At 32.5% G+C, this 1,153,433-nt stretch overlaps 30 protein-coding genes, 2 long non-coding RNA genes and 1 other non-coding gene across 54 annotated transcripts in view; 18 read left to right on the top strand and 15 right to left on the bottom strand.

Annotated features, from left to right (window-relative positions):
• The first annotated feature begins 9,088 nt into the window (after positions 1–9,088).
• Positions 9,089–23,736, top strand: LOC115881658 (serine protease gd-like). Its single transcript, XM_030899231.1, has 8 exons — positions 9,089–9,409; positions 15,268–15,427; positions 16,814–16,925; positions 18,513–18,829; positions 19,777–19,952; positions 20,521–20,650; positions 22,955–23,086; positions 23,418–23,736. The coding sequence occupies exons 1-8, from the start codon at positions 9,212–9,214 to the stop codon at positions 23,612–23,614; spliced, it is 1,422 nt and encodes a 473-aa protein (XP_030755091.1). The 5' UTR covers positions 9,089–9,211; the 3' UTR covers positions 23,615–23,736.
• Positions 23,737–27,253: 3,517 nt separating this feature from the next.
• On the bottom strand, positions 27,254–66,373 carry LOC115881729. The gene is made up of 5 exons (XM_030899345.1): positions 66,189–66,373; positions 37,952–38,187; positions 30,837–30,976; positions 30,411–30,596; positions 27,254–28,391 (listed from the first exon to the last, which is right to left on the bottom strand). The coding sequence occupies exons 2-5, from the start codon at positions 38,182–38,184 to the stop codon at positions 27,910–27,912; spliced, it is 1,041 nt and encodes a 346-aa protein (XP_030755205.1). The 5' UTR covers positions 38,185–38,187; positions 66,189–66,373; the 3' UTR covers positions 27,254–27,909.
• An 8,206-nt stretch (positions 66,374–74,579) lies between these two features.
• On the top strand, positions 74,580–74,652 carry Trnaf-gaa. Its single transcript has one exon. It is a non-coding gene; the product is annotated as a tRNA-Phe (tRNA).
• Positions 74,653–75,695: 1,043 nt separating this feature from the next.
• LOC115881682 (transmembrane emp24 domain-containing protein 2-like) lies at positions 75,696–76,612 on the bottom strand. Its single transcript, XM_030899271.1, has 3 exons — positions 76,379–76,612; positions 76,003–76,287; positions 75,696–75,947 (listed from the first exon to the last, which is right to left on the bottom strand). Exons 1-3 carry the CDS (start codon positions 76,506–76,508, stop codon positions 75,757–75,759), a joined length of 606 nt encoding a protein of 201 aa, XP_030755131.1. The 5' UTR covers positions 76,509–76,612; the 3' UTR covers positions 75,696–75,756.
• Positions 76,613–82,364: 5,752 nt separating this feature from the next.
• LOC115881509 (histone-lysine N-methyltransferase eggless) lies at positions 82,365–113,482 on the top strand. Its single transcript, XM_030899022.1, has 22 exons — positions 82,365–82,655; positions 82,713–82,822; positions 82,877–83,006; positions 83,056–83,153; positions 83,207–83,440; positions 83,498–83,659; positions 83,762–83,938; positions 89,306–89,482; positions 89,539–89,695; positions 94,822–95,018; positions 95,080–95,267; positions 98,788–99,009; positions 99,068–99,295; positions 101,550–101,676; positions 101,820–101,974; positions 103,129–103,271; positions 103,333–103,510; positions 104,192–104,373; positions 104,701–104,778; positions 104,841–104,989; positions 105,423–105,583; positions 112,845–113,482. Exons 1-22 carry the CDS (start codon positions 82,483–82,485, stop codon positions 113,049–113,051), a joined length of 3,633 nt encoding a protein of 1,210 aa, XP_030754882.1. The 5' UTR covers positions 82,365–82,482; the 3' UTR covers positions 113,052–113,482.
• A 2,711-nt stretch (positions 113,483–116,193) lies between these two features.
• On the bottom strand, positions 116,194–135,430 carry LOC115881741. 2 transcript variants are annotated; one of them, XM_030899366.1, is made up of 15 exons: positions 135,044–135,430; positions 134,891–134,990; positions 134,587–134,718; positions 134,346–134,519; positions 134,105–134,289; positions 133,896–134,049; positions 132,563–132,768; positions 132,287–132,472; positions 129,780–129,916; positions 129,595–129,716; positions 128,793–128,997; positions 126,263–128,589; positions 123,725–124,006; positions 122,566–122,658; positions 116,194–118,091 (listed from the first exon to the last, which is right to left on the bottom strand). In XM_030899366.1, the coding sequence occupies exons 1-15, from the start codon at positions 135,067–135,069 to the stop codon at positions 117,975–117,977; spliced, it is 4,446 nt and encodes a 1,481-aa protein (XP_030755226.1). In that variant the 5' UTR covers positions 135,070–135,430; the 3' UTR covers positions 116,194–117,974. The 2 variants fall into 2 exon arrangements, with proteins under 2 accessions (XP_030755226.1, XP_030755227.1); XM_030899367.1 differs by having other exon boundaries at positions 118,001–118,106.
• An 802-nt stretch (positions 135,431–136,232) lies between these two features.
• On the bottom strand, positions 136,233–149,754 carry LOC115881519 (46 kDa FK506-binding nuclear protein). The gene is made up of 8 exons (XM_030899039.1): positions 149,310–149,754; positions 148,975–149,171; positions 148,710–148,908; positions 148,560–148,651; positions 148,195–148,350; positions 142,687–142,821; positions 142,447–142,619; positions 136,233–136,934 (listed from the first exon to the last, which is right to left on the bottom strand). The coding sequence occupies exons 1-8, from the start codon at positions 149,317–149,319 to the stop codon at positions 136,853–136,855; spliced, it is 1,044 nt and encodes a 347-aa protein (XP_030754899.1). The 5' UTR covers positions 149,320–149,754; the 3' UTR covers positions 136,233–136,852.
• LOC115881521 lies at positions 144,460–145,170 on the top strand. Its single transcript, XR_004050057.1, has 3 exons — positions 144,460–144,689; positions 144,747–144,801; positions 145,071–145,170. It is a non-coding gene; the product is annotated as an uncharacterized LOC115881521 (long non-coding RNA).
• Positions 149,755–149,892: 138 nt separating the features above from the next.
• LOC115881520 (ELMO domain-containing protein 2) lies at positions 149,893–151,321 on the top strand. The gene is made up of 3 exons (XM_030899041.1): positions 149,893–150,232; positions 150,293–150,514; positions 150,569–151,321. The coding sequence occupies exons 1-3, from the start codon at positions 149,977–149,979 to the stop codon at positions 151,027–151,029; spliced, it is 939 nt and encodes a 312-aa protein (XP_030754901.1). The 5' UTR covers positions 149,893–149,976; the 3' UTR covers positions 151,030–151,321.
• Positions 151,322–156,754: 5,433 nt separating this feature from the next.
• LOC115881758 (serine/threonine-protein kinase SIK3-like) lies at positions 156,755–210,327 on the bottom strand. 2 transcript variants are annotated; one of them, XM_030899394.1, is made up of 21 exons: positions 210,107–210,327; positions 190,702–190,882; positions 185,133–185,287; positions 184,942–185,073; positions 183,250–183,373; positions 182,573–182,739; positions 182,343–182,513; positions 182,099–182,283; positions 179,202–179,460; positions 175,286–175,441; positions 174,958–175,153; positions 174,650–174,812; positions 172,887–173,023; positions 171,974–172,099; positions 168,954–169,115; positions 167,448–167,707; positions 165,865–166,000; positions 164,924–165,072; positions 164,685–164,868; positions 162,731–163,162; positions 156,755–159,034 (listed from the first exon to the last, which is right to left on the bottom strand). In XM_030899394.1, exons 1-21 carry the CDS (start codon positions 210,230–210,232, stop codon positions 158,619–158,621), a joined length of 4,017 nt encoding a protein of 1,338 aa, XP_030755254.1. In that variant the 5' UTR covers positions 210,233–210,327; the 3' UTR covers positions 156,755–158,618. The 2 variants fall into 2 exon arrangements, with proteins under 2 accessions (XP_030755254.1, XP_030755255.1); XM_030899395.1 differs by lacking the exon at positions 171,974–172,099.
• Positions 210,328–211,109: 782 nt separating this feature from the next.
• Positions 211,110–215,562, top strand: LOC115881592 (glucose-6-phosphate exchanger SLC37A2). Of its 2 annotated transcripts, XM_030899134.1 has the most exons (12): positions 211,110–211,281; positions 211,363–211,513; positions 211,574–211,737; positions 211,797–212,017; positions 212,124–212,256; positions 212,318–212,478; positions 212,536–212,634; positions 212,734–212,775; positions 213,986–214,181; positions 214,668–214,816; positions 214,875–215,076; positions 215,131–215,562. In XM_030899134.1, exons 2-12 carry the CDS (start codon positions 211,368–211,370, stop codon positions 215,298–215,300), a joined length of 1,683 nt encoding a protein of 560 aa, XP_030754994.1. In that variant the 5' UTR covers positions 211,110–211,281; positions 211,363–211,367; the 3' UTR covers positions 215,301–215,562. The 2 variants fall into 2 exon arrangements, with proteins under 2 accessions (XP_030754994.1, XP_030754995.1); XM_030899135.1 differs by lacking the exon at positions 212,734–212,775.
• A 95-nt stretch (positions 215,563–215,657) lies between these two features.
• On the bottom strand, positions 215,658–216,422 carry LOC115881593 (gamma-secretase subunit pen-2). Its single transcript, XM_030899136.1, has 3 exons — positions 216,235–216,422; positions 216,073–216,177; positions 215,658–216,021 (listed from the first exon to the last, which is right to left on the bottom strand). Exons 1-3 carry the CDS (start codon positions 216,293–216,295, stop codon positions 215,882–215,884), a joined length of 306 nt encoding a protein of 101 aa, XP_030754996.1. The 5' UTR covers positions 216,296–216,422; the 3' UTR covers positions 215,658–215,881.
• A 1,099-nt stretch (positions 216,423–217,521) lies between these two features.
• Positions 217,522–350,313, top strand: LOC115881722 (TBC1 domain family member 1). 4 transcript variants are annotated; one of them, XM_030899335.1, is made up of 21 exons: positions 217,522–218,120; positions 288,258–288,452; positions 328,702–328,827; positions 329,743–329,913; positions 331,741–331,945; positions 332,009–332,214; positions 334,640–334,760; positions 334,955–335,102; positions 335,157–335,318; positions 338,079–338,250; positions 338,380–338,597; positions 338,769–339,010; positions 339,218–339,373; positions 340,860–341,176; positions 341,589–341,841; positions 341,990–342,159; positions 345,076–345,387; positions 345,441–345,609; positions 345,754–345,934; positions 345,988–346,130; positions 348,570–350,313. In XM_030899335.1, the coding sequence occupies exons 1-21, from the start codon at positions 218,007–218,009 to the stop codon at positions 348,737–348,739; spliced, it is 3,951 nt and encodes a 1,316-aa protein (XP_030755195.1). In that variant the 5' UTR covers positions 217,522–218,006; the 3' UTR covers positions 348,740–350,313. The 4 variants fall into 4 exon arrangements, with proteins under 4 accessions (XP_030755195.1, XP_030755198.1, XP_030755199.1 ...); XM_030899338.1 differs by lacking the exons at positions 217,522–218,120; positions 288,258–288,452 and adding an exon at positions 311,648–311,866; XM_030899339.1 differs by lacking the exons at positions 217,522–218,120; positions 288,258–288,452 and adding an exon at positions 320,170–320,362.
• Positions 229,008–284,696, bottom strand: LOC115881723 (cilia- and flagella-associated protein 61-like). Its single transcript, XM_030899340.1, has 24 exons — positions 284,387–284,696; positions 283,319–283,452; positions 282,964–283,167; positions 280,674–280,871; positions 276,683–276,875; positions 274,144–274,329; positions 268,923–269,044; positions 268,734–268,843; positions 267,603–267,703; positions 264,505–264,589; positions 261,192–261,351; positions 260,925–261,066; positions 259,321–259,496; positions 256,522–256,703; positions 243,142–243,317; positions 242,827–243,038; positions 239,675–239,853; positions 238,156–238,375; positions 236,363–236,600; positions 232,894–233,020; positions 231,044–231,154; positions 230,735–230,929; positions 229,273–229,338; positions 229,008–229,207 (listed from the first exon to the last, which is right to left on the bottom strand). Exons 1-24 carry the CDS (start codon positions 284,599–284,601, stop codon positions 229,022–229,024), a joined length of 3,918 nt encoding a protein of 1,305 aa, XP_030755200.1. The 5' UTR covers positions 284,602–284,696; the 3' UTR covers positions 229,008–229,021.
• On the bottom strand, positions 296,667–306,890 carry LOC115881725 (fasciclin-1-like). The gene is made up of 7 exons (XM_030899341.1): positions 306,677–306,890; positions 304,728–304,979; positions 302,987–303,187; positions 300,848–301,019; positions 299,143–299,379; positions 297,225–297,423; positions 296,667–296,928 (listed from the first exon to the last, which is right to left on the bottom strand). Exons 1-7 carry the CDS (start codon positions 306,875–306,877, stop codon positions 296,757–296,759), a joined length of 1,434 nt encoding a protein of 477 aa, XP_030755201.1. The 5' UTR covers positions 306,878–306,890; the 3' UTR covers positions 296,667–296,756.
• Positions 350,314–354,554: 4,241 nt separating the features above from the next.
• On the top strand, positions 354,555–375,426 carry LOC115881608. Of its 3 annotated transcripts, XM_030899157.1 has the most exons (10): positions 354,555–354,705; positions 354,760–355,010; positions 356,909–357,044; positions 361,082–361,270; positions 362,173–362,336; positions 363,130–363,432; positions 366,616–366,754; positions 372,062–372,136; positions 372,224–372,277; positions 372,515–372,598. In XM_030899157.1, the coding sequence occupies exons 1-10, from the start codon at positions 354,661–354,663 to the stop codon at positions 372,578–372,580; spliced, it is 1,422 nt and encodes a 473-aa protein (XP_030755017.1). In that variant the 5' UTR covers positions 354,555–354,660; the 3' UTR covers positions 372,581–372,598. The 3 variants fall into 3 exon arrangements, with proteins under 3 accessions (XP_030755017.1, XP_030755016.1, XP_030755018.1); XM_030899156.1 differs by lacking the exons at positions 372,062–372,136; positions 372,224–372,277; positions 372,515–372,598 and adding an exon at positions 375,144–375,426; XM_030899158.1 differs by lacking the exons at positions 372,062–372,136; positions 372,224–372,277; positions 372,515–372,598 and adding an exon at positions 371,065–371,200.
• A 2,078-nt stretch (positions 375,427–377,504) lies between these two features.
• LOC115881542 lies at positions 377,505–834,893 on the top strand. Its single transcript, XM_030899082.1, has 6 exons — positions 377,505–377,688; positions 416,375–416,431; positions 628,791–628,895; positions 827,092–827,302; positions 830,950–831,080; positions 834,019–834,893. The coding sequence occupies exons 4-6, from the start codon at positions 827,098–827,100 to the stop codon at positions 834,262–834,264; spliced, it is 582 nt and encodes a 193-aa protein (XP_030754942.1). The 5' UTR covers positions 377,505–377,688; positions 416,375–416,431; positions 628,791–628,895; positions 827,092–827,097; the 3' UTR covers positions 834,265–834,893.
• LOC115881543 lies at positions 696,137–696,738 on the bottom strand. The gene is made up of 2 exons (XR_004050058.1): positions 696,709–696,738; positions 696,137–696,631 (listed from the first exon to the last, which is right to left on the bottom strand). It is a non-coding gene; the product is annotated as an uncharacterized LOC115881543 (long non-coding RNA).
• Positions 708,195–713,314, bottom strand: LOC115881541. 3 transcript variants are annotated; one of them, XM_030899081.1, is made up of 7 exons: positions 712,724–713,314; positions 712,073–712,323; positions 711,431–711,634; positions 711,090–711,335; positions 710,831–711,030; positions 710,580–710,739; positions 709,973–710,524 (listed from the first exon to the last, which is right to left on the bottom strand). In XM_030899081.1, the coding sequence occupies exons 2-7, from the start codon at positions 712,272–712,274 to the stop codon at positions 710,397–710,399; spliced, it is 1,140 nt and encodes a 379-aa protein (XP_030754941.1). In that variant the 5' UTR covers positions 712,275–712,323; positions 712,724–713,314; the 3' UTR covers positions 709,973–710,396. The 3 variants fall into 3 exon arrangements, with proteins under 3 accessions (XP_030754939.1, XP_030754941.1, XP_030754940.1); XM_030899080.1 differs by having other exon boundaries at positions 712,073–713,314; XM_030899079.1 differs by lacking the exons at positions 711,090–711,335; positions 711,431–711,634; positions 712,073–712,323; positions 712,724–713,314 and having other exon boundaries at positions 708,195–710,524; positions 710,831–710,993.
• An 11,960-nt stretch (positions 834,894–846,853) lies between the features above and the next one.
• Positions 846,854–872,683, bottom strand: LOC115881456 (codanin-1). The gene is made up of 13 exons (XM_030898932.1): positions 872,527–872,683; positions 872,382–872,470; positions 870,955–872,332; positions 870,623–870,899; positions 870,414–870,571; positions 869,810–870,340; positions 869,544–869,753; positions 869,223–869,489; positions 867,316–867,435; positions 866,931–867,090; positions 863,982–864,247; positions 863,807–863,925; positions 846,854–846,899 (listed from the first exon to the last, which is right to left on the bottom strand). Exons 1-13 carry the CDS (start codon positions 872,611–872,613, stop codon positions 846,884–846,886), a joined length of 3,678 nt encoding a protein of 1,225 aa, XP_030754792.1. The 5' UTR covers positions 872,614–872,683; the 3' UTR covers positions 846,854–846,883.
• Positions 851,101–863,266, top strand: LOC115881457. Of its 2 annotated transcripts, XM_030898934.1 has the most exons (5): positions 851,101–851,258; positions 852,520–852,681; positions 855,973–856,096; positions 862,832–863,013; positions 863,065–863,265. In XM_030898934.1, exons 2-4 carry the CDS (start codon positions 852,521–852,523, stop codon positions 863,000–863,002), a joined length of 456 nt encoding a protein of 151 aa, XP_030754794.1. In that variant the 5' UTR covers positions 851,101–851,258; position 852,520; the 3' UTR covers positions 863,003–863,013; positions 863,065–863,265. The 2 variants fall into 2 exon arrangements, with proteins under 2 accessions (XP_030754794.1, XP_030754793.1); XM_030898933.1 differs by having other exon boundaries at positions 862,832–863,266.
• Positions 872,684–872,874: 191 nt separating the features above from the next.
• LOC115881629 (ribosomal RNA processing protein 1 homolog) lies at positions 872,875–879,456 on the top strand. 2 transcript variants are annotated; one of them, XM_030899186.1, is made up of 9 exons: positions 872,875–873,200; positions 873,261–873,481; positions 873,544–873,903; positions 874,012–874,268; positions 874,484–874,650; positions 874,709–875,038; positions 878,771–878,821; positions 878,886–879,032; positions 879,159–879,456. In XM_030899186.1, the coding sequence occupies exons 1-9, from the start codon at positions 873,020–873,022 to the stop codon at positions 879,167–879,169; spliced, it is 1,725 nt and encodes a 574-aa protein (XP_030755046.1). In that variant the 5' UTR covers positions 872,875–873,019; the 3' UTR covers positions 879,170–879,456. The 2 variants fall into 2 exon arrangements, with proteins under 2 accessions (XP_030755046.1, XP_030755045.1); XM_030899185.1 differs by having other exon boundaries at positions 878,886–879,043; positions 879,159–879,454.
• Positions 879,457–882,290: 2,834 nt separating this feature from the next.
• On the bottom strand, positions 882,291–883,764 carry LOC115881667. The gene is made up of 7 exons (XM_030899243.1): positions 883,679–883,764; positions 883,394–883,508; positions 883,080–883,335; positions 882,895–883,014; positions 882,661–882,693; positions 882,540–882,600; positions 882,291–882,485 (listed from the first exon to the last, which is right to left on the bottom strand). The coding sequence occupies exons 3-7, from the start codon at positions 883,161–883,163 to the stop codon at positions 882,424–882,426; spliced, it is 360 nt and encodes a 119-aa protein (XP_030755103.1). The 5' UTR covers positions 883,164–883,335; positions 883,394–883,508; positions 883,679–883,764; the 3' UTR covers positions 882,291–882,423.
• Positions 883,765–883,990: 226 nt separating this feature from the next.
• LOC115881642 (prohibitin-2) lies at positions 883,991–886,010 on the top strand. Of its 2 annotated transcripts, none has more exons than XM_030899206.1 (6): positions 883,991–884,237; positions 884,437–884,557; positions 884,626–885,085; positions 885,181–885,258; positions 885,318–885,414; positions 885,781–886,010. In XM_030899206.1, exons 1-6 carry the CDS (start codon positions 884,105–884,107, stop codon positions 885,894–885,896), a joined length of 1,005 nt encoding a protein of 334 aa, XP_030755066.1. In that variant the 5' UTR covers positions 883,991–884,104; the 3' UTR covers positions 885,897–886,010. The 2 variants fall into 2 exon arrangements, with proteins under 2 accessions (XP_030755066.1, XP_030755067.1); XM_030899207.1 differs by lacking the exon at positions 885,781–886,010 and adding an exon at positions 885,540–885,652.
• A 59,779-nt stretch (positions 886,011–945,789) lies between these two features.
• LOC115881618 (cytochrome P450 307a1-like) lies at positions 945,790–950,411 on the bottom strand. Its single transcript, XM_030899171.1, has 5 exons — positions 949,964–950,411; positions 949,522–949,883; positions 949,028–949,232; positions 948,246–948,482; positions 945,790–946,450 (listed from the first exon to the last, which is right to left on the bottom strand). The coding sequence occupies exons 1-5, from the start codon at positions 950,334–950,336 to the stop codon at positions 946,122–946,124; spliced, it is 1,506 nt and encodes a 501-aa protein (XP_030755031.1). The 5' UTR covers positions 950,337–950,411; the 3' UTR covers positions 945,790–946,121.
• Positions 950,412–956,117: 5,706 nt separating this feature from the next.
• LOC115881538 (facilitated trehalose transporter Tret1-like) lies at positions 956,118–1,024,624 on the top strand. 2 transcript variants are annotated; one of them, XM_030899073.1, is made up of 7 exons: positions 956,118–956,236; positions 977,063–977,124; positions 1,006,818–1,006,950; positions 1,018,684–1,018,869; positions 1,020,893–1,021,074; positions 1,021,789–1,021,939; positions 1,022,864–1,024,624. In XM_030899073.1, exons 2-7 carry the CDS (start codon positions 977,077–977,079, stop codon positions 1,023,640–1,023,642), a joined length of 1,479 nt encoding a protein of 492 aa, XP_030754933.1. In that variant the 5' UTR covers positions 956,118–956,236; positions 977,063–977,076; the 3' UTR covers positions 1,023,643–1,024,624. The 2 variants fall into 2 exon arrangements, with proteins under 2 accessions (XP_030754933.1, XP_030754934.1); XM_030899074.1 differs by lacking the exon at positions 956,118–956,236 and adding an exon at positions 970,124–970,431.
• Positions 1,024,625–1,029,411: 4,787 nt separating this feature from the next.
• LOC115881611 (uncharacterized protein CG3556) lies at positions 1,029,412–1,082,740 on the top strand. 5 transcript variants are annotated; one of them, XM_030899163.1, is made up of 11 exons: positions 1,029,412–1,029,595; positions 1,046,822–1,046,982; positions 1,057,828–1,057,945; positions 1,065,347–1,065,508; positions 1,070,863–1,071,002; positions 1,072,609–1,072,716; positions 1,072,943–1,073,103; positions 1,074,503–1,074,704; positions 1,075,865–1,076,025; positions 1,078,332–1,078,515; positions 1,080,773–1,082,740. In XM_030899163.1, exons 2-11 carry the CDS (start codon positions 1,046,886–1,046,888, stop codon positions 1,080,832–1,080,834), a joined length of 1,395 nt encoding a protein of 464 aa, XP_030755023.1. In that variant the 5' UTR covers positions 1,029,412–1,029,595; positions 1,046,822–1,046,885; the 3' UTR covers positions 1,080,835–1,082,740. The 5 variants fall into 5 exon arrangements, with proteins under 5 accessions (XP_030755023.1, XP_030755024.1, XP_030755020.1 ...); XM_030899164.1 differs by having other exon boundaries at positions 1,072,949–1,073,103; positions 1,075,862–1,076,025; XM_030899160.1 differs by having other exon boundaries at positions 1,029,413–1,029,595; positions 1,075,862–1,076,025.
• A 3,555-nt stretch (positions 1,082,741–1,086,295) lies between these two features.
• LOC115881637 (uncharacterized protein CG3556-like) lies at positions 1,086,296–1,088,499 on the top strand. 2 transcript variants are annotated; one of them, XM_030899201.1, is made up of 4 exons: positions 1,086,296–1,086,448; positions 1,086,544–1,086,665; positions 1,086,833–1,087,019; positions 1,088,435–1,088,499. In XM_030899201.1, the coding sequence occupies exons 1-4, from the start codon at positions 1,086,298–1,086,300 to the stop codon at positions 1,088,476–1,088,478; spliced, it is 504 nt and encodes a 167-aa protein (XP_030755061.1). In that variant the 5' UTR covers positions 1,086,296–1,086,297; the 3' UTR covers positions 1,088,479–1,088,499. The 2 variants fall into 2 exon arrangements, with proteins under 2 accessions (XP_030755061.1, XP_030755060.1); XM_030899200.1 differs by lacking the exon at positions 1,088,435–1,088,499 and adding an exon at positions 1,087,400–1,088,068.
• Positions 1,088,500–1,091,866: 3,367 nt separating this feature from the next.
• Positions 1,091,867–1,115,874, bottom strand: LOC115881503 (WSCD family member CG9164-like). The gene is made up of 6 exons (XM_030899008.1): positions 1,115,588–1,115,874; positions 1,110,583–1,110,794; positions 1,107,753–1,107,999; positions 1,104,857–1,105,108; positions 1,103,906–1,104,119; positions 1,091,867–1,093,183 (listed from the first exon to the last, which is right to left on the bottom strand). The coding sequence occupies exons 2-6, from the start codon at positions 1,110,712–1,110,714 to the stop codon at positions 1,093,057–1,093,059; spliced, it is 972 nt and encodes a 323-aa protein (XP_030754868.1). The 5' UTR covers positions 1,110,715–1,110,794; positions 1,115,588–1,115,874; the 3' UTR covers positions 1,091,867–1,093,056.
• A 1,408-nt stretch (positions 1,115,875–1,117,282) lies between these two features.
• Positions 1,117,283–1,118,119, top strand: LOC115881455 (active regulator of SIRT1-like). The gene is made up of 4 exons (XM_030898931.1): positions 1,117,283–1,117,548; positions 1,117,618–1,117,707; positions 1,117,774–1,117,928; positions 1,117,985–1,118,119. Exons 1-4 carry the CDS (start codon positions 1,117,482–1,117,484, stop codon positions 1,118,102–1,118,104), a joined length of 432 nt encoding a protein of 143 aa, XP_030754791.1. The 5' UTR covers positions 1,117,283–1,117,481; the 3' UTR covers positions 1,118,105–1,118,119.
• An 840-nt stretch (positions 1,118,120–1,118,959) lies between these two features.
• Positions 1,118,960–1,132,410, bottom strand: LOC115881454 (protein virilizer). Its single transcript, XM_030898930.1, has 17 exons — positions 1,132,181–1,132,410; positions 1,131,834–1,132,125; positions 1,131,582–1,131,773; positions 1,131,333–1,131,523; positions 1,131,069–1,131,205; positions 1,130,897–1,131,016; positions 1,130,630–1,130,834; positions 1,130,410–1,130,575; positions 1,130,143–1,130,354; positions 1,129,869–1,130,089; positions 1,122,733–1,125,679; positions 1,121,370–1,121,536; positions 1,121,222–1,121,309; positions 1,120,667–1,120,829; positions 1,120,008–1,120,163; positions 1,119,112–1,119,220; positions 1,118,960–1,119,050 (listed from the first exon to the last, which is right to left on the bottom strand). The coding sequence occupies exons 1-17, from the start codon at positions 1,132,277–1,132,279 to the stop codon at positions 1,119,008–1,119,010; spliced, it is 5,508 nt and encodes a 1,835-aa protein (XP_030754790.1). The 5' UTR covers positions 1,132,280–1,132,410; the 3' UTR covers positions 1,118,960–1,119,007.
• Positions 1,132,411–1,132,824: 414 nt separating this feature from the next.
• LOC115881612 (glycylpeptide N-tetradecanoyltransferase 1) lies at positions 1,132,825–1,136,296 on the top strand. Its single transcript, XM_030899165.1, has 8 exons — positions 1,132,825–1,132,966; positions 1,133,237–1,133,484; positions 1,133,542–1,133,758; positions 1,134,714–1,134,830; positions 1,134,883–1,135,093; positions 1,135,144–1,135,284; positions 1,135,350–1,135,532; positions 1,135,626–1,136,296. The coding sequence occupies exons 1-8, from the start codon at positions 1,132,875–1,132,877 to the stop codon at positions 1,135,863–1,135,865; spliced, it is 1,449 nt and encodes a 482-aa protein (XP_030755025.1). The 5' UTR covers positions 1,132,825–1,132,874; the 3' UTR covers positions 1,135,866–1,136,296.
• A 595-nt stretch (positions 1,136,297–1,136,891) lies between these two features.
• Positions 1,136,892–1,153,433, top strand: part of LOC115881484 (myotubularin-related protein 3) — a 43,612-nt gene continuing 27,070 nt past the window's right edge. For all 3 annotated transcript variants that reach the window (XM_030898976.1, XM_030898977.1, XM_030898978.1), the window contains exons 1-5: positions 1,136,892–1,137,054; positions 1,139,081–1,139,372; positions 1,141,736–1,141,934; positions 1,142,008–1,142,183; positions 1,146,550–1,146,790. In XM_030898976.1, the coding sequence (XP_030754836.1) occupies positions 1,137,015–1,137,054; positions 1,139,081–1,139,372; positions 1,141,736–1,141,934; positions 1,142,008–1,142,183; positions 1,146,550–1,146,790 (948 nt within the window). In that variant the 5' untranslated portion in view covers positions 1,136,892–1,137,014. The remainder of the gene's footprint in view (positions 1,137,055–1,139,080; positions 1,139,373–1,141,735; positions 1,141,935–1,142,007; positions 1,142,184–1,146,549; positions 1,146,791–1,153,433) is intronic.

Consider the following 1,153,433-nt stretch of genomic DNA (forward strand, 5'->3'; position numbering starts at 1 on the left):
TACCTCGGCCAGGGAATTGTACCATGACGTATAACGATGCCGGATAGGACTACCCTGTCCCTCATACCAGGCACCCTCTACTGTCTGTTGTCATGTACCTACCAGTGGCAGAGGGTGTGGGGGTGTGTTAAGTTAACCGCCCGGATCAAGAGGAGACAACCTCTAGATAACTAGACTCTACTGGTCTCAACCTTGGGGCATTAGGGGGCAACTCATTGTATTCTTGTCTCCCTTACTTCTGCGGGACTCTGTAGAAGTGGACCGACTAACCCTTGCGGTGTAATTGACCTCAAATCCAAAGAGGCATAGAGAAAGAGGGATATATCCTCTATTATACTAAGGGCTGGCAAAGGTTAGTCTTGGGTCGAGATTTCCGTATGTAAGAAGAGTACAATGCGTTTATAATGTACTGAACAAAGAGAGGACAGTAAACACGTTGCCAAACGTATGAAATAAACCGAGAAACTGTGCACATCGCCAAGAGACGTGGAAGGGGATATAACAGATTTGTCGCAGTTGACCGGTCGACCCAATCAATAGCTTACTTCGGGTTTCTCTTATTACCGATTCTGAACAGTCCTAGAACAGTGATGCGTATGCGCAGAAGGAAATATGAAGACATTATTTCATTTGCATATGCGCTGCAGAGTTCTAGGACGGTTCAGAATCGGTAATAACAAGAACCCGAACAAAGCTAATACCTCTGTCAGTACTTAAAGTTCTAGGGAATGAAGTGGTACGTTATGCGTTCAGCTTCACGATTTAATTACGTCTCGTGATAATTAATTTGTTTATTTATTATCGAGTTGTTGTAATTTTCCCTATAGCTTGAATTTTTTTAAATGCAAGCTAGAAACACTTGCATTTTTGGTGAAAATAAGTGGAATTGTGTGGGTGTTTGATAGTGGTCGCGCTATTAGAACTCTGAATTCAAAAATCGATATCTCGAAATCTATTAGAAATAATAGATTGTAGTTTTTTCAAGAACTTTGTTAATATTTCTGCTGTATTTTCTTTGTAGATAGTATGTGAAAATCTTTATCAATAAAAAAATTACACTATTGCGGAAAATTGCTATGCTCTAAAATTAAATGGATGGATTGTTTACAATTTTTGAATGGAAAAAACAATCTTATCGAATTTTTCTTATGTAAACATATTGTAAAATATCCGATCTTGAAAATAAAAAAAGTTTTAATATCTAAAGTGGTTCTTGAGTTATGGCCTGTTATGTGTTAAAAAGTTGAGTTTTCAAATTATCGCGATTACTGACGTTTTCTCGTTATAAAAAAAATGACACCTTAACGATATCCTTATAATTCCATTTCAGATGCTCAGAAACATGTCTAATGATTTTATCTAGTTATCTCTTGAAAAAAAAGTCTTTTAAAAATGAGCGGTTTGCGATCGTGATTTTACTTTACTTGATAGGGAAAGGCGTATGGGCAAGCATTTCTCTCATTCCGAGTTAATAAGATCCCTATGCGATTTACTTCTTTTTATTCTTAATCTAAGTTTACTTCCACACATGTAAATGCCGACCCAAAAGTAACAGTTGCCAGCACGGTAGATTCGGGACAACGCCATATCAGGTCTAAGGAGGGACCAAGTTAAAGAGGTGGAGAAAATGGAGACAGATCCTCTAGCATCCCATCTGTGCATCCCATTCACGGCTACCTCAGCCGAAAAACGGAGTACTAAACCCCAACCGTAAAAGTGTGTATACCCTCGTAGGAGATAGATACCCACCCCTCGGAGGATGGGCATTTGTTGTCAGAGGAGGGTGGGAAATAATCCAAAATTTAAATAGTATGCAAGTACATTTAATCTTCAGTTGTAAAATCCCTTGATCACAGGGTATTAATAGAAAAAATGGTTGATGATTTACGTCTTTAGTTAATGCCCACTTGCACCGTTTGTATAAACTTTGATTAAAGGCTAAACTGTGATTAACTATAATAAAATATGTATAGTTAATCACTGTTTAGCCTTCAAACAAAGATTATACAAACGGTGCAAGTGGGCATAAATTAGTTAAATGCGTATTCGTCATATGAAGAACATTTGCATAGGTAAATAAGTCTTGTCACACGTTCATCAACAGCCGAATCTGTTTACATGACTAATGCCAATAATTATAATAATAATGATAGTCCGCACCTGGACGAAAATGACAATTTGAAAATCTCCCGCGGTGCAAATCGTTTTTGAATATTTCCGAAATTAACAATAAACCAAATAAACCGTTTTGGAGCTGATACTGAAAATATCTACAGGGTCGGGATAAAATATTGGGATATTTTTGATGACCTACCGATTAAAAACATAAAAATCGATATATCAATCATTATTTAAAACACTAAATACACTTATGTCTATAGTGACCAGTACAGAACATCCACATAATTTAAGCTTCATTTAGAATTTAAAAATTAGAATAAATTAGTGGTTTCAATTAGCGTTTCAAGTTTGACCCTCTAATTTTAATGTAAGCATTTAGAACGTCAAAATTAGTGGTAGTAACTTTCAATAAGTAGAAAAAGTTAACACATTTTTAACTTCTTTCACTAATTTTACTTCAAAATTTGCCAGTAAAGCTTCCTTCAGTACCTCCAAATTAGTGGAATAAATTAGTGGTTTCAATTAGCGCAGAAGTTGGTTCATATAATCTGTAGCTCAGAAACGAAGAGGACTATGAAAATGTTGTTAATGGCATCTTCCGTTTGACAAAAAAGTGGCACAGGTTTGTGCAAACTGCACCCTTCTATCTTCACGAATAACGGAGATACCGTGTATGATTTCAACTAAAATGGGACACCCTGTACATAAAGTTTATAAAAATATTTTCTGATTTGAGAAAACAATGATTGATCCAGATCATAATAGATTTTAATAATGCTGAAATTATAATAACAAAATCCATAGCTACTAAATGAAAAAGTTTTTTATTTAATCTAATAACAGTTCATCTTCTGTCCAAGATGTGTCCAAGCCTGTCCAAAGAAAGGTTACTTGACAGTGACAGTTGTCATTCCATTTCACAGGTAAATTGAATATTTTGCCATTTTTCGGATGTTCTCTGTCCAAATCTCTTCCAGACTTGGCAGATCTAAACAATGTGTGGCTTTTTATAGAAGTATTTTTGTAAAAGAATTTTTTTTTTATTTTTAGGTTATTTTTTTTAGACTTTGTATAGGTACCGGGTGTTGCATCGTCGGACGGGACATAGGAAATCCCATGCAAAATTTAATGGGGTCAATTTTTGGCTTCCCTAATTATTTTAGAGATAAATTCTATTTAGGTTTATTGAAGAGCACTAAAACCCACATTCAAAAGAATAACTTTAGATATTTTTGATTAGCTCGTTTACGAGTTATCGCCGATTTCTTTTTAAATATTTCTCCTTTCTTATGGCCCTGTATTTACTTATGAGCACCAGTCAAGGTAAAAGATAACTGCCAAATGAAGTTGTAATTTCAGAAATTTACCTATTTAGTGCTTTATTATTATTGAAAACTCATTCCTACATCGGAAATCTTAAAGATATATTTATAAATACAAATTAATATGAATTAAAGTAAAATAAAGTAATCAATTACAAGGTTAATTATAGTATTATTACAATATTCAATAACTTATAACCTTAGGATTTAAGAAGATGTTCAAATATTCCTCCATCGACTGCTAGACAATAACCCAGGCGATCATAAAATTCTCTGCTTACATTCGCTAGTTGGTAAACTGAAATTCTATTGTATTCGGCAGAAATAGCATTTTTTAACTCGTCTAGATTTGGGTATTTTTTATCCTTGTTTATCCTGTTTTTTAAATGGCCCCAGAAAAAGAAATCATTTGGCGAAATATCAGGAGACCTTCTGGCCAATTTACTGTATGATTTAGGCCAATAACGTTTCCGTTAAAACTATCGTCTAAATATTCCCGAACAGCCAGGGTACTATGTGCCGGGCAGCCATCCATTTGGTACCAAACTTCCTGATTTTCCCTAGCGGCATCATGTAAAGCAAGTAAAATATGATTTTCGAGTAGTTCCAAATAATATTCAGCATTTAAATTTAGCGTAAGAAATAATGGCCCGATAATATTGTGTCCGAATATCCCTGCCCAAGCATTTACTTTCTGTGGATATTGTGTCCATGTTTCGACAAACCTGTGTTTGTTTTCTTTGTTCCAATATCGATATCTTTGAACATTGGATTCATTATTTAAGATAAACCTGCAGTCGTCAGTGTCAATAAAACTTCCAAGTCGGTATCAATTCTCGCATTTTCTCTTTGTTCCTGTCTTGCTTCACATCTGCAGTTATTTATTAGGGCATCTTTGATCTCAAATCTCTGGATATTCCTTGCAATTGTAGATTTTCCAGGTATCGGTCTATTCGGTCTATCGTCGGATATAGAGCAGCAAACATGTCCGACACCTTTTGATAACTATTTCCTTGATAATACCATTTAATCATCAATACTTTTTCTTCGGTAGTGTAATTCATGGCTAATATTTTCGATGTAGGTATGAGGTTTTAATAATAATAATAAAGCACCATAGATAATAAAGCACTAAATAGATATATTTCTGAAATGACAACTTCATTTGACAGTTATCTTTTACCTTAACTGGTGCTCATAAGTAAATACAGGAAAGATACAGGAGAAATATTTAAAAAGTAAACGGGGGCTAATCAAAAATATCTAAAGTTATTCTTTAGAATGTGGGTTTTAGTGCTCTTCAGTAAACCTAAATAGAATTATTTTCTAAAATAATTAGGGAAGCCAATAATTGACCCCATTAAAATTTACATGGGATTTCCTATGTCCCGCTCGACGATGCAACACCCGGTATATCGCTACGTAAATTAAATTAACTTTAATTAATACATCTGTCTGCATTGATGGGACATCATGTAAATAAATATTTTAATATGATCATCTAGTAATTAAATAGATTCTGCCAGATGTGCAAAACTTTGACAAAGATATTCGCATGTTAATATTTTGATTTTTTGATTTAGATGTCGAATTTTTAATTATTTCTTATTAGAATATTAAATTACTTCTTGGTAAGAAGCTATTAGGAGTACGATTATCATAAAGCTGATTTAGAATAGATCATAATTTAATAATTTTACTACAACTAATAGCTTCAACACTAAAAATAAATATTATTTCTTGTATAATTTGATAATTCTATATTCAAAAAGTACTGTATTACTTGAATGCAAAATCTAACTAGATAAATTAAAAATAAATATACAGAGAGTATTACAATTCACAGAACGCAATATAAAAATTTAATTAAAAGCATGACACAAGAAATGAGAAAATATAAGTTCAAAATACTAAAACAAAATATACAGTATGTCCCAGGATTGTCTTTACAAGAGGAAAACCTTTTTGTTATTGACATTTTGAGAAAAATGCATTTTTCATAAAAATGTTTGCGTGTTCTAAAATGGTTAATATTATTTATACTTTTTCAAATTTCCATACTGTTTTAGAGAAAATTAACAAAAGACATGAAAAAACTATTGAACTTTTCTTCACAACCTAAAAAATAAAAGGCGTTTCTATGGCAATAGCATTTCGATATCATTCGTTCATAGATGGTTATTATTCATTTTGATTAATTTGGTATTTTATCGTTGAAAGAGCTATAATACCGGGTGGCGTTTCAAAAGTGTCTCACCCCTATAACTTTTATTATTTTTTGAGATAAAAAAACGGGATTTGGTATGACAGTATATGACATAAATTAGAATTGAATGACGTATTCAATTGTTTTTGGTTACTCCCTGTTTCACCGGAAATGACTACAACTTTTGATTTTATAATTTTTATTATATTTCTACTTTATTCGATAGAAAATGACACTCTGAATAGAATGACATATCATATGTCAACTTTTGACATTTTCGTTTAAAACATAATTGTATTTTAAAGTTCAATCTAGAGTGCCATGGCTGTGTTGAAAACACTCATTTTTAATCAAAGAGCCTTGGAAAAATTGATTTTGTGATCGTCTAATGTTTTTAATGTCTTGTCGTGGCGGGTTAAAAGATGCCCAAATCGTAGGTATTTTTAATCATATGTCAATTTTTTCAAATGGAACGAGGGTGGCTCGTTAGCATATTTGGAAAAAGCATTTTTTACGATTAATTTGGTACCACACACTTGGTATTTCGTGTCAAATTGTCGTTATGAATCGCCATGTTACAATTTCAAATAAACCATATTTGAAAATGTAAAAAGTTGACATATTGTCATTCTATTCAGATTGTCATTTTCTATCGAATAAAGTAGAAATATACCGAGGGTGCAATTTAAAAATTTGATTGCATTGGTTACAACTTCTATGCGGAGGGGGTTAATCTTTTTGTTGCTATATTATATCAAAAAAAGATTAAACCCTTCCGCAAAGAAGTTGAAACTAACGCAATCAAAACTCTTTTGTGCAACTTCGTGGTTATAAATACTCGTAAAATATAACAAAAAAAGATTAACCCCCTCCACATAGAAGTTGTAACCAATACAATCGAAACTCTTTCGTGCAACTTCGTGGTTAAAATAGTCTTTATATAACTTCATTACGGAAGGGGTTAATCTTTTTTTAATATAATATAACAAAAAAAGATTAACCCCCTCCGCATAGTTGAAACCAATGTAATCAAAACTCTTCCGCGCAACTTTGTGGATATAGGCAAGATATAGGTATATTTAATATTTAACTATTGTCAGGGTATATAATTTATTTAAAATCCCTAATCACCCGAAAAAATACAAGATATGGCAACGTTGCAAATTTTCAAATTTCAAAATTAGATCTAGAATAGAATCTATTTGTCTCTCTCATTACATAGGAGAGAGAAAGAAAGATATATGAAATGTCAAACTTTCATCTGGTCTCAATTTTTTGGTTATTTTCTTAAGAAAAGTGTTTTTCAGTAAAACTTTGGACATTTTTCGATCCTCAATCAAGTGTGACTTTTAGATAAACTCTAATATAATGAAAATATAGTGAAATTATTACTTTATAAGGCTGAAATAAAGAAAAATTCAATGTTGAAATTATTTTCCGTTTTTCTGAAAAACGGTAAGAGACCGCCACACAGTAGGCAATATGTCCAAACCAAGTTGCAAAAAATAACATCCACAGTTAGCATTTATGGCAATAACATTAGATTGGAAACATATTAGTTAAGAGGAAACCACATAAAACTAACAAAAAAACATATTCGGAGTCTCTTTCGAGGGGCTGTAAAACGAACTTTGCGCAAAACCTACATTTTCAGTTAATTTGTGTCCAATAACTGCCTTTTCTCTACAATTTCTTAAATAGCAGGCGTTGCATTCAAGTGACACAGTATTATAACAATTGAATCGGCGACCTTAGCTTACTGTCAAAAATTATTGTAAAATTGTCATAACGTGTTTTACGTAGATTCCCGGTTGGGGTAAATTTAATGTGAAGGTAAGTAAAAAAGTATCTTTTATTTTGATTTTTTGGATAAAAACTAGGTAAAGGTCAAAGTAGAACATAATCATTTAAGGTTTTTTTTGATAGTGGCATATATTCTATCTTAGAAAAGTTAAGTCAAAAAAATCGCAAAAAATCGCAACATTAAATGTATTGGAAGCGTAAGCCTCCATGCGTATGTGTATAGTAACATCCTTTATGTGGATAATTGTCATAAATTAATTGTTATAGTAGCTAGAGCTAGAGAAGAACTTGAAATATAAAGTGACGTAACTTTTCTCAAGATTTCCGAAGAGGTATGTCATAAATGCCAAATGACATTTTTTGACAAATTGACAAATTATTACCTAATTTTTTAAATTAAATGAAATGGATTTTTCTTTCAGATTTAAAAATGTGCACTTCGTGACCATTGCTTCCAGCTGTTATAAAACAAAATATCAGTAAATAGTAGGTGGTAAAATAAAATTTAGATATTTTTAATAAGTATAAGTTCTATTATTTCCTAAATTGTCATTGTTTAATTCTCAGCATATTATTACTTATTTAAAATATAATAATAAAATATTGTTCACATATTGCCTGGTATTATTAGAAACCCAACTTATTCAAATGACAAACAATCTTGAATAAAAGTTCGATTGGATTAGTATACTAGGGTTTTCTTTTATACATTGTCACCCCCTTTATGTTTTTTATTTGACATTTCCGAAAACTGTCTCAAATGAAAGTGGTTTTGAATAAATTTGCCAAAAAAGTCTATTTCGCATATACAAAGTGCTTCAAAAAGTCTGGGCGTGGTTCAACTATCTTATTTCAAATTAGGTATAGGCTATGCTACAAAACAGTAGTTAGGATTTTTAGGAGAAAATAAAAATCAAATAAAAAAATGGGTACTAATTTGAAATAAGAAAGTTGGGCCACATACAGGATTTCTAAGGCACCCTGTACATGCAAAGAAGACTGTTTTGAAAAATGTATTCGAGACCGTTAAACTTTTATTCAAGACACTTTTTTCGAAAACGTCGAATAAAAAAGATACCGAGGATGTTAATATATAAAACAAACCCTGTATATGGCAGAGGAGTAATAATTGCTCAATATTTCTCTGTTTCATCTTGTCTCTGCCAAAAATCGTAAAATTTAGTGAAATGTAAAATATTCTTACCGCATTTTGGTAGCTGTATTAGTCAAAAGATGATTTTTCCATTTTATGAATCCCCTCCACCACCCCCAACCACTCTCAAGTTAGCCAAAACTAACAGGGTTCACGGCCTACTGGCATAGTATGTTTTACCAAATTTGAATAACATCGTACAAAAAAAGAATTTTTGCAACATACTTCTGGATTTTTGCCCACTGTGCGCCAGGAAAAAAGTTCAGATTCGTAATCTACGACCTCAAAATAGGGTGTATACCAATTTTAGTGAAAATCGGACGATTTCCAGTTTTCCCAATAATTACCGAAATTATTTTTGTTCGTCCCTCGTAAACATGATTTTCCTCGACGGAAGACGCCTCCGATTCGTGACCAGGAGGAAAAACCAGAGTGGCATATAAAAACGCAACATCTCCGAGCGTATTCCGCTAAAGCAATCAACCACGTACAGTCAATGACGATCAGTGTCGGGTACCATTCGACGCGTGCCAGTTCATTTACTCTGTCCATCACCATGCAACCTGCGGCGATGCGTACCACTGCAGTACCCCTCCTGCTGAGCCTATGCATGCGCTTTTGTTGATTACAAGCGGTGCCGGTCAAGGGGTTCCCCCCAATCCTTGCCCGTCGGTGTTTCAGTACCAAACGGGAGCGAATGGGGAGGTTTACGGACATATTCAGATCCCGTACGATGGTAGTACTACGCTTAACTTGGGGGTGAATGTTTCTATGAAGGGGTACTATATAGATAATCAGCGTGTGGTAAGTATCTACTACTATTTATATGTTTATATTCATTTTGTCATCTCAGCCATAATAAACAAGGGATTTCCTCAGTTTTTTTTCGGATTTTTAGTTATAGCCATAGGATGTAGCAAAATAAAAACACTAAATCACCACAATACACCAAAACACTTTTACTTTTACACTGGACGCGCGTTTCGCTACCCATGTTAGCATCATCAGCAGACGATTATAAACTAAGTAAAGTTAGCGAAACGCGCGTCCAGTGTAAAAGTAAAAGTGTTTTGGTGTATTGTGGTGATTTAGTGTTTTTATTTTGCTGTGTAACAACAAAGGTTCCAACCCTTTACTGTAATATAGGATGTAGTACATGCATTTTATTTTATCCCACTTCTAACAGTATATAGGGTGGTGACAATTTCGATGCTCAACATTGGCATCTCAGAAACTACGAGAGATAGGAATTCGGTTAAATGGGACAAAAGTTGCGTAATTAGAAGTTTGACAAACACCTATGAAGAAAACCCCGGTATCTTGATTAGTTTCAGATTTATGTCAAGAAAATTAAAATAACACGTTTATTTTAAATGCCAATATCTTCAGAACTATTGTATCTATTGCAACATAAGTTGGTAGTTTTATATTTTTGACTTCGGCGAATTAAATGCCGTTTTCAGTAAATTTCTAAGCCTTCTAGATTTCGCACAACAACAGTCAAGTTTTTGTTTTCTTATGGCCGCCATTTTGAATTTTGACAATGGATGAGAATTTTAGCGAGGTCAACCTCTAGACGACATTTACTAAAACATCACATAAATCTTCAAAAATCACGTCAAAAATTAGCACCAATTATAGAACGATTAAAAAATGGATAGAATGTTTCCAGCCACAAAATCTATTTCCTAAATTTTTTTTTTAGAATTTTAACATTTAAAAATAATTTTTACTCAATATAAATTAATAATAAGCGCCATTAAAAATTAGAGTACGGGCTAAGTAATGACGTCTAGGGCTTGACCTCGCCAAAATTATTATTGATTGTTATTCGCCAGCCACCTTTGACGCCATTTTTTCTATCGTATGTTATTTAAACCAAACATTAATAATGCTATTACATTTTTAATTTTTAACTTTAAACAAAATAATATCTTTTATGTATACCAAAATATTATATTAATTGTAATTTATTAATATAGTATGGTTTGTAGATTTAGTTATTATAAGTTATGTATATGGCCTACATAATTCTGGACACCCTGTATAGATCTTACGTTTGGATTTTCCTTTTTTATTTAGATCTATCTATTGTATATATTTTAATAGATAGATAATATTTTAACGCTTGATATTTCTCTAAATATAGAACTATTTTATCAAATGATTTGTCATATTGAAAGAAAACATTGAAAACAAATAGTATTAACGAGATGTTTCTTAAATTACTCGTGCTATTGTTGTTTTGAAATGTCGTCGATCATTAATTTTTTATGGTTTTTATAGCTATTTAATTGTATATTTAAATCAGACATGCTACTAGACACAAAACTGACTAGAAGCAATATTTTTAGCTACTTAGATACATTATTGTATGTATATTATAAAGGTTATTTAAAAATAAAGTAATTGAATATTCAAACTCTCACTAGTAACTATGACTAGTAAACAAAAATTATTCATTCTCCAATAAAAATCTAACAAATAATTTTATTGGAAATCTAACAAAAATTAAAAATAATATCATCATTGGCGTAACTACAGGGGTGCCCGGGGGGGCGGCCCCCCCAGATACTGCTGTTGCTTCACTCCTTGTTAGACCAAGTTTATTATCTATCAAATTATTAAAAAACTCATTTGTTTTTAATTCAAGCAATTCTATTTAGAAATTAGCGTGTACCAGCGACTTCGATCGCGTCGAATTAATCATTTGTAATGGTAATGATAAAGCAAAGCAAGAATTTCCATTAACATACAAACTGGATAAAATTTTCTCACATTTATGTCAGCATAAGAAAAAATAAGGTGCCCGGTGGCGTAGAGGTACAGGCTCTCGTCTACCAATCTAAAGGTAGTGGGTTCGAATCCCACACTAGAGATCTGCACGGGCCGGGTAGACCGAACGGGCCTCAGACCCGGCCCGGCCCGAAACCGGGCCTCGGGCCAGGCCGGTTTCGCCCTCTCAATAGGGGTCGGTTTTATTTTAATGGTTCGGGCCGGGCCGGACTAGTTTAAGTTTTAACTTTCCACAAACCGGGCCGGGCTTACAAAACCTACTTCTCTTCTCGGGCCGGGTCGGGTCGGGCTACAAAAAACCGGCCCGCGCAGTTCTCTATCCCACACCCGGCATTTCATCAGCCGACTATTTTTATTAAAATAAAAATAGTTTGGGTACCTAGGTCGACTCAGCCTTAAATGAGTACTTGGGATTCACAATCCTGAGGTAATAATAGGCGGTTGAAGCGTAGTGCTAGCCACATTACCTTCATTGTATACCGAACGGCTCTAGTATGGCAAGTTGTACCTTGCTACTCCCAAGGCGTTAAACGCTATACACGTATATACAACTTGGTAATATTTGAGGGGTAGTTTCATCTCATTGGAATTTACTTTCGAAAAATCCCTTTGCCAAAAATAAACTTTTTACGTCAAGCAGTTTAAACAGAATCGTGGTTAAGAAATTACCCAACTTTTTGGAACACCCTGTGTGATTTTTTAAAAAAATTTCAAAATATGTAAAAAAACCAAATAAATTATGCTTGTTCAAGCGTTTTCCCGAAAGACTAACCGTTTTTTAAATAACACATATTGTAATATTTGAGGGGCGTTTTCACCCTCTTGGAATTTGAGATTCGAGAAACCCCTTCTTATCGAACCTCTATACCCCACAGTCAATCCGTTTGCCAAAAATCAACTTTAAACAAAGATATTTGAATATCTTTAAACGTCAAGCAGTTTAAGCAGAATCGTGATTACTCATTGGTCATATTTTATGAAACACCCTGTATAAATTTATAAAAAATCTTAAAATATGTAAAACAACAAAATAAAATATACGTGTTTAAGAGTTTTTCCGAAAAACTCACCGGTTTTTATAGGGATAGTTTCACCTCCTTAGAATTCGAGTTTCGAAAAATCCCTTCTTATCGAACCTCTACACCCTAAAGTCAATCTGTTTTCCAAAAATCAGCTTTTTACGTGAAGCGCTTTAAGCAGGATCGTGATTAATCAATGACCAGATTTTTCGACACACCCTGTATACATTTTTTAAAAATCTTAAAATATGTAAAAAACAAAAATAAAATAGAACTCTTGTTCTAGAATATATTTCCACTATCAGAACTGTTCCAGAATAAAAAAAGGGTGCTACGTGAAGTTGGCACCCCCATGTCATATCTCCCGAAATTAACCAGAACTATTTTTCTAACTTATCAAGAACTATAGAACTATTGTAAATCTATCCAGAACTCTCAAATTCCAGTTCAATTTTTGAAAAAAGGGTGCCAACTTCACACGAGTTCGTTACGCCGTTACGCCGATACGCCGTTTTTAGGATAGTGTGGCTGCACATGAATAACCCAATAATAATTGTTCGAGATCACCAATTAAAAAAATTGAAATTTTTAAACTGTCATGTCGTTAATTCAGAAACTGTACTTATGTGTCATAGCACTTACTCTGCGACAATATGTTTAGTACCGTCGCGATTTTGCGTGATTACAAGTTTGCTAATTAGATTCTACTATTAAAAAATGTCTAAGAATTTATTATTTTGGTATTAAATGAACTTTTATTAAATATGTCAAAAATGCAGGAAAATGTTATATAGAGAAATAATAATTAATGTTATTAATCATGTTACCCTTGTTAACCGACTTAAGAATTTAAGATCCTGAACTGTAATAGCAATAAAAAAATAAGGAAATATAGCTGCGTAGGTAGGTTCTGACGCAATACGGTTCTGAAAATCAGAGCAGTATAATATCTAATTTGATTATAGTTCACGATATATAAATTATAAATCAAAGAGTTATTATCATCTTCTAAATTAAACCTTTGTTTTTTAAACAATCTAAAAATACTCCAGCTTTTTTGAGATACAATTAAATATAAGGAAGATTTGCAGTTTTTAGGCAATTATTTGCAATATCTGTATTAATGTTAATTAAACAACAACGAATTTTTAAAGAAACCACCAAAAAACACCGTTGGTATACAGGGTTCGGCAATAGTGCGTCGGTCATCTGTAGCTCCTAGAATAGAAAACTTGAGAATTTTGTTTAAGTGCATGCAAACCTAAAATATGTACCAGGATGTATTTCCGGAAAATATTTTAACCTCTATAGGGTGGCTCAAAAAAATGTGAGTGGATCTGGATGATTTTTTTAAATGTAACACCCTGTATATTATTATTACATTTTTGGTTTCCTTTCAGATTACTTTACATAGTCCTAAAATATGAGTAAATCTATTTCGATAGTTTCAGGGATATTACAAAATAAATAAAAAAATATATATTTTTCAACTCTTCTTAAAAAAATATTAAAAATACAAGAACTGTTCTGAAATCAAAACTATATTAGGTATTTACTTTAGATGGTTTGTTCTTACTTTGCTATAAATATGGTAATCGTAAATCATACAGGATGTTCAATATTCTATACCAAACTTTCAAAAATATAAAATAATATTTATTTGTTTTTTTTTAACGGAACACCCTGTATATTATATTTTCAGTCAATGGAGAATTAAAAAATGAGAATTTTTTGTATTTAGAGTATTTCAAAATTTTTAACGGTTTTGCAGATATTCCCGGTTTTGTATTTCATATGGCATTTCCCACAGTAAATTTTTATCCAAGCCACCCAACGATTTTTTTCTCATATTTTACCACTGAAAGCGCCATATGAAATAATACTGCGTGTATCCGAAAAACTATTAAAAATTTTGAAATACTCTAAATAAAAAAAAATGTTCGTTTTTTAATTCTCCATTTAATAAAAAAATAATATACAGGGTGTTCCATTTAAAAAAAAACCAAGAAAAATTATTTTATATTTTTGAAAGTTTGGTGTAGAATATTGAACATCCTGTATGATTTACGATTACCATATTTATAGCAAAGTGAGGACAGACCATCTAAAGTAAATCCTAATATAGTTTTGATTTCAGAACAGTTCTTGTATTTTTAATATTTTTTTTAAGAAGGGTTCAAAAATATATATTTTTATTTATTTTTTAATATCTCTGAAACTATCGAAATAGATCTACTCATATCTTAGGATTATGTAAAGTGATCTGCAAGGAAGCCAAAAATGCATTATATACAGGGTGTTCCATTTAAAAAAAATCATCCAGATCCACTCACATTTTCTTGAGCCACCCTGTAGAAGTTAAAATATTTTCCTGAAATACATACTAATGTATACTTTACAATGTTAAAACAATGTTTCTATACATAGACACGCAAAAAAACTTCTTGCGCAAGTGTACCTACCATTTTCATTTATTGATAAAATATTTTAAATATAGCAAGATTTGAAAAGTATTCGGTAAGTAGAATTCGTAAACAGACGCGTTTTAGCTTACAGCGTGTTTTGATTGCTTTGGTTAGGCTTGTTTTGGATTGATTTGGTTTATGTTCATTTTTTTTTTCATTCTTTTCTCGGTACAGTATTGATGTCTAAATTACAGTATCTACTATCTACATCTTCGTTCATACCTACACAAAAAAATTGTTTAGAATGTAAAGCGGGAATTCGTTTTCTACATTTAACTGTAGTAGGTTATATAAGTTCTTTAAATGAACATTTCCTATATCAATATCAAAATACTCAGACCCGTAAAAAGAGCCAGTATAATATTTACATTTACTCTTTCAGAGCTTAAGGATTAAGTTGAACACTCCTGGCCAGGATCTCATCCAACAAAGTGTGAGGACGCTGAGCTACAACGTGTACTTTCCTTTTCAACATACCATTCCTAGAATCACAAGGATCGTGTACAACAACAAGCAGTATTGTTCCGGGCCTTCAGAATTACGTAGGTGATTTCTATTCAAAAACTATCGATTAATTTTAATTCGATTTTTTATTAATCGTTGTTCCCTACGTATTGTTGTCTGTAGATATGAAGTATCTGTACAGGGTGTCCCATTTTCTTGTGTTTTTGAGTAGAGATACAAAAATCCGGTTTTTACATTACTGAGACACTTTTTTATGAAACTAAAGATACACAGAGATTTGCCCTAGCTCTTTCAGTTCCTGAAATAAAGGGCGAATTTGAAAATGTTTCCGATCCCATTCGTATCTCGATTATCTTAAGGTGCGTTTCACTATCCGAACGAGCGTTCCGTAGTAGTATGAACGGGACCGGATTTTAGAACCAAACGAAAACACCTTAACCCATTCGTTTGCGAACGCCTTTGATGTACCGACTCGAAACGGATGGCCGAGCGAACGAACAAACGAACGACCGCATGCGTTCGGTCCACCGTCCAAATATACCGAATTCCATTCGTTCGCTCGCTCGTTCGTTCGTTCGTTCGGATAATGAATACTCACCTTTATAATTTATCGAAAAGCTGAAAATTGAGTTAGTATTTAACGTAGAAACCAGTGGCGTAATAAGTTTTTAGTTTGATGCTGTTATTTCCGAAGTATGACTTAAACTGATGTTTTATTAAATGGGACACCCTGTATATTATATTTATATTTTATTTGCCTTGTCATGAGCTTTCTAAAAATATGATATAATCCATACTTATTTTCATAGACAACGTAAAAAATGAATTTTTAACATAAATAAACGTTATTTAATTTAATTTAACCAGATAATTTTGATTTTTATCGTGTTATCTTAATAAATTGCACTGAAAATAATTTGCTTAACTTTTGTTATACAGGGTGAGTCTTAAATAAGTTCAAATATTTTTAATGGTAGTATATTTCGACCCCAGAAAAACGTCTATGAGGGTTTTTTTGCGAAAAAAATATTTTGAAAATTTGTATTGGAATTTTTTTTGGAATTTTTCTTTGGTTTTTAGTTAAAAACCATAATTTCTTGATTATATGGCAACATAAATAGTAGATTATCACAAAATTTAATAAAAAAACATTTTTTTTAATTTTCAATGTAAAATAACTCGGTTATTTTGGACTTATTTGAAAAACGGTAAAGAGAAAATATGTTTCTTTTATCGAGATCTACTAGCCCTGAAAATATTTGCACTTATTTATGACTCACTCTGTATCATTGTACGAAAACAGACGCATCAAGTAACACGCGATTACTAAAAAAAATCAAAGTTGACAAGCTGGTACTGAATAAGCCGTGATATAAACTAGGCAGTTCAATTAGACTCTGTGGTCTGTGGTTATTACATTATTTTTAGTTAGTAACTCTTTTGTAATATTTTTGATATTTTAGTTGTTCCTGGTGAACCAGGAGTTACCAGTTTATGGGCTGGTCACAAATACTTCTTCCATGTATCTAACAGAGTTGGACCAATTCCAATAGAGCCAGAGACTTCAGTAGAAAGGTAAATTTTATGAATTTGTCAGTACCTATTATCACAGATTATACAGATTATAATCTTTGTTTTTTCTTTATTGTTTTTCGTGGTTCCAATTTTCGGAATCGGGCACTAGTTAGGTGACTAGTTTGCGCACATAGCACGCCCACTTAAGGCCTCTAAAATTGTGCACAGCGCCTGACCGGCACAGTTATTAGAGAGATATCGGAAAACCGAATAGCGTCATCCAGTATTTACGCGTACCTTATCATGGTTACGATATACGCGAGTCAATTTTTAACGCAACACCCGCTAATAACGTTACCGCCTGACGTAATTTGCGGATCAATTACACCAAGCGCTCTTTCTAAATAACCTCTGATAACGTTTAAAAATTGCTTAAATGGGCATGTGCCGGTATTTGACAACCGGAGCCGGCCGCACCGGCGCGATCTTTTATTTTAGGTTATGTTTGAATTGTTTTGAATTATTGCTTTAGTTTTATTAGGTAATTTGATATTGAAGTAGCTGGGATTAGTTTTAATTAAATAAATATGGCCCAAAATATGGATTCCACCTCTTCCAATACTAAAGAACCTATAAAGAGTCTTAGGTTTACAGCAGATGACGACTTAGCCCTTCTAAGAGAATTTGTTGCTTGTTGCCCTAAACCCACTGGCAGACGTTGAACAATAAAGCACTGGAAATAAGCACTTTAGCCCTTTAGTTTTAAAATACCTAGTAAACAAAACAATTTCAAAGTTTTAAATTCAAAGTTAGGTTAAGTTTAAATAGCGGACGCGACGCGATCAGAATTCTTTCTGATCCGATAACTATAAATGAAGAGAGTTAATACCACCTCACGTAAGGGAAATAACACATGGCCTTATTAACGTCCATGCACGCTATTCGGTTTAGCGATATCTCTCTATTACGCTGTTTATTGTTATTTTACGCGAGTTTATTTTTGCGCACAGGAAATTTGACTCGTTTGCACATCGTCATAAAAAACAATTTTCGTACCACGAATTAGGGACAAGATTTTTATCTGTATACTTATAGGATACGTAATCTGTGCTATTATCCTTCTATAAGTATACAAGGTGTCCCAGAAATAAGTGCAAATATTCTAACTGGTAGTATATTTCAACCCTAGAAACACGCCTATGAGGTTTTTTTCGCGAAAAATTTTTTTGGAAAAAGATTTTGTAATTTTTTTTAGTTTTTAGTTAAAAAACAGAATTTCTTAATAATATGGCAACATAGGTAATAGATTAAATTTACAAGTAAGAAAATACAGAAAAGATTCAGTGGTTCTCAAAATTTGAGCAAAAAAATCATTTCTTTTGGAAATTTTCAAAGTAAAATAACTCCGCTATTTTGGACTTATTTGAAAAACGATAAAGAGAAAATATGTTTCTTTTATCGCGATCTACCACCCCTTAAAATATTGCACTTATTTCTGGAACACCCAGTATAATAAACAAGGCTATTATCTATCATAAAAGCAGTTACATTACCTGATAGTAGGTTTAATCTGTTTAGTCTGAGAATAATTACCTGCTATAGAATGACCGTTATCAAATAAAACTGTTTCTTTTTTCATTTTTAAAGCCTTCCTGAAATTTCTCAAATACCAGTCGTAGAACCAACTACCGAGAGGCCCAAATACAAACCTAAACCCTCTGTAACCATACTAAATAATCCTTTCCTGAATAACGAGATCCAAATAAAAGGAGGAGACAAAGAAGATGAAACTAGTGGTCCGCAATGCGGTGTGTCCAGAACGGCGATAGTACCTTTGATTCTGGGAGGTGATGATATCACCGATGGAATGTTTCCGTGGTTGGCAGCCATGTTTGTGGCTAAGGGACTCGGGTTCGAGTACAAGTGCACGGCAAATTTGATCTCCAATAAACATGTAATAACAGGTAAAGAAAATTTGTTTTAGTTTATTTTATTACTTACATCATTATTTTTGCTTTTCTATTTTATTAATACCTATACCGGGAGCGTCTCAAAAGTTGCTCACCCCTATAACTTTTTTATTTTTTCATATAAAAAAACGAGATTTGGTATGTTAGCATATGACATGAATTAGGATTGATTGACTTATTCAATTCTTTTCGGCCACTTCCTGTTTCACCGGAAATTAATAATCTGGCCTAACCTAACAACTTCTGATTTTTAAATGGCACCTGGTATTTTTTTACTTTATTCGATAGAAAATGACACTCTGAATAGAATGACATTTCATATGTCAACTTTTAACATTTTCACTTAAAACAAAATTGTATTTTAAATTTCAATCTAGAGTGCCATATGGCTGTGTTAAAAACACTAATTTTTAATCAAAGAGCCTTGGAAAAATAGATTTGATCGTCTAATGTTTTTAGTGTCTTGTCCTGGCCAGTTAAAAGATGCGAAATCGTATTTTTAATAATACCTCAATTTTTTCAAATGGGACGAGGATATACATAATATTTGGAAAAAGCATTTTTTAAGAATAATTTGGTGCCACACATTTATTTTGAGTCAAATTGTCATTATGAATCGTATGTTTCAATTTCAAATAAACCATATTCGAAAATGTCGAAAGTTGACATAATATGATATGTCCTTGATATGTCATTCTATTCAAAGTGTCATTTTCTTCTTCATTTCGAATAAAGTAACAAAATATCGAGTGTGCATTTTGCACCAGAAAGTGACCGAAAACAATTGAATATGTCAATCAATCCTAATTTATGTCATATACTAACATACCAAATCTCGATTTTTAAAAGAAAAAAGTTAATAGGGGTGAGCCACTTTTGAGACGTACCCGGTATAATCACCCCCAAAGGTTTGCACCACTAAAAGAATGACGCATTTTTAGCTGCACGTTGTATACAATATTACAAAGTACAAATCATAAAAACAGAAGATATGTTGTTCGTATTTGGAAAGAGTAATATCCTGAAATGGGCTACAAATGGAGCTGTAACAAGAGGAGCTACGAAAATATCCACACATCCTGATTTTGATCCAAACAATGCTCATGCGGATCTATCGGTAAGTTATCTATGTGTCAAACTACTTTAAAAAAATATACATCCTGTATAAAACATTTGTTTCTGGAAAATTTTACTTAAAGGTATTTAGTACTTTCAGCTTCAGCTGTAGTAATGAGTCATGGGTATTACGATTCTTTTTTTTTGGGTACCCAAATACTTGGGTACTCAAATTTTTACCCAAGCTCATAGCATATAATTCTAATATTTTAAACGACCGTCTTGTAAGCAATGAATCAATCTTCACGATTCTTTGAATGAACGAGCAATAGAAACGAACGAGTGGTATTGTGATGCGATTCAATTCTTACGACTCGTTCGTTCAAACTTTATGGATCCGTGATGGCTACGATTCAATTGAACGAACCATATTCTAAACGGTGAGTCGAATTTCGATCCATTTTTAATACTCGTTCAAAAAAACGACTCTTTCAAACGAACGACTCGTTCAAAAGAACGACTCGTTTAATCTTTGCCCACCTCTACTCAGCTATCTAACAGCTATAATCTAGTATTTGTGTTTAACATGGACATTTATTTTTTCCTTAATGTTAATTGTCTTTTTTTAGATTGTAACGCTGAACAGACCTGTGGAATTTTCAAATATGATTACTCCAATTTGTTTATGGGAGGGTGGCAACAGTATCGACGATATAGTAAATAAAAAGGGCACTGTAGCTGGCTGGGGAGTTGACGAAGGTAACTAGAAAATCGTTCTAGATATTGCAAGCCAGATCGAAGTAAACATTAAAAAAAAAATTAAAAATAATTAATTTATTTAATTTTTTTTTTAATTGGGGTAAATATTAGGCTTTTGGGTTAAAAATGGCGCACTAAAAAGCATATTCTACATTACTTTTTATTTGGGCCCCCCCCCTAAAATAAATTTCTGTATCCGCCCCTGACTATTACACTATAGTAGTATATCACTACTATAGTGTAATAGTGATACTCTACTATATAGTCTCAAAAAATTACTTTTTTTTTCAAACGTCTCAAAAATATTAATTTTTGCGACGTGATTGATAATAATATAAAAAAGTAATTTTTACATCTAGGCATAAAAGTAAAGCTGCATTCAGAACCTCGCAATTAGTGGAATAAATTGGTGGTTTCAATTACACTTTATACTTTTTAGTTTACAATTATTCACAATATTTAAAAAACACAATTAAAATTAATAGAATATCCCAGCAACAGCTTGCCTTAGCCAGTTGTATCCATAGAGAAAGCCGAATTTTAAGCTTATAAACAATCAAGTTTTAATTTCTGACTACAATTTCTCTTGACGGAAGATAATCAAAGGTTTAAATGACATTTCTCACAAATTATAAAGTATAATTAGTGGAAAAGTTAAAAGTCTGATAACTTTATCTACTAATTGAAAATGTCTACCACTAATTTTGACGTTATGAATGATTTCCAATTGAAATTAAAAGGAACAAACTTCTATGCTAATTGAAACCACTAATTTATTCCACTAATTGCGAGGTTCTGAATGAAGCTTAAAGCACTTTTACATAAAGTGTCAAATTCAACGAGCGTAACCATAGTTTCTCGATATATAATTTCCTACGGGTATTACTTTTAAATTTTTTTAGATTATTTGAAACCTTTGAAAACAATATACTATTATATGAAGCATTTTTATTTTAAATTTAAACACTTGAATTGAACATGAATTTAATTGAATGAATTTATTGAACATGAATTTAATAAGCAAATAATCATTATTTAAAAAATATCTTTTTTCTACTACTGCTATGTAAAACGTTAAAAAACGCACGCCAAAGTCAATCTGAAAGTGACGTTTTTCACACACCGTGCACAAATTCTGTAGTGTGCAATCTTTCGCACGCTTACCTTACTTCGTCCCCAAAATATAACAGAAAAAAGTTTTCTTTTTAATTATCGCAATGGTAAATGCACAAAACAGGTTGTTGATCAACAAAATAGGAAATATGGCAAGAAAAATCGCCGAATTTCTGAATGTTCCGAATCCAGAAAAAATACACCGGGCATTGCTTTTGGCAATCATCAGCCACAATAATAGTCAATGCAGGGCTAGAATATCTTGAAGACAAGGAACTAAAGTATATGAAACTGTGAGCTTTATTCATATATACAGGTTATTAATTTGTTATTACTCGCGGCAAGAGCTTTACGGTTGAAATATGGCAACCGCGGCCCGCTCGTCAATAGGCGACACGACGACGGGACGAGTCGGCAGAAAAATCAATAATGCATGCGTTCTCAATAGGCAGTGTTGCCATTCTGTTCCCCTATAAGTAACTGTCGAGTTAACAACCTGTATATATTTTTGACGCGCACAGTCTGATTTGCTTTTTTTATTTTGTTGAACTTACTAACTTTGAAGTGCCATGGGGGCTGGCATTCCAGCGCCGGCGCCGTTGCCGAAGGATATATTGGCGAGTCCACAAAATAATGAAGTCTGTGGAGCCATTATCGTCCAACATTCCCTCAAAAATCCCTTTGCAGCCTTTGCCAAGGAATGGCCCAGCGACCCAGTCATATTCGTCCGAATATTCTCTGAATATTACAGAAAATTATGAAAATATAAGGGATATTCCAATAATTAATTTTAAAAACTGTTCCAAAGTTACCATTAATTATAACTTTAATAAGTAATTCAATTTTATTGCTATTTCAAAAATGTAAAAAATAGAAAACTTGTTCATCTGTTATTGTCATTAAATAATATTGTTGGAAATTTAAATAAATTTACAAAGAATATTTGTTATTTTGTGATATGCAGTCGTAGAAAAAAGTATAGTGTGCAAAACGTTTGAAAAAGGCTCTTTGCACACTCGTGTGACTTATGGCACTCGCCTACGCCAATAAACCGTCACACCCGTGTGCAAAGAGCCTTTTTCAACTTATTACACAATATGCTATTGTTATTTCAATGAGATATAACATTTTTCTCCAAAGCAAAAAGCATTGTTGTATAAAGTAACATGTTTTGTTTTATATCTGTTTTAGAAACACAAGGAACAAAAACATTATCAGTTCCTGTAGCAAAATATCTGGACATGCCCGTAGTGACCCAAGAAAAATGCTTGTATTCAAATTTGACCTACTATTCTATCACATCTGAAGAAACGTTCTGTGCAGGTAACTTATAGAATCTATAACTAACTTAATTATCATTTATACAAGGTGATCAAAAAGTGTTAGGAAAGGATCAAGCATTATCAGAAAGGGTATAATAAAAAGGGAAAATTTCGACCAGTTGCGTAGCAAGGCGGGGGCGATGGGGGCGGTAAGCTCCGGGCGACGACCCTCCATGGACGGGCGGGGTGGCAATAAATTGTCACAAAAGCGGCTGAATTCATTCTGTAGGGGCGGCAAACTTGCTCCCCTGACACACGCTACGCCACTGATTTCGACATTAGTTTGAGATTTCATTTCGATTTTTCTATAATTACTATTTCCCTATTTTTAGGAAAGAGAGACGGTAATGGTCCATGTGTAGGAGACAGCGGTGCCGGATTTATGATGCTGAAAAACGGAAAATACTATTTAAGAGGTTTGGCATCGCTGGTTCTGAGCGACGCTGACAAAAAGTGCGACCTAGCAAATTACGTAGTGTTTTGCGATGTTGCCAAAATGCTTGGCTGGGTGAAACAATCTATGAGCTGAAATAATAAGAAATAATCTATTTTTTAATATAATGATTTACATCTGCTGGCTGTTTTAGATATAAAATATAATATTTTAGCATAATTTTATATGATATACTTAAGTAATAAATAAAAAAAGATAAAAACGTATTATATTTTATTAAATACCTATTTTTACATTTGTTTTTAACAATAATTTTGAACAGTTTTTACTACAAAAAATTAACTAAGCCAAATAATCCTAAAATATAACATTGCACAAAACAGTTTGAATAAATATTATTCATTAAATTGTTAATGACAAACAATAGTTTATCTTAAATAATAAAAAAAGTAAATACAAAAAGGGCAAAAACGTGTAAATAAAATAGTCTGTTACAGGCAGTGGTAGGTATACAAAAATCACAAAAAATTAAGCAAGTCTTGCAAGGGTGAGTCAAATAAGTACAAATATTTTCAGGGTTGGTGGATTTTGATAAAAGAAACATATTTTCTCTTTACCGTTTATCAAATAAGTCCGAAATAACCGAGATATTTTACTTTAAAAATTAAAAAAAAATGATTTTTCGCTTAAATTTAAGTAACAACTGCTTCTTTTCTGGATTTTCTTTTTTGTAAATTTAATCTACTACCTACTGTGTTGCCATATTATGAAAATATTATGTTTTTTAACTAAATATTTAAAAAAAAATCCAAATTTGCATTTTTTTCGTGTACCTTATATGCGTGTTTCTCGGGTGGAAATATACTACCCTTAAAATTATTTGCTCTTATTTAAGACTCACCCTGTATAAATATAATGAGTACGTTTCTTTATATACAAATGGACCTAAATTAAAGCTTAATTTAGTTACAATTTGTCTTTATAGTTCATTTCAGAGGTAATTTGATCAAATAAAATTTAAAAAAAAATTAAAATATCCCAAAAAAATTTCGAAAAATATTTCTGAGAAACTTTGTCGTTCATCTTTCATATGTGTCTAAATACTAGTAAAAAACTTAGTCAAAATTCAAATTATACGATCCTGATATTGACTGACACTAGTGGTATGAAACACACAATATATAATTTATTAATCGTTTTAACTAGTAGTACAAAATTTATACCTAATGACCGAAAAAAAACCGACGCCAACATGGCCTGGAAATGACTATTAATGACATTCTTCATATAATTGCGAATATAAAATGACAGCGATCTTCAATTCCAAGGCAAATCTGACGTCGTTTTTTCCTCGATATAGTTGGCATATCCTAACTTCTAGTCCATAGCACTTTTCAATTACTTTGTTACAAATCTAAATTCAATACGAACCATGTTACAAAATAACTAGAACTCAAAGCCGTAAGTTAGCATAGAGGTAGTAATAAATAGCACCTTAGACTAACTAATTAAAGTAAGATGAAAACCAATAACAAACTGTAAAAATTTTAAAAAGTTTTTTTGGTTCACTTTATGCTCAGCATTTTCTAAATAATGTTTTCATCTGGCTTTTCTGTAATATGTGAAATCATTGCAACATATAAAAAAATATTGACATATGTATTTTACAATTCCTCTAGGTTTACTTACTTTTCTGAGATCCAGACCATTAAACCAACAAATAAATTAAGAACACACAAATTTGTGTACAGCTCGTCAAATATAAAATGATATGCAAATGGCACGAAATGTCTCATTGCCTTTCTTAAATAGATTTATATTGTTTTATGTTAAGAGATGGGACCATGATATTAGAAAACTAGTAGGGATAACTTGGACCCGCGAACACCAACAGTAGACAATGTCAACAAATGTTTTTTGCCAAATTTAATCTAACTTTAATAAAAATGTAATAGTACGAGCCCTAACAATGTTGGGACAATGTCTTTTTTTTGTAATAAAAATAGTAATTTGTTAAAACGACTCAATTTATTTTGTTTATTATTCTAAATTCAAACATTACAATATGATCTAGACAATTTTACTATATTTTTATAACTTTGCAAACAAATCACTTTTGATAATAGATTATTTTGACAAAATCAAGCCAAATTTCCTGACAACTATATATTGGGACAGCACAACAAGAAATTTGTTTAATACGGAGTTACATCACCTTTCGCCTTAACAACTGCCTGAACTCTTAATGGCATTGTATTTACCAAAGATTGTCACATTTGAGGAGAAAAATTATCCCCAATTTCCTGCAGTTTTGTCCGCAAATCAAAAATGGTGGAGGGCGGTTTCTTAAATTTGCTTCATTTTATCTAGTATCTATAACATTGAGGTCCGGAATACTTGAAAAATGGGATAGAACTTTTATATTATTACTGAACCAATTTTTAGTTGATCTTGCTGAATGGCACGATGCTCCATCTTGTTGAAAAATATAGTCTTCGTTTGGAAACAATAAAATTCTTGAGCACTAGGCAAAAGTGAGGTCTCAAGAATATGTTGATATTTTTGGGCGTTAACAGTGCCATCTATAAAATTGAATTTGCCCAAACCTCTTGCTGACATGCAACCCCAAACCATAATCCCCTTAGGAAATTTAACAACTTTCTTTAAGCAATCTTTATGAAAGGCTTCTGCTTTATTTCGTATTATTCGTTTTCGATGATCTCCAACGTAAACATCAAATTTAGACTCATCGCTAAATATGACTTTATTCCAATCATTTTGTGTCCACGATATTTAGATTTTGCCCAATTGTAGCGATTTTTCTTTTGAATTTCTGTCAGTAGCGGTTTTTCTTTGGCCTAAATAAGAATTTGTATTAATAATCTTCAGGTAATTGATTATCCACACAAAATAAAGTTTACCTTGTAAAATCCCAAACCGCATTTGTGGATATATTTTCGGCAACATTCTCTTGATATATTTAAACCAGTTAAGTATTCCATTTAACTGCTACTTCGCGAAGAGTACCTACTTCTCGCAGACTTGCAAATTTTTACTAAATTTCGTAAATCTCTCTGAGATACAACTTTTGGCCTTCCCGAACTTTTACCTCTAACGTCTACGTTGGCAGATTCGCCGTATTTTTTTATTATATTAAAGACCGTAGTTTTTGGAATACTTAAATCATCAGAAATTTGTCGAATTTTTTTTCCCGTACTGTACTGACGAATGATAATTTCGCGTAGTTTTTGATTTGTAGCTTTTCCACGGACCATTACTTTGGATTAAATTAACAAAATTGAAAATTAAAAAAAAATTCTTACAGTAAATCTCACTACTCAAAGTATCGAGTCACTTACAAGCTGTCAATGCTGAAGTAAACAGTTTGCGACATTTGTGACGTTTATAGCAAAGCCGCCTATGATGATATTAATTATTTAAAAATACTTGTCCCAACATTTAGTTGTCAGCAAATTTGTCCTTTTATGAACAAAATCCGCTACTGTAAATATGGATTGATATGGTCATTTTGAAAAACAAGGGCAATAATTCCATAATTTGACCTTGTCCCAACATATAGTTGTTAGGGCTCGTAGTTTTAAGAAAGCTGGTTGGTTCTTTAATATACATATCTTTTGCTATGATCTCCTGAGCGTCTGGCTGCGGGTAGACTATTGCGGTTCACTACTGCGCATCACATCTGTACAGGGTATCCCATTTTCGTGTGTTTTATGTTATTTATCGTTTATGAGTAGAGATACAGTGATGCGATTTTCACATTACTTTGCTACTTTATTATGAAACTAACTACACATAGGTTTGTCCTAGCCTCCTTAGTTCCTGAAATATAGAGCGAATTCGTGCTGAACAGCAGTGAACAGATGTTGAATACAGATATGATGCGCAGTAGTGAACGCTAACGTCTACCGGCAGCCAGATGGTCCGCACTCTGTTCAGGAGAGCATAGCAAAAGATATATTAGAACCAGCTTTCTTAAAACTCTCTTTCGAAAACGTTGCTAGCGGGAAAAAGCTCTTAGACTGTAAAACGGCGATATAGTTATGGAAATAAAAATATAAAATGACACAAATCACAAGCAAATTGTGTATCCGATGATCGGAGGCATAAAAATGCAATAAATTTAAAAACTGCGTAATTTTCTAACCAATAGAAGTCTTTAAATTCAACCAATAAAATTAATATCGTATCATCGCAATGTATGTTGTTATCACGTTAATGATAGTTATTTCTCAGGAACCGTGTTCCGTAATAATACAATTTTCATGCAAAACATAGAAAGGAAAGAGAAAACCATAACGACCACATGAATGTGAATCACTCTGCCCATGTGCCCATTCGAAAATCGCCAGATATCATTCTATATTTGACAAGTTATATCTTCATTTCTGTATCACCGAATACAACCAATTTCATACCATATGCTGCGTGGAATAAATCATGCTCTGCGTCGGTTGTGGAGCTGGTCCCTTTTTACTCCTAGGCGGCACCATAGGCGGGAATTTCTGCATGTTACTAACCTTCGTTTCGCCCTTTTCCCTTCTAGTTTTAAGCCAGTCCCTAATCTTCCTACCAACCTGGTAGAAATGAAAGTAGAGAAGGAATAAAACTAAAAATGCTACTAAAAAAGACACCACGCTAACGATGATGGCCGAAATAGGGCTGTAGCTCTGTTCTGGAAGTGGTACATCTCCAGGTGATGGACTGCTGGACAGAGGTACCAGTTCGTTGTAGTCTTCGTCCTCTTCTGTGGGTTCGATAGGTTGTGTGGGTGGTACCATGGCTTCATCGGTGGCCTTGCCAGAGATGGTGATGTCAGCACAGGCGCGGAATTCTTCCTGGGGGCCGCAGCCTACTGCGCCGGTACCGTTGGGGCAGTTACCCCAATTGTTACCTAAAATGATAACTCATTAATGTAATAGTCTCTGGGCTAGCCCATAATATATGTGTGGAATTATTGATGTGTGTGGATTTTTTATTTTTTCAGATAAAAAAATGATATTTGGTTGGTTAGTACCGTATGATCGAAAAAAAAACGGCGTCCAGTTGGCTTGGAAGTGAAGAACATCAATGACATATTCCCCATTTAATTTTACATATAAAATGACAGCGATCTTCATTTCATAGCCATCGCTGACGCCGTTTTTATTCGATAATACGGTATATATGACATAAATTAGGATTGACTAACACATTCAATTGTTTTCGGTCACTTGAAAAATGACTACAACTTTTGATTTTTAATTAGCACCCTTGGTGTATTTTTACTTTATTTGATAGAAAATGACATTCTGAATGGAATGACATATCATATGTCAACTTTTGACATTTTTGCATATGGTTTATTTGGAACTGTAACATGCGGTTTATAACGACAATTTGACTCACAATAATAAGTGTATGGTACCAAATTATTCTTAAAAAATACCTTTCTCGAAATATGCTAATGACTAATGAGCCACCCTCTGAAAAAGCCACCCTCCCCATTAAAAATACGATATGGACATATTTTAACCAGCCAGGACAAGACAAGTTATAGGGGTGAGCCACTTTTGAGTCGCACCCGGTATAAAATTCTCGTATCACAGTTTTAGTTACCATACTCCTCCGAAACGATTTGACCGATTTTGATGAAATTTTATATGTATATTCAGTAGGTCTGAGAATAGGTTGTTATTGATTTTTTATACCCCTAAGTGACGGGTCCACCCCATTTTTTTTATATAATTTTTTTTATTTTTACTTTTTTATGATGTGGCATTAAAAAATACATACCCTAAATTTTCACCCTTCTACCATCAACCCCTATTTTTTAATAGCGATATTAGTAATTCAATAATTTTAACCCTCATCGATAACTGATCAATTATCACTTGATCAGTTATCCCAGCCTGGCGTAATCATAGAAATCAATTATATGGCAAAACATCATTTTATAAATACCTATTAACGTGAAAAAAAATTCAGAAAAAAAAACATACGAATTGCATGAAAAAAAATTACATATATGAAAAAATAGTGGTGGACTACTAACTTAGCAACACAAAAACCTGCAAAAATGTGACCGAACCCCTAGATAAAACCCCTAATACAGGGTGGGTCTTAAATAAGTGCAAATACTTTAAGGTAATATATTTCGACCCCAGAAACACGTATACGATTTTTTTTTTCGTACAAAAAAAATGATTGTGATTTTTTTTTAGTTTTTAGTTAAAAAACGTAATTTCCTGATAATATAGCAACATAGGTAATAGAATAAATTTGCAAGGAAGAAACCCTAGAAAAGATCCAGTGGTTCTCAAAATTTAAGTAAAATATATATTTTTTTAATTTTCAAAGTAAAATTAGTCGATTATTTTGGACTTATTTGAAAAACGGTAAAGAGGAAATATGTTCAGCCCAGAAAATATTTGAACTTATTTAAGACTCACACTGTATAGTATGATTTGTATATATTAACTCATTTTTGACAATAGATGATTATTATTTTTTTTTACCTATTTTTTGACTAAGTATTTATAAAATTAATAAAAAATAAATCTTTCAAATAATATTTTTCGTCGATTAAAAAAAACTTTTTATAATAGTATAACTTAAGATACTGTCTCATATGGGTCTGTTTTCTATAAATTCATGTTTTCACTTGCACGTCCGACTTACTAACTAGTACATATACATCTAAAGATAGTAGGCAATTATTATTATTTTCTTTTTCCATAAAAAATGTCATTAAAAGATAGACAAAACCGATATGTCTCTGAAAAATAATTGCTCATCTTTTTTGAAAAAACAATGGATTAAATTTAATTTAATTTCTGAAATTAAATTAAGCCAAGCTTGAATGTATTATTATTGATCTGCATCGAAATACACTCATTAATTAAAAATTATTTTTGATCTTCTAATACATTACCTGCAATATATCTCCACTGCAACAAGCAGTGCTTGCATGTCCTCTTCGGAAGTCTGTATTTAATTTCGTAAACTTTGTTACCTTCTTTGGGGAAGAACCTATAACCACGATGCTCAACACCGTCTTGAGGCTTCACTAGTTTTAATATGTTTTGGTCTAGACAATCTTGAGTTGCCGCTTTGTAGTCTAAAAATACGACAATTTGTGATCATTGAAGAATAAAATATTTAAATATATAGCTACAACATATGATCGAAAAAAAAAAACGGCGGCAGCAATGGCTATGAAATGAAGATCGCTGTCATTCTAAAGGAAATGTCATAAATGTTCATTTCCAAGCCAACTGGACCAATGTTTTTTATCATACGGTACAATATCTGATAGGTAGAACCTATTGAAACAAAAATAGAACAGATGTTTAGTTACCTGGGCATAAAGCAAATTCAAAATATCCAAAATGATTGGCAGTGAGTTCAACCCTTATATTCATAACTGATCCAACTCCGTATTTTCGGACAATAACTCCTTGTCCATAAACACCACCGAACTCATGAGCTCTAGGTTTTCTAAAAATAAAAATATCACAAATTTTATGTATTATATGTATACAACCTTACTCCAATGGTAAGTACAGGGTGGCGCCTCTCATACGCCGCGGAGACTCCAAGGAGAACGACAATTTGTATTGAAATGAAAAATGAAATTTTGTGAGCATATTATGTAGGTTAATTCAGAACACTTTCTAAAAATATAGACAGTTCTACAGGTTGTCCCCAAAAAAAGTTACATATCAAAGTTGAGTTTTTTGTAATGAAACACCCTATATATTAATTGATTTTCGGAATCTGGGAGAAAAATAAAGGTGAGTTTTATAAGAGCAGTATATGACTAAAATGTAAGGTTTTTGACATATTTAACATTTTCTAGAAATAAAGAACAATTTTTAAATTACAATAAAACTCGCTACCTAAATTGGAATTTACCCGGTATAGCCTAATATCCTTTAATATATAGTTAAATTAACTATTGTTTTTTAAATCAAATTAAAACTTGATCCAAAAAGTTATACAGGGTGAGTCAAGATTAATATTGAACATTGATCACCTTTAAAAGCATGTTACTCTTTTATTTTAAATGGAACATCCAGTAAATTATTCCAATATTCAATGGGGAATTCATGTCTCTTCAAAATACTATTAATGTTGCCTACACCTCAAACAAAGATCTTTATTATTTGATAAAATCTAGGGTGGCTGGATATGTCTGACGTTACTTCAACATAGCTGTCTAATTAGTTCAACTTTAACAACTAGTTATCATTTTATGTCAGTTAAAACAACAAAAAATCTCGAAATTTGCCGAAAATGCAAACTTATCCTATACATCAGAGGAAATTGATATGATTCTATTAGTTGGTGGATGCAGTGTGCATTCACCAATCAATAGAATATTTAAATGCTCCTGATTTTATCTAGTCAGGGTTTTTTTATGGCGATATGTTAAAGACAGTGTTTAAAAAACTCGACCAACTATCGTCGACAACATGAGAGAAATTATTGTAGTTGCTTTTCGAGGTAGAATTCCACATATGCCTTTTAAAATGAAAATATCCTTTTGAAAAGACAATCATTTTATGCAGTTAACAGGAAAGGAAGCATTTTAAGCATTTGATTGAATCTAGCTAATTTTTGTCACATAATTATAGGTTTATATCTAGTTTTAATTGTGTAATAATTAAAATATCTTTTAAACGTGTATCTTTTTATTACCGTTGAGTATTTTACTCTACAATCTTTATTTTTTGTTAAATTAACAATAGGTATATCACAGCCACCTAGATTTTTTCAAATAATAAAGGTCTACTGACGCAAAATCATAAAAATTAAAATATCTAGGAAAATCTTTGTCCGCGCGGTAGGCAACCTTAATAATATTTTGAAGATATATAAATTCCCCATTGAACACCGGAATAATATACTGGGTGTTCTATTTAAAATAAAGTAGTAACTTGCTTTTAAAGGCGACTAATGTTCCATATTAATTTTGTCTCACCCTGTATAACTTTTCGGCTCAAATTTCAACTTGGTTTAACATACATGATTACTAAAATTAAATATCAAGCTATACAAGGTCAACTAAAATTTAGGTAGCTGTTATCGAAATTTAAAATTTACTCTTAATTTTCACAAACTGTAAAATATGTCAAAATCCTTAGATTTTAGGTATATGCTTCTTTAATAAAACTCACCTTTATTTTTTTCCTAGAATCCGAAAATCAATTAATATATAGGGTGTTCCATTAGAAAAAACACAACTTTGATGTGTAACTCTTTTTGGGGACACCCTGTATAATTTTATATATTTTTATAAAATGCTTTCAGTTAACCTACATATGCTGCCAAAATTTCATTTCGATGTAAACTACCATTCTCCTTGGTGCTTCCGCGGCGTATGAGAGCCACCACCTTGTACTATTGGTATATAAGTTTTTCTTGTTCTACAATAAAATAACGTATAAGATCGAAAAAAAACGGCGTCATAGACGGCTAAGGAATGACAATCGATGATAATTTAGGCGAGGTTAAGCCCTAAACGTCGTTTACTTCACACGTACTCTTCTTTATTTTTTAATGGCACTTACTGCCGCGGCATGCCGGTTGGCCTAGAAGGTTAAAATTATTTTTATATTGGGTATACATTGTTTTGAATGGTGTAGTTTAAAATTTGAGAAAAAATATTAATGTATACGTAAATGACGTCTAGAGATTGACATTGCTAAAATTATCATCGATTGACAGTCATCTTTGACGCCATTTTTTCCATCATACTTTTTGGTAACTGTAAATTTTCTTATTTAAATCTGATTCAGATGTACCGCATCTAGGAAAATTAATTAATTTAAACAATAGTAACGTTACTTCTTCGTTTATGTAGTTGTAATTAACATTTTAAAACAATTTAGCGTTTTACTTGGTTGGCTTAGCGTAGAACATTTTTCATGTTGTTTTTTTTTCTATAAATTTAATACATCCTTACCAGCAAACGGATATTGGTAACTGTATCCCAAATTAATGAAATGAAATGTTTCTATTGTTTTTTTACTCAATAGTTACGCATTTCTTCATAGTTAATTTGAAGTAACAGTTCAAACCATTTTTTTGAAGAATACTTGTTGAGATAGTAAATCAATGTAAATGTTGAGATAGTAAATCAATAAATAAATCAAATCTATTTATAAAGTTTTAAAAAGAATTGCTATAAAAACTTTGTTAAATTATTCGTTAGTTACAAAGTAATGTCAGTTTCGAAATAATATTTACTTTATGGATCGTTTTTATGTAGTTATTAAATTTTTGTAGTTTATAATTATTATTGCTGGTATTTTTAATACAATACGTGTTATTTATTATCTATACTAATATATAAAATCCTTCAGTGACTGACATACTGATTAATCACGATCCTGCTCAAACCACTCAACGTAAGAAACTCAATTTTGGCATACAGGTTGATTCTAGGGTGTAGAGGTTCGATAAGAAGGGATTTTTCGAAATTCCAGTTCCAAGAGGGTAAAACCACCCCTCAAATATTACAATATTTTTTATTTAAAAAACGGTCAAGTTTCCGAAAAAAAAGCTTAAACACGTATATTTTATTTTGTTTTTTACATATTTTAAGATTTTTTAATGTATACAGTATGTAATGTAATATATACTGTATACAGGGTGTTTCGAAAAATCTGGTCATTGATTAATCACGATCCTGCTTAACGCGCTTAACATAAAAAGCTGATTTTTGGAAAACAGATTGACTTTAGAGTGTAGAGGTTCGATAAGAAGGGATTTTTCGAAACTCGAATTCTAAGGGGGTGAAACTAATCCCTTAAATATTAAAATATTTTTTATTTAAAAACCGGTGAGTTTTTAAGAAAAACTCTTAAACACGTATATTTTATTTTGTTGTTTTACATATTTTAAGATTTTTTATAAATTTATACAGGGTGTTTCATAAAATATGACCATTGAGTAATCACGATGCTGCTTAAACTGATTGACGTTTAAAGCTGATTTTTGGCAAACGGATTGACTGTGGGGTGTAGAGGTTCGATAACAAGGGGTTTCTCGAATCTCAAATTCCAAGAGGATGAAAACGCCCCTCAACTATTACAATATTTGTTATTTAAAAAACAGTTAGTCTTTCGGGAAAACGCTTGGACAAGCATGATTTATTTGGTTTTTTTACATATTTTGAAATTTTTTAAAAAAATCATACAGGGTGTTTTGGGTAATTTCTTAACCATGATTCTGCTTAAACTGCTTGACGTAAAAAGCTTATTTTTGGCAAACGGATTTTTCGAAAGTCAAATTCCAACGATATGAAACTACCCCTCAAATATTACCAAGTTATATAATAATATCGCATATTGTTTTTTCTCATGCTGACATAAATGTGAGAAAATTTTATCTAGTTTGTATGTTAATGGAAATTCTTGCTTTGCTTTATCATCTCCATTACAAATGATTAATTCGACGCGAACGAAGTCGCTGGTACACGCTAGTTATTTTTATATGGTTTAAAATAATTACATATTTTTATTACGACCTTGTATACACTTCTATTTTGAAACTTTTCATATTAAAGATATTAAGCAATGACCTATAAATAATAAATGGTACTATAAGCGCATGAATAGACTGTTAATATATTTTGTTGAAAGCAAAATTGTCATTTTTCTTTTAAAGTGCATCAATAGAAATCAGAATATAAAAAGTTGATATTAATTAATACTCTTTGAATAATATTAATTACCTATAACTTTATACAATACATATAATAAAGATATAATAAATTGAAGATCTAAGTATAAAAATTCAATGATTAAAATAAATTTTATTTTTTTGCGTGTTGGTATTTCAGAGGATTACTGAAAGTCCAATGAACGGTTTTCACTGTTCAAAAGGTAAATGTGATGGTCACAATATAGCTTAAATTAATTTGACTAAATTAAAAAAAATTATATTATAAAGGGTCAAGTAGTGTAAAAATGAGATATTTTTCAAAACTTTTGTATAAATAGAACATTCTATTTTTTTTTCAAACGTCACAAATAATTTTTTTAACAATTTCAAACGTTGCAAATAATATAAAAAGATTTAAAAGCCATACCTTGTATGTAATTATATATCGAGAAATTATGGATACGCTCGTTGAATTTGACACTTTATGTCAGTTAAATAATATATATTTTCGTACTTTTATGATTAGGCTTCCGGATTCGGTGGATTCATGCAAGGTGGGCGGAAAAAGGGCTCTAGGGTGGGGATCTTTGACAGTTCTGTTTGACAATTCATTTGACACATTTGAATTTAATCACAAAACATACCCCTTTAGAACTTTTTCTTTAATGGCCATAAGCGGGAGTAAAAGCCCAACCGCCCGAACAAACACTAGAGGTGCCACCGGTCATCAAATGGTGTAAAAATTGCGAAAATTTAATCATCTAATTTTGACACAAGGGGTTGCGCTTAACTTTTTCAATTTTAATTCAATATTCATTGTTTTCAAACTATATTATTAGGCTTTGTTGTATTTTGTGAATGTATAAAATGTTTTGTTAGTATAAAGTTGCATTATAGTAATTTAAATTATATTACATACATATTTAAGATTAAAATATTATGACATATATGTCAGTTGCCGTCTAAAATGTCATCTTGATAACAAAAAGTTAGTTATTGTCAAAAGTAGTTAAAATCATGTTAAAATATTAAAATTTACAAGTTATAATTAGATATTTTATATTATTTCAACAACAAACACATAATAGTACAGCGTAATGTTGATATGCAGGTCCAAAACAAAAAGTGCCGTTTATATTTTTCAGTTTTCGTTGTCAGCCGCGGAAGTTTCAGTGATTTTAGTGCTGTCGGATATTTTTATTTGTGAAATAGAAATATTGCGTTTGGATTGCAAAACTAAAAGTGGAAGTTTTATTGCAATGTAAGTAAACGTTTGTCCATTTTATATTTTACTTTTTTTATACCTACGACAAATATACATATATTGAAATTTTATAATTCGTTTTACTTAAAAAATGTTAGAAAACAATTTGTAATCCTGTAATTGACATAATTATTATGTAATATATTCCATTTAAATGTAATATATTACTTTACAATTAAAAAATGTAAATTTAAAAAATATGTACAGGCATTAATTGAAATTTTTTGAGTGCGAACAAACACGAGAGGCGCTTTATTATTTACTTTCATTTCTTAACATGATAGACGAAGTTCTAAAGGGGGATGTTTTGTGAATTTAATTTGAAATTTTGTGGATTTGACAGTCTTTACGGAGCTTATTTTATGTTATTTATTATTTATTATACTACTGATAGTTATATAAAGGTAGTAAATCTAGACGGAAACTGTGGCAGAACTTAAATTAACAGTGACACTATTGCGATTTGTCGAATAAGACTCTAAAATAGTTGGTTGTCTAGCGTGCGGTAGATCTCGGTCAAAAATCGAGTGAAATAATGGAACAACTTTTCGCTAGTAAGTGACTATACCCTATACCCTATACCTATAATATACATACGTGTAGTAAACCGATCATTTATGAAATTCACTTAAATTAACTAATTATATATTTTTTCTTGCATTTTTGCTTTTATTTACTACTTGTCAAAGATTAGATGTCAAAGAATTTAGATACGTCAATTTGACTTACCTGCTTCAGTAGCGTATCGGATGTTTGTGTTAATAAATTATTATTATAACTTATCTATTTTTATTAGAATTTTATATTTTTATAACAATTTTAATAACTACCAACATTTATTCACAACGTAAAATAAAACAACAAATTATTGAGTCTACCCCACGTCTACCCTACATCATAGTTTTACACTTTTTAAATAAAATTAGAACGGCACTGATAAACCGGAATTAAAGTCGGCCATATTTGAGTCCCTTCGCGGTGGATCTAAGATTTTTTATATGCTCCTTCCTTAATCTTGTTATTCAAAGTGATTAGGCGTAAAAGTGCTTTACTTTTATGCCTAGGCCAACCTAGGCGTTAAAATAACTTTTTATACTGTCAATCACGTCGTAAAAATTAACACTTTTGTGACGTTTGAAAAAAAAAGTATTTTTCTCTCTAAAGGCATTTGGTGGTAACGAAACTATTGCAAAAAAATATACCAAAAGTACCCTTAAAAAGTATGTAGAAAAGTGTGTCTCATATTTAATCCAGAAAAAGTCTAAACATGACACACGCTGGGTAAAACATGACACAGCCAAAAAACGTACGTTTAAAGGCCCTGGTATCGTGTATATTATTAGTCAGTTTCAAAAGTTTTAAACCTTTTAAACCTCAAAACGAGACAATGGATTTTCACACTTTTTCCATGATTTATCACAGAAACATTTATCAAATTATAGGGATGATTTGTTAACAAATTATTGAATGTCTCATGTATTATCTAAATATGGCGTGTCTCATTTTTACACCACTTGATCCCATTATTGTGTACTTACTTAGAATCCCAAGCGTCACCACAAACGCCACACTTGCCTTCATTCTTCACCCATTGTCTCGTAAATCCTCCACAGTAGAGTTCGTGGTCGTTGTAGTTGTGAGGAGTATCAAATCCGTACCTCCAAGCCGATGCTCTTGAAGGGGGTTCAATGAGGCGCCCATGACCATCGATCAGATCCAAAATAGACAGGATTATGGTAGATAATGTGGCGAAAATCAATTTTGGTTCCATTTCCTACAAAAGAAACTATTATTAGTTATTAGGTCATTCTTGTTTACTAGTACTAAAAACTTTAATCAATCATTTACAGATTTTTTTTATATTATGCCTGATTTTTCAGCCTACATTATGTTGTAGGCTGTACGTGTTAAGTTCCTAAATAACCAAATATAATAGGTTTATTGACTTGTATGTGGGAAGAGAACATTAAGCACCTGTAATATTATAAATCTCTTCCTTATAGTAGTAACTAATATAAATGATAATGTAGGTAACCAATGCGTTTCTCTAAATATTAAAATTTTGATACTACTGTCATAAAAACGATTTGTTAATAGAAAATATTGTCAGTTAACTCCAAAAACATATTATTATAACATTCATTAAAAGTAAGTTTCTTCTTTATATCAAAGCTTATGTCGTCTCTCCGTTCAAATTTAAGATAAACATTTTTGAACACACATAGTAAGTTGTTTTTAATATACCACATTTAGAGGTACTTTACATATAAGGTCAGTACTACATCAGATTCGTTTTTTTAAACTGGCCATTTGGTATATTCCGCAACGACCTTTATACAGGGTGTTTCAAAAAACATGTGTCATCTCTCGTGTGGAGATTCCTCACATAAAAATGATATTTATTTTTCATATTTTTTAACATTATTACGTTAGTTTATTTTTTTGGATATATTATAATTTTCTTCCAAGTGCTTTATGCCCTCCCAAGTAGGGGACACGGAAGGAGCCTCCACAACTGCAATAGTGTCTCAAATTTTGAAATCAAAAATACTATTGCTGGCGTCCCCTGGAAACGTCTTATTTTAGACGGCCAATCCTTCTACCACCGGACCAAAGTGTACAAAGCGAAGTGTACGAAGCGTATCTTAGCGACATAAGGAATAATCATCAACGGTTCTTTTCAGAATCGACTTTGACGATCGCGACCATAAACATAGAGGGCATTACGAATAGCAAACAGGAATTATTATCCGATTTCTGCAGGATTAACAAGTGTGATGTTCTGTGCATTCAGGAGACACACAAGGATCACACGCAAAAACAACCTAATATCCCTGGAATGCGGATAAATATGGGAGTGCAATCTTTGTCAAACCTGACAAAGGAATTACATCAGTTGGGTCATCAAATACAAAGAACCTCGAAATATTAACAGTGGAAATTGGAAACTGCACTGTCACCTCCGTCTACAAGCCTCCAGCAGCAACCTTTATCTTTACACCACCAACGAATTTCGATTCTCAGAAGATTAGATTCGTCTTGGGTGACTTTAATAGTCATAGTCTTGCTTGGGGACATACAGAATACGACACGACCGAAAATCTGGTCGAAGAGTGGGCAGAAACATGCGACCTTTTCCTTATTCACGACACCAAACTCCCACATTCTTTCCATAGCAACATCTGGAAACGTGGATATAACCCCGATTTATGCTTCACTACTCTCACATTGGAAGGACAAAGTGTCAAAAGAGTCTACAATCCCATACCTAAAAGTCAGCATAGACCAACAGGAATTGACGTATATGCAACCGTCAGATCACCAACTATTCCATTTAGGCGTCGGTTTAATTTCAAAAAAGCCAATTGGCAAAATTTTTCAAACGAAATGGACTCAGCTATTAGTCACCTGAAGCCCACACCAAAAAACTACGAAAAGTTTATTGAACTGGTGAGGTTAGTGTCAAGAAATACCATACCAAGGGGATGCAGGCAACAGTATATTCCTGGTCTTTCCAACGATTCTAGAGAACTGCTAACTAGATACGAAGAACTCTTTGAGAGAGACCCTTTCAGTGAAGACACCCTTGATTGTAACTCAATGCTGATTCAAGAACTGAGTAATTCCAGACAGCAGAGATGGATAGACAAGACTATTATAGATAAGAAGATAGATAGACTAGAGCAAATTGATATGACCCACAGTAGTAAGATCGCATGGAATTTTGGAAAAGGCATTTTTTACGAATAGTTTGGTACCACACACTTGGTATTTCGAGTCAAAATGTCGTTATAAACCGCATGTTACAATTTCAAATAAACCATATGTGACAATGTCAAAAGTTGACACATGATATGTCATTCTATTCAGAGTGTCATTTTCTCTCGAATTACGTAAAAAAATACCGAGAGTGCCATTTAAAAATCAAAAGTTGTAGTCATTTCCGGTGAAACAGGAAGTGACCAAAAACAATCGAATCCAAATTTATGGCATATGCTAACGTATGAAATCTCGTTTTTTTAACTGAAAAAATAAAAAAGTTATAGGGGTGAGCCACTTTTGAGACGCACCCGGTATAACGTGACGTTGAACGATGGCTAAACATCCTATACATTAGTGTTCCTGTCTTTCCTTATCAGGCCTTCTCTATATTTTTAAGTTGGGTATACGTCATTAGATGTTTTCAAGTTTCCAAATTTTTAAACCCTCCATCGTACGCATATCGTACGGGCTTGAAAGTAAATTGGAAATAGTACATTTGGTATTCAATAATTAGTTTAACGAACTAAATTTATAGGTGTCCACTATTCTTGACTTGATGCATATTACTCAACAACTTTGTCATTCTTTTAGTTAGATAACTGTATAGTTTTATATATTAAATTTGCTAGTTTAATTAAACATAATGACATACTTGTCATTCTTTACCTAGTATACATACGAAAAGTGAAAGAAATAAAGTAATTTCAATAATATATGTTAAGTACAACCTACATTCTATCTAACATACACAGAAATTTTCATTTCATTCCAAATTCCGAGCCAGTAATTTCACCTCGAAGTATTATTTATTTACAGCAATCTGTGTTGCCTTGCAACATTTTTAATCGGTCTGCACTAATTATTATTTAAATAATTATAATATACTTGCTTTAAATGTATGTTGAGGGTAATAAAGCAAACAAGTTCTAGCAATATTTCATTTCTTATATGAAATAGAAAACCAAAGTATAACATTGGTAATTCTAGATATTATAGATAAAATAAATGCATATGTACAGGATGGGTCAAATTCGACGCTTTTAAATGGAAACACCCTTTTCTATAGGAGATAGACAAAAACTAATATCGGTGTCTGGAGCTCAATTTTTGTCAAAAACATGATGGTGAAAGCCGCATATCGATATCTGTTACTGTTTCGGAGTTACAAGGTGTTTTAAAAAAATATGCATTTTTAACAAATCGCTGTAACTTTTTTGCTATGGAAAATTTTGTATTTTTATGAAAATATTTCCAAAGCACCTTTTTACGTAGAATTTAATGGTTTAAAAATACTTTTTTTAAAATTAATAATTTAAGAATTATCAACAGAAAATTTGATTTTTTATATGGGACACCCTGTATAATTTTAATTTATTGAAAATAATTTAAAATTACCTTTCCAAAAATATAACACACTTGATATGTTGCTCGATTCCTCTTCGAGATATAGAGTATATAAAAATTCGCCCCCTTTAAATAAGTAGGCTTTGAACAACACCGGCTGTAATGCAAAAAAATCTAGCTGTGAGCATCAATTAAAACGAAAATAATATTTGCTATGAGAGATACAGAATTTTATAACAATTTAAAATATATTTAACCAACATCAACACATTTAAACTATATCTAATAGCAATAAAAATAAATAGCAAACCAAGGCATGAGATTTTGCTACAAGTGTTCGACATATCGACCGTCTTCTGTTATGGACAGACTGGGCAGTTTTTGAACATTTTTCGTGGAATTCATTAACTCAGTAGGGGTGAAAGATACCCTCTCATAACTGCTAAGTATTTTTAATTCTTGTCTAAATTATACGGAAGAATAAGGAACCTTTATTCTTCCGCAAATATATCCATAGGATTAGATTCATGGGCACTAAGTCACGCGGCCTCGACGGCCAACGGTTGGGATCTTGGTTAGCTATCCAATTATTCTTGAAATTGGCTGCAAAAATTTGCTGATAACTTCAGCGTTCAGAGGCGGTGCGTCGTCTTGCTGGAAAAATATGTTTTCGAGTTCCATTAAGAGCATATCATCAATAAGGGGTCCAAAGCCTACTAGTTAAAAGTGACGAACTTTTAAAAATCCCGTATTTTGAAGGGGATTATAACAAAATATCAAGTGTGCTATATTTTTGGAAAGGTAATTTTAAATTCTTTTCAGTTAATTAAAAAAATAGAGGGTATCCCAAATAAAAAATCAATTTTCCTGTTGATAACTTTTAAATTATTTATTTTAAAAAAATTATACTTAAACCATTAAATTCTACGTAAAAAGGTGCTTTGGAAATGTTTTCATAGAAATACAAAATTTTCCATAACCAAAAAGTTACAGAGATTTGTTAAAAATGCACATTTTTGAAAAACGTGTTATAGAAAAGGGTGTCTCCATTTAAAAGCGTCGAATTTGACCTACCCTGTACATATTTTTAAAGTCTATCAATGAGCGAGACAATGTTTCGATAGATGACATCCAAAAAAAATGACAGAAAATACCATTTACCTGTGAATAAAAATGAACGTGGGTCTCAAAATAAATTTAGCAAAAACTAAAGAAATGTACAACGAACTAGTGGAAAGAAAAGAATTCTAATAAATAACACAACACTGCAAATAGTACAAGAATATATAGGGTGTTTAAAAAAACATGTGCCATCTCTCGTGGAGAGATTCCTCACGTAAAAATAAAATTTATTTTTTATATCAACATAGGTCCGATTCTGCTTTGTTTCTTAGCTACTGGGTGTTAGAGTCGTAATCATTTTTCGATTTATTATAATTTTCTTTTAAGTACCTACTTTTAGTAATTCAAATGAAATTTTGAGGGTCAAAGTTAATATAAGTGCTACATATTTGAATGCTAACAAAGTGTCGAAAAATTCATCAGGGACGTACATACGGGTTATCACTAGAATATTTTTAAAAAAAAAACATGTGCGCCACTGACTTTTTTCTTTTGATATCAAAATTGTGTAGGCCGTTTAATGCCAATTAAAAGTTACCTCCTGATATGTTGTCGAATTCGGCCTCCTTGATGAGATAAAGGCAATTTTATTAATCACAATTAACAAAATTAAAATAAAATTAATAAATTGTATATTTTACCTAATTTATTATTAAATATTATTACTAATTGTTATTATTACTATTAGTCCAACTTACAGCAATTTCAAATAAAAAATATGGTATTTAAGATAATTACAAAAAATTTAATTTTAAAAAGTTTTAACATCCTGTAACTCTAGAACTATGCATTTCCATATCCATGATTATAGGAACTTTTTTTCATATTTTATGATGAGGAATTATTAATGAGTACTTATTTAAAACTTTCGCAAGTTAATGATATTAATTTTTTTTAAAGGTTGCTATTAGACTTGGATCAAGGCAAATTAATAAAATTGCGTTTATCTTTTAGGATTAAAATATGTAGCACTTATAGTAACTTTTAACCTCAAAATTTCATTCGAATCACTAAAAGTACTTGGAAGAAAATTATAATAAATCGAAAAATTATTAAGATTTTAACACCCTGTAGCTACGAAACAAAGCAGAATCGAACCTATCTTAATATGATCTGATTTTTACGTGAGAAATCTCCCCACGAGGGTTATGTCCTAAAATGCTTAGTTTTAGAGATACAGGGTATAGAATTTGCATTTTTATTAGGATTCTTTCCAAATAATTGAAAAATAATAATTTCCAATCGTCACGTCAATATTTGAATGAAAATTGGTGTCTGGGAGTTTTTTGACATGAAAAATTTGATTTTGATGTCAATATGACTCCGATTTGTAGGGGGCGCCATCTACATGTGTTTTAACTGTTTTAAAGAGTAATAACTTTTCGCCCGTACCTGTATAAAACTACTGAGTGAAAAAATATACATCTCCGTGTCTTTTTACGTAAAAAATGTCTTTTGATAAAAACCGCTGCGAACAACCGTTCTCAAGATATTTAAAATGGAGTCAATATATGTCGTTATTGACAAAAAATGAACACGTTGAGTAGATAGTTATTTGACTGAAAAAATAAATTTCAGAAATTTTTATTTTTTTTAAATTAATCATAAATTTTTCAGCGAAAAAATGATGGTAAAACAGTTTCTGTTGAACTTTTTACACAAAAACATTTCTACTTTATGTATCTACTGCAGGTATTGATAATTTCGATTCCAAATATCTCGAGAACCATCACTCGTAACGATTTTTATCAAGAGACATTCTCTACGTAAAAAACGTCGTAAATGTATATTTTTTTACTCGGCAGTTTTATACAGGTACGGACGAAAAGTTTTTAATCTTCAAACCAGTTAAATAATATGTAGGTGGCGCCCTCTACAAGTAGGAGTCATATTGACATCAAAATCAAATTTCTCATGTCAAAAAACTCACAGACACCAATTTTCATTCAAATATTGACGTTACTTCAGAAATTATTTGGAAAAAAATCGAAATAAAAATGAACCTTCTACACCCTGTATCTTCGAAACTAGGTATTTTAGGATATACATTTATAAAAACTATTTTACTTATTTTTATCTGCAGAATATGCTGCCGAAGTTTCCGGAATACAGTTCGGTTCACCCTGTATATTTAGGATAACTAATATTCTGAAATGTTAGGGGTAAAAATTCAAGGCCGTGACACACGAGTTAGCGAGACGACCGTGACACACTATATGACATACTATCCACAGAATATTAAGACACCCTGTATATTATAAAAAAATATTAATATAGGGTGTTCCTTAATAACATGCTAATATTTAAGGGGGTAATTCTTGGACCTATTCTAAGAAAAAAATTTCATATGAATTCTTTAACGTCTTAACTTCTGAGATACAGGGTAAAAAAAGGGTAAAATAGAGAAATTTACCACCCTGTATCTGAAAAGTTAAGGATGTTTAAGACATATATTCATATGAAGTTTTTCTCTTAGAATATGTCCAAGAATCAACTCCTTAAATATTAGCATGTCATTAAGGAACACCCTGTATACACAAATATATTTCAGCAACCCAGATAAACCTATTCCAAAACACCAAAACCTTTCAGGTGCTCGTTACCTTCAAATTCTCAAAGAGTTTCGGCGTTACGTTAGTAATTTAAAATCTGCAAATAATAATTAAATACTGCGAAATTGTTCCAACTCGAGGCTTATTATTTGCAATATCAACAAAGTACAGTTAAAACCTCGGCGACAACGATTGGTGTGGATAAAAAAACTAACCAAACGGCCTTTGTCCAGTTACCAGCTCCCCGTCACATTTTTGCTTTTGCTCGCACATATTAGATAACCAGCCCACTTCGCTCGCATTTAGATTGGCTCGTTTTTGAATCAAATTAATAATTGTGCCTTTATACTTTTACATAAATCGTTGCTATTAAGTGGAACTGTTTCATAACAAGCGCCAAGCGAAATGCAGACAAGTAATAGTTTTTGTCTGTTTTAATGTAAGAACATTTAATTTTAGAATTTCAAGAAAAAACACTCTTTTTGCACCATGCTTATATTTTGTATATTATTATCTCCTTCTTCTTCTTCTTCTTGAAATGCCTCTTCTCAGCGAAGTTTGGGGATAACCACAGCGAAGTCTTGTCATCTTTCTGCTCTTCTAACGAGTGTTTGAACACTCGTCAAACAGCATTATATATTATTATGCATTTTTATATACTACCATACTTTCCTACAGGCAGAAATCTACGTTATCGAAAAATGCGTACAATTTATCATGATAAAAACTACCGGAAACAAGAAATATCGATTTTGTTAGCCTTTAGAATTTAGAATGAGTGGGAGGGGGGTTAATCACTTCGACCTTACAGATCCATTGTGTCCCCCTTTCTTGAATCATAACTCATCATACAGTCCCAGGGCTTTGACAAAAGCCAGTATCTGGGACGGTTTTATAGAGGGTAGTTCTCCATCTCCAATATCAGTCGTACCAAAATTCATGGCACGAATGGTTGTCGTCTCGGCGCACTCAGTGATGAGGTGTACTGGTGTTTCCCCATCTTCCCCACAGAATCTGCATTTGCCGTTTCTTCTTAGTTTCAATCTACTGAGGTGTTCATTGAGGAGACAGTGTCCTGTTAAAACCCCGTGACAATCGAAGATTGTTCTTACTCAGACCCAGGAAGATCTGTAATTTTTCTTGATCATAAGCCCTCAGAAACTTCTTCGAGTGTCTTAGACCATTGCAAGATTTCCATTCCAGGTTGCGGATGGAATCTTCCAAGTTCTTGAGTTCCGCCTTGAGTTGGTTACCACTTGGAAAGCAGAACGGTTCTGGTCCAGTTAGTGGAGTGTTAGCTCCTTTCCTAGCTAGATTATTTGCTTTTTCATTGCCTTCTATCCCTTGGTGAGCAGGCACCCAGAGTAGGAGGACTTTGTTTTCTTTGCCTAATTTATTCAGCTTCTCTATGCATTCTTTGACCAATTTCGAATTGATCGATACTGAGTTGATCGCTTTTAACGCTGCTTGACTATCAGACAAGATGGCTGTTTCTTGTTTCCGATAGTTGCTATCTAAGATAAGTTGTACGCATCTTTCGATAGCGTAGATTTCTGCCTGTAGGATACTAGGGTAAGTGCCCATTGGTTCGGAGTATTTAGCTCTCGGTCCAAACACTCCGATCCCTGTTCCCGTATTGGTTTTGGAAGCATCAGTATACCAAGTTATGGTATGGTCTTTTAACTGCTGGGCAAGCGTTTCGCTCTTCCAATCCTTCTTATTGCTCAATACTACATTGACATGTTTGTCAAAGTTGTACGTTCTTGGCATATCGTCCACTGGGAGTTGCATGAGTTGTATTTCCTTTTTGAGGGTGTTCCAAGCCCCTGATCTGACAATTCTCCCAGTACTAATTCCGTTAGTGACCATTCTAATCATTGTCGCATTGGCATATCTACCAATGACAATGTGCAGTGGTGTTAGATCTAGAATGACCTCCAATGCTGCTGTTGGACAGGTTCTCATGGCTCCTGTGATGCAAACACATGCTAGTCTCTGGACTCCTTTGTTAGCCTTAAAAGTGATCAACTCAGTAGCCAGTGTAGGCCGGTAGCCTACATTGGCTACTGAGTTGATCACTACAATCGAGTTGATCACTACACATCAATTCGAAGTTGATCAAAGAATTCATAGAAGCTGAACAAAATAGGCAAAGAAAAGTCCTCCTACTCTGTGTACCAACCCACCAAGGAATACAAGGTAATGAAAAAGCAAACTATCTAGCTATAAATGAAGCAAACTCTCCACGAACTGGACCAGAACCGTTCTGCTTTCCAACACTTAAAGCAGAAATCAAGAACCTGGAAGACTCCATCCGTAACCTGGAATTGGAATCCTCCAACGGTCCAAGTCACTCGAAGAAATTTCTCGAGGACCCGAGAAAAATCAAATATATATATTTTTTTAATTTAAGTAAGAACAATCTTCGGATTGTCATCGTTTTTTTTTACTGTCACTGTTTCCTCAATAGATTGAACCTAAGAAACAATGGCGAATGCAGATTCTGTAGGGAAAATGGGGAAACAACAAAACACCTCATCACTGATTGCGTCGAGACGACAACATTCGGGATAGAAATCTAAAATCTGGAAAACCATCTCAGATACTGGTTTTTGACAAAACCTTGACACTTTATGAGGAGTAATAACTCAAGGAAGGGGGGTAATCTCATTACATAATAACTTCTTCTTCTTCCTCTTATGACGCATTCTCACGACTCGTGTACTTGACAAACATTTGTAATTGGTATACAGAGTATGCATGGTGCGTCGGGCATCTATACAGAATTTGTTATTTGTTATAGGAACTACGACGCATTCTCGCCAGACCCTGTATGCCAATAAAAAATACCAATGCCAAGTAGATGAGTCGTGTGAATGCGCCATTAAGCTCCATACTCACTATGCGCTGATGCGGTAATCAATGCGACGTTCGGCGGAATGTCGGTTTTTAAAAAACATTTGAGTATGGCTATGGCTACGGGCTTGGGAAAATACTTGCCCTTCTCTCTTTGTTCTGTGCATCTTACAGTATACTCTGTTTTTTTTTCTCAGGTAAGATTTCGACAGACGATGACAGAAGAAAAACAGATGACGTCCCATACCAATCTATTTATTTTACTAAAAAAAGTTTCTAATAATTTTTAAGTTATCTATGGATGGGTTTAAATATAAATCCGTCATACGTCGTGTCTTGTTGTTTTTAACCAGTTTTATTGGTTTATTTAAAAAATGACAGATCGTATTTCAATTTTATTGGTTTGACGGAACGATGAACGACAAACGGACGCCAATGCGTATGAACTCGCCTTTAGATTTTTGTCATTTTTGACGCTTGTCAAAGTCTTGCCAAATTATAGGTTATAATTTTGTGTCAACTTTTGTTAAATATCCTGCGTTTTGGAAGATGATGCATTTTGATTCGTATTATTACGTGTGTTTTGTGTCTTTTTGAAGTCAAGTGGAGGAAAAAAATCGAGTGAAAATTAACTGTAGACCCAGAGCACAGTTTATGGTTAATATTCGCTGCCCAGGCAGAAAGTCTTATACACCAATGAAGTTGCCGTGGATAAAGTTTGTATACCATTCCGTCGTAGATAAGTGCATCTCGTATATGGTAGAAGGATCAAACAAAACACATACTAAAACTGAGTAGCTGTAAAATATCGACATCACACTATAGGTAAAAATAATGGATTTTAGTACTGCAGAAAAAATAATGTCAAAAGGTACTGGTTTAAAAAAAATTAAGATTAAAGTTAATTAATCAACCTTTAAGGTATAAAATTTGGTAGGTGTTATTATTAATAAAATAGTTTGTTTTATTTACCTATGTTGTTTTATTTATTCCTGTGGAATATTACAAATTTGTATTTACATGCCAAGTTATATTGATAAATATAATCATAAATGCGGGTAGTTTCATAAAGCTTGAAAGTAAATAATAGTTCTCTTTTATATTTTTTTGGTATGTAGTGTCTTGTTCTTGTTTGTTTTGTATTAACACATACCGTTTTTATTAAATAAAATAACTCGATTACATTTTTTCAGTTTTATACAGTTTTTTTCACAATATTTTGAAGTAAACACTTGTCATGTTGTCAATCAAATTTTAAATATTTCCTGCTATGCGTTCCAGTTGTACCAACTTATTTCTTTGTAAAATAAAATAAACTACTTTGAAATTAAAATGACAGACACATCTATCACTGTCAAGAATCTTCTCGTTGGACAGACTTTACTGAAAACATCAACTGCATTTTTCATACACACGAAAATCGGCACCAAAAACCAGGAACTGTCCAAATATTGGCCCCATATTAATTATAAATAAATTCGTAAATAGGTTTTTTAAAAGTCTACCTCAATCTACCTATGACTGGGTATTCATCCAAATTTAAAAAGGATGCCTAATTTAAACAATTTTGGACAAGCCGATTTTAAGTGATTTAAGAAAAACTGCATCTATTTTTAAATTAAAACTGAACACGTAACAATGCAAAACCAGACAAATGCTAAAGTACCGGGTGGCCATCAACTAAGAATGGACGCCGGCTGTATCTCAGAAACTACTTATCGTATAACTTTGGGAAAACAATTCTAATATGTAAATCGACCAAGAGAAATCGCTGGAAATTATTTTCAAGTTCGAAAAATGCCCGCTAGGGGGCGTTTCTCTAATAGCCAATCAGAAAACAGGATTTTTCTCAAAAATATGCAGGTGAACAGGTATTTTAAATATTACTGTTGTAGTCATCGAGAAATTTGTAATTTTTTTGATATAGAGTATTTTGCTCTATCTCATAAAATAAAGTGGTGGGGGAAGGTTAAACTTGCTTTTATTAAAATAAGGATAACTCTGGTTTGAGTTATGCGATTTAAACAAACTAGGGCTCGATTAAAAGAGCTTTTCTTCCTTAATGATCTCCAGTATAAATTTTGTTTCCACAATTTTTTTCGTGGTAGCTAGAGGGCGCTGTTTGACTTCATAACAGATATTGCACTTTTACGTAAAAAAATTAAATAGGAGGCTATATTTCTCTTTGCACAGCCATAGACTTAGCTGTATAATTGACAGGGAAGCCAATATTTGGACAGTTCAAAATTTGCGTGGGATTTCCTCTGTTTCCAATGTCAATATACCTCCCGGTAGAACAAAATTCCAGACTTTCCTAAATTATGTTTTGTTATTTATATTAAAATTATTTTAAGCATTCAAACATGACTGTTCATTATTTTTTTTTAATTAAATATGATGTATTCGTAGAAAGTAACCCATTCGGATATTCATATTTACGGAATAACAGTTTGTTTACTGTTCCTGCCGCAGTGTGCCGAAAAGTACCATAAAAATAAAAGTGGTACGTCCGCTTTTGCGTAAACTCGTTTCTTTGCCGAGAACAAAATTGGAAGTCAATGGCATTGACCTTGTTTGGCGAGAAAAGTATCACACTTCCGCAAAGTGACGTAGAAACTGGTCAATTTTAATACTTTTAAAATTATTATAACCAAAATTAAATAGCGTATTTTTATATTTTTCTCATAGACAACTCTGTCTATCGAAGCGTTAAAATTTGCGATGTAATTGTTGTATAACGATTTTTTTATTGTTAGTTTCAAATGGTGTTTTTGTTTTCACTACTATCCTACTTTATGAAGGAATTAGATGATTTGACAAAGTAGTTTTTTCATGATTTTTCAGCATTCTTCTACATTTCTTATTATACAGGAATCAGTATCAATTTCGTTTTGATTGCCTTCGGTAAAATCTTTCTGGGTTTGCGAAAATACGTTTTTCGACCTTATCAATATCCTGTGTGTCAATTGTACCAGGTTAAGTACCCTGAACGCGTGTAGAAATCGATTATATATCGTTTAATTGATATACACGCATCACCACGTCAATACAAGAGGCCGTATTAAGATTCGGGGCCAAATTCAATCCAATTCGACAATGACTCAACAAATGTATACAGTATTTTATTGGTATAAACTTGTATCACAATCTATTCGCAACCAGCTTGTCAACTTACTTATTATTTGCATAGAGATCTGCCAATCTGTTATAGATTTTTAAATACTTTTATATTTTCAGGATTTCTTGAAAAAATATTTGAAAACTTGTACTTTTTTGTCTTTTTTTTTTTTTAGTTAAAAAACATAATTTCTTGATTATATGGCAACTTAAGATTAGATTTACCAGAAAGAACATCTAGAAAAGATCCAGCGGTTGGTTCTCATAATTTAAGCAAAAAAAAATTTCATAATTTTCAAAGTAAAATAACTGATTTATTTTCGAGTTATTTGAAAAACGGTAAAGAGAAAATATGTTTCTCTTATCGAGATCTACAAGCCCTGAAAATATTTGCACTTATTTAGGACTCACCCTGTATATTGATTGATTTTCCTTTGCCCAAATTATGAAATACGAGAGCGAGAGATATTAATATTATATGTTATAACAATAAGAAATGTGTTTTATGTGAAAGAATTGCCATATTGTATGTAAAACAAAAAATGTCCGAGATATTTAGAACCGTATCATTTGTCCATTATAAAAGTTATAAAATTGTTATAACAAAAACTTCAGATTTCTCATATCTCTGTAGTCGTATTTACTCTTTCTCATATCTCTGTAGTTACATATTGCCGTATGATCGAAAAAAAACGGCGTCAGCGATGGCTATGAAATGAAGATCGCTGTCATTTTATATGTAAATTTACATGGGAAATGTCATCGATCGTCATTTCACAGCCAACTGGACGCCGTTTTTTTTTCGGTCATATGGTACAATATACATACATATTTCTGACAGTTTAAATAATTTATGCTGTTATAGTTATCAAACTTATCAATGTCATAAAAATAATGATTCCTATTGATTTGGCGTCATAGTCACGCAGACAAAAGAAAAAGCATACTACGCTTTCTTTATTGATATTCATCGAGCGTTACGACCCTTGGATTTCATCGTTGTTATAAAAGAAAAAATATAATGGCAATGATTTCATAAAGAATTAAGGAAATACATAGAAAAAAAACACACAAAGTCTTTATATATTTATAAAATATATATATAAATTATAAAAATGACATCTATATTCAATTCAGGTGGTATAGGTTGAGTTTATTCCGGCACGCTGTCATTTTATATGGGAAATGTCATCGATCGTCATTTCGTAGCCAACTTGACGCCGTTTTTATTTCGATGAACGATATATATAGAAAAGTCGTAGAATGAAAAAGTCGTAGTTAGCAAAAACTAATTAATAATTATATTGTAAAAGTGCATAAGTTATGTAGAAGCATAATATAATTTAATATAAATTATTTTAAGATATATATAATATGATTTTACATTTTGTTATGGTGAATTAAATAAATGTTATTTAAAATTTAATTTACATTTACTTTTTTTAATTTATTTTATGTACATTGGTCAGAGATAATAGACTATCATTATGTCTGGGTAGATATATCCAAAACTATTAAAGATGCAGTAATTTTTTGCAATATTAAAAATACGAATTTTTACTTGCAAGCTTGAGTAATTACTTTGTATTTTATTTTGAAGATCCATATCAGTGTACTTCCTTTTAACATATACATAATATTAATTTTACATACTCTTTCATTGTTTCATTTTTTTTTAAATTAAAGTACTTTAAATTATTCGCCAAAAAAATATCTACCTATATTTGATATCAATTAAATTTTTAGTTACATAATCGAAGGCACGATTTTTAAATTCATTGTTGCCAACCATGGACATATTCAGCGCCGAGCTGACTAACTGGATTTTAAATTTAGCGCTGGGGATTCAGGTGGTAACTCTGCGCTCTGCTGTAAAAAATGTCAAGTTGCCGTATTTATTTATTTATTTCCTGACATTGTCATTCGTTTTGACACTTCAGTTTTGTATTACGAGTTTTCGGTTTAAATACACACACCGGAAAAGTCTAGGGATATTACAATTTTATCGAGCCATGTTATTTGCATTTCTGATATAATAAAATTAAAATAAACAAATAGTTTACAGGACGTATTGGACATAAAAATGCGAAATTTACCGAATTTTTCAAATTTACCTTGATTTTTATTGAACTCAAAAAAATACACACATTTTTTTATTCTAAACTGCGAATTAAAAAAAAAGATAAAACCATTTTTATTTGATAAAGGGTATGGCCTCCTCTACTGTTCATTACAACCCTACATCATCTCTCCATGCTCCTGATCAGGTTGTCGATCTCTTCTTGAGGTAGAGCCTGCCACGCTGCATTCACAGCCCGAACCAGATCCCTACGAGTTTCACGAGGCATACCCATTCTCAAAATTCTTCTTTGGACCGCGTCCCATACGTGCTCGATGGGGTTGAGGTCAGGAGATTGTGCCGGCCAGGGTACGATGTTTAATTGATGAGCATTGATAAACTCACTTACCACTCTGGCTGTATGAGGCCGTGCATTGTCATGCATGAGAATGAAGTTTCTCCCAAAATCATTGGCATATGGTAACACGACAGGCTCAAGAATTAAATCACGATATGTGATTCCTGTTAGAAACCTTTCAAGAAAAACGAGATCGGTTTTTCAGCCTAACTGGACTCCTCCCCAGACCATAACTGTTCCACCTTGATAAGGGTACACTTCCTGAACATGATCCAACCGAATAAGATTTCCCGGTTCTCTCCATACCCTTCTCGAATCCGGATGAATTCCAAAGCGTGACTCATCCGTGAAGAGAATATTGGCCCATTGATCATTCGACCACTGAACATGATCTTGAGCCCACAAATATCGTACCTCTCGATTTCCTCTCGTTAAGGGTTGAGCTCTCCAGGGGCGTCTGCTTCTTAAGTTGACCTCTCTTAATCTATTGCGAACAGTGTCAGGACTAACGGTTACATTATGTGTTTCCTGGAGAATTAAACTAAGCTCTGGTGCTGTAAGAGTCGGTCGGCGTCGAGCATTTAATTGAAAAATGATCTTGCTGAGGGGTAGTAATGCGATGTCGCCTTGTGTACCTTTCAGCAACATCACCACTTTCACGGTAGCGTGCACTTAATCGCGATATTACACTTTGCGTTGTATTTAATGCTCTAGCTACGTCGAGTTGGCGCATTCCAGCTTCAAGCATACCCATGGCCCTTAGCATTTTGTCTCTGTTAAGATGTCTACGCTCCATAATGTCGTTTAATACTAAACAGAGTTATTTGAATGAATTCTGGCCAGTTATCATAAAAACATAGCCAGTACAGGTTAAATTCGAACAATTGATGGTAGGTGCTTTGATTTGACAAAAAATGCACAAACACTTCTGCAAATATCCCAAATTTAGAAATAACTAGTGTGACTACTTCGTTTCAATCGAAGTAGAAAGAATCGGCCAAATATGTGGTTGTTTGTTCAAAACATTTATTTTTAACTTTAATAAAATGATATCCCTAGATTTTTCCGGTGTGTGTAAATAGTGTTGTGAACTTTAAGCTTAAAAATGTTTACTAGCAGACCTTGCAGTCGACCATTGTTCTTTTTAGGACCTGTTTTCGTGTGAAGAGTACAAGATAGCTTAATAGCCGCAAAAAGTTCATCGCAATTTTATTAGAATATTTTAAACGGAAAAGCGGTAGTAATGGCCCTTTATGTCTTTTAAGTGCTGTTAAGAAGGTGAGTTTTGTTGATGTAAATAATAACTGTTAATATATTTATAATTAATTTATTTTTATTTCCTAAAATATTTTGATTAAAAGAAAATATAAATGTGGGCAACGCTGTGCCGGTCAAGCTTAATCACGTGACTAAAAGTTTATTTGGTATGAACTTTTAACTCTATGGTATGAACTGTACTGAAATAACGCTTATTTTTTATCGGAAAAACGCTATAACGCAGGAACGTTATACCGTTCCTACGTTAAAAGCTTATTCCTATTAACGTAGGTACTAAAAAACAAAAAATGTTTAGATACTAAAATGTTTAATTAAGTTTTAATTATTCAATATATAAACCTCCCAGGTTTTATTGTTTTTTTAATAGAAATAATAACTAAAAAGAAAATGTATGTAATTATGGAGAACCTACTTTTAGTCTAGCTGCAAAGAGATTTCTTTTTTAGGTATATTTTATTTATCTCCTTATAAGTACATAAAATGGCAAATTAAATTAAAATTTTAATAATTATGCCTGCTTTTATTTCCATTCTATTAACTATTTACAGGTCAAGTTTTTGTCAAAATATAATGGGTCTCGCCAGTTAAAATTAGTGAATCATTGACTTTGCAGGCTTTCCAAGAACACTTTACAGCTCATTTTAAAGCTATTTCTGAAATATAAGTCACCATTATCATTGTAGCCATTGTAGTTACAATCAATGTTAAAATGAACAAAAAAATACAATAGCTGATGTTACTTCACCTACATAAACAAATCAGTTAGTTTTACTCTTGTATATGAAAGAGTTTTACTCTTAGGTTTTACTATACAGGATGAGTCTTAAATGCAATAAAGTGCAAATATTTTAGAGGTGGTATATTAAGAAGATCCGAGGAACAGGTTTATGAGCTTTTTTGTGAAATTAAAGTTCTAAAAATGTATTTTTCGAAAATTTAAAAAGTAGCACCATAAAAGTATTATCATGTTAAAAATACAACGATAAACTACCACTGGCATTGTAAAGAACTTCAAAGATGGCCATACGTCATTTTTACTCAACAATACTTTATAGAAAGAAAATAGTAATATTAAGAGAGAATACATCTATTCATATTTTCTATACATACTTACAGGGTGAGTCTTAAATAAGTGCGAATATTTTGAGGGGTACTATATTTCGACCACAGAAACACGTCTAGGAGATTTTTTTCGTAAAAAATTATTGAAAATTTTGAATATTTTTGGTTTTTAGGTAAAACACATAATTTCTTGATAATTTGACAACATACATAGGTAGTACATTAAATTTATAAGAAAGGAAACCCAGAAAAGATCAAGTGGTCCTCAAAATTTAAGCAAAAAATGTTTTTTTTAATTTTCAAAGTAAAATAACTCGGTTATTTTGGACTTTTTGATAAACGGTAAAGGGAAGATATGTTTCTTTTATCAAGATCTACCAGCCGTGAAAATATTTTCACTTATTTAAGGCTCATCCTGTATATTCTAATATTCACTTATACTTACTGAAAATTGCTTAGTTATTTTTATAAATCTTTAAATTCGATTAATAAATATGTCTATTAAAATTTACTCTTAAATACAATGTTTCCGTTATTATTTATGCGTGAAAACGAATATAGAAATCTGTTGTGGATAAATTCTCGAATTTTGCCCGTACTTTTCCTATGTCCTCGATATACAATCGACATTTCATGTACGACTATAGGGAAAAATGTGGCATGTCGACTGCGGGGGGGGGGGCGACTTTGGTTTACAATAAACAAATCGTGAGAGTCACCCAGAAAGAAAATGCACAATGTTCCCAGCAAAATAGACACATACAAGACTTTTATCGCAACTTATTTTCAGAACAATAGTTCCTAGGGTTGCCATTACGAAGGCAGGAGTATGGTCATTCAATTCAATTGTTCGTATAATGCAATGAATTTATGATTTAATTCGATTTCAAGAGAAATCACAGTTTTAAGAGTTACAGTTAAAGTAATCAGATATTTTAAAAATATCTGAAAAGTGCCCGCCGAAGGTTCCCCCAGTATAGTTTTTATTATTTCATTATAAAAGGATAGTTTTCAGATTTTTCCATATACTTGGTAGTATAAGACGGTATTACTTGCCAAATTTCATAGTTCAGGGTCAACGAAAAATACCCTATAAATTTTGATTCCTGTGGGAGTGTCAAAATGTAGTTTATTTGCGGCATAAACGGCCGTATCTTTTTTTAAGTTAACTTAGAAGTTTGATTTTTTCACTGCTTTAAGGGATTGCAGCCCTCAGTATATGCAGTGGCGGATACGGAGGGGGGGGGCATGCCCCCCCCCCCCTAAAATCTGTAAATTGGGTTAAATCTTAGGCTTTTGGGTTAAAAATGGCGCCCTAAAAAGCACATTCTACAGGGTGGTCCGAACTGTATTCCGGAAACTTTGGCAGCATATTCTGCAGATAAAAATAAGTAAAAAAGTTCGTATAAACGTATGTTCTAAAATGCTTAGTTTCAGAGATACAGGATGTAGAAGTTTCATTTTTATTTCGATTTTTTCCAAATAATTTTCTGAAGTAACGTCAATATTTGGATCAAAATTGGTGTCTGGGAGTTTTTTGACATGAGAAATTTAATTTTGATGTCAATATGACTCCTACTAGTAGAAGGCGCCACCTACATATTTTTTAACTGGTTTGAAGATTAATCAGTCAACAAAGAAGATTAAAAAGTCACAGGGATGTATATTTTTTCACTCGGTAGTTTTATACAGGTACGGACAAAAAGTTATTACGCTTCAAAACAGTTAAAACACATATAGGTGGCGCTCTCTACTAGTAGGAGTCATATTGACATCAAAATCAAATTTCTTATGTCAAAAAACTCCCAAACACTAATTTCCATCCAAGTATTGACGTTACTTCAGAAATTATTTAGAAAAAATCGAAATAAAAATGAAATTTCTACACCCTGTATCTCTGAAACTAAGCATTTTAGGACATACATTTATACGAACTTTTTTACGTATTTTTATCTGCAGAATGTGCTGCTGAAGTTTCCGGAATACAGTTAGGACCACCCTGTATATTACTTTTTATTTTGGGCCCCTCTTAAAATAAATTCCTGTATCCGCCCCTGAGTATATCGTTTTCGTTTCAACCCAATACCTCAACGTGTTACTGGGCTAAACGGTCCTGACAGAGAGACGAACAGACAGATTGACAACAAAGTCATCCTGTAAGAGTTCCGTTTTTTCTTTTGAGCTACGGAACCCTAAAAATGAAAATTATAAAAAAAAATGAAAAAATATTTCACTTAGTAACGGACTACCATCAGTTATTTTTGCCTCTACCTCGAGTAACAAAAAAAAAGTGTAAAATTAAAAAAAAAACGTTAATTTTTTAACAAATTAAATGTTATGAAATTATTCTTCTTAAAAATAGTAGCCGTATATCAAATCAAAATTAGGTTTGTAGAATGATGAATGTATGGGAGGGGAGATAATAACCGCGACCTTACAGATAATACATTGTGTGTCTCCCTTTCTTGAGTTATAACGAGTTATAACTCATCATACAGTCCCAGTGCTTTGACAAAAGCCAGTATCTGAGACGGCTTCAAAGAGGCTAGTGTTAGTCTTCATCTCCGATGTCAGACGTACCAAAATTTATAGCACGAATGTTGTGGTCTCGCCCACTCAGTGATGAGGTGTTCTGGTGTTTCCCTATTTTCCCCACAGAATTTGCATTCGCCGTTATTTCTTAGCTTCAATCTACTGAGGTGTTCGTTGAGGAGACAGTGTTTTATTAAAAAATCCGTGACAATCTGAAGATTGTCCTTTCTTAAATCAACGAATTCTTTGATTTTTCTCGGTCGTAAATTCTGAGAAATTTCTTCGAGTTGGAAGATTCCCATTCCAGGTTATGGTGTCTTTTCCAGGTTCTTGAGTTCCGCTTTAAGTTGGTTTCCACTTGGGAAGCAGAACGGTTCTGATCCAGTTCCAGAGTGTTCGCTTCTTTTCTAGCTAAATCGTTTGCTTGTTCATTGTCCTCTATCATTTGGTGAGCTGGCACCTAGATTAGGGGAACTTTATTTTCTTTGTATAATTTGTTCAGCTTTTCTAAGCATTCTTTGGCCAACTTCGATTTGATGGTTACTGAGTTAATCGCTTTAAGTGCTGCTTAACTATCGGATAAGATGGCTATTTCCTGTTTCCGATAGTTCCTATCTAAGAAAAGTTGTACACATCTTTTGATAGCGTATATTTCTGCATGAAGGATGCTGGGGTAGCCTATGGGTTCGGAGTATTTAGTTTTCGGTCCAAATACTCCTAAGACTGTATTATAGGTTCGCCATCAGTGTTATAAGATATTAACAATTTCTTTGTTATGTGATTTAAATTTATTTCTTTTATTGTTTAATTTTAGTGAAAGGACTAATTGTAAGTAAAATAAGGATAAAAGAGGGCAATTGGAGATACCTTTTGTTTCATTTTTGGAGATAATTGATTCGAAAACCTTCCATTTTCTACACTTTCATAAACAAATACAACAGTTGATTAGGAAATAAATGTCCAAAAAGAACGAGCGATCCGATGGCGGAAAAGATCGATTATTTTTGCGGCTTGCTCGTATAATTATTCTGATTACTTCTTAAAAATAGTAATCCGATTTCTGGGCAACTAAGAAAATTAGTTTTTTGCATAGCAAAGCGTTTTTTTTTCAAGAGATGTCTTAATACAAGTCTTTATTTAAAAAAAAAGAAATTTATTAATGCCCGGTTAAAAATTCAATAATAAATGAGACGGTTAAAACAAAGTAACAGTTTTGTTTAACTAGAAATAAATTGGTAAAAAACTCAACAAATCGTGGTAAACACTGCATTCTGATTTTTATTTAAAATATTCTTGACTCTTAAGATATATTTTTTTATTTAATCACTATTCCATGGACAAAATGTTAAAAAAATGTTAAAGCATTCAGAAAAACATAGACACTGCAAATTTCATTCAAATCGGAATTAAGATTGATAAAATAACTTAAAAATATGTTTATTTTGATACCCTCTACCGGACAAACAAAGCACTTTTGTATAGAGGTGAATTGTGTCCAATGAACTTATTTTGATTCCACATCGCAATCACAGTTTTGCTTATCTCTAATTAAAAGAATAAGAGGATGATACGTCTATTGTGAGGATTGATACGTCTATGTCTTCTTGTAAGCTTATAGAATGTGGTGTCCTTCAGAGTTCAGTACTTGACCCTATTTTGTTTCTAGTGTTTATTAACGACATTGCAAATCTAGACATTAGCGGTAAAATCTGCCTCTTTGCGGACGATACTAGTTTCACTTGGAGCGGCCCAGATGTTACGGCACTATAATATAATACCCTTGATTATAGATTAATACTATATCCAGTGACGCGATCTAATCTCCTATGCCTCAACCTATCAAAAATTAAAGTTTTGTCATATAAAAGTACTATACCAAACTTTTGTACTTAATAACACCACTACTGACGTGAAATTCTTAGGACTTGTTGTAGACAACTCGTTAAAATGGGACTTACACATCGAAGCTTTATCAAAGAAACTAAGCGCTGCCTGTTTTGCGCTCAGATCAGTTTCTAAGGAACTTAACTTATCAACCTCTAGAATAGTCTATTATAATCTTTTTGAGTCACATCTTCGTTATGCCCTTCCATTCTGGGGTACTTGCTGCGCAACAAAATTTGATCGTACATATTTTCAAACTTCAAAAGAGTTCGATATTTATTGGGACTGAACAGTAGAACTGACTGCTATAATTTCTTTAAAAATTTTAAAATACTGACTCTTCCTTCTTTATTCATTTTTGAATCCGTTTGCTTAATCCGCAAGCACATATCTGCTATTCCCGAAGGGCTATCTTACAACTATCCACTTAGGAATGCGGAGCACGATATTTATCTGCCAACCCCGAGCTCAGAACTAGTTAAATGGTCAATATTGTAAAATGCCAAAAAAATGTACAATCATCTGCCTTTGAATATCAAGTCGCTTTCGATCTTTCCCGCATTTCGCAAAGCTCTGAAATCATACTTACTGGAGAGAGCCCTATATGCGGTAAACGACTTTTTTTTGAAGTTTAATCATGAACAGTTTTGAATTTTAAAATTTTGATCATCTCACACACTGGTTTAGTATTTAATATTTTATAACTCTTAAATGATTATATCCATTTACAACTTTCCTATTGTAAAAGTTTATCGACACGCATTTTTTGTGTTCTGCAATGTTCATGTATGTTCTATTTGAAATTTTAATGACGTAATTTTTTTTGAATTGTATGATATTTTTTATTATTTGTATATTTTTTGTGCTTTTGTTTGTTTTGTAAATGCTTTGTCGATGAAGCTATTTTGGTTTTTTGTACAATAAAGCTTTATTTATTATTATTATTATTACAAGAAAATCATTAAATTTATAAATTAAAATATCACTAAAAGTGACAAAAAACATTTTTATAAGTAAGTATTAAAATTCAACAAGCTTCAGAATATAGAATACACTTTTACAAGTGAACAAAATTTAAAATTGCTTTCTATTATTATTACAGAGAAATAAATCATTTATTATTTATCCTAAGGCAAACACTATTATTGTTTTACAGCTGCAGCAATTTTTTTTGTGTAACTGAAAAACACTGCACTGTCTTTTTAGCATATGGCGACCATAAAGTCAAAGATTAAATGTTTGGATAACAAAGTAAAATTGTATGCACTTTTAATATAATTATTACTTGAGGAAACAATAAAAATATAACGGTAGACGGTCAGAATAAAAATAATTTAATTTTATAGATAAATGGGGACATGGATATTAATTATAAGTTTTCTAAAATATTAAAATATGCATAGCAATAACATAAACTAGAATGGAAATTTATTTCCATAGAAGGAGTGACAAATAACGGTGTTATTGATGATTTCTAAAAATACATAGATATTTTGTATAATAAAATTATTGATTATTATTGTCACAGAAAATAAATGTAGATATACCAAAAAAAATCGGTACAACTCATAACATAAACAAATCTATTTTATATACCGGGTGCGTCTCAAAAGTGGCTCACCTCTATAACTTTTTTATTTTTTTAGATAAAAAATCGAGATTTGGTATATTAGTATATGACATAAATTAGAATTGATTGGCGTATTCAATTGTTTACGGTTACTTCCTGTTTCACCGGAAATGACTCCAACTTTTGATTTTTAAATGGCACCCTCAGTATTTTGTTACATTATTCGATAGAATATGACATTCTGAATAGAATGACATATCATATGTCAATTTTTGACATTAACAAATATGGTTTATTTGTTTGAAATTGCAACATGGCGGTTCATAACGACAATTTGACTCGAAATACCAAGTGTGTGGTACCTAATTATTCGTAAAAAAATGCTTTTCCCAAATATATGCTAATGAGTCACCCTAGGTCCATTTGAAAAAATTAAGATATGATTAAAAATATGATCTGGGCATCTTTTAACTGGCCAGGACAAGACAGTAAAAACATTAGACGATCAAATGTATTTTTCTAAGGATCCTTGATAAAAAATTACTGTTTTTAACACAGTAATGGCACTTTAATTGAAATTTAAAATGCAATTTTATTTTAAGCGAAAATGTCAAAAGTTGACATATTATATGTTATTCTATTCAGTGTGTCATTTTCTATCAAATAATGTAAAAAATACCGAGGGTGTCATTTAAAAATCAAAAATTGTAGTCATTTCCGGTGAAACAGGAATTGGCCGAAAAGAATTAAATACAATCTCGTTTTTTTATCTGAAAAAATAAAAAGTTATAAGGGTGAGCCACTTTTGAAACGCACCCGGTATAGATAAGGTATAAAAAATAGTATACCAAACTTCAGTGGGTGATATTACAAATAAAAATAAAACAAAAATTGCTATACAGGGTGTTTTAAAGAAATATACCATCTTTAGTGAGGAGATTCCTCACGTAAAAATAAGATTTATTTTTTATATCAACATAGGTCCGACATTGTTTTATTTCTTAAAAACAGGGGGGTTAAAGTCTTCATATTTTTTCAATTTATTATAATTTTCTTAAATAAATAATATGAAAAAAGTTCCTATACAAGGGTACATTTTCCGAAGAAGTTACAGCCCTTGAAAGGATAGATAAAATAAGTAATATATTTTTTAATAAAGTTTTAACATCCTAACGTTTTAAGTTTTTATTATTTTTTGATCAGAAATTATCTATTGAAATTTGGCCATTAGGTATTCACTTTTTTAACACCCTGTATACTTTATATTTTTCTTTATACAGAACGTAATATTTTTTAACTATCCATTGCCATTATTTTGCATATTATCTTCTTATAAAACTGTCAACTTTCCCATGAAGAATAAATTTAAATGGTCGGAAAATCAATAAAATGGTCTCAATGACTTTCTCCAATTGTTTACACTCGTATTCCAAACACGTCCAACTAAAATAACTGTTATCGTGTAGTTCATTTTGATGATTTTTTGATCAATGATTGATACACCTAGTAATTGATTTGTCCGACTAGTATACAGGATGTCAAAGAATAAGTACAAAAAAATCAGAAGGTACCTGTGTTTCTTTTTTAAATAAAATCTTCGTTCTAGCTTTGTAATTTTTTTGCAGTGTTTCTTCTTTCCTCAATTCCTCATTTATGTAACCGTTTTTAAAAATGGGCATTAATATGGTAATTTTAGTTAACCCACTACAGGGTGAGTCTAAAATAAGTGCAAATATTTTTATGGGTAGTCTGTTTCGACCCCAATCGCAAGTCTATGAAGGTTTTTTCGCGACAAAATAAATTGAATATTTCGAATCTTTTGAAAAAAAAATTGGATTTTTTTAAATTTTTAGTTAAGAAATAAAATTATACATCAATTAATTATAATGAAACAGCAATTATTACGAAAAATTGATTATTATTGTTATAGCTATTTGTTAAATAATATCGAAAAAGCTATATAGTTCAAAGCACAGCTTATTAAGTACCAGCTCAACCAGCTGGCCTTCTTCGCTTGTTTTTGAGTATCCAGGTTTTTCCTGCCGCTGTGATGTGCTCGTGCACATGCTAGCAGTCAGAGCACCAGGTATTTTTGATAAAGTCAGTCCCACACGATGTGGCAAACACCTTTCAACGTTGAACACATGAACATTTGCAACATCGTGTGGGAGACACACTTGTCAATTGCAGTGTTATCGAAACCTGTGTTGGACGCATCACGTAGGACCGGCTGAAACATAGCTTCAATGGAAGTCAGAATTCGACTTCGTTACATAAGATTAAGCGAATAATTATGTATATTTAGCAAAATATTGTAAGTCATCAGGCTGACAAATGAATAGGCTGTGGTTCAAGGCAAAGGACTAAGGACTAATATTAAGAGAAAAGGATTGAAAAAAATATAATTATGAAATCATAATATAACATGCATTATTGACGACAATAGTATTACACTTCCCAATGTTCACTCAGTAATGAATAAAATTACAGACTTCTGTTACAAGACAATTACAAGATTCTTGTCTGTAAGTAACGCAGTAAGTAACGTAGTTATATTTAAAAATAATTTAATTACTAATTAACGCTTTTTTTCTTTGAAAGAATGTAGATACGAATATGAAGAACTTTATTTTAATAATTTTCTGATGTTTTCTTTAACAGTAAATAACACAAACCCGTTATTTTAAGCTGTTATTTTAAATTAAAACAGTTTCTATTCTTTTTCAGAAATAATAATTTTAACACTAGAATTTCCTGGAACAAATCTGTATAGCAGCATGTATACCGGGTGCTTCAAATTCCACTCTAGCAATTGTTTTCTAGCACTAGTTTAAATTGGGATAAAGTTGCCTGTCGATGAGTCCAATAATAATTCGAAGTAACTAAAGGCCCGTTCTCAGAACTTCATTATGTCGCTGTCTACATTGGTTGACTTTTCAAACAACCAATGAGAATTGTTTAAATTTAAAATTGATAGCTATTTGAATTTGATTGGTTCTTTTGACGTGTCGCTGGCGACACTACGAAGTTCTGAGAACTTCTGTGCTTTAAGGTCGTGTAATTTCCAGAATTATGGCGAAAAAACTGACATTTCCAGATACCTTTCATATTTTTTACAAGCAAATTTTGACAGTTAGAAAAAATATGTATTGTTTATATGTTGTCTGTGATAAGAACCTAAATTTGTTATTTCTTTTTTTAAAAGCTTATTATGACCTCCAATGATACTTACCCAACAAAATGTTGCTTGTTTTTTTATACAAATAACAAAAGTGATCCGTATACTAATATCCCCCAACACATTGCCTCTTATGGGAGTAGTTTATAATATACAGGATGATCCGAACTGTATTCCGGAAACTTCGGCAGCATATTCTGCAGATAAAAATAAGTAAAAAAGTATAAATGTATGTTCTAAAATACTACTTAGTTTCGGAGATACAGGGTGTAGAAGTTTCATTTTTATTTCGATTTTTTCCAAATAATTTCTGAAGTTACGTCAATATTTGGATGAAAATTGATATCTGGGAGTTTTTTGGCATAAGAATTTTGATTTTGATGTCAGTATGACTCCTACTTGTAGAGGGCGTCACCTACATATTTTTAACTGGGATGAAGAATAATAAGTTTTTGTCCTGTATAAAACTACTAAGTAAAAAAATATTTAATATAATTTTTAATTTTTTTTAATTAATCATACATTTTTCTTCGAAAAAATGATGATAAAACAGTTTCAGTTGAACTTTTGGCAAAAAATAACATTCCAAATTTATGATTTTTGTCTAATAACTATTTTACTTATTTTTATCTGCAGAATATGCTGCCGAAGTATCCGAAATATAGTTCGGACTACCCTGTATAGATACATTTTTGAGCAAGTCAGCATTCTATTTGGGAGGTCATAAGCTTCTAAAAATGAATTAAAAAATCTAGGGGTCCGTATTTAAAAAAATAATATTGATGATGGTCGTAGAAAAACGAAAATTCTTAAGTGAGTTTTGATGTCACCAATAATTGAAGCTATATAAAAAAGTTACTTTGAGAATGTATTCTGTAGATTTTTTCTAAATGATAAAATACCCTCGCAAAGAAATAAAAACCAAAACAGGAAATTTTAAGTTTATGTGATATTTCCGGAGATATTCCAGTTTCTGAGCATATTACTGTAAAAGAAATTATATCGCTAAAATGAGTTTTCTTCTAAACTCTTTTGTTTAGAACCATAACTATAAACAATAAACTAAAAAAATTCGAGAAAATACATATTTTATAAACTTACCGCACGATTATAATGGTTTATTCCATACACTAATTGCGATAGATTCCTTTTGCGTTAAAAAGACGTTTTTGACCGTTAAAAAACATCAACAAAGCTCGCAAAGATCGAGGTATCCGCGCGAATCCGGCGACCGGAAACAGAAGACAATCGACAGCGGTGCACGCACCCAAACCGACCACTTCGATGCCGAAGTAGGTGATTAACTCTTCGGCTAGGCTCCATACGTTCTCTATAGCGAACTCTGCAAGAGAAAATGTACCACCACCGCTTGGTTTAAGAGGTCCAATCCACCAAACGCTTAACTAAGTTTACCAAAAATATCATCATATTGAGGTATATTTTACAGTTAATTATATGTTGATGTCCCTTTTGAATATTCCTCCTTTGTGTTCTTACAGGTATGATCCTAAAGGACCTCAACTGCTACCAGGAATCGATTCGTTCTATTTTAAAAACGACAAGAGTAGCTGGTATGGGGTTTGAACCAGGATGAGGCAGGATTATTGCAGCAAAAGCAGGAACTTGTTTCAGCCATCCTGCTTTTGTTGTGTTGCTATGTGTGACGTCACCAATCAGACTTAAACTTGCTGTATCTTAAAAACAGCAAGTGTTGCTGGGATGAAATTTAGAGCAGGATCCCATACAGGACATCAAATCACATTTACGATGTATTTACATTATTAGATGTAGACACAGGGTGACACAATTCCCCCGATGTAAATATGCTACGTTTACACATTGTAGTTCAACACGTATGCACAAAGGTTAAACGTCCGCCTCACAATGTAGCCACAGTACAGCATTTACGTGTATACAAAGTAAGGGATACACAGTGTGCCGTAGGACACACAGTGCTTGTGTATTACGTTTAAACTATGTTTACACATTGCAATTGTGACTAACGCGTGTATACGTATGTATTTTGCTTCGTATATACATCTTGTGCTAGATAAAACTACTTCTTATGAACGAATTTAGGAAATAATACAAGTTTTGATGTCTAACTTTTCGTTCTTTTTAAGAAATATTTATTCAATGATACCAATTATATCTTTTTAGAACGAAAAATAGGAATGCAAAACTTTGTATTTTCCAAAAGTATCTCGATCGTAAGTTCAAGAGAAGTAGCCTTAAAATTGTTCCATTTTTGTTTTGTATTAAATGTACCATTTTTCTTCCATAAAATGGATTAAGTGATTAAAAAATAAAATTCTTATATTTCTTTATATCATGGAACGCAATAGCGCCAATAACACAATAATAATAATTATTTACACTGCAGAAACCAGAAGTAAGAAAACACTGTAAAAGAACAGAATTTGTATCAAACTGTATTAAAAATATAAGTACCTAGTATAACAACATACTAAAATGGTAAACACTGGTATATCGCCACGATTTGGTGGACCTCGTTTAGTCATTTTTTTCTCCTCTTTTCCCTCCAAGCTGTTGGTTTATTAGCATACTCGTTCATCGAGCACTCTGTTGGACTCTGTTGTATTTTATTTCCAGATTAACAATCTCACCCTTAAATTTTATATGAAACTGATCACTGAATATTAAACATATCTATATATTGATCCATCAATAACTTACCGAATATCAGTGTAAGAAGTTCTTTGAAGTGCTTAAATCTTTCTTTCTCTGGTCCATTTAGATTTTTATTATTTCCAAATTAAAAAAAATTACAGTACGTCTGTCCGTTCTGTAGCTACGGGGTATCCATGAGAGGGGAAACGATATTCTCTCGATGTTCTTCGTAAAAAATTAGACGACGCGTCCCATCAATAAAAATTCGACAAATTTGCAAGTAGCCAATAAAATGAGTGGGCGGAGCGATTTGCGGTGACGTACTCGTCAAGTCGACGTATAAAATACATTGCTGTTTATTTAAATATTTTTTGTCCGCATTCCTTTCATAGACACAGATCCAGCAGATGTACTGTATATTGCAGAGCTAACTCAGCTAACCTCTTTATCATTATACGAGAATATTTGGAGTTTTCATTCATTGGAGTCAAAATTTGGTAAATTGGGTATCGAGTAAGGGAAGAGTCGCTGCTATAATATTAATAATACTCTTAGAAAGGTGTAACAAGGTAATTAACAACTTGTACTTACCTTAAAATCTCTTTTAAACTACACACAAACAGAACATTTATATAGAGCTTCCGAATAATAAAACAATAATGGCTGCTAACACATACCACTCCTAGAAAGGAGAAAGGAGAGAGGACACATAAGATACACTTGGTCGGTGTGTCTACGCTGAGGGTGCAGCCACACTATCCTAAAAACGGCGTATCGGCGTAACGGCGTAATGACCTTGAATAGATTTCCAGTAATTCTATTGGCTGAAATTTTTGACAGATGAATTTGACAGATAAAATTTCTGACAGATGAATGTTTCAGCCAATAGAATTACTGGAAATATATTCAAGGTCATTACGCCGTTACGCCGATACGCCGTTTTTAGGATAGTGTGGCTGCACCCTGAGGCTATCCGCGCATGGGCACACCTTCATTTCATGCTATAATGTAGACACAACAGTACACTATTACAAAGTGTCTATATAGATATTTATATTATGTGTATACGTCACATTTTTACAAGGTGTTTACTATATGCACAACTATGATACGAAGTATCACACATACATATGACTTATACATTGTATGTCTCATATACCGACGTCAGATTTCATCATTTTAATAATTATTTGTTACGTTACAAAAAACTCTTTAGAATCTTGAGTGCATACGGTATACAACTAGTAAACATTGTATCACACAATTCTATCAATATAAACCTACGTGTATCTCATATGTATATGTTAGAACTAGATGAACACTTAGGTTCACTTTAACATATGTTGTTTCTCATGTGTCTCCCTTGTAGAAACGTAATTTCATTTGGACGTGCTATATGGGATCCAACAGGAGTATAGCAGCGCAAGCAGGAACCAGTTTTGGCGATCCTGCTTCTCATGTGTTGCCAACTGGGAAGTCAGCAACCAAAATAAAAGTAACTATAGCTCAAAATTGGTAGGTGTGGCTGGGTTGGGATTTGAAGCAGGATAAATCAATACTTGTAGCAGCCCAAGCAGCATCGTATTTTATAATTCCTGCTTTCAATGAATTGCTAACTTTCCCGATCTTAAGGTACCTTCTTGTTGTTTTTAGCCATTTTAGTACCAATGGGTAATTTAGGTGATCCCCAGAGGTGAACTACCCATATTTTTCCTCAACTGCTTTTCAATCCTACTTGTAGGTAATTTAGGCATATGCACTCCTATAGTGATTTCAAACAATTCTTGTGGCTGTTTAGAAACGAGTTCAATGATATCGTGGTTGATTTCTGCAGATCCGGTTCATAAATATAGTAAAGTTTCGGCATTGTAGCGTTTGAGTAAAGTCAGTGCCAGAGGTCAGGGCAGTTAGCGCACATCACAGACAACATTCCCAACACTGAATAACAAAATAAATCAATTACTACCAACCATGTTGTATATTAACACTGTCAAATTTTCATCAAATATCTTTTATAAAGGATCTTTGACAAAGAAATTTGATAGTGTACAGGGTGGGCCAAATTAGACGCTTTTAAAGGGAAACATCCTTTTCTATAGGAGATAGACAAGAACTAATATCGGTGTCTGGAGCTCAATTTTTATCAAAAACATGATGGTGAAAACCGCACATGGAAATGGCTATGGAAAATTTGAAAATTTTGTACTTTTATGAAAACATTTCCAAAGCACTTTTTTACGTAGAATTTAATGGTTTAAGTATAGGTATATTTTTAATAATATTAATAAATTAAGAGTTACCAACAGAAAATTTGATTTTTATATGGGACACCTTGTATATTTTTAATTAATTGAAAATAATTTAAAATTGCCTTTCCAAAAATATAGCCAACTTGATATTTTGCTCGATTCCTCTTCGAAATACAGAGTTTTTAAAAATTCACTCATTTTGAATAAGTACATATACAGGGTGTTTGTACATATACAAATTCGAGGTACGAGCATTGGTATCTCGGAAACCGTAATAGATACAAAGATGGTTAAATTGGGGCAAAGTTGCTCCTTGGGATGTTCACCAACATGCTATCAAAGAAGTTTCAAAAATTTGACTGATTACTGAGCTTTTTCAGAAAAACGGATTTTTTTGAAAATCAATTTTATTTTTTCCTGTCGTTACTTTTTAGAAAATTAAAAAACTAATTGCACATTCTCATAGCCACTTTATTAGGGCTATCTGATAGTATTTTTAGATTTTCAAATTAGCTGATAATTTGTGAGATGCAGAGCTCAACTTGATTTTTTTAAATACGGACCTGCATTTTTTATTTGAGATTTTGAAATAACTCGGTCTCCTGAGTAGAATGATATGCCACACTTAATATTTTTTATGTTTCGGACATTTGAACACAATTTATTTAAACTAATTTTAAGTCCGGCTCTGTTTTTTTCTAATATTAAATCTATTCATCGTTACAATACTGATAATCTTTCAAACTTATAAATGACGTGGGGTAAAACATTAAATACGGAAAATAAAATGCAATAAAATAATAAAAAATGATATAAAATAAATAATATAAATATAATATAAACAATCAAATTATTTCGCCGGAGGAAAATTGGAAATGGTAGAACAATATAATATACCAGCGAGGTTCCTGTCCTCCATAAGAAGAAGATATGTTCAAAGAGCTTTAAACAAGATTGAACAAAAAATAAATTTGTGCATTAGAGAGGGTTGCAACCCTTTCGAACATGTAGAGCATTAGTAACTAGTTTGTAGAAGTTGATTTATTTATAATAACTACGATTAATATTATGCATATTATTAGATCGTACACTGAGATTTCAAATTCATTGAAAAATTGCGAAAAGTTGAAAATAATATCTTTAAATTGCTGACTTGAATATTATTTATTTGAATCTGTCAATTTTTCTCGATTTTCCTTATTCAATTTTAATTAGCGCTGATCAATATTCTTGCGATGAATATAATCAGATTAAATAATTTAAAAAACCAGAGTCGGACTTGAAAATATTTTAAATAATAATTAAATAGTTTTGTTGTTGTTAATGTTAAGGTACCCAAAACTAATGAAAAGTATCAAGTGTGGCATATCATTTTACTCAGGAGACCGAGTTCTTTCAAAACTTCAAATAAAAAATGCAGGTCCGTATTTAAAAAAATTAAGTTGGCCTCTGTATCTCACAAATTATCAGCTAATTTGAAAATCTAAAAATACTATCAGATAGCCGTAATAAAGTGGCTACGAGAATGTGCAATTAGTTTTTTAATTTTCTAAAAAGTAACGACAGGAAAAAATAAAATTGATTTTCAAAAAAATCCGTTTTTCCCAAAAAAACTCAGCAATCCTTGAAATTTTTAAAACTTTTTTGATGGCATCTTGGTGAACATCCCAAGGAGCAACTTTGCCCCAATTTAACCATCTTCGTATCTATTACGGTTTCCGAGATACCAATGCTCGTACCTCGAATTTGTAGCACCCTGTATAGAGGATTCGAACAGCGCCGGTTGTAATGCAAAAAAAATCTAGCTGTAAACAGCAATTAAAACGAAAATAATATTTGCAATGAGAGATGCAGAATTTTATAACAATTTAAACTATACTTATTTAACAATTATTATTATCTAATAACAATAATAATAAATTAATAAATAGCAAACCAAGACATGACATTTTCCTACAGGTATTCGACATGTCGACCGTCTTCTCTTATGGACAGACGGGACCCTTTTTGAACATTTCTCGCGGAATTTATTAACTCAGTGATGGTGAAAGATACCCTCGCATAACCGCTAAGTCTAATTCTAATTCTTGTCTAGATTATACGAGCAATTTAAACTTAAGGACCTTTGTCCTTCCGCAAAGATAAAAAAAATCCATAGGCACCAAGTCCTGTGGCCTCGACGGCCAACGGCTGGAACCTTGGTTAGCTATTCAATTATTTTCGAAATTGGCTGCAAAAATTTGCTGATAGCTTCAGCGTTCTGAAACGGTGCCTCGTCTTGCTGGAAAAAAAGTTCCATTAGTTGCAGATCATCAATAAGGAGTCCAAAGCCAACTAGCTGTCGTGCTACTAGTTAAAGTGACAAACTTTTTAAAATTCTGTATTTTGAAGGGGACTATAACAAAATATCAAGTGTGCTATATTTTTGGAAATGTAATTTTAAGATCTTTTCAGTTAATTAAAAATATACAGGGTGTCCCAAATAAAAAAATCAATTTTTCTGTTGATAACTCGCATAAATTATTAATTTTAGAAAATTATAGTTAAGTAGTGATGTAAACGAAATATCTACCCGTTACAAAGTAACAGGTATTTAACTAATACCCGAAGTAACTGTTCTCTAATACTCAAAATACCTGCTCCAAAATACCCGTTTTGTACATATGCAACACAAAATACTAAAATACCTACATCGATTGGTAGTTTCACAATAGGTTGCAGAAGGTTAGTCTGTGGTAGTTACCATCATGTTTTTGATAAAAATTGAACTCCATCAGGCACCGATATGACTTTTCGTCTATCTCCTATAGAAAACGTGTGTTTCCCTTTAAAAGCGTCCAATTTGAGCCACCCTGTACATCATTAATGTCCTTGACCTTCCAAAGTTTTATAATTAGGTTTAAATTTACAAATTTGTTATAGGTGAGTGGTACTCTTAATGATGTATCCTACATTTAAGCACCTTTGACACAGAAACTAGACTGCCGTGGAAATAAAATCTGCTTTATCTCTACCTACTCTACTGTCTCATTATTATATAAACTTTTTTCTTAAAGTTTGTAATTAAAATTTTGCATTTTTGTTTTAATGAGGTACATAATATAAGGATAATATTAAATATAACTACAATTTTCAAAAATGTAAAAAATCTAATTCAATATTATTTCTTTTAAATGTTTTTTTTTTATAATTTTATTAATGTATCATTATTATTTTTTAATTCTTGTAGGTATAAATAAACTAATATTCCCATATAAAAAGCTAATGTTAATTAAATTTCTGCATATTAGTCCCCATAATAAAAATATTAATAATGTCCCAAATACAGGGTCCGGCAATAGTGCGTCGGGCATCTGTAGCTCCTAGAATAAAAAACTTGAGAATTTTGTTTAAGTGCAGACCTAAAGTATGTACCAGGATGTATTTCAGGAAAATATTTTAGCTTCTATAGAGTGGCTCAAAAAAGTGTGAGTGGACCTGGATGATTTTTTTTAAATTGAACACCCTGTATATTATTGCATTTTTGGCTTCCTTTCAGATCATTTTACATAACCCTAAGATATGAATAAATATATTTCGATAGTTTCAGAGATATTAATAAATAAATAAAAAATAAATATTTTTCAGTCCTTTCTAAAAAAATTATTAAAAATACAAGAACTGTTCTGAAATCAAAACTATGTTAGGTATTTACTTTAGATGGTCTATTCTTACTTTGCTATAAATATGGTAATCGTAAAGCATACAGGATGTTCAATATTCTACGCCAAACTTTCTAAAATATATAATAATTTTTCTTTGTTTTTTTTTAAATGGAACACCCTGTATATTATTATTTTATTAGATGGAGAATTAAAAAATGAACATTTTTTGTATTTAAAGTATTTCAAAATTTTTAATAGTTTTCCGGATACACGCAGTATTATTTATAAAGAAAAATTATTTTATATTTTAGAAAGTTTGGCGTAGAATTTAGAACATCCTGTATGATTTACGATTTTCATATTTATAGCAAAGTAAGTACACACCATCTAAAGTAAATACCTAATATAGTTTTGATTTCAGAACAGTTCCTGTATTTTTAATAATTTTTTTAAGAAGAGCCGAAAAATATATATTTTTGATTTATTTTTGAATATCTCTGAAACTATCGAAATATATTTATTCATATCTTAGGGTTATGTAAAGTGATCTGAAAAGTAGCCAAAAATGCAATAATATACAGGGTGTTCCATTTAAAAAAAATTATCCAGGTCCACCCACACATTTTTGAGCCACCCTATAGAAGTTAAAATATTTTCCTGAAATACATCCTGGTACATACTTCAAGTCTGCACTTAAACAAAATTCTCAAGTTTTTTATTCTATGAGCTACAGATGCCCGACGCACTATTGCCGGACCCTGTATTTATTTTCTAAATGGACTCGCCAACATTATTTATATCAGTATAAAAATTCATATAGAAGAGTATTGGTTACAAAACAAATGAACAATAGGTATCTTGAATAAATATCTTTTAACTTGGCAATATTGATTTTACTTTGTTTGTTTAAAAATTAGTATATTTTTTCGAAAAAAGCTGTGTCTACCTATATGACATTTTTGGTATAAGCCGAAATAGCTCAGTTGGGAGAGCGTTAGACTGAAGATCTAAAGGTCCCTGGTTCGATCCCGGGTTTCGGCATAGTTTTTTATTTTTTTTCAGATTGATAAATTAATTTATCGCATGTGTATTGTAACTCATATGTGTAACTTCGACGATATAACTCAATACGAATTTTTACATTTTCTGTCTTTAAATTATTTTTTTTAAAATTAAAACCAGAGTAATTTTTTTTAAAGGTCATAAAAGTATTAATTTTTGCGACGTGATTGACAATATAAAAACATAATTTTGACAGGTATGATTTTAATGCCTAGGCGGAAAAAAAGTACAAAAATATATATATTATCTTTTTTAATTGTCTCTGATAATATTATTATTATTTAATTCTCTCTGATATTATTAAAGTGATATAAAGTCTCTGATAAAGTGTCAAATTCAACGAACGTTAGCCATCGTTTCTTGATATACCGGCGTATGATCGAAAAAAAAAACTGCGTCAGCCGTCGTGGCTATATATCATTTCCCAGCCAAGTAGACGCCGTTTTTTTTCATAATACGGTACTTTTAAAATATTTTTATATTAGGTATTTGGAATGTTTAAAATTGTTTAAAAAATTATTTGTTAAGTTTGAAAAAAAAATTGCATGTTCTATTTGTAATAAAAACGACTTTTGTACAAGGCTTATAATAATATCCTGTTATTTCTTCTTCTGTGATCCTGTCGTCAAACGTACAGCATTGCCACAGAAGGTATCATTTTTGTACTCCTCATAAAACAATACATCATTTATATACTTCTCTAAACGCTAAACAAAATAACAAACTCAATAAATAAAAGATCTTTATTTTGTACAAATTAGGCAGATAAACATTTATCATATTTTTACAGATAAATTTACACAGTCCCTTCAGCTGAAAAAAGTATACCAGTATACATTGTTGAAAAACCATTACCCAAAGAACCAATAAAAGCAATCAATTACATTTTTGAAAAAACAAACAAGAAAAAAAATTAATTTCTTCCTCTTAATTATAAATTAAAGACAGCTTTAAGTAAATAATAGTCACTTTTATTGGACCATTGGATGTACAAAAAACATGATCACATTTAAATCAGTACATTTCCTGGTTGCAAACCTGCAGCACACACCACTTCACTTTGTTGAGACCACAAATATATTTTTATACTACTCTTCTAACTTCAAAGAATCTCTTCAAGTAGTAGACTTGACCAAGGGTCATAGCGACTAGAATAAAAGCTTCAAAAAATGACCACATCACAACTCTAGAGTTTGTGTTTTCATTTATAGCTCGATGAATTCTGTCTCTAACTTGCATATACTCTTGTTCTTGTTTCACTGCAACCAGGGAAGCTACAAAATAAAAAAAATATTATAAAACTTAACATTTTTACTGTTTAAGACTAACCTGATAATTCTCTGATCATTTCTTCCAGTTTATTGGCTGTTTGACCTTCCTCTTGTCCATCTTGCTTAGGCGGCTCACCTACAGCTACATCAAACATTACAACTTTCGGAGTCATTGTAGACATTTTGTTTGAAAAGCAGAATGTATAGATTCCAGGATAATGAGCGGCAAACGTGTATTTTCCTGAACTTTGTCTCTCTTCTTCGTGTAATACTTTTCCATCAGGAGACATAATTCGAACATCTATATCCAAAAATCCTCCTTCTGCTATTTGAAAAGTCAAACCTACAAAGAGAAATAACTATGAAAAACATCATCAGAAACATATATTCTCCCAAACACAGATCAAGAAGGTTTAAATTGAAAAGATGTTTACCAAGTTTTGTGCCAGCTTCCACCTTCTCAAAAAAGCATTCCTCTGCATGTGCATCTACTGTTACAATATATCCGTAACAGTATTTAAAACATGATACCAGAAATGCTAAATATAAATAAGAATACTTCATTTTTCAGCCTTATTTTTGAATTGTTTTCCAAAAATTTAGAAAGGGCCGAAAGGGGCCACGTATTTAAATTTAACCTCTTTCGCAAACTTCAAAATAATCGCATAAAATTCCAGGAGCACCATATAAATCATATACGTAATCATATATAAATAATGCTGTAAAGTGCATCTATGGTACAGAGAAATACAGTTTCTCTATGATCTATGGTCAACAGGTTCAATAGGAGTCGTTTATGGTGGGTTCATACCAGGGGGGTGACAGTAAACCGGAAAATTGGAAACAGTTGTGGCGCGGTTCTACCCAGGCAGAAAGCATGGCCTTCTAGACTGTCCTAGACAAAAATCTGAATATTTCTATATGATTTCTGTCAGTTTCTGCTACGGAAAATTTTTATGCACGTCGGCGTCCTGTTCTTTTGTCTTTTGTACTATTTATGGTATATTTATTTATTCCTTGCCTAATTATATTATACATTTTACTTATGTGAAATTATAAAATAAATTAAATCCAAAGTGAAAATATTTGTAGGTTAGAATTAAGCGTGCGCAAAGCCGTTTTCACATAAAATAAAACAAGAAGTTAAAAGATAAACACTTCTTATTTTATTTGTTATTTTGGTAATGGTGTGGATCCGGTGGCTGACCTTGAAACGAGTTTTTGCTGCATAAACTCACAGACACTACGCATGCGCACATCTTCGATGTTGCCAGATTGCAAGTTATATTGGAATTATTTTCAGTAGAAAACAAATATGTGCTTTTCAGTGTTTTTTTGTCAATATATACCGTATGATCGAAAAAACGGCGTCCAGTTGGCTGGGAAATGACGATTGAGGACATTTCCCATATAAAATGACAGCGATCTTCATTTCATAGTCATCGCTGCCGCTATTTTTTTTCAATCATAGTACGCGGTATTATTTATATTACCTATTATTTTAATATGTCGCACAACATGTGAACGCTTATTATGTATTTTCATAGTCAATAAAATTAAATAGAAATAAAACTCTAGATTCCTATAATTAATCTAATTGCTCTAGATTATTATGTTACGTTTAAAAAGGGCTTTATTAAAAATTCGGGCAATTAAAAGGGACGTGTCCAAGTTTTTTCTTTTTTTTTTAATTTTTAAATGCTGTAGCTTCATGTCATGTTCATAATACTTAGTACTTCAATACATCAATACATATAATCAAATCTATTGTTGCCTGTAAATAACTAGAAATTAAATAACTTGAAAGAAATAAAATAATTCTAATAAGTTTAAAACCATTAAGAAAAAATCCGTAAATGATAATTTTTAATTCTAATGTAAATATATAAATGTTATTATTATTACACTTTTATATATTCATAATACTTTCATTTCACAATCTTCATTATCCTTCTTACCTTAATTTTTGATATCAAGATAAATCTGAAATTATAAAATTAATTATAGATTTTGTATTATTAAAACATTTGTTTTTAACTAAAAATAATTCGAAAATAAACTGCCATTTGGCAACATCGACGATGTGCGCTTGCGTAGTATCGATGATCAAATGCAGCAAATATGGGCTTCAAGGTCAGCCACCGGATCCACACCTTTACCGTTATTTTATTTGGCTGTATGAACGCATGTACGGTATCCCATATAACCAACTTTCTTATTTTATTTTATTTTATTCTTATTTTATTTTATTTGGCTGTATGAACCCACTATGGAGTGTAGAGGTAAGGAGAAACAACTCCGTGCATTAAAAAATGGTCAAAAAAAGGGAAGAATTAGGATGGCGCTGCTGTAGCAAAAACCTAAAATTTAAGACATGCGCCGAACATTTTTAGAACAGCTGATTCAAAAGACATAAATATTTGACGTGAATCATATACGTGAAGCCGGGGACAGTGAAATAGGAAAATTGGAACAGTTAATAGTGTCATTCCTGTCATTCTCCTCACGACAAGTATATGGGCTGCCGAGACAAGGACAGCAATGTTTCTGTCTAACTATTGTCTAACTTCACAGTGTTTAGAATTGACAGAATTCAGTTTCAGAGACAACTTCAGATTTGTTCTAGAACAATTAGAAACATTCGACGCCATATTAATTCATTCCGTTTAGTTTCGTTTTGAAGTTCAATTTAATATTTCGGCTGAAATTTATAAATATAAAGGTAATAAAGCATATAAAATATATATTACATGAAGAATCCCGGAGAAATGACGTTTCTGGTAGTAGGTATGTCCTATGTATATGAAAATAGGTAGTAAATAAACACGGTTTTTTACATTTTTGATGCAAGAAAATGGTGTTATAATCTCTTTGATCGGCGATTTTTTTGAAAATGGAAACAATTTACAGCAAGGTAAGATCATTTTAACTATAGCCAACATTTAGCATTTATTGTCAATAATGCACAAATCGACTGATGAATCTGATTATGTTATTCGACTAAGTCTCTTTTGCTTCTTTTGATTTATAAGCCAGGTCTCTTTGGGGAATAATGGACGCTTTTTTTAAACAGTATATTTATATTTTATACCTATTGATATTTTTACATTGTTAATTTTAGTATAAAAAAATTTGTTTGTTTTCAGGTTTTTGTATAAGCCTCCTGTTTTCATGTTCCTGTGTCCGTTTTCTGTCCTTGAAGTCTGCGAATACGTGTGTTTATTTACAAATTACTGTGTCATGCTTATACCTTAACTAATTATTTACGTTAAAAGTGCATATAATTAACTAATTGGTATTGAAGCACATAATCTCTTCATATTTTTATATTTATTTAGCCTGTTCCATATTTCAAATAAATATATGTGAATAAATTATTTTTGGTTTTATCATGAAAAGAAAAAATACAAAATACATTTGAACTGAAAGAGGGTCTAATAACAACCGAAACGGAAATGAAATTGAAGCCATCATGTCCTTATCATGTCAACCTGTCAATTGGAAAAATTAGTCTCTCCAGACGACAATGAAGTTTTCGGTGGCGTATCGTGTTTCCAATGATTTTAACACAGAGTTGACACTTCTTTCTAGTTAATTATTTTATGCGTGAAGCCGCGGGTTTCAAAAAATACAAATTTATTTTCATGTCGCATGAAATAAATTACAGATTTTTATTCAGCAGCAATAGACTAGGTTTTTATTGTCTATATTTCTGCAAATGTCATTCAAGACGACGAAAACATTATTCTGATTGTTCTAGCTTAAAATTAATGTTAATTATAATTAAGAAAAATTATTTAAAGTAATAATTGGTGATGGGTTTAAAATAAATATAATGCAGCTTTTAAAATAACTTCATACCTACATTTATTTAGTATAAAAGTAAGTCAACATGTGGTTTTATTATCATTATTCAGAAGCAATAGACTGAAAGCCTCTTTTTTATTTTTTCTCATAAGTTATTTCTGTAAACTTATTCAAGATGAAAAAAATTTAGTTTAAAAATTAATGTTAATTATAATTGGGAAAACTTTATTTAAAGTTTAATTGATGTTAAATAAATATAATGCAGGTCAAAAATAACGTAACACATTTTATTTAGTATAAAAATTAAGCCAATATAATGTAATTTTATACTGCAAGTATTTATTTACGTTTTGCCATCGTAGTTGCTATTCATTCAGAATAGGATTTAAATGTTCGATAGTCGGATGGCTTAACTACCTTAATATCAACTACTTCTAGACAAGAATCGTGTGCAGTATTATCTTCTTTTCACTCCCAGCTATTCCAACATGGCTTGCATGGCTTTGGGACGTGGAATAATATAATTTTATAGCCCTCCAGATCCTCATGTCTTCCTTGTAGTTCACCCAATAGAATCACTCGCAGCTTCCTCCCGTTGGTAGTTACATTCATTCAGAATAGTGATTTTAAATATATTTGGTAGTCGGATGGTTTAACTATCGTAACAATAACTACTTTTAATAATTCTTTTCACTCCTTGCACTATAATTTGCATCCCACGATTGTAATATTTTCCTTTGAATTTCGCTTCCTATTGTCCCATGGCTTGAGACGTAATGTTATAGCCCTTCCAGATCCTCATGTATATCCCTTTCCTTTGTAGTCCACCCAATAGAACCTTTCTTAGCTTCCTCTGAAGTTGGTAGTTTCCATTCATTAAGAATAGTGGATTTTAAACATGTTTCGTACTCGGATGGTTTAACTGTAACATCATAGCCAGTCTGTATACCAACACATAATGGCCAAACTTCAACAGACTTTGGCTATCTGCTATAAACCTCATCAGAAGAAAATATTTTTTGATCCAAAGTTTTTTTTCGCATAACAAATTACCAATTTGTTAATTCATTACAACATTGAATAAAAGATGCAAAGTGTTTATACATACTATAATAGATAAATCTTCATTTAAAATTATGTGATAGATCTGCTTGCTTGTAGGATCTAGACTGATAAACTCTAATTTCTTTTATTGATATAACCACAAAGTAGTAATGCTGAAATTTTGCTTTTTGATTTGTGCAATAAGGTCCATTATTTCCATTATTTGATGCTGTTATTACTCTACAAAATGTTGATTCAAGGATGTTTATGTGTATAATATTACTATTTATGTGTATATAATAATACTGTATGATCGAAAAAACACGGCGTCTAGTTACTTTGAATGACATCTCGATGACATTCTCATATCATTTACATATAAAATGACAGCAATCTTCATTTCATAGGCATCGCTGACGCTGTTTTTAATTCAATCAAATTGTACTTACGGGTATAATATTCATTTAATGGTTCCTGTTTTTAGTTGCTGGTGTTCATATTTTGGTTTCATTCTGTTGTTGCTCTACAAAATGTTAATATTTATGTGTATAACATTACTCTTCTGTGTATAATAATATATACTTATGTGTATAATATTCATTTAATGGTGCCCCTTCTTGCTTGTTGCTGTTGTTGCAATCTAGAATTTAAATTAACCTGAGGCAGTAGGTAGAGCTTCATCCTCCAATATTTTCCTATGTAAATACTAAAGTGGACAGTATTTCTGATGAATTTTATCATAAACTTTAACACATCTTGTTCTTTAAAACGAAACTGCCATACCTTATCTGTAGATTTCAAAGCAATATCTAAATGCTGTTGACCATCACTGTAATCTAATTTGTTTGAAAATCACCTAATATTATCCTGATGATTTTGATTTTTACCAGATTATTAAAATACAGCACTTACAGTTAACTATATTTCTTGAAAGTACCTACAATTTTATGTGGCTTCCTACTTTAACTTGTTTAAAAAAATGCCAACAATTTGTGCATGTCTGTCAAACTTTAAAATCATTAAAAATAAATTTTATTCAGGTTGTAACTTTATAAAAAGGATTGTAAAAATATACTTTGTAACATGTATGTCAATAATCTATTGAATGTTTACTACACTTTTTGATTGACTCTCCTACTTTACATATAATACAAATAATACAATACTGAATTTATATTATGTATTTTACAGGCTTTGCCTTTGCTCTTTATTTTTCCATCAGCTATTCAATCAACTTCGCACCACATACACTTTAACCATTGTTAAATAATAAATAAAGCACAAAATATTGATAAACAATAATTATTTTATATTCTAAAAAATAAAAAAACTTTTTTTGGGTAATGTTTGGTTATATTTGGTTATATTTATTTTTATTCTCTATCTATGGTTACTTTTCATTTTTTAGATTTATGCGTTTTTAGCGCCACTGTGGTCATTTGGCGAACCCTTATTCTTCCCATTTTGTGACCACTTTTTCAATAAAAGTCCCATAAGAGTTATTTCTCCTTACCTCTACACTCCATAGAACCCACCATTAAAAAAAAAATATCAGTTTTGCCAACCTATACTGTCAACAACTGTCAATTGATATAGGTTAGGTTTCTAATCTAATGTTTTTTAAATATTTAAGACCTAAACCAGCCTAAACTTATTTTTGTCTTTCGCTTTACAACTTTTAATTATAATGATGGATATAGAAGATGCCGATGATCCAATGGAAATAGACGAACCCGTTCCAATAGCTCCTATAATAGAAAGGCTGTCGAAAAGTATTGAAAGCGACAAAGCCGAAAACAGCAATAACACAGGGCCCCCAAAAGTTCTTACTACTGCAACACCATCAAAACAAGTCGAGAGGTAAATATCTATCGCCGTTTTAACCAATACACTACAAGTTTTAACTTTTAATTCAAGTTCATCCAGTATTGTTATTTTGGATGATGACGATGAAGACCTGATAATAGCTCCTGCCAATACATCTACTTCTATTGAACCGGCAAAAGAAACTGCAACTGCTGCTTCGAGTAAGTAACAATTTACATGTAGTTATTCACTATTTATCTAATCGTTTTTTTAAGTTAATACAGCAAAAGATGTAATAATTGATTTGGTTGAGAAACCTAAAAGTAATAGATGCATCAATACAAATTGTATTGGATCAAGTGAAAAATTTACATATGCTCCAGATTTTTGCCTCTCATACTTCAGGTAGGTTTATTTATTAAATATTATGTTATTTTTATAAAGTATTTTTTAGAGTAAAAAAATCATCAGGTGACAACGAAGAAATTTGCGAGGATTGTTATTATAAAGCTATAGAAGATAATGATAAATTAGCTACTAGTTTAATAGAAGGTTGAGTTTTTTACAAATATCTGAATAATTTTTGGTTAAAGTACTTGTTTTAGGAAATCTACTATTTAAAGTAGATTTTCCTATCATAAATGAAACTCTACAAATAGATGATTCAGATGAAGAAGATGAGAAACCAGACAATAGGGAATATATATCAGATGAAAATTTTAAATTTATTAGTGAAAATATTGAAGAAATTCTTATGGAAACAATTGAGAAATTTGATATTAAAAATCATATAGAAAAGGAAAAACACTTCTTAACTGAGGAGGCAAAAAAAGTTGAAGGTAACTGAAAAAAATTATGGGAACATTTTATTACACAGTTTTCATTTTCAATTTAAGCTGATTGTGAAGAACTAACTGCAAAAGTGAATGAGATCCGTACTACTTTGGATAAAATTCAAATTGATTTATACAACCAATTTCGCCCTGAAATTAAATCTTTAAAAGGGATGATTATATTAGATGACTATTCTATGAGTCCAGGGATACAAGTGTATCCAGGTAAAACAAAAAAATTAATTAAAAATCTACTTAAAATTTGTACTATGTTATTTGACTATTAGATATTTCTAACTAAATTTGATTTTTTTATGTATTTTCTAGAGCTAAAAAGTTACCTTGAAACATCAAGAAAAAGTGCTAGGATTCAGCAAAAACCTGTTAGTTATACAGATGATTTGAAGGCAGATGAAGCTGGTCAAAACACAACAAACGTTGAAGTGCCTATGCCTAAAGATTTGCCCAAGAATATGCTCGTGGATAAACCTGCTCCACAACCAGGTATCAACTTATATTTTTTGTTGTTATTTTATTTAATTTTTGACATGTTTTATTAAGGGGGTAATAACTTTTCGTCTGTACCTGTATAAAACTATTCAGTGAAAAAATATACATTTCCGTGATTTTTTATGTAAAAAATGTCTCTTTGTAAAAATCGCTATGACCGACCGTTCTCAAGATATTTAGAATGGAAATAGTCAATACATTTCATTATTGACAAAAATGTTGAGTAGATTATAGTTATTTGACTGAAATTACAAAATTAGGACCTTTTTATTTTTTTAAATTAATCATAAATTTTTCTTTGAAAAAAATGATGATAAAACTATTTCTGTTAAACTTTAGGAGCAAAAACATTTCAAATTTATGATTTCAGTCTAATAACTATTTAAGCTTGATTTTCATGCATCCGTTGTCCGACGATACGTTGATACGCTATTAATTTTATTGGTAGAATTTAAAGACTTTGATTGGTTAGAAAATAACGCAGTTTTTAATTTTTTGCATTTTTATGCCTCCGTTTATCGGATATACGTTGGTGTCATTTTATATTTTCGTTTCCATAACGAGTTTGCTATTTTACTTATATTTTTATTAAGGTTAGATCATAGACAAACAAATAAAAAGAGACAAATACCATGGTAAAGAGTGGGACCGCGTTCCCGTAGCGCAACTCAGAATAACAATTTTGAAACCAATTAGCAGGACCATGGCAGAACGTACGTCTTTATTGCTGTCTTTCTTTATTATGTGTGCTTTATATGAAAAAGAAAGAGATAGGTATAAAACGTATCGTAAGACATTATCGTACATTCTGGCTAGCGGAAAATTTAAATTAGCCTTTATTAGTAGTATTCTTTCATTCTGAAACTGAAAATTTTCACTTAAACTGATTTATTCCCTGTACCACGTAAAGGGAACGTGGTGTAGGGAATAAATCAGTTTAAGTGAAAATTTGCAGTTTCTTTCAGAACAAAAGAGTACTACTATTATAAGAGAAATTATAAAAAAAATCAAAAATTGTACTGTTATATAAACATATTTATTTATACATAAAAATAAATAAACTTTTTATAATATAATAACAAAAAATAACAGTGTTTATTCCACCCACCTACCAATTTTAAATGCAGAAGAACTGACTGTTGCAGGAAACGGTCGGCCAGTTTTTTTAAAGGGCATTAAAAATCTAATTTTCGAAAAAACTGTTTAATTGCAATAACAAAGTGAATATCCAAGCAAAGAAGACTTTACGAGAATCATGATCCTGAACCATTTTCAAGTCCAGTTTTAATCCTAAAACAAAAGTAAAATAGGTATATTAATAAAGTTTCTGGTTACTATAAACCAGCTATAAACCTACCCAAAAAATGAAAAAAAATAATTGTATTAATTTGTTATGTTAAGAGAGGTTCGAAATATTTTTGACACTACTACTTCTACTTTTTTCTTAATAAGATGATAAATATAACTACTTACTTTTATTTTACCGGGTGTCTTTAACATATCTATCAGAGAAAGGGGGCACCAATACATATAAAAAATAGATGATACTTGCTCCTGCAGCAAATAAAATAACAAATAGTATAACCGAACGTTATAAGTAACAAAATATAAATACCTATCTATATGGAACAAAGGAATTTGTTCCCTATCCATATTCATAAGTCAATAAAATGGAGAGTTTAGAAAAAAAAGGTAAATCACCAAAAGAAAAATTACGAATTGTCATGATGTTGTCATCTTGGTTGTCATGATGACGAAAACGAAAGGCGATTGTTCTAATTCCTATTTAGAAATTACGTTTTATATGGTTGCTTCTTTCTCTCTTGTTATATTAGAATGAGATAGTGGGCCCAATAGACGCAATGCGCAGATCAACATAAATAGAACGAAATTTTGCGTTCTGAGCTTTGAATAAGAAGACTAAGGAAGGAGCATATCAAAAATCTTAGGTACACCGCGATGGGCCTCAAATATGGCCGACTTAAATTCCGGTTTATCAGTGCCGTTCTAATTTTATTTAAAAAATGTAAAACTATGATGTAGGGTAGGCGTGGGGTAGACTCAATAATTTGTTATTTTATTTTACGTTGTGCATAAATGTTGGTAGTTATTAAAATTGTTATAAAAATATATAATTCTAATAAAAATAGATAAGTTATAATAAGTATTTATTAACACAAACATCCGATACGCTACTGAAGCAGGTAAGCCAAATTAACGTATCTAAATTCTTTGACATCTAATCTTTGACAAGTAATAAATAAAAGCTAAAATGCAAGAAAAATATATGATTTAGTTAATTTAAGTGAATTTCATAAATGATCGGTTTACTACACGTATGTATATTATATAGTCACTTACTAGCGAAAAGTTGTTCCATTATTTCACTCAATTTTTGCCGATATCTACCGCACGCTACACAACCAACTATTTTAAAGTCTTTTTCGATAAATCGCGACAGTGTCACTGTTAATTTAAGTTCTGCCACAATTTCCATCTAGATTTACTACCTTTATACAACTATCAGTAGTAGAATAAATAATAAATAACATAAAATAAGCTCCGTAAAGACTGACAATTCCACAAAATTTCAAATCAAATTCAAATGTGTCAAATGAATCGTCAAACAGAACTGTCAAGATCCCCACCCTAGAGAGCTTTTATGGTGGCTTTTCCGCCCACCATGCATGAATACATGGATAGCATTATGCTCCTTCCTTAGTCTTCTTATTCAAAGGTTCTGAGTTGCGCTACGGGAACGTTGTCCCTCTCTTTGCCATTTAATTTGCCAGTCTCTTTTTATTTGTTTGTCTATGGGTTAGATTAAATTTGTCAAAAAAGTGTCCAAACGTCTGTTATCGTATGAACGGGTCCGTTGACGGGCTGAAGTAAAATATTTACGGATGACTTCTTTTTTTCTTTTTCGTATCCGGACCATATAGGTACATAATGTACAATTATAATTTAAAATTCTTTAGCCCAGTACCGGGCGACGTCTAAAGCATTTTCATCGGCGTTCCATAAATTTTCAAGGGTACATGTATGAGGGCATCTTTGCATGAGAGCAGATGCTCCATATTTTGATTTCGCCGCATTCACATTTTGTGTCTTCATCCGTGATAAGTCCCCATTTCGCTTTGTTGGTTTTAACAGGCGCTACTCCTGTTCTGATGCGGTTTAGGGACTTCCACGTGACCCAATCAAGATGTTGGCCTGCAGAATCTTCTTCTCTAAGAGGATAATCAAGCGGTGGATCTTCTTGAACAGTTTTTAAAAAGTTTTCCGAGATCGGAGTCTGCTTGATCCTTGGAACTCGCCAAAAGCGGATGGCGCTCGTCGAACATCTGTTTAAACTTTCAGTGTGTTCAGCCGCTTTGCGCCGCTGTGAGGGAGCTGCAAATCCGGAGGCTCTGTAAAGTTGAAATAAGCTTGTTGCTTTCATATACCCTGTTGTTATTCGGCACGTTTCATTTAAAGCAACATCAACTTGTTTGGCATGGCTCGATCTATTCCATACAGGACAGGCATATTCTCCCGTTGAAAACATAAAGCCCGTGCAGTTGTTTTTAAGACAGATGGATTTGCGCCCCACTTGCTTCCAGTTAGCCTTCTCAAAATGTTATTTCTAGCGCTGACTTTCTTGCGAGTTTTCTGACAGTGGTACCTATATGTTAAGGTCCTGTGTAGTATCACTCCGAGATACTTCGGCTTTTCTGTATGCTCCAGTAAACTATCTCTCCACCAGATATTAAGTTTTGTTGCAGCGTCTCTATTGCGTAGTTGGAAAGCGGAAACCTGCGTCTTGGAAGGGTTGGGTTTAAGTGAGTTCCGGTCGTAGTAACTAGCCATTGTGTTAAGTCCACCTTCCAGTTTTTGTTCGACGCTGGGAAAGCTGGTATCTTGTACAGCTATTGCCAGGTCGTCAGCATAAAGAAAATGTTTTGAGTAGGCAGGGAGAGGTTGATCGTTGGTATATATATTAAATAGCATTGGCGCCAAGACGCTTCCTTGGGGCAGCCCATTCCTTTGAGTTCTCCATCTGCTCTTACTATTGTTCAGAGTGACATAAAAGCGTCGGTTCTGCATCATGTCTCGATCACTTTTACCAGGTTATAATCCTTAATTGTAGCATATATTTTTAGTTAGAGGTGTTTATGAATGATGGTATCATATGCGGCGGTTAAATCGACAAGAGCGACTCCAGTGATCAGCTTCTCCTCGTATCCCTCTCGATATGCTCTGTAAGAGCCAAGACCTGCCCAGTGCATGATTTTCCCGGCCTAAAGCCCGCTTGCTGAGGAATAAGTTTCGATTCTACGATTTTCTCCATGCGTCTGAGAATCATTCGCTCGTAAACTTTGTACAAATGACACAACAGGGAGATCGGTCTGTAGCTACTGGCCAGTCCTGGATCTTTAGCCGGTTTCAGCAGTGCTACAACTTTAGATTTTCGCCAAGATTTCGGGATTTTGTGGCTGTCGGTACACTCTTGAAAAAATTTCAAAACCCACATTTTTGTTGCTGGGCCGAAGTTTTTAATCTGCTCGGTACACAAATCGTCCACGCCTGCTGCCTTTACGGATGAAAAGTCGCGCGAAAACGCTATGACCAATCAGAGCACCGTCGGACCAACGTATCAACGTACCGTATGATCGAGAAAAAACGGCGTCAGCGATGGCTATGGAATGAAGATCGCTGTCATTTTATATGTAAATTTATATGGGAAATGTCGTTGATGTTCATTTCCCAGCCAACTGGACGCCGTTTTTTTTTCGATCATACGGTATAACGGATGAATAAAAATCAAGCTTTAGTCAGCATGTTTAATTTATGTCAATGATGACAGGTATTGATAAATTCAATTTCAAATATCTCGAGAACCATTACACGTAGCGACTTTTACCAAGAGACCTTTATCTTTATACGTAAAAACCGTCGCAAATGTATATTTTTTACTCATTAGTTTTATACAGGTACGTATGTAAAGTTATTACTCTTCAAACTAGTTAAAAAATATGTAGGTGGCGCACTCTACAAGTAGGAGTCATATTGACATCAAATCAAATTTCTCATGCCAAAAAACTCCCAGATACCAATTTTCATCCAAATATTGACGTTACTTCAGAAATTATTTTAAAAAAAAATTAAAATAAAAATGAAACTTCTACACCCTGTATTTCAGAAACTAAGCATTTTAGAACATACATTTATACAAACTTTTTTACTCATTTTTATATGCAGAATATGCTGCCGAAGTTTCCGGAATACAGTTCGGACCACCCTCTATAATAGAATGTTTTCCCACAATGATCTTGTTCGTGACTTCTCTTGATTACACCACTAATCAAAATTTTTTTGTAGAGGAAATATATTACATAAAGAGAGAGGGCAATCCTCAGGCATCTTGGATTAAAGCTCGACTCAACTTAATTATTACTCCAAACACTCCTTACAAGAACCAGGTATGGAAAACTACACACTACAAGCTGACAGAGCTGAAGCAACAGAAAGAGCGAATATTAAGTGGCAAAGATATAGGTGACGTAGACATAAATAAATTCGTTGCATATATAATTTTTAGTATTTATTTTCAGCATATACTGCGGCTTGTAAGTCTCGTTTAGGCGTTGGCACTAGAGTCATATCAGTGTTCAAATCCGAACATAACTCCCCTAACGTTAAAAAAACTAGAAATGATCCTTTCTATGCTGGCGTAGTAGGTGAACATCCTGTAGAATCAAATAAATATCGGTAAGTGACGTACAATTTCTAATATATAGGGTGTCCCAATATTCCGTGGACATAGAACTACTATGAATTTTTAGAATCAAAATAAGTTCATTGGACACAATTTACCTCTATACAGGGTGTCCCACAAATAAGTGCAAATATTTTAACTGGTAGTATAATTCAACCCCAGAAACACGCCTATGAATTTTTTTTTTCGCAAAATTTTTTTTGGAAAATTCGAAATTTTTTTTGGATTTTTTTTTTTTAGTTTTTAGTTAAAAAACATAATTTCCTGATAATATGGTAACATAGGTATTAGGTTAAATTTACAAGAAAATCCAGAAAAGATCCGGTGGTTCTCAAAATTTTAGCAAAAAATCATTTTTTTTGAAATTTTCAAAGTAAAATAACTCCGTTATTTTGGACTTATTAGAAAAACGATAAAGAGAAAATATGTTTCTTTTATCGAAATCTACCATCCCTTAAAATATTTGCACTTATTTCTGGGACACCCTGTATAAAAGTGCTTTGTTTCTCAATTGGAGGGCATCGAACTTTAAAAAAATAAGCTCATTTTTTATAATATATTAAGAACCGTTATTCAAATTTTATCTGGGTGTCTATGACACACGGTCTTGAATGACGGCCACGAGACACACATGCGAGACGGTCTTGACGCGCGAGTTAGAGAGAGGAAAAGTGATAGCGGCAGTGTTGTCATAGCTACCCCATTCGGGTTAGGTCTATCCATAGACTTAAAATAAAATATAGACTACACTATTTACATCTAAACGCGGTCACGCAATCATTTTTGTACACATGTTTACTTCTGGGTACACTCGACCGCAGCCGACCAAACCTTCCTCGTCCAGCCTATGTTGTCACGTCTTTAATATTATCAATATGTTTTTACTTATTATATACATGTATTGAGATATTAATACTGCATTTTAATAAAGTAGGTTTTAATATTCCATAGATGTATTAAATTGGCCTTATACTACTTAATTATAAGTCGAATACTATGTAAAAAGGATAAGTCCTTTACAACATGGCAACACCGATTAGAGGCGAGGTCGGCTATTCATTCTTCTATTATCTTGTAGTATGCGTCGCACGTGTGTAGTAAAACATTGTTGCCGCTACTTCTCTCTGGCTGTATTATCGTATTTTCTTAGTTTATAGTCCTTAAATGTTTATTTTATTTACTTTTTGTATTCAAGAACTATAAAATATGGTTCGCCAGTGCCAAATTCGCAAGAAATTTGACTTAATAATCCATTTAAGTCTCGAAACGACTTTCGACCGGTAGGCAACTCTCAATTTACCAGTTGGGAGTCAGTGGCGTTGTTGTAGAAAGGCGCTTATTTAGATGATATTTTAGTAAAATGTAAAACCTGAATTTTTTCTATTACATAATCATTTATATAAAGGTTTTTGTAACAAAATCATAATTATAACCCTGTATCCTACATAACAAATAAATTATATTAGGCATCAATCGGTTAAAAAATTAATAATGCTTTTATTAAAATTATATTCCGGTTTATTCTAAAACTATCTTCAGAATCTAAAATAACATACAAGAATTTTAAAATGATATTACATTATGAAACAATATTTAATATACCGGGTGCGTCTCAAAAAAAAAACAGATTTGTATGTTAGTATATGACATAAATTAGGATGGATTGACGTATTCAATTGTTTTTGGTCTCTTCCTGTTTCGCCGGAAATGACTACAACTTTTGATTTTTAAATGACACCCTCGGTATATTGCTACTTTATTCGATAGAAAATGACACTCTAAATATAATGACATATCACATGTCAACTTTTGACATATGATATGTCATTCTATTCCTAAATCTTAATAAAATATAAAAAGTTTAAATACGATATATTTTTAATTGAATTATAGCTTCATTAAAATAAAAAAAAACCGGCTATGGTACGGAGAGTTCAGGTGTACTGAGGAACGAAAGACAGTGTTGCGTTTCTCGTCAGAGTCGTCAGGGAACGACTGTTACGACGGAGACAACCTATCTATCGCTCGTGTCGCACTCGTTAGAGCCTAAAACAATAACACGACAATAACAAGACATTGTCTGATCGCATTTTCCTGCTATTTATGAATGAAATGGTCAGTCTATATTTTATTTTAAGTCTATGGATCTACCCCTTTGTAAAACAATGTAACCCCGTTATCTCGTGATAATCTACCCCTATGAAAAGTAACCTTGTGGCAACACTGGGTAACGATCTGTGCCTCATTTGCCAGCTCAGAATTACACAATTTAGAGTTAATAACTCGGATTTTCATTGGAGGACACAGTCATATTTATTTTAAACCAATAATCAACGAGAATATTCGTACAATTTAATAAAATTACTGTAAATCATTATAAATAATGAATTGTTTGTAATTGAGCTGTAATGTCTGTATCATTAATCCGGTAAATGTTGGAGATAAACAATTGTGATTGATTAAAATTTTATTTTAAGATGAAATTTTAATTAACAACATTCTGAGAATTCGAATAATGCTCACAAAAAAGCTCCATATTAGGGGGGAGGTGACTCCATCTTGTGGAGTTCCTTGCGTTGTTTTAACAATGATGACTATGTCCTCTGCATACCCTATGCAGTGTATGAAATGAATAATGACAAGACAAGTGACATCTGTAAAAAAGACAGCGATTTAGAGCTTAATTTAGAGTGACAATTTTGATTATGCAAAAGAAATACATATTCTATGAGTTTACTGGTTGCCTAGAATTGTAGAATGTTTAGGAGGGGAGTTAATCACCGCGACTTATTAGATCTATTGTGTGTTCCCCTTTCTTGAGTTATACCGAGTTATAACTCATCATACAGTCTCAGGGCTTTAACAAAAGCCAGTATCTGAGACGGCTCCACAGAGGTCAGCTCTCCATCCTCGACATCAGACGTACCAAGGTTCATGGCACGAATGGTCATCGTCTCGGTTCAGTGATAAGGTGTTCTCGTGATTCCCCATTTTCCCCACAAAATCTGCATTCGCCGTTGTTTCTCATCTTCAGCCTACTGAGGTGTTCGTTGAGGATACAGTGTCCTGTTAGAAACCCCGTGACAATCCGAAGATTGTTTTTACTTAAATCAAGGAAAACCTTTGATTTTTCTCGGTCGTAAGTTCTGAGGAACTTTTTCGGGTGTCTTAGACCGTTGGAGGACACCCATTCCAAGTTACGGATTCTTCAGTTCCGCTTTCAGTTGGTTCCCGTTTGGAAAACAGAACGGTTCTGGTGCAGTTAGTGGAGTGTTCGCTCCTTTCCTAGCTAGATCATTTGCTTTTTCATTGCCTTCTATCCCTTGGTGAGCAGGCACCCAGAGTAGGAGGACTTTATTTTCTTTGCCTAATTTGTTGAGCTTCTCTAGGGATTCTTTGACCAACTTCGAATTGATGGTTAGTGAGTTGATCGCTTTAAGTGCTGCTTGACTATCAGATAGGATGACAATTTCCTGTTTTCGATAGTTCCTATCTAAGATAAATTGTACGCATCTTTGGATAGCGTTAATGTCTGCCTGAAGGATACTGGGGTAGGTGCCCATTGGTTCGGAGTAATTAGTTTTCGGCCCAAATACTCCTATCCCTGTCCCTGCTTTGGTTTTGGAAGCATCACTATACCACGTGATGGTATGGTCTTTTATATGCTGAGTTTCTTTCTTCCCAATCCTTTTTATTACTCAATACTACAGTGAGGTGTTTCTCAAAGTTTCTTGGTATGTCATCCACTGGGAGTTGGAGAAGTGGAATTTTCTTTTTGAGGGTGTTCCAAGCTCCTGACCTGAAAATTCTCCCAGTACTGTTTCCGTCAATGACCATTCTAATCATTGTCGTATTGGCATAACTACCGACGACAATATGCAGTGGTGTTAGGTCTAGAATGACCTCCATTGCTGCTGTTGGACATGTTCTCATGGCACCTGTGATGCATATACATGCCAGTCTCTGTACTTTGCATAGGTTTTGTCTTGCTGTACGTTGCTCTTGTTTTGTATACCAAGCAACTGCTCCATAAGTAATCATGAGTCTTACTATCATGGTATACATCCAGCGCAAAATGTTATATCCCGCCAGTCTTCTGCATATCATGAGATCCTTTTTGGCTTTGCTGGTAATGTTCTTAATATGCCTGTTCCAGAGAAGTTTACTATCCAGGCTTATTCCCAGATATTTCACTTCCTGTGATGGCAGTATTTCCTTTCCATCTAGATGGATTCTTTTCAAGTTTTTCAAACTTCGCTTTCTGGTGAATGGCACTGCTGCGGTTTTATCTGAGTTAATACTCAGCCCGACAGTCCTGCACCATCTCTCAGCGATGCGGAGTCCCCTTTGGATAATATCACACAGGTTGCCTTCATGTTTCCGCCGTGCAATGATGACTATGTCCTCTGCATACCCTATGCAGTGTATTCCCGCTAGAGTTAATTCTTCCAGTAATTCATCCACTACCAAGCTCCACAGTAGGGGGGAGGTCAGTCCACCTTGTGGAGTTCCTTGCGTTGTTTTAACAACTACAGTTTTGGTACCTATCTCAGCCTCTGCTGTTCGTGTTGAGAGCATTTCCCAAAACCAGTGAATTATCGTACTGTTCATCCCTCTTGTTTCAAGAGATCGCTTGACCACCATGTGATGTATATTGTCAAACGCCCCTGCAATGTCCAAGAAGGCACAAAGTGCTATTTCTTTGCTATCCAGGCTTGCCTGTATTAGCTCAGTTATTAACTGGTACAGAGCAGTTTCTGTGGATCTGCCCGCTCTATATGCATGCTGACTATCGTGCAGTGGTTTAACCTATAGATGATTTACTCTAATATGGTTGTCCACTACTTTCTCCATCGTTTTTAATACTGGTTGCCTAAGGGTTAACATTAATTTAAAAATAAATCCCCAACATGAACAAAACATTTAAACAAAAATAGACTACAGAATCCTCATTTTAATAGCTGTTAATAAGAAGTTTCACTTCAAATATGCGCACCTAGTGCACACACAATTTTTTCTTTCATAAAATAGTCCTTTTAGTATTTACTTTATTTTTTGTCTCTTGTAAAAAATGCCACATCACATACCTAGTTACTACAGAAAAAGTATCATTTTTTAGATATTTGATCTTCTTTGACATTGGTTACGCCCAATATGTTCCACACTTCGGTATACACCTAGTGCTAGACTCTAGCCAAAACGTATGGGAAGACATGCCCGAAGATTCTAGGCCCTTCATAAAGAAATATCTCGAAAGCCAAGACAGGCCTATGGTAAAAATGACTCCTAATCAAACTGTCAGGGTTGAGTATAACGGTAAACACTGAACAAATATATTTTTTACAATTTTTAACTTGAACATTTAACGAAATATTAGGTAAATGGTGGCCTTGCAGCATAAAAGCAATCGACTGCTCGTTGGTTCATGTGTTCTTCGATGCCTTGAACAGATGGGAATGGATATACAGAGGGTCGACTAGACTGAGTCCAATGTTTAGAGAGGAACAAGCCGCTGTGAATAGGCATACTGGAATGAGACCGCAAAGGAAAGCAGGCATTGGCATAGTAAGAATCTGCCATTTCTACACTTTTCTTTATATAAGTTATTTTATTATGCGGAATCTTATTTTTTGGAAAATCTCGGAAGATCAACAAAATTAATAATTTTGAAAGCTCCTCTATATTATATATTTTAGATTAACGTCATATTTTTGCTGTTGTTAAAGTGTCACATTTTCCAATACCTATTGAGGTGAGTTTATATGCAAACGTAATGCGTCATACGTCGTTCCGTCACTTCAATCATATTTAAGTAAGGGCTGTCATTTTTCAAATAAACCAATAAAATTGCATAAAATCAACAATACACGACGCACACACGTTTAGGTTGACAAAAATCCAGATTAATTTTTTTCGTATGTTTATACACATTGTTTTTCTTATTACATTTGTAGGGCTAATTTTAAATATTATAAATTTTTCCATTCAACTAGAGTAGTGCAAGCGTTACCGAAAATTGATGCAGTTCGCATCTTTCGTAGAGCGCAAAAGAGTGTCATTTACACCTAGCACAGCGATTTGAATTTATTTCTTCTGTCAATAATATATGAAAAAAAGCTTGTAATGAATTTAGAAATTCATAATTTACAATATTTGTCTTCTTAAAACTAAAAAAAAACTGATATTGCAGGACTGGTATAGAAATCAGTACAACTCCCTGCAAATAAAGGGCTATTTTAAAAAAGGGCAGATTTGGCAAAGCCTGATTTTTTTATATCTGTATCAACATACATTAGTGATTTTAATTTATTAAATTAAAAGCGGAGCTCCGTGGAATTATAACCCATTATGAAAACAAAATTATAAAAAAAATGAACCCAACATAGTGTGTTTAAAATATATCTTGTCTACATACAAAACAGTTCAAATTCATTATATTGATGTTATTTAATTGTACTACATGTCTGTAGCTATATTGTGCATAATGATAATTCTCAAATAGCTGTGTGCTGGGTGTAAATGACACTCTTTTGCGCTCCATGTTTGTGCAAGGCTAACGCTCTTCCCAGAAAATGCGGACTTCATCAACTTTCGGTAGCGCTTGCACCGTTAAAGTTGCTTGGAAAAAATTACAATATTTAAAATTAGGTCCACAGATCTTATAAGAACAACAGTGAGTGGATGAATATACGAAAAAAAATATTTGTAATTTCGGTTTTTGTCAAGCGAAACATAGCTTGACGTGCGACGGATGCATGTAAACACACTGGCACAAATTACCTATAACAGATGCGAAAGAAAGCGACTGCATCGGAAACCGCTCGGCAAACCCGACACGCCTATTGAGTAGTGTAAATACACCAGTCGTTTAGTCCGGAAACCTAAGCTGTGTCGTATTCGCTTGCTGGAATGACATAGTGCGTTTTTATATGTTTCTTTTTAAATACGCGTGTAGGATTTTTGTTGAAGTTTTGAACTGTTATTTCTAAGTTTTGGTAATTTGTATATCTTATTTAAAATGGGATGCAAATGTGTTTATTTATAAGGAAAAAAAAGATATTTATAGTATAAAAAATTAATTTATTTAACAAAATTTAATTAAAAATGTGACAAAATAGTTACCTTTCTGTTGGTTCTATCGGACTTTTTTCGACTATATAAATCTTTATTTGTAAACTTTAATACATCAAATATTTTCAATCTAATAAATCATTTAATGATGTAAATAAGAGGAAATTTCTCACATGGGTGGTCAAATTTTATAGTTTTCATTATATCAAACAGCCTCTGAGAAATGTTTTCAACTCAAAATGCCTTTAATTATGTTTGACTACATCATTAAAAAGGGTCTTCAAATACATCAATGTGATATTTGTCTAAAATTTGCAAAAGAATCCGAATCTCTGGATAACTCGAAATTATTTACCCATTTAAAAGCCTTTGATCATGAAAGTGGAAAAATTTGTTCATTTTATTTACAGGCTGGAAAAATTATTTATATTAAATTTTGATGAGTTTTGCACTGAAGAAAACATTCAGAGGCTGTTTGATATAATGAAAACTATAGAATTTGACCACCCATGTGAGAAATTTCCTCTTATTTACATCATTAAATTATTTATTAGATTTAAAATATTTTATGCATTAAAGTTTACAAAAAATAAAGATTTATAGAGTCTAAAAAAGTCCGATAGAACCAATTTTGTTAAATAAATAAATTTTTTATACTATAAATATCTTTTTTTTTTCCTAATCTCCTACGAGCTGATATAATATGACGAGCAATCTATTAAATTACTGTGAGATTATACAGAAAAGTCCACAGACTTCGAGATATAGGAAAATCAAGTCCATTTAGCGTGTGTCCAAATTTTGACAAATTTTCAAAAACGACAGTTTTGTTTAGACTGAGGTTTAATTTCACCTGACTTCTCGGTGAATGATTTCTTTTTATGGGGGTACATAAAATCTAAAATTTACGGCCATGAAGAAATTCAAAACTTGGAGCAGTTAAGGCAGAAAATATTTAATGCCTTTGACACTGTCACCCCTGATATGTTATCCAATGTGAGGAGGGGATTTTATGATCGTTTGGGTTATTGTTTAATGCAAGAGGGAGGCACTTTTGAACAATTTTTGTAATTTTTTAAATTTCATTATCCTGTTTTTTTACCGTTTACCCATTACCTACCTTGACGAACATGGGAAAACGAAGGTCCTTTTCAGAACCACAAATATTTTGATTGAGAAAATTGGTAACTTTTTTTTGGATTAAAAAACAAGAGTTGTTAATATAATACCAATTTAAAAGTGTTTTAGTAGTTTTAATTTAATACACACTATGATATAAAATTTATTATTATTATAATGTACATTATTAATACTATTGTTCATTCGAAATGGCATTAAGGCCCAATTGCAACAATGATTTAAATTTTTCTTAAAGATAAGTAGAGCTTAGAATGAGCTGTATTTATATTTACTTTAATATTCACCTTAAATGCACTTAAAGGTGACTGATACAATTTTTGAATTTGAATTGTTTTTAATGATACTAACAATTTTAGTGCAATTTTTAATAAAATTTATTTAATATTAATAGAAATCCAAGAGATTTGAAACCTCTTTTAGCGATTTATAACATTCTCAAATGAATTACAGGTGCCCTTATTTTCTATGAAAAATCACACAGCTTTTTTCATAGTCGCTGCAGTTGCTATAGCTATAAAAAACTAAGTTTTTAAGGTGTGAAAATTGCGACACACGCTAAATGGACTTGATTTTTCGTATGTCTCGAAGTCTGTGGACCTTTTTGTATGCCTCGATAACATATTGGTGCAGATTATTTTCACCCAAACTATACATTGATGCGGATTGTCTATGAACTCTTTCTGAAGGTCACAGAAACCTGAACGCGTAATTCGGTGTTCTTTCGCATCTGTTATAGGTAATTTGTGACACTGGTCTATGTATTTCTCTGTCAAAGACAGTGTTGCCAAATTGAGCAAGAAATATTCCTCAAGTGTATTTAAAACAGTATATAAAATTGAAAAGATAATATTTTGTATGTATGCAATCTTTCTAGAATGAGTCCGCTTCTGTGGTACAGTATACAAGAAATAACGACTTTGTACAACCACCAGCAGAATCCAAAGAGGAAGAAGCTCCCAAAAGCGTGGCTAGAGCGGTCGCTAGAAAAAGCACGACAAGACCAAATACATCCAATCAACCTGCTCCAATTCATCCCTTTTTGCCCCCAATTAACAACACCCCAGCCAATATTACAGGACCAACTAGTAAAATCATGGTAAAATTCGTTTAAACCCGGCAATTACACGGTAACTTTTATTCTCCTTCTGTTATAGTACTTTACTCCAAGAGATCAGCAAGTTATCAAGAGAGAATATAGACAACACGAATGCGGACCTCAATGTAAAATCTACCTTACTCACAATTTCGTCAAACTTAAGGGTCATAATCCGCTGTCCAAGCCTTTGTTGTGCGGCTGGGCTAGAATGACGTTGAAGGATAGGGGTAGGAAGGTTATTATATATAAGGCCCCTTGTGGAAGAATGATCAGAGATATTAGTGAGGTAAATGTAATAGGTTATGTGTATATTTTGCCAAAGCCAAAAAAAGACAATTAATTGTCTGTTTTTTTTTTTTAAATTAAAACTAGATAGATATTTCTGACATTTGGATTTTGTCTGTCGAAATTATGTTTCTCCTGCTAGAAAAGTATATTTGAGTGGGATTTAGATTATACTGAACTCCATTCCAAGAAGTGTGTGTATGTATATTTTGTCAACATAAAAAACTATGACAGTGACAGTTGTCTGTCTTTATAATTTAAGATAGATTGTTTTCTTGTCATAGTTTTGAAGTTGCCTGTCGAAATTATATGATGATTCTCTGGATAGACCTTTGAATAAAAAGATTAAGGAAGGGGCATACCAAAAATCTTAGATCGACTACGACGGAACTCTAAAATGGCCGACTTAAATTCCGGTTTATCAGTGCCGTTCTAATTTTATTCAAAACGTGTAAAAATATGATGTGGGGTAGACTCAATAATTTGTTGTTTTATTTTACGTTGTCAATAAATGTTGGTAGTTATTAAAATTGTTATAAAAATATAGAATCAGATAAAATAGATAAGTTATAATAATTATTTATTAACACAAACATGGATACGCTACTGAAGCAGGTAAGTCAAATTGACGTATCTAAATTCTTTGACCTCTAATGTTTGACAAGTAATAAATAAAAACAAAAATGCAAGAAAAATATATAATTAGTTAATTTTAAGCGAATTTCATAAATGATCCGTTTACTACACGTATGTATATTCTATAGTCACTTACTAGCGAAAAGTTATTCCATTATTTCCCTCGATTTTTGACCGTGATCTACTGCACGCTACACAACCAACTATTTTACAGTCTTTTTCGATAAATCGCAATAGTGTCACTGTTAATTTAAGCTCTGTCACAAAAAAAATCCTTCTAAATTTACTATTTCTAAGCAACTATCAGTAATAGAATAAATAGTAAATAACATAAAATAAGCTCAGTAAAGACTGACAAATCCACAAAATTTCAAATCAAATTCAACTGTCAAGTATTCCCACCCTAAAGTCCTCTTTCTCTCGACCATGCATGAATACATGGATAGTATTATCACAGATTAGGTATCCTATAGGTATACAGATAAAAATCTTGTCCCTAATTCGTGGTACGAAAATTGTTTTTTATGACGATGTGCAAACGACTCAAATTTCCTGTGCGCAAAAATAAACTCGCGTAAAATAACAATAAACAGCGTAATAGAGAGATATCGTTAAACCGAATAACGTGCATGGACGTTAATAAGGCCAAGTGTTATTTCTTTACGTGAGGTGGTATTAACTATCTTCATTTATATATAGTTATCGGATCGGAAAGAATTCTGATCGCGTCGCGTCCGCTATTTAAACTTAACCTAACTATGAATTTAAAACTTTGAAATTGTTTTGTTTACTAGGTATTTTAAAACTAAAGGGCTAAAGTGCTTATTTCCAGTGCTTTATTGTTCAACGTCTGCCAGTGGGTTTAGGGCAACAAGTAACAAATTCTCTTAGAAGGGCTAAATCGTCATCTGCTGTAAACCTAAGACTCTTTATAGGTTCTTTAGTATTGGAAGAGGTGGAATCCATATTTTGGGCCATATTTATTTAATTAAAACTAATCCCAGCTACTTAAATATTAAATTACCTAATAAAACTAAAGCAATAATTCAAAACAATTCAAACATAACCTAAAATAAAAGATCTCGCCGGCCGGCTCCGGTTGTCAAAATGTCAAATACCCGCACATGCCCATTTAAGCAATTTTTAAACGTTATCAGATGTTATTTAGAAAGAGCGCTTGATGTAATTAATCCGCAAATTACGTCAGGCGGTACGCATAAATACTGGATGACGCTATTCGGCTTTCCGATATCTCTCTAATAACTGTGCCGGTCAGGCGCTGTGCACAATTTTAGAGGCAATAAGTGGGCGTACTATGTGCGCAAACTAGTAACCTAACTAGTGCCCGATTCCGAAAATTGGAACCACGAAAAATAATAAAGAAAAAACAAAGATTATAATCTGTGGTATTATACTCCTTCCTTAATATTTTTTATTCAAAGCGCTAGCTCAACCTCAATAAGTTTTCTTAGTATAAAAAAATTGTTCAATAAAATTCTATACATGTTTACTTACTGTCACCTCTGTATAGCTAGGTATTGTGCTATATTTTGATATTTTGTTATTTGTTTGGTTGTTATTTGTTTGGTTGTTATTTGTTTATTGTTATTTGTTTTCAGATCCACTATTATTTGAGGATAACTGAGAGTGAAATGACAGTTGATTTGTTTGATTTCAATCACATGGTTCGATGTTTGGCCGAGTTCAGTGTCGAATGTGCTCCAGATCCAAAAGATTTATCTAAAGGTCAGTATTCATCGTCATTTACACATTTTACAGAAGCTTTATTCTTCATAATAAGACTAAAATACAACTTTTCGGTTTTACAAAAAAATATTAATAGGTTGGTAAAAAATGTTTTTAAAATTAAAATATTTGTTTTTATATAGGTCTAGAGCAAGTTCCTATTCCGGTTATAAACGGTATGAATAACGACATGCTCGATTTCTGTAACTATTCAATCAAAAGAGTTCCTATGGAAGGCGTCCACATGAACCTTGATTCAGACTTCTTATGTGGTTGCGATTGCGATGACGATTGCGTGGTAAGTCAGAGTAAATATGAAACAGTTGCACACATGTCATTCATGTTTGACAGTGACAGTTGTAATGACATCTGTCAATGAAATATTTAGGCTGTATTCCGTTGCAAAACCAGGCGAACCAGACCGGTAAACTACGGTAAAGAGCGGTTCCTGAAAAACATCGGTTTGATACGGAACGGTTTGGTAAAATACTGGAAACGTCAAATGTTGACGTTGTCTAAATTTCAATACCTCTATCATAACATTTATCTTTTATGCATTTTTAATGTACCTATTCTCTGCTTTTACGTTTGCTTCTTCTTTTTAATGCAGTTTAATATTGAAAAGTACTTTATTAATAAACTGTTAAACTCGTTGAGATTGATAGAAGTGAAGATTTGCAGGTCCAATATTAAAACAGATCAAAAATAAACAAATCTAATCAATATTTATATTTTTATAGCTTACAAAACATTCACGATTACTTGTCTTGTTTTTCATGTTTTCTTTAAATATTCCTGACTTTAAAAAACAATGGCTACATGATAAGTTTAAATGGTCCTAAACAGTCATTCTATTTAGTTAATGAAATTTATTTACCTTTTCTGCCTACCTCCATTGTTTTAGGATGTAAATACAAAATATTATTACAAATTTTACAAATTAAATGAGAATTTCACTCCAACTTCCAATATTTGCTTGATTTCTGTCACATAAATGACATTGATTGACAAACGAAACCAGACAAAAAGCCTTCTCGCGCTGATTAGTTTGGTGACAGTTATAACCGAATTTTGTCAGGAACCGTGTTACGTAATAAGAAAACTTTCAGGAAACCGATAAAAACGGAACATAACCAAGGTAAGCAACGGAATACACCCTTAATATATTTGTAAAAGTCTGTTCAATAAGTCAGGCAAGATTGCGGCAGAGGACATTAAAAAAGTGAGAGAAAATACTATTTATCCATGAATTAAAATAACAGATACAATATGTCACTGTCGTGTATTCTCTCTATGTAGAAAGAATACTTGACAGTGACAGTTCTTGTCTGTCATTTAAATTTACAGGCTTGTTGGACAGACTTTATGTTTACATTGATTACGTGTTTGCAACTTTGTTCGGTTTTTTAGTATATTATTTAAGCATTTTAATATATTTTCATTTTTTCAAAGGATAAACTGAAGTGTTCATGTTGGAAACTAACCCTGGAAGGTCTTAAATATTTGGGAAAAGATGTGGATCCTATTTCCGTCGGTTATATATACAGGAGATTGCAAGAACAAGTCATAACCGGAATATACGAGTGTAATTCAAAGTAAAAAGAAATACGAACTAATATATATTAACAAGATTTACATATATTTGTATTATTACAGGTGTAAATGCACTCAGACATGTCTGAACAGGGTAGCGCAGAATCCGTTGTCTTTAAAACTTCAAGTTTTCAAAACGCCAAACAAAGGATGGGGCATAAGGTGTTTGAATGACATTCCGCAGGGATCATTCATATGCATCTACGCTGGTACATTGCTGACTGAACATATGGCCAATGAGGTATTTTTAGTTTAATCAAAGAATATCTTGGTTTAATCTTTGTTTATATATTCTTAAAGTTGCTCAACCGACTAGACAAAATGTGCTGCCAACTGGAGGACAAATCGTGAACCTTTCGGGGCGGAGTCAAAAATATCGATTATTTTCGTTATTTTCCTTTAACTTTAATAGTGATCAGCTGATTAAGAATTATATTAAAAATATGCATTCAGAAAGAAAAAATATCTCGAAAATTATATAAACAAACATTTTTTTTTCTTATCAGTGAGAAACATCGGCTTCGTCGGCCTTGCGGAATTTGTCGGGTATTTACAATGGTCGAATTGTATAATTACCAGCTTTTATAGCATATCTAAAGATAAAAAGTATCTGGTCGATTAGTAACCAATTGGCACAGTCCGAAAATTATCGATTTTATTTTCTCTGTTTTTATTGGTCGCTTCAAAATTCAGAGTAACAAAAAATATTTTTCTGTAGTAAAAGACCGTGAAATACGCCCCGCCATCTGGTGCTTTACATCCATAAACGTCTTAGGTTGAGCTACTTAAATTCATATACAAGGGTTTAATTTAGATTGAAATGATTAAAGCGATTATTTTATTATGAAATTTAGATACAATTGGGATAGAATAAATAATCAATTCAATAAAAAATAAAAATTTAGATAGTTTAATCATTTAGGATGGAATGCAATATGGGGATGAGTATTTTGCTGAGTTGGATTATATTGAAACTGTCGAGAAATACAAAGAAGATTACGAAGAGGACGTTGTAGAAGATGAAGATTTTGAAAAAGAAAAAGCGTCAAATGCCGCTGAAGAGAAAGAATTGAAAATACAAAAAGCAAATCAAGCTAGAAAAAGGTATAAAGAGGCGTTTTTTAAAATTAATTATATTGTTTTGTTTGTCAAGTTCTATGAAACCATAAAATCGCTTACAGTTACATTCCTTAACTCTAATTACAAATAGGGAGTTTTTGGTTTTTTTCTATAATTCTTCTCATAATGTATCACACAATCTGCCCAGCTAATGAACTGTCATTATAACAGGGAGATAGCTGGTATTTTTTAGTTGTGTGTGTGTGATCCCGGTACCCTTATATGGGAACACTGTATATTTTCTTGCTGGATAGACTATATTTACATAGTTTTGACTGAAGAGGCTTTAACGTGTGTGTTTTATTTTTATAGAAACACTTACATGGAAGACAATGATTTTACACCAAGTATTTCTGTACAAAAAGCTACTGGGGCTGATGATGGAATAAGGTAACGTTTTTAACAATATTTAAAATTATAAAAAATATAGTGTTTTTATCTCTATATATTAGGTCTAGACTTAGGCGCAGAAAAGATGATGAAGAAAAAAAAGAGGACCCTGTTAAGGTGAAGCAAGAACTACATGAAAGAGATATTAAGAGCGTAGTTGACAGTGTTGCTAAGGATATCGATACTGTTACAATTAGCGATGAAGAAGACGGTAAAAACGATTTTATAATATATACCAATCGTAACAGCGTAGCCTGGATTTTAACGTGGAAGACAGTGACGTAGACAGCTTTTTCATTAAGCTAAAAATCTGACTTAAACCATTTATATAAAGACTTAATTAAATCTTTTTAATGACTTAAGTCTTTTCTAAAAAGAGTTAAATCTTTTTCTATTTCGGAATAAAGATTTAAATCACAAGTTATTTTAAAAAATACTTAAATTCTAAGTTAAGTTAAGTCGGCTTTCGAAAAATGACTTAAGTTATTAAAATGATTTAAATCAAAAAAAGACTGAAGTTTTCTGTGAGCTTGCAGCTCTGAGAGTCGTATACAGTGTCCTCTGTATATTACAATGCCCTTTTCTACGAATTTTTTGGTGGTCACTGTATATTTTGTTTTATGTTTTCTCTTTTTTTTCAACAGAGGATCGAGAGGTGCTTAGTTTTAATCCAAAAGCGAACACTGACATTGATGACAGAACGTCCGGGTATGGGTCTGTTCGCGAGATATTCGGTCCAGACGAAAAAGATAATATTTATATTATGGATGCGAAAAATGCTGGTAATATCGGCAGGTTCTTAAATGTAAGTAGTATAAAGTCGGTCCAAGGAAGCTGGGAAGATTTTGACAGACGACATCCCAAAAATTGTCAGAAAATATAATTTTCGGTGCATTAAGATGACAGACACAACTGTCATTGTCACGTGTCACGTATCTTCTCGTTGGACAGACATCTGCCATTTTAATTCAAAAATATAATTTATTTTCTGTCACTTTAAATGTTGTCTGACAAAATCAAATTATCTCACTTGACAAGCAATATTTAAATATTTTTCTATTCTTGTTTTAACCCTAATACTAACATTAGTCCTAATCTCAAGAATATATGAATCACCATTAACGAACTCTAGCGTTCATGCTTCAATACATCAATTTTAACTTGGATACTTTATATTTTTGGGGATAATGCAAAATACAAAATTTGCCCATGCTTAAAAATAGTGGTTTTAAAGAATTTTCGAAATAATATTTGACATATGTTACATCTGACGGTTCATAAATGTTAATAAATTAAATATTTTTTGGTCTAGAAATAATTAATGCTTATTGACAAACATGTGGATGTTATCTTTGTGAAAATTAATCTCTCTAGTTTTCCAAATTCTAAAAACAGTTGTGTTAGGTTAACTAAAAAAATATGTTTCAAATGAGCACAGGCATATACTAAAATATACTTAAGACAAGTTGGAGAAGTATGAACGGTATTTCCTTAAGTTCTCAATGTTAATATCTTAGGATTGAGGTTAAGGGTAGATTATGACTCAATGACTAAAGAATAAAGGACATGTAACGCCCATATACGGGCTGCAGCAGAATTTGTGACCTTAGACGCAATTCTTTTGATGGCAAACAATGAGTCATCTGGTCACCAGCGACAATTTTAGCGATTTTTAATAGTTTGTGTGTAGTGAACTTTGTATAAACTTTATTACAATGGTGATTAGTTGTTCAGCTTTCAAGTGTAAAAGCAGCAGCGATAAGAAAGAGCCAGGAGTTACGTTTCATAGGTAAATAAACAGTCGGCTCCACCTTTTTAGCGTTTTCTTATTGAATTCGATAATTATTTTTCTGATATTATATGTACCTGATGTGTGCTATACGTCGATACTAGTTTTGTACCTTTTGTTAACATGTTAATACTGTTACGGATTCCGTGGGTCCACTATTTTAAACTCACGATAAAATACTTAACGAATTTATTTTCTCACTTTATACACAATTACTAACTTATAACACACAACAAACTAACTATTTATAAGATTCCTTCACCAAATTGTCCGATTTTCAATTTCCACACGGTATATTCAAATTTCAAAAACTGTCTCAGTTGTCGATGGCTCCGGCTTATATACTCTATTGACTGCTTCTCGAAATTTCCCCAATTCTCGGAAAGCGTACTTCTTCATACCAGACAATTCCATTGTCTGATTCCCTTACTTCTCGACTTGACTAAAAGATGGCGCCTGAAAAAGTCTTTTTAATTTCTGGCGGATACGTTGCGGTTGTGCAGGCAACCAGTAATACATTTTTAATTTCTGGCGGATACGCCATTTTTCTTGACATTGCCCCCTTCTCAAATTTGATCGTCCCGATCAAGGTTTCCTGTCTGATATCTCTTCAATCGATCCAGATGAACTACTTTCATCTTACTTCTAGGGCTGCGTTGAATCCGGTACACAACATCATTTATCCTCTTGATGACTGTATAAGGACCTTCCCATGCTGGAGTTAACTTTGGGGACCTCCCTTTCTTGCGCTGTGGGTTATATAACCATACCATATCGTCCTGTTGAAATCCCGTAGAATTGGCTCTGAGGTCGTAACGAGCTTTCATCCGGTCACTGGCTAGCGTAATCTTACTTCTTACGGCCTTATGAATTTCCATTAACCTTTCCTTCAGTTCATCCGCGTAGTCCTCTACATTTGTGGTGCCGTCGTCTGGTGATCCGAACACCAAGTCACAAGGCAACCGTAATTCTCGACCAAATAAAATCTTCGATGGTGAAAGTCCGGTGGTGTTGTGAACTGCACTTCTATACGCCATTAGGAACAGCGGTATGTGTTGATCCCAATCTCTTTGATGTTCGGCCACCATTTTCGAGAGGTGTTCTTCAATGGTCTTATTGAATCTTTCGACCATCCCATCAGACTGCGGATGTAAAGCTGTTGTCCTAGTCTTGTGAATACCAAGCAGATCACACATCTTCTGGAACAGTCTTGACTCGAAGTTCCTTCCTTGGTCAGTGTGAAGCTCTAAGGGAATTCCAAATCTACTGAAGACATTATTGACCAATACTTCAGCTACAGTCGATGCTTCTTGGTTTGGAATGGCAAAAACTTCTGGCCATTTACTGAAATAATCCATCGCTACTAAAACGTACTTGTTGCCCTTGTGCGTTTCAGGGAATGGGCCTGCAATGTCAACAGCGATTCTTTCGAATGGCAGTCCAACGTTATATTGTTTCATTTTTCCCCTAGAGCGAGTGCTTGGTCCTTGGCTGGCTGCACAAGTTTTACATTGTCGACACCATTTCTTGACATCTTCGCAATAATCCACCCAGTAAAAACGATCTCTCAGCTTGCTCAAGGTCTTGTTTACCCCAAGATGGGCTCCAGTTTTACCACCGTGAATTTCTTCCAATACCTGGGTAACTTTCTTCCTTGGTACCAGTAACTGAGTTGTTACTGTCCTGCCATCCGCACTTTCCCACATGCGCTTTAACAATCCATTCTCAATAACCAGTGAATTCCACTGAGCCCAGAGAGCTTTGAAAACTAGCCCTCTGTCCGCAATATCCTGCCACGGTGGTCTCTCGCCGTTACCTTCCTTGAGCCCTAGTATTGCTCCGATGTCTGGATCTTCCATTTGGTCTTTCCTCAACTGTGCCGTCGTCCACTGTTCATCAGCTCCAAGCTTAAAACTCCTTATCATGACAGTGCCTTCACGTTGTTCCGTTTTACAGCAGTGCTTACAATCGGTTTGACAGGGTCTTCTGGATAAACCGTCTGCGTTACCATGCATCTTCCCAGCACGATGTTGGATGGTAAAGTGATACTGCTGGAGCTTCTCGAGCCATCGTGCTATTTGGCCTTCAGGTTGTTTCATCTCCATAAGCCATTTGAGAGCCGCATGATCTGTCCTAATTAAAATTCTTGGCCGTACAGATATTTATGAAAATGATCAACTGCCTTCACAATTGCTAGCAGCTCCTTCCGGGTAACGCAGTAATTCCTTTCTGGTTTGGATAGAACTCGACTGTAATATTCTATCACTCGTTCTTCGCCATCTTGCACTTGTGATAGCACTGCACCTATGCCGATATTGCTGGCGTCGGTATCCAGGATATACCTCCCTTGTTGTTGCGGGTAGGCTAGAATAGGACTTGAACATAAAGCCGCCTTAAGTCTTCCAAAGGCTACATCACAATCGGTGTTCCATTCGTAGCCGACTTCATCACCTGTAAGTCTATGTAAGGGTGCAGCTATATTGGCAAATCCCTTGACAAATCTTCTGTAATAGGTGCATAAACCCAGAAAACTTCTAAGTTCATGTTTGTCGCGAGTTTAGGCCAATCCTTGATTGCAGCGATTTTCTTCTGGTCGGTGTAAATTCCGTCTGCTGAGACTACATGACCCAAGAATTCCACTTGTCGCTGGAATAAACTACACTTCTTCGGGTTCAAGTACAGGTGAGCATTCCGTATGCGGCCGAAGACATCTTCTAAATTTCGCAAATGCTCTTCAAAAGTTCTTCCCATAACCAATACATCGTCGAGGTAAACCAAGCACGTTTTCCAAGTTAATCCTCTTAACACCACCTCCATGAGACGTTCGAAAGTGGCTGGAGCATTGCATAATCCAAACGGCATGACCTTGAATTGGTATAGTCCGTTTCCTGTAGAAAGAGCCGTCTTTTCTTTGTCTTCCTCGTCCAGACCAACTTGCCAGTATCCACTCTTTAAATCGAGAGTGGAGAACCAGCACGAACCTGCGAGAGTTGTTAATGTGTCATCTATACGTGGCAGTGGGTAGCTATCTTTCTTAGTGACGTCATTGAGCTTCCTATAATCCACGCAGAATCGTGTACTACCATCTTTCTTCGTCACCAAAACAACAAGAGATGACCATGGACTCGATGATTCTTCGATAACTCCATCTTCTAGCATCTTATCTACCATTGTCTCCATTTCTTGTTGTTTGGAAAGGGGCACCCTTCTAGGACGTTGTCGAATCGGCTGAGCATGACCTGTATTAATCCGGTGCTTCACAAAATCCGTTCTTCCACTGTTGTTCTTCTCAAAAATACTACCATGCTTTAGCAGGAACTGCTTGGCCTTCTGTTTCTCCTCAGGTGTTAGGTGATCCCATGGCTGTTCTAGATGTTTTAGTGTTTCTTGGGATGCCTTTTGTGTAACAGCTGACGACACTTCATCACATCGGGTGACACTTCTTACAGGTTCGCAGATGGCTATCTTGTCACCTTTTTGGATCTTGACACAATTCGGGAAAACATTCGCAATTCTGATCGGTATATTCTTGTCGGTGTTCACCAATGATTTTCCTACTAAGTACCTATCTTGTTTCTTGTCGCTACTTTGTACCAGTCCAACACAGCACCCAGCGATTTTCTCCACTTTACCGAATACGATCTTCTCGGTATTACCAGGTATCACCACAGTTTCCGCTGATCTTACATCCATTCTTCCTGGTCCCTCGTCTGGAGATAACATAAACTCTTCATTTCCGATATTCAGGATATTTCTCTGGTGATCGAACGAAAATCCATGTTGACGAATCACATCCATGCCCAAGATGAAGTCATCTTCAATATCTGCCACTAAAACGCTATGCTGGAACTTCAAATTTCCTAACTTCAGTTCGACGATAGCCTCTCCCCGTACAACGGCCATTTCCCCCGTAACTGTACGTAAACACACTCTTCTTCTCAGAGGCATCAGCTTCAATCCTTGCACTGAGTTAGCCCGCACCAACGATACCATAGCGCCAGTGTCCACTGTCATTCGGATTCCCTTTCCATTGACTTTCCCGTCGATCACCAAACTGTCAGCGGTTCTTCCTAGACTTCTAATGGAAAAAATCCTGGGGGCTCTGTTCTCCCCAGTCAATACTCGCCCCTTAGTATTGACTGATTTTAGTTTTCCTGGTGCCTACGTTCTCTGGATGGTGAACGGGATCGCATTTGAACGCGGCAATCTGTTTGATGTGGCCATTCCTGCCACATCTAAAGCACCTTATGTCGTGTGATCTTCTATAGCTCTCTGTCTGGGTGTTGTTGCTACTCTTGTTCACTAGTAACTCACATAGTTTACTAAACATCTCCTCCAAACATATGTGAGAACTTCCGGGCTGTTCCTCGACCGTTACCGATCTTATCTTCGGTCTAGGGATGGCGCTAAAAGCAGCTTCAATTTCTAGCGCCCTGACCAGTGTTTCGCTGCTGGTATAAAATCGGGATATTTGCAGCGCCCTCTGTAATTCGTTGTCCCTCGGTCCGCTGATAAAGCACTGAGCAGCGAGTTCCTCCCTAAATCCTTCCGGTGCTACAGGATACGCTAGGTGTACCAGCCGACGTAAGTCTGCTTCAAATTCCTGCAGACTCTCTCCGGACCTCTGCAGGCGTGTCTTGATCTGGGCCTGGTAAAGTTGGCGTCGATGTTGGTCGCCATATCTTCTGTCCAGTGCAGTGACCAAAGTTTGGTATTCCTGCTGTTGGGCTGCAGGAATAGTTTGCAACAGTTCCAGGGCAGGGCCACGCAGCGCGATGACAAGTGCCGCTGCTTTCTCCCGGTCAGTCCATCCGTTGGCAGCGGCGGCTGCTTCAAACTGACGGTGGTACATTGTCCATGTCGTTTGTCCATCGTAGGTCGGGGCCTTAGGTTCGCTGTTCCTTGAACGCCAGGTGTCTTTACTTGTACCTTGGTCTTCTGTAGGTCCATCTCCAATCTTTCTATCTTCTGCTGAAGGCGCTCCTCCAGATCTTCTACAGCTTCTTGGAAGTGGTTCTGTTGTTCCTGGCAACGTACTTCCAACATTGATTGTTGCTTTTTTTCCATTTTTTCGAAACTTTTCTTGATACGGTCCTGCTCTTCAAGCTTTTCTTCTTGTCGACGCACTTCAAAACCTTGTAAAATTTTCTCGATCCGGTCCTGTTCCTCTTGTCTTTCTTTTTGATGACGCGCCTCTAAGCCTTCCAGAATTTTCTCAAGCCGGTCCTGTTCTTCTTGTTTTTCTTTCTGGCGACGCACTTCTAGATTTTCTACAATTTTCTCCAACCGTTCTTGTCTGATTTCTTGATTCTCCATAAGCATTTTCTGTAGTTGGTCTTGTTCTTCTTGACGTCGTAGTTTTTCCTCTTCTTTTTCTCTTTCCAATCGGGCTCGTTCTTCTTCTCGTTCTTTACGGAGTCTTTCTTGATCTTCTGCTTTTTCTTTTCGCAGCCTCTCTTGTTCTTCTGCCTTTTCTCTTCTCATATTCTCCATAAAATCGCCCAATAATTTGCTTACTTCCTCCATTTTCTTCGCTTGCTGTCTCGTACCAACCATAAAAAACCAAACCAAATTCGGTGTAAAAATCGTCCAATCCACTTAATTTCTTCTTAAAATCCTCTTGAATCGCACTTCCGACACCAATTGTTACGGATTCCGTGGGTCCACTATTTTAAACTCACGATAAAATACTTAACGAATTTATTTTCTCACTTTATACACAATTACTAACTTATAACACACAACAAACTAACTATTTATAAGATTCCTTCACCAAATTGTCCGATTTTCAATTTCCACGCGGTATATTCAAATTTCAAAAACTGTCTCAGTTGTCGATGGCTCCGGCTTATATACTCTATTGACTGCTTCTCGAAATTTCCCCAATTCTCGGAAAGCGTACTTCTTCACACCAGACAATTCCATTGTCTGATTCCCTTACTTCTCGACTTGACTAAAAGATGGCGCCTGAAAAAGTCTTTTTAATTTCTGGCGGATACGTTGCGGTTGTGCAGGCAACCAGTAATACATTTTTAATTTCTGGCGGATACGCCATTTTTCTTGACAATACGTTTTTTTCCTTAATTAATTGATACCACCGTATACACCATAGGCGTCCTCAAAACATTATAATATAAATATCTCTTCAAACAGCTAGGTTAAGAAAAATATGTGCCACGGCACAGTTTGTTGTCCTTGGATTCTTTAGTCATTGTTATGACTAATACGAGTATTCGAATTAAAAACCAACCATTAAAACTTATTTTACAATTTTCAGCATTCCTGTTCTCCCAACGTCTTCGTTCAGAACGTGTTCGTTGACACTCATGACGTACGGTTTCCATGGGTGGCATTTTTCTCGTCGCAGTTCATCAGAGCAGGTACCGAACTCACCTGGAACTACAATTACGACATAGGAAGCGTTCCAGGCAGGATACTTTATTGCAATTGTGCGTCGTTAGAATGTAAGGGCAGATTATTATAAAAAAATAAACGTCAAATGTATTTATTTATGTATTAATCACTTTCTATTTAAGTCGGGATGACACGGTCAAAGTGTACTTTGTGTACTTGGATCAAGTACATTTGGATGGTGCCATATAAATGTACTTATAAAAATGCTGCGCGCGTCTCGAGTTGGAAGGCTTTTTAACATCACAGTAAGTACGCTGGGGTGGAACTTTATAATTAAATAGCGATCGGTAGCGATGAAGAATACTGACCTTAGCCGTAGAAACTAAACGGCAAGCGACAGTATTCTTCATCGCTATTTATTTATAGAGGTGAGACGGGCGCGACATATAAATAGGTATATTTATATGGCATTTGGTTGACTTGGTCCAAGTACACTATGACCGTGTCAACCAGGCTTTTCCCTAAGATATAGTGTAATGGAAAATAAAATGTTGTGAAGAGTAACAAGCGAATTATTCTTTTAAAAGTATAGTCTGTTCAGCGATAGGTTAGGTAAATAATAAGAGTTAAATTTTACATCCTATAATTTATTGGATGTCGTCTGACTAAATAATCCCTGGATCACTAGACAGACTACACTATATGCGCTTTGTGTTTATTGCTTGTTGCAGTCAAAGTATATGAGACAGTGAGATGTGTTCACTACTAAAAGGTTGAAATTCTCACTAGCTTCTACGTCCCACTAGTCAACTTGCATACGCAACAATGTTGCCATTTGTTGTCTCTTAATTTAGCAGTTCTGCACGCGCAAACGATAATAGGTCGGGTATTTCGCGTGCAATCTGCACAAAAAAAACTTGCCCCAGACACTAACCAACGCAATCAAAACATGATTGCTATTTTAAAAATAAAAACAGCTGTAAAAAAAGAAAGTTCTATATTTTTGTGGAACAAGAACCTGGGACCTCTCGATCCCGAAGGAACGGCCTCGCCAACGGATCCACAGCTGCTTTTGCGAAGTTGGCTATAGCTAGGCGTTACTTTCCGCCGTTCTTAAAACCATTCATAAAATAAGGCGACAGCAAACGGCAACATTGTTGGGTATGCGAGAGACTAGTGGGATGTAGAAGCTATTGACATTCTCTAGGCTGAATACAAGTGTATTCTGTTGTAGAATAAATACATTTTTATTCAAATCAAATGGGCATTACAGTAAAAACCGTCGCGTCGGTCATTTCGAAGGTCACCGTAATGCCGTTTTTTTCAATCGCATGGTAGTTTTTTTTGAGGTAAATGATTTATGCCAATATAGTTATTTATTACACCAACAGAACACTGCAGGGCATATACCGAGCTGGCAACTGTTACTTTTGGGTCGGCATTTACATGTGTGGAAGTAAATCGCATAGGGATCTTATTAAGTCGGAGTGAGAGAAATGCGATGAAATGACCGACGCGACGGTGTGCTGTTGCGGCGTTGCCGATACGCCTTTCCCTATCAAGTAAAGTAAAATCATGATCGCAAACTGCTTATTTTTAAGACTTTTTTTTCAAGAGATAACTAGATAAAATCATTAGACATGTTTCTGAGCATCTGAAATGGAATTATAAGGATATCGTTAGGGTGTCATTTTTTTTATAACGAAAATTTCACACCTCTACTTTTCAACCAATAACATGCTTTAATGTTGACTAGTTACCATGGCAACTGAAAAAATTTCCGGAAATTTTTTCGAGGCGCCACGAAACTTTAGTGGAAATTTTTTGACAGTTGAAAAGGTAAACATAAGATCTACAATCATAATGTGAATGAACTACAATGTCTATATATTGAAATATTACCCATTTGAGTTTTAGCATTTGATGTAACTAAGGTTGGTAATATTTTTTATTTAAGGAAATATGTTAGATATACCTACATATAAATTTCTTCGAAATTGCCATGTTCTAAAAAATATAGTTCTGCCGCCTTTATTTAACTAAAGCTGGTATTTTTCTATTTAACGAAATATGATGGATATACACTTGATTTTGATTTTCGGGTGTTATCTGGTTTTATATTTTCAATTTCTTCTTTAATGACTTGTTGGTTTACTTTTCCAAATCGCGACATTTCGCTATACACTTCTTACTCTACGTACAGACGTTTTAAAACTAGTAATAGCTTAATGACAGAATCGCAAACAAAATGACAAAACACATAATATGTCAAAAACATCAATACCTTGGCCAACTTAACAAATTGAAATTATTTTAAAATGTCATGTTGGATTAATATTTTTTTCAAATTTAGGTGTGAAATTTTCTTACCGAATACCACGCAAGCTTAAATTATTCCTGGAAATTTTCTTTCGGGCACGAATATTTTAGGAAAATTATCCCTCGTCTTCGACTCGGGATAATTTTCAAAATATTCGTGCCCTCAAAAAAATTTCCGAAAATAATTTAAGCTCTTGTGATATTATAAGTGAGAAAACTTCAGTAATCGCGATAATTTAAAAACTCAACTTTTTAAGACATAACAGGCCATAACTCAAGAACCGCTTTAGATATTGATTTAAATATTTTTGATTGAAACTTTTTTTTATTTTCAAGATCGGATATTTTACAATATGTTTACATAAGAAAAATTCGATAAGGTTGTTTTTTCAATTCAAAAATTGTAAACAATCCATCTATTTACTTTTAGAGCATAGCAATTTTCAGCAATCGTGTAATTTTTTTATTGATAAAGATTTTCACATACTGTCTACAAAGAAAATACAACAGAAATATTAACAAAGTTCTTGAAAAAACTACAATCTCAAAATTAGAACTTATAATTTGGCAAGAGTTTGACAACTCTCAAAAATTTTAAGGCGAGTTCACACGCATCGGTGTCCGTGTGTCGTTCATCGTTCCATCAAACCAATAATAATTGAAATACGATCTGTCATTTTTTAAATAAACCAATAAAACAGGTGAAAAACAACAAGAGACGACGTATGACGGATTTATAAATAAACCCATCCATAGCTAACTTAAAAAATATTAGAAACTTTTTTTAGTGAAATAATTGGATTGGTATGGACGTCATCTGCTTTTTTTCTGTCATCGTCTGTCGAAATCTTACCTGAGAAAAAAAACAGAGTATATATCTTGTACCTACATACTCTACATACATATGAGCACTTTTTGAACCTGACATCTAGGTTTAATAAAAGATATTTTAAATCGACTTTTTTATTGAATACTTAAGACAATTCTATCTTACAATTTTGTGTTTTCCACACAAAACAAACGTTATTCCAATATTTATCTCCAAGTATTTACAAGACTAAATACATTTTAATAATTAGAAAAAAGGAAAAACTACGTGACTATGAAAATCGTAATTGCATCTAACAATTTCGATTGTGTATTACAATATACAGAATGATAATACACCTATTTACAAAGTTAATAGAAATATTTTTTTATGGAAACGAGACTTGATTTTAGAAAAAAATAAATTACATAGACAAAAATATCTCAAATATTGCTCTAAATCAGCCTAAACTAATTTTTCAAACAAACTTTGTAATTAGGCATACAAATGGATATAGGAATCTATTTTAAACGCGTTCTCCTTAATTGGTATATCACACACAAATACGTTAAAAAATCTACTAATCGAAAATAACTCATTTGGGATCACATTAAATTCTACACATCACAAAAAAAATAAAAATAAATTTGAATTTTCTATTAAACATGTTCCAAAGATAGCTTTTCATAAAGTGTGTTCTAAGTAGTTAAAATCTATAATTTAGTTAAAATAAAGTTGTAATATATTAGTTAGCTACCCCTGGAACACATATATATTCATGCTATTTAAACTAGAAAATAATATAATCCATAAATATTAAAACTATCCTACAGGGTGTGTTAAAATGTTATGGAATTTTTTATATTATAATGTTAATGAAAAAAAGTCTTATGATCAATTTCTTCAGTAAGTTCAATAACAAATAGAATCATTTTAACATGAGACAACTGCCATGGCAAAATTTCTCTGTGTAAAAAAGTGGGATTAAGTGATAAAATATCAAAAAAAAAGATCAAAGAGAAGAATGACTTAAACAGTAACATTTTTTGAAGAAGAAAAAATTATAAAGTTAATTTTTTCAATTAATTCAATCATTTTTCCCATTTGTTGTAACTTTTTTGTACACCCTGTATATTAAACAGAACTACATAGAACTGATTTATGAGCTTATTAGATGAAATAATTCAAAATAACTTTGAGTAACTTCTCTAAATCTATTTTTTTTTCAATAATAAAAGAATAACTAAGATTTAACTTTCAGGATACGAAAAAATATTACACGTTAAGGTTAGTGTTTTGTAAAATATTTAAATAAAAAGAAGCTTCAGTTTAAAATACACTAAATGGTAAAATTATAATTTTAAGAAACCAATAATATTTTTTTTAATTTGGCTAAAAAATATATACTTTATATCAGCTAAATTGAGAACGGAATTCTAATGTAATTTATTAGAGAACACTTATTGTTTTTAACTGTAACTTAATTTTAGAGAAAAATATACTATAATTTTGAAGTTACTGTCAGTTCTGTTAGTTTATTTTGTGATTAATCAAACTTTTAAATTATTTTTAAGAAACAAATTATCACTTGAGCAACTCCAAGGCAAGTTTATGCATCTTTCTTTGGAGTTATCAATTTGATACTACTGGAAACAACTCAGTCAAAAAATTCTTAACATATTTTCTTCAATTTTAAACTACACGCCCTAATAATTAAGAAAGTAGAAATTTAGTTCAAAGACTTAAAGAAATTTAAGTAAAAAAAAAGGTACTAAACATTTTCAAATAAAAATAAAATAAAAGTGGACAATTTTCTCACAACGCCAAAAATGATGGCGTTTCGACGGGAAAAGTATTTTGTCCGTTTTTCAGTCTTGCGAATGAAATTTTTCATGTTCCTATATATCCTATACCTAACACATTTAACTATTTCTTTTTCTTGAAATCGTCTTCGAAGACCTTCCTTTTGATTGGTCGTTTTTCGGGAAGGGGGCGTTCCAAATCGTACAGGTGTTCCCGGTGATTCATCTCGCTGGCGTACGACTAGAACGAATGTGACTATTGCGATAGATTGTTAATAGCAAATCCTCTTTGGCTGATTCTTTTTACAAACACAATTAAAAAAAACTCTACTAACTACCTACTAAATAAATGAGCAAACAAATATGTTGAATAGTTAGTGTCCTATAGTTCTTTTCGCGTAAGTGCATTTTGATGCATGTGTGTGCACTATGTGCGCATATTTGAAGTGAAACTTCTTACTAACAGCTATTAAATTGAAGGATTTGAAGGAAATGTTTGAAAAAGTGTAGTTTGAAATTTTGAAAAAGTAATAAATAATTTGATTCACTTTCACAAAATTGGTATTAAAATGACCGTCTGTCCGTGTGTCCATCTGAAGACTCCATTTGGATACCTCTATCCAATCGCCGATGATTAAGAAAAATCCTGATGATTTCGTTATTTAGAGGCATTGGTTCGAAACGTCGAGAGTGTCATCCTGTAGCCCGTCCCAATTATGCCGAAATCGACCCACATTTTTCTTCAATATCAAATCCTTATCCCACCCTAATGAAGATGTAAAGGAAACGTGCGTCGTATCCAACTTTGAAGGGTGGGACCGTGTGCACCGTCGCTCACATAGCCTACCCACCAAATTTAGTCGCGATCGGATGACATCAACTTTTGATGTTTCTTACGTCAAAACCAACTGTCACAGACACATGTCGTACTTACGGTCGTACGCGGTTAAGTTGGCCTTAGTCCAATCTATTGACATAACAAATTTCATTTAAATCGGACGATTTGTTCTAAGTCGTAGGCTGTCCCTATCACTTTTCCTCTCGCCTGTGTCGTGTCGTGTCACGGCCTTGAATTTTTACTCCCAGCGCGCCCAGCCATTTCATTTCAAAAAAATATTTTTTAGAAAATTTCACCGCCCTGCATCTCAGAAGATGTTAAGAAAATACATTCATATGCGTTTTTTTTTCTTCTTAGGATAGGTCCTTAGGATAGTAGTACCTAGGGATGGGGACATTTAATTTTTCACCTTATGTTGAAATTTCATAATGAAATTTTCACTGAAAGATTGAAATTTTTCAAATTTTCAGTGAAAATTTTATAAATTTCCTGAAATATTGACAATTAAATATTTCACCTGGGAAATTTCATTGAAATTTCATGAAAATTACAATTTTGTTTTAAAATTACAAAAATGTTTTTCTAAACGAGTTGCATTTTTGTAATGAATTTCATTACAAAATATGCACTTTACTTTTTTGGCATTAGAGATCATTAGAGAAATATTTCCAAATACTATTTTTGGGCTTAACCATTATTTCTTTAAAAATTGGAATCAACACAGAACACAGGTCACAGAATAAACTTTATGAAATGTGAAACACAAAAAATACACAAAAATAACAAATCTAATAATATATCAACATTTTCAACCTTTGAATAAGAAGACTAAGGAAGGAGCATAATGCTATCCATGTATTCATGCATGGTGGGAGGAAAAAGGACTCTAGGGTGGGGATCCTTGACAGTTCTGTTTGACGATTCATTTGACACATTTGAATTTGATTTGAAATTTTGTGGATTTGTCAGTCTTTACGGAGCTTATTTTATGTTATTTATTATTTATTCTACTACTGATAGTTGTATAAAGGTAGTAAATCTAGATGGAAATTGTGGCAGAACTTAAATTAACAGTGACACTATCGCGATTTATGGAAAAAGACTCTAAAATAGTTGGTTGTGTAGCGTGCGGTAGATCTCGGCAAAAATCGAGTGAAATAATGGAACAACTTTTCGCTAGTAAGTGGCTATATAATATACATACGTGTAGTAAACCGATCATTTATGAAATTCACTTAAATTAACTAATTATATATTTATTCTTGCATTTTTGCTTTTATTTACTACTTGTCAAAGATTATATGTCAAAGAATTTAGATACGTCAATTTGACTTACCTGCTTCAGTAGCGTATCGGATGTTTATGGTTATAAATAATTATTATAACTTATCTATTTTTATTAGAATTTTATATTTTTATAACAATTTTAATAACTACCAACATTTATTCACAACGTAAAATAAAAAAAAATTATTGAGTCTACCCCACGTCTACCCTACATCATAGTTTTACATTTTTTAAATAAAATTAAAACGGCACTGATAAACCGGAATTTAAGTCGGCCATATTTGAGGCCCATCGCGGTGGACCTAAGATTTTTGATATGCTCCTTCTTTAGTCTTCTTATTCAAAGTTTTCAACGAAAATCATAACCTCTATCTATCTACATCTACTGCGGTTTTTCATTTGTCAATGCCAAGCGCCGCGCCGGTCCTCTTCAGACGCGCAAGTAAATCGAGCAAATCAACGATCGATACTTACGTCGATACGGTCGACATACGAACACGATAAAGGAATTCGCGAGGTTTATGAAAATTTCACTTGAATTTTCACCTGTAAGTTGAAATTTCACGATACAATTCTGAAAATTTCACCTCCATGCTGAAAAATTCGAATTGAAACTTTCACTTGAAATTTCAATGAAATTTCACTTTTTTAAAATATGAAAATTTCACATTGGAAAAGTTGGCGACGTGAAAATTTCATTTGAAATTTTCAAGTGGCACAACCCTAGTAGTACCCTGTATATGTTACGCGTAGTAAACCAATCAATTATGGAATTCATTGGATATCGTTGTACTGTTGGACTACTGTATCCCCCACAGAAACATTTCAAAATTAAAATATTTATTTGCCCATTTTATTCAAATTATATCTAATTAGAAAAAAAATCAACCAAAGCAAAAAAAAACGTATCAGTACTTCAAATTAAAAAATCTTAACTTAAAATATATACCATTCAACTTATGAATTAATTTATAATTTTCATCAAGTATATACAGGGTGTCCCAGGCTGAGCGTGTATTAGAAGTTTCTAGAGAAAAAAACTATAACATCTAGCTCGGAGATTTTTTGCACATCATAGTTTCACAACGAAATCTATTGATTAAAAATATTTTCAATATGGCGGCACTCCCGGAAATAACGGAAATTGACAGCAACTTTCTTATTTTAAATGAGTGCCCCCATTTTTTATTATGTACTCAAGTTCTCTGTAAAATTTTATGAATTTTGATATTAAACACTATATATCTAACATTAACCGTTTTTGAGGAAAAAAATATTTAAAATTTTTTAAGGAAAAAATCTGCCTGTCAAAAATATGTGTCTAGCCTAAACGTCAAATTTAGTGATTACCACAGCCACTGTGCCGTAAAGAGAAAACATGTGGCTATCTATTTCAAAAATTAAATTGTTCGAATGTCATATAATAATGGCCGCAGCTGTCATAGAATTAAGTTATTAAATCGTATTTTTCTTGATTTTAACCAGTAGCCTATGACCTTAAACGTCAAGTGATGTAAAACACTAGATCTGGCCATGTCATATTGTGACGCTTTGTTCAAAAAGCAGCATCATTTTCGAGCCAACTTTGCGCTGTTGTTTTTTTCGATCATTAGATATCACTAAAGAGCGAAAATACGAGATATATTTTTATAAATACACTTTTTAAATTCTTAAGCAGGCAGTAGGTATTTGTACTATAGGAAATTCAAATAATTCGTTTTCTAACAGATGGAAATGAATTGTCTGACCGTTTGACACTTATGTCAAAGCTAGATAAAATCAAGAAAAATTACGTTTTCAAACTCAATCTTAAATAACTTAAAAACGATTTATTTTATGTATAGGAAGTATAGGAACATGTATAGGTAAAATGTAACAAATTGAAAAACCGTTTCATTAGTGGAATAAAAAAACTGGGTTTCCATTTGAAAGAAATAAATGATTTATGATAATTTTTTAATCACTCAATTCCATGACAGATGCCGCCATTATTATATGACAATCTAATCTATCTATTATATGACAATCTGATCTGAACAATTTAATTTATGAAATAGATAGCCACATGTCTTCTCTTTATGTCACATGAGCACTGGCTGTGGTAATCACTAAATTTGACTTTTAAGCTATACAAATTTTCTTGACAGGTAGTTTTTTTTCGTCCAAAAATTTTAAATAATTTTTTTCTCAAAAACGGTTAATGTTAGATATCGACTGTATAACATCAATATTCATAGAATTTTACAGAGAATTTAAGTATGTAATTATTTATTAAATATTATTATATTAAAATAAGAAAGTTGCTGTCAACTTCCGGTATTTCCAGAAGTGCCGCCATATTGAAATTTTTTTTAATCGATAGATCTCGTTGTAAAACAATGATGTGCAAAAAATCTAGGATCTAGATATTGTGGTTCTCTAGAAACTTCTAATGCACGCTCAGCCTGGGACACCCTATATATGTATGACTATGATCAATTACAAGAACTGTTTTAAAAATTATACTAAAAAATTATATAATATCTACAAAAATTTAATAATTTGCTCTATTTTAGGTAATTAACAAAACAAGCAAATAAAAAACACTTACCAATTTGGGTTCTAAATGTTTAGGAATTTGTTCTCTTAACGAATAAATACTATCCCTACGGAGATCTAACTGACTTAAGTCTTCAAACAATACCTAAAACAAAATGTTTTTGTAATACAAAGCTTTATTTAAAACCTTAAAATGTGTGGAATAAATTAGTGGTTTCAATTAGCATACAAGTTTGTTCCTCTAATTTCAATGTAAACATTCAGAATATTAGTATTTTCAATTAGTAGAAAAAGTTACCACACTTTTAAGCTTCATTCAGAACCTCGCAATTAGTGGAAAATAGTGGTTTCAATTACACTATACTTTTTAGTTTACGATCATTCACAATATTTAAAAAAACACAATTAAAATTAATAGAATATCCTAGCAACAGCTTGCGTTAGTCAGTTGTATCCATAGAGAAAGCCTAATATTTAGCTTATAAAACAATCAACTTTTGATTTCTACACTAATTGAATCCACTAATTGCGAGGTTCTGAATGAAACTTTAACTTGTGTCACTAATTATACTTCAAAATTTGCGAGTAATGTCATTTTGACCGTCAATAGAAATTGTGGTTAGAGATGAATAGTTTATTGTTTTTTAAGCTAATTATCAGGCTTTTTTTATGGTTATAACTGATTACAACAAGCTGTTGCTAGGATATTCTATTAATTTTAATGGTTTTTTAGACATTGTGAATGATTGTAAACTTTTAAGTATAAAGTATAATTGCAACCACTAATATATTCCACTAATTTTGAGGTCCTGAATGAAGCTTAAATTTTATGAATACGAGTGTAGGAATTATTTTTACGTTGTGTCTAGGTGCACGTTAACGTGTACCCTATTATAATATTTATGTACATGGAAAAACCGAAAAGCTTTCAGCACCAAGTAATGCTTAGCTACAGCCTGGTTACGAAAGCAGTCTGTGGCTCCGTGGGTGAAGCGGTCGCTTCGAGAGCGAGTGGTCCTCAGATTAATCCCCGACAAAGGTAGAACTTTTTTTATTTTTTTTGCAGCGGTAGGTAATAGCAATCAAAATAGGCCGGGTAATTTTTTTTTGTTTAGACTGCACGTGAAATTCCCGTTTCGTGTGCACCGAAGTTTTATTTTTAGTACACGTTAACGTGCACCTAGACACAGCGTTTTTTTTAATGCACTTACTGTATAAATATTATCGACAGATCGACTAACACAGCGTGCTTCGTACACTCCCCCGTCGCCCCATCGCACATTTACAATATCGCCTTGATTGGGCAAAGTGTCACTCGTCCAATCTACTAAATGATCCATCGTGATGTCTTTCGAGAAACTTTTGTCGCAAAGGAAGAACACGCAAAATTTATTATCCGACTTGATTTTCGTCACCTTCCCCCTATAGTAGCGGTAATTTTTATGCTTCGCCCAGACTTCGTCGTTTATGAGTATGGACGGCCTATGTTTTTGCTGAAAAATAAGTGAAAATGCATATAGGTACACTAAAAATGTACCCTAATTTACAAGGTGATTCTTTAAGTCAGAATAAATTCAGTAATTCAAACATTTTCTATTATACCGTGCTGGCAACTGTTACTTTTGGGTCGGTATTTACATGCGTGGAAGTAAATCGCATAGGGATCTTATTAAGTCAGAGTGAGAGAAATGCGACGGTTGGCTGTTGCGGCATTGCCACATTTCTCCGGTACGCCTTTCTCTATCAAGTAAAGTAAAATCACGATCGTAAACCGCTTATTTTAAATAAGAAAAATTCAATAGGCTTATTTTTGCTATTCAAAAATTTTAAACAACACATTCATTTTTCACTTTTTTATATATAAAGGTTTTCACATTACTGTCTACCAAGAAAATATAGCAGAAATATTAAAAAAAACTATACTCAATAATAATTTAGGGATTTAGAGATATTGATTTTTCAATTCAGAGTTCTAATAGCGCGACCACTGTCAAAAACCAACTCAATTCCTCTTATTTTTACCAAAAATGCAAGTATTTCTAACTTGCACTTAAAAATTTTCAAGCTATAGGGAAAATTACCTACTCGTTAATAATAAATAAATAAAGTATCACGAGACGTAATTAAATCGTGAAGCTGTACACATGATGTATACCTTCCCTAGAATTTTAAGTACTGACAGAGGTACTGATTGGGTCGACCGCAACAAATCTGCTATATCCCCTTCCACGTCTGTTCAAATGTCCACAGTTTCTTGGTTTATTTCATACGTCTGGCAACGTGTTTACTGTTATCTCTTTGTTCAGTACGTTATAAACGCAATGTACTCTTCTTACATACGGAAATCTCGACCCAAAACTAGCCTTTGCCAGCCCTTAGTAAGCCTGATTCACGGCGTTGGTACATTAGACGTTTATGGAGAACGGGTAAGATTTTTTTTTAATTTGGATTTTTACATAAAGGCACCTGCTGTTCAGCGTCCCAATGTTGCCGCATCATTTGAAAAGTGGTAGAGCATCTTTGATATTTTAAATAGAACACGCGGTATAATATTATATTTTATTATTAACTACTTTCATATCTAATTATTTTTTCTATTGTACTCATCCATAGCTGTCTCTAATAGTTTTCGAGATAAAAAAAATAAAACGTGTAAAATTAACAAAAACATGATCTTGAATAAGTGATGGTAAAATCATAAATTGAACATTTTTAAAGGTGAAATTTGGGTATAAGTTAACGAAAGTCGATATATTTGATCAGTCTAAATCAATCTATTGGATATTATACAGGCAGGCCAAAAACATTCATTGCTGTTATAAAATTGCTCATTTCATTATTTTAAATTGAACCCTATGTATATTATTTAAAAAAGCAAGACTTACAAAATTTCTTTTCAACAATACATTCCTATACCTAAACATTCCGTTTTTTAAGTATAGCTATTTAAAAATTAATAATTCTAATATTGATTCATTTCAAAGTCTAATCAATTTGACAAATTTTCCTCAATAAACGTCTAACTTAGGGTTGCCAACCGTCCTCTATTCCAGAGGACAGTACTCGTTTTGATTTCACTGTCCTCATTTCTCTCGCGTTTTAAAAAAGTCCTCTTTTTTACATACCAAACTCAAAATCTAAAAAATGTTTGTGTATCGCCACAATGTTTTAAATTGTTAATCTTTGTCTTTCGCTATTCCCACTCGTTTGTACAGAACAGAAGTCAAAGAAATATTTATGTAAAAGAAATATTTGTGGAAGCGATAAACGTGTTCAACTATTTTACGTTTACTTATTGTTAGCTCATGTTTTGAAAAAAGATTTGTTGAAAATGGTTTGTTTTATTTTAACAAGTTTTGAGTATAAATATTGTAAAGAAAGTAAGAAAGACCATCAATTGCATATCACTGACAAACCTTTTTGGTAAATTCTAGACATTTGGGCGGGATTTCAAAAAATGTTTCAGCAGGGTCTCTTTTTTACCCTCTCATCCTCTATTTTTTATTTTGAAAGTTGGCAACCCTAGTCTAACGTACCATGGCCGTGAATCATCCTGTAGATTTATGTTCGGACACGTCAAATAATAACATTTTTTAAATTCCAATTACGTACAGTTTTAAAGCATACATTTTTAGCGGAGTTTAATGTTGAAAAATATTCTTTTTATGAGTTGTTAATATCATCAGACGGTTCAATTTTTTTACAAAATAAAATGAATGGCATATAATTGATAAAAAAAATATACTCACTTTCTCAATGACAGTTCTACCTTTCCTCTTGGTCACCTTCCCAGCCATATCTTTTAACTCGGGCTCGCCTTCAGGCAGCGAGCTCAAATTGCACAAAGTCAAACCGGCACGAAGTCCATTTTGTATCCTCGGCGAAAACTTCTGCAAAACATCGTCGAGCTTTACGGTAACGTTGACAGGAGCAAGCTCGTTTTTTTGTCGTTCCAGAGACTCCGTCATGACAAAATTTTGATCAGGTACGCGCTGCTTATTAACACTGGCCAAATGATTCTGGTACAGCCTCAATAAATTTTTGATAATGTCGAATTTCTTCTCTTGTTCCGCCTTGGACGGCCTGCCTTTGTTCTTGAACTTGAGCAACTTCAAAAAGGCGATTCTACCGGGCGTCAGTCCTTTCTTGCTTTTCAGACAGAACCGCAACATTTTCTGCCTTAAACTATTGCCAAAATTACTGTCCTTCTCGAATTTGTTTTTGTTACTCGAAATACAGTTAATTTTTGGTTTGGTATCGGACAACCCGATAATTTCGTTAATTTTCTGTTTTTGGAAACTGTTCAAATCTCGACCTTGGGTTTCTTTAAACAGTTTCTTCTGTTCTTGCTTTTTGTTGAACAATTTCATGCCTTTCAGTGTCTCGGGCGGTTGGTTTTCTTTGGTACTATGTTGAACTTCTATTTTGTCATCATCTGACTCGGAATCTGATTCGGATTCGCTCTCAGAAGACGACGAAGATTCATCAGAAGACGATGAGGAATCGGAAGACGATGAATCATTATCTATTCCTGCCCTAGTGACTTCACCAACACTAGCTACAGTGGGAAAATCACATTTACTCAAAGCCGTAAACTCCGACTCATTCCTATAGACGCTTTCAACAATCACTTTACTGTTGGGCTCCGGGTCAGTTTCGATAATTTCTTCGTAATCCATTACCACCTCTTCGTGATCAATGACAACGTTGTTTTCAACCATTTCCTTATCACTATCTTTACTGTCCAATTTAATCGGTTGTTCGCTCATAGGGTAAAATCGGTCTTTATTCGAATAAATAAACTTTGGGCAAGAGTTAACACTGTACCAACTGTGGTTGTTCCAAATTGTGTTCGGTTTGCGCGGATTTGGAGCGGGATTTAACGTCACACCCGGTGGCAAGACTAGCTTTTGTAAAACAGGTACTTGTTGTGTGTTGATAGTGTTTAAACAGAAAACATTCACGCCAGCATTGTTGGGCAGTACGTTTGTAGGTGTGGGACTGACTAAAACGACATTCTGAGGACCGCCGACTACATTCACTGTTTGGTGGTTGGCCATTATGGTTGTAATAGGTTGCTGAATTTCAAGCTGAGGCATTTGTTCGTAGTTAATAGTGGATGTGTCCGCTTGCAATGATAACTGAGGCATAGCATATTGGTTTTCTGCTGTTACAGTATTGGGAACCTGAGGAACTTGCATTACTGAAGTATTACTAGACCCTGATGAGTATAATGTGATAGTGTTATCACTTATTTGTTCCTGCTGAGGCAAATTTATAATCTGCTGATTAGGTATTGTTTCATTTGATTGAGTAACAGTCTGAGCTTGTGTAGTTTGTAGTGTCGGAACTGTTACTGATTGATGATTTTGATTAGGATTTATTTCATTTGACTGTGAACATCCAGGCTGAGTGTTTGCATCTAGTTGACGATGAGATACAATAACAGACGATACTTTAATAGATTCTTTACCAGATGTTGCAGTCTTCACAGTAGTATTAGTCGCATTTTGCTTTGAACTAACTTTATGTGCTTGCTTTATAACGCCTTGTGATTTGCTCTTTTCCGATTTACCTTTTTCCGCTGTGACATTGCTTTGAAGAAAACTTAAGAACGCGCTTTCAAATCCTTTTTTAGCGAACGACCCGCTTGATGATGACGGTTTCGGTGGCATACTAACAGGAACAAGAGGTGGAGGCTTCGAAATTTCATTAGGATCTATAATTTGCGTTTGCTTCAGTCTAACGATGGTCTTTGGTGTCACCACGGTCTGAATAATTTCTTTCCTTACAGCCGGTTGCTTTTTGTACGTTCTCAAGGTTTCTAATCCCGGTATCGGTTTAATTGGAACGATCGGTGGAATTGGAACTTCTGGAAGGGAAACAATGTTTTCTGATTGTTGTTTCTCATACTCTTCGTCGGCTTGTCTAATAATATTGTCTACTTCCTCTTTAACTTTATCAGGCTCCTCTGTAACCATCTCATGTTGCTCTGAATTACCCTCAAGAATATTCTGTAGCTCGTATACAGAAGATTCTGCTGCCATAGATACAGAGGATTCCGCTTTTTCTAGACCTACAAACACAAATGACTTAAATGACTAATTTAAATTGACTAAACACAATGCTATAATTGATATAACCGCATATAATTCCTGACAGGTAAAACGTTATGTTAAGACTAAAATATGTGTCAAAAAAGACTTTTTATTGAATTTTACAGGGCCGCCAAAATAAAGTTTATTTATTTATTTAAGTCTTTTCAAGTTTAATACTTACTATCTTTTTTCTTGTGCTTCTTTTTCTCTCTATCTTTTCCTTCTTTTTCTTTCTCCTTATGCTTCGATTTTTTCTTCTTGAGAAGATGAACTTCTTGGGCTACCAGAGACTTAACTAGGTCTTCTGTATCTGAGGCTGAAGTCTTGTTAATGGCAACAATTTTACCACATTGCTTCTTTGGATTTTCCTCGGCCTCATATTCAGACTAAAAAATTAATAAAAAAAAAACACAATAAATACTATACATTCGAAAAAAAAATCGGCGTCAAAGACGGCTGGGGAGTGACAATCGATAGTAATTTTTGCGAGATCAAACTCTACTCTTCTTTATTTTGTAATGGCGCTTACTGCCAGTTGGCTTTAAGAAGGTTGTAATTTATTTTTATTTGAGTAAAAATTATTTTTTAAGTGGTGTACCTTCTTTAAAATTCAAGAATTTTTTTTATGAAACAGATTTGTGTCTGAAAACGTTCCATCCTTTTTTAAGTAGTTATAAAATATTAAATACTAGATTTTTAACCAGTGTGTGAGATGATTAAAAATGTTTTCAACAAAAAAGTCTTCTACCGCATATAGGGCTCTCTCCAGTAAGTACGATTTCAGAGCTTCGCGAGCAAATATAATTAGTATTAATTCTTGACAAATTTTTTATGTCAATTTTTAGTAAATAATGTTTATAGAGATTGACGCCAAAATGATCACCCCCAATACGGTCAATCACACACCCAGCTACCTTTAATGCCGTTTTTTTTTTCGATCGCACGGTATTTTAATTGATATACTCGTAATCTAAAATGCATACCCCACTGTCATCCCTTTTCTTCCCTTTTTTACTTTTGTGCTCCTTTTTCCTCTTTTTCTGGAAATACCTTTTACTTCTTTTGACGTTATACCCTGCGTCGCATATTTCAGCCTCGTCAGCTTCTAAAAACAAAAAAAAAAATCTTAAAAATATTCTTTTAAATAAAAAAAAAGTACAATTCTTACCAATCTCTCCAGCTTTTAGCCAAATATCTTCTAAAACCTCCAACTGTTGTTCGTCAGGTTGAATTTCATCGCCGAATGGCAAATTATTGTCCTCGTCCATTAATTGCAATTGAAGCTCAGCAGGAAACTCATCAAAGCTAGAAATTATAAAAAAAATAATGTAACGTGTGCACCGGATGGCACCGTCGTTATCTGGCCGAATGCACCGTCGTTATCTAAGAACGTTCAAACTGAGACTTTTTAACGCACTGTGGAATTATCAAATAACGTTAAAAACAGCTAGATATCAAAAACTACAAATATATATTCCAACCGCATTTCTAGTAAACAAAATTGACTATTCAGAAATATGTAAAGAAAATGTCATTCAAAAAAATATAGTTTAACTTTGAATTAAAATTAATGAAAATAAACTTTTACTGTCGTGGAATCCTTTCATATAAATACTCCCTGCAAATTATTCACAAAATAATATTTTGTTTGTTTTATGTGCTATTGTTTTTGGGTCCTTCCTCTGTTATTATTCCGGGTGAAACCACTTTTTTTACTGTCGCAAAGTTTTTAAAAGCAAATAGCATAAAAAAACCTATCAAATTGATGTGTAACTTTTTTCGCTGTTTACGAGATATATCGCATTCATTCCCACAATGTGTAAACAACTTTCATGAAATCAATAACGGTCGATAGGGTACTGTAAGTTACCTTCGCGGATTACGATGTTAACTCGAACTGAGAATCATAACATTCTTTGATCGTTTTGAGATGATTTTAGATGCGCCGAAGGTAACGTTTTTGAGAAACTAAAAAAAAATTCGGATTATATTTTCAGGCTAAACAAAAAATTTTATAGAACAAAAAATGAAGAGAATTCAATTCTCTGCAATTTCATTTTTCAGTAGTAAAGCTCTAAAACCTACCGGGATAAAGTTTTTACCCCGCATACGAAAAAATTGCTTGCCAAAAGACGTCAGCTGACGACTAGTTAGTGCTGAAATGCGGACCAGAGGGATGGAAACAACAATAGGCCGAGCGGCAGCTGCGTCCTCGAATGCTCGCGCAGCATCCCGCGACATTGGCAACGTTATATCTCGTAAACAGTAAAACGTAAAAAAAGTTACATATCAATTTGGTAAGTTTGTGGTTTGGTTTGGTTTGATTTGGTTGCGATCAAATCGCGATCAAATCAAAAACTTGCGATCAAATCAAAAACCTATCAAATTGATGTGTAACCCTTTAATTTTAAAAACTTTGCGACAGTAAAAAACATGGTTTCACCCGGAAAAATTCAAAAAACTGCGTTTGAGTGACTTTAGCGCCCTCTAACTTTGTCCCCGTAGGTTTTAGAGGTTTGTTACTTAGAGATGAAAATATAGAGAATTTAATTCTCTTCATTTTCTGTTCCATAAAATTTTCTGTGGGACCTACAGTTCAGCCAGAAATTTAAGTCAAACATTTTTTGGAGTTTCTCAAAAACGGACGGTGGAGTGGAGGGATACGAATTGTCGAATTTAAGCTTTTCTCCAGTGGACCACTTACGACTGGCAAAATATGAGGGCGGGGATAATTTGATGGGAGTCTAGACCTTTTTTATACCAGATTGACCGTACTAATATACCGTGTGCGTCTCAAAAGTGGCTCACCCCCTATAACTTTTTTATTTTTTCAGATAAAAAAACGAAATTTGGTACGTTAGTATATGACATAAATTAGGATTGATTGACGTATTCAATTGTTTTTGGTCACTTCCTGTTTCACCGGAAATGACTACAACTTTTGATTTTTAAATGGCACCCTCGGTATTTTTTTACTTTATTTGATGGAAAATGACATATCATCTGTCAACTTTTGACAGTCATGCTTAATAAAAAATCATATTTTAAAATTCAATCTAGAGTGCCATGGCTATGTTAAGAACACTAATTCTTAATCAAGGAGCCTTAGAAAAATAGATCTGATCTTATTCTAAAGTTTTTAGTGTCTTATTCTGGCTAGTTAGAAAATGCTCAAATCGTATTTTTAACCACATCTCAATTTTTTCAAATAAAACTAGGGTGGCTCATTAACATATTTGGAAAAAAACATTTTTTTATGAATAATTTGATACCCCACACTTGGTATTTCGAGTCAAATTTTCGTTATTATATGCGAAAATGTCAAAAGTTGACATGATATATCATTTTATTCAGAGTGTTATTTTTATCAAATAAAGTAAAAAAATACCGAAGGTGCCATTTAAAAATCAAAAGTTGTAGTCATTTACGGTGAAACAGGAAGTGACCGAAAACAATTGAATATGTCAATCAATCCTAATTTATGTCAAATACTAACATACGAAGTATTGTAACTAAAAAAATAAAAAGATATAGGGGTGAGCCACTTTTGAAACGCACTCGGTATAAACTACTAATAATACAAGATGATTTTTTTAAAAAATACTTTTTTACTATTTGGTAATTTAATTCCTACTGTTTTTTCTAGTTGACTTGTTTTTAAACTTTTCAACTAACTTGTGATAGCGCGCCATCATTCTTCCTTTCTTCTTTTTAAATGGTCCCTCCACATAACTCTGCGGCAAGGCAGTGTTGTTTTTATTACAAAGAATATCCTGTGGCAATGGTAATGGTGCTGCAACCTTTCGATCGGGCTCTTCCGGGTGCGGACCTATATCTTCACCTTTCAGCCATTTATCGTATCTAAAATATTAAAATCGTTAAGAAAATGAAAATATTTTGATCAAATTTACGTTATTGATCAAATTACGTTAATAATTAATTTAATATTACCTTTCAGGCTGGAACCTTTTCACAAACGTATCCATCGATATTTTCACCATATCCTTACTGCATGTGCAATGCGACGCCCTTTTTCCATACTCCACCCATCTTTCACAAGCAAAATTTGTTGATTCTGCACAGTTAAACCCGTGATTAAATCCTGCATGATAGCCGTAAGGAAATGTAATCATTATTTCTCCAGCTTCTTGCGTAATCTAAGAGAATCAACATAAAATTAAATGTCTAAAGTTTCGTTTACTTCAAATCAGTTGTGTAAGGCATATTTCTTTATTTAGGAAGCCTGGAAGCCTTTTCGAATAGTATGTCATAAAAAAATTTCTGCGGAAATGCATCCTTTTTGAGTTTTTCAACCTTAGAATAGCTGAAATGAGGGCTAGTTTTGTTTACTTGAAATCAGTTACCTAAGAAATATTTGTTTATTTACTATTTGGAAGCCTTCTCGAATAGTTTGCCATAAAAAATTTTCTGCAGAAATGCATCACTTTCATTTTTAGGCTTCCGTACCCAAAGGGTAAAAACGTGAACCCTATTACTAAGACTTCGCTGTCCGTCCGTCCGTCTGTCACAAAGGTCCATCTTATGAACCGTTATAGCTAGACAGTTGAAATTTTTACAGATAATGTATCTATGTTGCCGCTATAAGAACAAATACTAAAAACAGAATTAAATAAATGTTTATAAATAAAAAAGTACTTGCACTAAAACATTATCTTTTAAGAATTTTAGATAGAATCTTTCAAGTCCACGGTGGCCGCGTAGTTTAAAGCATTAGGACTTTATGCTGCCATGGCGTTGGAGCCGTAGTAAGGCAGGTTCGAACCCTAGTCAAAGCAACTTTTTTTAATCGTTTTTTTTTTAATTTGTACATATTTTTATTATTATTATTATTACAGAAATGCATAATTTTTAGTTTTTTTCAACTTTAGAATAGTTAAAACAAGTTACATGAAAACACGTTTCTGTTTTTTATTCTAGAAATTTTTCTAAACATTGACACACAAAAAAATTTATTGCGGAAGTGTGCTATTTTCGTTTATTGATAAAATATTGTAAAATATAGCAAGATTTGAAAAGTACTGGTAAATGAAATTCATAAACAGACACATTTTAGCTTTCAGCATCATTTGGTTGCTTTGGTTAGGTTTGTTTTGGTTTGATTTGTTGGTTCATTTTTGTTTATTTTCGTTTTTTCACAGTACAGTATTGATGTCTAAATTACAGTATCTACTAGGTTAAGTTCATACCTACACAATAAGTGATATCAAATAAAAAAAACTTCACCCAGTTAAATAAAGTACTCAAAGTCAATTAATATTTTTACCTTGTTATACGGTATAGAATATTGCCTTAAGATTTGTGGTGATATTAATGTCATTTTGTGTCTTAAAAATGCCTGGCAAGTTTTATAAGACGATGGGAAAAACCCGTTGGCCAATCTCTCTAATCTCCTGCCATGCTCTGGCGGAATAGCATACCTAAAATGTAATTGAAATATAATTTAATTATATTAAAATATTGCGCAATAATTACCATGTTTTTGGAGCTCCAAAATGAAGATAATTTATCGAGTATAAATCCATATCCTCTGTATGCCAGGCAAATGTAGTTTTCCACATACCGAAATATAAATATGCAGTATTAACCCCTTCTATAGAAATCCCATAATCTTCATTTACGTAATCCAGTATGGTTCCTAATCTATTAATGTTCCATTCCTAAGACACATTAAACCTTGTTATATGTTAATCAATATACGATAGAATTAACTTACATCTACATCACTGTCTGTTAAACTACCTGAAACATCAGCACCATATATCGGTGCAACGTATGTAATATTTTTCCAGTATTTCCTCTCTAAATCCTCATAGTCAAAATGTCTAGGTGTTGCATATCGCTCAGAATTAGCTAAGTCCCTATACTGCTTCACACTCATGGATTTTTTCTATAAGAAAGCATTGATCAATAGGATGAAGTAGTCAATATGATGAAATATTGTAAAAAATACCCACCTGTATATTTATTTGTTGATAAAGACCTTGTTTACCAGTAACAACCTGACAAATTGGAGCTGGAATGGTAACATTTAATTTGTCAATGTTATAGCCTCCTTTTCTAGGAACCCATTCGGAAGGTGGTATTACCTGGAATTAGGGATTAAGCAATTACACATTAAATCTTTAAACTGTAATTGCATTACTGTTTAATGTAATAAACCATACTATTAGAATAAGTATACATAACTTCTTAAAAGTGTAGATAAACACTGAATAATATCAATTCAAACATAATTTAAATAAAAATAAATAGACAAACTTTTGCTAATCCAGCCTTATGAGCTCCTTTCTCCTCCATATGCTTGACGTATGATCGAAAATCCTTAAATTCCTCCCAAGTTGGGCGAAAAACCATGATTCTTGAAAAAAATGTATTGTATTTCATGGATAAAAAGCATATTTTTATACTTACTTCGGACATCGCGGACTATCCCCCATCGTGTAAGGTGTATCGAAAACTAAAGATGTTACCAATTAAACTTTAAAAACTGTTAAGCACACTGTTATCCAAGAAATATTTTTTAAAGCATTTTGTTGATAATGCTAAAATTTTTCAAGCGGCCATTACTGACACACTAACATTCACGTAGACAAAATAAACAATAATATTCTATCCCGATCCCCGAAAATATAGTTTAATCACTCAAAATTGTATTTGTCACTATTTCACTTGGCCATTACGATATAACTTTAATAAATCGCAAGCGTCCATTATTGTATTTTTTTAGAAAAAAATACGGAAACAAGTTACAACACCTATTACACACTTCTTTGAACCGAAAACAGAAAAGCGCATGCGTCTTTGTTTTGCACGTTGATGGACTGTCAATGTATGTAAAGTTGCCTATATAACACATAGACTGTGCTGACATCTAAACTAAAGTAGACTTAGTATAAGGGTATAAAGATAGGAATGGAAATGGTAATATAATAATAGCAACTATGGAAAGATGTCTCTGTACCCTTATGGATGTTTTAATGGATGTGGTGGAAAATACCGTATGATCGAATAAAAACGGCGTCAGCGATGGCTATGAAATGAAGATCGCTGTCATTTTATATGTAAAATTATATGGAAAATGTCATCGATCGTCATTTCTAAGCCAACTGGACGCCGTTTTTTTTCGATCATACGGTATTTGAAAAATTGCACAGAAATTAGTTTTTTCAACATAAAACATTTCCATTTAAAACATTTTCCTTAATGGCATTAAATGAGAATAAAAGAACAGATAGAGACTAGTTATTAAACTATCAATTGACGCGAGCGCTTATTTGAATTTGAATTGACAAGGAATTGACAAATATTCATTTGTTTTAAACCAAAACCAAAACAACCAAATTTTAAACATTTATCAATATTTTAAAGGATGTTTTGTGGCTTTAAAACATAAAAGCCACTGTATACACTGTTTTAGTTATATCGGTGTATATCGGCAGTAAATAAACATGGTAAATAAAAAGCAGCCTTATTAAAAACAAAGAGGCATAGACAAGAGATATACTAAACAAAGAGGCCATGAAAAAGAGAACTGAAAGAGAACAAGAGAACTGAAAGGTAAGTCGAAAGTCGAAAATAATAAAAAATAATTTTCAAAAACTTCGACAAGGGAAAAATAATTTATTATAAACATTTACAAAATTTTAATACAGTTTTAAAATTAGTCTAAGTAATAACCGGTACATCAAATAGTTCCATATAAACTAGAGAAGCAGCGAATATTCGGCAACTATTTGGTAGAGTGTAATAGTGGTGTGGTTCTTGCAAATTATCACAGATAACATATGAATTTTGTGTTAAATTCAAGTCATTTTTATGTTTATCGTTTATATATATTATTAATATATTTGAAAATATATAAATGATATAAATTAACTTCTATTTCTTATTTAAGACTAACAAGATGTGAAATGAGTTGATAGTAACACAAAATTCATATTTATCACGCATGTAATCATATGGTGATACATTATAATAGTATAGTTTGCCGAATATTCAGTGCAACTCTAACACTCACTTAGTAATAGTAAAAAAATAACAAGTGATTTCTCAAACACAATATACAAACAGTAAACACAAACAAGTGGTTTCATTTATCCAAAAACATTTTATGTATAATAGATATTGAGTTGATCAATGTGACCTCATAGTATAAAAAAAGACTTTAAAAGGTAAGAACAGATTTATACGTTATATGCTAATTTAATAAAATACATATAATTACTGAACCTTCTTCAATTCTATTGTAAAAACTAATGTTGAGTTCGGAGGAATTGCTGGAGGTGACCCTTTTGGACCATAACTAAAATTTTTATAGGAATTATTTACTAATAACCTTGTTATTATATTCTTTAAGTTGCTCAACCGGCTAGACAATGTGCTGCCAGCTGGAGGACAAATCGTGAACCTTTCGGGGCGGAGTCAAAAATATTATTTTCGTTATTTTCCTCAGAGTAATGTAATAATATAGCCCGGGTTTCTGCGAACTCTAATAGTGATCAGCTGATTAAGAAATTTAAACGAAACTTTTATTTTATTGTAGATTGTGGATTATTTTTGCTTGTTATTTTAAAAATTTTAAACCGTATTAACAAAGAAATTATTATTTCGATATGTTGGTACATTTTTTATAATTTATGATAATGCTAATTACTGTTAATTAATATTTAAGAAAAGTTACATACCTACTTTAATTTGATTTAATTCAGGTTTATAAAAGAATCATTTCATTCTTAGATTATTTTATTCTAAATTGAGTGTTTTACGAATTTTAGGATATTTTTTTTTTGAAAACAATACTTTTTACATTCTTGATTAAATGTCCAAAAAATTGCAACTTGCTTCAATATTATTTGACATTAAAATAAATATATTGAACATAATACACCATCTAAATCTTTATTATACCAATTATATCAGAGTTTTAAGATCAAGTTTGCTTTAACGTGTATATGTGAAGAGTTATAGAAACTGAAAATATAATTATTTTAGCTCACACACAAAGCCAGTTAAACCATAAAACTTTCTAAAAGCAGGATACATGTCTAACTGAAATAATTCAAGTTCATTTTCATTAAAAAAAATGTATCAGGAAAATAATTTAATTAGATAATGCAAGATTTATTTTTTGTTCTGTTTCATATGATCTTCGGTATTTTCAATATAAAGGGTGAGTTTTCTTCGATGTTCTCTATGGGTATCTAGGAAACTACTGGAGATAGAGAGTCGGTTAAATGAGAAAAGAATTGCAGTTTTGTGAGGTCATAATTATGCGCATTTCAGATTTTTGAAAAAGTTCATGGCTTACTAGATATTTCGACAAAAACAAACTTTGCCTATTTTGAGAATTGTCCCTAATTCCATTATAATCAATTTTAGACAAAAAGTTTTCAGGTAAAAGTTGTAGATAATCACACCCTTAATGAGATCGCGTCCTTCCCGAGGTCCTTTTTTTTCTAAAGCCTGTCATATTTGACGTATGACACAAACTTGTTTTTTTTTAAAATGGAAACCATAGTTGGCCATGACATCATAAAAAGCGCCATTTCTTGCTTATATCGCTGAAAAGTTTAAAAATGGCTATTTTTATGAAGTCATGGTCAACTATAGTTTCCATAAAAAAAAATGTTTGTGTAATAATGTCAAAAATTTACAAAAAATCAGAAAACAAACTCATTAGGTATGTGATTATCTACAACTTTTATCTGAAAACTTTTTGTCTAAAATATATTATAATGAAATTAGGGACAAGTTTTAAAATAGCCAAAATTTGTTTTCTTTTTCGAAATGTTTAGGAAGCCATAAACTTTTTCAAAAATCCGAAAGGCGCATATTTATGACCCCACAAAACTGCAATTCTCTCCCCATTCAACCGACTGTCTATCTCTAGTAGTTTCTGAGAAATCCATAGAGAACATCGTAGAAAACTCACCCTGTATATAGTATTTTAAAACTAACTATTCTTATTATTTGACTAGTTTAATTTGATTAATAAGACTAGATTAATTTAATTTAAAATAAATTTGATCAGATTTTTGTTTCGTATATTCTACTACCAGAAAACCATTATATGATAACCCACTTTTCACCGAAATTGAAGGACGATATAGTGTATCTATCACAATACTTAATAGAACTACTACAATTAGAAGAAAAACAAAAAGAAGAAATGCCCAAATACCTTCACCTACTACTCAACTACAAAATAAACGAATATATTCTCTTAAAAACACTACACAACTACTTCTTGTATTCTACACGGACCAAATTATCAATCTTACTAATTTATCAAACGAAAAGAAAAAATAACCAAATTATTCCTTCACCTACTACTTAACTACAAAATAAACTATAAAACACTACTAAACTATTTCTGGTGTTCTACACTAGCATGCTACACTAAACACTATAATTAAAGTTAATAAATTAATCTAATATTACACTGCAACTACAAAGAAATAAGAACATTTTTTAAAGGCTGTACTTAAACTGCCGTTAAACGGTAGCTTACTAAAATGCCGTTAATAGGTATGACGTCGTTGATGTGACGCACTTGACGGCTTTATGAAATATAGAAATTTTATAAGGACTAACCAACGCTATCCACCCCACCAAATAACCAACGCAACTAACCTCGACACTGATAAAAAATATAAAAAACAAATATAAATTAGTAAAAATCAACCAACCCCACCAAATAACCAACTAACCAATGAATTAACACCCTCCAAATAACCACGCTAACCAACCCGCCAAATAACTAAACCAATCCAAATAAAAAGAGTGAAACCAATGCAATAAGATCACGCTATAAGCAAAAAAAATATAAAAAAGTCTTGGTCGGCGTGAGATTTGAACCCGGACCATTCGCTGAGGCTATCGCTTACGAAGCGATAGCCTCAGCCACTGACCCACAGGTGCTCTTGCAGAAAGTTTAAGGCTAGGCATTACTTTCCGCCGACATGAACGACGTCACAATATCTATTAACGGCATTTTAGAAGGCTACCGTTTAACGGCTGTTTAAGTACATCGTTTTTTAAAACTAGAACAAACAGAACTTCCATACGTGCGACCAGGATACCGGGATACAAGATACGTCAAGGAGACAAAGAATATAAAATACTTTAAAATGTGCATTCAGAAAGAAAAAATACCTCTAAAATTATCTAAACAAACCTTTTTATTTCTTATCAGTGAGAAACACCGGCCTCGTCGGCCTTGAAGAATTTGTCGGGTATTTACAATGGCCGAATTGTATAATTATCAGCTTTCGTAGCATATCTAATAGACAAAAAGTATCTGGTCGATTAGTAACCAATTGGCACAGTCCGAAAACTATCGATTTTTATTTTCTCTGTAGTTATTGGTCGCTTCAAAATTCAGAGTAACAAAAAATATTTTTCTGTAGTAGTAAAAGACTGTCAAATACGCCCCGCCATCTGGTGCTTTACATCCATAATCGTCTTAGGTTGAGCTACTTTAAAAATTCATACACAAGGCTAATAATAAATATATAAATAAAAAATTACAAATTGAATAAAAAGGCGTGTTGGTTGAGTTTATTTGGGTAAAATTTGCAGTACTAAAAAACCTGGTAAAATTTGAGAAGCCGCCACCAATATTTTGATTTTCCTATACAGAGTGATTCACGGCCATGATACGGGAGACGTTTATGGAGAACCCAATGATTAAAGAATCCAAGGACAAATAACACCTAAGAGCAAATTGTGCCGATGTCACCAAACAGTGGACAACAAACTGTGCCGTGGCACATATTTTTCTTAACCTAGCTGTTTGAAGCAATATTTATATTTTTTGATAATTGTTTTGACTACGCCTATGGTGTATCATACTAATTAATTACGAAAAAAACGTATTAAAATGTTAACAAAAGGCACAAAACTAGTTACGACGTATAGCACGTATCAAGTACATTTAGATGTTAGTTGAAATTGAAGAATAATTATCGAATTCAATAAGAAAACGCTAAAAAGTTGGAGTGGACTGTTTATTTACCTATGAAACGTAACTCCTGGTTCTTTCTTATCGCTGCTGCTTTTACACTTGAAAGCTGAACAACTAATCACCATTATAATAAAGTTTATACAAAGTTCACTACACACAAACTATTAAAAATCGCTAAAATTGTCGCTGGTGACCAAATGATGACTCATTGTTTGCCATCAAAAGAATGGCCTCTAAGGTCACAAATTCTGCTGCAGCCCGTATATGGGCGTTACATGTCCTTATATTCTTTAGTCATTGGGAGAACCGGTGATAGGGTTTTTTAAAAAATTGGATTTTTGTATAAAGGCACCTGCTTCATCTGTCTAAATTATTTATTCTTATTTAGGAACTCCCAGAACTAATTCACGCTGAATAACTAGTTAATATACAGGGTGTTTCAAAAAACATGTGCCATTTCTCGTGTGGTCCTCACGTAAAAATAAGATTTATTTTTCATATCAACATCGGTCCGATTCTGCTTAGTTTCGTAGCTACAGGGTGTTAAAGTCTTAATATTTCTGCGATTTATTATAATTTTCTTCCAAGTACTTTTAGCGTTTCGAATGAAATTTTGAGGGTAAAAGTTACTATAAATGCAGCATATTTTAAAGCTAAAAAAGTGTCGATATATTCACCAGCGGCGTGCATATGGGTTATCACTAGGATATTTATCTAAAAAAAAGCATGTACGCCTCTGACTTTGTTTTGTCTTGTTAGCGAAATAGTGTAAGCAATTTAATGCCGATTAAAAGTTACTACCATTGGCCTACAAAAGCCTACTTGATGCGATAAACGCAATTTTATTAATTTGCCTTGATCCAAGTCTAATAGCAACTTTAAAAAAAAATAATATCACTAAATTGCGAAAGTTTTAAATAAGTACTCATTGATTCTTCATCAAAAAATATGAAAAAAAGTTCAAATATGAAAAAAAACATGGATATGGAAATGCATAGTTTTAGAGTTACAGGATTTTAAAACTTTTTAAAATTGCTGTAGGTTGGACTAATAGTAATAATAACTAATAGAAATAATACTTAATAATAAATTAGGTAAAATATATAATTTATTAGTTCTATTTTTATTTTAATTTTATTAATTGTGATTAATAAAATTGCGTTTATTTCATCAAGGACGCTGAATTCGACAAAATGTCAAGAGACCTACACAATTTTAATATTAAAAAAAAAAAGTAGGTAGCGCACATGTTTTTTTTTGAAAAATATTCCAGTGATAACCCATACGCACGTCCCTGATGAATTTATCGAAACTTTTTTAGCATTAAAATATGTAGCACTTATATTAACTTTTACCCTCAAAATTTCATTCGAATTACTAAAAGTACTTGAAAGAAAATTATAATAAATCGAAAGATTATTAAGACTAACACCCTGTAGCTAGAAACAAAGCAGAATCGGGCCTATGTTGATATGAAAAATAAATCTTATTTTTATGTGAGGAATCTCCCCACGAGAGATGGCACATGTTGTTTGAAACACCCTGTATAAACAAAGATACCGGGTAATTTATTTAAAATAAGAAAGAATGCTACCACTTTTCAAATGACGTGGGAACATTGTAACACTGAAAATATTTTAGTTAGGTGGAAATTCTATCAGCGGTTTTCCATAAACGTCTAACGAACCATCGTCGTGAATCACCCTATATATCCTGTTCAAGAATCCATGACAGCGCCAGATGTGTCACTTTAATTCTCCGTTAAATAATTGTATTTTAAGTCATTTTTTGGATGTCGCTGGACTGGTTGGACAAACTTTACCAAGTGTAATATTTCATTCTGACTTACGCAACTTGTGGGGGGCATATAACTTTACGTTTTCCACCAACTTTCATGCCTGCCACACCAATATCCCAACCTTTGATGACTTCGTTACCTCCTAACCGAAATTTGAAACCGGGACCTTTCAGCATAGAGTCAAATTGTTTGTTATTTTTTTCCAACCTGCCTTCATAGTATACCTAAAAATAATAGCATATTATAATAATACTATAATCTGAGATTTTGTAAATAAAATGCAAATCTTACACTTATTAAACGGCCTGATTTAGCAACTGGGCCAGTGCCTTCGACCAGTTCCTCTATTATAACACCTTTTTCTAAAGTTTTCTTCTGTTTCGTTTTCGGTTGTCCCTTCTTGTTTAGTTCCTGATCTTCAGCTCTCTGCAAAATATTTAATTCTGTACAATTTAATAGCAGACGGAAATTCACGCACCACCTGGGGCCCTATTCTGTATCTTTTTCGGTTTCGGATCCGAAAATTCGATTCGGTTCGCTACCGAACGATAAAGTTGTCGAATGCATAGATAAATGCAACAAGTTTTGATTGGAAAGCCCGTAAAAATTTTGGGTCGCGAAATTATTTTGGGTCGCGACCGTTATACGCGATCTGGCGCTGCTATAGCGGTTGCTAAGAACAACGGCAAACAAAAACAGAAATAATTTTCTCTTGTCAAAGTCAGAATCTTCAAAAATCATAATAATCTTTCAAAATCTAAACCGCTCTCATTAAATTAATTCCGAAAAGTGTTTATAGCGTCCATTTTCAAAGTAATTATTGCTATCTTGTGAGTTCAAGTTTTATTTACTCCAACCGGTGATGATTGTGAAAAAGTGGCATTAAAAACTTAAAAAGCTGTGCTGTGAACTGCAAAAACCATCGTGGATCGTGGCATAACGTCGGTTTCCAATGTTTCATAGGTATTTCATACATGCGTCCTTATATAAAATAAAGTTTCTTGTATGCAACACACTGTATTTTATTTATAAAATTAAACGAAAATAATAATAAATTTGAATAAACAATATTTGGCGATATAATTCCGGAAAAAGCCGAACCGCTCAGAAATTTTCAAAAGTTTTGGGTCGCGACCGTTGCAAGAATAGCGCCAAATAGTGTTTACATTGTCCTTATGGGCACTTTCCAATCTAAACTTGTTTCATTTATCTATGGTCGAATGTTACGTTCAGGAGCGCGCAGTGCGATTCTGTATCGCTTTTCGCCTTTGAATAAGAAGACTAAGGAAGGAGCATATCAAAAATCTTAGGTCCACCGCGATGGGCCTCAAATATGGCCGACTTAAATTCCGGTTTATCAGTGCCGTTCTAATTTTATTTAAAAAATGTAAAACTATGATGTAGGGTAGACGTGGGGTAGACTCAATATTTTTTTTTTTATTTTACGTTGCGAATAAATGTTGGTAGTTATTAAAATTATTATAGAAATATAAAATTCTAATAAAAATAGATAAGTTATAATAATTATTATAACACAAACATCCGACACGCTACTGAAGCAGGTCAAAAAAAAAAGAAGGAAGTCAAACTGACGTATCTAAATTCTTTGACATCTAATCTTTGACAATTAGTAAATAAAAGCAAAAATGCAAGAAAAAATATATAATTAGTTAATTTAAGTGAACTTCATAAATGATCGGTTTACTACACGTATGTATATTATATAGTCACTTACTAGCGAAAAGTTGTTCCATTATTTCACTCGATTTTTGCGGAGATCTACCGCACGCTACACAACCAACTATTTTAGAGTCTTTTTCGATAAATCGCGATAGTGTCACTGTTAATTTAAGTTCTGCCACAATTTCCATCTAGATTTACTACCTTTATACAACTATCAGTAGTAAAATAAATAATAAATAACATAAAATAAGCTCCGTAAAGATTGACAAAACCACAAAATTTCAAATCAAATTCAAATGTGTCAAATGAATCGTCAAACAGAACTGTCAAGGCAAGGATCCCCACCTTAGAGTCCTTTTTCCGCCCACCATGCATGAATACATGGATAGCATTATGCTCCTAAAAGTGCTCCTACCTAAGCTTTTCGCTAACCGTTCGGTTCGGTTTCGAAGCAACCGAAAAACAATCACGATTAGAGCATGACAGTAGGATGGTATAGTGACAGTGATGCTTTTTGAAATTTTGTATATGTTCAAGTTCGCCTTTTTATAACGCTTCTGCTCAACTTCTTTTAAAGGTTTGAGAATAAGTGACTGATGGCAGTTTTACAGGTAAATAAGATCTTTTTTTTTTCCAGAAGGAGTAAAAAATATTAAATTTTCTTTTAGGGACCGAAAGGCTCCGTATGACTATAAAGCAGAGAGAAGTATCGCTTCACTTTATGTAAGTACATGGAAATTTTGTGGGAAAAAAGAAGAATGCTTGCTGTTGAATCTTCTTTGGCAAAGTAGGAAACGCAATCAGTTGCTGTTAAGAATGCAGCAACTGCCATTACGGATACTCTTGTATATAAGAGATGAATCTGATAAATAAATATACTTTTAAAATATACATAGTGTACAGAAGCGTAAAATATACTTTTTTTATGAAGATAAGGATTTTATCGTATCATTCTCTGCGCATGTGATTAATAGTTATTTTTTTCTTTTCAGGCTACAAGATGTCGTGAAGATGTGGGCTTAGGAGTGAAGTTTTTTTTATTCAATTTTGTTTAATAAAAGGTTTAATATAATGTTTATAATAATGTTTAAAACAACTTTTTTAGTATTATTTTATATTAAAACTTTGTTAAAACTTAATTGTATTTATTTTAAATTAAAAAAGCCCCTAATAAATAATCAGAATATAAATGTAATAAAATTCAACATGTTAATAAAACGAAAGTACAGTACATCTGCTGGATCTGTGTCTATGAAAGGAATGCGGACAAAAAACATTTAAATAAATAGCAATATAGTTTATACGTCGATTTGACGAATGCGTCACCGCAAATCGCTCCGCCCACTCATTTTATTGGTTACTTGCAAATTTGTTGATTTTTTATTGATGGGACGCGTCGTCTAATTTTTTACGAAAAACATCGAGAGAATATCGTTTCCCCTCTCACGGATACCCCGTAGCTACAGAACGGACAGACGTACTGTATATGTTTGGTGCTTTTAGCCTGTTCACCAACCTCTACACTCTGATTAGATCTATATCCCTGACAAATATCACAAATTTTCACTTTATTGAACACTTTACATCGATCATTCCCACTATATAAATTATACATGTAAATTATACTTTCAAGTGTATCGTAAATTAAACCTTCGCAATAACACGCAAATTCCATGCAAATTCTAGCCTTTTTTCAAAACTATCAAACTCCTGACATGCTCCTGACAATGCTCTTGACAATGTCCTGGCCTATGGTCCTGACAGAAAAACGTATTTGTTGAATATAATAGAATTTAATACCATAGAAATCAACTATAAATAATATGGCTGATCCAGGGGGAAACATGATCATTTTAGGGTTTTACAAAATATTATAGCAGGTCCCTACAAAACGTATAAACTCTGCAGGGCAATAAGCTGTTAAATCCTATGATATCTGCCTAGTAAAAATATACATACAAGGAAAGAGCCTGATAACAACCAATCATTGAGGGAAATAACTTGAGAAGTCCATTTAATTGCGTTATTTTTTTTTCAAGTTGAGTCTGGTGTCCTGTCTGAAACACGGCCAGTATTTTAATTAATGCGTTACCGCGTGGTTATTATGGAGTGTAGAGATGAGGAGAAATATATCTTATGGGACTTTATTTCGAAAAGTGGTCGCAAAAATGGGAAGAATAAGGGCACAGATTATATTGATTCAGATTTTCCAGTAAGACAGAGAAACTAAATTAAACAAGGATGCATTCGATCCCTTTAAATCACCGATTTAAAAGGACTGAATTCAAAACGCATGCGAATGATCAATGGCTCCAACCTCCAACATAACAGCTGCGCGATCGTGCGACCGGATAAATAAAAATATACGACGAATATCCTTGTTTTTCGGAGTTGAAAAAAAAAACAAGAAATGCGAAAAGAAATATTAGAAAATGTTTTTTACATTTTTTGGCGGCTTTGCTTTTGTTGGGCATTTGTCGGTATTAGTCATTATTTTTTTCTTATCTATAGCTGGCCTATGTAAATATTACGCTCAATAGTCGAATTCGGGCAATGCCCGAGAAAAATACGCAAATCTAGTTTTGAGCAAGGAATATTTCCCAAACCCCAAAAAATTAATTTTATTCGATTATTGGGAAATATTCCTTGATCAAAACTAGATTTGCGTTTTTTTTATTGAGCGTAACATAAGTACTGAATTTTTGTGTTTGTATAGAAGGCGACAAAGCTAAACTGGTAGATATAATGTAAACATGTTTTCTATATATTTTAATAAGAATATTCTTTTAACAGTCCGGTCAGTAACACTAGAAACTTTTTAGAAAAAAGACGTGTTCCGGCTTTACGACAAAAAAAACTTTATTCACGTGTGAAAATATAATTTTTGTGTGTTTTTGTTATCTTTCTGGACAGCAACTTTTTGAGTTTATTTTTTATCATATATTTATACCGTATGATCGAATAAAAACGGCGTCAGCGATGAATCGAATTTTAAATGTTGTAAAAACAAAGATTTTCAAAACTACTGCTGCGTGGTATGCACAGGTATTCTTCATAGTAGCTGTATGGATAGACAAAATGAAATTGTCAAACTTGGTGGATACAGTGTCTTTTCTTCCATGAAATGCCAGGGTGAGCAGGAAAAAGAAAAACAAAATTTTCAAGGCATCGCAGATGAAAATGAAAAACTTAAGGAAAAGCTAGTTGAAATGCAAAGATATATTGATAGATTGAAAAGAAGAACTCAAGACTTTACTGATGACGCGTCAGAAGTCGAACTGAGGTATACAGAAGAAATAGAGATGAAAAACAGGGAAATAGTGAGACTGAGCGAAGAGAATGCTGCATTCTTGGGAAAGATTAAACTCCAACGTCAATGTGAAGAACTGAAGGCAAGTGATAAGCGTTTACAATTTTGAACTCCGATTTATCAAATGGAAATAAAAATAGCCACTTTTGAGACGCACCCGGTATATTTCTTTCTTATTTATACATATTGTTGCGGACCTGTATGGACTCAGCCTAACCGGACTAATATACCTCGCCCTCATTTGAGAACCAGTGGAAAACGCCAGAAAGACAGAGAACGGCGGCTAAGAAAATCTGGGAGCCTGAGGAAGACAGAAACAAACGGTCGACGCGTACAATTGCCGCGCTAAATTCAAAATAAATTCCTTTTAGATAACTAGTTATAAATAAGTTTGTAAATAGTTCTTTAAGTCTTTTATCGTTATTGTTTTGTTACTTAGTGTAAAATAAATTGTGTTTAAATAAATTAGACTTTTTATCCACACGGTACCGACGAAAAACGTAACAATATCTCTGAAATTATCAAAACAAATTAATTATCTGAGGCCTTTGTAAAGCGTTTAGGAAAGAAACTAAAAATGCAATAATATACAGTGCGTCCCAAAAAATATCATTCCCGTTCACTCACTTTTTTGAGCCACCCTGTAGAAGTTAAAATATATTTCATGAAATAGATTTTAGTACATACTTTTTGTATGCACTTAAACAAAATTCCTACACTTCTTTTTATAGGACTTACAGAAGCCTGACGCACTATTGCGGGACCCTGTATGGTGGATTAATAAAAAAAATAATTAACCAACATACCAGGTTCGACTTCTTTCTCACATTTTCATTTTGTTTCTCATTTTCTTCTTCCTCTTCGCCAGCATCAGATTCATCTTGTTCGTCTTCATTTTCATCATTTGATTCATCATCTTCATCTTCTTCTCCCTCTGCTTCATCGTCATCATCCTCTTCGTTCTATAATTATAAAAAAAATTGACTATTATTTTCTTCCTTAATTATATCCAAAATGTTGAAAATGACGAAAAAAAAATACTGTCAAAGTTTGAGCTGAAACTTTGACAGTAGAATTTTTTTTTCATAATTTCCAAGAACATTATTGGTATAATTAAAAGGAAAAAAATAGTTGATTTTTTTTTCGAAACAGTCTATTTGACTATATTTACCTCAGGTTCCTCTTCTTCAAAATCTGGATCGTCAGATTCATCTTCTTCTTCTTCTGCAGATCCATTCGTAAGCTTGGCTTTTTTCGAAGGTGCTAAAGAAGTATAAATTTTATTAATCGAGAAAATAAAGCCAACAATAAAAAATATTACGCTCGCTCTCGTGTCTCTTTCCCGATTTTTTCTTTTCAGCCTGTGAAGACCCGAGTTTATTTGATACCCAACCGCGTCCAAGAGTCGCTCGCTCTTCCTCTTCTAGATAAGCAAGTGTTGGTGCCTCTTCGTCTATTAAGTGCCCAGTGAGATGGATGTGGGCATTACCATTACCAGCGAAGCATACTTCTGAGCCCATCTTTGGAAAAAATTTACTCGTAATGTGTTTTTTAATTAATTAAATATTAAATATGTTCCAACGTACAGTAAATTCCAAGTCTAAAGGACATTGCAAAAGATCCGGTTTCCTCAAAGTACACAATAAATAAGTTCTGCCTTCATAGTGGCACATAACTTGAGCTGGTTCATCGTCCGATGTGGAGAAATCCAACGCCGCCATTGTAACTCGAAAAGATTTCCCTGTTCTTTGAGTGTAACGCCTTGAAGGCTCCATAATAAGACCTAGGACATATGTACATGTGTGGAAATTAGCAAAAATTCTTTAGTCTTGTAAAATATAACTCCACAGAAAATAAAATTCACATGCTTTTTCGATTTACCAGAAACAGAGAACACGTGTAACGATAACGAATATCTTACCCCAAAACATTTTGTGTCGGTTGCTTGTATACTTATATATTAAAATACAATAAATTAAAAAGTAAAAGACAATTTAAAAACTCTTATTAGCACACACTATATTCAAACTTAAAACTTCCTAATTGCCGGCATTAAACTGTTTGGAGGGAAAACGTTTTGCAGGAAGGAATTTAAAACGTCAAAGAGAAAGAGGTTAAAAAATGGATTTTAAATCCTGAAAAAAATTCCTGCCATGAATAAATCACATGGCAACGTTGCAAAAATGCTTAAAAAAACAAGTAAAGAGATAAAAAACTACAATTTAGAATTTATAAGTTTATAGCTCTGGATGCGTTATTTATTTAGAGTTTAATAAGTTTATTGATTTTGCTCTCTCTAACCACCTCTAACGTTGTCTCTTTGGTTAAGTATTGATATGGATCACAATATGGATGATAATATGGATATGGTATTGATTTTAGATTTAAGATTTTAGAAGTTAGAAGGCAGTTAGGCAACATTGTACTGTTGCTAAGGTAATGACAACTGTCAACAAAAGTTAACCTTTTAATAGTTTATTTTATTTACATTTAAAAATATCTAATCTAGAAATAAATTTTATATTTTATTAGTATTTATGAATTAAAAACCCCAACTTAAAAACTTATTTTTTATTGGTGTTTGAACAATGTCCTTTTCCATTTGGTGGATATTTACTTACTATTTCAGACCATTAATAAAGTGGTTTCTTAGGAAGACTACAGGTTTATGCGAATTACAACGAATCTGCTATGGAACAGTGAGCGGTGCTCCTAGAATAAACGGTGTTGAACATTCGTTAAATTCGTCTCGTTCTAAACAAATTAAGCAACTGGTAGATCACTTGAACGATATAGCGGAAAACAGGAGATTTACTGGAGCAAACGAAAGAGAAATCTTAAAAGGTACCTATCTGTTGTTTGGTAAATTCATTGGAGCTGTATAATTATTATATGTTTACTTAGGAGCGGTTAGTACGGTGCTTATAGTGAAAAAAATTAATCCGAAAATTCACTACCAGTTCGTCAGCGCCTTTGGAAAATGTGTCGAACAGATATGGGGTTACAAACAGTTAATATCCGAAGTTGAAGAATTAAGACAAACTTTATTTGATAGCGACGATTTTAGCCATGAAAGGAGGCTTTATGATCTATGGGATTCGTTAATGCCCGATGAAAAACTAGAAAGTTAGATTTTGACATGGTATTTTAAAGTTAATTGTATACAAAATATTTTTTTAGGTAGAGTTACGAGGCAATGGCAGATTATTGGATTTCAAGGTGACGATCCGAAAACAGATTTCAGAGGGATGGGGTTATTAGGTCTGGAAAACTTGTTATATTTTTCTACCGAATATAAATCTTCTGCCCACCATGTACTATCTCACTCCTTCCATCCTACGTATGGGTATTGTTTTGCTATTGTCGGAATCAATCTCACCTCTATGGCGTGGTCACTGTTGCGCGATGGTAGTGCTAAAACTTATTTTTATAACACCTCAAAAAGTTTACCCACCATAAGACTGTTTCATTCGTTTTATAGTTACTTATTCTACGAGTTTGATAGGTTCTGGGTAGAATCTAAACCAAGAGACATAATGGAATTTTCGAATGTTAAAAATAAGTTTGAACAGAAAATTAGAACTTTATTGCAAAATCCTAGGACTGAATTTAGGATATCTTTATCAGTGCAAAATGTATAGATTTTAAATTTATTATTGATACATTAATTTATTTTTTTATGTGCAGTAAACTAGTTTTGTGCATAGTCTAAATTATTACAATTATTTAATTAATTATAGTTTATATAAATATATTCAGTTAATGAATGATTTGTAATACTGTGCTTGTAGAAGTATTATGAAATGCTTTTAAAAATATTTTTTTTGAATTAATTATTTAGATTGGTAATATTTTACATAGTAATTAGCTTTATAATGTTTTTTTATTTTATTAGTGTAAAAAAAATAATATATACTTGGACTCTTAAAAAATATAATACAGGGTCCGGCAATAGTGCGTCGGGCATCTGTAGCTCCTAGAATAAAAAACTTGAGAATTTTGTTCAAGTGCAAACCTAAAGTATGTACCAGGATGTATTTCAGGAAAATATTTTAACTTCTATAGGGTGGCTCAAAAAAGTGTGAGTGGGCCTGGATGATTTTTTTTAAATGGAACACCCTGTATATTATTGAATTTTTGGCTTTCTTTCCCATCACTTTACATAAGCCTAAGATATGAATAAATACATTTCGATAGTTTCAGAGATATTAAAAAATAAATCAAAAATATATATTTTTCAGCTCTTCTTAAACAAATTATTAAAAATACAAGAACTGTTCTGAAATCAAAACTATATTAGGTACTTACTTTAGATGGTCTGTACTTACTTTGCTATAAATATGAATATCGTAAATTATACAGGATGTTCAAAATTCTACGCCAAACTTTCTGAAATATAAAATAATTTTTCTTCGTTTTTTTAAATGGAACACCCTATATATTATTTTTTCATTAGAGGGAGAATTAAAAAATGAACATTTTTTGTATTTACAGTATTTCAAAATTTTTAACGGTTTTGCAGATATTTGCGGTTTTATATTTCATATGGCATTTTCCACAGTAAATTTTTATCAAAGCCACCCAATGATTTTTCTCTCGTATTTTACCATTGAAAGCGCCATATGAAATAATACTGCATATATCTGCGAAACCGTTAAGAATTTTGAAATACTCTAAATACAAAAAATGTTCATTTTTACACTCTCCATCTAATAAAAAAATAATATACAGGGTGTTCCATTTAAAAAAACAAAGGAAACATATTTTATATTTTAGAAAGTTTGACGTAGAATATTGAACATCCTGTAGGATTTACGATTACCATATTTATAGCAAAGTAAGAATAGACCATCTAAAGTAAATACCTAATATAGTTTTGATTTCAGAACAGTTCTTGTTTATTTTTTTATGTTTTAAACTAGCTGAAAAATCTATATTATTACAATTATTTTTAAAATCTCTAGTTTATATAAATATATTTATTTATATGAATGATTTGTAATGATCTGAAAAAGCTAATCCAAAAATGCAATAATATACAGGGTGTTCCGTTTAAAAAAACTCATCCGGGTCCACTGACACTTTTTTGAGCCACCCTATAGAAGTTAAAATATTTTCCTGAAATACATCCTGGTATATACTTTAGGTTTGCACTAAAACAAAATTCTCAAATATTTTATTCTATGAGCTACAGATGCCCGACGCACTATTGCCGGACCCTGTATAGGAACTGTTTACAGAACCACAGAATCTAAGAAACATACTCACTACATGCACATATACGTAGGTTGCCTTTTAAGTTTTTACAAAAAGTGAAACAGAAATGAACAAGTTCGAAACGAAGTGTTTTATTGCTTTCCAAAATTTGGCCCTTAAGGTCTATACATTTTTTGCATATGCTCAAATCAATTCTGGAAACATTATTTCCACTCTGACGCTGATATCGTAGAAACATGGTTTTGAAAGTCTTTAACAGCTTCTTGGAGTGGTGAAAATCGCTGTCCGCGCATCTTTTGTTTGACAGTGGAGAACAAGAAAAAGTCATGGGATAAGTCGGGTGAATACGGGCAATGGGAGACATTAATTCCATATATTTGATTAATTCGATGTTTTTCTCCTTCAAATATTCAGTTTTTTTACGTGTTTCACAACCGGGAAATCCCGGTACCGAAAATACCGGGCATTCACCGTTCTTTTGAGACATCAAAGAACCGGGACTCGAAATTATTAATTCCCGGTTCTTTTGGTATTTTCGGAACTGGGTAATAATAATTATTAAAAACATATTTTTTGTGACGTGTGAAAGACTTTTGATACTTTCTAGCGATCGAAATGAAACTTCTAAATAAGTAGTGGATGATTAGCCTCTTACTGTTCTTACTTATGAAGTTATTTTGAAGTTTCTGTTATGTTTATTAGCAATTATTGAAGTTTAAATATGTTATTCTATTATTTAGTATAATATTGCGGCATGTATTTTTTTTTTGTGTTATGTTTTATGTTTTATAGGTATTTGCATGTTTAATTGAAAATGTTAGTTTTTTTTTCAAATTTAGTGAAGTTGGTTTCGAGTTTGGTTGATGTTGTTAGATGTAATTTTTAATCTACCTATGTAATGGAGTGCCTAGAGACTTTTACCTCGGAATTCAATTACTCTGAATGTATTAATGTCAAACCTTCTGTATTGTGTTTTATAGATAAAATACCAAAATGTTTACCCATTTTTTTTCGTTGCTTTTAATTTTTTAGTAATTTTAGTAAATTCTCAATTATTTAGATTTTTTTTAATTCTTTTTCTAAGTAAATTTATTGAAATAAATAAATCTAATGCATAAGCTTACCTCTTCTTATATTCTAATCATTGAAATTTTGATTGAAATCGAATTATACAGGGTGGCGCGTCATATACGACGCGGTTTTTGTAAGGAGAACAAAAGTTTGTATTGAAGTGAAATTTTGTGAGCTTATGTAAGTCAATTTAAAGCATTTTCTAAAATTATGTAGAGTTCTACAGGGTGTCTCCAAAAAAAGTTACACATCAAAGTTATGTCTTTTGTAATGGAACATCCTATATATTAATTGATTTTTGGATTCTAGTAAAAAAAATAAAGGTTTGTTTCATTAGAAAAGTATATGACTAAAATGTATAGTTTTTGAAACACAATCACAACCTTAAAACTTTGATGCATTTTAAAGGTTAATATATTTTATTTTAATGGGCCGATTTTGATGATTTATTAAGCAGTGTGTTGCCAAATTATTTGACTTTTTAGTATCTTTTTCTAAATTAAAAATGACACTCCCCATCTATTAATTATACGAGGGAAAACAAAATGTTGATATTTTGGTGAAAGTTTGAAACACACTGTATCCTGTGAAATATGTTAAAACAGCAAGAAATTTAAAAATTATTTTATCATCTAGACACATCCTTTCTCAATGGTTTGTTTTTTTGTTCATCTCATTAGCTTCATTTTTGTTGGAAATATTCGGTTTTAAAGGAGGCACTAACATTTTCTCGTAATTTTTACATCAAGACCAAGCTTTTGGATCTAATCAACACATCTAGTAAGTTCTGGTCCCGAAGCAGGCCTTTTTGACATAAGATTTGCTTATGCATTTATTGCATGCATTATTAATGTCAAAAATACTCAGAAATCCGACAAAATAAAACCACTTTCAAACTATTTTACGCAAAAAATATGTATTAAAAATTAAATAATTGAATTCTAACGCCACCGTACACCGCGATCGACCCACACAGGCGAAAAAGCTATTATTTTTCAACTCCGCTTATATCGGCCGCCGCGCCGCGCCGCCCGTTATGCTCGTAACACGTTAAAAAACAATGTATCTAAAACAACTGCTTATTTTCTATACCTTATTCTCCAACCTGTTGCGGGCCCGACATCGACAATCGACCGATGCAGCAGCGTTACTTTCCTACTCCGATTATCTCGACCACTAGGCGTTATGCCCGCAACAGTTGCAAATATTTTAAAAAAGCTGCTTATTTTATATACTGTTATTTTTAAACTGTTGCAAGCCCATCGACCGATGCCGCAACGTTCGCCGTGGCGCATTCCCCACTCCGTTGTATCTCGACTGCCGGCGCGTCGCCCGTTATGGTTGTCGAAATAATAGATTTTTCATATTAGTTGTTTTTTGGAATTGCTTCAAACCGCTTAGGATTTCGTGGCGACGCAGAGCGCCGACTTCGTTTCACGAGCGGCCGATCTCTACGGGTCGTTATTTTATATCTGTTATTTTTTAGAAGTAGCAACGGTTGCGTTATGTTATTTCCAAATAACTGTTGTAAAATAACAGATAGCTAAATAACAACCCATCTCTAAAGGCGGGTTCTCACTTGTCAGTTTCGCTGACGCAGTCTGACTGATTCAGTGATACTGAACAAACAATGAACGTCAGAACACATTTTCATGTTAAATGATCAGTACATTCGTACTTTCAGTTAAAGTGAAAACCAGTTCTACTTTTTTTCATTTTGACTGATCATTATCGAATAATGAATAGAAACTGAAGCGTGAGAATTACATTTTCGTGATTTGTGCAGTTTACAAGTTAAGTTAATTAATTATTTTAATATAGTTTCACTATAGCACCCCGTTTATTTCTTCGCAATATCCAGGACCTGACCACCTACGACGTTTTTTTTTTCTTTTCTGATTCACCAGAATATTCTGTAATTCATTTGCTAATTGTAAACAAACTTCGCGAACACCTGGTTTCAATTTTGTTTTAACCATTTTCATGTCTAACAAAATCACCACATTAGAATGTTTGGACCAACTGAATACTGAATGTAGCAAAACATGAAACGATGTGAATACAATCGTTGTTTTTATTTTTCATTGATAATGAATCACGTCAGCGAAACTGACAAGTGAGAACCCGCCTTATTTTTTAGAAGTAGCAACGGTTGCGTTATGTTATTTCCAAATAACTGTTGTAAAATAACAGATAGCTAAATAACAACCCATCTCTAATCGACGCATTGACGAACCGCATCAACGCATAGTGGGTATGGGGCTTAAAACACATGTAAAATCTAACGCAGCGAACTTAAGCGTTACTTAACGAGGATCGACTCAAGTCAATCTCAACCTCTAAGCTCCGATTTCTTAGCTCTAATTTGCTTCCTTATAAAGTGATACATACTTTTCATTGATATAATAAATACGGGTTTTAGCCACGTACATTCACAAAAACGAACCATCAGACCTTTAAGGTGCGATTTCCTATCGACGGCTGGCGTCCGCACTCTTTTGTTTCCTTATAGAGAGATGCATTACTTTTCATTGTTATACAGGTTTAGCCACGTACGTTCGAAAAACGAACCAGTGTGCGGCGAGATGTGGGCGCCAGACGTCGCGTCGCTAGGAAATCGCACCTTAAGGTCCATTCAGGCTGAGAGCGTCGCGTCCGCCCCATTGAACTCGAACCCCGACGCTCAGCGGACGCTAGCGCAACGCTGTCTGCCTGAAGGGTCTAATTTAAGTGAATTGATTCCATTTCGACACGCGGACGTGACGCAAACGCGACGCGACGTTCGACGCTCTCAGCCTGAATGTACCTTTAGGTTCTCTTTTTGGCCCAGCGAAAAAAATTATAAATTTGAGATACCATAAAAAATTACAGAAAAACAATTATTTTTGAGGACGTCTTCTGTCAAATTTGTCCCTTCTCTTGGAACAAACTTTATAGAAAACTGCGTTATCATTTTACTTTAGAAAGTATGATATATCGCTATTTCAAATGCAACTTGCCACCGTTTTTTTTGATCTTACTATGTATTTCTAAGAATTTTTATCCTGAAATTGTGAGAGGCGAAATAAAACAATAATAATAGTTCATAATGGTTTATTATTAATTGATTTAGCTTATCTTATTTGCTAGATTTATTTACATGAAAAAAAATGAAGTTACGTCCTAACTTCACTCGCTATCACATGATAAAATAATATATACAGTGCCCTTTTAAAGGGCGGATCACAACGAAGATTAGAAAATATAGGAAAATTTTAGTGCCACCAAAAAATATACCTTTGAAAACTAATCTTTTCTTAATTATAGGTATTTATTAACTCTCAGCCACATACGAATCTAATATTATTCCTTTCTTGGAAAGTGTATTAGATTTTTTAAATAGTGTTTAGTGTTGAGAAAATTATTTTAAAATGTACAGTCTAGTGCGTCCATAGATAAAGTTTCTAACAAAAAGAAAAGAATTTACAGTTTACTATAAGAAAACTATATCAGATTCATAAGGTATTAAAAAACTAAATTATATTAATTATTATTAAAAATATTTTAGATTATCAGAACTTCATTTTATAGAATATTTAAATAAAATTATAAATTTTACCTACTTATACCTAAAATTATAGTATAGCTTATACAATTTTGCCTCTTTAATTTTTTAACACCTTGTATATTTATATTTCCTAGTAATATAACAGAAAGTAATTCAGACACCATTAGACATATTATCGCTGTTTACGCCGCAGTTTTGCAGAAGAGGCAAAATGACACTATATTTGAAAATTAAAAATGGCTTGGAAATGAAGATTGATGATATTCCCTATATAATTTTACATATAAAATGACACCGATCTTCATTTCATAGCCATCGCCGACGCCTTTTTTTTCGATCATATTGTACTTTTACAGTTTTATGACCATTTTTAATTTTCAAATATATTTTTCCCCTCCTGTGAAATTGCGTTGTTGTTCTTCCGGAGCGACGATATATGGTGTAATCGAAAAAAAAACGACGTCGAGTTACCTTAGGAACGACGCTTAGATATTTAATGTGTAAAACTGAAAAATTTCTACAGTAACTTGACGCCGTATTTTTATCAATCATACACTATATTTATAGTACAGGGTGTGCCATAAAATTGACCGCCTCTGTCTTTAACACTAACTGGATCGGTCATCTGTCTTTTTATTGTGTATACATGTCATTTTTAAAAAAAATGTCAAATATATTTTAGCATTGCTAATTGATTGTAGCTGTGTCTAGCAGTATTATTTTAAAACACAAATTAACATTATAAATTTTAGTTGTAGAAAAATACCCATGTCTTACCCACAGAATCAAAGTTGACAATAAAAAAATTATAGGATCTAATAAAAAGAATATCCTTTAATTTTATTACGACGTTTTGGCACACCTTGTATAAGAGATTTTTCTTATTAGAGAAATTATAAAGGTTTATTCATTTAGTTTAACTTTATCTAGGGACATACAGTGGGGGTTTATACTCTCAGATAATTTGCGCAATTTGGCTTGTGCAAGCCAAATTGTACCAGTAAATCGTAAAATGTAAACAGAAATCATTAGTTTGTGCAGTTCAAAAATTTGGCTTGAATAAAATCTGTCTCATCTTGATTTTTAACTCAGTGTTATACTCTGTTTTAGGACTCAGGGAAGATTTGGCCAGACAATGCCAGAAAAAAGATCCATTTATTTCACTAAAATAAGTGTCTAATATTATATATATTATAATGATATTAATGTGAAACTGTAGCTAAATAAATAAATAAATATGTAAACGAAAGTAAACATAACCGAATACAAAATGGCTTGCGCAAACAAGTTATCTGAGAGCTACCTCGTTCAGTGCCGTCGTCAGGTATATTCAGTAAGCCCTAAAACGTGCCCTACATCTTTCACATACCGGAACTAGAACAGATCCTTAAAATGCTAGGAAACGGTCATGCAAGAGATCAATTGCTGGCACACCTGGTGGTAGACCAGGTGGTCGCCGGATATCCGCCTCATCTTGAGCCCCTTGGAATCGCGCGGCTTGTCCACGATCTTCAGCTCGATCTGGATGCCGCCCTCGTACTCCAGGTTCAGTCGGTCGCTCACCTCCTCCGAGCTGACCAGCTGCTTGGGCGGGAACTGATCTCGGATGGTTTTCTTCACCATTTCCAGGATGTCGACGGACTGCAGCTTGGAACAGACGTCGCTCAGTTCGAACTCGAACGAGCCGGAGTTTTTGTGGAGGTTCGTGTGGTGCAGCGTGGGACAGTCGGTGGTTAGGGGGGACGATCTGGTCGATTCGGGCAGATTCAGTTTCAGGTTTTGGAATATTTGGAAGTTTTCGGCTTGGCGTCCTGAAAAAGGCGTTAATTAGAGCTGAAACGCACTGACGCGACGGCCAGGTCGCAGCGACCAGCCAACGGCCAGGGTCCGAATTCTGTTCTGAATTCTTCCCCTGAACTAAACGACTAAAAAAACGAACTAAAACGACATAAAAAAGTTACGCTTTCAAAGCGGTGAGCGAAAGTATGCGATTAGCGGAACGCCAAACAGTCGGTTTTGGTATTCTCGTTGCCATGCGAATCGTTTTCTGGATACGCGTTGAGCACATATTGACAGCGTCGCAATTTCGCAGGTATCTAATAGTCAAATGTGAATAAAACAATGAAAAATGAGAATGTTGCGAGAATTTCATAACCTATTCTTGAGTTATGTCAACCTATTTTTCTATGAATATGTCATTATTCTTATTATTCGAGGAAAATGTAAACGCTTCTCAGAATTTTTGATGTTTTGAACAATATTTATAGCTGCCAAGTCGTAAATTATCAATTACTTATTGAGAAATTTATAGAAGAAGTAATAATTTTCATTAAAGAGCAAGATAATGCATAAAACCACAATTTTTTCGATGTTCACTAACAGTTCGGCAAGCAAAACGATTTAAGGCGACTGTTTTCAAAGCGCTTAGCGCATTCAGTAAAGACGCCAAGCGCGTCAGATGAGAGTACCCAAAATCGGTAGTTTTTGGGTACGCTCAGCGAAAATTAACGTCATATACGCTAAGCGCTTTTAAACGCTCAACTCATAACTTAGGTGTGCTTACCTCGCACTGGGCTGCCGATTTGGGTATTTTCGTATTCTCATTTCATACGTTTACTGTCTTTACCCATTGAGCTAAGCGATTTGAAAACGGCTACCTTGAAGGATCGTTTTGCATGTGCATGAAAACGTCGCGTCGTTTTGCTTGTAAAAATAGGAAAAATTGTGATTTCGTGCGTTCTCATGCTTTCTAGTGAAAATTATTTCTTCTATAAATTCCTCAATAAGTAATTGACAATTTACGACTTGGCAGCTTTAAATATTGTTCAAAACATCGAAAATGCTGAGAAGCATTCTTGTCATTGACTAAGAAGCATGTCTTAACATTTCCCTCGTATAAGAATAATGACATATCAACTCTGATATCAATAGAAAAATAGGTTGACATAACTCAACAATAGGTTATGAAATTCACGTAATATTGACATTTTTCATCGTTTTATCCACATTGTATTATTAGTAAACTATTAGATACCTGAGAAATTGCGATGCTGCCAATATGTGTTTAACGCGTATCCAGAAAACGATTAGCACGGCAACCAGAATATCAAAATCGACTGCTTGGCATTCCGCTAATCGAATACTTTCGCTTACCGCTTTGAAAGCGTAACGTTCTTATGTCGAAGTTCCAGATCCGGGCACAGGTCACTGCGGCCAGTAATACCATTAAAGCTTCATTCAGAACCTCGCAATTAGCGGTATCATTTAGCGTAGAAGTTTGTTCCTTTAATTTCAATGTAAGCATTCAGAACGTCTAAATTAGTGGTAGTCATTTTCAATTAGTAGAAGTTGACAAACCTTTGACTTTTCCACTAATTATACTTGAAAATTTCCGGGGTATGTCATTTTGACCTTTGATTATCAAGAGAAATTGTGGTTAGAAATCAAAAGTTTATTGTTTTATAAGTTAAATATTTGTCTTTCTCTATGGATACTACCGCAAGCTGTTGCTAGGATATTCTATTAATTTTAATTGTGTTTTTTAGACATTGTGAATGATTTTTAATCTAAAAAGTATAAAATGTAATTGAAACCACTAATTTATTCTCCTAATTGCGAGGTTCTGAATGAAGCTTAAACCAAATGATACAACACGCACTACCGTCCCCGACGAGGCGGTCGCAGGTCTATTCATTAGACAGCACTAGTCAAAGGACCAGTCTTGATAGTTTTTTGTAAACAGAGCTTCAATGCAGCTTGTTGTATAAGATAGCGAAAATCTAGTTAAATACGCAGAGTTCCATGTAAGTGGCTATCTAATGACTAGGCTGTGCTCATAACTTAGGTGTGCTCATAACATTAAACGTATTTAAGTTAAATAGAATGCGCACGTTGATTGCTCTTCTTGTATCTGCCTGTCAACTGAACCTTTTTCTTTTTCTTACGCGGTATAATACAAAGTAGACTTAGGATGATCTGACAGAATTGGTAAGGTAATAAAAATGTAAACGATCTAGCTAGAAAAAAACACAAAAGCGAACACTCCACTAAATGGACTAGAACCGTTCTGCTTCGCAAGTGAAAACCAACTTAAAGCGGGACTCAAGAACCTGGAAAACTCCATCCATAACCTGGAATGTGAATCCTCCAACCAGTCTAAGACACTCAAAGAAATTTCTCAGAACTTACGACCGAGAAAAACCAAAGATCTTCCTTCACTCAGGATACTCAATGAACTCCTCAGTAGATTGAAGCTAAGAAACAATTGGCGAATGCAGATTCTGTGAGGAAAATGGGAAAACACTAGAACACCTCATCACTGATTACGCCGAGACGACAACTATTCGTGGCATAAACTTTGGTACAACTGATATCGGAAATGGAAAACTAACCTCTCTAAAACCGTTTCAGATACTGGCTTTTGTCAAAGCCCTAAAACTGTATGATGAGTTATAACCATGGCTGGGAAACTTAAATGGAAATGACAGTTCATTAAAAATAGTTTTTCCTCCAAGATGCAGAGGCGCAAAATATTAAAACGTCAATATTAACAATGCAAATGTCAATATCTGATAATAATAAAATTTGACTTTTAACTGTCACTCAGAGACGCTTTTGTTGTGATTTTACGGTTTGATTTCGTTTTGATTTGTCGAATTATTGTAAAATTAAATTCCTTCAGATTTTTTGCCAGTATTCTGTTTTAGACAATGTTTTTTAAAAATGGTGGGACAATATGTGTTTTGTAATAACTCTTAATTATTTTTTATCATGGAGTTTAATTGTTGTACACCTGGTTTCCGAAGGATACAATGGTAAGTAAATTGAACATATCTACTTACAGTTATAGATTTTTTAAATTAGTACTGCTAATAAATGCTACTTGCAGAGCAGTTATTTAATTTTTTTTACGGTGCATGTAAGGAATTAAGGACGCGCGTTTTATATTAGCATGATCAGCAGATGATTACATCTAATTTAATTTGTTTTTATTATTTCAGGTCCCAAACGGAAACAAACTGGGACTCTTGCCTACACCAAAATTATATAGCCGTTTCCAATTCACTTCAAAGGGAGGAAAATTATGTAAAACTGCCTGCTATTTGCTGAAAACTGCCAAAGATTAAATTATAACTGTAACAACTTAATATATACTATTTCTAGTCTTTTTAATATATTTTTTAATTAATATCCGACATATAAGAACACTTTGTATGCTTTTAATTCAGTTGATTTATCGTTTATAATATGTTCGACCTAATTAAAAGCACACACAAAGTGTTCTTACATGTATGTCTAAATTTATTTTAAATTAACTAAAACAACCCCCCTTCCCCGCACCCCTCTCTTCCATTAGTATTTCTTCCTCCGTCTACCAGAGGCGCCCTTGTATAATAAAATTGAAATGTATTATAAGTTGCCTATCTATTTAATAGTATAAGTCTTTTATCTATGGTTATAACTCAAGAAAGTGGGACCCAATATCTACCATTTACAAGTGAACTTACCGGCATTGCTTAACTCTCTATTCAGTTGCATCGTATCGATGGCCCTACTCCTAATATCACTTTCGAAGGCGTGGCTGGACTGCGTATTGGAACTGCTGCTGGGGCTCTGGTTGCCGATGCTCAGGCTGTCGTTGGACAGCGAATCGTCCGAGTAGCAGGAGCTCTTGTCCGAGTTGCGCCTCAGAAAAAAATCATCGGAATGTTGCTGTTGCTGCTGATGCGAGCAGGAGTCGACCGCCTCGTTACTGGTAGCCGCTTTTTGCTCATTGTTCTCTTGGCTGGTTTTCCTGCCGATGCCTCGCGTTATGCTCGGCGTGTTCTCCGACGGCTCGGAAATGATGAAGGAGGGAATTTTCGAGACTTTCTGGTTCTCCAGGCTGTCCATGGAGTCCTCGGAAGTGTCCGATCCAGCCACCAAGGTCACTTCGCTTCCTGCATTGATATTAGTTAAATGTGAGCGTTATTGAATAAAAATGAACAAGGAAGAACTCTAATACTATTCTTATACCCTACAAGCAACCCTAGATCATATACAGTGTTGTTCACCACATACGATACGGAGTATTGTAGCTAAACGATTAGACTTTTACAAATTGTAAGTTTTGGATTCGTTGAAGATCCATTAGAGGTACAATTTAAAATAAACTTTATTATAATTTTTATTATTGCAACACAACATTTAGTAAATAGAAATACTTCAATACAATATTTGGTTTAAAAAACTTAAATACGCCTAGAGAAATGAAACATTAAAATTATTACTTTATTTTGACAAAAACCTAAATATTTCAAAAACGGTGAGATTAAAATGCGGTAAACCTTAATCAAATTTACCTTTATTTTAATCGTAGAAACTAAAAATGTAATAATATACAGGGTGTTCCATTTAAAAAGATACAACTTTGTTATTTTTTATTTATTTGGGACATTCTGTATCTTGTAAAAATATTTTTAAATTGTAGCTCTAATAGTTCTTCAACGAACCCAAAACTTACAGTTTGCAAAAAACTAATCGTTTAGCTACAATACTCCGTGTCGCATGTGGTGAACAACCCTGTATACTTTCGTGGATAAGAAAAATCAAGGAAAAATCACTATGAAAACTGTCGCAAATATACCAACGACTTCCATTTATCTTCTTTTTTTGTTGCATACGCGGTGCTTCTACTCTATCTATCCTTGTCGAGAACCTATCGTCCACGCGCCAAATTTGAACAATAATTTTAAAAATTTAATTTGTAAAATGCATATATTTGAACAATAAATTGAATGTTTACTGTCACAAATATTAAATTATATAAAAACTAAAAATATCAATATTCTGAGAAAATCTAACCAGAAAGTATGCATGTGGTTTAATATAAATAAAAGAACAACTGAATACTTTACTTGCCTGTGAAAAGATAATTCGAGGACCTTTATATTAGAACTTCCACACACCAAACATTTTCTAGTAATTTTTACGAGTATTTAGAAAGTCCAACGAAAAAAAAATAGAAATATAATTGCACAAATTTAAAATTAATTTCTCACTGGAAACATTTGCATCCTTGGCTATATAAAAGCGGTCGATAAAAGAGTAATTAATACAATTTTTAAAATAAAAATCGCAAAAAACAAGCGTCGTTACACAATGGAAATAAGATTATGACATATGATTTTGACAAGATTATGACAATGAAAAGTTGGTTTCTATAACGTATTCGTATAATTTGTACTTTCTAAACCGTATAAAATTGCGATTCTTTTGGAAATACATGCAACTTTTAATGCGCATGCGCAAACTAAGGTCCTCGAAAAAGACAAATCTATTGAAAGTTTCATAAGTGCGATAAAAAAGGTTTGAAAATGGCATGTCGTGATGTTGGGGACATATTTTTTAATGCAAAATAGGCAAGCAACGCTCGATAATGCTGCCGCGCCCCGTCTGACATTGATTACATTAAAAACATACCTAATACATCAGTAACGGATATCTGAGGATGACTTTGGACTTCACTTTTGGACTGGAAAGAAGTCACTTGCTGGGCAGCCTCTTCCTGGATCATATCTAAGCCCGGGCTACCTGGATTGCTTATGGGAGAATTGGTCAAACTCCTGTGGCTGTGTACATTTAATACGTGCATATGATGGGGCACCTATTTGGGATATATTTTGTTAATGGACTTAGTAAAAAACAGTTCAAGAACAAACCTGATGTAGGAATGGTTGACCGCCTGAAATGTACTGCGGCATAGACAGCGGTGACGTGTCCATTTTGTTGTCGTCTAATTGTACCCCCATTTGTAAGGGAGTGCCTTGGGTTATTGAACCACCACCCGTTGTATTTAGGCCACTTATACCTAAATATAAAATCGTAGTTAATGAGTATATAATACAGATATTCACAGGTAATTAATTCCTTAAGGAATAAAAGGGAAAGTTATTGAAATTAAATTTAGATAAAAATCTGATGTTTTAGATTATATTTTACGGTGTACTTTCTTTTTAAAATATCTTCCACTTCTGGTTTAACTGGAAGTGGTTACAATTTGCTGATTTTAAATAGAATATCACCTGTATTTTTTACGCATTTTGTATTTTACATTAAATTCTACACATTTTGTTTGTGCTGTTCTTTACCTCAATTTAACAGTTTTTACATTAAAATTTAAGAAACTTAATCTTTATTATACTCGAAATTAGTGGAATATTTTGGTGGCGTCAATTATACTTTCTACTAAGAGTTTAAAATCATTCAGAATGTGTAAAAAACACAATTAAAATTAATGAAATATCCTAGCAGCAGATTGCGGTAGTCAGTTCTATCCATAGAGAAAGCCAAATATTTAGCTTTTAAAATAATCAACTTTTGATTTCTAACCACAAATTCTCTTGACGGAAGATAATCAAAGGCCAATGACATTTTTCGCAAATTTAAAGTATAATTAGCGGCAAAAGTTAAACGTTTGTTAACTTTTTCTATAAATTGCAAATTACTACCACTAATTTTGACGTTCTGAATGTTTACATTGAAATTAGAGGAACAAACATCTACACTAATTGATATCACTAATTTATTCAATTAATTTCGAGGTTCTGAATGAAGCTTTAAACGAACAGTTTTTTAGAAATAGCAGATTTGACAAGTTTACCTTGCGTAATTGACGATATACTACTGGCGCCACCTGTCGGAGTCGAATAACCACCAAATACCGGCGAGGCACTAGGACTGAGAAGAGGATTCAAAATGGAAGGAGATGCGGTGGAGAACATTGCCAATCCGGGAACCTATAAAATTAATAATTTTTGGCCTGGAATTATTTCCTATAGAGGTAGAAAAACTGTTACTTATACATAACGGTTCAACCCGTCACTGTTATTTAAAAAATAGCAGCTTAAAATAACAGGTTTGTGTTATTTATTAAAATTATTGTTAAATAGTTTGGTTTGTAAATACCAAAACGAAATAAGTATTCTTATCAACATGTGACCGTACATACAGGTCCCTTCACTATGGATTTTTTTTATTATTTATGTCCCTTTGAATACCCTGTATAATGTCCACAACAGTTATAACTCTACTACTAAAACTGGCGACTGTTAACTCTGCTTTCTAAATTAAAAATCAATAGCCGCTAGCTTATTCAAAAGTCTGGCAAAATTTCGAAGAGCAACCCAACTTCGCATCACAAGACATCAATGTCAAAGTACTGTTATTTTTTTATTTATATCTGTTATTTTATGGAAATAAAAATTCTTTGGTTCCCGATATCATGTCATGAGCAGACTGTTATTCCGCACCTGTTATTTTGTGGTAGAACTGTTGCGGACTTGGTAGAATTTCGAGGTGGAGCGATCTCGACATGTTATTTTTATAACTGTTATCTTTAAGTAATGTCAGGTACAAACTGTTATTTATAAATGACAGTTTTAAAGCTAAACAGTTAGAGATGAGCGATATTTCACAAACTGTGATTTTTTCACTGATATTTAAAAATCACATATCACGATCGTTACTTTTTTTGAGAAGAAAGCGTGAATTGATATGTGATTTTCACAATATACAAACGAGCAAAAAGTCGACAGACTTGTTTATCCGTTAAGTATTTAATATAACATAAACAAAATGGAAATACCGATACCGATTACCATTGCCGGCCGCCACGCTGTCGTTTAATATCGCTTTTTTTTAACTATAAACGGTGATGGTACATTTTAGGTACGTCGTCAATCTTGAAGTTATTGATGTAAATTTGATATTAATATATTCTACAATTAATGTTTTAACATTTTAAGTACGGATCGTACGAATACTCGACTAAATCTTTGAGATTTGAGATCACTGCAATAAAATTATTTATTTTTTGAGGTTAGAAAAACAATTACATATTCTTAAATAAACAAAACGAACCCGCGACCTGGTAACCTGGCATGTAGCCGATAATAAATGAAACTTGACTGAATACCGGATAAATGAATCAAACCCTAACTTGTTTGTCTCAAATCTAAAAAAGTAGATATAAATAAACACGTGAGTATTACGCCTTAACTGGGAACGAGGCAGGGCAACGGGGACGGAGCGACAAGACTTGTTATTGTTATTGAAACTGTGATCACATCACGTTTAAAAATCACTGATATTAAAAAATCACAGTAACAAATATCAGTGTGATTAAAAAATCACGATATCGCTCATCTCTATAAACAGTTTTCAATCGCAATAACATTTTAATACCTGTCCAAAAGGCTGTCCCGTGGCTGCGCCGTAAGGCGAGGCACCCGGGGCATGCAGCGGACTCCTGTCGTAGCCTCCCAGAGCTCCAGGTACGTAGTTCTCGGGAGGGAGGCCCAACGTCGGATCCCTGATGGCCGTAAATTTGTAGTCTTGATGGTCGGGAGACGGCGAGGAATAAAACTGATGAATCGGAGAAGCGCCCTCTGAGGAAAGTTGGTGTCTGAGCGCTTGGTCCGATACGATTTGATGTATCGGAGAACCTAGTTTATTTTAAAATGTTAATATTAATTTTATATCATAGGGTCTAATAATTACGTTAGGGAATGCAAGGGGGGAGGGGGTTAAGACAAATCTCATTAAATCTCACGTAGAGGAGAGAGGGGGTTTCGGAAAATATTACGTAATTTCTTTCAGGCAAAGAAGAGTGTAAAAATGTGATTAATTTGAAATAAAACATATTTCTAGACTAAAGTATGCCGAAATCTGACACAATTTTTCTGTATAATAACATCCATGAATAGATCACCACAATACACCAAAACACTTTTACTTTGACACTGGACGCGCGTTTCGCTAATCTAAAGATTGTATTTTAGTTTATAATCATCTGCTGATGATGCTAACATGGTTAGCGAAACGCGCGTCCAGTGTAAAAGTAAAAGTGTTTTGGTGTATTGTGGTGATTTAGTGTTTTATTTTGCTGTGTAACACCAAAGGTTCCAACCCTCAACTGTAATCATGAATAGATGTAAAGTTATTTAGTATTGATATATCAAAAATTTGCCTTTCGATTCTTTATTGGTTGGAAAATTATGGTTGGCAGTTTAATTTTACAAGACGAGCTACTGAACTTCTATGCGCAAGTAACAACGGTTGAGAATGGCTAAATCAGAGCATAGGTGAAGGAGCAAATTATTTTACTGAAAACCACATAGATTTGTTGGTACCAGCAGTCATTCTTGAGACCGTACACAAGTATCTGGGAACTGAATTTGAAGAAATGTTTCCGATCAATTTTAGTAGTTCAAATTTAAGTATTATTCAGAGTTAACACTGTGTAATTTTAGATTACGATCTAAACAATCTCAAATACTGGTCTTTACTAGGCTTAATAAAAATAATAAAGCAAATTGTGTTTATAAATAAATACAACGCGTTGCGTTAAAATGTGATTATACTGTGGTTCACAAAAATTACCATATAATCAAAAAAGTGATGTCACAGTAGCCTTTAGAATTAACCTATACAAGTTGTTAATTTGTTTATTACTCGCGACAAGAGCTTTATGGTTGAAATATGACAACGTCGGCCCGCTCGTCGATAGACGACGCGAAGGGATGAGTTGGCAGAAAAATCAATAATGCATGCGTTCTCAATAGGCAGTGTTGCCATTCTGTTCCCCTATAAGTAACTGTCGAGTTAACAACCTGTATATGTAATTTATTAAAAAAAATCATAAAAAAAGAAAGTTGACATAATAAAGAAATTTAATTATACATGTCTTACCTGGTATTGATCTGGGTGGACTTGATCTATTTTGCAATCCTCTCTGCAGTCTCTGACATTCTTGCTGTGGTGTTGAAGGACTTAGTGTTCTTGAACCACTTGCTGAACCTTCGCTACCCCTTCTAACGGGTGAGAATCGCTCTGCAGATTTTTGTTCTCTACCTAAACAGTCACAATGAAGGTACATTGTTTCAAGCCTTTGTCTTTAATAAGAAACAGTACCTATTGTAAAAAATATTTTCACATATCTTTTTTTAATTAATCATAAATAAAAAATTGTAGGATTTTTATTAATTTTCGCAGAAAAGTCTTTTTCTGGGAAATACAGAATAACTAAACATTTGTATAATCTTTTTAGTGAAAAATATGTTTTCGACAGACGACATTAAAAAATGACAGAAAAATAACCGTCATAATTGATGTGACAGACACTAATTGCTACTGCTATAAAAAGTGAAAGTAAATTATTTTAAGTTAACGTCTCGTTTTGCTGCTAAGGCTAATTTTCACGGGGCCTACTTTGTTAACCCGGAATGCTGTCTTCAGCCATATCATTGTCACTGGAGTGTCTAAATCGACTCTTGATATATCAGATCATTGAGCAGTGTGTGGTTCCAGGGGGGTGACAGTGAAATAGGAAAATTGGAAACAGTCATTAGTGTCAATCCTGTCATCTCCTGACGACAAGTATGGCCGCCTAGACAAGGACAGCAATGTTTCTGTCTAACTATTGTCTAACTTCACAGTTTAGAATTGACATATTTCAGAGACAACTTCAGATTTGTTCTAGAACAAATTTCGACTTTCGACGCCATTTTAATTCTCTCCGGTTAGTTTTGTATTGTAAATTCAATTTGATATTTCGGCAGAAATTTATAAATATAAAGGTAATAAAGCATATAAAATATATTATTACATGAACAATCCTGGAGAAAAAGATGTTTCTGCAGTACTAGGTATGTCCCATGTATATTAAAAATAGGTAGTAAATAAACACTATTTCTGTATTTTTTAGATGCAAGAAAATTTTGTTATGTTTATGATTGGCGTTTTTTTTTGAAAATGGAAACAATTTACAGCAAGGTAAGATCATTTTTAACTATAGCCAACATTAGTTATCTCCAGTATGTGCGATTTATTGTCAATAATGCAGTAAATCTGACTGATACAATCTGATTGTTATCGGACTAAAAGTCTCTTTTTGATTCTTTTTTATTTATAAACCAGGTCTCTTTGGGAATAATGGATGCTTTTTTTAAACAGTATATTTATATTTTATACCTATTGATATTTTTATATTGTTAATTTTAGTATAAAAAAAATTGTTTTTCTGTTTTCAGGTTTTTGTATAAGGCTCCCGTTTTCATGTTCCTGCCCCCGTTTTCTGTCCCTGATGGCTGTGAATACGTGTATTTATTTACAAATTACTTAAGTCATGCTTATACCTTACTACCTTACGTTAAAATTGCATATAATTAAGTAATTGGTGTAGAAATCATTCAATTCTTTATTTTTTATATTTATTTAGTCCTGTTGTCTCATATTTCAAATAAATATGTTTGAATAAGATTTTGTTTTGTTTTATTTATGATAAGAAAGAGTACAAAATACATTTAAAATGAAAGAGGGCCCGCCATTGAATAACCGGAAACGGAAATAAAAATGAAGCCATCATGTCAACCTGTCAATTGGAAAATTAGTTCTCCAGACGACAACGAAGGCTTTCGGTGGCGTATCGTGTTTCCACGATTTAACACAGAGTTGACACTTCTTTCTAGTTAATTATTTTATGGTGTGTGGCAATAGGTTTTAAGCGTCATTCAGAACCTCGAAATCAGTGGAATAAATTAGAAGTTTCAATTAGCTGTAGAGAAGTTTGTTCACCTAATTTTAATGTAAGCATTCAGAACGTCATAATTATTGGTAGTAATTTTCAATTATTGGAAAAAGTTAACAAACTTTTGACTTTTCCACTAATTATACTTCAAAATTTGCGAAATCGAAAGTTTATTGTTTTATAAGCTAAATATTATACTTTCTCTATGGATACAAGAGTACCGCAAGCTGTTGCTAGGATATTTTATTAATTTTAATTGCGTTTTTTAGACATTGTGAATGATCATAATCTAAAAAGTATAAAGTGTAATTGAAACCACTAATTTATTCCACTAATTGGGAGGTTCTGAATGAAGCTTTACATTCGTGCCATGGAACAACAGTACGATAGTTTCCCGACGTTCACCCGTCCATCCACTCGCATGGTCTAACGTCGCTTAACTTCTGTGATATATCGGGAACCGGTGTTTCCACATAACTGAGCCGTTGTCCCGCTTCTGTTATATATTTCATACCAATTAAACTTTTAGTGCTTTTAGTTAAGTAATCGAGGGCACAATTTTTACATTGTTACCAACCATGGAAATATTCGGCGCCGGGCTGACTAACTGGAATTTAATTTCCCGCTGGGGATTCAGGTGTCATATTTATTTATATATTGCCTGGCATTGTCATTCGTTTTGACATTTTAGTTTTGTATTACGAGTTAGCTTAATAGCCGTAAAAAACTCATCGAAACCTCATTAGATTATTTTGAATGGGAAAGCCGTAGTAATGACCCTTTATGTCCCTTAAGGGCTGTTAAGAAGGTGCGTTTTGTTGATGTAAATAATGTTTCCTAAAATATTTTGATTAAAAGAAAACATATAAAACCGGCAACGCTGTGCTGGTCAAGTTTAATCACTTGACTAAAAGTTTATTTGATATGAAGTATATATCCGTGGTCTGTACTCAACGAGAGAAAGACAGATAAATACTTCTTACTATATCCAGTTGATAGGAAACAAAGAAAAGCAGAGTTACCAGCTCCTCCGTCCGGTAGATGTGATGTCTCTCTTTTGAAGTTTGTTATAACTGTCATCTGCCGAAATCATATATTCTCCACTCTGATCAAAAGGTACATCGAGTCTAAGCACTACCGGAAAAATCAAAAGAAACCAAGCAAAGTGCAACACAATACTCACCCAGTTCTTGAACAGTTGGCAACTGCGGTTTAACGTGTCTGCTGTGCTTTCGCTGCGGTAAAATGGATGGCATATAGTTTCGTTTCATGCGAGCTTCCACCTCCATGACGATTTCGGGTGGTATTACTGATTAACGACAAGGTGCATGCAAAATAAACGTAGAAAAACGAAACCAAATAAAAAAAATAAACAAAAAGTAAAAAAAGTGCTGGTGGCGGCGAAATGAGAATTGTATAGTGGTATTAAAACTGTTATTTACAAAAATCGAGAAATACCAACTTAAAGCACCATAATATGATGATGGTATGATCATAAATAAATACAGGGTGTGCAAAAAGGTCCGCATCGATTGGGAAAAATTAAAATATCAATTTTTAAGCTATCAAATTTGTTGAAATGGGTTAGAGAAAAAGTACTATATATTTTTTTGTCTATTCACTTTGTTTAAAATATCTATAAAGTTATTTTGAATATAATTAATTATATATATATTTTGAAGTTTAAAAATTTTTGAACTTTCAATTTTTACTGAATGCCATATTATAAATATTTTTTTTTGTTACTAGGCATGGCTGAACTAATTCCAAATAAACTATTTTTAATAACTAAATAATAAAAAAATCTATTTGTTGCGAATTTTTTGTCACACCCTGTATACTAGGTAATCGTAAATTACACCTTGATGTAATAAAAATGTATAACACAATTCTTTTTCCGAAAAAAATCAAATCAAAAGACGGTTGCATTTTAGACTAAAACGATATTTTTTCTAACTAGCACTCTACAAAAAAAACGGAATTAAATTATTGATTTTATTTAAAAATAAAACTAAAAACAAAAAAGCTGAATATACAACACCACCAAGCAGCACACCAAAAACATCAAAGCGTCATTGAAACTTAGCGAATCTTACCTGGTGGTCGCTCCATAACCGTTAGTAAACCGGTCCTTCTAGTTCTGCCGCCAGATGTTGACGTCGACTGCAACGAATGGACATCTTCAGGATTGGCCATCGTATGACGTTTCGTGTTGCCACGTCCTTGTAAATACCTGCAATAAAATTGGCTGTACATATTTTCAAAAATCCCTAAAATTAAAGAACATTTGTAATTCTTGGAAACACTGCAATTAGCCTTTTTCGATAAGTTCTTCTCATGGAAAATATGTTCAATGAGAAAATGGAGACTAAATTTTCAATACTGAATTAGAAAAAAAGGAGTACCTCAACAAAATTAGCAAGTCCGCGAATTCCGGTTCAAGAACAGTTAACCTAATAGCTCATTCAGCCGAAAGTGTCTGCCAGATGCATGCGAAAATTCTTCGCTTTGTGACGTCATTGTAGTCCTTGTCATGATAGTGTGTGTATTATTAGTTGCCGTATGCAAAACATTCATTAATTAGTTTATTTATTTAAACACCTTATATGTGCGCAGTATAGAAAATTAAGTGTATAAATCGTATTAAATATTCGCATAATGCATTTTTAAGAACAGCAGTTCCAAGCATCACCTTTTGCAGGCACTCTTTTTAGAGTACTTCCATATTTTGCTTTAAAATAATTAATAAACAATATCGTAAGCACCTACTCACAATCCACAATACAAAATGAACGTATATATAAACCCTATAGCTCTAAAAACTTTAAAAACACCTTTTTCGCATTTAAAATCGACAAAATAATTAACTCAAATATTCTTAGCTGTTATTTTATTAGTTTAACTTAGGCAACCAATAATACACACTATGATGACAAGGACTACAATGACGTCACAACTGTCAGCTGAAGCGCAGGAAGAAGCGAACGTACCATTGCGATAAATAAAAAGTAGTACAACAAAATATGATTTAATCTGCTGGTCTATAAATAAAATATTTTCTTTCAAACTGATAACTCATCAGTGTCATCAGAATTCTTGTGCCAGTGTCACATAATTTTTAAAAAATGCCTTTAACTTCAGAGCAAAAATCGATTATATTTACGCGATTAAGGGATGGGGTTCCCATAAGGGACATTGCAGATGCATTAGGGATAAACAAAAAAAAAAACAGTGTTGTTGGCTAAATCCAAAAAATTCAATATAATTCAAATATCCTTATAGACCAGGAGTTCTATGTGGGACTACTAATTCTTGTGCTACTTTTTTTTATCGCAATGGTACGTCTTATGGCGCGTTCTCACGACTCTTGTACTTGGCAAGTATTTTTTATTAGCCTACAGGGTCTGGAGGGAGTGCGGCGTAGTTCTTATAATAAATAACTTAGAAATTCTGTATAGATGTCGGACGCACCGTGTATACCCTGTATACCAATTACAAATGTTTGTCAAGTACACGAGTCGTGAGAATGCGCCTTTATGAGGATGAGCAATCCTATTAGTTTACCGTTCTTGATTCCGGTTTATCATATCGTCCTATTGCTGCCAAAAGTCACTAACTAACATTTTTCCGAACAACCAAATTCAATCACTAACCATGTTTTGAAGCGGAGAATCGATTGCAAGTCATTAACTACGATTTCTGGCTATTTATGTTTTATTTTATTACCGAATAGTTACTAACTATAACATCTTTATGCAATGCAATTCATTTTTAGACGCATTTTTCACGGAAGTAATAAAAAATAAGTTAGTGACTTTTGGCAGCAATGGGACGATATTTGAAATTGAAAAATACAAACCTTGCAGCCGCTAATTCATCAAACTGTTGGGCATGGTCTAAAGGTTGAATTCCGGTGCCGCTACTTAGACTACTCGGATTGCCACTAGAACTAGTGGACATCATTGATAACTGTTCATGCGATCCTGGAGCACCCCAAGCCATATGCAAGTTAGCACCACCATCTGAAATTTTAAAAATTTAGAAGACTTAGGTTAACCATTAATTGAATTATTCCATATTAACTGACTATATGAACTGAAAATGATTGATCTCTATGAATATGTACAGGGTGGTAAGAAGAACATAAAAATATACTTTTATTTTTACCTGAAGCTCTTCTACCAAAACCACCAGCTGCACTTAAAACAGTGGGCGGTTTGAGTAAATGAGGATCTTTTCCACCAAAACAATGAGGATTTTGCTGACCAAAGACTGGTAAATGTAGATTGGTGCTGGGAAGAATTTTAGTGCCATTGGCTGAATTCTGGGGAGGCATTTGCCCCATGTAGTGTTTTTCCAGAACCTAAAAATTAAAAATAACGTACTGAAAAATAATTTATAACAGAATCTATACTGAATATGATGTGAGTTGTGGTTAAACTTGGAAAGTTATAGTCAACACAGTTAAATAAATATATATATTTTTTAAACTTACTTGTTCATGAGCTGAATCGCCAGGTCCGACAGTATGTCTTCTAACTGTCAAATATCGATCTCCAGATGATGAAAAACTATTATAGCCGGTTGATGAGGAAGGAACAGCCAGAGAACAACTTTGATCTTCACTTTGGTCCAGATCCATTTCTCCAAACTACGTAAAATAATGTTTTTAAGACAATGATTTACAGTTAAAACATGTATATTGAAACAAACTAGAGTTAGTTAAAAAGTATAGTAAACGCCACGAATGTTTGGGAGTGATTCATCGCTTGATAAAATTAGAATCGACACGCGCCCTATCATTTTTACATTAAAAACGTAAATTTTTACCGCAGACGTAGGTTTTTAAAGGCCCGGTCTAATCATCTGCCTGCGCCCCTCCTACTTATTCTAAAATGTTAGCGTGATTGACAAAGACGATACTATATCGCGTTTCTTTGATTGATTCGTTTTTGTGCGTCAGTCCATCGGTGTGCTTGCAGTACGACCAATGGGGCATTCCATTTTATGTTTATAACCAAATCTATGTTTTGACAAGACTTTGACAGTTAAAACAACAAATTACAACAGATTATATATTGATTATTATATGACTCGAAACACCACGGCACTGGAATTAAGTTTATGTGACCTTGAACAGATTAGTTCACATAGTAGCGACCGATGAATCACTCCCAAACATTCATGGCGTTTACTATAATACTATTCTATTTTGTTTCTTACTGAATTTGGTATATTTTGTCCCATTTTAAAACGACTCAAATGTTGTATTTATTAATCTTCCAGTATTTGTATTAACGCTGCTGGTAAGAACTTTGTTGCCAGATTACTTATATTAAATACCATGTTTATAAATTGACGGTTGTTGTCGTCGAGTTCAGTTTTTTTTTGTAAAAACAGCCTTTTGCACGAATTCGGCGCAGGCTCGAGTACGTTAAATATTAAAAAAAGCTGAAGAAACACAACAAGAGTTAGTTCAACCTAAAAGTGAATCCATTTAGCAAAAGAAATATAATAAAGACCGTCAGTAACTGGGACAGAAAAATATTGTAGCAGTAGTGTGTTTATTATATGCAACATGATGAAAATAAATTATTCTAGCAGTTAGATGAGTGTCCATTTTCATTTTATATTATTACTCAAAATCTCTATTGCATCTCATGGTTGTTGCCTATAAAATGTAGAGAAAATTATGGCCTCTTAAAATTCTCGTTAATAATATCCCAAGAGAGTTATGACCAATCAAGACAATATAAGCTTATATTAAATCAGTAAGAAATAAAATATACAGGCAGTCCTCGATTTACGTCGTTTCGAGATATGCCGAACAAATTTTTGTTACTATTCCTCAAAGTTACGTCCCACTGTTTCGAGTTACGTCATTTTTTGAAAAAAAAAACGATCCAAATTTTGAAAGAAGTTTGGACATAAACAATACATACATACATATAGTATTTTTAATACCTATTTAGAGGTAGCAGCCGTTTTAGTAACTTAACGTATGCGGCTTCTTGCACCATCTAAACCCGCATGAAAAAAATTAGGTTATGACCTTTGTCATGTCAAATGCTTGACATATTTCTTATTGCATTGGCGGAGTGACTTGAAATTTCATATTATCAGTGGCTTTGTTGCCTCTTTACTTTTTGGTTGTCGCTCTTAACTGACTTTACAATTCTTCTCCATTCCGTTCTATTGTGAGCTGCCTCTTCCCACTCATTCTGTTTGTTAATTCCCTATAAGTTTTCGTGGAAAATATCCTTGAACCTTTTGAGTTGTCCACCCGGCCTCCTCTTACCGTCTACAAGCTCACCGTAAAGCAGAGATTTTGGTATGCAGTTTTCTCGGACTTCAATACTCTCGCAGTAAGCTTTTTCAAGGACCGATACGTTTGAGACATGATGGACATAACCAATAAAATTTTAGCAGCATACAAGCAGGATTGACAGATTCTCATGGTGAAAAAGCGGGACAGTGTTGCTCATTACTTAATTAGCGACTTTTGACGACACCCACAATAAAAGTTCCGACCAAAAAAACAAATATCTACTTTATGAATATGTCTACTTTACTCTCTGGAAGGGTATTATATTTATTATGGATAGTTAAAAATACTTTTTATGACTAGATAGTGAAAAAGCAGGACTGTAAAAATACTCGCCCTGATTTGCTTTTCATAAAAAAATACTTTCTAAAATATAATTCGTTTTTTATATATTTTTTTTTTGTTTTGTTTTTTGTATTATTATAAGTTTAACTACATATACAATGCACTGTTTCTCATACCTCAATTATTTAAAAATACATAATATTAATATATATATAAACGCATATCTCTTTGTTTTATTTTATTTTTATCTTACGAAAGTACCTAACTTTTCCATTTTCTATAGATTCTTATGACAAAATAAGATTCGACTTACGTCGCACAGTGCTTCGAACATATGGCTTTAGAGGACAAAAATGCAAAACTTCTCTTTTATTGTAGGCAATTTATTCAAACTAGGTTTATTTGACACAAATGATCAGTACTCTCATTGTACTAAATGATGATGTTCTTAGTCCCACGTTTATGAAAAAAATCTTATAAATAATAAAAATGTTGAAGTTGTGTTCCATCTAAGGAAATAATAATTTATAGTATGAAAACGGTATTACTTATACCGTTTTCATAAATAAATCCCTGTGATAAAAAAGAACTGAAATAACATTAGAACAGGATTCCTACAATATAAGCCTAATATAAGATAAAAATGTTTTTCTTTAATGAAAAAGAAAAATTAATGTTATATTTAATTGAAAAAAGCTTAAGATACTATAAATTTACTTTAGGACAACAAAATGCATAGATCGCAACTATTCTGATTCAGAAGAATCACTGCTGACATAATCTTGCAAATTTATAGTATCCAAATCACAGGCAGATGAAGTATCCTCACATATAAGATATTTCTGTACATCATTTTCTAATATGTTACTTTTTCGCGTTCTTACTGTTCTTTTTATTGGTATGAGGGGTTGGGATGTTAATAGTTACCTCTTTAATAGACCACATCCATATATTATTTTTTCCTTTTCTTGGGTATGAGGTTTTATAATAAATTGAAAGATGGAAACTTTTTTTATGTGACGTTTCGCTCCAACATAGTGAGCTTTTTCAGGCATAAGTGGTGTCTCATTTGACTGGAAGGTTCATCAATATCTAATAAAGAACGCATTTTTTGAAATATAAATAATTTTGAGTTCTTATCCTTATGATCAAGCCAAGTATTAACCAGATTGGCGTTGCTTATCAATTTTACTCCATCTGAAAAGTATCATAAAATAAAGTTCGTCGCAAGCAGACGCAGGTGAACTATCCAAAAATTAAAAGTGTATGACTATGACAACAAAAATATTCAATAAATACGATATGTTTTGATATGTTTTTTTTAAATCCCTTTTTGAAGTTTGAAAACGTAAAATTTTTATACCCATTTAAGAATCATCTTAAAAAATAAATAAAAACTAAACAATCACGAACTTGTTTAGAAATAAATTTAAAGTACATACCTTGTTTAACAATATCCATAGTGGCTTTCAATTAAGTACGTACCGTTTAACTCCATAATATACAGAACTACTATGAATGTTATTCTTTTCACTGATAAGACAATGATCGTAAAATTTATTTTTAGTGAAAATATTTGGTAACAAAAAACGCTGTTTATGAAAAATAATATACAGGATGGTTGAACATTGCTATAAGTATAAAATTACATATTCAGGTATTAGTAAATTTTAACTTTTTTTTTGATTTTTGTCCATGGGACGAAGCACTGTGCGTCGTTTCGACTTAAGGCGCTGTTTTGAAGAACCTAACTTGCCGTAAATACGAGGACTGCGTGTATATATTTTTTTTAAATTCAAACCTTCTCCAAAGGTTGTCCTTCTCCATCAGCAGCGAGATAAACAGCTGGAATAGCCGGCATGGAAACGAAAGGTGACCCGGCATCTTCACCCTCTTGGAGGGATTGTCTTCGTTCTGCGTCAGGTGTCGTCCCAGTCGGAGTACTACCTTCTCCGCCTCCTCCCCCAGCACCGTAATCGCCTCTAAGGTAATTTTCATTGAAACTTTCCCGTCGCCAGTTGTAACACGCCTGTTCGTTGCGAAGGTACGACTCGTTGAAGCTAAAAACAAAATATTGCTTAATTTATCACCGCTACCAAAAAGATAATTCAGAAGCTTGGAACACTCGAGATTCATCTCATGATTTACGACCAGAAAAATCAAAAAGATTTTCCTTAATTTAAGTAACAATTTTTGGATTGTCACGGGATTTTTCACAGGACACTGTCCTCAAGGAACACCTCAGAAGATTGAAGTTCAGAAATAACGGAGAATGCAGATTGTATGGGTAAAATGGGGAAACACCAGAACACCTCGTCACTGAGTGCGTCTAGACAACAACCATTCGTTCCATAAACTTTGGTAGAACTAATATCGGAGATGGAGAACTAACCTCTATAAACCTTGTCAGATATTGGTTTTTGACAAAGCCCTGAAGCTAGATGATGAGTTAATAACTCACGAAAAGGTTACACAATAGATCTATAAAATCGCGGTGATTAACTTCCCCCCTTCCAGTGGCGGACTAAGCCTGTCGGGGGCCCGGGGCGGCGAAGCTAAATGTGGCCCCCGGTCTGTTTAGATAATGATATACTTCTGATGCACATTTTGTAAAAATTGAATGACGCATGTATAATGGTTGACAAAATTCAGTCGTTAAGAAAGATAAATCGGTGAAAGTTCATAAAACGTGACCACCCAAAAAAAAAGAAAAAAGAAAAGCAGATAAGTACTTTGCCAGAATGGACCTGGCAGCCTAGGCAACGCAACTCTCTCCTGAAAAGGAGAGTTTGAGAAGAAAGAAGAAGTATTTATACAGGGTGTCCCAGGCTGAGCCTGCGTTAGAAGTTTCTAGAGAACTACAATATCTAGATACGAGATTTTGTGCATATCATTGTTTCACAATGAGATCTATCGTTTAAAAATATTTTCAATATGGCGGCACTTTCGCAAGTACCGGAAGTTGACAGCAACTTTCTTATTTTAAAGGGTGACCCCATTTTTTATTACATACTTAAATTCTCTGCAAAATTTTATGAATTTTGATATTAAACACTCTATACCTAAGGTTAACCGTTTTTGAGAAAGAAAAATATTTATAATTTTTAGAGGAAAAAAACTGCCTGTTAAAAATATGTATATAGCCTAAACGTCAAATTTAATGATTGCCACAGCTACTGTACCATAAAGAGAAGACATGTGGCTATCTATGTCAAAAATTAAATTGTTCGAATGTCATATAATAATGGCCACAGCTGTCATGGAATTGAGCGATTAAAAAATTATCATAATCATTACCATCTTTTTTTTTCAAATGGAAATCCACTTTTTTTATTTCACTCGTGAAAAGGCTTTCGTCACTTTCGTTTTTAAAATTTGTTACTTTTTGACTATACATGTTCCTGTACCTAAAATAAATCGTTTTTAAGTTATTTAAGGTTTAGCTTTAAAGCGTATATTTTTCTTGATTTTAACCAGTAGCCTATGAGAGTATATTATCGATCATCATTTCTAAGCTAACTTTGCGCTGTTTTTTTTTTTGATCGTACGGTATATTATTAAAATATCAACTATTAGATATCACTAAAAAACGAAAATACGAGATATATTTATATAAATCTCTTTTTAAACAGCAGTAGTTATAATATAGGAAATTCAAATAATTCATTTTCTGACAGATGGAAATAAATTGTCTGACTGACACTAAAAGGAAGCTAGATAAAATCAAGAAAAATATACGTTTTCAAACTAAATCTTAAATAACTTAACGTAAACTAAAAACGTAACGAATTGGAAAACCTTTTCACTAGTGAAATAAAAAAGTGAGTTTCCATTTGAAAAGAAAAAATATCTATGATAATTTTTAATCGCTCAATTCCATGACAGATACCGCCATTATTATACGACATTTGAACAATTTAATTTTTGAAATAGATAGCGACATGTCTTCTCTTTATGTCACCACAGGGGCTGTGATAATCACTAAATTTGACTTTTAGGTTGAACAAATTTTCTTGACAGGTAGTTTTTTTCGTCCAAAAATTTTAAATATTTTTTTCTTAAAAATGCTTCCAGGGAAATACCGCGACAAAATATCGCGATTAAGTACTCCAAGATCCAAGGGGCCCTTTCGCTGTCTCAGGCCCGTGGCCCCCGTTATACTAAAGACTTCACTGCTCATCATCAGTAATGAAGCTAGAATACAAGTTATGCTGTGCATTGGTTGTAATTTAAAATGTTTATTCAGTAAAAATAAATAATGAAACCATTGAAAAATAACTTAAAAGCTAAAATAAATAAATTCAGTCTCAAAATATATTAAAAAATAATAATTATTCGATATTTTAAACAAAGAAAATTACCCCTTGATTTAATTTCCTAAATAGAAAATGCCATTGACAATTACTGGGGCCTGATAATTGATAATTAAGTAAATATCTGCTTCCATTTATACTGTTTATAGTTGGCGTATATGTATGGTTTGCATACTCCACCTACGAACTGCTTTATAACTACTTTATAACACATATTGGCCTGGTTCGCCAGTTGAATAAAAAATTACTTATTAAGATTCGAAGGCCCCCTAAAAGACGGGACCCGGGGCGCCCCCCCCCCCTTAGTCCGCCACTGCCCCCTTCCATGTAATTTACAAACATTAACCAGAAAAACAGATAAAAACACTTTATAAAATATTTATACCTTTCTCGCCTCCAATTGGGTTGGGCTGATTGATCCTGCGGAAATTCTAACCTATCTTCCGTCGACACAGGCGTCATAGAAGGACTCGTAGTAAGCTCTGAAGACAGTTGATCATTGTAAGATTCGCTACGTTCGTTGATACTGGAATGTCTGGTATGTAGGTATGAATCTGGATGCTCAGACGTCTGGAATACATCATTTTATTAACTCATATGCTAATTCCAAAAAATCAAATGTCGATTACCTTATGTTCTGCAGCTTCTGTGGCTTTCCTTCTCTGTCTGGCCACTTTGCTCTGAAAGTCCAGAGTTTTTCGTTTCAATTTGTCCAACAGTAAGTGATAGATGGCGTAGATGTGGTCAAAGGAATTGATCTCTAAAGACCGAGCTATGGCGGCTCTATCCAAACCAGGTAACTGAAAATAAAGAATATTATTTAATAAATATTCGACAGAGTATATATAAAAAAGTTTACTTGTAACATATGTTCTATGACCGTGTTGTTTAATCTCTGATCCTCTTCATCGTCAAGTTGCAAAGGCGGATCTGCGTCACTTAACCATTTGTGTTTGACAATTTGGGATAAGGTAAGTCTTTTCTCTGGATCAACCACTAACATATGTCGAATTAAATGCTCACATTCTGAAAAGTATAGCAATAAAAAAAAACACGCTCAATGGCTAATTAAAGAAGTAAGTACCGGGTGGCCAACCAAGAACGGACGCCGGCTTTATTTCAGAAACTACTTGTCGTATAACTTTGGGAGAAAAATTCTAATGAGTAAATCGACCAAGAGAAATCGCTGGAAATTATTTTCAAGTTCGAAAAATGTCCGCTATGGGGTGTTTCTCTGATAACCAATCAGAAAACAGGGTTTTTCTCAAAAATATGCAGGTAAACAGGTATTTTAAATATTACTATTGTAATCATCGAGAAATTTGTAATTTTTATGATATAGAGTGTTTTGCTCTATCTCATAAAATAAAGTGGTGGGGGAAGGTTAAACTAGCTTTTATTAAAATAATGATAACTCTGGTTTGGGTTAACCGATTTAAACAAACTAGGGCTCGTTTAAAAGAGCTTTTCTTCCACCCGGTACATAATATGCCAAAGTAAGTACATAAAGGTAATTAGCATAAAGGTAACACTAACCTTGTGACATGAAATATGGTATCCTAAATCTGCCCTCAATGACAACATTTCTCAGTGCTTGTAAAGTTGGCCCATCAAAGGGCAGTGAACCGCATACTAAAACGTATACAACCACTCCCAAACTCTAAAAAATAATACCAAATTATAGAAATATGTACAGGGTGAGTCAATAATTGTGTTAAATTACACTGATATTTTTTGTTCAACCTTATACCAATATAATTTAATCATCATATTCTTTTCAGAATTGTATTTATTGAAGGATCCAGGGGAAAAACATGATATCATCAATTTCTTAATTTTAGAGTTTTACAATATTATAGTGGGTCTAACTGGTCCCTAGCTGTTAAATCTTATGATATATGCGTAGTAAAAATATACATACAGGGGGAAAACCTGATAAAATGGCGCTTATCATGATTTTCCCCTGGACCCTTCAATTATTATTACAATTATATTTTATTATTGCTATATTATTATTTTTTGATTAAAGATTTAATCATTATGATTTATCATATGATATTAGTTATCTTTAAATGTTATTTTTCGTATGTCTAGGACGTGCATTAATTTTAAGAATCAACTGAGCTCATAATTTTATTGTTCAATGTGTGAAAAATAAAACTGTTTGTTTAAAATGGTGTGTATTAACCGTGACAACATGTACCACGATCTAAACGGTACATAAACGTTGAAACGAAGTAACCAAAATATAAATACAAAAGCACAATATCTGCGAAACCGTTAAACATTTATGAATACTTTAAATACAAAAAAATGTTCACTTTTTAATTCTGCATCTAAACTGAAAATAATATACAGGGAGTTGCATTTAGAAAAATTGAGATACATATAACATTTTAAATATTGCGATGTTGGCGACACCATAAAATTATCCTATATAAGATAATGTAAATTTCACTTCGCGGGTTTATTCTGTTATCCTTGGTGTTTAGGAAAATATGGCTAATTATTAATTCAAGTTAAATTCACTCTAGTTATTAATCACTTTTCGGATATACCGTTTTTAACAAAAGTTTAAGTAAATAAGAAATAGAATGGCAACACTGCATGGTGCCGGACATAAAAATAACGCCCTATATGCAGAATTTTATGCTGAATCCAATTCTGTACAGAAAAATGGAGGTGCGATTAAAAAAAACTTAAAACTTTATCATAACTTTTTCTGGCACACCCTGTATACAACTTTTTTTAGTATATGCCCCTTTATAAACCATGCAACATTTGTGTAAAACTTTTTTTTCATGTCTTCGCCAACGACGACTATATTGGACTTCCCCGCACTAATGGGCCATCCTGTATATTAAAATGTTATAATTCCTTTTATTTAATAAATGTTAGAAAACAAACCTGTAATTGACAAAATTGCTATGTAATATATTCAATTTAAATGTAACTATGTTACTCTACAATTAAAAAAATGTAAATTTAAAAAATAAAGGCAGTTATTAATTGAAATTTTTAGTATGCGAACAATCACGAGATGGCGCTTCATTTACTTCCATATCTTAACAGGACAAATGGAGTTCTAAAGGGAGATGTTATGTGGCATGAAACGAAGAAAAAGGGAATCAACAGATGATGGATGCATGAAAATCCGTCTTAAGCAGCCAACAAAGAAAAACATATTACCAAACCAAACACATAATAATAGTAATAACAATAAATTACCCATATATCGGCCTTTGGTCCATCGTATTTTAGACCCAGAAACAATTCAGGGGCGGCATAAGGAGGCGAGCCACAAAACGTTGCGAGCAAGTTGCCCTCTGTGAATTGGTTGCTGAACCCAAAATCGGCCAACTAAAAACAATAACACAATCCTTAAATTCATTGCAATCGCAAACAATAATTTCAGTTACTTTTATATTTGAATTATGATCTAACAGCAAGTTTTCAGCCTTCAAATCTCTATGTACCACACCCTGCGTGTGACAGTAGCTGACAGCTGACACGATCTGGTTGAATATCCTCTTGGCTTCGGGCTCGGACATTCGTCCTTTGGCCACCAAGTGATCTGTAAAGAAATCAACAAATTAGACAAATTCAAGAACTTTGTGAATATTACCGAAATTTCTTGTAGATTTAAAAAAAAATCATCTCATATTGACATGCAACTTTGCTCCAATATGAGCCACCCTGTATTTATTGCTGTTTCCTAGACACCGATGGTAACAATCGAATTTAAAATACACGGTATACATTTTATTGAAGCTGTTTCATTTTATTTGGTGACTTATTCCTTTTTTACTTTGGTGTTTCAATATAGTGAAATTATAAAATTATTGAATATGTGAAAATACGTAAATATGAAGGCATCGTGGTAAATTTTATTTACGTATACCGGGTGCGTTTCAAAAGTGGCCCACCCCTATAATTTTTTTATTGTTTCAGAAAAAAAAAACGAGATTTGGTATGTGAGTATATGACATAAGTGAGGATTGATTGACGTATTCAATTCTTTTCGGCCACTTCCTGTTTCACCGGAAATGACTACAACTTTTGATTTTTAAATGGCATCTTCGGTATTTTTTCGATAGAAAATAACATTCTGAATAGAATGACATATCATATGTCAACTTTTAACATTTTCGTTTAAAACAAAATTGTATTTTAAATTTCAATCTAGAGTGCCATGTTAAAAGCACTAATTTTTAATGAAGGAGCCTTGGAAAAATATATTTGATCGTCTAATGTTTTTAGTGTCTATCCTGACAGATTAAAAGATGCCCAAATCGTATTTTTAATAATATGTATCTCAATTTTTTCAAATGGAATGAGGCTGGCTAATTTGGAAACTAACATATTTGGAAAAAGCATTGTTTTACGAATAATTTGGTACCACACACTTGGTATTTCGAGTCAAATTGTCGTTATGAATCCAATAATGTTGCAATTGCAAATAAACCTTATGTGAAAATGTCAAAAGTTGACATATGATATATCATTCTATTCAGAGTGCCATTTTCTATCGAATAAAGTAAAAAAATATCGAGGGTGCCGTTTAAAAATCAAAAGTTGTAGTCATTTCCGGTGAAACAGGAAGTGACCGAAAACAATTGAATACGTCAATCAATCCTAATTTATGTCATATACTAACATACCAAATCTCGATTTTTTATCTGAAGAAATAAAAAAGTTATAGGGGGTGAGCCGCATTCGGTATAATCCATACAACTTTTTTCGGCCACACTGTATGCCGTGCACGCATCATCCGCAGCCAGCTGTATAATGTTTACGCATATTTAAACTAAAAAACGATGTTCTATGTGTAAGTTCTCAATTATTATCTCGCTGTCACCAGTCACATGAGCAGATAAACGTTGAAAACGCAAATGCGATACAATCGAACAGTCAGAGAAATAAGTAGATATAGATGCGCCTTAACCTAATGAATAATATTATTGGCTTGTATTAGCGCGGCACTTAATATATACAACCCTACATTTTCACCCTTCTACCATGAACTCCTATTTTTTAATAACTATATTAGTATTAATTTAATAATTATTGTAATTTAACAACAAATTGTTTTTAAAACTTGTGAGTATGATTTGGTAAATACCGGGTATAATTAGTGCAAATTTAAATTTTAGTTACAAATTTTAATATACCGGTACTTGATTACAGTTGAGGGTTGGAACCTTTGGTGTTACACAGCAAAATAAAACACTAAATCACCACAATACACCAAAAACATTTTTACTTTTACACTGGACGCGCGTTTCGCTAACCATGTTAGTATCATCAGCAGATGATTATAAACTATTTGATGATTATAAAGAGATGATTATAAACTCAAATAGAGCTTATAATCATCTGCTGCGCGCGTCCAGTGTAAAAGTAAAAGTGTTTTTGGTGTATTGTGTGATTTAGTGTTTTATTTTACCGGTACTTGCCCATCCCTGACCTTAACCACAGCAACGCGTGGCCGGGTTTGCTAATGATTATATACAAAGGGATATAAATGGATGTACAAAGCTTACCAAGGGATAGAAGGCAATGAAAAACCAAACGATCTAACTAGAAAAGGCGCGAACACTTCACTAACTGAATCAGAACCGTTCTGTTTCCCAAGTGGAAACCAACTTAAAGCGGAACTGAAGAACCTGGAAGAGGAATCTTCCAAAGGTCTAAGACACTAAAATTTTCTCAGAACTTACGTTTTCTGAAGCTCATTCTGACTTTATTAAATAACACTGGTTCTGGTTGACTCTGATCAAACATGATGATTCTGGAAAATCTGATCAGTTTATTGCTTATTCTATGTGAGTAATAATTTAAACCTTTGCCCATTCTATCTTTACTCATTTCTCTGAGATCAAACTTGCTTTTTTCTCGTATTCTAAATTCTAAGATTTTATCTTTTATTTGAGTCCCCGGGTCAAACGTTACAAACCACTTATTCCAAAATATATTATTATGTATCGATTCAAGGTCCCCAATAATAGGTATACACACTGTAAGTATGGCGGGCAAAATTTACATAATCATTATGTTCATTATAATATTCTTTCTTGCTTCGTTCAAATTGTCCTAATGAGCTCCAGCACTTAACAATTCTAATCGGAATTATTAAATGGTTCTCTCTAGTTTACATTTGTTGTTAGATAATGTTAACTTTATAATATTTAATTATGAGATAATAATATGGTTATTTATTGATATTTTCGAAATATTGTAAGAGAATTAAAATTTTTTTTGGAATTTCACACAATCTAGATCAGTATAATATTAATTTAATTGAATACTAATGATACATTTCTATAGAAGATGACAGATGACGTCCATACCAATCCATTTATTTATTTATTTTTTCATTTTATGGGTTTATATACAAATCCGTCATGGTATCTTGTTTTTGACCAGTCTTGTTGGGCTTATTTCAAAAATGACAGAACATATTTCAATTTGATTGGAGTGACGGAACTATGAGAGACGCACTGACGCAGATGCGTATGAACTCGACTTAATATTTTTGAAACTTTTCAAACACGTTAATATTTTTATTTTTAAATAATTTGATTAGATTTTGTACCAACTTATTTCTTTAAAAAATAAAATAAACTACTTTGAAATTAAAATGACAGACACATCCATCACAAGGATTTTGTCCTTGGACCAGACTATAATATCCATAATTTTTCGGTAGGCAACGAATTACTCCCTACAAATATAAAGCGAAATTTAAAAACCATTGTATAAAGCCCACACTCTATAATCATAAATCTCTTTAATCAGATATATCTTTATACGTCTTTTTGTAGTTCCACGTTTTCTTCATTAATATTAAAAAACGTGAATAATATTAAATTTCAATTTATGTAAATGATCCTGTATAATTCTAATAAATTTGAATAGCCAAAACATCGAGAAGTCGAAAATAAAGATATGTATCGCAATTTTTTTGATTATTGCATAAAATAGCCGAAATTTTATGTTGGATATGTTTTTGTTTTGGTCTAGACTACTCGAAAATTAATAAATTTACACTGAAATGTTATTATGCATAACTATGTCTAAACTGAAATCGACAAAATATCAATAGACAACTTTTAATTGACATTAATCGATTTTCCTTAGAAGAGAAAACATTTTATTTTTTTAAATATCCCAGTTATAACCCATATGCACGTCCCTGGTGAATCTGTCGACAATTTTTAGGATTAATATATGTATGTCTCGCACTTATAGTAACTACATTAGGTATGACAAATAAAAAAACCGAAGACACTCTGTGTGTTTTACCCCCCCCCCCCTCCCACAACTATGAAACAAAACGAACCTGAATCGGAGGAGAGTTGGCACATGTTTTTTGAAACACCCTATATATTAGATCTAGAAAATAAATTAAAATGTTTTTTTAATATGTCTTAAAAAAGCGACTACTCAAAAGATTATCGGTTAAATTTAATTTCTTTACTAAAAATCAAGTAAATCAATCGAGTGACATTCCGGTTTTTGAATAACAAAATTCCTAATACTCGTATACATAATACATAGCGCTAGAAAAGATAATTATGAAGTGGATCTACTTATTTGTGATGTAGCTTATTAACTATTTTATTGAGGCAGCACTTGAAAATGAATTTGTATACTAACTGTTGTAATCCATTCAGAAATGTTTAAAAAAAAACAGGACTATACATACCGGCACATATGCAAAACTAAGCTATTTGTACAACACATTGGGGACAATAGGCTCGTTCTTATTCAAGATCTGATGTAACCTAGCTTTAAAGTTCCGTCTAAACTTAACTGTTTACCTGTCAGTCTTACATGTTTAGTCTAAACGTATCAAGCAAAGCTTTGAGTGTAGACAAAAAAAAAACTGTCCGTTCTCCGTATACACTGAAAAACTTTTACAAAGTTGCTAGGGATATTTAATTATTATTACCAAACGATTCTTACCTGACAGGTAAAACGTTATGTTTAGACGGGGCCTTAGAATAGAAAGACTGGAAATTGTAAAGAGACAATTTAATTGTACTGTGTTATTAAAATAAGCTAAGCAAACCAAATAGTCGTTCTACTCTCGTGCTAGCCCACCAAAAGATAGAAGGTAATAAAAAAGCAAACGATCTAGCTAGAAAGGGAGCAAACACTCCAACTAACTGAACCAGAATCGTTTGGCTTCCCAAGTGGAAACTAACTTAAAGCGGAACTCAAAAACCTGGAAGACTCCATCAGTAACCTGGATAGGGAATTCTCCACCGGTCTAAGACACTCGAAGAAATTTCTCAGTACTTACAACAGAGAAAAATCAAAGATTTTCCTAGATTTAAGTAACAACAATCTTCAGATTGAGACCTCAGTGCGGAACTCAGAACTCGAATGGCCAGATGCTACGTCTTCTCTGTGTTACTCTATGGATGTGAGAGCTGGACACTGGATTCACAGAGAATAGAAGCCTTCGAAATGTATGTGTACAGACGGATGCTGCGAATCTGATGGGTACAAAGGATCATCAACGATGAAGTACTCCAGCGCATGCAAAAACAAAAAGAGATACTCAACACCATCAAGGAAAGAAAAATGCAATACCTGGGTCAAGCGATGAGAGGTGATAGATACGAAATACTGCGCCTCATAATAGAGGGCAAAGTGCAAGGATCAGTAGGAAGACGCCAGAACTCATGGATAAAAGATTTAAGGAGATGGTTTGAACGTTCGTCTGAGGAAATGTTCCGGGCTGCAGTTTCCAGAGCCACAATTGCCATTTGGATCGCCAACCTTCGGCAGAAGAGGGCGTGATAAGAAGAAGGATCTTTGTCACGGGGTTTTTAACAGAACAATCTCAAATACTGGCTATTTTGTCAAAGCCCTGTGACTGTATAATCAGTTATAATTAAAGAAAGGGGGACACATTAGATATATAAGGTTGCGGTGATTAACTGCCCCCCTCCCTTACAATCTACAAATAAATTTTACCGAATATTTCGCCATTACTGGCATATTCTGTCACCAGATATATCGTTTGTTTGGTCTCCATCAGCTGGTACAGCCTGGTTACGTGGGGGTGTCGAAGTTTCTTTAAAATAGCAGTCTCACGGAATATCTTAGTTAAGTTTTCTTCATCTAGGACAGTCTTATCTATTATTTTGATTGCCACCTGGAACAAAAAAAATAATCACCATCAATCAATCAAATGAAGTACTAAGTAAATAACGTATTAAACTGAATACTTAAAATGAGTGGTAATAATACCATAGAATAAAATTAAATCTAAAAACAAATGTGTTAATTTTGAATATTTCGATTATAAAATTACAACAATGAAAGTAATTTTATTCTAACCTATAAAACTGACCATCAAAAGTAATTTTAAAAATTTGGAATGTCTAGTTTAATTCCAACCGAAAAATACTATGCGATCGAAAACAAACGTTTTCGATCGCATAGTATTCGAGAACAAAATTTTTACATTGTTATAATATAATTTGTAGTTTAAAATTCTAGAAAAAAATAATTTTTTGAAAATAGATTCGTGTGTCTGGAAACGTTCTATCCTTCTTCTGCTGGGAATTGTCATTCCCCAGTCATCTTTGACGCCGTTTTTTTTATCATACAGTATTATGAGAGTATGAACGATGATCATCGGTTGTTAAGTTCGTTGAAACCAGTGATAAACATACATATACAGGGTGGCGCCTCTCATCCATGGGAGCTCCAAGGAGAACGGTAGTTTATATCGAAATGAAATTTTGGCAGCATATGTAGGTTAACTGAAAGCATTTTATAAAAATATATAGAATTATACAGGGTGTCCCCAAAAAATGTTGCACATCAAAGTTGTGTTTTTTCTAATGGAACACCCTATGTATTAACTGATTTTCGGATTCCAGGAAAAAAATAAAGGTGAGTTTTATTAAAGAAGCATATACCTAAAATCTAAGGATTTTGACATATTTCACATTTTGTGAAAATGAAGAGTAAATTTTAAATTTCGATAACAGCTACCTAAATTTTAGTTGACCTTGTATAGCCTGATATTTAATAACAGTAACCATTGTATGTTAAATCAAACTGAAATTTGACCCGAAAAGTTATACAGGGTGAGACAAAATTAATATGGAATATTAATCACTTTTAAAAGCAAGTTACTCTTTTATTTTAAATGGAACACCCAGTATAGTATTCCGGTGTTCAATGGGGAATTTACATATCTTCAAAATATTATTACGGTTTGGTTTGGTTGTGATTGATTTTAATTGTTATGATTTTGCGTCAGTAGATCTTTATTATTTGAAAAAATCTAGGGTGGCTGTGATATACCTTTTGTTAATTTAACAAAAATTAAAGTATGTAGAGCAAAATACTCAACGGTAATAAAAAGATACACGTTTAAAACATATTTTAATTATTACAGAATCAAAACTCGATATAAACCTATAATTATGTGACAACAATTAACTAGATGAAATCAAATGCTCAAAATGGTTTCTTTCCTGTTAACTGCATAAAATGATTGTCTTTTTAAAATATATTTTCATTTTAAAAGGCATTTATGTGGAGTTCTACCTCGAAAAGCAACTACAATAATTTCTCTCGTGTTGTCGACAATAGTTGGTCGGGTTTTGTAAACACTGTCTTTAACATATCCCCATAAAAAACCCAGACCAGATGAAATCAGGAGCATTTAAGTATTCTAATAATTGGTTAATGCACACTGCATTCACCAACTAATAGAATCACATCAATTCTTTCTGATGTAGGATAAGGTTGCATTTTCGGCAAATTTGTGAGACATTTTGTTTTGTTTTAACTGACACAAAATTATAACTAGTTGTTAAAGTTGGACTAATTAGACAGCTATGTTGAAGTAACGTCAGACATATCACAGCCACCTAGATTTAATCAAATAATATAAAGATCTACTCAGATCAAATCATGTAAATGAAAATATCTAGGAATATCTTTGTTTGAGGGGCAGGCAATCTTAATAGTATTTTGAAGAGACATGAATTCTCCATTGAATATTGGAATAATATACTGGGTGTTCCATTTAAAATAAAAGAGTAACATGCTTTTAAAGGTGACCAATGTTCAATATTCATTTTGTCTCACCCTCTATAACTTTTTGGATCAAGTTTTAATTTGATTTAAAGTATAATAGTTAATTTAACTACATATTAGGCTATACCGGGTAAATTCCAATTTAAGTAGCTTTTATTGTAATTTAAAAAGTGTTCTTTATTTTTAGAAAATGTTAAAAATTCCAAAAACCTTACATTTTAGTCATATACTTCTCTTATAAAACTCACCTTTATTGTTCTCTCAGAATCCAAAAATTAATTAATATATAGAGTGTTCTATTACAAAAAACACAACTTTGATATGTAACTTTTTTTGGGACACCCTGTATAATTCTATATATTTTTAGAAAATGCTTTCAGTTAACCTACATATGCTGCCAAAATTTTATTCCGATATAAACTACCGTTCTCCATGGAGCTTCCGCGGCGTATTAGAGGGGCCACCCTGTACAGGGTGGGTCAAATTCGACGCTTTTAAATGGAAACACCCTTTTCTATAGAAGATAGACGAAAACTAATATCGGTGTCTGGAGCTCAATTTTCATCAAAAACATGATGGTGAAAACCGCACATCAATATCTGTTACCGTTACGGGGTGTTTTTCAAAAATGTGCCTTTTTAACAAATCGCTGTAACTTTTTTGCTATCGAAAATTTTGTATTTCTATAAAAACATTTCCAAAGCACCTTTTTACCTAGAATTTAATGGTTTAAGTATATTTTTTTTAAATTAATAATTTAAGAGTTATCAACAGAAAATTTGATTTTTTATTTGGGACACCCTCTATATTTTTAATTAGCTGAAAAGAATTTAAAATTACCTTTCCAAAAATATAGCACACTTGATATTTTGTTATAATCCCCTTCGAAATACAGAATTTTTAAAAGTTCACCACTTTTAACTAGTAGGCTTTGGACCCTTTATTGATGATATGCCCTTAATGGAACTCGAAAACATATTTTTCCAGCAAGACGACGCACCGCCTCTGATCGCTGAATCAGCAATCAGCAAATTTTTGCATCCAATTTCAAGAATAATTGAATAGCCAACCAAGATTCCAGCCGTTGGCCGTCGAGGCCGCCTGACTTAGTGCCCATGCATCTAATCTGCGGATGCGCGGACAATTTGCGGAAAAATAAAGGTTCCTTATTCTTCCGTATAATCTAGACAAGAATTAGAAATACTTAGCAGTTATGAGAGGGTATCTTTCACCCCCACTGAGTTAATGAATTCCGCGAGAAATGTTCAAAAACTGCCCCGTCTGTCCATAACAGAATACGGTCGATATGTCGAACACCTATAGCAAAATCTCATGTCTTGGTTTGCTATTTATTTTTCTTGTTATTAGATATAGTTTAAATGTGTTGATGTTGATTAAATATATTTTAAATAGATATAAAATTCTGCATCTCTCATAGCAAATATTATTTTCGTTTTAATTGATGCTCACAGCTAGATTTTTTTGCATTACAGCCGGTGCCGTTCAAAGCCTACTCATTTAAAGCTGGCGAATTTTTATATACTCTATATCTCGAAGAGGAATCGAGCAAAATATCAAGTGTTATATTTTTGGAAAGGTAATTTTAAATTATTTTCAATAAATTAAAAATATACAGGGTGTCCCATATAAAAAATCAAATTTTCTGTTGATAATTCTTAAATTATTAATTTTAAAAAAATTATACTTAAACCATTAAATTCTACGTAAAAAGGTGCTTTGGAAATATTTTCATAAAAATACAAAATTTTCCATAACAAAAAAGTTACAGCGATTTGAAAAAAGTGCAAATTTTTGAAAAACACCCAGTAACTCCGAAACGGTAACAGATATCGATATGCGGTTTTCACTATCACGTTTTTGACAAAAATTGAGCTCCAGACACCGATATTAGTTTTCGTCTATCTCCTATAGAAAAGGGTGTTTCCATTTAAAAGCGTCGAATTTGACCCACCCTGTACATTCTATGAGAATTAAGGATACAAAAATGTTTCGTAAGAAACAATCGCGTAATGTCAGTGGTTTAAAACCTGGAAAGAAGAATATAACTCATCCTGTCATCGCTGCAGAACCAGCACTAAATTATATTTAAATCAATGACTAAAGAATCCAAGGACAAATAACACCCGACAGCAAATTGTGACGCTGGCATCAAACAGTGCCGTGGCACATATTTTTCTTAACCTAGCTGTTTGAAGCAATATTTATATTTTTTGATAATTGTTTTGACTACGCCTATGGTGTATCATCCTAATTAATTACGAAAAAAACGTATTAAAATGTTAACAAAAGGTACAAAACTAGTATCGACGTATAGCACATATCAAGTACATATAGATGTTAATTGAAATTGAAGAATAATTATCGAATTCAATAAGAAAACGCTAAAAAGTTGGAGTGGACTGTTTATTTACCTATGAACGTAACTCCTGGCTCTTTCTTGTCGCTGTGGCTTTTACACTTGAAAGCTACACAATTCACCATTGTAACAAAGTTTATACAAAGTTCACTACACACAACAAACTATTAAAAATCGCTAAAATTGTCGCTGGTGACTGGATGATGACTCACTGTTTGGCATCAAACGAATGGCGTCTAACGTCACAAATTCTACTACAGCCCGTACAGGGGCGTTACATGTCCTTATATTCTTTAGTCATTGATTTAAATTAAGTTACATAACCGCCAACAAGAATCAATTTATCTACGTAAGAATAACAGAATGAATTATTATTGATGATGATATTATGATGACATACTTCCCAGCCGTTGTCATGTTTTCAATTACGGATACTTTTTGTAGAACAATCATTTTATTATCTTGACAAATTGTTCCATTCGACGTTTGACACTGATGCATTTTTTTCATAAACTTATGCATCGAATTTGGAAACAGGAAATCCCTAAATTATCCAGATATGAGTATATTATCATAATTTTCTTCAATACTCTCGTGATTATCTACCGCGCTTACCAGTTCTTTACTGAGGATGATTTAGCTTCAGCAGCAATAACTTTTTGTATACAGGGTGCTACAAATTCGAGGTACGAGCATTGGTATATCTCGGAAACCGTAATAGAAACGAAGATGGTTAAATTGGAGCGAAGTTGTGCCTTGGGATGTTCACCAAGATGCCATCAAAAAAGTTTTAAAAATTTCAAGGATTGTTGAGTTTTTTGGAAAAAAACGGATTTTTTTGAAAATCAATTTTATTTTTTCCTGTCGTCACTTTATAAAAAATCAAAAAACTAATTGCACATTCTCATAGCCACTTTTTTAGGGCTATCTGATAGTATTTTTAGATTTTAAAATTAACTGATATTTTGTGAGATACAGAGACCAAGTTATTTTTAGGGTTCCGTACCCAAAGGGTAAAAAAGGGAACCCTATTACTACCCCCCTCCCCCTTCTATTACACAAATTTATTTTTCATTCAATTTTACTTATAGCTCTTTTAACTTTCGTCTTATACTTCTGAAAGCATTTTGTACGCTTTATTGTAAATGTTGAGATTGATTTCACTTTTACATACGACGTGAAGTAATGTCCCCCTGCCCCTTGGCGACAGTCCATCAGGAACCTCGCTGGCCATTATACTGCTCTACCATTTCCAATCCATCTTCCGGGGAAATGATTTGATTGTTTATATTATATTTACATTATTTTTATTTTTTTTATTGCATTTGATTTTCCGTATTCAATGTTTTACCCCACGTCATTGTTGAATGAATATATTTAATATTAAAAAAAAAACAGAATTAGCCGGAAATGAGTTTAAATAAATTGTGTTCAAATTCCGAAAAAAAAACTAAGTGTGGCATATCACTATACTCAGGAGAACGAGTTCTTTCAAAAACTGAAATAAAAGATGCAGGACCGTATTTAAAAAAAATAAGTTGGTCTCTATATCTCACAAATTATCAGCTAATTTAAAATTCTAAAAATACTATCAGATAGCCCTCATAAAGTGGCTACGAGAATGTGCAATTAGTTTTTTGATTTTCTAACAAGCAACGAGTAGATAATACGACCGTAAATGGTACTGTCGGGGTGGTTGAGGTACCTTACCGAATAAAAATACTTCCACAAACCGCTTTGAGTATCTCCCCATGGAACTACCTTTCGGCATTACTTCTGGGGGAGGCAGTTTTAGTGTAATGTTGCAGGTAATTGAGCACTTCAGTGAAAGTTGGACACTAGGGAGTGAGGTAACTACAAAGCAGTACTAGAGCAGTATGGTAAGTACATTCAAATTATTTTTCTTTTTTTTTACTTTCCAAACCTTTTGGCTTCGTTTTCCTTTGCAGATATCAGCGCCTCCATATATTCCCGGACTGCTTTCCAGTTCTCATTTGACTTAAGCAACGTTGGAACCAAGTTAGTGTAAGTTAGTTCTTCTGTATTTAGACTTTCCATTAATTTTTTTCTTTCATAGGTCCACCTTTTGCACACCAGGATTGGGTGCTCTGCTGTGTCGTTATCGTGGTCACCGTAGATGCATTTTGGACTATCGGTAAGTTTCATTTTATATAAATAATTTTTGAAGCATCCGTGTCCTGATAAACATTGGGTCATAGCGTAGGTAACTTCTCCATGGCTCCGATCTATCCAGTTTCTTATATGTGGTATAAGTTGTCTTGTCCACTGCGCTTTCCCGTCTATATTGTGTTTCTCTACTCTATGTTCTCTCTTGTATTAGAAGATCTATCGGTATCATGCAACTAATTACTTAGTGCGGTACCCTCGACATATTCGCAGCGCCAATCGCCTTTGAACTGCCCTTAACCTTTCCCTATTCTTCTTCACTTCAACGGCCCTTCCCCAGACCTCGGAAGCATACAGAATGGTACGGCCAACATTCTGCGCTTGGTTTCCCCTATAATGGACCAGTTCGGCATAAGCTTTGATAGCAGTATACATTGCCTCTCTGCCTTTGCTGTAACCGTGCGTATGTGCTGAGTAAAGTTACCTCCAGCCTGAAACGTTACTCCCAGGTATTTTACTGTGCTTTTAAGCACAATGGCTTTGTCCTTTACTAAAATGACCTGGCCTGACAATTTGCGACCTCCTACGAGTGCAACACATTCTGTTTTTTGAGGGGCAATTTCCAATCCCACCTCCTCCATCCAGGAACATACCTGGGACGTTGCCTGTTCTGCTATCGCAATTATTTCCTCTGCGTAGTAGCCGGGCTAACAAAATTGAAAAGGTATCCTGTCAGATATTAATAATTTAAATGACCTTGTGTTATATTATATAAAAAAACAATCTCTGCATACATCCTACATATTTTGATACATATTATGTTTTTGATAAACAAGATGACAAATTTTCTTGACTTTATTCCAAGAGATGAACAATTTTTTACAGAAAGTTTGCACATGTAAGTATTGAACATAATAATAATAATAATAATATTATAGCACTCAATTTAATCAGATACTGTGCTAATTAATGCTAACCCTGACCAATAGCGTATTAAACTTCAGTTAGAAGTGGGTGAAAATAAAATAATGTATGTCAGGGGACAGATGTTTACTTCTATTAGTTCCATTCTAATGAATATTGATCTTAAAAAAGATGGAAAAGATAGTAAATGCATGAACATAATAGAATTGTCTATGAATGAAATCTGTGAATACCTCAATCTTTTTACCATTTTGTTTACAAAGTCGATCAATTATTCAGATTCAGACAAATAAATAATATACATTATTGTACAAAAAGAAGGTATCCTAGATTTATACTAACTAAATGTAAACAGAAAACTGCTACAGAGATGAGTTCCCCACCTTCGCAGTATTTCATTACATTATAAAGATTTTTTAACACGTTTTTTTTTAAATTTAGATTCATAGATTTTTGTCTATTGATATATTAAATATAGTCGATATCATATTAACTTTTAGTTACGTCATCGAGGACGCCAATATTAAATTCATTGTCGCCAACCATAGCCGCTGGCGATTCGGCTGTAAACAATGTCAAGTTGCATTTATTTATTTATTTCCTGACATTTTGATTCGTTTTGTCACTTTAGTTTTGTATTATAAGTTATTGGTTGAAGTGAATTGTGTTGTAATTCTTTAAGCTTAAATTTTTCTAGCAGCAGCCCTCGCAGCTGAAAATTTTCGAACATCTCGTAGTGCCAAGTGTACAAAATGGCGAAGATTTGATTTCGTAAAGTATTCAGGGCAATAAAGCGGTCGTCTATTGCATTTGTCTTCCGTTTTCTTCTGGAACCCACTCGATTCCAGGCATTCTGGACTGTTGTTCGAAGTATACCCAGGGTATCGGACACATAACGTTGACTTCGGCCATCCTCAATTAAAGCCACAATACGAGCAACATCCGTCACATATAACGGCATTTTTTAATTTGACAACCGTTGCCTTGATTATTTACACATAAAATTTTCTGCCTGCGAAGCATTTTTCCGAGACGTTCGTTTTAAAGCAGCGTATCTTCAATACAGAGATAATGTCGTGATTAAAAAAACGAAATGCTCACAAAAGATGAGGCTACAACGTGATTTGATTTAGCAATAGCTACTACAGTTGCTGCACTCTACAGAGTGTTACAAAGTTCGGGCAAAAAACTTTGTCTTATTGTTGTGCCCTGTATAATGCCCAAAATAAATTCGGAATAAAAATTTCTGACGTAGCATCCGTTAAGAAGGAATTAATTTACAATTTATAAAAAAAATCATTAAAATCTAATGAGTGGTGTGCGAGAAATCCAACTTTGAAATTGGGACTAGTTTTTAGTGGCCGTTTTTTTTTGCCGGTGAGTTTATTTGTAATTATTTCATTTCTGTTTCCTAAAATATTTTGATTGAAAAAATATTTATGTTAAAGTCGGCAACGCGGTGCCGGTTAACCTTAATCACGCGACCGAGCACGCGACAAAACTTTATTTGGTATGATCTATACGTGCACGTCCCTGTTTAAACAGGTTCATGTAGAGTGGCGGTAGTTAACTGTTTAACAGGGTGCAAATTTCTCCCCTTATGAATCCCAAAATCCCCGCTTGGGCCCCTTACAGTAACTCAAAATTGGAAATTCATATACCATGTGTGTGTGTAAGTTTTCTGATTTAAATATTCATTTTGACATCACAGTTGTTTATTTACATGCATATTTCGTTTATTTGTATTCAAAAATTAAGATCTTGGAGTTTTTGCTTTGTTTACATAGTGATTCCATCATACGTGATTTTTTTGTGAAAAAAAAACGCGTTTGTGTTTTTGGGCGTTGTAAGGTTATCATGTTATCAGAGAGGAAAATTCTATGCAATGGAATGTATAGAGTGCATCATTGGTGGAATTTGCAATAAAATTAAAAATATAACCTTTGACAAGTCAGAATTTTGCATCAAGTAATAGTAATCAAACTTTAAATAAACAAACGATTTGTTTACATTTACATTGTATATCAATGGGTCAAAAGAAATCAATGTAAAGTACGTCTACTGGATCTGTGTCTACGAAAGGAATTTTAGGAATGCAGACACAATATTGGAGTATGATCAATTTACCATAAAAGGCATTTAAATAAACAGCAATATATTTTATAGATCGCTACCTATACAGGGTGTTCCTTAATGACATGCTAATATTTAAGGGAATGATTCTTGGACCTGTTCTAAGAAAAAAACTTCATATGAACGTATGTCCTAAACATTTTAACTTTTCAGATACAGGATGGTAAAATTTTATGTGGGTAGCTATTTTTTTTTAATATCTCTGATGATAGATACATCTCTACGAAATATCTCTGATTTTTGATACACGTCTTCCATGCATCAAAATGCTTATTTTGATATACAAAAAAATTGTTTTATATCTTAATTTCCTTCCAGCCGATGAGGAAATTATTTCGACACAACACTCACCGCAAAAACTATGTATCGGACGAAAAAAATTAAGAGATAAAATATGTTTAGAAATGAATGTAAATTTTGAAAATAATTTATTTTAAGAGTCAGTGGAGAACCACGTTTATCTCTAAAAATATTCAATGCAAAACCCGTATGGACGGCACTGGTTGAAATATCGAAAATTCTTTGTACACAAAAAAAGTATTTTGATGCATAAAAGACGTGTTATTTATAATAAAATCAGAGTTATTATGAAAAAAAACATTTTTTTTAGATAATTTTACCACCCTGTATCTCAGAATTTTTTTCTTAGAATTGGTCCTAGAATCGCCCCCTTAAATATTATACACCCCCTTAAATATCATACACCACCCTGTATACAAGTAGCAGAGAGTCCACGTGGACTTGACGAGTATGTCGCCACGAAACGAACTCCGCCCACCCATTTCATTGGCTACTTGCAAATTTGTCGAATTTTTATTGACGGGATGCATTGTCTAATTTTTTAAGATCGATTAAACCGGAAGTAGACCGAGCTTAGAGAACAGCGCAGCAATATAATCTGTGTTGCAGCATAGGTAAAATAGTTCTGTGATTTTATTAATGTTTTTATTGTTTTCCTTCTCATTTTTTTTTAATTTTTATAAAGATTACATATTTCATTTAGGTGGAAAAACGTTGAAAAAAATAAAAGTGGTTTAGTATTTTTGAATAATTTTTTTGTAGAAGTAAGCAAAGTAATTTAAAATATTTACAGCACGTCCATGAATTGCTCGCTAAGAGATCGGTAATTAATTTTGCTTCCCCCCTTACAAATACCCCGTAGCTCAAAAATGAAAGATCTTCCTGGATTTAAGTAAGAACAATCTTGATTGTCACGAGGTTTTTAACAGGACACTGTCTCCTTAATTAACACCTCAGTAGATTGAAACAAAGAAGAAACGGCGAATGCAGATTCTGTGGGGAAAATGGGGAAACACCGGTACACCTCACCACTGAGCACGCCGTGATGGAGAACTACCCTCTATAAAACCGTCCTAGATACTGGCTTTTGTCAAAGCCCTGGGACTGTATGATGAGTTATAACTCAAGAAAGGGGGACACAATAGATCTGTAAGGTCGCAGTGATTAACCCCCCTCCCACTCATTCTAAATTCTAAATGCCCCGTAGCTACAGGACGGATTGACGTACTGTATATGGTTAATCTATTATAGGTACATGTTTAGGGGGCAAATATCGTAATATTGATTTGATCTGTTAAATAGGCCTAGTAAAGTTGAAACTAAAATACTATCTCTATGCCTGTTATATCCATTCGATCACACAGTATATTCGAAAAAAAAAAACGAAATTATTTTAATGGAACTTTTTTCCATCGCCCTGTATAATTGTCCTAGGCCCGACTTCGATAACAGCCAAACAAATAATACAATACTCGTTACTCGTTATTACTTATCTCTGAAAAGTATCTGCATACCGTAGCAAAGTTCGTGAATCAAAAAACTTAACCTTGGAAAGTTCAAAACGAACATTTCTCGTTATCTCGTTGATACGATTTTTGGCGGGTTATTGATACCAATATTTTAGTGATTAGACAACAAGTGGTGTTAGATGAAGTCACCAGAAACACTACTCTCATTTAGATTCTGTAAACTTTGGTTATGTTCTAAGCTTCTTTGAAGCTTCGATTAAAGAAAAGATACAGACTGGAGTTCTGATTGACACTGCTGGCATGCGTACGAGAAAATACGTAGCAGGTAACCAGCTGGTACCGAATAAGCTGTTGATCAAATACACAGCATCATTTTTTGAAATTTAGATAATCCAAAAAAATACATTTTGTTTAATATCTAGACGTGTGTTAGAGAATGTATATTTTTTCACTCAGTAGTTTTATACAGGTACAGTTATTATCACTTAAAACATTTGCAGGTGCTTGCTTATTATAAAACATTTGCAGGTGGCGCCCCCTACAAGTAGGCGTCAGATACAATATTGATATCGAAATCCCAAATTTCTCATGTCAAAAAACACCCAGACACCGATTTTTATTCAAATATTAACCCTCGAGCACTCGCGCGGCGAAAAATTACACAATGGTTGCATGGGATACATTTGTAACCCTATGTAAAACTGTTGTATTTACGTGGAAAAATTAGCATAATAATATATTTTATGAGAAGTAAAACACATATTTACGAAAAAAATACTGTATTATGAACACAGACGAAAAAAACAAAAAAAAAATGCAATTCATATAAATACATATAAAAAAACTGAAATTGCCGAATTTTGATTTTCTGTGCATTTAACACAAAGCTTATGTATAATATAGCTTATGTACCTTTGGTACCAACTGCTTGTATGCCAACAATTTCAACTACTGCAAATAATAAAGGCATTTTGAAAAAGCAATTAAAAGATAAAAAAACGCTACTAAGACTATCAAAATCTTGATCTAATAACAATTTGACGTTTATACTATTACGTCAAAGGCAATTCTTTTCCAAAGCCTACCATGACTTCACTGAGGCATCGTTTCTTGTTCACTCTTATTAATATCTTAATTATTAGATATTAATGCATCTGGTATTATGGTATATTCTAGTATATCGTCGATTTTAAAATAAACTAACTCTTTCTATCTCATTTTTTTGTTAGAATGGGCATAATCAAGAGGGTTACTGATACCGTTTTGTAAAAATAAGATAATTAAGGGCTTATCTTTTGGTATTTATTATAATTTTGCTAATATCTTCGGTTTAAAAGAAGATATTAAGATGCGGTTTTCGCTGACTTTTTAAGCTTTTACTACTCTTTACTATCAGCTAAAATTACATATACTACCGTATTTAATTTCATTGAAAAAACGCACTTTGTTTGTTAAGTTGTAAGAAAGCGCCCCCTAGCGTCTACGTTCAAAACTTTATTATTATTATTATTATGATATAATATAGTGTAAGAAACGCTCTTTTAAAGGAGCCTTCGTTTGTTGGACTCAGATCATCCAGTCCGGAGTTATTAACATTTAAATAAAAACAGATCTAACCTTCCCCCACCACTTTATTTTAGCAGATAGGGGAAAATGGTTCAAACAAAAAAAAATCCAAAATTTACTGAAGATTATGAAGCTATTGTTGCGGACCGGTCTATATGTCCCGCCCTCAGATGACCTTAACATCGCATTAAAGAATATAAAGTTTCGAGAAGAATCGAGTTCCACTGGAATGGAGGAATACGAGAACAATCGAAACCTTCTCTATGCACCTATCGATCTATGGACTATTCGAGAAATCTTTAGCTGTGGGTATAAAAGTCGGCCGCTGCGGCCTAAAGAGGGCAGACATAAATAGACGAGTACAGTTGACGCGCTAAAATTCAAAATAAATTCTTTCTAGATAAATAGTTATAAATCGTTTGTAAATAGTTCTTTAAGTCTTTTATCGTTATTGTTTTTGTTAATTAGTGTTAAATAAATTGTGTTTAAATGAATTCTGACTTTCTATCCATACGGAACCGACGAAAAACGTAACACTATTATTTATAGTTCCCATTATCTAGGCAAAATTCTGTAAAAATCTTTATTATTTTTAATAGCAGTTTCGCCCTTTAGTTGCCGTTTTACAAACTTGAAAATAATGTCCAGCAATTACTCATAGCCCATTTAGTTATAAGTATTTTTTCCGTAGGCCCTACGGCTAATACTTTCCGAGATACAGCCGAGAGCTATTCTTAGTGTGACACTAAGTTCCTGTACCCTAAATCACAGTTATTCGGGAATTAAATAACGGAAGATTTTTTCTTCTATGATGTCATGTTGCCGAATTAGGCTAAATCGGAAACGAGCAGCGAGTGGAGAAATTTTCTGTTTGTCGTTCTAGAGAGGATTTTCAAATATTTTTAAAACAAACAACAAACGGGCACCCGCTGAACAAATACCGAGCAACCGGCATTTTCCGGAACGCCACGATTTTTCTTGGCAACAGTGATTTCGATATTTATTTGTTGTTTTCTTTTTCGGAAAGACTCGGAAAATTCGATTCTGGATATTATTCGTTTCATTCAACTCTTTGATTAAATATGTATGAGATATATGATTTGTATGAAATGGGAAGCTTAATTATAGTGGTCTATGATGGTAATATTTTTTTTTGTTTCGTTTTTTTGACCTGGTATACTATATATTTTATTATTGGCTTTAGGTTGTTGGGGTTGCAAAGATGTTACTGGATTTTGTCCAATATTTTATTTTACGACGTTTCGACAGTATATGTCTTTTTCAAGTATTCAAGTCTCTTGAACGTAGATTCCTACAGAATGAAAATTGTGAAAAACTGGACAAACGCACAATAACACGTATTAAAACTATTATTCTATTTGTTTAGAGACATCACACTTTAGTATACAGCACGTATTTTCTCGCAGACCGTTTTGTATAAAACATAATATTCATTGTTTCAATAGCCGATGTCTACTGAAGTAGACATGGAAATTTGAAAATGTATAAACGAAATTAACCATTTTAGAACAAGCATGAATTATTATGAAGAATGCATTTTTCTCAAAATGTCAATAATAACAAAGTTTTTCGGGAAAATCTATTTCAGTGACCAGCATAATTTACTGACCAGCTTATATACGTTACTACTATCTAAATACGTACAACTACCACCTTAATTTTGCTACTAGCACCCAAAAATAGACTACTACCACCTTAATTTTGCTACTACCATCCAAAAATAAACTACTACCACCTTAATTTTGCTACAACCACCCAAAAATAGGCTACTAGCACCTTAACTTTGCTACTACCACCTAAAAATATATTACTACCACCTTAATTTTGCTTTTACTACCACCTTAATTTTGCTACCACCTAAAAATAGACTACTACCACTTTAATTTTACTACCTACTACCACTGTAATTTTATTTAAATCTACGAAAATGTATTATTTCATACTTGAGTGGTTAAATTGCAATAAATATTGATTTATTTACTTACTTAAAATAAAACTAGTAATAAAATTATGTATAGCATTTATTATTTTAATAATCTTCGACACAACATAACAGTCAAAAACAAAATGTACAAATTATTACTATATAAATGTTAATTAAGGTGGTAGTAATTTATTTTTGGGTGGCAGTAGCAAAATTAAGGTGGTATTACTTTCAACTAATCTCAAAAAGGAAATTTTAAATTTGGTCAGTAAACTAGGCACCCCCAAGTTTTTCCTCTTGTAAAGACAATCTGGGGACATACTGTAGAGTAAAATTCACTTTGGATTATGTGCGTATGTAATCATGAAGTTAGCAATCCTTAGTTAACTGAAAAGTGTAAAAATTCCGTCAGGTATAAAATATAACTGGCCAGAAAGTGGCTATTATTCTGATATTTTTCTCCCAGATAATATAATGCAAAAATTGTAAAACTACTCCTGAATTATGCAGTGACAAGTTCATTGAGTCCCCTTCCTTTCATTAAATCAGTTTATAAACGAATTTTAAACATAAAAAAGCTCCTGAAACTGAAATCAATTTACCAGGATTGATGAGAACGGTTGGTTTCGGCAACGTGACCTTCTAATGAAACTATAAACAAAGCCAAAACACGTGAATTTCCGATATTTCTTTCCAAAGGACACGGCGCACAATACCCACTATTAGAGAGGTGCAAAAATATCGACAACCAAAGTATCGATATTTTGTATATTTAATATTGAAAGAGATACAACGCAAGTTTAGTTGAAACGTCTATAAAATAAAAAAACAAGTTACAATACAAAGAAAGTTTCAATAGCAGAATAGAGCGTAATATACACCATATGAAATGGTTTAACAAAATACAGAATTAAAAAACTACTTTTTCATCAGGGTGCATCGTGTCTAAACAGTAGGAAAAGTGATAATAGTTATTGGAAAATGTGATACTTTAACAACAGCAAAAAATATGACGTTAGTCAAAATAACACTAAAATAATAAAACGAGACAGAGGGTAACAGTATTACGGGATTAACAATTTTAGAAGAAGCTAAAATTTTTATGAAGAATGCATTTTTTCCCAGCTTTTTTCTCAAAATATCAATAATAAAAAAGTTTTTCCTCTTGTAAAGACAATCCCGGGACATACCTAATGTACAGGGTGGACCATTTCGGTTGTTTCTATAGGGTATCTAAAAAACCGTGAGAAATACTCAAATTTTGATACTGCAGTCTCGGGTTCTTTTTTCGAAAAAATTACAATGGCGCAAACGGATCGTGGCTATCTTGATCGGTTTCGAAACTACAGGGGGATACTCAAATTTTGTACTTTTTGAAGATGTTCGATAGTTTGTTTATTTCAGCAACCACGGAAAAATTAATTATACATTCTAAAGGCACTTTTCTGTGTAGAATGCAGTGTCGTAGTCAGACTTTTTTCGAAAAAAATATTTTTTGAGATATTAACTATACTTATGTTTTTTTTTAAATAGAACCCCCTGTATATTTTTAAATTTTCTTATTCAGCTTATCATGGGCTTCTCGAAAATATATAACACTCTATATTTATTTTCACTATTAACCTCAACATTTCAAATTTTTCTTAAAATATCCACTTAGTAGATGGTAGGCCGCGCCGAGTAACAAAGTAAACGGTTGTTATTGTGATCGGGACATACCTTTGATGGATGCGTGACATTTCATTTCAACAGATTGAAGTGTGTGTATTTTTATAGAATAGAAAAATATGGAACTTGAAAACATATTTTTCCAGCAAGACGACGCACCGCCTCTGAACGCTGAAGTTATCAGCAAATTTTTGCAGTCAATTTCAAGAATAATTGAATAGCTAACCAAGATCCCAGCCGTAGGATCCCAGCCCAGCCTGATTTAGTGCCCACGGATCTAATCCTATGGATATATTTGCGGAAGAATAAAGGTTCCTTATACTTCCGTATAATCTAGACAATAATTAGCAGTTATGAGAACAACTTAGCAGTTATCAGATGGTATCTTTCACCCCTACTGTGTTAATGAATTCCGCGAGAAATGTCCAAAAACTGCCCCGTCTGTCCATAACAGAAGACGGTCGATATGTCGAACACCTGTAGCAAAATCTCATGTCTTGCTTTTCTATTTATTTTTATTGTTATTAGATATAGTTTAAATGTGTTGATGTTGGTTAAATATATTTTAAATTGTTATACAATTCTGCATCTCTCATAGCAAATATTACACAGCTAGAATTTTTTTGCATTACAGCCGGTGCCGTTCAAAGCCTACTTATTTAAACCGGGCAAATTTTTATATACTCTATATCTCGAAGGGGAATCGAGCAAAATATCAAATGTGTTATATTTTTGGAAAGGTAATTTTAAATTCTTTTCAATAAATTAAAAATATACAGGGTGTCCCATATAAAAAATCAAATTTTCTGTCGATAATTCTTAAATTATTAATTTTAAAAATATTATACTTAAACCATTAAATTCTACGTAACAAGATGCTTTGGAAATGTTTTCATAAAAATACAAAAATACAACATTTTCCATAGCAAAAAAGTTAAGCGATTTGTTAAAAATGCATATTTTTGAAAAACACCCCGTAACTCCGAAACGGTAACAGATATCGACATGCGGTTTTCACCATCATGTTTTTGACAAAAAATGAGCTCCAGACACCGATATTATTTTTTCTCTATCACCTATAGAAAAGGGTGTTTCCATTTAAAAGCGTCGAATTTGACCAACCCTGTACATAAAAATTTTAAAATGTCCGTTTTTCGTGCCGATCACTGCATATCGATGTTTTTCTGATTATAACCATTCCTACCTAGCTATGACTATCAATTTTCGAAAATTTCGTAAACAAAATACTTGTAACAGTTGTAAGTGTAATTCATGGGCCATCAAAAACACAATTATATCAAACACAATATTTTATGACATTTTTGCATTGTTATAATATTTTCGTTTTCAGATTCTTCACTTTATGTACCATACCATAAAAAGCTTAGTGCGATGCAAGTAATGATCAATAATTTGATGACTGATTATTCAAAAAAATGATCCTTATATGATCTATATCGTATGATCAAACGGTTTTATCATTTAAGTTAGTTTCGTGGATCAGTTAACGTTAATGATCGTGATCCATTTTTTTACTGTCACTGTTAAGAAGTTACAAACTGTTAAGAATTTCAGCGATAGGTGTAGGAATGCTCGAAATAAATAGTTATGTCTTAGCTTACTGTAATGTCGTTTCTTTCAAGGTGTAATATGAGATAAGTACTATAGTGTAATATGGGATAGCGTGCTATAGAGTTTGGTTGTGATGGGCTGTTCCTATTAACAAAAATATAAACACTGATGTATGTTTTTGGAATATTTTTTTCAGGATTTAATTCTAAAATCTTTATAGATAAATTCACAGTGTTACTTTTTCTATAAGCATATCTATAAAACATGTATAAAACCATATGAATATGGATGGATACACCAAAATAATCATTAAACTTACTAATTCTAATACAAATACAGACTTGTTGATGCTGTTATTACTTGCTATTTAATAAGGATATTAGAAATGCACATGGATCCTATAAAAACAGACAAATTTTATGTTTAATCTATGAAACTATGTTGTTAGTTTATCCTTAATACTACCAGTCTAGTTGTTTCCTTTGAAGTAAAGTAATTTTTCAAAAAAATATATATTAGGTAAGTAAATACCTGACAAAATCCTAATTAATTAAACAAATAAAAAAATAAATACCCACGTGTATCAAATATAGCGCCTGGGATTTCGAAATATCTCTCATAACGTGGTAATTTGTAAAGAAAACAAAAAAACGGAGTACTAGATACTTGTATTAGTAGGTAATGACGCAAAAAGCTGTTTTGGTTAATATAAACAAGAAAAACTCGAAAGAATTTTAAACAAAATAGATTTGAAGAATTTCAAAGTCTCATTAGACGATCGTTACCGAAAAAAATACCAAACCAGCCTTTTTATCTAATTACACAACTTCGTTATCAACAAATAAAAGCTGGCCTGATAAAAACATTAAGATAACATAACAAACAAAATCGGCCAGAAGGACGACCTCAACAGGGCAAGCCCACTTGTCGGAGCCACATAAAAAATTGGTCTGCTGTCTGTTCCCTTCGAAGCGATCGCCATCCCATGTCACACATTTCTAATTAATGAAAATTATAGTTATATTACCACTCAATAAAATAAAATATCGCATTGCGCTTAGCCGGACGAGATATGAACCTGTCAAGGCTGACGGCCCTTGTTCCAGCCCATTAAACCATGAAACTCGTACAGTACGAGCCCCTAAAAATTGTGGGGCCCCACTATACAACGAATTCTTTCGGATTTCCGCAAAACAAAAGCAAAAAGTCTAACGAAAACTTTGACATTTGTCTTGTTACCTTCGTTCGGGTGACGATGTGTGTAGCCAGTTTAACTATGGCGAAATTGCCTTTGCCGATGGTCTTGTCCAGCTCGTAATAGCCCACTCGTAAAAGTTTTTCGACCGGAGACGATTTTGCGGACATTTTTTTGATGTTATCGACGCGGACACCATGTAAAATTTCACTGGCCACTAAAATTCTTTCGTCTGATTAGTACGCTTTTTCACATGTAGATATCAGGACTGTCAATTTACGTCACTTGACGTCACGTGTACACTGCGAGGCAGAATTTGAATAAACATTTTGCGCTTTTTTAAACAGCTGCTGTCTTTTATCCTTTCTTAGCCCTCCTCTGCTATTTGGAATGAACAAACAATAATTTTAATCTGATATCTAATCGAAAAAAAAACACTTCACAAATAATATACGAAAAATTTAATGAGATTTGATTAAAAAATCAATACCCTTTTACGTCATTTCAGGAGAACTTGTTCTTGGTGAATATTTAATTTGAGATTTTATACAGCAGTTTTTTTTATACCACTTTCATTGAAAAATTAATATTGTTTCAAAGACGTTTTTCTCGTAGGTTTTTCTATATCAGTTCGCCTTACTGCATCATAATTACCATTGCGCTGATAATAAAGGTAGTGGCCGAATACAACTCATACTTTTATAACATCCATTAAGCTTTTTTTATTTCTGAAAATAAATCAAAACAATAATCTTGGAAAATTATTTATATAAAATTATATGAAAAATATTTCATAGACTGTACTTTGATAGATTTATCAATAAAAAATACCGGATTTTCATACTGAAAATTTAAAAATTAAATTTTAATATAAAAAATTATTTAAGTTATAGGTATATACCATAATATCTTATATTAGCAAATCAGCATTAACAATTTATTATAAAATTCAGAAAATTCTTGTTTTTCTTCGGGTAGGTAAAATGTCCAGTAGATTAAAAAAATCGTTGTTCCTACAGATTAAAATTTTTTGAACGTCAGTGTCAGCTGATTGTCATTTATCTGTGACTGTCATATTGTCAATTTGAAAATACCACCTAAGCAAATCTTTTTGAATATTGTAGGGTGTAAAACAGAAATTAATTTATAACAGCATGATTTAATTTCAAATGACTCACGTAATGCTTATTTACCTTTGAGTTTAAGTGTTATTATTAAGGTAAATTGTTTATTTAATTCGTTTAACTTCAAGGTTAGAAGTGTCTTTTGTTTATAACTCTTCATGTCTTTGAAATTTCAGGATTTATGTTCTTTCTTTGTGTAAAGTTAAGGCTTGTAAGAAGACAGATTAAAATGAGCTTAATGCTCAACGATTTACCGTGGGGCGTAAAATTTCTACAGAAAGTAACAGAGCGGTGTTGTCCCAGACTTTACTTCAACAGAGAATTATGGTAGGCATACAAATCCTTTAACACTGATACCCTGTGAATATATCAAACGATTTGTTACAGCTACAAAACAAGTGTTGTCTTTTTAACGTACGTTGCCTATATGTGTTATCACTTATCAAGAAAACCCATTTCAGTAGTGAAAGCAGTGTTACATAGAAACTGTAGTACTTTGCCAGCACCCTCCCCAGATGCACCAAATAATTGGTGTGACTGGGCACCATTCGGTAACCACACCCCATGCTTGATTTCTTGAGAAGCAATATCAACAGTTTGTTTCTTTTAGATGGATCAGATTCAATGGCATCCCAAATGTTAGGAGAATTAGATTCGGCATTTCTTTTTTGTTATGCCGTAGCAATGTTTGTATCAGGATTTATAGCTGAAAGGGTTAATTTGAGGTACTTTCTAAGTATAGGAATGTTGATGTCGGGAATTTTTAGTTACTTATTTGGCATTGGAAAAACATACAATATTCATAGATTGACATATTATGTTATTATGCAGGTATGTATAAAATGCAAAGTAGATAACATTAAACAAGGTTTTTAATGTTTGGTATTAGCACAGGTATTAGTTTTTCTAAATAAATTCAATAATTTACATCTTACAGAGTTTGGCTGGTATTTTTCAAACGACAGGATGGCCGGGGGTTGTAACTGTGATGAGCAATTGGTTTGGAAAATCCAAAAGAGGCCTTATTTTTGGTCTATGGAATTCACATACAAGTATTGGAAACATATTAGGTAAGTCTGCTTGTTTACTTACTAACTGACAATGTATATTCATTAAAATATTATTTTTTAGGAACTTTAATAGCTGCTAAATATGTAGAAGATGATTGGGCCTTATCATTTATTGTGCCTGGCTTAGTAATCGGTGTTGCAGGCTTTATTCTATTTCTTTTTCTTGTAGTCAATCCAGCTGATGTTGGTTTTACTACATCTGAAAGTCGTATCGAGGCTGGCGTAAGTTTAATCAAATAACTGATATTCTTCATTAAAAAGTCTTCTTGAAATTTTCAGAAATATTATAGATCGCTTGATAATCAAGTTGCCAATACTGCATCAGAGTCGGCTTCAAGTTCAGATGTTGACGATAGAGATATATCAATTGGTGAACATGTAAGTTTAAAAATTGTATTATTTGAATTTAACTATGTAAAACATATTACTCTGTAGATGTAATGTAAAAAACTCTTAAAAATAATAATAATCTTCTAGGTTTCTTCTAGAAATTCTTATATATCAAGCTGTTCAAGTACAGTAAGTTATTCTTTCGGTTTGCTTTTTGTTTTAACATGGTGTTTTGAATTTTTTGATATAAGTTTTTTCTAGTGGTGGTTGTCACTAATTAAAGTATAAAATGGGCTTTGACATAAAATGTGTATTCTAGAGAAAGAAAGAAGTTTTTCGCTGCTTAATTTCTTAGGGCTTATTTTTAGATAGTACCAAAATTATACAAGTGGTTTTAAGTTGTTTAGTTTGATTTAAAATAGTATTAATATTATAGGCTTGGAGCATTTCACTTGACCACCGCGGTGTATACGGCAGAAATCAGAAATTTTCACTATGTACATATTTCACGCCGTCCCGGTTACAGTTCATGTTTTTGCATTAAAATAATATTGAAATCGTGGCTTTGTCATAATATTTAAGTATTTAAGTTTTTTGCTAGTGCAGTTATTGAAACTATAAAACACTCAGGTACAGATTATTACACTCAGGTACAAGGCTTGTGTGATGTACACTGTTTTGGGTAGTAAAAAATAAGTGAAAAAGAATCCGAACTAGGCGTCGTGTTGTGTTGTGACAATTTCAAATATTAATAAAATTGCTGAAAAAATGTTAATGCATAAAGAGCGTAATTAGGGCGTTGTTGGGTTCCTCCCGAAACAACATTTTATAGCTTCATAGTTTCTCACACCGATTTGATCAAAAGCAAAAATGGATTCAAGCAGTTCGACGAAACAAGGGAGTAAAGAAAGTGCTTGTTACATAATCAAAAAATTAAATAAACATATACCAGAGGATAAAATATAATTTGTGATATTAATGGTATATTTTTTTATCAACTAGTGATTAAATTTTTATGAACATCTTCGAACAAATTATAATTGTGTACCTTTAAAAAATTTCGTTATAGCCGAAATAGCCCCAATTATGACCCCACTAGCAAAAACTATGCTTGCTAACTGGAATAATAATTTATAATAAAAGTTAGATCTTCTGAAGATATCAAAATATGTATTTCGTTTTTATTTTTATTCTTAAAATTTTCACAAATTATACTTCTTAACAACTGCAACCAACTATTTAAACCCGTGTAATTGTATATATCAGTTGTTTACGATATTCTCGGATGGTGGCAGCACCGGCGGAGAATGCACCAAGCCTATAGGGGATACACTTCATATTATTACAAGATATGAGTGTATTGTTGGAGTTTGAGATTTAATAAATATGTATTTTTTAGGAGATTCAGAGACGAGGAACGACAGAGAGATCAAGATTATTAGGCGATTCTTCCAAAGAATCTCAAGATCAAGCTATTGGATTTTTGGGTGCTCTGAAGATACCAGGAGTGGTAGAATTCTCCCTTTGCCTCTTTTTCTCAAAATTAGTTAGCTATACATTTTTATATTGGTTACCACTTTATGTCAACGCTTCTAGTGAGTATTTCAAATAATTTTTTTTTTAGAATTTAGAATGAGTGGGAGTTAATCATTGCGTACAGATTTATTGTATTGTGTCCCCCTTTCTTGAGTTATAACACATCATACAGTCCCAGGGCTTTGACAAAAGCCAGTATCTGGGACGGTTTTACAGAGGGTAGTTCTCCATCTCCAATATCAGTCGTACCAAAGTTCATGGTACGAATGGTTGTCGTCTCGGCACACTCAGTGATGAGGTGTTCTGGTGTTTCCCCATCTTCTCCACAGAATCTGCATACGCCGTTTCTTCTTAGTTTCAATCTACTGAGGTGTTCATTGGGGAGACAGTGTCCTGTTAAAAATCCCGTGACAATCCGAAGATTGTTCTTACCTAACTCTAACTAAGATATTTGATTTTTCTTGGTCGTAAGCCCTCAGAAACTTCTTCGAACTTCAAATAATACTGATATAGTTAATATCATTTATTGTCTATCTGACTTTCAGCTACGATGGGTGCTACTTTAAGTGCTGATTTATCGACTTTATTTGATGTTGGAGGTATTGCCGGAGCTGTGATAGCAGGGGTAATGAGTGACAAAAGTGAAATGCCTGCAACAACATGCGTTGCAATGTTATCACTAGCAGGTCCAATGGTAAAGTTGATTTGCTGTATAATTTTAATATTTGATAATAGTGTTTTTCTTATTTAAGATGTTTATCTATCAGAAGTTCAGCGTTGTAAGCATAGGATTGAACATGATTCTTCTGATTATTGTTGGCGTTCTGGTTAATGGGCCGTACGCTTTAATAACGACAGCTGTTTCTGCAGAATTAGGTACTCATCACAGTCTTGAAGGCAATTCCAAGGCTTTGGCTACTGTTACAGCTATTATTGATGGGACTGGGTCAATAGGTGAGTGTTTTTTTTTATTAAAAGTTATTAACTGCTATAAATTTCTAATTTTAGGTGCAGCAGTGGGTCCTCTGTTAGCAGGATTTGTCTCAAGTTATGGTTGGCATAATGTATTTTACATGTTAATTCTATCTGATATATTCGCAATGATACTGTTAGTTCGACTTGTAAAACACGAGATTAATTTGTGTAGAAGTCACAGAAGAGACAGAAGAATAGAATAATGTCAAACTTATGTACCTATAGACTGTAAATTCAATTTTATATACATTTTAAGTATACAAATTAAATAAAATATACAATCATATTGTATGCTGATAATGATTTTATCTAACTATTGACAAAAAATGGAGAAGATATTTGAGAAAAAAATTACTAATGCATTTTCAGCATTTAATATAGTATTAATTAAATCAACATGTGATAAGTCCAAATTATATTACTAACACATGTAAATAAAAAAAACATATCTATTTCTGTTTAATATTATCTGGTTTTTATTTAAAATTTAGTGCTAATTTGTGTTTGTATCACAACAAGGCATGAAGAGAAAATAGTGCCAAATATAAAAAGATTTATCATAGTATTAAAGTTATTAATTTATAATTATTACATACATTCCTTCTTTTTTGACAATTTATCTTGCCATTATTTAGATTATATTTTTTTAAGTATAATATAAATTTATTATAATACTTTATTGGTAAATAATATTAATATGTAAAATATATGTCGTTTTGTCACTTACTTTGTTTTATTTTACTAATTTCAATATAAAAAATGTTTTTCTGAAGCAAAAATAAAATTATGGTGTTCCAAGTGGTATTATAAACGATATTGAATCTGCGAATTCACCCCAACTTGCCCTGTTGATCTGGAAAATCGTTACCCATGTAACTAATCCAATAAGCCATAATAAAGCTCCCACTGCAGAGCAAATAACATCTACAACAAAGAGCAACTAACATCAAAATATGATTAGGGTAAGTACCGTACATTTTCTAATCTGCTTTTGTTCTGCATATTCTGGTTTCCTAAAAGCTTCGTTAAAAAACCATACAGCGTTAACTGCCCAAATAAAGGGCAAAAAAGCCAATCCACCTTAAATAAACAACATATTTTAAGATCTGTATTATTTTACAAGATTTATATACTTACTTATAAAGTACCATTTGCTAAGGTACAATTTTCTTTCATTTGGCATTTTTGACAAATCCATTTTAATATTAATAAGTATTTAAGTGTGTAAAGGAATAAAAATAATTAAATTTTATTTTGATGTTCCAGTTCTAGCAAAATGACCTAACCACTAAAATGCTAAAATGTCAAAACAGCTCCATAGAACAACTCTCGTCTGGTCAGAGTTACCAACCTTTTTTGGTTAAAAGTTAGTTCAAATGTATTAGACAGGGGCTAGTAGTTCTAATGTATACCTAAATCATATAAATTATAGGACGGGAATAATTATCAGAAATTATTTTATATATGATGTTAAATCATAGAACAAAGAGTTGAAAAAGTTGAAATCATTGGTAATTGGTTGAAATAAATTGATTTTTGGCAGAGAGAAAAGGGAAAAACAATATTATCTCATGATCATCTCGATTATATTTTTATAAGTTTTTAGTTTTCCTTTTACTAATTATTTAACAAAAAAATGCTATATACAGGGTGTCCCAATATTCCGTAGATATAAATCTACTACGTATTTCTGGAATTAAAATAAGTTTATTATAGATACAGGGTGCGTCAAATTGGACGCTTTTAAAGGGAAACACCTTTTTCTATAGGAGATAGACGTAAACTAATATCGGTGTCTGGAGCTCAATTTTGTGTTTTTCAAAAATGTGCATTTTTAACAAAACACTGTAACTTTTTTGCTATGGAATTATTTTTTGTGAAAACATTGCCAAAGCACCTTTTTTACGTAGAATTTAATGGTTTAAGTAGGTATAATTTTTTAAAATTAATAACGTTTAGGTTTATTTTTCATTGATGTTCTTTAATAGGCAAACGAAGCACTTTTTGTATAGATGAGGTAAATTGTGTTCAATTATAACCTGATTCCAAAAATACATGGTATAGTTTTATATATTCTATGTCCACGGAAAATTGAGACAACGATGGAGACAACGTGTATAGAGCTTTTTGCAGAAGAATGGACTACTTTTATTTTGTATATTTTTTTTACTTTTTGAAGCAACAAAGTATTACAAAGTTTTTATACATACGCATTGCCAGGTTTACTTTCCAGAAAAAGTTGAAGAGAAAATCTCAAGGAGGAAACTGAGAATTAGAGATTTTTCAACTTTTACAGGAAAAAAAACTTTTCGAACCAACTTGGTATACCAATTGACCTTGTCCTGTTGCGGTTTTCTTATTGTTTGTTTGAATAATGAGTCCCATGTAAAAAACAACAAGAATATTCGTTTGTCGAAAACACACGGTCGCTACATTTAACACAGCGGATCGATATGTAGTGGCTTTTGCTTCTACCGCCACATCTATCAAGAATTCCGAGTTTCCTGCAGTTGTGTTCATTCAAGCCTTACGCGGGGATCAATACTCGAACTCTTTACACCTCTGGGAAACAGACAATTCGCGATCTTTCGATGGAGTGGACAGTCATCGGGTTATTTTCGATAAAATAAGTGTTTAAAGTCACGAAAAATCGTGTAAATCAGTTCAAGCATCGCTGAAACCCGAATTGGCGATTGTGCATTGTGCATGGCATTCAGTTGGAATTTTCTTCAGGAATATGTCGTGGTTTCCATCCCCATTTACGCTTTTATGTTTACGTTTTATTTCAACGACATAAAATTCATCATTCACGCTTCCTACAAGCTAACGAAAATTCTGATCAAGGACTGGTTGTTTGATATCATCTAAAACCGCGAGTTTTTTTATGCCAATATACGGTGCGAGTCAAAATGAAGTTGATGCCGGTTATATACCATGGATTTACGTCGATGGACAGGCGGTTTTCCAGTGCTATGATGCCATGGATAGTGTCGGAAATCAGGAGAAGGGATTATAATGAAAAGGTAAGACTATTTTGGGTGCTTCGAAATTTTTTTGTACAGAGCGTTTCCTGCAACTGATGTCTTCAAAGATTTAAAGATCTAGTTTAGATTGAACACAAAAATTCAAAATATTTTCCACTTTCTGGCATTTTCGGTTTATGTGGATATACCTAGTGAGTCTTAATAAATAAGAGCAAATATTTTTAGGGGTAGTATATTTCTATCCCAGAAACACGATTATGAGGCTTTTTTTCACAAAAAATGAACATTTTGAATTTTTTGAAATGTTTTTCGATTTTTTTTTGTTAAAAAAAATGCGTAGTCTTCTTGATAATATTGCAACATAGGTAGTAGACTAATTTTACGCGAAAGAAAACCCAGAAAAGATCCAGTTCTACTCAAAATTTAAGCAAAAAATATTTTTTGGGAAATTTTGAAAGTAAAATAACTCGATTATTTTGGACTTATTTGAAAAACGGTAAAGAGAAAATATGTTTCTTTAGTCGAGATCTACCAGCCCTGATCCTGATAATATTTGTACTTACTTAAGACTCACCCTGTATATTAATTTATCTATTTAAAAAAAAACGTCCTGTATATTCTTTGATTATGTAATCCATATGAAATTCTAAACACTTTGTGTATATGTCATATATGTACCTCTATGTTTAACACATTTTAAAATATTTTTAATTTTATCTAAAAATTTTGCTACTCTACATTTTGCAGAACGAAATACCATATTATCAAAAAAAAAAAACGGCGTCAGAGAGGGTTGAGCAATGATAATGGGTGATAATTTTAACGAGGTCAAGCCCTAGACGTTATTTAGTTGCTCGTACTCTTCTATTTATAACCTTAACAATGTTGTAATTTATTTTTATGTTGAGTAAAAAGGATTTACAAAACCAGTGGCGATTATAGAAATTTTGTTAGGGGGGCCCAAATAAAAAGTAATGTGTAAGAATTTAACCTAATTTATAGATTTTAAAGGAGCCTGGGCCCTATGTGCCCCCCTATGTATCCGCCACTGTACAGAACTATGCACCTATCATAAATAGACATTTATATACTATATATTTTTTTATAATAATGGGTGTTGCATGTTATGTAATATATGTCCATCTTAAACATTAAAATTTGCGGTCAATGGTTATTTTTTTGTTTTGTAACGTGTTATGAACAATGAAAATTAATTTGTAGTGATAATTTTATTATCGAATTCAATGTGTTATGCGAAGGTTGGATGCCCGTAATTTATAGCCAACTAATACATAAATACTGTATGATCCTTTAAAAAGTTATGATCGAAAAAAAAAACGGCGTCAGCTATGGCTGTGAAATGAAGATCGCTGTCATTTTACATGTAAAATTATATGGGGAATGTGTCATCGATCGTCATTTCCAAGCCAACTGGAGGACGTTTTTTTATCATACGGTAGCTCTATATTATTACATAAACTATTTCAGTTAAATAGTAAAAATCATATTTATTTATTAGCAAAATATATAATAAAAATACAAAAAACAATAATATGGAAAACTCTATGCCATTAAATTTTTTTTTCAAACGTCACAAAAGTATTAGTTTTTGCACTACTTTTTCGAATTTTTAGATGTTTTAAATGTATATTTTGCTATATTAATCGAAGTGACTCCCAGTGATCACTCTGTATATGAAGTTTAACAGAAAATATTAAATGTCGAAGGTTGTAAAGATGTAAGGCACAAAATTCTAAATAAAACCTCTATGCTATTTCATAATCATACTCTTGTTTATATTAATCTGTAATTATGTTAAACTGTTTTCCTGTTCTTGTCGTGAAATTTGTTTTTCATAGAATTTTCCCATGACGTAGTTTCCACAAACATAAAAAAATAAAATTAATCGAAATCGTATGTAGGTATATCATCAAAAAACATCATTTTCTTTCTTCTATCTTTTTCCCATTGTAATTAAAGCCTCAATATACAGGGTAGTCCGAAGTATATTCGGGAAACTTCCTTTCTGAAAAACTTCTGCAGATAAAAATAAGTAAAAAAGTTCGTGTGACTGAAACAAAAAATTTGGAAACTTTTTTTTAATAATTATGTATTTTTCTAGAAAGAATTGATGATTAAACAGTTTCTCTTCAACAATTTACATTTATTATTTCAGTCTAATATAAAAGTCAACTATTTAGTAAACATTTCTAATTTTTGTCAATAAAGACATATATTATTTCGTTTCCAAAAATCCTGAGAACCATTACGGTTGTTAAAATTTTAGAATTTAGAATGAGTGGGAGGGGGGTTAATCACTTCGACCTTACAGATCCATTGTGTCCCCCTTTCTTGAATCATAACTCATCATAGAGTCCCAGGGCTTTGACAAAAGCCAGTATCTGGGACGGTTTTATAGAGGGTAGTTCTCCATCTCCAATATCAGTCGTACCAAAGTTCATGGCACGAATGGTTGTCGTCTCGGCGCACTCAGTGATGAGGTGTACTGGTGTTTCACCATCTTCCCCACAGAATCTGCATTCGCCGTTTCTTCTTAGTTTCAATCTGCTGAGGTGTTCATTGAGGAGACAGTGTCCTGTTAAAAACCCCGTGACAATCCGAAGATTGTTCTTACTCAGACCTAGGAAGATCTGTGATTTTTATTGATCATAAGCCCTCAGAAACTTCTTCGAGTGTCCTAGACCATTGCAAGATTTCCATTCCAGGTTGCGGATGGAATCTTCCAAGTTCTTGAGTTCCTCCTTGAGTTGGTTACCACTTGGAAAGCAGAACGGTTCTGGTCCAGTTAGTGGAGTGTTCGCTCCTTTTCTACCTAGATTATTTGCTTTTTCATTGCCTTTTATCCCTTGGTGAGCAGGCACCCAGTGTAGGAGGACTTTGTTTTCTTTGCCTAATTTATTCAGCTTCTCTATGTATTCTTTGACCAATTTCGAATTGATTGAGACTGAGTTGATCGCCTTTAACGCTGCTTGACTATCAGATAAGATGGCTATTTCTTGTTTCCGATAGTTCCTATCTAAGATAAGTTGTACGCATCTCTCGATAGCGAGATTTCTGCCTGTAGGATACTAGGGTAAGTGCCCATTGGTTCGGAGTAATTAGCTCTCGGCCCAAACACTCCGATCCCTGTTCCCGTATTGGTTTTGGAAGCATCAGTATACCAAGTTATGGTATGGTCTTTTAACTGCTGGGCAAGCGTTTCGCTCTTCCATTCCTTCTTATTGCTCAATACTACATTGACATGTTTGTCAAAGTTGTACGTTCTTGGCATATCGTCCACTGGGAGTTGCAGGAGTGGTATTTCCTTTTTGAGGGTGTTCCAAGTCCCTGATCTATTACGGTTGTTGTAGCGCTTTTTACCAGGAGAACTTTTTTACGTAAAAAATGTATATTTTTTCACCCAAAGTTTCGTACAGGTACGGACGAAAATTTATTACTCTTCAAAAGAGTTAAAAACATGTAGGTTTTCGCACTCTACAAGTAGAAGTCAAATTGACATGAAAATCAAATTTCTTATTGTCAAAAAATATCCAGACACCAATTTTCATCCAAATATCGACTGTAGTTCAGAAATTATTTGAAAAAAACGAAATAAAAATGAAACTTCTACACCCTGTATCTCCGAAATGAAGCATTATAAAAAGGACATAAGTTTATACGATTTTTTTTACTTATTTTTATGTGCAGAATATGCTGCCTAAGATTCCGGAATAGAGTTCGGAACACCCTGTGCAAATTCTGCAAAGCAATAAGTTGTTAAATCCTATGATATATGCTATAAAAACTAAACTACTAAAAATATAGAAAACACGGAAAGAACCCGATAACCACCAGTTATCCAGTGCTCTCCTGTAAAATTAGTAAAATGGCGTTTTTCACTTTTTTTCCATGGATCCTTCAAATAGTATTTAAAACCATTATTACCTATTAGAATCTAATTTTAAGAGCTTAGAAAGTAGTCTTGATATTCAGTTCTGCAATTGCATTGGGAATAGTCATAAAAAATAACTAATTAAAAATATGACGTTGCCTAAGATCTGCCTAATTTACAGGACAGTAATATCCTCATTATGCAAAATTTCGTTTCCCATTGTATACGCCATATTATAAAACGAGTTAAGTAAAATGGTCACATAAATATCAAGCATTGCCTTGGAAATTATTGTTTATTTGCATTTCTTGTTCGATGTTTATTTCAGTTACGTAAAATGATCTATGACCGTTAAAAAGGATATTTAAATAACCAGTCAAGCTTTTAGCATCAATATTTCTGCATAATTACTATTTACCTATATTTCATATCAATTAAACTTTTAGTTGCGTAATCGAGGGGCGATTTTTAAATTCATTGTTGCCAACCACGGACTTTTTCGGCGCCGTGCTGATTAACTGGAAATTAAATTTCGCACTGGCAATTCAGGTGGTAGCTCTTACCTCTGCTGTAAAAAAAGTCAAGTTGCCGCATCTATTTATTTATCCTGACATTGTCTTTCGTTTTGACACTTTAGTTTTGTATATTACGAGTTTTTGTAGATAAACGGTTTAAATAGATAGTTTTGTAATAGGTACTTTAAGCTTGAAAATGTTTACTGGCAAACCTTGCAGCCGAACATTGTTCTTTTTAGAACCTCTTTTAGTGCGAAGTATACAAGATAGGTTAATAGCGGTAAAAAACTCAAACTTTTATTATAATTTTTAATAAAGTTGTTTAGTAACAACTTTATTAAAATATTTTGAACGGGAAAGCGGTAGTAATGGCCCTTTATGTCCCTTAAGTGCTGTTAAGAAGGTGAGTTTTGTTTATGTAAATAATAACTGTCTATATATTTATAATTAATTTGTTTTTGGGCTATTTTTCGACTATATAAGAAAATTTTTATATACTCACATTCTATTGTCCTTAGAGATTGCAAATATGCTGGGGGAGAAGGGAAATTATGTTTTTTTAAATATTTTTTCAACCAAACAAACTTACGGGACCGGGGTGCGAATAGGGGTGCTGGGCGGGGTAAAAACAATATTCTGATTAAAGATACTCATAACACAACCATTTTACAATTCTTTAATTATGCTTTTAATGTAAAATTTCTTCAAAAAAACTATGTAAAACTGTTTTATTCAGATATCATTGGCAGGTTACATTGAAGGATATGCTGACAGTAGTGAAGGTTGAATTTTGACAAACATTGCGAATTGATGCATAGTTGCCAAATCAGCTAGTAAATTGTCCGGAATTTCATGCATCCTGTTTTTTCAAAGGGAAAAAGGACGTCATAGGTTTTAAAATGTTTTTATTTATTTTTTAAATCGCCACCAGCGCACTATGGTTTCTAGAAGCTACTTTTTTGGCCAAAATTAAACAACTTACATTTAATGGAAAATACTGACTGAAAATTTGTGTTTTAAATAAAATAATAAAAGACTAATAAAATGTTGTTATTTTACTACTTTTACGACACTACTGTAGTTATTTTACTACACTTACTTTACTTTACTCATTCAACGTATGATTAACATTTACCTATGAAGTATCTTCTGTATCTAGTTCCAAAAAAGAAAGTTGATCAATCATTGAATTACTGCTGTCCAAAAAACAATCTTCTTTAGAAATATCTTCTTGCTCTTCTTCTTTTTGCATTTCTTCTTCTTGCTCTTCCTCCTCGTATTCCTCTTCTTTTCCATGCTTCTCTTCAAATTGTTGTTCATTTAACTTCTTTTCGATAAAGTCAGGTACACGAAGTACGGCAGGATAACTAAATTTACAAAGCAGCCTGCACAAGTAAGCTCAATCCTGCTTATGTTCATCGGAAACTTTTGAGGCCGTTGTTCTCTGAGTTCTGGAAGATTGCTCCGAAAAAGGTAATCGCGGCCGGCAGATGATGTGGATGGAAGGGATTCATTTAACTCAAGGTTGCTCCTTTAACCAGTCATCATTTTGTTATAAAAATAAATTTTAGGCGTAGTCAAAACATTTTTATCAAAAAATATAAATATCTCTTCAAACAGCTAGGTTAAGAAAAATATGTGCCACGGCACTGTTTGGTGACATCGTCACAATTTGCTCCCTTGGATTCTTTAGTCATTGGTTAAAACGATACTGTAAATTTTTATTTATTCGCGAATAAACTACTTATATTTTTTTTTAAATACCCGTGCTTACAAAAAGCAATAAATTAGTTGCTTCTTTTCTGAAATTTTTGATTCCCTTCTAGGAATGTCAATCTCGAAAGGTTTTCAAAATCCCGGGTTTTCCGAGATTTGAACGACAAATCCCGGGTTTAAAATTATCAATGAAATACCTAATATCATAAAAAAAAATTATATAAATATAAAAAAACACGAAAATTAACAAAAAAAAACTCTTTAAAAAAAATTGGCGCCGGGAGGCACGTATAGCCGCCCATACTAAAATATGGTAATATCTCGAAAACTGCGACTGATTTTGATGTTATTACAAATTTTGTTGCAAATATTATTCCTAATCTTAATTTGAAAACCGCATTTCGCTAGCTACTGTAATTTTGGAGTTACGGGTTTTTTAAATTTTTTGAATGAAATTTTTTTGCCTATTGGTATGGTCGGCTAAAAATCATATGAACACCAAACAAATTATAGCTACAAATTTTTAAAAAATAGCGCAAAAATAATGCGTCCAAAGTTTCATCCCTCAGTCTTGAACGTATCTTATTACACAAATCCCTGCCAAAGAAAAACAGCTTTCAGTTTCCAAGCCGGTGGCCTGAATGGTTGATCAAAATTCAAAAGCTTTTTGGAGATTTCATCCCCAAGAACGGTAAACTAATAGGATTGCTCATCCTCATAAGACGTACGTTCGCCTCTTCCCGCGCTTCCGCTGACAGTTGTGACGTCATTGTAGTCCTAGTCATGATAGTATGTAGTATTATTAGTTGCCTATATGTAGTATTATTAGTTGCCTATGGTAAACTAACAGCTGAGAAATTTTGAGCCAATTATTTTGTCAATTTTAAATGTGAAAAAGGTGTTTTTAAAGTTTTTAGAGCTATAGAGTGTATTGTTACGTTTTTCGTCGGTTCCGTGTGGATAGAAAGTCACAATTTATTTAAACACTATTTATTTAACACTAATTAACAAAAACAATAACGATAAAAGACTTAAAGAACGATTTATAACTTATTTACAATTTATCTAATTATTTATCTAACAGAAATTTATTTCGAATTAGCGCGGCGATTGTAACTGTACGCGTCGATCGGTTATTTATCTCTCTATCTCCTTCAGGTTTCGGGCATCGGCTTATATATGAGAGAAACAGACAGTCCAGACATATCTCGAAAATTCTTAGCGGCGTTCTTCGAACGTCGGTGGGCGTATGAGTCATAGCCGAGTGGCCAAGCCTAAGGCCGAGTTCACACGGTATGGGTCCGCAACAGTATAAATACGTTCATTTTGTGTTGTGGATTGTGACAAAGTGCTTACTAAGTGCCTACGATATTGTTTATAATTATTTTAAAGCAAAATATGGAAGTACTCTAAAAAGAATGCCTGCAAAAGGTGATGCTGGGAACTGCTGTTCTTAAAAATGCATTATCCGAGTATTTAATACGATTTATACAGTTCATTTTCTATACTGCATACATATAAGGTGTTTAAATAAATAAATTAAATAATGAACGTTTTGCATCCGGCAACCAATAATGCACGTGTGTGTATTATTGGTTGCCGGATAAGAACTAATAACCATGACAAGGACTACAATGACGTCACAAAGCGAGGAGTTTTGGCATGCACCTGGCAGACACTTTTGGCTGAATGAGCAGTCCTATTAGGTTAACTGTTCTTGTTACGTCTCCGACTACCACCATTTGAGAATAATTCAATTTCTTGGGTAATACCTAATGTCGGACAATCGCGTCTTATTACTTCTTTTGGGTTTTATCGGCTTTGAAGATTGTTGTAATGCTTTCTGCAGTTTAACCTTTAAAGGTTCATTACCTTCTCTTCTCAGAAGTTCGGCAATGGGCTCATCCTCTGCGCTGTCGTTGCTGGTTCCTCCTCTAGAAGTATCTGATGAATTGTCGAGCTCTTGTCTGGTTAAAAATTTTTCTATCTCTGATTTAATTAGGGAAATATTAAGTTATTTAGTTCCGAAATTAAGCAATTTACTCTATGGCATGAAAAATCGGTATTTATATAATCCAATCCCGGGATTTTTCGAGGCAAATTTTCTTCCGGGATCCCTATTAACATCCCTATTCCCTTCAGAGCAAGAAGACGAAATGAGAGGTCTCACATTAGTATATTTGGAAAAGCATTTTTTACAAATGTTTATTTAAAATCACATACTTGCTATTTCCAGTCAAATTGTCGTTACATTTCACTCGCGATGACACTGCATAGATTGAAATTTTGCTATTTTTTTTAATTGATACAAATTATTGGAAGTATCAAAAGTTGACATACCTACGATATGTTATTCGAGACTTTTTTAGCATTAAAATATGTCTCACTCATTGTCTCACTCAAGGGTCTCACTTCTAGTAAGTGTTACCTCAGATTAGGTATACTATATGTATACAGATAAAAATCTTATCCTTAATTCGTGCTACGAAAATTGTTTTTTATGACGATGTGCAAACGAGTAAAATTTCCTGTGCGCAAAAATAAACTCGCGTAAAATAACAATAAACAACGTAATAGAGAGATATCGCTAAACCGAATAGTGCATGGACGTTAATAAGGCCAGGTGTTAAGCCGGAGTCTCATGCATCCGAAATCCGATGGTACGACATCCGAAATTTAAAGTTATCGTGTGAAATAAAAAAAGCCTGTCACATACATCCGAAAGTTCGTTCCGAAATTTGACAGTTTTGACATTTAAACCTGTAATTACTATGTATTATTATTATGTATTATTCCATGAATTATTGGAGAAACACTTATAAAAATAACTTCCTCGCCAAATATCCCGAAATTGCCCACTTCCCACTAAACTTGATTTTAAGAACCAATGTTTTCAAAAAAAGTGGGGTTAAAAAGCACACGATATCGTACAAAAGTTAAACAAAATTTAACTTTATACGACGTCGGACAATTAGTTAAAAATATCGGATAAAATTGGTGTCAAAATATTTCGACCAATAGGAGCACCGTCGGATCGTCGTGTCATCGGATTTCGGATGCATGAGACTCCGGCTTTATTTCCTTTACGTGAGGTGGTATTAACTTTTTTCATTTATAGTTATCGAATCGGAAAGAATTCTATTCGCGTCGCGTCCGCTATTTAAACTTAACCTAACTTTGAATTTAAAACTTTGAAATTGTTTTGTTTACTAGGTATTTTAAAACTAAAGGGCTAAAGTGCTTATTTCCAGTGCTTCATTGTTCAACGTCTGCCAGTGGGTTTAGGGCAACAAGCCACAAATTCTCTTAGAAGGGCTAAGTCTAGGGTTCCCAACTTGAGCATCGGCGATTCCGGGACAATTATTTTTAAGCTTTTAAATAATTGAAACAAAACAGTAAATATTAGAAATTAAAATATATTATGTGTGTAGTATACCCTTTTTTAGTGTCCAGGTCCCGGCCAAGGCAAAACTTTCGCCGGGACAAACTTTCTGATTCCTGGTTAATCCCGGCCAAACCGGGACGGTTGGGAACCCTAGCTAAGTCGTCATCTGCTGTAAACCTACGCCTCTTTTTATAGGTTCTTTAATATTGGAAGAGGTGGAATCCATATTTTGGGCCATATTTATTTAATTAAAACTAATCCCAGCTACTTAAATATCAAATTACCTATTAAAACTAGTAAGTAGTAATAATTCAAAACAATTCAAACATAACCTAAAACGATCTCGCCGGCCGGCCCCGGTTGTCAAATACACGCACATGCCCATTTAAGCAATTTTTAAACGTTATTTAGAAATAGCGCTTGGTGTAATTGATCCGCAAATTGCGTCAGGCGGTAACGTTATTAGCGGGTGTTGCGTTAAAAATTGACTAGTTAAAGTTCTTTTTGTGGTGCTTTTGTTTTAAAAAAAAACTCAGTTTTACGACGGTGAAGCTTTATTGACACATTAACAATATGCTCTTGAAACGTACCAACAAAGACTTAAAGGTACGCCCAAGCAATGGAGAATTTATAAGTTTTAACTGCTGACACTTCACAGTACATTCTGGAAATGTCGAGATTAAGAGGATACATTATTAAGAGGGCATAACCATACTAATAGGTGGATATAACAGACTCGCGCATATTGTAACCATGATAAGGTACGCGTAAATACTGCATGACGCTATTCGGTTTTCCGATATCTCTCTAATAACTGTGCCGGTCAGGCGCTGTGTCCAGTTTTAGAGGCCATAAGTGGGCGTGCTATGTGCGCAAACTAGTAACATAACTAGTGCCCGATTCCGAAAATGGAACCACGAAAAACAATAAAGAAAAAACAAAGTTTATAATCTGTATAATCTGTGGTGTTACCCTCAAAATTTCATTCGAATTGCGAAAAGTACTTGAAAGAAAATTATAATAAATCGAGAAAATATTAAAACTATAACACTATAACCCCCTGTGGCTACGAATTAAAGCAGAATCGGACCTATGTTGATATGAAAAATAAATCTTATTTTTACGTGAGGAATCTCCCCACGAGAGATGGCACATGTTTTTGAAACACCTTGTATTCATGTGTTTGGAATTTTATGTAGAATCACCGATAACATATAATCACAGTATCACAGTTTATGTTATTTGTGGTATAATTCAAAAACTAGAAGGTACATAGGGTGATCTATTTAGAAGAAGAACGAAAGGAAAAAAAATAAACCTCTTGTGCCGAAAAACAGCGGTATTTTGATTCTCTTATCTTAAAAATTGTGTTAAGTATCTACAGATCGGATTTACTTTTAAAAATATGAAATGCGTGCTCTTACTTAAAACTTTATTTAGTAAACAGTGGACTTTTGTCATATCCTTCCAATATAGTTCTAATCACAAAAGGATGAGCATACATCGGCAAATACTGTAGATTCTGTTGAATAAAATCAAGAACTTTTTGTTCGACTATCTTCGGATAGAGCATACTTGGAAATTTGAGTTCGATTTCCTCTTGTTGTTCTGGTGTAAGCTGTTAATAAAAGATATATATTAAACAAAACGAATAATTTCTTCGTTATATAATTTAATACTTACATGTTGCCATTTGCGGTCTTTATACATTTCGATAATTTCAGTAATCAAGCATTCTTCGTTTGGTACCTAATAAAATTGTAATAAATAAACGTACATTGACCCAATGTGAATTAATTTTAAGTAACTATCATCAAATGAGGGAATGAAAGGCACAATTACTTACAGTCATATTAAAATAGTATATTAGTTTATTAGCAGAAAAAATGACTGTACGTTAGCCAAGGCACAAAAAGTCATTTTTACTCCGAATAGAACATGCTATTTTTTTTTCAAACGCCACAAATAATTTTTAAACAATTTTAAATGTTCCAAATAATATAAAAAATATTTCCTAATATCTTCTATGTAATTATATATATCGACAAACTATGATTATGGGCTCGTTGAATTTGGCACTTTATGTCAGTTTAATAATATATTTTCGTACTTTTGTGCTTAGGCCGAGGGGAAACCAATAAAAACTTTAAATAATAAATAATATTTACACTTGTTTGGCTTTAATTTTATATAATAATTGTATAAATTATTCTGTTAAATCTTATTTTTTACACATCACAACGGTACTTGTTATTATTGTTGAATTTGTGTAAAAAATAAGACTTAATAATCAAATTTAATTATTTTAGAGTAAAATTCAATAAATACGCTCATTTAAAAAGCCCGCGCTTCGATCCATTTAAAACAAACCCTACTCAATAGATGGCGCCACTTCTGTAGGACCATTTTTCAGTATGGCAGAGTCCATTCTTTTTCTAGTTAGGTATATTCTTTGGGGTAAACTGTTGGTGTATTTTGGTGTAAAAGATGTTGGTATTTTTGGCATTATTCGTGGTATTATTAGTATTAGTACGAAATTATTTCGCATTACTTTGGCATTAGCGTATAGAAATTCGTCAGCGGTTTACCCTTCAGCTTAGGCGTAAAAGTTTTTTATGTTTATTTTAAAAATTTACTTTTATGCCTAGGCGTTAAGATGACTTTTTTATATTATGATATTTTATACTTTTGTGACGTTTGAATAAAAAATTTTTTATCGCATAAGCGCGCTGAATGCAATATAGAAAAATATCACTGGAAGCTATCTTCTCTGTAAAAAAGTGCTCTAACTATTAGTGAATGCTTCACTTAATTCACTGTAGACAAAGATGTGCTATAAAACTGCCTGTTTATATTTTTCTGTGGTGTGTATAATATGTACGACAGGCAGTAATACAGATTAAACTGCGCAAACTTGCCTATACAGACAGCTTGGGAGAGAACTGAGTGTCTGTAGGATCACTTAGACCTTAGAGAATTATAAAGTTTGCTCAACGACTCAGGGAAGATTTCGACAGACGAAAATGACAGAAAATACGATTTGCCTGTTAATTAAAAAGAAGACATGACTGTCACTGTCAGGAGACTTCCCGTTGAACAAACTATAATATTAGTTATCACGGAAAAGTGTCAAACAATTTCTTACCACTGAAGACGTCATTAGATTGTTTAATTCATCTATTAAACTGTCAAATCGATCGTGGTACAAAGCATATGCCCATGGCTGTTTAAAGTATTCGAAAAAGTCCGTGATCAGCACCATCTCAAAACGAAGCTGGAGATTGTTGAGGAGTTTTTCGTGCTTGCCCCAGAGGCAGTAAATATTCTTGATGTTGACTGGCTAGAAATTATCATAAGAATGTAAATATGTTCGAGAACTGGAATGCATATAACTAAAAACAAGCGACGGTGACCAGCTGGTTTTAAATAAGCTGTGAGAATAATAGGTACTTACAAATTTTGTCAAACAGGTAATTGTTTCAACTCTGCTGTATTCGTTAAAATGCAGTTTGAAGAATCCTTGGGTTTCCAGATTTCGGCAGGTTCCTGTAATAAACACTTGTCCCTATACCATAAAATAAAAAGATTATTAGTATAATACAGGGTGGTCCGAAGTGTATTCCAGAAACTTCGGCACCATATTCTAAGTCAGTGGTTATGAAATAAAGATCGCTATCATTTTAAATGTAAAATTATAAGTCATTATGGTCCTCGATTTTCATCTTCAAGCCAACTGGACGCCGTTTTTTTTTCGACCATACGGTACGTATATTAAACAAGTGATATAACTTCATTATTTTGGTAAATAAGAAGTAAGTAATCAAAAATTAAAAACTATTATTAGTATTTAAATCAAGGAAAATGAGAACAAATTATACGAAAGAGGTTGTTATATAAAATACAAAAATATATTTTTTAAAATCTTTCAATTGTTATCATTTTCATAAATTTATTTTATTTTTTGCTTCAAACAACCGAAATAAAATAAAAGAATAATATTCATTTTTAACTCATCTATTTAAATTATCAATAGCAGGAATCTTCAATTAGGTGGCTATGGTTTGGCGTTATTAACAAAAGTGTCAAAAAAACGAATGTTTTTCCTTGCGTCCAGTGATAAAAACTTGATAAAAACCAAAATGAAGCTAGTGAAACCTATTTATAGAAAACATTTGTCTGTATTTTCGGATATTATTTGGTTTGTGGTTAAATTAGTGAAATGAATTAATAGATGAAAATGAAAATGTGAATTCATAGTGTATTTGGTTGTGTTTAATCCTGCATGCTGGGTAATTAAGGTACAGTTATTTAACTATTCTGCTAAATTCTTGACATTTTGATCGAAATATTACCACAGATATTACTATAATAAACTTAAATAATATCTGTTATGTCTATTATGCCGGGTTCAGACCAAGCAGACAAAACAACGGCAAGACAGAAACATTCATGATTTACGACAAAATTTCGACAAATCCAATACATTTCCGCGACGTTTTTGTTTCATTTTTGTTTTGTTTCAAAATTCGGAGGGTTTTCAATGTCCCGTCTCGAGTGGGTAAAGATCAGAGTGTGTCTATGTTTTGTTCATATTTTTTACGACAAGTTTTCAGCGCAGTGTGGATGGCGTGTACTGCCAACAGTAGGAGACCATTGAAATCACTCATGGTTAATAAAACTCATTCGCAACAACTAAACTTTTGACTTTTTTGTACTTTTGTCTTTGCGGTGTGGATAATTTGTTTCAAGTTTGTCTTGTCAAAATTCCCCATTGGCAGTACACGCCATCCACACTGCGCCGACAACTTGTCGTAAAATATACCAACAAACCATAGACACTTTGACCTTTACCGACTCGAGACGGGACATTGAAAAGTCTCCGAATTTTGAAACAAAACAAAAATGAGACAAAAATGTCGCAGAAATGTATTGGATTTGTAGCAATTTTGTCGTAAATCATGAATGTTTCTGTCTTGCCGTTGTTTTGTCTGCTTGGTCTGGACCCGGCATTAGGATGTGTTCAAGGAAAATATTTTAACTTGTATATAGGTTGGGTCAAAAATGTGTGAGTGGATTGGGATGATTTTTTTTAATTGGAAGACACTGTATATTATTTTCCGATCACCTTACTCATAAGATATTATTAAATATGTTTCGCTCGTTTAAAAAATTGTAAGATTGGAGGAGCCTTGCATGCTTGGTTTTGGTCTTGGCGGAAGTCTTGCACTGATCGATCTTGGTCTTGGTCTTGCTTTTCTTGCAAGGCCAAGACCAAGAACAGTCTTGTTCATCAGTATTGCTTACATAATTTTCCATAGAGCTGGCTGTTTCCAGAGGTATTCTTCTTCCTGGTTTGACAACGGAATAATAGTACAGTCCTCCAGGCAATCTACAGTATCTCATGATAGGCATCTCATATTTAGGCACTAACCTATAATGCAATAAAATTATTTATTTACAACCACATTTTATGTAATACTGATATTACTGATTTTTAAAAAATTTGAAAGTGTCAAATTATCTACATTTCTTCCCTCTTCCATTTCCCTCACTCGGTTTTTCTTGTTTATAGCCTCTTTTAATTAAGCAAAATATTTTTGTAATATCTTTATTAAATACTTATCTAACATCAACAAAAATATACAAGAAGATTAACAATAATAATTGAAGATTTTAATACATTTATTTGTTGAAATTAATGGTCAAATTTTACTTATTGTACTCGTTAATCGATACTGTTAAGGGGCCGCCCTGATGATGTGTTTCACTCATTGACTTGTGCCCGGTCTTCTAATGTCAACGAAAGGAGGTAACGAGTTTGAATTGCTACAGAAAGACCATGGCAACGATGTCGTTGAAGATATCATATTTGCGGTTTTAATTTGGTTGGCTACAGATGCATCCACATAACCCTCAGCCACAGCACTGGATTTCCATCCCCCTAGACGCTTCAGCTGTAAAATATCAGCTCTGCTATTTACCAGCAACGTAACCGCTGCTCGTCTAAAAGCATGACCTGTGTAGGTTTTCGCATTAGGAAGTTTCAAAAAGCTAGCAATTTTGTATGGAAATTTAGATATAATTGTATCCAAAGGGTTGATTTCGAGCTTTTCCTAATCGATATTGAACAAAAAATCTCTCATTTTCAATATCTTTTCGTAACTGTATAAATTCTTTCACAATTTCTATCCAACTTGTGTTAGTTATCATAAATGATCTGATCTTATAAGTTTTTGTATCGGGAATTTCTATGCAAATTTTGTTTTCTAAAATATCAATATGCGTAGTTTTCATCTTCAGTAGCTCATCACTTCGACATGCCCCAGGCACACTTACTATAAGCGCAACCTAAAACAATGAAAAGAAATATTTAAAAACAGAAAAAGAAAACATTTAAACAAACGCCTTACTTTAATAGGAAGGAATTCTTGAGGTGCTTTCGTGAGAAAATACTCCAAGTTTTGCCTGGTAAAAATACTAGACTTCTTTGGCTTAAAACCTACACTCTGGCGTTTTAAAAAAGCGACGGGTTTGTGATTATTTGATATGTCAGTCTTTTCCCTTAATTCTAGCACTGAGTAGATGGCTTTTTCTGCCTTGCCATGTCGCTAAAATATGCCATCAAGACTGTCTCCGAAGCAATATTCTTAGCATTTCTTTCGGCACCATTTTTCGTATACTTTCAATTCTATTTCATATCGCCCCCTACTTTTCTCGGGAAGTAAACTGCCTTCTGCTCTTTTTGCAGCTTCTGTAAGTTCTGGTGGAGTACCAATGTTAAAGTAGTCTTCATTGTCAGAACTTTCCGACAACATTCTGGCTTTCTATGTTATACCGTGCTGGCAACTGTTACTTTTGGGTCGGCATTTACATGTGTGGAAGTAAATCGCATAGGGATCTTATTAAGTCGGAGTGAGAGAAAAGCGACGGTGTGCTGTTGCGGCGTTGCCGGTACGCCTTTCCCTATTAAGTAAAGTAAAATCACGATCGCAAACCGCTTATTTTTAAAAGACTTTTTTTCAACAGATAGCTAAGTAGATAAAATCATTAGACATGTTTCGGAGCATCTGAAATGGAATTATAAGGATATCGTTAGGGTGTCATTTTTTATATAACGAGAAAACATCAGTAATCGCGATAATTTAAAAACTCAACTTTTTAACACATAACAGGCCATAACTCAAGAACCACTTTAGATATTGATACTTTTTTTAGCCGACCATACCAATAGGTATGGTAGGCTATTAAGATGGGCAAAAAAAGTTTTTTTTAATTTCACTCAAAATGAGTTATTTGGGTCATAAATGACCTAAATACAAAATATTTTCATGGTGTTTCTCTGTCTGTCTGTGTGTCTGTCCGTCTGTCTGTCCGTCTGCCGTCTGTAACACGATAACTCAAAAACCGTTGAACCGATTTTAACCAAATTTGGCACAAAAATACTGTGGCACCCGAAAATCTGGCCATTAGTTTTTGGTGGGGGTGGAGGGTTGGTAAGGGGGTATGGGAGGGGGTTAAAAATTTAAAAAAATCGTAACTCCAAAATTACAGTAGCTAGCGAAACGCGGTTTTCAAATTAAGATTAGGAATAATATTTGCAACAAAATTTGTAATAACATCAGAGTCAGTCAAAGTCGCAGTTTTCGAGATATTAACATATTTTAGTATGGGCGGCTATACGTGCCTCCCGGCGCCAATTTTTTATTTTCAAGATCGGATATTTTACAATATGTTTACATAAGAAAAATTCGATAAGGTTGTTTCTTCCATTCAAAAATTGTAAACAATCCATCCATTTACTTTTAGAGCATAGCAATTTTCAGCAATCGTGTAATTTCTTTATTGATAAATATTTTCACATACTGTTTACAAAGAAAATACAGCAGAAATATTAACAAAGTTCTTGAAAAAACTACAATCTCTTATTTCTAATAGATTTCGAGATATCGATTTTTGAATTCAGAGTTCTAATAGCGCGACCACTATCGAACACCCACTCAATTCCACTTATTTTTACCAAAAATGCAAGTGTTTCTAGCTTGTACTTAAAAAAAAATCAAGCTATAGGGAAAATTACAACGACTCGTTAATAAATAAACAAATTAAGTATCACGAGACGTAATTAAATCGTGAAGCTGAACGCATGACGTACACCTTTCCCTAGAACTTTAGAGGTAGTACTGACAGAGGTCAGAGGTATTGATTGGGTCGACCGGTCAACTGCGACAAATCTGCTATATCCCCTTCCACGTCTCTTAGCGATGTGCACAGTTTCTCGCTTTATTTCATACGTTTGGCAACGTGTTTACTGTCCTCTCTTTGTTCAGTACATTATAAATGCATTGTACTCTTCTAACATACGGAAATCTCGACCCAAGACTAACCTTTGCCAGCCCTTAGTACGAACGAGAAATTCAAAACTCACTTAGTTGTTTGTTTTGAGTTGAAGGTTTGCGCAATAACAACCACTGGTACCGGTCTATATCGGTCTATACTATAGATATGGAAATGCCAAAACACAAAACGAACAAATTTTCGTATATTTATTTTTTTTTCAAAATAAAATACTGTCCTTATTTTTTAATTAATGATGTGGTTGTATTTATTATTATTGTTGACATTATTGTCTTGAGATTTAGTTAATCTCTCGACACTAATGAAACACTACCCTCCTCGGTATGTAATATACTTTTTTTTGGAAATTTATAATTAATAATAAATATACTTTAAAAATAATATACTTTATTTTTGGCAAACTAAAGCTAATGCTCACCGGTCTCTGATATCCAAATGGATATTCCATCCTTGTTTTTTGGGATCAGACTTCTTAACGAACCCTGGCAGAAGCATATTTCTAATTTGCTGACCGAGTTTCTGGCCGATCTCCACTCGATTGAAAAATTTATGGACCACGTTGGCCGCGAAGTACTTTCTGGAGTATTTGGTTAGAGTACCGGCACCGTAGATACGCTCGTCGTTTGTTTTAGAGTAATTGTCTACCACCAAACGACCTAAAAATGTTTCTACATGGTAGTTAGTATTCCAAATAACAATTATACAGGATGGTCCAAACTGTATTCCGGAAACTTCGGCAGAATGCAGCATATTCTGCAGATAAAAATAAATAAAAAAGTTTGTATAAATATATGTCTTAAAATGTTTAGTTTCGGAGATACAGGGTGTTGATGTTTCATTTTTGTTTCGATATTTTCAAATAATTTATGAAGTATTATAATTTATGAAGTACATGATACAGTACAATCTTCGACAGTAAGAATCATATTCAATCGTAGGTATACAAAATGTACCTGTCAATATGAAGAAATAACATCAAAAATTAAAAAATAATGCAAGTTGCTTAAAAATTAATCAAGGCATGTTACAGGGTGGCGCCTCTCAAACGCCGCGAAGGCTCCATGGAGAACGACAGTTTGTATTGAAATAAAATTTTGTGAGCATATATAGGTTAATTCAGAGCACTTTTTAAAAATATAGAGATTTCTACAATAGGGTGTCCCCAAAAAAAGTTACATATCAAAGTTGTGTTTTTTGTAATGGAACACCCTATATATTAATTGATATTCGGATTCTGGGAGAAAAATAAAGGTGAGTTTTATAAGAGAAAGACTAAAATGTAAGGTGTTTGACATATTTAACATTTTCTAGAAATAAAGAACAATTTTTAAATTACAATAAAAGCTACCTAAATTGGAATTTACCCGGTAGAACCCTGGTATAGCCTAATATTTTTTGACTTCGGCTTTTTCCAAAAAGTTATACAGGATGAGACAAAATTAATATTGAACATTGGTCACCTTAAAAAGCATGTTACTCTTTTATTTTAAATGGAAAACCTAGTATATTATTCCGATATTCAATGGAGAATTCATGTATCTTCTAAATACCTACTATTAAGGTTCCCTACCCCTCAAACAAATATTTTCCTAGATATTTTCATTTACATGATTTGATCTGAGTAGATCTTTATTATTTGATAAAATCTAGGTGGCTGTGGTAGATATGTCTGACGTTACATCAACATAGCTGTTTAATTAGTCCCAACTTTAACGACTAGTTATCATTTTGTATCAATTAAAACAAAAAAAAATTCTCAGAAATTTGCCGAAAATGCAAACTTATCCTACATCAGAGAGAATTGATATATTTTTATTAGTTTGTGAATGCAGTGGGCATTCACTAATTAATAGAATACTTGAATGCTCCTGATTTTATCTAGTGTGGGTTTTTTATGTGGATATGTTAAAGACAGTGTTTACAAAACTCGACCAACTATTGTCGATAACATGAGAGAAATTATTGTAGCTGCTTTTCGAGGTAGAACTCCACATAAATGCCTTTTAAAATGAAAAGATCACACACCCTGTACTGTAACTATATATTTTTATAAAATGCTTTCAGTTAAACTACATAACCGTACAAGCGACCTAAAAAGCCGAAGTCAAATTTCACCTGAAGCTATAAAAAACGTATTATGATCCGAACTTTTCCGCATTTCACAAATTTTTGAAAAAAATATAAAATCTTTTTATTCATTTGATTCGTTACCATCGAATACCAAGCCAGCTTGGTTAATAACCTGGTACACTTTAGGGCTGATGCTTTTCTCGTAAAAAAAGAATATAGCCTGACAGTCCAGCTCTAACATTTTGTGTTTCGATTCGAACTTGACGCTGGTCACTATGTTTTCTTTATCGTTGTATCGCCAATTGATGAAATAAAATGAAGAATAAACCTTTATTTCTTGAGTTTCTATAAATTCCATAACCTTCAAAAAATAGAGAGAAATTTCCATTACAAAGAGTGTTGGTGCAAATTTTACTGGACATACTTTAAAACACGAAGAAAAATAGTATATTGTTTTTTTGACATTTCAAGTGAGGCACAAAAAGCAATTTTTACTCCGAATAGAACATGCTCTTTTTTTCAAATGCCACAAATAATTTTTAAACAATTTCAAACTTTCCAATATACAGGGTGTCCCACTTAAGATGGATACAAGCCAATATCTTGGTTGTTTGTTGAGCGATCTTTTTCATTTTAGGCAGGAGGCTGTATGACTATAAGACGTACATTTTGCCCAGGGTAAGAAATGCGATACCTCATAGACGTACGTTTTAATGGGGTTGATATTTTTCGAGTCAAGAGTAAACTACCTTTAGGACAGTATTTATTTCAAATCTGATAAATTATATTGAATCCTCCTTACCTAAGATATTTAAGTTCTAATTTTTATAAATATTGATACAGGGTGTATCATTAAAATCAGACATTTTTATTTTTATTATTATTTTTTTAAGTACTTACGACGCCACTGGATAAACAACTGGTTTATTATCAATAACCAATTATATCCAATTATCAATTAATAATCGATTTAAGTTTTCAGATAGGTTCCATATAAGATACGATACAAAAAAACTAAATATTTTCAATTTATTTTGTTTACTTTAAAAAATTGTTTTTTAAGTTTACTAATACAAATACAGACAGACAGATCTTTTAGACGGAAACAATGTAAATAATATTTAAATTTTAAATATGTATGTAATATAATTTAAATTAATATAATGCAACTTTATACTAAGAAAATATTTAAAAAAAAAATATTGTATTTTGTGAATGAACAAAATACAACAAAGTCTAATAATATAGTTTGAAAACAATGAATATTGAATTAGAATTAAAATAAAAATTAGAAAGTTAAGCGCAACCCCTTGTGTCAAAATTAGATGATTAAATTTTCGCAATTTTTAGACCATTTGATGACCGGTGGCGCCTCTAGTGTTTGTTCGGGCGGTTGGTCTTTTACTCCCGCTTATGGCCATTAAAGAAAAAGTTCTAGTGATTAATAACAATCTATCAAAGAATGAAAACGAAATAATATTACCATAGAAACGCGTTTTGATTTTTAGAACTCAACCATTTTTTCTTTTTCTCAAAACGGTGTGGAAATTTGGGAAAGTATAACTTTATTTTAGAAGAAGCAAAAATTTTAATGGAGAATAAATAAACTAAGCACTTCAACCGCGTATAACATTTAACATTTATAATTTTTAAATTATACCGCATGGTAAATGTCTGGATCATTGAAAACCGATATATTGTGTCTTCTTTTCTTGTCAATGTTCATGAGGTATGGAAAGGGCTCGACTAGTATGATCTTTGAACCGGGTATCCCAAATTCCAGTAGTGCGGCTAGGCAGGTGTACGCTTGCAAAAAATGTCCATAAACTATAATTTTATCTGAAAAAAATAATTAGTTACTTATTTACAAAGTCGCTCTTTTAATCACGAAAGTATAAATGTATGATCTGGGACAGTGGCAGCGCGAGGTTTAATATTTAGGGGGCTCAAAACATCAGAAAAAAAATGTCCCCTTTTCTTGCATTGTAACTCATCATACAATCTCAGGGTTTTGACAAAAACCACCCATACAGCACGTCCAAATGAAATTACGTTTCTACAAGGGAGAAACAAAATATGTTAAAGTGAACCTAAGTGTTCATCTAGTTCTAACATATACATATGAGATACACGCAGGTTTATATTGATAGAATTGTGTGATACAGTGTTAACTGGTTGTATACCGTATGCACTCAAGTTTCTAAAGAGTTTTTTGTAACGTAACAAATAATTATTAAAATGATGAAATCTGACAACGGTATATGAGACATACAATGTATAAGTCTGAAGTATGTGTGATACTTCGTATCATATGTCCTCTCTCCTTTCTCCTTTCTAGGAGTGGTATGTGTTAGCGGCCATTATTGTTTTATTATTCGGAAGCTCTATATAAATGTTCTGTTTGTATGTAGTTTAAAAGAGATTTTAAGGTAAGCACAAGTTTTTAATTACCTTGTTACACCTTCCTAAGAGTATTATTAATATTATAGCAGCGACTCTTCCCTTACTCGATACCTAATATACCAAATTTTGACTCCAATGAATGAAAACTCCAAATATTCTCGTATAATGATAAAGAGGTGAGCTCTGCAATATAATTTTTTTTAATTTGGAAATAAAATCTAAATGGACCAGAGAAAGAAAGATTTAAACACTTCAAAGAACTTCTTAAACTGATATTCGGTAAGTTATTGATGGATCACTATACAGATATGTTTAATATCAGTTTCATATAAAATTTAAGGGTGAGATTGTTAATCTGGAAATAAAATACAACAAAGTCCAACAGAGTGCTCGATGAATGAGTATGCTAACAAACCAACTGCTTGGAGGGAAAAGAGGAGAAAAAAATGACTAAACGAGGTCCACCAAATCGTGGCGATATACCAGTGTTTACCATTTTAGTATGTTGTTATACTAGGTACTTATATTTTTAATACATTTTGATACAAATTCTGTTCTTTTACAGTGTTTCCTTACTTCTGGTTTCTGCAGTGTAAATAATTATTATTATTGTGTTATTTGCGCTATTGCGTTCCATGATATAAAGAAATATAAGAATTTTATTTTTTAACCACTTAGTCCATTTTATGGAAGAAATATTATGTACATTTAATACAAAACAAAAATGGAACAATTTTAAGGCGACTTCTCTTGAACTTACGATCGAGATACTTTTGGAAAATACAAAGTTTTGCCTTCCTAACTTTCGTTCTAAAAATATATAATTGGTATCATTGAATAAATATTTCTTAAAAAGAACGAAAAGTTAGGCATCAAAACTTGTATTCTTTCCTAAATTAGTTCATAAGAAGTAGTTTTATCTAGCACAGGATGTATATACGAAGCAAAATACATACGTATACACGCGGTAGTCACAACTGCAATGTGTAAACAGAGTTTAAACGTAATACACAAGCACTGTGTATCCTACGGCATACTGTGTATCCCTTACTTTGTGTATACGTAAATGCTATACTGTGGCTACATGGTGAGGCGGACGTTTAACCTTTGTGCATATGTGTTGAACTACAATGTGTAAACGCTTAGAGTGTAAACGTAGCATATTTATATCGGGGGAATTGTGTCACCCTGTGTCTACATCTAATAATGTAAACACATAGTAAATGTGATTTGATGTGCTGTATGGGCAGTGTCTGAGGCGGTTTTACAGAGGTTAGTTTTCCATGTCCCATGTCAGTCGTACTAAAATTTATGGCACTAATGGTTGTCGACTCTGCGCCTGCGCACTCAATAATGATTTCTTCTGGTGTTTTCCCATTTTCGCCACAGAATCTGCATTCGCCGTTGTTCCTTAGCCTCAATCTACTGAGGTGTTCAGACAGTGCCCTGTTATAAAAAACACCGTGACAATTCTATTCAAAGTCCTAAGTCCTGGGAAATTTCTACGAGTGTTTTAGACCGATGGAGGATTCCTATTCTAGTTTACAGATGGAGTCTTGAATTCCACTTAAGAAGCAGAACGGTTCTGGTCCAGTTAGTGGAGTCAGAGTAAGTAAACCGACCATTTACTCTGGTGGAGTGTTGTAACATACCTAACTGTTCTAAACTAAGTTGAACAATAAGAAGTCATGAAAAATCAATTAAAATTTTAAAGTTTGTTTTGTTTTCTAGTCTAAACTCCCTTTAACCCGAGTAGGAACAACGAGGCTTAAAAGTTTTGTTTAGAAAGTAACAGAGAGCTTTAAGCTTCATTCAGAACCTCGCAATTAGTGGTTTCAATTAGCGTAGAAGTTTGTTTACATATTTTTAATGTAAGCATTCAGAACGTCATAATTAGTGGTAGTAATTATCAGTTAGTCGAAAATGTTAACAAACTTTTGACTTCTCCACTAATTATACTTCAAAATTTGCGAGGAATGTCATTTGGCCTTTGATTATCATCTGTCAAGAAAAATTTTGGTTAAAAATCAAAAGTTTATTGTTTTATAAGCTAAATATTATGCGCTCTCTATGGATACAACAGACTACCGCAAGTTGTTGCTAGGATATTTTATTAATTTTAATTATGATTTTTAGACATTTTGAATGATCGTAAACTAAAAAGTATAAAGTGTAATTGAAACCTCTAATTTATCCCACTAATTGCAAGGTTCTGAATAAAGCTTTAAGCCTTAACACCGGATAAGAAATTTGCCGAAGTTCTTGTGCATTAATTAATTTCAAGTCTATGACAAGTCTATGTGAAAATTGTCCTTATCGAGGAATCGTCAATGGTTGTGTCTACAAAAAATGATGATCTAGTGTTTGTATTTTATTTCTTATTTTATATTAATATACTGGTTTTATTACCATCACATTTATCGGTTCTATTAATTTCTTTCAGCTTGATTATCGCCTTGTTCCCATCGGTGGGTGAGTTTATAACGAACACATTTTCGGGATTTTCGGCAAAAGGCATCCGGTAGTCTTGCAAAGGCTTCTGGAATTTTTCACCGCACATTAGGAACAGCAGGTCGTAGTTCAGCAAAGAATGGTCATTGATAACAATATACTGTTCCTTTCTGTGACAGAAAATATAAAATGTTTAAAAATATTATTTTCAAAAAAATCCTTAAAAAGGCCTCATGTAATTTATGCCCCCTAATAAAAAGAGGGATACGCTACCTGTCAATTTTTGACAGATTGCCCATCACGACTTGGACGTACGATTTGAGATTGACCATGTCCATATATTTTTCGGTTATGAAATTCTTCTGGACGGAGAACATCTCTTTTACTTTCTTTGGCAGCCTCAGATTCAAACCGTTCTGGCACACCAGACTGACGTTATTGAAGGTGTACTATAATTGTACAATTATTATTATAAAGTTTGACGTGATATTTTTTAGTTATTTTTTATACAAGACGATACAATTGTATTTTATCGTCGACCGAACAGATTAATACTAATAATTATACGATTAATTAATTACGGGAGACGATAATGCAATTTTATCGTCGTGTATAAAACAATATTTTTTTTCCATAGCCGAGTTACGTTGTAAAAAATATTCAGAAATTATTATTTCAAGGAATTTATTACGAGTAGAAAAAATATTGTGCTGGGTTGGCGTTGGTTTCTATGTAATTTGACAAATAAATAAAGCTGTCTCTTTAGTTGTCAGTTTTGAGTCAATATTTTTTAATTCTCTTTCGTGTCGATTGCTGATTGAATTAGAGCCAGAAATGGCTCAAAACGAAATAAGTAAATTACCAACAGATATTCAGGCTGAGGCGACAAACACCATATCCAAACTAAATCCGAAATAACTTATGAAAAGGAATACAAAAATTTTCAAAAATGAAAGCAATTAAAAAACGTGCGAGAAGAAATAAAGTTTTTAACGTATCCTCGTTGTTAAAGTATCATTTAATCTGCCCTTACGGTTAAAGTACTATTTTATCTACTATTTTTGATAGATATAAGGCAATTTTAACAGTTGCTCTGGAAAAAATGAATTTTGTTTGGTGGTACCGTAATATTTCTAGGCGAATAAAGCTTGATTTTCATGCATCCATTATACGATGGTCCGACGGTGCTCTGATTGGTCATAGCATTTTAGAGCCACTTTTCATCAGTAAATATTTTACTTCAGCCCGTCAACGGTCCCGTTCATACGATAATGGACGTTTTGACACTTTTTTGACAAATTTAATATAATAACGAAAATATAAAATAACACCAACGTATATCCGATAAACGGAGGCATGAAAATGAAATAAATTTAAAAACTGGGTTATTTTCTAACCACTCAAAATCTTTAAATTCTACCAATAAAATTTATATCGTATCAACTAGTAGTGGGAACTATCGAATGAATACTATCGAAACATTCGATAGTTGCAATTCATTCGAATAATTCGATAGCTAGTAAAAAAACATTCGTTGAAAACTATTCGAATAAAAATTATCGAATAGATGCGTCATCTGCCTTGAAATATTGTATTCTAGTAATTCGGCAGCAAAAACCATTCATTTATAAAATTCATTCATTTAGAAAATTCATTTATTCGTCAGGATCGATTATAATAAAATATTAACTGGATTTTAGTTGTCGCCCGGCGACGTAGGTTTCTTTCCGAAAAACCCGGTCGGTGGCAATGCTATGAAAGAAGCCGGCATCTTTGATTTTTTGTGGAGTCAGATAAAGATAAGGACACATTATTTTTTTTATTGAGGTGCTAGTATTTACACAGAAAATACATTATGAAGGGCGCTGTTGCCATATATTGGTATTAGTCTCGGTATTAATTGATATTAGCAAAGAATATTATTGTTTGGCTTTAGTTAGTTAGGGATAGTATGTCTATATATTTTATATTTTTTTATTAATATTCTGTTGTTACACTGCAATAATACTTGTTATTTTGGATGTAGGAAAATTATTTTTAATGTGTTTAAGCAAAGACTGGTTTAATAAATAATAATAACAGTAATAATTTGTTATACCTATTAACAACAAAATTTGAAATCATTTAATATAAACATTTTTTTTAAGTAGTAGCAAAATATAAACAACAAATTTGATGTCAAAATTATTTATATTAGATCCTATTTAAAAATAATATAGTCTCTCAATTTTTTGTGGCAACGTTGGTTTATTAAATAATAATAATTACAGAACTAATTTGTTATATTAACAACAAATTTTAAAATCATGAAATATAAACATTTATTAATTTTCTAAGCGTGCAGTGTAATGCAAGGAAAATATAAATAAAAATTAGAAATCAAAATTATTTATATTCGGTACTTTATATTACTATTTAATAATAATAATATTTACTTTTACTGGTATTTACTTACTAAAAAATAAATGAAATATTTCTTCGCAAAAAACTACATGTAAGAGAATTAGCATAAACAAAATACAAACATCGTTAACTTTTTTTTAAATTGGCACGTGTAAAACTTTTAATTTAATTTTCTCACCCCATAGTCTGAGTTCGATAACCATTTACTTAACCACATTAATTAATATAATTATTAAGTTCAACTAATTCATATTATTAAAACATCTAAAATACAAATATGTATTTTTAAAATTAATTGTAAGTTCATCTCATCTCTCTTAAAAATTGCTACTTCTCAAAATTTCCCATTAAAAAATAGACCATATACCATATAAAATTAAATAATTGAAAGATCGGGCTACGGAAAATCACACAAACTTTCGGAAAAATTTTGACCACCTGCACACGCACACAATCGTCAATTAAAAAAACTACTATTTTAGTATTTTAAATATTTTAATAAACGCAAAAATAGCACAGTATTTATAAGGCGAAGTTATAAAAATTTGGAAGAACTAATAATGCACTGACGCACACAAAAATCAAACGAATACTAAATTTCATTTGTCAAAAACATTCGATAGTCGTGGCTCAACGATAACCATTTAGTCGCACGGCGAGGTTGTCACATATGCTTTAGTATACAAATGAATGAATGATTTTATTCGAATAAAACCATTCGATAGTTGAAATCATTCATTCAGTAACCATTCGATAGTCTAATTCAATCGATAGTTCCCATCGCTAGTATCAACGTATGGTCGGACAACGGATGCATGAAAATCAAGCTTAAAACGCAACTTTATCAACTTTCTAGTAGAATGTTCGGATAAAAAAAATTATCACCGGGAGGCACGTACTAAACCATACCATACTAAAATATGTTAATAAAAAGTTGGCAGGCAGTTCTTTTAGTTTCAAAGTAAAGGAATTTTTCCATTTTTTTTATCTCAAAAACTGCGACTTTGACTGATTTTGATGTTATTACAAATTTTGTTGCAAATATTATTCCTAATCTTAAATTGAAAAGCGCGTTTCGCTAGCTAGTGTAATTTTGGAGTTACGATTTTTTAAAATTTTTAACCCCCTCCCATACCCCCTTACCAACCCCCCACCCCCATCAAAAACTAATGGCCAGATTCTCGGGTGCCACAGTATTTTTGTGCCAAATTTGGTTAAAATCGGTTTAGCGGTTTTTGAGTTATTCTGTTACAGACAGACGCACAGTGGGTAAAATGAATAATCTAGCAATTAAAAATTAATATCAACAAAAATTCTTGATTTACCATTAGTTTCTAACAATTTATATACGCTATTGCCTAAGGAAGCATGTCTTTCAATAAATACCGTATGATCGAAAAAAAAACGGCGTCCAGTTGGCTTGGAAATGACGATCGATGACATTTCCAATATAATTTTACATATAAAATGACAGCGATCTTCATTTTATTTCAGACTCGTATAAAATTAATATGTGTATATTTTTGTGCTGAATTTGTTAGATATGATAAATAAAAATGTCTAATTCATTTAACATTTTTACAACTGCAATTTAAAGTATATACTGGGTGCGTCTCAAAAGTGGCTTACCCCTATATCTTTTTTATTTTTTCAGAAAAAGAAACGAGATTTGGTATGTTAGTAGGTATATGACATAAATTAGGATTGACTGACGTATTCAATTATTTTTGGTAACCTCCTGTTTCACCGGAAATGACTACAATTTTTGATTTGTAAATGGCACCCTCGGTATATTTCTACTTTATTCTATAGAAAAACACATTCGGAATAGAATGACATATTTGCATCACATTGACTAGGAAGAATATCTATTTCCTCATCAAGCCACAGATGAGAGCGCGCAACGAACACTTTTAAAGTGCGATGGCAGTTATGCCACTTTTTATTTAATTTACCTGTAAAATTCTTAATTTTTTTGGATAATTTCAGTATATGTGTGTTCATCAAGATCTTTTATATTTAATTTTTTAACAACATACTGAATGACAGCCAAGTTTTTCGTTTTGGCGTCTTTTTCGTGCCACCAGGCCTAAAAAATGCTTTCTTTTGTAAAGACATGACACCTCAAAAGTCCCGGTATATTAGCTACTAGCAGTTCTTGGCAGTTAAATTTCAATGGAAAACAATGCAGAGGGACTGTTTAATAAGAAACAAATTAAGTCAACCCGAATCCGGTCGAATCTCAGTTTTTAGCTACTACAGTGTTCAAAAGAAAAGTAAAAGTCGCGCACCAGAATGTCAATATAATACGAGTTATATTTGACTGGAAAAAATGTCAAAACTACAAATAAGTTTATGCTAAAATACATCTTATATCTTGTACTAAGATGTCCACATACTTGAAATATATATCATCAACCCTTAATATTACTATGACACTTTTAATAATAACAATTAAAAATACCTGATACACCACAAATTCCATTACAGATTGATGGTATGATTCTGTGACTTGTATTGACAAATTTGGGCGCTGACTATGAAACAATTCATACCAATTTTATTGTTACACTGTAAAAAATCAGCCTGAGTGAACACATATTTCTCAGGGAGTGAATTTTTTGAGTGAAATAATTGAGTACATTTTTATCTAAAATAGAGTAAATTCATCATTTTACTCAAATATGATCTCTATTTAATCAATAGCTATTGAATAAGCTCATGTTCGAGTTATAACCCCTATCTTTGAGTAATGGAATAGAAAAATTCACTTAAAAAACTCATGTTATAGTTTTACACAATAAAAATTTGAGTGAAATCACCCAGTTTAGAGTATTTTCGCTCATTACTAATCATACGTCATACGCGCTTCTTCGATACCGAATAAGCTATTTCCCTGTTCCTCAGTTTTTAATTATCTGTTCGAGTCGTAGGTTGTCTTGTTCCTTCGAAGGTGCCCAGGTTACAAGTCCATAGTGTATGTGTGTGTGATGTAAAGTGTGACAGTGGCCGCGTGGCGTGGTGAAGCGAATACGAACTCATAACTCCTAAATATGTTTTATGTTAAGAACATTTTTTTTCACATCGCAGAAATCCGCCTAACATATATTCAAATTCGACTGCGTCTACTGATTGCCGCAATGCTCGGATGTTTCCTGGACTAATTAGCGTAGCGAAAATCTAGGTACTTTCCCTCAATCTGGAACTGGGAACTGGAACATTTGGCAGAATAACATTTTTTTTTAATTTTCAGGAGGAAAAGTATCTGGATTTTCCGGAGGATTTTCGTTATTAAAAGTTAGTTTAGAAATTAGAAATATTCGAGAATGTTGGTAGCCGAGCTGACGAATGCTCTTAATAAAGCGGATTTTTGCGATGTGATGCAACTTTTCTAGACATCTAGCTTAAAAAGTTCCTGTATTTTTTCCAAAAAGAGTTGAAAACTTTTTAAAATGTTTTTGATATTATAATAATAGTGTTATATTTGGTTTTATTTGTTTTTTTGTCAAATAAAAATGACAAATAAAAATATTTTTGAAGGTTCTACAGTTTTTTATTTGGTTTGTTAAAAAAAACGAAATATTCTAAATGATTTTTTTAAAAGCTATGTAAGCTAACTTGTTATTTTATTACAAGTGACCAGATGCCTCCCAAAAGTGAATTTTAGGAAATGGACATGTTCGAGACCATGTCCTAAACTGAAACTTACCTTTGAAAGGCACCTGCCCACCTGTTATAAAATAACAAGTTAGCTTACATATAGCTTTTAAAAAAATAATTTAGAATATATTTCTCAATACTGAGTGAAATTAATACTCAGATATGAGTACTAATCGAGTTAAGTGTAACACAAATTTGAGTAAAAGTCACTCAATAAAAGGTGTCTTGAACTCAACACTTAGTGAGTTCACTCATTTTAAAGTGAATAAATTATCAAAATCGATCAAAATCCTACTCAAGGTAAACAATAATGAGTAAAAGGAGTCTTTCGTCTAATCTCGATTGAGTGAAAACACTCAGTGCTTTTCACTCTGAGAATTGAAGATTCACTCGGTTCTGTAGAGTGGAAATTTCACTCAATCGGGTGTGGACAGAAATTGAGAAAGTATTGAGTGAAATCTGAGTGAAATTTCACTCATTTTTTTTTACAGTGTATAACCTTCCCAACAAAGATACAGTTAAATTAAAGTAATCTATAAGGGTTGATTTTTCTAATTATTATTTCGTAGATATGAAAAATACTCCACTGTGAGACGGACAGAATCCGCATTTACTTTGAAAAACTACATTTTTTTAATTCATTCTTGATTAAATATACAAAATATTTTTTAGCACAAAATAAATGTTTACGCGGTTAATTTTCCAAAGTTAAAAATAACTTGTATATTAGCTACATCTACCTACCATTAAAAATAATTTATTATGTAAATTATCCATCTATTTGCCAGTCTAGTTTTTTCATATGAATTATAAGGCAAATAAACAAATTTTCTGTGGTAATTAAAAGCTTTACCTTTATTTATTTGAATTACGTACCAACTAACAGAAATTTCGTGTTGCTATAAGTGTTTTTTATTTGTGTAATTAAAATCCTGTTGTTTACAAAATAACAGATCTTGTAAACTTCGGCGATAATTAAATTCGCTTCATTTTGGTTGAAGACACATCAGCGACATTATTTGACTATCGTCTGTCTTTATTTTGTGTATATGTCATTTTTAGGGCATACATTTTAATGTTAATCCGGGAAATATATTAATATAAGGAAAAGGATATTATTATTTGGATATCATGTAAAGAAAAAAAACATTTTAAAGGTAAATTACGTAATAATCAGCGTTGGCATGATTTAAATCAAGTGATTTTTTAAATTTTAATCATTGATTTAAATCAAAAAAAAAATTATTAAAACTTTATTATAAATCAAAAAATAACTGTAAAAGTTATAAAAATGTGTCCTAGAAAACTATAAAAAATATTTCTATAAAAGATATAACAGATAATAAATTGATAAGTAATCGTAAATGTTGTAAAACTATATAAAAAAAGTGTCTATTCATCAATTTAAATGTTGGACCGATTTTTTAAGTAATTTCGTGTGAATCCATTAGACCGCTAAACGTAGGGATTTATTTTAAAATTTATGTATAAGTGACAAAAATTCGCTGTTTGAATACATATCATTCGCAGTCTAGTGCAGAACTATAGTCTGTCCAACGAGAAGATCCTTGACATTGATAGATGTGTCTGTCATTTTAATTTCAAAGTAGTTTATTTTATTTTACACAGAAATAAGTTGGTACAACTGGAACGCATAGCAGGAAATATTTAAAATTTGACTGACAAGTGATTACTTCAAAATATTGTGAAAAAAAACCGCATAAAACTGAAAAAATGTAATCGAGTTATTTTATTTAATCAAAACGGTATGTGTTAATACAAAACAAACACGAACAAGACACCATATACCAAAAAAATAGAAAAAAGAACTATTTCTTACTTTCAAGCTTTATGAAACTTCCCGCATTTATGATTATATTTATCAATATATACTCTGTTTTTTTTCTCAGGTAAGATTTCGACAGACGATGACAGAAGAAAAGCAGATGACGTCCCATACCAATCTATTTATTTTACTAAAAAAAGTTTCTAATTATTTTTAAGTTATCTATGGATGGGTTTAAATATAAATCCGTCATGCGTCGTGTCTTGTTGTTTTTAACCAGTTTTATTGGTTTATTTAAAAATGACAGATCGTATTTCAATTTTATTGGTTTGACGGAACGATGAACGACAAACGGACGCCGATGCGTATGAACTCGCCTTTAGATTTTTGTCATTTTTGACGCTTGTCAAAGTCTTGCCAAATTATTGGTTATAATTTTGTGTCAACTTTTGTTAAATACCCTGCATTTTGAAAGATGATGCATTTTGATTCGTATTATTACGTGTGTTTTGTGTCTTTTGAAGTCAAGTGGAGGAAAAATCGAGTGAAAATTAACTGTAGGCCCAGAGCACAGTTTATGGTTAATACACGCTGCCCAGGCAGAAAGTCTTATACACCAATGAAGTTGCCATCGATAAAGTTTGTATACCATTTCGTCGTAGATAAGTGCATTTCGTATATAAGGATCAAACTAAACACATACTAAAAACTGGAGTAGCTGTAAAATATCGACATCACACGATAGGTAAATAATGGATTTTAGTACTGGTGCAGAAAAATAATGTCAAAAGGTACTGGTTTAAAAAAATTAAGATTAAAGGTAATTAATCCACCTTTAAGGTATAAAATTTGGTAGGTGTTATTATTAATAAAATAGTTGTTGTATTTACCTATGTTGTTTTATTTATACCTGTGGAATATTACAAATTTGTATTTGTACATAAGTTATATTGATAAATATAATCATAAATGCGGGTAGTTTCATAAAGCTTGAAAGTAAATAATAGTTATTTTTTATATTTTTTTGGTATGTAGTGCCTTGTTCTTGTTTGTTTTGTATTAACACATACCGTTTTTATTAAATAAAATAACTCGATTACATTTTTTCAGTTTTATACAATTTTGAAGTAATCACTTGTCATCTTGTCAATCAAATTTTAAATATATCGCCACAGATATCGCTATGCGTTCCAGTTGTACCAACTTATTTCTTTGTAAAATAAAATAAACTACTTTGAAATTAAAATGACAGACACATCTATCACTGTCAAGGATCTTCTCGTTGGACAGACTATAACTTAGTATAATATATTATACAAATACAAATTTGTTATATTCCACAGGAATAAATAAAACAACATAAATAAAACAAACTATTTTATTAATAATAACACCTACCAAATTTTATACCTTAAAGGTTGATTAATTAACTTTAATCTTAATATTTTTAAACCAGTACCTTTTGACATTATTTTTCTGCAGTACTAAAATCCATTATTTACCTATCGTGTGATGTCGATATTTTACAGCTACTCCAGTTTTTAGTATGTGTTTAGTATGGTCCTACTATATTCGAGATGCACTTATCTACGACAAGATGGTATACGAACTTTATTGAGGGTAACTTTATTGGTGTATAAGACTTTCTGCTTGGGCAGCGAGTATTAACCATACACTGTGCTCTGGGTCTATAGTTAATTTTCACTCAATTTTTCCTCCACTTGACTTCAAAAGACACAAAACACAGGTAATAACACGAATCAAAATGCATCATCTTCCAAAACGCAGGGTATTTGACAAAGTTGACACAAGTTGACACAAAATTATAACCTATAATTTGGCAAGACTTTGACAAGCCTCAAAAATCTAAAGGCGAGTTTATACGCATCGGCGTCCGTTTGTCGTTCATCGTTCCGTCAAACCAATAAAATTGAAATATGATCTGTCATTTTTGAAATAAACCAATAAAACTGGTTAAAAACAACAAGAGACGACGTATGACGGATTTATATTTAAACCCATCCATAGTTAACTTAAAAATTATTAGAAACTTTTTTTAGTAAAATAAATAGATTGGTATGGGACGTCATCTGTTTTTCTTCTGTCATCGTCTGTCGAAATCTTACCTGAGAAAAAAAACAGAGTATAGGTTCTTCTGATATAGAGACTATATCTTCATTCCCGAGAATCTATAATAATAATTGTTGTTACAGGAAATATGTTGTTTTATATTTTTTTTGAAATGGTTGGATTTTTCCAAATTCTTACCGACATTTTGATCTGCAGTAAGTATTTTACACTTTGACTAATACTAATTTCAGTGTCGACTTAAAAGTATTTCCGAACAATAATATATTGTTTTATTAGGAGTAAAAATTATACTTTTTTTGCTGTACCTTTGAAGGACCATCGTAAAGCAATTCCGACGTTACAAGGAAGGACAAAAAGTACATTTTTACTCCTAATAGAACATACATACTATTTTTTTAAAACATTACAAATCATTTTTAATCAATTTCAAACATTGCAAATAATATAAACAGCAATCGAGCAACAATTTGTACACTCGTTGAATTTGACACTTAATATCAGTTTAATAATATATTTTTGTACTTTTGTGCTTAGGCATAACAGTGTACTTTTATACCTTGGCGTTAAAATGACAAAAATTAATACTTTTGAGACGTTTGAAAATCTGAAGCGAGCGATTTTTTTGCCAAATATATTGGTGACCGATGTGGAAAAATGACAAACGCATCTTAGAATTATTAATGTTATCGATAATGGGCAGAATTATAAAAATTTAGCCATTTAGGATAGGACTTTAATTGGAAATAAGTCCTAGTCATTTGGAAATCCGATTTAAATATTGTTTTGAATTAAAATCAAAAAAATCTGATTTAAATAAAAAAAATGTGATTTAAATGAAATAAATCTGATTTTTTTGATTTTTTTAAAAAAATCATGATTTTTTCCAACCCTGGTAATAATGTATACAGGGTGTCCCAGGCTGAGCGTTCATTAGTTTAAGTTTAAGTTTCTAGAGAACCACAATATCTAGATTTTTTGCCCATTATTTTTTCACAACGAGAACTATCGATTGAAAATATTTTCAATATGGCGGCACTTCCGGAGATACCAGAAGTTGACAGCAACCTTCTTATTTTAAATTGGTGCCCCCATTTTTTATTACAAACTTAAATTCTCTCTAAAATTCTATAAATATTGATGTTAAACAGACTATATTTAATATTAACCGTTTTTTAGAAAAAATAAAAATTTTAAATTTTTAGAGGAAAAAACTACCTGTCAAGAAAATTTGTATAGCCTAAAAGTCAAATTTAGTGATTACCACAGCCACTGTGCCATAGAGAGAAGACATGTGGCTATCTATTTCAAAAATTAAATTGTTCAAATGTCATATAATAATGACAGCAGCTGTCATGGAATTGAACGATTAAAAAATTATCATAAATCATTTTTTTCAAATGAAAACCCACTTTTTCATTTCACTGGTGAAAAGGCTTTTCAATTCCTTACTTTTTTATTATACATGTTCCTATACCTAAAATAAATCGTTTTTAAGTTATTTAAGATTTAGTTTTAAAGCATATATTTTTCTTGATTTTAACCATCTTTAAACGTCAAGTGATGTAGAACAATAGATATGGCCATGTTATAAATACACTTTTTCAACTCTCAAGCAGGAGCATTTAAAATATAGGAAATTCAAATAATTAATTTTTTGACAGATGGAAATAAACTGTCTGACTGTTTGACACTTAATGTCAAAGGAAGCTAGATAAAATCAAGAAAAATATAAGTTTTCAAACTAAATCTTAAATAACTTAAAAATGATTTATTTTAGGTATAGGAATATGTATACTCAAAAAGTAACGAATTGGATAACTTTTTCACTAATGAAATAAAAAAGTGGGTTTCCATTTGAAAAAAATGATTTATGATAATTTTTTAATTGCTCAGTTCCATGACAGCTACCGCCATTATTATACTCTGTTTTTTTTTCTCAGGTAAGATTTCGACAGACGATGACAGAAGAAAAGCAGATGACGTCCCATACCAATCTATTTATTTTACTAAAAAAAGTTTCTAATAATTTTTAAGTTAACTATGGATGGGTTTAAATATAAATCCGTCATGCGTCGTCTCTTGCTGTTTTTAACCAGTTTTATTGGTTTATTTCAAAAATGACAGATCGTATTTCAATTTTATTGGTTTGACGGAACGATGAATGACAAACGAACGCCGATGCGAATGAACTCGCCTTTAGATTTTTGATGCTTGTCAAAGTCTTGCTAAATTAGAGGTTATAATTTTGTGTCAACTTTTGTCAGTTTTGTCAAATACCCTGCGTTTTGGAAGATGATGCATTTTGATTCGTGTTATTACGTGTGTTTTGTGTCTTTTGAAGTCAAGAGGAGGAAAAATCGAGTGGAAATTAACTGTAGACCCAGAGCACAGTTTATGGTTAATACTCGCTACCCAGGCAAAAAGTCTTATACACCAATAAAGTTACCATCTTTAAAGTTCGTATACCATCTCGTCGTAGATAAGTGCATCTCCTTTGTGCATCTCGAATATGGTAGGGACCATATTAAACACATACTAAAAACTGTAGTAGCTGTAAAATATCGACATCACACGATAGGTAAATAATGGATTTTAGTACTGCACAAGAAAAATAATGCCAAAGGTATTGGTTTAAAAAATTAAGATTAAAGTTAATTAATCAACCTTTAAGGTACCCATAAAATTTGGTAAGTGTTATTAATAATAAAATAGTTTGTTTTATTTATGTTGTTTTATTTATTCCTGCGGAATATTACAAATTTGTATTTGTACATAAGTAATATTGATAAATATAATCATAAATGCGGGAAGTTTCATAAAGCTTGAAAGTAAGAAATAGGTCTTTTTTATATTTTTTTTGGTATGTGGTGTCTTGTTCTTGTTTGTTTTGTATTAACACATACCCTTTTTTATTAAATTAAATAACTCGATTACATTTTTTCAGTTTTATACAGTTTTTTTCACAATATTTTGAAGTAACCACTTGTCAGTCAAATTTTAAATATAATAATATCCCGCTATGCGTTCCAGTTGTACCAACTTATTTCTTTGTAAAATAAAATAAACTACTTTGAAATTAAAATGACAGACACATCTATCAGTGTCAAGGATCTTCTCGTTGGACAGACTATATATGATATTTGAACAACTTAATTTTTAAAATATATAGCCACATATCTTCTCTTTATGTCACAGTGGCTATGGTAATCACTAAATTTGACGTTTAGGCTATACACATTTTTTTGACAGGTAGTTTTTTTCTTCAAAATCGGTTAATGTAAGGTACCTATAGAGTGTTTGATATCAAAATTCATAAAATTTTACAGAGAATTTAACTCTGTAATAAAAAATGGGGGCACCCATTTAAAATAAGAAAGTTGCTGTCAACTTCCGGTAATTTCCGGAAGTGTCGCTGTGTGTCGCTGTATTAAAAATATTTTTAATCGATAGATCTCGTTGGGAAATATTGATGTGCAAAAAATATGCGATGTAGATATTGTATAGTTCTCCAGAAACTTCTAATGCACGCTCAGTCTGGGATACCCTGTATAAAATGGTTAAATAAACATAAATATACATTTCACTGAATATATTGAAAAAAATCTATCTCTATGAACTTATAGACTAGCCACGAATAGATTTTGACAAATTTATTAATTTAATTTAAATTAATGATGACTGGCCTTGTTAAGGGAGAACTGTTCATAACTTACCACATAATTCGTGTTTTTATTATGCAGCAATAACGATTCGAGAAATGAGTATGCGGTGTTGCTACATCCAACTACAACAATTTTTGAGTTGATGCATAGTCGCTTCATGCTGCTATGCGCTACAGTACTTGCATACAGCGCGTACGGGTCCTTTCTTTGCAGAGCTTCAGATACTTCATAACCTAGAGTAATATATAGTTTATTTTTAGCTTAGATTGGAACTATAGGAAACAAGAAATACCCATCTTATCCGATAGTCAAGCAGCCTCAAGAGCTATTAACTTAATATCAATCAATTCGAAGCTGGTTAAATAATGCTTAGAGAAGCTAAACAAATTAGTCCTCCTACTCTATGTGCCAGCAAGAGATAGAAGGTAATGAAAAAGCAAACGATCGAAGAAGAAAGAGAGTGAGCACTCAACTACTGGATCAGAACTGTTCTCAACTCAAGAACCTAGGAGACTCCATTCGTAACCTGGAATGGGAATCCTCCAACGGTCTAAGACACTCAAAGAAATTTCTCAGGACTATGATCGTATGATCGAGAGAAATCAAACATTTTCGTTGATTTAATTATGAACAATTTTGTCACTGGGTTTTTAACAGGACACTCTCAATTCTGCTGAGGCTAGTAGATTGAAGCTAAGAAACAACGGCGAATGCAGATTCTGCAGAGAAAATGAGGAAATACCAGAACATCTCATTACTGAGTGCACTGAGACGACAACCATTCCTTATTTGTGGTGCCATAAACTTTGGTACGACTGATATCGGAGATGGAGAATCAGTCTGTGTAAAACCGTCTCAGCTAGGGTTTTGTCAAAGCTCTAAGTTTGTATGATGAGTTATAATTTAAGAAAGTGTGTGTGTGGAACCTACAGACCTACAGTCTACAATCTATAACCTAGATAAATACCATACCGGGTGTTGCATCATCGGACGGGACATAGGAAATACCATGTAAATTTTAATGGGGTCAATTATTGGTTTCCTAATTATTTTAGAGAATAATTCTATTTAGGTTTATTATAAGAGCACTAAAACCCACATTCAAAAGAATAACTTTAGATATTTTTGATTAGCTCGTTTACGAGTTAAATTATCGCGGATTTTTTTTTAAATATTTCTCCTTTCTTATGGCCCTGTATTTACTTACGAGCACCAGTCAAGGTAAAAGATAACCTGTCAAATGAAGTTGTCATTTCAGAAATTTACCTATTTAGTGCTTTCTTATTATTGAAAACTCATTCCTACATCGGAAATCTTAAAGATGTATTTATAAATACAAATTAATACGAATTAAAGTAAAATAAAGTAATCAATTACAAGGTTAATTATAGTATTATTACAATATTCAATAACTTATTAATTTAGGTACTATTAAATTGTTAGAACTGTAGGATTTAAGAAGATGTTCAAATATTCCTCCATGGACTGCTAAACAATAACCCAGGCGATCATAAAATTCTCTTCTTAGATTCGCTAGTTGGTAAACTGAAATTCTATTGCATTCGGCAGAAATAGCATCCGCTAACTCGTCTAGATTTGTGTATTTTTTATCCTTGTATATCCTGTTTTTTAAATGGCCCCAGAGAAAGAAATCATTTGGCGAAATATCAGGAGACCTTGCTGGTCAATTTACTGTATGATTTAGGCCAATAACGTTTCCGTTAAAACGATTGTCTAAATATTCTCGAACAGCCAGGGTACTATGTGCCGGGCAGCCATCCATTTGGTACCAAACTTCCTGATTTTCCCTAGCGGCATCATAAAAGCAGGTAAAATATGATTTTCGAGTAGTTCGAAATAATATTCCGCATTTAAATTTTGCGTAAGAAATAATGGCCCCGATAATATTGTGTCCGAATATCCCTGCCCAAACATTTACTTTCTGTGGATATTGCGTCCTTGTTTCGACAAACCTGTGTTGGTTTTCTTTGTTCCAATATCGATAATTTTGAACATTGGGTTTATTATTTAAGGTAAACGTGCATTCGTCAGTGAAACATATGTTTTTTAAAAATTCCCTATCCGTGTTTGCTCTTTCCATCATATCTAAACAAAACGCCTGCCGCCATATTTCGTCCCCATCTCGTAGCTCTTGGTGCTTTTCATATTTGAAGGAATAGTATTTATGTCGTTTCAAAATTCGAAACGCTGTAATGTGATCTATTCCTATTTCATCCTCAAGTTTGGGTAGTGTAATTCATGGTTAATATTTTCAATGTAGGTATGAGTTTTTAATAATAATAATAAAGCACTAAATAGATAAATTTCTGAAATGACAACTTCATTTGACAGTTATCTTTTACCTTGACTGTTGCTCATAAGTAAATACAGGGCCATAAGAAAGGAGAAATATTTAAAAAGAAATCGGCGATAACTCGTAAACGGGCTAATCAAAAATATCTAAAGTTATTCTTTTGAATGTGGGTTTTAGTGCTCTTCAATAAACCTAAATAGAATTATTCTCTAAAATAATTAGGGAAGCCAATAATTGACCCCATTAAAATTTACATGGGATTTCCTATGTCCCGCTCGACGATGCAACACCCGGTATACGTATAATATGTAAGATCAGTCCAAAGAGAAGATACGTCAGTAACAATTTTTGTCTGTCATTTTAACTGCCAGGCCAATTGAATCCTGTGTTTTTTGGATGTCGTCTGTATTATTGAGACTAAGAAGTAAAATAGACTAACAAGAGAACTATAATTTGGTCACTTTGCTTCAAACATTACTCTAATCTTCAATCAGTAATCTCTGGTGCAGTAACATTAACAAAACTAATAGTAATACCTTCTTCTTTTAACATCTCGTAGTCGTATTCTGGAGTTTGCCTAGGCAAAATGGGTATTAACCATTGCAATAAGTTAGCTAACGGTTTTTCTTTGAACGTTCCCTTTTCAATGTTCCTATATTTATAGAACAAAACCTTATAGTCGGATAACCTGTGTAAATCCGACATAATGTACCTATAAAATAAATATCATTCAGTAAAGATCTATTAGCACGTGTCAGTCACGTCTTAGTTCCGTTCCGTTAAACAGCCTAAAAATACCGTATGATCGAAAAAAAAACGGTGTCCAGTTGGCTGAGAAATGACGATCGATGACATTTCCCATATAAATTTACATACAAAATGATAGCGATCTTCATTCATAGCCATCGCTGACGCCGTTTTTTTTTTGTATCATGATATAAATGTATATTGATGTATATCGTTGCCCCTTTAGCCCTTAACTGCTGACATTCTCTAAAATTAATGCTGACAGGGAATCTCACAGACTCCGTTGTAAAATGTATTTTTAAGCAAAACCAGTTTTCTGAGGGTTTTAGGTTTTTTAGTATATTAGTACTATTTGGTTTAAATTTTTAGGGCATTGTTATATACAAGGTGAGTCTTGAATAAGTGCAAATATTTCTAATGGTGATATATTTTGAGACCAAGAATACGTGTTACTTTTTTTCGTAAAAAATATGTTGAAAGAAATCGGGCATTTTTTTAATTTTCCTATATATTTTAGGAAACTTTTTAGAACTGCCTTTTTACCGCAAATTTTCCCACGGTATAATTACTTAATCTCTGATATTATCATGGTTACGGCACTAAAAGGGATGCAAATATAGAAAAAATCCGGTGGCTCTTATTGTTTTTAATCAAACTTAACTCGGTTATTTTGGACATACTTGAAAAACGGTAAAGAGAAAATATGTTTCGTTTGTCGAGATCTACCAACCCTGAAAATATTTGCACTTATTTAAGGTATAACACATTTTATGGAAACTCACCAAAACAAGAAAAGTTAGAAAAACATTTTTTTTATAGTAAGCGAACTCAAAATTCGATATATTCCTTGAATATTTCTAAATACAAACAAAGATCCTCGCGATATTTGGAATCGAAATAATCAATACACGTCATCATTGACAAAACACATATTGACAAGATGGTTATTAGACTGAAATCATAAATTTGAACTTTTTTACTTATTTTTATCTGTAGAATATTTTGCCGAAGTTTCTCGAATATAATTCGGACCACCCTGTATAACAAATTCAATCGAGGGACAATTCTTCACTGATATTATTATGGCGCGTTCTCACGACTCGTGTACTTGGCAAGTATTTTATATTGGCCTACAGGGTCTGGCAGGAGTGCGGCGTAGTTTTCCTATAATAAATAACTTATAAATTCTGGTATAGATGCCCGACACACCGTGTATACCTTGTATACCAATTACAAATGTTTATCAAATACGTGAGTCGTGAGAATGCGCCTTTAGACTAGCGATTAAAAATGTGAGGGAATGAGACGGTATGGCAAGGGATCTGAAACGTGACTGACATGTGTAAATAAACCTTAATGTTGTAAATTATTTAAAATTTGACGTATTGAGAACCTGGCAGCGCTGTGAAATATGGGGGATAGAACCAGGCTTTCGATGTTGCCAAACGATCCACTGCGCATACATTTCAAGTTAATCCACTGCTTGATATCATACTGCGCATCGATGTAGTCGATATTGTATTCTTCCGAGAAAACTTTTGAAAAAAAATGAAATATTTTAATAGATAGCATGTATCCAGCGTGTTTCTTCAGAATCTAAGGGTTCCAGCTCACTCAAAGAGACCTTGCATTATTTTAGTTTATTTAAAGTAAATTTTACCTGCTACTCCAACGACATGGTTTTCGCAAAGTATTACGAAACATTGATAAGGACTGACGGCAAATTCAAGACAAATTTCAACATGAGACAGAACGATGGCATGTGTTGGTATAGTACTTAACAGAGTACGAATTTCTGGCAAATCTTCTTCTCTAGTCACCTACAAACCCATATTAAATTTATAGGATTGTCGTAGCTTATTTAATACCCAGCTAAATATTTTCTAGTAAAGCCTGTTTAAAGAGGGAGGAAATTTTGACGACAGATGACAGAAAATACAATTTATCTGTATTAAAATGACAGATAATAACAACTATTAGAAATAAAAATATTAAGGAAGGAGCATATTAATAAAGTATGTAATCGACACTGTGATGGGTCTTTAATATGGCTCACTTAAATTCGGCTTTATCAGTGGAGTTCTAATTTTATTTAAAACATTTAAGAGATTCTGCTTTACGTTGAGTAAATAAGTGATTGAATAAGTTGTTTTTTCATAACAATACATGCTTTTTCTAATAAAAACAACGGTCGACACTCGAAGAAATTTCTGAGAACATACGACCAAGAAAAATTAAAAAGATTTTCATAGGTGTAAAATCGCTTATTTCTGGGGCTTACTCAACCGGGTCTCACAATGCAAATTCACCTCAAATATCCATTTAGTTGGTCATTGGCAAGCACTCTCTCATTGTACATGATAATAACAAAACAAACATTTACTGATCTGGATAAAATTGATAGTTAAATAGTAAAACTCACCCGGGAGTACTCCGCCCCCTAGCCACTGACAGTCTATTCAATATATCTCATTCTATATCTTCCATCTAATTCAAATATTCGGATTTATTGGTTAATAATCTTCAACAACTAGCTAGTGTCACCTGCAATAGTATAGGGGCTTCCCCCGGACGCAAATCTGCCCACCTCAACGCCGCATCGTGTCAATCGAGAAGAAAAGGGAGACCTCAAACTCTCAAGACCAACCTCGAAGGCAAGACGTCACAAGAGGTTTTCTTCTCATGGTCAAACGACACGTTACCTTACAGTACATGCAACGTTTATAGTCAAAAGACTATCAACCCCCAAATGTCAGCTCTATGACAAAACACAACACAACACAACGGCCGGTCTACTACTGACTCGCCGCAGGCAAGCTAAGCCTTCTCTTACATCACAATTTTACCTGATCACAAATATTTACATCGCTTGCTAATGAATCATACTATTTTCTCTAATCGACTTTCAAACAGAGTGTTTTAGCATTACTAGATAAATAAATAGACAGTTTCCGAAGGAATGCATATTCTTTATTAGAATAGTGAATAAATAAAAGCATTATTATGTAAGAACTCTATTTTTCTATGCTACGTTTTCTTTATCTGACGTAATAACAAACGAATAATTTCAAAAGCCGGAGCGCAATGGAATTTCAAAATTCATGTACCTGCACTTTTCAAAAAGGTTTCAAATAACACGCAATACAGTATCGCCGTCTAAAACAGTATTAGACAGCCTCAGAGAAACAAGTGGTACGCGCTTATTAAATTAAAACTATTAAAGTTTTTGAGGTTTAATTAAGGTTTTGTGGTAGTTCTGAGTTCCATTGCCGTGCCGAATAAGAAGTTTAATTAAGGTGAGTTTATTTTATCTCACTGAGCAACTAGTTGGTTACTGTTTATTGTTTTTATTGTGATATATTATATTTCTGAATCTTAGGTATATTTTAATATATTAGATTGAATATTAAGAAAAGATGATTTGCAGATGATAATATTGAAGTATTTCTTTACAGTGATTTATTTATATTTTGTCTAATGACTTTAATAGAAGATAAGAATATATTTCTGTATTTGTATTATCAAATTGATCTTGAATGAATTAATTATTATTATTTTCTACAGTTAGCTTTTGTCGCGTAGTGACTCTGTGTAGCGTAGTTAGCCTTGAAGAGTAGTTCGTCCTGTAGCGTAATTAGCCTTGACAAGTAGTTAGTCCCGTAGTGTAATTAGACTTGAAGAGTAGTTAGCCCCGTAGTGTAGTTTGACTATTAACTTGTGCATTTTTTTAGCCTGTGTGGCACTTTGATAGCCTGTGTGGCATTTTTTTAGCCTGTGTGGCACTTTGATAGCCTGTGTGGCATTTTTTAGCCTATATGGCACTTTTTAGCCTGTGTGGCATTTTTTTAGCCAGTGTGGCATTTTTTTAGCCTGTGTGGCACTTTGATAGCCTGTGTGGCATTTTTTAGCCTGTGTGGCACTTTGATAGCCTGTGTGGCATTTTTTAGCGTGTGTGGCACTTTGATAGCCTGTGTGGCATTTTTTAGCCGGTGTGGCACTTTGATAGCCTGTGTGGCATGCTTTTTAGCCTGTGTGGCATTTTTTAGCCTGTGTGGCATTTTGATAGCCTGTGTGGCATGTTTTTGTTAATAGTCTGTGTGACTAGCCTGTGTGGCATTTTATTATTTTATTTAAACTTGTATTTTTAAGTTGGACTATTGATAAATCATTCAAGTACCTGTTTAATTTTAAATTCACTTTATTTTAATACAACATTGTTGCTCACACATTGTTTTTTTCTTTAATTGCAGGTAGGTTATCTCGGTAGCCAGGTCATAAAGACTTTTGTTGCTATACAACATTTGTCCATTTGCAGCGCCCAGATGAAAGTTATTACCATTAGTAACGTACCATCTATTAGTATTATTTTTATTTTATATTATTAGTTGTATTTTATTATACAACATTTACGCCCTTTAAATTTGTTTTATGGTTTTTATTTTTAATTTGAGTTGACCGCTTGAAAAAAAAAAAATTGGCCCGTACAATTATAACAAACTTATTTTCCAAGTGTTACATAGGGTTAGGTACGAACAATTTTCGGATTGTCACGGGGTTGAAGAACACAAGCATCAGAAGATTATCTATTATATTATTAGCATCAGAAGGTTATGCAAGGCGTTTTCTTTCATGAGATTTTCTGTGACTGAAAAGCCCGATACGTTATGTTATCTCTCTTTCGCACTCCGGACATTCAAAAATTTCACTGCTTTGTTGCCTCTTTACTTTTTGGTTGTCGCTGTTAACTGAGTTTACAGTTCGTTCTTCTCTATTGCGTTCTATTGTGCGCTGCTTCTTCCCACTCATTTTGCATGTTTATTCCCTTTAAGTTTTCGTTGATAATATAAGGTCATTCAGCACTCGCAAAGAGAGATATGCGCAGCTGGTGATACGCAGATCCTAGAAACTATATGGAGATATCCAGCTGGGTATTAAATATAGTGTGACTGTTAGGTAGAATTTTAATTACTTACTCTACATTTGAGTTTTCCTAAATGAGAACTCTTATGTAAGACGTAGAGTTCATAGGGAAATGAAGCATTTGCTCTTGGCGTCACTCTGAGGGAAGAATAACAAATTAAACTTTAAGGTTATCAATGTTATACGACTAGAAATATAGTGTGTTTAGCGAAAAAATAGCATAGTTAGCAAAAAAATAATGGTGGATGTAGCTCAGCTAGGTAAGTGTGTGTGTCTGCTACTTGAAAGTACTATTTTTTATAAAATGTACGTATTGTGGGCTTGCGAAAAATTGATTTCTCCAAAAAACCAATCCTTTATGGGTGTTTCGCCACTGCACTGCAAGAAAAATCTGCAAAATAAAATAGTTATTTTTTGTAAACACTTGTTAAACCTAAACGGACGCTGCTTTTCAGAAGATATGTTTACAGTTATACAAATTTGCCTAACAAAGAAAAAAATGCTTAACGTTTCGGAAATGTTTAACGCAGAAGTGTTTACAAAAAATAACTATTTTATTTTGTAGATTTTTCTTGCAGTGCAGTGGCGAAATACCTATAAAGGATTGTTTTTTGGAGAGACGAATCCGCCACATAAGTATAGACATTTTAGATATTCTTTCGCAGGACAAACTTACTATAAAAAATATCTACACCTCTGTGGCGGATTCAACTCTTCAAAAAAGTCCTATGGGTATTTCCCCACTGTAAGAAAATCTACAAAATAAAATAATTATTTTTTATAAATACTGCTGCGTTAAGGTACATTCAGGCTGAGAGCGTCGAGCGTCGAGCGTCGCGTCGCGTTTGCGTCGCGTCCGCCCCATTGAACTCGAACCCCGACGCTCAGCGGACGCTAGCGCAACGCCAAACGCGACGCTGTCTGCCTGAACGGTCTAATTTAAGTTAAATGAATTGATTCCATTTTGACACGCGGACGCGACGCAAACGCGACGCTACGCTCGACGCTCTCAGCCTGAATGTACCTTTAAATCCAACGGAGACCAGCTTGTCAGCAGTGATTAACCATCACTGAAAAAAAATATTAAAGTGTTCTTAAATATTTGTATTTGGATATTTTAAATAGTTTCTTTTCTTTATGCTTTGTGTTTTTTGCTTCCGACGGAAATTTAATCCGACTTTTAATCCAACGAAGCTGGTCTTCGTTGGATTAATGCAGAAGTTTTTACAATAAACAATTATTTTATTTAGTTAGTAGATTTTCTTACAGTGGCGAAATACCCATAGGACTTTTTTGTAGAAACTTTACTTAAAAATATACAGGGTTGTTCACCACATACGACACGGAGTATTGTACCTAAAGGATTAGATTTTTACAAATTGTAAGTTTTGGGTTCATTGAAGGACTATTAGAGCTACAATTTAAAAATTTTTTACAAGATACAGAGTGTCCCAAATAAATAAAAAATATCAAAGTTGTATTTTTTTAAATGGAACACCCTGTATATTATTACATTTATAGTTTCTACGATTAAAATAAAGGTAAATTTGATAAAGATTTATTACACTTAAACCTTACCTTTTTTGAAATATTTTCAATTTTGTGAAATTGCAGTCGAAATTTTAAGGCTTCATTTCTCCAAGGGTATCAAAGTTTTTTATACAAAATATTTCCTGAAGTTTATTTATTGATCAGTTATTGTGTTGCAATAATAAAAATTATACTACCTTATACAGAGTGTCTAAAATTTTATTTTAAATAATTACTAGCTTTAACGGCAATAACTTGTTTAATTTAAATGGAACACCCTATATATTTTATGAGAATCAGATGCACAATTTAATTGTCTATCAAATTGTATTATACCATTTTTTACCTATAGCTTCAAGTTTCCGTAGAAAATTCATTTTCTTGTAATTTTAAATTCATTTATCAATATACCCATGGAATACTGACATTTTAGATTATTTTTAAAGACGTACCAAATTTTTAAAGAGTACAGATACTAATATTGTCGATATAGTTTGTTTACTTCATTAAAAAATAAAAAAAAAACTGTTTAAATATTTGTTAAAGAGGACCAATTAATATGATTCCAGTATTCAAACTACATTAATTGACTGTTTGCGTTGATTAATAATAATTGCTCCAAAAACTAAAAAACTGAATTTTTTATGTGTATTAGACAGTATGGTAAAAAGTAACACCTTAAAAATGATATTTCATCTTTTGACAAATGCTTATTTGTAACAACAGAGACATTCATTTTTATAACTTATTATTATATTGATTTCTGATTCAAATCCGCATTTATTTAGAATAATTTATTCAGAAACATAATTAAGTATGTAATTAATTAGTATTTGGACGGAAATAATGGTGGTATATTTAATTAATGGTATACTCTTTTATGAAGTATAGTATATTTTTTATAGTTTTCTTTTTGCGTACAAATGGGCTAGTAATATTATCATTTTGTTAAAAACGATAATATTACTAGCCTGTACATTTTGTACATTTGTTGCTTTAAAAACAATCTAAAATGTCAATATTCCATAGGTATATTGATTAAATGAAGTCTAAATTATAAGAAAATGCATTTTCTACAAAAACTTGAAGGGATAGGTAAAAAGTGGTATAATACAATTTGATAGACAATTAAATTACGCATCTGACTCTCCTAAAATATACAGGGCGTTCCATTTAAATTAAACAAGTTATTGCCGTTTAAAGCTAGCCTTAAAATTTTTACTGCAATTTCACAAAATTGAAAATATTTCAAAAACGGTAAGGTTTAAGTATGATAAACCTTAATAAAATTTACCTTTATTTCAACCGTAGAATCTAAAAATAGAATAATATACAGGGTGTTTAAAATTTTATTTTTTTTCATTTAAAAAAATACAACTATAGCGTTTTTTACTTATTTGGGACACTCTGTATCTTGTAAAATTATTTCTAAATTATAGCTCTAATAGTCCTTCAATGAACCCAAAACTTAAAATTTGTAAAAATCTAATCGTTTAGCTACAATACTCCGTGTCGTATGTGGTGAACAACCCTGTATATAGGAACCATTTGGCAACTGAAGACAGTTACGAAATTTAAATTGTTGTTTTGTTAGGACCTTCATTATTTTATTTTCATGTACCTTATGAATCTGTACATCCAAGTTTCTAACATGCAAGAGCTGGGAACGCTCATTATACAGTAATCTCTTTCAGGAAAACACTCAAATACAGCTCTTAAAACCTAGAAATAAAATATTTGATATGCATATTTTTCCCTAACAGAAGGAAGAGTGGGTACTTGGGTACTTACTATTTGTAAGAAGTGTCTATTATTTCTCTCAATTACATAAACAATATGTCACTACTGGGATCTCTTAAATCAGAAGAGATATATATACAAAAAAATATGCTTTTTGTTGATTCGGTTACAAAGGCATGTTTTGAAATCTAAAAAATTCCGATTACTTCCGAAGATATTTGAAAGGCTAATCCATCATTTTGAACTCTTCTGAATTACGAGTTTTCTGTAGTGTGCATTCTTATTCATTATATTTACTTTAATACTTCGTTATTTCAAATGCAACACTATGTATTTTTTTTGAATAAGTCGAATTCAAACTATATTAGGATTTTCTATACCTATCTGGCATAGATTTTGAGTAAAAAGCGTTTTTTTTCAATAATATTATAATCAAGATGGCTGGTGCCACCATGGCAATTTTCTAGTGACACTTAGTAGCTATTTTCAAAATCGACGTTAGTTTATGAACTTTGTTTAAATTTATAACAGGTTATTTTTATTTAATTTACCTACAATAAGGTTAATAAGTAAGTATTTTAATCAAGAAAAATGAAGCAGTATTTGCTGGCGGAAGGAATGGATATGTTACTAGTGATTTTATTTTGTGAGGATTGCTATTTTATTGAAAAATCGCTTTTTATTCAACATCTGAGCCAGATAGGTATAGGAAACCCTAATATAGTTTGAAGGAGTATTTAAATCTTCTTCGTAAATGACATTTACCACGCCCACTTCTCTCGGGAGTTCTACTCCCTGAAATTCAAGAATAGGTACCCAGCAGTAAGCGCCATTAAAAAATAAAGAAGATCCTGGACCAAGTAACTGACGCATAGGGCAGGATCTCATCAAAATTATCAGCGGTTGTTATTGCTCAGCCGTCTTTGACGCCGTTTTTTTTTCGATCGTACATATGTTTCAAAACCTTATACCGTTGATTGAAAGAATTTCTTTAATCAACGCTTATACTAACCAATTGTAAACTGTACTGATGATCAGGATGGCAGGCGGCAACCTCAATACAGAAAGCATTTCCTCTACCGACAAATTTTGGCATTTTGACCATACGGCTTATGGTAGATACTACAAACCATTAGTATTGTTATCGTAATATCGCCTTTAGATATTTGCAAATATATTGAATATAATTTTGAATATATACTTCTAGATACCCTCTCCATCATGTCGACGTATGTCAATCTGGGGTCCACTTCAAATGCTGTCACCTTTTCTATCTCTTTGATAATTTCATAACTTGAAACAGAATCCTCCATTTCTTTATATCTAAAATGTTTAAATTGGATTATGGGATAGTTTATATTATATACTCTGTATTTTTTGTCAGGTAAGATGTCGACAGACGATGACAGAAAAAAAGCAAATGACGTCCCATACCAATCTATTTATTTTACTAAAAAAAGTTTCTAATATTTTTTAACTTAACTATGGATGGGTTAAAATATAAATCCGTCATGCGTCGTCGTCTCTTGTTGTTTTTAACCAGTTTTATTGGTTTACTTCAAAAATGACAGATCATATATCAATTTTATTGGTTTGACGCTGTTTGACGGAACGATGAACGACAAACGGACGCCGATGCGTATGAACTCGCCTTTAGATTTTTGAGGCTTGTCAAAGTCTTGCCAAATTATAGGTTATAATTTTGTGTCAACTTATGTCAAATATCTGCGTTTTGGAATCGCGTTATTACGTGTGTTTTGTGTCTTTTGAAGTCAAGTGGAGGAAAAATCGAGAGAAAATTAACTGTAGACCCAGAGCACCGGTTTATAGTTTTAATACTCGCTGCCCAGGCAGAAAGTCTTATACACCAATAAAGTTACCATCAATAAAGTTTGTAGACCAATCCAAACCAAACCAAACCATCTCGTCGTAGATAAATGCATCTCGCATATGCTACAAGATCGTACTAAACATATACTACTGGAGTAGCTGTAAAATATCAACATCACACGATAGGTAAATAATCAATTTTAGTACTGCAGAAAACTAATGTTAAAAGGTACTGGTTTAAAAAAATTAAAATTAAAGTTAATTAATCAACATTTATGGTGTTAAATTTGGCAAGTGTTATTATTAATAAAATAGTTTGTTTTATTTATGTTGTTTTATTTATTCCTGTAGAATATTACAAATTTGTATTTGTACATAAGTTATATTGATAAATATAATTATAAATGCGGGAAGTTTCTTGAAGCTTGAAAGTAAGAAATAGTTCTTTTTTATATTTTCTTTGGTATATGGTGTTAACAATATTTTGAAGTAATCACTTATCAGTCAAATTTTAAATATATTAATTTCCTGCTATGCGTTCCAGTTTGACCAACTTATTTCTTTGTAAAATAAAATAAACTACTTTGAAATTAAAATGACAAGCACATCTATCACTGTCAAGGATCTTGTCGTTGGAGAGACTATAGTCACTTAGACCCTACAAGGATTCAAATTATATCATTGGTTAACGCCATCGACTATTTATATCTATGGTATAAGCTATCTGTATCTTTTCATTGTTTTTTAAACAATGTTTTCTCTCTAATAATTGAGATAATATACAGGGTATCCCAGAAATAAGTGCAAGTATTTTCACTAATAGTATAGTTCAACCCTAGAAACACGCCTATGAGGTTTTTTTACGAAAAAAAAAATTGAAAATTCGGAATTTTTTTAGTTTTTAGTTAAAAAAACATAATTTCTTGATAATATGGCAACATAGGTAGTAGATTTAATTTACAAGAAAGAAAATCCAGAAAAGATCCAGCGGTTCTCAAAATTTTAGCAAAAATCATTTTTTTTTGGAAATTTTCAAAGTAAAATAACTCCGTTATTTTGGACTTATTTGAAAAACGACAAAGAGAAAATATGTTTCTTTTATCGAGATCTACCACTCCTTAAAATACTTGCACTTATTTCTGGGACACCCTGTATAGAATAATAAAATTTAATGATCATTATTATTTAGAAATAATAGACAAATTTAATGACGGAAAAAAATCAGGCTACAATTTGGTGTTACAATTTTTTCCAGTTGTCAGATGCTTAAAGCGCGTTGACTCGGTCCAAGTAGCAACTTGGACCAAGTACACGTGGATACTGCCACATACTATATTTCATATCAATTAAACTTTTGGTTACTTAATCGAGGGCACGATTTTTAAATTCATTGTTGCCAACCATGGACATATTTGGTGCCGTACGCCGCCGTGCTGACTAACTGAAGTTTCGCGCTGGGGATTCAGGTGGTAGCTCTGCTGTAAAAAATGTCAAGGTACCGCATTTATTCATTTATTTCCTGACATTATCATTCGTTTTGACACTTTAGTTTTGTATTACGAGGTTTAAATAAATAGTGTTGTGATACTTTAAGCTTGAAAATGTTTACTAGCAGACCTTGCAGTCGAACATTGTTCTTTTTAGAACCTCTTTTAGTGCGAAGGGTACAAAATAGTTTAATAGCCGTAAAAACTCATCGCAACTTTATTAGAATATTTTGAATGGGAAAGCGGTAGTAATGGCCCTTTATGTCCCTTAAGTGCTGTTAAAAAGGTGAGTTTTGTTGATGTAAATAATAGATAACAGTTTATATACAGGGTGGCGCCCCTCATTCGCCTCGGTTGATTATACGAAAACTGAAAGATGTAGAAACAAAATATTTTATGGGTTAATGTGGGGAGGTAATATGGACAATTTAAAATTATTTTGAAATGTACAGGGTGTTTCAGAATTAAGATCCATACCAAAGTTATATTTTTTTTATGGAACACCCAGTATTTTATTGTATTTTTGGATTCTTGGGCCCAAAAAAGGTATTTATTATAAGGGTTAAATATGTTAAAATCTTTGGTTTTTGAGATATTTAAAGATATTTAAATTTGCATGCCACAATAGAATAGATTATTAACACCCTGTACATTACCTTTCAGAATTAATTCTTGTGCTGAGTTTAAAGGTAGAGAAATAAACTTTACAGAAAAATGTTATTCCTGCCTTAAATGTATACAGGGCTATCGAAAATTGCGGGTCCATTTTAAATATTTATTTTACATAAAAACTTCGTTATTTCAAATGCAACACTATGTATTTTTTTAAATAAGCCAAAGCAGATTTAAATGCTCTTTCAAACTATATTATGGTTTCCTATACCTATCTGTCTCAGATTTTGAATAAAAAGCGATTCTTCAATAAAATTGTAATCAAGATGGCTAGTGCTGTCATGGCAAGTTTCTAGTGACAGTTAGTAGCTATTTTCAAAATTGAAATTAGTACTTATTTAAATTTATACCAGTTTACTTTTATTTAATTTACCTACAATAGTTTAATAAATATTTATTAAATATGTTATTTATTATTCTATTAAGGCAAATTCATCTTCTTCACTTCCAACGACAGGTTTCTGCCTAATAGGTTTATTATAAACCCACTACCAGCTCTGCGAAATAGGACAAGAAGTTTTTGAGAGAAACGCTTATCTGGAAGATTCCTATTTAGATATCTTTGAGCATAAGCCCTTGAGGCCAAGAAGCAATTTTCCTCACAAAATAATATCACTAGTAACATATCTATTCGTTCCGCCAGCAGATACTGCTTTATTTTTCTTGATAAAGTAATGAGCACTTGCTTATTAAACTATTGCAGGTAAATTTAAGTAAACTGTTATAGATTATAAATAATGTCCATAAACTAATGTCGACTTTGAAAATAGTTACTAACTGTCACTAGAAAATTGCCATGGCGACACCAGCCATCTTGATTCCAATTTTATTTAAAAATTGCTTTTCATTCAAAATCTGAGCTAGATAGGTATAGGAAACCCTAATATAGTTTAAAAGAGCATTTGAATCTGCTTCGATTTATTTTAAAAAATATAGGGTGTTGCATTTGAAATAACGAAGTTTTTATATAAAATATATCCTTAAAATAGATCAGCAACTTTTGATAGCCCTGTATAAATTTAAGGAACCAATACAATTTTTCAGTAAAGTTTATTTCTCTACCTTTAAACTCAGCATAAGAATTAATTTTGAAAAGTAATGTACAGGGTGTTTAATAGTCTATTCTATTGTAGCATGCAAATTTAAATATCTTTAAATATATCAAAAACTAAAGATTTTAAACATATTTAACCCTTATAATAAATACCTTTTTTGGACCCAAGAATTCAAAAATGAACTAAAATACCGGGTGTTCCTTAAGAAAAAATATAACTTTGGTTTGGATCTTAGTTCTGAAACATCCTGTATATTTCAAAATAATTTTAAATTGTGCACATTGTTTCCCCACATATACCCATAAAATATTTTGTTTCTACTTCTTTCCGTTTTCGTATAATCAACCGAGGCGAATGAGGTGCGTCACCCTGTACATATTTATAATTAATTTATTTTGGTTACCTAAAATAGTTTGATTCAAAGAAAATATATAAAAGTGGGCAACGCTGTGCAGGGCAAACTTAATCACGTGACTAAAAGTTTATTTGGTATGAACTGTATACATATGCATAATGTGCGCAGCACTTTGTACGCATCACTTGCACGCTGCTTGTATAGTTATAGTATTGACTGTTGTGTAGGTGACTTTTTAACATCAAAATTGCATCAAAATAAGCCCTGGCCCTTCCCCTAGGTGGGGAAGTACCCAGTCAGGTGCATTTATGCATTAGCCATGTGCATTATGCATGTATTAGGGGAATCTTCGAAATTATCAAGAAGAGGAAAATAGCCTATTTGGGACACATACTACGTGGAGAACGCTATCACTATCAGCGTCTGATTCTCCAGGGTAAAATAGAGGGGGGCAAAAGGGGAATAGGCCGAAGGAAGCTAGAAATATTCGTCATTGGACAGGCATACAGGACTTCCAAGCACTCCAAGTCGCTGCAATTAATAGAACCATCTGATGAGGAAGAAAAAGATGGACGCCTATGCAGGAATCTGCACGGCACCTTAAGAAGAAGGGGAATCCTCTCTAGCACTTTGCCTAGGTTTAAGGAGTATCTCACTGTCTTGTCTCTGGCTGTAGTGTCGTGGCAAGGGAATTGCACCAAAACATATAACCATGCCGGATGAGATTACCCTGTCCGTCATACCAGGCACTACTGTCTGTGATCATGTATCACGGGCAGGGGGTGTGGGGGAAGTCTTGGCTTAACCGCCCATAAAAATGTTGTGAAACTATTAGTGTGTGTAACAGTTTACTGTAGACAAAAGTGCGCTATAAAATTAGGTATGTGTGTGATAGGCAGTGGTACAGGTTCTAGTTCAGCAACAGGTGCTAAAGAACTGAGAGTCTGTGGTGGCTTTGTGTTTTTGGTGGCTCTTGTGGGTTTGCTGTTTTAACTATAAATAATAAGTCTTAGTCAAGCTTACGCATTTTTTGCTTCCGCTAGAACATCTGGTACTTCCTCCTCCTCGTCAAAGACAAATAAGTCCGATGTAGTTAGGATTAACGAGTATTCACTGTCACTTTCGGATACGCTCACCAAGTACTCATTGTTCGAAGCGGGGTTGTCCATTTTCTTCGATATTTTCTCTGTCAGAACTTCTTCAGTTAAACTAAAAAAAATTGAATGCATTTGAATTTTTTTTAGTTGTAAAACAGTAAGTATATTTTAAATCTTTTTCTCTTCAGCTAAACTACTAATTTTTATTGGGTACATACCGGTGCGTTTTTCACATCACTATACTACTTTTTTTTATTGAAATAACGATGCTATAATTTGTTCTAGCATCCTTAATTTTTGATATAGAGGGCGAATTTGAAAATGTTTTTATCTCGGGGAAAATGTTTTTATCTCTATCAAATACGGGGTGCGTCTCAAAAGTGGCTCACTCACCCTTATAACTTTTTTATTTGTTCAGATAAAAAACTGAGATTTGGTATGTTACTATATGAAATTAATTAGGATTGATTGATATATTCAATTGTTTTCTGTTACTTCCTGTTTCACCGGAAATAACTACAACTTTTGATTTTTAAGCGTAGTTTACACGGGCAAGTAAATTATCGCAAGTATATGTCTGAGAGCACTTCTACCAAACTTGCATAATCTAAACAGTATCCGAAAGCACTCTCTAGCAAGTCACAAAACTGGCGGGGAAGTGGTTGCGGCGCAAGACGCTTGCAAGTGTAAACAGGTTGGGAGAGTGTTCTGGCAAGTTAAAATTTATTTCCGTTTTGTTGAAAGTTTTTGGTGCAAGTGATTCTCGAAGGCGTGTTAAATAACGATATTAAAACGGAGAAACGTATGTGGTCGAAAGAAGATACCATCACTTTGATTAATATATTTGAAGGATTTCCGGAATTGTGGCATATACAATTTTGATATTTTATTCAAAATTAGTTGTAGTAAAAAGTTAAAATCGACTTCTGACATTCGCAAAAAATTATATAAACGCTTTGGGTCTTCATTTCTTAATATATTTAATTAATTACGGCGCTTATAATTCTATATATTATATTCTCTTTTTACGGCGCGACATTTTTCTACTAAACAATATACTTGTGCAATATACACCATACCGTGTATACGTGCATGCAATTTCTTGCTCAAAGCATATCCCTAGAAAATACTTGTTGCAAGAAATTGCTTTAAAATTTGTTTAAATGTAAACACTATCGCAGGTTACTCTAGCAAGTTCTATCTCAATTTTCTCTCCCGAGTAAACTACACTTTAAATGGCACTCTCGGTATTTTTTTACTTCATTCGATAGAAAATGACATTCTGAATAGAATGACATATCATATGTCAAATTTTGACATTTTTGCTTAAAACAAAATTGAATTTTAAATTTCAATCTAGAGTGCCATGGCTGTGTTAAAAACACTAATTTTTAATCAAGGAGCCTTGAAAAAATAGATTTGATCGTCTAATGTTTTTAGTGTCTTGTCCTGGCCAGTTAGAAAATGCTCTAATCGTATTTTTAATCATATCTCAATTTTTTCAAATGGAACGAGGGTGGCTCATTAGCATATTTGGATAAAGCATTTTTTTACGAATAATTTGGTACCACACACTTGGTATTTCGAGTCAAATGTCGTTATGAATAGCATGTTGCAATTTCTAATAAACCATATTCGAAAATATCAAAGTTGACATATTAGATGATATGTTATTATATTCAGAGTATCATTTTCTATCGAATAAAGCAACAAAAAACCGAGGGTACCATTTAATAATCAAAGGTAGTAGTAATTTCCGGCAAAACAAGTGACAGAAAACTTGAATTGAATACGTCAATCAATCCTAATTTATGTCATATAATAACATACCAAATCTCAATTTTTTATCAGAAAAAATAAAAAAAGTTATAGGGGTGAGCCACTTTTCAGACGCACCCGGTATATCTTATTACAATTTATAAAAAATTTGAAAACCTTTGAGTGAAAACTGAGCTGCATAGAGCATTTCACGTAGAATCCAGTGATGTAACTCGTTATTCGTTGGGAGCTGTTATTTTCGAAATAGGACTCAAACTTATGTTTTTTAAAGGGGACACTATATATTATTATTTTTTTATTTTATTTGCATTGTTATGAGCTTTCTAAAAATATAATATACTTTATATATATTTTCATAAACAAAGTAAAAGAATGCATTATTTAACTGTTTAACATAAATCAACCTAGTTTAAAAGATTATTAATATTTTATTTACTTTAATACTTTTGCTTTTTATCCTGTTATTTTAATAAACTGCACTTATTTTTAATAAATTGCATTTAAATACACAGTAATTTAAAATGCTACTTTAGATATGACGACGAAATCAATCAGAGAGTCAATAACAAAAATTTTATGTCGAATTTAACGTCAAATGAGTGAAAATGAAACACCCTGTACACTTATGTGAACGCAACAACTTATATGAACTTATTCGATGCGGAAGAAATTAAATTTGTACTTACTCTGTTGTCGATTGCAATACGTCAATTTGACTGTGGACTTCTAGATCTATAAAATCCTCCTCGTTTCGCGTTCTCAAACCGTTGAAAGGGGCAAGTTCAAATTCTTCGTTCAGTACTTCGTAGTTGACAGCTTCGTTTAAAATCATGACAGCCACTGCACATCCTCCGTATTCTGCCACTATTATTTGGCGCCCTACATACAAATTAATAAATGTTAAATGTAAAAACGATAACGTTATTCCATTTTGTAGGTGTTTAATTGTAACCCTATCAACAGCAGAAAAAAACTGTTACTACAAGAGATACCAAATAAACCAATGACTAAAGAATATAAGGACATGTAACGCCCCTATACGGGCTGCAGCAGAATTTGTGACCTTTTTTGTTGTTGTTTTGGTGGCAAACAATGACTCATCATTTGGTCACCAGCGACAATTTTAGCGATTTTTAATAGTTTGTGTGTAGTAAACTTTGTATAAACTTTATTATAATGGTGATTAGTTGTTCAGCTTTCAAGTGTAAAAGCAGCAGCGATAAAAAAGAGCCAGGAGTTACGTTTCATAGGTAAATAAACAGTTCACTCCAACCTTTTAGCGTTTTCTTATTGAATTCGATAATTATTCTTCAATTTCAATTAATATCTATATGTACTTGATATGTGCTATACGTCGATACTAGTTTTGCACTTTTTGTTAACATTTTAATACGTTTTTTTCGTAATTAATTAGTATGATACACCATAGGCGTAATTATAACAATTATCAAAAAATATAAATATTGCTTCAAACAGCTAGGTTAAGAAAAATATGTGCCACGGCACTGTTTGATGGCATCGTCACAATTTGCTCTCGGGTGTTATTTGTCCTTGGATTCTTTAGTCATTGAAATAAACTTTTAGTTACGTCATCGAGGGCGCGATTTTAAATGCATTGTTGCCAACCATGGACATATGCGGCGCTCGGGCCGATTAACCGGAATTTAAATTTCCCGCTGGCGATTCAGGTGGTAGCTCTGCTATAAATATGCCAAGTTGCCATATTTGTTTATTTATTTCCTGACATTTTGAATAGTTTTGTATTACGAGTTTTTGGTTTAAATGATGCATTGTGTTGTGATACTTTAAGCTTAAAATGTTTACTAGCAGACCTTGCAGTCTAACATTGTTCTTTTTGGAACCTCTTATAGTGCAAAGTGTACAAGATAGCTTAATAGCTGTAAAAACTGATTGCCACTTTACTAGAGTATTCTGAACGATAAAGCGGTAGTAATGGTCCTTTATGTCTTTAACTGCTCTCAAGGAGGTGACTTTTGTTGATGTAAATAATAACTGTTTATTTTATAATTAATTTATTTTTGTTTCCTAAAATATTTTGATTAAAAAAAAGTGGTAATTATTGGGAAAACTGGAAATCGTCAGATTTTCACCAAAATTGGTATACACCTTATTTTGAGGTCGTAGATTACGTATCTGAACTTTTTTCTTGGCGGTCTCTTACCGTTTTTCAGAAAAACGGAAAATTATTTCAACATCGAATTTTTCTTAATTTCTCATATTTTTAAGGTTTTCTAGCACATATTTTGTAAGGTATTCAATAAACAATGATGTTATTGCTATTTTCTGTTACTTTTTTAACCAATTCTATGCATAATAGAGGAAAATTTGCTAAAATAAATTTGTAAACAATCTGATAATGTCGGGTTATGTGTTTCTGGCATTTATAGCAACGTTGCCAATGCTAAACCTAAATTTAGCGTGTTTTTTCGCTCATTCTGGGATTATGAAAGGCGGTCGCCAGAAGAACGGCTCCTTCCCATAATTGCTATTTTACCAATGAGATCTGACTATTTATAACCACGAAGTTGCACGAAAGAGTTTTGATTGCATTGGTTACAACTTCCATGCGGAGGGTGTTAATCTTTTGTTGTTATATTATATCAAAAAATATTAACCCCTTCCGCAAAGAAGTTAAAAGCAATGCAATCAAAACTCTTTCGTGCAACTTCGTGGTTATAAATAGTCTATAGAACTTCTAAAAAAGATTAACCCCCTCCGCATAGAAGTTGAAACCAATGCAATCAAGTCTTCCGCGTAACTTTGTGGATATAAGTAGGTACCGTATGATCGAATAAAAATGGCGTCAGCGATGGCTATGAAATGAAGATCGCTGTCATTTTAAATGTAAAATTATATGGGAACTGTCATCGATCGTCATTTCCAAGCCAACTGGACGCCGTTTTTTTTCAATCATACGGTATATTTAACTATTGTCGATCTCATAATAGGTAATTTATTTAAAATCCCTAATCACCCGAAAAAATAGAAGATATGGCAACGTTGTAAATTTTCAAATTTCTAAATTAGGTCTAGAATATATTTGTCTCTCTCATTACATAGGAGAGAGAAAGAAGGATATATCAAATGTCAAACTTCCATCTGGTCTCAATTTTCTTTGTTATTTTGTTAAGAAAAGTGTTTTTCAGTAAAATTTTGGACATTTTTCTATCCCCAATCAAGTGTAGCTTTTAGATAAACTATAATATAATGAAAATATAGTGAAATGATTACTTTATAGGGCCGAAATAAAGAAAAATTCAATGTTGAAATAAATTTCCGTTTTTCTGAAAAACGGTAAGAGACTGCCAAGAAAAAAGTTCAGATTCGTAATCTACGACCTCAAAATAGGGTGTATACCAATTTTGGTGAAAATCTGACGATTTCCAGTTTTCCCAATAATTAATTACCAAAAAGGTATGTAAAAGTGGGCAACGCTGTGCTGGGCAAGCTTAATCACGCGAGTAAGAGTTTACTTTATATGATCTCTATACGCGTCGATTTACGCTCAGAAAAATAAGTTCATTTAGAGAGGTTCTAATATACACAATGATACACATATCAATGATGCTATTTATATGAACATACGAAAGTACCAAAATGCCATTCGTGAAATACGAAAATCGTCCAGCGATCGTAAGTTGTTTACAGGGCAAACGTGCCAGTCTTCTATAAAGATCCATTCGTGGAAGGTTGTACACCTCTGTTGTACACTAATGTGCCAAATATTACGACATTAAAAGACAAGTGACAGTAATTAATTGTGGCACTCATGTCAATATCTCTTCACGGAGTTTGCGAATATTTACTATTTTACGTCTTTTGATCAGATATTTCTAATTTACTTGCGAGTCATTACTGCATATAAAAATTGAATTTATATTTATTTAATTATGGTTTTGTAATGTATATGAAGTTAATAATTATAATCATATACTAAAATATATTTTAAAAAATATAACAATTAAACATTCGAACTTTTTTGCAGCAAAGCTTATAATCGGAAGTCAATCAATATTTTCTAATGCGAGAATAGTGCAAACGTGCAGACTTCCGATTATAATCTTGGTTGCAAAAAAAAGTTCGAATGTTTAATTGTTACATTTTTTTAATATATTTTAGTATATGATTGTAAAAATTAACTTCATAACAAAACCATAATTAAAATAAGTATAAATTCAATTTTTATATACAGCAATGACTTGCAAGTAAATTAGAAATGTCTTTATAGACGACTGGCACGTTTGCCGTGTAAACAGCCTACGATCGCTGGACGATTTTCGTTGTTCACGAATGGCTTTTTGGTACTTTCGTAGCTCACGAAAGTGTGAGACAAGATCGTGCTTCACTACCCGTGCTTTATGGTGTCTCTAAATTTTATTTATTTCTTCAATATTTTAACGATCTGGAACATGATTTAAGTATTCACTAATACGAGGGTTGTCTTTTATATTTTGCATTTAGAGGTAGAAAAAACAGTAGATAATTTTCAAATACTATTGTTTTTCGAAGTATTCTCCACGAAGAAAAATGACAGTCATTTTTGCACCCGTAACTGAAGATGACTGTTAATTTTGACATTTGATATATGTCGACAGGTGCCATACTTTGTTTCTATATGCAAAATATAAATGACGTCCCTCATAACTATATTCAAACCTGAGTCTTTGTGCCTTGTTAATATTTCGGCGATATAGTACTCTCCATAAAGCTCAGTTAGTCTCGTAGAATACAATGCTATCAGCGGTACCAAATCGTCATTGTCTTCTTCTACTGCTCTTCGTATTTTATATTTTAACATAAATGAGTCTCTAGTGATGAGGTATAACTTTTGACTAGACGTTGGATTTCTGCAATCTTAGTAGATAGTTTAAATACAAAACTTGAGAATTACTTAGATACTATATTGATTTAAACAAGAACAATCTTCGGATTGTCACGGGGTTTTTAACTGAAAAGACTGTTATTTCCTCATTGAACATTCCAGTAGATTGATGTTTCTTAGCTGTTTCTTAACAATGGCGTATGCAGATTCTGTGGGAAGATTGGGAAACGCCTCATCACTGAGTGCGCCGGGACGACAACCATTCGTGCAATAAACTTTGGTACAACTGATATCGAAGGGGAACTAACCTCTATAAAACCGTGTCAGATAGTGGCTTTTGTCAAGGACCTAAGACTGTATGATGAGTTATAACTCAAGAAAGGAGTACACAATAGATTTATAAGGTCGTCTTATAATTGGTTTGATTGCAAAATTATGCAAAATCTTTATTAAAAACGTGATATTAATAAAAGTTGACAGACAAATGGTAAGTTTAGTAAGATGACTCTTGTTCGATTTATAAAAAAATATTGTATTTAATCATAAAATTATAGTCTCCCCTAAACAGCTTAGACGCCTTGGTGCATTCAAGTTATAGTTTGCTATAATACTGGAGCCATTCGGTAAACAAGGAAGGTAATGAGGATTCAACGTGGCAAAATCAATATAGTCTGAGAGCAAACAGGTACGAAAACAACAAGAACATCCTGGCAAGATTATTCAAACTCCAAAAAGGAAGCACAGAACTTCTAAATACAGATATAAATCTAGTGCTTATGTTGACTGCAGACTACAGTGCATACACTAAGTGTTAAAGATTAAGATGATACATGCAGGGAATGGATATTGGACGTGTGAACGCTGACGAGTGCTGATATTGGATAAGAAATTAGATTTGAGCTTTTTGAGTAAAACATATATCAATGCAATCTGGAATATGTACAAAAATCCAAAAAATATGATCAGACAGGGGAAGTTCCAATCGGAATCCTTCCTGACATCAAAAGGACTCAGACAGGGGTGCAGTTTATCACCTACCTTATTTAAAATATATATCCAGGAGGCATTGAAAAACTGGAGAAAGAAGAGTAGAGCTATGGGAATTGAGATTGACAACCACTGTCTATTGACTTTGTTTTTTGCAGACGAACCTGGTCGTAAGTTTAACCAGGTTATCATTGCAGATTGTGAGGAGGATACCGACTATATGTTCAGGAAACTTGAGGAAGAATACGATATATGGGGACTCAATATCAACCTCACAAAAACCGTTTTCAAACAAAAAGTTTTCAAACAAACTGAAGATTCTGAACTACACATACATGAAATTAAAAGGTGTAACGAATATAAATATTTAGGAAGTATTATATCTGAAGAAGGGAACTCCAAGACAGATGATATACATAGCAGGGAACAAGGGAACAAGGGAAGTTCAACAGGGGAAGAAAGTAATCGGTCTTTTAAACCCTCTCCTGTGGTTAAATAAAACATCCATCCAAACAAAGCTAAGGATTTACAAAGCCATCGTAGAGCCAATTTTAACATACGGTGCCGAATGCTGGCAATTTACATCAAAAGAAAGAAGGATGGTCGAGTCAGTGCAGATGGACTTTCTCAGAAGAGCATGTCGAATATCAAGGATGGAGCATATTAGAAATGAGGAGATCTACAAGTACGTGGTTAGATGGCCAAATCAAACCAGGAAGAATGGCAAAATCGAACAATATGGAGGTCGAACTGCGGGATGCGGCAGAAGCTGTAGGACCCCCGCTTTATATATATATAAATAGATTTGAGCACATTATATGTACAGGATGTCCCATTTCCGTGCGTTTTACAGGGTTTCTCGTTCATGAGTACAGATACAAAGTTTTGGTTTTCACATGACTGTGCTACTTTTTTTTATGAAACTAAAGATAGTACATACAGATTTGTCCTAGGTGCACCATTGTGACTTCTACGTAAAATTCTAAGGAGGTCGAAAAATGCAACATTTTTAAATTTGCTTTGTATTTCAGAAACCTAGAGGGCTAGGAAAAATCTGTGTATAATAACTTTAATTTCATATAAAAGTAGCACTTTTGTGTGAGTCTGTCCTAATATGTCAATGTGTCCTAGTTATACCTTTGGGATATATCTTCGTGGCCACATCTTCCAGACACTCTACTATACCCGCCTCAGGTGGCACAACCATGAAGATATTGTTGATGTGTTCGTAAAAATTGAACACGTGTTGTATAATAGGTTTGAGGAATATCGTTTCGAATTTTGCTTCGAAAACGAAGAGGTGGATCCAGAAGGTATCTCTAGTGCTTGACTCTGATATTTCTAAACGAAATTAAAATATATTTTTATTTATCAATCTAATGTCATTAATCGAGACTGGTGCTCTTACTAAAAGCATGTGTACAAGAATAAACGCAGTATGACTGATAAACAAGTAAAGACCGACTATATAAAAGCTGTAAATAGTTTTTACCGTAAATGTTGTATAACCAATGGTTCCATTCCCACGGTGGTATGGCAGGTATGTTTGGGCAATTATGGAACGTTATGGCGGCAACAAGATGGTTATGCTCATCCTCAACCCCAAGACTTAGATAGCGGGTATGCCTGCAAAGAATATAGATATAAAAAAATGATGTGTGCACTATTTATGCATATTTGAATTGAAACTTCTTACTAAAAGCTGACGAATTGAAGGATTTGGAGGACATGTTTGAAAAAGTGTAGTTTGAAATGTTGAAAAAGTAATGAATTAAAAATTAATAAATAATTTGAATCGCTTTCACAAAATTTGTATTAAAATGACGTCTGTCCGTTTATCCGTCTGACGACTCCATTCGGGTACCTCTATCTACGTGGCGAATTTGGTTCAAATCGACCCAGAATTAAGAAAAATCCTGATGATTTCGTCCATTTAGAGGCATCGGTTCGAAACGTCGAATGCGTCATCCTGTAGCCCGTCCCGAATTATGCCGAAATCGACTTACATTTTTCTTCAATATCAAATCCTTAGTCCCAACCTGATGAAGATGTAAACGAAATGTCATATCCAGCTTTGCAGGGTGGGACCGTATGCACCGTTGCACGTTGCACACACGGCAAAATGATATGTTTAGCTTGACGAAAATCCAGATTAATTTTTTAACGTCTGTAAAAATATTGTTGAAATTTCCATACTTGGATTGCTAAAGATTTTATTATTGTTAGAAATGAATACGGTCCCTTTAAATTTGCGCTTTTTCCAATGGGGTTCTTTGTGGACAACCCGGGCTTCCGACCATTTTATGTTGTGGTGCTTGGATCACACTGGATCACACACTATCTGCAATGGCCGACTACATTGTTTCACCTCTTTACGTATGTTTTTTAAGTTCGTTGAGTTGTAAATCTAGAGGACGTTTTGTCCCTCCAATATACGACTCACCGCGCACTCGCAAGGTACCTAGTATAATAAAATAAAGGCGTCCAAATGCACTAGCAGACCAAGAAAAATGTTTATATTCGAAAGAAAAAAAAAGAAAGTAAGTTCTTAAGTTCTTACAATATTTCTTCTACGGATTCAATTGGCCCAAATATTTCTTCAGTTCTATTATCCACCATTTTTGCTATGTTTTTCGTTTGTTCTAAGTCAATTCTTTTTACGCATTTTGGCGAGAGTATAAATAATTTTGATTTATCAAGCGATGGCATTGATTTGGTACTGAATTTGGGCAGCGATCTCAACGATCGGGTGAAAAGAGTCTGGCTTTTATCCATTTTAGAAAGTTTTTTACCAGAAATATCAGTAAAATTATGGTAAAATTACATAAATATATTCACTTTTTCACTAATAGATGTCAAAAACGACAATGATGTCATTTATGGATGTCAGTTTGTCAGTAGACAGATGGCAGACAGCTAGATCTATAAATTTACAGTTTTTACCTTTTCTATGTTTTACGAGTAATTTTTTTTTTGAATCAACTATAAATAAAAAAAATAAAGGTCTTCAAAGTCGGAATCTTGTAAGCTTAATTGACACTGTCCAAGTTTACTTGGACCAAGTTAACCGGATGCTTTCATCCAAAAAGTATAGAGTTGCATGGCTAGAAAATATTTTTCTAGCCATGCACTGTCCAAGTTGCAACTGACACCAAACTGACACTGTCCATGTTTACTTCGACCAAGTCAACGGGATGCTGCCATACAAATATATCTACGGTTCATATCAAACTGATATCAAATAAACTTTTATTTATGTACGTCATCGAAGACGCGATTTTTAAATTAATTGTTGCCAACCATCTCTATTGGTTTCCTGCTTTGAATAAGAAGACTAAGGAAGGAGCATATAAAAAATCTTAGGTACACCGCGATGGGCCTCAAATATGGCCGACTTAAATTCCGGTCTTTGTTTCCTGAAAGTTTTTTTATTACGGAACACGGTTACTGAAAAATTCGGTTATAACTGTCACCATACTAAACAGCGCGAGAAGGCTGGTTTTTCTGGTTTTGTTTGTCAATCAATGTCCTTTATGTGACAGAAATCAAGCAAATATTGGAAGTTCGAGTGAAATTCTCATTTAATTTCTAAAATGTATAATATTATTTTGTATTTACATCCAAAAGCAATGGATGTAGACAGTAAAGGTAAATAAATTTCATTAACGAAATAGAATGACTTTTTAGGACCATTTAAATTATCATGCAGCCATTGTTTCTTAAAGTCAGGAACATTTAAAGAAAACAAGAAAAACAAGACAAGTAATTGTGAATGTTTTGTAAGCTATAAAAATATAAATATTGATTAGATTTGTTTATTTATTATTGATCTGTCTGTTAATATTGGACCTGCATATCTTCACTTGAGCTGTCTAACGAGTTTAACAGTTTATTAATAAAGTACTTTTCAATGTTAAACTCCATTGAAAAAAAGAAGCAAACGTAAAAGCAGAGAATAGGTATATTAAAAATGCATAAAATATAAATTTTATAATAGGGGTATTGAAATTTAGAAAACGTCAACATTTGACGTTTTCAGTATTTTATTAAACCGTTCCGTATCAAACCGATGTTTTTCAGGAACCGCTCTTTACCGTAGTTTACCGGTCTGGTTCGCCTGGTTTTGCAACGGAATACAGCCTAAGTGGAATTTAAATTTTCCGCTTCAGGTAGCAGCTCTGCTGTAAAAATTGTCGTTGCCGCATTTATTTATTTATTTCCTGACATTGTCATTCGTTTTGCCACTTTAGTTCTTTATTATGAGTTTTTGCAAAATGAAACTCTAAATCACCACAATACACCAAAACACTTTTACTTTTACACTGGACGCGCGTTTCGCTAACCATTTTAGCATTATCAGCAGATTATTAAGACTCAGTCTTAATCATACCTTTACACTGGATGCGCGTTTCGCTAACCATTTTAGCATTATCAGCAGATTATTAAGACTCAGTCTTAATCATCTGCTGATGATGCTAACATGGTTAGCGAAACGCGCATCCAGTGTAAAGGTATGATTCCGAAGACGGCGACAGCGACAAGCGACCGCGACAGACGACAGCGACACCTGTCGTTACTGTGTTGCGCCTCCACCGATCTTTTAAAATCAAATGGAGTAACGTCGGTGTCCGACGACAGGTGTCGCGCGACAGTTTATCTCCAACAAGTCGTCTAAGCGACCGACGACGGTACCGGTATTTGTCCAGTAGTGTCACGTCGTCATTCATATGCACACGCAGATTTTTGAAAAAAAATGGATTTTACCGGGGAGGAAGAAGACAAATTAATTAATTTAGTATGTAAATATCCTACTCTCTATGATACTAGAGTGGAGAATCTAAAAGTCGTCTCAACGCTGAATAAATGTTTTTTTATGAGTAAGGAGCACCTTCCTTCCCTATGTCTGTTTTTAAACAGAGGTAAAATGGGTTTTCTTCTATTCTTTGCAACAAGTAACAGTAATATTTCGTCCTCTTCATCATCTTCCATCAGTAATTGAAGCAACATATTTTTATCAATCACGTAATCAGACATATTTATTAATTATTATTACTACTTCGCTTCGCGAACGTCATTTAAACACTGACAACTACCTGTCGCGGTCGCTTGTCGTTGTCGCCGTCTTCGGAATCATACCTTTATTCTAAAAGATCGGTGGAGTCGCAACACAGTAACGACAGGTCTCGCTGTCGTCTGTCGCGGTCATTTGTCGCTGTCGCCGTCTTCGGAATCATACCTTAAGCGACCGACGACGTTACCGGTATTTGTTCAGTACTGTCGTGTCGTCATTCATATGCACACGCAGATTTTTGAAAAAAATGGATTTTACCGGGGAGGAAGAAGACAAATTAATTAATTTAGTATGTCAATATCCTACTCTCTATGATACTAGGTTTTCTTCTTTTCTTTGCAACAAGTAACAATAATATTTCGGCCTCTTCATCATTTTCCATCAGTAATTCAAGTAACATATTTTTATCAATCACGTAATCAGACATATTTATTAATTATTATAACTACTTCGCGAACGTCATTTAAACACTGACAACTACATCGTAGATCTCGCTCGTATTGTCGCCGACATCGACAATGTTATGACGACAGCGATAAGCAACACTGTCGCCTGTCGTTGTCGTCTGTCGCGGTCCCGTGTCGCTGTCGCCGTCTTCGGAATCATACCTTAAGAGTAAAAGTGTTTTGGTGTATTGTGGTGATTTAGTATTTTATTTTTTTGTGTAACACCAAATAAGGTTCCAACCCCCAACTGTAATGAGTTTTTGGTTTAAATAAATAGTGTTGTAATACTTTAAGCTTAAAAATGTTTACTAGCAGACCTTGCACTCGAACATTGTTCTTTTTAGAACCTCTTAATAACCGTAAAAAACTCATCGCAGCTTTATTCGAATATTTTGAATGGGAAAGCGGTAGTAGTAGTAATGACCCTGTATACCTCTTAAGTGCTGTTAAGAAGGTGAGTTTTGTTGATGTAAATAATAACTGTTTATAAATTTATAATTAATTTATTTTTGTTTCCTAAAATATTTTGATTAAAAGAAAATAAAAGTGGGCAACGTTGTGCCGGTCAAGCTTAATCACATGACTGAAAGTTTATTTGGTATGAACTTTACTTATGAACTGTTTTATCCCTAGATCATATAGGGTTTTATCAAAGTCGAATTTGAAGGATTCATGGCATACAAGTTAGTTGGTAGCCAACCTAGTTACTTTGATGTTAAAAAGCCTTTTCACTCGATTTAGATGAAACAGTCAATACTATACAAATAGCGTACAAGTGAGACGCGCGCAGCATCATTATAAGTACAGTTATGTTATAGCAGCATCTCAGTGTACATAGTGTTTTCATAGTGTACTTGGTCCAAGTACACTATAATTGATATATTTGATTTTTAAATATATATTTTTTGTTTCAGTTGAGTTTGGGTGTGGAAAATGGCATCCTCCAGTCCTACAACATGGATTTCGAACTGCAGTTCTCCCACAGAGTCAACCAGATTTCCAGATTTTCACAGGCAGATCTGGATGCTTGCACCTTCCTATATCTTCTCAGAGATGATTCAGATAATTTATTGTACTGCTATCTATTTCAAGCACAAAAAGTGAAAGATGTGAGTACCTTATTTAGTTATTTAGACTTTATAATTGTTAGCGGCCGGCCGTACCTCCAGCGTTAAGGTGTACGCGCACTGAATCGGTACCAGTCCGGCGAGAAACGGCGAAGGCGGTGACTCGACTATCGTAGATAGGTAGAGGTAGGAATCTGGCCTCTACAGGCCGAAATGTTTTAGTGGACGCCGGCGCCGTCTATATGTACGATGGTCGCAGTCGCTTTTGCTGGTCGGTCCGATCTGATGCAGTGCGCGCGGAGCCTTAACCCTTAACTGGTCCGGTAATAGATATGTATCATAAACGGTCCGGCGTAGTCTGTGGGACTACGCCTTCTAAAAAGTTAAAAAAACACACAAAAACTAAAAAATAACAAATTTTTATTTCATTATATATTATATTATGTATTATTAAACTAATCTAGACAAAAATGGGTTCAATTAATATAAACTTTCAGAAACTATAGTATAAAATAAAATAGCATACATATAAATTTGGAAAAAAAACAATATAGGTTTTTACTAAGCTCTAAAAATAAAACAAAATTACTAACAGTCATTACAATATAGAAATAAGTGTTTAATACTATTATGTAAAAAAATAAGATTTATTTATTTATTATTGATCTGTCTGTTAATATTGGACCTGCATATCTTCACTTGAGCTGTCTAACGAGTTTAACAGTTTATTAATAAAGTACTTTTCAATGTTAAACTCCATTGAAAAAAAGAAGCAAACGTAAAAGCAGAGAATAGGTATATTAAAAATGCATAAAATATAAATTTTATAATAGGGGTATTGAAATTTAAGTTATAAAACTGGAGTTAAAGGAAATGTTTTTAGTTACAGCATGAGGCAAATTTCATTGTTTTCCTGACATGTTTTACACAATGGATTCGCACATTCTAGGCAATAAAAATAATTAACTAGGACATAACATTGTCTTTGACTAGGATAAGAACTCTAGGATAAAAATATCTCCGTGGGCGTCTTCTGGTTGTACAGGAATTGCAAGTATTCTACCAATTGTAAAGCATATATCTCGTGGAATATTTGACATTGTCAAACGAATTTGTCTGGCAGATTGTCATATTGTGACTGCCACAGTTCTTATCATATCATTTTAATAGAGTTTCCTCATAACTAGAGTCTCCTAAAGATACTCTTTTCGAAGACCGGGTCATATTTTACAAAAATTTGTCCCACATAAAATTTTACACAAACGGTCCGGCGTCGTCTGTGAGACTACGGCTTCAGTAACTTCTTCCAGTACTTCTAAAAAACTAATCCAATTTGGGAACAAATATGGCTATCAGTTGTTGACCTAGAGGAGCAGGATTAGCTAGAACGCCAATCGTGTGGGCGGTCCCAGTAACTAATGAGACTGAGTTAATTATTTGGCGTAGTCTGTCAGACGACGCCGGACCAGTTAAGGGTTAAAAAAAAATGGATAATCCCTAAAGTGGATATTTTAAGAAAAATTTGAAATGTTGAAGTTAATAGTGAAAATAAATATAGTGTTATATATTTTCGAAAAGCCCATGCCAAGCTGAATAAGAAAATTTAAAAATATTCAGGGGGTTCTATTTAAAAAAACATAATTATAGTTAATATCTCAAAAAATTTTTTTTTCGAAAAAAGTCTGACTACGCATTCTACATAGAAAAGTGCCTTTAGAATGTATAATTCATTTTTCCGTGGTTGCTGAAATAAACAAACTATCGAACATCTTCAAAAAGTACAAAATTTGAGAATCCCCCTGTAGCTTCGAAACCGATCAAGATAGCCACGATCCGTTTGCGCCATTGTAATTTTTTCAAAAAAAAGAACCCGAGACTGCAGTATCAAAATTTGAATATTTCTCACGGTTTCCTAGATACCCTATAGAAACAACCAAAATGGTCCACCCTGTACAAACAAACAAAAAACTTGTAAAAAATACTCTAATACTTTGTATTGCCTCCCCGGGCTGCGATAACTGTCTTAGCCTAAGAGCTGACGACATATTTAGAGAACATATTTTAGGCAAGCTAGAATAACTAAAAATGTATAGTTTATTAACTGGGGAACCCAGAAGTCTGGCTGGGGGGTTGGGGGTATTTCGCTACTGCGCAACCCATAACATTTGCAAAAAAATAAATCCAAAAAACATTCTTTAGGCAACTTGAAATTTGTTTATTCTTAAATTTTAGCATCTATTTAACCTAGAAATAAGTGTGCCAGACTTTTTTCTTGGGGTTTAAAGTGTAACCAGACCATTCCAAATATGTTTAATTATTATACCTGGAAAACATACTTTAGGCATTCTAAAATTTTTACAGCGTGTTTATTAGATGATATTAAAAAATATGTGTTAATTGCCAGACGAATTCAATGGGATTTAATACTTGCCAGACGCGAATAAAGATTTTAAATGCACTTCGCACTTCGAGCCTGGCAAGTATTAAATCCCATTGAATTCGTCTGGCAATTAATACATATTTTTTAATATCATCTAATAAACACGCTGTAAAAATTTTAGAATGTCTAAAGTATGTTTTCCAGGTATAATAATTAAACATATTTGGAATATGGTCTGGTTACATTTTAAACCCGAAAAAAAAGTCTGGCACTCTTATTTCTATGTTAAATAGATGCTAAAATTAAAACTAAAGAATGTTTTATGGATTTATTTTTTTGCAAATGTTATGGGTTGCGCAGTAGCGAAATACCCCCAACCCCCCAGCCAGACTTAGGATTCTGGGTTCACAAGTTATTAAACTTTATTTTTTTGTTATTCTAACTTGCCTAAAATATGTTCTCTAAATACATCGCCAGCTCTCCGGCTATCTGTAGACATCGCGCGTCGGTTCATACTGTCACAGAATATCTAGCTACACATTAGCTATATTTTTTGTGATACTGTTAATGAATTGTGTTGTGATTTCTCATTCTTCTTCAAGGACTAAGCGAATATTCATAATTTCGGCCATCTTCAACAAGATCAATGACTGCACAATCTTCAACAATAAGACCCATATTCAATCGTACACGACAATAATAACCAAAACCACCTCGTCATTATGAAGAATAAGATCAAAAAGTGACGATAATTGAAAAAAATTTAAAATGTTCTGGCAATAAGTTCCTTTTGGTCTTAAAAATTAACCAAGACATGTGCTGACCTGTGGCAAAAAAACAAAGTATGCAGGAGACATGGTTCTGGTCGAAAAATAATCTTATAGGAAAATTTGCTCACAAAATTATTGCACAAGGTCTTTTAAAGATAGGATAAAAAACAAATCTTCCATTAACCCTGTATAATAAGCCAAATACTAAAGTTTACAATAAACTGAGTTTACGAATTAAAGTGTAGTATGTAAGTTGAGTGTATTTTTTAGTTGCAATTTGGTGCATTTATCAACAATTAAGTGTAAAAATACAACTGACTATGGTACCTGTTTACGACTGTGCCTGTTGTTATTATGCAACGGACAATAACAATTAAACGTTTACCAATTTATATTGCATTGTGTCCGATTCTCGGAAACCTTTTGTCGGTTTAATTAATTTCAGATGTTTTCGGATGACGATCGATGACCTTGGCCTTGTTTCGATCAAGTTAACCGAACGCAAATTCGTCAATTACTTGCGTAAACAGTTCGAAGGCAATCATTTGAATTTTATTAGCTTCTATCTATTTTAATATTGTTTATTAGATGTTGGAACTCTTAAAAAACGATTTATATAATCTAAGCCCATGGCCATACAGGAAGCGAGATTTAGTGTGTAAAGGGTTTAAAGTAGTAGTGGGAACTATCGAATGAATATTATCGAAACATTCGATAGTTGCAATTCATTCGAATAATTCGATAGCTAGTAAGAAAACATTCGTCGAAAACTATTCGAATAAAAAATATCGAATAGATGCATCATCTGCCTTGAAATATTGTATTCTAGTAATTCGGCAGCAAAAACCATTCATTTATAAAATTCATTCATTTATCAAATTCATTTATTCGTCAGGATCGATTTTAATGAAATATAAACTGGATTTTAGTTGTCGTCCGGCGACGTAGGTTTCTTTCCTAGAAACCCGACAGCGGTCGGTGGCAATGCTATGAAAGAAGCTGGCATCTTTGATTTTTTGCGGAGTCAAATAAAGATAAGGACACATTATTTTTTTTATTGAGCTGCTAGTATTTACACAAAATACATTATGAAGGGCGCTGTTGCCATATATTCGTATTAGTTGGTATTAGCAAAGAATATTATTCTTTAGCATTAGTTAGTTAGGGATAGTATGTCTAATGTTTTGCATTTTTTTTTATTAATATTCTGTTATTACACTGCAATAATACTTTTTATTTTGGATGTAGGAAAATTATTTTTAATGTTTTTAAGCAAAGACTGGTTTAATAAATAAATTATAATAATAAATAATAATAAATAAATAATAACAGTAATAATTTGTTATACCTATTAACAACAAAATTTAAAATCATTTAATAATATAAACATTTTTTATAAGTAGTAGCAAAATATAAACAACAAATAGAAGTCAAAAGTATTTATATTATTTATTATTATCCTATCTAAAAATAATATAGTCTTTAAATGGCAACGTTGGTTTATTAAATAATAATAGTTGCAGAACTAATTTGTTATATTAACAACAAATTTTAAAATCATGAAATATAAACATTTATTAATTTACTAAGCATGCCGTGTAATGGAAGGAAAATATAAATAAAAAATTAGAAATCAAAATTATTTATATTACTTTTTATTATTTTATATTACTATTTAAAAATAATATTTACTTTTACTGGCATTTACTTTAAAAAATAAATGAAATATTTCTTCAAATCAAAAAACTACATGTAAGAGAATTAGCATAAACAAAACACAAACATTGTTAACTTTTTTTTGAAATTGGCACGTGTAAAACTTTCAATTTAATTTTCTCACCCCAAAATTTGAGTTCAATAACCCCATTTACTTAACCACATTACTTAAATATGATTATTAAGTTCATCTCATCTCTCTTAAAAATTGTTACTTCTCAAAATTTCCCATTAAAAAAATGCAATCTAACCTAACCATAATATACCATATAAAATTAAATAATTGAAAGATCGGGCTACGGAAAATTACTCAAATTTTCGGAAAAATTTTGACCACTTCGCACACAATCGTCAATTAAAAAAAACCTACTATTTTAGTATTTTAAATATTTTAATAAACGCAAAAATAGCATAGTAGCTACAAGGCGAAGTTATAAAAATTTGGAAGAACTAATAATGCACTGACGCACACAAAAATCAAACGAATACTAAATTTCATTTATCAAAAACATTCGATAGTCGTGGCTCGTGGCTCAACGATAACCATTTAATCGCACCGCGAGGTTGTCACTTATGCTTTAGTATACAAATGAATGAATGATTTTATTCGAATAAAACCATTCGATAGTTGAAATCATTCATTCAGTAACCATTCGATAGTCTAATTCATTCGATAGTTCCCATCGCTAGTTTAAAGCTTTTATAGCGTTTTGTGTGCATTAAAGAACACGCAAAAGAGAGACTTGACAGGTCTGCACTCCCTATCAGGAATAGAGTGATGTGAAGACTTGAAGTAAATAATGTTCTGGGAAGACATGAAGTTAATAAGTGTCAAAAAATCGGTTTGTCATGTTTTATTTGTAAAATGTCCTAGCTAAGAGCACAGTTTAAAGAATACAAAATATATATTTATATATTTTATATTATTTAAACTGGGCTAAGAGCGTCCAATTTTACATAAAACTAGTCTCTATAGTTTTTTAGCTTAAATCAAAATTAACCGTGATAGGGTGGCTAGAAGCTAGGGCACAGCTTTTATGGATTTTTTTTAAAGTTCTTACCGTTTCTGCGAAATTTGAAAAAAAAACACTTTATTAAAAAAAACACTAAAACGCGAGCACTTTTGTCCAGGAAAATAATTTTAAAAATTACGATGAGCGATTCCGAAAGTCTCCCTTCAGATGTAGAAGTTGCCGCAGTACATGGTACAAAATAGTGATGTAAAAACGTTATAACTAAACGGTTGTAGATATAAAATGTTTAATAATCTATAATTCTATCTAATCACATGGTACTTGTATCATGGTACTAATTTAAAACAGTTTAAAATAATTACAATATCAATTTAAAAAAAATGTTTTGTATTTTTTATTGAAAAAAAAATATTTATCTACAACCGTTTAGTTATAACGTTTTTACATCACTATTTTTTTAGTATTTCAGTTACGTTATGAGATTCATAACACAACTAGTGGTGTTATGAATCTATAACACAACTAGTTTTTATAATAATGAAAAACAACTACGAATATCTAAATAACTGGTTGTATGTTTTTCCATATTTTGATCGCGACTTTTCCGGCAATAATGATTCCGTGGCACGTACTGCGGCAACTTCTACACCTGAAGGGACATTTTCGGAATGGCTCACCGTAATTTTTAAAATTATTTATCTGGACAAAAAGTGCTTGCGTTTACTTGACAGGGCAAACTGACTTATCAGAAAAAAAAACTCTCTATTTGATAAACAACGTTTGTAACTATAGTCTGAAGCAGGTAACAATTACCCACAATTATAATTAAAAAAATGTGACAAATGTCATAGTTAAAGGTGGGCGACTAATAAACGAAAATTAAAACAGCATTTTCTTATTTTTCGGTTGTAGATAAAACGTTGTATAATAAACGCCACGAATGTTTGGGAGTGATTCATCGGTCGCTACCATAGACTTAAAATAAAATATAGACTACACTATTTACATCTCAACGCGGACAAACAACCTTTTTTGTACACATGTTTACTTCTGGGTACAGTCGACCGAGCCTTCCTCATCCAGCCTATGTTGTCACGTCTTTAATATTATCAATATTTTTTTTCTTGTTATACACATATATTGAGATATTAATACTACAGTTTAATAAAGTAGGTTTTAATATTCCATAGATGTATTAAATAGTCCTTATACTACTAAATTATAAGTCGGATACTGTTCAAAAAGGATAAGTTCTTTACAATATGACAACACCGATTAGAGGCGAGGGAGCCTATTCATTCATTTATTACCTTGTAGTACGCGTCGCACGTGTGCGCTAAAGCTTTGTGGCCGCTATGTCCCCGGCTGTATTAATGCATTTTCTTAGCTTGTCGTCCTTAAGTGTCTATTTTATTGACTTTTTCTGTTCAAGAACTATAAAATATGGTTCGCCAGTGCCAAATTTGCAAGAAATTTGACTTAAATAATCCATTTAAGTCTTGAAACGACTTTCGACTGGTAGGCAACTCTCAATTTACCCATTGGGAGTCAGTGGCGTTGTTGTAGAAAGGCGCTTATTTAGATAATATTTTAGTAAAATGTAAAATCTGATTTTTTTCTCTTACATTACATTATTTACTTACTTACATTGTAACAAAATCATAATTATAACCCTGTTAATAATTAATAATGTTTTATTAAAAATATATTCCGGTTTATTCTAAAATTATTTTCAGAATCTAAAATAGCATACAAGAATTTTAAAATGATATTACATTATGAAACAATATTTTTTAATATACCGGGTCGTCTCAAAAGTGGCTCACCCTTATAACTTTTTTATTTTTCAGATAAAAAAAACAGATTTGTATGTTAGTAGGTATATGACATAAATTAGGATTTATAGACGTATTCAATTGTTTTTGGTCTCTTCCTGTTTCACCGAAATGATTACATCTTTTGATTTTTAAAGGCACCCTCGGTATATTGCTACTTTATTCGATAAAAAATGACACTCTGAATAGAATGACATATCATATGTCAACTTTTGACATTGTCGCTTAAAAACATATCCTATTTTAAATTTCAATCCAGTTTTTAGTAGAATCTAATTTCTAATCACACGAGTGTTGTAATCATGTTTAAACGCACGTGTCATGTACAACGTTTTATCTACAACCGAAAAATAAGAAAATGCTGTTTTAATTTTCATTTATTAGTCGCCCACCTTTAACACCTTTAACTATGACATTTGTCATATTTTTCGTAGTTGTTTTTCATTATTATAAAAACTAGTTGTGTTATAGATTCATAACACCACTAGTTGTGTTATGAATCTCATAACGTAACTGAAATACTAAAAAAATAGTGATGTAAAGACGTTATAACTAAACGGTTGTAGATAAATAAAACTATTACATAGTCGTAACAAAATTAAGTATTTTATGCTTTCTGGTAAATTATTATTTTATATCATTTATGATTTATTTCAAAACCAATGATTCTTTTAGTGTAAATTAGTCAGTGGGGCAGCCAATATATGAATGATTCCATCAGTGCACTCGTAGTTTGGTCGAACTACTTTAATGTAAGCTTGATTGTACTTGATGTAGTAGGTATCATCTATTTCCAGTACAGTCAGTTTTACGAGTCCTCCAATCGTTTTTAGCCTAATACCTCTGAAAAATAAAACAATTTTTAATAATAACACCGCGTGTCCAAGAATATAAGCAACACTTGAAAAACATTGTAGGACTTAATGATCAACCATAAAAACATTTAGCTAAAACAATGCCAAATCATTGAAGTTAAATATGATAATAATTATTTTAAATTAACTGTAATTATTGTCATTTTGATAATATTAATATTTGATGTTACCAAGTGGAAAATAAGTGCTATAACAGTTTTTCTATATCTAAATAGTTATTAAACAAGAAATGAACAATACTAAAAATTCATAAGTTATACATACGAGGTATTTGAGTTCTTTGATAGTGCTAGTAGTCGTTCCATAGAATAAGGTACATCGGAAATAACAAGATGTTTCTTGAGCAACTCGACATCATTCTCAGAATAAGTAAGTCCTTTTTTCTTCATCTGTAGCAAAGCGTGATTGTTTGGGATAAAGTATGTGAACGAAACATTATGGGTGGTGAATATTTTATTAAATCCTGAAAATAACATTGTGATTAATTTTTGTTAATAATATACAGTATTGGCCAAAAGTGGATGAACCAATACCAATAATTGCGAAGAAAATCAGATTTGAGGTGTTAAATATCAAAATTATTTTATGTACGTTTGTATGTTAAAAGGTTTGGTAATACATCCTCACCAAAATACTACAAACAAATATAAATTCTTCTGTTAGTCTTATCAGTTATAGATAAGAATTGGCAAATGTTGCTTTTTTGTCTTGGACAAAAGTAGATGAACCGAATATTTTTAAAAATCGTTAGTTTCATTTGTCCTGCTTTTATGAACAATTGCGATTTAAAAACATTTGAGCTCTTGTGATATATCATGCCACGTGGAATTAACTTGTCTGCAGATCTTAAGTTGCGGGTAGTGAATGCTTTTAAGGATGGTTTGAAGCAATCGGAAATCGCTAAGCAATTACGCCTTGGAAAATCAGCGGTACATTATATTTTAAAGAGATATAATGAGAGAGGAGATGTCTCTATAAAAAGAAAACCAGAACGACCTAAAAAAGTTGGTTCCAATGTGATAAAAGCCATAAAACGAATTTCTTCACAAGATCCATTTTTGCCGTCAACCAGTTTGCCGTCAACTAGTTGATCAGAAGTTGTTTTCCCGAAGACCCGCCAAGAAACCACTGCTATAAAAAAAATGAAGGCCCGATTAGCATTTGCTAAGGAACATCAAAACTGGACTGTGGCACAATGGAAAAAAATTGTTTTAGTGATGAATCAAAGTTTAATTTGGTGTTATCAGATGGAATTCAACATGTAAGAAGACCTACAAACACACGATTGCTATCAAACTACACGCGACCCACTGTAAAACATGGTGGGGGCTCAATCATGGTATGGGGCTGTTCTTCTGGGTATGGGATGGGGCCTCTCCATAAAATTGAGGGCATAATGGATCGGTTTGGCTACAGAGACATTTTACAAAACCTTTTAGTGCCTTATTTGGAGGAAAAAATGCCAATTGTACACTACTTCCAACATGATAACGACCCGAAACATGCCTCACATTGGTTAAAAGGATTTTGGAAGATGAAATGGTGAGTGTTCTCAAATGGCCATCGCAATCCCAGACCTGAATCCAATAGAAAATTTATGGGAAATTTTGGATCAACACATTAGGACCAAATTCTACAAAAATAAGCAAGAATTATTTGCAGCTTTGGAAGAGTCTTGGAAAAATATCGATTTTTCAATAATTAAAAATCTTCTGAGATCTTTGCCTAAGCGATGTCTGAAAGTAATTAAGAATAAGGGTTACACTAAGTACTAGTAAATTATAAGTTAATTTTTCAGTTTTTGTTAACATAAGATTTTTTTTTATTAAATATATATTTTGTTCATCTACTTTTATCCAATGGTTTTTTCAATTTAAATTTTTTGCTGCCTTATTAAAGCAAATTTTAAAAAAACAATGTTATTTATTTTTATAGCACCGACACTTGACTTGAAATAAATATAGCTCAAATTTTAATTTTAAACATATCAGAAAAAACATTATTTTAACAAAGTTCATCCACTTATAGCCAATACTGTAGTTGTTTTTCAAATAATATAAATCAATTATTTATTTATTTATTTAAAAATAATATCTCATTATTAGGCAACTAAAAAAATACAAGTAAAATAGTAAGTATTATACATTCATAGATATAAAAAATGATCACATTAGTTCTTTACCAGTTCTTTCTCCTAGTTCGAAAAATGTGTCCAATGTTGGATCTGCTGCCAATTTAGCCATAATTGGTAGGAATGGAAAAGGATTAGTTCTGTTGTAGATACCCAATGGTTCAGATATGAGATGAACGACTCCATTGTACACCGGTATGTTTGCTTTGATAATATTCGCTCTAAAAGTACCTTTAGGGTTGTCCTCATTACCAGCTATGGTACTGCTATACACATATAAGTCTGTTTCTGAAAGATTATGATAGTAAATTATGATTTTTAGCGAAACAATTTCATTTATAAGTAATTCTTTGAATAAAAAGATGGACTGCGATGGGGAATTAATATGGCTGACTTAAATTCCGCGCGGTTCATCAGTTTATATATACAGGGTGTCCCAGGCTGAGCGTGCATTAGAAGTGTCTAGAGAACTACAATATCTAGATCGGAGATTTTTTGCATATTATTGTTTCATAACAAGATTTATCGATTAAAAATATTTTTAATATGGTGGCACTTCCTGAACTACCGGAAGTTGACAACAACTTTCTTATTTGAAACTGGTACCCCAATTTTTATTACACACTTAAATTCTCTGTAACATTTTATAAATTTTAATATCAAATAGTCTGTATCTAACATTGACCATTTCGGAGAAAAAAATATTTAAAATTTATGGAGTAAAAAAACTGCCTGTCAAAAAGCTCTATATAGTCTAAATGACAAATTTAGTGATTATCACAGCCACTGTGGCATAGAGAAGAGAAGGGGCATGTGGCTATCTGTTTCAAAAATTAAATTGTTCGAATGTCGTATAATATTGGCCGTAGTTGTCATGGAATTGAGCGATTAAAAATTATCTTAAATCATTTTTTTCAAATGGAAACCCACTTTTTTTAGTTCACTAATATTATATGACATTCAAACAATTTAATTTTTGAAATAAATAGCTACATGTCTTCTCTTTATGGCACAGTGGCCGTGGTAATCACTAAATTTGACGTTTAGGCTATACACATATTTTTGACAGGCAGTTTTTATCGTTCAAAAATTAAAATTTTTTTTTTCTCAAAAACGGTTAATGTTAGTATAGACTGTTTGATATAAAAATTCATAAACTTTTACAGAAAATTTAAGTATGTAATAAAAAATGGGGGTACTTATTTAAAATAAGAAAGTTGCTGTCAACTTCCGGTATTTCCGGAAGTGCCGCCATATTGAAAATATTTTTAATCGATAGATCCCATTATGAAACTATGATGTGCAAAAAATCTCTAAGCTAGCTGTTGTAGTTCTCTAGAAACTACTAATGCACGCTCAGCCTGGGACACCCTGTATATGTGTAAAAATATAATAGTAGGGTAAACTCAATAATTTGTTGGTTTTGCTTTACGTTGTCAATAGATGTTTTTATTTATGTATTAAAATTGTTATAAAAATATATTTCTAAAAATAGATGTTATAATAATTATTGATTAACAAAAATATCAGTTATGCTACTGAAACACCCAAATCAAATTGACGCATCCTAATCATATTTGACAAAGTAATAAAGCAATAATGTCACTGTTAATTTAAGTTCAGATAATATCCTTTTAGATTCACTACCTCTAAACAAAACCGATTTTAGAATAAACAATAAAGCCCATAAGTCAGAAAATCAATGAACAAATCTCCTACTTCTTTCTTAATCTTTTTATTTAAAAAGTTATTTTACCTGTTCCATCCATGGAAATAACTATATAAGTGTTGTCATCGTTTGCCATAGTTTCGTAATTGAAGTTTTTCCTTGTGGGTCTGCTAAACAGTACGAAGTCTGGTATGATATGTCCAAAAATTGTATTTCTATTCAGCATTTTAAACTTGTATGTATCTATGCTCCGATCTATCTAAATAGTAGTATGTATTAGAAAATATAATATATGACAAAACATAATGTGGCATTCAAGATATTTCGACAGAGAAGAAGAAAAAAAGAAAAGATTTTCAGTAATTTTTATTCATGAAAAAAATCTTTAGTTACAGCAAGCTGAAAGTAAACTATTCAAAATAGACTATATTATCTAAACTTTTCAGTTTATATGTCATCGAATACTTGTCTATTAAAGTGGTGATATGTTTTGATGATTATGTAATATGTTGGTGACATAAGCTAAATATTTTAAAAGATATAAGTCAAGACAGAACGTCAATATATAAAAGTTTGCTATATTTTATTTTTCTTTTCCACAAGAATTGGTTTTTTTAATCACTAAATATGCATTTTACTTTGTTTTGTCTATTTTAATAAAGCTTTTTTCTCATTTTCTTTTTGATATACTCGTATGTAGCTGTATTTTTATTAAGTATTTCTGTAGATTAAATTTCTCATTCTCATAGTCGATCCCGGGATTTCAAAGCGGGATCCCAATCCCGAAAATTGGAAACCCTAGCCAGGATGCTTTTTTAATGACTTAAGTCATTAAAATGATTAAATCCAAAAAGACTTTTTTAAAAAGTTTTCTGTGAGCTTGCAGCTCTGGGTATACAGGGTGTCCCAGGCTGAGCGTGCATTAGAAGTTTCTAGAAAAGTACAATATCTAGATCGGAGATTTTTTGCATATCATTGTTTCACAACGCGACCTATCGATTAAAAATATTTTCAATATGGCGGCACTTCCGGAAATACCGGAAGTTGACAGCAAATTTCTTATTTTAAACGGGTACCCCCATTTTTTATTACATACTTAAATTCTCTGTAAAATTTTATGAATTTTGATATTAAACACTCTATAGTGATGCAAAACAATAGATCTGAACATATCATATTATGACACTTTGTTCAAAAAGCAGTATTTTATCGATTATCATTTCCACGCCAACTTTGCACTGTTTTTTTTTCGATCATACGGTATATTATTAATAATATCAACTATTACATATCACTAAAGAGCGAAAATACGAGATATATCTTTATATATAAACTTTTTAAACTCTTAAGGCAGGCAGTATTTATAATAGAGAAAATTCAAATAATTCGTTTTTTGATAGATTGAAATAAATTGTCTGACAATTTGACACTTACTGTCAAAGGAATCTAGATAAAATCAAGGAAAATATACGTTTTCAAACTAAATCTTAAATAACTTAAAAACGATTTATTTTAGGTATAGGAACATGTATACTCAAAAAGTAACGAATTGGAAAACCTTTCCACTAGTGAAATAAAAAAAGTGGGTTTCCATTTGAAAAAAATAATTTACGATAATTTTTTAATCGCTGTATTCAATGAAAGCTAACGTCATAACTATATGACATTCGAACAATTTAATTTTTGAAATAGATAGCCACATGCTTTCTCTTTAGGTCACAGTGACTGTGGTAATCATTAAATTTGACTTTTAGGCTATACAAATTTTTTTGACAGGTAGTTTTTTTCCTCTAAAAATTTTCAATATTTTTTTTCTCAAAAACGGTTAATGTTAGATATAGAGTGTTTGATATCAAAATTCATAAAATTTTACAGGGAATTTAAATATATAATAAAAAATTGGGGTACCCAATTAAAATAAGAAAGTTGCTGTCAACTTCCGGTATTTCCGGAAGTGCCGCCATATTGAAAATATTTTTAATCGATAGATCTCGTCGTAAAACAATGATGTGCAAAAAATCTCCGATCTAGATATTGTGGTTCTCTAGAAACTTCTAATGCACGCTCAGCCTGGGACACCCTGTATACAGGGTGAGTTTTAAATAACTTCAAAGATTTTTAGGACAAGAAAAAATATGTTTTTTTTTATCGAGAGTGTTTGAAAGTTGGAATAAAGTGGGAATGTAAATAATAAATATCCTATAACTCCGCACTATGCTATATTACCGGAATTAAATACGTGTTTGCTCCTCCCAATTGATATAAATGTGCTAAACCATTCTCGTTAACTTTATGTAGAAAGTTGCTGACGCCATCTTTAATATCCAGGTTCCACTTCCATATGGATAGCATAAAATCGTAAGCGGTCAAAGTAGTTTTCGGTAGTCGAACGTACGGATCCAAAACTTTGTCTATGACATGAAGAACCTTTAAGATACAAGTAAAAAAGTGAAATTTTTATTTTCATTTAGAATCTCGCAATTAGTGGAATAAATTAGTGGTTTCAATAATTACACTTTACACTTTTAGTTTACCGTCATTCACAATGTTTAAAAAATACAATTAACATTAATAGAACATCCTAGCAACAGCTTGGGTTAGTCAGTTGTATCCATAGAGAATGCCTAATATCACAAGTTTACAAATTCGGGTCAACTTTTGGACCCGAGCAGATGAGAACGATTCTTAACGTTATTTGATGCCCCGAACTCAGATCTTCAATCCGTATGACAAGATTGGCTCTAGTTTTCGAGTTCGCACATGGCAGTAGCACTGCGCTTTTATAACAGCCCGGGTAGTCGACGCACGGTCAGTTGACGACGTTGATACCACTTGTAAACCCACAGGACGTTTTACTGCCACCTCTTCATATTAAATTTGGCCTTATTAAGAACTTTGTCAAAGCGCCCAATCGCGAAGGACCAGCTTTCCAGTACTTAACCAAGATGTTTCCAAAACTGTCATACGCAAAAATCAAAGAAGGAATATTTGTCGGACCTGATATTCGAAAACTAATGGCTGACGCAACGTTTACAAAATGTTTAACGGTTGATGAGGCAGCAGCATGGGCATCGTTTCAAAGGGTTGTTCACAACTTTCTCGGTAATCATAAATCACTGGAATACAAGCAAGTAATCGACAATTTGTTGCAAAATTACCACAAGATTGGAGCTCGATTGTCTCTCAAAATACATTTTCTGCACTCACATCTTGATTTTTTTCCACAAAACTTGGGCAACACGAGCGACGAGCAAGGAGAGCGGCTACACCAAGATATAGCGAAAATCGAAAGGCGATACCACGGATTTTGGGACGAAGGCATGATGAGCGATTACTGTTGGGCCCTAATCCGTGAAACAGATCCCAAGCAGTATAAAAGACTCAGTTCAACCTCTGCTCATTTCTGATTTATATTGTTTAATCCAATAAATAACCGTTAACGGCCAAAAATAGTAAAATAATGAATTTATTGTATATTTCGAAAACTAGAACCAATCTTAAAAAATGGACTGCTGGTTTGAATTCAGCTCCAAAAATTATCTTTTAGTCTATTATCTAAATTGCTTTTAGTTGCTCAGGTCCAAAACCGTGTATACTTTTGTATTTAGCTTATAAAACAATTAATTTTTGATTTCTAATCACAATCATATCACAAATTCTCTAGACGGAAGATATACATTTTGTAGATAATCCAAGGCCAAAAATGCCAAAATGACATTTCTCGTAAATTTTGAAGTATAATTACTGGAAAAGTTAAAAGTTTGATAACTTTCTGTACTAACTGAAATTGTACTCTAATTGAAACCACTAATTGTGAGGTTCTTTCTTTGTTTGTCGTTGTTCTTAGCAACCACTATCAGTGCAAAGCAGTGCCCTACAAATTACGGGATCCAAAAAAAAATTGTAAGTTTTAATATTACTTAAAATTTGTCAGAACATTGCTTTATCAAATCAAAAACAAACTAACTTGTTGTTTTCCATCTGGCGGGTGCCGTGTACTTTCGATATAATCGGATCTATCCAGCAGAATTTCCGCATTGTTCACGAACAGCCTGTCGTCGTCGGTTTTGGTTATCCACAGTTTGGGAAAGTTGTGTTTGACGCTGGATAAACCTCGAGTAGATTTCAAGTCGTCCAAAATAGTCAAGCCGGTGGCCATGTGGTAAAACGCCGTGTCGCTGTGGAGAGGTTTGGTAAACTCTTGGAAAGCTGAATTAGTCTGTTTTGATAAATAATAAATATTTACATAGAATGATAAATAATAAATATTTACATAGAATGATAAATAATAAATATTTACATAGAAAGTAGAGTTAATTACTTATACTGGGCGTTTAAGCGTTTAACAAAATACTATACGATAGAAAAAAAAAATATGTGGGAGGTGAAGCCCTATAGACGTCATTAACTTGGTCTGTACTCCTTTTTATTTTATAATTTTTTATAGTACTCCTTTTTACTATCAGTTGGCCTTAAGAAGGTTGTAATTTATGGTTGTAATTTATTTTTATATAGTGTAAAAATGATTTTTAAATGGTGCAAATTGAGAGAAATATTTTTTGAAAATCGATTTGTGTGTCTGAAAATATTCTATCATTAGTGTCCATTTTTGATGGTTGTTTTGGTGAAGTACCACCTATGTCAATTTTTAGTAAATGACGTCTAGAGATTGACCGCGCCAAAATTATCATGGATTGTCATTACTCAGCCATCTTTGACGCCGTTTTTTCAATCATACGGTATTAAAATGTACTCTCAATAATGTTCAAATAATAATTTATTACAGGAAAATACCGTATGATCCAAAAAACAGCGTCCAGTTGGCTTGAAAAAGGACGTCGATGTTGACACTTGACACGCATCGACGAAGAAGGACATAATAACGACACATGGCGGGCATTCCCCATATAATTTTGTGTAGACCACATAAAAAAGAAAGATTAATTAAAAATGATTATAGGCTAGCTTTTATGTACAATACATTAAACTAAATACAAAACACAAATCATAGGCAGAATACACACTATGAAGACAATACAAAATATATACCGGATGCGTCATAAAAGTGGCTCAACCTTATAACTTTTTTATTAGTTCAGATAAAAAAGCCAGATTTAGTATGCTAATATATGACATAAATTAGGACTGATTGACGTATTCAATTGTTTTTGGTTGCTTCCTGTTTCACCGGAAATAAATACAACTTTTGATTTTTAATTGGCACTCCGGTATATTTTTACGGTATTTGATGAGAAAATGACACTCTGAATAGAATAACATCTCATATGTCAACTTTTGACATTTTGGCTTAAAAAAATATTGTATTATAAATTGTTAGAAAAATATATTTCATCGTCTAATGTTTTTCGTGTCTTATCCTGGCGGGTTAAAAGATGTTAAAAATCGTATTTTTAATCATATCTGAAGTTTTTCAAATAGAACAAGGGTGGATCATTAGCATATTTGAAAAAAGCATTTTTTATAAAAAAATTGCTACCGCACATTTGGTATTTTGAGTCAAATTGTTGTTATGAACAGCATGTTAGAACTTTATATAAGCCATATGCGAAAATGTACAAAGTTGACATATGATATGTCATTCTATTTAGAGTGTCATTTTCTATCGAATAAAGTAAAAAAATACCGAGAGGATCATTTAAAATCAAAAATTGTAGTCATTTCCGGTGAAACAGGAAGTGACCAAAAACAATGAATACGTCAGTCAATCCTAATTTATGTCGTATACTAACATACCAAATTTCGTTTTTTCTATCTGAAAAAATGAAAGGGTTATAGGGTTAAGACACTTTTGAAACGCACCCGGTATATACAAGTTACATCCGGTATATTTGTCAATATTTTTTTTAAATTTAAGGATACTTTACTAACAAGAAGAACAAATAAAAAAAAACTTACAGGAATAAACAGCGTTAGTTCATTCTGCAGTAAATCCTTTTGGGCTTCCCTGTTCCTTCTTATTAGTTCAGCAAAACTTTCGTAGTCCCCCTCTTGAGTTAATTTGTTGTAGATACTTCTGCGAGGCTTGTTATAAGCTCGAACACGAACCAGAAAACACGCTACAAAAATGATCGAAATTAGAGTCGACAAGACGTTCATTTTGGCAACTGAGACGGATTTATCTATCCGCGAGACTCACTTCCAGATTTGTTTTGTTGTTTACGTTTAGATAATGAGAATTCCGGACAAGGTTGCGACCGAATTATATTTGTTTGATATTAATCGCCAGCACTATTTGTCATAGATCGATTTATTTTACTCGGTTTTTAATTTATAAATTTATGTTGTATAGTACGTCCAAGAATTTTGGAAATGTTTGTTTCTCAAAACATTTTTATTCTTAATAAAAGTACGAGTAGGATTCTCCTACAGAGGGTTCCTTACAAATGAAAAGTTTTCAGATTTTTTCTAGGCCCACTCTGGCCACTTAAAATGTTACTCTATAAGGAATAGTCACTTTGAAGTATATTTCGAGAGTGACCGGTTAATGCCTACCTACAATAAAAGTGGAAAAGAAACACCCCGATTGCAAGTCGCAAACATGTAATTTAAAGAAGTGACTGGAACTACCCGAATCTTCGAATATGACACCATAAAAGACTAAAAACTTTATAGTAACTTTTCAAAGTAGGGGTTACTAACAAGTGCTACCATAATGCCTCCATTAAGTTTTATTACTTTCTATAAAGTAACAAAACTTATTGTTACTATAACAATTTAAGTTACGGGGTTCTAATTTATAGTAGCATTGAAAGTAGCAAAATGGTTACTGCTACCTTCCTAGGTCACTATAAAGTAGCCGTCGCTCATCCATTGCCACTAAAAAGTCACTGGGATCAAAAACGGCTACTTTATAGTGACCATAACCATATATCCTAATAAATGTAATTGCCTCAGATTGCATCGTGTGCATGCTGCTCTGTTTTAGTGTTTTCTTTTACTTGCTTTTAAACTTTATTAAAATTTTGTAAAGTCTAAGGTGAATAAAAAGAAATTTAGATATTTTATCGTTTCCATTTGGCGTAGTCGCGTCGCTAAATGGGAATTTCAAAGGACAAGGTGGAACGTTATAGTGGCACCAATGGAATGTATAGTCGCCACCGCCGCGATCGGTGTAGCATAATGCTCAAATTAAGTGGCAATTTGGTGGCGCAGGGAACTTTCTTGGAAAAAATCACTTTATGGTTCCAAAGAATCGTTGGCCATGTAGTTCCAAAAAAGTTATTGTTTCTATAAAGTCGCCTTTGGGTAGCTACAATTATTGTCACTTTATCAATCAAAATCTTCGGATTGAAAAGGTCCAAACGGGTAGGGTTGGCCTAATATGTTATTGTTCCCGGTAGTTTGTAGAAGCATATGGAACTATAAAGTATTTTTCGGATTAAACTTTTTTCATGACTTTTTAGAGGAACAGCCAAACGGCTCAAACATTATGCGTTTTCAAGCTAAATATACCTAGGTTAAAGCTTTTTTCCTTACTTATTTTGTTATTTCTGACGGTAGACTAATATTTTAAAGTTTGATCCCAGTTTCAAGGAAATTATTATTATTTTTTAATTACTACATGAGATTCTATTGCAAATAATATAATAATTTGAAATATTTTGAGAGGCGCTTGAAAATATTGTCAATAAACCCACTATTTTATTCAGTAAAGTCGATTGCGTTTTGGAATTTACCTAATAAAGGCGTTAAAATCGTACGGTAAATAACGAAAAAATAATAATGGCTTCCATAATTATTTTCCATCATGACATTTAGTTTTATGAAATGTGAAATTGCATGAAGAGGTCGCTGCGAATAAAGTTTAATAGTTTAACGAAAATTCCACATGTCGGTCGGTGGATAACACTTGGCTGTCACGAATCCTCGACTAGGCAGCTTCGTAACAGATAAGTCGCATTCACCAGTAGGCTAATTTATAGTAACACATCATAGTAACTCTTTTAGTTGCAAAAACTACCCAAGACACTACCCGGTTAGTCAAAATCTTTCTCCATTTTGGTCGCAGTTACTTAGAAGCTACGAATATTCGACGTAGCCGCCGATGGTCACCGCCCACTTTGTAGTAGCTTTGATAGTAGCAGTTACGTATCTACCACTATAAATGCTAGTTGGGCTGCGTATGCTGAATACACATTTGAACAATTTTGGTGAAGCCGATTTTAACTAATTTAAGAAAAACTACATCTATTGATAAATTAAAACTGAACAGGTAACAATGCAAAACTAGGCAAATATCAACATACCTTCAGTTGTCAGTGATATGCTTGACTTTACTCAACTTATTCACAGGTGAATGCCTTGCTCTACTAGTTTTAGGATTTAGATTAGCTAGGAACTTTGTATAAGTCAAAATAAATAAAGACAATAGATGTCCGATATTGGACATGGACAATGGAGTAAGCACCATTAAAAAATAAAGAAGAAAAATAAAGACTGTCATTCCCCAGCTGTCTTTGATGTCGTTTTTTGGATCGTATGGTATTTAATGTTATCACTGTGATTTTATATCAATCTCAAATACTAGTCTTTACTAATGTCAATTAATGTTTTTTTTTTAATTTTTATAGATTTATTTTTACTTTTTACATATTTATTATTGATTAATACAATTTTTAGGAATGTGTATAATCTTCATTTTTTTTTAAATTACTTATACGCGCATTCAAAATTTCAGCTAAATTGGAAATAAAGTTTATAATAATATAGTGTCTAAAGCGGGCCACTCACGATACTGCGGCGCCATACAACAGAATCGTACAACAAAATTGAACAATTTTGCAGCAAATTGCCAACGCTCACTCACGATCAAACATTTAGTTTAAAAGTGTTGTTCAAGCAAAAATGTCGGAAAGCGAAGAAGATATTTTGTTAGCAACAGCTGCAGTATGTGCAGTGCAAATAATTGAAAACGCAAGAAACGATATTGTAATCGAAGGTGGTGGTGTAAGGAATGGTTACTAAAAAGATCCACATATTCACATATTAATTTACTCGAAGAATTACGGCTGTACCCAGATGATTGGCGTAATTATCTACGAATGGACAAAAAGTCATATTTAGAGTTACTTAATTTAGTTGCACCCTTCATTAGAAGAAAAGATACGAATATGGGCTCCACTTCTTTGAATTTTTCAACTAGAGTACACATTGTCCGTTTTCTTACTACACGATCATGATACTCTGGGGCTTTAACTTTCCAAAGACACGTAATAAAGCGGGCCACTCACGATACTGCGGCGCCGTACAACAGAATCGTACAACAAAATTGAACAATTTTGCAGCAAATTGACAACGCTCACTCACGATCAAACATTTAGTTTAAAAGTGTTGTTCAAGCAAAAATGTCTGAAAGCGAAGAAGATATTTTGTTAGCAACAGCTACAGTATGTGTAGTGCAAATAATTGAAAACGCAAGAAACGATATTGTAATCGAAGGTGATGGTGTAAGGAATGGTTACTAAAAAGATCCACATATTCACATATTAATTTACTCGAAGAATTACGGCTGTACCCAGATGATTGGCGTAATTATCTACGAATGGACAAAGACTCATATTTAGAGTTACCTAATTTAGTTGCACCCTTCATTAGAAGAAAAGATACGAATATGGGCTCAACTTCTTTGAATTTTTCAACTAGAGTACACATTGCCCGTTTTCTATACTTTACTCTGGGGTTTTAACTTACCAAAGACACATAATAAAGCGGGCCACTCACGATACTGCGGCGCCGTACAACAGAATCGTACAACAACATTGAACAATTTTGCAGCAAATTGACAACGCTCACTCACGGTCAAACATTTAGTTTAAAAGTGTTGTTCAAGCAAAAATGTCGGAAAGCGAAGAAGATATTTTGTTAGCAACAGCTGCAGTATGTGTAGTGCAAATAATTGAAAACGCAAGAAACGATATTGTAATCGAAGGTGATGGTGTAAGGAATGGTTACTAAAAAGATCCACATATTCACATATTAATTTACTCGAAGAATTACGGCTGTACCCAGATGATTGGCGTAATTATCTACGAATGGACAAAGACTCATATTTAGAGTTACTTAATTTAGTTGCACCCTTCATTAGAAGAAAATATACGAATATGGGCTCCACTTCTGTGAATTTTTCAACTAGAGTACACATTGCCCGTTTTCTTACTACACGATCACGATACTCTGGGGCTTTAACTTTCCAAAGACACGTAAAACTTCGGTAGATTTCAAAAAACCTAGTTAAAAATTGTTGGGAATATTTACATCTTTACAGAAATCGGCACGATTTTACTGCTGCAGTTAAAAGTTTCGAACTGCGATCCAATACAATTCAACTCGGTCGGTTGTGCACACACACGATACCATATTGTCAATTGTCGTCCGATTTTGTCGTATCCAACATAATCGTACTGCGGCGTAGTATCGTGAGTGGCCCGCTTAATGTTGTATAGATAATGAATGTACGGAACCCTGCGTACGCGAGTCCGACTCGCACTTGATCAATTTTTTTAAATCCAAGGCATTCGTATTCAAAATATAAATTTTGAAACATCTCAAGAATTTTTAGGATAAACAAATCTATTTCTTATACAAAGTTTTCTGTTATTTATTCTTAATTCAATATGAAACTTCTAGTTTACATTTGTAGAGTTTTTCTAACGTGCTATTAATATAGTTCAATGTCGCAAATAAATAATTAAATTGCTATTTGTTGATATGATTTTCAGTATGTTCTGGTCATTTTCGCGGCGGTAATAGGCAAATATTGGTGTTGCTGTTGTCGTCGCTCACCTTTAATAATAAATCCACTTGTTTTCCGTGAGTGATATATTTTTCAGGCAAATGTGACGAAATAGTGTTGTGCCAAGCATACAATAGGAACGTCGGTATTTATTTAGTTCGTGATTTTTTACGTTCATTTTCAATGTTCGTGTTCGTGTTTGTGTGTTTTTGAATATTTCGTCTTTTTTATATAATTTTTATAAAAACTTTTTTCAAAAAGTGACTTCAATTTTACTTTTAGAAGTTATCAACAATTAATAGACCTTTAAATGGTCTTAGGATTATTTAATTGATATTATTTGACATATTATGGTAAGAATGATCTTTAAACTATCAAACTTTTTAGTTAATAGTAATTAATACCATACGATTAAAAAAAAACGGCGTCGGAGATGACTGGGGAATGACAATCGGTTATAATTTTGGCTAGATCAATCTCTAGAGGTCATGTACTAAAAATTGACATAAAAATTGACCAAAAACTAACACTAAATTATAGAGAGACTAGCGCGTACTAGCGACTTCGTTCGCGTCGAATTAATCATTTGTAATGGTGATGATAAAGCAAAGCAAGAATTTCCATTAACATACAAACTGGATAAAATTTTCTCACATTTATGTCAGCATGAGAAAAAACAATATGGCGATATTATTATATAACTTGGTAATATTTGATGGGTAGTTTCATCTCGTTGGAATTTGACTTTCGAAAAATCCGTTTGCCAAAAATAAGCTTTTTACGTCAAGCAGTTTAAGCAGAATCGTGGTTAAGAAATTACTCAATTTTTTGGAACACCCTGCATGATTTTTTAAAAAATTTCAAAATATGTAAAAAAACCAAATAAATTATGCTTGTCCATGCGTTTTCCCGAAAGTCTAACCGTTTTTTAAATAACAAATATTGTAATATTTGAGGGGCGTTTTCACCCTCTTGGAATTTGAGATTCCAGAAACCCCTCCTTATCGAACCCCTACACCCCACAGTCAATCCGTTTGCCAAAAATCAGCTTTAAACGTCAAGCAGTTTAAGCAGAATCGTGATTACTCAATGGTCATATTTTATGAAACACCCTGTATAAATTTATAAAAAATCTTAAAATATGTAAAACAACAAAATAAAATATACGTGTTTAAGAGTTTTTCCGAAAAACTCACCGGTTTTTAAATAAAAAATATTTTAATATTTGAGGGATAGTTTCACCCCCTTAGAATTCGAGTTCCGAAAAATCCCTTACTATCGAACCTCTACACCCTAAAGTCAATCTGTTTTCCAAAAATCAGCTTTTTACGTCAAGCGCTTTAAGCAGGATCGTTATTAATCAATGACCAGATTTTTCGAAACACCCTGTATACCTTTTTAAAAAATCTTAAAATATATAAAAAAAACAAAATAAAATATACGTGTTTAAGCGTTTTTTCGGAAACTTGACCGTTTTTTAAATAAAAAATATTGTAATATTTGAGGGGTGTTTAATTACCCTCTTGGAACTGGAATTTCAAAAAATCCCTTCTTATCGAACCTCTACACCCTAGAATCAACCTGTATGCCAAAATTGAGCTTCTTACGTTGAGTGGTTTGAACAGGATCGTGATTAATCAGTATGTCAGTCACTTAAGGATTTTATATTATATTAGTATAGATTAAAAAAGAATAAAACGATTCCAGACACAGAAACTTAAAAAAAAATATTTTTGTGAAGTGAAACTTCTTTACGCGCGTTGAGAGTATAAATTCAAGGCCTTGACACACGAGCTAGCGATACGAAAAATGGTAACGATCTGTGCCAAAATATTTGATATTTTGATACAAATTTTGTGAAAGCGAATCAAATTATTTACTAATTTTTAATTATTATGTTTTCAACATTTCAAACTACAGTTTTTCAAACGTGTCCTTCAAATCCTTCAATTTAATAGCTGTTTCCAGCCGTCTCTGACGCCGTTTTTTTTCGATCATACGGTATTAAAGTGAATGCTATAAAATGCGCAGTGAAATGTAGTACCTATATTGTGTTGGTGGTATATAAACATGTTTATTTTTAAAAATGTGCTGGTTTGTAGCTTGTTTTTGTGCTAGCATAACCAATTTCATATTTTGGTAAATTCTATTTCAGAATTCAAAACACATAAAAATTTACATCAACAACATTAATAAATTAACTTTTGCATTAAAATGACATGCAACAAACTGTTCCCTACGATCGAAAAAAAATAAAATATAAAAAAAATAAAAAAATATCGTCAGAGAGGGCTCGGAAATGAAATTGCTGTTTATTAAGTATTTTAGTAAAATTATATGGAGAATAAACTGGGGGATGTTTTTTTCTATATATTTTATATTCATTGAACAGGCTATAGATTTTATTGGTTATTTACCTTATCTCTCTTTAAAAAAAAAAGAAAATACCACTCCTGCAACTCCCAGTGGACGATATGCCAAGAACGTACAACTTTGACAAACATGTCAATGTAGTATTGAGCAGTAAGAAGGATTGGAAGAGCGAAACGCTTGCCCAGCAGTTAAAAGACCATACCATAACTTGGTATACTGATGCTTCCAAAACCAATACGGGAACAGGGATCGGAGTGTTTGGGCCGAGAGCTAATTACTCCGAACCAATGGGCACTTACCCTAGTATCCTACAGGCAGAAATCTACGCTATCGAGAGATGCGTACAACTTATCTTAGATAGGAACTATCGGAAACAAGAAATAGCCATCTTATCTGATAGTCAAGCAGCGTTAAAGGCGATCAACTCAGTATCAATCGATTTGAAATTGGTCAAAGAATGCATAGAGAAGCTGAATAAATTAGGCAAAGAAAACAAAGTCCTCCTACACTGGGTGCCTGCTCACCAAGGGATAGAAGGCAATGAAAAAGCAAATAATCTAGCTAGGAAAGGAGCGAACACTCCACTAACTGGACCAGAACCGTTCTGCTTTCCAGTGGTAACCAACTCAAGGCGGAACTCAAGAATTTGGAAGATTCCATCCGCAACCTGGAATGGAAATCTTGCAATGGTCTAAGACACTCGAAGAAGTTTCTGAGGGCTTATGATCAAGAAAAATCACAGATCTTCCTGGGTCTGAGTAAGAACAATCTTCGGATTGTCACGGGGTTTTAACAGGACACTGTCTCCTCAATGAACACCTCAGTAGATTGAAACTAAGAAGAAACGGCGAATGCAGATTCTGTGGGAAGATGGTGAAACACCAGTACACCTCATCACTGAGTGCGCCGAGACGACAACCATTCGTGCCATGAACTTTGGTACGACTGATATTGGAGATGGAGAACTACCCTCTATAAAACCGTCCCAGATACTGGCTTTTGTCAAAGCCCTGGGACTGTATGATGAGTTATGATTCAAGAAAGGGGGACACAATGGATCTGTAAGGTCGAAGTGATTAACCCCCCTCCCACTCATTCTAAATTCTAAAATTCTACCTTTATCTCATCATAACCCAACCTGTCATGAGAGTGACAGTTGTTTTCTGTAATTTTTCCGTCGAGATTCTTCATTGAGTCAAAAATTGCGCTAAAAGGATGGAATGTATAATAAATAATAAAAAATATGTATTTTTAAGCAAAAAACATGTATTTTAATTTGTGTTCTATTAAAGAGTTATTTAAAAAAGCTTGATTTTATAGGTTAATTCTTCCATTAAAATTTTAATGTTTTTCTCACCTACTCTGTATATGTTATTGTCATAATGTCATAGTTGATAACACTAAAAATAATCGAAAAAAATGTTATTAAACAGGAATAAATTTTACTTAAGCAATTAGAGATAAATATAGGTATAACCTTCGTTAAGATGAAGCAATTATGCATGATAATGAATTTTTCGTTATATAATAACAATTATTCTTACCAACTTGACCGTGACAATGAGTATCATACGTAAAAATTTGGTACAATTAGGTACAGAACGATTCTCGTATATTTATTTGGAATTATATATACCGGGTGCGTCTCAACAGTGGCTCACCCCTATAACTTTTTTATTTTTTCAGTTAAAAAAACGAGATTTGGTATGTTAGTATATGACATAAATTAGGATTGAGTGACGTATTCACTTGTTTTTGGTCACTTCCTGTTTCACCGGAAATGACTACAACTTTTGATTTTTAAATAGCACCCCCTATATTTTTTTACTTTATTTCATAGAAAATGACATTCTGAATAGAATGACATATCATATGTCAATTTTGACATTTTTGCATATGGTTTATTTGAAATTATACCTTGTGGTTTGTAACGAAAATTTTTCACTCGAAATACCAAGTGTGTAGTATCAAATTATTCGTAAAAAAATGCTTTTTCCAAATATGCTAATGAGCCACCCTCGTTTCGTTTGGAAAAATTGAGATATGATTAAAAATACGATTTGAGCATTTTCTAACTGGCCAGGACAAGACACTAAGAACATTAGACGATCAAATCTATTTTTCCAAGGCTCCTTGATTAAGAATTAGTGTTTTTAACATAGCCATGGCACTCTAGATTGAATTTTAAAAAACAATTTTTTACTAAGCGAGAATGTCAAAAGTTGGCATATGATATGTCATTCTATTCAGAATGTCATTTTCTATCGAATAAAGTAAAAAAGTAAAAGTTGCAGTCATTTCCGGTGAAACAGGAAGTGACCAAAAACAATTGAATACGTCAATCAATCCTAATTATGTCATATACTAACATACCAAATCTCGTTTTTTTATCTGAAAAAATAAAAAAGTTATAGGGGTGAGCCACTTTTGAAACGCACCCGGTATAATACTGAAATTAATATAGTTATTCAATCGAATTACTAATATATCGATATATCAAATCATATATATTTGTTAAAAATATCGATATTTTTGAATATCTTTAAATGAATATCCGTCTTTGCATTCTCTTGTAGGATAAAAAGCATATTGGCAAATTAACCTATGATTCGCAAAAATTAAGGTTAATTATCTTAAAAGAGTTGCAGGTTAATGTTAATAAAATAAAGCCATTTTAGTAATATTTGGGACGAATGAATAAATTAATTTTAAATTTATTAAAAACTATCGCAATTTTTTGTGAACTTTTGCAAAATTAATATGAAAATTATGATTTTTGTCGCTATTTATTAAGTTACTACTGTTGGGTATTTTAGATAAGCTTAAGATTGAGCTTAAGAAATTAATTTCTTGAGAAATATACAGGGTATCTCGTTTAAAAAAAAATCCTAAACTTTGGCTTATATCTGGTTTGGTTTGGTTTGGACACGAAGCCTACTTTTTGCGCTTGATTTTCTAGTCTTTTAGTTATCGATATCAGCTCTTTCCGATCTCTTGCTAAGATAACTAAATCATCAGTAAAGGCTAAGCATTGGTGTCTTTTTGTATACAGAAGGCCCTCTCTGTTGATTCCTGCATCTTTATAACTTTTTCTAATACTATACTAAACAGTACTGAAGATAGTGGACCCCCTGTCGTAATCCGTCCCTGATTATAAATTTTTCCGTTGTTTTCTAATTTACTTTGACTTCATTTACTGTCTCTTAGAGTGTCAATTTTATCATCTTAGTCAGTTTCTTGCTAACCCCTAATTCTGTTAATGCTCTAAACACCTCCGTCCTTTTAACTTTGTCATATGCCTGCTGAAAGTCGATAAATAGGAGTATTTTTTTTGTTTTCCGTATTCATAACTCTCCGCTTATATTTGTCTCATCAATCTTCTCATCAACCTCCTCCACAAATATTTCTTTTATACCTATATGTTGCCAGTACTTTATACGCTACACTTAGGAGAGCTATACCTCTGTAGTTTTTTTTTCTTCAAGTTTTCCTCATAAAACTTCCTCTTTTTATTTCGTAATATGTTTTTAGTTTTTCTTCGTTGTTTCGCGTATTCTATTCTAGTTTGTTGTGTTTCTTTTTCCAATATCTGTAATCTTAGTTTATTTCTAACTTCTAGCTCAATTTTACATTCTTCATCAAACCATTGTTTTGACTCTCTGTGTCCGCTTCTTTTTCCACATAACTTTGCACTATTTTTTTATCTCTGTCTTCAGAACTGTCCACTTTCCTTCTATTGTATCTTCATCTAAGCTTTAGGTCTAGGTAAACTTAGTCTCTTCATTTAAGCATTCCGGGTGAAAGTGGAAGTGATCAAAAATAATTAACTACGTCCATCGATCCTGATTTATGTTATACAGGGTTGTTCACCACATACGACACGAAGTATTGTAGCTAAACGACTAGATTTTTACAAATTGTAAGTTTTGGATTCGTTGAAGGACTATTAGAGCTACAATTTAAAAATATTTTTACAAAATACAGAGTGTCCCAAATAAATAAAAAATATCAAAGTTGTATTTTTTTAAACGGAACACCCTATATATTATTACATTTTTAGTTTCTACGCTTAAAATAAAGGTAAATTTGATTAAGGTTTATTACACTTAAACCTTACCGTTTTTGAAATATTTTCAATTTTGTGAAATTGCAGTATAAATTTTAAGGCTTCATTTCTCCGAGGGTATCAAAGTTTTTATTACTAAATATTTACTGAAGTTTATTTATTGATCAGTTATTGTGTTGCTATAATAAAAACTTTACTACCTTATACAGAGTGTCTAAAAATTAATTTTAAATAATTACTAGCTTTAAAGGGCAATAATTTGTTTAATTTAAATGGAACACCCTGTATATTTTATGAGAATCAGATGCACAATTTAATTGTCTATCAAATTGTATTATACCATTTTTTACCTATCTCTTCAAGTTTCCGTAGAAAATGCATTTTCTTGTAATTTAGAACTCATTTATCAATATACCCATGGAATACTGACATTTTAGATTATTTTTAAAGATGTACCAAATTTTTAAAGAGTACAGATACTAATATTGTCGATATAGTTCGTTTATTTCATTAAAAAAAACTGTTTAAATATTTGTTAAAAAGGACCAATTAATATGATTCCAGTATTCAAACTACATTAATTGACTGTTTGCGTTGATTAATAATAATTGCTCCAAATACTAAAAAGCTGAATTATGTATGTGTATTAGACAGTGTGGTAAAAAGTAACACCTTAAAAATGATATTTAATTTTTCGACAAATGCCTATTTATAACAACAGAGACGTTCATTTTCATAACTTATTATTATATTGATTTCTGATTCAAATCCACATTTATTTAGAATAATTTATTAACGAACACAATTAAGTATGTAGTTAATTAGTATTTGGGCGGAAATACTGTGGTATATTTAATTAATGGTATACTCTTTTATAAAGATTTAAATAGTTTTCTTTTTGCATACAAATGGGCTAGTAATATTATCGTTTTACTAAAAACGATAATATTACTAGCCTATTACATGTTTTGTACATTTGTTGTTTTAAAAACAATCTAAAATGTCAATATTCCATGGGTATATTGATAAATGAGGTCTAAATTATAAGAAAATGCATTTTCCACGAAAACTTGAAGGAATAGGTAAGAAGTGGTATAATACAATTTGATAGACAATTAAATTGTGCATCTGATTCTCATAAAATATACAGGGTGTTCCATTTAAATTAAACAAATTATTGCCCTTTAAAGCTAGTAATTATTTAAAATTAATTTTTAGACACTCTGTATAAGGTAGTAAAGTTTTTATTATAGCAACACAATAACTGATCAATAAATAAACTTCAGTAAATATTTAGTAATAAAAACTTTGATACCCTCGGAGAAATGAAGCCTTAAAATTTATACTGCAATTTCACAAAATTGAAAATATTTCAAAAACGGTAAGGTTTAAGTGTAATAAACCTTAATCAAATTTACCTTTATTTTAATCGTAGAAACTAAAAATGCAATAATATACAGGGTGTTCCATTTAAAAAAATACAACTTTGATATTTTTTATTTATTTGGGACACTCTGTATCTTGTAAAAATATTTTTAAATTGTAGCTGCAATAGTCCTTCAACAAACCAAAAACTTACAATTTGTAAAAATCTAATCGTTTAGCTACAATACTCCGTGTCGTATGTGGTGAACAACCCTGTATACTGATATACAGAATCTCAATTTTTTGTCTCAAAAAATAAAAAAGTTATAAGAGAGAGTAACTTTTAAAAAATACCCGTTATATAGATACCACTTGGTACCACGGCGTATAAATCAACATCATCATCTTTTATATGCCGTGTAGATACTATGAAAGACTGCGCGATAGGCTGAAAGTTCCCACGCACATGGGCCAATATGTCTGCACTAATCGGGTCTGTGCCAAAAAACTGAGCGCCTGTTGGGACCTTTAGTGTTTGTGTGTAATACCCCCCATTTTGACAATATTCTTTACTCTACTCTATACAACTATATTCCTTATAATGAAAATGTTAGTGGTAGAATATTTAGGAGTTAGTTGAAATAAATATTTATGGAAAAATCATAAAAAGAAAATGTTTATTAACGGAAATAGAAATAGAATGAACTTTCGCCTAGTGACTATTAAAGAAACAACGTGCTTACAACGATTTTTCGTTTAAAATTAAACTAATATGATGAGCCAACAAAAAGTTAAACACCTCCGAATCCGATAAATCTATTATCTATTTTCAAATTGCCAGTCGTAATTTTCAATTCGCACCTTTACGTGTGTTCGTGTGTTTAGAAAACGTCGTGAAAAATACTTTTTCATAATTTTCCGATCAAAGTACCAAGCTCCGTGGTGTTAAGCTTGTGTAGTGCGATGTTCTGAAAACGTGATATCAAACCAACGTGTGTGTGTGATTATTATATTTTAGAATTTATTGGATACATTTGGCATTACTGTAAGTACTTTGAGCGTGAAACAATATAAATAAAAAAATCTATTAATATGCATTAAAAATGCATGTATGTATGCGCATATGTATGCGCAAACAAATAATTGGACTTTGAATTTTATCACGAATTCCTTGAACAAAGTTCAATAATTTAGTTACATGAGTACAGTCAGTGTACTGCTCATGTGCATGTGAATTCTCCAAATTGAATGCTTCATCTTGAGAATAAAACTAATTTGATTGAATTGAAACTTAGGTCTAAACACAAATTTCCTTACCTGGAGTTAAGTCTTAAATTTATTACTTTCTAAACGAAACTCACAATCGATATAATATGCGTAACGTACCAATTTCACGCATGTCATCACATTTCAGCTGATCTATTCTACTGCGTGGCTTGTTCACTTCGTTCACTGCTCATCGGAATATTAGATCATATTGGTTATAACTTTGCCACCCGCACCCCTTTATGCTCGCGACTTATTAAGCTGGCTTGCGTGCACATGTAATCTGTGCACTAGCAGCTGAGTAATTCATGATTGGAACTTCTGATTTCACGAACTACAAAAAAAGCGTTAGTGTACATTTAATAGTAATAAATTTTAGTAGACAGTGTCTCTTTTAATAAAATAAGATCTTTTAATTTGTATCCTTATATTATTATATTTATTTTATATATTTCTTATACCGATCTGGTCATCGAAACTGCGTGGTCTGGATTTTAACGTGTAAGACAGTGATGTGGAAGAAGACATGAAAGACAGCTTAATGGGAAATCAAATGTATTAAAAAGGGATAAAAGTTAGGTTGATGCATTTTTTCCCCAATGGTATTGCCGGATTTTGCACCGGCAACAGTGTATGCCGCTTTTTATTTTATCTCTCTGTCTGTCAATCGATCATTTATATTTATCTCTGTCGCATGCATTAAAAGACCTACAAACCACGCAGATCGAGTGACCAGGATGGCATATTTAACATTTTGTTAGATATAATAGTTATCTAACATTTTTAATTTGAAAATATATTATTAGACTTAATGTCGGCAACATTTTTGTTTTTCGAAAGCTTAGTTTCAAAATATGTTTTGGACAGGCATATTTTTTTCGTAATATTGAATGAATTATGTTATTTGTAATTAGATAGTGTAATGTATATGGAACTTCAGCTTAGAATAAATTGATTTTGGTCTTTTTTAAGCTTCCGTACCCAAAGGGTAAAAACTGGAACCCTATTACTAAGACTTCGTTGTCCGTCCGTCCGTCTGTCACAAAGGTCTATCTTATGAACCGTTATAGCTAGACAGTTGAAATTTTTACAGATAATGTATCTATGTTGCCGCTATAAGAACAAATACTAAAAACAGAATTAAATAAATGTTTATAAATAAAAAGTACTTTCACTAAACATTATCTTTTAAGTAAGAATTTTACATAGAATCTCGGTGGCCGCGTGGTTAAAGTTTTAGGACTTTACGCTGCTATGACGTTGGAGCCGTAGTAAGGCAGGTTCGAATCCTAGTTAAGGCGACATTTTTTTAATCGTTTTTTTTTAATTTTTATATATTTTTACATATTTATTTTTACTTTTTACATATTTATTATTGGTTAATACTAATTTAATTTTTAGTAATGTGTTTCTTCATTTTTTTTAAATTACTTATACGCGCATTCAAAATTTCAGCTAAATCGGAAAAAAAGTTTATAATAATATAGTGTCTAATGTTGTATAGATAATGAATGGTACGGAACAATTCGTGCGCGAGTCCGACTCGCACTTGACCAATTTTTTTTGTTTTACTTGCCCAAAAAAATTGGAAACATTTTAGCTTATTACTAATGTTATACTTTTGTATTTTTCTCCTAGATATTAATTAATTAAAATAATAATTTTAATATTGTTACAATAAAAAACATATCTACAAGTATTATTTATAATTTTCATCTTAAAATTAATAGTAATTGTACATAATTATTAGGTTAAAATACAGTGAATTATAGAAAATTTATTATACTAAAACCAAGAAAAAATCCAATATTAGTTATTCTGGTCCCAATTAAATATTTCAAATAATATAAAATTAAAGAAACTTCATTTTACTAAAGAAATTATACCTACATATGTGAAAGACTAATTACTAAAAACCACCTTGCTTTGTCTAATTTTAGCTTAGTAGTCCTAGTAACTTAGAGTTTGTAGAATAAAAATGTTCTGCTTCAGTTATAATCGTTTACGTAAAAAATAATAATACCTACCTATGTTTTTTTTAAATATAAATTCGCTATAAAATTTATCAACTATGTCTTATATTTTGCATATAGAGGTAGAAAAAATCAGTAGATAACTTTTAAACACTATTGTTTTTCGGAGTATTCTCCATCAAGTGAAATGCATCCGTTCGAAACAATTCTAAAAGCAGTTTTTCCACTCGGTTGTTAATATTTTCAAAATTGCATATTTGAAGGCGCTGACTACACCTTCTGGGGACTGGAATCTTTGACCACACAGTTCATTCTTAATTTCTGGAAAAGTAAAAAAACCTTTAGCATTTAGGTCGGGCTGTATGGAGGATGGTTTAATTCGATATTTTCTCAATTGGTTTTCGAGCTGTGTGGGAACTTGCATTGTCTTGGTTGAGGCTCAGCACTTACTTCCGGTAAACAAATAGATATGTACCAATCAGCTAGCAGTAATAGGCTTTTCATCTTGCAGAGGAATTTTTGCTACATGACTCGCTTTTGAGAGAAACAAATGTCCCCACCATCTTTTTGGAAGCACTTCGAGAACTCATCAATTCATCTCGCAATACCCAAACAGCCGATTGACGTTTTTCGGGTTCAAGAGTAAATCCAGGATTCACCACAAAACTGTACTGTATATATTTTTTGAGTTTAAACCAGTGTAGAATTTTTTGACACTGTTGTAATTGATTTCTGATCTTCCGTCAACAGATGCTGTATCCAACGAGAAACAATTTTTTTACAGATACTTTCTCATGTAAAATTTTTTGAATTTCTGTGTGTAAGATGCCCAGTGATCAGAGCTTCAATTTCACGATATGTGACATGTCGATCTTACATACAGCTTACGTACAGCATCATGGTTGCCTGGATGCCTGCCGTTGTTGGTGGACCGGTTCTTGGATCGTCGCTAAGACTAATCCAAAGACTTGCTTGTCTGAGAATAACAGAGGCGATGAAATCAATGCCCTGTATCAATGGAGGCGCTTTTGGACCTTCCGCCTCTTCACAGAGTGATACAGTAGGAGGCAAGAATTCGACTTTATCGACAACAAAGTGTATTGTCTCTGGGAAATAGGACAGTAACAGGACACTTAAAGATGAGGGATTCTATTAGGGGACCTCTTCTTTAAATGAAATCGGACCAAATGACCCCTCTTTATATATACCACAAACCATTCGTGGTGAACAAAAAGGATCGAGGAATGTGGACAGATATAACATTTCTTCAGGACATACTAACCTGGTACACAGACGGGTCAAAGACCGCTGAAGAAACAGGAGCTGGAAGTATTTGGGGAAAGACCAAGGGTAAACTTATCCTTTTCCTTGTGTAAATACTCGTATTTCAAGCAGAAATCTTCGCCATTCTACAATATGCGAGAGAAAATAATAGAAGAGCTTATTCAGGTAAGCTCATCAATATATGTTCAGACAGCGAGGCGGCACTTGAGGCGCCAATGACCCGAAGGGTTCGTCGAGACTGATCTGGGAATGCCTAGATGAACTGGGAGCTCTGACACGAAGGAATAGAATTAAATTATTCTAGGTGCCGGGCTACAGCGGCATCCAAAGCAACGAAAAAGTCGATGAGCTAGCTAGGCAAGAATCATCGCCATTCTATCTTGGTCCAGAGCCAGTACTGGGAATACCCAAATGTATGGCTCGTAGTGCACTAAAACTCTGGATCATGTCCACTGGAGAAACAGACAGGGGCACACCCCCAGCAAGGCCTTTATCCAAGGACCTAGCTCTAAAACCGCAAAATAACTTCTAATGCTTAGCAGGAATAAAGTGTGGATTAGAACCGGCCTCTTGACAAGACACATGGCTATCAAGTGTTACCTGAACAAGCTCAACCTGCATCAAGGAAGTTTTTGCTGCAGACTCTGCGATAAAGATCTTGAAACAGTGGAGCACATAACCTGTAACTGCGAGGCTCTGGATCGCAAGCGACACTTTTTATTTGGAAAAGCTAGGCTAGAACTGGAAGAACTATCTAGGACCTGCACAAGTTATTGCAGAGCACAGGAATAGGAGAATGGGTGCAGATATAGAAAGGGGACAAACACGATAGACCCCACAGGTCGCAGTGTTTCCGGCAGAGGACAGCCCCTTGTTATTGAAAAAAAAGAGTAATCCGTCCACCATTTTATTAATCTAAGTAGAAAAATAAAGCCAGTAAATTGCGACATTGTCACAGACAATAAAGAAACTATCCTTGTTTAGTTTTTCAATGTTAAAAACATTTTCACCGATTTTTCCGGACCAAAGGTTAAGTTCCTGTTTGACTTTGAACGGCTACGCTTGCCAGCCACTAGGTGAATGAGTGATTCCCGAAAATAACTGGATATACCGTCAGCGGGGATTCGTTCCCGCTAGTCTCGAAGTCTGGCTCGGCTACCCACGGCCACATTCACCACTTTTTTCCGTATTTCTCAACTGGCGATCCATATTTTAACTATTATTTTGTTTTAAAAAACACTTTGAACCGATTTCGATCATATTTTAAAATATTTCCGCGCTTGCATACGTGTTACGGTTGTTTTCCTGACACAGATCCATGCTATTTTTAACATTTTACTGGAAAACACCTCGTCGGCGTGCGGAGTGAGTTTTTCGATCGGAAAGCAGTGAAAAAGTGTGTTTTAAACATGAATTTGGATAGGATTTCTATTCCCGTAGGGATTCACAGTCCCTATATAGCTGAGGCACACAGTATGAGCGATGCTTCGTATATAGAAAAGAAAGTTGTAAGTGTTTCTTTGTTGGAGGTGTTGTTTCCTTTGTTGCACTGTCTTCAATGTTTTGATTTTTTAACCTTCTGTTACTCGCCTTATTATCCCAATTAATTCTAACGAGGAAAATTTAAAAGAATGGGATGTCAGATTAGTAATTATGCAAATCATTTCCATTTATTTAAATTATAACAATTTTAAACATTGAAAAACTTGTAAATTGCAACTAAATATTATTGCTTCAATTTTCGCAGTAAGAAACTGCTTGGGCCTCATTTGCTACGCCATTGATGAGAGATTTTACATATGCATTTGGTGCGTTTGGACTAGCTAACTGGGTTTTTTGAGCATGTAATATTTCAAAATCATCTACTTCAGTAGATCTTGATGGTTCCTCAACATCCAAAAAAGGATGTTCAATAAAGTATATCTTAAAAGTTGGCGACGCGATTGCGATCTTCCAACACACACACCTACACACTACGGTTAAAGAATACAAGACATCTAAGTAGAATTTTGTTTGGGGTATTAAAATACCCCACTCGAATACTGGAGGTAGAGGTGGGAATTCTAGTTTCTTGAGAGGAACTAGTTCCTTAGTTCTAGTTCCTCCAGAGGAATAGTTCCTTGAACTAGGTCTTTAGTTCACAATAGTTCCCGACTAACATTGACATTCCCCTTGCTTGCTAATGCGTTTCGTTGTCAGTCAGAACTATTCACGGTATGATCTGTATAATTTTTATAATGTACGGATATATAACGAGACGTGTAATTGTGTATGTTAAAAACATTTAGGTAAGTTTTATTGCAGATAAAAAAAAAATAAAAAAAACTCAAATCAGAATTTAAAAAACTATATCACAAATCAATTGGAGCAAATATAACAAAAATTTTACGAAAAATTGCATTTTTCCTCACTTCAAGATTTTTGTTTTCGTCTAAAAATTCAGAATATCTACTTCGTTTTATAAGATATTTCTTAATTTTAGGGACCTAAAGTGAAACATTCCCATAAAATATTTAAAAAACAAACTAAAAATCAAAAACAGTATCCACGACAATTTTCTGTGGTAATTACGCCGCGCCGGCTGTGGCAATAGACAAGGCCGAATCCATCGTCGTCGCCTTCTATTATATCTCGGATCTGCCGACTGAATAGATTCCAGTGAACTAGTCTTTTAATAGTTCCTCTATGTCCGGATCCGATAACATACGGCTGGCACTCCCCACGCCTGCCTAGCATCAATCGCGCTGGCTGTTCCATACGTAAACTAGTCTTTTATTTAGTTCCTCTAGTTCCTTTAGGTCCGGATCCGATAACATACGGCATACGACTGGCACTCCCCACTCCTGCCTAGCATCGATCGCGCTGGCCCCATCCGTTCGTACGTAAACTAGTCTTTTATTTAGTTTAGTTCCTCTAGGTCCGGATCAGATAAAGTAGGGCTGGCATATACATTATCACAAATTTGTATCGAAATAAAAACTTTGCCTGTGTGAACGCTTTTGTTAGACAAGCTATAACCTTTAATGTATTAGATGCAATAATCAAGGATGATACTAATAAAAAAAAATAATGACAATGTAAATGAAGGCGAGATTTTTCGGATATTTTCATAGTCCGGTAACTTCCGGTTTTAACAGAAATGGCTCTGTATTCAAATATTTAAATGGAACACCTTATAGCGGGTGTTTCTCACGTAGTAGCTCACCCCCTATATTTTTTTTTATTTTTTCAGATAAAAAACGAGATTTGATTAGTATATGATATAAATTGAAGAGTTCAGGGAAAAAACATGATAAGCGTTATTTCACTAATTTTACAGGAGAGCACTGGACGGCTGGTGGTTATCAGGTTCTTTCCGTGTATTCTAGATTTTTACCAGGCATATATCATAGGTTTTAATAACTTATTGTCCTGCAGAGTTTATACATTTTGTAGGGATCAGTTAGACCTACTATGATATTGTAAAATCCTAAAATTAAGAAATTGGCGTTTATCAAGTTTGTTCCCTGGACGCTTCAATTAGGTATTTCAATGGTATTCAATGATAAACTTCCTCTTTCACCAGAAAAGACTATACCGTTTGATTTTTAAATGACACCTTCTATTAGTAGTATTTTTTTACTGTATTCGATAGAAACTGACACTCTGTACAGAATGATATATCATTAGCCAACTTTTGACAATTTCGCTTTAAAAAAAAGTAATAACATAATAGCTCCCGTATATAGCGTTTAACGCCTTGGGAGTAGCAAGGTACATCTTGCTATACTAGATCCGTTCGGTATACAAGGAAGGTAACGTGGCTAGCACTACGCTTCAACCGCCTATTATTACCTCAGGATTGTGAATCCCAAGTACTCATTTAAGGCTGAGTCGACCTAGGTACCCAAACTATTTTTATTTTAATAAAAATAGTCGGCTGATGAAATGCCGGGTGTGGGAATTGAACCCACACCTTGAGATTGGTAGACGAGAGCCTGTACCCCTACGCCACCGGGCACCTAAAAAAAATCATATTTTAAATTTCAAACTAGAGTGCCATGGCTCGAAAAATACAGCATTTTCAAATTCGCCCTGTATTTCAGGAACTAAGAGAGCTATGACGAGTAAGTAGCGTCTTTAATTTTATAAAAAAGTGGCTCAGTGATATTAAAACCGCATCTTTGTATCTTCTCATAAACGAGAAACCTAATTTTTAACTCTATGGAGAAACCCCATAAAACACACGAAAATGGGACATCCTGTATATACTTTTGAAAAACTGATGATATCCGAGAGATCGTTTACGTTCTGTATATAGGGCACGACCCTGTAAATAAGAAGAAGATTTAGCATAAGTAGAACAATGAGCCCTTTCAAAAAACAATGTGCCCTTTCAAAAGAACAATGTGACCTTTCAAAAAAAAACATAGCCCTTGACATTTCTTGGAGTATATTTGAGTTCCTGGATGAGAAGGAAACCTTTTTATTGCTTTCTGGAAGCTAAAAAGAAAAAGGAACAACAATTTAAAAAAAAGCTTAATTATGTAAATGGTCAATTATAATAATTCTTTTTTTATTTCAGTTTAAACAATCTTAATTTAACAAATATCATTTTTTTTTCAATAATTAGACTATTAAGTTCTTTTAAAAAAATATGTAACTTTCATTCTAAAAGACTGTGTAGAAATATTTGAGGAAGTTATAAATATTATCCAGAATATAACAGGTCTGGAAATGTTATAACAGTACAATAAAAAACCAAGTTCAATATGCTGTTTATATAGATGACCCCTGGAAAGTGTCCAAAATAACCTTCACTATTATTTTTATTTAATAGCGTAAAATTTTATTTATTGATAATTTTTTCGTTTCATTCCAGGTGACAGATCTGTATAAACAAATGAAGGAGCAGAGCCACGTAACGCCTACTAGGTCTCTGAGCAGTGCTGCTACTTTGACATCTTTGTGCGTGGACATATCACCGAGCTCTAGTAACTTTTTTGAGGTAAAAATGAAAAAAAAAACGACTAATTATTATTTTTGGAAGATGTTTTTTTTTATACAGGGTTTTCCCTGTGCCCCAAAAAGCTCTACATTAGGTTTGTGTTTTGAGATGTTTTAATTTTATTTCAATATTTTTTGTAAAATACAGAAGCAATGATAGTTTCTTCCCCAAAATGAACATTCCAAAAATACTGTGATTTTGATAAAAATGTTCTGTTGAAAGAGCCACATGTAATATATTACCGCGAATATCCGGGAAAACGTTAAAAATTTAGAAACACTTTACATACAAAAAATGTTTAGATTTGGATTCCGCATTTAATCGAAAAATAATATACAGGATGTTGCTTTAAAAAAATAGATATAGCATTTTAAATATTGCGATGTTGAAGAGGTCATAAAAATGCACTGTATAAGACAATGTAAATTTTCTTTAGCAGATTCCTTCTTTTGTTCTTGGTGTTTAGAAAAATATATACTGGGTGACAATTTGAAAACGAACAGTATTTAATATTGCCTCTACCGATGATAGTATGAAAATTTGGCGAAACACGTCAATTTACATATCAAGGGGGACAATTTTTGAGGCATTTGTTGTCGTGTTACCTTCAACCCCTTGACCCCCAGGGCACCTACACCTAAAATTTTAAATAGCAACCCCTATTTCTTTTACCATTTTTGTGTTTCTTATAGAATTCTACATAAACTGAATTATTTTTTTTGTCAAAATTGTGATACTTAACTAAAAGCTCACCCTAAAACTTTGTTCATATCTTCGAAAACAACCACGATATTGACTTTCTCGCATTAATGGGTCACCCTGTGTATATGTATATATTTATTATGGAATATATTATTATATATTATAATATATAGACAACAAAAATATTAAAAATGTATGTTTTTTCATCTGTAGGTTTTATACATAGGTAAAATAAAAGTATGGCAGAAGAAAGTTCCGGACACATTCATAGATGACGCCTTAGAAAAATTCAGAGTTCACGAGCTCGAAAAAAACAAATTAAAACATATTTCAGCTATTGGCAGACTGCAAAGCGAAGATAACATTTTAAGGAAAGGTTCAATCGTGAGTTTTAAACTTTAATACTTCATAATACCGTTCATTGAAAGAATTGGGAAGATACGCAATCTAATGGGCAAATTCGTGACAAGGCTGATTTGATTTCCCCTTACGCCTCAAGTACATACGTTTGACGAAAATATCTTTGGATGGAAAATCCGCGTTTATGTATTGAAAATTTATTCGTGTTAAACATAGAATAAACAGCAAAATAAAATACTAAATCACCACAATACACCAAAATACTTTTACTTTTAAACTGGACGCGCGTTTCGCTAACCATGTTAGCATCATCAGCAGATGATTATAAACTAAAATACAATCTACAATTGGAGCTTTTATATACTCGCTCAGTGGGCACAGAGTGGGCGTGGCAAGATCTAGCCAACCGAGTCAGAACCCACCGAGCGTAACAGTTAGATTTCCGCCACTAGAGTAGTAGGAACCAAGAACTTGAAGGAATTGGACCGTTGTCCCTGTTCATACTATCTTTACATTTATTAATTATGATGCTTTAATATGCATCTAATTGCCTGTAATTTGAGACTTGTTTAAGTAATTTTAAGTTATTAAGATCTATACAATGTTCTTTATCAACAATATGTTCGGCAACGCAAGATTTATCAGGTCTGCCATATCTTATCTGAGCTAAATGTTCTTTAAATCTAGTTAATATTGATCTTCTAGTTTGCCCAACATATTTCTGATCACAATCTTTACAAGAAATTTCATAAATACCTGACCTTTCCAGTGAGGTGTTTTATCCTTTGGATTGCCTAATAATTGTTGCACTATACACAAGTTTATAATTGGCATTCTTAAAAATTCCTTTTAGAACACGGGATAACTGTCTATCAAACGGTATTGAAAAATATTTTGTCGTATCTTTCTCCACTTGAAAAGTCGAATTTTCAGAAATCATTAACCTATACCTACATTTTTTCTTTTATCAACTATTGATGGAGAATATCCATTACACTCAGCTACATTCCTAATGTAATATCTTTCTATTTCATATCTTTCGTTGGAAAGTGGAAAACTAAGTAATCTATGAACTAAGAAATTTAAACTAGCCATTTTATGATAAATACTATGATATGATTCATTAGGAATATATCTGCGTGTAGTGGTATTTTTCCTAAAGATATCAAATTCCAGGCAATTATTAGTATTTCTAATAATTAATACATCTAGAAATGGTAATCTGTCGTTGTTCTCAATTTCATGTATAAATTTAATGAAGGGAAAACGATTATTTAACTTAGGAATAAAATTATCTATGGTGTCTGAATGTGTGTCAAAAACAGCAAAAATATCATCCACATACCTAAACCATACTCTTTGAAAATACTGAAACTGATTTTTAGCCTCCACTTCAAACCTGCTCACGAATAAAAAGTTGTTTAGTTGGCTTGGAAATTACGACTGTTAACATTTAACAATTTTACATATGAAATAACAACAATCTTCATTTCCAAGCCAACTCTGACGTTCAATGCCGTTCTTTGTTTAAAATCCGTATTATTAACGTACTGTACCTAAAATCCGTAAATCTATGGATTAATCCGTAGTTCTGGCAACACTGTCTCCTGTAACCACCCGCTCTCTCGACTGAAAGCAGAATTACGGTAGAGTATTCTTTATCCGCTGCGCTGTAACAATTATCAGTGCGCCGCGGCGCAGAGCTAAACTAAATCTCGGACAGGTTGAATAGCGGCGACGGTATCGGACAGAGGTTGTGTGCCACAAAATTATGTACCACATGAGGTTGCGCATCTTCTTATTTCTTCAATTAAAGATAATACAAATAAAATTTTTGGCAAACTCTTCCAGGATGTTCCCGAAAGTAGTTCAAACAATTCTCCAGTTTCCAGCCCAACGCATCAACTTCAACGATCCTTGTCACATCACTCGAACATGCTACAGAAAACTGCACTTGGGAAGGTGGAAATTAGTGAGGTGGACAGCAGCAAATTAAAAGTATTAGAAAAAATTTCTGACGAAAACGCTAACGTGGATGAAGAGGAAACTAGTTCTGGTATTAATGTCACAATTATTAATGACGGTTATGTTATACTTCGTATGGGTTTTCTAATTGTAGAGGCTTCAACGTCACAACAGGATAAAGCAGATGAGCAGAGAGAATCATCTCCGCAAAATAGTGATGCTAATCAGACCGTGGATATCAATGATTATAATAGAACTATGGTACTGCAAGTTGACAGAACTGATTTGAGGCTTATCAGTCCAGATAGGAAAGTTATTTTGCTTCATAAACATCACAGGGATATCACTACGTGCGTTCAGGTATATAACTATAAAATTTTGATATTGCTGACATTTTAAAATATTGACATAGAAACCATTATATCACCCATTTCTCTCACAATTTTCACACACTCGTCTTTTTTTTCCATTTCTTTTGCTGCTCTTTCTTTATTTTCTTTAAGTTCTGGTGAAATGCCAATATAAAAATAGTCTTTATCATTCTCTCTTTTTGACATTTTTATTGACAAGTTCAAAAAACGAACGAGAAAAGATTGACAAAAGTTGTCTATGTATTACTGATTTTGAAATTTCCCCTTTCAAAACCAAATATATTTGGCATTTGTTCTACAGGGTTGGTCACCACATACGGCACGGAGTATTGTAGTTAAATGATTAGATTTTTACAAATTGTAATTTTTGGTTTCGTTGTAGGACTATCAGAGCTACAATTTAAAAAAAGTGTCCCAAATAAGTAAAAAATATGATAATTTACTTAAGATTATTTATTGATCAGATATTGTGTTGCAATAATAAAAATTATACTACCTTAAACATAGTGTCCAAAAATTTATACTAAATAATTACTAGCTTTAAACGGCAATAACTTGTTTAATTTAAATATAACACCTTATATACCGGGTGCGTCTCAAAAGTGACTCACCCAGATAACTTTTTTATTTTTTGAGATAAAAAAACGAGATTTAGTATGTTAGTATATGACATAAATTAGGATTGATTGACGTATTCAATTGTTTTTGGTCACTTCTGTTTTACCGGAAATGACTACAACTTTTGATTTTTAAATGGCACCCTCGGTATTTTTTTACTTTATTCGATAGAATATGACATTCTGAATAGAATCACATATCATATGTCAATTTTTGACATTCTCGCTTAATAAAAAATTGTATTTTAAGTTTCAATCTAGAGTGCCATGGCTATGTTAAAAACACTAATTCTTAATCAAGGAGCCTTGAAAAAATAGATTTGATCATCTAATGTTTTTAATGTCTTGTCCTGGCCGGTTAAAAGATAACCAAATCGTACTTTTAGTCATATCTCAATTTTTTCAAATGGAATAAGGGTGGCTCATTAGCATATTTGGAAAAAGTATTTTTTACGAATAATTTGATACCCCACGCTTGGTATTTCAAGTTAAATTTTCGTTATGAGCCGCAAGTTATAATTTCAAATAAGCCACATGCAAAAATGTCAAAAGTTGATATATGATATGTCATTCTATTCAGAGTGTTATTTTCTATCGAATAAAGTAAAGAAATTCCGAGGGTGCCATTTAAAAATCAAAAGTTGTAGTCATTTCCGGTGAAACAGGAAGTGACTGATAACAGTTGAATATGTCAATAAATTCTAATTTATGTCGTATACTAACGTACCAAATCTCGTTCTTTTAACTGAAAAAATAAAAAAGTTATAGGGGTGAGCCACACAATCCTCACATTTGTAGATGTTAGTAATGTATGGCAATCGCTTCTTTGATTTTAAAGAACAATAGATACAACAAGATAAATAAACATAACATACGTAAAATTTAAAAATAATCATACAGAAAGTTTGGGGCTTTTTGGTTTTACCTTATTAAGTAATTGTTATCAGGTAGTAATTGTTAATTTTGAAGTTTAAATATCAAGTTAAAAATGTCATTTTAACAGAACGTCAACGGTTTCTTGTAGACGTATCAGCTTTAAAAAGTAAAGTGTTCTCGAATAGTTGAATTTAAATATTTTAAGTAGTTTTTTTCTTTATTCTTTGTATTTTTTTGCTTCCGACGACGGAAAGAGATAACTTTCCGAAACGTTAAGCATTTTTTTTTCTTTGTTAGGCAAATTTGTATTACTGTAAACATAACTTCTGACAAGCAGCGTCTGTTTTAGGTTTAACGCAGAAGTGTTTACAAAAAATAATTATTTTATTTTGTAGATTTTCTTGCAGTGCAGTGTCGAAATACCCATATAGGATTTTTTTGGAAAGATGAATCCGCCACATAGATATAGACATTTTTTAATATACAGGGTGTTCCATTTAAAAAATACAACTATCATATTTTTTACTTATTTGGGACATAAATTGTGGCTCTAATAGTCCTTCAACGAACCCAAAACTTACAATTTGTAAAAATCTAATCGTTCAGCTACAATACTCCGTGTCGTATGTTGTGAACAACAGAACAACCCTGTATATTTTTCACATTTTGAATGTAAATTTTTGTAAAGACTGTCCAGCGAGAGGATACGTGCCAGCGACAGATGTTGTGTCTCATTTTAATCCACATAATTTTTTCTGAATTCTGAATTGTTTTTTGAATGTTGAATGAAAATTTTGAATGTTGTTTGTTGAAAGCTTCTCTGGCTAAATGGACATTTTTGATGCGTGCCTTCTGTATGACACTTTTGTTGTCATCGGTATATAATTTAAATATAATAAATATATTGGTAAATTATTTCAGGGTTTGATCAGGTCAGAGCACTTTGGATTCATATGCAGGGAAATGTCTCCAGCTATGCAAACATTTACTGGATATATTTTTAAATGTGAATCGGCTTCAATTGCAACAGATGCAGTAGCAGGTATGACGATTTGAAGGAAAAAACTAAGAATTAATTTTAAAGTTCTGTTTGTATTTTTTTTATATAAAGATATTTTTGACAGCAGTTATTAAATGGATTTCTGGTGTGTGTGGTTTAATTTCGTCTTAGACGCCGTTTTTTTTTCATCGTATGGCATAATAATCTATTACTATTATAGGAAAATATATTTTTAGCTATTACACAAGCTTTCTTAAATTCCGAACAAAAACCTCGACCACCCATCACGTCGTGCGACCACTGTCCGATGGTTTGGTTTCACAAACTTTGCACCGAGATAGAGCACATGTCTGACAAGAAAACACAAGCTGCCATATTAAGAAGGTAGTCTTATACAAAAAAGGCGATTAAGCGTTAATATTTAGGTACTGATTATAGACTGGAACAGTTGGAATCGGATGAACAGATGACTATTTTAGCCAAGTTTAGAGGAGCTGAGACTGATTCTTTGAGGGAACAGAACGAATTTTTGATGATGCTTCTGAGGGCTCATTGCGAAATGAAGCAAGGGAGACATATACATGACACTGCTGAAAATAGGTATGATTTGTCATTACTTTATTTAGATTAGAATAGATTAGATTTTCTAATCTAATTTAGAATTAGATTTTTTTTGAGGTTGACATGAACCTGTTAACATGGAAACCATATAGCTCTTGTGAATGATGTATCATTGCCTAATGCAAAGAACCCTTAGTGAGAGCCCACCAAAGTGACGTAGCATCAAACGTGGCACGTAATCTGGCAAGTAACATGCATCTAGCAAAAGTTACGTCGAATTGAACAAACGACAATAAATGCGTCAGCGCACACTGAAGTAGCGCTGTCAGAAACGTGCCATTTGTCGTTGTAGCATGCCATGCTACTGCTTCAAAAATAGAACTGGTTCTACTTTTCGCCACGTGCTATTAACACGTTACTCGAATTTGGTAAAAATTTGTAAAAAGGACAATTTGGACTTCAATATACGTTTTGTATCACCGATTGAGGCTTTTCTAACTAGCGCATTAAAGGTTTCTTTGATGATTCTTGAAATCAAAATCAAATCAAAAAAATGCTTGAAATCTTTCTGGATGCCCCATATTGAATACCTAAAAAACGCTAAATCCACTATTCCTTTATCTCTTTTTCTAAAAGGGGTGTATCCAATAGCGACTCTTTGGATAATTTTGCTTCATATTGATTAGGTTTACAACTGTTAACAAATCTTCATCCTCTGAGGACGACATGTTTACGCCACTGCCATATCACTTATATGTGCGCTTCTTGAAAAATCATGCAACGCTCTTGCAATATCATTGCCATGCATGTGCAACATCATATGCTACGTCAGTTTGGTGGGCGCTCTCCCTTAGAAAGAATCCTACATATGCCAGACTATCACACTGACATAAAATGTGCTCTTTCGTTTCTTCTTCAGATCAGGCTCTAATCTGTTTTACATGCCTTTAGATGTTTATTAAGCTTTCAATGCCCTATTAGTAGATCCACTACAACAGCTTAAATAGTATATTGTGTCTTTGCTTATTAGGTCTGTGATAAATTTTTGCAAATATTCTACTATGATCTTTTGAACAATTGGATTTGTCCAATCCACTATGAACTGTTTCGCCTGCCGCTGTCCTGATGAATGTCTACCGCATTCTAGAGATTTATTAGCCACCTTCCGTTTTGTGTCCATTCTTGTGACAGCTTTTGCAGCGCTTCAGAAGGGTTTATGAATGGCATTGATGAGCCTTGTTTGGCCATTTTATCTGCCTTTTCGTTATCGTTATAACTCTCGTGCACTGGTACTCAGGCAAATCTAACCTCACACTAGTCTAGAATTGACCTCCGAGGAAAGTAGTACTTTAGCGCTGCTTGGCTGTCTGTGAAAAGAACCACTGAACTGCATTATCTATAAAAGGTGTTCTTAAATTTGAAGGCGATTATTTTAATCTTCGAAACAATAAAGCTTACGAGGTTGTTGTCCAATAATATGAATAAAATCAAGGGTAAGTGTATTCCATTACTGTATTTGGGAGGTTTAAAGCTTTTAAAAGAAGAGTAAAACATCTATATTTCTATTTACAAACGACACATCGAAGTGATCACATCATTGTTGGCATTTGATCTACAGGGTTGATCACCACATACGGCACGGAGTATTGTAGTTAAACGATTAGATTTTTACAAATTGTAATTTTTGGTTTCGTTGAAGGACTATCAGAGCTACACTTTAAAAAAAGTGTCCTAAATAAGTAAAAAATATGATGATTTACTTAAGATTATTTATTGATCAGATATTGTGTTGCAATAATAAAAATTATACTACCTTAAACATGGTGTCCAAAAATTTATACTAAATAATTACTAGCTTTAAACGGCAATAACTTGTTTAATTTAAATATAACACCTTATATACCGGGTGCGTCTCAAAAGTGGCTCACCCCTATAACTTTTTTATTTTTTCAGATAAAAAAACGAGATTTGGTATGTTAGTATATGATATAAATTAGGATTGATTGACGTATTCAATTGTTTTTGGTCACTTCCTGTTTCAGCCATGTAGTATGACTTAAACTACTATTGTTTAATCATATATGTTTATTATTTAAATATAAAATAATACATGAGTTTAACAATTAGGATGCGTAGGAATCTCGCGTTTTTCTCAACTGTCCCCCATTGACCTTCTAGCTATTAGGGAGGGGCACTTTCTAATAATATCAGATAATATTACACCATGGGAGTGTTAAAAACACTAATTTTTAATGAAGGAGTCTTGGAAAAATACATTTGATCGTCTAATGTTATTCGTGTCTTGTCCAGGTCGGTTAAGAAACGCCCAAATCGTATTTTTAATCATATCTCAATTTTTTCAAATGGAACGAGGGTGGCTCATTAGCATATTTGGAAAAAGCATTTTTTTTGCGAATAATTTGGTACTCCACACTTGGTATTTCGAGTCAAATTATCCTTATGAATCGCATGTTACAATTTCAAATAAACCATATTTGAAAATGATAAAAGTTGACATATGATATGCCATTCTATTCAGAGTGTCATTTTCTATAGAATAAAGTAGAGATATACCGAGGGTACTATTTAAAAATCAAAAGTTGTAGTCATTTCCGATAAAACAGGAGCTGACAGAAAACAATTGAATACGTCGTCAATCAATACCAAATTTCGTTTTTTTATCTGAGAAAATAAAAAAGTTATAGCAGCCACTTTTGAGAAAAATATGAAAATTAGAAAAATTAAACTTGATGTGCCTTTTTTTGGTGTGCTAATTTTAAAAGTATTTTTTTATTCTAGATCAGAATTTCTTAATCAATATTTGGGAATTGGCGGAACCAGTGTTTTCACGAAAGCCAAAAAATCCCTCACCAATTCATTCGACCAGTTTTTGAAAAGAAAAGCTTCCAGTAACGATTTTGGGCCGAATATGAAAAATATGAGCCTGCCAATCACGAACAATTTAAATAAGGTATATTTAATAACTATTTTTTGAAACTTTATCTCTTATTTTTTAATATTCTTTTTTATTATCATTTTTATTTATATTATATTACACATTTTCTTTTTTTATTTATTTTATTGTTAATTTCACTTGTAGGAATCTTCCTCTATTGCTTCTGCAGCTGCACCAATCAGCGAATCTTCTGCTTCCGATAAAGATTCTGAAAGTTTTCGTTCAAGATCATCAACTATAGAGTCCCAGTCAGAAGGTAAAGACCAGTATTTACACGTCAAAAATACCAAACAAAGCTCAGTTTCACCAGATAGGAGTTTGGCTGGATCAGATAAAACCCTAAAATCTCCTATGCTAGATATGTAAGTAAAATAAATGTTTATAAAACAGGAAAACTTTTATTTACATTTAAATAGTTTAATTTATTGCAAATCTAATAAAAATTTATATTCTACTAGAAGAATTATTACTTAATGCTAAGTTATTTCTAGTAGACAATGTTTGATCGATAATACGAGCAATCCTATTTCTAGATTTCTTAAAGTTGGAAATAGTCCCAAAATAACGAACCCAGAAGACGATTCTGGTAGTAAAACTGACGGTGGATCATGGAGACAAGCCATCTTCAAGAGAGTGATAACGGTGAAAAATGAACAAACCGAAGTACAACCGACAAAAAAGAAAACCAAAGAGGAATTGAGAGAATTATGGAAGAAGGCGATCAAACAAGCGATTTTGTTAGTAAGAATGGAAAAAGAAAATGATAGAATAAAAGGTGAGTTCTCTATAAGCTGTTAACTACTAATTCTGAATAATATTTTTATAATTTTAACTACAAAATTATAGAAATCAATACACCAAAGTATCTTTTTTCCAGAATAAATTATATTATTTTATATATATTATATTATTATATAATATAGGAGTCTTCTTGTTTCTTAAAATACCAAAAGATTCATCTTATACTCTATTATTATTTTAGCTAAACAAGAAGAGTCAGCAGTTAAAAGGATTAAACTAGAGTATGATGAAATGAAACCTACTCAAAGGGAAGTCATGGAAGTGTGGGACATGATAACCAATAAAGAAGCTCATATGAAGTGCGACAAACCTATGCTTCTGCAAGCTATAAGACAAGGTAATTTAGTAATTGACTGTTTTTTTTGTTAGTCTTTATTTTGTCTCCTTATTTAAAAAAATGTTTTTCTTTTATTTTATCCTTGTTTATTAGTGTGTCCACGGATAATGATAGTTAGCAATTTTAATTTAAAAGTACATTGTATTTCTGTCATATTTTGGATGTGGTTTGCCAAAATTGTTATTTCACTTATTAGACAGACTTTAAATTAGTTTATAACATGACAATTAAAAATTCTCTACACCCATCATATCGAGAACCTGCACAAGTTGAGTGAAGTTAATCACTGACCTTATAGATCTATTATGTCCATTTTTCATCAGGGCTTCGACAAAAGCCAATATCTGAGACGGTTTGACAGAGATATTTCTCCATCTCGGATATCAGTCGGACCAAAGTTTATAACAGGAATGTTTGTCATTTCGGCGCACTCAGTGATGAGGTGCTCTGGTGTTTCCCCATTTTGCCCACAGAATCTACATTCGCCGTTATTTTTTAGTTTCAATCTACTGAGGTGTTCGTTGAGGAGTCAGTGTCCTGTTAAAAACTCTGTATTTCCATTTCCGGTTAAGGACAAAGTTTTTCAGGGTCTTGAGTTCCGATTTATGTTGGTATTTCTACTTCGAAAGCAGAACGGTTCTGGTTCAGCTAGCGGAGTGTTCGCTCCTTTTCTAGCTAGATCGTTTGCTTTTTCGTTACCTTCTATCCCTTGGTGGACTAGAACTCAGAGTGGGAGGTCTTTATTTTCTTTCCCTAATTCGTTCAGCTTCTCTAGGCATTCTTTGACCAACTTCGAATTGATGGTTACCTGGTTAATGAATACAAATTGATGGTTACTTATGGAGTACCTGCACAAGTTGGGTACAGGGATAGGAGTCTGTGTGGAGATATAGTTTTAAGGAGTTGTAGAATAGTTACAGTAATACACAGATTGTTAACTGTACGGTTACTTATTGGGGAACAGAATGGCAACACTGTCTACATTCCAAATGAGTACTAAGCTAAGTTGCCGATTTGTAGAAGAAATATTACTTAACTACTAAAGAAATATTACTTAACGTCGCGTCGTCTCTCGATGAGCGGGCCGAGGTTGCCATATTTCAACCATAAAGCTCTTGCCGCTAGTAATAAACAAATTAGCAACCTGTATAGAACAGTTATAGTTATAGGAGATATAGTTATAAAGGTTATAACCACACAATAGGCTTGACAATTTAAATAGTTTAATTACTTGTTAAAATGTGTTAAGAGTTCCTGAAAGATATCTATCATTATTGTCCCCAAATTAACCAAGGCTGTTTTTTTCTAGTTTCTATGTCATTCAATATTACTTATGTCACAGAAAACGACTTGAGCTATCTGACAAGTTGAATGATTCATATTTATACAGTATTTTTCACTACTAAATTTTATTAAAAATATGAAATCGTTTTCGTAGTTTTTTTTGGAATTGAGCATTAAATAAATTATTTTTGTATATCTCCAGGCGTTCCTAGAGGAAAACGTGGAGAAGTGTGGCAATTCCTTGCCGAACAACACTGTCTCAAATCGGCACCTCCGGATCCTCAAAAGTATCCAAACTACAACGTCCCCTACGATCAACTGTTGAAACAACTCACTTCGCATCAACACGCCATTCTTATTGATTTGGGAAGGACTTTTCCTAACCATTCCTACTTTAGTAGTCCACTAGGTCCTGGTCAGTTAGCTCTATTCAATCTACTGAAGGCTTACTCTTTGTTAGATCCAGAAGTTGGATATTGTCAAGGACTGAGCTTTGTAGCAGGAGTGCTTCTGCTTCATGTAAGTTTCTATTCTATATTTTTATCACAGAAATATCTAAACATAAAGGATTTCTTAGTTATTTGTTATACAAATGTAATGTTTTTGTTTCCATCTCGCTAAGTACCACTTGATCGAAAACGGTGTCAAAGACGACTGAGAAATATTTTTATAATTAGTGTTAGTTTTTGACAAGTATTATGTCACACTTTCTAATCAATAACGTCTAGAGATAGACCTCGCCAAAATTATCAGCGATTGTCATTCTCCAGCCGCCTTTGACGTCGTTTTTATTCGATCATACGGCTAAATTAGTAAACTCCAATGGTGTAGTATACTTTAAACAACTTTTTTGTTTACTTATTTCTCTGAGATACTTTAGATCTGTTTAGACTTTTTAGATTTTTAATATCATTTTTTGTGACTATTGTAGATGGAGGAGTCTCAAGCCTTTACCTTGTTACGTCACTTAATGTTCAGACGTGCATTAAGAGTTCAGTATCTTCCAGACATGATGGGACTTCAAATAAAGCTCTATCAGCTTTCTAGATTGCTCCATGATCAAATTCCAGACCTCTATAACCATTTTGATCTGTACGAAGTAGCTCCAACCTTGTATGCAGCACCATGGGTTTTAACTATGTTTGCTTCACAGTTTCCTTTAGGGTTTGTTACTAGGGTTTTTGGTAAGAAAATAAAATTAAAAAATACACAAATCTATCACAATATACCACACCCAATTGATGAGGTTATTTAAAGAAATATTTTGGTGTATTATGGCAGATTTTTCGTTGTATTACCATAAATCTCAACTCAATTTGATTTTTGTTATAGATCTAGTGTTTTTGGAGGGCCCCAATGTCATATTCAGAGTCGCTTTGTCTTTGCTTGGTTTTCACAAAGACAAGATCTTGCTTTGTGACAGTTTTGAGGAAATTATGAACTATATCAAGGGACCTTTAGCTTCAATAGACAAACCTACATTAGACAAAGTCATGAAGCAGGTAAAATATATTTACTCAAATTCTACACTCAACGGCACGAAAAACCTTAAAACGTTTTATATATGGTGTTCTAGTGGGCCAATTTTGATGATCTTTTAAGCAATTTGTAGTTAAATTATTTGACTTTTTACTCTCTCTTTCTAAATAAAAAATGAAAGTTTCCTTTCTGTCAATTATACGAGGGAACACAAAATGTTGTTATTTTGGTGAAAGTTTGGAACACCCTGTGTTCTTTTTTTGTGTTTAATATATTAAAAACGCAAGAAATGTGAAAATAACTTTATTATCTAGCTGCGTCTTTTCTCCATAGGTTATTTTTTGGTTCGTCTCAATAGCTCTAATTTTTTGGAGATATTCGCTTTTGAAGAAGACACTAATATTTTTTCGTATTTTTTACATTTAAACCATGCCTTTGACTTTGCCTTTGATTTGGTCCAATTCAACACACCTATGAAATAGTGTTTATGATGTATGTAATGTTAATGTTATTGAAAATTCATATTGTTATTGTCTGTTGGCTTTTGGGAGTTACTCGAGCAGAGATGGTTTTAAGTCTAGAAGTTGTATCGGCTATAGTTGCTTTGAATTGAAGATGATAAGAGATCAACATTATATCGCTAACAGATTTGAGTGTGCACGAAATACAGTACAGGGTGAGTCAACGATAGAGTAAAGTCCATTATCTCATTTGTTTCGAGGTTTACAAAAAAATGTTAAATACAAAAATTATAGGGAAGGTTAAGATACACATTTTAAAATTATTATAGAGTAAACAGGGTGCTTCAAAAAAGTGTGGCGGATATAACATATGTTTCTTTAAAGGCCCAACACCCTATTTTTTATTTCATTTTTAGATTCTGCGTAAAATTCTATAACTTTTTTTATATATAACTTTATATACCTAAAATTAATAGTTTTTTTTAATATTTAAATTTGTTTATACAAATGTTAAATTGCAGTGTGGTAAAAAATTGTATAGTGGTACCATTGTTTCTGAAGCTGGAATACCAAAATTTGGTATGAGAGTTCTATAGAGATTAAAAAGAAGATATATGTTAAAATATTTTAGTTAAATGCTACAGAGTGTTAGGTTAGGTTAGGTTAGCAAATATATTTATAAATTTCAACTACTTAAAATTAAAAAATCTAACATTTTTTAAATGGTACACCCTATATATTTTGATTTGTTCTGATCTTTGAATAAAAAGACTAAGGAAGGAGCATAATGCTATCCATGTATTCATGCATGGTGGGCGGAAAAGGCACCATAAAAGCTCTCTAGGGTGGGGATCCTTGACAGTTCTGTTTGACGATTCATTTGACACATTTGAATTTGATTTAATATCGTATACAAATAATCGTATACAAATAGCATAGGCTAGACAGGAAATTTCTTGCTTCGGAGCTTACAGAATCCCACTGCAGAATTACTACGAGAAAAAAAACTTTACTGTATGTCGGAGAAAATTTCAATATCAGTAGTCGTCAACAATTAGGTAATCTAGTTAGTATTACCCTAATCTGTGGCTATTCGGCCCGACGGAAAATCCAAATGTCATCTTTCATAATATAGAAATACACCAAGAAATTCACGACTACGATTTTAGTTTATTTGAGTAAAGTTAGTTAATTTTGACTAATAATAACAATTGTAACTAATTATTAAACTACTTGCTAAAAATAAGTAATAAATATGTTTGTTTTGTCACGGTAACTATGATGTTATAGCGTAATTGTATTAAAAATTAGTGTAAAAATAGAAAAAATTGGAATAAATCGCAAACTATTAAAAATAGGTATATGACATACTTATAAAGGTTGAAGAGCTTTGCAAAATATATCAGAAAAAATGAAAATATATAGGGTGTACTATTTAAAAAATTTGAAATTTTTTAATTTTAAGTAGTTGAAATTCATAAATATATTTTGAACACCCTGTAGCATTTAACTAAAATATCTTAACATATATCTTCTTTTTAATCTCTATAGAACTCTCATACCAAATTTTGGTATTCCAACTTCAGAAACAATGTTACAACTGACAATTTTTTACCACACTGCAATTTAACCTTTGTATAAATAAATTTAAATATTACAAAAACTATTAATTTTAGGTATATAACATTATATATAAAAAAGTTATAGAATTTTACGCAGAATCTAAAAATAAAATAAAAAATAGAGTGTTGCATTTAATAAAATCATATATCCGCCACACTTTTTTGAAGCACTCTGTATACTCTATAATAATTTTAAAATGTGTATCTTAACCTTCCCTATAACTTTTGTATTTAACATTTTTTTGTAAACCTCGAAACAAATGAGATAATGGACTTTACTCTATCGTTGACTCACCCTGTACAGTCGCTTCCTCTGTACAAGTTCATATGCTAGACGTCCAGGAACCTTCGTATGAGAACTTCGAATCGAGACGATCGATTTATTGTAAGTTTACCGCTAAGAAACAGCCGTTTGCCAGCTTTTTAAATTTGTAATGAATTGCGCCTAAGGAACGTACATGTAAGTGAAATGGTAAGAAGAAGATTTAAAGAAGCAAATTTTACGTCAAGAAGGCCTGCTTCGAGATCACAACTTACTAGATCTGATGACTAGGACCAAAAGGCAAAGGCACGGTTTTAATGTAAAAATGGCTAAAAAATGATAGTGTCTTCATCAAAAGCCAGTATCTCCAACAATAAAGCTATTGGTATGAAACAAAAAACCCTCTACCGAGAAAGGATGTATGTATCTAAATGATAAAATTATTCCTTGCTAAATTTTTCGCTTTCTTAACATATTTCACACAGTGTTTCAAACTTTCACCAATATATCAACATTTTATTTTTCCTCGTATAATTGACAGATGGAAACCAAAAAGTCAAATAAAATAGCTACAAATTGCTTAAAACTTTTTAGGTATATACTACGGATATTAGTAGACAGCTTGAAGAATACAAAGTAGAATATTTCGTCCTTCAAGAAGAAATGTCTTCGGTTCAACCGCAAGTAGAAGCTTTGCATAAGCTCGAAGCTGAAAATAAAATCTTAGCAGAACAAAATAAGACTTTAATGGCACAATTGGAATTGGCTTTATCGAACGTACAAAGACTGGAAAAAACTAGAGTGCTGCAACAGGCTCAACTGAATCGAATTGAGATGCAGAGTAGAGGTCTGGATGTTACTGTAGCCACTCTGGCTAATTTTATAAGTAATTTGATTGAAGACAAGGTAGGTGAATTACTTTTTTTTGTAGTTGTTTGTTGATATATAGTTTTTGTTAGGTTAATGTGGAAATACCAGATGAAGTGAGGAGAATTATGTCACAAATATCGTTATCTGAGAAGATTAGAAACGAAGGTGCTGGCCAAACTAATCTGATTAAGATGTTGCAAGAAAAGGAGAATAGAATGATGCCTCCAGAACGTTTGATGGTCAAATCTTTGAGCACAGGTATTTTTCCTTTGTTCTTAGCAAAAAATTGTATTATCGAAATCTATACCTATATACAACTCTACAGCTAATGTTTACACTAGTTTTAGTTGTTTAGACAATGTTTAAACACGTGGATTTTTATCAGATTTTTTTTCTTTACAGGAAAGATAGCTTTACCCACAAATCTGGACCAAGTGCCTCGATCCAACAGTTTGAATACAAACGCACAGAACATCTTAACACCCCAATTGAAGAAACAAACTCAGACATCCCCTAGTGGATCCATGGAGAGGAAATCCAGCTTCTTTTCTAGTTCTCACAGTAATATTTTGGAACAACAAAAGTAAGAGATTTACTATTCTAATTCTAAATCATTATACGTTTCTATTTTTTCAGGATAAATCACAGTCAAACTAGTCTAACTAACAACAGGATAGATATCAAGATTCAGGAATTTGAAAATGGTAGAAGAGATTCTGAAACCCAACCTGTAGAAATACTAGATAATAAAGAGAAGGTTTCACCTACTCATTCAATAGGTGAGTTACACTTTAACATAAATAATTTTAGAGTAAAGCTTCACCGAGAATTAGCGCAAAAGTTTGTTCCTCTAATTTCAAAGTAAGCATTCAAAACGTCAAAATTAGTGATAGTAATTTTCAATTAGTAGAAAAAGTTAAGCTTCATTCGCTTATGAACCTCCAAATTAGTGGAATAAATTAGTCGTTTCAATTACACTTTATACTTTTCAGTTTACGATCATTCGCAATGTCTAAAAAACAATTCTTCTTCTTCTAGTGCAGATCCATTAATGGATGTTTGCGATAACATTTCCCATTGCTTCTCTGTTCCGGGCGGTGTGTATTAACGACTGAACATCGAGTAGCCCTATCCACTGTCTAATATTCCGCAGCCAAGACATTTTCTTCCTTCCGATACCCCTCCGGCCTTCGATCTTGCCTTCTATCAACAAATGCAAGAATTGATATTTGGGGTTTCGCATTCTGTGCCCCAGGTATGCGGTCTTTTTCTTTTTAATCAATTCAAATATTTCACACTCTTTGTCAACACGTCTTAGAACTTCCTCATTTGTCAATCTAGCCGTCCAAGGTATCTTCAGGATTTTGCGATATAGCCACATCTCAAAAGCCTCCAATTTGTTGATGGTAGCTGCTTTCAATGTCCAACCTTCTATACCATAAAGGAGCACCGACCACACATAACACTTTACGAATCTTAATCTAAGGCTAAGGTCAAAATCAGAACAGACAAGTACTTTTCGAAACCTCAAGAATGCCTGCCGAGCTTGTTCGATGCGACATTTAATTTTCTTGTCTGATGTCCACTCTTCGGAGAGCCAGATGCCCAAGTACTTAAATTTATCTACTCTTTCTATGGGCCTTGAGTTAAATGTTAGGATGGAGTTTATAAACACATCTGGGTTTCTGGATATAATCATAAATTTGGTTTTCTTGATGTTGATGTTTAAACCCATTGCTTTGCTCTGTTCTCCTACCTTGTTGACCAGTTGTTGTAGGTCGTGTATATTGTCTGCAATTAAGACTGTATCGTCGGCATAGCGGATATTATTAATCCACACTCCATTAACTTTGACCCCCATTTCCACGTCTTCCAGAGCCTCTTGGAAAATAGCTTCTGAGTATAAATTAAATAGGAGTGGAGACAGCACGCAACCCTGTCACATCCCCCTTCTAACTTGTATGGAATTGGACAGAACAATTAAAATTAATAAAATATCCTAGCAACAGCTTGCGGTAGTCTGTTTTATCCATAGAGAAGGCATAATATTTAGCTTGTAAAACAATAAACTTTTGATTTCTAACCAAAATTTTTCTTGACGGGTGATAATCAAAGGCCAAAATGACATTCCTCGCAAATTTTGAAGTATAATTAATGAAAAAGTCAAAAGTTTGTTAACTTTTTCCACTAATTGAAAATTACTACTACCTACTAACATAGATAAATGCAACAAGTTTGGTTTGGAAAGCCCGTAAAAATTTTGGATCGCGAAATTATTTTGGGTCGCGACCGTTATACGCGATCTGGCGCTGCTATAGCGGTCGCTAAAAACAACGGCAAACAAAAACAGAAATAATTTTCTCTTGTCAAAGTCAGAATCTTCAAAAATCATAATAATCTTTCAAAATCTAAACCGCTCTCATTAAAGAAATTCCGAAAAGTGTTTATAGCGTCCATTTTCAAAGTAATTATTGCTATCTTGTGAGTTTAATTCAAGTTTTATTTACTCCAACCGGTGATAATTGTGAAAAAGTGGCATTAAAAACTTAAAAAGCTGTGCTGAGAACTGTGAACTGCAAAAACCATCGTGGATCGTGGCATAACGTCGGTTTCCAATGTTTCATAGGTATTTCATACATGCGTCCTTATATAAAATAAAGTTTCTTGTATGCAACACACTGTATTTTATTTATAAAATTAAACGAAAATAATAATAAATTTGAATAAACAATATTTGGTGATATAATTCCGGAAAAAGCCGAACCGCTCCGAAATTTTCAAAAGTTTTGGGTCGCGACCGTTGCAAGAATAGCGCCAAATAGTGTTTACATTGTCCTTATGGGCACTTTCCAATCTAAACTTGTTTCATTTATCTATGCCTACTAATTATGACGTTCTGAATGGTAACATTAAAATCAGGTGAACAAACTTCTACGACTAATTGAAACTACTAATTTGTTCCACTGATTTCGAGGTTCTGAATGAAGCTTTAACAAACTTTAACTTTTTGCACTAATTATACTTAAAATTTGGCATTTTGATTACAATCGGTCAAAAGAAATTGTGGTTAGAAAAAAAGTTGTTGCCTGAATGCTTAAATTTGCTTAAATTGAAATTAGAGGACCAAACTTCTATCCTAATTGAACCAACAATTTATTGCAATAATTTTGATGTTCTGAATACTTACTTACTTTGAAATATTTGTTTTAAAATTTTAGACAGTGGTGTGGGCACACCATCGAGTCCCAAGATGCCACAAATTCACCCTCTGTGTAGTCCAGACGTTAATTTTACGTTTAGCGGGACAAAGGAGCTGAAAAGCCTGAAAAGTTTGAAGCATTATCAGAGAAATTCCAGCCCTGATATTATAAGAAACAGTCAAGCGTAATTACTTGAGTTTACTGTAGTTTTATTTCTGAAGGAATCAACTGGGAAGATTAGAAATATATAGAACATATCAGATAAACTTTTAGTCACGTGATGATTGGTTTGGTTTAATCAAAATATTTTAGGAAACAAAATTGAATTAATTATAAATATATAAACAGTTATTATTTACATCAACAAAACTTACCTCCTTAATAGTACCTAAAAGGTCATTACTACCGCTTTCCCGATCAAAATATTCTAATAAGTTTGCGATAAGTTTTTTGCAACGGCTGTTGCAAACATGCTTCGACATCTTGAGCACTTCGCACTACAAGTGGTTCGATTCGGTTGTGATAAAGTGTGTATAAAGAACAATTTTCAATTGCAAGGTCTTTGTATTAAACAAAATTAAGCAAGTATTACAATACATTTCACTTTAATCAAAAACTCGTAATACAAAACGATTCACAATGCCAGGAAATAAATAAAGAAATGTGGCAACTTGATATTTTTATAGCAGAGCTACCACCTGAATTGCCAGAGGAAAATTTAAATTCTAGTTAGTTAGCCCGGCACCGAATATGTCCATGGTTGGCAACAATGAATTCAATAATCGCACCCTCGATGGCGTAACTAAAAGTTTATTTGGTATCGATTGTACCTATGAATTAAATAACTCATAATAATTATTTTTGTTAATATGGCCTAAAACACATTTTACAAAAACATTAAAGTACCGTATGATCCAAAAAAAAAAACGGCGTCAAAGACGGCTGGGAATGACAATCGATGATAATTTTGGCGCGAGGTCAATTTCTAGACGTCGTTTATTAAAAATTGAGATAAAAGTTGTCAAAAAGTAACTCTTTTATAGAGAGATCAAAAAGGGATAGAACTCTCCAGACATACAAATTTATTAAAAAAAAATATTTATTCTTGAATTTTTAACTATTTATAAATAATTTAAAAATAATTTTTTACTCAATATAAACAAAAATTAATTGGCGTCTAGGGTTTGACTTCGCCAAAATTATCATCAATTTTCATTTCCCACTCGTTATTTCGATCGTATGGTACTTACAGTGATATAGAATTAGATTATTTAAAAGTACATCTTTAAAAAATATTCATTACATTAATTTGCATATTAAATTATTATAATTATATAATTTAAAATATAAATTATGAAGGGTCATAATTTATATTTTAAATTCATTTTCTTCCAGACTCAAATAATATTTCCAGTAGATTTTCTTCCAATTCTAGGGTTATTTTAGGATCATTTTGTGTGATATTAGACGTATATTTTGTTTAAAATATTTTCTTAACTATTAGTACCGTATGATCGAATAAAAACGGCGTCAGCGATGGCTATGAAATGAAGATCGCTGTCATTTTTTATGTAAAATTATATGGGAAATGTCATTGATCGTCATTTCCAAGCCAATTGGACGCCGTTTTTTTCGATCATACGGTACTATATATGGAGTGGATTCTTAAAATTTCTTTCTTAGTTTATTTGTTTATACCAATGTTTTCCAGCCCTTATTGCTTTGTTATAAAATAGTCATTTACGAAATAAATTTGTTGAGTTGACAGTGAAAGTTATGTTTATCATTTTAATTGACTGTTAAACTGGATTTTCTGTAATATATTGTAACCTATGATCGACAAAAAAACGGCGTCGAGTTGACTTGGAAATGACGATCGATGACATTTCCCATATAATTTTACATAAAATGACAGCGATCTTCATTTCAGAGCCATCGCTGATGCCTTTTTTTTTCGATCATATTGTATTTTTCCATATTATGTGGAATTAGCTTATTTTAATTTGTTGAAGAACCTGTAATATTAAGTAAATATTTGGACATCTATTTAGTAGGCAGATATGATATTAATATGATACTAAATTTATAGCCAAATTAAAAAAAAATAATCTAAATGATTATTTTTACAAAATTAATACAATACTCTTTTTAAAAATATTACCTACTCAACTATGATATTTAAAAGTAAAAACGTGATTATGTTAGAAGGTATAATTTTTTTTATATTCTTTCTTTTATCCACTCTAAATGTTGTTTTTGTTACTTATTGTTTATATTTTTTATTTAGTATTAACACGACATGTAAAAATAGCGGCCTTTTCAACTATATTATTGTTATTAATTTTTTGATATAGGGTAGGCTGCGTACGTATCAGAAAAAATATTTTTTTTGCACGCATCAAAGTTGCTTGACTCATAGCCGAAAGTGTAAAGGCCCCAAAAGACATTTTTTGATTATTTTATCGATTCTAGTGTACAATAGTGTTTTCTATTTTTGTCTGTGTAAAAGAAAATTGACATAAAAAGTATTTTTAGGTACTTATACTGATGATATAGATAGATAGCTTTAGGTTTTATTTTGTAATATCGTTATTGTATTGTGATGTTGTGATTAATTTGTGTAAAATAAATATAATAAAAAAATAATTGTTTTTTTTTCCTAAAGTGTAGAAATATTTTGCAGAAAATATCCATATATCCTATGAGGCATTCATACTCTCTATTCATACCTTTGAATTAAAATACTATCGGCTTGGTGCATTTCAGTTGATTTTAAAAGTTCCGACCGCAGCGCTCGATGCCGCAGACGTTAGAAGTGTCCGACTAAAGTATTTCATGCAGTCCCGTTATAGTCTAAGAGCTGGCTACATAAAAAACCTTATTATCGTTAAATGGTTAATTTTTCTTGCGAAATCTCCTTATGTGTAGCCATTATGAAATAGTCATGTCTTAAAGCGGGGGCGGCCAATCGAAAGGGTAAAATTTTGACACTAAAAATATTATCAGGTACACGAGTTATAATTGCGAAAATAGCTTTTATTTATTAAGGAACGTGAAACATTGTTAGCAGACATTTTCCTTGTCGCTAAAATGCCGACAGACAACGCGAAAGAGGCATAAAATTTTGGAAAAAAATATGGCTCATATGCATGACGATTTGTGAAATGTCATATATTTATTCAATTTAAAAGCCGTATGCAAAAGGGCAGACAAAAAGATCGTGGCTAAAACAGCGGCAGACAGTTATCAAAAACTCTCCCCCCTTGAAAATCGTGCATTTTTTAAAAAATTTCCTTTATATTTTAGAAAACTTTGTAGAACTGCCTGTTCACCGCAAATTTACCCACGGTATAATTTTTTAATCTACCATGCTTAAGGCTTTATTCTATGGTTACGACACTAAAAGAATGGATGCAAATACAGAGAAAAGCAGGTGACTCACAATTTTTTTTTTAAATAAATCTTTCTATTTAAATTTTCAAACTTGAACGGTTATTTTGGACTCATTTGAAAAACGGTAAAGAGAAAATATATTTCTTTTGTCGAGATACCAGCCCTGGCTCACGTCTTGGATAAGTGTAAATATGTTCAGGGCTTCTTAACTCTACGATATTACCCTGAGTAATATCGCCGCTATGGAGTCTTAAGCCCTCCATAATCGCCGCTTTTGGTAAAATTCGTTTTTTTCCTTTTGAGGCACAGCACACACTAAAACGAGTTAAGACTGTAATTCTAAATACTAAATCGACTTCTACTACTATCGATCTTTGTATCGATTTAAACAGATCATTAATCATACAAAACTTGTACTCACTGCTTATGAAAATATATTATTCATAGATAAATGAAACAAGTTTAGATTGGAAAGTGCCCATAATGACAATGTATAGATATAAATAGTATTTGGCGCTATTCTTGCAACGGTCGCGACCCAAAGCTTTTAATAATTTCGGATCGGTTCGGCTTTTTCCGGAATTATATTGCCAAATATTATTTATTCAAATTGGTTATTATTTTCTTTTAATTTTATAAATAAAATACAGTGTGTTGCATACAAGAAAATTTATTTTATATAAGGATATGTATGAAATACCTACGAAACATTGGGAACCTTTTTATAAGTTGGAAACCGACGTTATGCCACAATCCACGATGGTTTTTGCAGTTCACAACACAGCTTTTTAAGTTTTTAATGCCACTTTCTCACAATTATCACGGGTTTGAGTAAATGAAATTTAAATTAAACTCACAAGATAGCAATACCCAAGCAGCATTTGGACGTCGGGATAACGTTGTCACGCGAGCAAACGTCGGGGCGCAACGGCGTCGGCACAACCTTAGGGCACAACCTCGTGCCAACCCTAGTCTGCACTAGTTTGGAGAATAATTTTTGGGTCGAAACGGCGTTGGATACCTACGTTAGCTAGCAGCCTAATTTAGTACAAAATGCAACGTTGTTTAAAATCCTAATTCACAGAAATACAAAACTATAATAATATGGCCTCTAAGTCGCGTTTTATCCTAAATTGGGATAATTATAGTAAAAATATTATTTTTATGATTTAGTTAGCGACATATGCCTGATGGCAGTAAAGGAAAACAAAACAAAAGCAAAAGTATTTAAGTGTGGAGGATGTTTCAAGATCATAATTATTGAAACACTTTAACCAACTCTGTAACTCGTTACCCAAGGCAAAAAAGTTAAACGCAAACAACTTTATTGATAAATGTATTGTTTCTACTTTGAAAAATACTAATGGGCCTTAAGATTAAAGAAGTTTTAAAAATTTTCTTGAATTTTTTTTAGTGAAATGAGAATAATTTATTCGCAGTCGAAAAAAAATTGTTGCCGCGTGTTGTTTAGGGTCAAATATCTCAAGTTAATGTATTCAAAAAGCAGGAATTGCTATTTTAGGAACGAAACATTTTCTTATTCAACAACATGGCGGCTTTCACTTTGTGGTTTTGGAGATTAAGATGGAGTAGTTCGAGTAGTCGCATACTGGACTAATAAAATCGCAGTTCAGCCTTAACAGGCAGTATACTAGTCGCAAGATTGCCTAATTTAGTCATCCTAGAGTCTAGCTTGTGCCGCCCTCTATATTCTAAATAAACGAGGGAGTGGATAAAGTATCGGTAATATTAAAGTATATTTAAGTTTAGTTTTATATGTGCCTTTCTTACGTCCCATTTTAATTAAGTTTTTTTTTATAAAAACAAAAACAGCACTGAACTGTCTGACTGAACAGAACAATGAAGTGAATACAGTTGCAAAAAGGTAGTTGCTCGACGTCCTACCAACGTAAGAATAAGGAAATCTAAACAACGTTGGAATTAGTAAAACAGACGACGTTTGCACAACGTTGGAATAGGTCCTGAAAGTGACGTCGGAAAACTCTTTATTGGCCAACATTGTAACGATTGTAACTACGTTGTCCGAATCACCTAAAGATCACTTAAGCAAAAAAGGTTACAAGACAACGTTTATTCGACGTCGCAGAAGCTTTTACTTTGTTGTAGTACTAGTTCAACGTCGGCACAACGTTATAACAACGTTTACATTTATTTTAATACCCAAGGTAAGGAGCTAACTATTTTTTGTAACTAATCCAACGTTATGTTTAGTAAACATGTGGTCGCAAGTCGTGAAAATGCTACTTGGGTAATTATTTTGAGAACGGACGCTTTAAATACTTTTCGGTATCTTTTCAATGAGGGCAGTTTAAATTTTGAAAGATTTTATAATTTTTGAAGATTCTGACTTTGACAAGAGAAAAGTATTTCCGTTATTGTTTGCGGCTGTTCTTAGCAACGGCTATAGCAGCGGCAGATTGCGTATAACGATGGCGACCCAAAACAATTTCGCGACCTAAAATTTTGACGGGCTTTGAATGATATTTTTTAAAAATATCTGAAAGTTACTTGTCATTTTGAAGGGCAAAATATTATTTGACAGTGAAGTATAAAATTAATTAATCCTGTGTCATGTTGACAACGTAATAATGACGCTGGTAAGAGTGCCATGAAACAATGATAACCATGACGAGCAAATAAACAAGAAAAGTCAGTTGTTGTTTTATTTTCCATCTTTCGACATCATCGAGCCAAAATGGCTCTGCGAACATCCAAAATTACCAGTGAAGTTATTCAAACCGTGAGTAGATTCATTTTTATTGATTTCCCGTTGTTATTTAACCGTTATTTTAAGTGTAACAAGTACATATCGTCAAAATCCGAAGCCATTGTTAACGCCAGCTCACAAGCCGCAAACATCAATTACTACGAGCACAGGACCGGGCCCAGCTACAGATACAAAATCAAAACGACGGAAAAGCCGAAACATTTGCCCGAAATCAAATTCGAAGATCCCGAAGAGAGTCACATTTTTTCCGAATTGCAGCCTGCCGCTGGGCCATTGTTTCGCTTCGATTATAGACAAGCGAAATGGTCAGATGACATGTAAGTTTTTCTAGTATTGCACAACTTTATTCTTTTTACCTGACAATTTTGTGACAGTTTAACGAATCCGTATCAAGTTCTTTCTTTAATTCAGTGTGCAATTTATCTGTACATTTGTACATTTTTTTACAAACATAACGCAACTGAAACTAAAAATACAGGGCGTAAATGGGTTAACAAGCATTGTAAAGAGGTTGTAAGCATTGTACAGCATTGTAAAAGTTGTAACATTGTAAAATTGTAAAGAGAGCTGCAAGCTCACAGAAAACTTAGCTTATAGACTTAAGTCTTTTTTTCATTTAAATCATTTGAATGGCTTTTTAATTTTTTTTTAAATCATTTGATTTTAAATCATTTTTCGAAATCTGACTTAAGACTTAAAATTTAAGCCTTTTTCGAAATGACTTGTGATTTAGATTTTTATTCCGCCCACCAAAGTAACGTAGCATCTGACGTGGCGCGTAATTTGGCAAGTAACATGCATATAGCAAGTTACATCGAATCTTTGAATAAGAAGATTAAGGAAGGAGCATAATGTTATCCATGTATTCATGCATGGTGGGCGGAAAAAGGACTCAAGAGTGGGGATCCTTGACAGTTCTGTTTGACGATTCATTTGACACATTTGAATTTGATTTAAAATTTTGTGGATTTGTCAGTCTTTACGGAGCTTATTTTATGTTATTTATTATTTATTCTACTACTGATAGTTGTATAAAGGTAGTAAATCTAGATGGAAATTGTGGCAGAACTTAAATTAACAGTGACACTATCACGATTTATCGAAAAAGACTCTAAAATAGTTGGTTGTGTAGCCTGCGGTAGATCTCGGCAAAAAATCGAGGTGAAATAATGGAACAACTTTTTCGCTAGTAAGTGACTATATAATATACATACGTGTAGTAAACCGATCATTTATGAAATTCACTTAAACTAACTAATTATATATTTTTTCTTCCATTTTTTGCTTTTATTTACTTGTCAAAGATTAGATGTCAAAGAATTTAGATGCTTCAACTTATTATAACCTCACCTCAAACCTTTGATATTTGAAAGTTACATACATAGGTTACATAAACTACACTCTCTACATAAACTACATTAACTACATGTAATGTTGTTTATGTAGTTTTTAAAAGTAACATGTAGTTTTCCGAACCCTGCTACCAACATTTATTCACAACGTAAAATAAAAAAGCGAGTCTACCCCACGTCTACCCTATATCATAGTTTTACATTTTTTAAATAAAATTAGAACGGCACTGATAAACCGGAATTTAAGTCGGCCATATTTGAGGCCCATCGCGGTGCACCTAAGATTTTTGATATGCTCCTTCCTTAGTCATCTTATTCAAAGCATCGAATTGAACAAACGACAATAAGCGTGTCAGCGCACATTGAAGTAGCGCTGTCAGAAACGTGTCATTTGTCGTGGTAGCATTGTACTGTAACCTTATTGCTATATCATTGCCATGTATGTGCCACGTCAGATGCTACGTTACTTTGGTGGTTCTCACTAGGCAGGGCGCGAATTTTCGCTCGAGTTATCCCATCCCTACACGTAGCTTAATTGATATATCATTCGTTAGTACATTTTAAAGATAAAAACCCAATTTTCTTTTTGGAATTTAGCCAGTTTCTGACTCATAGTCTTCAATTATCATCGTTTTTTAAATTTCTCATTTGACATTTCAATAGTCAAGCGAGCCAAATAAAGTTTGTTTTGTTACGCTTGGTCAGTACCAACTAAGCGCCTATATAAACTCTCAATTTGTAGATGTTAGTTTAGTTTTAATCATCTGCTGAAGATGCTAATATAGTTAGCCGAACGCGTGTTTAAAAAAGTGTTTGGGTGTATTGTGGTGAATTAGTGTTTTATTTGGCTTTTATTATTTTAGGGGCACTAACAGTCCGTTTCCAGCCAAAATAGAAACGAAGGGCGCTGTAAACGTTGTTTACAGTGACATGCAAAAGGCGGAAGACAAATTACTAAAATCGAAAATCTCTGTCCCCTCCTACAGGCATTATTCGTCGGTAAGAATTATCTATAATATTTAATTGTAATATACTGTTTCATTAAACTATATAGTTTTTACCTAAATTATTGCTAAAGTCTGCCCAACTAGTTAGAGAAGATTTCGACAGATGATATAAAAAAATTACAAATTTCAATTTGCCTGTAAATTAAAATGACAGATTCTATCGTTACAGTCAGGGATTCTCCTGTTCGGCAGATTATAGTAGATAACAAACAATAAAGTGACTTGAATCGTTCATTAATTCGAAAATTATAAAAATATGAAAATATATTTGATTTTTTCCTAAAAAGTCCTAAAAAGTTTATATACAGGGTGAGTTTCTACGATGTTCTCTATGGGTATCTCGGAAACTACTGGAGATAGAGAGTCGGTTAAATGGGGAAAGAATTGCAGTTTTGTGGGGTCATAAATATGCGCCTTTTAGATTTTTGAAAAAGTTCATGGCTTACTAGATATTTAAAAAAAAAACAAATTTCGGCTATTTTAAAAATTGTCCCTAATTCCATTATAAGTTATTTTAGACAAAAAGTTTTCAGATAATAGTTGTAGATAATCACATCCTTAATGAGATTGTGTCCTCCGTTTTTCTCTAAAGCCTGTTATTTTTGACATATGATACAATGTTTTTTTTTAAATTGAAACCATAGTTGGCCACGACTTCATAAAAAGCGCAATTTTTTAAGCTTTTCGGCGATATAAGCTATAATATGTTTTCTTTTTCGAGGATACGTTGACCGGTGAATGTTGCGTTTTTTAGAGAAAGGTTTTCAAGACATATTAGAAAAGTTAAATTAGTTAACTTTTTGAAAAAAAAAAGTGTTTTGGTGTATTGTGGTGATTTAGTGTTTTTATTTTGCTGTGTAACACCAAAGGTTCCAACCCACAACTGTAATCTTCATATCAACTTGTAAGATTTAAAGCTTCCTTTTCGAGATACAGGGTGTTAAAGTTACTTAAAAAAATTAAGATATTTGAAAAACTATTTAATCGATTTTGATATAACTTGACCAGTTTATAATACTTACTATGGGACTTAATTTGATGTAGTTAGATTTAAGTTTAATGGCCAGGGGCGGCGCACGGTGGAAAGACCCAATATAAAATGTTGGACATTGACTTAAAAATAAAATTTTAAATTAAATAATTTTGGTAGAAGATTTTAATTACTTAAAGTCCAGACCGTTATATTTTATCCAACTCAAAAAAATATTTTTAATTATATGTCTGTTTGAAAAGTTTCAAATGAAGATATTACACTGACTTAATTATGGTGTTCATTTCTTGTGAAACAACCTAGTTTTATAAAAAGTGGCAAAGACATTAATACTTTTTTTTAACCATATATATTAGTGCAAATGATTGTTTTCACTTTTAAATAAAAGATATATATAGTCACAAAAGTTTGGGAGAACAGTAATTGTATATAAGAGACACATAAACATTTTTTTGTTACTAAATACTATATTTAGTAGCAAAAAAATGTGTATGTAGAAAAATAAAAAAATGGCCAAAGTTGGCCAAGACTTTATATATGTCACAAGGTAGATTAAGCCTTTCTAATAACGAAACTAATTTAACATCTTACCCCAGGTTGCCCCCCTCTAAACATTTTCATTTTATATATTACTAATACATGCTATACCAAAATCAAAAAAGTTTTCAATTCCAATAAATTAATTTAAAATTTTTAGAGTCAAATTATCTTTATTTTTTTATAAATTTATTAATATTTAATTATTAATTGGATAAATACAAAATGACGCTTAAATCAAAAACAGATACAGGGTGCTACAAATATATAGAAAACTTATGGAAAAAGAAAGCGGGTTAAAGTGCAGTGTTGAACTTTTTTATTTGTAATAAAAATATTCTAGTGCGTTGATTTACTGTTATATTCTTTGCTTATAATAAATTGTACAGGGTGTCCGACTAAGAATAGCTTTCGGCTATATCTCGGAAAGTATTAGCCGTGAGGCCGGCGGAAAAAAATATTCATAACTAAAGAGGCCATGAGAAATTGCTGGAAATTATTTTCAAGTTTGTAGAATGGCCACTAGAGGGCACAACTGCTATAAAAAATAAGAAAATGGAGTTTTTACACAATTTTGCCTAGATAAAGGGTAGTATAAATAATAGCTTCATAATCTTCAGTAAATTCTGAATATTTTCTGTTAGCCATGTCACTCTATGCCAAAATAAAGTGGTGGGGGAAAGTTAGATCTACTTTTATTTAAATATTAATAACTCCGGACTGGATGGACGGAATCCAACTAGCGGGGGCTCACTTAAAAGAGCGTTTCTTACTCTATATTATACCATATAAAAAATAATACTAAGCTTTTGAACGTAGACGCTACGGGGCGCTGTCTTACAATTAACAAACATTGCGCGTTTTTTTCAAAAAATGCGATAATATATATAATTTTAGCTAATAGTAAAGAGTAATGAAAGCTTAAAGAGTGAAAACCGCATCTTGATATCTTTTTTCAAACCGAAGATATTAGCAAAATTATATTAAATAGGAAAATATAAGCCCTTAATTACCATATTTTTATAACATGGTATCAGTAGTCCTAGATCTCAGTGGTAAAATCTAACGCTATTTCTTTTTAAAAAGATTAAAACTAAAACATTCCACGACAGTTTGGCAAAGTTTATAAGCATTTAAAAATTCTAAGATTTTTCCAAAACATACTATATTTTTAGGTCACCCTGTGGATGGTTTGTAATGAGCCAACCACTTTCTTTCATTAAAATTTAAAATTGTTCTGTTTATACATTATTACGGTATATAAAAATCATTTTTTCGTCTTTTGGATTAAAAGTGCTGAGAAGAAAACCTCATGTCCAACCGCTCCCATAAGCTCGTTCCACTGTGCGGCGGTGGGTCATCACTGTTAAATTATTTTAAAGGAAAAAATAGGCACGCCACTGCTTTTTTAGAAGTTTAATATTATTTTTGGATTTAGTAATTAAAAATATTATTTTTTTGTTTCCTGACTTTTTTGTCTATCTTGCTTACTTCTTGTGAAAAAAATTAAATTCTAATTGGTAATTAATATTATAATTGGTATTCTAATGGTACCCTGTATCTCGAAAAGGAAGCTTTAAATCTTACAAGTTGATATGAACTCTTTGTTTTATTTTTGCAAGTTCTATCGTCTATTAAATTTTCCCGATTAAAATCTGAGACACCCTGTATAAAGAATTATCATTTACATCAACAAAACTCACTTTCTTAACAGCACTAAAGGGTCATAAAGGTATTACTACCGCTTTCCTGTTCAAAATATTCTAATAAAGTTGCGATGAGTTTTTTACGGATATTAAGCTATTACGGCTAGTACGATAGCCGTAATAGCTTAATATCCGTGGTTGTAAAAAGTAAGAAGTGGTTGTAAAAAGAACAATGTCCGACTGCAAGGTTTGCTAGTTAACATTTTTAAGCTTAAATTATCACAACATTATTTATTTAAACCAAAAACTCGTAATACAAAACTAAAGTGTCAAAACCAATGGCAATGTCAGGAAATAAATAAATAAATGTGGCAACTTGATATTCTTTATAGCAGAGCTACCACCTGAATCTTCAGCGCGAAATTTAAATTCCAGTTAGTCAAACAAATTACCAATCCAAATTATGTCCATGGTTGGCAACAATAACTTTAAAAATCGCGCCTTCGTTTACGTAACTGAAAGTTTAATAATTGATATGAAATATTATATTGATCTATAAAATTGAATTTATATTACCATAGAAACGCCTTTTGTATTAGCGCTTTCATTCAACCATATTTTAATTTTTTTTTCTCTCAAACTGAAAATTTGGAAAAGCATAAACGGGATTAACCATTTTAGAAAGAGCAAATGTTTTTAATGGAGAACCTGTTTTTCTCAAAATGTCAATAATATATTTTTTTATTCAATCCGGGGACATACTGAATAATAAGTCGGCAGGCTGGTTATGAATAGTCTGTGGTATAACATAATCAAAACATCTACATTTTGACTAAAAACACGTTTACTTTCTAGTTGAGCAACCCTTTCTATGGCAGAGCCCCCGCCGAAAACAATTCCGAAGGCAAGTGTCATAATAAATTAAACAAATGCGTCAAACTTACCAAACCTAAAAATTGCAAGTTGTCCAGAAATTGCCCCAGGTACAAACTCGATGATTGCGAACAGTCTCCCGGTTCAAACTGCAAACTGAATTATTTGGACGTAAGTATAACATATTAGTCAGATTAGACTGTACACATTTATTAGGATCTTTAGCTGGCATCATGACCTTTCTTTTTTTAAATATGGCCCTAAATTTTTTATTAAGGATTTTGAAAGCCTGTAAGGTTCCAAACGAAATCAATGATTTATCGCACTTATTCCAAAAATTCATATGAATGGCATAAGAATGTGTTAGAGAGCAACAGAATAGCTTTTTGGTAAAATCTTACCAGAAAATCTACAATACATCAATTTGAGACACCCTATACCTAATTAAATGCTCATGTAAAATGTTTATTCTTTATTGTAGTCTGTTTTCTTATAAGTTAATAGATGTCCAATAAATAATTTTAGTTCTTCTTCTTCTTCTTATCACGCCCTCTCCTGCCGAAGGTTGGCGACTCAAATGTCAATTGTGGCTCTGGAAACTGCAACCCGGAAGATTTTCGCAGACGAGCGTTCAAACCATCTCTTTAAATCTTTTAGCAATGAGTTCTGGCGTCTTCCCACTGATCTGTTCCCTTGCACTTTGCCCTCTATTATGAGGCGCAGTATTTCGTATCTACCACGTCTCATCACATAACCTAGGTATTGCATTTTTCTTTCCTTGATGGTGTTCATAGTATCTCTTTTTGTATCTGCATGCGCTGGAGTACTTCATCGTTGGTGATCCTTTGTACCCTTAGATTTTGTACCCATGAGATTCGCAGCATCCGTCTGTATACATACATTTCGAAGGCTTCTATTCTCTTTTCGGTCTGTGAATCCAGTGTCCAGCTCTCACATCCATAGAGTAACACTGAGAAGACGTAGCATCTGGCTATTCGAGTTCCGCATTGAGGTCTCGCAGTCACTCTGATTTTAGTAACCTGATTTTAAAATGTTGATATTTTATTGTATAGCCTAATTGTACGAAGAAATATGCCCCATATCCTGCGTACAGCGAGAGCTGCGCAGAAAACTTGCCAGAAGATCCGTCGGAGTGTCAGCAATGTCCTTGGCGTACGTGCGACGGCGCAGACACAATTGAACCAGGCAAACCTGTTAGGGGAAGAAGAAATTACAGGTACAAGAAAGCACTTCATAATAAATGATTTAAATATCAGTAATTCTAAAAGAAAATAGTTGATCTGCAATCGATGACAACGATAATTTTTTTTAATAATTAACAATTTTCGGAATCAGGATACCGTTTTGAAATCTCGGGATAAGAACCTATAATCCCGGGATACCGGAAGTGATTGATATTTTATATATTATATTAAATAATTCTGGTGATTAAAAAAAAACAAATATTTAATACTTTACTATCAGAATATAAACGAAAATAAACTAAAAAAGTCTTTGTCCTGACCCGGATTCGAACTCTGAATCATCGGTTCGTGGTCGGAAACTCTACGCACGGCGCAATGGAGACATGTTCGATTTATATTCAATACTAGGATTTAAAGGACTAATAAAAATATAGGATCTTCTTTCAATGCACAGTAGGGAACGCAACGTTTACCGGTAGCCAGACGGGCTGCATGCTGTTCTAGAGAGCATAGTAAAAGATATATCAAAGAGCCAGACGTCTTAAAGTACTTGTTTTTCCGACGTTGCTAGCTCTCGTACTATTACGTAATGGTGCAAATAAAATATTATAGTTAATCACTGTTTAGCCTTTAAACAAAGTTTATACAAACGGTGCAAGTTGGCATAAAGTGTATAAAGTCGAATCATTTTAAATTAGGCATTTTAGATTTTTCAAGATTTTTGGGATCTCGAGATTTAATATCGGGATTTCGGGGATAAATATACATTCGGAATCCCGGTTTGGAAAACCTAATTACAATGATCAAGGCACTTTTATTTTCCAGCACATCTACCACCCTACAAAGAAGTATGGTGAACGGAGTGGTGACTCCTGGCCCCCACACACCCCCCATCAACGCCGTAAGGGAATACCTTTGTGGCAAAGGCAAGAAGTGCGGCATCGTTAAGAGTCCCTGCACGGAACCGCCGGGTCCTTGCGAAGTGCGCAGGCAGAAAGAAGAGAGCGAAGGACGAAAAAACAAGAAACAAACGGGCAAGAAGAAGAGGTGCGTAAACATGGTGCTGAGGGATGGGGACTTGGGAGTTGGCGACGAAATAATCAATCCCTACACTATGGAGAGAGTCAAGTAGGTACACTCAAAAAAAGATTTAGTGAATTATTTACGAGAAACCTTTTTTAGAGTAAATAATTCTTTTTTCTTGTAAATTCTTTTTTTTTGTATGTTGCCATGATTAGGCCAGTCGGCAAGTGCATCGATGGCGGGAGCAAATCCGGACAAGCTGGAATAAATTTTATTTTGTTTAGTTTGGTGTCGAGAAGCATGTATTAAATTTGCACTCCCCGTAAAGCCCGGATTTGGCCGCCATCTTGGAAAAATTGGCTAAAATTTGGTTTATTTTTCATTATTTGTCAATATAACTCGATTTCTATCAACTTTAATGTAAAATATGTAGGACCAAAATTAAAGAAGAGGAAAAACTCTATAAAAAACGTTGTATGGTTTTTTTACTACCCATGTCCTACCCAAAGTATCGAATTTTACGAAAACAAAATTAACTGTACTTGTTTAACTGTACTTGTTTCCACACCACCTTGAACGGCACCCCAAGACATAAAGCCTAAAAACTTGTTTGCTACTGGTTGGCAGTAGTGTGCTGTCGCGGTCATAATGGAAGAACGCAATTTGCATTATGGCTGCAATAACGGACTAAATTTTTATTGTTGCGCGACTGGTGGAAAATCAAGTTTAACCGCCTTATCTCTCAGGAAACTGCTTTGAGGTAAAGTACCCGGCGCGTTTTTTTTTAGTGGTCTCGCCATTTCCAGTAGGCCTAATCCACATGTCGTCAACTTAGGTTTCTTTTGAGGTGGAAGGTTCATCAGAGTTCCTTCGTTTTTTTGATGTCACTGCCTGTTCAATATAATCTTCCAGAATGTCTTCCACATCTGTATCATATTCCGGATCTGGTTCATAAGGTGCAGAATATTCTTTTCGTTGATCTTTATCGAGAGGAAAATTGTCCTCGTACTCATCTTCGTCTAATTAAGCCATCTCCAAACTATTCGAACATGATTGGCCCTGACAAAGTGCACACATTACACATTACCGAGCAACGCAAACCTGCTTTGCGGCAACTACAAGATGTATTACAACCTTTGGCACATTTACATGAAATCAGATTTAATAATTCTTGGGGAACTGCATCTTGGGAAGTAGCAATGGGCATAAACCCATTCTTTGAATTTTTCCATCCCCAATCTAGAGGTGATTTTTCATTCCCATACCATAGCTGTACCTGACTGTACGTACGGAAGGAGTGCAAGCGAGCTGCGTCTTTGGTCGGTGGTAATGAGTTTGGTAAGCTTTTGGTAATAGATTTTACGAAACACTGGTATCTGTACTTATCTAATGAGTCACATTTTTTGGATCCATATAGATGAAGAAGAAATCGTTCTCCAGCTTTTTCTATATCTTCTGGGGATGCGTTTGGATCTTTGAAAGTTTGTGCTGCTGTCTGTAATAATTCTTTTTCTTTCTGTAAAACTTTTTCAAAGGAACATTTCATTTTTCCTTGTCTGTATAATGCGGATGTGGTGTCGCAGCCACTAAATCCGTGAAGAAATACGAAGAGTAAGGTTCTTGGAAAGACAAAAACTGCCTAGAACAGAGGAAATAATAACTGGTTATAATATATTTAGCGTGTTTAAAGCGAGATAACTTGGGAACGGGTCGTCGCACGGAAAAAGTACATAGAACGTTTTTTATAGAGCTTTTCTTTAATTTTGGTCTATACATTTTTTGCACTAAAGTTGATAGAAATCGAGTTATTGACAAATAATGAAAAATAAACCGAATTTTAGCCACTTTTTCTAAGATGGCGGCCAAATCCGGGCTTTGGGGGTGGTGCAAATTTAACACGTGGTTCCTTACACTAAACTAAACAAAATAAAATTTATTCTAGCTTGTCCGGATTTGCTCCCGCCATAAGCTATTTTTTAATACTTGGCGACTGGCCTATGATATCAAGCTATTATGTTTTTAACCAAAAATTAAAAAAGATCCCTATAAAATTCCAAAAAATACCAAACTCTCAAAATGTTTATTTTGCGAAAAAAACTCATAGACGTGTTTTTGGGGTCGAAATATACCACTCCTAAATATATTTGTACTTATTTAAAGACTCTCCCTGTAAAGTAATTGCAAAACAATTTCCGATGCACGTGATCAACTTTGAATGACAAGCGATGGCGACAGCGCTGTAAGACTGTGATGTACTTATGAGATGAATCTTAATGTAAAATTGGAACACAATATATTTATTATATCATTTTTTAAAGATTTTTACGTTCTATTTTTAATTTAATAACTAATATTTTAGTAATTAATTTATTTATTAACAGTAGTCACTAACGCTCACAGTAGCAATATTTAAATTTAAGGCAGCAGCGTCGCTACAAATCGAAATAAGACATAATTTTGAAAATGATATAATGTGCTTACCAATCAAACTTACTCCTCTGACTGCAGTCAAAGGTAATAAAGGACCTTTATTTTCATGTTCTCGTTCAAAATAGTTTATCAGGAAAGCTACAAACACTTTGCTTCGACTATTTAAATGCTTTCGCATATTTTCGATACACAATTTCAAGAAATGCAATGCAAAAACTCCAAAAAATTTAGTTCTTAAAAGAACTGTGCTTAAAAGTACAATTTTTGACTATGAAAATTGGCAATAAAACGATAATTACTCCTAAAAATTCAACAACAACACGATATTGTACAAAATAATGACTGACATTATGATAATTGCCAAGTAATAAACGGCAACATTGCTGATCGCGGCGCAATGTGACCAACATGGCGATCGACGATCAAATCTATTTTTCCAAGGCTCCTTGATTAAAAATTTGTATTTTTAACACAGCCATGGCACTCTAGATTGAATTTTTAAATTCAATATTGTTTTAGGCAAAAATGTCAAAAGTTGACATATGATATGTCATTCTATTCAGAATCATTTTCTATCATATTTCAGAATGTCATTTTCTATCGAATAAAGTAAAAAATACCTAGGGTGCCGTTTAAAAATCAAAAGTTGTAATCATTTCCGATGAAACAGGAAGTTACTAAAAACAATTGAATACGATAATCAATTCTAATTTATGTCATATACTAACATACCAAATCTCGTTTTTTTTATCTGATAAAATAAAAAAGTTATAGGGGGTGAGCCACTTTTGAGAGGCATCCGGTATAACAAGGAAAAAAATGTTGTTTTTTTCTAATTTTATAATATATCGCTTTTAGGCTGGAAATGAATGGATCATGGATGGACCTTCCTTCTAATAACGACATCGAACAATTGTTGATGTGCGAGAAAAAACAAAAACCTCCGAATTGTCGAAAAGGCAAGAAGCCAAAAAGACCAAAGGAAAATGCATACGATGTAAGTTTCTCCAAAATTATTTAGACTTTGTTATCAAGTATATATTATATGATCAAAGTTTATTTTCGATCATATAGTATTTTGAATTTAATCTTGTAGATGAAATTTGGCATTGGACGTAGTTTTTGCCTTAAGTTGAATTAAAAATTACCTATATAAAAAATAGCTTATTGCTCTCCAGCAAAGATATTTAAACTCGTTCGTTGCGAAATTGCTTTTTATTATTAAAAGAAACACGATCATGATATTCTTATTCCATTATAAAATTTAAAATAGTTAAGTATTAAATGAAAAAATTGACGTTAGCAAATTAATGTACTTGATATATTATAGAAATATAACGAAATTATTTATTACTTCATAATCGGTTGTGGTATTTAATCGAATACTAATACTAATATACAGGTAAATCTGGCAAATGTTTTCGGTGTAAGAGAGATGGGAAAATAAGGATAGAATAATGGCCGATGAAGGAAAAGAGTAAACAATTGTATCTCTTGAGTTTAAATACCTTTGCTCTCCAGTATTTGTTATTCTGAAACAATGTGTATAATTCAAAATAATTTTCGATTATATGTACATTACCTCTTCACATAATACCCATAAAAATTTTTGTTTCTACATTTTTTTGATTTCGGATAATCAATCGAGGCGAATGAAGTGCGCCACCCTGTATATGACTACTAGATAAATATTTGACCGACAAACTGGAAATCTGACTGACCAACAAGAAATTCCTTTTTCTAATGGAGTCCCTCAAGACTTGACTAATAATCCTATTTGTTACTTTATTATGCCCTTTTTATTCTATTTCAAGGAAAAAAAATATCGCCAAAGCCAAATTTGATCCAAATCAAATAATACAAATAATCCCATATGATGCAGACTTTATCTATGACACTGCATATATAGTATAGTAAACGCCACGAATGTTTGGGAGTGATTCATCGGTCGCTACCATGTGAACTAACTGTTCAAGGTCACATAAAACTTAATTCCAGTGCCGTGGTGTTTCAAGTCATATAATAGTCAATATATAATCTGTTGTAATTTGTTGTTTTAACTGTCAAAGTCTTGTCAAAACATATATTTGGTTATAAATATAAAATGGAGTGCCCCATTGGTCGCACTGCAAGCACATCAATGGACTGACGCACAAAAACGAATCAATCAAAGAAACGCGATATAGTATCGTCTTTGTCAATCACGCCAACATTTTAGAATAAGTAGGAGGAGCGCAGGCAGATGATTAGACCGGGCCTTTAAAAACCTACGTCTGCGGTAAAAATTTACGTTTTTAATGTAAAAATGATAGCGCGCGTGTCGATTCTAACTTCATCAAGCGATAAATCACTCCCAAACATTCGTGGCGTTTACTCTACGTTTTAGAAATAGCGGTTGGTGACATTTTCAGAAAAGATTAGATCATTTTTGACAATACTATATAGTCTAAACTAAACTAAAACTAACCAACTAAATTTGGTTATAGTATTAGATTTTAGATTGAGATATCATTAATAAACATTTTATTTATGCTTACGTTCTAGGAGTACATCGTATCATTAATTTATGGAATTATTTCTATTATAATTGATATTTTCTATAGGGAAATTAAAATAATTTTCGTTGCACATCATAATACGACCACCAGTAAACTCCATAAGACGACGCATGGTGTCACTGATGACGTGCAACGAATGCAACGAAAGTTGTTCCAATTTCCCTATAGAAATTATACATTTTTACAGAAGTATGCTCATCAAAATGCTTGTAATAAGTGGCGAGAAAGATTGAGTTATAGAAAAAAATCATACAGAGACCCAATAACAAAGAGGCATAATTTTTATATACCGGGTGCGTCTCAAAAGTGGCTTACCCCTATAACTTTTTTATTTTTTCATATAAAAAACGAGATTTGGTATGTTAGTATATGCCATAAATTAGGATTAATTGACGTATTCAATTGTTTTTGGTTACTTCCTGTTTCACCGGAAATGACTGCCACTTTTGATTTTTAAATGGCACCCTTGGATAGAAAATGACATTCTGAATCGAATGACATATCATATGTCAACTTTCGACATATTCACTCAAAAACAAATTGTATTTTAAATTTCAGTCTAGAGTGCCATGGCTGTGTTAAAAACACTAATCTTAAATCAAGGAGCCTTGGAAAAATAGATTTGATCGTCTAATGTTTTTACTGTTTTGTCCTGGTCGGTTAAAAGATGCCCAAATCGTATTTTTAATCATATCTCAATTTTTTCGAATGGAACGAGGGTGGCTCATTAGCATATTTGGAAAAAGCATTTTTTACGAATAATTTGATACCACACACTTTGAGTCAAATTTTCGTTACGGACCGCAAGTTATAATTTCAAATACACCATATGCGAAAATACACTGTTTGGGGTTCGTCTCTATGATCGTCTCTCTCGAGATGGTGATAGGAACGAACACCACTCGCCTATAAAAGGTTTTTTACCACACCCTCAAAAAAAAATATGCGAAAATTTCAAAAGTTGACATATAATATGTCATTCTATTCAGAGTGTCATTTTCTATCGAATAAAGTAAAAAATACTGAGGCTGCCATTTAAAAATCAAAAGTTGTAGTCATTTCCGATGAAACCGGAAGTGACCGAAAACAATTGAATATGTCAATCAATCCTAATTTATGTCATATACTAACATACCAAATCTCGATTTTATCTGAAAAAATAAAAAAGTTATAGGGGGTGAGCCACTTTTGAGACGCACCCGGTATAGGTCATACCAAATAAACTTTTAGTTTGGTTTTGATGATAATTAATGACTCATGTTTTTCAATTATCATGGTTTTTTAAATTTATCGTTTGATATTGCACTAGCCAAGCGAGCAAAAAAAAGTTTTTTGTTACGCTTGGTCAGTACCAACTGAGCGCCTACATAAACGCTCAATTTGTATAGCTCATACCAATTAAACTTTTAGTCGCGTGATTAAGCTTGACTGGCACAGGGTTGCCGATTTTTACATATTTCTTTTAATCAAAATATTTTACAAAAGTTAGCTTAGTGGACATAAATGGCCATTACTACCGCTTTTCCTCTAATAAGGTTGAGGTGATGAGTTTTTTTACAACGGCTGTTAAGCTGCTTCAGCTTATTGTATATTTCGCACTAAAATTCTAAAAAGAACAATTTTCTGCTGAACTGCAAGGTCTGCTAGTAAAAAAAATTAGCTTAAAGTATCACAACACAATTCACTTAAACCAAAAACTCGTAATAAAAACTAAAGTGTTAAAACGAACCAAAATGACAGGAAATAAATAAATAAATGGGGCAAGATGACCTTTTTTACAGCAGAGCTACCACAGGAAATTTAAATTTAAGCGAGTCAGCCCGGCGCGAATATGTCCATGGTTGGCAACAATGAATTTACAACTTGCGCTCTCGATGACGTAACTAAAAGTTTATTTGGTATCGCTTATAGTTTACAATTCAACTGTCATGTGGTTACATGACAAAGTATCGAAAAGTGACAAATAGAAAGTTTTATAAAATTGATTTTACATTTGCATGCTATATTTTTCAAAAAAAAATAGAAATATCTTTAAGAAATATAACATTTATGTATTTTTGTACATTTTTCGGAAAATTTTGTCTTTGAAATGATATCTTGTCATCTTATTCCACTTTACATTTATCGGCCAACGACCATGACAGTTAAAGAATGAGCGTGTTTATTGGTTTATTTCAAAAATGACCGCCGTACTTAAAAATGATTGGAGTGACGGAACGATATATGACGAATTACGGATGCATGTAAACCCAAACTGATATTTTTGTTACTGAACTAGTTTTGCATATTTTTACCAATTCATTTATTTTTCATTTATTGCAAACTTTTGGGCTGTCACTGTTATATATACTCTTAGCAAATGTTTAGTTACAATAAAATAATATTTTGTAAGACTGTATATAATTTTAAGTTGGTTCAAGTGTCTTGAATAATAATGCAGTTGGGGAATTTGCATTAATGTGATTATCCCCTTTATCCCCTTTGTATATATTTATTTAAATGACAACTTAAAAAAAATAATTATCTAATTATTTATATTAAGGCAAGTTCCCCATATTGCTATTTTTGTTTTAATTTGAAAGAATTGTGACACATTTTTATCGCCTTGATGGAAATAAAGGTAAGTGTGATAAGATAATACAATCTTTTTTCATATTATGGGTAACTTGCCTAAATATGAAATTGGAGTTCTATATCCTTGGAGAAATAGCCATTTGATATTTTTTATCGTTTTGTATATTTATTTCAGAATACAGAGAGGAACAGGTGCATTCATCCAACCAACAGAAAAACTAGAGCAGATCCAGATTTTTATTAAAATATAAAAAATATGTCTTTGTATAAATAAAAAAAATCGCAAATAAAGCAGCAACTCAATTAAATTATTATGTGTTTGAATTTTCATAGTATAAAATTGCTTATACTTCAACATTTGGAAGCCACATGTAAATTTTAAAAAAGGGAATAATGAAATATCATTCATATCCAATATACTTTTAGTCACGTAATTAAGCTTGACCTGCAAACTTTGAAATCTCGTTTTTTTAACTGTAAAAATAAAAAAGTTATAGGGGTGAGCCACTTTTGAGACGCACCCGGTATATGTAATTAATTATGTATGTAATATATGTATACATTTATTACCGGATCAACAAAAAAAAAATAAAAAAAATGGAAATTTAAACGAGTTAGCCATTTTTGAAGCAGCAGAAACTTTTACGAAGAACGCATTTTTCTAAAAATGATAATAACACATTTTCAGAGACACTGTGTATTTGTATCTGTAAGATTTTGGAATTTGGATAAATTTACATGATTTTCTGTGTAGATATTAATAGCCTAATATTTCGAGTAATACCGTATGACCGAAAAAAAGGCGTCGAAGAGGGCTGGGAATGACAACCGATGATAATTTTGACGAGGTCACTCTCTAGACGTCATTTACTAGAAATTGACATAAAATTTAACACTAATTATATAAAGATTAAAAAAAATAGAACCTTTCCAGACACACTTTAGAATTTTAAACTACGCCATATAAAAATCACTTTTACACAATATAAAAATAAAATGCCAACTGGCAGTGAGCGCCCTTTAAAAAATAAAGAAGAGTACGGGCTTGACTTCGCTAAAATTATTATCGATTGTCATTCCCGAGCCGTTTTTAACGCCGATTTTTTTTCGATCGTATCATATTTTGAAAGACGGTGACAGTTTTAGTTACAGTGCTCTGTCTTTCTTTATAGAACACGGATATTGAGTATGGTGATGTTGACTGGTGGTCTGGCAGAGGTAAAAAAAGTGTCGTCACTGAACCACTGGTAAGTACCACACATCCCTTATATTTATGTATATCTAAACAAATATTAGACAGCTGTTTTTCAACAATCATTAATGATATTTTTTAGGAGGGAAAGTGTGAACCACCTGGATGCAGGAAACAAACCATAAGAAGCAAACAGGTTGGGTTACTAGTATAATTTACTTTCTAATAATTAAAACTAATTTACAGTTGGGGGGTTGGAACATTCGGTATTGCAACAGCAAAATAAAAGACTAATTCACCATAATATTTTTAGTTTTAATCTAATTACAAAATACGCCTCTAGTGCAAAAGTAAGTGTTTTGGTGTATAGTGGTGTATTAGTGTTTTATTTTACCAAAAATAGTTTTCTATAAATGCTCTAAATTAATTTTAGGAAATGACTAAAAAAACTTGGAGAAAGAAAGACAAGATTAAAGACCAGGTTAAGAGCAGAAAATAAATTAAATTTTATTATACTGACAGCTGTTGTATGATAATATAATTTGAATAAAAAACTTTAAAACTAACATTGTTGCATTAATTATACTGTTAGTAGAATATAGGAAGTAATAAATTAAGGAGAATTATCTAATTTTATGTCTGTTTTAATTTCTATATGTTTTCTTGGGTTTTTAAAAAGCGCAAAACTTCTCGTCTCGCGCATTTGCAAAATAACCCATCGACATTTTTCAAAGGAATTTCATAAGCAATATCTTAAGCGTGCTAACAATGGCGCCCAGAAGTGTAAAATATTGTCTTGGCACCATTACAGGCGTAAGAATGGTAGGGGAGTTATAAATTTCCGTTTTTAATGACTGGATATTTGACAGGGGTTTACATCAATCTTTCTTTTGTGTGAGCCTCCGACACTGAGCCTAATAAAATTATTTTTCCCCGATTTTAATAAGATCTTTGATTTTTTTTCTGTATTAGAAAAAATAAAATACAGATAAGTAGTAGCTCTGTATTTTAAAGACATTTCTTTTTCAAACGTTACAAAAGTTTTAATTTTTGCGACGTGATTGATATAGTCTGTCCAGCGAGAAGATCCTTGACAGTGATAGATGTGTCTGTCATTTTAATTTCAAAGTAGTTTATTTTAATTTACAAAGAAATAAGTTAGTACAACTGGAACGCATAGCAGGAAATATTTAAAATTTGACTGACAAGTGATTACTTCAAAATATTGTGAAAAAAGCTGTATAAAACTGAAAAAATGTAGGTAATCGAGTTATTTTTTTTAATCAAAACGGTATGTGTTAATACAAAACTAACAAGAACAAGACACCATATACCAAAAAAAAAAAAAGAAAAAAAGAACGATTTCTTACTTTCAAGCTTTATGAAACTCACCGCATTTATGATTATATTTATCAATATAACTTATATGTACAAATACAAATTTGTAATATAATAAATAAAACAACATAAATATAACAAACTATTTTATTAATAATAACACTTACCAAATTTTATACCTTAAAGGTTGATTAATTAACTTTAATCTTAATTTTTTTTGAACCAGTACCTTTTGACATTATTTTTCTGCAGTACTAAAATCCATTATTTACCTATCGTGTGATGTCGATATTTTACAGCTACTCCAGTTTTTAGTATGTGTTTAGTATGGTCCTACAATATTCTAGATTCACTTATCTACGACGAGATGGTATACGAACTTTATTGATGGTAACTTGTAACTTTATTGGTGTATAAGACTTTCTGCCTGGGCAGCGAGTATTAACAACCATACACTGTGCTCTCGGTCTACAGTTACACTCGATTTTTCCTCCACTTGACTTTAAAGGACACAAAACACAGGTAATAACACGAATCAAAATGCATCATCTTCCAAAACGCAGGGTATTTGACAAAAGTTGACACAAAATTATAACCTATAATTTGGCAAGACTTTGACAAGCGTCAAAAATCTAAAGGCGAGTTCATACGCATCCGCGTCCGTTTGTCGTTCATCGTTGCGTCAAACCAATAAAATTGAAATACGATCTGTCATTTTTGAAATAAACCACTAAAACTGGTTAAAAACAACAAGAGACGACGCATAACGGATTTATATTTAAACACATCCATAGTTAACTTAAAAATTATTAGTTTTTTTAGTAAAATAAATAGATTGGTATGGGACGTCATCTGTTTTTCTTCTGTCATCGTCTGTCGAAATCTTACCTGAGAAAAAAAACAGAGTATAGTATAAAACAATCATTTTAACGCACAAAAGTACGAAAATATATATTAAATTTAAATAAAGTGTCAAATTCATCAGAATACAGGGTGCTACAAAATCTCGGTAATCGTAATAGATACGAACATGGTAAAATTGGGGCAAAGTTGCGCTTTGGGATGTTCACCAAGATGCCATGAAAGAAGTTTTAAAAATTTGAAGGATTGCTGAGTTTTTTGGAAAAAACGGATTTTTTCGAAAACGAATTTTATTTTTTCCTGTTGTTACATTTTAAAAAATCAAAAAACTAATTGCATATTCTCATAGCCACTTTAGTAGGGCTATATAATAGTATTTTTAATTTTTCAAATTAGCTGATAATTTGTGAGATACAGAGGCTAACTTAATTTTTTTAAATACGAACCTGCATTGTTTATTTCAGGTTTTGAGAGAACTCTCCTGACTACAAAGATATGCCACACACACGCAACCTAACCAAACCAAACTACCAACAATTATTGACAACGTAAAATAAAATAACAAGTTATAGAGTCTAACCCATGTCTACTCTACATCATATTTTTACACGTTTTGAATAAAATTAGAACGGCACTGATAAACCGGAATTTAAGTCATTGTAGGACCCCGCAGCAGTCGATTTAAGATTTTTAATATGCTCCTTCCTTAATCTTTTTATTCAAAGCTTACAAGATATTACTTTTAAATCTGTAATATTAGTGGTATTCTTTCGTTCTGAACGAACTGAGTAAAAAATTAGTAGAAAAACTTCGTACAGTTTCATGACCTTTGATATCGTATCTACAGTAAATTTCTTTTATAGCCCGTGGAATTAAAACAGGCTACTGTCTTGGCTGACAAAAAGAGGAGGTATGACGAAGGCCAACCACCACCATGCGAACACGGCAATACTGGTTCCAGTAAGAGATGTCCCAAGGAGAAACTGAAGAAGCCAAAATACAAGAAAAGACCAATGACGGCTGGTTTTTATAGGCGACCACCAGATCCATACACTAAAGACGATAAAGACTAACTAACTTTGGTTACAACAATAGAAAATACATTCATGTGCGTCTGTAAAAATAAATATAATAAGTAATTCTGTATTGTGTATATAATTTTATTTTAAATTCTTTAATAGCGCTGAGAAATTTTTCTTTCGAGAGTAAAAACCTGTATATCACATATTCGCAGATTATGCAAAAAATCTTGCAATATGGATAATTCTGTTCTGATATGTTTATGACATTTTTCTTCTAACTATCTATAATACAGTCTGTTACATAGCCGACCTAAACATATTACATTCCATGTATATTTTAAAAATGATGAATAAGTTTTCTTCATTTTTTTTCAGAAAAATGTATTTGAAACTTTTTAAAGAACTCTTTAAAATAAAGCAAACTGTTTAATTTCAATAGCGCCTACGAATTCTTGTTGCAGTTATATAAAAAGATAAAAAATATACTAAATTAATTGACAAAATATTCCGTTCCTGATGGGAATAACAAACATGCCACATGCATGCCACCTTCAAATTCATTTTTTACTGTGAAATTTACGTTATTGTTATCAAAAATTATTTAAAAAATATTTTTTTAATGTGTCATATTGACTTTATACGTGTCAAAAATAATTTGTAAACTATGAATTATACAGGGTGAGTCTTAAATAAATGCAAATATTTTCAGCGGCGGTATATTTCGATCCCAGGAACACGTCTATGAGTTTTCTTCGCAAAAAAAAGATGTTGAAAATCGTGCATTTTCTTATAAATTTCTCTGTATATTTTTCGAAAAGTTTTTAGAACTGCCTGTTCACCGCGAATTTTCCCACGGTATAATTTCTTATAATCTTTGATATTACCATAGTTAGGGCTTTACTACACGGTTACGGCAATAAAAGAGATGCAAATAAAGAAAAAATCCGGTGGCTCTCAAAATTTAAAAAAATATTTTTTTTTAATTTTCAAACTTAAATAAATCGGTTATTTTAGACTTATCAGAAAAATGGTAAAAGGAAAATATGTTTCTTTTATCGAGATCTACCATCTCTGAAAATATTTGCACTTATTTAAGACTCACCCTGTACAAGTGAAGATACAAAAATAGCTTATTGTTATTATGGAAGAAATAGTCTACACGCTGAAAAGGATTTATTTCTTGTACATTCCCCAAATAGGCCAGAAGAGTTATTAAATATTATAAATTCAAAAAAAATCCAACAGCAACAGGTATTAATAAATGCAAATATAAAAATAAGAATAATATTTATTTATAAAAGTCATCGAGAAATAATAAATGAAAATGAATTAAATATTTTGTTACAAGTGGAAGATGAAAAACAAGTAAGTACTCTTCCGCACTAGGTTGTCGTTGTTAACTGAGTTTACAATTCTCCATTGCATTCTATTGACCGCTGCTTTTTCCCACTGATTCTGGTTGTTTATCTCTTTTAAGTTTTCGTGGAAAATGTCCTTGTATCTTTTGAGTTGTCCACCCGGTTTCCTCTTACCGTCTACTACTTTACTCATCGTAAAGAGGATATTTTGGTAGGCGGTTTTCTTGCATACTGCATACGTGATTAGCCCATCTCAAGCGGGATTTAGTAATGATGACTTCAACGGTCTTGCATCTAGCTTTTTCAGGGACCGATACGTTTGATATATAGTGGAATCATTTGGTAAGTGTTGGACACAGGTTTCGCTTCCATATAACAGTGGGGATTATTATTGCTCGGTACACTGCAAGTTTCGTCTTTGTGCTCAAGTCATGATTGTAGAACATCATGTCTTTTAATTTCCAATATGCTCTTGAGGCGCTGCTAATCCCGTGCTGATTTTCAGAATCGATATTGGCCTTTTTCGAAATCAAACTGCCGAGGTAATATTGATATTAAGATAAAAAGAAAATTAAAACACACAGAAAACGTGTCTCATATATTCACTCATTATGCATATAAAATCCTTCACTCTAGAAGTCTATTAAAGCGGCGTCGTCTACCATGTCCTACGTCAATGTCAAACTCGCTGCAGAAACTTGGATCGTTCCCCATTATCGTCCCCAGTACGGCCGTTTTCCGACGGGAAAGAATCCAGTCGCCTACGTCGGTCGTGGACGATCGGAGTGGTGCGAGCATCGCCGACCGCATCCCAGGCATCTCGAATTTTAGTGTAGCTCGCGAAGGCCCTTGTGGAAGGTCGTTTTTCTGGATATCTGGACGCGCGCAATATCGTCATCTCGACGTAGAGTGGAATTTCGCGCGAAATATTTTTTTTTCGAAAGTATTTTTTTTGTTTGTGGTTTTTAGTGAGATTAATTTGCTGGATTTTTTTAAAGACTTTAATCGAATGAGATTCGGATCTACTGGTGTGTATTTATTTATAAATTTTATAGTCATTTATGGAAATTATTTAGAAGGGATATATTTCACTCAGTTGTTACAAACAAAAAATTATTACACAATTTATCACAACTTTTACTACAGTTGGGGGTTGGAAACTTTGGTGTTACAACTGCAAAATAAAACAATAATTCACTAGAATACACAAAAAAACTTTAATTTTGCGCGTTTGGCTATTTGGTTTATTTGTGTTTTATTTTACAACTTTTATTCAAATAATAATATATGTGACAAATTCTAGTGCGAAAAAAGTTGTTAAAAAACACTTGAAAAAGAATGTTGCATTTACGTACTGTTTTACAATATTATTTATATATCGCATTTTAAATATTAGCAACCTAACTGTGCAAGATAGGTATTTTTGGAATTACTTTTTTTGAGATTTTTAGTGGTAAAAGTCTTTTTATAAACTTTTTAATGAGATTGTGATTTTTAGGTGCGTATTTATTTGTAAAAAAAAAATAAAAAAAACCGGTTAAAATAAATATAATATTAATACAACAAAAAGGCAAGTATGTATATATATATGTAAAAAAGCAAGAAGCAATGTATTATATTTCATAAAGATATCTACAGTATGTCCCTGGACTGCCTTTACAAGAGGAAAAACTTCTTTATTATTGACATTTTGAGAAAAATGCATCCTTTAAAAAATATTTGCTTGTTCTAAAATAGTTAATTCCGTTTATACTTTTCCAAATTTCCATACCGTTTTAGAGAAAACTAAAGAAAACCTGATGAAATTATTGTGAATTTTAAAAGTCAAAACGCGTTTCTATGGTAATATAATTCCATTTTGATTCTTTGATAGGTTGATAATTATAGAATTTTATTTTCTATATTTTGCTAGTGTTAAAGAAGCACAAAATTTATTTAGTTTAATGCTACGGAAAGGGTAATAGTTATCGGAAAATGTGATACTAAAACCATCTATCAAAGAATGAAATAGAAATTATATTACATAGACGAATGCATTTTCCTCAAAATGTCAATAATAGAAAGAAAGAAAGAAAGAAAGAAAGAAATTGCTTTATTGTCATAAAAAAATTTTACAATTTTGTTGACAAAACTTAAAAAAAAGAATATAAAAAACATACAAAACTTCACTTAACAATAGAAAAACATATAAAACTAACAGCAAACATACAAAACTAAAACAATACTTTATACAATTATAGAAATTGTACATTGTCAAAAATTTATTTAATTAAATATAAATAAAATATAAACATACATGTAAATAAACAACTGTATATAATGTCAATACTAAATTTAAATCGATAGAAAACAAAATCATTTCTTAAATTTAGTGAATGTGTGTTAAATTTAGAACCCTAGATATTAATAAAAAAATCGTTAACCGCGTAAAAGGCTTTCTCCAGTAAGTATGATCTCAAGGCTCTGCGAAATGCAGGAAAGGATGAAATGGAATTAATTTCAGATGGCAGATGATAGTGCATTTTTTTTTGCATTGTACAATTGGGAACTCTTTACTAACTCAGAGTGAGGGGTTGGCAGATACATGTTATGCTCTGCGTTCCTAATTGGATAGCCATGAACTGGCTCTAGAGAAATACTCGATACGTGCTTGCGAACTAGGCAGACGGATTCGAGTATGAATAGGGAAGGAAGAGTTAATATTTTATATCTTCTAAACAAGTCCCGGCAGTGAGCACAACTGGTTAGCCTCAGTGAATATCGCACAGCTCTCTTTTGTAATTTGAAGATACGCTCAAATTGAGTCGCACAACACGCACCCCAGAATGGAAGTGCGTATCGGAGATGCGACTCATAAAGGGCATAATAGACTGTCCTAGATGTTGACAAATTAAGCACATTAGCAACTGATCTAAGTGCGAAACAGGCAGAACTTAATTTTTTAGCTAAAGCATCGATTGCAAATCCCATTTTAAATAGTTGTCCACAACAAGGCCTAAAAATTTCACAGAATCAACGACGTCAATGGTGGTATTATCAAGTTGAAAAGGTAGCAACGTACTTTTATATGATAAGACTTTAGTTTTAGAGACGTTGAGACACAGATAATTAGAATCGCACCATGTTTTTATGTTGATTAAGTCACTGGAAATGGTTCTATGAAGTGCCGTGGTGTCCGGGCTGCTCCATGTGAAACAAGTATCATCCGCGAAGAGACAGATTTTACCACTGATGTCCAGACTAGCAATATCGTTGATAAACAACAGAAACAAAATAGGACCTAGCACTGAGCCCTGAGGTACTCCGCATTCTATTGGCTTGCAAGAAGACACAGTCTTATCAACCCTCACACGCTGGTTTCTGTTGTTAAGGTAGGACTTAAACCATTCAAGAGGCGTTCCCCTGATACCATAGTACTGCAATTTGTTAGTAGGATGTTATGATTAACACAATCGAAAGCTTCGAGAAATCACAGAAAATTGTTGCTGTAACGAGACGGTTGTTCAGACTGGAGTATACATTATTAAACAGCGAAAACATAGCGTCATTTGTACATTTGTTACTCAAGAACCCAAACTGAAAGGGGGTGAGTATTTTGTATTTTAGAAGAAATGATACAAGCCTCTTTTTAACCAGTCTCTCCATGATCTTCGATAACGTGGGAAGGAGTGCAATTGGACGATAGTTGGAAGCTTGCTCTTTATCACCTCCTTTATGCAAAGGAATAATTATCGCCGACTTAAGGCAATTTGGAAAAGCACCATCTTCAAATGACATATTAATTAAGGCTGAAAGATGGTTTAATGTACATTCCGGCATACTAGAGAACATTTTAAGAGTAAGTCCCTGCTGAAGATTTATTTTTAATATCATTTAATGTATTGCGAAGCTCTGCCAACCCCACAGGCGTAAGGAAGAAACTGTGCAAATTAGCATTATAGTCAGAGAGAAATGATAGAGGATCAAGGGAGGGTGAGATAGTATTCACTATATTCTTCGCCACATTTACAAAGTAATTGTTTAGGTCCCTCAGGTGAAGTTGAGGTTATGTTGGACGAAGAAACCTTACTCCTCAAGTCATTCACAATCGACCATGTTTCTTTGGCAATATTACCGGACTCAGTCAACCTCCTATTGTAATAGATGTCCTTGGCGGCTTTTATAGTCTTATGGTAAATTTTTCCTGTAAAAGTTTCACGTACTCGTGAAAGAAGACACTATCCGAGAATTTTTTTAGGTGAGATAAAGAGCGCATGTATTTTTTTTGCAGATGTACGTAGGCCCTTAGTAGTCCAGGGTTTATGATGTTTAATTTTGACAGGCCTGAGAGGAAAGGCTTTGGATGCCAGACCAGATAATGTTTGTGTAAATCTGGAAACTTCAGTGTCTACATCACCAGAGATGACATGCCAATCTGTTGTTAGACAAAGCTGCTTAAAATTTATAAAGTTTTTTTCCGAAAAAATACGTCCTAATTTACGAAAAGTGTTTCTACTCTCGGATTTTATGGAAAATTTTGTTAATACTCCTTCATGATCAGAGAAGCCTGAGTTCAACACAGTACAGTCAACCAATTCTGGATCAAAGGATGACACGACATAGTCTATAGTACTAGAACAAGTTCTAGTGATTCTTGTTGGTGCATTAACATGCATTACTACACCAAAAGTCTCGAAGATAGACTGGAGAGATACCCGAGCATCACACACACTGGAGAAGTCAATATTAGGTCACCACACAAGATCAACCTGCTATTCACAGGCAGGGACTCTAGCAAACTCAGTAATTTCTGAAAGAACATATGCATATCTGCGTCAGGTGTTCTATAAATACAAACAATATAGAGGTCATAAGCAATGTGGTAGATGATAGAAAATTCAAACATTTTCTCGGCTAATAAGTGATCAAATTTTGTTATTGCCGTAAGGTTTTTGTTGTTGGTAGACATTATAATAGTACCTCCATGAGATAAATTACTTCTATTAAATCTAGCTATTGTTGTGTAATTTTTCACAAACACGGGCTCATCGGTATTTAACCAATGTTCCGTTATGGCAATGATTTCAGGAAATTTGAGCTGTTCCAATAAAAGAAATAATTCATCTGTTTTGTGTCTTAAGGACTGAACATTGATAAGAAAAATACCTAGCTTGCTATCGTCCGATTTATCAGAGGGTGCTTGATCCTCTGTTCGCGTCAAATGAATTAAAAATTTTTATTTTTAGATGGAGAGCCACTGGAAAAATACTTGCTGTGGCTTTCCCTAGACTTCTGAACGTGAAATAGCTTCTCTGATGAGAAAAAGGTCCTGAAGGCGGAGAGATCTGCCTCAACCTCAATAAAAAAGTGTTTCCTCTTTTAAAGACAACCTGTATAATAATATAGGAGATATTATAAAAAAAGTTTTTTTAGAGAATTTTACAACCTTGTATTTCAAAAGTTAAGAAGTTTAGGACATACATTCATATAAAGTTTTTTCTTGCTTTCTTTAATAGGTCCAATAATTCTCTTCCAAGAAACCTCCAAAAATATAAACATGTCATTAAGGAACACTCTGTATATACAGTATGTCCTCGGATTGTTTTTAAAAGAGAAAAAAAATTATTGGCATTGTGATAATTTCATTAAATTTTTCGCTTGTTCTCAAATGGTTAATTCTGTTTATACTTTTCCAAGTTTCCATACAGTTTTAAAGGAAATTACAAAATACATAAAGATATGGATGAATTTCTTAAAGAAGTTGATGTCTTAAAAAAAGCATTCATGGGACACAGGGCACAGAATAAATTTTAATGACGCTAAAATTATAATGAAAGAAGCGATAGCCTCTAAAAGAAAAATAAAAGAGGATTTTTTAATGCAATCTAATAAAAATAAATGTATTGCTCATGCATTTGTAGATGTTAGTAATGTATGGCAATCGCTTCTTCGATTTTAAAGAACATAACATACGTAAAATTTAAAAATAATCATACAGCAAGTTTAGGGCTTTTAGGTTTTACATTATTAAGTAATCGTTATCAGGTAGTAATTGTTAATTTTGAAGTGTAACTTGGGGGGGGGGGATATAATGTCATTTTAACAGGACGTCAACGGTTTCTTGTAGACGTATCTGTTTTAAAAAATTAAAGTGTTCTCGAATAGTTGAATTTAAATATTTTAAATAGTTTTTTTCTTTATTCTTTGTATTTTTTTGCTTCCGACGACGGAAAGAGACAAACTTTCCGAAACGTTAAGTATTTTTTTCTTTGTTAGGCAAATCTGTATAATACAGTTGTACAAATTTGCCTAACATAACTTCTGACAAGTAGTTTCCGTTTGGGTTTAACGCAGAAGTATTTACAAAAAATAACTATTTTATTTTGTCGATTTTCTTGCAGTGCAGTGGCAAAATACCCATATAGGATTTTTTGGAAAAATGAATCCGCCACATAGGTATAGACATTTTTTAAAAAAGTTTCCTCTTGTAAAGACAATCCGGGGACATACTGTATATCATTTTTTATAATGTTTATGTAAAAAATCTTCTTTATTTACGAGAGAAAATCTGAAGTGCCGACTGTAAATCATTATTAAGGCACGACTTGAAAAATAACGCGATATTTGTCATCGAAACAAGCGTCTCTCAAAATTTCTATAAATTCCGAGAGAGCGACGCAAACCCTCCTTTATATCCCCTGCCCTGGATTCCCTCTTTATCCCTTAGCCAAACGACTGGCGTCCGAACGATTTATCTCTGGGAATCCCTACTAGACGAAAAAAAAACAGAAAAGCAAAGTCAATATTTTAAAAGGATCCAAATATTTTTTCTAAGTGGCTTCGTGCTAGGAAAAAAGCAGGATATGAAATCCAAAAGGGATTTAGGTGTGTTTTGTTTTGCTTTGATCCTTTTTTTCTCTGTAGGTATTTGCAGGAAGTATTAATCGGGATTTATTCTGAAAAAAAGGTATATCTTCCAATTAGTAAAATCAGTTACGCAAATACTGTTTACTGTTTGTATAATACAGGGTTCGGCAATTGTGCGTCGGGCATCTGTAGCTCCTAGAATAAAAAACTTAAGAATTTTGTTCAAGTGTAAATCAAGTTTAATGTAAGATCTATTTCAGGAAACTATTTTAACTTCTATAGCCAAGTGGCTCAAAAAAGTGCGAGTGAATAGCAGATAAATAGAACACCCTGTATATTGTATTTTTGGCTCCCAACTCTCTTTAACGTGTCTATGTTGCGTATTCTGTCGAACAGTGTAGTCCCTTTTATTGTTCGTAATATTTTTATCTCTGTTGTTCTCATTTTCCTTTGTGTTTCTGATGTTTCTGCTCTTGGTTCAGCAGCGTAAGTCAGTATAGGTCTTGTACAGGTCTTATAAATTCACTAGCGTGTACCCGCGACTTCGTTCGCGTCGAATTAATCATCTGTAATGGTGATGATAAAGCAAAGCAAGAATTTCCATTAACATATCCGTGTTTTTGCAGTGTTCGTCTAATAGACTATATTTTTGTTTAAACGCTCGCTCTAAATTTGCGAAAAATTTTGAAATGTGTAAAAAAATTATATAGAAAACTTCGTAATATTTGAGGGGTAGTTTCATCTCGTTGGAATTTGACTTTCGAAAAATCCGTTTGCCAAAAATAAGCTTTTTACGTCAAGCAGCTCAAGCAGAATCGTGGTTAATCAATTACCCAACTTTTTGGGTAACAACACCCTGTATGATTTTTAAAAAAAAATAAAATATGTAAATATACAAAATAAATTATGCCGGTCCAAGCGTTTTCCTGAAAGACTAACCGTTTTCTAAATAACAAATATTGTAATATTTGAAGGGCGTTTTCACCCTCTTGGAATTTGAGATTCGAGAAACTCCTCCTTATCGAACCTCTACATCCCACAGTCAATCCGTTTGCCAAAAGTCAGCTTTAAACATCAAGCAGTTTAAGCAGAATCGTGATTACTCAATGGTCATATTTTTTGAAACACCCTGTATCAATTTTTAAAAAATCTTAAAATATGTAAAACAACAAAATAAAATTTACGTGTTTAAGAGTTTTTCCGAATAACTCACCGGTTTTTAAATAAAAATAATTTTAATATTTGAGGGGTGGTTTCATCCCCTTTGATCCCTTCTTATCGAACCTCTACACCATAAAGTCAATCCGTTTTCCAAAAATCAGCTTTTTACGTCAAGCGCTTTAAGCAGGATCGTGATTAATCAATGACCAGGTTTTCGAAATACCCTGTATACATTTTTAAAAAATCTTAAAATATGTAAAAAAGAACCCCCTTATTGGAACTGGAATTTCGAAAAATTTCGAAAAACCCTAGAATCAACCTGTATGCCAAAATTGAGCTTAGGTTGAGTGGTTTGAGCAGGATCGTGTTTAATCAGTGAGTTAGTCACTTAAGGATTTTATACAGGGTGGTCCGAACTGTATTCCGGAAACTTCAGCAGTATATTCAGCAGTTAAAAATAAGTAAAACAGTTCGTATAAATGTATGTCCTAAGATGCTTAGTTTCGGAGATACAGGGTGTAGAAGTTTCCTTTTTATTTCGATTTTATCCAAATAATTTCTGAAGTAACATTTGGATGAAAATTGGTTTTTGGGAGTTTTTTGACATGAGAAATTTGATTTTGATGTCAATATGACTCCTACTAGTAGAGGGCGCCACCTACATATTTTTAACTGATTTGAAGAGTAATAACTTTTAGTCCGTACCTGTATAAATCTACTGAGTAAAAAAATATACATTTACGACGTTTTTTACGTGAAAAAGGTCTCTTGGTAAAAATCGCTATGAGTAATGGTTTTCGAGATATTTGGAATCGAAATTATCAATACCTGTCATCATTGACATAAATTAAACATGTTGACTAAATAGTTATTAGACTGAAATCCTAAATTTGAAATGTTTTTGAGCCAAAAGTTCAACAGAAACTGTTTTACCATCATTTTTTGCAGAAAAAATTATGATTAGTTTAAAAAAATAAAAATTTCCCAAATTTATTATTTCGGTGAAATAACCATCTACTCAACTTGTTTATTTTTCGTCAATAATGACATGTATTGACCATTTCCATTCTAAATATCTTAAGAACGGTTGCTCGTAGCCATTTTTATAAAGAGATATTTTTTACGTAAAAAGTCACAGGAATGTAAATTCTTTTACTCGGTATTTTTATACAGGTACGGACAAAAAGTTATTACGCTTCAAAACAGTTAAAACACATGTAGGTGGCGCCCTCTAGTAGTAGGAGTCATATTGACATAAAAATCAAATTTCTCATGTCAAAAAACTCCCAGACCCCTATTTTCATCAAAATATTGACGTTACTTCAGAAATTATTTAGATAAAATTGAAAAAAAAATGAAACTTCTACACCTTGTATCTCCGAAACTAAGCGTTTTAGGTCATACATGTATACGAACTTTTTTACTTATTTTTATCTGTAGAATATGCTGCTGAAGTTTCCGGAATACAGTTCGGACCACCCTGTATGTATAGATAAGCCACCCTATAGAAGTTAAAATATCTTCTTGAAATGCTCGTATATCCTACAGATGCCCGACGCACTATTGCCGGACCCAGTATAAACTAAATAATAAGAAAGATCAAAATTAATATATTTAAGAAATGCCAGAATGGGAGAAGATCTCATACTATTTCATCACCACTACCTTATAGATCTATTGTGTCCCCCTTAAGAGTTATAACTCATCATACGGTCTCAGGACTTTGACAAAAGCCAGTATCTGAGACGGTTTTACAGAGGTTAGTTCTTATTCTCCGATATCAGTCGTACCAAAGTTTATGGCACGAATGGTTGTCATCTCGGTACACTCAGTGGTGAGGTGTTCTAGCTTTTCCCCATTTTCCCCACGGAATCTGCATTCGCACTTGTCCTTCTTTCAATCTACTGATGTGTTCATTGAGGAGACAGTGTCCTGTTAAAACCCCGTGACAATCCGAAGATTGTTCTTACTTAAACCAAGAAAAATCTTTGATTTTTTTTCTGTAGTAGGTTCTAGTAGTAGGTTCTCGGTAGTAGGTTTTTAAGCCCTATTTAAGATAAAATGTACGCATTTTCCTGCCTAACGAATGCTGGGGTAGGTAATGAAATATAAAAAATGTCAATATCTATGTGGCGGATTCATCTTTCCAAAAAAAGTCCTTTTTTCTTGTAGATTCAGGCTAGGTGCTGACATGCAATTTTAAGTCGCCCGATTATAATCGTTGCGTAATCGAAAAGAGCTATGAAGCTGTCAATAAGAATATATTGTTTTCACTTTTGCAACTAAATAATCGACCAACTTGAAACTGCATGCTGGCGCTATGTCTAAGCGTAAATGAGTTTTTAATTCTGAGTTATGTTATTATGAACTATTATGAAGTACTGATGAACACATCGTTCGGTGGTCCGGAAAGGCAGATGAAATGGCCAAACAAGTTCAACAAAAGAGTTCATAGTAGAACATTTGCCAAAATCCACAATAGACCGGATCTGGCAAAGACAGAACGACAGTCAAAGCTTTAGTGGATATAGTAACAGGGTATTGGAAGCTAAATAGGCATATAAAGCTGCTGAGATTCCGGCCGAAGCTTTGCCCTGGTTTTGTCAATTGAAGAAGAAATGACAGAACACATTTTATGTATCGACATAAAATTGCATTGGCAACAGTCTGGCAAATATGCGGTCTTTTATGCTAGGCAACGGTAGGCTGTTGACAAAGAGCTACATGGATCGTTCAGTCTCCAAGTTGCTAGACTTTTTCAAATAGATAAGATTGGAGAATGTAACCTAAGAATCAGAAGAGGACCACAATAAATCTGAAAAGATCCAATAGACACTTCGAAGGATCTAATATTTAGATATAGATGTAGATTGTATGGAAGGGGAGAAGTTAAGTTAAATTAATCACTGCGACCTTATAAATCTGTTGTGTCCTCATTGATTCAGTTATAACTCATCATAGAGTCCCAGGGCTTTGATAAAAGCCAGTATCTCAGACGTTTCTACAGAGGGTTTTTTTCCATTTCTCCATCTCCGATATTCAGTCGTTTAGTACGAGTTTATAGCAAGAATAGTAGTGTTCTGGTGTTTCCCCATTTTTCCACAGAATCTGCATTCACAGTTGTGTCTTTGCATCAATCTATTGAGGTGTTCATTGATGAGACAGTGTCCTGTTAAAAACCCCGTGACAATCCGAAGATTGTTCTTACTTAAACAAAGAAAAAGCTTTGATTTTTTTTCTGTAGTAGGTTCTAGTAGTAGGTTCTCGGTAGTAGGTTCCTATTTAAGATAAAATGTACGCATTTTCCTGCCTAAAGAATGCTGTGGTAGGTAATGAAATGTAAAAAATGTCAATACCTATGTGGCGGATTCATCTTTCCAAAAAAAGTCCTATATTATGAGTATTTCGCCACTGCAAGAAAATCTACAAAATAAAATAGTTATTTTTTTAAACACTGCTGCGTTAATCCAACGGAGACTAATTGTCAGCAGTGGTCTACCAATAAACTAATTTGCCTAAGGCCCAAAAAATCCTTAACGTTTCGGAAAGTTTATCTCTTTCCGCCGTCGAAAGCAAAAAAATTCAAAGAACAAAGAAAAAAACTATTTAAATTATTTAAATGCAATTATTGGAGAACACTTTAGTTTCTTTAAAGCAGGTACGTTTACAAAAACCGTTGACGTTCTGTTAAAATTACATTATGTCAGGTTAAACTTCAAAATTAACAATTACTACCTGATAACAATTACTTAATAAAGTAAAACCAAAAAGCTTCAAACTTTCTGTATGATTATTTTTAATTTGTTTTAAATTTTTACGTATCAAAAATCAAATAAGTGATTGCCATACAACCTAACTAACATCTCTCCAAAAACTCCTTTGGTATTTCACCACTGCACTGCCAGAAAAATCTACAAAATAAAATAGTTATTTTTTGTAAACACTTCTGCGTTAAACCTAAACGGACACTGCTTGTCAGTAGTTATGTTTACAGTTATACAAATTTGCCTAACAAAGAAATAAAATGCTTAACGTTTCGGAAAGTTTATCTCTTTCCGTCGTGGAAGCAAAAAAATACAAAGAATAAAGAAAAAAACTATTTAAAATATTTAATTTCAACTATTCGAGAACACTTTACTTTTTTAAAACAGATACGTCTACAAGAAATCGTTGACGTTCTGTTAAAATGACATTATATCAAGTTAATTTTCAAAATTAACAAATACTACCTGATAACAATTACTTAATAAGGTAAAACCATAAAGGATTTTTTTGGAGAGATGAATCCGCCACATAGGTATAGACATTTTTTATTACTAACATCTACAGATGAGCAATACATTTATTTTTATTGGATTGTATTAAAAAAACCTCTTTTATTTTTTTAGGGGCTATCGCGTCTTTGATTATAATTTTGGGCTTTTAAAATCTACTCTGTGCCCCGTGTCCCATGAATGCTGACAATTCTTAGATTTGTAAAAGTCACCCTTTCTTAAAATCTTTATGTTCTTTAATACGAACATTTTTTGTATTGAAATATAGTTTTCTTAATACATGCCAAATTACAAGCGGAAGTTCTTAGAAAGTGTAAATTATTTTCTAATAGCAAGACATTTTCTGTAGAGAAATTTAACTTAATATAATCATAGTTTTAATTGCAAACGATTTAATTATAAATTGCTTTATTGTTTACGTTGCCCCGGAAGCTTACTTTCTAAACAGGGGAAGTTGTCGAATTTTCGAACTATTGTGCTTAGGGATAAACTTAAACGTGGCCTAATCTATTATCTTACTGCTGTATAAACATGTTTGTTGTCGCACTCCCCGGCTAAAAGCATTCATTTATATTCCTAAGTTTGGACGCTTAATAGTACTATTTTGTCAACTCTGCTTAACAGAGACTAAGTGTGTAATATGAAATAATAATTAATTTTAATTGCTACTTTATTAAAGACAGAATATTTTATTAGATTAAATTTAAAAAAAAATATACAATGAAGTTTAAGATCAATAAAAATATTTATTTTAAATATTAAGTTGCATAGAAAAAAGTTATATGTATAGTCTGTCCAACGACAAGATCATTGACAGTGATAGATGTGTCTGTCATTTTAATTTCAAAATAGTTTATTTTATTTTACAAAGAAATAAGTTGGTACAACTGGAACGCATAGCAGGAAATTAATATATTTAAAATTTGACTGATAAGTGATTACTTCAAAATATTGTGGAAAAAAAAACTGTATAAAACTGAAAAAATGTAATCGAGCTATTTTATTTAAAAAAAGCGGTATGCGTTAATACAAAACAAACAAGAACAAAACACCACATACCAATAAAAATATAAAAAAGAACTATTTCTTACTTACAAGCTTTAAGAAACTTCCCTCATTTATTATTATATTTATCAATATAACTTATGTACAAATACAAATTTGTAATATTCCACAGGAATAAATAAAACAAACTAATTTATTAATAATAACACTTACCAAATTTTATACCTTAAATGTTGATTAATTAACTTTAATCTTATTTTTTTAAACCAGTACCTTTTGACGTTATTTTTCTGCAGTACTAAAATTCATTATTTACATATCGTGTGATGTCGTTATTTTACAGCTACTCCAGTTTTTAGTATATGTTTAGTACGATCCTTGTACCATATACGAGATGCACTTATCTACGACGAGATGGTATACAAACTTTATTGATAGTAACTTTATTAGTGTATAAGACTTTCTGCCTGGGCAGCGAGTATTAACGATAAACTGTGCTCTGGGTCTACAGTTAATTTTCCCTCGATTTTTCCTCCAATTGACTTCAAAAGATACAAAACACACGTAATAACACGAATCAAAATGCATCATCTTCCAAAACGCAGGGTATTTGACATAAGTTGACACAAAATTATAACCTATAATTTGGCAAGACTTTGACAAGCCTCAAAAATCTAAAGGCGAGTTCATACGCACTGCGTCCGTTTTCATCGTTCTGTCAAACCAATAAAATTGAAATTTGATCTGTTATTTTTGAAACAAATCAATAAAACTGGTTAAAAACAACAAGAGAGGACGCATGACGGATTTATATTTAAACCCATCCATAGTTAACTTAAAAAATATTCGAATTTTTTTAGTAAAATAAATAGATTGGTTTGGGACATCATCTTCTGTTCTTCTGTCATCGTCTGTCGAAATCTTACCTGAGAAAAAAAACAGTTAGTTAATAAAGTTTTAAAGTTTTCTTAAAAAAAATATCAAAATTACAAGAACTGTCCTGAAATCAAAACTATAATTAGGTAATTACTTAAGATGGCCTGTACTTACTTTTTTATAAATATTGGAATTTTAATCGTACAGGGTGTTCAAAATTCTACGCCAAACTTTCTAAAATATAAAATAATTACTTTTTCATTGTTTTAATGGACCACCTTGTATCGGCTATGTTTAATAGATAGATAATTTTAAGTTATATAAAGCCATATTCTGACGATATACTTTTAAACAAAAAATTAAAAACCTGTCAAAAAAAATCGCGAAAAAATCGCAAATAGATGTGTTTCTGGGATTGAAATATACCCCTTAAAATATTTGCACTTATGTAAGACTCAATATGTATAATAAATACCTTGGACAGTACACGGAAAGACACCCCGTATACTAGCGATCCATACTCAAAGAGTTTAATAAAAAATAAGACACATTTTTCAAAATCTGCCTAGCAAAATAGGAAATAAAAAATCCATGAGCCGGAAAATCTAATTCCATTTTTTTGGCATGCGCAATTTGCACAATAATATATGTGAATTTTTCAAATTATTGACCTTAGCCCTCGTTTATTATTATTTTTATTTTTCCACTCGGAAAATCCAAAGATAAATTGCTAGAACGCTAGTCGTTTGGCTCGAACAGGGACGGAGGATGCAAAAAGTAGGAGGAAGCACATAGTGAGAGGAGGTGTTTTTTTTTTCGTTCAAAATTTATAGCAGCTCAGCGAGGGGTCGTCTCGGACAACAAATTCTACGAAAAATATGTTCTCCATTGTGCTATGAAATATTTCGAAATTTTGAAGTCCCCTTCTATGTACAGGGTGTCCCATTTTAGTTGAAATCATATTGAATCATCTCCGTTATCAGTGAAGATAGAAGGGTGCGGTTTGCACAAACTTGTCCCACTTTTTTGTTATATGGAAGATGCCGTAAGCAACATTTTCATAGCTCTTTTCGTTTCTGCGCTACAGGGTCTTTCTGGAAATTTTGCATTTTGGGACACTCCCTGTATCTCTGTTATTGTTAAAGGTATTAAGAAGGTTAAAACTGTTTATGGTAGAACTTTTTACCTAGAATACAGTGGCGTAGTCTGTTATTCTACGAAAAGAATATTTTAAAGATAAAGTTATGTTTTCTTAAACGGAACACCTTGTATATTTATAAATTGTATGATCTGGCTTGCCATAAGCTTCTCAAATATGTATATACAGGGTGTTTCAAAACAAATGCGAAAAACTCCAGGGGGTGATTCCTTGTTCAAAATAAAGGGTAGTTTGCTTTATAAACGTTGGGTCAAAAGTCAACCATTAGGGAGATATCGCGGTACAAAGATGGCGGAAAAATGATGATTTTATTCTTTATCTTGAAAACGAAAAACGATAGACTAATGAAATTTTATGGAAGCATTACTGTTATGAAAACATACTTTCTGGCAATTTTCTCACTTTTTTAAAATGAGTGGAAGGTGTTGAAATAAACTACCCCTATCATTCTTGTTAACGAAATTAAAAAAAAAGTTTATCAAACACATGCAAAAAAAAATTATTTGGATAGTTTAGTTTATTTAGAAACTTTTTTATCTCTTGTGTTTTTTTGATAAAACTCACCGACTTGAAATTAAAAAATAAAATGTAAAGCATTACATATCAGGACAAAAAACATTTTTAGATAAAGAATGTAGTGGGCTGCTCTAATTTTTTTAGGAAAAAATCTATTCGGCCGCTGTCACTTTTTAGGATGTTTCTAATATTATTTTATTGAAATTACTCTACTGCAATACGTAATTATCTAAATTCTTATTATTATCGTTATTATCACTAGATTCTTTATCTAAAATGTTTTTGATCCTGACATGTAATGCTTTACATGTTATTTTTTAATTTCAAATCGGCGAGTTTTATGAAAGAAACACAAGAGATAAAAAAGTTTCTAAATAAACCAAGCTATCCAAATCAATTTTTTTGCATGTGTTTGATAAGATTTTTCTTTAAATTTCGTTAACAAGAATGATAAGGGTAGTTTATTTCAACCCCTTCCACTCACTTTAAAAAAGTGAAAAAATTACCAGAAAGTGTGTTTTCGTAACAGTAATGCTCCCATAAAATTTCATTAGACTATCTCTTTTCGTTTTCAAGATAAAAAATAAAAACATTATTTTTCCGCCATCTTTGTACCGCGATATCTCCCTAATGGTTGACTTTTGACCCAACGTTTATGAAGCAAACTACCCTTTATTTTGAACAAGGAATCGCCCCCTGAAGTTTTTCGCATTTGTTTTGAAACACCCTGTATATCACTCTATATTTATTTTGATTATTAATTGTAATATTTAAAAGTTTTTATTAAAAGATCATATACAGACCGGACCACCGTAATAGTAACGTAGGGAGAACCGGACGAATTAGCGTATACCCGTCCGCCGGATAAAAGCAGGCGAAAAAATGCGATAAAATAAAAATAGGCAGATATGTGATAAGAATGTTTCGGAATTTGTATTTATTCGTGTTTTAATAGCCAAAACGAATACATAGATTCTCGCGACAGTTCTCGTGTAAAATTTATTTTTTAAGTAAAATAATCTTCGTAAACATCCATTTACGAAGTTCGTGAGAAAATTCAAATTGTAAAATGGTATTTCCAAAATAGGTCTTATCGGAATATACAAACAATTTTTCCACAAACTTTTGTAAATAGGCCAATTCCATCTTTACCTACTGTATCAAGAGTTATTAATAATTTTGAAACACATGGGTGCGTGTTCCCACAAAGACACAAAAAGCCTGATGTGTTGATTAATGAAGAACAGGAGTTAAAGCAAGTGTTTATTTGTGCTACCGCGGATCAAAATCCCACGTTTTCAAGTAATCAAATTGCTGAGGTGGTTGCCCTGCACAATGCCCGAATTGTTCAAGGATATTTGAACATTACTTTTCCCAACCGTTTAATTAGTGGACATGGAACTATTTTGTGGCCCGCTAGATCACCAGATCTTTCTCCTAATGATTTCTTTTTGTGGGGTTATGTAAAATCCAAAGTGTATGGTCATAATAGGGCTAATAATCTGGATGAGCTTCAAGTAAAAGTACGAGAGGCTTTCCAAACTATTAGCCCTAATATGTTAGCCAATGTGAGACGGGGATTTTACGACCGGCTAGGCTTCTGTCTAGCACAAGAAGATGGTCTTTTTGAACACATGTTATAACTTTTTCTTATTTAGAGTAATATTTTAGTTTTTTTTTGGGTTTAGAGAATTTATTTATTTTTAGTTTTGGCTTGTAAACACACTCAAATAATAAATATATAAGTATTTTCATTTTAAATGTTACCTTAAGTGAAGGTAAACACTTAAAATGAAAATAATAAATATTTGGCACTCCTCGCGTCGTATTCCTAGTCTGTCACGACCGACCCGTCCAAGCACAACTGCAACTGCGTACTGCCTGACCAGACCAGCCGACTAGCCGACAGTGAATCTCGAGTAGGTACGAACGCAAAACGGGTAAACGTAAATTCGTCCGGCAACTTGCTATGTTACTAGTAGCCTGGTCTTCTCTGTATATTAGTAGGCCATGATTGGTAATAAAAGAAACTAAAGAATTATTAAAAGTATATACTGTTATCTGTCTTTTGTTTCGTTTTGGCAGTCACTAATAAATTCTTTTTATATTAAGAAAAGTTAACCCTCTACTGCTATTTGTAAACCTTAGAAGCTATCGTACTTATATTTAGCTAATTTACTTCAAATGTACTTTCAGCAAGTTGGAGCCCCCCTCACAAATTGGAAATATTAGAATTTTGTTAAACTATTATTTCTCAAATCAATGAATAGGAACCAATGGACCCATACGATGGCCTCCCTGATTCCCGGATTTGTCCGTTCTTGATTTCTGATTTTGTGGATTTTTGAAATATGAAATATATCGTGGCAACTACAACAATGTCGAACACCTGGAAAATGCTTTAATAATTCAAGCTTTTAGATATTTGTCAACCCATCCCGTTATAATAAATTCCGTTATTAAATAAAAGAAGAATATATTCAGAGATTCAGTGGTAACAGTTCAAAAGTAAAATATATCAATCTCAAATAAAATTTTGTTAATTTTTGTCAAATGTGTATGGCGAAGTGTATGGCTATTTAATAGACACCATTTTGATTTTTTTGTTATTTATCACGGCCTACTAATAAGAAAATGACATAATTTAAATATTGCAGTTAATAGTAAAAATAAATATAGAGTGATATATATTTTTGAGAAGGTCATAGCAAGACGTATCATATGATTTATAAATACACAGGGTATTTCATTTGAAAAAACATAACTTTAGTTCATATTTTTAAAAATATTTTTTTCGGAGAAAAACAGACTACGCCACTGTATTTTATGTAAAAAGTTCTACAAGAATCAGTTTTCACTTCCTCGATATCATCCAGAATAACGGAGATACAGGGGCTATCCAAAATTGCAAAATTTTCGAAAATACCCTGTAGCTCAGAAACGAAGAGGGCTATGAAGTTTTTGTTTATAGCATCTTGCGTTTGACAAAAAAGTGGCACAGGTTTGTGCAAACCGCTTCCTCCTATTTTTACTAATAACGGAGATACCGTATCAGCTAAAATGGGACACCCTGTACAAAGTGTCCTATTTTCGTGTGTTTACAGGGTTTCTCATTTATGAGTAGAGATACAAGACTGCGATTTTCACATCACTGTGCTACTTTTGTTTATAAAACTAAAGACGTTGTTCTGATGATCTTTTTAGTTCCTGAAATACAGAGTGAATTTAAAAAAAATCTTGACCTCCCTCGTATCTCGAATATTATATAACATAAAAACTGAGTTCCGGTAGAGTTTTTCACGTAGAATCCCTTTGAATAAGAAGACTAAGGAAGGAGCATATCAAAAATCTTAGGTACACCGCGATGGGCCTCAAATATGGCCGATATTAAATTCCGGTTTATCAGTGTCGTTCTAATTTTATTTAAAAAATGTAAAACTATGATGTAGGGTAGACGTGGGGTAGACTCAATAATTTGTTGTTTTATTTTACGTTGTGAATAAATGTTGGTAGTTATTAAAAATGTTATAAAAATATATAATTCTAATAAAAATAGATAAGTTATAATAAGTATCTATTAACACAAACATCCGATACGCTACTGAAGCAGGTAAGTCAAATTAACGTATCTAAATTCTTTGACATCTAATCTTTTGACAAGTAATAAATAAAAGCTAAAATGCAAGAAAAATATATAATTTAGTTAATTTAAGTGAATTTCATAAATGATCGGTTTACTACACGTATGTATATTATATAGTCACTTACTAGCGAAAAGTTGTTCCATTATTTCACTCAATTTTTGCCGAGATCTACCGCACGCTACACAACCAACTATTTTAGAGTCTTTTTCGATAAATCGCGATAGTGTCACTGTTAATTTAAGTTCTGCCACAATTTCCATCTAGATTTACTACCTTTATACAACTATCAGTAGTAGAATAAATAATAAATAACATAAAATAAGCTTCGTAAAGACTGACAAATCCAAAAAATTTCAAATCAAATTCAAATGTGTCAAATGAATCGTCAAACAGAACTGTCAAGGATCCCCACCCTAGAGAGCTTTTATGGTGGCTTTTCCGCCCACCATGCATGAATACATGGATATGGCATTATGCTCCTTCCTTATTCTTCTTATTCAAAGTAGAATCCAGTTGTGTAACTAGTTTTTCTAGCTTTTATAACTGAGTGCGCCAAGACGACAATCATTCGTGCCATAAACTTTATTACGACTGATATCGGAGACTGAGAACTAACTTCTGCAAAACCGTCTCAGATACTGGCCTTTGCCAAGACACTGTATGACTAGAACTCAAGAAAGGGTACACAATAGAACTATAAGATGGCAGTACCTACATGCTGCATTCGCTAGCTGAACATTTCTTTGGTTGGTCAATTATTAAAAAAAAATATTAAAGAAGATCGTATTTAATTTTTATAAAATGCTTATAGTATGATAAAAAAAACGCCGTCAGCGATGGCTATGTATAGTAACGAAGATTGTTGTCATTTTGTATGTATAATTATATAAAATTTATATGTGAAATAGTAATAGATTTAAAGGGTTTGACAAAAGTTGATTATAGTTTTCTAATGTACTATTTTCCAAGAAACAACCTCCTCTAAGAAAAAAATCTTTTTCTGTAATTGAAGCAACATAACTTGTAGAGGCGTTTAAAAATCTTGACTGATTATTTTCGCTTCTTGTACATTTCTCGAGAGTTTTGCGCTTTGTTTTTTTGTGTGTATTTGAGCTTGTTGTCGCTTTATATCAACTTGTTGAAACTACCCTTTACTATTCCGTTACCGTCAGCAATCGTTCCCAGAAAACGCTAAAAATAAAATAATTCTTCAGTGAAAATGTTTCTATCGTACCTTTCTTTTATACTTTTTGTATGTTTGAGAAGAAAATTGTTAGTTGTGTAGTTTACAGCAGAGAAAAAATCGATATAAGACATTAATACCGTAATTTGTTACACGTAAATAGATCTGAATAACAGCAAATAAACCGAGTATTTGTTATACAGGGTAGTTCACCACATACGACACGGAGTATTGTAGCTAAACGATTAGATTTTTACAAATTGTAAGTTTTGGGTTCGTTGAAGGACTATTAGAGCTACAATTTGAAAATATTTTTACAAGACACAGAGTGTTCCAAATAAGTAAAAAATATTATAGTTGTATTTTTTTAAATGGAAAAATGGAACATCCTGTATATTATTTTATTTTTAGATTCTACGATTAAAATAAAGGTAAATTTGATTAAGGTTTATCACACTTAAACCTTACCGTTTTTTAAATATTTTCAATTTTATGAAATTGCAGTAAAAATTTTAAGGCTTCATTTCTCAAAGGGTATCGAACTTTTTAATACTAAATAATTACTGAAGTTTATGTATTGCCCAGATATTGTGTTGCAATAATAAACAAAATACTACTTTATACAGGGTGTCTAAAAATTTATATTAAATAATTACTAGCTTTAAACGGCAATAACTTGTTTAATTTAAATGGAATACCCTGTATATTTTACGAAAATCAGATGCACAATTTAATTGTCTATCAAATTGTATTATACCATTTTTACCTATCTCTTCAAGTTTTCGTAGAAGTAGCGTTTTCTTATAAATTAGACCTCATTTATCACTATACCCATGGAATATTGACATTTAGATTATTTTTCAAAATGTAATAAATTTTCAGAGTACCAGATACTAATATTATCGATATAATTCGCTTATTTCATTAAAAAAAATAAGAAAAATTGTTTAAATTGTTAAATATCACCAATTAATATAATCCCAGTATTTAAACTACATTAATTGGCTGTTTACGTTGATTAATAACAATTGCTCGAAATACTAAAGAACTAAATTTTTATTAGACAGTGTGGTAGACAGTGTGGTAGAAAATAACACCTTATAATATTTTATATCATTCTTTGACAAATGCTTATTTATAACAACAGAGACGTTCATTTTTATAATTTATTATTGTATTGATTTCTGAGTCAAATCCACATTTATTTAGAAACATTTATTAATTAAAACAATTAAGTATGTAATTAACTAATTGTTAGGCGGAAATAATAGGCGGAGTATACTAGTAATTAGTAACAACTGGTACACTCTTTTACAAAGATTTAAATAGTTTTCTTTTTGTAAACAAATGGGCTTGCAATATTATTATTTTTACCACCTGTATATTTTGTACATATGTTGCTTTAAAAATATCTGAAATGTCAATATTCTATGGGTATAGTAATAAATGAGGTCTAAATAATAAGAAAATGCATTTTCTACGAAAACTTAAAGTAATAGGTAAACAATGGTATAATACAATTTGATAGACAATTAAATTGTACATCTGATTCACGTAAAATATACAGGATGTTCGATTTAAATTAAACAAGTTATTGCTGTTGAAAGCTAGTAATTATTTAATATAATTTTTTGAACACTCTGTATAAGGTAGTATCATTTTTATTATTGCAACATAATATCTGATCAATAAATAATCTTCAGTAAATATTTAGTATTAAAACCTTTAATTTAACCCTTGGAGAAATAAAGCCTTCAATTTTTTACTGCAATTTCACAAAATTGAAAATATTTCAAAAACGGTAAGGTTTAAGTGCGATAAACCTTAATCAAATTTACCTTTATTTCAGTCGTAGAATCTAAAAATAGAATAAAATACGGTTATATAAGGTGTTCCATTAAAAAAAATACAACTATAATATTTTTTACTTATTTGGGACACTCTGTATATTGTAAAATTAGTTTTAAATTGTAGCTCTAATAGTCCTTCAACGAACCCATAACTTAAAATTTGGAAAAATCTAATAGTTTAGCTACAACACTCCGTGTCGTATGTGGTGAACAACCCTGTATTTTTAAAAAACCTTTGAATAAAAAGAATAAGGAAGGAGTATAAAATGATATCCATGTGTTCATGCATTAGGGACGGAATCGACATTATGAACCCCCATTTGTGACAGTTCCGTTTGACATTTCAATTGACACATTTGAAATTTTGCAGATTTTTTGTGCTGTTTTGAACTTTATTTTATCATATTTATTATTTATTCTAATTTGTTTTATTTAGAGGTAATAAATTTGGAAGGGTATTTTTTTTATATTATTAAATAAGGAAATAATATTCACCGATAAGAAATTATACAGGGTGAGTCTTAAATAAGTGCAAACATTTTTAGGAGTGGTATATATTTCGATCCCAGGAATACGTCTATGACGTTTCGAAAAAAAAGTGATAATTGAATATCGTGCATTTTCTTTTAAATTTTTCTGTATATTTTAGAACACTTGTTAGAAAATCTTTGCACTTATTTAAAACACCCTGTATAATATGAGTTACAAGTAGTAACCAAGTAGTAACCCAATCAATTATGAAATTCTCTTAGAATTAACTAATTATATATCTTTTCTTGCATTTCGTTTTTATTATTTTATTATTAAATAACTATAATATAATAATTTTATTATTAAATAATAATATAAATAAATAATAATCTATTATAACTTATCTATTTTTAGTAGATATTTTTTTAACAATCTTAATACATATATCTAAAAAAAAACTAACAAATTATTGAGTCTACCTTACATTATACCGGGTGTTTCTCAAAAGTTGCTCACCTCTATAACTTTTTTATTTTCTCAGATAAAAAAAGCCAGATTTGGTATATTAGAATACGACATAAATCAGGATTGATTGACGTATTCAAATGTTTTCGATTACTTCCTGTTTCACCGGAAATTACTACAACTTTTGTAAAATCGCTATTTTTGGGGCTTACTCAACCGGGTCTCACAATGCAAATTCACCTCAAATATCCACTTAGTTGGTCATTGGCAAGCACTCTCTCATTGTACATGAAAATAACAAAACAAACATTTATTGATCTGGATAAAAAAGTGAAATAGTAAGACTCACCCGGGGGTACTCCGCCCCCTAGCCACTGACATCACTGATATTCTATTCAATATATCCCATTCCATCTAATTCAAATATTATTAGAATCTATAGGTTAATAATCTTCAACAACTAGCTAGTGTCACCTGAAATAGTATAGGGGCTTCCCCCGGACGAAATTCTGCCGCTAAACAGATTCGCATCCCAATCAAATAAGCTAATAAAATCTCTATCCTAAGCTCACTACCCAACGCCGCATCGTCAATCGAGAAGACATTATGGAGACCTCAAACTCTCAAGACCAACTCGAAGGCAGGACGTCACAAGAGGTTTTCTTCCTGTGGTCGAACGACCCCGTTGGCTTACAGTCAAACGACTTGCAACTATGTTAGTCAAAAGACTCGCAACCCCCATTTGTCAGCTCTGTGACAAAACACAACACTACACAGCCGGCCGGCCTATCAACTACTGACCGACCTGCCGCACGCCGGCAAGCTAAGCCTCCTCTTACATCACAATTTTACCTGATCACAAATATTTACATCGCTTGCCAATGATCACACTATTTTCTCTAATCGACTTTCAAATAGAGTGTTTTAGCATTACTAGATAAATAAATAGAGAGTTTCCGAAGGAATGCATATTGTTTATTAGAATAATGAATAAATAAAAGCATTATTATGACGAACTTATTTTCCAAGTTTTACACTTTTGATTTTTAAATGGCACCCTCGGTCATTTTTTACTTTATTTGATAGAAAATGACACTCTGAATAGAATTGAATGAAACTGAAAACAGTTGATTTTTTCCCTTTAAAAAAACCGTATTTTATATTTAAATCTAGAGTACCATAGCCATGTTAAAAACACCAATTTACAGTTACAGGAGCCTTGGATAAAAATATTTGATAGTCTAATGATTTTCGTTGTTAAAAGATGCCCAAATCTTATTTTTAATAACATCATATATTATATTATACGATAATATTATCATATTTCAATTTTTTCTGGCACGAGGGTAGCTCATTAATATATTTGGAAAAAGCATGTTTTTACGAATAATTTGGTACTTCACACTTGGTATTTCGAGTCAAACTGTCATTACATTTATGGCCATGACACTCTAAATTGGAATTTAAAATGCTATTTCTTTTAATTAAAAATGTCAAAAGTTGACATATATGATATGTTATAAAGTTGTAGTCATTTCCGGCGGAACAGGAATTGACCGAAAAAAATCTAAATACGTCAATAAATCCTAATCTACGTAATATTTATACTAACATACAAAATCTCGTTTTTTTAGCTGAAAAAATAAAAAGTTATAGGGGTGAACCTCTTTTTAGAAACTCACGGTATTTCTATTTTTACACGTTTCAAATAAAAATTAGTACGGCACTGATGAACACAAATTTAAGCTACAGTACGTCTATCCGTTCTGTAGCTACGGGCATCCGTAAGGGAGCAAACGATATTCTCTCCTTGTTTCTCGTAAAAAATTAGACGACGCGTCCTATCAATAAAAATTCGACAAATGTGCCAGTAGCCAATGAAATGAGTGGGCGGAGTATTTTGCGGTGATATACTTGTCAAGTCCACGTATAAAGTATATTGCTGTTTATTTAAATGATTTTTGTCCGCATTCACAGATCCAGTAGACGTACTTTACCCAAGTTTGTTGATTTGCTTCTTCCGTAATCTTTTTATTTTATAATTTGGCTCGCCTGAAAAAAAGCCACTCTTTTACTATCGTGCCTCGGTGGTACGAAAATACTACCATTGCACGCAAGCCGCTATCTCCCGTTCGGGACTTAATATCTAACCGACACTTTCCGACAAGTCGGAATTAACTATCTCTGCACTGTGGTTGTTATTTTGTGGATCTGCCCAAGCTCACCTGATGATGAAGTAGGGCTCCGAAACCGGTAGTGAGAGCAGGTTGATCCACATTATGACAAACACAGCGTAGAATTAAATTTCTATATCAACAGTTAAGTGGCAAGAATCCTTATATAATTTTATTATTTGTTTAATTATTAAAAGTATTTAAAGGTTAATACTAAATAATACTTATCATAAAAAACGTCTATACCTTTGTTGTAGGTTCATGTCCCGAAAACGTATGAGTATTAAGAACCTATAAACTTTTTATAATACCGTATACTCTGAAAAGGGTCAAAATTGAATAAAGTAGCAACCGGTCTTAGCACTCTGAAGGAAATTTTACGGCCATTGAACTGCCTTTATACTAAGAGCCCTATCGATAAAGTCCATCGGTGGTAAATGGAACAAAAAAAAATGTTTTCGAACGTAAAAACCGATTTATACTAAGAAAAAAATAAGATGGATAGTGTTGAGACAAGTCGTAACATTAAATAAAAATTCTTTAATAGATACCATACGATCGAAAAAAACGGCGTCAAAGAATTTATGTAGTTTGGAAAGGGTAGGTCATTTTCTTTCTGAATAGGAATGGTCATATACAAAAGAATTAATTGAACTGAGAATAGAATTCGTGGTGTATGACTTGTCCTTGGGTCATCGCACTGTATAGTAAAGCCATGTTTTAGTCCAACTCTAATATATTTAGTCTATCTTATCCTAATCACACACTACGTTCTATCTGGAGCTGGCAATACACTCTATCCAGAATCCAGAGCCACTATATCTGTCCGATATCGAGTTTCTCGCTGGTAAACTAAATTATCTGGCCTGCGGAAGGCCGATTAATGGAGAGATAAGAAAAATAAGATTAATAGATCGGAAAGGAGAAAAAAATTTAAGCGAGGCCTGTCCAGAAATAATGTGTTGCCGACCAGCGAAACTTTTTAGGAAACTTGTTAGGAAAAACATGCGTGTTTGGTTGTTTTTGTACGTGATCGTTATACGTATTCGATCTCTAAGAATAGATGAGATGTTACCGTCCCAAAAACAAAAATGTTTTTAGTGTATATCGGGTGGTTTTCATAAATGGATTACCTCTATAACATTCTTATTCTTTTATACAGGGTCATTGGCGTAACTACAAGGGTGCCCGGATGTGCCGCCCTCTCCCCCAGGTACTGTTGGGCACCCCCCAGAGAAATCCTGAATTATGACTCCTGGCTACGTATTAATTTTTATTTGCTTGTGATGCAGTAAAAATTACGTTTTCTAGTTTTGTTTAGTTAATATTATTTTGTTGTGTTCAAAAAATGTGTTAATTTTTATTTTTTTAGAAAATTTGTAGGTATTTTTAAGCAATCTACGGGAACACGGCTTCATAACCAAGTCTATGAAATTTATTGATAGAGAAATTCATGTAAACGTTTTATTCAAAAAATGTGTTTTTTTAAATTAATTTCCTTTTTGGAAAAACAAAATCCATAGGCCCCCCTTGGGCTCAACTCCAGGCCCCCTCAGGCCCACCCCAGGATAAATTGGTGGTTACGCTAATGTACAGGGTCCGGCAATAATGCGTGGGGCATCTGTAGCTCCTATAATAAAAAAGTCAGGAATTTTGTTTAAGTGCAAACCTAAAGTATGTATTATATATTTCAGGAAAATATTTTAACTTCTACAGGGTGGCTCAAAGAAGTGTGAGTGGATCGGGATTTTTTTTTTTTAAATGGAACACCCTGTATATTATTGCATTTTTGCTTCCTTTTTGATCACTTTATATAATGCTAAAATATTATTAAATATGCTTTGATGGATTCAAAGATATTAATCAATAAATAAATAATTATATAATATATTTTTTTCAGCCTTTTTTAAAAAAAATATTAAAAATACAAGAAATGTCCTGAAATCGAAACTGTATTAGGTATTTACCGTAGTGGATCTGTACTTATTTTGCTACAAATATCGTAATCTTACGCCATACAGGGTGTTCAAAATTCTATGCCAAACTTTCTAATATATAAAATAGTTTTTCTTCGTTTTTTTAAATAGAACACCCTATAAAAATATTATTTATTTCTTGAATGGAGAATTAAGAAATAAACACTTTTTGTATTTAAAGTATTTCAAAATTTTTAACGGGTTCGCAGATATTATATTTATTTCATATGGAATTTTCCACAGTAAATCTTTAGCAAAGCCATCAAATTATTTTTCATGGATTTTTCTCTCGCATTTTACCGTTGAAAGTAATAAAATGTAATAAAACCGCGAATATTTACGAAACTGCTAAAATTTTTGAAGTTCTTTAAATACAATTTTTTTTTACTTTTTAATTCTCCATCTAACAAAGAAATAATATACAGGGTGTTCTATTAAAAAAACGAAAAAAAACTATTTTATATTTTAAAAAGTTTGGCATAGAATTTTGGACACCTTGTGTGTGTGACAAAACTTTCAAGATTTGTCTGTTAACATGGTAGTGTGGCCTTTATATAATTATAATTAAAATAATTTACTGAGCGGTAGGCAGAACTTGGATAATGAGAACACCGACTTTTCAGAGCGTAAATATAGTTTCGTTTATATATAAAAAAACAAAATATAGCCAGCTAAAAATAGAAATTAAGGCATCGCACTTTTATGGTAACTTCATTCTAAACAGTTTTTACGATCTTCTGAAAAAAAACAATTTAAGGGCGGAAACACATGATACACTTTTAACAAGCTAGGTTTGTTGTCTGCTCTAAAATATTCCATTACATGTGGTTTAAGATTAGTACGATATTTGTTTCAAAGTAAGTATAGACCCACTACAGTAAATACCTAATATAATTTTGATTTTAGTACATTTCTAGTATTTTTAATATTTTTCATTTAAAAAGGCCGAAAAGAATTATTTTTGTATTTATTTATTAATATCTTTGAAACCGTCTAAACATATTTAACAATATCTTAGGATTATGTAAACTGATTAAAAAGGAAGCCAAAAATGCAATAATATACAAGGTGTTCCGTTTAAAAAAAATATCTCGATCCACTCACACTTTTTTGGGCCACCCTGTAGAAATAAAAATATTTTCCTGAAATACATCCAAATACATACTTTAGGTATGCACTTAAAAACAATCCTAACTTTTTTATTATAGAAGCTACCGATGCCCGACGCACTATTGCCGGAACCTGTATAAGAAAACGAGATTTGGTATAAATATTAGTATACCTGGTGTTACTCAAAATTGGCTTACCCCTATAACTAAAGCAAACGATCTAGCTAGAAAAGGAGCGAAGACTCCACTAACTGGGCCAGAACCGTTCGGCTTTCCAAGTTGAAATTTGAAACCAACTTAAAATGGAACTCAAGAGCGTGGAAGACTCCTCCCGTATCCTGGAATGAGAATTCTCCACCGGTCTAAGACACTGAAACAACCTGGAATCCCATTTTGGTCGGCGAGCCACGATGCCGAGTCGGTGAAGCTGATGCAGGTTTCAGCGTGTATAGAATTGCGTCTATGCGATAACGATATTATTAATTTTTCCCGCCATTTTAGACGTTTGTTGTTTATTTATGTGTGTGTAAATTCGATGATGGAAGGTGATCGACAATTTTGGGAAGAATTCATAAACATTTATCATCTGCATACGTGTCTTTGGAATACAAAGGCTCAAGTGTATTCAGATAGAAATATAAGAAACCAAGCATTATGAAGATCTTGTTCTTCTATAAACAATCTTTTGGACCATTTCCTTTTTGATTTCTTTCTTCTTTTATGGAGTAGGAAGAGTGCCCTAACTACCGCTAATAAAACTGGTGTTTGCAAAACGTACCTCATTTTATTAGTCAAGCAAATAATAACGTACTAGCTTTGAAAATAACTTCACTACGGTTTTTGTGTTGCATGAAATATCGAGTCGATTCAGGCATCGCAACAATTTTCGGTTTGAGTAGGCACCTATGCAACTGATGCAAATTTCATAAAACTTTGAGTCGATGCATGCATCGCAGCGTGCATCAAGGTGTATAGGCCGCTTTATATATTCTACATTCCTCAGCCATATTTGCAAACAAACAAAAAGCGATCGGATTTTGACAATGACAAAATAATATTTTTGCTGGTATTTTACTTGTAGCTTTCTTTGGGCCAGACAGAATACGGAAAAAATTAGGAAAGTCATAGAGAAGAATCAAAGTTTGAAGATATTGAGAAATAGTACAATGGGAAGAAAAGAAATACAAAAGATCAAGGATATGCACGGCAACATAGTAACACACAAACAGGAAATCCTACACTCTATTAAACTTTTCTATCAAGAACTTTACACATCAAAACAGCAGGGGATCAGAACCGACATCCGAAAGGTAATAAATCAGGGGTTGGAAGAAATTCCAGAAATAACCGAGGAAGAAATTATCAGTGCCCTTAGAGATATGAAAAACAAAAGAGCTGCCGGCGACGATGGACTGGTAATAGAGTCAATCCAAGAAGGAGGACCAGAAATCATCAAAGCTTTAAATGTCCTATTTAATAAATGCATTGAAGAAGAAATAACCCCATCACAGTGGAACAACGCAACCATCATTATTGTACACAAGAAAGGTGACGTTACAGACCTTAAAAACTATAGGCCCATCAGCCTTCTTAGCCACGTATACAAATTATTTACTAAAATACTCACCAAGCGTTTGACAAATAAAATAGACTTTTTTCTTTCGAGCGAACAAGCAGGTTTCCGATCAGGTTACGGAACAAATGACCATCTTCTAACAGTCAAGGTCCTTATCGAGAAATGCATTGAGTATAATAGACCACTAATGCTTGTCTTCGTGGATTTCGAGAAGGCCTTCGATTCGGTAGACCAGCGGAAGCTTCTAGAGACACTAAGTGAGAGTCGCATCGATTATCGATACTCCTCAATCATAAGACATATATATGATAATGCCACGGCAAACGTCAGAATATCGACAAATCAATGCACAGATAAATTCAATATCGATCGAGGGGTAAGACAAGGCGACACACTGTCCCCTAAACTATTCGTTGCTGTGCTAGAAAGTATGTTAAAAATAATAAACTGGGATTCAACAGGAATTAACATCGATGGCAAATTGATAAATCATGTCTGTTTTGCAGATGACATTATTTTAATAACAGACAACATACAGGAGGCACAGAATATGCTGGATATGCTGAATGATGCTTCGGAAAAAGTCGGTTTGGAAATTAACTTGTCAAAGACACAATACATGACAAACCTAGCACTAAGTGGAAATTTAGACATTAATAACATACCTTTGGAACAAGTGCATATATATAAATACTTAGGGCATGAGATCGGTATTAGAAGGGATAATCAGACCCACGAAATTCTACGAAGAATAGGTTTGTCGTGGGCGGCATTTGGCAAACTAAGGCATATACTGAGATCTGATATTCCCATATGTTTAAGAAGAAAGATCTTTAACCAGTGTGTCTTCCCTGTCCTCACGTATGGAGCTGAAACGCTTACTTTGAAAAAAAGAACATACATAGAATACAGGTCATGCAACGGAAAATGGAAAGGTCTATGTTGGGAGATAAAATAATACAATACGAAATCGAACAGGAGTAAGAGATGCGGTGATATCTGTCTTACATCTTAAATGGAATTGGGCAGGACATGTGGCTAGGATGACAGATGGACGGTGGACAAAGAGACCTGTGGAATGGAGACCGAGACACGAGGCTTATAGAAGCAGAGGACGACCTCCTAGTCGATGGACAGATGACATTAAGAGGGTGGCTGGAAACTGGATTCAAGTGGCACAAAATAGAAGGAAATGGCTAGAGTTAAGGGAGGCTTTTGTTCAGCAGTGGACGGTATAAGCTAAATGATGATGTTGATGATGATTTCTTTGGGCCGTATTATAAATTTTTACTAATTTGACGGTAGATTTTTGCAAATAACTTTTAGATGTTTGTTCCAAACAAAACGAGATTCTAGACGAAAGTACAACTTTAACGTCTCTTCAAAAAAGGCTGATACAATTTTTGCATAAAATCATCTGGGAAGATAATATTATTTGACCTTTTTAAAATTTACATGGGATTTACTATGTTCCGTGTTCCGATGAACCGCACGGTATATTGCACACCTAACTGATAAGGTGGTCCACCTCATTTTTTATTTTTTCTACATTTTTTATTTTTTTATGATGTGTATTAAAAAATACATACAACCCTCAAATTTCACCCTTCTACCATCAACCCCTATTTTTAATAGCGATATTAATAATTCAATAATTTTCAACCCCGTGAATAAAAATGATCGTTGTCCCATAAAAATATTTATATGACAAAACAACTTTTGCCGGGTCAGCTAGTTTTATTTTAATTTTTTATTTTTCTAAAAATTTTTTGTTAAAAAATCTCAAACATTTAAATTCCATTTATCCAGCTAATCCCAAAAACTTTTTAAATTATGCCCCTCCCCATGAAAGAGAAAACTTCCCCGAAACTTTTTCTAAATTCCACTTCTTCAGATATCCAGTCTCTCCAGATTATTCGTTCCTCGTCTCTCTAACAAACGATCTGAATCTGATCTGCATGCCATCCAGAAAGGGATTGCGGCAAAGCATCAGCTGTCAGCTGTCTGGAAAATTTTCACAAGCCATAGCCTTGTCGCTCTCCTTTCAGGAAGTCCGCCCGCTGTTGGAATTATTCCAGGCGAAGGTGATGGAAAAATGCGGAGAATCTCAAACGGACAGCCGGTTTATAGACGGTTAAAGAATTTGCCAAGATTGTTGTTTAATAGGTATTGATATTTTGTAAAACATTCATTTTGCACTAAATTGGAAAAATATGTTATGAGTATCTACCTTTTCATTTCTATAGTTGTGTACTTTTTTTCGGTGCACCATTTATCATACTTAGAGTATGTTGTATATTCATACTTCTGTTTCGATCTTGCTGGAAGCATTCCAGAAATGGCTCTCAATGCCTCTTCTTCAATGTCAGAGGGAATACTTTCCGAATCGCTCATTTTTTAAACTAGTAGTGACATCCAAAGAATATACCTGGCTAGAAAAAGAATGGACTCTGCCATACTGAAAAATGGTCCTACAGAAGTGGCGCCATCTATTGAGTAGGGCTTGTTTTAAATGGATCGAAGCGCGGGCTTTTTAAATGAGCGTATTTATTAAATTTTACTCTAAAATATATATAATTAAATTTGATTATTAAATCTTATTTTTTACACAAATTCAACTATACTAATAACAATGTGTAATTGTGATGTGTAAAAAATAAGATTTAACAGTACAGTTTATACAATTATTAAATAAAATTAAAGCCAAACATGTGTAAATATTATTTATTATTTAAAGTTTTTATTTATAAGTCAAATATTTAAACATCGTGTATTATAATAAAACAAGACCAACGTAATACGCCCAAAGTTTTGTAAATGGAGTAAATATAAATCGGTACTTAAATAATGGCAAAAATAAAAGACTTACATTATATTTTTAGGGCCACAAACAAAAGGAATTGTCTAATAAAAACACATATAACAAATTATAGTTTGAAAAACGTTTTGATAATCATTTTTGATAATATTATGATTGGCTCTATGACAACGACAATATTTTTGAGAATTTGACAATAGTATGACAATGGCCGTTGGAAACTATGGCAACTACAAAAAAAATCTGATTGAACGCCATCTGGCGATAACTAGTAGGAACTTCTTAACCTAAAAATTAATTGCACTCCCACCTCGCGCCCGAGGCCGGAACTATTTTATTTGAAATTTCCGTGGAAACGGTGGAACCGCTTTTGCTATTTAACTTTCCGGCCCCTGGTGACATCAATATTATTTACTGTCATATTGACATTGCCATGCATGGTGATATTTGAACAAAGATATTAAGGTAATTGATTTTTAGGATAGGTATATAGTTAAGTACAGTAATTTTCAAAATTCATTTGTGTTTTATAGTTAGACGTAGATAAATTATTGTATGTACAGGGTGTCCCACTAAGAATAGCTCTCGGCTATATCTCGGAAAGTATTAACCGTAGGACTTACGGAAAAAAATATTTATAACTAAAGGGGCTATGAGAAACTGCTGGAAATTATTTTCAAGTTTGTAAAACGACCGCTAGGAGGCGCAACTGCTATGGAAAATAAGAAAATAGAATTTTTACAGAATTTTGACTAGATAATGGGTACTATAAATAATAGCTTCATAATCTTCAGTAAATTTTGAATTTTTTTTGTTAAAACTATTTTCCCCTATCTGCTAAAATAAAGTGGTGGGGGAACTATCTTTATTTAAATGTTAATAACTCCGGACTGAATGATCAGAATCCAATCAACGAGGGCTCGTTTAAAAGAGCGTTTCTTACTGTATACTATACCATAAAAATAATAATAATAAGGTTTTGAACGTAGATGCTAGGGGGCGCTTTCTTACAATTTAACAAACATAGCGCGTTTTTTCAAAAAAATTAAATACGATAGTATATGTAATTTTAGCTGATAGTAAAGAGTAGAAAACGCTTAAAAAGTCAGCGAAAAGCGCATCTTGATATTTTTTCAAACCGAAGATATTAGCAAAATTATAATAAATACCAAAAAATAAGCCCTTAATTGCCTTATTTTTACAACACGGTATCAGTAGCCCTTTTGATTATGCCCATTCTAACAAAAAAGTAAGATAGAAACAGTTAGTTTATTTTAAAATCGACGAAATAGCGCTAAGTAATTTTTTGGTACTTTCATTTTACTGTCAAAATATTACAGGAATTCTTTGTTCATCTTTATATTTTGTTAAAAACTGGTTGAAAAAACGCACTATTTTTCCAGACCTTTAAAGTTTTTTTCAGTTGGATTTTCCAGACAGCTGAGAGCTGATTATTCACCCCAATCCTTTTCCGAATGGGATGCAGATCAGATCCTCATCGTTTATTAGGGAACCGGGAACGAAGGGTCTCTTGCGTCTGGATATTTGAACAAGTGAAATTTAGAAGGGAAACTTCTATGACAGTTTCTTAAAGAAGATTTTAGATATAAAAACTTTTTGGTATTAGATAAAATAGAAGAAATTAGTTAAATTAAGGTAGTTTAGTAAAATTATTAAATACTTTTATAATAATTTTATCTTAAATATTTATTGAAGCTATGCAAAAAAGCCACTAATATCTAAAAAGCACTCATTTTACCCCTATTTTAAAGCAAAAACGCAAAAACAATGTCAAATGTATAGCCTTGGTGCATTTCAGTTGATTTTAAAAATTCCGACCGCAGCGCTCCATACGGCAGAAATTAAAAGTGCCCGACTAAATTATTTCACGCGGTCCCGTTACCGTTTATGTTGATCGCACTGAAATAATATTAAAATCGTTGCTTTGTCCTATATTTAAGTATTTTAATTTATTTTTTAACTATGCAGTGTCAAGAACGGTAAACTAATAGGATTGCTCATCCTGTCATGATAGTGTGTATTCTAGTTGCCTATGGTAAACTTATCAAAATAACAGCTGAGAAATTTAGAGTTAATTATTTTATCAATTTTAAATGTGAAAAGGGTGTTTTTAAAGTTTTTAGAGCTATAGAATGTATAAATACGTTCATTTTGTGTTGTGGATTGTGACAAAGTGCTTACTAAGTGCCTACGATATTGTTTATTAATTATTTTAAAGCAAAATATAGAAGTACTCTAAAAAGAATTCTTGCAAAAGGTGATGCTGGGAACTGCTGTTCTTAAAAATGCATTATCCGAGTATTTAATACGATTTATACAGTTAATTTTCTATACTGCATACATATAAGGTGTTTAAATAAATAAACTAAATAATGAACGTTTTGCATTCGGCAACCAATAATGCACGTGTGTGTATTATTGGTTGCCGGATTAGAACTAATAACCATGACAAGGACTACAATGACGTCACAAAGCGAGTAGTTTTCGCATGCACCTGGCGGACACTTTTGGCTGAATGAGCAGTCCTATTAGGTTAACTGTTCTTGATGCAGTGTTATTGAAACTATAAAATTCTCAGGTACGAAATTTGAGCAATATAACGTTGTTTCGGGTAGTAAAAATTAAGTAAAAAAAGAACACGAACTGGCCGACGCGTTATGTTGTGAAAATTTCATATGATATTAAACAAGTTATTGGCTTGTAATTAAAACCCTATTGCTCATTACACAACCAAAAAATTAAATAGGCCTACTCTATGAAAATACAATACCGGGTGCGTCTCAAAAGTGTCTCACCCCTATAACTTTTTTATTTTTACAGTTAAAAAAACGAGATTTGGTATGTTAGTATATGACATAAATTAGGATTGATTGACGTATTCAATTGTTTTCGGTCATTTCCTGTTTCACCGGAAATAAAATACTGGACTGTTTCACCGGAAATAACTGAACTTTTGATTTTTAAATGACACCCTTGGTATTTTTTTACTTTATTTGATAGAAAATTATATTCTGAATAGAATGGTATATCATATGTCAACTTTTGACATTTTTGCATATGGTTTATTTGAAATTATAACTTGCGGTTCGTAATGAAAATTTGACTCCAAATACCAAGTGTCTGGTATCAAATTATTCGTAAAAAAATGCTTTTTCCAAATATGCTAACGAGCCACCCTCGTTCCATTTGAAAAAATTGAGATATGATGAAAAATACGATTTGGGCATTTTTTAACTGGTCAGGACAAGAGACTAAAAACATTAGACGACCAAATCTATTTTTCCAAGGCTCCTTGATTAGAAGAATTAGTGTTTTTAACGTAGCCGTGGCACTCTAGATTGAATTTTAAAATACATTTTTTAATAAGCGCGAATGTCAAAAGTTGACATATGATATGTCATTCTATTCAGAACGTCATTTTCTATCGAATAAAGTAAAAAAATACCGAGGATGCCATTTAAAAATCAAAAGTTGTAGTCATTTCCATTGAAACAGGAAGTGACCAAAAACAGTTGAATACGTTAATCAATCCTAATTTGTGTCATGTGATATACCAAATCTCGTTTTTTTTATCTGAAAAAATAAAAAAGTTACAGAGGTGAGCCACTTTTGAGACGCACTCGGTATAATTGTTTGGTCAATATTAATGGCACACAACTTTTTAATCAACTAGTGCTTAAATTGTGAACATCTACTAAAATTATAATTATGTACCTTTAATAAAATTCGTTACAGTCCAGATAGCCCTAGTTATGTCCCAACTGGCAAAACCGGTGCATAAAACTATGATCGCTACCGTAGTTAAAGCAGTCGGCGTGTTTTTAATAACCTAAATTGTTTTATTAGCTTGAGTAATAGAGGATAATTAACGTTAGACCTTCTGAAGATACCAAAACCTTTACATTTTTATTTTTTTAGAATTGCACTTGCTAATACTCTTCAAATATTATTATAACAAATTTTTCATGTACTCCGTATTTAAACCCGTGTATTTCTTTAGTCAGCTATTTACGGTATTCTACGATGGTGGCAGCACCGGCGAAGAATGCACCAAGCATGTTACAAAAGCCATTGCAGCATTTTGATGATGATGAGGGAAAGCTCTAAGAACCAATTCATCCAGCGTTTCGGAAAATCCTTATGGCCTTTTAACCCGTTCCTCAGTCTCTCCATCGAAATTAAACGATTTTCTTTCTATAGAAATCCCGTTTTTCCAATAACGACATTTCAGAGCATTTCCCAGTTCCTTCTTTGTCGAAGAATTTTCCCCGTAATAAAAATAAATGTTATTAAATTTATGCTCGAGGGCGGTCTTTGGGTTTTCCGGAAGAGAAGAATTTTCCTTTTACGTTGGTAACTTTTATGGGTTGGTTTCGGCAGGAAAATATCCGTTTTAAAAGCATTTTCAGTGTTAGAGATGGAGGCGTGTAGAAATAATAAATTTTTTTTTTATTTAATTTGTCGCCTTATTAAATTAATTTCTTTGTTTTATGTTGATTTTTAGATGGCTGATAATTATTTTTCACTGTTTGAATTTGCCAAAAATTGTTAAATCACATAATTAAAATAAAAATAAAATACAGCTAGTAAAGACAGAAATATAACGGTAAAGCAGAAAAATTAAATAAGGTTGAATATAAATTAAGTATGAAAACTTATTAAACCAAAGAGTTGAACAGTAATTATTTTAAAACAGGAATAAATACTGGAAGTCTAAATACTGATCTTAATAATTATTGATATAATTTACTTAAACCTCAATGTTATTATAAACTATGACTAATGTATAATAAAAACATAGTTTTTGGTTGCAATAGTTGCAAATACTTATATGTTTGGGGTTTAAATTTTTGAAGTGAAACTTCTTTACGCGCGATGGGAGTAAAAATTCAAGGCCGTGACACCCTAAGGACACACCACGACCTTGGCACGACATGATCTAGCGAGAAAAAAAGGGGTAAGAATGGCGCAAGCACCAAAAACATTTGATTTAAAGCTAAGAAAAGCCTTAGAATAAACTCGATACTGTGCCTGGGTACCAATATCCTCTGGTTATATGCTGGGAGGTAAATTGTCATTCATATTTTCATCCATAGGTTTGTAGCTTCTGAATAACGGTCTAGGTAAAGCATTTAGACTCATTTGCTATTTTAGCTCAGAATTGGAATTATTACAGTTGAGCAACTCGCATTTTCATTGGAGGACATCGCCATATTTATTTCAAACCAATACCGAGAGAGAATATTGGTAGATATAATTTAACAAACTGTAAACCACTATAAATTCAAATTGTTGGTTAGGTTCTACATTTTTTCTTTTCTTAATTAATTTAAGCGTTAACATTATTAGGCATTTGCATAAAAGTTTGTATTTTGGGTGGTATTCCCCTAGATCATATACCGGGTGCGTCTCAAAAGTGGCTCACCCCCTATAACTTTTTTATTTTTTCAGATAAAATAACGATATTAATATAGTATACGACATAAATTGAGATTGATTGATGTATTCAATTGTTTTCGGTCACTTCCGGTTTCACCGCTCAGTGAGAAGTATATTTCTATTTTTTTTTCGTTGGACTTTCTAAATAATCGTAAAAATGACTAGAAAGTGTTTAGTGTCTGAAAGTTCTAATATAAAGGTCCCTAGGCAAGTAAAGTATCCAGTTTATTTATATTAAGCCACATGCGTACTTTCTGGTTAGATTTCCTAAGACTATTGATATTCATACGGAGTGGCTAAATGTATTTTTATATAGGTAAATTATTTTTTTTGACAGTACAATTCAACATTCAATTTATTGTTCAAATATAAGCATTTTACAAATTAAATGTTTAAAATTAAAGTTAAAATTTGGCGCGCGGGCGATAGGTCCTCGACAAGGATAGATAGGGTAGAAGCACCGCGTGTGCAACAAAAAAAGGAGATAAATGGAAGTCGTCGATATTATGTTTGCGACGATTTCCATAGTGATTTACTTATCCACGTAAGTATATATATGATCTAGGCGTATTCTACAAAATTTGCAAGCTATTGAGGAAACAGGAAATGTACAGATTACAGAAATAAATTGAAAATAACATTTATATTAAAACAGCATTATACCCTGCTGGCAAGCGAAACCTTGGGTCGGCGTTTACATGTATAGGAGTCAATCGCTATGGCAAGTAAGTCGGAGAGAGCAAAAATGAATACAAACAAGAATATTTGCCTTCTGGCTTTATTCAGTACATCTTATTTTGCTAAGCGTGTTGACCGTACTCTTCGTACACACGAGAATCGGCACCCAAGACAAGAAATGCCAGCTCTGGTATGTCACTTTTTCAAACATGTCCTTCAAATCCTCCAATTTAATAACTGTTAGTAAGAAGTTTCACTATGTTCGCATGCACATAGTGTACACACAATTTTTTTTTATTCTCAGAATTAAAACTTTAATCGCTAAGAAAGTTATTCCCTATTTTCCTTTGGAACTTAATTAATTAAATTGATTACGTTTTTGGTGGATAATAATTTAGTTTTGTTTTTAGCTAAATATATATAACTTATTATATAACTATAACTTATTTATAAACTTATTTATGCATTTTCAGATACATGTCAGTAGTTATACTATTAAATGGAGTGTATCACGACGATTGTCTTCAAAGGTAAGTTTGAAAATATGATAGACCTTTTTTTTTGAAGAATATAGAATATCTTTTTTTTTAAATTTTACATACCTGGTAGATTTTCAACTGTGAACTAAAATAGAATATACCGGGCCTTGCATCATCGGACGGGACATAGGAAATCCCATGTAAATTTTAATGTGGTCAATTATTGGCTTCCCTAATTATTTTACAGAATAATTCTATTTATTATTGAAGAGCACTAAAACCCACATTCAAAATAATAACTTTAGATGTTTTTGATTAGCTCGTTTACGAGTTATCGCCGATTTCTTTTTAAATATTTCTCCTTTCTTATGGCCCTGTATTTACTTGTGAGCACCAGTCAAGGTAAAAGATAACTGTCAAATGAAGTTGTCATTTCAGAAATTTACCTATTTAGTGCTTTATTATTATTGAAATTCATTCCTACATAGGAAATCTCAAAGATGTACTTATAAATACAAATTAATATGAATTAAAGTAAAATAAAATAATCAATTACAAGGTTAATTATAGTATTATTACAATATTCAATGACTTATTAATTTAGGTACTATTAAATTGTTAGAACTTTAGGATTTAAGATGTTCAAATATTCCTCCATCGACTGCTAGACAATAACCCAGGCGATCATAAAATTCTCTTCTTACATTCGCTAGTTGGTAAACTGAAATTCTATTGCATTCGGCAGAAATAGCATTTTTAACTCGTCTAGATTTGGGTATTTTTTATCCTTGTATATCCTGTTTTTTAAATGGCCCCAGAGAAAGAAATCATTTGGCGAAATATCAGGAGACCTTGATGGCCAATTTACTGTATGATTTAGGCCAATAACGTTTCCGTTAAAACTATTGTCTAAATATTCCCGAACAGCCAGGGTACTATGTGCCGGGCAGCCATCCATTTGGTACCAATCTTTCTGATTTTCCCTAGCGGCATCATGTAAAGCAGGTAAAATATGATTTTCGAGTAGTTCCAAATAATATTCTGCATTTAAATTTCGCGTAAGAAATAATGGCCCGATAATATTGTATCCGAATATCCCTGCCCGACAAACCTGTGTTGGTTTTCTTTGTTCCAATATCGATAATTTTGAACTTTGGGTTCATTATTTAAGGTAAACGTGCATTCGTCAGTGAAACATATGTTTTTTAAAAATTCCCTATCCGTGTTTGCTCTTTCCATCATATCAAAACAAAACGCCTGCCGCCGTATTTCGTCCCCATCTCGTAGCTCTTGGTGCTTTTCATATTTGAAGGAATAGTATTTATGTCGTTTCAAAATTCGAAACGCTGTAGTGTGATATATTCCTATTTCATCCTCAAGTTTTCTTGTGCTGATCTTTCCATCGTTCTCTTCCACGCACAATAAAACTTCCAAGTCGGTATCATTTCTTGCATCTTCTCTTTGTTCCTGCCTTGCTTCACATCTGCAGTTATTTATTAGGGTACCTTTGGTCTCAAATCTCTGGATATTCCTTGCGATTGTAGATTTTCCAGGTATCGGTCTATTCGGATACAAACATGTCCGACACCCTTTGATAACTATTTCCTTTTTTAATTTTCTATTTAATCATCAATACTTTTTCTTCGGTAGTGTAATTCATGGCTAATATTTTCGATGTAGGTATGAGTTTTTAATAATAATAATAAAGCACTAAATAGATAAATTTCTGAAATGACAACTTCATTTGACAGTTATCTTTTACCTTGACTGGTTTTAAAAAGAAATCGGCGATAACTCGTAAACGGGCTAATCAAAAATATCTAAAGTTATTCTTTTGAATGTGGGTTTTAGTGCTCTTCAATAAACCTAAATAGAATTATTCTCTAAAATAATTAGGGAAGCCAATAATTGATCCCATTAAAGTTTACATGGGATTTCCTATGTCCCGCTCGACGATGCAATACTTGGTATATCAAAAGTAAATTGATTCTTTGTTTGAAAGTAATCAGTAATGTGTCTTTTGGTCGAAAAACTGTTATGTCAAACGTCCATTATCATATATTAATGAGGTTTTCAATTTAAGATTAGGAATAATATTTGCAACAAAATTTGTAATAACATCAAAATCAGTCAGTCGCAGTTTTTGAGATAAAAAAAAATTGGAAAAATTCCTTTACTTTGAAACTAAAAGAACTGCCTACTAACTTTTTATTAACATATTTTAGTATAGGCGGCTATACATGCCTCCCGGCTTTGACTTTAGTCATTTCAACTTACATTAACTATTGTGTTGAAATCATTTTTGCATCGGCTGGATGGAAATTAACAGATATAACAAAAAATTTCTACACCAAAAAAAAGGAGTTTTATGCATAGACATTTCTTAAAGATAATTATGATAACCTCAGAGTTATTATGAAAAAAAAATTTTTAGAAAATTGTACTTTAAAATTTAAGATATTTAGGACACACGTATAAAGTTTTTTTTTTCTTTAAAATAGGTCCAAGAATCACCTTCTAAAATAATAGCATGTCATTAAGGTACACCCTGTATACCTATATTTGCAATATAAATGTAGTTAGTAAATATACGTGAGTATAATAATTAGTTATGTTGAAACGAGTTTCCGTCGATATTCGGGCATTTGAAATCAAACGTCCGTAGTAATGAAATCAAAGGCATGAGATTTAATTGCCTCCGTTACATTGTGACAGTTTATCACCCGAAATGCAGTTCCTGCATTAGGAGAATTAACGTCATTACTGTCATTACATATCGCTCTGAACAGCCGTAAACAAATGTCTCTCTTATGATATTAGGCTAATACCTCAAAATTTTAGTTATTATGTAAGTTTCATAAAAAATTAAAAAAAAACAACATAGTGGATACAAATCTTATTTGCTTATTTACCTTAGTGCTTAGTTACATATAGACAGTAATATATACAGACAGTTCATATAATCAGAAAAATAAAAAATATATATTTACATAATATACCTAATTGAACGTAACAGAAGTTGCACTATTTGGAAGTAATGCACAACGAACTATGGTCAGAAGAGACATTCTGAGGATCACACCTCGGGGATCTCTACTACCAGAAATCAATCAAAGAATTAAGTTAGCATGGAGGACTTATGACATGGCAATGGGAAGGACACCTGGCAAGAAGAATGGACAACAAATGGACCACAAAAATTACAGCATGGAACACACAAAGAATTAAGAGACCTAGAAGAAGATCAAACTTGAGATAGGATCATGATATTAAGAAATTAGCAGAGATAACTTGGGCCCGCACAGCCAACAATAAACAATAATGGGAGAAACAATAAACAACAACTACGAAGAGATTATCTAAATAAGTGAGGGAGACTACCCTATAATTGGATATGGTTGAATAAGCTGAGAATGATTATGGTGATGGTGTCCTAATTGACAATAAAAACAAGACTGACACACAGATTAAAAAAGAAATGTACAGGTAAATAAATTTGAAAATAAATTATTAAGAAACAAAATTAATTAAAAAAACATATAATGTATAATTTTTTTTAAACCTCAATGTTTTGTATGTATGTATTAATGTGAAACCTTCTGTATTATGTTTTATAGATAAAATACTAAAATGTTTATCCATTTTTTTTTCGTTGCTTTTAATTTTTTATTTTAGTAATTTTAGTAAATTCTTAATTATTTCCTTCTTATTCTTTTGATTTTTCTAATTCTTTTTCTAAGTAAATTTATTGAAATAAATCAATCTAATGCATAAGCTATACCTATTCTGCTTATATTATAATAATTGAAATTTTGATTGAAATCGAATTATACAGGGTGGCGCGTCATATACGACACGGTTTTTACAAGGAGAACAAAAGTTTGTATTGAAGTGAAATTTTGTGAGCTTATGTAAGTCAGTATAAAGCATTTTATAAAATTATATAAAGTTCTACACGGTATCCCAAAAAAAAGTTACACATCAAAGTTATGTTTTTTGTAATGGAACACCCTATATATCAATTCATTTTTGGAATCTAGTAAAAAAATAAAGGTTTGTTTTATTAGAAAAGAATATGACTAAAATGTATAGTTTTTGAAATACATTCACAGGCACGAAAAATGGGCACCTACCTTAAAACTTTGATGTATCTAAAGGTTAATATATTTTGTTTTAATGGGTCGATTTTGATGATTTTTAAGCAGTGTGTAGCCCAATTCTTTTACTTTTTAGTACCTTTTTCTAAATTAAAAATGAAACTCTCAGTCTGTTAATTATACGAGGGAAAAGAAAATGTTCATATTTTGGTGAAAGTTTGAAACACCCTGTGGAATATGTTAAAACAGGAAGAAATTTTAAATCATTTTATCATCTAGATCCATCCTTTCTCGATGGTTTGTTTTTTGGTTCATCTCATTAGCTTTATTTTTGTTGGAAATATTCGCTTTTGAAGAAGACACTAACATTTTTTGTAATTTATACATTAAGACCATGCCTTTGCTTTTGAGCCTAGTCAACACATCTAGTAAGTTCTGGTCCCGAAGCAGGCCTTCTTGACATAAGATTTGCTTCATTTAATCTTCTGCTTATAGTCCGTTAGTTACGATAAAATTACAATTAGTCGATCGTCTCGATTAGAAGTTATCATACGAAGGTTCCTGGACCTGTAGATTGTCGTCCTCATGGACTTCTTACTTGACATGGTCATAATTCAAAAACCACTTAATATACTATATGGTATTAAGATATTTTTGAAACCGGAATTTGACTCACCCTGTATATTTATAAAAATATTTTTGAAATGTGAACTACCATTAAACACATATTTTGTAAAAATTTTGAAGTGAAAATCTCCAATAGGAATCCTGATACAGAGCTTTTCCGGAATGTGGAGCCATCTTGTCTGTATGCATTTGTATAGGTGTGTTTATTTAAATACTAAAGTGAACTTTGTAAAATAACTTATTAAGAATACAATGCAAAAAATTTTATAAAAATTCGTTCACAGTAAATGAATTCCGAGGTTTGTATCCCATAAGAGCTTAAAGCACTCCACTAATAGCAAGAAAGCATTTTTGTGTACATTTTTTTTTCATTTTTGTGGTTTAAGGTTTTAAATCCTTGTCAGTATTGAAACTTAAATTGCTATGTAAATTATTCACTATATTCTTCGAGAAATAAATTCATGATGGATAATTAATTAGTTTTATGGTTAAAACATGCTTATCGTATTCAGATGAGTTATGAAAAGACAAAAATAATATATATTATGTCGCACACACTTATTGTAATTGTCCGTTTCGTGAAATGGATATCCACTTAACCACACACCTAACCAAACCAAATAAACTTTTATTCCTCCATCTGGTACCAGTTCACGAAGTTGATATCCATTTCATGAAACTGACAATTACACTAAGTGGGTGCGACATATACATACCATTTCAATCTTTGACTAAAAATATTAAGGATGGCGCATAATGCTGTCCTATTTATCCGTTGGTGACGCCATCTTTAATATTCAAATTCTTCCATATTGATATCATAAAATCATAAGCGGTCATAATAGTTTTCGGTAGTCGAACATACCGATCCAAAACTTCGACCATGACATGGAGAACCTTTAAAACTGAAGTAAAATGGTTAATTTTTGAATGAAAATATGCTTTATTATTAATACGTTTAAACAAAAACAAAATAAAAAATTGTATGATTGAGACGCTAGTGATAATAAAAAAAAATAGAAATAATATAGAAACATTTTGAACATTAGGCCATTCAATGTCTAGACACTCGAATGTCGACGTCTAATTCCACATCATATAAGATCTTTAAAAAAAGATTAAGGAAAGTGTATGCACATGTTTTCATTTATTAGAGACGGAATTCGACATTATGAACATAGATAAAAGAAAATAATCTACTATTAAGATAGATATGAAACTTAATAATAAAATTTTGGGTCAAAGCGCCCCTCCGTGTTTTTAGTGGAGACTACGTTTAACCCAGCGCCTTCGCCTTTTCTGCTGTAAATGTTTTTTATATTTATATTTGAATTCAAAGGATTTATTTTTAAAGTTACACTGATATATTAGTATTTTAGAGTAACTTCAATAAAACATAAGAATATATATATTTTACAATTTATTTTTTTATTTATTTTACAGAGTTTCATGTAAATGATCGTAAGTCGACTGGCTGTCTAATGAATAACATTTTTTAAATAAAACGAATTATAAAATTTCAATATATGTATATTTGTCGTATGGTATGACAAAAGTAAAATATAAAATGGACAAACGCTTACTTACATTGCAATAAAACTTCCACTTTTTTTTAATCCAAACGCAATATTTCTATTTCACAAATAAAAATATCCGACAACACTAAAATTACTGAAACTTTCGCGGCTGACAACGAAAACTGAAAAATATAACGGCACTTTTTGTTTTGGTCCTGCATATCAACATGGATCAACCATTATGTTTTTGTTTTTTGAAATAATATAAAATATCTAATTATAACTTGTAAATTTTAATATTTTAACATGATTTTAACTATTTCTGACAATAACTCACTTTTTGTTATCAAGATGACATTTTAGACGGCAACTGACATATATGTCATAATATTTGAATTTTAAATATGTATGTAATATAATTTAAATTTATATATTTTAACTTTATGCTAATAAAACATTTATACATTCACAAAATACAACAAAGTCTAATAATATAGTTTGAAAACAATGAATATTGAATTAAAATAAAAAAAAAGTTAAGCGCGACCCTTTGTGTCAAAATTCGATGATTAAATTTTCGCAGTTTTTACACCATCTGATGACCGGTGGCGCCTCTAGTGTTTATTCGGGCGGTTGGTCTTTTATTCTCGCTTATGGCCATTAAAGAAAAAGTTCTAAAGGGTGTGATATGACTTAAAATTTTGCGGATTTGTGAAGCTTTTCCCAGCTTATATTATGATATTTATTATTTATTATAGAATTAGTATTGTTTTGAGGTAGTAAATCAAGAAGAATAAGTGTCAAAACTCAAGTTAACTATGATGTTATTGCGAATTCTAGGTAAACATTGTAAAGTATATTCGATACCAATTAAACTTTTAGGTACGTAATCGAGGACACGATTTTTAAATTCATTGTTGCCAACCATGGACATATTCGGCACCGGGCTGACTTTTTACAACCTCTTTTAGTGCGAAGTGTACAAGATAACTTAATAGCCGTAAAAAACACATCGCAACTTTATTAGAATATTTTAAACTGGAAAGCGGTAGTAATGGCCCTTTATGTTCTTTAAGTGCTGTTAAATAGATGAGTTTTATTGATGTACGTAAATAATAACTGTTTATATATATTATATTCAATTTATTTTTGTTTCCTAAATTATTTTGATTAAAAGATGTGAAAGTGGTCAACTCTGTGCCGGTCAAGCTTAATCACGTGACTAAAAATTTATTTGATATGATATAGTTAAACAGCGTGCTTAAACCTCGGTCAGAAATAGAGAGAAATACGGCAATAATATTCACTATTATAGAAGTTACGTGTGTAGTAAACCAATCTATTATAAAATTCAATTATAATTAATTAATTATACTAAGGGTCGGAATTTTTCGTCTTGGGTGCCGGTTTTCATCTGTACGAAGAGTTCGGTCAACACGCTTAGTAAAATAAGATGTACTGAATAAAGACAGAAAGCGTCAAATTAAGTAGCGTCAGATTAAGTAGTTATATAATAAATACTTCGTATTTTTACTCACTCCGACTTACTAGATTGCCATAACGACTCACTCCTATACACGTAAACGTCGACCCAAAGGTTCGCTTGCCAGCGGGGTATATCTATTATTGCATGTTTGCATATTATTGCATTATCAATTATTTTCAATTGAACCGTTTTCAAAATATCTAATTCTATTATTCATATTTACAGAAGTTTATGTAAACTTATTTATACAAAGTATCTTATAATTTTGTGTTTTTACATTCGTAAAGAAAGCAAAATGTAATTACTAATTCTCTTAAATATTTAATAAAACAAAATTCTAATAAAATATTACTCATAACATATTACAAAAAATTAATTAAACTTACTTAAAAACACAGTATTGCAAAATTAAAATTTGCCCATCTATTTCTTGTGACATTTGACATTATCTTTTAACAAGGTTTCTAAAAACGGAAAATTTCATCTACCCCCATAGCCTGTACCTACCGCCATATCACCCTACGCTTCTTTTATGCTCGGGAACAGCAAAACAAATCCCAAAAGACAGTGTTCCGGCACTAAATTTCCAGTTATCTATTTGTTTTTGAGGTAAGAAGCGCAAAAGAAAGATTTATACTCGACGGGCAGAAGATTTTCTTTTAATTTATGTGAAGACTTTGGCGTAAATGTGTCTTTTCTCTGAAATAATCGTGATTCGCATTGAAATTGGCGGTGAATCTCTCGAGAATGTAAGGGAGTAGATTCGGATATTGATGAATGAGTCGGAAGAGTATTAAGTACCGTATTAATTGAAAAAAAAGCGTCAAGAAGGCTTGTGAATGAAAATCGATGATAATTTTAGTCAAAAATATATGGGTATTTCTCCACTGCAAGAAAATCTACAAAATAAAATAGTTATTTTATGTAAACACTTCTGCGTTAATCCCAAACGGAAGCTACTTGTCAGAAGTTAGGTTTAAAGATATACAAATTTGTCTAACGAACAAAAAAAAATGAATAACGTTTCGGAAAGTTTATCTCTTTCCGTCGTTGGAAGCAATAAAATACAAAGAACAAAGAAAAAAAATATTTAAAATATTTAAATTCAACTATTAATATCACATACTAAACCAATGAATACAGAACAACAAACAAAAAATGTAATATACCAAATACCATGTGAATGCGATAAATTTTACATTGGTGAAACATCTAGACCCTTAAATGTCGAATTTAAGAACATAAAGATTATTTAAGTAAGGGAGATTTTCACAAATCTAAGATTTGTCAGCATTCATGGGACACAGGGCACAGAATAAATTTTAATAACGCCAAAATTATAATGAAAGAAGCAATAGCCTTTAAAAGAAACATAAAAGAAAGGCTTTTTTTTAATACAATCTAATAAGAATAAATGTATTGCTCATGCATCTGTAGATGTTAGTAATGTATGGCAATCGTTTTTTTGATTTTAAAGAACATAACATAAATAAACATATCATACGTACAAATTAAAAATAATCATACAAAAAGTTTGTTTTTTTTTGGCTGTTTTACCTTATTAACTTGATATAATGTCATTTTAACAGAACGTCAACGGTTTTTGTAGACGTATCTGTTTTAAAGAACTAAAGTGTTTTCGAATAGTTGGATTTAAATATTTTAAATAATTTTTTCTTTATTCTTTGTATTTTTTTGCTTCCGTCGTTAAGCATTTTTTTGTTCGTTAGGCAAATTTGTATATCTTTAAACCTAACTTCTCACAAGTAGTTTCCGTTTGGGGTTAACGCAGAAGTGTTTACATAAAATAACTATTTTATATTGTAGATTTTCTTGCTGTGGCGAAATACCCATATAGGATTTTTTTGGATAGATGAATCCGCCACATAGGTAGACATTTTTTATTAAAAAAAGGATACAACCTTTCCAGACACACAAACCTATTTCCAAAATATATATTTTTTCTAGAATTTTAAACTACACCATTTAAGAATTATTTTTGCCTAAAATAAAAAGAAATTGCAATCTCTGTAAAGGCAACTGGAAGCGCCATTAAAAAAATAAGAAAAAGTAAGGGCCAAATAGGTAAATGACGTCTAGGGCTTGACATCGCCAAAATTATCATCGGTTTTCGTTGCGCTGTCGTCTTTGACGCCGTTTTTTTTCGATCGTATTCTAGATTAGTCTCAGAGATAAAAATTAAAAACTGGACTTTCATGAACATAAAAATTGTGAAAAATGTGAACAATGATCTATAACATTTTTATATTTACTAAATAACATGAAATTCAGAATTGTATATAATGTAGCGGATATAAATGTAATTAATTCTGTAAAATATTGAATACGATTGAATTTATAACAAAATATTACTGCTTTTGTTGTTAAAACATAAATATATTTTACAGTGTTCCATGGTCTAGTTTATAACATATTCAGTGACTAAAAACGTTACAGTTACTATGGCTAAAATGTTATATTTTTTATATTTTTAGCCCTATTTTTATGAATTTGTTAGCAAACTGTATACTGGGTGTCAAAAAATAGTATATCTAACTTTGGTGGGTGATTCTACAGATAAAAATAAACAAAATGTAACTAACCTATAAACATATGCCCTAAAATGCTTCCCGAAGAAGTTATAGCCCTCAGAATGTTAAATAAAATTAATATATTTTGTTTATTTTTAAGAACATTGGTAAACGGGTTTTCCTGAAATTTGGTACTCTTAAGCGTAGTTTATACGGGCAAGTAAATTATCGCAAGTATATGTCTGAGAGCACTTCTACCAAACTTGCATAATGTAAACATCAGTATCCGAAAGCGCTCTCCCAGCAAGTCACAAAACTGGCGGGGAAGTGGTTGCGACGAAAGACGCTTGCAAGTGTAAACAGGTTGGGGAGTGCTCTGGCAAGTTAAAATTTATTTCCGTCTTGTTGAAAGTTTTTGGTGCAAGTGATTTTCGAAGGCGTTCAAAGAGTGTTAAATAACGATATTAAAATGGAGAAACGTATGTGGTCGAAAGAAGATACCATCACTTTGATTTAATACTATCACTTGCCGGAATTGTGGCAAAAAAATCGAAAATTTACAGAGATAGAGCTAAAAAGCAAAAACCAATCAAATTTATAGCTGACAAATTCAACACAAGTGAGGCTGAGATTCAGCGGAAGCTACATAATATTCGTACCAAAGCAAACCAGGAGTGGAACAAAATTATAAAAAGAAAAAGTGAAATCGTTCTGACATTCGCAGAAAATTTTTTAAATGCTTTGGGTCTTCATTTCTTAATTATTTTTAATAACATCGCGTAAGCTCCAAGACTAGACCTTTTGGCAATCCATTCTTTAACTCATATTCTTTTTCTAGATTTTCTTGACTGTTTGCGTAAAATATCAACAAGAAGGGCAGTAGCTGCAGCTCTCTTTTTACGGCGCGACATTTTTCTTCTAAACAATATACTTGTGGAATATACACCATACCGTGTATACGTGCATGCAATTTCTTGCTCATATCATATGTCTAGAAAGTACTTGTTGCAAGAAATTGCTTTAAAATTTGTTTAAATGTAAATACTATCGCAAGTTACTCTAGCAAGTTCTATCTCAATTTTCTATCCCGTGTAAACTACGCTTTACACACATTTTAATGCCAAAGCGAATGGCGATTGTGAAAAATTCCGTAACAGCCCTGAAAGGGTACTTTCCATTAGGGTACAGAGTAATGGTGTTACTTCTTTTATCCTTATAGATACAGTAATTTCAACAAATGATATAAAAAGCTAGAGCTTTTCGACATAAAACAAGTGCTCTTCGTTTAGTTCGAAAAGGTGAACGGGTTTGAAGATATTTGCGAGTAAATTTTCCTTATTTTTCGGTCAGAACCATTTCTCCTGGGCATTTTGTTTTTTGGATCATGTCAACGTTGGTTAACTTTTCAGAGCGAAATCAACTTTCCACCAACAATTTACAATTTTTTTAATTATCATTTTTTTATGTTATTTTTCAACGTAAAGAGGTGGTTTTGGTGATTATTGTGAACTATATTCTTAGCACTTGGAATTTCTAAAATAGACCAGTCAATCTGGAGGTTGATGTAGAAAAAAATAGTGACCAACTGATCTCAACAGGAATGTGTAGATAGTGATCTCCTATTAAACCCCTCAAAAGTCCCATTTCGTCCCAGTGGAGGAAGTTTGAAAAAAACCGCCGCCATCTTGAATTTTTTCGTTTTTTTCAAATATCTCAGTTAGCATAACTTTTTGCGAAAAAACTAAAGATATGTTTTTTGTAGAGAATTAAATTTAGAGTATTTTACCTTCAATCAATTTTTTTCTATGCGTTTTATAAATTTTCCAGTTTTTTTAAACCAATCAGCTATAATTTTTGCGGTAACAGTATAGTGTTAGTATAGATAAACCACACACACAAGACATTTTTAAAACAATTAAAAATAACGTTTAAATATTAATTATTAAATAAAATTATGTTTGTTAAAAAAATTATTATTAAATTAAAGTTATTAAATAAACTCTACTATGACATCATCCTGAGCGTCATTTTCGTCCTCAACTGAAATACAGTTTGTGCAACTGATTCCGTAGCATTGACCACACCTTGAAGTAAACATTTAAAACATTTAAGAGCCAGTTTTCTACAAGAGGAATTTTTAGAGCACTGACTCTCTTGGCAATCTTCCATCCTATAATAGATATATCTTTACAGTTACCTGAAAGTATGTCCAGAATAAATGGAGTTTTGCAGAGTTCTCAATTGGAGAGAAATTAGCTAAGTCATCTTTCTTAAATTTTTTTTCTAAAAATACGTCGAGGTATTGACAAAGATCGTCATCTTTTTTCAGTACCACTGACAGGCACATTTTTGACTTGTTTCAGTCAGGATTAAATTATCTTTTAAAGCTATATCACTGCCCAAGCTATACATATGAACCATCTAACCTTAAGACTACCTTTAATTTAGCTAATTTGCCTCCAACTGAGAACTCTGCAAAACTTCATTTACGCGGGACATACTTTCAGGTAACTGTAAAGATATATCTATTATAGAAATTGTTATAAGTTGTATTCTTTAGATTCAAAAATGGATTGGTAACAAGTTAGATCTTTTACAATATGGATGGAAGAAAGATCAAAAAGGCAATCTGACACATATTCAATCAACAGCAGATGTGGTGCCCCCCGGCGCCTCCTGACCTACTAAAATTAATTTGTTGCAATTGCAGTGAGTCAGTGCTCTAAAAATTGCCTTTGTAGAAAACTGGATTTTGCATGTTCTTCAAAGTGTGGTCAGTGCTTGCGAATCAGTTGCACAAACTTTTGTATTATAGTTGAAGCTAAAATGACGCTCAGGATGACGTCATAGCAGATTTTATTTAATAACTTTAATTTAAAAATAATTTTTTTAACAATAATTTTATTTAATAAGTAATATTTAAACGTTATTTTTAATTGTTTTAATGTTTAAATTTATACTTGGTTTATCTACATTAACACTATACTGTTAACGCAAAAATTATAGCTGATTGCTTCTTAAAAAAAACTGGAAAATTTATAAACCGTATAGTAAAAAAAATCTATCTCTATTAATATTTATTTTAGGAAAAAAAATGATTGAAGGTAAAATATTCTAAATTTAATTCTCTACAAAAAACATATCTTTAGTTTTTTCGAAAAAAGTTATACAAACGGAGATATTTGAAAAAAAAACGAAAAAATCCAAGATGGCGGCGTTTTTTTTCAAACTTTCCCCCCTGGGACCGAATGGGACTTTTGAGGGGTTAAATAGGAGATCATTATCTACATATTCCCGTTGAGATTGGTTGGTTACTATTTTTTTCCACCTTTACATACCTATAAAATACTCGGCTACGTTAATTGGCCTAAAATATAACTTGGACTTTTATAATAACACCGTATAAAAATTCTAATCCTGCCTTTATGAAATAGAATAATTTTAAATAAATATACTTGCATTAACTACAAGCGTACTTGGTGTGATGAAAAAACTTTTAAAAAGTCGTCGAGATAGTGGTTCTTTTCTATCTTCATCTAAAAGACCTTTTTTACAGCCTTATTGTGGTGGTCTGGCACAGAAAGGCGTCTAACAGATTGTTAACTTAAACGGCAAGTTTTGTCATAAAAATAAGCCGTTTCTCGGTTGGTATTACGTAAATTCTCGCGTTCTAGTTCTGTTTGTGTATGTTTGCGGTTTGTTATTTTGTACAGTTACTGTTATGTGTTGCGGAAAATATCATTGTTAAACCATAACTACAATTAGGAAAAAATGTTATTTTATTTTTAATAGAATTCCAGCAATTTTCTAACAATTTTCCTGATATTTTTATACAGGGTGGTCCGAACTTTATTCCGGAAGCTTCGGCAGCATATTTTTTGACTGATTTAAAGAGTAATAATTTTTTGTTTGTACCTGTATAAAACTAGTGAGTAAAAAGAATACAGGGTCGGTGTTATGTATGGAAACGGTAGATTATTATGTAAAATATAAGAGGTACCGAAAAAAGTTAAATAAAAAAGTTATAAGGTTTATATAAGAATTAATTAATTATTTTATTTAATTAGGTTTATATAAGAAGTTAATAAAATATATAAGGTTTATATACAGGGTTGTTCACCACATACGACACGGAGTATTGTAGCTAAATGATTAGATTTTTACAAATTGTAAGTTTTGGGTTCGTTGAAGGACTATTAGAGCTACAATTTAAAAATATTTTTACAAGATACAGAGTGTCTCAAATAAATAAAAAATATCAAAGTTGCATTTTTTTAAATGGAACACCCTGTATATTATTACATTTTTAGTTTCTACGATTAAAATAAAGGTAAATTTGATTAAGGTTTATTACACTTAAACCTTACCGTTTTGAAATATTTTCAATTTTGTGAAATTGCAGCAAAAAAATTAAGGCTTCATTTCTCCAAGGGTATCAAAGTTTTTAATACTAAATATTTACTGAAGTTTATTTATTGATCAGTTATTGTGTTGCAATAATAAAAATAATACTAAAAATGTATTTTAAATAATTTCTCATTTTAAACGGCAATAACTTGTTTAATTTCAATGGAACACCCTGTATATTTTGGGAGAATCAGATGCACAATTTAATTGTGTATCAAACTGTGTTATACCATTTTTACTTATCCCTTCAAGTTTTCGTAGAAAATGCATTTTCTTATAATTTAGACCTCATTTATCAATATACCCATGGAATATTGACATTTTAGATGGTTTTAAAGCGACAAATGTACAAAATGTACAGGTCTAGTAATATTATCGTTTTTAGCAAAATGATAATATTACTAGGCCATTTGTATGCAAGAAGAGAACTATTTAAATCTTTATAAAAAGTATATACCACTATAGTTAAATATACCACCATTATTTCCGCCCAAATACTAATTAATTACATACTTAATTATGTTCGTTAATAAATTATTCTCAATAGATGTGGATTTGAAACAGAAATCAATATAATAATCAGTTATGAAAATGAATGTCTCTGTTGTTATAAATATAAGCTTTTGTCAAAAAATGAAATATCATTTTTAAGGTGTTACTTCTTACCACATTGCCTAATACACATACAAAATTCAGTTTTTTTACTATTTCAGCAATTATTATAAATCAACGCAACAGTCAATTAATGTAGTTCGAATACTGGAATCATATTAATCATTCTTTAACAAATATTTAAACAGCTTTTTATATTTTTTTAATGAAATAAACAAAGTAGATCGACAATATTGGTATCTGTACTCTTTAAAAGTTGTCACATTTTTAAAATAATAATCTAAATGTCAGTATTCCATGGGTATATTGATAAATGAGTTTTTAATTACAAGAAAATGCATTTTCTACGGAAACTTGAAGAGATAGGTAAAAAATGGTATAATACAGTTTGATAGACAATTAAATTGTGCATCTGATTCTCATGAAATATACAGGGTGTTCCATTTAAATTAAACAAGTTATTGCCGTTTAAATCTAGTAATTATTTAAAATGTAATTTTAGACACTCTGTATAAGGTAATATAATTTTTATTATTGCAACACAATAACTAATCAATAAATAAACTTCAGTAAATATTTAGTATTAAAAACTTTGATACCCTTGGAGAAATGAAGCCTAAAGTTTTGACTGGAATTTCACAAAATTGAAAATATTTCAAAAACGGTAAGATTAAAGTGCGGTAAACCTTAATCAAATTTACCTTTATTTTAATCGTAGAAACTAAAAATGTAATAATATACAGGGTGTTCCATTTAAAAAAATAAAACTTTGATATTTTTTATTTATTTGGGACACTCTGTATCTTGTAAAAATATTTTTAAATTGTAGCTCTAATAGTCCTTCAACGAACACAAAACTTACAATTTGTAAAAATCTAATCGTTTAGCTGCAATACTCCGTGTCCTATGTGGTGAACAACCCTGTATATTTATATTGACATCAAAATCAAATTTGTAATGTCAAAAAGCTTCCAGAACACCAATTTTCATCCAAATATTGATGTTACTTCAGAAATTAATTGGAAAAAAATCGAAATAAAAATGAAACTTTTACACCCATATCTCCGAAACTCACCATTTTAGGACATACATTTACGAACTTTTTTACTTATTTTTATCTGCAGAATATGCTGTCGAAGTTTCCGGAATACAGTTCGGACCACCCTATAACAGCTATTAAAAATTACTGGTTTTAAAATGAATTTCATATCTTTTTATTTAATTTCTTCACTTTTTTCAAGATTTACCTTTTTCTACTTTTTCTTTTTCATTTATTTTTCTTCTTTTTTTCTTCTTGGATTCAACGCAATCCATTCGGATTCAACGTGGTGTTGAGAATCTACAAAATAAAAATAACTTTTTTAGTGGCGAAAAACACAGAATTGTATCCAAGAAAAAAAAATGTTACCTAACTAAAGTTTGAGCAAGTATTTAATATAACTTCTTATACAATATTTTATTGCTTATCAGGATATTTATATAAACTAAAAAAATGCCTTCATTAAATTTGCGTTTTCTCTTAATAATTCAGATAAAAATATTTATGCTTAATTGCCACAAAAGCAGATTTCGAGCACAAAAAACTCATAATTAAATATTTGTATTACGTTAAAACATAATTAAACTTTGTTGGTTTAAATTCTAATTTTCGCGCGGCTAAAAATTGCAATTTAGCTAATTTCGAACCACTCAAACTTACAAACTGCAGAAGAATAAAAATAAATTAAAACTTTGCGAGAGGTGAAGCGTAATACAAGCCGTCGTGTCTATTCATTTAAATAACTACAAACACAAAACGCTTAAAAATAAACGAGATGTGCACTTTTCGCGATACTAAACAGGCCCTTAAATTTTCTACGGCTCTCGAAGAGGATCTTGATTATTTTTCCAGCGCTTTCAAATGGAAATCAGATTGTGAGCGCAGAAGGATAATATTTTTCAAGATGGATAATTTAGTTTAATAATTTGTAGGAATAGGTTGATTTAAAATATAAAGAATATCTAATCTAGTTTGATGGCTTTACAAAAATATACAAAATTCTTATTTTAAAAATATAATCAGCAAAATTCCTGCTGATTATATTTAAGGCAACACCCTATTTTTTATTTTATATTTAGATTCTGCGTAAAAGTCCATAACTTTTTTACATATACAGGGTTGTTCACCACATACGACACGGAATATTGTAGCTAAACGATTAGATTTTTGCAAATTGTAAGGTTTGGGTTCGTTGAAGGACTATTAGAGCTACAATTTAAAAATATTTTTACAAGAGACAGAGTGTCCCAAATAAATAAAAAATATCAAAGTCGTATTTTTTTAAATGGAATACCTTGTATATTATTACATTTTTAATTTTTACGATTAAAATAAAGGTAAATTTAATTAAGGTTTATTGCACTTAAACCTTACCGTTTTTGAAATATTTTTAATTTTGTGAAATTGCAGTATAAATTTTAAGGCTTCATTTCTCCGAGGGTATCAAAGTTTTTAATACTAAATATTTACTGAAGTTTATTTATTGATCTGTTATTGTGTTGCAATAATAAAAAATTTACTCCCTTATACAGAGTGTCTAAATATTTATTTTAAATAATTATTAGCTGTAAACGGCAATAACTTGTTTAATTTAAATGGAATACCCTGTATATTTTATAAGAATCAGATGCACAATTTAATTGACTATCAAATTGTATTATACCATTTTTTACCTATCTCTTCAAGTTTCCGTAGAAAATGCATTTCCTTGTAATTTAGAACTCATTTATCAATATACCCATCGAATACTGACATTTTAAATTATTTTTAAAGATGTACCAAATTTTTAAAGAGTTCAGATACTAATATTGTCGATATAGTTTGTTTATTTCTTTAAAAAATAAAAAAAAACTGTTTAAATATTTGTTAAAGAGGACCAATTAATATGATTCCAGTATTCAAACTACATTAATTGACTGTTTGTGTTGATTAATAATAATTGCTTCAAATACTAAAAAAAGAATTATGTATGTGTATTAGACAGTGTGGTAAAAAAACTAACACCTTAAAAATGTTATTTCATTTTTTGACAAATGCTTATTTATAACAACAGAGACGTTCATTTTCATAACTTATTATTATATTGATTTCTGATTCAAATCCACATAAATATTAATTAATTAGTATTTGGACGGAAATACTGGTGGTATATTTAATTAAAGGTATACTCTTTTATAAAGATTTAAATAGTTTTCTTTTTGCATACAAATGGGCTAGTAATATTATCGTTTTACTAAAAACGATAATATTACTAGACTGTACATTTTGTACATTTGTTGTTTTAAAAACAATCTAAAATGTCAATATTCCATGGGTATATTGATAAATGAGGTCTAAATTATAAGAAAATGCATTTTCTATGAAAACTTGAAGGAATAGGTAAAAAGTAGTATAACACAATTTGATAGACAATTAAATTGTGCATCTGATTCTCATAACATATACAGGGTGTTCCATTTAGATTAAACAAGTTATTGCCGTTTATAGCTAGTAATTATTTAAAATAAATTTTTAGACACTCTGTATAAGGTAGTATAATTTTCATTAATGCAACACAATAACTGATCAATAAATAAACTTCAGTAAATATTTAGTATTAAAAACTTTGATACCCTCGGGGAAATGAAGCCTTAAAATTTATATTGCAATTTCACAAAATTGAAAATATTTCAAAAACGGTAAGGTTTAAGTGTAATAAACCTTAATCAAATTTACCTTTATTTTAATCGTAGAAACTAAAAATGCAATAATATACAGGGTGTTTCATTTAAAAAAATACAACTTTGATATTTTTTATTTATTTGGGACACTCTGTATCTTGCAAAAATATTTTTAAATTGTAGCTCTAATAGTCCTTCAACGAACTCAAAACTTACAATTTGTAAAAATCTAATCGTTTGGCTACAATACTCCGTGTCGTATGTGGTGAACAACCCTGTATATACAGGGTGTCCCAGAAATAAGTGTAAGTATTTTAACTGGTAGTATAGTTCAACCCCAGAATCACACCTATGAGGTTTTTTCGCGAAATTTTTTTTGAAAATTCGGAATTTTTTGAAAATTTTTTTGGACATTTTTTAGTTTTTAGTTAAAAAACCTAATTTCTTGATAATATAGCAACATAAGTAGTAGATTAAATTTACAAGAAAGAAAATCCAGAAAAGATCCAGTGGTTCTCAAAATTTTAGCAAAAAATATTTTTTTTTTTGGAAATTTTAAAAATTTTATGTTATTTAAAAATTTACTCCGTTATTTTGGACTTATTTGAAAAACGCTAAAGAGAAAATAAGTTTCTTTTATCGAGATCTACCATCCCTTAAAATATTGCATTTATTTCTGGGACACCCTGTATACGTAAAATTAATAGTTTTTATAATATTTAAATTTGTTTAAACAAATGTTAGATTGCAGTGTGGTAAAAATTGTCAGTGATGCCATTGTTTCGGAAGTTGGACAACTAAAATTTGGTAGGAGAATTTTATAGAGATATAGACAAAGACGTTTGTGAATATATTTTAGTTAGATGCTACAGGGTGTTCAAAATATATTTATGAATTTTAACTATTTATAATTAAGAATTTTCAAATTTTTTAAATGGTACAACCTATCATCATTTTTTCTGATAGATTTTACAAAACTCATATACCTATTTTTAATAGTTTGCGATTTATTCCTATTTTTACTTATATTTTTAATACAATTACGCTATAACATCATAGTTACCATGGCAAAAAGTAATAATTATGAAAATTTCATATGTCTGTTAAGTAATAAGTATAAATGGTAGAGATAATAGTTACAGATTTTACTGAAAATGAATATATATTATATAGTACTTTGCTAAGTACTACAAAGAATCGAAGTAGATAGATAATCTACTTCTATTTATTTTATTATTACTACGATATTATTTTCATATTATATTATATTATTTTCACTGTGTAATAGGGCGGTTTCGCGGCAGTAGTAATATTGGCTTTACGAAATGAATTATAAACCAAAATATATAATACATAAGAATCGCTTTTATTGGTGATGCCTAGTCGCCATTGATTTCGTTCATTCCAGTCTCCGTCACGCAGATCCCGTGAGCTCATCGCCTTCTTGCCACCCTCCATCCAGTTTGTCTTTGGTCTTCCCCGTTTCCTTCTCTTTGTGGAAGCCAGTTTAGTACCTTCTGAGGCAGTCGCGTGTTGTCCATCCTTCTCACATGTCCATGCCACTTCAGTAGGGCACTCTCTATTTCCTCTACTATAGTTTTTTGTCTACCCATTTTGCCCCTGACCGTTTCATTTCGTACTCTATCCAGCCTTGATGTTCGTGCTGATCTCCTTATCGCGTCCATTTCTACCGCCAGTAATTTTCTTTTGTTATTCTCTGTTAACCTCCATGTTTCCGCCCAAAATAACAGATTGCTTTTGCTTATCGCATCATAAATCCTTAGTTTTCTGTCTTTACCTATTTCATTACTCCAGAGTATAATATTCAGACATTTTATTGCATTTCTGGCATTGACTATTCTCGACCATAAACCAAAATTACTACGAGAAAAAAAAGTTTACTGTATGTCGAAGAAAATTCCTATATCAGTAGTCTCAACAATTAGGTAATATAGTATTACCCAATTTGTGGCCATTCGCCTCGATTTTTTATTTTAAGTAGGTAGTTGAAATTCCTAAATATATTTTGAACACACTGTAGCATTTAACTACAGTATAGCATTTAACGTCCAGCATTTAACTAAAATATCTTTACGTATATCTTTTTTTTCATCTCTATAAAACTCTCTTACCAAATTTTGGTATTCCAATTTCACAAACAATGGCACCACTGACTAATTGTCAGCAGTGGTTTACAATAAACAAATTTGCCAAACGGACGTTTCAAAAAATGCTTAACGTTTCGGGAAGTATATCTCTTCCCGTCGCCGGAAGCAAAAAAACCCAAAGAACAACGAAAAAACTATTTAAAATATCTAAATGCAACTATTCGAGAACACTTTAGTTTTTTTTAAACAGATACGTCTATAAAAACTGTTGACGTTCTGTTAAAATCAAAGTAATATTTTAACATGACACATGACGAGAAACATTTTTTCTGGATTGACATAAAAAAATGCATTTTACAATATAGTATAAAATAAAGTAGTATCACCGATTTTTAATGCTATTTTTGGGTGATTATTTATTTATTTTATTTACTTCCACTTTAGTTTTATTTGGAGGTTTACTGTTTTTTTTGTTTGCTTTTCTAATTCTATCGCAGATCACGTCTGTCTGTATTTAGGCATTTCTAGCCCAGTTTGCAGAACGACTCGTAATACGAGCCAATCTTTTATCCTGCAAGTAAATAGAGCCTAATTTCCACAAACAAAAGCTAATAGAATTGGGCCAGAGCTGTACTGGCCTATATGCCATCCGCGATCCGGCAATAACGAGTTTTTTATTCATGCTTCCGTTGCCTGAGGATGTAAAAGAATGGGGGAAATAAACCGGATTTGGGTTAGTGTGTGACACGAAATAAAATGGAGGAGTGTGTGGAAATATAAAGAATTTTGAATAAACTTACTTCATCATTCAAATCATTAATAATTCTATTTTAAATTATACGAGGTGTTTTAAAAAAATTGGCGCCGAGAGACACGTATAGCCGCCCATACTCAAGAACAGTTAACCTAATAGGACTGCTCATTCAGCTAACAGTGTCCGCCAGGTGCATGCGAAAACTCCTCGCTTTGTGACGTCATTGTAGTCCTTGTCATGATTATTAGTCCTTATCACACACGTGCATTATTGGTTGCCGGATGCAAAACGTTCATTGTTTAGTTTATTTATTTAAACACCTTATATGTATGCAGTATAGAAAATTAACTGTATAAATCGTATTAAATACTCGGATAATGCATTTTTAAGAACAGCAGTTCCCAGCATCACCTTTTGCAGGCATTCTTTTTAGAGTACTTCCGTATTTTGCTTTAAAATAATTAATAAACAATATCGTAGGCACTTAGTAAGCACTTTGTCACAATCCACAACACAAAATGAACGTATTTATACACTCTATAGCTCTAAAAACTTTAAAAACACCTTTTTCACATTTAAAATTGACAAAATAATTAACTCAAAATTTCTCAGCTCGTATTTTTATAAGTTTACCATAGTCAACTAATAATACACACTATCATGACAAGGACTACAATGACGTCACAACTGTCAGCTGAAGCGCGGGAAGAGGTGAACGTACGTCTTATGAGAATGAGCAATCCTATTAGTTTGCCGTTCTTGGCCTATACCAAACTATACTAAATTATAAGTTTTGTTTAAAATATATTAAAAGTGAAAACCGCGTTTTGCTAGCTGTTTTGTTTCTGAGTTATAATTTTTTAAACAATATTACTACTATTACTAAAATGTTAACAAAAGGTACAAAATTAGTATCGACGTATAGCACACATCAAGTACAGGGTGGGTCAAATTCGACGTTTTTAATCAAACCAAACCGCATATCGATATCTGTTACCGTTTCGGAGTTACGGGGTGTTTTTCAAAAATATGCATTTTTAACAAATCGCTGTAACTTTTTTGCTATGGAAAATTTTGTATTTTTATGAAAACATTTCCAAAGCACCTTTTTACGTAGAATTTAGTGGTTTAAGTATAATTTTTTTAAAATTAATAATTTAAGAATTATCAACAGAAAATTTGTTTTTTTATATGGCACACCCTGTATATTTTTAATTTAGTGAAAATAATTTAAAATTACCTTTCCAAAAATATAACACACTTGATATTTTGCTCGATTCCTCTTCGAGATATAGAGTATAATAAAAATTCGCCCGCTTTAAATGAGTAGGATTTGGACGACACCGGCTGTAATGCAAAAAAATTCTAGCTGTGAGCATCAATTAAAACGAAAATAATATTTGTTATGAGAGATGCAGAATTTTATAACAATTTAAAATATATTTAACCAACATCAACACATTTAAACTATATCTAATAACAATAAAAATAAAAGCAAACCAAGACATGAGATTTTGCTACAGGTGTTCGACATATCGACCGTCTTCTGTTATGGATAGACGGGGCCGTTTTTGAACATTTCTCGCGGAATTCATTAACTCAGTAGGGGTGAAAGATGCCCTCTCATAACTGCTAAGTATTTCTAATTCTTGTCTAGATTATACGGAAGAATAAGGAACCTTTATTCTTCCGCAAATATATCCATAAGATTAGATTATTATCTAATAATCGCTTGGATCTCCATGGGCACTAAGTCAGGCGGCCTCGACGGCCAACGGCTGGGATCCTGGTTAGCTATTCAATTATTCTTGAAACTGGCTGCAAAAATTTGCTGATAACTTCAGCGTTCAGAGGCGGTGCGTCGTCTTGCTGAAAAATATGTTTTCGGATTCCATTAAGGGCATATCATCAATAAGGGGTCCAAAGCCTTACTAGTTAAAAGTGGCAAACTTTTAAAAATTCTGTATTTCGAAGGGGGATTATGACAAAATATCAAGTGTGCTATATTTTTGGAAAGGTAATTTTAAATTCTTTTCAGTTAATTAAAAATATATAGGGTGTCCCAAATAAAATATCAATTTTTTTGTTGATAACTCTTAAATTATTAATTTTAAAAAAAATATACTTCAACCATTAAATTCTACGTAAAAAGGGGCTTTGAAAATGTTTTCATAGAAATATAAAATTTTCCATAGCAAAAAAGTTACAGCGATTTGTTAAAAATGCACATTTTTGAAAAACACCCCGTAACTCCGAAACAGTAACAGATATTGCTGTACGGTTTTCACCATCATGTTTTTGATAAAAATTGAGCTCCAGATATCGATATTAGTTTTCGTCTATCTCCTATAGAAAAGGGTGTTTCCATTTAAAAACGTCGAATTTGACCCACCCTGTACATATAATATCAGAAAAATAATTAGCGAATTCAATAAGAAAACTAAGAAAGCGCTAAAAAGGTGGAGCGGACTGTTTATTTACCTATGAAAAAAACGTAACTCCTGGCTCTTTCTTATCGCTGCTACTTTTACACTTGACAGCTGAACAACTAATCACCATTGTAATAAAGTTTATACAAAGTTCACTACACACAAACTATTAAAAATCGCTAAAATTGTCGCTGGTGACCAGATGATGACTCATTCGTTGCCATCAAAAGAATTGCGTCTAAGGTCACAAAGTCTGCTGCAGCCCGTATATGGGCGTTACATGTTCTTATATTCTTTAGTCATTGATTTAATTAGAATCGCTAAAAACACTGGGAAGAAAACAGTTACTACGAAACACAAATCACATAAAACTACGAAGCACAATCGGATCTTTATTAATATAAAAATAACTCTTATTTTTACGTGACGAATATCCTCACAAACAGATGGCGCATGTTTTTTCAAAACACTAAGATTTATTATATTTTACTGAACATAAAATTGAAATTTAAATTTATTTTCCAGAAAGTCAGGAATAACTGGAAAAGCACTGATACTAATTTCCGTTAACCAAACAAGCCTACTATTGGATGTTGCCATCTCCAACAGAGTGCGGTTAACTCGAAAATCGTTTATCTTATTTTCCGCTCTATTTATTTCCCTTTTTTAACTCAATTTTTTCCCGGTGTGTTCGAAAACCCACCAGTACGTGTGTTTATTTTTAATAAAAAAATACCTCAAAACAATTTCGGCACTCAATTTTTGGCAACTTTTTTAGTAAATTTCCAGTTTTTATGTAAATAACGATATAAAAATAGTTTTTTCCTGTAGATTCAGGCTAGGCGCTCAATTGCAATTTTGAGTCGCCCAATTATTTAGTTGCAAAATCAAAAACAGCTATGAAACTATCCATAAGAATATATTGTTTTCACTTTTGCAACTAAATAATCGACCAACTTGAAACTGCATGCTAGCGCTTTGTCTAAGCGCAAATTCAATTCAATTCAATCCAATTCAAAATGTCTTTATTAGGTATATAAACAATAATTGTATACAAATCAAAACAATAACGATGGCGACGTTCACATTTGTGCTCTTCCACGCAACCATTAAAAAAAATATGTAAGAAAAGAGTAGTAAAATGAATAATCAAGTTATTACAGAAATATGATTAAAGACCTACATTATTCAATAATTAATTACAAAATATATATAAAAAAATAAGGTAATATGGAAGAAGTGAGAAAAAAATTGAACATAAGTTTAAATATTAGTCTTTCAACATACGCTCTCCCAATAAATAGCCCTTCACTCACTTTTTAAAAGACTGAATGCCAGAAGGGTGTCCGACATCGTTGGAAATATCATTGTAAACTCGGACCGCATTATGTGGCATTATAGGAAAATAAACGCTGGAACAAAGCTAGCCTTGGAACACTGTACAACGCGCCTGATCTAGTAGGATAGTTATGCGTGTCGTTTCACTTAGACAATTTCTCAAATAGATAAATTGGTGTTTGGGATTCATTAATTCTAAAAACCATACAGGCCATATGCACAATAAATCTCGCGTCCAAATTAAGCCAGTGGTCCCTAAAGCAATCCGATATATGATCAAATTTCCGTAAGTTATAAGAGTATCTTACACAAGCGTTCTGTAATTTTTGTAATGAATGTCGATCAACTAGACTCAAATGAGTTTTAAATTCTGAGTTTTGTTATTATGAAGCACTGATGAACACATCGTTCGGTGGTCCTCTTCAGATGAAATGGCCAAACAAGTTCAACAAAAGAGTCCGTAGTAGAACATTTGCCAAAATCCACAGCAGACCTGATCTGGCAAGGACAGAAAGACAGTCAAAACTTTAGTGGATCTAGTAACAAGCAGGTTTGGAAAAAATCACGATTTCTTTCTTAAAATAAAATAGTCTTAAGGAAATAGCCTTAATTCCAGAATGAAATTAGTATTATCTAACGTCAAAGTGTAAAGTACTTCAGATCGAAATGTCGGTAGGAATTTGGAAAGAACTAGAAGATAAATTGGAGAAGACAGAATTTATATTGATCAACATACAGCTGTTTCAAAAAAGATATAAAACAGTATATTTTCTGACAAAGATTATAGATTCTCGGGAATGAAGACATAATCTTACATCAGAAGAACCTAGTTCTGGCACTAGAGGATGCGAATGAAATGTATTCGACCAGCGGATTTTTGTCACTTGTGCATAAATTGCAAAATAAATCTCTGCCGTTTAGAGGTCTAATGGGTTCACACGAAATTACTTAAAAAATCGGTCCAACATTTTATTTGATGAATCTATTAATTAAAATTTTGATTTACCCCTACAGGGGTAAAAAATTAATATTTTTATTTACCCCTGTATAAACCCACCTAACCGAAAAATATAATCCATTAAAATAATAAAAAATAATGCCAATACATTTATCTTCACACTGATACCATAATCTTAAAAATCAGATTACAAAATAAAAAGTTATGAAACATCAAACCCTTCAAACTTAGTCAAATTTTTAGTGTGGCGGAATTTTGTGCCGGAGAGTATACATATATTATTATTAAAGCTAAAAAAATATTCAAATAAACTCTTAGTGTATCATTACTTTGCTATTTATATCTGTATGAAATACTACGAGAATCTTTTTCCTCTAAAACTACTAACACTTTTAAAATTTCCAACACCCACCCTAACAAACAGTTTTTGATTTATTTCTCCAGCCCGGTCATCCCTTATCGAATCCCGCTGCAAGCTACCACGGCCATACGTTTTGCACGTTTCCTCTCAAGACAATAGGAGAAGCGGAAGCTGCCTGGAATGCACAACTGTGATTCTGGCCGCCAGAGAGCGGCACGCGCGCGCCATATTGCGGTCCTTCGAGCCGAACAACAAGGAATATTTCGAATAGCCGAGCCGGACGTAAGGAGCGCAATTTAGGAAACCGGTGCCGAGATGTAAAGGACAATTAAGTCGATTAGTGACGGTTAGGTTTGGCAGGAAAAGTAAATTGCACGGTATTATTCATTAGAACTTCTATTTATATGATAGGTAAAGAGTAAAGACAAATGTATAACATAGGTCACCCAAGTAGCATTTTTGGACATATTTTAGATAATAAAACTAAAAGAGTTTCGTAAACCGTTATCGGTCACTGACCGTTATCAAGTGTGAACTAAACTAAATCCTAAAACTACTGAGCTTCTATACCAGAGCCGAGCATTGACCAGTAAATTTGTTGGGTGCAGTCAAACATATGCAAGGTTTTTCATTAAGAACATCTGCATTGGAGCGTTTTATGAGTGGTTGCCATATTGTTGAAATTTCTATACTTGGATTGCTAAAAATTTTATTATTGTTAGAAATGAATACGGCCTCTTTAAATTTGCGCTTTTTCCAATGGAGTTCTTTGTGGACAACCCGGGTTTCCAACCATTTTATGTTGTGGTGCTCGGACCATATATGATCTGCAATGCCTGACTTCAGTGTTTCATCTCTTTGCTATGTTCTTTATGTTCGTCAAGTCGTACATCTTTTGGACATTTGTCTTACAATATATGACTCATCGAGGACGTTTTGTTTCTCAATATACGACTCGCTCTGTTTCTTTATAAAACTTTCAGAGAAAATGTTTCGAAACATTTTCTTTAATTCGTGTCCAAGATGTTCCCGTTTTCAGCAGCCACTGTTTCTAAATGCGAAGAAACAAAATACTAAACTAAAATAGTTTTTGTGTGGATTTCAAAATGAAAAGAACTATCAACAATGTCGGCCTCAGCTATATTTTTTTTTGTCTTAAAATCTTTGTTTTTAGGTTTTTTCGCATCAAAAAGAAAGAAAAAAAATGTCTGGCAAAAGCACATTCATTGTTAATTTAACTTGTAATCGTATTTTCATACTTTTAATGCCCTTTCTATAATATCATCTTCATATATTTGTTATTACAAAATATTTTTGTTTGAAATATAGATTTTTATTTTTATTTCTATACAGTGGTTCTGAAAATAAAAATATATAAATCAATGTTTATACATATATGTATAAATCAATGTAAGTAGAACACGTTCTTATGAGTTTAAAAGCTCCAACAGCCACTACTATCAACTACCAACAGTCGATAAAAACCATATATTTTTAGTTAAAAACACTATCTCTAGCCAACATTGCGGAATTTTAATTCATTATTATGCAAAATTGACATGGAGTCGGACATCTACATTTGTGTCTCAAAAGAGAGAAACTCGTGTTTGGAAAATGAATCTACAATAAATGGAGACCTTGTTTCGAAAATGTTTCGATTTAGCGCTATTTGTGTAGAAATGTAAAACTAAAATCACCTATGTCAACAACGCCAATCAAAACTTGTTATCAAAATAATTAAAACATTTTTATTTACTTATTATAACACAATTAAAACATAAAAACATGTATTCCAATGTGGAAAAAAAGGAAAAAAAACGTTTGCTGGTAACATTTTTCTTCGGTCTCCTGTTGGGTATTGTAGCGTTTTTTATAAACATTACCTCTGCGAACGGCAGCTTTTGATCGGAGAGCAGTCGTGGATAAGGTATTTCACTGGAAAGAACTAATTAATAACAATAAACAAAAAAATACAGATATTGGGCGCCAGGCATGTACAGAGAAAGAAAACACAGTTGTATATTACTTAAAACTAATGACTATATTTATTCAAGATGGACTGTGATGGTAAATAGCATTGTACAATTTTAATAATTATTATAGTAGTTATATGTCAACAAAAGTGGTGTTAAGAATTGTACTAAATATCTATGAAAACAATACCATTACAAGACGTAATGTAATGAAACCTAAGATATAAATAATATTTTAAATATTAAATCGACATGAATGTGCTTAACAATCTAACCACTAAACATAGTCTGTACGATATTACTTAAGATGTACGTTATTGTTTAAGACTGAAAATGTTTTAGATGTTAAATGTAAAACTAGAACTTAAATCTACACTTAGCTGTTCTTTATGTAATCTTGCTTCAAACAGTAACAGCGTGAGGTGGTCTCGCATCTCTGTACTCGGCCATCCAATACAACAAAAGGGGCCAGAATCAGGACACCATGAATTGATACAGCCGTAACTACTAACTGGCTTATAGATGGGAACAAAGCAGCATGGGGCTCAAGCTACATCCACGCTGGGGCACTTTATATGTAAGATAAATCATTCCTACTGGGGACACTCGTCCACAAGACATCCGTACATAAGATAATGTCCGTACATAAGATAATGGTACAAGGGAACACTACCCGTACCTTGGAACACTACTAGGACCTTGGATAATGCCTGTACCTTGGAAATAGTCCGTACCTTGGACCCTCGAATTACTTCCGAGGGCTCAATAATAAACAAAGAAACTGTCCTTCCTTCCATGTAACATTCTGGAGGACAAAAGAAAAGGGACGCCAACGTGCCAGCAAAATACAAATACAAGTTAAGTTGGGACATCCAAAACTATTCCCTGTTGCTTCGAAATGGCAGCTGATTCAGATTTTGCAACAAGATTTAAATTGCCATTTCTAAAAGCAGGATTTGCAACCATGGCCAAAAACAAAGTGAGGTTAAAACGTAGAGAGGCGCCTTGACATATGACAAGGATCTTGACAGCGCGCGCCTCCACAGAACAGTGAAACGATAGCAGGGTTGGCGACTAGGGAACGTAAAAATTACGCCAAGCGTACCAAATAACTATCCGGCCTGAACGAGAGGGAATCCGGTGATGATAGGCCAGACATCATATATTATATATAAAAAACACATGTAACGAACTAAAAACGTTACAGTATGGGTAGTGGCTGTTATTTCATTTATTCCTAAAACAAATCATCTCTATAATGCGTATAATAAATATACTAAGTGACATTGAAAATAGAACACCCACTAAAAATTAATAATATAGTTTAATTTTAATAATCTTTTGTATATGAATGTAGGTTGACAAAAGGCGTAAATGATCAAAATTTGGAGTGAAAATATTGGCTCGTTACCTTGTCCTTGTTAATAATCTGTTGGACCACCTCGATGTTCTATACATTCGTTGAGCCGTCTGGGTATGGAATTAATCAGATGATTTATGTCTTCTTGCGGTATTTCATCTCATGCTAAGTGTATCTCATGCCGAAGAGCTTCTAGTGTCTGAGGAGGATGCGGTAAGTTTGTCAGTCTTCTACCCATGATATCCCATACATGTTCAATTGGTGAGAGATCTGGAAATCTTGGTAGCCCAGGGTAGGAGATTAACTTGGGCATTATGTAAGTGGTTCACAGTTAATCTAGCAACATGGGGACGGGCATTATCGTGTTAAAATATAGGATCGTGGGGCCTTCGTAAGTATGGTAAGAGATGAGCTTCCACAATTTCCTCAATATGGCGTTGGGATGTCATATTACTTCGAACAAATACTAGAGGTGACCTGCTACCATATGCGCCCCATTCTTGTCGGGCTCTGCACCACTCTAGACGTTGTCGTCGATGTTCAGGGGTCAAAGGTAAAACCCAATGAGGCTGAAAAGAAAACAGCCCAAAAGACCGTATTCATCGGTAAACAGTTCGAATCATGATGAGTCCGTGTTCCGTAAACCATTGGTTAGCAATTGCTCCGGAAGTGGCCGAACGGTCTCTGACAGCTAATTGCCTTAAACGGCGATCTTGACACTCATTGGTTAATCTTAAACGCCCTGTACCTCTGGCACGATGTTCACGGTGTTGTGGAAAGTAAGCTTTACAACAATTGGCAACAGAGCAAACACTTCTATGGACCCTATCATCAGAAATCTCTCGAAATGATAATCCTGCCTCCCGCAAACCTACAATCCGATCTAAATCACTGAGTTGTCTAAAATTGGCACGTCTACGTATTCTAAGCTAATGCCTTATTATATATAATTAATAAACTCAGCTCACTCGACAACCTTATATTATAATTAATAAACTCAGAAAAATACCTGAAACTACTCTGTAGCAGAATAAGTAACAAACTGTTTGAAAGCCGGGTCTATATTGGATGACTGGAATTGTAACAAAAACATGTATAGCACAAAAACTAGTGTGTTGAAGGCGTTCAAATTATAATCATTTCTTATCCATACAATAATAAACATGCTTACAAACGTTCATTAAAATTTAATAATATTTAGTTGGTGTTCTATTTTCCATGTCACTTAGTATAATTATAAAATCGCATAAGGAAAATACCGTATGATCAAATAAAAACGGCGTTAGCGATGGCTATGAAATGAAGATCGCTGTCATTTTATATGCAAAATTATATGGGAAATGTCATCGATCGTCATTTCCAAGCCAACTGGACGCCATTTTTTTTTCGATCATACGGTATCTGTATTTGTACTCATAATAATATTATGTCCTTCCCTCTGCTTTTTTTAAGTACTATAAAAACTTGAAGAATGCTTAAATACAAAAACTGCAGAACAAAATCAAAGCAATAAGGTAAGGTTATGTTCTCATATATGGCAGAATATCAAATAAATTATGGAAACTTTTTAGGCACAAAACGGGTACGAAATCTGTAAATGTAATCCACACCTGTTTCTTAAAAGTTACAAAAAATGTGTGACACTAAGATATAAGAATAGATTTTAGTTGATTTCTATTCTTGTGACTAAGATCTTTATTGTTTTAGCTTATGTAGCGAAACAATATTTTGGTAAAATTTTTCGAAACAAAAAGCAATATATGTTACAAAACACATGTATCAAAAATGTGACGAAACTGTTTCGCAATGTTTCTCGGCAGAGATTTTGTTTCGATTTTGTGTCTAAAAATGCTATTTGGGCAGTAATTGCCATTGATTTTGAATTTAATAAATTAATTTGCCTACTCCGACCTTAATATCGTCCTATTGCTGCCAACAGTCACTAACTAACATTTTTCCGAACAACCAAATTCAATCACTAACTATGTTTTGAAGCGGAGAATCGATTGCAAAAGTCATTAACTACGATTTCTGGCTATTTATGTTTTATTTTAATACCGAATAGTTACTAACTATAACATCTTTATGCAATCCAATTCATCTTTAGAATTTGTGCTTTAGACGCATTTTTCTCGGATGTAATAAAAAGTAAGTTAGTGACTTTTGGCAGCAATGGGACGATATTTTTATTGTAATATCTCATTTAACCATATTTTTCTCCCTTGTTATCAGTTTATTCTTTCGTTCCCTTCGATTAAGCACGAAACTAACCAAGTTAAACAAAAATCGAAAAGAAAATCACGGATCCGACGAAATACAGGAAGGAGGGTGACAGGACCAGGGGCCTGCACCGATGGCGATCTGACAACGAGTGAAAGAAACAAACGATAGCAAAAATGTCGGCATTAAATGTTAAGGGTTGACATTTTTTCTATGGACGCCCAACTTTTCGATTTCCGTTCACGTCTATCAAACGGCCTCGATTGAAATACTTTTTGTCGTCGCCTTACGTGACAAGCAATTAAAACCGTATCGGTTAAAGTCAACAGTAGACAAAATTAAGGTCGTTTGTGCGATATTAAGTGACTTTATCTTTATACAGGCTGTCCCAAATATATACTAATACATATATAAAATCCTTAAGTGACTGACTCTCTGATTAATCACGATCCGCTCAAACCATACTCAACGTAAGAAGCTCAATTTTGGCATACAGGTTGATTCTAGAGTGTAGAGGTTCGATACGAAGGGATTTTTCGAAATTCCAGTTCCAAGGGGGTGAAACCACCCCTCAAATATTACAATATTTTTTATTTCAAAAACGGTCAAGTTTCCGAAAAAATGCTTAGACGCGTATATTTTATTTTGTTTTTCTACGTTTAAAGCGTTTTTAAAAATGTATACTGGGTATTTCGAAAAATCGTCATTGATTAATAACAATCCTGCTTAAAGCGCTTGACGTAAAAAGCTGATTTTTGGAAAACGGATTGACTTTAGGGTGTAGAGGTTGGATAAGAAGGGATTTTTTGAAACTCGAATTCTAAGGGGGTGAAAGCACCCGTCAAATATTAGGATATTTTTTATATAAAAACCGGTGAGTTTTTCGGAAAAACTCTTAAACACATATATTTTATTTTGTTGTGTTACATATTTTAAGATTTTTTAAAATTTATACAGGGTGTTACATAAAATATGACCATTGAATAATCATGATTCTGCTTAAACTGCTTGATATTTAAAGCTGATTTTTGGTAAACGGATTGACTGTGGGGTGTAGAGGTTCGATAAGGAGGGGTTTCTCGAATCTCAAATTCTAAGAGGGTGAAAACGCCTCTCAAATATTACAATATTTGTTATTTAAAAAACGGTTAGTCTTTCGGGAAAACGCTTGGACAAGCATAATTTATTTGGCTTTTTTACATATTTTTTAAAAAATCATACAGGGTGTTCCAAAAAGTTGGGTAATTTCTTAACCATGATTCTGCTTAAACTACTTAACGTAAAAAAGCTTATTTTTGGCGAACGGATTTTTCGAAAGTCAAATTCCAACGAGATGAAACTACTCCTTAAATATTACCAAGTTATGTAATAATATCGCCATATTGTTTTTTTTCATGCTGACATAAATGTGAGAAAATTTTATCCAGTTTGTATGTTAATGGAAATTCTTGCTTTGCTGTATCATCATCATTACAAATGATTAATTCGACGCGAACGAAGTCGCTGGTACACGCTAGTAAATATTATATTAAGAAATCAATATTTTTTTGTATTTATCTCTAAACTTTATTTTTACAAATCAGGGGCAGAGATATGAAATTTAAATTAAATATTATCCTAACGTTCCATGTTCCATTGTTAGAAGTAATAACTGTCTTCAAAGGTTCGAAACCAATAACAGAGCGCTGCAGATTCCAATAATACCACAGCTGTTCAAGCCGTTGGCAAACGTTGGTCCATAGAAATCCGACAGTTCTCTCAGTTTACTATCTTACAGCTTTAAACGGTTCTGCTCAACACGAAATTTTGCTACTTATTTTTCTAGGATTATGTAGGTTCTGTGTTATAATAGCGTTCGATAGTTAGAATAACGTTTTGTGTTTGAAAAAAAATCTTTAGAGGCTGATAAGCATGAAAAACGACATCTTTAAAACTTTTGATAGCTTTTTAAGTTCAATATATTTTGTTCTCGATTTTGTAGGCTTTTAAAAAGCTCTATACTAGGTTTATGGTTTGTGAATTTTCTTTCATTTTTTACATAATATGGGGGCAATGGTAACGCATATTTTGAAAATATTTTTGTCAACATACATAATGATTCAAGCATATTTTCAAACCAAAGTTTTAATAGAATTTTTAAATAGAATACTATACATTATGTAAGGCTATGAAATGAAGATCGCTGTCATTTTATATGGAAAATTATATGGGGAATGTCATTGATGCTCATGTCCAAGCCAACTGGACGGGAGGCCGACTGGACGCAGTTTATTTTCGATCATACGGACGTTATTATTGACCATACGGTATATTATTGACCAGTCAATAAACAAACCAATATCAGCTCAACACACTAAGATTCTGTCGCGTACGTCCCTAAAAATATGAGCGGCTAAACTAGAAATTTAGCAAGTCTGGATGCCTTGTTTCATGTTACAATAGCAGTGTTGTGCAACATCTTTTGATCTTTACCGACTACAAATGGATAACATCTAGCAAGTTATATAGCAGCAAAATTTGCTAAATGCGACTAAAAAATATGTAACATGTTATATAACTTTGCTATATAGCAGTGTTATATAGCAAGCGTGGACCGTCCTTAATACACATACTTTAGGTCTGCACTGAAACAAAATTCCTAAGTGTTTTTATTATAGGGGTTACAGATGTTACAAATTATAATTGAAATAGTAATTTTCGGAAAAAAATGGAGCTAACACATTAATTATAAAAAAAATTGATGATAGAAAGATCTTATTTAACTAGTGTTAAAATGGTAGATATTCTACGAGCGAGCCTTTTATATTCCTTTCTAATGCGCAAAGCACAATCTTTGCTCAACTTTTGCACAACTTTTATTATCTATTTCTCGGAGCTAAAATTTAAATGATAAAAGCGGGATCCGCTTAAAATTCTTAATGCCCCGACCGCCTTATTATTCTAATTTGGTCCGTATCTTGGGCGTAATGAAAGCGACCTCTTCACTTATATACCTCCTCCACCTTTTTAAATCATCATTCCTTCCTTACTTTGCTTTGAATTATTTATTCCTTCAAGTTCGCCTCAAAGATATCTTTTACCGGTTAAAGTAGAAATTTAGTACTTGTAACTACATAGGAGAATATACATGATGGTCCATATCAGTTCTCAAAATTTATTAAGAAATATGTCCTTTTTTGTTTGATGCCCTATAACAGACTGTAACGTTTTTAGTTCGTTACATGTCGTTTATATATGGTATATGATATCTGGCGTATCGTCACCGGATTCCGTATTGTTCAGGCCTGATAATTTATTTGACACGCTTTGCGTAATTTTAACGCTTTCTAGTCGACAACCCTGTTATCGTTTCACTGCTCTGTGGACATCGTTTCAAGGTTTCGCTTTCTGCGCTGTAACCTCACTTTTGGTTTGCCGGTCTGTCACCGTCAGCAACCCGGCTTAGAGAAATGGTAATTATTTAAATCTTGCTGCATAATCTGAATCAGCTGCTATTTCGAAGCTACAGGTAAAGATGAGATATTATGTTTTTATATTCACTATTATTACTGCGTGTTTTCTTTCTCTAAACGTTTTTCGAAATTTGAGTAATTGTTTTCTCTTAATCGCACGATTTCACAAACTAAACACCGTATGTTGTCTATTTTAAAATATCTATTCCAGAATCAGTCAACCACAGTTCATCAATTATCCATAACCAGAAAATTATAAATTAATAGGTACCTATACAAATTTCGCGCTAACCTCAATCTAGATAGGATTTCTTAATAATTAATAAATATAATTATGTATATGTATACAGGGTGTTTCAAAACAAATGCGAAAAACTTCAGGGGGTGATTCCTTGTCCAAAATAAAGGGTAGTTTGCTTCATAAACGTTGGGTCAAAAGTCAACCATTAGGGAGATATCGCGGTACAAAGATGGCGGAAAAATAATGTTCTTATTTTTTATCTTGAAAACGAAAAGAGATAGACTAATGAAATTTTATGGAAGCATTACTGCTTTGAAAACACACACTTTCTGGTAACTTTTTTCACTTTTTAAAATGAGTGGAAGGGTTGAAATAAACTACCCCTATCATTCTTGTTAACGAATGGTTTAAAGAAAAATCTTATCAAACACATGCAAAAAAATTAATTTGGATAGTCTAGTTTGTTTAGAAACTTTTTTATCTCTTGTATTTTTTTTATAAAACTCACCGATTTGAAATTAAAAAATAAAATGTAAAGCATTATATGTCAGGACTAAAAATATTTTTAGATTAAGAATCTAGTGATAATAATGATAATAATAATAATCTAGATAATAATGTATTGCAGTAAAAAGTGACAGCGGCCGACTAGATTTTTTCCTAAAAAAATTACAGCTGCCCACTAAATTCTTTATCTAAAAATGTTTTTTGTCCTGACATGTAATGCTTTACATTTTATTTTTTAATTTCAAATCGGTGAGTTTTATCAAAAAAACACAAGAGATAAAAAAGTTTCTAAATAAACTAAACTATCAAAATTATTTTTTTTGCATGTGTTTGATAAGATTTTTCTTTAAATTTCATTAACAAGAATGATAGGGGCAGTTTATTTCAACCCCTTCCACTCATTTTAAAAAAGTGAAAAAATTACCAGAAAGTGTGTTTTCATAACAGTAATGCTTCCGTAAAATTTCATTAGTCTATCTCTTTTCGTTTTCAAGATAAAAAATAAAAACATTATTTTTCCGCCATCTTTTTATAGCGATATCTCCCTAATGGTTGACTTTTGACCCAACGTTTATAAAGCAAACTACCCTTTATTTTGAACAAGGAATCACCCCCTGAAATTTTTCGCATTTGTTTTGAAACACCCTGTATATGCATTTATATTTTTGTCACATTATTATTTATGTGTATTTTAAATCCTACCATGGAAAATTTGTGTAAAGAACATTGACTGGATTTTTAGTGAAATGGTACTAGACCACCTGTTTAAAAATGTAAGGGTATGTTTTATTTTAACAGAATTTATATTTATTTTTAGATTTATTTTCCTTTAACTAAACGTACCTTGTAAGAAACCAATCAAATTTGGGCGCGTCCGAGGGAGCGTCTTAAAAAAATCGACGCAATATTTTTAGATATCGAGCCCCCTACAATAATGACCACGAGCCGCCACTGCTTGGGAAATTATACGTTCAGTCAGGTAATTTTCATTTCGGAATTAAACACATATTCTGACTAAAAATGAACAAATATTCTGAGTAAAGAATCCATTAATTCGGGATAAAACACGCGGTTTATAAATTCCTCCGGTGTACAATACCGATGAAAATCCCCGCTTTATCCCGATAGAATAATCGGTTTCGCTACTTACCAGCCGATAACCGATTCCGTGCCTGTACGTCGAAATTCCTCCAAGTCCCGCAGAGTGTTTATAGAGGCGGTCGGTGGCCTGTCCGTAAACTGTTTTCCAATTACCATATTTTCCGAGTTTAAAATTCCATTACGCCCCTTTGCCCTTGATCTACGTCTTAACACAACCCTTTTCTTTATAGTGGCTATAAAAGGTAAAGAGCTCCATTTTATTCTTTATAACATTTTAGATTTTAACAAAACAAACGTGGTTTTTTTTACTTAGAGTTATGTAAGCTTGTACGTAATATATAGTAGATAAATACTTATATTTTGGTCAATATATTAATACACATATACATAATAGTTATTTACAGTACAAGTGTGTTTATGAGCATGATTACAACAACGAGTGTGAACGATTAGAACGACGAGGTCGTAGACCGAGTCGTTCTAATCACACGAGTGTTGTAATCATGTTTAAACGCACGTGTCATGTACAACGTTTTATCTACAACCGAAAATAAGAAACTGCTGTTTTAATATTTGTTTATTAGTCGCCCACCTTTAACTATGACATTTGTCACATTTTTTAATTATAATTGTGGGGAATTGTCATTATTATAAAAACTAGTTGTGTTATAGATTATTAACTCTACTAGTTATGATGTCATAACGTAACTGAAATACTAAAAAAATAGTGTGATGTATCAACGTTATAACTAAACGGTTGTAGATAAATAAAATAAAGTCCTCCTACTCTGCGTGCCAGCCCATTAAGGGATAGAAGGTAATGAAACGGCAAACGATCTAGTTAGAAATGGTTCAAATACTCTACTAACTGAATCACAGCTGTTCTGCTTCCCAAGTAAAAACCAATTTACAGCAAAACTGAAGAACCTTGAAGGTTCCATCGATAACCTGGAATGGGAATCCTCCCGGTCTAAAACACACGAAGAAAGCTCTAGAAAGGACTTACGACAGAGAAAAATTAAAAATTTTCCTTCATTTTAGTAAGAAGAATCTTCGGATTGTCACGGGTTTTGATTCGGATTGTCACGGGGTAGGTGGGGAAAAATGGGGAAACACCAGAACACCTCATGCAATGAGTGCTTCGACACGACAATCATTTGTGCCATAAACTTTGGTACTACTGATATCGGAAATAGAAAACCAGCCACTGTAAAACCGTCTCAGATACTGGCTTTTGTCAAAGCTTTGAGACTGTATGATGAGTGATAACTCAAAAAAGGGGGACAAAATATATCTACTAGGTCGCAGTAATTTCCACCTCCCATTCAATTTACAAACTATTAATACATACACATTTGGAGCATTCATTACTTCTTAAAATAAACTTTTGGAATCTTAATATTGTAATTTATACAGTCAAATTTTTATCATAATTGACCTGTATATGATTCACATTTCTTTATTTACTGCCATGTTATTTCAGTTAACAGATTTGTATTGTATGATATTTTTTACTGTTTGTATATTTTTGTGCTTTTGTTTGTTTTTTAAATGCTTTGTCGATGAAGCTATTTTGGCTTTTTGTACAATTAGCGTTATTTATTATTTATTTTAATTAACACCCCATAACATCGTTTAATAACACCATACTTATTTATTTATTGTAATAATTTATTTATTGTAATAATTTATTTATTGTAATAATTTATTTATTGTAATAAATAAATAAGTATGGTGAAATAACTTGAGACCTTGGAGTATTTGCCTTTGTTTACATTATATTATTTCTTTTTTTTTTTGTGAAAAATCCGTGATTTTGACGTCAGAATATTTTTATGTCAAACTTTTCTGTTTTTATGATTTTATGAAATAATTTTATGAAACAACACCAATAATGTCAAATCAAGAAAAAGGGATTCTATTAAGGTATATTTGAAAGTGCAACATGCGATTCATAACAACAATTTGACTCGAAATACCAAGTGTGTGGTACCAAATTATTTCTAAATAATGCTTTTTCCAAATATGCTAATGAGCCACCCTTGTGTTCCGTTTGAAAAAGTTGAGATATGATTAAAAATTAGTGTTGCACAAGACAAGAATTCTTGTCTTGAAAATAAATTTCTTGTCTTGTCTTGAAATTCAAGATAAGAAATTTTCAAAGTCTTGTCTTGCAGATTTCTTGAATGGCAAAGTCTTGTCTTATCTTGCAAGACTCTTGAAATTTCTTGTCTTGTAAAAATGAAGCCATAATAAACGCCATAAAAAAGAAGCGTTTCAATTAACGTCTTGGGGTAGAAGTCTAGAGGAAAGGTCAATGGCAAAATTTGAAGAAATTCTTAAAATAAATTATTTTTAGCATACGATGTGCAAACCTAGACATTTAAGTAGTACACCAAGCGTTTCATCATACTCATCGAGACGAACATTCAGGTAGTTTTGGTAGTTGTAGCTCTAATGTCAATACTGATAGTGGTTTTCAAAATGAACTTCAAAATTATTTATCTATGCAAAGAGTGAACGATAAAACAGATATTTTAGCATGGTGACAGAGCCATAGTGCCATATTTTCAGTGCTGTCAAAAATGGCTCGTGATTTTTTTTGTATACCGGCTACTTCTGTTCCCGCAGAAAGGCTCTTTTCGAAGGCAGCACTGGTAATAAGGAAACACAGGAACCGGCTAAATTTAGAATCGGTAAGAAATTTAATTTGTTTGAATTCCTGGATAGATGAATTTCCATAAGTTCATTTTTTAGTTCTAGTTGTTAATTCTTGTTAGTTCATTATGTTCTATTTTGGTTACCCGTTTGTTACTTTTATTTTTTTATGGTATTTATTTTATTTTTTTATTATGGAAGATTGGTTGGAAAAGTTTGGACACAGGGTGTACGGGAAGGTCATCTTAGAGTGTACTATTTGCGCTATTTGATACTACTTTTTGTTCGCGGAGCAATTTCGTGAATGAAAAGTAGTACCAAACAGCGCAAATAGCGTGCTCGACGAACCCACCATTAGTTTTAACTACCGTTAGTTTTTTTATAATACCATTATACCAATATAATTTTATGTAGAATACTAATTACCAATATACGGTTTGTTGCCTCGACTTTATTTTATTTCATTCTCAACTCTAAAACACTGGCTATGATAGAAAAAAATGAACACTGGTCAATTAATATTGACCAGTGTTTATACAACATTTGCATAAGTCGTAATCATACTCAAAGTCTTAATCATCGTCATAATCACAACGCACTTTTAATGTGCGTTTATAGAACATTTTCATAATCATAATTTTTATATCAGTGAAGTTGGGTAACATAATTAGAGGCTAAGTTCATGGTAAATGTCAACAGGTTTATAAGAAGTGGATAGTGGAACTTTTATTATTATGACTATGATGGTGATTACAACTATGTAAATGTTGTATAAACACAGCATAACTTGCACAAACACTTAATTATCACTTAAAAAAATGTATAATTTCTAACTTTCACACGAAATCTTGAATTCAAGAAATCTTGCAAGACTCTTGAAATTTCTTGCATATTAAAGTCTTATCCTTCTTGAAATTCAAGACAAGAAATTTTGAAAGTCTTGTCTTGAATTTCTTGCAAGAGTCTTGGTCTTGCAAGACTTTTTCAAGACTCTTGTGCAACACTATTAAAAATACGATTTCGGCATTTTTTAACCGGTCAGGACAAGACACTAAAAACATTAGACGATCAAATCTATTTTTCCAAGGCTCCTTGATTAAAAGTTATTGTTTTTAACATAGACATGGCACTCTACATTGTAATTTAAAATACAATTTTCTTTTAAGCGAGAAATTCAAAAGTTGACATATGATTGTCATTCTATTAAGAAAGTTATTTTCTATCAAATATAGTAAAAAAACTACCGAGAGTGCCATTTAAATATCAAAAGTTGTAGTTATTTCCGGTGAAACAGGAAGTGACCGAAAATAATTGAATACGTTAATCAATCCTAATTTATGTCATATAGTAACATACCAAATCTCGTTTTTTACCTGAAGAAATAAAAAAGTTATAGGGGTGAGACACTTTTGAGACGCACCCGGTATATTATGTTGGGTCAATACAATTCATGTTAGTCTATCTTTTATACATGTCTTTGTATAACATATTTAATTAGACATGCATAAAAAATGGCAAGCTTTTAATTTATATCATAAAAGAATTTATTAAACTAATAATTAAATCTTCAGTCTTTTTTATTTTGTTCAATAGAATACTTCTCCAAAAAATCCTATATGCGTATTTCGCCACTGCAAAAAAACGTTAAGCATTTTTTTGTTCGTTAGACAAATTTGTTTCTCTGTAAACCTAACTGCTAACAAGTAGTTTCCGTTGGATTAACGCAGCAGTGTTTACAAAAAATAATTATTTTATTTCGTAGATTTTCTTGCAGTGGCGAAATACCCATATAGAATTTTTTGGAGAGATAAATCCGCCACAGAGGTATAGACATTATTTAGAATATCTCTCAAATTCAAACTTATTTAAAACTTTCTTTGCGTTCCTAGATACAATCCATGAACAGTGTTTAACGCCTTGGGAGTAGCAAGGTACATCTTGCCATACTAAAGCCGGTATACAAGGAAGGTATAGTACTATGAGTACAAGGAAGGTATAGTACAATTCTTTTAAAAGTTCCTCAATATGGCCGACCATAACATTTTTCAGGATTGTCAAGTTGACGTTAAAGTTAGGTTATTAGGTGGTTGACATAAATCATAAATAAAAACATAGATTATTGGGTTGAAATTATTTAATAAGAATAAAGGTATTTTACCGCAGATCCGAAGAGATTTTACTTAAAGGTATTTTATAAACTTTCTCAGTCAGAATATTAACTCCTCTATTTCTTATATTTCAGTTAAAGGGACGTAAGAACTATAGGAAGTGAATTTTTGTTTTCATGTTTTGACGATATCTGATATTTAATAAGTGAAATTAATAGAAGACTTGGAAATAGGATGATACATTTCATGTTAGAGTTGATAGATCACTCCATTTCTCTTAATTTGTTTTTATTTCAGTACAGTTAATGACAGATTGAATTGATGTGTGCAAAAACAGCTATATATTTTCAAACATCTTATTTAAATTTAGTTCTTTTATATACTGTTAAACTCTATCAACTACAAAGTCTTTAGCGAAAAGTTATAAAATTTATATATAAAGATTAGAACACAATCCTGAGGGAAAAAGAAAAACTCATTAAATATACTTATTATCTACATTATACCTTTATTAAATTTGTGTTCACAATCCTGTCACGAAAGCCAGAAATGTTTGTTTAAATATTAACTTATTTTAAATTGTCAGAAACACATCAGAATATGTCACAACCACAACTATATGTTTGGAATCAGTACTATATTTTGTACCTAGTGATGCGTCAACTAACAAGTATAGGATAAAAAAGAATTATTAATATAGAGTGTACTATACGCTGTCCTTCTGCTTATTTATGAAATGACTTTCCTTTCAAATGTGAGGAATACCAGTAAAATAAAACATAATTTTTGGTTTGGTTTGGTGTTTGATATTCTAACTACATCTATTACAAACCTTAAGTGCTTTTAGTGAGTAACTGTATTTTTTATTATTGTTTGTGTATCCTGTAAAGTAAAAAAATATATATTTCAAGAAATATAAAAACAATGCAATAGATATCAAACAGATTCATAAAAACTACTTACAATTATTCTTCATAATATTATATATTATAAGTGTTTTTGATCTTTGGTCCCATTACCAACATTACCTTATTTAGGTCTTCTCTACTAATTCAACTTTTAAACCTGTTTTAAACATTTATATTTTAAAACTAATTTACAACAATCTGTAATGCCCGCATTGTTTCCTGAAATTAATATAAGTTTTAATCTATTTATTATCACATATATATTACAAAACTGAAAATTACTGATACAAAAACTCAAAATAATTAGAGACCTTTTTACAAACATCTGGACTAATTTATTTTCACGAATTTGTGGACGAGCCAATGTTTTCTAATACCTTTTTAAGCGTTTTACACATTTTTTGAATATCTTCCAGCCTATTCCTCAGTTCTTGATCGGTGAAAAGGTTATTTATAAGTATATAATTAGTTGCTGTAGGTTAAATAAAAGCTGCAGGTTAAATAAAAGAACAAAATCAAGTAGAATTTGTGAATAAAAAGTAAAAAAATAATGAAAATATTTAGAAAAAGGAACCGTAAACGTCAGTCAGCTAAGTGTCAGAGTTCAATTAGATTTACCACAGATCATCAATTTGAACGATTTGAACTACAGTCGATTCCAGTCTAGAGATTTTCGTTTTTAAGCCTCCCATACTGAAGTCCGCCATATTGGGAAGTTTTAGGTGAAAACAAGTATAACGTGGCTAGCAATACGCTTCAACCGCCTATTATTGCCTCAGGATTGTGAATCCCAAGTACTCATTGAAGACTGAGACGACCTAGGTACTCAAACTATTTTTATTTTATTAAAAATACTCGGCTGATGAAATGCCAGATGTAGGATTGGAACCCACAACCTTGAGATGGGTAGACGAGAACTGTACCTCTACGCCACCGGGCACCATAGTGTCTGTACATTTGCTTAATTCTACTGAAATATAACCAAATCTGGCATCATTGGTTAGATGACCCAGAGAGGCGCCTTTTTAATGACCAACTTTAAAATAAATCGACGTCATTAAGTTTGGTTAGCGCGCGAACGACGAAAATTTCGTAACAGCATGCCCCGGCGACTGCGAAACGATTTTGAGGAATTTGCTGTTGCATTTTCTGTAATTGCGAAGGCGCTGCAAACGGAACCAGTTTCAAATGGACGGCCGACAATGCGAGAAAACAAACATTTTTGTTTATGACCCCGCATAAAACACCAGTTGTAAATGAAAATGTAAAACGTTGGGCTATCTTTTTCCCGTTTAATTGCTTAAGTCGTTTATTTTGTATGTTTCTATTTCTCGGAGATTTTCCTCTAAAATAGCAGCATTTCTAAATAGATTATACAAAAAATTTATTTTCCACTATTTTTAATGCTAAACTAAATAATATTAAAATTGATATCTTTCAAAATGGGTTTTTTCTGAGAACTCTCTACAAAATTATAACGAACTGTAAACCAGACTCGTTGATATGTCAGCCTGAGGAACATGCTCTCTCTCTCTCTCTCTCTTAACTATTTTATAGACAGGGTAAGTCTTAAATAAATTCGACACAAGAAACACGCCTATGAGTTTTTTTTTTGTGAAAAAAATTAGTTAAAGAAAATAATATCTTCATAAGATGGCAACATAGGTAATAGATTAAATTTACAAGAAAGAAAAAATCCAGTGCTTTTCAAAATGTAAGCAAAATATCAATTTTTTTTAATTTTCAAAGTAAAATATTTTGGTTATTTTGGATTTATTAGAAAAACAACAAAGAGAAAATATGTTTCTTTTCTTTTATATTTACTTTTATTAACCCTGAGGCGTTCCTCACGCCTCAAAGCACGTTCTCACGACTCGTGTGCTGGGCACTTTGAATAAGAAGACTAAGGAAGGAGCATAATGCTATCCATGTATTCATGCATGGTGGGCGGAAAAAGCACCATAAAAGCTCTCTAGGGTGGGGATCCTTGACAGTTCTGTTTGACGATTCATTTGACACATTTGAATTTGATTTGAAATTTTGTGGATTTGTCAGTCTTTATGGAGCTTATTTTATGTTATTTATTATTTATTCTACTACTGATAGTTGTATAAAGGTAGTAAATCTAGATGGAAATTGTGGCAGCACTTAAATTAACAGTGACACTATCGCGATTTATCGAAAAAGACTCTAATATGATATAAATATTATATTTAAAGCCACATTTCTTCTGTTTTCTTAAATACATTATGTGTTTTTAAAGCTTCAACTTATTATAACCTCACCTCAAACCTTTGATATTTGAAAGTTACATACATAGGTTACATAAACTACACTCTCTACATAAACTACATTAACTACATGTAATGTTGTTTATGTAGTTTTTAAAAGTAACATGTAGTTTTCCGAACCCTGCTACCAACATTTATTCACAACGTAAAATAAAAAAAAATATTGAGTCTACCCCACGTCTACCCTACATCATAGTTTTACATTTTTTAAATAAAATTAGAACGACAATGATAAACCGGAATTTAAGTCGGCCATATTTGAGGCCCATCGCGGTGTACCTAAGATTTTTGATATGCTCCTTCCTTAGTCTTCTTATTCAAAGGCTGAGCAAGTATTTTTTATTGGCATACAGGGTCTGGCGATAATTCGGCGTAGCTCCTATAATAAATAACTTAGAAATTCTGTATAGATGCCCGATGAGTCATGCATATCCTGTATACCAATTACAAATATTTGGCAAGTCCGCGAGTCGAGAGACTGCGCCTTAACATTAAAAGCGATTTTAATCCTGGAACCACTCTAAGGGCTCTTACAGACGCTCAGGTTTTTCGCACACAGACCCTTCTTTTGTGGCTTTTACTATTACTTAGTTACCACGGCAACTGAATTACTAACTTTTTACGCTCTACTGACATCTTGTCATAGAAAAAAAAAATATAATTTTAAAATGATTTTAAACACAATTTGCTGTAAACATTTTTTACCGAATACTAAAAACACGAGCTGAATATTTTTAATATCTGACAGTAATTCAACTTTTCGTGGTGTATTACTAGCAATGCTACTTATTTATATTACTAATAAGCATATAAAATTCTTAATCAATTAAAATTAATGGATATACAGGGTGTCAAAAGATAGTGTATCTAACTTCGGTGGATAATTCTACAGATAAAAATATAACAAAAAGTTCCCATGAACATATTATTAAATTACACCCCTCGAAAGGGTAAATAAAAATATGTTTTTTTATTTTTATGAATATTGGTGAACCGTTGGAAACCATATTGGTTTTCTTGAAATTTTACATCCATTTTAATGCCAAAGCGAATGGCGATAGTGTAAAAGTCCTAAAAAGATACTTTCCATTAGGGTGGAGATTGCTACTGGTGATACTTCTTTTATAAATACAGTAATTTCAACAAATGAGAATTAAAGCTATTATTTATTTTATGTAAAATGTGCTCTTCATTTAGTTCGAAGCGGTAAACGGATTTCAAGATATTTGCATTTAAAGATTACGATGCATCGATTTTAGTATTAATGAAACGATAAAATGTAAAAAAAAATAATTAATTTCCTGATTCCGCTAATACTAAAATCGATGCATCGAAACTTTTAAACGCAAATATCTAGAAAACCGTCCACCGTTTCGAACTAAACGAGGAGCTCCTTTTTTATATAAAAAAAAGTGCTAGCTTTAATTTTCATTTATTGAATTTACTGTATCTATAAAGATAAAAAAACACCACCAGTAGTACTTTATCCTACTGTAAAATCGCTTATTTCTGGGGCTTACTCAACTAGGTCTCACAATGCAAATTCACCTCAAATATCCATTAGGTTGGTCATTGGTAAGCACTCTCTCATTGTACATGAAAATAACAAAACAAACATTTACTGATCTGGATAAAATTGATAGTTAAATAGTTAAACTCACCCGGGGGTACTCCGACCCCTAGCCACTGACATCACTGACATTCTATTCAATATATCCCATTCCATATCTTCCATCTAATTCAAATATTATTCGGACCTATTGGTTAATAATCTTCTACAACCAGCTAGTGTCACCTGAAATAATATAGGGGCTTCCCCCGGACGCAAATTTGCCACTAAACAGATTCGCATCCCAATCGAATAGGTTAATTGGGGTACCTCACTACCCCAAGGCCGCATCGTCAATCGAGAAGCATTATGGAGACCTCAAACTCTCAAGACCAACTCGAAGGCAGCACGTCACAAGAGGTTTTCTTCTCGCAACTATGATAGTCAAAAGACTCGCAACAACCCCCAATTGTCAGATCTGTGACAAAACACAACACAACACTACACAGCCGGCCGGCCCGTCGACTACTGACCCGCCGGCAAGCTAAGCCTCCTCCATCACAATTTTATCTGATCACAAATATTTACTTTGCTTGCCAATGCATTATACTATTGCCTCTAATCGGCTTTTAAAATAGAGTGTTTTAGCATTACTAGATAAATAAATAGAGGGTTTCCAAAAGAATGCATATTCTTTATTAGAACAGTGAATAAGAAAAGCATTACTATAACGAACTTATTTTCCAAGTTTTACACTACTGAATTTCAATTTTAAAATTGTTTAATTTACGATTTTACCAATGCTTATTCATGATCATATTTTGTCAATTTTACACATGTTTTATTTTTTATCTCAAAAACTATTAAAGATAGGTATAAGTTAGTATAATAGAAAAATTATGAAATATGGAAGTAGTTTTCAAAAATATAATAATATACTAGTTATTCTAGTTAAAATAAGAAAGATACTACCAGTTTTCGAATGATGCGGCAACACTGTAAAGCTGAAAATATTTTAGAAAGAAAGAGCAGGTGCCTTTATGTAAAAATACAAATTTTCAAAAAAAATCTAGCACCGGTTCTCCATAAATGTCTAACGTGCCATCGCCATGAATCACCCTATATATCATTTTTATTTAACCTTTCGAGGGCTTCTTCGGGGAACATTTCATTTTTATCTGTATAAACACCCACCAAAGTTAGATACACTATTTTTTTGACACCCTCTATAAAAGATGCAAAATCATACTAAAAATAAAAAATAATACTCATAACCCTATATCTAACACGACCATGTGGGTAAAGTAGATAAATCCTCGTTCGTTCCTATATAAGAAAACGGCTCGAAACGTTAATCTCTCCCGACTCACTTCTCCAAGTCCAACTCCAATTAAAGCTCCAAGTTGTACAGGTCGCCCGACGCCCTTACAACTAATCCCCCAAAGTTCTAACGATTCGGACAGGCCATTCCCCAGTCCTTATTTATTGGTTTATCTGTTGCAACTAGTTTTGGGACTTACTGCAACAATTTTCTCCTATTAAGAGCTTTGACGAAATCAACTTTAACATCAAGAGATAATTCGTTTTGTTTGTTCTTTGATATTCAATAAAATAAAATGAAATAAATATTATTATGTTTCATGTTTTATGTTTTATCTAATCTTAATGTTGGAACCAAAAATGATATCGTTGTTACGAATTATAAATAAATGTTACTCATAAAAAGACGAATTATGAATTCTTTGTAAGTATCTTATAAGAAAAAAAAATAAAATACGTCTACTGGATCTGTGTCTATGAAAGGAATTTCAAGGAAACAGACACAATATTGTAACGTTTTTAGTTCGTTACATGTCTTTTTTATATATAATATAAGTTGTCTGGCCTATCATCACCGGATTCCCTCTCGTTCAGGCCGGATAGTTTATTTGACGCGCTTGGCGTAATTTTTACGTTCTCTAGTCAGCAACCATGCAATCGTTTCACTGTTCTGTGGAGGCGCGCGCTGTCAAGATCCTTTCTGCGTTTTAACGTCACTTTGTTTTTGGCCAGTTTGCGGCACGGTTGCAAATCCTGGTTTTAGAAATGGCAATTTAAATCTTGCTGCAAAATCTGAATCAGCTGCCATTTCAAAGCTACAGGTAAAGATGAGTTATTATCTTTTATAGATTCGATATTGTTATTGAATATTTTTAGGGTAGAGTTTTGGATTGACCCACCTTAACTCGTATTTGTATTTTGCTGACACGTTGGTGTACTTTTGCTGTTGTCCTCCTTGAATGTTAAATGGAAGAAAGGACCGTTCTTTTGCTTATTATTGAGCCCTCGGAAGTGTTTCGAGGTAGGTTTATTTTGTTTATTAGACCTTGTTTGGTTTTTTAAACAAGAGTTTCGTATTTTTAGGGTCTTATGGACGGACTGTGTCCAACGTTATGGTCCAAGTTACGGACATTGTCCAAGGTCCTAATAGTATTCCAAGGTCAGGCACATGTCCCGCATATTGGTTACAGTATGGATTACAGCGTAAGCCCCATGCTACTTCGCTCCATTTCTAACCCTAGTCCAATAGCTACCGCTGTATTGATTCATGGTGTCCTCATTCAAAAGCCCCTTTTTGTTGTTTTGGCCAACAGGATCGCCGACAGACAAGTACTAGAGATATGAGCCCACCTCACGCTGCTACTCTTCTCGAAAACAGGATTGCCTCAAGAACAATAGAAAGTGTAGATTTAGAGTTCAGATTTTCAGTCGATTTTCAGTCTTAACTTAATAACGTACATTTTTAAATAATATCGATACAGACTATATTTAGTGGTTAGATTAATTATTAAGAACATTTATGTCGATTTAGTAGTTAAGCAATATGATTTAGATCTTATGTTTCATTACATTTACGCCTTGTAATGGTATTTAACCACTATAATAATTATTAAAATTGTACAATGCTATTTTTACCATCAGAATTCATCGCTGAATAAACATAGCCAGTAGTTTTTAAGTAGTATACAAACTGTTTTTCTTTCTCTCTGTACATGCCTGGCGCTCAATATCTATTTTTTTTTGTTTATTGTTATTAATTAGTTTTCTTTCCAGTGAAATACCGTATCCACGACTGCTCTCCGATGAAAAGCCGTTCGCAGTGGTAATGTTTTATAAAAAACGCTACAATATTGAGATATGATCAATTTACTACAAAATACATTTAAATATTCAATACATTTTATAAGTCGCTACATACCGATTTGGTCAATTTAGAAGTGTGGTCTGGATTCTAACGCATAAGACAGTAATATAGGCAGCTTAATGGAAAATAAAATGTATTAAAAAGAGATAAAAGCTGGGTTGATACATTTTTTCTATGCGGTATTCCCGGATTTTGCATCAAAATTTCAAACCGCACAAGTAGGCCTTTATGGAAAATGTTGCATCTAGGGTTGTATCTAGGGTATGACGGCCGTGATGCGCGAGAGGAAAAGTGATAGCGGCAGTGTTGCCACAGCTACCCCATTCTGGGTAGATATACCCCTTCGTAAAACAATTTAAACCCGTATCTCGTGATAATCTACCCCGATGAAAAATACGCTTGTGGCAACACTGGGTAACGATCTGTGCCATACGCGGCTAAGAAAATCACTATATAAACTTGATATTGTACCAACCTACTTGTGTACTAGGAAGTAAATTTTCGTTCATAATTTCATCGATAGGTTTGTAACTTCTGAATAACGGTTTAGGGGAAATTATCTAGCTCATTTGCCAGCTCAGGAATTAGAATTCAGAGTTAGTAACTTTCGTATTTTCATTTAGAGGACTCTGTCATATTTATTTCAAACCAATAATCAACGAGGATATTCGTATAATTTAATAAAATTACTGTAAATCACTATAAATAATAAATTATAGTACATAGAACTATAATGCACAAAAAATTTTTTTTTGTATTGTTGTTTTTCTTCTTATTTTTTTTTAAAAGATATGTCTTATCTACTAGGAAAAACGATGAAACAAAAGCTACTGATTTGAGTATTTTTAAATTTTTGCCCTAGTAGTAGTCAGAAACATAGGTGTAGCAGTATTTGGTTTTAATAGCTGCCAGGCTATCCGGCCGAGTGATAGAATTATCGTTTTTAATAAAAATCAAAAAAACATTATAAAATTATAAAGCTAGAAGAGTATACGGTTTTATATTAACTCTAATTTTTTTGCAGTTAAAAGCATTCAGAAAAAAATATCTATCTTTCAAATCCGTCAATTTAATAGCTGTTAGTAAGAAGTTTCACTTCAAATATGCTCACATAGTGCAAACAATTTTTTATTGTTTTCTTCTTATTTTTTTGTAAAACAAAAAAGAAACTGATTTGGTATTTTAAATTGCCTAAGTAAGTAATGCTATTTAAATATTTATAGCACGCCCATGAAGTTCTCTTTGACCCGAAAATTTTGTTTCCTTTCGGATGCCTCGTAGCTATAGAACGGATAGACATACTGTATGATTTATGTTTTGCCGAATCTTACAGTTGGTCCCAAAACAGTAATAAGTAAATGTGAATCATAGAAAGACGTATTTTTGCATTGATTTATTCTAAGAACACTAACCTAACACTTCCATAATTTGCGTAATATTTGTAGAAATTCAGATCAAAATTAATTAACGGGCAACGCCATGCCATCTGATGCATTTCAAATTTTCAAATAAAACTTTGTATCTGCAGAAATCTAGATTATTTCTATTTTCGTTTGTCACTAATTTTCGTCTTTTCTTATTTATTTTCACACTGCAACAACCGAACTACCAACAACCCATTTTTCTCCGCATTCTCTATTTATTTTTCTTGGTCTCCGCCAGGAGACAAAATATACAGAATTGAGAATTGCAGCCAGGTGTAAAAAGTTGCGCCGATGGGATATTAAAAGTTTTTGTCCGTTCGCTTTCCCAATTACTCACGGCCTCGCAACCCAGAGAGACGGATTACTTCAACTCGTAATTCTCAAGAATCATTCATAAAAGTCAAAGGAAGAGATCGTCTGGAGAGCTGGGAACAGAATTTAATTCCAAAGTGTCAATGATTAATCTAAAGTTTATTTATAGCTTTTTGTTGTTCGAGATGTTGATTTAATAAATTTGTTGTTCACTCAGTAACAAATTGTGTAACGTTTTAAAAATCATCATCATCATCATTCTCAGCTTATTCAACCATTCCCAATTATGGTGTAGCCTCCCCCACATATTTAGGTACTCTCTTTCTAGTTGGGCCCCTTGGTTGTCTATTGTTGGCTATGCGGGCCTAAGTTATCCCTGCTATTTTCCTAATATTATGGTTCCATCTCAGATTTGGTATACCTTTTGAGTACCATGCTGTAATTTTGGTGGTCCATCTGTTGTTTGTCTTTCTTGCCAGGTATCCTGCCCATTGTCACTTGAGGAATTTGATTCTGTGACTGACATCTATTACCTGGATTCTTTCTCGTATCCATTCTATTCTTTTACGGTCTTTCTTGGTTAGAGACCCAGCATATTTCGTTCCATTGAGCATTGTGCGACCATTTTTTGTTTATAATATCTCTTTTAAATGTCCAAGTTTCAAATGTGTAGGCCATGACTGGTAGTACACATTGGTCAAATGTTTTCTTCTTTAGATAGAGTGGCATACTAGATCTGAATATGATTGAGTTTCTTCCACAAGTATTCCATGCTAACTTAATTCTTCTGTTGATTTTTGGTAATAGAAATCCCGAGCTGTGTATTAGTTGTCCCAAATATATGTATTCTTCTATTATTTCCAGTTTTGTCTTATTTATTAGTATTATTGGTACGACTGATATCGAAGATGAAGAACGAGCATCTGTGCAGCCCATATTTTTTTAAAAAATATGATTTAGTTTTAAGGTATCCCAACTATACCTAGTAATAAGATCCAATGAGTATACAAGACTTATGTTTAACAATTATTAGCTTAGATATTTGCAAAACTTTTGCACAGTTGTAACAAGGAGTATAGTCTATAAAATGAATAACTTTGAATTTTGACCGTTATTTTTTACCAACATGGTAAATATAAAAGTCATATAAAAGCCATCTGTCCAAAAAGTTACCGATATTCTTTAAAATGAGTGCCTGAACGAATCAGTTAGGTAACTCTTTTTACTTTCGTGAAATAGAAAAGGAAAATAATAAAACATGTGACCGTTCTTCCTGTTCTTGCAAAAATCAACGCGAAATATCATAATTGACAAAAGTAAAATGTCATCAGCCTTTGATATTTCTAAATATCAGACCAATGCCGTCTCTAATGGAACAGCCTCGGAGCGAGATTTATGACGTCACGCTAGTTAGATACCACGGATTACTAAATATGTTGTAGAATACACGGAAAACATAATTCTTCCTCGTATTTTTGGTTTGTATTTTAAAAATGATATAGTTTACATGAATTATACATAATATACAGCTAATAAATACAATATAAACCTATTTATAGTAATAAATACTTTGGCAAATAAACTATGAACCACACAAATGCATCAAATGTTTTACAATATACAAATAATGAATAGGTACATAAGATAATGGGTAAAATGTAAAATATATTTTAAATTTTGGGGTTTGAAAATCGATCTAATTTAACAAAAAACATTCAATATCTACTAATAGTGATGTATTATTATTTGCATTCACAAAATTTATATGTATATTTTGCAAGCATCAATATTCGAAAAATTATATTTGCAAATAATACAATATCATAGAAAAAAGGCGTCAGCGATGGCTATGAAATACAGATCACTGTCATTTTATATGTAAAATTATTCTAAAATTTTTGATTTTCTTGGGATTTAGGTTCGGGAAAAACGCCGATTAAGTTTTCATTTGGTTTTTCATTATTATTTTTGGTTTTAAAAAACGTTATAGCTAACGTTTATAGCCTTCATCAGTGTTGTGTCATATGAAAAAAAAATAGTGTCGAATATAATCCAAAAATTACATATACGAAGAATAATTATGTTTTCCATGTATTCTACAACATAATTAATCCGTAGTATCTAACCTAGCGTGACGTCAGAAATCTCGCTCCGAGGCTGTTCTATTAGAGACGGCATTGCATCAGCATGGCCGCAAGTTGCTAACCTAATAAAATTAACACTAGAAAAGTCCGCGGGAACTGTGAAATTCAGAGTTATTCGTTTCACAGCTTTGAATAAGAAGACTAAGGAAGGAGCATATCAAAAATCTTAGTTACACCGCGATGGGCCTCAAATATGGCCGACTTAAATTCCGGTTTATGAGTGCCGTTCTAATTTTATTTAAAAAATGTAAAACTATGATGTAGGGTAGACGTGGGGTAGACTCAATAATTTGTTATTTTATTTTGCGTTGTGAATAAATGTTGGTAGTCATTAAAATTGTTATAAAAATATATAATTCTAATAAAAATAGATAAGTTATAATAAGTATTTATTAACACAAACATCTGATACGCTACTGAAGCAGGTAAGTCAAATTAACGTATCAAAATTCTTTGACTGATCTTTGACAAGTAGTAAATAAAAGCTCTAAAATGCAAGAAAATATATACTTTAGTTAATTTAAGTGAATTTCATAAATGATCGATTTACTACACGTATGCATATTATATAGTCACTTACTAGCGAAAAGTTGTTCCATTATTTCACTCAATTTTTGCCGAGATCTACCGCACGCTACACAACCAACTATTTTAGAGTCTTTTTCGATAAATCGCGATAATGTCACTGTTAATTTAAGTTCTGCCACAATTTCCATCTAGATTTACTACCTTTATACAACTATCAGTAGTAGAATAAATAATAAATAACATAAAATAAGCTCCGTAAAAACTGACAATTCCACAAAATTTTAAATCAAATTCAAATGTGACAAATGAATCGTCAAACAGAACTGTCGAGGATCCCCACCCTAGAGTGCTTTTATGGCGCTTTTTCCGCCCACCATGCATGAATACATGGATAGCATTATGCTCCTTCCTTAGTCTTCTTATTCAAAGTTTCACAGACTATAGAATGAAGTAGGTAGTAAGAACAATTTTTTTGTTTTGCGATAACTACCATATTTAAAAATCAACTAGAGCAAACACAGAAAATGATAGTAATTAATTTGAAATCGACTACAACAAAAACTGACGGTGTCTGTCCGAAAACGAGTGTTGAACTTGGTTCGTTTGAGTTACCCTCATTTATTTTGTTACTGGTGCCACTAAACTACTACGGACCCCCTTTTTGCTGCGGTGCGAAGTGGCGCAAATGGAAACTTCTGTCGGTTAAATTTCCTTTTACTCGCTTTGCTTGGAGAAGAGGAAAAATAGGGGTCACATGGGAAACTTTACTGTACTCGGTTTGTTTCTGGTTTATTTTCAGTAGATGCATAAGCGAATGTTCAAGTTAGTATTACAAAGTACCAAGGCTCCTATAAAATGTGTTGTTAGTTAGAAACAGTTAAACAAAAAAAGTAAAAAATAAGAAATCATTAAGTAATAAAATGGTACAGAAATACAAAATACTGACACAAAACTCACAAATACAGAACTTTTTAGTCAAAACTATATGGAGACAATATTTCAACAATGGTTGAAATGGTTGGCAATACTGTGATTTTTTAGGAAAATTTACAAATTTTGAGTTTGTTATTTGTGAAATCGACAATTTAGATTATTTTTCAATGTAAACAATATCTGTTTTTTAATACCACTACAAAGTTCAACACAAAAACATTATACTTAAAACACTATACTTACATAATCATGGCTTATTTTCATATCAGCGTTCAAAACAGAGTTCGAAACTGAACGTAATCGGCGAAGTAACTTAATTTCGAGCACCGTCTAATTATTTATTAAATATCAGAAATGTATTGCTGGCCTATTTTAAAATACCATTAACGAGGAATAGAAGAAGAAGCCTAGAGAATCTTTGAAAAAATTAGGCAAAGAAAATAAAATCCTCCTACTCTGGTTGCCAGTCTATTAAGGGATAGAAGGTAAGAACAGAAAACGATCTAGAAAGAGAGCAAACACTCCATTAACTGAATCAGAACCGTTCTGCTTACCAAGTGGAAACCAACTTAAAGCAAAACTCAAGATCTTGGAAGACTCCATCTGGAACGTGGAATGGGAATCCTCTAACGGTCTAAGAGCATCATCATCATCATTCTCAGCTAATTCAACCATTTCCGATTATGGTGTAGCCCAGATCATATATTTAGAAACTCTCTTTGTAGTTGGGTTCATTGTCGTCTATTGTTGGCTATGTGGGCCCAAGTTATTGTGATCCATCTATTGTCCGTCCCTCTTGGAAGGTGTCCTGATCATTACCACTTGAGGGATTTGATTTTGTGGATGACATCTATTAAAAAATATAATTAATTACTGTAAGAACATTAAACTCACTAACATTATTTCACACACCATTTCTAAGAATTCTTAGTTATTTTTCTTTATAAATTTATACGTGAATCAGAACCGTTTATTAAATGTTACTTTTACATACAAATTTATACATATCCAGGAAATGAAATTTAGTAATATAACCACCTAGCATTATTTTTTTCATTAATATGATGGATTTTTGAACCAGTATAAACAAACCTTAGGTTACTTAAGAATTCCTACATAATGGTGACATAAATTATACCCTATGGCCTCTTTATATAACATAATATTGCATCTTATCTTTAAGTAACCTAAAATTAAAAAAATTGTTTTTACTTCTTCAAAAATTTTTTCTATTAATAAAAACAATAATGATATGTGGTTAAATTACTAAATTTAATTACCTCATACAATTTTTATGGTTAATGGTAGGATCTTTCATGAAGAAGTATAAAAAACTTAATTGGAAATCTTCTCTAATAACACCTTTAAAATTGGTAATATTAAGATAATTGTTATACTAAGATTAATAGTTATTTTTTAAACAAGACGATAAAATGGTATTTTATATGCAACGACGATAATGCAATTTTATCGTCGTGTATAAAACAATATTTTTTTCCATAGCGAGTTACGTTTTAAAAAAATATTCAGAAATTATTATTTCAAGGAATTTATTACGAGTAGAAAAAATATTGTGCTGGGTTGGCGTTGGTTTCTATGCAATTTGACAAATAAATAAAGCTGTCTCTTTAGTTGTCAGTTTTGAGTCAATATTTTTTAATTCTCTTTCGTGTCGATTGCTGATTGAAATGGAGCCATGCAGAAATGGCTCAAAACGAAATAAGTATAAATTACCAACAGATATTCAGGCTGAGGTGACAAATGCCATATCCAAACTACTTCCGTTTAAATCCCGAATAACTTATGAAAAAGAATACAAAACGTTTCAAAAATGGAAGCAATTAAAAAACGTGCGAGGAGAATTAAAGTTTTTAACCTATCTTCGCTGTTAAAGTATCATTTAATCTACCCTTGCGGTTAAAATACTATTTTATCTACTATTTTTGATAGATATAAGGCAATTTTAACAGTTGCTATGGAAAAAAGGAATAAAAAGCCTTTAAATATACAATAATATACATATATTATACGTTGCATATAAAAAAGTAATATGAAATACATATTATATTATTTATACCTTTAAAACGATATACCTACGATATTGTCAAGGATGGAATTATTCGATATATAAAATAACATATTTAATATTAATATATTTCGTAAATTAATAATTCGATTGAAATATTTCAATATTTCCTTTCAATACTACGAATTTGTAAAATCATCAAATCAGCACTAACGCGGTCATCGCACCGGTCATCGCACCGATAGACCAATAATGCTGATTCGATGATTCGACGTAACGAACCAATAAATACAAAAATGTCACCTGTTGGGGGGACAGTCGACAGTCGATAGTCGATAGTAAGTTCGATAAGGTCGCGGTCGAGATTCCGGCATTGGCGTTACACTACCCTGACACTACCCCCGAGCCAGTGATGATGTTCGTCCATAAATATAATATGTAAGTACACATTTAGTTTTATAATTATTTTATTATTCGTAGATTAATTAAATTGATTATTAAGTTAAATTGAAGTATTTATTATTTGCTATGCCCCTAGTCATAACCCACAAAATGGGGTGTGACAATATATTTATACGAATAGTACGTTTATTAAACGTATTATATACTCTTGAACGTAGCTTGAGGGCATTTCTAAGAAGTTATTGACTTTATATTTGGGAGTTGAACTCTTTCTGAGACAATTCAGTGCCACAACAGCTTACAAAATTGAATCCGTCTTTTCCGTGTCGCATCAAGCGAAAATAATTAATAACTTATCCGCTTTTCCGCAACTTGGTCCAACTTCAGCAAATTTCCACTGGATGACAGTAATTAATTTGGAATCGACTAGGGCACAAGTTGCCGGTATGTCGGTCCCTGGACGAATGTTCAACTTTGTCTTCGGTTTCCGCTTATTTATTTTGTTCCTGGTGGCACCAAACTATTACAGAACTATTGTAGGGAGTTCCTTTTTAATTTTATTTGAGGTAAAGGGAAGTAAAATATTACTTAAAGTAGAGAGTGGCGCTCTTTTATCAATTATATTTATCAATTAAAAAATATCTACTGACGCTAAAGCTGAAGCAGAACATCGCAATTAATGGACTAAATTACTGGTTTCAATAATTACACTTTATACTTTTTAGTTTACGATAATTCACAATATTTAAAAAACATTTAATATTAATAGAATCCTAGCAACAGCTTGCGTTGCATCGTCAGTTGTCTTGTATATACAGGGTGAGTTTCCTACGATGTTCTGTATGGGTATCTCGGAAACTACTGGAGATAGAGAGTCGGTTAAATGGGGAAAGAATTACAGTTTTCTGGGGTCATAAATATGCGCTGTTCAGATTTTTGAAAAAGTTCATGGCTTACGAGATATTTAAAAAAAAACAAATTTTGGCTATTTTAAAAATTGTCCCTAACTCCATTATAATCTATTTTAGACAAAAAGTTTTCAAATAAAAGTTGTAGATAATCACATCCCTTTTTTTTAATGGGTTCCTGTACTCCAATTTTTTCTAAAGCCTGTCACTTTTGACATATGGTTTGCCATGACTTCATAAAAAGCGCTATTTTTTAAGCTTTTCAGCGATATAAGCTATAATATGTTTTTTCACAAAATTACTGAGTTATAACCAATTCTTATCTTTCTTGACTAATTTCACTTAGTTAGCAATGGAAACAAGTTCAATCGTCGTTGCGCTTAGAAATGTGAAACTGTCACATACAAGCTTTGTAAATTAAAATAAACAAAAATTGTTAAATATGAATTTTTCAAATGAAGCAAAGTGTGTAGGATTATTGGTTCAATTTTTCTTGGCCACACAATTTCAAGGATACATTGACCGGTGAACGTTTTACTTACGTCTTTTAGAGAACGGTTTTCAAAGACATGTTAGAAGAGTTAATTTTAGACACTCGCGCATTAATACAGTGGTTCCAACATGACTTTCATTATGACCCCCCCCCCACAATGAAAGAAATGTTAAAAATGTTAAAAATTATTTATATCATAATTATGTAGACTCAGGGATAGAAGAGGTGGACCAATTGCATGGGCCTCCTCGATCACCTGATCTATACATTTTAGATTTTTTATGCGGTATAGTTAATAACAAGGTTTACAAAAGAACTTATGAATTAAGAGAGGTACTCGAAGTGGCGGTACAGGAGAAATTTAATTAAGTCGACCGGTCGTTCTGTGAGAATAGAACATATTCTAAAATAACTTAAAGTGTATGTAGTGATATTTTTTTTTAGGTTTTAGTTTGTGTAATGTAAATTGTAAAGAGGCCGTTCAATAATATATTTTGTCTTTTTATAAGTTATAAATCATAACATAATAAGAACATCGTGCCAACTAAGTGAAATTAGTCAAGAAAGATAAGAACTGGCTATAACTCAGTAATTTTTTGAAAAACCGCTCGACTTAATTAAACTTCTCCCGTGCCGCTTGGTTAAAATCTCTTGTTAACACCTCTTCCCATCCTTGAGTTTACATAATTATGATTTTAAACATTTTTTTATTATGGTAAGGGGGGGGGGTGGCATAATGAAAGTGATGTTGATCTAAATTTAACTTTTCTAACTTGTCTTGAAAACCGTTCTCTAGAAAACGTAAGTAACGTTCACCGGTCAACGTATCCTCGAAAATGTAAGACCAAGAAAAGTTAAACCAATAATCCTCCACGCTTTTCTTCATTTGAAAAATTTATATTTACAATATTTGTTTGTTTTAATTTACAAAGTTTTGGGAAGTGACAGTTTCACATTTCACGACGATTGATCTTGTTTCCATGGCTAACTATGACAATAAAGGCATTTATTTATTTATATTTATTATAAAGTAACAATCAATTTTTGATTTCTAACCACAATTTGTCTTGACGGAAGATCAAATCAAATGCCAAAATGGCATTTGTCTCAAAGAAGCATTATTAGTGGAAAAGTCAAAAGTTTGATAACTTTTTCTACTAATTGAAAATGTCTACCACTAATTTTGACGTTCTGAATGCTTACATTGAAATTAAAGGAACAAACTTTGACTAATTGAAACCACTAATTGCGAGGTTCTGAATAAAGCTTGCATCTCAAAAAAAATACAAGAACCGTACAATACCCAAAACTAAATTTATTTAATTTTATATTTTGATAATGGTTTAAACTTTCTGCTAGATAATAAATTTGATACATGGATAAGTTGGACATGACATACGATTAATTAAAAGTTTCGTGGAAACTATTATGCCAGATTACATTTAAACGTACATTGTTCGTTATGCATAACAATTTATTTAGTCCAGAGATAACTCAAAAAGCAAATATGTTTGAGTTTTTTTTTTCCTTAGACATAATTTGAAATAATTCAGTTTATATAAATCAATGTTTTGCAACTATGTTACTTAAATTTATATAAAGCTGTATTAAACATTTTTTAAATAAGAAATAAGGCTTTTAACAAGAAAATATGTATTGTACTAGCACTCGTAAATGTACTATTATTATGATATCAAGGCTTACAACAGATCTTTTGTAAGAATGACAAAGTGCATTTATTTCCATGTTGGAGTTTCCACCTGGCAACAAAAACTTTCCTCTCCTCTTATTGTACGCGAAACACAAAATTTGAAGTTTGCGGAACTTCTAGAAGTATCTTAGAATTTTGATATACAGGGTGATTAAATAAGTGTAACTATTTTAGAGGTAATATATGCCGACTATATGCTCAGGAAACTTGACGAAGAATACGATAGATGGGGACTCAATATCAACCTCACAAAAACCGAATACCTGAAAGTAGGAGAAGAACAAACTGAAGATCCCGAACTACACATACATGAAATTAAAAGGTGTAGCGAATATAAATATTTAGGAAGTATTATATCTGAAGAAGGGAACTCCAAGAAAGATATACATAGCAGAGTTCAACAAGGTAAGAAAGTAATCGGTCTTTTAAACCCTCTCCTGTGGTCAAATAAAACATCCATCCAAACAAAGCTAAGGATTTACAAAGCAATCGTAGAGCCAATTTTAACATACGGTGCCGAATGCTGGCAATTTACAGCAAAAGAAAGAAGGATGGTCGAGTCAGTGGAGATGGACTTTCTCAGAAGAGCATGTCGAATATCAAGGATGGAGCACATTAGAAATGAGGAGATCAGGCAAAGAACAAGGCGAACATATACCAGTACCGACAACATCGAAGCGAGACAGCTACTATGGTATGGGCACGTAAAAAGAATGGGAGGGGAAAGATGGCCAAAAAGAGCAATGGAGTATCGTCCCCAAAGCAGAAGGAAAAGAGGAAGACCTACAACTACGTGGTTAGATGGAGTAGACCAGTACATGAGAGAGACAGAGCTATTAAACAGGAAGAATGGCAAAATCGAGCAATATGGAGGTCGAAATGCGGGATGCGGCAGACCCCAGAAAAACGATTATAAGGTTTTTTTTTCGATTATTTTTTTGAAAATTAAGGATTTAGGACAATAAAGAAAATACAGAAAAGATTCAGTGGTTCTCAAAATTTTAGCAAAAAAAAATCTTTCTTTGGACATTTTCAAAGTAAAATAACTTTATTATTATTGTGGATTTATTTGAAAAAACAGTAAAGAGAAAATATGTTTCTTTTTATCGAGATCTACCAGTCCTAAAAATATTAGCACTTATTGAAGACTCACCCTCTATAAATAAAATAAGACCATAAGTCGCAGTAATGTAACGATGTAACCATAAGAATCGATTAATTCTAGTTTTTTTTTTAATTTTTGTAGACAGGGAAGTCAAGGACCATAGTAGCGCCTAGAGAACTAACTGTTAATTCATAAAGATATTTCGAGATTTTTCATTTTTCCTTTCATTATAAGCTAAAAGCTACCTCAAATTAAAAATTTGAAGTTTGCGAAACATCAAGAAGTACCTTCGAATTTTGATGACTGTGAGTGAATCACTATTGAAATTAAAGAAGTTTGACTAGCAATAATTCATAAACTTTGAATGTACAAAATCAGTTAATACCAAATCTATATTTTGTTTACGGCTTTCGTTATAATTCAAATTACAACTTTAAAAATGTTCAATTCATGATTTTACCAATGCTTATTTAAAATCATGTTTTTGTCAATTTTACACATAAATATTTTGTTTTTTTATCTCGAAAACTACAAGAGATAATTTAAAGAAGTCGTCCATTCTTCTCAAAGAGACCTGGTTTAAATAAAAAAAGAAGTAGAAAAAATACTCAAAGTCTCGGTCTCAACGATAATATAATGTTAAACAGTGACACGTGTTTAACATTATATTAACGTTAAGACCGAGACTTTGAGTCGTTTTTCTACTTCTTTTTTCATATAAGAGATAAGTTAGTATAAAAGAAAAATTATGGGATATGAACGTAGTTTCCAAAAATGTAATAATGTACTGGGTGTTCTATTGAAAATAACAAATATGCTACTACTTTTCAAATGATCCGGCAATACTGTAACGCTGATAATATATGAAAACAGGTGCCTTTATGTAAAAATCCCAATTTTCAAAACAATCCTATAACCGGTTCTCCTATTACCATCGCCGGAAATTCAGTTACCGGTAGCGGCTAGATAGCTAACTTTTAATCCATAAGGATATTTGGAGATTTTTTTCCCTCCATCATACGTTTAATGTTACCTAAAATTCGAAATTTGAAGTTTGTAACACTTCTAAAAGTACCTTAATGGAACAATTTTGATGACGTTGAGTGAGTCACAGTCGCAGTTAAAGAAATATGAGTAGCACTAATTCATAATACATAAATTATTGTGTTACATTCGATGAGACGAGATTAAATCGATTAAATCTAGTTTTCTACCTTTTTCTCGATTGGAATGTAAGTTACTGGTAGCGGATAGCAAATAACCTTTAATCCATAAGAATATTTCAAGATTTTTCATTTTTTCCATTGGTTATAAGTTTAAAGCTACCTAAAATTCAAATGAATTTCTACACACATCTAGAATTATACCTTAGAATTGCGATGATGTGCCAGTGCAGTGAGACAATGTCGAAATTAAAGAAATTTGACAAGCGAGAATTCATAAACTTTGAGGTATAATTACTAGATATTTTGGTAATCTAGCTATTATAGTATGTCTTCATGTTTACTGAAAATTAATATTCTTGCTTTATCCACAATGAAGTTACAGGGTGGTCAAACGTGCCGTTAATACTTTCGAGAAAAGGATGATACGACTATGCTCGACTTGGTGTTATGATAGAGTTTTATTTGAAATTCAATTTGACAGTGCCAGTAAAATTACTGTGGTTTATTTAAGTTCGGATGGCAAGTTAGCAATTTCATTATAATTTTCTTACCTTGATAATTATAAAGCTACAGATAATTTAAACATTGTAAAGACCATTTTTCAGACCAGGAAAACTCTAAAACTGAACTTACCATTATTAGAAATGTCTCTTCAACAAAACAATTTACAGAAAATAATTTTCGTAAAATTATATAATTTTCGTAAAATTATTTTCTGTAGAATTATACTCTGGAAAACTGTTTTTTTTTTCAATTTCATAAAAATGAAAGTTGAAAGAAAATATAACCAATACTCCTTACAAACTGTTAAGAAATCCGTATCTTGAACAGCTCTTTTCTTTGACTGACAAAACCCATTCATTCTAAAGCCCCGTTTTCCACCTGGCAGCGAAAACTTTCCTTTCTCCGGTTCATTGTTCGGGAAAGAGCGAGAAATTGCATTTTGGAAGGGACTAGAAATTAAACTATGACGTGGAACGTTTAAGTTCAATTTTAGTTTAAATGCCACGAACATTTAACGCCGAGGATATACTTTATTCTCTTACTTTAATTTGTTATTACAGTTCCTAAGTGAGTATTCAAATATTCAACGATATTTATAGGTTTTTGTAAAAAGAATAATGGCTGACCGTAGCTCAATGGCGAGCGTATAAACTGTTGAGTTTTGAAAGGCTCCAAAAAACCAAACTATAGTCCCAATTTCAAAGTTGTATTTCTCGCGAACCACTCATTAGATTTTGACGATTTTTTTTAAATAATTGTAAATTAATTCCTTCTTAACGGATGCTACGTCAGAAATTTTTATTCCGAATTTATTTTGAGCGTATACCGAGCACAACAATAAGACGAAGTTTTTTGCCCGAACTTTGTAACACCCTGTAGGGTGCAGCAGCGGTAGTAGCTATTACTAAATTAAATCGCATTGTAGCCTCATCTTTTGTGAGCATTTTGTTTTTTTAATCACCACATTATCTCTTTTTATATTGGAGATACGCTGTTTTAAAAGGGAACGTCTCGGAAAAATTCAGAATTCATCTCGGAAAAGGCAGAAAGTTTTATGTATAAATAATCAAGGCACATAGGCGAAAAGGGATTTATGAGTATTTGCAATATGAGAAAAACGGTTGTCAAATTAAAAAATGCCATTATGTGTAACGGATGTTGCTCGTATTGTGGCTTTAATTGAGGATGGCCGAAGTCAACGTTATGTCTTCGATACCCTGGACACAGATTATTATTGTTTGTGCCCTGGGTATATTTCGAACAACAGTCCAGGATGCCTGGAATCGGTATATGGAAACGGGAAATTTCACCAGACGAGTTGAAACTAGATATTAGTCCCTTAAAATTTATTTATCTTTTTTTTTAATTTTCATGTTTTAGTTAGTTTACGTCTACGTTCTGATGTTTAATTTGATTTTAAAGCTTTTTTCCAGGCGTTTGTTTTAAAGCAGCGTATCTCCAATACAAACAGAGGTAATGTCGTGATTAAAAAGTCAAAAATCAATCAATAATGGTTTAATAACATTTTTATCATCAAAGGAATATACTAAAACCGAATTATAACGAGAAAACTTTCCTGAAGTGGGTTCTTTCGAACTGGATGGAATGTGTCCATCGGCAGTTTACCTTAAGCTGAAGAAGTATGATTCTTCGGTTAGGTAGTATAAGTTCATTATTAAATAATATTATTATTATCAAAAGAATATATTAAAACCGAATTATAACGAGAAAACTTTCCTGGAGTGGGTTCTTTCGAACTGGATGGAATGTGTCCATCGGCAGTTTACCATAAGCTGAAGAAGTATGATTCTTCGGTTGGGTAGTATAAGTTCATTATTAAATAATATTATTATTATCAAAAGAATATATTAAAACCGAATTATAACGAGAAAACTTTCCTGGAGTGGGTTCTTTCGAACTGGATGGAATGTGTCCATCGGCAGTTTACCATAAGCTGAAGAAGTATGATTCTTCGGTTGGGTAGTATAAGTTCATTATTAAATAATATTATTATTATCAAAAGAATATATTAAAACCGAATTATAACGAGAAAACTTTCCTGGAGTGGGTTCTTTCGAACTGGATGGAATGTGTCCATCGGCAGTTTACCATAAGCTGAAGAAGTATGATTCTTCGGTTGGGTGGTATAAATTCATTTTAAAATAACATTTTTATCATCAAAGAAATATATTAAAACCGAATTATAACGAGAAAACTTTCCTGGAGTGGGTCCTTTCGAACTGGATGGAATGTGTCCATCGGCAGTTTACCATAAGCTGAAGAAGTATGATTCTTCGGTTGGATGGTATAAATTCATTTTTAAATAACATTTTTATCATCAAAGGAAGATATTAAAACCGAATTATAACGAGAAATCTTTCCTGGAGTGGGTCCTTTCGAACTGGATGGAATGTGTCCATCGGCAATTTACCATAAGCTGAAGAAGTATGATTCTTCGGTTGGGTAGTATAAGTTCATTATTAAATAATATTATTATTATCAAAAGAATATATTAAAACCGAATTATAACGAGAAAACTTTCCTGGAGTGGGTTCTTTCGAACTGGATGGAATGTGTCCATCGGCAGTTTACCATAAGCTGAAGAAGTATGATTCTTCGGTTGGGTGGTATAAATTCATTTTAAAATAACATTTTTATCATCAAAGGAATATATTAAAACCGAATTATAACGAGAAAACTTTCCTGGAGTGGGTCCTTTCGAACTGGATGGAATGTGTCCATCGGCAGATTACCATAAGCTGAAGAAGTATGATTCTTCGGTTGGATCGTATAAATTCATTTTAAAATAACATTTTTATCATCAAAGGAAGATATTAAAACCGAATTATAACGAGAAAACTTTCCTGGAGTGGGTCCTTTCGAACTGGATGGAATGTGTCCATCGGCAATTTACCATAAGCTGAAGAAGTATGATTCTTCGGTTGGATCGTATAAATTCATTTTAAAATAACATTTTTATCATCAAAGGAATATATTAAAACCGAATTATACCGAGAAAACTTTCCTGGAGTGGGTCCTTTCGAACTGGATGGAATGTGTCCATCGGCAGTTTACCATAAGCTGAAGAAGTATGATTCTTCGGTTGGATGGTATAAATTCATTTTTAAATAACATTTTTATCATCAAAGGAAGATATTAAAACAGAATTATAACGAGAAAACTTTCCTGGAGTGGGTCCTTTCGAACTGGATGGAATGTGTCCATCGGCAATTTACCAAACAACCAAATCACAACCAAACCAAACCAAACCATAAGATGAAGAAGTATGATTCTTCGGTTGGGTAGTATAAGTTCATTATTAAATAATATTATTATTATCAAAAGAATATATTAAAACCGAATTATAACGAGAAAACTTTCCTGGAGTGGGTTCTTTCGAACTGGATCGAATGTGTCCATCGGCAGTTTACCATAAGCTGAAGAAGTATGATTCTTCGGTTGGGTAGTATAAGTTCATTATTAAATAATATTATTATTATCAAAAGAATATATTAAAACCGAATTATAACGAGAAAACTTTCCTGGAGTGGGTTCTTTCGAACTGGATGGAATGTGTCCATCGGCAGTTTACCATAAGCTGAAGTATGATTCTTCGGTTGGGTAGTATAAGTTCATTGTTAAATAATAATATTATTATCAAAAGAATATATTAAAACCGAATTATAACGAGAAAACTTTCCTGGAGATTGGTTCTTTCGAACTGGATGGAATGTGTCCATCGGCAGTTTACCATAAGCTGAAGAAGTATGATTCTTCGGTTGGGTGGTATAAATTCATTTTAAAATAACATTTTTATCATCAAAGAAATATATTAAAACCGAATTATAACAAGAAAACTTTCCTGGAGTGGGTCCTTTCGAACTGGATGGAATGTGTCCATCGGCAGTTTACCATAAGCTGAAGAAGTATGATTCTTCGGTTGGATGGTATAAATTCATTTTTAAATAACATTTTTATCATCAAAGGAAGATATTAAAACCGAATTATAACGAGAAAACTTTCCTGGAGTGGGTCCTTTCGAACTGGATGGAATGTGTCCATCGGCAATTTACCATAAGCAGAAGAAGTATGATTCTTCGGTTGGTAGTATAAGTTCATTATTAAATAATATTATTATTATCAAAAGAATATATTAAAACTGAATTATAACGAGAAAACTTTCCTGGAGTGGGTTCTTTCGAACTGGATGGAATGTGTCCATCGGCAGTTTACCATAAGCTGAAGAAGTATGATTCTTCGGTTGGGTGGTATAAATTCATTTTTAAATAACATTTTTATCATCAAAGGAAGATATTAAAACCGAATTATAACGAGAAAACTTTCCTGGAGTGGGTCCTTTCGAACTGGATGGAATGTGTCCATCGGCAATTTACCATAAGCTGAAGAAGTATGATTCTTCGGTTGGATGGTATAAATTCATTATTAAATAACATTTTTATCATCAAAGGAATATATTAAAACCGAATTATAACGAGAAAACTTTCCTGGAGTGGGTCCTTTCGAACTGGATGGAATGTGTCCATCGGCAGTTTACCATAAGCTGAAGAAGTATGATTCTTCGGTTGGGTAGTATAAGTTCATTATTAAATAATATTATTATTATCAAAAGAATATATTAAAACCGAATTATAACGAGAAAACTTTCCTGGAGTGGGTCCTTTCGAACTGGATGGAATGTGTCCATCGGCAATTTACCATAAGCTGAAGAAGTATGATTCTTCGGTTGGATGGTATAAATTCATTTTAAAATAACATTTTTATCATCAAAGGAATATATTAAAACCGAATTATAACGAGAAAACTTTCCTGGAGTGGGTCCTTTCGAACTGGATGGAATGTGTCCATCGGCAGTTTACCATAAGCTGAAGAAGTATGATTCTTCGGTTGGATGGTATAAATTCATTTTTAAATAACATTTTTATCATCAAAGGAAGATATTAAAACCGAATTATAACGAGAAAACTTTCCTGGAGTGGGTCCTTTCGAACTGGATGGAATGTGTCCATCGGCAATTTACCATAAGCTGAAGAAGTATGATTCTTCGGTTGGGTAGTATAAGTTCATTATTAAATAATATTATTATTATCAAAAGAATATATTAAAACCGAATTATAACGAGAAAACTTTCCTTAAGTGGGTCCTTTCGAACTGGATGGAATGTGTCCATCGGCAGTTTACCATAAGCTGAAGAAGTATGATTCTTTGGTTGGGTAGTATAAATTCATTTTTAAATAACATTTTTATCATCAAAGAAATATACTAAAACCGAATTATAACGAGAAAACTTTCCTGAAGTGGGTTCTTTCGAACTGGATGGAATGTGTCCATCGACAGTTTACCATAAGCTGAAGAAGTATGATTCTTCGGTTGGATGGTATAAATTCATTTTTAAATAACATTTTTATCATCAAAGGAATATATTAAAACCGAATTATAACGAGAAAACTTTCCTGGAGTGGGTCCTCTCGAACTGGATGTTACAAAGTTTGGGCAAAAAACTTCGTCTTATTGTTGTGCCCCGTATATGCTCAAAATAAATTCGGAATAAAAATTTCTGACGTAGCATCCGTTAAGAAGGAATTAATTTACATTTTAAACAAAAATCATCAAAATCTAACGAGTGGTTCGTGAGAAATCCAACTTTGAAATTGGGACTAGTTTTTAGTGGCCGGTTTTTTTGCCGGTGAGTGTAGATACAATAAACAATATACTAGACAGGGTAGATTGGACTAATGGTGTAGGTACCCACGTTACTTTGAATGTGGTAAATGCATTCGAAAGACGCACTTTTTATATAATTTCCCTTTATAAATTTAAAGTTAAAATTTTCATTCAAACATTATCCATGTGACTGATATAATTTATACGTTCAAACTGATGATTAAATCCAATTTGCGTTGTGTTTAGCAATTCTACTGTACAAACGAATATTAAATTCAGTTTTGATGGTTGACAAATGTTTTTGATGAGACCAATTGCAATGCTAATATGGAAATTAACAACAAGCCATATTAAAAATAAAAATCCGGATAAATACGTTGTTAAGGGGATATTAAATTAAAACACGTTTAAAATTTCTCAATTTGAACTAATAATAAATATGTAATACTACTTTAGGAATGGTTGAATAAACAGAGTTATATAGGGTCTGTCAATAGTGCGTCGGGCATCTGTAGCTCTTAGAATAAAAACTTGGAATTTTTTTAAGTGCAAATCAAAAGTATTTATTTATTTATTTATTTCAGTCTCTTTTGAACTAATAATAAATTATAAGTAAATCAAAAGTATATACTAGGATGTATTTTAAAGTATGAGTGGACCAGGATGTTTTTTTTTAAATGGAACACCCTGTATATAATTGCATTTTTGGCTTCCTTTCAGATCACTACATAATGAGTAAATATATTTCGATAGTTTCAGAGATATTAATAAATAAATAAAAAAAATATATTTTTCGGCTTTTCTTAAAAAAAGTAAAAATACAAAAACTGTAATCAAATCTATATTAAGTATTTACTTTAGATGGTCTGTACTTACTTTGCTATAAATGTGGTAATTGTAAATCATACAGGATGCTCAAAATTCTACGCCAAACTTTCTAAAATATAAAATAAATTTTCTTAGTTTTTTTTTAACGGAACACCCTGTGTATTATTTTTTCAGTAAATGAAGAATTAGAAAATGAATATTTTTGTATTTAGACTATTTTAAAATTTTTAACGGTTTGGCAGATATTCCAGGTTTTATATTTCATATGGCAGTTTCCACGTATTTTACCGTTGAAAGAGCCATATAGATATAGATAGATAGATTTATTTTATCGTTCAAATATTGTAAATACAATGTGGAACAAATGTCATATTCTACATGGAAAAAGTTGCAACAGCAACAACAAAAATAAGAAACAATTCGAAAACCACAACTCAAAGATTACATAATCGGTGGTTCAAAAATACATATAACAACCACAATAAACAATAATTATCCAAAATTGCACCTTAAATAACTAATAAATATTAAACATTAAACAAAAAAATTATCAACAGAATAATCAGAATAACATATGTATACAGAGAACACCAGGCTACTAGTAACATAGCAAGTTGCTGGACGAATTTACGTTTACCCGTTTTGCGTTCGTACTCGAGATTCACTGCCGGCTAGTCGGCTGGTCAGGCAGTACGCAGTTGCAGTTGTGCTTGGACGGGTCGCTCATGACAATACGACTCGAGGAGTGCCGAGTATTTATTATTTTCATTTTAAGTGTTTACCTTCACTTAAGGTAACATTTAAAATGAAAATACTTAAATATTTATTATTTGAGTGTGTTTACAAGCCAAAACTAAAAATAAATAAGTTCTCCAAACCCAAAAAAAACTAAAATATTACTCTAAATAAAAAAAGTTATAACAAGTGTTCAAAAATACCATCTTCTTGTGCCTAGGCGGTGGTAAAATCCCCGTCTGACATTGGCTAACATATTAGGGCTAATAGTTTGGAAAGCCTCTCGTATTTTTACTTGAAGCTGCTCATCCAGATTATTAGCCCTATTATGTCCATACACTTTGGATTTTACATAACCCCACAAAAATAAGTCATTGGGAGAAAGATCTGGTGATCTAGCGGGCCACAAAATAGTTCCATATCCACTAATTAAATGGTTGGGAAAATATATTATGTTTAAATTCTCGTGTTCAATCTTATGTTCAAATATTCGTGAACAATGCGGGCATTGTGGGCAGGACAACCACGTCAGCAATTTGATTACTTGAAAACGTGGGATTTTGATCCGCGGTAGCACAAATGAACACTTGCTGTAACTCCTGTTCTTCATTAATCAACACATCAGGCTTTTCTTGTTTTTGTGGGAACACGCACCCATGTGTTTCAAAATTATTAATAACTCTTGATATAGTAGATAAAGATGGAATTGGCCTGTTTACAAAAGTTTGTGGAACAAATGTTTGTATATCCCGATAAGACTTATTTTGGAAATACCATTTTACAATTTGAATTTTCTCACGAACTTCGTAGACATCCATTATTTTACTTAAAAATAAATTTTACACGAGAACTGTCGCGAGAATCTATGTATTCGTTTTGGCTATTAAAACACGAATAAATACAAATTCTGAAAACATTCTTATCACATATCTACCTATTTTTATTTTATCGCATTTTTTAGCCTGCTTTTTATCCGGCGGACGGGTATACGCTAATTCGTCCGGTTCTGCCTATGTTACTACTACGGTGGTCCGGTCTGTATAAAATAGAATAGAAGAAAAATATTAAACTGCTTAGCCCTCAACAACTCGTAACCGTATACACCAGTGTACACCAGTGCAGACACGCACACTCACACAACCACTACACAACACCTACACTAATAAAATAGAATAAGTACATAAGAAATAGATTTGTATGTCTGGGAACGGGGGGGGGGGGTCCTATTTTTTAGATTACGTCGCGTCGCCTCTAAATAACTTAAAAAGCGTAAAATTAAGGGAACTTCATCAAAATCTCACAAATTATAATTAAAATCGATTAATAAATATCTAGGTATTGGGGGCAATTAATAAATTCCCCGTACAGCTGTTGCCTTTCTTAATTGACTTCCTCCTTCGCTCAATTTAGCACAACGATCTATTAAAAGCTAAGATCCGGTTTCCATCCGCGAGACGCAAAACTAATCCGCCTTTTCGGTTTCGACCAATCCAGTTATAAATAAGGCTTCAACTAATCTATAGCGCACAAAAATAACATAGCCGTTTTTACCTCTAAAATTATGTATTACACTTGCTATTGGTATTTTCTGTTCCACTGCCATCTTTACAGATCTGTTGTGGACCTCTTCTGATCTCCAGGTTACATTCTGCAGTCGTATTCCTTTCAGAGAGTCTACTAACTTGGAGACTAAACTTTCCATATAGCTTTTTGCCAATGGCTTTTAAGGATATTAGTCCAAGATAATAAGCATTCAAATACGAAGTTTTGGAAAAACTAGAATTTTTGATATATATGTTACTTTGAAAGATGTAAAAACGAAATGTAAAAGATTTTTTAAATTCACCCCTGAGAAGGGAGAACTACCCTTTATATCAAACCAGATAACTAATTCAAACTTTTAATATGTACAGGGTGGGTCAAATTGGACGCTTTTAAAAGGAAACGCCAATTTCTTTAGGAGACAGACGAAAACTAACATCGGTGTCTAAAGCTCAATTTTTATTGAAAACATGATGGTGAAAACCGCACATCGATATCCGTTACCGTCAAAATGACATTTTTAACAAATCGCTGTAGCTTTTTTGCTATAAAATAAGTATATTTTTATATTAATAATTTAAGAATTATCAACAGAAAATTTGATTTTTATATGGGACATCCTGTAATATTTTTTTAATTCAATTGATAAGAATTTAAAATTAATTTTCCAAAATATAGCATATTTGATAGTTTCCTCGATTCCTCTTCGAGATATAGAGTTTTTAATAATTCGCCCACTGTGAATAAGTACCTAGGCTTTGAACGGCGCCAGCTCTAATGCAGTGGGGGTGAAAGATACCCTCTCATAACTGCTAAGTATTTCTAATTCTTGTCTAGATTATACGGAAGAATAAAGAACCTTTATTCTTCCGCAAACATATCCATAGGATTAGATCCATGGGCACTAAGTCAGGCGGCCTCGACGGCCAACGGCTGGGATCTTGGTTAGCTATTCAATTATTCTTGAAATTGGCTGCAAAAATTTGCTGATAACTTCAGGGTTCAGAGGCGGTGCGTCGTCTTGCTGGAAAAATATGTTTTCGAGTTCCATTAGGGGCATATCATCAATAAGGGGTCCAAAGCCTACTAGTTAAAAGTGGCGAACTTTTGGAAAACTGGAAAAATTTTGTATTTCGAAGGGGATTATAACAAAATATCAAGTGTGCTATATTTTTGGAAAGGTAATTTTAAATTATTTTCAGTTAATTAAAATATAGAGGGTGTCCCAAATAAAAAATCAATTTTTTTGTTGATAACTCTTAAATTATTAATTTTAAAAAAATTATACTTAAACCATTAAATCCTACGTAAAAAGGTGCTTTGGAAATGTTTTCATAGAAGAACAAAATTCTCCATAGCAAAAACGTTACAGGGATTTGTTAAAAATGCACATTTTTGAAAAACACCCCGTAACTCCGAAACGGTAACAGATATTGGTGCGGTTTTCATTATCATGTTTTTGGGTGTTTTTCATTATCAAAAGGGTGTTTCCATTTAAAAGCGTCGAATTTGACCCACCCTGTACATCTATACAATAAACATCAATATGAGGGTTCCCGTTGCATTTAGTATGCAGATATATTAAATTATTCATCATTTTTATACGGAAATATCTTGCTTAAAGTAAAAATCCGCTGATTCATCTACCGCCTGGTATTTAATAGAGAGGAAAAACTACCTTCTCTGAGTCAGGGAAATAAAAAAAGGCGCTGAGTGGAGCGAATAAATTTAAATTTGAGGTTAACAATGGCGGTGGAACGACCCCGAGGGAAAAAAACAAATGACTCTGCGCCCGCCTCTGCACCCGATACGAATTCCTTCTATATTTGTTTTGTTTGCCGGTTTGGCGAGAGATCTTAATGGAATTCGTTACAAATGGAGGCTGGTCTCCGTTGTTCCGGAATCCAGAGCGGAAATAGCGCCGATCATAGTCGAATTTAGTTCCGTAGTTTAGAGGCTGTGAAAAATACCTACGGGTTTTTCTTCATTCTTTGGCGTGCAGTGTATTATTGAATGTGGTAAACAATGATTCAGTTTTGAAACTAAAGCTTCGTTCAGAACCTCGCAATTAGTGGAATAAGTTAGTGGTTTCAATTACACTCTATACTTTTTAGTTTACGATTTATTTATTTATTTAATTAGCGTATGGCATATTAAGACACAAAGTACGTATACATATGACAAAAAGAAAGAAAAAAATTACGAGTTCCACTAGGGGCAGATCATCAATAAGGGATCCAAAGCCTACTAGTTAAAAGTGGCCAACTTCCCATACAGCACACCACTTCGTCCCAGGGACGTACATTTACGTCGGTACGTCCCGGGACCAATTAGGGACGTACTATGTACGTACAAAAGTGTACGTACATAGTACGTGCCCCATGTATGTACTATTTACGTACATTGTAGGACTTCACTACGGACGTACATGCGTACGTAGTACCTAGTACGTATCTTGAAAATTTTTCACAACGCATTACATGTTATTTAATTTTAATATCATGACTGAATTATTTTGGTCAGATATACCCAATAATAATGAATGGACTGGATCAGTGGATCTTTTATAGGCTAACGTTAATTCAAGTCACCCTAACCTACCTCTACTTCTTTTATTAATAAATCTAACCCGACTGCTATAAAAAATTATTTCCTAAATTATCCAATAACCATAATCTGATGGGTTAAAAATGCAATATATTATGCAATCAAGCCTAACAGGAAAATTATGCAGTCCTATGTTTAAATTTCCCGCTAAGTTATTCGTTCACATTCAAGACTTGTCGAAATCGGAAGTCGGGCGTTTTCTAATGGCGTTTTTGATTGGCAGAGCTAGTGCGCACGTGCGCATTCAGTGTATTTCCATCTTTTATTAATCAACGTAAAAAATAAAATCAACAATACATTGAGTGCGCACCTACTCCGATCCAGTTTTCGATTGTGTTGTGGAATGGGTGTCATGGTGGCCGTAGGTTGTTCCGCTTTCGGCTTGTTTTCTTTTGTCGTTGCCTTCGTTGCTCGTTGTTTCAAGGTAAGTTAAAGTTTAATAATATAATGTGGCGCAAAGATACTTCTAGCAAAAGTTTGAAAGAGCTCTTCAAGAGAGAGAGAGAGGCTCCATACTCTAATCAAAATAGACAGCCTGCTTCATTTAATCCGGCATCTTTCCATCAATCTTATAATGATCAACATAGCACATCAGATGTTTCAGTTCTTGATTTACAGTCTGAAGATTCTCTGCCACATCTTAACATTAGCGAAACTGAAACAGATAACCCTCGAGATAACTTATGTTGTGTATCTCAAAGTGGGGAATCATCAGATGAGTTACATAACACTGTCACATCTAATGTGACTATTTCACCTAGCACAGTCACAACCTCGATGGATTTTGAGAATCGGCTCATTCAATTTTTTCAAAACAGAGGCAAGAATTAGATATTTGAATACTTACTTTTCTTTTTGTATTTTTTAGTTAGAAGCAGTTCGAGAATAAAAAAATGAAATATCTATCAACATCCAATAAAAGACAGAGTGCTCTAAGGGTGTAGTTGCCGGACCGAAGCCAGACTCACGAGTGTATCAAGACATAAGGGATGACCCTGACCTGAGTTTTTATATTGATAAATATTTTAAGCTGTCTTCCATTGAATTATTTCTAATATTAAATTCCTAGGTCGTATACGTCGTTGAAAAATGTACGTCCATAGTACGTACATTGTATGTACATAGTACGTACATTGTACGTACTTTCGACTATTTTACATCCAGTTTTGGTCCGGAACAAAACATAAAATGTACGTACCTGGAATGTACGTACATGCGACGTACATAGTACGTACTTTACCACATCCTAGGGACGGACCGGGGACGTACAAAGCGTTGGAATACCTGTACGTACTTGTACGTATCAGGGACCTGACGTTGGTCTCAACATTACGTACCGTGGCTGTATGAGTTATAAATACTCTGTACTTCGAAGGGGACTATAACAAAATATCAAGTACGCTGTATTTTTGGAAGGGTTATTTTAAGTTCTTTTCAGTTAATTAAAGATATACAGGGTGTTAGAAATAAAAAATAAAAAGTTATCACCATTAAATCCTACGGAAAAAGGTGCTTTGGAAATGTTTTCACAAAAATACAAAATTTTCTGTAGCAAAAAGGTTACAGCAATTTGTTAAAAATGCATATTTTTGAAAAACACCCGTAACTCATAAACGGTAACAGACATTGATGTGCGGTTATCACCATCATATTTTTGATCAAAATTGAGCTCCAGACACCGATATATTAGTTTTCGTTTATCTCCTATAGAAAAGGGTGTTTCCCTTTAAAAGCGTGCAATTTGACCCACCCTGTACATACATCTGTCACTAAAAGTAAGCTACATGCACACTAAATAGTAAAAACCGACAAAAACAGGATTTCACACAGTCTAACGACTCCAAGGTAAGCGAGTGGATTTCTCATCCACATTGTAGCGTATATATCTAGTTCCATTATTAATAGTTCTGGAAGTAGTTTGGTGTTTTTGCGGGCTTAAGTTGATTAATTTGCTTATCTTAGGGAAAGCTCTGCCACTAGAGGCGGTGCCAACGGACCTTCTGAACTTTAATAAATAATTTTACGATTCCAGGTAAGTACGACTTCGTTGTTTTGGGATTTATTAACAGGCGGACTGCGGATTACTTCAAGCTGAATTTATAACTGTACTGGTCGGAGTCTAAAATGTGGGTTTACATATTAAATCGTCTCAGATACTAGGCCAAAGATTAAAGACTTAGATTTGAAGATAGACTTGACGTTGTTGCTAATGCGAGTTTATTCTCTCGCGAGTCTCATAGATTCACAAAAAACAAGTAAGATAAATCTTAAAAATATTAACAAAGTAAAGTTTTAAAGTTTAAACCTGGTTCTTAGAATAAAAAACACTCTTAGAATAAAAAACTTAAGAATTTTGTTTATGTACAGGGTGGGTCAAATTCGACGCTTTTAATGGAAACACCCTTTTCTATAGGAGATAGACAAAAACTAATATCGGTGTCTGGAGCTCAATTTTTGTCAAAAACATGATGGTGAAAACCGCATATCGATATCTGTTACTGTTTCGGAGTTACGGGGTGTTTTTCAAAAATATGCATTTTTAACAAATCGCTGTAACTTTTTTGCTATGGAAAATTTTGTATTTTTATGAAAACTTTTCGAAAGCACCTTTTTAAGTAGAATTTAATGGTTTAAGTATATATTTTTTTTAAATTAATAATTTAAGAATTATCAACAGAAAATTTGATTTTTTATATGAGACACCCTGTATATCTTTAATTTATTGAAAAGAATTTAAAATTACCTTTTGAAAAATATAATACACTTGATATTTTGCTCCATTCCTCTTCGAGATATAGAGTATACAAAAATTCGCCCGCTTTAATTAAGTAGGCTTTGAATGGCACCGGCTGTAATGCAAAAAAAATCTAGCTGTGAGCATCAATTAAAACGAAAATAATATTTGCTATGAGAGATGCGGAATTTATTTTAAATATAACAATTTAAAATATATTTAACCAACATCAATACATTTAAACTATATCTGATAACAATAAAAATAAATAGCAAACCAAGACATGAGATTTTGCTGCAGGTGTTCGACCGTCTTCTGTTATATCGACCATCTTCTGTTATGAACAGACGAGGCCGTTTCTGAACACAAGAGATATTTTTTACGTAATAAATCACGGAAATGCGCATTTTTTCACTCATTAGATTAGTTTTATACGGGTACGGATGAAAAGTGATAACTCTTCAAATCAGTTAAAACACATGTAGGTGGCGCCCCCTACAAATAGGAGTCTTATTGACATCAAAATCAAATTTTTCATGTCAAAAAACTCCCATAGACACCAATTTTCATCCAAATATTGACGTTATTTCAGAAATTATTCGGAAAAAAATCGAAATAAAAATGAAACTTCTACATCCTGTATCTCCGAACCTAAGCATTTTAGGACATACATTTATACGAACTTTTTTACTTATTTTTATCTGCAGAATATGCTGCCGAAGTTTCCGGAATACAGTTCGGACCACCCTGTATATCTTGAGTTTCTTCGTTCTTGGGTACAAAACGGTTAAGAAGACAACTATCTCTGTTTTTTTTCTCAGGTAAGATTTCGACAGACGATGACAGAAGAAAAGCAGATGACGTCCCATACCAATCTATTTATTTTATTAAAAAAAGTTTCTAATAATTTTTAAGTTATGGATGGGTTTAAATATAAATTCGTCATGCGTCGTCACTTGTTGTTTTTAACCAGTTTTATTGGTTTATTTCAAATATGACAGATCGTATTTCAATTTTATTGGTTTGACGGAACGATGAACGACAAACGGACGCCGATGCGTATGAACGCGCCTTTAGATTTTTGACGTTTGTCAAAGTCTTGCCAAATTATAGGTTATAATTTTGTGACAACTATTGTCAAATACCCTGCGTTTTGGAAGATGATGCATTTTGATTCGTGTTATTACGTATGTTTTGTGTCTTTTGAAGTCAAGTGGACGAAAAATCGAGTGAAAATTAACTGTAGAACCCAGAGCACAGTTTATGGTTAATACTCGCTGCCCAGGCAGAAAGTCTTATACAGATACACCAATAAAGTTACTATCAATAAAGTTCGTATACCATCTCGTTGTAGATAAGTGCATTTCGAATATGGTAGAAGGACCATACTCAAGAACAGTTAACCTAATAGGACTGCTCATTCAGCCAAAAGTGTCCGCCAGGTGCATGCGAAAACTACTCGCTTTGTGACGTCATTGTAGTCCTTGTCATGGTTATTAGTCATTATCCGGAAACCAATAATACACACACGTGCATTATTGGTTGCCGAATGCAAAACGTTCATTATTTAGTTTATTTATTTAAACACCTTATATGTATGCAGTATAGAAAATTAACTGTATAAATCGTATTAAATACTCGGATAATGCATTTTTAAGAACAGCAGTTCCCAGCATCACCTTTTGCAAGCATTCTTTTTAGAGTACTTCCATATTTTGCTTTAAAATAATTAATAAACAAAATCGTGGGCACTTAGTATGCACTTTGTCACAATCCACAACACAAAATGAACGTATTTATACACTCTATAGCTCTAAAAACTTTAAACACACTCTTTTCACTTTTAAAATTGACAAAATAATTAACTCAAAATTTCTCAGCTGTTATTTTTTTAAGTTTACCATAGGCAACTAATAATACATACTACCATGACAAGACCACGAAGGTTTTGACAAGGACTACAATGACGTCACCACTGTCAGCTGAAGCGCGGGAAGAGGCGAACGTACGTCTTATGAGGATGAGCAATCCTATTAGTTTACCGTTCTTAGACCATACTAAACACATACTAAAAACTGGAGTAGCTGTAAAATATTGTTGCGGACCCGTGTGGACTCGACCTAACCTAACTATATGTCCCGCCCTCAGATGACCTTAACATCGCATTAAAGACACCGTAATGATTCATTCGTTCGAGAAGAATCGAGTCCCACTGGAATGGACTAGTACATACGAGAACATTCGAAAACCTTCTCTACGCACCTAACGATCTATGGACTATTCTAGAGTTCTTTACCTGTCGGTATAAAAGCCGGCGGCTGTGGCCTACAGGGGGCAGTTATAAATATACCAGTGCAGCTGACGCGCTAAAATTCAAAATAAATTCTTAGTTATAAATCGTTTGTAAATAGTTCTATAAGTCTTTTATCGTTATTGTTTTTGTTAATTAGTGTTAAATAAATAGTGTTTAAATAAATTGTGACTTTCTATCCACACGGAACCGACGAAAAACGTAACAATATCGACATCAAACGATAGGTAAATAATGGATTTTAGTACTGCAGAAAAATATTGTCAAAAGGTACTGGTTTAAAAAAAATAAGATTAAAGTTAATTAATCAACCTGTGAGGTATAAAAAATTTGGTAAGTGTCATTATTAATAAAATAGTTTGTTTTATTTATGTTGTTTTATTTATTCCTGCGGAATATTACAAATTTGTATTTGTATATAAGTTATATTGATAAATATAATCATAAATGCGGGAAGTTTCATAAAGCTTGAAAGTAAGAAATAGTTCTTTTTTTATATTTTTTGGTATGTGGTGTCTTGTTTTTGTTTGTTTTGTATTAACACATACCGTTTTTTATTAAATAAAATAACTCGATTACATTTTTTCAGTTTTATACAGTTTTTTTCACAATATTTTGAAGTTACTTGTCAGTCAAATTTTAAATACATATATTAATTTCCTGCTATGCGTTCCAGTTGTATCAACTTATTTCTTTGTAAAATAAAATAAACTACTTTGAAATTAAAATGACAGACACATCTATCACTGTCAAGGATCTTCTCGTTGGACAGACTATATAGTTTATAGTATATAGATTTAAAGTAAACCATTTGTTGCAGACGGTACTAGGTCAGAGTACAGAAAATGAAATTTTAAAATGGTTTAAAATATCAGTTCATTAAACATAATATCGATCAATAACCATTTTACACATTTCCCTCATTTTTTAAACTATAAAACTTCAGATAAATTAAAAATAAAACAGTGCCCTGAAAAACTTTTCAGACCAACGCAACGATAATACCTTTACAAAGCCATTTCACTGGCCAGTGAACATTTAAGATGCAGAACGTTACGTGGAAGCAGAAAAACGGCGCCTCTCGACAGAGAAAAATTATTATCACAAGTGATTTCTTTCAATTCAACCCGCGTAAAGAGAAAATTTCTTGCTTCCTATTTTATTTCTAGGCTATAAAATGTATTTTTCCTTTTTTTTTAGTAAAAAGAGTTTTATTTCTTAAGTGTAACTATTTTATTAAATTTCCATGTTATGTTATTTGTCTTATATCTGTAGTTATATTATGTCCGAAACATATATTGCCTTAGTTGCAAAAACTAGTAGTTTTATGGGTTTCACATACAGGGACCAACTCGCTTCTTATTTTCTCTAACTAGTACCATTACCTCTGAAGCATATTTAGCGAGGAAAACTTGCAAACCTCTGGGAAGAGTTTGTATACTGGCCCTTTCCGTCATTACTACATATTATATATCATACATTTAAGAGATTATTATAAAATCAGTCGAAAAAATTAATTAAAAATTTCACCAAATAAAGCAAAATAATAAAAAAATTCACAGATTTTGCAACATGCGCAACCATCATAGGCGTATTGAAAATACCAGACACAAAAGTCGGCGGTGGTCAGCAATCACCTGTTTTTTACATTTTATATTAACTTGTGACGTCATTTGGCAGAGCTCAATAGAAATATAAAAGAACTAAAGCTTGTTTGGAAAGTAATTTGACATTCGTGACGTCAGCACTCCGGCAGTCTAACGTATCGCTAATTGCCATTCGCAAATATATTCCAGATACGTATAGTGATATTGTATTAGTATTTTGATATTTGATTTTTATCGTGATGGCTTTTTATAAAAGTGAAGAATTTAGTAAGAAAAATATTAATGATGGAGATGAACGTGTACAGATTCATGAATGGTCACGATCACGGTCACGACACTATAGAAATGTGAGGTATGTATGTATATATACATAGAATTAATGGCATTAATTTGCAATAGCACCTCGAACCCACAGTTTTATTATGGAGCCAGATTAAACCAATCAGAATGAGTATTATGTTACCGTAAAAGCCCGAATATTGGTTAAACGTAGGGTTACCCATCTAGGAGCCCGAAATATGCAAAAAAGGTCACTTTAGGTTAACTTTAGATTAGGCCTATATTTTTATTAATGCAAAACCAACTAAAACCTAATTCTAATCTAACCTAAACTCACTCTCTTTTTTGCATATTTCAGGCTATTACCTGGGTATTTCTAGGTATAACCAATATTCGAACTTACGGTGTAAATTTATAAACGGTCCATAAATTTAAATTCGCAGTACAAAAAATAAGTAATAGTTACTGTAGATAAAAATAAATTAAAATATAGTTCCACGATAACTTAGTTTGCAGCTTCTTTTCATCATACCTAGTAAAAACCCGTCACAACCACTACTCATAGTATGTATGTATACCTATGTATTTTTAAACATCATTATGAGATTTAAGTCATAGGTGCCCATAATATGAGCAGCGGTATTGACGGTTTTTTGTTATGATGAAAATGTTGTGTGATATGAAAAAGCAACAAAATATATTATCGATTGCAGCAACTATACCTAGTTTACATTCAGTATGTCCAATTAATATAGAACATTATAGCTATGCATGATTTTAAAAATTTGCTCCCATTATATTTTGATAGTTGAGTTTTTGAAATTATTTGTTAGCTTCTTAAACAAAATAGACCCATAATAATTCAAATCTTTATCATCCAAGACTTCCAAGAATTATAAAGTAATCTCACGTCAAAATTTTTTAAAATTATTGCATGCCTTAAATGTTTGCAAAGTTAACAAAAATATGTCTTTGATTACCTGCAATTAATATATTTGGTCCAATTTATCAGTTCTGCATCATATTCGAAATTCAGATTGTGTGTGACACAACGAAGAGTCAACGTGCAACGTGAACGACAAGAAAATGGCAAGTAAAAAAAATTGTAAAGTCTTAATTACTAATTACACAGTCGTTCTCTTGAGTTCTCCTGCCTAAAATCTATATTGCCTTCCCTAAGATTTTAAATATAAATGATTGAAATTCATACAAGTTTACCACAATTCAAACTTAAGATAATTATTTAATTATTAAATCCATAATTATATTAAAATATAACACTTACGAAGTTACTAAATATTAACTATTTCTACTTAATCATTTAATAATTCTGATAAAAACACGCTTGATTATTTATTTTAGAAATCATACGGGCTATAATCATTAATATGACTTTATTAAGAATACTTAAATCAAAATTTATTTGAAGGAATGCTACTGTATTACAATAATTGTAAAACAAGTATGTAATAATAACTCGGAATAATTATTAAAAACTGCTCATCTTGTTATAGATGTCGGCGTCTTGTCTCTATTATTTTATTAGCCGTTTAGCTATAGTTTGACTTCAGATAATGCAGATTTTAATGTGCCATTTGTGTTTTTTATTGGAATTATTATTTTTAGCATTATTTGGTATACTCTATGAAGTTATTTTTAAGTGCTCCTGTCCATTTTTCAATTATTAAAGTGCCTTTAGATACAATTAAAATTAATTAATTGGTGTATAGTATTTGTATTATGGGTTTGTTTATTATTTATGAAATGATTTTTTTTTCCTATTAAAATAAACATAGCTTACTAAATCACTAGCTAGCCATTTTTAAATACAGGATGTTAATTAAGTATCTGGCAAAACTTTAGGAGGTGATTCTTTGAGTGTTTTTAAGGTAAAAAGTTCATATAAACATGTGTCCGGAAATGTATAATTTTAAAGATACAGGGGTGTCAAGGTGTTTTCTAATAGACCTTTTTTATTAATATCTCAAAGATCCGTTAGCCGACTTTGTTGAAATTTCGCCGTGTTGTGAAATTTAATAAGTTAGCACTAATTAAATGATAATTATTATTTACAACAATATTTATACGATAAAAACTTATCCCAATAAATATTTAGCACCGCCTTGAATTCATTTGTTTTACGTTGGCGGTGGAAACCATGCAAGCTTTTTCTTTGTCCTAAGTTGTTAATTAAAAAAATTATTATCATATAAAAAAATATAGGTCCTAATAGCCTAATTTTTATCAAAATATATCAGCAAATCCGATGAGCCCGAATTATTATATGTTTTGGAACTTAATGATTTAATTAATTATTCCCTTTAATGCATCGATTGTGCGCATTATCCTACGCGCCACGAAAAAAGTTGCATTAGTCTAAATTTATTATTTATGTTATTCCGCTCTTTCACGTATAATTTGCCCCCTGCTTCTCATACGGAAAGAGTTAGATTAAAATAGCCCAACTGTACTTAACACACCCATGCCTTGAAGCATATTCTTTTTTATAATAATATCGGCTTTCAGAGACTAAACATCCATATCCATAAAATAGTTGGCCCACACTAATAAGACCTCATTTCGGCCCTCGGACGGCCTTGCTCTATTCACGACTTACGTGTTGACAAGTTGATTAGGCAGGTTATTGAACTCCATGTCGCCTCTAGCATGTCGTTTTTTCAAAGATGGGTCTCATATAAACGCGGCCAGAAGTATTTTCAATACTAAAAACATAATAACTATCTTACTTACATAACCGGGCGCGTAGCGGCACGGAGTACCGCAACTTCTGTAGTTGCCAGGTTTACGGCAGAATTGCTACTGAACCAAAATCGCTGGATACCCAACTACTACGACCCAGGGTTTCAAATATCCCTAAATAAGAATAATTAATGGTACCACCGACCTGCGTCCAATGGATATTTTGTTTTATCGAAACTAGTAAAATTGCGGTACAAAATTCCGAACGCGCCCGCTCGAGGGTTAACTCTATTTTTTTCTAAGTTTTAAACAGCATTCGTAAAAAAATATATATCCTTCAAATCTTTCAAAGTAAGAAGTTAAACTTCTTGTAGGGTACCAAAATATGCAACCTGCGTGGATCAATGAATGCACTTTCGCTGACGACATCGTTATATTTGCTAGGAACGAAATAGAACTTAAAAGAAATCTCAGTACATGGAATTATCTACCAAAAAAAAATAAATGAGAGCAAAACAAAAATAATGATTAGCGGAAAGAGTGAGGCAATAGTTAACATAGAAATAAATGATCAAATAATTCATTCAAATATTCCAAATAGAAAGCCAGGGACACCAAAACCAAAAGATAACTGCAAGAGTTCAAAGCGCTGCAAATCTATACAATAGCATAAAGAATACCTTTCTAGGTAAAAAAGAGGTATCACTGACGACCAAAATCAGCCTGTTTAATTCAATATTTATACCCATATTAACATTCGTTAGTGAGAGTTGGGTTCTCACCAAGAGACAAAAAAGCTTAATACTTACAAAGAGAGACCAGTAAGAAGAGTATGGGAGGCAAAAAGGCAAGAAAAAAGGAAAAAAGGTAGACCTGCGACTACTTCGGATCAGAATGTTGCAAAATGACTCAAAACTAGAGGGACCAGCTGCGCCGAAGCAGCAAGCATGGCACTGGAGAAGAAGAAGTGGCAAAATTTTGTTTATGGAAAGAAGTAGCTACTAGAAGCCTACACCTTCGGGTAGAAGGCCTTCGATTATACAGGGTGTCCCAGAAATAAGTGCAAGTATTTTAACTGGTAGTATAGTTCAACCCCAGAAACACGCCTATGAGGCTTTTTTCGCGAAAAAAAAATTGGAAATTCGAAATTTTTAGAAATTTTTTTTGGATTATTTCTTAGGTTTTAATTAAAAAATATAATTTCTTGATAATATGGCAACATAGATATTAGATTAAATTTACAAGAAAGAAAATCCAGAAAAGATCCAGTGGTTCTCAAAATTTTAGCAAAAATTCATTTTTTTGGAAATTTTCAAGTAAATTAACTCTGTTATTTTGGACTTATTTGAAAAACGATAAAGAGAAAATATTTTTCATTTATCGAGATCTACCATCCCTTAAAATACTTGCACTTATTTCTGGGACACCCTCTATACAGGGTGGTCCGAACTGTATTCCTAAAGCTTCGGCAGTATATTCTGCAGATAAAAATAAGTAAAAAAGTTCGTATAAATGTATGCTTAGTTTCGGAGATACAGGGTGTTAAAGTTTCATTTTTATTTCGATTTTTTCTAAATAATTTCTGAAATAAGGTCAATATTTGGATGAAAATTGGTGTCTGGTAGTTTTTTGACATAATAAATTTCATTTTGATGTCAATATGACTCCTATTTGTAGAGGGCGCCACCTACATATTTTTTAACTGGTTTGAAGAGTAATTACTTTTCGTCCGTACCTGTATAAAACTATTGAGTAAAAAAATATACATTTGCGACTTTTTTACGTAAAAAAAGTCTCTTGGTAAAAATCGCTACGAGTAATAGTTCTCGAGATATTTGGAATCGAAATTATCAATACCTGTCATCATTCACATAAATTAAACATGTTAACTAAATAGTTATTAGACCGAAATCGTAAATTTGAAATGTTTTTGTGCCAAAAGTTCAACAGACACTGTTTTATTATTATTTTTTCGAAGAAAAATTTATAATTAATTTAAAAAAATAAAAAGTTTCGAAATTTATCATTTTAGTCAAATAACTATCTATTCAACATGTTTATTTTTTGTCAATAATGACATGTATTGACTGTTCCTATTATAAATACCTTGAGAACGGTTGCTCGTGGCGATTTTTACCAAGAGAGATTTTTTACGCAAAAAATCACGGAAATGTATATTTTTTCACTCAGTGATTTAATACAGGTATGAACGAAAAGTTATTACTCTTCAAAACAGTGAAAATACATGTACGAATTGGAGTCATATTGACATCAAAATCAAATTTCTCATGTTAAAAAAACTCCCAGACACCAATTTTCATCCATATATTGACGTTACTTCAGAAATTATTTGGAAAAAATCAAAATAAAAATGAAACTTCTACACCCTGTATCTACGAACTAAGCATTTTAGGACATACCATAGATTTAGGAAGAACAGATATCACATTGTGCATTTTAACCCGATCAAACAATCGGAGGTTGACTACGTACTGTAAAAACCAACTGAGATAGAGAAGGCGACATTGCCACATCTCAAATTTGCGCCTATCTGCTTAGTTTGATTTGTAGAAAAGGTGACTTTAAAACCTTCACCGGATATCAATAAATCTCAATTTCTTAATTAAACTAATAGTTTATTTTTAAAGATGCATGCGTGATTAACCAGAGGATATATGCGTTACTATTAAAGGACATGTTTCATGTTCTGTTTAATGTGCTGAAACGTCTAGAACTATTGGCAACGTCGCTGCTAGTCTTCCAGAATGAAAATGAGGCGTCCGTCGCACCACCCCTCGCGACGGCCCTTGGTCCGTTATAGCGTACTACGTTTAGCTTACGGTGTGTTTGAAGTCGGAATCAAGTCCGAAGTGAACTTTTCAGTGTTTTTCAGTAGTTTTTGCTTTTGTTTAACGTACTTTTGAATCTGCGATTTTTAATATGGTACGACAGTGTCAAATGTGTGGAAAAATAAGCTCAAATTACCCGAATTACAGTTTTTCACAGGTAGGTATTGTTTCCGCTGCGCCGTAATCGCCGTACATAGGCGTCCCACAAGGGAGCCTCTCACAATTAAAATAATTTCTAATTATATTTGTTGAATTTTGAGCTATTAAAACAGGAACGTAGTAGCCGGTAATTGAATTATAATTCGACTCAATTACTACTTAACTGTTGTAAATCATAACAAATTTGAATATAAACGTTGCATTTGAAACTTTATTATAAGCCAGAAAGTGACATTTTTTTCTTAAAATTGCGTCATATTTTGGTCATTATATACGATATTCTAAAGGAATTTTGCTCAACAAATACGTAAGTGTTTACCCGCCCTTTTCTACATTTTATTGCATTATTATATCTGCCCCTTCGGCCTCGTTTAAACAATTTTTTACCACCGTACAAATACCTCTTCCTAGAGTTATTTGTACGGTGTGTTTACCTTTTTTTTAGAATGGGACGAACTGTAAATAATTTTTAGGCTACTAGTTTTATACATACCTATATACAGAGTGACTCAGGTCTCCAAAAATGCTTTTTATCTATTACGTTTTTGGTTTGTCGCACATTTTCAAAATATGTTTGTCAACATACAGGGTGATTCAAACCACAATACATATGCTTAATACAGTTCATGAAGATTCAGACATTTTTCTAAAATTTGATTGTCTGATGAAGCTACCTTTAAAAGTAATGGGTTTGTAAATAAACGTAATATTCAATATTATGCGACAGAAATCCCATACAGTAACACATACTTGATACTTTTAATGATAAATGCCTTCTATTGAGAGACTAAAAGGTAATTGCCTCGTATCAGAGCCATCATAATACAAGAAGAAGACCCAAAGTCAAATCTTGTTTTATATTTTCAAAAAAAACACAATTTTCTCATTAAATATTCATTTTAGGTATAGGAAGTTATTAATAATACAAGATTAAACAACTATTACACAGTACTTCACAGGAAGCTATCGATTGCGAACTAACTAAATCGTTACTAATTACTAATTTTGAAAAGTTCTTTTTAAGATTAAAAAAGTTAAAACTAAAAACCTAAACTATCATTTGAGATTAAACGGGAAGTTCTAAATGATGTTGCCTATTCTAAACAAGAAAAAATTATTTATAAGATAACATATCTAATTAAATTTGGACGAAAAGAATATTTCTGTTTGCTCTAGGTAATTTTCTCAGGCAAAATACCTAAATAAAAATTACTTTTTAAGTCACAAAAAAGTAAAAAGACTGTCCTTTTCAAAAAGGACAGGTGGCAATCCTAGGTATTTCTGGAATGGAAATTTAATGGTAAATCTACAACTTTAGTTTGAAAATATGTTCCGGCCACCTATGTTTACAAAAATGTCTAAAATGTGCGTTTTTACCATTGCCTCCATATTCTGAAAAAAAATTGACAGAAAAGTCACCAACCACAAACCTAATATAGAACTGTTTCAGAAACTTGAGTCACCCTGTAAATATTCAAAAGTAACTGAAAGTTTATATAGAAGTAACTGAAAGTTTAAATTGAAAATCGACGTTGGAGCGATTTTCGAAAACTACCTACTAACGTTTCAACTTAAGTATATATGGGATATTAATTATATTATTATATTAGACCATATAACAAAACTCATCTGACGAAAAAGTGTTAATGTAGTATATTAATATGGAGTAAAAATTTTATTAATTACTTTACTTTTACTTTACTAATTAAATTCCTTCCAAAAAAACGATACGCTACTGGCCATTAGAACAATCCAAATGCGCCTAGTTGCCGGGGTCAGAAATTTTAGACTTCTCTGTCTCTTCTGTCCTTGTTTGACACATTGGAATGTTTGATACACTTCCAACGAGTATTTATGAATGAGATGTCCGGTCTATCTTTATAATGTGTTTTGGGACATACATTTATACGAACTTTTTTACATATTTTTATGTGCAGAATATGCTGTCGAAGTTTCCGGAATACAGTTCGGACCACCCTGTATACATATAGAGTAAGAAGTTTCACTTCAAATATGCGCACATGGTGTACACAATTTTTTTAATATCTCAATAATAATGATACAAAAACAGCATTGGAAAATTATTGTACTATTCAAACGCTGAATTCATTAATTCACTTCGCTAAGCATTCACGCCCGCAGTCCAGACAAACAATAGAACCAAATTCTGCATGCATTTCTTTTTTTTTTCCTTTATTATTTCCATTTCCACGAGCTTTTCCGATCATTCCCTCCTGGACCATCGTTTATTTTTGCTTGCGTGCGCAACGGTCAGAAAACCTTTTAGGGCTTTTGCGGTCTGAAATTGGAGAAAATCACTCGCCATAATCATTTTTCCACGTCGACCGGGAACGATGATTTTTCTTCTTGCTCTCTTTTTTGCCATATTCGGCACGGGGATGCATCTTAAATGCTCGCCGATGGGTGAAATAGGGTTTTAAAAGTGTTACGGATCAAATCGTTTGAATTTTATGAGAATCTTCATTCCAATCAATGAGAATTGGAATATTACGATCGACTATCGAGTTTACTTGGAATATGTTAATTTCAAAAGGTTACAGGTCTTACTGAAAGGTGGTAGGCAATGTTTTGTTTGAAATACAGTTGTTATTGTTGCGGACCCGTGTGAACTCGACCTAACCTAACTATATGTCCCGCCCTCAGATGACCTTAACATCGCATTAAAGAATAGACATCGTAATGATTCATTCGTTCGAGAAGAATCGAGTCCCACTGGAATGGACTAGTACATACGAGAACATTCGAAAACCTTCTCTACGCACCTACGATCTATGGACTATTCTAGAGTTCTTTACCTGTCGGTATAAAAGCCGGCGGCTGTGGCCTACAGAGGGCAGTTATAAATATACCAGTGCAGTTGACGCGCTAAAATTCAAAATAAATTCTTAGTTATAAATCGTTTGTAAATAGTTCTATAAGTCTTTTATCGTTATTGTTTTTGTTAATTAGTGTTAAATAAATAGTGTTTAAATAAATTGTGACTTTCTATCCACACGGAACCGACGAAAAACGTAACATTATGTTAAACTCCCATTGTCTTTATTTTCTAATGCACGTAACTACGGAGTCATTAACTATGATTGAAATAGTCGGCAATACTGTGATAGTTAGTAGTAACAGTAGGTAAGTAGATCTCAAAATGAATTTAGCAAAAACTAAAGTAATATACAATGATGTGTATTGGTTTGGTTTCAGGGTCATGATTCTCGTAAAGTCTCATTTGCTTGGATATTCACATTGTTGTGATTGTTATTACAATTAGGCAGTTATGACAAAAACGGATGGTTAAAAAATATAGGTACTTATTTTAATAATAATAGTAGCTCCCGTATATAGCGTTTAACGCCTTGGGAGTAGCAAGGTACAGCTTGCTATACTAGAGCCGTTCGGTATACAAGGAAGGTAATGTGGCTAGCACTACGCTTCAACCGCCTATTATTACCTCAGGATTGTGAATCCCAAGTACTCATTTAAGTCGACCTAGGTACCCAAACTATTTTTATTTTAATATAATAAAAATAGTCGGCTGATGAAATGCCGGGTGTGGGAATCGAACCCACACCTTGAGATTGGTAGACGAGAGCCTGTACCTCTACGCCATCGGGCACCTTGGTACTTATTTCTAAAACATCTTAAAATTTATATTTATTAATATTTAAATTCACATATTTTTTCTAATAATTCAGAATTATAGATTCGTGGCATATCACGTTATTGTTATTACAATAAGTCTTTCAATTTTAGCTCTTTCCGCTTTCCCGAAAAAGATACCAAACAAATTTATTATTTGTTATGATATTTTCAAAACGTATTTATAAAGGGACACCTATGAGGTACGTATGTACATATCCAAATTGCTGTGTTAAAATAATTTGCTTTTTGTTAACTTTTAATGTTACGAATCTAATTCCTACTTCTGCATTTAAAATTAATAGGTGGGTGGTATAAACACTGTTATTTTTTGTTATTATATACAATTTTTTATGTATTTTTATGTATAAATAAATAAAATATGTTTATAAAACAGTACCATTTTTGCTTTTTTTATATTTCCCTTATAATGATAGTATTCTTTCGTTCTAAACGAACTGAAAATTTTTACTTAAACTAATTTATTACCTATACCACCACGTAAAGGGAATAAATCAGTTTAAGTGAAAATTTTCAGTTCGTTTAGAACAAAAGAATACTACTAATATTGGCTAATTTAAATTTCCCGCCAGCCAGAATGTGCGAAAATGCCTTACAATCCGTTTTATATCTATCTCTTTCTTTTTCACATCAAGCACACATAATAAATTAAGACAGCAATAAAAACGTACGTCCTGCCATTGTCCTGCCAATTGGTTTCAAATTTGTTATTTTGAGTTGCGATACGGGAACGCGATCCCACTATCATGAGATTTGCCAGTGTCTTTTTATTTCTTTGTCTATGGTTCTCTGCTTTTTATGGCTTCCCCTAACCCTATTATCTGCCCCTAATTTCAATGTTACAGTGATGTATCATTGTCAATTTCAAAGTTATTTTATGACCTGGTTAATTTAACGTCATGCTATAAAAGCATACTGTAGAGAGTTTGAGTGAAAATATTCTTTTATGTGCACGAAACAAAGTTTCATACGAGTAAATTTATTTTCTTACAGTATAGTTCATTGGAACATTAGCGTCATTAATAAAAGTTTCCTAATAAACTGATTTTAGAACTTTTAATATACTGTGAAAATTTAGTTTATACAGTGAAATAATTAATAATAATTACTAAACAAATTAGTTAGAAATTACAATGTCTAACGGAGCGTGTAATATAGTTAACGTTAAATAATAAAGTACAATAACCAAAGTTAAACGAGCTAGATATGCAGGATATTAAACATCTTACACTCGAGGCATACAAGTTGATCTTCCTCCGACAGTAATGCACCGTATGCGATAAAACTTTATAAACTAATAGATACAAACAGCACGCGCTGTTGGGTAAAGTTTATAGTTAACAGAAACGGAATATGGAATTTGCAGAATTCAGACACTAATTCAGAGTTATTAGAAAAGTCAATACAAAACGCATAAAACTATATCTCTAGAATTCTGTTCTTTCAAAAGAGTATAAAATTTTTTCATACAATTTGTGGATGAAGACCTTTTTACTATAAAATTTAGATACATATCTGAATGTTTTAAGTTAATGATCTTTCAAGGTATATTTTCACTAGTATCCCGTCACAGGCAATCACCGATTGTTGGTCATAGATCATCAAGTTGGTCAGACAATCACTAGAAAAATTGAAAACATTAGCCAAAAAAAGTCTTCCTACTCTGAGGCCAGCCCACCAAGGGATAGAAGACAATGAAAAAGTAATCGATCTAGCAAGAAAGGACCAGAACCGCTCTACTTCTCAAGTGAAAACCAACTTAAAGTAATCCTGGAAGACCATATTCTGGAAACTATTTGAGACGGAGTTTACCAAAAATGCTTTTTATTACTGTAAAAGGTTCGATTAAATTTATATCTCCGAAACTAAAGTTTCAAAAAAAGTCATACTATACTAGAAATTCATTTACCCAGTAGTAGTTTTAAAAAGCATTTTTGGTAAACTCTAATTTAACTTGGAAGGTTGCACTATCGATTAAGAAAACGATTAAATTTATATCCCCGAAACTGAAGTTTCAAAAAAAGTCATACTATACTAGAAATTCATTTACCCAGTAGTAGTTTTAAAAAGCATTTTTGGTAAACTCTGTCTCAAATAGTTTCTGAAAAAAAAATAATTTTTTAGAAGGTCCGATGAAATTTATATCTCCGAAACTAAAGTTTCAAAAAGTCATACTATACTAGAAATTCATTTACCCAGTAGTAGTTATAAAAAGCATTTTTGGTAAACTCTGTTTGAAATAGTTTCTGAAAAAAATAAATTTAAAAGGTCCGATTAAATTTCTTTCTTCTTCTTTCTCAGCCTGGTTCCATCCAGTGTTGGATATAGGCCTCTTCTAGGTTTTTCCATGCTTCGCGATCTCTAGCCAATCTTATCCATTGTCTTCCCGCCACTGCCCTGACGTCATCGACCCATCTCTTTTTTGGTCGGCCCACACTTCTTGTTGTTCCCCTAGGTCTCCATAGGATTGCTTTTTGGGGCCATCGGTCTGGATCCTGTCTTGCCACATGTCCTATCCATTGCCACTTCAGACTTGCCACTCTTTTAACCTAATGGTGACTCCCAACATGATTCTTTTCATGGCTCTTTGTGCTACTCGTTGTTCTGCTGTTTTTCGGGTAATTGCCATAGTCTCTAAGCCATACGTAAGCACAGGTAGAATGCAGCTGTCGTAAGCCTTTTTCTTTAGGTTCATGGGCACCTTTTTATCCTTGAAAATATCGCTCATATTTCCAAATGCTACCCATGCCAAATGGATCCTGCGTTTGATCTCCGTATTTTGGTTTTCCTTGCCAAGCTTGATTTTATGACCTAAATATATATAATGGTCTACGTTTTCAATAATAACGTTGTCAACGGTAATGTTATGGATATTGTTGCTCATTATCTTGGTCTTCTTCAAGTTAATTTTAAGGCCAATTTTCTGGGATTGGTCATTTAGCTCATTTAGCATGGTGTTCAGTTCTTGAATGTCGGTGTTCAGCAAGACAATATCGTCTGCGAACCTCAGATGGCTAAGGTGTACCCCATCGATGTTTAGACCTCTATTTTCCCATTCTAATTTCTTGAAGACATTTTCCAGTGCCAGTGTAAATAACTTGGGAGAGATGGTATCTCCTTTTCTCACGCCCTTGCCGAGTGGTATTTTTTCTGTTTTGAGGTCATTATCTAATTTAACTTGGAAGGTTGCACTATCGATTAAGAAAACGATTAAATTTATATCCCCGAAACTGAAGTTTCAAAAAAAGTCATACTATACTAGAAATTCATTTACCCAGTAGTAGTTTTAAAAAGCATTTTTGGTAAACTCTGTCTCAAATAGTTTCTGAAAAAAAAATAATTTTTTAGAAGGTCCGATTAAATTTATATCTCCGAAACTAAAGTTTCAAAAAAAGTCACACTATACTAGAAATTCATTTACCCAGTAGTAGTTATAAAAAGCATTTTTGGTAAACTCTGTCTCAAATAGTTTCTGAAAAAAAAATAATTTTTTAAAAGGTCCGATTAAATTTATATCTCCGAAACTAAAGTTCCAAAAAAAGTCATACTATACTAGAAATTCAGTTACCCATTAGTACTTATAAAAAGCATTTTTGGTAAACTCTGTCTCAAATAGTTTCCAGGATGTGGTCTTCCAGGAATTCTCCAACGGTCTAAGACACTCGAAGTCATTTCTCAGGCCCTACGACCGAGAATAATCAAAGAATTTCCTTGATTTAAGTGAGAACAATTTTCGGATTGTCACGGGGTTTTTAACAGGACACTGTCTCCTGAATGAACACCTCGGTAGATTGAAGCTAAGAAACAACGGCGAATGCAGATTCTTTGGAGAAAAATGGGGAAACACCAGAATATATCATCAATGAGTGCGCCGAGACGACAACCATTCGTGCCATAAGCTTTGGTGCGACTTGGATATTGGAGATGAAGAACTAGCCTCAGTAAAACCGTCTCATATACTGGCTTGTGTCAAAGTCCTGAGGCTCTATAATACGTTATAGCTCAAAAAAAGGGAACACACAAGAACTGTAAGGTCGCAGTGATTAACACCCCTCTCACACATTCTACATTCTACTGGTTTTATAATTAAAAAAAATTCTGTTTGCATTATGTGCGCATATTTGTGTGTTTAATAGCTGTGTGAAATATGATGAATAGTGAAACTTCTTACTAACAGCTATTAAATTGAAGAATTTGATGGATATACATATATCTTTTTATGAATGCTTTTTCAAAAAAAAATAAGAGTATAAAACCGTATACTATTCTAGCTTTATAATTTCATAATGTCTGTTTAATTTTTATTGAAAAACGACAATTCTAATAGCCGGCCGGATAGCTGTGGCCATTAAATCAAAATACTACTACATCTGTATCTCTGAGTACTACTAACTGCTACTAACCAACAATTTATTTTTGTTTAAATGTTTTGTTCATTATTCATGTTCTTGTTCATGAAATTTATTTTTAAATTAATGTTAATTGTTAGGCAACTACTATTTCTTTTGCATAATCAAAATTGCCACTCTAAATTTTACATAAACTGTAGCATTTTTATTTTCCAAATGCTACTTTGTTTTATTATGGTATCTATTTTATTATGTTATGGACGGTATTTTATTATTGTATCGATATTCTTTTTACATTTCTACAACGCTTAAATTTCGGAACGCTCTCTATCGAAAATATTGGATCGTACCCTGGTGTATCGACAAGACGGGAAACGTCAAAATCGTCACCTCAGATTTGGCCGTTACCGAGGTCACCGTGCCATTTTTGAGAATAAATTTATTTGGCTGGTATTTTTCACAATATGGGAAAAATATTGTGATTTTGTTGTCCCATAGATGGATGGAGATCCCATATAGTTTTTGATTGTTGAGATATTAATGGATCTATAGTTTTGGTAAGATTTTCTTTGACATTCCATTTGGGTAGAAAAAACCTTCACATGCCTTTCTTTTAGATTCCAGTTTTTTGATGAGGAGTGTCCAGCCCTTATTTGAGAAGAAATGTTAAATAATTATTGATTGTGTGCCTTCACAATGAGGTTTTTTTACAGGTTTTTCTCAGCATTTTTCTACGTATTTTTCTCAACGTTTTTCTTTGGATTTTTCTGCGAGTATTTCTAGACATTTTCCTAGACGTTTTTCTACAGTTTTTCTACACTTATGTCTAGAATTTTTTCACCAAGTTTTTCTACCAATTTTTCTTCGAGTTTTTCAAACACCGAGTTGATCAGTATCAGCCTGTTCGGTTAGATGTCAGCCCTGCACCCCTCTGAGGAGAAGTTGGATGCTGTGATGTTTTTGTATTATTAAGAAGATCCTTTTTTAGTATAATTTGGTATACAAGGCCAGTATATTTTTTATAGTAATCTAAAATTTTATTAATTTGATTTTAAATAATCATTAGTGTGTTAAGAAATTAACTATTCTTAGCATTTTACATTTAACTGGTTAAGTACTTGCCTTCAGCATTACTTTAACCCTTAATTTATAAAATTTAACATTCTGTTACATTTTATATATTTTTTTAACACTTAAGTATTTGCCTTCAGCATTGCTTAAATGTCACTTGTATTTGATCATGTTATATTAATTGATTATTCGGATTTAACATCTATTTATGTTAACCTTTTATATCATTACGATCTTTGACCTGTAAGGGCAATCTTGGGTACAGATTTTAATCTTTTTCCCCTTAACTATATATAAACAAAAAGGTTCATGAATCTTCATAATATGTCAAGTCAAATTTAAATATTTATTATTCGAATATAACCAAGACCGTCTCTAGAAGTATTCCTTTTGTATTATAATTGTTTGAATAATATTTGAAAAGATATAATTTGATTTTAAACAAGTTTTAGGATAGAGTTTCTTAAATATAATTCTTGTATATTAATGTACACAACTGCTGTGCCGAATAGGTACCGAATATTTCTAACAAGTAATAAATCTTTTTTTTTTGGGTATTTGAATTATTTCATTGGTTGATCCAGTCTCTCAAAATATTTAATAGCTATACTAATTTTAGTTTCTATTCAATTAATACACTGGTACAAATTTTCTTATTTCAGTTTGTACTATCCTTTGTAAGTATTAGCATCTTTTTGAAATAAGTGGCGCCCTTTGGTATGCAGTGTAAGGTATAGGTGGGTATCATATTTTTAGCCAAGTGCAGAAGCAAAAGCTTGTTCCCACCGCCTCCGATATAAGAGTAGCCGTTCGCAATATTTTGACTTAAATTTTCAATAAAAGGAAAGTTTGTGTCACAAACCAAATTCTCACTCTAAATCGCTGTCTTTTTTTGACAGATGTCACTTGTCTTGCATTCTCAGAATGATGTTAACAAAAGTTTCATCTTAAAATAAAATTTTAATCAATCACAATTGTTTATCTCCATCACCGGATTAATAATACAGAAATTACAGCTCAATTACAAAACATTAATTATTTATAGCGATTTACAGCAATTTTATTAAATTATACGAATATTCTCGTTGATTATTAGTTTCAAATAAATATGACAGTGTCCTCCAATGAAAATGCGAGGTACTAACTCTAAATTATAATTCTGAGCTGGTAAACGAGCTAGATACTTTACCTAGACCGCTATTCAGAAGATACAAACTTATCGATAAAAATATGCATAAAAATTTAGCTCCTAATACACAAGGTTGGTACAATATCAAGTTTATTATAGTGATTTTCTTAGCCGCGTATGGCACAGATCGTTACCGAGTGTTGTCACAATCTTATTTTTTATCGAGGTAGATTATCACGAGATAGCATGGTTAAATTACTTTACAAAGGGGTAGATCTACCCCAAATGGGGTAGCTGTGGCAACACTGCCGCTATCACTTTTCCTCTAGCGCACGGCTCGCGCGTCATGGGCGTCTCGCGGCCCTCATTCAAGGCCAAGTGTCACGACCTTGAATTTTTACTCTCAACGCGCGTAAAAAAATTTCACTTCAAAAATATAAAATATTAATAATAACTCTTTCTTATTTTCTTCGTAAATGTTTCTTATTTGATACTAAATGAATAAACTAGGATTCTTAATGTTAATAAAAAAAGTTAAGTTTATTTATAGCTAAATCCTTAATAATAGAATATTAGTTTTCTTCTCTAGCCAACAAGTTTATCCCAAAAAATTAAACTTAGGCGGTCTGCGTTTAAAACTTAGTTAACAGCAACTCTAAAGAAGTTTGTTAATAAAGATTATAAAGGCAAAGGAAGGGTTAAATTTCGAAGTTCACTAAAGGAGAACTAAAAAAGATGTGGTTATTTATACGTATTTTGATGTTTTAATTAAATTCAAAAAGCGAAAATAAAGTTGCTTCTCGTTCATAAAATCTTGTAAAAATGATTTATTGGAATTATTCTTAATTTATTCATAACTCAAAATAATATACCGTGCTGGCAACTGTTACTTTTGGGTCAGCATTTACATGTGTGGAAGTAAATCGCATAGGGATCTTATTAAGTCGGAGTGAGAGAAATGCGACCGACTGACGTGACGCGCGACGGTGTGCTGTTGCGGCGTTGCCGATACGCTTTTCCCTATCAAGTAAAGTTAAATCACGATCGCAAACCGCTTATTTTTAAAAGACTTTTTTTTCAAGAGATAACTAGATAAAATCATTAGGTTTGTAATGTTTCTGAGCTTCTGAAATGGAATTATAAGGATATCGTTAGGCTGTCATTTTTTTATAACGAGAAAACGTCAGTAATCGCGATAATTTAAAAACTCAACTTTTTAACACATAACAGGCCATAACTCAAGAACCACTTTAGATATTGAAACTTTTTTTATTTTCAAGATCGGATTTTTTACAATATGTTTACATAAGAAAAATTCGATAAGGTTGTTTTTTCCATTCAAAAATTGTAAACAATCCATCCATTTACTTTTAGAGCATAGCAATTTTCAGCAATCGTGTAATTTTTTTATTGATAAAGATTTTCACACACTGTCTACAAAGAAAATACAGCAGAAATCTTAACAAACTTAACAAAGTTATTAAAAAAACTACAATCTATTATTTCTAATAGATTTCGAGATATCGATTTTTGAATTCAGAGTTCTAATAGCGCGACCACTATCGAACACCACTCAATTCCACTTATTTCTACCAAAAATATAAGTGTTTCTAGCTTGCACTTAAAAAAATTCAAGCTATAGGGAAAATTACAACGACTCGTTAATAAATAAACAGATCAAGTATCACGAGACGTAATTAAATCGGGAAGCTGAACGCATGACGTACACCTTTCCCTAGAACTTTAAGTACCGACAGAGGTATTGATTGGGTCGCCGGTCAACTGCGACAAATCTGCTATATCCACTTCCACGTCTCTTAGCGGTGTGCACAGTTTCTCGGTTTATTTCATACGTTTGGCAACGTGTTTACTGTCCTCTCTTTGTTCAGTACATTATAAACGCATTGTACTCTTCTTACATACGGAAATCTCGACCCAAGACTAACCTTTGCCAGCCCTTAGTATAACTTTTTAATATTATACCGGGTTCGTCTCAAAAGTGGCTCACCTCTATAACTTTTTTATTTTTTCACATAAATAAACGAGAGTCAAAGTATTCAAAGAAATGTCAGAATTATTGTGTAATGATTTTAGAATAAACGGCTTTGTATATAGGAATTTTTTTGTATATTGAGAGTTTCCATAAAATGTGTCATATTACGGAGTCTTAAACAAGTGCAAATATTTTTAGGGGTATGAGGTTTTTTTGCGAAAAAAATATTTAAAAAAATTGGATTTTTTTTAGTTTTTAGCTAAAAACATAATTTCTTGATAATATGGCAACATGGGTAGTAGATTAAATTTACAAGAAATAAAACCCAAAAAAAAGTCCAGTGGTTCTCAAAATTTAAGCGAAATATCATTTTCATCAGTTTTCAAAGCAAAATGATTCGGTTATTTTGGACTTATTTGAAAAACGGTAAAGAGAAAATATGTTTCATTTATCGAGATCTACCAGCTCTGAAAATATTTGCACTTATTTAAGACTCACCCTGTATAACAATGCTTTAAAAAGTAAAAACGAATAGTAGTTTCACATTAAAAAATATAAAATCCACAGAAAAGTAGTTTTGCTTAAAAAACATTTTGTATAATGGAGTGTGCGAGACTCCATGTCAGCATTAATGTTACCAGAAAGTAATGCCAGCAGTTAAGGGTTAAAAGTAATTTAAATGTAATATTCATATTTTTCTCAGAATGGCAAAGGCTGAAAAATTTAACAGAAAAAAAGACTTTTAAAACAAGCAATATAGGGTTTAATATTAAAGTGTTACTAGCATACATGGACTAAATCGTTTAAAACTCTTCAAATAGAAGAACTTTTATGGATAAAAATTATTATAGAGCATAGTAGCTCTTTTCAGTTTCTGCTGTTTGCGAAGAATAAAACAAAAACTTTACAACTCAATTGGTGCAAATTTGAAAATGTGGCAATTTCAAACGTATTTTACAGTTAGATCGATAGAGAACTAACCCATAAAACCAAATTATTGTCGGAAATAATAGCTAAAGTTTAATTCACCCTGGAATAGAGTTTCCAGAATTTTTATCAAATTCCAACTAAGCTACGAAAACTGTAATAAAAATTCTATATGCTATTTTTAATTGCATTATACGTGTTCATTAGACTCCTGTTTTGGTTTGATTATACGTGTTCTTGTGAAAATTATACATGATTATTTTTTTTAACTAAATTTAATTTTTTAAGTGACAGAACTGTTTATACAGTTTATTCATTTTTACAAAGTAGTGGCCCATGGTAAAAATCTTAATATTAAAATCAAGAACAAAGTCCAAACCACTGTCAAAATCACTGTAAGTTTTTTATTTTTTTTATAAAAATACTAGATAGACCTAGGAGACCACTTCCCCTAGGGGATACAAGACCTTGTCGTTGTCAGGTGCTGGAGGAATCTCCTAAAGCACTTTAGCTCGGTCTAAGAAGCATCTCATTGTCTTGTCCCTGGCTGTAGTGTCATAGCCAGGGAATTGCACCAAGACATATAACGATGCCGGGGCTGCCCCTGTCCGTCATACCAGGTACCCTCTACTGACTGTGGTCATGTCTCGCGGGTAGAGGGTGTTGGGGCGTCTTGGCTTAACCGCCTGGACCAAGAGGAGACAACCTCACCAAAAATCTAAATCGTACGATGGCGAGACCAGGTCAAAGGGATGCGTGGCTAGATAGAGGACTAGCATTTACTGGCCTCAACCTTGGGGCATCGGGGGGTACCCCATTGTATTTACCCCTTACTTCTGCATGCGGGGCTATGTAGAAGTGGATCGACTATCCCCAGCGACAATGGGAATATTACAAATGAAAGTTCCAAGGGACCAAATCCAAAGGAAACTACAGGAGGGGCGGCTGACACTTGCTTGGGATCATCCTCCGCAAGTGGCATACAAGCCACCACCTTCTCCAGCAAGGGTTGGGAGCCTACCTCTAGACCCAATAAGCGACATAAGCTACAGTTTCGTCTACCCGGCCTGAGTTAACCAGGCGGGCTAGACGATCCTCTGAGAGTAGGTTTTAGCGGCGCAGAAGCAAGGAGATATATTCGACTGCTCCACGAAGGACTTGCTTCAGAGGAAGCAAAACCGAAAACACTCCTCTGAAAAGGGGAGAGTAAAGAAACCAAGAAACAACCTGACTTATCTCCATCAAAGGGCAAGAGAGGCAGCGAGAACCTCTCACTTCTTCTCCGGCAGGGAGAGAAAAAAGCCAGGATGGAAAGCGGTCCAACACCAGGAGGCAAGCAGGGACGTATCACCAGCTTTGCCGCTATTGCTGGAGAAGTGAAAATGGCGGTGCTACCAAAGGATTTCCCAGAGGTTGCTCTGACTACCGATCAGCAAACGTCTCTATAAGAGGCTATACTGGACGAAGTAGTGGCGATCGGATCGCAATACAACGATCTACAAAATGTGGGTCAGCTGCGTTTTGCGGGGATACACTTTCGGTTGGGCATGATCCTCATAGATTGTGTATCTCAAGAATCGGTGAATTGGTTGATGGAAATCGCACCTAAGCTTAAAAATTGGCAAGGGCCGGAACTGGTTGCAGTGAAGGGAGAAAACATCCCTAAAGGGGCGGCCATAATGGTCTTTTTGCCGAGGAGCATGGGGAAAGACACCACCTACCTGCTGAGCCTTATCCAAGGTTAGAACTTCAATGTAAGGACATCGAGTCGGCGAGTCATCAACTTGAGGGAGGAGGCTCATGGTCAGGTTAGTTTAATCATCTGCTGATGATGCTAACATGGTTAGCGAAACGCGCGTCCAGTGTAAAAGTAAAAGTGTTTTGGTGCATTGTGGTGATTTAGTGTTTTTATTTTGCTGTGTAACACCAAAGGTTCCAACTCCCAACTGTAATCACTTGGGTGGTAAAAAATACTCGGGTACCGGGTGTGTCTCAAAAGTGGCTCACCTCTATAACTGTTTTATTTTTTCAGATAAAAAAACGGGATTTGGTATGTTAGTATATGTCATAAATTAGTATTGACAGAATATTAGATTATTATATTCTATCACTTCCTGTTTCATCGGAAATGACTACAACTTTTGTTTTTTAAATGGCACCCTCTGTATTTTTTTACTTTATTCGATAGAAAATGAAACTCTGAATCGAATGACATATCATATGTAAATGTACCTAACCAACTTTTGACATATTCGCTCACAAGTGTATTTTAAATTTCAATCTAGAGTGCCATGGATCTGTTAAAAACACTAATTTTTAATCAAGGAGCCTTGGAAAAATATATTTGATCGTTTAATATTTTTAGTGTCTTGTTCTGGCCCGTTATAAAATGCCCAAATCACATTTTTAATCATATCTCAATTTTTTCAAATGGAACGAGGGTGGCTCATTAGCATATTTGGAAAAAGTATTTTTTTTTATGAATAATTTGATACCACACAATTGGTATTTCGAGTCAAATTGTCGTTATAAACCGCATGTTACAATACAATTTCAAATACACCATATACGAAAATGTCAGAAGTTGATATACGGTATGTCATTTTATTGAGAGTGTCATTTTCTATAAAATAAAGTAAAAAAAACGGAGGGGCAATTTAAAAATCAAAAGTTGTAGTCATTTCAAAGTGACTGAAAACAATTGAATATGTCAATCAATCCTAATTTATGTCATATACTAACATACCAAATCTCGTTGTTTTATCTGAAAAAATAAAAAAAGTTATAGGGGTGAGCCACTTTTGAGACGCACCCGGTATACATATTAAATTTCATCAAAATTGTTGGCCTTAAGAAGGTTGTAATTTATTTTTATATTGAGTAAAAATAATTTTTAAATGGTGTAGTTTAAAACTCGAGAAAAATATTTTTTTGGAAATAGAGTTGTGTGATGTTTGTATAAACGCCCGATTCTTTTATAATTTTTATATAATTAGTGTCAATTTTTACAAGTTTTATGTCAATTTTTAGTAAAGAACGTCTAGATATTGATCTCCCTATAATTATTGTCGATTGTCATTCTCAGCCGTCTTTGACGCCATGTTTTCTTCGATCATACGGTATACGACTCTCATTCATTATCACTTATTAGTAACAACTAACTCGTAAACTCGTAACTGCATTAAATTATATTATTATATAATTTGATGTTTAATTTATGCTAATTGTTATATTTTGTTAATTATTAAATTGAGTCAAATATGAAAATACATTTATTCTCAATTATTTGTTCAACGTTACGTTAGGTTTTAAAAATACATGCTACCTATTCAAATAGCAATATAATAAATTATCCCAATACACTTTATTTGCTGTAACAATCGTAATTTAATATTATTTTATATAATTAACGCTATACTGTTTCATACTACGTAAAATGCTATCTTTCCAATAGATTACTAGGCAACAATCAAAATTATGCAGACCGTAATGTAAAATTAACTGGCCGATTAGAGATAAATTATTAATTGTTCAATTTGCTGAACTAATGTACCTATGGGAAAACTACACATGTTTTAATGAAGGCTTCCTAATGTTACTGAAACCTAATAAACATTCATCAACGTTTATTTAAGTCATAGTAAAATGAATTATTTAAACTGGATTTTATAATAATAAGCCCATCTCCGAATACTGTGGAAATAGATGTTTGCTATTGATATTGCTTTGTGCTATTTTACAAAATACACACACCGGAAAAATCTAGGGATATCATTTTATTAAAGTTAAAAATAAATGTTTTGAATAAACAACCACATATTTGTAGGCCGATTTTTTCTACTTCGATTGAAACGAAGTAGTCACACTAGTTATTTCTAAATTTGGGATATTTGCAGAAGTGTTTGTGCATTTTTTGTCAAATGTAGAAAAAGCACCTAGCATCAATTATTCGAATTTAACCTGTACTGGCTATGTTTTTATGATAACTGGCCGGAATTCATTCAAATAACTCTGTTTAGTATTAAACGACATTATGGAGCATAGACATCATAAGAGAGACGAAATGCTAAGGGCCATGGGTATACTCGAAGCTGGAATGCGCCAAATCGACGTAGCTAGAGCATTAAATACAACGCAAAGTGTAATATCGCGATTAAGTGCACGCTACCGTGAAAGTGGCGATGTTGCTGAAAGGCACACAGGGCGACATCGCACCCCTCAGCAAGATCATTTTTTACAATTAAATGCTCGACGCCGACCGACTCTTACAGCACCAGAGCTTAGTTTAATTCTCCAGGAAACACATAATGTAACCGTTAGTCCTGACACTGTTCGCAATAGATTAAGAGAGGTCAACTTAAGAAGCAGACGCCCCTGGAGAGCTCAACCCTTAACGAGAGGAAATCGAGAGGTACGATATTTGTGGGCTCAAGATCGTGTTCAGTGGTCGAATGAACAATGGGCCAATGTTCTCTTCACGGATGAGTCACGCTTTGGTATTCATCCGGATTCGAGAAGACTTAGGGTATGGAGAGAACCGAGAAATCTTATTCGGTTGGATCATGTTCAGGAAGTGCGCCCTTATCAAGGTGGAACAGTTATGGTCTGGGGAGGAGTCCAGTTAGGCCGAAAAACCGATCTCGTTTTTCTTGAAAGGTTTCTAACAGGAATCACATATCGTGATTTAATTCTTGAGCCTGTCGTGTTACCATATGCCAATGATTTTGGGAGAAACTTCATTCTCATGCATGACAATGCACGGCCTCATACAGCCAGAGTGGTAAGTGAGTTTATCAATGCTCATCAATTAAACATCTTACCCTGGCCGGCACAATCTCCTGACCTCAACCCCATCGAGCACATATGGGACGCAGTCCAAAGAAGAATTTTGAGAATGGGTATGCCTTGTGAAACTCGTAGGGATCTGGTTCGGTCCGTGAATGCAGCGTGGCAGATTGTACCTCAAGAAGAGATCGACAACCTGATCAGGAGCATGGGGAGACTATGTAGGGCTGTAATGAACAGTAGAGGAGGTCATACCCTTTATTAAGTAAACATGGTTTTATCTTTTTTTTTTAATTCACAGTTTAGAATAAAAAAAACATGTGTGTATTTTTTGAGTTCAATAAAAATCAAGGTAAATTTGAAAAATTCGGTAAATTTCGCATTTTTATTTCCATTACGCCCTGTAAACTATTTGTTTATTTTAATTTTATTATATCAGAAATGCAAATAATAAAATTACTACTGACGATGGCTGGATAAAATTGTAATATCCCTAGACTTTTCCGGTGTGTGTAGTACGATAAATATAAGCCCGTGTTATAAAAATTAGTTCCCACGTTTCCTGAAGTTGATCGAGAGGCGCCGAGATTGGTTGTTTGTTTTTTATTGCTAATTTGGGTTATTGGTATGGTTGTCCTGTTAGAATATCAGCATGAGTACGTTTTATAACATTGGTTGACATATTGTAGAAATGTCCATTAGTCCATTCATATACGGTAAAAATATCTAATTATTATTGCTAGATATTATAGATTCTATAAATTTACGTTTTTCCATTGAGGTTCCTTCAGGACAATGCGGGCTTCCGACAATAATGTATAGTGGTGATTGGACCACACTGGGTCTCCATTGCTTGACTTTATTGTATCACCTCTTTTCGTATATTTTATGTTCTTAAAGTTTTCTTTTTCTTTTCTGGTTTTGATGATTTCGGTTTTGTTTTTGCTAAGATACTTTTTAGTTTAATTCCGAGCGAGGCCGCTACCGCGCCTGGTATTTTAATAGAGAGTAAAAACTACCCTCTCTCAGCCAGGGAAATAAAAGAAGGCGCTGAGTGGAGCAAATAAATTTAAATTTGAGGTTAACAAGGGCGGTGGAACCACCCCGAGGGAAAAAACAAATGACTCCGCGTCCGCTTCTGCACCCGAAACGAATTCCTTCTATATTTGTTTTGTTTGCCGGCATGGCGAGAGATCTTAATGGAATTCGATACAAATGGAGACTGGTCTCAGTTGGTCCGGAATCCAGAGCGGAAATAGTGCGAATTTAGTTCTGGAGTCTAAGCCTGATAAGTTACCATACGTTTTTCATAATATTTTTTTAAACATACAGTGTATTATTAAATGTATTCCATTGCCCTTATTTTTATTTACTAAATTCGGTGAGATATATCCGTGACTGTTATCTTTTATTGTTTATACAGACAAGAAAATCCAGAAACGGTAGACAGGATTTTCTTTCTTCCACAATCTTAAAACTAATGAAGTAACTTTGTAAACTGAGATTAATCAGAAAGAATAATTCATTAGTTCACTCATGGTAACGGTTAGTGATACATCGAATCAAAAAGTTGTGTAAAAATTTATAATAATTACAGATAGTGTCTTTGAAGAAGTGATTATATCGTACATACACTTCATACCAAATATACTTTAAGTCACGTGATTAAGCTTGACCAGCACAGCGTTGCCCAGTTTTGCATATTTTCTTTTAATCAAAATATTTTAGGAAACAAAAATAAATTAATTAATAATATATAAACAGTTATTATTTACGTCAACAAAATTAACCTTCTTAACAGCACTTAATGGATATAAAGGACCATTACTACCGCTTTCCCTTTCAAAATATTCTAATAAAGTGCGATGAGTTTTTATGGCTATTAAGCTGTCTTGTACACTTTGCACTAAAAGAAGTTCTAAATAGAACAATATTCGACTGCAAAGTCTGCTAGTAAATATGTCTAAATTTAAAGTATCACAACCATAGACTTAAAATAAAATATAGACTACACTATTTACATCTCAACGCGGACAGACAATATTTTTTGTACACATGTTTACTTCTGGGTACAGTCGACCGAGCCTTCCTCATCCAGCCTATGTTGTCGCGTCTTTAATATTATCAATATTTTTTTTCTGGTTATACACATATATTGAGATATTAATATTACAGTTTAATAAAGTAGGTTTTAATATTCCAGAGATGTATTAAATAGTCCTTATACTACTAAATTATAAGTCGGATACTGTTTAAAAAGGATAAGTTCTTTACAATATGACAACACCGATTAGAGGCGAGGGAGCCTATTCATTCATTTATTACCTTGTAGTACGTGTCGCACGTGTGCGGTAAAGCTTTGTTGCCACTATCTCCCCGGCTGTATTAACGCATTTTCTTAGCTTGTAGTCCTTAAGTGTTTATTTTATTGACTTTTTCTGTTCAAGAAATATAAAATATGGTTCGCCAGTGCCAAATTTGCAAGAAATTTGACTTAAATAATCCATTTAAGTCTTGAAACGACTTTTGACCGGTAGGCAACTCTCAATTTACCCATTGGGAGTCAGTGGCGTTATTGTAGAAAGGCGCTTATTTAGATAATATTTTAGTAAAATGTAAAATCTGAATTTTTTCTCTTGCATTACATTATTTACTTACTTACATTGTAACAAAATCATAATTATAACCCTGTTAATAATTAATAATGTTTTTATTAAAAATATATTCCGGTTTATTCTAAAATTATCTTCAGAATCTAAAATAACATACAAGAATTTTGAAATGATATTACATTATGAAACAATATTTTTTAATATACCGGGTCGTCTCAAAAGTGGCTCACCCCTATAACTTTTTTATTTTTTCAGATAAAAACAAACAGATTTGCATGTTAGTAGGTATATGACATAAATTAGGATTTATTGACGTATTCAATTGTTTTTGGTCTCTTCCTGTTTCACCGAAATGATTACATCTTTTGATTTTTAAAGGCACCCTCGGTATATTGCTACTTTATTCGATAAAAAATGATACTCTGAATAGAATGGCATATCATATGTCAACTTTGACATTGTCGCTTAAAACAAATCCTATTTTAAATTTCAATCCAGGGTGCCATGGTGTTGTTAAAAACACTAAGTTTTAATCAAGGAGCCTTGGAAAAATAGTTTTGATCGTATAATGGGTTTCGTGTCTTGTCTAGGCCGGTTAAAAGATGTACAAATCGTATTTTTAATCATACATATGTCAATTTTTTCAAATGGAACAAGGGTGACTCGTTAGCATATTTGGAAAAAGCATTTTTATGAATATATTGATACCACACACTTGGTATTTCGAGTCAAATTGTCGTTATGAACCACGTGTTACAATTACAATTAAACCATATGCGAGAATGCCAAAGGTTGACATATGATATGTCATTCTATTCAGAGTGTCATTTTCTATCGAATAAAGTAGAAATATACCAAAGGTGCCGTTTAAAAATTAAAAGTTATAGTCATTTCCGGTGAAACAGGAAGTGACCAAAAACAATTGAATGCGTCAATCAATCCTAATTTATGTCATGTACTAACATACTAAATCTTGTTTTTTTATTTGAAAATATAAAAAAAATTATGGGGATGAGCCACTTTTGGGACGCACCCGGTATAATAAAGACAGTACCGAGTTAAATAAATGTAGTTTTCATTTTATCCACTTCCTATCACCTTCCTTGCTTTAATGGAACAGATTTATGTTTTCTCTAATTTACATAAGACATCACTTAACCAGAAAAAAAATTACAACAATCATATTTTTTTTTCTCTCCCTGTCGCCGATTCTATTATATCTGTGGAATAGATCCTGTTTTGATTAATATTAGGGGTTGTAAATGTTTGACTAAAATTAATAATTTATTATTAATTTCAAAAATTACGTAATTTCGATTATAAAATTTCTTCTATAACGTGTATTTTATTATTTTTATCCTTTTTGGACTCTAAGACGTTTTTCCTAAACTTTTATTTAAAAAACCTGTCCTAAATCTTAATAAAATATAAAAAAGTTTAAATACGATATATTTTTAATTTAATTATAGCTTCATTAAAATAAAAAAATTACCCGGCTATGATACGGAGAGTTCAGGTGTACTTGAGAAACGAAAGACAGTGTTGTGTTTCTCGGCAGAGTAGTGATGGTTGATCCCAATATTTTTAAGGATCAGTTTGGAACTGATCCCATGTACACAAATACCTGATCCCGGGATCAGTTCCTGATACCAATCCCAATTGATCCCAACCGCTGTTTAAGCTGTTTTCGATTCGCTCTGATTTGACTTCATAGTGCTTGTATGATGCAAGCAGTGTTGCCAGAACTACGGATTAATTCATAAATTAGTTATATATTGTTTATTTGTTATATCTCATTTCTCATACGTTCTAGTGACGTATGGATTTTCTGTCATTATTGAACAATTAACCTTTTTGTTATTATAAGAAAATATCAAAAAAAACATATTACGAAATATCAACAGCTATAAATAAATTTTCATAAATTAAACAATACTTTAATTTATCGTTTATCTCACCACTAAAAAATTTTGAATAAAAAATTAAGCAGCGTAATATCGACTCTATAAATTAAATCGTTGGATTAACAGGCACCAGACGATATAGATAACGCGAACTGTTTTTATATTATTGTTTGGATAATGATACAGGTATATGTAAAGATACTTATGAAACACATTTATGATAAAAATTTGTCTTTATTCTCTTCTTGTAATAATAGATAAAAATTGTTTATTGTAATACTAGATAAAAAAATAATTTGGTAAATCTTAGAATGTTTATTTTGTTCTATTTTAATTTCAATATTATTAATAAGAATATAATATAAATTTTAATTTTATTTACTACGGATTGTATTTTTTGATTTGGCAACACTGGATACAAAATGCCACTGAGCCGTCTAAATTATACGTCCGTGAAAAATTTTTACTTACTTTTTTTTTTTTTCGCTTCGATAAGTTTGATAGAGTATTGATGTCTATTTGATTTTATGAACGAAGCTTATTTCCACTTACACTTTGATGATATCTATTACAAACCGATTTAAGACAAAGGCTTTTATCACATTTTATCCTTTTGTTTATATAAATAAAATAAAAAATAAAACCTGACTGCTTTTGCACTGGATTTTTATCAAAAATTATTTACTTAAGCCCTGTCTTATGTGCCATAGAAATATTGTTTATTTACAAAATTGAAAAACTATTATAAAAAAACTCTCTGTCGGCGACAGGAATGGACGGCATTACTATCCAATGGTTTATATAACATTTTTATGGTAAAATATATAAAAATGCTATAAAATATATTATAGTATTATTGAAATGTTAAAACTTAGTTTCAAAACCAGGGATAGTAGTACATACCTACCTATTAATTGATATGCTTATTATGTTTTCCTATTTTCTGTTTTAGTCAGAATCAAGGTAAACTTTCTATATATATATATATATATATATATATATATATATATATATATATATATATATATATATATATATATATATATATATATATATATATATATATATATATATATATATATATATATATATATATATATATATATATATATATATATATATATATATATTTATATTTATATATATATATATATATATATATATATATATATATATATATATATATATATATATATATTTTCTTATTCTTCAGTTTTTAAGTCGGCGCTAGACAGTGGCGTATACAGAGGGGGCCCATGGGGCCAAAGGCCCCCTAAAATCTCTAAATTGGGTTAAATATTAGGCTTTTGGGTTAAAAATGGTGTTCTAAAAGCATATTCTACAGTACTTTTATTTGGCCCCCTAAAATAAATTCCTGTATCTGCCCCTGGCGCTAGACGATATGCCCCCTGAGGGTATATAATATGACTGCTACTGATAGCATTTGAATTTCGTGAAAATATTTGTATTGAAATTTATTGTCAAAAGTAACAAATATTATTTTTTTTAATTTCTATATAGGCATACTAAGATGAATTAAATAAGTTTTTTAAATTTTTCTTCGCAGCCAATTTTAAAATAAAAGCATTCGTATGAGCGTTGATTTCTCGAACTTTTTATATAAAATAGGTTGCCGAAAAAAAAAAATACTGTCAATTTTAATTTTTTTTTTCATTTGTTGATTTTTAACTAATTTCGTTACGTTAAACCGTTTTTAACGTCGTAAAAAATTACGACGTTAAAAATGTTTTCATTTTCATTTACAATCTAATTATTATTATTCACAATCTAATTATTCTAATTGTATTTATTTATTTAAATAATTTTTTTTAATAAATAAATATTGTTAATTTTATTAATTTGTTATATTTTATGCAAAAAGTATAATATTATAGTAGAATAGCCCTTAAACTTTACATAGTATCAAACCACTGTGCTGCGAATATAATTAGTTTTTTGTTTGCACTCCAAACATTTTTTTTTTGCTTGAGGGGGGATGCTACCTCACTTATAAAAACAAAAAATATATCTCCGACACCTATTATACTGTCAGTTCTTAAATTCGAAATACGTTTTCTAGTGCGTTCATCTTGTTACTTGTTTTTTTTGTTTCTGTTTTTTGAAGAAGTATACGAACGTGAATAGCTAAAATGTCGAAACGAAGTCCAATATGGCTTTATTTTTCGATACGCGACGAAGAAAAAAAAACTGCCCAATGTGATGTGTGTAAAACGAAAATTGGATACAAATACTCTGTTTCAAATTTAAAAAACATTTTTTTTAAACAACATCCCAATATAAAAATTGTCCAAGACAAATGTAGTGTTGAAAGTGAGACTGTTTTAAATTCGGGAGATGAAACCAACAATGAACAGGGGGCATCTGAATCAACATTATCGGATGGGAATTTCGCAACAGAGGTAATTGAACCTATGGCTGGGCCTTCTAAACAGCAAATTCTTAAAAGAAAACAAGAAACTCTTACATCGTATATCCCAAGAAAAATTTCTACAACTGCGAAACACAAGATAGACAATGAACTGTTAGGACTTTTTATATTCGATTACCAACCGTTTAGTGTAGTTGAAGATCGCGGATTTAGAAATTTTGTTAATCATTTAAATCCATCATATAGCTTACCAACTCGGCAAACTATTTCAAACACTCTTATCCCTTTGGAATATGAAAAGTGTTACGAAAGGGCAAAAGAAAGAAATTAAAAAGGTTGTTAATATTTGCCTAACTACTGACTGTTGGACATCTGTAAAAAATGAAGGACATATGGCAATAACCGGTCATTACATTGACAATAATTTTAAAATGTCCTCTATATTATTAAGTTGTGATTTACTAGAAGAAAACCACACTACCCTAAATTTAGCTTCTAGATTCAGAGATGTTTTAAAAGATTGGCAATTAGAGAAAAAAGTTATTTTGGTCGTATCAGACAATGCAAGAAATATTAAAAAAGTGCAATAACTAATGAGTTAGGTCTGAAATATTTTGGTTGTTTCGCCCACACACTTAATTTAATCGTACAGGATTCTCTAAAATTAGTGACAGACGTTTTGGACAAAGTAAAAAATATTGTAGCACATTTTCGGAGAAGCACCGTTGCTAACACTAAATTAAAAACTTTCAGAAGCAATTTGGTATTGATCCTCCAAAATGTTAATACAGGATATTATTACTAGATGGAATTCTACATTCCATATGATTCTAAGATTTGTAGAACTCCAAGATCCGCTAAGATCCGTAACGGGTTTGTTAGATGCTCGTTTGCCACATTTGGATGCTGACGAATGGACTCTACTAAAAGAACTCTGTGATGTTTTAAAACATTTTGACGAAGCTACCAAAAATATTAGTGGACAAAATTATATATCTGCTGCACTTGTGATTGTTTTACAACGTGGTCTGTTAAATATTTGTGAGAGAATGAAGACCGAGAACATTCTAAATTCAACAAAACTGTGATACAGAGCTTGGAAGATGGTTTGCGAAATCGGCTAGGAAATGTAGAATACAGCAATACCTTAGCTCTTGCAACATTTTTAGATCCAAGGTTTAAAATATACCCATTTAAGCATGACGACGCCGTAGAAAACGTTAAAAATTAGTTATAAGTCTGCTTACAGAAATTATAAACAAAAGGAATAATGTGGAAAACCTTCAACATTCAAATCAACCTCCCCAAAAAAGCTCTGAAAGCTCTTTGAAGGAATCCAGTTCCAATACTTTTACACTCTGGGACTGTATTGATAAAAATGTGATTAAAAACAGACCTAAATCATCATCAGCATCAAGCCGCGCAACCATCGAGATGCAACGATATTTGGAAGATGATATTTTAGATCGCAACTGTAACCCTCTCGATTGGTGGAAAAATAACCACTACAACTATCCTTACCTTAGTGAAATTGTTAAGCACAAATGTTGTACCCTTGGTAGTTCAGTTCCTTGTGAAAGAATATTTTCGAAGGCAGAATATTTATTACAAAGAGCGCAGAAACCGAATGTCACATAAAAAATTGAGTCAACTTTTATTTCTAAATACATATAAACTGCAATTTTCAATTAAATGATATTTATAAATATATCTATTCCTATTTATACAATATATTATATTTTGTTTTTCCTTAGAGTACATATATATATATATATATATATATATATATATATATATATATATATATATATATATATATATATATATATATATATATATATATATATATATATATATATATATATATATATATATTATTAGGCATCGTTATTTAGTATTAATATTATTATTCACTCTATAGCCTCGATTTCATTAAATATTGAATTAACTATCTTGTTTTTCATGTTGTTTAGTATTATTTATTGTTGTCTTTTGTTCTGATTTTATATATCTATGTTGTTTTCTGCGAAATATGCATTCTAGCTTACGTTTTGTTAGTTTATTTTTATACTTGTTTAGTTTCCCAAATATAAATAAAAAGTCCTTATAAACAAATTTTCTGGTTTCAATTTCCTCAGTACCTTATCATGAAAAAAGATTATACCTTAGTGTTTTAACACCTCGAAAAATTCTTTTTAAAAAAAAAATTTTCACTGTTATTTTTTCAAAGGTCTGCAAAAAAACAAATATGAATAATAAAAAAATTATAATTATATTTTATTCTTTACTAAAAATAATAAAAAATAAGATATTCCTCTCAAAACCTTAAAATTGTTAAAGTTAAAAAAACTAAATGTTCTGTTTTACCAAAAACATTAAAAACTAAATCTTAACTTAAAATCATATTCCAAAAATTCATTATCGTCTCACTATCAGAACTCTTATTATCTTTGTCAGATTGAATTTGAAGATAGAGAAAGCAGTTTAAAAAATTAATAACATACATAGTAGTGGCCCTTAGTATTTTAAAGAAATAACCAGTTATTAAACATTTTCTGAGTCTAATCGTTTATTTAGGAAAAGAAAACGTTTTATTTAGGTATTCAAAAAAAAACATTTTTTTAAACTATAGTATACCTACATAAATTATCAAGAATTGTATGTACTAAGAATTACTTAACATGTCTGATTAGTTAGTTTAATTATTATCTTCTTCCCATATGAATGTCGAAAAAAATAAATCCACTTAAAATTTAATGTACTCAGTTGGCCTTTAAAGTAATCTAATAAAAAAAGATGAAATGTTTTGATCCAACCGATACTAATCCCGGATCAGTTACTATTATTCAACTCATTTTGATACCGTCCGCCGATGATAATCGCTGCGAAAAAGAATCAGGAATCAAGTATCGAGTCCGACTACATACAGTCGGTACAGTTGTGCGTCTGTATCATCTCGACGGGGATCAATGGTATCAGGTATCAGTATCAGTATCAGTGCCGATAGCCTGGATCGGTCTTTGCGGTTTACGGTTGCGTACTAGTTTTCGGCCGATTCATTTTCTCGTTTGGGATCAGGTACCTGATCCGAGCGTCAGGGATTAGATTCTGGGATCAGTTCTAGTATTCGTTCACCATCACTACGGCAGAGTCGTCAGGGAACGACCGTTACGACAGAGACAACCTATCTATCTCTCGTGTCGCACTCGTTATAACCTAAAACAATAACACAACAATAACAAGACAGTGTCTGACCGCATGTTCCAGCTATTTATGAATGTCAGTCTATATTTTATTTTAAGTCTATGATCACAACACTATTTATTTACATAGATAAATCAAAACTCGCAATACAAAACTAAAATATCAAAACGAATGACAATGTCAGGAAATAAATAAGTAAATGTGGCAACTTGATATTTTTTACAGCAGAGCTACCACCTGAGTCCTAAGCGGGAAATTTAAATTCCAGTTAGATGCCGAATATGTCCATGTTTGGCAAAAATAAATTAAAAATCGCGCCCTCGAGTACGTAACTAAAAGTTTAATTAAAATCAAATATATATGCAATAAACTCCATATGAGAATATCGTCCGCATTTCCATATGCACATATATTAAATTATTCATGATTTTTATACGGAAATATCTTGCTTAAAAGGTAAACATCCGCTGATCCATCTTCCGACCGAGGCCGCGACCGCGCCTCGTATTTAATAGAGAGGAAAAACTACCCTCTCTCAGCCAGGGAAATAAAAGAAGGCGCTGAGTGGAGCGAATAAATTTAAATTTGAGGTTAACAAGGGCGGTGGAACGACCCCGAGGGAAAAAACAAATGACTCGGCGTCCGCCTCTGCACCCAATACGAATTCCTTCTATATTTGTTTTGTTTGCCGGCATGGCGAGAGATCTTAATGGAATTCGTTACAAATGGAGACTGGTCTCCGTTGTTCCGGAATCCCGAGCGGAAATAGCGCCGATCATAGTCGAATTTAGTTCTGGAGTTTAGACTGTGTGAAAAATACTCACGAGTTTTTCTTCATTCTTTGACGTATGTACAGGGTGGGTCAAATTCGACGCTTTTAAATGGAAACACCCTTTTCTATAGGAGATAGACAAAAACTAATATCGGTGTCTGGAGCTCAATTTTTGTCAAAAACATGATGGTGAAAATGGCATAGAGATATCTGTTACCGTTTCGGAGTTACGGGGTGTTTTTCAAAAATATGCATTTTTAACAAATCGCTGTAACTTTTTTGCTATGGAAAATTTTGTATTTTTATGAAAACATTTCCTAAGCACCTTTTTACGTAGAATTTAATGGTTTAATTATAATTTTTTTAAAATCAATAATTTAAGAATTATCAACAGAAAATTTTATTTTTTATATGGGACACACTGTATATTTTTAATTTATTGAAAAGAATTTAAAATTACCTTTCCAAAAATATAACACACATGATATTTTGCTCGATTCCTCTTCGAGATATAGAGTATATAAAAATTCGCCCGCTTTAAATAAGTAGGCTTTGAACGGCACAGGCTGTAATGCAATACAATTCTAGCTGTGAGCATCAATTAAAACGAAAATAATATTTGCTATGAGAGATGCAGAATTTTATAACAATTTAAAATATATTTAACCAACATCAACACATTTAAATTATATGTAATAACAACAAAAATAAATAGTAAACCAAGACATGAGATTTTGCTATATACAGATGTTCGACATATCGACCATCTTCTGTTATGGACAGACGGGGCAGTTTTTGAACATTTCTCGCGGAATTCATCTCAGTGGAAGTATTTCTAATTCTTGTCTAGATTATACGGAAGAATAAGGAACTTATTACTTTATTCTTCCGCAAATATATCCATAGGATTAGATGCATGGGCACTAAGTCAGGCGGCCTCGACGACCAACGGCTGGGATCTTGGTTAGCTATTCAATTATCCTTGAAATTGGCTACAAAAATTTGCTAATAACTTCAGCGTTCAAAGGCGGTGCGTCGTCTTGCTGGAAAAATATGTTCTCGAGTTTCATTAAGGGCATATCATCAATAAGGGGTCCAAAGCCTACTAGTTAAAAGTGGCGAACTTTTAAAAATTCTGTATTTCGAAGGGGATAATAACAAACTATCAAGTGTGCTATATTTTTGAAAAGGTAATTTTAAATTCTTTTCAGTTAATTAAAAATATAGAGGGTGTCCCAAATAAAAAATCAATTTTTCTGTTGATAACTCTTGAATTATTAATTTAAAAAAATATATACTTAAACCATTAAATTCTACGTAAAAAGGTGCTTTGGAAATGTTTTCATAGAAATCCAAAATTTTCCATAGCAAAAAAGTTAGAGCGATTTGTTAAAAATGCACATTTTTGAAAAACCAACTCCGAAACGGTAACAGATATTGATGTGCGGTTTTCACCATCATGTTTTTGATGAAAATTGAGCTCCAGACACCGATATTAGTTTTCGTCTATCTCCTATAGAAAAGGGTGTTTTCATTTAAAAGCGTCGAATTTGACCCACCCTGTACAGGCTGAATCAAATTGGACGTTTTTAAAGGGAAACACCCTTTTCTATAGGAGATAGACGAAAACTAATATCGGTGTTAGCAGATCAATCTTTATCAAAAACATGATGGTGAAAACCGCACATCGATATCTGTTACCGTTTCGGAGTTACGGGGTGTTGTTCAAAAATCTGCACTTTTAACAAGTAGCTGTAACTTTTTTGCTATGGAAAATTTTGTATTTTTGTGAAAATATTTCCAAAGCACCTTTTTACGTGGAATTTAATGATGTAAGTATATATATTTTTTTTAATTAATAATTTAAGAATTATCAACAGAAAATTTAATTTTTATATGGTACACCCTGTATATTTTTAATTCATTGAAAATAATTTAATTTTACCTTTTCAAAAATATAGCATACTTGATATTTTGCTCGATTTCTCTTCGAGATATAGAGTTTTTAAAAATTCGCCCACTTTAAATAAATAGGCTTTGAACGGCTTAAAAACATCAACACATTTAAACTATATTTAATAACAATAGAAATTAATAGCAAACCACGACATGAAATTTTGCTAGAGGTGTTCGACATTTCGACCGTCTTCTGTTATGGACAGACGGGACCGTTTTTTAACATTTCTCGCGGAATTAATTTACTCAGTGGGGGTGAAAGACACCCTGTCATAACCTCTAAGTATTTCTAATTCTTGTCTAGATTATACGGGCAATTTAAAAATAAGAACTTTTATTCTTCCGCAAAGATAAATATCCACTAAGGATAACAGGTACTAAGTCCGGCGGCCTCGACGGCCAACGGCTGGGATCTTGGTTAGCTATTCAATTATTCTCGAAATTGGCTGCAAAAATTTGCTGATAACTTCAGCGTTCTGAGGCGGTGTCTCGTCTTGCTGGAAAATTACGTTTTCAAGTTCCATTAGGGGCAGATCATCAATAACGGATCCAAAGCCTACTAGTTAAAAGTGACGAACTTTTTAAAATTCTGTATTTCGAAGGGGACTATAACAAAATATCAAGTGTGCTATATTTTTGGAAAGGTAATTTTAAGTTCTTTGCACTTAATTAAAAACAGGGTGTCCCAAATAAAAAAACAATTTTTCTGTTTCCATAAATTTTCCATAGCATAAAATAGTTAGGTATAGCGATTTGTTAAAAAGGCACATTTTTTAAAAACACCCCGTAGCTCATAAACCGTAACATATGTTGATGTGTGGGTTTCACCATCATGTTCTTTTATAAAAATTGAGCTCCAGACACAATAATAATTTTCTATCTCCTATAGGAAACAGTGTTTCCCTTTAAAAGCGTCGAATTTGACCCATCTTGTACAGGGTGGGTCAAATTCGACGCTTTTAAATGGAAACACCCTTTTCTATAGGAGATAGACGAAAACTAATATCGGTGTCTGGAGCTCAATTTTCATCAAAAATATGATGGTGAAAACCGCACATCAATATCTGTTACCGTTTCGGAGTTACGGGGTATTTTTCAAAAATGTGCATTTTTAACAAATCGCTGTAACTTTTTTACTATGGAAAATTTTGTATTTCTATGAAAACATTTCCAAAGCACCTTTTTACGTAGAATTTAATGGTTTAACTATATTTTTTTTTAAATTAATAATTTAACAGTTATCAACAGAAAAATTGATTTTTTATTTGGGACACCCTCTATATTTTTAATTAACTGAAAAGAATTTAAAATTACCTTTCCAAAAATATAGCACACTTGATATTTTGTTATAATCCCCTTCGAAATACAGAATTTTTAAAAGTTCGCCACTTTAAACTAGTAGGCTTTGGACCACTTATTGATGATATGCCCTTAATGGAACTCGAAAACATATTTTTCCGGCAAGACGACGCACCGCCTCTGAACGCTGAAGTTATCAGCAAATTTTTGCAGCCAATTTCAAGAATAATTGAATAGCTAACCAAGATCCCAGCCGTTGGCCGTCGAGGCCGCCTGACTTAGTGCCCATGGATCTAATCCTATGGATATATTTGCGGAAGAATAAAGGTTGCTTATTCTTCCGTATACTCTAGACAAGAATTAGAAATACTTAGCAGTTATGAGAGGGTATCTTTCACCCCCACTGAATTAATGAATTCCGCGAGAAATGTTCAAAAACTGCCCGGTCTGTCCATAACATAAGACGGTCGATATGTCGAACACCTGTAGCAAAATTTCATGTCTTGGTTTGCTATTTATTTTTATTGTTATTAGATATAGTTTAAATGTGTTGTGTGTGATGTTGGTTAAATATATTTTAAATTGTTACAAAATTCTGCATCTCTCATAGCAAATATTATTTTCGTTTTAATTGATGCTCACAGCTAGAATTTTTTTGCCGTTCAAAGCCTACAAAGCCTACTTATTTAAAGCGGGTGCCGTTCAAAGCCTACTTATTTAAAGCGGGCAAATTTTTATATACACTATATCTCGAAGAAAAATCGAGCAAAATATCAAGTGTGTTATATTTTTGGAAAGGTAATTTTAAATTCTTTTCAATAAATTAAAAATATACAGGGTGTCCCATATAAAAAATCAAATTTTCTGTTGATAATTCTTAAATTATTAATTTTAAAAAAATTATACTTAAACCATTAAATTCTACGTAAATAGGTGCTTTGGAAATGTTTTCATAAAAATACAAAATTTTCCATAGCAAAAAATTTACAGCGATTTGTTAAAAATGCATATTTTTGAAAAACACCCCGTAACTCCGAAACGGTAACAGATATCGATATGCGGTTCTCATCATCATGCTTTTGACAAAAAATGAGCTCCAGACACCGATATTAGTTTTTGTCTATCTCCTATAGAAAAGGGTGTTTCCACTTAAAAGCGTCGAATTTGACCCACCCTGTACATCTATACAATAAACATCAATATGAGGGTTCCGGTTGCATTTTGTATGCAGATATATTAAATTATTCATCATTTTTATACGGAAATATCTTGCTTATAAAGTAAAAATCCGCTGATCCATCTACCGCCTGGTATTTAATAGAGAGGAAAAACTACCCTCTCTCAGCCAGGGAAATAAAAGAAGGCGCTGAGTGGAGCGAATAAATTTAAATTTGAGGTTAACAAGGGCGGTGGAACGACCCCGAGGGAAAAAAGAAATGACTCTGCGCCCGCCTCTGCACCCGAAACGAATTCCTTCTATATTTGTTTTGTTTGCCGGCATGGCGAGAGATCTTAATGGAATTCGTTACAAATTGAGACTGGTCTCCATTGTTGCGGAATCCCGAGCGGAAATAGCGCCGATCATAGTCGAATTTAGTTTTAGAGTCTAGACGGTGTGAAAAATACCTACGAGTTTTTCTTCATTATTTGGCATGCAGTATATTATTGAATGTGGTAAACAATGATTCGGTTTTTAAACTAAAGCTTTGTTCAGAACCTCGCAATTAGTGGAATAAATTAGTGGTTTCAATTACACTTTATATTTTTTAGTTTACCATCATTCACAATGTCTAAAAAACACAATTAAAATTAATAGAATATCCTAGCAAGAGTTGGGGTAGTCAGATGTATCCATAGTGATGATTTCGGCTACTCCATTCCAATACACAGTAACCAACATTTTTTCAGAAATTAGTTTTCTTACATATTTGGATATACTATATTTTTCTGTGTGTTTTAACCTGGCCTGTTTGTTGTGATAACTATAAGATATTCGGAGATATGACGTGCCCAAAACCTAGTATCTACACATTTTTAATACACTACAAAAGCCAACTAAAAAAAACTAGAGAACGTTTTTCTCACAAGTTTGTTTTCTACACATACTGTGTTTTGGAATGGAGCAACCAATTTAACCCGTCTATACTTTTCAAAATTTCCATACCGTTAGAGAGGACCGTTATATCACAGATCATACAGATTATAAACTTTGTTTTTTCTTTATAGTTTTTCGTGGTTCCAATTTTCGGAATCGGGCACTAGTTAGGTTACTAGTTTGCGCACATAGCACGCCCACTTATGGCCAAATTGTGTTGAATTATTACTTTAGTTTTATTAGGTAATTTGATATTTAAGTAGCTGGGATTAATTTAAATTAAATAAATATGGCCCGAAATATGGATTCCACCTCTTCCAATATTAAAGAACCTATAAAGAGGCTTAGGTTTACAGCAGATGACGACTTAGCCCTTCTAAGAGAATTTGTTGCTTGTTGCCCTAAACCAACTGGCAGACGTTGAACAATGAAGCACTGGAAATAAGCACTTTAGTCCTTTAGTTTTAAAATACCTAGTAAACAAAACAATTTCAAAGTTTTAAATTCAAAGTTAGGTTAAGTTTAAATAGCGGACGCGACGCGAACAGAATTCTTTCCGACGACGCGATAACTATAAATGAAGAGAGTTAATACCACCTCACGTATATAAAGGAAATAATACCTGGCCTTATTAACGTCCATGCACGCTATTCGGTTTAGCGATATCTCTCTATTACGCTGTTTATTGTTATTTTACGCGAGTTTATTTTTGCGCACAGGAAATTTGACTCGTTTGCACATCGTCATAAAAAAAATTTTCGTACCACGAATTACGGATAAGATTTTTATCTGTATACATAGAGTATACCTAATCTGTGGTTATATATTACACCGTTATGTAGAGATATCAACCGTTCATACCAAATAAACTTTTAGTCACGTGATTAAGCTTGAGCAGCACAGCGTTGCCCAGTTTTGCATATTTTCTTTGAATCTATAAAATATTTCAAGAAACAAAAATAAATTAATTATAAATATATTAAACAGTTATTATTTACATCAACAAAACTCACTTTAAACAACACTTAATGGACATAAAGAGCCATTACTACCGCTTTCCCGTTCAAAATATTCTAATAAAGTTGCGATTAGTTTTTTACGACTATTAAGCTATCTTGTACCACTTGTTACTAAAAGGGATTCTAGAAAGAACAATGTTCGACTGCAAGGTCTACTAGTAAACATTTTTAAGCTTAAAGTATCACAACACCTAACCACCTGAATCCCCAGCGCGAAATTTAAATTCCAGTTAGTCAGCCCGGCGCCGAATATTCCATGGTTGGCAACAATGAATTTAAAATTCGCACCCTCGATTACGTAACTAAAAGTTTAATTAATATCAAATATATGGTTATGTAAGTTCATATTCATCAGTTTTTATTCTTTGGTAGATTGTTATTGATAAAATTTTAATTAACGTCATATTTTTTGCTGTTTTAAAATGTTGAAAAAGCTCAAAATTTATTTGGTTTAATACTACGGAAGGGGTGATAATATTTATCGGAAAATGTAATACTTTGACAACAGCAAAAAATATGACAAATTATTATTATTATTAATATGACAGTTAATCAAAATTAATAATAATCATATATCAAAGAATGAAATCGGATATATATTACCATAGAACCGCACTTTAACTTTTAGGACTTTCAAGTTCAAAAATTCAACCATCTTTTCACGTGTTTTTTAATTTTCTCTAAAACGGTATGGAAATTTGGAAAAGTATAAACGGGATTAACCATTGTAGAAGAAGCAAAATTTTTTATGAAGAATACATTTTATCCAAAATGTCAATAATAAAAAAGTTTTTCCTCTGTAACGACAATCCTGGCACATACTGTATTTTAATATCGTCATTTATAAACCATATAATATTATCACTTTTTGTAAGGATTGTTTTTATTAATATACTACTGCCATTACTCGCTGACCAGTATTCGACACGCATCAAAAGATGGTCACCCAAGGCGTTTTCTTTCATGAGATTTCCTGTGACTGAAAAGCCCGATACGTGATATTATTTGCCTACCGCACTTCGGACTTTCCTTTTTGGTTGTCGCTGTTAACTGAGTTGACAATTCTTCTCCATTGCGTTCTATTGTGAACTGCTTCTTCCCAATGATTCTGCATGTTAATCCCCTTTAAGTTTTCGTGGAAAATGTCCTTGTACCTTTTGAGCTGTCCACCCGGCCTCCTCTTACCGTCTACAAGCTCACCGTAAAGCAGAGATTTTGGTATGCGGTTTTCTTGCATTCTGCATACGTGACCAGCCCATCTTAAGCGGGATTTTGTAACCATAACTTCAATACTCTCGCAGTTAGTTTTTTCAAGGACCGATACGTTTGAAACATGATGGAACCACCGGATTCTTAAGAGGTGTCTAAAGGTGCGTATTCATTATCCGCACGAACGAACGAACGAACGAACGAACGTACGCTAGTGGTATGGACGGGGACCGCACGATAGGACCGCACGAGAAGACCGCACGCATTTCTTCATTCGCGCGCCAGTTCAAATCGTCAAGATATTGTTATAAACCTGTTTTTTTTTGTTTATATACCGTCATTGAATTATCGCTAAGCAAGTTACTATGGAGCAGTGCATAAGGGAGTCGGGCTAGGAAGCGAGAGACCGGAGTTCGAATCTCGACCGGAACATCACTTTTTATTTTTTTTAAATACTGTTGTATTCTATAGTTTATTTTTTGTAGTATAAGAAAAAGAACTATTTATTCTGTTATTTTTAATCTCCGTTATTAATATAAATTGATTGTTAGTACAATACCTCATTTAATATAAAATAATATTCTACTTTTTGAAATGTATCGGGCCCTAATTGTACCTAAAAGTAATATATTTTTAGTGATATACCATATTGTAAACTATTTAATATTTTAGTCACTTAAAAAGTTAATTTGCATTGAATAATTGCCTACCATTAAAGGAAATTTGAGCTATATAATCCTTGATGGGCATATTCTGGGTATGCAAATACTTCCTTTAAATTTTGGGTGTCGTTCAACCGATTTATTCTCAAAACCAGAAACTTCTACATATAAAAAGAAGCAGAGGTCACTAATTATAATAAACTTCACCCTTGGTATTACTTCCACTAATTATAATAAACTTCACCCTTAGAATTACTTCTATCACAATTACAATACGTTCATCTGCATTGGCATTTTCTACTTTTCGATGGGAAACAATAAACTTCCCAATATTTTTTAAATGATGTAACAATTCCTCTTGTGGTTACTTTTCCATAGATATCCTCAACTCTGTCCTCATGTGAATTCAGAGGCAATGAAAATGAAAATTATTTACCATAAACATCGCAAACTAAAAACCTAATAAACAATTTTATACCGAATATAGAAATAAATTCAGTATTCTTACCTATCGTCCAAATCCATGTTAATAGATAATTATTATTTTTAAATATATTTTTGGAACTGCTGGTTTTAGTAATTATTAAATTAAACGAACTAAAAAGTCTTAAAATAAACAATTCTTAACCATAACCCCAAAAATTGCAGATCTCCTGTCAACTTTCTTTATTTTTTATTTATTCATTATTTTCCTAGTGACGTCACAGGTGGTATGCGCGAACTGAACGAAATTGGAGCCGCTATCGATCATACCTTGTATTCTTTTACCATGACGTCTAAACGCCTTTGATGTACCGACTCGAAGCGGATGGTCGAGCGCACGAACGAACGAACGGCCGCATGCGTTCGGTCCCCGTCTAAATATACCGCACTTTCATTCGTTCGTTCGTTCGTTCGTTCGTTCGTTCGTTCGTTCGGATAATGAATACGCACCTTAAATCTGAAAGCGCACGCAGGCGAACGCCTTTGGTGTACCGACTCGAAGCGGATGGTCGAGCGCACGACCGAACGAACGGCCGCATGCGTTCGGTCCCCGTCTAAATATACCGCACTTGCATTCGTTCGTTCGTTCGTTCGTTCGTTCGGATAATGAATACGCACCTTAAGGTGTCTCTGTTGCAACTTGTTTAATGCGTTCATGTGTCGGCGGTACGGCACCCAGGTTTCGCTCCCATATAACATGGTCGGGATTATAATTGCTCGGTACACTGCAAGTTTCGTTTTTGTACTCAAGTCATGATTGTAGAAAACCCTGTCTTTTAATTTCCAGAATGCTCTTGAGGCGCTGCTAATCCTGTGCTGAATTTCAGAGTCTATATTGGCCTTTTCCGAAATCAAACTACCGAGGTAATTAAATTCCGCTACATATTCCAGTAGTTCTTCTCCGATTTTTATAGCATTGTTATGATCTTGCGGGGGAGTGCACATGATTTTGGTTTTGTCGATGTTTAGCTTAAGACCCAAAACCTCGTATGCCCAGGTATATGTGTTCAACATTTCTTGTAATTGTTGTAACGTGTTTGCAACTAGAGCGCAGTCATCAGCGTATTGAAGTTCTGTAATGAATTTTGTACGTGTTTTTGCCCTGAGTCTTTTTATGTTGAACACACCGCCGTCATATCTGTATCTAATGCACAATCCTCTCCCCTGCAGTTTGCTGTCCACTATAATGGAGAGCGCTGCCATGAATATGTTGAATAGGAGAGGCGCTCACAAGCATCCCTGCCTCATTTCTGTATTTGTCAGGAAGGGATCGCTCAGGTGATCCATGATGTGACACTCTTGAGTGGTTGTTGTTATGGAGGCTTTTACATACTGTAAGAAATTTGTTGGGTACTCCAAACTTTTTCATAATTGCCCAAAGTGCATCTCTGTTCACAGAGTCGAAGGCTTTTGTTAGATCGATGAATGCAACATAAAGTTTAGACTGCTGCTCTTTTACTTTTTCCTGTAGTTGGCGGAGGGAAAATATGGAATCGACGGTGCCACGGTTGGTGCGAAAACCCGTTTGCGATTCTGGAAGGATTCTTTCTATTTTATTAATATTCTATGAATAATAACATTTATAAAAATTTTAAAAAAATAGTACCTACTTAAAAGCATATAAATGAACGAAAACAAGTTTTTTATATTTAAAATATTCATATATTCTGTAATTTTAATTATAGTGCGTTTTGCGAGCGTTCCAACGCATATTTCAACTAAAAATGAAATTTAATACTGCAATTGTCAATAAATTATGTTTAATTTTCCATTAACTTAAGCTAGTGCATAAAATGGTGCAAAACATTTTATTTTAATAGCCAAGCGGTAAGTGCAGAGCTTTGTTCCCATTTGTTATCCGCAATTTAAAAGCATCGTTACATAAAACTAGAAAGTTTATGACAGTACTCCACACAAAAAAAGTTTAGCTGAACTAAAAATATTTTAATTTGAGCTTTATATTTATTGCATAGACAAAAAATATCATAAATTTATTCACCTACTAGCGTGTACCAGCGACTTCGTTCGCGTTGAATTAATCATTTGTGATGGTAATGATAAAGCAAAGCAAGAATTTCCATTAACATACAAACTGGATAAAATTTTCTCACATTTATGTCAGTATGAGAAAAAACAATATGGCGATATTATTATATAACTTGGTAATATTTGAGGGGTAGTTTCATCTCGTTGGAATTTGACTTTCAAAAAATCCGTTTGCCAAAAATATGCTTTTTACGTCAAGCAGTTTAAGCAGAATCGTGGTTAAGAAATTACCCCACTTTTTGGAACACCTTGTATGATTTTTTAAAAAATTTCAAAATATGTAAAAAACCAAATAAATTATGCTTGTCCAAGAGTTTTCCCGAAAGACTAACCGTCTTTTAAATAACAAATACTGCAATATTTAAGGGGCGTTTTCACCCTCTTATAATTTGAGATTCGAGAAACCCCTCCTTATCGAACCTCTACACCCCACAGTCAATCCGTTTGCCAAAAATCAGCTTTAAACGTCAAGCAGTTTAAGCAGAATCGTGATTACTCAATGGTCATATTTTATGAAACACCCTGTATAAATTTATAACAAATCTTAAAATATGTAAAACAACAAAATAAAATATACGTGTTTAAGAGTTTTTCCGAAAAACTCACCGGTTTTTAAATAAAACATATTTTAAAATTTGAGGGAGAGTTTCACCCCCTTAGAATTCGAGTTTCGAAAAATCCCTTCTTATCGAACCTCTACACCCTAAAGTCAATCTGTTTTCCAAAAATCAGCTTTTTACGTCAAGCGCTTTAAGCAGGATCGTGATTAATCAATGACCAGATTTTTCGAAACACCCTGTATACATTTTAAAAAAATCTTAAAATATGTAAAAAACAAAATAAAATATACGTGTTTAAGCGTTTTTTCGGAAACTTGACCGTTTTCTAAATAAAAAATATTGTAATATTTGAGGGGTGGTTTCACCCTCTTGGAACTGGAATTTCGAAAAATCCCTTCTTATCGAACCTCTACACCCTAGACTCAACCTGTTTGCCAAAATTGAGCTTCTTACGTTGAGTGGTTTGAGCAGGATCGTGATTAATCAGTATGGCAGTCACTTAAGGATTTTATATATTAGTATAGATAATACACGATACACGATGGTCCGATTTCTATTTAGGAATCTTTGGAAGTATATTATACTTACCGAAAAAAATAAGTGAAAAAGTTCGTATAAATGTATCTTCTAAAATGCTTAGTTTCGAATATACAGGGTGTAGAAGTTTCATTTTTAATTTTCTCCAAATAATTCATGAACTAACGGCCAGATTTGGATGAAACGTTGATCTCCGGGTGTTTTTGACATGGAAAATTCAATTTTGGTCAATATGAGTTCTACTTAGAACCTACTTGTAGGTAGCATCAAATACAGTGCGCCATTTTTTAACTGGTTTGAAGGGTAGTAACTTATGTAACTGTATAAAAAAACTACAGAGTAAAAAATATACATTTCCGCCATTTTTTACGTAAAAAAGGTATCTTGCTAAAAATCGGCTGCCGAGTAATGGTTCTCGAAATATTTGGAGTCGAAATAATCAATACATCTCATCACTGACAAAAATTGAGCATTTTTACAAGATATTTGTTAGACTGCAATCAAAAATTTGAAATGTTTCGCTAAGATCAGTTTCTAAGGAAATTAACTTATCAACCTCAAGAATAGCCTATTATGCCCTTTTTGAGTCACATCTTCGTTATGCCCTTCCAGTCTGGGGTACTTGCTGCGCAACAAAATTTGATCGTATTTTCAAACTTCAAAAGAGAGCAGTTCGATACTTATTGGGACTGAACAGTAGAACTGACTGCCAGAATTTCTTTAAAAATTTCAAATACTGACTCTTCCTTCTTTATTCATTTTTCAATCCGTTTGCTTAATCCGCAAGCACATATCTGCTATTCCCGAAAGGTCATCTCACAACTATCCACTTAGGAATGCCGAGCACGATCTTTATCTGACAACCCCGAGCTTAGAACTATTTAAAGGCTCAATACTGTACAATGCCAAAAAAATGTACAATCATATGCCTTTGAATATCAAGTCGCTTTCATTCTTTCCCGAATTTCGGAAAGCTTTGAAATCATACTTACTAGAGGGAGCCCTATATGCGGTAAACTACTTTTTGTTAATATTTAATCATGAACAATTTAAAATTTTAAAATTTTGATCATCTCACACACTGGTCAAAAGTCGAGTATTTAATATTTATAACTCTTAAAATTATATCCATTTAAAATTTTCCTATTGTAAAATTTTATTGATACGCCTTTTTTGTGTCCTACAATTGCCCATGTTTGTTGTATTTGTAATTTTATTGACTTAATTTTTTTTGAATTGTATGATTTGTATTATATTATTAATATATTTTTATAATTTTTGTGCTTTTGTTTGTTTTTTGTAAATGCTCTGTCGATGAAGCTATTTTGGCTTTTTGCACAATAAAGCGTTATTTATTTATTATTTATTATTCTATGGTAAAGGTCCAACAGAAACTGTTTCAACATATTTTTTCCGAAGCTGGCTTTTTTCCGAATACAGTCGGACTACACTGTATATTGTATATTAATAAAATAAATACGTGAAAATTAAAATCCTTCTGAAAACATGAAATAAAAAGTTATTAAAGAAATAAAGGTATTTTAAAGAAAAAAAATAGACAAATGTTATACGTAAAACAAGGTTATTTAATAAAACAAACTTAAAAATCCTATTTTTTAAAAAATTACTTATTACAAAAAAGTTAGAAATAATAACAAAATCAAATCAAAATTCTAAAATAATATTTAAAAAAGGAATTAAAACAAATCTTTATGTTAGAAATCTTCCTATATGTAACAAAACATAACTCCTTGTAGAATGTGACAACGTGTTTCCAAGAAAATTAAATTATTTCAGGTCTTATCCTTCATACATTTCAAATTTGAATGAATTTAATTATAAAGTTAACTTACTTCGATTTAATAAAGTTTCTAACAGAACTGAAATAATACCGTGGCTAATTTAATATGCAGTCGACATAAATCATTTTGATATATTTTTCATCTTGCTTTTTTTGTAAAATATGCGAATTTAATATTCTAGGTGAGATATTCTTCTTCCCTTTGTGGAAAAATTTATGAATAAACTACAGAAAAATAATTAATATATCTTTGTAGCTATTTTTCTAGAATATATCGCATCTGAGACAGAAACCTAAAAATCAAAAAAATAGTTTTTTGTTAAAACCCACTGTGTTTAAGTCCAAACGGAGACCAGCTTTGTCTCCGTTTGAAGTGTCAGCCCCCCAAGGGATAGAAGGTACAATACACAGTATAAAATAGATCTTTTGGTGATTATCCCCGCCCCCCAAACAATAATGTGACACAGTGTAAATCCCGCGTAGTTTATAAAATTCTATGAGTATGTATGTATACAGGGTTGTTCACCACATACGACACGGAGTATTGTAGCTAAACGATGAGATTTTTACAAATTCTAAGTTTGGGGTTCCTTGAAGGACTATTAGAGCTACAATTTAAAATATTTTTACAAGATACAGAGTGTCCCAAATAAATAAAAAATATCAAAGTTGTATTTTTTTAAATGGAACACCCTGTATATTATTACATTTTTAGTTTCTACGATTAAAGTAAAGGTAAATTCGATTAAGGTTTATTATACTTAAACCTTACCGTTTTTGAAATATTTTCAATTTTGTGAAATTGCAGTAAAAATTTTAAAGCTTCATTTTTCCAAGGGTATCAATGTTTTTAATACTAAATATTTAATGAAGTTTATTTATTGACCAGTTATTATGTTGCAATAATAAAAATAATACTACCTTATACAGAGTGTCTAAAAATTTATTTTAAATAATTATTAGCTTCAAACGGCAATAACTTCTTTAATTTAAATAGAATGTCCTGTATATTTTAGAAGAATCAGATGCATAATTTAATTGTCTATCAAATTGTATTATACCATTTTTTACCTATCCCTTCAAGTTTTCGTAGAAAATGCATTTTCTTATAATTTAGACCTCATTTATCAATATATCCATGGAATATTGACATTTTAGATTGTTTTTAAAGCAACAAATGTACAAAATGTACATACTAGTAATATTATCGTTTTTAGTAAAACGATAATATTACTAGCCCATTTGTATGCAAAAAGAAAACTATTTAAATCTTTATAAAAGAGTATACCATTAATTAAATATAACACCATTATTTCCACCCATATACTAATTAATTACATACTTAATTGTGTTCGTTAATAAATTATTATAAATAAATGTGGATTTGAGTCAGAAATCAATATAATAATAAGTATCAAATTAAAGTCTCTGTTGTTATAAATAAGCATTTATTAAAAAATGAAATATCATTTTTAAGGTGTTACTTTTTATCACACTGTCTAATGCCCATACAAAATTCAGTTTTTTAGTATTTGGAGCAATTATTATTAATCAATGCAAACAGTCAGTTAATGTAGTTTGAATACTGGATCATATTAATTGGTCCTCTTTAACAAATATTTGAACAGTTTTTTTTTATTTTTTAATGAAATAAACGAATTATATCGACAATATTAGTATCTGTACTCTTTAAAAATTTGGTACATCTTTAAAAATAATCTAAAATGTCAATAGTCCATGGGTATATTGATAAATAAGTTCTAAATTACAAGAAAATGCATTTTCTACGGAAACTTAAAGAGATAGGTAAAAAATGGTATAATATAATTTGATAGACAATTAAATTGTGCATCTGATTCTCGTAAAATATACAGGGTGTTCCAATATACAGGCCGTTTGAAGCTAATAATTATTTAAAATAAATTTTTAGACACTCTGTATAAGGTAGTATTATTTTTATTATTGCAACACAATAACTGATCAGTAAATAAACTTCAGTAAATATTTAGTATTAAAAACTTTGATACCCTTGGAGAAATGAAGCCTTAAAATTTTTACTGCAATTTCACAAAATTGAAAATATTTCAAAAACGGTAAGGTTTAAGTATAGTAAATCTTAATCAAATTTACCTTTATTTTTATCGTAGAAACTAAAAATGTAATAATATACAGGGTGTTCCATTTAAAAAAATACAACTTTGATATTTTTACTTATTTGGGACACTCTGTATCTTGTAAAATTATTCTTAAATTGTACCTCTAATAGTCCTTCATCGAACCCAAAACTTACAATTTGTAAAAATCTCATCGTTTAGCTACAATACTCCGTGTCGTATGTGGTGAACAACCCTGTATACATAAATAATAAATTATCAAAAATTACTCCTCTTTGAGATATATAATAAATATACGAGCAAACCCATGAAATAAATCACCGAATATATGGAAGTACTACATGAATAAAAATGGCTTCGAGCCAACACTTTACGTAAATTTACATGGAAATATGTCCCCAGACTGTCGCACATTATCAGCTAGAGATTTCCGATTATTTATTATTTTTATTTTGCGTACTCCACAGGCGTTTATGTTTTATTTTTCGTTTTAAATCATATTTTATATCATACAGTAGATACGTTCAAATGCATATTTCAGTTTACATACCAAATAAAAACACATTTTATTTAAATTGTTAGGAATACTAAAGGCATAAATATTTCAGATTAGTAGAAAGGTCTGGGATGAAATCTTTTGTGCATAGGTACTTTATTTATAAAATGTGTATCGTGTTAAAACACATTATGTAAATAATTATACAGGGTGTCCCAGAAATGAGTGCAGATATTTTAAGGGGTGGTAGATCTGGTCAAAATAAACATATTTTCTCTTTACCATTTTTAAAATAAATTGAAAATAACCGAGTTATTTAACTTTAAAAATTTTAAAAAATAATCGCAACATTTTGAGAACCGCCGGCAGATATCGCCAACTACATCCAATTACCCGGATCAAACCTGGATTTCAGTTAATTCGACGCACTGTGTTGCCATAGGGACAAGAAAGTATATGTTAAAAGTAAGTCATAAAATCACAACACCTGAGGAGTTTGCAGAGATGCATTACATTTTTAAGATTGTGATATTACATAAAAATAAATTAAAAGTTAAATGTTTAATGTGTTAAAAAAGTTAAATTAAAAAACTTACCCAACATTAAAAAAGATACTTATGACAGATCGATGTAACTGTGACAGTTCTCTTTTTCGATATACACTTAACTAAAATACACTTCACTGTGCTGCTTTATTTGTACATGCTGTAGTTATTATAATAACTACTAAAATAACAGTCCCCATTTTTAACACATTATTTTCATATATGCCTCATCACAATTTGAATCACTGATTTACAAAACACCTTGAAATGCACACATTACTTTGAATACCTTTTTGAATGAATAAATGTTGAGAATTATTGTCTCTTACCGCCACTTTCCGAACTACTTTCAATCTAAGAAAATACATGTTTCACTCAACAATTTTAAATACGTATTTTGTTTTTTCGCTATTTCAACAATTCCATCGACAGCCCAATCGTCGCGTCGGCCGCCGGCCAAGAGAGCGGCGCATCACTGGTAACTGCTCCTTTGTCGCGCCGCCGTGTCGAGCTTGCGTCATGCGAGGTTGCCGTAGTTTCAACAATTTCAAATTCAAGACACTCGAAGCAATCAAATTCTTATTAAATTTTAAAAATAAAACAGAAAAACATGAAAGGAAACAAACAAAACACAAATGAATTGGTTATTGATAAGGTCACGAAAAAGAAATTTCTAAAATGTTTATCATAATTCAGAATTCAATACATCGAAAACAGCCCGACGAATAATCAATTCATTTTTGTTTTGTTTATTTCCTTTCATGTTTCTCTGTTTTATTTTTAAAATTTAATACGAATTTGATTGCTTCGAATGTCTTGAATTTTAAATTGTTGTAACTACGGCAACGTTGCTTAACATCGTCGTCTGACGCGAGCCCGCCACGACGCGACGGCGCGGCGACCGGCGACTCAAAGGACCACTTCACACGCGGCGGTTCTTGGCTGACGGTTAGGCCAGAGAATAACGACCGGTTAGGCTGTCGATGGAATTGTCGAAATACATCGAAAAAATAGCGAAAAAACAAAATACGTTGTCAATAATTGTTGAGTGAAACATGTATTTTCTTAGATTGAATGTAGTTCGTAAAGTGGCGATAAGAGATAATAATTCTCAACATTTATTCATTCAGAAAGGTATTCAAAGTAACGTACGCTTTTCTAGGTGTTTTGTAAAACAGTGGTTCAAATAAAACAGAGAAACATGAAAGAAAACAAACAAAACAAAAATGAATCAATTATTCGTTGGGCTGTTTTCTAAATTTCTTTAATTGAATTCTAAATTACGATAAACATTTTAGGAATTTCTTTTTGTGACCTGATTGTGAATAATATGAATCATTTTATTAAATTTATTCCAAAATAAAGTTATTTTGCAGCATAACAAAGATTTTCGTAAACGTCATAAAAGTAATGTTTTAGTTAATTTTCGGTGGTTTTTGTTAAGTTCTTATTGAAGGGGTAAGTACTAAAAATAATTAATGTGTTTTTTTTATAATTATTAATAATGAGCACTGATAAAAGATTAAATTTAACATTCCTAATTTTTTGAGTAGAAATTTGTCTATGAATTTATAAATGTAGAACTATGTTCTGCCGAACTATGTAGAATGTGGATAACATAGGAGGTTGTAACACTGCAAGGTTTAGATACACCGTAGGGAAATCTCAGGTGAATAAACAAGTGGCACTAAAAAGTTTTTTCAAATTTTCCGGAAAATGTCAAGAAAAATTTTAAATTTTCAACATTTTTTTTTTCGCAAAAAAACCTCATAGGCGTGTTTCTGAGGTTGAACTATACTACCAGTTAAAATATTTGCACTTATTTCTGGGACACCCCGTATAATATATTTTCATTAATATTAAAATGTAGAATGCCACTTATACCTAAAGAAGAAAACATTCAACCAATGTGTACTACCAGTTAATTAACAAAAATATTATAAGGAAACCTACTTACTTACTGCCATTACTCGCTGACGAGTATTTGACACGCATGAGAAAATGGTTATGCAAGGCGTTTTCTTTCATGAGCTTTTCTGTGACTGAAAAGACCGATATTTGATATTCTCTCTTCATCACTCCGGACATTCTAAAATCTCATTACTTTGTTGCCCTTTACTTTTTGGTTGTGTAAAGAAGTTCTATTTTTATTGATTCTTTTATATACCGTTATTAATATTTTAACAATCAGGTATGCGTGGAGCAATGGTTCAAGGTTTAAGCTAGGAAGCGAGAGACCTGAGTTCAAATCCCAGCTGTGGCAAAAATACTTTTTTATTTTTATTATTTAAAATACTGTTGATGTAAATTTATAGTTTGTTACTAACATAAAAATGGAACTGTTTATTCTATTTTTAAACTGCAATATTAATGTAAATTCATTGTTTATTGGCTATACTGTATGTAAGTAAGATAATAATATTTTTTTTAGTTATTGTCACATTGCTATGAAATTATTAATTATTGTTTGAAATTTTGAAAATGGAATTGAATATTACCCAAACATACTTAGAAATAATCAATTAAATTTAAAAAATATGATATTCATAACCATATATTTAATATCGTCTATTTATAATATCGGTCTAGAAGCAAAACATACGAGTCCAAAAACGAATAAATTTTAAAGAACTAAAATAGCACCATTTTGGACTTAATGAATATGAAAATAATTTTTTAAAAATTAAACTCATTATTCTTAGAAGTTATGGTAGAATCCTTCCAGAATATACATATATCTAGATTCTGGAAGAAATCAACTCAAATGATATTACATTGGCCACTTGCAAATTTGCCGAATTTTTATTAACGGGATGCTTATCCTATTTTTTTAACAACGCTAGTGGACCGAGCTTGGAAAACAGTGCGGTCATTATATTTGAAATTCTTGTTAAATGCAAAATTTTCAAAAAAAAATCGCGCAAAAAAACTTCATAATCGTGTTTCTTGGGTCAAAATATACTACCCCTAAAAATATTTGCACTTATATAAGACTCACCCTGTATATAAAAGGAAAAAAAAGGACCAAATGTAAGGCGAAAAAATATGCAAAAAAATTCCACATGGGCCCCTCCTTACATTGCCACCGGGGCCCCTTTGGCCTAGTGCGACCCTGGATGGACGTACTGTACCAAAGCAACATACGAGTAAGAATTCGTGTGTTTGTTGCTTTAGCTTGATCGTAACGGAAATTACGGAGATAGCAGCATTTCACTGGCTATTTCAGATCACTGGGAGTTAGCAGATATTACTGAGTTAAAATAGCAAATTTTCTTTAATTATAAAAAAAAATATTTGCTTTCCATACTTATAGAGTATTTTTTTCTCTTTCTAATGGTATAAAAAACGTATTAACGTAAAAAATGGAGTTAGCAGGTTATCACGTTTCACTGACAATATGATATGTCATTATATACAGTGTCTTATTTGCTATCGAATACTAATTTAAAAATTAAAAGTTGTCATTTCCGGTGAAACAGGAAGTGACTGAAAACAATTTTTTTATCTGAAAAAATAAAAAAAAGTTATAGGGGTTTTGAGACGCACCCGGTAGAGATCTGCACGGGCCGGTTTTTTGTAGCCCGACCCGGCCCGGCCCGAGAAGAGAAGTAGGTTTTGTAAGCCCGGCCCGGTTTGTGGAAAGTTAAAACTTAAACTAGTCCGGCCCGGCCCGAACCATTAAAATAAAATGATCAAAATAAAATTACAAAAATCCTTTCAATTACAATTATTCCAAGTAGTTCTTTGTCGATTCCAGACAATCTATCAATTTCACATAAACATAGCCTAAAAACACCTATTATAATACAGGGTGTCTCAAAGACATCTGCATACCGGGGTGCCACCCGGTATGCAGATTAACAGAACTGTATTTCCAAAAATTTGTTATTTTACGCCAATCATCAATTGCTCTCGTATTGCGTTTAATGAAGCGATTCGATATAATATTCCGAAAATCCAAATCCACTATACTTTCCGTATTTCGCCGCATCCAATTTTCTCTTTAACGAGAATTAAATCAATCCAATCTCGGCTCCGTTCGGTTTAATCTAAACCAGGTAAATAGCAATACAGCGACTATACCAAATTGGTTTTAAAAACTGGCACGGAGGCATAGTAGTCAAGCAGGAGAGGACGCACGTCACGATTAATATTCATAAGGTATACCTATAGCGGTGCCCATATTTATCGCCGGATTGGGGGCCGAGGTTGCCCGAAATCCACGTTCGGCAGCCGTCGTCAAATATTTATTATTTCATTATTTCGCTCTTGTCGAGGCTCGTTGGAAAACAGGTGTCGACGCGACGCGGCAAACGACAGGTAGAGTAATATTTCAAATTCACGTTTAATGGAAACTGTATTAACAAGAGTTTATATACATTTTTAAGACACTTCATCCATATGGATCATAGGGATTTGAAGATTGTAAAATGTATGGGAGATTATACAACTCTATGTGTATTTTTTCTAATAGAAGGATGTGATAATAATTTAAGTCATTATCGCTATGTGGCCATATTGTAATTGTAATTTTTGAAATATTAATTCAGAAGTCATTTCTGTCAGTTTCATAAAATATCCCGTCAATTCTTATTACAAAATGGCAAAAGAAAGATTTGGTAAAATTTTGTTGCCTCAAATCGACGATGCTATTTCTGCACTGAAAAAAAGGATCTCTCAGTCGAAATGAATATGACTTTGGCCCAAAAGATTGGCGCTTTTCAATAGGGCCAAGAACGACGTTTCTTTACCCAAAGCATTAACTACCTTTTCACAAGCTGTAAAAAATTACTTTAGAGAATAGAAGAATCTATTTGTCCAAAGTATTTCACTCTTGACCCAAAATGAATATGCAAAGAAGTTCTTGCTACAAGAACAATAGTCTCTTTGATTCATGCGAAAATTCTTGATTGAAAAGGGACATTTCTTGATTAAAGAGACACTTTTCTTAAACCAAGCGAATTAGCGAATACTATTTTGACTCAACTAAAATTTATTTTGATCTAAGAGAAGTCTATACATCATATACAGGCGTATTACGAGGTATATTATTTTCTGATAAATTTAGGTTTTCCTAGTCTGTAGTAAGTAAAGTGATATTATTTTCCTCGATAGTAGTTATTTCTGCTTCTTCACTCCTTGGTCTTTTTTTGGGTGGTTCATCATTCTACAAATTACAAAAAAATGTTACATTACGATTAATCAAAGTAAAGCAAATAAATTATTAAAATTATAAGCTTTGGTCACATTTTGAATTTTTTAATACGACGACTTGAAATTCTAAAATTTTTGTAATTATTTGCATAAAAATATCGATACCTATATTCTTATTCTATCTATAGTCACGCATGCATTATCTAAACAGGTGCATTAGGTAAATGTCTCTTACCTTCAAATATAGCAAATAAATGCTCTAATTTCCATTTTTTCAGAAACTCCTTTAAAAAATCCATATATCCTAAAATTTGTCCATATAAAATGACAAATGCATGTTAATAACGATCACTAATTTGTTATACGATATGCGTTTATAAAGCAAATTATGCAAAATTCCAAGTGGAAAATTCCAAGCAACAAAACCCGTGCGTACTATGATGTGCGACCTATGAAATGCGACGTACGACTGATCGGACTGCCGACTGATTGTATATACCGTCCTTCGTCATCGTCTTTGCGTGTCCGTATTATTTTTCATCAAAAGAGTATTTAGCGACGTATTTAGCTATTGGAAAAATGGCCATGTTTCTTGAATGAAGTACTTCCTGGCGTATTTTTCTTATTATCTTAAAACAAAGTAACTTGCACTTGGTTGAATGAAAATAGATTCAAAAGAAATTTTCGAATTTTTCAAGAGAACCAGTTTTCTTGAGTTTGAATATGAGAGAGAGTTTTTCTTCAAGAGAACAGAGAGAGAGTTTTTCTTCAAGCAAAATATTTTCTTTTACGCTAAAATTAATTCTCTTGCCACTAAATTTTTTTTTCAAGAACGATGACGACTTTAGTTCAAGTCTATCTTTTTTATCAGTGTGTGAAGCCAAGAAATACCGAGCGTTAAGACAAATATGTATGGAAGCAGTTTATTGAGTTTTGCCTTGCACGAAGTTTCAAAATTGAGAAAACGACAACCGACGAGGATCTGTGCAACATTTTAAAAGACTGGGCATATAATAAGCGAAAATCCGATGGAAGCGATTATAAAGAAGGTGTGGTCAAGCTTTGATGGAACAAAACGGCCAAAATGCTCCAGGAACTATATTTTGAAAAATATAATCGCCATAGATCCATTCAATGACATGGTTTTTCAAAGCGCCCGTTTTGCCCAAAACGCAAAACAAAAAAAGTTGCAGGCAATACCTGGTGCACGAGAGGAGAGTTCCACGGCTTTAACGAGACAGGAAATAGAAAAAATGGCTTTAAGTTTGGATGAAAATACCCCTGATGGACTTCAACGGAATTTTTTTCACATAGCTGCATCCGAACTAGCATGGAGAGGAAATGAAGCGGTTTTTTGCTATTGGAATATTTTAGGGAGGAAAAATATAATAACGGGGATAGTACCGGTCGTCTGGAATACAACCAATATTTGCTAAAACGACGCAAGGAGGAGCAAGTCGAACATGCGAAAGTAAGTGGCTTGTAAAAAATTGTGTGAATACAGATTTATGTCCAGTACGATTATATTTTAAGCTAATGTCCAAAAGAGGCGCAAACATTAAAACTAATCGATTATTTTTGACGGTTAATCAGAAATGGAAACAGAATCATAATTCCCCATGGTTCAAGAATTGTCCAGCAGGTATTAACATTATAAGAAACCGGACAAAAATGGGAGCAATCAACATCGGCCTAGACACTAAAAATAAAAAAATCACGAATCACTCAACAGAGCTTCAACAGTAAGTTCTCTTAGCAGTTCAGGCGTTAATCTCAAGGAAGTCATCAAAATACCGGGCCATAGTTCTATAAGTTCTGGTACTCTCTATCTCCTGCTCAGCGACCAGCACCATATGAAGATTTTGTCGCAAATGAGAGCCGAAAATACACCGTCATCTATTTCTGAGGCTGAAGCCCAAATTCAATCACCTCCAGCCTATGGTAATAATTTATCCAATGGTTCAAGTTTTCACTATAACAATTGTAGTTTTGTTATTAATAATAATTATTAAATGTACTTTATTTCGTTGTATAATTTTTTGAATACAACTCCATGTTTCGGGATTACCTAATTCTTTGCCTGACACTCAATGTGATACCGACAACATTACGACTCCGAAGGAGTAGTAGTATTAACGTGGGGTAACGCATTTCGTGTAAAAGGTATCATTCGGTAATCTCGAAACATCCTGTGGTATTACATTCGAGAAGTTAATCACAGAGTCCTTAAAGATCTATTGTGTGCGCTTTTCTTGCATTATAGACTCATCATACAGTCGCAGGGTTTTGACAAAAACCAGTAGTATCAGTGTTTCAATGAGTATTGTTTTTTATAAAACCCTACTTTTTGCTTTCAGTTCAATTATACTCCTAGATCATATATACTTACGTGGATAAGTAAACCATTATGGAAACTGTCGCAAATATATCAGCGACTTATATTTATCTTCTTTCTTTGTTGCACACGCGGTGCTTGTACTCTATCTATCCTTGTCGAGGACCTATCATCCACACGCCAAATTTGAATATTAATTTTAAAAATTTAATTTGTAAAATGCATACAGGGTGGCCCATCGAAAACGTTCCGCAAGGCATAACAGCCAGGGTAATTTTTTTTGCCCCAAAAACTTTTGCCCCAAAAATAATTGTAAAATCTTCAACCCTCTAAGCGGGGGTGTCATCCCCCAATTTTTTAAAAGGGCGTTCTATTCTCTATACTTTCCCGCTTCGTTTTTGAAAATCGGTCGAGTCATTGAGAAAATATGAAGGAATGAAATTGGAAAAGTTTCTTTAAACATTTATCAAAGTAAATGATAAGGATAAATTCCTTCCACCAATTTGCTGTTTTTTCATATTATTTCTAGATGTTTACGCATTTTTTCATTTGCCACAAAGTTGAACGATCAGATGCGTAGTTGCTAGATAGTTGTTCTGTGTCTTATGCTTTATTTAATGGGTGTTTTTCGGATGAGTGTACTTTCTTTTTGAACGGTGTAGTTAATCGGCACAACTGTCGGTACTGGGCTGAGGACAACCCCAGGGTTTTTCACGAGGTACACATATAAAACCCTCAGAAATTGATCCTGTGGGCTGGTATTTTTGGAAATTCTATTGTGGGCCCTTTTTTCTCCCTGGAAATCTAGCAGGTGATATGTACTTGGATTTACTGGAAAATACCATCGACCCAGCCCTAACTGACATCATAGAGAACAATCCTGGATACGTTGAAACGGAACCAATATTTCAACAAGACGGTGCTCCTCCACATTACTCTCAAAATGTGCGTAATTATTTAAACAATAACTTTTCCGGTCAGTGGATAGGACGAAGGGGTGTAATTGAGTGGTCTCCCCGGTCACCCGACTTGACTCCTTTAGACTATTTTTAAAGGGGACACATAAAAAGTAAAGTGTATAGCACTCCACCCGACACATTAGAAGATCTGCGAAGACGAATTATTGATGTTTGTCGCGTAGTGACCCCGCAAGTTCTTCAGAATGTTCGAGAACGGTTTGAAAATAATTTGTATTACTGTATGGAGGTTGGCGGGCAACATTTTCAGCATTTGCTTCATTAATAAGGTAAGTTTTTTTTAATTAATACAATTTATGCGTTTTTTTGCAAAAAGTACTTTTCAAAGTTCAATCGTTCATATTTTCAAAATGACTCGACCGATTTTTAAAAACGAAGCGGGAATAGAAAGCCCCTTTCATTACGGCGCCACTTGACCCCCCTTCCATTTGAAAAAAGTTGGGGGATGATACCCTCGCTTAGAGGGTTGAAGATTTTGCAATCATTTTTAGGGCAAAAGTTGCCCCCCTCACAAACAAAATTGACGTGTTTTTGGCTTTTTTCAAAAAATAAATACCCTCGTCATGCCTTGCGGAACGTTTCCGATGAGCCACCCTGTATATTTGAACAATAACTTGAATGTTTGCTGTCACAAAAAATCATCTCTGAACGAATATCAATATTCTTAGGAAGTGCGGTTTAATGTGAATAAATGAACAACTGAATACTTTAGTTGTCTATGAAAAGATAATTTGGGAACCATAGAAATATAATTGCACAAACTTAAAATTAACTTCTCACTAAACACACTTGCATCCTTAGCGATATAATATAAAAGCAATCGATAAAAGAGTAATTATTACAATTTTTAAAATAAAAAACGCAAAAAACAAGCGTCGTTACGCAATGGAAATAAGATTATGACATATGATTATCAAAATTATGACAATATGATGACAATGAAAAGTTGGTTTCCATAACAATGTATAATTTGTACTTTCATAGATAAATGCAACAAGTTTAGATTGGAAAGCCCGTAAAAATTTTAGGTCGCGAAATTATTTTGGGTCGCGACCGTTATACGCGATCTGGCGCTGCTATAGCGGTTGCTAAGAACAACGACAAACAAAAACACAAATAATTTTCTCTTGTCAAAGTCAGAATCTTCAAAAATCATAATAATCTTTCAAAATTTAAACCGCTCTCATTAAAGAAATTCCGAAAAGTGTTTATAGCGTTCATTTTCAAAGTAATTATTGCTATCTTGTGAGTTTAATTGAAGTTTTATTTACTCCAACCGGCGATAATTGTGAAAAAGTGGCATTAAAAACTTAAAAAGCTGTGCTGTAAACTGTGAACTGCAAAAACCATCGTGGATCGTGGCATAACGTCGGTTTCCAATGTTTCATAGGTATTTCATACATGCGTCCTTATATAAAATAAAGTTTCTTGTATGCAACACACTCTATTTTATTTATAAAATTAAACGAAAATAATAATAAATTTGAATAAACAATATTTGGCGATATAATTCCGGAAAAAGCCGAACCGCTCCGAAATTTTCAAAAGTCTTGGGTCGCGACCGTTGCAAGAATAGCGCCAAATAGTGTTTACATTGTCCTTATGGGCACTTTCCAATCTAAACTTGTTTCGTTTATCTATGTGTACTTTCTAAACCGTATAAAATTGTGATTGTTTTGGATATAGTGGTGCAACTTTGAATGCGTATGGGCACAAAGTAAGATCCTTTGAAAAAGACAAACATATTGAACGTTTCATAACTGCAATAAAGAAGGTTTGAAAATCGCATGTCGTGATGTTGGAAACATCGTTTTTAATGCTAATCGTATGGCGTTTAAGTATCCACGTAATATATGATCTAGGATTCTACTGTTAGGTAGGTGAAGCAGACTTGGTCGACTTGATATAATATTAAACTGACATAAAGTGTCAAATTCAACGAGTGTAACCATAGTTTCTCTGCCGAAAAAAGCCTTAATCGATCGCTTCACCCAGGTTGTACGCAAGTACGGCCATCGCACGGGTAAATGCCTCTACCAGATCTCCACTATGTACTGGCGATTTAATATCTAATCGCTAGGTTACGACAGTACCCATTGAAATTCTCCGCGATGTGTTTTTCATTTTAAGAATTGATCGGAGCTCATCTGATGAAGGGTAACGGCCCAGAAACCGGTCGTGAGATGTTGGTTGATTTTCCCGAAATGACACACACAACGTGGAACTTTCATAGCCAGTTCACGGCAAGAATTATATGATCTAGTTATAATATAATTTTTGACTATGATATATTTTTATAGAACTTGAAAATTTCTTATCGTATAATATAAGTGGAAACAGGTCAAAACATCCATTTATTTCGAGAACAGATAGATAGATAGTTTGCGTAGCGACACCTCCCGCCCCGAATTTCAACCTCGGATCCGATCCCATAAATTTTACTTACTCGTTCTTTCCATTTCGATAAGCTTTTCCAATCCACCACCACCACCACCTCCACCTTTCCAACTTTGGTCTTTTCATTTTCATTTTTTTTTCCAGCTCGGCTTCCGAGGATCGAACCCCGGAACACGTAACGTAATATTTTTACATCGATTTTTTTTCGAAAAATAAATGGTCGAGTGCACTAACCGACTGGAGGAATAAAATAGCGTGAATAGCATGAAAGTTCTAAGCTGTATCTATCGGGCAAAGATCAAAGTACAAGACGAATGTCTCGATCGGAGTTTCTTGGAATTAACTTGAACCATTTTATTAAATTTATTACTGGTTTAATATACATTAGTGCCGATATTATTTAGTATTAATAATATTTTCAGAAATGCCTTAAATTTATTTTTTTTAACAAAAAAACTTATTACAGTTGAGATGTAGAGTTTTTAAAAATTAGCCCATTTTGAATTAGATAGGTTTTGAATCGGCTTGTCTCGTAACTCGATCCGCCATTATCGGAAACGTCATCTACTACGTCACAGGTATACTACCGCTCATAGATAAATGGCTAAATACTGCCGACACTCCGACAGTGCATTTCCGAATCGATATTCATTGTGTATGGCGTCCATAGTTTTAAGTTGTTTTCTTTATTACATTGCCCATAATGCCCATTTTTCTCTCTTTGTCCGTTGCATTTTATTTTTTAATCCTTTATCTATGATTTTATACGTTCTGGAGCATACCTGTGGCATACTTGCCACTTCGCTCCTATTGGTCCAAAAGTTACGAGGCAACCTGTTTAATATAGTAACCTTGGTTTTGAACGGCTCCGGTGATAATATATTATAAAAATGCTAATTGCGAGCAGCAATTAAAACCAAAATAATATTTGCAATGGGAGGTGCAGCATTTTATATCAATTTAAGCTATAATTAACAATAATAATAATGAATAGTTTTCTAACCTAACCTAACCTAACCTAACCTAATTGCGAGCAGCAATTAAAACCAATATAATATTTGCAATGGGAGGTGCAGAATTTTATATCAATTTAAGCTATATTTAAACAATAATAATAAATAGCAAACCTATACATGATATTTTGCTACAGGTATTCGGCATATCGACCGTCTTCTGTTAAGATACATTCAGGCTGAGAGCGTCGAGCGTCGCGTCGCGTTTGGGTCGCGTCCGCGTGTCGAAATGGAATCAATTCACTTAACTTAAATTAGACCGTTCAGGCAGACAGCGTCGCGTTTGGCGTTGCGCTAGCGTTTGCTGAACGTCGGGGTTCGAGTTCAATGGGGCGGACGCGACGCAAACGCGACGCCACGCTCGACGCTCTCAGCCTGAATGTACCTTTATGGAGAAACGGGACAGTTTTTGAATATTTCTCGCGGAATTAATTAACTCAGTGGTGGTAAAAGTTACTCTCGCATAACCGCTAAGTACTTCCAATTCTTGTCTAGATTATACGGAAAATTTAAAAATAAGAACCTTTATTCTTCGGCAAAGATAAAAATCCACTAAGGATAACAGGCACAAGTCCGGCGGCCAACGGCTGGGATATTGGTTAGTTATTCTCGTAACCCGAATTCAATTATTCTTGAAATTAGCTGCAAATTTGCTGATACATGATATTATGATATACATGAGATTTTGCTACAGGAGGTGTGCGAAATGTTGACCGTTTTCTGCACAGACGGGACCGTTTTTAAACATTTCTCGCGGTATTCATTAACTCAACGGGGGTGAAAGATATCATCGCATAAGCCCTAAGTACTTCTAATTTTTGTCTAGATTATACGAGGAATTTAGTCTTCTGCAAAGATAAAAATCCATAGGCTCTAAGTCCGGCGGCCAACGGCTGGGACCTTGGTTAGCTATGCAGTTATTCTCGGTTGCAAAAAATTGCTGATAACTTCAGCGATATGAGGCGGTGCCTCGTCTTGCTGGAAATATATGTTTTCGAGTTCCATTAGGAGCAGATCCTCAATAATGGATCCAAAGCCTACAAGTTAAAAGTGGCAAACTTTTCAAATGTTTGTATTTTGAAGGGAACTATAACAAAATGTCAAATGTGCTATATTTTTGGAAAGGCTATTTTAAGTTCTTTTCAGTTAATTAAAAATATACAGGGTGTCCCAAATAAAAAATCAATTTTTCGGATGATAACTCTTAAATTATTAATTTAAAAAATATATACTCAACCCACTAAATTCTACGTAAAAAGGTACTTTGAAAATGTTTTCATAAAAATACAAAAATTTCCGTTGCAAAAAAGTTACAGCCATTTGTTAAAAATTCACAATTTTGAAAAACTTCCCGGAACTCCTAAACGGTAGAGATATCGATGTGTGGTTTTTACCATCATGTTTATGATAAAAATTCAGCTCCAGACACTGATAATAGATTTCATATATCTCCTATAGAAAAAGAGGTTTCGCTTTAAAAGTGTCCAATGTGGCCCACAGATAAACAATTCTGATGTAAAACTCCTTAAGACCTTTTTTAACTGTATAATATTTTGACAAGAAAAAATCTAATATATTCTCGTATCAAAACAAATTCCGGCATTTTTGGGGATAATCTTACGTTCTCACATTTCGTTCGAACCACCAAAATCATATAAATGCAGATTTTAGATAAAACGAAGAGCACGGAACCAGCTTGAAATGGAAATATTGCAGCAAACACATCGGTAGCTGCACGGTCGACACAATGAGTCCCTACGACCCCATCCGTCAAACGGAATTTGTATTCGGGGACTTTCGGAAATCTTCCTACATAAATCGCGAACCGTCGCACCTGGCTCGTTTTCCCCCACTCCTCTAACTTCTCCTCTTTAAAACAATTCACGTCGGCTACCAACAATGGCGGAGCAAGAATTATACAAAAAGATAAAAAAAACGCTTACTTGAAAAACTCTTTAAGGTCTACTCAAACACGATTTAACAACTTATTGCCCTTCAGAGTTTAGACGTTTTGTAGAGACCAGTTAGACTTACCATAATATTGTAAAATTCAAAAATTAAGAAATTGGCGCTTCTCAAGTTTTTCCCCTGGACCCTTCAATTCTAATAGTATTTTTAAAACATTTTAATGTGATTAACTTGCTAAAAAATTAAATAACTGCTCATTGATTCCTCATCATGAATAGGGAAAAATCTATACTACTATATAAAATCCTTAAGTGACTGACATACTGATTAATCACGATCCTGCTCAAACCCCTCAACGTAAGAAGCTCAATTTTGGCATACGGGTTGATTCTAGGGTGTAGAGGTTCGATAAGAAGGGATTTTTCAAAATTCCAGTTCCAAGAGGGTGAAACCACCCCTCAAATATTACAATATTTTTTATTTAAAACACGGTCAAGTTTCCGAAAAAACGTTATATTTTATTTTGTTTTTTTTACATATTTTAAGATTTTTTAAAAATGTATACAGGGTGTTTCGAAAAATCTGGTCATTGATTAATCACGATCCTGCTTAAAGCGCTTGACGTAAAAAGCTGATTTTTAGAAAACAGATTGACTTTAGGGTGTAGATAAGAAGGGATTTTTCGAAACTCGAATTCTAAGGGGGTGAAACTATCCCTCAAATATTAAAATATTTTTTATTTAAAAACCGGTGAGTTTTTCTGAAAAACTCTTAAACACGTATATTTTATTTTGTTGTTTTACATATTTTAAGATTTTTTATAAATTTATACAGGGTGTTTCATAAAATATGACAATTGAGTAATCACGATTCTGCTTGAACTGCTTGACGTTTAAAGCTGATTTTTGACAAACGGATTGACTGTGGGGTGTAGAGGTTCGATAAGGTGGGGTTTCTCGAATCTCAAATTCCAAGAAGGTCAAAACGCCCCTCAAATATTACAATATTTGTTATTTAAAAAACGGTTAGTCTTTCGGGAAAACGCTTGGACAAACATAATTTATTTGTTTTTTTTACATATTTTGCAATTTTTTAAAAAATCATACAGAGTGTTCCAAAAAGTTGGGTAATTTCTTAACCACGATTCTGCTTAAACTTCTTGACGTATAAAGCTTATTTTTGTCAAACGGATTTCTCGAAAGTGAAATTGAAACGAGATGAAACTACCCCTCAAATATTACCAAGTTATATAATTATGCTGACATAAATGGGAGAAAATTTTATCCAGTTTGTATGTTAATGGAAATTTTTGCTTTGCTTTATCATCTCCATTAAAATGATTAATTCGACGCGAACGAAGTCGCTGGTACACACTAGTCACTTAAAAAAATGGCTGCGAAAATGCATAATCTTAAAGTAATAGGATGATAACACTTAAAAATTGGTCTTTTGTAATTATCTTAAATACCATTATTTTTGGGTAAATTTGCTATAGGCAGCACTTACATAAATGCTATAAATCTTAATAAAATTTAGTAATAAATTACATTAAATAAATAGTTTAATTTTTTTAAGTTTTATTAATTATTGTGATTAATAAAATTGCGTTTATCTCAACGATAGATCTAAACGGACAAAATATCAAGATACAACTTAATAATAATCGGCATTAAATGGCCTACATAAATTTGCTACTAAGAGGAAAAAAAGTCAGTGGCGCACATGTTTTTTTTTGAAAAATATTACACTGATAACGCATATCCACGTCCCTGGTGACTCGGTCGGCACTTTTTAAGTATAAAAGTAGGGGTAGTATATACACCAGAAACAGGATCTTGAGGTTTTTTTCGCGAAACATTTTTTTGGAAAATCTGGATTTTTTTTTAGTTTCTAGTTAAAAATCATAGTTTATTGATGATATGGCAACGTAGGTAGTAGATTAAATTTACAAGAAAGAAAATCTAGTGGTTCTCTCTAGTGATTCTCAAAATTTTAAAAGAAAATATTTTTTTTGGAAATTTTTAAAGTAAAATAACTTGGTTATTTTGGATTTATTTGAAAAACGCTAAAGAGAAAATATGTTTCTTTTATCGAGATCTACTAGCCCTGAAAATATTTGCACTTATTTAAGACTCACCCTGTATAATAATCTTGATTTTTTCCAAGTGGAGCTCTATATATTATTAATGAGTACCCTACAATCGAAAAAAAAACAGTGTCAGAGACGGACGGAGAATGACAATCGATGATAATTCTTGGCGATAATAAGTGGCGTAGATATGGCGGTAGCGAGGTTCTTGCGCGTGGCGATGGCAATGCCAGTGTAAATAAATGAGATGAGCGAGATGACGTGGCAGAGGCGCAGATCCGTGTCATCTCGGTAGGCGTTTTATAATTTATTTACACTGGAATTGCCATCGCCACGCGCCATACCTACGCTACTTCTATGTGCGCTGGGCCTACGATTCCTATGCCCCTTCCTATGAACGCCACTGACTAAGAAAAGGACGAAATTCTACGAGGCATGAAAAAGGAGGGAGTTGTGTGACAAATCGGTCGCTTCTGCTGAGTTTTATTGTAAATCGGAGTGAAAAAGTAAAGCGCAGCCAGGCATTTAATCGGGAGGGGTTGTGTTGTAAATCTAAATCGAATCCCGATAAGTCGTCAATTGTCGTTTGGTTTTTCAAAAGAAACGTTTGTCAGAATACATTTATAAATTGCTTTTTGTGGTTTCCATAAAATTTTCTATATTATTCAGTTAATTCGAATATATAAAATATGACACTATCAAAGCAGATAATTAGTAAAATATAAAAACAGTCACAGAATATCAACAGTTTATAATCGATGTATATTAGATTTCCGTACCCTCTTTATCCCAGGAACGTGTGGAGGTATCAAAATGAAATTAAAACCATACACTCAAGCCTACAGTTCCTTGAAGCTGTGCAAAATTCAAGCTTCTAACTTAACTTAAAAAATTAAGCTAACAAAAAGCGGCAAAAACGCATATTTTGACGTTCTAAAAATCAAAACAGGTTTCTATATGGTAATATGATCATAGATAAAGGAAACAAGTTTTTGATTGGAGTGTTCGGCTTGCCGCCAAAACTTATAATTGTTTTGGAGCGCATACGGTGTAGGGCGCTGCTATAGCGGTTCCTAGCAACAACCGAAAACAAGAATAGAAATAATTTTCTCTTGTCAATGTTAGAATCCTCAAAAATTATAAAATCTTTCAAAATTTAAACCACCCTCATTGAAAAAATTCCGAAAAGTGTTTAAAACATCCATTTTCAAAGTAAGTCTTGTTAGTTTAATTTAAATCTAATCTTGTTAGTTTAATTTAAATTTTATTTGCTCAAACCCGTGATAATTGTGAAAAAATGGCATTAAAAAACTTAAAAAGTTGTGTGAACTGCAAAAACCATCATGGGTCGTGGCATAACGTCGGTTTCCAATGATTCATAAGTATTTCATACATGTCCTTATACAGGGTTGTTCACCACATACGACACGGAGTATTGTAGCTAAACGATGAGATTTTTACAAATTGTAAGTTTTGGGTTCGATGAAGGACTATTAGAGGTACAATTTAAAAATAATTTTACAAGATACAGAGTGTCCCAAATAAGTAAAAAATATCAAAGTTGTATTTTTTTAAATGGAACACCCTGTATATTATTACATTTTTAGTTTCTACGATTAAAATAAAGGTAAATTTGATTAAGGTTTATTACACTTAAACCTTACCGTTTTTGAAATATTTTCAATTTTGTGAAATTGCAGTAAAAATTTAATGTTTATTTATTGATCGGTTATTGTGTTGCAATAATAAAAATAATACTACCTTATACAGAGTGTCTAAAAATTTATTTTAAATAATTATTAGCTTCAAACGACAATAACTTGTTTAATTTAAATGGAACACCCTATATATTTTACGAGAATCAGATGCACAATTTAATTGTCTATCAAATTATATTATACCATTTTTTACCTATTTCTTTAAGTTTCCGTAAAAAATGCATTTTCTTGTAATTTAGAACTTATTTATCAATATACCCATGGAGTATTGACATTTTAGATTATTTTTAAAGATGTACCAAATTTTTAAAGAGTACAGATACTAATATTGTCGATATAATTCGTTTATTTCATTAAAAATAAAAAAAAACTGTTTAAATATTTGTTAAAGAGGACCAATTAATATGATTCCAGTATTCAAACTACATTAACTGACTGTTTGCGTTGATTAATAATAATTGCTCCAAATACTAAAAAAAGGAATTTTGTATGGGCATTAGACAGTGTGATAAAAAGTAACACCTTAAAAATGATATTTCATTTTTTAATAAATGCTTATTTATAACAACAGACACTTTAATTTGATAACTTATGATTATATTGATTTCTGACTCAAATCCACATTTATTTATAATAATTTATTAACAAACACAATTAAGTATGTAATTAATTAGTATATGGGCGGAAATAATGGTGTTATATTTAATTAATGGTATATTCTTTTATAAAGATTTAAATAGTTTTCTTTTTGCATACAAATGGGCTAGTAATATTATCGTTTTGCTAAAAACGATAATATTACTAGTCTGTACATTTTGTACATTTGTTGCTTTAAAAACAATCTAAAATGTCAATATTCCATGGATATATTGATAAATGAGGTCTAAATTATAAGAAAATGCATTTTCTACGAAAACTAGGGATAGGTAAGGGAAGGTAAAAAAGTTATTGCCGTTTGAAGCTAATAATTATTTAAAATAAATTTTTAGACACTCTGTATAAGATAGTATTATTTTTATTATTGCAACACAATAACCGATCAATAAATAAACTTCATTAAATATTTAGTATTAAAAACATTTTACCCTTGGAGAAATGAAGCTTTAAAATTTTTACTGCAATTTCACAAAATTGAAAATATTTCAAAAACGGTAAGGTTTAAGTGTAATAAACCTTAATCAAATTTACCTTTATTTTAATCGTAGAAACTAAAAATGTAATAATATACAGGGTGTTCCATTTAAAAAAATACAACTTTGATATTTTTTATTTATTTGGGACACTCTGTATCTTGTAAAAATATTTTTAAATTGTAGCTTTAATAGTCCTTCAACGAACCCCAAACTTACAATTTGTAAAAATCTCATCGTTTAGCTACAATACTCCGTGTCGTATGTGGTGAACAACCCTGTATAAAAGAAAGTTTCTTATATGCAACACACTAAATAATTAAAAGAAACAAAAAGCCAAACCGCTCTGAATTATCAAAAGCTTCGGAGAGCGACCGTTATAAAAATAGCGCCAAATAGTATTTGCATTGTCTTTATGGACACTTTCCAATCTAAGCTTGTTTCTTTTATATATGAATATAATTTTGTTTTCATTTTTTGATAACTTGTTATTGATAGAATTTTAATTAACGTCATATTTTTTGCCATTTTAAGATGTTAAAGAAGCCCAACATTTATTTAGTTCGATTCTGCGGGAAGGGTGATAATAGTTATCGGAAAATTTGATACTTTAACAACAGCAAAAAATATGACGTTAATCAAAATTAATAATAACCATCTATCAAAGAATGAAATCGATATCATATTACCACAGAAACGCGTTTCGATTTTTAGGACTTCAACCATAAATTTAAAATTCAACCATATGTTCTTTTTAGTTTTCTCTAATGCGGTATGGAAATTTGGAAAATTATAAGCGGGATTAAGCATTTTAGAACAAGCAAAATTTTTATAACGAATGCATTTTTCTCTAAATTCCAATAATAAAAAAGTTTTTCCTCTTGTAACGACAATCCGGGGACATACTGTACATTTTTTTCTAACTGTCAAAATAAACTCGTAAAAAATAAAAACGAAAACTGCTAATTTCAGTTTTATATTTCTGAATGTAATTAGTAAACGAATTTCCATTGGGCCCACTAACAAGCAACTTTACCCTAATTTAAACCACCCCGTATTTCTTTTCATTTCCTAGATCCCAATGGTAAGAGTCGAATTTTAAACACCCATTCTATGTGAACGGTATATTGGGATACCCGGTATATGTATTACTTCAACTCCATACACCACTCTTCACCACAATCAGCGGCTATTTCCCGACAGACGTTAACTCTAAACCGATCCACCTGTCCCCCGCTCGTAATTGGGCGGTTTTAATTCCTACCGAAACCATAATTACCGGAAATCGACTCAATTCCAGCAGGAAATTTCCGGTAACGACACGACGCGGCGCGACGCTGCAATGGAATCGAACGAGTCCAGATGCACCTTTATTTGCTTCATTAGCTCTATTTCTTTTGCCCTGGGAGCTCCAGAGCTCGATCAAAGGAACTCGTCTCTTAATTAGAATACTTTGTAACGATATTGAAAAGCTTTAGACGCCTTTGTTGTAAATGATTCCTCTATTACGGTCTTTGTTGTTTTGTTTCTTTCAATTCTCATTTAATTGTGTAATTGTAAAAAAATGTTTTAGTCGTAATAATAAAAAAATAAGTTAGTTACTTTGTTAATGAAATTTCTTAAATCTACAAGGCTTCATTCAAAATCTCGAAATTAGTGAAATAAATTGGTGGTGGAATCCACTAATTTAAATTAGTGTAGAAGTATGTTTCTCTAATTTTAATGTAAGCATTCAGAACGTCAAAATTAGTGGTAGCCATTTTCAGTTAGTAAAAAAAGTTAACAAACATTTAACTTAAGCCATTGAAACCACTAATTTATTTCACTAATTGCGAGGTTCTCAATGTAAGGTTCTGAATAAAGCTTAAAGCCGCTAAATAAAGCTTTAAGTACGAGAGCTAGCAACGTCGGAAAAAGAAGTATTTTAAGACGTCTGGCTCTTTGATATATCTTTTACTATGCTCTCTAGAACAGCATGCGGCCCGTCTGGCTGCCGGTAAACGTTGCGTTCCCTACTGCGCATTGAAAGAAGATCCAATATTTTTATTGGTCTTTTAAATTCTAGTATTGAATATAAATCGAACATGTCTCCATGATTCAGAGTTCGAATCCGGGTCAGGGCAAAAACTTTTTTATTTTATTTTCGTTTATATGCTGATAGTAAAGTATTAAATATCGAATATCGAATTATAATCGAAAATAAAATTAAAAAGTCTTTGCCTTGACCCGGATTCGAACCCTGAATCCTCAGTTCGTAGTCGGAAACTCTACACACTGAGCTATGGAGACATGTTCGATTATATTCAATACTAGAATTTATAGGACTAAATTAAAAAAAAATATAAGATCTTCTTCCGATGTGCAGTAGTGAACGCAACGGGTATCGGCAGCCAGACGGGCCGCATGCTGTTCCAGAGAGCACAGTAAAAGATATATCAAAGTGCCAGACGTCTTAAAATACTTTCTCGAAAACGTTGCTAGCTTTTAGACTATTTTTAAATACAATTAAAACTAATAGAATATCCTAGCAACAATTTGCGGTAGTCAGTTGTAGATGAAAGTTGTATCCATAGTGATGGCTAATAATTAGAGCGTATAAAACAATAAACTACAATTTCTCTTGATGGATGATAATCAAAGGACAAAATGACACTACTCGCAAATTTTGAAGCACAATTAGGGAAATTTCAGAACCTTGAAATCAGTGGAATAAATTAGTAGTTTCAGTTAGCCGTAGAAGTTTGTCCACCTAATTTTAATGTCAGCATTCAGAACGTCATAATTAGTGGTAGTAATTTTCAATTATTGGAAAAAGTTAACAAATTTTTGACTTTTCAACTAATTATACTTCAAAATTTGTGAGGAATGTCATTTTGGCCTTTGATTATCACCCGTCAAGAAAAATTTTGGTTAGAAATCAAAAGTTTATTGTTTTATAAGCTAAATATTATGAGCTCTCTATGGATACAACAGACTACCGCAAGCCGTTGCAAGGATATTTTATTAATTTTAATTGTGGTTTTTAGACATTGTGAATGATTAGGGGCCGTCAATTTATTGACAACTTCTTGATCTTGTCTTGATTTCAAAAAAATACATATTGAAGAAAAAATACATATTGAAGAAAAAATACATATTGAAGAAACAAAAAACGATCACAAGATGAATTGCCATTGATGAACACGCCATGAAAATAAATATCCAAGTACAAAAATATTTGTTTTGCAAAAAAAAATAATAAAAATACATATCAAAATAGCAAACACATCAAACACGATAACAAGAACAGCTTCTAAAAAAATAATTTTTATTTACTGGTTGGTAAATGCTCCTTAAAAAGCTTAAACTAATGTTTGAGAGCCATGAATTAAGGCACATGAGACTCCGTCCGTACTGATTAAAACGTACTCCGTAAAATAAGATGCGTGACCCTCGATTTTACGCATAAAGCATAAACATCACATTAACCAATCTCATTGCGACTTTTAAACAGAGGGTTTCCCTTTAATAAACGAATTTTAAACGGGGGTTCCCCTTTTGGCAAGATATCAAGAAATTTCAAGATTTCTTGAATCAAGACAAGAAATCAACTCTCAAGAAATGGTCAAGACAAGATTGTTTTTAATTCTTGAATATATTTCAAGACAAGACAAGAAATTGCTTGTCAAGACAAGATTTCTTGTCTTGCCGATCCCTATAAATGATCTTAAACTAAAAAGTATAAAGTGTAATTGAAAGCGCTAATTTATTCCACTAATTGGGAGGTTCTGAATGAAGTTTTATAATGGTGAATTACTACTACTAATTTTGTCATTATCAATGCTAACATTGAAATTAGAGGAACAAACTTCTACGTTTATTAAAACCACTAATTTATTCTACTAATTTCGAAATTCTAAATGAAACTTAAAGCTTGACATAACTGTGTTAGAATGTAGCCAAGTTGATTTCTTTAAAAGCTATGTACTTTAAAAGATAAATTTTGTATATATACTTTATATTATTTATTGCAGTGTATCTTTCATACTGTACGGAAGATTTATTTTCTAGATTCTGATTTAAACAGGTAACAATTTAAACTATTGCTTTGTCTTGGTGTAGAAGCACTGACAAATTCATCTTCATAGGTGTATACGCTGTACTGAAAATTTATTATCTTATCGCAGCATTCTTGCTGCACAATTTTATTTGTATTGTCTTAAATATATTTTCGTTGAACAACACAGCTCTGAGAGAGAAACAAATCTTTCATTTCATAACTGAAGAAGACACGATTCCCTTTTCTTTATTTCAATTTTTAACATTTATCAGATAAAATATGAAAACATAATTTCCTTTTTGTTAATGTTTTATACAGAGTGAGTTTCCTACGATGTTCTCTAGGGGTATCTCGGAAACTACTGAAGATAGAGACTCGGTTAAATGGTAAAAGAATTGCCGTTTTGTGGGGTCATAAATATGCGCCTTTCGGATTTTTGAAAAAAATCATGGCTTACTAGATATTTCGAAAAAAAAACAATTTTGGCTATTTTAAAAATTGTCCCTAATCCTATTATAATCCATTTTATAAAAAAAAAAATCAGATAAAAGTTGTAGAGAATCACATCCCTAATAAGTTTGTGTTCTCGGATTTTTTCTAAAGCCTGTCATTTTTGACATAGAATATATGAAACAAACATATGTTTTTTTTTAAATGGAAACCATAGTTGGCCATGACTTCATAAAAAATGCCATTTTTTAAGGTTTTCAGCGATATATGTTTTTTTATAATATGTTTTATTCAAAAAATTACACAGTTATAGCCAATTCTTATCTTTCTTGACTAATTTCACTTAGTTGGCATGGTGTTCTTATTTTGTTATGATTTATAACTCATAAAAAAACAAAATATATTATTAGACAGCTCTTTAAAATTTACATTACACAATCTAAAACTTAAAAAAATAATATCACTACATACACTTTAAGTTATTTTAGAAAATGTTCAAAAAATACCCATTGTTTTGAGTACATAAATGCATCTTTTTAAAACTGAATTTTTAGCTATTCTCACAGAACGACCGGTTGACTTAATTAAAGTTCTCCTGTACCGCCTCTTCGAGTGCCTCTTTGTAAGTTTGTTCTTTTGTGCCTTGTTTACCATACCACATAAAAAATCTAAAATGGATAGGTCAGGTGATCAGAGGAGGCCCATGCAATTGCTCCACCTCTTTCTATTTCTGAGTCTACATAATTATGATACACATCATTTTTAACATTTCTTTCATTGTGGGAGAGGGGGTGGTGTGTCGTAATGAAAGTCATGTTGGAACCATTAATGCGCGTGTATCTAACATGTCTTGAAAACCGTTCTCTAAAAAACGTAAGTAATGTTCACAGGTCAACGTATCCTCGAAATTGTATGGCCAAGAAAAGTTGAACCAATAATCCTACACGCTTTTCTTAATTTGAAAAATTCATATTTACAATTTTTGTACAGCCTGAACTATACTACCAGTTAAAATACTTGCACTTATTTCTTGGACACCCTGTATGATTTATCAAAAATGATAATGATTACATATGATTAATAAGTCTAGAAATATTGATTCTTTTTGTTAGAAAATATTTATTTTAAAATATCAGTTTTATGTGGTACGAACATTTTAAAGTATTGTCACATAGCATAAATTTAAATTACAAGCTCTGTTAGAGTAAATAACTTTAAAATAATTTAAATTGATTAAAATTTAATAAAATATTCCTCACTTTCGTTTTAAAGCCACATTATAGAGACAATTTTCATTAAGAAAACTTCACACTAATTTCGAGTTTCGCCGTTCATGAAGAGACTAAACTACCTCAAAATTTATTAATTAATATCCATACAAGTTATCGCAAACAGCTATTAAATTATTAAATTTTAACCTCAACAAACGTAATTATTATTGTTATAATATCGAAAATAACAATTAAAATTATAATTAGTTTTTTGTGACTATAGTGATACGGAGATCAATACATTTATGTTTTAAACATAACAGAGGTTAATATCAATACATTTTACAGAAGTACAATGTAATTTTGTTTCATATAGGAAACTTTGTAACGTCTGTCATAATTGTGTACGTAATTTATTTTAATAATTATTTACTTTAAATAACAATCCCGCTATTAACTTACATTGTTAATATTGAATATAGAAAATGGAACATAGACATATAAAATTGATAGATTAACTACATAAAGACTACACGGGAAAAACCAGATTTGTCCATTTTAAGGTTGATTCTCACTATACCTTCGTTTCCATTCCATATCCATTCCATATCCGTTCCGTATTTTTGATTGTATTCGCGCTATACGTATGCTTCCGTTCCGTATCAGTTCCATACATATATTGTACAATCTATATCATTTTGAAAGTTTTATTTTAAAAATTCGTATCTTTTGAAAAAGGTAATAGATTTAATTAAGAGGTGAAAAAATAAATAAATATCAGCAAAATATTAACAGAGCTGGTACAAATGTAAAAACTTGATAAAATGTATGGAAGGAAGGGATATGGAACGGAAGGGAAACGGAACGGATAGTGTGCATTGTCCTATTCATTTAGATGATATAATATTTTATGTAAACGGAAGGGAAACGGAAGGTAGCTGATACGGAAAGTATAGTGAGAATCAACCTTTAATTAGAACGGAGAAAAATGCAATTTAGTGTTAGAATCTTATCCCCATTCACTAATGTTTAAAGAAATATATTAGAAAGATGTACATTACTACCAATTCTGAATTATTAATATTGTTAATTATCGTGATATTCTGTGATACCGAAATAAAAATGACTAAATTCAAAACAAAACAGCGGGAAAACCATGCAGGGATGTACAGAGTGAGTCAACGATAGAGTAAAGTCCATTATCTCATTTGTTTCAAGGTTTACAAAAAAATATTAAATATAAAAGTTATAGAGATGGTTAAGATACACATTTTAAAATTATTATACAGTATACAGGGTGCTTCAAAAAAGTGTGGCGAATATAACATATTTTTTTAAATGCAACACCCTATTTTTTATTTTATTTTTAGATTCTGCGTAAAATTCCATTACTTTTTTTATATATAATGTTATATACCTAAAATTAATAGTTTTTGTTATATTTAAATTTGTTTAAACAAATGTTAGATTGCAGTGGGTTAAAAAATTGTCAATGATGGCATTGATTCTGAAGTTGGACAACTAAAATTTGGTAGGAGAATTTTATAGAGATATAGAAAAAGACCTATGTAAAGATATTTTAGTTAGATGTTACAGGGTGTTCAAAATATATTTAGGAATTTCAACTAATTAAAATTAAGGAATTTCAATTTTTTTAAATGGTACACCCTATATATTATCATTTTTTCTGATAGATTTTACCAAACTCTTCAACTTTTGTTAAGAATGTCATATACCTATTTTTATTAGTTTGCGATTAATTCCAATTTTTTCTATTTTTACCCATATTTTTAATACAATTGCGCTATAACATCATAGTTGCCATGACAAAAAGTAATAATTATGACAATTTCATGTCTGTTAAGCAAGTTAAGAACAAAATTTGAATTTTAGTTTAATTTGTTGTAATAAGTATAAATAGTAGAGATAACAGATTTTCTTGAAATGAATTAGTCAACGTGATTGATATACACGGACAAACTTAGAAAACCACATTTTTTGGTTCAGTACTATATATTATATAGTACTTTGCTAACTACTATAAGGATAGATGTATATTATCTAGAAAACATCTTCAGTGTGTAATGGGACGGTTTCGCGGCAGTAGTAATATTGGCTTTACCAAATGAATTATAGGAAAATTATATAATACTACGAGAAAAAAACTATATTGTATGTCGAAGAAAATTCATATATCAGTAGTCTTTAGCAATTAGTTAATCTAATATTACCCTAATCTGTGGCTATTCGCCCCGACAAAAAATCCCAAGTGTCATCTTCCATAATATAGAAATACACCAAGAAATTCACTACTGCGATTTAGTTTATTTGAGTAAAGTTAATTAATTTCAACTAATACCAGCAATTGTAACTAATTATGTAGCTACTTGTTAAAGGTAAGTAATAAATAGTTTTGTTTTGTCATGGCAACTATGATTTTATAGGGTAATTGTATACCAGCAATTGTAACTAATTATGTAGCTACTTGTTAAAGGTAAGTAATAAATAGTTTTGTTTTGTCATGACAACTATGATTTTATAGGGTAATTGTATTAAAAATATGGGTAAAAATAGAAAAAAATGGGAATAAATTGCAAGCTATTAAAAATAGGGATATGTCATACTTAATAAAAGTTGAAGAATTTTGTCAAATCTATCAGAAAAAATGATAATATATAGGGTGTCCCATTTAAAAAAATTGAGATTTTTTAATTTTAAGTAGTTGAAATTCATAAATATATTTTGAACACCCTGTATAATTTAACTAAAATATCTTTACATATATCTTTCTTTTTATCTCTATAAAACTCTCCTACCAAATTTTGGTACTCTAACTTCAGAAACAATGGCACCACTGACAATTTTTTACCACACTGCAATTTAACATTTGTTTAAATAAATTGAAATATTACAAAAACTAATAATTTTAGGTATATAATATTATATATAAAAAGGTTATGGAATTTTACGCAAAATCTAAAAATGAAATAAAAAATAGGGTGCTGCATTTAAAAAAACATATGTTATAGCCGCCACACTTTTTTGAAGCACCTTGTATACTCTATAATAATTTTAAAATATGTATCTTAACCATCCCTATAACTTTTATATTGAAATTTTTTTTCTAAACCTTGAAAGAAATGAGATAATGGACTTTATCGTTGACTCACCCTGTACAATTAAGGGTTGTATAAAACCTAAGTCTAAACTATTATTTTTTTATTACAGTTGGGTGTTAGAACTTTTAGTGTTACACAGCAAAATAAAACACTAAATCACCACAATACACCAAAACACTTTTACTTTTCACACTAGACGCGCGTTTCGCTAACCATGTTAGCATCATCAGCAGATGATTAAGACTAACAGTTTATTTTTTTTATTATAGTCTGTCCAACGAGAAGATCCTTGACAGTGATAGATGTGTCTGTCATTTTAATTTCAAAGTAGTTTATTTTATTTTACAAAGAAATAAGTTGGTACAACTGGAACGCATAGCAGGAAATATTTAAAATTTGATTGACAAGATGACAAGTGATTACTTCAAAATATTGTGAAAAAAACTGTATAAAACTGAAAAAATGTAATCGAGTTATTTTATTTAATAAAAACGGTATGTGTTAATACAAAACAAACAAGAACAAGACACTACATACCAAAAAATATAAAAAGAACTATTATTTACTTTCAAGCTTTATGAAACTACCCGCATTTATGATTATATTTATCAATATAACTTATGTACAAATACAAATTTGTAATATTCCACAGGAATAAATAAAACAACATAGGTAAATAAAACAAACTATTTTATTAATAATAACTCCTACCAAATTTTATACCTTAAAGGTTGATTAATTAACTTTAATCTTAATTTTTTTAAACCATTACCTTTTGACATTATTTTTCTGCAGTACTAAAATCCATTATTTGCCTATCGTGTGATGTCGATATTTTACAGCTGCTCCAGTTTTTAGTATGTGTTTAGTTTGATCCTTCTACCTTATACGAGATGCACTTATCTACGACGAAATAGTATACAAACTTTATCGATGGCAACTTCATTGGTGTATAAGACTTTCTGCCTGGGCAGCGAGTATTAACCATAAACTGATTTTTCCTCCACTTGACTTCAAAAGACACAAAACACACGTAATAATACGAATCAAAATGCATCATCTTCCAAAACGCAGGGTATTTAACAAAAGTTGACACAAAATTATAACCTATAATTTGGCAAGACTTTGACAAGCGTCAAAAATGACAAAAATCTAAAGGCGAGTTCATACGCATCGGCGTCCGTTTATCGTTCATCGTTCCGTCAAACCAATAAAATTGAAATACGATCTGTCATTTTTTAAATAAACCAATAAAACTGGTTAAAAACAACAAGACACGACGTATGACGGATTTATATTTAAACCCATCCATAGATAACTTAAAAATAATTAGAAACTTTTTTTAGTAAAATAAATAGATTGGTATGGGACGTCATCTGCTTTTCTTCTGTCATCGTCTGTCGAAATCTTACCTGAGAAAAAAAACAGAGTATATATTATTTTATTTTAAGTACAATACCGCTATTAAGTTACATCGTTAATATGGAATGGAACATAGACATACAAAATTGATAGATTAACCACATACATTGATTTGTTTTGAACCAACATATACCAGTAATTACTCGACTATAATTCGGATCACAATGTATAATAATAAAGTTATATGATCTTTGTCAAATGTTTCTTCTTTCATTTCATTGTGTCATTTTTCTGGTTTTTATATCTCGGTTTCCCTATATTTTACAATATAATGAATCCACTACAAAGGTATATTACCTAAATTTAGCTATTTGTTTTAAATTATTAACATTTTATTAATAATCCATTCGCTATAGATACAGCAAGAAACAAAAATCAACATGATATAATTAGTATCTATTCAAACTCTTCACGATAATAATTTTTCCATTCTTCTCCCACTATTCTCTTGCTCTGCTTTCAATTTTGCAAATTACAAGCTTTTATTTCATTAATTTTTGCTTCATGCCCATTCAATTTGCCCAAACAGCGAGGGGCTCGAACCCGAATAAAAGAGGGACGAAAAAAAGAAGATGATTACAGGAAGATTAATTAAACGAAGCAAATTAAAATTAATCGTCGCCGGTAAATTTCAGTTTTCTTGGATTTTAAAATGGACATTTTTTCAGAAAAAAAGTAATGTTTGGAGGAATAAATGGTGGAAGTAATTTTGGTTAGAAAAATACCAAAAGAGATTTTTATTTTCGAGTATTTACGTAATTTAAAATTGAAAGAAATTTAAAATGCTCAGAAAGTCTCTGGGGGTTTGACAAAAACCAGTATCTTAGACGGTTTTACAGAGGTTAGTTCTTCATCTCCGATATCAGTCGTACCAAATCTTATGACAAGCATGGTTGTCGTCTCGGGGCATTCAGTGATGAGGTTTTCTGATAGTGAAGTGCCCAGAGACTTTTACCTCGGAATTCAATTACTGCGAATGTATTTGTGAAACCTTTGGTATTGTGTTTTATAGATAAAATGATAAAATGTTTACCCATTTTTCCGCGTTGCTTTTAATTTTTTATTTTAGTAATTTTAGTAAATTCTTAGTTATTTCCTTCTTAATTTTTTATTTTTTTCTAAGTAAATTTATTGAAATAAATGAATCTAATGAATAAGCTATAGCTATCCTGCTTATATTATAATCATTGAAATTTTGATTGAAATCTAATTATACAGGGCGGCGCGTCATATACCACACGGTTTTTGCAAGGAGAACAAAAGTTTGTATTGAAGTGAAATTTTGTGAGCTTATGTAAGTGAATTTAAAGCATTTTCTAAAATTATATAGGGTTCTACAGGGTGTTCCCAAAAAAAGTTACACATCAAAATTGTGTTTTTTGTAATGGAACACCCTATATATTAATTGATTTTCGGATTCTAGTAAAAAATATAATAAGGCACACCTTAAAACTTTGATGTATTTTAAATTTTAATATATTTTGTTCTAGTGAGCCGATTTTGATGATTTTTTAAGCATTATGTAGCCAAATTTTTGACTTTTTAGTATCTCTTTCTAAATTAAAAATGAAACTCCCTGTCTGTTAATTATACTAGGAAAAACAAAATGTTGATATTTCGGTGAAAGTTTGAAACACCCTGTGGAATATGTTAAAACAGCAAGAAATTTAAAAATTATTTTATCATCTAGATACATGTTTTCTTGACAGTTTGTTTTTAGGTTCATCTCATTAGCTTTATTTTTGTTGCAGATATTCGCTTTTGAAAAAGACTAACATTTTTTGGTAATTTTTACATTAATACCATGCCTTTGCTTTTGGTCCTAGTCAACATTTAGTAAGTTCTGGTCCCGAAGCAGGCCTTCTTGATAAAAGATTTGCTTCATTTAGTCTTCTTCTTATAGTCCGTTAGTTAATATGTACGTTCCTTAAGTGCAATTCATTATGAATTTGAAAAGGCAAACGGCGGTTTCATAGCGATAAACATACAATAAGTCGATCGTCTTGATTAGAAGTTCTCATACGAAGGTTCCTGGACGTCTAGAATGACGTCCTCATGGACATCGTCGTAATTCATAATTCAAAAATTTCATTCAAAGCATTTCATTTGAAAAACTAAAACTTAAGCGTAAAAATATATTTGACCTACCCTGTATATCTATAAAAATATTTTTGAAATGTGAACTACCATTAAACACATTGTTTACAAACTATGTTTGGAGTGAAAATCTCAAATAGTAATCGTGATACAGAGCTTTTTCGGAACACGGAGCCATCGTGTATGTATATGCAATTGTGTACAGGTTGTTAATTTGTTTATTACTCGCGGCAAGAGCATTATGGTTGAAATATGGCAACCCCGGCCCGCTCGTCGATAGACGACGCGAAGGGACGAGTCGGCAGAAAACGCTATAAGTGCATGCGTTCTCAATAGACAGTGTTGACATTCTGTTGCCCTATAAGTAACTGTCCAGTTAACAACCTGTATGCGTATTTATTTAAATACTAAAGTGATAGCAACGAATTTAAATGGGTAAACTTTGTAATGTATCATATTAACAATGTAATGTATAAATATTAACAAACTATGCAAAAAGTTTTATAAAAATTCGTTCACAGTAAATGCATGAGTTCCGAGGTTTGTCTCCCCACAAGGGCTTAAAGCACTCCACTATGGTGGTTCAGCACTTTCCCACCAAAATGTCCTCTAAAATCTGCATTCGCCTTTGTTCTTTAGCTTCAATCTTAAATAGCATATTCTATTCACAGTAAAAATATACTTCTTTCTATGATCGTGCAAAAAGTAGCTATTTTTGTAAAAGATTTGACTTAATACATAGATAGGTATTAAGTCAAATCTTTTACACTAGTACAAAAATTAACTTATTTTTTGCACAAAGTAGTGCAAAACATACTTTGACATTATTTATGACGACCTTAACTAAAGAGAAAAAAATTGTTAAATCCTGGAAGATAACCCAAGTACTAGTACTGGACACCTCGCAGCAAAATTCCGGAAAAAAAATTAGGTGAAGAACAAGAACCCGAGACCTCAACGAGTAGAAATCAAAATAAAATTCAAAAGGCTACTGGAAATGAAGTTTGTCGATCAATTACCTTAGTGAATTTTTTAATCTGCGACATTAAAATTGAAATGAACTAAAAAAAATAATTAAAAAAAAATAAGTTTTATTGTTAGTGGTAATATTATTCTGTGAATTACTGTAAGAACTTTTTAATAAACATTTAAATAAGGTGCAAAAAGCATATTTGTTGCACTCATCAACGTCAGCAAACTCATGCGTCGTACAACAAATATTATGTCCTGGTCTATAATGTGAAATGTACAGCTTCGCCAAAAAAGTATCATTTTTTTACTCCTAATAACACAATATAGGCTATTTTCTGATATTGTTTTGAGTAGAGACATCTTATTTTTATATCTTATAAAATAACAAAATCCTCCATGATTTTTTACTTAGCAGTAAAAAGGTTGTTCCAGACATATCCTGTTTTTCTATGAAACTCAACTCCCTACTAATGGATGCTTTTGTTCATATGAATAAATAATCCATTAAGCGAAGATACGATAAGATAAAAAAATATCCCGTGTCATGTCAAGGTGAAGTACCTGATGCCGAGAACAAACAAACTGATGTCAACATTTTTTTTCTCTTAAAATAAATGTAGATTTTGTCATAGTTTTTTTTTGTTTTTATAAGTAGGGATTTTAGCATGGTAAGTAATATTTTAAGTATATTTCATATCAAAGACATCTAACTGGGTAGACAGAACACTCCATTCATAAAACTCAATTTTTTAGAATCATACATGGTTTGACACTTTTATGAGAGTTAAAAAGAGATGGGTACATAAATATGACACGGTTGAGTTTCGTCTATCTTTCTCTCATTTGGCTCTATCAGTGGCGTGACGGTGGTGTGATGTTTTTTTATCAAAAATTAATTAGTTTTATCAAAAATTGATTGGAATTGCCTCAGACCAATTTTCCATTATAACTAGTTTTGCCTAAAGTCTAACTGAGGGTAACTCTAATTTCACAATCGAAAGCGCCAACAAATAAGAAAATATTATACGTATTTTTCTAATAATCTACTTATTACAAAATGTGGTGCCCGGTGGCGTAGAGGTACAGGCTCTCGTCTACCAATCTCAAGGTGTGGGTTCGATTCCTACACCCAGCATTTCATCAGCCGACTATTTTTATTATAATAAAAATAATTTGGGTATCTAGGTCGACTCAGCCTTAAATGAGTACTTGGGATTCACAATCCTGAGATAATAATTGGCGGTTGAAGCGTAGTGCTAGCCACATTACTTCAGTTTATAATCATCTGCTGATGATGCTAACATGGTTAGCGAAACGCGCGTCCAATGTAAAAGTAAAAGTGTTTTGGTGTATTGTGGTGATTTAGTGTTTTTATTTTGCTGTGTAACACCAAAGGTTTCAACCCTCAACTGTAATCACATTACCTTCCTTGTATACCGAACGGCTCTAGTATAACAAGCTGTACCTTGCTACTCCCAAGGCGTTGAACGCTATATACGGGAGCTATTATTATTATTATTTACTTATAACTAAAAGTATCTAAATACGCTACTGTAAGCATGGCTAAAGGAAAGAAAAGATAATGACACTTACCGACGAAATATCAATTATTCTGGGTTAGAATAGTGTCCACCTTATTACCAACTATGCACTGGCGAACCATCGTAGATAGTTAAAAACTACTTTGAACAGTTTTCTTTGCAATGAACACTAATAATTATTAGAAAGTTGTTCAAAAGCTACAAAAACTTTCAACTACCGCAGAAAACTCACAACCGCGCGCTGTCAAATATAAGTTGAATGAAAACAAATGAAAACGTCAAATGTCAGCGTAATTCCTACAGATTTCGACAATTTCCTAGTAAAGATGAATCCACAGCGATGCCGCTAGTTGTTATTGTAATTTCCCTAATATAATTTAATTAGAAAACTAAAAATAATTTCAAAGGTATAATCCTGGCACAATCTATGTATATTAATTAAAATTATATACCTATACAAATATTTAGTTTAACGTTTCTATAGGTACCCAAAAAACATTAATAACAATAATAACATTTGGAACTCGAACCGTATTCTATAACATACCGCGTAAATCTGTCATAATGGATTTTTGCGGAACGCGTGATCGCGATAAAATGTCAATTGTTTTGTGTCCCTTTATTTAGATGTCTTTGTTTCATATCAATTAAACTTTTAGCTACGTAATCGAGGGCGCAATTTTTAAATTCATTGTTGCTAACCATGAACATATTCGGCGCTGTGCTGACTAACTGGAATTTATATTTTGCGCTGGGGATTCAGGTGGTAGCTCTGCTGTAAAAAATGTCAAGTTGCCGCATTTATTTATTTATTTTCTGTTATTGTCATTCTTTTTGACATTTTTGTGTTGTGATACATTAAGCTTGAAAATGTTTACTGGCAGAGCTTGCAGTCAAACATTGTTCTTTTTGGAACCACTTTTAGTACGAAGTGGTACAAGATAGATTAATAGCCGTAAAAAACTTATCGCAACTTTATTAGAATATTTTGAACGGGAAAGCGGTAGTAATAGCCTTTTATGTCCCTTAAGTGCTGTTAAGAGTTTTGTTGATGTAAATAATAACTGCTTATAGTGGGCAATGCTGTGTCGGTCAAGCTTAATCACCTGACTAAAAGTTTATTTGGTATGAACTGTACTTACAGTACATCTGCTGGGTCTGTGTCTATGAAAGGAATGCAGACAAAAAACATTTAAATAAACAGCAATATATTTTATACGTCGATTTGACGAGTGCGTCACCGCAAATCGCTCCGCCCACTCAATTTATTGGCTACTTGCAAATTTGTTGAATTTTTATTGATGGAACGCGTCGTCTATTTTTTTACGAAAAACATCGAGAGAAAATAATTTCCCCTCTCACGGATACCCCGTAGCTACAGAACGGACAGACGTACTGTATGTCATTTGTTACAGAATAATGCTGCTATTTTGGAATTTGAACTACTTTTGAAACTTGGCAAGTAATAACTGTCTTATAAAACAAGTATAGAAGAAAATCTGAAAGCTATGGGCTTGGCGCATTCCCCGCCGGTGCTGCCACCATCGGAGAATATCGTAAACAACTAGTATTTAGTAATACACGGGTTGAAATAGTAAGAATAACAAAAAATTATTATTTAATTATTCTTTAATTATTCTAAATTTTGATTATTAAAAAAATATTATTTAATTATTCTAAATTTTAATCTAGTTGGTTTAAAAATATATATACCATTAATATTGCACAAATTAAATTTTATCCTCTCATAGTATAGGTATGTCTATTTAATTTTTTGATAATGTAACGAGCACTTTGTTTACTCACTTGTTTCGTCGAACTGCTTGAATCTTGATTTTTTTTTTGCTTTTGATCAAATCGGTGTCAGAAACTATGAACCTATAAAATGTTGTTTTGGAAGAGTTGAATATCTGGGAAAGTTGAGTTTTATTGAATGTTTGGTTTGGTTTGGATTTTGGAACGCGTTAGCATTTTTTCGGCAATTTTATTAACATTCATTTGAAATTGTCACAACACAACACGACGCGACGCCTAGTTCGAAGTCTTTTTCACTTACTTTTTACGACCCGAAACAGCGTTACATCACACAAACCTCGTACCTGAGTATTTTATAGTCTGAATAACCGCACTAGCAAAAAACTAAAATACTTAAATGTTATGACAAAACCACGATTTCAACATTATTTTAATGCGATCAACATGACGGGGGCGTGAAATAGGTACCGATAATTTCAGATTTTTGCCGTTGAAGCGCTGCGGTCGGAATTAAATCAACTGACATGCACCAAGCCTATAAAGTAAAGTAAAGTAAAAATTTCAGTTAACGTGTCCTTTTTGCTGCCAGAGCTAATCTGGACGGGGCCTACTTTGTTTACGCGGAATCCGAACCGCGGTCCTCGCCCATATCATGGTCAATGGCCTACTGACTTGGCAAGTGTCTAAATCGACTCTTACTCACGAGATATCCGATCTCATCCGGCCTCGAACCGGTGTGAATGAGCAGTGTGTGTCAATAGATTTTACACTTTTGCCTTTTTTTTAGACAACAGAACGATACAGAGTTTCGAACCGGTCACCCGTCCATCCACTAGTATCGCCTTACGTCGCTTAACTTCGGTGTTCTAATGGGAACCGGTGTTTCGACGTATAGGTGGCCCGTTGCCCCACCAAGCCTATACATTTGGCAATTATATCGTAAGAAATATAGTCTTTATACGGAACCCTCGGTGAGCGAGTCCAACTCGTATTTGTCCGTTTTTTTTTCGGTTTTCTGTTTCAGTCACAAAATACCCAGCTATTTTGCATTAATCGGTTATGCCGGGACTCACGACCAAAACCCAATTATCGCGGAACACGTTACAATAGAAAAACAAAGACGGGACTCGTCGTCTCGTTGCAGCAACGCCGGAAGCATTAAAAGCAGCGGCGCATCAAATTCAAATTTGCCTTTGACGTCGGCAACGCATTATATGCGCGTCCACGAGGCTTTCCACTACGGTGGAAAGTGCCAGATCGGCACTTAGCGCGTGAAATTCTTGTTCCATTTTTGGCGTCTTTTGTACCGGTTTGTGCTGCATTTAAACCTTCTAGGTGACTAGGTATTATGCACACTGAGCGTTTTTCTTAAGAAAGTGTGGTTCGGAATAAGAATCTGAGGAATAGCACATTTAAACTCACTATTTTTTTTTGGAATTTCTGGAACAGTTTTTCAGCGTTTTTTTTTTATTATTGAGTTAAAAATTATGCGGATTCCATACTGGCATTCAGTACAAAAAAAATGTGACATACACAGAGTGGCTTTGAAGTAAGTGCGTGTATTTTAAATGATAGTCTATTTAAACTACTGAAAAAACAGGAAATTTAAAAATCTTTTACTGGCCGCAGTAACCGGCAATTCCCCTGAAACTTCTTGATGGTGTATGGGACACTTGCATTGTTGCCACCTCCCGCGTTACCCACATTTTGCATATTTCTTTTTAGTTTATAAGGTCACAGTTATTTTAATTATATCACTGGCACTAACAATTTTTATGTCTTCAGATGTTGATGGTATATGCCTTTAGGAGCATAATTATACCGAAAATCCCTCCTAATAAGTTAACCATGCTTCCGATAAATACATAATGAAGATATTGGATTAAATACAGTAAACTACACCCTTGATTGCAATGTTAGATGATGTACAAAGAGTCCTGTTTGCATGTTCCATTCACATCTCCATGTCTTCAGATGTGAATGGAACTTGCAAACAGTATCAAAAAAAGTGTCCTATTGAACATGTCAACAACTCTTCCTGCAAAAATATGAAGAAAGTTACATTATTACCCAATTACAGTACTAAAGAGATTCTTACAAATTGCAACATATATACATACTACTGCCATTAGTCGCTGACGAGTATTCGACACACATCAGAAGATGTTATTCTGTTTAATAGTGACTATTCCCTCCACCAACGTTTTCGTTGAATGAAGTTTTTCATGTTTAAATAGAATAAAAACCTATTTGCGACATACAATCACTGAAGAAAGACTTAATAACTTGGCCACAATTTCAATTGAAAAAGAACTTTTAAAAAACTTACAGTACGTCTGTCCGATGTGTAGCTTCGGGGTATCCGTGAGAGGGGAAACGATATTCTCTCGATGTTTTTCGTAAAAAATTAGACGACGCGTCCCATCAATAAAAATTCGACAAATTTGCAAGTAGCCAATAAAATGAGTGGGCGGAGCGATTTGCGGTGACGTACTCGTCAAGTCGACGTATAAAATATATTGCTGTTTATTTAAATGTTTTTTGTCCGCATTCCTTTCGTAGACACAGATCCAGCAGATGAACTGTACTCAAATTAATTAAACCCTTCTATGAAGATATAATCGACCGGTTTGCAAGTTTAAAATCCCGAAGAATCGACCTGTTATATAAGAAATAGAAAATTTGTTTTGGTAAGTACATTTTTTAAATTACAAAATACCTGTGTATTCTGGATTATTTTATTACTGTAGGCAGCAGAAAATAGTGCATCACACTAAGAACAGAAAATAGGATTAGACGCGTGATTAGTATACATTTTTTGTTACACCAGATCCGAGTCATTTCTTTTTTAAAATCATTCAAATTTTGTGCTGTTTGGTCCCTAATTAAATGTTTGAAAAGTTTTTTTGTCCTCTTAGATGCATAACGTTTTAGGATTTTTTTAACGAAAGTGACAGGGGGGGGGTATTTTTTTCTATTATTACTTCCCTACTTTTTTTGCCACGAGCCGCCACTGATGATTATGGTATTAGTTTTTATATAAATTTGTTGGCATTATTTTTTATTATTTTAATGGTTTATATATTTCCGTTAGGTGGGTTCATACTGGCGGAATTCAAAACATCCTGTGGAAAAAATGAGACGGGCATTTTGGATAAAAAAAACACTTTCCTGTAATCTTAGATTCCTAACATTTAATTTTTTGAATTATCCTATTATTTCTATTTTTTATGAGCTACACATTTTGAAATAAAGTACTCATATTTTTGCAATCCTGAATGTGTTGAAAATGGAGCTTTCAATGCCCAACGTTATATTGAGGATGTCCATTACAGTTGAGGGTTGGAACCTTTGGTGTTACGCAGCAAAATAAAAACACTAAATCACCACAATACACCAAAACACTTTTATTTTTACACTGGGCGCGCGTTTCGCTAACCATGTTAGCATCATCAGCAGATGATTAAAAACTGAGCTTTAATCATCTGCTGATGATGCCTATTTTGTTGAGGATGTCCTCCAAGAAGCTGTTGTTGCATTTGCTCCTTTCATTCGAAATCAGTTTATATTGATGCATGATAATGCCAGGCTTCACGTTGCACGGGGTAGCGAGTTAGTAGTACGAGTAGTTAACGAGTACCGGGATGAGGTTGGACTACAAATATTTGAAATGGCTTCCTTATAGTCCCGATCTTAATCCAACCGAACATTTGTTTTGGATTAACTTAATAGAGCTGTTGGTCGTCGTCCTATTCCACCAAAAACTTTTCAACAGCTATGGCTAGCATTAACGGAGCTTCCGCCTTAACTCTTAGCGCCTTAGGTCTTGTGAAAAGTTTTCTTGATCTACATCTTAATATTCACCAAGAATTACTACCCTTATTAAGAAAGAATAACTACCCTTATTTATTTTGCTGAGAGGGGGGCACATACAGGCTATTAAAATTGTTATAAAATTATTGTTTTTGTCAATAAAAGAATGTCTGAAATCAATACTTTACTTAAAAATGTGTAGCTCATAAAAAAATAGAGATAAATGGGATAATTCAAAAAAATTAAATGTTAGGATTACATATAAGATTAGAGGAAAGTGTTTTTTATCCAAAATGCCCGTCTCATTTTTTCCACAGTGTGTTTTGAACTTATTGCAAAAAACAACGTTTTGATTTACATCGGTATAAACCCACCTAACCCAAAAATATAAGCCATTAAAATAATAAACTGATACCATAATCATAAAAATCGGAAAACAAAATAAAAAGTTATAAAACGTCAAATTTTTAGGGCGGAATTTTGTACCGGTGAGCATATTTTATTGGCCATATAGAATGTATATGTTACAGTAAAAGTTGGAAATCAGTGATTGTTAACAATTACTAGTAAAAGCTGACATTCACTGATTTGCTAAAACTACGCCAGTAAAAGTTCAACAGCTATTTTTGAAACCAACTTTTACTAGTATAACCCACAAAATTCTAAAAGTTACTGGTTTGTGGAAGTATGCTTTGGAATTAAATAAGGCAATAGAAAATTTCATTAATGACTTATATTTAATTAACAATTATAAACAATCAATGTAATTGGCTGTGACAGTCTCGATTATATGAGATTAGATATGCAACTGGAATACTTAAGTGTTTCTGCTTCGGTTGGTTGGGAGAAAGGCCTCACCCTCTTCGCTGCACTCGTCCGCTGGTGGGTAGCGTGATGGTCCGGCTAACGTTGGAGAGCTTGTGAGACTCCACCAGTCTCAGTGCGTGAGCTACTTATGGGGAGGGTCAATTCGCGTATCTTCTTAGAAGATAACAAACAGCAGTATTCTACTCAACACAATTGATAAGTACCCAGTTTTGTGGTGGTGTTCTAAATTACCAATTGAACTGTCTGTTGGTTGCCAATGAAGGTACAATAAAAATAACTTATGATTAAACAACATATTAGTGATTCACATAAACAATAATGAATATCTAAATCCAACTACTAATTATTATAGTAAAAATTATAATTAAAATTTAAAAAAGAAAATAGGCAATGACAGTTTAAATTAGTTATAATTGAAAAGATTGTCCAAATTATTTAAAGAATATAAAGAATATAAATATAGAATTATAAAAAAATATAAAAGAAAAATATTTTGCTCTCTCTCTCTCTCTAGAAAATTCCAGACCACCACAATCACTTCGGTACGACTTGAAAAAAAAATTATATACATTGTTACAGTAAATTATTTGATTTAATTTGTAGACACGTGTAAAAAGAATAAAAAAATATGTAAGAAAAAAAAGCTAGAAATATATGAAAATTTAAATTAGAACAAAAGTTAATACTAAAATGCTATATTAAAAGATAAATTAAAAAACTAGATAGAAAGATAAAGGTAAATAGAAAGATAGGATAAGATACGAAAAACGATAAATGCGGCAATTCGACAGATAAAAACTAAAAGAAAAGATATGTCACTCCAGGAACAAAGATAATGCATCCGCCAAATAAGATAAAGATAAGGTAAGGTAAATTTGGCAGATACGAGGTAAAGATACGTTCCCTAGAGTGACCCAAAAACAACAAAAAAAAAACAAAAATCTATCTGTCGAATGGCCTGCCAATAGACACCACCACTACAGGGTCCAGATAAAACAAGAGTTGCCTTCTGGCAAGCAAGGATTCGTTAAAGGTGGTCCCTCCTGGTTCGTCTCTGAGAGTACTCCTGCAGTGATTGATTCTATTCATGGCCCCTGAGATTGCTAAATCGAACACCTCTGCGGGTTCCTGTTCGACAGCTTGCGTCTCAGTACATAAATAAGAAAGATAAAAATAATTAGTACTAAATAAAAGTTAAGTGTATTAGAAAAAAAATTACAAAACTACCATACACGTGCTACTAAGATAAGAAGATAAAGAAATGATGATAAAAAAATGAACTGTGAGATAAAAAGATAAAATAGAAAAAGGAATTTAAAGTTACAAGCTAATTAAATAATTAAATCAAATAATTAAATCATATTAGATACTAAGAAATGTTTAAAAAAAATAAAACTAATAAATAATTTCCAAGTCGTACCTCGTGCCGGTGTCTGAAAAAAAAACTAGGTGTTTAAGCAAAGAAGATCGAGATGAGAGAGAGTGATTTTCGGCAAAACAAGTCCCTTTATAGAATTCTCCCATTCATTTAGACATGCGTTAAGTACCAAATGTCAATATAAAAATTTATAATTAATAGTAAAAATAATAAATACGATATAATTTCCTACATACCTTCAAAAAAATGTGTGTAACAATTGCATCTTAATTATTTAACACTAAACAAAATATTAATAATAAACCTTCGTTTTCATTAAAAATAAACAAATTATTATCGGTAACCCATAGGCAACCAGAAAATATATAAAATATTTAAACAATTTAAACTAACAACCATCGCTAGTGATGTGTACCACTATCGAGGTTCCGCAAAAAACCGATAATATATAAAAAAAACGGATAAACGATATAAAACGAAAAATGTAACGAAAATATTTTCGTTACACTAGTGAAGGACGCATTTCCTGGACGATAGCAATGAGTTTGAAAGATTCAGTTAGCGTGGTTGCCTCATGTAAAATATGAGGATAAATAAGGATAAGTTGAATAATAGGCAATATATGGAGAACATTAAGCTGCGTCTTCACCAAAACAACATTTGTCGTCGACTGTGTCGCCGACTAGTGTTGTCGACAATGTTGCTGAAAATTCAGTAAAGTCGTCGACATTTTATGTCACAGATTTAAGTCGCCGACTTTGTTTCATGTTTCGCTTGAGGAGCGGTACATCAAAAGAAAAATCATATAGACAACAATGTTTACAAACATGTCGAAAGGCGTCTCCACCGAATCAACTCCTATCAGTAACTTTATCGGGTATATTTTGCCATTTGTACTCGTGTAGTTCACAAGGCCAGAAGTTTGTTTTTGATTCTGTTGCTAAAAATAAATTTCGTATGGAGTAGAGCAATGATAAAACAAGAAATCTGATTGAAAAATATCAAGCCCAATTCGAACTATGGGACACTAAGCATAATTGGTATAAGAACAGAAATAGAAAGTATGATGCCTGGAATTATATTACAACTAGTTTAGAAGTGGAGAGGGTGGAAGTTGAGAGAAAAATAAAAGTAAACACTAAATAAACTTTCGCTTTCTAGTCGAAAAATGAAGTCGAGCAACAATATTTCTTTGGTAGGTACGATCTACATTTCTCGACAATATTTATGAAAATAGTAACAAAAGTTGATGACAATGTCATCGACATATGTTGCTTTGGTGGAGATCCGGCTTTAAATTGGGCTAAACGCTGACAACGTTGACAGATATCTGGTGTAAATTAGGTTGTGGTTATTATAATTATTTTGTTATCGTTGTAAAAAGTGCTGTGCGGTATTTCCCTATGGAGGAAATTTTCTGTGAACAATTAAGGTAAGCTAGGCACTTGCAAGAATGTAATAGTGCTTGTTTTTCATTTTTGCAATATAATGAAGTCATAGCAAAAGTTGCGTGCGAAGAGACAGAGACTAGACAGAGACAGAGAATAAGATATAAAGGAACCTAGTGACTATGAACTTATTAAACATTTTGATATGCTCGAAGTAACGGGTTTGAAAAAACGAATAACTCCCATTGAAGAAAATTTGGGCATACTTAATTTTGTCCACGATGAAGAACTTTATTAAAAAAAACCTTGTACCGATAAGTAATCTTATGTTTATGAATGTTTTTTTAATTGTTTTGGACGCTTTAAAATGTTTACTATGTTTTCCCTTTTAATATTTGGAAGGTTATGTCGTTATTTTCTATAATTTTTAATAAACACACTAAAGAAGTAAATTGTAATTTTAAGATATGTGGATCATCTTGAATTCTGAGGTGATCCAATATTCTTAAAAGTTTTATTTATTCTAACTTCCACCAACATCCTTCCTCACCACACTCGCCCTGTACAATAGAATAACTTTTACTGGCAACCTTTGGTAAATTTTATTTTCACTATAGTGAATGTTAGAAATTACTAGGAAAATTCGACAAATCTCTTTAAAATACCACATTCACTGGTCCAATGCGTAATTGCTAGCATTTCCTAGTGAATGTTAGCCCTCAGAAAAATCACAGATCTTCCTGGGTCTGAGTAAGAACAATCTTCGGATTGTCACGGGGTTTTTAACAGGACACTGTCTCCTCAATGAACACCTCAGTAGATTGAAACTAAGAAGAAACGGCGAATGCAGATTCTGTGGGGAAGATGGGGAAACACCAGTACACCTCATCACTGAGTGCGCCGAGACGACAACCATTCGTGCCATGAATTTTGGTACGACTGATATTGGAGATGGAGAACTACCCTCTATAAAATCGTCCCAGATACTGGCTTTTGTCAAAGCCCTGGGACTGTATGATGAGTTATGATTCAAGAAAGGGGGACACCATGGATCTGTAAGGTCGAAGTGATTAACCCCCCTCCCACTCATTCTAAAAAAAAATTCTAACTATCACTAAATTTCCAACTTTTACTGTTATACTACTATTCTGCTCGATTATTGCGATTTTTTGTGTTATTTTAAAATAGAGATTCAAAAATAATTCCATTTTTGCCCTTTTCAAATTTACAATTGAATTAACGAACTGTATTGTGTCGCCGAATTTAATTATAACGAATCATATAATTTGGTTCAATTTTCTCCCCTTAATAGAGCCATTCATAATGGAGCGAGTGAAATGTACACCCTTTGTTTGGAACGGCTGAGTAATCGAGTAAGGAGGAGCGCCGAAACTTAAAGACCGGCTTCTTTGATCTTCTTTGAGGCTTAATTTGAGTGCCTGATGCTGTCGGAACTGTTTGACAGACGTTTTGTATTTGTCTTGTCTGCTCGAAGAGTGGTCTGGGAATTTTCTAAAGGTGGTGAAGTGGATATGCGCACCGTTTCGTTAATGGAGTGTCTATCCTTTATGCAATACTTAGCGGTATACTAAGAAGTCATTTATTTATAACGAAGTGGCGAAATTACAGCCGGCGGTATAGAATATTGACGAAAGATGAACAGCCTTTAGACGGTTTTTACATGTTTATTAACATGAATACCGCCGAACAACGAGGTAAATATTTCAAGCCCGGCGGTTGTTGCTAAATATATAAATAACACCGCCGGTCGGCGGCATACATTTTTAAAAAACCGCTCTTATTTTACTAAATTTTATGTATTATTGTTTTTCCCTACGTAAGTTCCGCTTTAGGTACTGTTGTAAAAACAAAACTACATTTTATTGCATACAAAAATAAACATTTTTGACATTTAGATGCAAAATAAGAAAACAACGAACACTAAACTTTTTTATCACCTAATCAATATTCAAAAATAAAGATAACTCAAAATAGTAATGATTTTAATTAATAAGTAATAATTAATTAATTAAGAAAATTTAAATTTGAAATTAATCTCCCTAAATGTCTGCACATTACGCATAATCGAATCCTCTTTTTCATCAAATTACAGAAAATTCGTTATTTTTATCAACGTTCCCTTCGGATTTGATTAGGAATGAATCTCCTATTAACGTAATTGCATTTTTCTACAGAAAATAAGGTCCCAATCCTTTCAATCTGCTCCTGCTAATTTCATTGGACCTGATGGTGCCTGAGGCCTCATCTAGATGTCACTGCGTATCTGTAATTTAAATTTATTCAAATACCCTTGATTTTAATCAGTTTAATCAGGCGTGTTTCGTTTGGCCGTATCAAACCTCGTATTTGCATTTTACCGTTTATATAATTTAAGGTTGTTTATTTATGGTCCCTAAAGGTTAAAATGTTCGGTTGGTAGAGTTTTAAGATAAACTGAATCTTAGTTATTTCCGAAAATTTTCCGGATTTTAATATTTTAAGTAACAATCACTGACAACAATTAACTGTTTGTTAACAAGATGACATTTTAGACGATAACTGATATACCGGGTGCGTCTCAAAAGTGGCTCACCCCCTATAACTTTTTTATCTTTTCAGATAAATAAGTGAGATTTGGTACGTTAGTATATAACATCAGCTAGAATTGATTGACATTTTCAATTGTTTTTTTAGTCACTTTCTGTTTCACCGGAAATGACAACAACTTTTGATTTTAAAATGGCACCGTCTGTATATTTCTACTTTATTCGATAAAAAATGACACACTGAATAGAATGACATATCATATGTCAACTTTTTTGACATTTTCGCATATGGTTTATTTGAAATTGTAACTTGTGGTTCAGAACGAAAATTTGATTCAAAATACCAAGTATAGTCTGTCCAACGACAAGATCCGTGACAGTGGTAGATGTGTCTGTCATTTTAATTTCAAGGTAGTTTATTTTATTTTACAAAGAAATAAGTTGGTACAATTGGAACGCCTAATTAATATATTTAAATTTTGAGTGACAAGTGATTACTTCAAAATATTGTAAAAAAACAACTGTATAAACTGAAAAAATCTAATCTTTGTTAATTAACTTTAATCTTAATTTTTTCTGCTAGTGCTAAAATGTATTATTTACCTATCGTGTGATGTTATTTTATAGATACGTTTTGGTACCATATACGAGATGGTATACAACTTTATTTGTAGCTAATACAACTCTCTGGCCATAGTGTCTGGCAAACGGTATTGCTCGCGGCCTCTGGGCACCGAATATTAACTGTAAACTATGGTCTGGGTCAACACTGGTTAACTAGGTTAATTTTCCCTCGAGTTTTCCTCCACTTAATTTTAAAAAAACACAAAACACAAGTAACAACACAGTCCAAAATGCAAAATGCAAACTATTTATCATTTCTATTTGACATAATTTGACACAAAATTATAACCTATAATTTGGCAAGAGTTTGACAACTCTCAAAAATCTTAAGTCGGGTTCATACGCATCGGAGTCCGTTTGTCGTTATCATTGTGTCAAACCAATAATATTGAGACATGAACTGTCGTTTTTGAAATAAACCAATGAAACTGGTTAAAAACAACAAGAGACGACGCATGACGTATTTACTTATAAACCCATCCATAGTTAATTTAAAAAATATTAGAAACTTTTTTTAGTGAAATTCATGGTATATCTTTGAATAAGAAGACTAAGGAAGGAGCATATCAAAAATCTTAGGTACACCGCGATGGGCCTCAAATATGGCCGACTTAAATTCCGGTTTATCAGTGTCGTTCTAATTTTATTCAAAAAATGTAAAACTATGATATAGAGTAGACGTGGGGTAGACTCAATAATTTGTTGTTTTATTTTAAGTTGTGAATTAATGTTGGTAGTTCTTAAAATTGTTATAAAAATATATAATTCTAATAAAAATAGATAAGTGATAATAAGTATTTATTAACGCAAACATCCGATACGCTACCGAAGCAGGTAAGTCAAATTAACGTATCTAAATTCTTTGACATCTAATCTTTGACAAGTAATAAATAAAAGCTAAAATGCAAGAAAAATACATAATTTAGTTAATTTAAGTGAATTTCATAAATGATCGATTTGCTACACGTAAGTATATTATATAGTCCCTTACTAGCGAAAAGTTGTTCCATTATTTCACTCAATTTTTGCCGAGATCTACCGCACGCTACACAACCAACTATTTTAGAATCTTTTTCGATAAATCGCGATAGTGTCACTGTTAATTTAAGTTCTGCCACAATTTCCATCTAGATTTACTACCTTTATACAACTATCAGTAGTAGAATAAATAATAAATAACATAAAATAAGCTCCGTAAAGACTGACAAATCCACAAAATTTCAAATCAAATTGAAATGTGTCAAATGAATCGTCAAACAGACCTGTCAAGGATCCCCACCCTAGAGTGCTTTTATGGTGCTTTTTCCGCCCACCATGCATGAATACATGGATAGCATTATGCTCCTTCCTTAGTCTTCTTATTCAAAGATGTATATTAATGAACCAACTTTTTCATTTGAAAAAATTGAGCTATTATTAAAAATAATGAAAATGTCAAAAGTTGACATACGATTTGTCATTCTATTTAGAGTGTCATTTTCTATAGAAAAAAATAGAAATATACCGCGGGTGCCATTTAAAAATCAAAAGTTGTAGTCATTTCCGGTGAAAGGAAGTGACCAAAAACAATTGAATGAATCCGTCATCAGTCCTAATTTATATCATATAGTAAAATACCAAATCTCGTTTTTTATCTGAAAAAATAAAAAGGTTATAGGGGTGAGCCACTTAGACGCACCTGGTATATATGTTATAATATTTTAATTTTAAATATGTATGTAACATAATTTAAATTAATATAATACAGCTTTATACTAAAAAAACATTTATACATTTACAAAATACGACAAAATATAATAATATAGTTTGAAAACAATGAAAATTGTCTTAAAAATAAAAAAGCTAAGCGCCACCCTTGGTGGCAAAATTAGATTATTAAATTTTCGCAATTTCTACACTATTTGATGACAGGTGGCGCCTCCAGTGTTTGTTCGCACGGTTAATCTTTTAATCCGGCTTATACCCATTAAAGAAAAAATTCTAAAGGGGGATGTTTGGTGAAATGAATAGGTAAGACGTATAGTTCAGTCATTGGGGATTTTTGTTTGGAAAAAAGTTCGGAAGTTTTGCAACTTTGCAGGTTTATAGGTTATGGGATCCCTAACTAAAATCCATAAAATGCATATTCGTAGACTTGCCGCCGGTGCCGCCATCTTGCCAAGATGGCGCCCAAAATCGGTATTTTGTGAATATCTCGAAAACTATACGTTTTTCGCGAAAATTTGAGGAGAGCAAAATTAAAGAGAATAAAATTTCCTATAAAAAAGGTTTTATGAAAATTTTCGCTAAAGTCAACCGTTTAGGCACAAAATCCCTGGAAATTTTACAATTTTGCGTAAAATATGATATATTACGTATAGTCGATTTTCCGAAATCAAATGTCCATTAGGCTTTACTAAAACTAGTTTTAGTTTAGTTTCTTCAATTTTGTCATGAGACAGTGGCGTATCATTAATTCGCTCATTAATTTATGAATAATTAATTTTAATTACTTGTATAAATGTGTACTTGTTTCCCCACCACCCAAGAGGTAAAGTATATGGCGCGTTTATTTTAACGTGGTCTCCCCGGAGGCCTACTCCACTAGATAAATTAAAAACTTTAACTTATCTGCACAAGCCCGACTGATCTGGCTCATTGATGTCAAAGTCAATCGTGTCTGCTGTGCTGGGCTCACCAGGGTGGTCTATCAATACGTCCAACTCTTCATCTTCAGCCGCCATCTACTCAATAAGTCCAACTTCTCTTCATCGGATTCTTCGAGTGACACTTCAGTGAGGTTATCACAGGATTTCCCATTGCAGTATGCACAAATCATTTAACATTTTAATCCTGCTTTTCTGCATCCGCAGGCTTTATCATAGTTGTTGGTTTTGCATTTACAGGATAAAAATGCCAACAGCGATTTTGGAGCTGGATTCAACGTTGTGACTGGAGTAATGCTGTTTTTGTTTTCTTCCAACCCCATTCTTCGGCATCTTTGGTACAACCAGACCAATGCTGAACCTGGTGGTAAGTTCGCAATGAATGCTGTCCAGCACGACAATTAATTATTCATAAATTAATGAGCGAATTAATGATACGCCACTGTTTCATGACAAAATTGAAGAAACTAAACTAAAACTAGTTTTAGTGAGATATCGAGATATTCACAAAATACCGATTTTGGTCGCCAAGTCTGGAAATGTGCATTTTATGGATTTTAGTTAGGGACTCCAAAACCTATAAACCTGCAAAGTTTCAAAACTTCCGGACTTTTTTCCAAGCAGGCCCCTTTTTTCGATCCCCAATGACTGAATTAGTAAGGTCAAACATTATGTGTAGTGTCAAATTTTTATTAGACGTTTTATTAGATATTTTGTACTTTTTGACGTGAATTTTTAGTTCGTATACCGGAAAAGGCGAATGCATCATTATTATTCATTGGAGGACATGTTAACGTTCTGCTGTACGTGAAAATCATCACAATGAAAAATTATCTTTTTATTTTTTTCAGGCATAAATTTTACATTTTAAGAATTATTAAATATTCTAACCGGAAATTTCTTGTAATTAAAGTACCGACAAACAAAAAATTTAATCGCTAACTAGAACATATAAAATAAAAATTGTCAAGTGCGAGTCGGATTCGCGCACGAAGGGTTGCGTACCATTCATTATCTATACAACATTAGACATTATATTATTATAAACTTTTTTTTCCGATTTAGCTGATATTTTGAATGCACGTATAAGTAATTTAAAAAGAAATAAAGAAACATATTACTAAAAATTGAATTAATCAATAATAAATTTGTAAAAAGTAAAAGTAAATATGTAAAAATATGTAAAAATTAAAAAAAAAAGAACAAAAAAAGTCGCCTTGACTAGGAATCGAACCTGCCTTACTACCAGCCCCGGATCTATAGGGTGGCAAACCGGGGCACCTGCCCCGGGCGCCAGTGTCAGGGGGCGCCAAAATCATAATAGAATATCACAGAATGTCTAGCTACTCAAATAATATGATTGAAAATAAAAAAAATGCTCCACAAAGCGCCTGGTATGCACCTTACGTTCTTCTATCAAGTATTCATTTTATTTTAAAACGCCCAGTTAGTTTTTAAACACATTCTAAAGTTTCATTTAGAACCTCGCAATTAGTGTAATAAATTAGCGGTTTCAATAATTACACTTTTTACTTTTTAGTTTACGATCATTCACAATGTTTAAAAAACACAATTAAAATTAATAGAATATCCTACCCAAGTAGCATTTTCACGACTTGCGACCACATGTTTACTAAACATAACGTTGGATTAGTTAACAAAAAATAGTTAGCTCCCTACCTTGGGTATTAAAATAAATTTAAACGTTTTTATAACGTTGTGCCGACGTTGGACTAGTACTACAGCAAAGTAGAAGCTTCTGCGACGTCGAATAAACGTTGTCTTGTAACCTTTTTTTGCTTAAGTGATCTTTAGGTGATTCGGACAACGTAGTTACAACGCTGGACAATATAGAGTTTTCCGACGTCAGTTTCAGGACCTATTCCAACGTTATGCAAACGTCGTCTGTTTTACTAATTCCAACGTTGTTTATTCTTACGTTGGTAGGACGTCGAGTCACTACCTTTTTGCAACTGTATTGAACCATAACCTTAAATCTTAAATTTTCACCTCATTGTTCTGTTCAGTCAGACAGTTCAGTGCTGTTTTTGTTTTTATAAAAAAAAATAATTAAAATGGGACATAAGAAAGGTATATATAAAACTAAATTTAAATATACATCGACATATATATACCTATTACCGATAGTTTATCCACTCCCTCGTTTATTTAGATTATAGAGGGCGGCACAAGCTAGACTCTAGGATGACTAAATTAGGCAATCTTGCGACTAGTATACTACCTGTTAAGGCCGAACTGCGACTTTATTAGTCCAGTATGCGACTACTCGAACTACTCCATCTTAATCTCCAAAACAACAAAGTGAAAGCCGCCATGTTGTTAAATAAGAAAATGTTTCGTTCCTAAACTAGCAATTCCTGCTTTTTGAATACATTAACTTGAAATATTTAACATTGGAAACAATTTTTTCGACAGCGAATAAATTATTCTTATTTTACTAAAAAAAAAAATTCCAGAAAATTTTTAAAACTTCTTTAATTATAAGGCCCATCAGTATTTTTCAAAGTAGAAACAATACATTTATCAATAAAGTTGTTTGCGTTTAACTTTTTTGCCTTGGGTAACGAGTTACAGAGTCGGTTAAAGTTTTTCAATAATTATGATCTTCAAACATCCTCCACACTTAAATACTTTTGTTTTGTTTTCCTTCACTGCCATCTGACATATGTCTCTAACTTAATCATAAAAATAATATTTTTACTATAATTATGCCAATTTAGGATAAAACGCCACTTAGACGCCATATTAGTTTTGTATTTCTGTGAATTAGGATTTTAAACAACGTTGCAGTTTGTACTAAATTAGGCTTCTAGCCAACGTCGGTATCCAACGTCGTTTCGACCCAAAAATTATTATCCAAACTAGTGCAGACTAGGGTTGGCACGAGGTTGTGCCGACGTTGCGCCCCGACGTTTGGTCGCGTGACACAACGTTGTCCCGACGTCCAAATGCTGCTTGGGTAGCAACAGCTTGCGGTAGTCAGTTGTATCCATAAAGAAAGCCAAATATTTAGCTTATAAAACAATAAACTTTTGATTTCTAACCACGATTTCTCTTGACGGATGCTAATCAATGGCCAAAATGACATTTCCCGCAAAAATTGAAGTATATTTAGTAGAAAACTTAAAAGTTTGTTTACTTTTTCTACTAACTGAAAATGTCTACCAATAATTTAGACGTTCTGCTTACATTGAAATTAAAGAAACAAACTTCTACGCTAAATGAAACCACTAATTTATTCCACTAATTCGGAGGTTCTGAATGAAGGTTAAGGGCTAATTCTGTCCCGTTTACGAAAAATGCCTACCTATATCTAGATATTTGTAAGTTTTTTAAATTAATTTATTGCAAACGCTGGAGAGAGGGGGCGCTACAATCAATTTTTTGCCCCGGTTCAAAAAAATTGTAGATCCTACGGCTCCAACGTCATAGCAGTGTAAAGTCCTAACGCTTTAAACCACGCAGCCAACGAGGACTTTCTAAGATTCTATGTAAAATTCTTACTTAGTGAAGGTGCTTTTTTATTTATAAACATTTATTTAATTCTGTTTTTAGTATTTGTTCTTATAGAGGCAACATCGATACATTATCTGTAAAAATTTCAACTGTCTAGCTATAACGGTTTATAAGATGGACCTTTGTGACAGACGGGCGGACGGACAGCGAAGTCTTAGTAATAGGGTTCCCATTTTTACCCTTTGGGTACGGAACCCTAAAAATGGAAGATATCAAAAAAAGTATTCTAAAATAAAGTATAGACTGTGTTTATAATAATTTATAAAAATATTTGCTAAAAACAGTTTTTTTCAAGCATATTTTTCGTTCTATTTAAATTTTCATAGTAAGCTCGGGAGGATTTCAAAACATCCAATTTTTTGCGTCCGCTACAAGCTTGGAAAAAAGATTAAAAACGTTGAATCTGCTAGAAGTTTTAAGCTCTGAAGCGAAATGGATGTAACCGCTCTCTGACAGATGTAAAATAGCAAAGACTAAAGTTTAGACATCAACGGCATAAAATTGCTTTCCTGGCTTTTTAAATCTTGGCCATGCATTTAAAGAAATTATATGATTAAAAACAGTAAAACGCTTTTTTAAGTTTTAAATGAGCAACTTTTTAATAGTAATTTAAAGTAAATTAAAAATTTAAAAGAAAACGTTCGTAAAGTATAAGCAAATGTTCATTAATCTACTAAATTCTTGGTTTAATGTTAATTTAATTTCTCATCAAGCTTTAAATGAAATTGTTTTGCAGTTTGTAATTTAATGAGATCACAGACAGCAAGCAAAAGATTCCTGGAATTTGTACTATTTTTTATAGAAGAAATATGTAGAATTTAGAATGAGTAAGAGGGGTGGGTTAATCACTACGACCTTAAAGATCTATTGTGCACCCCTTCCTTGAGTCATCACACAATCTATAACCCATCGTACCCCTGTTGTAGAGGGGACAGGATATTTCCCATCCTCCTCTGACAACAGTTCTTCCTCCGAGGGTACACACCTTTCCACGGTTGGAGTTTGGCCCTCCCTGCCGCTCTTCACAGTCGAGGAGCTTGCCTCCGGCTGAGGAACCCGTGAGGTGGAGGCTGGAGGATCTGTCTTCATTTTCTCCACCTCTTTAACTTGGTCTCTCCTTAGACCTGATACCGGTGTTGTCCCGTATCTATAATAGAGGATATGTCCCTCTTTCTCTATTGCTTCCTTGGATTTGAGGTCAATTCCGATTGTGAGGATCTGACCATGACCCTCCTCCCTCGAGTTGATGACTCGCCAATTCGATGTCCTTACATTGTTACAAGTTCTGACCTTGGATAAGGCTCAGCAGGTAGGTGGTGTCTTTTCCCTTGCTCCTCGGCAGAAAGACCTTTATATATGGCCGCCCCTTTAGAGATGTTTTCTCCCTTCACTGCAACCAATTCCGGCCCTTGCCAATTTTTAAGCTTATGTGCGATTTCCACCAATCAATTCACCGATTCTTGAGATATACAATCTATGAGGATCATGCCCATCTAAAGTGTATCCCCGCAAAACGCAGCTGACCCACATTTTGTACATCGTTGTATTGCGATCCGATCGCCACTACTTCGTCCAGTGTAGCCTCTTCTAGAGACGTTTGCTGGTCGGTGGTCAGAGCTCTGGGAAATCCTTTGGCAGCACCGCCATTTTCACTTGTCCAGCAATAGCGGCAAAGCTGGTGATACGTCCCTGCTTGCCTCTCGGTGTTGGACGGCTTTCCATCCTGGCTTTTTTCTCTCCCTGCCAGAGAAGAGGTGAAAGTTTGCTCTTGCCCTTTGATGGAGATGAGTCAGGTTGTTTCTTGGTTTCTTTTACTCTTACGTTTTCGCTTTTGCTTCCTCTGGAGCAAGTCCTTCGTGGAGCAGTCGGAGGTATCTCCGTGCTTCTGCTCCGCTAAGACCTACTCTCAGAAGATCGTCTAGCCCGCCTGGTTGACCCAAGCCGGGTAAACAAAACGGTAGCTTGTGTCGCTTATTGGATCTAGAAAAAATATATATGGTGTATAAGCCCAGAAAAGATACAATCCTGATTAAATAAGAGAAAAGTTATACCTTGCTGAACCCGAAAACTTCATATTCGAAAATGTAAATAATCCAATTAGAGAGAAATAGTCTAGTCAAATAATAATTATAATTTTTTTGTTTAATAATTTAAACAGCCAGTTATAAATTAGCGTTTTTTGGTTATCTCCGCAAGTACCTACTTTTTGTACTCGAAAACTCTTTTTTAACTCTAATTTATTATTAAAGCCTGGTATGTGTTTTTTAGTTTTAAGTTAAATGTCTGTTTTAAGTTAGATGTCACCTCCGATAATAAAAAAATTATGTGTGCACACTATGTGGGCATATTTGAAGTGAAACTTTTTCTAACATCCATCTGTCTGTCCGTCTGACTCCATTCGGGTACCTCTATCCACCTGCCGAGTTTGTTTCCAATCGACCAATAATTAAGAAAAATCCTAATGATTTCGTCCATTTAGAGGCATATCGGTTCAAAACGTCGAGGGCGTCATCCTGTTATGCCGAAATTAACCCACATTTTTCTTCAATATCAAATCGTTAGTCCCACCCTTATGAAGATGTAAACGAAATTTCGTATCCAACTTTGCAGGGTCGGGCAGTGTGCACCATCGCTCACATAGCCTACCCACCAAATTTGGTCGCGGTGGGACGACATCAACTTTTGGCGTTTCTTACGTCAATATTAACTGTCACAGTGATATGTGTAGTACACAGTCAAATTGGTCTTGGTCCAGTCTATCGACATACCAAATTTTATTTAAATCGGACGATATTTTGATTTGATTCATTGATGATGGGTTTTCGTAGTGCACGAAACGTCGTCAAAATATCAGGAGAAGATGGGGCTTCTTCATATTATATTAAATTGTTGAAAAATCCGTATTTTTAAAGTACTATACCCGAAATCCGTGAATCTACGAATTAATTAGTAGTTCTGGCAACACTGTCTCCGACAACCACCCACTCTGTCGACTGAAAGCAGAACTACGGTACAGTATTCTTTATCTGCTGCGGTGTAAACGACTCATCATAGCCCAGCGGCGCAGAGCTAAACTAAATCTTGGACAGGCTGACCGTAACGCCAGATACATCTCGGACAGGTTTTGCGCCACGAAATTGCCAATAAGGTTGCGCATCTTCTTGTTTCTTCAACGATAATACTAAAAGCGCATTCTCACGACTCGTGTACTTGACGAACATTTGTTATTGGAATATACTCGCCAAGTCGGAAGAACGGTTTCCTCGTCGCGTCCCCACTCTCGTACACTTGCCAAGTGTACTTGGCCAGCCTTTTTTATACTTGCCGTAGCACTCAAATGACTGCGATATGAATTGTACTGTTATAGCGTATGTCCCATTTATTTCCGGATCGTAGTGTTTTTCGAGTTAATTGCGGATAATTTAAAACGTTAAAACAATAATACATTATATAATATTAAATTTACATTAATAACTTCAATATTGGCGACATACCTAAATCATTCCTTAAGCAATAAATGGAGTGGACAAATGGAGATTACATGGGAAAAAACAGATATGTCACATTTTCATAGAAATTAAAATAGAGATATATACAACTTTATAGGCAAATATTAGCGTCATTCGAGAAAAAAGAATTATATGCGTAGTCCCAGAGATATTACAGCCTGGCTATTTTGCCGTAAAAGGGAAAAACCAGGGTAGTCCATGCGTAAATGGCAAAAACAAGACATGTAGTAATAATAGAAAAGAATAGAATTTATGTATTCTAAAAAAAACGTTTTTAAATATTAATTTTCTTCCTACAACAAAAAAGAATAGTTTAAATTTAAGTTTTATACAACCTTTAATTGGACATTCCTGGGTTTTTCCCTGTTTTGTTTTGCATTTTGACATTTTTATTTCGGTATTTCAGAATATGGCGATAATTAACAATATTAATAATTCAGAATTGGTAATAATTTTTATTTTCTAATTATTCAACCGAAAATAACATAGTATTTCTTTAAAAATACTAAATTGCATTTTTCTCGGCTCCAATTAAAATGGTCAAAGCTAGTTTTTTTCGTGTAATCTTCAAATGATGTTGTTTTGGAATTTATAGATTTATACGAAAATGAGTCCTTCATATGGATGGCCAAACATAAAGAACATAGAAATCGTATTGCAGTGTACAGTAAAATAACTTTAAAGAATCACCAGCAACGACAATTTCGGGACGACCGACCGGTATCCATTGATGCGACTATACTGTTTACTTGCCAAGGTTTTAAACAATGTTTGTGCTGGCGTACTTGTTGAAATGGACACGTCGTGCGCCACACTTGCCGATGTTGTTTACAAAGTGGGGACTGGTGGGGATACTTGCCAAGTACGCAAATATTGGCGTACTTGCCAAGTAGACGAGTCGTGAGAGTGCGCCTTAAGGCGGATTCTCACGACTGGCGTACTTGACAAGTACGCCAATATTTGCGTACTTGGCAAGTATCCCCACCAGTCCCCACTTTGTACTACATTGGCAAGTGTACTTGGCAAGTACGCCAATATTTGCGTATTTGCCAAGTACCCCTACAATCCTTGGCAAGTAAACAGTATAGTCGCATCGATGGATACTGGTCGTCCGGAAATTGTCGTTCCTAGTGATTCTTTTTTCTTTTTAAGTTCTTTTACTGTACACTGCAATACGATTTCTATGTTCTTTATGTTTGGCCATCCATATAAAGGGCTCATTTTCGTATAAATCCCTAAATTCCAAAACAACATCATTTGAAGACTACACGGGAAAACCCAGTTTTGTCCATTTTAATTGGAGCCGAGAAAAATGCAATTTAGTGTTTTTAAAGAAATATGTTATTTTCTGTTGAATAATTAGAAAAATATTTATATTACTACTAATTCTGAATTATTAATATTGCGAATTATCGCCATATTCTGAAATATTGAAATAAAAATATAAATAGATAATCTAAAAAAAAATAGTCAAAATGCAAAACAAAACAGGGGAAGACCAGAGATGTTCAATTAATTAAAGGTTGTATAAAACCTAAATCTAAACTACATATTTTTTTTGTTGAAAATTAATATTTAAGTAGGTTTTTATTACAATACATAAATTTATAACATATTGATAACGAAAAAAATATTCCATATATACGTACATAAATTAATTACGTATGTGTATACCTTTAAGATTGTTACATAAGGATAATATTTTTCTATCGATCGTGTCAGATGATGTTTTTGAGAGATTTGTTGATTCATCTATGTTTTTCGGTCAGTCGAGATTATTGTTGTTTATTGTAAGCTTTTCGAGTTTCGAGCGGAATAAATTTGTTTGTCTTTTTGATTTTCGACGTTTATTTTCTGTAATATCCCTTGATATCCCCCTCTTAATATCCCCTTTTAATAATATAGTACTAATTGCAAAATGCATGCTTGTCGCCCATGCGTAAGTACATCTCTGGTTTTTGCCATTTACGCGTGGACTACTCTTATTTTTCTTTTGTACGGCAAAATAACCAAGCTGTAATATCTCTGGGACTAAGCGTATTATTGCTTTCTTTTTTCGAATGACGTTAACATTTGTCTATAAAGTTGTATTGCTATCTTAATTTCTATGAAAATGTGACATATCTGGTTTTTCCCGTGTAGTCTTCATTTGTCCACTCCATTTATTGCTGTGAAAACGATTTAGGTATGTCGCCAATATTGAAGTTATTAATGTAAATTTGATATTACATAATCTATTATTGTTTTACCGTTTTAAATTATCCGCAATTAACTCGAAACGGAACTACGATCCGAAATAAATCGGACATACGCTATAACAGTAACATTATTTGCGCAGTCGTTTTTTTGCGCCTCGGCCAGTGTAAACAAGGCTGGCCCAGGCTGGCCAAGTATACTTGGCAAGTGTACGATTAATCGTTTGACTCGGGCTATATTTACCTACAGAGAGTGGGGACGCGACAAGTGACCAAGGAACCCGTTCTCACGACATGGCAAGTATATTCCAATAACAAATGTTTGTCAAGTACGCCAATATTTGTGTACTTGGCAAGTATCCCCACCAGTCCCCACTTTGTACTACATTGGCAAGTGTACTTGGCAAGTACGCCAATATTTGCGTATTTGCCAAGTACCCCTACAATCCTTGGCAAGTAAACAGTATAGTCGCATCGATGGATACTGGTCGTCCGGAAATTGTCGTTCCTAGTGATTCTTTTTTCTTTTTAAGTTCTTTTACTGTACACTGCAATACGATTTCTATGTTCTTTATGTTTGGCCATCCATATAAAGGGCTCATTTTCGTATAAATCCCTAAATTCCAAAACAACATCATTTGAAGACTACACGGGAAAACCCAGTTTTGTCCATTTTAATTGGAGCCGAGAAAAATGCAATTTAGTGTTTTAAAGAAATATGTTATTTTCGGTTGAATAATTAGAAAAATATTTATATTACTACCAATTCTGAATTATTAATATTGTGAATTATCGCCATATTCTGAAATATTGAAATAAAAATCTAAATAGATAATCTAAAAAAAATAGTCAAAATGCAAAACAAAACAGGAGAAAACCAGAGATGTTCAATTAATTAAAGGTTGTATAAAACCTAAATCTAATTGTATAAAACCCAAACCAAACCAAACCAAACTATTATTTTTTTTTGTTGAAAATTTATATTTAATTGGGTTTTTATTACAATATATAAATTTATAACCATATTGATAACGAAAAAAATATTCCGTATATACGTACATAAATTAATTACGTGTGTGTATACCTTTAAGACTGTTACATAAGGATAATATTTTTCTATCGATCGTGTCAGATGATGTTTTTGAGAGATTTGTTGATTCATCTATGTTTTTCGGTCAGTCGAGATTATTGTTGTTTATTGTAAGCTTTTCGAGTTTCGAGCGGAATAAATTTGTTTGTCTTTTTGATTTTCGACGTTTATTTTCTGTAATATCCCTTGATATCCCCTCTTAATATCCCCTTTTAATAATATAGTACTAATTGCAAAATGCATGCTTGTCGCCCATGCGTAAGTACATCTCTGGTTTTTGCCATGTACGCGTGGACTACTCTTATTTTTCTTTTGTACGGCAAAATAACCAAGCTGTAATATCTCTGGGACTAAGCGTATTATTGCTTTCTTTTTTCGAATGACGTTAACATTTGTCTATAAAGTTGTATTGCTATCTTAATTTCTATGAACATGTGACATATCTGGTTTTTCCCGTGTAGTCTTCATTTGTCCACTCCATTTATTGCTGTGAAAACGATTTAGGTATGTCGCCAATATTGAAGTTATTAATGTAAATTTGATATTACATAATCTATTATTGTTTTACCGTTTTAAATTATCCGCAATTAACTCGAAACGGAACTACGATCCGGAAATAAATCGGACATACGCTATAACAGTAACATTATTTGCGCAGTCGTTTTTTTGCGCCTCGGCCAGTGTAAACAAGGCTGGCCCAGGCTGGCCAAGTATACTTGGCAAGTGTACGATTAATCGTTTGACTCGGGCTATATTTACCTACAGAGAGTGGGGACGCGACAAGTGACCAAGGAACCCGTTCTCACGACATGGCAAGTATATTCCAATAACAAATGTTTGTCAAGTACGCCAATATTTGTGTACTTGGCAAGTATCCCCACCAGTCCCCACTTTGTACTACATTGGCAAGTGTACTTGGCAAGTACGCCAATATTTGCGTATTTGCCAAGTACCCCTAATCCTTGGCAAGTAAACAGTATAGTCGCATCGATGGATACTGGTCGTCCGGAAATTGTCGTTCCTAGTGATTCTTTTTCTTTTTAAGTTCTTTTACTGTACACTGCAATACGATTTCTATGTTCTTTATGTTTGGCCATCCATATGAAGGGCTCATTTTCGTATAAATCCCTAAATTCCAAAACAACATCATTTGAAGACTACACCGGAAACCCCAGTTTTGTCCATTTTAATTGGAGCCGAGAAAAATGCAATTTAGTGTTTTTAAAGAAATATGTTATTTTCGGTTGAATAATTAGAAAAATATTTATATTACTACCAATTCTGAATTATTAATATTGTGAATTATCGTCATATTCTGAAATATTGAAATAAAAATCTAAATAGATAATCTAAAAAAAATAGTCAAAATGCAAAACAAAACAGGAGAAAACCAGAGATGTTCAATTAATTAAAGGTTGTATAAAACCTAAATCTAATTGTATAAAACCCAAACCAAACCAAACCAAACTATTATTTTTTTTTGTTGAAAATTTATATTTAATTAGGTTTTTATTACAATATATAAATTTATAACCATATTGATAACGAAAAAAATATTCCGTATATACGTACATAAATTAATTACGTGTGTGTATACCTTTAAGACTGTTACATAAGGATAATATTTTTCTATCGATCGTGTCAGATGATGTTTTTGAGAGATTTGTTGATTCATCTATGTTTTTCGGTCAGTCGAGATTATTGTTGTTTATTGTAAGCTTCGGCAAGTTTCGAGCGGAATACATTTGTTTGTGTTTTTGATTTTCAACCTTTATTTTCTGTAATATCCCTTGTTTTAATAATATAATACTAATTGCAAGATGCATGCTTGTCGCCCATGCGTAAGTACATCTCTGGTTTTTGCCATTTACGCGTGGACTACTCTGGTTTTTCTTTTGTACGGCAAAATAACCAAGCTGTAATATCTCTGGGACTAAGCGTATTGTTGCTTTCTTTTTTCGAATGACGTTAACATTTGTCTATAAAGTTTTATCTTAATTTCTATGAAAATGTGACATATCTGGTTTTTCCCGTGTAGTCTTCATTTTTCCACTCCATTTATTGCTGTGAAAACGATTTAGGTATGCCGGGAATATTGAAGTTATTAATGTAAATTTGATATTACATAATCTATTATTGTTTTAACGTTTAAAATTATCCACAATTAACTCGAAAAACACTACGATCCGGAAATAAATCGGACATACGCTATAACAGTAACATTATTTGCGCAGTCGTTTTTTTGCGCCTCGGCAAGTGTAAACAAAGCTGGCCCAGGCTGGCCAAGTATACTTGGCAAGTGTACGATTAATCGTTTGACTCGGGCTATATTTACCTACAGAGAGTGGGGACGCGACAAGTGACCAAGGAACCCGTTCTCACGACATGGCAAGTATATTCCAATATCAAATGTTTGTCAAGTACGCCAGTCGTGAGAATCCGCCTTAACAGGAGTAACATAGATGTGAACTACCCAAACCTAAATACGACTTTTTTAAATCTCTTTGTCAAGTTATAGTAATTTAAATTGTATACTATAAATTTTGAGAGACTTAATATTTTAATATGAACAAATCTGTTACGTTGTTCTCGTCTGTAGTACGTATTTTTCATTTTTGTTGTTACTGTAGGCGTTTTGTCGAATTTATTCACCAAAAAGACCGTTTATGATGGCGTTTCCACCATTTAGTCCGTTGCAAAGCTTAATTTTACGCTTCCACTGCCGTGGGTTAAGTACTCCAGCCTAATTATTATTAATGGATGCAGCTAAAGCAGTTACTTTTATTATCATAATTTTAAAATAAAATGCATTATATTTTACCGCCCGAATAAATAGCCGAAAAATAATTAATGTAAATTGGTTACAAAATGTAAATAATGTAGAATGTATTTGAATAATTATGAATATTTATAGCAATAAAAAAATGCCTACTTCGTAGCAGAATAACTATTACAGTTGGGAGTTGGAATCCTTGGTGTTACAACAGCAAAATAAAACACTAGCAGCATTTTACAAGAAATACCTTATTTATACCATAATTTTTCTCTACGTAGTAAATTTCATACTATACAGGATGTCAAAAAAATAGTATATCTAACTTCGGTGGGTGATTCTACAGGTAAAAATAAAAGAAAAAGTTCCTACAAAAATATGCCCCAAAATGCTTCCCGAAGAAGTTCTTCTTTCTCAGCCTGGTTCCATCCAGTATTGGATATAGGCCTCTTCTAGGTTTTTCCATGCTTCGCGATCTCTAGCCAATCTTATCCATTGTCTTTCCGCCACTGCCCTGACGTCATCGAACCATCTCTTTTTTGGTCGGCCCACACTTCTTGTTGTTCCGCTAGGTCTCCATAGGATTACTTTTTGGGGCCATCGGTCTGGATCCTGTCTTGCCACATGTCCTATCCATTTCCACTTCAGACTTGCCACTCTTTTAACTACATCTATTAATTTTGTTTTTTGACGTATGTGGGTATTCCGTATTTTTTCCCTAATGGTGACTCCCAACATGATTCTTTCCATGGTTCTTTGTGCTACTCGTAGTTGTTCTGCTGTTTTTCGGGTAATTGCCATAGTCTCTAAGCCATACGTAAGCACAGGTAGAATGCAGCTGTCGTAAGCCTTTTTCTTTAGGTTCATGGGCACCTTTTTATCCTTGAAAATATTGCTCATATTTCCAAATGCTACCCATGCCAAATGGATCCTGCGTTTGATCTCCGTATTTTGGTTTTCCTTGCCCAGCTTGATTTTATGACCTAAATATATATAATAGTCTACGTTTTCAATAATAACGTTGTCAACGGTAATGTTATGGATATTGTTGCTCATTATCTTGGTCTTCTTCAAGTTCATTTTAAGGCCAATTTTCTGGGATTGGTCATTTAGCTCATTTAGCATGGTGTTTAGTTCTTGAATGTCGGTGCTCAGCAAGACAATATCGTCTGCGAACCTCAGATGGCTAAGGTGTACCCCATCGATGTTTAGACCTCTATTTTCCCATTCTAATTTCTTGAAGACATTTTCCAGTGCCAGTGTAAATAGCTTGGGAGAGATGGCATTTCCTTGTCTCACGCCCTTGCCGAGTGGTATTTTTTCTGTTTTGAGGTCATCATCTAATTTAACTTGGAAGGTTGCACTATCATAGATATTTTTAATAATGGAATAATATCTGGAATCAATTCTCGCGTCCTCCATTTTAGCTAGAAATGACCAGGTTTCGATGCTGCCAAAGGCTTTTTGGTAGTCTACAAAGGCCAAATGTAGAGGTATATTGTATTCTGTTGTTTTTTCAATGACTGTTTTAATTGTTTGTAGATGATCGATGGTACTATAAAACCTTTTCGAAAGCCTGCCTGTTCTATTGGCTGATAGGAATCTAGTTTCGTAGACAGTCGGTTGTTGATAATCCTAGTGAAGAGCTTGTATAGATGCGAGAGAAGGCTTATTGGTCTATAATTCTCTATATTTGTAAAATCTCCTTTTTTGTATAATAGCACAACTTCTGCGTTTTTCCATGCGTCAGGGATTCTACCCTCCATCAGACATTTATTTAACAATACCTCCATGGCATCCACTAATGGTTTTCCGCCTATCTTCAGCATTTCAGGTGTGATACGATCTTCTCCTGGGCTTTTGCCATTTTTTATTTGTTGAAGTGCGTATTTAATTTCTGTGGTTGGTATTTCTGGCATATCTTCTGATCCTACGTTTGTGATGTGTTTTTGTACTCTATCTTTGTTTGGTATAACAGACTTATAAAGTTGTTCGTAAAATTTGTGTATTTCATTTCTAATTTCATGTTTGTCTGTTGTTATAATGCCCCATGTGTGTTTCTTATCTTTATTATTTTTTGTTTTCCGCGCAAATGCGCGGAGACGCAAGCAAATGCTTGCATCTTAACACTTTCATGCTTCTATTGTTTTCAATTGTTTCCAAAATTTGGTTTCTCTTATATTCCCTTAGATCTTTTCTTATTTCTCTTTTAGTTGTTATATTTAAGGTGTCATATTCTGGGGCATCTCTGTCAGTCTTTCTTCTTTCCCTTATTAGTTTTGTCGTTTCTGGTTTTAATTTAGTTTCCGAAGGGTGTTTCACCCTTTGATATTGTAAAATTCGGTAACAGCTATGAAAGGGTACTTTCCATTAGGGTAGAGAGTACTACTTCCGGTACTTCTTTTATGCTTATAGATACGGTAATTTGAATAAATGAAATTAAAGCTAGGGCTTTTTATGTAAAAAAGGTGCTCTTTGTTTAGTTCGAAACGTTGAACGGTTTTCAAGATATTTGCGTTTAAAGGTTCCGATGCATCGATTTTAGTATTAGCGAAATCAGGAGATTAAAGGTGATTCTCACTATACCTTCCATATCAGCTCCCTTACGTTTCCCTTCCGTTTACGTAAAATATTATATAAAGTAAATGAATAGGACAATGCACACTGTCCGTTCGGTTTCCCTTCCGTTCCATATCTTTTCCTTCCATATATTTTTTTGGCGGACGGACTGAAGCGGAAACAGCGTTGTCACGTTCTTACATTTGTACCAGCCCTATTAAAATTTTGCTGATATTTATTTATTCTTTCACCTCTTAATTAAATCTATTACCTTTTTCAAAAGATACAAATTTTTAAAATAAAACTTTCGTAATTATATAAATTGCACAAAAACAAGTATGGAACTGATACGGAACGAAAGCTTACGTATAGCGTCAATACAATAATAATACGGAACGGATATGGAAAGGATAGGGAATGGAAACGGAAGGTATAGTGAGAATCAACCTAAATTTATAAAATTTCTTTACACATTTTACAATTTATCATCTCACTAATACTAAAATCGATGCATCGTATCATTTATTATGTAATTATTAGAAACCAGCCCAAAACATCTTTATTTTTCAAACTACAAACTTTAAACCTGAAACCTCGCAATAACGTCGCCCTTAATCTATTCCTGACTATTTTCTAACTAAACAGATCCCAAAGACCGACCGTTTCCGGTTTTATTTTAATCGCCCATCTCCTGTTAGAGGAAACCTATTTCCAGGAAAAATACGCTGCCGTGTCCCCACTAAAATAAACTGCGCCGTAAAAGTCTGCTACGGTGTCCGTAAATTCACTTAAATAAATAGACGCTCTTTCGACGCCCTACAAAACGATAGTCCAGGGACCTCCGACAAATCGATAATAGTCAAAAATCGATATAAAGTGTAACTTTTTTAATCCAGCAAGGACCAGACCTACTGACGAGTAAACTTTGCACACTACTAAGAGCTATTCTGGGCTTAGGATATATACCGAGAATTTGGAGGCTGACCAGGGTAGCTTTTTAAAGGCTCTTGAGAAACTAATGGACAGGTATGTTAGGGATGAAGTAATGGGAAAAAGACCATTTCACCAAGTCCAGCATGCCTACACAGCAGGACGATCAACCGAATCCGCACTCCATCAGCTAGTAAGCAAAGTGGAGTCGACGTTCGAAACAAGAGAAGTGCTTTTAGGGGCATTCCTCGACATAGAAGGGGCGTTTGATAACACCTCATTTCAGTCACTGACGAGAGCTACAAAGAACCTCGGATTAGAGGAGACCTGCTGCAGGTGGATAGACTGCATGCTCAAAAGTCGAGTGGCATATACCACCCTACTAAATGAGACTGTTGCAGTCCGGGTGGCGAGAGGATGCCCGCAGGGTGGAGTTCTCTCCCCTCTGCTGTGGAATCTCGTTATGGACGGACTGCTTGATAATCTCAACAGGGCTGGTTTCAGCACTCTGGGATACGCAGACGATTTGGTCGTGTTAGTCAGAGGTGAGTTTAACACAACAGTAAGGGAGCGAATGCAAAGGGCCCTGAAGATTGTGGAATCATGGGTGACACGGGAGTTACTAAATATCAGTCCTACAAAGACCGTAATAATCCCCTTCACCAAACGAAGAATTTTGGAGGGACTAGGACCTCTAAGACTCTGCGGTGATGAGATTCCTCTCTCGGGGGAGGTCAAGTATCTAGGAATCATGCTGGATACCAAACTGACCTGTAACCGACATTTGGAAAATGTTACAAGGAGGGCGGTGACTACACTAGCGGTAGTCAGACGACTTCATGGAAAAATCTAGGGCCTCAGACCACAGATGGTGCACTGGCTGTACACTGGAGTGGTGAGGCCTTCAGTAACATATGGATCCTTGGTATGGTGGTCTAAGGTAATGCAACAAACAACAATGCTCAGCCTTAGTAAGGTGCAAAGACTTGCTTGTCTGAGCATAACAGGGGCAATGAAATCAACGCTCACTGCATCAATGGAGGCGCTTCTGGACCTTCCGCCTCTTCACATAGTGATCCAGGCGGAGGCAAGAATGGGACTCTATCGACAACAAAGTGTCTTGTCTCCGGGAAATAGGACAGAAACAGGACACTTAAAGATGGGAGATTCTATCGGAGGATCTCTACTCCCAATGAGATCGGACCAAATGACCCCTCTTTATCACTACTACAAACCATTCGAGGTGAGCAGAATGGATCGAGGAATGTGGACAGATATAACATTCCTTCAGGATGGACTAACCTGGTATACAGACGGGTCAAAGACCGCTGAAGGAACAGGAGCTGGAGTATTTGGGGAAATACCAAGGGCAAGCTTATCCTTTTCCTTGGGTAAACACTCAACCGTATTCCAGACAGAAATCTTCGCCATTCTACAATGTGCAAGAGAAAACAATTTAGGTAAGCTCATCAATATATTGATGAGGTTACTTATTCAGGTAAGCTCATCAATATATGCTCAGACAGTCAGCGGCACTTGTGAACCCAAAGGTATCGTCGAGACTCGTCTGGGAATGCCTGGGTGAACTGGGAGCTCTGGCACGAAGGAACAGAATTAAATTATTCTGGGTGCCGAGCCACAGCGGCATCCAAGGCAACAAAAAAGCCGATGAGCTAGCTAGGCAGGGATCATCGGCATTCTATCTTGGTCCAGAGCCCAGTACTGGGAACAACCAAACCAAACGAAACCAAAACAGACAGGGGCACAGGCAGAGCAAGGCTTTTATCCAAGGACCTAGCTCTAAAACCGCAAAAGAACTGCTAATGCTTAGCAGGAATAAAGTGCGGATTACAACAGGCCTCTTGACAGGACACATGGCTGTCAAGTGTTATCTGAACAAGCTCAACCTGTATCAAGGAAATCTTTGCTGCAGATTCTGCGATAAAGATCCTGAAACAGCGGAGCACATAATATGTCATTGCGAGGCTCTGGATCGCAAGCGACACTCTTTATTTGGGAAAGCTAGGCTAAAACCGGAGGAACTATGCTCCCATCCTATCAAGGACCTGCATAAGCTAGTGCAGGGCACAGGGATAGGAGAATGGGTGCAGATATAGAAGGGGGACAAACACAATAGACCTCACAGGTCGCAGTGTTTCCGGCAGAGGACGGTCCCTTGTTATAAAAAAAAACATTTTTAATCGGAACACATGTTAATCATCATCATGATTAACATGACAAGTGAAAATAGCGGTGCTGCCAAAGGATTTCCCAGAGGTTGCTCTGACCACCGACCAGCAAACGTCTCTAAAAGAGGCTATACTGGACGAAGTAGTGGCGATCGGATTGCAACACAACGATCTACAAAATGTGGGTCAGCTGCATTTTACGGGGATACACTTTCGGGTGGGCATGATCCTCATAAATTGTGTATCTCAAGAATCGGTGAATTGGTTGTTTGTGGAAATCGCACCTAAGCTTAATAATTGGCAAGGGCCGGAACTGGTTGCAGTGAAGGGAGAAAACATCTCTAAAGGAGCGGCCATAACGGTCGTTCTGCCGAGGAGCAAGGGGAAAGACACCACCTACCTGCTGAGCCTTATCCAAGGTCAGAACTTCAATGTAAGGACATCGAGTTGGCGAGTCATCAACTCGAGGGAGGAGGGTCATGGTCAGGTCCTCGCAATAGGAATTGACCTCAAATCCAAGGAGGCAATAGAGAAAGAGGGACATAGCTTCTATTATAGATACGGGACAACACCGGTATCAGGTCTAAGGAGAGACCAAGAGGTGGAGAAAATAGAGACACGGGTTCCTCAGCCGGAAGCAAGCTCCTCGACTGTGAAGAGCGGCACGGAGGGTCAAACTCCAACCGTGGAAGGGTGTGTACCGTCGGAGGAAGAACTGTTGTGAGAGGAGGATGGGAAATACCCTGTCCCCTCTACAACAGGGGTATGATGAGTTATAGTAGTATTGTGTAATGACTCAAGGAAGGGGGCACACAATAGATCTTTAAGGTCGCATTGATTAACCCCCCCTCTTACTCATTCTACATTATAATCATGCTGGACGTGGGCCTCCCTCGTTTGCTTCCATAACTCCATTCCTTGAGCGATTTGCATCCAGTTACTGTGGGTACGTCTTAAGCAACCTTAAGAGTAACCTTAAGCAGTCTTGAGCAGGCAAAGAAAATAACTTCTTCGTACTTTAGATGCCAACTAACCATGAGAGAGAAGGCAAAAAAGCAAAGGATCTAGCTAGAAAATGAGAGAACACTCCACTAACTGGACCAAAACCATTTGGTTTCCCAGGTAGAAACCAACTTCAAGCAGAAACTCAAAAACCTTAAAGACTCCATCCTAACAGGGTTTAAGACACTCGAAGAACAATCTGGATTGTCACGGATTTTTAACACGACGCTGTCTCCTCCAGGGTCGGAGTGGCCAGATACTCAGGGTGGCAATTGCCAGCTAGGCCCCAGCCTTCGCTTTGGACCTATATCGCTGTTTTCCGACAAAAGCGGTACAACTCAGAATTGATAAACTACAGTAGAGGTAATTGAAAATGTTTGAATCATGTTCATATGTTTTCTTACACAACCAGTTTTTAACTAATCTTTAAAATGGGGTTTGATAGTAAATAGGTATCATTTTAAGTACATTTTTAATACCTATTGCCTTAAAAAGTTAAGTATTTAATATTAAAAAAAAGAAGTGACCTTTTTTCTCGAAAATGAAGCCGCAAATGACCGAAAAATCACAGCCTTGCTAGAAAATATAAAATAATTCGGTCACTTTTTGTTTTGCGACTTTTAACTCTGTAAAACGGGTCTCAACCATTATATCACAACTGGCACTTTTTGGATTGGGACTTTTTTTCGCAAAAAAATATGATCCAACGTGCACAAATGTCACGACGCAATCATGGCGCAACAAAATTGGTACGGTCTTCCACTTTAAGGATGATTCACGGTACACCGAACCGTACCCGAGCCGGGCACGTTCCGTAAAGTAGACACCGAGCCACGTCCGGGCCTTCAATATATGCAACACCGAGTGGACAACGGGGATCATGTCCGTGCCGATTATATTCTAGAAAACAGTGTTGCCGCAGTGGTACATTTGTACCAAATTTGATACTTTTAATTCTATTTGGTACAGTGGTACTACATTTTCAAATCCAGGATGATTCGGTACAATAATTATTTCCCACGCGCACCGAAAATGAATAGATATTTAATAATTATCGTCGTTGATATTGCATTAAACGCGCTTACCGATACCATTCGGAGACAATCCGCATTAATTAACGACGTATTATAAACGTTGTAATGTCTATAGGGTTGCCTATATTAAATAACCCGAAGAAAAAACTTAAAAATTTGCTGTTTCTAACATGCTTCTATATTTGCGGTTTTTTTAAATAAAATTTAAGTTTTCCAAGTATCGTGTGTAGTATTAGAATTACTTACATTTTTTCAACCTATACATACTTATAATTGGGTTTTCTGAATTTCTATTTCATGTTTTTCGTCTCGATTTGTGTTTTTCTCCAGGAAGTTTTTTTATGTAGAAATTTATGAAGAAATTCACAACGACCAAACCGATTAGAGTCATTTGCAGATGTATTTTGTTGTGCTTTAAAAAATTGTACCAAAGTGGTACATTTTTAGTTTATAATGTGGTACGTGCTAAAAGCTGGGTGCGGCAACACTGCTAGAAAACAGTCGCTATTGGCCCGTAGACGAACGAAGTATTTAGCCATTTATGTTTGCCGCAACGGGGCCGGAACGTAGCGGATCCGAGGAAAAACGTACACCGACATTTCTTGGACGGAGCACGGACGCGTTCCGGCGAAGCTCGGACTGTGCTCGGCTTAGCATGTATGTATAAGTATAAATAACATTTAACAATGTTTGGCCGTGCCTTCACCGTCGCACGGCTCCGGCCCGTCACGGTGTACCACGGTGAATCATCCTTTAATCATATTCCAATAATCAAGAAGTGACAGTTTGTCCGGATGACGCATAGCCGTGAATTATTTAATTTTAAAATGGGATGGTTTTGCTCGTTAAAAAGGAGCTTTTTTATTACTATGGGTTAAAAAAACCCAAAATCATAAATTTTTGAATTATGCCATTTTTGCCGGAAAGCAGCGATATGTAAAGTTAGTTAATTATTTTTTATTATTAAATAGAAGTGAAAGAGGAAAAAGTGACGGTAATATTCTGAGGTTATCCACAAAACTTTTTTTTGTTAACAATATCTACATTTGCATTGCATTTTGGTTTGCATTGCATTACGAGTAGTTTCCCGATTTCAAACAACGAATCAATAGAGATAAACTGACCTAAACAAAAAAATACGTAAAAAAATTCCACCCGGGTCCCTCCTTACAGGTTAAAGATAAGAAAAAACGGCAAATACAGATTGTGTGTGGAAAACAAAGAACACCTCATCACTGAGTGTGCCGAGACGACAACTATTCGTGTCTTAAACTTTGGTATGACTGATATCGAAGATGGAGAACTAACCCCTGTAAAACCGTCTCAGATACTGTCATTGGCGTAAATACAATGGTGCCCGGGGTGCCCCCCCCCCCCCCAGATACTGTTGGTACCACCAGAGAAATCTTGAATTACAACTCTTAGCTACGTATTAATTTTTATTTGCTTGTGATGTAGTAAAAATGACGTTTTCTAGTGTTGTTTAGTTAAAATTATTTTGTTGTATTCAAAAAATGTGTTAATTGTTATTTTTTTAGATAATTTGTAGGTATTTATGTAATCTACAGGAACACCAAGTCTGATAACCAAGTCTATGAAATTTATTGATAGAGAAATTCATGAAAACGTTTTATTCAAAAAATGTTTTTAATATTATTCTTTATTTTTAAAGAACAAAAGACTAAGGCCCCCCCTGGGTTCAACCCCAGGCCCCCCCAGGATGAATTGCTATAGTTACGCTATGGATACTGTGAAAGCCGCGAGACTGTATGATGAGTTTTAACTCAAGAAAGCGGGACACGATAGCTTTATGAGGTGGCCTAATTATATCTTCCTCCCTCTTAAACAATCTACTCCGAATTACTCCAAAAGAAAAGAAATCCAGTGCTGTTTTAGCAATTTCATAATATAGCCATCGAACAAGGCAAATAAAATTACAAGAAACTTTTCCTTTTGGCCGGGTAGTCCCTGCTACCTGTCGAAGGACTTGTGTAAACAGGGCCCCCGGTTAAAAATTCAATTTACCTCCTTTTGGGAATATAAGCCAGTGGCGGAGGCAGAGAGTGGTCCGAAAGGTCTCCCACTCGACCCTTTGCCTCCCGCCCACCCTATTTCCGATGAAATAAACGCTGTGTTGGGATCTAATGCCAAATATTTACCTGGCAATTCACGATTTAAACTGGGGAGGTAGAAAGAAATTGGGTAAATTGTAATTGCGAGGGTTCGTGTTGATTTTGCTTTCTCTTTCTCTCTTCATCTCAAAAAAACGTTTTTCAACACAAGTTTGAGAGGAAAAACATAATATTTAATTTCTTAATTAACGCATATAAAGATAAACACAGGCCAGCCACAAAAAGTCATTTTTACTCCGAATAGAACATGCTATTTTCTTTCAAATGCCACAAATAATGTTTTAAACACTTTTAAACGTTCCGAATAATATAAAACGATTTAAAAGTAATACCTTGTATGTAATTAAACAGAGTGGTCCGAACTGTATTCCGGAAACTTCGGCAGCATATACTGCAGATAAAAATAAGTAAAAAAGTTTGATTTTGTTTTGATTTTTGTTTTGATTGATGAAAAAAACGAGATTTGATATGTTAGTATATATCTATGGTATATATGACATAAATTAGGATTGATTGACGTATTCAATTATGATATGTTATTCGATTGAGAGTGTCATTTTCTATCGAATAAAGGAAAAAAATACCGAGGACGCAATTTAAAAATTAAAAGTTGTAGTCATTTCCGGTGAAACAGGAAGTGACCGAAAACAATTGAATACGTCAATCAATCCTGATTTATGTCATATGCTAACATTCCAAATCTAATTTTTTTATCTGAAAATATAAAAGTTATAGGGATGAGCCACTTTTGAGTCGCACCCGGTATAGTCAACATATTTATGTCAATGATGAAAGGTATTGATAATTTCGATTCTAAATATCTCGAGAATCATTATGCGTAGCGATTATTTTTGTCCAAGAGACCTTTTTTACGTAAAAATTTTTTTACTCGCTAGTTTTATACAGGTATGGAAGAAAAGTTATTATATTTCAAACCAGTTAAAAAATATGTAGGTGGCGCCCTCTACAAGTAGGAGTCATATTGACGTCAAAATCAAATTAATCATGTCAATAAACTCCCAGACATCAATTTTCATCCAAATATTGACGTTACTTCATAAATTATTCGGAAAAAATCGAAATAAAAATGAAACTTCTGCACCCTGTATCTCCGAAACTATGCATTTTAGGAAATACATTTATACAAACTTTTTACTTATTTTTATCTCAGAATATACTGCCGAAGTTTCCGGAATATAATTCGGACCACCCTGTATATCGAGAAACTATGGTTGCGTTTGTTAGTTTTGCCACTTTATGTCAGTTTAATAGTGTACGTACTTTTGTTCTTAGGCTTAAAAGTGCTTTACTTTTATATCTAGGTGTGACTAGGCGTTAAAATTACTTTTTTTATATTGTCAATCACGTCGCAAAAATGAATATTTTTGTGACGTTTGAAAAAAAGTATTTTTTTCTAAGATTATTTTTTCAAAGGCATTTTTTTGAAACGTCACAAAACTATTAATTACTGCGATATGATCAGGGGCGACTCGTAGCACTGGAAGATGGTGAGGCACATTAGAAGAGAATTTTTATTAGTATGTATATAGGGTGGCCATTAGTACGAGGAAGTTCTATATAAAAAAAGTACATATCCTAAAAAAATATTTTCTTTAAAATTGCAATCGCATTACCATATTTCTGTACAGAATTGGGTTCAGCATAAAATTCAGCATACATCACACTATTGATTTATTTGAAGCACTATATACCTATGCGGGATTTCCATGATAATTCATATTTGAAAAATTTCATCTTTTAAAAAGTGGTAAAAACCTGGAGTGACTTTAACTTATTGATATATTATTGCTTAAGTACGTATAATATAGCTACATACCTCGATATCGGATAAAAGAAGAAATTTCACAGAAAAATTCACATTCACAGGGATTTTTTTATGGCGCGGCCAACATTGCAATATTATAATACTATATCTCAGTTTTTTTTTAAATGCAATACACGCTGTATATTATTTTTAGTATTTTAGATATCTACAGACTTAAAAAGCGCACATTTTTGTATTTAAAATATTTCTAAATTTTTAGCAGTTGCGGAAATAGCCTTATGTAATATATTTCGCAGTATTATACCGTATGATCGAAAAAAAAACGGCGTCCAGTTGGCTGAGAAATGACGATCGATGACATTTCCCATATAAATTTACATATAAAATGATAGCGATCTTCATTTCATAGCCAACGCTGATGCCGTTTTTTCTCGATCATACGGTACCTATTACATAGGGCTATTGCAACAGTAAAATTTTATCAAAGCGACCTCAGGATATTTTCTCTTATATTTTACTCTGTATGGTAAAATTTTGTTTTTCTACCCATCCTATAAAAATAAAACAAAACGAAATCTGTAACAGGTCGCTTTACTTTTTGACTATACACAATTTATCTAGAAATGATTCGAAAAACTTTACCTGGGGAAGTCCTCTGATGATGCATGGTCCCTCTAAATCATCATATCAATCAACAATAAGTCACTGCCCACTTTTTAGGTATTTACTTTATATGTACAATAATCAGTAAAAAGAGTAATTAAACATGCAATTCACATTAAAAAACGTAGACAAAACAGTGTAATAACCTGCAGAATTAATTAAAACTCTGATTCAAACTAAGCCAAATTCCCAAATAATGCAATTCTGCATTTTCAGCCTGTCGCCTAAAATCTCTCGGGCTGATCGGGAAGTGATACATATTTTTAACGAACGGCTTTTAAGGTTCAAATTTACATTTGAGGCCCGCCTCAATACGGTCTTTTTACGCGCTACTACTCCATACATTTTATCTCTCTTCAACTAAAGGTTTTGCCTATGCTTTTTCTTTTCATTCTACAGAGTTAAGATTCCAGTGAACGCTGCTGCTCTGTCAGTGCGATATACCACAATACGCTAGACAAGGAAAGGCGAGAGGCAAACCTCTGCACATATACCTCTTAAAGAGCAAATGTGATGGATACATCGTCGAGTTTGTCGCATATGGGATAGGAAACGCGTTTAAAGGAATACCTTCGACGTAATTTATTGTAGAATGACGGTTAAAAAATACAATTATTATTAATGCAAATAGGGAAAAAAATATAAAATTGTGATTAAAGATGTATCGATTAATAAGTGTAATTTTTCAAATGTATTGGTGAGGCACTGCCTCATCTGCCTCATAGGACAAGCCGCCCCTGGATATGTATTACATTATCAAAAGGTCATTTTAACATCTATTTACGTTCTCTATTTACGATTTACGCTCAATTTGTAGATGTACATAGTTTAGTTTTAATCATTTGCTGATGATGCTAACAGAGATGCTACATCATGGTTAGCGAAACGCGCGTCCAATGTTAAACTGTTTTGCTGTATTGAGGTTTTAAATGCAATCTTAGATTAAAAATAAGATGCAATCATTCATCCCGTTACTACTTCTCCATAGTAGGTATTTAATTTTTTATTTTCAAAATATGTTATTATTAAACTTATGTCGTATAAAGTCGACTTCCAACAGCTCTCGAGAGTGTAAAGATTTCAAGTTTACGAGGCCAGAGGTAATTTATTCGCCGACTGATTTTACTGCACTCACAAATCGAATCGTAGGAATATTTCTTTCGGGGTAGATTCCCTTACCGATTCGCATTAGGGATGTGTGACACGTATTGATAATTTCAGAATATCGATTCGTATGATAATATATGAGTACGTTTAATTTTTATTTAACTTTTCATGGTGATAGTTTTGTATGGGCTGGGTGCTAGCCTACATAATGAACAGAATTATTGAACAGAGTGTTTCAAAAAACATGTATAGTAAACGCCACGAATGTTCGGGAGTGACTTATCGGTCACTACCATGTGAACTAATTTGTTCAAGGTCACATAAAACTTAATTCCAGTGCCGTGGTGTTTCAAGTCATTATAATAATCAATATACGAGGCATGTTTTTTAAGTAAGTACCGTTTTGGAATTAAAAAAAAAACGTGCAAAGATATCGCAATAATTTTATTTTTACATGAAAGCCTGTACCTTAATCTATTTTTCTACATAATTTCCGTGAATATTGAGGCACTTGTCATAACGTGGCACCAGTTTTTCAATACCCTCCTCATAAAATTCTGCCGCCTGACTGGTTAACCACTGTATCACAACTGTTTTGACTTCGTTAACGTCTTGAAGACGCTGACCGCCCAGGTGTTTCTTCAAGTGCAGGAATAAATGGTAGTCACTGGGCGCCAGATCAGGCTGTATGGAGGATGATCAGAGTTTCCCATTTAAAAGATTTGATGAGATCTTTGGTCCGATTAGCCACATGTGGACGGGCATTATCATGCAGCAAAACAATACCCTTACTCAACTTGCCACGTCTTTTGTTTTGGATTGCACGGCGCAGATTGTTCAATGTCTCACAATAAGATGCTGCCTTGACTGTCTCATTACGAGGCAGAAACTCCACTAGCAATACTCCTTTTCTGTCCCAAAAAACTGCACATGATTCTCCGGGCAGAAATTGTTTGCTTAAACTTCACTGTTTTGGGTGATGATGAATGTCGCCATTCCATGGACTGTTGTTTCGATTCTGGTGTTTCGTAGGCCACCCATGTTTCGTCACCAGTAACAATTTTGTCTAAAAAATCTTCACCTTCATTGTGGTACTGCTCAAGGAAAGTCAATGCACTGCCTAAACGTTGGGTTTTGTGCAAATCCATCAACATTTTCGGAACCCAACGTGAACACAATTTCCGGTAATTCAAGTTCTCGGTCACAATGCGATACAAAACACTACGAGAACATTGAGGAAAGTAGTCGCACAATGATGAAATTGTAAAGCGTCTGTTTTCTTTCACCTCTTTGTCCACTTTCTGCACCGAATCTTCATTAACGACCGAAGGACGCCCACTCCGTTCTTCATCATGCACATTTGTGCGGCCATCTTTAAATGCTCTCACCCTTTTCCTTACCATTCCATCACTCATAATGGTTTGTCCGTAAACTTCACAGATCTCACGATGAATATCGATCGGTTTTACGCCTTTAGCACTAAGAAATCGTATGACAGCCCGTACTTCACAATCGGCGGGGCTCACGATTGTCGGAGGCATCTTAAACACTCAATAAACAACGTATACAATGAAGAATCAGACTGTACTGGCGTCTGTGCATAGACAAGAGATGTAGGTAACCAGCGCGCAGGCGCGGAACGCCGACCGTAGCGCTGCGGCGGCGGAATCGCAAAACGGTACTTACTTAAAAAACATGCCTCGTATAATCTGTTGTAATTTGTTGTTTTAACTGTCAAAGTCTTGTCAAAACATATATTTGGTTATAAATATAAAATGGAATGCCCCATTGGTCGCACTGCAAGCACACCAATGGACTGACGCACAAAAACGAATCAATCAAAGAAACGCGATATAGTATCGTCTTTGTCAATCACGCTAACATTTTAGAATAAGTAGGAGGAGCGTAGGCAGATGATTAGACCGGGCCTTTAAAAACTACGTCTGCGGTAAAAATTTACGTTTTTAATGTAAAAATGATAGCGCGCGTGTCGATGCTAACTTCATCAAGCGATGAATCACTCCCATACATTCGTGGCGTTTACTATACCATATCTCGGGGGGAGATTCCTCGCGTAAAAATATTTTTTTATATCAACATACGGTATGTCCCCAGATTGTCTTTACAAGAGAATATATTTTTATTATTATTGACATTTTGAGAAAAAGACATTCTCCGTAAAAAAATCTGTTTCTTCTAAAATGGTTAATCCCGTTTATACTTTTCCAAATTTCCATACCGTTTTAGAGGAAATTACAAAAAAAAACATGAAAATATGGTTGAAGTCCTAAAAATCAAAAAGCCTTTCTATAGTCATACACTTTCGATTTCATCCCTAATTTTGATTAACATCATATTTTTTGCTTTTATTAAAGAATCACATTTTTCAGTAATTATTATCACCCTTTCCGTAGCATTGATACTTCAATATCGATATATTTTTTAAAATATTAACATCCCTACTTCGTATATGTGACAAATGCAGATTTGGCGCCGCCTATAAATAATTCCGCAGCCGTTATTACATCTCGACGTAATGTAGTGCTCGTTTGCCAGTGTATTATATTGGCGTTAAGGCTGGGTATACGAGACGTGTGTAGATGACGTGCTATTGCATTTAGAAAGAAATCAGTCGAGACGTGGATTTAAGTGGTAATATATTTTTTCTTTAACACAAGTTCAGTATTTTCGGTCTGGGTATTTGATAATTAAAAAAAACACTAAAAACATAGCATATACCTAGAGGTCAGTCCAATGACTAAGGAATACAAGGGCCAATAATAACCGAGATCAAATTGTTACCATGTCTCCAAACAGTGCCGTGCCACATGTTTTTCTAAACTTAGCTGTTTGAAGAGATAGGTATTGCAGCTCGCGATTGGAACTTCCAACCACAGATTAATACAGATTTATCAGTAAGCCGAGGAATCTAAACAAAACAAGGATGCATTCGGTCCCTCTAAATATCCTATTTAAAGACACTAAATACAAAGCGCATGCGTATGATGAATAGCTACCATTCAGCGCCACAAAAAAGCTGTGCCACAGATTAAGTATTTCAATTGATTTCAATTTAGGAATACATTTTTTACAAAAGGCAACAATGCATTCGAGAAAAAAATACGAAGTCTGACAACGCCATAGCCCTATTAAAGGTCCGAAGTTACGGCGGGGTTTATCAGCAACATAAAATAAGTGCCACATCTGTAAGTTTAATCTGAGTCTCAAAAATGATATAACCTAACCTAACGATATTGAACTACAAAAACAACACTGATGTGCCATTTCTGAAGACAATAAATTTTAGTAGATTGGTTTTTAAAATTTCTTAATAAAAATAAAATCCTTTAATTTCAGTCTTTATTATCAATTATTTAGTTATCCACAGTGTTATTTGGGCGTGGTCGCTTGACAATTTATTATTATTAATTATTACTATAAATTACTTACTTATTATATACCCAAAGCATTGAACCACGAGCCGCTACTGACTAAAAATAATAATTTAAATTTAATTATTTTAAACAATGACATTTTGTAATATTTCTCTCCTTTTTCCAGATATTAAATATAATCCGGTCTCCATCAACAGATTAAATATTGCTAAGAAACCTGTTCGACCAAGGAACTTTTGATAATGCTGTTAGGGAATGCAGAAATAGGTTGGTAAGTGTTTTTCAATTCTTTTTTCACTAAATATGAAACACAAAAAAAAATTTGTGTTTCATATTGGTTTTTGTATTATTGTTCCGTATCAGTCTTATTAGAAATATTATATACATATTGCTTTTTTTCTAAACGTGAAAGAATTAATACTGTTTTTTTTAGTTTTTTGTAAAATAAGTTATATTTTACAGAAATCTAAAAAAACAGTATTAATTCTTTCACGTATTCATTTACATTAAGATCGAAAAAACGGGGTCGCAGAAGGCAGAGAAACAATAATCGATGATAATTTTGGCGATGTCAAGCTCTAGACTGTATTGCGCATATAATTGCGCTTACTACCTGTTGGCCTTAAGAAAGTTGTAATTTATATATTGAGTAAAAAATTCGAATTCGAAAAAAATATATTTTTTGGAAATATATTTGTGTGTTTGGAAACGTTCTATCCTTTTTTATCTTTTTGTAATTTTAGCATAGTAGAAGGAAAAGAACAGTTGCACTCTCCCAAATATTTTCTGCCAGTTTTTACAATCTGTGGAATATCGGCAGATTGCAGAGTTTTTCAGTTGAGTTCCGTCCGTCGACCTGCGAGGTTCGAGCGTTGGGTCCCTGTACAGAGACGGATTGACAAAAAATAAGTGCCTTACTGAGTGCTGCTATTGGTTGTAGTAATAATTCAAAAAATTGTGGTTTGAGTTTTTTTATTTGTGATCATGTTTGTGTTCAGGTTAATTTTCTCATGACTAATTACTACTTAATAATTTGATATTATTTTCATTTAAACCTCAATTTTTTATCGATTTTACTTTTGACAGCCATCCCTTGCTTGCCGTTTAACGAACTGCATCATCATTTAACAAAAATTTGCTAGTACCGAAAGTATAAAAAAAACTGCAAATCCCGGTTCCTTAGAGGCATGGTGCCGAAATTACCGCTTCCGAAAAACAGCTCCGGTTCCGGAAACGCTATAACGTACCATAACCGTGAATCGCCCTATACAGGGTGAGTCTTAGATAAGTGCAAATATTTTTAGGGGTATTATATTAGATCCTAGAAATATGAGGATTTTTCTGTAATTTTTTTTTGAATAGAAATCTGGATTTTTTTAGTTTTTAGTTAAAAAAAAATAATTTCTTGATAATATGGTAACTAGGGATCAGAACCGGAAATTCCCGGTTCTATTGAGATATCAAAGAACCGAGACTCGAAATTATTAATTCCCGGTTCTTTCGGTACCTTCGGGACTCGGTAACAATAACTAGAAAATTATTCTTTTATTACGTGAGAAAGTAATGATGCTATTTCTCATTGTTCTTGCTTCTTTTCTCTTTTGAAATTTCTGTAATGTTTATTAGCAATTAGTGAAGTTTCAATATGTTATTTTATTATTTAGTACAATGTGTTGTTGAATGTATTAGTTATCGAATGAAAATCACCTAACCAATATATATTACTACAACACAAACACATTAATGTTAAAATTAAACTTGTTTTAAATTAAAAAAAAGTTGTAGAAAATCTTTGAAATAGATGATAACATAAAAATATGTCATTATATATTTTTCCGCATTTCTTCCTATCAGGAGATTTTCAGATACAGAAGAATTGCTACTTACACCAAATGTGAAAATATTCTGTTTTCAAGCAAATTTTTACTCCATGATCAATTTTTTTATTTTATTTTATTGTGAACTCATATTTTCCTAAATACATCTCTGTGAAACTATGGCGAGTGCTACGACTATACTTTGCCTAGTTATAGACCACGACTGTACAGCTACGTCAGTGGTCACGGGACGCGAGAACAAGTTCATATAAAGTGGCAGAAAAAGGATTTGACAAGGAGTAAAGCTAGTAGTTTCCTTATACTAATACTATGATTTTAGTGTTAATTTTTTAGTAAACGACGGTGACGACGCGCGACGTCTCGAAACTGACCTCGCCAAAATTATCATCGATTGTCATTCCCCAGTCGTCTTTGACGCTGTTTTTCTACAAAACTAGAAATAAAATATAACGTAAATGCAGTTTATTGCAATTTTTAATAAAAACAACACAACATTTTTTTATGAAAAAACGCACATAAAAAATACCGTTTGTCGGTACTGAAAATTTAGGCCGAAACAACAAATATTTGTCAAAACCGAAAAGCGAATTGGCACCTGCAAAAATGTTTTCGGATTTACCTGTGAAGTAAACAGAAACGTTTTGTATTTGACCAAAGCAATAATCTGCCTCTACGTTTTTTACTGTTAAAAATTGCATTTTTTCAATTCGAATTAGCGTCTGTTTTTTATGGTATCACGAGTGTGTATTGTCGATTCAAAAAATATATCATACACTTTCTAGTTTGTTTGAAAACATGTTTATTGCGTGTTTTGTTATAACATAAATCATTGAAGCTATTAATGTAACAATATTTCAACTGCTAAATTTGGATTGAGATAAAAGTGTAAAGGCAAGAAAATAGGTTATAGTTGTAAATTAGTAAAGAGTTAGTAAATATTAATAAATTTAATAAAACACGGGTTTATAATTATAATATTTATTATAAACGTTAATAAAAAGTCACAAAACAGAACATATGTATGTCAGATACTCATTACCATCTCTTCTTGTCTAGAAGAACCTTACTGGAATTCTGCGCCTAGCCAAAATAGTTAATAATTTAATATTAATAAACTGTTTTGTAAAATTACATTTCTTTGTGAAACTATGCAAAATGCAAAAATATATTAAAATTATTGTCTAGTTCTCTAAAGGTCTCTCTCGTTTATGAAACTCATTTTCTCTACTGCGCATAAGCGTAATTTACCCAGAACGGTTCTCTGCTATGCTGGAACAAAGTTTATATTCCTTTATAGAATTGTCCTCATATTGAAGAAGATCCGAGACTGATATATAAAGGATTGTTTTAAAGAGGCCATAAATTACAAAGGCAATAATAACGACTATAAAAATGTGGTCCTAACCGTTTTACTCATCTTTTCCATACCCATATTTCAGAGCGTTTTATTGCGATTCGAGAAACCCGAACTGCGAAAATATATTGCGTTTTTCACAACCTACCGCCTCTTCGCTTTCCTAAATTAAAGGAAATCTCCGCAGGATAGGGTTGGAAAAAACCGGGGATATACTATACCCCAACACTTTTCATAAACAATTTTAAAAGGGAGGCCATAACGTAATGTACGACCTGGAAATCTTTCGGGTATTATAAGTCACTTAACTACCGGCTATACGTTTTGATAAAGTTGCCCGCTAGAGAATGGAATACGTTGTAATAGGTGTAAAATATATGACAATGGAAGAAATATTACAGCAAGAATGTTAGAACAATATGTAAACCAGAGCAGTTATAAAATATAGTGATTTTATCATAGACTTAAAATAAAATATAGACTACACTATTTACATCTCAACGCGGACAGACAATATTTTGTGTACACATGTTTACTTCTGGGTACAGTCGACCGAGCCTTCCTCATCCAGCCTATGTTGTCACGTCTTTAATATTATTAATATTTTTTTCTTGTTATACACATATATTGAGATATTAATACTACAGTTTAATAAAGTAGGTTTTAATATTCCAGAGATGTATTAAATAGTCCTTATACTACTAAATTATAAGTCGGATACTGTTTAAAAAGGATAAGTTCTTTACGATATGACAACACCGATTAGAGGCGAGGGAGCCTATTCATTCATTTATTACCTTGTAGTACGTGTCGCACGTGTGCGGTAAAGCTTTGTTGCCGCTATCTCCCCGGCTGTATTAATGCATTTTCTTAGCTTGTAGTGCTTAAGTGTTTATTTTATTGACTTTTTCTGTTCAAGAACTATAAAATATGGTTCGCCAGTGCCAAATTTGCAAGAAATTTGACTTAAATAATCCATTTAAGTCTTGAAACGACTTTTGACCGGTAGGCAACTCTCAATTTACCCATTGGGAGTCAGTGGCGTTGTTGTAGAAAGGCGCTTATTTAGATAATATTTTAGTAAAATGTAAAATCTGAATTTTTTCTCTTACATTACATTATTTACTTACTTACATTGTAACAAAATCATAATTATAACCCTGTTAATAATTAATAATGTTTTTATTAAAAATATATTCCGGTTTATTCTAAAATTACCTTCAGAATCTAAAATAACATACAAGAATTTTAAAATGATATTACATTATGAAACAATATTTTTTAATATACCGGGTCGTCTCAAAAGTGGCTCACCCATATAACTTTTTATTTTTCAGATAAAAAAAAACAGACTTGTATGTTAGTAGGTATATGACATAAATTAGGATTTATTGACGTATTCAATTGTTTTTGGTCTCTTCCTGTTTCACCGAAATGATTACATCTTTTGATTTTTAAAGGCACCCTCTGTATATTGCTACTTTATTCAATAAAAAAATGATACTCTGAATAGAATGACATATCATATGTCAACTTTTGACATTGTCGCTTAAAAACAAATCCTATTTTAAATTTCAATCCAGGGTGCCATGGTGTTGTTAAAAACACTAAGTTTTAATGAAGGAGCCTTGGAAAAATAGTTTTGATCGTCTAATGGGTTTCGTGTCTTGTCTAGGCCGGTTAAAAGATGTACAAATCGTATTTTTAATCATACATATGTCAATTTTTTCAAATGGAACAAGGGTGACTCATTAGCATATTTGGAAAAAGCATTTTTTATGAATATATTGATACCACACATTTGGTATTTCGAGTCAAATTGTCGTTATGAACCGCGTGTTACAATTACAATTAAACCATATGCGAGAATGTCAAAAGTTGACATATGATGTGTCATTCTATTCAGAGTGTCATTTTCTATCGAATAAAGTAGAAATATACCAAGGGTGCCGTTTAAAAATGAAAAGTTATAGTAATTTCCGGTGAAACAGGAAGTGACCAAAAACAATTGAATGCGTCAATCAATCCTAATTTATGTCATGTACTAACATACTAAATCTTGTTTTTTTATTTGAAAATATAAAAAATTATGGGGGATGAGCCACTTTTTGGGACGCACCCGGTATAATAAAGACAGTACCGAGTTAAATAAATGTAGTTTTCATTTTATCCACTTCCTATCACCTTCCTTGCTTTAATCGAACAGATATATGTTTTCTCTAATTTACATAATAAGACATCACTTAACCAGAAAAAAAATTACAACAATTATATTTTTTTTCTCTCCCTGTCGCCGATTCTATTATATCTGTGGAATAGATCCTGTTTTGATTAATATTAGGGGTTGTAAATGTTTGACTAAAATTAATAATTTTTAATTAATTTCAAAAATTACGTAATTTCGACTATAAAATTTCTTCTATAACGTGTATTTTATTATTTTTATCCTTTTTGGACTCTAAGACGTTTTTTCTAAACTTTTATTTAAAAAACCTGTCCTAAATCTCAATAAAATATAAAAAAGTTTAAATACGATATATTTTTAATTTAATTATAGCTTCATTAAAATAAAAAAATTACCCGGCTATGATACGGAGAGTTCAGGTGTACTTGAGAAACGAAAGACAGTGTTGTGTTTCTCGGCAGAGTCGTCAGAGAACGACCGTTACGACAGAGACAACCTATCTATCGCTCGTGTCGCACTCGTTATAACCTAAAACAATAACACAACAATAACAAGACAGTGTCTGACCGCATGTTCCAGCTATTTATGAATGAGATGCTCAGTCTTATTTTATTTTAAGTCTATGGATTTTATTGATATAGCCCCCAATTTTTGGTTTAAATCTTGCATGTTTAATGAAAATATTTTCACTTTATTTACCGAAATATAATCACTGACGATAAACACATAGACCAACAAATATACACATCGACATCGATTTGATTTAATCCAACATAAGCAACAAATGTAAACAAACCGTTTTATACTTTGAATAAGAAGACGCATAATGCTATCCATGTATTCATGCATGGTGGGCGGAAAAAGGACTCTAGAGTGGGGATCCTTGACAGTTCTGTTTGACGATTCATTTGACACATTTGAATTTGATTTGAAATTTTGTGGATTTGTCAGTCTTTACGGATCTTATTTTATGTTATTTATTATTTATTCAACTACTGCATGATAGTTGTATACTCTATTTTTTTTCTCAGGTAAGATTTCGACAGACGATGACAGAAAAAAAAGCAGATGACGTCCCATACCAATCTATTTATTTTGCTAAAAAAAGTTTCTAATATTTTTTAAGTTTACTATGGATGGGTTTATATATAAATCCGTCATGCGTCATCTCTTGTTGTTTTTAACCAGTTTTATTGGTTTATTTCAAAAATGACAGATCATATTTCAATATTATTGGTTTGACGGAAAGATAAACAACAAACAAACGCCGATGCGTGTGAACTCGTCTTAAAATTTTTGAGAGTTGTCAAACTCTTGCCAATTTATAGGTTATAATTTTATGTCAAATTATGTCAAATAGAAATGATAAATATTTTGCATTTTTGAACTGTGTTATTACGTGTTTCGTGTTTTTAAAATTAAGTGGAGGAAAACTCGCGGGTAAATTAAGTGTTGACCCAGACCATAGCTTACAGTTAATATTCGGTGCCCAGAGATCGCCAGCGACAGTTTGCCAGATATTATGGCCAGAGAGATGTATTAGCCACAAATAAAGTTTGTATACTATCTTGTATATGATACCAAAAACTGGAGTGTCGGTAAAATAGCAGCACACGATAGGTAAATAATAATCATATATTGATAAAAGTAACAATAAATGCAGGAAGTTGCTTGAGCTTGAAAGCCGGAAATCTTTTTTATGTTTTTTGGTATGTGGTGTTTTTTTTTAAATAAACCCTTGCTTGTTTTGTATTAACACATACTGTAATTGTTTTTAATAAAATAACTCGATTAGATTTTCTCAATTTTAAACAGTTTTTTTCAAAATATTTTGAAGTAATCACTTGTCACTCAAATTTTAAATATATTAATTTTCTGCTATGCGTTCCAGTTATACCAACTTAATTCTTTGTAAAATAAAATAAACTAATTTGAAAATAAAATGACAGATACATCTATCACTGTCAAGGATCTTGTCGTTGGATAGACTATATGTAGGTAGTAAATCTAGATGGAAATTGTGGCAGAACTTAAATTAACAGTGACACTATCGCGATTTATCGAAAAAGACTAAAATAGTTGGTTGTGTAGCGTGCGCTAGGTCTCGGCAAAAATCGAGTGAAATAATAGAACAACTTTTCGCTAGTAAGTGACTATATAATATACATACATGTAGTAAACCGATCATTTATGAAACTCACTTAAATTAACTAATTATATATCTTTTCTTGCATTTTTGCTTTTATTTACTACTTGTCAAAGATTAGATGTCAAAGAACTTTGATACGTCAATTTGACTTACCTGCTTCAGTAGCGTATCGGATGTTTGTGTTAATAAATAATTATTAAAACTTATCTATTTTTATTACAATAATATGTTTTTATAACAATTTTAATAACTACCAACATTTATTCACAACGTAAAATAAAAAAAAAATTATTGAGTCTACCCCACGTCTACCCTACATCATAGTTTTACATTTTTTAAATAAAATTAGAATGGCACTGATAAACCGGAATTTAAGTCGGCCATATTTGAGTCCCATCGCGGTGGACCTAAGATTTTTTATATGCTCCTTCCTTAGTCTTCTTATTCAAAGGTTTTATATGACCACAGACTTATATAATCCTTCTTTCAAGAGTTGGCAACGTCATGGCAAGGAATATGATACCTATAAAAAATACCACTACACACATATACAGTGTGTCAAAAAAATACTGTATCTAACTTCGGTTAGGTTAGGTTAGGTTCTACAGATAAAAATAATAATAAAACTTCTTTATACATATGCCCTAAAATGCTTCCCGAATAAATTAAATATATTACAGCCCTAGAAAGGGTAAATAAAAATAACATATTTTGTTTATTTCCAAGAACATTGGTAAACCATTTTCTTGAAATTTGATACTCTTACACACATTTTAATGTCGGAGAGAATGGCGATAGTGTAAAACTCTATAATAGCCCTGTAAGGGTACTTTCCATTAGAATAGATAGTACTTGTTTCATCCTTATAGATACCGTAATTTCAATTCAATAAGTGACATAAAAAGCTAGGACTTTTTTACGTAAAAAGGGTGCTCGTAATTTAGTTTGATACGGTGAACGGTTTTAAAGATATTTGCGTTTATAGGGTACGATGTATCGATTTTAGTATTAACGAAATGATGAAACGTAAAGAAATTATAATAGTTATTTACAGTAAGTGTGTCTATGAACATGATTACAACAACGAGTGTGAACGATTAGAACGACGAGGTCGTAGACCGAGTCGTTTTAATCACACGAGAGACAGACCTTAGACCTTTCAGTTAGACCCATAGACTAATGTCATATACTAGAGATAGACTGGACACTGATATAAAACAAATGGGTCCGTCATTTAGAGCCACCTGGTGATCCGGAAGAAACTAATGGAGAGTTTTGGCATAACATAATTTTAGCGTTCCGTTACTTATTAACGCTAACTAAAACAGTAACGTTATTCAAGCGCAAAATTATTCCTTGTAAAATATAAAATAATAACTATAGACTTTTTTATTGCATTTTATGTTTTATTAGATCATTAGAAGTGTAACATAATTAAAACAAAATTAAAATACATACATACATCTCAAACACCAACAATAGAGCTTATATAGCGCCTATTTTTTGATTTAACAAATAAATTATAATATAGCAAAAATATTCAAAAATATTATAGACTACTCATTAACTGTTACTAAAAATACTATGTATTACCAACTATGTACTTACTTATTTATGATTAAACTATTTTTTTTATTTGGTTCATAAATTTATCATTTCTAAAATGTCAAAATGACTTTAATAAAAAAGTTTAGTATCTAACACGAAAATGATGATCGACTCTAAATATCAGAATGCACAAACTAATTAAAACACAAACTATAAACACAAATTACTGAAATCACCGAACTTTCCGACAAATCAGGAATATTTGAATTAATAATTATTTTAATAATGATTTAAAAATAACTTGACGGATCACCAACATTTTGTCAACTAGACAAAAACTAAACCATAGACAATAGCCAACATAGGGACTATCATGTCATCTTCATATATAAATTAGAAACCTGTACTTGTAATATAATGTTTTTTGCGCCGTCTGGCGATGCGGAAGAAACTAAATTTGGGGTTCTATAAAAGTACCATTGAGTGTCTAGGGCATGATTAGACCTTTACTATTATCATCGACATCATCATCAGCAGCAGGAATTGTTTTGAAGAAGTGTAAAAAATGTGTTATTAATATTTATAATAATTAGTAGTAGGAATTTGTATCAAAAATTAATATATTTAGATGCTCGTAGTTGTTTTTCATTATTATAAAAACTAGTTGTGTTATAAATTCATAACACCACTAGTTGTGTTATCGTAACGTAACTGAAATACTATATACTCTCATAACGTAACTGAAATACTAAAAAGAGTGATGTAAAAATGTTATAACTAAACGGTTGTAGATAATAGTTATTTACAGTACAAGTGTGTTTATGAACATGATTACAACGAGTGTGAACGATTAGAACGACGAGGTCGTTAGTAGACCGAGTCGTTCTAATCACACGAGTGTTGTAATCATGTTTAAACGCACGTGTCATGTACAAAGTTTTATCTACAACCGAAAAATAAGAAAACGCTGTTTTACTTTTCGTTTATTAGTCGCCCACCTTTAACACCTTTAACTATGACATTTGTCACATTTATGCTGAAAAGTCAGTTTGCCGTGTCAAGTAAACGCGGGCACTTTTTGCCCAGAAAAATCATTTTAAAAATTACGATGAGTGATTCCGAAAGTCTCCCTTCAGATGTAGAACTTGCCGCACTACGTGCCACGGAATCATTATTGCCGGAAAAGTTAATATATTTAGATGTTCGTAGTTGTTTGTCATTATTATAGCAACTAGTTGTGTTATAGATTCATAACACCACTACTTGTGTTACGAATCTCATAACGTAACTGAAATACTAAAAAAATAGTGATGTAAAAACGTTATAACTAAACGGTTGTAGATAAACAAAAATTAATCTCATGATTTCGCTAATAGGTATAAAATCAACGCATCATAGCTTTTAAACGCAAATATCTTGAAAACCGTTCACCATATCGAACTAAACGAAGAGTACCTTCCTAGCGTAAAAAAGTCTTGCTTTTAATATCATTTGTCGAAATTACTTTATCTACAGGATGTTTCAAAAAAAATGTGCCATCTCTCGTGGGGAGATTTCTCACGTAAAAATAAGATTTATTTTTCATATCAACATAGGTCTGATTCTGCTTTGTTTCGTAGCTACAGGGTGTTAAAGTCTGCTTTTTTAGAAGCTTTTGATTTTCAAAATGCAATGATTCATCGCATTTGCCCAAAAATTGTTGCTTGTTTTTATACACACATAATCAAAGTGATTCTTATAGGCACTACTCTCTAACAAATTGTCTCTTATGAAATGAAATGTAACATTTTTATTCTTAAGGTGCGTCCAGACCTGACGAGACGAGAGCTAAGTGTGGACGGGTCTTGCGAGAGCCTCGCGAGACAACTTACGGAGCCTCGACTGCAACATATTAGCTCTGATTTATGAATTTCGACTATTTAAAACTAAATATTCTCAAATTTGGTAAATAGTATACCGGGTACGTCTCAAAAGTGGCTCACCCCCTATAACTTTTTTATATTTTCAGATAAAAAAAAACGAGATTTGGTATGTTAGTATATGACATAAATTAGGAGTGATTGGTGTATTCAATTGTTTTTGGTCGCTTCCTGTTTTACCGGAAATGACTACAACTTTTGATTTTTAAATAGCAGCCTTGGTATTTTTTTACTTTATTCGATAGAAAATGACATTCTGAATAGAATTTCATATCATATGTCAACTTTTGTAAAAAATTGTATTTTAAAATGCAATCTAGATTGCCATGACTATGTTAAAAACACTAATTCTTCATCAAGGAGCCTTGGAAAAATAGATTTGATGGTTTAATGTTTTTAGTGTCTTGTCCTGGCCAGTTAGAAAATGCTCAAATCGTATTTTTAATCATATCTCAATTTTTTCAAATGGAACGAGGGCGGCTCATTAGCATATTAGAAAAAGCATTTTTTTACGAATAATCTGATACCACACACTTAGTATTTCAAGTTAAATTTTCCTTACGAATCGCAAGTTATAATATCAAATAAACCATATGCGAAAGTGTCAAAGGTGACATATGATATGTCGTTCTATTCAGAGTGACATTTTCTATCAAATAAAGTAAAAAAATCACGGGGTGCCATTTAAAAATCAAAAGTTGTAATCATTTACCAAAAACAATTGAATACGTCAATCAATCCTAATTTATGCCGTTTTATAGGGGTGAGCCACTTTTGAGACGAACCCGGTATAGTATGTATTATAATTTTTTTCTGAAAGAATTTACAAATTTTACGTCACTGATAATTTTTACCGTACCTAAATCTAAGATTTCTTTAAACTCGAATTATTACAAAATCTATTAATTTTAGAAATATAATATCACATGCAAAAAAATTACCGAACTGTTCAAAGAATCTAATAATAAATAAAAAATAGTGTATTGCCATTAAAAAATACGCGTCGGCAACACTTAAAAAATAGCTTGCATACGCTACAGTAATTTTAAAATGTGCTTCCTTACAACTGTTATATTTAACATTTATTAACATTTTGTTCTAAACTGGTTTTTGAAACACCCTGTATTAGTATAAAAATGTACCACCAGTAGTACTCTCTACCCTAATGGAAAGTACTCTTTCAGGGCTGTTAGAGAATTTTATACTAACGCCATTCTCTCTGGCTTTAAAATGTGTGTAAATGCACCAAATTTCAAGAAAAAGGGTTTACCAATAATGTTCTTAAAAATAAAATAAAATATATTATTTTTATTTGCCCTTCCGAAGGCTGTAACTTCTTCGGGGATCATTTTAAGGCATATGTTTACTTTTAATCTTTTTCTGTAGAATCATCCACCGAAGTTAGACATACTATTTTTGACACCCTGTATATTCCTAAGGAATTTTATTAATTATTGTGTTACTATTACTGTGTAAATTAATTTTAGTAGTTTTAACTTTCAATACCTACTATTAATTAAAAAATTCATAAACTAACGTCAGATTTATACCTCTATCCTTATTCAATTCATCTAAGTCCTAACAAACGAAAATTCGATATTTTTAATTTCGAAAACTAATGCCTCGAAACCATACTTTATTATAAATTATCGGGAAAATCCGTCTCGGAAATAAAACAACGAGAAAATTTTCTGCTTTATTTCGGTTTTTGGACGCGGTCCAACCGATATCAAAACAACAAATGTTCTCTTAATGGATATCCAATACGGACAAGGTGCAATTTCATACACCCATTTGCGAGAACCAATATCGTCAGGACGAAATTGAACAATCTCTGACAAAAATAGAAAATTTTTGACGGTGTAAGAGATAAAGTCGTAATTACGCTATCAAATCGTATTCTTTTACTACCTAATTTTTAATAATATTTGCTATGGTATCTACTATAGTTTGTGGAATAAATATTTCAAATAGACATCAAAAAATATAAGGTGAATAGCCAAAGAATATAACTTTAAGACAAAAATTAAACCGAAATCATCAATTCCAGAAAAAGTCTGTATCTACTATTAGTGTTGCTGTTCCCGCCAATGTGGCATTGTAACGTTTTTAGTTCGTTACATGTCTTTTGTATCCGATATATGATGTCTGGCGTATCGTCACCGGATTCCGTATCGTTCAGGCCTGATAATTTATTTGGCACGCTTGGCGTAATTTTTACGTTCTCTAGTCCACAACCCTGTTATTGTTTCACTGCTCTGTGGATGCGCTGTCAACATCGCTTCAAGGTTTCGCTCTCTGCGCTGTGGACTCACTTTTGCTTTTGCCGCTCTGCGGTCACCTTCAGAGCCCTGCTTAGAGAAATTGCAGTTATTTAAATCTTGCTGTATAATTTGAATCAGCTGCTATTTCGAAGCTACAGGGTAGAGTTTTGGATTGGCCCACCTCAACTCGTATTTGGTGTTTGCTGACACGTTAGTTTTCTTTTGTCCTCCAGAATGTTAAATGGAAGAAAGGACAGTTTCTTTGTTTATTATTGAGCCCTCGGAAGTAATTCGAGGGTCCAAGGTACGGATTGTGTCCAAGTTACGGACATTATCTTATGTGTCCAAGGTTATGGTCCAAGGTATCGGCATTATCCAAGGTCCTAGTAGTGTTCCAAAGTACGGGTAGTGTTCCTATGTACAGATTTCCTATGGACAGGTGTCCCATGTACGAGATGGTTTATCTTATGTATAGAGTGCCCCAGCGTGGATGTGGCGTAGGCCCCATGCTGCTTCGTTCCTGTTTTTAAGCCTAGTCGATAGTTACGGCTATATTGGTTCATGGTGTCCTCATCCTGGCCCCTTTGGTTGCATTGGCCAAGAGAGAGTTCAGAGATACGAGTCCCACCTCATGCTGCTACTCTTTGAAACAGTATTGCTTCAAGAACGAACAGCTAAGTTTAATTTTAAGTTCTGGTTTAATGTTTTACATGTTCTATATTCTCAGTCTTAAATAATATCGTACAGACTTTTCGTTTAGTGGTTAAATTGTTTATGTCAGATTATTATTTAAAATATGATTTAGATCTTAGTTTCTTTGCGAATATTACGTTTTGTAATAGTATGACTTTCTATATCATTTCTATATATATTATTATTGTGTCATTTTGACAGATGAATAACCGAACCGATTCTAGAATCTACGACTTGCAACATCTTAGATTTCATATCGTATAAAATTTAACAAATTAATTAAAGTAATGCTACTTTTTTTATATTTTCTATAGCTCTATCTATATTGTATTTTCCATAGTCTTTTATTGAACGTATTTAATATTATTTTTGACATAACTTTCTTCGACATAATATAACCACTATAATGATTAGAATTTTACAATGTTATTTAGCATCAGAGTCCATGAATAAATATCGTCATTAGTTTTAAGTAATATACAACTGTGTTTTCTTTCTCTGTTCATACTTGGCGCCCAGTATCTATGTTTTTTGTTTATTATTATTAATTAGTTTTTCTCCAGTGAAATAGGTACCTTATCCACAACTGCTCTCCGATGAAAAGCTGCCGTTCGCAGTGGTAGTGGTTTAAAAACCGCTATAGTATTTCTGGTCATTGTACCTACTAGAGGTGGGCAAAGATGAAAACGGGTCGTTCACTTGAACGAGTATTAAAAATGAATCGTGAGATTCGATTAATTGCTTGCAATACGGTTCGTTCAATTGAATCGTAGCTAGCACGGATCCATAAGATTTGAACGATGAGCCGTAAAACAGAATTGTGAGAATTGAATCGGATCTGAATGCGATCGGTGCGTTCGAAAAGTCGTGAGAATCGAATAATTTCTTACAATACGGTTCTTTCAATTGAATCGTGGCCAGCACGCATCCATAAGATTTGAACGCTGAGTCGTTAAAAAGAATCGTGAGAATTGAATCACAATGTGATCGTTCGTTTCTACGGCGCGGCGCGGCGCCGGAGGTGATATAGGCATAAATGCAGGCACCAATATTTAGATTTGAACAAAAGCCTTAAACCAAACATCATGGGCATAAAAATGCAAACGATAAGAAAGTTACTTACAAGAAAAAAACTTATACTGTGCTTAGTGCAGGAGTTTGGTTAGGTTAGGTAAAATAATATTACCGGCTACTAAATGTCGCACTAAAAGACGAAATCGTGTTTTATGCAACTCCAAATAAATATTGTTGGCCTCTGCTCAATGTGATAAAAAAACGGCGTCAGCGATGGATATAAAATGAAGATCGCTGTCATTTTATATGTCTACCGGGTGCGTCTCAAAAGTGGCTCAGCCCTATAACTTTTTTATTTTTACAGATAAAAAAAAGAGATTTGGTATGCTAGTATATGACGTAAATTGGGATTGATTGACGTATTCAATTGTTTTTAGTCACTTCCTGTTTCACCGGAAATGACTACAACTTTTGATTTTTAAATGGCACCCTCGATATATTTTTACTTTATTTGCTTTAAAATGAAATTCTGAATATAAATATGAATATAATGACATATAATACATATGTCAACTTTTGACATTTTCGCTTTAAAAAATACTATTTTAAATTTCAATCTAGAGTACTATGGTTGTGTTAAAAACACTAATTTTTATTCAAGGAGCCTTGGAAAAATATATTTGATCGTCTAATGTTTTTTTGTGTCTTGTCCTTGTCGTTTGAAAAATGCACAAATCGTATTTTTAATCATATCTCAATTTTTTCAAATGGAACGAGGGTGGCTCATTGGCATATTTGGAAACAGAATTTTTTTACGAATAATTTGGTACCACACACTTGGTATTTCAAGTCAAATTATTGTTATGAACCGCATGGTTACAATTACAAATTATCCATATGAGAAAATGTCAAAAGTTGACATATGATATGTCATTTTATTCAGAGTGTTATTTACTATCGAATAAAGTAAAAAAATACCGAGGGTGCCATTTAAAAATCAAAAGTTGTAGTCATTTCCGGTGAAATAGGAAATGACAAAAAAAACAGAATACATCAATCAATCCCAATTTATCATATACTAACATACCAAATTTCGTTTTTTTATCTGAAAAAATAAAAAAGTTATAGGGGGTGAGCCACTTTTGAGACGCACCCGGTATATAGCTCTAAAAATATTAAATTGGTATTAAGAAGTCTTAATAAATAGTATATATAAATTGGATTGATAATTTAATATTATTGGTACCTAAAATAATCAATCCAATTACGCCAGTGTTACTGTGTTGAAAAACAAATTTAATGAAAGAACTGTATTATTTCTTTTCCTGGTTCCTTAAGTAATTATCCTACCAAATTATCGCCGGTAATGCCAGTTACGATTCTTGTGTTTATAAAACGTAAATTGTGCATGTGGTTCCTCAAATGAACGAATCGTAGGAGTCGATTCAGTATGAAAAATTGAATCTTATGATTCGATTCACTAAAAAGAATCGTAATGCCCATCACTAGTACCTACCTACTCCTCGCCCTGTCATTATCTCTGTGTCCGTGCAAATTCATAAACAATAAAAATTCATAAACTCCCCAAATTTGTAAACAATAAACAACATGCAGATAGCTAGAAGAATTTAGTTATGTTAGCTTTTAGTTTTGAAAATAAAACTACCTATTAAACAAAAAATATAAAATAATATAATTTATTGGTATTCATTACTTTTAATTCGCCATATTTTCTTTAGACTAAAGAATAGCTTTTATAAGTTTTATATTTTTGTCAATAATATTTTGATTTATATTATTGTGATACACGTTATAATCGTTAGAATTTAAATTAAAGTACATACATTTGTAAGATAATTCATATTTTTCCTTAAAATCTGTTTACTTGAGATAGTTTAGCTTAAACAATAAAAAGTAACATAATTTAAATCCATTATTCGAGATACCTACGCCATATGCTAAATTTCTTTATCTACGTGTATGATTTTATCTACGTATATTCCTTATTGGTGGAAAAGTTAGAGGTAAAATATTATATTATATATTACCTTTTGTACTTAACAACACCACCATTGACGTCGTAAAATCTGTAAAATTCTTAGAGCTTGTTGTAGACAATTCTCTAAAATGGAACATGCATGGGACGCTTTGTCGAAAACATTGAGCTCTGCCTGTTTTGCATTAAGATCTGTTTCTAAGGAGCTTAACTTGTCAGTGGCTAGAACTGTTTATTATGCACTTTTTGAGTCGCACCTCAGATATGCCCTTCCATTCTAGGGTACGTGTCGTGCGACTCAATTTGACCGCATTTTTAAGCACCAGAAGAGAGTTGTTCGATATTCACTGGGACTAAACAGCAGAACTCGATGCCAGGACTTTTTTAAAAAATTAAAAATATTAACTCTTCCTTCCTTATTTATATTTGAATCCGTTTACCTAATACGTAAGCATGTATCAGCTTCTCAAGAAAGGCCATCTCACACTTATCCGCGTTCCTGAGTGCTCAGTGTTAGTTAAAAGTTCAATATTATACAACTCGAAAAAAATGCACAATCACCTGCCATTTGAAATCAAATCCATAACATCATTTTCTTCATTTCGCAAAGCATTGATTCTTATTTACTCGACAAGGCTTTCTACGCCGTAAATTACTTATATTTTGATAATCGAATTTGATCTTGTAAACACTGGTCTAATATTTGTTATTACTATATTTACTATAAACTTACTAAATATACTTTTGATTATATTTTTTTAAATATTTTTTATTCTTTGACATTGTAAACATTTATAAATGTCTATTTTAAACAATAAGAGTGACAATGTAATTTGTATACTTATTTTGTATTCTCTTTTGTTTGTTTACTTTACCTTTGTCTACAAATTGTAAAATTTGTTGACAATAAAGGCATATATTTATTTATTCATGTGAGATAATCAAAATAAAATCAGTCTCACTATATTCCCGTACGTTAGTAAAATGTATTTCTCTTTCTTTGCAGACTATATAACTCTAATTGGGATTACACTTTTAATCAATTGAAAGTAGCTTTACAAATTTCCTTTTTTCGGTCATATTTCTTCTTTGTTTTTTCTTATTTATGTAAAAATGTTTATTTGTAGCTATCTAATGTACCTAACATGTATTTATCATTAATCAAAAATGCCTAGTACCTAGACATATCGAAAATCGCGATCTCGAAAGTACTGTAACGACTGTAACGGGAGCATCAACGCCAAAAGTGATCTATCAAAGCGCGACGCTACGTACTTACCAGTTCCAGTTACTACTATTCGCGACCGACGAAAACTCGACCCTACGAGCGCTCCAGTAGTCGTGCGACCACTGGCACTCGTCGCGACAAACAAAGTGGTCGAAATCGCGCGCCGCTACGTTCCAGTTCCAGTTACTACTGTTCGCGACCGACGAAATCGCGACCCTAGGAGCGCGACGGCTGGAGCGAAACACGGCGCTAAGCGGATACTACGGTTCGAGCTAACTCCAAGAGCGAATATAAATAATTTATTTGCAAATCATTTAGCAGCAAATGCAATTATTTTACAGACAAACCGGGATTTCTCATTTTCAGTCCGATTCGAAACAGATTTTCTGCATCCACTAATCTGGCATAATCGGGCAAAGTGAAATTAAATCCGGAAACAGACAGGAAGTGTTATCAAAGACGCCGCCAGAAGCCTCTGCCCCCCTGGCTCATCTCTTTGCTTTTGTACCCCTTTCCGGTTTCAGCCCTGCGACGCGACGTTGCGGTTAGAGGATATTGTTCGCCAAGTTCCGCTCCATTACTTCGTTAGATTTTGACGTTTTAATTTTTGCTGTTTGCAGAGAACGTAAGAACTTTGTTAATTATATGGTTAAAAAGGCAATACCTTAATGGAAATTCTCTCACTATTATTAAATTTAACCACGTAGTTGTAAACACCGACCAATTTAGTAGCCTTTTAAAATGTACTTAGTAAAATAAATACAAATACACCAGTAATTAACGGGGAATTCCCAAAACACAACGAAATAAAAATATTGACATGATTGACAAAAACAAATAAATAAGTATTTAATTTTTAGGGTTCCGTACCCAAAGGGTAAAAACGGGAACCCTATTACTAAGGTTTCGCTCTCCGTCCGTCCGTCCGTGACAGACAGTCTATCTTATGAACCGTATATATTGAAGAGTAATAACTTTTTGTCCGTACCTGTATAAAACTACTGAGTGAAAAAATATACATTTGCTTGATTTTCTACGTAAAAAATGTTTCTTGGTAAAAATCGCTACGAGCAACCGTTCTCAAGATATTTACAATGGAAATAGTCAATACATGTCATTATTGACTAAAAATAAAAATGTTGAGTAGATAGTTATTTGACTGAAATGAGAAATTTGGGAACTTTTTATTTTTTTCAACTAATCATAAATTTTTCTTCGAAAAAATGATGATAAAACAGTTTCTGTTGAACTTTTGGCACAAAAACATTGCAAATTTATGATTTTAGTCTAATAACTAATTAGTCAACATGTTTAATTTATGTCAATAATGACAGGTATTGGTAATTTCGAATCCAAATATCTCGAGAAGCATTACTCGTAGCGATTTTTACCAAGAGATCTTTTTTACGTAAAAAATATCGTAAATGTATATTTTTTAACTAGCTAGTTTTATACAGGTACGGACGAAAAGTTATTACTCTTCAAACCAGTTAAAAAATACATAGGTGGCGACCTCTACAAGTAGGAGCCATATTGACATCAAAATCAAATTTCTCATGTCAAAAAATTCCCAGACACCAATTTTCATCCAAATATTGACGTTACTTCGGAAATTATTTGGAAAAAATCGAAATAAAAATGAATCTTCTACACCCTGTATCTCCGAAACTAAGCATTTTAGGACATACATTTATAAGAACTTTTTTATTTATCTTTATCTGCAGAATATGCTGCCGAAGTTTCCGGAATACAGTTCGGACCACCCTGTATATCAAATAAAATAATAATAACACATTCTGCTTACCCTCTATTTTTATGCAATATCCAACATTTGTTTTTATAATCCACTTTGCCCGTACTACCAAGACTTATTTTAATCCCTTGAATACGGATACTTGAAGTGCCATTAAATCTTGATACCTTTGATGACAATTTTTTGTTGTTAATAAAAAGATGTTAGCTGCTCCAGGTCTATGGCTGATTGTGTAATAACAAGAATTAAAACGAGATATATTTCTAAAATCATTCTGAAATTGTCCAAGGACAGATATCGACACGTATCATTAAAAGTTTTAATCGTAAAGTGCATTTTCCATCGAAATGCTATGAGAGATTAAGTCCTAATACCCAAGTTTAATTATAACAAGCACAAACTAAACCGTTTCTAATTGATATTCTGGTCGCATTTAGGAAACATCAGTAGTTCAATATCGTTTGGATTCTCGCCAAACATCTTCCGGGTCCGAAATATAAAATTCTAGCCGAATATTAAAGATTATGATTAGATGTACAGGGTGAGTCAACGATAGAGTAAAGTCCACTATGTTATTTGTTTCGAGGTTTACAAAAAATTATTAAATATAAAAGTTATAGGGACGGTTAAGATACACATTTTAAAATTATTAGAGAGTATACAGGGTGCTTCAAAAAAGTGTGGCGAATATAACATATGTTTTTTTTAAATAGAACACCCTACTTTTTATTTTATTTTTAGATTCTGCGTAAAATTCCATAACTTTTTTATATATAACGTTATATACCTAAAATGAATAGTTTTTGTAATATTTAAATTTGTTTAAACAAATGTTAGATTGCAGTGTGATAGAAAACTGTCAGTGATGACATGGTTTCTAAAGTTGGAGAACTAAAATTTTGTAGGAGAATTTTATAGAGATATAGAAAAAGACCTATGTAAAGATATTTTAGTTAGATGCTACAGGGTGTTCAAAATATATTTATGAATTTCAACTACTTAAAATTAAGAAATTTCAAATTTTTTAAATGGTACACCCTATATATTATCATTTTTTCTGATCGATTTTACAAAACTCTTCAACTTTTATTAAATATGTCATATACTTATTTTTAATAGTTTGCGATTTATTCTAATTTTTTCTATTTTTACCCATATTTTTAATACAATTACGCTATAACATCATAGTTACCATGACAAAAAGTAATAATTATCAAAATTTCTTGTCTGTTAAAGAAGTTGTGAACAAAATTTGAATTTTAGTTTACTTTGTTGTAATAAGTATAAATTGTGGAGATAATTGTTACAGATTTTCATGAAATGAATTAGTCAATGTGACTGATATACACGAACAAGCCAAGAAAAATATATTTTTTGGTTCAGTACTATATATTATAGAAAGTACTTTGGCTAGTAGTATAAGAATAGATGTAGATTATCTAGAAAACATCTTCGGTGTGTAATGGGACGGTTTCGCGGCAGTAGTAATATTGGCTTTACCAAATGAATTATAAACTAGAATTACTACGAGAAAAAAACTTTACTGTATGTCGAAGAAAATTCCTATATCAGTAGTCTTCAACAATTAGGTAATCTAGTATTACCTTAATCTGTGGCTATTCGCTCCGACGCGCAACGGAAAATCCAAGTATCCACTTTCATAATATAGAAATACACCAAAAAATTCACGACTACGATTTTAGTTTATTTGAGTAAAGTTAATTAATTTTAACTAAGACCAGCAATTGCAACTAATTATTAACATGTCATGGTAACTATGATTTTATAGGGTAATTGTATTAAAAATATGGGTAAAAATAGAAAAAAATGGAATAAATCGCAAACTATTAAAAATAGGTATATGACATAATTAATAAAAGTTGAAAAGTTTTGAAAAATCTATCAGAAAAAATGATAATATATAGGGTGTCCCATTTAAAAAAATTGAGATTTTTTAATTTTAAGTAGTTGAAATTCATAAATATATTTTGAACACCCTGTATCATTTAACTAAAATATCTTTATATATATCTTTTTTTTCATCTCTATAAAACTCTCCCTACCAAATTTTAGTAATAACTTCGAGAAACAATGGCACCACTGACAATTTACCACACTGCAATTTAACATTTGTTTAAACAAATTGAAATATTACAAAAACTATTAATTTTAGGTATATAACATTATATATACAAAAGTTATGGAATTTTACGCAGAATCCAAGAATTAGATAAAAAATAGGGTGTTGCATTTAAAAAAAACATATGTTATATCCGCCACACTTTTTTGAAGCACCTTGTATACCCTATAATAATTTCAAAATGTGTATCTTAACCTTCCCTACAACTTTTGTATTTAAATTTTTTTGTAAACCTCGAAACAAATGAGATAATGGACTTACTCTATCGTTGACTCACCCTGTAACTATAAAAGTTTGATTAAAAATATTATAATTTGTTTTCTACAGTATGTCGCCGGATTTTTTACAATAGGAAATCATAAAAAAAATTGCTTGTTTTAAAATGACATAAACAACTATAACATTAGAAAACGTAGGTATAAGTTTGCGATTTCTGAAAATTTGATTTTTCAAGTGGAGAAAGATACGTCAAAATAGTTTTCAATACCATTTGATAGAGAGTTATGTCGTAGTTTTAAAAGAATTATTAAGAATGTCAATAATTATAAACTTATGGATAGTGCTAATAATAAACTACAATTATTAGGTAATCCTAAAGATAAAACACCTCCACTGGAAAGGTCCGGTATTTATGAAATCTTCATGTCAAGATTGTCAGAAATATGTTTGGCAAATTAAAGATCAATATTAACTAGATTTAAAAACACATGGCTCAGATAATATACCGGGTGCGTCTCCAAAAATGGCTCACCCCTATAACTTTTTTTATTTTTTCAGATAAAAAATGGAGATTTGGTATGTTAATATATGATATCAATTAGGATTGACTGACTTATTCTATAATTGTTTTCTGTCACTTCCTGTTTCGCCAGAAATGACTACAACTTTTTGATTTTTAAATGGTACCCTCGGTTTTTTGTTGCTTTATTCGATAGAAAAATGATACTCTGAATAGAATGGCATATCATATGTCAACTTTGACATTTTCGCATATGGTTTATTTGAACATGCGGTTCATAACGATAATTTGACTCGAAATACCAAGTGTGGTATTTCGTATAAAAATGCTTTTTCCAAATATGCTAATGAGCCACCCTCGTTCCATTTGAAAAAATTGAGATATGATTAAAAATACGATTTGACGAATAACATTAGACGATCAAATCTATTTTTCCAAGGCTCTCTTTGATTTAAAAGTAGTGTTTTTAACACAGCCATGGCACTCTAGATTGAAATTTAAAATTCAATTTTGTTTTTAAACAAATGTCATTCTATTCAGAATGTCATTTTCTATGGAATGAAGTAAAAAAATACCGAGGATGCCAAAATCAAAGTTGTATTTTCCTAGTCATTTCTGGCGAAACGGAAGTGCCAGAAAAAACAAGTGAATATGTCAATCAATCCTAATTTATATCATATACTAACATCAAAAATAAAACACTAAATCACCACAATTTTGTAGAAAACACTTTTATTGAGTTTGACGCACGCGTTTCGCTAACTATGTTAGCATCATCCTTTAAAATTATAAAATAGTGACTTTATGTAATTAAAGAGTTCAGGACTTAGATGCACATGAGAGCGTCAAAACTAATAAATGTAAAGATAATATGAACAGAAATAATGGCCCAGTTCCTTCAAGTTCTCTGTTCCCTACTGCTCTAGTTCGGTAATTAATTGTTACGCTTGGTTGGTTTTGACTCTCGCTTGGCTAGTTTTTGTCAAGCCTACTTTCGGAAGCCAACTGAGCGAGTACATAAACGTGCTCAATTTTTAGATATTAGTTTAAAGTTTTTAATCACCCTGTAGACATGGTTAATTTAGTTTTAACTATCTGCAGTCAAAGTGAAAAGCGTTTTGGTGTATTTGGTGATTTAGTGTTTTATTTTGCTATCTAATATATATTATTATTTACTATCCCTAATTACGTTTTACATCCATTAATATTAAAATACACTTATTTTAATTTTAGATTTCAAATAATCATGTAACGAATTCAAATGTTTCTGTCTATAACATCAATATGGAGAAAAAAATACATTTTAACATCAGTTTTAACGGATCTAAAAATTATTTATTGCAGTTGCGTTTGTCAAAAAAGCCAACATTCATTGAACAAGCGATGAAATATCGAAACATAACTCAGAGTCTATTTTTATTTTTTTCAAAAAATACACGTCCACAAGAGATAACGCATTAATAGATACGCCGAACAAATGATTCTAGCGTGTCAGAAATAAATTGACATAAATTACTAGATTAAAAATGAACAAATTTTCCTACTAAAAGTAAAAATCAATATTTTTCAATTTTGTAAGGTAATAATAATAATCGCTTTATTCATTAATGTAGACGTAGACATGGGTGTATTATAGGAGGGGAGGTTAATCATCGCGATCTTACATGAATCTATTGCAGCCCCCTTTTGTGACTTAATCAAAGAATAATATTTTAATAACCCTGAATTCATCCATACAGTCTCAGGGCTTTTAAAGAAAACCAGTAGTGTGAGTCTGAGACGGTTTCACTGGAGAGTTAGTTTTCCATCTCCGGATATCAGTCGTAGCAAAGTTTACGGCACGAATGGCTGTCGTCCAGCGCACTCAGTGATGAGGAAGCCTCTGGCAAGCCTTCACCTGGTGAGTTCCAGCCCTTCTCAAGGCAGAAAAAATAATTCACCCATTTTAATTGCAAAAATCAATAAAGGGATGAATTCTTAAGCAAAAAATGTTCTATAACATTTTTTCTAGAAAATTAATATTTTTCCTAGCTATTTAGGATTGAATATGTTGATTTTTATTCCAAAAAGTTTGCAAATTGAAGGTCTTTTTTTCAATATTTTTGCTCTCTTTCTCAATTTTCTGCAGATCCCTTTTTATTTTGTAAATATTAAGTTTATTGAGTTTGACTTTCGTGTTCCAAGGACTACCTTCTTTCAAAGCCTCCTTTAAAACCCAAAAATCTCGTAAAATTAAGAGTTCAGGACTAATTAACTATAGAGAGTTAATTTGTAGCTTGTTTAATTTCCTACAAATTGATAGTCTTTATTTTTATGATTTTAGTCATAAATTTTGTTTTTAATTTTTTTACGAAAAAATGAAGTGACCATTTTATTTTTATTAATTCCGCGAGTTTTTGAGCTACAAACTTGAAAAGACCTTTTAAAAAAGCATTTAAAAGGTCTTTTCAAGTACTTTAAAAACGGTCATATTCATTTTCTTCAAAAAATGTGTTCTTATGCCATTATTTTGCGGTAAAAAGTTGCAATTTTTAGTTTTCGAAAATTAAAAAATCACCTTTACAGAGTGATAACTCAGCTATTATTAAACCTACGGGAATCAACAAAAAATAATTGGAATCGTTATTCAAAAAGCTTAATTTGTGCTACATAAGAGTTTTGCAATAAAACGCAAGGTTTTCGAGTTATTTATAAAAAATTGCAGTTTTTAGATGAAAAATCAACATTTTCAATCCTAAATAACTAGGGAAAACATTATTCTTCTGAAAAAATCAGCTATTATTAAACCTACGGGAATCAACAAAAAATAATTGGAATCGTTATTCAAAAGCTTAATTTATTGCTATAAGTTTTGCAATAAAACACAGGTTTTCAAGTTATTTATAAAAATTGCAGTTTTAGATGAAAAATCAACATTTTCAATCCTAAATAACTAAGGAAAACATTAATTTTCTGAAAAAATGTTATAGAACATTTTTACTTAGAATTCATCCCTTTATTGATTTTTGCAATTAAATGGGTGATTTATTTTTCACCCCTGAGAAGGGGTGGCACTCACCACCAGAGTAAAAACACACATCGCTACTATGTAACTTTTGTTTCTTACATATATCTCTATTCACTGTTAAAATTTCACGTCAATCGGTGCAGGTGTCACGAATTCGGAGGTAATACCCTATTTTTATCCTCGCTTACTGGCCTAATAAAAATTCCTAGTTGAATTCCAAACCAGATTAACGCTTTGACTGAAAATATATTTTTTACACTTCGAATTGAAAAAAATGCTAAATTTTATATTGAAACTAAAATCGACAAGTTTAATTAACAAACAGCATTTTATATTCAGCAGAAACCTGAATTACAACCGAATGGTAAACGATACATCATCGTAAAGACATCTAAATTTTCCAATTTGCTTTCAGGTGCGTTCCGAATTTCAAATTTAATTGCCAATTATGATTTTTTATTTATTTCCCAAGCTTTTTCCAAATTCTTCGAAAGTTCAGTTTTCATTTAGTCCTTTTAATTTTTTTGATTTTTAATTTATTAATTTAAATTTATTCCCTGAATATAATTATTCATCATTTTCAGTTCATTCAACCATTTCCAATTATGGTGTAGCCTCCCCTCACATATTCTAAGAGGCCAAACGGTCCAACCAAAAGTGAAGTTAGATCACAGAGAATTGACAGAAGCGATGTTGACAGCGCGCGCTCCCACAGAGCGATACCAGGGTTGTGTCAAACAATAACAGGGTTGTGCCAAACAATAACAGGGTTGTGCCCAGACATCATATATCATAATCAAAGACATGTAGCGAACTAAAAACGTTACAGTACCATGCTGTAATTTTTGTGGTCCATCTGTTGGTTAGGTTAGGTTAGTCCGTTCTTTTTGCCAGGTGTCCTGCCCATTGCCATTTTTGGGATTTGATTCTTTGGATGACGTATATTACTTTGGGTCTATTGTCGTATCCACTCTATTCTTTTACGGTGTCTTCGTGAGTATTCCCAACATATTTCGTTACGTTGAACGTTGAGCGACCTGCAGTTTCCTTATAATATCCGTAAATATATTCATTACTTAGAGATATATGATTCACACTTCTTTAAATAGTTAAAACTAGTACGCTGTTAACTATTAATTATTCAAAAAGCTTTTGCTAAATGTGTATTTTTAAACTAAAAGCAAGATTTATTCTCAGCACATCTATTATAACATTTATCCCAAGATTCTAAAAAGCATAAAACATTTTGAATAAGCGTACATTAAAAAGCGTTTAAAACAAGAAATTGAAAATTATTCTATGCGACATAATAATTGTATTCAACCACATACGTGTCGCAGGCTTTATTGTACTTGTAAATTTACAAGCAGAATTTATTCCACTGTAAATTTTTCTCTTTATGTTGGGGTAAAAATTGAGAACATGAACAGGAAATAAATGTATGAAGTTTGTAAGTCGACAATACACTTTTAAAATGTACAGTATATAGAAAAATATAAACAGCAAAAAGCTAGGTTGTCATTTATTCATTAAACAAGTTTAGTAAAAAAGATTTTATATGGTTATTGTATAATTATTATAATTGTTAATTAAGTTATAAAGATTTATACTTTTTTTACTTTACGATTTTTAGATTTTTATCTATCCCATAAAACATGAAAATGGGATACCCTGTACAATGTGCTTGATTTTTAGAATTTATCATATTACTTTAATTTCAATTTAGGTAGGTAATTTCTAAATGTTGCAATTATTAATCTTCCGATATACATATTTGTATTAATGCTGCTAGTAAGAACTTTGTTGCCAGGTTACTATTGTATTAAATGATTTGTTTATAAATTAACGATGGTTGTCAATCGAGTCCAGTTTTTTGACAAAAAAACCGTCTTTCGCTCGAATTCGGCACACGTTCGAGTACTTTTCCATTAATATGGAGGAAATATTAAAAAAACTGAAAAAGCGCGCGACAAGCGTTACTTCCACCTAAAAGTGGATCCATTTACCAAAAGGACTATAAAAAATGCTTTCAGTGGCTTGGACAGAAAATACAATATTTTTCTGTCCAAGGGATGTGGATGAAACTGTTCTCTTGTAAATTTATTATACCGGGTGCGTCTCGAAAGTGGGTCATCCCTATAACTTTTTTATTTTTTTTAAATAAAAAAACGAGATTTGGTATGTTAGTATATGACATAAATTAGGTTTGATAGACGTATTCAATTGTTTTTGGTCACTTCCTGTTTCACCGGAAATGACTCCAACTTTTGATTTTTAAATGGCACATTCGGTATATTTCTACTTTATTCGATAGGAGCTGACACTCTGAATATGATATATCAACTTTTGACATTTTCTCTTACAGAAAAATCAGATTTTAAATTTCAACATAGAGTGTCATGGCTGTGTTAAAAATACTAATTTTTAATCAATTGGTCGTATCCAATTTTTAATCATATTTGGTCGTCTAATGTTTTGGCTGTCTAATGTGTCTTGTGCTGACCAGTTAAAAGCTGCCCAAATCGTATTAATCATAATGTCATAATCTATTTTTAATCATATCTCAATTTTTTCAAATGGAACAAGCATTGGCTCTTTAGCATGTTTGGAAAAAGCATTGTTTTATAAATAATTTGTTACCACACACTTGGTATTTCGAGTCAAATGATTGTCGTTATGAACCGCATGTTTCAAATAAACCATATGCGAAAATGTCAGAAGTTGATATATGGTATGTCATTCTTTCAGGGTGTCATTTTCTATCGAATTAACTAGAAATATACCGGAGGTGCCATTTCAAAATCAAAAGTTGTTGTCATTTCCGGTGAAACCGGAAGTGACCAAAAACAATTGAATACGTGAATCGATCCTAATTTATGTCATATACTAACATCAAAATAAAACACTAAATCACCACAATACACCAAAACACTTGGACTAGGTAGGTAGATGATTGAAACTCAGTTTCTGTTTCTCTTTCATCTGCTGATGAGCGGTATTATAATAATATGTTTCTCTTTCACGGCTGATTAAGATCAGCAGATGATTAAGACTCAGTCTTAATCATCTGCTGATGATGCTAAAATGGTTAGCGAAACGCGCGTCCAGTGTAAAAGTAAAAGTGTTTTGATGTATTGTGGCAATTTAGTGTTATATTTTGCTGTGTAACACCAAAGGTTCCAACCCCCAACTGTAATATACTAACATACCAAATCTCGATTTTTTACCTCAAAAAATAAAAATGTTATAGGGATGCGCCACTTTTGAGACGCACCCGGTATATGACATTAATGATGTAAGTAAATTTTTAGAGTAGTTAGGTGAGTGTCCATTTTTATTTTATATTATTACTCAAAATCTCTATTGTATTTCATGGTTGTTATAATACCTATAAAAGGGAATTAAGGCATCTTAATTCCCGTTAATATAATGTTATGACAAAGGTTATGACTATATTAGGTTAGCGTAACCAAGATAATATAAGCTTATATTAATTCAGTAAAAAAAAAATAGTACATATTTTTTAAGTTGTTTTTCGTCATGTCATATATCCCAGAATTTTTTAACAAAAACAAGTTTAAATATCAGATTTTTGAAATTAAAAACAAATCAAAACGATTGCTGCGCGTACAAATAAAAGAGTTTTACCGAATTAAAATTGTCAGAGTATACACAGCCAAGTCCTCTGATTACGGCTATTATCTGGATTCAAAATGTATTTACTCCTTTCCCGCTGGTTAGACAAACAAACCAAACATCGATTCGACCACCGCTGATGGAAAATCCGGTCCCGAAATTCGACGATGTCTGTTAATTTTTCCGAACGCAGAGAAGGATAGAGATAGAGAGAGGGCAAAAAGAAAACAAAAATAACCGAAAACTAGTTAGATCGAAATGGACGAGCGGCGTAGAAAATATTACTCGGTTCAAAAATAGAGAAGAGCTCATGTTTCGAGTGACACAAATCCAATCCAATCCAAAGTGCAAAAAAATGCCTCATGATATGGTATCGTTCTAGTTAGTGTCACTATTTATTGTTTGTTTTAGTTTGTCTTAGAATTGTCCTAGTTTTCTGTTTCTTCTTGTCTTTTTTACTAATGAAATAAATACTCTGACAATTAATACACACTCACCGGCTCGAAAAACGGACACCTTAAAATTTTCATGTATTTTAAAGTTTTATATACTAAGGGCTGGCAAAGAGTTTTGGGTTGAGATTTCCGTATGTAAGAAGAGTACAATGCGTTTATAATGTACCGAACAAAGAGAGAACGGTAAACACGTTGCCAAACGTATGAAATAAACCGAGAGACTGTCCACATTGCTAAGAGACGTGGAAGGGGATATAGCAGATTTTGTCGCAGTCGATCGGTTGACCCAATCAGTACCTCTGTCAGTACTTAAAGTTCTAGGGAAAGGTGTACATCATGTGTTCAGCTTCACTACATCTCGCGATAATTTATTTGTTTATTTGTTAACGAGTCGTTGTAATTTTCCCTAGTGCTTGAAAATTTTTAAATGCTTAGATAGAAACACTTGCATTTTTGATAAAAATAAGTGGAATTGAGCTGGTGTTCGACAGTGGTCGCGCTATTAGAACTCTGAATTCAAAAATCGATATCTCGAAAATCGTTTACATTTTCTCAAATTGCCTAAAAGCTATTAGAGATATCATTCTAAGGTTTGTGTCAGTGGATTCTATGTAAAATTATCTATCGGTAAGTATATTTTAGTTGCAATCTGAGACATTTCCATTTTTGAAAAAATCGACAGGGGGTGCCGAGGAAACATCGTTGCAAAAATTTTGGAGAACCAATGTTGATTATTTTATACTATGTTGTAGACCCAGGCGCATACTTGAGAAATCTGTTTTGTTTTTGAGATTTGCACGTTTTGTTCCCGAGATATTCGTTGTTAAATATATCGATTTTTCAACAAAAGAAAGTATCAATACTTTAGGGACGTTAATAGATCCGTAAAACTTCTTTTTTGTGACACTCGCTTAAAAAAATATTTTTAAATTCCTTGCTTTGTTGACATATTCCACGGGGTGTTTCAAACTTTCACCAAAATATCAACATTTTCTTTTTCTACCTATAATTGAGAGATGCAAATTTTTTAATTTTTAATAAAAAAAAGAACACTAAAAATTTAAATAACTTAGCTACAAATTTCTTAAAAAACATCAAAATGGGCCCACTAGAACAAAATATTTATATTAAACTTTATAATACATCAATATTTTAAGGTGCCCGTTTTTCGTGCCGGTTAGTGTATTTGGTTTCATGGATATGCAGTTGTACTAGGGGATGGCTGGTAGAACGTTTGTAAATCCGGTACTGGCACCGGCTCTAACTTTGCCGGTGTGTGTGCAAGCGCTCTAACTCCGGTTCAAAGCACGGGACCTACTCCAAATTTTAGTGTGTTAGCTTACCAAGTCTCTCTGACAAGATCCTCTATGTCGGATCCCCTATCCTCTATGTCAAGATCCTCAAGTCTCTTGAAGCTGCAAAAAATCAAACTTGTTAATTAACGTAAAAAAAGATACGGTCGTTTATGCCGCAAAACGTATATTTCGACACTTTCAAGGGAACAAATATATTTATAGGACATTTTCCGTTTACCTAGAACCATGAATTTTGATAAGTAACCATCTTATACTACAAGTATAAGGAAAAATCTGAAAACTATATACATTTGAAATAGAATTATAAAAAATATAGTTTTTATTTAAAGTACATAATCAATCATCGAGATTAAGCAACGGTATGCGCGGTCATAAGTGTATAGTTGACCAAATCTTTTTGTTGCTCTTTTTAAACTTTTACTATTTTGTACAGAAGAGAAAAATTGGAAAGCGCTCTAAAATTTTAGGAAGTATAATTTATGAAAATTCTGTTCTATTTGTGAAAATAAAAATAAAAAAGTAAATATTTTTATATCTTCAGAAGGCGTAATTTGTATTATAATTTATTATTCCAGCTAAAAAACTTTTTAGATAAATTCAACTACCGTACCGAGCCAAGTTTTACGCACCAGTGTTGCTAGTGGGATCTAACTGGGGCTATTTCGGCTATAACAAGAAATTTTAAAGGTATATAATTATCATTTTTGAAGATGTTCATTAAATATTTAATCACTAGTTGACTAAAAAAAGTATACCATTAATATTGCAAATTATATTTTAACCTATATTATATTATTGCACCTAACAACCACTCTAATTACGCTCTTATCACAACACAACACGACACCTAGTTCGTTTCTTTTTCACTTATTTTTTACTACCCGAAAAAGCGTTACATCACACAAACCTCGTACCTGAGTGTTTTATAAGGTTTGTTCCAACCAGCATTTCGGGATCGTTTCGAAATCGTACTCGAATCGGTTTTCTTGCACATTGTTAGCATGCGCGGACTTCGCAAAATGTTTCAACGTTGGAACGCTTTGTGGATTGTTTTCGAGACTGTCAAAAGTGTAATGTAATTGTTGGTAAGTGTTGTTTCAACTGTATACTCACTTACCTATGCTCTCTTTTATGATTCTGTTATGCGTAGTTTCCTGTTATTTCATTGCAGTAGCAGAATCTTTGAACATTATTTTATAAATAAAAGATTAATTAAAATTTCCGAACGATTTACTCCATACAAACTCACAAGCAAAAGTATAACGCACACGTATTCGAATTTGTAAAAAATAACCAAGACAGAAGAATCAGCCGGACGCCGGACCAGAATCAGCTGTTAAAAATTGATAATCCCTGCCAATATGCTTTAGTGCGCAAGTCAACCCAAACAGTTCTCAATTTGGAACATGTACCGAAATTACCGTTCTGAAATCGTAACTAAACGATCCTAAGGTAGGTTGGTACGCAAATAGAATCGTCCGATAACCGTCAAATCTCGGTTGCAACACATTTGAATTACTGCGCACGAGCGTGATCGTTCGGTGACGGTTCTGCGACGGGTTGGAACAAACCTATACTTTCAATAACTGCACTAGTAAAAAATCAAATACTTAAATATTATTACAAAACCACGATTTTAATATTATAATGCGATCGACATTATTAACGGGACTGCGTGAAATACTTTAACCCGGCACTTCTAATTTCTGCCGTTAGAGTGCTGTGGTCGGAATTTTTAAAATGAACTGAAATGCACCAAGTACTATAGTAGTAGGTACTATAAATGTAATTATTCTTAAAAAAATCCTTAACATTTTAAATAATTATGAATTTAAAAAAAAAAATAATCAAATTTTATTCGAAACTCTTATTTGGTAAGTGTCTCGATTTAAATGTCTTTATAACACCTGAACTAAAAACCAGTCCATGCATAATATAACGGTATACGATACACCTTTTGTTTTCACTAAATCATTCCCTCGAAAGCGTTACGTAGCTCCGCCTCGTATTTTCGAAATCCCTTTATTATTAATGGAAAGAGTTTTTGTTGTGAGGAAACAAACATCCACGGTGGAACTTTCCACGGAGGACTGGATGAAAACTGACGAATGGCCGAGTTAATAATGCATAGGCAAATATTTGATAATATTTATCGGGGAAACCCAGCGCAAACGCCAAGCGCAGTTAGACATAGTAAATAAGTAATCTTTTAATATTCGGTGGAACGCTGACGGCTGTGGAAAATAAGGAGACATTGTTTGTCTTGGGCGGATAGAGTTTCAAATTGATTTGTTTTTTTTTTATTTTGGCAAAGAAGTTTCAAACAAAGTGAAAAGGAAATTTGGAAACTTTTGGGATTTTCGCAGTTCATTTTAAAACAAGGGACATATAAGTATCTCAGTTGTTCTCTGCTTGTACAGAAATTTCCGCAACTCTTAAAATACTCAAACATTTAATTTGATTTTTTATTTTTTACTTCAAACTGCTAATTGGGTGAAAAATTTATAAAAAAACTCCTGGCTCTTTCTTATTAAAAAATATCTGCTAAAAAATGAAAGCAATTAAGGTCTTTAACTAAAAACCGTTCAGGATTCTTTCTTTTTCTATTTGTTAAATACTGTATACAAACAAGCCTCGTTGATTTCAGTAAACGATTTAATTATTTTTAAGCTACTTTGCGGTTAGAATTTCCTACTTTTTTACCAAAAGCCTAGTTTCTTGGTTCTCTTTCCATTTATTCTCAGAACAAAAGAATATTTTCAGTTAAAGCTACTTAATTATTTCTTTTACTATGATTTTGCTTTATTTAAATAAAGAACTACAAAGCAATACGTTTTATGTTGTATATTCTTATATAAAAAGTGCAGTAGAGATTATACTTTTTTAAATTGAAATAATAAAACAAAAATTTCTAAATCATGGTTAAATAAAATAATAACAAGAACCTACTGAAAATATGATAATAGCCTTAGAACAAAAGAAATAAGGAAGGTTCCGGTTTATCATTGGCTTTCAAACTTTATTTAAAACGTTTTAAAATATTTAGTATGGAACTTTACGAGGTTATAAACAGGTTATCTTCCTCTAGGAGATGCAAGGCCTTGTCATTGGTAGGGAAGCTTCTAGTCAGGTGCTAGGGGGAATTCCCTCTAACACTTTAGCTGGGTTTAAGGAGCATCTCATTGCCTTGTCTCTGACTGTAGTGTCGAAGCCAGGGAATTGTACCAAGACGTATAAGGATGCCGGGTTACAACACATCAAATTATTTCTAATAAAAATAAATAAGTCAATATAATTAGTCAAATAAACATATCCTATTTTTTTGGCAGGTCAAAAAGAAAATAAAGTTCTTCTACTCTAGGTGCCCGCTTACCAAGGGATAGAAAACAATAAAAAAAACAAATAATCTAGCTAGAAAAGGACGAACACTCCACTAACTGGACCAGAACTGTTCTGTTTTCCAAGCCGAAACCCACTAAAGGCGGAACTGAGGAACCTGGAAGACTCCATCCGTAACTGGAATGGGAGTCCTCCAACGGTCTAAGACACTCGAACAAGTTTCTCGGAACTTACGACCGAGAAAAATCGAAGATTTTCGTTGATTTAAGTAAAAAAAATTTTCGAACTGTCACGGGGTTTCTAACAGGACACTGTCTCCTCAACGAACACCTCAGTAGGCTGTTTTTTTTTTAGAATTTAGAATGAGTGGGAGGGGGGTTAATCACTTCGATCTTACAGATCCATTGTGTCCCCGTTTCTTGAATCATAACTCATCATACAGTCCCAGGGCTTTGACAAAAGCCAGTATCTGGGACGGTTTTATAGAGGGTAGTTCTCCATCTCCAATATCAGTCGTACCAAAATTCATGGCACGAATGGTTGTCGTCTCGGCGCACTCAGTGATGAGGTGTACTGGTGTTTCACCATCTTCCCCACAGAATCTGCATTCGCCGTTTCTTCTTAGTTTCAATCTACTGAGGTGTTCATTGAGGAGACAGTGTCCTGTTAAAACCCCGTGACAATCCGAAGATTGTTCTTACTCAGACCCAGGAAGATCTGTGATTTTTCTTGATCATAAGCCCTCAGAAACTTCTTCGAGTGTCTTAGACCATTGCAAGTATTCCATTCCAGGTTGCGGATGGAATCTTCCAAGTTCTTGAGTTCCGCCTTGAGTTGGTTACCACCTGGAAAGCAGAACGGTTCTGGTCCAGTTAGTGGAGTGTTCGCTCCTTTCCTAGCTAGATTATTTGCTTTTTCATTGCCTTCTATCCCTTGGTGAGCAGGCACCCAGTGTAGGAGGACTTTGTTTTCTTTGCCTAATTTATTCAGCTTCTCTATGCATTCTTTGACCAATTTCAAATCGATTGATACTGAGTTGATCGCCTTTAACGCTGCTTGACTATCAGATAAGATGGCTATTTCTTGTTTCCGATAGTTCCTATCTAAGATAAGTTGTACGCATCTCTCGATAGCGTAGATTTCTGCCTGTAGGATACTAGGGTAAGTGCCCATTGGTTCGGAGTAATTAGCTCTCGGCGCAAACACTCCGATCCCTGTTCCCGTATTGGTTTTGGAAGCATCAGTATACCAAGTTATGGTATGGTCTTTTAACTGCTGGGCAAGCGTTTCGCTCTTCCAATCCTTCTTATTGCTCAATACTACATTGACATGTTTGTCAAAGTTGTACGTTCTTGGCATATCGTCCACTGGGAGTTGCAGGAGTGGTATTTCCTTTTTGAGAGTGTTCCAAGCCCCTGATCTGACAATTCTCCCAGTGCTAATTCCGTTAGTGACCATTCTAATCATTGTCGCATTGGCATATCTACCAATGACAATGTGCAGTGGTGTTAGATCTAGAATGACTTCCATTGCTGCTGTTGGACAGGTTCTCATGGCTCCTGTGATGCAAACATATGCTAGTCTCTGGATTTTGCATAGGTTTAGCCTTGCCGTCCGTTGCTCTAGTTTTGTGTACCAGGCAACTGCTCCATAAGTAATCATGGGTCTTACTATCATGGTATACATCCAGCGCAAAATGTTAGGGGAGCAGCCCCATCTATTTCCGGCCAGTCTTCTGCATATCATGAGAGCCTTTATGGCTTTGCTGGTAGTGTTCTTAATATGCCTGTTCCACAGTAGGCTGTAGCTGAGGAACAACGGCGAATGCAGATTCTGTTGGGAAAATGGGAAAACACCAGAACACCTTAATCACTGAGTGCGCCGAGACGACAACCGTCCGTGCCATGAACTTTGGTACGGCTGATGTCGAGGATGGACACCTGGCCTCTGTGGAGCCGTCTCAGATACTAGCTTTTGTTAAAGCCCTGAGACTGTATAACTCGTTATAACTCAAGAAAGGGGAACACACAATAGATCTGCAAGGTCGTGATGATTTTTGTCTCACTCTCCTCCTAAGACGTCTCCTCCTAAACATTCTACATTCATTGGCAAGTCAAAAATGATCTCTCATGACGTAACCAAACCAAACCATTCCATCTATATACAGAAGAATTGTGTCAGATTTCGACATATTTTAGTCTAAAACCATAATCGTCATCATTTTAAATTAATCTAATATTCTGACTTTTTGACCTTATTTTTTGTCCGAAAAATGTGATCAACTATATATAGGCCAGTAAGAGAGGGTTTTAAGGTCCGAATTCTGAACACCTGCACCGATTGACGTGAAATTTTAACATTGAATAGAGGTAGATCTAAGGAACAAAAGTTACATAGTAGCAATGTGTGTTTTTACCATGAGGGTGAGTACCACCCCTTCTCGTGGGTGAAAAATAAATCACCCATTTTAATTACAAAAATCTAATAAAGGGATGAATTCTAAGCAAAAAAAAGTTCTATAACATTTTTTCAGAAAATTTATATTTTCCTAGTTATTTAGGATTGAAAATGTTGATTTTTCATCTAAAAACTGCATATTTTTTGCCAATTTTTATAAATAACTCGAAAATCTTGCGTTTTATCACAAAACTCATATAAAGCAAAAATGAAGCTTTTGGAATAGCTAAAAGATCCATTTTTTGTTGATTACCGTAGGTGTAATAATAGCCGAGTTATCATTCTGTAAAGGTGATTTTTTATTTTTCGAAAACTAAATTGCAACATTTTACCGTAAAATAATGGCGAAAGTACACATTTTTCGAAGAAAATGGATATGACCGTTTTTAAAGTGCTTGGAAAGACCTGTTAAATGCTTTCTTAAAAGGACGCGGAGTTATATCAAAAATAATATGGTCACCTCAGTATTTCGGAAAAAAATTAACAAAATCTATCACTAAAATCATAAAAATAAAAATTAAGCGTAATACATGTACAGTTGGCTATATTTCGGTACTAACAATTGACTCTGCAAGTTCGAGCTGTTCAGAATGCCTAAATTTGGAAAAAAGTTGAAAATAATGAAAACATATTATTTTTTGTTTTTTAAAAAAATTTAATTTTTTGACATATCTCAAAAACTAAGCAAGATACATAAAAAATGCAAAACAGAGGAAGGTATTGAAATTGAAGGTATTTATTTTGCAATATTTTTGCTCCCTTTCAATTTTTCTGTAGATCTCTTTATTTCGTAGATATTACGTTTTTTTAGTTTGACTTGCATGTAAGGACCACCTTACCTTCTTTGAGCACTTGAAACCCAAAAATCTCGTAAAAATGAAGAGTTCAAGACTGTTCAACTATAGATGTTAATTTGTAGCTCATGTAATTTTCTACCAATTGATAGTTTTTATTTTTGTGATTGTAGTCATAGATTTCGTTGTTATTTTTTTTTTCGAAAAATGAGGTGACCATTTTATTTTTTTCGTAACTCCGCGAGTTTTTGAGTTACGAACTTGAAAAGACCTTTTAAAAAAAGACATTTAAAAGGACTTTTCAAGCACTTTAAAAACGGCCATATTCATTTTCTTCGAAAAATGTGTTCTTTCGCCATAATTTTACGGTAAAAGGTTGCAATTTAGTATTCGAAAAATAAAGAATCAAGTTTACAGAGCGATAACTCGGCTATTACTACACCTAGGGTAAACAACGAAAAAATGCAACGATTTGTTATTCCAAAAGCTTCATTTTTGCTTTATACGAGTTTTGCGATAAAACGCAAGATTTTCGAGTTACTTTAGTTCATTTTACCTACAGTTTTTAGATGAAAAATCAACATTTTCAATCCTAAATAACTCGGAAAATGTTAATTTTCTGAAAAAATGTTATAGAACATATTTTTTGCTTAGTAATTCATCCCTTTATTGATTTTTGTAATTAAAATGGGTGATTTAATTTTCACCCCTGAGAAGCACTCAGCCCCCAGGATGAAAGCACACATCGCTACTATGCAACTTTTGTTTCTTACATATACCTCTATTCACTGTTAAAATTTTACGTCGATCGGTGCGGGTGTCAAGAATTCGGAGGTAATAGCCTATTTTTATCCTCGCTATACTGGCCTAATATTGAAATATTACCAAATGTTATTAAAATTAAAATTAAAACAGACACAGTGAGAACAAATTTATTCAATTATGTAAAACAGCGTTAAAACCATAAACCCCTAGAGTTACACTCTTCAGTTGCCTAATTGGAATCATATTCAGACACGGCAAGCACCACTTTAGGGGAAGCCGTCCTATGCAAGTAATAAAACAAGTTCGAGCCCGTTAGAAATTTATAAGGTTCTTAGTGGCACGTTAAAGTATCGATTTTAAAATTAAATTCGGGCGCCAGACCCGAGAGCTTGCAGCGAAGAGCCTGGGTTTCGTGAGAAAATTAAATGCACTCGCCCTAGAAAGACATAAATACTAGGTGTAGGTGGTATAGCGTCAACGTCAACCTACTTTTGGGATCATAATTCCATAAAGCAGGAATTTATTTCATATTTAGTTGTCTTCTGAGTTAAAAAGCCGGCACGATGAACGAGTGAACTAATTTTTGTTGTATTATACAGTTCAATATAATGAGAAATGTAAAAAATAAGTTATGCAGAGTGAGTCTTAAGTGAATAGTATATTACAAATCGAGGAGGGAAGTGTTTCATTACTGTCGAGAGATTTATATTAAAGTAAAGTAAAGATTTCAGTTAACGTCTCTTTTCTGCTGCCAGTGCTAATCTGGACGGGGCCTACTTTGTTTAAGCGGAATCCGAACCGCGGTATCCCAAAAAACATTTTTTGTTTTATAAGTGTGTTAGGAAACTTCCCAACACACCATATTATACAACCTAAACGCATCTAGAATGGTTGTCGTGAGTTATTGGTAACCATTATATAACACTTATATGCCCTAAACGGTGCCTTTTATAACTGTTCCTGTGGTAATCCTCAACACTCATGGTGTGCAACCAAAGTCCTGAAAACTTTATCAGCACCTTTATATATCATATCGAGTTACCACTATAAAACTGAAAAAGGGTATATAATAGTTATATAGTGGTGTTGAGAAGGTTCCCAGAGATTACCACCAAAGAAATATCGCGCATGCGCGTTTTTTGAAAATAAACTTGTTTTTTTCTGACTAACTACTTTAATATTTGCCTCTTTTTTTAACATAAAAAGCAGATATGATCTTATTGCTCCAAGTTGTCCTACGCAGATAATCCAGACCAGACACAAGAGACAAAATGATGCCATCCCTGTCATAGCCTACAAAAGCGTTTGCGTTATGCAAATGACTTTATAGAAATTACTGGCTTAATAAAATCTATTGTGCCTAGCCAGAGTACTAAATACATATGCGATATTAAATTTACCGTGTAAAAATAAATTTTACCTCAAAAAACACATGCGCCCCCAAAACCAGAAAATATTTAATAGATTTTTTTATAAACAAAAAAAAAATATGGTAAAATTTTTGTAATGAAAGTCAAAAATATTTATATAAATAATAGAACATACGACTTTTTAATACATAGAAATAACTGGCCAAAATATAGTTTTGTATCAGTTTTTAACGTTATCTTAGAAATACTCATTGTAGCCAAAAATGAAGACATCAATAATAATGGCGTCTATTATATTTAAAGTGCTATATATTACTTTAAGGTCTATAACATACTCATCAACCATTATATAAATTTGGTTACTTAAGGTTGCGTAAATAAGTTTGGGTTATTTAAAACACCAATTTTAGTGTTTTATACCACTAAAGGTGATACAAATCACCATTATAAATGCCGGGGTGTTTATGGCTACTTTTAGTCACCCAGAAAACCTTTATGTAACCCGTGGTGTCGACTGTAGCGACTCCCTGCGAACGAAGTTTGACATTATAGCAATTTGACAGAAAATGTGCAGAAAACAAAACATAACCTCATAAAATTGAAATAATACTGTTTTGGTTCAATTTGATCTATATTTAAAGTGGTAGGAGTTTGCAAAAGAGTCCTAAGGTCCTTTGGTACTTTGGTAGAACAGTTATGAATGGATTGACTATAGAAAAAAGCTCTTTAAGTGCAGAATGTGTAATGTTAAAGCGCAAAGCTCATTCTCTTGTGTTAGAGAATGCCTTAACCAGGCATCTTCCTGTTCCTGATCGTTTTGGTAACTTTCTCTTGGAAATATCTCAAGTTGATCCTGATCTCTGATGTGGATGGAAAATTTGCATGTTGGCTTTCAATATTGGTAGATGTAGTTTGAATGAGGCTTGGATTATTCCTATTTTTTAAAAATTCGGAAGAACCTTTCTTTTGAACGTAGATGTATTTTTGTGTTTTGTCCAGTTTATTTTTTTATTATTCATTATAATACCGAATTGCTTTGCTTGATTTGCTTTGAAAAAAAAATAAATATGCGAAAATTTGTCGTTTTCTGTTTTGGCATTTCCATATCTACAGTTACCAGTGGTTGTTATGGCGCAAACCTTCAACAGCAAAACAAACAACTAAGTGACAGTTTTGAATTTCTCCTTCGCTTTTTCGAATTTATATAACATATAGAAATTTAGAATAAGTGGGAGGGAGGTTAATCTCTGCGACCTTATAGATCTATTGTGTCCCCATTTCTTGAGTTATAACTCATCATACAGTCCCAGGACTTCCTACGGAGACCCATGTCCCTCACAGTCGAGGAGCTACGACCCAGGCCGGGTAGACGAAACGGTAGCTTGTGTCGCCTGTTGGGTTTAGAGGTAGGAGGTAGGCTCCCGACCCTTGGAGGAGGTGGTAGCTTGTATGCCACTTGCGGAGGATGGTCTCACGCAAGTGTCAGCCACCTCTCCTGTAGTTCTCTTTGGGTTTGGCCCCTTGGAACTTTCATTGTTACTGTTCCCAGTGTCGCTAGGGGGTTTCCCCACAGCTTCACCGGTGATGTTTTTATTACTATTATTAGCAGATCTCATAGTGTTCCTATGAGTCGCTAGGGACAGTCGGTCCACTTCTACAGAGCCCCGCATGTAGAAGTAAGTGGTAAAATACAATGGGGTGCCCCCCGGTGCCCCAAGGTTGAGGCTGTCCGTAGCCCCGCCCGGTATCGTTATATGTCTTGGTGCAATTCCCTGGCCACGACACTACAGTCAGGGACAAGACGATGAGTGAGATGCTTCTTAGACCAAGCCAAGTGCTAGAGGGGATTCCCCCCAGCACCTGACTAGGAGCTTCCCCACCAACGACAAGGTTTTGCATCTCCTAGGGGAAGAATACTTTTAATACAAAATGTACCTAATAGGACATTGTAGCACCGATTGTAGTTTGCTTAAAAGAGTTTTCTATAAAAAAAGTTGCAATTAAAGCAGCATTTTATCAATATAAAATATTTAAAAAAACGTTTTTGTCCTATTTTAAAAATCTGTATTTACTTCCCGTCCACGGGAGGGAAGTAAACTTTCCACCCGTGGGTGGGAAGTAAAAGTTAGAAAACTGACATTTTCCAACCTTCAAAAAGTCGGAAATGTCAACATTACTTATATGGTTGTAAATAAAAATATAGTAAATTTCGACTCCAGAAACAAGTATATGAGGTTTTTTTCGCAAATTTGTGAAGTGAAACTTCTTTATGCTCGATGGGAATAAAAATTCAAGACCGTGGTACACCACGGTACACATATTTTTTTGAAAATTTGGAATTTTTTGAAATAAAAATAGATGTACGTATATCCGGTTTTATAGCGTCCTTCATCGCCCTCCGGTCTCTATGCGCCACCTCCGTCTCTGTTGTCCCAATCTCCTGGTAGTAAGTTCCTTTCCGACATGGCTCTGTCGATTCTTTGATTCCAAGAATGTTTAGGTCGGTCTCGTTTCTGTCTGTCAGTAGGTGTCCACTGCAACACTTGCTTTGTACTTCTTGTACAATATTATCCTCCACCTTCATTTTTTCACGTGTTCTCTCGTTCCTAATTCTGTCTAAACGGAAGATTCGGGCTGATCTTCGCCAGAAGTCCATTTCGGTCGTCAACAACAACTTCCTTTTATGTCTTTCGGTTAACTGCCATACCCCAGAGCCATATTACATTAGGCTTTTCAGGATCGCATTATAGATCAGTTTTTTTTTTCTGTGATCCGAGATATCCCTAGACCAAAGAACCGAGTTCAGCGCTCTTATCATCTTTCTGCCTTTACCAATCCGTTCCTCGATTTCCTTTTCGCATCTCCCTTTGCTTGCGATTTTTACACCTAAATAAATATATTCTTCGCCGGCTTCATGTTGTTATTTACTACCAGGTCTTCCAACTCGCCACCAACACACATGTATCTTGTCTTCTTCTTATTTAACTCCAGTCGCCATTTTTCGTATTCTTCTATCAGTTTTCTGGTCATATATTCTAGATCTTCTTTGTCTTGGGCCATTACTATCTGGTCATCGGCGAAATGCAAAGTATACAGAGAAAGGTTGTCATTGATAGATATTCCTATCTGATAGGTAGATTTTAAATAAAGTTGGGGACAAGCAACACACCTGTTTTAGACCTTTTGTTATTGGATATTTTTATCTATATTTTGATATATATTTGATATCTATTTATCTATATTTTGATATATATTTTGATATTTTTGTCTATAAAAATAGTTAAAACACATAATATCTTCATGATATGGCAACATAGGTCGTAGATTAAATTTACAAGAAAGAAAACCCAGAAAAAATACAGTGGTTTGCGGCGACTTTTTAAAAGGTTAGGAAAAATTATAGAAAAAGATGATAAAAATTAAAAAGAAAACCGCAGCGTACGGCTGCTCTTCGTCTGGTGAATAATAGGTGTAGGTTCATTTAATTATTTTTGCATATTGTTGGGCACCACTTAATTTAAGCCAAGTTAAGGTGATATTTAAAAAATTAAGAAAATTACCACAGGCTAAAGATGTTCAGTAATGATATATCTCAAATTAAAACAACAAAATTTAATAAAAAACTATGTACATTTATTAATAATTAAATAACTCCAGTTTGAAAGTGAATTAAAAAGTCATTTAAAAAAAGACAATAAATTAATATTATATTGATATAGCGAAACTTAAATTAAATATTACCCTTGTATATATAAACAAGGATATTACTAAATATAAATCATCAAACGTAATCGTTTGTTTAAGTTTCATAAAAAAAGAGGTTTCAATATAAGGTAAGTTTCAGTAGAAAGTTAAGAAAAAGGCAAAAAAATTCTAAAGCAAAACGTAAATGAGTACTTAGTTTTTGCTCTGAAGCTGTAGTCAATCAGTGTTGATTTGGTGTCGTACTGGGGCCCATATCCATTACGTAACTGCTTCAAACCATCAGAAAACTTGTAAATTTGCGGAAAAAGGGAAAACTCGTCAATTTCACACCAGCCTCCAACAGGGAACCTTCACAGAACCATTCATAATACCAAACTTACTCGCAGGGCTATTCTCCGCCACATACGATGTACCAAAAAACTTTTCAAAGAAGACGAGAACCACCCTGGGACTTCACCAGTGGTTGAAATGGAAGTGTCGAAAAATCCGAATAAAATGTTAAAATTCTGCCAGAGATTATCTTCTGACGACAAAAAGTAAATACACACCAAACTGTACTCGAAATAAGGAAACTTCAGGAAAGTTATTAATAACATTTAAATAAACACTTAAGGACAAGCTAAGAAAATGCGTTAATACAGCCGGGGACATAGCGGCAACAAAGCTTTACCGCACACGTGCGACGCGTACTACAAGGTAATAAATGAATGAATAGGCTCCCTCGCTTCTAATCGGTGTTGTCATATTGTAAAGGACTTATCCTTTTTAAACAGTATCCGACTTATAATTTAGTAGTATAAGGACTATTTATACATCTATGGAATATTAAAACCTACTTTATTAAAATGTAGTATTAATATCTCAATATATGTATATAACAAGAAAAAGAATATTGATAATATTAAAGACGTGACAACATAGGCTGGATGAGGAAGGCTCGGTCGACTGTACCCAGAAGTAAACATGTGTACAAAAAAGACTGTTTGACCGCGTTGAGATGTAAATAGTGTAGTCTATATTTTATTTTAAGTCTATGGGCTGACCTCTGTAACTTTTTTATTTTTTTAGGTAAAAAATCGCAATTCGGTATGTTTTATACCGTAATATGACATAATACCGTTTTATATGACATAAATTAGAATGACGTCAACAATTGTTTTCGGTCACTTCCTGTTCACCCTGTATATTCTGGAAAGTCAATATTCATTTTAATAAAACAAAATTAATGGTATTTATTAAAGATGCAGAAATGTTTTATGAAATCAAGTTTTGTAAGATGCAGACCAAAATCACGACTATTTTATACCGGGTGCGTCTCAAAAGTGGGTCACCTCCTGTAACTTTTTTATTTATTCAGATGAAAAATCGCGATTTGGTATGTTAGTATATGACATAAATTAGTTAGTATATGGCATTAATTTTAAATGCCACCCTTGGTATTTTGTTACTTTATTTGATAGAAAATAACACTCTGAATAGAATGACATATCATATGTCAACTTTGACATTTTTGAACATGGTTTATTTGAAATTGTTTGACTCAAAATACCAAGTGTGTAGTACCAAATTATTCGTAAAAATATACTTTTCCAAATATGCTAATGCCACCCTCCTTCCATTTGAAAAAATTGAGATAGGGTTAAACATGCGATTTGGGCATCTTTTAACCGGCCAGGAGAAGACACTAAAAACATTAGCCGAACAAACCTATTTTTCCAAGGCTCTTTGTTTAAAAAACAGTTTTTAAGACAGCCATGGCACTCTAGATTCAAATTTAAAATACAATTTTGTTTTAAGTAAAAAAGTCAAAAGTTGACATATGATATGTCATTCTATTCAGAGTGTCATTTTCTATCGAATAATGCAAAAAATACGGAAACAGGAAACACGAAGTTACCGAAAAGAATTGAATACGTCAATCAATCCTAATTTATGTCAAATACTAAATAAAAACATACTAAATCTCGTCTTTTATCTGAAAAAATTAAACAGTTATAGGGCTGAGCCACTTTTGAGACGCAGCAGTACAGTATGTTTGAATTAAAATTCAAATTTTTGAAATATAATTATCTACTAATTTTACTTAAAAATCAAGTTTTAGCTAAACGTAGAAATTTAGAGAGAATAGACAATGGGAGTCAACTGGGATAGCTAGACTGATTTAAAAATAAGAATTCCAGAAGATATAAAATTCATAATTTTTTATCTAAATCTACGGAAAATGTATAGCCCTTTTTAAAGCATTTTAATCGTTTGAGCTGAAATTAAAATCTTTGAATAATGGGCAATAATAAAAAACAGAATTTTCGTTATTAAGGAATAAAGCATGATTAACTGAAACTGTTATATCAATGGAGCGCGAAATTGGGACGTTTGGTTATGGCAGAGAATAACGGGAATTAAAAGTTTAAAGTGCTCTTGTTGCTGCATTTTTTAATTTGCGCCGCCAGGGAACAATTGACATTTGTCTATTTTATTTCGGCAAGCGACACAATGTTTGAATCGGTAAATAAAAATAACGCAGTACACTTGATTTAATAAAAAAAAGTCTGTAGAAACAGAGTACTATAAATTACTGGCAATTACTGTTTATTTGTACAGTGATTTTCTAATAAAATGTGACCGATTTGTTTGTTTTTCTTTTGTAACATGCATGAGCCTCACTGTAAATTGTATTTTTATTTTTTAATTTGTTTTTATAGGCTTTGTGCAGTTCAGTATATTTCAATTTAAAATTCCTACCGCAACACCCTATACGGCAGAAATCAGAAGTTTTTACTACATTTCACGCCGCGCCGTCCCGGTTACAGTTCATGTTGATCGCATTAAAATAGTATTGAAATCGTGACTTTGTCATAATATTTAAGTATTTTAGTTTTTTGCTAGTGCAGTTATTGAAACTATAAAATACTCAGGTACGAGGTTTGTGTTGTACAAGGTTTATGTGATTTAACGCTGTTTGGGATAGTAAAAATAAAGTGGAAAAGAACCCGATCTAGGCGTCGTTGTTTTGTGATAATTTCAAATGTTAATAAAATTGCCGAAAAAATGTGAACGCGTAAAGGAGAGCGCAATTAGGATGTTTTTGGGTGCAATAACATTCAATAACACAACTTTCCCGGATATTCAACTCTCCCGAAACAATATTTTATAGCTTCACAATTTCTCACATCGACTTGATCAAAAGCAAAAATGGATTCCAGCAGTTCGACGAAACAAGTGAATAAACAAAGTGCTCGTTACATAATCAAAAAATTAAATAGACATATACAGGGTGCTACAAATTCGAGGTATGAGCATTGGTATCTCGGTAACCGAAATAGATACGAAGATAGTTAAATTGGAGCAAAGTTGCCCGCCTTGGGATGTTCACCAAAATGCCATCAAAAAATTTTTACAAATTTCAAGGATTGCTGAGTTTTTTGAAAAAAAAAAACAGATTTTTTTGAAAATCAACTTTATTTGTTCCTATCGTTAGTTTTTAGAAAATCAAAAAACTAATTGCACATTCTCATAGCCACTTTATTAGGGCTATCTGATAGTATTTTTAGATTTTCAAATTAGCTGATAATTTGTGAGATACAGAGGCCGACTTAATTTTCTTAAATACGGACCTGCATTTTTTATTTCAGATTTTGAAAGAACTCGGTCTCCTGAGTACAATGGTGTGCCACACTTTATACTTTTTTTTGTTTCGGGCATTTAAACACAAAATTTATTTAAACTAATTTCAAGTCCGGCTCTGTTTTTTAAATATTTAAATTATTCATCGTTACAATATTGATAAACCTTCAAATTTAACTATGACGTGGGGTAAAACATTGAATACGAAAAATCAAATTCAATAAAAAAAATAATTGCATTACTGACATCAAGTAATACAATTATTTTTTAAAATAGTTGCTCAGTCGCCAGACTTAAACCCTTAAACCCAATTGAACACCTTTGGGAGCATTTAGAAAGAAAAATTCGATTAAGGGCTATTCACAATGCGACAGATTTGTGGGAAATACTCCAAGATGAATGGCAGAACATTCTTTTGCAAAATTTGTCAAAACCTTGTGGATTCCATGCCAAGAAGATGTAAAGTAGTCCTTCAGGCCAAAGGTTACGAAACTAAATATTAGATTTTAGGATTTGTTTCTTTATAAAATTTTCTTTCCATACTTTTGTCCACAGTAATTTTTATGTTTTTTAGTAAAAGAAAAATAAGAAATTATTTTTGAAAATTAAAACTAAATATCCATAAATTACAAAACGTTGTTTCATTTAATATATTTAAAATAAGTTTAAAAAGAAAGTTACACAAAATATTTTAGAAAAAAAAATCTTTCCATACTTATGTCCATCACTGTATATATTCAGAATGTCATTTTCTATCGAATGAAGTAACAAAATACCGATGTGCTATTTAAAAATCAAAAGTTGTAGTCATTTCAGGCGAAACAGGAAGTGACCGAAAACAATTGCTGACGCCCATTCAATTCTAATTTATGTCATATATACTAACATCGCGATTTTTTACCTGAAAAAATAAAAAAGTTATAGAGGTCAGCCACTTTTGAGACGCACCCGGTATAAAATAGTGTTGGTGATTTTGGTCTGCATCTTACAAAATTTTATTTCATAAAACATTTCTGCGTCTTTAGTAAATACCATAAATTTAGTTTTCTTAAAATGAATATTGACTTTCCAAAATATACAGGGTGAATAAATTAGTGCAAATATTTTCAGGGCTGGTAGATTCCAATATTTTCTCTTTATCGAGATATTTTACTTTGAAAACTAAAAAAATATGATGTTTAGCTTATATTTTGAGAACCACTGTATTTTTTCTGGGTTTTCTTTCTTGTAAATTTAATCTACTACCTATGTTGCCATATCATGAAGATATTATGTGTTTTATCTATTTTTATAGATAAAAATATCAAAATATATAAAACCAAAATATAGATAAAATATCCAATAACAAAAGGTCTAAAACAGGGGTTTTGCCTATCCCCAACTTTATTTAAAATCTACCTATCAGAAGCTCTTAAACACTGGCGCAAGAAGTGTTCTCAGCTAGGAATACCTATCAATGACAACCTTTCTCTGTATACTCTGCATTTCGCCGATGACCAGATAGTAATGGCCCAAGACAAAGAAGACCTAGAATATATAACTAGAAAACTGATAGAAGAATACTAAAATTGAGGACTGGAGCTAAATAAGAAGTTGGTGGCGAGTTGGAAGACCTTGTATTAAATAATAACATAAAAATTGAAGCCTGCGAAGAATATATGTATTTAATTTTTTAAATTAAGAATATATGTAAAAGTCCCGGCTCTGTTTTTTAAATATTTAAATTATTCATCGTTACAATATTGATAAACCTTCAAATTTAACTATGACGTGGGGTAAAACATTGAATACGAGAAATCAAATTCAATAAAAAAAATAATTACATTACTGACATCAAGTAATGCAATTATTTTTTAAAATAATTGCATTACTTAATGTCATTTGTAAAAGCGAAATCAATATTTTTCAACATTTACAATAAAGAGTACAAAATGCATTCAGAAGTATAAGAAGAAGATATGTTCAAAGAGCTATAAATAAAATTGAAAGAATAATAAATTTGTGCAATAGGCAAGGTGGTAACTCTTTCGAACATGTAGAGCATGTAGAAGGTGATTTATTTATAATAACTACGATTAATATTATGCATATTGTTAGATCGTACACTGAAAAAGAAAATGCAGGTCCGTATTTAAAAAAATGAAGTCGGCCTCTGTTTCTCACAAATTATCAGCTAATTTGAAAATCAAAATACACTGTCAGATAGCCCTAATAAAGTGGCTATGACAATATGCAATTAGTTTTTTGATTTTCTAAAAACTAACGACAGGAAAAAGTAAAATTGATTTAAAAAAAAATTCGTTTTTCCCAAAAAACTCAGCAATCCTTGAAATTTTAAAAACTTTTTTGATAGGATCTTGGTGAACATCCCAAAGCGCAACTTTGCTCCAATTTAACTATCTTCGTATCTATTACGGTATACCGAAATACCAATGCTCGTACCTCGAATTTGTAGCACCCTGTATAATACTATGAAGGGATGAAATATAATTTGCAATATTAATGGTTAGCTTTAGCTTATAACGAAAGGAAAAAATGAAAACTCTCGAAATATTTTTATGGATTAAAAGTTAGTTGTCTAGTCGCTACCTGTACCTGACTTTCCAGTCAACAAAAAGTTAGAAAACTAGAATTAAGGTAAGCGCGCATTTATTCTCATCCGATGGACATATCGGACAAACGGAACGGATGAAAATTATTATTTGCCTCATTTTAAACGAGATAACGCACATACATACGTATCGGACGCATCGTAGACACGGAAATCCGTTCAGAATAATTAGAAAAGAATTAAATCCGTATATACGATGCGTGCGGATGACGTCGTTCGTAAATTCGATCCAATGCGCGATGTAAACAGGAATCGACTTGCAGAATTTGATTGTCGTCTCTAAATTTTTCATAGGTCATCTAAAAGTATTGGAAAAATTTTGCTGCATCTCTTATCAAGTCATCAAACAAGGTTGCAGAATGAAATTCTCCATACAATTTCCTCTTCATATTTACATTATGGACCCAAATTCGTTTTTTTTTCTTGTTCCTTTGCTCTTCCTGTTCAAATGCACATGCAATTGCAAATAATTCTTCATCAGAACTACTACTCATTTGGGAAGCTAACGTAAAAAACAGAAGTTTCGTATTAGCCCGCTTCGAGGATTGCACTAAAATAAAAATGCGGGAAGAAAATCCGAATATAATATGCGATGATAACAAATATATTGCGATTCGTACGATGCGTCCGTTGCGTCCGGTGCGAACAAATGCGCGCTTACCTTTAATCGATTTAATATTGTCTGATTTTATTTACATACAAAGTTTATGATTTATCTCTAGTCAAACTTCTTTAATATTATGTTGAATGATATATTACCCGAGAAAAAATAGAATGATGCAACTAAATAGTCGGCCGACTAAAAATTACAGTCAGTGCGTACCCTAATTATCTTAAAAAAAACTCACAAGAGAAAGGCAGAAAAATGCATGCTTCATGTAGAAATATGAAATAATTTTTATTCAAATATACGATAATTGTTCTTCTTTATACTTTTACATTTTTGTACAAGTTCTCACGCTATTTACCCTAGTCTGACTCTAGACATAGTAAGAAGAGTACCTCCAGATAAAAGCGAATTCATGGACGGACCAAAATTCAATTTGTAAATCGATAATACGATCTGCCGCTAAGAACGCCATAAATATCTAACGAGTTAAACTTAGTTTTATTGCGTCGTAAGAGCAAAGTGGCCCAATAACTGCCTGAATATGATTCCAATTTAGAAAGTAAAGGGCCAAACCTTAACCGGGGTTTACGGCCTCTATATGTCTGTTCTGCCTTCGGCCCTGGGCTATTTATCTCCCCTGTCAGGGGCGCGCTTATTTAATTTAGTAGCCGCCTATTAATTTTCTCGAGAAATTTGGAAACGTTGTAATTTACCTAAAACGTAAAATAGTGCGAAAGGTTGTCCCTATAATTTGCGCGGGCTAGGATTAAATTCCGGTATAATCTTTCTTCGATTGTAACATTTCTGTTGAATGTTCTGAATGTGCACAGGGTGTCCAATTTTCGTCAAAAATGGCAAAATAGAAGCTCTAGCGAAACAAGGTATAGTAAACGCCACGAATGTTTGGGAGTGATTCATCTGTCGCTACCCTATGAACTAATCTGTTCAAGGTCAGATAAAACTTAATTCCAGTGCCGTGGTGTTTCAAGTCATATAATAATCAATATATAATATGTTGTGCATGAAATTTTAAATTTATTATTATTGATGAATATTACAAAAATATTACAAAAACAGTTTAAAAATATCCAAATTTATACTAAAATACAAAAATAAAATAATCAATAATATGGAGCATTTCAGGAAACTGTCAAAGTCTTGTCAAAACATATATTTGGTTGTAAATATAAACTGGAATGCTTCATTGGTCGCAGTGCAAGCACACCAATGGACTGACGCACAAAAACGAATCAATCAAAGAAACGCGATATAGTATCGTCTTTGTCAATCACTTTAACATTTTAGAATAAGTAGGAGGAGCGCACGCAGATGATTAGACCGGGCCTTTAAAAACCTACGTCTGCGGTAAAAATTTACGTTTCTAATTTAAAAATGATGGCGCGCGTGTCGACTCTAACTTCATCAAGCGATGAATCACTCCCAAATATTTGTGGCGTTTACTATAGTGACATGTATTATACAAAAACTCTCGCCAATATACCGGGTGCGTCTCAAAAGTGGCTCATAACTTTTAAGTTAAATTAGTATATGACATAAATTAGGATTAATTGACGTATTCATTTATTTTCAGTCAATTCCTGTTTCACCGGAAATAACTACCACTTTTGATTTTTTAGTGGCACCCTCGGTGTTTTTTTTTACTTTATTCGATAGAAAATGACACTTTGAATAGAATGACGTATCACATGACAAGCTTTTAAATTTTTGCGTATGGTTTATTTGAAATTGTAACATGCGGTTCATAACGACATTTTGACTCGAAATACCAAGTGTGTGGTATCAAATTACTCGTAAAAAAATGCTTTTTCAAAATATGCTAATGAGCCACCCTCGTTCCATATGCTGAGGGTGCCATTAAAAAATCAAAAGTTGTAGTCATTTCCGGTGAAACAGGAAGTGACCGAAAACAATTGAATATGTGAATCAATCCTAATTTATGTCATATACTAACATTGCCAATCTTGTTTTTTTTTGTTTGAAAAAATAAAAAAGTTATAAGGGTGAGCAACTTTTGAGACGCACCCGGTATACAAGAAGCTAAAACAAGAGTAATGATATATAAAACAACCCCAGAGTTCCCAACTGACAAAGGGGTACGACAGGGAGACGCGATATATCCAAAGCAGTTTACAGCAACATTAGAAGAAATCTTCCGTCAACTGGACTAGACCAAAAAGGGATTGAAAATAGATCGAGAATATCTTAACCATCTAAGATTCGCTGCTGGCATGGTCCTAATTGCCAGTAGTCCTGAAAAGTTAGAAGCACAAATTAATAAACTAAATACAGCCAGCAATAGAGTGGGTCTCCAAATGAATTTAGCAAAAACTAAAGTAATGTATAACGAACTAGTGGAAAGAAAAGACATTCTAATAAATAATACGTCACAGAAAATAGTAGAAGAATATATACAGAAAGGTCCACAGACTTCGAGACATAGGAAAAATCAAGTCCATTTAGCATGTGTCGCAATTTTCAAACCTTAAAAAATTAGTTTTTTTATAACTATAGCAACTGCAGCAGCTATGAAAAAAGCTGTGTGGTTTTCATGGAAAATAAGAGCACCTGTAATTCATTTTAGAATGTTATAAACATGTTATAAATCGCTAAAAGAGGTTTCAAATCCCTTGGATTTCTATTAATATTAAATAAATTTTATTAAAAATTGAACTAAAATTGTTAGTATCATTAAAAACAATTCAAATTCAAAAATTGTCAGTCAAATTCCCTCATTTAAGATGAATATTAAAGTAAATATAAATACAGCTTATTCTAAGCTCTACTTAGCTTAAGAAAAATTGGTGCAATTGGGCCTTAATACCATTTCGAATGAATAATAGTATTAATAATGTACATTATAATAATAATAAATTTTATATCATAGTGTGTATTAAAACTACTAAAACACTTTTAAATTGGTATTATATTAACAACTTTTGTTTTTTTAATCCAAAAAAATAAATATAACAAATTTCACAAATCAAAATATTTGTGGTCCTGAAAAGGACCTGTGTGTTCCCATGTTCGTCAAGGTAGGTAATGGGTAAACGGTAAAAAAACAGGATAATGAAATTTAAAAAATTACAAAAATTGTTCAAAAATGCCTCCCGCTTGCATTAATTTCATAAAATCCCCTCTCCTTACATTGGATAACATATCAGGGGTGACAGTGTCAAAGGCATTAAATATTTTCTGCCTTAAATGCTCCAAGTTTTGAATTTCTTCATGGCCGTAAATTTTAGATTTTATGTACCCCCATAAAAAGAAATCATTCACCGAGAGGTCAGGTGAAATTAAACGTCAGTCTAAACAAAACTGTTATTTTAGAAAACTTGTCAAAATTTGGACACACGCTAAATGGACTTGATTTTCCTATGTCTCGAAGTCTGTGGACTTTTCTGTATATTTAAACTAAAGACCTAGGTAATAGATGTCATCCAAAAAGTCAAATCCCTCAAATGGCAATGGAGGGGACACCTGGCAAGAAGAACGGATGGACCACAAAAATTACAGAATGGTACCTGAAGAATTAAGAGATCTACAGAAAGACCAAACTTGAAATGGGACCATCATATTAGGAAATTGTCAGGGATAACCTGGTCCCGCATAGCCAACAATAGCCCAACTACAAAGAGAGTATTAAGGGAGGCTACACCATAATTGAAAATGGATAAATAAGTCAGTCATATCGCACAGTTCAGCCAACTGATAGCCATTTATGAACACTACACGTTCAGATTTTATAAAAGATAATTTCGTCAGTCTATAGTCTAGTACAGTTTCCGCCAAATATGTGGTCCGTGCCAGTTAAACATATTCAGCATCTTTCCAAAAAAAAATCCTTTATAGGTATTTCGCCACTGCACTGTAAGAAAATCTACAAAATAAAATAATTATTTTTTGTAAACACTTCTGCGTTAAACCTAAACGGACGCTGCTTATCAGAAGTTATGTTTACAGTGATACAAATTTGCCTAACAAAGAAAAAAAAAATGCTTATCGTTTCGGAAAGTTATCTCTTTCCGTCGTCGGAAGCAAAAAAAATACAAAGAATAAAGAAAAAAACTATTTAAAATATTTAAATTCAACTACTCGAGAACACTTTACTTTTTTAAAACAGATACGTCTACAAGAAACCGTTGACGTTCTGTTAAAATGACATTTTTAACTTGATATTTAAACTTCAAAATTAACAATTACTACCGATTAAATATAATCAGCATGTTGAAAGATCGCAGATCTCATCTCTTCGATGAGATCTTTAACAAAGCCGGCACTACACGTTGAAATTTACATTGAATCAAAGAAATGTACAGTTCAAATCTCTCAGGTTTCGTTGCGTGTAGGACACCCCGTTAATACAACATAATACTTTTTTAGATCTGAAAAAAAAAACGATTTAAAAACTGACTAATAACGGTTTTGGTTTGGTTGGTGTCACGGCATCGAAGTAAGAAGGTGAGAGTACAAAGTAATCTGGCTTTCTTCTTCCTTAGCAACTCCATTCTCCGTACTTGAGTGTATGCATCCTCCCCGTAGAGGTGATAAAATTGTGTAGGCTTTCACGGCCGGTATTATGACTAATAACGGTTTTGCGGGCTGTTAGGCCGTGGTTGGCTCCATAGCATCCATTAGCATCTGCGGCAGTTTTCATCAGTGGCGTAGAGGTCGAGGGCGAAGTGAAGGACTCGACGACTGGACTGGTACTGATACGAAGGGGTGGGGTTGCGCGCCTTTTATAGCATCTTGGCCCAGGCGGTGTGCAGGGGGCGTGGTTTGCTTGTGATCGCTGGTGAAGGGACGTTTTATTTCTGTATTATCATAAATGAGCAGCGTGTACCATATTTCGTTAACGTGAAGTCCTTCTTCTTTTCTGTTGAAGTTGTTCTTATGTTTAAGATGCTATAAAAGGCGTGCAACCCCTCCCCTCCGTATCAGTCCAGTCGTCGAGTCGTTATACCGTATGATCGAATAAAAACGGCGTCAGCGATGGCTATGAAATGAAGATCGCTGTCATTTTATATGTAAAATTATATGGCAAATGTCAGCGATCGTCAATTCCCAGCCAACTGGACGCCGTTTTTTTTTTCGATCATACGGTATTTAAAGGTTTAAAAAAGAAAGAAAAGATTAAACAGCTCAGCCCTCAACAACTCGCAACCGTATACACCAGTGCAGACATGCACACACACATATTCACAAACACCGTGACAAACACACCTACACTAGTGTTCACTAGTGTGTGCCTTCAGGCTTCATCAGTACGGTAAGGAATCAGGAAGCGATGAAACCGATCCCAAAACACAAAAGACCAGGAATCAAACGATGCACGTGGCACCGTGTGCAACCTAGGAGATGAAAAAAAAATGATGAAGAAATGAAAATTAATGATGGAAAATAAAAGGAGCAAACGGGAGCCTAAAGCACTAATTTGCAGCCCAGAACCAGAGTCGCCCAGGATTGTGGACTTCGTCCAGAACAGCTGCGGAGGTAGCCAACAGCAACCCGCCGCAATACCCTTAGCCGTAGTACCAATATGAACAAGAAAGAAATAGTGAGGGAAATGTATAAAAAAGAAAGAAAAGATTAAACGGCTTAGCCCTCAACAACTCGCAACCGTATACACCAGTGTACACCAGTGCAGACACACACACACATACTCATAAACATACCTACACTAGTGTACACTGGTGTTACTGCCTTCAGTCTTCATCAGTACGGTAAGGAATCAGGATAAGCGATGAAACCGATCCCAAAACATAAAAAACCAGGAAGCAAAATTGTACCGTGTGCAAACTAGGAGATGGAAAAAAACTGATGAAGAAATGAAAATTAATGAAAATAAAAGCAGCAAACGGTTTAAAGGCGCTATTTTAAGGTTTATATCACACATATCAAAAAAGGAGAATCATATTTAGAGAAGTTATGCACGTTGAAGCAGTGAAGTAACATTTCATTTCACATTTTTTTTTTGTTGATTTTAAAACACGACGAATGGGTATTTTTTTTTAATCTGGTAAGGCTTTTGATGATAAGATATTAAAGCATCATAAATATCAATACGACTCGGAGTCAGAAATATTTTCAGCGTTATGATGACATTTTTAAATTTTAGCCAGATGTGCTACAGCTATATTTTACCCCTTTTCAGAGGTAATACGTTATTTTCAAACACGAAAATATTTGATATTGATCTAAAAATATGAATATTTTATATTTTTAGCAGTTCTAGGATCATAAGTGGAAATAATGAATTGTTTCCCGATATGGCTATACCAATAATTTTCAAATACATTTTTATATGACTTTAAGATCTGACAACATCACTGGCGTACTGTCAAGACCTTCGCATAAACAGAATTAGAGTATTAAATAAATATCTCTATTTATTTAATACTTTTTTTAGGAAAACATAGGGTATAGGCGGCAAAGATTTAACCAATTAAATTTAATACTCCGATAAACAGGAAAGAAAGCGATCACGCGACACTGTAGAATATACAGGGTCCGGCAATAGTGCGTCGGGCATCTGTAGCTCCTAGAATAAAAAACTTGAGAATTTTGTTTAAGTGCAAACCTAAAGAATGTACTTGGATGTATTTCAGGAAAACATTTTAACTTCTATAGGGGGGCTCAAAAAAGTGTGAGTGGACCTGGATGATTTTTTTTTAAATGGAACACCCTGTATATTATTGCATTTTTGGCTTCCTTTCTGATCACTTTACATAACCCTAAGATATGAATAAATATATTTCGATAGTTTCAGAGATATTAAAAAATAAATCAAAAATATATATTTTTCAGCCCTTCTTAAAAAAATTATTAAAAATACAAGAACTTTTCTGAAATCAAAACTACATTAGGTGTTTACATTAGATGGTCTGTTCTTACTTTGCTATAAATATGAAAATCTTAAATTATACAGGATGTTCAAAATTCTACGCCAAACTTACTAGAATATAAAATAATTTTTCTTCGTTTTTTTAAATGGAACACCTTGTATATTATTTTTTCAATAGACGGAGAATTAAAAAATTAACATTTTTTTGTATTTAGAGTATTTCAAAATTTCGAACGGTTTCGCAGATATTTGCGGTTTTATATTTCATATGGCATTTTCCACAGTAAATTTTTATCAAAGCCAACCAATGATTTTTCTCTCATATTTTACCATTGAAAGCGCCATAGGAAATAATAACTGCGTGTATTTGCGAAATGGTTAAGAATTTTGAAATACTCTAAATACAAAAAATGTTCATTTTTTTACTCTCCATCTAATAAAAAAATAATATACAGGGTGTTCCATTTAAAAAAACACAGAAAAAATATTTTATATTTTAGAAAGTTTGGCGTAGAATATTGAACATCCTGTATGATTTACGATTATTATATTTATAGCAAAATGAGAACAGACCATCCAATGTAAATACCTAATATAGTTTTGATTTCAGGACAGTTTTTGTATTTTTAATAATTTTTTTAAGAAGGGCTGAAAAATATATATTTTTGATTTATTTTTTAATATCTCTGAAACTATCGAAAAATATTTATTCATATCTTAGGGTTATGTAAAGTGATCTGAAAGGAAGCCAAAAATGCAATAATATACAGGGTGTTCCATTTAAAAAAAATCATCCAGGTCCACTCACACTTTTTTGAGCCATCCTATAGAAGTTAAAATAGTTTCCCGAAATACATCCTGGTACATACTTTAGGTCTGCACTTAAACAAAATTCTCAAGTTTTTTATTCTAGGAGCTACAGATGCCCGACGCACTATTGCCGGACCCTGTATAGGAATATTATATTCATTGTATATATTACAATAATTATGCAAAATATAGGGTTGCCATGCTGTCATTTGTGTGGTCAATCTGTATTACCTGGATCTTTCGAATCCACTGTATTCTTTTACGGTCTCTCTCAAACCAAACCAAACCACCTTGAGTATATTTGCCTTGTACAGCCACTCAAATAGTGCCGTTCGGATTCGGTAATAAACTGTAGGTCCCGTGTACTTGTGAAACACTGATGACACACATCACACGTACATGCGAGAGGTAGCCAACGCTCTATATAGAGTATGGCACTGTAAGAAAAAGAAGAAGAAGGGCTTCTTTCATAAGTACTCCACGCTAACTTAATTCTTCTGTTAATTTCTGGTTGTAGAGATCCCGAGCTCTGTATTAGTTGCTCCAAATATATATATATATATATATATTCTTCTACTATTTCTACTTTTGTGCTATTTACTAGAACGTATTTTCTTTCCAGTAGTTCATTATACATTATTTTAGGTTTTGCTAAATTCATTTTGAGACCCACTTTATTGCTGGCTACATTTAGTTGATTAATTTGTGTTTGTAGTTCTTAAGGACTATTGGCTATTAGAATTATGTCATCAGCGAATCTTAGATGGTTATAAAAATATATAAAAAGATATATTTAATACAATAAATTTAATACAATTTAATACGATATTTTTTATGTGTATTTCAAGAAAATAGATATATTTTAATTAAATTATAGCTGATTAGTTGTAGCATAGGCCCAAATTTAGACCGACAATGCAGTGTTGCAAATATAAAATTTTAATCCACGCTGAATAGAATATAAAATTTTTTGGCTGATATTGTTTAAAAATTGATAAAATTTGAGATTAAACAGTATAGTTTTTGTGTATATTTATATTGAAAGGTCCTATAAAATATTAACTGAGTTGTGTGGCTACATCAATATTCGGAATAAAATAGCGCTCCATTTAAATTAAATTTTTGACATAAGCGAAAATTTATTTGTTGCAAAACAACAAAATCATTTTTAATCCGATTTTTAAACCTGTTAATTTTAGTACAAAGTGCATTTTTAATTATATTATTAATTACATTTATTTTTAATTAAATTCGATTAATTAATATTCAAATTACATTTTTCCATACACACATATACATATAACAACCAATAAACAGGGCGAGTCTTAAATAAGTGCAAATATTTCGACTACAGAAACGAAATTAAAAATTAAAAATTTGAAATTCAAAAAAAATTTGGATTTTTTTTTTAATTTTATGAAATATAGAGAATAGAAAGCTCTTTTCATTGCGATCCCACTTGACCCCCTTCCCATTTGAAAAAAGTTGGGGGATGACGCCCCCGCTTAGAGGGTCGAAGATTTTGCAATCATTTTTGGGGTAATAATTGTCCCCCTCACAAACAAAATTGACGTGTTTTTGGATTTTTTGAAAAAAAAAACCCTGGCGGTTATGCCTTGCCGAACGTTTTCTATGGGCCACCCTGTATATTATACTACATACTGCCATTACTCGCTGACGAGTATTCGACACGCATCAGAAGATGGTCACGCAAGGCGTTTTCTTTCATGAGCATTTCTGTGACTGAAAAGCCCGATACGTGATGTTATCTGCCTACCGCACTTCGGACATTCAAAAATCTCATTACTTTGTTGTTGCCTCTTTACTTTTTGGTTGTCACAGTTAACTGAGTTTATAATTCTTCTCCATTGCGTTCTATTGTGAGCTGCTCCTTCCCACTCATTCTGCGTGTTAATCCCCTTTAAGTTTTCGTGGAAAATGTCCTTGTACCCTTTCGGTTGTCCACCCGGCCTCCTCTTACCGTCTACAAGCTCACCGTAAAGCAGAGATTTTGGTATGCGGTTTTCTTGCATTCTGCATACGTGGCCAGCTCATCTTAAGCGGGATTTTGTAATCATGGCTTCAATACTCTCGCAGTTAGTTTTTTCAAGGACCGATACGTTTGAGACATGATGGAACCACCGGATTCTTAAGAGTTGTCTAAAGTGTCTCTGTTGCAACTTGTTTAATGCGTTCATGTGTCGGCAGTACGGCACCCAGGTTTCGCTCCCATATAACATGGTGGGGATTATAATTGCTCGGTACAATGCAAATTTCGTTCTTGTACTCAAGTCATGATTGTAGAAAACCCTGTCTTTTAATTTCTAGAATGCTCTTGAGGCGCTGCTAATCCTGTGCTGAATTTCAGAGTCAATATGGGCCTCTTCCGAAATTAAACTGCCGAGGTAATTGAATTCTGCCACATATTCCAATACTTCTTCTCCGATTTTTATAGCACTGTTGTGATCTTCCCGGAGAGTGCACATGATTTTGGTTTTGTCGATGTTTAGCTTAAGGCCCAGAGCCTCGTACATTTCAACATTTCTTGTAATTGTTGTAACGTGCAACTAGAGCAGCACAGTCATCAGCGTATTGAAGTTCTGTGATGAATTTTGAAAAAATCTATGAATTTGACGACTGTCCTAATATTTAAATTCCGGTTCTATTATTTAATCTAACTCTTTTAAAAAATTCAATAACCACAGGTGAAGGAAACTCCAATTCCAAAACCTTTTTGGAATCAGACCCTTACCCCAAACCCGATTAACGAAGGAAAAACACCAGAGAGAAAATAGCCAGAGAATAGGCAAAGCAGGCGTTAAATATTAATGAATCCTTTATTGGGCACACACTGGATTAGCTATTAATGAGGTGATTTCCGTGGGATGATTGTGCGTAAACGCTGCCGAAATAAATAAAAGCTTTCGGCGCGGCCGCCAATTACAGGGGGGATAGAGTGGCAAAACGGCGCTAAATATTTCAGTTTTTAATTTGCGCCCGAGACTACGGCCGAAACATTTATTCGGAAAAAATACGCGAAAGTAGAATGAGCGAAATGAATTGGAGATACGGATTTAATATGCACATAAAAAATATAGGGCGAATTCATCAAATAATGTTATAAAATCTTCATATTTGGGCGATTTTGTTCTGTTACTTTTTGCATCGCCCTTTTTTAAATCTACGAGGTGAGTCTTAAATAAGTGCAAATATTTTCAGGGCTGGTAGATTCTCCCTTTGCCGTTTTTCAAGTAAGTCCAAAATAACTGAATTAATCAAGTTTGAAAATTTCAAAAAAATTGAGAGCCACTGGAATTTGTTGTATTTGCATGCCTTTTAGTGACGTTACCATAGAATAAAGCCGTAACCATGGTAATATCAGAGATTAACAAATTATACCGTGGGAAAATTTCCGGTGAACAGGCAGTTCAAAAAGTTTTCTAATATACAAAAGAAAACTTAAAAGGAAAATGAACGATTTTCAACATTTTTTTTTGCGAAAAAAAAATCATTGACGTGTTCTTTGGGTCGACATATCATTATTTCTCAGCTTATTCAACCATGTTCAATTATGGTGTAGCCCAAAGACATCTAAATAAAAGGAGACGAAACAATTTACATTTTACCGCGATCAGGAACCGTGTTGCACAAAAATCGATGATGCCAATTTTAAGTGACCGGTGGTAGATTTCGGCTGATTACGGTTTGAGTTCTAAATGCTATTGTCATTACAAGGTCATTAGACTAAATATTTGTGTAGATATATAATTTTAATTATAATACATTAATTATACTAGGATTATACCTTTGAAATTATTATTAGTTTTCTAATTAAATTATATTAAAATTACTATTAAAATATATTGGGGAAATTACTAAGACAATCCGGCATCGCTACGGATTAATTTTTACTACGAATTGTCGGAATCTGTAGAAATTACGCTGACATTTGACGTATTCATTCAACTTTTGTCCAACGGAGCATTGTTGCGAGTTTTCTGCGACCGTTGGAAGTGTTTATGGATTTCGGACAACTTTCGAATAATTATTAGTGTTTATTGCAAAGAAAACTATTTAAAGTGGTTTTTTAACTATCTACAATGGTTCGCCAGTGCATAGTTTGTTAAAGGTGGACTATTCTAACTCCTGATTGATATTTGGACGGTAAGTGTTATTACATTTTTTTACCTTTAGCAATGCCTTTACAGTAGCGTATCTAAGTACTTTTAGTTATAAGTAGATTATTACAAAAATACGTATATTTTCTTATTTGCTGGCGTTTTTGATTGTGAAATTAGACTTATCCTTAGTTAGACCTCAGGCAAAACCTTGGCAAAACCGATCTACGTTTTAAGTCAATTATTTTATGTATTTGTCCATTTTGCTGTTACAGTTGGTGGTAAAAAATGCTCAGGGGTAATACTGGCTGTTCTCAACTTAACATTTAAAAACCTTTTTTATATTATATATCTAAGTGCCAACTAACATTCGAAACCGCTATAAATATCTTAAAAATTGTGTATGTTATGGCTAATATCTGTTGAAATAAAACAGCTGTTGCTGTTATAGGTAGTTAATACCTGAAATTTGAACACGATTTGAACATCAAAATTATTCAGTTATATTCTATATTAACTATGCACCTTATTATGGCTAAAGCAGTGCTTAGTATGCTAAATTAGTATGACAAAATTAGCTAATGTTCAATTAAAGACATTTAATTTTTATAATTACTTCAGACTTTGGCTAGATAATTTCCACATTTCTCCCCCAATGTTGAAAGAAAACTGTTTTTGCAATCTAAATATTAATTTTATTGAACTCTAGTTAACATTAGCAGGTTTTAGATATTAGCCGTAACACATATGATAGATCTATTATTTATTTATTATAAAAAATTCTATAAGTAATTACCTAATAGGTAAGGTTTAGATATAGGTATTCAAAATTCAAATTAAAAAAGTTAATAAAATAAATAAAATTATAATGATGCTTCAGTACTTAAAAAATATGCATTGTTTTGAATGATAATGATAAGCCTTACTTATGATAATTCTTTACTCTTTCATTTATGATATTTTTTTTTAGTTTTGGAACCCTTTACACTTTTACCCACACTTACCTAAACACCCACACACACACAATTCACAGGCGAGTACATATCTGGTGTTTTAAATAGAGGAAAATAAACCTTGGAAAATTTTTCCTTTAGGTTAATTTTTCCTTTTTTTTACCGCATATTTTTATTATTTTACATATATTATTAAATAGATTTATAATACTTAATATGTATGTGTTGCATATGTAACCAATAGTACTTTTGTAGCGTTCCTATAAATACTGAGCTTAGACAATGATCGATTTCACTCTTGAATTTGAAAAATCAAACTAACGTGTGTCCAAATTTGTTCTGATGATTTTGATAAGAGCAATATTATGATCGCCGAATTAACTGATCGAAGGCAAATAAGACCAAATTCTGAGCCTCAAATAGATAGTACCATTTTTGCTGGGGCTTTATCATACAGGTAAAAAGCAGTCAAATACATTTTAACAGTTAATAAATAAGTATTGTACTAATATTAGGATTTACTCTAGGTTTTCTTCTAGTTTGTACCGCCACCCAAAAAATGTTTTAGGTAAATGAACCTCCAGACCAGCTGAGGGACTAGAGAAGGTCCCTACCTAGTCCCGCGATTGGCAATTTGGCTGGCCCCTCAAATTTGTAAGAACATTGATACATTTTATACATGTATTTTAATATTTATAATTAATTAAAATTCACAGGATTTTGCCTAAAATCATACAAGATAAACTAGCCCTTCTCAAGAAGCCCTTCCCTCAAAACAACAGAAACGGCATTGGAAAAAGAAGTTGGAATTAACCAGTATGTGCTCTTTGTAAGTGTATTCTGGATGTTTGACTGACAAGGCTTAAAAGCTCTTGTATTTTTAACAGAATGGGAATATAGCTGTATTCATAACAAAGTAATATATATAATATAATAATAATATAAAATGCTAATGTTTATCTGTGTCGTCTCTACTGAAGTAACGACTTGCTCTAGAAAGTTGCTTTTTTACTAAAAGATAGCTAATTGGCTCATCGCCGGATTTTTATTTTTCATTTAATTAAAAAAAATAATAAGTATTTTTTTTTCCTGATGTCGTGGCGGATGCGCCAGGCTTCAACTAGTATGTAATATATTTTAAATGAAATACTCTCATTATAACTATTATTGTCAAGTAGTGTACTGTGCCTTATTGAATACAGGTGTACACCCTCTTGCGAAGTATTTACTTTTTAACATACAGGGTGTCACAATAGTAAGTTTAATTTTGACATATCCAGGTATTTCTTTAAAAAATTGAGACGCGAAATTTCGTAGACACAATTTTTGCGGTAAAAAATCTAAATACATTCTTAATCATACTTTGACGTAACTATAGTAGACGGGATACTTTGACACATTGAGCTTTTTCAAAATAACATTTTTCTGCTTTTGTTTGCCGTCTTAATTATTTAAAAATTGACATCTCTATCTTTCTTGCAGAAAAGGGGACACTTTGTTTATGTCATTAGCAGTAATAGATTTCAAGGAAGCTGTTATAATATTTAATAGAACAATATAACGTAATATAACATTACTAATATCACTTTGTATCTTATTAATTAAGCACTTTATGGGTTTACCTCCCTATCTTAATTTTTATAAAAATACGAGACTTGTTGCTTCTCATTGTCAAGCTTTATCGGTCGAATATCCAGAAATCCTGTATAATTAACATAGCTATCTTTTATTTTATATGTTTTGTCAAGGATATGTTATTTGGAATTATCTTCCACATTATAAGATCATAAACTACATAATTTTTGCCATAGTGTTGGTTTTTGTTTACATATATTTTCTATGAGTGAGCTTCTGTTTTGCACTAGAAAACATTCTCGCTTAATGATAAATTTAATACTATAGAAGGAAATTATTAGTATTTAGGAAAAAATAAAAACGAAAATAGGTTTTATTGAAAAATTAATTATTAATGTTTTTGTTTGTTTACAGCATAGTAAGACAATCCTCATCTTCTGATCTCAATAGTTGGATATTTATTATCTCAAGAAAGTCGTCAAAGTATCAGAAAAAGGTAAAAATTACCTCTACATTATATACAAGGTGGTGCCTCTCCTACGACGCGGAGGCTCCAAAGAGAACGGTGGTTTTTATCGTTAATGTAATTTTGGGAGCATATGTAGGATAATGAAAAGCATTTTATAGAAATATCAAGAGTTCTGCGGGGTGTCCCCAAAAAAAGTTATGCATGAAAGTTTTTTTTTTGTAATGGAACACCTATATATTAATTGATTTTCGGATTTTAGGAAAGAAATAAAGGTGAGTTTCATTAAAGAAGCATATGTCTAAAATATAAGGCTTGTCATATTTCACATTTGGTGAAAATACTGAATAAACTTTAAATTTCAATAACAGCTACCTAGATGGAAATTTACTCATTGTATATTTAACCAAATTAAAATTTGACCTTAAGCATTCTATTAATTGATGAATGCACACTGCAATTAAAAGATCGGAATAGTACTCTCGGTGTTCAAATAAAAGGGAATAAAATTAAATTTTAGTCCAATAATGAAATTCACCTTTATTTTTCTCATAGAATCCGAAAATCAAATAATATATAGGGTGTCCCATTCCAAAAAACAAAACTTTGTTGTGTAACTTTTTTGGCGACACCCTGTAGAACTCCATATTTTAAAAAAACACATATTTTATCACATTTATATGTTTAAATGCTCTAAATTAACCTACATATACTTCCAAAATTTAATTTCAATACAAACTCTTTCTCCTTGGTAGCATTTAAGAGGCGCCACTCTGTATCTTAAGTAAAATTGTGCATAAGTTATTTTAATTTCAGAAAGAAGTATGTTAATGAGGCATTATAATGATATTATGTAGAAATTTAAGTCTTGTAAAAATTTGGAAACAAAGAAAATGAAAAATACATACTTTACAAATAGGTCTTAGAAGATTGAAAAATAAAATAATATCAATGCATCAGTTAATTGATTACTTAAAAGAAAAATCTTTGATAAGTGTATCAACTGAATTGACCATTCAGGTATGAATATAGATATGCAGGGTGACATTTTAAAAACATAATGGTTATAAGTCAAAGTAAAGTAATATATGTGAGGATCCAAAAAAATATAAAAATCAAGTAAAAATCGCCAAAAGCAATTTCTAATAATTGAAGCTGTATCTCTTACTGTTTCTGAGATCCCAGTGCTTGTAATTATTATCTTGGACACACTATTTTATGTATATATTTGAGTGGCGTGCGGAGGGGAACTATAATAATGTTAAGTTATCAGCCATTTAATAATTTAGTCCTACAGCCATTATGTCAAAATCTGTCCCCAAGATTCGTTAACAAGTTTTAAATTTAGTTCTGGTCTAATTTTGTGAATGATACACTAATCCATATGACAGTGGCATAAATACGATTAATGGAAGGTTCTAATTTCCATGACAAGGCCAGGTCTAAATTTTAAAACCCTTTAGTGAATTTGGATGTGTCTAAAAAAGACTAATAATAATATTATAGAGATATAACATTAATAGAGATAATATATGTTTTTTTAGGCTTCCTTAGCTGAACCAGTACAAAGTATTTTTGAAAGAATGTTAAAAGGACCTGCCACACAAAAATCCAATCTTCTGCTACTATCCTTTGCTTTAACATTGTCATTTTATTCGCCGAAAACATAGAATTTTATAAGGGATACATAAACTGGCCCAGAGTTTTCTTAGGAGGCCTCTAAATTCCATTTAGTTTTCAACAATATTTTTGATATTTTTAACTCTCAGAATGGATTTACAAAATATTCATATAAAAAAATTATCAAAAATATAAGAACAACATACTTTTTAATAATTTTGAAATAATTAAATTGTATATTGGACTTACTTTAAAAGAAAGGTCAACCATAGTCACAAAGAAAAACGGGATTTTTGGGCTTTCTAATTTGTATGGAAAGCTTACAACGTATGTGTAAATACTATGTAAAAGAAAATCAATTATTAAAATATATTTTGACTAACTGGTGGAGGTCCACGTATACAAAAAGCAAAAACGGAAGATAATAATATATTCAATGTAAAAATGAGAAGAGCATTGTGGGATTAAAAAACATGATGGTGATAGATTGTCTAAAACTAATAGGAATACTGGTATTGTAAGTACTAACCTTTCATTGTGTTTTTGAATTTTTTATTACTTTTAAGAGAATTCAATATATTTAGATATTTTTTCAGTCTCAAAACAAAACTGATGGTTACAAAGAAACAGAAGAAAAGGGAAGATATTAATTTACTAGACAAAAGGCTGTTCTTTTGTAATATAGAGATGGGCAAAATTCAAAGTAGTAGTATTCAAAACAGAGAAGAACATAAGCTAAAGAAAAAAAGGGTTGTTAGACATTGAAATAAAAAAAGAACAGTAAAGTTCTCAAAGAGAACTTATTTAATAATTTTAATTAGTGTTTATATTGTAATGTAAAAAATGTAATGTATGTTATTTCTGAATAAAAGACATTTAATAATGATATTTTATAGAAATTAATACTCAAGAGATTTAATAACAACATAAAAACATGTTTAGAATAAGTTAAAAAAAATATTGCCCTAATCTTTCAAAATAATTTATTATTTCTCTTCTTATTAATTTGGTCCATATTTATTTCATCTAACGGCGGCAGCTCTTGTTCAGGCATCATTCTGGCTGTATTGTGTAGCACATTGAAACAACAAAATCTAAAAATTTAAGTACATACATTAAGTTTTTTAAATTTTGTTCTATAATTGAACAGATAATATTTTTCTTAACAAACTGTTGTGCAACAATAACTGACATTGCATTTGTAATTTTGGTTTTATACCATAAAACACATATTGGAAAGTGGCGTTTCCATATAACGATAATTCTGAAACATTTCTTCAGCTGTATTTCTGCATATATCCCCTCAATGCATATGCAATCTCACCTTATAACAGATAATAAAATAATTTAATAGAGTATATGAACCCTTTGAATATTATCACATTTAAAAATTTCTTTCAATTCATCTTATTCGTAATATATTTCTGAATTGAATACCTACTCAAATATTTAAGGAATATATTTTATATAAATGATCTAACAGTAAATAAATATACGGACCACTAACCAAGCAGGATTTAATTTGAAAAGTCACCAGTCCCCAAGCGGGTCCTTAATGTCCAAAAATGGTGGCTTCATGCACAGACCCATGCCAACAAGCAATCAAGTCTATAGTTTTAAGACTAGCATTTCCGTAATTTAAATGTTGGGGAAAATAATGCTTTTCTATTTCTAAATACCTCTCCATCAATACCCCCTGTAAAGTATAAGAAACCTTGTGCTGATAAATATTGAAGAAAATATATAGGTACTTACCAGGTGAATGTTTTCTTACATTGTGTTCCATCAACTATCCCTATAATCCCAGGAAACCCAAATATACTATAAAATTGTTGTTGATTTATGGCAGTTATGCTGTTGTTTCTGGAAATAGTAAAGAACAATGGTTCAAAGTATAAATATAATTAATTTATCTTACATTAGATTTACTAGCATTCCAACTTACCTCTCATTTTGATATTCTAGATTTTGTTCAATTAAACCGAGGTAATTAATAATGATATATATTACAGTGTCGTTTAAAAGTCTCTGTCCTAAAAACTTAAGGAGGTTCATTTCTTGGCAATATGATTTTTCCTTACATCCATTCTTGAGGAAATCCATTTTCAATGAATATACCTACTGATCGACGTCTAGGATATCAAAAGTAATCATCGAACTTACGTAGAGGTATCATAATACATTTTTTAGCTTTCTCAAAGGAATAACAATAATTCTTCCTCGTAAAACAATATTTTTGTGTCTAAGATAGGTTAAGTGACCACTAGCCTGGAAATTTGACCGCTTAATTTAAATATAAATTCAAGTTAGATTAAAGCATAGTGCAAGAAAATAAGCTAAACATAGTGTTAAGTTTTGCTTAAAAAACTTGGTGCAAACGCCCCTACATTGTATATTATCGATATTACTACGTATATTACAAATTAAAATTTAAATTAAAATACACAAAATAACTATTTTAAAATTTTGATAAAAAACACCACACCACCGTCACGCCACTGATGGAGTGAAATGACAGAAAGACAGACGAAACTCAACCGTGTTGTCATATTTATGTACCCATCTCTTTTTAACTCTCATAAAAGTGCCAAACCATGTATGATTCTAAAAAATTGAGTTTTATGAATGGAGTGTTCTGTCTACCTATATTTAGATGTCTTTGGTGTAGCCTCCCCAGAGAAATAGAAGGGATAGAGAATGAGCGTCAACATGCGCAGAAGGTCTAATCAAGTTGGGCGCCATATTCCAGGTCTCCGTGTCATTTTGTATATAGGTGGTAATCTATAAGTAATCAAATATCAATTTGCTGTATTCAACCATACGGGGGGCAATTTAAATTTAGTGAAATTCTATCATTTATTATGGTTAGTTAACATTAATATGATTTATTTAATTATCATCAATTTCAAAACTGCGTACAATATTGGTATATAATACAGTAAATATACGAATATTCTGACAAAAGACGCTACGGACAGATGACCTTTTCTTAGTCGTTAACACTCGAAATGCCATTAAATAAGTATTTACAATTATTTCATGTTTACTTGTACTGAATTACGCGTTTCAATTTAAAATTTTTGCAAATTTGGTAAACATTGTTCTAAACAAATTTTTGTTCAAGTTGTATACTTATAAAACATTTGGTTCATAATTATTTTTGATGATTACCTTGTATTTTGAATATAAACCTAGAAAAAACATGTTTTTATTTTATTTTTTTTATTCGTCCCTTCAAATTGTGTTACGAAAACTGATAACATGTCCTCTAACAAATATTTTCATAATACATAAACATCATTGATTTTATTAAGGACATTATTAGTAGTATTTATCCTGGTTTTTGTCGACAATAAAATCTTGTAATAGAACATCAATTTTATATTTCGTAAAATTATTTTGATACAAATTCAATTTGTCAAAATTCAAGTCATTAATATATTGATAACAACCCAAATTATTCCTAAATATTTTTTTATAAAAAAAAAACTGTTACCGGTAAGTTTGTAAAACACATTATGGTTTGTCTTAATACTAGAAAAAAACATTTATTTTTTGGACAAAAGAAGCTTGCCGATCCTTATTTGTCCATAACAAAATTCTGTATGTACAACAAACATATACCTAATTTATTATTAAGAAAATTAGATTATATGATCTCAGAATTTTAAGAAAATTTTTTTAAGATAAAATAGTTTCTTCTCAACTGTAATACTTTGGCCTGTATTTTATCTATTTAAAAACATGGGATTGACAATCCTCTTACTAAAATACATACTGGAAGGTACTGATTAAGTTTTATTGCATCAAATACCTTTACTATAAATACTGGCTTACAATTTAAGGCCATTGCAAAATGCTTTTGAACTCCATCATAGATTTTACAAGAAAAAAAGTGTAATATTGAAACAAACACTCTTAAAGTAAAAGGGTAGGCTTCATGACTAATAGTCTCATTTTTAACACTCTTTAAATATCATCTCGTTAACAATTATGAATATCATATGATTTTTCTGTGATTTGTGGCACAGATACAAATTAATATATGCCCCATAACAGTTTTTAAATAATAAACTTCTGCCTACAGATTTAATTTTCTTATTGGCATAATACCCTTTCTTCCTATATAAATCTTGCCATTTTTTCAGTCCAATGTTCCTTGTTTTTACACTTGTAGGAATACTAAAAATGTTGACTATAGAACTCGATACTATGTTTGAAAAAGCCTTCATACCTGTAACTGTGCATAAATCTAATTAACTGAATTCTTCTCCTCTTGACACTCTGAACACTGCTGCTGCTAATGGTTAGAAATATTTAGCACAAAACTACAACTATCTACAACAAACTTCACAATAAAAATGTTAAATTTTTGCTGTTCGATTAAAATACCCTATCTTCTTTTCCTCCAAATAATCTTCTTGTCAAGTAAGGACCAATCTGTTTGCCTGAGTGATACAATATTTGACATATTTCTGGTACACTTGAACTTGTGCTTTCATGGACACTATAAGAGTGCACTGTTTTACAGAAGCACGAACATTGATTCCAAGTATCTTCTTCCTCCACACGTAATAAAAACATCCTCTTTAAATGGCCACATCATACACTTATTTTTGACCATTCCCAATTACAATCACGATTTTTACAAATCGCCTTTAGGAAAACTAATAATAAACAGTTTTGGGTCATCTGTAAACACGATTATGTTGTATAAACTTACACATGAAAACTAATCATTTTTCCCGGCGTATTAGCTATCTTAGAATGACTATGACAATATACAACAAGCCTTTTTGAATTAGTGTTTAGAATAATTGAGATAATAATAAATTTTAACTAGATAACAACACAAACGAAAAAAAAAAACAAACAGATGTCACAAGATGTCAATTAAAGAGGGGAAGTGACAGCGAGACCTGGAAGATGTCTGCCATCTTGCCGTCGACAAAAACTTGGATGCGCACTCGTCGAAGCTCATTCTCCCACTTCCATATCTCTGATCCTCCCTCACATATTTAGATACTCTCTTTGTAGTTTGGCCAATTGGTTGTCCCTGCGGGCCCAAGTTGTTCCTGCCAATTTCCTAATATCATGGTCCCATCTCAGGTTTGATCTTCCTCTAAGTCTCTTAATTGCTAGTGGGTGCCATGCTGTGATTTTTGTGGTCTGTTGTCCGTCATTCTGCTCATTGCCACTTGAGGGATTTGATTCTGTGGATGACATCTATTACCTGGGTCTTTTGTCGTATCAACTCTATTCTTTTACGGTCTTTCTTGGTTATTCCCCAATGGTAGACATACAACCACCCTTAAAAATATTTGCACTTATTTAAGGCTCACCCTGTATATACAGTTTGTATATCCAGTTGGCACCGTCGGTATTTTTTACTTTATTCCATAGAAAATCTGAATAGAATGACATATAATATGTCAACTTTCGAAATTTTCGCAATGGTTTATTTGAAATTGTAACATGGGGTTCATAACGACAATTTGACTCGAAATATCAAGTGTTCGGTATGAAATTATTCGTAAGAAAATGTTTTTTCCAAATACGCTAATACATAGCCATGGCATTCTAGATTGAAATTTAAAGTACGATGTTTTTTAAAGCGAATATGTCTAAAGTTGATACGTACATATGATTCGTCATGAATGTCATTTTCTATCGAATTAAGTAAAAATATACCGAGGTGCTATTTAAAAATCAAATGTTGTAATCATTTCTGGTGAAACAAGAAGTGACCGAAAACAATGGAATACGTCAATCAATCCCCAATTTATGTCATATTCTTACATACCGTTTTTTTTATCTGAAAAAATAAAAAAGTTATAGGTGTGAGCCATTTTTGAGATGCACCCTGCATAATGATCTTTATCAACAATACACTGAGCAACGCAAGATTTATCCGCTCCACTATATCTTCCTATATATCCATATATTCTTTAAATCTAGTTAATATTGGATATTAATTAAAAGATGTTGGACAAAGCTAGAAGACAAAAAAATTACGTTAACTAGTTTTTTTAAATAAAACATATAAGACTATAACAAAAAACAGGATATATTTCTCTTGTATTATACAACAATTATTCTCGTTTCTGTATATAAAAGCTAGCTACTTCTCTTTTTACATCGTAAAAGGAATTCTAATTTTTCTATTTACATAAAAAGCTTTTGTCTCTCCTTTTCTTTGACTTGCTCTGCCAAAAAGGTTCCCGAATATTTTTCATTTTAATGCGAAGTTGTCACTTTAATTTGAACGTTGTTTGTATAAACAAGAGCCATGTTTAGTTTTATATATAAACGACACAATGAAACTAAAGAGTTCTTGAAGATAGGTATTTTATTTTTTTTTAAGTTCTCATGGCGCGTATATAGTTTAAATGAGTTAAATATAATGTGTAATGTGTAATTGTGCAGTACTGTAGATCTTTTCTTTCATTCACTTTATTTTTATGCATCAAACGGTCAAATATCCGTATACACTATATTGTTTTTATTATAATTATATTCTGATCTTTTTTACACGTACAATGAATATTTAATATTCTAAATGACTAATAATTAATCAGAAATAATACGTATTCAATTGATTTCGGTCACTTCCTGTTTCACCGGAAATGACTACAACTTTTGATTTTTAAATGACACCCTAGGTATATTTTTACCTTATCTGATAGGAAATGCCATTCTCAATAGAATTACATATACCGGGTGCGTCTTAAAAGTGGCTCACTCCTATAACTTTTCTATATTTTAGATATTATATATATATTACTTAGACTAACATACCAAATCTTCGTTATTTTATCTGAAAAAATAAAAAAGTTATAGGGGGTGAGCCAATTTTGAGAAACACCCTGTATACTAGTTGTCGGGCACACTTACCTATATTCAAACATTTTTTTTTTTCTGTGTAAAAAATCAATTAATTTATGTTAAATTTGAATTAGGTTAAATCAAAATTTAATCAGTTGGTAAAATATAAATTATATAAACAGTTTGTTGTCTAAAACGGATACTATTTCCCAATTTATTTTTAAAGTGTAAAACTTAATTAATTTTTTATAACATAAAATATTACATTTATTTTATATCAAATGTTTTTGTATGTTTGTATGAGATATTGTATGCTTAATTTAATAACAATAGCAAATATAATATTTAAATTAACAAAAACAGTTACAAATTTTGAAAACACTTTAAGCTTTAGAGCGGTTGAAGTTAAATTTTGTAAAGTTCTCTAGTTTCTGTTAGTTAACAGAGCTTTTAAATTGTTAAGTACCGTTGAATTCTATTGAAATAGTAATAATATAATAGAGATGTTTGGAGGGTCGAGTTTTAAGAAATCTAGAGTATTTAGTATCTCAACCTTTGAATAAGAAGACTAAGGAAAGAGCATAATGCTATCCATGTATTCATGCATGGTGGGCGGAAAAGGCACCATAAAAGCTCTCTAGGGTGGGGATCCTTGACAGTTCTGTTTGACGATTCATTTGAAACATTTGAATTTGATTTGAAATTTTGTGGATTTGTCAGTCTTTACGGAGCTTATTTTATGTTATTTATTATTTATTCTACTACTGATAGTTGTATAAAGGTAGTAAATCTAAATGGAAATTGTGGCAGAACTTAAATTAACAGTGACACTATCGCCGATTTATCGAAAAAAACTCTAAAATAGTTGGTTGTGTAGCGTGCGGTAGATCTCGGCAAAAATTGAGTGAAATAATGGAACAACTTTTCGCTAGTAAGTGACTATATAATATACATACGTGTAGTAAACCGATCATTTATGAAATTCACTTAAATTAACTAAATTATATATTTTTCTTGCATTTTAGCTTTTATTTATTACTTGTCAAAGATTAGATGTCAAAGAATTTAGATACGTTAATTTGACTTACCTGCTTCAGTAGCGTATCGGATGTTTGTGGTAATAAATGCTTATTATAACTTATCTATTTTTATTAGAATTATATATTTTTATAACAATTTTAATAACTACCAACATTTATTCACAACGTAAAATAAAACAACAAATTATTGAGTCTACCCCACGTCTACCCTACATCATAGTTTTACATTTTTTAAATAAAATTAGAACGACACTGATAAACCGGAATTTAAGTCGGCCATATTTGAGGCCCATCGCGGTGTACCTAAGATTTTTGATATGCTCCTTCCTTAGTCTTCTTATTCAAAGATCTCAACTGAGTTAATTTAGTGAAATATATAAATGTATAAAAAAACGTGCATAACAGTCACGTAAATGATGTAATTGTAATATCAAGTCTAAATTAAGATTCATTTAATTGTAATAAATTATCTTTTTTTTATTTTTCTGTTGCTTAGTTATTATACTATCAGTTACTACTTACTTAGTACTTACTTGTCTATCTGTACAAAACAAAAACTTACATTTTATTATAGTCTAAGAGCTAGCAACGTTTTCGAGAAAGTATTTTAAGACGTCTGGCTCTTTGATATATCTTTTACTATGCTCTCTGGAACAGCATGCTGCCGATAACCGTTGCGTTCACTACTGCGCATGGAAGAAAATCCTATATTTTTTTTAATTTAGTTCTACTAAGGGTCGGCATTTCTGGTCTTGGGTGCCGGTTTTCATGTGTACGAAGAGTACGGTCTTAGTAAAATAAGATGTACTGAATAAAGACAGAAGGCGAGTATTTTCACAAGCGCACGGAATCTAGCGTCAGATTAAGTAGTTATGTAATAATTACTTCGTGTTTTTGCTCACTCCGACGTACTACATTGCCATAACGACTCATTTCTATACATGCAAACGCCGACCCAAAGGTTCGCTTGCCAGGGGTATAAATTCTAGTATTGAATATAAATCGGACATGTCTCCATAGCTCAGTGCGTAGAGTTTCCGACTACGAACCGAGGATTCACGAGTTCGAATCCGGCTTAGGTCAAAGACTTTTTATTTTCGTTTATATTCTGATAGTAAAGTATTAAATAATTCTGGTGATTCAATAAAACAAATATTTACTATCAGAATATAAACGAAAATAAAATAAAAAGGTTTTTGCCCTGACCCGGATTCGAACTCTGACTCCTCGCTTGATAGGCGAAACCTCTACGCGTTGAGTTATGGAGACTCGGCCGGTTTATATTCAATACTAGAATTTAAAGGACTAATAAAAATATAGGATCTTCTTTCAATGCGCAGTAGGGAACCCAACGTTTACCGGGAGCCAGACGAGCCGCATGCTGTTCTAGAGAGCATAGTAAAAGATATATCAAAGAGCCAGACGTTTTAAAATACTTGTTTTTCCGACATTGCTAGCTTTGGTACTATTATAAATCTGAATATGCTGCCACACAGGTTAATCGTATTCCTCTTGTTCCTGTAGCCTATACAGGGCGAATTTAAAATTGTTGCATTTTCCGACGCTCTTTGTAACTTGGTTATCTAAAAACTTATTGAAAAGATGAAAGCTAAGTTCCGTACAGTTTTTCACGCAGAATTAAGTGGCGTAACTGGAAACTGTCATTTTCAAAATATGAGAAAACTTAAAAAAAAAAATAAGACACCCTGTACATATATTGTTCTTATATGCTACAAGCTTTATATTATTTGCCCTGTTATGATTTTTCAAAAAATATATATACTCTTTATTTATTTTTATAAGTATGGGAAAAATGCATTATTTAACTTTTTAACATAAAGTTAGTAAAAGTAGTTTAAAAGAGTATTATTAATATATTTTTTTCTACAAACGTCAGTAATAATGTAATTTTTAACGCATGCTATCAGTGCCTAAAATTTGACATTATGTCACTGACGGTAAAAGTCATTTACTTTTAGCACTGGTGAAACTGGTGCTAAAAGTAAGCCCGTGGTTACATTGGATGCGTGCCCGTGCGTTTTTTTGGTCGTACGTGCTCGGACGTGCACGCAGCAAAAAACAAACAAGTGGTATCTACGTAGGCGGTTACATTGCATCGGAGTTTGCGCGTCCGTGCACGTACATCAATTTCCGTTGGTCGAATGAAAACAAACTGGTTTGTTTTTTAATACGTGCACGTCCGAGCGTTCGAATTTTTATATCTCTAGGCCCAATACATTCCCGAAAAATTTGAATATTTTTGAATACCAGGTTTATTTTTATTTAGGATATATTAATGTTGATGGAAACGTTCTATAATATTCAATTTGACCGGTTGCTGTTTTAATTTACCAAATATTTTACATATTCATTTTCTTCTCCTTTTCTTGCTTATAAATCATTTACTCAATATTTTCTTTAATTCGTTACATCCCTTCGTCGTGTCCCAAGCTTCCGTTCTCATAAAATAAAATACCACTTTTGCGACAAAACTTTCCAGATTTGTCCGTTAACATGGTAGTGTGACCTTTATATAATTATAATTAAAATAATTTATTGAGCGGTAGGCAGAACTTGGATTAATGAGAGTACCGACTTTTCAGAGCGTAAATATAGTTTATCGTTTACATATAAAAACAAAATATAACCAGCTAAAGATCGAAATTAAGGCATCGCACTTTTATGGTAAGGGCTCTTTCTAAATTCAGTTATTATAAACTCTATTGCCACTTACCTTATTACGTCAACATCCATCAGCAATACATCAACAACAAGAACCTGTCGAAGACTTCGTTGATCCCCTTGTAGATCTACCCCTTCGATCTTGGACTCATTCTTAAGATTGAACCACTCGACCGGTTATCACAGTGTTCTTTTAAATAACTTAATATTTTAGTGATTAGGTGAAATAAAGAAATAAAATGCCGATTTTTCACAACACCTAACTATATTTAATATAAAGAAATAAATAAATAAAGAAAAAGATTTAACAACAAAACATTTATAATTAATGAAAAAGTAAGAAAATAATTAATGACAATTAGAGAATTGAAATTAAAACTCAGAGATAATAAAGTTAAAAAGAAATACAAAAGATTCTTCTTATTAGTCCAATTTAAATTATCAACAATTAGCATACACTTTCAGATCTCTCTTAGAATTATCGTTGGTAGAAAATTAATATATTAAAAAAAATATTCACTGAACAATTAAATTTAAATTAGAATTTAATAAAAAGAACAATTGCAAAATAATCACTTATGCAATGACATCTAAAATTTACTAAAGCCTTTAGAACAAACAGAAAGTCTTAAATCATTAATAAAGAAAAATATTAGAGAAAATCCAAAAACAACAATTAAAATACTGTAAGCATGAATAGTTTAGAATTTCCTAACTTGAGAATTTATTTGAGAAAATCTTTAGATAGAGAACTTACTAAAACAATTAAAAAGACCACTGGATAATATAAGATTTTTCGAATTCGACCGTCTAATTTAAAAGTCAGTACCGAACTAATTTTGAAGATGAAAATACTGATGCTGGTACTATCCCGGAATGGCGTTACTACATCTTCGGCACGCCCCTGTTTGAGGAACCTTCGAATACCCATCCAAATGCATATTTTGCACCTTTTTAATTGGCCGAAGGGTTCCTTCCCCAAAAGATCCCTAGACTTCTTTCACCCTTGTTTCTGGTTCTTATCCCGAGAGGGCATCAGCATGTCCTATTTATTAATTAAATGTAATTTTTAAACCCTTCCGTGTAAATCTTACTCTTTTACCAATTTGCTGAATACATTCATAATCTAAGCCTTACTAATACAAATTATATCGTGACATAGGATTACCTTAAAAAAACCGCCTAGAAATGAAATCTTTATTTCTTCATTTATTTGTCTATTTCTATTTAACTCTAGGAACGGAAAAAAAGATAATCCTATTTCTATCATTTTCAGACATTCATCCCGTGAACATTTGGATTCTGATTTTAAAACATATATTTAATACTTTTAATTTTCAATGTAAAACCTCTAGCGAGGGGATGATTTAATATTACTTATTTCTTTAAGCATGCCTACGTGCTTTTTCTGCGTTGTTTATTTTGAGATATCCCTAGGGTACACACAACTGGTACCACTCTGTCAAATAGAGTTTTAATAATAAGGGATGAATGTTTGTTCTACTTTACCCTCGTTTATGTGACTTTAAATTATTTAGAAGATTGTATTATTTGATTAGCTAGTTTCTCAGGATATATGCGTACTTTTAAAGAGTTTATGTGTCTTGAATATCATTATTGTATATCATTATAGATTATTTGCTTAGGCCTTTTAAAATTCGTTTGCCTATGTCAACTGATAACTTCGTAAACTGAAATGGTCCCATCTTAGAATAACAAACCAAAAGATAAAATTTTACCAAGCTTGATATTATTCTATTACACTTTTAGCACTTATATCATAAATAACTATTATTTAATTTAACTATCTTAATAAACTGCACTGAAAATGAAGGTATGCATCTTTTAGATAAAGCTGGATCAGGGTTATTGATATCCCAGGAAGCAATGTCACGTAAAAATGACGTTAAATTCTGGTCAGCAAGTGACGAGATATGACGAATTAAATGACGTAAATATGACGTGAAAATCACTTCCTAATGTCTCAGACGAATGACGTCATATTGCAGACGTCATTTTAACGTAATATTACAGGTAATATTGGGTACGTGATATTAACGTGATTATATACTAGATACTACTGCAAGAAAAATGAAACCATTACATTTTGAAATGCTAATATAGCTACCTATATTAAAAAACGTACATACATATCAAATATTTACAATTATTATAAATTATATACTATGTATAATTGGAAATGCTACAAAACCTTTTTCCTTAAATGGCAAAACGACACATTTGCCAATAATCCTGGTGATTGACCAGATCTTAAGATCTGATAAATTATTGACAACATATATACTCAATTCACTAGAGGGGTATGGATATGAATATAAATCAGAATAATAAAGAAATTCTTTACCGATAAGGTAAATCTCATTATCACTTGCTTTTATAATATTATGAATTTCAATAACTTTATTATTTCCTTTATCGTTTTGGCACAAGCAATAGCAGTCTGCCTTTGCCTGAGTTATTACTGACAGAGTTGTTTCATGAAAAATAATTTTACCGAACTGTTTATGGTATTTAATTTGTTTATTTAAAACAGGTAACGGCCCTCTCGAGTGTTCTAGAAGAAGTTTAAGATGATTAAATTCAATATTTATTTTTGAAATTAATAGGTCTCTTTCAACTAGCCGACGATGAATTTGTTGTAAAGGATTTGTAGGAGCTTTTACTAAAGATTTTAGTTGTCCTAAATAGTTCTCAAAAGGGAAGGCTGAAAAGTTGTCGAGCACACCAAATATTTCTACATCATCACAAATGTGTGATAACAAATGCACATTATAAATAATAAACTCTTTACCATATATTGTTTTCAAATGTTGAATAAAAACATTTATAATATCTTTTACGAAGAGAACTCCAAATTGTTTAATATGTTTTTTTGACAATAATATAGAGATCGAAAAATGAAATGCAAGGAAATTCTCGTAAATCGCAATATCTACAAGATCTTTTAAAACCAAAGGACCCAAGTAAATTAAAAACATTCTAAACTCGGTCGCTTTCCAGTATTGGAGCTCATCGAGAGAGCGAGGCTTTCGATTAAATTCTACCGGTATATGTGTTTTTAAATCAAGTAGACGTTCAGATATAATTTTTACTTTTTGACTTGGAAGTCTGACTTTTAATGGGCCGCCAATCCAAGTATTTAATAATTTTTTAACAATGCCTAAGCAAATATTATGCATGTAATCGATTGGAAAAGATTTAATCAAATCTATCGGTAATTCAGTTAATGGAGTTTGCGCAATATGATGGTCCTCGTCAAGTTGCTGTCTAAACGCTTCGTCGGTGCGCTTTTGAGATATTAAGCTGTCAAGAACAACTTTGTTCATATAATACTCTCCACGGACGGTGCATTTATCGCAAGAGGAATATCCTGTGTGCGATTTCGTGCACTTTAAGTAAGCTCGTGCAGGAGCATCGCAAATAAAGCTATGCACTTTGATTTCAACATATTCATTTGACCCATTTATAAATCCATTCTGAAGGAAGGTATTTAGTTCTTCTATAAATGGTTTTAAAAATGTATTTAAAGGTTTAGGTTTACTTTTACCACAAAAAACTGCAACTGTAAAAGGATTACTACAGGGAATATTTTTAATTGAACATAAAATCGGCCAAAGTTGTGATTTTGAACTTTTAAATAACGGAATACCATCAACATTAAAACAAAGCTGAATTTCTCCATTAATTGAACTATTTGACACAATTTTTGATATAACATTTTTTAGGCCAAAATAACAAAATTGACCAGTTTCCAAAGTAACGATGTCAGTTGAATTAGGAGTAGCTAGCAAGGTTCGGCTATCTAAAGGTAGTTCAGGATGGTAAGGCGAAAGTATGTGGAGAAGGTCAGTTAAAGCAGAGTGTGTTATTTTATGTTTCACAGTTGCCCATTCAACTAACTGCTGACAAAGCTTTGTATTTTCTTGATGTGAATCGTCTTGGTCAGAAATTGAGGATGATGGAGAATTTGAAATAGATGAAGTGTCACTACAATCAGTATTATTTAAAGTTTGTGACTGAACAATTTCTAAACTTGAAGTACTATTATCACAGTTTGGTATAATGTTAAAAGTATTACTATCTACCTGAGCATATTCACTAAGATTATTGGCAACAGTGTCCTTACAACTATCTTTATCTTGTAAAATATTTTGTGCAAATTGTTGTGAAGCTATTAAAGCCCTCCTAGATTTTTGCCTTGCACCAACAAATTCTTTCGGTTTTCGTTTTGACATTTAAAAAAATAATAGTAAATGTTACTTGCACTTACATTAGGTAATAATAAAATAAATTAAGGAGTAAACTTTTGTCCTTGCTTATGCTTCTTTTCCATTCTCTGCTTAGCATGCTTCAACCAAGTTTTTACTGCATTCTCAATAACCACTGTAGTTGTAGATGGAGATTTAATCTGTATGGCGCCTAGACATAAGAAAAATGTTTATGCTATATTCATATTTTTTAGTCGTCTACTTACGTATGATGACATTCACTAATTTTGTGTTTCCGAAAGCTTGTTTATTTCGTTGCCCGGCAAAATTATAATGTGTAGCTAAAAAATCTGACATGACCATTCTCAAAATTCTATTGACCTGAGCAGGGATTCCATTACCCCCTAGCGTTGAAAAATATGAAGCCTAAAATAGAAAATTAATCATAAAAAACTAGGTACTTAATATGTCTTGCTATAATGACAAAAATACTAAATAATACAATAATAATCATTACCAAATCATTGGAACTGTCCTCCTGTGAATTTAGATACTCCTCCAAGGTTTGCAAATTAGCAATACTTTCCAGAGGAAATTCCACTGGAATATCAGGTAAACAAGAAACAGTAGTTATGTTCCTTGTTTGTTTAAGTAATCCCTTAACCTCTTTTATTTCTTCCCTTAATTTTCTCACCTCTTTAAAAATTTTGTCCAAACCTAAAATAGAAAAAAAAAACAGATAGTTAATGCAATAGACCCACAAAAAAATATTATACCATTAGCAGACACAGTTATGGTTCTAGTCTCAGTTCTATTACTGTCAGATAAAGTTGATTGAATACAAGGTGTCAAAGTTATATCTTGATCTTCATCAATAAGTGATGGTGATGACACATCATGTGACACATTCAAATTTTCTCTCAATGTTTGGGTATTGGGAGTAATTTTGTTGGATACAGAAATATCACTATTGGAACCCCTAGCTGATGGGGTTTTCAATGTTTTCTGACAATTTGAGTCATCTGTTTAGAAATAGTATGTATTTATTAGATTCAAGACATAACAGCAATAAACATCCCTGTAAACTGCCAAAATGTTTGTTGTTATTTATATTTACCAGGTTTTACTTTTGGAAAAGTAGGCGGCCTTGGAAATTTTGAAAGTGGTTCATCCTCTTCACCTTCACTGGTGGAATAATCAGATAAATACCTCTTCACACTGAATTTTTTTCTAGTGCCCAAGGCTGAGTCAGATTCTGATGACTGTATGTCTGATGTTTCTTCACACTTTTTTAAATTCTTTTGAGCTTTTTCTAAGCTGTCTGTAAAAAAATTAAATTAATTAGGCGAGGTGCACATAAAGTTAGAAATACTTATGGCAAATATACAATCTAATTCTGACTTTTACTGCAAAAAAAACTATTTGTTACCCAGGTTTTTGTTCTGAAAATTCCAAGGAAAATACAACCTAATAAATATTATTTTATATAATGCTTCCTATAAAAATCCCATATGTATATGGTTAAACCTGATTGAAGTTTGAATTTTGATGATATGATGTTACATCATAGTGCTGCCACCAATAAATTCCATTAGAATATGCTTAGTGACATAGATGACGTAACAACATACCTTCAGAATTTAAACTTAGGTACTCAAAGTGTAACATTTTACACCAGAGATTAGATTAATAAATTACTAAGAAAAAGCCAAAGATTTCTAGATTCAATTTCAAAAACTATTAAAGATATTATACACACCACATTCAAAAAACAAACGTTTAACAGGATATAATTTCCAACTACTCTGACTAGGTTCTTCAGGAGTAGAAATTGCTCTATTGAAAAGATTAGATGTTTTATAAGGTGGCCAAAATGCCTCTTTCTTCAAAGGGGTAAGCCACGACGAGTGGACCAAACCTATTCCACCATTGTCTAAAAATTCCACTCCCACATAAGTCATCTTGTATGGATAACGTACACTACAGATTTATTCTAAGCCAACACCAACACTACAAAAATAGAAAAAAAATCCAAACAAAATACAAATTAAACACAAAAATTTAAGAATTAGGTAATTTAGGGGTAACCAATTTAGGTATACTTAGTGACGGAGAGATAATTGGAATCACCGATGCCCCGTAGCTTCAGATTCGTTGGTCAGATAATATATACACTTACACCTCGACTTACTTATACATCTGATAAATTGAATTGTTCTATGATAAACAAATAGGTATAGAAAACGTCTTGAGATAAAATGTATTGATTTACAACTATATGGATAGCCCTCAGGATATCATTACATTAGGTACTTCCTTAAAAGTGTATGGAGACTCTTTGATTGACGACATAATGCCCAATTAAATTGAAAAAATTGTAAATATTACACTTATAATTTATAATACTTACCAGAAAGATGACCCTGCACTTATCTACAAGAATATAGAATATAGTAGCACCTAACACCGAAGATCAACAGTCACAGCAATACTAATCCTTTGTCCTTTGTTTATCTATTTAATATCAAACCGCCATTCGCCATTCCATAATCAAAAACCACATGAAGACGGGAAATTGGTATTAATCACAGATATTAATTATTATTTCGTTCCGTTTTCCCTCCAAACCACTCGACCCCACGCCACGATCATAACCTCACAATTTTTCAAAACCAAAAACGTCAAATATCAATTAAAGTAGTTGATCGGTTAAAAAATACGGATAAAAATCGAACGAACTGAGTAGTAGAATTTGGTATATATCGCGCGAAGTTAGAAAACATTAATTTTATCGTGAAAACGCAATAAAAAAATTCATAATGTTCTTATACATATTATATCACCCGAAAATCACGTTAAAATGACGTGATATTATATTACATCATTTTGGCGTCATTTATCTGACGTCATTATGTCGTCAATTTCTGGTTATTTTGGAATACATGACGAGTATTGACGAGTTATCACCATATAATAACGTCATTGTGACGTGCTCCTGCTACCTGGGATCTTTGATGCACTTGTGCCAAAATTCCGCACACAGAAACTAGCGCATTCACAAACTCTATGGGATTCAGTTTTTGCCTTTTCAGTAAGTTGTAAGGTAACCAAGATAGGAGAAGAGTCGAAAAATCCAACATTTTCAAATCCGCCCTGTATTTCAGGAACGATAAATCTGTGTAAAATATCTTTAGTTTTATAAAAAAAAGTAGCATAGTGAACAAAAAAAAACATGGAATACGAAAATGAGACACCCCGTACATTCCACTTGAATTTTCTATACAAGCCTTATATCGTTGTCTTCCGTTTTGCATTATTTACGCATTAGTACTAGATACATTAGTTTAATGCAGTAGCTTTATCGTTATTCTGTCTACAAACTCAAATTTATAATCACCTATTGTGCACGATGTAGTGTAAGCAGAACTTTCCTGAGATAAAATGATCGCTTTAAAGTTCGAAGTGATCGCTTACGTACATTTAGGAATGAAGAAGAAACTTCGGCGTAATACGAAACTCAGGCAATTTACCTAAGTGAAAATCTTTGAGCTTTTCCTAGTCCATTTTTTATTCCAAAACTTGTTACTATTGTATGGAAAAGTGATATAGAAATTTTATTATATACTGTATATAACAAATTTAAATACTTTTACAAAAGTATATTTTATAAATAATTGACAAGATATATTAGAAATTTTTACATTTCCTCTTGAATCACATTTCTCATAGCGGGTGTTTCTCAAAAGTGGCTTACCCCTATAACTTTTTTATTTTTTCAGATGAAAAACGAGATTTGATATGTTAGTATATGACATAAAATAGGATTGATTGACGTATTCAATTGATTTCGGTCACTTCCTATTTTACCGGAAATGACTACCAATTTTTGATTTTTAAAACTTTTTTTAAATGTGTTTGAATGTGTTGAATTTAAAGAATTTTTTTTTATACATAGCTTTGATAATCTGTAATAAATATTTTTTTTTTGTTAAAATGGATATAGTAAACAATGTTTATCGTTCACACTTAATATTATTACAAATTCTTGCACATTTCGATTTGTGGTTTCTTCAAGAATAAATTTGACCATTGTTTTGGCCTTAAAATGCCTAGAAACATTATTTCACAGTGTAATAGCGTCAGAATAGTAACACTGTCTCAACAGGACTACAGGCAAGTTGCAATAGCTGAAATTTTAAGAGTTGACCAAAGCGATGTTACGCGAATATTAAAAAAATTCAGGGAGACAAACGAGGTTACAGACCGGCCTGGAAGAGGTAGAAAGAGAGTTACTACTGCTGTGCAAGACCATCAAATATCCTTAATTGCACGACGCAATCCCTGCTTTCTAGTCCTGCTATTAAAAACGAGTTAGCTCGCCTTGAAGGAGTAAATGTTTCAAGAAAGGCCATAGCAAGAAGACTCCATGACAGAGGATTACATTTAAGGAGGCATCTAAGTGTTCCGAAGCTTAATTTACAGCACAAAATTACGCGACTATAATGGGTTGAGGAGATGAGAGCAAATGGACCTAATTGAAATTTCGTCATGTTTAATGATGAAACAAGGAATAGGCCTAGCGTCAGATTCGCGACAAACTTTGGTCTGGAGAGCATCTGGAAGACGAGCACGTTTGAATGCAGCTCAACCCTGTGTCCCGTTTCAAGGGGGAAGCATTATGGTATGGGCAGGTATAATGCACGGAGCTCGAACTCCTTTTGTTTTTATTGATGGCACAATGACAGGTGCCTCATATCTTAGAGACGTTTTAGAACCTAATGTGTGTCCATTTCGAGGGACAGTGGGGGATGAATTTGTTTACATGGACGATAATGCTTCGCGAATTTTGTGAGGAAGAGGGTATAAGAAAACTGTGGTGGCCACCGATGTCTCCAGATATGATCGAGCATGCTCAGGACATGTTAAAATGCCATATTGCCAAAAGGAATGATCCCCCGTACCTTAAATGAATTGAAAATTGCTGCGCGCGAAACATGAAAATCAATTCCTCAACATCTTCTGAACAACTTAATTGAGAGCATGCCACGTCGTCTCACAGCTTGCATTGAGGCTCGAGAAGGCAATACAGACTATTAGTTGTGAGAAATAATTAAAATTGTTTTCAATATTTTCTGTTTAAAATAAAATTTGTTTTTGTTGATTTTCACTCATTATGAAATAAAATTATAATAACAGCCTAGTTGCACTTAAATTTTTAATTTTATATTAGTTAGTCGTGTACTATAAGTCAATATGTCCAAAAATATCTCTCTCTTCAGTCCTGACCCCCATTAGGGAGTGTAGTGGTCAGCGTAACATCATGGATGATTTTTCTCCATGCGCCTCTGTCTTTTGTCATCTCGATGACATCGTGCATTGGCTTGCTATAGCTAGTCGTGATCTGGTTTATCCATCGAGTTGGAGAGCGGCCACGTGGTCTACGTCCCTCCACCTTGCCTTGAATTATGAGTCTTTCCATATTCTCCGGACTTTTCCTCATTTTATGTCCAAAATATTTTAGTTGTTTTAGTCGGATTTTACAGGAAAGCCTGTGTTAGTAATATTAAGTTCATTTATAATGGAAACGTTTGTACGGCGTTCAATCCATGGGATACGGAGCATACGTCTATAACAATACATCTCGGTAGCATCGATCTTCTTATGTTCCGATAACAATACATCTCGGTAGCATCGATCTTCTTATGTTCCGCCTGCCTGAGAGTCCACGATTCGCAGCCATACTTCAATATTGGGAGTACCAAACAGTTGACTAGCCGGTTTTTGGTGGCTCTTGAAATCTGGCGGTCTTTCCAGATCTTGGTCAGTCTCCCAACAGCTACCTTTGCCATGTTGCACATACGCTCTTCTTCTTCCGATGTGCCTGTATTTGTCAATAGTGATCCCAGGTATACGTATGACTTAACGATTTCAAAGCGGTCGATATTACTTATATTTGGATGGTTGTTATGTTGCCTATCAACTATCATAATTTTGGTTTTTTGCGTGTTTAGTTCCAGACCGAGCCGATTGCTTTCGTTTTCTACCCTATTTACTAAATTGATTAACTCTTCTTGACTGTTAGCGAGTAGTGCTGTATCATCTGCAAAGCGTAGATTATTTATTTTTTGGCCATTTATTGAAATGCCTCCTTCCCATGTTTCTAGCGACCTTCTCATTATGTATTCTCCGTATATGTTAAATAGTTGAGGAGAAATATACACCCCTGTCTGACTCCTTGTTCGAGGGAAAATTCCTTTGAAGCTGAATCCAGTATTCTAACTGATCCTGTAGTGTGCTGATACAACTGAATGATAAGTGAAATAAGGTGTTGCGGTACCTCCACTTCCTTTAAGATTTTCCACAGGTGATGCCATCTGACTTTATCGAAAGCTTTTTTATAGTCTACGAAACAAATATAAAGAGAGATGTTGAATTCCCTTGCTTTCTCTATGATTTGGCGCATATTCAGAAGATGTTCTTGAGTGCCTCTGCCCTTGGTGAAACCTGCTTGTTCTGCTGGAATTTCTCTTTCTAGAAAAGCTTTCAGTCTTTCATTTATAATTTGCAACATTACTTTACTGGCATGTGAGATGAGGGAAATTGTACGATAGTTGCTGCACTTATGTATGCTCCCTTTCTTGTGGAGAGTGACAATGGTGGAGTGTGTCCAGTCGTCGGGCCATTCTCCTGTGTGCCATATTTTATTACAGATCAGATGAAGCATTTCTAATCCAGGTTCTTTAACGGCTTTTATTATTTCTGCTATCATTAAGTCTGAACCTGGTGCTTTATGGTATTTTAATTTGTTTATGGCCAATTCAACTTCACTTTTAAGGATGTCCGGTTCTTTCTCTGAATTTTCGTGGTGGTCGACATAGTTATATTGTTCACTGTCTTTGTATAAATCTTCGCAATAAATGCAATAATAATCGCTGTGTCCAGAAATATAAAAAGAATCATATTAGGTCCAAAATAAAATAGAAATATCGTTATATGCAATAATTTTGGCCATGTGTGTTTGCTAATGAGCCAACCTCGTTCTATTTGAAAGTGGGAAAACACCAGAACACATCCACTAAGTGCTCCGAGATAATAACCATTCCAGCCTTAAACTTTGGTAGGACTGATATCGAAGATGGAAAACTAACCTCTGTAAAACCGTTTCAGATACTGGCTTTTGTCGAAGCCCTGAGACTGTATGATGAGTTATAACTCTAAAAAGGGAGACACACATTAACTTCCCTGAATGAAAAAAATTAAACTTCCATGAACTATAAATAAAATCATTCATTAAAAAATATTCCAGATAACCATATTTTTAAAATATAACAATATAATAGCTAGAATTTATTCTGTTCTTTGCTGTACGAATTTAAAATCTTCAAATTGCTTTATCTAGACTACTTCATTTAATACCTCTAATTTAATATAAACCTCTGTTTCGTTTCTTTGTATCCATCTTAAGCACTCTGTTGACCAAAGGATCGAATCTTCCTTAAATAAATTTGTACAGCGCGCTGAAACGCAAAACTGCAACCGTCTTCGGCCGTTTTCCCAAGCACGTTCTGTTCTAAAACACGAAGCTTGCAAGTCTGAAATTATTGTTATGACGTGGAAGGAATATTCATGAAATATCTGCGCCGATTCCGGGCCGTCGACTGCCGGCTCGAAGTGGCCATTTCGTCCATTCAATAACGGATCGAGACGAGAAAATGAAGAATAGCCGGCGCTACAGCATTGCTAGACGTCGGCGTCGTTGCAGTGTCTAAGAATTTTATTTCGGACTTCAATTTTATGGATATTTGGAGCAATGTATGATTTAGGACGAAAATACTTGCAGTGCCATATTTATTGTCAAGGAAGGAAAGAATAGATTTGTTCTAACATAGACATTTGAATTGTTAGCCTATGTCTATGTTTAGGGATCGGCAAGACAAGAAACCTTGTCTTGACAAGCAATTTCTTGTCTTGTCTTGAAATCTTTTCAAGAATTAAAAAAAATCTTGTTTTGGCCATTTCTTGAGAGTTGTTTTCTTGTCTTGATTCAAGAAATCGTGAAATTTCTTGATATCTTGACAAAAGGGGAAACCCCGTTTAAAATTCGTTTATTAAAGAGGCCCTGTTTAAAAGCCGCGGTGAGATTGGTTAAGATGTTTATGGTTTATGCGTAAAATCGAGGGTCAGGCATCTAATTTTCAAAAAATTCAAAAATTTTGGGCTTATTATACTACAGTAGCCAAAATCATCAGATTTACATAATTTTGTTAATTATTATTATTTATATCTAACATTAAAATGAGTGATTGTGATGGTTCGTTGAGCAGCAAATCTGAGTCATTCGTAATTGAATCTGGTTCAAAATACCTACCACCTCAGACACCTGGACGTAGAAGTTTAATTAGTGACATTATATATATATAGGGACGATGATAATACTACTACAGATAAAAAGAGTCAAAACAACAATGATAAAAGCTGCTCTACTTCAGTGGCGTACATTAAAATGCATTATTTTTTTTATTTTAAAAGTTTTACGTTAATTCAAAAAGTCTGTATGCCACTGAAGTAGACCCGCTTTGCAAAGTTTTTTTTATTCTAATATCGTAGGCCATAACATATACAAAAAATTATAAAAAAAAACATTTAAAAATTAAAAAATTAGCGCCGGGAGGCACGTATAGCCGCCCATACTAAAATATGTTAATAAAAAGTTGGTAGGCAGTTCTTTCAGTTTCAAAGATTTTGATGTTATTACAAATTTTTTTGAATTTGTAATTGAAATTGAAAACCGCGTTTTGCTAGGTACTGTAATTTTGGAGTTACGATTTTTTAAAATTTTTAACCCCCTTCCTTACCCCCTTACCAACCCCCCACCCCCACCAAAAACTAATGATCAGATTCTCGGGTGCCACAGTATTTTTGTGCCAAATTTGGTTAAAATCGGTTTAGCGGTTTTTGAGTTAGTTTGAGACGGACACCATGAGAAAATATTTTGTATTTAGGTCATTTACGACCCAAATAACTCATTTTTAGTGAAATTAAAAAAACTTTTTTTTGTCGATCTTAATAGCCTACCATACCTATTGGTATGGTCGGTTAAAAAACATTAGGCATTAAAAAAGGTTCCAATTTAATTTAGCCCACAGTATGCCAACTTAGGACATTCGACTTTGGACCTATTTATGTCAACTTTGGACATTGGACATCCGACAAAGTGCCGCTTCGTACAAATATTTTTTGCTTAATAACTTTTTTATCCATCAATTAATGGATATTCATACAATATACAAATACCTAAGTAAATGAGTATTTCTTTTTTATTTTATATGTTTCTTGTCAAGAAATCTTGATCTTGAGAAGTAATTTCTTGTCTTGTCTTGAACACCAAAAATCATTTCTTGTTGATCTTGTCTTGAAATCAAGAAAATAATGACCCCTGTATATCTATGTTATGCCGGGTCCAGACCAAGCACACAAAATAACGACAAGACAGAAACATTCATGTTTTACGACAAAATTGTGACAAATCCAATACATGTCTGCGACATTTTTGTCTCATTTTTGTTTTGTTTCAAAATTCGGAGACTTTTCAAGGTCCCCTCTCGAGTCAGTAAAGATCAAAGTGTCTATGATTTGTACGTATATTTTACGACAAGTTGTCAGAGCAGTGTGGATGGCGTGAAGAACAGTTAACCTAATAGGACTGCTCATTCAGCCATAAGTGTCCGCCAGGTGCATGCGAAAACTACTCGCTTTGTGACGTCACTGTAGTCCTTGTCATGGTTATTTAGTCCTTATCCGGCAACCAATAATACTACACACATGTGCATTATTGGTTGCCGACTGCAAAACGTTCATTATTTCGTTTATTTATTTAAACACCTTATATGTATGCAGTATAGAAAATTAACTGTGTATAAATCGTATTAATTACTCGGATAATGCATTTTTAAGAACAGCAGTTCCCAGCATCACCTTTTGCAAGCATTTTTTTTAGAATACTTCCATATTTTGCTTTAAAATAATTAATAAACAATATCGTGGGCACTTAGTAAGCACTTTGTCACAATTCACAACTCAAAATGACCGTATTTAGACACTCTACAGCTCTAAAAACTATAAAGACACCTTTTTCACATTTAAAATTGACAAAATAATTAACTCAAAATTTCTCAGCTGTTATTTTTATAAGTTTACCATAGGCAACTAATAATACACACTATCATAACAAGGCTTTGACAAGGACTACAATGACGTCACAACTGTCAGCTGAAGCGCGGGAAGAGGCGAACGTACGTCTTATGAGGATGAGCAATTATTATTAAACTATTAGTTTACCGTTCTTGGATGGCGTGTGCTGCCAACAGTAGTAGGAGACCAGTGAAATCACACATGGTTAATAAAACTCATTCGCAATAACTAAACGTTTCACTATTGTACTTTTGTCCTTACGGTGTGGACAATTTGTCTTGTCAGAATTCCCCATTTTTTGTCACAAGTTTGTCTTGTTTTTGTCTCAAAATCGTTTTTACTTTTTGTCGCCTTGGTCTGGACCGGGCATTAGAAATGTGTCGACTTGGACAGTTTTGTTATTATACCAATATTAAAGGCGGGATGGATGTTTTTCAACTGATTTTAGAATCAAAATCAAAACCTAATTTTTAATTTACACTCAGATGCAAAAAAAACCAACGGAGATTTTTTTCGTCAAGTTTAAAGTGTTATATTTTTGCTTGCTTCCTCCACGTTACCGTAGATGGAGCTAACAAAGCTTAGGTAAGGGTATATATGAATAAACAAAATACGAGTAGCGGAAAAAGGGGCCAAAAAACCCTACATATATGCTTATTCTCTGCATTAAGTTCATCAGACCGAATGGAACAGCCATTCGACGACCGGTTTCGGAGATTTTTCTCCATCGTCAGGCCATCGTCACTTAATGCAGAGAATAAGCATATATGTAGGGTTTTTTGGTCCCTTTTTCCGCTACTCGTATTTTGTTTATTTATATATACCCTACCTAAGCTTTCTTAGCTCCATCTACGGTAACGTGGATGAAGCAAGCATGTTTGTCCAGTAGGCCGCTGGTTTTAATTTTCGCGGTACGATCTGTGATTGTCACAGCTGCCGCTAGATGGCGTAGAGTGTCTAGCACTCTCATCATAGTAGTACGTTTTGTACTCAAATGCTATTCTCTGCTTTTCGTTGGTCAGATCGAGGGTTACAGCAAAGTCGGCCTGACGATGGAGAAAAATCTCCGAAACCGGTCGTCGAATGGCTGTTCCCTTCAGTCTGATGAACTTAATGCTGAGAATAAGCCTATATTAGAGGTGGGCCAGTCTGCGATTTTTGTGGAGCTGCTACGCTCTGCGACTGCTCCAATAAAAGCACTGTGACAAGTAGCAGCGATTTTTCGGAGCAATTAACCTATAAATTAAAAATGTAGTTTTATAGGTTAATTGCTCCGAAAAATCGCACTCGGTGTTCGGCACCGTTCGTTGCATTTACTAAAAAAGTACAGGACTATAGGTGTGATTATGATAGGCAACATCATCGTCTAGTTTTTATTTATTTATATCGTATGATCGAAAAAAACGGCGTCAGCGATAGCTATGAAATGAAGATTGCTGGCATTTTATATGTAAAATTTATGGGGAATGTTATCGATTGTCATTTCCAAGCCAACTGGACGCCGTTTTTTATTTCGATCAGTAGTGGCGATTTTAACGTCTGTGCAATCGGGGTAAGTCACCGACGGGCCCCAAGCCTCCCGGGCCCTTGCGAACAAGATTCGAACTTTTCCGAACTACGGGCCCCTAGAGCTCTTAAAATCGCGGCTGTACGGTACTATACTGATGTCTTAGTTTGATAGATGTTGCTATATTTTTTTAGTCTATTCAGAAGAATTTGAGTGTTTCTAAGTACCAAGCACTTTGCTATAAATATCTTAAAGAGTCTGTTCATTTTCACAGAGTGGTGGCCCATGGTAAAAACTTAATGTTATATTCAATTCAAAGTCGAAACTGTCAAAAAAATCTTTATTAGTGACCGGTTTCGGCTATTTAGCCATCATCAGACCTTAAAAATAGATATAAATAATAAAACTTATATGAATGTATAAGATCAAATAAAAGATTTAGGATATACAACAAAACACAGATACAAAATTAACTAACAAATAAACATACTAACAAGTTAAAAATTACCTTTGTCAAAAACATCTGTTTGTGATTAATATATAATACATAAATATCTTATTTAGATTCATGAAAGAAAAAGCGAACGCTGCTACGTTTCCCGTTCCCAAACTCCCAACAGCTCCAGTACACAGAATATACTCAATATACTATGCTCCAGTCGACTGCGACCTGCGACGACTGTGACTGGAACAGTCTGACCGGGCGACGGGGCTAGGAGCATTTTCAGAATTTACACTATTGCCTGCTATTGCTCCTATTGCTACTCACGAGCGCAGATGTCCTAAACTTGTAAACTGCTCCGAAATGTCACTGCGATTTTCTTGGAACTGGAGCAGTCACATACTGCGACGTTGGTGGAGCTGTGACAAAGTAGCGGACTGCGATTTCACAACCCACCTCTAGCCTATATGTAGGATTTTTTGGCCCCTTTTTTCGCTACTCGTATTTTGTTTATTGTTATATTTTTTTTACTTCTTTAGCCCCATTATCATAATTTTTTTAGCAAACTTTATATAAATCTATCAACTTTAATTCATAAATTCGGTTTTTTAAGTATTCTTTTTTACCCTAACTTTAAAACACCCTGTGCAATAATATCATAAGTAACTTTTTCTAAAACACATGGTACAAAGAATACAAGGTATGATATTGCGCAGGTTGGTCGCGACGTCACAGGTGATAACTGGCGCTATTGGTCAGCACTCTCCGCGCGCCAGTTCAAATCGTCAAGATATTGTTATAAACCTGTTTTTTTGTTTATATACCGTCATTGAATTATCGCTAAGCAAGTTACTGTGGAGCAGTGCGTAAGGAGTCGGGCTAGGAAGCGAGAGACCTGAGTTCGAATCTCAGCCGGGACATAACTTTTTATTTATTTTTTAAATACTGTTGTATTCTATAGTTTATTTTTGTAGTATAAAAAAGAACTATTTATTCTGTTATTTTTTAATCTCCGGTATTAATATAAATTGATTGTTGGTACAACACCTCATTTAATATAAAATAATATTCTACTTTTTGAAATGTATCGGGCACTAATTGTACCTAAAAGTAATATATTTTTAGTGATATACCATATTGTAAACTATTTAATATTTCAGTCACTTAAAAAGTTAATTTGCATTGAATAATTGCCTACCATTAAAGGAAATTTGAGCTATATAATCCTTGATGGTCATATTCTGGGTATGCAAATACTTCCTCTAAATTTTGGGTTTCGTTCAACCGATTTATTCTCAAAACCTGAAACATCTACATATAAAAAGAAGCACAGGTCACTAATTATAATAGACTTCACCCTTGGAATTACTTCTATCACAATTACAATACATTCATCTGCATTGGCATTTTCTACTTTTCGATGGGAAACTTCAACTTCCCAACATTTTTTAAATGATGTAACAATTCCTCTTGTGGTTACTTTTCCATAGATATCCTCATCTCTGTCCTCATGTGAATTCAGAGGCAATGAACATGAAAATTATTTACCATAAACATCGCAAACTAAAAACCTAATAAACAATTTTATACCGAATATAGAAATAAATTTAGTATTCTTACCTATTATTATCGTCCAAATCCATGTTAATAGATAATTATTTTTAAATATATTTTTGGAACTGCTGGTTTTAGTAATTATTAAATTAAACGAACTAAAAAGTCTAAAAAATAAACAATTCTTAACCATAACCCTAAAAAATGCAGATCTCCTGTCAACTTTCTTTATTTTTTATTTATTCATTATTTTCCTGGTGACGTCACAGGTGGTATGCGCGAACTGAACGAAATTGGAGCCGCTATCGATCATACCTTGTATTCTTTGTACCATGTCTAAAACATTATTTTTTAATCAGAACCATGTATCCTGAGCATTTTGTTTTTTGCTTCATGCCAACACATGCCTTGGTTAATTTTTAAGAGCAAAAGGAACTTGTAAATAACAATTTGCAATTTTTTCAACTATCATTACTTTATAATGTTATTTTTTAAAATCATGGGGTGACTTTGGTGACTATTGTTGTAATTTCATATCGACACTGATAAGAACTCTATATTAAAATTTTAAAAAATGTTAAGAAGTAACAATACAGGCTTAGTTTTAATAAATATTAATAACACTAACCGAACTAAGGATATTGAATAAAAAATAACTGTAATAACTAATTGTACAAACAAACAAAAACTTCTAAAAAATACTGTAATACCTCCCCAGGCTGTTCGGGCTGTTATAACTGTCTGTAGACGTCGGTTCATACAGTTAATGAGGCTGAAATATATTGTGTTATGTTTTGCCATTCTTCTTCAAGAAACAAGCGAATATTCATAATTTCGGCCATCTTCAACAAGATCAATGACTTTTTCCACAATCTTATACGAAATCACCTATGTGTTTTGATTAAAAAAAGTTTTAAATAATTTTCAGTGGTATTCACCTACTCAATATCACTATTCTCTTCGTCATTCATCATATTTAGAACAAAAATATAAAAATCACTCGTAAACATTGTTTCATTTTTTTAAACATTAAACTGACAAACATTTCTGATATATTTTAAAAACATAAGCCACTTCTGTATTCAGCTCAATTATGTCATTTTGGAGTGTTAAAACAGTCGGCGAAATGAAACATTTTACTGGCAGTATGAATATTTCAAAAGCTGGAAAAGGTTAAGTGGTTCTCCGTAAAAGATTCGACTATAAAACGGATTGTTTTTTGATTTTAGGTCATTTATTTTTATCGTTACAGGTCGGTGGTATTTTTCTTAGTAATGGGGTTAGGAGTTCGAAAACGGATCAGATTTGTTATGCTAAGAGGGAGTCTTGTTCGATAGAAAAATTGGCAGTTACTGCATCGTATAATAATTGTTGTGTAATACATAATATGTGTATGCAAAAAAAGTCCTATGGGTATTTCGCCACTGGAAGAAAATCTACGAAATAAAATAGTTATTTTTTGTATACACTGCTGCATATCCAACGGAGACTAATTGTCAGCATTGGCTTACTAATGAAAAAATTTGTCTAACAAATAAAAAATGCTTAATGTTTCGGAAAGTTTACCTCTTTCCGTCGTCGGAAGCAACAAAATACAAAGAACAAAGAAAAAAACTATTTAAAATATCTAAATGCAACTATTCGAGAACACTTTAATTTTTTTTAAACAGATACGTCTACAAAAAGCCGTTGACGTTCTGTTAAAATGACATTATATCAAGTTAAACTTCAAAATTAACAATCACTACCTGATAACAATTTTATTACTTAATAAGGTAAAACCAAAAAGCTTTTTAAAACTTTCTGTATGATTATTCTTAATTTGTTTTTTGAATTTTACGTATGTTATATTTATTTATGTTATGTTCTTTAAAAATGTTTAAAATCAAAGAAGGCGATTGCCATACATTACTAACATCTACAGATGCATGAGCAATACATTTATTTTTATTAGATTATATTAAAAAAGCCTCTTTTATTTTTCTTTTAGAGGCTATCAGTTCTTTCATTATAATTTTTTAATAATATCTGGCTCTACTTTTGCAGCTGTTTTATTTCTTGAAACAGTAATCTAAAAATAATTTATGAATTGGGATTCCCCTTACCTTGTATAGCCTGGGTCCCATGAATTTGGACAAAATTCCACACAAAACCAACAAACACTGTTGTATGGTAAAAAGTAACTGAGGAATTTAACTTAATAACTTCTAATAATATAAAACTCATTTAAGCTCGTCTAAAAATTTTCGGTGGCGTTTTTAGTTTAATCAAGAAAATCCCTACAGCTTTTTTCAGCTAGAGTGCCAGTGTAGCCAACTTTAGATTTCCCTTAAATAAATCTGAACGCCACGCCACCTGGCCACCCGCTGGCACTTTAATCCGTTTCATGTTAGATTGTGGTTCGTTAAGCGCTAATGCAAATTTCAGGTGTTAAACAGTGGCGTACAATGGAAAATATACGAAAAATATAAGACAGATTAGGTTTATAATAATCTGCCATGGAAAGTAATAATATGACAATGACAGTAGTTCTGACTTAAATTCCGTTTTGTCAGTGGCATTCTACTTTAATTTTAAACAATTAATTAGAGATTAGATTCTTCGAGGTGGCTATAGGCCTGATCTACTGCGACATTAACAGATATATTATTGTGGTCTTCTTCTCATCGTTAGGTTATATTCTCCTGTCCTATCATTTTCACAAAGTCTAGCAACTTGGAGACTGAATCCTCCATATATAGCTTTCTATAAATGGCCTATCATTGCCTATTACGGAGAACCGCAACTGTAGTAACTGGTTTACTGCTCGTAACATATCTACATATACTATCTAATTTCGTACCAGTCTTTTGTGTAGGTACTGTCACTGTCGTACCGTTGATACGATTGTTCTTCTCTGCTTATATTCTCTAATCCAGCGAAGGCATAACGAAGACGATGTTGCGATCTGAAAGCGACAGTGCTGCCATATTGAAATGTGTAATATCTGTAATACGTTTTTGAGGAGAATATCTTTGGATGAAAAATCCGCGTTTATATGTATTGCAAATTTATTCATGTTAAACATAGATATGAGCGAAAAAAGTTGTTTAATTTGCTTGGAAATGACGATTATTGACATTCGCCATAATATTTTACATATGAAATAACAGCGATCTTCATTTCCAAGCTAACTCTGACGCCGTTCTTTGTTTATTCATATAATATTATATTAAATTGTTTATTGATAGAAAATCCGTATTATTAACGTGCTTTATCCAAAATCCATAAATCTACGATTTAATCAGTAGTTCTGGCAACACTGTCTCAGGCAACTATTCACTCTGTCGACTGAAAGCACAACTACGGTACAGTATTCTTTATCTGCTGCGCTGTAAACGACTATTAGCATGCAGCGGCGCAGATCTAAACTAAATCTCGGGATTCTCGGACAGGCTGGCGGTATCTCGGACAGGTTTTGTTCTACGAAATCGCCCGTAAGGTTGCACATCTTCTTATTGCTTCAATCAACGGTTGTGCGCTGCACAGGTAAGTATTTTTGAAGTATTTTTCTATGATTCACAATTATGTCGCTCTAATTCAAGTCCTTTTAATTTTATCTTTCAAAATTTGTACACTTTGCATAAAACCAACTATAAAATAAAGAAAAAATAAAATAAACTCTAAACTAAGGTATAGCAATATGACGTAACAATGAAGCACGTTATGTGTACCTGCCCCGCTGGGGGCAGGATCTGGTTTGAGATGTTTGGCAAACCCATGCTAGACCTATCAGACCTAGGAGACTTATCACCCTCGGACATAACGGCCTATGTTAAAAGGCTGGGTCTTGAAGGTGAACTTTAACGCTCTTTTTATATTAAAGAACTGGTAGAAACTGAGCCACAATAGGCCCTCGCGGCCGCAGTGGAGGTTCACATGGGACCCACTCTTAGTCAATACAATACAATACAAGCTATAGCAAAATACACCAAACATAGTTTGAGCGAGGGTTATACAAGTTGAGTCTTAAATAAGTGCAAATATTTTCAGGGCTGGTAGATTTAGATAAAAGAAACATATTTTCCATTTGTCAAAAAGTCCAAAATAACTCAAAATAACTCAGTTATTAAATATATTATATATATTATAAAAAAGTCCAAAATGACCCAGTTATTTGATTTTGAAAATTTCCAAAAAAAATGATTTTTTGCTTAAATTTTGAGAACCACTGGATCTTTTCTGGGTTTTCTTTTCTATCAATTTAATCTCCCTATGTTGCCAAATTATCAAGAAATTCTGTTTTTTTCACTAAAAACTATATAAAAAAATCCAAAAAATTTCAAATTTTCAATAAAATGTTTTTTGCCAAAAAACTAATATACAGGGTGTCCCAGAAATAAGTGCAAGAATTTTAAGGGGTGGTAGATCTCGACAAAAGAAACATATTTTCTCTTTACCGTTTTTCAAATCAGTCCAAAATAACGGAGTTGTTTTACTTTGAAAATTTAAAAAATGATTTTTTGCTTAAATTTTGAGAACCACTGGATTTTTTCTGGGTTTTCTTTTCTATCAATTTAATCTACTCCCTATGTTGCCATATTATCAAGAAATTCTGTTTTTTTTCACTAAAAACTATATAAAAAAAATCCAAAAAATTTTAAATTCTCAATAAAATGTTTTTCGCCAAAAAAACTAATATACAGGGTGTCCCAGAAATAAGTGCAAGAATTTTAAGGGGTGGTAGATCTCGACAAAAGAAACATATTTTCTCTTTACCGGGGTTGGACTATACTACCAGTTAAAATACTTGCACTTATTTCTGGGACACCCTATATAATAATACTCATAATGGTGTTTTTGGAGTCGAAATATATTACCCCTAAAAATATTTACGCTTATTTAAGACTTACCCTGTTTAAAATTGCTGTCTATTACTTTTTATCAACAACTTTGTTACCCTGCCAGGGCGCTAGACGGAGCGACTTTATGAATTCCGTAATCGCGTTAAGATTCAAATCTGATTAACGTGACCGAATTAATCCTTATCGGCTTAGAGGGCTAATTGCTTGATCTTTAGCATAAGTTTGCTGACGGTAGTTGGAATAGTTTGGCAAAGTAAGTTTATCTAAAGTCAATATTAGCCGATAAGAATTTTAACTAAGAAATTTCGGTACTCGGTAGACCGAGCACTCAGTTTTCTAAGCCAGGCTTATACACTAATTTAGTAATGCAGGTACGAGTATACCCGATAAGTTCTATGCTCTATTAAAGTAAATAGTAAAAATTGCTGTACAACACGAAGATACCGAAAAAATGCCTTTTTATAAAAAAAACGTTTATTAACGAAAACGAATAAAAGCTTTGAGTAAAAAGATTAAGGAAGAAGCATATTAAAAATCTTAAATCGACCGCGACAGGGTCCTAGAATGATCGACTTAAATTCCATCCGACTTATAACAGTCCTTCTAGTACGAGGGGTTAGCCGCTGGTGTATTTTGGTGTACAAGATGTTGGCATTACTTGGTATTAGTGGTATTACTCGTGGTATTAGTGGCATTATTTGGAATTTTTGGTATTATTTGTGGTATTACTGGTATTAATTGGAATTTTTTGGCATTTTTGGCGTTATATTGGTATTAGTACGGAATTATGTGGCATTACTTTGGTATTTTTCAATCTCTCCACACAAATAAATAGTTTTTTTCTACAAACGTCAGTAAAAATGTAATTTTTAACGCATGCTGTCAGTGCCTAAAATGTAACATTATGTCAATGATGGTAAAAGTCATTTACTTTTAGCACTGATGCTAAAAGTAAGTCACGTGATTTACTTTTATCTCTGAAGCGATAATTGAAAAAAAAATAAGAAAAATCAAGTCAACGTAATAGTTACTTATGATATAAGTGCTAAAGTTGTATTTTATTTTGTGAGAAGGGAAGCTTGGGCTCCCATCCCTTCGAATAAAATAAAATCACTTTTAGCACACATATCATACACTATTTTTCTACAAACAAGTTTATGCTCGTATATATCAAGGTAATATTACTTTTTATGTTAATGAATAATTCATAATATGTCATTCTGAAATCAACTTAATTATGCAGTCTATGGTTGCTAGGCAGGGGCGGCTTGTCCTATGAGGCAGATGAGGCAGCGCCTCACCAATAGATTTGAAAAATTACAGGTATTAATCAATACATCTTTAATCACAATTTTATATTTTTTTCCCTATTTGCATCAATAATAATTGTATTTTTTAACCGTCATTCTACAATAAATTACGTCGATGGTATTCCTTTAAACGCGCTTCCTTTCCCATATGCGACAAACTCGACGATGTATTTCCATCTCATTTGTTCTTTAAGAAGTATATGTAGAAGTAAGAAGTATATGTGCAGAGGTTTGCCTCTCGCCTTTCCTTGTCTAGCGTATTGTGGTATATCGCACTGACGGAACGACAGCATTCACTGGAATCTTAACTCTATAGAATGAAAAGAAAAAGCATAGGCAAAACCTTTAGTTGAAGAGAGATAAAATGTGTGGAGTAGTAGCGCGTAAAAAGATCGTATTGAGGCGAGCCCCAAATGTAAATTTGAACCTTAAGGGCCATTCGTTAAAAATATGTATCACTTCTAGATCAGTTCCCGATCAGCTCGAGAGATTTTAGGCGACAGGCTGAAAATGCAGAATTGCATTATTTGGGAATTTGGCTTAGTTTGAATCAGAGTTTGAATTAATTCTGCCGGTTATTAAACTGTTTTGTCTATAATTGATTAATATCTACGTTTTTAATGTGAATTGCATGTTTAATTGCTCTTTTTACTAATTATTGTACATTATTAAGTAAATACCTAAAAAGTGGGCAGTGACTTATTGTTGATTGATATGATGATTTAGAGGGACCATGCATCATCAGAGGACTTCCCCAGGTAAAGTTTTTCGAATCATTTCTAGATAAATTGTGTATAGTTAAAAAGTAAAGCGACCTGTTACAGATTTCTTTTTTTTTATTTTTTAGAATGGGTAGAAAAACAAAATTTTACCATACAGAGTAAAATATAAGAGAAAATATCCTGAGGTCGCTTTGATAAAAATTTACTGTTGCAATAAGCCTTATGTAATAGGTACCGTATGATCGAGAAAAAACGGTGTCAGCGTTGGCTATGAAATGAAGATCGCTATCATTTTATATGTAAATTTATATGGGTAATGTCATCGATCGTCATTTCCCAGCCAACTGGACGCCGTTTTTTTTCGATCATACGGTATAATACTGCGAATTATATTACATAAGGCTATTTCCGCAACTGCTAAATATTTAGAAATATTTTAAATACAAAAATGTGCGCTTTTTAAGTCTGTAGGTATCTAAAATACTTAAAATAATATACAGTGTGTATTGCATTTAAAAAAAACTGAGATATAGCATTATAATATTGCAATGTTGGCCGCGCCATAAAAACATCCCTGTGAATGTGAATTTTTCTCGGATTTCTTCTTTTATCCTACATACCTCGCTATATGATACGTACTTAAGCAATAATATATCAATAAGTTAAATTCACTCAGTACAGAAGCCAGTTCATGTTTGAAGCAAGAGCGCAAATCTTCTGGAGAATGAACCGTGCATATTATTCGTTGGAAAAGCTGAGTGGAATCGACTTGGATAATGTCATTGCCAATCTTAAGTTTTCCCGCTGACGAGACCATATTCCTTACTATATTTGCGCGTGTCAATTTAGTATTTTTTTATTATTAATTTTTTTTTATTTTTAATTATTTTTTTTTCATAAAATACGTGGTTCTTCTATGTCCACGGAATATTGGAACCCCTTGTAAATTTTGTAGATCTGCTTTGGAAAAATACATTTTCCTAAAAAAAATTCTCAAAAACTATGTGATGTTGCGTTATGATGTTGCGATGAAGAGAAAAAAATATAGTAAATACTAGAGGGACCATTTTACGAAAAGAAAACGAGTCGTCGGTGAAGTTGGAAAATATTCATACTGAAATTTATCAAGGAAAGATGGAGTTTTCACCATTTCCGTACTTTTTCTTGATTTTTGTGAAAGTCAAATGTTAAAGCACTCTGCAATCAAACATATTCACCCAGAATCTCATTCAATTCAGAATAACGGTTCTCAAAATATCTTAAATAATGTGTTTATTTTTTTAACAAGGGCGCCCCCTATTTGTAGGGGGCGCCACCTACATGTGTTTTAACTGTTTTGAAGTGTAATAACTTTTCTTCTCCGTACCTGTATAAAACTACTTAGTGAAAAACTATACATTTCCGGGATCAACTCACTAGTACAACTCACAGATACGGACGAAAAGTTATTACTTTTAAAACCAGTTAAAAGTATGTAGGTGGCGCCCTCTATAAGTAGGAGCCATACTGACATCAAAATCAAATTTCTTACGTCAAAAAACTTCAAGACACCAATTTGCATTCAAATATTGACGTTACTTCAGAAATTATTTGAAAAAAATCTATATTCTTTTTTCTATGAATTTATACGAATTTTTTTTATTAATTTATACGAACTTTTTTACATAATTTTACCAGCAGAATATACTGCCGAAGTTTCCGGAATACAGTTCGGACCACCCTGTATATATAAGTGTATGTACAAGTGTATAGTGAGAGTAAATTATAAAACAACGTTCCGTCTTCAAAGTTTCAAGAAAAATACGAACCATTCTGTACAAACATTTGTCAACCAAACCAATACATACACTTCTAATTTAAAGTTCGTTATTTTAAGTGACATTTCGTTCACTTGAAATATCGTTCTGCAGACAGACTAGACAAAAATTTAATATAACCTTAGCGTGCTCTACTAATATACCCTTGTCTATTTATCTTGCGGAGAGAAATAGCATGTGCTAGCTTTCATGCAGTGGTGTAGTTATACAGGGTGAGATTTTTAAAATGTTAAAACAAATTAAATGTAAACACATCAATTTAAAATGAATAAAAAAAAAATATTACATTTTTGGTTTCAGCTAATAAAGGCATATTTGACACTGCTTATTTTGAAGGCTAAAGTGGGTTATTTTCGAAATTTTATTCAGTGGTAAAAAATTAAGTATATGTGGAAAGATTTACCTCATCAAAAACATAGAATGTAAGTCTCGCAACACAATGTTTTCAGTATGAAAAGTTCTAAGAACTGATCTCTCTAACCAAGTCATTTTATTTATTTAGTTTCTACTTAAGCACCTATTCAAAAATGTTGTTATATGATTTGTTAAACTTTGAAAAAAAAACCTGTACCTAATGATACTGACCACTTCCGCTGTATGATTATTTTCACTGTAACTATTTAGTGTATTATTACCTAAAATTATATATTAATAATAACGCAAAATTAACTATGTATTACCGAATGAATTAATTCCACAATATCTATTAACTCGGCTATTGAACATTGCTATTAAATAATATATATTATTGTCTAATTGACCCTACTGCCTACATAGTTAATAAATTTGTTAATCTAATCTTTCTAATAGCAGAAATAAATTTATCACGTGTTATTTGAATTTATATTATTACACATTTTATATAATTTTCTATTATAACTTATTATTTATTAACGTTAATTTTCTTAGGTACCCGGTGGCGCGTAGAGGTACAGCTCTCGTTTACCAATACAAAAGTTGTGGGTTCGAATCCCACATCCGGCATTTCATAAACCGACTATTTTTATTAATGTCGAATTAATGCAGAATGCAAGAAAACCGCATACCAAAATCTCTGCTTTACGGTGAGCTTGTAGACGGTAAGAGGAGGCCGGGTGGACAACTGAAAAGATACAAGGACATTTTCCACGAAAATTTAAAGGGAATTAACATGCAGAATGAGTGGGAAAAAGCAGCTCACAATAGAACTCAATGGAGAAGTGTTGTAAACTCAGTTAACAGCGACAACCAAAAAGTAAAGAGGCAACAAAGCAATGAGATTTTTGAATGTCCGGAGTGCGGTAGGCAGATAACATCACGTATCGGGCTTTTCAGTCACAGAAAATCTCATGAAAGAAAACGCCTTGCGTGACCATCTTCTTTATGTGTGTCGAATACTCGTCAGCGAGTAACGGCTGTATATATGTATATGTATATTTTTATTAAAATAAAAATAGTTTGGGTACCTAGGTCGACTCACCCTTAAATGAGTACTTCGGATTCACAATCCTGAGGTAATAATAGACAGTTGAAGCGTAATGCTAGCCACATTACCTTCCTTGTATACCGAACGGCTCTTGCATGGCAAGCTGTACCTTGCCTACTCCCAAGGCGTTAAACGCTATATTCGGGAGCTATTACTATTATATAATTTTCTAATGATATCGTATTAATTTAAACTCGTATACCTGCTAATACCCCAAAACCTATTATAAAAATTAGGCGAGTTTGTTTTATGCCTCTTGTGACATTTGCCGTTGTTTATACAGGGTGGCCCATCGAAACCGTTCCGCAAGGCATAACGGCCAGGGTATTCTTTTTTTCTAAAAATCCAAAAACACGTCAATTTTGTTTGTGAGGGGGACAACTTTTGCCCCAAAAATGATTGCAAAATCTTCAACCCTCTCAGCGGGGGTGTCATCCCCCAACTTTATTCAAATGGGAAGGGGGATCAAGTAGCGTCGCAATGAAAAGAACTTTCTATTCTCTATATTTCCCCGCCTCGTTTTTGAAAATCGGTCGAATCATTGAGAAACCTTAATAAGGAAAAATTCCTTCGACCAATTCGAGTTTTTTCTTATTATTTCTAGATGTTTACGCATTTTTTCACTTAATTGACCATTGATTAAACCACAAGGTTGAACGATCAGGTGCGGTAGTGCTAGATAGCTGTTCTGTGGCTTGTGCTTTGAAGTTCTTCTCAATATCGTTAAACTGACCCACAATAGAATTTCCAAAAATACCAGCCCACACGTTCAATTTCTGAGGGTTTTGTGTGTGCACCTCGTGAAAAACCCTGGGGTTGTCCTCAGCCCAGTACCGATAGTTGTGTCGATTAACTACATCGTTCAAAAAGAAAGTACACTCATCCGAAAAACACACATTAAATAGGAAATTATTATCATTCGCCACTCGTCCACTCATAGTTTCACAAAATTGCAAGCGACGATCAAAATTGTATTCGTTGAGTTCTTGTACTAACTGAATTTTGTACGGGTGGAACTTGTGTTTTTTTAATATCCTTTGGACACTTGTACTATTCACGCCGGTCTCATTGGCTAATTTTCTTGTACTCAGCGTACTATCCATGGCAACTTGGCCCAATACGAATACCTCCATAGCTTCATTTACTACAGGATTTTCCCTCTGCCTCTTTTTATTTATAACGGAACCAGTTTCGCGAAATTTTGCTATTAACTCGCGAAAAATTTTGCCATAAAGGTGTTTGTCAGGATGGTGTTCATTGAATATCTGCGCAACCCGATTTCCACATTCATTATTTTTAAAATAAAGTTCGATTATTTCCACTTTTTCTGCAAGTGAGTACACCATAATAATTGTTAAAAAGTTTAACGATACTGAGAAGAAGTTAAACGCATAAGTCACATAACAGCTATCTAGCAATTACTGCACCTGATCGTTCAACCTTGTGGTAAGTGAAAAAATGCGTAAACATCTAGAAATAATAAGAAAAAAACAGCAAATTGGTCGAAGGAATTTACCCTTATCATTTACTCTGATAAATGTTTAAATAAATTTTTCAAATTTAAATCCTTTATAATTTATCAATGACTCGACCGATTTTCAAAAACGAAGCCGGAAAATATAGAGAAAGAAAGCCCTTTTCATTGCGGCACCACTTGACCCCCTTTCCATTTGAAAAAAATTGGGTGATGATACCCCCGCTTAGAGGGTTGAAGATTTTGCAATCATTTTTGGGGCAAAAATTGTTCCCCTCACAAACAAAATTGACGTGTTTTTGAATTTTCTGAAAAAAAATTGCCCTGGCCGTTATGCCTTGCCGAACGTTTTCGATGGGCCACCCTGTATTTAAAGCTGCAACAAGTCAGTTTCAAAATTACTTAAATATTAAGTCATTTCTAAAATCAAAAGGATTTTAATCTTAAGTCTTTGACTTAAATCATTTTCTTTCAAGTCAAACCATTTTCGTAAAGGCTTAAATCAATAGAATGTAATTTAAGTCGTTTTTATAACTTAAGTCTATATTTTTGATTTGAATCATGATGATCTGCTGAAGTTATTTTTCATGCCGATTGGCGATATTTTGATGTTAGAGTTAAAAATATTCGTCGTCGAATATTACTATATATTCAACCATGGGGAAACCAAAACATTGATTTCGATTAACTTGGTGATGGCTGATGATGTATGAATTAGAAATGGAATATATTTATGCTCCATTAAAAAATAACTAGGTGAATTTAACTTTGACAAATCTGCAAAGTCTTGAGATGTCGGCAACCGAAATTCATCAACGGAGATTACTTTACTGTTGAAAGTGACCATGATACTTCGAAATATGGCAAAACCCTTTTTTATTTCCTAGTTTTAATTTTAAAATTACAGTTTACTGGGTTAACCTAAGTTTTTTTTTTAATTTTGAGACAAATATACGAAATCTATCAGGAAAATTAGCTTACAACCCTAGCAGATACAGTTTTTTAACGAAATTCGCGGTATTTTGTGGGTTCTGATATTTTAGGCGAATCGTTCACAACGCACGAAAAGATAAATCGTATTAAAATGGCGGAGTTACCTAAGGCAACCTTTAAAATACCAATATAGTGCAGTCGGTGCGGTAACCGACCTTTGGGTCACTTATGTCAACCTTTGGTTCAAAAATTGACACCTGCTTTGACGAAATAGGACCTCTGAACCCTACCGACATCTAGGAGGTAAATAAGAAAATTCCTTCTTACAGTGCTCTTTTTTACCTAGGAACAATAAAATAAAGAAGAAAGCTGGGTTATCCTTTGGTGCTGGTGAAGTATAAGGTGGTGGAATAAGGTCGCTGACATTAGATCAGTATTTCTATTTATTTATTGTTAAAAAAACCGTACAGGAAGTATTGTTGATTTTACCACTCATTTGAAAATTAAAATCTAATATTCTCTTCAATTTATGCTGAAACTGAACTTCAGTTGATTGCTCTTCTGGAAGATCATTAATCTCATATTATTCCTCTGTTGTATGGACTTCAGGTGTACTGTTATATATTTCTATAGTATCCATTAATGATAAGCTACCACTACTTAGTAGCACTATCACTTTTCAAAATTGAAGTGGGCGTTCCTTCGATACATGCTTGCGAGGATGTGGATGACGAACCTAAACTCGTTATTTCCACTTCATTTTTCGGACACTGACTTGCTCGCTGACTTTCTTCTAAATACTTTTTGCTTTTTCTATAAAAACTTGTAGAGTATTTATATACTTTTTTCCTATACATCTTCTTTTCGCTTTACACAGTAAGTACCACAGAAAAAATACCTAACTAATTGCTCTGTGACAGTACAGTACAGAATTTTTTGAGATTAGCAGTGGGATTCTGTAAGCTCCGTAGCAAGAAATTTCCTGTCTAGCCTATGCTATTTGTATACGATTGATGAGTCAATAGGCAGAAAATATGTTTACAGAATCGCTAGCTAGGTGTAGATAGTTCCACTTCCACAACAAAAATCGATATCGTCGCGCTCGTCGCCGTAATCCAACGTAGTAATTGGTTATAATTTTGAAGTTGCTTTGGGTCATTTAATGAAACGTTGTTATTTTGCATGTACTTTAGTTTTACCAACTATACTTAGCTTTACCAACGTTGTTAAGGGTCAAAATATACAACTGTTTAAGTGCAACGTCGCGGTCGTAGCGACGTTTTGGCTACGTAATTTGACGTTTGGGTATGCATAGAGTAGGGAAAGGTACCAATTTCAACGTTGCGCGTAGTCAAAACTAGTCGGAAGTCGGAATTTTGTTACTTGGGTTAAATAAGTACAATCTTCGGATTGTCACGGGGTTTTTAATAGGACACTGCTTCCTCAACACCTCAGTAGAATGAAGCTAAGACAAACGACCATTGCAGATTGTGTGAAGAAAATGAAGAAACATCAGAACACCTCATCGCGAGACAACCACTCGTGCGATAAATTTTAGTACGACTGATATCGAAGATATAGAACTAATCTCTGTAAAACTGTCTCAGAGACTGGTTTTTGTCAAATCCCTAAAACTGTATGAATTTTTTTACCCGTTATAACTCAAGAAAGGAGGACACAATCCAAAGGATCCCATGCATTTTACAAATATACAACTCAATACCTAATTCCCTAGATAATCAATTTAATTCAAAAACTCGTCCGCATAATTTTGCGAACGATACAATTAAGACCGCTAAAGCAACACAAACTCGTTCAAAATGGATCTAGGGCTAAGCCAAATGCGATAAATCCCCAGCTAAAGTTTAATTTGGCGCATCAACAGCGCCAGTCGATGGCCATGCGCCCGCCACTGAGGTTTTTGCGAATAATTAACGATAAAACTGTTTTATCACCGTGGTAATTTAGTTTGGCAAAGCCAAAAAACCGGTACAGTGAGCTTATAAATGAAATATAATCGGTAAATGCGGTTATTAAGGGTGATGCTTTACGTTATTATCTCTTTATCCATATATGTGTCGTTAGTTATATTGAATTAAAAAATAATTGTAGAATTTTTATTCGTCTTTTTGAGTAGGTTTATATTTGAGGCGTCAAGTTGCAAAACCGGCTTTATCTCAAAAACGTTGTTTGGAGATAATAATATTTATGCAAAAACTGATTTAGCAAATGTTTGAAGAGATATTTAAAAAAAACGTGTTCATTGAGTGGAATCATTTTTTTATATCTCGTTTTCGTAGAAATATAAATTAATATTTAACTTTTAAAGAGAAAACAGACACAAAAACAGAAAAGATACATAAAAATAATTCGGATAAGGCAGGTTTTGTTGCAGTATGATGCATATTGCCGGTTTTGGTACAGCAAGATATATTTGTATCCTAACTTGATTTACCTATTAGATATGCAAATATTATAATTAATAAATCAATAATTCCTTAAAATATTTTAATTCCTTAAAATTAGGTGAAGGATCTGAAATCGATAAAACGTCAGTAGTAATATTATACTTGTGTAAAAAAACCTATGAAAAAATGGGGAATTTGCCACAATAATGACAATTAAAAGCAAATATAAGTGGATAGACGGATTTTGCTGCAGTAACGTAATTTGTAGTACATTTTATATAGGAATAGGTGACTTTTACTGCAACCTGTGACTATGTTAATGCAGATTTTGGGGCCCACTATTAATATAATATGTGTCATTAGGCATTTTTTTAAATGGATAAGGCGGGTTTTGCAACTTGACGCATCATTTATACAAACATATTGAAGAGCCTCAAGAATGAATGAATGTACCGGGTGTCCCACTAAGAATAGCTCTCGGCTGTATCTCGGAAAGTATTAGCCGTAGGGCTTACGGAAAAAAATATTTATAACTAAAGGGGCTATGAGAAATTGCGGGAAATTATTTTTAAGTTTGTAAAACGGCCGCTAGAGGGCGCAACTGCTATGGAAAATAAGAAAATAGATTTTTTACAGAATTTTGCTTAAATAATGGGTACTATAAATAATAGCTTCGTAATCTTCAGTAAATTTTGGATTTTTTTTGTTAGAACCATTTTCCGCTATCTGCTAAAATAAAGTGGTGGGGGAAGGTTAGATCTATCTTTATTTAAATGTTAATAACTCCAGACTGGATGATCAGAATCCAACAAACGAGGGCTCGTTTAAAAGAGCGTTTCTTACTCTATATTATGCCATAAAAATAATAATAATAAGGTTTTGAACGTAGACGCTAGGGGGCGCTTTCTTACAATTTAACAAACATAGCGCGTTTTTTCATAAAAATTAAATACGATAGTATGTGTTATTTTAGCTGATAGTAAAGAGTAGTAAAACTTTAAAAAGTCAGCGAAAACCGCAACTTGATATCTTCTTTCAAACCGAAGATATTAGCAAAATTATAATAAATACCAAAAAATAAGCCCTTAATTACCTTATTTTTACACAAAATTCTAACAAAAAAATGAGATAGAAACAGTTAGTTTATTTTAAAATCGACGAAATACCAGAATACTATAATACCAGATGTATTAATATCTAATAATTAAGATATTAATAATAGTGAACAAGAAACGATGATTCAGTGAAGTCATGGTAGGCTTTGGAAAAAAGTTGCTTTTCGCGTAATAGTATAAACGTCAAATTGTTATTAGATCAACATTTTGATAGTCTTAACAGCGTTTTTTATCTTGTAAATGCTTTTTCAAAATGCCTTTATTATTTGAAGTAGTTGAAGCTGTTGGTATTTTGAAAAAGCAATCAAAAGATAAAGAAGGTTGCTAAGACTATCAAGATGTTGATCTAATAACAATTTGACGTTTATACTATTACGTCAAAAGCAGCTTTTTTCCAAAGCCTACCATGACTTCACTGAATCATCGTTTCTTGTTCGCTATTATTAATATCATAATTATTAGATATTAATACATCTAATATTCTGGTATATCGTCGATTTTAAAATAAACTAACTGTTTCTATCTTATTTTTAGGTTAGAATGGGCATAATCAAGAGGGCTACTGATACCGTGTTGTAAAAATAAGGTAATTAGGGGCTTATTTTTTGGTATTTATTATAATTTTGCTAATATCTTCAGTTTGAAAGAAGATATCAAGATGCGGTTTTTAACTTTTTAAGCTTTTACTACTCTTTACTATCAGCTAAAATTACATATACTATTGTATTTAATTTTTTTGAAAAAACGCGCAATGTTTGTTAAATTGTAAGACAACACCCCCTAGCGTCTACGTTTAGAAGCTTATTATTATTGTGGTACATATAGTATTTAATTTATTTTTTTTAATTAACTTTTCTTTGACCAACCTAATATATTTTTTATTTATAGGGTTCTTGGCTTTTGGTCAATATTAAACTTTTTTTGGGTTTACGAAGTGTTTATTATATAACTAACGTTTCGGTCCAGTTTTAATACAAGTTTGACGAAGGAAATGTACGTTTTGTGGCTTTGAAAAAGGTTAAAACTGGACCGAAACGTTAGTTATATAATAAACACTTCCTAAACCCAGAAAAAGTTTAATATTGACCAAAAGCCAAGAACCCTATAAATAAAATAAAAAGTATTTAATTTATATGGTACAATATAGAGTAAGAAACGCTCTTTTAAACAAGCCCTCGCTTGTTGGATTCCGATCATCCAGTCCAGAGTTATTAATATTCAAATAAAAACAGATCTAACCTTCCCCCACCACTTTATTTTGGTAGATAGGGGAAAATGGTTCCAACAAAAAATATTCAAAATTGACTGAAGATTATGAAGCTATTACTTATAGTACACCTTATCTAGGCAAAATTGTGTAAAAACTCAATTTTCTTATTTTTTGTTGCAGTTGCGCCCCCTAGCGGTCGTTCTACAAACTTGAAAATAATTTCCAGCAATTTCCCATAGCCTCTTTAGTTATAAACATTTTTTTTTGCAGCCGCTACGGCTAATACTTTCCGAGATACAGCCGAGAGCTATTCTTAGTGGGACACCCTGTAGACAGGGTAGTCCGAACTGTATTCCGGAAACTTCGGCAGCATATTCTACAGATAAAAATAAGTAAAAAAGTTCGTATAAATGTATGTTCTAAAATGCTTAGTTTCGGAGATACAGGGTGTAGAAGTTTTATTTTTATTTCGATTTTTGCCAAATAATTTCTGAAGTCTCGTCAATATTTGGATGAAAATTAGTGTCTGGGAATTTTTTGATATGAAAAATTTGATTTTTATGTGAATATGACTCCTACTTGTGGAGGGCGCCACTTACATATTTTTTAACTGGTTTGAAGACTAATAACTTTTCGACTGTACCTGTATAAAACTACTGAATAAAAAAATATACATTTACGAGGTTTTTTTATGTAAAAAATGTCTCTTGGTAAAAATCGCTACGAGTAATGGTTCTCGAGATATATCGAATCGAAATTATCAATACCTCCCATCATCAGTGACATAAATTAAACATATTGACTAAATAAATAGTTATTAGACTGAAATCATAAATTTGAAATGTTTTTTGTGCCAAAAGTTCAATAGAAACTGTTTTATCATCATTTTTTCGAAGAAAAATTTATGGCTAATTTAGAAAAATAAAAAGTGCACAAATTTCAATCAAATAATTAATCTACTCAACATGTTTATTTTTTGTCAATAATGACATGTATTCACTATTTTCATTCTAAATAGGTATCTTGAGAACAGTTGCTCGTGGCAGGTTTTACCAAGAAATCTTTTTTACGTAAAAAACGTCGTAAATGTATATGTTACGCTCAATAGTCCAATTCGGGCAATGCCCGAAAAAAATACGCAAATCTAGTTTTGAGCAAGGAATATTTCCCAAACCCGAAAAACCAACTAACCAATGAATTAACACCCTCCAAATAACCACGCTAACCAACTCGCCAAATAACTAAACCAATCCAACCAAAAAGAGTGAAACCAATGCAATCAAATCACACTATAAGCAAAAAAATAATCGCATAAAATTATTTTTTCGGGTTTGGGAAATATTCCTTGCTTAAAACTAGATTTGCGTATTTTTCTCGGGCATTGCCCAAATTCGACTATTGAACGTAATATATATTTCTTTACTCAGTAATTTTATACAAGTACAGACAAAAAGTTATTGCGTTGGGCAAAAAATAAATATAACTAGATTCATTGTGCTAACATGGTTAGCGAAAGGCGCGTCCAGGGTTTTAAAGTAAAGTGTTTTAGTGTATTGTGGTGAATAAGTGATTTATTTTGCTGTTGCAGCACAAAAGATTCCAACCCCCATCTGTAATGTTTTATATTTACACTTTTAAAAATAGTTTGACCAACAAAAACGTGACTGACTAAGTTAAGATAAAAACTCAACATTTAAGTGAGGATGCAGTCAATAACCACCACATAGGCTAATAAAACAACTTTCTCAAATTTGCCAAGCTTTCGAGAATTTTATTCTCATCATCAGGACAGTTTGACTGAGTCAATTAGCAAAAAAACATCCTCTGCACAAAAATGCCTTAAAAACTAGCATCGTATGACTTAAAAACTAGCATTTTATTCCAATGTCAATTAAACTCTTATTTTAATTTTAGTTTCCAGTCATATACATATAGATGATATCATTTATCGTCCAATAATAATTTCTCTGATAAACATTTATGAACCTGTATACTCCTAAATAAGTTAACACATTATAAATAGATGAACTCCAACACAATAACTCTTGTAATTTACGGATTTAATTGTATGCGGCGTTAAATTGATGCTTGTAAAATCGCAATTTTAGTGATAATTTAATAGAAATAAATTTATTTGCGGATTGGGATAGCGTTGTTGAGGTGATATTTATAAAATTCCAAAATCCGCAATGCCTGTAGGTAAATTCTGATATTTTTTAATCTACCTCTTTTTTCAGAAAAAAATAAGAAATAGTATTTCAAAATTTAATAATTAAAAGGCTGAATATTACTAATAAAAATTTTGAGTAACTTTTAGTTTTTCGTGAAAATTTTTTATATAGGTTTTATTTCAAAGCTTATTTAATTTTTTGTCATTATTAATATATAATATATTTTATTCAATAAACAGTAATGTTCTACCAAAATATGTCAAAATTATTAGAAAATGTATATTTTGAGATTATAAAGATATGTCAATCATACATTTGACTGTTATGATAAAATCATGTTATATTTTTTCCATTCTCGTTATACTATATGCAGTATATTTATTACAAAAAGAAACACTGGGTATTTTAAAAAACATCTGCCATCTCTCGTCGGCAAAATCGTCATGTAAAAATAAGATTTATTGTTCATATTTACATAGGTCCGATTCTGCTTTGTTTCGTAGTTACAAACAGTTAAAGTATTTTTTTTTCTATTTATTATATATATTTTCTTTCAAGTGCTTTCAGCGATTCGAATAAAATTTTGAAGGTAAAAGTTACTATAAGTCCGACATATTTTAATGCTAAAAAAATGTCGACATATTCACCAAAGACGTGCATATGTGTTATCACTGGAATATTTTTCTAACAAAAGCATGTACGCCACTGACTTAATTTTGTTAGCAAAATTGTGTAGACTGCTAAAGCTGATTAAAAGTTGTCTTTTGATATTTTGTCGATGTCGGTGTCTTTGATGAGATAAACAATTTAATTTGTTTGCCTTAATCCAATTCTAGCAATCTTTACAAAAAATAATGTCATTAACTTGCTACTCATTGATTTTTCATCAAAAAATACAAAAAATTTCGATAAACATGGGTTTGGAAATGCATAGTTTGGTTTGGTAATCAGTGGCGCACATATTTTCTTAGAAAAATGTTGCAGTGGAAACACATATACATACACTTTACACGTTCCTAGTGAATATGTCGACACTTTTTTAATATTAAAATATACTCGTAGTACCTTTCACCGTTCAAATTTCTTTGGAATCACTAAAAGCACTTGGAACAAAATTATAATAAATAAAAAAAGGAAAAATTTAACCTCTTGTAGCTACAAAGCAGAATCGGACCCATTTTGATATGAAAAATAAATCTTATTTTTACGTGAGGATTCTCCCCACGAAATATGGCACTTGTTTTTTGAAACACCCAGTATATCAAAACTCTAACTTCGTTATTGACTACAGCATATGAGAATTGACCACAGATTAGGAAATATGAAATACAATACACTTTTCAACAGCAGCAGCAACAATATAACACCTTAATATTTCTACTATGGTTTCTAGAAGCTACTTTTTTGCCAAAATTAAACAACTTACATTTAATGGAAAATATTGACTGTAAATTTGTGTTTTTAATAAAAAAATCCAAAAAAGAAAGTCGATCAATAATCGAATTAATGTTGTCCAAAAAACAATCTTCTTTAGAAATATCTTTTTGCATTTCTTCTTCTCCTTCCTCTTCCTCCTCGTATTCCTCTTCTTTTCCATGCTTCACTTCAAATTGTTCTTCATTTAACTTCTTTTCGATAAAGTCAGGTACACGAAGTAGGTTAAGTGCATCGGCAGAAAAACTTAATTTACAAAGCAGCCTGCACAAGTAAAGTATTTTGCAGCCTGCACAAGTAAAGCCCAATCCTGCTTATGTTCCTCGGAAACTTTTGAGGCCGTTCTTCTCTGGGTTCTGGAAGATTGCTCCGAAAAAGGTAATCGTGGGCGACCGGCAGATGATGTGGATGGAAGGGGTTCATTTAACTCAAGGATAAAATCCTCCTTTAACCAGTTTTCATTTTGTTTTAAAAATACATTTTTAAGCCGCGAAGCCGCCTGCCATATTCTTTCAAAATTTATACAAAGGCGATTTATCTTTTTCCCATTGTGCCTGATAGTTCTTGTTCATTATTCTGAAATTTATGTCTTACAAAATTTGAAACATACCCGTTTTTCTCAACTTTATCGGCCCCTTGTAGCTATTTTTCCAAAAGATCTATTCTTTTCAATCAATACATAGCTGAAAAAAAAAGTTGCAGCTAGTAGCAGCCAATTTTTCTTTGATATGTTCAGAAAGGATTGTTTCAAATTTTACAATAACATCTAGCATGGAGAAACATGGAGAATTTTTTATAAGTCAAAATAAACTTTTAACTTTTTATTTATGTTCTGTCTTAAACTCATTATTTTTAATTAATTAAAAAATAATGGACGCTGATTCTTATGTGCAATTGTTAGTGATCTCTTAAAAATACATACCATAAAGTGTAAAAATAACAGTAATCCGTTTTTATATCTCACTGAAATATATCACTTAATATTCACCAAAACTTTTCCGAAAATAAATAACAACTGAAGAGGCGCAAATTCTTCACTAGAACGTCTGAATATAAATGCTGATAAGGAATAAAAATGAAAACTAAACAAAAATATATGCATGTGGTCTTCTTCATTTGTATATCTGCTTGCATTCCACTTACAAAAAAAGTACATATACAATGAGTCTAAAATATGTATTTTGGCCAAAAAATTAGCTTCTAGAAACCATAGTGCGTTCGTTCAAAGCAATCACATTCCTATTAAAATTAAAAGGCAAAGAATCTCATGAACTGAAAGAATCATGACTAAAAAGGTGAAAACCAAAGGAGCTGCCCTTCATTTTATCATTTCCCTACATTCCACTTTATCAGAATTGATTTCCAACCACTGAGGATGGCGGAATTTCATAAATATCCTCTCCCAATAATGCGCTCCAATCCGCAAATAATTATTCCTACTAAATTGCTATCAAAGCACATGCAATTTTACAAAAGGCAGCTTACCGTGGCGTACAATTAAACCTGTAAATTATAGATATTGCGATCACATTTACCTATTTACTAGGTACAGGGTGAGTCGAGTTAAAAAGAAGACACGCAAGTAGAGTATTAGCGATTTATTTCTGTTTAATTTTCAACAGGCTTTATGTTTATTTTTTTACTATAACAAGATGGCATTTTGGGGACACCCTATAACATCATAGTGTAGACAGCACAACAAATTACACTTAACCACAAAACATCCCCCTTTAGAACTTCGTCTGTCATGTTAAGAAATGAAAGTAAATAATAAAGAGCCTCTCGTGTTTGTTCGCACTCAAAAAATTTCAATTAATGCCTGAATATATTCATAATATATTTTTTAAATTTACATTTTTTTAATTGAAAAGTAATATATTACATTTAAATGGAATATATTACATAACAATTATGTCAATTACAGGATTACGAGCTTGTTTTCTATCATTTTTTAAATAAAACGAATTATAAAATTTCAATATATGTATACTTGTCGTAGGTATGAAAAAAGTAAAATATAAAATGGACAAACGCTTACTTACATTGCAATAAAACTGCCACTTTTAGTTTTGCAATCCAAACGCACTATTTCTATTTCACAAAGAAAAATATCCGACAACACTAAAATCACTGAAACTTCTGCGGCTGATAACGAAAACTGAAAAATATAACGGCACTTTTTGTTTTGGACCTGCATATCAACATATTACGCTGTACTATTACAGTACAGTACGTCTGCTGGATCTGTGTCTATGAAAGGAATGCGGCCAAAAAACATTTAAATAAACAACGTCGTATTTTATACGTCGACTTGACGAGTACGTCGCCGCAAATCGCTCCGCCCACTCATTTTATTGGCTACTTGCAAATTTGTCGAATTTTTATTGATGGGACGCGAAACCAATCAATTTTGAAATTCATTGAAGACTTTTGTTTACAACTTGTCAAAAATAATTAGGATACGTCAAGTTGACATACAGGTGTTTCAGTAGCGTATCTAATATTTATTTCTGAAATTATACTTTATAAGAACATTATAAAGGTTAAATATGCCCAAACCTTTACAATCTTGCTAACTTTTAGATGTATTCTTATATCGATATTTTTCCTTAAAACGAACATCTCTAACCTTGCCTACGCATTCCTTTGTTTTTACCTGTTGCCCCGTATCAAAAGCCATATTTTAATTAAAACGGCCATCATAGTGAGCGCTATCTAGGAGGCACGAATATTTCACACAATTATTGGCCTACGTATCGTACTGCTTCATGGTTTATTCATGATTTTATTTGTACAGGATGAGTCGAGTAAGTTTCATTAAGTTAATAAAAAAATTATAGTTCTACTATATATGTTATTTACTTAGAAAAGTATAATAATTAAAACTCAATCGAATATACACTATAGTCGAAAGAAAAGGCACCACAGTAGGTAGCCTTTGAAATGCCATATAATGTAATTCCCGGTTTTCATTTCATGGGTTAATATGACATCGTTTTTTTTTCATATTAACCAAATCAGCTCAAGTTTCGTTTAGACGAAATCAGTTACATAAAATATCGGTTTATAGGATGATTCTATACAAGAAAACTAGCAACTTTACATAATTTGATTTTTGCCGCGGAAATTCTTTGTTTTCGAAAACGCTGAAATTCTATTATTAACTAAAATTTAAAATTTTACGGTGTTTTTAATAATTTTTTCATTACAGACTGACTTGAAAAATTCAATATAACAATGTGAACTATTTTAAACTTTATTCGAAAATATATTTTTATCATAATAATTTTCGATGATTTTTCCGGGTTTAGAAGTGCCCGAAATGTAATAGGAAAATAAAAACTACATATTTTTGTTGATTAATAATTTGCTATAACTTTTCTATACAGGGTGGCCCATCGAAAACCTTCCGCAAGGCATAACGGCCAGGGTATTTGTTTTTTCAAAAAATCCAAAAATTCCACGTCAATTTTGTTTGTGAGAGGGATAACTTTTGCCCTAAAAATGATTGCAAAATCTTCAAGTGGGTCAAGTGGGTCAAGTCGGGTGACCGGGGAGGCCACTCAACTGCACCCCTTCGTCCTATCCACCGACCGGGAAAGTTATTGTTTAAATAATTACGCACATTTTGAGAGTAATGTGGAGGCGCACCGTCTTGTTGAAATATTAGTTCCGCTTCAACGTATCCAGGATTGTTCTCTATGATGTCAGTTAGGGCTGGGTCGATTGTATTTTCCAGTAAATCCAAGTACATATCACCTGTTAGATTTCCAGGAAGAAAAAAAGGACCCACAATAGAATTTCCAAAAATACCAGCCCACACGTTCCATTTCTGAGAGTTTTGGGTGTGAAAAACCCTGGGGTTGTCCTGAGCCCAGTATCGACAGTTGTGCCGATTAACTACACCGTTCAAAAAGAAAGTACACTCATCCGAAAAACACACATTAAATAGGAAATTATTATCATTCGCCACTCGTTCACTCATAGTTTCACAAATTTGCAAACGACGATCAAAATCGTCTTCGTTGAGTTCTTGTACCAACTGAATTTTGTACGGGTGGAACTTGTGTTTTTTTAATATCCTTTGGACAATTGTACGATTCACGCCGGTCTCATTGGCTAATTTTCTTGTATTCAGCGTACTATCCATGGCAACTTCCCCCAATACGAATACCTCCATAGCTTCATTTACTACAGGATTTTCCCTCTGCCTCTTTTTATTCATAACGGAACCAGTTTCGCGAAATTTTGCTACTAACTCGCGAACAATTTTGCCATAAAGGTGTTTGTCAGGATGGTGTTCATTGAATATCTGCGCAGCCCGATTGCCACATTCATTATTTTTAAAATAAAGTTCGATTATTTCCACTCTTTCTGCAAGTGAGTACACCATAATTGTTAAACAGTTTAAATTAAAGATATTGAAAAGAACTTCAACCGCTTCAACACACTCACAGAACAGCTATCCAGCAACTACCGCACCTGATCGTTCAACCTTCTGGCAAGGGATGCGTAAACATCTAGAAATAATAAGAAAAAACTGCAAATTGGTCGAAGGAATTTATCCTTATCGTTACTCTGATAAATGTTTAAATAAAATTTTCAAATTTCAATCCTTCATATTTTCTCAATGACTCGACCGATTTTCAAAAACGAAGCGGGAAGTATAGAGAATAGAAAGCTCTTTTCATTGCGGTACCACTTAAACCCCCCTTCCCATTTGAAAACATTTGGGGGATGACGCCCCCGCTTAGAGGGTTCAAGATTTTGCAATCATTTTTGAGGGAAAAGTTGTCCCCCTCACAAACAAAATTGACGAAAAAAATTCGATGGGCCATGGCCACCCTGTATAACTTTATAATACAATATTTCGAAGTTTTCCGTAGTATTCTCAACTTTTATTTACATACATTCTCAACTTTTATTTGCAACTTTTATTTTACATACTTTTTTAGATTGTGGAGTGAAGTGGGGTGCTGGGTGGGGAATATTACATATGTGCGGCTAGGTTTGGTTTGTTTGGTTTGGTTTAGTTATTTTATATTGTTTCCTACAATATAAAATAACATTAATTTTTTATATATCTCATTTCGTTGCTTCTAAACCGTATTCAAAAAATGGCAACAGCGCATTTTCGCGGAATTTCATTTTCGTATTAGTAGTTACAAAGACGTCTAAAATATAAAATAACATTAAAGTAAAACCTCTGACGAGGGGTAGGGGACAAAAAACTCACAATTTTTTAAGATGTTTATTTAAATTTAATTTGCTTCAAAATAAGAAGAGGGCGATTTTTGACGCTAATTAAATTTAAATAAACATCTTAAAAGATTGTGAGTTTTTTGTCCCCTACCCCTCGTCAGATACTTTAATATGTACTCACACTCACTGGGTGGGAGGACGTTTAGCAAAATAACATTAATTTTTCATGTATGTCATTTCGTTACTTTTAAACGGCATTCAAAAATGGTAACGCATTTCCGCGGCAAAATTTTTTCAGTAATATACTCCCTGAGGTACCTAAATGACAATCTTTTTTTTCTCTTTTTTACTAGATTTCGGCTAAATGAAACTTGACCCACCAAGTCATTTATATTCATCGTCAAAAGTTAACTTTAGAGTTTTTAGTCTATAAAAACAGTAAGAAAAAAATCGCGATCAAATTGCGTTTGAACGTGGACATTTAAAAACAAGATTTCAACCTAAGGTTAAAGTATGTTCCTTTAATTTCAATGTAAGCATTCAGAACCTCAAAAATGGTGGTAGACATTTTTGCTTAGTAGAAAAAGTTGCAACTGTCCAACGAAAGCTGTTGCTAGGATATTCTATCAATTTTAATTTTAAAATAAAACACTAAATCACCACAATACACCAAAACACTTTTACTTTTACACTGGACGCCCGTTTCGCTAACCATGTTAGCATCATCAGCAGATGATTATAAACTGAGGATGGAGTTTATAATAATTTGCTGATGATGCTAACATGGTTAGCGAAACGCGCGTCCAGTGTAAAAGTAAAAGTGTTTTGGTGTATTGTGGTGATTTAGTGTTTTATTTTGCTGTGTAACATCAAAGGTTCCAACCCTCAACTGTAATTTTAATTTTGTTTTTTAAACATTGTGAATGATCGTAAACTAAAAAGTATAAAGTGTAATTAAAACCACTAATTTATTCCACTAATTGCAAGGTTCTGAATGAAGCTTAAGTCTTCTTCCAAAGTCTGTTTGATTAGAAAGCTTTTTGATCACACTAATATAATATACAGTACGTCTGTTCGTTCTGTAGCTACGGGGTATCCGTGAGAGGGGCAACGATATTCTCTCGATGTTTTTCGTAAAAAAATAGACTAAGCGTCCCATCAATAAAAATTCGACAAATTTGCAAGTAGCCAATAAAATGAGTGGGAGGAGCGATTTGCGGTGACGTACTCGTCAAGTCGACGTATAAAATATATTGTTGTTTATTTAAATGTTTTTTGTCCGCATTCCTTTCATAGACACAGAGCCAGCAGATGTACTGTAAATATATTTTTGATCGCACATAATTTAACAAAAAGATCAATCATTTAATGTCTCACTTCACACTGTCTCACTCCATTATTATTTAATACTGATTAGAATGGTCGACAATAGTATTTGCGCTATTTACTACATTATGTAATTAATTGATTATCTGTCTCATTATGTAACTGCGGATGTACGTGACTACGTAATACAGCATATTTTTTGGTTAGTTTATTTAATGATATAACCGATAATATACACACGGCTTTGGGTGCCGGTTGTCGTGCAAAGAGTCTATAGACTCTGTGATTGTATAAATAAACAAAGAGCAAAGAGCAAGAATTTTCCCAAGCGCATGAAGTTGAGCTCCGGATTAAGTGGATAGGTAATAATTTTCTCTCCCCGATTTACAAGATTGCCATAGCGATTCACTTCTAGACATGTAGGTAAATGACGACTAAAATAAACGACCCAAGACTTTCTCTTGCCGACCAGTATTATCGTAGTCTTAAAGAAATTAGAATAAAATAAACTATGTTAAAAATTTTCATGTATACTACTGAAATGAAGATAATATATCTAAGCTAAATGTATATAATAAGCTAAATATATATTACAGTTGTAATAAAATGAGTAACTAATTGTCGAAAATCCAGATCCAACCCTAGATGCAACATTTTTTTGAAACGTCTACTTATGCGATTTGAAATTTTGATGCAAAATCCGGCAATACTGCTCGGAAGAAATGTACCCACCCATACCCACCCAACTTTTTTCTCTTTTTAATACATTTGATTTGCCATTAAGCTGTCTACATCACTGTCTTACACGTTAAAATCCTATACACAGTGATAGAATGACCAGGTCGGTATATGTGTAAAGTATCGACACGCCGAAATGCAGAAATATATAAAGGGAATGATTACATTTTTGTAGAAAAGACGAATTTTCTATTCCAGAATAGGAAATTATTGAAACGAGTGTTATGGAAAATATATTCCACAGGAAGAGACTTCTCAAAGAACCGATTCCTACAATTTTCAAAATTAAATTTCAGGTATCCCTACATTTTCTAAAATACAATTCAATTGTGAGGGACATATATTACGCAAAATAGTACGGATCGATCAACAATGATTGAAATTGTTGGCAAAATTGTAGAGTTAGAGGATCTTAGGAGAAGTGATCGGTACCGATACTACAGGATCCGACTGCATATAGGGTGCTCAAAATTTTATGGCAAACTTTCTAAAATATAAAATTGTTTTTCTTCAAAAAAAATTATTAAAAATACAATAAATGTCCCGAAATGAAAACTATGCTAGGCATTTACTGTAGTTGGTCTGTACTTACTTTGCTAGAAATATCGTAAGCTTTATACAGGGTGTTCAAAATTCTATGCCAAACTTCCTAAAATCTAAATAAGTTGATTTCGTTTTTTTAAGTGGTTTCGTTTGGTATATTATTCCTTTGTTAGATGGAGAATTAAGAATGAGCACTAGAAGCATTTCAAATTTTTAACGGTTGATCGGATATTCGTAATATTATATTACATACTATGAGTTTTTCAACAGTATTTTTTTATCAAAGCCACCTAATGATTTTCGTCTGCCATTTTACCGTTGATAGAGCCATATTTAAAAAATGCGAATATTTTAAATACAAAAAAGTTTCATTATTTAATTCTCCATCTAACAAAGAAATAATATACAGGCTGTTTCGTTTAAAAAAAACTAAGATAAATGATTTTATATATTAGGGAGTATGGCATAGAATTTTGAACACCCTGTATGGTTTAAGCTTGCGATATTTATAGCAAAGTAAGTACCAACATTAGTACAGACCAACTACAGTCTACAGTAAATGCCTAGCACAGTTTTCATTTCAGGACATTTTTTACAAAAGGATGAAAAACATTTTTTTTATTTATTTATTAATATTTCTGAAACTATCAATTAATTCTAAACTATCCTAAAATATTTAATAATATTTTAGGATTACGTAAAGTGATCAGAAAGGAAACCAAAAATGCAATAATATACAAAAGTAAAGATTTCAGTTAACGTATCCTTTTTGCTGCCAGGGCCTAATCTGAACGGGGCCTACTCTACACTCTACGCTAATTGAAATCACTCATTTATTCTACTAATTTAGAGGTTCTGAATAAACCTTTTATCAAATTATGCTTTATAGCTTTGTAGCTTAGCATTTTTTTATTTAAAACGGCATACAATGATTTCCCTACAAGGCAAAACAAAAAATAAATAAACGGTAAAGTTCCGTAAAGTTTACTTTTATTAAATTTATTGTCATCGACAAATTCTCTGCAACGACGATAGAAAAAATCCGATCAATTTTGCCTCAAACGACGTTGAGGACGGCATTCCGTTCACGGCCGCATCCAAATTCTCGATCGACACTCACCGCTGCGTGCAGAAAATCAGTCGCGTATGCCATGGAAATCGTATTTCTGGCTGCCGATCTCGACGCGAAACAAAAACTTTGACGCGTCGGTGTATAGGTTAAAAATCTCGACAAAATAATGACTACAATAACATAAAGAAATAAAGATTTCCAAAAACTTACCCATTTAGTAGACGTAACAGACCCTTAGGAAGATCACATTACAAAAAAAATCACTCAGGCACAAGTATTTCTGCAAAAATTCGGAGAAAAATAATCAATAAACTTTTTCGCGTGTCACTTGCCCGCTTAGATTTCGATACCAGCAAAATTGTTGTTATTCTATAGTGTGCTGTGGCTATATCAGCATCATCTATCGGCAAGGTATGATTACATAATATACAATATTTTTTGTTTCTGTTTTGACTGAGAGGCACCAAAAGTGTGAGGGATTTATTATTGTTGAATCGTCAGTGTGCAGGGTGAGCCAAAGATAATTTCACTGAGTTTTATTTCTCCGTAAAAATACTACATAAAATAGGACTTAAAATTAGTATTTTAGACAACACAGAGTGGTTTAAATAGCGTAGTGGATGTAAAATAATAAAAATAAACTTTTTTTAAACGAAAAACACTACTTTTAGTTGATTTTGTACTTATTGTAATCGTTTGCGTTTTTCTATAAAGATATATGCTTATACAGGGTTGTTCACCACGGAGTATCGTAGCTAAACGATTAGATTTTTACAAATTGTAAGTTTTGGGTTCGTTGAAGGACTATTAGAGCTACAATTTAAAAATAATTTTAGAAGATATAGAGTATTCCAAATAAGTAAAAAATATTATAGTTGTATTTTTTTAAATGGAACACCCTGTATATTTTCTATTTTTAGATTCTACGATTGAAATAAAGGTAAACTTGATTATACCGTTATAAAGGCTTATCACACTTAAACCTTACCGTTTTTGAAATATTTTTTATTTTGTGAAATTGCAGTAAAAAATTTAAGGCGTCATTTCGAAGATATCAAATTTTTTAATACTAAATATTTACTGAAGATTATTTATTATATAGAGTGCCCAAAAATTTATATTAAATAATTACTAGCTTTAAACGGCAATAACTTGTTTAATTTTTAACTATTTAGAGTACACCAGATTTATTTTTATAAAATATCGATATTTTGATATGTCGATAATATCGAACATCTCTATGCATAGGGTATAAGTTCCATGAATAAATATTATGGACGAATAGATTCTGCTTTGCGAGATATCTTTTGTCTGGCATCAAAATGATTTAGGTTTATATCTATACAAGCACGTGGTCTAATTAGAGCTTCCACAGTGTTATTTGGTATGAAATGTATAACTGATTATGGAGAGTATACAGAATACATTATTTGATATACAGGGTTCGGCAATAGTGCGTCGGGTATAATAAATAAGTTTTGATTTCAGGACATTTCTTGTATTTTTAATAAGTTTTTTAAAAAAGGCTGAAAGAATATTTTTTTTATTTATTTATTAATATCTTTCAAAACTATTAAAACATATTTAATATCTTAGCATTATGTAAAGTGATATTATTGCCAAAAATGCAATAATATACAGGGTGTTCCATTTAAAATAAATTATCCCGATCCACTCATACTTTTTTGAGTCACCCTGTAGAAGTTAAAATATTTTCCTGAAGTACATACTAGCAAAATACTAGTTCATATTTTAGATTTGCACTTAAATCAAATTCACAAGTTTTTTTTATTTTAAGAACTGTATATTTATTTGACATTTTTTGATGTTTATATTCGTATGTTGAATAAGTCTGAATTAGAATAATACTCAAACTATATACTCTATAAGAACATCAAATTAATAATAACGTACATTATTTAATAAACATTCGCACATGAACAGGATGATTCAAATAATATTTTTTCAAACCAGATTCTTTTACTTTTATTATAATTTTTGCATTGATAAAGTCTACTTGTGATGATATGTGTTAATCATTTTCTAATATTCTTTATACAGGGTGTCCCAGAAATAAGTGCAAGTATTTTAACTGATAGTATAGTTCAGAAAAAGGCCTATGAGGTTTTTTTCGCGAAAAAAAAAATTGAAAATTCCGAATTTTTTGAAGAAATTTTTGGATTTTTTTTTAAAAAACATAATTTCTTGATAATATGGCAACATAGGTATTAAATTAAATTTACAAGAAAGAAAATCCAGAAAATATCCAGTGGTTCTCAAAATTTTATCAAAAAATCATTTTTTTTGGAAATTTTCAAAGTAAAATACAGTACGTCTGTTCGTTCTGTAGCTACGGGGTATCCGTGAGAGGGGAAACGATATTCTCTCCATGTTTTTCGTAAAAAATTAGACGACGCGTCCCATCAATAAAAATTCGACAAATTTGCAAGTAGCCAATAAAATGAGTGGGCGGAGCGATTTGCGGTGACGTACTCGTCAAGTCGACATATAAAATACGACGTTGTTTATTGAAATGTTTTTTGTCCGCATTCCTTTCATAGACACAGATCCAGCAGACGTACTGTAACTCCGTTATTTTGGACTTATATGAAAAACGATAAAGAGAAAATATGTTATTTTATCGAGATCTACCACCCCTTAAAATACTTGCACTTATTTCTGGGACACCCTGTAAACACAGTGGCGCACCTCATTCGCCTCGGTTGATTATACGAAAACGGAAAGATGTAGAAACAAAATATTTTATGGGTATATGTAGGAAGGCAATGTGCATAATTTAAAATTATTTTGAAATATACAGGATGTGTCAGAACTAAGATCCATACAAAAGTTATATATTTTTTCTTATGGAACACCCTGTATTTTATTTGTTTTTTGGATTCTTGGGCATAAATAAGGCATTTATTATAAGGCTTTAATATGTTTAAATGCTTTGATTTTTGAGATATTTAAAGATATTTAAATATGCATGCTATATTAAAAAAGTTTGCCAACACCCTGTAAATTACTTTTCGGAGTTAATTGTTGTGCTGACTTTGAAGCCAGTGAAATAAACTTTACTAAAAAAATGTATTGCTTTCTTAAATGTATACAGGGGTATCAAAAATTGCTGGTCTATTTTAAATATTTATTTTACATAAAAACTTCGTTATTTTAAATACAACACTATGTATTTTTTTGAACAAGTCCAAGCAGATTTAAATGCTCTTTCAAATTATATTAGGGTTCCCTATACCTATCTGGCTCAGATTTTAAATAAAAAGCGATTTTTCAATAAAATGGCAAACAAGATGGCTGGTGTCGCCATGGCAATTTGCTAGTGACAGTTAGTAGTTATTTTCAAAATCGACATTAGTTTATGGACTTTATTTAACGGTTTACTTTTATTTAATTTACCTAAAATAGTTTAATAAGTAAGTATTTATTATTTTGTCAAGAAAAATAAAGAAGTAGCTCTATGGTTTATATTACGATGACCTGTCGTTTGTTGTTATTTTCTTCACTTCCAATGACAGGTTTCTGCCTAATGGGTTTTTCATATACCACACTGTCAGCATGCTTCTGCCAGCAGATACTGCTTCATTTTTCTTGATAAAATGATGAATACTTACTTATTAACCTTATATTGTAGGTAAATTAACTACAAATAAGCTGTTATAAATTTAAATAAAGTCCATAAACTAATGTCGATTTTGAAAATAACGAAAGAAAAAGTGTCAAAATATTTTTAAATTGTAGCTCTGAAAGTTGAAGGACTTTCAGACGAACCCAAAACTTACAATTTGCAAAAATCTAATAGTTAAGCTACAATACTCCGCGTCGTATGTGGCGAACAACCCTGTATATGTAGATATAAAAAACCGTAATTTCAAAAGTCTTCAATCTAATTCCTTTTTCTTTTCTAACATTTTCCGCATACATATAAATGAAATTCAAACACTTCTTCGACTTTCTTTTTTAATTTTCTCACACTAACTGGAACGCTAGAAGATAATTTTTCAATTTAGGGCACAACTCGGAACTCGCGTTCACCATTGATTCCAAACTTTTATTTTCTCTAATTTAATCAGCAGAGTTTGGTTTATTTAACGGAAAACGAAAAAGTTTGTGGGAAAATCTCAAATGTCACGAGAAAATTGCATTCCACTCACTATCTGTCTGTAAAATAGGGTTAATTTCGTTTTTATACATACCAGTAATTAGTGTTAATACAGGGTCAGTCTTAAATAAGTGCCAATATTTTTAAGGGTAGTATATTTCAACCAATATTTTTTTGAAACTTTGCAATTTAAGAAACATAATATCTTGATGATATGGCAACATAGGTAGTAACATAGGTATGGCAATAAATATCCAGTGGTTCAGAGTGGTTCTCAAAATTTAACCCAAAAATGTATTTTTTTTAATGATGAATATAAAGCTATAGATCAAGAAAACAATTTACTAGCTCTTGTAAATTGTTTTCTTGATGAGCAAAATTTCAGGTCCAAAATGGGCATATTTGATATATATACTTTATAAGTTACTTAACTTTTTATGGTTCTATATTTTTCTACCTCACTAAGTTCAAAATGAGTTATTCATATACCAAATATTACAATCATAGGTTTATAAATAACAGAATAATTAGGAAATAACTTTCCTCAAAACTGTGTTTTGTGAATTAACACAGTTTGCTTCTGGGCTACAAGTTATGTATATTTATTAATTTGTATTTAATTGAATCTAATAAGCCTAATTGGTGGTTTTGTCTCCATTAAGGAAATAAGCAAATTAGCATTGGCTAATGTGCAATTGATGCATAAATGAAAAAACTAAACTCCCCAATGAATACATAGACCTATTTCAATATTGCCACTGCAATAACAAGCTATTTAATTGAACTTTGTGTGTCGCAAACCCGTAAATTAGCATTCGGCAAAATATTTTAACAACTCCCATACGATGCACCGGCCTCAATCCAGCAATTAAATTTGTTAGTATCGAGACATCTGCATACCCCGTATGCGGCAACAGTAAAAACAATACTTAATTAGACACAGTAGGGTAATCTGAAAGGTAATTAGATTTTATAATAAGACTAGCTGACACGGCTACCGTTGTTTTGCCATATAAATTATTCCTAGTTACCCCGTGCTGTTGACTGGGTCATACCCCATACATAGTTACATAGGTACACGCCTGTAAAAAATAGGGGTTGGTGGTAGAAGGGTGAAGATTTAGGATTGTATGTATTTTTTAATGGCCACATCAATGTCAATGACCTACCAATTTGGCGAATGCCAATAGATTTTACATTCTTGCCATGGAATGTTAGAATATAGAATAAGGTATCTATTGTGGTGTCCCCCTTTCTTGAGTTATAACGGGTTATAACTCATCATGCAGTCTCAGGGCTTTGACAAAAAACAGTATCTGGAATTTACAGAGGTTAGTTTTACATCTCCGATATTAGTCGTACTAAACTTCATGGTCGTCTTTGATGAGGTGTTCTGGTGTTTTCCCATTTTCCTCACAAAATCTGTATTCGCCGTTGTTTCTTAGCTTTAATCTACTGAGGTGTTCGTCGAGGAGACAGATTGTTAAATCAAGGAAAATCTTTGATTTTTCCCGGTCTTAAGTTCTGAGAAATTTCTTCGAGTGTCTTAGACAGTTGGGGGTTTTCCATCCCACTTACGCTCTCGTACGGATGGAGTCTTTCAGGTTCTTGAGTTCCGCTTTAAGTTGGTTTCCACTTGGAAAGCAGAACGGTTATGGTCCAGTTGGTGGGCTGGCATCCAGAATAGAAGGAATGTATTCAGCTTCTCTAGGCATTCTTTAACCAACTTCGAATTGATGGTTACTGAGTTGATCGTTTTTAAAGCTGCTTGACTATCGGATAAGATTGTCATTTTTTTTCCGATAGTTCCTACCTAAGATAAGTTGTATGCATCTTTTGATAGCGTAGATTTCTCCCTGAAGGACGCTGGGGTAGATGCCTATTGGTTCGGAGTATTTAGTTTTTGACCCAAATACTTCTATTCCCGTCCCTGTTTTGGTCTTGGAAGCATCAGTATATCACGCTATGGTATGGTGTTTAACCTGCTGAGGAAACGTTTCTCTCTTCCAAATTCTTTTTATTATTCAATACTACAGTGAGGTTACTCTTATTCTTTTTATTACTCAGTACTACAATTTCCAAGTTGTACATTCTTAGTGTGTTATCCACTGGTAGTTGGAGGAGTGGAATTTTCCTTTTGAGAGTGTTCCTGAACTGACAATTCTGGTGTAACAAAAATGGTGTAACTACCCCGACTTTATTTAGTTTATTTAGATTGGTCAATTTATAAAAAAGCCATGTATACTAGAAGTTGCCTAGAAACTAATGTACTGTAGTGTAACAACCCAAGTTCGTCAACAAAGTTGAAGAGGTAATATTTTGGCCAAACTGTATAACAAACAATTTAAATGAAAGGAAGGAACCTACGTTGAGTTAAATATTTTTTTATGTGATTACCTCGGATGCCCTTCCACAAAAGCAATATTTTGGGAAATTTAAGGAGAATAGGCCATGTAAAGGAAACGCTAAATTTGTAAATAGCCCTACTTATTTTATTAAATGAAATGAATGGAGTGCCGTACTCTGCCTGAAACTCACGAGTAAAAGAGCACGGCAGAGAAAACCCCGATCACTATTTCAGAGAATCTAACTATGCTGTCCTGAACTTTAATAAAAGAGAAATAATAATAATATAGAAATTGTCCTCATACCAAGGTTTCTAGTTTCATACATTCAAAATATGTGCCACATTTATATCATTCAAAACTGAAGAGTTTTTGGTTAGTTCGGATCTCAAAGTTAAAGTTGGAAGTTTGGTGCAAATATCTTTATATCATATTTATTGTTTTTAGTTGCCCTTTGCGAGCTAAGATATTCGCCCAATCACGGTCGAAAAATATTAGTACATTCAACATGGCCCTTATTGTCACAATGAACCAAAAACATCGGCACGACTGGGCAGTAAATGATTGTGTTTAGATTACTTTTAAACTAAAATTATTTACAGCATAAATATATTCCGTTAAATACATACACATGTTATATATTATCTTTGTCAAATCAAATAAATAAAGATAATCTTTAGAAAGATAAATCTTAGAGAGTTACAACAGCAAAAGAAAATAATATGATTTAGTTTTTAATGTTAGTTTTTTATGTAGTTAGTTTTTTTTGTAGTTAGTTTTTATGTATACAGAGGGCCTAAAAAATGAAGAGAAATATGTTTCTTTTTTAAATAGGCGGTTTATCTCAGTACCTTGTATACATTACAATAAACAATAATATTTCTGTCTCCGGTTGAAAAATAAAATGTTCTATTCAGCTGCACGAATCCCACGCGCTAAATCTCCGACCTAATGGTTTATCGGTCCCGAGGACCCGGAATAACTTGTTCTGATAATAACCCGAGCGTGGAGCCGCTATCTCGACGCTCGGCCCTCTGTTTAGATCTTGCTCATTGTTGTACAGTCTGGTTGTAAAATATTTACATTTGCATATCTCGCCCTTTCTGTCCTACGTCCCACCTACCTCCGTCGCGCAAACGTATCATCCACTTTAAAAGCGGCAGTTCCGCAAATAGTTATGACATCTACGGGACGAATTAATTTCGATGTGGTTGAATTTAATTCAAGTAGTATGGGAATGTATGGGGGAGGGGTTAATCACCGCGAACTTACAGATTCGGCTTTCAGACAAAACCAATTTTTTTTGCAACCATCCTTCAGTTCTATGGTATAATCAGAAAAATTAAAAACTGTTTGAAGAAGGAGTTCCAAACCATATTTTGAATATTAATACTAAATTAAAATCGTATATTCGTCATTTTAATGAAAATGTTTATAAAAGTGAACACTGGTTATGTGGTAAAGGCAATCAATAAACTTTTTGTGTTCGCAGCTTTGTTTTTTTACCTATTTTTTTTAAATTGGTTTGATTAGGTCTACAGTGATTTTGGTGCCGCTAAAACTAAAACTGATTTTAAGTATATTAGATACCCTGATTGTGTCAGTATACTTGCTTTTTTAATGCTACGTGTAGATTTCGAGAAATTGCAATTATAACAAAAAAGGAAAACAAACAATTTTAAAATAATTAATGAGATTATTCTACAGGTTAAAAGCTACATTTTTTGTAATTTTCTAAGATGGAGCTCCTAAAAAGGCGGGATGACACTATCAAAGTTACTTAGAGCAAGTACACTTGGATACTGCCATATAACTGAACCTATAATAATGCTGCGAGCGTCTCACTTGTACGGTGCTTGTGTAGTACTGACTTTTTGATCAAAGTCGAGTTAGAAGGCGTTTTAACATCAAAGTTGCATCAAAGTAAATTGACTTCCAACTTACTTGAATGCTACGAAGCCGTCCAAGACAACTTTGATAAAACATTTGATACCATCTAAACCATAAAATAATTAACTAGAAAGAAGTGTCAACTCTGTGTTAAATCGTGGAAACACGATACGCCACCAAAAGCCTTCGTTGTCGTCTGGAGAACTAATCTTCCAATTGACAGGTTGACATGCTAAGGACATGATGGCTTAATTTTCATTTCCGTTTCCGGTTATTCAATGGCGGGCCCTCTTTCAGTTCAAATGTATTTTGTATTTTTTCATTTCATAAATAAAACCAAAAAATAATTTATTCACATATATTTATTTGAAATATGGAACAACGTGACTAAATAAATATAAAAATATAGAGGATTGTATTGTTTCAATACCAATTGCATGTACTAATATACAATAACAATTACATGTACTTTTAACGTAAATTAGTTAAGGTATAAGCATGACTTACATTAATTTGTAAATAAACACACGTATTCGCAGACTTCAAGGACAGAAAACGGACACAGGACAGAAAACGGACACAGGAACATGAAAATGGGAGCCTTATACAAAAACCTGAAAACAGAATAACAATTTTTTTTATACTAAAATTAACAATGTAAAAATATCGATAGGTATAAAATATAAATATACTGTTTAAAAAAGCGTCCATTATTCCCAACGAGACCTGGCTTATAAATCAAAAAGAAGCAAAAAGAGACTTTTAGTCGGATAACATAATCAGATTATCAGTCCGATTTATTGCATTATTGACAATAAGTCGCACATACTGGAGATAACTAATGTTGGCTATAGTTAAAAATAATCTTACCTTGCTGTAAATTGTTTCCATTTTCAAAAAAATCGCCGATCAAAGAGATTATAACACCATTTTCTTGCATCTAAAAAATGTAAAAACAGTGTTTATTTACTACCTATTTTTCATATACATGGGACATACCTACTACTGCAGAAACGTCATTTTCTCCAGGATTCTTCATGTAATATATATTTTATATACTTTATTACCTTTATATTTATAAATTTCAGCCGAAATATTAAATTGAACTTCCAAAACGAAAACGAAACTAAACGGAATGAATTAAAATGGCGTCGAATATTTTCGAATTTGTTCTAGAACAAATCTGAAGTTGTCTCTGAAACTGAAATCTGTCAATTCTAAACTGTGAAGTTAGACAATAGTTAGACAAAAACAATGCTGTCCTTGTCTAGGCGGCCATACTTGTCGTGAGGAGAATGACAAGAATGACACTAATGACTGTTTCCAATTTTCCTATTTCACTGTCACCCCCCTGATCTAAACAACGTAGAAGTGAGACGCGCACAACATTTATATAGGTATTATATGGCAGCATCTGGTTGACTTAAAATAAACGGACATTCCCGTATCTAGTGGTTTCAATTAGAGCAGAAGGTTGTTCCTCCAATTCGAATGTAACCATTCAGAACGTCAAAATTAGTGGTAGGAATTTTCAATTAGTGGAAAAAGTTAATAAACTTTCAACTTTTCCACTAATTATACTTCAAAATTTGCGAGGAATGTCATTTTTGCCTTTGGTTTTCATCTGTCAAGAGAAAAATGTGGTTAGAAATGAAAAGTTTATTGTTTTATAAGCTAAATATTAGGCTTTCTCTGTGGATACAACTGATTACCGCAAACTGTTGCTAGGATATTCTATTAAATTTAATGATTGTGTTTTTTAGACATTGTGAACGATCGTAAACTAAAAATACTATGAAATACTCGTAAATTATACTACTACAACCACTAATTTATTCCACTAATTGCGAGGTTCGAAATGAAGCTGAAATCTTCATTCAGAACCTCGCAATTAGTAGAATAAATTAATGGTTTCAATTACACTTTATACTGTTTAGTTTACGATCATTCGCAATGTCTAAAAAACACAATTAAAATTAATAAAATCTCCGAGCAACAGCTTGCGGTAGTCAGTTGTATCCAGTTGTCAGTATAGAGAAAGCCAAATATTTAGCTCTTAAAACAATAAACTTTTGATTTCTAACCACAGTTTCTCTTATAGTAAGTATAATTAGTGGAAAGGTCAAAAGTTTGTTAACTTTTTCTACTAATTGAAAATTCACTAATTTAAACGTTCTGAATGCTTACATTGAAATTAATGGAACAAACTTCTACGCTAATTGGAACCACTAATTGCGAGGTTCTGAATGAAGCTTAATAAAAAAAGAAAAAACTTTATTGTGTTGGTAAAATGTTAGATGCAGTTACTTATTACTCGTACACAGGGTTCGGAAGTAGTTAATTAAGACGTAATTTACCTGATTAACTACGTGTAGTTTTTCTTCAAAAACTACGTCTTTTCCCGTTCATTAACTACATGAAACGTTAATAAAATATGTATTGATATTATGAATAATTTTCCTTTGTATGAGGTGTAATAGAGATAATATGATGTAAATATTATATTAAAGCCATATTTCTTCTGTTTTCTTAAATACATTATGTGTTTTTAAAGCTTCAGCTTATTAAAACCTCACCTCAAACCTTTGATATTTGAAAGTTACATACATAAGTTACATAAACTACACCCTCTACAAACTACATTACATGTAGTTAATATAGTTTTAAAAGTAACATGTAGTTTTCCGAACCCTGCTCGTACATCCCCTTGTATTGACGCCACGTTACGCCGCTGGTTTGAAGTTTTTGTTTTATAGTGGTCCATATTGGATACCCATGCCTTTATGTTCAATTTGTTTTGAGAAAATGTTACTTATATAGTATACTTTAAATTAATATATGTAACAGAAAACAGTTATTGAGTTACGTGCTGACTGGTGAGAGAAACATTTTTCATCTATATTTTTTTTATATAACAGAAAAACGAAATGGTATTCCATGTTTGGTTTGTAACGATGACTATAAATTACCCAAAAAAATATTCTCGAACATCGTTTAAACAGAAATTAGCGCAAAAATTCTAATCCCCTGGGCCTCCATCGATCCAGCTCTTGTCCTTATCGTAAAACTATCAAAAAACTCCCCGCTAATCCGCTATTTGCGCCGCAATAAATCATGACGTTTGCGTGAATTTTTATATCGTATCCTCGCACTTAAGGAGATTTATGGTGCTGGTGGGCCCCGGTAAACTTTTATTAAATTTCCAAGTTTTGCTGGGTAACTTTTACCCCGCCCTACAAATGTCTAACAACTTAGTTTCTTGTTGCACTTTAATGCAAAAATTATTACCGCCACCCGTGAACCGTCTTTAAAAAGGTCTGTGACGTTTTTATGTAACTTAAGGCACGTAGGGGAGACCGAGGGGAGTTGAAACAATTTTGACGTTTTGCTTCATAGACAAAATACTATAAACATCGATCCATTGATATCACATTTCCTGCACTTGCAAATGAGTAACACAAAGAAAGAATTAATGTGAATTCTAGTAATAAAAAGTCGACTTAAATGTCACAAGTAATTTTGTTTCAACACCCTCATACCGAAGTAAGTTGAAACAGGAGTCGAGGTAAGTTGAAACAGTCAAGTTTTGGGTAGAAATAAGGATTGTAACATAGGAGCAACCATATAATTTAAAGGTATTTATTGAGATATACATATATTATTCTGATAGGCAATTGTGACAAATACATATATGAATGTTCGCCACCAATGCTTCATGAGCTCAACTCTTGCATTCCGAACATTGGATTCATTTTTCTTTGGCTTTACAATTTGAATAGGGTTCCAAACAACAAATACTATTATAAACAATAGCATTCCTCTTCTTCTTTATCTCTGTCTTTTTTCTATTTTCTTCTTATTAATCTTTGTCCTTCTACTTTCCAGTTTGGATATTTTAAGTTTTTTGGAGCTTCAAAATTAAGGCTTTTAACTTTTCTCTTTGTCAATCTAGCTTACTCAGTTGCAGCCAATTCATGTTTTACAAGACTATCAGTTAAGATTGAGGTTTTCGCCTTTCGTCGGTTCGTTTGATTGCCTTTTCTTGGTGGAGCTTTTGTCAAAGGTCGGAATTTCGGGCGAGACAGGTATTGTCCCCATATGTGGATGGTACAGGCACTATAGTAGATGTAAGATCTGTGAACGAAACGACCGATTCAGTGATTGAGGGCAGTTTTGAAGTATCAGGTATCAGGTGTATTATCTTAGAGTTATTATCAAGGTTTTCGGCAATATTGGACACGTCCTCAATTTCAAAGCAGATTTAATTCGTTTTACTAGTAGTAGTCACAGTTTGTTTACAGTAATAGTTACAGATTACCTTCTCCTCTGAAGATGAAAAAATTGGCGCCGGGAGGCACGTATAGCCGCCCATACTAAAATATGTTAATAAAAAGTTGGTAGGCAGTTCTTTTCAGGGGCGTAGATAGGTGTATGCTATGGGGGTGGTACTATGATTAAGTTGCAAAAAAAATCACCCTCGGAATTTTTTTGTCGAGCTAAAACGACGGCGATTTTTCTGTCTTCAAAAAGATATAAAAACATAACACAAAAATTAAAATATAGATTTGTAAATAACAGAAACAAAAATGAAACAACGACGTTTATTAGTTAATTTTCTATAAACTATAAATAAAAAACTCTAAACTATCAAAAAAAAAACTATAAAAACTATAAATAAAACTACAAAACAAAATCAAGTTTTCTAGTACGCTGTTTGGAAAACCTATCAATAACATCATCAACATTTATTTCAATATCTTTATGGATATTAATTATAGTTAACCCCACTAATCTGTCCTGGCCAATAAGAACACTTTGTGTGCTTTTAATTAGGTCAAACATATTATGAACGATAAATCAACATAATTAAAAGCATACAAAGTGTTCTTATATGTCGGATATTAATTAAAAAAAATTCTTTCATAGTCAATGACTATTTCAATTCTCGTATCTCGTCAAGCGTCAGGGGGGTACGTCCCCAATTACCCCCCCTTATCTACGCCCTTGGTTCTTTTTAGTTTCAAAGTAAAGGAATTTTTCTATTTTTTTTATCTCAAAAACTGCGACTTTGACTGATTTTGATGTTATTACAAATTTTGTTGCAAATATTATTCCTAATCTTAAATTGAAAACCGCGTTTCGCGAGCTACTGTAATTTTGGAATTACGATTGTTTTAAATTTTTAACCCCCTCACAGACCCCCTAACCAACCCCTCACCCCCACCAAAAACTAATGGCCAGATTCTCGGGTGCCACAGTATTTTTGTGCCAAATTTGGTTAAAATCGGTTTAGCGGTTTTCGAGTTATCGTGTTACAGACAAACGGACGGACAGACAGACAGACACCATGAAAATATTTTGTATTTAAGTAATTTATGACCCAAATAACTCATTTTCTAATACTTACTTTTTACGATTTTTGCGGCGTAGAACCTAAAACGACATAACTACGCATTTGAAGTCGCGGACGAGTATTGTGGTGCTCGCAGGCGGTAAGAAGCAGTTGATATGCGACGTTGTCGGCTCTCTAACGGTTTTTAGTTCCGAGAAATTGGTGTTGTTTCAAATCACTTTTGGTTGCAAAGCAACTCGGTCTCCTCTACTCAAAGAAACGATAAACAGTTTTGCAAATATTTATAAAATGCTTATAAAGCGGCATAGACACACGTCCAATTTGGTTGGCGCAACGATTGTTGTGTTCGTTCAGGGGACAGTATCCTGTTGTTAAATCAAGCAAATTTTTTGATTTTTCTCGATCGTAAGTTCTGAGAAATTTCTTCGAGTGACTTAGACAGTTGGAGAATTTGCATACCAGGTTACGGATAGAGTCTTCCATGTTATGACAAAACTTTCAAGATTTGTCCGTTAACATGGTAGTGTGGCCTTTATATAATTATAATTAAAATAATTTACTGAGCGGTAGGCAGAACTTGGATAATGAGAACACCGACTTTTCAGAGCGTAAATATAGATTATCGTTTACATATAAAAAAACAAAATATATCCAGCTAAAAATAGAAATTAAGGTATCGCACTTTTATGGTAAGAGTTCTTTCTAAATTCAGTTAATATACAATTCTACTACCACTTACCTTATTACGTCAACATCCGTCAGCATTTCATCAACAACAAGAACCTGTCGAAGACTTCATTGATCTCCTTGTAGATCTTCCACTTCGGTCTTAGATTCATTCTTTACATTAAACCACTCGACCGGTTATCACAGTGTTCTTTTAGATAGTTTAATATTTTAGTGAAAAGGTGAGAGTAAAAAAATAAAATGTCGATTTTTCACAACACCTAACTATATTTAATATAAAAAAATAAATAAATGAAAATACAGAAATAGATTTAACAAGACATTATAATTAATGAAATAAAAAAAAGGAACGAAATTTAATCAAAAATAACTAATAAATGATATTAAAATTCAGAAATGATAAAGTTAAAAATACAAAATATTCTTCTTATTAGTCTAATCAAAATTATCTAAAATTAGCATACAATTCAAATCTCTCTTAGAATTTTCATTGCCAGAAAATTAATATGTCAAAAAAAATATTAAATGAACAATTGGATTTAAATTAGAATTTAATAAAAAGAACAATTGCAAAATAATCATTTGTGTGATGACATCTAACTTTTACTAAAGCCTTTAGAACAAACAGAAAGTCTTAAATCGTTAATAAAAAATATTAAAGAAAATCTAAAACAACAAATTAAAAATCTTTATACATGAAATGTTTAAAATTTCCTAACTTGAGAATTGAATATTTAAGAAAATCTTTAAATAGAAAACTTACTAAAATTATTAAAAAGAAACCACTGGATAATATAAGATCTACACGGAATAAATTCGACCGTCTAATTTAAAAGTCAGTACCGAACTGATCCAAAAAACTATATTCCTAAATCTCGAAATCTTTAAAATGGGCGGGTAAAAAGAATAGGGAACCTAACGTAATGATATTCTGAGTAAATTCGACCGTCTAATTTAAAAGTCAGTACCGAACTGATCCAAAAAACTATATTCCTAAATCTCGAAATCTTTAAAATGGGCGGGTAAAAAGAATAGGGAACCACCAAAAGCCGAGCCATTCTCAAATCCTGTTCGGGTTCGTTTTTCAGGAACCGTCTGATTGGTCTGAGAAAACCTCAACTACCCTGTCGTTCCCGGTCTAGTTCGCCCTACATGTCACAGATGTCGTTACTATGACCATTTCTACATTATTTCCAAATTATTACTAATATCCGTGTAAATATTATAATTACCGTAAACACAATTACACATGATTAAATCTAACCCTAACTAAAGTATATTTTAAGGTCTGTCCTTAAAAAAAACAAACAAATCACATTTATAATTTTATTTCATTAGATTCCGCTGTTTTAACTTATATGTTTATTTATTTCACATACTTTTGGATATTTTGGATAAAAAAGGAGGACAGTCCTTAACTTTCAGAATATCATTACGTGAACTTTACTTTAATATTTAAATTAATAATTATACTTGCTTTTATCCAAAATCTCTTTGTATTAGCCCGTGGGAGGTCTATCGTGAGAAGAGTGTCGTCTTAGGAGTTTTATTGCTTTCTAGGGGTTTTGCTTATATAATCTCGAAGTTAAAATTTAGGGTTTTACAGCCTTAATGACTGATGCTAGTCGTTTCTAGCTGTTTCAAAGCAAGTATTATATTAATCTATGGACGTGGGATTTTACACCCAACAGAAAAATATTTAGTTTTTCCCAGAGAAACGGGTCCTTCATTCTAAACAGTTTTTACGATCTTCTGAAAAAATACCAATTTAAGGGCGGAAACACATGATACGTTTTTAACAAGCTAGGTTTGTTGTCTGCTCTAAAATATTCCATTACAATGTCCTTGAGTTCTGCTTTACGCCGTTCTGGTTTCTACTTGGGAAGCAGAACGGTTCTGGTCCAGTTAGTGGGAGTGTTTGCTCCTTTTCTAGCTATATCGTTTGATTTTTCATTACCTTCAATCCCTTGATGGGCTGGCACCCTGAGTAGGAGGGCTTTATTTTCTTTGCCTATTTTAGCTTCACTAGACATTCCTTGACTAATTTTAAATTGAAGGTTACTGAGTTAATCGCTCTTAAGCCTGCTTCACTATCGGATAACTGACTGACAATCGGTATAACCCGTATAACTAGAGTTTCCATAAAGGCTTTTGGAAATTCCGGACAAGTGAACTCAGAAATCCGGACAAGTGAACTATGAAATCCGAATAAGGCTAAGAACATAGCGGAGCGACGAGGATAGCGGCGAGCCAGCAGCGCGACATCGCGTCCAAAACAAACTTGTGAAGACAAGTACGTTTGAACATAGAAAAGCGAACTGCTCGAGCGGTTAGATCGAGCGGCGAGATGGATTCAAATAATTTTGTTTTCGTCGCTCTGTCGCGCTGTAGAAAATGATGGATTCCCAACAATTAATAGATTTAGGCTAAGAACATAGTGGAGCGACGAGGATAGCGGCGATCAAGAAAAAAAACCTGTGAAGGCAAGTACGTGTGAACATAGTAAAGCGATCTGCTCGAGTCATTATTTATCCTTTAACATACCAGGTATAATACCTCAAAAGCTGGTGATTCTATTTTACTGAACTTCCAATAAATACTTCCGATATATTTCTTCCATTGTTCCATTGAATTACGTTACATTGTTAGGGAAAAAGTTAGCAAAGCAAACTACTTCTTTGCAACTTCCGTCGAGTTCTTAATTTTAGTTTTCTCTTTCAAACGGCAGTTTAATCAATAAACTGGAATTCCCAGACGGTGCCGTAAACTTTTCTCAGCCGTTTCGTTTCGCCTATCCTATTAAACGAAAAAGTAACTGGTTAAATTAAATCTATAAAACGGTTAAACTTCCAATCCTACAATCCATTGTACTTTTCGCGTTAAAGAGATTTTTTTAGTAGAACAACTTTAATTCTCTGCTTAAAACAATAAAGGTGTTAACAGTGATGGTTTTCTTTTTCAAAAAAGTTTGAACGGTTATTTTTATCGTAGTCGGAGCTGATTTTAAATGTTACTTTTTTTAGTTATTTGTGTATCAAAGGAAATATATAAGAGTGGTATTTTTTTATAATTACCAAGGGCAAAGTTTCTGTAATGTATATAAAAGCTCGAGGTTATTAACACTTTATAATTCCCGTGCAACATACATAATTTTATTTCTTACTGAATTTAGTATATTTTGTCCCATTTTAAAACAACACAAATTTTGCATAATACTTCATGTATACAGGGTGCAGCAATAGTGTGTCGGGCATCTGTAGCTCTTAGAATAAAAAACTTCGAAATTTTGTTTAAGTGCAAACCTAAAGTGTGTATTAGGATGTATTTCAGGAAAATATTTTAACTCCTGTAGGGTTAGTCTTCTTCTCAAAAAGTGTGAGGATTTTGGGATGATTTTTTTAAAGTAAACACCCTGTATATTATTGCATTTTTGGTTTCCTTTCATATCACCTTACATAATCCTAAGATATGAGTAAATATGTTTTGATAGTTTGAGAGACATTAATAAATAAATAAAAAATATGTATTTTTCGGCCCTTCTTAAAAAAATTATTAAAAATACAAGAACTATCCTGAAATCAAAATTATATTAGATATTTACTTTATATGACCTGTGCGTACTTTGTTATAAATGTAGTAATCGTTAATCATACAGTGTGTTCAAAATTCTACGCGAAACTTTCTAAAATATAAAATAATTTTTCTTCGTTTTTTTTAAATGGAACACCCTGTATATTAGTTCTTCAGTATATAGAGAATTAAAAAATGAGCATTTTTTGTATTTAGAGTATTTCAACATTTTTAACGGTTTCGCAGATATTCGCGGTTTTATATTTCATATAGCATTTTCCACAGTAAATTTTTATCAAAGCCACCCAATGATTTTTGTCTCGTATATTACCGTTGAAAGAGCTATATGAAATAATACTACGTGTGTCTGCTAACTATTAAAAATGTTCAAGTACTCTAAATATAAGAAATGTTCATTTTTTAACTCTCCATCTAATAAAAAAATATTATACAAAATAATATCCATTTAAAAAAATAAAGAAAAAATATTTTATATTCAAGAAACTTTGGCGTAGAATTTTGAACACCCTGTATAATTTAAGATTATGATATTTGTAGCAAAGTAAGTACAGACCATCAAAAGTAAATACCTATTATAGTTTTGATTTCAGGACAGATCTTGTATTTGTAATAACTTTTTTAAGGAAATGAAAATTAGAAAGTTAGGTATAATATCATAGATTGCAAACCCTGCGATCTTATATGCTTTGTTAGTGGCGTTGTTAAATACGTTTTATAATACTATAGGTTAATCGAGGGGTAAACCACAGGTGTATTTTGGTGTACAAGATGTGGGCATTTTTGATATTTTCGTGATATTATTGGTATTAGTACTAAATTATTTGGCATTACTTTGGCGTTAGTGTACAGAAATTCATCAGCGGTTTACCCCTCGAGGTTAATTCAGAATATATGTTTTATATTATCAAATTTAATTTAGCATTTAACTGTAAGCATTTGAAAAGTGTACAATAGTTTATACTTTTCAAATATTCCGTCTTTAAAAATAAATTTTCATTATATTTTTTGCAGTTTTAATTTCGTAATATTTTTAAAAATACATAAAATGTTATATTCACATTTAAACTGCCCGCCTTTTTTGTGGTAGGCAATGCAGATATCTATTTTACCGATTACGACTGTCATATTTCCATTAGTTCAGTTAGGGCTCAAGGGTGCGCTACAATCGATCCTCGTTAAACATGTTGCCTGCTTTTGACTATAGAAATGACAACTCTTTTATATTATATTCCTCTATGTGCCCGACGAACTATTGGTAGGAACTTTGTTTGCTGCGAGGTTACTATTGTATTAAATGATATGTTTATAAATTGACGGTTCTTGTCAATCGAGTTCAGTTTTTTTTTATCAAAAAAACGGCCTTTTGCATGAATTCGGCACACGTTCGAGTACGTTTCCATTAAAATGGAGGAAATAATAAAAATATGAAGATGGCACGATAAGCTTTACTTCCTCCTAAAAGTGAATCTATTTACCAATCGGAATACAAAAAATTCCTTCAATGGCTGGAACCCAAAAATATTGTAGCAGGAGATGTCAATGAGACCTGTTCTCTTGGAAATCTATTCTATGTGACATTAATGATGTAAATAAATTATTAGAGTACTTAGATGAGTGTCCATTTTCATTTTTTATAATATTACTCAAAATCTCTATTGTATTTTATGGCTATTACCTATAAAATGTAGAGGGAATTATGGCACCTTAATTCCCGTTAACAATAACCCATGGGAGTTATGACTATTTATGGTTAGCGTAACCAAGAGTATATTAACTTATATTAATTCAGTAAAAAAAAAATTACTTACTTAGTTATGCTTAAACAAGCAAATATACATGAGTTCTTGTTAGATTTACGCGAAATTAATATCGATAGAAGCAGATACAATACGAAATGATTATGCTTCAGTCAGCTTTATACATCGGTGGCTGGTTGGGATATGTTTCCAATTAGAGCAACTGCATATTCGTTATAAATTACTGCGAAAATGGATTCAATTCCCTATTTAGACTAATACCTTAATAATACTGAGGCATATGTTTATGTTAATATGTCAGTTAAATTCCAATTTATCTTTTGATAGGAAATCCCAGGATAATATATAACATAGACGCTTGTTTACTGATTATTAAACACAGTTTAATTATATAGAAAATTACAGTAATTACAGAAATTTACCCATTATTTAAAGCCTTAGTCACAATATATATTTGTTTATACCTCGAAAATACTTTAACTGTGAAATTTGGAACTACACAGAATATCTTAACAATCTAAATTTCGCAATACTCCTGAAGAACTACAAACACCAAGTAACGAAATAAATACAGCCAGCAATAAGATATGTTTCAAAATAAATTTAATAAATTTAAATATGCCAATATCCAAACCAAACCAAAAACTAAAATAATGTACAGGGTGGGTCAAATTCGACGCTTTTAAATGGAAACACCCTATAGGAGATAGACGAAAACTAATATCGGTGTCTGGAGCTCAATTTTCATAAAAAAACATGATGGTCAAAACCGCACATCAATATTTGTTACCGTTTCGGAGTTACGGGGTGTTTTTCAAAAATGTGCATTTTTAACAAATCGCTGTAACTTTTTTGCTATGGAAAATTTTGTATTTTTATGAAAACATTTCCAAAGCGCCTTTTTACGTAGAATTTAATGGTTTAAGTATATTTTTTTTTAAATTAATAATTTAAGAGTTATCAACGGGAAAAATTGATTTTTTATTTGGGACACCCTCTATATTTTTAATTAACTGAAAAGAATTTAAAATTATCTTTCCAAAAATATAGCACACTTGATATTTTGTTATAATCCCCTTCGAAATACAGAATTTTTAAAAGTTCGCCACTTTTAACTAGTAGGCTTTTGACCCATTATTGATGATATGCCTTTAATGGAAGTCGAAAACATATTTTTCCAGTAATAAGACGCACCACCTCTGAACGCCGAAGTTATCAGCAAATTTGTGCAGCCAATTTCATGAATAATTGAATAGCTAACCAAGATCCCAGCCTTTGGCCGTCGAGGCCGCTTGACTTAGTGCCCATGGATCTAGTTCTATGGATATATTTGAGGAAGAATAAAGGCTCCTTATTTTTCCTATAATCTAGACAAAAATTAGAAATACTTAGCAGTTATAAGAGGGTATCTTTCACCCCCACTGAGTTAATGAATTCCGCAAGAAATATGCAAAAACTGCCCCGTCTGTCCATAACAGAAGACGGTTGATATGTCGAACACCTGTAGCAAAATCTCATGTCTTGGTTTGCTATTTATTTTTATTGTTATTAGATATAGTTTAAATGTGTTGATGTTGGTTAAATATATTTTAAATTGTTATAAAATTCTGCATCTCTCATAGCAAATATTATTTTCGTTTTAAGTGATGCTCACAGCTAGATTTTTGCATTACAGTCAGTGCCGTTCAAAGCCTACTTATTTAAAGCGGGCGAATTTTTATATATTCTATATCTCGAAGAGGAATCGAGCAAAATAAATTAAAAATATACAGGGTGTCCCATATAAAAAATCAATTTTTTTCTGATAATTCTTAAATTATTAATTTTAAAAAAAATATACTCAAACTGTTAAATTCTACGTAAAAAGATGCTTTGGAAATGTTTTCATAAAAATTCAAAATTTTCCATAGCAAAAAAGTTACAGCGATTTGTTAAAAATGCATATTTTTGAAAAACACCCCGTAACTCCGAAACGGTAACAGATATCGATATGCGGTCTTCGCCATCATATTTTTGACAAAAATTGAGCTCCAGACACCGATATTAGTTTTTGTCTATCTCCTATACAAAAGGGTGTTTCCATTTAAAAACGTCGAATTTGACCCACCCTGTATAACGAACTAGTAGACAGAAAAGACATTCTAACAAATAATACAACACTTGAATTAGTAGAAGAATATACCGGGTGTTGCATCGTCGGACGGGACATAGGAAATCCCATGTAAATTTTAATGGGGTCAATTATTGGCTTCCCTAATTAATTTAGAGAATAATTCTATTTAGTTTTATTGAAGAGCACTAAAACCCCATTCAAAAGAATAACTTTAGATATTTTTGATTAGCTCGTTTACGAGTTATCGCCGATTTCTTTCTAAATATTTCTCCTTTCTTATGGCCCTGTATTTACTTATGAGCACCAGTCAAGGTAAAAGATAACTGTCAAATGAAGTTGCCATTTCAGAAATTTTATACCAATACCCTGAGTTAATCAAAGATATTTAAACTATTAACCGAGTTCAAATATCTTTGGAAAAATCACTTTATGGTTCCAAAGAATCGTTGACCATCTAGTTCCAAAAAAGTTATTGTTTCTATAAAGTCGCCATTGGATAGTTACAATTGTCACTTTATCAATCCGAAGATTTTAAAGGTCCAAACGGGTAGGGCTGGCCTATTATGTTATTGTTCCCGGTACTTTGTGGAAGCATATGGAACTATAAAGTATTTTTCGGATTAAACGGCCATATTTTTTTCATGAATTTTTAGACGAACAGCCAAATGGCTCAAACATTATGCGTTTTTAAGCTAAATATACCTAGATTAAAGCTTTTTTCCTTAGTTATTTTGTTATTTCTGACGGTGGACTAATATTTTAAAGTTTGACCCCGGTTTCAAGCAAATTATTATTTTTTTTAATTACAAACATGAGTTTCTATTGCAAATACTATAATAATTTGAAATATTTTGAGAAGCGCTCTAAAATTTTGTTATATAAACCCACTATTTTATTCAGTAAAGTTGATTGCGTTCTGGAATTTACCTAAAAAAGGCGTTAAAATCGCACCGTAAATAACAAATAACGAAAAAATAATGGCTTCCATAATTATTTTCCATCATGACATTTGTTTTTATGAAATGTGAAATTGCATGAAGAGGTCGCTGCGAATAAAGTTCAACAGTTTAACGAGAGTTCCACATGTCGGTGGCTAACACTTGGCTGCCTCGAACCCGCGACTAGGCAGCTTAGTAACGGATAAGTCGCATTCACCAGTAGGCTACTTTATACATACATATACATACATACATACAGGCTACTTTATAGTAACACATCATAGTAACTCTTTTAGTGGCAAAAACTACCCAAGACACTACCCGGCTACTCAAAATCTTTCCCCATTTTGGTCGCAGTTACTTAGCAGCTACGAATATACGACGTAGCCACCGATGGTCACCGCCCACTTTGTAGTGGCTTTGATAGTAGCAGTTACGTATCTGCCACTATAAATGCTAATTGGGGACTATTTAAATGTGGGAGGATCACTACATCATAATTGGAAATGTTTGAATAAGCTGGATATTATGATGATGATGATAACTCATAAAAAACGATAATCTTATTTTAAACTCTTTATTAGTAATTTTCATATATTTCTTGACGCAAATCATCATCGTAAATAAGAACGAGAAGCGAGCAGTTTTTCAAAGAGAATAAAACTAGACAATGCTGCGTTGTCATTTTAAAGATTTTCCTGAGGAGAAACGAAACGAGACAAAGAAAAAAGGAGAAAAAATCGAGAAAGAAACCATTTAGGAAACTACGTGACTGTTTTTTCGGAACAGTGGAAGCTAGGATTTTCTTGCAATTGAACAGGTCGTCATAAAAAATTGAAGACTCGCCGCTTCTGTATTGCGATCTCGAAATGGACGAAAGCATTATAGTCAGACTTTGTCAGAAATTGCTTCCGAAATCTTGTTAGCTTAATGTCTTTCCGATTATTTGAGATGATATTTCTCCATTTCCAGTATTATTTCGTTAAATATATTGTTATACAGAGTGAGTCTTCAATAAATGCAAATATTTTTAAGGGTAGTATATTTCTACCCATGAGAGATTTTTATACAGAGTGCTACAAATTCAAGGTACGAACATTGGTATATTAGCTGATAATTTGTGAGATACAGAGGCCAATTTAGTTTTTTTAAATACGGACCTGCATTTTTTTAGTCCAGGTTTTGAAAGAACTCGATCTCCCGAGTATAATGATGTGACACACTCTATGTTTTTTTTTTTTGTTTTGCGTACCTTAACAATAAGAAAACTATTTAATTATTATTTAAAATAATTTCAAGTCCGACTCTGGTTTTCTAAATTATTTAATCTGATTATATCCATCGCAACAATATTGATCAGCGCTAATTAACATTGAACAAGAAAAATCGAGCGAATTGGAAAATTCAAATAAATAATATCCAGGTCAGCAATTTAAAGGTATTATTTTTAATTTTTTTATTGTGAATTTGAAATCTCAGTGTAGAATCTAATAATATTCATCAAATTAATCGTTGTTATTATAAATAAATAAATCAACTTCTACAAACTAGTTTCTAATACTCTACATGTTCGAAAGGGTTGCCACCCTCCCTATTGCAGCAATTTTGTTTTTTTTTTTAGTTAGCCTCTGTATCTTACAAATTATCAGCTAATTTGAAAGTCTACAAATACTCAGATAGCAGATAGCCCTAATAAAGTGGCTATGAATGTGCCATTAGTTTTTTGATTTTCTAAAAAGTAACGACAGGAAAAAATAAAATCGATTTAAAAAAAAGTCTTTTTTTCTAAAAAAACTCTGCAATCCTTGAAATTTTTAAAACTGTTTTGATGGTATCTTGATGAACATCCCAAAGCGCAACTTTGCCCCCAATTTAACCATATTCGTATCTATTACGGTTACCGAGATACCAATGCTCGTACCTCGAACTTGTAGCACCCTGTATAGTTCAGTATTAATTAATAATTTGTGTATCTCTTTTTAAAAATAATATCGTTATTAGCGAATTTTTAACTTTTGAGACACAATGGTTCACAGTTCACAATAATGGTTAAGAACAATATGAAAACCCTAACAAGCAATTATATCAAATTTGTAAAGCTTAAACACAGTTGGAAAGAAATGGTGGTCCTTTTTTTAATATATCTTTTCAGGCACTCATCAATACTTAAGAATTCTATTAGAGTATAAAAAAATAACTATAACACTGTTTGAGATAAAACACCATTTGTGAGCGATACTTTATTTCGTGTCGTAAATAAATCTAAAGTGGCAGTAAAACTTAAAATATAAAAATCCGTAACAACAGTATTTCTGTGTATTGTTTGGAACAAGGCTTTTAAAGGTTCAATCTAAGTGCATCGATTGCCAAAATGCACAATACTATAAAAGGCGTTTTACTACTATACCAATTTTATGTGCAGTTTTCTTTTATTTCTCTTATTTTTTTAAATACCTACCTACTTAAGTTAATAATACAGTCAATCTGGCATCAAAAAAGGTCTAAACTCAAATTACCATCAAATTACCCCCGCTCTCATACTTTGCCAGTCGTAAGTGGTCCACTGGAAAAGCATAAAAACAAAAATTTGTATCCCCCACCCCACCGTTTTTGAGAAACTCAAAAAAATTTTGGATTCAATTTTCTAGCTGAACCGTAGGTTACACATAAAATTTTAGGGAACAACGAAGAGAATTAAATTCTCTACATTTTCATGTCTAAGTAGGTTAGGTTAGGTTAGCTGGCTGGGGTTTGGGATCATATTTGATCCCTCACTCGGAGTTCCCGATGTCGCTGATGTTGGCTTCTGCTGCTTCCTCTAGTCCCTCCAAAAAACCTTGCCCTAAAGTTTTAAAGCGTCGGTATTCCAGTGCCGGAGAGCGGCACAGCAGGTGCTCTATGGTTTCTTCTTCCTTTCCGCATTCTCTGCAGTAGTCGTCGTCGGAAACTTTCCATCTTACGAGGTTTACCTCCGTGGGACAGTTTCCAGTGACGACACCTACAATTATGCGTACTAGGTCCTTTTTGTGCTCTAGTAGTTGTTTTGTCTTTTTGCTATCTACCACTGACCATAGTCTTCAAGCTGTAGCGCAGTCCTCACGGTGTTGCCACGTCTCTTGCTGCTTAGCGTTGATGGCAGTTCCTATAGCCTCCTTCAGTGTGTTAATCGTCACAAGTGGTGGGTCATCTGCCACGGCCTCTCCCCTGGCCCCGTCTTTGGCGAGTCTGTCTGCTTCCTGATTGCCCACCACATTGCTGTGGCATGGCACCCAGCACAGATTAGCCCCGCCCCGACGCAGCCAGAACAGTGCTTCTCGGCATTCCATCACAGTTTTCGATCTCACTGATTGCATGGTGATGCTTCTTAAAGCGGCCAAGCTGTCAGAGTATATCACTATATCCCCTATTGGTCTACCAGCAATTTTCTCTCGTATATATCTAGCCGCTTCCTTTATGGCGTAAACCTCTGCTTGTAGAACATTACAGCCATCCGATAGCCTCAAAGATCGTCGGATGTCTAGTTTCTCTGAGAAGATGCCTATATCTGTGCCCCCTGAATTTGCGGAAGCATCTGTGTAGACTGCTATCTCTTGAGTGTTCATTACTCGGATGCTTTCCCATTCTTCTCTTGTTGGGATGCGAATCCTTATCTTTTCTCCAAAATCATGTTTGGTGAGCATATAGTCCGTTTTCTGGTCTAGCAGATGTGGACTCGTGTTCACCATGATTTTCCCTATCACTGGCAATATCCTCGAGTGACCGTAGTTGGTCTGGTTCCACAGATTTGATTCCCTTAATCTTAGGGCACCCTTAGCGGCCAGATCCTTCACGAGCCAGTCGATTGATTGCAAGTCCAGAATTGCTTCTAGCGCAGCTTGCGCTGTGTTGTTCCTTGCTCCAGTTGTACCTAGAGCTGCTAATCGCTGTACTTTTGTGAGGCATTTTCTATTAGTCTCTTTAAGTACCGCTTCCCACCATACTAGTGCTCCATAAGTGATGATTGGTCTAACTATAGCAGTGTATATCCAGTATGTAATGCACGGTATCATGATGGGGTGATGAAAGAGATGGGGTGCATATAATGCACCCCATCTCTTTCCAAATAATTTTTTACATGCATAGAATGCATTTATTCCCTTTATCATCCTTTCCTCCGTGTTCCTTTTCCAGAAAAGCTTCGAGACCAGAATGATTCCTAAATATTTTCTCTCCTTAGCAAGTACAAGTGTCTTCCCTTCCAGCTTTGGTAGCGCGAACTTGGAACACAACAACACATGGAACAAAATTCCTGTTTGCCCATTCCGTTAACATCTTCAGAGCAGATTCCATGATGTCACTGATCGTCTGCAAGTCTTTGCCAACGATCAATATTACCACGTCGTCTGCATATGCCTTTATCCTAATTCCCTTCGTTGTCAGAGATGTCAGGATCGGGCTCATTACAATCAGCCACAGCAGAGGTGATAATACCCCTCCTTGTGTGGCGTGCCTCTTGTTGCACACTTTTTGGCTGAGCTGTTTCCCATCTCCGATGTATATCTAAGTAACAAACCTCTAAACCCTACGGGGACAAAGTTAGAGGGGCCAAAGTCACTGAAACGGAGTTTTTTGCATTTTTTCCGGGTGAAATATTTTTTTTTACTGTCATAGGTGTCATACCTACTGCAAGTTACCTTCGCTGATTATCGAACTAAGGATCTTTATAACATTCTCTGATCGTTTAAGGGAAGTAATGGCCCTTTATGTCCCTTAACTGATGTTAAGAAGGTGAGTTTTGTTGATGAAATTTTGTTTCCTAAAATATATTTTGATTAAAAGAAAATATGTAAAAGTGGACAACGCTGTGCCGGTTAATCTTAATCGCATGACTAAAAGTTTATTTGATATAGTTGGAAGCCCGCCTACTTACTTTGACGCAACCTCTGATGTTAAAACACCTTCCAACTCGACTTTGATGAAAAAGTCAACACTAAAGCAGCGTACAATTGGGACGCGCGCAGCTTTATTATAAGTAGAGTTATATGGCAGCATCCAAGTGTGCTTGGTCCAAGTAACTTTGATCGAGTCATCCCGCCTTTGTTAGGATCACAATTTAAGAAAAAAGAAGCTTGTAACCCATAGAATAATATCATTTTTAAAATTGTTTATTTTCATTTTTTGTTATACTATTAAAAAAATAAATATACTGGTAGAATCAGGGTATCTAATATATTCAAAATCAGTTTTAGTTATGGCTACAAAGACCATTATTGCAGAATTAGGTGGTAATAAATATATGTTCAAAAAACACATGTTTTGGAAAGTTCAAACATATATTTTTTGAATGATAGTCGGAAAGTGATGTAGATTTTTTATAAGTAAAATAAATTAATCCTACTTTTATATAAGGTGTTTGTTTAAATAAGTCACTAGTATAGTGGATGTTACTAAATGATATGCTAGTATTTATGAGGATATGAGGTGACCCATTTTAAGAAAAAAACATCATATGAATATATGTCTTAAATGTCAAATTTTTTAAGATACAGGGTGTAAACTTTTCCGAAAAGAATTTAAAAATTAAAATAAGAAAAAATATATTTTGGGTCGTTCTGGCATTTTACCACATAGATTGTATTCAAAACATATGTCAAGACATGTGTATTTTTCTCTTCAAAGGGACTGTCTTTGTACCTAATAGAAAATAAATATTTTTTATTTATTGACCATTATCTCTAAAAAAGTCATTTTTGAAGTTCTTGGCACTTCTTATTGGTAGCCAATTTTAGAGTGACTCTTTAGATAAAAGGATTACTCATGATAAAGACATCTTGCGAAAATAAATATGAATAAATCCTGTATTTGACAAGTTACAAAATCCAGCCTTACTAAAGAAAAATAAGTTTTACGAAACGTTTAAAAGATTTTTTTTTCTATTTTACACAGGACTTAAATATATTATGAACTTACAAATAAGACAAAATCAACCTTGAAGTTGCGCCTAAGCAACCTATGTTGAGATCAAAAAAAAATATTGTTGTTTAAGAATGTCTCTTGTTTATTAACAATGAAATACAACATTAATCGTAGGTTTTTGAGACCTTATTTTTTCGATTTATTAATTCCTAAAGAAATTGAAATAACCACTGTGTGGCGGCACCAAAGTCATTGTAACCCTGTGATTAATGGCAGCGTTTCAATTCCACAAAGAGAATTATTTTTCCAATCTATATATTCACCGTAAATTCATTTGTTTCATCATCTTCATCTCCTCTCCCTCCTCCTCACTTGCTCTATCCTTGTTCATCCCCGTTCCCGCCTCTAATTAATCACGAAATCAAAAACAAATGCACCGCCTCCGGTCCCTTTCCCAGAAAACCGTTCCATTATCTGCCGATATCTGTCGAGATTAACCGAAGCGAACGGCCCAAGTGAACAAGTCAGTTGGTTTTGAGGTCCTTAATTTCAATGCGCTGTCGTGGTCTGGATTCTGGATAGGAGATGAGGGGGTGGGGGTAATGGAGTAGATAATGCGGCATCCGGTAGCGGGTCTTTGAAGAAATTCAATTGAAATGTGGCCAGGCGTCGTGTCGTGTCGCTGGATATTGGTGATGTAATCTTACTCTAGCGGTTTGTCGTTTAGGGGATGATCCAGATATTTTATTATGTTAAGAATTAGAGTAGTTTAAGTTCTTAAATACAGGGTGTACCAATATTCCGTGGTCATAGAACTACTACGTATTTTTGGAATCAAAATAAATCCATTGGACACATTTACCTCTATATAAAACTACTTCGTTTGTCCGTTAGAGGGAATCAAACTTAAAAAAAATAAACACATTTTTTTAGATATTTTATGAACCGTTATTCCGATTTGATTGAGATTTTGGGTATCTATGTTTCGCTCAGTGCTTTAACATTTGACTTCAACAAAAATCAAGAAAAAGTACGGGAAGGGTGAAAACTACGCCCACCTCTACATAAATTTTACTATAAATATTTTTCAACTCAACCGACGACCGATTTTTTTTCGTAAAATGGTAATCCTAGTATTTACTACATATTCGTCTCTATTAAAATAACGCCACAGCCGTGGTCGAATTTAAAAATAGGATCATTTTATACAGGGTCCGGCAATAGTGCGTCGGACATCTCTGAAAAACATGGAAATTTTGTATTTATTTTAACTTCTATAGAGTAGCTCAAAAAAGTGTGAGTAGGTCGGGATTCAGGATGATTTTTTTTTAATGGAACATTCTGTATATTATTGCATTTTTGGCTTCCCTTCAAATCGCTTTACATAATCCTAAGATATGATAGTCAATAAATGTAATATGATAGTTTCAGAGATTTATATTTAATAAGGCGCATTTTCGACAGTAAATTTTTATCAAAACCACCCAATGATTTTTCTCTCGCATTTTACCATTGAAAGAGCCATATGAAATAAAACTGCGTGTATCTGCGACACCATTAAAAATTTTGAATATACAGGGTGGTCCGAACTGTATTCCGGAAACTTCGGCAGCATATTATGGAGAGAAAAATAAGTAAAAAGTTCGTATAAATGTATGCCCTAAAATGCTTCGGAGATACAGGGTATAGAAATTTCATTTTTATTTCGATTTTTTCCAAATAATTCATGAAGTAATTCCAATATTCGGATGAAAATTGATGTCTGGGAATTTTTTGACATGAGAAATTTGATTTTGATGTCAATAAGACTCCTACTCGTAGAGGGCGCCACCTACATATTTTTTAACTGGTTTGAAAAGTAATAACTTTTCGTCTGTACCTGTATAAACTACTGAGTAAAGAAAATACATTTACGATGTTTTTTACGTAAAAAATGTCTCTTGGTAAAAATTGCTACGAGCAACCGTTCTCAAGATATTTAGAATGGAACTAGTCAATACATGTCATTATTGACAAAAAATAAACATGTTGAGAGTAGATGGTTATTTGAGTGAAATGATAAATTTGTGAACTTTTTATTTTTTTAATTAATTATAAATTTTCAGTTTTGTCAACGGAAGTCGCTTTTTTTATATATCTGATTAAAATGCGCCGGAAAACAGTGAGCGCCTTTAAAATTAGGTAGATTTATGAAATAAAAATACCTATAAAAAGTAACTGGCAAAATATATTTTTTTATTTTCTAGCTGGTTTAATCATAAAACTGTACTGTGGTTCCCCCCAAACTCAACCTTTTCAATATTATTCTTCAAGAAATCGGAATGTAAATATAAATTTTAAAAACAAAAAACGATTTTAAAATGGCTGACAATCGGATAATGGCGGATTTCTATGTCCGACTAGCTAAGCCCAACTAGGTGCGTTTGATTATCGACCCGAGATTGTTGTATTTTAATTGTTTAATTATCAATGTTATTTAAAAACATATCTGGATCGATGTCATGCAGGTAACCGATCTCTTGGGCCTATATCAAATTGGTTTACTCGAATTATATTTTATTTACTAGAATTATATTATTTGTGTTTTTTCACAATTTGATCTAAACCCAAGTTGACATCTATTTAAGTCTTGACAATATGAACTACCAATATACCAATTCCGACCGGGTCTCCAACATTAGTCGTCCCACACGACCGAAGTCATCAAACCGGACGACCGGCAATCGTATTATGACGTATATAATTCCAACGTACGCCACGTAAAATTTGCGATCGGCCGGCATACGTAGAAGCATCCGTCGTCGACCACAGAGCATATAATTTTTCGTATTCCTGGTAAACGATTCCCGATGTTGTCTGTTATTGGTCTATGATAGGTCAATTGTTTGTTGTCAAAAAATATTTGACGGTTGAAGGGTGTAGAAATTTCATTTTTATTTCGATTTTTTTCCAAATAATTCATGAAGTAATTCCAATATTCGGATGAAAATTGGTGTCTGGAAGTTTTTTGACATGAGAAATTTGATTTTGATGTCAATATGACTCCTACTTGTAGAGGGCGCCACCTACATAGTTTTTAAACTGGTTTAAAGAGTAATAACTTTTCGTCCCTACCTGTATAAAACTACTGAGTAAAAAAATATACATTTACGAAGTTTTCGTACGTAAAAAAGGTGTCTTGGTAAAAGTTGCTACGAGTAATGGTTCTCAAGATATTTGAAACCGAAATTATCAATACCTATCATCATTGACATAAATTAAACATGTTAACTAAATAGTTATTAGACTGATATCATAAATTTGAAATGTTTTCGTGAAAAAAGTTCAACAGAAACTGTTTTATCATCACTTTTTCGTAGAAAAGTTTATGATTAATTTAAAAAAATAAAAATTTCTCAAATTTATTATTTCAGTCAAGTAACTATCTACTCAACGTGTATATTTTTTGTCAATAATGACATGTGTTACATTGTGTACATGTGTACATTCTACATATATTGAGAAGTTGCTGGTAGCGATTTTTACCAAGATACATTTTTTATGTAAAAAGTCACGGAAATCTATATTTTTTCACTCCCTAATTTTTTACAGGTTCGGACGAAAAGTTCTCTCTCTTCTAAATAGTTAAAACACAGGTAGATGGCGCCCCCTACAAATAGGAGTCATATTGACATCGAAATCAAATTTCTCACGTCAAAAAACTCTCAGACACCAATGTTCATCCAAATATTAACGTTACTTCATAACTTAGTTGGAAAAAATCGAAATAAAAATGAAACTTCTACACCCTGTATCTCCGAAACTAAGCATTTTAGGACATACATTTATACGAACTTTTTTACTTATTTTTATCTGCAGAATGTGCTGCCAAAGTTTCCGGAATACAGTTCGGACCACCCTGTATATTATAAGATAATACTGGAATAATTTTAAGCGGCCCTCACACGATCAATAATATTGTCAATGGTTTATCAATATTTGAAAGCTAGCCTGACACGGTCAATCGTCGAGTCGACTCGTAGCAAATGTGCAGGCAGAAATCGCTCCGTAAAGTTTTATAAATTGTAGTTGTTTTACGAAGTGTTTTACTTCAAATTTAATATCGACAGATTCGTCGAAGTTTAAAGAATAATATAGTGATTATGAAATCAAGTAATTATTCCAAAATTTGTGCATGCAGTGCAGTTTTATTTTGAGGGATATTTACTCTAAAAATGTCCAAGTGTGGTTTTGTGATTCCTCGGCGCGGAGGCCGATGATAACGTGTGGAGGAATTTGCCGGAAAAAATTTCACGCCGATTGTGCGTCGGTTTCACCTGAATGGATCAGCACCTTGAATTCTAATAATGGAATATACTGGAAGTGTCGTACATGCAGAAATTTCGAGTCTGATGTTATTGAAACTAAAATGAAAGATATGTTGCAGAGTAAGTGTGATGACTTAATGAAGAGTTTTGTTGATAAAATGAACGAAATGAAAAATGAAATTATTACTTCTACTTTAAATGCGGTTGGTTCAAAAGCTGATATTGCACCAGGTGGATCTAATGAACAACAGATCACTTACCCAAAATATTCAGAGATGGTTAAGTCGATCCCTTCTAGAAAGATTATTGTCAAACCGAGAAATCAGGACCAACCGAATTTGGTGACCAAGTTGGATATAATGCAGAAAATCGAATCAAATAGTATTACTGATATTGCATTTGAGAAAGTTAAGCCAGTTGCTAATGGTGGTTATGTGCTCAGTGCAAATCCTGATGTTGCATCAAGATTTCATTCTTTTGTCTCAGAGAAGCTGTCCGACAGATATGAAGTAAAAGAACTAAATGGTCCACAACCAGTGATTAAGATTGTTGGTCTTTCTAAACATTATGAAGAGAACAGCCTCATCAAGTTAATTAGTTTTCAGCAAAAGCATCTTATTGCCGATCAGGCCCAGTTGAAAGTTTTAAAAGTGTGGGCTACTAAACGTAATAAACATATATATCAAGCCAAACTGCAGGTTGACTCTGTCACGTTCAAGAATATGTTAGGGATCGGTAAGTTAAACGTAGGTTTAGACACCTGTACTATTTATGAATCCTTAGATATTTCTCGCTGTTTTCAATGTAATGGTTACAATCATACTTCTAAAAATTGCAAAAGTTCTCAGTGTTGTCCACTGTGCTCTGAGGAGCACACAGTTAAGGAATGTAAAGCTGATAAAATCCATTATAAGTGTAGTAACTGTTTTAATTTAAAAGAGAAACAAAAATTAAATATCGACATAAATCACGCTGCCTGGGACCACAGAAATTGTTATGTTTACAAGCAAATTTTGGAAAATGTTAAATCTGAGATACTACCATCTAAGTAGCAATTAGTGAATTTCATAGGGGAAACGGAGTATAGATCTGTGTCTGAACGGCGCGTACATTCTGATAATTATACTTGTCTTAGGAACAGATCTAAATATATTAAAAACAATACAAATAAAACGATTTCGGTCTATTACCAGAATGTGCGAGGCCTGCGAAGTAAAACAAATGAGATTTATAATGCAATTTTGTGTACGGACTTCGATATTATTGCCTTGAGTGAATCATGGTTAAACTCAGATATTTTAGATACGGAGTTGTTTGACGCTAGATATAATGTTTTCCGGAAAGATCGAAATTATAAGCAATTGTCGTGTAGCAGGGGTGGTGGTGTGGTCTTAGCAGTTCGAAATATATTTTCGGTATCACAGATTGTTTTATCCGAACTTCCAATAAATATTGACGTCTTAGCCTTAAAAATTACGTCAAACTACTCTATATTTTGTGTTTTTATTGTATATATTCCACCTAATGCAAAAATTTCAGATTATACTCAACTTTTTGAAACAATGTACGGATATGAAGCACTCTACAATTCTAATATTTTATTTATTGGAGATTTTAATTTACCTGATTTTGTTTATCAATCTAATTCTAACGAGAAACATTCTTCATTGATGGATTTTGCTAGTTTCTTTAACCTAATTCAATATAACGCTGTAGCTAATTATAATAACAGATTCTCGATCTGGTTTTGCAGATCCATTTTAAAGTGCACAGTAAACAAAGCCCAAGACATTTTGTTGACTGAGGACGACCACCATCCGGCTCTTATCGTTTCTTTGGAAGCCGGTCAGTCCAGAAAGCCCAATGCTCAGAAATTTGATAACACATATTATAATTTTCGAAGAGCCAATTTTCCTGATCTTTATGGCTATTTTGCTGAGTGTAATTGGGATTTCTTGGATGAAATCTCTGACGTGGATGCTGCTTGCGAGCGATTTTATGGGGTGATCTATAATGGGTTGGATTTGTTTGTACCTAAAACGTCCAAACGTAAAAGAAATTATCCTCCGTGGTATGGTTCAGATATAATTAAGCTTATTAAACTTAAAAATAATACATGGAAGACGTATAAACAATCAAAACAGAATTTTCACTTGGTAAAATTTAAGGAGCTTAGAGCGCAAATTAAGCAAAATATTAGTAGAAACTATAGTATATATTGTAGAGACGTTGAGGGTGGTCTAACTACTAACCCCAAGCAGTTTTGGCAATTTATAAATAATAAAAGTAAGTCTCGGTCGTTTCCTGAACAAATGAAGTTTAATGATGTCGAACTCGATGATACAAAATCAATAGCAGATGCATTTGCAGACTTTTTTCGATCGTCCTATATTGTATCAGGTAACGGTCATATTCGTGAAGGTAGCACTGAAATTAATTCTTCCTTTGGTGATATAACACTGAATCGGGTATCGGAGAGAGATATCTTGCAGTGCTTAAAAAAATGAAGCCCACCGGAGTGGTAGGACCCGATAAAGTACCCTCATTTCTGTTGAAAGATTGCGCAATAGTTTTTTCCTCCCACTAACGAAATTATTTAATCTGTGCCTGAAGACAAATACGTTTCCTGTTATCTGAAAACCTCAAAGATCATCCCAGTATTTAAAAGAACGATAGAAATAATATTGAAAATTATAGACCTGTAACAATAATTTCTAATTTTTCCAAATGTTTAGAAATGGCTCTCTATGGCGCATTGGCGTTCCAGGTGGGAGGTAGAATTTCACCAAATCAGCATGGTTTTATAAGGGGTCGGTCGACGACAACTAATCTTTTAAGTATTACACAATTTATTGCTGACTCTATTGATACAAAGAGTCAGGTCGACGTTGTGTATACTGATTTTTCTAAAGCGTTTGACCGACTTGACCATGGGATCCTTCTTTACCATCTGGATCGGATTGGGTTTTCAGCTAACTTATTAATGTTGTTTGAGTCCTATTTAAAAAACAGATTGTTGAGGGTGGAGTATTGTGGCCAGAATTCGGTCGAACTGTGCGCTACTTCGGGTGTACCCCAGGGGTCTATTTTGGGACCGTTATTGTTTAACATTTTTATAAACGGTGTCACTGATATAATTGATTTAAGTGTCTTACTGTATGCAGACGACATGAAGATATTTTCCGCATTGATTCGCCTCATGATTGTGAGCGGCTTCAGAGGTGTGTTGATCGATTAGTTGCATGGTGTTCATATAATAACTTACCATTGAACGTTGAAAAATGTAAAGTCATGTCTTATACCTTGAAATCGGAAACACAAAATTATAATTATTCTATCGGTGATACGATGATAGGTAGAGTATCTGTTTTTAAAGATTTGGGTGTCACATTTGACAGTAAACTATCTTTCGTTCAGCATATATCTGAAGTCGTTCAATCTTCGTTTAGGGCCTTGGGATTTATTGTGCGTAATACTAGAGATTTTAGCAATAGTAACACATTAAAACTACTCTATTATGCTTTTTGTAAGATCAAAGCTAGAGTATGCATCAGTTGTATGGTCGCCGTTTTATGCGGCATATTAATGCTCTCGAGCAGGTACAGCGTCGTTTTCTGAAATATCTGAGTTTAAAACTGATGGGGTTTACCCGCAAATTGGCTGCTGTCACAGCTCTTTATTACAGAAACATTCTCTAGATTCCTTTGAGGTTCGACGGACAAATTCAGAGCTGAAATTATTATACAAGTTATTACATAATGAAATTGATAGTCCGGATGTTCTCAGTCAAATCAATTTTCTGGTCCCACGTAGCTCTCGGTATAGCTTTACATTTTATGTGGCCTCCTCGCGCACAAATGTAAGTAAATATTCGCCATTGAAACGTATGCAGGATGCATATAATTTATATCAGTGTAATTTTGATATTTTCAGCTGCAGTTTGGTTTCGGTTGTGAGTTCAGTTTAGTGGTTTTTCTTGGTTTATATTGTTGTTGTTTTTTTTCATTGATATGTATTTTTTCTCATTGATGTTATTTTTTGTTTAATTTAATTATTTTGTATTGAATTTTTTTTGTGTGTAACCCACTCTGTAATTGGCGTAAGCTGTAGAGTGTTGTAGAATAAATAAATAAATAAATAAATAAATAAATACATATATCAATATTAAGTTTTGTGCAGATATTAAGTATGAAAACCCTTGCAAACAAATGAAAGATAAAAAAAGCGTGTCATTTTGGCATATGTCAATGAGAAAAAATTGAGGAAAAAATTTAAGAAAAGGCGTTGGTTAAAAAATGGATATCAAAAAGAAAAAGGTTCGGCCAACTAAATCTTCTAGAGTACGTTAAGAAACGGGAGCCTGATGATTGCGATCTAAAACTGGTGAAAACAACGACGGCAATGTTCCGTCTTCTGCTATGGTTACGAATGAACTAGTCAAATTTTGTCAATCATGCGACGTAACGATCAATATATTGTCAATACGACTAGCTCTGCATTTAATATTGTCGAGTATTTTCAGGGTCCCGAAAATCCATCAATATATTGAGAGTACATCAATATGTGCGCTCAAACGCTCAATAATATTGTCAATAATCCAAAATATTGAGAATATTATTGATCGTGTGCGGGCCGCTTTACTGTGCGTACCCTAATTATCCTAAAAAAACTCACAAAAGAAAGGCAGAAAACGCATGCTTCATTTAGAAATATGTAATAATTACTTTTATTCAAATATGCAATAATATTGTTTTGTAGTGTATCTAAAAATATGTTCATTTAAAAAGTATATTATAATACCTATGTACGACTTCGCTATGCCTATGTACGACTGCGTAAATTACCGGGGAATTTCACTATTGGCTATCGGACGAAAAATTCTTGCAAAAATTATGCCAAATCGCCTGCATCCACATATAGAAAAAATCCTTCCGGAATCGAAAACGGGTTTTCGCACCAACCGTGGCACCGTCGATTCCATATTTTCCATCCGCCAACTACAAGAATAAGTAAGAGAACAGCAGTCTAAACTTTATGTTGCATTCATCGATCTAACAAAAGCCTTCGACTCTGTGAACAGAGATGCACTTTGGGCAATTATGAAAAAGTTCGGTGTACCCAACAAATTTCTTACAGTGTGTAAAAGCATCCATAACAACAACCAGTCAAGAGTGTCACATCATGGATCACTGAGCGATCCCTTCCTGACAAATACAGGACTCAGATACAGGAGTTAGGCTCCTATTCAACATATTCATGGCAGCACTCTCCATTATAGTGGACAGCAAACTGCAGGAGAGAGGATTGGGCATTAGATACAGATATGACGGCGGTCTGTTCAACATAAAAAGACTCATGGCAAAAACACGTACAAAATTAATCACAGAACTTCAATACGCTGATGACTGCGCTCTAGTTGCAAACACGTTACAACAATTACAAGAAATGTTGAATACATATACCTGGGCATACGAGGCTTTGGGCCTTAACCTAAACATCGACAAAACCAAAATCATGTGCACTCCCCCAGAAGATCATAACCATGCATATAAAAATCGGACAAGAACTATTGGAATATGTAGCGGAATTTAATTACCTCGGCAGTCTGATTTCGGAAAAGGCCAATATCGCCTCTGAAATTCAGCACAGGATTAGCAGCGCCTCAAGAGCATTCTGGAAATTAAAAGACAGGGTTTTCTACAATCATGACTTGAGTACAAAAACAAAACTTGCAGTGTACCGAGCAATTATAATCATCACCATGTTATATGGGAGCGAAACCTGGGTGCCGTACCGCCGACACATGAACGCATTAAACAAGTTGCAACAGAGACACCTTAGACAACTCTTAAGAATCCGGTGGTTCCATCATGTCTCAAACATATCGGTCCTTGAAAAAGCTAACTGCGAGAGTATTGAAGTCATGGTTACAAAATCCCGCTTTAGATGGGCTGGTCACGTATGCAGAATGCAAGAAAACCGCATACCAAAATCTCTGCTTTACGGTGAGCTTGTAGACGGTAAGAGGAGGCCGGGTGGACAACTCAAAAGGTACAAGGACATTTTCCACGAAAACTTAAAGGGGATTAACATGCAGAATCATTGGGTAGACGCAATTCACAATAGAACTCAATGGAAGAATTGTAAACTCAGTTAACAGCGACAACCAAAAAGTAAAGAGACAACAGAGCAATGAGATTTTTTGAATGTCCGGAGTGCGGTAGGCAAATAACATCACGTATCGAAAGAAAAGGCCTTGCGTGACCATCTTTTGATGCATGTCGAATACTCGTCAGCGAGTAATGGCAGTATGTATATGTACGACTTCGCTGTAAAATCAACAAGGGAGCCAATATTTGAACAGTTTACAACTTGCATTTGATTTCCTGTTTCCAACGATGCTGCACCACCCGGTAAATACACAATAATATATAGACAGACATTTAGCAAGCGCCATTGTTCTCATTTTGTTTTCTTTTTGTTCTAAATGTTCATTCTTTATTGGGTCAGACCAAATGAAGGGGACAGAATCAAATAACTTTATTGCCTGTCAAAACCAAACCCTTTAATCTCATATCCCAACATCGCTGCCTTTCCAATTTTCGTTACAAAATCCAGTCAATTTTCCTAAATATCACAGAACAAAGCAAAACAAAAGGTAAAAGATTCATAATTTCGTTTGATTGCAAACATGAAAGCTGATATGCAGATTTCTTGTTGGCATCCGTAATGACAGATAGACTGAATGGAAATAGCAACGTCATCAATATATCGTTTGCCGAAGCATGTCTGTGAGGGATAGAGAGCCTATGTCGTTTTTTTTTTGCTTAAAGGGATAAAGGGAAGATTAAAGGCACGTTAGGCTCGATATTCCGAATTGATTCTGGCAAAATGATTGTAACCTTTGTCGAAAGCACTTTGAAATGAGGTTTTTAATACGAATACTTACATCTTGATATATTTATTTGTTTTTTTTGGTGATTTTTTTTTATGTAGAGCCAATTGACTATAGATATCCTTCAAAACGACTATGTGTTTTTTTATTATATCACAAATTTAGAAAGGTAATTTTGAAGGCGCGATTTTTAAATTAATTGTTGCCAACCATTGTTGCCAACCATGGACATTTTTGGTACCGGGGTTACTAAGTGGAATTTAAATTTTACACTGGGAATACTTTTACACTAACTCTGCTGTAAAAAATGTCAACCAAGTTGACACATTTATTTCTTTATTTCCTGATTTCCTTTTAACACTTTTAGTTTTGTATTACGATTTTTTGGTTTAAATGAATTGTGTTGTTAGATATACTTTAAGCTTAAACATTTTTTCTAGCAGACCTTGCAGTTGAACATTGTTCTTTTAGCGCGAAGTGTACAAGATGTACAAGAAAAAACTCATCACAACCTTTTCAGAATATTTTGAACGAGAAAGCGATAGTAATGGCCCTTTATATCCCTTAAGTGCTGTTAATCAGGTGAGTTTTGTTGATGTAATCAATAACTTTATATATTTTTATAATTAACTAGCGTGTACCAGCGACTTCGTTCGCGTCGAATTAATCATTTGTAATGGTGATGATAAAGCAAAGCAAGAATTTCCATTAACATACAAACTGGATAAAATTTTGTCAGCATGAGAAAAAACAATATGGCGATATTATTATATAACTTGGTAATATTTGAGGGGTAGTTTCACCTCGTTGGAATTTGACTTTCGAAAAATCCGTTTGCCAAAAATAAGCTTTTTACGTCAAGCTGTTTAAGCAGAGTCATGGTTAAGAAATTACCCAACTTTTTGGAACACCCTATATGATTATTTAAAAAATTTCAAAATATGTAAAAAACCAAATAAATTATGCTTGTCCAAGCGTTTTCCCGAAAGACTAACCGTTTTTTAAATAATAAATATTGTAATATTTGAGGGGCGGTTTCACCCTCTTGGAATTTGAAATTCGAGAAACCCCTCCTTATTGAACCTCTACACCCCACAGTCAATCCGTTTGCCGAAAATCAGCTTTAAACGTCAATCAGTTTAAGCAGAATCGTGATTACTCAATGATCATATTTTATAAAACACCCTGTATAAATTTATAAAAAATCTTAAAATATGTAAAACAACAAAATAAAATATACGTGTTTAAGAGTTTTTCCGAAAAACTCACCGGTTTTTTAATAAAAAATATTTTAATATTTGAGGGATAGTTTCACCCCCTTAGAATTTGAGTTTCGAAAAATCCCTTCTTATCGAACCTCTACACCCTAAAGTCCATCTGTTTTCCAAAAATCAACTTTTTCCGTCAAGCGCTTTAAGCAAGATCGTGATTAATCAATGACCAGATTTTTCGAGACACCCTGTATACATTTTTAAAAAATCTTAAAATATGTAAAAAAAACAAAATAAAATATACGTGTTTAAGCGTTTTTTCGGAAACTTGACCGTTTTTTAAATAAAAAATATTGTAATATTTGAGGGGTGGTTTCACCCTCTTGGAACTGGAATTTCGAAAAATCCCTTCTTATCGAACCTCTACACCCTAGAATCAACCTGTATGCCAAAATTGAGCTTCTTACGTTGAGTGGTTTGGACAGGATCGTGATTAATCAGTATGTCAGTCACTTAAGGATTTTATATATTAGTATAGATCTGTTCTGTGGTATAGATTTATTTTTGTTTTCTAAAATATTTTGATCAAAAGAAAATATGTAAAAGTGGGCACGCTGTGCCGGTCAAGCTTAATCACGCGACTAAAATTTTATTTGGTATGAACTATACATACCTAATACATATAATTGTACCATAGAGTAAATAGTAGTTGTACAAAATGTTAATACGTTTCTAATTCTGTTCTGTGTCCAGTAAATTGACTTGTTTACCATAAATCGTTTCGAATTTATTTGTATTAACAAGTAAGTTATAAGTCTTATATAGGGTTCGGCTGTCCTGAAATCAAAACTATATTATGTATTTACTTTAGATAGTCTGTATTTAATATAATACCTCTGACGAGGGGTAGGGGACTCAAAAAACTCACTCATCTTTTAGGATGAATTCTTTTGAACTTTAAAATTGCTTTATCTCAAAATCATAAAATTTGACTTTTTCCCCTGTACCCTTCATTTGTAATAAATTTGTTAAGGTTGAAAAATATGTATTTTTATTTATTTATTAATATCTCTGAAATTATCGAAATATATTTACTCATATCTTAGGATTATATAAAGTGACCTGAGAGGAACATAAAATGCAATAATATACAGGGTGTTCCATATAAAAAAAATCGTCCCGATCCACTCACACTTTTTTGAGCCACCAGAAGTTAAAATATTTTCCTGAAATACATCCCCGTACATAGTTTAGGTTTGCACTTACACAAAATTCCAAACCTCAATTAATATTGATTTATAAGGATTTTAGGAATAATAAACTTTATGAGAAAGCAGCAGAATTGTTCATAAATAATTAGTATCTACATGTATCCATTACATGTAAATTTAAAACGTCAACACACACACACACACACACACACACACTAATAAAAATGTTACGGTTACAGATAATTTGGAACTTTACAACATATCGTAAAGTATCTTCCTGGGACCGTCATTTACGATTTGAACATTAAATAATTTAGCATTTTTAGCAAATTTATGTCTGTCGTTGATTGTCATTCTTAAAATTCATATGAACCATATAAATTTAGTGTGAGAAATAAATATTAATGCATTTTTTATTGTTTGGTTTTACCGCAGACTTAATATAATCATTTTTCAAGATTTAGTCACGTCATTGGCCTAGTTTTATAGTTATTTTTTATTATACAGGGTGATTCACGTACAAGTAATTCACGGCCATGGTACGTTAGACATTTATGGAGAACTGATGGTAGGATTTTTTTTGAAAATTTGGATTTTTGTATAAAGGTACGTGTTTCATCTGTCTAAATTATTTTCAGTGTTGCAGCGTTGCCGCTTGTTATTTTAAATGGACCACCTGGTGTATTATTACATTTTTCGAAACTACTTTCATATATCATGATCTTTCCCTCACATCATCTTGAAAAAGCGTTGGGTAAATCATAAATTCGATATAATGAAAGAATGAAAGTTGAAAATTGGTTTGGAGGTTAAGGAAAGTCGACATATTCGATCTGTCTATATCAAGCGATCTGATATCAAACAGGGAGATCAAAAAAAATTATTTGCGTTTGTTATAAAATCGCTTAAATCATTTTTGTTTTAAAATTAAATCTATGTATATTATACATATAACAAATCATGATGTTATAAGGGTGCCTGGGAAAAACTCGCCGCAAATAGGGGTTGCCACTGTTCAACAGTGCGTCGGGCATCTGTAGCTCCTATAATAAAAAATTTAGGAATTTTGTATAAGTGCCAAACTAAAGTTTATACTAGGATATATTTCAAGAAAATATTTCAACTTCTTCAGGGTGGTTGAAAAAAAGTGTGAGTAGATCGGGATGACTTTTTTTAAATGGAACAAAAAATACTTGTATATTAGCAAAAAAATACTGTATATTATTGCATTTTTGTCACACGTATCACTGTGACAGTTAGTTTTGACTTAAGAAACGTCAAAAGTTGATTTCGTCCGATCGCGACCAAATTTGATGGGTAAGCTACGTGAGCGACGCACAGTGATGCCGAAAACGCGAAAAGTGGCAAAAAATAATTTCTCAACTTACTGCTACATTTTTTAAAATTATTTTTGTTAAATGTGGTTTTCTAAGTGTATAAGTGATGTTTGGAATTCAGAAAATTGAATTATGTATACAGTGTGTACCTAAATTGGCTGTAAAAAATAAAAAATGGGTTGTAAAAAATTTAATTATATTATTTTGTCTTCAATAGCATATTAATTTAATACTCTATTCTTTATAAAGTTTAAAAAATCAAAAAAAGTTTGTGTAAACACATTAATAAATATACAGGGTTGTATTTTCAGCCCCCTACAATAGAATTAGCATTTCGTTTTTACTATAATTAATCCTTTTTTCAGAACTAGTTACCAATAAGTATTACTTAAATTCAAGATATTGACATTCATTTCCATGAGAAAAAAAAAGAAAGTAAATACATCTGTATATTTTATGTAGTTGATATTAATGAAAGTAACACCCTTGATTAAGGGTAACACCAAAACATCTAAAAGACTGAGCGCTCCTTTCGCATTAGATGTAAGCAGTTGTTCATTTACAACCATTTAATTTTAGTTATATTTTTAAATGTTCTATAATTTAGAAATATCTGTAATTACCTGTGGTAAAAATATTATACTTAGATGATAATTAGAACTTAGTTACAAGAATTTAATACACAAGAAAAAGAAACTAAAAATTATCCTAAAGCTTCTAGATAAGATGGATAATATATTTAAGATGGATTTAGCAAATGGATAAAAAAATATAATAATTTAATCTATAATAAGTTTTGGAACCTCAGGATGCTGTTCTATTTTACTTGACAGGAGAAGTCTTGGTGATCTCTTACTATATCCGAGAAAATTAGTATCTAGAAGGTGCTTGACATTCTTGATAAAAGTTGTTGAATGAATATTGACGCATGATAGACACATTGACACGTCTTTTTAGTTTATATTAACAATAATTATTCAAAATTAATGAATTTCTAATAATATTAAATTTAATGTCATATAAGCACAAAACGAATAAAAATTTAGGCTTAACAGAGAAAAGCTAGTTAAAATTACACAATAAAAAGTATTTTTAAATTTGAATACTTTGTATATCGAAAATTAAATTGAATAAGAGAAAATATATTACAGTTTTCTTTCTAAAACTAATTAAAAATATCCAACAACAATATTTTACAGCACCTAGAAACACCCAGTAATATTACTGTCATACGTAATTTATTTTGGGAAACTAAACAATGGTTTTCAGGAGAGTTAGGCAACCTAAAAGGGTATTTGTGGGCTAATGTTGGTCATGAAACTTCGTAGTTATGAAGAAAAAAGGCTAATAATTGTAACCTACATCATATTTTTTTGGAGCAATTTGGAGCATTTTGTATTAGCTTACATAAAATGTGATTTTAGATTAAGCAGTTCTTAATTACATCAAGGTCTTTATTGATTTTTTTATGGTACCACAGGGAAGTTAAAACTAGAATTACCATGAGGAAAAACAGTTGAAAACATTGTACTTTCTCAGAGTACAATCAGTTTTTAACTAATTTTTCACCAACGTTAAACGCACTAATTTTATTTAATCAAAATTTAATCAAAATATTTTAGCTTCAGCTAATAATTTTATAAGCTCGAACATTTCTTATCAGGGATTAATAGTAGGCCCGTTTTCATTCAAAAATCTTCACGATTCTGAAAATATGGTCTATTAGGAACTATACGAGTGAAATTATAATTAACAAAAAAAAATACTTTTGATATTTTGATTTTCTGCCGCTTTTGGGAACTTCTGCATCACTGTGCGACGGTGCAAAGTTGGATACGAGGTTTCGTTTTCATCTGCATCAGGATGGGACTACGAATTTGCTATATTTAAGATTTTTTTTCAAAAATGTGGGTCGATTTCGGCATAATTGGGGATGGGTTACAGGATGACGCCCTCGGCGTTTCGAACCAATACCTCTAAATGGACGAAATGGTCAGGATTTTTCTCTTAATTATGGGTCGATTGGAATCTTACTTTTACGTAAGAAATATCCCCATGAGAGATGACACATATTTCCTGACTGCACATTGACACCCTGTATATTGAGGACTTTGGTACAGTATTGTAATTATGTACAGTAAGGTTTGTTTATGTATAGTAATGTATGTATCTGAGGTTGATATTTTTTCAATTTTGGTGTAAAAATAAAAAAAAATATGGCTAAAAATATTTAATATCTATTTTATTCAATCTATTTCGATTATAATTATTAAGTTTTTTGTTAAACAAAATAAGATACCAGTTAAAACAAGAATTGCCTATCTTCTGAAAATATCTACAGCATGCTCATTTAAATATTAAGTAAATTATTTCATTAATTTACATTGCAAGATGATCTCGTACAAAACTATTTAAGCTATGCGACATCGTTCTAATTTCCTCTCATGCTCTGCAAAAATATTTTTAATTAAATATTCGCTGCTTCCCGCAATTGCAAGGGAGTGTAAACTGTAATTGTTTCTACTGAAATTATCCGGTATTTTAGCGTAAACAATGGACGGATTCGCAAAAATGTAATTAAATCTGCTTGCAATTATGCGGCGTAAAAATATATATTCACGCCACACACAGTAGTATTTAATGTAGAAACACGGGCAAAAATACTTTGTGGCTTTCTTCGCATTAATATACCGTAAAAAATTATTTTTGAAGAATAAATTAGTTATATTGTTAATAATCAGTAACAAAGATTAACTTATATCAGCAAAACACCTTTCCCGGGTGCGTCTTAAAAGTGGCTTACCCCTATAGCTTTTTTATTTTTTCAGATAAAAAACGAGGATTGGTATGTTTGGTTGACGTATTCAATTATTGTTTTTGGTCACATCCTGTTTCACCGGAAATGATAACAACTTGTGATTACTTATGACCGGCATGTTATAATTCTAAATAAACCACATGCGAGAATGTCAAGTTGACGTATGATATGACATTCTATTCAGAGTGTCATTTTCTATCGAATAAAATATAAAAATATCGGGGTGTTATTTAAAAATTAAAAGTTGTAGTCATTGCCTGTGAAAGAGGAAATGGCCAAAAACAATTGAATATGTCAATCAATCCTAATTTATGTCATATACCAACATACTAAATATCGTTTTATTTATCTGAAAAAATAAAAAAGTTATAGGGGTGAGCCACTTTTGAGACGCACGGTATATCTTAAATTGAATCTTCAAGATATATGTATTTTCTACAGTTTTTTCTTACAAATTATTTCTATAACGTTAATGAAATTAACAATAACTATAGTCTATAAAATGAATAACTTTGAATTTTGACCGTTATTTTTTACCAACATGGCAAATATAAAATCTCTCTGTCAAAAAAGTTACTGATATTCTTTGAATTGAGTGCCTGAACGAATCAGATAGGTAACTCTTTTTACTTTCGTGAAATAGAAAAGGAAAATAATAAAACAAGTGACAGTGCTTCCTCTTCTTGCAAAAAACAACACGAAATGTTATAATTGACAAAAGTAAAATGTCATCAGCTTTTGACATTTTTAAATATTAGGCCAATGCCGTCTCTAATTGAACAGCTATGGAGCGAGATTTATGACGTCACGCTAGTTAGATACTACGGATTAATAAATATGTTGTAGAATACATGGAAACATAATTATTCCTCGTATTTTTGGTTTGTATTTTAAAAATGATATAGTTTACATGAAATATACATAAAATACAGTTAATAAATACAATATAATATATACCTATTTATAGTAATAAATACTTTGGCAAATAAACTATGAACCATACAAATGCAGCAAATGTTTTACAATATACAAATAATGAATAGGTGGTACATAAGATAATGGGTAAAATGTAAAATATATTTTAAATTTTGGGATTTGAAAATCGATCTAATTTAACAATAAAATCATTCAATATCTACTAATAGTGATGTATTATTATTTGCATTCACAAAATTTATTTATATATTATAATGTTTACTGCAATTAATAAACCAATATAAACCTGTCAAAAGATGACCACATATATTATTAAATTATTATTCTTAACACAAAAACTATCTAAATTGACTATGGAGTACGATTTCAGCCATATTGTAAAACATTTCCTGCATTTGTGTGGTTCATAGTTTATCTGCCAAAGTATTTATTACTATAAATAGGTATATATATTGTATTTATTAACTGTATATTATGTATATTTCATGTAAATTATATCATTTTTAGAATACAAACCAAAAATACGAGGAATAATTATCTTTTCCATGTATTCTACAACATATTTATTAATCCGTAGTATCTAACTAGCGTGACGTCATAAATCTCGGTCCGAGGCTGTTCTATTAGAGACGGCATTGCGTCAGCATGGCCGCAAGTCGCTAACCTAATAAAATTAACACTAGAAAAGCCCGCGGGAACTGTCAAATTCAAAGTTATTCGTTTTACAGACTATATCAAAGAATAAAATCGATATTACCATAGAAACGCCTTTTATTTTTAAGACTTATTTTCATTTTAGGCCATATATTTTCATGTTTTTCTTAATTTTGTATAAAACACTATAGAAATTTCTAAAAGTATAAACGGGATTAACCAGTTTAGAACAAGCAAAAAGTTTTATGAAGAATGCATTTTCCTCAAAATGTTAATAATAAAAAAGGTTTTCCTCTTGTAACGACAATCCGGGGACATACTGTAGATAAATAATTAACTCACGATTTTTCTATAGTTTAGATTTTTGATTTAAGGTCCAATTTTAACACTGAAATACACCTCTGTACAGCGCCGTCAAAAAGCGTATAATTTCACAAAATGCATTTTACGTTGCGTGGTCCAGGAATTTTGAAGTAGATTTTTTTTATCGAGCACCACAAAATTTTACATGGAATTTTATTCACCCTTTTTAGGTCCTGTTTTCATGGAAGTACAGGACATGTACTTGATTAGGCAAACACTAATTAAAATTATGTTATGATTCTATATCACTTTGACGATCGATGCAATTTGTGTGAAAAGTGAATTTCAACTGCATTAAAATTGCTAGGATTTTTTTTTAATTTCAATTTGTTATGTTCACGTTCTACCAGTAACAGATCGAACTAATTAAAGTCGTTTTAGGTTATAATTTATTTTTGTATGTGTAGTTTCAAATTCAAGAAAAAATAATATTTTAGAAACAGTTTTGAAAAAACATATTTAATAATATCTTAGGATTATGTAAAACGATAAGAAAGAAAGCCAAAACTGCAATAATACACATTCCGTTTAAAAAAATCATCTCGATCCTCTCACACTTTTTTCAACCACCCTGTAGAAGTTAAATTATTTTTTAGATGCCCGACGCGCGACGCACTATTGCCGGACCCTATATACCGGGTGCGTCTCAAAAGTGGCTCACACCTATAACTTTTTTATTTTTTCAAATAAATAAAACGATATTTAGTATGTTGGTATATGACATAAATTAGGATTTATTGACGTATTCAATTGTTTTTGGCCATTTCCTATTTCACAGACAATGACTACAACTTTTAATTTTTAAATGGCACCCTCCGTATTTTTTTACTTTATTCCATAGAAAATGACATTCTGAATAGATTTAGAAATTTAGAACTTTTGAAATTCTCGCTTAATAAAAAATCGTATTTTAAAATTCAATCTAGAGTGCCATGGCTATGTTAAAAACACAAATTCTTAATCAAGGAGCCCTGGAAAAATAGATTTGATCGTCTAATGTTTTTAGTGTCTTTTCTGGCGGGTTAAAAGATGCCCAAATCGTATTTTTAATCATATTTCAATTTTTTCAAATGGAACGAGGGTGGCTCATTAGCATATTTGGAAAAAGCATTTTTTTACGAATCATTTGATACCACACACTTGGTATTTGGAGTCAAATTTTCGTTTCGAACCGCAAGTTATAATTTCAAATAAACCATATGCGAAACTTTCAAAAGTTGACATATGATATGTTATTCAATTTAGAGTGTTATTTTCTATCGAATATAGGAAAAAAATACCGAGAGTGCAATTTAAAAATCAAAAGTTGTAGTCATTTCCGGTGAAACAGGAAGTGTCCGAAAACAATTGAATACGTCAATCAATCCTAATTTATGTCATATACTAACATACCAAATCTCGTTTTTTTAAATGAAAAAAATTCTAATAGTTCTAATAATTCTATTCTAAAAAAAGTTATAGGGGTGAACCATTTTTGAGACGCACCCGGTATAATATATATGGCAGGTGAAAACAAACCAATGTATATTGATTAAACTATCAATAAAACAGTAAAGCAAGCCCCCCCAATCAATTCCCATACCTATTAAAACTCTATCGATGTGGCCATAGAACGCGCCATATAACCAGCAATATTCATTAGTGTTTCCCCTAATCAAGAACTTCCGGAACAAGTCAATTTCCTCGCCCAGCCGCAACTACGCTTACTTGAACAGGGTTATACCTCTATCTTCCATCCCCTTATTGTTCTACTCCACCTTCGATTTAAACTTACATCCCTTGAGGGACTGTTTTCCACCCTGCTGGACATGCTCCTAAATCTCAGAACAAAAATATAACTAGGGTTATGTGAGTAATATGCAAATTTTGTCTAATAAACAATAATTTCAAAAGTAATTAAGCAAATAAAAGTTTTGACGCCAACTTTGGAATTCAATTTTGAATATTGAATTGATGTATTGAAGGAAAAAGTTAATTTTTCTGTAACTTTAATTCGGGATTCATAATTTTTGTCGATCGTACTGTATAGGCTGTCCCAAATTAGAGCCTTATCATCGGAATCTAGGAAATTAGAAGAGATACAAGATTGGTTAAAATGAGATAAAGTTGATTTAAATGAGATAATAATGATTTTTTGATAAGATTTTACCATAATATAAGGAAACTAGTAGTTTTGCTCCTTGTCAAATCCTTTGTTCTTTTTCTGCCAATTTATATGATCTTGTTCTCGCCTCCGTAGCCGACGACGTAGCTGTATAGTCGTGGTCTATTAACTAGGCAAAGTATAGACGTGGCACTCGCCATAGTTTCACAGATATGTATTTAGGAAAATATGAGTTCACAATAAAATAAAATAAAAAAAAAATGATCATCGAGTAAAAACTTGCTTGAAAACAGAATATTTTCACATTTAACAATTCTTCTGTATCTGAAAATCTTCTGATGGGAAGAAATGCGGAAAAAATATATAATGACATATTTTTAAGAAGATTCTGTTAGCAGTGATTCTCCTGAATCAGAGTAGTTACGATCTATGCATTTTGTTGTGCTAAAGTAAATTTATAGTATCTTAAGTTTTTTTTTAATGCACGGAATTTCAAAATACTTTAGTTTAGTATTTGACACATATTTGACGTTATGAGAATTTTAACACTCGATTTGATATGACAGCGACAGAAGGAAAAGCAATGTTGGGACTGGAATTGAATTTTCCTTAGTAATTTTGTTTTTGAATTTTTATTTAAAAAAATAGCCATTTTTAATAATAATTTTAAATAAAAAAATGCACTAGATTAAAAAATATTTTATTATATTTTAGTACTATTTGGGATCCGTTTCACTTTATGGCGCTTAAAATTAAGAAAGTGTCTATATTCTAATGCTGTTGAGATAAACATAAAGAGCTTGAATTCAGGAAAAATGCAATTTTTGGTAAAATAAGAGAAAAAATTTTCTAACATACGAAAAAAATAGAATCAAACCAAACAAGAACAACTCAACCAAAACCATACGAATCTAATCCAAACCAACTAACATCAAACCAACCAAACCGCTCACAGCGTGTTTTCATTGCTAGATAATTCTCTAATTAATTCACTCTCACTAATTCTCTATACCGCTAGCGGCAATTTAGCCAATTTGTTAAACCAAGTAAAAAATTAAATAAAAACATTTTAAAACCTATGACGTCATTTTTCCCTAAGAAAAGAATGCATGAAATTCCGGACAATTTACAAGCTGATTTGGCAACCATGTATCAATCCACAATGTTTGTCAAAATTCAACCTTCGCTACTATCAGCAGACCCTTCAATGTAATCTGCCAATGATTTCTGAATAAAACAGTTCTTCCTAGTTTTTTGAAGAAATTTTACATTAAAAGCTTAATTAAATGATTGTAAAGTGAGTGTGTTATTAGTAGCCTTAATCAGTATATTGTTTTGACCCCGCCCAGCACCCCTATTCGCTTCCCGGTCCCGTCAGATTGTTTGGTTGAAAAAGTACTTAAAGAAACACAATTTCTCACCTCCCCCTGTATATTTGCAATCTCTAAGGACAATAGAATGCGAGTATATAAAAATTTTCTAATATAATCAAAAAATAGCCGAAAACCGTATATGCAACAATTATTACCTGCATATGTTGCGAAATCGATAAAATAATATCAAATCTGTGAATAAAAATCACAAAAAAAATCCTTAATATTTGACAAAAACTGTCGAACACTGGTATAGTGACGATTACTGGTACACTTACCTTTAACGGTCATGTAACCCTTATAGTTTCCAAAATGCTAATAATGAAACTCAAATTTGACACACCGCACCTTGTACTTACTTCCTAAAATAAATCAAAGCTTTACCACTTAATTGAAATAAAGTCTTAACCAGCTCAAAGTCTCCAAAAAGTTTGTTCCACTGTACAGGACGAAAATCTCTTTCTTGAGGTTTAAACTTTCCACAACAAACAAAATGTTGCATCAAATAACTTGTTTCCTTGAGCAGTTTTTGCCTTGTACAGCGGAACAGTTTTGGCAAGTTGTATTGGCTCTGTTGCGGCAAACTTTGCCCGAGTGTTGTTTCGTAATTTTCCAATAAACATTTCCACCTACCCCATCAGATTTTTGCTCTCGCCAAACTTCAACTCTGTTTTGTATTGGATGTTCTGGTAACGTTACTACGTAAAGTTTTCCTTAGTTTAAAATGCATATTTTTGAAAATGGACTAACTTGTGTGTTACAGCCCTGACATGCGCTCAGTTCTTTAACGCAGGCGCGAAGTGCTCCATCTTTTTAAGACTTTCTTTAGTTCTTTTCTAAAAGCTTCTCTTCCATTTGCTCCTGGTCCTTTAGCTTTTCTACTAACAATTTATAAGCTGCAGATTTTATATTCCTGTCACAATAATCGTTACATTTTTTTTCCTAAAAATGACATGCTTATATCGCTGCTTTCCGACAAATGTGGCACAATTCAAAATTGTAGCACAATTCTAAAACCAAACCAAGAACAGGGATGTAAATATTTGGGCCGCAAACAAAATACTCCCAACCAATGGGCACCTACCCCAACATTCTTCAGGCAGAAATCGACACTATCTAAAAATCCATACAACTTAAAATACTACTACTACTGTCATTACTCGCTGACGAGTATTTGACACGCTTCACAAGGCGTTTTCTTTCATGAGCTTTTCTGTGACTGAAAAGCCCAATTCGTGATTTTATCTCTCTTCCGGACTCCGGACGTTCAAAAATCTCGTTACTTTGTTGCCTCTTTACTTTTCGGTTGTCGTTGTTAACTGAGTTGACAATTCTTCTACATTGCGTTCTATTGTGCGTTGCTTCCTCCCACTGATTCTGCATGCTTATCCCTTTTAAGTTTTCATGAAAAATATCCTTGTATCTGTTGAGTTGTCCACCCGGTGGACACACATCTTACATCCTGCATACGTGACAAGCCCATCTTAAGCGGGATTTAGTAATCATGAGTTCAGCGCTCTCGCAGCTAGTTTTTTCAAAGAATGATACGTTTGAGACATGGCGGTACCATTTGATTATTATGCCTTTGCCACACTATGCTCCTCGCGCTGCTCATCGCACTACTCCTCGTGCTACCGCAATGTTGTCCTCTCCGCCCACATTCTGCTCCACTCGCGTAATTACTCGCAACGCTCTGCACTACGTATATTGCCGCTCCTTTGACTGGCGCCCAAAAAACCGACAAAACAGGGAATGGTTTGCAGGACGAGGAGCATGATATAGAGGTGTGTAGTTCGTGAACGAACTAGTTCCAATGAACTATTCCGACCCCGGAATGAAAGAAACTAGTTCCTGGTTTCTCAAAGAACTAGTTCCTCAGGATCTATTCCGGGATCGAGACTGTAACCGATATACATGTATAATAATATCATAATTTAAGGAAAAGAGTAGTTGCACTCTCGCAAATATTTTCTGCCAGTTTTTGCAAGCTGGCAGGTTGCAAAACGTTTCAGTTGAATTCGATCCGTCGAGCTGTGAGGTTCGAAGCTGTGAGGTTCGAAGCTGTGAGGCTCGCGTTGTGAGCTGTGAGGCTCGCGTTGCGTCCGAGCACAGGACGGATTGACAAAAAATGAGTGCCTTACTGTGCGCTGCTATTAATTGTGGAAATAATTCAAAAAATTGTTTTTTGAGTCTTTTTAGATTTCCATCGGATGTAAATCGGCAAGCTGATAGTAATTATCAATTAACATTTAATTATATTTGTTTATTTTAGAAGCTGAGATATTATGTAATTAATTAAATGTTATTATTTTTTTTAGCATGTGTGCAGATTTTAAAAATAGTTTTTTAGATATACAGGTTGTCTCAAATATGCGCATGAAAATATTTTTTGGTCAGGGGATTTTCCATAAAATTTTCATTCCAATAATAATTTACGAGATAATTTATATAAATTGGTTTTTGAAACAATTTTAGAGTAAATATTTTGTACATCTAAAGTCTCCGCAAATTATTCATATTATTAACTTTTTAATTGAAAGAATTTTATAATAGCATAATCTCTTATAAATTTAGTGGACTGTATTTTTTTATGTTTTTTTATTTATTTTTTATTATAAGTGGTCGTAATATAACAATATTCAAAATATTATAGACAAAATATTGAGTTTATATTTGAGGGAAGAAAAATGCCACACCTAGCTTTAAACCACCGTAAATATACAGGGTGACCCATTAGTGCGAGGAAGTACAATATCGTCGTCGTTGTCGAAGATGTGAAAAAAGTTTTATTCATATGTTTCAAGGTTTATAAAGGGGTGTATCCTAAAATATTTTGTTATATACAGGGTGTCACAAAAAAAGTTATGGTAAAGTTAGTTTGATTTTTTTTTATTATTTTACATCATTCTATATACATTATTCTATATTGGGTATTTTTTATGGCGTCACCAAAATCGCAATATTTATAATGGTATATCTCAACTTTTTTAAATGCGACATTCTGTATATTATTTTTCTGTCAGGTGCAGAATTAAAAAGTGAACATTTTTTTATTAATTTAAAGTGTTTCTAAATTTTTACCGCTGTCGCAGATATTCGCAGTATTATATTACATATAGCTCTTTCAACAGTAATTTTTTTTCAAAGCCACCTAATATGATCTTTGTCTATCTTGTCTTGTCAAAAAATGTTCACCTTTTAATTGCTACATCTGAAAGAAAAATAATATACAAGGTGTTGCATTTAAAAAAAATGAGATACAACATTTTTTAAATATTACGATTTTGGTGACGCCATAAATAATATCCTGTATGCGATAAAGTAAATTTTTCTACACGAATTTATTGCGATATCCTTCATGTTTAAGAAAACATAGCAAAGTATTAATAAAGTTATATTCACTCTAGTTTTTTACCACTTTTCGTATATAATGTTTTTAACCAAAGTTTTTTTTAGTAAATAAGAAATAGATTGGCAACACCGCAGTGTGCTTTAAATAAAGACAGTGTACTATAGCATAATTTTATGCCGAATCCAGTTATCTATAGAAAATTAAACTTGCTTTAAATTAAAAAAAAGTCGTAGAAAATCTCTGAAATAGATAATAATATAAAAATATGTCATTATATATTTTTTCCGCATTTCTTCCCATCAGAAGATTTTCAGATACAGAAGAATTGTTACCTACACGAAATGTGAAAATATTCTGTTTTCAAGCAAGTTTTTACTCGATGATCATTTTTTTTATTTTATTTTATTGTGAACTCATATTTTCCTAAATACATATCTGTGAAACTATGGCGAGTGCCACGTCTATCCTTCGCCTAGTTAATAGACCACGACTAGACAGCTACGTCGTCGACTACAGAGGCGAGATCAAGGTCATATAAAGTGGCAGAAAAAGAACAAAGGATTTGACAAGGAGTAAAACTACTAGTTTCCTTATACTATGATAATATGCGACGGCGAGGGATCGGCCAGCGCGCGTAGCCCAACGCTAGGCAGGAGTGGGGAGTGCCAGCCGTACGTTATCGGATCCGGACCTAGAGAAACTAAAACTAAATAAAAGACTAGTTTACGTACGTACGGATCGGGCCAGCGCGATCGATGCTAACCAGCATAATGTTATCGGATCCGGACCTAAAGGAACTAGAGGAACTAAATAAAAGACTAGTTTACGTATGGATCAGCCAGCGCGATTGATGCTAGGCAGGCGTGGGGAGTACCAGCCGTATGTTATCGGATCCGGACATAGAGGAACTAATTAAAACACTAGTTCACGGGAATCTATTCAGTCGGCAGATCCGAGATATAATACAACGATGGATTCGGCATTGTCTATTGCCACAGCCCGAGCCGCAGCCGGCGTAATTATCACAGAAAATTGTCGTAAATACTGTTTTTGATGTTTAGCTTGTTTTTTAAATATTTTATGGAAATGTTTCACTTCAGGTCCCTAAAATTCAGAAATGTCTTATAAAAAACGAAGTAGATATTCTGAATTTTTAGACCATTTCTTTTTTTCGTAAAATTTTTGTAATATTTGCTCTAATTGATTTGTGACATAGTTTTTTAAACTCTAATTTGAGTTTCTTTTTTATTTTTTCTACAATAAAACTTACCTATCTATATGTTTTTAACATACACAATTACACGTCTCGTCATATCTCCGTACATTATAAAAATTATACAGATCATACTGTGAATAGTTCTGACTGACAACTAAACGCATTAGCAAGCAAGGGGGATGTCAATGTTAGTCGGGAACTATTGTGAACTAAAGACCTAGTTCAAGGAACTATTCCTCTGGAGGAACTAGAACTAAGGAACTAGTTCCTCCCAAGGAACTAGAATTCCCACCTCTAGCATGATATGCAGCATGACGAGTAATGTTGCCACACTACGTTTCTGCCTCCTTCCCTCGCTACTTCCTATGCCACTCGACGAGTGTGTGGCAGGGCCATTAACAGTTGTCTAAGGTGTCCCTGTTGCAACTTGTTTAATGCGTTCATGTGCCGACGGCACGGCACCCAGGTTTCGCTTCCATATAACATGGTGGCGATTATTATTGCTCAGTACACTGCAAGTTTTGTTTTTGTACTTAAATCATGATTGTAAAATCCTGTGTTTTAATTTCCTGATATTATTAGATTATCTTAGATAGGAACTATCGAATATAAGAAGCTATATAGCTATCTTATCCGATAGTCAAGCAACCTTAAAAGCTATCAACTCAGTAACCATCAATTCGAAGTTTGTTAAGATGCCTTCTTCTTCTTATCACGCCCTCTCCTGCCGAAGGTTGGCGATCCAAATGGCAATTGTGGCTCTGGAAACTGCAGCCCGGAAGATTTCCGCAGACGAGCGTTCAAACCATCTCCTCAAATCTTTTAGCCATGAGTTCTGGCGTCTTCCTACTGATCTTTTCCCTTGCACTTTGCCCTCTATTATGAGGCGCAGTATTTCGTATCTACCACCTCTCATCACATGACCCAGGTATTGCATTTTTCTTTCCTTGATGGTGTTCAGTATCTCTTTTTGTTTCTGCATGCGCTGGAGTACTTCATTGTTGGTGATCCTTTGTACCCATGAGATTCGCAGCATCCGTCTGTATATATACATTTCGAAGGCTTCTATTCTCTTCTCGGTCTGTGAATCCAGTGTCCAGCTCTCACATCCATAGAGTAACACAGAGAAGACGTAGCATCTGGCCATTCGAGTTCTGAGATCCGCACTGAGGTCTCTTCTTGTAAAAAATGATTTCATTCTCACGAAGATTTTTCTCGCTTGCTCAATTCTTGAAAATATTTCTCTTTTCGGGTCGCACTGACTATTGATGTTAGCTCCTAAATACTTTATTGAGGTCACTTGTTCGATTGTTTGTCCCTTGACACGCAGGTGTGCATTTATTGGAGTCTTAGAAAAGACCAATAGTTTGGTCTTGGAGACATTGAGATGCAGTCCAAACATCTCACTATAGTGGACTACGGAATCTATAATGCTTTGCAGTTCTTGTATATCGTTGGCTATTATAACCGTATCATCGGCATATCTGATATTGTTTATTGGGATTCCATTGAACTTAATTCCGCCCTGGATTCGATCCAGTGCTTCTCTAAATATAGTCTCCGAGTACAGGTTAAACTGGAGCGGAGACAGGACGCAACCCTGCCGAACGCCCCGTCTGATTTGTATATCTTCCGATGTTGACTGCTTCATCTCAATTACCGCCGTTTGATGCCAATAAAGTTCTGATATGAAACGTAGCTCTTGTTCGTCAACTCCGGTTGTTCTTAGAATTTTGATCATCTTCTGATGATTAACACAGTCGAACGCCTTACGATAGTCTATTCCTAAGAATGCCTAGAGAAGCTAAACAAACTAGGTAAAAACAGTAGAGTCCCCCTATTCTGGGTACCAGCACTCCAAAGGATAAAAGGTAATGAAAAAGCAAACGATCTAGCTAGAAAAGGTGCAAAAACTCCACTAAATTGACCAGAACTGTTTTGCTTCTCAAGTGTAAACCAACTTAAAGTGGAACTTAACTCAAGAACCTGGAAGACTCCATCCGTAATCTAGAATGGAACGAACGACCTAGAAGAATCAAAGATTTTCCTTGATTTAAATAAGAAAATTCTTCGGATTGTCACGGGGTTTTTAATAGGGCACTGTCTCCTCAATGAAGACAAATTTTAGATGGGGAAATGGGAAAACAACAGTGGCAACGGTTTGATCAATTAGATCAAATACTCCGGTGAGGGTACAGTTAATGTTATACAGAGTAGTCCGAACTGTATTCCGGAAACTTCGGTAGCATATTCTGCAGATAACAATAAGTAAAAAAGTTCGTATAAAAGTATGCCCTAAAATGCTTCGTTTCGGAGATACAGGGTGTAGAAGTTTCATTTTTATTTCGATTTTTTCCAATTAATTTCTGAAGTAACGTCAATATTTAGATGAAAATTGGTGTCTGGAAGTTTTTTGACATGAGAAATTTGATTTTGATGTCAATATGACTCCTACTCGCAGAGGGCGTCACCTACATATTTTTTAACTGGTTTGAAAAGTAATAACTTTTCGTCTGTACCTGTATAAACTTACTGAGTAAAAAAAATACATTTACGATGTTTTTCACGTAAAAAATGTCTCTTGGTAAAAATTGCTACGAGCAACCGTTCTCAAGATATTTAGAATGGAACTAGTCAATACATGTCATTATTGACAAAAAATAAACATGTTGAGAGTAGATGGTTATTTGAGTGAAATGATAAATTTGTGAACTTTTTATTTTTTAAATTAATTATAAATTTTACTTCGAAAAAAATGACGATAAAATAGTTTCTGTTCAACTTTTGGCACAACAACATTTAAATTAATGATTTCAGTCTAATAATTATTTAGTCAAAATATTTAATTTATGTCAATGATGGCAGGTAATGATAATTTCGATTCCAAATATCTCGAGAACCCTTACACGTAGCGACTTTTACCAAGAGACCTTTTTACGTAAAAAACATCGTAAATGTAATCGTAATATTATTTTACTCACTAGTTTTATACGGGTACGGACGAAAAGTTATTACTTTTCAAACCAGTTAAAAAATATGTAGGTGGCGCGCTTTACAAGTAGGAGTTATATTGACATTAAAATCAAATTTCTCTTGGCAAAAAACTCCCAGACACCAATTTTTATCGAAATATTGACGTTACTTCAGAAATGATTTGGAAAAAATCTAAATAAAAATGAAACTTCTACACCCTGTATCTCTGAAACTAAGCATTTTAGAACATACATTTATATGAACTTTTTTCCTATTTTTATCTGCAGAATATGTTGCCGAAGTTTCCGGAATACAGTTCGGACCACCCTGTATATGTAATTAATATAACAAATTTATAAACAATATTTTATTATATACTTCATTTAACTTTAGAAACATTTCATTGATTTTAAAAATGTGATAAATTACATCAATTTTTTCTTTTACATACCGTTTCTTAATATATCTGTCAGTAGTTAATAAATGAGGTAACATTTATCTAAAAAATGTTGTATAACATTTTTTTATTAAAGAAAAAGTTTATTGCCAAAACAAGATATAAATTTTCATAAACGGTTTTAGGCAGGTTTTTACTAACTAGAATTAATTAACTAAAGTTTGAGGAAGCCTCAAAAACATTCTCAAAGTTAACTCGTCCCCAACTCGCATAAGAAAACGTAAAAAAATAAACTAGAAAACAAGCTTGCCTCTAATGTGTCCTGATCCAGTTAATTAACTTAAGAATTTTTAAACTTTGTTATCTTGAAGACTTTAATAATCTATGATAGAAAGTTATCTTTATTATGAATATTTTAGATTATTCCGGTAAATTTTAAAACAAATATTTATATAAGAATAGAAGCCCTAGCGAAACAAGGTACAGGCCTTATACAGAGTGAGCCACTAAAAACTTACAATGGCTATAATTCTTAAACCAAAAAAGATATCAAAAAAATAAAAAATACCGTTTCTATAATATCGAGGGGGAATATATATGACGTATTTTTTGAACCACCCCGACCGACCCCTTAGGCGGCACCCCTACTCACTTGAAAATCTTAAATGGCAACACCCCACTTGTGGCGCCTTTTTGGAAAGCCGATGAAAAATGTTAAACGATGATCATAAAGTTTTTAGGGTGAAATTGAAAAACTACCCCTTACACGAAAAATTAGGTGGACATTAATGAAAAAAGTGATTTTTTCAGCATAAGTTATAAATTGGGACCCCGCTTAATGAGGCAAATGAGGTATTTTTCAAACCACCCCGACCCACCCCTAGGTGCCACCCACTCACTTCTAATCTCAAGATAGCGATACCCCATTTGTGACACTTCTTTGAAAAGCTAATTGAAATTGCTAAACGATGGTCATACAGATTTCAAATTCTGTCTTCTTTCAACAATTACTGGTAAGTAGTGATAAGAAATGTAGGTGTGACAATTTGAAAGAAATTTAAAATGATAATTTATTTTAACAATTGCTCAAAATGACAGCCGTTTTGTTCCATACAAAAATACAAACGATTTTCAAATTCTTCTCTCACTTTTTGGAAAGCCTCTTTGGGAATATTTCGACATGCTTCATGCACATTGCGACAGAGGATAATTATCCTCTGCCGCAATTCTTGCAACGAACCTGGTTTTGTCTTATAAACTATGGATTTAGTGTAACCCCACAAGAAAAAGTCTAAATGAGTGAGATCAGGTGACCTTGGCGGCTACTCGATTGGACCCCTTCTGCCAATCCATTGCTTTGGATAATATCTATCCAACCACCGTCTTGTGACAATAGAATAATGCGGAGGGGCTCCATCTTGCTGAAAGTGTATGAGATCTTCATTAAGAGTTAAATTTCCTTCCAAATCTCTTTGATTTTCAATTTGATTTATAATGGCTGGCTCTATCAAATTGTTCAGCATTTCCACATAAGCATCACCAGTCAAATTTCCGTCGATGAAAAATGGACCTATAATTTTATCGCCTAGTATTCCGCACCAAACATTGAGCTTTTGGGGATGTTGGGTGTGTCCTTCAACAACAATATGCGGATTCTCATCGCTCCAGTATCTGCAGTTCTGCTTATTCACAATTCCGTTTAAAAAAATGAGCACTCATAACTAAAACAAATATTTTTAGTGAGTGAAGGTTCCCTTCGAATTTCCTCAGTCATTAGTTCACATAACTGAATCCTTCTATCTGGATCGTCGTCGCCAAGTTCCTGCAGAATCTTCATTTTGTAGGGATGGAATTTGTGCATTTTCAATACTCTCCTGACAGATGTTCGAGGTATACCTGTGATTGATGCCAACTGGCGTGTTGATGCTTCTGGATTGACCGATACCTGACCAATAACTTCCATCTGCATTTCTTCATTCAGTACCCTGGGCTCTGTCCTTTTTTTATTTTTGACCGACCCAGTTTCTTGAAACTTTAAAATCAAATCACTAACATAAACGTGACTTACGTTATTGTCCGGATTTCCCTAATTGAAAGCACGGGCCGTTCTCAAATAACACATAATTTCAGCACCATAAAGAAAAATTATTTGAATTCTTTCTTCCACAGTATAAACCATTTTTCTTTCAAATAAGCGAATCAAATAAACGTTTAAAATACCACCAAACTTGCAAACGATTGAAAATCGATAGAAGACAGTGCAAAAACGCAAAGATGTGCCGTTTTAAGATTCCTGTTTGTTGAAAGTAAAAAATAGATGATAAGGAAGAATTTGCGTTATCGCAAAATTAGGCTGAACAATTAGTAAAACATCTTTGTGTTGCCTTTTTTATTATCTACATTTTTTATTTTTAGCTTTAAAATGGCAATGGTTTAAAAATGGCATTGATGAGATTAGAAGTGAGGGGATGGCACCTAGGGGTGGGTCGGGGTGGTTTAAAAAATGCCTCATTTACCTCATTTAGCTGGGTCCCAAATGGTAACTTATGCTGAAAAAATTACTTTTTTCATTAATGTCCACCTAATTTTTCGTGTAAGGGGTAGTTTTTCAATTTCACCCTAAAAACGTTATGATCATCGTCTAGCATTTTTCATAGGCTTTCCAAAAAGGCGATACAAGTGGGGTGGTGCCATTTAAGATTTTCAAGTGAGTAGGGGTGCCGCCTAAGGGGTAGGTCGGGGTGATTCAAAAAATACGTCATATGTATTCCCCTTCGATATCATAGAAACGATATTTTTTATTTTTTTGATATCTTTTTTGGTTTAAAAATTATAGCCATTGTAAGTTTTCAGTGGCCTACCCTGTATAGAAACTAGCGCCAATAGGTATATACAAAGAAGCCAATGCAAGAGTAATGATATATAAAACAACCCCAGAGTTCCCAACAGGGAAAGGGGTACAATTTTGTTGAAAAAACACGCAATTTTTGTTAAATTGTAAGACAACGCCCCCTAGCGTCTACGTTCAAACGCTTATTATTATTATTTATATGGTACAATATAGAGTAAGAAACGCTCTTTTAAACGAGCCCTTGCTTGTTGGATTCCGATTATCCAGTCCAGAGTTATTAATATTTAAATAAAAACAGATCTAACCTTCCCCCACCACTTTATTTTGGTAGATAGGGGAAAATGGCTCTAACAAAAAATATTCTAAATTTATTGAAGATTATGAATCTATTACTTATAGTACACCTTATCTAGACAAAACTGTGTAAAAACTCCATTTTCTTATTTTTTGTTGCAGTTGCGCCCCCTAGCGGTCGTTCTACAAATTTAAAAATAATTTCCAGCAATTTCTCATGGCCTCTTTAGTTATAAATATTTTTTTCCGCAGGTCCTACGGCTAATACTTTCCGAGATACAGCCGAGAGCTATTCTTAGTTAGGACACCCTGTACAACGAACTAGTGGAAAGAAAAGGCATTCTAATAAATAACACAACACTGGAAATAGTAGAAGAATATATATGTTTTGGACAACTAATACACAGCTCGGGATCTCTACTACCAGAAATCAACAGAAGAATTAAGTTAGCATGGAGTACTTATGGAAGATCATATTTAAGTCTAGAATACCAATCTATCTACAGAAGAAAACATTCAACCAATACGTACAACCGTTCATAACCTTTGCATGTGAAACCTGGACACTTAAAACGGACATTATAAGGTAACTGCTGGTCGCACAACGCTCAATGGAACGAAATATACTGGGAATAACCAAGAGAGATTCTAAAAGAATAGAGTGGATACGACAAAAGACCCAGGTAATGGATGTCAGCAGTAGAATCAAATCCCTCAAGTGGCAATGGGCAGGATACGTAGCAAGAAAGATGGACAACAGATGAACCACAAAATTACAGCATGGTATCCACAAGGAATTAAGAGACCTAGAAGAAGACCGACTTGCTTGCAGTCGGCTTGGCTTGCAGTGACGTATGATACATATGTGCTTACGATATATTGTAGGCAAAAAAATGTTGCCTATTCCAGACAAAATCATAAGATATTTTAATCCAAGAAATCGCATTATAAGCATTTTTACCTGATTTTTAATCTAGATATAGTATGGGATTTTTCGTTTGCTCTAAATACTTGTACCATTAGGAAATAAAAAAGAAGTAATGACCTCTAGGGTTTGACCTCACCAAAATTATCATCGATTGTCATTTCCCAGCCGTCTTAGATGCCGTTTTTTTCGACCATATGGTATTTTCAAAAAACGTATGCATATCTCCCTACCATTTAATATTAAAAAATGCATTTTAAAGAACTTTTCTACATGTTTCCATAATAAACCTTGATTAATATAGCATAATATACTGTCAAAAACAGTTTACAAAATAAATTACGTGTCTTTTGTTTGCGCAGTTGTCCTTTTTGCTTATTTATTTGACCCAGAAAAGCAGTCGGTGCCCCGAAAAGAGAATAACACGACGAAAGTACGAAAATCTCAACAGTTAGGAAACGCGACGTGGATCATGGCCAACCGAATTATGAATAAATAAACAGAAAATGTTGTTTGTTTAATTTAAAACTGATGACAGTAAATCTTTTGTCTCGTGCCTGCATTGTTTAAAAGAAATAAATTGATATTTACTGTAAAATAGATTTTTTTTGTAAAGGTATATTAATGCGATGAGATTTAAACTTAATTAATAATAAAATTATATATATCTTAAATATTAATTATTTTTTTGTAAATAGATTTGATGTGTCAGAAAACGTTCTATCATTTTTTAATTTTTCTATAAAGGTTGATCACTATACCTGCCATATCAGCTCCCTTCCGTTTCCCTTCCGTTTACATAAAATATATTATATCATGTAAACGCGTTTATATCATGTAAACGTTTATATCATGTAAACGTGCACACTATCCGTTCCGTTTTCCTTCCGTTCCATATTCTTTCCTTCCATACATTTTTTTTTTTGGCGGACGGACTGAAGCGTATCGGAAACAGCGTTGTTAAGATCTTACATTTGTACCAGCTCTGTTAAAATTTGGCTAATATTTATTTTCTTTCACCACCTAATTAAATATATTACCTTTTCGAAAAGATACAAATTTTTAAAACAAAACTTTCGTAATGATACAAATTGTACAATAAAAAGTATGGAACTGATACGGAACGGAAGCTTACATATAGCGTTAATACAATCAAAAATACGGAACGGAGATGGAATGGAAACGGAAGGTATAGTGAGAATCAACCTTAAAGCTTCATTCAGAATCTGCCAATTAGTGGAATAAATTAGTGGTTTCAACTACACTTTAAACTTTTTAGTTTATGATCATTCACAATGTCTAAACAACGCAATTAAAATTAATAAAATATCCTAGCAAAATCTTGCGGTAGTCTGTTGTATCCATAGAGAACGCATAATATTTAGCTTACAAAACTTTGAATAAGAAGACTAAGGAAGGAGCATATCAAAAATCTTAGGTACACCGCGATGGGCCTCAAATATGGCCGACTTAAATTCCGGTTTATCAGTGTCGTTCTAATTTTATTTAAAAAATGTAAAACTATGATGTAGGGTAGACGTGGGGTAGACTCAATAATTTGTTGTTTTATTTTACGTTGTGAATAAATGTTAGTAGTTATTAAAATTGTTATAAAAATATATAATTCTAATAAAAATAGATAAGTTATAATAAGTATTTATTAACACAAACATCCGATACGCTACTGAAGCAGGTAAGTCAAATTAACGTATTTAAATTCTTTGACATCTAATCTTTGACAAGTAATAAATAAAAGCTAAAATGCAAGAAAAATATATAATTTAGTTAATTTAAGTGAATTTCATAAATGATCGGTTTACTACACGTATGTATATTATATAGTCACTTACTAGCGAAAAGTTGTTCCATTATTTCACTCAATTTTCGCCGAGATCTACCGCACGCTACACAACCAACTATTTTAGAATCTTTTTCGATAAATCGCGATAGTGTCACTGTTAATTTAAGTTCTGCCCATTGCCTGGAAACTTATATGGTGAAATTTTGATAAAATAATTTAGTACTCACTAAAAACACGGTATGTCGCTAGTGGTAGGAAAATAAATTTTAGAGGTTACTAGTTTATTTGGTTGCCTGTGATATGAATATAACACCCTGTATATTCATATCACATATCACTAATTAATCTAAAAAATAAAAAATCGTTAGAAAACGGGTTAAGGCGGACTCTTAATAAGTATATTTATTTTTTTCTCGGCAACCGTTTGATGAACAAGAAAAACTCAAAGGATCAATTTTGTTGAAAAACAAAATTGATCCTTTCAAGAAAAAAATATATTTTCCTTAAAAAAGCAGTAGTGTACCATTTATGTTAAGCAAAATATCGATTTTTTAAAAATTTTTAACACCCTGTAGATCAGAAAGGAAATACTTTAGACACTATTTTAAGACCACATGAGGAATCACACCACAATTTTTTAGACTAATTAAAAAACACCCTGTGTATTGTCAACTTGACAATGATTGTTGATAAATCAAAACATACCTTTTCTGTGAAAAACGCCCGATTTTCGCAGGAAAAATTTTGGTTTCTATTGAATTTGGGTCTGCGTCTGCAAATACCGGTATGTTTTTTAATATTCTATCTATCTAAATTTTAAATATCATAGTCAGAAATAGTTTTATTATTTATTAACTGTAAAAATGGTATACTTATAAGTTTTATAAAATATTGTGATTTACTTTCTACCTTGTAGTCAAAATTTATATTTAATAAACTGTAAAATATATATATTCTTATGTTTTATTAAAGTTACTCTGATATACTAATATATCAGTGTAACTTTAAAACTAAATCCTTTGAAATCAAATATAAACATAAAAAATATTTACAGCAGAAAAGGCGAAGGCGCTGGGTTAAACGTAGTCTCTACTAAGAACACGGAGGGGCGCTTTGACCCAAAATTTTACTATTAAGTTTCATATCTATCTTAATAGAAGATTATTTTCTTTTATCTATGGTTCTGCCACAATTTCCATCTAGATTTACTACCTTTATACAACTATCAGTAGTAGAATAAATAATAAATAACATAAAATAAGCTCCGTAAAGACTGACAAATCCACAAAATTTCAAATCAAATTCAAATGTGTCAAATGAATCGTCAAACAGAACTGTCAAGGATCCCCACCCTAGAGTGCTTTTATGGCGCTTTTTCCGCCCACCATGCATGAATACATGGATAGCATTATGCTCCTTCCTTAGTCTTCTTATTCAAAGTTACAAAACAATAAACTTGTGATTTCTAACCTATAAAGTTTTATGTTAATTTTTAGTAAATGACGTGTAGATATTAATCTCGCCAAAATTATCATCAATTGTCATTTCCCAGCTCTCTTTGATACCGTTTTCTTTCGATCATACGTGATACACTGTAAATCCCACATTAGTGGTATTTTCTAATAAAGGATTTTTACCAGTCACACCAAACACACTTACTGTAAAACATTGAATAAAATGCAAACTCCCCAAAGTCACCCCTGGTGCTAATCAGAGTTAATTTAATCCCAGCAGTAATATTCAAAACCTTAAATACCTCTAAATTTAATTAATAAACCTCTTAATCCTAAACTCATATTTAAAGTTTCATATTTTGCCATCAAAGAACGGTAAGCGAAAGAGACCTAAAACTATTTACTACCCCAAGCTAAACCCTTAGTGGCTTTTGATGTCTTTTGTAAAAACAAATTTCGCATGGCTACTGGTAAATTACTTTCGCTCAAACGTTGACTAGTTTTATAAAAACAATTTTCAGAAAGGTTGTGAGTAATTATTTTTGGTTCGTTGTCGTTTTAAGTTATTTAGTTATTAGTAAAACTGAAAGTAATTTAACTTGGAATGTCAAAAAGCGTAAAATTGTTCTTAGATTTATAACGTAGTGCTAATGTGTTACGGTGGAAGCACTGTAATTAATTAATCAGGAATTAAGTGAAGTGTTTTACGGGCTTCTCATAAAACCACTTTAATATTATCTAGCAAACATTAGCTATTAGAAGGAACTTTACAAAGTTGAGTAACATCACCCTACTGTGGACCTTAGTAGATTCAAGCTAAGAAACAACAGCAAATGCAGATTCTGTTGGTAAAATGTCGAAACTCCGGAACACCTTATCACTGAATATGCTGAGATGACGAATGTGTTCGACATAACACAGCGTGGAATTAATTTCTATATTAGCAAGGCAAGAAACTCTTACATAATTTTATTATATACCTAAAAACTGCAAGAAATTTATTTTCCATTATATAATTTAGGCTAGCCGAAAAAAGCCTTTATTTACTATCGATAGTTGTGCCTCGGTGGTACGAAAGTACTACCATTGCACGCAGGCCACTATCTCGCGATGCGGGACTTAATATCTTACCGCTACTTTACGACAAGTCATGTTGATATACTCTGCGCTGTGCTCGATATATTGTGGAAATACCCAAGCTCACCTGATGATGGGGTAGGGCCCCGAAACCGGTAGTGAGAGCAGGTTGATCCACATTATGTCGAACACAGCGTGGAATTAATTTCTATATTAGCAGTTCAAGGCAAGAAACTCTTATATAATAATTTATTATACATATACGTCACTCAGCAAAAGCAATACTGAACATTATAGGCTGTTACAGATAGGAATGATCTCCATTTCTAATGAAAATTTGATAAATAATTTTAAAAAAACTATCTAGTTCATCAATAATTGAGAAATTATTATAATACGTTAAGTACACTACACTATATTTTTTAAAGTTTTTTAAAAAATATAGTATATCGACTAAAACTGTTTTGGAGGACAAATTTAAAGGGGACCGGAGTAGAGGACTCTAACCTAACCTGTCTAATGGCAATTTTTTTCCTATTTTGGTTAGGTGCAGAGTTCCAGTAAGGTTCTTCTAGACAAGAAGATATGGCAATGAGTACCATACATAGTTTGTTTTGTGACTTTTTATTAACCTTTATAACAAATATTATAATTATAACAGAGAAAAAATCTCGACCACTCTTACAGCAATATTATGTCTGGAACAGCAAAAGTATTAGTTTTATCCCGGGTCGTGCCCGCTCACGTTCGCCACCGAAGATTGCATCCGACCCTTGACCTAGCGGGTCCGGCCCTGCCACATTTTTCTTATTTCGATGCTAAACGACGCCGTGACGCCGCACCGCGCGCAAAAACCAACGCCGGGGTCCGCACCGGAAACATATTTATGGACCAATAAAGTTTTTACTCCGTTTCCGGCTCTGGCCAGACGTTTTTACTTCGATTGGTTCGAAATTTGAAAGTGGGGATTTTCTTTTTTCCCTTTCCTTCTTCTCTAACTCTTTCCGACGAAGCAGTTTATTTGCGAGAATACTTTGAAAGATTGCCTTTTTCCATCAACGAATAATTTATTTTTGCAAATCGATATGTTACTTTGATATACAATGATTTAGTTATATACAGGGTGGTTCCAATTGTTTTCGGGTAAAAAAGTTTGTATAAATGTATGTCCTAAAATGCTTAGTTTCGGAGATAAAGGGTGTAGAAATTTTATTTTTATTTTGATTTTTCCCAAATAACTTCTAAACTAACGCCAATATTTGGTTGAAAATTGTTGCGTGGCAGTTTTTTTTTGATATGAGAAATTTGATTTTGATGTCAATATGTCTCTTAAAGGGCACAACCGTTTCATAAAGATATCTTCAATAACATTAGAGTTATTACGAAAAAAAAATTTTTCAGAAAATTTTACCACCCTGTATCTCAAAATTTAAAACGTTTAGGTCATACATTTATATAAAGTTTTTTCTTAGAATATACCCAAGAAGCGCCCCCTTAAATTTTAGCATGTCATTAAAAGTATTACCTGTATAAATAGTGTAGTTTAAGATGTTAAATTTTAATGTACTGGAAAATGGTGGTGATATGACAGTACCACATAACTATAAAGACAGTACGACATAACTATTTCCTTGCAAATAACACATATTGTTTTAATGAAAAATTAAAGCTTAATAGTACTATACCGGGTGCGCCTTAAAAGTGGCTCACCTTTATATTTTTTTTATTTTTTCAGATAAAAAACAAAATTTGGTATGTTAGTATATGACATAAATTAGGATTAATTGACGTATTCAATTGTTTTTGATCACTTCCTGTTTCACGGAAAATGACTACAACTTTTGATTTTTAAATGACACGGTATTTTTTACTTATTTCGATAGAAAATGACACTCTCAATAAAATGACATCATATGTTAACTTTTGACATTTTTGCATTTGCATATGGTTTATTTGAAATTATAACATGCGGTTTATAACGACAATTTGACTCGAAATACCAAGTGTGTGGTACCAAATTATTCGTAATTTTTTTTCCAAATATGCTAACGAGCCACCCCAATTCCATTTGAAAAGATTGAAATATAATTTAAAATACGATTTGGGTATCTTTTAACCGGCAGGACAAGATACAAAAAACATTAGATGATCAAATCTATTTTTCCAAGTGACCTTGATTAAAGATTAGTATTTTTAACACAGCCATGGTATTCTAGATTAAAATACGATTTTTTTTAAACGAAAATGTTTCCGTCTCACGTACTGGCTTTTGTTAAAGCCCTAAGACTGGATGATAACTCGTTATAACTCAAGAAATTGGAACACACAATAGATCCGTAAGGTTGCGGTGATTAACTCCCCTACTAAACGTTCTACATTCTACGAAAATGTCAAAAGTTGATATATTATATGTCATTCTATTCCGAGTGTCATTTTCTGCCGAATAAAGTGACCAGAAACAATTGAACGTCAATTAATCCTAGTAATTTATGTACAACTAGTTGAAGCCTGGCGCATCCGCCACAACATAAGGAAAAAAATACTTTTTATTTTTTTTTAATTAAATGAAAAACAAAAAATCCGGCGACGACAGTTTTTAGAAGAGCTAATTAGCTATCTTTTAGTAAAAAAAGCAACTTTCAAGAGCAAGTCGTTACTTCAGTAGAGACGACACAGATAAACATTAGCATTCTATACAGGGTTGTTCACCACATACGACACGGAGTATTGTAGCTAAACGATTAGATTTTTACAAATTGTAAGATTTGGGTTCGTTGAAGGACTATTAGAGCTACAATTTAAAAATATTTTTACAAGATACAGAGTGTCCCAAATAAATAAAAAATATCAAAGTTGTATTTTTTTAAACGGAACACCCTGTATATTATTACATTTTTAGTTTCTACGATTAAAATAAAGGTAAATTTGATAAATGTTTATTACACTTAAACCTTACCGTTTTTGAAATATTTTCAATTTTGTGAAATTGCAGTCAAAATTTTAAGGCTTCATTTCTCCCAGGGTATCAAAGTTTTTAATACTAAATATTTACTGAAGTTTATTTATTGATCAGTTATTGTGCTGCAATAATAAAAATTGTACTACCTTATACAGAGTGTCCAAAATTTTATTTTAAATAATTAATATCTTTAAACGGCAATAAGTTGTTTAATTTAAATGGAACACCCTATATATTTTATGAGAATCAGATGCACAATTTAATTGTCTATCAAATTGTATTATACCGTTTTTTACCTATCTCTTCAAGATTCCGTAGAAAATGCATTTTCTTGTAATTTAGAACTCATTTATCAATATACCCATGGAATACTGACTTTTTATATTATTTTTAAAGATGTACCAAATTTTTAAAGAGTATAGATACTAATATTGTCGATATTGTTTTTATTTCATTAAAAATTAAAAAGAAACTGTTTAAATATTTGTTAAAGAGGACCAATTAATATGATTCCAGGATTCAAACTACATTAATTGACTGTTTGCGTTGATTAATAATAATTACTCCAAATACTAAAAAACTGAATTTTGTATATGTATTAGACAGTGTGGTAAAAAGTAACACCTTAAAAATGATATTTCATTTTTTTGACAAATGCTTATTTATAACAACAAAGATATTCGTTTTCATAACTTATTATTATATTGATTTTTGATTCAAATCCACATTTATTTAGAATAATTTATTAACGAACATAATTAAGTATGTAATTAATTAGTATTTGGGCGGAAATAATGGTGGTATATTTAATGAATGGTATACTCTTTTATAAAGATTTAAATAGTTTTCTTTTTGCATACAAATGGGCTAGTAATATTATCATTTTGCTAAAAACGATAATATTACTAGCCTGTACATGTTGTACCTTTGTTGCTTTAAAAACAATCTAAAATGTCAATATTCCATGGGTATATTGATAAATGAGGTCTAAATTATAAGAAAATGCATTTTATACGAAAACTTGAAGGGATAGGTAAAAAGTGGCGTAATACAATTTGATAGACAATTAAATTGTGCATCTGATTCTCCTAAAATATATAGGGCGTTCCATTTAAATTAAACAAGTTATTGCCGTTTATACTAGAAATAATTTAAAATAAATTTTTAGACACTCTGTATGAGGTAGTATTATTTTTATTATTACAACCCAATAACTGATCAATAAATAGACTTCAGTAAATATTTAGTATTAAAAACTTTGATACCCTTGGAGAAATGAAGCCTTAAAATTTTTACTGCAATTTCACAAAATTGAAAATATTTCAAAAACGGTAAGGTTTAAGTGTGATAAACTTTAATCATATTTACCTTTATTTTAATCGTAGAAACTAAAAATGTAATAATATACAGGGTGCTCTATTTAAAAAAATACAACTTTGATATTTTTTATTTATTTGGGACACTCTGTATCTTGTAAAAATATTTTTAAATTGTAGCTCTGATAGTCCTTCAACAAACCCAAAACTTACAATTTGTAAAAATCTAATCGTTTAGCTACAATACATACTCCGTGTCGTATGTGGTGAACAACCCTGTATATGTAGGATAACATACCAAATCTCGATTTTTATCTGAAAAAATATAAAAGTTATAGGAGTGAGCCACTTTTGAGACGCACCCGGTATAGAAGGACTTTGTGACGAAATAAGCTTAGGTACATATTGCATTATAAAAGTTATAACCATGTTTCCTGGATTTAATAAATAGACATAATTCTACCATTTTCATTCTGTTCGGCATGGTTTCGCGTCCCTTTTTCTACATAAAAAGGGATATTCACGTTTCGTCGTCCAATTTAATTTCCCAGCTACTTGGCCATTAGAACGTTAACTTTTATGTCTCCCGAACCATCTGAATTAACCATTATGCTTAAATTGTAGTCGCCGAGGATGCCTAAAGCTCTTTTTAATAAGTTTGCGCATAACGTTTTCGGACCCGAGCTTATTATACAGTATCAACCAAAAAGTTCTCTTTATCTTTATTACCTTCTCGTAGAACTTCAGTCTATCTGTGTATACTAAACGTACAATTTTATTGTTCCAGAGTGTGATGTTCACCCTCGGTATGCTCCTGAGTTGCATCTTTATCACGAATACACGCCTGGAAGAACAGGGTATCGGTTCAAATCTGATAGACACCGCATCGGGTGATTTTTCCGACTTTGACCAGTACGCAGTCACATGCTACATTTGCGTCAACGTATCCGATAATATAATTTGTAACCAATTCGCCATAGATAGACCTTGTAAACCTGGTAAGTACAAAAAGTATTTTTTTTTATTTCATACTGTATAGACACACTTCGCATGCTTGATTTCAGTTAGAACTTAAGACTCCATTTCACTAGTCCGAAAAAGTAACAAAATAAGCGTTCGGCATTTAACGTTTTATGTAAAACAGGCTAGGTATTTTTACACAGATGAAGAATGAAATTAAAGATAAAGGATTATACTATATCCGTATTGTAGCACATTTTTAGACAACTTCTTTATTTTTAAGATTTTGATAGTTAAACATCAACAAAATATTTCCTATATTTGGACTAAATTTTCTCGAAAATAAAGGCATAATTTAAAATTCCGTTACAATACGGAAATAGATTGAAGTTTTGTGATTACAGTGATATATAATTTATTTGGTTTTGTAACAAATTGCTCGCTATTTTATGGCAAATGCTGAAGCTCTGCAAACCTTAATCAAGCTTTAATCAAAGCACGTGTGTTTGGAATTTTGGGTGTGGCTTAACACGATAGGATCGTGTTAGGATATAATATACAGGGTGAGTCTTAAATAAGTGTGAATATTTTTAGGGGTGGTATATTTCGACCCCAGGAACACGTCTATAAGGTTTTCTTCGCAAAAAAAAGATGTTGAAAATCGTGCATTTTCTTTTAAATTTTCCTGTATATTTTTCGAAAACTTTTTAGAACTGCTTGTTCACCGCAAATTTTCTTACCGTATAATTTCTTAATCTCTGATATTACCATAGTTACGGCTTTACTCTATGGTGACAGCACTAAAAGGGATGCAATTACAGAAAAAATCCGGTGGTTCTTTTATTTTTTTAAATTTTCAAACTTAAATAACTCGGGAAAATCTATTTTACTGACCAGCATAATTTACTGACCAGCTTATATACGTTACTACTATCTAAATAAGTACAACTACCACCTTAATTTTGCTACTACCACCCAAAAATAGACTACTACCACTTTAATTTTGCTACTACCACCCAAAAATAAACTACTACCACTGTAATTTTATTTAAATCTACGAAAATGTATTATTATTTTATACTTGAGTGGTTAAATTGCTAGAAACAATAAATTACTTTAAATTTTTAAATTACTTAAAACTTAATCCGAGATTTGCAATGCAAACCATAAAAGCATTTTTAGAATCGCAGTGTTTAATTTATTTAATCTTGTTTGTTTTCTTACTCCTGATATTTTTGCATTTTATTTTTGTTGCTTATGGTAGTGGTAGTGGTAGTAGCAGAACTATAGTGATAGTAGTTTATTTTTGGGTGGTATTAGCAAAATTAAAGTGTTAATAGTTTATTTTTGGGTGGTAGTAGCAAAATTAAGGTGGTAGTAGTTTATTTTTGGGTGGTAGTAGCAAAGTTAAGGTGGTACTAGTCTATTTTTGGGTGGTAGTAGCAAAATTAAGGTGGTATAGTTTATTTTTGGGTGGTAGTAGCGAAGTTAAGGTGGTAGTAGTTTATTTTTGGGTGATAGTAGCAAAATTAAAGTGGTAGTAGTCTATTTTTGGGTGGTAGTAGCAAAATTAAGGTGGAAGTAATATATTTTTGGGTGGTAGTAGCAAAATTAAGGTGGTATTAGTTTATTTTTGGGTGGCAGTAGCAAAATTAAGGTGGTATTAGTTTATTTTTGGGTGGTAGTAGCAAAGTTAAGGTGGTAGTAGTCTATTTTTGGGTGATAGTAGCAAAATTAAGGTGGTAGTAATTTATTTTTGGGTGGTAGTAGCGAAGTTAAGGTGGTAGTAGTTTATTATTTAATTGCTAGAAACAATAAATTACTTTAAATTTTTAAATTACTTAAAACTTAATCCGAGATTTGCAATGCAAACCATAAAAGCATTTTTAGAATCGCAGTGTTTAATTTATTTAATCTTGTTTGTTTTCTTACTCCTGATATTTTTGCATTTTATTTTTGTTGCTTATGGTAGTGGTAGTGGTAGTAGCAGAACTATAGTGATAGTAGTTTATTTTTGGGTGGTATTAGCAAAATTAAAGTGTTAATAGTTTATTTTTGGGTGGTAGTAGCAAAATTAAGGTGGTAGTAGTTTATTTTTGGGTGGTAGTAGCAAAGTTAAGGTGGTACTAGTCTATTTTTGGGTGGTAGTAGCAAAATTAAGGTGGTAGTAGTTTATTTTTGGGTGGTAGTAGCGAAGTTAAGGTGGTAGTAGTTTATTTTTGGGTGATAGTAGCAAAATTAAAGTGGTAGTAGTCTATTTTTGGGTGGTAGTAGCAAAATTAAGGTGGAAGTAATATATTTTTGGGTGGTAGTAGCAAAATTAAGGTGGTATTAGTTTATTTTTGGGTGGCAGTAGCAAAATTAAGGTGGTATTAGTTTATTTTTGGGTGGTAGTAGCAAAGTTAAGGTGGTAGTAGTCTATTTTTGGGTGATAGTAGCAAAATTAAGGTGGTAGTAATTTATTTTTGGGTGGTAGTAGCGAAGTTAAGGTGGTAGTAGTTTATTATTTAATTGCTAGAAACAATAAATTACTTTAAATTTTTAAATTACTTAAAACTTAATCCGAGATTTGCAATGCAAACCATAAAAGCATTTTTAGAATCGCAGTGTTTAATTTATTTAATCTTGTTTGTTTTCTTACTCCTGATATTTTTGCATTTTATTTTGTTGCTTATGGTAGTGGTAGTGGTAGTAGCAGAACTATAGTGATAGTAGTTTATTTTTGGGTGGTATTAGCAAAATTAAAGTGTTAATAGTTTATTTTTGGGTGGTAGTAGCAAAATTAAGGTGGTAGTAGTTTATTTTTGGGTGGTAGTAGCAAAGTTAAGGTGGTACTAGTCTATTTTTGGGTGGTAGTAGCAAAATTAAGGTGGTAGTAGTTTATTTTTGGGTGGTAGTAGCGAAGTTAAGGTGGTAGTAGTTTATTTTTGGGTGATAGTAGCAAAATTAAAGTGGTAGTAGTCTATTTTTGGGTGGTAGTAGCAAAATTAAGGTGGAAGTAATATATTTTTGGGTGGTAGTAGCAAAATTAAGGTGGTAGTAGTCTATTTTGGGTGGTAGTAGCAAAATTAAGGTGGTATTAGTTTATTTTTGGGTGGTAGTAGCAAAATTAAGGTGGTAGTAGTTTATTTTTGGGTGGTAGTAGCAAAGTTAAGGTGGTAGTAAAAAGTGGTCAGTAAAATAGGCAACCCCAAATAACTCGGGTATTTTGGAATTATCTGAAAAATGGTAAAGAGAAAATATGTTTCTTTTATCGAGATCTACCAGCTCTGAAAATATTTGCACTTATTTAAGACTCACCCTGTATATTTCCTCCGGCCACACACCCGCTCTACCCGACCGCTGAGCGACCCGAAAGTACAGTGTAATAGACTCTTATATCTTCATTCAGCTTAATGTTCTTCTTAAATTAAACCAAACCTCGAAATTAGTGGAATAAATTAGTGGTTTTAATTAGCATAGACGTTTGTTCCTCTAATTTCAATGTAAGCAGTAACTAGTCAAAATTAGTGTTAGTTATTTTCAATTTGTAGAAAAAGTTAACAAACCTTCAACTTTTTCCACTAATTATACTTCTTTTATTCGAAATTACCTACTCACTCATAGGTACTGTAAAAGTTGATTTACCGAACTTATAACGTAAATATCTACTATTGCAGAGAATACTGTCAATTTTGTGTTGCAGGTGAAACATTTTGCCATACTCTTCACATAATGGATTCAAAAGGAACGAGCGTACTGGTTAATAAGAAGTGCACCACCGAAAAAGAGTGTCAAAGAAATAAAGTGGGATGTGTGGAAATTGACGCCCAAATGGTAATCAAAATTAACAAACTATTAATAGTCTTGTAAAATTGTATTTTTTGGGGGAAAGTTTTGGGGTAGTTCTGATTTATTTTGATTTTTTATGTTGTTTGGGACGCTGAATCCGAATCTGGTGTTTGCTGACAACATTTCGTGATGGAATATTGAAAAAATGCGAAAAAAACGTAAAAAATTGCAATTTTTGCGGTTTTTTGCTTATAACTCAAAAAATGTAATTTTTTCAGAAATAATACTTCTGTACAAAATAAAAGTATACAAAATTTCCTACAAATTCAGTTTTTTATATTTTTTCTTTTATGTGGTTAGATTGTAATTATAGCTCTGTACAGGATTGTTTGTTATTGCAAGATGTTTAACTTGTTCACGGCATTTAAATTTGATAGTTTAAGAATTACCACCTATAATCAATGCTCTCTATACTTTTCTCGTTTAACAAGTGACAGTCAAATTCACCACCCCAAAAAACATGATAAATAGAAAAAATCAGAACTATACAGGGTGCTACAATTTCGGTGTACGAGCATTTGGTATCTCGGTAACCGTAATAGAGAGAAACATGGTTAAATTGGGGCAAAGTTACGCCTTGCGATGATCTCCAAGATGTTATCAAAAAAGTTTCACAACATACAAACTACAACTTTCAAGAATTGCTGAGTTACATATTTGGTAAAAAAACCGATTTTTTTGACAATCAATTTTAATTTTTCCTGTCGTTCCTTTTTCGAAAATCAAAAACTAATTGCACATTCTCATAGCCACTTTATTAGGGCTATCTGATAGTATTTTTAGATCAAAAAACTCTATAATCCCTGATATTTTTTTAAACTTTTTTGACAAATATCCCAAGGCGCAACTTTGCCCCATATTTAACTATCTTCGTATCTTTTACGGTTTGCGAGATACCAATGCTCGTAATTTGTATATCATATACGTGTATGTATCGTATACATCCTGTACTGTTTGACCAGCGGATCTGAAGCTACGGAATTAATGCGAGAAAAAAAAATCGATATTGCCACGTTTATCTATAAAATTGCAAAATTGCCAGACATGAACTATAAATTTCATATATTTTTATTATATATAATGTGTTTAGCATATATTCTGACGTATATTACTAAGGAATTTTAACGTAGTTCATATTGTTCGATATGTTTTATTTAATAACTTATTTCTTTCATTCTGTATAATCTGCTTATTATGAAAGTTGAAGATTTTTCAACGATATCATTGGCAAACCGGCATCGCCGCGCATGGCCGCCTATTCATCGAACATGATTGGCGAGAGTACGTCACAGGATTTGTTACCACGCGTTTGCCATGGCTTTTACGCCTTTCCTATTCGCTTGCTTTATCCCCAACTACACGGTCTCTTCTGAAAAGAGTAGGAATATTGAATACTATTGAAATATCCAGTGGCAGTGTCATTTTTTTGATCATTATTACTTTATTTCATTATTTTATACCGGTTATCCTAAACTTTATTCCTATATTTTTCGTATATTTGATAGTTAAGTTGTGTTTTACTGTTTTGTTATCTTGTTATAATGTTTTTCGTTCGTAGTTTTTAATTATTAATAATATCAAGTTTGATCGTATATTTGTGTTTTAAAATGAATAAATTTGTTAAGGGTAAGACACTACATAGTCAGACAAGAGAAATAATAGCTAATTTATATAGGTAAGTTAATAATAACGTGGATGAAATCTCATTTGGTTTATTTCCTTGTGTTCATAATAGGGTTTGCGATGAAGAAGCTACACAGAGTTCGCTTAAGTTGCCGCTTAAATGTAAACTTGAGCGGATATTTCTTTATACCGGAGTTAGCGTATCGGCTAGAAAAAAAATTCACACAGAAGATAAAAAAAAGGCTGAAAATTAACCCCGATAAAATGATATCCATCTCTAGAAAGAAACGACCACGTGAGACTGCTGTCGAAAAGCTCGACGACTTTTTCGAAGTGGTCAGGAATTTGATAAATAGATTTTATCTCGAATTCAAACTCGTCCCCACAATTAGAAAGCTTTTGCAAAAATTGCAGGAAGAATCGAATTTTCCTTTTGCAGGGAAACGCTTAGGGGGTTATTAAAATCAAATGAATTTTTTTGGCGTAAATATCAAAATAACAGATAAATATTAATGGAGCGGCACATTATATTGCAGAGAGAGATATAAATATATACGCGAAATTCGAAAATATAGCCAAGTATTATCTATTTGGATGAATCATATGGGTAGACAATGACCTAACCTTTAAAAACTGCTGGCGGAGCGATACCATATCTGGTGTAATAGGCAATATTGGATCTACTGGTGAGTAAAATTATGTTTTGTTTGGGCTTCCAAAGTTAACTATTTTCAAGATTTTTTTGCTGGAAATAGTTATATCTAAAATTATGTATTATAAAAAAAAATATAGTTAGTACAGATATATAAATAAATATACCTCAAGACTCAGTTTTGATCATCTGCTGATGGCAGACATGGTTAGCGAAACGTGCGTCCAGTGTAAAATTAAAAGTGTTTTGGTGTATTGTACTGATTTAGTGTTTTATTTTGCTGTGTAACACCAAAGGTTCCAACCCTCAGCTGTAATTATTTCTTCTATTATATTAACAACACAATAATAAAATGATTCAAAATATTTAAGGGAGCTTTAATAAAAGCTTTTAGTGTTTATCTGCTAACTCAACAGTAACGATTCAAACAGCATAAAGTTTTTTGAAAAAAATTATTAATCTGAGTATTATATTTATGATACACATTATTTTCATATAACACCGTACGCCCATGCCTATTTTATGAATGAAATTGGGCGTGTTTTGTTTACAACTGCGTTCCCCTGCCGATACCCCGTAGCTACAGATCCGTTGGTCACACTATATAGACTATAAGTAAAATATCGACACCTCTAATTCTTATCCTAGATGTGCATTTCCTGTTGCGACCAGAACTACTGCAACGTCAACGTGCCAACCAACAGTTCGACGGCGAATTTCGACGACAAGATCACGAAAATGCGCATGCTCGCCAAAAACCTGTTCCGTGGCCAGGAGAAAGCGCTGACCACGTCCGTGAAACAGGTGAACGGGGCGTGGCCAAGCGGACAATATACTGTGGGCGTGGCCTGGCTCACGTGGTGCGTCTCGTGTCTTGTGATAGGTTGTCGTTAGGGGCGGGGTATAATAAGGGCGTGTTATATAGGAAATCATTTGTATATTAATACTTAAGCTTCAACCGACATTATTTTTATTTATCTTATCTATAACAGATTTTATCGTAACATATGATAAAATAGATCTATAGTAATAAGTGTAAAACGCAAAGTAAGCTAATGTATATATGTTTTTTTAAGACCTGTACTTTTATTTTTAAATTTTGTAGTAAAAACTATGTCAAAATTGGCTATTTCCAAACAATTGGGCGTGGTCAAGTGGTTTATTAATTGTTATAGGTTGTGGTTAAGGGCACTTACAGCTCCAACCATTATTGTTTATACTTATCAATGTTATATTTTATTGTAACTTATGATAAAATAAGCTTCATTCAGAACCTCGAAATTAGTGGAATAAATTAGTGGTTTCAATTAGCGTAGAAGTTTGTTCCTCTAATATCAATGTAAGTATTCACAACGTCAAAACTAGAAATAGTAATCTTCAATTAGTGGAAAAAGTTAACAAACTTTTAACTTTTCCACTAATTATACTTCAAAATTTGCAAGGAATGTCATTTTCGCATTTGATTATCAACCGTCAAGAGAAATGGTGATTAGAAATCAAAAGTTTATTATTTTATAAGATAAATATTAGGGTTTCTCTGTGGATACGACTGACTACCGCAAGCTGTTGCTAGGATAATCTATTAATTTTAATTGTGTTTTTTAGACATTGTGAATGATCGTAAAGTAAAAAGTATAAGTGTAATTGAAAATTGAAACCACTAATTTATTCCACTAATTGCAAGGTTCTGAATGAAGCTATAACTCTATAATAAATGTAAAATGAAAGAAAATCTAATATATGCCAAATGTGTTTTTATTATTTACTGTATTTTATTAAGCCATTGTTAATATTTTATATTACAGAATTAAATGTATAATTTATATTTCGAGTTAGATAACAACAATAGTTACAATGTTTAGTTTTTTTGCTTAGTAATAATATTATTCAGGGTGACTGATAAGTGCAAATGTTTTTAGCGGAAACACGATTATGAGGTGTTTTTTGCGAAATTTTTATTGGAAATTTACTTAATTTTTGATTAAAAAACATAATTTCTTGATAATATGGCAACCATAGGAAGTAGATTAAGTTTACAACCCAGAAAAGATCCAGTGGTTCTCAAAATAGAAGCAAAAAATATATATTTTTTAAAATTTTCACTAGTAATACCACTAGAGGTCAAATCATTTCCGGAAATTTTTTCGAGCTCATGAATATTTTGAAAATTATCCCGAGTCGAAGACGAGGGATAATTTTCTAAAAATATTAATGAGCGAGAAAAAATGTCCGGATTTAATTTGTCCTCGTGTGGTATTCGGTAAGAAAATTCCACACCAAATTGTGTTTGAAAATCAAATAATTAAAATGTATTTTTCGATTTTTGGTCGAATTGATTATTTAGTTACTATGACAACTAAGTGACACCCAAACCTAAAAACTATTTCAGTTTTGCAGATGTCAAGCGGCACGGCTTAAAAAATGTTTTGCTTCGGTCATGAAAGCAAAGAAAATATTCACCAGGAGATTAAGCAGTTGACACCCGCGAATACTAGGAAATCGAAGTCAAGCGTATGGAAGCAGTTTAAAAACTTTCATCTCAGCTTTGTAATTGAAATGTATCAAAATTATCATGTAAACAAATAAAAACCAGACTCTCAAAAAGATATTCTGTCATTATAAACGTCAAAAAAGTTCCAGTATAATTCGCTGCTGGGTGCCCACAAGGAAAAAATTTTCACTAAAATTTATCCGTTGCCATGGTGATTTGTCAAAAAAACACGTTTTGATTGGTTAAAAATTACAGGTGTGGAATTTTCAAAGTAAAATACCTTGGTTATTTTGAACTTGTTTGAAAAATGGTAAAGAGAAAATATGTTTTTTATCGATATCTATCAGCCCTGAAAATATTTGCATTTGTTTAAGACTCACCCTGTATATAGTCGCTAATTTCAGTACTTAGGGCATGAGTGGGCCAAAACATTTTTATCTCTCTGAATGCATATTTTCTTAACAATATCCATCAACAATCATCAACAGATAATAACATTATATCCAGATGCATTTGTTATTATAGGGGTGTATTCTGATATGAGCTACCATTTCTTTTGAACTGATACCATTGGAATTTTACTGGATCTGGATTATATACTTACTTGATCGTACAGTATAGCCTTTAAAGGTCATTGCTGATTTGACAGACTGAAATTAAAAAAGTTAATGCACGGATCATTAGAAAAACATCACAGGCCAAAGACATGTCGAAAAGTTGAGGTGGTGTAAGTGGAGATTTCTATAATGAAAGATGATGCTGATTAAGAAATGTATGATTCTATGATGAAGAGGTACCTAACCAATTTGGAGAGAGATGGAAGAAGACTGTTATCTGGAAATCAAAAATTGTTTTAAAGAATGGATATGGAGTGTTCAAAAGCGCCATCCTAACAAGAAGTAATGTGTAGAAACAATCGTAGCTGGTTGACTGAATATATATTCATTTTCGCTTTTCCATATGGATTTCCTAATTTTACTTGTTAACGATGACATTGTGATAAGCAAGACGTGTATTCAGAATAATAAATATAAAGATGTTTTGGTCTGATGTGACAAAAGCGCAGCTTATTCAATATCCAGATCTGTGCATATATTTTTGAAAATTCTTCCTTTTTACTGCTGGATCCTCACATATTCTTTACATATTATGTATGTATTAAACAGAAATATCAATGCGTATAAAGGTACATTCAGGCTGAGAGCGTCGAGCGTCCCGTCGCGTTTGCGTCGCGTCCGACCCATTGAACTCGAACACCGACGCTCAGCGGACGCTAGCGCAACGCCAAACGCGACGCTGTCTGCCTGAACAGTCTAATTTAAGTTAAGTGAAGAAGAAGAAAAAGAAATGTAGCTTTCAAGCCGCACCAGCATCAAAGATTATTTAGCGGCGTATCACCTGCTATTTTAGTTCGGTACAATATTTGACATTTTACTAAACAACACGTTTATAGACAGATTGTATATGTTACAGACATTGATTTTGTAAAAATAAAAAGTAAATTTTACAGACAACATAGAATAAAACAATAAAACGTAAAAATACGTACAATTAAATTAGTAATTGGTTGCTTTTAAGCCAAAATGTAGCTTTTAGATACCTATATTTTAGATATATATTCCGATTTTTTACAGAAAATCAAAAAGTTTTGGTTGCTCACTTGTAGAAAAAATAACTGACATGTCTGACGAAAGATTGCAGGCCTCTCTTAGGTTAACTGACTACAGTAAATTGTATAGACAACATAGAATAAAACAATAAAACGTAAAAATATGTACAATTGAATTAGTAATTGGTTGCTTTTAAGCCAAAATGTAGCTTTTAGATACCTATATTTTAGATATATATTCCGATCTTTCCAGAAAATCAAAAAGTTTTGGTTGCTCACTTGTAGAAAAAATAACTGACATGTCTGACGAAAGATTGCAGGCCTCTCTTAGGTTAATTAACTGACTACATTAAGGAATCTTAAGGATATGTTTGACAGTTAAAGGATCACTACATTTATCACATAGAGGCGGTGGTCGGCCCTTAAGTTGCGACGACCATAACTCGATGTGGAGAAACCACAGAAGAATGTCTTTTTGACATTCCAGAGTTTGTTAGGTTCCTCCAGAAGATCCCACTCCAGTTGAACCAGGGATTTGCACAGTCGGACGATTTTTGTGAGCAGACAACCCGTGGATAAGTTAAGTGAATTGACTCCATTTCGACACGCGGACGCGATGCAAACGCGACGCGACGCTCGACGCTCGACGCTCTCATCCTGAATGTACCTTAATTGGTAAAAAGCAGAGATTGCATAATTTTTTCCGTTTCAGAGTAAGCCTGAGCCCTAAACTGGGTATTGAATAGGCTGTGTCTAAAGTACCCAATTATTGCAGATTTAGAATTCTTATTTTGTATGTGTATGTGTTGTTTATAATTTCCTAAATAATTTAATTAACTATTTTTTATAATAAATAAAAATTCCTTGACTGATTAAAGCAACAATTTAAATGTGTGCTCTAGAATAAATCAAAATTTAAGTCAAGTAACTTCTTAAGCTTATGAATACTTATAACTATGAATTTAAGTGAATTTTTGTAAACGAAACATACAATCGAATACTTCAAAACATGAACAAATTAGATGCCAACAAGTTAATGGAATATAATAATATCGAAGATTAAATAAATATCGAAGATTATAAAACTGATAGATAAATTACCTATATGTTGGACGATTTATTACAAAATGGTTATTAATTTAATTATTTGATAATGTACAGTAAAAAACGACAAAAAATGAATGAATTCATGTCAATGTCAAAAAATGTATTTAGAATTATCTGACTATAAAAAGATGACTACAACAGAGCTGTCATTTTATACTTATTTGCTGTTTAATTGAACCAAATCAAACAATTTCAAACGTTCCATATAATATAAAAAGATTTAAAAGTAATACCTTGTAAGTAAGTGTACAGAAAAGTCCACAGACTTCGAGACATAGGAAAATCAAGTCCATTTAGCGTGTGTCCAAATTTTGACAAGTTTTCAAAAATGACAGTTTTGTTTAGATTGACGTTTAATTTCATCTGACCTCTCGGTGAATGATTTCTTTTTATGGGGGTACAAAAAATCTAAAATTTACGGCCATAAAGAAATTCAAAACTTGTACAAGTTAAGGCAGAAAATTAATTTTTTTAGTTAATGCCTTTGACACTGTTACCTCTGATATGTTATCCAATGTGGAAGAGGGGATTTTATGATCGTTTGGGTTATTGTTTAATGCAGGAGGGAGGTATTTTTGAACAATTTTTGTAATATTTTAAATTTCATTATCCTGTTTTTTTATCGTTTACCCATTACCTACCTTGACGAACATGGGAAAACAAAGGGCCTTTTCAGAACCACAAATATTTTGATTGAGAAATTTTGTGACTTATTTTCTTTGGATTAAAAAAACAAAAGTTGTTAATATAATACCAATTTAAAAGTGTTTTAATAGCTTTAATACACACTATGATATAAAATTTATTATTATAATAATGTACATTATTAATACTATTATTCATTTGAAATGGCATTAAGGCCCAATTGCACCAATGATTTAAATTTTTCTTAAAGATAAGTAGAGCTTAGAGTGAGCTATATTTATATTTACTTTAATATTCACCTTAAATGAGGGAATTTGACTGATACAATTTTTGAATTTGAATTGTTTTTAATGATACTAACAATTTTAGTCATATTTTTAATAAAATTTATTTAATATTAATAGAAATCCAAGAGATATGAAACCTCTTTTAGCGATTTATAACATTCTCAACTGAATTACAGGTGCCCTTATTTTCTATGAAAACCACACAGCTTTTTTCATAGTCGCTGCAGTTGCTATAGCTATAAAAACATAAGTAAATGAATAGGTAACTAATTTTTTAAGGTGTGAAAATTGCGACACACGCTAAATGGACTTGATTTTTCCTATGTCTCGAAGTCTGTGGACCTTTCTGTATATCGAGAAACTATCGTTACGCTCGTTGAATTTGACACTTTATGTCTGGTTAATAATATATTTTCGTACTTTTGTGCTTAGGCGTAAAATTGTCTTTACTTACAACCACAATATGTAATACTGACATTACTGACTTTTAAGAAATTTGACAGTGTCAAGTTATCTACACTTCTTCCCTCTTCCATTTCCCTCACTCCACCTCACTCGGTTTTTAAAAAATCTCTCATTTTCAATATCTTTTCGTAACTGTATAAATTCAAAATAAAAACACTAAATCACCACAATACACCAAAACACTTTTACTTTTACACTGGACGCGCGTTTCGCTAACCATGTTAGCATCATCAGCAGATGATTATAAACTAAAGTACAATCTACAAGTTGAGCGTTTATATACTCGCTCAGTGGGCACCGAGTGGGCGTGGCAAAATCTAGCCAACCGAGTCAGAGCCAACTGAGCGTAACAGTTAGATTTCCGCCACTAGAGTAGTAGGAACAAAGAACTTGAAGGAATTGGACCGTTGACTCTGTTCATACTATCTTTACATTTATTAATTCTGATGCTTTCATATGCATCTAATTGCTGCATCTAATTAATGCATCTAATCTGTAATTTGAGACTTGTTTAATTAATTTTAAATTATTAAGATCTATACAATGTTCATTATCAACAATATGTTCGGCAACGCAAGATTTATCCGGTCTACCATATCTTATCTGAGCTAAATGTTCTTTAAATCTAGTTAATATTGATCTTCTAGTTTGCCCAACATATTTCTGATTACAATCTTTTTGACACACATTCAGACACTATAGATAATTTTATTTCTAAGTTAAATAATCGTTTTCCTTCCATTAAATTTACGCATGAAATTGAGAACAACGACAGATTACCATTTCTAGATGTATTAGTTATTAGAAATACTAATAATTGCCTGGAATTTGATATCTATAGGAAAAATACGACCACGCGCAGATATATTCCTAATGAATCACATCATAGTGTTGAACATAAAATGGCTAGTTTAAATTTCTTAGTTTACAGATTACTTAGTTTCCCACTTTCCAACGAAAGATATGAAATAGAAAGAGATTACATTAGGAATGTAGCTGAGTGTAATGGATATTCTCCTTCACTAGTTGATAAATTAATTGGAAAACGTAGGTATAGGTTAATGATTTCTGAAAATTCGACTTTTCAAGTGGAGAAAGATACGTCTAAATATTTTTCGATACCGTTTGATAGAGAGTTATCCCGTGGTCTAAAAGGAATTTTTAAGAATGTCAATTATAAGCTTGTGTATAGTGCTAATAATAAATTACAACAATTATTAGGTAATCCAAAAGATAAAACACCTCCACTGGAAAGGTCGGGTATTTATGAAATTTCTTGTAAAGATTGTAATCAGAAATATGTTGGGCAAACTAGAAGATCAATATTAACTAGATTTAAAGAACATTTAGCTCAGATAAGATATGGTAGACCGGATAAATCTTGCGTTGCCGAACATATTGTTGATAATGAACATTGTATAGATCTTAATAATTTAAAATTAATTAAACAAGTCTCAAATTACAGATTAGATGCATTAATTAGATGCAGCAATTAGATGCATATGAAAGCATCAGAATTAATAAATGTAAAGATAGTATGAACAGAGTCAACGGTCCAATTCCTTCAAGTTCTTTGTTCCTACTACTCTAGTGGCGGAAATCTAACTGTTACGCTCAGTTGGCTCTGACTCGGTTGGCTAGATTTTGCCACGCCCACTCGGTGCCCACTGAGCGAGTATATAAACGCTCAACTTGTAGATTGTACTTTAGTTTATAATCATCTGCTGATGATGCTAACATGGTTAGCGAAACGCGCGTCCAGTGTAAAAGTAAAAGTGTTTTGGTGTATTGTGGTGATTTAGTGTTTTTATTTTGCTGTGTAACACCAAAGGTTCCAACCCTCAACTGTAATAATGTATAAATTCTTTCACAATTTCTATCCAACTTGTGTTAGTTATCATAAATGATCTGCTCTTATAAGTTTTTATATCGAGAATTTCTATGCCAATTTTGTTTTCTAAAATATCAATATGCGTGGTTTTCATCTTCAGTAGCTCATCACTGCGACATGCCCCAGACACGCCTCCTATAAGCGCAACCTAAAACAATGAAAAGAAAGATTTAAAAACAGAAAAAGAAAACATTTAAAAAAAGCCTTACTTTAATAGGAAGGAATTCTTGAGGTGCTTTCGTGAGAAAATCCTCCAATTTTTGCCTGATAAAAATCCTAGACTTCTTTGGCTTAAAACCTACATTCTGGCGATTTAAAAAAGCGACGAGTTTGTGATGTTTTGATATGTCAGTCTTTTCCCTTAATTCTAGCATTGTCCGTATCATGCTGTACGTAGCCCACAGAGTAGATGGCTTTTTCTGCCTTGCTATGTCGCTAAAATATGCTATCAAGACTGTCTCCGAAGCAATATTCTTAGCATTTCTTTCGGCACACCATTTTTCGTATACTTTCAATGCTATTTCATATCGCGCGGTCCCCTACTTTTCTTTGGAAGTCAACTGGCTTCTGCTCTTTTTGCAGCTTCTGTAAGTTCTGGTGGAGTACCAATATTAAAGTAGTCTTCATTATCAGAACTTTCCGACAACATTCTGGCTTTCTATGTTATATAAATTCGAAAAAGCGAACGAGAAATTCAAAACTGTCTCTTAGTTGTTTGTTTTGCTGTTGAAGGTTTGCGCTATAACAACCACTGGTACCGGTAACTATAGATATGGAAATGCCAAAACAGAAAACGACAAATTTTCGCATACCGTGAAATGGGGTGACTTTGCCAAATTCCGTCCGAAAATATGTTAGACGTAACCGTAGCCACTACTTGAAAAGAACGCGTTATGTGTTATCGGTAAATTATGGGTGGAGGCGTCCCACGTCTCGGAACGTCGCTAAACGCTTGCCGTCAGTTGCGATGTAGCATTTACTGTGATGCTAGTGAAGCCAAATCTGTTTTTAAAGCCTATTTTGTGCGTTTCAAACTTCGACGTGGCTGCAATAGTTAACCACGCTGTATTGAGGTAAGTATTATGCAGAAGTTCGTTATAATATTGAGGGTGATGAAGTATATTTTACGTAATTATGCTTTTAAATGGGGTGGCTTTGGCCTATCAATAAGAATAAGGAGGAGGGCAAAGACACCCCATATAAGCAACTAACTTTGCCCATCCAGTTTTTTACTTTTTTTATATATACAGGGTGTTTCAAAACAAATGCGAAAAACTTCAGGGGGTGATTCCTTGTTAAAAATAAAGGGTAGTTTGCTTTATAAACGTTGGGTCAAAAGTCAATCATTAGGGAGATATCGCAGTACATAGATGGCGGAAAAACAATGTTTTTATTTTTTATATTGAAAACGAAAAGAGATAGACTAATGAAATTTTATGGAAGCATTACTGTTATGAAAACACACTTTCTGGTAAATTTTTCACTTTTTTAAAATGAGTGGAAGGGGTTGAAATAAACTACCCCTATCATTCTTGTTAACGAAATTTAAACAAAAATCGTATCAAACACATGCAAAAAAGTTAATTTGGATAGTTCAATTTATTTAGCAACTTTTTTATCTCTTGTGTTTTTTTGATAAAAGTCACCGATTTGAAATTAAAAAATAAAATGTAAAGCATTACCATGTCAGGACAAAAAACATTTTTAGATAAAGAATCTAGTAGGTTAGGTTAGGTCAGGTTGTCACTTTTTAGGATGTTTCTAATATTATTTTATTTGACATTACTCTACTGCAATACGTTATTATCTTACGATCAATTAATTATTCCGAAGCCTTTTTTATTTATCTAAAAATGTTTTCTGCCCTGACATGTAATGCTTTACATTTTATTTTTTAATTTCAAATCGGTGACTTTTATCAAAAAAACACAAGAGATAAAAAAGTTTCTAAATAAACTAAACTATCCAAATTAATTTTCTTGCATGTGTTTGATAATATTTTTCTTTAAATTTCGTTAACAAGAATGATAGGGGTAGTTTATTTCAACCCCTTTCACTCATTTTAAAAAAGTAAAAAAATTAACAGAAAGTGTGTTTTCATAACAGTAATGCTTCCATAAAATTTCATTAGTTTATCGTTTTTCGTTTTCAAGATAAAAATTAAAAACATTATTTTTCCGCCATCTTTGTACCGCGATATCTCCCTAATGGTTGACTTTTGACCCAACGTTTATAAAGCAAACTACCCTTTATTTTTAACAAGGAATCACCCCTGAAGTTTTTCGCATTTGTTTTGAAACACCCTGTATATATATATATTTGTTTAATAAACAAAAAAGCGTATTATTGTTGTGTTGTCCTTATTACCACTTATAGCATAGACCATGCGCATTTGAGAAAATACAACAATTTTTGAAATAAACACGATTTAAAATTCAGAATTGGGCAAAGTCACCCCACTTCACGGTATTTATTTTTTTCAAAATAAAATACTGTCTCTATTTTTTACTTAATGATGTGGTTGTAAATAAAATATTATACAAACCTCGGAGTAAAGTTTTCATTATTGCCTCGAGATTTAGTTAATCTCTCAACAGTAAAAGAGACATAAAAAAAATTACGTCGCAAAAATTAATACTTTTGTGACGTTTGAAAAAAAAATTTTATGAACAGTACAAATGTTTTTAAAAAAGTTTTAATGTTTTTTTTCGTTTTATCTCAACTCCACTTTTAAGAAATGTTTAGAGACACTTAGTAAAATGTTAAATTATGTATTGAATGTATTTTATTTGTAGAAATATTTATTATTGTTGAGCTATTATAAACTTTATATGTATTAACGATTGTATATCGTAGGGAATTTATTGAATACTATTATGATTTGATTAGTTAATCACAAAACTGTTTCACAAAACCATATATTATGATAACTGTTCATTGAATCCACCAAATCGGATCATAATAGTCGGAACTTGCGTGCATATTTTCTGCGTTATATTTTATATTAAAATCTTCTATAACAAAATATATTTTCTATTTCCAATTTTTTAATCAAAGTCATGTTTTTGTAAGGCTGGACTAGTTTTTAATCAAAAGATACCGAATATAATTATATATGCCAATGTAGATATATTTACATTAAACTTATTAGCTGTTTTATATTATTGATTTAAACGAATGTTTATAGCAGATAACACTGATTTTTTAAACTAAAAATACAGGAATTCGTATTTCGAATTTTTCTTTATCAATAAGGGATTTTTTATTACGTTTAAGAAAAAATTCTTGTATTTTAAAGTTAAAAAAATAACCAAGAACTTTTCAAAAAATTTGTATAAAGAACTATGTCAGTATGTGAATGGGCAAACCATTATTTTTTATATTTTGATAAATGAAGGGTAAGGGGAAAAACCGACGATGTCACACACAAAACTGGCTTACAGAGAAAACTGATTTAATGTTGCCAAATACCATGTTAAAGATACAAAAAGATATTACTGTATGCGTTACTATTTGGACGACATTGTTTGTTATTTTCAGTTACAATTTAGCAAGTGTATAGGACTTGGTATTCGCAACACCAGATTAAGTTGGTTGCTTAAAAATTCCTATAAAAATGGACATCGTCGGATGTTACCCCTAACACTTGCAATAATATTTATTTATGTCTTTCAAAATATATATTGTCTCCTAATCCTTCTAAGATCAAAACATGGTAATTCTGTAAACTCTTTATACTCAAATAAAAAAATAAGTTAATCTACGAAGTTTTATTTAATTACATATGCATTGTTTATTTTTCTTTATGTGCCAAGTTACAATTAAGATAGATAAATTTAAATCAATAAATAAATCCTCTAAAATACAATTTTTTATATCAAAAGTCCCTAGGTTATACAGGGTGAGTCTTAAATAAGAGCAAATATTTTCAGGGCTGGTAGATCTCGAGAAAAGTAACATATTTTTTCTTTAAATTTTTCGTTTTTCAAATAAGTCCAAAATAACCGAGATATTTTACTTTTAAAATTAAAAAATATATATTTTTCGTTTAAATTTTGACAACCACGGGATCTTTTCTGGGTTTTCTTTCTTGTAAATTTAATCTACTACCTATGTTGCCATATCACGAAGATATTATGTTTGTTAAATAAAAATTAAGAATTTTTTCAAAATCTTTTCAAAAAATTCCAAATTTTGAAAAAACATTTTTCGCGAAAAAAAAACTCATAACCGTGTTTCTGGGGTCAAAATATACTACCGCTAAAATACTGGCACTCATTTAAGACTGACCCTGTAGATTCTAGGAGTCCATGCAATTCCATTATTTAAATTTATCTAGCGTATAAGCGTTTAAACAATTAAAATAAATTTTCATGACTAGGTATAAAAATACTCACCAACCAAACAATAACACCTACTGTTTTTAAAAAATTATTTCATAAAGGTCACTAGTGTTTTCATTTTTTTTACTATTCAATTATTTATGAAATTAAAAGTTATTCTAAATAATTTTTAAAAGTTACAAAAACATGCGAAATATATTTTCTTTATTTTTTATCGAAAAAATTACAAACATCTTATAACTATACATTATAACTATAACTGATATCAGCAAAAACATGAGAGAATTATAACTTAACTCTATAGTGCCTGTGTATAGTTATGTTCAGTAAACCTGAGCAGCATTAGACAATGGGCAAGGCTAACGTTCTCTAAGTCATTCATAAAAAATAACAGTTAGGTATAATACGATAGTACGGGTACTGATGTTACATTTAACTGTATATGTTTCTCACAAGTTACACCTATAATGTGAAGAATAAATTCTGGTATTTTATAAATTTTTCCATGTCCATATTCCCATTTAAAATGAAATCTACTTTTTAGGGTTCTGTACCTCAAAAGGAAAAACGGAACCCTTATAAGATAATTTTGTTCGTCCATTTGTCTGTCCAGACCCTTTATCTCGGGAACAAGTGGATGTATCGAGATGATATTAAAACCATATATTTTCAGGTCTACAGTCTGTCGAAGCTGTGAAAAAAATCAGACGTCTAAGGCTAAGAACATAGTGGAGCGACGAGGATAGCGGCGAGCAAGCAGCGCAATACCGTGTCGAGCAAGCCTCGAGGTGCTAAAACATAGTAGAGCGGCGAGGAATAGCGAGATACTTGTGCAAATTTATTGTTTTCATTTGCTTATTGATAGTTTAAGATGTTAACAGTGGCTAAAATTGTGGGCAGTAGTGTCGCAAACATTTGGTTAGATGAAATTTTCAAAAACCCGAGAAAGTACAGCAAGTTTTAAAACCTTTACGAAAATTTGTTGCCACTTCATCTCATAACTTATCTAAAAGGTACCGATTATGGTGATTACTATCTTTCCGATCCCATAAAATCTCTCTTACAAATACTAAATCTATTAATTTTTGAGAATCTATCATTTTCTACAGCGCGACAGAGCGACGAAAACAAAATTATTTGAATCGATCTCGCCGATCGATCTAACCGCTTGAGCAGATCGCTTTACTACGAGTATGTTCGCACGTACTTATCTTCACAGGTTTATTTTGGACGCGATGTCGCGCTGCTTGCTCGCCGCTAGCCTCGTCGCTTCAATATGTTCTTAGCCTAAGTTAACGTAAAAAAAATGGCGCCGGGAGGCACGTATAGCCGCCCATACTAAAATATGTTAATATCTCAAAAACTGCGACTTTGATTTTGACGTTATTACAAATTTTGTTGCAAATATTATTCCTAATCTTAATTTGAAAACCGCGTTTCGCTAGCTACTGTAATTTTGGAGTTACGATTTTTTAAAATGTTTAGCCCCCTCCCATACGCCCTCACCAACCCCCCACCCCCACCAAAAACTAATGGCCAGATTCTCGGGTGCCACAGTATTTTTGTGCCAAATTTGGTTAAAATCGGTTCAGCGATTTTTGAGTTATCGTGTTACAGACGGACAGACAGCAAGACACCATGAAAATATTTTGTATTTAGGTCATTTATGACCCAAATAACTCATTTTGAGTGAAATTAAAAACACTTTTTTTTGCCGATCTTAATAGCCTACCATACCCAAGAACAGTTAACCTAATAGGACTGCTCATTCAACCAAAAGTGTCCGCCAGGTGCATGCGAAAACTACTCGCTTTGTGACGTCATTGTAGCCCTTGTCATGGTTATTAGTCCTTATCCGGCAACCAATAATACACACACGTGCATTATTGGTTACCGAATGCAAAACGTTCATTATTTAGTTTATTTATTTAAACACCTTATATGTATGCAGTATAGAAAATTAACTGAAAAAATCGTATTAAATACTCGGATAATGCATTTTTAAGAACAGCAGTTCCCAGCATCACCTTTTGCAAGCATTCTTTTTAGAGTACTTCCATATTTTGCTTTAAAATAATTAATAAACAAAATCGTGGGCACTGAGTATGCACTTTGTCACAATCCACAACACAAAATGAACGTATTTATACACTCTATAGCTCTAAAAACTTTAAAGACACCTTTTTCACATTTAAAATTGACAAAATAATTAACTCAAAATTTCTCAGCTGTTATTTTTATAAGTTTACCATAGGCAACTAATAATACACACTATCATGACAAGGCCACGAAGGCTTTGACAAGGGCTACAATGACGTCACAACTGTCAGCTGAAGCGCGGGAAGAGGCGAACGTACGTCTTATGAGGATGAGCAATCCTATTAGTTTACCGTTCTTGTACCATACCTATTGGTATGGTCGGCTAAAAAAGAAACGGCCTTGTATGCCACATAAAAGTATATTTCGACACTCTCAAGGCACAGCTACAATATCTAGCTACGCACTCAAGGGAATCAAAATTTATAGGATATATGCTGTTGACCTAGAACACACCATTTGGTAAGTGATAAATAAGTATAAAGAAATCTAAAAACTATACATTTGTATTTAGATCATAAAAAATATAGGGTGTCCTAGAAATAAGTGCAAGTATTTTAACTGGTAGTATAGTTCAACCCTAGAAACACGTCTATGAGTTTTTTTTCCAAATAAAAAATGTTGAAAATTTTATATGTTTCTTAAAATTTTCCGAAAAATTTTGAATAACTTTTGAGTGCCACTGTTCACTCTCCGGAAATTCGTTTACCGTACCAAAACCGTACATAGAGAGAATCTCGGAGAGAGTGCAATGTTGCCACTTCCAACCATACCCACATTTTCGCGAAAAAAAAACTTTGAAAATTCGAAATTTTTTAAAAAATATTTTGAATTTGTTTTTACTTTTTATTTAAAAAACATAATTTCTTGATAATATGGCAACATAGGTATTAGATTAAATTTACAAGAAAGAAAATCCTGAAAAGATGAAGTGGTTCTCAAAATATTAGCAACGAAAGATTTTAATGTTAAATTTAGGCAAAGTTTACTGAATAAAATATAAGTTACGTCACTTGTGCCGGCGGCAGGTATCAAAAGCCGCTTCACGCACGTGTTTCCCAGTGTATTACTGGTGTGTGGACTTTGGACCCAGCATACACGGCGGATCACGTTCGGCGTATTACTCTGATTTTGGCGTTATTACAGAGTGGTCTCGCATGCATATGGAATTATTTTTCAAGTGGTTATTTAATTTTCATTGCAAAGTGTTACTGATCACATTAGCCTTAGCTAATTATTTATTAGTTTATTATAAAAAAGCATAATTATTTTTATTATTTCTTAAAAATAATATTGAGTTTTTCGCCACTGGAAAAAAAATTATTTAAAATATCTAATTAGAATTATTCAAGAACACTTTATTTTTTACACGAAAAATCATATACTGGGTGTGTCTCAAAAGTGGCTTATCCCCTATAACTTTTTTATTTTTTCAGATAAAAAAACGAGATTTGGTGTGTTATTAGTATATGACCTAAATTAGGATTGATTAACATTTTCAATTTTTTTCGGTCACTTCCGGTTTCACCGAAAATGACTACAACTTTGATTTTTAAACGGCAACCTCGGCATTTTTCTACTTTATTCCATAAAAAATGACACTCTGAATAGAATGACATATCATATGTCAACTTTTGGCATTCTAGCTTAAAAAAAATCTTTTAAAATTTCAATATTGAGTGCCATAGCTCTTTTAAAAACAAAACTTTAATCGAGGAGTCCTGGGAAAAATAGATTTGATCGTCTAATGTTTTCCATGTCTTGTCTTGGCCGGATGGTATTTTTAAATGGCCAAATGGTAATTTTAACCATATCTTAATTTTTTTCAAATGGAAAGAGTGTGGCTCATTAGTATATTTGGAAAAAGTATTTTTTTACGAATAATTTCATGCCACACACTTGGTATTTCGAGTCAAATTGTCGTTATAAACCGCATGTTACACTTTCAAATAAATCATATGTGAAACTGTTAAAAGCTGACATATGATATGTCTTTCTACTCAGAGTATCATTTTCTATCGAATAACGTAAAAAATACCGAGGATACCATTTAAACATCAAAATTTGTTGACATTTAATAGTATCAGCTTTGAATTTTATAGTGTACGTAATTCGTGTTGGAAAACCATATTACGCACTCATGGAATACTGCACTCGTGCGTAATATTATTTTTTCCAAAACACTCGTTACATAATATACTTTTACATTATTTACTGTTGATATTGTGTAGCTTTATTTTTTGTGTTTGTTTTTAAAATTTATTTTATTTTTGCTATATCTTTTTTTATCTTGCCATGTCTAAATATTTATATGTAATACACCAATAAATTGATAGTATATTTTTTCTTTTGTAGATTTACCATTAGGTATTTTTGAAATACCCCACGTTCCCCTGCACCTTGTCGCACATTGCGATCGGTAAAAATTCGGCTTCTATTTACCCCGGCTTCCACTCCTGTTTTCATCGAAATCCGCCGTATCGGACAAGGCGGCTTCTGGCTTTTGATACGCGATTTTCAAAGTGCCGATGCTAAGTGACCGAACTTATATTATATTCTGTAAACTTTGATTTAGGTGTCCGATAAACTCGTATATAATTTTACTTTAAGTCCAGTAGTCGGACGAGTGTCCGACTAAGAAAATTTAATCAATTTAAACTCATCTTTTTCTAAACTGTCCGACCACTGGCATATCTTCGTATTTTTAGTATTTAAAAAAAAGGAACATAGGGACCCGCACTAAGTTCGAATAGCCAGTACCACTACAGGTACCATATTATGACGTATCCTTGGCCAAGTTGCAAAGGTAGTAGAGAGGTTCTTGTAAGTAGGTAGATAAGCGTCATCTCGATCACATATTCCACCAATTTGGCCCAAATTGGGCAAAAATTTGGAACTAAGAACAAGAGGAAGGCTGAATTTTAGTGCTCTAGTCGGAAATATACATAAAAAAGTAAGTTCTTATTTATTTTATAAGTTTCTGCGCATTTAAGTGTAAAATTTAAAGAACAATGAGGTTATTTGATTATTGTATTAATATTAGTGAAAGTTGCGATATTCTGGTACATTGATAATTTGAATTAACTAATTAGTACTTGTTTTATCTTTGTTATGACTTATATAAGAAACTTTCATTTAAATAACTTGAATTATTATTTTTTATAATATAAATATATTTTATTTGCCTAAAGCTTTCGTTTCAACACTACCCACAAAAGTTGATTCATATAGGAAATCAGTGGTGTACATGAAAAAAATAACCTTGTATGATTATTTCCAAAATTATTGATTACATAATGCATTATTTTTAATATAATTACATTTACTTATAAGAAAATTAAGGAATATTTTTTTATTATTATTTATGTTGTTTCCCTTTTAACTGAATATAAATTTTAAAACTCAAAAATATTTTATAAATACGTATATGCAAAATTTGTATAATTATATTTTTTTTCTAGAACATGTTAAAATATATACAATGTATTTCTATCGAAGTCAAATAGAAAAATAGAACGGTAAAACGACAGCTGCTGTTGTAAAACTAAATAGCTAAAGTTTATTTATACAGAGTGTTCAAGTCATTTATTTGCACGCCGCATGTGTGTGCAAAATGTCTTTTTCTATTTCTCAAGTTTTTTTATTCCTCGAAAAAATCTGTACACGTTGTTAATTTCAATTCACTAAATAATCAAAATTTAAGTATTTCCTTTAATATACAAAGGAAAAAGTAGGTCTTTTTTTCCAAAACACATCAAAGAATAGTTTTTAGAATAGCTAACTCCCAGACAATGTGTTTTATAATTATATTTTTTCAAACGTCACAAAAGTATTAATTTTTGCGACCGTGATTGACAAAACAAAAAAAGTAATTTTAACGCCTAGGTATAAAAGTAAAGCACTTTTACGCCTAAGCATAAAAGTACGAAATTATATTATTAAACTGACATAAAGTGTCAAATTCAACGAGCGTAACCATAGTTTCTCGATATATAATTCCATACAAGCTATCGCTTTTCAATCTTTTTATATTATTTGGAACGTTTGAAATTGTTTAAAAGCTTATTTGGTGGCGTTTGAAAAAAAAATAGCATGTTCTATTCCGAGTGAAAATGATTTTTTTTGTCTCACCACAAAAATTGTCATTTTTACTCCTAATAAAACAATATAATATTATTTATAAATCTTTTTACTCAATTTTATATTTTTTTCAGAATGAACACATTTGCCATTTTGGCATTTTTTGCCGCCATTTTAGCTGTAGTTGTTGGTGTTAAAGACATGATGAGGAAAAGCATAGTGTTTGACAAAAACACACCTGATGTCTTCTACTGCCCAATTCACAAGCCCAGTGGAATGGATAAGCTAATTGTAAAGTATGTATATACAGGAAGATGTTATAAAAGTGTTTAGACTTTAAAGTTACTTCACAGATGCACTGGAGATTGTAAAGAGTCAACTGTATCTATTTTATATAGCAATTGTTGTCAAATTACTTATACTGGATGCGTCTCGCGATCATAATTATATTTCAAAAATTTAAATTTTAATTTAAATATATCGGGCGCGTCGCAAAGTGGCTCACCCCTATAACTTTTTTTATTTTTTCAGATAAAAAAAAATATTTGGTATGTTAGATATGACATAAATTAGGATTGATTGACGTATCAAACTGTTTCCTTTTGTTGATGTATTCAAGTTTCCTGTTTCGCCGGAAATGATTATAACTTTTGATTTTTAAATGGCACCCTCAGTATATTTCTACTTTATTCGACAGAACACTCTGAACAGAATGACATATTATATACAGGGTTGTTCACCACATACGACACGGAGTATTGTAGCTAAACGACTAGATTTTTACAAATTGTAAGTTTTGGGTTTGTTGAAGGACTATTAGAGCTACAATTTAAAAATATTTTTACAAGATACATAGTGTCCCAAATAAATAAAAAATATCAAAGTTGTATTTTTTTAAATGGAACACCCTATATATTATTACATTTTTAGTTTCTACGATTAAAATAAAGGTAAATTTGATTAAGGTTTATCACACTTAAACCTTACCGTTTTTGAAATATTTTCAATTTTATGAAATTGCAGTAAAAATTTTAAGGCTTCAATTCTCCAAGGGTATCAAAAGTTTTTAATACTAAATATTTACTGAAGATTATTTATTGATCAAATATTGTGTTGCAATAATAAAAATTTTACTACCTTATACAGAGTGTCCAAAAAATTATATTAAATAATTACTAGCTTTACACGGCAATAACTTGTTTAATTTAAATGGAACACCCTGTATATTTTACGTAAATCATATGCACAATTTAATTATCTATCAAATTGTATTATACCATTTTTACCTATCTCTTCAGGTTTTCGTAGAAAATGAATTTTCTTATAATTTAGAAATCATTTATCACTATACCCAAGGAATATTGACATTTCAGATTTTTTAAAGCAACATATATATGTACAAAATGTACAGGTGGTAAATACTGCAAGCCCAATGGTATAAAAAAACTATTTAAATCTTTGTAAAAGGGTATGCCAATTAAATATACCACCATTATTTCCGACCAAAAATTAGTTAATTACATACTTTTAAATTGTTTTAATTAATAAAGTATTCTAAATAAATGTGGATTTGGCTCAGAAATCAATATAATAAGTTATGAAAATAAACGTCTCTGTTTTTATAAATAAGCATTCGTCAAAAAATGAAATAAAATTTTTAAGATGTTACTTTTTACCACACTGTCTAATATACACACAAAATTCAGTTTTTTATTATCTGGAGCAATTATTATTAATCAACGTAAACAGTCAATTAATGTAATTTGAATATTGGGATCATATTAATTGTCCCTTATAACAAAAAATATTTAAACAGTTTTATTTTTTAATGAAATAAGTGGACTGTATCGACAATATTAGTATCTGTACTCATTGAAAATTTGGTACATCTTTAAAAATAATCTAAAATGTCAATATTCGATGGGTATAGTGATAAATGAGGTCTAAATTATAAGAAAATGCATTTTCTACGAAAACTTGAAGAGATGAGTAAAAAATGGTATAATACAATTTGATAGACAATTACATTGTGCATCTGATTCACGTAAAATATATAGGGTGTTCAATTTAAATTAAACAATTTATTGCCGTTTAAATCTAGTAATTATTTAATATAAATTTTTGGACACTCTGTATAAGGTAGAAAAAGTTTTATTATTGCAACACAATATCTGATTAATAAATAATCTTCAGTAAATATTTAGTATTAAAAACGTTGATACCTTTGAAGAAATGAAGCCTTAAAATTTTTACTGTAATTTCATAAAATTGAAAATATTTCAAAAACGGTAAGGATTAAGTGTGATAAACCTTAATCAAATTTACCTTTATTTTAATCGGTGAATCTAAAAATAGAATAATATACAGAGTGTTCCATTTAAAAAATACAACTATAATATTTTTTACTTACTTTGGACACTCTGTATCTTGTAAAAATATTTTTAAATTGTAGCTCTAATAGTCCCCTTCAACGAACCCAAAACTTAAAATTTGTAAAAATCTAATCCTTTAGCTACAATACCCCGTGTCGTATGTGGTGAACAACCCTGTATATAAACGTTTGGCATTTTCGCTTAAAAAAAATCGTATTTTAAATTTCAATCTAGAGTACCGAGGCTGTGTTAAAAACACTAATTTTTAATCAAGGAGCCATGGAAAAATAGATTTGATCGTCTAATGTTTTTATAGTGGCTTGTCCTGGCCGGTTAAAGATGCCCAAATCGTATTTTTAATCATATCTCAAATTTTTCAATTGGAACGGGGGTGACTCATATTTTCATATCTGAAAAAAAAAACATTTTTTACGGATAATTCTGTACCACACATTTGGTATTTCGAGTCAAATTGTCGTTATGAACCACATGTTACAATTTCAAATAAATCATATGCGAAAATGTCAAAAATTGACATATAATACGTCATTCTATTCAGAATGTCATTTTCTATCGAATAAAGTAGAAATATACCGAAGGTGCCATTTAAAAATCAAAAGTTGTAGTCATTTCCGGTAAAACAGAAAGTGACCAAAACAATTGAATACGTCAATCAATCTTGATTTATGTCATATACTAACGTACCAAATCCCGTTTTTTATTTTATCACTTTTGAGACGCACCCGGTCAAAAAATTTTCTTTATTAAATAAGAACAATCGAGAGAACAATCTTCGAATTCTCACGGGGTTTTTAACAGGACACTGTCTCCTCAATGAATACAGTATGTCTGTCCGTTCTGTAACTACGGGGTATCCGTGAGAGGGGAAACGATATTCTCTCGATGTTTTCGTAAAAAATTAGACGACGCGTCCCATCAATAAAAATTCGACAAATTTGCAAGTAGCCAATAAAATGAGTGGGCGATGGTGCCATTTAAAAATCAAAATTTGTAGTCATTTCCGGTGGAACATGAAGTGACCAAAAACAAGTGAATACGTCATTCAATCCTAATTTCCGTCACTAAAGTAACAAATCTCATTTTTTTAAATGAGAAAAATAAATAAGTTATAGGGGTGAGACTTTTGAGCCGCACCCGGTATACTTGAAATTTAAGTTAAAAAGGAAGTAGGATTTTTCATTTTTTCAATTTCAGAGCAAAACCTTTAAAGAAACTATGCGAATTTGAAGGCAATCCAATTCCTGAGGATTACAAGAGCGACTGTTATCAAGACGTAGACGAAAGTAGTTACGCTTGTAAAGAAAAGTATAGAATAATGGTAAGTCAATACAAGTACCATTCCAATTTGTAAAATACGAGTAACATTAATAACGCAATGTAAATTTTTGCTTCTTTACCTGTATCACCGAAAGCGAATTATATCTAACGTGTTTTAAAAATGTCTATGAAGTACCTTCAATTCTTGAAAAGAATTCCTTTTTTTGTATTCGCGACTAGAAGAAAATCTACAAAACAAAAAAATTGCAAAAAATAATTTTATTTATTTATTTCGCTTCTTCAAGTTCAAATTCTTCAAGTTCAAAATTCAAGTTTTTACCAAAACGTCTTATTTATCACTTCTTTATTTAGCAGATTTTCTTCTAGTGGCAAAAAAACATAATTCTTAAGAAGTAACGTATTTTATAGTTTACAATATTCATCAAATTAAACTGTATAACAATCGCACAGAAAATTTAATTCTGCCATTCAAAAATTAATTCAGTCTTTTTATTCAATAGTTAAAACAATGAGTAAAACTACAGTCACCAAGAAAAACGAGCACCTAAATTTTTTATGTATTTTAAAGTTTAATAAATTTTGTTCTAGTGGGCCGATTTTGATGATTTTTGAAGCAATATGTAGCTAAATTATTTGAGATTTTAGTTGTCTTTCTAAATTCAAAATGAAATTCCCATCTGCCAATTATAAGAGGCGAAACAAAATGTTGATATTTTGGTGAAAGTTTGAAACACCCTATGGAATATGTTAAAACAGCAAGTAATTTAAAAATCATTTTATCATCTAGGTATATCCTTTCTCGCTATTTTGTTTTTTGGTTCATCTCAATAGCTTTATTTTTTTGGAGATATTGGATTTCGAAGAAGACACTAACATTTTTTCGTAATTTGTAAAAAATATTAAAAAAAACTGTAGTACATTAAAACCATGCTTTTGCCTTTTAGTCCTAGTCAATAGTCCTAGTAAGTGTTAAGACCTAGTAAGGTGTAATTCATTATAAATTTGAGCTGGCAAATGGCGCAGGCAGTTTCTTAGCGATAAATTTACAATAAGTCGATCGTCTCGATTCGAAATTTTCATACAAAAGTTCCTGGACGACTGGCATATGAACTTGTCTCGAAGAAGCGACTGCACTGTATTTCGTGTTCGCCTAAATCTGTTAGCGACATAATTTTGATCTCATCTTCAATTAAAGCAACTATAGCAGATACAACTTCTGGACTTAAAACCATCTATGCTAGAATAACTGCCCAATAGCCAACAAATAATAATAATATGGTTTATCAATAATAATGACATTACATAAATCATAATAGTATCTGTGATAGTATATTGTTTTATTAGGAGTAAAAATGACACTTTTTGTGGCGGGATTATACTTTTCTAGCTAGGTATATTCTTTGGATTATACGTTGATATACAGTCGAGGCACAAAAAGTCATGTTTACTCCAAATAGAACATGTTATTTTTTTCAAACCCCACAAATAATTTTTAAACTATTTCAAACGTTCCAAATAATATAAAAACATTTACAAGTAATACCTTCTAAGGGTGTATTCCGTTGCTTACCTTGGTTATGGTTTTATGTTCCGTTTCTATCGGTTTCCTGAAAGTTTTTTTATTACGGAACACGGTTCCTAAAAAATTCGGTTATAACTGTCACTAAACTAATCAGCGCGAGAAGGCTGGGTTTTCTGGTTTTTTTTTGTCAATCAGTGTCATTTATGTCACAGAAATCAAGTGAATATTTGAAGTTCGAGTGAAATTCTCATTTAATTTCTAAAATTTGTAATAATATTTTGTATTTACATCCAAAGGTAAATAAATTTCATTAACTATATAAATAGAATGACTTTTTAGGGCCATTTAAACTTATCATGCACCCATTGTTTCTTAAAGTCAGGAACATTTAAAGAAAACATGAAAAATAAGACAACAAGTAAGCGTGAATGTTTTGTAAGCTATAAAAATATAAATATTGATTAGATTTGTTTATTTATTATTGATCTGTTTTAATATTGGACCTGCAAATCGTCAAATCGTAGAGCTGTCTAACGAGTTTAACAGTTTATTAATAAAGTAATTTTCAGTATTAAACTCCATTGAAAAGAAGAAGCAAACGTAAAAGCAGAAAATAGGTACATTAAAAATGCATAAAAGATAAATTTTATAATAGAGCTATTGAAATTTAGAAAACGTCAACATTTGACTTTCCAATATTTTCCAGGTTTCCAAACCGTTCCGTATCAAACCGATGTTTTTCAGGAACCGCTCTTTACCGTAGTTTACCGGTCTGGTTCGCCTGGTTTTGCAACGGAATACAGCCTAGTAATTATATGTCGAGAAACTATGGTTACGCTCGTTGAATCTGACACTTTACGTCAGTTTAATAATATATTTTGTGTATATTTTCGTACTTTTATGTTTAGGCGTAAAAGTGCTTTAATTTTATCACAAAACATCCCCCTTTAGAACTTCGTCTGTCATGTTAAGAAATGAAAGTAAATAATAAAGCGCCTCTCTTGTTTGTTCGTACTCAAAAAATTTCAATTAATGCCTGTATATATTTTTAATATATTTTTTAAATTTACATTTTTTAAGTGTAAAGTAATATATTACATTTAAATGGAATATATTACATAACAATTATGTCAATTACAGGATTACAAGCTTGTTTTCTAACATTTTTTAAATAAAACGAATTTTAAAATTTCAATATATTATATGTATATTTGTCGTAGGTATGGAAAAAGTAAAATATAAAATGAAAAAACGCTTACTTACATTGCAATAAAATTTCCACTTTTAGTTTTGCAATCCAAACGCAATATTTCTATTTCACAAATAAAAATATCCGACAACACTAAAATCACTGAAACTTCCGTGGCTGACAACGAAAACTGAAAAATATAACGGCACTTTTTGTTTTGGACCTGCATATCAACATTACGCTGTACTATTATGTGTTTGTTGTTGAAATAATATAAAATATCTAATTATAACTTGTAAATTTTAATATTTTAACATGATTTTAACTTTTTGTTATCAAGATGACATTTTAGACGGCAACTGACATATATGTCATAATATTTGAATCTTAAATATGTATGTAATATAATTTAAATTACTATAATGCAACTTTATACTAAGAAAACATTTATACATTCACAAAATACAACAAAGTCTAATAATATAGTTTGAAAACAATGAATATTGAGTTAAAATTGAAAAAGTTAAACGCGACCCCTTGTGTCAAAATTAAATGATTAAATTTTCGCAATTTTTACACCATTTGATGACCGGTGGCGCCTCTAGTGTTTGTTCGGGCGGTTGGGCTTTTACTCCCGCTTATGGCCATTAAAGAAACAGTTCTAAAGGGGGATGTTTTGTGATTTTTATGCCTAGGCGTTAAAATGTAAGTCGCGTCTTTATATTGTCAACGCGTCGTAAAAATTAAAATTTTTGTGACGTTTAAAAAAAAACACTATTTCATAGGTTTGTTGACAGGGACCAAAAGTAACGGCATGGTTTTAATGTAAATATTACACAAAAATGTTTCTTCTTCAGAAGCGATCTCCAAATAAAAACTATTAAGACGAACCAAAAAATAAACTATCGAGAAAAGAGGCACCTAGATGATAAAATGATTTTCAAATTCGTTACTTTTTTAATATATTCCACCGGGTGTTCCAAACTTTCACAAAAATAACATTTTGTGTTCCCTGCATAATTGACAGATGGAAACTTTCATTTTTAATTTAAAAAGAGATACTAAAGTCTCAAATAATTTAGCTACAAATTGCTTAAAAGATCATCAAAATTGAGTCTATAACAGTCACAATGAGGAATATCAATAATAAAACCATATAAGTAAATAGGAATAAAACATCTTCCGTGGGTATAGCAAACTTGAAATCAGATAATGATGCAATAGTTTGTTATTAATAGACAAAAGATTAAGCTGTGACTCGATGCTAATCGAAGACTTTTTTGCAGAAACGGCTTAAAAAAGCTTCAGCGGAGGACTAACCTGTCGGATCCGGCGACAACTAATCTGATAATGAAAGAAACTTATCCCTAATTCCTCATTATCCGCTTCCATCTAATACCAGTACTGTAGTTGTTTAAGGAAACGGTTTTTCCATTAGTTTTGGTTACCCTAGAACTTAGGTCCCGCTTTCCTTTTCGAACTGTTTCGACAAAAGTTTTAATTGAAAACGCGCCCAGAATTTTCCATTTAGCCAGTAAGAAGACGAAGTTTTTCGTCTGCAGACGAAAAAAGTTTATGTACTTATAGGAATTCATCAGAACATTTATTTATATTTTTTCATTTGTCCAAGTCAATGATGATTTCTATAGACAAACGATTTTATTTACAGAAATTAAAAATTTGACCGCTTTTTTGAAAATATTGAGTAGATATTGCAGTGTCTAAACGCTCCAATTTATATTTTTGAGAAATAAGCCGTTTTTTCAATTAAAACTGAATCTCGAAAATGTTCGAAAATTATTTATTTATTGGTTACCGGGTTATTTTTGTAAAATACAAACGGGTGGGTGATTTTTTAGTAATATATTAATAACTAACCCCCCTTTTGTTTGGTTTATGTAGATATAGTTTATTTAAGTACTAAATTATTGCTATATTAAAATATTAACCATAGCTTAAATATATAATATACATTTAAGTTATTTTTTAATAAACAGATTTTTAAAACACTTCTTATATTACTTCTTTTTTATTATATCAAATATACCTAGTTGTTTGATAGATACAAAAGATATAATTTATATAAAATATAATGAAAACATAGATGTCTTTAGTTCTTTTTACTCTTCCAGTTCTTTCTTTCTTTGATTTCTTAATTACAAGTAGAATATAATAGTATTTTAGAAAATCCTATATTGAAACCAATTTTTTACCTATACAAACCTATTATATCAGATTGATTTCAAAAAGTTGTCTTCATAAAAATTATGGTAGGTATATTTTTATATTCTTATTCATATAGAAGGGCTGTTTCATTGTTATCATCAAATCATTGCCCGTTTATTAAATGGTCAATATCAGTCGTTTAGATCTGAAATTTTGACATCTTTAGAATACAAATATATAATTTTTAATATTTTCAACATCAGCACATCTGTAATGTCCATGGGCATTATGATCTAAATTCTAGGACGTAATGATCTATAATACCCTTCAACAAAAGGTCTAGATAACAACTTCGTTCTTAACAACATCTTGACAACACAAAGCACAGATTATTATGCCCATTAAACAATAATTAATATGCTCATTAACGGTAATCCGTGTGCTTACCGGAATCACGTAAGGTAAGGGGAAAAACAAACGATGTGACAAAACCTGACTTTTACAGAGAAAACTAATTTAATGCTGCCAAATATCATGTTGAAGAAAGAAAAAAAATATTACTGTATGCGTTATTATTTGGTTCATCATCATCATCATCATCATCATCATTTCCAATTATGGTGTAGCCTCCCTCACAGATTGACATACTCTCTTTGTAATTGGACCCATTGTTGTCGAGTGTGGGGATCTCTCTCATGCGAGATGGCCTACCCATTAAAAACCCATCTGTGCTCTAAACTCGCCAATCTCAGTACCGCCGAAGGCATTTCATCAAGATTAGAGACTTATCATACTTCTATGTTGGTCTTGTCTGTACCCAGATCTTGTCTTTTTCGTCCTTCGCCTTTTTCTTCATAATGTTCCTTAACATGCCGCAAATCGCTTCGATATTTTCATTCGATGATGTTAGAAGGTTTCCGACGTTTACTCTAGTATTCTTCGTACCACACACTGTTTCTGCGTTTTCCCGTAATGGTCTTTCTTGGTTATTCCCAGCATATTTAGTTCTAATGAGCGTTGTGCGATCTGTAGTTTCCTTATAATATCCGCTAAGTATCTAGGTCTCGTATGCATAGGTGTAGTACAGATTGATCCAATGTTTGTTTTTTTTTTTAGATAAAGTGGCCTTCTTAAATCTGAGATGTACTGTACTAGAGATCCCGAGCTGTGTATTAGTTGTCCCAAATAGTCTTCAACTATTTTCAGTGATGTGTTACTGAATGTCTTTTCTGTCGACTAGTTCATTGTACATTACTTTAGTTTTTCCTAAATTAATTTTGAAACCTACTTTAATGCTGGCTGTATTTAGTTCGTTTATTGATGCTTGTACTTCTTCAGGACTATTGCCAATTAAGACTATATCATCAGCGAATCTTAGATGGTTAATATATTCTCCATCTATTTTTAATCATTTGTTGGTCCAGTCCAGTTGACGGGAGATTTCTTCTAGTGTTGCTGTAAACAGCTTTGGGGATATCGCGTCTCCCTGACTGAACAATAATTTGGATATCGTTTGTTATATTCAATTACAATTTAGCATGTGTTTGGGACTTGATATTCTCACCTGATGATTACTTAAAAATTCCCATAGAATGGACATGGTTGTTTTCCCCCTACCCTTCAGATTCTTTAGACAGGCCACATCCACAAATGACAGAAAAAAATACCTAGAGTTTATATGCATACGTCCATCGTCGTTTTTATATAATTCGATTAGTTTATTTTTAAAAATGACAGACCATATTTTACGATTAGAGAGACAGAACGACGCATAACGGATGCATGTAATCCCACATAATTTTTTGTCACTGTCATATTATATTCTCTCGCTAGAAAAACCATAATGAAATACAGAAAATCAAAAAAAAAACGACTAAAATGTCTAAAACCTGTTATAGATGAGAATGAATCCCCCTGGAACCGAAGAACCGGTTATGAACGAAAAAGAAATGAAGCAAATGAAGCGATTGGCCAGATTTATAGACGTCGACAAGGAGTACTACGAAATGAAGATGGAGAAGAAAAAACCGTCGAAGCCAAAAAGACGATTGGCTAACAGATTAGGCTAGACAAAAAATAAATTAACTTGAAATTTAACATATCAAACATTTTGATTTGTCAAAAATAATAAAATGTTGAAGATGATAGTCTTCAGAAATTAATGAAACGACAAAATTAACAATGTGATATTAATAAATTTAATTATTAAACCAAATAATAACTTGCCAAATTTAAACGAAGTTACTAAAAAAGCGAGGGAAGGGTGATTTGTTTTCATTATATTGTTGTACCTACTATTTCTTTTTTCTCATGTAAATAATTTATTTACTTAAATACATAAACATATTAAATAAAACAACGGTTTTTGATTACGTAAAATTTACCTTAATCTTTCAAAGCAATCCAAAATAATTTTTTTATATAAATTTAAGACATCAGTATACTCAAATTAACTGATAGAAAATTTAATTGTAATTTGATCATTTATATTTCCATTATTTTTAAACAGCAAGCAGCTAAAATTTATTTGCTAAAACATAATTTCAAAATACAATAGGATAAAAAAAACGGCGTCAGCGATGACTATGAAATGAGGACCGCTGCCATTTAATATGTAAAAATATATGAGGAATGTCATCGATCTTTATTTCCAAGCCAACTGGACGCCGTTTTTTTTTTCGATCATACGGTATTTTAAACAGGGTTGTATACTGTCGCGTCCTCCACAGAACGTATTTGTATCAATTGTCTAGGATGTCTAGATATTTTTTTATTTGAGCCTAAAAAATACTCTCGTACAGAAATAATCCGTTTATTTTAAATGAAAGTTATAGAAAAACATCAATATACAAAAAAATAAAAATAGCACTTACAAATCAACACAAAAATCAGATAAAAAACTTAAGAGCATCGCAAATTTATCGTCTGTTTCGTTGCATTTTCTACAACTTAAATATTGTTTAATAAATCTTGAAAACTTTTCAAGTGTGTCCTGGAAAAAATAAATCATAATATTATAAAAATTATATGTTAAATGACATAAATTACCTCATCCCAATCTCTTTGATAAAAACTAGTGCATTGGAATTCTAAATCATTTTCTATGATTAATTCCTTGTCAACAAGATATGAAACTACTTTTGCATAAGTATCCCACGCGTTGCATTGTACTTTGGAGCTCTGAAGAATAGTTATGTTTTTCACACAAAAAAGATTCTTAAAAATAGTACTTGATCTTCCAAACTCGCATTTCCAAACCTTTAACATATTTTCCATGACGCCACTGTGCTTAAACATAGCAGAACAATGCGACACTAAAAAATGTTTTGTAAAAATATAGTCTATTATACAAGGTCCGGCAATAGTGCGTCGCACTGGGGATGTTCGGTCCTAAGATTTCAGTACCGGTCTCCGGAATGAACCACAAAGTACCGGTCCTACAACCGGTATAACGGTTCCAACAATTAGACCGGCTGGAGCGGAAGACCGGATAGACCGGAATATCGGAAAGGCCGAAATAACAGTTTTGTTTGTTGTGCCAGTGAGCATTATACCTCATGATATTGTATTAAAAAATGTAAATAGAAAGTTCTCGTGCCTTTAACGTTAAGTAAATACGGTAACGTAATAAATACGGTATTTTGGGGAATAAATTAGATTTCTCGGAATATATTGTAAATCTATTCGTTAAGATTCTCATTGTTTATGTTCACATTTCCGGCATATTCTTGATTTCTTGTCCAACATTCTGTTTACTTATGAAAAATGGAAAAAGTACTGGGAGCTTCTGTTCTTGGAGATTTAATGGATCGGAAATAAGATGCTATTTTACATATTTTAAATAATAGAGTAGACGCTACTGAATATCGGCCTGAGTTTTACGGACATTTTAATTTATATAATATACATGAGTAATCCATGAGTAAGATGGTTTACTTGAATTTTAGATGTACTAAAAAAATACTAGATTACTAGACCACACTAGACTAGCAATGTTTTAAACATACATCAAAATAAATTACATTGCATGTTCCTGACCATATATTATACCAAATGATCGAAAAAAAAACGGCGTCCAGTTGGCTTGGAAATGAACATCGATTACATTCCCCATATATTATTACATACAAAATGACATAGCCGTCGCTAACGCAGTTTTTTTTTGATCATACGGTACCTAAAGTAGGAGAACGCAATCAGCTTTGCCCAAAAACCGGTACCGAAATCGTTTTATACAGGATTTTTTAATTTTCATATTATCATGAATCTATTTTTCTGTACCGATTGAAACCGGTCTTCCGGTATCGATCGAAACCAGTCTTTCGGGACCGATTTAAACCGGTCTTACGGTACCGGTACCGAAACCAGTATACCGGTCTTGTAAAATACGATACCGATACCGGAATATTTCAAAAGTACCGGTACTAGTACCGGTATACCGGAAGACCAAACATGCCTACGTCGCACACACGGCAAAATGCTACCTTTACCTTGACAAAAATCCAGATTATTTTTTTTTTCGTATGTTTATTCACATATTGTTTTTCTTATTTCATTTGTAGGGCTATTCAACTAGAGTAGTGCAAGCGTTACCAAAAATTGATGCAGTTTGCACTTTTCGTGGAGCGCAAAAGAGTGTCATTTACACCCAGTACAGATATTTGATGTTTTTCCTACCGTAAAAAGTAAAAAGTAGAGATTTCAGTTAACGTCTCCTTTTTGCCGTGAGGGCTAATCTGGACGGGGCCTACTTTGTTTACGCGGAATCCGAACCGCGGTCCTCGGCCATATCACGGTCAACGGCCTTTTGTCAAAGCTAAACATACATTTTGCCGTGTGTGTGTCGGGCATCTGTAGCTTCTATAATAAAAAAGTTTGGAATTTTGTTCAGGTGCAAACCTAAAGTATGTATTAGGATGTATTTCAGGAAAATATTTTAACTTATACTGGGTGACTCAAAAAAGTGTGAGTGGATCAAGATGATTTTTTTTTAAATGGAACATCATGTATATTATTGGATTTTTGGCTTCATTTTTATCAATTTACATAATTCTAAGATATTATTAATATTCTAAGATATTAATATAGTTTTGATAGTTTCAAAGATATTATATAAATAATAAAATAAATAATTATATAAATAAATAAAAATATCGGCCTTTTTAAAAAAAAAATATTGACAATACAAGAAATGTCCTGAAATCAAAACTGTATTAGGTATTTACTGTAGTGGGTCTGTACTTACTTTGCTAAAAATATCGCAATCTTAAACCTTACAGGATGTTCAAAATTCTATGCCAAACTTTCTAAAACAAAATAGTTTCTCTTCGTTTTTTTAATGGAACACCCTGTATATCATTTCTTTGTTAGATGGAAAATTAAAAAATTAACACTTTTTATATTTAAAGTATTTCAAAATTTTTAACGGTTTTGCGAATATTTGGGGTATATATATTATATGATTATATTACATATATGGTGCCCGGTGGCGTAGAGGTACAGGCTCTCGTCTACCAATCTGAAGGTAGTGGGTTCGAATCCCACACCAGGCATTTCATCAGCCGACTATTTTTATTAAAATAAAAATAGTTTGGGTCGACTAGATCGACTCAGCCTTAAATGAGTACTTGGGATTCACAATCCTGAGGTAATAATAGGCGGTTGAAGCGTAGTGCTAGCCACATTACCTTCCTTGTATACCGAACGGCTCTAGTATGACAAGCTGTACCTTGCTACTCCCAAGGCGTTAAACGCTATACACGGGAGCTATTATTATTATTATTATTATATTACATATGGGGTTTTCAACAGTAATTTTTTATCAAAGCCACCCAATGATTTTTGTCTGGTATTTTACCATTGAAAGATTTAGGTTTGCACTTTCTTTTTTATTATAGGAGCTACAGATGCCCGACGCCCTATAGGAAGGTAAAATTATACAGGACTGTTTACAAATAGAACTCAACTAAACTATTTGTTTTTAATTCCAATACTTACCCAACAATAAACAAAGATCAAATAATGTATAGTGTATAATTTCTATCATCATATCATTTATGTCATTTCTCCTTGTTAAACTTATGTATATTTGATCTAACAAATTCAAAACCACATCCACTGTAATAGTTTCATATTCAATAACTTCACAACATGCTTCCTACAATTAGAAAAACTACTCTATAATTTAATATATGATTTATGTACAAACAGATTTATTAAAATGTATCATCACAATTAACTTGATGATATTACTTAAAAAATTGAATGTGTAATACTTAAAAAAATCTCAGTTATAATTATCAATCATTTTAATTTTATTAAATAAGTTTTATAAAAAAATCCATTGTATTGGACTTAAAACACTGTAAGCAGATGCACTCACCCTTAGTAAATTAAGAATATGACAGCCACTTAGGGTACTCTCATTGTGAGGACAACTTCTACCACCAGGGGGCAAAGTAAAGTTTGCCTTATCTTTTTCTATTCTCCTTCCAGTGGTCCCCTAATAAAAAAAACATTTTAAGATTATAAATCTTTTTAAACTATCATATAGAATGATTAACTCTTCAGAATAGTTTTTTAAATGGTTCAAGACCCTGTATATAGCTTAATAATTTATATTTATTTAAGTGTATTGTATTGAGCTGCTCTAGTAATATATCTCAGGATCTTTTTTGTGTTTAAGGGCTCGAACACACTGACGACCAGGTCGCACCGGCCAGGCCGCTGCTACCTCTAAAACCATTAAATCAAATGATACCGCGCACACTAACGTCCTGGCTGTCCGTTGGTCGTTACGGCCAGTAGACTGCACTAAAATATTATTATTTTCTGCCGCTTGTTGCCGGTTTTCTTCCAAATTAATAATTTTTCAAATGAAATCCCTCAAATTCAACGCACAATATTTTATTTTCTATAAGATATAGTGTATTAGTGTAATTTTTGCTAACGTGCAGAAAATCCAAAGAAATAGTATACAGACTGGATCAAAGGGAAATTTACATCTAGTGCCTTTTTTATCAAGGGTCGATTCTAGTAAAAATGCAAAACATTTTTATATGATATACCTACTCTATTTATGGTGGGTATGATACCTGTTATTATACCTTCGAGTTTCGATGTTAAAAAATTAAAAAAATAATATTTAAAGTTTTTCTACAACCACTTGTTTTTTTATTAAATTAGTTTTTTTTTTAGTTGTATTGTACTAATGTACAAGGAGGACAACTGTATTTTAAATATTATATTTAATTTAACGTTTTTCAAACAGGGTTCGTTAGACTATATTTCTACTAGGTACATTATTTTTTAAAAAAAATTAAGAGTAAAAGTAACTTAAACATTCATAAAAATAGAAGTAATTACTGTTGTTGATTCTCAGTAACAATAAAAAAGAGGAATTTATATTGTAAACATTGAAATAACTGGAAGCTAAACATTCTACCTGCTTATATTTAGAGCCAGTGTCTGACGACCTTTTTTACGATGGCCCTAATACTTCTAAAGTCGATAAGAGCCATCAGTAGAAGTCCATATCAGTAGAAAAAAAAACAGAATATCTCCCTTTTTGTCGGTCGCGCGTACAAAATGTTTTTTGTTTCGGCCTATTTGTTCTGCTTGTCCGTGCGCGCTCGGTTCGTTCGGGCTAAAATGCTCAAGTCTAGACGCACCTTTAGGAACAATACTGTTTTTGTCCTTTATTGATATAATGCTGAAAATCTCTCGAGTGACATGTCTCACTCTACACATATTAAATTACACAGACGTAGGATGTAGAATATTCTGTTATGAAACGACTGATGGAATAGCAGGCATCGCGGATTTGAAAAACATGGAAATAACGGAGTTGGAGATTTTACTTGCTCCATTTACCACACCAGTATTTATTAACGAATTTTACTTAGTCGGGGATGGAGATTTTACTTACTCCATTTACCACACCAGTATTTATTAACGAAAAATCCAAGAATATTTTAAATGCATTATTTAATATTAGAACATTTAATAAGCTCATGAATAGCAACTTCGCTTTTTAGTTAACTCGGATATTTTAACATTTCTGAAACAATATTTTCTAATTGATAAAACGTAAAAAATCGTTAGATCTGACAACTCTGTTGAAACTGGTCGTTCATCTGGCCGCAGCTATAAACGCAATGCATCCGGCCAGCCGACGGCCAGGTCGTTGCGACCTGGCCTCGTCAGTGAGTTAGAGCCCTAAGATCTACTGAAACTATGGTTTATTAACAAACAAATATTGTAATGTAAATCTCTTAATCTAAGGCAAACCTTTTGAATATCGTTTTCTAACTCTTTCAAAAAGATGCTAGAAGAAACATGTGTCGCCAGCCATTGCTTCACCCTTTCAACATACATTTTGTAAGTAAATCCAACACAAACATTTTTAATTTCTTCTAACGCATCTAGTGGAAGAAGGTTGTCTATACATCCATGAATCTTTTTCTCTGCTATTTCATACATTGCTTCATTACAATCCCGCAAAAAATCCCTCACGAAGCCCTCAACAAATGATGAAGCCTTTTTCTTTAAAACATTCTAAAAAAATATATATTACTCTACATAATAAGGTTTCAGAATTGCATTCTATACTTTATATTCAAGCATGTCAGCGTTCTCCTCCTTAATATTTTCTTTTGATATATGCTCTCCAAAATCGCTCAAGACTTTAGATTTAGCTTTTGGAACCATGTCGTTACAAATATGTTTTACAGCAGCTGAAGCTACTCTCTCGCTAACAAATTCGACAGTTTTTCGTAAAGACGATGGTTGGCCATTAAAAAAAGCTTCTTCTAATTGATTCTTAAATTAATACAAAAAAGAAAAATTAAATAAACCAAACTTTTATCTAATCCTACCTCTAATTTCTTTTTTAATAATTCAGAGTTTGATTCTACAGCCGTCACAGGAGTAATATATTTTACAGAAACTTTTCCTCCAGAACTAGACAACAATTTTCTAATCTCTTCTAAATATGGACAACAAACATACAGAACGCTTTCATTGACAAGTTTTAAACTATCCAAATTCGTATCTTCCTTAGGTTCATGACCGTTACTCCTCATTAGAATTTCTGAATCAAATTCAGTTTTGGTAAACACTTGTTTTGAGCAAAATGAAAAATAATCAGAGTCAGGAAAATGGGGCAGTTCAAATAACCATCCCAAACAAAATTTCATAATAGCAATGCTGTAACTATTTCCTCTATCAAAATGTGACTTAAGGTAAAGTTCAAAAAGCATTTGGTGTAAGGCAGCATAATAAGGTAATCTCAAACTGACTTGATCAAGCATTGATAAATATTTTGTAAGCCAGGGTATTAATAAAACTAACTTTTTTTCAGATATTGCCTTCCTAAGCATGCTCTTGACATCTAGTAAAGGATTACACTATAAAAGAGAACAAATAAAAATAATATTTATTTAGTTTTTTTTTTTTCGATTATACAGTAGATATCATTACCTGACTTCTGATTTTTAACTGTACTTCAAATGCATTCTTTGACAGCAACATGCTGTCTGACTTATATGGCAAAGATTCAATGAAACCAAGAAACTTAGCCAACAATCTCAAGTTTTTAATACAGCTAATATATTGTTTTCTAGTTTTTGAATCAACATCTGAAAAATTAACACAATTAACTTCGTGCAAAACTTAATACCATACTATACCTTTAATTTTGTTTAAATCTGCTACCCAGAACTTTGTTTCATTCAGTTCTATAATGTCCGATGCAAGAATATCAGACAAATGTTTATTAAAACAATGACTAGCAGACACAACAATAAAATCTTTATAAAATTCTTGATACCCTGTGAAACTAGGCAGGGAATTTATCCCATTTGTTGATTCTTTCATTATTAGTCTATTTGTCAATTGATTTAGTTTATTAGGGTTGATTGAAAGTGAAGGGAAAAAACTAAGACCTCTTTCAGATACACCTTTCTCCTACATCAATAGAGGCATTAATTAAATTCATAAAATCAAGTATAATTTTACTTACTTTAGGCCCTTTAGAACAACTAATAAGTAACTGATTTTTAAACAGCCTTGCTAAATGAATATAACTAACAGGATCAGTACTTAGACTGAATAATGTCCTAATTCTTCCACTGAGCCCCATGCCGTAACTCCAATCAGGCAACAGATGATTATTTTCCCAAATCCGAAGGATTTCATAAAATAAGTCTCTTTGTTTACGAAAAGCATGAAAACCTTTATCATCAGAGAAATTATCCCTGTTGTCAGTATCAATGTTAAAACAAACATTACTCTGAGATGGAAGTGTAATAATTTCATTATAGGGTTTTTCTGTTTTATGACTAACCGATGCCAATAATTTTTTAGAGAAAGATGGTGAAAATTCTTGGATTCTTCTGTTATTAGCTAATAGTTCTAAAGTGCTTTTGTCATAAAATTTAATTACTGCCACCTGCAATTCTAAACACTTTGTAGCAAAATATACAATATTATGTATTGACTCAAAGAGTTGAGTATTGTACAACTTTATATTTAAAATTTTACTATGTTCTTTATTTGGCTGATCTAAAAAATCAATTCCTAAATTGCTATCATCTAAAGGCAATGTTGAGTTTTCTTTTGAATCAACTTTATCGATTAATAATAAGGATATGAGAAAATATATTTCACTGGTCATATTTAATATTAACTGGTTGTTGAGAATAAACTGATAAATCTTAATGATATAATCAATTTCCTTATTCAATGTAACTTTGGCAAGTGTTGGCTGAATTACTGTATAAGTACCACTAAGCCGTCTTAGTACAATTGGGTAAGCTTGATCTGTAACACTTTTATTAGATAGTACTTTATCTTTTTCTGCAATTAACATATTTCTTTGCTCTTCAATAGTGCAAGCTGCCACTTCAGTATTGTTTTTTTCAAAATTAAAACTGTTCCCAACATTTTTAAACCCATGGTCCTGTTCTTTAATATTAATAGTTGTAGGTTTAATTCTTCTCGGTGCCTCTTTTTTCTCTTCGCCTGAAACTTGTGGTAACTTTTTCTTTTTTATTTTTTTAGGATTATGTGTTATAAAATCTCCCAAACACAATGAGTACTTATCAGCAGATTTCTGACTTCCATTTAAAGTGATATTGTTTTTCAAAAAACTACTGTTATCTTGATATAGTGGAGATATCGGGCTTAAATAACACTCGGTTCTTTTTACAGTATTGTCTGGTTTTTTAGATGATTCTGGCGTACTATGATTATTAAAATTTGAGACAGGTTTTTCATTAGGAGGAAATAAATTATGTTGTATATTTTTGCTCTTAGATGTTTGCAAAGGTCGAGATTGAGTCTTTTGTATTCGCTTTGGTGTGTTATTCCTTTGAAGCAGGTCATTGCATTTACTTGTACTAAAATATAACAGATACATACCGAAATTAGCATTTACTATTGACTTACCAAGATTGATCATGGATAAAATTAATAAAGTAAGTAATAAAATCTATCTTAGCTACTTTTTCAATCAAAATTTCATTATAAAGATCATTCTACAAAAAAAAGTTCAGCATTAAGTTAGGTTAAAGACGGACAAAATATATTTTACCTCTGGTACTTCACACTCAAGCCATTTAATGAAGAGATTTATATTAAGTTCTTCGTTTATTATCTTATTTAATAAAATATCTGCCATAATTTTTAAATTATATTTTTCTTTACAAAATTTTTTATGGTACAATTGAACTACTTTAACTAGATAAACCAGAGATAAACCATAGAGCAAATCTTATCAATTACTTTTGGAATGTTGGCAGCAATTAACAGATCATATACAAAGAAACATAAATCATATATAAAAATATTGTATACGTCATATATAATAATAAAACATTGTCGGTTGGCGACACTGAAAAAAATCGTCGACAAAAAGATATGAATGTAAATTCGGATCTGTGGCAGATTCTAACCTATATTTTGGAGGCATGTAAATCAAATATTAAAACGTATATGAGCGACGCTAAAGTCTAGAAATACAGAAATTTTTTAAAATTTAAGTCATTTATAGTTTATATATAAATGAGAACATTGTATTTTATTAAATGAGACTAATAGAAACAGCAATGGAGAGTAAGAAATCGCTTAAAGAAGCCAAGAAGAAGAATCTTCTCCTGGTTCAAGATGTAAATTATGCTAAAAACTTAGCAGCTAATGACGAAAAAGTACGACGAAGAGCTCTGAAATATCTTAAAAAGTATTTGCAACAGAGATCTGAAGGCAACAGTAAGTAATTCAGCAGCAAATAGCCTTTTAATTTCATATGTTTTCATATTTCTATTCCAGATTTAACTGAAGAAAATTTAAAAGTATTATGGAAAGGATTGTTCTTTTCTATGTGGATGTCGGATAAACCTTTAATTCAGGAAGAGTGTGCTGAGAATATATCACATTTAATACATTCTATGTCTTTTCAACATTCAATGGATTTTTTTAGAGTGGGATTAATTACATTGCAAAATGAATGGTTTGGTATTGACCAGCATAGAATAAACAAATTTATGATGGTATGGTATAAGACTTATTATATTTTTCAATGTAACGACATACTTAAACCTATGTTTTTTAGTTTGTGCGGCGATTTTTAAGACAAGCTTTATTTGTTTTAAAGAAATTTAATTTCAAGAAGCGTCACAATAAAACATTTGCAGAAATACTAGAAAATACTATACTTAGCACATCAGAAACTCCTCCGTTAGGCTTATTTATGCATTTTACTGAAATTTATCTTGAGGAACTTGCAAAAGTTTCTGATGACAAGTTACAATCTTCCAGAACTTTAGATTTGTTAAAGCCTTATATCGCAAAACTGGCTTTTACAGATGATAGAAGGGTAACTGAATGGATTGATAAGTTTATTTTTACGCACTTGATGAAACAACACAAACTGGGATTAGAATACGAAGATAAATATAATGTTTGGAAAGCTGTATGTATATTTTTCTGAAATATTTACAAATTTTTTTAAAAAATTGTGCATTTTTTAAATATTTTCACATTATTTCTAAGCAAAAAAACTGAAGTTAGATATTTTTAGAATAGATTTGAGGGTTCTATAAATCAAATTCAAAAAGTTGTATTACCAGATGATGAGGACGATGATGATGAGTCTGAAGAAGTTCCAACAATTTCAAATGAAAATAAGCCATTAGATCCGAGAGCAGGGAGAGTTGATGTGGAGCTGCCACAAATTAAATTTAATAGTAAAGACATATCACAAACATTTCTGGAATTTAAAACTGATTCGAGAACATCTAAACATACAAGACATTTTTTGAAGCAATGGGCAGATAGGTAAGTTAAATCAGTTGATATATTAAATTTTTAAAAATTGTACATTATTTAAATATATTTATTTGCATATTTTTTTCAAGTTCAGTATTCAGTACTTTTCAACTTATTTTTAAAGTTGGGAATTAAATAGGTCACTACTAATTTTTAAAATATTTGCACAATTCACAAAGAAATACATTTCTAAATATACTTTATTATGCATACTTACCTTTTAGATTTGAAAAACTCCATAAAGGAATATATCCTTTAGGAATCAAAAGATTAGAAAAAAATAAACAAAAAAAGGATGTTGATATGAATGTAACTAAAGCTGCTAAAAAATTAATTAAATTTGAACAAAAATTATTGGCTAGAGATAGAAGAGAAAATAAAAGAAAAAGAGGTGAGTTATAGCAATAAGTTACAAGTAACTTATATACTTGATTTTTAATTTTTTATAGATAACAAAAATAATGAGGATGAACCAATAACCAAAAAAAGGAAAGTTGCTCAAGAAAGTAAGAAAACAGAAAAAAAAAGTAAGCGGAAAGATGTGGGATCTTTAGAAAATGAAATAAATAAAGTAGAGAAGAAAGAGTTTGCTAAATTGAAGCAAAAACTTAAAAAAAGTACAGAAAATAAACTATCTGCCAAAAAGGATTTAAGAAAAGCAAAGAAAAAAGAAGAAAATGGGATATTAAAGGATATACCAGATTTTGACTATTGTTTCCAAAGAAATTCTGGAATGTGGTTTGTGTCATCACAGGACACGCAAAATTGCACATTATCAAGTTAGTTTTTTTTGTCACCGCACAAAGTTAATATATTGTCTTGTTTATAACTTGTTTCAAAAGGTGGGAAATTCAAAATTTGTTTTTGAGTTATAAAAATTTAAAAAATATTTACACATTTTTGAGAGTTCAATAATGAGTTGGCTTATTGAAAAAGCAGAAAGTGATTTTTTATATATTGCCACTTCTTATATTATTTGAGCATACATTTTAGATATATTCAAATATTTCTGAAAATATTTGTACATTTTTTTAAATGTTCTCATATTTTTAAAAATATTTGTATGTTTTTATCAGTGTTCAATAATTTTAAACGTGCACATTTTTTAAGTATATCGGGTGTGGCTCACCTCTATAATTTTTTTATTTTTTCAGATAAAAAAAAGAGATTTGGTATGTTAGTATACAACATAAATTAAGAGTGATTGACGTATTCAATTGTTTTCAGTCACTTCCTGTTTCACCTGAAATTACTACATCTTTTGATTTTTAAATGACACTCTCGGTATTTTGTTACTTTATTCGATAGAAAATGACACTCTGAATAGAATGACATATCATATGTCAACTTTTGACCTTCTTGCTTTAAAAAAATCGTATTTTAAATTTCAATCTAGAGTGCCATGGCTGTGTTAAAAACACCAATTTTTAATCAAGGAGCCTTGGAAAAATAGATTTGATCGTCTAACTTTTTCGTATTTTATCGTCTAAATATCGTATTTTTGATCATATGTCAATTTTTTCAAACGGATAAGTGTGGCTCATTAGCATATTAGAAAAAAGCATTTTTTACAAATAATTTGATACCACACACTTGGTATTTCGAATCAAATTATCGTTATGAACCGCACGTTAGAATTTCAAATTAAACCATTTGAGAAAATATCCAAAGTTGACATATGATATGACATTCTAGTCAGTGAAACAGAAAGTGACCAAAAACAATTGAATACGCCATCAATCCTAATTTATGTCATATACTAACATACCAAATCTCGTTTTTTTTTTGTGAAAAATAAAAAAGTTATAGGGGTGAGCGAGGAGTGTCTCACTATTGGAATTACCTGTACATTTTGCATGGCAGTAGAATGATATTTTGGCAGTACCGGGGGTGAGCCTTTTTTGGAACGCACCCGGTATTTACACATTTTTTTCTAAAATTCAGTATTCTAGTTATTTTTAATATGGCTCAATATGGGGTTAAATAAAATCGTCTTTTAGTTATAACTGCCGCTTAAAATACAGGGTGGTCCGAACTGTATTCCGGAAACTTCGGCAGCATATTCTACAGATAAAAATAAGTTAAAAAGTTCCTATAAATGTATGTACGTCCTAAAATGCTTACTTTCGGAGATACAGGGTGTAGAAATCTCATTTTTATTTCGATTTTTTCCAAATAATTTCTGAAGCAACGTCAATATTTGGATGAAAATTAGGGTCTGGGATTTTTTTGACATGATAAATTTGATTTTGATGTCAATATGATTCCTACTTGTAGAGGGCGCCACCTACATATTTTTTGACTGATTTGAAGTGTAATAACTTTTCGTCCGTACCTGTATAAAACTAACGAGTAAAAAAACATACATTTACGACGTTTTTTACGTAAAAAAGGTCTCTTGGTAAAAATCGCTACAAGTAATGGTTCTCTAGATATTTGGAATCAAAATTATTAATACCTCATCATTGACATAAATTAAACATGTTGACCAAATAGTTATTACAATGAAATTATAAATTTGAAATGTTTTTGTGCCAAAAGTTCAACAGAAACTGTTTCATCATCATTTTTTCGAAGAAAAATTTATTATTAATTTAAAAAAATAAAAAGCTCCCACATTTATAATGTCAGTTAGTGTTGCACAAGAGTCTTGAACAAGTCTTGCAAGACCAAGACTCTTGCAAGAAATTCATGACAAGACTTTCAAAATTTCTTGTCTTGAATTTCAAGACAAGACAAGACTTTAATGTGCAAGAAATTTCAAGAGTCTTGCAAGATTTCTTGAATTCAAGATTTCTTGAAAGTTAGAAATGATACATTTTTTTAAGTGATAATTAGGTGTTTGCGCAAGTTATGCTGGGTTTATACAACATTTACATAGTCGTAATCACAATCATAGTCATAATAATAAAAGTTAAACTATCCACTTCTTATAAACCTGTCGACATCTACCATGAACTTAGCCTCTAATTATGTTACCCAACTTCACTGATATAAAAATTATGATTATGAAAATGTTCTATAAACGCACATTAAAAGTGCGTTGTGATTATGACGTTGATTAAGACTTTGAGTATGATTACGACTTATGCAAATGTTGTATAAACCCGGGATTAATATTGAACAGTATTCATTTTTTTTTTCTATCATAGCCAGTGTTTTAGAGTTGAGAATGAAATAAAATAAAGTCAAGGCAACAAACCGTATATTGGTAATTGGTATTCTACATAAAATTATATTGGTATAATGGTATTATAAAAAAACTAATGGTGGGTTCGTCGAGCACGATTTGCTCTGTTTGGTACTACTTTTCATGCACGAAATTGCTCCGCGAACAAAAAGTAGTATCAAATAGCGCAAATAGTACACTCTAACATGACCTTCCCGTACACCCTGTATCCAAACTTTTCCAACCAATCTTCCATAATAAAAAAATAAAATAAATATACCATAAAAAATAAAAGTAACAAACGGGTAACCAAAATAGAACATAATAAACTAACAAGAATTAACAACTAGAACTAAAAAATGAACTTATGGAAATTCATCTATCCAGGAATTCAAACAAATTAAACTTCTTACCGATTCTGAATTTAGCCGGTTTCTGTGTTTCCTTAAGTACCTTTACCAGTGCTGCCTTCGAAAAGATCCTTTCTGCGGGAACAGAAGTAGCTGGTGTACAAAAAAAATCATGAGCCATTTTTGACAGCACTGAAAATATGGCACTATGGCTCTGCCACCATGCTAAAATATCTGTTTTATCGTTCACTCTTTGCATAGATAAATAATTTCGAAGTTCATTTTGAAAACCACTATCAGTATTGACATTACAACTACAACTACCAAAACTACCTGAATGTTCGTCTTGATGAGTATGATGAAACGCTTCGTATACTACTTACAAGTCTTGCAAGACAAGACAAGACTTTGCCATTCAAGAAATCTGCAAGACAAGACTGAAAATTTCTTGTCGACACTAATGTCAGTCAAATAGCTATCTACTCAACATGTTTATTTTTAGTCAATAATGACATGTATTGACTGTTTTTACATTCTATATATCTTGAGAACGGTTGCTCGTAGCTTTACCAAGAGACTTTTTTATGTAGAAAATAACGGAAATATATATTTTTTTACTCAGTAGTCTTATACAGGTACGGGCGAAAAGTTATTACTCTTCAAAACAGTTAAAACACATGCAGCTGGCGTCTCCTACAAATAGGAGTTATATTGACATCAAAATCAAATTTCCAGTTTCCAAAAACCAAAAAATCCCAGACGCCAATTTTCATCCAAATATTGACGTTACTTCAGAAATTATTTGGAAAAAATCGAAATAAAAATAAAACTTCTACACCCTGTATCTCCGAAACTAAGCATTTTAAGACGTACATTTATACGAACTTTTTTACTTATTTTTATCTGCAGAATATGCTGCCAAAGTCTCCAGAATACAGTTCGGACCACACGTATTTAAGAAGTTTAATGATTATTATGAATATATTTTTTAGGCACTAGTAAACCAAAGAGAAAAAATAATCAAAGGAAGTCTCCGAATAATGGTATGTTTGTATTTTGTATGCACTGTATTTTGATTTTTTATTAATTTATATTATCTTATTATAGAAGATTTACGAGATCAACCTACTATAAATAATGAAAATGATGATAATGCGGAATACGGGATATTTATTCCTTCAAAAAAATCTATCAAAAAATTAAAGAAGACTAAAGCAGAAAATGAAATTAATGAGATTGTTACCAAGCTTAGAGGTAAAAATAAGGTACGCTTTGAATGTAATGAGGTTGTATATTATTTTATATACATTTTTTTTCTGTCATGATACAACCTCATCTAGTTTTTCTACATAGAATAATCAAGATGTTTTTCCCCTACAGAAAAATGTTAGTGTTAGTAAGTCTCCAAAAAATCCTCGAAAATCGCCTAGCCCAAAAAAGGTGAAAATTAACACTAAACTCAACGTGTCGCAGGAGATAGATGATCACATTCAACAAGTGATTTCGTCGCCACAGATTCCTTTTGATAGTATGAAAAAACCTGGAAAGCCATTGCTCAAGACGCCTATTAAATCGAGCCCTATAAACCCTTTTTATAGAATGAAAATATTTTGAGAACATATCTACTTTTTTTGTTTTTTAATCAAAATATTTATACATAAATATAAGTTTACAGTGTTATTTGGATATTTTATTTTATTTAATAGTGAGTCTATGAATTTCTGAATAGTTTTTTTAAGAGTCCATTTCACTAGTCCGAAAAAGTAGCAAAATAAGCGTTCGCCATTTAAACATTTTATGCAAAAACTGGCTAGGTATTTTTACACAAATGAAGAAGGAAATTAAAGATAAAGGATTATACATCACAAACTGTATTGTAAAAATAAGGTAATTAAGGGCTTATTTTTTGGTATTTTTTATAATTTCGCTAATATCTTTGGTTTGAAAGAAGATATCAAGATACGGTTTTCGCTAACTTTGTAAGCTTTTACTCTTACTTACTACTTTTTTTTACTCTTACTCTTACTACTCTTTACTACCAGCTAAAATAGCATATATTATCGTATTTAATTTTTTTGAAAAAACGCGCTATGTTTGTTAAATTGTAAGAAAGCGCCCCCTAGCGTCTACGTTCAAAAGCTTATTATTATTGTTTATATGGTACAATATAGAGTAAGAAACGCTCTTTTAAACGAGCCCTCGTCTGTTGGATTCCGATCATCCAGTCCGGAGTTATTAACATTTAAATAAGGATAGATCTAACCTTCCCCCACCACTTTATTTTAGCAGATATGGGGAAACGGTTCTAACAAAAAAAATCCAAAATTTACTGAAAATTATGAAGCTATTATTTATAATAGTCATTATCTAATTTGACTACTGGCAAAATTCTGTAAAAAAACTATTTTCCATAGCAGTTGCGCCACCTAGCGGCCGTTTTACAAACTTGAAAATAATTTCCAGCAATTTCTCATAGCCCCTTTAGTTATAAATATTTTTTTCCGTAAGCCCTACGCTAATACTTTCCGAGATACAGCCGAGAGCTATTCTTAGTGGACACCCGGTACATTCAGGCTGAGAGCGTCGCGTCGCGTCCGCCCCATTGAACCCCCAAACCAAACCAACCCCCCTCCCCCAAAAAGGGGTGTTAAATCGGGTTTAAATTATCCTATCTTACATCGAGCTAGTTCAAAGACAATATAATAATATTACTTTTTTAATTTAATTACTAGTTTTGAATTTACAACACCTCCTTTTTGACAATTTTCTTAATATACGAAACGCGCAAAAATAAAGCGAAAACAAGTAATATTTTACAGTCCTCTTTTAATTCCTAAAAATCGGTATTACCCAGGAACTGTTTCGTTTATCCATGGTTTGTCCATGGGCATTAAAAGTAAAAATCATTTTGCCAAAATATACCGTGCCTTTGATGCAGTTTAGTTTGAATCTATTTCTAATAAAATTACTTTACTTCTTACTTCAATCAGACTTGAACAAAAAAGCTTTACCGCGCTTTGGTCTCGGATTAATTTGACTAAAAAAAGCAACTGTTAAAGTAGTGATTCTATAAATTTTATCGCCACATTCGGCCACGTTTGTTAAAAATTTAAAATAAAAGATAAACAGTGTGGAAAAAAATGAAAACTACATTCTTCATTTTTGCGGATGCCGATGAATTCTATAATTTACTTTTTTTGCCACTTAAAATTATATAAATATCATTATATTGTATAAGATTTAAATGTTATAAATTATAATAATTTGAACCACAGTGTAACTAAACTGAGCATCAATTGAAGCGTAAAGTACAAATTTTTGCATTGAGTTTAACTTCTTGTATTTTTTAAACTTTTGAAGGAATTTTGAATTTGCCAGCCAGATTCTAAAACTGTTTTATCGACTATCGAACCGTTCTTTGCAGTTTTTTTCAATTATTGGTCAGGACCCATAATACAGGATAAAACAAAAATGCGCGCATTTTTAACAAAATTTTAAATAAGCCTCATTTTGTGGAGGGATGGAGGAGATCTATTTTTGTGGGTAGTTTGAAGGAGGTGTTTTAGACCTCGGGACGTTTATGGTTTTTTTGGCTATCGCTCTCCATTGCGATGTTTTCGATATTCTTATGATTGTCGGTAGAGTTTTAATACTAATAATTTTATCTCATTGTGAAATGAAGATATCGTATTTTTAAGCATTATGCATTTTAATGTATAATTAAATAAAGCAAACAAATAATTTTATAAAACTAAAAAATGTTACAGTTACATACAGGGCGTTAAAAATTTATCTAGCTGGTATATATGAACAGGTTTTATTATGTATCTTGGCATAACAAAAGAAGCATTTAACACTTTTTCATTAACGATACAGTATAATCATTAGTTAATGCGCATAATACTCAAAAATACAATATATTAATTTCATAATGAGATAAATTTATTAGAATTAAAACCTTACCGAAAATCATAAAAAAAGGAAAACATCGCAATGGAGAGCGATACCCCAAAAAAACTCAAAAAAGTCCCGAGGTATAAAACAGCTCTTTTAAAATACCCACAATAATGGAAATCCTCCATACCCCACAAAATGGAGGGCACTTAAAATTTTGTAAAAAATGCACGCATTTTTGTTATACCCTGTATTATGGGTATTGGCCAATAATTCGATAAAAAAGCGTTTCAGACTCTGGCTAGCAATTCAAAACGCCTTCAATAATTCAGAAAATACAAGAAGTTCAACTTGATGCAAAAATTTTCACGTTACGTTTCAATTGGTGCTCAGTTTACTTTTTTAAATAAATTTATTAAACTATGTTATTTGATGTATTTTATTAAGCTGAATTGAATAAAATCCGTCCCAATGCGATTGGATTAACGGTTTAGGAAATATAGGGTTTTTTCGTTATATTATCAGTTTCACACCACTGTGCAATGCTCTCAGCCTGAATGTACCTCGAGTGTAATAGACTCTTAAACATATACAAATAAAAGAAAATGAGAAAATGAATTCAAAACACAATAAACTATATTAATATATATATATATATATATCAGTTAGAATCTACATGTTTAGAAAATTACAACCAGGTATTTTAATCTCTTAAAACTAATATAAACAGAATGATGAAAAAATTACAATTTTATTCTGGATCAGAGACACTTAATTCATCTGGTAGCTTAGGAGATGATTCTGCTTCAGCTTCTATAAAGAATATAAAAAATAAATAATTTGTTGGTTAAAAACAAAATTACCCACCAGTATTTGAGTCTTGTATACCGTTACTTTCAAAATTATCTTCATCAACATCTGACTCCTCCTATCAAAAAAATAAAAATATATGTTGTTTTTATAAACTAATTTTTTAAGCACATCTTACCAAGTCGGTATCAGAACTTTCCACATCAAATTCCTAAAACACAAAAATAATTGATTAAAAATTCAATCAGTTTTTAAACAAGTTGATATTTTTATTTAAATCTTTGCTCCCTGATTTATCAGCAGCCACAAAAACAGGCCAGCATGGTAGCCTTTGTTTTTATGCTTTTCTGTTCTAAATCACTTTTAACAAGTTTTTAAGTCATTATTAGTAATTTTTATTTCATTTTATTACCGGATCATACTCAGAATCATCACTTTCCAAAATATTATCTAAGGAAACGACAGACTCATCCATATCTACATAAGGGTTATCATCCATCAAGTTTAATACATCTTGCAGATCAACTCTGACCTAAAATAATAGTTAAAAATGGCATAATAAAAAAAGGAAATAATTAATTAACACTTGTTTCATACAGCAATAGGCATTTCATCATCATCCCAATTTTCCAGATCACTACTAAATTCATCTACATAAGGGTTGTCCACAAAATCTCGCATCTTTGTAATATTAAAATAGTTGAGTAGTATGTTTACTTGGTTGTTTTGGCTTTCTTTTAAGATCTTTTACGACAATTTTTTTTCCTTCCACTTTAGTTTTCTTCAAATCCTTAAACACTGTTTCCAACTCTTGTCGATTTTCAAAGTCTACTGTGCACCAGCGACGCGATTTCTGATATCAAAATGTTTAATGAAATTAGCCATAATTGATTATTAAAAATTATTATTACCTGTCTTGGTAGACGGACGTGAGTAATATTTGGATGCAAGCTTAAAATCTGTTGTTCGTCTACAATTTTAACTGGTAAACGTAAATATAAAGAATGCCTTTTCTTAATTTCTATTCTAAAAATACAACTTTATTACAATATAATAATGAATGGGCAATGTTGAAAATATGAGAACAGCTTAGAGATTGGATGATGTTTTGTTAAAATAACATATGTTCTTCACTAATTGTAAATAAGAAGAACGAGATAGGCATTTCTAAAAATGATAAAAAAACACTTATTTACCCCATTTCAAAATCAAAAGGCCAGAAACAAATGCATTTGAAATCACATGCCAAAACCAAAACAAAATGGTATGACAAATGACAAAATGACAAAATTGACAGATATTTTAAAAAAGAAGAGGAAATAGAGAGAGATAGAAAGATTTTTTTTCCGTCAGGACAATCAACATTCAAATATTAAAAGCCCAGAATAATTTTTTAGAGTCAAAGATTCGAATCTATGGCCTATATCATATATAAAATACTCTAATTTTACTATTGGCAACATTGTCTATTTTAGTTCATTTCACTTTTTAGATATGATAATGACATTACTCGGATGACATTGACAGATAACAATTTTATTAAACCTCGTGTAAGTTGTAGGATTTCCGCTAATTTTTTAGGAACAAAATCCAAAAAATATATAGAGATAACTTAAATAAATATGGCGCAAAGTAAGTTAAACGATCTGGCCGGAAAATTCGGTAAGGGTGGTCCACCCGGATTAGGATTAGGAATGAAACTATTGACTATCGGAGGTCTTGCGGCTTACGGAGTTTCTCAATCTATGTACACAGGTAAGATAAATATATTTTTTTTTTATCATGAAAACAACCAGTGGATTTTGTACTGTTGTAGTTGAGAATTATTATTAGACATATATATATTAATTTTATACTTTCTAACCTAATAGTACATATCCAGTCAAAGTTAATGATTAAATTTAAATTATGCAATTACAATAGCAAGGAAGTCTAAAGAGTAATAATTTTGTAGTGGAAGGTGGTCACCGAGCTATTATATTTAATAGAATTGGAGGTATTCAAAAAGACATTTACACAGAGGGACTGCATTTTCGTATACCGTGGTTTGAATATCCTATAATTTTTGATATCAGGTAGGTATTTTTAGACTAGAAACTATTAAAGGAGACTAGAAAAATATTAAGATGTATAAAAATTTTAGATCTAGACCTAGAAAGATTTCTTCCCCAACTGGTTCTAAAGATCTTCAAATGGTTAACATTTCTTTGAGAGTATTGTCTAGACCAAACGCTAGCCAACTTCCATTTGTATACAGGCAGCTTGGTTTAGACTATGATGAGAAAGTGCTTCCATCTATTTGCAATGAAGTCCTAAAATCAGTTGTTGCCAAGTTCAATGCCGCCCAACTAATTACTCAAAGACAGCAAGTTTCTCTTTTAGTGCGAAGAGAGTTAGTTGAAAGAGCGCAGGATTTCAATATAATTTTAGATGATGTTTCTATCACAGAATTGTCGTTTGGCAAAGAATACACAGCAGCTGTTGAAGCTAAACAAGTAGCTCAACAAGAGGCACAGAGAGCTGCATTTGTGGTAGAAAGAGCTAAACAAGAAAGACAGCAGAAAATTGTACAAGCTGAAGGTGAAGCTGAAGCCGCACAAATGATATCCTTTTTATTTTTAATATTTTTGTGTTTATATGTTTATTAATAATTTTTATATTCATATGTTTTGGAATCATTTTTCTTAATAATACTTACTTAGGTCAAGCAATCTCACAAAATCCTGGTTATCTGAAACTCAGAAAAATTAGAGCTGCTCAAAATATTTCAAGGACTGTAAGTACTAGTATTGTTTTGGACGTTTGTCTTTATTATTAATTTTTGTCATATTTTAGATTGCTAATTCTCAAAATAAAGTATATTTGAGTGGTAACAGTCTTATGCTGAACATTTCTGATAAAGAATTTGATGATCAGAGTAACAAATTGAAAAGTAAGAGTTAAAGATTGATGATTATCTTTATTTAAGATTTAGTTTGGTACCAGATCTTGGTTTAATATATATTGCTTTATATCGGTAATATAAAACAAGAAACCACAATTTATATTGTTTTCTAGGTTTTTAATTATAAGAAAGACTTTTTTATGATAATGGATTAGGCATTGTCGGAAAACGAATATTGCATTGTTGTTACTGCCTTACTGTAAATATTCAATAAATTGTTTATAAAGATAAAGGCGCTTTATTTTTGTTTTGCTCGTGCTAAATTCTAAAGAAAAAAAAACGAAAAATAATACTAACATATTTATTAGTTTTGAAAAATACAAATTAATATTATTTTTCGTTTTTTTTTTCTAGGTGGTTATGGGCCTAGGGATTTTGATGCAATGTTGGATAGTAAGCGAGATAAATTGTCTATATTGACGCTATCTCGTTTTGCAGCTGAGAGGATTTCGCCAAAAAATTACACCTAAGCATATAGTTTTTTACTACTTTATATACTCTCCAGCATTTATTTCAGTAATTTTTGTTAATGAAGCACTTAATAGAATAGAATTTAATGTTATTAAAATATTTTTATACAGTTTTGTAATGGTTTTATTATTTCTCATTAAAAAAAAGACAAATTAGAAGTAATTAGCTGATATTATTACTTATTGATTTCCCGTGTAGACCTAAGCGCAAACATGGCAGCCACCATAGCATAAAATTTTTGAATGCGTACCGTCGAAGCTTATTCTACGTCCATAGAGTGATGAGTGGTAGGTATATACCCATGTGTAGATAGTAGATACTGTTCTCAGCTACCGGTTTCTGTGAAAGCCCTAAGACTGGTGGCTTTCTAACTTTTAAGATGTTTCATATTTCTCTTTTTCAACTCCAAGAGAAATTTTTCAGATGACCCTCGTAGCGTATAAAATCTCCAGCAAATATCAGAATTGCTATCTGTGATAGAGAGCGAGCCGTGACAGTAACATACTTGCAAATTATGGCGTGCGAATCCAGACGGAGTAAATATTTATGAGGCAAAATTTGGAACTGTTATATTTTTTCAATAAATATGTATTGAAAAAATAAATTCGGCTCGGGCAGACGAATAATTTCAAACTGTTTTCGAATTCCGCAGGATGGCGGGTGGCGAAACGTGTGGCCCCGCCTCAAGGTCTATATCACTATACAGGGTCTGGCAAATAGTGCGATGGGTATTTATTGTAGCTCCTTTAATAAAAAAAAACTTAGGAATTTTGTGTTTGAAAAGAGCAAAATAAACATTTAAATCTCAATTTAAAAAAAATAAAAGATATAGGATAAAATAGTGTAATAAAAAGATACACGTTTAAAACATATCTATTTTATTTGTCACACAATTAAAACTAGATACAAATCTATACAATTATGTAACAAAAATTAGCTAGATGAAATCAAATGTTCCAAATGCTTCCTTTCCTATTTACTGCATAAAATGATTATTCTTTCAAAATATCTTTTCATAACACTGTCCTTTAAGATATCTCCATAAAAAAGCCCTGACTAGATAAAATTAGGATCATTTAAGAATTCTATTAATTGGTGATTGCACACTGCATTCACCAACTAATAGAATCATATCGCAATTATCTCTGATGTAGGGTAAGTTTCCATTTTTCGGAAAATTTCTGATATTTTTTTTGTTTTAACTGACACAAAATGATAATTAGTTGCTAAAGTCCTAAAGTTGAACTAATTAGATAGCTATGTTGAAGTAACGTCAGACGTATCACAGCCACTCCTAGATTTTATAAAATAATAAAGATCTAATCATACTAAAAATCATAAAAATAAAAATATCTAAGAAAATATTTGTTTAAATTCCAACCTTAATAGTATTTTGAAGAGACATGAATTCCCCATTGAATATCGCCATAATTAACTGGGTGTTCCATTTAAACTAAAGGAGTAAATTGCTTTTAAATGTGACCAATGTTCAATATTAATTTTGCCTCACACTGTATAACTTTTTTACTCAGGTTTTAATTTGATTTAAAGTACAATAGTTATTTATTATATTATTATAACTAAATATTAGACTATAACGGGTAAATTCCAATTTAGGTAGTGTTTATTGAAATTTGAAAATTGCTCTTTGCTCTTCATTTTCAGAAAATGTTAAATAAATCAAAAACCTTACATTTGAGCCATATACTTCCCTAGGAAAACTCACCTTTATTGTTCCCATAGAAACTAAAAATCAATTAATATATATAGGGTGTCCCATATTACAAAAAACACAACTTGGATGTGTAACCTTTTTTGGGGACACCCTGTAGAACTCTATATTTTTAAAAAGTGCTCTGTCTACATAATATCCTTTATGCTCACAAAATTTCATTTCAATATAAACTGTTGTTCTCCTTGAAGCCTCCGCGTCGCGCGTCTTATGAGGGTGCATCCATACCATAGTTTTTGTAAAGCTATACCTAAAAGTTTTACTTTAGTTGAAAATGTTTTCAAGTTGTTTGAAAAAATCCTGGAAAGAAATAATAAATATCACAACAGAACACAATTTCTAACTACTCTTGATTTTCGATTAATACGGCAGAGGGATATAAATTTTTCCTTGACGCCACTGGTCGCCCATTTCCTTCCTCAAGGTAAAAGCGCATTTTCATATCCTGTTTTCCGTCTGGTATTGGACGCGGTGCGCGAATAAATTTTATTGTAAAATCAAAACAAATCCCCGGCATTACGCCTACCATTCACTGCAATTTCAGTCTATGATATGATAATAACTAGGAAACGCGCAACGGCTACGATAGTCGTTCATTTATTTCGGTATGCGAGACGACAAGTTGCCATTAGAATGGAGATGCAATTCAACGCATAGTTTTTTTTTTCTTTTTATTTAAAAAAATAGTTATTTATAGTCCACCAACGGTATCTAGGCTCATTATTATACGTAACGATTTGTAGTACCTATAGTAAAAAATGTCATTCAGATGTCTCACATAATAGTTGTTCATCGTCTTAATCTTTATACAGTATGGTGCACCGGGAAACTTTTCATTAATTCTTAGAGTAGACTTAGAAGAACTTAGAAGAACACTTTTTTGAAGCGGCGTTAAAGTTGTACTTTGACCTAAATTTCGTTTTATTTGGAACCCATAAACTGGTAAACATTTTATTATATTTACCAGCAAAAGTATGATTTTGTCATTGTCAAATTGGATGTTACATTTTCTTTACAAAAACTTCTGTTTTGAAAAAAAATAATGAAGTGAGACTTCTTTATGTGCGCTGGGAGAAAAATTTCAAAGCCGAGACACGAGGTAGCGTCAGGAAAAATGGTAACGATCGAAAATGTGGTAAGCCAATGAAGAAGTTAGCCCTCTAGCCCTATATGTGAGCTAGGAAGCTGAAGCTTCTTGTAGTTTTTGGTTTGGTTGGTTGGACTTTTCATGATAATTTGACGATGTTTCGTGCACTACAAAATCCCATTATCAATGAATCAAATCAAAAAATCGTCCGATTTAAATGAAATTACTCGAACGATTACAAAACTCATGCCTCATTACAAAGCTGTTGAGTTGGGAGAACCTTTCGTATTGCACAGAAATAGCATTGTTAAGTTCATTAGTGATGTAAAAATTCTAAGTAGTCGTTACAAAGTAACAGTTACTTTACGAGGACTAGCTCGAAGTAACGCTCACCATTTGAATTTAGGACTCGTTACTCGTTACTAAGCCAATTCGTTACTTTTGCGCTGGCAGTAATCGTAATACCTGGAAATGCACAAACCGAGGACTCGAAACTCGATACTGAAATATTCGTTACTTCGACCTAGACACTTCTGAACAGACGACACTAAAGCTTTGTTTTGGTTCACGCGTTAGGACAGATCGCACATGCGTCGTAAGTGTTTTATGTTTTGGTTCATTCGGAATTGATTCTGAATGTATACACAGCTGTTTTGGTTTCTGGCTGGGACTGGTTCTGGACAGTTCTAGGATCGTCCTAACGATTCGCGCCTCTCAGTAGGGACGGTTTACGAATTAACAGTTCGCACATGCGCAACAATAATAATCTTTGATGTGTTTTGGTTTATGGTTCTTTCGAATTGATTCCGAACCGATCCGAGATAATAACTAGTACGCAATTTGTTCTGCGCAATTCTAGAATCGTCCTGAAATTCGAACCAAAACAAAGCTTAAAACTCACGAAAACCTCGGAAGCATTCGGATCCTACACGGAGAGTTCGGTTTTATTCGGCGAGAAGCGCTTTGCGGGAATTTTGAAAATTATGAATAATCGAGAATCGAACAATAATCACAGACAATAATTTTATTATGCGAAATTGCTAACAGTAGTTGACTGTTTTGGTTGTTCATTTTGTTTTTTATAGTTTTGACTATTTTTAGAAATATGGCTATATTTAAAAACTGATCTGCATTCATATATTTTTAAAACATACAAATATCATTAAAGTTACGAAATGTAATTTGTCATTATTTGCTCATTTTAAAGAAGGAAGGTGGTTAATGTATTTGGCTGATATTTGGTAATATACAGTGCCGGACTTAGGCCTAGGCCAACTAGGCCCGGGCCTGGGGCGGCAAATTTTAGGGGCGGCAGATTTTTTTCTGAAATTAGAAATCTAGATAATACTGAATCATTTGAGGAATATGAAAGAAGGGCCATAGAATTGTTCGGTGAGAAAGAATATGCGCCAGATAAAAAAGAAAAGTTAAACGGAAACGACAATTTGATAAAACCAGTGATAATGAAACTATATTTAACGCTAGGGACGATTTTAGGATAAATGTATTTAATGTTATTATTGATAAATTAATCCTTGAAATTTCCTACAGGAAAAGTGAATGAATGACTTTTCAACCAAATTTGGTTTCTTTAGTGATTTATCTACTTTAAGTATTGACGACATTACCGATAAGTCCAGACATTTAATAACCTGTTATCCAAATGATTTAGATGAGTCAATGCCTAATGAATTAATACATTTTCGTGAATTTATAAAATGCATTAAGTCAGCAAAACCATCTGCTAGAGAGCTTCTTAAGTAATTTATAAAAAAACGCCCAAGGCCTGTTTCCAAATACTTTAATAGCATTAAGAATCTTCACATGTACTTTTATTACTAGCTGTTCTGCTGAACGCTCGTTTTCTGCATTGAAACGTATTAAAACTTATTTACGGTCCACTATGGATCCATTATGGAAACAGAACATCTAAATCATTTGGCAGTTTTACATATTGAATCCGACCTTTTAGAAACTATCAATTACAATGAAGTAATTGATAATTTTGCGAACCAAAAAGTACGTAGGAAACCTTTATAAGCATATAAGCAAACCTTATAGTTTTTTTGTTCGTTTGTTGTCATTTTATATGAATATTTTAATATTTATTTTATGTTCTGTGTTGATCTGTTCTGTCGGTCTATTCTGTTGTTGGTCCTGTATTCAAATAAATGTTTTTTTATATCCGTAATTTTTTTAATTAAAAAAAAATGTTAAGGGGCGGCAATTTTTTGTTTGGACTGGGGCGGCAACTTCGTTAAGTCCGGCCCTGGTAATATACCTATATTGCCTACATCAAGTGATTTTAGTCAAAGTTGCATTGATTATTATTGCAGATTGCATAATCACTATCTAATTTGATGCATAAGTGAGAGTGAGAATCATAGCTTTACTTAGAGAGAGCTAAAATATCAGTTCTTAAATTGAATCACATTTTCATGGGGAAATAAACGTTTTGGGAAAATTTGTTAGCAATTACTGTAACATATTAGAAATAAAAAAACAAATTTATAGTTCTAATTTTATTAGAATGTTGCAGTTTCGATTACGGCCTATAAGAAGAAACTGCAAAAAACTTATGGCTGTTCTATGTCAAGAAAATATAATAATTACAACAATACAATACAATAATTTTAACAATAAACAATACCACATTGTACAGGTTAGTAGTAAGTAGTACAAAATAAATATAAAACCCTTAACCAACAGTCAATACATATTTACTTAAGTAAGACCAAAAACAAAATAAATAAATTTACATGTGGTTATTTAAATGTGGTTTTTCATACCACAGTTTATAACTTTTCTTTGTAGCAAAGTCATAGGCAAAGTTATGTGTTTCCATTTCCAATTTTACTTCATGGTGTTTACCTTCAAATGTTGTTGCAATATACTGCAACTTCCAAAAACTATACAGACTACCTTATTTAGAGTACACAGTGGGCAAATAATACGTTTCTTCTTATTATAGTGTTTTTCACAAAATTAAGTGAAACAACACAAATTAAAAATAATCCAGTCTGTAATATTAATTATCAAACTTCTATGAATCGCTGGATCCCCAAAACGCATTCACAAATTGTAAATCTTTATTAAATGCTTTTAGTATTTTTTGTATTATTTAAAAATACAGGAATGCTGTTGAATTTTTAACTTTGTTTTTAAATAGGGCCATATTTACTCTGATATTTATAAAAGTGCCGTTGTTTACAAAATCCATCAACGGCAAAGTTCAGCCTGGTTCGGCTGAGTTTGACGTAGACCGCGGTTGCGCGGTTCAGCTTCCGAGTATTTTGTCCTTTAGAGAAGGAAAGAGAGACTCTCTTTCCTTGTCTAGAGTATCGTGAGTTTCAGTGTCGTCTCTTCTGAACTAATTTTGGATGACGCAACGTCACTCACGCCCCCACTCCTAGTTGAAGAAGGTTCGCCGTAATCGCCGGTAGGAGAGTAGAAGTGACTTCTGTCAAAGCTTCTGTGATTCGCATCACAGAACAGATTAAAAATTCGCATTCAATCCTGCGAAGCGTAGTGGCATGCACAACAACTGTAGGGAAAAACTTGACGTGATAGGGGAAAACTAAATACAATTTTGGAATTAGGTTGTCAATTTACTTATAAAACAGCTTAAATATCGAACTCAACAGAAATTATTTTTCAAATTGTTCCCCAGTGTTATGATTGGCTCATGCCGACCCAGCAGCGCGGCGCGGCGGTCTGTCCTTTTGCCGTTTGTTGTCGCTTTTTATTTAGGTAATTCCGCACGTTTTTTCAGTTTTTGTTGAAATAAGTAATATAAGATATTATTTAGGGGTAGAGTGTGTTTTATTTTTTGATTTATAGTTGCTCGGTGGGAGAAGAATAGAATTGTTTATTTAGATTAATATGTTTTTAGATATTAATTAAAAATGGATTCACGTTATTCACAAAAAATGTTAACATCTGAAAAAGCAGAGCAAATCTTTTTCCTCTTCAAAAAAGGATAGACATTTCGCCACTTACACTGTAAGAAAATCTATAAAATAAAAATAGTAATTTTTAGTAAACACTCCCCCCAGCAGTGTTTACTAAAAATTACTATTTTTATTTTATAGATTTTCTTACAGTGTAAGTGGCGAAATGTTAATCCAAAGAACTTTTTTGAAGAGATGAATCCGTCACAGAGGAATAGATGTTTTTTAAATATTTTTACATTTTTAAATATTTTTACATTTTAACAAAAATATATACATTTTTTTAATTTAGTCTTTAATGTTTGCATAATTATTATTAATGTAAAATACAAAGAGAGAGAGAGAGAGAGAGATAGAGAGAGAGAATAAAAAAGTACTTTAGATATTTTCAAAATAATATGTGTATAATGTTATACACATATTTTCTTTGTTTGATTTGTTTTCTTTTATTTATAATTTTATTAATACATATATAGTGATAACATATTATAAAAATATTATACATATTATTAAAAACGTATTATTTAGTACTTGAATACCGAGTATTGAAATTATCCTATTAATCCCTTACACTAGAAGAAAGTAGAAACCCCTTATAGGTTAAACCGAGCACGCAACGAAGAGCGCCGCGCACAATAAGTAACGAAGTTCCAAGTCAAGCCCAAGTCTTCCAACCTGTACAGGGTGGGTCAAATTCGACGCTTTTAAATGGAACCACCCTTTTCTATAGGAGATAGACGAAAACTAATATCGGTGTCTGGAGCTCAATTTTTGTAAAAAACATGATGGTGAAAACGGCATAGCGATATCTGTTACCGTTTCGGAGTTACGGGGTGTTTTTCAAAAATATGCATTTTTAACAAATCGCTGTAACTTTTTTGCTATGGAAAATTTTGTATTTTTATGAAAACATTTCCTAAGCACCTTTTTACGTAGAATTTAATGGTTTAAGTATATTTTTTTTAAATTAATAATTTAAGAATTATCAACAGAAAATTTGATTTTTTGTATGGGACATCCTGTATATTTTTAATTTATTGAAAAGAATTTAAAATTACCTTTCCAAAAATATAACATACTTGATATTTTGCTCGATTCCTCTTCGAGATATAGAGTATATAAAAATTCGCCCGCTTTAAATAAGTAGACTTTGAACGGCACAGGCTGTAATGCAAAAAAATTCTAGCTGTGAGCATCAATTAAAACGAAAATAATATTTGCTATGAGAGATGCAGAATTTTATAACAATTTAAAATATATTTAACCAACATCAACACATTTAAACTATATGTAATAACAATAAAAATAAATAGTAAACCAAGACATGAGATTTTGCTACATACTACAGATGTTCGACATATCGACCATCTTCTGTTATGAACAGACGGGGCAGTTTTTGAACATTTCTTGCGGAATTCATCTCAGTGGAGGTATTTCTAATTTTTGTCTAGATTATACGGAAGAATAAGGAACTTATTACTTTATTCTTCCGCAAATATATCCATAGGATTAGATCCATGGGCACTAAGTCAGGCGGCCTCGACGGCCAACGGCTGGGATCTTGGTTAGCTATTCAATTATTCTTGAAATTGGCTGCAAAAATTTGCTAATAACTTCAACGTTCAAAGGCGGTGCGTCGTCTTGCTGGAAAAATATGTTTTCGAGTTCCATTAAGGGCATATCATCAATAAGGGGTCCAAACCCTACTAGTTAAAAGTGGCGAACTTTTCAAAATTCTGTATTTCGAAGGGGATTATAACAAACTATCAAGTGTGCTATATTTTTGAAAAGGTAATTTTAAATTCTTTTCAGTTAATTAAAAATATAGAGGGTGTCCCAAATAAAAAATCAATTTTTCTGTTGATAACTCTTGAATTATTAATTTAAAAAAAAATATACTTAAACCATTAAATTCTACGTACAAAGGTGCTTTGGAAATGTTTTCACAGAAATCTAAAATTTTCCATAGCAAAAAAGTTACAGCGATTTGTTAAAAATGCACATTTTTGAAAAACACTCCGTAACTCCGAAACGGTAACAGATATTGATGTGCGGTTTTCACCATCATGTTTTTGATGAAAATTGAGCTCCAGACACCGATATTAGTTTTCGTCTATCTCCTATAGAAAAGGGTGTTTCCATTTAAAAGCGTCGAATTTGACCCACCCTGTACACAAAACGACGATTATATAGTAACGATACTATAGATAAATTATCAACAGAAAATTTGATTTTTTGTATGGGACATCCTGTATATTTTTAATTTATTGAAAAGAATTTAAAATTACCTTTCCAAAAATATAACACACTTGATATTTTGCTCGATTCCTCTTCGAGATATAGAGTATATAAAAATTCGCCCGCTTTAAATAAGTAGACTTTGAACGGCACAGGCTGTAATGCAAAAAAATTCTAGCTGTGAGCATCAATTAAAACGAAAATAATATTTGCTATGAGAGATGCAGAATTTTATAACAATTTAAAATATATTTAACCAACATCAACACATTTAAACTATATGTAATAACAATAAAAATAAATAGTAAACCAAGACATGAGATTTTGCTACATACTACAGATGTTCGACATATCGACCATCTTCTGTTATGAACAGACGGGGCAGTTTTTGAACATTTCTCGCGGAATTCATCTCAGTGGAGGTATTTCTAATTCTTGTCTAGATTATACGGAAGAATAAGGAACTTATTACTTTATTCTTCCGCAAATATATCCATAGGATTAGATCCATGGGCACTAAGACAGGCGGCCTCGACGGCCAACGGCTGGGATCTTGGTTAGCTATTCAATTATTCTTGAAATTGGCTGCAAAAATTTGCTAATAACTTCAACGTTCAAAGGCGGTGCGTCGTCTTGCTGGAAAAATATGTTTTCGAGTTCCATTAAGGGCATATCATCAATAAGGGGTCCAAACCCTACGAGTTAAAAGTGGCGAACTTTTCAAAATTCTGTATTTCGAAGGGGATTATAACAAACTATCAAGTGTGCTATATTTTTGAAAAGGTAATTTTAAATTCTTTTCAGTTAATTAAAAATATAGAGGGTGTCCCAAATAAAAAATCAATTTTTCTGTTGATAACTCTTGAATTATTAATTTAAAAAAAAATATACTTAAACCATTAAATTCTACGTACAAAGGTGCTTTGGAAATGTTTTTTACAGAAATCTAAAATTTTCCATAGCAAAAAAGTTACAGCGATTTATTAATAATGCACATTTTTGAAAAACACCCCGTAACTCCGAAACGGTAACAGATATTGATGTGCGGTTTTCACCATCATGTTTTTGATGAAAATTGAGCTCCAGACACCGATATTAGTTTTCGTCTATCTCCTATAGAAAAGGGTGTTTCCATTTAAAAGCGTCGAATTTGACCCACCCTGTACACAAAACAATGATTATATAGTAACGATACTAAGTACCAAAGTAACGTGTAACTAAAGTAACGAGTCCAAAGTAAGAGTCCTATTACCAAAAGTAACTAGTAGTTACGAGTCCATATAAGTATAACTAAAGTTTACATCACTAAAGTTCATTTAAACTTCAATCGTTTTCTAGTGTACTCATGGTGTGCTCCACTGAAAGAAGTCGTTCGGCGAAAGATTAAGAGACCTGGCAGGCCAATAATTGTCTCTCCGCAAAGAAGTAATATTGTTTCCTATGAAAATGCTGCTGTCAATAGTATCATCTTATTTTTATTTAAAAGGAATACCAATTTTGAAATTGATTTTTGATTGATTTCACTCGACACGACGGATCGTTTTCCGCCATATTGGGAAAAGTTAAAGGAAAATCTATAATAGTAAGCTTTTTCCTTCAATTAGATGTTCCGTGTCCACTAATTAACATATCTCTTTTTCATCGCTTTCTTATTTGTATCTACATCCTGTACCCATTCATAATTCAAGAAGACCAGCCAGCGATGTTTCTTTGTGCAAGAAGACCATCATCTATCTATCTCGCGGCCGCTTGTCCTTAAACTGTTGCAAATGAGTGCATTCGAAATCAGAGACGCGGACTATGTGTGGTTGGTCGATTATTTTTCGGGAAAGGGAGAGCTAAGGGGATTGATGCAAAAATATGCAACGTTGGCCCTACTTAAAATTTCAATGTCGACGTCATTTCCTGCCAGACTAGATGCCCGATTATGCCAATTGTTTTGGATTTATGCACTAGACGAATTTCGATTTCAATATTTTTCGGGATTTTGGCATATCTTCGCGCTATTTCGGTGTTTTTACTGTTCTTGACCATTCCCACTTCAATAAAGAACGGATTGGTAATATACATAGAAGCATAGAATAGTTAGATGCTGTAGTATAAGCGATACCAATTAAACTTTTAGTTATGTAATCGAGGGCGCGATTTTTAAATTCGTTGTTGCCAACCATGGACATTTTCGATGCCGAGCTGACTAACTGGAATTTAAATTTAACGTTGAGGATTCAGGTGGTAGCTCTGTGTGTCTATTTTAAGCTTAAAAAATTTAACTTGCAGATCTTGCAGTCGAAAATTGTTTTTTTAGAACCTCTTTTAGTGGGAATAAGTGGTACGTACAAGATAGCTTAATAGGCGCTGCAAAAAAACACATCGTAACCTTATTAGAATATTTTGGACGGGAAAGCGGTAGTAATGGCTGTTTATGTCCCTTAAGGAGGTGAGTTTGGTTGATGTAAATAATAACTGTTTATACATTTATAATTAATTTATTTTTGTTTCCTAAAATATTTTGATTAAAAGAAAATATGTAAAAGTGGGCAACGCTGTCATGCAATGGCAGGGGCGCATATATGGGAGGGGTAATGGAGGTAATTACCCCTCCCAGAGAGAAATTAATTTATTTTAATTATTTCTTTCGAAAATCGACAACTATGAAACTGTGAACCCTTCCCGGACACAAACGGTACATTGTGAGACAGGGAATTGTAGACAGAAACAACCCTATAACACAGGATACAATATTTTAATGAACAGTGCTTTCCATAAAATCAATAAAATGAAAAATAGACAAAATAATTTACATGTACTGATTTCTTTCGAAAATCGACAACTATGAAACTATGATCCCTCCCCCGACACAAGCGGTACATTGTGAGACAGGAAATTGTAGAGAGAAACAAGCCCTATAACATAGGATACAATATTTTAATGAACAGTGCTTTGCATAAAATCAATAAAATGAAAAATATACGAAGTAATATATATGTACTGATTTCTTTCGAAAATCGACAACTATGAAACTATGATCCCTTCCCGGACACAAACGGTACATTGTGAGACCGGAAATTGTAGAGAGAAACAAGGCCTATAACATAGGATGCAACATTTTAATGAACAGTCCTTTCCATAAAATCAATAAAATGAAAAATATACAAAATAATATACATGTACTGATTTCTTTCGAAAATCGACAACTATGAAACTATGATCCCTTCCCGGACACAAACCGTACATTGTGAGACCGGAAATTGTAGAGGCAGGGCCTATAACATAGGATGCAACATTTTAATGAACAGTCCTTTCCATAAAATCAATAAAATGAAAAATATACAAAATAATATACATGTACTGATTTCTTTCGAAAATCGACAACTATGAAACTATGATCCCTTCCCCGACACAAACGGTACATTGTGAGACAGGAAATTGTAGAGAGAAACAAGTCTTATAATATAGGATGCAACATTTAATGAACAGTCCTTTCCATAAAATCAATAAAATGAAAAATATAGTAAATAATTATATATGTACTGATTTCTTTCGAAAATCGACAACTATGAAACTATGAACTCTTCCCGGACACAAACGGTACATTGTGAAACAGGAAATTGTAGAAAGAAACAAGCCCTATAACATAGGATACAACATTTTAATGAACAGTGCTTTTCATAAAATCAATAAAATTAAAAATATACTAAGTAATATATATGTACTGATTTCTTTCGAAAATCGACAACTATGAAACTATTATCCGTTCCCGGACACAAACGGTACATTGTGAGACCGGAAATTGTAGAGAGAAACAAGGCCTATAACATAGGATACAACATTTTAATGAACAGTGCTTTCCATAAAATCAATATAATGAAAAATATATACGAAATAATATACATGTACTGATTTCTTTCGAAAATCGACAACTATGAAACTATGAACCCTTCCCGAACACAAACGGTACATTGTGAAACAGGAAATTGTAGAGAGAAACAAGCCCTATACAGGGGCGTATATACGAGAGGGGTAATGGGTGTAATTAACCCTCCAAGAAAGAAATTAATTAATAAGATAAAATTTGGTATAAAATAAAATTGTTACAAAAAAGTTAATAATACAAATTAAAACAGAATATCCAAACCAATCCAAGTAGATTTTTTCCACAGTTACAATACCTTCCAGCAAAAAATTAATTCAATTTTAGTACTTTTTTGAATATTCACACTACCCCTCCCAGACTCAATCTCCAGATGCGCCACTGTGCAATGGTCAAGCTTAACCACGTGACTAAAAGTTTAATTTGTATGAATTATATATTTTTAACTGATCAGTATCTATATTTCACTCAAAATTAATGTTATAAATGGAAATACCGGGTGCGTCTCAAAATTGGCTCACCCCTACAACTTTTTTATTTCTTTTAGTTAAAAAAACGAGATTGGGTATGTTAGTATATGATATAAATTAGGATTGATTGACGTATTCAATTGTTTTCGGTCATTTCCGGTTTCACAGGAAATGACTACAACTTTTGATTTTTAAATGGCACCCCCCGTATTTTTTTACTTTATTCCTTTGAATAAGAAGACTATTGAAGGAGCATATCAAAAATCTTAGGTACACCGCGATGGGCCTCAAATATGGCCGACTTAAATTCCGGTTTATCAGTGTCGTTCTAATTTTATTTAAAAAATGTAAAACTATGATTATTAATTATGCTAAAATGCAAGAAAAATATATAATTTAGTTAATTTAAGTGAATTTCATAAATGATCGGTTTACTATACAACTAACGCCACGAGATACCTCCTAATACTATGTATATTATATAGTCACTTACTAGCGAAAAGTTGTTCCATTATTTCACTCAATTTTTGCCGAGATCTACCGCACGCTACACAACCAACTATTTTAGAGTCTTTATCGATAAATCGCGATAGTGTCACTGTTAATTTAAGTTCTGCCACAATTTCCATCTAGATTTACTACCTTTATACAACTATCAGTAGAAGAATAAATAATAAATAACATAAAATAAGCTCCGTAAAGACTGACAAATCCACAAAATTTCAAATCAAATTCAAATGTGTCAAATGAATCGTCAAACAGAACTGTCAAGGATCCCCACCCTAGAGTGCTTTTTCCGCCTACCATGCTATCCATGTATTGATAGCATTATGCTCCTTCCTTAGTCTTCTCATTCAAAGCTTTATTCGATAGAAAATGACACTCTGAATAGAATGATATGTCAACATTGACATTTTCGCTTACGGTTTTTTTGAAATTATAACTTGAGGTTCGTAACGAAAATTGGACTAGAAATACCAAGTGTGTGGTACCAAATTATTTATAAAAAATGCTTTTTCCAAATATGCTAATGAGCCACATTCCATTTGAAAAAATTGAGATATGATTAAAAATACGATCTGAGCATTTTCTAACTGGCCAGGACAAGACACTAAAAACATTAGACGATCAAATATATTTTTCCAAAGGCTCCTTGATGAAGAATTAGTGTTTTTAACATAGCCATGGCACTCTAGAGTGAATTTTAAAATACAATTTTTTATTAAGCAAGAATGTCAAAAGTTGACATATAAAAAGAGCCACACTTATCCATTAGAAAAAATTGACATATGATCAAAAATACGATATCGGCATCTTTTAACCAACCAGAAAAAGTTAGACAATCAAATCTATTTTTCCAAGGCTCCTTGATTAAAAACTGGTGTTTTTAACACAGCCATGGCACTCTAGATTGAAATTTAAAATACGATTTTTTTAAAGCGAGAAGGTCAAAATATATGTCATATGATATGTCATTCTATTCAGAATTTCATTTTCTATCGAGTAAATTAAAAACATTCCGGGGGTGCCATTTAAAAATCGAAAGTTGTAGTCATTTCCGGTGAAACAGGAAGTGACCAGAGACAATTGAATACTCCAGTCAATCCTAATTTATGTCATACTAACATACCAAATTTCGTTTTTTATCTGAAAAAATAAAAAGTTATAGGGGTGAGCCACTTTTGAGACGCACCCGGTATATTTTTTAGCGTTTTTTCTTAATTGAGAAGTTATCGGTTTATGTAATTATAATGCAGTGTTAAAATCTTCTCTATGTCCTGTGTCCCATACATGCTTAATGCTATTCGGTATTCATATAGGACACATAAAGTAGATTTTAACGATACAAAAAAATATAATGAAAGAACCGATAGCCTCCAGAGATTTTAAATTAAAAGCACGGTGTTAAGTACATGTAAGGATGCAGATGAAAATAATGAACAAGAAGAAAACAACAATCATCTGAATATTCTTCTTCATGTTGGGCCAAATCCATCTCATCCATATTCTTCTTTTAAGTCTTTTCTTTATCCAGAAAACGTTAATTTGTAACTAGTAACTAGTAAGTCAGTTATAAAAAGTAAATCTAGTAGGGTTTAAAATAAACCATTATTTTGTTTCTGTAAGGTCGGATATAAGTCGATGTGTCGACTTTTGACTTTCAAATTTTAATATTTATTCATAATCTTTACCGATAGTGAAGTTCTTTCACCTCATAACTTATACTTTCGACAACAAAATTATACTTAGTTTGTTTATGGCCGAAGAGTTATTTTAAATATTTGAAGGTGAAAAAACACAAAAAAATAAACACAGAGAACTACTGTCAAAAGTTCACGAATTTGTTGTTCTAGGTTATTGATAATTTAGTGACTCTAACTTTTTATTTTCAGTGATCTTGTAAATCAAAAGAGATAGAAAGATATTATTTATGGAAACTTTGCGTTGCTCAACCTACAATGTCCTAGAAATCTGAAAATTGGAAATCTAAAAAAAATTGGTTATTTCCGAAGATATTCGCAAGATTGTTCTGACTTAAACCTTTGATTTTTCTCGGTCGTAAGTTCTGAGGAATTTTTTTTCGGAGTTACTGGATGTCTAGTATGGTCTTGACTTGTTGGGTCTGCTAAACATACATAGATGTCTCGTCATTGCAATTACAAACTAGATATTGAAGAGGTATGATTTAGGAGTGGGTGCGAGATAAAGGCGACTTTTCCCTCAGTTGTATTTTCTGTCATTTTTTGGGAACGTCTGTCAAAATATTCCCTGATTTGTTGGACAAACTTCTCATAATATGACTTGTCTATGATAATAACATAGGATAATAACCTAAACCTGTAAAACATGACTAATGATTTGATGATTTTTAAGCAATTTGTAGCTAAATTATTTTACTTTTTAGTATCTCTTTCTAAATTAAAAATTAAAGTAGCCTGACAATGATACGAGGGAAAACAAAATGTTGATATTTTGGTAAAAATTTGAAATACCCTCTGGAGTATATTAACAAAGCAAAGAATTTAAAAATAAACATCTAGGTGTACTTTTTTTGATTCATCTCAATAGCTTTATTTTTTTGGAGATATTCGCTTTTGAAGAAGACACCAACATTTTTTCGTATTTTTACAGTAAAACCATGCCTTTGCTTTTAGTCCTAGTCAACACCCCTATAAAATAGTGTTTATGATTTATGTAATGTTACTGTTTTTGAAAAATCATATTATTATTGTCTGTTGGGCAGTTACTCTAGCAGATTAGATACAAAAGTTGATCTACCATGATCAATTGAAGCAGCAATCGATACTTCAGAACTTAAAATCATCTCTACTAGAGTAAATTGTATAGGTTTGGTGCATTTCAGTTGATTTCAACAAATTCCTACCGCAGCGCATTCTATGGCAGAAATCAGAAATTATCAATAAATAGTTCACGCCGCCGCCGTCATGTCTACCGCATTAAAATAATGTTACGTTTTTCGTCGGTTCCGTGTGGATAGAAAGTCACAATTTATTTAAACACTATTTATTTAACACTAATTAACAAAAACAATAACGATAAAAGACTTATAGAACTATTTACAAACGATTTATAACTAAGAATTTAATTTGAATTTTAGCGCGTCAACTTATATTTATAACTGCCCCTTAGTAGGCCACCGCCGCCGGCTTTTATACCGACAGGTAAAGAACTCTAGAATAGTCCATAGATCGTTAGGTGCGTAGAGAAGGTTTTCGAATGTTCTCGTATGTACTAGTCAATTCCAGTGGAACTCGATTCTTCTCGAACGAATGAATCATTGCGGTGTCTATGCGATGTTAAGGTCATCCGAGGGCGGGCCATATTGTGAGGTTAAGTCGAGTCCACACCGGCCCGCAACAATAATATTGAAATCGGGGTTTTGTCGTAATATTTAAGTATTTTAGTTTTTTGCTAGTGCAGTTATTGACTATAAAACGCCCAGGTACGAGGTTTGTGTGATGTAACTTGTTGTGTTGTGACAATTTCAAATGTTATCTTAATAAAATTGCCCAAAATAATGTTATCGCGAAAAGGAGAGCGTAATTAGGGCGTTGTTGGGTGCAATAACATTTAATAACTCAATCATGTAGCACATGTAGCATGATAGTATACCGTGCTGGCAACTGTTAGTTTTGGGTCGGCATTTACATGGGTGGAAATAAATCGTATAGGGATCTTATTAAGTCGGAGTGAGAGAAATGCGACCGACCGACGCGACGCGCGACGGTGTGCTGTTGCGGCGTTGCCGATACGCCTTTCCCTATCAACTAAAGGAAAATCACGATCGCAAACCGCTTATTTTTAAAAGACTTTTTTTTCAAGAGATAACTACTGACATAGATATTGATTGGGTCGACCGGTCAACTGCGACAAATCTGCTATATCCCCTTCCACGTCTCTTAGCGATGTGCACAGTTTCTCGGTTTATTTCATACGTTTGGCAACGTGTTTACTGTCCTCTCTTTGTTCAGTACATTATAAACGCATTGTACTCTTCTTACGTACGGAAATCTCGACCCAAGACTAACCTTTGCCAGCCCTTAGTATAATGTCAACGTTAAACACTTCGACGTCAGTCGGGAAGATATTTTATTCGTTCAGTCACTTTAAGTTCAATTTTACATAAAGTAATTTTTTTGATTTTTAATGCTCTTTTTTTTGTTTTTCTAAAGATATGCTCAGATTTGATAGTCAAAACGTTCAACCCAAACAGAAGCCAGCAGAAAACATTGGCATATGACTCTTTTGAGATGCAAATGATTAGATTATTTGCGTTTCGCCCGCATACGGATGTCTGATATCATCCATCATCCTATCCAAAATTCAGTTTGGCCGGGGTGTCGATGTGCAAATGCCTTTTTTGTCGAAAAGTCACACGCGCCTGGCGATGTAAAAAGGAAACGCGGGAGCGGTACCGTTCGATATAATCGATTTAAACTTATGGAGACTTGCTCAGTACAAATGCTAAGTGCCGACATTGAATTATCAACGCGATAAATAATTGAACGACTGATCTATTTTGAATATTTAAATCCGCGCCCACATATTTCACCGAAACAGTTTGTTCTTTCCAGTCTTTGTGTAACTGAAATACATAATGGGTAAAAGAATAAAATAGTAACATCACATAAAGAAAAATAGTTCTTAAGGTCAAATGAGAACCTTATTGCACGTTAGTTATTTTTGGAGTAATTTTTATCGATAACTGTTGTTAATTTTGCGCATGACATGAAAGAAAAATGACAAAAAAAATGTTGTTTCTACTAGTTTTATCATCAAGGAGGATGAGAATTTGGGAATTGTCTCGGATCTCACATCACCAGTCCAACTCTTGACACGCACCTACAACGTCCTGTTTCCGAATAGGGACGAATAGGATAAGCCGAGACACGGCTTATTACATGCGGAAATGTGTTGGTACACGTACGGATTCAAAAACAAAAAAGGATCTGGCGCAGGAATTTACTGCAGCAGTCCAAAGTCTGGGATCTACCACAGTCTTGGAAAACACACCAAAAACTTTTCCAAACTGAGCTATATGCTATTGAAACCTGTGTGTAACTGCTGGTAGAACAGCAATACATCGGGAAAACAATAGGCATATTTTCGGATAGTCAAGCCGCGTTTAAAGCACTTGAGGCAACGAAAAGCACGTCTATGACGATTCTTCATTGTAAGAAACTACCCAATATATTAGAAGATAGAAACAAAGTGTCGCTAATATGGATACCGGGACATGTCGGCCTAGAGAGAAACGAACGTGCTGATTCCCGCAGGCTCGCCATTCGTGGGCCCAGAACCGCCACTTAGCGTGCCAAAAAATCTCGCAAGAGACAGGCTCTGTGAATGGGTTAGGGGTGCGACGTTTCGAGACTCGAATGACAGTCCCGGAATGGAACATGCCAAGAAAATCCTAGTATGGCCATCCAAACGTAGAACAGGAGAACTCCTAAAGGCTGGTAGGAATGGAGCGCGTAAGCTTACTGCAGTATACACGGTTATGACCTAGACCTATCAGACCTAGGAGACATATTACCCTCGGACATAACGGCCTATGTTAAATGGCTTGGTCTTGAAGGTGAACTTTAATGCTTTTTTTCTATTAAAGAGCTTGTAGAAACTGAGCCACTATAGGCCCTCGCGGCCGCAGTGGTGGGTCCCATCTGGGACCCCCTCTTAGTAAATACAAATACAAAAAATCATCAAGGTGCATCTTTCTTCAATAGATTGATTTTTTGGAGAGGTCAATTAAGACATCAACTTCTGGACTTGTAGATTGTATGGGAGGGGGGTAGTTAATCACCGTGACCTTGTAAATCTATTGTATCCCCCTCTCTTGAGATAACTCATCATACAGTCTCAGGGCTTTGACAAAAGCTAGTATCCGAGACGACTTTACAGAGGTTAAGTTCTCCATCTCCGTTATCAGTCATATCAAAGTTTATGGCACGAATGGTTGTCGTGTCGATGCGGCGCACTCAGTGATGAGGTGTTCTGGCATTTACCCATTCCACACAAAAGCTGAATTCGCCATAGTTCCTTAGCTTCAATCCACTGAGTTGTTCATTGAGGTGACAGTGTTTTATTAAAACCCCCGTGACAATCCAAAGATTGTTCTAATATAATTCAAGAAAAATCTTTGATTTTTCTCGTTAGTAAGTCCTGAGAAAGTTCTTCTAATGTCTTAGACATTTGGAGTTTTTCCATTCCAGGTTACTGATGGAGTTCTAGCTAGATAGTTTTGATGGTTAGCGAGTTGATCGGTTTTAACCTCTGGCCTTAAAACCGTCTCTCCTAGAGTAACAGGTAGGTAACAAACAATAATAATATGCCTTTTGAATAACAGTAGTCAATAACAAGTTGACATAGTTTATAATGACAAAATCAATAGCTAGTATTTTATAGATGTGTTGATGAGAACCAAAAGAAATGGTAAGTGTTTGAGCTTTAAATTTCTGTAAATCATTAGTATCTTTTTATAAGCGAGTATCTCCAACAAAAAAAAGCTATAAATATGAATTAAAAGATAAACTATAGGCACATATAACACATAATCTATAGGGAAAAGATGCATTATGATGATAAAGTGGCTTTTAAAATACATACTTTGTTAAATAAGTTTACAAGATGTTTCAAACTTTTGCCCACATAACAATATCAGAGACAATATTTGTTTCCTCGTATAATACAGAGATGAGGACTCTAATTTTTAATTTGGAAAAGGGTTAAAAAGTCAAATAATACAATCTGCTTAAAGAATAATCAAAATTGATCCATTAGATATATAATATAATACCGGGTGCGTCTGAAAAGTGGCTCACCCTTATGCCTTGTTTATTTTTTCAGATATAAAAAACGAGATTCGATATGTTAGTACATGACATAAATTAGGATTGATTGACGTATTCAATTGTTTTCGGTAACTTCCTGTTTTACCGGAAATGACTACAATTTATTATTTTTAAATGACACTTTTGCTATTCTTTGCCTCATCGATAAAAAATGACACTCTGAATAGAATGACATATATCATATGTCAACTTTTGCGATTTTCGCATATATGGTTTATTTGAATTTGTAACATAACAAAAATTTGACTCGAAATACTAAGTGTGTGGTATAAAATTATTCTTAAAAAAATGCTTTTTCCAAATATGCGAATGAGCCACTCTTGTTCAATTTGAAAAAATTGAGATATGATTAAAAATACGATTTGAGCATTTTTTAGCCCGCTAGGACAAAATATTAGACGATCAAATCCTCAAATTTATTTTTCCAAGGCGCCTTAGTTAAAAATTAGTGTCTTTAACACAGTAATGGCACCCTAGATTGAAATTTAAAATACGATTTTGTTTTAAGCAAAAATGTCAAAAATTAACATTTGATATGTCATTTTATTCAGAATGTCATTTTCTATCGAATAAAGTAAAGTAAAGATTTGAAGTTAACGTCTCCTTTTTGCTGCAAGGGCTAATATGGACGGGGCCTACTTTGTTACGAGGAATCCGAACCGCGGTCCTCCGGCGGTAGGCCAGAAATGGCCTACCGACTTGGCAAGTGTCTAAATCGACTCTTACTCACGAGATATCCGATCTCATCTAGCCTCGAACCGGCGTGAATGAGCATTGTGTGTCAATAGATTTTACACTTTTGCCTTTATTGAAACAACAGCACGATACAGAGTTTTGAACCGGTCACCCGTCCATCAACTAGTATCGCCTTACGTCGCTTAACTTCGGTGTTCTAATGGGAACCGGTGTTTCGACGTAGCTGGGCCGTTGCCTCGAATAAAGTAAATATATACCTCGGTATATATTACCCTCGGGTGTCATTTGAAAATCAAAAGTTGTAGTCATTTCCGGTGAAACAGGAAGTGACCAAAAACAATGAATATCTCAATCAATCCTAATTTATGTCATATATCGATCGAATAAAAACGGCGTTAGCCATGGCTATGAAATGAAGATCGCTGTCATTTTATATGTAAAATTATATGGGAAATGTCATCGATCGTCATGTCATGGCCATCGCTGACGCCATTTTTATTCGATCATACGGTCTTAACATACCAAATCTTGTTTTTTTATCTGAAAAAATAAAAATATTATAGGGTTGAGCCACTTTTGAAACGCACTCGGTATATTAAACTTTCTAATAGGTACATGAAAAATTTTAAATACAAAAATTTTTGCTAAATCTATAAAAAAATACATTTTAATTGACGAGTTATTTAGAACAAATTATAATATTATACCATGCTATTATACTTTAGTATAATAAATTCTTTAAAATTACTGATTTAATAGACAAAAAGTTGAAAACCTATTGAGTAGAAGAGAACATTCGCAAAAAATTATGGCAGACCTGATAAGCAAAAACATGAAGACCGTCAAAGCTGTAGCGGGTCTACTAACAGGATATTGTTAGCTTAATAGGCATTAGGCATTTAAAGCTGATGGGGTTGATAGACAAAGACATGTGCTGATTTTGTCAATCTGAAGAAACAACGACAAAAACATATTTTATGTTGGTGTTACAGCCTGACAAATGTGCGATTCTTTATACGGTTGCCTCTCAAAAGTGGCTCACCCCTATAACTTTTTTATTTTTCCGGATTAAACAACGAGATTTGGTATGTTAGTATATGACATAAATTAGGATTGATTGACATATTCAATTGTTTTCTGTCACTTCCGGTTTTACCGTAAATGACTACAACTTTTGATTTTTAAATGGCACCCTCGGTATGTTTTACTTTATTCGATAGAAAATGACACTCTGAGTAGAATGACATATCATATATCAACTTTTGACATTTTCGCATATGATTTATTTGAAATTGTAACATGCGGTTCATAACGACAATTTGACTAGAAATACCAAGTGTGTGGTATCAAATTATTCGTAAAAAATGCTTTTTCCAAATATGTTAATGAGCCACCCTCGTTCCATTTGAGAAAAATGAGATATGATTAAAAATACGATTTGGGCATCTTTTAACTGGCCAGGACAAGACACTAAAATCATTAGACGATCAAATCTATTTTTCCAAGGCTCCTTGATTAAAAATTATCATGGCACTCTAGATTGAAATTTAAAATTCAATTTGTTTTTGAGCGCATATGTCAAAAGTTGACATATGATATGTCGTTCGATTCAGAGTGTCATTTTCTATTGAATAAAGTAAAAAATACTAGGATGCCATTTAAAAATCAAAAGTTGTAGTCATTTCAAAAAACAATTGAATACGTCAATCAATACTAATTTATGTCATATACTAACATACCAAATCTCATTTTTATCTGAAAAAATAAAAAAGTTATAGGGTGAGCCACTTTTGAGACGCACCCGGTATTAAATTATGGAGAGTTTCAAAGTTATTAGATTTATTAGTGAATGTATATGACCTTAAAGATAAAAAAAACTAAAATATATCTGAAAAGGCAGAAAAGGCAGAAAAGGCAGTCGAAAAAAGATAATCTAATCAAAGGCAAAAATGCATTAAAATGCAGATTGCATGAGTCCGTGACGTACTGGCCATCTTCATATTCGGTCCATTTTTGGCTCGTGGTCCAGTCCGATTTTTCAATTCGCCCGTTATTAGCATAAGCGACTAGCCGTAAATATATGAGCATTCGGGCCCTATTAAATATTCGTCTGGGCCTGACGATTATTTTATAACATTTAAAATCCAAATTCGGGACCAAGGCCAAGGGCATCCCAAGGTGATATTTCGCCACTCCATTAGAATTTATCGCCCATATGGACGCAGATTCCCGCCGGCCATGGTAATGATAATGGTGGTGACACGCTGATGTGGCAGCGACGAATTGTCTGAGCGGGATAAGTCCAGTTTTAGCGGCCATGAAATTTGACAATTACATAACAAGTGTTGTTAGCAAATATTGTTTCGTAACAAATAAAGCTAGGGTTTTAAAATAGGCGTGGGGAATTAGATATTTTAAAAATAAAACTGGATCTATTGTGTCCCTCTTTTTTGAGTTATATCGCCTCATACAGTCTCAGGGCTTTGACACAAGCCGGTATCTGAGACGGTTTTACAGACTCTAGTTTTCCATCTTCAATATCAGTCATACCAAAGTTTAAGGTACAAATGGCTATCGTCTTGGTGATGAGGTGTTCTGGTGTTTCTCTATTTTGCACGCGGAATCTGCATTCTCCATTGTTTCTCAGCTTCAATCTACTGAGGTGTTCATTGAGAAGACTGTATCCTGCCAGAAACTCAGTGACAATCCGAAGATTGTTTTGACTTAAATCAAGGAAAATCATTGATTTTTCTCGATCGTAAGATCTGAGAAAGTTCTTCGAGTGTCTTAGTCGGTAGAGGATTCCCATTCCAAGTTACAGATGGAGTCTTCTAGGTTCTTCAGTTGTTTATTAGTAAGTTGTTGTCCAGTTGGGAAAACAGAACAGTTCTGGTCCAGTTAGTGGAATGTTCGCTCCTTTTCTAGATAGATCGTTTGTGCTTTTTCATTGTTTTCTATACCTTGATAGAAATTTATTTTATTTGCCTAATTTGTTCAATTTTCTATGCATTCTATGACCAACTTCAAATTGATGGTTACTGAGTTGATCGCTCTTACGGCAGCTTGACTATCGGATAAGACGGTTATTTATTGGTTCTTATAGTTCCTGTCTACTCATAGGATAAGTGGTACCCATTTTTCGATAGCGTAGATTTATGCCTGAAGGATGCTCACTTCAGGAGTATTATGGATGATGCTGACTGAGGAGTATTAGATATTTTAAAATTAAAAACTGGGACTTCCAGGTTTTCTTCAATAAAGAACCACAAAAAAGAGTATTAAAAAGAATAACACACAATATGAAACACAAAAAGTATTGTAGATTAATAAAACTGATAAAATTTAAGCTACCAAATATAACCTAGCTTCTATTGCCAACCAAAAGCTTAGCTATTATTGTAGATTAATAAAACTGATTAAATTTAACCAACCAAATATAACCATTGCCGTCCAAAAGCTTACCTATTATTCTAGATTAATAAAACTGATTAAATTTAACCAACCAAATATAACCTACCATCCATTGCCGTCCAAAAGTTTACCTATTATCCTAGATTAATAAAACTGATTAAATTTAACCAACCAAATATGACCTCCATCCATTGCCGTTCAAAAGCTTACCTATTACTCTAGATTAATAAAACTGATTTAATTTAACCAACCAAATATAATCTACCATCCATTGCTGTCCAAAAGCTTACCTATATTCATTAAAGGGTATCAACCACTACAACGGGCATTTTTACTAAAGATAATTGATAATTCTACTTATAATATTCTTTGTTTTTGCGCAACTGTGCTCACTATACTTTATAAAAATATAATAATTATAACTTATAACAAAAAAACCTCTTTAACTGAAGAATTGGGAAGAAATTCACCACGATCTCATAAATCTCATGTGCCTTATAACTCATCATACAGTCTCAGAGTTTTGACAAAAGCCAGTAGCTGAGACGGTTTTACAGAGGTTAGTTCGATCTCCATCTCTGATATCAGTCGTAGCAAAGTTTATAGTACATTTAAATCCCGTTAAAAATCTCGTTAGAACAGAAAAAGGCAATACAAGATACGCAGACATACAAAGAGGTGTTAGACAAGGATGCATATTGTCACCATTATTGTTTAACGTTTATGCCGAATATATCATCCGAAAATATCTTAAAAATTGTCCAGAAGGGGCTAAAATAAATAGAAAAATTATAAACAATATAAGATACGTAGACGACACTGTTGTATTAGCAGAATCCGAAGACCAGCTACAAACCCTAATGGGCAAACTGACAGAAAAAAGTATCAGGATGAATCTAGAGATTAACACCGCCTAGACAAAAACTATGATTTTCAACAGACATCCGCAAGACAATGAAAACACCGACATAATGATAAACGGCTTCCATCTCGAAACCACGCAGAAATATATTTACTTGGGCAGGGAATTAAACAGCTAGTTAGAGCACTCTAAGGAAATCAGAAGAAGGATTGAAATAGCTAGGGCGGGAATTCTTATTCCACCCGAGAATAGCTATATCTACCAACGAGGCTAAGGATATTAAAATGTTATATATGGCGCCTACTTCAATATGGATGCAAAACATGGACGCTAAAACAAGAAGACATTAAACGCCTTAATGCGTTTGAAATGTGGATGTATCGTCGGATGCTGAGGATAAGTTGGACCTCCAGAACAACAAACTGTGAAGTTTCAGACAGAATGAAAACTCGTGCACACCTAACAGACACAACAACCTTCGACATATAATGCGGCATTCAAAATATGAAGAAATACAGCTCATAATAGAAGGAAAAATCGATGGTAAACGTAGCATAGGGAGGAAAAAGAAAAAAAAGGCTACGTAACATAAGAGATTGGGCCCACACCGACGGAAACACCCTTATTCACCAAGCTCTGGACATTGAGAAGTTACTCCTTTATTTTAAATGGAACACCTAGTATATTTTTTTGGGGTTCAATGGGGAATTTATATATCTTCAAAATATTATTAAGGTTGCCTACCCCTCAGACAAAGATTTTCCCAGATAGTTTAATTTTTATGATTTTGCGTCAGTAAATCTTTATTATTTGAAAAAATCTAGGTGGCTGTGTGATATACCTTTTATTAATTTAACAAAAATTAAAGATTGTGGAGTAAAATACTCAAGCGTAATACAAAAATACACGTTTAAAACATATTTTAATTATTACAGAATTAAAACTAGATATAAACCTATAATTACGCGACAAAAATTAGCTGGATGAAATCAAATGCTCAAAATGCTTCCTTTCCTGTTAACTGCATAAAATGATTGTCTTTTCAAAAGGATCTTTTCATTTTAAAAGGCATATGTGGAGTTCTACCTGAAAAGCAGCTACAATAATTTATTTCATGCTGTCGACACTAGTTGGTCGAGTTTTTTAAACACTGTCTTTAACATATCCCCATAAAAAAAAACCAGACTAGATAAAATCGGGAGCATTTAACTATTCTATTAATTGGTGAATGCACACTGCATTCACCAACTAATAGAATCATATCAATTTTCTCTGATGTAGGATAAGTCTGCATTTTCGGCAAATTCCTGAGAATTTTTTTTGTTTTAACTGACAAACAATTATAACTAGTTATTAAAGTTGAACTAATTAGACAGCTATGTTCAAGTAACGTCAGACATATCACAGCCACCTAGGTTTTATCAAATAATAAAGGTCTACTCAGATCAAATGATGTAAATGAAAATATCTAGGAAAATATTTGTTTGAGGGGTAGGCAACCTTAATAGTATTTTGAAGAGACAGAAATTCTCTATTAAATATCGGATTAATATACTGGGTGTTCCATTTAAAATAAGAGAGTAACATGCTTTTAAAGGTGACCAATGTTCAATATTAATTTTGTCTCACCCTGTATAACTTTTTGGATCAAGTTTTAATTTGATTTAAAGTAGAATAGTTAGTTTAACTACATATTAGGCTACACCGGGTAAATTCCAATTTAGGTAGCTTTTATTTTAATTTAAAAATTGTTCTTTATTTCTAGAAAATGTTAAATATGTCAAAAACCTTACATTTTAGTCATATACTTCTCTTATAAAACTCACCTTTATTTTTCTCCTAGAATCCCAAAATCAATTAATATATAGGGTGTTCCATTACAAAATACACAACTTTGATATGTAACTTTTTTTGGGGACACCCTGTAGAACTCTCTATATTTTTATAAAGTGCCCTGAATTAACCTACATATGCTCACAAAATTTCATTTCAATACAAACTGTCGTTCTCCTTGGAGCCTCCGCGGCGTATGAGAGGCGCCACCCTGTACTACAAACAGAAAAAAAAATTGTAAAAAATACCCTAATATTTTGTATTGCCCCCCTTGGCTGATATAATTGCCTGCATACGTCCGATCATACTGTCATTGAGGCTGCTTAATATACCATATTGCTTTGTGCTTTCTCATTCTTCTTTAAGAACCTAGCGAAGTTCATTTAATGAAGCTGGTACCGCGAACCCTAATCCTGCCAAATATTTCCCAAATGTCGAACATGATTGGCAGTTCATAGTAGTATAAAGTTCACAATAATCACCAAAGCGGTCTTGTCATATTGAAAAATTACTTAAAAAAAATGATCATTGAAAAACTGGAAATTGTTGGTGGAATGTTCATTTCGCTCTTAAAAATTAACCAAGGCATGTATTAACATGATCTAAAAAACAAAATGCTCAGGATATATGGTTCTGACCGTAAAATTATATTTTAGAAAAATTTACACACGAAATTATTGCACATGGTGTTTTAAAGTTAGGGTAAAAAAACAACCCCTCAATTTACCCTGTATAATATGCCAAATACTAAAGTTTATAAAAAACTTAGTTTACGAATTAAAGTTGAAATAATTATATACAGTTTGCTAAAAAATTCATGAAAATAGGGCTAAGAATAACAAAAATATAACACTTTAAAATCGACCAAAAATATATCCGTTGCGTTTTTATGCATCTGAGTGTATTTTCGCTTAATCAAATGCAACAGTTCCTAAAGAAGGAACCCTGTATACATAGGTAATTCAAAACTAACAAAATATTTATTCGATGCACAAGGAAAATAGTAGTAAATGGAAAACAGTGCGAGTTTTCAATGATTCATCTATGCATTCAATACATCTGGTTAAAACATAAGACCAGTTTCACGGCATACATTAAAATGTATGGAAAACCATTATTATCGATTCCGCTGTTACTGGTAGCGAACTCTGCTCGGATCGATCTGTTGATTATTTACATTTCCCACCCTAACCCAGAAAACTATAAACCCAAAGACGTAAAACGGACAACTGCAATGGACGATACACCGCAAACTTAATAAAAATAAAAGGAAGCTGTTCCATTATTCAACGAATCTAGATAATAGTTAATGCGTTTTCTGGTTCTTTATTTACCCTTAGTCGGTTGTAGTTTGTTTACAGTAGCGATAAAAAACATGGGGCTTCTTCCATTCACAAAATTATATTATACTACTAGCATATTTAAATAAGTTGTACACTTCAATTGCACGAATTGCATTTTCAAATATCACTGCATTTAAGATGACGTATCAGCTTTTTTGTTGCCATTCTTTTGTGCTTTTCATTGTCCTTTAAGTAAGTCCAGCATGATCTTAGTACTAGGAATCTAGGAAGTATCTTCTTGAATGGTGAATATACATATTAATTTGTTCAAATCATAGCTGGTAAAACAACTAGATATATTTCTTAAATTATATACAATATCTGGTTGAGTAGCAAAAAGTATGAACAAAACTCATATTATATCTAAATCTTGACCTGTAATGCAAATAATCTAAGCTGTAAAATTCTATTTTATGTAATTAGAGTAAATTCTGAATTTTTTCGGGTAAACTGTAAAAACTAGCGATTCGTTATACTTAATAAGTAGGTTGAAAAAGTATTATACTTTAAAATATCACTGAATGATCTACTTTATCATCAGAGAATGACCTACCATTTTGTGGTCAACGTGATATAGGTCTATGTTATTTTTATTCATGCTTACACCGTTGAATGAACTCAACTAACTCCTTTGTAGATGATTTTGTAGATGATCATTTTAATTTAGAAAAAAATAGTATTTCCAAACCACACAAATTTTTGTACAGAAAATGTGACATCGAATTTGACAATGACAAAATCATATTTTACTGGTATTTTAATTGTAGCTTTCCTGGGCCGTATTATAAATTTAACTATAAACAAATATAAGATTTAAATTATTTGCCCGTTCCAAATAAAACAAATTTCTAGGCCAAAGTACAACTTTAATGCCTCAAAAAAGTCTAATACAACTTTTGCATAACATCATCTAGATAATATTATTTGACCTTTTCAAAATTTTCATGAGATTTCCTATGGCCCGTGTTCCGATGTACCACACAGTATATCTTCGTCATGTGTTCATTAGAAGTAGTCGATTTTGATTACAGATGAATGAAAGAGAACAAACTATACTCCCCGGCACAACAATCCGGGTCGATTAAGTTGGCCCCCACCAAAATTTTCGTACTTTTTTTATGTCATAATTTTGCACATATTTTGCACAATTTTGTACAGGTATTTTCAATTTTTGCACACCTGCGTGGTAAATTTATTAACATGTGTTAGTGGGGGGGGGGTGGCAACATAAAGCTAGCCCCCCCCACTAATTTTTTCAAAACTTTCATTATGTTACTTCGAAGCATGATTTTTGTACAATTTTGAACAGCCTATGCCGATTTTTGCACAACTCCCAGTTAGAAGATATAGGGCTTAGAGAAAATGGTGATAGCTCCCCCCCAATTATTTTTTTTTAACTTTTAATACGCCAATCGAAAGCTTGATTTATGCACAATTTTGCACAGAGATAAAGCGATTTGAAAAAATGTCGGTAGCCCCCCCCCCCACTAATCTTTTTGCAACTTTTAATATACCAATCGAAAGCGGGATTTTTGCACAATTTTGCACAACCAATTCCAATTTTTGCACAGCTACCCTAAAAGATATAATTTATTTTTGAAATTACCATACATAAAATAAATTATACAAACATACAGGGTCCGGCAATAGTGCGTCGGGCATATGTAGCTCATAGAATAAAAAACTTGAGAATTTTGTTTAAGTGCAGACCTAAAGTATGTACCAGGATGTATTTCAGGAAAATATTTTAACTTCTATAGGGTGGCTCAAAAAAGTGTGAGTGGACCTGTGGTTGATTTTTTTTTAAATTGAACCCCTGTATATTATTGCATTTCTGGCTTCCTTAACAGCTTTTTTAAGTTCATCGCACAAAAATGTTCGATTGAATTGAGATCGAGACTAGAAGGTGAGGCCATTCAAATTTTCATAGTCCAACCTCGTCCAGGTACTTGTTAACTACTCATACTTCTAACTCGTTACCTTTGTCGTTACCCCGCGCAACGTAGGGCCTGGCATTATCATGCATCATTATAAACTGATTTCCAATGAAAGGAGCAAATGGAACAACTTCTTGGAGGACATCCTCAATATAACGGTGGGCATTGAAAGCTCCATTTTCAACAAATTCAAGATTGTAAAAATATGAGTACCTACTAAGATGAATACATCTAAGATTACATGACAGTGTTTTTTTTATCCAAAATGCCCATCCCATTTCTTCCACAGGGTGTGTAGAATTTATTGCAAAAAACGAAGTTTTGATTTATCCCGGTAAATAATGCGAACAAATTTATCTGCAAACTATATACAGAGTGGTCCGAACTGTATTCCGGAAACTTTGGCAGCATATTCTGCAGATAAAATAAGTGAAAAAGTTCGTATAAATGTATGTCCTAACATGCTTACTTTCTACTATACAGGGTGTAGAAGTTTCATTTTTATTTCGATTTTTTCTAAATAATTTCTGAAATAACGTCGATATTTGGATGAACATTGGTGTCTATTAGTTTTTTGACATGAGAAATTTGATTTTGGTGTCAATATGACTCCTACTAGTAGAGGGCGCCACCTACATGTGTTTTAATTACTTTGAAGCGTAATAACTTTTTGTCCGTACCTGTATAAAACTACCGAGCGAAAAAATATAATTCTCTGTGGCTTTTTACGTAAAAAATATCTCTTTGTAAAAATCGCTACGAGCAACCGTTCTTAAGATATTTAGAATGGAAATGGTCAATACATGTCATTATTGACGAAAAATAAGCAGGTTGAGTAGATAGTTATTTCACCGAAATAATAAATTTGGGAAATTTTTATTTTTTTAAACTAATCATAAATTTTTCTGCAAAAAATGATGATAAAACAGTTTCTGTTGAACTTTTGGCACAAAAACATTTCAGATTTATGATTTCAGTCTAATAACTATTTAGTCAACATGTTTAATTTATGTCAATGATTGATAATTTCGATTCCAAATATCTGGAAAATCATTACTCGTAGTCAAAGACTCGTAGCGATTTTTATCAAGAGACCTTTTTTTCACGTTAAAAAGGTCATAAAAGTATATTTTTTTACTCAGTAGTTTTATACAGGTACGGACGAAAAGTTATTACTCTTCAAACCAGTTAAAAAATATGTAGGTAGCGCCCTCTACTAGTAGGAGTCATATTGACACCAAAATTAAATTTCTCATATCAAAAAACTCCCAGACACCAATTTTCATCCAAATATCCACATCCAAGTAACGTCAATACGTTACTTCAGAAATTATTTAGAAAAAAATCGAAACAAAAATGAAACTTCTACACCCTGTATCTCTGAAAGTAAGCATTTTGGGACATACATTTATGCGAACTTTTTTACTTATTTTTATCTGCAGAATATGCTGCCGAAGTTTCCGGAATACAGTTCGGACCACCCCGTATATAATTATAATCATAAAAATCGGATTACAAATTTAAAAGTTATGAAACATCAAACTTAGATAAAATTTTAGGGTGGCGGAATTTTGTGCCGGGGAGTATATTTTTAAAAATTTGAAAAAAACATTTTTTGAGTTGTAATAAATTAAAGCAACACGCAGAAACTTGCAAAAGTTGCTCAATAATTCCGACTATTCAAACTATTAGGTACTTTAATATTTAACATTCTAATAAAAACTCCGCCAAATATTCAAATAAACACACCAAAACAATACATTTCGATGTTTTCAAATAAGCCACCATAAATAAAATCTTCAGATCGTCTTCTTTTTGTCTTCAAACCGAACAGATATAACATTTAAATAGGCCACGTTCGAAAGTTCGAGAATTTGAAAAAGACGATGTTCGAAGTAAAAGAGTTCGTTCGATTTTTTTCTAGATTCTAAAATGTAGGAAATAGATTTTAGGGACGCGGAAAATACATATTGTATGTATATAAATATGCAAACTAGTTTCGAGAAGAACATTCAAATGATTGCCGAAAAAATTCATAGATGTATGTGGGCCAAACGGTCAAAACGAAGTTTATCCCTTTTAATACAATAAATTATTTTTTTGCTACTAACTAGAGAAATCGCTGTGGTAAATAAAATAACCTCATCGTCTCATAAGAAATTTTTCTTTACACAGATTAGATTGATTCTTCGAGGTGGCTATCGACCTGATCCACTGTAATTTTTAATATCTTCTGCTAATTTCCCAATGTGCCCATCTCAGGTTTGGTCTTCTTCAGGGTCTCTTAATTCCTCGTGGGTACCATGTTGTACTTTTTGTGGTCCATCTGTTGTCCTCCCTTCTTGCCAGGCATCCTCCCCATTTCTACTTAAGGGATTTGATTCTGTGGATTTGTCGATCCATTCTATTCTTTTACGGTTTTTTTTTCTGGTTATTCCATTGAGCGTTGTGCGACCTGCAGTTTCCTTATAGTGTTCGTTTTAACTGTCCAGATTTCGCATGCATAGGTCATGACTGGTAGTACACAGATTTGAATATGATTGAGTTTCTTCAATAAGTACCCCATGCTAACTGAATTTTTCTGTTTATTTCTGGTAGTAGAGATCCCGAGCTGTGTATTTTAGTTGTTCCAAATATATATATTCTTCTACTATTTCCAGTAATGTGTTATTTATTAGAATGTTTTTTTCTTTCTACTGGTTCGTTGGATATTACCATAGTTTAAGGAAAAGAGTAGTTGCACTCTCGCAAATATTTTCTGCCAGTTTTTGCAAGCTGTCGAATATGGGCAGCTTGCAAAGCGTTTCAGTTGAATTCCGTCCGTCGAGCTGCGAGGTTCGAGCGTTGCGTCCCAGCACAGAGACGGATTGACAAAAAATGAGTGCCTTACTGTGTGCTGCTATTAATTGTAGTAATAATTCAAAAAACTGTTCTTTAAGTTTTTTTAGATTTCCATCGGATGTAAATCGGCAAGCTGATAGTAATAATTATAGAAATATTAAAAAAGAATAAAATATTTCCAGACACACACATCTATTTCCGAAAAATTATTTTTTCTCGAATTTTAAACTAAAGTTCATATCAAATAAAGTTTTAGTCACGTGATTAAGCTTGACCGGCACAGCGTTGCCCACTTTTACATATTTTCTTTTAATCAAAATATTTTAGGAAATAAAAATAAATTAGTTATAAGTATATAAACACTTATTATTTACATCAGCAAAACTAACCTTCTTAACAGCACTTAGGGGACATAAAAAGCCATTACTACCGCTTTTTTGTTCAAAATACTCTAATAAAGTTGCGATGAGTTTTTACGACGATTAAGTTATCTTGCACCCCAACTTCGTACTAAAAGAGGTTCTAAAAATAACAATGTTTGACTGCAAGGTCTGCCAGTAAACATTTTTAACCTTAAAGTATCACAACATTATTTATTTAAACCAAAAACTCGTAATACGAGTACAAAACTAAAGTTTCAAAACGAATGAGAATGTCAGGAAATAGATGAATAAATGTGGCAACATTTTTTACCAGCAGAGCAGAGCTACCACCCGAATCTTAGCGGGAAATTTAAATTCCAGTTAGTCAGCCCGGCATCGAATATGTCCATGGTTGGCCACAATGAATTTAAAAATCGCACTCTCGATTACGTAACTAAAAGTTTAATTGATATCAAATATAGATACACAATTTAAAATAATTTTTACTCAATATAAAAATAAATTACAACCTCTTAACTGTGACGTCTAGGGCTTGATCTCGCCAAAATTATCATCTGGTTGAGGTCTGAAAAAGAAACAATTTTTGTTAATTAATAGCAATAAATAATAGTTCTTTTGGAAAATTACTTATACAAGAATAATTGTAGAAAATTCAATTCTCTCTACTAATTTCTTCATTACTTTTTTGTCGACAATACATGATCAGAACCAGATCATTGTTTCAATGTTCTATGATCTTATAGTCGTGTTTCTGGAGTGGAAATATACTAACCCTTAAATTATTTGCACTTATTTAAGACACCCTGTATAGTAATTTTTTTATCTTTCATAACTCCAAAAGGAATTTGTAGAAGCTATTAAAATTGAACAATTTGCTTCATGTTAAATATAAAAGTTATTCATCATTTTTAAAATTGACATAGGATTTTCTATGTTCAAATCAGCGATGCAACGGCCTGTAGAAATAAGGAAAATGTGTTTTAAATTACTAAAAATCCTTTTGTTACGGCTTTTCCAAGATCTTCTATAAAGGACCTCCACCTTGATCTCGCGAAATGAATAGAAAAAAAGAAATTTTCGCCATGACCGTTTTTCATCGGAAATGTCAATGGTACTGAGCACCTACACGCGCAATTTAAACAATACTGCGACCATAGATCTAAAAAGCCATGGCGGAATTATACGGAAAATCTATCTTTAGCAAAATAAAATACTATTACATTTTGCACTGGACGCACGCTTTGCTAACCATGTTAGTATCAACGCACATATAGCATGATTTATTTCTTTAGTTTCATTTGAATTAAATTACTTAAAAAACTATACCTATATTTCAAAATTCTCTATGTAGAAAGTACCTACAGTAAAAATATTTAAAAAAAAACTTACCCAACTTGAGCAAATGCAATACTAATACTAATTCTGGTCTTAGTATTGCATTTGCAGTCAGTGGCGGATACAGAGGGGGGCACATGGAGCCAAGGCTCCCCCTAAAATATATTAATTGGGTTAAATATTAGGCTTCTGGGTTATAAATTGCGATCTAAAAAGCATATTTTACATTACTTTTTATTTGGCCCTCCCTAAAATAAATTCCTGTATGAGTGATCCCTGTTTGCAGTGACTAGTTTCTGCACATCACTAGGTGTCATGGTCACATCATGGTGTCACATCAACAGGGTGTTATGTAAAAATCTTCTTCTTGGTTTACACCCCGTTAAATCGGAAACTATATTCAAATTGCTTAAGTAATGGGAAAGTTGTGTTTTGATGATCTAAGGTATTTTGAACTCTAGTTTCAAATATATACGATAAAAAACAATGAATTGGCAGTGTCCGAAAATTTCATTCTTCTACGATATACCGAGTGCGTCTCAAAAGTGGCTCAGGCTCACCCCCTATAACTTTTTTATTTTTTCAGATAAAAAACGAGATTTGGTATCTTTGGTACCTTATATGACATAAATTAGGATTGACTGGCGTATTCAATTGTTTCTGGTCACTTCCTGTTTCACCGGAAATGATTACAACTTTTGATTTTTAACTCACATTCTGAATAGAATGACATATCATATTACATTATACATACAACGTTTGAGATTCTCGCTTAATAAAAAATGGTATTTTAAAATTCAATCTAGAGTGCCATGGCTATGTTAAAAACGCTAATTCTTCATCAAGGAGCCTTGGAAAAATAGATTTGATCGTCTAATGTTTTTAGTGTCTTGTCCTGGCCAGTTAGAAAATGCTCAAATCGTATTTTTAATCATATCTCAATTTTTTCAAATGGAACGAGAGTGGCTAGTTACCATAGATGGAAAAAGCATTTTTTGTGAATAATTTGATACCGTGAAGTGACCGAAAACAATTGAATACGTCAATTAATCCTAATTTATGTCATATACTAACATATCCAATCCTGTTTTTTTAACAAAAAAAATTTATAGGGGTGAGCCACTTTTGAAACGCACCCGGTATATGAACAACCAAAAATCAGCAATCCCTGTGAAAGTTTTTTGATGTGATTTGGTTATTGGAGGGAGAGGGGGGTTAATCTAAATGGAATGTGTGTGTGTATGTGCAAACTTCGTGACAAAACTTCAAAGCTCTTGACAAGAGACATGGTTGTCAGAGATTTACCTATTGAACATAGTAAAAAATAAAAAAAGAGTTTTGCTAAGATTGATTTTATAGTAATTTTAATAAAAAAGAATATAAAAATTAAATTTCTATATTTTATTTATAACTCTCTGTAGATTACATTAATCAATAGTCATTTTATTCGTCTATTTTACTTACAGAATTGTTTTTATTATTTAAATATAATCTAAATTTGGCTTTATAATTTTTTGATCATAATAAGAATATCGTTTATGTAGAAATTTTAAAATACTACCATGGGAATAGTAATATATTTACGTTTATTAAGACTATATTTGTATTGAAAGTACCTAGTGTATTAAAATACATTTTACTTAATTGTTTAATATAAGATTAAAGTAATAAATGCAATTGATATGTAATTTCCTGATTCTAAAAGTGTCTTAGAAATCAAATTAGTGCTAAATATTAATCATTCTGTAAAAATTCTCAAGTATGCCATTTCATTTCTATCTAACGAAATAAATTCAAATAATCAGATGAAAGATATAAATATACCATATCTAATTTTATACCAGGATTTTATCTATATGAAAAATTACGCGATTTATATTTAATTACAAAAATTACAAAAAAATTGTAATAATGTAAAATATTATTGTTGTGATTACACTGTGTCATTTCCTAAAACACTCTGTATTTTATAAGTTATACAGAACTTATGCAATCCATATTCATAGGGGAATTTCCTATTATTTTTTGGAACTAATAAGTTATTGTAGATGTTGATCTACCTCATTCTTGATATATCCCAGCTGGTACATATTACAACATATTTTCATAAATAACAAATTATGAAAGTATTGATATATAATACATAATACGTACCGAGGATAAGATATTAATCAAAAACCTAGTATTTATGCAGAAATAATAATAAATTGTATATTATAAATTTAACGATAACCTTAATCTTAAAAGATGCCTTTATTTTAAGATTCAGGTGCAATTAATTATCTGGAATATACTTAACATCCTAATTTAAATATACGAATAACGAATAAGCACTCGGTATATGAATGCATGTACACACAGACAAACCTAGCTATATAACAGTAAATAAAATCTGCCATCCAGAGATGCTTTTTAGATAAAAAGATAATATAAATTCTTTTTAGTAGTCATTTAGTGTAACCTTGTTTTCAATAGTTTCTTCTCCCTTTTTGGAATATCTTTTCCTTGACGATATTAAGTAGGAGTTGATGTTTTATATTCTGTTACTGAGTGGCTCAGTTTTTGTTTTTAACAGTAATGGTAGTTGAAAGAAAGTATTAATAAATAATGAAATAAAAAGAATTAATAAATAAGAAGAAAGTAATAAATAAAAAAAAATAAACTTTTTAGAATTGAAGCTTTAGAAATCTTCAAAAAATGTTTTGGTTGTTTCCTATTTTCCTAAAAGTACGGATTATAATTTTAGGAGAATCTCAAGTTACAGAGCAGTTGCATGGTATACAAAACTAGAGCAACGTACAGCAAGGCAAAACCTGTGCAAAGTACAGAGACTGGCATGTATCTGCATCACAGGTGCCATGAGAACATGTCCAACAGCAGCAATGGAGGTCATTCTAGACCTAACACCACTGCACATTGTCGTTGGTAGTTATACCAATGCGACAATGATTAGAATGGCCATTGACGGAAACAGTACTGGGAGAATTTTCAGGTCAGGGGCTTGGAACACCCTCAAAAAGAAAATTCCACTTCTCCAACTCCCAGTGGATGACATACCAAGAATTTACAACTTTGAGAAACACCTCACTGTAGTATTGAGTAATAAAAAGGATTGGAAGAAAGAAACGCTTACTCAGCATATAAAAGACCATAACATCACGTGGTATACTGATGCTTCCAAAACCAAAGCAGGGACAGGGATAGGAGTATTTGGGCCGAAAACTGAATACTCCGAACAAATGGGCACCTACCCCAGTATCCTTCAGGCAGAAATTTGCACTATCGAAAGATGCGTACAATTTATCTTAGATAGGAACTATCGAAAACAGGAAATTGCCATTCTATCCGATAGTCAAGCAGCACTTAACGCGATCAACTCAGTAACCATTAATTCGAAGTTGGTCAAAGAATGCCTAGAGAAGCTCAACAAATTAGGCAAAAAAAATAAAGTCCTCCTACTCTGGGTGCCTGCTCACCAAGGGATAGAAGGCAATGAAAAAGCAAATGATCTAGCTAGAAAAGGAGCGAACACTCCACTAACTGGACCAGAACCGTTCTGTTCTCCAAACGGGAACCAACTGAAAGCGGAACTGAAGAATCTGGAAGACACCATCCGTAACTTGGAATGGGTGTCCTCCAACGGTCTAAGACACTCGAAGAAGTTCCTCAGAACTTATGACCGAGAAAAATCAAAGGTTTTCCTTGATTTAAGTAAAAACAATCTTCGGATAGTCACGGGGTTTCTAACAGAACACTGTCTCCTCAACGAACACCTCAGTAGGCTGAAACTGAGAAACAACGGCGAATGCAGATTTTGTGGGGAAAATGGGGAAATACTAGAACACCTTATCACTGAGTGCGCCGAGACGACGACCATTCGTGCCATGAACCTTGGTACGTGTGATGTCGAGGATGGAGAGCTGCCTGTGTGGAGCCGTCTCAGATACTGGCTTTTGTTAAAGCCCTGAGACTGTATGATGAGTTATAACTCGTTATAACTCGGGGAACACACAATAGATCTATAAGGTCGCGGTGATTAATTCCCCTCCTAAACATTCTACATTCTACATTCTACAGATCATAAAAATGCAGTACTGAGTATTCATTCATTTCATTTTCAGAGAAGGAGAACTTTATTTCCTTATAAGATGAGATGGATATTTCTTATTTCCGAAGGTTCCAATCTAAAATTTGCTTGTACATTTCGATAGTATAGATTTCTGCCTTTATGATGTTGGGGTAGATGCCCATGGTTCGGAGTATTTGGTTTTCGGCCCAAATACTCCAATACCTGTTCCTGCTTTGGATTTGGAGCAGTGCACGGGATATGAAACAGCGAACTAAAAGTGAATATGTGAACAAGTACACTGGATGCTTAGAGCTCAAACGCACTGACGGCGAGGTAAATTATTTGATTTAATGGTATTACTGATTTATTGTTCATCTTTTGATTAGAATCCTTTGATTTGGTCTGGCCGTTCGCTGGTCAGTGCGACCTGGTCGTCAGTGCGTTTGAGCTCCTATACTCACTTTAAGGCGGATTCTCACCACTGGTGTACTTAGTAAGAACGCCAATATTTGCGTACCTACTTGGCAAGTATACTATCTTTGTAAATAACATTTTTACAAGCTTGGCGCTCACGCGGCGCGACAAGTGACCAGTGATTGCACAAGTAAACCGCTCATAGAACATGGCAAGTATATGCCAATAACAAATGTTTGTACAAGTACACGAGAGTCCGCTTAGACATACATTAAAAGTGATACAGTGTGTCATCTATTATTTTGATTAATTTCTTTTTTAATTCTTATATTTCCGCTTATATGATCGATAAAGTAACTTTTCTGAATCAAGTACTATGTGCTATACTTAACTTTTTTCATCATATCAAATTTATATCGCTTAATATACATATATATCGTATCTATTAAAACAATTTAGACTAATCATCATTTTTAATGACGAAAGCGGAATGTACGAGTATACGAAACACAGATCAATCACTTCCCTGTACATTTTAAGCACTTGGACATTATTTGAAAATTTCGAAGATTAGAGAAAAAAAAATACTAATCATTTATAAAAAAACGTAATAACTTTTCGATAAAAAGTTATATAAATAATTTAAAGTGGGCGTTTTTGGCTATTAAACTCTTTTTCAACGAAATGAAACATGATTTGCTTTTATTGCAGACATATTTGAAATGATACCCATTAGCTGATAAAACCTTAAGTATAATTTAACAATGTGGATATAGTATTGTTATAATTAATTGATTATATTAAACTGTATTTTTTCTCTAATTAAACAATAATCGATTTGAGAAGTAATTTGATTTTTACTTGACAAACATTGTACACTTTAGCATCTCATATTTCAAAAGATTTGGCCTGCACACTTGGCCTATTATGTAGATAAATATTTATTAGAATAAAAATTGTATGTCTCTTAGAAAGAAAAAGCGTTACCGCCGACTCATCCTTCGTTTGTCTTTTTAAACCAATCTGAAAGATCCAGTCTGCGGATTTGGCCTGTGATAGGCTTGGTCTCCTAAAAACTTAGGCCACTACAGACTTAGTCCGCCCCACAAACGGGAAGATTTTATCCGCAGGCCAAATCTTCTGGCGTATGGGGACTTTTGATTTTTGTACACTGAGAATACTGAGTAATTATTACATAGGCATATGATTGTATATCATAGGCAATAGGCATACAACCTATAGCTTCATTCAAAACCTCGAAATCAGTAGAATAAATTTTTAATTATTTTGAACTTTTGACTTTTCCACTAATTATACTTCAAAATTTGCGAGGAATGTCATTTTGGCCTTTGATTATCACCAGTCAAGACAAATTTTGGTTAGAAATTAAAAGTTTATTGTTTTATAAGCTAAATATTCTTTCTCTATGGATACAACAGACTATCGCAAGCTGTTGCTAGGATATTTTATTAATTTTAATTGTGTTTTTTAGACATTGTGAATGATCGTAAACTAAAAAGTATAAAGTGTAATTGAAACCACTAATTTATTCCACTAATTGGGAGGTTCTGAATGAAGCTTAACACTTTATAATATAAAAACCGAGATCAAAACAGAGTAGGAGCATTTGTAAAGGCACTGTATAAGTATAAAAGTACTCATTGATTCCCCATCGAAAAATATGAAAAAAGTTCTTATAAACATGGTTTTGGAAATGCATATTTTTAAAGTTACAAGATGTTAAATCTTTTTAAAATAAGGTCTTTTGTAATTATCTTAAAAACCATTATATTTTTATTTGAATTTGATGTAGGTTGGACTAATAGTAATAATAATTAATAGTAATAATATTTAATAATAAATTAGATAAAATAAATAATTAATTAATTTTATATTTATTTTGGTTTTATTAATTGTGATCAATAAAAGTGCGTTCATCTCATCAAGAAAATCGAAATCAACAAAATATTAAGATACGACTTCAAATTTATATGCAATTATTTTTATGAAAAAAACTAGTTGGATTTTTGGTGTATTACAAATTTTATAAAGATAGTTGTATAAACATTACGATATAGAAAAAAGAAACAATGTATGGTATGTGTTCTATTTTCTTCAACACCCTGTAGATAAACCTACATTTTATATTATCTATAATAATAAGATAGTATATCACTAGTGTATATTATTTTTAGAGATTACATCTAGATTGATTTAAAAAAAAATAAACAATGGTTTTTACAAATAATCATTTTACTTCCTTGTCGTCACTCATAGATAATTCTAAGTACGTGATGGCTGAGAAATTTCATGCAGCATTTTTTCTAACATTGAACTAGAAATGTAATGTTTATCGATGTACAGGGTGAGTCTTAAATAAGTGCAAATATTTTCAGGGGTGGTATATTTCGACCCCAGGAACACGTCTATGAGGTTTTTTTCGTTAAAAAAAGATGTTGAAAATAATGCATTTTCTTTTAAATTTCCCTGTATATTTTTCGAAAACTTTAGAACTGTCTGTCCACCGCAAATTTTCCCACGGTATAATTCCTTAATCTCTGATTTTACCATAGTTACGGCTTTACTTTAAGGTTATCGCAATAAAAGAGGTGTAGAATGTAGAATGCAGAATGTAGAATGTAGAATGTAGAATGTAGAATGTAGAATGTAGAATGTAGAATGTAGAATGTAGAATGTAGAATGTAGAATGTAGAATGTAGAATGTAGAATGTAGAATGTAGAATGTAGAATGTAGAATGTAGAATGTAGAATGTAGAATGTAGAATGTAGAATGTAGAATGTAGAATGTAGAATGTAGAATGTAGAATGTAGAATGTAGAATGTAGAATGTAGAATGTAGAATGTAGAATGTAGAATGTAGAATGTAGAATGTAGAATGTAGAATGTAGAATGTAGAATGTAGAATGTAGAATGTAGAATGTAGAATGTAGAATGTAGAATGTAGAATGTAGAATATAGAATGTAGAATGTATAGGAGGGGAGTTAATCACCGCGACCTTATAGATCTATTGCTCCCCTTTCTTGAGTTATAACGAGTTATAACTCATCATACAGTCGCAGGGCTTTAACAAAAGCCAGTATCTGAAACGGCTCCACAGAGGCCAGCTCTCCATCCTCGACATACCAAAGTTCATGGCACGAATGGTCGTCGTCTCGGCGCACTCAGTGATAAGGTGTTCTGGTGTTTCCCCATTTTCCCCACAAAATCTGCATTCGCCGTTGTTTCTCAGCTTCAGCCTACTGAGGTGTTCGTTGAGGAGACAGTGTCCTGTTAGAAACCCCGTGACAATCCGAAGATTGTTTTTACTTAAATCAAGGAAAACCTTTGATTTTTCTCGGTCGTAAGTTCTGAGGAACTTTTTCGAGTGTCTTAGACCGTTGGAGAACACCCATTCCAAGTTACGGATGGAGTCTTACAGATACTTCATTTTCGCTTTCAGTTGCTTCCCGTTTGGAACGGTTCTGGTTCAGTTAGTGGAGTGTTCGATCCTTTTCTAGCTAAATCATTTGCTTTATCATTGCCTTCTATCCCTTGGTGAGCAGGCACCCAGAGTAGGAGGACTTTATTTTCTTTGCCTAATTAGTTGAGCTTCTCTATGCATTCTTTGACCAACTTCGAATTGATGGTTACTGAGTTGATCGCGTTAAGTGCTGCTTGACTATCGGATAGGATGGCAATTTCCTGATTTCGATAGTTCCTATCTAAGATAAATTGTACGCATCTTTCGATAGCGTAAATTTCTGCCTGAAGGATACTGAGGTAGGTGCCCATTGGTTCGAAGTATTTAGTTTTCGGCCCAAATACTCCTATCTCTGGCCCTGCTTTGGTTTAGGAAGCATCAGTATACCACGTGATGGTATGGTCTTTTATATGCTGAATAAGCGTTTCTTTCTTCCAATCCTTTTTATTACACAATACTGGAAGGTGTTTGTCACACAATACAGTGAGGTGTTTGTCAAAGTTGTAAATTCTTGGTATGTCATCCACTGGGAGTTGCAGAAGTGGAATTTTCTTTTTGAGGGTGTTCCATGCCCCTGACCTGAAAATTCTCCCAGTACTGTTCCCGTCAATGACCATTCATTGTCGCTTTGGCATAACTACCGACGACAAAATAAAAGAGATGCAAATACAGAAAAAATCCGGTGGTTCTCAAACTTTTTCAAAAAAAAAAAATTTTACTTTATTTTGGACTTACCTGAAAAATGGTAAAGAGAAAATATGTTTCTTTTATCGAGATCTACCAGCCCTGAAAATATTTGCACTTATTTAAGACTCATTCTGTATATTTATAAATTTGTTTTTCAAAAACAAACCTGCATAAGTTAATGCTTTTTATCTTTTGATAAACCATTATAATAATATAGTAATCGAAGATTCGGTGTATAATAGATTTATCTTAATATCATCATAAATCAAGACGTTCGTTGTATTTCATATATTTACTATGCATTTTATAGTATTAAAACAATGAGATAAAATTGGAATTCCCTTTGTTTAAAATACAATAACCTTAACTTTACCTGTATTTTTTTAATTTCGGAAATTTTATTTTGTATCGTCTTCCTCTTCATTCACCTTGGTGCTGTATAGAATGTAATAGTCTTGTGGTTTGATTTAAATTGTAATGATTTTCTGTTAGTTGTTTTATTAGATCTTTTGTACCAGGGTTTTTGTTTTGTTTTTAGGTTAAGTTTGGTTGCTGTGGTTTGGGATCTTGTTTGATTCCACATTCGGAAGCGTTGGGCCCATTGCGATACCCCTGTTGTTGTATATCAAATCTTCCTTTCATTATTTCTTTGCGTTAAAGCACTTCCAGCTCTTTGCATAGTTCCCGATGTCCCTTATGTTGGCTTCTGCTGCTTTCTCTAGTTCCTCCAAAAAAACGTGCCTTAAAATTTTAAAGCGCCGGTTTCCCAACATTTGTACACCAGGTGCTCCATTGTTTCTTCTTCCTTTCCGCAATGTCTGCAGTAGTCGTCGTTGGAAATGTTCCATCTCACGAGGTTTACCCCCGTGGGGCAGTTTCCAGTGACGACAGCTACAATTATGTCTACTAGGTTCTTTTTGTGCTCTAGTAATTGTTTTGCATTTTTGCTATCTACCACTGGCCACCGTCTTCGAGCGGTAGTGTAGTCCTCAAGGTGTTGCCACGTCATTTCGAATTGGTGGTTACTGAGTTGAACGCTTTTAATCCTGCTTGACTATCGGATAAAATGGATATTTCTTGTTTCCGATAGTTCCTCTCTAAGATAAAAGTTGTACGCATCTTTCGAGATCGTAGATTTCTGCCTAGGTGCCCATTGGTTCGGAGTATTTAGTTTTTAGCCTAAATACTTCCATCCCTGTCAAATGAAAACAGTTTCAAAAATGTTTGGCTAACTACTTTTTAAATGATGGGGCAACACTATAACTCTGAAAATTAGATCGCATAGCAGGTAACATCTTTATCTAAAAATCTAAATTTAAAAAAAAGACATATCACCGGTTCTCCAGAAACGTCTAACTTACCATATCGCCGTGAATCACCCTGTATGTATTTTAACTTCTGTAGGGTGGCTCAAAAAAGTGTGTGCTATATTTTCCTGAAATACATCCTAGAACAAACTTTATATTTGCACTTAAAATAGTGGAGTGTCTTAAGCCCTTATGGGATACAAAGCGCGGAATTCATTTACTGTGAACGAATTTTTATAAAACGTTTTGCATTGTATTGTTAATAAGATATATTACAAAGTTTACCCATTTAAATTCGTTGTTTTCACTTTAGTATTTAAATAAACACACATATACAAATGCACACATACAAGATGGCTCCGTATTCCGAAAAAGCTCTGTATCAGGATTCGGATTTGAGATTTTCTCTCCAAATCTTTTACAAAATATGTGTTTAGCGGTAGCAAAGGTGGTAGTTCACATTTCAGAAATATTTTTATAGGTTTACAGGGTGAGTCAAATATATTTTTATACTTAAGTTTTAGTTTTTCAAATGAAATACTTTACATTTGTTTAGTTCAGTGAATTTCCTATAAAATTCCGGGCCCAAAAATACCTTAATACCATAGATTATACCTTATGAATGGTTTTTGAATTATAACCACGTCCATGAGTACGTCATTCTAGACGTTCAGGAGCCTTCGTATGGGAACTTTTAATCGATCGACTTATTGTAATTTTATCGCTAAGAAACCGCCGTTTATCAGCTTTTCAAATTTATAATGAATGGCACCTAGAGAACGTAGGTACATATTATTAACTAACGGACTATACAAAGAAGACTAAATGAAGCAAATCTTATGTCAAGAAGGACTGCTTCGGGACCAGAACTTACTAAATCTGTTGACTAGGCCCAAAAGCAAAGGCATGGTCTTAATATAAAAATTACGAAAAAATGTTAGTGTACTCTTCAAAAGCGAATATTTCCAACAAAAATAAAGCTAATGAGATGAACTAAAAAACAAACTATCGAGAAAGGATGTATCTAGATGACAAAATAATTTTTAAATTTCTTTCTGTTTTAACATATTCCACAGGGTGTTTCAAACTTTCACGAAAATAACAATATTTTGTTTTCCCTCGTATAATTAACAGATGGGGAGTTTCATTATTAATTTAGAAAGAGATGCTAAAAAGTCAAATAACTTGGCTACAAACTGCTTAAAAATCATCAAAATCGGCCCACTAGAAAAAAATATATTAAACTTTAAAATACATCAAAGTTATAAGGTGCCATTTTTCATGCCGGTGTATGTATTTCAAAAACTATAAATTTTAGTTATATACTTTACTAATGAAACTCGCCTTTATTTTTTTACTAGAATCCGAAAATCAATAAATATATAGGGTGTTTCATTACAAAAAACACAACTTTGATGTGTAACTTTTTTTGGACACACCCTGTAGAATCCTATATAATTCTAGAAAATGCTTTAAAATGACTTATATAAGCTCACAAAATTTCACTTCAATAACATTTGTTCTCCTTGCAAAAACTGCGTTGTATATGACGCGCCACCCTGTATAATTCGATTTTAATCAAAATTTCAATGATTAAAATATAAAACGAATAACTATAGTTTATGCATTAGATTCATTTATTTCAATAAATTTATTTAGAAAAAAAATTAAAAAATAAAAAATGATGAAGGAAATAACTAAGAAATTACTAAAATAAAAAATTAAAAGCAACGAAAAAAAATGGGTAAAAATTTTAATATTTTATCTATAAAACACAATAGAGAAGGTTTCAGATTAATACATTCACAGTAATTGAATTCCGAGGTAAAAGTCTCTGGGCACTCCAATAAAAGTTCTGAAGTTTTTTATTCTAGGAGCTACAGATGCCCGAGGCACTATTGCGAAAAATTACATTTAATACTTAAATTATACAATTAATGATAATAAAGCAATATAAAAAATATTACAATTAACGCCCCCTTATAATTTTGTTTATTTGTAATATATTAAACTCAATACAAAATTAGATTGTCATCGCATTTTCATAAATTACTTATTATTCGACATTTGCCAAATACACAATATTTATTTATATCGCACACAAAATTTTCAATATAATAAAACAGATGTGCTGCTAAATAATTTAAATCAACAAAAGTCTAGTATTATTATCAATTACAGAGATGAGTCTATTAAATATAACAGTGTGCATAATTCTGTACGTACAAAATTTAGTTATTTAATTTTATGTAAGATTTTTAGTTTTTTATTTCGGAATAATGGGATTTGTAAACACGTGTTTAATAATACTAATAAATTAGTCTCAGTTGAATTCATAAACTGTATTTTATACTGGCTAAACATTATTGAGGGTGTAATGGCCTAGATGACCTCGATATATCTTGATTAGATTGTGATTGATGCTGTTTTCAGGTCTACAATGTTTCTCTTCTGAAGCCATTCTCCAGTGGTATCCTTTTCAAAGATTATAAGTTGGACACTGGATTATTCATGTAGCAATGGTTTATGATTTCCTAGTATAAATAGAACCGCACATTTACCAAGTTATCGTACTGACGTAGAGAATGTGCTTTGCTGTTTCTTCCTCTGACAAAATCTGCACATGGCGTCGTTTGTGAGTCCCACTTCTACATTAAGAAATACCGCATCAACTTTAAGTATTGAGCTTGCAACTTGCCCTTTTATTTAAACCCATTGTGGTTTAATAAATTCAAGTATTATTCTATAAATTGTTTCACTTAACTCCCGCCTCATTCCTGTTTGACACACACAGTTTTGAAACAATAAATAAAGTAAATGAAACCAACACAGGCATAAATCTACACTGTCGAAAGATATGTATAACTTATCTTAGATATAAAGGACAAGATTTAGCCATTTTTTCCGATACTCAAGTAAGAGCTATCAACTCGGTAACCATCAAGTAAGTCCTCCTGCTCTGGATGCCAGCCCACCAATAGCCCGGGGCGAAAAAAAATTTTTGGATTTTTATCTTGTCATACTTTTAAAAGTGTGTGGATTTGATTAAAACTTAAATTGCTTTTTTGGTTTTGACAAAAAAATTGAGTTTGACCGCGCCCCTCCCCCTCTGAAAATGTCAAAATATCAAACTCAAAATTAATGGCCGTAATAGTGTTAAAACTTATCCATTGTGCTTTAGAATGACTCAGAATTAAAAAAATATGTTTATCTTAAATCAAAAATTAATATATGTACAGTTTTTCGCATGGAAATGAGATGATTTAATATAATAACTTAATTTATTTATAAAACTATTATTCATCACTTTTTCAACCCAGAACTCACCACGGGGAGGTCGAGTTCCACCCCCGCGCTCCCTTTCTCCTTTTTTTATACAAATTTCGATCTACTGATCTGTTTTCGGTCTCTTACTCGAAAAATAGTGGTGTTTGGTTTCAAATTCTGGTAAAAAACTTCTTGCTTCTAGTTTGACACGAATGTAGCTATATCTTGATTCTTCACCACATACCTTACTAGATGCCTCAGTCACTAATTTCACACAGCGCTTAACCGCCTGAGTGTGACATGGAAATTTGATTGTTTTGGGCATTATGAAGGCTTTGAATTGCCTCTCTCAAATCGTGATCACTTATGTGCTTTGTGAGAGGCGGCTCTGTGACATTACAATGGCTCCAATCGATCAACTCTGTATATTCCTGGGCCTCGAAATTTATTTTGGGAACTCTAAATAACCTCAGTCTGGGCGGTGTTTCTCTTGCTTTCAAAATTCGTCTGATTCCGAGTTCTCTGATAATGTGGTCTTTCATCGGATATCATCGCTAGAAGAATGTTCTCGGGGTGGACAAAATAGCCATTTGTAGAAATTACCCAGTTGATGATAGTTTTAATTTTATCAGGAAACTGTCTTGATTTGTGTACTAATTGCCACAAATACACAGAGCCATTCTGAGAGCAGGGCTGTTTCTTTATAGAAAACCAGAGAGGAGCATACACTTGCATGGCAAACGTAGCCAGTAAAACAAGGTTTTCTGAAGGCGAGTCTGTGGAAATATATAATCGCAGTAAACGGTTTGCCGTTGTTAGCCATCTTGCATGACTAGTCTTTCCCGGATCTTTCCCAGATAAACTGTCAGGGCAGATTCCATCTCGGACAGCAATGGTATAGATATTGCTGGTCTGTGCTAACATCTTCTTCATCGACATGATATAAAGTTGTGTCTATTTTCTGAAAATTTACAACGGGTCTCGATTCACATGCTGCCAGCTTAGATCCAGTTGGCCCAGAGTAAAAATGAGGTACATAATAAGGTCCTTTAGTGTGTCCGTCTAGGTCTTCAAGGAGATGGCGCAACGGTAGTTCGTTAGTGTGAAGCAAACAAACGCAAACCATTGCAGGGGTCTTTTAATATGAATTTCCATAACTAGCAAAAATAGTTTTATTTTGGATACGGTTGCGTGGTTCTTTTTTGTTCCCGAAAACCGTTTTTATTGCGGCGCGGCGGACGTGATTATTCATCTCGCACTTCTGGTCTGGTGCGGCCATAAATACGATATATTTTATCTTAGCGGGGCGCGGTTAAAAATTAAGTAAACTGAATAAAAAAAATCTGGTTTATTTTTATCATTAATAAAATCGTTTTTTCGATATGACGTCAAAAAATATTGAAATAAAAAAAATACCCCTTTCATCCCCCAGGGGCGCGGCTACAAATTATTTTAAAAATCCAAAAAAAAATCACAAACATTTTTGACCCACCGCACAACTTTTTATCTCTATGACATATCATTTTTCAAAAAAAAAAAAAATTTCGGCCTTTTTCGCCCCGGCCTACCCACCAAGGAATAGAAAGGTAATGAAAAAGCATACGATCTAGCTAGAAAAGAAGCGAACACTCCAAACTTGACCAGAACCATTCTGCTTCCCAAGTGAAAACCAACTTAAAACAGAATTCAAGAGCCTAGAAGGCTCCATCCGTAACCCGGAATGGGAATCCTCCAACGGTCTAAGACACTCAAAGAAATTTCTAAGAACTTGCTACTGCGAAAAATCAAAAGTAAGAACAATCTTCAATATCTGGATTGTCACGGTAATGAAGCCATAAAGTTTGGTACGACTGATATCGGAGATGGAGAAGTAACCTCCGTAAAACCGTCTAAAATACTGGCTTTTGTCAAAGCTCTGAGACTGTATTATGAGTTACTAGCGTGTACCAGCGACTTCGTTCGCGTCGAATTAACCATTTCTAATGGTGATGATAAAGCAAAGAAAGAATTTCCATTAACATACAAACTGGATAAAATGTTCTCACATTTATGTCAGCATGAGAAAAAACAATATGGCGATATTATTATATAACTTGGTAATATTTGAGGGGTGTTTCATCTCGTTGGAATTTGACATTCGAAAAATCCGTTTGCCAAAAATAAGCTTTTTACGTCAAGCATTTTAAGCAGAATCATGGTTAAGAAATTACCCGACTTTTTGGAACACCCTGTATGATTTTTTAAAAAATTTCAAAATATGTAAAAAACCAAATAAAGTATGCTTGTCCGAGCGTTTTCCCGAAAGACTAACCGTTTTTTAAATAACAAATATTGTAATATTTGAGGGGCGTTTTCACCCTGTTGGAATTTGAGATTCGAGAAACCCCTCCTTATCGAACCTCTACACTCCACAGTCAATCCGTTTGCCAAAAATCAGCTTTAAACGTCAAGCAATTTAAGCAGAATCGTGATTACTCAATGGTCATATTTTATGAAACACCCTGTATAAATTTATAAAAAGTCTTAAAATATGTAAAACAACAAAATAAAATATACGTGTTTAAGAGTTTTTCCGAAAAATTCACCGGTTTTAAAATAAAGAATATTTTAATATTTGACGGATAGTTTCACCCCCTTAGAATTCGAGTTTCGAAAAATCCCTTCTTATCGAACCTCTACACCCTAAAGTCAATCTGTTTTCCAAAAATCAGTTTTTACGTCGAGCGCTTTAAGCAGGATCGTGATTAATCAATGACCAGATTTTTCGAAACATCCTGTATACATTTTTAAAAAAATCTTAAAATATGTAAATAAACAAAATAAAATATACGTGTCTAAACGTTTTTTCGGAAACTTGACCGTTTTTTAAATAAAAAATATTGTAATATTTGAGGGGTGGTTTCATCCTCTTGGAATTTCGAAAAATTCCTTCTTATCGAACCTCTACACCCTAGAATCAACCTGTATGCCGAAATTGAGCTTCTTACGTTGAGTGGTTTGAGGAGGATCGTGATTAATCAGTATGTCAGTCACTTAAGGATTTTATATATTAGTATAGATAACGCAAGAAAGGGGATTACACTTATTATTAATAACTAAAGACTGTTGGGCAAGAGATGGATCATTCCAATAAAAAAAACTGCAAAAGAAATAATATACTTTGGAGTTAGAATATGACAGATAACAATTGTCATACATTCTCTTACTGGAAAAAACATAATGAAAAAACAATTATTATCGTTTGCTGTGTGCATATTACGTTTTGTATTTGATTTGCAAATTGTTATATATAACAACGAAGTTAAAATTAAACTCTTCAATTATTCGAACTATTTGAACTCGAATTTAAGCGTGTATGAACTCTACATGTGGCAAATAACTGGTATTAAATAACGATTTACTGAATTATTACGAGATATTCAAATCAAATTATCCAGACACAATATATTACGATTACATATTAGATTTACAGTATCGTTATCATACGTTAAAAATATATATTACTTAACGCTAGCTATTCTAGCTATTAAAAAATTTAAAAAAGCTCAGGTCCCAGAGGATGATTTTCAGTCCCCAGACACAGCCCACGACGATCAGCGAAACGGTTCCTCTGTACAGAAGTTGATCCTTGGAACCGCCTTTCAAATGGACAGGTCTGCCATCCTCTTGGGTAAACTTCTTTTGCATAGCCTTGATTCTTAAATTGTAGAAACAAAGAAGAAAGCGTTAAGATCTGAGTAATTATTTCAAAAGAATTTCCTGGGAATATAATACTCTACATAGGGATGCAAACAATATATCGATGTTCCTGAAACATCGATGTTTTAATAGCAAAAAATATCGATGTTTGAAAGTTATAAACTATCGAGGTATCGATATTTTTCGATATCGATGTTTTGCGATAAACAAAGACATGTATTTTAAATTTTTGGAAATTTTTAAGATCTCTGTTCACTTTGAGAAAAGTTTGTTTTTTATTTTGAAAAAAAAATTAAGGAACAACAAACCAAACTAGGGTTCCCAACTTGAGCATCGGCGATTCCGGGACAATTATTTTTAAGTTTTTAAATAATTGAAAAAAAACATTAAATATTAGAAATTCAAATATATTATATGTAAATGTGATTTTTTTAGTCCCGGCCAAGGCAAAATTTTCGCCGGGACAAACTTTCTGATTCCTGGTTAATCCCGGTCAAACCGGGACGATTGGGAACCCTAAACCAAACCAAACTGGTTTTGTTTACAAATCTAGAATTTAGAGCTAGAAAATTGTGCCAGAATGTAAATTAACAGTGACGCTATTGTGATTTATCGTAAAAGACTGTAAAATGGTTCTGTAGCGTGCGGTAGCTCTGTCAAAAGTCAAGGAAAATAATGGAGTAACTTTTCACTGGTACTAAACTATAATATACATACGCAGTGGCGGACTAAGCCTGTCGGGGGCTCGGGGCGGCGAAGCTAAATGTGGCCCCGGTCTGTTTAGATAATGATATACTTCTAATGTACATTTTGTAAAAATTGAGTGACGTATGTATAATGGTTGACAAAATTCAAGTATTTATACAGGGTGTCCCTGGCTGAACCTGCGTTAGAAGTTTCTAGAAAACTACAATATCTAGATATGAGATTATGATTAGATTATGATGAGCATATCATTGTTTCACAATGAGATCTATCGATTAAAAATATTTTCAATATGGCGGCACTTTCGGAAGTACCGGAAGTTGACAGCAACTTTCTTATTTTAAATGGGTGACCCCATTTTTTATTACATACTTAGATTCTCTGTAAAATGTTATGAAATTTGATATTAAACACTCTATACCTAACGTTAACCGTTTTTGAGAAAAAAAAATATTTATAATTTTTGGAGGAAAAAAACTGCCTGTCTATATATAAAAATATGTATATAGCCTAAACGTCAAATTTAGTGATTGCCACAGCCACTGTACCATAAAGAGAAGACATGTGGCTATCTATTTCAAAAATTAAATTGTCCGAATGTCATATAATAATGGCCGCAGCTGTCATGGAATTGAGCGATTAAAAAATTATTATAAATCATTTTTTTTTTCAAATGGAAATCCACTTTTTTTTATTTCACTCCTGAAAAGGCTTTCGTTAGGTACTTTCGTTTTTAAAATTTGTTACTTTTTGACTGTACATGTTCCTGTACCTAAAATAAATCGTTTTTAAGTTATTTAAGATTTAGCTTTAAAGCGTATGTTTCTTGATTTTAACTAGAAGCCTATGACAGTATATTATCGATCATCATTTCCAAGCTAACTTTGCGCTGTTTTTTTTCGATCTTACGGTATATTATTAAAATATCAACTATTAGATATCACTAAAGAACGAAAATACAAGATATATTATTTATATAAATACACTTTTTAAACTTTTAAGCAGATGTATAGTTATAATATAGGAAATTCAAATAATTCATTTTCTGACAGATGGAAATAAATTGTCTGACTGTTTGACACTTAGTGTCAAAGGAAGCTAGATAAAATCAAGAAAAATATACGTTTTCAAACTAAATCTTAAATAACTTAAAAACGATTTATTTTAGGTATAGGAATATGTCTAGTTAAAATGTAACGAATTGGAAAACCCTTTCACTAGTGAAATAAAAAAAGTGGGTTTCCATTTGAAAAAAAAAATATTTACGATAATTTTTTATCGCTCAATTCCATGACAGCTACCGCCATTATTATATGACATTTGAACAATTTAATTTTTGAAATAGATAGCCACATGTCTTTTCTTTATGTCACAGGGACTGTGATAATCACTAAATTTGACTTTTACAAACAATTTTTTTGACAGGGAGTTTTTTGTCCAAAAATTTTAAATATTTTTTTCTTAAAAACGCTTCCAGGGAAATACCGCGACAAAATATTGCCATTTTGTAAGTTCTCCAAGATCCGAGGGGCCCCTTCGCTGTCTCAGACCCGTGGCCCCCGTTATACCAAAGACTTCTTTCACTGCTCATCAGTAATGAAACTAGAATACAAGTTATGCTGTGCATTGGTTGTAATTTAAAATGTTTATTCAGTAAAAATAAATATTGAATCCATTGAAAAATAACTTAAAAGTTAAAATAAATAAATTCAGTCTGAAAATAATATAAAAAATAATAATTATTGGATATTTTAACAAAGAAAATTACCCCTTGATTTAATTTCCTAAATAGAAAATGCCATTGACAATTACTGGAGCCTGATAATTGATAATTAAGTAAATATCTGCTTCCATTTATACTGTTTATAGTTGGCGTATACGTATGGTTTGCATACTCCACCTACAAACTGCTTTATAACTGCTGAACACATATTGGCCTTGTTTGCCAGTTGAATAAAAAATTACTTATTACGATTCGGAGGCCCCCTAAAAGACGGGGCCCGGGGCGGACCGCCCCTTCCGCCCCCCCCTTATTCCGCCACTGTACGTTCAGTAAACTGATTGTAGAAACCATAGATAAATGAAACAAGTTTAGATTGGAAAGTGCTTATAAGGGCAATGTAAATACTATTTGGCGCTATTCTTTCAACGGTCGCGACCCAAAGCTTTTGATAATTTCGGAGCGGTTCGGCTTTTTCCGGAATTATATCGCCAAATATTGTTTATTCAAATTTATTATTATTTTCTTCTAATTTTATAAATAAAATACAGTGTGTTGCATACAAGAAACTTAAAAAATGTGAAATACCTATAAAACATTGGACATTATACCGACATTATACCACGATCCACGATGGTTTTTGCAGTTCATACCACAGCTCTAAGTTTTTCATGCCACTTTTTCACAATTATCACGGGTTTGAGTAAATAAAATTTAAATTAAACTCACACGATATATAGCAATAATTACTTTTAAAATAGATGGTTTAAACACTTTTCGGTATTTTTTCAATGAGAGCGGTTAAAATTTTGAAAGAATTTATAATTTTTGAAGATCCTGACTTTGACAAGAGAAAATTATTTCTGTTTTTGTTTGCGGTTGTTCTTAGCAACCGCTATAGCAGCGCCAGATCGCGTACAATGGTCGCGACCCAAAGCAATTATATATTTTGAAGATCATTCCAATCTAACTTTATTTCCTTTATCTATGCTAGAAACTAATTATCATATTTTTACTATTTGTCAAAATAATTTAGATACGCCAATTTAACTTTCGTTGTTCAGTAGCGTATCTGATGTTTGTGTTACTAAATGATTATTATAACTTTTCTATTTTTATTAGAAATTTATATTTTTATAACAATTTTAATATCTACTTACTAACATTTATTGACAACCTAAAATAAAATAAATTATTGAGCCTACCCTACATTATATTTTTACACGTTTTGAATAAAATTAGAACGGCACTGATAACGACCATTGTAAATCCCCATCATAGCTCAATCTAAGTTTTTCGATATGCTCCGTCTTTAATCTTTTTATTCAAAGATTTTTTTAGAATCTGGAAAATTAGGATTTATCTGGAGCCCATTAAAAACAAATCTATCAAAACTTAGATTATTACATTCAAAATATAGGAATAAATAATTTTTAACTATCGATAAGGCTTATTTAATATCGTCTACATTACTTACTTATGGAATTTTGATCTCGTACCATCGGAAGAATACCTCAGTTGGTTTATTAGAATATTTCGATAAGAAAGAAGTACTGGAATCCTCATATTTTCTTGTCAAACTCTTCGATACTTATATATTGACACTAATTGACGCTAATGTCAATACACTTGATGACTTGAAATTACCAAATTATTGATTCAATAGTTGCTATGGATTATTATGAAAAAGATGACAATGATTGGAATACATATACGGGGTGCGTAATAAGTAAAAAGTAAAACAAGATTTAGGATATGTTTCTTGTTTTAAAATTTAAAATAGAAAGGAGATTTTTTGTATAAAAATTTTCAATTTGGCGTTATTTTTCAAAGAAATTTATTGTAAATAAAAGCAATGTTTAAAATAACGAGTATTTTATTATAAAATTATATAAAAGTTATCTAAAATACAAACTGGTATCTAACAGCGTCAATCGTTAAAATAATCAGTCCTTAATCTCCTCTATCTCCAACAATTCTACTACATACAATATTTTTTGGAGAAAGGTTACTTAAATATTTACATGTTTGTTTCTCGTTTAATTTAATACTGGTAAAATACAATACAATCAAGCTTCAAGAAGTACCTACGTAAAAAAACTTCTTTGGTAAACTAAATTCTCAAAAGTACTGCAGATAGAACATCGTATAAATGAAAACTATGGACAAAACATTCAGGTTGTTGAAACTTCAAAATATTCTCTAGCTAAGAGCCCGGGGGCGAGTTGAAAAATATATAGATCTTTTAGGTGTCTTGGAGCACCTAAATACGGTAGTAATTGTAGTTAAAATAAATTAATATAAAGGTATCTATATGAAAAAAGGCTTGTTCAACATTATTTCTCATTTACTGATATGAACATGAACAAGTATGACTATACACGATGTTTGATTTGTAAATTTAAGCAAGGCACGCACTTTTTTATAATTTAGTCATCTTTGTACCGATTCTGGTTTGCGAGAAGCTTGTAGTGTGCATCCTTATATGGGACACCAGTGTGCATCCTTATATGGGAAGTGGTAGTATCTCCATCAAGAGAAGCAATGACAGTTGTCTATTATTGTAACTAAAAATTAGAATATATCGTCTGTCTACAAGCAAAAGACACTACTCGCAAAATAGTGGCGAGTGGCGAGTTTAGCACAAGTCCATAAACTGATATTGTACAAATAAAAAAAAACTGATACTGTTTTAATTCATTTTTATAGAACAATTACTATAATAGTTATTTACAGTACAAGTGTGTTTATAAACATGATTACAACAACGAGTGAGAATGATTAGAACGACGAGGTCGTAGACCGAGTCGTTCTTATCACACGAGTGTTGTAATCATGTTTAAACGCACGTGTCATGTTCAACGTTTTATCTACAACCGAAAAATAAGAAAATGCTGCTTTAATTTTCGTTTATTAGTCGCTCACCTTTAACACCTTTAACTATGACATTTGTCACATTTTTTTCTGAAAAGTCAGTCATAGATAAATACAACAAGTTTAGATTGGAAAGCCCGTAAAAATTTTAGGTCGCGAAATTATTTTGGGTCGCGACCGTTATACGCGATCTGGCGCTGCTATAGCGGTCGCTAAGAACAACGGCAAACAAAAACAGAAATAATTTTCTCTTGTCAAAGTCAGAATCTTCAAAAATCATAATAATCTTTCAAAATCTAAACCGCTCTCATTAAAGAAATTCCGAAAAGTGTTTATAGCGTCCACTTTCAAAGTAATTATTGCTATCTTGTGAGTTTAATTCAAGTTTTATTTACTCCAACCGGTGATAATTGTGAAAAAGTGGCATCAAAAACTTAAAAAGCTGTGCTGTGAAGTGTGAACCGCACAAACCATCGTGAATCGTGGCATAACGTCGGCTTCCAATGTTTCATAGGTATTTCATACATGCGTCCTTATATAAAATAAAGTTTCTTGTATGCAACACACTGTATTTTATTTATAAAATTAAACGAAAATAATAATAAATTTGAATAAACAATATTTGCCGATATAATTCCGGAAAAAGCCGAACCGCTCCGAAATTTTCAAAAGTTTTGGGTCGCGACCGTTGCAAGAATAGCGCCAAATAGTGTTTACATTGTCCTTATGTGCACATTCCAATCTAAACTTGTTTCATTTATCTATGAAGCCAGTTTGCCCTGTCAAGTAAACGCGAGCACTTTTTGCCCAGAAAAATCATTTTAAAAATTACGATGAGCGATTCCGAAAGTCTCCCTTCAGATGTAGACCTTGCCGCAGTACGTGCCACGGAATCATTATTGCCGGAAAAGTTAATATATTTAGATGTTCGTAGTTGTTTTTCATTATTATAGAAACTAGTTGTGTTATAGATTCATAACACCACTAGTTGTGTTATGAATCTCATAACGTAACTGAAATACTAAAAAAATAGTGATGTAAAAACGTTGTAACTAAACGGTTGTAGATAAAATAATTAAACAGCATTCTCAATGACTATAAAAATAAGTTAAAAATGAAACTTATAAAGCTTGATTTTCATGCATCCGTTAAGCTTGATTTTCATGCATTCGTTGTCCGACGATACGTTGATACGATATTAATTTTATTGGTAGAATTTAAAGACTTTGATTGGTTAGAAAATAACGCAGTTTTTAAATTTATTGCATTTTCAGGCCTCCGTTTATCGGATATACGTTGGTGTCATTTTATATTTTCGTTTCCATCTATTTTACTTATATTTTTATTAAGGTTAAACCATATGTTTTGACACATTTTTGACAAATTTTATATAACCTTAATAAAAATATAAGTAAAATAGCAAAATCGTTATGAAAACGGAAATATAAATTAACATCAACGTATATCCGATAAACGGAGGCATGAAAATGCAATAAATTTAAAAATGCGTCATTTTCTAACCAATCAAAGTCTTTAAATTCTACCAATAAAATTAATATCGTATCAACGTATCGTCGGACAACGGATCCGTTATACGTTGATACGTTGGTCCGACGGTGCTCTGATTGGTCATAGCGTTTTCGCGCCACTTTTCATCCGTAAATATGTTACTTCAGCCCGTCAACGGACCCGTTCATACGATAACGGACGTTTTGACACTTTTTTGACAAATTTAATCTAACCTTAATAAAAATATAAGTAAAATAGCAAAATCGTTATGGAAACGAAAATATGAAATGACACCAACGTATATCCGATAAAGAGAGGCATGAAAATGCAATAAATTTAAAAACTGCGTTATTTTCTAACCAATCAAAGTCTTTAAATTCTACCAATAAAATTAATATCGTATCAACGTATCGTGGGACAACGGATGCATGAAAATCAAGCTTGAGTCTCAGAAAACGTGTTTTTTCGTAGTAAAGATTCGTTTTGACACTTTAGTTTTGTATTACCAGTTTTTAGTTTAAATATAGTGTTACTAGCAGACCTTGTAGTCGAACATTGTTCTTTTTAGAACCTCTTTTAGTGCGAAGTGGTAAAAGCCGCAAAAAACTCATCGCTTTATTAGAATATTTTAAACAAGAAAGCGATAGTAATTATATAATAGCCCTTTTTGTCCCTTAAGTGCTGTTACGAAGGTGAGTTTTGTTAATGTAAATAATAACTGTTTATATATTTATAATTAATTTATTTTTGTTTCCTAAAATATTTTGATTTAAAGAAAATATGTAAAAGTAGGCAACGCTGTGCCGGTCAAGCTTAATCACGTGACTAAAAGTTTATTTGATATGAACTATAGTCAAAAATTGAATAACTGTATTTGTGTGTTTTGCTTATAGACGATATTTCCCTTATTTTCAGATGCTGTTTGTCAAAATTATACCTTCTTTCATTGGATTGTACCACGTTTCGTAAATTACTCTTAGATCTGATTTCATTCAGCATATGAGGAATGAATACGTTGAACAATTTTTCACTTAGCTACTCAATTTGGTAACAAAAACCCATTAATTGATATTTAGAAGCTTCAAAAATAAATACTAAAACAGGCATAGATGTCTCCTTCATCCGAAGTTCACCTTTTCTCGAATCTGAATTTGAATGTGTCCTTGCCCAAAGCCAGCGACCCAACAGGGACTGTGTAGCTCTCGTTTTGTACTTTTCTGATGTTGAAACGTTGCATGATTGCGCTCAAAACGCCGAAAGAGACCAACTGTACCAGTTTGTACCCCATGCAGCTCCTCCTGCCGCCTCCGAAAGGAAGAAAGTGTTCTGGTTTGAAGAATTTCTCGTTTTTGACGAACCGTTCTGGTTGGAATTTGTCCGGGGAGTCCCAGAGCTTTTCGGACATGCTCAGGTCGTAGTTGTTGAGGAATAAGACCGTGCCTTTCTCTATTTTGTATCCTGTAACAAAGAAATGTGTATAAATTACTTGAATAATGTCTTAAGAGCTTAGACTCTCACTAAGACGACTCAAGATACGCGAAAAAAATTTTCAGGGCTTAATACCGAAAAAAAAAATTGAAGACTTCTTCATTTAAGTTCACGGGATTTTTAACAGGACACTGTCTCCTGACGACTCATACACGTCATGAGGAACGCCTCAGTAGATTAAGAGAAACAACGGAGGATGCAGATTCTGTGGGGAAAATGAGAAAACACTAGAATACTTCATCACTGAGTGCGCCGAGACAAAAACCATTCATGCCATAAACTTTGGTATGACTGATATCGGACATGAAGAACTAACCCCTGTAAAATCGTTTCAGATACTGGCTTTTGCATTTGAGAGTGTATGATGAGTTATCACCTAAGGTTATAACTCAAGAAAGGGGGATACAATAATAGATCTATGATTTCGCGATGATTAATTTTCTCTCACTCATACAACCTGCAGTCTACAATCTACTGTTAGAGCATATTTTGCATTTTGTGTGGTAGCGGATGCATTTATTCCAAAATAATTCAATACGGTTCAACCAAATATAGAGAAGGAACAGGGAGAGTCTTAAATAAGTGCACATATTTTCAGGAATGGTAAAAAATATCTCGATAAAAGAAACACATTTCGTTGCTTTTCGACAAAAGTGGCACAATTCAAAATTTTGTGACTTTGGGTTTTTCTAACCCATAGTAATAAAAAAGCGCCTTTTAACAGCAAAACCATCCTAATTTAAAATTAAATAATTCACCGCTAGGTGTCATCCGGACCAACTGTCACTTTTGATTATTGAAATATGATGAACGTGGAAGACCGTACCAATTTAGGTGCGTCATGGTTGCATCGTGACATTTGTGTACGTTGGATCATACTTTTTTGTGAAAAAAAGTCCCAGTCCAAAAAGTGCCAATTTTGTGATAAAATGGTGATACATATTTCAGACCCGCTTTACAGAGTAAAGGATCGCAAAACAAAAAGTGACTGTGATTTTTCGGTCATTTGTGGTTTATTTTCGAGAAACAAAGTCACTTCTTTTTTTTTAATATTAAATACTTAACTTTTTAAAGGCAATAGATAGATCAAATATTAAAAATGTACTTAAAACTATACTTATTTACTATCAAACCCCATCCTCAAGATTAGTTAAAAACTGGTTGTGTAAGAAAACATAACATGATTCAAAAATTTTCAATTGCCTCTACTGTAAAGTTTATAAATTTTGAGTTGTGCCACTTTTGTCGGAAAACAGCGATTTTCTATTGCCGTTTTTCAAATAAATCCAAAATAACCCAGATATTTTACATTGAAATTAAAAAAAATTACTGTTGGCTTAAATTTTGAGAACCACTGGATTTTTCCAGGTTTTCTTTCTTGTAAATATAACCTACTACCTATGTTACCATATTACGTTTTTTTAACTAAGAATTAAAAAAAAATCCTAAATTTAATTGAGAAAAAGAAATTATTTTCGCGAAAATAAACTCATGTACGTGTTTCTGGGATTGAAATATTATATATTACCCCTAAAAATATTTGCACATATTTAAGACTCACCCTATATAATTCTTATAAATCTAAAAATTAATTAGATATTTTTGAAAAAAGAAAATCATCAAAAAATGCGGGTCAAACAACTTAATAAAATTTAAAATTAGTTAAAAAATAAAGTTTGTTATTTTCCACTTCTTTCTAAACCACCCTGTATTAAGATTATATCTACATTCTATTTTGAATAGTAGGTATTCATAAAATTCTTACCATTAATTGAACTTGTCTGATTGGCTACTCTGGGGACTATGGGAGAAGCAATAAGTCTGATGGCTTCAAATATAACTCCTTCTGTATATGGCATGTTGTTTCTGTCACAAATGGTGACAGATCTGTCTGATCCCACCGTTCTATCAATTTCAGTTTGAATTTTCTTCTGCACTTCGGGCTCGTCAACTAAGAATCCGAATAATTTGATCAAGAAGTTTCCTACAGCTGAATGACCTCCTGTAATAAATAAAACCCAATAAATATTTTTAATATTGATGTGGGGTAGATAATTTTATAAGGCTGAGTGATTAAAGCAGAACTCAAGAACACGGAAAACTCAAATTTTGAAGTATAATTAGTGGAAAAGTTAATAGTTTGGTAATTTTGACATTCAAATTAGAGAAACAAACTTCTACGCTAATTGAAACAAGTAATTTATTCCACTAATTGCGAGGTTCTGAATAAAGTTTAACCTCTACAAAACCAAGGCATGCCTTAAGTGTAGATTGTCCCTAATTTTTGATTAATCCAAAGTTTACTCTAAAGGTGAAGGCTAAAACAATTTGATCTCCGATCAACTTTTGATGAAAGAATCGTAGGACATAAAAAATGATAGCGATGATAGACAGATGATCAGTGTAAATGACGCTATACGTATATTGTTTGTTTTAAAATATTTTTTTTTAATTTCAACATTTTAAAGACACTTTTAAAACCAGTTACAGACATCTTTGGCTAAGTTGATAGTAAGTAGATTTGAACAAAATGTTGCTTTTACTCACCAATAATATCCTCCAAGGCAAATAAAGCCATTTCCCAATCCAATGTAGGTGACTCACTGTCTTTCTGATTTTCCAATTTCACGTGCCTTATTAGACTCTCTAAATAATCATTGGGTTCAGTCTCACAGTTGAAAGAAGTGAATTTGTCTTTGATCACTTTCTTGGTGATAAATTCTCGAATTTCGTGCGTCACCTTACTCATTTTCTGCAAAGAAAATATCATTTTAATTACTTATTATTTTACTTAACTAAAAATTATTTTTGTAAATTCAGTTTGTTTATACAAATAATATTCAAGTGTTTATACAAATAATTTATTATTATATTTTAATTTATCTTTGTTCATCATAATTTTTAAAGATAAGAGGTGTACCAACTGTTCTTGGTTTTTATTTTTATCTACTCAGAAGCTTTTTTATTAAAAATATACAGAGCAAGATGAAAAATAACACACAAAAATGCTGTTAAACTGTGGCTATCTTAAATATCCTTACCTGCATTTTCTTCTGATGAAATGGCATTAGAAATGGTAGAAAATCTGCAGCGTAACCTTGATTCACCTCATAAAAGACTTCGTCAAAATTTTCCACCATCTTCTCGAACTCAGCATCATTTGAATTGAAACTCTCTGTACAAAAGTGCTTCAGAAAAATATTAGCACATTTCTTCAACAATATTGGCTTCAAATGAACAGAACCTTCTTCTCCTTCAATATTTCCGATCAACTGTTGAGTTTCTTTAGAGATAATTTGTTCTAAAGCAACATATTTGTTGGTAAAAGCTCTGGGAAACGTGTAGGCTTTCAACATTTCTCTTCGAACTTTTTGTGTGCTTGACCAATCACAAAAAGCTAAAGCTATAAAGCGAAACAAAATAATGTAATTGTGCTGTATTTTTAGTAACAAGATACTAAAGATTTCTTAAACAAGTACTTACAGTTCTCTTTGTTTCCAGAAAACAGACTTTGGTATCGCTCGAAGTTTGGTCTGTAATCGAAATGATGTCCTTTGGTGACCAGAGCTTCCCTGACGTTTCTCTGTTCATTAACCACAACGCATTTAACGGACCCTAACTGAAGTTTGAACACACTACCGAACTTCTTTCCAAGATCCGCAAACGCTTGGTAAGGCACTTCGTATCCAGCCAATAAGTGCATATGTCCGATGATGGGCAACCTTCTGGGACTTGGTGGTTCTTGCAGAAACGTCCCCTCTTCTTTAACATCCCTGCTTTTAAAGAACTCGAAGCACGTTACCAAGATGACGATTATCAACACGATTAAAAGAAAGATGGTGAACAATGGGACCATTTTGACGCGATTTATGAATGAATAAAAAAAAGTTAAAAAAAGGAGCTAAATGGAGACAACCGATGGATTGGTGCACGTAAGGCGCTGGTTTGTTGTCTGAAGAACGTTTGGTTGTAACGTTCTTTATATAGACCGCGTGGATTAGCATTTTATTGGTTTAGGATTCATTTATTCCGGTAGATTTAAATTGTTGAGTATTTTGGACCGTTTTTTAAATGAGTTTTCGAGTGATGACGCGTTCATGATGAAGCTTGCAGATTAGATCTGGACCGTGAAAGATATATTTAGAACCATAAATATTACGAATATGCATCAAATAATAATAAAATATATAAACAATCCATATTTAGTAAATTAAATTTTTCAAAAAAAAATTGATATATCTTATCTTTCTGAATTCATCATATATCTTCAGCTAATTCAGAATACGAACTTCCACTAGCCATAGGCTTTATAGACTTTCAGAAGGCCTTCGACTAAATATATCTTAAGACAATAATAGAAGCCCTAACCAAACCAAACTGTCGCCAATATACAGGGTGGTCCGAAGTGTATTTCGGAAACTTGGTGTCTGGGAGTTTTTTGACATGAGAAATTTGATTTTGATATCAATATGACTCCTACTTGTAGAGGGCACCACCAAGAGTAATAACTTTTCGTCCGTGCCTGTATAAACCTACTGAGTTAAAAAATATACATTTACGACGTTTTTTTTAAGCAAAAAAAGTCTCTTGGTAAAAATCGCTACCGAGTAATGGTTCTCGAGATATTTGGAATCTAAATTATCATAACCCATGATCATAACCTGTCATCACTAACATAAATTAAACATGCTGACAAAATAGTTGGGTATTAGACCGAAATCATAAATTTGAAATGTTTTTGTACGAAAAGTTCAACAGAAACTGTTTTATCATAATTTTTTTCGAAGAAAAATTTATGATTAATTAAAAAAAATAAAAAGTTCTCAAATTTATCATTTCCGTCAAATAACTATCTATAACATTTTTTACGTAAAAAAATAATGGAAATGTATATTATTTCACTCAGTAGTTTTATACAGGTACGGACAAAAAGTTATTATTCTTCAAAACTGTTAAAATATATGTAGGTGGCGCCCCCTACAAATAGGAGTCATATTGACATCAAAATCAAAGTTCTCGTGTCTAAAAACTCCTAGACCATTTCCAATTTTGACGTTACTTCAGACATCATTTAAAAAAAATCGAAATAAAAATGAAACTTTTACACCCTGTATCTTCCAAACTAAGCATTTTATAACATATTTATAAAAACTTTTTTACTTATTTTTTATATGCAGAATATGCTGAGGAAGTTTCCGGAATACAGTTCTGACCACCCTGTATACAAAGAAGCCAAAGCTAGAAAATTATATATAAAACAACCCCAGAGTTCCCAACTGGCAAGGGAGTACGACAGGAAGACGCGATATCCCCAAAGCTGTTTCCTGCAACACTAGAAGTATCTTGTAGTTATAGGTGGTTTAAAGCTAGTTTGAAGAAATCTTGCCTCAACTGGACTGGACCAACAAAGGATTAAGAATAGATTGAGAATATATTAGTCATCTAAGATTCGCTAATGACATATAGTCTTAATTGCCAATAGTCCTGAAGAACTACAAATTAACGAACTGAATACAGCTAGCAATAAAATAGGTCTCAAAATTAATTTAGCACAAACTAAAGTAATATCATAGTATAAGGAAACTAGTAGATTTACTCCTTGTCAAATCCTTTGTTCTTTTTCTGCCACTTTATGTGACTTTGTTCTCGCCTCCCGTGACCACTGACGTAGCTGTATAGTTGTGGTCTATTAACTAGGCAAAGTATAGTCGCGGCACTCGCCGTAGTTTCACAGATATGTATTTAAAAAAATTTGAGTCCCCAATAAAATAAAATAAAATAAATTGATCATCGAGTAAAAACTTGCTTGAAAACAGAATGTTTTCACATTTCGTATAGGTAACAATTCTTCTGTATCTGAAAATCTTCTGATTGGAAGAAATGCGGAAAATATATATAATGACATATTTTTATATTATTGTCTATTTTATTTTACAATTTTTTTTTGATTTAAAACAAGTTTATTTTGTAGATAACTTGATTCTATTTAAAGCACACTGTGTTGCCATTCTATTTTAGTGTGTACATGCATTCATATACCGAGTGCTTATTCGTTATTCGTATATTTAAATTAGGATGTTAAGTATATTTCAGATAATTAATTGCACCTGAATCTTAAAATAAAGACATCTTTTAAGATTAAGGTTATCGTTAAATTTATAATATACAATTTATTATTATTTCTGCATAAATACTAGGTTTATGATTAATATCTTATCCTCGGTACATATTATGTATTATATATCAATACTTTCATAATTTGTTATTTATGAAAATATGTTGTAATATGTACCAGCTGGGATATATCAAGAATGAGGTAGATCAACATCTACAATAACTTATTAGTTCCAAAATATAATAGGAAATTCCCCTATGAATATGGATTGCATAAGTTCTGAATAACTTATAAAATACAGAGTGTTTTAGGAAATGACACAGTTTAATCACAACAATAATCTTTTACATTATTACAATTTTTTTGTAATTTTTGTAATTAAATATAAATCGTAATTTTTCATATAGATAAAATCCTGGTATAAAATTAGATATGGTATATTTATATCTTTCATCTGATTATTTGAATTTATTTCGTTAGATAGAAATGAAATGGCATACTTGAGAATTTTTACAGAATGATTAATATTAAGCACTATTTTGATTTCTAAGACACGTTTAGAATCAGGAAATTACATATTAATTGCATTTATTACTTTAATCTTATATTAAACAATTAAGTAAAATGTATTTTAATACACTAAGTACTTTCAATACAAATATAGTCTTAATAAACGTAAATATATTACTATTCCCATGGTAGTATTTTAAAATTTCTACATAAACGATATTCTTATTATAATCAAAAAATTATAAAGCCAAATTTAGATTATATTTAAATAATAAAAACAATTCTGTAAGCAAAATAGACGAATAAAATGACTATTGATTAATGTAATCTACAGAGAGTTATAAATAAAATATAGAAATATAATTTTTATATTCTTTTTTATTAAAATTACTATAAAATCAATCCTAGCAAAACTCTTTTTTTATTTTTTACTATGTTCAATAGGTAAATCTCTGACAACCATGTCTCTTGTCAAGAGCTTTGAAGTTTTGTCACGAAGTTTGCACATACACACACACATTCCATTTAGATTAACACCCCTCTCAAGTGTTCAAAATACCTGTAAGAGTTCAAAATACCTGTAGATCATCAAAACACAACTTTCCCATTACTTAAGCAATTTGAATATAGTTTCCGATTTAACGGGGTGTAAACCAAGAAGATTTTTACATGACACCCTGTTGATGTGACACCATGATGTGACCATGACACCTAGTGATGTGCAAAAACTAGTCACTGCAAACAGGAGCGGATACAGGAATTTATTTTAGGGAGAGCCAAATAAAAAGTAATGTAAAATATGCTTTTTAGATCGCAATTTTTAACCCAGAAGCCTAATATTTAACCCAATTAATAGATTTTAGGGGGAGCCTTGGCTCCATGGGCCCCCCTCTGTATTCGCCACTGGCTGCAAATGCAATACTAAGACCAGAATTGGTATTAGTATTGCATTTGCTCAAGTTGGGTAAGTTTTTTTTAAAATATTTTTACTGTAGGTACTTTCTACATAGAGAATTTTGAAATATAGGTATAGTTTTTTAAGTAATTTAATTCAAATGAAACTAAAGAAATAAATCATGCTATATGTGCGTTGATACTAACATGGTTAGCAAAGCGCGTCAGTGCAAAGTGTAATAGTATTTTATTTTGCTAAAGATAGATTTTCCGTATAATTCCGCCATGGCTTTTTAGATCTATGGTCGCAGTATTGTTTAAATTGCGCGTGTAGGTGCTCAGTACCATTGACATTTCGCATGAAAAACGGTCATGGCGAAAATTTCTTTTTTTCTATTCATTTCACGCGAGATCAAGGTGGAGGTCCTTTATATAGAAGATCTTGGAAAAGCCGTAACAAAAGGATTTTAGTAATTTAAAACACATTTTTCCTTATTTCTACAGGCCGTTGCATCATGATTTGAACATAGAAAATCCTATGTCAATTTTAAAAATGATGAATAACTTTTATATTTAACATGAAGCAAATTGTTCAATTTTAATAGCTTCTACAAATTCCTTTCCAAAGATAAAAAAATTACTATACATGGTGTCTTAAATAAGTGCAAATAATTTAAGGGTTAGTGTATTTCCACTCCAGAAACACGACTATAAGATCATAGAACATTGAAACAATGATCTGGTTCTGATTTTGTATTGTCGACAAAAAAGTAATGAAGAAATTAGTAGAGAGAATTGAATTTTCTACAATTATTCTTGTATAAGTAATTTTCCAAAAGAACTATTATTTATTGCTATTAATTAACAAAAATTGTTTCTTTTTCAGACCTCAACCAGATGATAATTTTGGCGAGATCAAGCCCTAGACGTCACAGTTAAGAGGTTGTAATTTACTTTTATATTGAGTAAAAATGATTTGAAATTGTGTATCTATATTTGATATCAATTAAACTTTTAGTTACGTAATCGAAAGTGCGATTTTTAAATTCATTGTTGCCAACCATGGACATATTCGATGCCGGGCTGACTAACTGGAATTTAAATTTCCCGCTAGGATTCGGGTGGTAGCTCTGCTCTGCTGGTAAAAAATGTTGCCACATTTATTCATCTATTTCCTGACATTCTCATTCGTTTTGAAACTTTAGTTTTGTATTACGAGTTTTTGGTTTAAATAAATAATGTTGTGATACTTTAAGGTTAAAAATGTTTACTGGCAGACCTTGCAGTCAAACATTGTTATTTTTAGAACCTCACTTAGTACGAAGTTGGGGTGCAAGATAACTTAATCGCCGTAAAAAACTCATCGCAACTTTATTAGAGTATTTTGAACAAGAAAGCGGTAGTAATGGCTTTTTATGTCCCCTAAGTGCTGTTAAGAAGGTGAGTTTTGCTGATGTAAATAATGTTTATAATAATTAATAACTGTTTATTAAATTAATAACTAATTTATTTTTATTTCCTAAAATATTTTGATTAAAAGAAAATATGTAAAAGTGGGCTGTGCCGGTCAAGCTTAATCACGTGACTAAAACTTTATTTGATATAAACTTTAGTTTAAAATTCGAGAAAAAATAATTTTTCTGAAATAGATGTGTGTGTCTGGAAATATTTTATTCTTTTTTAATCTTTCTATAATTAGTGTTAATTTTTGACAAGTTTTATGTCAAAATATTTTGTAACTGACGTCTAGAGATTGACCTCGCCAAAATTATTATTGATTGTCATTCCCCAGCCGTCTTTTACGTTTTTTTTGAGATCACACAGTAAAACAGGTATAGTGATTTTTTACCGTATTTCACGTACAAAATTTAATTTTAATATCACTACATCGAACAAGGAATTAACGCAATTAGTGAATTTCCAATAAACGGATGAATTGGCGATATTTCGACTACTCAAATACTTAAAAGACAAATAAAAAAAACCGTCCTAAAAGCTACTTGAGTTTATAAATAAGCATTAATTAATGCAAGAATGTTATCTTAGAATCGCCGATATTCCAAAAAAAACCTCTTATAGAGAAGATAGAAATATAAAATTCTTGCACATATTTCGATAAAAAACTTTCAATTAGTATCAATTGAAGTAATGCCGTGACAAGGTGTTTTAGTTAGTGCTTTTGGTGTAAGAACATAAAAAGTCGTGCACTGACTCTTTTAGTGTTTAAAGATAAATAGGTAGGTCCTTTTTTTAATATTACTACCGGGTGCGTCTCAAAAGTGGTTCACCTCTAATTTTTTTTTTTGAAAATTCATTTATTTAAAACATTATTTTTTACAAAATTCAACAGTCTACTAGTCAGTTATAATATGTACTATATGTACTTATACATATGTATAAAGATGATTCAAAGTAAATGTGAGCTCCTAAACAATGCATTTTAAGCATTGGTAACAGAGCTTCAACGATAATAATTAACAAATAATAATGTCAAAGTGGAAATATTAATATTAAACAGCCTGCACTAATAATTAACAAAGCTTAATTTGAATCCTTTAATAAATTTTTATTTTTTCAGTTAAAATAACGACATTTGGTATGTTAGTATACGACATAAATTAGAATTGATTCACGTATTCAATTGTTTTCGGTCACTTCCTGTTTCACCGGAAATGACTACAACTTTTGATTTTTAAATAGCACCCTCCGTATTTTTTACTTTATTGTATAGAAAATAACATTCTGAATTGAATAAAATATCATATGTCAACTTTTGACATTTTCGCATATGATTTATTTGAAACTATAACTTGCGGTTCGTAACGAAAATTTGACTCGAAATACCAAATGTGTGGTATCAAATTATTCGTAAAAAATGCTTTTTCTAAATATGCTAATGCCACCCTCGTTCCATTTGAAAAGATTGAGATATGATTAAAAATACGATTTGAGCATTTTCTAACTGGCCAGGACAAGACATTAAAAACATTAGTCCATCAAATCTATTTTTTCAAGGCTCCTTGATTAAGAAGTAGTGTTTTTAACATAACCATGGCACTCTAGATTGAATTTTAAAATACGATTTTTTATTAAGCGAGAATGTCACATGTTGAGATATGATATGTCATTATATTCAGAATGACATTTTCTATCAAACAAAGTAAAAAAAATACCCAAGGTGCCATTTAAAAATCAAAAGTTGGAATCATTTCCGGCTAAACAGGAAGTGACCAAAACTGAATCAAATGAATCATCAATGAATCCTGGGTGCGTCTCAAAAGTGGCTCACCCCTATAACTTTCTTATTTCTTCAGATAAAATAAAAAATCGGTAAATTTTTTTTTAAGTTAAACGGTTTTATCTTATGTGCACTGAAAACTAGAAAATAATAATAACAATTAGGTATTTTGAACTTCTAGTTCAGAAATATTTTAGTACTAGGCAGAATAGCTTTTAGGCATATTAGACTAAAATAAAAACGTGGGGCTCATTAACTATTGCTGTAATACTTTCTTCTATACTAAGTGTGGATTGCATCGACTTACTATAATCGTAACTGGAAATTTTGACAATCAATAACCAGCCGTGGCGGCTTCACCAGCGAACGCCGAGCTCATGATCTACCAAAGTATAAAGATATGCTTTTGCCATAGGTAGGATTTCAGAGGGGCCCCACGTTTTTATTTTAGTCTAATATGCCTAAAAGCTATTCTGCCTAGTACTAAAATATTTCTGAACTAGAAGTTCAAAATACCTAATTGTTATTATTATTTTCTAGTTTTCAGTGCACATAAGATAAAACCGTTTAACTTAAAAGTTTTTTTACCGATTTTTTATTTTTGTTTGTTTTTTTATTTATTGTTTCCATGTTGTTCCCACGAGTAATGGATATTTTAACGGTCGACCCCCCCAGAGGTCCAGTAGAGGGGCAAGGCTATAATATACAACAAGAGGCGCCCAATCTTGAGGCGAAAACGCTTACGACATTACATTTTTAGCCACCCTAATGCCATACAGTCATCAGCACGTTTTAACCTATTACCTTAACTTGGGTGGTAAAGCTACCGCTAACTACGTAGGTACATCTAATCACCTATTTTTTTTTATCTGTCCTTCTAACGTCACACAATCTTGGACACAACTGTTCTGGACACGACTACTCATGCCCTCACCTAATACGCTATTTTTGTAATGACGTCCATCTTGGATTTTAAATTTTGTCATAATCACAGTATTCTACTAGTGTAGCCCTTTCATTTGATACCCATATTGAGGGGTTGTGGAAAAATATGAAATCCGCCATTTTGTACCGGCGGCCATCTTAGATTTACAATGTTATTGATATTACTATATTGTATTATCATCGGAACTAAAGGTGTGTACCAAATTTCAGATCAATCTGACAACAGGAAGGTACTTAAATTTCAATTTCTAATTTTGACCCAAACAAATAAATAAATACCGTACGGGCCGAGCTAAATAAAACCGTTTAAAAACGAGAATTGGTATGTTAGTATATGACATAAATTAGGATTGATTGATGTATTCAATTGTTTGCAGTCACTTCCTGGTTCATCGGAAATGACTACAACTTTTGATTTTTAAATGACCCCCTCGGTATTTTTTTACTTTATTTGATAGAAAATGACACTCTGAATCAAATTACATATCATATGTCAACTTTTGACATATTTGCTCAAAAACAAATTGTATTTTAAATTTTAATCTAGAGTGCCATAGTATCAGTGTTAAAAACACTAATTTTTAAGCACGAAGCCTTGGAAAAATATATTTGATCGTCTAATGTTTTTAGTGTCTTTTGTCCTGGCCAGTTAAAAAATAACCAAATCGTATTTTTTATCATATCTGAATTTTTTCAAATGAAACGAGGGTGGCTCGTTGTGTGGGAGAAATATCCTCAGTATGTTTGAATCTTTTGATACAACATTGCAAAGGAAACCTGTCAAATTTTATAAAAAATCCCGTGATTTATACTGATTTGTTTTTGCAACTCTGTGATGGAGGAAAATTGATTGATGAAGGAAATGTAATAGCCATAGACCATTTCAAGATATATGGACCGAAATGTACGAGATTGTTGAAAGATACAACAATCTCTATCTTTTTTTAAGTCTTTATTTTTGTGATGTGTAATAGGCCACGAAAATTATATTTCGATTGACACACCGAGCTCAAAAGATTCGCCATCACTTTCTTAGACTCTGCTCGACATTCACATTTCTTACGTACTTTAGATGTACAACTTAACAACGTACTTTAGATGTACTAAATACTCAGGGTTTGAGAAAATATTCCATATTCTTTCCCACTTTGATACGTCCATATCTTAAATTATAAATTTGTGTTTATAATAATAATCTTTCCTTGTAATGAATAAACATTTAAATGATAAAAGATTCTCTAATTATAACGAGGTGTTTTGGTGTTATAAAAATAACTGATAATTACGACAAAAAAAGTCACGCTAAATAATAATCCATATGTCCAGATAATTCAATCTACGCTTTATTTCTTTATTTATTCAAGAAAAGTTAAACATTTTGAGCGTTTCTGCAAATTCGTTACGTCAAATTTTAGTACTTGTTAGTAAATACTTGGTTAATAAACATAGTATACAATGTTTTCCATGCATATACACTATACAGGCTGGTCAAAAATTGTATTTTATTCATTGGATGTATTCAGCGTTAATAGTCGTAAAATAGTTGTAAAAGTGTTGTACTTTAAGGATTTGCTAAAATATATACATAATTAACAATTTTAATGTAAATGTAACACAAACGTCATAAAAATTATGTGGAACGGATCTTAGAGTATCCTTCTTTGAAGTCCACCGCGATGGGCCTCAAATATGGCCGACTTAAATTCCGGTTTATCAGTGCCGTTCTAATTTTATTTAAAAAATGTAAAACTATGATGTAGGGTAGACGTGGTGGTAGACTCAATATTTTTTTTTATTTTACGTTGTGAATAAATGTTGGTAGTTATTAAAATTCTTATAAAAATATAAAATTCTAATAAAAATAGTTAAGTTATAATAAATATTTATAACCATAAACATCCGATACGCTACTGAAACACGTAAGTCAAATTGACGTATCTAAATTCTTTGACATCTAATCTTTGACAAGTAGTAAATAAAAGCGAAAATCCAAGAAAAAATATATAATTAGTTAATTTAAGTGAATTTCATAAATGATCGGTTTACTACACGTATGTATATTATATAGTCACTTACTAGCGAAAAGTTGTTCTATTATTTCACACATTTTTGCCGAGATCTACCGCACGCTACACAACCAACTATTTTAGAGTCTTTTTCGATAAATCGCGATAGTGTTACTGTTTATTTAAGTTCTGCCACAATTTCCATCTAGATTTACTACCTTTATACAACTATCAGTAGTAATACAGAACAAATAATAAATAACATAAAGTAAGCTCCGTAAAGACTGACAAATCCACAAAATTTCAAATCAAATTCAAATGTGTCAAATGAATCGTCAAACAGAACTGTCAAGGATCCCCACCCTAGAGTTTTTTTCCGCCCACCATGCATGAATACATGGATATCATTATGCTCCTTCCTTAGTCTTCTTATTCAAAAGTATCCTTCTATAAAAATCATCTGTTCATTGTCACTATAGAATGCGTCAATCAATCTTAATTTATGTCGTATACCAACATACCAAATATCGTTTTTTATCTGAAAAAAATAAAAAAGTTATAGGGGTGAGCCACTTTTGATTAGGCTCACCCCTAAATAAAATTTTATATTTCAATAATCATATATTCAATGATAACTTCTAAATTCTATGATAACATTTTTAGTAGAATTTAGATCATTTTTAGAATACGTAAAAGAAACATTATAAAAATAGAAACTTCATCACCAGTTTATATTAAACATTTAAAACATAATATAGGTACTTATCCTTTGATGATGGATCCCATAATATTCAAGTTAATTTGAAGTTACTAAATAGTATTAACAATAGATCTTTTAAGGATATAATAGTAATCTTAAATAATTATAATTAATAGTTATGACAAAGTTATCAATAATTGATTATCTGTTTTTCACGAGTTTTAGAAAAATAAAACAATACATTCTGAAGATAATTATATTTAAGTATGAATAACGGTAGTAAGATTATTTTTAAATTAATATAAATAATAGTACTACATATAAATATTTAAAACGATTTAATCATCTGCTTAGTTAAAAAGGATTGATGCAAGTTTAAAATATAAACAATGTAGGCACTTGATATTAGTTCTATTCTTCGATCTAAGTCTTAAGCTCCAATTATATCTCAATATCTGAAAAAAATATATTAATTTATTTGGATTTAATTTTATATAAAGTATTGAAAGAGTGAATTTAGCACGTAATGGAGTAATATATTTAATTTTATAAAGAAAATTAATACAAGATTTCTGCCCGAAATTAAGTCCGGTATTTTAAGTTAACGTCTCCTTTTTGCTGCTAAGGCTAACCTGGACAAGGCGTACTTTGTTAACGCAGAATCCGAACCGTGGACCTAGGTCATATCATTGCCGATGGCCTACCGAATTGATGAGTGTCTAACTGGACTTCACGGTCGAGATATTTGATCTCGTCCGGCCATGAACCGACGTGAATGAGCAGTGTGCGTCAATACAACACGTCGGGGTTTCCACTGATTCACCCGTCCATCTACTCACATCGTCTAACGTCGCTTAACTTTGATGATCTATCTAGAACCAATGTTTCGACGTAGCTGGGCCGTTGTTCACTAAGATTTCATAATTTGTAACATGCATTTTCATTTATTTTAATATAATAATAATCTCTGTATATATTTTCTTTTTGGACATACGGTAAATGCTATGTAGTTTTCTGCAAAATCATCCAGTGGAAAAACCAAGTTTTAAATTTGTTAATTTTTTATGCAAAACATTTGGGTTGACTTTAAAAAAACATTAACATATTTAAGAGAAGAAACTGACGATTTGTTTAACTGAACTGATCCATTTAATTAATTTTTCCTCTATACAGGGTCCGACAATACTGCGTCGGGCATCTGTAGCTCCTAAAAATATTTGAACTTCTATAGGATGGCTCAAAAATGTGTGAGTGGATGGGGATGATTTTTTTAAATGGAACACTCTGTGTATTATTGAAGTTTTGGCTTCCTGTCAGATCACTTTACATAATACTAAAATATGAGTAAATAATATCTCTATAGTTTCATAGATATTAATAAATAAATATAAAATATGTATTTTTTAATCTTCCTTAAAAAAATTAATTCAAATTGACACACATACATACATTCAGCCATTACTCGCTGACGAGTATTCGACACACATCAGAAGATTGTCACGCAAGGCGTTTTCTTTCATGAGCTTGACCTTTTCTGTGATTGAAAAGCCCGATACGTGATGCTTATGTTGCTCGGTACACTGCAAGTTTCGTTTTTGTATTCAAATCATGATTGTAGAAAACCCTGTCTTTTAATTTCCAGAATGCTCTTAAGGCGCTGCTGATTCTGTGCTGAATTTCAGAGTCAATATTGGCTTTTTCCGAAATCAAACTGCCGAGGTAATTGAACTCCGCCACATATTCCAAGAGTTTTTCTCCGATTTTTATAGCGTTGTTGTAATCTTCCGGGGGAGTGCACATATTTTTAGTTTTGTCGATGTTTGGCTTCTTAAGGCCTAAAGCCTCGTATGCCCAGGTATATGTGTTCAACATTTCTTGCAATTATTGTAACGTGTTTGCAACTAGAGCGCAGTCATCAGCGTATTGAAGTTCTGTGATGAATTTTGTACGTGTTTTTGCCCTGAGACTTTTTATGTTGAACAGACCGCCGTCGTATCTGTATCTAATGCCCAATCCTCTCTCCTGCAGTTTGCTGTCCACTATAATGAGCGCTGCCATGAATATGTTGAATAGGAGAGGCGCCAAGACACATCCCTGCCTAACTCCTGTATTTGTTAGAAATGGGTCGCTTAGTGATTCATGATGTGACACTCTTCACAAGTGTTGTTGTTATGGAGGCTTTTACACACTGTAAGAAATTTGTTGGGTACTCCGAACTCTTTCATAACGCAAGAACTCTCCTGAAATCAAAACTATATTAGGTATTTACTTTAGTTGGTCTATACTTACTTTGATATAAATATCGTAATCTTAAATCATACGGGGTGTTGAAAAACGTATCTACGTATCTACGACAAACTTTCTAAAATATAAATTATTTTTCTTTGTTTTTGTAAATGGAACACTTTGTATATTATTTCTATATTAGATGGAGAATTAAAAAAATATTATTTTTTATATTTATATGTAATAACATTTTTTATGATTTAAAGTATTTCAAAATTTTTAATGGTGTCGCAGATACAGGCAGTACATATTATTTTAAATGGCTCTTTCGTAAAACACGAGAGAAAAATCACTGGGTATCTTTGATAAAAATTTACTGTAAAAATGACATATGAAATATAAAACCGCGAATATCTGCGAAACCGTTAAAAATTTTGAAATACTCTAAATAAAAAAAATATTTTTTAATTCTTGGTATATTGAAAAAATAATATATAGGGTGTTCCGTTAAAAAAAATATATCCCGATCCATTCATTCTTTTTTGAGCCACCCTATATAGAAATTAAAATATTTTCCTGAAATACATTCTAGTACATACTTTAGGTTTGCACTTTTTGTTCGCACAAAATTTTGAAGTTTCTTATTCTCGGAGCTACAGATAATCGACACACTTTTGTCGGACCCTGTATAATATGTCAAATTGTGAATGAAATAAATGTTCCTAACGGTAGATCTCCAATAGTTCCGCCTTCATTTAACATTGCAACTACTTCTTGTGTCATTATTATTATGAAATTACTAATTCTTTATGTTAATTTGTACATACACGGTTAAAATAGAAGATTGAGGTCGAAATCTTTTTAACTTTCAAGGTAAACTTTAAATATCAGCGTAATAAAACTTTATATTTGCTGAAGTGGTTGGGAAATTATAGAACTATTTATAACTTATAGAGAAAAGTAAAAAATCATCCATAGAGTAAATACAGTTCCGTAAAGTAACGTAATAAGACGGAAATCTAAGTTAAAGAATATGAAATTCATATTAATGATTGAAAAACCTAACAAATCCGTATTCTGAAATTTAGAATATTTATAACATGCTTTGAGAAATGTCTCGTAAATAAAACGACCTTAAACTCAAAGAAAAGGAAGTGTTTTAATTACTGATATACCGGGTGTTTTTACTTTTTCAGATAAAATAAACGAGATTTGGTATATTAGCAGAGTAAGTAGATCGCCGAGTAGCCACAGAAACCGTCGGCTCTTTTGATGTGGTGGGACCAAATTTTCTTTCTCTCTCTTTTGACGTGTTTGACAGATAGACTACGTATTTAACTGCTCAACTTATGAAGTGGTCCTATAAACATGGTATACACTGCTCATAATTTGAAGTGAAATTAATTATAAAGTTTTATACATATTTTTTTTTGTTTTGTTTTATCCTTATTTCTAAATTTGAATGTATAAAATATCTTAGAGCTAATAAATAATTAAAAAAACGATTCGTTGACTGAGGTATACTTGAAATAAAGTATATAGAAATATTTGATAAATGGCAACAGTGGCAACTTCGCTTCTTCATATGACAGATAACCTACTTATTTCGCGCAGCCAAAGAAAATTGAAAACGGGACTGGCGCTACTCGTCGGTTTACTTACTCTGATATTAGTACATTACATAAATGAAGATTGATTAACGAATTCAAGGATTCTTGGAAAAATTGATTAGATTATCTAATGATTTTCGTGACTTTTCCTGGTCGGTTAATAAATTAAAATACCACTGCGTCTACATATTTTAAAAAACAAAAAACAAAACAGAAAAAAACAAAAAAGCAAAAAAATAAAAAACAAAAAAAAATTAATAGATGTTGTTAAAAGAGTGGCAAGTCTGAAGTGGCTATATATAGGACACGTCGCAAGACAAGATCCAGACCGATGGCCCAAAAAAGTCATCCTATGGAGACCTAGGAGAACAACAAGAACTGTGGGCAGACCAAAAAAGAGAAGGGTCGATGACGTCAGGGTAGTGGCTGAAAGACAATGGATAAGATTGGCTAGAGATCGCGAAGCGTGGAAAAACCTAGAAGAGGCCTATTTCCAACACTGGATGGACCCAGGCTGAGAAAGAAGAAGAAGAAGAAGACCACTGCGTCTATAATTCAAACGGTAATCAGATACTCACAAATGAGTTTTTACTGCTAGACAAAGTTGTCTAACCAATTTGTTTAACGGTTCAGGAGATAATATATTTTCCCCCGTAGTCGAAAGAAAAACAAACAAAAGTAGAAAAGGAAAAACTATTCAAACTGTTAAAATATCACTACTCAGAGGAACTCGGAGTTACTTACTGTAGAAGTTCAAGTTTACTTGCAAAAAAAGGGATTGGAATATAACTGAAACCTAAACTAGAAAGATTGGCTTTTTGCGCTGGTTTATTTGGAGACAGTAACGACCCTTGATTAAACAAGGGTAACGACCAATGATTGCCAGAAACCGTCTTCCGTAATAGTAAAAAGTTCAGGCAAAACATAGAAACGGAACAGAAAATCATAACCAAATAGACAAAAAACGGAATACAGCTTTTTTGTACCACGAGGGATTGTCTTTTATGTTTTGCATATAGAGACATAGTAGGCGCATGTCAATATATTTTTGGTACAATTTTCCAAGACAGTTGTTTCAACAAGAATGCCTTGTTGAGTTGGTTCATATATTCGTGATGCTTCTTGGACGAAAGGACCACATCAATCGATAAGTTTTCGTTGGTATTGAGAATTTAAACATGGACTGGTTAGTCTTAGTGACGATCCAAGAGCAGGTCTACCAAAACGGCTGTCACCCAAGAAAACGTCGATGATGTACGTAAGCTGATCGAAGAAAATCGACATGCCACATATCATGAAATTGAAGCATCATTGACCATTTCAAAGAGACCTCCATACAAAAATACTTGAAGAATTATCTCTAAAAAAAATAGTTTCTCGTTGAATACCGCATCTGTTGACGGAAGAACAGAAAGCAATTAGTGTGATTAGTCAAAAAACTCTATATCTACCGGTTTAACGCAAGAATCTCAAATAATATATGTATAGAGTATTTTCAGTGGTGATGAATCCTTCAATTACTCTTATGAACCCGAAAATAAACGTCAATCGGTTCTTTGTGTTTTTCGTAATGAACGACAATCGTCGAAAGTTATTATCCGTTCTCGAATTGTTTCCAAAAAGATGGTTGTCTCAGAAGCAGGTCAAATAGCATACCTCTGCTAGTTCAAAGATCTGTTACTGATGATTGGTACATATATATTTGTCTGCCGGAAGTAATTTTTGAGTTTCAAAAAACCAACTCTCAACTATATGAATAATCCTCGACCAAAACAAGGCAACCCACATAGATCGGAAAACAATCGAATTTTTAAAGCTCAAAACACATCGAATTGTTGGACCACCTTCCATACAGTTCCGACCTAAGTTCTAACCACTTTTTCACGTTTCCAAAAATGAAAAATGAACTGCGTTGGTCAAAGATTCCAGTCACCATAAGATGCAGTCAGCGCACAGCGTTGCGAAAATGGTCATTTTGGGACAAAAATCCTAGAGTTTTCAAATCAATCTTTTTAGTTCATTTTGGCACAAAATATAAATAAAAAAAAACATTTTATATAATATCGCAATAAATAAATTTTAAATGAAACTTAAGAATTACAAAAATAAGTAATTCAAAATTAAGTACAGAGATTTTAACCCTCAACTGGTGTGTTAGGGCCCGTCCAGACGAGCGATTCAGTGGCGCCACGCTGAAGCGCTGCTAAGTGGCATATTCTGGCCACTTTGCTGCGCCACACGGTGGCGCTAGAAATCGATCTGTGTCGAAAGCATTTTTTATTGAATAATGTATACCCAGTAGTGAAGCGGGATGCTAATTTAAAAGTAGCCCGTCTGGACGAGAACACGCGATCGGTGGTGGCGATTCGTGGCGGGGATCGGCGACCGATCGCCACTGACGCGCCACCTAGCGATACAAAATCGCTCGTCTGAACGCCTTCTTGAAGATATGTGTGATATAATGACAAAACAATGTGAGCCACTATGTGGCGCCACGCAGTAGTGCTACTGAGTCGCTCTTCTGGACGGGCCCTTAAATCTTTGCACAGCTTGTGGCGTGCTTTTATTTTTTTCAGTTACAAATACATGATGAAGAGATTTTATAAAAAAGCTTGTTATTTTAACACTGTTTACAATATATTCAAACTTGTGAATAAACAATTTCATTAATTTTCAACAAATTAATAAGAACTGACGCAAAAATTAAGTGAAACGCATTTTTTTTGGAATTTTTGACAACAGAAATATAACTTGGCTAAGAATCCCATAGAAATTAAAAACATATATATTTTATGATATTACCGTATTACTAAAAGTACAAACAAGTGAAATGTGAAGCTAATAAACATAAATTATTTTCAACAAAACTGCAAACCTTGAATGTACAAAACTTTTTCAAATACAGTTCATACTGATATAGGATCTGCATTTGCCGCACATGGATCGTGCACATTTGATTCATCAGATTTTTGTAATTTGTCATTTCTTCATTGACATATACCACATCTCTTTCTTTTCTGGTATTGATTATTCAATCTTTCTCTCTTCTATAAGTAAGAGGTTCAGAATGGGAGTTATGGTTACTCCTCGGAGAAAAATCAATGTCTCGATGATCTTCATCTCACTTAAGCCTCTTTAAGTTCATCAAACCACTCCATTAATGCTTCCTCAAAATTACCGTCCCAGTGAAGCACACTTTTTAGACTACCCGCACCATCCTAATAATGAAACATTCTTGGCGTGGTGGTTCCACATAGACCCCAATGAAACTTTAGCTCCAGCTGGTAGGAAGAATAGTTGATAAAATTAAGTGCACCTTTAACAGTTGCATATTGGTACCCTAATTTAAAGGGAATTGGCGCGGTGAGGCCTAGTAAACATTTTACAGAGGTTTAAATAGTGCTTAGGATCCGCTAGAACTCGCCACGTCAGTTGAGGGTTAATATTCGCGAGAATACTAAGAAAAATATTTCATACAATCGTTTGTCCTAACTTACTTCGTTTTATAGATACAGGGTGTATTATATTATAAGTCTACTTATATACAAAATCTGTTTGATACGTTTTTTTAAAGGTAACTTAAAGTTTGATACTTTAATTTTTTACTTTCTGAGCTACGACAGGTTTAAATTTTTTGTAAATTTGGGGTGATGAACTCATACAATTTCTGTTATCTATTTTTAATACACCTTACCTTCAAAAGTAAAACTTATATAAATGCTATTAAAGAAACAATCTCAGTGGCGGGTACCGAGGGGGGGCACATGGGGCCCGGGATCCCCCTAAAATCTGTAAATTGTGTTAAATATTTGGTCTTTTTATTAAAAATGACGCCCTAAAAAGCATATAACATTAACAAAAAATAATATAAATTAAAAAAATTAAATATTCTACATTACTTTTTATTTTGGGCCCCCTAAAATAAATTCCTGTATCCGCCCTGAACAATCTGCTACTAAAGTGACAGCGAAAAACGTTCAACACTTAATGCTTTATCAGTAATTGTTTTATAGAAATATAAACAAATTTTTGTGACCTGAAGGCATTCCTGGTAATTTTTTACTTTGTTTTAATAAGTATCTTTGACTAAGAGGACTAAGGAAGGAGCGTATCAAAATCTTTAGGTCCACCTCATGGGCCTCATGGGGGGACCAACTCCAATCATGGGCCTCAAATATGACCGACTTAAATTCCGGTTTATCATGCCGTTCTAATTTTATTTAAAAAATGTAAAACTATGATGTAGGGTAGACGTGGGGTAGACTCAATCATTTTTTTTTTATTTTACGTTGTAAATAAATGTTGGTAGTTATCTAAAATTGTTATAAAAACATATTATTATAATAAAAATAGATAAGTTTTAATAATTATTTATTAACACAAACATCCGATACGCTACTGAGGCAGGTAAGTCAAATTGACGTATCTAAATTCTTTGACATCTAATCTTTGACAGGTAGTAAATAAAAGCAAAAATGCAAGAAAAAATGTATAATTAGTTAATTTAAGTGAATTTCATAAACGATCGGTTTACTACACGTATTTATATTATATAGTCACTTACTAGCGAAAAGTTGTTCCATTATTTCACTCCATTTTCACCTAGATCTACCGCACGCTACACAACCAACTATTTTAGAGTCTTTTTCGATAAATCGCGATAGTGTCACTGTTAATTTAAGTTCTGCCACAATTTCCATCTAGATTTACTACCTTTATACAACTATCAGTATTAGAATAAATAATAAATAACAAAAATAAGCTCCGTAAAGACTGACAAATCCACAAAATTTCAAATCAAATTCAAATGTGTCAAATGAATCGTCAAACAGAACTGTCAAGGATCCCCACCCTAGAGTGCTTTTTCCGCCCACTATGCATGAATACATGGATAGCATTATGCTCCTTCCTTAGTCTTCTTATTCAAAGATAAGTACGGATATTTTACTGCTAAAATAACACATTTTTTAAATTCGAATTTAAATTTGGATTTTCGTATTTTTATGGGCCGCAACACTGTACAGCGCCTTCTGAAGGTACCAGCGCAATTTTGAAGGTACCAACCATCGAATCCGAACTAATTTTAAGGGGTGCAAAAATGCATTTCTCTTCGTGGAGAATACGAAAACTACTTTGAAAAACGATAGAATTTAAGAGTTATTTACTATTTTTTTTCTACCTCTATATGCAAAATATAAGAAACAATCTTATTAGCAGGAAAAAATGAGGAGTTTCGTGCTCTTGAAATCGATCCACCTTGAATCTAAACTATCATCATTGATAACCGTATCAGCGAGCACCGGGTTGAAAGTCAATCGACCTGCAGATGTGCACCAGCAGGAATCAGGAGGAGGGGGACAGCAATTTACGTACCGCTGTAACAAGAGCAACAACAGCAGGCAGCGGTACTACCGCGTGTTTGTTATGCCGGCCAAACAAAACTTGGCGCTCGCCAGCCGTCATGGTAGTAGCCAAGAAACAGCGACGCGCTCCAAAACAATTCATTATCCCCACCCCCACCACTTTTTTCTGACAAAAAACTTATCGCCATATATCGTTTATATTATATAAATTTCCTGGTTCTGTTACAACTTTTTTTGTTAATCGTCCACAAGCCTCGGATAAAACTTTCGACGATTTTTTTTGGATTAGTGTTAGTTTTTTTTAATTTTTTTAATTGTGTCTTCTTTTATTATTGTGTTATTAGGTGAGTTTAATTTATTATTTATTTAGGGTTATTATTAATTTTCTTTTACTGTATCTTCCTTGTTTGAATTTAACGTAGTGTTTTTGTGGATTTTCGTTATTTTTTATTACATTTTTTAGTTACTTTTTTATTCTTTTTATTTTAATCTATTATTTAATTTTATTAATAATTTTACTACAATATTTCCCAGTTATGTTTCTAAACTTTCTATTTTTTTAATTTAGTTTTGCAAGTAGTTATTATTTAGTTACGTTTTTTTTTAATTAGTTTAGATATTTTAATAGTGTTTTTTAATTTGTTGTATTTTTCATTATTTTAAGTCTGATTACAAAATATATCTATACAGGATAAGTTGTGTGCACATATTTTCAGGGTTAGTAGATCTCGAAAGAAGAAATATTTTTTTCTTTTTACTGTTTTTCAAACAGGTGTCAAAAAAGCTGAGTTATTTTACATTGAAAATAAAAGAAATGTTTTTTAATAAAACTGTGCTTAAATTTTCAGAACAATTATTATATTCTTTTCTGTGGTTTCGTTCCTCTAAATTTAATTTCCTTCCTGTGTTGCCAAGTTGCCATGTTATCAAGTTATAATGTTTTTTAACGATAAATCCAAAAAAATATTTCGAAAAATACAAAATCTTCACAATTTTTTGGCGAAAAAAACCTCACAGAAATAAAACTATGTGCATTGTGCATCAATTTAAGACCAATCCTATATGTATCTTAAATCAAATACATTGGATTAATATCATTATAATTTTGTTTCTAGTCTTCTTCTGTACATATTTTCTTAAATATTTATATTTTATATAATAATAAATTTTGTTATAATTTTTGATTTTTTGTGATATTTAGGTTTTTCTTATTTTAATAAAAAATAATTTAATTTAAATGGGAGGTATTTAAAATTAAAATAAAATTAGAGATAGATTATATTATTATTAGTAACTACAATTTTATTACACTACATTAAAAATCTAATACCAACCAGAGAATAAAGAAACAATCTTAACACTTTATTAACATAAACCTTCATTACATCTAAGGTCAGAGATATGTATGTTCTTTAATATGAAATTGCGAGTGGTCAAGACACAATTAACAATACAGAAAATAAACTGCTTTCTTTTCAACACTATTTTAAAAGAAACAAATATTTTTCACTTAGTTTATTTTTAGTGTTATTATTTTTAAAATATATATAAAAGAAATGTTGAATGAAATATGTTTTTGGAAAGTTAATAATTTGTTTACTGACAGAATACATCCATTGTTAACCATGCAGCGTAATAATAATGTTTTTATTTTCATTAATTTTACATTAGTTTACATTTCAGTTTGTTTAATGATAATTTTTAAGATTATATCAGGTCATTTATTGCATGCAAGTGTTCTTAACTGATTTGTGTACAACACAGTAAATCACAGAAATTGTTTATTTATTTATTATGGACCCATAATGCACGTTTTTAAATACTTCTTTATATAATAAGGTTGGGAAAATCATTATTCCGCACGACAAACGGATATTTCTTCATTGAAAAAGACCTGTGAAAGAAATTATTGTTTCCCAACATTTCTAATGCAAGATTTTTTTTGTAATGTTGGCCTAAATATGATTTTAATAGGAAACAGAAAATGCAATACATATTTTTTAATAAATTGTGAATTTCTAATTTGTTACCTAATTAATAAAATATAAATAAACCTGTAATTATATATGTTTCTACTTATTATCCTATAGACATAGATGTACTATGTCTATAGGACTTTCATTCAATCCATTTAGGCCAGGGTTTCCATACGTCCGGATTTACCCGGACATGTCCGGATTTGGAAAAGCGTTCGGGAAACTGACCGCAAAAACAATTATTCAACTTAGTAAAATATTTTGCCCAGTTACAGTTGAATTGAGAGGCTGATAGCAAAAGTGGGTTAAAATTTTACTCTCGGCAAAAACGGTTTGCGTTTTTCAGAGGACAAAAGCGGTTTAAGTAGCAATGAGAGCAAAAATGAGAGAAAGAAACTTTACCGTAAAAATGGGTTATAATTATATGCCACTTTTACTCTAAGATTAAAAATATTCCTTTTTTCCGTTATATTTTGTTTATTCTGGGGCTGTTATTTGCGTTCTATAAAAGTTCATAAATAAATTTATAGTTTCCTTTTTGCGACGTCCGGATTTTGATCTGATTTCAGAGTTCATTTGTCCGGATTTCTGAGTTCACTTATCCGGAATTTCCAAAAGCCTTTATGGTAACCCTAATTTAGACACATAACTAGGTTTTCCATAAAAGCTTTTGGTAATTCCGGACAAGTGAACTCAGAAATCCGAACAAAATCCGGACGTCGCAAAAAAGAAACTATAAATTTATTTGTGAACTTTTCTAGGACTTTTAAATATAAACCAAAAAAACATTCACTTTCCAGGAGTGCATCAAAAGCGAAAAATTAGAGCGCCAAAGTATAGAAATGGGTACTGGGCATAGACTTAAAATAAAATATAGACTACACTATTTACATCTCAACGCGGACAAACAACCTTTTTTGTACACATGTTTACTTCTGGGTACAGTCGACCGAGCCTTCCTCATCCAGCCTATGTTGTCACGTCTTTAATATTATCAATATTTTTTTTCTTGTTATACACATATATTGAGATATTAATACTACAGTTTAATAAAGTAGGTTTTAATATTCCAGAGATGTATTAAATAGTCCTTATACTACTAAATTATAAGTCGGATACTGTTTAAAAAGGATAAGTTCTTTACAATATGACAACACCGATTAGAGGCGAGGGAGCCTATTCATTCATTTATTACCTTGTAGTACGTGTCGCACGTGTGCGGTAAAGCTTTGTTGCCGCTATCTCCCCGGCTGTATTAACGCATTTTCTTAGCTTGTAGTGCTTAAGTGTTTATTTTATTGACTTTTTCTGTTCAAGAACTATAAAATATGGTTCGCCAGTGCCAAATTTGCAAGAAATTTGACTTAAATAATCCATTTAAGTCTTGAAACGACTTTTGACCGGTAGGCAACTCTCAATTTACCCATTGGGAGTCAGTGGCGTTGTTGTAGAAAGGCGCTTATTTAGATAATATTTTAGTAAAATGTAAAATCTGAATTTTTTCTCTTACATTACATTATTTACTTACTTACATTGTAACAAAATCATAATTATAACCCTGTTAATAATTAATAATGTTTTTATTAAAAATATATTCCGGTTTATTCTAAAATTATCTTCAGAATCTAAAATAACATACAAGAATTTTAAAATGATATTACATTATGAAACAATATTTTTTAATATACCGGGTCGTCTCAAAAGTGGCTCAACCCTATAACTTTTTTTATTTTTTCAGATAAAAAAACAGATTTGTATGTTAGTAAGTATATGACATAAATTAGGATTTATAGACGTATTCAATTGTTTTTGGTCTCTTCCTGTTTCACCGAAATGATTACATCTTTTGATTTTTAAAGGCACCCTCGGTATATTGCTACTTTATTCGATAAAAAATGACACTCTGAATAGAATGACATATCATATGTCAACTTTTGACATTGTCGCTTAAAAAACATATCCTATTTTAAATTTCAATCCAGTTTTTTCAATCCACTAAGTTTTAATCAAGGAGCCTTGGAAAAATAGTTTTGATCGTCTAATAGGTTTCGTGTCTTGTCTAGGCCGGTTAAAAGATGTACAAATCGTATTTTTAATCATACATATGTCAATTTTTTCAAATGGAACAAGGGTGACTCATTAGCATATTTGGAAAAAGCATTTTTTTATGAATATATTGATACCACACACTTGGTATTTCGAGTCAAATTGTCGTTATGAACCGCGTGTTACAATTACAATTAAACCATATGCGAAAATGTCAAAAGTTGACATATGATATGTCATTCCATTCAGAGTGTCATTTTCTATCGAATAAAGTAGAAATATACCGAGGGTGCCGTTTAAAAATTAAAAGTTATAGTCATTTCCGGTGAAACAGGAAGTGACCAAAAACAATTGAATGCGTCAATCAATCCTAATTTATTTCATATACTAACATACTAAATCTTGTTTTTTTTATTTGAAAATATAAAAAATTATGAGGATGAGCCACTTTTGGGACGCACCCGGTATAATAAAGACAGTACCGAGTTAAATAAATGTAGTTTTCATTTTATCCACTTCCACCACCTTCCTTGCTTTAATGGAACAGATTTATGTTTTCTCTAATTTACATAATAAGACATCACTTAACCAGAATAAAAATTACAACAATCATATTTTTTTTCTCTTCCCGTCGCCGATTCTATTATATCTGTGGAATAGATCCTGTTTTGATCAATATTAGGGGTTGTAAATGTTTGACTAAAATTAATAATTTATTATTAATTTCAAAAATTACCTAATTTCGATTATAAAATTTCTTCTATAACGTGTATTTTATTATTTTATCCTTTTTGGACTCTAAATTGTTTTTTCTAAAGTTTTATTTAAAAAACCTGTCCTAAATCTTAATAAAATATAAAAAAGTTTAAATACGATATATTTTTAATTTAATTATAGCTTCATTAAAATAAAAAAAATACCCGGCTATGATACGGAGAGTTCAGGTGTACTTGAGAAACGAAAGACAGTGTTGTGTTTCTCGGCAGAGTCGTCAGGGAACGACCGTTACGACAGAGACAACCTATCTATCGCTCGTGTCGCACTCGTTATAACCTAAAACAATAACACAACAATAATAAGACAGTGTCTGACCGCATGTTCCAGCTATTTATGAATGAGATGCTCAGTCTATATTTTATTTTAAGTCTATGGTACTGGGTACTTTCGAACATGCGTCGGTTAAGTAGAGCATCGTAGAGACTAAAATATTCAACAAAGTCACTGAGAAATTAATTCAACTATAACTGCCAATACACTCTTTTGGCAATAAATAATTTGCCTTTTTAATTTCAAGTAAAATATGTTTTTAACACTCCCAAGAATTACTAATATATTTCTACCGCAACTTATCATAACCTCTATATAAATAATAATATTTATAATTCGCAACTTATTTAAAAGGTAATCTTGTAAGATAACCTAGTTTAGAATAACCAGTACAATAGAAATAATATATTATAGGTTTACTCACCTTTAAATAAATAAAGAAAATAAGAATTTCCTAGATTTTATTAAAAACAAAAATATTTTCGCTGTTAATATTTACAAAAATATTAAAACCTTTATTAAATTCCGGGTGGTAAATAATAAAAAAGGTATTTTGTATTTTTATTAGAATTGAGTTACGTACAATAAATTTACCAGACAATATAAATTTATTGTGGATTATTTGTTGTATGTGTTAAAAAAATAAAACGGGAATTTCACAGATTTAATCAAAACCCAAAATATTTTCGTTACCATATTGACAAAAATGTTAAAACTTTTATTAAAATTAAATTCTGGTTAGCGATTCATAAAGGTATTTACTATACCGGGTGCGACTCAAAAGTGGCTTACCCCTATAACTTTTTTATTTTTTGGTAAAAAAACAAGATTTCGTATGTTAGTATATGACATAAATTAGGATTCAAAATTAGTGTTTTTAACATTTAACCATGGCACTCTAGATTGAAATTTGAAATACGATTTTTTTTAAGCAAAAATGTCAAAAGTTGACGTATGATATGCCATTCTATTCAGAGTGTCAATTTCTATCGAATAAAGTAAAAATATACCAAGGGTGCCATTTGAAAATCAAAAGTTGTAGTCATTTCTGGTGAAACAGAAAGTGACCAAAAACAATTGAATACGTCAATCAATCCTAATTTATGTTATATACTAACACACCAAATCTCGTTTTTTTTATCTGAAAAAATGAAAAAGTTATTGTGGTGAGCCACTTTTGAGATGCACCCGGTATGTAAGCTGTATATTGTGATTTTGGTTCACCTTCTGTTAGCAAATCATTTAGCGTTAAATTCTGAAAACTTTATAATATATGAAAAATTTAACTTATTTAACTAAACATTCAACTACTCATTTTTTGTCACATTTTGATTATCATCCTGTCTAGTACATGTATAATTTCATTTTATATACCATTTTGTATTAATATGATTAAGTATGGCATTACAGTAAATAGGTTAATGAAAATAAGGTTTATATTTAGGTTATCAGGTCATGAAAGAGCACATACATTCCTCTTTAAATAGAATAGAATAGGAAGCTGGAAATTGATAAAATAACTGTGCCAATAATCAAAATAAAACCATTTTCCCAAGATTCACTTTATTTTTTCATTAACTATTTTTTCTGCAAATTCTTTATAAATGTATATACTTTAGTAAACAAATAAAACTGAGAAAAATCCCGAATTATCATATAGAACTGATTTATTTAATGATATAATTGAATCCTATTATTATTGTGTTGTAAATTACAGTTTATAACAATTTTAATGCTCTTAAAACATAGCTATTATTTAATTATACGGAAATTAAACATTTTTCCCTCTTTACTCCATTCAAATATGCTATTCGTAACCTTGATGGTTAATTGTGGAACACGAAAAGAAAGCATTCTTATGTGCATATTAAAAATATATGTTTACATTCTTTTCTTTATGTTTCAGATCAACAAATAAACATGCTGAAAAAATTGGAAAAATTTTGGGAGTTCGGTATAGGTCGAATGGTGAGTACTTTAGAATTGACGTCAGAAAACAACTAATCATATTAAATTTAACATGACAAACTACTATATCATAATTAGCATTTTGTATAAGCATATCATTATATATTAGTAAAATCCTTGTAAAATATACATTAAAAAGAAAATGGTTCCCTTTTGAGTTATAACTCATCATACAGTCTCAGGGCTTTGACGAATGACAGTATCTGAAACGGTTTTACAGAGATTAGTTTTCCATCTCCGATATCAGTCGTACCAATGTTTATAGCACGAATGGTTGCCGTATGGTTGCCGTCTTGGCGCACGATATATATGAGGTGTTCTGATGTTTCCCCATTTTCCCACAGGATCTGCATTCGCCGTTGTTTCTTAGCTTTAATCTGTGGCTTTAATTTACGGAGGTCTTCATTGAGGAGACAGTGTTCTGTTAAAAACGCCGTGAGAATTCGTAGATTGTTCTCTCGATTGTTCTTATTTAATAAAGAAAAATGTTTGACCGGGTGCGTCTCAAAAGTGGCTTATCCCTATCCCCTATTACTTTTAATTTTTTCAAATAAAAAAAACGGGATTTGGTACGTTAGTATATGACATAAATCAAGATTGATTGACGTATTCAATTGTTTTGGTCACTTTCTGTTTTACCGGAACTGACTACAAATTTTGATTTTTAAATGACACCTTCGGTATATTTCTACCTTTGAATAACAAGACTAAAGAAGGAGCATATCAAAAATCTTAGGTCCACCGCGATGGGCCTCAAATATGGCCGACTTGAATTCCGGTTTGTCAGTGCCGTTCTAATTTTATTTAAAAAATGTAAAACTATGATGTAGGGTAGACGTGGGGTAGACTAAATAATTTTTTTTTATTTTACGTTGTGAATAAATGTTGGTAGTTATTAAAATTGTTATAAAAATATAAAATTCTAATAAAAATAGTTAAGTTATAATAATTGTTTATAACCATAAACATCCGATACGCTACTGAAGCAGATAAGTCAAATTGACGTATCTAAATTCTTTGACAAGTAGTAAATAAAAGCAAAAATGCAAGAAAAAATATATAATTAGTTAATTTAAGTGAATTCCATAAATAATCGGTTTACTACACGTATGTATATTATATAGTCACTTACTAGCGAAAATTTGTTCCATTATTTCACACATTTTTGCCGAGATCTACCGCACGCTACACAACCAACTATTTTAGAGTCTTTTTCGATAAATTGCGATAGTGTCACTGTTAATTTAAGTTCTGCCACAATTTCCATCTAGATTTACTACCTTTATACAACTATCAGTAGTAGAATAAATAATAAATAACATAAAATAAGCACCGTAAAAACTGACAAATCCACAAAATTTCAAATCAAATTCAAATGTGTCAAATGAATCGTCAAACAGAACTGTCAAGGATCCCCACCCTAGAGTCCTTTTTCCGCCCACCATGCATGAATACATGGATAGCATTATGCTCCTTCCTTAGTCTTCTTATTCAAAGGTTTCTACTTATTCGATAGAAAATGACACTCTCAATAGAATGACATATCACATGTCAACTTTTGGCATTTTCGCATATGGTTTATTTCAAATTGTAACATGCGGTTCATAACAACAATTTGACTCTAAATACCAAGCGTGTGATACCAAATTACTCGCCAAAAATGTTTTTTCCAAATATGCTAATGAGCCACCCTCGTTCTATGCGAGAAAAATGAAATATGATTAAAAATACGATTTGCGCATCTTCTAAACGGGCAGGATAAAACACGAAAAACATTAGACAATCAAATCTATTTTCCCAAGACTCCTTGATTAAAAATTAGTGTTTTTAACACAGCTTACACAATAGCACTATAGATTAAAATTAAACATCTGTTTTTTTTAAGTGAAAATGTCAAAAGTTGACATATATTATATGATACGTTATTCTGTTCAGAGTGTCATTTTCTATCGAATAAAGTAAAAATATACAGATGGTGCCATTTAAAATTCAAAATTTGTAGTCATTTCCGGTAAAACAGGAAGTGACCAAAACAATAATTGAATATGTCAATTATTCCTAATTTATGTCACTAACATACCAAATCTCGTTTTTTTATCTGAAAAAAATAAAAATTGGGGAGAGGGATGAGCCACTTTTGAGACGCACCCAGTATACATGTTTTAGTGGATATAAAGTTGTATTACAAATTGTAGTTTCTTAATTATTTTGTTTTATTTAAAGATTTCATTAATTTCTGTTAAAACAAGCAAGATTTTGAAATATAGAAAATCTACGTAGTATCGCATAACAACAAACAGTCTTCTAAACTTAGTTTTCATTTAGCACGAGATTAACGTTGTTTTCGATCACCTCATTATCTTAAGTATGTAAATAATCTCAGAGAGAGCGTCTTAACTTAAATAGTTTTTTTCTTTTTTTAGTCGTTTGGAAACAGAAGCAGACAATGTAAATTAATTAAAAACATTTTCCCATCTTTGTTATTCACATTTCTTTAGAACAGCACGAGTATGTTTTATATTTCTACAATAGTTGACAAGTTACAAATGAAAATATTTATATTTTTTATAGGTATTTAAAATAATAACATATAAGCCATATCAATTAAACTTTTAGTTACGTAATCGAGGGCGCGCTTTTTAAATTCATTGTTGCCAAGCATGGACATATTCGACGCCGGGCTGACTAACTGGAATTTAAATTTCCCGCTGGGGATTCAGGTCGTAGCTCTGCTGTAAAAAATGTGAAGTTGTCACATTTATTTATTTATTTCCTGACATTGTCATTCGTTTTGACACTTTAGTTTTGTATTACGAGTTTTTGCATTTTTTGGTTTAAATGAATTTTAAAGTGTTGTGATACTTTAAGCCTAAAAAAATTACTAGCAGACCTTCCAGTCGAACATGGTTCTGTTTAGAACTTCTTTTAGTGCGAAGTGTACAAGATAAAATATTTTGAACGGGAAGTAATGGCCCTTTATGTCCTTTAAGTGCCGTTAAGGAGGCATGATAGCGCAGGTTGGTCACTACGTCACAGGTGATATTGACACCATTGGTCGGCACGCTCAGCTCGCCAATTTCAAATCGTTAAACTGATGGCACATAATAAATATGAAAATTACTTTTCCAATGTTAGACTCAGTGATTTCACATAACTATGTATGTCCTAATTCTTTCCTATTTTAGGTCTTTTTTATATTAGTGGCAATTGAACAATATGGTTTTTTTTGTATGGCGTAGTGACGTCACAGGTGATATGGGCAAACTGAACGAAATTAGAGCCGCTATCGATGATACCTTGTTTTTTTGTATCATGTTAAGGAGGTGGGTCTTGTGATGTAAATATACAGGGTGGTCCGAACTGTATTCCGGAAACTTTGGCAGCATATTTTGCAGACAAAAACAAGTAAAAAAGTTCGTATAAATGTATGTCCTAAAATGCTTAGTTTCAGAGATACAGGGTGTAGAAGTTTCATTTTTATTTCGATTTTTTCTAAATAATTTCTAAAGTAACGTCAATATTGGAATGAAAATTGGTGTCTGGGAGTTTTTTGACATGAGAAATTTGATTTTGACGTCATTATGATTCCTACTAGTAGAGGGCGCCATCTACATGTATTTTAACTGTTTTAAAGCGTAATAACATTTTGTCCGTACCTGTATAAAACTACCGAAGCCAAAAATATACATCTCTGTGACTTCTGACGTAAAAAGTATCTCTTTGTAAAAATCGCTACGAGCAACCGTTCTTAAGGTATTTAGAATTGACGAAAAATAAACATATGTTGAGTAGATATTTATTTCACTGAAATAATAAATTTGGGAAATCTTTATTTTTTTAAATTAATCATAAATTTTTCTGCAAAAAATCATGATAAAACAGTTTTTTTTGTACTTTTGGCACAAAAACATTTCAAATTTATGATTTCAGTTTAATAACTATTTAGTTAACATGTTTAATTTATGTCAATGATGACAGGTATTGATAATTTCGATTCCAAATATCTCGAAAACCACTACTCGTAGCGATTTTTACCAAGAGACCATTTTCACGTAAAAAAACATCGCAAATATATATTTTTTTTATTTAGTAGTTTTATACAGGTACGGACGAAAATTTATTACTCTTCAAACCAGTTAAAAAATATGGAGGTGGCGCCCTCTACTAGTAGGAGTCATATTGACATCAAAATCAAATTTCTCATGTCAAAAAACTCCCAAGCACCAATTTTCATCCAAATATTGACGTTACTTGAGAAATTATTTGGAAAAAATCGAAATAAAAATGAAACTTCTACACCCTGTATCTCCGAAACTAAGCCATTTTAGGACATACATTAATACAATTTTTTACCATTTTTTTTTCGTTTTTACGTATTCATCGGCAGAATTTGCTGCCGAAGTTTTCGGAATACAGTTCGGACCACCCTGTATATATCTACATTCGCCGTTATTTCTTAGCTTCAATCTACTGAGGTGTTCAATGTGGAGACAGTGTCCTGTTAAAAACCCTGTGACAAGCTTGTCCTTACTGAAATCAAAGAAAATCTTATTTTATATTTTATATTTAATTTAATTTAATCTTTATATTAATTTATTTTATGATTTACATTATCTATTTTATAAAAAAAAAATCAATTTAGTCCTATTACGACATGTAACGGACTATAATTTTACTGTATTTTTTATTCCTAACATCTCTCACCAAATGAATATAATTTAACCAATAGCAAATCATAGTTTTGAAATTAAATCAGTAATCAAATTTTTGCTGCAAACAGTACTTAAAGTAAGTCGTTTTTATCAAAACAACAATTACCAGTAAAATAATAAAATACATTATAGAAACTACATGTGTTCATATAAATCGTACAAAACAAAATAAAGGTCAGTTACTAACCATACTTAATCATTATTTTATTACTTATTGTTGCATGGGGAATATTCAGAATCATAGTGGCATTTTTTTTATATGCATAGGTAGATCGATATATATTTTTTAAACAATCTCAATATTTAGAGTTCTGTACATCATAGGATTTGGCCATCTCCATCCATACAATTATGACCACATATACCGTTGCTTAACCTCAATGACGTATTTTAAATAATAAGACTATATTTTTTAAGGTTTAATTACAAAGTGCAGTTTTCAGATTTTTTTACAGACTGGGTACATTTCAGTTCATTTTAAAAATTCCGACAGCAGCGCCCTAACGGCATAATTTAGAAGTACCGGGTATAAAGTATTTCACGGTAGTCCCGTAACCGTTTATGTCGATCGTACTGAAATAATATTAAAATCGTGGCTTTGCCATAATATTTAAGTAATTACAGGTAGAATTAATATAGATTACAGGTATTAATAGATTTCTTTAGTTACAACAATTACAAGAGATGTTGAACACATATACCTGGGCATACGAGGCTTTGGGCCTTAAGTTAAACCTCGACAAAACCAAAATCATGTGCACTCCCCTGGAAGATCACAACAATGCTATAAAAATCGGAGAACTATTACAATATGTAGCAGAATTCAATTATCTTGGAAGTTTGATTTCGGAAACGGCCAATATCGACTCTGAAATTCGGCATAGGATTAGCAGCGCCTCAATAGCATTCTGGAAATTAAAAGAGAGGGTTTTCTACAATCATGATTTGAGTACTGAAATGAAACTTGCGGTGTACCGAGCAATTATAATCCCCACCATCTTATATGGGAGCGAAACCTGGGTGCCGTACCGCCGACACATGAACGCATTAAGCTGGATTTATAAACTCGGGAGTTGAGGTTCAGTTGCCGTTCAAAATGTTCAACGCTATGAAATGAACGCGCGCATTTATAAAGTCAGTTGGTCGAAAAGTTGGCAGTTCGTTTTACGTTCAGCGGAGTTCAAAGATGGTCAATGTTTATGTCGGCAGTTGCGGGCAGTTGGCGACCGCTGGCGACGTTCGGCGACAGCCAATGAATAAGCGCCTGTCGATCACGTGAAGCACAGTACGCCGATGCATTGGAAAATGACCCTTATTGTTGTTTCATTATTTCTGTTAATGTGATGTTTATATTTTGCGTAATCGTGGATTACTGTGTTTGAACTTTGACAAATACCAGAAGTATTTTTAAATCGAAAGAAAAACGTTCGAAATTTTCACAATTCCAAACCTAACCTACAACCGAAACTGACAGTTTATAAATGCAAAAATATTGAACCTCAACTGCCGCGAATATCCAACTGCAACTGAACCTCAACTGAACGCCAACTTCCGAGTTTATAAATCCAGCTTTAAACAAGTTGCAACAGAGACACCTTAGGCAGGGCGCCCACCAAAATGTCGTGATGCGTAGCAGCATGACCACGATGTAAGTAGCGTGGCTCAGTAGACGCCCACTTAAATGGCAAAAGTTAGCAGAAGCAAAGTCAAAAACCAGCAGTTGGCATTGGTACATTTGTATACTTTCTCGCCATTATGAGTAAATAATGTCGTCCTCAGATGAAAATGCCTTAGCCATAGTAAATTTAATTAATATTAATAAAAAACGGTCTAAACGTAGACATCCGTATTGGAAATACAGGCAGTCATATAGCGGATTTAATGTATTTAAAGAATTGCATCAATATCCAGACAAATTTCAGTCTTTCTATAGGATGAAACCAACTTTGCAGCCTTCTGACGTGACAAAAATTAGAACATGTTCTATTTTTAATGCAGTCGCATGACATGCCACGTGTCACGACATGCCACGTGTCACGACATGCGCGTTGCTCGCTTTGTCACTTTGGTGGGTTCCTGTTTATTTGTTTACGTTGGTTCAGTTCGATGTAGCATGCCAGATGCATGCCACTTGCTAGATCATATGCCATGTTATAATTAGTTATTTCATTGACAACTCTTAAGAATCCGATGGTTCCATCATATCTCAAACGTATGGGCCCTTAAAGCTTGCCACGCACTTATACGACGTTTGTATGATGTAACGCTGTTTCGGGTAGTATAAGTGAAAAAGAACCCGAACTAGGCGTCGCGTCGTGTTGTGACAATTTCAAATGTTAATATAATTGACGAAAAAATATTAACGCATAAAGGAGAGCGTAATAAAGGTGTTGTTGGGTGCAATAACATTCAAAAACTTAGCTTCCCCGAATATTCAACTCTCCCGAAACAACATTACAACATTTTGTAGCTTCATAGTTTCTGACACCGATTTGATAAATAGCAAAAATGGATTCGACAAAACAAATCTGTAAACAAAGTGCTCATTACTATACTCAAACAATTAAATAGGCATATACTATGAGAATAAAGAAATTTGCAATATTAATGGTATACTTTTTTTAATCCACTAGTGATTAAATGTTTTATGAACATCTTCTAAAATTATATTTATGTACACTAGCAAAACCGGTGATTAAAACTATGCTCGCTACCGTAGTTACACTCATCTAAAGTTTTTTTTAGCTGGAATAATAAATTATAATGCACGTTAGATCTTCTGAAGATATTAAAATATTTACTTTTTTATTTTTAGAATTTTCACAAATTATACTTTTAGAATAATTATATAAAACATTTTTCGTATACTCGTTATTTAAACCCGTGTAGGTACTTGTATATACCAGTTGTTTACGATATTCTCCAATGGTGGCAGCACCGGCGGAGAATGCACAAGTCTGTTTTTTCCTTTTGAGGTGAGGAACCCTAAAAATCACTTTTTATTAATTTTAAATTATTAATCTACTGTTATCACCATTTATAGAAAAACCCATATTATTAAAAAAAAATCTGTTTTGAAACCAAAATGCTTATATAACATAACGCATTTTACGGAAATTTCCAAAATGGCCATAATATGCATCATGTATCATTGCAATTGCACATTATTTTATATTTAATAATAGTAATTTCGCCCAGTTCGAAAAACGATAGGTCTCTCATTACCTACCAATATGCCTACCTGGTAAACAAGTTTTTTCTATCGGATAAACAATATTTAAATCTAAAAATCATGCGCTCATAATTTCTATTAATTTAACAATTAAACAAATTACCCTTTTCCCATAACGTTATCGATTTTTTTCCGAATATCATTTTCAAGTAACCTTCAACTTGACCCTAGAGATGGCGTGCGTACAATTTTGCGCAGTATTCAATAAAATTCGATAAAATAGATCGGAATTAACTTGTCCCTAGAGATATTAAGAGTAATAGATAGCTTTTCTAAACTACTTTTATTTAATTGACATTAAATGCTTTGATTGCGTCGTTGAATAAATTGTAGATTGTGTGGGAGGGGGGCAGTTAATCTATTGTGTCCCCCTTTCTTGAGTTATAACTCATCATACAGTCTCAGGGCTTTGACAAAAGCAAGTATCTGAGACAACTTTACAGAGGTTACAGACGTTAGTAATCTGTCGTACCAAAGTTTATGGCACGAATGGTTGTCGTATCGCCGCACTCAGTGATGAGTTTGGTTTGTCAAAACCCCTGTGAGAATCCGAAGATTGTTCTTACTTAAATCAAGGAAAAACTTTGATTTTTCTCTATTGTAAGTCCTGAGAAATTTATTAGAGTGTCTTAGGCCGTTGGAGGATTCCCATTCCAGGTTACAGATGGAGTCTTCCAGTTTCTTGAATCCTACTTGGTTCTACGCACGGCTTGTAGCAGATGTTGATTCTGAAACGATGTTATTCTACGATTTCGTAAAGTATTCAGGACAATAAAGCGGTCGTCAATTGCATTTGTCTTCCGTTTTCTTCCGGAACGTTGACTTCAGCCATCCTCAATTAAAGCCACAATACGAGCAACATCCGTCACAGATAATGGCATTTTTTAATTTGACAACCGTAGTTGTCATATTGCAAATACTCATAAATCCGTTTTCGCCTATGATTATTTACACATAAAACTTTCTGCCTGCGTAGCATTTTTCCGAGACGTTCGTTTTAAAGCAGCGTATCTCCAATACAAAGAGAGATAATGTCGTGATTAAAAAAATAAAATGCTCACAAAAGATGATGCTACAATGTAATTTGATTTAGCAATAGCTACCCATAAAATAATTAACTAGAAAGAAGTGTCAACTCTGTGTTAAATCGTGGAAACACGATACGCCACCGAAAGCCTTCGTTGTCGTCTGGAGAACTAATTTTCCAATTGACAGGTTGACATGATAAGGACATGATGGCTTAATTTTCATTTCCGTTTCCGGTTATTCAATGGCGGGCCCTCTTTCAGTTCAAATGTATTTTGTATTTTTTCTTTTCATATATTTATTTGAAATATGGAACAACGTGACTAAATAAATATAAAAATATAGAGGATTGTATTGTTTCAATACCAATTAGTTAATTATATGTACTTTTAACGTAAATTAGTTAAGGTATAAGTATGACTTACAGTAATTTGTAAATAAACACACGTATTCGCAGACTTCAAGGACAGAAAACGGACACAGGGACATGAAAACGGGAGCCTTATACAAAAACCTGGGTATACCAAAACCTGAAAACAGAAAAACAATTTTTTTTATACTAAAATTAACAATGTAAAAATATCAATATTAAATTTATTTAATACTGATATATTAGGTATAAAATATAAATATACTGTTTAAAAAAACGTCCATTATTCCCAAAGAGACCTGGCTTATAAATCAAAAAGAAGCAAAAAGATACTTTTAGTCGGATAACATAATCAGATTATCAGTCCGATTTATTGCATTATTGACAATAAATCGCACATACTGGAGATGACTAATGTTGGCTATAGTTAAAAATGATTTTACCTTGCTGTAAATTGTTTCCATTTTGAAAAAAATCGCCGTTCAAAGAGATTATAACACCATTTTCTTGCATCTAAAAAATGTAAAAACAGTGTTTATTTACTACCTATTTTTCATATACATGGGACATACCTATTACTGCAGAAACGTCATTTTCTCCAGGATTCTTCATGTAATATATATTTTATATACTATATTACCTTTATAATTATAAATTTTAGCCGAAATATTAAATTGAACTTCCAAAACGAAACTAAACGGAATGAATTAAAATGGCGTCGAATATTTTCGAATTTGTTCTAGAACAAATCTGAAGTTGTCTCTGAAACTGAAATCTGCCAATTCTAAACTGTGAAGTTAGACAATAGTTAGACAAAAACAATGCTGTCCTTGTCTAGGCGGCCATACTTGTCGTGAGGAGAATGACAGGAATGACACTAATGACTGTTTCCAATTTTCCTATTTTACTGTCACCCCCCTGTAGCTACCACAGCTGTTGCACCCTACAGGGTGTTACAAAGTTCGGGCAAAAAACTTTTTCTTCTTGTTGTGTCCTGTATATGCTCAAAATAAATTCGGAATACAAATTTCTGACGTAGCATCCGTTAAGAAGAAATTAATTTACAATTTAAAAAAAATCATCAAAATCTAATGAGTGGTTCGCGAGAAATCCAACTTTGAAATTGGGACTAGTTTTTAGTGGCCGGTTTTTTTTGCCGGTGAGTTTAGTTTTTTTTCTACGCAAATTTTCCTACAAACGTAAAAACCAGCAACAATGTATGCCGCTTTTGATTTTGTCTCTCTGTCTGTCAACCGATCATTTATATTATTCTCTGGCTTACACAAAATGACCAAATCGGTATAATCTAATGTTTACATCAAGTTTTATTCGATAGTTCATTTGGAATAAGTTCAGTTGGAATGTTCCTAATCAAGAGTATAAAGATGCCAATTTTAGCAAATTTCACCAAAAAAGAGTCCCTGGTGATCGAGTACTTAAAAAAATTAAGTGGTTTGTAATTTGATTTATAATAATGCGATAATTAAATTATCGTACGTAGAAAGTGTTAAAAAATGCTGTCATGACTAGTGAAAATTTCACTAGAGTTCGAGTATTATTATCGATAAAAAAAATAAGTATGAAAACTTATATTTTTTAGACACGTGTTTATTAAGTACCATATGATCGGAAAAAAAACGGCGTCAAGGATGTAGGACTTGATATCGTTAAAATTACTATCGACTGTCATTCTCCAGCCGTCTTTGACGCCATTTTTTTTTGATCATGCGATATTTATAAATTAAAAATATTAATTTTTGTACTAGACATTTTTTAAGTAAAATACTACTAGGTTGGTTTACTTTACACTCTTGATAATAACGTATCGTTACACATAATTCAATAAAATACCTAGATGTTACTTGACAAACATTAATTGAAAACAGTTTCATAAAAATGAAAAATTATTTCTCAAAGTAAATAAATTAATATCAAATATATGGCATTTCTGAACCCATTACTAATTTTTAGTAATACTATTATAATATATACCGGGTGCGTCTCAAAAGTGGCACCCTTATAACTTTTTTATTTTATCAGACAAAACAACGAGATTTAGTATGTTAGTATATGACATAAATTAGGATTGATTGACATATTCAATTGTAGTCACTTCCGGTTTCACCGGAAATGACTACAACTTTTTATTTTTAAATGGCACCCTCGGTATTTTTTTACTTTATTTGATAGAAAATGACACTCTGAATAGAATGACATATGATATGTCAACTTTTGACATTTTTGCATATAGTTTATTTGGAATTGTAACAGGCGGTTCATAACAACAATTTGACTCAAAATACCTAATGTGTAGTAACAAATTATTCATAAAAAATTCGTTTTCCAAATATGCTAATGAGCCACCTTTGTTCCATTTGAAAAACTTGAGTTATGATTAAAAATACGACTTGGGCATCTTATAAGCGGCCAGGACAAGACACTAAAAACATTAGACGATCAAATCTATTTTTCCAAGGCTCCTTGATTAAAAATTAGTGTTTTTAATACAGTTATGGCACTCTAGATTGAAATTTAAAATACAATTTGTTTTTGAGCAAATATATCAAAAGTTGACATATTATGATATGTCATTCGATTCAGAGTGTCATTTTCTATCGAAGAAAGTAAAAAAAAACGAGGGTGCTATTTAAAAATCAAAAGTTGTAGTAATTTCCGGTGAAACAGGAAGTATTGAATGACTGAATTGAATACGTCAATCAATCCTAATTTATGTCATATACTAACATACCAAATCTCATTTTTTTATCTGAAAAAATAAAAATGTTATAGGGGTGAGCCACTTTTGAGACGCACCCGGTATATAGAACAAACAGCCTCTTTTATCGATGTTCTCCCAAATGTACCCCCCGTTTTCTAAGTTACGGAATTCGGGCCCTGAACTGTGTGATTTTGCATGCAGATCAAATCCTTGCGTGGAGGGCCCCTTTTAGTTGTCTTGCAGCATTTAATTCATTGGGACCATACACAGTCCCAGTGAGCAATCGATGTACGGTCGTCAATTCGTATTAATTTACTTGTCAACGTTCGAAACAAAAGAGAGTCGGTGTATAATGTGTCGTTTGCCCTCGGAACGGCAAAGGTTGCGATCGTGGCGATCGGCGGTGTTCCTGCAATTGCTTCCGATCTGAGTCAAGATCAAGGTAGGCCGGCGCTTTTTCGGCGAGCGCGCTTTTCCAAGGCCGGCTCTGTATTTGCCGATATATCGACGAGCGGTCGCGGTCGATCCGCACCAGCGGAAAATCGTTTTCGGCCGTTGATTGTCGTGCGTCGATGCAGCTGAATTAAACCGATAATTAATTAATTTATCGGTGGAATTAGGCAATACATAATTGGTTTTATGTGGAAATCTGTTAAACATAGTTGTGCTGGATGGCAAATTTGATTTCTCTATATTAAATATAGTACACACGTATATTTTATTTGGTGTTTTACATATTTTAAGATTTTTTAAAAATGTATACAGGGTGTTTCGAAAAATCTGGTCATTGATTAATTACGATCCTGCTTAAAGCGCTTGACGTAAAAAGCTGATTTTTGGAAAACAGATTGACTTTAGGGTGTAGAGGTTCGATAAGAAGGGATTTTTCGAAACTCGAATTCTAAGGGGGTGAAACTATCCCTCAAATATTAAAATATTTTTTATTTAAAAACCGGTGAGTTTTTCGTAAAAACTCTTAAATACGTATATTTTATTTTGGGTGTTTTCATAAAATATGACCATTGAGTAATCACGATTCTGCTTAAACTGCTTGACGTTTAAAGCTGATTTTTGGCAAACGGATTGACTGTGGGGTGTAGAGGTTCGATAAGGAGGGGTTTCTCGAATCTCAAATTCCAAGAGGGTGAAAACGCCCCTCAAATATTACAATATTTGTTATTTAAAAAACGGTTAGTCTTTCGGGAAAACGCTTGGACAAGCATAATTTATTTGTTTTTTTTACATATTTTGAAATTTTTTAAAAAATTATACAGGGTGTTCCAAAAAGTTGGGTAATTTCTTAACCACGATTCTGCTTAAACTGTTTGATGTAAAAAGCTTATTTTTGGCAAACGGATTTTTCGAAAGTGAAATTCCAACGAGATGAAACTACCCCTCAAATATTACAAAGTTATATAATAAGATCGCCATATTGTTTTTTCTCATGCTGACATAAATGTGAGAAAATTTTATCCAGTTTGTATGTTAATGGAAATTCTTGCTTTGCTTTATCATCACCATTACAATTGATTAATTCGACGCGAACGAAGTCGCCGGTACACGCTAGTCTTTTTATATTATTTGTGGCGGTTAAAAAAAATAGCATGTTCTGTTCGGAGTAAAAATCAAATTCTTTTTAATTACTTGTTAACTCATAAAAAAATCCAATTTCTAGTACGTTTATTTGGGAGTACTAACTGGCATAACCCATTATTTGTTAATAATCAAAAAAAACTGAGCCACTCATTTCGAATAATAACAGTTCATTTTCTATTCAAAAATATCAATTCATTATGCAACTGCACGCGATGCTTATTATCTTTACATGATTTTATATCAAACTCAATAAACCATTACCGTATATATTTGCATGTAAACGATTATTTTCGCAAATACTAGTATGAAATTTAATTGTTTCTACTGAAAATATATTAAACGTCATAATAATTAATAAAATTAATTTTTTCAATTGCTACAAAGCTACACTAAATTAACCGAGGCAAAATATGTATGCAGTTGTTGGTAAGAAGTAATTGTTGGTTTTAATGATCTGTCATTTCGTTAATTTAACGAGGTAGGCCATGAAACCGATGGTTTTTATCGGGAAATTATGATTAAGTGGTCGAAAGTGCGTTATGTCAAAGTAAAGAGATAAATCTCCCGGAAGTGTTACGTTATAGATACTTGGCGTTGGTTCCGGCTGTTCAAACTTATGAAAAAAGCTATCAATTATGAGTTGTAGGTGACAAGAATTCATATACAAGGTGTCCCAATATTCCATTGACATAGAGCTACCACGTATTTTGGAATCAAAATAATTTCATTTGACACAATTTACCTCCATACAAAAGTGTTTCGTTTGTTCGTTAGAGGGCATCAAATTTTAAGAAAATAATAGTATACCGGGGCGTCTCAAAAGTGGCTCACCCCAATAACTTTTTTATTTTCTTAGATAAAAAATCGAAATTTGGTATATTAATATATGACATATATTAGGATTGATTGTTGTATTCAATTGTTTTCTGTCACTTCCTGTTTTACCGGAAATGACTACAACTTTTGATTTTTAAATGGCAACCTCGGTATAGTTTTACTTTATTCGATAGAAAATGACACTCTGAATAGAATGACATATCATATGTCAACTTTTGACATTTCCGAATATGGTTTATTTGAAATTGCAACATGCGATTCGTAACGATAATTTGACTCGAAATACCAAGTGTGTGGTACCAAATTATTCGCAAAAAAATGCTTTTTTCAAATATGCTAATGAGCCACCCTCGTTCTATTTGAAAAAATTGAGATATGATTAAAAATACGATTTGGGCATCTTTTAACCGACCTGGACAAGACACGAATAACATTAGACGATCAAATCTATTTTTCCAAGGCTCCTTGTTTAAAAATTAGTGTTTTTACAGCCATGGCACTCTAGATTGAAATTTAAAATTCAATTTTGTTTTAAGCAAAAATGTCAAAAGTTGACATATGATATGTCATCCTATTTAGAATGTCATTTTCCATCGAATAAAGTAAAAAAATACCGAGGATGCCATTTAAAAATTAAAAGTTGTAGTTATTTCCGGTGAAACAGGAAGTGCCAGAAAACAATTGAATACGTCAATCAATTCTAATTATGCATATCTTAATTATGCATATGCTAACATACCAAATCTCGTTTTTTTTATCTCGTAAAATAAAAAAGTTATAACGATGAGCCACTTTTCAGACGCACGCGGTTGTTTTATTAGAAGTAAAAATGATACTTTTCGTGGCGAAGCTGTACGTTTGACCAAAGAATATTCTTTGGTTTGACATACAGCCTCCTCTGATACAGCCAAGGCACAAAAAGTTATTTTTACTCCAAATTAATAGAACATGCTATTTTTTTTTCCAACGCCACCAAATAAGTTTTAAACAATTTCAAACGTTCCAAATAATATAAAAATATTTAAAAGTAATACCGTGTAAGTAATTATACAGGGTGGGTCTTAAATAAGTGTAAATATTTTCGAGGCTCGTAGATCTTAATAAAAGAAACATATTTTCTCTTTATGGTTTTTCAAATAAGTCCAAAATAACCGAGTAGTTTTACTTTGAAAATTTCAAAAAAAAGTTTTTTGTGAAAATTTTACCTATCTTTCTGGGATTTCTTTCTTGTAAATTTAATCTACTACCTATATTGCCATATTATCAAGAAATTATGTTTTTTACTAAAAACTAAAAAAAATTCCAAAATTTGTTTTCACTAAAAATATTTGCACGTATTTAAGACTCACCCTGTATATCCAGAAACTATGGTTACGCTCGTTAAATTTGACACTTTTATGTCAGTTTAATAATATATTTTCGTACTTTTATGCCTAGGCTTTAAAATTATTTTTTTATGTTGTCAATTACGTCGCAAAAATACTTTACCAAACCAAATACATTTTTTAAGATATTTTAAAAACCGTTATTCCGATTTTAATGAGATTTACGATGCTTATGTTTTGCCAACTGCTTTAACATTTGACATTCCCAAAAGTCAAGAAAAATTACGGGAAGGTTGAAAACTACCCCCACCCCTACATACATTGTATATAGTCACCAAACTTGACCACAGCCCGCTTGATCCGAGTACTTTTCAAAAATGTGTATAGTAATATCTCATTTTATCATTGGTCCTTGATTACCTACCTATACAGATTCCTAGAACTCACTGCTGAGATTAAAAGAAAATGTCCAACGATTTCAGCGTGATTTTTATTTTTGCTAAACATCTAATCTCTACTTCAAACACTCAATTAGTAACAAGTACTTTCTTCGAAATATACACTTATCAGAAGCATGGAAGATATTAAGTGTGAAATGATATTTGAATTATATAAACGAGTAAAATGTGTTAATTTTTCGGTTAACCGCTACGTGAACTTTGTTTTGTTTTGGTAATCGAATGCCTACTAAGAAATCTTCCTGTTTAAAATACGTTATGATAATTCTACGATAGATTTACGTCAACTATCAGTAGTATATCGGGTACTAGCAAGGTACTAGCATAATGTATTATGCAATGATAAGAGGTTTTGTAGATGCTAATCTTATCGATATTGGACATCTCCTGCAAATAAATTTATTTATAATGTAGAAAGTTAATATTATTAGATAATATGTACATTTTTAAATAAAAGTTTCTTTGATTGGTTGTATTCAATGACTAAAGAATACACGGACTAATAACACCCGAGACCAAATTATTACCATACCTCCAAACAGTGTCGTGTGGCACATAATTTTCTTAACTTAGCTGTTTGAAGAGATACTCGTATTCAGGGACGCCGACTTTTATGAAACCTCGTGGGTGCTCATCAAATATGAGTAAATATAAAAAAAAATTGTGAAAATATTAATTCTACCCATTACAATCGTGTAAGGGCAGGCATTAAAACAACAGACAGATACTGTAAACTGTATTTTATAAAGAGATATAAAATAAACGAAGCTAAAAGTTGTTGAGAAGAGCTACTAGTGGAGGGATATTCGAGATTGGGGGGTGGGAGACAGCTTAGGGTTTTTATATAACCAAATTTATCCGTCAAGACTAAAAATTTTCAAAGATAAACACAATATAATCATACACAACGAGCTTTCACATAGCATTTTTCACATACTTGGCCAGCTAAATAGATTGACAGTGAGCTATCGTGGATATACACATTCCTAATGTAGTTTACAATTTGCTTCCAATTTAGAATAATTATAATTAATATACAGGGAAAGTCTTAAATAAGTACAAATATTTTCAGAGCTGGTAGATCTCGATAAACGAAACACATGTTTTCTCTTAGTGAAGTAAAAATGGCCTCCCGAATTACACATCTGTCTTGGATTTTTGTTCGCTTATGCAATAAGCAAAAACGCAGAAAAACAACGGTTACTTAAAGGAAATAAGTATTGCCATGTTAATTTGCTTGCTGATTTAACAGTTGAAAAACAGGATTGGTTTAACTACCAAAGAATGAACGAGGAAACTTCCTTAGAACTAGTGAAATTGACGTTTGGAATTGGGCTGGATGAGATGCGAGTGTCTTAAAGTTGCTAAACTGATTAGTTTTGATGCTTATGTTCGTGGGTGCTCCGCACCCACTAATTTTCTCTCATGGGTGCTTTAGCACCCGAGCACCCACGCAGTCGGCGCCACTGCTCATATTTATATTTTTGTATTTTTGATAAATGTTTTGACTCCGCCTATGGTGCATATGCATGCGGTGATATTATACTAATTAATTACGAAAAAAAACGTATTAAAATGTTAACAAATGGTACAAAACTAGTATCGACACATGACACCCCAAGTAGCATTTTCACGACTTGCGACCACATGTTTACTAAACACAACGTTGGATTAGTTACAAAAAATAGTTAGCTCCCTACCTTGGGTATTAAAATAAATTTAAACGTTTTTATAACGTTGTGCCGACGATGGACTAGTACTACAGCAAAGTAGAAGCTTCTGCGACGTCGAATAAACGTTGTCTTGTAACCTTTTTTGCTTAAGTGATATTTAGGTGATTCGGACAACGTAGTTACAACGTTGGACAATATAGAGTTTTCCGACGTCAGTTTCAGGACCTATTCCAACGTTATGCAAACGTCGTCTGTTTTACTAATTCCAACGTTGTTCAGATTTCCTTATTCTTACGTTGATAGAACGTCGAGTCACTACCTTTTTGCAAATGTATTGAACCATAACCTTAAATCTTAAATTTTCACTTCATTGTTCAGTTCAGTGCTGTTTTTGTTTTTATAAAAAAAACTTAATTAAAATGGGACATAAGAAAGGTACATATAAAACTAAATTTAAATATACATCGACATATATTACCGATAGTTTATCCACTCCCTCGTTTATTTAGATTATAGAGGGCGGCACAAGCTAGACTCTAGGATGACTAAATTAGGCAATCTTGCGACTAGTATACTACCTGTTAAGGCCAAACTGCGACTTTATTAGTCCAGTATGCGACTACTAGAACTACTCCATCTTAATCTCCAAAACAACAAAGTGAAAGCCGCCATGTTGTTAAATAAGAAAATGTTTCGTTCCTAAAATAGCAATTCCTGCTTTTTGAATACATTAACTTGAAATATTTGACCCTAAAAACACGCAGAAACAATTTTTTCGACTGCGAATAAATTATTCTCATTTTACTAAAAAAAAAATTCAAGAAAATTTTTAAAAGTTCTTTAATTTTAAGGCCCATTAGTATTTTTCAAAGTAGAAACAATACATTTATCAATAAAGTTGTTTGCGTTTAACTTTTTTGCCTTGGGTAACGAGTTACAGAGTCGGTTAAAGTGTTTCAATAATTATGATCTTCAAACATCCTCCACACTTAAATACTTTTGTTTTGTTTTCCTTCACTGCCATCTGACATATGTCTCTAACTAAATCATAAAAATAATATTTTTGTCATACGCTCCCAAAAACAGCTATTTTACGGACTCATTTCAGTCCGTAAAATGTTTCTTTTTCGGCCTAGGCCGTAAAGGTCGTCATGGCAACCTTTATGGACTAAAATGTCTAAATTCGTTATTTGGTTGTTTTATTTTGTCATTCGAAATTTGTCACAAAATCACATAAAATTATACATATATTTATAATTAAATTATTAAATACTAACAATATCAAAAGCTAAGTTATTTGTTTAAAGTAAGTACCTAGGTACCTATTTAAAAGAGGCTTTTAAATTAAAATATTCTTAAATTACAGTCACAAACATTCAAACCATCGTCAATTTGGTCGAAATATTCCATGCTGAGAGCAGTGTTAAGTGTTAAAGAAGATATTTATATTGACAAATTTCCAAAACTTATTGCTTTTTTGAAGAGGAATTCGGTTGGTTACGAGCCTAAAAAGTCTAAGGTTTTGTCCATAAAAGAGATCGGTGATTTTTTGGCCACGGCTAGTGATGAAACTTATTTACTTACTAAGGTAAGTTTGCGATAATGATTTTTAAAATATATAGATGGTTTCTTATTCCATTGTATTTGATTTTTAAATTATTAAATACTAACAATATCAAAAGCTAAGTTATTTGGAAAAATAAAAATGAAATGAACAATTTTGTGCATTTTGAAAACTTGCATCTGCAATCGAAACGACTCCTCCATTGGCAGGTAAATTTACTTTCTGATGAGGTGGAGTAAATGCGAACGATGATGTACTTGGTAATACATCCGTGGAAGTGGTCGCGATTTTCTTTTCCCCCATTAGCAGTTTGCAAACTTTCTTCTTTTTCTCAATAGATTCTTCTATGTAACCTTCGGCCACTGTGGACGACCTAAATAATTATTGTTGTTTAGAACAAGATCGGAAAATATTAAAATTTTTACCTCCAACCTCCTAGGCGTTTCAGCGATGTAAAATCCACATCTGCATCTGCAGCAAGAGTAGCAGAACTACGTCGGAAACAATGACCTGTATATTCGTTTGGGTTCGACAACTTTAAAAATGCTGCTACAATCGATGGCATCTTCCCAAATGAATGAATGCCGACTCGTTGCACGGTGCATTTTCCTTTACGATAAGAGATGAAGACATAATCATGTGGTACATTTTTTGGCCTAAGACAAGCATATTTTCTATACAACTCAACTGGATTGACAACGTTCCCTTCGTTCACCACCGGAAACACTCTTTTGATATTAGTTTTTGTATCCGCAAGGGTAACTAAAAGGCAGCTGTTGTCTTTTTCTATGATGTCTTGCACTCGTAGAGAGTACAATTCTTCTCTTCTACATGCTCACAAAGGCCAATGACAAGAGCTACCTAAAAATCAAATACAATGGAATAAGAAACCATCTATATATTTTAAAAATCATTATCGCAAACTTACCTTAGTAAGTAAATAAGTTTCATCACTAGCCGTGGCCAAAAAATCACCGATCTCTTTTATGGACAAAACCTTAGACTTTTTAGGCTCGTAACCAACCGAATTCCTCTTCAAAAAAACAATAAGTTTTGGAAATTTGTCAATATAAATATCTTCTTTAACACTTAACACTGCTCTCAGCATGGAATATTTCGACCAAATTGACGATGGTTTGAATGTTTGTGACTGTAATTTAAGAATATTTTAATTTAAAAGCCTCTTTTAAATAGGTACCTAGGTACTTACTTTTTCGTGGAAATAATTTAGCAATACATCTTCATTTACAACGAATACGCCATTTTTGTCTTTCCATTCATTAAAAACATCATATTCTTTCTGGTAAATGGCACGAGACTTCACAGGAAGTAAATCCAACACGATTTCTTTGGCCTTATTAGCAATATGTTCGGGATTTTGGAACATTTTAAAATTGTTGATGAATTTGTGTGATTTTGTGACAAATTTCGAATGACATGTCAAAATGCGATGAAATAAACAAACTCGTTACTAAGATATGAATTTATAAGCCAACTTTTTCAAACATTATAATTTCAAATATGGAAAATTTGCAAATATGCGTTCTAAAAAACTGTAAAAAGCGTATGACAAAAAATAGTGTATGTAACACGTACCTAAATTATGTTTTTTAGGACTCATCTACTATTTCGGACTCGGCTAACGCCTCGTCCGCAAACAGTAATGATTCGTCCTAAAAAACATCATTTTAGGTACTAGTTACATAAATAGCTATTTTACTATAATTATCCCAATTTAGGATAAAACGCGACTTAGACGCCATATTAGTTTTGTATTTCTGTGAATTAGGATTTTAAACAACGTTGCAGTTTGTACTAAATTAGGCTTCTAGCCAACGTCGGTATCCAACGTCGTTTCGACCCAAAAATTATTCTCCAAACTAGTGCAGACTAGGGTTGGCACGAGGTTGTGCCGACGTTGCGCCCGACGTTTGGTCGCGTGACACAACGTTGTCCCGACGTCCAAATGCTGCTTGGGACATATCAAGTAGGTACCTTTCTCGTATATACAGTGTCCGGCAATAGTGCGTCGGGCATCTGTGGCTCCTAGAATAAAAAACTTGAGAATTTGATTCAAGTGCATACCTTAAGTATGTACTAGGATGTATTTCAGGAAAATATTTTCACTTCACTATAGGGTGGCTCAAAAAAGTGTGAGTGTATAGGTATGATTTTTTTAAATGGAACATCCTTTATATCATTGCATTTTTGGCTTCCTTTCAGATCACTTTACATAATCCTAAGATATGATTAGATATATTTCTATAGTTTCAGAGATATTAATAAATAAATAAAAAATATATAATTTTCAGCCTTTTTTCAAAAATTTATTAAAAATATAAGAACTGTCCTGAAATCAAAACTATATTTAGGTATTTACTTTAGATGATCTGCACTTACTTTGCTATAAATATGGTAATCGTAAATCATACAGGATGTTCAAAATGCTATGCCAAACTATCTAAGATATCAAATAATTTTTTTTTAAATGCATAGCAAACCCAAGCATTAAATGCAAACCCAGCATGTAATTTTTTCAATAGAAGGAGAATTAAAAAATGAACATTTTTTGTATTTAGAGTATTTCAACATTTTTAACGGTTTCGCCGATATTCGCGGTTTTATATTTCATATGGCAGTTTCCACAGCAAAGCCACCTAATGATTTTTCTCTAGTATTTTACCGTTGAAGGAGCCATATGAAATAATACTGCGTGTATCTGCAAAACCATTAAACATTTTGAAATACTTTAAATACAAAAAATGTTCATTTTTTAACTCTCCATTTAATAAAAAAAATATACAGGGTGTTCCATTTAAAAAAAAACGTGCCAACGATGGCTTATTTTATTTTTTTTTTCTTTATAATTTTATCAAATTCAGAGCCGTATAGGTACCTCTTCTGTATCAGTCTCCTGTATAAGTGTTGAAATAAAACAATATAACTTGATCTTATTTTTTCCTCTGCCATACACATGTTTGTTTTAATTGAATATGAGTAAATTGTTACTGTGGAATATATTTAAATTGTGAAATGTTCCGTGTTAATTTATATTTTATTATTTACAAATAACTGTATTTAAAAGCCCCTGACTTTGCGCGGATTGATACCCCATTCTAAATATTTCTCAGAAACATTTTAGCGGCTAAATAGTGCGTAAAGTCGTTGGGCAATCGGTTTTAAAGGTTTAGCAATTTTTTCAAATAATTTCCGTCACATGAAATCTAGCTACTTATTTATTTCAATGTCTTAATTTACATTTACTTTGTGGTACTAAAGCTTTCTGTTGGTTTATGAGAATTCACGTAAATAAGTTATCGGGGAATTAAATAAAAATATTTGAAAAATTATTTAATAAAAATATCAATTAGTTTTTTTAGTTTTTATTTTTTAAATATATGTTTGTCAAGTGAAATCTAGCTATAATTTATTCTGTTTATTTATATTTAGCTCTCATCATCATCATCATCGCTCACTGAACTATTTCCAGTTATGATGTAGCCTCCCTCACATATTTAGATACTCTTTTTGTAGTTGGGCCCATTGGTTGTCTATTGTTGGCTGTGCGGGTCCCAGTTATCCCAGCTAATTTCCTAATATCATGGTCCCATCTCAGGTTTGGTTTTCTTCTAGGTCTCTTAATTCCTCGTGAGTACCAAGCTGTAATTTTTGTGGTCCATTTGTTGTCCGTCGCAACGACTTGGCCGTCGGCTGGCCGGATGTATTGCGTTTATAGCTGTGGCCAGATGAACGACCAGTTTCAACAGAGTTGTCAGATCTAACGTTTTTTTACGTTTTATCAATTAGAAAATATTGTTTCAGAAAGAATTAAGTTTCAGAAATGTTAAAATATCCGAGTTAACTAAAAGGCGAAGTTGCTATTCATGAGCTTATTAAATGTTCTAATATTCAATAATGCATTTAAAATATTCTTGGATTTTTCGTTAATAAATACTGGTGTGGTAAATGGAGTAAGTAAAATCTCCAACCCCGACTACACGATAACGTCGGTATTTCCATGTTTTTTAAATCCGCGATGCCTGCTATTCCATCAGTCGTTTCATAACAGAATATTCTACATCCTACGTCTATGTAATTTAATATGTGTAGAGTGAGACATGTAACTCGTGAGATTTTCAGCATTATATCAATAAAAGACAAAAACAGTATTGTTCCTAAAGGTGCGTCCAGACTTAAGCATTTTAGCCCGGACGACCCGAGCGCGCACGAACAAGCAGAACAAATAGGCCGAACAAAAAGCATTGTGTACGCGCGACCGACAAAAAGGGAGATATTCTGTTTCTTTTTTCTACTGATATGGACTTCTACTGATGGCTCTTATCGACTTTAGAAGTAAACATATTAGGGCCATCGTAAAAAAAGGTCGTCAGACACTGGCTCTAAATATAAGCAGGTCGAAAGTTTAGCTTCCAGTTATTTCAATGTTTACAATATAAATTCCTCTTTTTTATTGTTACTGAGAATCTACAACAGTTGATACTACTATTTTTATGAATGTTTAAGTTACTTTTACTCTTAATTTTTTTTTAAATAATGTACCTAGTAGAAATATAGTCTAATGGACCCTGTTGAAAACGTTAATTTAAATATAATATTTAAAATACAGTTGTCCTCCTTGTACATGACTACAATACAACTACTAAAAAAATAATTTAATAAAAAAACAAGTTGTTGTAGAAAAACTTTAAATATGATTTTTTTATTTTTTAACATCGAAACTCGAAGGTATAATAACAGGTATCATACCAACCATAAATAGAGTATGTCATATAAAAATGTTTTGAATTTTTACTAGAATCGACCTTTGACAAAAAAAGGGACTAGATTTAAGTTTCCCTTTCATCCAGTCTGTATACTATTTCTTTGGATTTTCTGCACGTGTGCAAAAACTACAGTTAAACACTATATTATCTAGAAAATAAAATATTGTGCGTTGAATTTGAGGGATTTCATCTAAAAAATTATTAATTTGGAAGAAAACCGGCAACAAGCGGCAGAAAATTATAATATTTTACTGTAGTCTACTGGTCGCAACGACCAACGGACGGCCAGGATGTGGCCAGGACACAGCTTAAGTAAAAACCAGCTCGGACAGTGTAGCGTGCCGCTTTGATCTTTTTACGCTCGGATTTGCGATTCGAAAGAGGGGGAACACTGGAGCGGCGAGCTCTCTCGCCAAAACCAAGAGCCGCGTAAGCACCAGTCAGCCCAGAGATGTATTCAAAAAAATTTTACACGTGACGTAAAAAATTATTCGACTTGTGCTAGAACATAATTTAGATACACGTTTTTTAAATTGTTGACTTTAAATAAATATGCATTCTCAAAGAAAAACATTTAAAAAACAAATTAATTAATTTATTTCTAGAAATAACAGCAAAATGAAATAGGTACATTGATTACTTATCGTTATTTACGAATGTTTCTAAATTAGGAGCTTTCTTTTTTTGTTTGCTACATTTAAGTTCTTATTAATATTCTTTAAGGTATAATAAATTCTAACTTTTGCGTATAATTTTAACAAAAAATACATTTTTCAACTTTCTATGGGTATCCTAATAATATGTATATCGATTTTCATTAAAAAAGGAGAACTTAAAAAAAACGACAGCTGTCAAATTTGACACCACAAAACTATTAATTTTTTGGGACATGATTGACATTATAAAAAAGTCATTTTAACGCCTAGGCATAAAAGTAAAGCACTTTTACGCCTAAGCATAAAAGTATGAAAATATATTATTAAACTGACATAAACTGTCAAATTCAACTAGCGTAACCATGGTTTCTCGATATATAATTACTTACGGGGTATTACTTTTAAATCTTTTTATATTATTTAAAACGTTTGAAATCGTTTAAAAAATTATTTGTGGCGTTTGAAAAAATAGCATGTTATACTCGGAGTAAAAATGACTTTTTGTGCCTCGCTTACAACCTGTCAAACGTACAGCCTCGCCACAAAAATTATCACTTTTACTCCTTATAAAACCATATACTATTTTTTATCGAAATCTACCAGCCCTGAAAATATATTTGCATTTATTTAAGATTCACCCTGTATACAATGAAAATGAGATTCCTTTGGGAATAGTCATTTGTGTACATCAATATAAAGTAACAAAGTAATATTTTTGTAATTATATTGACCCATAAACGTTTACGCTACTTAAATTTACAATGAAAAATGATAAAAACAAACTGAATGAATAGGTGTCACATGTTTTCGTTATTTAGTCTACGCTTAGTACTAAATTGGTCTTATTGTTGAAGATCCCAAGTCATTTCTCCTGTCATTATCGCATTAATTTTGAACTCGGGCGTATATAAACATACACAAAGACCAGTCTCTTTACTAAAAGCTTCCGGAAATCTTCGGGGATGATTCAATAGCTTATTCATGTAATTTCTGTCTTTGAAAATGTCTTTTCACTTTTTATGGCTACTATACAAAAGATATGTACATTGTGAAAATCAAATTAATAGGATGATAAATTTTAGTGGAGTCGGTAGTAACTTATGGGTGTGAAGTTTGGACCTTAAAAGCTGAACAAAAGCGAGCTTTGAATGCACTCGAAATGGACTATTTGAGACGCAGTGCGGGAGTATCTAAACTGGACAGAGTTAGGAACGTGGAAATCAGAGCCAAAATGGACGCCACACAGACAATAGTGGATAGAGTCGAACAGAGGGGCTTTAAGTGGTTTGGACACTTGCTACGCATGGAACACCAAAGATGGCCCTACCGTATCTACAGCTGGTCACCTCCTGGAAAAAGGAAACGAGGATAGCCTAGAAGATCCTGGAATGAGGCCATCAGAAGGGCAATGGAGGACCGTAACTTGGAAGAGGAAGATGTTCTTGATCGTAACAGGTGGCGGTTAGGCGTGGGGATGCGACGTTACGTTTAGTTGAGTATATATATATATATATATATATATATATATATATATATATATATATATATATATATATATATATATATATATATATATATATATATATATATATATATATATATATATATATATATATATATATATATATATATATATATATATATATATATATATATATATACATATAAATTTTAGAAATTATTTTAAAATGATGCCAATAGAAAATAATAATAAAAATAAAAAAAGTAGAAAAAACAGGACAATGTTGAAATACTGCTTTCCGATCCATCACCGAAGTTAAGCGACGCGACGTTAGGCGATGGGGGTATATGGACGGCTGAACATCTAGAAAACTCCGTCTGCTGTTGTTCCAAGGCTAGAATGTAAAATATATTGAGATGTCTACTCTGTATTCTATATCTAACATAACAATAAATTATCCTTACAATATACCGAATGAGTCTCAAAAGTGGCTCACCCCTATAACTTTTTTTATTTTTTCAGTTAAAAAACGAGATTTGGTATTTAAGTATATGACATATGACATATGACATAAATTAGGAATGATTGGCGTATTCAATTGTTTTTAGTCATGACTACAACTTTTTATTTTTAAATAGCACTCTCGGTATTTTTTTTGACTTTATTCGATAGAATATAACACTCTGAATAGAATGACATATCATATGTCAACTTTTGACATTTTCGCATATGGTTTATTTGAAATTATAACTTGCGATTCGTAACAAAAATTTGACTCAAAATACCAAGTGTCTGGTATCAAATTATTCGTAAAAAAATGCTTTTCCCGAATATGCTAATGAACCACGCTCGTTCTATTTGAAAAAATTGAGATATGATTAAAAATACGATTTGAGCATTTTCTAACCGGCCAGGACAAGACACTAAAAACATTAGACAATCAAATCTATCTTTCCAAGGCTCCTTGATTAAGAATTAGTGTTTTTAACATAGCCATGACACTCTAGATTGAATTTTAATATACGATTTTTTATTAAGTGAGAATGTCAAAAGTTGACATGTGATATGTCATTCTATTCAGAATGTCATTTTCTATCGAATGAAGTAAAAAAAATATCGAGGATGCGATTTAAAAATCAAAAGTTGTAGTCATTTTCGGTGAAACAGGAAGTGACAAAAAACAATTGAATACGTCAATCAATCCTAATTTATGTCATATACTAACGTACCAAATCTCGTTTTTTATCTGAAAAAATAAAAAAGTTATAGGAGTGAACCACATTTGAGACGCACCCGGTATATCCTATATAATAATAATAAATAGTTTATTGTTCAACAAAATATAAATACAATACATATTTGTGCTGCAAAAAAAATATTGTTAAACAAAAGGCCTTTAAGTGCAGACCCCTCAATCAGTAGTTGAGTGTCTGTTGAAAATGTAACCAATAATAAAGTTCTACTCTGGTTGCCAGCCCACCAAGTGATAGAAGGTAACGAAAAAGCAAACGATCTAGCTAGAAAAGGTGCGAGTACTCCAATAAGTGTACCAGACAGTACCAGAATCGTTCTGCTTCCCTGGAAACCAACTCGTCTGAGTTAGATCCTGAGACTGGATGACGAGCTATAACTCAACAAAGGCGGACACAATAAATCTAAATATTTTCTAAATATTTTAACTAAACTGAATATAAAATTTGAAATATGTTTACCTTTTGTAACACCAAAATATCTGCCATTGAACACTTGGTTATTATTTTAAGTATGGGTTTACATGCTCCGTCGTTCCTTCACTAATTATATTTAAGTATAAGCGGTCAATTTTGAAATAAACCAATAAAACTGATTAAAATTAACGATGGACGACATAACGGATGCATGTAAACCCACCCTAACGTTATGAAAACATTATAAACAAAATTATTTTTTTCTTACATAGAATCATAAATCATTCATAACTATATATGTAGGTTTATTTTATGTAAAAATTATAAAGAATTGATGTTATAAAATATAATATATTCCAGATATATAAATCAGACATATTGTTTAATTCATTGTATTTCTTTCTTGAAAACATAAACATTTAAGCTTATCCAATAATAATTAAATGACTTTTTTGAGAAGCAATTACAGTTTATTTCTAATGAAATAAAAATATAAAATCATTTACAGTCCCTGGTATATGGAACATAAATTCTAAAAAAATATTAATAAAATAACAGTAATACTAAAATCTTTGTTGAGAAATTTAACTTTTGTTTTTTACAAAAAAATATCCTTAAGCCTAAAATCTGTCCAAAGAGAGGATACATGACAGCTAAATTGTATTTCCTGTCATTTTTTGGATGACATTTGTCGAAATCTTCCCTGGCTTGTTGGATACATTTTTGCTGTCACAATATTGATATTCTTAAATCATCTGGAACAATTAAATTAATAAGTATTTAATAATAAAAAATATCGAAATATGTTGTATAATTTAACAGTCAAAAAATATTTTAATGTTGCTTTTTCTTATTGTAATCGTAAGAGTAAAATAAAAAATAATCAAAGCATATCATCAATCACACTTTTTATTTTTCAATGTGGAGACTCACTGAAAACTAACGCGTCTGTGAGCCATATGTGTGAACATCCCTCAACTATAAACAATATGTAATTATATTTTAAGGGTTCATTTAAAACTCATAAGTTTTTTATTTGACAACATCTGGAACGAAAAATATTCGCGGTTTCTATTGTACATGAATTCTGGAATTTTTGGTGGTTATTTATAATTTTAATTGGGTCAATTCATTTAATGAAAATGTTTGATTAATCGTTTTCAATAACGTTACCTTTTCAGTTAATCATTTTGTTAACTATATTGGCAAATAAATTTAACAAACAAAGAAATATACTATTATAGATTCACTGTAAAACAATGAATTTATGGTGCTAGCAAGGTTACGTTTTTTGAAGTATTTATTAGCCTCCAGTTACGTTCTCTAGGTGCCTCATCTATATTGTTAAATTAAGAATCATTTACTTGACGTCTGACTATAAACCACAGCCTATTCACACCAAGCCTGCCGATTATTTGTATGTACGTCTGCGTACCTGCTACACAACGAATATGACGAGCTGGTTGTATACATATAAGCTGTACTATAAACTGTGTTAATGCACTAAATCATCAACTATGAGTAGATAGAGTAACCAGAGAAACATATTTTTTTGTAAAAATATAACAATCAATCTTAATTATACCTTTACTCATCATGTTTCTTCTTACAGGCTTTAGCTGCATTTTGTGCCCATTCCGTGTCAATATCCATAGGAATGTGCCAGGGATATAGTGCAGTGTGGATACCACAGCTTGAAAGTTTGAATGAATTTGGAATTACCTCTACACAAAGCAGCTGGCTAGGTAAGAATGAGTTTTTTTCTCATCAATACAATCAATACATATAACTAAAAATAAACGCAAGTTTCTATCAAGCATATAAGTAACATTTACTTAAATAGTCTTATTGTTATATTCATATGGCTTGAATAAAGAAAAAATAATAAACCCACAAAATAACTAAATTCTTAGTTTACTTATCGATCTAAATCTATTTATACCTTATTTTTTGCAAGTATATAATTAAATAATTACACTATTATTCCAATAACTAATTAATATGTTATTGACGTAAAATTGGACGTAGGTACTATATAAACTCATTACAACAATTTGAAAAACAGTTACCTACTCATTCGAATTTAAGACCCAAATTACAAAGGAGATGATTCAGAGAGTACATTCAGGAAATACTTAATTCCAAAAACAATATTATTATAGACCAACGAGATCAATTTGACTTGATTGCCATGAAAACGACTTTAAATTTTAGTTCGGGCTGTTGGTGTTTACATATTTTTTATTTAGTTTGAGATGGTTGGTATACTGGGTGTTTTTCAAAAGTTCACTCCTATAACTTTTTTTAATTTTTCAAATTTCATGTATGTATGTATTAATTTTTCAAACAAAAAACGACAGTTGGTATGTCAGTATATGACAGAAATTAGGATTGATTGACGTATTCAATTATTTTCAGTCACTTCCTCTTTCACCGGAAATGACTACCACTTTTGACTTTTAAATGACATCCTCGGTATTTTTTTTACTTTACTTGATAGAAAATGACACTCTGAATAGAATGACATATCATATGTCAACTTTTAATATATTTAATTTAAAAAAATAGCATAGTGTGGTACCAAATTATTCGTAAAAAAATGCTTTTTCCAAATATGCTAATGAGCCACCCTTGTTCCAGTGAAATATTGAGATATGATTAAAAATACGATTTGGGCATCTTTAACCGGCCAGGACAAGACAAGTAAAACATTAGACGATCAAGTCTATTTTTCCAAGGATTCCTTGATTAAAAATTGGTGTTTTTAACACAGCCTCTATGGCAGTCTAGAAATTTAAAATAAGATTTTATTTAAGCGAGAAATTCAAAAGTTCACAAATGATATGTCATTCTATCCATTCTATGTCATTCTATATGATGTGTCATTTTCTATAGAATAAAGTAAAAAAATACCCAAGGTGACATTTAAAAACCAAAAGTTGTGTCATTGTCGGTGAAACAGGTAGTGGCCGAAAACAATTGAATACGTCAATTAATCCTAATTTATGTCATATACTAACAACTCGTTTTTATATCTAAAAAAATTATAAGGGTGAGCCACTTTTGAGACGCACTCGGTATGTATAGTTTTCGAAAACTCGTAATGAACACATTAGATTAGATCTACACTTATCACTTTGGATAATTCCTCGTGTCTTGTTTTCTAAAGTTTCGCCACATTCGTATAAGGCTCTAGAAAATTTACAATACCCTGTACATACTGCGGTTATCTCAATTGTTCGCTAATTTAATTATTTAATTACTGGCCAATTAGAGACAAGAACTAAACTGAAATTGTTTTCGTTACAGTTTCAAATACTCGAAAAAAAAAGATTAAACACCAAGCACCTTGAACTGTACAGGTGCTTGATATATCTTGTTCGCTGAATAAATACCAGCATGGGTACTTAACCGTTTACTTCCGATAGTTAGAATGGCAAGTGTTAACAATGTAATTATACGTGCCTTTCGGAAGTAATTTACATTTTCAAATAGGATAATTAATTAGGTCTAATCTTTGGGAACGGTCTGAAAATGTTCATTGATTAAACGTTTGCATCGTTCCAAATACTTGTTTACTTTTAACTTTTAATTGTTGTCGTTTGTATTGTCTTTTGTTAACTTTTATGTTTTTAAAGGTGTTTTGTTTAGAAGATCATAAAAAAGGAATTAAAATAAAATTATGCAGTGACTCTTAAAAACGTTGCGATAAATGGGATTTTTTATTATTGAATAATTATTATACATACTTTTCATTGAAATGCTGTTACCCTTTGTTGTAAATATCGTTGCATTTTTAATATTTCAAATATCAAGAATATACCGGGTGCGTCTGCAAAGTGGCTCACCTTTATAACTTTTTTATTTTTTCAGATAAAAAACGAGATTTGGTATGTTAGTATGTAAAATGAATTAGGATTGATTGACGTATTCAATTTTTTTGGTCACTTCCTGTTTCACCGGAAATGACTACAACTTTTGATTTTTAAATGGCACTCGCGGTTTATTTTTACTTTATTCGATAGAAAATGACACTCTGAATAGAATGACATATCATGATTCAACTTTTGACATTTTCACTTAAAAAATTATTAATTTCAAATTTCAGTCTAGAGCGCCATGGCTGAGTTAAAAACACTAATTTCGAACACTTAATCAAGGAGTCTTGGGAAAATAGATTTGATCGTCTAAAGTTTTTACTGTCCGGTTAAAAGATGTCCAAATCGTGTTTTTAATCATATCTCAACTTTTTCAAATGGGTGGCTCATTAGCATATTTGGAAAAAGCATTTTTTACGAATAATTTGATACCAAACATTTGGTATTTCGAGTCAAATTGTCGGTATGAACCGCATGTAACAATTTCAAATAGACCATATGCGAAAATGTAAAAGTTGACATATTATGATATCACATTCTATTCAGAATGTCATTTTCTGTCGAGTAAAGTAAAAAAATACCGCGGGTGTCATTTAAAAATCAAAAGTTGTTGTTATTTCCGGTGAAACAGGAAGGGACCAAAACAATTGAATATAGCAATCCTAATTTATGTCAAATAAAACTCTTTTTTTCTCTTAAAAAATTAAAAAGTTATGGGGTAAGCCACTTTTAAGACGCACCCGGTATATCTCTATTCAAAAAGATATTATACTGAACTATACCAATATACCCTATCGTCAAGCGAAGTCTTGGGTTGCTGATGTCTAGGTGTGAATCTCTATGGCGATCTAGTAAATCGGAGAGAGAAAAATAAGGAGTAATTAGTGTTTATAACATAAGCACTTAATCCGACACTAGATTTCATGCGCTTGGGAAAATAATTGCTCTTCATTCTTTATTCAGTACATCTTATTGTACTGCGTGTATTGACCGTATTACTCTTCGTACACACGAAAATCGCCACCCAAACTCAGAAATGCCAACCCGGTATAAAACATAACTGTAATAATAAAATGAAATCAATAAATATATCTGCTAAAACGTTTAAAATCGTCTAAACAGTGTTGATTGAAAAGAAATATATCCAATGCCACATCTACACGCCTATTCATACCTCATTGGCCTTTTATCATTGTTCTATATCATTTTATTGAACCATTTTTATATGAGAAGCCGATAAGTAGGTTGCGTAGCTATTTCTTCAAGAAAAAACGGGTTGTATTATGTTACCAACAAAAAAATATATACGCAATATAATTATATAAATTACTTAACAAGGGTATAAGTAACAAACTATTAAGTGTACAACATGTGTATACAATTTATTTTTAAAAAGATACAGTTATTGATATGTTATTTACAAGGAGAGACAGTAGACAGAAAAGACATTCTAGCACAGATAACACATTATACGCACATCACACGCACAGATAACACAACGATTATGTGTTATCTGTGATTCTAGTAAATAACACAAAACTGGAAATACACACACCGGAAAAGTCTAGGGATATTACAATTTTATCCAGCCATCATCAGTAATTTTATTATTTGCATTTCTGATATAATAAAATTAAAATAAACAAATAGTTTACAGGACGTATTGGAAATAAAAATGCGAAATTTACCGAATTTTTCAAATTTACCTTGATTTTTATTGAACTCAAAAAAATATACACTTTTTTTTATTCTAAACTGTGAATTAAAAAAAAAAGATAAAACCATTTTTACTTAATAAAGGGTATAGCCTCCTCTACTGTTCATTACAGCCCTACATCGTCTCTCCATGCTCCTGATCAGGTTGTCGATCTCTTCTTGAGGTACAGCCTGCTACGCTGCATTCACGGTCCGAACCAGATCCCTACGTGTTTCACGAGGCATACCCATTCTCAAAATTCTTCTTTGGACCGCGTCCCATACGTGCTCGATGGGGTTGAGGTCAGGAGATTGTGCTGGCCAGGGTAAGATGTTTAATTGATGAGCATTGATAAACTCACTTACCACTCTGGCTGTATGAGGCCGTGCATTGTCATGCATGAGAATGAAGTTTCTCCCAAAATCATTGGCATATGGTAACACGACAGGCTCAAAAATTAAATCACGATATGTGATTCCTGTTAGAAACCTTTCAAGAAAAACGAGATCGGTTTTTCGGCCTAACTGGACTCCTCCCCAGACCATAACTGTTCCACCTTGATAAGGGTGCACTTCCTGAACATGATCCAACCGAATAAAATTTCCCGGTTCTCTCCATACCCTAAGCCTTCTCGAATCCGGATGAATTCTAAAGCGTGACTCATCCGTGAAGAGAACATTGGCCCATTGTTCATTCGACCACTTAACATGATCTTGAGCCCACAAATATCGTACCTCTCGATTTCCTCTCGTTAAGGGTTGAGCTCTCCAGGGGCGTCTGCTTCTTAAGTTGACCTCTCTTAATCTATTGCGAACAGTGTCAGGACTAACGGTTACATTATGTGTTTCCTGGAGAACTAAACTAAGCTCTGGTACTGTAAAAGTCGGTCGGGCGTCGAGCATTTAATTGTAAAAAATGACCTTGCTGAGGGGTAGTAATGCGATGTCGCCCTGTGTGCCTTTCAGCAGCATCACCACTTTCAGGGTAGCGTGCACTTAATCGCGATATTACACTTTGCTTTGTATTTAATGCTCTAGCTACGTCGATTTGGCGCATTCCAGCTTCGAGCATACCCATGGCCCTTAGCATTTCGTCTCTGTTAAGATGTCTACGCTCCATAATGTCGTTTAATACTAAACAGAGTTATTTGAATGAGTTCTGGCTGGGTATCATAAAAACATAGCCAGTACAGGTTAAATTCGAACAATTGATGCTAGATGCTTTTTATACATTTGACAAAAAATGCACAAACACTTCTGCAAATATCGCAAATTTAGAAATAACTAGTGTGACTACTTCGTTTCAATCGAAGTAGAAAGAATCGGCCTACAAATATGTGGTTGGTTATTCAAAACATTTATTTTTAACTTTAATAAAATGATATCCCTAGATTTTTCCGGTGTGTGTAGTAGAAGAATACAATACATATATTTGGGACGACTAATACACAGCTCCGGATCTCTATTGACAGAAATCAATCGAAGAATTAAGTTAGCATGGTGTACTTATGGAAGAAACTAATCTTATTCAAATCTAGAATGCCACTTTATCTGAAGAAAAAAACATTCGACCAATGTGTAGTACCAGTCATGACCAATACATGCGAAACCTCGACACGTAAAATGGACATTATAAGGAAACTGCAGGTCGTACAATGCTCAATGGAACCTAATAACCAAGAAAGCTGGGAATAATCAAGAAAGACCGTAAAAGAATAGAGTGGATACGACGGTAATAGATGTCATCCACAGAATCAAATCCCCCAAAAAGTGGCAATGATGGGCAGGACACCTGGCAAGGAGAACGGACAACAAATGAACCACAAAAAGTACAGCATGGGACCCACGAGGAATTAAGAGACCTAGAAAAAAAACAAAATGATTGAATAAGCTGACAATGCTGATGATGATGACAAGGAGGGAAATAAAACAAACTATAAGTAAATTAATTGAAAAAATACTAAAAATACAATTATTTTAATAAATAATTGTTTATGTTCAATGCTACTGAGTCTCTTTATCCCTAAAAATTTAAAGAACAAGTTGTTTTTTTTATGGAAAATGAATATTGATTTGTGTAATTTAAATCTCACTATTTTCTTAGCCGACCATACCAACAGGTATGGTAGGCTAAGATCGGCAAAAAAAAGTTGTTTTAATTTCACTCAAAATGAGTTATTTGGGTCATAAATGATCTGGCCATTAGTTTTTGGTTGGGGTGGGGGGTTGGTAAGGGGGTATGGGAGGGTGTTAAAAATTTTAAAAAATCGTAACTCCAAAATTACAGTAGCTAGCGAAACGCGGTTTTCAATTTAAGATTAGGAATAATATTTGCAACAAAATTTGTAATAACATCAAAATCAGTCAAAGTCGCAGTTTTGAGATAAAAAAAAGAATTGGAAAATTTCCTTTACTTTGAAACTAAAAGAGCTGCCTACCAACTTTTTATTAACATATTTTAGTATGGGCGGCTATACGTGCATACCGGCGCCAATTTTTTTGTAAAACATGGAGTAGGTGCCATTGATAAAAAATACAGAAGTAAATATTAAATAAAGAAATATGTCTGGAGGTCTGCAAACATGAATAACTTGCTGAATGCATTTCAATCAACATAATTTAATAAATTAATCTTGTTTGCAGTCGTGTTACAATGAGTAAAAAATGAATACTGCCATTGTTCGTTATTATAAATGCTATAACATATTTATCAGACAAAATTAATTTCCAAAATGCAAAATTTTAAATTGCTCATGCCTTGCGTAATGCTTCTGCATCTAAATGCCCTACGATCAAAAAAACAGCATCATAGATGTCTTGGAAGTGGAGATTATGTGCAAATCCAGTTCATATGATCGCTAAATTTCTTAATATGCCTAAAACCAAAACTATAATAAATAAATATAAAGGAATAAGTATTGCTAGATTAGAAAGATCGTAACCCATTTTACTAAAACAGTATATCATATTATGCTTAGTCTATTAATCAACATCAACATCACCAAACGAAATTCGCAAATTATTTTGCATTCTCGATTATTTTATGTAGTTTTTACTAAAATAGGCAAACAGTGTCAGACGAAATTATGAAATACTGAAGAGAAAGTGAATAAAAATACTTTAATTGAACAATCTACAACACTGAAACTAAATATCAATTAGATACAGTTAGATGACATTATTTTGTGTAAGTAAAAAATAAGAAAAAAGAATATACAAGAATATAAATATTAATGATCATTAATATTAAGTATAATATGAAAAGGATGATATTTATAAATATCCATATATTACGATGTTGTCTGTTTTTTAGTATACCTATACAGTGTCGACCAAATGGATTGCAAAAATAAAAAAATATGTAGGTATGTATTATTGAAAGTGAATGGCTAATACTATGATTCAGTGTAGTCATTCTCGTTTAGAAAACCCAGAAAAGATCCAGTGGTTCTCAAAATTTAAGAAAAAAATCTTATTTTTTTAATTTTCAAAGTAAAATAACTCTGTTATTTTGGACTTATTTGGAAAACGGTTTCTTTTATCGAGATCTGCCAGCCCTGAAAATATTTGCATCTATTTAAGGCTCACCCTGTATTTTTTCCTATTTCGTGTCTTTGAAAGGGTTTTTGATAATTTTACGGACAAAGACACTTGGTTTAATGCAAGGATTATAATAACGGATAATAAATGATGAACAGTTTAATATTATCATTAACAATAAGTATCAAACAAATTAAAATTTAAAACTGTCATCAAAATCCAAAACATCGCCAGAAATTTGACTGAAATTAAAAAAATAATTAAAAAAGAACAATGTGACCCTTACGTAAATCAATCATATAATCCCATTAAAAAAACAATTTAAGTAAATTCATTATAAAGTAAATAACACTTAATAATTTTCGTTTCAAGGAACACTTTTATTATAATTACTAGAAACTGATCAATAGTTTTTGTTATTTGCAATTTGCAATCTTAGCAGAATTTAGAAATACATATTCTATTTATCCATTGCCCGAGGAAACATACTACACTTAAGTGTTAATTAATAACTTTCAAATTTCTTTGTAGTACTATTAGTAACCTTATTTTATTTGTGAATTTCTTAAACCAGAAAAAATAAACAACTAAGATGCTCGAGGAACTGTTACGTGTGTTAGTACTTGAGTAGTTCTTAATTTTCACAACACAACTTAACTGTAAATTAAGTACTTGGAATATTAATTTTGAAATAACACGTCTTATTTTTATGAATGACAATTAAGTATACTAGTAAATGAGATTGTTATCTGTTATTTTAATTCACTGACGACAAATTATTTATCTGTCATTGTTTTGGATGTCGTCTGGCGCTATGACGCTATTCTTCCCTAGGGTGTCCCTTATTTTGTTGAATATTTTAGTTTCTACGATGCTACAGCGCTACTTAACCAACGCATGTTCGAAACTACCTATTTCTATAGTTTGACGCTCAAATTTTTCGCTTTTGGTACACTCCTGGAAAGTGAATGTTTTTTTGGTTTATAATTTGTTGATTCCGGGGATATTATTTGCGTCCTATAAAAGTTCATAAATAAATTTATAGTTTCTTTTTTCCGACATCCGGATTTTGTGCGGATTTCTGAGTTCATTTGTCCGGATTCCTGAGTTTACTTGTCCGGAATTTCCAAAAGTCTTTATGGAAAGCCTATTCTTCCCTGACTAGGTACAAGTTGAAGAGACCGATAGTCTTTGAATTAAAGGCAATTGAAAAATGTCGTCTTTTATTTGCCTTTGTAAGCAGTAAGCGGTACTTCAGATCTGTACTGCATACGTTACAAATGACATCGGAATTACTACATACTTTCGTTTTGGCAATATTAAATGCCTAATTTTTTGATAAAATTAAATATTGCACGTTATATACCCATAGTGCCAAACCAATTTACTCATTCTATATACAGGGTGAGACCATTTTTCAAATAAGTCCAAAATAACCTAGATATTTTACTTTGAAAATTAAAAAAATATATTTTTTGCTTAAATTTTGAGAACCACTGGATTTTCTGGGTTTTCTTTCTTGTAAATTTAATAATTAATTTAATCTACTACCTAATGTTACAATATTGTTTTTTAATTAAAAAAAAATTCCGAGAAAAAAAGTCTCATAAAAGTATTTCTGGGGTCGAAATATACTACCCTTAAAAATATTTGCACTTATTTAAGACTCACCCTGTATAGCATGAGCTCAATCTTTGAATAAGAAGACTAAGGAAGGAGCATAATGCTATCCATGTATTCATGCATGGTGGGCGGAAAAGCCACCATAAAAGCTCTCTAGGGTGGGGATCCTTGACAGTTCTGTTTGACGATTCATTTGACACATTTGAATTTGATTTGAAATTTTGTGGATTTGTCAGTCTTTACGGAGCTTATTTTATGTTATCTATTATTTATTCTACTACTGATAGTTGTATAAAGGTAGTAAATCTAGATGGAAATTGTGGCAGAACTTAAATTAACAGTGACACTATCGCGATTTATCGAAAAAGACTCTAAAATAGTTGGTTGTGTAGCGTGCGGTAGATCTCGGCAAAAATTGAGTGAAATAATGGAACAACTTTTCGCTAGTAAGTGACTATATAATATACATACGTATAGTAAACCGATCATTTATGAAATTCACTTAAATTAACTAAATTATATATTTTTCTTGCATTTTAGCTTTTATTTATTACTTGTCAAAGATTAGATGTCATAAAATTTAGATACGTTAATTTGACTTACCTGCTTCAGTAGCGTATCGGATGTTTCTGTTAATAAGTACTTATTATAACTTATCTATTTTTATTAGAATTATATATTTTTATAACAATTTTAATAACTACCAACATTTATTCACAACGTAAAATAAAACAACAAATTATTGAGTCTACCCCACGTCTAACCTACATCATAGTTTTACATTTTTTAAATAAAATTAGAACGACACTGATAAACCGGAATTTAAGTCGGCCATATTTGAGGCCCATCGCGGTGTACCTAAGATTTTTGATATGCTCCTTCTTTAGTCTTCTTATTCAAAGAGCTCAATAGTCTAGAGTCGGAGAATATTTCGACAAATGAGATCATTCAGAAAATGACAAAATAATACAATAATTTAGCTCTAAATTAAAATGACAGGCACAACTGTCACTGTAATGAATAGTTGGGTAGACGAGTGTGTATAGTGGTGAATTAGTGTTTTCTTCTGCTGAAAATATGTAAACAAGGATGATAGCACTTTTTTGTCTGAAACGGACATTTTAGTGTTAGTTTTTTAAATTATTTATGACTGATTAGAGTTTCAAATTTCAATAGATATATATAAAGTTAAATAATTTAATTTGATATAATAATTAATTTAGTTTTCAACATGTCTGTTCGCAATTTAAATCAGAACTACCACAGATCGTATTAATTGGATTGCAAACGTATAATAAACAGAGAATTTAATAGAATTAGTGTATTTATCATTAAATTAAACATTATAACAATTAAATAAGTAAACATTAATTTTCTATATTGGTTTTGAGAGGATTGAAAATGAATGAACCATTCATTATTAGCCATAATTCGGCATATTAAAAAATGTATTGAGGTCAATATTGAGGTGGTATTTCTAAACTAGGGTATATTTACTGAAATTTTTCACTGTTATTGAAAGTCTGTGAAAACAAAAAGCATACAGGGATGAAAAATTATCAACCATTGCCATTTGAAAAGCTACTATGGTACATTTTTTCACTTCTTCTGTACCGGGTGTCCCACTAAGAATAGCTCTCGTTTGTATCTCGGAAAGTATTAGCCGTAGGGGCTGCGGAAAAAATATTTATAACTAAATGGGCTATGAGAAATTGCTGGAAATTATTTTCAAGTTTGTAGAACGACGGCTAGGGGCGCAACTGCAACAAAAAGAATGAAAATGGAGTTTTTACACAATTTTGCCTAGATAAGGTGTACTATAAGTAATAGCTTCATAATCTTCAGTAAATTTTCAATATTTTTTGTTAGAGCCATTTTCCCCTATCTACTAAAATAAAGTGGTGGGGGAAGGTTAGATCTGTTTTTATTTAAATATTAATAACTCTGGACTGGATGATCGGAATCCAACAAGCAAGGGCTCGTTTAAAAGAGCGTTTCTTACTCTATATTGTACCATATAGACAATAATAATAAGCTTTTGAACGTAGACGCTAGTCGCATTGTCTTACACTTGAACAAACATTGCGCGTTTTTTCAAAAAAATTAAATGCAATAGTATATGTAATTCTAGCTGATAGTAGAGAGTAGTAAAAGCTTAAAAAGTCAGCGAAACCCGCATTTTGATATCTTCTTTCGAACCGAAGATATTAGCAAAATTTTAATAAATACCAAAAAATAAGCCCTTAATTACCTTATTTTTACAACACCGTATCAGTAGCCCTCTTAATTATACCTATTCTAACAAAAAATAAGATAGAAACAGTTAGTTTATTTTAAAATCGACGAAATACCAGAATACCATAATACCAGAGGTATTAATATCTAATAATTAAGATATTAATAACAGTGAAAACGAAACGATGATTCAGTGAAGTCATGGTAGGCTTTGGAAAAAAGTTGCTTTTGACGTAATAGTATAAATGTCAAATTGTTATTAGATCAACATTTTGATAGTCTTATCAGCGTTTTTTATCTTTTAATTGCTTTTTCAAAATGCCTTTATTATTTGAAATAGTTGAAGTTGTTGAAATTTCAATATTTGTGCTGAATCGTTTTTTTGTAGAGGCATCCTGTTTAATTTTTATAATCCGAAATATATATAATATATACAAGAAAGATTTTAACTACAATCTACAACTGTAGTCTTTGCTATAACCATATTAAAGTATGATAATATTGCAGCAAGTTTGGGAGCAATAACGAATCCAATAGGAAGCATACTATCAGGAGTTCTTGCTGAATGGTTAGGAAGAAAAAGATCCATCCAAATCAGCAGCATCCCCTTCATAATAGGATGGGTCCTTATAGGTTTAGGAAGAAATATAGCATGGCTCTACGCTGGTAGACTTATCACGGGAATAGCTGCAGGTGAGTTTTTTCAGAGCTGCAAGCTCACAGAAAATTTAAGTCTTTTTTTTTCATTATTTAATTCATTAATAATTTTAATGACTTAAGTCATTTTTCGTAAGCTGACTTCAAAATGATTTAAATCTTTATTCTAAAATAGAAAAAAAATGTCATTAAAAGAAGGCTTAAATCTACAATAAATGTGCCTACAATGAATGAATAATATAGGTAATAAATGTCTATATCTATGTGGCAAAAAATCCCATATGGTTTTTTCGCCACTGCAAGAAAATCTACAAAATAAAATTTAAAAAAATAAATCCATTTTATCACATACTAAACCAATGAATACAGAACAACAAACAAAAAATGTAATATACCAAATACCATGCGAATGCGATAAATTTTACATTGGTCAAACATCTGGACCCTTAAATGCTGGAATTAAAAAACATAAGATTATTTAAGAAAGGGAGATTTTCACAAATCTAAGATTTGTCAGCACTCATGGGACACAGGGCACAGAATAAATTTTAATAACGCCAAAATTATAATGAAAGAAGCGATAGCGATAGCTTCTAAAAGAAAAATAAAAGAGGCTTTTTTAATACAATCTGATAAAAATATGTATTGCTCATGCATCTGTGGATGTTAGTAATGTATGGCAATCGCTTCTTTGATTTTAAAGAACATATATCATACCTACGTAAAAATTAAAAATAATCATACAGAGAGTTTGGGGCTTTTCGGTTTTTCCTTATTAAGTAATTGTTATCAGGTAGTAATTGTTAATTTTGAGGTTTAACCTGATATAATGTCATTTTAACAGAACGTCAACGTTTTTGTAGACGTATCCAAAGACGTATCTGTTTTAAAAAAACTAAAGTGTTCTCGAATAGTTGAATTAAATATTTTAAATAGTTTTCTTCTTTATTCTTTGTATTTTTTTTGCTTCCAACGACGGAAAGAGATAAACTTTCCGAAACGTTAAGCATTTTTTTGTTCGTTAGGCAAATTTGTATATCTTTAAACCTAACTTCTGACAAGTAGTTTCCGTTTGGGATTAACGCCAGAAGTGTTTACATAAAATAACTATTTTATTTTGTAGATTTTCTTGCAGTGGCGAAAAACCCATATAGGATTTTTGGGGGAAATATAGGTAATAATGAAATCGGCAATGGGTAATACCAAGAACGGTAAACTAATAGGATTGCTCATCCTCATAAGACGTACCTTTGCCTCTTTCCGCGCATTAGCTGACAATTGTGACGTCATTGTAGTCCTTGTCATGATAGTATGTTTTATTGGTTGCCTATGGTAAACTAATAAAAATAACAGCCGAGAAATTTTGAGTTAATTATTTTGACGATTTTAAATGTAAAAAAGATGTTTTTGAAGTTTTTAGAGCTATAGAATTTATAAATACGTTCATTTTGTGTTGTGGATTGTGACTAAAGTGCATACGATATTGTTTATTAATTATTTTAAAGCAAAATATGGAAGTACTCTAAAAAGAATGCTTGCGAAAGGTGATGCTGGGAACTGGTGTTCTTAAAATTGCATTATGCGAATACGATTTATGCAGTTAATTTTCTATACTGCATACATATAAGGTGTTTAAATAAATAAACTAAATAATGAATGTTTTGAATACGGCAACCAATAATACACATACTATCATGACAAGGACTACAATGACGTCACAAAGCGAAGAGTTTTCGCATGCACCTGGCAGACACTTTCGGCCGAATGAGCAGTCCTATTAGGTTAACTGTTCTTGGGGTAATACAAGAAAAAAAAATTAACATTAATAAATAGGTAGTTAAACTGAACTTGACTGGTAATTATTTTGATTTAAGTCATTTTGCCGAAGATTTAATTCATTTAAACTTTATGTTGAAATTGACTTAAGATTTAAATCATTTTGATTTTATAAATGACTCAGGACTTAAGGTTTAAGTCTTTTTGAAACTGACTTGCTCTGTTTATTTTATATTTATTTCTTTAATTTTCTTTTAACTAATGATTCATGTTGATTTTGCAGGAATGTCTACAGCTTCCTATACCTACGTCGGTGAAATAACTACTCCAACCACAAGAGGGTTCTTGCAAACCTTAGGGCCTATTTGTGCCAGTTTTGGTATACTTTTAACTTACGTATTAGGTTATGTTTTGCACTGGACTACGGTAGCTTTAATTAGTACAGCATTTGCCGTGTTTTCTATGGTAAGTAGCACAAAATCTATTCACCAACGAAGTAGTAGTATAAAATAGTAAAATATGATTTGTATATTACAAATATTTCTGTACAAATAAACAATCAAGAAGTTTGTGTCTTATTAAACGGTTTTTGCATTTTCCATTACGATACAAGCTTACGAAATAGTATTGTTATTAATTTTTAAATTAAAATATTATTTATTGATTATTTATTGATTATTCAATGTATTCAGAAGATGTTAACCTTGTTAAATAAATAGTAGAAGAATAATAATGTAGCTTTATGTAAATTTATAAACTGGAATATTCTGAACAATGATAATTTTGATACAACACATTGATCGATCATTAAATAGATCAGGTTTACAGTTCCCAAGACCAAATTGATATTTAGGATTTTTTCTTCTGAAATTTTTATCAAAGATTATCATAATTGACGACATGGACAAATTAGTTAATTAATTATGCAGATAAAATTTTCTTGTGAACTTAACAAAAAATATTGAAAGTCAAGGTCGTGTATCCGTTGAAGGTTCTATCGAGCAATAAAGCCGATATTACTGGTCAAAAAAGTACAATTTTTGTATTATACAGGATGTGCTCTGCCCATTCGTTTTAGCATTATTATTTATTTCGTGTTAAAAATCGAGGAAACTTGTAAATTTATGGTAATAGTTTATAATTATTAAGTTATATAATTGATTTATTTATTATTTTCAGATTACTATGCAAGCAATGCCAGAGAGTCCAGCACATTTGGTTAAAATAAGTGGAGGAAACATCAATGAAAAATCTGACGCTTACAAAGCATATTTCTTCTTCAGCAGAAATATTGTAGTAGCTCAGCAAGAGATTCAAAAAGCTTCTGAAGGTAAATATATGAGTTATATTATTTGTTTATAACTATTATGAAAAAGTTAAAATAAATTAATTAAAGCATAGTATAACAACGGTTGTCTTTTAATTCTGCATATACAAAAACATAGTAGGCGCCTGTCAACCTATATCAAATGTCAAAATTAACTGTGATTTTTAGTTAACTTAACGCCAAAGTTTTAAACCGCTTCATTTAAAGCTGTACCGAAACTGAATTTGTTTAGGTACAACTTTTGATTTTTAAATGGCACACTCGGTATATTTTAACTTTATTCGATAGAAAATGACACTCTGAATAGAATGGAATATCATATGTCAACTTTTGACATTTTCGCTTGAAAAAATTGTACTTTAAATTTCAATCTAGAGTGCCAATGGCTGTGTTAAAAACACTAATGTTTAATCAAGGAGCCTTGGAAAAATAGATTTGATTGTCTAATGTTTTTCGTGTCTGGCCGCTTATAAGATGCCCCAGTCGTATTTTTAATCATAACTCAATTTTTTCAAATGGAACAAGGGATGGCTCATTAGCATATTTGGAAAAAGCATTTTTTTATGAATAATTTGGTACTACACACTAGGTATTTCGAGTGAAATTATCGTTATGAACCGCCTGTTACAATTTCAAATAAACCATATGCGAAAATGTCAAATGTTGACATATGATATGTCATTCTATTTAGAGTGTTATTTTCTATCGAATAAAGTAAAAAAATACCGATGATGCCATTTAAAAATCAAAAGTTGTAGTCATTTCCGATGAAACAGAAAATGACCAAAAACAATTCATTCATATACTAACATACCAAATCTCGTTTGGTTGACCACTTTTGAGACGCATGCGGTATATGCAAAATATAAAAGACAACCCTCATATGCACAATCTGTAAACACAAATAATGAGAAATGTATTTTTCAGCTAACAACAACGAGAAACAACCGCAGAAATCCTTGAAGGAATTGTACCTCAGCCCAGAAACGACCCGTCCATTTTGCCTTCTAGTCACATTGTTCCTTCTGCAAGAATTGAGCGGAATCTACACCATCCTCTACTATGCCGTCCAATTCTTCGCCGAAACCAACTTACAAATCGACGACTACGTTTCGAGCATCACCGTCGGCACCATCAGGTTCGCCATGTCCATAGTCTGTGCCTTCTTGATCAACAAACTCGGAAGAAAAACCCTCTGTACATTCTCCAGTTTCGGAATGACTCTTTCCGTGCTGATATTAGGACTCTACGTGAAATATTACGAAATCTATCCAGACCAGGATAAAATTCTGAAAATGTTACCTCTGTTTTGTGTCATATTCAACGTGCTGTTTTCGATGGTCGGTATGTTACCTATTCCATGGATTCTCTGTGGAGAACTGTTTCCTCTAAGGGTACGACCTATAATGGCTGGCGTGGTCATTTGCATGGCTCAAACCTTTATATTTATCTGTGTTAAAATCTACTACAACATGGTAGATTTCTTAGGATTTAGTGGTACTATTTTTACATTCTTCGTCGCCTCAACACTGTCCATGTTTTTCTGTAAGTACGTTCTTCCAGAGACCAGAAATAAAAGCTTGGAAGAAATTGAGGCCTACTTTAGGGGCAGCAAAAAACAAAAAGATAATCTCAGGGATAATGACGGTGTTGAGAATAGGGGGTTCGATATACAATCTGAAGAGATTTCAGTAGTTACCAGATAAGAGTAAAAATACATGCACTGAGAAATTATTTCAAGACTAAATAAATATTTATATTTTTGAACAAATATTAATCGACGGTATAATAATGACCTTTTGATAGTAATGTGATGTTTGCTTAGAGTAGTGTACTTTGACATAAACAGGGTTCCTTATATATTTGTTTTAGAATATGTTGTATCTATGTTTAGATATATATTTGATGATAGTGGATGTTGAAACAATACTCGATTGCGCCAAAAAATCAGTAATTTAACTTGTAAATATTCCTTTAAGTTTAGATAGGCAACACAAAATGCAGATCGGAGTGGTATAATTTAAAATAATACTTCTTCTTGTTTTCTAATGGCTCCTCTACGAGATAGTTGCCAGAAAAGAATATATTTTCGTCGCACCAGCGTTACCATATATTACAGTAGTGACAGGTACCTGTCATTTTAATTGAAATGTAGATTGTTTCTTCTGTCATTTTTTAAATGTCATCGATCAAAGATACATAACGTCTGTCTTGCGTCCAGCTCCAACGAGAAAATACTTGCCAATGCCGTTTTAATTGACATTTATCCTAACTCTTTGGACAAAATTTATATTATCACTACATAGACTATTAAGCTGTCATTTCTTATTGATTGCACACAAAGTTTTAAAAATGACTTATATTTTGTTTTCTCATTCTATATGAAAATTAAGAAAATAATATTCTTCATACGAAAATTAACTGATCTCGTAAATATTAATATCTATGGCGGTGAAAAATATATATTGATTACCACAAAACAATTAAGATTATTTATGGTATGTACTTTTAAAAATGAACATTAATAAATTATATTATTTAAGTTAATATTTTAAGAAAATTATATTAGGAGAAACTTTGTACAATATATATTATAATTAGTATTATTATGCATCTATGATGTTTATTTATGTATATTTATTTTGTTTTATTTTTGAAACAAGAAAATATTTTGATAAATAAAGATATAAAAAATATTTGTTTTTTAAAAAATATTTTTTTTTTACGTAATCGAGGGCACGATTTTTAAATTCATTGTTGCCAACCATGGACATATTCGGCACCGCCGGGCTGTCTAACTGGAATTTAAATTTCCCGCTGGGGATTCAGGTGATAGCTCTGCACAAAAACAAGAAAGAAAGAAAGAAATTTTAGCTTTCAATGCGCATCAGCATCAAAGGCTATTTAGCGGCGTATCATCTGCCACTTTAGTTCGGTACAATATTTGACAAAAAGTAAAAACTAAACAACACGTTTATAGACAGGTTGTATATGTTAACAGTACAGACATTGATTTTGTAAAAATAAAGTAAATGGTACAGAACAACATAGAATAAAACAATAAAACGTAAAAATATGTACAATTTAATTAGTAATTGGTTGCTTTAAACCAAAATGTAGCTTTTTAGATACCTATATTTTAGATTTTCAATTGTTCATTCAAGTTCAATTTCAAGCTGTAGTGATGGCCCTTTATATCCCTTAAGCGTCGTTTAAGAAGATGAGTTTTGTTGATGCAAATAATAACTATTTAATTATATATTTATAATGAATTTATTTTTTCTTTATATCCTATATTTTTTTATTATTAATTTAGTTTTGTTTCCTAAAATATTTTGATTAAAAGAAAATATGTAAAAGTGGGCAACGCTATGCCGGTCAAGCTTAATCACGTGACTAAAAGTTTATTTGGTATTTGGTATGAACTATATACTTTTTTAACTAATATTTATTTCTTTGAAAACACACACACACATATTATTGTTAAAAAGAAACATTATTGTAAACATTCAGTTTCAATCAATCCAAATTATTTAAAAAAATACCTACTACTTACTCGTACCATCACTTATAAATTCATAAAGAAATGGTTAAAATTTTTAAACAGAAATCCTTGAGAACAAAATTGAGCTCTCTCTATTCTAAAATATGTCGGTTAATTTAATATGCACTTGGATTCTTTTTCTCGGGATACGGAGGATCCAGATTGATTGATTTAAGAAATAGAGGATTCTTTCTTACCTTATTTCCATCTCCTCTATATTTCAATTTATAAAACGGGCAAAAGAAAGAAAAAAAATGAACATTCCATCGTCTTAAACCAATACCGTTTCCTTCATTTCGTAGAATTTTTCCTTTTCTTCCATCATCCTTTCCATTTATCCTCTTCATTCAGCCAGCCCAGTCGAATCGCCAGATTCAGGAGAGTGAATGAACGGATCGATGGGGGCTTCCAGCGTCGATCCAGATCTTGGATCATAAAGGAACTAGACACCAGTCAAGGGCGGTTTTAGAAAAAAATTCTAGGGGTGGGGGGCAATTTAAAACAAAAAATGTGTGTGCACGTATATTTGAAGTGAAACGTCTTACTAACAGCTATTAAATTGAAGTATTTGAAGGACATGTTTAAAAAAGTGTAGTTTAAAATGTTGAAAAAGTAATAGTAATAAGTAAGTGGCACACAAGCTACCACCTTCTCCAACAAGGGTTGGGAGCCTACCTAGACCCAATAAGCGAGACAAGCTACCGTTTCGTCTACCCGGCCCGGGTCAACCAGGCGGGCTAGACGATCCTCTGAGAGTAGGTCTTAGCGGAGCAGAAGCACGGAGATACCTCCGACTGCACCAGAGGAAGCAAAAGCGAAAACACTCCTCTGAAAAGGGGAGAGTAAAGAAACCAAAAGAAATAACCTGACTAATCTCCATCAAAGGGCCAGAGAGGGAGTGAGAACCTCTCATCTCTTCTCCGGCAGGGAGAGAAAAAAGCCTGGATGGAAAGCCGTCCAACACCAGGAAGCAAGCAGGGACGTATCAAAAGCTTTGCCGCTATTGCTGGACAAGTGAAAATGGCGGTGCTGCCAAAGGATTTCCCCCAGAGGTCTCTCTGATCACCGACCAGCCAACGTCTCTAGAAGAGACTATACTGGACGATCGGATCGCAACACAATGATCTACAAAATGTGGGTCAGCTGCGTTTTGCGGGGATACACTTTCGGATGGGCATGATCCTCATAGATTGTGTATCTTAAGAATCAGCGAATTGATTGGTGGAAATCGCACCTAAGCTTAAAAATTGGCAGGGCCGGAACTGGTTGCAGTGAAGGGAGAAAACATCCCTAAAGGGGCGGCCATTACGGTCTTTCTGCCGAGGAGCAAGGAGAAAGACACCACCTACCTACTGAGCCTTATCCAGGGTCAGAACTACAATGTAAGGACATCGAGTTGGCGAGTCATCAACTCGAGGGAGGAGGGTCATGGTCAGGTCCGCACAATAGGAAGTGACCTCAAATCCAAGGAGGCAATAGAGAAAGATACCTACGGAAATAAAAATATAAGAAATACTCTATTATAGATACGGGACAACAACGGTATCAGGTCTAAGGAGAGACCAAGTTAAAGAGGTGGAGAAAATGGAGACAGATCCTCCAGCCTCCACCTCACGGGTTCCTCAGCCGGAGGCAAGCTCCTCGACTGTGAAGGGCGATACGGAGGGCCAAACTCCAACCGTGGAAAGGTCTGTACCCTCGGACGAAAAACTGTTGTCATCGGAGAATGGGAAATACCCTGTCCCCTCTGCAACAGGGGTATGATGGTTTATAGACTAATGTGTGATGATTCAAGGAAGGGGGGCACAATAGATCTTTAAGGTCGCAGTGATTAACCCCCTCTTATTCATTCTACATTGTACATTCTCGTTTATGAGTAGCGTTACAAAGATATGGTTTTCACAGTTGCTACTTTTTTATGAAACTAAACTAAATATGACAAACACATATTTGATGCCGCTGTTAATAATTTATGATAAAAATATATGAAAAAAAAAGACTTAAATCTGTTAAAAGATTTAAATCTTTTGTAAAATGACTTAAATATTTTCTAAAAAGACTTAAATCCAAGGAGGCAATATAAATACTATAAGGACTTAAATCCAAGGAGGCTTCTTTTATTTATTACTTTCTTTTTACATACCCGGATGCATGGGCTGGGATCAAAAGTAGGAAGGTTTTATTTTCTTTGCCTAATTTGTTCAGCTATGCATTCTTTAACCAACTTCGAATTGATGGTTACTGAGTTGATCGCCCGGCCGTAGCTCCAGCGTTAGTGTGTCGATCTGCGGAGCGGAAGGTACTGGGTTCGATCCTCAGCCAGTACGGTCGCTTTATTTATTTAAATAAAAATATTTATTTATCTAAATAGAGCGACCAACGAGCCGCCACCTCAAGGAAGACAATGGCAAACTACCTTGAGTATATTTGCCTTGTACATCATCTCAAATAGTGCCGTTCGGATACGGCAATAAACTGTAGGTCCCGTGTACTTGTGAAAACACTGATAACACATATCACAAGTACATGCGAGAGGTAGCCGACGTGACGCTCTAAATAGAGTATGGCGCTGTAAGAAAAAGAGTTGATCGCTCTTAGAGCTGGTTGACAATCGTATCAGATGGTTATTTTTTGTTTCCGATAGTTCCTATCTAAGATAAGTTGTACGCATTTTTTGATAGCGTAGATTTCTGCGTGAAAGATGCCGGGGTAGGTGCCCATTGGTTCGGAATATTTGGTTTTCAGCCCAAACACTCCTATCCCTGTTCCTGCTTTGGTTTTGGAAGCATCGGTATAACACGTGGCATGGTCTTTTACCTGCTGATCAAAGGTATCGCCCTTCCAATTCTTTGTATCTCATCTATGGAGGAGTGGAGTTTTCCTTTTCAGTCCTGTTTCAGTCAAAAGAATATAAGAAAAGCAATAAATGTAATTAACAGTTAAATAAAAGCGGCATATGTTGATTACCATGATGATGATGATGATCATGGAGTGATAATGATAAATCAGTTTTCTGACTGATCATGCTAAAAAGAAACATGAACAAAATTTTCCTCTTTAATAAAGATTGAGGACCACATACAGAGTGGTCCGAACTGCATTACGGAAACTTCGGCAGCATATTCTGCAGATAAGAATAAGTAAAAAAGTTCGTATAAATGTATGTCCTAAAATTATTGGTTTCGGAGATACAGGGTGTAGAAGTTTTATTTTCATTTCGATTTTTTCCAAATAATTTATGAAGTAACGTCAATATTTGGATGGAAATTGGTGTCCGGGTGTTTTTTTGATATGAGAAATTTCATTTTGATGTCAATATGACTTCTATTTGTAAGGAGCGCTACTTATATGTGTTTTAACTGTTTTGAAGAGTAATAACTTTTTGTCCGTACCTAAATAAAACTACTGAGTAAAAAAATATACATTTACGACGTTTTTTACGTTAAAAATGTCTCTTGGTAAAAATCGCTACGAGTAATGGTTCTGGAGATATTCCGAATCGAATTTATCAATACCTGTCATCATTGATATAAATTAAACATGTTGATTAAATAGTTATTAGACTGAAATAATAAATTTTAAATGTTTGTGTGTCAAAACTGTTGAACAGAAACTGTTTTATCATGATGATCATGATTAATTTAAGAAAATAAAAGCTCCCAAATTTATCATTTCAGTCAAATAACTATCTACTCAGCATGTTTACTTTTTTTTGTCAACAAAAACATGTATTGACTATTTCCATTCTAAATATCTTGAGAACGGTTACTCGTCGCTATTTTTAGAATATGCTTCCGAAGTTTCCAGAATACTGTTCGTACCACCCTGTATATCACGTCTTCTGTAACTGTACGGCCCATTAAAGGGGTACCACTCTACTCCCTTAATGATCCATGGTCTAGATGGCGTCGCGACGGTCTGCCCGAGCTTCACTTGTTTTCCGGCGCCCATTCCAGTCGATAGATATCAGTCGGCCCTGAGTCAGCTCTGGCTAACTGGCTGGCCCAAAACGTCGTCTATTTCTCGATCCATAGAAATCGGGAACAGATTTCAACTAAATTCTACCGATCGGTGAATCCGGGTGACTGAAGAAGGGCCAAGACAAAAGAATCGAGGTAAGAAAAGATATTATAGAATTACAAGTTATAGGTCGGCAAGATTAAGAGTCCTGTTATTATGAAATGGATTAAAATCATGAAAAGAGTATTAAATGTGGTATTTCTTTCTGTATTAGGGAAAAATATCAATATATTCGTCAATATATTTGAAATAATTTAATAAAATATTATTTTTGGGACACGTTCACTTCTTTTTATTTATTTTATTTAACTGGGTTTAAATTCGCTAATATATTTTTTGTTATCTGTCAGAGCATCGCATATACAGAACTTTATGCTCGTGCATCGGAAGTTTTATGTTATACAGGGCGTTTCAAAAAACATGTGCCATCTCTCGTGGGATATTCCTCACATAACAATAAGATTTATTTTTCATATCAACATAGGTCCGATTCTGCTGTGTTTCGTAGCTACAGGGTGTTAAAATCTTGATATTTTTTCGATTTATTGTAATTTTCTTCCAAGCACTTTTAGCGTTTCGTATGAAATTTTTAGGGTAAAAGTTACTATATATGTTATCATTGGAATATTTTTCTAAAAAGAGCATGTACGCTACTGACTTGTTAGCGAAATAGTGTTTAATGCCTATCAAAAGTTGTCTCTTGATAATTTGTCGATTTTGGCCTCCTTTATGAGGTAAACGCACTTTTATTAATTTGTCTTGATCCAAGTCTAATTGCAACTTTAAAAAAAATTAATATCATTAACTTGCAAAAGTTTTAAATAAGTACTCACTGATTTCTCATAAAAAAAATATAAAAATAGGTTCCTATAAACTTGGGCATAGAAATGCATAGTTTTAGATTTATAGGATGTTAAAACTTTTTAAAATTAGGTTTTTTTGTAATTACCTTAAATGCCATTATTTTTTTATTCGAAATTACTGTAGGTTAGACTAATACTAATAATAACTAATAGTGATAATATTTAATAATAAAGTAGGTAAAATATATAATTTATTTTAATTTTAATTTAGTTAATTGTGATTAATAAAATTGCTTTTATCTCATCAAGGAGGCCGAATTCGACAAAATATCAAGAGATAACGTTTAATTGGCATTAGACAGCCTACACAATTTTGATATCAAAAGAAAATCGGTGGCGCACATGTTTTTTTTAAATATTCTAGTTATAACCCATATGCAGGTCCCTGATGAATTTATCGACACTTTTTTAGCATTAAACTTATAGTAACTCTTACCCTCAAAATGTTATTCGAATCACTAAAAGTACTTTGAAGAAAATTACAATAAATCAAAAAACCTTAAGACTTTAACACCCTGTAGCTACGAAACAAAGCAGAATCGGACCAATGTTGATATGAAAAATAAATCTTATTTTTACGTGAGGAATCTCCCCACGAGAGATGGCACATGTTTTTTGAAACACCCTGTATATTTGAATCCGGAGTTTAACCATAGTTTTTTTTTATTGCAAATAATTAATCTTCGTACAATTTTATGACACCCGTATTTTTTATTTTACTTCAGTTTCATCTCATTTTTTTTAAAATTAATCAATATTAATGATTTCAAATTTACAGTTTTGCAATCTCTGACGTCATCTATCAAAAGTGTCCCGGTTTGCCACCAGAGACGCTGGTGGCCGGCGTCGAAGCGGTTTGGCATGTGTCATTATATTAATAAAAACTTTTTTTGGAGAGCCTCCATAGTAATTCCTACAGCTCTTCACAAAACAAACTTTAACACCCTTCATTACAAAAATAATCAAGAGGGTACACTAAAACAAAATAAAAATAATAATAAATATAATTATTAAAACAATAAAACAAAAATTAACGCCAAACGCCAAATCCACAAAATACAAATCTAACCTCGAACCCTCGAACGCCTCAGAGATATAACCTCGAACAACTTTGGTAGTGTTTAGTGCTTCGATAAAAATGGCAGTAATGTGTTAATTATTAATCCTACATAAAAATGTATTTTTAACGATCTTAATAAAAATAGAAAAATCTAACATGATTTTAAGATATATGGTGTAAATACGGTAGCAGAGAACTCGACGCGCCATAATATTATTCTTCAGAGGCTCGGTCCCTCTGTCAACTATTCAGTCAAATGCTGATAGGTGACGTCACAATTTTCAAACTAGTGAAATTTGTATTGAATTTGATTTATTATATTTTATTTTATTATATTTAATTGTAACTTCGTTGCATTTCTTTTTGTATTGAGAGAGTACTTTTTAATCACTTCAATTGAATTTTATATAAAAAATAACAAAAATTTACTACGGTTAAACACCGGATTGTGTGGTCAATGGGAAATTGAGGAAACTATAATTTGAAATTTTTTATTATGGGGTTAGAATAATGATGAAGATAAATTTGGCTTGATATTTTAATTATTCCATTGTAGATGCTTCAAATATGTAAAAATGTGTTAAAAATTATAGATAGTTATAAGATATAGAAACATCCTGTATATAGCATACCTAAATAAACAGGCTACTTAAAAACACGTTAGCTTAGTGAAATGCTCCCCTTTTAAAAACAGTTAATATTTAACACTTAATATTAATTGCACTTAACTTCTCAACCTCTAGAATAGCCTATTATGCCCTTTTTGAGTCACATCTTCGTTACGTCCTTCCGTTTTGGGGTACTTGCTGCGCAACAAAATTTGATCGTATTTTCAGACTTCAAAAGAGAGCGGTTCGATATTTATTGGGACTGAACAGTAGAACTCACTGCCAGAATTTCTTTAAAAATTTCAAAATACTGACTCTTCCTTCTTTATTCATTTTTGAATCCGTTTGCTTAATCCGCAAGCACATATCTGCTATTCCCGAAAGGCCATCTCATAACTATCCATTTAGGAATGCGGAGCACGATCTTTATCTGCCAACCCCGAGCTCAGAACTAGTTAAAGGTTCAATACTGTACAATGCCAAAAAAATGTACAATCATCTGCCTTTGAATATCAAGTCGCTTTCATTCTTTCCCGCATTTCGCAAAGCTCTAAAATCATACTTACTGGAGAGAGCCCTATATACTGTAAACGATTTTTTTGTTGATGTTTAATTATGAACAATTTTGAATTTTAAAATTTTGATCATCTCACACACTGGTTAAACGTCTCAAGTATTTAATATTTTATAACTCTAAAATTATATCTGTTTACTGCGTACTGTTCTGCAATTGTCCATGTATATTCTTTTTGTTATTTTAATGACTTAATTTTAATGACTTAATGACTTTAATTTTTTTGAATTTTATTATTTGTATTGTGTATTTTTTGTTGTTTGTATTTATTTTGTGTTTTTATTTGTTTTGTGAGTGCTTTGTCGATGAAGCCGTTTTGGCTTTTCGTACAATAAAGCGTTGTTTGTTGTTTGTTTGTTAATTTATAAACACTAACATTTAACACTGGACACGATCTTTGCTAATTATGTTAGCAGCATCATCAGCAGATGCTTAAAAATTGATTTTTAATCATCTGCTGCTGATACTAAGATGGTCAGCGAAACGCGCGTCTTGTAGATTGTAGGGGAGGGAGGAATTCAATCACCGCGACCATAGACTTAAAATAAAATATAGACTGAGCATCTCATTCATAAATAGCTGGAACATGCGGTCAGACACTGTCTTGTTATTGTTGTGTTATTGTTTTAGGTTATAACGAGTGCGACACGAGCGATAGATAGGTTGTCTCTGTCGTAACGGTCGTTCCCTGACGACTCTGCCGAGAAACACAACACTGTCTTTCGTTTCTCAAGTGCACCTGAACTCTCCATATCATAGCCGGGTAATTTTTTTATATTAATGAAGCTATAATTAAATTAAAAATATATCGTATTTAAACTTTTTTATATTTTATTAAGATTTAGGACAGGTTTTTTAAATAAAAGTTTAGAAAAAACGTCTTAGAGTCCAAAAAGGATAAAAATAATAAAATACACGTTATAGAAGAAATTTTATAATCGAAATGACGTAATTTTTGAAATTAATAATAAATTATTAATTTTAGTCAAACATTTACAACCCCTAATATTAATCAAAACAGGATCTATTCCACAGATATAATAGAATCGGCGACAGGGAGAGAAAAAAAAATATGATTGTTGTAATTTTTTTTCTGGTTAAGTGATGTCTTATGTAAATTAGAGAAAACATAAATCTGTTCCATTAAAGCAAGGAAGGTGATAGGAAGTGGATAAAATGAAAACTACATTTATTTAACTCGGTACTGTCTTTATTATACCGGTGCGTCCCAAAAGTGGCTCATCCCCCATAATTTTTTTATATTTTCAAATAAAAAAACAAGATTTAGTATGTTAGTACATGACATAAGTTAGGATTGATTGACGCATTCAATTGTTTTTGGTCACTTCCTGTTTCACCGGAAATGACTATAACTTTTAATTTTTAAACGGCACCCTTGGTATATTTCTACTTTATTCGATAGAAAATGACACTCTAAATAGAATGACATATCATATGTCAACTTTTGACATTCTCGCATATGGTTTAATTGTAATTGTAACACGCGGTTCATAACGACAATTTGACTCGAAATACCAAGTGTGTGGTATCAATATATTCATAAAAAAATGCTTTTTCCAAATATGCTAATGAGTCACCCTTGTTCCATTTGAAAAAATTGACATATGTATGATTAAAAATACGATTTGTACATCTTTTAACCGGCCTAGACAAGACTCGAAACCCATTAGACGATCAAAACTATTTTTCCAAGGCTCCTTGATTAAAACTTAAAATAGGTTTTGTTTTTAAGCGACAATGTCAAAAGTTGACATATGATATGTCATTCTATTCAGAGTATCATTTTTTATCGAATAAAGTAGCAATATACCGAGGGTGCCTTTAAAAATCAAAAGATGTAATCATTTCGGTGAAACAGGAAGAGACCAAAAACAATTGAATATGTCAATAAATCCTAATTTATGTCATATACCTACTAACATACAAATCTGTTTTTTTTTATCTGAAAAAATAAAAAAGTTATAGGGGTGAGCCACTTTTGAGACGACCCGGTATATTAAAAAATATTGTTTCATAATGTAATATCATTTTAAAATTCTTGTATGTTATTTTAGATTCTCAAGATAATTTTAGAATAAACCGGAATATATTTTTAATAAAAACATTATTAATTATTAACAGGGTTATAATTATGATTTTGTTACAATGTAAGTAAGTAAATAATGTAATGTAAGAGAAAAAATTCAGATTTTACATTTTACTAAAATATTATCTAAATAAGCGCCTTTCTACAACAACGCCACTGACTCCTAATGGGTAAATTCAGAGTTGCCTACCGGTCGAAAGTCGTTTCAAGACTTAAATGGATTATTTAAGTCAAATTTCTTGCAAATTTGGCACTGACGAACCATATTTTATAGTTCTTGAACAGAAAAAGTCAATAAAATAAACACTTAAGGACTACAAGCTAAGAAAATGCGTTAATACAGCCGGGGACATAGTGGCAACAAAGCTTTACCGCACACGTGCGACGCGTACTACAAGGTAATAAATGAATGAATAGGCTCCCTCGCCACTAATCGGTGTTGTCATATTGTAAAGAACTTATCCTTTTTAAACAGTATCCGACTTAAATTTAGTAGTATAAGGACTATTTAATACATCTCTGGAATATTAAAACCTACTTTATTAAACTGTAGTATTAATATCTCAATATATGTGTATAACAAGAAAAAAAATATTGATAATATTAAAGACGTGACAACATAGGCTGGATGAGGAAGGCTCGGTCGACTGTACCCAGAAGTAAACATGTGTACAAAAAATAATGTCTGTCCGCGTTGAGATGTAAATAGTGTAGTCTATATTTTATTTTAAGTCTATGACCGCGACATTATAGATCTATTCTGTCCCCCTTTCTTGAGTTATAACTCATCATACAATCTCAGGGCTTTGGCAAAAGCCAATATCTGAGACGGTTGTACAGAGGTTAGTTCTCCATCTCCGATATTAGTCGTACAAAAGTTTATGGCAGGAATGGTTGTCATCTCGACGCAGTTAGTGATGAGTTGTTCTGGTGTTTCCCCATTTTCCCTACAGAATCTGCATTCCAGTTGTTTCTTAGCTTCAATCTACTGACGTGTTCATTGAGGCTATGAAGACCCCGTGACAATCCGAAGATTGTTCTTACTTAAATCTAGGAAAGGTCCTCTGGTATATTTTGGTAAATTAATCTTTTATTTAGCTGTATTAAAACCAAATGTTTCAACCTTAACTCTATTCAATTGATAGTAATATGATTTTGATTCATCTAAAATAGCCCAATAAATTTATATGAAAAATTTTTAGAAAATAAATCATATTTTTTGCCGCTTAATTTTTTTCGCACTGTATATTTAAGATTACGCGGTGCTTTACTTTACTGCGGTAAATTTATGCAAATCTCTTGCAATGTTAATATGCATATAGAACGACTATTTTGCGCCATAATATTCTTGGGACCGCTTTAGAAAAACTTAAAATACTAGCAAATAGTATAATCGACTTTTTCAAAGCCAAAATTACAAATATCATCTAAATTATTTTTTGTCAGCAATGAAAGACATTTTTGATTTTGTTTTCTATCTTTTATAAAATCAATAAATTTATTTAAAACTAGACCATTTTCCATTTTTAATGTGTTTCTTTGTTCTGAAAGGGATGATACTTAATGTTACTAAGTATTTAAGTTACTAATTAATTAATTACTAAGATAAACTTTCCAATAAGTGTGTACGGAAATATGTCGAAAAATTGCTAATTTTTGGACATTTTCTGCGTATTTTTAGAGCTCTAAGAAAAATAGTAAACATGGTCATAAAGTTTTGATCCTTGATTTAGGTTTCAAATTTTATGTAGATTTCAAAAATATATAAGCGTTTCTAGGCCTCAATGCTTTAACTCGGTAAAAAAATCGATTTTTTGAAGTTTTTTTTGATGATTAAAATTAGGCCTACATCTAAGAAAATAGGAACTAAAGCTTCATTCAGAACTTCAAAATTAGTGGAATAAATTAGTATATTCAATTAGCGTAGAAGTTTGTTCATCTCTTAATTTCAATGTAAGCATTTAGAACGTAAAAATTAGTGGTAGACATTTTCAGTTAGTAGAAAAAGTTATCAAACTTTTAATTTTTCCACTAATTATAGTTCAAAATTTGCGAGAAATGTCATTTTGGCCTTTGATTATCTTCCGTCAAGAGAAATTGTGGTTAGAAATCAAAAGTTGATGTTTTATAAGCTAAATATTAGGCTTTCTCTATGGATACAGCTGACTAACGCAAGCTAATTGCTAGTATATTCTATTAATTTTAATTGTGTTTTTTAAACATTGTGAATGATAGTGAACTAAAAAGTATAAAGTGTAATTGAAACCACTAATTCATTCCACTAATTGCGAGGTTCTTAATGAAGCTTTATGTTTTTCTACTAATTATACATTTTGGACTTTGATTATCATCTATTAAGATAAATTGTAGTTAGAAATAAAAGGTTTTTTTCAAACGTCACAAAAGTATTAATTGTTGCAACGTGATTGACAATCTTGACCATAGATAAAAGAAAATAATCTTCTATTAAGATAGATATGAAACTTAATAGTAAAATTTTGGATCAAAGCGCCCCTCCGTGTTCTTAGTAGACACTACGTTTAACCCAGCGCCTTCGCCTTTTCTGCTGTAAATATTTTTTATGTTTATATTTGATTTCAAAGGATTTAGTTTTAAAGTTACACTGATATATTAGTATATCAGAGTAACTTTAATAAAACATAAGAATATATATATTTTACAGTTTATTAAATATAAATTTTGACTACAAGGTCTAACTAACACAATTTTGACTACAATCACAATATTTGATAAAACTTATAAGTATACCATTTTTACAGTTAATAAATAATGAAATTATTTCTGACTATGATATTTAAAATTTAGATAGATGAATATTAAAAAACATACCGGTATTTGCAGACGCAGGCCCAAATTCAATAAAAACCAAAATTTTTCCTGCGAAAATCGGGCTTTTTTCACAGAAAAGGTATTTTTTGATTTATCAACAATCATTGTCAAGTTGACAATATACAGGGTGTTTTCTAATTAGTCTAAAAAATTTTGGTGTGATTCCTCATCATGTGTTCTTAAAACAATTTTTATATAACCTTTGGGTCTAAAGTACTTCCTTTCTGATCTACAGTTGCCGAGAAAAAAATAAATATATTTATTAAGAGCCCGCCTTAAGCCGGTTTCTAACGATTTTTTATTTTTTAGATTAATTAGGAAACACCCTGTATATGCATATCACAGGCAACCAAATAAACTATTAACCTCTAAAAATTATTTTTCCTACCACTAACGACATACCGTGTTTTTAGTGAGTACTAAATTATTTTATCAAAATTTCACCATATAAGTTTCCAGGCAATGATCTTGACAATATAAAAAAGTCATTTTAACGCCTAGACACAAAAGTAAAGCACTTTTACGCCTAAAAAGCACGAAAATATATTATTAAACTGACATAAAATGTCAAATTTAACGAGTGTAACCATAGTTTCTCGATAGATAATAATTACATAAAGAAAAGTATGACTCAAGTATGGCTTTTAAATCTTTTTACATTATTTGGAACGTTTCAAATTGTTTAAAAACTTATTTGTGGCGTTTAAACAAAATAGCATGTTCTGTTCGGAGTAAAAATGACTTTTTGTGCCTCGGCAAACGTACAGCCTAGTGTTGCACAAGAGTCTTGAAAAAGTCTTGCAAGACCAAGACTCTTGCAAGAAATTCAAGACAAGACTTGCAAAATTTCTTGTCTTGAATTTCGAGACAAGACAAGATTTTAATACGCAAGAAATTTCAAGAGTCTTGCAAGATTTCTTGAATTCAATATTTCTTGAAAGTTAGAAATGACTCATTTTTTTAGTGATAATTAGGTCTTTGCGCAAGTTATGCCGGGTTTATACAACATTTACATAGTCATAATCACAATCATAGTCATAATTATAAAAGTTAAACTATCCACTTCTTATAAACCTGTTGACATCTACCATGGACTTAGCCTTTAATTATGTTACCCAACTTCACTGATATAAAAATTATGATTATGAAAATGTTCTATAAACGCACATTAAAATTGTTTTGTGATTATGACGGTGATTAAGACTGTGATTATGATTACGACTTATGTAAATATTGTATAAACCCGGCATTAATATTGACCAGTTCATTTTGTTTTCTATCATAGCCAGTGTTTTAGAGTTGAGAATGAAATAAAATAAACTCGAGGTAACAAACTGTATATTGGTGATTGTTATTAGATCTACACAAAATTATATTGGTATAATGATATTATAAACAAAACTAACGGTAGTTGAAACTAATGATGGGTTCATGGAGCACGCTATTTGGTACTATTTTTCATGCACGAAATTGCTCCACGAACAAAAAGTAGTATCAAATAGCGCAAATACACTTTAGCACTCTACACTCTAGCATGACCACCCTGTGTCCAACCTTTTCCAACCAACCTTCCATAATAAAAAAATAAAATAAATACCATAAAAAATCAAAGTAACAAACGAGTAACCAAAATAGAACATAAACCACGATAAACGACGGTTTCTATGAAATAAAATATAGAAATATTATTACCTTTTTGTTAGAATGTAAAATTTCAAGAGTCTTGCAAGACAAGACAAGACTTTGCCATTCAAGAAATCTGCAAGACAAGACTTTGAAAATTTCTTTTCTTAATTTCAAGACAAGACAAGAAATTGATTTTCAAGACAAGAATTCTTGTCTTGTGCAACACTAGCACAGAAAGTCTCATTTTTACTCCTAATAAAATAATATATCATTATTTGTTTTATAAGCCAATTATTAGGTTTTCCCTATGAATATAACTGACTACCTGAAACTGTTGCAAGGATATTCTATTAATTTTAATTGCATTTTTTAGACATTGTGAATGATCGTAAACTACGGATAAAGTAAAACTGAAACTACTAATTTATTCAGGTAATATCGAGGTTCTGAATGAGTCCTCAAAGGGTTAGATTAGCAGAAAAAAAAGTTAGTTTTAACATCTTTCTGATATGTAAATTCGATATAATAGCTGACTTAATTGTTTTACCAAACATAGTGTTTCGTATAATCTGTGGTATAATGTAACATTTTACCTGAATTATACCGGGTGCGTCTCAAAAGTGGCTCACCCCTATAACTTCTTTATTTTTTCAGATAAAACAACGAGATTTGGTATGTTAGTATATTACATAAATTGGGATTGATTGACGCATTCAATTGTTTTCGGTGACTTCCGGGTTCACCGGAAATGACTACAACTTTTCATTTTTAAATGGCACCCTCGGTATTTTTTTACTTTATTCGATAGAAAATGACACTCTGAATCGAATGACATATCATATGTCAATTTTTGACATAGTCGCTCAAAATCAAATTCTATTTTAAATTTCAATCTAGAATGCCATGGCTGTGTTAAAAACACTAATTTTTAATCAAGGAGCCTTGGAAAAATAGATTTGATCGTCTAATGTTTTTAGTGTCTTGTCCTGGCCGGTTAAAAGATGCCCAAATCGTATTTTTAATCATATCTCAATTTTTTCAAATGGAACAAAGGCTAATGCTAATGAGCCAAGCATATTTGGAAAAAGCATTTTTTACGAAGAATTTGATACCACACACTTCGTATTTTGAGTCAAATTGTCGTTATGAACCGCATGTTACAATTTCAAATAAACCATATGCCAAAATGTCAAAAGTTGACATATTATATGTCATTCGATTCAGAGTGTCATTTTCTATCGAATAAAGTAAAAAAATACCGAGGGTGTCATTTAAAAATCAAAAGTTGTAGTCATTTCCGGTGAAACCGGAAGTGACCGAAAACAATTGAATACGTCAATCAATCCCAATTTATGTCATCCTACTAACGTACCAAATATCGTTGTTTTATCTGAAAAAATAAAAAAGTTATAGAGGTGAGCCACTTTTGAGACGCACCCGGTATATATATTTATAACGTTCTTGTGTAAATACATCATTCAATAATATTAATCAACTTTAATTATTTGACATAGTCACAATAGAAATCCTCTTCTGACAGTAATCAATTCCAGAAACAATCAGGAGAACACGGACAAATTATTAAATGTCAACTCTGGTTTTCTCCAGATTTTAGAGACTTATGGATAATTATTTTGAACCAGTGAGCCAGAATAAGAGTGGGCGTAGCTGCTTTTTCTATTTAGGAAAATTACCGTCGGTAATAGAGAACGAAAATTACGCCATGATGAATGGAGACAAAACGTTGCGCGTTGTACGAACTAAATTATTCTCGTTTTGTTGTTCTTTTTAAAACACGAACTAGTCCTGAATAATTGTTGGTTTGTAGTGGTTGACGCCTGACAAATAACGAGAATGTTTATTTTGAATGTTTGGTGGTGTTAATGTTTGTGGAAGATAATGAATGTTTTATGGTATATATTTCTTTTATTAATTGTGTGTGGTCATTAAACATTAGCTGGATTGTATGGGAGGGGAGAAGTTAATCACCGCGACCATACAGATCTATCACAGGATCTATTATATCTCTCTTTCTTGAGCTATAACTCATCATACAGTCGAGTACAGGGTGGACCATTTTGGTTGTTTCTATAGGGTATCTAGGAAACCGTGAGAAATATTCAAATTTTGATACTGCAGTATCGGGTTCTTTTTTTGAAAAAATTACAATGGCGCAAACGGATCGTGGCTATCTTAATCGGTTTCGAAGCTACAGGGGGATTCTCAAATTTTGTACTTTTTAAAGATGTTCGATAGTTTGTTTATTTCAGCAACCATGGAAAAATGAATTATACGTTCTAAAAGAACTTTTCTGTGTAGAATGCAGTGGCGTAGTCAGACTTTTTTCAAAAAAAATATTTTTTCGGATATTAACTATACTTATGTTTTTTTTTAATAGAACCCCCTGTATATTTTTAAATTTTCATATTCAGCTTGGCATGGGCTTCTCGAAAATATATAACACTCTATATTTATTTTCACTATTAACCTCAACATTTCAAATTTTTCTTAAAATATCCACTTAGTAGATAGTAGGCCGCGCCGAGTAACAAAGTAAACTGTTGTCATGGTGATCGGGACATACCTTTGATGGATGCGTGACATTTCATTTCAACAGATTGAAGTGTGTGTATTTTAAATAATAAAAAAATGAGTAAATTTGAAAATTTTGAGAAATATAATATGTTAGAATGTTATATTGTGTCTAACAAACATAAGTAAATGGCAGCTGATTTATATTTTGAGCGGTATCCAGAGCGCGAGCAACCAAACCCAGCCATTTTTAAAAGGTTAGAAGATAGTTCAATCAAATTTTGGATCTTTTCAAAAACCGCGTCCGAAAAATTATCAGAAAGAAGATGAAGAAAATCAATATGTTAATGTCCTCGGAGCCGAATACATGAATTAGCAATTAAATAAAATCGAACAATACGAAGCAAATAAAAAATAAGTGTGACAGAAACAAAAGAACATATTTTAATATAAACTCAAGAGGTTACTTCAACCGGGCTGCTCAGTTAATATAAAAAAATAAAAACACGAAGACTACATTAAATGTTCAGACTGCTGCCCATTATTATCTAGACAGAGTTGATACCGTCTCCGCACGCCGCCGTTAACAGTATTTCAATAGCTCTACTTGATGTTGTTGGATCTAGTTTTACGGCTCCGAGGACATTAACATATTGATTTTCTTCACCTTCTTTCTGATAATTTTTCGGACGCAGTTTTTGAAAAGATCCAAAATTGATTGAACTATCTTCTAACCTTTTAAAATGGCTGGGTTTGGTTGCTCGCGCTCTGGATACCGCTCAAAATATAAATCAGCTGCCATTTACTTATGTTTGTTAGACACAATATAACAATCTAACATATTATATTTCTCAAAATTTTCAAATTTACTCATTTTTTTATTATTTAAAATACACACAGTTCAATCTGTTGAAATGAAATGTCACGCATCAAAAACCAAACCAAACCCCCGTGACAAACCTAAAATTGTTCTTACTTAAATCAAGAAAAATCCTTGATTTTTCACGGTCGTAAGTCCTTCGTGAAATTTCTTCGAGTGTCTTAGACCGTTGATTTTACCTTACCTAATAACTAATAATAGCACAGATTAGGTATCCTATAAGTATACAGATAAAAATCTTGTCCCTAATTCGTGGTACGAAAATTATTTTTTATGACGATGTGCAAACGAGTCAAATTTCCTGTGCGCAAAAATAAACTCGCGTAAAATAACAATAAACAGCGTAATAGAGAGATATCGCTAAACCGAATAGCGTGCATGGACGTTGCCAGGTGTTATTTCCTTTACGTGAGGTGGTATTAACTCTCTTCATTTATAGTTATCGAACCGGAAAGAATTCTGATCGCGTCGCGTCCGCTACTTAAATTTAACCTAACTTTGAATTTAAAACTTTGAAATTGTTTTGTTTACTAGGTATTTTAAAACTAAAGGGCTAAAGTGCTTATTTCCAGTGCTTTATTGTTCAACGTCTGCTAGTGGGTTTAGGGCAACAAGCAACAAATTCTCTTAGAAGGGCTAAGTCGTCATCTGCTGTAAACCTAAGACTCTTTATAGGTTCTTTAGTATTGGAAGAGGTGGAATCCATATTTTGGGCCATATTTATTTAATTAAAACTAATCCTAGCTACATAAATATCAAATTACCTAATAAAACTAAAGCAATAATTCAAAACAATTCAAATATAACCTAAAATAAAAGATCTCGCCGGCCGGCTCCTGTTGTCAAATACCCGCACATGCCCATTTAAGCAATTTTTAAACGTTATCAGAGGTTATTTAGAAAGAGCGCTTGGTGTAATTGATCCGCAAATTACGTCAGGCGGTAACGTTATTAGCGGGTGTTGCGTTAAAAATTGACTCGCGCATATCGTAACGATATTCGGTTGTAACGATATTCGTAAAGTATTCGGTTTTCCGATATCTCTCTAATAACTGTGCCGGTCAGGCGCTGTGCACAATTTAGAGGCCATAAGTGGGCGTGCTATGTGCGCAAACTAGTCACCTAACTAGTACCCGATTCCGAAAATTGGAACAACGAAAAACAATAAAGAAAAAACTAAAATTATAAAAAATATCAAAGATTATAATCTGTATAATCTGTGATAATAGTTTCTCTAAAATAGCCAATCTATCTATACTAATATATAAAATCCTTAAGTGACTGACATACTGATTCATCAAGATCCTGCTCAAACCACTCAACGTAAGAAGCTCAATTTTGGCATACAGGTTGATTCTAGGGTGTAGATGTTCGATAAGAAGGGATTTTTTGAAATTCCAGTTCCAAGGGGGTGAAACCACCCCTTAAATATTACAATTTTTTTTTATTTAAAAAACGCTTAAACACGTATATTTTATTTTGTTTAAATTAAATTCCAACGAGATGAAACTACCCCTCAAATATTACCAAGTTATATAATAATATCGCCATATTGTTTTTTCTCATGCTGACATAAATGTGAGAAAATGTTATCCAGTTAATGGAAATTCTTGCTCTGCTTTATCATCACCATTACAAATGATTAATTCGAAGCGGACGAAGTTGCTGGTACACGCTAGTTGAAAATAAAATTGTATATTATCAAAATAAATTAATATTTTCTTTAATTTCTATTTAAAGTCTTTGTGGTACAAAATTAAATTTTAAACTGGCATATTAGGGATTTAATATTGTCCTTTTATCGCGTGCACGGCGGAAATAAAATCCTTAATCGCGTCTCGTTAGGACGTGAATCATACACGCTCGTGTTATAAATGGGGTAGTTATTTGATTTAACTCCCCGCTGTATGACTAAATAGATACGACAGTAATGACTAACAAAATTACCAAATTTTACCCATTACAACCATAAACCGATTACAAACAATGTTTCAAAATTTGTTTATTCCGAAATGTATTTTTCTCTCATTAATTTTTTAGTCATTGTACCATAGAACTGTATTCATGCAGTAAGACGGAAGAGACGTCATAGTGTCATAGTAGCCATTTATTTCTTTTGGTTGGATTTTAATTGTTATTACCTCTTACCACTTATCTAATACTCTACATAATTATAATTTGAGAAGATGTTCATAAAAAATTTAAGCACTAGTTGATTAAAACAAGTATACCACTAATATTGCAAATTATAATTTATCCTCTCATAGTATAATAAAATTATATAAGGATTCTTGCCACTTAACTGCTGGTATAGACATTTAATTCTACGCTGTGTTTGTCATAATGTGGATCAACCTGCTCTCACTACCGGTTTCGGAGCCCTACTCCATCATCAGGTGAGCTTGGGCAGATCCACAAAATGACAATCACAGCGCAGAGATAGTTAATTCCGACTTGTCGGAAAGTGTCGGTTAGATATTAAGTCCCGAACGGGAGATAGCGGCCTGCGTGCAATGGTTGTACTTTCGTACCACCGAGGCGCACTATCGATAGTAAAAGGATGGTAAAAGGCTTTTTTTCTGGCAAGCCAAATCTGCCCAATATAAAAAATCTGCCCAAGCTCACCTGATGATGGAGTAGGGCTCCGAAACCAGTAGTGAGAGCAGGTTGATCTTATGACAAAGACAGCGTAGAATTAAATTTCTATATCAGCAATTAAGTGGCAAGAATCCTTATATATGATTTTATTATATACCTATATTGCAAGAAATTTGTTTTCTATTTTATAATTTGGCTTGCCTGAAAAAAAGCCTTTTACCATCCTTTTACTATCGATAGTGCACCTCGGAGGTACGAAAGTACTACCATTGCACGCAGGCCGCTATCTCCCGTTCGGGACTTAATATCTAACCGACATTTTCCGACAAGTCGGAATTAACTATCTCTCCGCTGTGGTTGTCATTTTGTGGATCTGCCCGGAATTTTTACAGATAATGTATCTATGTTGCCGCTATAAGAACAAATACTAAAAATTGGTCAAGTGCGAGTCGGACTCGCGCACGAAGGGTTTCGTACCATTCATTATCTATACAACATTAGACACTATACCTATTATTATAAACTTTTTTTTCGATTTAGCTGAAATTTTGAATGCGCGTATAAGTAATTTAAAAAAAATGAAGAAACACATTACTAAAAATTGTATTAATCAATAATAAATATGTAAAAAGTAAAAATAAATATGTAAAAATATGTAAAAATTAAAAAACAAACGATTAAAAAAAGTCGCCTTGACTAGGATTCGAACCTGCCTTACTACGGCTCCAACGTCATAGCAGCGTAAAGTCCTAACGCTTTAACCACGCGGCCACCGAGGACTTGAAAGATTCTTTGTAAAATTCTTACTTAAAAGATAATGTTTAGTGAAAGTACTTTTTTATTTATAAACATTTATTTAATTCTGTTTTTAGTATTTGTTCTTATAGCGTCAACATAGATACATTATCTGTAAAAATTTCCACTGTCTAACTATAATGGTTCATAAGATAAAGATAGACCTTTGTGACAGACGGACGGACAGACAGCGAAGTTATAGTAATAGGTAATAGCGTTCCCGAAACCAAACCAAACCAAACCCTTTGGGTACGGAACCCTTTTTTACTCTTCAAACCAGTTAAATGATATATACATAGGTGACGCCCTCTACAAGTGGAAGTCGTATTAAAAACAAAATCAAATTTCTCTTCTCAAAAAACTTCCCGACACCAATTTTCATCCAAATATTGACGTTACTTCATAAATTATTTGGAAAAATCGAAATAAAATTGAAATTTCTACACCCTGTATCTCGGAAACGAAGCATTTTAGGTCATACATGTATACGAACTTTTTTACTTATTTTTATCTGCAGAATATGTGCCGAAGTTTCAGAATACAGTTCGGACCACCCTGTATAATCGTCAATAAGCGATCAAGCAAATATTGACTACATTACGAGACCTACAAAAAATTAAGTTTATTATTATCTTAACGTTCATTACCTCCATTTCTATTCCGTACTTTTACGATTCTTTAACGTGCAATGAAGTTTATTATTAAGGTCTATTTTTAGTCAACCCCATAATGACTAACAATCTTCATCAGAATATCTAGGGTAAATTTTAGTTTCGCATGTTTCTATCGCATCGTCGTCTGTTAATGAAATATTGTGCTTTGTTTCAGACATCTACAACAGCAAATTAATTTTAGACCTTGAATGAGAATCGTTTAAGGGAGAAGAAGGAATATGGGTCATCTTGCTCTTGTTCTGGGATTTTCGCTGATTGCTTTTGGATCTTCTCAGGACTTAGATTTGCAAACGTCGATTACTCATGATTATAAAGGTAAGGATATCTATATGAAATTAGAAGTGAGTTTCCAAATAAGTTAGTATTAGCATACAGGTTGGCGCCTCTCATACGCCGCGGAAGCTCCAAGGAGAACGGTAGTTTATATCGAAATGAAATTTTGATAACTTATGTACGTTAACTGAAAGCATTTTATAAAAATATAAAGAATTATACAGGGTGTTCCCAAAAAAAGTTACACATTAAAGTTGTGTTTTTTCTAATGGAACACCCTATATATTAATTGATTTTCGGATTCTAGGAAAATAATAAAGGTGAGTTTTACTCACTTTAACTTTCGATAACAGCTACCTAAATTTTAGTTGACCTTGTATAGCCTGATATTTAATTATTACAGTAACCATCGTGTCTTAAACACTTTTAAAAGCAAGTTACTCTTTTATTTTAAATGGAACACCCAGTATATTTTTCGGGTGTTCAATGGGGAATCTATATATCTTCAAAATATTATTAAGGTTCCTACCCTTCAGACTAGATATTTTAATTTTTATGTATTTGCGTCAGTAGATGTTTATTATTTGAAAAAATCTAGGGTGGCTGTGTGATATAGGTACCTTTTGTTAATTTAACAAAAATTAAAAATTGTTGAGTAAAATACTCAACGGTAATAAAAAGATACACGTTTAAAACATATTTTAATTATTACAGAATTAAAACTAGATATAAACCTATAATTATGTGACAAAAATTAGTTAGATGAAATCAAATGCTCAAAATGCTTCCGTTCCTGTTAACTGCAATAAATGATTGTCTTTTCAAAGGGATCTTTTCATTCTAAAAGGCATATGTGGAGTTTTACCTGCTACAATAATTTCTCTCATGTTGTCGACAATAATAGTTGGGTTTGTCTTGGGTCTTGGTCGACATTTGTAAACACTGTCTTTAACATATCCCCATAAAAAAATCCAGACTAGATAAAATCAGGAGCATTTAAGTATTCTATAGCAAATTGCATTCACCAACTAAATAGAATCGTATCAATTCTCTCTGATGTAGGATAAATTTGCATTTTCAGCAAAGTTCTGAGAATTTTTTGTTTTAACTGACACAAAATGATAACTAGCTGTTAAAGTTGGACTAATTAGACAGCTATGTTGAAGTAACGTCAGACATATCACAGCCACCCTAGATTTTATCAAATAATAAAGATCTACTCAGATCAAATAATGCAAATGAAAATATCTAGGAAAATATTTGTTTGAGGGGTAGGCAACCTTAATAGTATTTTGAAGAGACATTAATTCCCATATCACGAAATAATATACTGGGTGTTCCATTTAAAATAAAAGAGTAACATGCTGTTAAATGCTACCAATCTTCAATATTAATTTTGTCTCACCCTGTATAACTTTTTGAATCAAGTTTTAATTTGATTTAAAGTACAATAGTTAATTTAACTACATATTAGGCTATACCGGGTAAATTCCAATTTAGGTAGCTTTTATTGTAATTTAAAAATTGTTCTTTATTTCTAGAAAATATTAAATATGTCAAAAATCTTACATTTTAGTCATATACTTCTCTTATAAAACTCACCTTTATTTTTCTCCCAGAATCCGAAAATCAATTAATATATAGGGTGTTCCATTATAAAAAACACAACTTTGATATGTAACTTTTTTGGGGACACCCTATAGAACTCCCTATATATTTAAAAATTGCTCTGAATTAACCTACATATGCTCACAAAATTTCATTTCAATACAAACTGTCGTTCTCCTTGGAGCTTCGCCGGCGTATGAGAGGCGCTACCCTGTATGTATACAGATAAAAATCTTGTCCCAATTCGTGGTATGAAAATTGTTTTTTATGACGATGAGCAACTGTGGTATTAGTTTAAGTTATTAAAAAAGCACTTATGTGGTCTACATTTATTTTTATCAGGGATTCAAGTCCTGTAAAACATCTATTTAAATTACAATAGAGAATTATACTAAGGGCTGGCAAAGGTTAGTCTTGGGTCGAGATTTCCGTATGTAAGAAGAGTACAATGCGTTTATTATGTACTGAACAAAGAGAGAACAGTAAACACGTTGCCAAACGTATGAAATAAACCGAGAAACTGTGCACATCGCTAAGAGACGTGGAAGGGGATATAGCAGATTTGTCGCAGTTGACCGGTCGACCCAATCAATACATGATCAATACCTCTGTCAGTACTTAAAGTTCTAGGGAAAGGTGTACGTCATGCGTTCAGCTTCACGATTTAATTACGTCTCGTGATACTGAATTTGTTTATTTATTAACGAGTCGTTGTAATTTTCCCTATAGCTTGAATTTTTTTAAGTGCAAGCTAGAAACACTTGCATTTTTGGTAAAAATAAGTGGAATTGAGTGGGTGTTCGATAGTGGTCGCGCTATTAGAACTCTGAATTCAAAAATCGATATCTCGAAATCTATTAGAAATAATAGGTTGTAGTTTTTTCAAGAATTTTGTTAATATTTCTGCTGTATTTTCTTTGTAGACAGTATGTGAAAATCTTTATCAATAAAAAAATTACACGATTGCTGAAAATTGCTATACTTTAAAAGTAAATGGATGGATTGTTTACAATTTTTGAATGGAAAAAACAACCTTATCGAATTTTTCTTAAGTAAATATATTGTAAAATATCCGATCCTGAAAATAAAAAAAAGTTTCAATATCTAAAGTGGTTTTTGAGTTATGGCCTGTTACGTGTTAAAAAGTTGAGTTTTTAAATTATCGCGATTACTGACGTTTTCTCGTTATAAAAAAATGACACCCTAACGATATCCTTATAATTCCATTTCAGATGCTCAGAAACATGTCTAATGATTTTATCTAGTTATCTCTTGAAAAAAAAGTATTTTAAAAATAAGCGGTTTGTGATCGCGATTTTACTTTACTTGATAGGGAAAGGCGTATCGGCAACGCCGCAACAGCACACCGTCGCGCGTCGGTCGCATTTCTCTCACTCCGACTTAATAAGATCCCTATGCGATTTACTTCCCCACATGTAAATGCCGACCCAAAAGTAACAGTTGCCAGCACGGTATAAAAGAGATATTTTTAAATTAAATGATGGTCAAAATTTAGTACTTTTTAAGTAAAACAGGAAGTTTTCCGATATTCTTTACGTAATTTCCATGAAACTCGCTAAAAAGTTTGGTAAACATTTTATCTTAAGCTCCATACTCACTATGCGCAGATGCATTGTTACGGTGTAAAAGTAAAAGTGTTTTGTTTCTAAATAAAAAAAATTCTAAATAAAGAAAAGTGAATCACATACACTTCAGTTATAACTTTTTATTAACTATTATATTATTTGCTTATACATATGCCCAAGTAGAAAATTCGCCAAAATTCACGGCAGACCTGATAAGCAAAGAGAGAAAGCCAGTCAAAACTGTAGTGAATCTACTAACATTGTAAACTGAATAGGTATGTAAAGCTAATGGGATTGACGGACGAAGCTATATTATGCAGCTACTGTCAATCTGAAGAAGAAACTAACTTGTTCCTCGGCTGTATGTCAAACGTACAGCCTCCCCACGAAAAATATCATTTTTACTCCTAATAAATCAATATACCTACTATTTTATGCTTCCTAGTTTTTATATAAATACAAAACAATATTTGAGCATTTATAAAGTTTAATAAAATGTTAAAAATACCGACTATAACCAACAATTATATTTCTTTTGAAAGCATTTATATGATTAATTTATACAATTAATTAATAATATAAACAATATTTATATATTTGTACAACGATCCTGAAATATGTAATTGAACATAATGCATTACTGTAATTCCCCAATTATATAGAAACGAATATAGCCAATTATCTACGATTATGCATGATTACTTTGTTATTCATAATTAAAATAAAACACTAAATCACCACAATACACCAAAACACTTTTACTTTTACACTGGACGCGCGTTTCGCTAACCATGTTAGCATCATCAGCAGATGATTATAAACTAAAATACAATCTACAATTGGAGCGTTTATATACTCGCTCAGTGGGCACAGAGTGGGCGTGGCAAGATCTAGCCAACCGAGCAGAACCCACCGAGCGTAACAGTTAGATTTCCGCCACTAGAGTAGTAGGAACAAAGAACTTTAAGGAATTGGACCGTTGTCTCTGTTCATACTATCTTTACATTTATTAATTCTGATGCTTTCATATGCATCTAATTGCCTGTAATTTGAGACTTGTTTAAGTTATTAAGATCTATACAATGTTCTTTATCAACAATATGTTCGGCAACGCAAGATTTATCAGGTCTACCATATCTTATCTGAGCTAAATGTTCTTTAAATCTAGTTAATATTGATCTTCTAGTTTGCCCAACATATTTCTGATTACAATCTTTACAAGAAATTTCATAAATACCCGACCTTTCCAGTAGAGGTGTTTTATCCTTTGGATTACCTAATAACTGTTGTAATTTATTATTAGCAGAAAATTAGATGCATATGAAAGCATCAGAATTAATAAATGTAAAGATAGTATGAACAGAGACAACGGTTGAATTCCTTCAAGTTCTTTGTTCCTACTACTCTAGTGGCGGAAATCTAACTGTTACGATCGGTAGGTTCTGACTCGGTTGGCTAGATCTTGCCACGCCCACTCTGTGCCCACTGAGCGAGTATATAAACGCTCCAATTGTAGATTGTATTTTAGTTTATAACACCAAAGCTTGCAACCCTCAACTGTAATATTCATAATTGTTATTTTGTGAAATTTAACTTGCGAGGTTCTGAACGAAGCTTAGTTATAGTGGACGACCAACTTTCTGATGAAGTAAAGATTCTGAGCGGCGTTCGTCAAGGATGTATACTTTCTCCGCTATTGTTTAATTTATCTAGCGAATCAATTTTCCGGGAGGCCTTGACTAGTAGAAAGGAGGGCATCACTATTAATGGGCAGGTCTTAAATAATATGCGGTTCGCGGACGATACCGTCCTTATAGCAGACAACGTGGAGGGTCTGCAAACACTTCTACAAAGACTAAACAACACATTTAGAGTCTATGGCCTGAAAATGAACCTTAAGAAAACTAAATTTATGATAATCACTAAGAGAGAAGATGTCCAAGCCAATGTTCTAATATATGATACACCTATGGAGAGAGTATAAAAATATAAATATCTAGGCAGTTGATTGACCGAAAACTTGGATCAATCAGCAGAAATAAAAGCTCGAATAGAAATAGTCAGAGTGTATGTAAACCTCAAAAAATGTCTCTGCAGTGGAGACATCAACTTAAAGGTTAGATTAAGAATGCTAAGGGGTTACATATTTGCAACTTTACACTATGGTTCAGAGGCTTGGACACTTAAAAAGGCCGAAATGGAAAAGCTTGAGGCATTCGAAAGATGGTGTTATCGGCGCGGCGTATGCTGAGGATTGCATGGTCTGACAAGGTTACAAATATAGAACTGCGATGCAGAATTCAGAAGGACGAAGAGGTGATTAACACCCTTAAAAAGAGAAAACTTGAGTGCTTTGGACACATAATGAGGGGACCTAAATATGCCCTGCTGCGGAACATAATACAAGGGAAGATAAAGGGCAGAAGCAGCCAAAGAAGAAGAAGAACATCATGGCTCAAGAATTTGAGAGAATGGTTTGGAATGACTTCAAACCAGTTATTCAGAGTAGCCGTTAACAAAGTTAGAATTGCCATGATGATTTCCAACCTCCATTAGGAGATGGAACCCGAAGAAGAAGAATGAAGCTTTAGGCGGCAGCCAGGCAGCAGATAAAAAATACTACTCAATCTCAATATCATGAGTAAATAAAAAGTTAGTTTTTCGAAACCGGTTATGATTATTTCTCGTGTTACGCAGCTGCAGTAAGTCCGTTGTCTTTCAAGTGAACCAAGTAAATCGCCTCGACTCCGTTATGTAGCCCGAAAGACGAATGAAAGAAACATCTAGTAAATACACCTAACAAATATTTTTAGTATAAATAAGTTTTTTGTTTGACAGTAAAATTATTTTATGTCGATCGATTATTTGAAGTTTTTTTATTGAATAAAAATTAAAAAAAAATTCTCAAATCATAGAAAACGCTCTATGTAAACGTCCCCTTACGTCCAAGTCATTTTGGACTTTATTTTTGTCATTATTAAAAGCTTCACCTAAATACTCAAAGGTTGTTCTATGGCATTTGAAAGTTTACGGTCTCAAACTTCAATCCGATCGCATTTAAAGTTCGGCCCTTCCGATATTGTTACGTCGAAAGCAGGCCCTTTCCGGAAAGTTCGAGACATTTGAAAGGATGTAATAATAGAGAGTTTGCGATAGTTTCTTTATTGCAAAATTTACTGCAAAGCGTTTTTTTGTGAAATCCAGTTTCGTATTGTAAGGGGGTTATAGTAGGGATGAGCAAAACTACGATTCTCTAATTGCAATCGAAGCTGCGAGTGCGATTTTTAAATCGCTGCGACTGCGACTGTAACCTGTGATTGCGATTTTAATATTTAAATATTGTACTAGGGATATAATTGTCTGTGTATGTACCTATAGCTTAAGGTTGCCAACTTTCAAAATAAAAAATAGAGGATGAGATGGCAAAAAAGAGGCACTTGTGAAATATTTTTGAAACCTCGCCCAAATGTCTACAATTTACCAAAAAGTTATGTCAATGGTATGCTATTGATGGTCTTTTTTACTTTCTTAATAATATTTATACTCAAAACTTGCTAAAATGAAACAAACCATTTTCAACAAAAACTTTTTTTTCAAAACATGAACCAACAATAAGTAAACATAAAATACACACAACCAAACTTATATGGAATCACCTTTTATTTCTGACTAAATTTCTTGCAAGGATAAAAATTGGTATACAACTTTAAGATAAGGCATTTTGTTGTAATTAGACGTGATAATAAAAAATAAACGACTGCTACGATTTATTTTCTTTTGAATTTTGTGTTCAGTAGTAAAATCACGATTGGTCCGGTAATTTTCATTCAATCCAAAAAAATTAAAAAATGCCTTATGTTGGATTAACAGATGTATAGAGGGGAAGAATTATTGCTCTCACAGAATAAGAAATGCTCCAGGGAGACGTAGCAGAGATAGTAGACGTTACCCAGGGTGTTGTATCGAAAACATATGCAAGATACTTGAAATTAGGAACAGACAAGGATAGGCCCATACAAAGTCGTCAAAGAGTTACATCTGAACAACAAGACCGCCTTGTGTGCTAAATTGCTAGAATAAATCCTAATGTTTCTCATCCAGAGCTACAAAGACAACTTCTGGCAGCTACAAGTGTGAACATTTTAGTTGAAACCATAAGAAAACGGCTTCGTGCACGACGGTTTTACAGTAGGGGAGAGTTACGGATCCCACAGTTATCTCGGCAAAATAAAATTGACCAGCTAAATTGATGCCTTCAACATCGAAACTGAACAACTGAGAATTGGCAAAATGTTCTTTTTTCGGATGAGACCAGAATTGGCCTAAGATCAGATAACCATCGAATTCAGGTTCTCAGAGCTCCAGGAAGACGAGCGAGACTTCAGGCTGCCAAATCTGTACCAAGATATAAAGGAGGAACTGTAATGTTCTGGGGAGGTATTATACTAGGAGCAAAAACTCCATTGTTACCACTCCAACAAATTTTAACGGGTCGGAGATATGTTGATTTGGCGCTAGAACCAGTCGTTAGTCTTTGGAGAGCTACAATTGGGGATAATTTTAACTTCTTAGCCATACCAGCAGAGTGACTAGAGAATGTCTTGAAACGGAAAGTGTCATAGTTTTGGACTGGCCTGCCTATTTACCAGATCTAAACCCGATCGAACACTTGTGGAACTAGCTCAAAAGAAGGGTTAGAGCTCGTCGAAACAATCCAGGAAATCTCGCATAGCTTATTGATGCAGCATTAACATAATGGGAAAATATACCCCAAGACAAGGTGGATAATTTAACAAGAAGCATGCCAGCGCGGATAGAAGCTTGCATAAGGGCTAGAGGTGGCAACAAGGAATATTAAAATTATCAATTTTCTTTTTGTTTGTGCTTTTTGGCCATTAAAAATTTAAATCTTAATTTCGTTTCAGAAACCAAAAAAATACCATTTTGTTTATTTTGGGAACTGATTAATTTTTTTTATTCCTATATGGATTATTTTTCATTAAAAGTCATTAGTAAGGACTGAGTTTTATTCATAAACAGAAAATTTTCATACTTCTCAAAAATTATGAAAAATAATAGATGATTCCATATAAGTTTGGTTGTGTGGAGTTAAACATGTTTATAGCTTTCAAAAATATTTCTTTTACATAAGTATTTCTTCGACTTCTTTTCTGTACTACCGAGTGGGAGTAGCGAAAGACACAGATTAACAATTCTTTAAAACATTGTGGCGATACACAAATATTTTTTTAGATTTTGAGTTTAGTATGTAAGAGAGGACTGTCGTCTGGAATAAAGGACGGTTTGGCAACCCTGCTATAGCTTAACAGTTAAAAAAAGTTAAGGTGTCTAGTTGTTTATTTTTTTTTAACATCTGACAATTTGACTCCAAATACCAAATGTGCGGTACCATTGGCTTATTACGCTTAATGCGGTACCATTGGCTTATAGTACCATTGCCGTACCAAATTATTCGTAAAAATGTTTTTTTCTGAATATGCTAATAAGCCACCTTTTCGTTCCATTTGAAAACATTGAGATATGATTCAAAAAATACGTTTTGGGCATTTTTTAATCGGCCAGGACAACACACTAAAAACAACAGACAATTACTTTTTTTCCAAGGATCCTTGATTGAATATTAGTGTTTTAACACAGCCATGGCACTCTAGACTGAAATTTAAAATAGGATTTCTTAAGCGTAATGTCAAAAGTTGACATATGACATGACATTCTATTCAGAGTGTCATTGTTATCGAATAAAGTAGAAAAATATTGATGGTGCCATTTAAAAATCAAAAGTAATACTCATTTCCAGTGAAACAGGTAGTGATCGAAACGAATTGAATACGTCAATCAATCCTAATTCATGCCATATGCTAACGTACCAAATCTCATTTTCTTATCAGAAAAAATGTTATAGGGGCGAACCACTCTTGAGAAACACCCGATATATTATTGATCTTGGCCCTAAAAAATAATACCACAGATTATACCGAGGATTATACAGATTCTAAACTTTGGTTTTTTTATTGTTTTTCGTGGTTCCAATTTTCGGAATCGGGCACTAGTTAGGTTACTAGTTTGGGCACATAGCACGCCCACTTATGGCCTCTAAAATTGTGCACAGCGCCTGACCGGCACAGTTATTAGAGAGATATCGGAAACCCGAATAGCGTCATGCAGTATTTACGCGTACCTTATCATGGTTACGATATGCGCGAGTCAATTTTTAACACAGCACCCGCTAATAACGTTACCGCCTGACGTAATTTGCGGACCAATTACACCAAGCGCTATTTCTAAATAACGTTTAAAAATTGCGTAAATGGGCATGTGCGGGTATTTGACAACAGGGGCCGGCCGGCAGATCTTTTATTTTAGGTTATGTTTGAATTGTTTTGAATTATTACTTTAGTTTTATTAGGTAATTTGATATTTAAGTAGCTGGGATTAGTTTTAATTAAATAAATATGGCCTAAAATATGGATTCCACCTCTTCCAATATTAAAAAACCTATAAAGAGGCTTAGATTTACAGCAGATGACGACTTAGCCCTTCTAAGAGAATTTGTCGCTTGTTGCCTTAAACCCACTGGCAGACGTTGAACAATAAAGCACTGGAAATAAGCACTTTAACCCTTTAGTTTTGAAATACCTAATAAACAAAACAATTTCAAAGTTAGGTTAAGTTTGAATAGCGGACGCGCCGCGAACAGAATTCTTTCAGATCCGATAACTATAAATGAAGAGAGTTAATACCACCTCACGTCAAGAACAGTTAACCTAATAGGACTGCTCATTCAGCCAAAAGTGTCCGCCAGGTGCATGCGAAAACTACTCGCTTAACTTGTGACGTCATTGTAGCCCTTGTCATAATTATTAGTCCTTATCCGGCAACCAATAATACACACATTGGTGCATTATTGGTTACTGAATGCAAAACGTTCATTATTTAGTTTATTTATTTAAACACCTTATATGTATGCAGTAAAGAAAATTAACTATATAAATCGTATTAAATACTCGGATAATGCATTTTTAAGAACAGCAGGTCCCAGCATCACCTTTTGCAAGCATTCTTTTTAGAGTACTTCCATATTTTGCTTTAAAATAATTAATAAACAGAATCGTGAGCACTTAGTATGCACTTTGTCACAATCCACAACACAAAATGAACGTATTTATACACTCTATAGCTCTAAAAACTTTAAAGACACCTTTTTCACATTTAAAATTGACAAAATAATTAACTCAAAATTTCTCAGCTGTTATTTTTATAAGTTTACCATAGGCAACTAATAATACACACTATCATAACAACGTACGTCTTATGAGGATGAGCAATCCTATTAGTTTACCGTTCTTGACCTCACGTAAAGGAAATAACACCTGGCCTTATTAACGTCCATGCACGCTATTCGGTTTAACGATATCTCTCTATTACGCTGTTTAGAGTCCAATTTGACCCACGCTGTACCTAAGCGTATAAAAAAATTATATAAAAAATTATATTTTCAAAAAAAAAACAACTTCTTACGACTTTGCAAAATAAGCCAAATACTAAAGTTTATAATAAAAATGAGTTTATGAATTAAAGTTGATATATTTATATAAAATTTGCTAAAGAACTAATGAAAATACTACCGATTACCCATACCAATTATTATTACAAAAATTAATTTATATTTCAGAAACAACAGAACCAGTAAGAGTAACAAGTCCTGCAACAGAGCCCCCTACAGAGAAGCCAACGGAGAAATCTATAGAAAGTAGTATTAGAAATGCATTAAAGTTTCTCATTTCGCAAAGGTAAGAAATCTAAAGATTTTTATTGCATTTAATAAAGAGGCAAACGTATAATTTGTATTATTTATCTACTGCCATCAGATTTAGTGTATTTTAACCATATTAATTAACTTAACTGTGAACGACTGGATCTTTTCTGGATTTTCTTTCTTGTAAATTTAATCGACTACCTATGTTGCTATATTAACAAGAAATTATGTAATTTAACTAAAAACTAAAAGAATTTCCAAAAAAATTTCAAAAAATTCAAAATTTTCAGAGAATAAATTTGAGGAAAAAAATCTCATAATCGTGTTTCTGGGGTCGAAATATGCTACCCGTCGAAATATTTGCACTTATTTAAGACTCACCCTCTATATTATACAGGGTTGTTCAACACATACGATACGGAGTATTGGAGCTAAATGATTAATTTTTTACAAATTGTAAGTTTTGGGTTCGTTGATGGACTATTACAGCTGCAATTTAAAAATATTTTTACAAGATACAGAGTGTCCCAAATAAATAAAAAATATTAAAGTTGTATTTTTTTAAATGGAACACCCTGTATATTATATTTTTTTTAGTTTCTACGATTAAAATAAAGGTAAATTTGATTAGGGTTTATTACATTTAAACCTTACCGTTTTTGAAATATTTTCAATTTTGTAAAATTGCAGTCAACATTTTAAGGCTTCATTTCTCCAAGGATATCAAAGTTTTTAATACTAAATATTTACTGAAGTTTATTTATTGATCAGTTATTGTGTTGCAATAATAAAAATTATACTACCTTATACAGAGTGTCTAAAATTTTATTTTAAATAATTACTAGCTTTAAACGGCAATAACTTGTTTAATTTAAATTGAACGCCCTGTATATTTTATGAGAATCAGATTGACAATTTAATTGTCTATCAAATTGTATTATACCATTTTTTACCTATCTCTTCAAATTTCCGTAGAAAATGCGTTTTCTTGTAATTTTAAACTCATTTATCAATATACTCATGGAATACCGACATTTTAGTAGTGATGGGCAAAACTGTTATTTTTAGATAACAGTTGAAACTGTTATAGTTATTTATAAAAAACAGCTTAAAATAACAGCTTAAAAATAACAGATTTCTTTATTTTATTGCTAAATATCTGAAAGAGTATGAAGCGGAATGACATGCTCGGTGGTAGTATTTCCAGGGTGTCTAAAAATTTCTAAATATCGATTGTTATCTAAAATACCTCTCTAAAAACGGTCGTTGTTTACAAATAAGCGCTGTTTAAAAATTGCGATATAAAAAAGCCAAAATTCCGCCACTCGTCTATACGTATACATTCCGATCTACCTACGCCTTGCCCCTCGATCGGCGTAGATCCTGAATTGCGTAGCAGTGTACAGGGTGCATCTCACTCGACGGGCAAGAAGCTCTTAGTTATAATTTTACCATTTGTGGTCAAAAAATAGCAATATAAGAAAATGTGTAGTATATTCTTCATAAGTAAACCAACTATACACTAGAGTTCGAATTAATTTTACACTTAAACTAGCGTGTACCCGCGACTTCGTTCGCGTCGAATTAATAATTTGTAATGGTGATGATAAAGCAAAGCAAGAATTTCTATTGACATACAAACTGGATAAAATTTTCTCACATTTGCCAAAAATAAGCTTTAAACGTCGAGCAGTTTAAGCAGAATCGTGGTTAATCAATTACTCAACTTTTTGGAACACCCTGTATTATTTTTTAAAAAATTTCAAAATATGTAAAAAAACAAAATAAATTATGCGTGTCCAAGCGTTTTCCCGAAAGACTAACCGTTTTTTAAATAACAAATATTGTAATATTTGAGGGGCGTTTTCACCCTCTTGGAATTTAAGATTCGAGAAACCCCTCCTTATCGAACCTCAACCCCACAGTCAATCCGTTTGCCAAAAATCAGCTTTAAACGTCAAGCAGTTTAAGCAGAATCGTGATTACTCAATGGTCACATTTTATGAAACACCCTGTATATATTTTTAAAAAATCTTAAAATATGTAAAACAACGAAATAAAATATACGTGTTTAAGAGTTTTTCCGGAAAACTCACCGGTTTTTAAATAAAAAATATTCTAATATTTGAGGGTGGTTTCACCCCCTTTGAATTCGAGTTTCGAAAAATCCCTTCTTATCGAACCTCTACACCCTAAAGTCAATCCGTTTTCCAAAAATCAGCTTTTTACGTCAAGGGCTTTAAGCAGGATCGTGATTAATCAATGACCAGATTTTTCAAAACACCCTGTATACATTTTTAAAAAATCTTAAAATATTATTCTGAAAATTTTTCAGAATAAATAAATACCTAAATATTGAAACTTAATAACGTACTGAAACATACAGCGCCATAATATCTCGACCTCCGCCCGTTATGCTCGTAACAGGTTGAAAAACAATATATCTAAAACAACTGATGCGTTATTCTCCAACCTGTTTCGAACTTCCATCGACAATCGACCGATGCAGCAGCCTTCCTTTCCCACTCCTGTTATCTCGACCGCCAGGCGTTATGCCCGCAACTGTTTCAAAAAACCTGCTTCTTTTATATCCTATTATTTTTAAGCTGTTATAAGCGCAATACGACCGTCGACGGGATCGACCGAAGCAGCTACGTTCGCCGTAGCGCATTCCCCACTCCGTTGTCCGTTGTCTCGCCGCCTGTATCGATGGTTGACGAAATAACAGGTTTTCCATTCATACTAGTTGTTTTTTGGAATTGCTTCAAGCAGTATAGAATTTCGGGGCGGTGCAGAGCGCCGACTTCGTTTTTCGTTTCACGAGCGGCCGATCTCTACGTGTCGTTATTTTATATCTGTTATTTCTTAGAAGTAGTAACGGTTGCGTTATGTTATTTCTAAATAATTGTTATAAAATAACAGATAGTTAAATAACAACCCATCACTACATTTTAGATCATTTTTAAAGATTTACCAAATTTTTAAAGAGTATAGATACTAATATTGTCGATATAGTTTGTTTATTTCATTAAAAAAACAAAAAAAACTGTTTAAATATTTGTTAAAGAGAACCAATTAATATGATTCCAGTATTCAAACTACATTAATTGACTGCGTTGATTAATAATAATTGCTCCAAATACTAAAAAACTGAATTTTGTATGTATATTAGACAGTGTGGTAAAAAGTAACACATTAAAAATGATATTTCATTTTTTGACAAATGCTTATTTATAACAACAGAGACATTCATTTTCATAACTTATTATTATATCAATTTCTGATTCAAATCCACATTTATTTAGAATAATTTATTAACGAACGTAATGTAATGGTTTTAATGTAATGGTGGTATATTTAATTAATGGTATACTCTTTAATAAAAATTTAAATAATTTTCTTTTTACATACAAATGGGCTAGTAATATTATCATTTTGCTAAAAACGATAATATTACTCGCCTGTACATTTTGTACAATTGTTGCTTTAAAAACATCTAAAATGTCAATATTCCATGGGTATATTGATAAATGAGGCCTAAATTATAAGAAACTGCATTTCCTACGAAAACTTGAAGGGATAGGTAAAAAGTGGTATAATACAATTTGATAGACAATTAAATTATGCATCTCATTCTCCTAAAATATACAGGGCGTTCCATTTAAATTAAACAAGTTATTGCCGTTTAAAGCTAGAAATAATTTAAAATACATTTTTAGACACTCTGTATGAGGTAGTATTATTTTTATTATTGCAACACAATAACTGATCAATAAATAGACTTTAGTAAATATTTAGTATTAAAAACTTTGACACCCTTGGAGAAATGAAGCCTTAAAATTTTTACTGCAATTTCACAAAATTAAAAATATTTCAAAAACGGTAAGGTTTAAGTGTAATAAACCTTAATCAAATTTACCTTTATTTTAATCGTAGAAACTAAAAATGTAATAATATACAGGGTGTTCCATTTAAAAAAATACAACTTTGATATTTTTTATTTATTTGGGACACTCGCAACCCAAAACTTATAATTTGTAAAAATCTAATCATTTAGCTACAATATTCCGTGTCGTATGTGGTGAACTACCCTGTATACACTCAGATGCAAAAAAAAACGCAACGGAGAAAATTTTGGTCAAATTTAAAATGTTATATTTTTGTTATTTTTAGCACCATTTTTATGAATTTTTTAGCAAGCTGTATATAATTATGTCAATATTAATTTGTAAACTCAGTTTTTTATAAACTTTATTATTTAGCATATTATACAGGGTTAATCAAGGGGTTGTTTTTTACCCTAACTTTGACACACCCTGTGCAATAATTTCATGTGTAAATTTTCCTAAAATATAATTTTGCGGTCAGAACCATGTGTCCTGAGCATTTTGTTTTTTGGATCATGTCAATACATGCCTTGGTTAATTTTTAAGAGCGAAATATGAACTTGCCACCAACAATTTGCAATTTTTTCAATTATAATTTATTTTTGAATTTTTTTCAATATGACAAGGCAGCTTTTATTATTGTGAACTATATACTACTATGAACTGCCTATCATGTTCGACGTTTGGGAAATGTTTGGCAGGAGGATTAGAGGTCGCGAAACGGTACCAGATCATTAAATGAACTTCGCTTGGTTTTTAAAGAAAAGTGGGAAAGCATAACGCAATATGATATATGATATATGAAGCCTCAATGATAGACATAGACACGTATACAGGCAGTTATAGTAGCCAGGGGAGGCAATACAAAGTATTAGGGTATTTTTTACAACTTTTTTTTCTGTTTGTATACTTCAGTACTACAGATGTTTTTTTTCATATCGTTAGTTATGTTATCGTTATTATCGTTAGCCTCTAACGTTTTTTTTAATTTACTATAGAGTATCCGATGCAGCGTAATATGACGTTACGACAATAATAATTATCAAAACCATCTCCCCACATTAAAAAATTACATCAAAAGTAATGATAATTGAAAAAAATTCAAATTGATCGTGATCAGTTCATTTCGCTCTTAAAAATTAGCCAAAGCATGTATATTGACGTGATCCAAAAAACAAAATGTTCAGGAGACATGGTTCTTACCGTAAAATTATATTTTAGGAAAATTTACACACGAAATTATTGCACAGGGTGTTTTAAAATTAGGATAAAAAAACAAACCCTCGATTAACCCTGTATAATATGCCAATTACTAAAGTTTATAACAAACTGAGTTTACGAATTAATGTTGATATAATTATATACAGTTTGCTAAAAAAATCATAAAATATGGCTTAAAATAACAAAAATAAAACACTTTAAATTTGACCAAAAATTTCTCCGTTGCGTTTTTTTGCATCTGAGTGTATACAGGGTTGTTCACCACATACGACACGGAGTATTGTGAACGATTAGATTTTTGCAAATTGTAAGTTTTGGGTTCGTTGAAGGACTATTAGAGCTACAATTTAAAAATATTTTAACAAGATACAGAGCGTCCCAAATAAATAAAAAATTACACATTACATTTTTAGTTTCTACGATTAAAATAAAGGTAAATTTGATTAAGGTTTGTTACACTTAAACCTTACCGTTTTTGAAATATTTTTAATTTTGTAAAATTGCAGTAAAAATTTTACGGCTTCATTTCTCCGAGGGTATCAAAGTTTTTAATACTAAATATTTACTGAAGTTTATTTATTGATCAGTTATTGTGTTGCAATAATAAAAAGTATACTACCTTATACAGAGTGTCCAAAAATTTATAATTAATAATTACTAGCTTTAAACGGCAATAACTTGTTTAATTTAAATAGAACACCCTGTATATTTTACCGGGAACAGATGCACTATTTAATTGTCTACAAAATTGTATTATACCATTTTTTACCTATCTCTTGAAGTTTTCGTAGAAAATGCATTTTCTTATAATTTAGACCTCATTTTTCACTATACCCATGGAATATTGACATTTTAGATTTTTTTTAAAGCAACATCTGTACAAAATGTTCATACAATACAAGTGGTAAAAATTATAATATTGTAAGCCTATTTATTTAAAAAAAGAAAACTATCTAAATCTTTGTAAAAGAGGATAAAAATTATTACTTATTATTAATATACCACCATTTAGTTAATTAGTTAATTACGTACTTAATTGTTTTAATTAATGAATTATTCATAAAATAAAATAAATAAATATACATTTGATTAAGAAATTAATACAATAATAAGTTATGAAAATGAACATCTGTTTTTATAAATAAGCATTCGTCAAGAAATTAAATAAAATTTATATGGTGTTACTTTTTACCACATTCTCCAATACACACACAAAATTCAATTTTTTAGTATTTGGAGCAATTATTATTAATCCACGTAAACTGTCAATAAGAAATGTAGTTTGAATAATTGGATCATATTAATTCTTGACCAAAAAATATTTAAACAATGTTTTTATCTTTTAATAAAATAAGCGAAATATATCGACAATATTATTTAATAATTAGTATGTACTCTTTCAAAATTTCTTACATCTTTAAAGTAATCTAAAATGTCAGTATTCGATGGGTATAGTGATAAATTAAGTCTAAATTATAAGAAAATGCATTTTCTACGAAAACTTGAAGAGATAGGTAAAAAATGGTATAATACAATTTGATAGACAATTAAATTGTGCATCTGATTCTCGTAAAATATAAAGGGTGTTCCATTTAAATTAACCAAGTTATAGTCGTTTAGAGCTAGTAATTATTTAATACAAATTTTTAGACACTCTGTATAAGATAGTATTTTATTTATTATTGCAACAAAATATCTGATCAATAAATAAACTTCGGTAAATATTTAGTATTAAAAACTTCGATACCCTTGGAGAAATGAAGCCTTCAAATTTTTACTGTAATTTCATAAAATTGAAAATATTTCAAAAACGGTAAGGTTTAAGTGTGATAAACCTTAATCAAATTTACCTTTATTTCAATCGTAGAATCTAAAAATAGAATAATATACAGGGTGTTCCATTTAAAAAAACACAACTATAATATTTTTCACTTATTTGGGACACTCTGTATCTTGTAAAAATATTTTTAAATTGTAGCTCTAATAGCCCTTCAACGAACCCAAAATTTATAATTTGTAAAAATCTAATCATTTAGCTACAATACTCCGTGTCGTATGTGGTGAACAACCCTGTATGTTGATATTATCCATTAAAATTATAGTACTAAATCTCTGAAGAGCAAAAACCTACTCGAAAACTTTATTTCAGTCTCTAAATAGTATTATATGTATTATGTTGTGCATTGTCCTGAAGGTATATCTTTTTCAAAACTTCCAAAGACAATTTACCTTTACTTCACTCGATAAACGGTTCACGACACGTAAAGAGACTTTTGTCCCTGTTTAATGTCGTTTTCTAAAATGTTATTTTTCCGGAAAATCCAAAGGGAAAGCGACTGGAGTTGGCGAAACGACACTTCCAAAGTGCTGACGGCGCTCAAACTTCTCAACGTATACGAAGATGTCCTGGACGACCTTTTACCAAGTGCCTACGAGATGCAACTCTCCAGCAAACAAATGGAGATTGAAATCGTGATTATGCTGTGGAGGTTTGTTTGTTGTTTGGTGTATCTCGGGGAGTTACTTTGATTATAATAGCAAAATTTATACTAGGGTGTCCTAATATATTACGTAGACAAAGAACATGGACTACTACGTATTAAATACAGAGTGTTTTTCAAAAGTAACTTACCCCTATAACTTTCTTATTTTTTAGATAAAAAACGAGATTTTTTGTGTGACTTTGGTGGCCAACTAAGAATGGACGCCGGCTGTATCTCAGAAACCACTTATCGTATAACTTTGGGAAAAAAATTCTAATAAGTAAATCGACCAAGAGAAACCGCTGGAAATTATTTTCAAGTTCGAAAAATGCCCGCTAGGGGGCGTTTCTCTAATAGCCAATCAGAAAACAGGATTTTTCCCAAAAATATGCAGGTGAACAGGTGTTTTAAATATTACTGTTGTAGTCATCGAGAAATTTGTATTTTTTTTTATATAGAGTATTTTGCTCTATCTCATAAAATAAAGTGGTGGGGGAAGGTTATACTTGCTTTTATTAAAATAAGGATAACTCTGGTTTAAGTTACGCGATTTAAACAAACTAGGGCTCGTTTAAAAGAGCTTTTCTTCTTTAATGATCTCCACTATAAATTTTGTTTCCACAATTTTTTTCGTGGTAGCTAGAGGGCGCTGTTTGACATCATAACAGATATTGCACTTTTGCGTAAAAAAATTAAATAGGAGGCTATATTTCTCTTTGCACAGTTAAATAGAGCACAAAATTTCCAAAATATCAGCGCAAACCGCAACTTTCTATCTTCTCTCTAACCGGAGATATTAAGAGAACAAATCATATTAGGCTGCCGCTTAGGATTATATGGTCTAAAAGTTATAGTAGGCTAGGAAACAAAAAGAGGTAAATTGGTTACGTCAAAATATCAAAACGTTCAAGTTCAGTTTTTATGCATCCGAATTTCGGGCGTTTTCTTAAAAAAAATGATGTCATAATTATTTAAACGTGTTTATGTAACATTATCATCCATCCATAAAATTTTTACGAATTTCTTGGTTAATTATACCACAGACTAACCTAAGTTAGTTTGTGATTATACGTAAGTAGTTCTCAGATTAAAATGTCTGAAAGTCGGACAATCAATAATTTTATTAAAATTTTTTGGAATTTTGTGCCACCATATTGGTTAAAACAGAAAACGGCCGAATTTCGTATGGTCAAAAACTAGGGGTTTATTTCATGTAACGCCATTTAGTTATTAACCCAAGTTTGTCCTTGATTTCACTTGTTTTCGTGTTTTACCTGTTTTTCGTGTTATTTATTATTATATTATAAAGTTTATGTCGTTTGGGCCACTTTTCATATAGCATCGAACGAAGGTGCGAATCTTAACAATATGCACTACTGGTCCAAATCTACCCTCGATTCAAGTAGTTTAGCACCAAGACCGTTGATCGGTAACTGTTTACGCAGGAATTCTAGGATGGCGAACGACTGGACTTTTTTAATTATCTGAAAGAAATGAACTATTCATAATTTCTAAGAAATTAATTGCCAATTTTGTTAGAGGATCCATCATGATGAAATTGCATTTTTTGCAAATTCGTCAGCATGAATGCAGTTGGTGTAGTTGAGGCAGTGACGCCGCTTATTTTGCTATGAATGTGTGGGGCTTCTTGGATACCACTTACTTTAGTAGATAGAGATGCTGGAGCGGCATATTTCCATGGCTAGCTAGGTCATCGGATTCAATATACCTGGGTTTTAATTTATGGAGTCGAATCAAGAACGAACATGGATAAATAATAATTAAATGGTATTAAAATGAAATTAAAACATATGTTTTTATATTTTGACGTAACCAATTTACCTTTTTTGTTTCCTAGCCTACTACGATAATTTTTAGACTATATAATCCTAAGCGGCAGCATAACATGATTTGTTCTCTTAATATCTCCGGTTATAGAGAAGATGACAAAACTATGACACCGAGTTGTGGTTTGCGCTGATCTTTTGGAAATTTTGTGCTCTATTTAACTGTGCAAAGAGAAATATAGCCTCCTATTTATTTTTTTTACGGAAAAGTGCAATATCTGTTATGATGTCAAACAGCACCCTCTGCTACCACGAAAAAAATTGTGGAAACAAAATTTATACTGGAGATCATTAAGGAAAAAAAGCTCTTTTAAACGAGCCCTGGTTTGTTTAAATCGCATAACCTAAACCAGAGTTATCCTTATTTTAATAAAAGCAAGTTTAATCTTCCCCCACCACTTTATTTTATGAGATAGAGCAAAATACTCTATATCAAAAAATTACAAATTTCTCGATGATTACAACAGTAATATTTAAAATACCTGTTCAACTGCATATTTTTGAGAAAAAACCAAATACGCCCCCTAGTGGGCATTTTTCGAACTTGAAAATAATTTTCAGCGATTTCTCTTGGTCGATTTAATTATTAGAATTTTTTTCCCAAAGTTATACGATAAGTAGTTTCTGAGATACAGCCGGCGTCCATTCTTAGTTGGCCACCCGGTATATGACATAAATCAGGATTGATTGACATATTCAATTAGTTTCACTTCATCAGTCAGTTCCTGTTTCACCGGAAAGGACTACAACCTTTAATTTTCAAATGGTACCCTCGCCTCGGTAGATTTTTCCTTTATTTGATATAAAATTACATTCGCAATAGAATGACATATTATATATGAACTTTTCATATCTTCGTCGACAATTTTAATCTAGAGTACGAGGGCTGTGATAGAACCACTAATTTTTAATCAAGGAGCCTTGGAAAAATGAATCGTCTAATGTTTTTCCTGGCCGGTTAAAAAATGGCCAAACCGTATTTTTAATCATTCATTTTTCAAATTCATCAACTCAATTTTTTCAAATGTGACTGTGAAGGTGGCTTATTAGAATATTTGGAAGAGGCATTTTTTACGAATAATTTGGTACCGCATACTTGCTATTTCGAGTCAAATTTCCATAACTCTAGATTGAAATGTCAAAAGTTGACAAATGAGATGTCAGTTTATTCGAAATGTTATTTTCTATCGACTAAAGTAACAAAAGATAATCTAGGGTACCATTTGAAAATAAAAAGATGTAGTAATTTCCGGTGAAACAGGAAGTGATCGGAAAGAATTGAATTCATCAATCAATCCTGCTTCATGTCTTATACTACATAATATTTCAGTACTACATAATTCTCCTTTTTAGCCGACCATACAGTTAAAAATAATAGCCGACTATACCAACAGGTATGGTAGGGTAATAAGATCGGCAAAAAAAAAGTTTTTTTAATTTCACTCAATTATTTGGGTCATAAATACAAATACACACAACCAAACTTATATGGAATCATCTATTATTTTTCATAATTTTTGAGCCCTATGAAAATTTTGTGTTTATGAATAAAACTCAGTCCCTACCAATGACTTTTAATGAAAAATAATCCATATAGCAATAAAAAAAATTAATCAGTTCCCAAAATAAACAAAATGGTATTTTTTGGTTTCTGAAACGAAATTAAGATTTAAATTTTTAATGGCCAAAAAGCAAAAACAAAAAGAGAATTGATAATTTTAATATTCCTTGTTGCCACCTCTAAACCTTATGCAAGCTTCTATTCGCGCTGGCATGTTTCTTATTAAATTATCAACGTTGTCTTGGGGTATGTTTTCCCATTCTGCTAATGCTGCATCAATAAGCTGTACAAGATTTCCTAGATTGTTTCGACGAGCTCTAACCCTTCTTTTGAGCTAGTCCCACAAGTGTTCGATAGGGTTTAGATCTGTTGAACATGCAGGCCAGTCCAAAACTATGACACCTTCCGTTTCAAGACTTTCATCTAGTGACTCTGCTGGTATGGGGAGGTGCACTATCGTACAAGAAGTTAAAATTATAATCAATTGCAACTCTCCAAAGACTAACGATTGGGTCTAGCACCAAGTCAACATATCTCTGACCCGTTAAAGTTTGTTGAAGTGGTAACAATGGAGTTTTTGCTCCCAGTATACTACTTCCCCAGAACATTATAGTTCCTCCTTTGTATCTTGGTACAGATTTGGCGGCCTGTAGTCGCGCTCGTCTTTCTGGAGCTCTGAGAACCCGAATTCGATGGTTATCTGATCTTAGGCCAATTCTGGTCTCATCCGAAAAAAGAACATTTTGTCAATTCTCAGTTGTCCAGTTTTGATGTTGAAGGCATCAATTTAGCCGGTCAATTTTATTTTGCCAAGATAACTGTGAGATCCGTAACTCTCTCTTACTATAAAATCTTCGAGCACGAAGCCTTTTTGTTATAGATTCAACTAAAACGTTCACACCTGTAGCTGCCAGAAGTTGTCTTTGTAGCTCTGGATGAGAAACATTGGGATTTATTTTAGCAATTTGGCCCACAAGGCGGTCTTGTTGTTCAGTTGTGACTCTTTGACGACTTTGTCTGGTCCTAATCCTTGTGTGTTCCTAATTCTAAGTACCTTGCATATGTTTTCGATAAAATACCCTGGGTAACGCCTACTATCTCTGCTACGTCTCTTTGGAGCATTCCTTGTTCGGTGAGAGCATTAATTCTTCCCTTCTGTACATCTGTTAATCCAACATAAGGTATTTTTTTATTTTTTTGGATCTAATGAAAATTATCGGACAATCGTGATTTTACTACTGAACACAAAATTCAAAAGAAAATAAATCGCAGCAGTCGTTTATTCTTTATTATCATGTTTATTTACAACAAAAAGCCTTATCTTAAAGTTTCCAACCAATTTTCATCAAAAACCGCTAAACCAATTTTTACCAAATTTGGCACAAAAATACTGTGGCCTCCGAGAATCTGGCTATTAGTTTTTGGTGGGGGTGGGGGGTTGGTAAGGGGGTATGGGAGGGGGTTAAAATTTTTAAAAAATCGTAACTCCAAAATTACAGTAGCTAGCGAAACGCGGTTTTCAATTTAAGATTAGGAATAATATTTGCAACAAAATTTGTAATAACATCCAAATCAGTCAAAGTCGCAGTTTTTGAGATAAAAAAAAATTGGAAAATTCCTTTTATGGATATAAATTCCTATAATTTCTTAGTATGGGCGGTTATACGTGCCTCACGGCGCCATTTTTTTCTCTATCCATTTGGTTTTGTTTTTGTTAATTTATTGATAGCTTCGCGAGAATATGGACAGTATTCCATCAAAATTAATCTTTATTGTTGAGTACTAAATACAACATTATATAAAGCAGTCTAAAAAATTAGTATGCCTTTTTTTCCTAACGAAACTGGATCAGACTTTTTCTAGATACACGTTTTTTTTATTGCAATTGAAGTAGTTCCCAAAGATATACTCTGTATACGCTTCATTTTATTTAAACAAATTTATATTCCTAGACATCACGAAGTACCAATACCACCGTCACAACTTGCTGAGTACTGCTTAGCTTTGAACGCTCTATGTTATGATCCCAGGCAATTTCACGGTCATGATTTGATCGGTACACTTCAACATCATGAATCTACCAACGACTTAGGTAAGTACTTCAAAGCATTTCATTTAAAAAAAATAGTTATGCTTTAAAAATATATATTTAAAAAAAATAACATATATGTGTCGAGAATATACAGGGTTATTCACCTTTACAATTTGATAGACCATTAAATTGTGCATCGGATTCGTGTAAAATATACAGAGTGTTCCATTTAAATTAAACAAGTTATATTCGTTTACAGCTACTAATTATCTCAAATTAATTTTTAGACACTCTGTATAAGGTAGTATTATTATTTTTATTATTATAAAATTTAGTAAATAGAGAAACTTCAGTACAATATTTGGTTTTTACGCCTAGAGAAATGAAGCATAAAAATTGTTACTGCATTTTCACAAAATCGTGGATATTTTAAAAACAGTAATATTGAAGTGCAGTAAATTTTAATCAAATTTACCTTTATTTTAATCGTAGGAATTAAAAACGTAAAGATATACAGGGTGTTATTTTATAAAATCCAACTTTGATATTTTATATTTATTTGGGACACTTTCTATCTTGTAAAAATATTTTAAATTGTAGCTCTAATATCCCGTCAACGAAATCAAAACTTACAATTTGTAAAAATCTATTCGTTTCGCTACAATACTCATTATAGATTTAAATTTATATACCGGGCGCGTCTCAAAAGTGGCTCACCCCCTATAACTTTTTTATTTTTTCATATAAAACAACGAAATTTGGTATGTTAGTATACGACATAAATTGGGATTGATTGACGTTATCAATTGTTTTCGGTCACTTCCGGTTTCACCGGAAATGACTACAACTTTTGATTTTTAAATGGCACTCTCGGTATTTTTTTACTTTATTCGATAGAAAATGACACTCTGAATCGAATGACATATCATATGTAAATTTTTGACATAGTCACTCAAAAACAAATTCTATTTTAAATTTCAATCTAGAGTGCCATGGCTGTGTTAAAAACACTAATTTTTAATCAAGGAGCCTTGGAAAAATAGATTTGATCGTCTAACGTTTTTAGTGTCTTATCTTGGCCGGTTAAAAGATGCCCAAATCGTATTTTTAATCATATCTAAAATTTTTCAAATGGAACGAGGGTGGCTCATTAGCATATTTGGAAAAAACATTTTTTACAAATAATTTGATACCAAACACTTGGTATTTTGAGTCAAATTGTCGTTATGAACCGCATGTTATAATTTCAAATAAACCATATGCCAAAATGTCAAAAGTTGACATATGATATGTCATTCGATTCAGAGTGTCATTTTCTATCAAATAAAGTAAGGAAATACCGAGGGTGTCATTTAAAAATTAACAGTTGTAGTAATTTCCGGTGAAACCGGAAGTGACCGAAAACAATTGAGTACGTCAATCAATCCCAATTTATGTCACATACTAACATAACAAATCTCGTTGTTTTATCTAAAAAAATCAAAAAGTTATAGGGGTGAGCCATATTTGAGACGCACCCGGTATAAAGTAGTTAATACTAAATTACTTTAAATTTGTAAAATTAATATAAAAGTCAGTCATAACAAAAGAACCTTAACTAACCTTTGGATTAAATCCATTTATTTTTTATCTCGTGTTAATTATTATTTACTATTACTGTAATTAGATTTTGCCTACGTCACTTTGGCGGCCTGTACCGCAAGAGCTCACGTTCGAAAGAAGCAAATCAGACGTCTACTTGACATCGCCAATACGGCCAAGGACCACAATATCGGTAAGTGCTACTGATACATCATTCATCAATAAATTAATTCTATTTACTATTATTTATTACCTACTATTATGGAGCTTTAAGATATACTATTTTCTATTGATTTCATTCTTATTTACTCTAATACCTTTAAATACTCCTTTTCAATTACCATCACCATCATTTTCACCTAGTAATCATCCCTGTACTTCCCCAGTTTTCCACAAATATTGTTGTTCACGAATTTTAGATACAGTCGCCATGACCATTTTGGCCTTAAGGTGTATAGTGATGGACCACAGACATAGGAACCTTCAGCACTCGTTGCGTAGACCTAGCATTAGCTTGGCACGTCAGCAACAATCGGACGGAGGTTTTGGCAACTTGTACAACACAGCCTTGGTAATGCAGGTAAGACTACTAAAAAAAAATAGGTATAAACTACAAAGCGCTTTAACATAGCAATTTTTAACATTTAAGAAAAATGAAAATAAACTTATTTTCAATCATAATCTGGATGCACACTAACAGGGATAACGTAATCCAGAAGAGATACAACGATGATTAAATTAAAGAACAGTTGCGCCTTGTTGAACCCTGGAACGCAGGGTTGCCAGCTGTCGAAGATGACAACCCGCTAAAGTCGTGTATTAAAAACCGCTAGAATTCGCTAGGGGCGATATTGAAATTGAAATTGTGCTTGTTCGCCTATTTCTGAACTTATTGATAAGGTTTTTATCACGTAATGAGACGGATTTAACGTGATTTTGAAGATTCTAGCTGAAGAATGTAGAATGTATATAAGAAGAGAAGTTAATCACACCGACCTTACAAATCTATTGTGTCCTCCTTTCTTGAATTATAACTTATCATACAGTATCAAGGCTTTGTCAAAGAGGCGAGTTCTCATCTGTGATATCACTCCTACCAAAGTTTATGGTACCAATGTTTGTCGTCTCGGCGCACTCAGTGATGAGGTGTTCTGGTGTTTCCCCATTTTCCCCACAGAATCTGGATTTGCCGTTGTTTCTTAGCTTCAATCCATATACTGAAATGTTCATTGAGGAGACAGAGTTCTGTTAAAAACTAATGACAATCTGAAGATTGTTCTTACTTAAATCAAAGAAAATCTTAGATTTATATCGGTTGTAAGTTCTGAGAAATGGATGGAATCTTCCAGGTTCTAGTTCAGAGTTCCGTTATAAGTTGGTTTCCACTTGGAAATCAGAACGGCTCTGGTCCAGTCAGTGGAGTGTTCGCTCCTTTTCTAGCTAGATCGTTTGCTTTTTTATTGCTTTCTATCCTTTGGATGGCTGGCACCCATTGGCTTTACCTTTTTTTTTCTAGGTGTTTTTTTCTAGTTTTTAGTTTTTTTCTAGGCCTAGGTACTTTAAGAATATATTATGATAATTACGCGATTATTAGCGCAAATTTTAAAAACCGTTTTAATTAAGAATTTTTGTGTCAATTTTACTAATTTATTATTCAAAAATTTAATTGTTAAAAAATTCATTTTTTAACAAAAAATATTTTTTTTCAAACATTATAATTTTTGATTTTGATTTTGATTTTTTCTGTGTGCGTTCAGATTGCCATAGAGTTTTGCAAAGCACAACTTCTATCTAATTTAATCATCTTTGTATCTCTTTTAGTTTTTGAGATTTTTCTAATATGAGTTTTTATATGGGACACCCTGTATCTTTCAATTACTTGAATCCTCTGTATGTAATTAGTATAATATAGTAGGTAGGGATTACCTTAGATTAAGAATAAAAAGAGATTACGATACATATTTTTATGTTTATAAAAGGCATTGGATGACATGACCGAATTGAAAAGCCATTGGAACAAGACAGCGGCAAAGGCTTATTTAGAATCAAGGCAAGACCCTGACGGAGCCTACACAGATGCGGGCTTGACCTCTGACGTTTTGCTGGCCTTGATTGACAAAGGATTAGGTGTTATTAGACTTATGGACTGTGGACGACACGATAGTGATTACGATAATAATGGTAATTTTGCTCTATTTACTTTTTTATATTAATATACTAAGGGCAAAGGTTAGTCTTGGGTCGAGATTTCCGTATGTAAGAAGAGGACAATGCGTTTATAATGTACTGACCAAAGAGAGAACTGTGCACATCGCTAAGAGACGTGGAAGGGGATATAGCAGATTTGTCGCAGTTGACCGGTCGACCCAATCAATACCTCTGTCAGTACTTAAAGTTCTAGGGAAAGGTGTGCGTCATGCGTTCAGCTTCACGATTTAATTACGTCTCGTGATACTTAATTTGTTTATTTATTAACGAGTCGTTGTAATTTTCCCTATAGCTTGAATTTTTTTATGTGCAATCTAGAAACACTTGCATTTTTGGTAAAAATAAGTGGAATTGAGTGGATGTTCGATAGTGGTCGCGCTATTAGAACTCTGAATTCAAAAATCCATATCTCGAAATCTATTAGAAATAATAGATTGTAGTTCTTTCAAGAACTTTATTAATATTTCTGCTGTATTATCTTTGTAGACAGTATGTGAAAATCTTTTATCAATAAAAAAAAAACACGATTGCTGGAAATTGCTATGCTCTAAAAGCAAATGGATGGATTGTTTACAATTTTTGAATGGAAAAAACAACCTTATCGAATTTTTCTTATGTAAACATATTGTAAAATATCCGATCTTGAAAATCAATCTCTAAAGTGGTTCTTGAGTTATGGCCTGTTATGTATTAAAAAGTTGAGTTTTTAAATTATCGCGATTACTGACGTTTTCTCGTTACAAAAAAAAATGACACCCTAACGATATTCTAGTAACTATCTCTTGAAAAAAAGCCTTTTAAAAATAAGCGGTTTGCGATCGTGATTTTACTTTACTTGATAGGGAAAGGCGTATCGGCAACGCCGCAAGAGCACACCGTCGCGCGTCGCGTCGGTCGGTCGCATTTCTTCCACTCCGACTTAATAAGATCCCTATGCGATTTACTTCCACACATGTAAATGCCGACACAAAAGTAACAGTTGCCAGCACGGTATTTGCTTTTATAACTAATATTGTTTCAGATTCATTTAGATCTTTAAATTGAACATTGTTAACATTTACAATGTTAATAGTATTAAAGTTTCTTCTAAGCCTCTATGAAGTTCGTAACAAAATATTTATGCATTTTAGTAGATATCGAAGGCCTGACCAAATCACTATCACCCCATGGTAATGATAGTGAAATTCGCAATGTCACTGTCACATATTCACTATGGATTGGTTCGAATATTACAGAAAACTGTACAATATCCATTACAGCTCCAAGAAACACATCGTTTTATTCAATAATGCAGGTACTGAACCGTATTTCATTCTTAAGTAAATGTTAGTCAAGCTAGAATTATTTTTAGATTAGTTATTATTATAGAGGGTGAGACTTAAATAAGTGCAAATATTTTCAAGGCTGGTAGATCTCAATAAAAGATTTTCTCTTTACCGTTTTTAGAAAATAACCGAGTTATTTTACTTTGAAAATTTCCAAAAAAATGACTTTTTGCTTAAATTAAACCACTGGATCCTTTCTGGGTTTTCTTTCTTGTAAATTTAATGTACTACCTATGTTGCAATATTATCAAGAAATTATGTTTTTTAACCAAAAACTAAAAAAAAATTCCAAAATTTTTCTTTCGCGAAAAAAACCTCATAATCGTGTTTCTGGGATCGAAATATACTACACCTAAAATATTTGCACCTATTTAGACTTACCTTGTATAATATTTAATTTATGTTTAGTTAATGGGCATGTTATGTTCGAAAACTGTAGGGAATGATGAATAATTCATAATTATTATTAACCGAAATATATTCATGGACTGACATTGACTTTAATTTCACAATTTTACACAGTTTTATAATAGTTACTCTGATGAGTGTCACGACAAAATGTAAGACTTAATGAACATAAAAACACAAAGAGGTGAAACAATGAAATCAAATATATTATATTTTTAGCTTATAAAACGCTATGATGTCGGCGTCTTCAGCGGACAACCTTCTACTTGACTGCATCGAAGTCCGTCATGAGTGAATGGTCTGATCTAATTTAAATTCTAAAACAACTGACCATATGATCAGTAATTTTAAGATTTAGCTCACATCTGATAATTGTCAGTGATATCTCTCACCGAAACATGTATAATTTTAAAATTAAAGATAATGTCAGTCCAAGGAGATATTTTGTTTTATTATTATACGGGTGTTGCAACGTCGAGCGGGATATAGGAAATCCCATGTAAATTTTAATGGGGTCAATTCAATAATTGAATCCTCTATTCAATGCCTCCTCTAGCCAATGCTTCCCTAATTATTTTAGAGAATAATTCTATTTAGGTCTATTGAAAAGCACTAAAACCCACATTCAAAAGAATAACTTAATAGATATTTTTGATTAGCCCGTTTACGAGTTATCGTTACCGATTTCTTTTTAAATATTTCTCCTTTCTTATGGCCCTGTATTTACTTATGAGCACCAGTCAAGGTAAAAGATAACTGTCAAATGAAGTTGTCATTTTAGAAATTTATCTATTTAAAAAATATTAGCCATAAATTACACTACCGAAGAAAAAGTATTGATGATTAAATGGTATTATCAAGGAAATAGTTATCAAAAGGTGTCGGACATGTTTGCTGCTCTGTATCCGAAATTTAAATGCAGAATATTATTTGGAACCACTCGAAAATCATATTTTACCTGCTTTACATGATGCCGCTAGGAAAAATCAGGAAGTTTGGTACCAAATGGATGGCTGCCCGGCACATAGTACCCTGGCTGTTCGGGAATATTTAGACAATAGTTTTAACGGAAACGTTATTGGCCTAAATCATACAGTAAATTGGCCAGCAAGGTCTCCTGATATTTCGCCAAATGATTTCTTTCTCTGGGGCCATTTAAGAAACAGAATATACAAGGATAAAAAATACCCAAATCTAGACGAGTTAAAAAATGCTATTTCTGCCGAATGCAATAGAATTTCAGTTTACCAACTAGCGAATGTAACAAGAGAATTTTATGATCGCCTGGGTTATTGTCTAGCAGTCGATGGAGGAATATTTGAACATCTTCTTAAATCCTAAAGTTCTAACAATTTAATAGTACCTAAATTAATAAGTTATTGAATATTGTAATAATACTATAATTAACCTTGTAATTGATTACTTTATTTTACTTTAATTCATATTAATTTGTATTTATAAAGACATCTTTAAGATTTCCGATGTAGGAATGAGTTTTCAATAATAATAAAGCACTAAATAGGTAAATTTCTGAAATGACAACTTCACTTGACAGTTATCTTTTACCTTGACTTGTGCTCATAAGTAAATACAGGGCCATAAGAAAGGAGAAATATTTAAAAAGAAACCGGCGATAACTCGTAAACGAGCTAATCAAAATTATCTAAAGTTATTCTTTTGAATGTGGGTTTTAGTGCTCTTCAATAAACCTAAATAGAATTATTCTCTAAAATAATTACGGAAGCCAATAATTGACCCCATTACAATTTACATGGGATTTCCTATGTCCCGTCCGACGATGCAATACCCGGTATACTTAGCCAAATAAACAAAAAATTGATAGTTTAGTAAATGTTCTATATCACAGATGGCTATGGATCTGGATCCACACTTTACATTTGAAGCCTCAGAATGGCCAAATGGGCACTACGTTCACACCTTGGCTGGATACAAGGAAGAACCAATGGGATACAATTACTGGTTACTCTACAGATTACCTGAACTGCCAGATCCAACAGCGCCACCGGCAAATCAGCTTGTAGCACCAGTTGGTAAGTAATTTCCAGTATAAAAATAACTATTTTTTCCACATTCTATGGTTTTACATTGCACGAATGGTTGTAGTCTTCACGCACTCAGTGATGAGGTGTTCTGCTGTTTCCCCATTTTCCCTACAGAATCTGCATTCGCCATTGTTTCTTAGCTTCAATCTACTGAGGTGTTCATTGAGGAGACAGTTTAAAAAATTCACAGATTTTGCAACATGCGCAACCATCACAGACGTATTGAAAATACCAGACACAAGTCGGCGGTTGTCGTCAATCACCTGTTTTTTTACATTTTATGTTAACTTGTGACGTCATTTGGAAGAGCTCAATAGAAATATAAAAGAACTAAACCTTGTTTGGAAAGCAATTTGACATTCGTGACGTCAGCACTCCGGCAGTCTAACGTAAACGTATCGTTAATTGCCATTCACAAATATATTCCACATATGTATAGTAAACATGTGAACCGTTCGCAACGTTAAATAATTTTGATATTTGATTTTTATCGTGATGTCTTTTTGTAAAAGTGAAGAATTTAGTAAGGAAAATTATAATGATGGAGAGAAACGTGTGCGGATTCGTGAATGGTCACGACACTATGACGGGCTCCTACCCACGTATATATAGCCTGAAATATGCAAAAAAGGTGGTCAGTTTAGATTAGATCTATATTTTTATTAATGCAATACCAATAATATAAAAATTTATTTGAAGGAATGCTACTGTATTACAATAAATTGTAAAACCAAGTATGTAATAATAACTCGGAAGTCGGAATATTATTATTAAAAACTGCTCATCGCGTTATCGATGTCGGCGTCTTGTCACTTTTATTTAGTCTTGTCACTTTATATTATATTAGCCGTTTAAGTATAGTTTGATTTAAGATAATGCAGATTTTAATGTGCCATTTGTGTTTTTTTTATTGGAATTTTTGCATATTTGGTATATTCTATGAAGTGATTTTAAGTGCTCCTGTCCATTTTTCAATTATTAAAGTTCCTATATAATATTAGATACATTTAAAATTAATAAAATAGAAAATTAGAATTAAATTTCTATATCAGCAGTTAAGTGGCAAGAATCCTTATATAATTTTATTACTTAAAATTAATTAATTAGTGTATAGTATTTATATTATGGGTTTGTTTATTTTTTATCAAATGCATTTTTTTCCATTAAAATAAACATACCTAGCTTACTAAATCACTAGCTAGCCATTTTTAAATACAGGGTGTTAATTAAGTACCTATCTAGCCAAATTTCAGGAGGTGATTCTTTGAGTATTTTTAAGGTAAAAAGTTCATATAAACATGTGTCCGGAGATGTATAATTTTAGATACAGGGTGTCAAGGTGTTTTCTAATAGACCTTTTTTATTAATATCTCAAAGATCCGTTGGCCGATTTTGTTGAAATTTCGCCGTGTTGTAACTTTGATAAGTTAGCACTAATTAAATGATAATTTTACAACAATATTCAAACGATTAAAACTTCTCCCAATAAATATTTGGCAAAGCCTTGGATTCGTTTGTTTTTACGCCTGTTGGCGGTGGAAACCATGCAAGCTTTTTCTTTGTCCTAAATTGTTAATTAAAAAAATAATAATCATAAAAAATATAGGTCCTAATAGCCTAAATTTTAGCAAAATGTATCAGCAGATCCAATGAGATCCGAGTTATTATGTTTTGGAACTTAATGATTTAATTAATTATTCCCTTTAATGCATTTACCTATCCTACGCGCCAAGAAAAAATATTGCATTAGTCTAAATTTATTATTTATGTGATTCCGCTCTTTCACGTATAATATGCCCCTTGCTTCTCATACGGAAAGAGTTAGATTAAAATAGCCAAACTAAGGCCCAGACATATCCATAAAATTGTTGGCCCACACACACACACACTGATAGGACCTCATTTCGGCATCGGCCCTCGAACGTCCTTGCTCTATTACGGCATTTATTACGGCTAAACTATCAACTTACGTGTTGACAAGTTAATTAGGCAGGTTATTGAACTCGAACTCGCATCTAGCATGTCGTTTTTTCAAAGACGGGTCCCATATAAATGCGGCTATAAGTATTTTCAATACTAAAAAAAACGTCACAATTTCTCGAGTGTCTTAGACCGTTGCGTTGGAGGATACCACTTTAGAAGGTATCAGCAATACGCTAGATTATTTATAAAGGATATCAATTTGTTTTTAACATAAGAATAGCTAAACAATTTTTAAACACTTAATGTTTTTTTTTATTTTTAGGTGTTGACGATTTACTCATTGAAGAGGGAGACCACTACCTCTTCTGGTACAAGAAACTCTAAGTTTCCTCTGTTGTAGAATACAAAAAAAAGCGAAAACAAAACAGCTGGCTTGAAATAAACCAACTATAAGTAGTGAAACAAGATAATAATATTGGAATGGGTGATGTTTATTTATTATATTAGTAGAATAGAAACATAAAAATCTAAACTCGTATTTTTGAATCTAAGAGTGAGCTATATACAATATACATTCCAGACATTTTTATTTAAATCAAACTTAAAATTGTATATTTTATGTTATTTTATATTGTTAAATTAAGACCATTGATGTATTATTATTTATCTGCTTAGCAGTATTAATAACAATTTACTATACAATTTAGGCTATTTAAGGCTTATATATAAAAATAAAAACTGACATTAGTGTTAGGATATAGCTTAAATAAAGGGTGAATGCAAAAATTTACTTCACATGCTTTATTTTAAAAATACGAAAGCGTAGAGCTGCCATCGCAACAATGAAATATAATTTTAGCAAAATTTGCACTTTTTCTGTAAATTTACACTTTTTCTGTAAATTAACATATTTTCTGTAAATTTACAGATTTTCTGTAAATTTACACTTTTTCTGTAGATGGGTGTTAGATCCAGGTTCAGTATAGACGATGAGGAATAATTCTTCAAGTATTTTTGAAGAGAGTGTGGCTTCAGAACAAAATATATATTTGAATGTATATTCAAATGTATATATGAAAAGACTATATGAAAAGATTAAGCAATATCCGAGTATTAGGATATTGCTTAATCTTTTCATATAGTCCGCATGTCTTCAATTCTTCAATTAATTGCCGCAGTGGTGGTTCCCTAATTCTTTCTTTACTAGTGAAGTCTTTTTTTGAATAAACTGGCGTAGAACGGAATTCGATGGGAACTACTCGTAGAATAATGCACCACTGTTGCCACTAACGCAGAAATTGACAGAAAAAGTGTAAATTTACAGAAAAAATGTAAATTTACAGAAAAAGTGCAAATTTACAGAAAAAGTGTAAATTTACAGAAAAAGTGTAAATTTACAGAAAAAGTGTAAATTTACAGAAAATCTGTAAATTTACAGAAAATTTGTAAATTTACAGAAAAAGTGTAAATTTTGCTAAAAATATTTTTCAATGTTGCGATGGCTCTACGCTTTCGTATAAAAATAATGCGAACAAAAAATAAAATAAAGACCCTGTAATTTTTATAACTGTCGTAGCTGTTTGTAACAAACACCATATAAAAAAGCTACCTATATAGTATATTTTAAAGAATACTTGCGGTATTTTATCGAATATATTCTAAATAAAATTTCTGAATGTGCCACATTTATCTAACTATCTATACCTACATATATTGAGTTAGAAAAAATAATACATTTATAAATATACATAAATTTGATCGGATAACTTATAATAAACTTCAATAATTATAGACAGCAAAGAGATTTTCTACTTAATAATATAGATTCTTCTCTTCTCTAGCTACTGTGATACTACTTCTATATTTTTTATTTGTTTATTTATTTTTATATTAATTTTTTTTACACGATATGTATTTTTGTTTTAGAATTTTATATCTTTGTTAGATAATTTTTGAAGTTTATAATTACTAATAAGCAACAATAATAATTGTGTAAGAGACCTAAAATTCTTTTTCATAGCTAGGCTTAAAGTATTTGGTAAAGAGAATTTTGGGTTTACTAAAATATATTTTGAAAAATTATTTTGACAATACTATGCCTTTTCCTCATCCTTTTTGGTGTAACACCTCCAAAAGTAGATATTAGATTAAGAAATCGATCGTTAAAACAAAGGCATATTTGTTATAAAGCTAGGAATTATTTTTTGTAAGATAAGTCTATTCGTATACTCGGCTTCTAATCTGGTAATTGTGTAAAAGCAATTGTAATTTAAATAAAATTTTAAGTTATGTTGTCTGAGTTTTATTTAAACTTTCAAAAGTAAACATAACAATAAAAACTATTTTATAAAAAATGTCTCAACATAACTACTACAGAACGCTTTAGTTAGTACAACCAGGTCTAATAAAACCAAACTACTACCAAATACTACATAATAAAGGTCGCCACAGACGTTCAAATTTATCGCACAGACATTTATGTGCCAACCTCATTCCTTCAGACATATCGACACGTATGTGGGAACTTCTGGTCGACTATACAAGCTGTTGGCTTAGCCTGAGAGGAATTTTTATATTATCTGTAGGCTTGGATTTGGCCTGCGCAAACTTCAAAGTCTCAACTTGTTTTTGTTCGTTCAGTTCATTTTTGTCCAAAGTTTCTGAGACAAGTCTATTAAAAACTTGAAAGAAAATATCGAACTTCAGTAAACAGTTTTTTTTTGTTTATAGTAATAATTCTTTGTTTATAGAAAATAAAAATTTAGGAATACGATGACTAGTTGAGTGCCCAGAGACTTTTACCTCGGAATTCAATTACTGTCAATGTATTAATGTGAAACCTTCTGTATTGTGTTTTATAGATAAAATACTTAAATGTTTACCCATTTTTTTTCGTTGCTTTTAATTTTTTATTTTAGTAAATTCTTAATTATTTCCTTCTTAATTTTTGATTTTTTTAATTCTTTTTCTAAGTAAATTTATTGAAATAAATAAATCTAATTGATAAGTTATATCTATTCTGCTTATATTCTAATCATTCAAATTTTGATTGAAAGCGAATTATACAGGGTGGCGCGTCATATACGACGCGGTTTTTGCAAGGAGAACAAAAGTCTGTATTGAAGTGAAATTTTGTGAGTTTATGTAAGTCAATTTAAAGCATTTTCTAAAATTATGTAGAGTTCTACAGGGTGTCCCCAAAAAAAGTTACACATCAAAGTTATGTTTTTTGTAATGGAACGCCCTATATATTAATTGATTTTTGGATTCTAGTAAAAAAAAATAAAGGTTCGTTTCATTTGAAAAGTATATGACTAAAATGTATAGTTTTTCAAATACATTCACCGGCAAGAAAAATGGACACCTTAAAACTTTGATGTATGTATTTTAGGTTAATATAATAAGGTTAATATAATTTGTTTTAATGGGCCGATTTTGATGATTTTTTAAGCAATGTGTAGACAAATTATTTGACTTTTTAGTATCTTTTTCTAAATTAAAAATTAAACTCCCCATCTGTTAATTATACGAGGGAAAACAAATGTTAAAACAGCAAGAAATTTAAAAATCATTTTATCATCTAGATACATCCTTTCTCGGTGGTTTGTTTTTTGGTTAATCTCATTAGCTTTATTTTTGTTGGAAATATTCGCTTAACAGCTTTCCATGTATTAAGACCATGCCTTTGCTTATGGGCCTAGTCAACACATCTAGTAAGTTCTGGTCCCGAAGCAGGCCTTATTGACATAACATTTGCTTCATTTAATCTTCTTCTTATAGTCCGTTAGTTAATATGTGCGTTCTTTAAGTACAATTCGTTATCAATTTGAAAACGGCGGTTTCTGAGCGATAAACTTACTTAAGTCGTTCGTCTCGATTAGAAGTTCTCATACGAAGGTTCCTGGACGTCTAGATTGACGTCCTCATGGACGTGGTCATAATTCAAAAACCACTTAGTATACTCTATGGCATTAAAGTATTTTTGGAACCGAAATTTTATAGCAAATTCACGGAACTAAACCTTTATAGATATATATTTGACCAATCCTAGCTGTATATCTATAAAAATATTTTTGAAATGTGAACTACCATTAAACACATATTTTGTAAAAGGTTAGGAGTGAAAATCTCAAATAGGAATCCTGATACAGAGCTTTTCCGGAATACGAAGCCATATTGTATGTATGCATTTGTATATGTGTGTTTATTTAAATACTATTAAATACTATTTAAATATATTTAAATACTAAAGTGAAAGCAACGAATTTAAATGGGTAAACTTAAAGTTTTATAAAAATTCGTTCACAGTAAATGAATTCCGAGGTTTGTATCCCATAAAGGCCTAAGCACTCCACTAGACAGGATTAAAAACATTTCTTTATTGCACAAACTATTAGTGGGTGCGTACTCAGTTCACTGTAGAAATAGCTGCGCTATAAAATTGCGCATGTCTACGTCAAGCGGTAGTTTGGTAATTACAGGTTAGACTGCGCAAACTGACTTACGCTGTCAGTATGTGTTAAAGAACTGAGCCTCTGTGGGGGCTCTTACAGTTACCTAACGAGGAGAGTGTAGTGAGACCATGTATAGTCTGTCCAACGAGAAGATCCTTGACAGTGATAGAAATGTCTGTCATTTTTTTTTCAAAGTAGTTTATTTTATTTTACAAATAAATAAGTTGGTACAACTGGAACGTATAGCAGGAAATTAATATATTTAAAATTTGACTGACAAGTGATTACTTCAAAATACTGTGAAAAAAACTGTATACAACTGAAAAAATGTAATCGAGTTATTTTATTTAATAAAAAACGGTATGTGTTATAATACAAAACAAACACGAACAAGACACCACATACGAAAAAAATATAAAAAAGAACTATTTCTTACTTTCAAGCTTTATGAAACTTTGAAACCCGCATTTACGATTATATTTATCAATATAACTTATGTACAGGGTGGGTCAAATTCGACGCTTTTAAATGGAAACACCCTTTTCTATAGGAGATGGACGAGAACTAATATCGGTGCCTGGAGCTCAATTTTCATCAAAAACATGATGATGAAAACCGCATATCAATATCTGTTACCGTTTCGGAGTTACGGGGTGTTTTTCAAAAATGTGCATTTTTAACAAATCGCTGTAACTTTTTTGCTATGGAAAATTTTGTATTTCTATGAAAACATTTCCAAAGCACCTTTTTACATAGAATTTAATGGTTTAAGTAGAATTTTTTTTAAATTAATAATTTAAGAGTTATCAACAGAGAAATTGATTTTTTATTTGGGACACCCTCTATATTTTTAACTAACTGAAAAGAATTTAAAATTACCTTTCCAAAAATATAGCACACTTGATAACTTTTTGTAGTAAAATAAATAGATTGGTATGGGACGTCATCTGCTTTTCTTCTGTCATCGTCTGTCGAAATCTTACCTGAGAAAAAAACAGAGTATAGCTTAAAACCATTTTTATTTTTACTGTAATTATTTTCGTAAACCTGACTGAGATGTGTCTGAATGAAAAAAAGTGTTATAAATATTATTGTACATTATTTTAAGAACTATTTTATTCAAATAAATAATAAATTAATTTCTAAAAATTCTACCAGCAATTTTTACAGTAAAAGATATTTATCTTTCTATATAAATAATTAAAAAACAATAATACATAATAATATTATTTTAGGAACTGTTTATTAAATTTAGAACATAAATATATTTCCATTCAACTTTGGAATTATTATTAAACCACTTCAGCTTTCAGTATCTAAACCTGATATTTTATCTAAAAATAAATAAAATAACTCATAAAATAGACTATATATTTGTAAGGTAAGTTTGTTTATGATCACATATTGGCATATTGGCAGTAGCCTACATAACATAGCCTACCTTCATTTTGCTTTAAACATGAACACAAATTTAACTTATTTTATTATTTTAATACTATTTTTAGCAGTTTCAGCTGCAACAGAAGATTTCAGTGATATGGAAGGTAAGTAAATTAATATTTTAAAATATCATATTTTTATTTTATTTAATTTAAAAAATGGTTAGGTAAACTAGATTATAATTTAAATATTTTTGCAGGTAATGATTCTGATGTAACTGTAACTGTTTCATACACATTATGGATTGGTACAGAAATATTAGGAGAAAAATCTGTAAATGTTACAGCTCCTCAAAATTCATCATTTTATAATGTAATGCAGGTAAGTCAAATAAACAAACTAAAAGTGTCTTTAGGCAATCATATTTTGCCCATTTTTTGAAAGTATACTATTACCACAGCCTATTCACTAGACAGCCAGCCGACTTACAACCAACCTACTAAAAAAAAATACACTATTTTCTAACACCCTCTATATTATTTTTTCAGCTAGCTATAAACTACGACCCTGCTTACGATTTTCGAGCGAAAGACTACCCTAACATAGGCCACTACATTTACAGAATAGCCGGACATGATGAAGATACGAAGAACAATATTTACTGGATAATTTACAAGCTGAAAGAAAAGCCTGATAAGTCCAACCTACCTACTAACAAAGATCTAAGTCCAGTTGGTAAGACACAGTCTAATTTGACTAATTTTAAACTTTGCATTGTCTAGTTTTGTACTGATGTTTGAAGCAGTTGAATCTCTGAATCAACTTAAAGCTAAAGTAGGGTTTACACTATATCACATTTGATATCTACATCTACATCAGTGTAATCATCCTTGTTTACATATTTTCATCCAGTTGTTTCACATCTCGCACAATGCCACTGTTTCTGAAAAATCAAAAATCTACAGCAGAGATTCGACGGTAAAGCAGAGTTTACACTGTGTCACTTTGGATATACAACCAAAATGAATCACTCAGATTGAATTCATCCAAATTGAACATCCTTGTTTACATATTTTCATCCAGTTCGCAGCAGTTCACTGTTTCATCTTCCGTAGGCTGCCACCTCTCCCACTGTTTTCTATACCGATGTTGGCGGCACGGGTCGGCGTCGGCGTCGGCAGCTGTTTACATTTTTCACTTGCCGTTCAATCTGGATGAATCAACGGTTCGTTGAACGTTTCTTTCAACAAAAGTAGGAAGACCGTCAACTTGTTTCATCGTTCAATTTTAGGGCTATTTCGCACCAACACAGTCCAGTCTAGTCCCGTCAGATTCAGTCTAGCCCAGTCAAATCACTACAGTCCACTGCTTTCACACCAAACGCGTCCAACTATTGTTGATGACATTTTTTTTAACGTGTTTTCAGCAAAAATAAGCAGTTTAACAACCGAACGCTTTGAAAATGGACGAGATTCTTAGAGTAATAATTTTTCGTCGATTAGAAAGAAGAAAAAGGGGAAGGAGAAATTTATTTTGGATACATCCCATTCGTAACAGAAAACTTGTTTTCGGATGTTTTAGTCATTTAGATGATGCCAAGAAATTTTACAATTTTTTTCGAATGGGACCAGATCTATTTTTCTTACTAAGCAATATATTAGGTGAAAGAATTCGAAAACAAAATACAAATTACAGAGCTGCCATTTCACCAGAATAAAGATTAGCAATATTTCTCAGGTAAGCAACAGATCTTATACGAGTACACCTCTATCCTAACCTAACCCAAACAATTAAACTTTCCACATCCATTTGTGTACAAATATCGCAAATGACTGGCATAAAAATTCGACCGAACGAATCACTATCAGTCTTGATTTGTCTGGACGCGACTGGACTGTACACGACGTGTTTTGTTTGAAAACAACTTTCGTTCCCGCATTTGTTTTTCTCATGACTGTCCTAGATTGGATTCAGCAACGTCCGCGACGTGACTGACCGTGACTGGATTGGACCGTGTTGGTGCGAAATGGCCCTTAGTGTATAATTATATTTTATAAATAATAAAACAAAAAATATAAAGTAATCATTTACCATTTTTTACAAAACCCACACAGGTATATTAATGATTAATAATAAATATTACTATGCAGGGTGCTACAAGTTCGAGGTACAAACATTGGCATCTCGGTATTAGATGCATTCGGAAGTATAAGAAGAAGATCTGTTCAAAGAGCTATAAATAAAATTTAATAAAAAATAAATTTGTACAGTAAGGAGGGTGGTAACCCTTTCAAACATGTAGAGCATCAGAAACTAGTTAGTAGATGTTGATTTATTTATAATAACTACGATAAATATGATGCATATTATTAGATCGTACACTGAGATTTCAAATTCACAATAAAAAAAATTAAAATTACCTAATATATTTAAATTGCTGACCTCAATATTATTTATTTGAATCTTTCAAATGGCTCGATTTCCGTTATTCTATGTTAATTAGCGCTGATCAGTATTGCGGCGATGAATATAATCAGATTAAATAATTTAAAAAAGTCGTTTAATCGGACTTGAAATTATTTTAAATAAAAATTAAATCGCCGGTTGAAAGGAGAAATGGCTAATACGCCACTTTTATAGAAATTGAGTTATACCTTCGAAATCAGCGAATTTTTCTACGTCGATCTACTTAGGTTTCATCCTAATAATCCTACGGTTTGGCGCATTGAGCATTTTAAATTTTGAATAAATTACGAGAAACATAATGTCTTAAGCGACAGAGTTTCAAAATAAAACAGACAAACAGGTCTTCTGTAAAGTTACGAAAGTGGCGTATTAGCAGTTTCTCCTTTCAACCGTCGAAATAGTTTTGTTGTTGTTAAAGTAGCCAAAACAGAACAAAAAGTATAAAGTGCGGCATATACAGTACGTCTGCTGGATCTGTGTCTGTGAAAGGAATGCGGACAAAAAACATTTAAATAAACAGCAATATATTTTATTCGTCGACTTGACGAGTACGTCACCGCAAATCGCTCCGCCCACTCATTTTATTGGCTACTTGCAAATTTGTCGAATTTTTATTGATGGGACGCGTCGTCTAATTTTTTACGAAAAACATCGAGAGATTATCGTTTCCCCTCTCACGGATACCCCGTAGCTACAGAACGGATAGACGTACTGTATCATTGTACTCGGGAGACCGACAAAACAATACAAATTATCAGCTAATTTGAAAATCTAAAAATACTATCGCCCTACCGAGAGCCCTAATAAAGTGGCTATGAGAATATGCCATTAGTTTTTTTGATTTTCTAAATAACGTACGACAGGAAAAAATAAAATTGATTTTCAAAAAAATACGTTTTTTTCCAAAAAAACTCAGGAATCCTTGAGATTTCAAAACTTTTTTGACAGCATCTAGGTGAACATCCCAAGGCGCAACTTAACCATCTTCGTATCTATTACGGTTTCCGAGATACCAATGCAGCAGATACAATGCTCGTACCCCCAATTTGTAGCACCCTGTAATTGGGACAACTAATACACAGCTCGAGATCTCTACTACCAGAAATCGATAGGAGAATTAAGTTAGCATGGAGTGCTTATGAAAGAAACTTGAGTTTCTTTCATAAGCACTTAGAGGAAGACCAAACCTAGAGAAAGACAAAACCTGAGATGGGAGGATGATATTAGCAAATTAGCAGGAATAACTAGACAACAATGAGCCCAACTGCAAAGAGGGTATTTATACAGGGTGAGTTTCCTACGATGTTCTCTATGGGTATCTCGGAAACTACTGGAGATCGAGAGTCGGTTAAATGGGGAAAGAATTGCAGTTTAGTGGGGTCATAAATATGCGCCTTTCAGATTATTGAAAAAGTTCATGGCTTACTAGATATTTTGAAAAAAACAAAGTTCGGCTATTTTAAAAATTGTCCCTAATTCCATTATAAGCTATTTTAGGCAAAAAGTTTTCAGATAAAAGTTGTAGATAATCACATTCTTAATGAGACTGTGTCATCCGCTTTTTTCTAAAGCCTGTCATTTTTGACATATGACAGAAACATAGGTTTTTTTAAATGGAAACCATAGTTGGCCATGGCTTCATAAAAAGCGCCATTTTTTAAGCTTTTCAGCGATATAAGCTATAATATGTTTTCTTCGAAAAATTACTGAGTTATAGCCAATTCTTATCATTTTTAAACAATTTCACTTAGTTAGCCATGGAAACAAGTTTAATCATCTTTGCTCTCATAAATGTGAAGCTGTTACATCCAAACTTTGCAAATTAAAATAAATAAAAATTGTAAATATGAATTTTTCATCTGAAGAAAAGCGTGTAGGATTATTGGTTCAACTTTTTTTGACCATACATTTTCGAGGATACGTTGACCGGTGAATGTTACATTTTTTAGAGAACGGTTTTCAAGACATGCTAGAGAAGTTAAATTTAGTTATAGCCAATTCTAATCTTTCTTGACTAATTTCACTTAGATTGCATGGTATTCTTATTCTGTTATGATTTATAACTTATAAAAAGTCAGAATATATTACTAAACGGTTCTTTACAATTTACATTACACAAAGTAAAACTTAAAAAAATAATATCACTACATACACATTAAGTTATTTTAAAAAATGTTCAAAAAATCCGCCACTGTTTTGAGTTGCATGTTTTTAAAACTGAATTACTACCTACTACCTATTCTCACAGAAGGACCGGTCGACTTAATTAAACTTTTCTCGTACCGCCACTTCGAGTGCCTCTCTTAATTCATAAGTTCTTTTGCAAACCTTATTGTTAACTATACCTACCACAAAAAAAAAATCTAAAATGGATAGATCAGGTGATCGAGGAGGCCCATGCAATTAGTCCAACTCTTCCTATCCCTACGTTTGTATAATTATGATATAAATAATTTTTATTTATTTATTTCTTTCATTATGAGAGGTGGGGGTGGTGTGTTATCATCAAAGTCATGTTGGAACCACTCTATTGAGGCGCGAGTATCTACACGCTTTTCTTCATTTTAAAAATGCATATTTACAATTTTTGTTTATTTTAATTTGCAAAGTTTGAATGTGACAGCTTCACATTTCTGAGAGCAATGGCGATTGAACTTGTTTCCATGGCTACCTAAGTGAAATTGTTTAAAATGAAAATAATTGGCTATAACTCTAAAACATAACTAAAAAAGATATTATAGCTTATATCACTAAAAAGCTTATAAAAAGGCGCTTTTTAGGAAGTCATGGCCAACTATGGTTTCCATTTAAAAAAACCTATGTTTGTGTCATATGACAAAATTAACAGGCTTTAGAAAAAAAAGGACACAGTCTCATTAAGGATGTGATTATCTACAACTTTTATCTGAAAACTTTTTGTCTAAAATAGCATACTTTTGACCCCACAAAACTGCAATTTTTTCCCCATTTAACCGACTCTCTATCTCCAGTAGTTTTCGAGATACCCATAGAGAGCATCGTAGGAAACTCACCCTGTATATGTGAAGGAGGCTACACCATAATCGGGAATGGTTAAATAAGCTGAGAATGATGATAATGATGAAATGAAAAACAACTTGAATTTAAGTACAATTATTTATTATACAAAAGTAAGAGCATTAGGCCATATACAGTACGTTGCTAAAAATAATAAGAAATTGACCTAAACACACTTATTGTCCGTAATACATATATTTATGTTTGATAATTTAACCTTATATTTATCTACCTATCTCTATCTTATGCTAAACATTTTCATCTTATTATACGAAATAAAGATCACAAACAAATTTTTTTAGGTATTTAAGAACTAAATAACATTATGCCTAACAAAAGTCATTTAAGTAATTTAAGGAGCACAAAGTCCAAAAGATTTTGACACAAATGGAAAAAAGATTATTTAAACTTGTTAGAAATTATTGTATTTTGTAAAAGCTTTTACATTCTGGCAATTTTAAATAAATTAGTCAAGTAGACTAACGCATTGCATACATCTATTATTAACAGAAACAAAACATAATTTAGTTTACTATTATTAAATTCAAAAATTAACAAAAACTTTTCTTCATACTTTTGAAATTTCCTTGTATACTCCCTTCTATATATGAAGTAAAATATTAATAAATTCATTTTGTCAATTTTTGTATGCTGTATCCTAAAATAAAAAGATTTCTATACTTAAATAATAAAAAATTTTAAACCAACTTATGTCTTCTATATGTTAAACTTACACTAGAGGTACGTTTGCACAACCAGCTATATTGTTATAATTGGATAAACAATATTCTGTCACTAATATGATAAAACCTTGATAAAAAGTCTATATAAAAACAATCACCCTGTATTTAACGGATTTAAATAGACAAAAGTTGACTAGATTCCCATAGAAAGTATAGGAAGGTCGATTTGTCAGTTTTGATGTAGATTTCTTAATATTATTTTATACTTAAATTATTAAATTACCTAAACAGTACAAAATATCCAGTTATATTTACAACAATACAACTACCTACATTTAACATTCAAACAGTAACATATTGTTCTTAAAACGTGCAACAAACAAATATTTTATTTTAACAAATAACAATCTAAATGAAACAATATTATTTATAATAAAAATAAAAATATAATAACACTTAAAAAAATGACAATGTATAAAGGAAATAAAACACTAAAATTAACAAGGTATAAATAAAATAAAATACTATTTCACATCAAAAAATGTGATAATATAAGAGACTAGAATAAGTTATTTAACTAAATTTTATCATCTTTTACGCTTTTCTGGTGCCGCTGTTTTATAGATGGCGTCATAAACCTTTTCCTGGACACTTTTAATTTGGGCACGCATTTCAGTTGTGAAAGGGTCAAAATTCAAAATCCGTCTCTTTCTCCTACAAAATAATAGATTAATTGTTCAACTATATCTATCTTTATACAGGGTGTTTCAAAAAACATGTGCCATATCTCTCGTGGAGAAATTCCTTCATATTAACATATAGGTCCTATCCTGCTTTGTTTAGTAGCTACAGGGGGTTAAAGTCTTATTTTTTTTCGAATTATTATAATTTTTTTCTAAGTGCTTTTAGAGATTCGAATTAAATTTTGATGGTAAAAGTTACTATATGTGCGACAAATCGTCACCCAAGAATAAGATTGTTCTATAGACCATTTCGATGAAACTGAGAAAACAAAGTTTAAAGTTCAAACTGGATATCCGTGAACACTATATACCAAAATGGTTCTATTAAACATACAAATTAAAGGTAATATGAAAACCTATCAAACGTATGTATTTATTTTACTTTTAGAAGCTTGATTTAAAAGATATTAGTGATTTTAGATTTGGATATAGAACAAACGTGTCTATTAGCTGTGCATTGATACAATTTTAGGGATATAGAACAAAACAGGGGATATAGAATAATATAATACTCATTTTAAGCTGATTTATTTGTATTTCAAAATATTATTTCAACACAAAATAACTGAAATGGAGACATTAAGACATTAACTACAAACAACATAAAAAATAAAAACCTAAAATACAATAGTAGTAATTTTTTATTAAAAACTATCATTTTTTTTCGCCTATTTGTTTGGTATGTATAGTGTTAGAATAACTTAATCAGATTTTAAATCTGATTTTTAACTTTCATTGGATTATTTAAATGTTTTTTAGCTATCTCTAGTATTGATAGTATTAGAGAACGACTGAGCAGTCAATTGAGTTGAAGCAGCTGGTTTCACGAAATTCCAAAGTGTGAAACATTCGAATTTGCTAACAAATCAGGCAATCAGTGCTTTTCAAACGAACGATTGAGCAGTCAATTGAGTTGAAGCAGCTGGTTTCAGGAAATTCCAAAGTGTGAAACATTCGAATTTGCTAACAAATCAGGCAATCAGTGCTTTTCAAACGAACGATTGAGCAGTCAATTGAGTTGAAGCAGCTGGTTTCACGAAATTCCAAAGTGTGAAACATTCGAATTTGCTAACAAATCGGGAAATCAGTGCTTTTCAAACGAACGATTGAGCAGTCAATTGAGTTGAAGCAACTGGTTTCACGAAATTCCAAAGTGTGAAACATTCGAATTTGCTAACAAATCAGACAATCAGTGATTTTCAAACAAACGATTGAGCAGTCAATTGAGTTGAAGCAGCTGGTTTCAGGAAATTCCAAAGTGTGAAACATTCGAATTTGCTAACAAATCGGGAAATCAGTGCTTTTCAAACGAACGATTGAGCAGTCAATTGAGTTGAAGCAGCTGGTTTCACGAAATTCCAAAGTGTGAAACATTCGAATTTGCTAACAAATCAGGCAATCAGTGCTTTTCAAACGAACGATTGAGCAGTCAATTGAGTTGAAGCAGCTGGTTTCACGAAATTCCAAAGTGTGAAACATTCGAATTTGCTAACAAATCAGGCAATCAGGGATTTTCAAACAAACGATTGAGCAGTCAATTGAGTTGAAGCAGCTGGTTTCACGAAATTCCAAAGTGTGAAACATTCGAATTTGCTAACAAATCGGGAAATCAGTGCTTTTCAAATGAACGATTGAGCAGTCAATTGAGTTGAAGCAACTGGTTTCACAAAATTCCAAAGTGTGAAACATTCGAATTTGCTAACAAATCAGGCAATCAGTGCTTTTCAAACGAACCGATTTGCCGCCTATTTGACAAACGAACGTTTAGTGGTGAAATTGCACCCGCTTAAAACAAAAGCTTAAATTTAAATAAAAACAGATACATACATTATATGTTAGAGAGACAGAGATCGGGAATAAATGGATGTAGAACAATCTAATTTTTATGCATAGTAACATATTTTTTGATCTGGTATTTTCGTTCCATATCCACTTCTTAGGATAAAGAACTCAATAATTCTCTTTTTTTTATTACAAACTGTAGGATGTAGCCTAAAATAGTTATTTTTGAATGTAGGCCATTATATGGTTTCGCGACTTTCAAATTAATATGGATATAGTACAAAATATTAGATTTTTTTTTCTTTATTTGTGAATTTGGCTATATTGTTTTTGTGGATATAGAACAAGCTAATTCTACATAAAAAAATGGTGTATGTAACTCATTTAAACACTAAGTGGATAATTAAACATTTAAACCAAAAGTGGATATAGAACAACCTAATTCTAGGGTGACGAAATTTTAATGCTAAAAAAGTGTTAACATTGGGTTGACATATTCACCAGAGACGTTCATATGGGTTATCACTATAATATTTTTCAAATAAATAATCATTAATTCTTCATCAAAAAATATGAAAAAAGTTTCCTATAAATACACACACCGGAAAAATCTAGGGATATCATTTTATTAAAGTTAAAAATAAATGTTTTGAATAAACAACCACATATTTGTTTGGTTTGGTTTGGTTTGATGGCCGATTTGGCCGATTCTTTCTACTTCGATTGAAACGAAGTAGTCACACTAGTTATTTCTAAATTTGGGATAGTTGCAGAAGTGTTTTGGAATGTTTTTATGATAACTGGCCAGAATATATTTAAATAACTCTGTTTAGTATTACGACATTATGGAGCGTAGACATCTTAACAAAGACGAAATGCTAAGGGCCATGGGTATGCTCGAAGCTGGAATGCGCCAAATCGACGTAGCTAGAGCATGAAATACAGCGCAAAGTGTAATATCGCGATTAAGTGCACGCTACCGTGAAAGTGGTGATGTTGCTGAAAGGCACACAGGGCGACATCGCATTACTACCCCTCAGCAAGATAATTTTTTACAATTAAATGCTCGACGCCGACCGACTCTTACAGCACCAGAGCTTAGTTTAATTCTCCAGGAAACACATAATGTAACCGTTAGTCCTGACACTGTTCACAATAGATTAAAAGAGGTCAACTTAAAAAGTAGACGCCCCTGGAGAGCTCAACCCTTAACGAGAGGAAATCGAGAGGTACGATATTTGTGGGCTCAAGATCATGTTCAGTAGTCGAATGAACAATGGGCCAATGTTCTCTTCACGGATGAGTCACGCTTTGGAATTCATCCGGATTAGAGAAGGCTTAAGCTGGATTTATAAACTCAGGAGTTGAGGTTCAGTTGCCGTTCAAAATGTTCAACGCTATGAAATTAAACCAAACCAAACCAATAATGTTCTCTTCACGGATGAGTCACGCTTTGGAATTCATCCGGATTCGAGAAGGCTTAGCTTCATGCATGACAATGCACGGCCTCATACAGCCAGAGTGGTAAATGAGTTTATCAATGCTCATCAATTAAACATCTTACCCTGGCCGGCACAATCTCCTGACCTCAACCCCATCGAGCACGTATGGGACGCGGTCCAAAGAAGAATTTTGAGAATGGGTATGCCTCGTGAAACTCGTAGGGATCTGGTTCGGGCCGTGAATGCAGCGTGACAGGCTGTACCTCAAGAAGAGATCGACAACCTGATCAGGAGCATGGAGAGATTATGTAGGGCTGTAATGAACAGTAGAGTAGGCTTTACCCTTTATTAAGTAAAAATGGTTTTACCTTTTTTTTTTTAATTCACAGTTTAGAATAAAAAAAATGTGTGTATTTTTTTGAGTTCAATAAAAATCAAGGTAAATTTGAAAAAATCGGTAAATTTCGCATTTTTATTTCCAATACGTCCTGTAAACTGTTTGTTTGGTTTGGTTTGGTTATTTTAATTTTATTATATCAGAAATGCAAATAATAAAATTACTGACGATGGCTGGATGAAATTGTAATATCCCTAGACTTTTCCGGTGTGTGTATGGGTGGGAAAATGCATAGTTTTAAAATTACCGGATGTTTAATTACAGAAAAATTTTAAAATAGGTCTTTTTTAATTATTTTAAATAGCATTATTTTTTTGTATTTGCTGTAGGTATCACTGATTAGTATATTAAATTAATTTTGATAAATGTATTAATTAATTATATTAAATTATTATTTTTTTTTATTTTAATTTTCTTAATGGTAATTGATAAAAATGCGTTACTTATCAAAAAGACAGACATCGACAAAATATCAAAAGACCACTTTTAATCGACATTAAACAATCTACACAATTTTGCCAACAAGAAAAAAGTCAGTAGCGCACTGGTTTTTTTTTAGAAAAATATTCTAGTGATAACCCATATGCCCGTCCCTGGTTAATATGTCGACACATTATTAGTGTTGTATTAGCACAGATTAGGTATCCTATAAGTATACAGATAAAAATCTTGTCCTAATTCGTGGTACGAAAATTGTTTTTTATGACGATGTGCAAACGAGTCAAATTTCCTGTGCGCAAAAATAAACTCGCGTAAAATAACAATAAACAGCGTAGAAGAGAGATATCGCTAAACCGAATAGCGTGCATGGACGTTAATAAGGCCAGGTGTTATCCTTTACGTGAGGTGGTATTAACTCTCTTCATTTATAGTTATCGGATCGGAAAGAATTCTGATCGCGTCGCGTCCGCTATTTAAACTTCACCTAACTTTGAATTTAAAACTTTGAAATTGTTTTGTTTACTAGGTATTTTAAAACTAAAGGGCTAAAGTGCTTATTTCCAGTGCTTTATCGTTTAACGTCTGCCAGTGGGTTTAGGGCAACAAGCAACAAATTCTCTTAGAAAGGCTAAGTCGTCATCTTTTTTTTTTTTTTGGAGGTGTAAAATACCTTTGCGTACGGAGTGTGGGACTCAATCTCTCCTTAAGCTGCCTGGAGGACACTACCCACTAAACGTCACCCCCTCGCTCCTGTCACGTCTACCTGGACCCGCTGGACGCATCTCCTCAAGTAGACGCCGGACTGTTCCTTTTTTGTCATTACCCCTGCTCTTCGCTGTATATTGCCTCTAGTATATTTTGGGCCAGTTTTGAGATGGCTTCAAAGTTTTCTCTTCTTTCTGTTACCGATTTTAAGAAGGTATCTGCGGAGATGTTGCCACCAATTGTCATGCGTGCCTCACATCTTTCCTGTTCCCATCTTGGACAAACAAACATTGTGTGTTCTGGAGTATCATTGGGTTCAGCACAGTATCGGCATGCCGCGACTTCCCTCTTTCCAATTTTACACAGGTAACTCCCAAAATTTCCGTGGCCGCTCAATATTTGAGTAAAATAGAAGTTTACCTCTCCATGCTTTATTTTAATCCACATATTTATATTTGGGATGAGCTTATATGTCCATCTTCCTTTTTGTGATACTTCCCATTCTGCCTGCCACTGCTGCACTGTGCGGTTTCTCTCCATCTCTCTGCTTGCCCTGGTTTGTACTTCACCCTTGAGAAAGAGTCGTTCTCTTTCTCTTGAGAGAAGATGCAAGGGCACCAGACCCGATATCCCAAGGCTGTCTCAGTTGAAGTTGTCCGATACGCCGCGCCGAGCAGACTCTCAAAGCCATGACTCTCTGTCCTCCTTCAAGTCTTTTTTTATTTACGTGCATATTGGTTGCTTCGTTCCACACAGGTGCTCCATACATAATAATATTCTGGCACGCATATGCTAACACTCTTTTCTTTGCTTGTGTTGGGCCCCGAACGTTTGGCAGTATTGCAGACAACGCTTTAGCAGTTCGTTGTGATTTCAGACACACCTCCTTGATGTGCAGGCCCATCGTGAGTGCACGGTCTATGTGGAATCCAAGATAGTTGACTTGCTTTACTGGATTTATTATTATATCCTTAAAATTAAACCTTATATGGTCAACTTTTCTCTTGCGGCTCAGTAAAATCGCCTCTGTTTTTTCCACTGCTATTTCGAGTCTGTGCTCACGAGTCGTCATCTGCTGTAAACCTAAGACTCTTTATAGGTTCTTTAGTATTGGAAGAGGTGGAATCTATATTTTGGGCCATATTTATTTAATTAAAACTAATCCCAGCTACTTAAATATCAAATTACCTAATAAAACTAAAGCAATAATTCAAAACAATTCAAACATAACCTAAAATAAAAGATCTCGCCGGCCGGCTCCGGTTGTCAAATACCCGCACATGCCCATTTAAGCAATTTTTAAACGTTATTAGAGGTTATTTAGAAAGAGCGCTTGGTGTAATTGATTCGCAAATTACGTCAGGCGGTAACGTTATTAGCGGGTGTTGCGTTAAAAATTGACTCGCGCATATCGTAACCATGATAAGGTACGCGTAAATACTGGATGATGCTATTCGGTTTTCCGATATCTCTCTAATAACTGTGCCGGTCAGGCGCTGTGCACAATTTTAGAGGCCATAAGTGGGCGTGCTATGTGCGCAAACTAGTCACCTAACTAGTGCTCTATTCCGAAAATTGGAACCACGAAAAACAATAAAGAAAAAACAAATATTATAATCTGTATAATCTGTGGTATTAGCGTGTGTCGCATTTATAGTAAAATTTTCTGTCAAAATTTCATTCGAATCGTTAAAAGCACTCCGAAGAAACTCATAATAAATCGAAAAAATGAAGATTTAACTTCCTGAAGCTACGAAAAAAAAACAAAAGAATATAAAAATAAATCGTATTTTTGCGTGAGGAACATCCCCACGAGAGATGGCACATGTTTTTTAAAACACCCCGTATGTAGCACTTAAAATTAGTAAAATAATTCAATCTTCTATAAATGTGCCACTAAAATAATCAATAATCGGTCATAATTTATAAGGACAGGAATAACATTTCCTTGTTTTAAAAAATAATTTGGTTTGAATAATATTTTAGTTTTTTTCTTCTTTATTGTAGAAGTTTTTGCACTGGTCTGCAATTTTTTTATAGACTTGACATCATCCAATCCTTTTATTACAACCAAAATAACTTTTTTTTATAATTTTTGTAAATCTTCGTGGCACAGTGTGCTGTCTATGCATATTCGTGCGTGATAGCCTACCACCAGTTCTTTTACTTAACTGGTTCAATAATTGTTTCCAATAAATTGAATAAAAAATCGGTAAAAAAACTTTTAAGTTAAACGGTTTTATCTTATGTGCACTGAAAACTAGAAAATAATAATAACAATTAGGTATTTTGAACTAGTTCAGAAATATTTTAGTACTAGGCAGAATAGCTTTTAGGCATATTAAACTAAAATAAAAACGTGGGGCCCATTAACTATTGCTGTAATACTTTCTTCTATACTAAGTGTGGATTGCATCGACTTACTATAATCGTAACTGGAGATTTTGACAATCAATAACCAGCCGTGGCGGCTTCACCAGCGAACGCCGAGCTCATGATCTACCAAAATATAAAGATATGCTTTGCCATAGGTAGGATTTTAGAGGGGTTTCTATTTTAGTCTACGTTTTTATTTTAGTCTAATATGCCTAAAAGCTATTCTGCCTAGTACTAAAATATTTCTGAACTAGAAGTTCAAAATACCTAATTGTTATTATTATTTTCTAGTTTTCAGTGCACATAAGATAAAACCGTTTAACTTAAAAGTTTTTTTACCGATTTTTTATTTTCTAGTTTTAGTATTTAACGGAAATGCCTACCGAATATTCCTCATTCTATTTAATTCATTTAGTGCATCATTATTACATGGTTTTTTACCTGATAATTTATTACAATCTGACGCTCAGGTGTTTCTGACGCTAACAACTCTCTCTGTCTGTCACGTTGTGATGCTAGCCTGGACTCATGACGCTCAGGTGTTTCTGACTCTACCAGCTGCCTTTGTCTCTCACGTTGTGCTATTAACCTGGCATCATGTTGCTCAGGTGTTTCTGTTGCTAACCGTTCTCTTCGTTTCTGTAGTCGACTATAGGTTTCATTTTCACTTTCTTTTGCACGTTTCGTTCTATACTTTTCTTTCGCCTTTTCGAGCCTTCTTTTTCGTTGTGTAGCAGTTTCGTTTTTATTTTTGTTTGTGTTTTTATTTATTGTTTCCATGTTGTTCCCACGAGTAATGGACATTTTAACGGTCGACCCCAGAGGTCCAGTAGAGGGGCAAAGCTATAATATACAACAAGAGGCGCCCAATCTTGAGGGGAAACGCTTGCGACATTACATTTTTAGCCACCCTAATGCCATACAGTCCTCAGCACATTTTAACCTATTACCTTAACTTGGGTGGTAAAGCTACCGCTAACTACGTAGATACATCTAATCACCTATTTTTTTTATCTGTCCTTCTAACGTCACACAATCTTGGACACAACTGTTCTGGACACGACTGCTCATGCCCTCACCTAATACGCCATTTTGTAACGACGTCCATCTTGGATTTTAAATTTTGTCATAATCACAGTATTCTACTTGTGTAGCCCTTTCATTTGATACCCATATTGAGGGGGTTGTGGAAAAATATGAAATCCGCCATTTTGTACCGGCGGCCATCTTAGATTTACAATGTTATTGATATTACTATATTGTATTGTCATCGGAACTAAAGGTGCGTACCAAATTTCAGATCAATCTGACAACAGGAAGGTACTTAAATTTCAATTTCTAATTTTGACCCAAATAAACAAACAAATAAATAAATACCGTACGGGTCGAGCTAAATAAAACAGTTTAAAAACAGTTCTTGTTGCACTCGCCACCACTAATTTGAGTAACAGTGTTTTGGAACAGGTTTGGAGCAGGAACAAAATAGCATATGAACTATACCTGCGCCAAACAAGTTCCAAACAAAACCTGTGTGGAAAATAACAGATCCTGTTCCGAAGCATCAACACTAATTTGCATTAGAACGCATTTTACAAAAAATCAATAAATCCCAGATACACACACCGGAAAAGTCTAGGGATATTACAATTTTATCCAGCCATCGTCAGTAATTTTATTATTTGCATTTCTAATATAATAAAATTAAAATAAACAAATAGTTTACAGGACGTATTGGAAATAAAAATGCGAAATTTACCGAATTTTTCAAATTTACCTTGATTTTTATGGAACTGAAAAAAATACACACTTTTTTTTTATTCTAAACTATGAATTAAAAAAAAAAGAAAAAACCATTTTTACTTAATAAAGGGTATGGCCTCCTCTACTGTTCATTACAGCCCTACATCGTCTCTCCATGCTCCTGATCAGGATCGCTGCATTCACGGCCCGAACCAGATCCCTATGAGTTTCACGAGGCATACCCATTCTCAAAGTTCTTCTTTGGACCGCGTCCCATACGTGCTCAATGGGGTTGAGGTCAGGAGATTGTGCCGGCCAGGGTAAGATGTTTAATTGATGAGCATTGATAAACTCACTTACCACTCTGGCTGTACGAGGCCGTGCATTGTCATGCATGAGAATGAAGTTTCTCCCAAAATCATTGGCATATGGTAACACGACAGGCTCAAGAATTAAATCACGATATGTGATTCCTGTTAGAAACCTTTCAAGAAAAACGAGATCGGTTTTTCGGCCTAATTGGACTGCTCCCCAGACCATAACTGTTCCACCTTGATAAGGGTGCACTTCCTGAACATGATCCAACCGAATAAGATTTCCCGGTTCTCTCCATACCCTAAGCCTTCTCGAATCCGGATGTAATCCAAAGCGTGACTCATCCGTGAAGAGAACATTGGCCCAATGTTCATTCGACCACTGAACATGATCTTGAGCCCACAAATATTGTACCTCTCGATTTCCTCTCGTTAAGGGTTGAGCTCTCCAGGGGCGTCTGCTTCTTAAGTTGACCTCTCTTAATCTATTGCGAACAGTGTCAGGACTAACGGTTACATTATGTGTTTCCTGGAGAATTAAACTAAGCTCTGGTGCTGTAAGAGTCGGTCGGCGTCGAGCATTTAATTGTAAAAAATGATCTTGCTGAGGGGTAGTAATGCGATGTCGCCTTGTGTGCCTTTCAGCAACATCACCACTTTCACGGTAGCGTGCACTTAATCGCGATATTACACTTTGCGTTGTATTTAATTCTCTAGCTATGTCGATTTGGCGCATTCCAGCTTCGAGCATACCCATGGCCCTTAGCATTTCGTCTCTGTTAAGATGTCTACGCTCCATAATGTCGTTTAATACTAAACAGAGTTATTTGAATGAATTCTGGTCAGTTATCATAAAAACATAGCCAGTACAGGTTAAATTCGAGCAATTGATGCTAGGTGCTTTTTATACATTTGACAAAAAATGCACAAACACTTCTGCAAATATCCCAAATTTAGATATAACTAGTGTGACTACTTCGTTTCAATTGAAGTAGAAAAAATCGCCCTACAAATATGTGGTTGTTTATTCAAAACATTTATTTTTAACTTTAATAAAATGATATCCCTAGATTTTTCCGGTGTGTGTACTATATAGACTCCACTCATAAACGTATTCCTTAAAATTTGCATTTTTATGTCGTAAAATATAATATTAATGTATTTCTTACAAACATTTCTTTTATTAAGAACTATTAATGCTTCGATTAAAATGTCTTTTTTATGTCAAGAGAAAATAAATGCGAATCATATTTCTCTAAATTATGAATATTTAAATAAATATTCTATTTATTCTGAATTATACACGTTTTACAAAATATAAAGAAATGATTCGATAATATTTTATTAACTATTGCTTAACTCTATAATGCTTAGATATAAATAATGTCTAATTAGTAAATTAAAACCATAATTTTAGCGCTTTTCGAGCATTTTGAATATCAAGACTATATCAAAATATCTCAATAATTCGATACTATTTACATCATATTTGTTACCTATAAATGCCCTCCTTTCTCTCAATGGCACAACTGAACTTTTTGGCAGGTACAAACACGCCCAAAAAATTTATCACAGACTTGAGCGTGTGTTCCGTCTTGTCCACCAGTTGCTCGTAAAAAATTACGTGAGTTGATCCAGTAAAATTGTACAGCCAGTCCATGTTCAGCTGTTGCCAACCGTGAAGTTTGTCGTAAACGAACTGCTGCCAATCTAAAACAAAGTATAAGTCATTTACGGCGTAGAAGGCCTTGTCTAGTAAATAAGATTTCAATGCTTTGCGAAATGAAGAAAATGATGTTATGGATTTGATTTCAAATAGCAGGTGATTGTGCATTTTTTTCGAGTTGTATAATATTGAACTTTTAACTAACTCTGAGCGTGGGGTAGCTAGATAAAGATCTTGCTCCGCGTTCCTGAGTGGATAAGTGTGAGATGGCCTTTCTTGAGATGCTTACGTATTAGGCAAACGGAATCAAATATAAATAAGGAAGGAAGAGTTAATATTTTTATTTTTTTGAAAAAGTCCTGGCAATGAGTTCTGCTGTTTAGTCCCAGTGAATATCGAACAACTCTCTTCTGGTGCTTAAAAATGCGGTCAAATTGAGTCGCACAACACGTACCCCAGAATGGAAGGGCATATCTGAGGTGCGACTCAAAAAGTGCATAATAAACAGTTCTAGCCACTGACAAGTTAAGCTCCTTAGAAACAGATTTTAATGCAAAACAGGCAGAGCTTAAGTTTTTCGACAAAGCGTCGATATGCATGTCCCATTTTAGAGAATTATCTACAAAAAGCCCTAATAGTTTTACAGATTTTACGACGTCAATGGTGATGTTGTTAAGTACAAAGGCAAAAGAAAGAAACAGGCAGAGAGAAATATATTAGTATAATAGTTTTGACTCTTCTCATAAATTTTATAAATAATTGTTTAGACAGCTAAACTCACATTTTCCGTTGGTCCTCCTGTATCTGTCTGGAGAAGCAAATCCAATATGGCCGCCACTTTGTCTGTTAAATTCGGCATGGATAGCCTTTTCCGGCGAGCGGACCAATAGGATGGCCTTAGAGAACATGTTCCTAGCATTAGTACCCCATTCGTGAGTTTTCACCACTAACACTGAATTGTTGGTTATACTTTCAGCTGGAAAGCCATTTTTTAACAATCCATAATCTTTGTAGACTGACCCAGTATAGTAACCTAACGGTAAAAAAATAACAGAGAGATTAACATAACTTGATAGTTAGTTTGTTCATCATTACTGTTTTTTTTTCTAAATTCATTATAGACTTGGTGCATTTCAGTTGATTTCAAAAATTCCGACCGCAGCGCTCGATACGGCAGAAATTAGAAGTACCCGACTACAGTCACTCAGTTCCGGAACCGTTCATGTCGATCGTATTGAAATAATATTCAAATCGTGGCTCTGTCATAATATTTAAGTATTTTAGTTTTTAATAATGCAGTTTATTGATTGTGATTTGGTCAAAAGCAAAAATGGATTCAAGCAGCTCGACGAAACAAGTGAGTAAACAACATAATCAAAAAATTAAGTATGCATATACTATGAGAGGATACATTACAATTGGCAATATTAATGGTATACTTGTTTTAATGCTTAATTTTTTCATTAACATCTTCTAAAGTTATAATTATGTACCTTTAAAAAAATTCGTTATAACCGAAATAGCCTCAGCAACTATAGCAAAATCGGTGCGATAAACTATGCTATTGTAATCGCAAAACAATTTACGATGCACGTGATCAACTTTGAGTAACAACCGATGGCGACAGCGCTGCCAGATTGAGAGGGATTTATGACATGAATCTTAATTTAAAATTGACAAACAACATATTTATTATATCATTTTTTAAAGCGTTTTACGTTTTATTTTTAATTTAATAATTAATATTTTAGTGATTCCTTGATTTACTTGTTTTATAGCTTATTTTACTTATTACATATCGGCAAAAACTATATAGTCATCCATTATGAAGAATATTATAAGCGTTATTATGGGTTATTTATTTATTGATGTACAGGGTGGTCGAAATTGGTCTGTTTTAACAGAGAAAACCTATTTCCTGACTAGATAGAGCAAAACCGACATAGATGTTATGGGCTCGATTTATGAGAAACGTTTAATGTCCTAAACCGTCTGTTCATATTTTCACTGCCAACCGAGATACGGAGTATTTTTGAATTTTTTACCATTTGGAAAAGTGCCCATAACTTTTGTATTTCCCGGAATAATAAAATTCTGTAAAAACGTTCTTAAGGCACTTTTTTAAGCACAATCCAGTGGCGTATTCAGTTTTTTTCTATACATGCCTTTTTAGTCAGAAATAATAAAAAATATAATTTTTTAAATGGAAATCATAATTGGCTATGAACTTAAAAAAAATGCTGGCGTTTAACCCTTTCCAACGATATAAAATTATGTGTATTTATTTCTAAAAATGAGAGAAATATTACGTTTTTTTATTTTTGTATCGAAGCGGGCCTTGATTTTGTGTTGACCTATAGTTGCCTAATTATTTTTTATCACAATTTAATATTCTATATCATTATTTATCTGCATAATTAAAGACTTTTGAAAAGGTAAATCAACATTCTATATTAGTATTACCATTTACAATTAAAAAGCCAGGGTTACAACTGCACTATTAAATAGATAATTTAGAGAGAATTGGAATGGAACAAGGGATCCCGTATCATGGCCTGCTAGGTCCTGTGATGTAACTCCTTTGGACTTTTTTTATGGGGGAAATTAAAAGGCTTTATATATAAGGGAACAACTATTGGGACGAGAGAAGAATTACAGAAGGCTACTAGGCAAGCTTTTGGACTTATTACACCAGTTCGCCTAATAAATTGTTGTAACTCTGTGCGCAAAAGATGTTTATTGTGTATTCAATAAGGGGGTGCTCAGTTTGAAAATCTTTGATTATTTTTTTAGAAAACTATATTCGTCACTCAAAAAATACTTTTTTTTAGTTTTATTCTTTGTTTATTGTATCGATTTCAATTGTAAATACTAATACTAATATAGAATGGTAATTTACCTTTTCAAAAGTCTTTAATTATGCGGATAAATAATAATATAGAATATTAAATTGTGATAAAAAATAATTAAGGAAATAGGTCAAGACAAAATCAAGGCCCGCTTCGATATATAAAATAAAAATAAAAAAGGACAACATTGCTGAACACGGCGCAAATATAGCGATAATAAAATTCGGTTTAAACTAATTTTTGCAGCTTTAATCTAAATAAAATATCTGTTGCACTCATTTTCTCTATAAAGTAAAATAAAGAGCTGCTCGGTATCTTAAATTTTTAACATTTTTGCCTAAATTTCATTTAATCAGATTTATAGACTTTAGTGTCAATGTCGATATGATTGATGACGTGCATCGGAAAATATTTTGCGATTACTATAGCTACCGTAGTTGAACTCATCTAAAAAGTTTGATTAGCTTGAATAATAACTGACGATATTAAAATATTTACTTTTTTATTTTTATTTTTAGAATTTTCACAAATTACACTTCCTAACACTTTTCAAAATTTTTTCGTGTATTCGCTATTTAAAAACGTGTATTTGTTTAGTCCACTGTTTACAGAATTCTCCGATGGTCGCAGCACCGGCGGAGAATGCACCAAGCCTATACTGCATACAATATTTACAATCACTATGAAGGTCATCATAACTCACACCAAAAATAAAGAATTAGACTGGATACACACAAAAAAACTAAAAATGGTCTAACCATGGTAAAAATGGGGACCATAGCATTTGAGACACCCTGTATGCAAGCCCATTATAATTCGTTCATTTACCTGTAGCTTGTTGTAGTAAATACCGCAGCCATGTGTTTCCACTGCCAGGAAAACTAACCAAGGCAACTGGTTTCTTATCTAACTCTAAATCTTCATCGGGGTGCATGTACTGTAGTTCGGAGCACCATTGGATTTTGGATTTTTTGAGAACTGGACGAAACGCGCCCGCACTATAGTCGAAATTATATTTTGAATCTCTACCCGGCTGAACTCGTTGATGGCTAACAGCTCTGTCCGGGATACTTGGCTGATAACAAAAAGTTAATTAACAAAAAATAGAAAATTAGGCCTAAAGGTACGCGCACACTGACCAGCGCCGCACGCGCCGCATCGACCGAAGAAAAATATTGTTTGTGTTACTTTCAATGAAGGTGCGCACACTAGCCAGAGCCGCACGAATCGCATCGACGAAAATGCGGCCAGCATTGTTGGACCAGAATGATTTTCGGTAAATGCGGCTAGTGCTGCTGACGTCACAAGCAATTCCTTCGACTCTACGTAGCGTAGGTAGCCGAAGAGGAGATTAGAAATTCAATATGCTAAACGGGCGTCCAGACCGGATGAGGGAGCAGGAGCGAGCAAGAATTCGGGTATGTTCTATGGGAACGTTTAACTGGTGTGGACGGCTCTGCGAGCGAGCGAATGATTGCTTGCTCGCGCTCGACGCTGTTCCATGCCGTGTCGGTACATCAAAGAAAATTCGCGCTCTTGCACGTTCGGTTTGGACCGGATTTTGTTTACCACGTTTGCGATCGAATATCAAAAATGGAATGGCCGAATGAAGTTGTTTTAGAATTAATAGAGGAGTACAAAAATTGCCAACACCGTAAGGTTATAGCTAGCCTTTCTCTAGGTGAAATTGCTTTTCGGTAATTGGTATCACTTTTCATTATTTTCATGTCAATTAAATCTAATAAGGTATTAAAATCTGTAAGTGACATCCGACAAAAGTTCTTAAATATTCCAGAATCTTCTGTTTCAACATCGTTTAGTAAATTGTCACCACCATGAGAAATGAGAAATTCGATTTTTAAAAAGAGTCATGTTCCACCACCTCCTCTGCAGTCGTTTTCTCTTTTGACGTTTCAACAATTTATAAAATACAATGAAAGACACACAAGCAATAATTTTTCCGACATTATGAACATGAAGTGCCACACACCGATCAACAACGAACATACAAATAATCGCTAGGTCTGGACGGAAGCTGATCACGTGCTCGAGAGCAGCAGAAATCACAAGCGAATTTGAATAAATGTTTGCTCGCGCTCGTTGCTGCTCGCTCATCTGGTCTGGACGCCCCTTAAGAAAGTTTGCAAATTTTTCTTGGCTTATATTGAAAAATTTTTAGTTCATCCTCAATTAAATATGGAAATAATGTGGATTTTTGCAAATATTGTGAACCTATAACTTTCGATTCTTTCTCGTGATTTCTTCTTCTTCTATTAACAAGGAACTCATAATTATTTCTTGTTCGTTGTCATTTATTGTCGAGAAATATTAAAAAACACGCTTATCACCGCAGACAGGACTCCGGAAGCGACTAATGAGAAATTCGATTGGCAAATATGGGTGTAGTAGGGGAAAAAAGAAACAAAATAGCGAATAATGCGGCGCGTGCGGCGCGTTCGCTACGGGTCAGTGTGCGCGACAAGAAAAAAAATGCGATTCGTGCGGCGAGTGCGGCTCTGGTCAGTGTGTGCGTACTTTAAAGCTTCATTCGTAACCTCGAAATTAGTGGAATAAATTAGTGGTTTCAATTAGAGTAGAAGTTTGTTCCCCTAATTTCAACGTAAGCATTCAAAACGTCAAAATTAATGAAAATAATTTTCATTTAGTTAACAAATTTTTCTAACATTTAGTTAGAAAAAATTTAGGAGTTTTTTTTAGTTTAAAAAACATAATTTAGGTACTTAGTAGATTAAATTTACAAGGAAAAAAAATACAGAAAAGATCCAATGATTCTCAAAATTTAAGTAAAAAATGATTTATTTTTTTCAAACGTCAGAAAAGTATTAATTTTTGCGACGTGATTGACAATATAAAAAAGTCATTTTAACGTCTAGGCATAAAAGTAAAGCACTTTTACGCCTAAGCACAAAAAAATACGAAAATATATTATTAAACTGACACAAAGTGTCAAATTCAATGAGCCCGTAATCATAGTTTCTCGATATAGAATTACATACAAGGTATTACTTTTAAATCTTTTTATATTATTTGGAACGTTTGAAATCGTTTAAAAAATTATTTGTGGCGTTTGAAAAAAAATAGCATGTTCCATTCGGAGTAAAAATGACTTTTTGTGGCTCGCCTATATTGGACAAAGTTAAATGTACAACCTCGCCACGAAAAGTGTCATTTTTACTCCTAATAAAACAATATACTAGTATTTGAAAATTTTCAAAATAAAATAACTCGGTTATTTTGGACTTATTTGAATTTTTTTTTGAAACGAGAAAATATATGTTTCCCTTATCGAGATACCTACCAGCCCTGAAAATATTTGTACTTAATTAAGACATTAAGACTCACCCTGTAAAATAGTGTTATTTTCAAACTAAGTGTACTCAATTACATCATCAGAGACAAACTAATTTTATTTATTAAAAATATTCAACTATTCCGGCTGCGACGGGATTCGAACCCATAACCTTTAGATTGGTAGACAAGAGCTGTACCTTTTAATTTTTAACACTATATGGCTGTACCTCTACGCCACGGAGCGCTTTTTTATTCTTAGCTAATACTTTTTTTTAATATTTTTAATAAATAATTTTTGACAGCATCTCTACGACTTTGAATTTTTATTTATTTAACAATTGATTACTTTTATTCCTTGTTCGTAGTTCGCTTTCTTGAACCCATGTAAAGATACCGCCGACAAAATCACCACACCCACTATATAGCATAACAAGAGACTAGCCAAGAGCCAAAATTTAAATCTGGTAATAAGGAGCATTTGGCCATGTTTTGTGAGGTTTCGTCCCTGTGGTTTAATTTACATTTCGACAGGTGTTGTTGCACTTGCACCATTCAATGCTGAAAAGAAAAACAAAAATGAAAAATGAGTGTATTAATAATAGCCTTATAATAGGTAGTTGGCTATGGCAAGTGAATTCCATTGTAAAAATACATTGATCAAAAGTCTAGACTAGTAGACATAATTATTGTTGTAGTAATAATGTAAAAATTTAAAACACTTTAAATTTTTTCTCATAAATTTTGCACCAATGAATTTGAATATGCAGAATTATATTTTATTTTGATATGTGTATGACAGCACGCGCTAGAATAAATTGACTGAGATATGTATAGTTAGAGGTATGAAAGTTAATTTAAGAAATTATTTACGTTCAACATAAAAAAGGATGCTCTCGTTTAGAAATATTTTAAGAATTCATATTGTTTACGCGAAAAATTCTGTTGTTTATGATAAAAAAGTAAACTAAAAAGCATTAAAAAGAAGAAAGTATTTTTATGAGAAGAGAGATAATGTAGACAGTCAGAGAAAAACGTAATTTTTCAAAATTTCTTCTAAATAAAATGTCTAAAAATTAATTCAATTATTACACTATCCTTTGTTTCTAAATTTTTAGCTTTTACTATATACAGGGTGAGTCTTAAATAAGTGCAAATATTTTTAGGAGTAGTATATTTCGACACCAGAAACACGAATAGGTGGTTTTTTTCGCGAATTTTTTTGAAAAAATTGTTTAATTTTTAAAAATAATAATTTTTTGATAATATGGCAACAAAGGGAGTAGGCTAAATTTACAAGAACGAGAACCCAGAATAGATCCAGTAGTTATGAAAATTGTAGCAAAAACATTTTTTTGGAAATTTTCAAAGTAAAATAACTCGGTTATTTTGGACTTATTTGAAAAACGGTAAAGAGAAAATATATTTCTTTTATCGAGATCTACCAACCCCGAAAATATTTGCACTTATTTAAGACTCACCTTATTATGGCGTTATACATTATACAGGGTGGTCCGAACTGTATTCTGAAAACTTCGGCAGCGTATTCTGCAGATAAAAATAAGTAAAAAAGTTCGTATAAATGTATATCGTAAAATGCTTAGTTTCCGAGATACAGGGTATAGAAGTTTAATTTTTATTTTGGTTTTTTCGAAATAATTTCTGAAGTAAGGTTAATATTTCGATAAAAATTGCTGTCTGGAAGTTTTTTGACATGAGAAATTTGATTTTGATGTCAATTTCACTCCTATTTGTAGGGGGCGCCACCTACATGTGTATTAATTGTTCTGAAGAGTAATAACTTTTTGTCTGTACCTTTATAAAACTACTGAGTAAAAAAATATACATTTTCGTGACTTTTTACGTAAAAAACGTCTTTTGGTAAAAATCGCTACGAGGAACCGTTCTCACGATATTTAGAATGGAAATAGTCAATACATGTAATTTTTAACAAAAGATAAACACGTTGCGCGTTGGGTAAACAGGTAGATAGTTATTTGACTGTAATAATAAATCTAGAAAATTTTTATTTTTTTACATTAATCATACATTTTTTGCAAAAAATGATGATAAAACATTTTTCCTTGAACTTTCGGCACAAAAACATTTCAAATTTATGATTTCAGTCTAATAACTATTTAGTCAACATGTTTAATTTATGTCAATGATGACAGGTATTGATAATTTCGATTCCAAATATCTGGAGAACCATTACTCGTAGCGATTTTTACCAACAGACGTTTTTTACGTGAAAAACGTTGTAAATGTATATTTTTTACTCAGTAGTTTTATACAGGTACAGACGAAAGATTAAACCACTCTTCAAAACAGTTAAAACCTTATTAAAACATATGTAGGTGGCGCTCTCTACAAGTAGTAGTCATATTGACATTAATCATCAAATTTCTCATGTCAAAAAATGCTCAGACCAGCTCAGACACCTATTTTCATCCAAATATTGACGTTACTTCAGAAATTATTTGAAAAAAATCGAAATAAAAATGAAACTTCTACACCCTGTATCTCCGAAATAAGCATTTTTAGACATACATCTATACGAACTTTTTTACTTGTCTTTATCCGACCACCCTGTATATTATATTATGCGGCGTTATCTGGCGTTATACAGAGTGAGTCTTAAATAAGTGCAAATATTTTTTAGGGCTGGTAGACCTCGATAAAAGAAACATATTTTCTCTTTACCGTTTTCCAAATAAGTTCAAAATATTCGAGTTATTTTACTTTGAAAATTAAAAAAATATATATTTTTGCTCAAATATTGATATTGGATCTTTTCTGGGTTTTCTTTGCAGTAAATTTAATCTACTACCTATGTTGCCATATTACCAAGAAATTATTTTTTTTAAATAAAAAAATATCCAAAGCGTTTTTCAAAAAATTTCAAATTTTCAACAAACATTTTTGGTGAAAAAAACCTCATAGACGTGTTACTGGGTTCGCATTTTACTGACTAAAAATATTTGTACTTATTTAAGACTGACCCTGTATAACAAAAGGCAGGTTCTGAACTCCATTGCAACTTTATTTACAAGCATAGTATGTGAGACGCGGATACTAAAAAATAAGCTAAGATGGCCAGCTGGTTCTGACTAAGTTGTGGTTACGATCATATACTTAGTGCGTCGGGCATTTGTAGCTCCTATATTAAAAAAATTGAAGATTTTGTTTAAGTGCAAACCTAAAGTATGTACCAGGATGTAATTCCGGAAAATATTTTAACTTCTATAGGGTGGCTCAAAAAATTTGAGTGGATCGGGATGATTTTTTTAAATGAAACACCCTGTATATTGTTGCATCTTTGGCTTCCTTTCAGATCACTTTACATAATCCTAAGATATGACTAAATCTATTTCGATAGTTTCAGAGATATTAAAAAATAAATCAAAAATATAATATATTTTTCGACCCTTCTTCAAAAAATATTAAAAATACAAGAACTGTTCTGGAATCAAAACTATATTAGATATTTACTTTAAATGGTCTTTTCTTACTTTGCTATAAATATGATAATCGTAAATCATACAGGACGTTCAATATTTTACGCCAAACTTTCAAAAATATAAAATAATTTTTCTTCGTTTTTTATTATATATTATTTTTTTATTAGGTGGAGAATTAAAAAATAAACATTTTTTGTATTCAAAGTATTTCAAAATTTTTAATAGTTTTCCGGATACCACGCAGTGTTATTTCATATGGCGCTTCTAGCGGTAAAATACGGGAGAAAAATCATTGGGTGGCTTTAATGAAAATTTACTGTGGAAAATGCCATATGAAATACAAAACCGGGAATATCTACGAAACCGTTAAAAATTTTGAAATACATTTTTTAATTCTCCATCTATGGAGAAAATAATTTATAGGGTGTTCCATTTAAAAAAACGAAGAAAAATTATTTTATATTTTAAAAAGTTTGGCGTAGAATTTTGAACATTCTGTATGATTTACGATTTCCATATTTATAGCTAAGTAAGTACAGACCATCTAAAGTAAATATCTATTATAGTTTTGATTTCAGGACAGTTCTTGTATTATTAATAACTTTTTAAAGAAAGGCTGAAAAATATATAATTTCTATTTATTTATTAATATCTTTGAAATTATCGAAATATATTTACTCATGTCTTAGGGTTTTGTAAAGGGATTTGAAAAGAAGCCAAAAATGCAATAATATACAGGGTGTTCCATTTAAAAAAAAAGAATCCCGATTCACTCACACTTTTTTGAGCCACCCTATAGAAGTTAAAATATTTTCCGGAAATACATCCTGGTACATACTTTAGGTTTGCACTTAAACAAAATTCCCAAGTTTTTTATTCTAGGAGCTACAGATGCCCGACGCACTATTGCCGGACCCTGTATATTCTTTATCTTCATTATAAAATAATTTCGTTAAACTCCACTAAGGCTTCGCTTAAAGATTTGAGTTTTAGAGAACATTTTATTTCGGAAAACATTTTAGTTAAAATAATATTTCGTTATGTTCACATTGAATGAAAATGCTCTTGAATCATGGTTTTTGCAAGAGTTTTATAATAATAATAATTAATTGCTCACAGCTGTTTTTAAAAAAAAATAAGGTAGGTACATAAATGGAAATTGCTAATTTTATTAATTTTTGGTGTAAACCTATATTCAAAAAGTCTGTAGTATTAGCTAGGATTAACTAAAAACCTATTGGAGATAAATTTGACTGATAAAATTTGTTATCTACCTGTAATACTCACAGATTATAATAAATAAACGTAAAATTATATATATATTTTTTTCTTTTTTTAAATATCTTTCTAGTAAATTTTCCTTTCTGTTTATATTGTTGTTTTTTTTATTAGAATATGTATTCATTTGATATTATATTATATTATATTATTATATTTATTCTGCCAATTTCTTTATTCTTAATATACTTTTTTTATTTGATAAATCTGCTCAGAACTTTTATGAATCTTACTAAAACCAGAGAGTCATTTAATATCAGATGTCAATCTATTACGTTTTTTCATGGGCGTTAAAAATGTTATTTAAGATATCCTTTTACACCCTTTTAATTTGGCTCTAAATAAATCTTAATGATTCACGTTTAGAAACGTTTATTTAAAAAACACTCTCCATAATAAAATATTACTTTGATACTTTTTCTACACCTAAAAAATCTATACCTAGAAGAAAGAGTTCGCACAATCATAAATCCTCAAATGTCAATAACTCTAAATTTATCTTATAAAAAAACTCTTTTGAGTTAATCTCACTCTAACCTTTTTAATTTTATTTTGTTAAGTTCTTTTAAAAACCCTGAATGAATGGTAACGTTTTAGGTGAAATTTTTGACTTACTTAGAGAAATACGAAATTAAAACAGCGTCTCCCCGGTATCCATCTCCGATATTGTCCTTATCTGCAAACGATATCTTTTGTTGACTTTTCCCCACCTGCAACGATCTGTTTTCCCTTGGACACCTTCGAATGAGAACTGGCAAAATCGAATCTGGGTTACGGGAGTGCGCTGGAGAGACGCCTGTGCGTTGCGACGCCCAGCCGTCCGTCTCCAGTGGCGTCGGCATTTCGAGTTTTTATTAGCGATGAAAAAAATATCAACGATTGAGTAATAATAAATAGTTTATTAACCTAAAAAATAATTATACTTAATAATATAATATTTATTGAATTACACTAATAATCTTGATAGTTTTTAACAAACTAGTGTATATGATTTTCAAAACACCTCATTATTTGTCCTGTAAAACTTTTACTACAAGAAAATAAATATAACAAAGTGGCAAATAAATTTCTAAAAAAAATTGAAACAATTAGGTATTTACTTTATTGATCTACATCTATACTTAAATGAAATTGATTAATTTGTCTGTGTATTTCGTCCTATTGCTGCCAAAAGTCACTAACTAACATTTTTCCGAACAACCAAATTCAATCACTAACTATGTTTTGAATCGGAGAATCAATTGCAAAAGTCATTAACTACGATTTCTGGCTATTCATGTTTTATTTTAATACCGAATAGTTACTAACTATAACATCTTTATGCAATGCAATTCTTCTTTAGACGCATTTTTCTCGGAAGTAATAAAAAGTAAGTTAGTGACTTTTGGCAGCAAGGGGACGATTTACTTATTGAAATCAGACAGAAATGTTACAAATAGGAAAACTTATTACTATTATACCGGGTGCGTCTGAAATACATAAATTACATAAATTACGATCTATTTGCGTATTCAATTGTTTTTGGGTTGGTGAAACCGGAAATGACGACAACTTTTGATTTTTAAATGGTACCCTCGGTAATTTTTTACTTTTTTTGTCATTTCAATTGTTTTTGGTAACTTCCTGACCCAAAAACAATTGAATACGACAATCAGTCCTAAATGTCATATACTAACATACCAAATAATATTTTTTTATCTGAAAAAATAAAAAAGTTATAGGGGTGAGCCACTTTTGAGACGCACCCGATAAATACTTTACGAATAAGAAGATTTACGAAGGAATTGCACCATACAATCTCCAAAATCCATTGCACCAATCGAAAAAAAGGCGTCAAAAGGGGCTGGGAATGACAATCGATGGTAATTTTGGCGAGATCAAGCCCTAGACGTAATTTGTTTGGCCCGTACTGTGCTTATACTGCCATTTGACGTTAAGAAGGTTGTAAATTATATTTTTATATTGAGTAAAAATGATTTTATATGATGTAGTTTAAAATTCGAGGAAAACTATTTTTTTGGAAGTAGATTTGTGTGTCTGAATTGTTCTAGTCTTTTGTAATTTTTCTATAATAAATACAATTTAACTGTCGAGATAGATATTATAAAAAAAATACTTATTTACTGGAATTTGTTTATTAACCCTATAATTAACCCATATTTATAAACAGCATACTAACATTTTAAATAGTTTGTTAATAAAAAGGTGGGTAAGTTAATTTTTCTTACTTCTTTCTAAACTTCCATCGGCTTTTAATTTTTGACATATTTTTGACCCTCCCGTGTAGCTATATAATTTAGTTATTTTTATTTTTTTATAGGTTAGTATATTGGCAACATTGATAATGATGTTAAATCTATGGCTTAAATCAAATGTCTTAAATGATTTAGGTTAGGTTTAAGAAGTCACTGGAAGTCACATACAGTCACCTGCAGTCACATAAAAGTCACATAGACAAGAAACAGAGGCAAGCAAGATAAATTAATGTAAAATATTTTAATTAATTGAAATGAGTGCAGCTCTTGTGAAACAGGCCTTAGAAATTGTCGATCCAGACTTTAAAACAAATAACAAAGGTAAGTACTTATTTCAATTATAAAACTGATTTTTTCTGTGACTTTAATAATGTAAAATTATATTTTAAGCTTCCAGGAGAAAAAACAAAACAGATGCATCTTCATTATTTCCCGAACATCACAGGATTATTGGAAAATCATATAAAAAAGGCAAAAAAGGTATTTATGGATATAAAGAAGTGTGTTTTGATATACATTAATTGAGTATTTTTCTATATTTTGCAGAGAAAATTGGTTTAGGTTTTGAAAAAAAACTTTCGGTTCAAGAAGCAAAAAAGCAATTCAAGACAAAAGAACAAATATTAAAAGAGAATTTAAAGAAATTGGAAGTGATACGAGAAAATAGCAAAATTACATTAAATAAGGAACAAACCAAAAATGTATTTTTTATCATTCTTTATTTTAACATTTAATATACCTAGTGTTATATTTTTAGATCATAGAACGAGCCAGAACCAGAAGACCCATTGAATCAAGAGGGAAAAAGTCAAAACAGCCCAAATCAGCATTTACGGATGAAGATTTTAAGAAATTTGAAGAGGAATATTTCAGCTGATTTACACAAAATGTTAACAGATAGAAACCAAGGCATTCTGAAATTAGGACTGAGTGTTTCTTTTCTTTTATATCTTTTCTTTTTACTGTTTATTCTACCCTTGTTACCTATAGAAAACACTATCTTTGAAACAATTACACCTCCATCATACATATTATTATTTTGTGGAATATTTGGTTTACTGTTTATTGGGTCTCTTTCAGTGTTTACTCTTTATGTCATGCTTAATAAATAAAAATTATATTTTTATTTATTAAGTAAATTATTATTTAACGCAGAGGTTTAAATATATAGAAATCCATAGATCCACTAAGAAATGCCATAAGATTGAAAAAAAAAACAGTTTTAAAGTTGACTTGGAAATGGCATAAGTAGAATGATTATATAGTCAGTATTCTCAATATTATATAGTCATCGATCATAGTTTTAAAGCCAACTTGACGCTTTTTTTTTCAAGTACACTGTAAGATTGCCATGGACTTAACTCAGTTAAAAAATATATATCTTTTTCTTTGTTATTAAAGTAACATTTTAATTGATATTTTGATATTGTTTCGTGGGGTTAAATTAATGTATTTTAGCATATTCATGAGTTAATAATTGTTATTCAGTTTAAATTAAAAATATAATATATTATTTTGAGGCATTGTTATTATTTAACACCATTTGATTGGGTATTTGACATAATTATTTGATTCTATAATCTGTCCAACGAGTTTTGACAGATGACATTGAAAAAATTACAGAAAATACAATTTACCTATGAATAAAAAATGACAAAACAATTGTCACTGTCATGGATCCTCTCATTTCACAGACTATATATATTTGTGATAAAATAAACACACCATTTAATTTTAATTAATTCTATTACATAGGTATATATTATTCACATTTTAATACTTAAAAATACGGACTTCTTCCTAGTGGAGCACCCCACCATGGCCTAGAACAAGATATATTTTAAATTGAATAATAATAATTAAAACTGATTAAAATTAACATACATTTGCCTATTGTACTGCATACTTCTTTCAGAAGTGACAAAGGCTCTTCCTCTTGAACCACGCGCCATGCGGGTGGATGCCAGTATCTCCCTGCTTATTTTGTTATAACCTTAAAAAAAAATATGTTACAAAATTATTGTATTATGACATAATTAAATAATATGTAATAATAGGTTTGTTCCATCACAGTAATTTGCAGGGGCGGATTGCAGAGATTGCAAAATATAGCAGAAATATGAAGAAAGTACTACAAAACAAACTACAATCAATTGTTTCTAATGGATTTCGAGAAATCGATTTTTGATTTTCGCATACTGTCTACAAAGAAAATACAGCAGAAATATTAACAAAGTTCTTGAAAAAACTACAATCTATTATTTCTAATAGATTTCGAGATATCGATTTTTGAATTCAGAGTTCTAATAGCGCAACCACTGTCGAACACCAACTCAAATCCACTTACTTTTACCAAAAATGCAAGCGTTTCTAACTTGCACTTAAAAATTTCCAAGCTATAGGGAAAATTGCTCGTTAATAAATAAACAAATAAAGTATCACAAGTAATTAAATCGTGAAGCTGAACGCATGATGTACACCCTTTCCTAGAATTTTAAGTACTGATTGGGTCGACCGCGACGAATCTGCTATATACCCTTCCACGTCTCTTAGCAATGTGCACAGTTTCTCGGTTTATTTCATACGTTTGGCAAAATTTTTACTATTCTCTCTTTGTTGAGTACATTTATAAACGCATTGTACTCTTCTTACATACGGAAATCTCGACCCAAAACTAACCTTTGCCAGTATATACTCATGCCTTTAGTATATACTCATACAGAAAAAAATATATAATGTGTTAAAAATCATTTTAATTAAAATTATTGGGCATCATTTACCTGTAGGGCCAGTGGGTTGAGCTCCACATGTTTCCAAAGCTACAAAATCATCAACATGTAACGAAGGAGGTCTGGATGTGTTGGGAGGTCGCGATCTAAACAAATCAGGTCGTTGCGGTGCAGTTCTTGGAAAACCTCGCGGCCGCATCGGTGTAACTGAAAAAAAATACATACATAAAAAGTAAGGTTTAAATCAACGTCATTTTATTGTAACAATAATTATACATTTTTAAAAAATCGTAATAAATAAAAATGTGATTCTAAAATATTCGCTGTATTAAATATAATAAAATATCTCATATTTGAATAAAAGTAATTATTACATATTTCTAAATGAATCATGCATTTTTCTGCCTTTCTCTTGTGAGTTTTTTTTAGGATAGTTGGGGTACGCACTGATATGTAATTTTTAGTCGGCCGACTATTTAGTTGCAAAAGTGAAACCAATATATGCTTAAGGATCCGATTGGCCCAATATTTGATTGCATTGGTATCCTTAGACTATACGCTGATAGGCAATTTTTAATCGACCTACTATTTACCTATATTTGCACATTTGTAACCAATATATCTGCAAAGTGTCTTGTTTTTCAAATTAATATTTAGTTTTAGAAAATATACAATAATTGTTTTGGAGTAGTTTGTATTAAGGTACGTACTGAAAGGTTTTCTGGTCTTTGTTCTTTGTTCTTCAGTGTTCTTGTTGATGCTGTCATTGATAGAGGTCTCTGTTCTAGATATGCGGCACAGTTTTTCTACTTCTTTGATTAAATTAAATTCGGGTGGAAGCTGTCGACATATTTCAAATAAATCGCAAGGTACCTATAAAATGAATACTTAATAAAACTTCAAAATAGGCATAATGATTTAAATAACTAAAAATACAACAGTATGTCCCGGATTCTCTTTACAAGAGGAAAAACTTTTATATTATTGACATTTCCAGAAAAATACACCGTTCATAAGAATTTTTGCTTGTTCTAAATAGTTAATTCTTTTATACTTCTCCAAATTTTCATACCGGTTTTGGGAAAATTAAAAAAGAAACATGAAAATATGGCTGAAATTTTCCTAAAAGTCCTAAAAATCAAAAGGCTTTTCTATGGTAATATAATTTCGATTTCATTGAGTTTTAACATTCTGTATTTTTAAAATTATGCATTTGTGGACCCATGTTCATTAAGAAAGTATATAAAATAAGTCTATAAACTTACAGTTTCGAGTTGTTCTCCCTCTCCTTCATCAGACGGCACTGCCAGCCAATAACGATCAGTCAATCTCTCATCGCAAGCATCCGACGAACTGGAAATTTACCAATATATCATATAAGTATTATAAACATAAAGAAACAATTCTAAATACCTATAGATGATTCTACAGGCGTACTGAGTCAAAAGGGGATCAGGAGCCGGAATTATAACCTCTTCAAACGAGTCTTTAAGAGGCTCTTCTGTGCTTTGTAACTGCTTCAAAAATAAAGTTAAACCTTCTAAAATCGTTTCGAAGTTCGTATCTTCTTCCGTCTCTTTCTAAAATATAATTTAGCCATCATAAGTCTATATTAAAGATAAACAATAATTATAATAATTAATCCACAAACAACATTTTTTTAAAGAAAATTAAGCTTTAAAATTAATTTAAAAAAAAAACACTTAATGTTGTGCCACTCGGGTTCTGCATAAAAGTGTTCAAAAATGGTCAGATCCATATTTGTATAGAGGGAAATTTTTAACGATTTAATGTACAGTGAGATCGAAAAAAAACAGCGTCAGCGATGGCTATGAAATGAAGATCGCTGTCATTTTAGATGTAAAATTATATGCGGAATGTCATCGATCGTCATTTCCATGCCAACTCCATGCGTCTAACTCCTGCTGAAGTGACTGTAATAGATCTATTTTTCGATGTCATCTGTCAAAATCTTCCCTGGCTTGTTGGACAGACTAAAGTAAAAGTAAAAATAAATCCAGAGCTCGCTACGTAATTTGTCCCTTGGCCATAGACTTAAAAATATATATTTGTTTAAGCCTCACTCAGACACTCGAAATTAGTGGAATGGATTAGTGGAATCAATTATACCTGACACTTAAAAATTTATGATCTTTTCCAACGTCTAAAAAATACAACTAAAATTAATAGAATATTCTGTATAGCAACAGCTTGACGGTAGTCAGTTGTATCCATAGAGAAAGCCTAATATCTAGCTTATAAAACAATAATGCCCACTTGCACCGTTTGTATAAACTTTGTTTAAAGGCTAAACAGTGATTAACTATAATAAAATATGTATAGTTAATCACTGTTTAGCCTTTAAACAAAGTTTATACAAACTGTGCAAGTGGGCATTAACTTTTGATTTCTAACCACAATTTCTCTTGACGGATGCCAAAATGACATTCCCGCAAATTCTGAAGTATAATTAGTGGAAAAGTTAAAAGTTTCTTAACTTTTTCCACTAATTGAAGATTACTACTTCTAATTTTGACGTTGTGAATGCTTACATTGATATTAGAGGAACAAACTTCTACGCTAATTGAAATCACTAATTTATTCCACTAATTTTGAGGTTCTGAATGAAGCTTTAGTCTTTGACATAGACTGTATAATCCACGTGACGTCACAACATGCGTTAAAGCTTATCTACCTAAACGGTCGATAAGCTTTTATAGTAGATATGTTTATACTGGCTAAACCCATAGTTGAATATACCAAACATGTCACTTACTTTAAGAACCTCCTCCAGCTGCAAAAACGGATGTTTACCTCCATTTTCATCAACCTTATCCCCTTCCCATCCAATGAGATTCTTTATGTCTTCCAGTCCCAACTTAATAGTTCTAGGAGTGTACGGCAACGTTGTGTCTCCTTCTTCAGTCGTCAGACACACCCTCAAAAACTCTACCAGAGTGTTCAATGTCGACAAACATTCCGCACTAGTTTTCGAAAAGTTTTTACAAAGTCTCGTCAACATTATCAGGAACAGTTTGTCCCTTTTCAGAAGATCCTCTCTCAAATGGTAAAACCCATAATCATGTTCAGTCAGAAGTAACAGGGTGCGCACTATGGGTAAATAAGTCACAAAAGAATTTTCTGAACCTAAATGGTCAAGAATTACGACTATAAAACTGAGTAAGTGCTCTTTAGCGGGCATGGCGTTGGCTAAATATACTTCAGAACTAACATTCGAGGTTCCGTCGATTGAACATTGCATTAACGTGATTTCGACATCACAAAAACTCTGGATAATGCTCAAAATACACTCCTGCGCCTGTATATGACTGTTCGCTGCATCGCTGAGTCTTAGAATGTTCGAAAATGCCGGTATTAACGAAGAGTACTTGTCCTCAGTCTTTCCAGTAACGTTAGAGTTCGTATGGATCAAGTGCAGTACTGCACTTTTTATAGTATTATGCGTCACCAAACAAGCCAGAAAATTAAGCAATCTAGCAATATGACTGGAACAAGGAGCGTCTTCTTTAGTTAATACAGCCCGATACACAGTGTCTAGCATACCCTTAGCTACCATAAGCGCAGAATTTGCAGCTAAATCCGATATCTGTACGCAGATCCTGCGAAGTAAGTTTAACAACTGCGGCTGCGTAGATATACAAATCCTGTTGATCATTTCCTGAATAGCTGTGTTGTAAGGATGGAGATGCGCAGACCAGAGCTTGCGTAAATTTATCGCCCAAGAAATTTCTTCTTTGCTCAAGTCATCGCGAGTGTGAATGGGTAAGGGTAAAGGTAACAATTCCGATAAAATTAACAGGCCGGATACGAAGGTATACGGTGCTGACGTAACAAATTTAATCACTTCCCCGCACATCTGAGACCATAACGTCTTATTTAAAGAATCTTTTTCGCGGACTTCGGCAGAAATAGGCTGAGTATACACCAGCAGAGTATCGACTATCGCTATTTTACTTTTGTTGGCGATCTCATAACCGCTTGCAGTCATGGGATAACTATTTAAAAAATTGTAGGTTTGTAACAACACCGGTATTGTTGTTAAATCGCGGAAATCTGTGTTTCTGCACTGCACGACATAACCTAACATTTGTTTCAGTAGAATAACAGCGGGATAAATTATATTAACCAAGGACAATCCTTGGTTTGATACTAAAATTGAACTGTGCAAACCAGGCTGTTCATAGTGATTGCAAATCTTTTGTAATACTTTCACCAACAAGCTAGTTCCATCTAGCGAAAATAGTTGTAAAATAACATGTTTATACTTTAATTCAACATAATTTGATAAAGGATTTTCCAATCCTATGTGCTCTTTATTTTGGTAAGGTGAGATACCTAGATAATGTAATATTCTTAGACTGGTTATCATTGGTCCAGGATGAGAAATTATATTTTCAATTTGTTTATCGATGATCTCGATAAAAGGAGCTATATTGTCATAATTCAACACGTTGACACATTCAAATGGAGTTAGGTATGACCTAGCCTCGTTTATTTTCAAAGCTGAAACGTCATCATACAAAATATTTAAAATAAAATGTATGTTTTTGTTATGTTTTTCGATGAATTTTATATTAGATACAATGACAACGGTGTAATGGAGAAGGTCTAACACGTAGGCTGCTCCAGTGGATTTTTTAATTTTCGCTAAATATGACTCAGATTTCGAGTTTACAGTTTCGAAAAATTGCAGCAAGCACTTTGAATTCTCTTTCATACCCAGCATTTCGCTCACTGAAAATTTACCGACGTTAGAAAAAGTCAGACATAGTAAACCATGCAACTGATCAATCACTGGAAGAGCATCGACGTCAAAGTTGTGTTTTTCGCCAATATCTAGCAAACACTCGATGTGATATAAACTTTGGAGTTTGTAGGCTATTCTTAAGCCTAGATTATGAGATTTCACTTCAATACAGTCACTAAGACTGTACTGTATTTCCTCGTCGGTCCTTACCAAACATTTCAGCAAAACATTTACTGTTTGGCTATTTTCAGAGAGGTATTGTAAACCTTCTGAAGTATCCAACAATACTGAGACTATTTCAAATATTGGTGTTTTTATAGGTGGTAAATTTAGTGTGCTTGGATAGGTGAGGAGCAGCACAAAACACTGTAGCAGATTGAACATTTTAAAGTACTGCACTAAAACGTTATCGGTATCAGCACGCATTATTTCAAATTGCGCAGCAACTGGTAAAAATCTTTTAGGCTGGGACATCGTAAAAGGTTCATTGTTGCAGTAGCTCAAAATCTGATTCAAAGATTTGGTAATCAAATTAATTTCCTCAGCTGAAATATCGTGTGACACATTTCTCAACTTAATAAGAATATTGTGAATCTTAAACAATATTTCATACAGATTTAATTTCTTCAGTATAGAGCTTAGGGCAAACTTAATTCTAACCAATGGATTTTTCTCAATAGCTTCTACAATTATTTTATATCCATTTGCCTGTTTCAAAGCAATATTGTCTGTGTATCCATTCTGTAAACTATGATTGGATACGTTTCCCATTAAAAACTTTTCTATGGCAAATTTGTGCAAAAGATACGAATCTAAAGCCTTCAGTATCATAAGTTTTATAGATAAAGCCATAAATTCTTGGTGATATAGATCAAGGAGTTCCTTGTGAAGGTTGTAGTTCTTATGCCAGATATATTGGATGTATTCGTCACTGCGGCATAGCCAATCAGCCAATCTGAAAATTGATATAGTGCTGAGTGATTTTTTTTTATTAAACGTTACAAATAAATAAAATTTAAAAACTTTAATTTCTTTTTGGAAAATAAAACATAAAATTAATATAATAATTATAAAGTATATTCAACAAGAAAATACATGACAATGCCAGTTATTGTATATCATTTTAATTTTACAGCTTAATTATATTTTCCGTCATATTGTCATGTCAATTATCTTCCCTGACAGACTTTGGCATATTTATTATAAGATGGTTGACAGTGAAACGAGACAGAATAGGCTTGGTGCATTCACCGCCGGTGCTGCCACCATCGGAGGATATCGTAAACAACTGATATAAAGAAATACACGGGTTTAAATAGCGAGTATACAAGAAATTTATTATATAATTATTCTAAAAGTGTTAGGACGTATAATTTGTGAAAATTATAAAAATAAAAAAGTAAATATTTTGATATTTTCAGGATGTCTAACTCGTATTATAATTTATTATTCCGGCTAAAAAAACTTTTTAGATGAGTTGAACTACAGTAGCGAGCATAGTTTTACGCACCGGTTTTGCTAGTGAGGTCATAATTCGGGCTATTTTAACTATAACGAAATGTTTTAAAGGTGCATAATTATAATTTCAGAAGTTGTTCATAAAACATTTAATCGCTACTTGATTAAAAAAAAGTATACCATTAATATTGCAAATTATTTTTCTTTCATTCACATTCCTCTCATAGTATGTCTGTTTAATTTTTTGATTATGTAACGAGCACTTTGTTTACTCACTTGTTTCGTCGAACTGCTTGAATCCATTTTTGCTTTTGATCAAATCGGTGTGAGAAACTATGCAGCTATAAAATGTTGTTTCGGAAAAGTTGAATATCCGGGAAAGTTGAATTCTTTAATGTTATTGCACCCACAACGCCCTAATTATGCCCTCCTTTAGGCGTTAACATTTTTTCAGCAATTTTATTAACATTTTAAATTGTCACAGCACAACACGACGCCTAGTTCGGATTCTTTTTCACTTAATTTTTACTACCAGTGTTAGGTACATCACACAAACCTCGTATCTAAGTGTTTTATAGTATCCTTGTATATGAATTTTTAAAGTAGCTCAACCTAAGACGTTTATGGATGTAAAGCACCAGATGACGGGGCGTATTTCACAGTCTTTTACTAGAGAAAAATATTTTTTGTTACTCTGAATTTTGAAGCGGCCAATAAAAACAGAGAAAATAAAAATCGATAATTTTCGGATTGTGCCAATTGGTTACTAATCGACCAGATACTTTTTGTCTATTAGATATGCTATAAAAGCTGGTAATTATACAATTCGACCATTGTAAATACCCGACAAATTCCGCAAGGCCGACGAGGTCGATGTTTTTCAAGTGTTTTTCACTGATAAGAAAAAAAAATGTTTGTTTAGATAATTTTCGAGATATTTTTTCTTTCTGAATGCACATTTTAAAATATTTTATATTCTTTGTCCGCTTGATCTATTATACTGGTCGCACGTATCGAAGTTTTATTTCTTGTAGTTTTAAAACATTTTCTTGTTTCTTTGTAGTTGTAATGTAAAATTAGATTAATTTATTATAAGTTTGATTATAATGTTTAGTGTAGACTACCAGCAGAAATTTAGTAGTGTTTTTATATTTTATTTTGAAGTTAAGTAGTAGGTGAAGGGGTAATTTGGTTATTTTTTCTTTATGTTTGATTAATTAATAAGTTTGATAATTTGTTTAGTGTAGAATACAAGAAGTAGTTTGTGTAGTGTTCTTATAAGAGATTATATTCATTTATTTTGTAGTTGAGTAGAAGGTGAAGGTATTTGGGTATTTTTTTCTTTTTGTTTTTCTTCTGATAATTATTGTAGTAGTTCTTTTAAATATTGTGATAGATACATTATAATCTTCCTTCTACTTTTCTGGTAGTTGAATATACGAACAAAAATCTGATCAAATTTATTTTAAATAAAATTAATCTAGTCTTATTAATTAATCAAATTAATCTAGTCAAATAATATTAATTGCAATCAATTATTAAAAAATATAAATCATTTTGGAAAATAACTTTTGAAATGGAGTATTATTGATTAAATTTAGCCAATTTTTTTTACCCAGTAGCGTATTTCAATATGATCTTATCATTTATCACTGTATAATAACTTTGTTGTGGCAGAAAAATATACCAGTTAGTTTCAAAATATTATTTTTTTTCAAACGTCACAAAAGTATTAATTTTTGCGACGTGATTGACAATATAAAAAAATCATTTTAACGCCTAGACATAAAAGTAAAGCACTTTTACGCCTAAGCATAAAAGTATGAAAATATATTATTAAAATGACATAAGTCTCAAATTCAACGAGCCGTAACCATAGTTTCTCGATATCTCGATATATAATTACTCATAGTACAAAGAAAACTTGAAAACAAGGTATGGTCGATAGCGTCTCCAATTTCGTTGTTTGCACATATCGCCTGTGACGTCATATGCCATACAAGAAAATATCCGTATTGTTCAACTGCCACTAATAAAAAAAGACCTAAAATAGGGAAGAATTAAATAACCCCTAAAATTATGTAAAATCATCGAGCTTGACATTTGAAAAGTTATGACACATGATACATTTATTATGTGTCATCTGTATGAAAATTTGAAATTTGCGTGTGGAGCTTGCCGATCAATAGTGCCGTTTATCACTTGTGACGTGGTGACAAACCTGCGCAATATCGTACCTTGTTTTCTTTGTATCATGATAAATACTTACAAGGTATGAGTTTTAAATATTTTTATATTATTTGGAACGTTTGAAATTGTTTAAAAAATTATTTGTGGCGTTTGAAAAAAATAGCATGTTCTATTCGGAGTAAAAATGACTTTTGTGCTTCGGCTGTATATCAAACGTACAGTCTCGCCACGAAAAGTGTCATTGGAATTATTCCTATTAAAACAATATACTAGAAAGTTTTATGGTTTAACGGACTTTGTGAGTTAAAACATAATGATATTTTCAGTTTTTATAATTCTTGGTCGAAAATAAACGGCGTCCGCGATGGGTATGAAATGAAGATCGCTGTCATTTTATATGTAAATTTATATGGAAAATGTCGTCGATCGTCATTTCCCAGCCAACTGGACGCCGTTTTTTTTTTCATATGGTACAAAGTTAAAGCAAACTTGACTCTGACCATGTTTTACGCTAAGAAAGATTTATTTCGTGTAGTAATAAAGATTTAAATGGTGTATTAAGTACATAATATTTATTTAAATGTCAAATAATATTATTGAAGCACGTGCCAAGTTTTATTTTTAATTAAGAAAAAAATTAATCAAGAATGTACAAACGTTTTGTTTTCAAAAAAAAATTATCTTAAATTCGTAAAACCTCAATTTAGAATAAAATGATCGAAGAATGAAATAAAATTTTATAGCCCTGGGTCAAATCGAAATAAAGTGTATGTAAATTTTTTTAAATATTAATAATTACCAGTAATTAGCATTAATGTACCAACATATTGAAAATTGTTATTTCTTTGTTAAATACGGTTTAGAATCCTTAAAATAACAGCAAAAATAATCGAAAATCAACAATGAAATAATAGTTTTGTTTAAATTTCTTAATCAGCTGAACCCTATTATAGTTCGCAAAAATCCGAGCTATATTATTACATTACTCTGAGGGAAATACCGCAAATAATCGATATTTTTGACTCCGCCCCTAATCTCATGCTTCATTCCTTTAAAGCTTCACTATTTGTTCACCAGAGGCAGCACATTTTGTCGAGAGGTTGAACAACTTTAAGAATATATAAACAAGGATAGTATCAATAACTGCACTAGCAAAAAACTAAAATACTTAAAATTATGACAAAGCCACGATTTCAATATGATTTTAATGGAATCAACATGAACTGTGTAATCGGGGCGGCTTGATGTATTTCACGAAATAACATAGCGAAAATTTCTGATTTCTGCCGTCTACAGCGCTGCGGTCGGGATTTTTTGAAATCGACTGAAATGCACCAAGCCTGTAGATTACGACAGACGACATCCAATAATGACAGAAAATACAATTTACCTGTGAATCAGAATGACAAGTAAGAAGGTTGGACATATTTTAGGCGCTATTTTCATTCATAAAAATATCTTTATTTTCACTATTTAAATTATAAAAAAGTACTCACCTAACACCACATTTAATATGTCTAATCTTATAAGCAGGCTGATCTTGAGCATTAGCCATTTCATAATTTAACGCAATTTTTAGCCAATCAGTAATAGTTTCAATAATAAAACTAGTTTGATTAGCTAGTTCCCGATCTTCAGCGCTCATTTTCGGGCTTATCAGAGACCTCGCTGCATTGTGAACCTTCATTATATCCACAAAAAAAGGTGCTTCGCCAATCTAGATAACAAAAGGTTATATTATTAATTTAAATAAAAATATGTAATACTAACTGTAGGGATTAATTTTTCACAAAGATGAACAAATTCTTCTTTAATTTCTGGATTGTGTCTACTAAAGTTGTCCAAAACATATTTGGTAATGCTGGATTTTAGGTAATCATCAGCAATTCCGATAGTTGTTTTTAGATTTTCTTCTATCTCAAGAGAATTATCTTTAATAAGATATTTCTTTGTTTTAGGATATTTTTGTAGTTCTGTTACACCTATAAAAACGAAATAAAAAAAATTATAAGAAATGAAAAGTTTTAAGCCATTTACCAGGAACAAATTGTCTAATGATATCATCATTGTTGGTGTATGCAGTATAATCATACTCAGATTCTTGATAATGTTCACCATCATCGACTATATCTTCGTCACTTAATATTGGCTCAAACTCTTCAACATCCATTTGAGTGACTTCTTCATTAGGAGATGATTTTGCCTGTTAATTTTTTTTTGTTAAAGTGTACTTTAAAAATTGTTTTTTTTCTCTTACATCTTTAGAAATATCAACATCCTCGGCAGTTTTTTCCTCTTTTTTCACTTTTTCTCTTTCTTCATCGTGTAATGAATGTTCTGCATGCCCTGTTGGAGACAACATTTCTTTAACCAGTTCTACATTAGGTGGGGAATGAGGTTTTTTAGGGCTCTGCATAGGAGGTGTCCTTGGTCTTTTCCTATCTTCCCTATCCTCTCTATATCTACACATAAAACAGGATAAAAGAACTATGATTATGTCACTTTCAAACAAACTTATACATACCTTTCAGATCTTCTGTAACTGTCATTATGTCTTCTATCTCTTCCCCTGTCCCTATCATGTGTAGTTTCTCTATCTCTATCTGCCTCAGACCATTCATGATCAATTCTATCCCTGTCAGTCCTAGCAATCACATTTATTTAGCTTTTAGTTGAAAAAATTATCAAAACATTACCTGTAATCACTTCTCTCGTGTTCTCTTTCGTAAGGATCTTTATCTCTATTAACATCGCGATATTCTTTAACTGGTCTGTCTCTATCTCTATTTTCTGATTGAGAATATCTTCTATCCCTTCTATCATGTTCTCTCTCCTAATATTTATAAAGTTATAAATTAGTATATTATACAGGCTGACCCAAAAAAACCAGTATGAAGCTTTTTATTGAACACTAGGTCACCCTGTATACCTAATAAATATTCAAGAATAATATAACCTACATGATACATATCCCTATTTCTATCCCTATCACCCTCTCTATTCCTTCCTTTATCCCAATCAGTTTCAGGTGTATGATGATAACTTCTAGGATCTTTAGGTACATCATTATAGTATTCAGGAAATTCTGGATGCTGATATGGTTCTGGCTGAGCATACTGTTGAAAGTTTGCAGTTGATGGATTTGGGAATTCTGAAAACAGCATAAATCATTTGAAATAAGTATCTTATAGATAAAATTAATTTATAACCTAATGGTTGTGACGGAATGTTGTCCTGAGACCATTCAGGATCTACAGAAGCTGTAGATATAATTTGCTGAGCATCGGCAATAGTATTGGGCTGATTCGGTATAGTAGGATTGACTACTGGTTGGATTATTTGTTCTGCTATATTATTAGTTAGGGTTCCATAAACAGCTAGGGTAATAGTAGTATACAAACCTAAAGTATTAAATAAACTGTAAACATTTAAGATAACTCTGAAAGGTCAATATCTTTTACCCCTTAAAACTAAACCATCAGTTGGTATTTTTCTGACTGTCTCATCAGGTGAGCATTCCAAATTGATTTTGCCATTCTGGTCATACTCAAATGCACCCAATGTTTCAAATGTACTGGCCCCGGGTTTGCCTAAATCATTTACAAAAAACTCAATCTGAAATTGACTAGGATTTGTGGCTCCTAATCGGACACCTCCAGGGAAATCTGCTTGAACTCTAGCACCCAGGGGAATTATGCGAACTTCTGTCACGTAAACTGGTTTCGGAAATTGAACTAAATCCAAATTTATTTCCTAAAATGATAATTATGTCAGACTTAAATAAAAATCATTGTAAATGATTATGTGCCTCTGAATTATCATGTGCAAATGTATCGAAGAATAAAAGCTCAACTATTGTGTCGGACATCATTGAATTATCACGGATGTAGTGAGAATTATATATCATATAAAACTACTTTACGTGAATGGAACATGTGAATATTTATATGAGGTATTTTTCATAAACAAGGGATTATTTTCATTTTAAATGTTTGCAAGAAAAACAAAAACAAATATTACAGTTTTTGAGGTTAATTCTAATTCAGTTATAGCAAATCTGTGGTTAAATCTTAATACAGTTAACTGTAATTAAAAAGTAATATTAAGCTAATCACACATAGGTGTCACCAGTCGTGTACTTCATTAGTGACCATAGATTTTTAAATTATAAAATAATTATAAAGTTTATTTAAATCAAAATATTATTTATGTCTCAGTTACATTCTTTAAAATAACAATACATCTACTGAGACAATTTAAGTTTCATTTGTCAATTTTTCTTACTTTAATGTTTGTTGCTTTAATAATTTGTTACTTTAAATCATATAAATTATATATGATCATAATAATAATACCCCATCCCATTACTAATAAAATTGTAATTTACTCAGCCGGTAAAAAAGTATGTTATTTTGCCAATATTTTGTTTATTTCTTTTATATGTCATTTTTTATGTTCTGTGGTGTAGTCTGTCACTTTAGTTTTATTTGTCAAAAGTCGAAATGTCGGAAAATCCCGAGAAAATTTTACCGGAAAACTCTGAGAACAATAGTAAAATAGATGGAAATATCGCTAATAATGTACAAAATAAAAGGTATTATATTTATTTAGTCTATAAAACATTATATACTGCTGGATGATAGTATAAAATAAAAAGTTTTAACCTTCAATTCTAAAGGCAATTATATTAACCCTAATCGATATTTTTATTCTCCTTGTTTTATTCGAGACCCGAAACTTGAATGAATTATTGAATTTAACAATTGTACTAATTCAGTTTTAGGTGTATGTTATTAAATGACTTTGCAGAAAGACTAATTATAACCTCATTTGTAATTTATTTAGTTTTCTAAATGCATTTCAGTGGCAAAAAGAAGCATCGCAATAAGAAAGGAAAGAATGACGAAAGTCAACAAAATTCCAACAATGAACAAAACAGTGAGGACGCGTCCTTGCTCAATACCTTATCAAACCCCTTGAATACCATTTCAATCAAAGATCTTAAAGCCGCTATGGAGGTAATTTCTTTGTCGCAAAAACCAGCTAAAACACCTGAAGAGGCTTTAAAAAAATCATATCAGTTTTGGAGCACCCAACCAGTCCCAAAAATGGGTATAAACTGAAAAATTATTTGTGTATGTATGTTACATTTTTAATTTTTTTAACCAGATGAAAAAATTACTGTAAACGAAGCAATTGAACCAGATAAGCCAGTTAGTGAAGTTAGGGCTGAACCGTATTCATTACCGGATGGTTTTGTTTGGGACACATTACATCTAGATGATCCATTGGTTTTGAAAGAACTATATACGTTGCTTAATGAAAATTATGTTGAAGATGATGACTCAATGTTTAGATTCGATTACCAACCTGAATTTTTGAAATGGTAAATTTATTAAATTTGTTAAAAGATTTTAAAGAAAAATAAATTTAGTTGTATAAATTAGACAAAAGGTGATGTAAAGTATCAATAACTTTCACATTTATGGAGCCGACATCACTAAATTCATATTGGTATATGCTAGGAACTTATTTGCACTGTACTAAATGTCAAAATGTGTTTTTTATAGCCTACATATAGAATTGTTTGGTTAGATATTCCCTCTTCATGGTCTCTGATCAAATTAAAATGAAAGTAAAGCCTGATTTTTAAAGAAAATCTAAATTTAAAGTCGGTAATTAGCAATAAAACCTTTAGAAATGATGTCACCTTGATATATGGAAGAATTATATACAGTTTGCTTCACACAAGCCAATATTTTTACAACAAACTATTTAACTTTTCATTAAAAAACTATTGATTTATTGAAAATATTGAAGTAAATATATGAGTACTAGACGAGAATTAACTGCTATTGGTTAAAAATCACATTAAAAATTGTATCTAGATAGCTGAAAATTGGTATATTTATGTAAAGCTAAAAAAGAATCAACTTTTTTAAATACATTTTCTCGAAAGTTGGCCAGGGTTGGCAGGTTTTTTAGCCATTTATTACTTTAAATCTCAAATTTGACAGATACCTGAGGGCAACGTAGTAAATTTTCTTGTCTTGTCATTTTCATGTCATTTTTAATCTAACTCAAAGCAGGAACTATTGTCTGTGGATTTTATCTGTGACACTATAGTTACACTTGAGTTACATATACCATATGATCGAAAAAAAATGGCGTCTAGTTGGCTGGGAAATGAACATCGATGACATTTCCCATATAAATTTACACATAAAATAATAAAATGACAACAATCTTCATTCCATAGCCATCGCTGACGCCGTTTTTTCTCGACCATACGATATTAAACCAACATGAAGTTAATGTAAAATCATTTTTTTGATTTTTAGGGCACTTCAACCACCAGGGTGGAAAAAAGAATGGCATTGTGGAGTAAGAGTAGTGAAAAGTGGCCGTCTAGTTGGATTTATATCTGCTATACCAGCTACATTAAACATTTATAAGAAGTAGGTATTATCAATTTTCTTTTTCTTTTTGTGATTTAGTATTTTTTATTAGGAGTCAGAAGATGGTAGAAATCAATTTTCTCTGTGTTCATAAAAAGTTACGCTCTAAGAGAGTAGCCCCGGTTCTTATAAGGGAGATAACGCGCCGTGTCCATCTTGCTGGACTTTTCCAGGCTGTTTACACTGCCGGGATTGTTTTACCAAAGCCGGTGTCCACATGTACGTATTGGCATCGATCACTAAATCCAAAGAAATTAATTGAGGTTAGTAAAAAAAATATAAAAAATCCCGATTTTTTTTAATACTTTTTTAGGTAAAATTTTCTCATTTATCTCGAAATATGACCATGCAAAGAACCCTAAAGTTGTACAAGCTCCCAGACTCTCCAAAAACACCTGGTTTTAGGAGAATGAAAACCGAGGATATTGACGCTACCCATAAATTACTAGTAGAGGTACTTTTGGCTGGTTTTAATTAATTTAAATGATAAAATTCATGGGGAAATTTATTTATTTTCAGTTTTTGAGTCGTTTCGACTTGGCACCATATTTTACCAAAGAAGATTTTGTGCATTGGTTCGTACCTCGGCCAAATATTATTGACAGTTTCGTGGTAGAAAACAATAATGTGATTACTGATTTTGTGAGTTACTATACATTACCAAGCAGCGTGATGCATCATCCTGTACACAAAAGTTTGAAGGTAAAGTTTTGAAGGTCTTATTCAAATTACTAAAAAATTGAATGCTTTCAAAATAATTTAAGAGGAGTTAAGAGAGTTGGATTGTATTTTTAGGCTGCTTATAGTTTTTATAACGTTAGTACAAAAACCCCATGGATCGATCTGATGCAAGATGCCCTTATATCTGCCAAGCAGTTACACTTTGACGTTTTCAATGCTCTGGATCTGATGGAAAATTCTGAATTTCTAGAAGCTTTAAAGTTCGGTATAGGAGATGGCAAGTTGCAATACTACCTGTACAACTGGAAGTGCCCTTCTATGGGGGCTAACCAAATAGGGCTTGTTCTCCAATAGGAAATTTAATCCAAATTTGCATAATTTACTTAGTTTTATATTATTTTTAATATAAATGAATGGTGGTTTTGCATAATACGAAATATTTTAGGTAAAACGGTCTATTTCAGTATTTTGTTTGTTGATTTTCTGATATTTTTGATTAAACATTATTAGTAAGAATAACTAAATTCAGAATTATATATTAATTTGAGTTGTAGTATGAATGTATAATGAACTGAAAATTGAAATATGCCCAAAATTCTTAGTCTTTCAATTATAAAAAAATATAGAATTATTATTAATTGTTATGATATGTTTTTTATCTTTTGGACTGGTGTATTAATGCTTATAGATTTCTATAACAATTTTTGAAAATGAATTATAAATTCTTACTAGGGGGTGGATGTATATTCTCTAATAACAAATTTTAAAGAATAAATATTAGAAAATAACTTGAAGGCGAAACACCAATTTATTTTCACAAAATGTGTATGCATAACTACACTTTATTTTTCACATATATAGACGTTTAGCTTTATCATTTAAGTATAATATATCTATTTAGTTATGTATTTTGTGAATAATAAATGTTGAGTAAGTTAAAAGATGTATTAATCAAATGACCAATCTTTAATTTTATACGCCCACAGTAATAAAACCATAATAAAACTATTAATTTAACGTTATCAAGTTACACAAAACATTTGTAAATATCAAAAAAAAAAGATATTTAAACTCGGTTAGGTTGTTGAGTTTAAACTTTAGTTTAAACATCTTTGAAAAAAGTTAAATAAATTGTAATGGTACTATATAATTATCAGTGGTACATTTAAAATTATTTTAAACAGAATTAACCATAGACAAAAAGAGAAAAAGGGTGTTCTCTTTTTCGATAAATTGTACTTCTGTCAAATCTGCTGTCGTGCAATAGAAATAAACCATTCCTAATACTGGATAATCTACTCACCACTAGATGGCGTCGCATCGAGAAAATGTAACTTTTTTGTCTCATTTTTGACATTGACAGTAAACATCAGTCAGCCATCTTGCTTGTCACAAGGTCAATATATGTGTGTTATCTAGTGTGGCAAAGTGGCTTATTTACATATTATTTGTTTCTTTATCTGCAATATTCGACCGAGACAAAAATGATAAAACTTTGTTAAAATGTTTTCTTCGACAGGATCAGCAAAATTCGAAAGCAGCCGTGAGTACAAACCCGATGCATCACTTTCACCTATTGCATTTGACATTTCTATTCACCGACCATAAAAAAATAGCCCACTTTTTTCTACAAATTTGTTTCCAATCCAATCAATTCACGCTACTTATTTTCTGTGCTTTTTTTTTGGTCTTTTTAAATTAAAGAATCACTGACTAAAAAAGAAATACGGTTTTCCTAAATTTTTCCTATAGCACATATGAGGTCTCATCCTTGTCCCAGATATGGCTAGACGTACAAATGTTTATGGCAATTTTTTAAAGACGTGGTTTAGATTTTTACTAATTATTTGTGAAGATCTTGATCGATTATAGTTGGACCGTTTAGTGTATGTATGCAAACATACAAATCTTTTTTAAACTAAATGTTATTAGTTAAAGGAAAATACAATTTTTTTCAATACTTGAGTTTGAGAATTAAGGAACTGGAACTAAGGTGAACACCAGTAAACACCGCATGAATTGCATTTTATTTGTTTTGTTTTTGAGCCAGTGCCAAATTTGTCCTTGCCAAATATTTAATATTATGGCCAATGATATATTTTTTGTATAAATGCAAAAAACAATATAAGGAAATAATAAATATATTTTTCTGAAAGCGCCAACCTTGTTTATTAGCTTCAGTTTGTCTATATACAAAGAATGTATGCATTTGTCATCTAATGTACATTATATTCATCTTTCAATGGGTTGCTTCTTTGATAAAAAGCGACCTTTAACCTTTTGATGTCACTGACCATTAAATACCTATAATAATCACAACATTTATATACGTCTATTAACGTTATTTTTAGTCATATTTTCCTAACATTATTGCTGTTCAGCTCTAAAAATGTAGTAGGTATAATATTATTGAGAGAAGAGTGTACACATTTTCCAATAATTCGATATTTTTTTGGTTACTTATTAAAAAATCCAAAATTCTAAATAGAATTTTAATTTTGAGCTTTTTCTGATTTGAGCAATATCTTTATAAGGGTATATAAAATATTTATTTTATTTCAAATAGTATACTTATTTATAGAGATATATATTATGTAAGAAATAGCACAAATACTTTCTTCCACATAAGGTTACATAAGTTGAAACTAATTGTTTATTTATATATCTATTTATAACCTTGCTACTGGATAAATATATTATCAAGAAGACATACCCTTGTTTATGTCTTACATTCAGATTACTGAAATAATTGTTTTGATTTATTATATATTTATTTTAATAATTTAAATCTTACTTTATTGTGTATGTTTTATAGCGCCAATACTATTGTCTTGCTACTGGATAAATATATTATCAAGAAGACATACCCTTGTTTATGTCTTACATTCAGATTACTGAAATAATTGTTTTGATTTATTATATATTTATTTTAATAATTTAAATCTTACTTTATTGTGTATGTTTTATAGCGCCAATACTATTGTCTTAGTATACAATACAAAAAGTGCATTTGGTTTAAGATTATATCTTTTCTTTATTTAGTTTAAGACATCTAATGAGTTTATCTCTAAAGTCCCGTCTACACATAACGTTTTACCTGTCAGTCTTATTGGTTCAGTCAATCAAAATATATCAAGTAAAACATTGTGTGTAGATGAAAAAAAAATGGATATTTTACTTCAACAGAGTTAAGAGGGAACACTGTCTAGAGTACTGACGGGATTATTCATTTCGCAAACAAAACTGTCGTTTTGCCTACACTGAAAAAATGCATGTAAGTAAATTTACAAGAAATGACATGGGATATATTATAGCATCAATGTGAATAATTTACTATTAAAATCACTAAATCATATTTTCTTATGTGATTTTGTACATACTTATATGATATTGTGCAATGACATGGGAAACATACAGAACTGACTTCATTTCTCTAGACGGTCTTCCGTTCCGTTTTGACTGACAGGTAAAACCTTAAGTGTAGATGGAGCTTAACAAATTGACCAAAATAACAAAATCTTACTTTTTACCTACTTTTTTGTATAGTATGATCTATTATTAAATTGTAGTTAAAATGGATGTCGTGGATCAACCAAATTCGATATGCCACATTCAGTCGATACACATGTACCCTTTGCAACCACCCGAGCCAGATAAATCAGTACCCTTTGGACTTCTGGCGGGCGAGATGGTACTTCATATTGGCAGTTCAGTCGACGGATTGATTGCCGTCACAAATTACCGACTCTATTTGCAGAATGGCGAAAATCAGTTTTATATCCCACTGGGATTGATCGAAAATGTCGAAATTAGAGAGCTGTTTTATTTGCAACTGTTTTGTAAAGATGCTAGGACATACAGGTAAGAGTTTGGAAAATCATTGAAAGAAAAAGCTTTCTTACTTCAATAATGTATTATATAATAAGATATTATAGACAATATTGCATCAGGGTTGGCTGATATATATCAAGTGATATATATTATGATACATATCACGATATACGAGGGTGGTCTGAAAAGTTTCCGACCTAACAAAGATACAAGACATTTTTTCTGAATATTTTATTTTATTTTTCAACATAAGTCCCTTTGTAACTCTACACACTTTTCTCAGCGATGCTCACATCTCTGTAACCCGTCCAAATAGTAGCTACTCGGCGTTTTTCTCTGCAAAATAGTGGTTCACGAAGGTGATTGCCTCTTCATTTGACGAAAATCTCTGTCCTCCGAGCGCAATTTTTAAATGAGGGAACAAAAAGAAGTCGCTAGGGGCTAGATCTGGTGAGTAAGGCGGATGGTCAAGCAGTTCAAACCGTAATTCGTGGATTTTCGCCATGGCAACCGCTGAGGTGTGAGACAGTGCGTTATCTTGGTGAAACAGGATTTTCTTTTTCTGTAAATGAGGCCGTTTTTCCGTAAGTTCTGCTTTTAGCTTGTCAAATAATGATGCGTAGTATGCTCCTGCGATGGTTTTTCCTTTTTGAAGATAATCAATTAAAATAACTCCATGACTATCCCAAAAAACAGTCGCCATCGTTTCCCAGCCGAAATAACAGTTTTTGCTTTTTTTGGAGCCGGTTCTCCCTTTGCCGTCCACTGTTTGGACTGTATTTTTGTTTCTGGTGTATAGTGGTGTATCCAAGTTTCATCTACAGTAATTAATCGACGCCAAAACTCGGATTTATTGCGCTTAAACTGCGCTAACATAGCGTTGGAAATGTTCATACGAACACGCTTTTGGTCTAACGTGAGCAAACGCGCGGACAGCTTTCTCATGCCTAAATCTTGAGTTAATATGTGACAAACACGTTCTTTTGATTTGTTCATAACCTCTGCTATCTCTCTCACTTTAATTCGGCGGTCGTCTAGCACCATTTGGTGAACTTTGGCGATGTTATCATCGGTAGTTGCAGTTTTTGGACGTCCCGAACGTTCGTTGTCTCCCAAGCTCTTACGGCCACGTTTAAATTCAGCTGCCCAAAATTTCACCGTGGTAAATGATGGTGCAGTGTCCCCATACACAGAATCCAACTCATGTTTACTTTGTGTAGGCGTATTGCCTTTCAAAACCAGATATTTAATGACAGCTCGATACTCGATTTTGTCCATTTTCACAAAAACACTGACATCAACTCACTCAAACGACTGTTACATAACAACTGTGCATCCAAAATGGCTGAAACTTTGGTGAATAACTGTCAACAGATGAACAATGAAAATTCACTAGCTTTTATCTACGAATGCTGCCATCTTCACGTTGAGGTCGGAAACTTTTCAGACCATCCTCGTATATCAGATATTTATTGATTTATATATGTTACGGGCGTCCGTGGGTCCACTAATTTAAACTCACGATAAAATACTTAACGAATTTATTTTTTCTCACTCTGTACACACAATTTAACTGATTATAAAACACAGTTTATGCAACTACTATTACTCTAACTTTTCTGGCACCTTCGCCAATTAATTCACAATTTAAAACGCGGTATTATCAAACTTCAAACTTCAACTGCCGAGCGCGGGCTTTATATACTCTACTGACTGTTTCTCGAACCTTCTGTAATTTTCGATACTTTTCTGCCATCTACCAGTAAATTCTATTGCTTGATTCGCATACTTGTCGACTTGATTAAAAGATGGTGCCTCAACAAAATGTATTCAGATTTCTTGACAATGCAAGCAATACACGTTTTAGTTACTCGCTTCTCCGACAGATGGCGCCACATATACCTTGACAATATCATCACAGATTCTTAGAAAAAAAATTAACACAGTTTCAAAAACTACAGGCTTTGGATCTTCTAAATTCACTAAATCCAGAATTTGTTTTGCTTATTATATCGGGAACGGCGTCGAGGTATCGAGTTGAAATTAAAACCACATACTCAGGTCTACAGTTCCTTGAAGCTGTGAAAAAATCAAACTTCTAAGTTAACGTAAAAAAAAGATACGGCCGTTGATTCTGCAAAAACGTATATTTCGACACTCTCAGGAGAATCAAAATTTATAGGGTATATTTTCCGTTCACCTAGAACTTTGAAATTTGGCAAGTTATACCCTCTTATACTAAAAGTATAGGAAAAAATCTGAAAACTATACATTTGTAATTAAATCATAAAAATATAAGTCTTTATTTTATGGAACTCTTGGTGGGCGAGTCCTTAGGGCGAGTCCGACTCGCACTTCCTGTTTTTTTTTAATTTTTTTTACTTTGATTGTAGATGCACCTTTGAAAACAACGAGACTGCTCTTACTTGGTATGACCAAGTGTCTAAAGCGGCAGAACCTCAACAGCAACTGGAACAAGTATTTGCTTTCTACCATTGCATTTGGGCAAAGGAAAAAGGTGGTGAAGATGTAGCCTTCAAAATCGAGTCCCAGAAAAAGTATACATTCGATAAGGATATGTTCGAAAGTGAGGTAATTATAAAGATTAACATACTTTTTTATTTACGTAAATTATATTTTTACGCCGTTATTATTATTTCTGCAGATGGCTAGGATGCAGTTTCAAGGCGACTCTTGGAGAATCACAAAAGCCAACGAAAATTACAAGCTGTGTCCCACCTATCCACCTTATCTTCTAGTGCCTTCCTGTATCAATGACGAGATGTTGGAAAGTGTCGCGAAGTTTAGGAGTTCCCGTAGAATTCCCGCTGCCGTGTGGAGGTAATTTGAATTAATTAAATTGAGTAAATTATAATTTTTAGCTGTTTGAGAACACTGTATATTACTGAAGAAATTTATCAAAAAACGCAATTTGATTAGTGACAGCTACATAGGAATTTATCTCAATTTCTAGTGTGAGCTAATTTAGAAAACTGTAGATATTAGGTATAATTTTTGTTTGCCCTGTATAACCAAACATTATTGTAAGGAAACGCCAAAATATAGTATATTGTTTTATTAGGAGTAAAAATTACACTTTTTGTGGTGAGGCTGTACAGGGTGGTCGAAATTGGTCTGTTTTAACAGAGAAAACCTATTTCCTGACTAGATAGAGCAAAACCGGCATAGATGTCATGGGCTCGATTTCTGAGAAACGTTTAATGGCCTAAACCGCCTATTCATATTTTCATTGCCAACCGAGATACGGAGTCTTTTTGAATTTTTTACCATTTGGAAAATTGCCCATAACTTTTGTATTTCCCGGAATAATAAAATTCTCTAAAAACTTTCTTAAGGCACTTTTTTAAGCACAATCCAGTGGCGTAGTCAGTTTTTTTCTATACTTGCTTTTTTAGTCAGAAATAATAAAAAATATAATTTTTTAAATGGAAATCATAGTTGGCTATGAACTTAAAAAAATGCTGGCGTTTAACCCTTTCCAACGATATAAAGTTATGTGTATCTATTTCTAAATATGAGAGCAATATTACGTTTTTTATCTTTGCGTCGAAGCGGGCCTTGATTTTGTGTTGACCTATAGTGGCCTAATTCTTTTTTATCACAATTTAATATTCTATGTCATTATTTATTTGCATAATTAATGACTTTTGAAAAGGTAAATCAACATTCTATATTAGTATTACCATTTACAATTAAAAAGCCAGGGTTACAACTGCAGAATTGGATTGGAACAAGGGATCCCATATCTTGGCCTACTAAATCCTGTGATGTAACTCCTTTTGACTTTTTTTATGGGGGAAATTAAAAGGCCTTGTATATAAGGGAAGAACCATTGGGACGAGAGAAGAATTACAGAAGGCTACTAGGCAAGCTTTTGGACTTATTACACCAGTTCGTCTAATAAATCGCTGTAACTCTGTGCGCAAAAGATGTTTATTGTGTATTCAGCAAGGGGGTGCTCAGTTTGAACATCTTTGATGATTTTTTTTAGAAAACTATATTCGTCACTCAAAAAATACTTTTTTTTTTAGTTTTATTCTTTGTTTATTGTATCGATTTCAATTGTAATTACTAATCATAGATTTAGTAAGAACAGATATCACATTGTGCATTTTAACCCGATCCAACAATCGGAGGTTGACTACGTACTGTAAAAACCAACTGAGATAGAGAAGGCGACATTGCCACATCTCAAATTTGCGCCTATCTACTTAGTTTGATTTGCAGAAAAGGTGACTTTAAAACCTTCACCGGATATCAATAAATCTCAATTTCTTAATTAAATTTATAGTTTATTTTTAAAGAAGCATGCGTAATAATATGTTATTAACCAGAGGATATATGCGTTACTATTAAAGGACATGTTTACCTTTTAATGTGCTGAAACGTCTAGAAGTATTGGCAACGTCGCTGCTAGTCTTCCGGAATGAAATGAGCCGTCCGTCCCACCACCCCTCGCGACGGCCAATGGTCCGTTATAGCGTACTACGTTTAGCTTACGGTGTGTTTGAAGTCGGAATCAAGCCCGAAGTGAACTTTTCGGTGTTTTTCATTAGTTTTTGTTTTTGTTTAACGTACTTTTGAATCTGCGAATTTTCAATATGGTAGGACAGTGTCAAATGTGTGGAAAAATAAGCTCAAATTACCCGAATTTGTCTTTTCACAGGTAGGTATTGTTTCCGCCGTAATCGTACATAGGCGTCCCACAAGGGAGCCTCTCACAATTAAAATAATTTCTAATTATATTTGTTGAATTTTGATCTATTAAAATAAGAACGTAGTAGCCGGTAATTGAATTATAATTCGTCTCAATTACTACCTAACTGTTGTAAATCATAACAAATTTGAATATAAACGTTGCATTTGAAACTTTATTATAAGCCAGAAAAAGTGACATTTTTTTTAAATTGTGTCATATTTTGGTCATTATATACGATATTCTAAAGGAATTTTGCTCAACAAATAAACAAAGGTGTTTACCCGTCCTTTTTTACAACCGATCGTTAATCGGGGCCATTGTAAAGCACATTTTCAAAATATTTTTGTCAACATACAGGGTGATTCAAACCGCAATACATATGCTTAATACAGTTCATGAAGATTGGGACATTTAACTAAAATTTGATTGTCTGATGAAGCTACCTAAGTAATGGATTTGTAAATAAACGTAATATTCATTATTATGCGACAGAAATCCCATACTGTAGCACACAGATTTGATACTTTTAATGATACATGCCTTCTATTGAAAGACTAAAAGGTAATTGCCTCGTATCAGAGCCATCATAATACGAGAAGAAGACCGAAAGTCAAATCTTGTCTTATAATTTCACTTCTTGTTAACACAATTTTCTCATTAAAATACATATTGATTTTAGGTATAGGAAGCTATCGATTGCGAACTAACTAAATTGTAACTAATTACTAATTTTGAAAAGTTCTTTTTAAGATCAAAAAAAGTAAAACTAAAACCTAAACTATCATTTGAGATTAAACGGGAAGTTCTAAATAATGTTGCCTATTCTAAACAGGAAAAATTTATTTATAAGTTTTATAACATCTCTAATTAAATTTGGACGAAAAGAATATTTCTGTTTGCTGTAGGTAATTTTCTCAGGGAAAATACGTAAATAAAAATGACTTTTTAAGTCAAAAAAGTCAAAAGGATAAGTTATTCCAAAAAAGGACAGGTGGCAACCCTAGGTATTTCTGGAATGGAAATTTAATGGCAAATCTACAACTTTAGTTTGAAAATATGTTCCGGCCACCTATGTTTACAAAAATGTCTAAAATGTGCTTTACCATTGCCTCCATATTCTAAAAAAATTGAAAGAAAAGTCACCAACCACAAACCTAATATAGAACTGTTTCGGAAGCCTGAGCCACCCTGTAAATATTCAAAAGTAACTGAAAGTTTATAGAGAAGTAACTGACAGTTTAAATTGAATATCGACGTTGGAGCGATTTTCGAAAACTATCCACTAACGTTTCAACATAAGTATATGTGGGATATTAATTATATTATTATATTAGACCTTATAACAAAACTCATCTAACGAAAAAGTGTTAATGTGTGAATATGGAGTAAAAATTTTACTAATTACTTTACTTTTACTTTACTACTTAAATTCGTTCCAAAAAACGATACGCCACTGGCCATTAGAACAATCCAAATGTGCCTAGTTGCCGGGGTCGGAAATTTTAGACTTCCCTGTCCCTTCTGTCCTTGTTCGACACATTGGAATGTTTGATACACTATCAACGAGTATTTATGAATGAGATGTTCGGTCTATCTTTATAATGTCTTTGTTACTAATACTAATATAGAAAGTTAATTTACCTTTTCAAAAGTCTTTAATTATGCAGATAAATAATAATATAGAATATTAAATTGTAATAAAAAATAATTAGGCAAATAGGTCAACACAAAATCAAGGCCCGCTTCGATATAAATCAAAAACCTAATATTTCTCTCATTCCTAGAAATAGATGTCCATAACTTTAGATCACTGGAAATGGTAAAACGCAAGCATTTTTTTAAGTTCGTAGCCAACTATGATTTCCATTTAAAAAATTATATTTTTTATTATTTCTGACAAACAGAGCAAGCATAGAAAAAAAACTGACTACGCCACTGGATTGTGCCTAAAAATGTACCTTAATAACGTTTTTACAGAATTGTATTATTCCGCAAAATAAAAAAGTTATGGGCAATTTTCAAAATGGTAAAAAATTCAAAAAGGCCCCGTATCTCAGTTGGCAGTGAAAATATCAACAGGCGGTTTACGCCATTAAACGTTTCTCGGAAATCGAGCCCATGACATCTATGTCGATTTTGCTCTATCTAGTCAGGAAATAGGTTTTCTCTGTTAAAACAGACCAATTTCGACCACCCTGTACATACAACATACAGCCGGGGCACAAAAAGTCATTTTAACTCCGAATAGAACATGCTATTCTTTTCAAATGCTACAAATAAGTTTTTAGACAAATTCAAACGTTCGAAATAATTTAAAACTTTTATACTGTGGAAGCAAATTTGTGTATTTTAAGTACAAATCTAGTTTTGAGAAATTGGTCTTAATAGTAAGTTACACTTCTTAAGAAAAATAAATTTCGGCGTACTTTTTTAACCGGTTATATTCTCGCTAGAACAAACTAATAATATTTGCGTATCTTTTTTAAGACACACAAGAAACGGGGCTATAATAGCCCGATGTAGCCAGCCGGAAGTTGGCTGGTTGGGTTGGCGTTCCAGTGAAGACGAAGATTTACTAAAGGCTATTTCCGAAGCCTGCAATTTTGACAGGAACCTGCGAACTAACGGCAGTAGCGACAAAGATTCCGTCCTGTCACATTCTCCGGGATCGTTGCATTCTGACGAATCTTTGCAAATCACCGGCGATGTCGAGAAGCAAGAGAAAAAGGTGAGTTTTTCGACAAAATTTCGATAAAAAATGTCTATCAGTGGCGGAGTAAGCCTGTCGGGGGCCTGGGGCGGCGAAGGTAAATGTGGCCCCCGGTCTGTTTAGATAATGATATACTTCTAATGCACATTTTTCAAAAATTGAATGACGTATGTGTAATGGTTGACAAAATTCAATTATTTATACAGGGTGTCCCAGGCTGAGCCTGCGTTAGGTGTTTCTAGAGAACTACAATATCTAGATACGTGATTTTGTGTATATCATTGTTGCACAATGAGATCAATCGATTAAAAACATTTTCAATATGGCGGCACTTTCGGAAGTACCGGAAGTTGACAGCAACTTTCTTATTTTAAATGGGTGACCCCATTTTTTATTACCTACTTAAATTCTCTGTAAATTTCTATGAATTTTGATCTTAAACACTCTATACCTAACGTTAACAGTTTTGAGGGAAAAAAAATTTATAATTTTTGGAGGAAAAAAACTGCCTGTCAAAAATATGTATATAGCCTAAACGTCAAATTTAGTGATTGCCGCAGCCACTGTACCATAAAGAGAAGACATGTGGCTATCTGTGCAGCCTAAAAGTCAAATTTAATGATTATCACAGCCCTGTGACAAAAAGAAAAGACATGTGGCTATCTATTTCAAAAATTAAATTGTTCAAATGTCATATAATAATGGCCGCAGCTGTCATGGAATTGAGCGAATAAAAAATTATCATAAATCATTTTTTTTTCAAATGGAAATCCACTTTTTTTATTTCACTCCTGAAAAGGCTTTCGTTACTTTCGTTTTTAAAATTTGTTACTTTTTGACTATACATGTTCCTGTACCTAAAATTAATCGTTTTTAAGTTATTTAAGATTTAGTTTTAAAGCGTATATTTTTCTTGATTTTAATCAGTAGCCTATGACAGTATATTATCGATCACCATTTCCAAGCTAACTTTGCGCTATTTTTTTTTTCGATCGTACGGTATATTATTAAAATATCAACTATTAGATATCACTAAAGAACGAAAATACGAGATATATTTATATAAATACACTTTTTAAACAAGCAGCAGTAGATATAATATAGGAAATCCAAATAATTCATTTTCTGACAGATGGAAATAAATTGTCTCACTGTTTGACACTTAATGTCAAAGGAAGCTAGATAAAATCAAGGAAAATATACGTTTTTTTAACTGAATCTTAAATAACTTAAAAACGATTTATTTTAGGTATAGGAATATGTTTAGTTAAAACGTAACGAATTGGAAAACCTTTTCATTAGTGAAATTAAAAAAGTGGGTTTCCATTTGAAAAAAAAATATTTATGATAATTTTTTAATCGCTCAATAACATGACAGCTACCGCCATTATTATATGACATTTGAACAATTTAATTTTGAAATAGATAGCTACATGTCTTTTCTTTATGTCACAGGGCTGTGATAATCACTAAATTTGACTTTTAGGCTGTACACATTTTTTTGACAGGTAGTTTTTTTCGTCCAAAAATTTTAAATATTTTTTTCTTAAAAATGCTTCCAGGGAAATACCGTGACAAAATATCGCGATTTTGTAAGTTCTCCAAGATGCGAGGGGCCCCTTCGCTGTCTCAGGCCCTTGGCCCCCGTTATACTAAAGACTTCACTGCTCATCATCAGTAATGAAGCTGGAATACAAGTTATGCTCTACATTGGTTGTAATTTAAAATGTTTATTCAGTAAAAATGAATAATGAAACCATTGAAAAATAACTTAAAAGCTAAATAAAAAAATTAACTCTCTAAAATAAATAAATTCAGTCTCAAAATATATAAAAAATAATAATTATTCGATATTTTAATCAAAGAAAATTACCCCTTGATTTAATTTCCTAAATAGAAAATGCCACTGACAATTACTGGGGCCTGATAATTGATAATTAAGTAAATATCTGCTTCCATTTATACTGTTTATAGTTGGTATATACGTATGGTTTGCATACTCCACCTACAAACTGCTTTATAACTACTGAACACATATTGGCCTTGTTTGCCAGTTGAATAAAAAATTTCTTATTAAGATTCGGTGGCCCCCTAAAAGAGGGAACCGGGGCGGACCCCCCCCTTCCGCCACTGATGTCTATACCAATGTGGCGGATTCATTTCTCCAAAAAAATCCTGTATGGGTTTCGCCACTGCAAGAAAATCTACAAAATAAAATCGTTATTTTTTTGTAAACGCTGCTGCGTTAATCCAAAGGAAACTACTTGTCAGCAGTTAGGTTTACAGATAAACAAATTTGCCTAACGAACAAAAAATGCTTTTTTTTTTCTCTTTCCGTCGTCGGAAGCAAAAAAATACAAAGAATAAAGAAAAAAACTATTTAAAATATTTAAATGCAACTATTTGAGAACACTTTATTTTTTTTTTAAATCAAATACGTCTACAAAAACCGTTCACGTTCTGTTAAATTCGAAACGTTAAGCATTTTTTTTTGTTTGTTAGGCAAATTTGTTTATCTGTTAACCTAACTGCTGACAAGAAGTTTCCGTTGGATTAACGCAGCAGTGTTTACAAAAGATAATATTTTATTTTGTAGATTTTCTTGCAGTGGCGAAATACCGATATAGGATTTTTTTTGTAGAAAATTTCGATAATTTAGGGCAGTTTCTTTTAATTATGAATTATGTATGCCATATAGGCAAAAGAAAGTCTGGGGTTGGTATTTACATGTCTAGGAGTGAATCGCTATAACCAGCGGCGTAGCGTGGCGTCAGCACAAGGGGATGTAATAAGTAACTGCAATTAACATTTCACCAACACCATAAAGTTTTTTTTATTATTAAAGTCTTTAATTTTCAAGTTACAAAAATGAAATATACAAAAAATGTAACAGGTTAAAAAATAATGAAACGAATTAAAAAAAAAGAACTAAGTTTATTGAGTGCGTCACAACCACATAACCAGTGTTCACCTTTGATAAACATTTTCACTAAAATGGCGAATATACGATTTTAATTTAGTATTAATATTCAAAATATGTTTTGGGAGTCCTTCAATAGTTCTATTTTTTCTGAATACACCAGGATGATGCAAAATTATTTCTATTTTACAGCAGCACTTAGAATCGGTCGTAGAGACGATATTTTTTATTTTATGCCGTAAACGAGATGTGTTTAATAAACCGCATCACCCACATACCGACTAAATCAGAAAACAGGAGACGTAATCGCGGCCGGAAAGTTCGCTGACCTCGGTTTGGTTTGGTAAGATGTAACAAGGACAGTCGCATCATCGCGCTCTCGAGATATTTTTAACGTTTAGCGTAGATCTTAGCGTTATCTATAAAGCTCGACCAATAGATACTGTCAAGAAAAATGGCGCATCCGCCAGAAATTAAAAATGTATTACTGGTTGCCTGCACAACCGCAACGTATCCGCCAGAAATTAAAAGACTTTTTCAGGCGCCATCTTTTAGTCAAGTCGAGAAGTAAGGGAATCAGACAATAGAATTGTCTGGTATGAAGAAGTACGCTTTCCGAGAATTGGAGAAGTTTCGAGAAGCAGTCAATAGAGTATATAAGCCGGAGCCATCGACAACTGAGACAGTTTTTGAAATTCGAATATACCGCGTGGAAATTGAAAATCGGACAATTTGGTGAAGGAATCTTATAAATAGTTAGTTTGTTGTGTGTTATAAGTTAGTAATTGTGTATAAAGTGAGAAAATAAATTCGTTAAGTATTTTATCGTGAGTTTAAATTAGTGGACCCACGGAATCCGTAACAATTGGTGTCGGAAGTGCGATTCAAGAGGATTTTAAGAAGAAATTAAGTGGATTGGAGGATTTTTAGACCGGATTAGAGTATTTTTATGGTTGGTACAAGGGAACAAGCGAAGAAAATGGAGGAAGTTAGCAAACTATTAGGCGATTTTATGGAGAATATGAGAAGAGAAAAGGCAGAAGAACAAGAGAGGCTGCGAAAAGAAAAAGCAGAAGATCAAGAAAGACTCCGTAAAGAACGAGAAGAAGAGCGAGCCCGACTAGAAAAGAGAAAGCAGAAGAACAAGAAAGACTCCGTAAAGAACGAGAAGAAGAGCGAGCCCGATTAGAAAGAGAAAGGAAGAGGAAAAACTACGACGTCAACAAGAACAGGACCGGCTTGAGAAAATTTTCGAAGATTTGAAAGTTCAACGACAACAAGAGAAACAAGAAGAACAGGACCGGCTTGAGAAAATACTGGGTAATTTGGAAATTCGTTTGGAGGAGCGACGTCAAAAGAAAGACAAGAAGAACAGGACCGTATTCAGAAAATTTTAGAAAATCAAGGAATTAGACAAGAACGGTTGGAGAAAATTGTTGAAGATTTAGAAGTGCGTCGCCAGAAAGAAAAATTTGAAGATCAGGACCGTCTTAAGAAAACTTTGGAAAATCAGGAATTTCGACTACAGAAGAATTTTGAAGACCTGGAAAAACGACAGGAGAACCAGAAGATCTGGAGGAACGCCTTCAGCAGAAAATAGAAAAATTGGAGATGGACCTACAGAAGACCAAGGTACAAGTAAGGACACCTGGCGTTCATGGAACTGCGAACCTCAAGGCCCCGACCTACGATGGACAAACCACCTGGACGATGTACCACCGCCAGTTTGAAGCAGCGGCTGCTGCCAATGGATGGACTGACCAGGAGAAAGCAGCGGCACTCGTCATCGCGCTGCGTGGCCTGCCCTGGAATTGCTACAAACTATTCCTGCAGCCCAACAGCAGGAATACGAAACATTGGTTGCTGCACTGGACAGAAGATATGGCGACCAACATCGACGCCAACTTTACCAGGCCCAGATCAAGACACGCCTGCAGAGGTCCGGAGAGAGTCTGCAGGAATTTGAAGCGCAGACTTACGTCGGCTGGTACACCTGGCATATCCAGAAGCACCGGAAGGATTTAGGAGGAACTCGCTGCTCAGTGCTTTATCAGCGGACTGAAGGACAACGAATTGCAGAGGGCGCTGCAAATATCCCGATTTTCTACCAGCAGCGAAGCACTGGTCAGGGCGCTGGAAATTGAAGCTGCCTTTAGCGCCATCCCTAGACCAAAGATAAGATCGGTAACGGTCGAGGAACAGCCCGGAAGTTCTCACATACGTTTGGAGGAGATGTTTAGTAAACTATGTGAGTTACTAGTGAACAAGAGTAGCAACAACACCCAGACAGAGAACCATAGAAGATCCCAGGACATAAGGTGCTTTAGATGTGGCAGGAATGGCCACATTAAACCCAGGATTGCCGCGTTCAAATGCGATCCCGTTCACCATCCAGAGAACGTAGGCACCAGGAAAACTAAAATCAGTCAATACTAAGGGGCGAGTATTGACTGGGGAGAACAGAGCCCCCAGGATTTTTTCCATTAGGAGTCTGGGAAGAACCGCTGACAGTTTAGTGATCGACGGGAAGGTCAATGGTAGGAGAATCCGAATGACAGTGGACACTGGCGCTATGGTATCGTTGGTGCGGGCTAACTCAGTGCAAGGATTGAAGCTGATGCCTCTGGGAAGAAGAGTGTGTTTACGTACAGTTACGGGGGAAATGGCCGTTGTACGGGGAGAGGCTATCGTCGAACTGAAGTTAGGAAATTTGAAGTTTCAGCATAGCGTCTTAGTGGCAGATATTGAAGATGACTTCATCTTGGGCATGGATGTGATTCGTCAACATGGATTTTCGTTCGATCACCAGAGAAATATCTTAAATATTGGAAATGAAGAGTTCATGTTATCTCCAGACGAGGGACCAGGCAGAATGGATGTAAGATCAGCGGAAACTGTGGTGATACCTGGTAATACCGAGAAAATCGTATTCGGTAAAGTGGAGAAAATCGCTGGGTGCTGTGTTGGACTGGTACAAAGTAGCGACAACAAAAGGATAGGTACTTAGTAGGAAAATCATTGGTGAACACCGACAAGAATATACCGATCAAATTGCGAATGTTTTCCCGAATTGTGTCAAGATCCAAAAGGTGACAAGATAGCCATCTGCGAACCTGTAAGAAGTGTCACCCGATGTGATGAAGTGTCGTCAGCTGTTACACAAAAGGCATCCCAAGAAACACTAAAACATCTAGAACAGCTATGGGATCACCTAACACCTGAGGAGAAACAGAAGGCTAAGCAGTTCCTGCTAAAGCATGGCAGTATTTTTGAGAAGAACAACAGTGGAAGAACGGATTTTGTGAAGCACAGGATTAATACTGGTCATGCTCAGCCGATTCGACAACGTCCTAGAAGAGTTCCCCTTTCCAAACAACAAGAAATGGAGACAATGGTAGATAAGATGTTAGAAGATGGAGTAATCGAAGAATCATCAAGTCCATGGTCATCTCCTGTTGTTTTGGTGACGAAGAAAGATGGTAGTACACGATTCTGCGTGGACTATCGGAAGCTCAATGACGTCACTAAGAAGGACAGCTACCCACTGCCACGTATAGACGACACGTTAACCACACTGGCAGGTTCGTGCTGGTTCTCCACTCTCGACTTAAAGAGTGGATACTGGCAAGTTGGTCTGGACGAGGAAGACAAAGAAAAGACGGCTTTTTCTACAGGAAACGGACTATACCAATTCAAGGTCATGCCGTTTGGATTATGCAATGCTCCAGCCACTTTCGAACG

Source organism: Sitophilus oryzae, unplaced genomic scaffold, assembly GCF_002938485.1.
Source record: "Sitophilus oryzae breed Bouriz unplaced genomic scaffold, Soryzae_2.0 scaffold_172_pilon_pilon, whole genome shotgun sequence".
Classification (NCBI taxonomy): Eukaryota; Metazoa; Arthropoda; class Insecta; order Coleoptera; family Curculionidae; genus Sitophilus; species Sitophilus oryzae.

Bases quoted from the DNA above. Each gene is read 5' to 3' on its own strand.
- LOC115881658 (XM_030899231.1), top strand. From the start codon at position 9,212: ATGCATGCGCTTTTGTTGATTACAAGCGGTGCCGGTCAAGGGGTTCCC. The intron at 15,428-16,813 runs GTAGGTGATTTC...TTGATATTTTAG, and splicing joins TTCCGGGCCTTCAGAATTAC to TTGTTCCTGGTGAACCAGGA. The intron at 18,830-19,776 runs GTAAAGAAAATT...ACGCATTTTTAG, and splicing joins CAATAAACATGTAATAACAG to CTGCACGTTGTATACAATAT.
- LOC115881729 (XM_030899345.1), bottom strand. From the start codon at position 38,184: ATGGAACCAAAATTGATTTTCGCCACATTATCTACCATAATCCTGTCT. The intron at 30,977-37,951 runs GTAAGTACACAA...TTTTATTTTTAG, and splicing joins GGTGACGCTTGGGATTCTAA to AAAACCTAGAGCTCATGAGT. The intron at 30,597-30,836 runs GTAACTAAACAT...TCGTATTTTTAG, and splicing joins TGAATTTGCTTTATGCCCAG to ACTACAAAGCGGCAACTCAA.
- LOC115881682 (XM_030899271.1), bottom strand. From the start codon at position 76,508: ATGAAGTATTCTTATTTATATTTAGCATTTCTGGTATCATGTTTTAAA. The intron at 76,288-76,378 runs GTAAACATCTTT...TTCTCTTTGTAG, and splicing joins GGAAGCTGGCACAAAACTTG to GTTTGACTTTTCAAATAGCA. The intron at 75,948-76,002 runs GTTAGTCTTAAA...TTTATTTTGTAG, and splicing joins AATGATCAGAGAATTATCAG to CTTCCCTGGTTGCAGTGAAA.
- LOC115881509 (XM_030899022.1), top strand. From the start codon at position 82,483: ATGATGGATATAGAAGATGCCGATGATCCAATGGAAATAGACGAACCC. The intron at 82,823-82,876 runs GTAAGTAACAAT...CGTTTTTTTAAG, and splicing joins AACTGCAACTGCTGCTTCGA to TTAATACAGCAAAAGATGTA. The intron at 83,441-83,497 runs GTAACTGAAAAA...TTTCAATTTAAG, and splicing joins GGAGGCAAAAAAAGTTGAAG to CTGATTGTGAAGAACTAACT.
- LOC115881741 (XM_030899366.1), bottom strand. From the start codon at position 135,069: ATGGGGGATAGTCCGCGATGTCCGAA. The intron at 132,769-133,895 runs GTAAAAATATTA...TGATTCTCTTAG, and splicing joins ATTCTATACCGTATAACAAG to ATTACGCAAGAAGCTGGAGA. The intron at 132,473-132,562 runs GTAATATTAAAT...TTAATATTTTAG, and splicing joins AAAAGGTTCCAGCCTGAAAG to ATACGATAAATGGCTGAAAG.
- LOC115881519 (XM_030899039.1), bottom strand. The intron at 148,909-148,974 runs GTACGTTGGAAC...TTTTTTCCAAAG, and splicing joins CTTTAGACTTGGAATTTACT to ATGGGCTCAGAAGTATGCTT. The intron at 142,620-142,686 runs GTAAGATTTGCA...TATTATTTTTAG, and splicing joins AATCAGGCCGTTTAATAAGT to GTATACTATGAAGGCAGGTT.
- LOC115881520 (XM_030899041.1), top strand. From the start codon at position 149,977: ATGTCCTTTTCCATTTGGTGGATATTTACTTACTATTTCAGACCATTA. The intron at 150,233-150,292 runs GTACCTATCTGT...ATGTTTACTTAG, and splicing joins CGAAAGAGAAATCTTAAAAG to GAGCGGTTAGTACGGTGCTT. The intron at 150,515-150,568 runs GTTAGATTTTGA...ATATTTTTTTAG, and splicing joins GCCCGATGAAAAACTAGAAA to GTAGAGTTACGAGGCAATGG.
- LOC115881758 (XM_030899394.1), bottom strand. From the start codon at position 210,232: ATGTCCGCAAAATCGTCTCCGGTCGAAAAACTTTTACGAGTGGGCTAT. The intron at 185,074-185,132 runs GTAACTGAAATT...TATTGTTTTTAG, and splicing joins ATCATAATTCAAATATAAAA to TTGGCCGATTTTGGGTTCAG. The intron at 167,708-168,953 runs GTAAGACATGTA...AAAATAAACTAG, and splicing joins TCCACCCAGATCAATACCAG to GTTCTCCGATACATCAAATC.
- LOC115881592 (XM_030899134.1), top strand. From the start codon at position 211,368: ATGTTCTTTCTTTGTGTAAAGTTAAGGCTTGTAAGAAGACAGATTAAA. The intron at 212,018-212,123 runs GTATGTATAAAA...TACATCTTACAG, and splicing joins CATATTATGTTATTATGCAG to AGTTTGGCTGGTATTTTTCA. The intron at 212,479-212,535 runs GTAAGTTTAATC...TGAAATTTTCAG, and splicing joins AAAGTCGTATCGAGGCTGGC to AAATATTATAGATCGCTTGA.
- LOC115881593 (XM_030899136.1), bottom strand. From the start codon at position 216,295: ATGGATTTGTCAAAAATGCCAAATGAAAGAAAATTGTACCTTAGCAAA. The intron at 216,178-216,234 runs GTAAGTATATAA...TGTTTATTTAAG, and splicing joins TAGCAAATGGTACTTTATAA to GTGGATTGGCTTTTTTGCCC. The intron at 216,022-216,072 runs GTACGGTACTTA...TCTTTGTTGTAG, and splicing joins ACAAAAGCAGATTAGAAAAT to ATGTTATTTGCTCTGCAGTG.
- LOC115881722 (XM_030899335.1), top strand. From the start codon at position 218,007: ATGAAGTTGATGCCGGTTATATACCATGGATTTACGTCGATGGACAGG. The intron at 338,251-338,379 runs GTATATTTAATA...TTTCACTTGTAG, and splicing joins TCACGAACAATTTAAATAAG to GAATCTTCCTCTATTGCTTC. The intron at 345,610-345,753 runs GTATTTTTCCTT...TTTTCTTTACAG, and splicing joins GGTCAAATCTTTGAGCACAG to GAAAGATAGCTTTACCCACA.
- LOC115881723 (XM_030899340.1), bottom strand. From the start codon at position 284,601: ATGGATAAAAGCCAGACTCTTTTCACCCGATCGTTGAGATCGCTGCCC. The intron at 243,039-243,141 runs GTAGCGTATCCC...TTTCTGTCACAG, and splicing joins AATCTGTCAAAAATTGACAG to AAAGGAACAGTATATTGTTA. The intron at 230,930-231,043 runs GTAAGTACCTAT...GATAATTTCTAG, and splicing joins TTACCTGTTTGACAAAATTT to CCAGTCAACATCAAGAATAT.
- LOC115881725 (XM_030899341.1), bottom strand. From the start codon at position 306,877: ATGAACGTCTTGTCGACTCTAATTTCGATCATTTTTGTAGCGTGTTTT. The intron at 303,188-304,727 runs GTTAGTTTGTTT...TGTATCTTAAAG, and splicing joins CGCCAGATGGAAAACAACAA to GTTCTTCATGTCATAGACAA. The intron at 299,380-300,847 runs GTAAAATAACTT...ATAATCTTTCAG, and splicing joins TATTTCCATGGATGGAACAG to AAACAGACTTATATGTGTAT.
- LOC115881608 (XM_030899156.1), top strand. From the start codon at position 354,661: ATGGCTCTGCGAACATCCAAAATTACCAGTGAAGTTATTCAAACC. The intron at 361,271-362,172 runs GTAAGTATAACA...TTTATTGTATAG, and splicing joins GCAAACTGAATTATTTGGAC to CCTAATTGTACGAAGAAATA. The intron at 366,755-375,143 runs GTAAGTTTCTCC...TTTCTTTTATAG, and splicing joins CAAAGGAAAATGCATACGAT to CCCGTGGAATTAAAACAGGC.
- LOC115881541 (XM_030899079.1), bottom strand. From the start codon at position 710,340: ATGTCAAAACGAAAACCGAAAGAATTTGTTGGTGCAAGGCAAAAATCT.
- LOC115881542 (XM_030899082.1), top strand. From the start codon at position 827,098: ATGTTCACCCTCGGTATGCTCCTGAGTTGCATCTTTATCACGAATACA. The intron at 827,303-830,949 runs GTAAGTACAAAA...TTTGTGTTGCAG, and splicing joins AGATAGACCTTGTAAACCTG to GTGAAACATTTTGCCATACT. The intron at 831,081-834,018 runs GTAATCAAAATT...TTCTTATCCTAG, and splicing joins TGGAAATTGACGCCCAAATG to ATGTGCATTTCCTGTTGCGA.
- LOC115881457 (XM_030898933.1), top strand. From the start codon at position 852,521: ATGAACACATTTGCCATTTTGGCATTTTTTGCCGCCATTTTAGCTGTA. The intron at 852,682-855,972 runs GTATGTATATAC...TTTCAATTTCAG, and splicing joins ATGGATAAGCTAATTGTAAA to AGCAAAACCTTTAAAGAAAC. The intron at 856,097-862,831 runs GTAAGTCAATAC...AACCTGTTATAG, and splicing joins AAGAAAAGTATAGAATAATG to ATGAGAATGAATCCCCCTGG.
- LOC115881456 (XM_030898932.1), bottom strand. From the start codon at position 872,613: ATGGCAGATATTTTATTAAATAAGATAATAAACGAAGAACTTAATATA. The intron at 870,900-870,954 runs GTAAGTAAAATT...CTATTGATGTAG, and splicing joins GTTGTTCTAAAGGGCCTAAA to GAGAAAGGTGTATCTGAAAG. The intron at 869,754-869,809 runs GTAGGATTAGAT...TATTAATTTAAG, and splicing joins TATTAAAAAAGAAATTAGAG to AATCAATTAGAAGAAGCTTT.
- LOC115881629 (XM_030899185.1), top strand. From the start codon at position 873,020: ATGAGACTAATAGAAACAGCAATGGAGAGTAAGAAATCGCTTAAAGAA. The intron at 874,269-874,483 runs GTAAGTTAAATC...CTTACCTTTTAG, and splicing joins TTGAAGCAATGGGCAGATAG to ATTTGAAAAACTCCATAAAG. The intron at 878,822-878,885 runs GTATGTTTGTAT...ATCTTATTATAG, and splicing joins AAGGAAGTCTCCGAATAATG to AAGATTTACGAGATCAACCT.
- LOC115881667 (XM_030899243.1), bottom strand. From the start codon at position 883,163: ATGCGAGATTTTGTGGACAACCCTTATGTAGATGAATTTAGTAGTGAT. The intron at 883,015-883,079 runs GTATGAAACAAG...CTATTATTTTAG, and splicing joins ATGATGAAATGCCTATTGCT to GTCAGAGTTGATCTGCAAGA. The intron at 882,601-882,660 runs GTAAGATGTGCT...TTTTTTTGATAG, and splicing joins AAAGTTCTGATACCGACTTG to GAGGAGTCAGATGTTGATGA.
- LOC115881642 (XM_030899206.1), top strand. From the start codon at position 884,105: ATGGCGCAAAGTAAGTTAAACGATCTGGCCGGAAAATTCGGTAAGGGT. The intron at 884,238-884,436 runs GTAAGATAAATA...ATAATTTTGTAG, and splicing joins TTCTCAATCTATGTACACAG to TGGAAGGTGGTCACCGAGCT. The intron at 885,259-885,317 runs GTAAGTACTAGT...GTCATATTTTAG, and splicing joins CTCAAAATATTTCAAGGACT to ATTGCTAATTCTCAAAATAA.
- LOC115881618 (XM_030899171.1), bottom strand. From the start codon at position 950,336: ATGGTCCCATTGTTCACCATCTTTCTTTTAATCGTGTTGATAATCGTC. The intron at 949,233-949,521 runs GTAAGGATATTT...TTTTCTTTGCAG, and splicing joins TTCATCAGAAGAAAATGCAG to AAAATGAGTAAGGTGACGCA. The intron at 946,451-948,245 runs GTAAGAATTTTA...TCTTTGTTACAG, and splicing joins TCAGACAAGTTCAATTAATG to GATACAAAATAGAGAAAGGC.
- LOC115881538 (XM_030899073.1), top strand. From the start codon at position 977,077: ATGCTGAAAAAATTGGAAAAATTTTGGGAGTTCGGTATAGGTCGAATG. The intron at 1,018,870-1,020,892 runs GTGAGTTTTTTC...TTGATTTTGCAG, and splicing joins TATCACGGGAATAGCTGCAG to GAATGTCTACAGCTTCCTAT. The intron at 1,021,940-1,022,863 runs GTAAATATATGA...TGTATTTTTCAG, and splicing joins GATTCAAAAAGCTTCTGAAG to CTAACAACAACGAGAAACAA.
- LOC115881611 (XM_030899160.1), top strand. From the start codon at position 1,046,886: ATGGGTCATCTTGCTCTTGTTCTGGGATTTTCGCTGATTGCTTTTGGA. The intron at 1,074,705-1,075,861 runs GTAATTTTGCTC...TATGCATTTTAG, and splicing joins TAGTGATTACGATAATAATG to TAGATATCGAAGGCCTGACC. The intron at 1,076,026-1,078,331 runs GTACTGAACCGT...TCTATATCACAG, and splicing joins CGTTTTATTCAATAATGCAG to ATGGCTATGGATCTGGATCC.
- LOC115881637 (XM_030899200.1), top strand. From the start codon at position 1,086,298: ATGATCACATATTGGCATATTGGCAGTAGCCTACATAACATAGCCTAC. The intron at 1,086,449-1,086,543 runs GTAAGTAAATTA...ATATTTTTGCAG, and splicing joins AGATTTCAGTGATATGGAAG to GTAATGATTCTGATGTAACT. The intron at 1,086,666-1,086,832 runs GTAAGTCAAATA...TTATTTTTTCAG, and splicing joins CATTTTATAATGTAATGCAG to CTAGCTATAAACTACGACCC.
- LOC115881503 (XM_030899008.1), bottom strand. From the start codon at position 1,110,714: ATGCTCCTTATTACCAGATTTAAATTTTGGCTCTTGGCTAGTCTCTTG. The intron at 1,108,000-1,110,582 runs GTAATCAATTGT...TTTTGTTATCAG, and splicing joins ACTACGAACAAGGAATAAAA to CCAAGTATCCCGGACAGAGC. The intron at 1,093,184-1,103,905 runs GTAACAAATATG...ATTATTTTGTAG, and splicing joins AGAAAGGAGGGCATTTATAG to GAGAAAGAGACGGATTTTGA.
- LOC115881455 (XM_030898931.1), top strand. From the start codon at position 1,117,482: ATGAGTGCAGCTCTTGTGAAACAGGCCTTAGAAATTGTCGATCCAGAC. The intron at 1,117,549-1,117,617 runs GTAAGTACTTAT...TTATATTTTAAG, and splicing joins CTTTAAAACAAATAACAAAG to CTTCCAGGAGAAAAAACAAA. The intron at 1,117,929-1,117,984 runs GTATTTTTTATC...TTATATTTTTAG, and splicing joins ATAAGGAACAAACCAAAAAT to ATCATAGAACGAGCCAGAAC.
- LOC115881454 (XM_030898930.1), bottom strand. From the start codon at position 1,132,279: ATGATATATAATTCTCACTACATCCGTGATAATTCAATGATGTCCGAC. The intron at 1,130,355-1,130,409 runs GTAAATGGCTTA...TCGTTTTTATAG, and splicing joins CATTAGACAATTTGTTCCTG to GTGTAACAGAACTACAAAAA. The intron at 1,119,221-1,120,007 runs GTAAATGATGCC...TTTTTTTTTAAG, and splicing joins TCAACCCACTGGCCCTACAG to GTTATAACAAAATAAGCAGG.
- LOC115881612 (XM_030899165.1), top strand. From the start codon at position 1,132,875: ATGTCGGAAAATCCCGAGAAAATTTTACCGGAAAACTCTGAGAACAAT. The intron at 1,133,485-1,133,541 runs GTATAAACTGAA...TTTTTTAACCAG, and splicing joins CCAACCAGTCCCAAAAATGG to ATGAAAAAATTACTGTAAAC. The intron at 1,133,759-1,134,713 runs GTAAATTTATTA...TTTGATTTTTAG, and splicing joins CAACCTGAATTTTTGAAATG to GGCACTTCAACCACCAGGGT.